The sequence below is a fragment of the Myiozetetes cayanensis genome, unplaced genomic scaffold, assembly GCF_022539395.1.
Source record: "Myiozetetes cayanensis isolate MyiCay16 unplaced genomic scaffold, myiCay2020 scf10, whole genome shotgun sequence".
Lineage (NCBI taxonomy): Eukaryota > Metazoa > Chordata > Aves > Passeriformes > Tyrannidae > Myiozetetes > Myiozetetes cayanensis.
This window is the reverse complement of record NW_026086605.1, coordinates 18,244,210-19,314,703: the sequence shown is the minus strand read 5'-3', so window position 1 is coordinate 19,314,703 and position 1,070,494 is coordinate 18,244,210. Positions and strand designations below refer to the sequence as shown.

The 1,070,494-nt window shown below is 40.2% G+C and overlaps 19 protein-coding genes across 39 annotated transcripts; 6 read left to right on the top strand and 13 right to left on the bottom strand.

The window, feature by feature from the left end:
• Positions 1 to 6,471: 6,471 nt before the first annotated feature.
• MARCHF8 (membrane associated ring-CH-type finger 8) lies at positions 6,472 to 102,233 on the bottom strand. Of its 6 annotated transcripts, none has more exons than XM_050305718.1 (8): positions 102,086 to 102,233; positions 79,728 to 79,906; positions 30,208 to 30,258; positions 20,415 to 20,494; positions 19,264 to 20,109; positions 17,145 to 17,325; positions 13,460 to 13,607; positions 6,472 to 11,240 (listed from the first exon to the last, which is right to left on the bottom strand). In XM_050305718.1, exons 2-8 carry the CDS (start codon positions 79,821 to 79,823, stop codon positions 10,936 to 10,938), a joined length of 1,707 nt encoding a protein of 568 aa, XP_050161675.1. In that variant the 5' UTR covers positions 79,824 to 79,906; positions 102,086 to 102,233; the 3' UTR covers positions 6,472 to 10,935. The 6 variants fall into 6 exon arrangements, with proteins under 6 accessions (XP_050161675.1, XP_050161674.1, XP_050161678.1 ...); XM_050305717.1 differs by lacking the exon at positions 102,086 to 102,233 and adding an exon at positions 101,654 to 101,800; XM_050305721.1 differs by lacking the exon at positions 102,086 to 102,233 and adding an exon at positions 101,654 to 101,799 and having other exon boundaries at positions 19,264 to 19,713.
• Positions 102,234 to 111,447: 9,214 nt separating this feature from the next.
• Positions 111,448 to 136,576, bottom strand: ZFAND4 (zinc finger AN1-type containing 4). 3 transcript variants are annotated; one of them, XM_050338741.1, is made up of 10 exons: positions 136,437 to 136,576; positions 135,455 to 135,757; positions 128,118 to 128,193; positions 127,953 to 128,020; positions 127,238 to 127,424; positions 123,052 to 123,199; positions 121,455 to 122,297; positions 120,452 to 120,506; positions 118,056 to 118,170; positions 111,448 to 115,878 (listed from the first exon to the last, which is right to left on the bottom strand). In XM_050338741.1, exons 2-10 carry the CDS (start codon positions 135,636 to 135,638, stop codon positions 115,743 to 115,745), a joined length of 1,812 nt encoding a protein of 603 aa, XP_050194698.1. In that variant the 5' UTR covers positions 135,639 to 135,757; positions 136,437 to 136,576; the 3' UTR covers positions 111,448 to 115,742. The 3 variants fall into 3 exon arrangements, with proteins under 3 accessions (XP_050194698.1, XP_050194678.1, XP_050194688.1); XM_050338721.1 differs by having other exon boundaries at positions 111,468 to 115,878; positions 121,116 to 122,297; XM_050338731.1 differs by having other exon boundaries at positions 111,470 to 115,878; positions 121,116 to 122,297; positions 123,052 to 123,196.
• A 2,731-nt stretch (positions 136,577 to 139,307) lies between these two features.
• On the bottom strand, positions 139,308 to 174,694 carry LOC126650588 (WASH complex subunit 2A-like). Of its 4 annotated transcripts, XM_050335582.1 has the most exons (31): positions 174,677 to 174,694; positions 174,489 to 174,593; positions 173,893 to 174,057; positions 172,319 to 172,384; positions 171,456 to 171,629; positions 170,687 to 170,780; positions 170,265 to 170,323; positions 169,436 to 169,483; positions 168,101 to 168,205; positions 167,454 to 167,541; positions 166,174 to 166,242; positions 165,691 to 165,803; positions 163,427 to 163,499; positions 162,577 to 162,633; positions 160,404 to 160,571; positions 159,693 to 159,819; positions 157,775 to 157,871; positions 157,147 to 157,251; positions 155,749 to 155,865; positions 154,164 to 154,327; positions 153,595 to 153,706; positions 152,730 to 152,915; positions 151,638 to 151,820; positions 149,721 to 149,846; positions 149,421 to 149,516; positions 148,212 to 148,331; positions 146,565 to 146,627; positions 145,649 to 145,861; positions 143,309 to 143,920; positions 142,487 to 142,661; positions 139,308 to 139,793 (listed from the first exon to the last, which is right to left on the bottom strand). In XM_050335582.1, exons 2-31 carry the CDS (start codon positions 174,591 to 174,593, stop codon positions 139,657 to 139,659), a joined length of 4,017 nt encoding a protein of 1,338 aa, XP_050191539.1. In that variant the 5' UTR covers positions 174,677 to 174,694; the 3' UTR covers positions 139,308 to 139,656. The 4 variants fall into 4 exon arrangements, with proteins under 4 accessions (XP_050191539.1, XP_050191530.1, XP_050191546.1 ...); XM_050335573.1 differs by lacking the exon at positions 174,677 to 174,694 and having other exon boundaries at positions 174,489 to 174,651; XM_050335589.1 differs by lacking the exons at positions 162,577 to 162,633; positions 174,677 to 174,694 and having other exon boundaries at positions 174,489 to 174,651.
• An 8,859-nt stretch (positions 174,695 to 183,553) lies between these two features.
• Positions 183,554 to 188,163, top strand: LOC126634755 (beta-microseminoprotein-like). The gene is made up of 4 exons (XM_050305401.1): positions 183,554 to 183,718; positions 186,330 to 186,429; positions 186,790 to 186,892; positions 187,791 to 188,163. Exons 1-4 carry the CDS (start codon positions 183,716 to 183,718, stop codon positions 187,918 to 187,920), a joined length of 336 nt encoding a protein of 111 aa, XP_050161358.1. The 5' UTR covers positions 183,554 to 183,715; the 3' UTR covers positions 187,921 to 188,163.
• Positions 188,164 to 197,448: 9,285 nt separating this feature from the next.
• On the top strand, positions 197,449 to 200,334 carry LOC126653292 (beta-microseminoprotein-like). The gene is made up of 4 exons (XM_050340847.1): positions 197,449 to 197,472; positions 198,455 to 198,602; positions 199,094 to 199,205; positions 199,922 to 200,334. Exons 1-4 carry the CDS (start codon positions 197,449 to 197,451, stop codon positions 200,049 to 200,051), a joined length of 414 nt encoding a protein of 137 aa, XP_050196804.1. The 3' UTR covers positions 200,052 to 200,334.
• A 16,575-nt stretch (positions 200,335 to 216,909) lies between these two features.
• Positions 216,910 to 228,219, top strand: LOC126634774 (neuropeptide Y receptor type 4-2-like). 2 transcript variants are annotated; one of them, XM_050305435.1, is made up of 2 exons: positions 216,910 to 217,063; positions 222,760 to 228,219. In XM_050305435.1, exon 2 carries the CDS (start codon positions 222,877 to 222,879, stop codon positions 224,008 to 224,010), a length of 1,134 nt encoding a protein of 377 aa, XP_050161392.1. In that variant the 5' UTR covers positions 216,910 to 217,063; positions 222,760 to 222,876; the 3' UTR covers positions 224,011 to 228,219. The 2 variants fall into 2 exon arrangements, with proteins under 2 accessions (XP_050161392.1, XP_050161393.1); XM_050305436.1 differs by lacking the exon at positions 216,910 to 217,063 and adding an exon at positions 222,345 to 222,430.
• A 20,660-nt stretch (positions 228,220 to 248,879) lies between these two features.
• On the bottom strand, positions 248,880 to 263,976 carry ANXA8L1 (annexin A8 like 1). The gene is made up of 14 exons (XM_050338932.1): positions 263,952 to 263,976; positions 262,328 to 262,438; positions 262,163 to 262,212; positions 258,106 to 258,196; positions 257,754 to 257,848; positions 256,527 to 256,640; positions 255,592 to 255,682; positions 254,928 to 255,007; positions 254,253 to 254,312; positions 253,600 to 253,693; positions 251,758 to 251,853; positions 251,452 to 251,510; positions 250,477 to 250,599; positions 248,880 to 249,147 (listed from the first exon to the last, which is right to left on the bottom strand). Exons 3-14 carry the CDS (start codon positions 262,181 to 262,183, stop codon positions 249,091 to 249,093), a joined length of 981 nt encoding a protein of 326 aa, XP_050194889.1. The 5' UTR covers positions 262,184 to 262,212; positions 262,328 to 262,438; positions 263,952 to 263,976; the 3' UTR covers positions 248,880 to 249,090.
• A 9,924-nt stretch (positions 263,977 to 273,900) lies between these two features.
• ANTXRL (ANTXR like) lies at positions 273,901 to 331,101 on the bottom strand. The gene is made up of 18 exons (XM_050305238.1): positions 330,609 to 331,101; positions 318,900 to 318,971; positions 318,672 to 318,743; positions 317,934 to 318,015; positions 317,798 to 317,831; positions 315,753 to 315,832; positions 315,561 to 315,629; positions 315,277 to 315,357; positions 315,115 to 315,175; positions 308,477 to 308,575; positions 306,118 to 306,187; positions 304,905 to 304,983; positions 300,634 to 300,729; positions 300,208 to 300,246; positions 296,977 to 297,075; positions 296,072 to 296,239; positions 294,842 to 294,922; positions 273,901 to 279,044 (listed from the first exon to the last, which is right to left on the bottom strand). The coding sequence occupies exons 1-18, from the start codon at positions 330,767 to 330,769 to the stop codon at positions 278,814 to 278,816; spliced, it is 1,674 nt and encodes a 557-aa protein (XP_050161195.1). The 5' UTR covers positions 330,770 to 331,101; the 3' UTR covers positions 273,901 to 278,813.
• Positions 331,102 to 335,042: 3,941 nt separating this feature from the next.
• Positions 335,043 to 356,991, top strand: ZNF488 (zinc finger protein 488). Of its 2 annotated transcripts, none has more exons than XM_050305443.1 (4): positions 335,043 to 335,096; positions 347,756 to 347,978; positions 351,865 to 352,093; positions 354,052 to 356,991. In XM_050305443.1, the coding sequence occupies exons 2-4, from the start codon at positions 347,763 to 347,765 to the stop codon at positions 355,221 to 355,223; spliced, it is 1,617 nt and encodes a 538-aa protein (XP_050161400.1). In that variant the 5' UTR covers positions 335,043 to 335,096; positions 347,756 to 347,762; the 3' UTR covers positions 355,224 to 356,991. The 2 variants fall into 2 exon arrangements, with proteins under 2 accessions (XP_050161400.1, XP_050161401.1); XM_050305444.1 differs by lacking the exon at positions 335,043 to 335,096 and adding an exon at positions 335,105 to 335,213.
• A 3,517-nt stretch (positions 356,992 to 360,508) lies between these two features.
• On the bottom strand, positions 360,509 to 377,840 carry RBP3 (retinol binding protein 3). Its single transcript, XM_050305452.1, has 4 exons — positions 374,105 to 377,840; positions 366,774 to 366,964; positions 363,898 to 364,040; positions 360,509 to 362,068 (listed from the first exon to the last, which is right to left on the bottom strand). The coding sequence occupies exons 1-4, from the start codon at positions 377,147 to 377,149 to the stop codon at positions 361,740 to 361,742; spliced, it is 3,708 nt and encodes a 1,235-aa protein (XP_050161409.1). The 5' UTR covers positions 377,150 to 377,840; the 3' UTR covers positions 360,509 to 361,739.
• Positions 377,841 to 385,650: 7,810 nt separating this feature from the next.
• On the bottom strand, positions 385,651 to 390,464 carry GDF2 (growth differentiation factor 2). The gene is made up of 2 exons (XM_050305603.1): positions 389,447 to 390,464; positions 385,651 to 387,814 (listed from the first exon to the last, which is right to left on the bottom strand). Exons 1-2 carry the CDS (start codon positions 389,790 to 389,792, stop codon positions 386,874 to 386,876), a joined length of 1,287 nt encoding a protein of 428 aa, XP_050161560.1. The 5' UTR covers positions 389,793 to 390,464; the 3' UTR covers positions 385,651 to 386,873.
• Positions 390,465 to 393,975: 3,511 nt separating this feature from the next.
• On the bottom strand, positions 393,976 to 404,091 carry GDF10 (growth differentiation factor 10). Its single transcript, XM_050305602.1, has 3 exons — positions 403,713 to 404,091; positions 399,833 to 400,740; positions 393,976 to 394,991 (listed from the first exon to the last, which is right to left on the bottom strand). Exons 1-3 carry the CDS (start codon positions 404,008 to 404,010, stop codon positions 394,800 to 394,802), a joined length of 1,398 nt encoding a protein of 465 aa, XP_050161559.1. The 5' UTR covers positions 404,011 to 404,091; the 3' UTR covers positions 393,976 to 394,799.
• Positions 404,092 to 533,645: 129,554 nt separating this feature from the next.
• Positions 533,646 to 595,782, bottom strand: FRMPD2 (FERM and PDZ domain containing 2). Its single transcript, XM_050305611.1, has 45 exons — positions 595,713 to 595,782; positions 594,399 to 594,464; positions 592,949 to 593,134; positions 591,951 to 592,077; positions 590,076 to 590,207; positions 587,088 to 587,172; positions 583,639 to 583,789; positions 582,791 to 582,862; positions 581,948 to 582,122; positions 581,067 to 581,217; positions 580,832 to 580,970; positions 579,780 to 579,932; positions 577,480 to 577,665; positions 576,454 to 576,610; positions 573,415 to 573,625; positions 572,387 to 572,490; positions 571,292 to 571,390; positions 570,113 to 570,220; positions 569,863 to 569,979; positions 569,170 to 569,405; positions 568,496 to 568,600; positions 567,255 to 567,348; positions 566,698 to 566,783; positions 566,360 to 566,507; positions 565,152 to 565,366; positions 564,183 to 564,281; positions 562,672 to 563,024; positions 559,151 to 559,361; positions 558,081 to 558,239; positions 557,314 to 557,488; positions 556,033 to 556,243; positions 554,848 to 554,885; positions 552,282 to 552,368; positions 551,798 to 551,862; positions 550,057 to 550,218; positions 549,032 to 549,200; positions 547,683 to 547,759; positions 545,547 to 545,632; positions 543,755 to 543,870; positions 541,722 to 541,870; positions 539,933 to 540,023; positions 538,474 to 538,808; positions 536,737 to 536,952; positions 536,417 to 536,479; positions 533,646 to 535,624 (listed from the first exon to the last, which is right to left on the bottom strand). Exons 2-45 carry the CDS (start codon positions 594,462 to 594,464, stop codon positions 535,553 to 535,555), a joined length of 6,237 nt encoding a protein of 2,078 aa, XP_050161568.1. The 5' UTR covers positions 595,713 to 595,782; the 3' UTR covers positions 533,646 to 535,552.
• A 21,665-nt stretch (positions 595,783 to 617,447) lies between these two features.
• On the top strand, positions 617,448 to 662,809 carry MAPK8 (mitogen-activated protein kinase 8). 6 transcript variants are annotated; one of them, XM_050305606.1, is made up of 12 exons: positions 617,448 to 617,541; positions 640,140 to 640,306; positions 642,927 to 643,056; positions 644,284 to 644,342; positions 644,461 to 644,599; positions 649,356 to 649,521; positions 653,681 to 653,752; positions 656,021 to 656,203; positions 656,989 to 657,113; positions 658,062 to 658,125; positions 659,766 to 659,843; positions 660,828 to 662,809. In XM_050305606.1, the coding sequence occupies exons 2-12, from the start codon at positions 640,185 to 640,187 to the stop codon at positions 660,971 to 660,973; spliced, it is 1,284 nt and encodes a 427-aa protein (XP_050161563.1). In that variant the 5' UTR covers positions 617,448 to 617,541; positions 640,140 to 640,184; the 3' UTR covers positions 660,974 to 662,809. The 6 variants fall into 6 exon arrangements, with proteins under 6 accessions (XP_050161563.1, XP_050161564.1, XP_050161565.1 ...); XM_050305607.1 differs by having other exon boundaries at positions 617,526 to 617,604; XM_050305608.1 differs by lacking the exon at positions 617,448 to 617,541 and adding an exon at positions 617,555 to 617,573.
• An 884-nt stretch (positions 662,810 to 663,693) lies between these two features.
• Positions 663,694 to 814,493, bottom strand: ARHGAP22 (Rho GTPase activating protein 22). 4 transcript variants are annotated; one of them, XM_050305597.1, is made up of 11 exons: positions 813,935 to 814,493; positions 794,646 to 794,845; positions 785,710 to 785,797; positions 707,582 to 707,758; positions 687,897 to 688,104; positions 684,022 to 684,154; positions 679,335 to 679,408; positions 678,229 to 678,350; positions 674,604 to 675,504; positions 669,289 to 670,439; positions 663,694 to 668,382 (listed from the first exon to the last, which is right to left on the bottom strand). In XM_050305597.1, exons 1-10 carry the CDS (start codon positions 813,993 to 813,995, stop codon positions 670,211 to 670,213), a joined length of 2,193 nt encoding a protein of 730 aa, XP_050161554.1. In that variant the 5' UTR covers positions 813,996 to 814,493; the 3' UTR covers positions 663,694 to 668,382; positions 669,289 to 670,210. The 4 variants fall into 4 exon arrangements, with proteins under 4 accessions (XP_050161554.1, XP_050161555.1, XP_050161556.1 ...); XM_050305598.1 differs by having other exon boundaries at positions 707,630 to 707,758; positions 813,935 to 814,490; XM_050305599.1 differs by lacking the exons at positions 785,710 to 785,797; positions 794,646 to 794,845; positions 813,935 to 814,493 and adding an exon at positions 726,183 to 726,352.
• A 15,353-nt stretch (positions 814,494 to 829,846) lies between these two features.
• Positions 829,847 to 952,440, top strand: WDFY4 (WDFY family member 4). Its single transcript, XM_050305270.1, has 62 exons — positions 829,847 to 829,929; positions 834,816 to 835,077; positions 839,532 to 839,646; positions 840,225 to 840,328; positions 841,688 to 841,834; positions 842,206 to 842,395; positions 843,384 to 843,573; positions 845,531 to 845,691; positions 846,067 to 846,519; positions 847,687 to 847,791; positions 848,602 to 848,792; positions 850,574 to 851,184; positions 852,996 to 853,089; positions 859,043 to 859,257; positions 859,785 to 859,885; positions 860,795 to 861,002; positions 861,259 to 861,335; positions 862,033 to 862,251; positions 863,272 to 863,456; positions 865,834 to 866,065; positions 867,412 to 867,563; positions 868,102 to 868,213; positions 868,327 to 868,517; positions 870,083 to 870,235; positions 870,618 to 870,691; positions 871,515 to 871,676; positions 873,346 to 873,437; positions 874,326 to 874,425; positions 875,214 to 875,419; positions 876,015 to 876,184; positions 876,536 to 876,661; positions 877,088 to 877,249; positions 877,366 to 877,563; positions 878,320 to 878,437; positions 878,981 to 879,138; positions 879,602 to 879,840; positions 881,172 to 881,281; positions 882,558 to 882,749; positions 883,311 to 883,450; positions 896,016 to 896,093; positions 896,997 to 897,200; positions 898,060 to 898,111; positions 899,407 to 899,573; positions 906,692 to 906,840; positions 907,960 to 908,080; positions 910,515 to 910,600; positions 911,910 to 911,972; positions 924,567 to 924,609; positions 925,390 to 925,509; positions 926,002 to 926,119; positions 926,766 to 926,875; positions 932,060 to 932,213; positions 932,875 to 932,966; positions 936,886 to 937,098; positions 937,626 to 937,770; positions 938,543 to 938,700; positions 940,364 to 940,522; positions 944,896 to 945,075; positions 947,955 to 948,131; positions 948,736 to 948,823; positions 951,013 to 951,124; positions 952,034 to 952,440. Exons 2-62 carry the CDS (start codon positions 834,817 to 834,819, stop codon positions 952,098 to 952,100), a joined length of 9,570 nt encoding a protein of 3,189 aa, XP_050161227.1. The 5' UTR covers positions 829,847 to 829,929; position 834,816; the 3' UTR covers positions 952,101 to 952,440.
• LRRC18 (leucine rich repeat containing 18) lies at positions 914,758 to 915,546 on the bottom strand. The gene has a single exon (XM_050305271.1). The coding sequence runs from the start codon at positions 915,544 to 915,546 to the stop codon at positions 914,758 to 914,760; it is 789 nt and encodes a 262-aa protein (XP_050161228.1).
• Positions 952,441 to 960,713: 8,273 nt separating the features above from the next.
• On the bottom strand, positions 960,714 to 996,107 carry VSTM4 (V-set and transmembrane domain containing 4). Its single transcript, XM_050305223.1, has 8 exons — positions 995,975 to 996,107; positions 990,160 to 990,558; positions 983,909 to 983,977; positions 982,671 to 982,778; positions 979,416 to 979,449; positions 974,307 to 974,419; positions 973,392 to 973,453; positions 960,714 to 963,263 (listed from the first exon to the last, which is right to left on the bottom strand). The coding sequence occupies exons 1-8, from the start codon at positions 996,027 to 996,029 to the stop codon at positions 963,138 to 963,140; spliced, it is 966 nt and encodes a 321-aa protein (XP_050161180.1). The 5' UTR covers positions 996,030 to 996,107; the 3' UTR covers positions 960,714 to 963,137.
• A 19,328-nt stretch (positions 996,108 to 1,015,435) lies between these two features.
• Positions 1,015,436 to 1,034,551, bottom strand: TMEM273 (transmembrane protein 273). The gene is made up of 6 exons (XM_050338968.1): positions 1,034,459 to 1,034,551; positions 1,029,736 to 1,029,786; positions 1,028,852 to 1,028,962; positions 1,028,331 to 1,028,355; positions 1,018,398 to 1,018,424; positions 1,015,436 to 1,017,654 (listed from the first exon to the last, which is right to left on the bottom strand). Exons 1-6 carry the CDS (start codon positions 1,034,511 to 1,034,513, stop codon positions 1,017,609 to 1,017,611), a joined length of 315 nt encoding a protein of 104 aa, XP_050194925.1. The 5' UTR covers positions 1,034,514 to 1,034,551; the 3' UTR covers positions 1,015,436 to 1,017,608.
• Positions 1,034,552 to 1,070,494: the final 35,943 nt, after the last annotated feature.

Sequence of the window (1,070,494 nt, the reverse complement as noted above, 5' to 3'; positions counted from 1 at the left end):
TTTATACGGACCTCCACGCTGTACTTTTAACAACCTCCCACAGCTACACAACCCAACACAGCCTTCAGAGCTCTGCTGCACACTGCTCAGCACAGCAGTCCTGCCGGGCACAGCTGTGCAGTCCTGCACAACTCAGTGTGCCTCACCATCTCTACGCTTACCATTTACCACCTCTACACATCTCAAACTGCTCTGCACTCTGTAACCTCACCTCTGAATCACCCCAGTCTGCAGGCATACCTGCTCTTCTGTGTGCTTCTTACACACATACTACACTGACCCAACGCACTACACAGATCTACCCACATGAGCACACTGCATATATCCCACTCTTTTCATCATCCAAAGTTATTCCCTCCATCATAGAATCGTTGAGGTTGGAAATGACCTTTAAAATCACCAAGTCCAATCAAGTTCACCATCAAGCCATGTAAGTGCCATATCTACCGGGTTTTTTGATGGGATGGTGACTTACACCATACTGCACCCTCATTATATACACTAACTCTGCAAATCTCTGTACAACTAACCCTGCCTCAGGGGTACAACCATAAGTAACCATGCTTTATTTTCTGTATTCCTCTAAGCTTCTCAAACACCCTGTTGTCTTTGCACTACTGTGTGAACACCCACTGCCAGCATACCTAGACATCAAAACTGCAACCATACACAGCATAGACTCTCCATTTGCACAAAGCCCTCTAAAACTCCCACAGTATCACAGTCCCCACCCTGAATACACCAAGCACCTGCTATAATTAAGATGTTGTCATTAGGAACAGAAGCGCTGTCTCTGCTTCTTCCAGACTCTGACTTACCCCAGAGAAATAAACCCATAGCAGTGACACTGCACACTTGGGACTTCAACACCAAGACTACTAATACTGGTGTGTTGTATTTTCATCAAGCAAACAAATACCACATGCTATCACCCCCGTCACCTCATTGACAATCTTCCTTCATGCTGCTGCCAGAGACTCCAGCAGTGTTCTCTTCCATGTTGTATCTGATGGCTGCTTGATGCCCAACAAGGAAATCGCTCTTGGAAATGGCAGTTGGATCCCATAGCTGGATCTGAGGCATGTGTCCTAAAGATTAGTCTATGGGATCAGACATAGGCTTGCATTGCAAGGCTTCCCCTACTCTCCCAACATCACCCTGGATCCCTCTTGGCACGGTGGCTGAGATGCAAGGAGATCGTGCTGCACCCTGCACATATCACATCTCTAAGGGATGGAGAAGGGGTGCTTGAACTGCTCGAGCAGTCTGAGTCTGCCTCAGACCCTGATCCCGGGTTTCTGGCCTCCTTTTTGACACCACCAAGCCACTTCAGGCCTGTGACCATCCTCACCACTTCTGGCTGTTCTTCCAGCTACTGCATTTTAAAGCATACTATGGAGCCCTTTGGTGAGGGCACGGAACCCAGGGGTCTCCCTAGCCAAGGTGCCAGCCCACACCCCTGCTCCGGACGCTGAGGACACAAGCGTGGGCAGGGGCCAGGGGCTGGGTCACCACTGCCCCCCTGGGGGCTTCGGGCCAGCGCGGGACTGACCCGGTAGCTGCAGTTCCTTCTTACCCTTGGTCTGCTCAAAACCCCGTCGCGCCGAAGCCCGCACAGGGTCTGTGAGTGCCGTGCCAGGACATCCCGGTCCCGCAGCAAGGGGCTCTCTCTTGGGGGGGAAACATCCAGAAAGGGAGAACGCGGGCGTCGCTGCAGAGCTCTGCCATGGGGACGGGGATGATCTTAGAGGTAGAGTGCAAAGTTACCGCCTTTGCCAGTGCGAGAATAGAATAATTTTTTACTGTTTTAAGCTGGGGCTGCTGTTGTTGGGGGGCGGTAGCACCTGCTCTGCCAGCGTTGAGCAGAGCCGGAGGCGTCACGGCAATCGCTCTGTAATGGCCCTCGGTCCCTGCGGCGGACCGGGCAGTGCCCGTGGGTGCGGCTGCACAGCGGCAGTGCCGGCTCCCAGGACCCGCTCGCACGACCCGACAGCCCCGCCCGTCACCGGGCCGGGACCGGCACCCAACCCCGGCTTATTCTTCTCCAAGTCCCTCTCCTGGGGAGGCAGGAATCTTTCTTACACCACACTCTGCCCTCCAACCCCTGTGCACCTCTCACCCACCTCGCTCTTCTGGTGAAGATGGTTTCACTAGGCGGTGATGGGATCTGTGCATTCACACGTAGGATGCTGGGAAACCGGGCTCTTAAAACATGAGCAGCTGCTATTCCTGATCTGGCCGAGTGTTAGTGGGGGACTAGGACAGCTCCCTGGAAAGGGCAACACCAACTCTGCCATGGATTTTGCTGCTTGTTACTCACAGCTCCCCTTGGCCTGAGCATCCCTCAGATTGAAAACTCACAGCAATAGCCAGCTGCTGTTTTATCTTTGTGCGATGCCAGTGAAAACCAAGGTTGTTTTGTGAAGATGTCACATATCTTACAGCCCTCCTGAGGCTACAGGCATTTTGGGTGGGCAGATGGCCCTCCTGAAATATGCTAATATGGGAGGAGGGAGGAATGATACAACATGGTAATTAACAAAAGACAGAGGGAGCAGCAGAGCCTACAGAAATTTCCAATTTACATAAATAATCTAAGGGGCATGGGGTAATAGCTGAGAACATATGGGTGCTAATTGCATATTGCTCCACCAGAATGGGGAGAAATAAACCTCAATGTTCATAGAATTGCCTCTGTCCCATCTCAGTGTCCAGAAATGAACTTTAGAACTGCAAAGCTCAGCAAAGAGCGTCCTTGCTCTGCCATCCAGGCAGTGGCAATTCTGACACCAGTTGAATCTCCCACAGGGTCTCATAGGGTTATATCAACACTTACTACGCTATCTTTATACCTTTTGTTCAAGGGACCACCCAGATCACAAGGGGCTGAGAGTCTCTCTATCCCCATGAACTTCCTACCCTCTTTTTGAGGTGGTGTTCCTGGGATCCTTCATCCCATTTAACGTGATGTTAGGACATCTTCCTCAGCCCTGAGGACCATGGGATTCGGAACTGCCTGACCTCATCACTTCCCACTAAATGGGCAGATCCTCTCACTGCCTCTGGAGGTGTAGCAGTGCTACTCTGGCACTTAGGGGAGGAGGGAGATAGAAAGCAGCGTGCTTCCAGGCTTCTCCTCCCGAATCATTGCTGGGAGGCCACTAAGCAGGAGGGGAGAGCAGAGGCATGGGACATGTAAGCCATAAATAAGGCAAGCACAAGGAATACAGCTGCATTAGTGGCTACTCTTTTGGTATCATTTGGTTCACTTGACAATTGCAAAACTAAAACAGCAGTGGGAGACTGAAGATTATTGCCAAAGGCCTAAACCCCAGCAGCAAAGGGAGAGTCCTGACAGAGCCTTGTGCAACATCAGGCAGGTCCAAATTCATCCCTGAAATAATACCTCTAACTTCTACCACAGCTTAGTTTGCTCAGTGGAATAGTTTGATTTAATTTACATCTGATTTCTCTGGTGTATATCAACTGCTTACATGAGACCAAGAATGTAACATGGTCCTTAAAATAAACCATCATCTTGCTGGCATGAGAAACACTGGTTTAGCTAATCCCATTATCATAATCATTTCTCTTTTAACACAACACTTCCAAAAGCAAGAAGGTAAACATGAGAGCAAGATAAGTGGCAAGCCAGGCTTTAGAGACCTCAGTTTATCCACAGGAAGGGAACAGTGGTACTTGGTGAGTCATCCTGGGATGCTCAGGGGTAAAGCAGATATGAAGCACTACATACACTCTCCAAGACAGCTGTGCTCTCTCAGCTGGGATCAAGTCATCAGCCTGAGACATTTCCTATTCTCTCCCAACCACAAGGATAACTGTTTCCTGTGACAAAGGAAGCTGCTGTCCCAGCATCAGACCCTACAGCTCTAATAGTGATGAATTCTCCTAAGCCTGCTTGGCCAGCCTTGTTTGCAGGTGGCCTTTGAGACAGTGTCAGAGTAAACCTCACAGCAAGGCACTCCCAGCAAAAGTGAGTGGGAGGTTAATTTTAGTGAAGTCTTGAAATGTTAGAAATTGCAAGCCTGATTTCTTGAAGCTTCAGGATGTAATGAGCACACCCTGAGTGGTGATCTCCACCCCTTCTGCTCTGCGTAGCTTTCTGGTGTTTCATTCATTGTTTCAAACCCTCCTCTGGTGTTAAAGTCTTTGAGACAACTTCATTTATCTCCCTCACTTTCAAGCAAGGTCTACTCTGTATTTTCAGATTTCAGCTCCTCTGACACATTTTCCTAGAACACACTTTGAAAGAGTATTCTTGAAGTTTGCCATTTTTTGACCCTGACTGAGCAATATTACATTTTCAATTATTCCACTCTCTGTAATGTACTGAACTTGCTTCCCATTTCCTTGATCTTATGATTTTTTCTTTTAAAAAAAACCAACCAAAACCAACCCAAAACAAAACAAAAAAAACCCCCCACAAAACCAAAAACACCTCCCCTGCCTCCTCTCTCCATTTAGCCAAGATCTTTTTCTATAATGAGATATTATTGCCTGATTTTCTCACATCATACATCCATCCCAAGACTGTGAAGAAGTATCCTCTTCTGTCTGTATTGCAGTAACACAACACAATGCCAACATGTCAGAGAGCATCCTAAACATAAGAGACTGGAGCCTAGAGGATTTATAGGAAAAATGGGATCACAGGTGGACATTCACCCTTAATTTGGATGGTGTCACTTTTGTGTGTTTCCACGGTCATTCCTATCAACCACACAATTGGTTCATCCTAGCACAACCCTCTTGTCCAGAGGCAAGTTGAGTGACTGAGGAAGGGGGAAGAGGAAAGAAATTTGGGTTGCATGAGTAGACTGAAAGGACAAGCACATGATGATATGGGTAAACAGGCTAGGGATAGTGAAATCTGAAATGAAGGGGTGGGTGACAGGAGAGGTCCATAGGGTGGCTGTGGGAAGTGGAACTGGAGGAGGATGAACAGTCCCTGCAGCAGTGCAGGAGGCTGAGCAGCAGTGCAGGCACAAGCCTGGCTCTTGAGAGAGGGCCTGGTTTTCACAATCAGCAGCTGGACTTGTACCTTTTGACACCTCGGTAGCCTCCACAGGGCATTTGTGGATCTTCCCAACTGCCGCCCTTCTGATTCCCAACTGCCTCCTTTTGTCCTGCTCTGAGAGGCAAGTCATGCTGGTCCTGCCAGCCAGATACCAGCAGCTACTCACCAGACAGCTCGTTCCTGGGCACCAGCTGAAAAGTCCTGTTCCTGGAGTTGCAGCTGTGCCACGTGCTGCTGAGACAATGCTTTGCTCTGCCTCAGATGGACACACTTCACACAGTGATAGCAATGCTCTTTCAGATGAAAATAAGGTTTACAAGGGAAATAAGTTATTTTATAATTAACTTGAGATGCCTGAACCCAAGACAAGGAACACTTTTTAACCAGTAGCCAGATGGTTTTACAGGCTCTGTTCCTTAAACCATTTATCAGCTTTTAATCTCAGAGACTGCCAGTCAAACAGCAAGCCCTGGAATATATCCTGCCATCTCTCCAGAAAGGTATTTTTGTATAGAGGTCTTGCTGGGTTCCAAAGTTTATGTAAGTAGCTTCATTTACTAGAGCCAGACTTGCTTTACCAAGGGAATATAGGACAGAGACTTTTGTTTTGCATGGGAGACACCTCTCTTGGGTTGCAGATTTAAGATCTGTTACCTAAAAGAAAATGAAAAACTAATTATTAGTTAAAAAGAAACAGAAATGAAAAGTGTTTTCTTTGAGCCCCCTTGTGGCTGTTACAGACACAGCACTCCAGATCTTTGCTCTTTGGCATGCATGCCTTTGTTATGAGCTCTCTCACAGCAGTGCAGATAGCAGTTTCCTTGACCTACTGGGGGAAGAAATGTATTCTAGAGAAACTGCTGAGGATTTCCTGCTCCATATACAAAACTATTTTTCTTCTTTTCAGACATGAAGCATTTGTAGCATCACTCAGTGTTGATTCTGAAGGTCCAGATTGTAAGGCCCATGGCAATCTTCTCTCCTCACCTCCTTCATGGCAGAAGCCAGAAAATTCTCCCCATGATTCCTGCATTTGAGGCCAAAGCACCTGCATTGAAGGAGTCGCCCAATTATTCTGATGGTTACTACGCCTTTGTCATTATGAATCATTTAACATCAAGTTGTCACGGGATGTTACTCTGTGTTGCTCTGCTACACTAAAGAGTCATCAAGTTCAATGTTTAGTCCAGTGAAAGAACTCACTTTGATTATCTACTGCTGAAGAGCTCAATTTTTTTCTATATGCTTTTTCAAACAAAATGGATACTATAATGGTTTTGCTTTGTTCTGTTTTTTTATAGAAACACTTTATTGCTGCAGTCAATAACCCTGTGTATCACACACCAATAACCAATTACAGTTTAAGAAACTAAAAATAACTCTGCAAGTGGCAATACTGAGAAAACAAACATACATGAAAGGGTACAAAACTATACATTTAAGTTACTAGAAATTTACTAACTAAAAAATTCTGCAGAAGTGTGAAGTGTCTTGTATAAACTATACAACACATGCCAGTGTAAAGTTGTTCAACATTATACAATTACCTATCTACAAATGTTTTACCTAAATACAAGATTAGCTGCAATTTTTAAACAGTTATCTTCTATACAAAGACAAGTGCTCTCGGTACTTCAATGGACTATACAGACACTGCAATATCTCAAAACTAAAAAATAACCACAAAATAAAAGGTCCTGCTTAGAAGTTTTCTTTGCATATCTAATATAATGCTATGGAAATCCAGCCAGTAATATCCTTGCTTTTTTATTTGCCCAGTTTCACTCATATTTGACAGGGACCCAACCCAGAGTCACCGACCTCCTTTTCATTACTGGCCACAATCTCCACAGCAGACTACACCAGAAAGCTGTATCTTAACACACTTCAGCTTTAGAAGAAATCTGGACCTGGGTCCCACTTTGCAATAGATATTTACCCTGCCACCCACAGGGCAGAAGCAACCAGCTCCTGTGTGTGGCCACATCCATGCATCACTTCAGAGGTTTCTGATGACTGGCTCGCCAAGCAGCCCCCTCCTTACAGCACCCCAAGTGGTACCTTTCTGATCAGTACAGGGGGTTGGCAGAAGTGGGCTTGGACAGAGAATTACTCTTGTTTCTTAGGATTTCCCAGGTACAGCACAGACACCCAGTACTTCTCTAACCCCTTGCAGGCTTGTTCAGCCTTCACTGAATACCTCCTGCTGAAGCAAAGCCAGTCTCAATGACACTGAACCAGAGGAAGTCATGCCCAGGTCTGGCCATTTTTTCAGAACATGGGAACATTTTAAACACCTGCTCCCTAAATACAGGCTTACAGTTGAAGAAAGTCCTGAGAATTCATAGGAATTTAACATCTCATGATCTCTTAAATGGGATCAACCTTCAGCACACACCTATATTTCTAACATAATGCATGTTCACAACCTGGCAGATAGATCAAATGTGACACAGCGGGTAAATTTCCTTGGCCCAGATGGTGCTTTTCTGGATAAGAGTTACATCAATAGAATGGGAGTCTGGTCAGATATCTAGGGCACTGGACATAACACCAAAGGCTCTGGCAATCTAGGGAAGGGACTGTGGTAGATGGCATTAAGCCTATATTCCCTCCTACTTAAACTCTGGGCTCAAAAAAGTCCCACGGTACCCCAAATTAACTTTGGCCAAAGTGCAAGGACCAGATTTCTATTTCAGTCATTTCGAAAGCTACCAGAAGGATGTATTAGAAAGCCTGATCTGACAGGGGTTGGTTGTTCCCCTTACTGACATCTGGGCAGGAAGGACAGTGCTCATCTGAGCTAGCATCGGTGCCTCACAGCTGGAAGCTGAAAAAAGTCAAAAGTATCTTCTTGAGGAGAAAGAAGAAAAAAGCACCATTCAGCCTTCTCAAACATTTGATGGCACCATGCAGAAGCAGAGAACTGCAGCTTCAGAAGCCCACCATTAACACCAAGCAAGAATCAGCATAAGAAATATGAACAGCATAAGTGAACCCCTCTGAGAGATGAATCTCTTCTGCAGCCTTTCCTGGTATGAACATTCCTAAGCAATATAAAGAATTTAAATATTAGGCCTTAATTTTCACTCAGAAAAGACCTGTTGGGAGAGGGAACGGTTAGCAGCAACACTGGCTAAAACACTTTCATTCGCAAATATTTTTCCCCAGATGATTTTGCCGGAGATGATTTTTCATTCCAAGTTAAGATATTCAGGGGCATAGCAAAAATCTTTAGTACCCTGAATACACTGAACATTACCTGGCATGTTCCCCATGGAGCTTCCAAAACAGCAAGTGAGACTTCCCAATGTTTCACCAAAAATCACGTATGACAGTGACAGCAACAGGACCAGCGAGTTACAGTCTGATATCAGCACTTGTCAGAACATCGCTCGCACACCAGTGCCTCTCAGATGTGAGCGGGAGAACAACCAGGTTTCATACCAGAACTTGACCATCTTCATTTCATCTACTGGTCACAGATCAGATGAGAATGCGCTGAGCATCGGTCGGCAGCTGATTCTGTGCATCTTGCAGCTGTAGCGTGAGTGTCGCGCAGACGGGCAAGCCTTGTGCACTTGGCATTTCAGAAGAACTTGATGAAGGTGTGCAAGACCTGATATTTAACCCACCTGAGTTTATTTACTGAATCTTTCAAAGAACAAAATAGAAAACAGAACAAGACTGCATTATCTGGGTTCTCATAACAGAAGAGGATCACCCACAGCAGAGCTCAGGAAAGGGCCCGAGTAATTGCACTTTAAATTATGGCAGGCACAGGCAACAAACTTTACATGTGTATGGTCATGAAGACTGCTGCCCCGATACTAGCAGGGTATGCAGGGTTTCTCTGCCTGTATCACTTAAGCATGGGACATCCTGACACCTAGTACAGTACACAGACCCATGCCAGTGCAGCTTTACTAAGTGTGCCCAGAGGTCTGGATGTTTTAACATGTCTCAAGGTACCATGTTGTTCAAGAAGATCACAGACAGTAAGCTTCAAGCATGAAGTGACAGAGGCACGTGTGCACACACAATACTTTCCCTCTAACAGCTCTTAGAAATCAATGGTATGTGTTCTCTCACCATAGTCCCTCCTGCCTTTCATTAAAATATTGATTCAGAAATGAAGTAATATTAGATTTTAAGCAAAAAAAATCACTGATATCTGTTATTTTTGAGAAGTCTTAAAATAACTACTTTTGCTATGAAAAGAACATCCTCAAAGTTGTACTTGAAAAATACTTAGTGAAACTTGAACAAGCTCAGAATTCAGTTCAGCATCTCAACAAGTAAACGAAAACTTTTACCTGAGAAGTCCAGGCAACTCCTACTAAAAGCAACCAGATTATTATCATTGATTTTACAGAGATTCAAATAGGGCTCAGGCAGGGAAAGTCAGCTTTCAAATGCAGAGGCCTTGAGTGCTGACTTTTTGTGGGGCTTTGTTTCTGCTCCAGTCACACTGAGACTTTGGTTAAATGAGGGCTTGGAGCTGGACAGTGGTGCAGTGAAGCAGACTGGACAAACAAATCAACAGCAGACACCCCAGGCTTTGGGCAACTCTGTCTAAAGCCAGGCAAACAGATTTTAAAGCTGTCCCTCTCTTTGCATGAAAGCTGACTGATTAAAAAGCCAGTCCCAAATTCAGAAGCACAGACAAAACTATTCTCTGACCACGTAGTGCATCACATCAGGACTAAAACCAGGCAGGTACTTTGAAACTCATCCACTTAATATGATATTTACTTCCTAGACTTTAATCTCAGCATCTCCTCTGACAACATCAAATTCTTGGGTAATTCACACGTGACACAACACTAAAGAAGCAAAACCAGTTTCAGCTGTATTGACAAAGTTTCTTTTTTTCCATAACAGCTCACATTTTCATCAATATAGCAACAAACCCTTTGCTAATGATTTGGAATGAAAGTCACATCAGGTATATATGTGCAGGTGTGTTGATGGTCTGACCTGTTGGGGGGAAAAAAAAAAAAAGAGGCAAAACCAAACCCCAAAACAGAGCACTGAAACCATTATGTATTGAAAATGAGCACTATACACATCTACTACTCCCCATACACAAGTCACAAGTGCAATATCCTTTGAAGAAAACTGCTCCTCAAAGGAAACCCAAACAGGCGATGTTTTTTAGTGTTATGTTTAGTAAGATAATGTGGGCATGTGTTGGAAATCACAGGCTGGAATTTTTCGAATTTTTTTTTTATAAGGCAAGAGGTTTATGTTCCAGAAAAATAGATGGGGCAAAGAATGAAGAAATGTTTCAAAAATGACACATTCTTTCAAGTTTCATTCTCATTTGACATACATATTACAAAATAAAGATTTCTAAAAGTGCTATATGCTTTGTAAGTCTCATCACAAAATGTAAAGCAAAATTTTACACCTGCTGCTTACGACAAAACGTTAGTGGCAGTGTTAGTGGTAGATTAGACTCTAGTGCTCTCATTTCCCTCAGTGTCTGGGACAACCTCCTTCATCATGCATAAAGAACAGACAAACCAACCAACCAAACCCACTGTACACATACTCCAGAATCAGAGTCATCTTTAAAGTAACAGACTCCATGAAGTTTATGACAGCTCACTAGTGGCTTGCTTGATACCAAACACAAGGTTCATTCTACCCAATATCCTGTGGCTCTCTGATCAGCCAGTACAAGACACAAAATGTTGAGAGGTATGCAACCATGATGACATTGACAGATATGCCTAAGGGATTTTAAAAAATTCCAACAAAAAAACAAATGTAAAAAAAGTCATCCGCCAGCCCTCAGCTATTAGCTGATTTTAAAAAGGTAGAGCAGTTTGCAGTAAACAATGATATTCAGATCTTCAAGGACATACAGAAACACCCCTCCTACCCAGCAATCAGACATGAAGAATTTCTGCAGCACAGTCTTCTGGCTCCGTGTAATGTGAAGAGTTTGTGTCTGAATGGTGAACCCCAAACATTTCTTTACTTTCAAAGTTTGGCTCCATTAGTGCAGGTTTTTCAAAAATATTCTTTTTGCTAGTTTCTGGGCAGTTTTGTACATATATTACTCGGTTATAAGCTTTAAGTCTCTTCCACAGCTGTACGTACACTTTGCATTGTACATACATGAACAGAAGTCCTCCAGTGAAACCAATGGCCACAACTACCAGTTTAGTCCAAAATGGCCACTCTAGAATCCCTGGAAGAAAGAAAAGAAAAACAAAGAATTAAAACCAGGACCTGGTCAATATTAGCTGGAATACACTGAATGTCTCAAAAATGTCCTGTAAGGAAACTGTCAGAGTTTTGGATCATGCAAACTATTCTCATGTTGCCATTTTTCTTGTTTGGGCTTTTTTTTTTTTTGCCCTTCAAGTCAAACACTTCTACTTCACATATCACATTTATTCTCCCCCACAAGAGAAAAAACAAAATAATTAATTTTCTGTGTCAGCAATTGTGCAGCACAATCACAGAGTCAAGGCAACCACCAGGAATACATTTAGGTCCTTTTACACCTGTTTTTAAACAAAAACTGGATCAAATTATGAAAGGGATTCTATGGCATGGTTTCCTCTTCATAGGAGGAGACCTGACTCAGTGACCCAACGGTTCCACTCTGTGATCACATGGTATATGGAGACATAAGGGAATGATTGTTACCATATAGTTGACATGTTTATCATGCAGACCAGCCAATTTTATTTGCATCAGATCCAGTAACTTGTATGTGAACTACAGCATCTCTTCTGATACAAAACTGGAAGTGTTGGAGATGCTGAAGTATTCCAAGCTTATCCTCTGTTGTAAAAATTACCACCATTATGTTTCCTAAATTTGTTTATCTTTATTTTTTAGACATTTCTTTCAACTGCTTTTAAATGAAAGACTATTTGTTCATTTTATACATATTCTGCTTACATAGGTCCTGTATTCATCCAGTCTCTTTCCTCTTTAAAGATAAGCACCATCACAAGATGGATACGAAACCATGCTGAATCACCCACTATCAGGTTTTTCAGAGAGTAAAATCATGTCCTTCCAAATCTTTAAAGTTTAAACCAAGATACAGGCCAGGGTTGTTTTGGAAATGCATGGCAGTGTGGGAAGAATAAAAATATTTTAGTCCCAAAATACAAAGGGCACTTCAGCCTTATTACTGATGAAATCCCACCCATGATTAATACTTGAGCCTCTGATTTGCAGGTGATCTGATGCCATCTGTAGGGCAGTGACAGTATATGCTTGGCCCTGTGTGGACATAAATCCACATACACTCCCCACAACCCCTAGGTCATTACAGCACTCCCCAGATTTAGAATCTAAATGAAGAGAGGAAAGAAGGCACTATAACATGTACTAAATATTTATACTATTCCTCCTATTCATGTTCATCTAATATATTTACTGGTTAAAATAACCTGGAGACGATAAATCTTTGAAAGCATATTATCCTTGGATTTGCAGGTTTACCTGCAAATCAGCTACCTCCTCAGATGACCCTGTTCAATCACCAGCAAAATATTTTCTACCTGCATGTCTAGCTGGCATGCAGTGCTCTGTAAGCAATGACAGCTTGCCTTCTAGCAGCTCCCAGCCTTGGTAGGTACCCTGTCCCTTCTGTAGCCACATTCAGTCACAGTTCAGTTGCCCTGAGAAACAGTTCTGTGACAGCTTCAAATCTGCACCCCAGCATACCCAGGTAAACACATTGCAGCTTGGTAAGTTTACTGCTGACATGCTAAAGAAAACCTACTATTCAAGAAGTTAAGATATCCATGCAATGGGGTGGCAGCCACTACAGGAACTGCAGTGCACCTCCTCTCAGTTGCATGAGCTGGAGTTCTAAGAATTAACCTGAATTTCTTCTGCTTCAGAAAAAGTTTTTATCACTCATAAAGATTTCTGCAGTCTAACATGGCTTTCATTGGAAACTTGTGCTAACCCACCTCACAGATGACTGAATAGAAAGAAAACCTTGTTGATTTACCTCAAAGATTTGGATTTAGTTTCCTCTTATTTCTTTTCTTTTTTAGAACTGTTCTGGTTTTGCCCAGTTTAAAGGTAACCATAGCGGTAAACAAATGCTTATGTTGTTATCTGCTCAGTAAGTGTTCCAATTCAAATCTAAATTTACTAAGGCAGGGCAACTTTGTATCTGGCTACACTGGATTAACTCTCATATCCCTGCATTTCACAAGTGCGAACTAAATTGACCTGAAATAGATTTTAAAAGCATCCACAGATTGAATTACACTGATTTAATCAAATCACTTTAGAACTGTGTTTTTAAACCAACCTCAGGGTAAAGCTGACAAGTATAAACATTACTGGTACACTTATGTTCTGCATCTTCTCTGCATTCAGGATAAATAATTATTCCAAAAGAATAAGTGGGAAGACAAGGAAGTAACATACCAGTAGTTTGTCCCTGTTTAATCTCTTCAGCAGTCCTGTCTATCAGGACATAGAGAGACCACACAACGCAGGTGATGGCAATGATATGGAATGTTACAGAGCACATGATCTTCCTCCTCTCACTGGCTGTCATCTGCAGCTTCTCCCACTGGCAAGAAACCCGGAACCAGAGCAAGAAATTAGGTGTTTATTGTAGTTACTAGAGAGTATGAAAAGAGAACATCGATAAGAATGAAAACCAGGCAGGAGACCAGTTTCCTCCTAACAAGGATTTTAAAAGTCAGATGGCATTATTGCTCTGGCCCCAGCACTGGTGTGACAGCTGGCAGCTTACCCTGCTGCGATGGGAGCCATCCTGGCATTGGAGAGGGCTTCCAGCACTCAGCTCCCATCTGGAGCCTCAGCACAATGTTATCACTCTGTGCTGACCCACCAGGGGCAGCTCCAGCACACAGGGACCCTCACATGAGGGCCCGCACGGCACAAGCAATGCTGCTCCTTCTTCTGTTCCCCACTCAAGGCTGTTTAGCTCCCACCTCCTGCCTCTGGAGGTTTCATTCAATCTTTACGTATATTTACCACCACTTAACAGCAGTGACGCTCTTGTAGTTTATTTTCAGTGTTTCAAGTGCACTTAAATACATATGCCCTAAGAATATACAGTAGAACTGGGATGACAGCTTTAGAAATGAGAGGACACAGCAATTTAAATCCCCAGACCTGCCTCTATCAATAATGCTTATATAGCCCAAAACAAAACCACGAAATCAGGTCAGTGTCATTTAGGAAAGATGGAAAGGAACTTGATAACTATTACAGATGCTTCTAATGTTCAAGACACAGACCCGAGACGTCCAGAAGCTGTATTTTTAATTTTTTTTTTTTTAATTTCCCCTATGTATATGATGAAAGTTTTTGCATGTGGGATACACATCCCTCTGCATATCTGCTTGGAACAGATTGTTATGATGGGCTTTTCTCACACTTTCACAAAATATATGCTGGGGCACATAAACTTCTCGTGCATAGAGATGTGCATTTGATGTCTCCAAAAATAATCTGCAAAAAAAAGAGGACTTTGAAAAGGCGAAATAACGTGGAAGAGGGTGAGGATGACCTGAATGGTGTGATTAAAATCACCCATTATGCTGAATTATTGCTTCCACTGCTACAAATACAAGAATAGTTGAAACATGACAGAGAGACTTTGTGATCCTCTCTGTGTTGCCAACAAACAATCTCTTTGGCCAGTCCAAGCCACATTTCCAGTTGTGTCGGCATCCAAACCTCATTGTGGCACAAGAATTGAATACTTCCAGCAGTGACATGCTAGACTTATGCCATACTAGAAACCTATATTTTTTCAATCTTCTGGAAAAAGATTGGACAAGACATTCCCTTTTCACGTTGCATTTTAAACAGAAAGTTGCTTTTTCATCTAAACAAAAGTGTTGACTTTTGATAGAAAGAATAAATTAATCAAATTATTTTGCCAAAAAGTAACCGTGTTAAATCTATTTGCAAATGCTTTTACAGAGTCCTGAGGATCTGTGTTTTGAGTAATTCATAGTTCTCTTTTCCGTTCCACAGAGCTCGAGCTTGAGCTCCTCTGCTGGACAATACCTCCTGTGAACTGCTGGCTTTAGAGCCACTAAACCAACTTGCACTGCCTCACCTCTTCAAGAGAGATGACTGCAAAGCAAAAGAGAAAATATTCTGCAGACTGCACACTAGCCCAGTGAGGAAGCTCACTTCTGTAGGTCACTGCTGCATTATTCCAATGACACAGGACGTGGCATTTCCCACTTAAAATAGTCAGCAGTTCTGGATTTTTGAAGTGTTGTTAAAACAAAAGAATCAACAGAAAATTTAGATTTAATGTCTTTGAAATTTTAAAATGGAGCATCTCTCTTTTGTCTCCCCTCATCTTCATTTGAGACATGACACATATTGTTTCTTATCCTCTTCCTTTAGTAAGATGCCAAGGAAGTTTAACTCCATTTCTACTCCACAGACAAGCACAAGCCTTATTATTTGTCCCATCCTGTTCATAATCACCAGTTCCAGACTGTTTGCTCCTGACTGAAAGGACACCATAAAGGCTGAGTTGAAGCTACAGAGGCACCTTATCTTCTTGCTGCAGCTGAACCTCTAAAAGGGCTCTTTATATGTATTTGAGAGGTAAACTCCTGTTTATGGCTCGATCCCTACCTTCTGGCATCTTGTCTGTTTCCCACAGATGACCTGTTCAGATATAACTAATGATGCAGAGCGACTCATTTTTGAAAGTGTCCAATATTTTTTTTCTCACAGGGCACAAATATTCAGTAAATGTTTCCCACCCACTTCAGGCAGAGTGAGCACAGAAAAAACAGCAGTCAACTGAACTGAGAGCTATAGCAACTCGTCTTACTTTGGATTCCCTAGAGTAATTTCTTTACTGTCCTAGGGTTGGGCTGTGCAAAGTACTGTCTGCACAGACAACAGAGCCTATGATAGCCAGTACTGCAGCTCAATAGAACCTCAGCAAGAGGTTCTATACTCTGTGCCAAGGGAGGGCTACCAAGGAAACATTTGTGGTTCTTAGGAGCCAAAGATCCATCACAGTCATAAGCAGAGGACATCCTATTGGCCACACACACTAAGCTTTACAGATTGTACATCACTCTAAAAAAAATTAGAGGTGATTGAAATCTGCTTTATTTTCTGTTAGGAGTCACTTTTAGGAATTGGACAAGTTCTCGTAACAGTTTTAGGATGGCTGCAGTCCAGAATTTTCACCCTATATGATTTAGGCTCATTGTAAATGATTTTAATGTTTCTCATTTATTCTAGTTCCAGACTGAGGTTATTGTTATTAACCTCTTCCACTTTGGTAGATATGGCAAGATTTCTCTGTGCTAAGAATAGCAGTGACTTCCATCTCAGAACCCTGATGGTAAGGACAACTGAAATTGAAAGCTCAGAGGATTTGGGAGAACCAAAAAAAGGATACAAGCACAAAACTAGCTTTATAATAAAAGTAGCATTTAAGTACCTCTACTTTAAGTCACCAAATTTATGAAAGTTACTTTTCTATAAAACAAAAATACAGTTTCTAGCAACCTGAAGTACTAAAACCTGGTCATTCACAGCCTAAGAAAAGGTAAAAATGACAACACATTGACCATGGAACCTTCTTCTACTTATAACTAATATTTTCACTAAATAAGTTCGAAAAAGAAAAAAGAAAGCTACAAATTTTAATTATGTTACACTCAGAAAGTCTGATTTAAAGTAAGTTTAATGTGAAATACTCATCTCTTCAAGAGAACATAAAGCCATGTGGATCTTGGAGCTGCAAACTAAAGCAGGTAACAGTAATAGAGAACTCCATATTAAAAAAATGTGGATAACTGTAGAGTAAATACTTTTGTGCTCTAAAATCTGACTGAAAAGAAAAAAATCAGGCTGCTGCATGCATACATATGTGTATGTGTGTGTACACTTACACCCAGAGAGATGCTGGGCTATAACAGCTATTAGAGCTGGATTCCACTGATGTTAGGTTTGTACCAATACAAAACTGACCAGCCTTACTAAAACTGATTAACATGTGGGGAGTACTGCAGGCTCATGGGCAAGGACAGCCTCCTTCCAGAGTGGATCTGTGTTTAATAAAGCACATCCTTGGTCTCGTGCCTACCTTTCGCAAAGGCTTCAGTTTTGTCTCCATGATGAACTCGTACTTGCACAGTTCACAGCATCGCGTATCTGAGCTCTTGATCCACTGCTGCAGGCAGGCTTGGTGCACAAAATGAAGACTTCCCGTACAGTGACAGGGGGTAATCAAAGGGCTCTCATCATCTCCTTCACAGTGACATATCCTGAATCAGAAGCAAAGCTGCTCATTAGGAGAAGAGAAAGCAGAAAGGATGTGGAAGACGCATGTAATATCTGTGATCACACATGGTTGTTCACTGAGGATCCTGAGACATATATATCAAAGGAATGTGTTCCATAAAGGAGCTAAAACTAAAGAACTCCATTGCTGCGCAAGCACATACACAGGCACAAAATAATTGAGCACAGACATGGCTAACTAGACAGCTGCTTTCTAACAGATGAGGCAGACACACAGAGCCTGACAGAAATGCAGCATCAAAAAAAAACCCAAACCAAAACAATAAGAAATTACAACATTTCATCCAGACCAATAGCACTTAACTGAAAATAGCATTTAAACAGATCAGATAGCACTTCTCAAGACAAAATACGCACAGAGAGATATAGCTACTCATGTATTACAGTCCGAAACAGAAAATAAAGCAAAATACCTAAACCAATAGTGAAACAGCCCACCCTGGTATCATGAACAGTTAATTTAGCCTGGATTTTGCACAAGTGATTAATTCCAGTGTAAATTTGCTAAGACACAGATTAACACTGCTGAACTGTAGCGCTGAATCTGAACCTCAAAACACACCTACTCTAAATGGATTAACGGTTTTGCTTCTCCAATTCTTACTTTGCAAGAGCTGTTAAAGAAGCATCAGCTCTGCAAATTCCCCATTTTCTCACAGCCTAACTGTGGAAACAGCAAGAACATCCAATATAGTGTTACTACCAGCTGCTGACATTTGATTTCCAGATTCAATTTATACACAACCCTTGGGTTGCATCAAGCATTGTAAAGCCCTTCTAACCATGTGGAAGAGGTCATGAATTGAAAGGGGAATGGTGGGGAGCTCAGGGACTCAATACAAGTTACTAAGCATATGTGAAGTATGTCCTGGCATGCTGTCATCCCTGTCTCATTACTGAAATCTCTTACTGATGTGTAGCATCTTGCCTCTTGCAACCTTGCTGATAGCTGGCAAGTAGAAATACAGGAGTAGGCGGATTACAACAGCATCTTGCTGATGACAAGCCAGTACAGAACTAGATTTTGGTGGTAATGAGGGGGGAAATCAAATAATATTGGCAAGTACTAACAAAGCCAGGTTTAGAAAGTGCTGTCAGGGAGGAGAAAGACTAGGATAGTAAAATGCCAGGTAGAGGGATTGGACATTTGCTCCTTTACTTGATGACTCCTGCTCCTCAGCCACGTTTTGGAGGTGACATGGGGCAGACCTGTAGACAAGTCACCATGAAGACAGTCCTGATCTTGTTGTTCCCACCACCTGTGCACATGGTTAATCCTCTGTGGTTGGAACAGGGACATCCATCCTTTTTGGACCTCACATTATGGACATCACATAGGCCTACCACGAACAGCCAGGACTCAGATCCCCCTTTTGACCAAGGCATCCAGAAAGCCCTTTATAAATAAAAAAGTATTGTGGGATACAAACTGAAGGGAAAAATATTTAAGCTAGATTCATCTGATCTCAGAAGCAATTTTCAAGAAGTCTGTTTTCCTTCGACTCACACCCTCTGACCAACCCAGCAGTGCTGTCAGGACAACACATTGCTCATTAAAACCTAAGACATATTCAGCTTGGCCTTTATTATGCATAGCTGAGTCCCTCATAATATTCCCAGCTTGGGCACTAATAAGAGAATACCATCTCAGAACCCTAAACCTGAAACAAATTGTACGACAATTTCTTTGACTCCAAAAGAAATTATTTTGCTTAGTAGCCTTGTTAAGTGCATCAGAGGAGTGCAAGACAGTAGAGAGAAGGCTGCATGCTTCAAATCACACATATTATAGCAAGGTGACAGGGTGAAGAGACAGAAACAGCACAAAGGTAGGGGAAAGCAGAACGGTCACCACCGCACATGGGAGGGTTCAAAGGTAGGTGGTTCTCTGGTAAACCAACCTGCAGGTATCCCCCGATGTGGACACAGGGGAGAGAGGGGGGAACTTTTCTGAGAGGGGGGAAGGGCAGTCAAGGTCACTGTCCTTCTCAACTGAACAGAGTGGTGCCCGCTGCTCTTTTGTTTTCAGTTTCACTGAGGTGCTGTCCTCAAAGACGTCATCATCTCCCATATCGTCTGAGCAGAAGTCCGTGCTTTCCACCAGCATGCTAGAGGATTTCTCTGCTTGGAAGTGACTGGAATAGCTCTCCAGTTCATGAAATTTATGCAGGCTGCTGATGCTGGAGGTGTGGGAGAAGGAAAAAAGGTAACGCAACAGTTTTTTGCTCCTTGAGGTGTCATGGTCCACTTTGTCCTCCAGCAAGGGGATATGTACAGCGCTGTGGTTCTCTGCTCCTCCTGATGCACTCGAGTAGTTCGAAAGGGAAGGGATATAGGAGTGCTTAGAATTGCTAAAAGAAAGAGGCCTGAAATTCAGCGGTTTCCTCTCTTTAAGATGAAATTTGTTAATCCTTAAACACTGCTCTTGAGTTTGGGTCAATTTGCCTTCTGAGCGTGTTCGCTCCACATAGTCAAAGCACTCGCTGGTGCTCTGTGCCTTCTGGTCCACGTCATTGAGGGACTTGGAGAATTTCAGAGTGCGGGTGGGCTTTACATTCTTAGCAGATCTGAGTGCCTGGCCCCGATCCTGCCCTCGGGAGTTTCTCTTTGCTGCATGAAACGTGTCCTGACAGATTACTGTCACAGTGACCCCTTGTGTCAGAGGGCTCTGGCAGTGCGGATTTTTCAAGACAACAGCAGACTGCACTGGACTGTGATGACAACACTCAGAAAACACTGCACTGGAACTGCATGCAGAACAGTGGAATAAAAGCACAGAAAGTAAAAAACAATTACAAAAGAGAACACATATAATTAAAAGTGAAGAAATGAGAATTACGGCTAGTGTGGCAATGGCAAACGTAGCAGGGCCAAACAGTCAGTAGGATTCAACGAAGCAGTGTTAGACAGCAGTCGAGTCAAACGAATGGGATGCTTCGTGTGGGAACCCCACATTGTTTACTTCCCTGTAAACGTGCTTTTTCAGTTTTGTTTTTCCTTAATTTGAACCTTGAATGAGCCTCACTGTAGCCACACAAACGACACACTTTACCTGCAGATGTCCTGGTTGGATGGTGTAACAGAAGTCCGAGAGAAGCTATGAGGGGCAGAGATAGAGGTTGGACTTCCAGCCTGCAGTGAAATTAAAACAAACAAACAAACAGAAAAACCCCAAGTCACGAGTCAGTATGCACAGCAATCACCTTCAGGATGAAGCACAGCATATGGAGTCAGATATCCTCTACATCAGATATTCAGGGGCTAGTTGCAAGAAAGTAGCTTTATTATTGAATGGGAGAAGGAGAAGTCACACAGCTTCATCCTTGAAAAAGTAGGGATCATAACAGAAATGTTTTACCCCAAGGTCAAATGCAGACGTCTCTGGAGTGGAACCTGCCAGCTGTCAAACATTGCACAGGACAATAGCTCAGGAAATGAGCAATGCTATAGTAATTAGAATAATTAGATGAAAGTGTGTGTATAGACTAGCTGGAATTTAGCTACCATGTAATAGCTAATCCTTCCTCTTATAATGATGACAAGAGATTATAGGCTTGGGGTTTTCTTCACAAGACAGAATTGTCAGTAATTCAGTATCTCAAACACTACTTGGGGATTTATATTCTGTACAAGCATATGCACATGAGCAACACCTGCCAACCCAGACCATGCCCTGAAGTACTTTTTGTACTTTAATCCTGCTCTTACTTGAACAGAGTCTTCCATCTACCTGGAGGTGTGACAGCAGTCATGTTCATAAGCCGCAACAAGAGCACAGCGAGAACAGAGTAACTGAAGAATTCAGAATTCAGCTGAACTAACTCAAAAAACTGAAGCTAAGTTCCTGGCATATTAAACAGAATTAAAAAGAATGAGCATTGTTTCAGAGCTGGGACTCCATGGGCTATTACTAAAGAAGTTTTCTGCTGCTGTGTTCTGTGAGTCACTTTGACAAGCTTCTCAACTCTTCTTAGAGGTTTTGGCGAGGAGGAGACGTGGGTTAATACAACTTGGCAATAGAGAATCTTTAAACCTGGTTCTCCCATGTTCCACAGCTGCTGGATAGGCTGTGCTGCTCACCCACCACTGCAAAACATTGCCTGCATTTCAAAATTCAAACAAAGGTTTACAGTTCTTTCGATCTGCAAAGCAAAGCCTGAAACCCAGGAAGGAACAATGCAATCAGCAGAACAACAGAAGTGTCATCACCATGCTGGGCTTCACAGAGACCAGCAGAGACAGCAGAGACCTGGGCCAAGGAAGTGCACTAAGCCAGACCATGGGAGACCTCAGGTGACAAAAGGTGTGTTGCCACAGAAGCACACTGTGCCCAGCTCTGTGCTCCAGCTTCAGACACCAGATTAGCTCAGCCATCACTGCTTCAGTGAGCTCTGGTCATAGTTCAACACACACACTATATCTGTCTCAGAACTCTTCAATTTTATACTTAATTTATTAAAAGCCCTTATTGTATATTTAAGCAAGGCTGCTGCAGGCTTTTACACCCTTGCAGCAAAAGCAAGGTTCCTTGTCACACATTATACTCTTCTTTCTTTGTGAGAGAAGATACAAGGATACACATGCTAGTTTATAGATACAGATACAACCATGATCTTCCATGTCACAGAACTCATCTGTTGAGGTTTTATTTCTCTAGCCAACAGCACTATAGACAGCAATGTACCTGCCCTCACATTGGGAATGCCTCAGGTTGCACTGAGATTGATAAAACAGGTATCCATTTACAGTTTGGTCTATAGGAATTGAAGGCAAGACTCAAACACACACCTCTTGACCCTTAGTATGATGCTGTAACTTATTTTCCATCTTTCCCAGCTAAGTGCATGTATAGAATAAAACCCAAGAGAATAACTTTGGGCCAGAAAGCAAACTGAACTATGTTATGACTGTGACAAAACAAATTAAAGACAAATATCAATTATTGGCTTTATCCTGGAAACTATGATACATTTTACACCACTTACACATACGTGCACTGATTCTGATCATACAGTGAAGTGAATTCAGGTATTACTTGAAATATGGTCTCTATTTGATGCTTAACCTCTTCTAAAAGCAAGTACATCTCTGACTTCAAATCCTATCTTTTAAAAAGTATTTGTGCAGTAATTACTTTTGTTCAACTGAAAGTCTGACAATGTAGTAAAAGATGTGACACTATAATCTGTTTCATTATGCAAATGAAAATTAATAAAAATTAACAGATTAGTTAAAAAGACTTATTTAACAATCTTCTAAAAACAAGCCATTGAACCAGTAAAACAGCATGTTGTATTCTGCCATGGAAACAGAGCCATATATTGTTGGAAATGAAGTGACAAATCAATTATTAAATCTGTCTCAGGTTTTATGTTATGATCAAATCACAGAAGGTAACCTGCTGAGAATGAATCCAGTCTCTCAACTCATTTTCCAAAAAAAGACAGCAGAATATATGATGTAACAGTCTAAAAGCAGACAATTACATTCACACATCCAAAATTTCCCTTCCAAAACAATGTATACTGGTTTCATCATCCAATTGTCTGGTACCAAGACAGTGTCAAAGTCTCACCACTTGGGAAATCAAAGGGACAAACAAGGAATTGTGGAATTTCATTTGCATTTCAAGTTTATTGTTCTGTTTCTAGACTCCAGCACTGTTCAGGATGGCTTGCAAAACCCCCACATCTAAGGCACATTTCTTCTCCCCTCTGCCTTTCTGCTTTAGAACAAATGGTCTTTTTTCTTAATTTTCATACCAAATGAAAATGCAACCAAAATATGAACAGAAATTAACACACTTGGATAGGCACCACAAAGAGGAACAACAAAACATTGGAGGAAGTTATGCCCTACCCTTGGTGTAAGCTAACACAAGCTGTGGCTGCCACCAAAAGCCATGGTTCAACGAGCCTCCAATCAGTCTGTCCTCCTTTCATCCCATGCTTTTTCCTCATAAAACTATTTACACAGCTGCACTACAACTCAGAGTAGAATAGCGAGGTGAGGTAAAACTAACCATTGCTTTAATGCCAGTCACTTCCCTAGCTACAGCTGCCAGAGGAACATCAGTCAGTGAGAGCACCGAGTCTCTAACGGTGAGGCACAACTCCCTGACGGGCATAGTAAAATGCAAGCTGCTGCCAAAAGCCTAAGTAGTAAGTTCTGCCAGTTCTAGAATCCAGGCTACATGCAGCTGATGCTGGCCAGTCCACTCAGCTCACCTGGATTTACTAACTCAGACACAGACGCCACTGAAAGAAGAAACATGGGCAGCTTTGGGCCAGAATAGGGCAAAGAGGAGGTAGTGATGGGTGAATGAAACAGTGAGGTGGATCCAGCTAGCCAGGAGGTCTGATGTTGCTCCCACATAGGGTTCAGCTCTGAAGAGGTAGGGAAAACAAGCAACTAAAGCCCTCTCCACTCTGTATTTTCTGGCACACACACCACCCTTACTGTCCAAGCAGCACCCGCCCAAGTAGGAGCACCTTTGTCTGAACTGGCTACTTGTGATGACGACAGCAGCAGTAGGTTTTAAAGCACTCCTTCAACTAGGAGGTTTCTGCCATGCTCATATGTGACATGCATCTTAAGCCTTGAGAGCCTGAATTTGACCCTTCTAACCCCATAATTGCTTGCTGAATCTCAGTGAACTTCCATGTCCTTCACATGTTGGAAAATCACCTCCAACAACAAGCTATGTACTAGTGAGTTACTCTGCACAGCCCAACTGGTTGCCTAAAATAGCTTAGGACTAAAGGTCAATAGTTAGTTAATTGTGTATATTGACATTCCCATCTAATGCAATTCAGTGAGGTCACAGCATGGCCTTCTGCACTGCTGTTTGAACAATCACAGTAATTCTGAATGTAACAATTCCTGGAAGCCTATAGTTCTGGAGGGTTGCCAGCAGGAACATATATTTTTTTTATATACACATATACCTGTGTGTGCATGCATATATATGATAATACACATGCATATGTGTGCTGCCAAACCTACTTGTGATTACATGCTGCAAAAATCAAAAAAACCACTCTGCCTAAGAAAATAAAGTCATCTTTGAAGTAAGCCATAGTGAACATGCCAACAGCTTGGGAATATTTCAAGGTAATCCGCTTATCTGAGATGGCACTGTTGCTGTTGTCCCACTCTGGGCTGCACTTCAGTACTAGAAATTATATACTATTTTAAAGAACAGGGCCTGTCACATTCTAAAAAAGGTAAAAAGGTAAAAATTAGGAACAACTTAACTGTAATAGAATTCCTCAAGTGACTGAAATTCCAAAGGAAGCAAAGAAAGGTTTTCCCCCACACCTGCAATTTGTCATTTCTAGGTGCCACATGAATAGGAACAATACTGTGACCCTACTATTTGTTCTACAAAAAACATCTAGAAGCCTCAGCTAAGGATCTGGAACTAACAAGAAGAACTATGCACATTTAAAACCAGAGCACACCTCTCCTTTGGACAAAGAGTTAGAAAAAAGAAGCACAATTTAAGTCCTTTACTCAGGAGGAACTGCAGCACAAGGAGCTTCAGACAGATATAAATTTAACAATAGAGTAAGGACCCAAACACTCTGCAACCCAAATTTCAATCTGGCATTTTGATTATGGGCTTGCCTTTATTTTACACTTTCCTGACAAAGAGTTATTTTTCTGTTTATCACGTAGACCCTACCCAATCATGTAGTAAGAAAGCAAAGCTGCTCCTAGACATGGACATGGCAGGCACTTATCTTGCATGCTACCAAGACCATCTATGAAGAGACTCAGGGAATCTGACTCTGTCTATGCTACCCCTGCCCCCATTCACCTCCCCTCCCTTTGGCAAAGGCAGCTCCAACCTTGTCTCATCCACAGTGGAGACAAATGTACTAACCTGACACTTGAGAGGCAGAACAGGCCACTTATTGACAGAGAGGATGTTTTGACAGGCAGACAGCCCTGATGACAGGCTGGTTTTGAAAGCTTTCACTAAATACCAACATGGTAGTTTCAAGCATCAACATCAGCAACTTCTGATCTCCTCCAGTAAGTTCTCCCTACCACATTCATGCCATTTTGACTTCCAATCCATACTAAAATCAAATGTCTTTAAGTTGGATAAGATGAATTATTAGAATGGAGAGTAGTTAAATCGGGGGGAGGGAGTGAGCCTGGGGGAGAGATATTGTGAAGAGGCATCTGGAAATTTCAGGATGATCAACTCTACCATTTTGACAACAATTTGATAGGAACCAGGAGTCAGCTGTTGGAAGAACTTCCATACTTTATATAATATACATGACTGTAATTAAAATTATGTCTAGCAGCTAGGAGAAGAGCTGAATTCAGCTCTCCTTTGTTGTTCCTAAAGAAATCTGAAGGAGGATTCTGGCAGGAACTTTCTCTAGAGATTCCATGACTAAAGAAACTAGAGAAAGAAGGCTATCTATCCCTTCAAAATCTCCACAAGTATAATACAGCCTGCCTATAGCTCAGGATTAATGCTGACTAAAACCAGTAACAACTGCATAGGTTATGCAGGGAGAAAAAGAAATAAAAAATATATATGGCCTTTGACTTTAAACTCTTCCTCAAAATACCTTGAATGGACTGAGGGAACAGAAGAGGAAAGGAAACTCCTGCGGGTTCTTCCTTCATGGGGTGCCTTTATATGTACATGAAGTAAGAATCCAGCCCCAGGAGAGGGGATTTATCACAGCACTGGAAGACTATCATACTCCTTATGAACATGACTGCACCCTGCCCCAGCCTAATATTACTTGCTCTTATGCTTAGGGAAGAGAGTATACCTTCATCTTCACACTACACGATTTTCCCTGTCTTCTCCTTTCCGCAATAGTTCAGTGGAAGGATTTAAAAAAAATTGTCTTAAGCAACTTCTCTTTCCCTACCCCCAGGCTCACATACCTGAACCGAACACCTCTGAGCAGCAGTTCTTTTCAGTAAACCTTGGTCATCTGATAGGCTACAGGATAGTGAAGCTCTGCGACTGAAAAACCTGGACTGCTTTTCTATGGACAAATGCTCACTGAATCCATCAAAGCTTCAGGCAACAGTCGACGTGTGTATTCATATGCTTTTCTAAATCTGTTCCAAGCTGATGAACAGCCTAAATGGATTTTAAATTTCATAGCAAGCTTAGGCTACCACTTTGTGTGTCTGCACTCACTGCTATTCAGCCTAAGAATAATCTAATACTTACAGGCTATCTAATAAAACTATACAGGCCTTCAGAAAAGACAAAGCATTTACATTTTTTAAGGAGTGCACTTTTGATTCCTTTGCTGTGATCCCAGTATTAGCATTTTCAAAGTTTACCCCTTCAAGGGCCATGAAAATAAGCCTACAAAGTGCTTCCCCATTACAGCAAAATCAGCCCTCCAGAGCAATCAGATGACAGGAACAGCACACAGATGATGTGAAGATATTTCATCATCACATTATCAACTCCAGGATATATCAAACATTTTGACACTAAACAATACCACTAATTTGAGGGTAACTGTTTACAGACCAGCTTTTTTAGTGACCTCATTTCATCTGCTTGTAAGCACAATTCCTTTCTCTATAAGCAGAGGGCATGAATTACCACCACCGTGAAAATCCCTTTTTTAGCTGCTCCCAGTGACTAGCTGTGTTTCAGGGTCAATTTCTTCTATATTTAGAGGACAAAGCTTCTATAAAGTTTAATTATTTCTCTGTGTGGCTTGTATGATGAAGGCAATCAGTGGCTTCTTGGCAAAAATGCTGGCTTAGGGAAACAGCTGAGATGTGGATCTGGGCTGTATTCCCCTGTGCCAACTGGGGCCATTTCAATCAGCATCACTGTGCTTGAACAGGGCAAGTGGGGAATCAGGCTGTGTTTAAGTCCCCTGGCTAAAATAAATTCAAGTTTCCTTCAACAATATTTTTTTTATTTCAAAACAAACATAAAAGATCCCAGAAATTCAAACATTTCATGTGGAGCAGATTTAAAAGGAGTATTTGAAATACATGCACCAAAAAAAGCAAAGAAGGGCCTGGAGGAACGCCACATCCCCCAGCGTGCAACATACTGCACAAAACCTAATGGCACCATACGAAGATCCTCCTACTACATCTTATTCCCTGCTCCTTTTTCTGCTGTTTCTGGCCTCCACCCCTAGCCAAGTATCCAGGTGATGGCTTTTTCTTGGCCTGGCCACATGTAATAGCATCTCTTCTGCCTCTCCTAGCATCTGCCTCTTGGAGAACTGCCTTTTTGCCCCTTTCTGCTGGGGGACAGCTCCACCTGGCCCCGACACTGGGGGTCTATATTTGGAGAAGTCCTGCTACCTCTGCCAGCTAATTTCATTTTCAGTGGCACCATCTGTCTGCCTCACTCCTTGATCACTTTTAGCCCTAGGGTATTGCTTTCCTTGGTCACATCGAGTAACACAGCATCCTTTCTTGGCTAAAGGCTGAGTTCTGACTCAATCTTTTCCACTCAAATTGCACTGTGCAAGTGAAAGCAGTGGAAAGATACACAGTAATAATCAGAGCAGCTTCATAATGACATATCAGCACCAGAAAAGCTTTGAGTCAAGTGCCAGTGCCAAGCATTTGTAGCAGATTTGCTAGGTTACTGTGCTGTAAGCTAGATTTGGGTGGAAAAACAACGGCTGAAACAGTCATTTGCAGGAAGCATGAATATTTCTGTACATACACACACACGCACATCAACGTATCTGGAAATGCAGCATGCAATTGATTTAACTCAATTTTGGTTAAAAAGCTCCTCTTAAAATGGTATAGTATCAACAAGTTCTGGGGATTTCAGAAAGGGCTATAGAGGTAGCCAAGCATTTCCATACTTACTCCTTTACATGTATTCAATCTGCCTTATTGGCCACGTTGCTATTCTAAACAATAAAAAAAGGCACTTTCCTATTAAACCTCAGAACTGAAAAAAAATTTTCCATATACTTAACCTTCCATGCAGCATCCCACAACTATACTCTTTCCTGATTTGTAATATAAATTGCTTGCAACAGCCAAACCACCTGTAGACCACAAAATAATTGTTGCAGCTTAGCACTGAACTGCCTGGATGCATAAGGCAGCGCTCAGATGTAGGAGGCAAATCAGGGAGCAGGACTTCTACCCTCTGCCCTTGTTCAAACTTTGTGGAGCAGGTGCACTGAACAGATCAGACACAGAGGTGAAAGAGGAGCAGTAAGAACATCAACACCTCTGGGAAGCTCATTTTGCAATCAAAAAGTCTCCCCCATTAAACTGGCAAAGATGACTTTTGATCCCCTTGAGAACTTCAGCTTTTTCAACACACAGCAATCATGTCGAATGTTTCAGTGCTTCAAGATGAATGTAAATATTGATGTCTCACTTGCCAGCACTCCCAGGGAGAGATTTGCCAGAGTGCAAGGTCCTTTCCACTACACTGCCACACTATCAGTCCTTGATGAATTAGGAATGAACCGTGCAGATTTGTATGGATACCAAACTGCTGGTGCCAAAAGGCTTGTGCTGATTTCAGACACCCTGGGAAAGGTACAATGACACTTAACGGCAAAACTACTATCTCTGCTGAACAAAACCTGACAATCCAATTAAGGATCCCTAAAAAGATAAGAGTCAGGGTAAGAAAAAACAGGCATAGTCCCATTTTAGAAAAGCTCAGATGACAAGTTACAGTCACAGAGTATTTATTGCAAAACCCTTTATGTGAATGTACATTTTCTAATGTCAAATGAAAAACACAATCCCACATCAATCCATAATAACAACACCTTCGGCTTGGTCAATACCTTGTGCACTGGACACTTGTCCCGCTCATTATTTAGGACACCCAGTAGTTCTGTCTTTTTTAACTTTTCTGAAGTTAAAGTTGTCTGTGTCCATATAAACTGTAAATTAATGCAGACACTGTTTCCTCTGCTGGAGATAATCGTGAATAGATCCAGAAGCACCCAGAATAGAAAAAAGGGACTTGACCTTGTCACAGCCATGATGACTCATTCTTTCATTAAAAGTCACTACTATCAGTGACATAAACTGTGGCAATGAAGGGTTGAAACTTATGCACGCTGTGAAAAATACTGGTCAACCAGCACAGCCTTGCCTGCATGAAGGCTTTAAGCAATTGTACTTGTTTAAGCAGTAAGTTGCCAGGCTTACAGCTAATTAAAAGTCTTATTTGCAGTGTAGAAGTAGGAGTAGGGTATGTTTTGCAATAATTATCTTGGACAGAAGGTACTTTTTTCCTAATGGCATAACAAAACAACTGTGGGTTTGGTGTGTCCATTGGCTATACCGGAGTGTGACTAGGAAGGGGGGAGCATCTTCTCTTACACGATCAGAGTCTGTAAAAGCAAACATTTTAAAATACTTACATAGTCATGCCCTGATAACAATATCATGGTGCTAAAAATAATTCAGTGTGGAAGTAACAATAAAATAATGTTTAATCACATGTCCTATTCATATTATGGGATGCACAGCTATACATACCTTACGTAACTTTATCTTATAAAACAACATACTTGAGCGATGTTTCTGGAGCCATTTTCCCGCCAAGATAAGATCTCAGGCATCTGTCATCTATCTTGCTCCTACCAAGCTAAGGAGGCTGATAGTGTGAAAGAGAAAACCTACTGTAGCTTCCATTTCATTTGACCTGTAAAGAGAGTCTGCAAAACACCAGAGTTCTAATGTTTCAGGAGTGACTATCAATGACAGGCATAAAAAGCATTTTCTACTGGTCACATTGTCACATAAATCACCCCAGTTTTGAAATGAAAGAAATCGCAGTATTCTCAAGTTTAGCAAAGACTGAGTTATATTGAGGAACATACCTTTGAGATGTTACTAGAGCGGCTCACGGAATGCCCCAAAGCCTTCTCATTCTGAAAGAAAAACAGGATCATTGCAGCAACAAGTCATTAAAATATTTTAAAGCTGGCATTAGAAACCGAATTCCATGAAGAAAGTCTTACAGGTGGCTTTTAAGGATGTTCCTTCTATTGGCATCAGCCTGATTTATGATAATCACTAAATTGCTTTGTTTGCTAACCTGATATTACTTTGCAGAAAATCACACAGGCAAGACAAATACAAACATGAGAAATACTGAAAGAATTATTTATTTTCTTTGTGAATACTGTAAAGCTCTTTACTCAGATGGCATCTATTTTGTAAAGGATACTTCTCAGTATCATGAAGACCTGCTTCACCTATATTTGAACACAAACATCCAACCACTTAAACTGAAAGCTCTTGCTTAAAGAAAATCAAAACTATCACAGTGTTGACTGGAAACAATTGTGAATAAACACATGCATGTCACTGCAGGAGACAAAGTAGAATTATTGAGGAACTTCCTATCTACTACAAAACTCAGAATTAAACTGGAAATATCATACGAGATGGAAACACAGAAGCTGAAATTCTAAAAACTGAAATCAGTGATAACTGTATCTGTTACTCACTTTTCAGCATGCAGACCCTGACTGCTAAGCATGACAACCTTATCTCCTGTGAGAATAAACTGTAGGTATTTCATACTTCAAGGATCCCCAGTTTCTGAACATCAATTCAGTGTAACTGGACACAATTGCTCCACTGGGAAGAGCCTAGAAATTGCTCTAAAAAAATCTTTTCTGAATAAAATCCAACAAAAAATACTTTTCTCCTAAACAAATACTATAAACAGGGCAAGTCATAACATTTGGTTACAGATCAGTACCTATGTTCTTCTACGTCTGTGAAGCTGGGATGCAACTGGTTTGAGATTTAAACCCTCTGAAAAAAGAGTGAATTTACTACTTTCTCCTATGAGTTCTATGCTAGGTAAGAGTTTGTAGGAATGCATCTTTTTGTCTGGGATTTTAAGAAACAAACTCTTTCACCTTTAGTTCTGAAGATAATTTAACCTAACAGAGACACTTTGAGAGCACTCTCTTCCAGTTCTTCTTGGCACTGACAAATCAGAGATTGAGATCAGAAGTCCTGCTGATATAATACACAGAGGCATGAAATATTCCCCACCAAACAGTCAACTGCTGTTATTCCTAGATCAGCTTGGGTACAGCACACTGTTCTCAGACCTCATGCCTATGGTTTGCTACAATTCAAGTGACCCTTCAATGACTAAAGCCCATACGAAGTCAGCCTGGCTGGCTGGACACTCAGATGCTCAGACCTATACTTTTGCGATCCCTGTGCTCCCAGATACTTCTTCCTAGAGCACATCCACAGAGCAAATTCAAAATTTTGTGGCAAGAAAAGAGAAGGCAAGGCATAAAACACCAGCATGTGCTTACAAAAGTAGGGTGCCCCTTTGTTACAGCACCAGTTGCCTCTCAACACAGCCCTGGGCACTGCATCAGTTGACAGATAAGAGTTGCATTTCCTTCCTTAGAAGCATGAGTAAGCAAGTACAGTATTCTGAAATCCTCTGTATGTCCAAGTAAACAGAAGACAGTAAAACAATGTTTTAAAAGAAGAGGGGGGAAGTGACCAGGGAACATCACATGCCAGGTTTTTGACTGATGGCCAAAACAAAAAGCAGCAAGGATCAGTTTAAGGTCTGGAACAGTTGTGGTCCAAATTTGAATGCCAGATTTGTATACTGCAAGGCTGAGTTTGATTTTCAAGATGATTATGAACTCCTGTTCCATAGATAACAGTATTCCTGGAGCAGAAACAAACACATAAAGACTCCCAAAAACATGGATATAATGCCTATGTGAAGACTAATGTGGGACGGGACTACTGCCAGAACCCGTACAGCTAAGAATTGCCTCCAATCATAAGGGAAAGACCTGGCTGATTTCATCAAAGGCAGTGTAACTATAGAAACAGGAAAAATAAAAAGTTCATTCAAGCTACAGAAGATAAGAGAAAGAAAAAGGGGGCAGGAACATGTTCTCAAGCTATGACGAAAAGAGACACAAGCTGGCAAGCACAAATACTTGTCACTGCATTTGTGCGAGGTGCGGGGGAAGTGGGCTGTGCTTGGCCTTCTAGGGATGTGTGGGAGGTAAACAGAGCAAAGCTACGTGGGACAAGGGAAAACGATAGTGAGGAGCAGGATTCATGGGCAAGAAGTCTCCCTGAAGCAACACATACAGCTCCACACCGGTGACAGTCTCAAATCCAGCCCTAGGTGTCAAAGACTTCTGGGTGAATTTCCTAAGGGCAAAATTGAACAGAGCACAGGTTTCTTCCCATTAACGCAATGGTTCCCAAATACTGCTGTCTAGCTGAAAAAGATGCCTGCAAGGGAGTGAGACTGAACTTACACAGGCACCTCTGTTGAAAAGGATGTACTAAAATTCAATAAGCATGAACAAGAAGGAGGACAAGACCTGTATCTGCACAACATGGTAGATGATGCAGAACCAACAGACTTTTTAGCCATTGCCACAGAAATTAGTCTTTCTACCTCTCCTCCTAGAACTGATTTTATCTGATAGATGCCAGGAGCCTGTAAGAGACATATGTGCATACTATCTTTATTCATCTACTGTTGGAAGCATACCTATCAGAGGTTTCAGTGAGTAGATGACTGCAAACAGCTGCATTTTTTACTGAAAGAGTGACCATTTTAAAACGAAAAAGCAGTGTTGAAAAATATTCCCTTAAGGGCTACAGAGAGCGTGCACACATATATTTAGGTATCTGTGATATCCCTAATGGACTCCTAAGCACCTAAGTGCTTTTTAACATCTGTATTTCTTTACCACACCAAGCTGGTACATCCACATAACACCAACAGGAAATTCATTACAGTCTTAGCCCAGGTTGGTCAAAATCTGTACTCAGTAAGAGCCACTTATCCTGACACAGAGGAAAAGCACCAACTCAGCTGTATATTCGAGGAGTGACAACTGCTCCAACAGCCACTACCAGATCCAACACAGACTTGCAAATAATATGGACATTTTTCAGTCTGACTGACCTGTCAACTACCAAGCAGCCACATCACCCAGATAAAACTGCATCAGCCTTTGGACACTAACTGACCCTGCCTTAGCCTGTCATCTTATCAGGCATAGTTTTTGAAATGTCTCATCGTTTACTTACACACAGACTTCAAAATGTGTTGGGCTGAAAAACTGAGATAAACAACTGAGTTTTGCTGTGCAACAGCAATTTCCAGTTCACTGTGACCACTCAAGTAGCACTCCTGCTGAAGGAACGTACTGTGCTTTCTTGCCAGCTTCTGCAAAGGGTCAAAAACATTTATTTATTTATTTATTTGTTTGTTTATTATCATTAAACAGCAACAGAAACACCTCTAAGTAATACAGTTGATGAAGTATAGCTGTGCTGTTTAATTCCCTTCTGGAAATAAAATAATAAACATCTACCCTTCAGGACAAAGCACAGTGGAAGCCATCACATAGAGCCAGAACTTGCTGGTGTTCCCCACACGGCAATGCATTAAGATATTGTATGTTTTTCAGTCATTAAGACAGAAAAGAGCTGTAAAGCCGTGGAAGGAGCTACTGGAACAGGTAGATTTTAATAGCAGGCACAAACAACTACTAAGTGAGTAATAGAAATGTTAAACAGGTAAAAATTATTTTAAAGGCAAACAAACAAGAGCTCACTTTTCACACTTACACCAATACATTAATCCTGGGATCTTTTACCAATTACTCACAAACTAACACTGACATGGGAGTGGCAAGGCTAAGCATCTATTTATGTTACTATCACTGTCCAACAAATAAAATTCTTCTATTTCTAGTATGCTCCCACTGCACAGTAAGACATATTCTGGTCTGATAATTACAGCTCCAAACAAGCTCTCCTTCCCTCTTGCAAAAACACTAGTCTCTGCACTTGAATGAAAGGTCAAGACAAATGCAACATCTGCCAGCACAGGCCATACAATTATCACCAATTAAAGCAAGTGTCATTCTACTTGGGCAGTTCAGTCTTTCTGTAAGGGATAATGGGAATCCTGCCTTTCAAAATCATCCTACTCAACTAGAACCACCACGCAGGCATTAAAAAACCCAAAACATAAAACAATAAAAAAGCCACTTAGATAGGAAAAAGTTACAAGTGCCATTTGTCACTTCTCCTGAGCCATTCACTGCCAGTTACTGCTCTGAGGTCCCCATCAGAGTCTGGCTCTAGGGAAATGACCGAAAAACAGAAGAATTACTACCCATTCCTACAGCGACATGATACTCTAACCTCTGAATGCACTTGCATGCAATTGCCAGAATCCCCCTCCCAACTTTCCTTTCTTTTTCTATCTTCCCCTTGAATTTGCTCTGGACTGTGAGGGACAGAATTGCCTCCTTCCTTCAGCAGTTGTTTCAGTTCACCTCTGCTTTCCTGCAGGGCTCTTCACGTTGCTTTCTCCATTTTGCTGGTTCATTTTCCCTTCTACCACCATTCCTTCGTTACTCTTGCGTGACACCTCCCCTCTTTCAGTTCAGAGATCTAGAAGCTGATAACTTCCCTTTTGTCCTTCCTTTTACCTCAGTCTTCATATATTCAGAACTTCAAGTTATTTTACCCTTGCTTCCCTACCATAACATACTCACTTTCCACAAATAATATCAGCTACATAACTCACACAGCCAAACCCAGAAGCCTTGTGAGCGCCAGCACACACCAGTTCCTACCACCTGAGCCAGAGCAGCCATAGCTGCTCTTATGCACTCACACCACCAATGTAACATGCTGACCTTTCTCCAAACAGAGCTGTAGACTTAATGCAGCCTCAGCAAGCAGGCATCCTAAAGAAATACAACTTATATGTCCCTGTCAGGATGGAAGGTAAAAAAATGTAACAGTAAAATAATTTGGTTTTATGTTTCCAGCACTTTGGTTTCCAGTCATTAAGGCAGGTAAATAAAGGACGACAGTGGAAGCAGTTTCATAGCTCGTGCAGCCTTGTTCTAGCTACATCTCTGACTACCTAAGTTTAGTCCTAAATACTGTTAATGCTAAACCCATCTTCATCTCTGCTCATAGACCTGCAGAACAAACTGCAAGCCAGAAGCCAATGAGTTAGCAAGATGATTTTTACTCTCTTTCCATCTAGGAAAGGAGGACAGAGGGCACCAGAGGATTGTCCTCCTCTGCAGTCAAGACACCAATGATATGTGTGAACCCAGTGTATGCTTGCTTCCTGAAGTCTTAATTATTTAACACACCAGTGACCTGATAGGGCACTCTATTCTCCATTTTGCAATACAACTTCTATATTACGTTATATAATGTGATAGCATGGGTTAAGAGCCTCATCTAATGATAGGCATTCTTCAATTAAAATCTCAGTAACAAAAAGCAGAGACCTTGTTTCGAGGATGGTGTTACTGCAATGTCCCAGACACAGAACCTTACAAGGAGAGTACTAACGTCTCAGCCCGATAGGAGACACAGTTAAACAAGCCAGGTTTGACTGGCTAGAGCATTGCCAACTTATAGTTTTCTAGGTGGACCCTGAAAGGCATTTTAATCTCATTTTATGCATTACAATTGCATTTCACAATGACAGATTAAGCATGAGATCAGTATGATGATGATGATGATGGATGATGATGATGAGTATCTAGCAAAATCACTCTTATCAGTGAGTATCACGGGCACTACTTCAACAAAGTCTTCTGGATAAACAACTGATTTCCCAAATAAAAAACTTTGCAGGAAAGAATCAATACGTAATAAATGCTTCCATTCACACAGCAACTCTCATTCTTAGATCTGATGAAAATTACAGAATGGGACATAGAATGTCATTGCTTGAAATGTTGAGGTGCTGAAGAACTGAGTAGCTGAACAATCCTTGCATGGCAAAGCAGCAAGTCAGAAGTGAAACTTAGTTCTTCCATCTAGTCCTACGACCTGAGCATGAATGCATTGCTGTTCTACAAACATGCAGTGGTACACACCCAAGTATTATTTCAGGTTTCATCACTGTGTCAAATCTCCTAACAACTTCTTCCCAGAACTTCTGCAAATCTTGCACTGTAACCCTATATCTGAACAGTAGATATTAAAAAGAATGTACACTTTTAGTTTGGGGAGAGGAGTCATTGCTCCTTTGCAAAATATTGGCAAGTGCACTTAATTGTCTAAAGTGGATAGAACGAGAGGAAAGAAATGGGAGAACGTTTTGTAATTTTTTCTTTATGTTTGTCAAAACCAATACACTGTTGAATTACAAAAGCTTTGTCAGCACTAGATCTTGTGATTGACAGAACTTGACATTTAATTACTTGGATAGGAATCAATATTTTGCATCGTATCAACTGAATATGGCCTTTATTTCATTGGCAGTCACCAGGTCACTGTGGAAGAGCAATAAATATCATCATCAAGGTTCATCAATGATTTTTGCATGCAGCTAGAAGAGCAATGAAAGGAAGAATAACACTATCTGATCAAATAACATTAATGGCATTTATGCTTTGCATCTCTGCTCTTGTGCAGTACTTATTCCTGGACACTTGAAACCAAGCAGGGTGATGGAAATCACCCCACCTATCTTCTTTTTTGCCTTTCTGAAGACACAGTATAAATACTGAAATAGGAACCCAAACCATGTCCCTTTCATCTAGTCTAGTATCTTCTATTCTTGGATACTCCCACTTGATTCTCTGGGACCAGCAATCCATGAATAAGTGCAGAAAGTCAATATAAGATTTCAGATCTATCACAGTGGAAAATCTATAGCAAGTTCACTGTGGATTTCTCAGACAGCTCTCTCACTTGTTTACTCACGTTAACATCAAGCCACTTCACATATAGTGGGAGACAAACTCGTAAAAACAACCTGAAGGCAAAAATAAGGCTGACAGAGAATTAACAGGCTTTATTCCAGGTGCTGAATTTACAGTTGTGCCTGAAAACATCAGCAACAGATATAAAATAATGAGATCATATGGCTTTAACAGAAAAGACTGACCAACAAAAGGAAAAGACAAGACCAAATGGCTTCAATGGCAAAGCTCAAGAACTTAGGAATTCAAAGAACAGGCCAGGACCTTGGAGACTTGGTAAGGCAAGTCAAGGAGGCTAACAGATCTCAAACAAGAAATATAACTGAGAGGAAATTCAAAGGAGAAGGCAAACCACACAGCAGAATGCTGAAGTTAAATAAGACTCTCCTGCCAAAGGCTGCACCACAGTGTGGTCAGAATGCGCTCCATCTCATCTGCCTGTGAACAGCTCTCAAAACTCACATGAATGTGTCTGATACTGCATAAACTTGTCAGGCACTATGTGTTCCAGATTTGGTCCTGTATTCACTGTGCATTGCTCTGTGCTCAGCGTTGCCTGTTTAGTCCTAGGACTACACGAGATACAATGCTTGGATCCTTTCTTGAGTCCAGCCATACACTGCATAAGGTAAGGAGTGCATTCTCTTCAAGAAGGCCCTTTTCTCCATGGCTTTGTTATCCACACTTTATTCAACATACCATTTTTCTGGTTTTTTGCACTGCTTTGCTTTACTTCCACAGACTGAACAAAGTGCATCTGATCATGGATAATCTGCATCCCCAGCTGCCATTTCAGAATGGACATCTGATCTCCATCTTTCTTCTTTAACTTATGAGCCTAGAAGATGATATAAAAGCTTTGCTCTTGATGACCTAAGGCTGCCTCACCTGGAAGAGCAAACTTTTATCTATGTACAAGACCATCAGTCTGGTACACTTCACTAAAATTATATTCATTTGCACACTTCCTACATTCACAGGCCATGTGCCCAATTTCTAACAAAGAAAGTAGACTGCAAAGTTTGGCATCCAACATGTTTTATGGATGTTCTTATCTTGCTGTTGCCAGACAACCTGCCTATTATGAATGCACATCTTCATGTGATGCAACACATAAAAATGAATCCTTCCCTCAGGGAACAAATTATATGAACTACAAAAGACATGATCCAAAAATATACACCTTTCTTGATAATGGAAGCAGTATGCATTAAGCTTACAGTGAAAATGCCATTTCAAACAATTTTGTGTATTTAACAGCAGAAATAGAGAGACAAATGCTGAGGAAGACTGCAATTATAAACACATTAAAAGGAATAACATTCTATCTTTTGTGAAGTAATTGCATTTAATGCAACTGCTGGAATTCTCATGGCACACTAAACATATCAATATGCCAAAGCAATTGACTATTTTAAACATTCACAGATTAAAAAGCCTCCAGGCAACTGGCAATATGGAATTTCTCAAGCTGCCAGCAGACACAGGAAAGCCTGCAGCCTAGAGGACCTGTGTGAAGAACTGGCTGTTCTCAGAGTCTGCAGGACTTTGCAGGTGCAGTCACTTGCTGCAGGAGCAGGTCGTATTCCAGCACCTGCTCCTGGGGAAGGGTGGCGCCTGCTGCCTGGTTTGCAATTTGGACATGACACGCTGGATGGACACAACTGGATCACTGCCTCTGCTCATCCAAGATGGCCCACAAAGCCACTCTCATTTTCAATTCATACCATCAAATTATACTGCTAAAAGAGTGAATTACCAACTCATCTCCTAGCTGAGCTACAAAGGCCTCCTGAATCTAAAACCAGACTCAGAACAATAGTAGAAAACTGGGTATTTCCCAAAGCCCCCTTGATGATTCAAGTAGTTTCTATTTTGCTCAAGGATTTGACTTCTTTTCCTCTTACATTTTAAGATATGATTGCTTATTAACCTATTTCTGGCTGCATGGACCATAAGGACAAACAATGTTCCCTATAGAAAATGGAGAACTCACCTCCCAAATGATGCTAGGAAAGTGTTCGGGATATTTCTGTAAACATTTAACATGATATGGCCAAAAGCACATGACAAAAGAACTCTTGAAAGAGCACTTTTAGATATCAGACCTGTTTAGCAATACCTAGTCAGTACAGAGTAGCTTGCTTTTTCCTGAAATTTTATCTTCACATTTTTATCAGTACAGTTTGCAAAATATTCTGCCCTGCAGCATTCCAAACTCCGTGTTAAATAATCACAGTAATTTAGGTAAATGATGAACTGGAGCCTACAGATGCCATTAAAGTTACTGAGTCAAACACTGGCTGGAGTGAGATCCTTGTGAGAATCTAACCTGTAATGTTCTGGAGAGCTTTAAGCACATTACATTTCTAACAGTGTTTGTTGGTAAGGGTCAGGGAACTCACAAAGAACAGTGTCTAAGAAAAACAACACATTCAGCCATCCCTAAAGAAAACACTGCTCTGGGGAAAAAGATGATTCACAGCCAAGAGAAAAGGTACTATTCTTTTATAAGGTAGTGCATTTAAACTGCAGAACGAGAATCTTTTGAAGCTTAAATGTATTAATAAAAAAATTACATTAAATGACTGTTCAGAGTTCCTGACTAATTACCTAGGAAATTCAAGTGTCAACTGACTGTCGCCCAAATCATTTAAAGAACGTGCATGTGTGAATACCAACATTTACATTCTTTAAGTTTTTAAATTAACACCCCCCCCAAAAAAAAAAACACTACAGAAAGCACATACACAACCAACTACCCTGTCTTTTCCCAAAACTCAAACCCTGATACCAGAAACAGAGGCAAAAAACTCTTTAGAGTACTAGTAGGCTACTCTAGCCAGTAACCCATGAACATTTTATGTCATTTTGTCTGAAAAGCACAGCTGGTCTCACATGGGACCTCACCTGATGCTATGGGATGCAGCCAACTAGTGAGAGTCCAGAGAGGGCTACATGGCACCAGGCAGAAGACACTGCTGGGCACAACGTCATTCATGGGCACCCACCAGTGCTATCACTGTTCTGCACTGTTTGGTGATGTGAACATTTAGAGTCATTACACTATTACAGTACCAGTGCACAGCAAGAACTTGGTAAGGTAGTGATTTGAAACCCCTGGCTACATCCCCAGCCTCCTATGCTACTGCTAACTAACCCCTCCTGCAGCTTGGTTCAGCCACGACAGTTTTTGCAATTGTGTTTTTCAGAGCTTCCTGCAAAATTCAGAGCCCAAGATGCCAAAGTATGATGTCTCCTGTTTTCAGACATCTGTCTGTCATATTGTTCTGTTTGCTCACAATTCTGTGTGAACAACAGTGATAAAAGATGGCTAATTCTCCCTGACCAAGAAATTCCATGATTTGCACAGTGCTAGAAGCTGCAAAAGCCTCTTCTCTTAAACACACAGGATATAACACATTCTAAATGTACTTCTTTTTTTAGCCTAAAAACCTGTAGTCATTGACTTCATTTCCACATTTGGGGTGCTGCACTTGAAACATCACCATATTCAGTAATGGTAAATGAACTTAGGGTGCAGGTTCCCAAGAATCACAGATAAACAAGTTTCAGAAACCAGCACACAAAGGGTATGCTGAGAAATACCACGTTTTTCAGTCATAAGCAGATACTCTGGCCCTCTCTCAGATGATGTTTAAAATCTGTTACTCATAGGAGAAAATCCTGTTGGTTCTGGTTACCTTCCAGCAGGAACAGAGAAAGTAAAGCAAAGCACCCTACATCATAGATATCAAGGGAAGAAAAATAAAAATGCAGGGAAAGTGAAGGACAGAAGCAGAATTTCAATGTGGTCCATTAGCCTTTCCTGTATATCACTCATTAAGTGAGTCCCTGATATAGGAGTAGGATAAGAATTCAGCCTCTATCTGCAAGGCAGTTACCACCACCTAAATCTATGCCTGCAGAAATGCAGAGAGTTCAGCAGCAGACAGATGGGGTGATCAACAATAAGACAAGTCATAGAATGGTCTTTATATGAATGTACCTGAAGCAATGAACTATTAAAACAGAAAGCAAATATGATGAAAAAAAGACATGCAGCTAAATATCAAGACTACACAGTTGTCCCCCACACCTTAAGAACACCAGGAAGCAGGCGACTCAAACCAGCTATTGCAGGCTAAGACACATACAATTAGATGAATTATTTCCTGGAGAAAGCAATAAAAAAGCACTCCATGAGAACACAGTGGTCCCACCAAAACCAAGAAAAGCCTGTGGTCTCAGGAACCACAGAAGCAACTAAGTTGGAAAAGACCTCTGAGATCGAGTCCAACCTGTGACTGAACACTACTATGTCAACTAGACCATTGCACTAAATGCCACGTCCAGTCTCTCCTTAAAGACCTCCTGGGATGGCGAATCCACAACCTCCCTGGGCAGTTAATTCCAATATCCAATTGTCCTTTCTGTGAAAAATTTCTTTCGAATGTCCAACCAAACTTCCTTCGGCACAGCTTAAGAATATGTCCTCTTGTCCTATTGCTGGTTGACTGCAAGAAGAGACCGACTCCCACCTGGTTACAACCACCTTTCAGGTAGTTGTAGAGAGTGATAACATCAACCCTGAGGCTGCTCTTCCCCAGGCTAAACACCCCCAGCTCCCTCAGCCACTCTGCACAAGACTCGGGCTCCAGACCTTTCACCAGCTTCACTGCCCTTCTCTGGACACCATCCAGCACCTCAGTGTCCTTTTTAAAGCAAAGGGGCCCAAAACTCAACGCAGAACTCGAGGTGCAGCCTCACCAGTGCTGAATACAGGGGAAGAATCACTTCCCTGGTCCTGCTGGCCACACTATTCCTGATACATGCCAGGATGCCATCGGCCTTCTTGGCCACCTGGGCACACTATTGGCTCAAAGACTCTAACTGAGCCACTATCAACATCCTGATTTGAAAAAAGTATTTCAGTAACAACAACTGGTAGTAGGTACACTTTAGCAGACCTAATAACGTAGTTTTAAAAATACTGAATTACCTTGGAGCAGCATGAGAAGCAGAGATGAAAAAATTGCACCAGGAGTCAGCTAGAAAAACACATTTGCCTTTGCACATGGAAATCTACTTATTCAGCACATCTTCAAGAACTCTGTGCAGTGCTTACACTTAGCAACATCAAAGCCAATGAAGTTGTGTTGCCTAAATTAAGCAGGGATGACCCAGCACAGTAGGGCAGTAAACCTGAAGGCCAACATACAGTAAAAGAAAAAAAATAAAAATAAATGTTTTTTGAGCAGGTAGTGTGAATAGAGAGTATGGTGCTCAAAGCGCCCCTAACTACCAGTCCTGGTCAGGACATCAGTCCCTGAAAAGGGGATTCTCTGTGTGTGCAGCCTCATTTCCCATCACTGAAAACCTAAAAACTTAAAAGACAGTGGAAGATTGTCTGAGGCAATCAGATGGGAGATGTAACAAAACCTACTAGCTGAAGAGAAGAAACCTTCCAGGAGAGCAGTGCTCTTCACCCAGTTGGGAAACTTCGGCATGCACGCTGTCTAATAAGGAGGGTCGAGGTTTTTTTGTGTGTCTGAATGAGCTGAATGCCAGCAGCTGCGTAAGAACTAAATTTACCACCGCAGTCCCAGGAACGCCTGCATTTTCTGCTAAAATAAAATCTCTGGGCCATTAGCCTATTGGAATAGAAGCTTTTCCACTTAACTGACGGCATTTACTCATTCTCTTTCTGCAGCTCTCATGCTCCAGTTCCAGTAAAATCCTGCTTGGTCTCCGAGTTATTTTATGGAAACACGCATCTGCTCAAAAGTACTGATATTATGCAAGTAGTATTAAGCAATTCACTTCTCTGGGTTCCTCTGCCTCATTCTTTTATTCCTATGAAAATGAAGTGCAGCTGTGAAGTGTGCTGGCTGACCTGCTAGGGACAGTGCTGCATTCCTGCACTTGCGCTGACATAGCATTTTGTAAAGTTTATTTCCCAAGGGGAAAGGGTTATAAATAAGTCTCATATTCACAGTAAATCTCCTGCCCTTCATTCCCTAAAGCTTTGAGTGAGGATGTTTTTTTGTCATAGGAAATTGCTTCAAAGTTTTTAGGAAAAGTATATTAGCTTATACAATTTGACTTTTGTCAAATTTGCTTTAAATTGACCCCCACCAAAGATAGATTTTAAAAGCTCAGTTTCAATCTTTTCTATGCTCACTGCTCTACACTCTTGTCATATGCAGAAATCAGACTAGATAACTATGAAACCTGTACCTGTTTTAGAAGATAATAAATATTATTAAAATACATAATTTTGTGGGTTTTAAGTAACTTTCAAAACACCACAAAGAACCACTAAATAATTAAAGGCATTTCTGTATACCTCCTGAAAATATATACAGTCAGACCTCTAGGGAGATTGATTGATTGTTTTCTCTTGGGGTCTACATCTGTAATTGAGTGCAAAACTGAAGAAATAAAAGAGAGATTTCACCATCAGGTTTAGACTCCAGTAGAGAAGATTCACTTAGGGGGTAGGATCCTCAGTTTGCAAGCATTTACACCTGGAGCATCACACTGACTATATGCTTGCTGATCCCTTTACAACATGGTTCTGAATCCAGAACTGAAACTTCCCAGTGCACACACCTCCTCCTCCAAATCTATTTCTGATTCCCCTTAGTTTTGAAAATACAAAAGACAAAATTATCCCTAAACAAACGTAAGTACTATACTTCCAGTTTGAAATGACCATTGAAGTACTTTCCTAGAGATTGAAGAAAAATAACTACTGCTTTGGAAACCCACTTTCCTTAAAAGCTAAAACCCAGGCAAGCAATATTGCTTATCTGAACATCACAAAATGTCAAAATTCTCCCTGAGATTTTAGTTTTAAAGGGGCTCTCCAGAAGGCATCCAGAAAAACAAAACAAAAAACCCCAGGTAATGTGCAAAGCATTCTCTAAAAGATGAAACAGATGATTTGGCATGATAAGCACTCTGGGGAAGGGAGGGAGTACAGGGGGAAGGATTAGATGCTGCTGAGCTGCATCTTGCAGTGCAGGCACTGGGTACTGATCAAACAGTACCATGGGATAAGGATGAACCCTGTATGCACAACTGGACTGTGCTCTGAAACAAAGAGACTTAAAAGCATGAAGACTCAAAGTAGAACATCATGGTCCACATTCAGAGATTCACATTTTTGGGTTTCAATACAGACATTTACCAAAGATGAGAGAGATCGGTGCAAATCTGCCAGGAAAATCTAGGGGTTAGATATAGTTTACATGTCTTTTGCATTTTAACCCTTTGCTTCCCTGTCACCATTCCATACATAAGTGCTTTGCTTTGAGGAAGTCACAAATATCACTGTGTTTCCACAGGCATCCAGAAGGAAATTCATCGATGGGATTAAATAATTTCTTAGGTCACGTAAGACCTGAGGCTGCTGAGCAGGGATTCCTGCAACAAAACAAGCATCATGAACAATGGGAACCAACTCAGAGAAAAGTGCACGAAGGACTGGTGCTTGGAAAAGCTAAGCACTTATAACTCATCATCAAAAGATACAGTTCACTCTGTAGTTATGGTAGCTTCCTATTAATCTTACAGGTCAATTTTTAATAATCCTCAAAATAGGGAGATCGGGAGATTTAAATATCAAGTCTGTATATCCTTGGACATCCTCCCTGTGGCTTCCCTTGAAAACTATTGTTCAATGTGTGGAAGCGAAGAAAACATCAATTTCTACTGAAAAGCAGCTGGAGAAACCTCTTCCAGCCACTTAAAGCTCTAGAATCCCAAAGTAGTGAAATAGGTAGTCTTATCCTGCAGCTAAGAACAAAGCAGCAGAGCAGAGAGGTAAATAACAAAAGCAAGAGTTCAAAGGGACAAGTGGCCAATTCTCTACGCACACACTGAGAAAAACCTAACACTTTTCTTGAGAGGTTCCTTAATACCATCTGCTGCTAGTACCCAAAAGGACAGAATGGATGACATCAAAAGAAGGACATGAAATTGGAAGAAGCTCTCTTAATACAAACATGCATTTAGGTAACAGCCAAATTGTCACTGAAAATTAGGCTATACTACAGGATTGAAACTGTGGTGCACAGTGTATGTGCTTCTCGTATAGCACCTTTCCTCCAAAACAGTATTCCCTTTCCAAAGGGAAATACTGAAGTTGTTCAGTGCTGAACAGCACTAGGAGTAGCTCAAAATAAGAGTTGAACAAGATGATACCTTCAAAGACACAAGATGAGGTCAGTTTGCAAAATACACAACTTGGAGTCTTACATCAGTATTCTGAAGTAGGCAAATGTGGCTGTCACTTGGCAGAGGAGAAACCTGAGGCACATGAAAATTAAGCTGCCCTGACTGAAATTCACCCCTGCTTGTACTACTCTTGTATGCAGTGTTGTTTTGTGTCACAGCCAGCAGCTGTGTCCTGTTACAGACACACAGCTGAACAATGTTTGCACAGGATGAATTTCATGTACAGCAAAGCCATGCCAAAACCAGGAGAACATAACTGAGAGCTCTCACTTCCATTCTTCTTCATTGTAGAAGGTAAATTTACAACCTGGATCTTGTGAGGGCATTGATTTTCACACAGACTTTAAAAGACTTTAATATCTGGTTTACGAGCTGCTTCACAAGTCCACCACCTCCTTAGGAGAACAATCTAATTCAGTCCACATCTGAAACTGTTCAGTTTGTTGCCACTACTTGTAAATGTGATCCCAAATTGTCCTTGCACTTCCTTGGCTGTATAAAGACCTTTAGTTCTCTGAGCATGGTGGTCCATGAGCATGCAGAACATGCCTCATTTTTTGTTTTGTTGGTTTTCTGTTTGTTTTGTTGGTTTTTTGTTTTGGTTTTTGTTTGTTTGTTTGTTATAAGTGAGACACACCACAGCATAAGGAATCCACAGGTTTTTACAAAGAAGTTAGGATTTGGGATTTTGGGAGGTGTTGGGATTTGGGGATACAATATTAAGAAACACTACTTTGGACAACAGTAGTGTGGGGACTCCTTATCTAAGTACTTGGATATTTAAATTTTTCCAACCTTTGGCACACTCAGAAACCCTGCTGCCTGTGCTCCCAAGCACATGGGCATAACTGGAGCATAGCAGTGTAACCGAAGTAAGAGGATTACATGTCAGGAGGGGCATGTTTTGGTGCAAGACTAGAGGCTTATGGGGATTAAAAGATAGGAGCTGCTTCCCAGAGAGACAGGGTGAAAACCAGCAAAGCTCACACGTAAACAGCGCTTCGTATCCTTCAGCAGCAGAGAGATACAGTGAGCACAAAAAACGGACCAGTGACCACATCAATTACATCTTCAGTCACTGCCACTGTCCCCAGCACCATCTTAGCTCACATCACACCTGCATTTTCTGTCTCCTTCTACCTTTTATTGCTCTTGATTCTTCTTAGACGCTGCTCTTCCCACATGAACCAGCCCTTTTCTCCTGCCTTTCTGCTGGTATCTATATTGTCTTCCTCTGTGTCCTTCCCCATCAAGGCAACAATTTGAAAATACTTTTTAATTCAATGCAAAGAATTTGGGATGCTATACAAAGGAGGGTGATTTTCATATCAAGAAGCTAGAATGGATAGAAATATAGCCATCTTCATAAGATCTAATCCTGGGTAGAAAGGGGAACTCCTGTAAGCTTTAGAAAAAAGGACTGCAATCATTTTTCAATCCAGAAGGATTTTATTTCTCTGCTAGCTAACACTCCTCAAAGGTGGAGCATTACTTTTGGCTTCCAGCTCAATATGCCCTTCTAACAAACACTTAAAGAAATGGTGGTTTTATTCCCTGAAAGATATTGAGTTAAACTCACTATACAAGAATTACAAATGCTGGAAGGCCTAGCATGACTGGAACGTCCTGTCTGGATGTAATTTAGAAATCAGAAAACTGTGCCAAATTCAATGGATGCTTTCAAGAAAGAAGAGAATTCAGGAGCAGGACTGTGCACTGCTAAGCATTATGACATGTGGCAAAAGGCTGGAATTGCTTCAGAAATCTTACAATACAAGAAAATTTAAAGATGACTAGAGTAACCTAATGACAGACACTAAGAGGGATGGATACTGGTGTAAAAAAAATGGAATTTTTACTGGAGTAAAAAGTTGCCAGTCATATTTATGTCAAATGCATTAAAATACATACACATGCATATACATATACACATTAAAAAAACCCAAACCTACAAACTACATTTTGTTTTCAGTTAATAGCAAGAATCTGCACCAGACAGGGCCAAATGAAAGGCTACAGTAAACTAAGACAAAGAGACCCTCTCAATAGAGAAATCCTGCAAGTGTCATCTCAATTTTAATGACAAGGTAGTTGATTTCATTAGTATCACAGACAATAGCGAAGAAGAACAAAGGTTAGGCTGACCAATGAGTAAGGGCTGGGGAACTAGGAGGTGCACTTTCTGTAGTCAAAACTTTATGGCCTTAGACACTAAACCTTCACAAAGCTCAGTTGAAAAGAATGGGACAGAAGGTCAGAAATCACCTCTGAAAAGCACTGACAGGTAAAACTGGTTCAGATCTATAAATGGTAAAGAAGAAGACAACTTGCAGAAACGTTCGCATTACAATGAGCATACTCAGATTGTCTTCCCACTGCTGATCAGGAGCTCATGTTTCCTCCTTGTTAAATTTATACTTCTTGTTATTGCAGATGCTCTGTCTTCATTTCAAATATATCTGTGTTCACCCTTCTTTTCCTTTCAGTGAAAAGCATGTTAACATCTTCCCTGGAGTCAGACATGTGACAAGGTTTCTACTTGTGCTTCCACAAATCAAAAGCAGCTGCTACATGGCATAGCACAGCAGAAGTGAAAATTCTTTCAAATAAAAAGCAGAAGAGCAAAAAGGAGAAAGAAGAATAGACCAAGTAGTAAGCAATATAATCTGCAATACAACTGAGGAAGAGAAAAACAAATAATCCTCTTCTACTTTTGGGAAAAAAAATTGTTTAATTTAATTTTTTTAATGGCAGAACGACTCTTACATTTCTTTGTTGAATTGGGGATGAGAAATGTACATCTTCTGATGAGAGACAATTTACAGAAACCATTAATGGCTTGAAGCGTCAAGAAAAAGTAGACTGAAGAGCCTGATCCACACGCTTCTTCATGGGCTAGGGAAAGACTAATGACAAAGGAGAATGCAGGATTCCCTTTCCAACTGTATCTACCCAAGGAATGTCCTTGACTATGATGTACCTTACCCAATATCAAGATAATGGGCTACAGAAATCATACCTTAAACATCCATCCTACAACTGTTGCATCTCAGAAATCCTTTCACAGAAGAACCTCAGCTCCCACTAATAAGTCTCTTCCAGTTGTCATCTGCTACAATATTACAGAGAACTTGTAGAATACATAGTTTCTTGATCAAAAGACTAAAATAAGAGCCAAAAATCTGCTTTTGGGTCAGATTACCACAGCATTTACCTAGCTTTTCAATGGCATTATATGAATTTGGCCTCTGTTCTGTTTGGTTTTTATAAAGGCTACCTTTCTTGAATTATCACATACTTTGCTCTACGTTCCTTTCCCCACTGGACAGCTGGTGACACTGTACCAGCTAGGTAACCTGGAGGTAGTCTCAATCTCATCTCTAAAAGGGCTTTGCTCTAATATAGCTGAGGGAAACAGAGAAGGAAAAGAAAGGTTTATAGAAATGGTTTAATTTGCATGTACTGAGCTACATTTCTTATCCGTAACACCAGTGCTTACAGTTTATTAGGAGAAGTGATGTCCTCTTATTTTTAAACCACACTGTGTGGGTTAAGGAGACCTTACTTAGAAATTGGTCTGGTCCTGGCATCATTCTTCAACTCCCTTTTACATTTAACACAATAGCTCGGATAGGGTTGTAATATGTTTAGATGTCACAGGTATGTAGTGAAAAACCATGGTGCAAAAGCAACTCACACCCACACAAAACTCCCTGCCTTGCACAGCCAGTGATAGTTTACCAATCAAAATAAGCTTTATGGGCAGATAATTTTTATTTTTAGTTTTGCCTGTCTACAGTGTATTTGCCATTTGAGTACAGGTATTGTGGTAAACTGTGAGCCTTCAAAGTACAGCTCAGGGTTTTAGCTCTCCTACCTTTGCAGCCATTAAGAAAAAAAGTGTGAAAATGTCTTTTCATTGTGAAAATGCCTTCAGTTAAATACAAAGACAGCCTGAAACAGCTGGTCAAGTGGGGGCAAGCCATTCAGTTGAAGCGCTGATGTGGTAATGATGAAGTATAGTCACAACAGCTTGTCACCAAAGTTCATTACTTCAAGGTTGATGAAAAACAACAGGGACAGCTATAAACCATCGCCCCTTTGAAACCAGCAGCTCCCAAGCTCTGCCATACACAAATCCATTTCATGCTGACTGCAGCCAGGCTCACCATTTCTTAAATTAAGAGCTTCTGTCTGACTGTAATAACTATAACAGACTACAGCACAGATGATCACTTAAACCAACTCCTACTCTGATCCTTGCTTGTAACCTGGGAAATGGGAAGGCAACAGAAGTCAGAAGACTAACTCGATTTGAAACAAGGGATATTTTTAGGAAGAACAACACACAGTCAGTACTCTCATGAAGACCAGGGGAGTGTAGGCCCACAATTATGGGAAAGTATTAAAAAATAAAAATAGCAGAAGCATAAATAATGTAGATAGAAAACACAGGGATTATCACTCTAACCAAGATAGCCCAGCCTGGATTTGAAAGCAGAGCTGGTGCCTCAAATAGCCTAAGGTATTACATCTGGTTCTTTAAACTACTTTGACCCCTCTGAGACAGAAAATACTTCCTTGGGGAAGAGTGTTGATACATTTCAAAGTCCTAATGTTAACCACTGACTGTCAATCGAGATAAAATAAGCACCCCAACGACTCATAAAACACTAATTCTCCATTAGACAGCAAGAGAGAAACTGATGACAAGTAACAACAACAAAATTAGCTGTTAACAGAAACCAGATGGAATGGTAAAAACTGTTCGACTATTAACTTTAATATCAAGAGAAAGAAATAACAGTGTGTTGTAGCAACCACAAAATGTCTCAATATAGAGATCAATCAACCATCACGGTCAAAATAAGGGAGTATAAATTGATTGGTTTTGAGATTGCTTCCTGTTACACTAGGCTAAGCTGGGAACTTGATGTTTAATTAGAAAAAAGGAAAAAAAGATCCCCAGACAAAAGAAACACAAACAGCCATGCTGTCAGTAACTAAGCTGTCCATTAGAAGGTGCAGAAACCAGTCTCTGGAAGAACTCAGATTCCCTTTCAACAACAACCAAAAAAAAAAACAGGTTCATGCGTCTCCACAGTCTTTGCTAGGACCTTCTATAAGGAAGGCTGGCTGTAGTATTCAGAAACCAAACTGTTCACCATCTTTTAAACAACTCCAATTCAATTTCATCTATCTCTGATACACAAAAAACCCCATGACTCAAGTTTCAAAATCATGAAAATAGCTAAAAATTTGTAAAAGAAGTGCACACATCCCCAGTCACAGAGGCTGAGTACGCCAAAATACACATGATAAAAATAAGTCAGCAACACTGCCTGGTAACTGCAAAAGAGAGGAAGCAAATCTGAAAAATACATGTTTCAAGCATTGCTGTAAAAAAAAAATTGAGTATGATTAAAAAAACAAGGAACTTTTATCTTCATAACCTTTCAGTTATGTGCAGGACAGATTCACAGGTATTTTGCTTCCATGCTCAATCCAGAGATCACAAAATTACCTTTTAACATACTCATCTCATTATTTCAGTAGCACTTGTTTACATTTTGCTTTTGAAAGTGTTTCATCTCAGAAAGAACCAAGAGTATGTTTTTTGGGCTTTTTTTGGCTGGAGAGGGGGGACAATGATTTTGGTGTGAGGGGTTTTTTTTGTTTGCTTGTTTTGTATTTTTTGTTTTGTTCTGTGGGGATTTGTGTGTGTGTGTGTTTGACTGGTTTTTTAGGTTTTTTTCTTTACTGGGACTGAAATTTAAGGTTGCTATTCGAAGAGGCAAGGCTGCCTGAGGTTATCACCTAGTCAATAGTCATTGTGTCCTTTGCCAGAAGGTAAAATAGATAAACAAGGTGTGTGGGGGGAATAATCTACCTAGTCATTCAGCCCTGAACTGCTTAACTTAGGAAATGGGAAAATCACCTTCTTGCAATGCTCTTCTACATTACCTCACCTTCCCCAAGCCAATAAGCTCTTTGGAGCACATCCTATGTCTTTAGACACTTCTGGACACCTTTACAGTACCCTTCTGATGTCTGAAGGTAACTTTAAAATAAGAGAACCTGGAAGAAAGATCAGCGGTGGATATGCTTTGTCCAGCTGTAAGATGAAAGGCTTGAGTTGAGCCCTTCTGATGTCCTCAGTCTCATAAAGAAAGCACTCAAATGAAAAATTCCTGCCGAGCATGAGACAAAGTTCAGGGCAAGGGTATTTTAATTCATTTCAAGAAGGGCAGCTCCGAGTCAGACTTTACAAAGCCTGTGAAGTGATACCGGCAGAGACAACTGTTACTTCCTTCAAGCCCATTGCAGAACAACTCTTGTGAGAAGGTAAATCACTTCAGTGAGTGTAAAAGGTGACATGAACCTCACAGGTTTTGCTCTTAAGAAAGACACAGGAACTTTACAACATATGTCTTCAGGGACCTACTTTTCTTCAGCCAACCTGACTCGTTAAAACCTAGTTTCTGAGATGACTGGCAGAGGCACTGACTGCTTGGCTGTCCTTGATCATCTTGGTTTAAGCCACAGAAGGTTCCCACACACCAAGCAAATACATTTAGCAGCACTAGTTACTTGGTGAGCTTGAAGTCAAGATAATAAAGTAGCGCCAGGAAAGCCCCCAATCACTGCCTTTGTCTCTCATCCACATATGACAGACAGAATCATAGAATCAGCAAGGCTGGAAGATCATTCAGTCCAACCATCCAGCCAGCACTATCACTGTAACTCCTAAACCACTAAATCACACCACCCAGCGCCAGATCCTCATGAACACCTCCAGGGACGGTGACTCCACCTCCTCCCTGGGCAACCTACTCCAGTGCCTGACCACCCTAGCAGTGACAAAATTTTCTAATATCTGATTGGAATCTCCCGTCTCAGCATTAGGCTATTTTCTCTAATCCTTTCACTGCAGGCACGGTAGAAGAGACCAGTTCCCACCTCACTACAACCTCCTTTCGCGTAGTTGTAGAGAGTGATAATGGTCTCTCCTGATCTTCCTCTTCTCAAAACTAAACAAACCCAGCTCCCTCAGCCATTCATCATAAGAGATGTTTTCTAGTCCTTTCACAAGCCCTGTTGCCCTTTGCTGGACATGCTCCAGCAGCTCAGTGTCCTTTTCAAAGTGAGGGGCCCAGAACTGAACGCAGCACTCGAGGTGTGGCCTCACCAGGGCTGAGTACAGGGGGATGATCACTGCCCTAGTCCTGCTGGCTACACTATTCTTGATACAGGCCCATATGCCATCGGCCTTCTTGGCCACATGGGCCCACTGCTGGCTCATATTGAGTCAGCTGTCAGCCAGCACCCCCAAGTTCCTTTCTGCCAAGCAGTTCTCGAGGTGCTCCTCTCCAAGCTTGCCGCATTACATGGCAAAGAGTCATTACTAACAAAAAAACATGGATTCCAAGACACATTACAAAAGAGTATTTTTAGGAAATGCAACCATAAGAAACACATAGCTTTAGCAACAAGTGAAAAGAATCTGTAAGCAAAACAACATACCCAGATGAAGTGATGTTTAACAAAAATTAAACCCCAATGTCAAAAACACATCAAGAAGAGACATGAAAGGGAAGGAGATCAAGTCACAAAAAGACATCAAAAAGCAGAGGAGGTGGGAAAAACAGCATGATCTGAAATTCTCTCTGTTCTTTACAGATTGATGAATGTTAAAAGATGCAGATAGAAAAGATTGCCTTTTTTTTTAATGTATGTCTTGTTTTTCTCAGTAACTAAATGCGATAGTAACTTAGCACAGTTTAGCTCTGCTTTATAGGTTTGACTGAATCATCTATTGAGCGTTGCCTATTTCTACCCTTCTCCAAATGGTCTTCTAACATGGGTGTGCAAGGGTAGGGTTTCCCCATTGAGGCTGACTCATTGCTATTGCAGATAACAGGACTCCTGCTCCTCCAAAACATCTGTAGTCCTTTGACACGGCTCAAGTGAAGGAGTCCATGTGGCATGTAAAGTTTTACTAATAAATACAAAAGGTATCAAACCACTCTCCCTACAAAAGCTATATCTATTTGCACCATCATACCAAAAATTTACCAGACTCATATTAGGGAGATTTTCTATTCCACTTTTTGAAGACAAGTGAACTAATTCTAAAATAATTGTCAGACATATAATTTTAGCCTTAAGTGAATACTGGATTGTTATATCTATCTTCACATGGATGTCTGGTCAAAACGATATTTCTAAAATCAATAGTATCTGGTTTTGAAATCCTAAATTCTATTACATTCTGAAAGTAGTCTCATCACAAAGATAAGGATTGATGGAATATAGTTCAGTTAATCACATGGAGCATCACCTCTTGCTTAGAGCTGCTTTAGTAACAGGAGGTTGGAAGGTGAGTAATGAAACAGCAGTTTCTAGCAAGGGTGCCAGGAAATATTAAGGAAACTACATAGTTGGAATGCCAGCCTCTATAGTGGACAAGTTTAATGAATCATTCATTTAACAGACTAGTGAATAAATCTTTATATTGCTGCTTTTGTAAAGGAAAGTTATTTCACAAATTAAAGAGTTTGGGATTTTTTTTCTCCTCTTCACTTGAAAGCATCAAGAAGAGCACAGGCTCTAAGATATTTTTGGATGGGATTTTGTCAAATTCTTTCTGTAGGGTGACGGGTTCTGTTTTCCAAGCTACCATACATTAAGAGAAGGAAAGGCCATCTAACTCATGATTAGGAGAGGAAGGTTTGGGGTGTTTCATTTTTGTTTTATTTATTTAAATAAAACCAGTTTTGACAGCAGAAGGAAGTCTTTGTGACACCACTGGGGTGTCACAGGGAGAGAGTTAATACAAAACAGCCTGAAAAGCAAGTTTAATAACAAGGTAACAGAATTTACTTGCTGTACAGCTTCCTGTTATTAGCCAAGGCAAGGTGCAGAATTACCTCCCTGTATCAACAGTAAAATAGTACAAAAAAGTAAAATAGCAGATGACATATGCAGGCTGCATAAACATCAAGCAACAGTCTCAATTTTACATATTCAAAGTTGGGGTCCAGGTACTTAAGCATACAGTCTTCAGATTATAATTTTACGGAAACATCAACTCAGTGCTAGCTAGTGGAATATCAAGTGTTTGCAATTATTAAAGAAAGAACAGAAAACAAACCAGCAAACCACTATCTTCTACAAACCCAGAAATGCTATTTTAAATATTATGTGCAGTTCTCATCCCATAGAAATCAAACAAGAGCTATTAAGATTGAAAAAGATACAAGAAAGGGTAATGGTATGACTGAATGAATGACTGGTTTCCATACAAGAACTTACTAAAGAGGCTCAGGCTCTTCAACATGGGAAGAGATCATAAAATCACAATGGTCACAAAAAAAGTAACTAGGAAACAATATCCCACTGCTCCAGCAAAAGAAACACAAAACATTCAATGGAAACAAGCATTTCAGAACAAAAAAGACACTATTTTTTGAACAATCCAGAGTCAGTGGTGGGATTCTCTGCTTCAGGTGGTTTGGGATGCTCAAAATTTTATCTAGATTCAGAGGAAACTACTGGGGAGATTAGTGGAACGGGAATCTATTGAGAACTATTAAATACAAACACAGAAGAGTCCTTGAGTTATAAATCAGTGAAGGCTGGGAAAGCTTTTTAGGGAGGCACCACTATGCAGTTGATGACGTGCCTACTTTGGACAGATTACATAATTACATGCCTGTTTTTTCACTAGTCCCTAAGCATCTCCTGTTGCACACTGCCACAAAGTGCTTCGGTCCATCCTAGTACAACAGATCTTATTCCATCTATGATTTTGACTTCACTGACAACTTCAGCATTCCTGTTAGCATGAGCATGGGGGGCTGTTTGGTTTTTGAATCAGTTCTCTGGAATAATCAGAATTCATGAGCTATGCATTTAGTGCTGAAAGGTTCAAGAAACCATTGTTTCCTACTCCTGCAGAGGAGATGATTTGCTCCAGAAAGTGAATTTAGACCCTAGTAAAAAAAATAAATCAGAAAAACAATACATGACAGGAAGGGAGAATAAAAAAAAATAAAAACGTCATTAGTGCCACAAACACCTCTAGTGTAGGGATGCAATCAGATAAAAGTACCCTAGGATGACACTATTAAGATGACAAAACAAATTCCCCAAATCCCAGCCTGCAAATGTTGCTGTCAGTTCCTTCCGGACCTCCATTTTCTCAGTGCTTTCAAGTTGCCGGCCTTCACTACCTTTACACAAACTCCTCCAGAAGCACAATGGCTAAAGCTCTGTGCAGAGTCCAACATACAGGTGGTCTGACTCAGGAGAGGCCTAACTGGCCTATCCGTATTCATGATTTTGTATCTCAGCCCAAGGTCACAACATCTGTACGCCAACATTTACAAACTGTGTTGAAATGTCCTTCTGTTAGCTTTAGGCTCGGATGTTGTGTATGTCTGCAATCATCTCACTTCAAGATTGTTCTCTAAACATTGCTGAAAGGCAAATACACAAATAGTGAGCTCCAAGGCACACCTGCAATGTCTTATCATTTATTGTACACAAAACCTTGCAAAACATCAAAATGATACTTTACCTCCAATCTGTTCATTTGCTGTTACTTCACCATGAATGCACAAATAAACCAGACCTAACCTGAGCTGTATAGCCAAGGATAGCACATCACTGAGCCCTCTGCCCATGAGTTGCTCAGAGAGAGGCAGTGTGCACATTGGCACATCTCTGCACTAACGTGCTCACACAGCTTTTGCACTGGCCTTGTCTGTATCGGCAGTCAAGTCCTGACTCACTTCAGTCACAGTCAAATCATGGAGATGCACATGGGTGCCTAATATCCCTCTGTCTCCACCAAATCTTACAAAGGGTCGCGTCCCTACTGGAAGCTTTGTATTTCTGCCTGTCATGCAGTCCTTCCTAGGACGGAGGAAACAATGAAAACCACCATTTCAATCATTTCTGCTCAGATATCAGCGCATCCTGTGCCTTTTGGACAATGAGACACTGAGGTCTGCGGAGGTGTGGTTGGGGGAAACAGTCTCTGTCCCTCCTCCTCACTTGTCACCAGAGGTCAAAACATGCTCATGATGCCATAGTCAAATCCATCACAGTGTTGAGGCTGAAGCACAAGGAGATGATGGTACCCCTTTGCCCTCCTCCACCAGACCCAGTGCAGAGATTTCCAGCCTGGAATACTATTCTTCCTCAAGGAGGTGCAGAGGATCCTCTCTCCTGCAGCCCCATTATTGTTTTTCCCCCCAGGCACCTCCATGGGAGGAAGGCAGTCACTGTCCTTCCCCTCTACTGGCAAAGGAGGAAGGCAGAGGGTCACCAGCCCCAGAGGAAAGAGACAGTGGCAAAATCATAAGGAAGCTGGCTGACACTGAAAAAGGCCAGCTGGCCTAAGGTCAGGCTACAAAACTGACATCATGAATGCACAGCAATATATGCTCCAAATTAATTGTACATCACTTGTCATCACAAACAATTTGACTGCAGCCCCACCATGGCACCAGAACACTGCCCACTGTTTTACTTCCTGGGAAGCAGCCCAGTGGCAGAAGAAAACGGAGTAAAAATACGCTCATTCTGCACTACTGAAAAATTCATTTTCAATCAAAATTCATTCCTCAGCTATTTTTTTTAAAAATAAAAAATCCACAAATGCAAATTTACATCTATTCTCATCACAGATCCACCTTTAGAATTCCTTGTTAGCCAAGAAACAAAACCCCCCAAAGTTTCTCCACTGCTTGACAGGTCCTACAAAGACACCACTATGCTTGGTCTTCCCTTTTTTTTAACTACTTTTTCCACAGACATCACAGATGCAACCACTTAAATGTTGTTGCAATATGCTGCCTTTATATCACAGAACTAGCTAATAACTCCTCTTCCAATCACTTCTTTAATACTAATATAAACATACTCTTCAGTTTGTTACATTTCTTATTGCTACTAAATAGGTAATATTTTAATTGTACTTCTGACTCTGCCATTAGAAACCTTTATATTCCATTACAAAGAGACACTGAAATATGAGATAAAACTGGAAAGGAGTCCAAGTCCTGCTCCCTGCCACTATCTGAACACAGAGTATGTTTCCTTTCCTGGTTTGATTCCAGCTCTTCACAGTGATCTACAGAAAAATAACAAAAAATTGGATTTCTGCCCTTTTCTTCCTTATTCATTAGCTGTATTTTTTTAATGTTCAGTACAAGCTCTCACCTTCCTGAATCTGTAAGTAATGCCTGAGGTGCTCTGTTCAGTCCAAATATTTCTCTCACTCTTAGCTGAAGGAGCAAATTTTTGGCAACTTTGGTAGATATTTTGATCCAGAACATTTCCCAGACATGTGAGAGTTCATCATCATCATCATAAAGTCTGAATTTTAAAACATTGTAAAAATCAGAACAAAATTCCTCTCTGCAAGACTGAGATTTTATGATCAAGAGTGTCATAGTCTATCCAGGTCCCTCACACTTCAGCTGCTTGAGGATTTTGAGGAATTTCTGAGGCCTGGGCATAAACCCGAGCACTTTCATATGATACATCAAATATGACATTCTTATCTGGGCCCAAACTGGTTTAAGCTGGGGATGAACATGTTTGAATCCTCTCTATGCAAATAAGGCTGTAACTGTAGTTTTGTGCTACAGTGATGGTACAAAATCATATTTGATTAATTAAAAGTAATAAAATCAGCTGAGTGAGTGGCAGGGGGCTGAGTACAGACAAAATCTGAATGTAGATAGTTGAAAAAGAAAAACATGGAGATGCTTTTAGAAAACTTCATTTTAAACTATCAACAGATCTACTCAGTATCCTAAACATGCAAGTGCAGAAATAACTCTCCCCTGTATCCTGATGACTACTAGATAACACAACTATGGACTCCATGTGTAACTCAGTAGTAGAGCAGTAAAATATATTTTAATGTTTAAAAAAGAAAATCTTAAAGTTTAAATCACATAGTCCCAAATACATCTCGATTCCACTGACTTCAATAAAGTAACTGAATGCACAGGACCTCTCAAGTCTAGTAAAATCAGATGAAGAATCCTGCTAGGGAGCTTCCATGAAACAAGCATCTTATGCATTGAAAGATCACACATTTAGTTCTAAGAGAATATTAGACTGTCAGCTCTCTATCTCAAGGCAAATATTACAGCATCTGCAAAATTCAAACAGAAGATCTATTCTCAATGTACACACAGCATACAAATTTCAAGAATTTTAACATGTAAAATCAAAAGGGGCTTTTAAAGTTTTAAAGTCAACATTTCAAGTTATTTAGGACTGCCAAAAGTACACCCATGTCCTCCCTCCAAAGCCACAGATTGATAATGTGTGGATCAAAATCCTGTCACTCACAATTGTTAACAAAAGGCAAAAAAGAAATGTCACTAAATATAATGTTCTTGTGTACATGCAAATTCTGTTTGGGTGATCAAGTCATCTTGGAAGACAACATATTGGCAGGCATCATACATTTAAGCTCCACCAAAATCACAAGATCATTAATGCCATCCTGAAGGATGTCACACAAAGCTGACAATTTCTGCTTCCACCAGCAATGCTTATTTACTAAACCCTGGACTGGACTTCAAGCTATCGTTTTGAAAAATAAAACAACTTGTCTGCACAGCAAAGCACCGTTTTGTACTGGCTGTCTACCAGGGACTCTTTGTCTTTGCACTTCGGAGTTTGGGGGTTTTAGCAGCCCAAATAAATAAATAAATAAATAACCAACCAAACACCATTAGCCCCAAACCGCAACAAGACCTCGCCGGGGCAGGCAGGACACACACATGCACCGAGGATCAGCAGCCAGAAGCGGCGCGCACACACACACACACACACACACTCTTCAGACACACAAAGCAAATAACATTTGAACATTCCTGCCAAATGAGATTACGTTTTTGTGTACCTCCCTCTTACACACGCACAAACCCACACACTACACAGCAAATAATGCTCACAGAACAGAACAAAGATCCTTTGTTACTGTTCCATAAGATTTTGCAAAATCCCCTTCTTTGTCTAAAACGGAATTAACAGTATTGCTGGAGCCCTGATGATCTAAACACACACAGCTCGTAGAAACAGAATACAGATTTCTTTTAGAGCAACTGATAACATTAGAAAATACAGGCATGCTTTTGAGAACAGAAGCCCCAATCTGCAAGCATCTTTATTCAGCAAATTAAAAAAAAAAAGGAGGAAATATTGCAGCTATTCAAATGCAGACACTCTGAAAAGGCACAATCAGAGCTTACAGCTTATCACACCCAGCTGTGTTTTAACAGAATCTCTTATGGTTACCTTCCCCCAAAATAAAAGTGCTAATACCAATACAATTAAAAAGCCAGCTTGAATAAAAATGAGTCAAAAAATTTCCAAAAACCAGCAAGTTGTCTCCCTGCTTTAGAAGAGTGTCAGCATGAATGAAGGAAACATGCTAAAAGAAAAAAAAAAGGTATCTTCACGACTAGAACTGAGCAAAGTAACACAGTAAAAGGGATCTTCCTCTAATAAGGAGCCTCTATAGCATCCTCTCTTGACAGGTTGCCCTGACAAATATTTATTTTGCAGGGCTCCACAGCATCCCTCTGCTGACAAGACATTCTCCTACCTGAAGCTTCATTTTCCAGCATGAAGGCATGTGTGTATCCTCAGTGTGGCTTTCCCTGGTTGCATGACTCCTGTTATCCCGACTAAAGAGACAGAGCTGTGCGTGAGCAGAGCTGCTGCCTGCCCTACATTTGGCTGCAGATGAAGAGAAAGAGTTGGTGCAGTACTTGCCTGGGCTTGTTTAAGTCCCCTAAATATAAATACTAGTGTAGCTCAAACTAGACTAACTACTTCCTCCAGCTGATTCCAGTGAAAAGAGCTTGTGATGAATAATGCATGAGAGTTCCTATGAACACGCTCCATTCCTTGCGGCAGCTGATGTCCACCTCTCCCCAGTTCCTGAAAGCAATCCCTAGCAATTTTTGTGCTATGAAGCATAAAAATTCCCCAAATGTCCAAAGAACAAGGAGGATGACACTCCTAGATCCATTTTCTTTCCCCATTAGTCAAACCAATAGAGCTAGTGATTTTCTTTTTCTCTCTCTCTTTTTTTTTTTTAAATAAAAATGTATGCAGCTAGAAGTCAAAGAAAGTTTGATAAGCACAGAACCATATTTATGGGACTACACAACACTAGTAAATTCAGTTGCTTAACAATTAATTTTTCTTATTCTTAAGGGCTGTGATACAAGAGAAGCTGTATAAAGATGAGCACTGAAGACACAGAGAGAATGTGACAGACCAGAAAATAAAACAGCATAAAGAAGGTGGAAAAAAATGCTTACTGCAGCTGGCAAGTTCAGTTGACTGTTTACAGAGAAAAATACTGTTCAGGAGAACTTAGTGGGTGGATCATTACGGGGGATAAATTCACATGCTGCTCCTCTTAAGCAATAAATTCCATTATGTCAGTACAACTTCTCAAGCTAACTACAAAAATCTCTTACTTTCAAGTGTTCTTCCAAAGAGTGAATGAACACAGGACTACTCTGCAAGTAATTTATTTTCAAGTGCAATTACTGCAACAGGTAGTCAATACATGTCACTTATGGATTCAGGTCAATTTCTCAGAATTGTTTTGCTTTGATTTCGTTGTTAGATATACACCAAGTTATTTGGCATCTCTGTATCAGTTACCTGCTGCAATCCAACCGACACTACCATCCAAACACAAGTGACAAGGCTCTCGAAAGCCATTAGTTTCCTGTAAAGGAAATGTGGCTTGTGGGTCTCATCTCCCAAGCAACAAGAGTTAGGGCCAGAGGAAATGGCCTCAAAATGCACCAGAGAAGGTTTAGATTAGCTATTAGGAAAAATTTCTTCATCAAAAGGGTTGTCAAGGTTGGAACAGTTGTGGTGCTTACCGCCATGGTTTAGTGGTAGACTTGGCAGGGTTAGGTGAATGACTAGACTCAGTGATACTAAGGTCTTTTCCAACCTAAATGATTCTGTGATTTACATCGAGAGAGTTCATGCAGCTTCCTAAATCCTAAACTGTGGCTCTTCAGTTTGGACATAACTCTCTAGACATCTCTGAGATCACATTTCTCAGGTCACATCAAAACTCAAGAGACAGTTCCTGCTGTCTACCTCTGCTTTCTACCTCTACACAGAAGATGAGAGATAAAAGGTGAAGATAAAAGAGAGACCAAAGAGAAAAAGATATTAAACATACCATATTAGCATATATCTAATGTTCAGTTATGACTGGTTGCTACTTTGGAAGGACTTCTCTTCCACATCTGCTAAAGGGTGATCCCCCTGCAAAGATCAAAGCTAACCTTAGGACTCTCCAGATGAAATTATCCAGACAGTTGCATTTATTGTCATGCTTTCCCTGTGACACCCTCTGACCTTGGGAATGTGATACACACAACACAAAGCAGAGAAGAGGATTTCCTTTCCTGTCAACTGCACCCTTTTTCCGGATCAACTCCATCTTTTCACCCTCATCAGTTCCTTGTCATATTCACTTTTAAACTGAGATTTTCAGATAACTGCACCCCAGTCAAAATTCGGTTTTACCCCAAAGTTACATGATACAAATCCAGTGGCAAGAATCATTCTGTACATACTTTGTTACTCATATTCTCTCACTCAAGGTCAAGGACAACAACCTGAACTACACAGACTTCTGGTATCATCCAACACAGCTCATCCCATATCCTGTGTACTCTGAATAACTCACTGTTCCTCCCTCCCCCACTGAATACTCGTTTTAAAAAAGAAAAACTCCAATGAAAAATCAAATCCACACAAGCATTATCAGAGCCATAAAAAAGCCCACAGAAATACTTCACTTATCAATATCCTGTGAATAAACCTCAAGGAGGTGAAGGTCCTTAACATGTAAAAAATTGGGCCTTAATGTCTTCCTTCAGGCACCTCCGTCCTGATTTTAAAAGTGGGAACCAAGAAGCTTCCAGAAAATTAGCAGGGCTGCCCACAGTGAAAAGACAGGGGCTCTGCATAAATTCAGCCTTGTACACCATGAACTTCAAGGTAACCAATCAGGTTGAACATGACAGATGCAGGAGAACTACTTTACAGGGAGAGCTGCTGTCTCTGCAAAGGAAGCCAAAAGGACTGCACCTTGTCAGAGTAAGCTCATAGGGCATACTCAGATTCTGCAGTAGGAACAAACAGTAGCAGTTTAAACATCTGAAATTAGAGTACAACACATAACAGTTTTGAAACAGGGTATGTTATGTTCATTTCTATAAAACTGACTTAGTTTCAGAAACCACAGGAAATAGTAAATAATAAGCAGCAAGATTAGCTCTCTTATGCCAGGGTTCTAAATTCACACCAGTATTTTCATACCAGATGAGCTCCAGTTAAACAACAGAATACTCCTCCCTCTCAGTGCCACCCATGCCAGCTCTTGCACACCCTGAGAGTGGTGCAGGGTTTTCGTCCATACCAGACTACTGCAAACAAGCACTTCACAAACAAAATTTCTGCTTTAGCTCAGCCTGGGCTGCCATGGACTCCCCAGATGGTTTCCTTTACATCTGCAAGATAGTGCTGAATTCTGAGATTTTTTTTATTTCCAGAGGCTCTATCTCTGAGGCTAAGGGAGATGAATTGCTGGAGGGGAGGGGAAAAATGTGCCACAGACAAACATTTCTAAGGTTTTATATACAGGGAAGTATGTTATCTAAGATCAGTTAAAAATTTCACATAGCCCTTTGGATATTTACCCTCCTCCTCTTAGTACTTTAGGAGGTTGAGTCAAAGGTTATGAAGGTTGGTTTCTGAATTCATTGGGTGTATTACTACCATTACAAAGAATTATGCAAACACTGCAAGCTGGAAGAGGAATCCAGTTTAATTACACTCTGCACCAGTGTTATGCCAATGAACTCTCAGCAGAAGTACATGGGCACGTGGCCCAGGGTACTACCCGCGTGACACCAGGTGTTATGAGTAAGTTTCTGGGAGAAGCAAACCAGAAAACAAACAGATGAGCATGACAATAATGAAACACATGTTATTATTTCAGACCATTTCTCAGACCATTCTCTCCATTGCATATTCAACTTAAAACATAATAAGAGAGAATTAAAGCCTAGGGTGCTAGAAAGGGTGCTTCATAGAGATTTAACTTAAAAAATAGTGTTTTCCTAACTTTTTAAAGAATAATGAGCTCAACTGCTTTTGGAATGCATCCATTCATTTGAAACATGATTTGCAATAAAAAACTGCTTGTCCATTTAAAAATACCTATTCATATATAGATCCTCCAATTTGTGTGTATCATAGCATCAGGAAAAAAAACTACATTAGAAACGTGGACATTGAAAGTCTAAAACCATGAGGCAAACAACTCCAAAGTGACTTGAGTTCACAGATTTTTTTAAAGGGACATGTGACATTTGACTATTTCAGAGTTAACATACTCTTGAGTCTTGCATCCCCAAAATAAAGCAATTTGCTGCTTGGGTGTTTTTCCCTTCAAATACTGAATATTTAAGTATTTAATCAAATACTGCAGTTTAACCAATACCTTAAGTCTTATGTTTGTGAAGCTAAAAGGAGCAGTTTAAAAATTAAAGGCATTCAGCTGAATAGTTTTATATTTCATTTAAAATGAGCAGCATTTTGTAGCATTCTCCTGCATGCCTGAACAATCATGTTGACACTGCGAAAGGAAGAGATGCAGGAGAGGGTTCAACATGGCAAGAATGGTGCTTAGCAAAACCATCTTTCATTCATGTCCACTTACTAGGTGAAAACTGAAACAGTGTGTGTGGAGTCAATTCACAGACACATCATTTCATTATGCGCTTATGCTAGGGGCCAAGCTGAATCATTTTGGTTAAGTATTTAGCTACTGGCTGGCCAGTTAATTTTACAGTCAAATTTTGTACAGTCTGTTTAGTTTCTCCCATTTTTAAATAACTGCAACCTCCTGGGGAAATTCTCTAGTAGACCATCTGCTCGTTTCCTATAAATCCTCCTTTCAGACCTTACGCAAATTTCTGAGCTGCCAATCAGAACTTCTTTGATGTCTGGGTGAACAAAACCCCAACTATTCTGAACTAAAACCTGCAGTACAAAAAGATTAGTTATCCCCTGATCAGTAAAATAACGACAGCAAAGTGGCTCCTTTCTCTGCAGCACATCTCAAGGGCAGATCCACTCTCAGTGGGATGAGCATTTAACGGTCCTTCCCTGGCCACAGGATGGTCACAAGCCAGGGACAATTTACCTCACATTTTTAGCTTGTTATTCTCTCTCAAGTTTCTGCATGTCCAAGCACTCTGTTTGTGACCATCTCAGTTGGCACTGCCTGGGAACAGCCAATAGACATTTCCCAGGTCTAAGTCCAAAGGAAGGCTGAGGGAAGGAAGAATCAATTTGAATAGCAAAAGTGTCATGGGGAAAGATGGCATAAGGAGATGTTAAATACCAAGCAGTGCTTCCTATCTGTGGATTCACACAATCAGGCTTGTGCAAGCGCTGAACTGTTCTTCTCTGGCTTGTGAAACACTGCAGGCTGTGCAGATCCAATGACACAACAGACTTTTCCCAAACAAACAAGGCTGGAGGGAGTTTCAGCAATCAGGAACACACTGAATGAGCTAACAGACTTTGATCCAGCAGATGTTTCTCCGAGTCTACATGAATTTCACACTGGAAAAGAGAAGTGAAGATTTTATATCTATTTTTAATGAAATTAGCACCAGTATCCAAACTCTGTACCAGGTGTTAACAAATACCACATAACCCACGCTTTTAGAGAATAGGCAAAAAGCAGTACCTGTGGGGAGGAACTCACATAGTTGATGCCTGTGTCTAATTCAAATACTTGTCACTGCAACAGTCAGTCCACAATGATGCAAAGCAATAAAAAGGTGTTTACCCAAGACACTAATGCACCTCTAAAACAAGAGTGAGGTATAACAATATGGCCTGAAGAATTTTTCCAAAAACCATTAAAAGAATGATTGCAGAAAAAACCAAAACAAAACCCATCAACAAACCAAATCCACAGAAACCAATTCAGACTGTTGAAAATTGGGTGACTGAACAAGAAACGAAATGGCCATGCAACTAAGGGGCATATGGAGCTTTGTAATGTTTTTATTTCCCCTCACATCTACATTTTTGGCTCTTTGTTTTGCTTTATGGCCTCAGAAAATAGAGCTGAGTTCAGAATAGTGGACTGCATACTAGTTTTCCCCAAAGAAAACTGCACAGGCAGAAACTAGTTAAGACACTTTCATAAACATTTGAGAAATCTAAGAGGAAAAAAAGCAAAAAACAGAACTTTGTTATAAAGAGGAACTGTGAGAGCTTCCTCAGAAATTTATAAAAAAAAACAAAACAAAACCAAAACAACCAACCAAACAAAGAAAAAAAACCAACCCCCAAAAAGCAACACATCAGATTCAAAATTCACAATAGCTAAAACCCACCTAAATACTGTGCAAGAAGAATTCACCAGAAAGGATGCAACAGGTATAGAGTCAGGAGAGTGCATTAAACACCCCCAAAATTCTGGTTATAAACCAGAACCTCAAATTAGTTATTTCTGTCCTAATGGCTGCACTGAAAATCAGCAGGGCTATAAAAACGGATTGATCTCATCTGCCTTCCTTCACTCTGCAATCCAGAGACTTGGGTGTGCCTCAGGTTTACTGCAAGTAGCCAGAGAGAGTCAATGTTAAAGAAGGTCTTTAACAACCTACTTCTTGTGTTCCAGTTGGGTACCCCCACATCGTTCCTGTGAACAGATGGCATGGGAGCACCAGAGCCTGCCACCAAGTTGCCAGTGGTGGATGTGTGATCAGTGAGACCACAGAGGACATTTTCTAGAAGAGGACAAACCATGAAAGTACATGTCAGAAAGGGCCAGAGGAAAGACACCTGGGTTTTACTGAATGAGGTGCTGGGGAACAGCATTTTTAAAGTAGTTCCCTAAATGAGTAGCTGTAGCACCAGCAGTAGAGAGAGGTAAAAAAGAAGCTTTTAAGGAATTGCTGGGCTCTAGTAATTATTATTTATCTGCTAGATGCTTTACAGGTGGGCTTGTGTCACAAAGGTCTGACTGAGACTAACCAAGCTGCTAAAACATTTAGACCCAGATATGAGAAGTCCTGAAAGCAAATATTTGGATCTGGAGATCTAGCACAATCTATACCTGTCCCCAAACTCTCCTGGGGGCAGTGTGGTAGTTTGGAGGCAGAGCAGCAGGGCTGGGCAGAGGCTAAAACTAGGAATGCTTTCAGGAGATAAGTAGCTGCCACCAGTTGTACTCAGCATGAGAATGGGTGAACTGGGGGGAGTTCAAAATGCTCATAAATCTAGGAACAACAGCAGTGCTCTCTGTTTTATCTACAGTCAAAAAGAAACAGAGGTTTATAGATGATAAGGGGGAGAAAAGAACAGAATGAAACAGCATGTAGTGAACACAATACAACTGGAATCGAAGCTCTGACAGGACAACACAGCTCAGCCACACAGGTTGTCTCTCTTTCTCCCCAGCTGCATTTATGGAAAAGGCTGAGTTTCCCATGGAAACTGCAAGCTCCTATACTTCAGTCAGTTCATTCTAGTAACCATTTTTAAAAAGCACCTTTCAGAATGGCATTATTTTTTCAGGCTCCAAAACACACAGAACAAACACTGTAAATGAAAGCCCTCATACCTGGGTGTGTTACCCACTCCTGAAATTCTCCCTACTAACTCTTGCAGAAGAAACATCCCTCACAGCAGCTGCGCTCTGTGATGCGACTGGGAGAAAGTGGTGTCCTGCTGCAATCATGCTTGCCCCATCTGTTGGGTAGGGTTTTTTTGCCAGTCTATTGTCTCCTGTTAACACTTACCTGGTAGTTTGTTTTAGCTCACTAAAATTCTCACCTTTACTATTGTGTCTGATATAGTAGAGTGTTTCCTTTTATTTCTTTTCCCAAATATTTCTATCTAAAAAGGGAACAAACAACACCAATATAAAACATGTTCCATGGTGAAGATCTGACTCCTGACAGATCTAATGTTGGCCTTGTCAACAGCGAATAAAAGAAGTTACTGCTGGTTTCACAAGATCAGTGCTAAGCCAGGTATTAGTCACTATTTTCAATAATAATCTGGACATTAATTTAAAAAGAAACACATAGGAAAGTCTCTGACAGTTATATTTACAGGTGACACAAAGCTTAGCAGGCTGACCAGGCTTACAGACACTTCAGAGATATTGAGCATCAGAAATTGACTTGGGGGAAAAAAAAAAATCGCAGTACTAAACCCATGTTTTATTTTCACCCAAGTGACAGGGTTGTAACTGCAAGTTGCACAGGTTTCAGCTTATAAAGCAGGAGTACAGTAAAGGATTAGATTTAGAACTTTCACTGCAGTGAAGTGACAAGTGGAGGTGAGAACCTGAATGGGGATTGAGGACAGGATCAATGCCATTCACCCCTGCATTACAGTAAACAGAGTTTTCCGTTTTCCCTCTGAACTGCCAAGGTTGTGCTGGAAAACTGAGAAAGGACAACAGTTGGAAATCTACCCAGACCCTGCCTGTAAGAGAAGCAAAGCTTGTCTTGTAATTAAGACATTCGCACCTCCCGTGTCCCAACCTTTCCATTCAAATAGAAGGAGAGAGGCCCGAAAAGGATGTCTTTCCATCCCTCCTTCCACTCTTCTCCATTTTCAAGGCTGAAGGAAACACCCTATTGGGAGAGATTCCAGAATTTTATCTGTAAGTTTTTTAATAAAGTGCATTACCTTGCTTGTTTGTAACACACTGATAGGTCCAAACACACAATTTAAGAGCCTGTTTCAATTAATCAAGGGTCACCAGCAACTAGCAGCTCAAGCCAGAAAAAAAACCCAAACAAACAAACAAACCACAACACAACAACAGTCAACCAAAACCACCCAAAAAACAAAGCTGCATGTGGTTTTCCATGCACTGTGATGGTGGTTGGCATGGAAACAAACTATCAAGTAGAAGCTTTACCCTTCACCTTCAAGTCAAGGCTGGAGGCTGTCTTTTCCAAATACCATGAGTTATGGGTTCAATGCACATACAAGATAACACAGGTCATTACAAGTCAGATGTGACTGTCCCTGCTGGCCTTCAGCATCACAAATTTCAAAGGAGTCACTAAAATTAAACAAGCCATTTCCAACCAGACTGATAGGGAAAGGGTTTTGGGTGTGGGAGGTGCTAGTTTTTAAACTGCTGACTTCAGTTAGGAATCAATACAATTGGCCCCTAATTATCAGTGTCTAGAAGTACTTTAATATATGTAATTTTTTTTAGATAGGTACTTTCTGCTTTGCATATTAAAATCATACAAAATAGCTGATTTTTCTTAAACTTTAATCTGTACTCCAAGATGCCTGTCCCGTTTCTGCATGAACTTCATCATTCTACAGTGATATAGATTTTTTTGCTTGGCAACCTAGAGCAGTTACAAGTCCAGTAGTCAAGGTTTTCTTATTGATCACAGAAAAGAACTAGCTCAGTTCTATTCCCAGCTGTAAGGGGAGAGGGTATCTTATACAATATTAAGCACAAATTAACACTGGCAGTACCCAGTGGCCCTAATTTGCTAATGTTTCCCTTAAGTACCGTAGTGCTTCCTTTTTTACTGCTTAAAATAGTTATGGTTTAAAGTTTACAGGTACACAGTAGCTGTGCTTCCCTTTTCCCAAATATCCCAACCTTGGTGTCTGAAAACAGAAACATCCTATTTAGAGGTCACTTCCACATTTCTGCCTGCAGATTTTTCAGTAACTCCAGTGTCTCTGGGGTACCTGATGCTTGTCAGCAGCCAAAGAGGAAGTCACATTCCAGTATTTCATGCGGAATAAAGCTGCTTAACTGTTGTTACATTAACCAGCTCAGAGAAATTAAGATGTAAAAATTAGCAAATATTTCACTTCATTGCATACAAGCAATAAAAGGCATTATTTTTATCCAAATTATGTGCCTTCATCCATATGAATAGCAGTAAACATATTTAAAGAGGACTGCAGGACAAAAAAAAACTCAAACAACTCCTTCCTATTCCCTGGAATCAATCAGATGTTTTCACTGTTGTTATGCATAAAAACTGAAGCAAAAAAGTACAACACAAGCCACTTGCTGAAGCAAATGCATGTTGTTTCAACCTAAACAATCCAGAAATCACCTCCTCTTACATTTACTGCTTGAGAAGAGTTTATAGAGGCAGGCAGATGACAGATAGCCAGGAAAAACTTTACAACTGACGTGGGGTTCGTGCATCTAGTCAGAGTTGACGAACATTTCCTGTTCTGCAATTTTCCATTCAGGAAAAGCTACTGATATGCATTACGAGGCTGTTCTTTGACCACATTACAGGAAAAATAAGTCAATTGATTAGTTGATATTAGCCAAGAGCAGCCTCTACAACTTTAAACCATCTTTTTTAGGCTTCTCTCTCTTAATCCTAGGAAAAGAATAATCTCATCCTTTTTTTAAGAATCTGATGCCAATCCACAATTCTGATCCACATATTGTAGTGGGATTTAATTACAGTATAGGAAAAGAAAAGATAAGAGGAAAAAAAAAAAGAATTGCATAATTGCATACTTGCACCTTTAATGGGCTGTATGGTAAAGTCTGGCATCATACACCACAGAGGTGACAGGACACAACTGCTCTAGTGTGACATGTATCCCTGGAGGGCTGCAGAGGACTCACACACACGCCTGCTTTTATCTACCCTGGAAAGACAGTATTGAACTACGGAACTACAACTTTCCATTACAAGAAAGAGAGGTTAACATGCCACACACTGCAAAGCACAAATACAGCACGGAAGATGCTTCACAATAACTCAGACTCGATAGCCACCTCTGAGATGAATCCTGGTACTGCCTGAAAAGCTACCCTGAAACAGCACGAAAATAAGAACAGACAGCCTGCCATTCTTCTGACTCATTTATTGTCTTCCTCGTGACAAAGTAAAGAAGAAAACCCTTGTTCAAAGAATAACCTGCCTTCTGCACATATGTGCAATATAACGTCCACTTTTGGCTGCTCCATAGAAACTAATCAGTTAATTAAAGGGCTAATACAAAACTCCACTAGCAGAAGAACAATGATCTACTTTGTTGCAAAAGATTTCCATGACTAACATCAGTTCAAGGAATAAAGTCTATGCCTATCAGTGTAGATGCTTTTACCACACAAATCACTGCTCCTTTCCGCCCTCATTTCTTCACCAGCCTCATGAATCAGGTCTGCTTTAATCACATAGAGAATTACAGCCAACTAATCAACACCCTCAGAAACTGTGACCTCAGGTGTGCTGGGGTGTTGCTTATAATTATTACAGGTTCTCACTTCCCTGTACCCTCAAGCCTCCTACATCTGTTGCTGAAATGGCTGCTAGACTGTCCTTGCTGGCTGAGGTCACCTCTCTCTTGATGCACAGTCACAGATGTGCATCATTCTCAACTGAGCCCTCGACATCTTCCAGTTCACCACTGTAACTGTGAGACTACACATTTAAAAGTGCACCTGAACTAAGATGGTACCTCAAGGACTTTTTCCACCTCATCTGTTCCGCAAGTTTCCTGTCTATCCATGTCACCCAGGGCTCTCTGTATGTTTGTGAATCTCAAGCCTGTTACACTTACTAGTTAATGTGAACAACTGATACAATTGTGTACACAAAGGAATTGAAGCGTGAAGTAGTTAAAGTGGTGAAAAAATCCAACTTTTTAGATAAAAAGAGCCATAAATACTTCTATGTCTGTGAAACCTACAGCAGTGATTTTCCAAGGTGTAAATAATTAAGAGTAGGAAAGGCAATTATCCTTCAAGGCAGTAAGGCACACTGGAAATCTGTGACTCCAAATCCAGCTTTGATATAGACCTCAGTAGGTTACACAAAAAATTTAGATGTACATCCCACTTTATTACTTTAAGATGTCTGAGAAACCTAAGCATAAGACGCAAGCTTATTACTGAAAACGTTATGTTAAAAATAAACCAAAAATTGTTTCCACACTCATAGAATCTGAGTATATGAATACCTGTGCTAAATACACCCTGTTTCAGTTACGCTGACAGATGCATAATGTGTGTGCAAGGCAGTTAGTGACACGGTCCCAGACTCTTGCCTCCAGGAACACCACAGATGCTTCACCCTTAAGGAACACAGTGGAAACACACAGCATTCACTTAGCACAGGGGTGAAGTTAAATGCTACAGACGTGAGGACAATCCTCTCCTTGACACAAACTGCCACCTGTAGTTAAGGTCCACAAGGAATCAGATGCAGTCCACATTCAAGCAAATGAAAAAATTACAAAAGGGTTACTTTTACTCATTTTCATCAGCATCAAAGTAGCACTTACAGGAAGAGAGAATTGGATTGTAAACAAACTTAAACCTCCAAACTTAGGTGATTTTGCTCTTCTCTTTGTCTTAGAAGATGTCAAAATTCAGTTCTTAACTCCTAAAAAATGAAATTCTGAATTTCAGACACTGACCTCATAGAATACATATATGGGCTTGCTCAATAATAAAAAGTATGTTTTGACTTGTAGCTGTCATGAAAAAATCTCCATTCCTTAAAACAGGAGCTATGTCTACTGTCAAAGAGAAACATGTTTAATAGCAGATGAGAGATCATCACTTCTGGGACCAAGAGAAGTTAAATGAATCCCAAAGGTGGATTTTGTTTCTAGCTGTGAGGATTATTGACTCAGAAGGCTGTACTCTTAAGAGCTTACACTTAAGCAAAGCAGAGAGGACCAATTTCAAAAGAATAACTTGCCCCCAGCCCCATCAAAAATTCTTCATAAATGGTATAATTGCCAAGTAGAATTACCTTAGTTCAAGGTGCAAAGCTAAGCCTATATATAACTTCACAAAAGTTTTACCTTTAAACCACTGGGGTGCAGGGTTTAAGGGGTAATCAGCAACTTAAAGCTACATAAAAGTTTTAAACCCACTGAAGTTCAACTACTTTAAGGGTATCACACCACAGCATGCATCCCTGGTAGAACTGTTAGTCATTGTTCTTCCCTCAAAAAAAACAAAAATCAAAACATCCACCTTAAAAAACAACTCAAACCCCAACACCCTTCATATCTGTCTGAAAGAGCAAAGCAGCAAAGTCATTCGTTATGCATCAATGCACGAGGCAAAACATCCTACAGGAGGAAAAAACCCTGTACTTCTAGGGCGTTTTACTTACAGAAATTACATTTAATAAACACAGAACTTTAAAAATCAGTTTGCAGGAACTTGACAGCATCACTTAAAAGAAACCATATAGCCACTGGATAATGAAAGTCACTGCAAAGTACAATCAAGTGTTGACTGACATCTTTGCAGAGCTGTGATGATTTCAGTGGCACTCGGCACCAACACAGATATTTATACCCACGTACAGTTCACTGTGGGATCATGACTCATTAGAAGACAAACAAACAAGCATGCTTTTGCCAGGGAAGAAAAAATATAAACTCTAAAGTCACGAGCTCAGATCCAGGGTTCCCTTTATGAAAAGCTGTTGCACATTAACATACATGAGAAACATTAACAGACCTGCAAAATACCACCGCCAAAATACACTTGGCTATCACATAATTAAACAGCACCAGCATTTCTTTTAGAAAATAATATTTTTCAAAGAATGACTCTCAGTTTGTTCAAGTGAGGTGCTAATGAAAACCAGACAGAGATTGTGTTAGTATCAGAGAGGGGGTTTAAAAATTCAGGTTAATCCAACAGCTACAGATAGTAATGATTAACTTTAAGTTTCTGGTCTTAAGACATCAAAGCAAGGAGTTCCCATGCAATAAGAAAAGTCAAAACAGAGACTGTATATAAATGAGTGATTATAAGGAAACAGCGAAACCTGAAACTTCCAAAGTTTCTTCTTTGAAGAATCACTACCTAAAACTCTGCTGTTAGTTTTTCTAACATTCACTGAATTTTTAAAAGAAAGAGTTTTCTCCTCTTTTCCCTCAAAACCCTTTCAGAAACCACTTCCCACAGTCTGCCTTTTGTAATTCCTCTCCACTCAGAAGCCATCTGCTCCTTTCCTCACACACACATGCTGTACACACTCCAAAACAAACACAATGTAGAATAAAATGGCGTGATCTGACTTTTTTGTTAGGACTGCTCAAGTGGGAGCAGCTCCCTCCCATCCCGTCCCCTCCCTCCCATTTCCTGCCTCCTTTCTTTCCCCTTCACCAGGGTTTGCTGGGAAGCAACATGTGCTAGCTTCCAAGAGCAGGGCTCAAGAGGACCAGCTCCTCATCCTGCACTCAAGCACAGTAAGAGCAGAACAGATTCTGCAAAGTCACAGCATTCTGCACGTTCACCACAACTGAGATTAAGCAAAGCCCACCTTCAGGAGGAAGACCCCTCTGCTCTCCACATATCCCATGCCCACCATGTTCTGCAGCAGAGCTTTGGGCTAGCTCAGCAGAATTGTCTGCAGACCGGGACTCTAGCAAAGCAGACATCTAGTGACAAACACAGTTGATCAGCTTTTATCCAAACACCTGAAGTCCTCTACAAGGCTAATTAGCAGTGCTAACCCTCCTTCACAGATAGGAGGAAGGATAGCAGAGGAATCCAAGGGATTTGCCCAACACCATCTTGCAGGGCAGGAAGAAAAAAACAAATGCCAAATTACAGACTGGTGTTTTATTTAGGCCTGGCTGCACTCCCTGTGCTTCTTGAGTTTTCCAGGTACCACACCGAAAAGGAGGTTAGCGGTGCTCTTGCCAGGAACATGTGGGAGAGAAGAAGAAAGCCCTTAAACTGCCAAAGGGCAGAACAGTGATAACTGCCAATGGGGGGAAGGCAGGCAGGCAAGGGCAGAAGGACCACCTCAGGCACTCACACCAGTGCCAGATGCCAAGATGTTTATAGGAGTAAAGAAATAAGCAATGCCCCAAGAGAGGATATTCGCAGGGACACCTGACAGCAACTGCAAAGGTCTGTGCCCAGGAAGGCTTCAATGCAAGCAACAACTGAATTGTCTTGACAAGCACAAGAACAACTCTCCTGAGAACAAAAAGGAGAGATCACAAGCAGAGTGGTGATCCGGTGTATGCAAACATTCCCGTGGAGAAAGAGAGGCATTTGGTGTGAAGCAGTTTTTTCAAGCAATTTTCTTATTTACTTAGTGCTCCTCACTAGACTGTTTATGTGCTGAAGGTATTCAGAGTGAGAGTGTGCTCAGGCACCTGCTCCAACACAGACATGTACTGAAACATCTGTTTTAGCATAGAATTCAATCATGGAAATACCACACTCCCAGCACAGGAATACCACGTGGAAGGACGCTGTTACAACCGTCTCAGTCATCTGGCATATTCTCAAAGGACTAGGTCTAGGAAACCTTCCTACCTGCTCCCAGACTGCAGAAACAGAAGCACTTTCACTGCAGCTCTTCAGGGGTGCTTCTGTCACACGTCATCCGTTCTGTCGAAAAATTGCCTAATTGCTATGTTTCAGGAAGTGGAAAGTATGACAGCTTTTTCTGAGGAACACTTTATGATCCATTGAAAAACATGCCAAGTAAAAGTCAAGGTTTGAATTGTTAGGAATGGACTTTGCAATTCCCACTGAGCCTAGGCCTATAAGCAATACGGCAGGAGACACATTCTGGTTCTCACAGCAGAGTTAAAGGATACTCAGACAAAAATTCTTCCATAGTTAGCCAGTTTCTATATAAAGCAAATTTAATAAAGGAAAAATGCAAAGCCCAGTGTTAATATATGACATAATTACACATAAACACACAAATTGCAGTATAAAAATAATAAGGAGTAAAATTCTCAGAGGATTTGCAGCCTGGCTGCTTAATGAATTATTTGGTTCAATGGGCAAGCAAAACCAAACACACACACACACAGAGCCTTACAAATGCCTGAGTATTTGGACTGAGTTCAGCTACTCAGATATCTCATTCAAAGCTCAAAGTCCAAAAAGTGAATGGAAAAGATCACAAGGTGCTTCTGTACCTTAAAAAAACCATAATAGCTCTCAAACTGTCACTCCAGATAAACTGATAAACCACATAAAACATATGCCTTTACCTTGAGGTCCTGATCCGTGACTACAAACCTCGCAATGCATCTACTGGGGTTTTTTTTCCTTCAAGTAACTCCTGCTTTTCCAGTAAGACATGGCTTATTTGAATCAATAGGCCACAGTGCCCTTCCTGTTACAGGATGCATGAGATCATTAAGAAGACAGAAGAAGTTTATGAAGATGCATCACCATGTATTTCTCTCAGCATAATTTCATTGAGAAAAATTAGGTAGTCAGTATCTTCAAGATGACAGCTTTGAGAAGTACCTGGAGATGTCAGAGATGATCACAGCATCTCTGCTGAGCACATAACAGCCAGCAATACTACACAGCACTTAGAAGACAAGAGAAGTGAGTAGAAGGGAGTTTCAGTTGATCAAGTGGAATTAGCAAGTTTAAATATGACTAAAACAATCATCTGGTTTTGTGATAAATGCTGTGTGATCTCTGATGACAACTCAGTATTTATACCCAGTTTCAGGCCATTGAGAAGAAAGAGTATTGCGCACAAAAATGACTTTGACCAACATCTATGATCTCTCATTCAAACACTGATCCCATCCATCCCTGATCCACTTAGGAGATCTACAGAGATCAGAGTACAGGAGGCCACAGTTGACACATTTTTAGAAGAGTAGTGAAAAGCTATTGCTCGGGGAGTTTCATTCACTGCAGTAATTAATCAATAATTACTAACAATGTGTGGTAGACATCAGTCCACCTCAGTGAGAAAGGCACAAAGCCCTGAAAAAGACAATGCTATAACAAAACAAACCCCGAACGACACCTCAATCACATGCCAGAAACAACAGTGACTCTCCCTTAAATCAGGTAAGTATGAAGCTATTCCCAGTGAAGGATAAGTAAGAAGCTAATGATGGTTATTAATAGCCCTTAAAGCTATCAGTTCATCTGAGTTAAATGCAGCAGTAATAATCCCTTTACGACATTCCTCATTTTTACTGGGGAAATGGACAAAGTTTTATGAAATACTGCTGTTAACCTCAGATTTCAACTATTCTAAATACTGAAAGTTACACTAACGTGAATCAGAATCTACCAGGTTCTGTTATGTATACATATCATTGAGGACGTACACCAGAAATGCTTCCTCTTAACACTTCTTCAAATTCAATAGCATTTTTGCCAGACTTCCACAGATATTGAATGTACCTGTTAATCTGCCATGAGGCATGCCTAGATACTATAGATCACCCAGTTTGAGAAACTGGATTGTAATGATAAAGGTGGTAAAGATTTCTTCCTATTTCTTCATTGTTAGTCACAAGTCACTAGTTCAGAAAACTTGCTCTTATAGCAAGGAAATGCTTAATAAAACCAAGCCTTAACCTGAAATACACAAGCTACATCTTGACCAGAAACATGGAAGAGAAGAAATAGTAAGAGAGAGAGAGACATGTACTGTTTAGACTGAGAATTTTCCTTTGCACCTTTACTACAAATGTGGATAATTACAATCACAAAAGATAACAGAACAGAATATAAAGCATGTTCTAGGGGATAGGAAAAACACTGATTTTTCAGAGATTGGTGGTAGTTCTCTCTCTAGGCACATTGGTCCTTCCCTTTCTGCTGCTGTGCTTCTTGAGCCTTTCCTCTGAAGGACTTATTACAATGCAGGATGTAGGTAAAGACAAGCCAAAAGTCTTGTATGAAATAGTAAGAATGAAAGCCAGACAAAATTTCATCTGCTAGATGACACTCTACCTTTATTCACCTTGGTTTTTGCCAGAGCTCGTTAATAAACAGGGGGGATACATACATGAGTCTGCTCAACCTACAAAATGCACACCTGGCAATGCACTTGGTCTAAGAAGTTTGGTATTACAAAGCAAACCTACATATTTATCTTTGAAGTAGTACTATTGGTTTTGATTGTGGTTTGTGGTTTGTTTGATTTTGTTCAGATTGGCAAGTGGTTTTTTGTATAACTCAAAAGATTTTAAGACCCCAGTGTACACATTTGTTTGAGTTGCTTATTGTTCCTGCACAGAAAAGATAAGGAATTTACTATCTGGGTCCTGACTGCACCCAAGAGTTGACAGGGACTCTGACTATAAAGTAGCCTTGAACGTCCTAACTGATGCAAAATGAAAATTTAACAGGATTGGTCAAAGTCAGCACATTAATAACCTGACTGCCGTGCAGCTCATTTGTCAGATTCATCATTAAAGGTTAACACCAGAAGCAATGCAGTTTACAAGAGTGGGGAAGAGTGGACAAGAGGCAGGTTGTGGCTCATGTGCACAGGAGCAGCCACAGTGTCAGTACAGCTGTGCATCAAGGACAGTAGCCAGTTCACCCAGAGCTCCAGCTGTTCTAGTTGTGGTTTTGCCAGAACGCAGGACACTTGGGGATGAATGAATATGCTGATGGAGACAGGAAGGATAAGACTTGGGAAACATGAAATGTTTTCAGCTCAGCCTAATCTATTGCTTGTATGGTCCCACTTCCCCTTCAACACTACGCATATTTAAACAAGTATTCTGGTCTGTTTCTAACATCCTAAGGCATGGAAATATAAAAGCAACCAGGAAAGGGGAACAATAATCAGCGTTTGAACTAGTTATCATGAAGGAAACACCGGGGATATTTGTTAACACTGAAGTTGCTCTGTTGGAAATGAAAAACGTGGTTAGGAGAGTTGGAATTCCCACTTCTAGGCTCACTGCATGGTTAGACGTACCAGAAGTTGTTCTGATCTGCCTCCTAATCTCTATTACCCAGGGCAGTGTAGGAAATTTGCAGCACTGACCTGCATTTGGCAAAGGAGCTTTTTCACCCTGTCAGCACATACAGTTTCTATATGTGAGGGCACCAAAGAGAAGAAACACAAGATCCCTCTTATCTAGAGAGCTGCCCAGATGGTGGCTATATGTGACAGGTGGGAATTGAGAGATTCTAGCAGACTCCTGAGACAAGGTGCTTTACGGATTTAGAGCACCTCCTCTGTGAAAATAACTTCCTGCCTAGGCCTGGCAACCAAAAGCAGCAGTGTGTCAGCCTTATAATTTACTGGTTTAGGAATCTGAAGGGCTAGAATCCATTTAAGATGTTACTAAGAGAACACTCAAAAAATGTCCCCCAAGTGGAAAATTTATTTCTACTGACTCACTGGTGATCTTGGTAGGTGCAATCTGGACAGCTGACAGGTGAGACAGGTAGTCAGGGAAAATGATATCAAGACATTAGAAATAACTCTTTTACCCTACTCAAAGGTAGTCTTAGTAAATTCCTTTCTGTAACATGACAGTGTCTTTTTAGCTCCTTACATGTAAGCTGTGCCCTATCTCTAATCAGCATCACTCTAGATCTCCTCAGAATTAACCACTGCTGAGCAGTGCACAAAGCAGGTCCTGAAGTTCTACTGTAATGTGAATGTTCTCTTGATCTAATTTTATGTCAGGGCAAAGCTAAAAATCACAAAGAGCTTTCTGTGGAACTGACAGATAATATAAGATTCAATGTAGTACAGTTGTACACTAAAGCACAATGCACATTGAGGTCTTTGGCCTGATCAGAGGTAAATAAGTTCAGGGATAAATAAGGTTGACACATAAGACTAGACACAGCGTACTATAAAAACTGTTAAGTAGCATATTAAATGGATTCTATTGGACTTATAATCAGCAGATACCTCAGATATTTTTGCATTCCAGTCCTCATTAGCATCACAACAAAACCTCAAATGGATTCCATTCACACACATGCTACCACATTAGGAATACAAATCGTATTTCATAACACAGCACAGTACATACACACATGGATGTATATATCCTTCCTTGTGACACTGCAGTCACTGTGAAACACGACAGAGCTACAACACGCTACGAAGAGCAAAGCAAAACAGGATATATGGCTACATATACGGGTTCACACTCCACACAATTTTTCTTTCAATACACCTGTAACAGGTTCCATGATAATGGTACTAGAGCCATCATCCAAATTCCTATCTGCCTTGAATTCTTATGCAAAGTAGAAGGTTGTAGCTTGCATTTTGCACAAGTTACTCAACAAACACCTCTAGGATTTTGCAGCCAGCTGCTTTAAAATAGCAAATATGAGAATAAAGAGATAATTTGGTAGCATTCATCCTCACTAAAAGCACCAGTCGTGCAATGAGTTGGGCCTTTAGAACAGAATCAGGTCTGATTTGATAACCCCTATCGTTTTATACTTAGGTAACTTCCTATGGAAAATCAAGTATATCTGGCAGTACCTGTTCCTCTTTTTCTTTGGTCTTGCTCCTGGAGACTCTGGAAGAGGTAACATCCTGAGCTGGAATGACAGAGATTTGATGCAGTGGCATGTTCATCACACCGCCTTGTTTGGTCCTATTATTTACAGGAAGGAGGCTTGAAGGCAGTGCTCATTCCGTGCCATTGTCAGGCCTTGCAACTAAAAAATAAAAATATTAGATGATGTTAAAGTAGCTTGAAACACAATTATTTCTAAACCAAAGCTAAGTCATCCACACTGGACCAAGACGCATCTCTTATTTTCTCTCTGGATTCTAAACAGGAGAGAGTTTGGTGCACTGGGTGAGTGTGGAAAGACACAGAAGTTTTCAAGAACTTTAACTAGACTGGTCAGAGTACAATTTATGCAAAATGAATAAATGAATTATCAACCAGTTCTGAAAGTGGTCTGAGAGCAGAGCTAGAGGGCAGGGATCATGCTCAAGTCTGCTTGGATAGGGAGAAGGAGGAAGAGCAGCTCTCCAAGCTGAGCAGTGGCAGCCTGCTACCGGGAGGTGCAGAGAGCAAAGCTCTTGAAGGTAGTTTCCTAAACTGCCAGTCCCATCATACTGGATCAAACTACCTCAAGAATCATCCTGAATCAGACTGAATGCTGTAGTTTTGGCTAAAACCAGGAAATATCCTGCATTTGGCTCTTGTCATTCATGTATCAGCTGGTAACAGAAAGATGTATCACGTGAGCTGTTCCTTTCTTAAAGGCTATTAGAGATTAATATAATCAAAATCCCTCACAAGGGATTGTGAATTCACTGGACTACACACATTTCATCCTTCTCTTACTAATACAACAGGGAAGCATCACACATAGGAAAGACAGTGATAGACATAAATTAGCCAAAATTGGCAATGCTAATCTGAAAGGGAGGCATAATTAACCGTACCTTTTATTAGATTAGTGAAGTTAGATCAAATAAAAAGCTTTTTAAAACATGTAGGATCATGGAGTGTTTATTTGCAACATAACTTGCCGTAAATGAGACACAATTGTGTTTAAGGAAAGAATTAGAGGAGAATTAACACAGCAGGGACTATATTAAACAGGGCAACTGAATGATAATGCACTGTTCTTCTGTTTTCTGTAACATACCAACTTTTTGGTTGGTTAGTTTTAAATCTGTAAAAGCAGAAACCAGAGATGAGATAGATGCCCTATATATTATATTGCTTAACAATCTGGAAGTAGTGTAGCTTAGAGCATACCCTTATGCTGCACACATTTTTATTGAATATTTAACTGGAAGTTTTAAAGACAGGACAAGCTTCCTAGGTTTTTGATTCTGCAAAAGACACTAGTCTGGTTCTATTTCCATTACTCTCCATAGGAGCTGTGTAAAATGAAAACAGGATCAAATATTTTGACTGCTTTTGATTAAACAACAGAAAAAAATTTACATATTCCAAGCACTTTATACAGAAAATGGTAATTCACTATCCTCTTTGCACTATGGGGGAATGAGTTATCACAGGTCATAGAGCAAGTAACGAGCAAAACCAGAAATGCACGCAAGGCCTGCTGCATCCCAATCACACACTGCATTTGCTGGACGATGCTCAGCCATATTCAAAAGCTTTACTGACACACAGTCAGGATGTATATTACTTCTATAGTGGCCATGACAGTACATCATAAAGCACGCATGAAAGCTTTGAAGGTAATGCCTGCATAACTTTCAGGCATCACTTATTTTAAAGATAAAATATATCAGTACGCATAAGCAAGCAACAACAAGGACACTTCCTTACTGGAGGACAAAGGGAAACATGAGACTTTACCAGCATTACTGAATCTCAGCATAAAGAGAAAACACAGAACCTCGTGAGGTCCTCCACACACCTGCTTAGTTACATCCTGTAAAGGAGCCAAACCAGAGGGAATATAAACGTGGGCTGAGATGGGAATACCAAAACCACAATAAACAAGGTAGGAAGAGAAGGTATTTTCCCAAGAAAACATAGGGAAATGAAATCCAGAGAACGTTAAGCTTCAATGAAAATATGCCAGCTAATATGTTCTGTGCTACTGCCAGCAACATCTGAGCTCTGTGTCCCCCCTCAAAAAGGGTTCTGGCCTTGCAGGCAAGGACATGTTGCCATGACTGTAAAGAGAACAAGGAAAATTATTAGAAAACACAGTTAACCCCCTCTGATGATGGCAAACAAGTCAAACCAGTTTTTCTGCAGGTACTTCGAGGACATCCTGTGTTAGAATTCTTTGAAAGAGCTCAAGCAGCAGATATAATCCAACTGGATATTCAAAGACGATGTGAAACAGCCCTCCTCTGGTAAAGAAGCCCGGCAGACACTCTAATAAAGCCTGCCTTTGTTCAAGGGTGGCTTAGAGAAAGCTGTAAACCAAACCCAGATGCCCCACTGTATCATCCCCAATCTGCAAGGTCTCTAATAATGCACGCACTGTATCAACCTAGAGCATGTTAACTCCACAGTGCTAATTAAAGGATAAAGTTACGTGAACGAACAGACCATCTGCAGCACTGAGTACAAGCAGACAAGGATGCCAGAAAAGCAATGCCACTCAACACAAAGCAAGTTGTGACAAGCTCCACGGGACATATTCCACAGCTAAATTAATTCCACGTGCTACCTGATTCAGAGGTGAGGAGTTGGGCACCTGCCAACTGGGATCCAAATTTCAATCACATCAAACTTGGAGCCTGCCAAAAAGGAAGAAATGCTAAGGCAAGGGGACTGCTCCTAAATATTCTCTTCTCTTTAATATTCCAGTTAGATGTTCAGGCCATACCTCACACAAAGCGAGACTTTCTCATTACTACAGCACCTGCATCCAACAGCAGAGTACATTTGCCCCCAGGAAGTGGCAAAGGGCTCAGCTTTCTCCTTCAATGTGTTTTATTTGGTTCATAAACCACACATGCAAGGGAAGTCCCATGACCACTGCTGTAGATGGTGTTCTATTCATGAGGGAAGGACTTTTCAGATCCTTTTTGCCTGGATAGCTGAAGCAATCATGGGGTGCCAGGAAAGGGATAAAGAGGGTACATACACCAACTACGTCCCACAGGCAGAGCAGTCATCTGCCTGCAATAGAGGGATCTTATTCTCCTCCTGCCCCCATGGTTCTTAACATATCATTCACTGGGGTGAAATACTTAAAGAAAATCTCTCTTTGGAATTTGGGAATTCAGCAAAATATAATAAAAGTTAAACCTTTTTTCATAGTTGGGCTCTATAGAGATTTCTTTACTCATGCTGCCAACAGCCAATAAGCCACAATTCAAACTACTGCTCTTGTCCGGAGAGACTTCCTGTAAAACTGGCTGGGGCACATAGGATTGCCAAGACAGAGGACAGTTTGAAGCTCAACTGTTCCCCCTATCTATAGCCACACTGGTTCCTAAAAAACGGATTCCAGCCATACCACCATTGCAGAGAGCCTTCACAAACAAATACAATTTTGAAAGACAAAAAAGGTCAAAATCCTGGCCGCAGAGCCCACAGGAGATCTTAGCCTAGTAAAGCTTAGTTTTCACCCACACAGGTAGTCCAGTTTTGTTTTCTGCAGGGCAGGAAAACAGTAACTAAAAATGCCACCTGGAACCACATCAGCTGGGTCCTCATTGCATTGCCAGAACAATAAAGCTGCAACAAGAACATTTGGATTCAGAGAAAATGAGACAGTCTCTGAAGGCAGTTGAGCAGCACAAAAGGAAGGAAAAGCATGCACATGACTAGGGCCTGGTGGCTGGGGCATTCCCCTGAACAGTATATCTGACAGCAACAGAAGCAGAAAATTAGATTCTTCTGGGTTATCAGCATTAAGTACATGATTTTAAGGAAACTTCCCAATCTGACTATTCACAAGACTCTCTGGCAGTCACACTCCCAACGCCAGAGACTGTCAGTGCTGGCACTGAAGCCCCTTCACAGCATGCGGCTCCAATGACCCAAAGGGAGCCGCACTTGAGTCCCCACTCCCACAGTAAAACCAGGTTTCCTTACTGGTTCAACCTCAGGTTTTCCATGGCAGAATCTCAGATGTCTCGTTCCACAAAGCAATTTACTCATAGTGTAGTAAGAGAGAAACAGCCCCTGATGCTTCCAAGGAGGACCCTCAATAAAGGACACCCTGGGCTTTATACCCTCACAGTCTACCCACATGCAAATGTCACTCTTCCTCCTGAGTTCTCCACCCCTGCTGTGTCTCTCAGTCTCCATTCTTCTGGTTGGTGCCACCCATCTTTGTGCCCTTTGTTATCCAAAAGGTTGGTAGTTTGTGGCCTGTTGTCAGGATCCCACCCACAGCTCAATCTGCATCTCAATCTGCAGCTTGCAAAGGGAGCTACCTGTACCAGATGTATTCCTCAACAATGAGAAGGGACAACCAACAACAAAAGGTAACCTCACTGTAAGAGAAGTAGGTGGGAAACCACTTGAAATCCCACTTCCACCATCCACCCCATCAGTATCTGTTTCCTAAGTGACAAGAAGAACACCAATCAGACATTTGATGAACCAAACAGTCAGTAAATTGCTGGATTGTTACACTGAGAAGTGCCACTGGAAGAACCTAGGTGGAAGTCCTCCCTCACTTGCCACCTACACCAGTTTCTCTGCCCATTACACATCCATAAATAAAGGCTAAACTGCTCTTTGCCAAAGATTCCCAGCTAGACTGGCGCAAGTAAGCACGAACCATGATCTTTTCTCTATGGGTTCATATCTACCAGAATCTAAAAATATACCATATGAACAGCAGATTAGGTCATTTACACTTTAGAAAGTCCACCATATTCCCTTGATACATGGCATATGCTGGAGAACTTCAACAGAAGCTCTGGAGCTGTAGTGGCACTGGTTGCTGACATACACACGCTGTACCAAAAGAAATGCACCCTAAGGATGTATGAAGGTGTGTATACATGCTTTGTATTATTCACAGAAGAATAAAAAATACAGCTGTCAAATAGGTCAGTTGTTTTCCTATTTAAAGAACAATACATATTCTGGATTATAAAAGAATCTGTCTTTATGTGCATGAAAGATGTGCCCTGTAAACCATGGCAGAAGGGAGATGGTAGTCACTAACAGAAGGGAATTGGAAGGAATTCCGCCTATGAGTTGTTCTGCTCTACCCCAAAGGTTTGTACACTTTTCTTCAACTACCCTAGTCCTCAGTAATGACAGTGAGCTGAATCACGTAGGTCACTGGTCTGATAATCTGTTGCAGGGTTGGCAGGTTAAAAATAAAGCAACAGATCGCTGATGTCCAGATAATCCAGACGCTGAAGTACCATCCACATCTGTGACAATCCTGCCATGGACTAGATCAGCCTGAAGACTTCAGGGACCTTACAGATGCAGGCTGAAAAGTGTTGCTCTGAGTGTTTGTGGACCACTGACGTGCAATCTGGTCTTCTGAAACTTCCCTCTACGCAGCACCAAACCGGATCCAAACAGGAATGGAAAACCTCTGAAGAATCTGACTGCTGCTACATGGTGTAACATCTTCATCAACTGGCTTACTTTTTCCCAGTAAGACCTGAAATAATTATTAATGCAGATTTGGAATCTGTTTTTCTGTTGGAGGTCTTGATGTTACATCTCAAAGCCTCATTAAAAAGAAAATCCTTTGCTTTGGGGTTTTTATTGCTGTTGTTCTAAAGGTAACAGAAGCCCTCATTCACTGACTTCCTATGTGCATCTTAACTTTCCCTAGCTACTCTGACATTTCAAATGGATATAGCTTATGTCTACTTTCTGTACACTACATTTTCCATATTTGCAAATATTTCCAATCCTATTAGCTTGTGTTGACTCCAGTTTGAAGCTTTTATTATTTCATTTTGAGCTTGTTCGGACTCTTCCCCTACTAATGTAGCTTACATAATCCTCTTCTAGAGATGACAGATGTGCATTTTCAAAAAGAGGATCCTGCATCTGAGTTTCATTTTGGTTTACTGTAGCTTAATCAGTACTTTGTTAACAGCATTATTTAAGAGATGTTATCGAGCCTCATGCACTTCACATGCATTTGTTTACTTGACAAACAAATGTAATCAAGAGAGCCTAAGGGAGAGGAACTAACACTTCCTTCTCTGCAGTACCTTTCACATTTCACTTCTAATGTTGTAGTAACCCTGAAAAGAAACCTCTTATTCAGACCAGGCAGATATAATTCTGGATTATTGCTATTTACAGCTATGCATCTGCCCATGTATCTTGCACTGTTTACTAGTTCAGCTGTAACTTCTCCCTTTATTATCTCAGTTCCTCTTTTCCTCCACCTGCAAGTGTCCTAAAAATAATCAGCTTCAAGCCTTAAAAACATTTTCTTCTATTTTTTTTTTAAATCATGTTATTGAGTAGTTGAAATCAAAAGAAAGGGGACAAGAGATTCTTCTGCAAGTTACCCATGTTCCATTTGAAAGATTCTCAATATACAGGAATATACAGATGTAGACTGTGTGCACCACATCGAAAACCAGAAGTATCTGCCAGCTCTGGCTGACTCCTCTCAAAATGAGAATATGATTACTTCTACAAACATAATACAACTAAACAAGCAAGTTGTTAAACTACAGTATCAATAAATAATGGTCCCAGAGCTCTTAGCATCCCCTTTCCCTTGATTTAAACGAAAGCTGAGCAGAATCTGCACCTCTAAAAACCAGGTTCCTTAAAAACTGACCCCTTCAAATCTAATGAGCTGATAAATGCTATTATGAACTATCTTAGCATTCAGGAAAACAAATGTCACTTCCCTCTGTTTCAATAACACAATAATAAAAGTCATTACAGTCCCCTGAGAAACAATGAAATTACTTGTGTCTGCTTCTGCTATTAACAGCAACTTACCTGCATCAAAAGCATCAATGATCATTTCTAATGTCCTGTGGAAAGAACAAAGTACCAGGTGTTTCACACACACCTGGACAGTAAGCTCCTGCTACAGAGGCAAAAATTCTTAAACTACATTAGTGGTCTTCTGCATAAAACACCTTTTTAAGTAGCTTCCCTTGTATATTTGTTGATGAAACAGTTCATAATAACATTAGCATTAATCCCTGGGACAGTCTCTAACTATAACAAGCAAAAAGAAAGGGAGATAAAGCAGGAGTTTCATCTTCTGCATTGGGAAGCTGTAACAGTGGAGGTCTGGAAGAGGTCAACAGCCAGAGTTAGTGTTTTCTCAGCCAGCAAGTTGCTCTACCTGCTCCACTGAATTCCCAAATTCATTTGCATAAGGGGGTGCCATTTGTTATTTTGAGTTGATAACCACCATTTCACCTCACCCTTCCACATTAAACACATCTTCCTGTCCCAACGTGCTTCCGAACTGAGCAGGTGTGTGAATCACAATACAGGCTGTGAGTCTTTACAGCTTTGCTGCAAGCAGGGTGTAACATCACAGCATGTCTGGGACTTGCCTTATCACTCTTAGTCATGATCCCATCAGTTCACAGAATGAGTAGAGACTGGCTTCCCAAGAAATTAATGCCCCTCTCCAGAAGAGGCATTCTTCCCTCCAACTTGGCACTAAAGCCATCCCGCAAAGCAAAAATTAGGTTGTCTTAATCGCACAATTCCAAACTTTTCTTAAAGATATGGATGATGACTTGTTTCTTCATAATACTCACTGTCAGAGAACATGTCACAGTACCATGCCTATTGCTACAGTTTCCGAGAAGCGTTGTCTTTCCTCCTTCATTGGCTGTCCAAAAGCAATGCACAGCAGTAACCTACGTGGATTCCATCACAGCGATGCAACGGTGAGCACATCTTTTCCTTACTAACCCAGAGAAATAGAGAGAGTACTGGTAAAGTTTCATACAACTCAAAATTCTTAAACTAACATAAAAAAAACAAGGTCATATTATTGTGAACACAGGTTTGGGAACGGCCCGCTAAGATTGCTGCAGCTGGTCGACTGTAATTGCAGATCACTGTACAATCAACAAAGAAGGGTCCATAATACACTACTGGATACAAAAACCGCTCCCCTCGCCCCTAGTCATGGGCAAAAGTCAAATCCCACAAAACTATGACATGCCAGGGTAAGACAGCAAGTGATGTCAAGGACAAGGTAAAACCCCAGACCTCCAGAATAACAGCAAATCTGTTGGAAAAACGCGCACAAGATCATTAAAATTTGGCAAAGTGCTCCATATGACAATTGATATTTTTTAGAAGAACATGTTAAGTGAAGATTATAATCAAATAAACAAATTTCTAGTTTAGTACACAAGTCCACATGATATAATGTAACACCTATGGATAATTTATGATCACTTCCCATTCTCCGTTATAATCCTTTCGGGGCTCACAAAACTCTAAATCACTTCTGAAATCCACTGAAAAACGGCTCTGTATTTTTATCTTCTAAATTAATAAAGGCTATTAAAAATGCATAAATTTACACTGAAGACAACGAAAGCCTGAGTTTCTCAAACACTGTAAATATTTACAATGCAAGATAGTGATGACACAGAACAATCTCACCATTGTTCAGTGAGAACATTGCTCACATTCTGTATTGTACAGAGATAACAATAATGCATTTTTAGGAAAATTCTGTGCTATATCACTTATTTTCCATTACATCAGAGGCTAACAGTTGTAAAAGCCATTTATGAACAACAGGTGCCTAAGTAACATTCTTCGCTATTGTTGAACTGCTACCAGGCAAAACATTCCTCTTAAGGCAGAGTAAAAAGAATATACTATTGACTAAATGGCTCTGTGTTTTGAAGAAACACTAAATTATTCCTCCTCTGTCTTTGGGTGAATGAGAAATCTCCAAAGCGGAGCACATAAGAATGTATTTCTTTTGCATTATTTACAAGTTAAATGTCAGGTATCTCTCTATTTACAGGTTTAAGCTACAACACATCTTTGCTGTGGAAGTCTTAGTAAAAATCAAGATTTCTTTTCTGGATCTTTATGACAAACCTTTAAACGCTGAGGAAATAGCTATAAACCACGTTCTTTAGGACTTGCATGATGCAACTGGAGAGCTTAAGACTGGTGTCTTCAAAAGTTCAAATGCTGAGTAAAAAGAGCAATGCACCAAGCATCCTGTAGATGATTCTCTCACTAACCTATATTACATCAGTGAGTTTCTTTTCAACTATTATTTCCTACATTTTAAAGCAACCTGAGTTTATGATGTAAAACTCACTACCAAAAGTCATTCACTATCACCCAAATTTAAAACTTTGAAATGCATTTTAAATACAGGGAAGTACCATGACTCATTAAAGTATAACAGACTTTGGTGAGAACTTTTTATTGGGAAGTGTACTCAGGCACAGAATGTCTCCTTTATGGTTTTATTTTTCCATCTTTTTAAGTGCTGATACCTTCTCTATACATTTGCTAACATCCAACAAGAATCCGCTGTCCAGAGGGCAATGTGGGAAGTACCAGTACTGTGAGCTGCATGAATACTTGTTCTCCAGGCAGAATAAAATGCTGGGAGAGTCTGCAGCCCCACTGACGTCACTGCCCATCTTTAACTTTATTTCAAGTATCACCAATACAAAGGTGTGCTCACTGGCTGTGGTTCAGGAAGGTGAATCATTTGAGTTCTTCAGTTTAGTCACTTCTGTGCAATGGAAGGATAACAGTACTTCCACTTCCCACCTCTGGGCTGCTTCACAGACAGCTTCTGTGGGGGTGGTATTCTTCCTTACCATGGCAATGTACAGTACCTGGCACAACCAAGAGCACAGACAAGTGCTACAGTAACACAAGCAATAACAGCAGTACACATCTGAGTCACTCCTTCAGATTCACACCTGTGTCATCACCAAAAATTGCCAGATCTTGATTTGAGACAGTTGCTAGTCAGACAAACATGGTATTTTTCATCAATTTTAACATGAAAATTATGCTATGAAGAGCTTAAGAACCTCTGTGTCACAGTATTATCATTAAGTGGTAAACCTGTATAAAGCCTGCAGACAGAGTCCAGGACTGTGAACAGAACTGATTCTGCTCCAATGCCAGAATAAGACAGCCGCTTCCAGCTGCAACCTTATCGTGGCATATGCTGGATGGTTAAAAAGGCTGCATGTGCCTGTCTTACTGTAAGTGTCCCTGGTGTAGTTTAAAGGCCAGGCAACCCAATTTCAGAAGGTTGAAAAACAGCACTGAATCCCTCACCCCAGCTCCCCACACCAGTGCTGACACTGACACGCACTGGCAGTGGAAAAGCATCAGAATAGTTTGCCTTCATTAAAGTGTTATTTCCTACAAGCGTGCTGGCACGTGAATGTTGGTGCCCATCTTTCCCCCACAACAGTGCTCTGTGCCACCTGAAAATAAGGAACTGGCATTACTGAAACCCACAGACAAGGCATTCCTTACCATGGTCTATAAAGGGTCATTCATCCCCACTGTACCTAAAATAGCCACTGGATGCAATCATGAGATGAATACATGACTGTGGATTCCTTCAAATCACTGCCTTCTCACACGGACAAGGAACCAGTGTCCAGCATTTGCATCCTCACCCTTTGTCCTTGTTCTCAATTCAGCAGTCAAGTACTGAGCCTTTCTGTCCCATCCAGTATTAGTCCCTTCATTTCTAGAAGTTTTAGAAGTTTAAAGACTTTATGAGAAATTTAGAGAAACATCACAAAACTCCACCAATCCATTCCCATACACTTGCAAGACGTGTATAGAATTCTATTTAATCATACCCATGACAGCTTTTTATCACCAGAACTACAGCAGTATTTCTGAAGTCTAGCTGTCACTCATGAACTGCTCAGTACCAGTAAACCACAGCCAGCTACAGAAGGCTACTAAGACAGAAGTATCCAGGTACACAGAAAAACTGTGCTTAGTAATGAGAAATACTGAGAATTGCACAGGTCTGTTTCTTGCTGCTGGAGAAGAGGCTGACTTGCAGTGCCCTGTTGCCCTGCTCTTAAATGACTACCAGCTTTTCTCCAGTAGATGCTTCAAAGTGATGTTCAAGTGTCCAGTAAGGGTAAGGGGAGGCCCCAGGACACCAGACAGCAATATGCTGTGGGACAAAAGCTGTTTTCAAAGGAACCTGGTGATAGCTGGAGCAATACAATGGAATGGATTCTGGGATGCTGTTGCATATCTACAGGGCAAGTAAAAGAATCTGCTATATGAAGTTCTCCAAACCAGGATCATGGCCACATCACTGACACCAATTGATGTCACATTTTTTTACCCAATCACATTTAGAAGTGGCTCTTCTGTCTTTTCCCCAAACAGATGCTCTTCACTTTAAATTAGTTTAGACAGGAGCCAGTGAGATGAGCCAAGTGTGCTAAACAAAGCCCATGCAACTCTGGTGCACACAAGTACTACTGTAAAACCTGAAACATTCATGAAGACAAAACTTCAAAGAAACAGTAGTTTTTATCAGATGTCTGCTGAAATTGAAAGTAGAAGAAAAACTTTATTTATTTACTTATCAAACTAAAGTCTCATCAGTCCTGGAGGAAAATGTTCTGCTGTAGAAAGAGGCAAGCACCAAAACTGTTGAGGCCTGATCAGAATTTTACATCAATTGCATCCTGAGCTGCAGAGAAAGAAACCCCTACAACTCCACCCTACTCTCCTCCATATATTCCAGGACCCATATCTGCTGACTACGTGGTCTCCTTCTCTAAGTAGTTACAATTACAGTAACATTCAGGGACATTTGTTCTTCCAAAGAGTAGAAGAAAAATTATTACAGACAAATAATTTGAATGTCTACTCAATTAGGCTAATGGAGAGATAAAGACATATTTTTTAATTAATAATTTTAAATGGTAAATGCAAGTTATGGTTTTTTTTCCTTAACTAAAAAAAAAAAAAAAAAAAAAAAAACTACCCCCTATTCCAAATGCAACAGATGATAGAAAGTCGAGACAGAAATCTCCTCATTTTTCTGCTCACTTTAAACAGTTGGCTGGTTCAATTCCAGACAGTCCCATCTTTGGCACAGGCATATGGACTATACAGCAGCATCAAGATGGTCATAATATATCTAAAGATGACTTCTGCTGGTTTTGAAGTCACAGGAATTCAAAAGTAACCAAAACACTGCTGGTTTCCTCTTGTAGGACTCAATCGTTCCATTTAGCCAATGGGTGCAGCACTGTGCTTAGGAAAAGGCACAGTCTCCTCTGCGTCACAAGTGACCTTGTGCCTGACACGGTCCTTCTCCATTAGCTGTGCTCTCTCTGAAAGAGGCATAAAGCCGTGGGCTTGGAGAAGCTACATTTCTTGTTTAACAGGGACACATAATATTCAGTGAGTGGTATTACTTGGCAACATTACCGTTATCTTTCAAAGAAATAATCTGGTACAGTCTCACATCAGCTACATTTCCCACGGACTTAACAGAAGTTTCACATCTCGGCAAGGCCAGCTGATCTCTCACTGCCTCATTACAGAGGACAGAAGTCATCTAACTTAAGAAACAAAACCAGCAAAAGGCTAAAAAGTATTCCGATCCCAATCTTCAGAAATATTAAATACCTCAGCTGAAAAGGCTCCCTCTTCCTTGCTCTGCTGCTTCTGCAGCAAAGCCAGGCAGCTGTCCTACAACGCTCAACCAATGTTCACCTAATAGTTTCAAAGAGGAAACAACAATGTAACACATACATATTCGTTTCTATGCTCTTGGATTGAATTTTGGGGGGCGGGGGGTGGTTTTTTTTTAAAGAAAAAAACCCAACACATCCAGGAAGCAGATACCCATCAAGGAGGGCATATTCTCCACCTGAGAAAGAAGATATTGCTGGCAAAACTGCACCCTGCAGCATGTAGCTGGGGCAAACAATCAGCATGAATCCAGTGCAAAGTCAGCCATCACCTGGCTCTCTCCCTGAAATTCTCTACCCAAACACTGATTCTGTCCAGACTTTCCTCACTGGCAAAACAGAGATATCAATTCACTACTAACTGCAGGTTATGAATTAGAATACTTCTCTGATTAGAGATCACCAGTGGTATTAAAAAGTAGGTTAGTTTTAGCAATTGTCTGATTGAGCCAGAGCTACAGTCAATTGTAAATTAGTCACTGCTTCTTCTAGGACTACACTTTAGACACCAATTTCCAATATTTAGTATATCTTCAAAAGCCATCATCTGTCAATCATCTTTGCAGAGAAAAGAGCAAAAAGGAAGCAGCTATCATACACCTAATAAGGGACTTAACATTTTCAAGTTTCCTGTTCAAAGCCCAGAAAGAACGGTAATGGGAGATGAAGACATACAGAAGGGCACAATGCCTTCACACACCAGTGGTGAAGGTATTTACAAGCTCAAGTAACCCATCCTCTGACAGCTGTCATGTTGGAGCGGCATCTTTTATAGAAGGAGTTGTAGAAGATCCAAAGACAGCATAATATGCTGTTTTATTGATCATCAGGTTAAAGCATGACTTAGTCTGCTAGTGGTTTTCTTGGGTTTTTTGGCACATTACAATAAAGGAAGAAAAATAGGCCCACAGAAGAAAGGCTTGGCTCAGAAACTGGCCAGCTCTCCTTGACTCAGAGGGGATGCTGGAGACAGGATAAACAGCATCTCAGAAAACCAGGCCTGTGCTGTAGCATGTCCATGTTACTGGCCTTGGTGGGATACACTGTGTGCAATCAAGCTGCTTTCCACTCCCATCCTCTGCTGACAAGAATTACTTTCAGACTTACCCAACAGTTTCATCATCTTATTAAATTTCCTATTCTTGGCTCAGATGTCTCTCACATGCATTAGTTAGATTACATCAACTACAGAGACCTGTCCATGAGCCACACAGGATACAGCTCAAAGGCGGTCAGTCAGAGGTTGGATCATCAGCTCTCTGAGTTCCCCTCCCTTATTCACACAAGAAGCAATTCAAACTGTGTGACAAGGGATAAGTATATGTTTTGTGGTGTCACGTGGAAAGGGAGATAATACCAGAGCATCAAGATGCAACTGGCAAACATCCCTTCCTTGAGCAGAGCAGCCAACCTGAAGCAGAACCATCCCTGCAGCTTCCTCCCACAACCCCTGCACAAGGCATGGACAGTAAAGACAGGCTAAGCCAAACCCAGAGACTGGAGAGCCTTAATACAGCAGCTAAGGAGGACTTGAAAAGGCAGCTGACAAACAGCCAACCAGTAGGATGCCTGCAGGGCATCACAGCCCTACCAAGTCTGTGCAAAGCACCTGTAGTACTGCACAGTGTGAACAGGCAAACTAAAAAACTTCCCAGGAGGTGATCAAAGATGGATGAGACAGACCGAACGTGTGTCCCAGATGACAAGTAGAGCTCAAGTAAACAGAGAAAGCAAACAACCGTAACAAATGTCTAACAGACACAATGGAAGATCACAGCCAAGAATAAAATGCATGATGTATCTAATTCCCTTTCTATATAAGGAACTGATCCTGAGTCAGAGCTTCTTTGCTCTCAGGCAGCTGGACCACACGACGCTATGCTTGCCAGGATATCACTAACAAAGGAAAGTGAGTGAGAAATCTTATCTTGAATCACACGTGTTCAACAGCAACTGAGCTGGGATCCTTGCCTTGTGGTTGGAGAAGCTGACATCAATACCACTAATGAATAAAAGCCTAGGCAGATACAAGTGCCTCAGGGTCCCTAAAACACCAAATACTGACCACAGGAGATCCTGGAAAGAAAAATACCACCAAAAGACTACAAACCATATGTCAGACCTACCCTGCTGCAGCTGGCATGTCTATGTATTGAGGAGATTCTTCCACACTTCACTACAAGCATCTCAAATGAAGCCTTATGGAGGGGTAAAACACAAGGAGCACTTCGGCAACACTGGCAGGAGGCACAGAGCTCTGGCAGGGCCACCTCCTGCTGCTTTGAAGTTGCACTTTTAATATATCACTTGCATGTTGCCTCACTAGAAACAAAGTCACACGTATCATTTAAGGAAGTGATCAGATGGATCAGGTAGGGTCAATTTTGAACTTCATGCAGCTTGGAAAACACAATAGAGTTGTGGGTTCTCAGTGATTTGCCTGGAAAACACCACAGTGCAGTTTTCTTACACTTCTAGGATGGCACATAAAAAGAATCTCATCTCTAAAAGGCCTTAGGAGCTGCAGAGCTCTGCAGGTGTACTAGAGCAGGACTCTTTTTCACACACCTGCCAAAGCATGTAGCAGCTCGTACAGAACAACATGGGAGACCTTTCAAGCCTTGGAATTTTGTGATGAAAGGAAGTTGGTGAATATTTCTGCAATATCAGAAAGACCTAACTCTAGTAGTCTCAGTCAGAAGTTACCTATCCTCCCCTGTCAGGTCTGACCCTAAGATTAAGGGTACAAAACAGCAGAACACCTCTGTCACAAGAATCACAGAAACAACATACATGCCTCAAACAAAGGAACTGCTAAAAGGCAATATACAGTTTTCATGCCCAAAAGCAACAAATATATTTCAAGGCTACAGTACTAAAACACTGCATAAGAACACCAATGTATTTAGAAGGTTAAAATCTAGTCTCATTTTATTGGTTTCTGCTTTATTATGCCAAGAGCAAAGGTAAAACTCCTTTCAATATTTTAATCAAACCTGCTACTGTTTTTGACTAATTCCCAAGATCAAGCTAGCCTGACAAGAATCCTGTAATTTTACAATGATATCTCTCCTCCCTCCACCCCCTTAAGTTATCAAACATTAATTTTGTGAAGAGTCTGCTGCATCGTGCCAGCTCTAATTTAGTAGCAATACTTAAACTTTTCTCCTAGGCTTTCAGAAGGCCTTGCAGTGGAAGAAGGCTATTCCATAGCAGAAGGATTAGCACAGTCTGGTATTCTACAGTTTGGTATCCTGTGGTTGCAAGTTTCATAAAGGTCACTCACCCACGTGACCTATCTTGTGTCTAAAGAAGTGCTATCTCCATGGGCTTTGGCACAGGGTGAGGCTGCAGCTCTCAGTTTTGACATTGCAATTTATATTCCCTTCTTCCTGCAACATTAAAAGTTCCAGCAAATATGTGACATTTAGCCAACAGATTCAGAAGTTACTGGCAGTGTGATTGCATAAGCCCACTTCCCCTTAGAGAGAAGGTTAAAAATTTTTTTAAAAAAATCCAAGAACCTTACGAAAACCTTGATACAGATGACAACTAGGTTGCAGGAAACTAAGGTATGTATAGGTGAAGTAGCTTAAATCAGAAAATTGAGGCCAGAAGCAGGAAGAAGACTCAGATTTCCTGTCTCCCACAAAAAAGCCTTTAGCTGCAAGTGAACTTCCTCTTCTTTTTAAAGCTAAGCAGACTTTTTTTCTTCTCTTTGACACAAGACAGCATTTAGTTCAGTATGCATTTATACTGTTTGGTACAAAAAAACCCTTTCATCTCGAAATCACTTGCAATGTCAAAGAGTAGCAGCTCCTCTGCAAATCTTCAGTCTACCTGTTTTTTATGTATTATATTCATGCACATACACACACGTTTTATAGAAGCAGCTTCAATGTAAATGAATGGTCACAGATTGTGCTAGAGAAAAAACACTGACAACAACTCTCCTTCCTAGTCCTGGTTCAGATTTGGCAGGCAAGCTCAAAAGTCATAACAACAATCACATTTAAAAGGACAAGATTTTGGATGCAGAACTACAAGGAGAACTCACTTCATTTACCAGAAAGGAAAGGAAAAACCAAAGCCTACTGGTAACTTAGGAAAGAGCCAGACTGCTCCCATGTGTTTTCCTCTCTGTCATCACCTATGGTAAACTATTACCTAATGCTCTTCACATTTCTCTGCTATGTCAGACTTCACCAGGCTTATGATGAACTGAAGAGCCACTGCCAGCTTTCACTTTCTATTGTAGCAGAATTCATCATACTAGTAAGTGCAAGTCCCTTAAGAGTGTTTGCTGAAGGAGGCCATGGGAAACATGCAAGAAGGAGAAAAAACTACACTCAGATAAGGCAAGCAGAGGCATTTGCAAGAATTGCTTGCTATAATATGGTCCGTGTTATGAAACAACGGCAGAGCCCTGTATTGCACCACTTCTTGTACTCCAATCTCATCTTCCCATAAAAAAATATATATACACAGAAGAAAACCAAACATACACAGATATATGCCACATCTTCCCATGAGCCTTCCTTTTCTGACTGATGCCTTCGTAGTTACAAGAGATTATAACAAGGATTGGCCTAGTAGTGAATCACCCTTAATAGTACACTGTGCTTTTACAACTAGAAATAGAGGGATCAGAGAGATTAATCCTCTGTCCTGGATGACACGAGGAGCCAATGGCAGTGAAAGCAAATATAAATAGGCAGAGAAGACTTTTTCTTGCTACAGCCCCCGTTGGTTTTGAAGGAGGATCTTCCATAAAGAAATGCTTTTAGAGACCATTACAAATTACATTACACAAAGGCACCCTTTTTGTAAGGACTGCAGTAATTGGGAGAGGAGGGGCTCCCACTAATAATCCCCATGACACCACCTTCCCTCTCCCAGGAAAGTAAAGACCAGGTTCAGCCCCATTGCCAAGAGCAGCACTTACGGTAGCAAGGTTGGACAGAACACTTCCTCAGTATTTAACTGGTGCTGTAGGGCAGGTTGTACACAGCCACTCTGTTGCTTCCTTTTCAGTTAATTCTACTCAAATGATCCTCTACAGGGAAAATCACCCAAATACCATGTATAGAAGGCAGTGACCTTTGGTGCTAGGAGTCATGGGAACGAGTGGACCCTCACTGCTGTCCCCATGCAAAGTCTTGTGTAACAAGAAAGCAGAACTCAAACCCCAGCTCTGGCAACAAGACTGGAGGCACATCTCCCCTCCTCAAGCTGCACAGTGGCACAGTGTTATTAACAGTAAGTAAGTCTGAGTGACAAATTATTCTGGTCATTGGAATCAGCAGATCAGACCCAGGGGAGGCCTAGCTGTTTATTGAGAAACATTGGGGTTTTTTTCCTACAGATACTCTTCCTTGCAGGCTGAGTACACACACTAAACAGGAACCAAGAGGCTTTTTAAAAATAAAGTACATTTGAGAGGAAGGGAGGCACAAAGGATTTGTATACGTTTTTAAACATTAGCAGCTTAGAGTGTAACCTTAAATTCTATTCTTTTCTTTCTTCTTTTTTGTTTGCCACCCTAGATCCTTCTATCTTTGTTTCCTTCCCCTCTGTATCATCCAGCTGACCCTTTGATTCAAAGAGAAATATTTCTCATCCTCTGTCTAGGACATGACAGAAGTCAAGGTACCTGCTCAGGGAAGAAAAGCTGAGAACATTTTTACTCCTTGTAATGAGACTCTTATACTGGATGGTATGTAAATACATGATCTTACTGAAGCCACGACCAAACTGGTAGACAATCTCAGACTTAATGTTTTCAGTCACCTGCTGAGTTACATTCTTAAATCCAATGCCTGTTTTCCCAAGGAGAAACTCTGGTGCAGTTGTTAATGACCAGCCTCATCTGCAGATTGGACTGGTGACATGTATTCTGTCCTGATGCCTCCCAGAAGACAGACAGAAACTTTAAGGGGCAAATATCAAAGCACACCTAACTGATACATAGGATTTACCTACCCCCAAAATATACAATATTTATATTCTATGTTACCTTTGGCTACATATTTTGCAAGGTTTACAACTGGGATCTTTAACTGAGTCTCCAGGGATAAAGTATTCATCTACTTGTCTTTATTTCATCTAACTATGGAAAATCTCAGACCCAATTTCTAGAACCTTTTAGTATTTTTCACCTATTACACATACAGGTAATATATGTGTATTTCCTCAAATATTTCCAACACTGTTTTCAGTCGACTTCAATCCACCATGACATTCTGCCAGGTCTCTGATTAAAGTCAAGATTTGCTACCAAGCTCCCCTACTTGCCTGCGGGTACCCAATCTGAGCTCCAGAGAGGCACTCACTTTAAAGACAGAGAAGTTTAACATTTATTTACATACACCTTTGATCTAGACCAGCCCAAACCTGATAACCAGCTGGGCACATAATAAAGGCCAGCCTTTCTCCAGGGTCCCTGGGGAAAAGAAACTGCAAGCACTAGAAACTGCTGATGGTTGAGAGATCTCTTGCTGTTTGTCAATTGTCTGGCTGTCCAGTGAGGAGTTAAATTTACGAATAACACACCTATACCTTTAATTGCAAAAAGGCCAGGCTTCCAAGGGCTCTTGTACATTTACCTACCCCAGAATCAATAAACACAATGTAATCAGTTATTTGTTTTTTTAATGCTTCACACAACTGTGGATATCTTGATAAAAGATCCACACAAATATTGTGGGAAACAGTGAAAAATAATTTCAGAAATTAGGACTTCTTTTGGCAAGTGGTGTTTTCAGTAAAAGACAGACAACAGAACTAGTAAAACTGACCCTAACTCAGTGAAGAGCATTTCAACAACCTGGAGCTGTGAAAATTCACAATGAACAAAGCCCATCCAGCAAGTTTAATGCCAGCTCTGCTATGCTGCAGAGCTGCTGCCAGATCTTTGCAGTCAATCCACAAGTCAGCAAAACAGAAGTTCCAGTAAACCCTGCACGAGTTCTGTCTCACTGTGGAAATTAATACAGTGAATGAGATATGTGGTTTACACAGTTCACTCTGTTCCTGCAGCAGCTAACACTAGATGCTCCAAAGAAAGAACTGGAACAGTCAGTAACTGGATAACTTGTTCCCCAAGAAGACTTCCCCTCTAATACCTTATGGCCTAGAAGTGAAGTTTTTCTCCAGACTTGAAGTTTTATATTCCTTATGGTCCTCTACTGCTTTGCTATTCACTATTTGTCTGCCACATGCAGACACAATCCAAGCACAGGCTTGTTCAGGGTTCCTGCAAGCTCCTTCCTTCAAAGCCTGTCCATTTTTTGTAGTCCAGCTACAGGGTCTTACAGAATGCTAACCACTTTTACAGGATCAAGAGTTCCTTCTATTTTTGGAGGAAGGAGGAAGGGTAGAATAAAAAAAAAATCGAAAAAAAAAGAAAAAAGACACTTCATTCCTGTTTTCCTTTTTCCTAGCAGACAGCCATGCACACTGTTATTCACTACTTCTGAGGCTAGCTACTGGTCAGTCACACCAGGACTGGCAGAAGTATAAGGCAGAAAAGACCCACAGCAGCAGACTGCTTTTTCTTAGGCAGCAGGATCAAATTAGGGCTTGTAAGAACCATCTACAACTCCTTCCTTGAGCAGCCTTGCAACTGTAAGCTGTCACACTCCTGCAGTGGCCTGCCTTCCCCACTAATGTCAGTATTTGGAAGAGCAGCAAGGAAATCAGGCTGGCAGAGAAGACACTTTGGGATGTTGCCCAAAGTACCTGCGACAGCCTCAGCAGCTGGGAAGATTGAGTCCTTTCACCCTTGAACACAGGAGAGTCGCTTGTCCAGTGTTAAACCTAAAATAACAGAAGTTTTAAAAAAACACAACTCTAATCCTGAGAATATAGAAAGTTCATCCCATATGCTGAAATAATCTAGCCTTACAACACTTCAGACTGCACAAAACCAGCCAGGGAACAGGTGTATTTTCCGGCACTGGAATCATAATTGCCTCATCTGGACACCTCTACCAATTCTGCCCCCACATTCCCCACACTCAGGCATAAAAAGGGCTGCAGCCTTTCATGCAGTGTGACACCCCAAAACAGAAAACAGCTTTTCAACTAGTTTACCTCTGTAAGCAAAACTGCTGGCTAGGGCTAGCTGAAAGCCAGGTTAAAAAAAAAAAACAACAAAAACAACTCAACACTATAGCAACAAATATTCAGTGAATCGTTAATTTTTTAAGTTCATATTAGACTGTAACCTAAGTCACACAAAGCTCCTAGCAAAAGGGCACTTGTTTAGACTTCAGCTGTCCTACCATTTTCAGCAACCACAGCAGAATCAAATCCTGGCGAATGTCTTGCTTTCTCTAAGCAGCTACAGGGTCACTCAGAGGAGCCTGGCACCAAATGGTTTGGGCTACAGCTGAGAAGCTGACAACACCCCTAGCAGGTATTATTCTGAGTGTTGGGTCACACCCTTGAGACAGGAACATTGATGTTTCCAGCAACCCTGGTCCAGAGACTCTGCATCACTGGAAATTCACCAGCGTTGATAGGTTTCAAACAAAACATCTTAGTTCTAATAAGTGTTTTTCAAAGAAAATTTTTCTCTGAAGATTTTTGACTAGAGCTCAATCTGGATCAATCTCAGCCTCATCTGACACTACTCCAAACTAATTTCAGAAGCACAAATTCATAAAGACTGCTGCTGCTCCAGCTGAAGAGTTACTATCAGACCAGCTCTCTCCTCTTCCACCCCCATCTTCCTTCCAAGATCTCTTTCCATCTCCACTCAAGTTCTACCTAAATTATCCCTTCCGTATTTGTGGTGTTGGGTTATTTCACAAATTTGCTATGTTCAGAAGTATACCAATCATCTTCCAACAGCAGAGTCCGAGCTGCGTGCCCTCTCGCACTGCAGTTTGAAACTAACTGATCTCACACTGGCACACTGTAATTCTCGCCTTGCTTGCACTTTTAGCATACTAAAATGAGGAAAAGTTAAAGTGTTACATTTTGGAACAACCAGAGCACTACTCTGCTTGCCAATTAGTTCCAGGAAGCATGAAGGAATTCTGACTATTTTTCGGTCTGCTGTGAAACTTCACGATTCCTTAGGAACACGTTGTGACCAGCACATCTTGGGTACTGTTTTCTCACAGGTGTATCTCTGTTACACGTTGCAAACCGAATGCGAACCCACGTCCTCCTCCAAACCTGACACCTGGTGCAAGCACGGTCCCTTTCCCACAGCTGATCCGCTCCCGGTTTCCCCCCAGCAACACTAATGCTCCCAGCGCCAGCAGCAGCAGACGGGCTGAGCCTGAGCAGACAAAGACGGCGGAGGTGGGAAAGCCTCTTACCAGGGAATTAGGTGCCGCTTCCTCGGCTCCGACAGGGGAACAGCCCCTGAACTCTCCGAGCGGAGCCTCCGCCCCGGCCAATACCGGGAGGCTCCGCCGCCCCCCTCCCCGGGCTGGCGGTGACCCCGCGGGGGTCCCGCTGCCCCGGCCGACACCCCGCGACACGGCGGCGGGTCCGGGGGCAGCCGAGCCAGGCCGGGCCGGGCCGGGCCGCCTGTTGCTCGCCGCGGGCACTCACCGCCTGCAGGAGCCGCCTCACCTGCCGGGCTCGGCGGGGCCGGGGCGGGCGGAGCCCCCGGGGTAGGGGCCCCGCACCCGCCCGCCCTGCGCCCCTCCGGACCCGGCCTGCCCGCGCCGGAGGGAGGCGGACCCGGCTCGGCCGCCGCGGAGGAAGCGGCAGCTGCCCACGGCCAGGGCGGCGGCCAAGCCTACCTTGGTGCCCCGCACAGGGCCCGAGCCGGCGGCTCCTCCTCCGGCTGCGGCGGCTGCTGCTGCCCATGCCCGGGGCCGGGAGGCGGCGGGCCGTGGCACTGGGAGGCTCCTGCGAGGCCGGTCACTCCCGGCTCTCACCCGGCTCCTGTTTACCGCGGCTCCCCGGGCCGGGCTGCCCGTCAGAGCTCCGCCCCGCCCCGGCCCGCCCCCGCCGCCATGGCCCGGAGCAGCACGGGCAGGCGAGGCGGCTGACACGCACCGGGACCCGGCTGCACCGGCACCCGACCGCCTCCCGCTGGAACCTTTCCCCCGGCCGGGATGGGGACAGCGGGGCTGCATCCCCCGCCCCTGCTCCGGCACCTCCCACCGGGAACACGCTCCTGGATCCTGCGGGAGCCGGGGGTGGCGGGCGGGGGCGGTGACTGACCGGGGAGCGGGAGGCGACACCCAGCAGCGAGGCGAGCGGTGTGCGGCTGTCCTGGGCTGTGCTGTGGCCATCGCCTCCCCCAGTCACGGGCAGCGATGCCATTGTCACCTCCCAGGATAAAACGCCTGGCGCTTTAGTAGGTTAGAAGAAAACATCTAAACTTCACACAGTGCCATTTAACTTTTTTTTTATTATTTTATTTTTAATTTACATATGCTGGAAGCCTGAAGATGGCTTATAGACACCTTCATGAGGTGTTCTGTGTTCGTTGTTCACCCGCATGTATCTATTTATCAACAAAAAATTATGTTAAGAGAAAGGTTCGAGTATTAAAATTTGCCCCGTATCTATACCGGGGTGCCATGCTCTCTGTTGCTATTTTACACTTCCGTTATGCAAGTAGGATACTTTAGTCCTTTCTTCTCAAAGGGGGATCTCCTGAGATATGCTGGAACAGGCAAACTATACTAACAAGGTAAATTTTACAGGGGGGAGAAAAGCAACGTCAGAGTTTCCTGTGTTTGGACATGATGTACAGACATCTTTAGTAGTTACATCAGAAAAATAGAACTGTAATTGGTTGATTTTTCCTCATTTCATTTTTGTAATGAAAAAGTTCTCATATAGTTTCCTTATATTACACTGTAAAATGAGTTTTCCTCTTAAATACAGAATTGCAAAGGTGAAGACCCACCTTTGAGTGGGTGTCTATCCTACTTGGAAATAAATGAAAAAGGACAAGAAAACATGCAGCCTCACTGAACAGTTTCTGTCAGTGCAGCATAGACAAGAAAGAAGATATTGTTTATTGAGAGAAAAAACAGAAAACAAGGAAAGCTCCTGACTTAACATGCAAATTCATTCACTAAACCTAGCTGAAATTTTCATCTTCTGAGTCTGCACTTTTTCACATCAGTAATTTACAGGAGATTATATTTACCCGTAGAGAACAGTGCTAAAGGCATAAAATGAGTAAGGTAACCCCTTCTCATGCAGAGCACAACCACCTCCTACAGAAAAATTACATGTTACAACAGGTTTTCAGAGCACAGAGAAGCTGGGCTGAAATACTGTCATTACATTGCAGAGGTAGGACCCAACACACTTATGCAATGAAGGTGGGAGAAGCACCACCCAGGGAGTACACTCTGTCTTCCCGGGAAGAGGAGAGTGTATTTATAACTTCAATTTAGTCCTATCTAGACTGAAGTTAACAAACTTAGATTGTATCTCCATATGAGATAAGGTATGGAAACATGCATGTGTGATTATAACCATTGTCCTCTTAATAGGCAGTACAGGTTTGTAAAGAGAATCAGTTTCCATCATGAGCTGTACTACTGGCTTACCCTGGGGCCACAGGGATTTCTCAAGGGAGGCTCATTTTTCCCTTCTTCCTCTCAGTTCAATCCATTTTGTTGTGATGGATTTGGCTCTTTTTTTTTTTTTTTTTGGGGGGGGGGTGGTGGTGTGGGGTTTTTTTCTGTTTGTTGGTATTATTATTATTATGAAATTATTTTTCAGGTTAGGATTGTATCCCACTTTGGGAACAGCACAGCTCACCACTCAGTCCTGAGTCTTTTCCAGACTAGGAAAAGGAATGGAATAGAAGTAGAAATTACACAGAAAAACAGTCTCACAGAGGGGAGATTTCCCAGGTGCACTAGAATAACTAAGGATTAGGCTTGAAATGAAAGAAGCCACAATAAACCATTTTGCAGATCTAACCCTTACCTGTGTCTCACAGTTATTATTCCATGGTCTCGGTTTCCCCTGAAAGCTTGTCCGGTATTTTAACACATTGCTGTTCTTGACTTCAAGTCTCAGCAATAACCTCATGAACGCAGGACTGCAGAGCTAGGACTAAAACCTCAACACTGAAGAGCAAACTTTACTGTGGCACATGCTCCCTGCATGTATCACAGCCCTCAGTAAAAAATGTAAAGCTAAGCTTTTGCAAATGTTCCCCCCTCAAATTTGCAGCTAATTTAAAAAATGAGGAAGAAAGAATAAATTTAAGCTAAAGGCCATTAGTCAAATGGAAATCTCAAATTCTTCCAGCTAGTGTTGCTGTTCAAAACCTGAGTAGGAGATAAAAGGTTTTAAAAAATTATGGGAATGGAACAGAACATCTCCATTTTGCTAATTGGGTACCTCTGGCTCAGAGTTAGGGAAAAACCATAGTTTGGGAATACATGCCTAGAAGTGCATATCACACTTACCTAATATACTGATGGTCTGCAGAAAGGGCTGCCCCAATGCCCTGCATACAAGATCGGGACAGTGACTGCACACATACGGCCTTTCTAAATACTTGCCATCAACAATAAGTTCAATTTGATTGAATTTATTTCAAAAAACACAATAAAAGTACCTCTGTGCCCAGGAGACTCCAGTTGTCTCCAGAAGTAGCACAAATCTAGCATATGGTTATTAAGCCTATGCTTTTTAGAAATATTTTTACTCCTTTTAGCACAAGGACCTGGAAAGTGGTGTGGGGCAGAAACCCCAAAGAGCGACAACTGTTGTATAACTGTGCCCTTTTTTCATCTTTAGTTGAGACAATACATACAGTAGTCACGTGGAAAAGCATAATTCATTTTTTCCCAGAAAATGATAAATAATCTTTTTAGTCTACAGTGTTGGTCTGAGCACCTGCATGTGGCACTGAGTGCCATGGATCTAGCAATCGCAGTGGTGTTGGATCAAGGGTTGGACTTGATGATCTCGAAGGTCTCTTCCAACCCAGTTAATTCTATGATTCTATGATGTTTCCATAGCAACTCCACAATACTTTAGGGATTACTTTAGAATTCCATTGTGGTTTGGGTCTCCAAAGTTATTTAGATTTTCTGGGAAAAATGCTTCCAAATATAAATTAAAACTACTGCTACTGTATATTTAATGAGCCATAGCAGAGTACTACGTTATCACCTTAAGAAACTGCAACACTTCCTTGCAGCTTTTTGTACAAAACCATGCAATATGATATCATTTGTATATCTGTGACCAGAATAGCCATTATGGACTCAGGGCTGGAAGTATCCCCAAAGTCTTGCAGGGGATCAGACTTATATGAGGGGCTGATAGGAGACCGTAAATTCCCCAAATCTACATCCTTTGCAAAGAAGAGGTAGGTGTAAGAGCTTCATGTACTGAAGTACTGACATGCTTATTCATTTCTCGTGCACGTATGTGAATCTGTGGCTATTATTTTAAATTGTAGAGGCATATCTGTTAGACTGGAAAACAACTACTAAAAAAAAAAAAAAAAAAGAAGAAGAATAATTTAAGCCTCATGACTAGTAAGCTTTAAATCCAGACACAGGCATATCTATGCTCGCATGCAAACATGACATGCACGCAGACAGGCCAGGATGTGCTCCTAAGGCTTTTTCTTTGCTAGTTTTTCACCAAGTCAGCTCAGTATTCCTTTACTTCCTTCAACCTGCATATCCTGAGCTGTGTAGTTCCCCATCTGTTCACTCTCTTGTATGCACACTACTGGCCAAAATAAAGGGAAATTCCTCCAAAAGTTCCCTGATGACCCTATGTTTTACTGAAGGTGAGCTCAGGATTCACTCCTTCCTGCCCTGTTGCTCTGCTGTTTTCTGCTTGAGAGTAAAACAGATTCTGGTAGGTAAAGAAAAAGAGGAGTATTAGGGAAGGTGAAAGGAACTGATATGAATTCAAGTAGAAAAATGAAAGGAAATACAAATAAAGTTTATGGAAATACAAATAAAGTTTATGTCCTTCCTGAATGCTTTTCATTCATACAAAGGTAATTTCAGGTTCTGAAAGGAAAAGGAAAGAAAACAGCTTAGCCCTAATATCTGGAATTCCTTATAACCTGTTATCAATGTGCTTCACACAGCATTGTTTCAAAGTCTGCTGTACAGGACAGGTGCTCTACAGATGTGAGCACTTTTTGCCATTCTCTCCCTTGGAACATCAAGAAAACTAACTGCATCTGTCTTGCCAATTTTAGGAGAAAAAAAATTATTTGCTGAGTGTGTATTATTAATACAGAAAGTTTAGTGGTTTTCCTGATTCTCTTGAGAACAGGAAGGAGCAACTACCATTCCCTTTCTTTGCAGCCCAGATCATCCATGTTACTACCAGCAATGTTCAGACACACGATGACAAAGATGCTCACTGTCTGAAAACTGTAAAAGTACTCTGCTGGAGTAAATGGCAACAGGTTAGAACTAAGTGGAAGAAGAAATTAGATGATGCATGAAAATTGCAAGGCAAGCACCCAAAAAATGTTGTAACACTGAACAAGCACCAAACAGTGTTGAAGCACTGACACTTTCTGAGTTGAGAAGGAAGTATGTCTAGAAGAGAAGCTACTCATCAAATACGTACATGCAACATATCTAAAGAGCTGTAGTCACTGCAAAATAAACAATTTTTCTTTCTCAGATAATTTATCTTTGTGACTTGATAATTTTTAGTGACTTGCAAGCAGTGACCCATCAGAATGCACTGTTCAAAGTCTGATGAAAGAATCAGCTTTTATCAGAAAAGCACCAGATTTCCGGACCTCCAAGAAGGTGATTTGGAGACATCTTAACAAATGTTTTTCCAAAGTACCTGAAATAATACATTTTACTAAAAGCTGGGCTTAGAAAAATCACTAGGATGAGATAATTTGAAACCCATCTCTAGGACAGAGTAGCATCAGCCATTATAGTCTCACTTGGAAAGCAATAGGAGAAAAGAGCATTCCTGCCTGCAAACCAAACTGTAACCTTTCTCCCAGTACAGTGCTGTAAGACCCTTGTGGGTTCAGCAGACAATGGCTGTAGCCAGCCCTACATGCAGCAGGTTTAATTCGGCATGTTGTGTGACAAACAGGCGTATAACTACACACCCCAGCAGACTTCAGCAACTCTTCAGCAACAGTCATGTGAGGGTGCCCTTTGAAGACTGACAAGATTGGAAACAGCTTTGAATCTGTACCAGAGCAGATAAGCTTTTGCAGTAATAAAGCCTAACCCAGGCCTCAAAACAGTATCCTCTGCAGAAGCATTCACAGGTATTTTCTCTTTTCTGAGCCTCAAAACTAAAGAAAATGTTGGCAAAACCTGACTTTTTAAGGTAATTTCTCTAGATAAAACTAGTTATCTAGGTATGGGTGAACTGTCTCTTGAGAAATCCAATCAACAATTTTAAGGTGTCACACTTGATTAAAGCTTATAGCAGTGCAAGTCATTTAGTATCCAAATGAAAGAAAGTAAAGAGTATTTTAGTCCTTTATTTGTAAGCCAGTGAATTTAATGCTTATTCAAGGTAGACTAGAAAAAAAGTGAAGCTCATGGTCAAGTCATGCTTCTCCAGAAGTCAGGTGGTACTGCAGCTGGGACTACAGCTCACCATTTCCTTCCCTTACTCTGAAGAAAAAAAAATTTCTTCTTCTACTGATCAGAACTTGAAAAAAGGATCTGTCTGGTTTTCTTCACTTCCATATTGTTACTTAGATCATTGAGGTGTGTGTGGAAAGTAACTTGTTCATCCCAAACCCAGGTATGCAGAAGGAATGACATTTTCTGAGCCTACCTTTTAGCAGCCGATATTTCAGCTTTGACTCCACCCACTACACTAAATAGATTGCATGCATCCAACATGCAGATGTGGTTAAGGCATAAAAATAGGCATTCTGGTTCTGGGTAACAAACCCCACACATTGTCTTCCTCGTAAGAACAGCTATTGTGCTGAACTCAGCTACATGTTCCTGTTACAGAGCTTTCCTACATTTTCTCCTCATACTCTAATGCTATTTTCATGCTGTCCAGACTACAGAGAGATTAAAAATACTAAGCATTTCTACAGTACCTCCTTGGAAGAACCCTGGGCATATTTTACCAGGTACTATTTTAATCACCATTTTAGAGGCTTCCATTGTAACAGTACCTTATAATAGCTAAATATACAGTACAGGAAAATGGGAACCAGGAAACTGAAGAAGACTGAAAAGTATAATTCAAAGTTAGAGGAGATTTGGAGGGCAGCAAGCATAATTAAGGATCTGTAAAGACAGTGAATTACTACCATAAAAAAGATGAGTAAGAGGAGATGCGATACAAAGACAGAACATACTGAATATTCAGGAGATACTGTACTTCCTTTCTCATAATACTAGACCAAATGAATTTTAATTTTAAAATGGTAGGAAATTCAAAACGACAGTGAAAGAAAATGCTTTTCACATTACCCGTAAATATAAATGAGCAAAACTATCAATCAAGATTCAAAAATAGTTTTGGATCCTTTTGGACCTCCAAATTTATATCATACTGTACACTGAGATAGCAAGTTCTTCACAATTCAGACTAGTCATTACTATAGGAGGTAAAATCCAGCGTCCTGTTTCTGAATACTTGGTTAGAGAATTCTTGCACCTTCTAAAGTGTCTGTTACCTTCTATTTCCAGAGACAGATGGTGGACTGGATGGATCTCAAGCTAATCCAATCTATTTTGATGAGTCCTATGTATCCCCTAAAACAAACTACCTATGATCACTGCCAAGACAGGTGATGCTAAGAAGAAATCTTGTCATTCAAATCTCAGTCTCAAGACCACATTTAAAAACAAAGGTATTTCATGATATATCTGTGCTGCAACTTTGCACCAGCGAGTGTAGGTTTTTAGCAAATCACTACCATACCCCAAATATGGTCCATTATGGGCAACAGTTCCAGTTAATTTGTACTTAACATTAAGTACAAATTAGATTCAGGCAAAATAAATCCAAGTCTACTGTTATTAGTAAACCCATTTACTATCTGCTCATTGAGTTTAGGGATAGAAGGGAGAGAAAAAAGACTTTTGTTCCCCTTTTTTTTAAAATATGCACTTGCTAAAAACCCTGCACAGAGAAGGAAGAGAGGGTATTTTGAAACTCCAGATTTTTCCTTATAGAAAACTTCAGTGGTTTTATTTCCAGCTCATTAACCCTCTTAATCACAAACCATGTAAGCATACTATTTTTGTGATTAGGTACTGTTTTGAATTTCTGTTGCTGGGCAGAACATATAATTTTAAGCAATAAGTCACCAACCGGATGTGATTAGAATACATAATCCTTATGTAGCTATATATACATATACTATATATATGGTACATAGTAATCAGTCTTTCTGAAGACTGGATTAAAAAGGATTGAAACATCCTTAAAGTGTGGTTTAGAAATAAATTTATGTTGCTGATGGCCTGTAAAGCTGCTTGAGTTGGAAGGCCAGAAAAGACAAGTAGTAAAGAGTGGTCACTTCAGCAGTTACTGGCATATGCTCCTCACCCCCCATTGAATTTACCCTTTCATATCCTCACCCTGTATCCATAAGGAAGAGACAGCAACATTTGTCATTCTAAAGTAATAAATTATGGGGACAAGGTAGTATTTTTACCAGACAAATCTACCACTCAGCATAGCTTGGCAAGCAGACACCTCTGAAATTCATATTTGCAGAGCTAGGGGGAAGGAAGAGAGGAGGGCTGTTTATTCTGCAATATGTTAAGACTACCTAATAAATTACATCATAAAACCCAGCACGGAAACATGCTTTTTGAGGTACTCTTTCATTCAGATTAAAAAAAAAAAACTTTGGAATCAGAAAAACAGAAGGAACATACTCTATTTCTGACCTCCTCAGATCTGTTCAGAGTTGGTCGAATAAGAGTCATGAACAAATAATCACACTTTTCTTTTAGGTTTTCTTTGTAAATTCCGTTCTTGGACAAAACTAAACTTTTTACCATTCATAAATGCCTCCGCTGCCCCCTGGTGTCGCTTCTCTGCAGTTTCACACACAAAGGCAAGCAAGAGAAAGAGAAACGCCAACACAAGTTCTCTGCTACGAGGTCCCTATGTAAAGGAGTTATGCATGAACGAGGGGACTACACTTCTAAATGCAGTTCTTTTGCAGACTGATGCTTATCATAATTTCCGAAAAAGATCTGATTATCAGGCAGGCCCCATTCAAGTAAGATACCGCAGAATAAACAAAATCTCTCTTACACTGAACACTGCCAGCAAAAGCCGCTTCAAATTAGCCAGAGTACCAATAAACTGCACTGAAGACTTAGAGTCAGCTGGAGAATAGCTGTCTGCTATTTAATTAATGCTATTAAATTGCTGGTTATGCACATTTTTTGCTATTGTCTAAAGAACAGTTAATGGGAAAGGCAAAACAATAATCCAGGCTAAAATGCTTTCTAAGAAATATGCACATAATCACCATTAAAGAACATAAAGCAAAAAATTACACGGTTGCATTGACAAGAAACCTGAACACAGTGGCTTATTCATGGACTCACTGATAAAAAAGATGGAGATCAAGGCTGACAAACAAAAGAGCTAAAAATGCAAACCCTCCCAGCCACTGGTTTTTTATGTATGTGTGTCAGGGAGAAGAAATGGTGGAATAAGCAGAACCTAAGCTATAGAGACTCACATATTGGTAAGGCAAGACACACACCGGACTCTCAAGTTTAATTAAACAGGGTGTTCCCTTTGACAGGTCTGATGGCTTTGAAACAGCAGCCTTTGACTCTGCCTAGTAAGATGCATCTAGTGGTCCCAAGAGAAATTGGTTACAGTTGGGTTTTTTACTCACAGAATTAGTTGCAGGAAAGAACTTGGCTCAAGGAGTAAATCCACATGTGGCTGGATGACACAGTTTAATCTTTTGGAGAAAAAATCTTTTGAGAGAGAAATATACAGAAAATTTGGCACACAATTCTTGAAAAATTGGAAAGGCTTTCAAGTACAACTTGTTCTTTAATCACAGAACCATCTTAGTGAAACTCTTACCAGATGGAAGGATTCATCTGGAAAAATCCTACAGGATTTCACAAGGTCCACAGAGCTAAAGTAGAGGCCCTCTTCTTTAACTTATGGCTGTAAATTCCAATAAAAGGGGAGAGGTGAATTTCCCTCAAGTGAAAAAATAATGCAAGCACCCACCCTACTGTAAACAAAGCAATGGGGAAGGCAAAGACCAACTTGCTGAAATACTCATCCCAAAAGGCTACTTGATAAAGAAAGGAATCCATGTTTCATTGATTAGGGAATAAAGACTGGCTAGGAATATAAAATAGGTTAAACCCAGTAATAATAAATAGCCTAAGCATCTTTATAAATACCTAGTTCTGTCACCATTTTGTACATTTGACTGATTTTTCCCAAATCCATGCTCAGACTGGGGTCTCCTCCGACATCCTTTGACCTTTGTGTAATGTGTCATGATTGAAACACAACGCTTGTTATCTTTCCAAGCAATTGCTCTTTTCTGGCAAAATGCACAGAAAAGAACTTCTGCTTAGTTAAAAAGTTTTGCTTGCAAAACCTTTTATTTGTATATTTGCCTTGTGTAGGTAGCAAACTTCTGCTGAGAAAGTGAATAGTTACAGATCTAGATATTAAAAATGATGGGTTACCATTCACAATCTCCCAATATCTCTAAACATACCAGCTTCACATGAAACAGGCTAAGTTAATCTTCCTATTAAACACATATTTTGATTTATTTAGACAATAACCTTAAACAGGACAATAAGTAATAATATTTTTAATAATAATAAGGTAGTACCTTTTCCACTGTTTTCCACACAACACTCCAACCATTACAAAGATTGCAAAACCACCCCAAACTACAATCAAGGTAAAAACTACTGTAATCAGCAGTAGCATAGGCTCACACAACTGTTCCACAGCTTCACATAGAATCATAGAATGTTAAGGGGTTGGAATGGACCTTAAAAGCTCATCTGGTCTCAACTGCCCCTGCCATGTGCAGGGACATCTCCCACCAGACCAGGTTGCTCAAGGCTTTGAACACTGCCAGGGTTGAGGCATCCACAGCCTCCCTGGGCAACCTTGTTCCAATGTGTAAACAACCCTCCCTCATAGTAAGAGATTTCTTCCCAATATCTAACCTAAATTTCCCCTCTTCCACTTTGTACCCATTACTCCTTGTCCTATCACTACAGTTTGTGATGAAGAGTCCCTCTCCTGTTTCCCTGTAGGTGCCCTTCAGACACTGGAAGGTTGCTATCACATCTCCACTCAACCTCCTCTTCTCCAGGCTGAACAGTCCCAACTTTCTCAGCCTGATTTTGTAGGGCAGGTGGCTCCAGTCCTCAGGTTACATATGTCCTCTTGTAAGCAACTGTGGCTCAGTGCTAACATAGATACCAGAAAAACTGCCAAATGCATCTTGAGATGAACCTGATTTACATAAAGATTGGAAAAACATGCCCCAACACAAAAGCTGCAGGTAGAAGCAGCTCCTTACAGGCAGAAGCAACGCCAAATCCACCATTTACACCCACAAGTGTAAAGAAACTTGAAAAGAAACCAAATTGTCTAGTTCATGACATGCAAAAAAGCTAGAAAAACTTCATTCTGTAATATAAAGCATTAACAATACTAGCCTTGTCTACAACTGAAGACTGTTAGAGAAGGCACCAGTGCAATTACACCACAGGGGACTGCAAACTGAACAGACAGAAACTGCAAGAAGAGATTTTTATCACCATGGGCTTCTAAAGATTTTGGAAAAAGGAAATATTTAATTCAAGATCCAAAAGCATTTCTGACACCTCTGTGGTTCTTATAAATTTGACACAGGAATCCTGGAGGTCATTCAACAAGAGACCAGCCTGGTTTTGCCTCATAGGTTCTCAAGCATCAATGAAGCATGCAAAAAATAGGTGGCAGGAAGGTAGAGAAGTACACACCAAAGTAACTGCTAAACTTCCAGTATGTAAATGCTTTATCAGTACAATAAGCCAATTACATGAACAAACACACAAAAGCTAATCATTTGTTTTAAGCAGATGTGTAGCACCATGGAACACTGATTAATGCTCAAAACTAAACCATTTAGGTAAGTTTTACAGTAAACAGTAATTATTCCATAGCGTAATCTAACACAGGATTTGGTAAAAGCCAATAGCATCTAAATTAGCAACTGAAACAGTTCATTACAAATTAAAGTGCTCTTAGGGCTGTACTACTGGCTGAAAATGGAAGCCTGTAACATGGTATTGATACAAGAACAAAACCAGTAGAGTTCTGCAGAAGAAATGTCTGTATTAAGGATAATTAAAATAAGCTGTAATAAAAATTATGAGAAGCTATACACAGGGAAATTAAATTATTCCTGTATTGCATTTTCTGAAAAAACACTTCATTATACATATGCAGAAAGGGAGAGTCAAAAGTGAGATGTGACTCAGACTTCCTGCCACACATCTGTTATGCAGTGTTACTAAAATTTGAGTATGGCCATTCTAACGCACTGCAAAACAGTTTCCTGACGATTTTACTCATGCAAAATCAGACTAAGTGATGACAGATGATATCTTTTAATTCTACTTCTTACCAGATCTCTACTGTACCTTCAAAAACAACAATGCTTCTGTCTTCAGAAAGTTGCTGAGCTGCACGCGAGAAATTGTTGGGAAATCACTAGTACATTTGTCATGCTCCTTATTCTTTTCCTTCAACATCAAGTACTGTCCCATGCTGGAGAGGAAACAAAAACTACAGGCATGTTTATGGTATCTAGCATGGCTCAGTAATGACATTTTCTTCATACCATATGCAACCTTCTCCAGTAATAATAAGCTTGGAGGTCACACACACAGAACTATATTTTTATCTTATCACTGCCCAGAAGGATGATTGCAAACATTTTTTACCAAGTTCATCATTCTGTGAAAACTTCAGGTTTAAGAAGTTTTAGTAGACTACACCAAATGGATTTCCTACAAGGACAAGATTCTTCGAGTTACTTCTCCCTCTTTCACCAAGTCTCTTTTTTGGTCCAACTTTTGACTTTCATTCTCATAAGCTGCTCTTGTTTGAGTGCAGCATAGACCATTTTAATACCACAACCAACTAAGTAGCTGAGGACTTTGATAAGACAGGGATCATGAATGACATTTGATTACCTACATATAGTGTGGGGGGATTTCTTTTGTTTTGGTGGGTTGTTGTAGGTTTTTATTTATCTCTTTATACTGGAACACTTAATAAAACTTCTATAGAAATATTTCAGAAGCATTAATGGAATGAATTAGGGAAGTTTTCTAGTAGGTATATTCTTCCAGCATCACTTTCTGCAGTAGCTGCATGTTCATTAGAGGTGTCTAATGCATTTACTGAACTGCCCTTACACAGTATCAGCTGGAGGGGAGAAAGCTTAACATATACCATTTATTGAACATCCATTTTGCCTTTGCTCGTACATTTGTAAGATTTCAGGAGGTTTATTTAAAAGTACACAGTGTTGGTCACACTATTCCTGATGAAGCTGGTGGGAATTCTTCTTCAGCATGAACTCGTGGAAAAAAAAATTAAATATATATATGCTCCCAACAGAGCCCAACTTTTAATTTAGAAACATGCTGTATGAGACAAGTTATTTTGTGCATTTATAACACATAAACCAGAATAAAATTTAATATTTATTAGAATTTCTTCCAGTAACAGCATTCAACATCTTAACAAACCAAGTTGTGAAGTCTTAAAAAAATCTAGGATTACAAAAAAAGTTAAAGTAAGTTGTTTCTTATATTTAATGGCAACAAACAGGGAACCTTCTATTTAGAAACAAACTTGTCATATAAACAGTATTATTTTAAGAAAATGTGATTAAGATGATATGTAATTTTCAGAATGGACACACAATGTATGAATACCAATCAGAATGAAACAGAGAGGTGGAACACACTATCCCCTTAAAAATCTCAAAACAGGCTGTTTGACGAAAGGGGAAGGAGGAGGACCTTTCTAGTGAAATAACTTAAAAGATACCACACAATGGACAAAAACGCAAGAGTACAGAAGACATTACATGACACCCTCATTACAACACCCCCTCAACTCTAGTTATACATAAAGTTAGTAAAGTGCATCTTTAAAGACTTGTCTAGTGAAATAGCTTTTCCAAATATAAAACACAACACGTGCAGTAACAGTTAATCATAGTGTAAGTTTTTAGAAACTAATTTTTAACCTTTCATTCACTCAAGAAGAAAAGTCTTAACTGCAGTAGTGTTCACATTATTCTTCGATAGGATGCATCCTCATGTGCTTTTGTTACTTGGCAAATCTTCAAATATGGAGCATGGTAAAATTATGCAGTTTAAAGCAAGTGCTTCTCTCAATTCAACACAGTTCTTCAACAGCAGAATGGCCACATGCAGCACAACCATGTCAGATTTTGGGAAGCTTTGGTGCACTAACGATGGGATTGGTTTCCTGCAAATACCTTCGCCCTGCACTCTTATAGTCATAGGTGCAGGTGTGGGTCTCTGCATAGCGGTGTGTTGCACAGAAGTTGTTTCCACATCTGAAGAAATATTAGAAGATACAAGAAGATCTTTAATGCTCTGACATGCTGGGAGCGCTTTTGCTTAATCATGTCTTATTTGACATAGCTGTTTGGATTCTTAACATTCCTGACTGATAACACTAACAGGTGGGGTAAACAAAACAAGATTTTTCTAACTGAATGTTGCAGTTTTGACCCAACAGCCTCTTCAACTGGTAAGCAAAGCAAGATCAGTACTCCTGGAACCAGCTAGCAAGGATCAAACACACTTTTAAATTAAGAATTATGAACTTTGTTTTACTTTCTTTCTTTTTTAAAGACCTCACACAACATCAGTTGGTGGAATTCAGAGGACAAAACCATGGAACTAAAATAATGGCATCAGGTGAAATCCATGTAATGGATTTTAATTCAAAGCCACACATCATTCACACCATCAAAAGAGTTGTTTAGTTTGGCACAACTTCTGTCTGGCGTAAACTCAGATTAGTCATTTAAGGTTAATAAATACAGATTTATTCATCTGTAAAGACATCAGACAGACTAACTACAGGGAACATAACTTCCTATATGACTGGAAAAGGGTGCATCTATCCAATATCAGCTGCAATTTTGATGAATTAAGATTATGATTTTTGCCTTCAAACTTGACAGCTCAGCAGCTAAGACCTCCTAACAGGAGAAAAGATACTTTGGATATTGTATCTGATCTGGACAAGTGCTTTAAGCGGAGACTGATATTAGTATCCTGATAGCCTAATTTTTCAATAAAGATGCTTCTTGACAGTAAAAGAATGACGTCATTCAGAATCAGAATTCTCTTGATTAAGTGCTACCTATCCAATTTACTGTTTCACTATTAGACTGTAATCCCCTATTTATTTATCTGTTTATCTGGGTTCATAATAAACTCTTCAGCTACTGTTTCAGTGGCTTCGTGTGCCTGGTAGTAAAATTGCATTTCTTTGGTTCTTGGTCCCATAATCACCACTTCTCTCACACAAATGTACTCTCTTTGGTTCATGTTCCTTTCCAGTAAAAGGTCATATGGTTGCTCCTTCTCAAAGCAAACCAAATGCTATTTTTGGAGATGTGTAATTTCTCCCCTTCATTTTTTATCTTAAGCAAGCTGCTTAGTTACTTTTAGAAGAGCTTGCAGCTATTCATTCAGCGGGGAGTGTGCAATGTCCAAAACTGTTTCAAAATCAAAAACTGAAGAGTCAGTAGGGAAGCAATTCCTCACCCTGAAACTCTCCTATACAACACTCCAATGGTAGAAGTCTTGTTCATTTGGCCGTTGATTGGCATGGACCAAGATCAGCTCCAAATGCAGCACTCACAGTTGATTAACCCCCAACCTTGATTAGCTCATGGGAAACAATACTAAGAAAAAAATATATTGAGGGAAAAAATTCGTGGAAAACCAAGATGAACAGAGAATGCAGGCCTTTTTTTGGTGATTTGCTTTCTTGGGTTTTATTTGTTTGTTTGGGGTTTTGGTGTTTTCATTTGTTTGTTTTTGGTTTGGGTTTTTGGTTTAGGTTTTGTTTGGTGTTTGTTTGTTTGTTTTTTTCCCCTCATGATCATGATCAAGTGCCAGGTCTCATAGTGTTGTCTGGAAGTCATGATTTGGGGGACCAGCACTTGATGTTCTGCTTTTGAAATGCTCTACATGCTCAAAGGTGACTGAAGTCTTGCAAAAAACAGAACACACATAAAATATTTGTTGAATATAAATTTGCATAAATTCACAATCTGTGAAAATGTGTTGCAATAGAACCACATCTGAGAGAGATTTTCTGAAAAAACAGCTCTAACAAAGCCAGTTTTTCCTCAAGTTGTTAATCATATCATTACTGTCAAGACACTTTGTAGAATATATATCTGTAACAAGTTCTACTCACACCAGTATAAAATGTCATTGTTCTTTTTTTGTTACCGTGTTTTTATTTCCTGACATCTTCCATTCTAATACCTTTCATTTCTTGATCTTCCTGGAAGAACATACACCTCAAAAGCAGAACAGGTACATTCCTGAGTTTTAATTCCTGCAGTTTTGCTGAACTGAGAAATTCAACCCTTTTGAAGGTTGCCTTTTAATCTTCTATCCTTAAGGAATACCATGCAGCAAAGAAAACCTTTTGGTTAACTCAGCTATCAATTTTAAGTAACAGGTGGTTATATGCTCAGCCTACCTGCACTCATAGCTGGTTGCCAATCCAGTTTTCTTGCCACAAAGAAAGCAGTGCTTTGTAATTTTCTTTTTTGCTTGAATTAAACCATTCACAGGTGGAAGATAGGTTGCTTCACCTGTTTTCAGAAGTAGAAAGACAGCAAAGACATTTTATTTTAACATTTAACTAGTCTGTGAATAAAGTCATCTTTTGAAACCCAGATTCATTTTACATTTCTTAGAATACTTCAGGTGGGAACCCCAAAGCCTAAACAGAGAGAGGGAAAAAAAACCCTGAAAGCCACAACAGAAAACACACCTCAAGCCTATCAACACCTTACAAAGAGGCATCACAATGTGGGACTTAGAACTGTTATTTTTAACACCTGTTAAAAGTTCACGTAAGCAAGAAGTTAAGAAGAAATTAAGAAATGCATCTGATAATGGTCTTCCCAAATGCAAAATGAACACATGTAGTGTGATTCAGAAAACCACTGCACACAATGGCTTTATAAAGAATCAATTGGGCATTCCAGTAGCACCCAGTACATTCAGTGTGTTAGTTTGCCAAAGAAGTACTGCAACATTTTAAAATCTTGCTGGTACTCTGTAATTGCAAGGAAAGTATAGTATTACACTACAGGCCTCTGTTTAGCTATGCTTACATTAGGCACTTCGCAGATTATTTGTAAAATTTCTATACTTAAAAATTTACTTTACTCTTTTTGCCCTGTAATTCTTGGCCATTGCTTTATTAACTGGAGAGCATGTAAAGAAAAGGTATCTTCCTTCCCTCTGTAAAAGTAAGGTCTTTGTCCACAACTTGCTTATGCGTATTTCCCACATGCTGGGACAGTGAAAGTAAGCAATGCATCCTCTCAAACATTCTTTCAGTGTTTCTACTGTTTTATTGTCAGGATGTTCCCAAAAAGTGATGAGGTCAGAAGCATTTTTTTGTACAGGACACTTCTAATCCCAACATAAGTCACTTCTTAGCTGTTATACAGCGGGCTACATTCAACAGCAGCATCAGGCAGTCACCACACACTGCAGTCATCACTACTATCCTCTCCCACCTCACTGCTACCTAACATCGAAACTTCCAAGCTATGTTTGCCCATGCTAACAACTTCATAATCTAAAAGCAATTATTTCATTTAGCCCAGTTTCTGGAAGAGACAGAGCCTGAAGACAGATGGCCATGTGGACCATAAAAAACAATACACCTGCCCTTACATTTACGGTCCCTACAGCAACTACACTGAAAACTGACTCTGTCCCTCAGCCAGTTACACAACAGACATGTCTCTCTCAAGAGCCTGCATGATATGATGACACTAACTTGGTCTTTCTCATGTCTAGTATCTTTTGGAAGATACACCACAATAGTGTCTTGTTCATAGTTGTATCCAAAATGATGCTGATGTTAGCAGGCTTTCCCATCATGCAGACATGGCTTTTAGGGTATCACCTTTTTACCAAGGAGTAGCTAAGGACAGACCTGCTTATTAATTGTCTGCCAAGTCAAAGTTGCACCCCAGTTGTGAAACAAAGGCGCAATCCACTACTTTAGCAGCTTGTGCTCCCACACTACAATTACATCATTTTTCCTGTTGCAGTTACTATTTGAACATCTATTTTCTAGCTCATTCTCTATACCTAGATCTTAAAATCCTAAAATACATGCCTGCCTCTTCCTTAGGTCATACAGAAAGAAAACCTGCAAGCTGCAAGTCAGAGAGGTGAAGAAGAAAAATTAAATGTGTTGAAAATCTTTAGCTCACTGTCTTAAGAGTTTTGAAAGCATTAATGTAGACAATTCTTTTCCTCCCAGAAGAATTAATCACATAAGAAACTAATATCTAGGCATAACACATTCATTTTCAGTAGATGTCAAGCATTAAGCACTCCATAGTTGCCTAGATTAGGGTGGAAAGAATGATGATCACAACAAAAGATAGTGAAAAATATCTCCACTATATCAACGTTCTTAGCATCCATGCCCTTATTGTTTCTTCCCTGCTTTTCTTTTGCTCAGGCTGTAGAGCTAAAGACAATGTTACTGATAAATTTGGCTCCAATTTTAGTAGACTCAGAACTATTCACAGAACTGACCGTTTGGAAACTTCACCGCAGAAAAGTCATGTTTATATCTACAGATGACATGTGGGATTCATTAGGTATTAAAAACGTTTAAGTTGACATAACTGCTTTTTTTTAACATAAGATCTGGATGCCATCTCTATTTTAAAGAATTGCTTAAAAATATTAAAAGTTTAGTCATGCTATAGAAGTGCAAAACAACAAGGACTCTAAAAGCCACCTGCCTTACAAAGATAAATTATTTTTGTCCTCTTTATGTGTGATATACCAGGAAAGATTAAAGAGTCATCTTTAATTATTATGTAAGTTACTTACCTACTCTTTTCCCTACAGCTGCCATACTTCCATTCATTCCAAGCCCGTGCGCAGACTAAAAAAAAAAAAATTTCCACATGGAAATTACTAGCAGATGGAAATCAAATGAAAACTTAGGCAGTCTGGTATCAGCTTATTTGATATCAATGTTTCATCAATCAATGTACCTACGAAGAGTCCAAGACAATTTCTGCAGACTAAGTTAACATTCTGCAATATAAAGCTTTACCCTAAATGACTATATAATAAACCTCCCCATACTTCAAAACAACAAAGTACATTAGAGAGCTGAAGCTTGGCACATATGGTGCCAGTCACAGGGCACACTCAGTGTGACAATTAGTGAGCAGCAGAAGCCAGATGACACTTCTAACACAGACACTCATAATTCTATCATTACAATAACTAATAATTTCAGTTGTGAACTGAACAAACACTTTAATCTATGAAAAATTACTTCCAGGACCTGTTTAGATAAGGCAGTCTAAATACCAACAGAAATTCAAAAACCAGTTTAAGACAAATCAGGGATTTAAACACACCTCCCGCTTCTCCCCATCTGTGTTTCCCGACAAGACACATACATACACACAGAGTAGTTTTGTAACATCAGTACCAGAAGAGACAGGAAAACTTCAATTTCTCTGGATGCATTAATACTCACTAGAATATATTCAGCAGCTTCATTTGGAGGAGCAGTTTTCCTAAAGCTTTCTTCCTGAAAATGTTGCAGGTTTGTAGGTAGTGCAATACCAGAAGTCCGAAACCTGCCTGTCCCACAGGAACTCTGTAAACTTTCCCTGTTTGTGCTTCGGGCCAGCGAAGCCAGAAATCCTAAGTTACTTACAGAACTCACAGATTCTTTGGATGCCTTGCTAGCCACATCTGTAACGTCCCTATCCTCTGCTTTAGAAATCACATCAGGTCTTTTGCCAAGTGACTCTACTTTCACACTACAAAATCTAGCAGTCCTAGGAAAAGAGGAGTCTGCTATACTACGTACTTCCAGTGACTGAAGCACGTTCGGGGAGGCTGCAGATCTCAAGTTACTAGCCTCAAAGCATCTGGGTTGTGCTTGTGGTTTCAGAGAACTGTGACACGCTGCTTGTGCTGAATACCGAAGGGGTGATAAAAGCAGATTTTTCTGAGGACTTAATTCACGAGTACGGAGAAGACCAGTCTCCACTGCTGCAGTGCCCAGCACTTTGCCAATAGGTTTTCTATGCTGCTCTACAACCTTAGACTCTTTGTCTCCATCAGGCAGTTCAAGCTCTGGGTTCACTTTTCCCATATCATATATCTCACTGCACTGTTCAGCGGTGCTTCCTTCCGTTAAAAAAGTAAAAGCATTGGATTCAGGTAGGTGTTCTTCTTCTGTTCCATATAGTTCTCCATTTGTTAGATCTGGAAATAAAACAGCATCCTCCTCACTTGCTGAGGTCACATTTTCAGATGCTTTTTCTGAATTCGCAGGCAGGGATGACACAGGAGTCAGAACACCATTTGTAGGTAGTTTTGCATTTTCTAGTTCGACGCGCGATATTTTTGGTGGTAACCTGATGGTACCAACTGGCTGAGACCAAGAGCTGCTCTGCCAAGTGTCATCTTCCTTAAGGAAGTGATTAACTGTGGATGGCATTGTTCTGCCAGCAGTGGCCAAAGTAGCCAATGCTGAAAGTGCGTTTTGGGAAGACTCCGACTGATGCAAATTCCCAGGAGGAGGTAGGCACGACTGTCCGATATGGGGGAGCACTCGTAAAAAGCGGTGACGCGCAGCAGCCACTGAGCCACTAGATGGTCGAGGAGTTATTGGAGGACGAGGTTTCACCTTGACAGTCTTCTTAGGCTATTAAAAACCAAACCAACAAAAATAAAAAAACCCCACAGATACAACAACAATTAGTATTTGAATTCCAATTGCATTCAAAGACCTGACTGAGAACATATTCCGAGGAATTCAGACAGCGTAAGGCCAGAAAGGATCAAATCGTTCCTTCTACTCCATCATATGTTACTAGCCATCAAAACTTCAACCCAACATCTGAATATTAAAATAAAAGATTACAGTCAGAAAATGCTTTTCAGTAAATAGGTTATATGTCAGAGAAATAGAAAAGGGAAGCCAGAATGCCATTAAGGTTATCCAGAAGAACTTCAGGCCTCAAACCCAATAAGGGTAATCTCATTCTTGTATTTCACTTTATAGGCTTTTTAGTTACAGTATTTCTAGTTAAGTTTCATTTGGGAGAAACACTGACTTTTACCAGAGCAGTACTACAAAACAATGCTATTTCATGTATTGGAAGGAAAAAAACCCCAAACAAACAAAACCACAAAAACCCACCCACCCAAAAAGCCCACCCATGCAAATAAATCCAGGACCAGTAGTGAATTCTTTCAATTAGGACAGGTAGATCTAAGGAAAGCCAATACTCCTTACGAGAATGTTTATACAAGAATATTTACATTAACAACTGATGAGAAATCTTTAATAACTTCACTTCCCAAGACAGCAAAGTATCTGACCTGCTTTTCAGAAAAAACAGCACAAGAAAAGCCCTAGTTGTTTTATGACAGAAAAATTGAAATCATGTTTTCACCTTTTTACTCAGATTCATGTTCTCCATCTTTGCCTTGAGCAGTTTCATTTTATTCATAGTAATGGAATTCTCAATAATCTGTTGTCCAGAAGGTGATGCCTCTGTCTCATCTTCATCATCAGCATATATATTATAAACTGAACCACTGCTGAAAATAAAAGAAAGTTTGTATTCACCATCTAATCAAGTAATTTAATTATGTTTTTAATGTAGAGTATTCTCACAACTAGGAAGTCATATCCGTAGTTGATCTGTTGACAAAGCATTATGTAAAACTGTATGCAAAGACATTTCAAATCCACTTATCCACATAAGCATCCCTTGTAAGAGCAAAGTGGTCTTGCCGAAATCCGAACATAGCTACGCTTCTGGGAAGTTGTTATATCATATACAGTTGGTTCACACTCACTATATATTTTTCCCCCAGAAGGGGATATCCAGTTCCACAAATGTCTCCTGAAGATATGCCAAAGCTGTTAAGTGTGTGACTCAGACAACAAGCTGATCAGTTTTCCAATTAACCAGACACTGGCATGGAAGGAAAAGTCCAAATTTCTATCCATCCTGAGGGGTGTTCTCACCATAAATGGAAATGGAGGGGTCACCCATGTGGATGTGATATTCTATTTCTCCTTTTCAAAATATAAAAAAAAAGAAAAAAGAAAAAGAAAAAAAAAGATAAAGATCAGTTTAGGTTTCCAAAGAGTCTCACATTTGGAAAAAAAAATAAATAGATTAGAACTGTTAATCCCAAGACAAAATATTTTAACTCAGTAGTCACTGGAAGTTTATAGAATGACATTTCCTTCTTTCATTCTGCATTCTAAAAGACTGCAAAACCTCAGTGCTTTAAAATCAGCATCTAACTTGACTTTCCTAGGAAGCAATAAAGCATTATCACTAACATTTTAACATTTGACAGTGAAATGAAAGAACCATTAGGAGCGTCCAATTAATTACAAATTGATACATTTTAAACATTGTATGTAGTACATTTTAAGGAGTGCTTTAATTCTTCCATTAGGCTGTCAGCATCCAGAAATCATGACAATCAGGCAATTCCCCTGTGTTTGTACAAATGTCTTAGTAGATTTAACTCAAATTTCTAGTCTCAAAAAAGATCAAGGAAGAACTAAAGGTCACGAGGAAGTCAGTACCAAAAGAAAAAAAAAATCACTAATTAGAGTTGGCATCTTACCTGATTCTTGAAAATACTCTGCTGCCCTTAGTCAAGAGCCAGTATTTTTTGTACTGACTCTGCAAATCCATTTCCCTAAGATGCAGCAAAATTCCAAAGGCAGCACAGTTGGGAGACATCACGAAGAGCAAGATGGCAGCAAATTCAAAGCAAGAGTCAGCAAAATAGACCAGTCAATTCTTACCAAGACCTGAATGGTTCCATATGGGGACAGTCAGCATGTCTGACCAACACTAAAAAAAATAATTTCAAAATTTTAACTCTCAAAGATTTAAGTCACCAACTCAAAATAAATTGTTGAACTTCCCTTCCTTCAAGGTAAGGATAGGAAATAAAGTGGTATGTCTTATGTTTGTCTGTTTGTGGTTATTCTGTTTGTTTGTTTTTTGCTTTTTTAAAATGTAAAAATAATAGTTATCCCTTTTTTTTCAATTTTCTGACTAAGTAGAGGTCAAAAACACTAAAAAAAAAAGGAGTAATAGACAGGATTGTTTGTTTTAATGTATTGTAAAAGTTGGACTGGGAATTTTGATCTAAATGATACCTTCAGCCTATTTTCCAATCAGTAAATTTTAAATTTACTTTTTCCGTAGGTGTCAACATTCCTGAACTCTTGCTTTTAAAATGCATGTCTCAAAAATTACTAGCTTGCTGAAACCCTTTTGGCACCAGTGTCTGCCCATCCTCCACCACAACTTCAACACTCATTGTATGCATTTATACTTTGTCAAGTTTTAACCATTAACTCAACCACAGATAAAATAAAATGATCTGGAGACCTATAAAACAAAACTGAAACCAATGTCTCATTTCTAAATTTCAGTCATTGAATCCTGCTCCACACACACACACACAGAGTGAGAGAAGCTGATAAACAAATGCCTCAAAATGCTCAGTCATCAGTAAACCCACACACAGACACACATTTAACTGTCAGTGTGGAAAACGCTAGTATTCAGCGTGATTCATAGCCTTCCTCTATAAAGATCAAATGAAAAGGTCTGATTTGTTCCCATTCTCTCCTCCCTTTGCTGCTTTTTCCATTTCCCACAGTCTAACCCAGCCTTAATAACAAATTCAAAGACAAGGATTTCCTCCCTCTCCAAATTACTGTCTGCCTTAGTAGAAAAGCTAATAAATGATCTCCCATGGAAAGCGCAGAGAAATAGAAACAACTCACACGGTTTTCATCCTAACTGGTTCATTTGACAAGTGACAGCACATTTCTTAAGCACAATGTATGTGGGTTTTATATGTGCTGCTATGCTTTGAAAGGCTTGCCCTGGTGCCCTGTGAGAGCCAAAAGATTGCAGTTTATTCCTCCAATTTTCAACATTTAGCCAATCTCAAATTAATATTTAATCCATTCACTGGGATCCTAATGGAAAAGTACTAAGACCATAAGACAATTGTCCACACTAGTTTTAAATGGGGAAGGGGGGTGTGTGTGTGAAAATCAACACACATACACACAAAGATTTGAACATGCAGGTGGATACCAGGAAGCCAGTTCTAGTCAAAATTGAAAGTTTGAACTCCTTATGACAATTCCTTGCAATAACTCATTTAGCATCCACAGTCTCAGCTTTTTGGATTGGTTTGGATGTTTGCTGGAGTCAAAACATTAAACAGGAACAATGTGGTAATAGAGTATCAGTGAGAACAAGAATTACACTGGATTGCTCTTTGCAGAAGTGTATCTAGCCCAAAGCAGCAGCAAGGTTGTCAGTTCTCAATCATGCTTGGTTTAACCTATTTCAAACCTACAAACAATACCATATGTGGTTATTTACTGAAAGAGTGCAGGGGCCTAAAGATCACAGATCAAAACTATTTGTATCTTTTCCTTCTCTCCAGTAATTGTATAACAAACACTAGGTCTTTCTACTCTGTATAACACTGTGGGAACTCAACCCTGGTATTTCATTCAGTCAGTAGTTTTTAAGTACAGATCTTTTATAGAAGTTTATAAGATTAGTATCACTGAATACAAACCCAGTACAAAGCTCTTGCTTTCACTTTGCAAACAGAAACAAGAATAGTCACTTAGCACAAGCCTTAGCTTGTTCCAGAATAGGGACTCCTTTCCTCACAGTTGTATAATTATTAAGTCCTTGAGGGGATAAAAAAACCCTACCCAAAAGCTGCAGTATAAAACCAGAATGTAATAATTTTTAATAGATATTACCAATTTTGATAGCTTTAGAAAAAGACTACTAAACCATTCACTACAACGTAGTAGGTTAAGTGACATACTTGCTCTTCTGATGATAACAGCACTTTGATTCTTACAGCTTGGTATGTCAACAGTAGCTAACTTGAGGCCTAATTACATCCAAAGGCTAGCTCTATCAGTAATTACTTTAGTACATTTTAGAAAACCAAAACAAAAAAAAAAATACAACACCCACACACAAAAAAAGCACCACCAAAAAACCCCCAGAACAAAGCCACACCCTTCAAACCAAACAACCCCCCCAAAATGAACAAAAAACCCCCAACAAACAAAACCCACAGGATTTTGCACTGCCAACCTACTGTCTTCCTGATTAATCATTTGGTCAAGTCATATGCATAGGAAAAAAAATTCTGCTGTGAACAGAGAAATGTTTACAAAACTAAACAAACGCCTTAAGATGGAAGAGAAAGTGCTTAACTGAAGGTTTTAATATCTTACATGGTAAAAGTGACTTTCCTGTGAAATGCTGCTTTTCAGAAAGGGTTGGAATGCTGAGAATTGCCTTAAGTATGAGGTCAGCTTTATCTCACTATATTAATGCACACAGTGATAAAGAGAACCATCAGCATGACCACTGACCACAAAGCACTACTGTGCCGTTAGGCCCCCCAGTTAAAGCAATTTAATAGACCTTAGGGAATAATTCTTGCATATTCCAGATATTCTTTTGATAAAGTCAACAAATAAAGCTGAAAATTATACAGCAACCCACTTTTGAAGAATAATTTAAAGATTAAAACCAACTTTACCTCAAAGACTCAGATAACGGTGTTAAAGTGCCATCACCCCGGTCAACCACACGGAAGAAATTCAACCTATCTCCTTCTCGATATACTAAGAAGGTAACTTGTTTGTTGGATGGCACTTTCTCCCAGGTCTTGTCTCGCGTAGGATCCATGTATTCAGCCATTTCCCTGATAGGGTCTTTCACAGGAACTACAAAGACAAAAAACCAAAATAAACCCAAAACATTATTAAACATTATTAGTGTTGTTTTGTCAACTTTGAGAGCTCAGCTCAGTTTATAACAGAAATTCCCAACCTACAAGATATGCTGAGTTTTCTTCCAAGTGAAAGTTATCAAGGGTATTTCTCCATTTTCATTTCTATATAGATGATGTACATAACCAAGTTTATCATCTGACTGAAACTATGCCTGATTCTTACCAACATATTTTAAAATCTATTTGTATAATGACATTACAGTATAATTTTTTCTTCAAGTGAAGAATTGCTAATTTTATGGCTTCATGATTCTATACAGACAAATAAACAAAGAGTAAACAAAGTACTCTTGGTATGCTAAGAAAGAAAAGATGGTGAAAAAAATCCCTCCATTTTTGCTGAGTATTTTTCCAGTTAATTTGAAACTATGTCTGATTGTCTAAAATGCTTAGCTAAGAGAAGCTGTTTACAGTTATAAGACACTGAAAGACCATTATTTTTAACTTAGTTAACACCTACCTCTTCTGGTGTTAACAGGTCCACCTCGCATAGCCAGAACTAACTTCAGAGTGCAGCCTTCTGAAATGCTGCAAATAACAAATAATTTTTATAGCATTTTCTGTTGTTTATGCTAACAATAATTTAGAAATATTAATTAGAAACATAATTTTATTCTATACTTACTTATAATCATTCAAACAATAGTCATCCTTCAGTTCCGTATTATTCCAAATTAAGTGCTGCTGAGAGACAGGAATACCTAAACAAAACAAACAAAACTAAAAATTGGAGTTGGTGGAAGGGCTTCTGGAGAGTTTTAATTTTTTAAAGAGCGTGGGGCTGATGGATTCATCACAGGAGAAGGAAGAGAGGAAGCAGGACAAGGACAGGCATTTGAGTAGCCTTTAGTCATGATACTCAACCTCCAATTAGTTATTAAAAACAAAGTTAAGGTTTTCAGAAGGCTTTAGCTCACACACAAAGTTCTATGTTTTGCCTCAACAAGGGGTCTGCAGAAGTGTTCAGCTGCTTCAGGCTTGTTGAATACTTCCTTTTTCCAGTCATCAGATGAGGGAGGTTTTTTCCTGTTATCTGTACCTCAGAACTTTTATGTCTATTGACAGGAAAAACAGGATAAAACTTCTACCTACAGAACTGCTGAATAACTTAATCACAGACTGATATTTTGTATTATCCACAGTGCAGACACTCACATGACTGGTGGCAGCTCTATTACAGTGGTGACACACCTGCAAATGTGTTTTTATCCTAGCTTGGTTTGGAACCTGAGAATTCACACGTACAATTTAGCACCACAGAGGTTAATTAAACTTCGTCCTACAAATGCTTTTGTTCTGGGTGCTCTTTAGGCTATCAGAACATTTTAGTAATATCCAGTAATACTCATTTTCAACTCAAGCTCTGGGACAATTTGGCCATTTTTGTTAAAAGAAAGTACGCATACGGAATATTTGCTCCTTACCAAAAAATCCACAGCCTACACAAGTAACTTTTGTTGCTTTTTGCCTGCATAGTCAACTCATTAGATACAAATATAATACACATTAAACATAACAAGCATAAGCGGGTACAACCCGAGGTCTTCACACATTTTTACTAGGATGCTACCACCTTCCAAATTTTGGATAGAATACAAATGAGGACAGTTATGAAAGGATGAGACATCTCAGACCATCAAAAAAATACAATTAAGGCTAATGGAAGATGAATAGATGTCTTTTTTTTGTCTTTGAAAAAAAAAATCATCCTTCCAGCATCAAAAAAATTGTTCAATTTGTCTAGTGAAACCCAAGTAATTAAGATCTCACTGTGCATTCCGGATAAATTTTAATTAAAATGAAAATCTACAGAGGCCAAGACCTACTTTTTCAAAAAGGTCTAAACACTTCTCCTCAGACTAAGAAACAAAAGTTATAAATGTATTTTCCTAAAGGCTTAAAATAACCTTATCTTATATTTTTATTCATTGCATGTTCAGATACTTAAACGGAGATGCAAGCAGCAGTGCCACACAGTAAAACCTCCCAAAATACATCTGGCAAGAGGGAAACACAAAGATCAGAGCTCTTCAGCTAGTTTCCAGAAACATCTCAGCTTCTGAAGGCTGGCAAGGATGCTCAGCAAGCTGTGGCAAGAGATTAAGTAGCCCCTTCCTAGGTAAAGGCACAAAGCTACAAACACCCATCACCTGCAAGGAGAAAAAGGAGACCAGATTCTGGTGAAAGTTCAAGAAGATTAAACAGGCAAGTAGGAGACATGCTAAGGAGATGTCCCTGGGAGGAGGAATGCACTTTGGAGGAACTGTCATTGTTATTCTTTAAGCTTTAGAAATTGGAATTTCCTTTTCTCACTACAGCTCATATCCAGATCTTCCCTTTTTTGAATGATCGACACAACTTTACTCCACTTGGATGGCATTTAACAAGAATCTTATATTCTCTGAAGTCCACAAGATATTTATGAAGGGAATATGTTCATATCGTAGACTAACATAATTGCTACTACATTGCCAGCTATTTAATAGCTGGTTATTGGTTATGTTTCAAGTCTGCCTTGTAAGAAAAAAACCAAGCTGGCAAGAGCTAGTGAGTCTACAGTGAAGTTTTCTGTGTTGTTTTGCACTCTTCTGATTACAAACAATCATTACTGTCTTCCCTTGTTATGGTTTCAGCAGCCTCTAAGGAGCAATTTCCAATTACTTTGATAAACTGAGAGAGTATTTGTTAAAAAGGCTGGCTTGCAGCTGGCAATACTGGAATGAAACATGTTTTTGCTCATTCAACAATGACAATGTATTTTTCATGAAATGAACAGATGAAAAGATGATACTCTGCTGTAATTGGAAACAGACACGTCTTTATTACTTATTCCCTTTCATGCTGCTTTCTTAGAATTCTGTATTTATATACAGAGGAAATGGTATGTGCTTTATAGTTTCAAAGGCAGCAAAATATTCATCAGCTGTCTCTTTTCTGGATTACAGTAAGGATTTCTTGAGGAGACATTTATACATGGGATCAGCATGTAAAACTGCCAGCAATAATGAGAACTGTGAGATACCCATCCACTATCCCTCCCCCTAAGCAGCAAATGACAGTATCCCTGGCCTGCTCTAAATCAGTGCTGAGAGGTAAGTACAGCAACAAGCTACATCTCACTGCTCAAATGGAAGTGAGCTAGGCAGGTGAAATGTGTAGTGAGCTACAGGAAGACAGAAGAGTCTGCAGACTATCGATTGAAACAGCTGCAGATGCACTGACAATCTGACCTACTAAAATGGGGGGAGAAGAGAGAAGTGGGTACTCTATGCTGTCTCTGAATCAGCATAGCTTCCTTCCTTTACTCTTCTTTCTGGCATGCTAACTAGGCTCACCACAGATGATGTGGTTGAGTCTGATCCAGAAAAAGAAAATCCCTGTAGATTTCAGAGCAAATTTTATGTTGTGGGTACAAGGTTACTATGTTTAAAAACACTCCAAACATTTCACAGTCAAAATTCAAACAGTGTACTTATCTTTCATTCAACGCTGAAATTGTTGGAGCCTCTGCTTAAGGAGAGGTGGGGCTGACAGTCTTGTTTTCCCTCAGAAACTAGCTACACTAGTAAGAGGTGCAAAGGTTCACAAGTCACAGTAGCAGGACTGCTTTCCTATTGTCAACCCCCCCATCTCTGACCTGCGTGACAGTAACTATGGCAGTGTAAATAGCAGTCAGCACTGACCTGCTCTTCATCCAAGGGACTGACAAAGAAGAGACTAACAAGAGCAAATCAGCAGTAACTGAACACAAGTCCAAAAAATTTCCTGACAAAGGTGACCTTACTTTACACCTTCCAGATTCTGCCCTGGGCAGCCATCTGATCTGGACAGTCTTGCATTCACAGGAGTGTTTTACCAGCTCAGACAAGGCACAAGCTTAAAAAACACTTCATGAACTTCTAGTATCTACCAGCACAGTAAACAGGCAAATGACAAATCAAATAGAAGACACAGAGGAAAAGAAGTAAACAGAAGGAAAGCAAGACTGACTCTGTTACAAACTCATTACACTTGCATGATCCACTTCTCCAGTCCTGGCAGAAGCACAGCTATTTCCTCTAATGCAAATAGTAATAAATATCATTATGACATACTGTGAATTCACAGAATATTGAAAGAAATTACAACATCCACATGAAGTCTGCCTGACATTCTTCCAGTTCCTTTTGTTTAAGATGAAGTTGTTGTACATAGGCAGCAAAATAGTGACAGCAAAAAGACCAAAGAAAAATAACAACTCATATGATGAATTGAGAGTACACACACGTACAACAACAAAATTATTGTTGCATCTGTCACTCCCTGCTGAACACAAGCATTCGAAATTAGGATGTATTCTGAAAGCTGGTTCTGTTTTCCCCTTTACAATAATACAAGAACAAGAGAACACCTAAATTTTCTTCTAAATATGTAGATGTTTCCATGCACACAGACCATAAAATTCAGTTGCAAGTACTCACTGAACAAACCATGACCAAGTTGGTTTTTTCTTATTTTAAAGCTAGCTATGTAAATGAATGCCTTAACACTCTGTACTGAAGAATGCAAATTAATTCCCGCAAGCCAGTAACAATAATACCATCACCAAATCCCAAAGCCCACCTGCTCCCTTGAGACTCAATCCTGTCCTACCAAGCAAACATGTTTACAGTTATTATCTATGGTTCTTTAACAGATGAAATTATTATAGGAATACTCTACCTGAATGCTCTGTCTATAAAACCCAGTGTAATAACTGGTGTTTCTGAATGAAGAACGCTAAACTTTGTCCAGCCCAGCAGCTACAGGGATTTGTGCAATGGAGGAAGCAAAAAGAGATCTTGGTTTTAAAAACCCCATTACTTCCACTTTCAATAAAACCCAGCTTTTTTTAGTACTGTTCATGGGTTAAAGCTCAGTCTTTCATGCCACCTTGAAACTCGGATACCATCCTATCCATGTCCATCAACACATGATCCTGCATTCAAAACCAAATAATCAAGTAAAACCAATGGAGTAGGTAGCACTGCCAGCAGCACAACGTGTGGCTGTGTGTATTCCAGCTTTTATGCCACCAGAAAAGACAAAGGGGGCTATTTCTTCCATAGTGAACCATTTTAAAAGGCTCATTCAGTGAATCTGAGACTAGGAGTGATTTACCCTAGGGGCTTCAAAGTCAATATCTATAACAAATCTTCTGCTTATTTAGTATGGAACATATTTGAGGACAAATGCCTGGATCTGACCCATCAGATGTGCTTTAACTTCAACTTATGAGTAGACTTGCATTGAAATTTCATATGAATTAGAACCCATTAGTAAGTTTTTACATATATACTTCAGTGACTAAAACCCACTGAAAACAGATAGCTGGAAACGTGGAGCTCTTTCTTAGTAAGGTACCAATGTCTACCACAGCTGTCTAAACAAAGCCTTTCCATATCAGATTGCTAATAGGCACCAAGAATGACAAACAGCATCTGAAGTATACAAAATGCCTAACATGCCATCCATATTATGCTTTTTTATTACAGTGCAGACAATCTACAGCCGTTGATATTCCAGTTGTTGAAAAAGATCAATTTGTATTGTTCTAAATTCATTATTAGCTTCCTAGAATTAGAGGTACTGGTAACATTTGAGCAGATTTGTAAACTTCAGATAAAATTCTAGATGTTTTTCTCGGAGCTTGCAGGTTGCAGCTCATTTTTTCAAAACGTGTCTTTTTGTATGCTTATGCACTGTCATCTTCAATGCCTAAATGAGTCCACAGAGACAATACACATACTAGGGACCCTAGATAGTCTTCCAGCAGCATAGGAAACATTCTCCAGGCAGAACTACAGCTTAAATGAGAGAGATTCACACCCCACGAAAGTTGACACAATGCAACAACAAAAAGTGAATACCAGCAGCAGAAATAGGAGCAGATGTAAACTTTCTCCTTCCCATGCTAAATCACAACAAATTTAAAATGTTTGCTCCACCTGAGTAATTTACTGCTCGAATTTGTGCACTATAATAAGAACTTCATCACTAAAAAGTTGTTATTATTTTATATGCAATAGCAACCACAAGTGCAACATGAAATTAATTTGTTATTGTGTATCTGTTCCCTCCACACATAGCTGATCAATCCGTTTTCACTGTCTCCCATAAATTGTATTAATAAGCACATTACTTAGATATTTTAACTCTGTTATGGAGTATCAAGGTATTTCAGCTGACTTTTAGTAGTTAAATGATAATCACCAGTGAACTCATCTTCCATGTTTAATAAAATTTACTTACTAATAATTAATTCTATACAGCAGGCACCTAAGTCATAATTACCTTATCATCCTATAAATTACAGTATGTGAACAAAATTCTGAATAAGCAATATTGTAACTTCATTACTGAGCTGTTCTAATAAAAAAATTATGACACTTTTATAAGCTAAGCACACCCAGCCTACAATAAGTCACAGGTATAATTCAGTATGTGTATTTGCAGGCTTATGTTTTGGACTACAAGAAATACAAATTTCTCTTCTTCACATCTCCCATTGATCTCTTCATGTATCCTTTAAAGCTCACTACTTCAGAGACACTGCCCAGATAACCTGCCTTCTCCTGTACTCTACTGCCTATGCTACATCTTTTAATTCAATTTTATTGAATTCAATTAATTCAGTTTTAATTAGTTAGCATTCTATGCATCTCTCCTACACCTTCATTCAATTATAGAAAAGAGAAACCCTTTCCTTTTCTTGTTTCACCTCTAACCTCCAGGAGCATCTTAACGCATTCTCTGACTTGTGATTAATTATTGCCCCGTCCACAGGAAACAAAAGCATATCCACACAGCTGCATTACTGTACCTAGATGGACGTGAACTCAGTTACCTGCATGGTGGAGCTTCTGCCATGTGGATCTCCCTACTGGATCTCCCTGTTGTTGCAACGTTTCTGTGTTTTAAGACTTGTGCCAGTTACCTTTTTTTCCCCATCCCTTAGAGCAGATTTCCATAAGATGAGAGTATCTTAGATTCAAGTCTAAAGCATCATATTACATCTCCCAGAGGATGGGTTTCACACAGACAGAAGGATGAAAAACCCAGGTATACTAGGCAAAGAGAAGATCCCTTTTCTTAAAATGAGCAACTCTGATACTCTCAGCTTCTGCAGCTATAGTTCTTTAACCCCTCCAAAGTGAAGAAGAGAATGCAGTGCTTGAAAGTAGTTAAAATATGTATATCTAAATATTTCAAATCATATCTTTTTATGCAGGATCATTCTCACCCTAGAGAGAAAGGAGTAAGACAGGACTAACCTACACCTTTTCTTCTTGCATAAACATCAGGACAGGCCCCATAACTTAAAGGAGCTTTTCATTTTGCAAGATGTTTCAACTTCACCACTCTAAGACAAAGCATTGCTCAGCCAGACCTCTAACAGCAAAAGATCACTCACCTAAAGAAAATTCAAATCAGTAACTTAAAGCTGCCTTTGGGATTTGCCTGCACTGCAGTTGCTTTTGTGACTGCAGTATCATAAAAAACCCATAAACTGACTAACCTAATAAGCAACAAGCATAGCAGCAAGTTACATGCTCAAGTATGCTCAGTTACAACAGAGACATATTACGTGGCTCAAGATTATAACCCTGCTGGTTAACAACCAACTTAGGTCAGAGAATCCATAACCTTTTTATTTAAACCTTAATAATTGAGTATAAAAAAACCCAACAACCCACCAGAAGAGCCAACACAGCAATTCCAATGAAGCCTGAGCCATGAACTTAAAGGAAAAAGAAAGAACAGAAAAACAACTCAACTCCAATTAAATCTAAATCAGAAACTGAGCACCTAGTTTACATACATACTACTAAACATGACATTTAAGTTTTCCAGTTTGATTTTAGCAATTGTAATTTTTAAATCAAGACTTCCTCTCTTCCTCTGAAGTGATAAAGTTTACACTGAAATAAGAGAGAATAGTACCTTCCAGTCTTTGAATTTTAGCTTTCACAGAAATGACTGTTTCAAAGGGGGAAACTCGCAGTTCAAAGCATGTTCCTGTGAGCGTTTCAATGAAGAGCTCCATAGTTTCATAGAAAGGAAGCTTGTAGTGAAACGGTCCCATACTATCCTTATTGAAAAAAGGAGGCTCTTTCTTGTTGGCCATTAGAAAGGATTTACAACTTCCTTGTAAGAAGATCTGTCAGGAAACTACATTCCACTTCTAGCCAAGTCAGTTTTGAAGACACGTGTGGTGCATTGCTGTTCATCTTTAGGACTTTTCACCTATAAAGCAAACAAACACAGTTCTGACAACATCTGAACATAACTGTTAGAGAGAATATCAATTTATTATTGATGGACAATAAAATGCTTATTCGGAAACTACCTAGGTAGTGCAAGATAACCACAAAACACATTAGTGACATTGTAATTCTAGGACTCTGCTTTCAGTCAGCATTCCAGGTGCAACCTACTACCCTTGTTTCTGTTTCCACAAACGACATGACAACCTCACGCCCAACACCTCCCTACTGGGCTGAGCCCTCGGCAGTGTCAGAGACGGAGGAAAAACTCCAAAAAGACACAAACCCAGGGACTGGCCCAGGCTGGGGCAAGGTAGAGTTGGAGGCGGCAGCCCGGCCCAGCGCCGCACCGGGGCGGCGGGCGATCCCGGGCAGCCGAGCGGAGCGGCCGCGAACAAAGGCGAGCGAGCAGCCGCCCCCTCCCGCCGCCCCCGCGCCTCGGGGCGGCCTCGCACCTCGGGCAGGGCGCGGGGCCCCGCCGCCCGCACCTCGGCCCCCTGCCCTGCAGGGGCACCGCCGTGCCGGTGGAGCCGGGCCCGAGCGGGTCGAGCACGGATCCTCTGCCCCGCCGCGCTCGGCGCTCCCGCCGCAGGGTCCCCGCGGGAGCCGCGCTCCCCAGGACCCGGAGCCCGCCGAGCGAGGGCGCGGTCTCCCCTCACCTGCCGCCGCCGGGCCCGCTGCGGGGACACGCGGCTCCTGCCCCCGCCCGCCGCAGTGGCCGGACCCGCCGGGCCGGGCGGGACGCGCACCGGGAGCGCAGCGGGAGCCGCCGCTGCCGCCGGGGGGGCAAGACCGGGAGGCGCCGCCGCCCGGCAGCCCCCGCGCTGCCCCGCCCCCGTGACGGCTCCGCCCGCGGGCCAATGGGACGCCCGCTCTCACGCAGCTCGGCCAATCAGCGCGCCCGAGGGGCGGGGCTCCCGGCGCCTCAGGGGCGGGCGCCGCCGGGCCGCTTGTTATGGTCGTTAGGACGCGGGGCGGCCGCGCGTGCGCGGAGCAGAACCCGGATGCACTTCCCGATGGCCGCGGTGTTCCAGAGCCCGCTCCGGGAACCCTTGTCCAGGGAAACCCTGCCCAGAGCGGCCGTGGAGCGGGACCGGCTTTCGGGTCCCTTCCTGCCCAAAGCGTCATGTGAGTCTGTGCAACGCCCACCGCGCGACCGGCGAGCCCTGACAGCGGCGGCGGCCGCAGGGGCTCGTGGGGCAGGGAGTGCCGCGGGGCCGGGCACCGCCGAGGGGCGGTGGGACCCGCGGCTCGCCCGGCCCGAGCGCTGCAGGGGCAGAGCCAGCACGGACACCTCCCGCTCGGCCCGAGAGGCTCCCGGGGAGTGCCAGTGTGTCCCAGCGCAGCGCACGGCCCGGCCCGCACAGGAGGGAGGAGTCTGCGTGCAGCCGCCTCGGTGTCCCCAGCCGGGACAGAAGCGTGCCCGGCCGTGGCAGAGGCCGAGGCCAGAAACAGCTCTCGGGCACCTTCACTGAAGGTCAGCGTCGCCTCTGCTCCCCTAGGCTGGTCTCCAGGAGCAGAGCTTCCCTCGGATGAGCAGAGTCTAGAGAAAACAAGCTTATCCTATTAGGAGGTGCTAATTACATTAACCACTTTACTTTCCATTTAGGTTTTAAGTTATGCAAGACCTACCCTGACTAGCTGTTAAGGTTTTAGGCCCATTTAAGACACTCAGAACACTGGCTTTGCACAAGCATGTAGCTCATACAGGAGCGCTGTGACAGAGCTCCTGGGCACTGTAACACTGGGTCTCCAGCTCTGCTCCTCAGAGAAAAACACAGCCGTGGTTGCCAAATTTGCAAAGAAAAACAAAACATAAAGGAACAAACAAAAAAACCACAACCACCCAAACCAACACCACTCATCTAGCCAAAACTCGGTTAAAAAAGTCACCACTCAGACCAAACCCTCCCAGAAGCAAAGTGCCTAGACCAGGCTTCAGTTATAACTGAAGACCACACATTTTAATATGTGAGGAGACAAAGGGAAAGGCATGGAAACTCTCCCTGTGCCAGTTCAGGAAGACTGGAGGGGAAGAAAGGTTCTGATCATCATCATAGTGCAAGTTTATATCAAGAGCTTTTCTCTGCTGAACTTTCACATTTAAGAAACATTGTAAGGCAGGAGCTTTATTTTCTCCTATTTCAAGAGCTTCTGGCCCTCAGGGTTCTTGGCTTGTGAACAGCCATCCTTGCAATGCTATAGAAGTTATTAATGTGAAGGACCAAGACGAAAGGAGGATGCAGGAAAAAAAAATTCACCCTCTTTTTCCTCCTTCCTCCAGTATGTCTTTGAAGCCCTTCTAAGCACAGAAGAAAGTAGTAAAGAAGCAGTCCAAATCATTTATGAGGCATATGCAGCAGATGTAATGCCTATAAATAAAGTGCAAGCACTTTCACTGCAGACACCCATTTGCAAATAGCTCCCACATTCTTTTCCAAGCTGCTACTCCCAACTTATCCCCCACTTAACGTGAATCATTGTCAGGCCCACGTATGGCGCAAATCAATACATCGTGTTTCTCCTTTATCCCTTCCAGCCGTTCCTTCTGCTTTACCCTCACTAGTGCTAGATGCTTCAGTTGTAGTACTTACTGTGCCTGATAAAATAAATTCAGCTGAGGAATCTGAAGCAGGTGTCTCAGAACCAGGGCTCCAGTGAAAGTAGGAATTGTTCCTAAAGAAGTCCTCTGAGCACATGCTTTAAGCTCACACAGAGCAGAACAGTCTTAAGAGTTGGAGATAAAGTAGTACATCACTATCATAAAAGCAGAGCATCTAGTCAGAATTGCAGGCAGTCACTGGTATAATAAAAGAAACATTTATCCATCTGCATCTATACATTTGCGCTCCTTGTATGCATGCAAGAGAGCAAGTATCAACCACTGGGTATGGTTAATGGCATCTATTCCAGAAGGGGAAGCTAGAAAATACAGGAAGCAAGGTTAAGCCAAATACATCAGACAGTTAAAGGGATTCCACAGAATAGCAGCCTCCTGTAAACAGCCTACAACGTGTTATGGATGAGAAGGGAAAGGAGACAGCAAGCCTTAATGTGCAAAAGAGTCTCTGCATAAAGTACATACACAGGCTTGTTAGCCCTCAAATGACCAAGCTGCTCTGTACAGATGGACTTTGGGGAAAGTGTTATTTGCAAAACTCTGGCAAATCCATGCAGGTGACAAATCTCATTTAGTGGCTCACAACTTGAACAGAAGACAATGTTAGGTTTCTGTTGTTCTCATGGATCACGTGGTGCTCATCTGTAACATGAGCTTCCTGGTAGAGAAGTGTTAACTATTGTTATTTTTATAGACCACACGGGCTGCCAATATGAAATACCTCATCTTTAGCTGCTATCAAGTCCTGCACTGAGATTTGTTAACTGCTTGATTCCATATGAGAAGCTATACCTGATAGCAGGTTGGCAGCTGACCCAGACAATGCATGGTAGTGGTTTTGGTTGTTTTCAAGTCATGATGCAGGCACTCTAAGCAAGGGGTAAAGAGGAAAATAAGACAGGCAGACAGATCAGGTTTAACAGACTCCATTTACTATTTATGCATTATTTTATCTATAAATCTGTTCAATAAAACAAACTATCCTTTATATAATAGATTACTTCATTGCAGGTATTGCACAGGCTATATTCATCTGGGCACCATGAAAACATAATAGCATGAGGTTACTGTATTCTTTATAAAATATATAATTTAGCAGAATTAGACTAGCACAGGAGAATACTAACCATTTAAAATGGTAATCTCATTTAAATATCCACATCCATCTCATTTCAGCTCTACTGAATTAAGAGAATCTAGAGTATTAGTAGTGGACAGGGTGTAAGGAAGGCCACCTCTCTGCAACACATTCCCCTTGGCTACTGGCCTCCAAAGGCATTCAACGGGTCATCAAATGTGCTCAGGATCTTGCTTTCAGATTTTGTTTCTGAGGCTGTTTGTGAAGGTCTAGTTTTGGGAGTGGGTATCTTGACTTGGCTGGTAGAGAAGATATCATCTAAAAGGGGGAAAAAAAGATGGATTTTAATGGAATGTGACTGTTAAACAGAAGTAAATGTTGTACATAAGAGACTCCAGCACACAGCAGTGACTGTGCCAAGGACATTCTGTGATAAACAAATGCTTTCCTGCTACTTGCGATTCTGGATGCATTTGTAAGGACATACGTGGGAGCTGTTAGCTCTAAGTCAAATTAAGGATTTTTTTTCTTCTCAGTAGACAGGGTAAAATATACTACTTATATTTTATAACATGTTCAAGCTCTCATAAGCATCTGAAAAGTACTGATAAATTAAAGCTCCACAATAAATTCCATTGTGCAAGTGCCAGACAACATCCCTCTTATCTAGAACATTAGAGTCTGAGGAACCTTTGAGATCCATGAGCTGTGAGGTTGTTGCCAAAGAAAATCAGAAGAGGAAAATATGGTAGTTGCTAGCAACTAGTGCTGGCATCCACTAACCATGAGCCTTTAATCTACAGAAAGATAAGAACACAACATAAATCCCTTGAGAACAGAGTACTGCTAAGATGACAGCTACAACCATCATTCTGATGAATATTCAAAAAGCCTGTCTACAGTCTTGAATCAAGATCTCCCACCACCTTCCTCAATACAAACACTTATGATGTGAATAACTAGGAACACAGTGGAAAAATATCACACTGCCATTAAGACAGAGTTCTCTCCTGAAGGATAACATGTAGAAACTAAACCCTCTAACATGGATAGCTCGTGTCAGCAGCAGAGCTCACAGTCCTGCAGTTCTTGCTGTGGCTAGTGCTGCTGGTGTTTAGGACTGCTTATAGAAGGAGATGAAGCTGCTGCCATACACATGCTGAGGTGTTGCTGTGAGGTTTCCTGAGCATAAAAAACCAGCGTATCTCCTACTGTAAACTAAGAAATTTAGGATACTCAGATTACGCAGTTGGATTATAAAACAAAAAAATTTCAAGACTGAGAAATGAGGATCACTAGTTATTCGCAAGGCCAGTGTAAGTAGCACACAACTCTATTAAAAACATGGGTGCTATGTAGAGGTTAATAGCCATTTGTTAGTCCAGAGTATAAAAACTAGTATTTCAATCTTCTTTAACCTTGAGCAGAAGGCCAAGCACAAAGTAGTCTATCACAATGTGTTTCCCTGTCTCTTCTTGCTACTTCTTCCACTTCAGCACGTGTCTGCTACTGTGCTGATCATAGGGATTACTCAGGAATAATCCAGGACCACATTTCAGCACAAGAGCAGTTTAGAAAGGTAGTAAAACAAAGTAATCCCCTACTGGCACCATTCCAGAGCAAGAAGCTATCACATGGATTAGCTTTACAGCAGAGGGGAAGAACAGTGAGTGCCATAAGCAGTAGAGGTATCACTCCCATTTTATAATAAGGCTTAAGGAATAGAAAAGTTTTGGCCATGGAAAACAGTATTTGTTAACACACAAGAAAGCTCAGTCACCATTTTGCAGGCTGGCAGGGATGACATTAAGATATTTGTGACATCAGCGATAAGGTCAGTGAGGAGGCTGGGATAAAGAGCTGAGATAGTTATTCTAATATTGCTACGACAAGCTTAACACAAATGTAGTAAATAGGGACTGGAAGCTGTGGTAGGATGAAGGAAAACAGCCTGCAGCCCCCATCCCCAAACTGCACCTACGTACTGTTTCATTTGCATAGGCTACATGAAAAATGTAAATGATTAAACTAAGATTTCCTTAATAATCCAACATATATTTCAATATCTTCCTAGCAAACCTTTAAGTCTCACATTTTACACTAGTTGAGAAGGTTTTGAAATCTCAAGATGTTCATTCTCTGGCAAGTTTTGTAACACATTTACAGATTTAACTAGGTCATTCCATCAGGTTGGAATGCTTAGCATCAGTCCAAGTAAAACAGCAATTAGTCAGATTCAATTCGAATAAGTGAGAAAGAATGAAGACATGACAAGAACCAAAGCTAGAGAAGCGAATGTTTTGTCTTACTAAAGAAATACATGCAATCCCAAAGAACAGCTATAAACATGAAAAGTCTGAGAACAAACACAGCTGAGGATCAAATTACTTTCAGAATCCCCACTGATGGAGATAAAAGGAGTATGCTTGCCATCCTTTCACATTACTACTTGCTGTTTTTTTCAACAAATGATACATAGCAAACTTTTGCTCTCAGATGTAGTATCTGTGAACTGACCTGGGAACATGGATGTAAACAAAAGCTTACAGGCTCTAGGGTAGTCAACACAATAGTGAAGGTGAGATAATTTGTTCATATCTGTTCAGTGTTTGTTCACTGTTCATATCAGTGACTCATCTGACAGTACAATACAAAAAGCTGCACAAACTGAAACACAGAATGTGTCTCAGAGCCGTAGCAACATAAAATTAGTCTCTTACCCCAGACAAGTGTAATTTTCTAATTCCTACATGTAAGAAAATCCCTACAGAAATTAAACTATCCTTTCTCTCAGAACAATTTTGTACACTCTCCTAAACTATTTAAATGTCATGCTAGTTCTACAAATCTAGGAAGTTCTCACCCAAGGTGAAAATCTAAAGGTGACTGGAAATTTCAGAGCAGTTGAAAAGTTAAAAGAAAGCAGAGGGTTCTAATATATCTTAGATAAGTGCAATTCAGGACAATATTACAAGACTAGTGGGAAGACATTTACTTAAACAAACACTTACCCATGTCATCATCAAATATGGATTTTTGTTCCATCTTTTTCTTTGTCTTCCTTTCTTTTGGTTTTACGGTAAGATCCGCAAAAATATCAACGTTATCATCAAACAAGTTGGTCTCTGGCATTTTTTCTTTCACTTTGTTCATCGGTTTAATTGCCTCAGTAGCAAATATATCATCCTTGGAGAAAACACAGAGAGACTTCAACAACCCACAACACACTTCAAAAGAATAGTCAAATTATCTGTACACAGCAGCTGAGATGTTCAGACGACCGACAGCCTTGGGCTTTTTGGGCTTGTCAGTCAAAAGTTGGGCTTGATGATCCTAGAGGTCTTTGACAACCTAACTGATTCTGTGATTCTCAAACATGGTAAGTTTGAGTCCCTTGGGGCACTTGGCAGAAGTGCCTTAGTGGTGGATTGCTCACAGGTGAAGTACTGCACACCAAGACCTGTATCAGCTACCCAGCCCACCAACTTTATTCCTTTTTTAAAGTGTTATTTGAGCTGCTGTGCATTGAATAGACAGATAAGAACGAAATACTTCATTACTCTGAAAAAGGTATGTTGTCATAGAGCATTCAGTAGTAAGTCTGCTCTGTGTTAAGGCTCCACTTTTTAATCCACTGCTGCTAATAAGGAGATGAACAACCAAAGAAAGGGTTTCCATTGCCCAGCAGCAGAGCAGGATTGACAGTTTACTTCACTACCTATCCTGCACACCCCATCCTACTCGGCAGCCTCCATTAAACTTCTGTCTAAGTAGATGGGTCTGCATACGGCCCTGGGGGTCAAAAAAGCCAACGTGGCAGGTTCAATCTTTACCTCAAAGATATCTTGAGCAGCAGGGTCAACTGTTTGGTGTACAGCAGATTTCAACTCTTTTTTTCCAGTTTTCTGATAAGTGAAGAGAGAGTCTTCCTCTTCCTCCAAAAAAGGTATAGGACTGCTTTTTGTTGAAGATTTTTGCTGTACAGGCTGGAAGAGATCATTGCTGTCCTGATCACCCAGAACAGACAGATCAAGCTTTTTCTCCCTGCCCTTGATGGGTTTGTTAGCCACACTGTCTGGCATTCCCTCCTTTAATTTTGATTGTGCAGCTGGTCTGGACGTTGAGCTGCTAGCAAAAAGGTCTTCTGATTCAAACAGATCATCACCATTTTCTGTGGATTCTGGAGGAAGGAGTTTGTTTGTCCCAGCAGACAAAACACTGCCGTGAGCTGGTAGTGACAAGCCAGAGAGAAAGCCATTTTCCTTGGACTCTGCTTCAGTAACAAGAGGCTCCTTTATGTTCACTACTGCTGACATCTGTTTTGGCAGAGAGAATTGTGATTCTTTAGTACTGTCCACCTCCTCACTCCCTTCAGACTCTTGGGCAGCCAGACGGCGGGCCATTCTGCTAGGAGGTCTTCGTTTTCCTGTAACCCTGATCCTGGTCTGCAAGAAAGGAGTAAATGCGGAGCAGGATTAACAAAACAAAAAAGCCCCACAGGACATTCAAGATTGGAATAGTTTGGAGCAAAGTTCAGAAAAATAACCCAGGACTTTGGATTTGCTGCCCATAGTCATTCCACAGCAGGTGGAACTGGTGAACAAAACAGCAACAGCACTCGCAAGTGGAAGGTCACAACACAACAAGCCATTCTAGCTCCTTGGCCTTAGGGGCAGTTCACTGTGACAGCTTGCTAATCCAGGGGCTTTTACAGTGCAGTTAGTCTGCCAAAGCCATGACTAATTATGTTTTCCATGCAATTTCATTTTCTGCATAGCCTATTGCAGTTAAGTGCTGCTTTCAAGGAAGCCGCCTTGCAAGTTTCCATTATAGCCTCAACCATATCCCACATGGACAGGAGTATTTACATGGGTAGAAAATGGATCAGGACAACCTCCTCTTCCTTTTAATTGATTGCTCCATGCAGTGTTCTCTAGGAGGATAGCCAGAATGCTGGGTAGGTTGCTTCATTCCATCCTTTGGAAGAAAGTGCATTTGGCTGCATATATTTGCAGCTTAAACTCAAACTTGAAAGCTTGGAGAAGCAATGATGTGCCAAAAAAAAAAAGTAACCTGAACCACAAGATGCTTTTACTTCTGTAAAAAAACATACATCATCACTACACTAAAATGAACATTCAAGGTTGATCATATGCAGCTACAGGCACTCTATTCTTTTGCAAGCCTATCTATTTAAAAGTATCACAATAGAGAGCTTTGTCTGTTGTGCAGGACATGCTGCTATTGGAAACAACTATGGTAATGCATTAGTCTGATGTACAAGCTTCAAACTCATAGGTAAGGGGTCATGTCAGCTACTGTGGTGACAGCTGCTGCATCTTCCCAAGTCATCTCTGTGCTCATCTAGTAATGAACAATCTCATCACCATTAAGGAAAGAAAGAAAAATCAAAGTTAAGATTCTAAGTTATCTTGCTCAAATTGCTGCTGCTAGGAAGCCCAAGAGACTTATAAAATCACAAGCACCCAGATGAAATCTTAGCTATATGGTTCACACATACTTTTTTACAGAACCACTAAATCTTTAATTAGAATATGTCTTCTGCAGTCCGTAAAGTAAAAAGTATGAGTAAAAAACAAGTGAGTCAGGAGGTAGAGATTTGCCATGTCAACAGCTGTAACAGTTCTTTTTCTTTTGGCTTTGTATGAAAACAAAGGTTTTCTTTGAAAAAAAATTGAGAGTGACAGTTAAGGACAGCATGACATTTTTATCCACAGAGGAGGTAAAGGTCAACATACAGCAGTGATGTTTCTTGATAGCTTGTCAAAGTAGTTGCCTGTAATATATTTTATAGCTAGCCTAGCAAGATGCCTTTTTTATGCTTTTTTAGGCTCATGCCTCCTGGGGTAGGACAAGATGTTATGCTAAGACACCTTCAACCTATAGGGAAATGCACTGTACTTTACATATACGTGTACTTTAAAAGGTGCAGAATCAGGCCTTTGCATAACAAGTCCCTCACAGAGATAAGTATGAGTAGGCTTCACTTTCCTTCACTTTCTCTTCAGTGACCCACAGAAATGAGAGGGGATTAGATTTTCACACTTCCATTTAGGTTCAGATAAACCACACCTTAGCAGAACTTGCATTCCTGCATGAGGAAAGACTGTATTTTTAAGCCGCTCTTCTGTCCTCCTAAGTACCAAGGTTACCTTATTGGCGCTGTGCAAGGTATCCGCTTGCATAGGCTGATCGAAGCTTACACCTGGTTCTTCCTTGTCTCCTGACGCAGACAAGGCTTCACTGTTCTGTGCATCCTTGGGCTCATGTAACGGAGTGTCCAGCACTGGTAAGGGGGACTTTGCATTGGAGACTTTAGGCATTGCACCAGGTAGTAAGGCTGCAGGATTAATAGCTAGGTTAGCCTACAAAACAAAGAAAACAAAAACATACACACAAAAAGACGTCACATTACTACTGCTCCAGAGCAAGCACGGCTCCAGAGAAGCAGAAAGAACTAGAGCATCTGGGCATTCAAGTTCTACTTCCAAAGTGCCTGGCTTTTCTCAGACCTATGAACTAACTGTGTCTCCCACATTCTCTGTCTCACTGAATCTGTAGAGTGGTCAAGACTATTATTCTGTCTAATAGTTTCAGGAACAGCATGGTCACACTATGTCAGACCAAACACCTATGCAGCTCAATATTCTGTCTGAGGACACAATGGTTGTGACTTTGAGTGATAGTGTGATATAGATAGTTATTAGTCATTTCATGTCAGAAGAGGGACATAACCAAAGCTACCCCTAGGGGTCTCTGAAAATATCCTTATGAGTCTCTAAACATACTTGATAGTGCTGAGAAGAACAGCAGGTCAAAGAGGAACCCACCCTCTGCCCCCAAAGAGAGTAAATAGTGCTTCTCAGAGTCAGGACTAAAACAGGAAGGGGAAATAATATTAAACATGCAATACAGAAAAAGTAATCAAATATATGCCATCTGAAAAAAATAATAATATTGCAAGAGTAAGGTAAGGAAGCAATAAGGTTTTGTTTTTAGGGAAAGCCATCAGTGAGGCAAGGAAGATTTTTTTTTGTTGAAAGTTAAAATGCCAGTAAAGTTAATTACTTGTAGCTTTCCAATCCGAGATGAGGGCTCTTTGGTTTTAATGGGAACAGGACCTGTAGATTTCTGCACAAAATTACATTGGATTAAACAAATGGACAAGTTGTTATCAACCAGACCATAGTTTGCATTTTAATACATCTATAGAAAGTAGCTAATTGCTTACCAATTTCTTTTGAAGATACTTTGTTATCATCACATTCTAGCACTAGAGCTACAGTCACTCAGTTTTCGGTTTCCTGCATGCCATGGACCTATCTTCATTATCACATTTCATTCCACCTTCCTTCTACCCAATATTATACTTCGCCATAGTAACCCAACAACTTCCATCTTCTCCAGGTTACAGCCACCACCAGTCAAATCAAACCATGACAGCTACCCTCTCTCCTCGCTTATTCTGTCCCCTAAAAATCCTCTAAAGCCATATTGCCAGATTATGATCTAACTAACCTTTTTCTTTGTGACTGGCTACAATCAGGCCACAGACTTCAATGAAGCCTACATGGAAGCCAAGAGGGCTTCAAAATTGTACCACACAGCTTCAGAGACGTGAGTGTTCCTGCACAGAAAGCAGCCTAGCAGTGCCAGAAGACTTGACTAAAAGAGAAGAGCAGCTGTTTGGTCTGAAGACTTCAGTCAATTTTAAGACTTAGGGAATGAATCAAACCAGATAAGGTGCTCTTCCCAGGATTTGCTCTCCACAGGTTTGTAATCTACGTGGTTCTGTGAGCTAGGCTGTACTGCTGTCAGTGTGACTGGGCAGTCACATCTCCTTCTGCCATGTTGAAGTAACTGAGGGTTTGCAAGGGTTAGGCCACTGGTTTGATGGTCTTGATAGCATGGCAGAGGAATCCTGGTGTCTGAGGAGATTATTCTCCACTTAAATGCATGTGGTGTTCAGCTGAACCTCAGACAGACTGAGGTTCATTCCTATACCAAGCTGTCAGTAGCTACAAAAAACAGGAAGATAAGCCTGGTTCTACGCTCCAAGGAACACTTTATCATAACAGAAGACAGGCTAATTAGTAACCCTACAGACTTGCTCTGTGGTCACCAGCCCAGGGGAGAAAAACCAATACCCACTCCCTACAATCAAAAGCTAAATCTCCTACACGTGAAAATCCAACAAGTAGTTCTGGTGAGGCACAGGACAGAATTCAGATCCAGACTACCTCTCCCAGAGACCCTTGACTCTGCAAGATTAAGGACAGTAGTAGGAGTCTTGTTTGCTCATCATAAAGTCTCCAAGGTAAGATTCTCAACAGCCACAGATTTTGTTGCATGCAAATGCTGATTTCCTTTCTGAGAAAGATGACCTTTAAAAATCACATTCACCCCAATAAACACTGGCACTTCAGAGAAGAAGAAACAACAACCCATTTTCAATCCAACTGGACCTAAGGTGTAGCTCTTCACTGCCTTGTACTTTCATATATGTGTGGGCACTGCATCAATAGCATTTAAACTTCTTGATAGTAACAGTGCACCTGCTGATAAGCAAAGACGAGTTTGGCCATGCCTTGGTGCTTTGCAGCCAGTGAATCCGGGCACTAGTTTTCATCTTCCCAAGACACTTATTTAAAATTGGAGGACACATCTCCTTTTTATTTGCATGCTGTTCAAGGCATGCAAGATTTAAGTACTTGCCTCTGTAGTTGCTGCCTTCCCAGTTTCATCTTGCTTGGCACTTAAAGCATTTTCTAGAAGGTTACTGCTCTCTAAGGAAGGGCCAACATTGGTCTGAAGAGTTTTCTTCTCAGCTATTTTCTGAAAGCATTAAGATCACAAGTCAACATGAATGGGGTAAAAAGCATGGTGTACAGAACCCAAAAAAGCCCCAAACCCCAAAAGAACAACCAAAGCAAAACTTTTTAAAATCTTGCTTTTAACTGAACAGAAAACTAGCCACACCTTTTGATTCTGCAGTGCACAGCAGGTATTGTCTTTTGGCTTTGCAATGCAAGGGCCTTCCACTCCTCCATTCCTTTAGCCTACCTCAATGCTCGGTGTCTATGCTAATGATTAACAATGAGAGCACCAATAAACCTTCAAGTGCATGCATATTTCCTCATACACAAGACTGCAGAGAAAATAAAAGCACAAAGCTAGCTAAGGAACAGTGCTATTTTTATGTTTTCAAGCAAACAGGCTCCATGTATAGCTCCCAAGAGCTAATTACTTAAGACCATCCATCCATTCCACAGTCCTCAAACAAACTGTTTCCAGGAATTACTGCCAGTTCCCTAGCCTAACTTCCAGCTATAGACATGAAAACAGACTAAAGTAAAAGTTGGCTTCAATTTAATTAAGCCAAATACATTTAGAGTAGCAGTTTAGAATGCATGGTAGGAATTTGACCTCAGACCACCTATAGCTCAGTCTAGTTCATTACTGCAGCTGCTCACCCTCTAAAAACAATCCCATAGTCATGAGGATTTTAATACCACATCACTACCTTAGATCAAACCAACCTGCAGAAACTTGAATTTCATAACTCATAAAGCAAGGCTCATCAGTCATGCATGAAGTACAGGGAAGTAATATTAGCAAGTTAAACAAATAAACAATACAAACTCTACTACTCCGATTTCTGCTCAGGTGTGTTCTCTTACACGTAAGCCAGTCCTAGTGGTACACAAAAAGAAATAGAATCCAAATCTCTCATCCCAACTTTGGGGGACCTAATGCATCTGTTTGTTCCCTATGTCTTCAGGGTCAAAATGACCATTTCTATTCTCTCAAAAAGATTTGAGAAGTCACCTAATTTCTTGTGGAAATACATAAGGAGAAAATCCCTTCCATACACTTCTTTCCAATGCCTTTTATATAAGCCATTTACAGTAGAGGAACAGATACCAGAAGGTTTGTTTTAGCAGTACTGAAGAGATCGTCCTCATCATCATCCCCAAAAAGTCCTCCTCCAGATGATGGCTTCAGGACACGGTTTGCAGACTAAAGAAAGAAAGAATAAAGAAAAGATGTGTCATAGATCCAAAGCACATCTCCTTCAGCCCATGATGCCTGAACTGATATTAGCATTTGGCCCTCCTGGAAATCAGTGACTTCTATGCTGTGTCCAAACAGGAAAAACCAGTAGGCTGTGAACTTGAAAGACTGTTTTTAAACAGGAGGTTCAGAGGAGGACTATGAACTCACCACTGACTTCTTGGGGCTGGCAAAGAGATCGACGTCCGGATCATTGTCCTTCTGAAGTTTGTGACTGAAGAGGAGCTCTTCATCTTGAAAGACCCCAGTGCTTTTGGGCCGAGCAGTCTCAGACGCCTGAAAGGAGAGGAGAAAGGTCCACAGTGAGACAGTCCCTCTTTAAGGTGGTTATTTTCCTAGTGACAAGACAGGTTACAACTCACCTGAGGCTATACTATGACCCTGGTAACAAAAATAAAACTACAACTGCCAGTTTTGTTTTATTTTGACCGAATTTGCATAACTTACAATGGAAATATTTGTATTTACAGTTCAATTTAATAATAAGGCATTAGCCACAATGTATCTGTGTCTACTGATTTAAGATCCAGCTTTATTTACCAGTAAAGCTTCCTTCAAAAGAAAAAAAAAAAAAAAGGTTTTCAGTATGTTATCATGACTGTACAATAAGGTTTATATTCCACTAAGACTTCTTTGCCTTTAATATTTCAGCTAAGGGTGCAGAACATAGAACTGAGAGGAAGAGAATCTCTTTAATTATCTTCATAAGCTACCTTTTCAAAGAAGAATAAAAAAACCTGGTTTGGTTTTTTTTGAAAGTTGAAGGCCTATAAAGCTATTATTGTTGCTAGACTCCCTATTCTCCTCTCGTGAAAGCAAACACACCCTCACAATGAAGAACAGAACATACTGTTTGCCTTTGGCAAGAACTTCTACTTTCAAATTTGCTGGTGGGGGGAAGGTTGAAATTATACACTTCACCTTATAAGCCCTCCACTACTTGGAAAAGCAACCAGTATCAGCAACTTGAACACAAAAAAACAACGCCCTCCTATGATCATGGTGCAGTGTATGCACCCAGGTTTGACTTTCAGGCAAAGGCCCCACTCATGTCTCAGTAGGGGCCAATGTCTGTGTTTCACCACTCATCTGTCTCTTCAGGAACAACTCAGATGAAAGGGTGCCTCTTAAGAGCATGACTCAATGTCCAGTAGCGTGACATCAGACACAAAATCCAGGCAGCAGGAGCAGTTGTCAGAAGAATAAAGCCTGATTCTCACAAGCTGCTATAAACAGGGATTTTTCTCCAAGAGCCATCTATTTAATTCGACTTCAAGGACTTCTGAATAAAGTGTGCATAGCCTCCAGGGTTGACAACTTACTTTACATGGTTACACTAAGATGACAAAACCTTGTGGTACATTGTAGTATGCAGTATGTATTTTTTGACACAACTTCAAATTTACAGATAAAATTTTGTTACATGGCATTATGTAGAAACAAGAATATTGCCAGGGATTCAAGGATATTGCTACTAAAAATTCAAAGTCCACCTCTTGATGGTATATACTGTATCAGGAAAGCCAGACAGTAAGAATAGGGCAGCTGGAGGCTTTTTAAAATGTAAATACACATGGTTGAAAAACAGAAGTAAACATAGGATTAAGATAATTCTTACTGAACCTAAGTCTGCAGGCATATATGCAGCAAGCAAACTGCAACAATATAAAGAAAATAAAGGGATAAACCACAAGGCTTAAAACGCTACATCCTTCTACTTCCTAATACCTCTGACCTTGAGGAGCAACTGAGGAGTCAGCTCTGTAAAGCAGACATCAAGTAGCTGCACCAAAACATCTGTACAGAATTTCTTTTCGTACTAGCATGCAGCAGAAGGCTTTTGAATTAGTGGGACAGGAAAATTCACAGAGGGATTCAGGATCATGAAGAAGAGCAGACATAATTTCTCACCCGAGAATTTGGAAGCCTAGAAACTGAGAAACATTAGCTTCCATGGCATGAAGAGAAGCAACAGTTAAAAAAAAACCAAAACAACAAAACACCTTGCCTGAAGTAGTAGAGGTAGAAGTACTATTTCCTAGTGTTCAAGAACTTCCCTAGACTCACCACACCAATTTCTTTCTGTGCATTTTTTATACCATCTTCATCGTCCGGTCTCTCTTCTTCCTCCTCCTCAAACAAGCTTAACACTTTTTTAGCTTGGCTCTTGACATCTTTCTCCAGAGCTGGTGGGGATGTTGCAAACAGATCTGAATTGCCAGCTGGCTCTGAGGATATTGCTGCAAAAGGCTCCACCAAAAAAAAAAAAAAAATTAACACATTAGCCAGTTATTTATTTCAGGTTTGTCCAAAAAACCGACTAAGCATTCTTGATTAAATACCAGCAGTGGTCAGAGTTCTGCAATCCATTACCAAGCAGGCAACTGTATTCAACTCATGCATAAGGTTTGCTCCTCATCTGTATGTCAGGCTGCATGTGCACCACAAGGCTGCAATAAACAGCTTTGCCATTATCTCCAAGTTACCTAGTTCATACCACCTGGGATTCTTTAGAGTGAAGAGCCCTATTTGAACCCTGAATGTGCTTGGCAAAGTGCAAAGCATGATAACTGCTATGGAAATTCATCAGCTGGTGATTCCCCAGCAATCACTCAAGTAAGACCATGCCCAAGATCAGTTCTGCTGAAGCTTCTGCAATAATACCCTCAACAATACAAATCAATACTGTTCTGTAACAGTATTGCCCAGCAGAAATTCCCAGTCCTGAAAGCCACAGCAATCAGGATAACACCACTTCCTAACTCATCAGACATTATGTTGAAACAAAGTTACTGAGCTTGAAGAAAAGCCTACAATTAGGCTTTTCCTCTTTTAAAGAAAGCTCTGTTCATGTGAGTAAAGATTTCCCAACCCACTCTGAAGGAAAAAAGAAACAGATTCTGCCCATCCCCTTCCCCCAAAAAAACCCAAACCTCTCGCAGACATCAGTCAGAAAACAACTGTTAAATGGCATTTAATCAATTTGCTGTTGGAAAAAAAAGTGATTTTGCTAAATGGAGACAGAGAGAGTTACTCTCTCCTTAGCAATAGAAGAGGCAATCCAGAAAAATATTTGTCCCAGAGCAGCACTGTTAGATTATGGGGTTTTTTTAACTGAATCTTTACCAAATTTCAGATTAATGTAAGAAAATCCCTCACTTTTTCCTTTGTTTGCTGCCCTGCAACATCTGTTCCTCTAGATATAGGAGCTGCTCCAGGCTCTTCTAAGCCCCACAGTGTATCTTCTATCTGGTTAGACTTGGTTGCTTTATCTGGCAGATCTTCCTTTTCCTCCTTTTCTTCTTCATCAAAGGTAGACGGTGCTTGTGCTGGCTTTACTTTCTCCTGCAAAATTAAGAGAACATTGGTGACACAAAATTGGTGGGTATATAAAGGGCATATGCTGCAGCAGGATAGCAGTCTCAGTTTGCCTTCTGCACAGGTCTAGGACAGTGGCAACATGCTTGACTTCTGTTTTCATCCCATGGGACATTCTGATTTGTGACTTGGTTTCCAGTATTACAGGTTTTTGAATCTGGTTGAAGCGTGCCAGGAAGCACACATACAGGAATCCCCCCTACAGATACAGCTGTATTAAGCCTTTGCATCTCCTACTCTCAATTCCAAAGCAAAAGCAGACAGGCAATACACCATACACAATACACCTAAGACAGAGGATGACATGAGCCCACACAAGGGAGGGCCAGTAAGAAGCCTGTTTATACATCTGAATCAGAGTCAGCAGTAAGCTGTTTGTTCCTTTTAACGGTATTTTCTGGTTTAGATTTTTCAAAACATCCCCATGAAGGGCTTTTAGTATAAACCAAAAAATTTAGGGTTAGTGGTCAAGAAAATTGGTAATAAGAACTTACATGTCAGAGGAGAGTCTTCCCTCTTTCCATTCCCAAATTGCTAGAGTTACCATTGTCTAAAATAAGTTAGACTTATATCCAGTACCTAACAAAGAAGGTAGCCTATAAAAAGACTAAGTGTTCCATGTTAATTTTAAAAAATGAGGAGTTACCACTGCAGCCTTAGCAGCTGAAGGAAGTAGTGTTGATTGGGAGCTGAAGAATGATTCTCCATTAACAGCATCATCTTCAAATAACAATGATACCTTCTGTGGCTTTCTTTGGCTGCAGTGAGGGAGAGGAGAAAGTGGAAGATTCAGGGCAAAAATTTCAGAGGCTGTGCACTGAATCTGTTTGAGAGCTTCACACAGGACCATCATTTGCAGCAAGTGGTCCCAGATACAGCACTCAGCTTCCTCACTGTCTCAACAATTCTATCACCCTCTCTCTTGTCTCCACAGCTTTCTGCAGAAGTAGAGATAAAAAGAGGTCAAGAGGATTTTTTTATCACAGGCATAGAAATGGAGACCCCAATTCAGCGGTGGCAAAGAGAATGCTCCACCACAGATACAAAAGACTCCAGAGCCCAGCCCTGCCTGTTCCTACTCACACACCTTTACTTCCTCCTCAGCAGCAGTAGCAAGGGACAACACTTGCAATAGGCCTGGGTCCATCTGGTTTTGAGGGCGCTGCTGGGCTGTTCTGAAAAAATGCCTCCCCACTCCCCTCCCAGGACAGTCACCTCTCTTTAGTGATTGCAAATAAATCCTCATCATCATCTTCCTCAAAAAGGCTTGTCTTCTTCACATCTTTAGCTTGACTGACAGTACTAGCTGGTTTTGCAGGGTCTTCTTTTCTGTCACCTTCAGAAGGAAGTTTAGCTGGCTTGGAGACATTCCAGTGTTCCTTAAAAAGAAAGAACACCCAAGTTTTTCTTCCTCTTGGTCAAAGACACTTTCCCATCTTCTCTATAATGAACACTTCATCATTTTGGCAGTCCTTTCATCTTGCTACTAGTTTACTTTCCTGCATTTATGTTAGCCACTGCAATCTGACATTGCTCAGGCTTTGCAGAAGGCCTGGTCACCTTTTGGTCACTTACAGTATTAGTCCAGCAAAACAGGGCACACACACTTTATTACAGCTGCTCTTGACAACTGTGGTCGGTGTCAACTGTAGTCACAAGAGTAAGGTCACTCAGTAGAACCTGATCCGAGCCATTTAAATAATTAGCCTTATTTGATGTATAGGGGAAAAAAACCACAAAAAACAAAACAAAATAAAAAAAAAAAAGAAAAAGAAATAACACAACACATCCCCAAGACACCTCATTACTAGAGTGCTTGATGCTGTACTTATTTTCTTCACAGTACTTCCACTCAACCTCTCTCACAGCTAACATTTAATCAAGCCTACACACTAAACAAGATTTTTGTGTGTTTTATTCCCAGCATTTCAAGTGGTTTTCCTCAGTTCCTCATCTCTGTTTGTCCCCTTTCTGAAAGTGACTACAGGCATGTTAAAGCATGAACTTGGTTTATTCTACATTAAGATAAAAAGGCATCTAAAGATATTACTACTATCCACTAAAAAAGCAATTACAGGACAAGTAATAAAAATTAAAGTCTATGCAGAGTAATTTAGAGAGGTGGGAGGGCTAAGAAGAGTCTGGAGTCTATTCATATGAGCTAATTCAGAGACTTTCCAGACAAGTTTTTAATTTAGTTAGTGTCTCTGGCTTTCATTTAACATGAAGGACAATTCCTAATCCATCCCTAGAAGAGGACTGCTCTCTGGGAAGCCTTGTTATTAATGTTTCATTTTCCCATCCCTAGATTTAAAAAACAAAAAAACCCCAGCCTAACACACAAAAGCCATCAAACCCCAAACAAATAAAATACCCAACAAACAAAATCAGTTACAAAAAAAACCCACCCCAAAAACCTAAAACAAACAAAACCTCAACACATATCTATGAAGAACTGCTAAACTTTCCTTACAGAAATTAAAGCAGTAACAGTAAAGTTATTTTTCCCTTTTAATGTTTTTAAGTCAGATTTGTTGGCAACAGTCTCCATTTGCTATCAAACTTTCTATAAATTACATTGAAAATACTTATTTTCTCTTCTACATGACTTCTATTACCTATATTCTGCAATAACTTGGGTCAAGAATCAAACAGCTTCCTCAGCTGCAAACAAACACAGGACTGGGGTAAGCATGGCATCTGGACACAGAGTGGGATTGTGGTTCCCATCTAAAAAGTTTTATGCTTTGCTCAGCATAAAGCCCAGTAAGCCCTTTCAACAAGTCTTACTCCTCAGTACCTCCTCATCACTGCTGAACAATAAGCTGGAGGCCTTCTTGAGGGGCCCTGACTGTTTTGCTTTCTCTTCTGGAGGCTTTTCCTGGTGCTTCTTCACAGGTCCCACACCAAAGAGATCCTTAAAATAAAATAAAATATTTTAAACAAATTAAAAGCCAAAGCTACAATGAAAAGCTCACTGTAAGTCGTCAGCATGGAAGACTGTTGCCATCCACTTTTCATATAAATAGGATACAGGTGTTTTATGAACTGTTTCTGAAGACAATTTTAAGTATAACACAATATGCTGGAACAAGGAATGTTACACACGCAGCATTTGATAGATCAGAAGCTTGTAAGCACATATCCTGGTTCTGGCCCACAGATTCTCTACCACAGGGCATGACCAGCAGCCAAAAACCACCACTCAGCAATTCTGTTGCACAGCAGCTAACACGATGGGGCACAGTTTCTAACCTATATAACGAAATGGAGAATGAATCCTGTTCTGAGGCGGCAGGCAACAGGCAAGCTGAACAACTACTACTGGGCAAGATCCATGGCTCTCTCTACCTGAAGACACTCATGCAGACTGTCATGTAGGCATTAGAATAGACAAAAGCATATGATGATGCCACCTCCTAACATTCATTTATGCTTTTCTCCACTTGAACTTGAGTTCCAAAACACAACCTTCATGGTAGATACCAGAGACCTTATCACAGTGCAAAATGTCTCATTATCCTGACTTGCTTTTGAACAGCCCTTATTCAGAAAGGTGAACTGGAAGCAGTCCTGGGCAGGAAATTTTAATGCTGAGTTTGTTGAAGTCCCCTGGCTTACAGCTCTGAGTATGCTTCCTATTTGCCTCAGGTTAGTACTATGGGTTAAGTTAAGCTACGAAGGCTGCAGGCCCAGAGTTGAAAGCTCTTTGGAGGGCGTATGGGAGGGAAAGAGACAAGAAAGTAATGCAATTTTTCTAAGTTTCTTGCACAAACTGTTCTGTGATGTCAGTTTCCATAATAGTGGTCACAATTCTTACACACTGAAGTGTGAGAAAAAAGGAATTCAACAGCCATGATGCAAGAGAAGCAAGAAGTCATCCACGTAATATGGACCACAGGCCAGGATAAAACAGCTTCTTGAAGATCTGTTCTACTGTTTACTGTTCTCTAGTCCTATCAATCAGAGGGATAGTATGCATAATATGCACTGACTTCAAAACACTAAAAAGACACCAAGAACTTGCAAGAGTCCCTGCTGCTACTCTCTCTGCAATGTTGCCTGCATGCTTAGAGCTGCTACAAAACACGAGATTGATTTAGTGCTCCATTTGCAAGCCCAGTGTTGTAAACTTCTGAGTATTTCCTGTTGCATTTGTGAGTTCCCACACACAGGCAGAATAAGGAAGTGTACTTACCTCTTCATCATCATCAAACAAGGAAAGTGGAGCTTTTGTCATGGATTTGCTGGTGGGGAGAGATGTTGCTTTGGACTTTATAGTTTTACTTGATGAAAACAAGTCCTGTGCAAACCAAAGAAATGTCAATATGCAAAGCAATGCTAGAAGTTAAAGAACTCAAAAGGGGACATTCATGTTTTTCCTTATAAAAAAGATGTTTAGTGGGCCTATGAAGTAGGGAAAGATTGTCTTACTACAATCACCTGCAGCTGTACAGGGATTTATTTCCCTCAGCTTTGCAGACTGATTGCTAGCTGAAAGCCAAAGACACAAAATGAAACATATCTTTCATAAGAAACAGTCTTTCATGATTCTTGCTCTTGATTTTCTGCTCCTTCCTCTCTCTAAGCTTTCAATTTATGCCTGTGTGTACCAAACAAGTTTAAATCCCTGAAGACAAGGAAAACAATTCCAGAGATTTCAATCTTTGGAGCAAGAAGGAGCTTTCAGAATGGCTGGGTGTAAATGCATGGATGTCAGACTTCCCAATCCTACAAGATGCATAGAGTCCCCAGATACAAGTGGACTGAAGTCAGGGTGACTCAGATCCCAAGAATTTCTGTAGGGATTTCTTAGAGATACTCACTTCAGAATCCTCCTCATCAGAGAAAAGGCCCCTCTGTTTTCTTGGAGGTGTTTCAGATAAAGGCTTGAAGTCCTCAACTGAAGATGGTTGACTCTTTAGGACAAATAAAAACACTGCATCAGCACCCACTTAGATTCAGTAAGGGCAGGCATGTCATATGACCCTGTCCTGGTTGGGCCAGGATAGGGTTAATTTTTTGCAGTAGCCAGGAGGGGGCATGGCTAGGACCTGGAGGTTATTCTGTACCACCTCACCTCATTTTCCAGGAACAGGAAAAGGGCTCTCTGCTACATTGGTGCAGCAGCAGAGGGAGTGGTCAGGTACTGTCTATTGTCAGGGGGTTTCCCTGTGAATCTTGTTTCTTGTACCCTCCTTCATTAGTATCGCTGCTGTTACTGTTTGCTTTCTTATCTCAGTGCTGTTTCCAGTGAATTATTCTTATCTCAATCCATGAGCTTTACCTTTTGTGTCTCCAATTCTCCTCTTCAGTCTACCACAGGGGAGGGGGAGTGAGGGAATGGGTGGCAGCAGGGCTTCAGTGGAAACACTAAACTGGGGAGTACCATTCTTAAACCATGACAATACACTTCTAAGAGGCATGCTGCTGGCAAAATTCCAGCAGTTGAAGGGACAGAACACAAGCTTGTCACCCACTGGTGAAGTCCAAAACTCATGTGCCAAGCAAGTTCCTCACACACAGCCAGAACTATGCACAAGTGACTTGCAGGTTTTACCACAGGCCTCCCTTTTCAGCATCCTTCTCAGCAGAAGAATGTAAGCAGAAACTCATACCAGACCTTGTGAGCTAAACAAAAATATTTCTTTTAACAAGCTGTGTTTTACAAATGAAGAGGGCAGTTTCTGCCAGCCATCATTTCCTGCATTACCACTGCACAGCCCCAGACTGCCACCAGCTATATTGCCATTAAACTTAGAATGATCCCAGACCCAAGCACTACTGTCATAAAGCTTGGAGTATAAAACAGCCCTCACTTCCTGACAGAGCAGGAGAGGGTGCTGCTGAATCAGTTTTCATCCTCTCCTCCAGAAAAGCCAAGTGCTCTGAGATCAGAGCAATATCATTGGATGACCACAACTCCTGCTTCATTGACCATGCACTTTTGCACTGCAGCAGAAATGGAGGCTGGCTTTGCCCTTGTGCTCAGGTGCTTCTCATAAGGCAACATGAAAAACGTACTACAGCAATTTGCACTATATCCCCAGCACTTCTCAGTCCAGAGGGGAGAAGAGTCACAGTAGCTCATTATGTTCCAATATTCACTGAAGAGCAAATAAGTATAAAATAAGTATATGTAAGTTCTGAAAGTGGAGTGGGTATAGGAGGCTCTCATAACTCTGTACGTATGTGCTCAAGACCACATTAAGAGCTTTCTACAACTTAAGAGTTTTCTGCTGAAGAACAGTTTTTTTAAAACTTGAAGGTTTGTATATGCTTAGGCAGAACTGTGACATCCACATTCCTCTCCCATAATACACACAAGCAATGGGTTACCAGTAAAGTAACCAGTGGTTGGTGTGAGTGCAGTCACCGCATCACAGAACTGTGACACCAAAGGTTCTCAACTCATGGTTTCATTTTAGCCAGGAACTTCACAGACACCTTTTATTACCAGAGTCTGCTCATTTTTCTCTCATTTCAATCCTACCTCAATAAGATTCTTTCAATCACTGCCCACACAAATAAAAACCTGAAATAAACTCAAAGGTTAAAAGGTAAAAGGCATTTAAGGACACCTGAAGCACTCAAGTCATGGAAGACCCTATGAACGTAGTCCAGTTTCACAAATATGTCGCTTTCACAGTGTTGTTCTTGGATAGACTACTTCAACTGCAGTAGTTAATGTTTTCCTGAAACCTTGGCCATGCAATCCATTTATACGTCATTACGTCATTACCTTTTTCCATGACTGTCTCCCTATGGCTTTCTGTTTTAGTTGTGCCAGCAACCACAGAAGGAATGGCAGGTTTTTCCTTGAATAAGTCACCTTCTTCATCATCATCAAATAGGTCAGCTGCTGACTTGACTACATTAAGAGACAAAACAAACAGGGAATGATGAATACAGAACAGCCCCTCTTGAGCAAGAGAAGATAGCAGAGTCTCAAAAGATATCATATGTTTTAAAGATGACCAACATCAAGAGTCTTTAAGAGACAAGCTCTCATATACCACTTACCTAAGAGCACTGGTGACAAGAGGATGCTGTTATGCACTTGAGTCAGGTGGCACCTCTAAAGGCAGTGTTTTGTTATTGGCTTGGCACAGGCCTAGAGCCTCTATAGGGAATGTTGGTCACAGGGACTACAGGCTGTTACCAATTCCCTGACTGAAGCCTAGATATGCTGCCCTAGCAGTAGAAAGAGCCTCCTTAGAAAGGAAAGGAAGGGGAGAGCATGTACAAATAAACCAGTCTCATACCACTCCAAGGAAAAGAAATACCAATAATAAAAAAAAAACCAAACACCAAAAAAAAACCAACCAAAAAACACAACCCCTCAAAACCCTAGCAGCAGTGATGCAGGGTTGAATTTTATAACTCATTGGTTCCTATCAGTTTGAATTTTGACGACCTTCAATGTTTAATCTTTCTGCAAACGTTTAGAGGTACCTGGATCTGGACGCTTCTTAGTTGCTTCCACAAAGAAGTCATCATCATCATCGTCGTCATCAAATAGAACAACTTTCCCAGGCTGTTTAGGAGTCTTCTCTGTGCTGTGTGCTGCAGATTTCTTCTCTTTTTCCCCAGCTACACTGGAACTAAACACATCACTTCCTTCTGCAGGTCAGATGGGAGGAGAAAAACCAAAATAACCACACTGAGATCATTGCCAGAGTTACCAAAAAGATGAACTTGTGCCATAGTAAGTGGCATCAGGCAGAGTTTCCATCTCAGCAACTTTTAAGGTGCTCCTGCAACAATGCCGCATCAAAAAAGCATTAGCTGGACACATCCTGATAAAGCCAAGTCACAGACAGATGGCTCTCGCTCTCACTGCAATCGCTTCTTTCTTAAATCTGCTCATCTTCCCCAGGAACAGCAGCCAGGTTCTGTGTTGAAGCTAGAAGGCCCAGCAGTCCCACACTGTTGCCCCTGTGGAATTCCCAAACCAGAATCCTACTCTACTAGCTAGTACACCACACCACTGTGGCCCAATAAAATTAGTAAGGTGCCCAGGGAGAGGTAAGGACAAGTGACTGAGTTCTTCCCAGGAGCAGCACTTGTCATGTGAGTCTATTCACAGTACTGCAGGACAAGGCAGTTTGGTCCCTGCATACTTCAGATATGGCACTAATTAAGTAGACTTAGCCAGAGCAACTGTTTCTTCTAAATGTGGTGTGGAAATGTGTGGCTTCAGTGATATGTGCACGTTGATAGATTATCTGCAAACAATTCTAGTGGTTTTGGCAAAAACTGGCAGCCTGTCTTTTTGCTTCTTGTGCATAGATGCTTGAAAATGAGAGGTGGTGAGGAGATACTTAAACTGAAAGCAGAGAGTAGAATAACTGCTACTTGGTTAAAAGTCAGCAGACTGCATTAATTTTAATCATCAGCAGTTTATTATTAAAAAAAAAAGTGTATTACACAATTAGAAAGTGCTATAGGATTGACAGAGATACAGCCACGAAGTCTGATTAATTATTAGAAATTCTTGAGTTCCTAAACAAACCGTTCACTTGGAAATATGTTCATCATGCAATTTATAATAGGAAAGGAGCCTCAGTCCTGGGTTTTCTCTGGTGACTTAACCTGTCTACAACTTACTGACAGAGCAACTGAAGACTGAATAAATGTTACATATAAGTTAATTCCTGATGAACTAGAACAGAACAGTTATAATGAAGGAAAATTCATTGCTTATGCAACAATACCTCCAAGAAAGAGCAAAGGATAAAAAACCCCCACACCTCAATCTGCTGTTTTAAACTCTACTACCAAGTCTTACAGTTACGTAGAAGTCCCATAGTTGACATATATCTTTGATCCTGGAGTAAAAAGGCTGTATTTGTATACTTTCTACTCTAAAAATTGTGCTGACTGAGGGCTCAGTTAACTGAAGCCATAGTCTTAAAATAAGCCTTTCCTAATGAAGGGCAAAATTTAAAATTAAGGTAACTCAGTCAGGTGAAGACCCTACACACCAACAGATATCAATGTCAGCTGATTCCAAAAGACAGGTGACATAGGTTTCTTTTCATTGATCAGCTTGGATTCTGATATGAAACAGGGATCTTAGTACAAATCTTTTTTATTTTTAGCTCCAAGTTATAGATTTGGTGTATGTAGATCTTCCTAATCAAAATCAGAGAAACAAGACTGGTCTTATTTGCCTGTGCCACAAAAATAAAGGAACTTGATGTTTAAACTGTTCTTCTGCTAACCCAAGGGAATATGATCAAATATGAAAGATAAAAACGCACTTCTTTCCCAGAGTATAGATGGAAGTTGTGACTGCATGCACTGCAGACTTCAGCTATATAATATCCGATGAAGTGACACACATCCTTAGAAGTTCAGAGCACAACACTGAAAGCTGACAGCTGCTAATATCTGCCATCAATGAGACCTACCTTCAGAGCTCCTACAGAATCTTGATTATCCATAGAGCATGCTGCAGTTTAGGCTTAGCATGGCAGAAGCGCCTGTATATGTCATTAAGCATATGATAAAGCGATGCAGTGCTGCTGTAATTGGAGAGTTTTCTGCTTTAAAACCTCCACAGCAGGTTTTAAAGAAAGGAGCATTTTGTGCATGAAGCAATTGGCTATTGAATATATCATACCTGGAAACAGAGATACTGCACCTGCAGGAAGTTTCTTTAAGGACTTTGTAGTGGATGCTGAAATCACAGGAAGTACAATACAAATGGATGCACTTGTTTTATGCTGTCAGAACCTTCAGAACGCTACCACAGAAACAGGAATCCAAGAAGTTTTCTGAGCTGCCTTTTTTTTTCCTCAACAGCTCAGAACTCTTTAAATATTCTCCTTGAACTTCTGGTTTTTTGCAGATACATGTAACAATTTAACTATTTTTCTTCCATTAAAACTCCACAAAACAGCTCTACTACACTCAAGCTAATAAACACAATACATGTTTATGTTCAGCATTACTTACAACAGTTCACATTCACACACTCGAAATCACTTCAATCCCCTTCAATACAACACACTAATAACAAAAAAAAATGGCTTAGTCTTCCTACCCATATCTGAAAATTCATCAAATACAGTGCTTCAGTAAAAGCTGCTGCAATACAGAATGTGTGTGCAGAGAGCACCCAGTGGAAAACTCAGATGTGGATTAATCTGCAAGAAGAAATCTTTGCTCCCCTCAAACCCACAATTGGATTCTGCAAAGTACTCTTCAGCAGCAGGAACGCAGTGCATGAAGAGAGCTCTGCCAACATCAGTGAGGACATCCTTTCCAGAAGAGTAGGTGTGTATAACAGACCATAGTGAACAAAAATTTAAAATTCCAGGAAAACACAGCTGTTCCCTATTAAGACTGGGGAGGAGGAGAGACTTGGCAACAATTGCTACACCAGACTTTCTAGTCTGGGAACAAAACAGTCTAGATGCTAGCAGTGATAAATCACAGTAGGACTACAGGAGGCAACAATTGGTTCTTACCTTCACTTACTGGGACTCGCTCCTCTCTCTCTTTTGATTCTTCTCCTTTTGGTGCTTCAGCAAAAAGATCACTCTGATTATAGATGAAAATGCAAAGGGGAGAGAGTCGTGAATTTGGGTTTTGTAGGGAAAAACAGATGCTGATTTTTTCATATCGAATATCCACTTCTAAGCCAAGACAGAAGAGATAATCACCACTCCCTTCTCAAAAGGATGTCTGCAAATAAAGACTTAAACGTAGGCACTCAAGTGTCTACTTGAGTGCATACATTCAGAAAAGTTGTTGTCTTCTAAACTTTAATTTACACAGATTATCAGTCTGTTTGCTGAAGAGAAGGAATGACCTTGTATTTGCACATCTTCAAGGGCTTACAATAATTAATCTACAACTATTTAGGTCCTGATTACACCCTTCTAAACTTTCCCACTGAAACTTATACAGTCAGCTTTGAAGGAAGAATTCAGGTCAGGACAAGCATAAAAATACTCCTGACTTCATGTGGTTAAGATGAATGATTTATATTGTGGCTAAAGAGATGTTAAGATGCTGTAAGTGTGCAGAGAAATACATTATAGCTAAAAAGCATTGCAGGACACTCCCACAAAAGTTCTTGTGTTCAGGTTTCAGTTGCCCAGCTGAAATCTTCCCCAACAGTTATAGTCTAGATTTCCAAGAAATAACCAAATCTTTCGAGTACTGACCACTTAATTTCTTGAAAGCCTCCCTCTTACAGGAGGTTGGGTATTAGAGGTTGCCTACCTGGAGCTTCAAAATGCAGTCTTTGTATAAACTCTGTAGAAAGAAGGCAGCAATGCTTCCCAAAGAGCAGGGGAGCAGCAAAGATGTCAGTGATCAATTGCACATTTATCAGTTACTGTCTGTCTTCTGGTACAGTACAACGCACAAGGGAAGCAAAGCTAAGATACCCTTCCTGGATATTTAACTTTCAGATAACAGAAAACCAAGAACAGCTGTATGCAGGCAGGTAACAATCACAGACAAATCTGCTTGGCTGGCCTGCGCCTATAGGATGAGGAAAGTAGTCTTAGTAATAAGTAACCAAGAGGTAACCAATGATAGTTTCGTCTGGATTTGCACCAACACAAAGATGGCTTGCACTATCAGATTATTTTTCTTAATATTTTTTAAGCTGTTGGTTGCCACTTAAAAAAAAAAAAAAAAAGCATTATATTTTTTCAATAAAGGCTGTGTTTCAGTGGAAAACATTGCACAGAACTATTCCCTTCCCTATAGACAATGCTCATGTTTGGTGTTTCCTAGCTGTATTCTAGTATATTGGCATAGTAAGCTTAAGGTACAGGAGGCTTCCTTCCAAATTTCAGTCTTACAGCCTCCTTTGCTCCAAGGAACACCTGACTTTTGTTCCAGTTGCAATGAGGAACATAACAATCCCCAAAAGCAACAATTTGGCTACTGTTCTGGACTAACCTTGACTGTTACCAGTATTAACTGCATAACAAAATCAGAGGCAAACATTTGTTTTACAAAGCAGTGCTGTAAGATTCTTAAATCTCAAGTAACCATGACATTGGGTTTCTGTCTCCTTTCACATGCACAAACAGTGGTAAAATAAGGTCAGAAATGCTCTTTGTGACACTTCTTATCAAGTCAGCTCTAGATAGCATACAAGTAAGCTTAAGATCAACTTCTCTTGCCATCACAAGCAACCCAGGAATCATATAATAACTAGAGGAAAGAACACAGCATAACTGCAGTAGGAAACTTTTAACAGCACAGGAACAGAGAAACCCAGCAGCATCACTGTCCACACACGGTTATGTCAAAAATGAAGTGTGAAGGGTATCATGTTCTCTTTCGTTCAAACTTCTCCCACAATCAGACAAAGAGAGAATTACAAAATTCAGTATTCTAACAGGCATTTTAATAGAAATCTGATGATTTAGAACAACTGGATGGCATTTGGTTTACCTCCACAGATACAAATAAGAGGCTGATTAAGGTCTCCTGGAACTTGAACCTGTCTAATAAAGAGCCAGAACCACACTTGCATCTCTCATCAGCACCACTGAAGAAGAGAGGACTCTGTGCCAAGGGCAACATTAGTATCTCACTCACATAGTTCTGTTTCCCCAGTGGAAAGCTATATTATCCCACCAAACTTGAATACTACCAAGCAACAAAATGCAGTTTCCCCTCTATGCCTTCCAGAGGGGGGAATCTGTGGGGATCTTTTGTTTTTAAAAGGGTGACACTCAATTTCTATCATCTCCAGCATTCTCACCTCTTCATCATCAAAGAGACCTGTTCCACCACTGAAGAGGCCACCCCTTGAACCAAACGGTGTGAAGTCTTCATCAGTCAACTTCGGAGGCTTGAAGATGTCATCATCTTCATCTAGAAGGTACAAGAGCCATGAGCTTTGGTAGGACTGACCAAGTTTCAGGCAAGGGAATTCAAGACAACCAAATTAAAAATTGCTTTGGTTCCATCTGCCCTCTCTTTTAAATATGACATATACAGAGAAGCTACTGGAGACAGATTGGGTTGTATGTGGTTGCTCCAGAAGGCCACATTTAAGGATAAATTCCCACTAAGTCTGTCTCTAGCCTTGTTTACATGCACAGGACAACCTAGATTTGTTTACACACTCACCCTGACAGATGCTCACTGATATCCCACCCAGCTTCTAGAGTAGAGGCCGCTACTTAAGTGGTGTCTTACAGTCCAGCTCACAATTCAAAAACAAGACAGGAGGATATCCTACCATCCGATGGAACTCTAACTTCCTTCTTCTCTTTCGGGGTTTTCCTTGTTTTGGTCTCAGATGACAGGGCTTTAAGAATAAAGTTTCAAAGAAAAAACAGTCCACCTTTACTTATAGCCTGTGATCAATTCATGGTAAAAAGAACCTAAAAAAAATAATCTAACCAAGCTGACCTCTATGTTTTGATATGAATCAGCCTAGTGAAGCAATTCAATGAAGTACAGTTTCTAAAACTAGTATCTAAAATTGTAATAGAATCATTCTGTCAGGCACTAACTAGGGGTTCAACACAGATGCCCAAACACACTAGTGTGTGTGAGATGTTGGAAAGCAACACAGCATTCCAGATAGTACAGGTTCTACACCTTGCAGAACCTTTGAGCATTTCAAATGACTCCAGATTCATTATTCCTTGATTCAGCTAACAAAAGCAAAGTCAAAGGTTTATCTCCTCTGACTTTACTTACCATCACAAAGTTATTGTCAATGAATGGAAGACTTCCCTGTAACTGAAGAGGGTAAATTGGTAGGTTTTATAGTCTGATATCCACAGACTTAGTTCAACTGTTTGAACCGTGCAAGAACACACACACACACACAAACACTGTTCTCTTCTGTTTGCGCTCTCAAAATTATAGGTCAACAGCAGGCTCATAAGCACTTGCCAACTCAATTTCAGCCAGCTGTTTTCAATTGCTGCTTTTCTGTGAGACTCAAGAGGTCTGTCCCTTTGAAAGTGACACAAAAGAAAATGCATTATTTAGTCTAAAATATCATGAAAAACAGCAGTAAAGTATCGTCAAAATGCAGTATATTTAAGCCACAAAGAAAACAGCCAACATACATCACAGGAAAACACCACTGTTAAGAGGTTTTCCACTGCAGAGCTCACAAAAAGACTACAGTGACCAGTGGCTTCTACATACTTACTTGAAATAGGGGAAAGTACATGTGATCAAACATGCAGTGAGAAAATCAGATTGGAGAGAAAACCTTTCCAATAATACGTGTGTTTTGTTTTGGAAGTGACCTGTCTGATCTGAAAGCAACAAGCTTTACACTATGAGCTTTACACAGTGAATCCAACCCTGTAAGATATGGCCAAAAAGTTTCTCAGAACACAAAATACTGTCTTGGTCTTATTTGGCTTCTACCTAATACATGTTCAAATAACACACCTATGTAACTTCACATGCTGTTACCCAGAATCTCCAGTCCAACTCTCTCATGAGTCCCCCATTACCACACAAGCACTTACCAAAACGTAAGAGTTAACTTACATGAACGTTCTTCATCCTGTTTGACTGCTACTTCTCCTTTGATTCGAGCTGCCAGCTCATCTGCAAATGATGTTGGCCTCTTCTTTTTCTGAGGAGTAAGGACAAATTAGGAGTAAGGACAAACAGCATATTTCTTATATAAGATCCAGTTACAGACGTGATGCAACTGCAATTATAAATACTGTATTCTATAGCCTCGCTTGTACAATATCTTGTCTAGACTTTGACTGAAGCCCTCAGAAGAAGGGCTGTTTTCTTTCTGTTAAGAAAGCAATTAAGAGATTAGGCATGCATCAAGAGGAGAAAACCCCCAATTTCTAGTTCCTGATAATCACATTATTTTTAACGTCACCTTGCTTTGTAAGCAGGAGAAACAAGAAGCATTTAATTCACAAAATGCAACAAATTAACTCACAAAAATGCAATAATTAATTTCTCAATGTTCTTTAAAGACAGCTTTGATGCCAGCTTAGGGTGCAAGAGGGGGTAAAGCCTGAGTGACATTAAAAGACCATTCACGATTTTTAGAGGCCCTCTCTACAGGATCCCATCCCACATAACTGAGAGTTACCATTATAATCTGTCTAAGGACAGATTTTTCACACAGAAGTCAAATCTCTCAGTCCAGGGAGGCAACAAATACTCACAGGCTTTGTGCTTTCCTCTAAGTCGCCATCTTCATCTTCCTCTTTTTCAGAGTCAAAGAGATCACAGCCATCATAATCATCTTCATCACTCATCTGTACCGTCCTCTAAAAAACAATACCCTGTTGTGTTCTACTGAAGTCGGCATAAAAAACAAGCACAAAACTACATCTGCTTAGATAAAATAGTCAAATCAAACTTATTGAAAGGAGGGAAACATACAGCCAGTTTGGGGTACTTCACAGCTTTTGACAAATAAGGAAGGAGTGCCTCTAGCTCCAAGCAAGTTGCTACATTCTCTAGTACACCCCTGTTCTGTGTCACCAAATGCTGCAACTGAGGACATGAACACTCATCACAAGAAGTGTTCACACACAAACTTAAGACCTAGTACTTAGTCCTAACTCGGGAACGCTGTGATCAGCTAGTAAAAAATTGTATCATCTTGCACTATTACTAAGGTGGATAGCAGAATGACAGACAGTACATGCCCTCATCTTGGTTTTAGTCACATCAATAAGAGGATGAAAACGATGAAGTGAACTGTGAGCTGGGCAAGGGCCCAGAAGTGAACTAAATCACCAACAACTCAAAGATATTTGCTCATCTTAAAATACACCAGGCATATAAAAGTTACCCTATAAAGGTCAGCTTAATGTAATATCTGAGTGCTCTTGCAACACTGTTTTAGTAATATATACATCAAATAAGGGTTGCTTTTTGCAATGTTGCTCTTTTGACATTAATGATTTCAGGTTGAAGATCTCCACATAAAAAGTCTCTTGCAGTAGCACATCTAAACATGTGTATGATTCCTTCTCCTACAATCAGTGACTAAAGTGAGGCTTGAATTTTTCAATCTAAACATTTCTTTTCCCCTTTCATTCATTATCCAAATGGACATACTTGTCAGATATTTAATACTGTTCAGACCTTTGATTTCATGCAATATCCAAACTGTGCTATTCCTTACTTCCTTCATAACAAATTTAGAATTTTAATTATAGACCAAATCATCCCATCTAGTTTTCCTGGGGTAGATTTTCTGAATTCTCATGTTTCCCAAGTAATTCCTGAGGAAAGCACACATGAGGCAACACCATCCCACCTCTGTATCTCATGACAGCTTGAAAGCATGTCTTCAAGCCCAACCCAGGTTCATCTTCACAACATGACGCATGTGGCCAGGACAGCCTCCCCGTAAGAAGTTATACAAATGAGGCTCAACAAAGTTTTTAATAGTTAATTGTCTAAAGATCTCATCTCCTCTTTCTTGCATCCTCACTGTGTCACAAGTGTAAAGTCTTTCAGGTAGGTACCAGAGTGTATAACCATACCGTCTTTTGGTCATCTTCACTAGGGTTTCCAAATTCATCATCGGATTCCTGTAACACAAGAGACACAAAGACAAGAATCACACACTACCTGGTCCAGTGGTTAGGAGAAAGGGCTCAGAAATTCTGAACTTGCTTAAGTTTGGACATTCAGATCTTCAGACTTGACCAAGGAATTATTCCCCCACTGCTGACCATTGTTATGAACAGAGTTCACTAGAAAGTCATTAAATTAGCAAAGACAGTTCCACCAGACAGTGCATTGGAGTAACTCAAGAGGGATTTAATTTTAACTGAGCAAAGGGACCGAAAGTGAACACCTCAGGAAAAAGAGAGTGCTTCCATAGCATAGTTAAAATGCAGAGGCATCCCAGCTAAGGCAGGCAAAACATACCAGAAATTGATATTCCAATGCAACAGAATTATGTGGCAAAGCCTGGAGGTGGACTTAAAGCTTTAAACTTGATCCTGTCAGTCTCCATCCCATTCTTTGTAACTGCAATTTACATCAGATTTGTTCCCTATAAATACAATTCTTGATAAGAATCTGATTTGCTTCACAAAATGAAATTAAACTGGAATAAAAAACTTCAGTTTGAAGTATTCTACTTTAATAACAGCTAGAGCCAAAACCACTTTTTTGCTCCTCTGAAAAGCTGCAAAGGAAACTACTGCATAAGAATAATAACAGAAAGTACATTTATCACAACCAACACAGGGAACAAACACTGAGCAATACTGTCCTGAGACCCAACATCAAAAAGCAAGGTAGTTGATGGCCTTACATGCAAAGAAGGGCTCATGAATGGTGGTGCAAACTTAGCAAACTTACCTCTTCATCCTTCTCTTCACTGTCAATTACACTTCCACGATCGCTGTCTACTGATCCTTCTAATTTAAATGAAAGCAAAAATGTTAAGATCAGAGAGAGAACATATCAACAGCAACTTTGAAGACTTTGCAAAGAAAACTAAACTTCAGGTGGAAAAGAGCGGTTTGAAAGAGCTTCAAAGGCTGATGAAGTTTTAACACTTTGTGTTTCTAATATACAGAACACAACTGAGAAGCTACTGCTTTGTATACTAGATAAGTGGTTGTTACAGCATGATGCACATTTTTTCCCCCACTTACAGTGTGCATCTAAACATGCAAAACACTACATAGGATAATGAAAATTATAATTTAAACCAGAGCAAAGTATCATATTAGGAACTACTTACTTGCACAGAAATAAAAGGTCATGCCAGCACATACCTTCACTGGAGAGGTCTCCAAGGCCAACATCATCCTGTTCCATAAACTGCTGAGAGCCAATCAAGTAAGGTAAAGGCCTGTCAATGTAGAGATCCTAGAAAGAGACAACATCATGTCTTTCTGACATCGCTGAATAGCTTTACATGGCTAACAAAACCAGAAGTCTTACACCCATACCCCTTGTTTTAACTCAAGGAAGTTATAAGTCTGTTTAAAGAGAGTCCCACCAGACATACACTTCAACATACAACGGGGTGGGACAGCTGAGGTTTATTCCATTTAACACTGTCAAAGCAAGGGGCCACTTCTATTTGTGTAGTTCCAACTTGCTTGCCTCAAGCCATCTAAGAAAAGAATATTGTTGCAAAGACTTACAGGCATCAGTCTTCCCACAAATCCTGCACCTAGGGTTCTTAATTACTGTGAGAGTAAAAACCACCCATGAAAATATGATTTGTACCTAAAAAGCATGACATTTATACGTCCCAATCCCACACAGAATTGAGGCTTCCCCTTCCAGTTCATCGTGTTAAACTACCTCCGTTTAGGGTGCCATACCTTAATGTTAACCTAACTGCAAAACAAGCAGGCTACGCAAGGAACAGCTCGGCAAAGAGCACTCCTCCTTCAGGTGCAGTCATCAAACCCTCATTTTAGCTAACGAATATCAATTTTATATTAATGCAGTGACACTGCTGACAAAAGCAAAGATCAAGTCCAACAAAGCAAAACACAAACACATGCTCCCAGCAAGAAGAGGTCTCCATACCTTGGGTTCAAGTATCAGTTCCACCCTTTCATTACTTTCTTCTTCTTCTGAGTCAGAGTTGCCTGCTTTGATGTCTAGCTGTTCAAATGCACTGTCCAAAACTTGCAACCCATAATTCACTGCTTCTTGAATTTTGGGGATCAGATCAGCTTCTTTCTGTTCCCGAGTCTTTTCCTTTAGTAACAGAAAAAACACATTCTCATTGCATTTTACTCAAGACTCAATCTTATTGCAACACACATGCAAAATGCTAATTTCAAATTAGTACGATGAAAGCTTTCTCACTGTATTAGAAAGACCTTCAGAAGTTTCTTTTGCTTGACTCAATTCATCATTATCACTCCTAGAAACAGAGATGTTCTACACATCCACACCAGCACAGTACTGTCATATTTGTGCTCCCAACCCATCAGGGGAACATTTATGGTATAATACACCTAGACTGTAAGATATAAATAAACCTCTCTAAGGTTTCATTCCTGGGAATTATTCCAGTCAGATTCTGCTTCCCCAATTCGCTACCTGTGAATCCAGTAGAGTGGCTCAAGGCCTCAGTCTCTTGCTGAAAAGAACAACTGAAAAATCAAGTGCATAACCACTTGAAAAATCAATGCATAAGTCTTGTCTGCTGAGCACAGTATTGAGCTTGGAGAGCCCCTAACAGATCATTACATGCTGTAATAGTCTCCACTGTTACTGTCCACTTTATGTCTGAGTGACACACACTATCCAACAGAGAGACTTTAAGCAGAAAAGAAAGAGTTTGGTTTGTAAGTTATAAATGTATGCAAAGTTTGAAAATGAGAAGGTAGACAACAGCTGCAAACATATTAACAGGACTCAAGGTAGTTTAAGTTAAGTACCTGCTCTGTTTTGTCTCCAGCATCAGCTTTGGGAATAGGCTCTTCCACTTCTTCATCATATACTCTCTAAAAAGTAAAGGAAAATTAATTCATGTAAGAACAGCATACTGGTGCAGGGGCTAAACCATGGGTACCACCAAGAAACATACTATTAATATGTAATTAACTACACATTAGTTCATTACACATTTAAAAAAAGAAGCTATGGATGATGTCAAGCACCTTCATAGCCTCCTTTATGCATTGAAGACATCAGGCAGCCTCTCTATGCGACTGAAGTAATTCAAGTCTGCAAATGTCACTGCAGTAGTAGAAGACAAGTTGACCATTTAACTTGAATATCTTAACCCTCCCAACATAAAGATATTCTAGATACCCTCAGAATTATTCAGACAACTTACAAGCTTTCCTTTCATTCTTTAGCATTTACCCTTCTCCTGTACTTACAGAGAGGATTCACAACATCCCTCAACCTTCAGTTTGTTCTGATGATCCCTCACATCCATCTCTTTTAGTACTTTTTTAGGACCAGCTACAAGGAGACAAAGGGGAACAAAAGATCTTCCTGGAAGCTGCAAACTTAAATCCAAATCTCAAACACAGGTGCAGTTATCCCCTGGGAAGAGACAGATCTCTCACTAACTAACCAGAAATGAATACCTATTTCTGTGCACTTAATTTGGGAAGAAACAGCTTCAAACACACAAGACTTCAAACATTTGGTACAAACTGTTCTCAGTAGAATCATCATGCTGAGCAGCCAAGTTAGGCCAAAAAAGACACTGCAGCTCTGAAAAAAACCCACTACTACCAAAAAAACCCCACAACAGGAATCCAGATTTCCATCTTTTCCTCTGCCACCATCTTTGCAATAACAACATGGCTTCAGGTGAGACACATATGGCCTGAAAACACTGCTAATCAAAACAAAATACCTGATAAAATCCACAGCACTAAAGAAACTTTCCCAAATCTGAAATACTAATAAAGATCTACATCTTAATGAGACACATGCTTCTAGTGATACAATGCTGTAACAGGCTTTCAAGTCTAGCTTCACCTTTCAAAATAGCAATATTTATAAAGTGGTAAGATTAGCCAGAAAATATGGTAATCGCAGCCAAATGTAAGGGACAACTGCCTGCAGCCCAACACCTTTAATACAAAATGCTTTTAGAGTAAATAACACTACTAGGCAAATTAACAGCATCCCATAACGTTCTCATATTTAGGCAGACAAGTACAGACAAATGCTACATTCAAGCAACTTACGAAGATAAACCAAGACATTACAGAAATCCCAGCTCATTCATAGTACTAAAAATGAAATTGTCATCTCCAAGTCACTATAAACAAGGAAGGAAAGTACCTCAGAACGTGCAAAAGGGAGCCTACCACTATTGGAATGTGCATCACTCACAAAATTAGGACATCCTTTAACAGAAAGCAATTCAAAGTCACCTTATCCCTAAATTAGCATCAGACTTGCTAAAAAGTTAAATCCTTTCTCCACATTAAAGAGACAGCACCACTGTTTGGAGTACAAGTTTGATGCCGTACTAGAACACACTCACATTCTCTATGAACTGCGTGTTGGACAACATAAGAAAGTCATTGAAGACATTATGAAGACGACAGTCTGTAGCTTTTGTTTCACTAATCAATCCATCCACTTGTTTTTTGATTTCATGAGTCCTGGAAATGGTTTGTTGTGAGAATTCTTGTAGAAAATGCAGAAGCTGTTGACAACAGAGGAAAGCAAAAGTCAGCATGCAGCTCTTTTTCCTTTCGGTAGAACTGACCATACACTTCAACTGAGCACCAAAACAAACACAGTTTAGACCGAAGGACCCGCACGTACACCCAGGATCAAGTCTCAGTCACTTCATTCTGCCTCTGCTTTGGGGCCAGTTCCTCCCTTTGGCTTTCCCGCCCGGACCGGAGGGTTAAAGCACCGGGAGAGCCGCCGGGCCCTGACCGGGGCAGCTCCCGCCGCGTTCCGGGGACCCCGAGGGCCGCGGCCTGGGCACCCTTCCCGCGCTGGGCCACCCCCGAGCCCCGCAGCAGAGCCGCCCCGCACACGGCCCCGAGCCCCGCAGCGCCGCCCCGCACACGGCCCGCGCATCCCTCCGGCGCCGGGCTCCGAGCCGGTACCGGCCGCACCGCTCACCCCGGCGTCCGAGGCCAAGGACCAGCTCTGGCTGCCCTTACGGATCTCCTCCAGCGACCAGGGCCGCTCCCACACGGGCGCGGGCTCCGCCGCGTCCCCGTTCATCTGCGCGACAAGGGCGGTGAGCGCGGGGCCGCCCGACATGGCCCGCGCGACCCCGGCCCGGCCCGGCCCGGCCCCGCGCTCACCGCGCCCTCGCGCCGCCGACCGCCGTCAGCTGAGCGCGTCACGTGACCCCGCGACAGGGACGGCCGGCAGGGGGCGCGAGGCGGCGCGGGCGGAGCGATCCCATCCCGTCCCGCCCCGTCCCGTCCCGTCCCGCCCCGTCCCGTCCCGCCCCATCCCATCCCGCCTCGTCCCGCCTCGTCCCGTCCCGTCCCGTCCCGTCCCGTCCCGTCCCACCCCGTCCCGCGCCGCGGGAATCCCGCGGAACGAGGACCGTGGCGGGAGGCGGGTGCTGCGGCTGCTCGCGGGGTCTGAGGCCGTGGCTGAGGCGCCGGACACGATCTGTATGGGGCGCGGGCACGGCGGGCGCTGCGCTGCGCTGGGAACGAAGTCGAGGGTCTGCAGCACATCATTCCCCCTGGAACACTGCGACGGGGTCTGCTACTGCCCAGGCTTACAAGTAGAGAGGGACCCTCTGGCTCCCTCCTCCTGTTTTTCTTAGAAAAGTAGGTCAAGGCTTACCTTAAAGCAGGTTAAAATCTTTGGGTTTAACTGGATGAGCCTTAATAAACCCACGCTAGAATTCCAGGATTTACTAGAAGAAAACACTGTACACAATGTAACATAAATAAAAATACAGTGCAAATTGCCAAACTGGATTTCACAGCCAGTTTTCCCTGGGCCTTTACAGGTAAAAACCCCACACACCCACAGCGGCTTCCCCCTTGCTATGACTTTTTTTTCCAATGGTTTAAAATAAGTTGATATATCACTATATTTCATATAATCTTTATTAGAAGTGAATTAACCAGAAAAGAAATGACAATAAAATAATCAGTTCTTCCAGATGATAACTAAAAAATCCACTGGAAACAGTGCACACTTTAAATTAGCACATGCCATTTATTTAATTATTGTACTGATACCACTGCTAAGGAACCAGGGCACAGATAGATCTTACTTGTGTTCTCGATTTAAATGAGAAAAAAACACCCAAGATCTGCAATATCACATATTGGTTTAATGGCTACATACAGATGCTGGAAATACATTGCTAGATAAGGGACACAGGAAGTTCTAAAAGTAAAGTATTATATTCCTTTCAATTCTATTTTTCTATGATTCTATGATATGGTACCAGTACTGAACTCAGACCTTTAAACATAGTAGAATTTAAAGAACTTTAATATGCTGATAATAAAACAGAAATTTAAGAAAGTACAAGTAGAAAAATATTAACCTTGGCTAGTTTCACAACATCTTGAGCAAGACTGTTAAAAACCACAGATGGGATTAATCTAAAATTATTCTCCAAGGCTTTTACTGTTTTACCATAGTTTCTTCCTCCACAATATTCCAAAAACCAGAAAAATGTTCCTTTAATTACTTTCCATATTCACTGAAATGTGGAATTAAATCCTTTGTTGATAATGGAAATTTCTCCTGGCACAGAACTTCATGCATTACAAAACATGAGATCTACACGCTCTTTGTGTACTGATGCTGCAAAATGTAGGGTCTTACCATCAGGCAGCTTCAGGTCTGGGGGGGATCTTGAGGATTAGTTTCAATAAAAAACCCCAACATGACAGCTACATGGAACCTGAATGCTTCCTTAGGGAAAGTTGTTTATTTGTGATACACACACCAGTCTCTGAGTAGAGAGGGCTATGAAGGGCATATTCAAAATCTGCTTTCTATAAATCCCACCCTAAACATTACAGGAGGGGTTCCAAAAAGCATTCCAGTCCTAAAATTCCTTTTAGAAAGGAATTTAAACAGGTTCCTTTTAAAGGTTAGAGAGAAGATGACAGCAAGAAAAATCACTGGCTCTTCCCCTCAGAACTTTACAAATGATTATGTGATGTAAAGGTATCAAAAATCACGTATGTCACTGGGGACTAATCTGCAGAGGAAGAACCAGAACATATAAGACTGTACAGGGCTGAGCTCTCTGCTATCCATGCTTACAGGCATGCCTTAGCCCAGTGGCATCGCTTGCTGCTTGTAAATGGCCATGAGATGTGTGTTCAACTTCCATAGATGGGCAGAGTGCTGTTGGAATCAGACTGGGGGACAAGTTCCTTCCTGTGTGGCTGTAAGGACAGAAGGTACAGTAGAGTGGTGTACCTTGTAATTCAGCCAGCACCATGCAACTGCTCAGCTTCATGTATTTGCAGCAATGTGAAATGAGCCAGAGGTCTTTTGGCAGGGCTCTGAAAGGCTGCAGTGAAAGTGCGTGGTCAGGCAAGCAGGTTGCTGGCAGATCCCTATGGATTGCAGAGGTGGGCCAGAGTACAGGACCCAAAGGGTTTGAAGAAAATATACACAAGACATCTTTGAGAAGCACAGCACATACTGCAGTTGCTGCTCTTTTCCACCCACCAGTTTCTGAAGAGCTAGCACAGTGTAATGGGATGCTGTAGTTATGAATATATGGTGAAAGACGAGACAGACATCTATGGATTTCTTCCTCATCCCACTTCAGCCTCCTCAACCCACTTCTGCAATGTTGTTCCATGGTGGAAAAAGCCGCTGACTATCCTGAAACTGCTTGTCAGCTACGCCTAAAAATTTACTACCCAAGGCTGCTGCCAGACCATAAATCCTCTGGTTCTGATGAGCCAACACTGACAACTGGGGACTATACTGATGAAAGTTTGTTGCTGTAGTGTGAAAACTTGCTTACATACTGACTTGACATCAGTTATATGGCTGAAATTACATCTGCCTCTGGGATTTCCCTACAGAGTTGGGGATACAGACATAAAAGTGTAACTCTGTGATTCTCCTTAATGTAGTAATGAAATTAGCAGAGTTGGACTGAGCAGTGGAGTCCGATCCTGGCACACTTAGGGATTCTGTGCTATAGCAATCTGGATGATTTTCTTCTGGCATGGATCACTAAGCTTCCTTCCTGTGAAACCAAGGCAAAAGTAGTGGGAGGAGTACTAGAAACACTTGGAATTATCCAGATGACAGAGCACACTAGTACTCCTTAATCCACCAGTTTAAACATGAGTTAGCCTCAAATCTTGTTCATGTCCACAAAGAAACATCTGCGAACATTATACCAAGAAACAATTGCAAAGCAAAGTGAGAGGTCCAGTATTTATGCTCTTGTTCAAGTTGATACCCAGTGGGTACCTACAATATTTTCCATATGTCCATAGGACTGCAAAGAAATTTTAGCAGCAACAGAATGGTTGTAGGAGGCTAAAAGTGAGGTGATGCAACACTAAAATTAATTTGAAGGCCAGTATTGCACACCTGTTATGTATGATCCCAGCTCACTGTCTCTTCAGAACCTCTGCAGAACTGAAAGTAAACATTTTCCTTTGGAGTGGATCCTGACAGCTCTCAAACCAATGAGTAGATTGTTTTGTCCAGAAAATATCCCTATAAACAACATGGCTAGCTTTATGCTAGGCCATATGGAATTCTGTTAAAGACACAGTGATATCTAACACACACACAGAGATTATGACATAACAGGAAGTACTCTGCATTTATACCGGATTATTAGGGGGATCTGATATTTCTCCTTATTTTTTAAACTGATTTTGTGCAGTGGTTACTGAATTCCCACTAGCTTTTGTCCATGAGGAAATTATAGCATACAGTGGACAAAAACTTAGAGTCTTGATGTGACACTGAGTATATATATTTAAATGTGTTTCTCTGTTCTTGATATTCTGAGTCATGATATACCATATAGCTAACCTGGTTAATTTTTTTTTCCATGTGGGTAAAAGCTTTGGCAGACGTACTACTTAAACAGAGACACAGCACTTGGTTAAACTCACAAATATTTACAAGGTAAAAAATTAAAGAATACCACAGCCAGCTTTCCCAATAGCTAACAGAAAGTAAATATGTTTTTATAACTTCAGAACAGGATGCAAACAAAAGAAAAAGTCAAAATACAATTAAAAGTTAAGCTTCTGCATCACACGGGAGAGAACCCTAACACAATTTGTGCATTGTTCTGCATTTTCCCTGCCACTCCCCATTCTCATGCATGGGTTGTGTTGTATGGCTTGGTACAGATACAGAGAGATGTGTTGTTCATGCCCTGCAATTACCAGAACCCCCCAGTCTCCAAGAGATAGTCCCAGCACCTGCATTATCTGCAGGCTGCTAAAGGTCCTGGGGGTGATGAGCAAAGTCAGAGCTTGAAGATGCCTCAGACTGTGGCACGCAGTTCAGAAAGGAGTGTCTATAGCTAGAAATAAGTAGATGTGTGCTGTCACTGGACCAGCTCAAGAGCCTGAAGCCCCCAGACATACTTCCCTTCCTGCTTGGGGTTCATTGCTGGTTAATGCAATGACAGAACACATAAGCAGACTATGGTTACCCATGTCACCTAAAAAGACCTTGCTGCAGTAAGTTGTGCAAGCAGGAAAAAAATAACCAGGCTAATAAATTCCGCTCAGGTAATTAGAAATCCTAGGAAAAACAAAATCCACAACAAGACTGGTAATCCTCTAAAGGAACCTGGACTTGGACACATATGACCTCACTGGTTTCCCTCACATGGATTTGATCCTTCAATCCAAAAAGTTCATCTCTGATGGTAAAATCATGGGCTTGGAGAACTGCCATTACCATGGAGTTCCCTTGGTGAGGTGTAGGAATACCTGTTGTGAGAGGAATGGGATAAGTTGACTTCTGTGTTCTATCTGTAGATTCTGTGTTCTGTAGATTCTGTAGATTCTCTACAGTCAGGTAATAAGCTCTAAAACTTGAAATCTCTGACACACTTATAGGAGTCAGCCAAAGCCATGCATCAAGTCAACATCAGAATGAAAAAATAAAAAAAGTTTCTGAATCACAATCACATGGTTTTCTACTTTAGCAAAACTTTGAAACATGAAACTCACAGGACTAATGAAATAGTGCTACCCTCCCCCTTGTGAACAGTCAAGAAATTAAACTTTTCATATGAATTGATGTATCATAGTTGATAAAGTAACACAGAGCTAGGATGACTGTGAACTTATGTTCCAGGTTAGATCCAGCAAAACCTTTCACCAGGTGATTCTTGAGAACAAGGAATGGCTCCACTGGAGACAATGGGCTTAAGGATATACATAAGTGGTTTACTTGATCCAAGCCTGAAGATCTATTTTGAAGGCTGCAGAAGTTAATAGGAGTTTTACAGCTTTCCTCAGAAGGCTTTAAACCTATTTAAGCTAAAGATTGTATTTCCAACATACAGGAGGTTTAGTTATCTATGTGATTTATGTGCAAATATTTACCTGCATGGTAAATAAATTCTATTGAATCAGGAGTGAACTTAGCAAAAAACTTATTCTCTCATCTAGTATTATTCCACCATGAGGACAGCAGCTCTCTGGCTGTTCAGGATCTGAAAGGGAAAGCTTTTTTGATAGAAAGTAAGAACAATGAATCATAGAATGGTTTGAGTTGAAAGTGACCTTAAAGATCATATAGTTCCACCCCCACCTCTGCCATGGGCAGGGACACCTTCTACTAGACTAGGTTGCTCAAAGCCCCATCCAGCCTGGCCTTGAACACTTCCAGGGGTGGGGCATCCACAACTTCTCTGGGCAACCTATTCCAGTGTCTCACCACCCTTATTTCTTCATAATATCTGTCCTAAATCTGCCCTCTCTCAGTTTAGCACCATTACCCCTCATCCTATCACTGCTCTCCCTATCTTTCCTGTAGTCCCCCATTAAGTACTGGAAGGCTGCTATAAGATTTCTCCAGGGCCTTCTCTTCTTTATTTGCTGCAGGTTGACTACTGCTGGAGATTATACGTCAGTCTTGATACAGAGAAATGGCCTTTCCTGACCACAATAGTGAAAATCTAGTCAGACAGATTATAGTATGATGTTTCTCTCCAAGAACATTATTCTAAACTCTTGCTTATACTCCAGAGTTACTTAACAGTAATGAATTTAAATTAGTTTTAAACCAGTGCAAAAACATTTAGTTGCACTTTAAATGAATCTCTGTAGCAGTTTAGCTGAGAGGGAATTTACTTAAACTCCTGTTACTAAACTGCTCGTTAAACCTAATGCTTGGTGTAAATCAACAAAAAGTTTACATTTAAAATAAAATAAGAACATTCACTAGGTTTTACATCAATTTAACTAGAAGGTTTTTAAATAACCTGGAAGTAAAACCAGATGGATGAGGTTTTCTTTTTTTCTCCAGCTCTAAAAATATACTCGATGAATTGCCTGGTAACAGTAGATTACCTTAAACTGCAAGTTGCTGGCAGGTCATGAAACAAGATTTTGTGGACAACACAAGGGTAAATGGCATCACCTTCCATCACTGCAAAACCACCTGCCCTTTAGAAGGTCCTAGAAATGTGCTTCTAACCAATAAAAAAATAATAGCTGGACAGGATAACCTTTTCAGAGATTTCTTCAGGTGTCAACACTTAAAAAAAAAGTCTTTCTGAGAAGCTTAAAAAGACCAGACATGTTTAGCAGCATTCAGTTGGGAAACTAGGGAAGTTCTTAGTATGAAATTCTTGCAGCTGTTCTACCAACAAAGCCTTAAAAATGTTATCTACTTGTAGTCTTGTGTTCAGAAAAGGCACATCTTCAACATTGTTTTCATAATCCAGATACTAACTTCATAGAAATATTGAAAATTATCAGAAATGGCAGAGCTGATCACAAGGATAGTACACTTTTCATGGGAGAGCTTGTCAGGCAGTTTTGGCCTCTCCTCATACTACATGACAACTGGTGACAAGCAAATTAGTGCAGTGCTATGGAAGCAATCATTCTTGGAAAAAAAGTGTATCCTGAGGCAGGAGGTTCAAAGGCACACAGGAGCGTCAGCTGACCAGCAGACAATCCACAGCACAGCTGGCAGAGCTCCGGCATCTTTGTCAAGAAATCACTGGCAGAAGAATAAGGTGTTCTGCCTAACAAGCACTTTGAAAGCAAAACCAGTCTTGCTTTGAGGTCTCTATCAAAAAACCACAAAAGGATTGGCAGAAAATTTCCTGTCAAGCCCAAGGTGACTTGGTGTTAGCAAAGCCTGTGCACATGGTAGATAAAAGGAAGGGAACTATTTTTAAAGTGGTGCAAGACATAGGTCGGTGCACATCAAGTATAGTTTCTGTACATTTGTATGAAAGCTTTATATCATAAGATTTGGGAGAAAATATACAATCATTGCTGATAAGACTTTCCAAACAATGCTTAATATGTCAAATGAGGACTAAATCTTAATAGTGAAATAAACTGTGCTTACTTAGTTAATTTTAAAAAAATTTTGGAGGAATTTTTAAAAACTCTGTAAAGCATAAAATTTGTATTAACAACAGCATCCCTGAGAAGAATTTAGGGATGGAAAGCAAAAGTTTTCTATCTAAAACAATATGGGGCTTAAGACAGAGGATGAGATGCCTGGATATATATACAGGAAATGTTCTTAGTATCCAAGGTCATTTCCACAACACTTACAAGCTTTTATACTTTGTTCTATATTCAGATTTGAAAAGAGATACTGTCAGGTTGGAGGCTGTTCAGAAATGGGTTGCAAGAATGGAAGTAAATCTGTGTTACAGAACTGAAGACAAAAAGTGCTGTGCTCACCTGAGAAAGGTTGTAAGCTGACTGGACGCTCTGTAAACACAGACAAGAGGAAGACTTTTACGATGAAGTACAATAATCTAGTATGCCAGAAGCAAAGGATGAGAAAGGATATTTATTGAATTCTCTCAATGAAAACATGAATATCATGAAATGTAACTTTTAAAATGTAATGATTATATCAGAAAAAAAAAGCAGGTATATAGTCTGAAAACTGAATACTTAGTAACTTTTCATTAATTATGTATTTCTTACTAAAGGATTATCAAACCTCAATAGACTTCAACTTCAGCATTTTCTTTAGGGAGGTCATGGAATTATGTTGTGATGCACTTAGATTTATTTTGCTGAATTTTTGGGGTTGAATTGTTATTAGGACTCAGCAATACATCGTGCATGGGGAAAAAGGATGACAACTTTTCTTGCCACCATTCCAAAGTATATAACTCTGTATTTAATTTACTCAAAAAAAAAAAAAAAAAAAAAAAAGCCCTAAATGATTTAACTTGTAGTACAGCCAAATTTCTTGGATTTCTATATTCAAAGTTTCTAAATTTTAAAACCATGTGCTAATTATCCTGTAGCAGATGATAAGTGCCCCTTAGGGATGACTTTCAAATTGCTTGGAAGCATCTGCAACAAAGTATTTTTTAAATATAGGTAGGGTCACACTCTGGTATTTCTTTCTGAAAAGATATTGCAGGAACAAGACAAAGCAGAATACTTGATTAGCACTCTGAAATTTATCACTTCCTGTGAAAGTTTTGCACATATAAAAGTGATCATATACTCCATCATGGTTTTTCAAGTTCAAAACCTGAATACTCCCACAGGAGTAATAGCAGGCTTCTGATTTGAGAGGAAATTTTTATTTTGGTTGAGGAGAAAAAGAAATGTTGTAATTTGATCCAACTTTGATTAAGGTCTCAGTGTTAAGAGGTTTTAATACTGGTAATGGCCAAGTACCTTCAGTTGGTTATCTTCCAGTGCACACTGCAGCATTAAACATGAGTTTGCAAACATCTAGCAAAAGCTCCCATTGCTATTAATACCTAGTTCACTACTCTCAGCATATTCCAGGCAGAAACTATTTAGCATACATTCCTGCCACAGCCAAAACTCACCTAGCCATATAATACTGCCTACAGCTTAGCTATCACTACTTGTGTTTCATCAGAAAGGCATTTTTTCTAATCATAATGCTTCCAAGGAATGCAAAGTTCTGGACTCAGCAGTTTACTCAGGTCAGTGCTCTACAGAATCAAACATTTTCTCATTGCCAGCTGGCAAAATTTCAGTGATTTCTTCAGATATTTCAACATAACTGCATTTGAGTTGAGCAGGCCCTTTTTTCCCCATCTAGACTTGAACTGCACAACATAAAGGCACCAAAAATTATTTGCTCTCTGGTTCCACATCAAGCACTTCAGATTTCTTCTGGAGGCCTGGAACTCTTTGGAAGCCAAGGGCTCCACAATGGTAAGTCTAAGGTTTAGATTTTTCCAGGGGATACAGATTGGTATGTGCTTTAAAACTGCAAAAGGAGAATATTTAAGAGAAAAAATTAGTTACATATTTCAACTGTGGACATACTGTATTTTAAAACTGCAGGATGTAAAGGAAGTAAGACACCTTTGGGAAGATTACTGTGAATTTTCTTCTTTGCATTTGAATTCTTTGCAGGAAACTGTACAGATTAGTCATTCACTTGCTGTTAACCTGTCCTCAGAAAAGGTTGTGAAATCATTCAGAATTCTGTAAACCTTTAGGACCATGCTTTTAAAACCCATAAATGTGAAATAAAGTTTAAACTATAGTGGTTTTATAATGAAAGAAATGTATATTTTGTCTGTATATCCTGTCTGCTCTTTTCTTTTCATCTCTCAAGTTGTGTAGTGTTTTCAGCTCTTCAAGCCTCCAAATGTGTTTGCAGAATCTGAATCAACAGTTAGGTTGGGGTAAACAGATGGACAAAGTTTCTGGCCCAGTTTTCCTCTAATTTGTGCTCACGTAATCCCTAAGGTATAGTCATCAATTACTACCTTTGGTGAGAATCTCAGGAATGGCATAAGTTCTACAAAAGAAGAAGTACTTTCTACGAGACATGCTGATTCATGCATTTTCTTTGCTTTCTCTGCTTAAGCTTTGCTGCTAAATTTCTGTTGCTTATCTGACACATCCTTTGGTTGTTGTAGCAGGAAGTCAGTTGAGACACTGACTGAACAGCACAGACTTCCCCCTATATCTCTGCATAGATTCAGTGCAAGTTCCAAAACGCTGATCTTTAGAAAGAGGAGCATGTCTGAGCTCATCTGACTGGCATTTCTAGGAATAGCACGATAAGGACAAATGTTGGAACAAAGGAGAAAACACTAACAGAAGACAGCACAGCAAAAGAAGGGTTTTAGTATTTTCCACAAAGACATGAGGGATGTGTCATGGCACCGTATGTGCTGTTGCAAACTGCTGATCCACTGTGGAAGAAAGCCACCACCAAACTCCAGCTGCATATCTAAGGTACAGCAAACAGCATCCCAAGCATGTTGAGATCCTGTGTGGAAAGCCACTATTCCCTGCCCTCCCACAGCCTGGAGCAGCTGCACAGCAGCACAGAGAGCCCCACAGCTTCATGCCAAATGCACAGGGTGCCTCAATAGAGTCCAGCTGCAAACTGTCATCCTACAGCTTCATGGAACAGGAGCTGCTTAGACACTTTCCTCTGGCCAGGCACACAGAGTAGCACAGTTGAAGAGTTTGAGTTTCTCTTCTTAACTTCTCTCATTCTGGCAGTGGTGCTCAGCATGGCAACTGCCTCTATTGTAGCCTAAAGCCTCAGGAACTCCCAGTCACAGAACCACTGGGGAAATGAAACATAACACCCTTCCCAGACCACTCCATAAACCCTCCTCCTCCCTTTCACTACACCAGAAATGTCATTCACCCCATAAGAAAGCAGCACATCAAGGATTAAAATACCAAGTTTTTTCCACAGCAGCCAGAGGAGTTTTACCTTGGCTCACCATCTGCCTAAGGTTCACGACATTTCAGTGTCTCTTGGCATTTGTGATTCAAGCAACTCAAGGTAGACAGCAGAGCTGCCTAAACCCAAAGCCTCTCCCTGCTATTTTAAGCTCCATTTTCAAGCAACCACAGCCTCTGAAGTTCAGAACAGTAACTTGGAAAGATCTACTTGTTTTAAAATCCATTCCTGTTAGCCTGCAAGTGCTATCAAGGAAATCTAACTTCCTCCATTGCTTCTTGTTCTTTGGCCATTCCTAAACTTTTGCCTTAAGTTATCCTCCAGCTGGAGCAAGCCATCAGAATAACCCTGTGCTCTCTCATGCTCCTCCAGTCCCTCTGCCCCAGAATAACCATCATTACAAAGTTACACAGGCTTTTTCAAAAGAAGGCTGGTTGTTCAGCAGGTCCCAGAGGACATACCTGAAGAACTCTTACAGATGTTTAGCTGTTGCCACCACTACTCAAAAGGAAGTGTGTCCTGTGACAAGTCCAAACCTGTGTCTGTGGTTTAACAAGATGGTTCAGGTGAAGCTGAGCACAATGTACCACACTCAGATATTGTCCTTAGACAATGTATCTCTCTTCTGTACCCAGCCACCAATTTCAAAAAACCTACTGGAATATAATCAGGTCTGAGATTTCCACTCCTCCACTAAAACTGAAGAAACTGCTGTACCCCAAACTGAAGCACTGGGATGCTACACAGACAGTGATTTGCTGGAGAAATAGCTAAAGCTGAGTCAAACGCAATAAATAAATAAAGCACAGATAAAGGTCTGATGGGATTTTCAAGTGTGTAATACTATTGAAGCTTTTTTGTGATTTCTAGAGATTGGACTTAGGCAGTGAGTGATGCTGCTAGCACAACTATGTCATATCATTTTGTATCTTGCCATGTAAAGGAAAAAATTATCAATGAAGTGAAATACCTGGAGTGTCTTTTCCCACTATTTTCATATCCACATAAGGTTATTTGTCATTTTGGTTCAGGTTCAGTGACAGCTTTTGAAAATGGAGATAATCAATGTGGAATGAAAGTCATGCCATGGGCTCTATGTTTCTTTTACAGAAGAGCTTTCTGGCTTTCCTTGTTGCAATGGGCATCATCGTGGCCCTGGGTGATGCATACTGCCTTAATAAACGTCAAAGGCCTGGAGAGGTCTACAGAGGTAAGAACAGAGAAGGTTCTCTCCCTTGATCGCTCTGTGGTAGCTTGGGGGAAGATGTGAGAAAGACATGAATAGGGGGTTCCAGCATGAAGTTCCAAAAACAGGTGTAAAACAAAGTTTCGCCCTGGACTGAGTGTGGCTGCAGCAATATTAGTGCTATTGGTGCTAGGTGGCCATTGCTTCTGCAGCACATGGAGCTGATGCAGGAGTTGAGGAAGTAGAAACCAAGAGAACAAAATTACTTGTAATTTAATATTGCTCAAAGAAATATTTTCAGAAAAGTTGAAATAATTTTTAAAATTTTCAGCCTTTAGGTGGAGACTTAAAGAACGTGTTCTGTTTTGCTGCTGTCTTATGTAGGCTGTAGGATGAATGGAAAACTGTACCCTCTGGGACACATTGAGAGGACAGAAGATTGCCACAGATGCAGCTGCAGTCGAACTCAAATGACCTGCTGCTCAATGTAAGTTTGAACTTCTTGGTACCATCACTGCCCATAGGACAAGCACAGCTTTCCATTTGCTGGGGATAAATGAGTTTCTAAGAGCACAAGGGAGCCTTTTTTTGCCCACATCACAGAGCAAGTGAAAGCCACATGGAGCTCTAGACCATTTGGATCCTTAGCTGTGTATACCTTGGCTCATTTCCTGCTGACTAGGAGTGGACACAGAGCCTTCCAGGCACATCCAGGTGGTGCTTGCCTTGAATTTTCTAGGAGCTTGTGAACCCCTCTGCCACTGCAGTTAAATCTTTCCTTAGCTGAGAAAGAGAGGGTAGGATGGAATTTACAAAAGAATTACTTTCACGAATTACTTCAGCAAAATTCCTCTACAGTGCGTATGCTGATTTTAACCCCTTTCTGAAGGTGCTTGTCTCCAGTGAAAATACTGACCCTAGGATGACAAGGCTCTGCTCTGAAGTATCTCTCCAACATCCTCCTTTCCTCTCATCCTGACTTCTCAAAGGACCAAAATGGCTTGATATTGACCTTAGCCTTTGTTTAGGTGACAATCAGTCTATGAGGAAACAGCTACTGCCATCTAAGCAAATTGGAAAAAATGGAAGCTTAATGGAAAAAAGAGAAAACATGCCAAGCTCATGCTTATGGCAGACTGTAGAGTGCAGTGCTAGAAATCCCCATGCTGGTGCTGAGCATCCTGATACATGCCCACAGCACAGTGCAGCAAGGCATCATTTGAGGCCCTGGGAGCTGCAGCTGTGTTGCACTCAGGGTAACTCAGCTGGTCTTAGCCATAGTTTCAGAGATGTCTCACTCAGCAATAGTTCAAGCTATAATCAATGAAGTATTGAAACTTCTATTGCTGTCAAGCTAACATTTGCCTTCTTCTTGCCAATGACAGATTTTTTATTCCTGTTGCTTACGACAAAGAGAACTGTAAAGTTGTTTTAAACAGAAAAAGCTGTAACTATGATGTGGTGTACAAGAACGACCCCTCAAAGCAGTGTCCTGTAGTTACACGTGTGGGCTAACACCTGCTCCAAATCTCTTCACTGTGGAATTCCTCCCCTTCCTACACCTGCTTTGCCATCACAGAGAAGTACAATGACATGGGAAATCTCATAGGAAACAGGACTTCAGTAGCTCACTTCTAATTTCCTACTTGCTCTAATTCAGCATACAAGATGCCTAATCACATACAATGTCTTCTTTATGTAAGATTTGCTTGGGTGTTGCTAAGTTCTTTTGACTACAATAAATCCAGATGAAACATCCCTCAGTGCTTCATATTGATGTTTCTTTTCCTGCAGTGAGATGGGGCAGTGTCACCTTCTTTGAGAAAGGGATGCCTTTGCCTCACTCCTCTGACCGGTACCTCACTGCTCTGCACCGGTACCCTGGCACAAGCCACTTTCACACTTCTCAGGTTCTGCTCTAGCCAGGTGTCAAAATCCATTCTCATTTGCAAGGGATGCACTGACTGGGACATGCTGTACAGTGGCTCCTACTCAGGGCACACGGGACACACCTGAACTGCTGTAGGAGTTTTGCTAACTCCTTCTGTGCTGCTAACACTTGGCTGCTAACATGGCAGCAGAGCCTGAAGCACTAATAAAAGCAAGTGCCTTTTATTAGTGTAAGAATTCTCTACATTCCCTGGGGAGTGAATTCCAGCTTCAAAATCAAATCTCCCACCTCGCAATAGGTAATATCCTAACTCTGCCCACATATAAGACACCAGACAACAATACCCTGCAAAATGCTGCTTTTATATGGGCTCTTTGCTTTAAAAAATGAGTAGTAAACCCCCACACCAACCTGTTGTTAATTCTTCTATGGTTTGAAAAGAAAACTACCTTGCAAAACAAGTGGACTGTTTAATCAAGCTCTATGATCATAAGTCCGTTGTCTTGTAAAAGCAGGAGATTACACACAGCTGAGCATTCTTAGGGCAGGGATCCTCACTGGTCCTAAATGACTTTTTCCCTTTTCTGACATTTCATGTAAAAATTACAGAGAACACAGCCTCAACTGATTCACTTGAAGGAATGTTCTCACAGAACAAACAGCTGCAGCTTCTCACTAGGGGAAGTAATATTTTGAGCTTGGTGATCCAAAGCCTTCCTACCTAAATAGCTCAACGGAACTGTTTCTAGAGCAAATTTGGTTTTCATATTTATGGTTTTTTTTAATTCTGGTTTTCAAAATAAAATGTTTTATGAAGAACAAAACTTACTTGGAGATTCCTCATGGATTATTTTTAATTTGAACCACTGAGAAGTGCACATGTCAGCTTATTGAAGTCTGGAACTATGCCATGTGATACTGAAATTATTTCAGGATTACAAGTTTTTCCCTACCAAGGTCTTATGAATTAAAGGCTACATTTTTCTTCTAAACCTTACAAAAATAAGTCTATTTTCTCATAAATTCACCATCATACTCTTAATATTAGTGGTTAAAACTTTATGTTTTAAGTGATTTATAGATGCTTAGTTAATTTTTAAATTAGATCTCATTTTATTATACTTGTCTCCTTATTTGGACCTTCATTGATTTATTTTTAATTCAGAGCTTTATCACCTCTAGGGTCCCAAGAGTTTCAGTAGCATCTGGGTGCCCACTTTCTTATAGATGAAGACAACTTTCTTGGTGCAAGGAGATTTCTGATTTGCTGACAGCAAGCAGGTTATGGGACTGGGAAGAACCAACATATTTGACTACTGTGATGAGCACATCCTGCCAGAAGTTATCTGTGGGTGGTGAAACCCATTTCCCCTGCAGGGGCACCACCTCCACCCACATGTACTTGAAGCCAAATCTAAACCAGCTCAGCACAAACAAGAGCTGACACTGGGGAAGGAAGAAAAAAATGAATTCTGGTGGGCTTTCCAGGCCAGGGAAGTGTAGAGACTTGCCCTAAGGCTCCAGAGTTATTTGTGATTCAATGTGCAGTATATTGGTTTTTCTATTGCCAGGAGAGTGGGCATACTGAAACTGCCTTTTTTTTTTTTTTTAATTTTTTTCCCCCCTCTAAATAAAACAGTTTTAGCGCTGAGGGTCAGGAGTCTTGAATCATTCTTGCTATAAACTGGAAAGCCTGTCTACTGAGAGAGGAAATACTCAACAGCATTGCCATAGGTACTTTTCATTATTTTTGGTTTTGGCATTCATGAGAGGATAAACCTGCAGGAAAGCAGGTTGACCTATCACTCACCCTCTCTTTCGAATCCTTTTCATTGTTTGTGCACCAACAAAGATGAATGAAATACATAGGGCAGAAACATAGAGAGTTACCAGTTCTGTTTTTCATCCTTCATTGCAGAGAAAGAACAGACTCCAGGCTGCTCAGGGAATTAGTAAGTAAGGTCCCCTGGGAAAATGTTTTTGCATGTGCTCGTGTCCATCAGTGCCGGTCACATTTCAAACATCACCTCCCAAGAGCATAGAAGCAGCAATTCCCAAATATCAGAAGTCAAGCAGGGGAGGCAGAAGGCCGGCTTGGCTTAACAGGGGTCTTCTCTTGGAAATAAGGCAAAAAAGGTAGGTATATGGCTAATGGAAACAAGGTCAAGTGACATGTGAAGAATACCGAGATGCTGCTTGCTGCTGTAGGGAGAAGATCTGTGTGGCCAAAGCTCAGTTGGAGTTGAAGCTGCCGAAAATGGGGGGTGAAATAAATAGTTTTTTCAAATACACTAATGGCAATATGTAGTATAGAAATATCATCAGCCTGCTACAGGATGAGGAGGGTCACCTCCCAGCCAGGGAGAGAGACAAGGCAGAGGTGTTTAACACTTTCTTTGCCTCTTTTTTCAACAGAGATGACAGATCAAGGCAGTCTCAGTGCCCTAAGCTGGAGGACCATGACTGCAAAAACGTTAACCCTGAAATTGTGTGGGATCTGCTGCTCCAGCTGGATCCCTGCAAATCTATGGGGCCTGATGGGATTCATCCAAGAATCTTCAAAGACCTGGCTGATATCATGGCAAAACCTCTCTTGATGATTTTTGAGCAGTCTTGGGAATCTGGAGAGGTCCCAGCTGACTGGAAGCTGGAAAATGTTGTCCCAGTTTTCAAGAAGGGCAAGAAGGAGGGCCCCAGAAACTACAAGCCTGTCAGTCTCACTGCAGTGCCTGGTAAAGTTATGGAAAAGATTATTTTGGGAGGTACTGAGACATACCTGAAAGACTACAAGTCGTTGGTCACAGCCAGCATGGCTTCATGAGGGGAAAGTCCTGCTTATCAACCTGATTTCCTTTTCTGACAGGTAACCCACCTAGCTGATGGAGGGAAGCCAGCTGATGTAATCTTTCTGGATTTCAGTAAAACTTTGGATACTGTCTCTCACAGCATCCTTCTGGACAAAATGTCCAGCACACAGCTGGATAACACATCATGGGGTGGGTGAGCAATTGGCTCATGGGTCAAACACAAAGGTTAATAGTGAATGGGTAACATCAGAGTGGTGACCTGTCACTAGTGGGGTTCCACAGGGCTCCATCTTGGGCCCTGTGCTCTTCAACATCCTCATAAATGACTTGGACACAGCACTGGAAGGGATACTAAGCAGTTTGCAGGTGATACAAAACCGGGAGGAGCTGTTCACTCCCTGGAAGGCAGGGAGGCCCTGCAGAGAGACGCTGACAGATTAGAGGACTGGGCAATCCCCAACCCTATGAAGTTCAGCAAAGAAAGTGCTGGATTCTGCACCTGGGATGGGGCAACCCTGGATGTTCATACAGACTGGGGAATGAGATGCTGGAAAGCAGTGCCATGGAAAGGGACCTGGGGATCCTGGTTGAGGGCAAGCTGAATATGAGCCAGCAGTGCCCTGGCAGCCAGGAGGGACAGCCGTGTCCTGGGGGACATCAGGCACAGCATCACCAGCTGGTCAAGGGAGGGGATTGTCCTGCTCTGCTCTGCACTGGGGCAGCCTCACTTTGAATGTTGTGTGCGGTGTCGGGCACCACAATATAAAAAAGACATTAAGCTCTTAGAGAGCATCCAAAGGAGGGCAATGAAGATGGTGAAGGGCCTTGAGGGGAAGCCGTGTGAGGAGCAGCTGAGGTCACTTGGTCTGTTCAGCCTGGAGAGGAGGAGACTGAGGGGAGACCTCATTGCAGTCCACAACTTTCTTGTGAGGGGAAGAGGAGGGCAGGCACTGATCTCTTCTCTGTGGTGACCAGTGACAGAACTCGAGGGAATGGCCTGAAGTTGTGTCAGGGTAGGTTTAGGTTGGATGTTAGAAAAAGGTTCTTCACCCAGAGGGCACTGCAACAGGCTCCCCAGGGAAGTGGTCACAGCACCAAGCCCAGTAGAGTTCCAGAAGCGTTTGGATGATACTCTTGGGCACATGGTGTGACTCTTGGGGATGGTCTTGTGTAGGGCTAAGCACTGGACTCTGTGATCCTTGTGGGTTTCTTCAAACTTGCCATATTCTTTGATTCTGTTTTTATGTGAAACTAGACAAAAACTTGTTCAATTTCAGTAATATCCTCAGAAATCCCAATAGAACCTCTCCAAACCAGAAATGCTTTTGTGCTTTATTTGTTTGGAAAGACACCGGAGAATAAGATTTTGCCATTTTTATATCCACCCCTCTGGGAAACAACATAGAGGCCATACAGGAGCTCCTTAGAAACAACACATTATTGTCACAGTATGTCCAAATTTCAGATTCTTAGGATTTTATAGCACTCAGATTCAATCAGTGACATATATAGAATCAGAGCGTCATGGCAATACCACACATGTATTTAAGCTGCAACCTATTTCAAATTGTAAGGAATTACAAAAATAAAATGCTAGCTGTCATTTTGTGAAAAACATTACATGAAATCTGTTACATTTTATACTCTTTCAGGTGGTGATTGGTGCTTGCTTTCCCAAAGAGGGGGAAAGCAATTCTCCTAGCACAGGTTTGTTCTCGGTATCTGATAAATTACTTTCAAGAAGTTGTCCAAGACATTGTGGGGTTTCTACAGCAAGGTTTCCTGGGCTTGTTTCTTAACACCACTACATATTGCACACTGCCATTATGAACTAAACAGGCAAAGTGCCATTCTGGTGAAAACTGTCAGAGATACAAGCCACAACAGCTCTCTTGGTGTTCTGTTCTAGTTGCTGCCCGTCTCGAACACACAGGAAGGGTGTAAGACAAGAAATGGGAGGAAGAAGGATTTTATACATTACAGTGGAAAACAGCAGAGAACAAAAAAAGATCCCAACAGCCAAGATATCTCTTGGATTTGGCTGAAGCATTCTGTGGCTGCCCTCCCTAGTCCAGACTTTCCTGAGTTCATGAAGCAATAATATCCAACGACTGCATTTTATCTTCATGGAATCAGTGACTAACAAGTTTAAAAATGGAAACAAGCTCATGCTCTCTAAATAGAGCTGAAATACACTGTAGGTGGGGTATACAAAAAATTAACTTCCCCAAATAGAAGCCCAGAGGATGCTGAACTAAGTAACTGGCAGTTTATTTTGTGCATTTGTGTGCAGCTTATGTTAAAGACAAAAGACCAGATAAATTTGCTACCACCTGGAGGACCAAAGCCAAGCTTATAATGCCAGTGCAGCCACAGCAGGGTCCACTACTGCACCACCTAAATTCCACAAAGCCAGAGGCACTACTGAAAGGAACTACAGCAATGCACCCACCTACCACCCTTCCTATAGCTAACTCCTTAAGTCACAGCTCCACAAGAGCTCATAGATTCTCATAGATTTATGGTCTTCATTTGCTTAATCAGTTGCCAAGTCAAGATGACAAGCTGTGTTTGGAATCACTCTGTTTTTTCATTTGAGGAATAAACTTTTCTGTCGTTTTCCTGTTCACAAGATTTCTAAGATTTTTATTACTATATGCCTCGATTTGAAAGTTAAAAGTGCAGGTAAGATTGCAGCTCCCCTAAGTTGAGATATCTTTTTGGTTAAGTCTGTCATTCCTATTCATTTTGATTTACTGCCTCTGGACTTCTGTTTTCACTGGTATAGTATCTGTGGCCATTTCCCTCACATCAACTTGCACTTTGGAGATGGAGGTCTCCTCCTTACAAGCACAGCCTGGCATTTGTTGTTGGCTCTTTAGATCTTCTTGTCTGCCTCTGTGTTCCTTGCTTATCACTGATTCTTTATCCTGGGATCATGACCTGACAGGATTTTCCAGGTTAGCCGAGAAATTATCATGCTCTTTAACAACGCATTTGCACCGAGATGAAAAATTTTTTCTTATTCCACTGAAATTGCACTGAATTAAAACTGAAATTTGACTCATGGATAGGGACTTTGCTACATATGGAAGGAGACAGGTCTGTTAAGGTCAGAGGAGAAATGATATTATTGTCTCCAGCTTGAGCCTCCTGTCTTGAATTGGGACTTCAAATAAGTTTTTGCTCTGCCACCTGTTACCTGAGGCAAGTCACTCACACCGCCTTGCTATAAAATGAATATGATCCTTTGCTAATTCCTATTGCTGGAGAGATCTGAGGGCATAATAGGCTTTGAGGTTTGTGGACATATGAACCTCAGAGTTAGCAAAAATGTCCCCACCAAGATAAAGCTTCCTTCTCCACCTTTACAAGATGTTTCTGTGTCAACACTGCACTGTGTATTTTAGTGTTGTTTGCTTTGCATTCCCTTAACACAGTTATCCTTTCTTATACACAAATGTGACAGATTTTATTCAACAACTGTAAAACCAATTTACATTCTAGGTAGCATTGTCAGTTTAAGGTCAAGAAGAAATTTTTACACTTGTGTTTACTTATGATCTGTGAGCTGATATGCCTCACTCTTCCTCCTTTCCAGTAGCAGTAATAGTCAACCTATTGGTTTCAATGACTGTATACACAAACTGCTATAAGGGGTCCTGCACTTATTGTCTCCTGAAGAAAACCGATCCCTCTCAAGAATGTTAGAGTAGTACTGAAATGCTGGGTTAAGAAACAAGGTTTTTGGACTGCTTTCATTTTTAGTGTATCTCTTCTAGCTTTCAGTTGTTCTTAGATAATAGCTGGTTTATTGGGCTGTTTTAATAACATTACTGCTCTGAAATCATGCTGTATTTCTCTCCGTTGACTGCCTAGCACTGAAAGATACAGGAAAAACAGGTTGATCATCTTGCATTACTTTGATTATTTCTGTGGTCATTAGTGAGATGTAACCAGAAACTCCAGCTGAAGAATGACTAAATAAAATAGCAAGGTAAACCTTCAAGTCTCCAGGAGTTTTCCTTGCCTTAGGAAGGAAGAGGACACTCTGCCCATCAGCCTAAGTGGAAAGAGGACACAGAAGTGGGCAGAGCACTGATATTCTTAGAATGTTTTTAGTAAGAAATTATCTGGTTGGGAAGCCAACATAAGATTTCAACAGAGCAACACCTGTTAGAGATACCAGTTCCCCACACAAGCAAGGCACCCATCAGCCTCTACATGAACAACATGAAGACATGCAACATTATATGGGTCACAAATGATCTCAAGAATCAACGGAATAGACTATCTACATGGACTTTGCTGCTGTGAGTGATTTCAGCACAGCATGTTGTTAGGTTTCCTCTGAATTCACATATCGTTCAAAGAGTTTCTTCACTGTCCCTAAAGACTGCCCAGTCTTAGACAGGTAATTCCCTGCCATGTTCCAAAGAACGCTGCTTGCAAGAACTTCTCTCCATACATGGCATAGCGTGCACATAGAAAACATAGGGGGGCCTGCAATGGGAACAGCTGGGCAGTCACTGCTTGTCTGAAAAGCTGAGAAAGAAAACACATACACACAGTGGTTGGATTTTTGGGGTTTTTTTTGGAGTTGAGCAACAAATGCATCCTCTATTACTGCAACACCAAACCAGCAAGTTGACTGCATTTTGACTGTAACAAGTTCCATAAGTTTCACTCCAGTACACCAGAATCGCTATGTGACTGGTGGTTTTTGTTCACAAACTGCAGGGTGCTGCAGGGTTCCTGTCAAGCAAAATACTGCATACAAAGGCCAAAACATGTGAGAAGAAAAAGAAATTAAATAGTTCAGTAGTATTAATAAAATAAAGGCAGTGCAATTTGCCAGTCCTTTTGTTTCAAAATGTCATGGAGCATTTGCTCCAGATTACTTTTGAGAACATGGAGGAACTAACACCTTGAACAGGATTCTGTGGTACTTCCCACAGTATTGTCAGCCAAAGTGAAACAGTTAATTTCAGCACATAAAGGTTAGAAAGAGCTGGCATACAAAGCTAGGGTACATCCTCAGGCATCCCAAGACGTAAATCAATTAGACCAGGCAGCATAGGAGCAGAACATGAGAAGGGAGACTATGAACTCTCTCTGTTTTCACTGCAACCAACCAAGGCAGCTTTGGCCAAGGATCGGGGTGTAATACTTTGCTATCCTGCTGTGACTTTTTTCCCTCCTCTTTAACAGGAAAATGCACATGGTCTGAAACACTGACAGTGAAACAAACCACAATGATGCTGTTAAATTGGCTTCATACATATTTGTCAGAGATCCAAAGTGGATATGTTGGGCTCTGTTGATTTCAGTAAAGAAACTCCTCGTACCTGCACTCATGGGTTGAATGTTCTGTTGGTTTACCAGTGATTAGGAGTCAAGGGCATGAGCCATATGGCTATGCCCATTTCAGGGCAGGGCATACATCAGTACTGCCAAATCCAGTTTACTAATGACAGGCTGATTGTGGTCAGCTTTATCAAAGCTCCAGGGGCTTAATGGCTCTTCTGCATTGCGAAGAATGATCTAGTAACTGAAGAAAAACCAACTTACCCAATCTACTGAGTTAAAAGCCAGCTAATATGTCCCTGTGAATAGTGGTCTCACTGTGACCTACATTGTCACAATGCTGGCTTTCTCTCATGGACTTCCTGAGCTAGTTCTCAACTCTGGAGTTTGGGTAGAAGATGTGGAGTAGACAACCCACCCTGGAGTTAACCTCTACTCCCAAACCCACACAACAAGTCAACACAATTAGGCATATGGATCTTCTTCACGACTGAAAACTGAACAAGGAAGAAAACGGTTATCTAGGATCAATTTTTTAAAACACAGATGGCTCAAACTAAGCGTGCAAATTTTGTTGTGAGTGATGGCTACTATGTCTCTAATGGCTTTCTCAGGGCAAGAGCTAAATATTCCTTCCAAGCTTGAAATTCCCTTCAACGTACTTCCTATAAGTACTTTCCAGATCTGGTGTGGCACAAAAGCCACATCTATTTTGTTAGAACAAACCTTCCTGTATGTAGCTGCCTTATGCTAATAATGTCCACCCCATGAGGTAATTTTGCAGAAACATCATTGGTGTTAGACTTGCATGATCAGTTTGCTCAAGGACTGTTATCAGAAATTCCCTCTCTATATAAGTTCACAGAGAAGATGAGCTTCCTACAGGCTATCTATCTCTTTACTGGAAGCCTCATACTTCTGCAAGAATGGTGAGTCCTTACATCTAACACTGTAAAAGACTATGGTATGTTGGTATAGATTTTAAAGGAGTTTCTGTTGGATTTATCTCAGTACTTGGTGATCTAAGCAACTTGGAGAATGTATAAATTCTGTGTCACGAGAGTAAGCATAAGATAGAGAGGCGCAGGCAGGTAAGAACCTTGCATAAAATATATCAGCATGTAAATGGGCAGGAGATGTCTAACAGGACTCCAGCTAAGGCTTTATTATAACTTCTTTTCACTATTCATGTAATCTTAGAGCTAACCTCTTTCTGGCAGAAAGCAGCTCTGTTGTGTCTCAACCTAGAATTGGCCTTCATTTTTTGTGAAAAGTCTGGATAGCATCTGAATATTTAGTTAAACAGACACATGTACATATGTGTGGGTATGTGATTGTTGATTCCTGGTCTACCTTTCCTCTATAACCAAGATTTTATATTAATCACAACTAATTACATCCTAGAATTCTTGCACTTATTCCTTTATATCCCCAATGGAAACCCTTCAAACATTTCAAACTAATGTTGAAGGATAAGCTACTAGCTGAGGAATTTCAGCTGAATGTTCAGAAAAAAAAAACCACTGAAAAATGTCACAGAATGTAGAATTATTTAGGTTGGAAGAGACACCTGCAAGTCATTTGGTGAAACCTCCTGTCCAAAGTAGGGCCAAGTCCTGAGTATTCAACTTGTTCCTAATCCCTCAATATTAAGGTGAAACATTTGGTAGTTCTTTAGACTCCAGTGAAAATGTTTTTGCAACTGTGAGGTTAGTGAAAGAAACAATCAGTGACCAATCCTATGGAATAAAAACAGACAAGAAAAATTAATGGGGAGTGGAAAGGAATAGAATTTTTTCACAAATAGTGTCTAGGTCTATCAGTCCTGTTATCGGGCAATACTCCATTTTAACAGCTTGAAAAGACAGATTTTTTTTTTCACCCTTCCACATGGTGCTTTGCCTCTGCTTATTCTAAATGGTTCAGTATTCCTGACTGTGTGTTTAAGTGTTTACACTGCAAAAGACAACTGGATTTTGCTTTGAAACCACAATGGATTTGCCTGTTTCTAATGGTAGTATTTATCATCAAGACATCTTAATAGTTACTTAAACATTCATATGAATTGTGTTTTCTTGTTCAGAAAACCCTCTTGGCCTGCCTTCTTGTTCTTACCATTAGTGTGCCACTGTCTGATGCTTCTTGCTTCTTTACGGCATGCAAGCCAGGGATGTCTGGCGGTGTGACTGTAGGTAAGATGTCAACTGCTCTCAACATGAGAGATGTCATCAGAATCATTGCCATCATCATCAAATCAAGAATTTGATTTGTTCCTTCTGTGTAATTTATCAAAATTTAGAAATAAGTGGAAACAGTGGAAAGAAATCAATGGAAATGGGAGGGAAATGGGGTATGGTAAGAACAGAATTTATAATATGTTATAAAAAGAAGAAGTTAGTTAGGGAGAATCACACAAACCAGATTACAAATTAATTTTGTCCAGGGAAGTAGCATGGGCTGCATGAAGTAATGCTGCCAAGAACCACTGGAAGCAGAGGGACACAGGACTCTCTTCTCCCTGCATTACAAAAGCATGCCCTGCTCTGCTGGGGAACCTCCACGTTTGGCAGATGGGGAGGTTCATGTAAAAAGCCAGCAAAGGTCCCACCCCTTTTGTACAAGCAGCACTGTTGATGCTGCAATGGGTCTGACACTGAAGGCGGCTCACACGCTCTGTTTTCAGGCTGCCTTGACTGGGAAGGAAAGCTGCGTGAATTTGGTTCCCAGTGGAGGACAGATGACTGCAATGATTGCTCCTCTTCCAGGGATGGAATTCACTGCTGCTGCTGCTCCAGGTGAGTTCAGAGCAGCAGTGGGGGTTTTCCTCTCTGCCATGATACAGCACAAACCACTTCCCTTCACACAGGGGTTCCTGAGAAATGACCATGACCCTTCTCTCACTCACTTCATATCACAAAGTTATGCATTCGTGTAACACCAGCATCACTGAACATGCAAAAATTTCCTCCGAAAAATATAGCTTGTGTTTAACAAAAGATTCTCGATTTCAAATAAAAAGAGAATTTAATTCTTCTTGGGGCTAAAACTGCAGGCAAGTTGCTGGTTCAAGAGAGAACACATAGTTCCCTAAGAAATTCCTATTGATCCCAGTCCAGATCTTTCCAAAGCCACACATGTCCCCCACTTTCCCCTGAGAAGCAGCTCAAAATACATCGGCCTGTCTGTAATTTTTTCTACAGGGACACCCAACCACTCATAAAATTCTTGTTCCATATTGTGGTTGAAGAGGAGAAGCAGTGATATGGGAATAGCAAAGAAACAGAACAAACATCCTCTGGGTGTAAATCAGATCTGTAAACTACATCTGTCCCCTCATCCTGCTTAAGTAACAGACTAAGTAACATTTGAGTTTGGGAGCTTTGTGCAAGTTCCCTTTTCTGCTCCCAAACATCTCAGTATAGCCTCTTCATATTAAAGGTGTAGATACCATCTGAGGTGGAAGCTGTTTGCTCCTTGTTCTCATCACCTCTTTTTCTTTTCTCAATGACAGCTATTCAACACCAGTTGACTATGATAAAGAGAAGTGTGAAAGCATTTTCAACAAGGAGACCTGCTCTTATAAAGTAGTGGAGAAAGATGATCACTCAAAAGAATGCCCAGTCCATTCCTGGGTGGGGTAACAGAGAAGAATGGTGAATTGGGGGGATATTTCATTTTATTGTTTCAAGGGTTCTCTCTCACAAATTCAAAACCACTTAAAAATGCAGTTGTTGAGCGAAATCTACTTATAAAACCCAACAGAAAATAAAACTGAATATCTACTACCCAAAAACTCACTTGGTTTCTATGCCTTCTGTTTCACCATGAGGAAAGAACTGACCTGTTCCTCCCTTGAGATCAGACATTAAAGCTGACATCTTAATGTATCCTCAGTAGCTGCTAATCTTTATTCTTCTCTGGTCATTCCTCAGAGACAGGGAGTATATTCTGTATGCACAGCTGTATCTTAAAGCTAAAATAAAATCAAATGAAGCATCGGAAAGTGATGTGACTTATTTTCCTCTTTGAGCATGAAAACCAAAAGAATTAACATTCAAAAAACCATGGAAAAAAAAAATGAAAAGCTACTTAAAAATCTTTCTGAACACTCTGTTTTTTATGAAAATGTCTTACATGATTAACTCTTATCCTGTATGGTTCCCTGGAGACCAAACTATTCACTGCAAATCTACCAGCTGCCCAATCTAACCCAGCACCATACTTCCATTACACTGAGAGCACAGCAGAGCCAGTCCTCAGGCTGGGGTCTGGGTAAAAGAAAAGGTCCTTTATTCAGATTAACACTTAGGAAATTAAAGTTTTTAAATTGGCCAGTGGGCAGCATTGTGGTTGGTGGAGTGACTCATCTGGACTGGACTCCGATAGGGAAGAAGCTCAGTAATTCCATAAACAGTAACTGAGAGGGATATGCTTGCCAGTATAAGCTCCCCTTTGAGGTGCTGCTTCATAATCTTTATAGCACATTTATTCAATTGCTTCTTTCCAAAAGTGACCAGAAGCATCCTATGTTCCCACGTTCTATTTCTCTGTAATAACAGAAACAGTGTGTCAATGTTTCCATAGTTCCTCCTTTCAGGTTATGGAATGAACATATACCTGGTCAGTAGTGGCAAGTCCTGCTGTCTGCAGGGGAAAGGCAAACCTCAGCTTGTATCAGCCTTAACTCATGTGCTCCAATGAGCGATATGGGGATTACACTCCAGTGTTTTAATCCACCTCTACTTTCCTTTCTCTTTTCCTAACCCTGTTGGTTATACTTTCTTTTATTTGTCTGCCACATGCCCTCTTGTAAGAGGACCTGCAGTAACATACTTTCTACAATACTGTACTTTTACTTCATTAAAGACCTGCTAATATTATTGTGCAAATAGACTAAAGGTGCCACAAAGCCCGTAGGTCACATGAAGAGCAGTGACAATTACATCTACTGAGAAAAAGATAAGAGGGTTCCTGCATGATTCAAGCTGCATCTGTTCCACTTCCTCCTTTCTTGGCTCACGAAATGCACAATGCTGGCTGAGGTTTTGTGCTCCCTATCAGGTGTCAACAGGCTGTCCAGAGCACGTGCAAGATTGGATTATAACTGAACCAATGTTCTTGTGAGGCCCAGGAAGATGCCAGATGTTCAGAGCATAACAACCAAAATAATCATTTGAGAACAAGAGATATCTCTTCCCTCATTATCTTTAGACAATGGGATTGTGATCAAGTACCAGAGCTAGTTTGACAATCTGACTGTTACAATATCCATTTACTTTGTAGTTTACCTCCAAACTCACGTGTATTAGTTTATATATACCTACAACTGTATTAGTTTTTTCCAACATCTACGCACATCTAGAAGATAATGGGACCTGCTTATGGCGTATTTATGCAGACAATCAGTTACAGCACAATGTGGAAAAAGCTTTGTAACCAAATATTTGGACACATGATTAGTTTCTGTCTTGATCAGCTGTCCCTTAGTGATAAGAAACTATTTTGTAGAACTAGTCAAAAAATAAGATCCAGAGTTCATAATTCTATTCAGGAAGAATACAAACTAGAGAATACAGAGACTAAGAATATAACAGTAACCGAGCAAGGTGTTTTGATGACATTTCTCAAGGTAGTCTTATAAGTTTTCTCAGTATTTGCAGAGACATTAATAATTGTGGTTTCTGTGTACAAGACATCAAGTTTCATACAGTCTTCCAAAAAAGGAGGTGATTTTTCTCCTCTCCTTCGTTTATTCTGTTTGTGCATCATTAAAGTCTGATCGTTTCTTTTTCTCCAGTTATTCTGAGGGCATCAGTCTTTCTCATTCTGCTGCTATCATGATCTGATCTCTGAATCAGAATGAAATCCACTGAAATCCATTTTTATGCTGAGCTTTTTGCTGCAAGTTCAAGTTTGGCAGTTTGAGTACTCTCAGATAGAGTAGAAGCAGATGAGGTATACCATTATGTACTGTCCAGAAATTGTCCAGAGGTTGGAAGCATTACAAACCCTGATGTATTTCAGATAAACTCTACCCAAGCATTAAGGCCATGAGGGAAATTTTAAAAATCAGCCCGTTATTCTATCTTGTATCTTACAGGTGCCATCTGAGTGCAAACAGGATTCATGTTCTCAGACATGAATCTTGCTGTTTACAGCAGTTAAAACATTCAGATTCACAGTCTGTCCTAATATTCAATGAAAGAGGGCAAAAATGATTTGCCTGCCAAGAGAAAACGGCATCTCTGAGGCCACTCTAATTTTCTGTAGTGGAATAGAGTGTGGACAGGTGAATTTGGAGCTTGTGTAATAGTGCTCAGCCTTTTTTATACAGTATAAAGATTTTTCGCTGTATTATCATCCTGGCTAGAGATGCAATTTGAGCCCCACCCACAAAGAGGAGCTCTTCTCCATACTAGGTTTGTTCTTGCAATAGTAAACTGCCTTTACACAGAATCACAGAACGTTCTGAGTTAAAAGGGACCCACAAGAATCATCGAGTCCAACTCTTAAGTGAATGGCCCATATGGGATCAAACCCACAACCTTGGTGTTATTAGCACCCTGCTCTAACCCACTGAGCTAATCTCCTCAGATTCTTGCTCTCTAGTTGGATTAATACAGACTGTTTGTTTCTTGCTTGCCTCTAGCTATCACCTTTCTTATTCTAGCATTAGAATCTTGTTTTCCAGTGTTCTGGTCTAACTCATTGTTCTGGATGAGCAGCCCCAGTGCCTTCAGCACCAGTCAAGGATGATGAAGTTGGGTTAGAATAATTTTGGAACTGTGCTGACATACTTGCACATACAATTGCAATTCTCCTACCTCAAATACTAGCTTGCCTCTTCTGTTTCTGCTGCTCACTCTCACCTGCTTGGAAAACTCCAGACTTACTGTTCACAAAACAATCTACCCCATATAATTATCCAATATAATCTAGCAGCTCAAGGGAGTTGATCCTCCCACTCTACTTGTCCCTAGTGAGGCCACATCTGGAATACTGTGTCTAGTTCTAGGTTCCTCATTACAAGAAAGACAAAGAACTTCTGGAGAGGATCCAGTAGAAAGCATCTCTCTTACATGGAGAGACTGTGGGAGCTGGGCCTGTTTATTCTAGGGAAGAGAAGACTGAGAGGGGATCTTATTAACATACAAATATCTCAAAGGCAGGTGTCAACTCTTTTCAGTGGTGCCCAGTGACAGGACAAGGAGTAATGGACTTAAACTAAACCACAAGAAGTTCCACCTGAACATGAGGAAGAACGTCTTTACACTGAGGGTGGCAGAGCACTGGAACAGGCTGCCCAGAGAGGTTAGGGACTCTCCCTCTCTGAAGACATTCAAAACCCACCTGGAAAAGTTCCTGTGTCACCTGCTGTAGGTGAGCCTGCCTTGCCAGGGAGGTTGGATGAGATGATCTCCAGAGGTCCTTTCCAACCCTAACAATTCTCTGATTCTATCGACATTCAGTGACATTGCTTGGGAGACGCTACCCCAACCACCTGCACTATGAGCCTGTTTACTTCCCTTTGCAGGCCTATGCAAAGAGAACATATTATTGAAGGCATCTTCTAATGACATCATGCCTAGCACAGTCTCCAACACTTCAGGGACTACAGGACTAGAAAATACTTTCTGACAAACTACTGCATTGTACCTGTAGGGTTGCTCTTTCTAGTTTTTACTAAAAAAGGTGACACACAAAGGGTAGCAGCACGGATAGAGATGTTTTACCAGGAACGGCAGTGAGAGAACAAGGGTTAAAAGGTTTTAAAATAAAAGTACATTCAGATTAGATACAAAGGAGAAATTCCTTAAGACGAGGGTGGTGAGACACTGGAACAGGTTGTTCAGAGAAGCTGTGGATGCCCCATCCCTGAAAGTGTTCAAGGACAGGTTGGATGGGGTTTGAGTAACCCAAACTAGAGAAGGGTGTCCCTGCCCATGGCAGAAAGGTTGGACTACATTACGTTTAAAGGTCCCTTCCAACCCATTCTATAGACGTCTGTCTGCTACAGACTTCCAGGTTCAGTTGTAAGGCAAGTCCACAGAGAACACTAACTCACAAGTAAGTTGTGACCAACGATTTACTTTCCTTTTTAAGGCTGACTAGACATCTGCACCCAAATTCCAGAAAAGCCAGACTGAACCAGCACTCCTACTTGATCCAGAGCTCTTTAATCACATTTTAAATCCACCCAAGCACCTTTCTTCCCCATCTGCCAAGTTTCCTTATGATATGTGGCTCTACCCTATGAAGAAGTAGGAAAGGTTCATTTCATGTCTAATCCAAACAGCCTCTGGGGAGCAGTCTGCTCTCCTCTTGTCTGCTCCGAGTTTCAACATAGAAGTAGATGATGTTACCTATTGCATCTAGATTTGGAATACCAGAAGCACAGCACGAACTTGGCTCCCTTATGTAGCAAGGAGTCCAGCTGTGGGAAGATGACCAAACCCCCAAAAATCAAAAAAGCAAAGACAGAGCATACAAAGCTCTGCTTTGATCTTCCCACTTTTGCCAAGTTATGTTTTGTCTTTGTATTTCTGTATTTCAACATACACAGCTACAGTCCCTAACAAAGAATACATCCCTCACCTTCAAAACTACAGATCAGAACACCACTAGCTCCACACAGTGGAAAGAAAATATTCATAGGAAAGTTTCCTCCACTATCCTGTCAGGTTAAGGGTTTAGAAGGCTCTGCAGAACACTGCGAGGCAAATCAGCACAGGTAGAACAGAAGAGGTTGTATGCTCTCTTCCCCTTAATTTCCCCCTTTCTTCCTGGTAGCACATAGCTCACCTGCTAGAAAGAGAGGCAGTTTTTGGTAGTTGGCCCTCCTGTCCCAGTAATTATTTTCAAGGCAAGTTTTTTTGAGTACTGGAAAGGTGTTCTTGTCCTAGAAATGAAATCCAGTGCTTAGACTGCAAAGTCTTTTAAACCAAACACCAGAACACACATATAAATCTGATCCAAATCTTCCTATTAAACAGTCTTTATCACCTGAAACTTGAAGGTTTTGTAGTCATTCATGTTTTGTGTCCAATACGATTTTTGCCCCAATCTTAAAAAAAAAAATCCAACTTAAACAAGGAAAGTGCATATCTCATTTACATTATGCATATCGAAGAAGATAGAGATTTGCAGGTCACATTCTGCTCTGTGCCAATTTTAAAACCTCAGATGAATTCAATTCATGACAATTTTTTTTTGCTCTGTTTGCTCTTAGTTAACTCTTCTACCAGTATGCAGGAAAGTTTGCACTGGCACCTTTACAAAGCCTGAACATTTCTGTTCAAATCTAACATTGTGTGCATGCTGCCTTGGGTCAAGTTGTGGTGTATTTTGGGTTGAAACTGATTGACTTTATACGGGTATTTAAGTGAAATTGCAGAACATGCAAGTCATATGACCAATTTAAAACAATCAGCAAAATTGGGGTAATTTAATATTCCTTCCCAATCTCAAAATTCTCTTTTCACATTTCATTTCTTTCAGCATACCTCAAGCACTGACCCATGCTCTTTACACTTCTCTAGGTCTTCAATGCTTTTGCACAGTCAATGCTTCAAGTAGATGTCCATTAAGGACCACTGATAAACTGCAATCCTTTGCCACCACAAGATGATAACATCCTTCAAAATATCCCAGTATTTGCTCCCCTATAATTCCAGAGGCTTCTCCCCTTGCTGCCCTGGTCTGCTAAAGATGGGACGAATCTACAGAGACAGGGAAAAAGTAGTTTTGTTTAGCAGCTGACTATACTGGCTCAGGGACTGGGAAAAAGTTCATTCCCTAAGGTGTATAATGCCGAAGTCACCCCAGTTTGCTGTATGAAAGACAAGAGAGTTGGACTCTGAAACACCGGCTTGTGACTCTGTAGCAAGCATACTACCCTGAGCCAAGTTGCAATCTCATTGAAGTGCAACTCTAATGACTACATTCATTCAGTGTCTCCCTGAGGTACTTTTCCTCCCCACTTCAGTTCCTGCTCTTGTCCTGCTCCTGAACAAAGGGATGCGTCCTGCAGACCAATGACAGTCAAGAAGAGGTGAGCAGAGGTCTGGCTTGCTGCAGTATTCATTCAAAACTCTTTAGACTCCTGAAGGAACAGACTGGATTATTTAACAAAAGTCTCTTCTTTTCCAGCTCAGTTGTTTGTTCCTATCTGTATTTGGCTGTGCAAGGCAGACTATTGAACAAGTTAATTCAAAGTATAGAGAGTACTGTCCTGTAATATTAACAGGAAATTATACAAATGAGTTCAATAAGAGATCAACTCTAATATTATGATGAATCTTGGCAGACATTTGTGAGCATAACACCCAGCTTGATTGAATGGATTACTGCAACTACAGCCCAGCTAAAATAGTAAAGATTATTTATGTACAGATATGACAGCTCTGGAACTTTCTTTTTCTGTTGTTGCTGATGTTTTGGTTTGGTTTGTTCTTTTTTCTCTTCTATAAATTCACTAGTTACTACATTACAGAATAGTTTTGTCACAGTGCTCCTGTGTTGAAAGGAGTGCATGGAAAAGTTGAAGCTACAGAGAACACAAAACCCTAGATCTGATTCAGCTAGCAGACTTGAGTTCATTTTCATTTTGCTCCTCTGAGGTTTAGAATGTAGGTGGCATTTTAGACCTGTTCTTAGCCTATAGCCAAGGAGGTATCAGGGATGGGACTGAGTAGTCTTAATAGTGTTTTTTGAACTTGAAAATAGAATGGCTTGCCTGAGTTATCCTTACTACAGGAAAAGAAAAACTTAGCAACAACACTACTTCAGAATTTCAGGGAACAGATGCAATAGCACCTCTGACTATTAACAGAGGAAAAACAGGAGTTTCCCCTTGAAGCCCTGCAACTCCAGGCATCTCCTCAGAAAATGCAGGATCCTTTTTTTACATGATTACACCAGTTTATTTTGGCAGCTTCCTTGGTAGATGAAGGAGCAAGACAAACAGGGAAAGGAGGTGCTGAATGTTCCTCTCAATGCTTCATGAAATTCAAGCTGAGGAGACCCATACATTAACTGTTGCTGTTTCCCCCTCAAGCCAGTGAAGGAAGTTGTCTGACCTAAGTCAGGGCTTATTTGACCTGGGCTTCAGGCACTTCCACCACAAAAGAACCCAAAGAAGAAGGTACAGAGGGAAAGCAACAAACTGCCATAGTCTCAAAAGTACTCAGCCATCTTAGCCATCAGCTAGGCAGGAACAAGTTAACCTTTCCTTTAACAGCAGACACCTGCTTACCATTGAGGCCCAGAAGGCAATTTCATTTACATCTGCATAACAGAGAATCCCCAGTCCTCCTTCTTTTACCCTTTTGACATGGAAAACTTTGTTTATCTCAAGAAGAAAGGTTCAAGCAGGTCAGCTGGAAGATGAACAAGGACAAGTTCAGCCTCTGCTCTGCTCCATATTCCATAGACAATTCAGTCAATGTTTCAGGCTTTCATAAGCATTTGGTTTCTCTAGTCTCATCTCTGCAATTCAAAATGCTTTAAGCTGCGGGTTTTTTTCCTTTTTTTTTTTAAAGGAAAAAATGTTCACAGCCTACATTAATATACACTTCAGTTTAAGGAGATAGAGCTAAAAGGGACCTCTGACAGCAATAGCTTGGTTACACTTCAGTATATTTTATACATATTAAATATATTTATATGTATAAATATATATACAGATAATATATATTATATACACATAATATATACAGATACATATAATATATATGTGTGTATATATATATACACATATAAACATATTTGTCTCCCTGAGAAAAAGCATGAATAATGTGGAAGTTATTAATACAGTTATTTCTCTCCAAGGAGGAAAGGATAATTAACTAATTAAAAGAATCATTTTAAGTAAGAGAATAATTTAGAATCCACCAGGCCCCTCAAGTCAGAATTGCTTATTACATGTCCTTGCTACTATACTCTTACTGGGGATATTATCCACTCCAACACTTCTCCTCAAGAGACAGCACAAGATTTGCCAAGTTAAGCAGGGATGGAACAGAAGTGGGTCTGGCCTCTAGCTACACTAGACCCTAATCAAATAGTTTCAATTAAAATGAAACCAATTTCACATCACTTTTTTAAAGGCCTAGTAGTATAAGAGCTATGTTATGTTTTCACCTTTTTGCCTTTGCGAACAAAATAATTTTGAGCAAATCATTCCCTTCAAAGAGAAATTCATTCATTTAAGGATTATCAGAGAAGGAATATTTTCTCAAAGCACTTCATTAAGACACCACAACAGTTTCCTGCAACAAAATTACAAACACAGAGCATAATCTACCAAAATCATAAGGTTAAGGGGAAACTTGACATCTGTACTACAAAGCTCAAAGCAAAGCACAATGGAAGCTCTGATGCCTCTTGCTAAGTACACATAAACAAAAGGAACTTACATCATCCAGATCTTCTGTCATAACAAACAGTGGCCACCTCCTTCACAACTATCCCTTTAATCCAGATCCTTCAGGAGATCACACTCACTCTGCCATTGCCTCTTTTGTCCCCAAACCACTTCCCGTGGAGCTTTGCTTCCTCTGGCTGTTTGTCAATCAGTGGAAGCTAACGAGTTCAGGCATACTAATCAAGGTGTTTAATTAAAGCCAGGTGTACTAAAAGAGCCAAGCTGATAGAATTAATGCAACTCATTAGGCTGGGAATCCTCTGCTAACTTTTAAAAGTTGTTATGTCTATGCTCCAATTTAGTAAAGCACTGAATGCCTGCAGCCCTAATGCCGCCACAGGGATCTGTGCTAGTTTTCTGGGCTGGTTTTGAGCTTTAGCCTCACATACTGTGTGTTTTAAAAGTCTAGTGGCACAAAGACCCGGACACTTATGGTAAGATATGCATTGAAGGAAATGTCCTTATTTTACTGTTGCAGAAACAACACTCCCATTAGTGTCAAATTCCAGCTGTGTTATAGGTAGGGCATGCATACAGTGAAAGAAAGCTGAAGATTTTTCTTTCTTTGCCTTCCTCAGTCCTTAGCATTGTTTCTGGATTGAGACAATGCACAGCTCATCTCAGTTTTGCTGCCAAAAAGGCCCTGTCTGGTTGTGTTGATCTGTCTCTAGTCCCCAGGCCTGGAACTGCTTCAGTGATTGAGAGAGATAGAACTACAGCTGGTTCCTGCAGGTCGCTAAATATGGACAAAGTAATGTGTCCCATATAAAATAATTGAAAATACAATAAATCAGACTGAGAATAGTGGACTTTCCACACCACTGCACTGTATGAATGACCTGTCCTGTAACTGGGGGCAATCTCCTCATAGCAGGTCAGTTGAACAATAGCCCGAGTGCTCCTTGATGGCCTGCCAGTTCTGGAGACATAGCTTTCTGGTGGTCAGGCTCTTCCACTGACACCAGTGCTGATGTGGAGTAACTAGTCTATCTACTGGGGTTTCTTCAAATTTACACCAGCACAATGGAGATCAAGATGCCAATGTATGCCAGTGCTCCAAACAACCTTTGTAAGACTTTTTGAGGTGCCACCTTCTGATCGGTGATCGGAACAGGTTAGAGTGTCTGTTTGCAGCCAGGGTGCTCACATTTACATCACATGCCTTTACACTGACCATTGTTTTCTCACTGTATATAAATACACACTACACCTCACTACTAAATGTGAGCAGCCTATGCAAGTATGGTAAGTTATCAGCTCTGTGTGTGTGTGTGTGTGTACACAGTGGGAGGATTTTTTTAATTTGACTTTATTTGGAATAGTAGGACTCATCCATAACTCCATGCAAGGAGTTTGCTAGAACTTTGGGGAAAAAAACCAACAACTTAATTCTAAAGAAAGATTCTTGTTTCTTTTCTAGAAATTCTTGCTGCTTTTTTCCTTGATCCTTCTCTTCTCAAGGACTCTGTGTGTTACTCGCTGTTACCTTAGACCAGCCAGCAAATACGGTAAGAATGGCAAATATATTAGACATCCCTGAAACACTAATTCAGAGATTCAAAGCCTTTTTTTCTTAGAAATGTTTGAATAGCATAATGGGTTCTTTGCTGAGGAATGGTCCAAACAGCTGCATACTCAGCAATCAACCCACCTAGAAGCATCTCTGCACAGAGAGAGACCATATCCTGTTTGACAGTTACACTCTGGGCTGATGTATAACTGAGGTACTTGCCCATATGGCAAAAAACATGTACTTTTAAGCAGCATTGACTAACATAAAGGGGGTTCCTGACACTAAAATCAAAGCAAAGACAACACAGCTGGTGTTTAAATTCGGTTTAGTAGAGTAAGTCAAAGTCTAATAGGAACTGGGGAGGAAGAAGGAGTGGGAAAATAAAGTCTAGATCTGTAATGTTAAATATGAGAAGGGGAGAAAGATCCTACCATAGCCATAAGCTAAGGTGTTTTTCAGATCCATTGCAATAGTAGAATAATATGCCTCTAATATGTGGTTGCTACCATTTTGTCATATCATGTCACACACTCTTGCACACTGCAGGAGCAAAGACATGCTATCTTCTCTGCAAAGCACTGGGTTAGACTCTTCCCTGGTGTGACTCTGTGGAAATCAGTGCTTTGATTGCTAGTCCACAAACTTAAAAGACCATGGTCTATGTCTACTGATATACTATCATTTTCTGGGGTGTACATGCAGGATGCCTTTCAAACAGAAACCTATATGTTTTTGGTGCGGTGTGGAAGAATGAAGATTGCTTCCAATGCAGATGTAAGATGACTGCAATGATTTGCTGCAGCTTGTAAGTTCACCCAAATTTTTGTTTCTTAATTGGGAACTTGTTAAAATATTTGGACTTTAAAAAATCTCACTGAAAGCATGCACTGAAATTTCATACTCACCTGAGTGAAACTCCTTTTCCTGTTTCCAAGTTAACTCTAATCATGACTGACAGAATAATCTGTCCATCACACAGACTTTTTTGGGAAGAAACAAAATAAGATGCTGTTAGGGTCTTTCTTGCACACAGCTCTCCCTCATCACCTAGTCCTTCTTTTGATTCAGAAACTAACTGGGTGTATAGTTCCCTTTAGCCTTTGTTTTCTTGCTCCTTCAATTCATCAGCTTGTCTCCAGATACCTCAACACCCCTCAACACACATACCTATGGGCTTCTGTAGCTCTGCATCAAACTGCTGGCCTGCCTTCAAACATCTGTTCAGGCCAAGGCTGTTCCACATCCTTCCCATGCTGCCAAGAGCCCACATTTCCTTCTTATCAAAACAGGACATACATGTCCTGCTCTGATCATTTGCTTTCTTACGTGTTCCTGCCTCATAGATGGCAGAGGACTCATTGAGAAGAGCTGTGTCTTCCTGAATATAGTGATGTGAGCTGATTATCTCCCCAGAAGGCTGAAAAAACTCTTCTTAAGGTGAGGGAGAAAGTCCCATAAATGAGGAAGGCTACAACCCAAGGACCCTTGCTTAGGGTTCAGGTTGGTGGAAAAAAACCCTGGCTTTTTTCAGCTGCTGATTTTCTCTTTGCCTTTCTCAATGACAGGGTTGTAATCCCCAAGAATTATGACAGGATGAACTGTGTTGGCCTATTCCACAAGAAAAGCTGTTCCATCCGAGTGGTGAAGAAGACTAATCCTGATATAAGTTGCAAAGTCTACAATGGAGTTGGTTATACATGATGTATTTCTCCTCTTTCACACCTACCCCGAAAGCTGAATATGCTCTGGATCTCTCCTTTAGAGGAAAGCAGCAAGCAGCATGGTTTCAGGAGTAATGAGTTTGTCTCGTGCCTTTCACAGCTCTAATTGTGCCATATCTATCTCATTTCTGACACTGGGTGGTTTGTCTTACACACATTTGTAACCAAGCTTTACCACAGATAACTTTGTGTCTTTTTTCCTGTTGGGATCCAGAGTTAAATAAATTTTAACATACAACAAATCACCGCTTTTCTTTTTAAGTAGTCACTGATTGTTCCTGTTGAAAACAGAAGTATTCATGGTGTGTATAAATGTTTGTAAATCTAATTACTGATTTGGAAATTATCTAGCTTTTAAGCTAACAGGTATTATATAAATCCTGTGGCCAGGCAAATGGATTCATTATGTTATTACAATTATTATCCCCCCAAGGACATGTATACTAGAAGAATGGGACGAAACAAAACAGAAAACAGCCCCTTGAAAGCCTCTCCCCACCTTGGTGCCTTACGTAGGTCAATCCATTAGTGCAGATGCACAAGGCAATCCCATACCTGAGAGTCCAATCTACTGCAAAGAAATGCCATATAAATAGCTCTGTAGCCTTCCATACTGAGGTAGAATTTCCTGCAATAACCTTGTTTGGTTCAAAGTCCACTGACAAACAACCCAGTGAAAGCTGTTTATATAGAAAACCCACACTATAAATCATGTTTAGCCTGTAGACTTAAGGCACTACACTGTGCCTGGTACAAAGTCCATGAAAGTACTTAATATGAGAAATATCCTATAAAACCTACTTAGATAGTATTAAGAGCAATTATAAAAAGAGCACTGTACAGCTTAAAAGGCTCAGATAATTAATTTGGGTGTGTTCAGTTTATTCAACACTGACATCATAGCTCTTTTCTTCATCTGCCTTGCCTCTGCGTTGCTGAAGTGTATGGCAATTAAATATTTCATCTGATGGAAACAACAACTACTTTCAATATCTATTGTGGAAAACCATTTTTAAGTGTGATGCTGAGAGCATACAAGTAGAAAACCTGTACATAATTAGGAAAGCAACTTACCAATTACAAGAGGAAAACCCGTCCATGGCAGTCAATAAGGTGATTCTAGGAAGCAAGTAAAATGAGAAACACAGTTGTAGATTCTTAATTCTTTGGGCTTCAGGGTTAGTTAGAACTGGCTAGTAGCAGCTCTCTTTGATGGTACCTTCTTGGCCGTAACGGAGTGGACATTACTGCATCTGGCCACGGCCCTGGAGGAGCCCTCACTTCTCTAGTTTTGGAGGGTGGATCAGAGGATTTCACCCAGTTATATATGTGTATATACATATGCATGTGTATATATATGGAGGTAGATGTAGATATAGATATATATAGAAGGGATTATCCTATCTGCTACCCAAATGCTAGATGTATTTATGAGGGTCTGTCTAGGGGTCTCTGAGTAACAGACCTACTTTTCCAAAGGCTTGAACATCATTTAAACAGTTCAGAAAAATTCCTGGGAAGGTAAATCACTTTCATAGCTACCCCATGGAATAAAGGTTACAAACAAATTGAGGATGGATGATAATGATTAAAATATTCTGCTTCAGTAAGAGGTAGAGATTTTGACAAAATAAAGCCAAACCAAACTTACACAAAATACTTACAAGGAAGCCATGTAGCCCTGATAAGCTTAGCGTACACGTGGACTGTGTACTATTCCATGGTACATTTTCTCCACATGCTTTTGTCATCAAGTACCTAGTACTATGCTTTGTGGATACTGTTTGCTCACTGTTTAATAGTGCCAGAGAGAGCAGGACTCCAGATGCTGGAATACAATTAGATTTGCTAAATGTACTGTAGGAGAATTGGCCTCTGAAATTTCATGCTCAGGGGAAAGAAAGAGTATCAGGGATACACCAATGAAGGCTGATATGGCTGAAGATCCGACACAAGAGAATTGGAGGAGACCCTCAAAGCATCCAGAGTGCAGCTGTAATCCCACTGTTGTGATAATCCTGTCACTCTCAGGGAAATGCTTAATTGCACCCAATGAACGTTTGTCGGTGGAGGCCTTGCTGTCCCCATACCCACTTGCAGGAAGAAGATATTTGGCCAGAACAGAGAGGACTATTTCCTCATGTACCTCCTTGAAATGCATTGTCTCTCTGGAGTCCAACTGTCTTTTGTAACTAACTGCAGAGAAAGCAGAACAGTTCCCCAGTGCCTCCTCATAACAGGAGCACGTGCTGTGGATAGAGAATGGGAGCAAAGCTCCTTATCACTCTGTGGGAAGGAGGACAGCCGATGCCATGGCAGCTACAGTTTCTTTACTCCATTCCCTATTGACAGCAAACTGGGACTGATCCACTGACAGCACTTGGCTAGCAGTAGCTGGGACTACAGTACTTCCACACTGCTTCCCAGCAGTAAGTGTCCTGCATATAGAGGAATTTTCATTCTTATGCACCCTCATACAAATACTTTTTGTGCATTTTGCAAGTCTTAATGGGTTGGAATCCTCACAGAGACTCTCTACAGTGTTATATGTTCAGTAGTTCTCAGTGGAAAGTGAAACATAGCCAGATTTAAAACAGCCATATTGAGTACCAGCACTATTTTAGCAAGGTGCTGAACCAAGCCTAGAAGACCCACTTGAGAAAATCTGCATCTGTGCCTTTGTCTTGCTGCTGCTGCTCCTACTCCAATCTAGCTCTGGTATTGTCCTCTCTGTGCTGCAGTCTGGACAGCTACGGTATGGCAGCTCCAGCCCCATCTTGGCTCTTGGCTTACACTCAGTGGCTGCTGTAGGCATGTAAGTCCCAGCTACACGAATAAGTGCAGGGTTGGAATGACCCAAGTGCTGCTCCTACACTGGCTTATTAATAGCAAGCATTTTCACCCTGCAGTTTGGATATAATGTGGAAAGAATATGCGTGTAATAGGACTCTAATGCAGCCCCATTCACCTCATCAAAAATGGCCAGGACCTTGCTACAGCAATTCATCCTAAAAACCTGCCACAAAGTCCCAGATGCCATAGCAAGATATTGGTGGCTAGGTCATTTTCTGCCCCCTGGATGGCAGAGCCCTGAACAGTGTTTTAGGACCCAGTGACACAGTTGTTTCTCCGTTGACTTTAAGAGGGCAGATGCTAATTTGCTAGTTTGCAGGCTCTGCCCAAATGTCTGCATTAAGAGAATAAAAGTGGCACAATATATCTTTAAATGTCTGGAAGGTGTGGAGATAAGGCTGGCTAAGGAATGCTACAAGCTGAGGGGCACAGAAGAACAGCTTCACAAATCGAGATATCCCTCAGGAAAAGGACTGTCTGTTTCCTAATGGTTTTCCTCCCCTTTCTTTAATGTTTTGAACAGCAGAACAAATAAACATACGATAAATAAATTAGGGAAGAAACAGAAGTGAACAGGCCAGCCAGATAAATATTTTCTGCTTCTCTGGCTCCAGTAAGATAGAAAAAATCCTCTATTTCCTATGAAGCTGGTCAGAGGCTCAAGATCTGCGTGGGCTGATGCCTTCTCAGCCAGAGCACAAGCTTCATGTCCCTTTCCCTAACCAGACCAGAAAGTTCGTCTCTTTCTGAGGTGTCTGGGTAAAAGGGAAATATTGGGATGTGGGGTGCTGTTTCAAACTAGTTGGTAAATAAAGCCTCTGAAAAGGAGGCTGTGAAAAAATAAATCACTTAAACCAAGAAGCAGCTCAAGCATCCCCTGAAGAAAAATCAGTAACGGAGGGACAACTCTCCAGTTTACACCATTCATTATGCAGATCCCAGTTTTATGCTTGTCAACATTATAAGTCATGAGAAATGCCAAAATACCCTATATTTCTACTTCTGCTTGTTTATTACTCTAATCATGAAAGATGTCTGCTAAGGTCTTGAAGTAGATGATCAGATCTATAGTAGCTGCTATCAGAAAAAATGAAAGATAGAATATGGTACAAATGAAAAATTGTTTGCACAGTTAGTTTAGTTGCTAAGTGCTTGCACTTATTTTAATATTGCAATGTTTTACTTCTGTTGGCATACTACATACCTACAAATGAAAACACCTATTTGCAACAACTACTTATCACAGCTTCAGAAGGGCTCCAGAATGCCAAAACCACTGGACTAATTATGTAGCTGGCCATAGCTTAAAATCCTCTTTAAGTAAAGACCAAAATTAGGTTATTCTGATATAGCCCTTAGAAGTACACTGTTTGTGTATTTTCCCAATGCAAGAGAAAAATTTGAAACTCTGATTTCTGCCTTGGTTTCTCATGAGAGAGACCTGGGGGAGCGGGGGGGAATCAAAGAAAATGGGCACTTTTTCAAATCCCTTTTTCCTCTGTTTCCAACTCTCTCAGAGGTCGTACATTTCTGAGTTCTTTCCCTGAGTTACAGTGTGCCTCTTCCCCTTTCACAATCTAAGGAGTTGTAGCCTGCACCTTTCTAAAAAAAATCTGTGATGGAATGGAAAAACTGAGAAAACTGACACTGTCAATCTTTTCATAAGTACGAGGCAAAATTCTCTGTGAGCCCTACAGAAATCTTGCCTCATCAAGGAGAACAGGATTAAGCTCCGTTACTGTATTTTGTCTCTGCTTTCACTTGAGATCCCACTCAGGTGCAGCACGGGCGCATACTGCGCTTCAGATACTGCATACCTCTTTTCTGAAGTTGCTATTCCTCCCAAGTATCCCTAGAATTTGTATATTTATATAACAGCAGAGGGAGCCAGAACTTCAAAGTCAGACCATAACCATAAAACAGAATTCATTGGCTACATTGAAGGGAGGGAAGGAAAGAGGGCGGGAGAGAGAGGGGGAGAGGGAGAGCAATGCCACCCAAATTACCTACAGAAACAGCAAGGAGAGCTTCTCTGCTGGATTGCTAGGGCACAGAAGATCTTACTTCACTACTTCAACATTCCTTCTCTCTTCCAGAATAGAAATGTGAATCAACTGCAGCGATTCTCTCCATCAGTAACAGGTAAGAATTTTCTAAATTATCTATTTCAGATTGTTAAGAGCTCAGAGCTCTTTATTAAAGCTATCACCTATTATTGTTAAAAAAGCAGGTGACTATGTCTGATAAATGAATACAGTCTGACTTTACAAGGCCCAACCCTTGTATCTACAGAGCAGAGCTTTGCAACCTTTCAGGGTGCAAGAGGGAGATGGCAGCTTCTTGGGAGATCTGTAGGGTTCAGCTGTATTCCCTGCCACCCTGAAGTGTGACAGAAAGCCTTCCTGTTTCCCACTGGTCACTGGAAAACACTTCTTATCTCATAGTCTCTGAGATTTCTTATTCCTCACCCATCAGAAGCCATGCAGCTTCTGACAGTAGACATCACATCACCCTTCAGATATCCTAACTGGCTGTCTGCAAAGGTGCCTGTTGCAATGTTTTATGGACTCACCATCCTCTGGTAAAGATCACCATTGCAAAAATGTAATTTTTTTCTCTTGGATAGAGAACCTGTCACAATGGCCTTTACTCTTAAGAAATCAGGGACTAACTGCTACTCTTGAGTCTGCTGACCCTCTAGTCACATTTTACCTTTGTGAGCTGGCTCCATGTCTTTGGTTAGGTTGTTATAAATTTAACCAGAAAATAAAAAGTTGGAGTTGATGCTTTTGTAAAACTTCCCTACTTTCTACAGGATCAGAGAAGGTTAACTCAGAACTTCATAACCTCTAAAAGGTTTCCTTCTGAAAACATGCAGATATGAAAGGAGGAAAAAGTATTTACTTTCCTGGGTATTTATACCCTCTCCCAATTTTATAGACTTGTAACAGATTAATATACACAAGTTGTTCTATACCCTAATTATGCATGTTTTGGAATTTTTTATCATATATAGCTTTTTCAATGACCTAAGATAGTTGTGCCCAATAATTTTGCAACACAGAGTCAGAAATGATAAAGAGTACACCATTGATTTTAATTGTACCAAATCCCTTATGGATTTAATGTTGCTGTGGGATATCTGTGCATACTCAGTGGCATGTTTCCTCTTCTGGTTGTGTTGCCTTCCTGGGAAGAACATCCAAATGATTTTTAGCCTTTCTTCATACGTAAGGCTAGACAGGGCAAATCTATTTTACTGAGATAATGTGGCTGCCAGCCAAAAGGGGCCACCACTGTCAGTCAGTCAGTCCTCACACCTTAATTCATAGCTGCAATATGAATTCAAGCATTCTGCTAAAGCTTTCCACTGCTCCTCATTTTCTAGTTTATAAAAGGAAGACAATAGCTGCTTTACTCCAGATAATTGCTGTAACTCTTTAAATAAATAGTACAATCACAGGACGTCTTTAGGAATTGCTTCCCTCAGAAACTCTTATGGACTGAAAGCAGCTGTTGTTTGAGCAACTACCTTAATTCTGAGTTAGATAAGCAAGTGCTTCTAAGTACCAGATAATGAAGCTAAACACTGCAAAACCTTTTTTTGCTTTCTTGATTTATGTCTGATGTGACTTCCACTGTCCATCACAACTATGAAGACTACTGTTATTTGATGACAGAGAATAGATGATCCTGATGTACTTTGCAAGAATGACCCACCCTTTCCCAGTGGGCACACAGAACACAGCATCCCCTGCTTTGTCCTGCCTCCAGGAAAACAGTTTTTATAGAGGTTTCATAGTATGTCTTCAAGTCCAAAGGTCTCTCAAAAGGGCAGTCATGCATTAACTGCTTGGAGCCACTTATGGTCTAGCAGTCTCCTTCAAACCCACTGAGGGTTTTATTTTCTTCCCTGACCCATCTCTGCAGAATTCCCTTTACTTTGAGAATTTTTTCTGGGAAGTACAGGATAATGCTGAGGCAAGGTCTTCAGGCTGACTAGTGATAGTTTTGTTTCTGTTTTTGAGACAACCAGAGTGATATTTGTTAGGTCATAAGGTTGTGTTGTTCAGCAAGACAAACCCTTCAAACCTTGCCTGCTCTTCTTCCTTTCTTCCAGTAAAAAGAGCAGAGTGATGAACATCTGTAAAAGATATACTTCGGGAATTAAACTTACACTAAATTGAAAGCTTCTTTGATACTTCCTTCTATATCTTGTTGATTTGCTGTAGACTTTTGTGACACGTGCTTTTCAGAGAGACTATCTTATGCTGCATCAACTACAGAAGAAACCCCTCGCTTATTATAGAATCATAGAATTAACTGGGTTGGAAGAGACCTCTGAGATCATCAAGTCCAACCCTTGATCCAGCCCCACTGTGTTAGCTTATTGTTTCTTGAAGTTCATTAAGGGTTCTGAAAAGGATTCCTCTTTCTTCTTTAAAAACAAACAAGCAAACAACAAAAAATACCTTTTCCCTCAATCTCTCAGCAAATTGATTTAGGAGACATATTTCTTACTTCTACGAGCCAAGTAAGTATTGCTTCACTTTCAGGAGACAAAAGCTGTTTTTTCTTAGCCAATAACATTATTGCTATGTTTTGTGGGGTAATCCGCAAACCTTCAGTACACTGAGGGGACTAACATCCTTCTTCCCACTGCACTGGTGATTCGGTATATTAGCTAACATTTGATTCAAATGTCTAAACAGAATATGTACACATTGCTTATTGCTAGCTCTTGGTTCAGACTAAACTGAAGGGCAATCAAACACCTTGAAAGTCAAACACAGCACTTGGCAGTGACTATCCCTGAGGATCTGCCATCCAAGGATACCATAATAGGATGCATAAGTATAAGGTCACTGCAATTTTTTTTTTCAATTTTTTCTAGAACTGTTTTTCGTATTATGGTTGCTGGAATAAGAGTTAAAGAGACCTACAGAGCTAGGTGATCTAGGCACTGACTTTTCCCAAGACATCCTGTTGGCAGGTGGTTTTAAGTACTGCCTAGTGTACCACAGGTTCCCTTGAAACACTGGACAACTCATGTCTCAACTCCCTCTCTGAGTCCCCTTACCTGTGTTAAGAGGGTATTAATTCCTTATTTACCTCTGGGCAGCACCATAAGAATGAATTCCCAGGAAGTGCCTGACAGTCACTTTGTGGGGACACCATGGAATGCAAGACGTTTAAAGAGCGGGAGGTCCTGACCCAACAACACACATTGCAGAGCCCTCAGAGATTCTCTTTATCCCCACCACGTTTGCCATCTGTATCAAGTGCACAGCCAGTGCATGCTCAGTCTTTGGCTTCCCTCTTGGAAATGTGTCCCTTAAACCTCTGGGATCTGCCTTTTGTTTTTCAGGTGGCTCTATCACTTTCTTTCTTTTTTTTTTTTTTTTTTTTTTTTCCTTCTTCAGCAGTATTAGTTCTCCTCACTGATGCCTCAGCATATTCAAAAGTGTCTAGGACCCTTGAGAGGGCTTACTCTGTGGGACACAGATGTTTGTAATAACTCTGCAAATATTTCTTAAGCAACAAAAGAGAACCATGTGTTTGTTGTCGAGGATACTGTAGCTAAGGACATTAGGTTGGGACCGTAGTAAAAAGCTCATGTGTTTTGTTTACAGCAGAATCTATTTGTCCTGTCTAAATGCCAAGACTTATCTCTTTAGACTGGTACCAAATAATATTGCAGGCTACCAAACCCTTTGCTCTGTTTCATTTGCAGCATCAACACTGACCAGAAATCATTAAAAACTATGGGGTTGGTTGATGGTTTTTCATTCTACATCCCTTTTTACTCTAAAACAGATCACCATGCCCTCCCCACTTGTGAACATGCAATCCAGCCATCATCATTGCCTCTTGTTTTTGTTCCAGAAAATGAATCAATCTGTTCACATGAATTGGGCAAGAACACAAAGTGAGTGGACAGAAGGAGTCATACCTACATCAACAATTTGGAAAACTTCGTTTGCCCTCTTTAATTAAGATTTAAACTACTAAGGAAATGAAAGCTTGTGAGAAAGAAAGGACTACTATATTTTGCTTGTGTGACTGTCTTCCCTGTTTTGGATGGATACAGATAGATGACAGAGATACAGATAGGTACAGTTAGATAAATCAACATAGCAAAACAGCAAAATCAATACTAGCAAAATAACAACAGAATTTACTGTACTCATTTATTTTTGCTCATCAAGCAGAATGATGATCTCAAACCTTCTTTTTATTTACTGCACACTATTGCATTCTTTAGTTCCTGAGAGGCAACATTTCTAGAAACATACAGTAAAATTCATAACAAGAAAGACAAGGTAAAGAAAAAAATTGTTGGGAAGTGGGTGTTTTTTTGTACAGCACCGGTTATCTTTAGGCACACAGTTGCTCAGCAGTAAATGCTACTCAAACTGATAAGCTCATTATACCATTTTATTTACATATTTATACCTTGTTCAGTGTTTTTTTTTCTGAAGCTCAGAAGCTTTTCACAAGCACTGAAACTTGTTTGAATGACATTTTATCACTGAAGAAAGGGTCATGTAGTGGTTAAATACTGTTGTTCCCTGAGTATTTATTTACTTTTCATACTGTAAGCTCTTGCACAGCATGAAACTGCCTCTGGCCTGATGAGAACTCCCAGTGGAGTCAGATTTTTTTCTTTGATTCCTTGACATAGAGGATTTGGACTCCAGGGTCAGGTTTATAAAGCAGCCTTTGCTATGGCTCACAGGAGTTATCTGTGAGAGTCCAGGCAGTCCTATGAATGAGATTTCCAAAAGTGTGCAGCACCAATTAACTCCATGGTTTCAGCTCCCTGACACCCCATTGAAAATCCCAGCTCACGACTTGCAGCAGTGATTAAGAAGCAGACCTATTTGTCTGAGCAGGAACAGTATCTAGGAGACAGCACATACTATTAAAACACTTCAAGTTTTTTGGGTAAAAAAAGCAAAATGATGATGAGGGAGAATCAATAAGTAGCTTCTCAGAAGGAACTAACAGACATTATAAAAATCACTCACTCTTAAGACCAAGATCAGGAGACTGGACTTTATTTCCGATAAACCCTGTCATGGCTGCACTAGGGGAGACATCAAAGCTTTAAGGGCACTGGGGTTCATCTGGAATGGGGAAGGAAGATATCTGGACTGCAGTTCCCATGACCTATCACAACTGCGTAGAAGCTGAAAAATGTTGAAATGATTTTGAATTATTTTAGACGTTTGAAAAATTGTCCCATGATATCCCTCCTGAGAATGAGCCTGAATTTTTGCATGGTGATTGTTTTGCACAAATGCGAGCTCTGGCTACAGCCACAGTCGCATTTCACAAATTAACTCACATAAGATATTTTAGTGTTGGCTTTATGCATCTAATATGACTTACTTTTCATATTGATGTGTAGCTCAGCTGAAGGTAAATGAAGCCCCACAATGCCCAGTGCCCTGTTTTGGATCAGAACCTTGCAAAAACGGAAGTGCACACAATGTTTACCTCCAGGTGGGTTTTGATCCAGTTCTCTTAAATCACCACTCTACTGCATTAGTGATGTTCAAGATACTGCACTGAGTTAAATAATGAAGTTAAGATGTTCTTAAATCCATGGGACAACCTCAAAGAGAATAAACACGGTCATAATTCAGTAGTACTGCACAGACTTTGATACCACAGCTTAGCAAAGGGCTTCATTTTATGATCTAATAAACTATATACGAGGGAGCTGCAGAATATACACAGAATCCCTGGCATTTGCTTCCCTGTCTCCCTCCTTGCCCTTTTGACTAATTTCTTGAAGCATAACAAAACATACTTTTTCCTTTCCTTTGCAGATACACCCAGATCTTCCACAGCCAGACAGAACAGATAAAACCCATTTTAGGCTGGCTCCAGAAGACCTAAACTGTGTTTGACTACCATCCTTTGTGATAAATATTTTGGAATTCAGGATGAATAAGACAAGGGCTGTTAATGATGGTTTTCATTTCCTGAACAGCAAGAACTGGAACTCAAACCGAAGCTTTCCCATGAACATTTCTAATCAGTGCATGAACATCACCGACCTTACTGTCTTTCTGGCCACCTCTTACAGCTTGGAGACTGTCCTAGGGATTGTGGGAAACATCTGTCTGATTGCCGTCATTGCCAGGCAGAAGGAAAAGGCCAATGTCACCAACATCCTAATTTCCAATTTAATAACTTCAGACTTGTTTATGTGTCTTGTCTGCCTGCCTTTCACCGTTGTTTACACCATGATGGACTACTGGATATTTGGAGAAGTGATGTGCAAAATGACCTCTTTTACTCAGTGCACAACTGTGACAGTGTCAATTCTTTCCCTTGTCCTTATTGCTCTGGAAAGACACCAGCTCATCATAAACCCAACTGGCTGGAGGCCAAATACCTCTCAAGCCTATCTAGGAATTGGAGTAATTTGGATTTTAGCATGTCTCATGTCCCTACCCTTTTTGACCACATCCATCTTGTCTAATGACTTGTATGAGCAGCTCTCACACTTCATGAATTTTTCCACTGATAAGGCCATATGCATCAACTCATGGCCTTCTGAGCAACACAAACTTATCTACACCACCACTCTACTGCTCTTGCAATATTGCATCCCGCTATTCTTCATTATACTTTGCTACCTGCGTATCTACTTACGTCTACAGAAGAGAAAGGACATGTTTGAGAAGAGCGAATATAGCAACCGAGCAGTTCAGCTGAGAAGGATAAACATTTTGTTAGCATCCATGGTGGCTGCTTTTGCTCTTTGCTGGCTACCACTGCATGTTTTCAACACCATTGTAGACTGGAATTACAGAATCATTTCACCTTGCCACCACAACTTGATCTTCTCATTATGCCACCTGGTAGCTATGGCTTCCACCTGTGTCAACCCTGTTATCTATGGTTTCCTAAACAGCAACTTCAAAAAAGAAGTGAAGTCACTGATTTTGAGTTGCCAGCATAATTCAGTAACTGCATCAATGGAAGAATATGACCATTTGCCTTTATCCACCATGCAGACTGACATTTCCAAGGGCTCACTGATGTTGAACTGCAGACATAATTCTATCTAACTAGGAGAAAACATTTCAGAAGTGTTCACTGAAACCACACACCAATTATTACCTGTGAGCATAAGTAACAGGTGATGCCATAGCTGGAATGTGAACAGGAACTCGTTACCATCTGATTTTTGGAAGAACAGGCAAAGGAAGGTCGTAAATACTAACAGTTGCTGCTATGGTACATGAGATTTTCATGTCATAGAGGTGATATTGACACTGAGGAGGCTGCGCTGATGTATACACAGCTGCTCTAAGATCAGTAACTAAGCTGTGGCTGCATATAGGCTGACATGGAGATCATCAGCTAAACTCACATCTCTGCCACGGCTGCAGTAGAAAACCAGATGTCCAGTTCCAGCACTGCAGGCTGGCAAAAGTTGTGTTAGAGAAGACTCTCAAAGTTTTTCAGTATTAGTAAGAATTTTATGCACAGCTGACACACCAGTGGAACACAGATATGTAAATATCTAAAATTTTTTGCTTTACCAACTCTCACAGCCCACTAAGTAACAGAAATCTTTCAGCAAATCTAGTTCACATGAAACAACTGGATGTTTCTATCAAACTTCTATCATATAGGCTTGGGAACAGCCATTGCTTCTGCAAGTAGGGACACAGAACAATGCCTCCAGTATGTAAAGAAGACAGTCACTTAGGAGGGATGGCAGCAAAATGTTATTCAATGGATTTAACTCATAAAATGCATTAAAATGATACTGAGGAACTGTTTTTAAGCACACAGAAAACAGTTCTAGATCTACATGGAAATAAGTCTGGTTGAATTTTGCAATTCCGGCTGCTGCCAATCACAAAGCTCTGCAATGCTAAAACTGCATTCCATGATGGTACAAGGTGGCTGGATTACTGGAGTTGTTCCAGGTCTTGGTAGCAACCTGTCATTCTGCTTCAGCATCTCCTTGGTACTTTAATTGCAAAGTATCTCATTCAGAAGGTCAGAAAAGGCACAAAAACTTGTTTGTGGCAACCAAGTCTTTCCAGAGTGGGTACACTCCTAAAGAAATAAGCATATGCATGGAGGATTTCAGTTTTCTGAAAACATAAAACCAGATGTCACATATCAGTCCCATCCGCTGGCATCAGCAACACAGGTGGAGCTGAAATTCCAACCAATCAGTAGAAGGTCAATGAAAATACACAAGGGGAATCCAGGTCAGGCTGAAGCCAAGATAAATGTAAATAAATAGTACTGTTTATTGCTCTACTAAAATGAGAGTAATTTTTTTCCACATCTGTGGTATTTTTAGTCATGAAATCTACAAACTGTAAACTCATTTTAACCTCTGGAGCCAGCGAAATTGCTGAGAAACCAAGGTATGCCCAAGAAGACCATACAATGGAATAGATTAAAAAAAAAAAAAAAAAGAAAAAAAAAGAAAAAAAAAAGAAAAAGGTAGCGAGTGCAAAAAGAAGACCAACCAGTTCAATGCTAAAGAAATACTGAAGCATATGCCATCTTGAATTTTAATCTAACTTTAGCAGAAGACTGGCCTAGGTGGTCACCTGAGGTAATTTCCAACATGAATTATGCCATGATGAACGGTTGTTATTTGTTTTAGTCAAGGGGTTTGCACTGAGTTGAAGATATTCAATGTACAGATTTGCAAAAAGGTAAAAATTTCTTAGTTGGAAGCTGTCTGATTAGACAAAATGGTAAAAAGCTAGGTGAGGAAAAGAATTCTTCCCATACTGTGAACTGACAGGAATATGGATGTTGAACAGAGTATCTGAAGACAAGAGCTAAGCCTTCTGCTATAACATAGCAAGAACTATCAACAAGTACGAGATCATATGTGACAAGACATTTTTGCCTTTCAAATGGATTTCTGCTTTCTTTTTTTCTTTTTGTTTTGCTACTTTTTTGATGAGAAGTTTTTTCTCTTGATTAGTTTGTATGCAATGTGATTTCTAGACCAGATACTGAGTCTACTAGAAACACAGAACAAGAGGACTCTCATTTTATCTTACACACGTCTTGAAATTTGCTACTGTAGCTGAAACCCCCATGTGATGCTGAGTAGCACAAAATACAGTGGCTCCTCCTAATCAGCGTGATTTATGTCAAAACTGTGCAGTATTATTTGAGGGCTTAAATACTGCTTCAACTTTGTGGTTGTTTTGTTATTTAGAACCAATTTACATAATTGTGTAATTCTCTCTGTTTCCAGCATTTAACTAGCTAGGATGTGTGTCAAGCTATTGTAAGAATATTCTGCTAAACATGAACACAGAAGATGACCTGATATATGGTCTTAAGTATACAACTTTTCAGGCACCGGTGTCTTAAACGGAAACACAATTACCTTTAGTATTTGTACGTGAACACATCTTTGTCACTAGTTCCAAGTGACAACTTACGGTATGTCAGAGACCTGCCACTAGAGTTATGCATTGACATTGTGCATCAGATCTGAGTTCTTACTGCAAAGGGTAGAAACATCAGCAAGATCTGATGCTCTGTTTAACTGTAATTCTTACTGACATTTGTTTCCATGATCACAAGTAAATACGTAAAGCAAATAGATCCAACTTTACAGTAACTCAGACAAACACAAACAGATGTATCTTCCTCTCTTGATTAAGGAAGTGTCAAGTTTGGAGTCAACTACTGTTTATTGCTAACTGACTTTGGACTGGATAAACTACAGGATTTAAACACTAAAAGCCATCACACTGCACCCATACTTCAACTGCAAAAATGCAGATCTGCGGAACTCCCAACCAGCTGCAGTCTATCCATCTGCTTGCACACCATCCTCAGATGCATATTTTTCAGCCTCTAAAATTCCCTAGGTAACTAAATAAACTTTAAAGTAAATCCAGAAAAATAAATATACCCAAGCTCCAAAGGACTAAATATCTATGCCACATGAAAGCCCTGTATTTATTTACACAGTAGGCATCCTGCTGGCACAAACAGATGTAACAGGAAAGGTGCCTGTATCACTTCTTCACTCTGTGTGTACACCAAGGCTTATGTAGCTGTGCACAAATGCAGTAGAGGATATTATGCCACCAGTTTTTAAGAACTGCTGCAGCAACTCTTCCCTGTTCCCTTTGCAGGCAAATGGACAAGGCTGGATACAATAATGTCTATATGGTTGAAAGAGCCATTTTTTTGGTCACTTTGAGGCTTTATGCAACCAAGGCAGGCTAGGTTTCTTTGGTCACAGCAAAGAGAGGGTAACAGAACAGAAACAGCTTACATATATCTTACCCATTTATAAATAACAGATACTGATCATACCTAAGAAAGATTGAGCATTTTTGTGTTCATTGTATACGGTGATGTTTTTGGGTATACTCTTTAAAGTTCTGCTACTGAGTCACAAAATTAAAGTCGGAGAAATATTCAGGAGTTGTGTAAGTTGAGCCATACTATTATAATATCTTACACTGCCTTTTTTTTTAAAAGCTTTTCATAATCTTGCCTTTTATGACATGTTTGAAGACAATAAGGTTTTCAGAGCAAGAGAACAACTTTTGCTGTGATATAAGTGGCACACTATAGGGAGTCTAATAACAAATAAAATAATATTGTCGGTGTCAATTCTCTGTGCCTGCTTCCGTAAAATGATAGAATACTCTTCACAGTATAGAATATGATACATAGTATAGAATATAGAATACATTAGATTTAGTTCTCAACTAGTGTTTATCAAGAGAAAACAAGTTATACTCTCTGATAAAAGCCATTGATATATGAAGGATTAATAACTGGATACATTATTCCTAAGGACAGACAATGGTGCAGTGCAACCACCCAAGAAAGACAGGCAAGTATCAAAAATTCAACATAGAACATTGGAATATTCTGATGCCAGGACTCAGGTCATCTTCACAGATTTCTCAGATTGCATAGAAAATTGGTTCCTACTGTCCTGAACCCTGACCAAGACCCCAGCCAGAAAGTAAATGAGACTTCTGGGATGAAAACCGATGTGGGACATTTGATTGAACTTCATAAAATGCTTTGACTGGGTTAAAAAATTGGTAAATTTCTATGACCCGGGTCACCTGCCTCAACAGAAAATAAACCAAGGTACTAGAGATGACTACAGGTTGTGCTGTAATCAGGTTTTGTTTATTATATTCACACACACAAGACAAGAACGCAATAGCAGTACCTGCTACCTGCCTGGAATGGTGTTGTGTGTCATAAATGTGAGTAACCATCAACAGTGTTTGGTAACAGTGTTGTGACAGCAGTCAGGCAGCATCTGCACCGTAGGTTTGCTATTTGCAAACACACTGTACACACATATCTGAAGCATGACAGTCTATGAGATGTTATTGTGAACTAAGACATCACACCCTGAGAACCACTTAAGAGTTTCTTTTACTTTGACCCATTTGACTTCTCACAAGATCACCCGGCATTTCTTTTGACAGGCCTTTCTCTTTGAGTTTCTTGCTAATTAAACACTGGTCTGATTTTCAGAGCAGTATTGATTTCACTGGAAATAGTTGTTACTTAGCACCACTGTGGGATAATCCATGTTTACATTGTATGAACATCAAATTCCACATAGCTTTTATGATCTTCCCTCACTTTCTCAGTTTACTTTATAAAGTCACTTCTTTGAACTGAGGAAGTCATAAGTAGAATAAGCCTAAAATTTATACTTCTGTATCATTCCTTTCCTGCCAGACAATGCTCATTAGGCCTTAGTCAGAATTGTTTTGTTGTCCTTCCAATAAATGCCTACATGAAGCCCAGTAGTGGCACAGAGATTATTTGATGGAAACCTGTGTTGAAACTGAACTCCGTGATGGATATCTTTTTTTTGCTTTTTAGAACTTTAATTGATGAGGCCCCACCACCCCTTTATAAAAAATGCTTAGTTAAATAGTGCAATAGTGCTGTAGTATTCATCACATATGATAGGGAGTACCTTGTTCAATAGAAACTATAATACAGATTACCAGTCATAATAATATAATAATAATACGAATAAGTACTTTTAGTGGAATATCACAGGATGCAACCTCTGACAGTAGATAAATTTGTCAGTCAAAAGATATGATGACAGATTGGGCATATGAAGGCATGGACCCCAAGAGGAATAATGAGATCATTACTGCTACACACAGAAAACATGAAACCTACACTAGGACTAGGTTTTGTTCTTACATTTCCCAATAAAACTTCTTGTCCTTTGAATACAGTAACTTCAGTTCATGAATTACTGTGTCTCTTATCCATTCCACGGGAATATGAAGTCTCCCTGGTGGTATCTAGTAGCGCAAATAATACTTCATCATTCATAAATATTTGATTCTACTGTCTGATGCCATACCTTTAGTAAGGTAATGAACATTGAGTCAACTAGATGATAGGCTGACCTAGTGACTAAAAGTAATTACATATAACATGTATTTATTTAAATTAAAAGATAGATTGTAGAAAATTCCTCATGTCCTAAAGGCCAGTGTAACCACTTTCAGAAACACTCTGCATTCACAGCAGAGATCTGAAAAATACAGGAAAGTTATGGTCTCCTAAGCATGTACTTTGAAGTCCAAGAAATTTACACAATTAAGCAGAGAGTTTTGTTTAAACTAATAGTAAATACACAGACTGTTCCTGGAGCATAAGGTACATGTACCCCCCCCCCAGCCCTTTGTTTTGGGAAGGCTGCAAGAATAGCAGACACTGGCTGGCACTGTGGTAAAGGTTTTCAAAGCTGATGAAATCGATACCACCAGTTCCATTTAAAATTTAGTGTGTATTGAAATCCATCAGAAATAGAACCATACTGTCACAAATTGCACAATGTCCTTTCATAATAACCCATATTTCCACAATCCACCACAGAAGCCACACATGGCATGTGACACCACACATGCAGGCATGCACAACCTCACTCCAGGCAAGCTCATCTTCATGAGCAGACCAGAAAGTCTCCTCTTAAACCTATGAACGGCTAATATAATTCCTCTGCCTCAGCAATAGTCTATGAAACATGGTTCGTAGAAAGATTAATATATTTAATATATTTTCCGTGCATTGCAAGGAAAGCTTCATGGCATTGTAGTTGCATTCAGCATTTGGACAACTTGCTTACAGACACTGCTAAGTAAAGGAGTAGCTCATTATTTGTGTGTAGGAAGAAAGGAGTTACATGGCTGAAAGAAAAGAAAGTGTTCCATCTGTATTCAGAGCAAGAGGCAATACATTTGCAAACAAACCCCTGATCCAGCACATGTTCAATTCTTTGCACTGCAAAATGAATATATTACATTCCAGCTTTGCAAAGGTTAAGCTTTAAGTAAGGGTAACATGGGTTTTATCCTTCATATTTTCCACAAGCCACAATTGGTTAGAACAACAATATGCAAAGCATTCCAGGATTAAAATACATATAGGATTAAACATAAACACACATAATTTTTCAGGGTCTGAGACTATGCAATGCAATGTACACTATGTGTTTTAAAAATAATTCTTTAAGAAAATGGACTTTTTTTTTTACTATTTCCAAGCAACAGCTATCAAGGATGAAATGCAGTCCCCCATTCTGCAAACAGGCTGAATGCAGTAAAAGAAAGAAAAAAAAATTGTTTACTTGAAATGATGTCAGGAGTAGAAGTTGTTTGGCTTTAAATCTCCTACTGTGCAGTATTTCCTAGGTCAACACTAGAAAGAACAAAAAAACCCCAGAAATGATAAACATTGTGAAGCACACATGAATGCACTGTTGTGACTGGTAAACAGTATTATTTGCTGCAGTACAGAACAGCTAATAGCTTCTCTTTAGTTTAGTACGAAGAGATGTGCCTTTATTTCAACCACTTTTTATAAATAGAATTCACCTGAAATTGGTAGTAGTAGGCATCTGTGCATACAGAGAAAGTAGTTGAGCATAAGGAACAGGTTTAAGACATTAACCATAATCCTCTGTATCTAGGAGATTCTGCAAAGTCTTTATTAGTTTTTTTAGACTTGGAAACAAATCAATTGATGCTGTTGCTATGATTCAGCCATCAGCTGGACTGGCTGCATTAATTTTTGTCTCCGTAGTCTGTTATTATAGGTAGGGAATGAAAATAACCACTGTGGTGCTGCTTATTTTAAGCATACTTATCAGCAGCTATCTCCCATCTTATACTAAGAGCAAACACTGTTTAATATATCCTTTTATAACTACATACAAATTAATAAGAGGTATGGGGTCAATAAGTGGTACCAGCTTCCAGGAACATCCGTTCATTATCAAACGTTTTTTGTTTTAAAATACCATTTATAATATCTATTCAGGAAAACACTGTCAACTCTTTTAATAGAGGTTTACAAATCACTGCCCTATTAAGAAAGAATGTCTGTTTTGCATCCTCTGTTAGCATGCTTTAATTGTAAATAACTGCCATCAGCATCTCCTACAATAATCTCCAGGTCTCCCAGAGCCATGAGGGTACACAGAAATTAAGCCTGGGCAACTACAATTAATTTTCAGGAGTAGGAGCACATCAACTTGGACACCACTGAGTGTTTTCCTACATGCCACAAGGACACATATGGATGTGCACACACATTCACAGCTGCAGACACGGCCACAGAGCACCGACTCTGTGCCAAATGAGACAGGACAGATGTGCAGATAACTAATTTTTGGGAACAGAATACACTAACAAATTAAGTAGGCGTACACCTTACCTTTCTCTTTTTAGAACCCTGAAGACACAGGTAGGTAATTTTGTTTATCTATCTGTGCCACAAATACAGTTCTCTGCTACTGCAGAAGCTGTAATGCAAAGAAGGGTCTTGCAGGCATTGCTCATAAATCAGCTACTCGGGAGTCAAACGAGAATGTAAGGGAAGGGCGTGGCCTTGCCCAAGCTGCTGATTAACACCTAATGGAGCAGGTGGGGAAGCATGGGCTGGGCAGCACCTGCTCTGCAGGCAGCATCAGGGACTGGGAAGGTGAACAGCTCGTCAATGGTGACAAAACCAAAAGGATTCCGGACATGGTCATGGCAGGATATCAGATGGACCAGCGAAATGACACAAAGCAGAGGTTTAAGGTTAGAAAGAACTTTGAGGATCCCATTTTAGAATATAGATGTCTAAGCTCCATCTGAATCTAATAGTAAATTCAGCTCCAAGGTGACATGCTGAAGTCATGCAGGGAGCACCTGAACAGGTGTTGAACCGAGTCCTACACCAACACACTAATCAATAACCCACTTCCACCTTAACTGGACCCAAATCTCTGAAAACTGCAGCCCCAGCATCTTCAATCCAGAATAGATTCAGGGATAAGAGCAGTGGAAAGGAGATGGGGCTGTACGAGGTGACCTGAATAATGATGGGCAATCACACAACTAGAACAATTAAAATAATTCCCCTTCTTGGGGAGTCACTTGATTTTATAATTAACTTAGTTTGAATGAGTTTATTTCTTGCAGGCTCTGTAGTACTAATGAGCCATCTAGGCCCTGAGGGACACATACCTGTGCAGAGCTTGATAATAAAGCTTTCATGCAATTTTAATTCTTATTTGATTAACTGCTAGACCTCCTCAACTGCACCTAAAGAAAGCAAATGTTTTGTATGTTCTGTCTCCATAAGAAAGGTACCCAAGATGTACAGTGAGCTGTAGTCAAAGGCCTGATTTTTTTCCATTAGTTAACATCAGATAACATATATTCCTGCTTTCTACAAGAGACATCAAGGCTACTGCCCTGACCCTCTCTTGGTCCCACAGGTTGGTCCAGCTCAATGGGCAGCCCCTGGCCATGCTGGATGATGGGTGCAGGCATCATGCTGATCTCTTCTCAGCTTTCTCCCCTCTCACTTGTTCATCATCCTCTGTGCTCTGTCAGCAGAGCTGGGAACTGCATAGCTCAACTGACATGCATTTAAAAATAACACTTAAAAAAATAAAATATTCTTAAAAAACCAAACTTACTCTTTTTAACCTTGCCTTATCATTGATCCAGTCAATGCTGCAAATTCCTATAAAGAATTTTATCACCACAAGTAAAGAGACAGTGACCTTGCAGCATGGAACAAAAAGCAGAGGGGGAATGTTATGGACAAGGATTTCTAAAATAAGCTTTACCACCAAAGTCAACATTGTGACTAACTAAACCCACAGTGTCTGTATTTGTCCTTTACCCATACTGGGGCAACTGTGATTAGAACGTTCACAGAAACACAGAGCAGCTGAGGTCAGGAGAGACCTCTTGAGGTTGTCTTGTCCAACCCCTGAGCTCAAGGAGGGTCACGCCAAGCAAGTTACTCAGGACCATATTCAGATGAGTTTTTAATATCTCCATGGATGGAAATTCCACCACCTCCCTGGCCAATCTTGTTCCAATGCCGCCACTGTACACTTGTATCTCATTGTCTTCAGCTACAATCTTCACAAGATGAAAACCAGTATGTCTGCAGCACTTGTAATGGAATTTGACTGATTTACATCAGCTGGAAGTCTGTCCACTACTTTTTTTTCTTTCAGCCTAAGTTTTTCACTTGCATTTAATATAGAAAATTCAGCCCTAGTTCAGCTGCCATCTCATATTGCTCATCTGGGATTACATTAGCTCACAGACCACTGTGGAGTCATAAAATTTGAATCACAAAATGTAATGTCTTTGAACTTCTTATTGAATTTTAGACCTAGCTTACATGATTCTATGTTTCCTTGCAATAGTAGATTTTGCTAGGTCAAGGTATCTCATATCTTCATGATTAAAATGTGGTGGCATTTTCCACTTAGACATTTATATTTGGCAGAGACTTTTTTTCCTGTTGGGTACAATATAAAGTTCATGGGTCTCATTTGCCAGGGTATTCTGGTTTATAAGGAGATGACAGCCAAAAGCAGGAGTGAAGGTCATGTCTGATACTTTCACAACAGAAGTATCATGCTTGTCTTGTGTTACTTTGAGATCACTGCTGCAGTTTTCCTTGAGAAATAGACTGGATGCATTAGACCAGCAAAACAGCAGGTGATCTTTTCTTTTGTTGGGGTCCCATTTTTTAATGGTAAATTTTTTCTTAAGCTGCCCTGATTAGATAGTACTAATAACGTTAAGGTAAATTGGTTCCTTGGGAGATGTCCCAATTAAATGGCTATCCTAATTAAGCACATCCTGATTAAGCAGAAGATCCTATAATTATAATAACAGCATGCAATAAAAACTGGCCCATAGTTTTATTCAGACAGAAAGCATTTTGGAAACTTTATTTACAGGAACCACGTTATACAGAATTGAAACACAACTAGCTCTTGGGTGAAATGCAACATCTGCTTAACAATGTGCAACAGAATTAAACAGGGTTTCAGAGCAGGAAAATGAAAAATTCTGCACCATGCTGACAATGCAGAAAGTGTTATGATAAAGCAGAAGGTACTTAGTGTGTAATTTGGATGAAGCATTTTGACTGATCTTAGCAGAATCACTGCAGTATTTACAATTGCTTCAAATTATCACAACTTCAACAAAAAGCTTGTTTTATAGACGCTTCTAACAAATATTTAAGCTCCATAATAAATGGAGGAAAAGTACCCCACACTGAACTTTTGCCATCTAAGTTGTGAAAAAACCCTCATTCCTATACTGACACAATAGAAATTTTATCAGCTTTAAAATACCGAGGAGAGTGCAGCACAAGAAGCCAAACACAGTCTGGTAGAAGTACTAGTGTGAAAAGTCAGTTTTCTCCAATGAGCTGTAAAGCTGAGATCCTGACCCTCTGTAGTTATTGCAAATGTAAGACATGTTTTTTGAGCACTACTGTGCCAGAGGGAATTCCTACTGTGTGTTTTGGATGCAGTTCATGCTCCAGCTTGCCTAATTGTATTTGTCTGGCTTAGTTCCTCTCTTATCACAGTGCAGTGGACAGCCCCATTTTTTTAGTTTGTCCTCTACAACACTGTAGAGAAGGTGTTGAGTAACTCTCAGTAAGTAATAAGAAGTGGATAAACAAATATGTTTAGTTATTAATTTTTTTTTTTTGCCTCAGTGACAAAAGAGCAGAAACAGAAACTAGGAATTAACGTGTAACTCAGAAGTGTCAGCTGGCAATAACTGAGTGAATATGTATGTAAGTAGTCATCAGTGTAAGGGAAGTTACCTCTGAACAGAAAAATTGTTAAAGTCCACCACAAATCACTATTCCAGGGAGTATATATGGCAACTCCCTACATGTTTCCTTCCTGTCCTACCCATGCAATGTCTGAGCACCTGAGGGCTACACGGATATTACAACATCTGTTTGTTCAATATTAGTTCTGTATTGTGTGGATGTAGAGTTTTTAAGCTATACACCATAACCCTGAGGAGCAGAATCTGATCCTTGTATAAACTCAGGAGTATTTATACTGCAGGTGCACAGGGTGTACTGAGGTGCTTCTCTCCACAATAAGGAGATAGATGCCCATCTATGATACTTCCAAGGTACCACTTTAAGATAATATATTGCCCTTCGAAGAAAGCAGTGGTTGCTGGTGCTGCTACAGGATGATGATGTAATGTTGTCTTCTCAGCATTACAGTGAGCTCATAACATAAGGCAGCTGTGAGAAGTGCAAATGCAACCTGAGGAAGTGTAGAGCAACATAATTGCAATACCTTACAAAAGTGACCCCATACAAGGGCCCAATGCTGGACCCAGAGACCCATGTTGAAGTATCTACAGAAACTTGAACAAGCTGCAAAGTAAGATTACTAGGATCAGAGAAACAGCCAATCTGTATACAAAAAATCATTAAAAGAGCTTCACTATTCAGGATGCAATTGCCATTTGTATGTGCATGAGGCAAATTAAATTAGAAAGAAGTTGAGGTAAAAGGGCAGTGTTAGCATGACAACAAGCTAAGGCTGGACTTGAGCTGCAAGGCTTTCATTGAAGTACTTTCTAATTAGGAATAAATTAGTACTTTCTCATGTAGGAATAAAAGCCTGGTTAGCTAGTAAACAAGGTTACCTGGTGTTGTAGCACATGAAACATGTGGACCAGCTCTTAAAGTCTTGTGTTCTGCCACCAGGTAGTTTTGATATCACACTGACTGCTGCAATCTCAATGCCAGTCCTGCTTGAAGTCTCTTTCTTTATCCCAGCCTGCCAAGTCATTAACCTTTCAATGCCTTGATATGTCCTTCTACAACAGAGAAAAAATGAACAATTTTGCAGAAGCTACATGTGGGCAAGCTTCCCCGAGATGTGATTAGCATAGGCTACTCTCCTTTTTAAGGAACTAGCATCAATCTTATGGCAGTTTACAGCAGCACAACAGTCCCTCCCTGTTCCCTTCAGGTAAAGGCAGAACATTTTTCTTTTTGAATAGAAATATACCTTCCAGATCACCAGATGAATAATTCTGTAAGTACCAAATGTCTCAGAATAGGATACCTAAAAAAAAAACCAACCTCAAAGCTCCAAACAAACAAAAAAACCCCAACAAAACAAACCCAAACCAAAAGACTATCACCAACACAATAAAGAACTTCTAGTTAGATCTCCAACAATAACCACCCAATGGGCAAATGCACTAGGCTTCAGTAGTAAAGGCTAGACTACTTCCTATATATAGCAGCTATACCTGCTTCTTTTCAGATTCCCCTTCCCCAGCAACTCACCTGACAGCCCTATGTCCAGTTCCTTAAATAGCAAAAAACCAAGGACAAGCCTTTTGGGACCCTCCCTAGCATCCCTAAATCAGTTATCTTAAATTGGATTACACAAATTTACATGATTTTCTCACCTCTTCATGCCCTGATGTCTCAGGTGGTGATTTTATACCCAGGTGTCCACAATAACCTGCAATCAATGTGCTTAAAAAGCCACTTTCAATAAAACATGTGGCAATTTTTTGCAAGCAGTAATAAAGCTTTGTAGCAATCTTGAAACTGGGGCAAAGGTTATGACAGATGAAGTGGAGCTACCCCAGCAGGGTAGGCTGGAAGAGTGTTTTATTTTAAAAAGCCTATTTCCAGGCAGCAAGGAGTTGCCAAGACTTTGGGAATTAACATCTGGTAAAATTAAAGACAGATTTTTTAGCTGCTGCAAAGCAGTAGAGGGCCACTGGAGTCAGTGAAACAGGGTTCCCTTGTGCAAACTCTGCAAAGTCATTATCATGGACAGAGCTGGGCTAAAGCTCCGTCCCCATCCAGGTCTAGGCAATTTTGAATCATCCCGAAGTACATTTAGTTAGCAGGTTACTTCATTCTTCATTTCACTGAGGCATCCTGAATTGTGAGCTCAGGTATGAACAAACAGGTTGTCTTCTCTACAAATACATCGAGTGTATCTGAGTTGCAAATTACCCTTGTTCTGTCGAAAGAGCGGTCCTTTTCCACTTACTGAAACTTGTGATCTGCTTAGCTTTCAAGTGATTCCATGACTACTGAGAATTAAATCTGGATTTCATTTTCAAAGGAACCTCATATTTTGTAATTAACCTGAATAATGCTATCCAATAATCATGTGAAACTGCTGTATTTCAGTGCTAAGACCACTACAGGTGGCAAAGCTTTGTGCTCGTGGTTCTGCTCTTCTACTTATGCAAACTGAGTGACTGGGTGCTGCTTATTTTAACTGTTTTCAACCCATGTCATCTCTGTGGGTCCTCTCTGTGGATCACATCTGCTGGGAAGAGTGACAGACATATGGAGTTTATGAACTAGTCACAGTATGTATGTCACCTGTATCACCAATCTCACAAATGTGACTCTAAGATACTCTTAATTAATACATCAGTTTAAAAGAAATCATCTGTTGTGCCCACACAACCCTAGTATCTTCTGATCACATAGCTAGGGCAGTGTCAGAGCAAAAGTAGAAGCAGACTTTGTACTGCATAACCATCCAGCCTCTGCCCTAAACAATAACACATGGGATCCACAAAAAAGGGAGGCTCAGCTCTCAGAACATGGTCAAGACTGCAAAGTGGGAAACTACTCCTGGGACAGGTATTCACATGCAAATCCTTTAGGCCTTTAGAAATATAAATCTTGTACTGCATATGTTTATAAGGCAGACAAGTAACACAATCTGTAGGAAAAGCAGGACCCAGGTAGTGATCTGCCAGAGCTTGCAGTGACAGATCCTTCTCGGTCCTTCCACAATGCTGTGACTCAGCATCTACTTCTGTCTATTAACTATGACAAGCACTTCTTATACGTACATTTATTTATTATTAGCCTCCACACCTCTTATTAAAGTCAATGGGAAAAGAAAGTTTTGTGCAGCTCTCTGCTCCAACTGTAGGTCATGATCTCAAGAAGATATTAATGTGACCCCAGCAATCCAAGAGGACTTTGACAAAAATCCATGATCCACAGTCATAGTGTTGAGTCTGCCAAGACTGGAGACAAGACAAGCTGCAAAGTTAATAAATCCTTTTAAACTGAGCTATTTCTGGGGTAAGGTTTCAATTTCCTTCAAACACAACATCAAGGTCTTATTGATAGCCACATGCTAAAATTAACAAGAAACACAAGTGTGTTTTTTTCAATTGGTTTATTCTAGAGGAAAATGGGAAATATTTTAAGAACTGTGTTGCAAGTTCAGTCTTGACCCCTGGGATTATTTAGCCTTAAGCCTGGATGTAATAACTTCACCCTGTCTTCAAGACAGAAATGTTGTGCTTGGTAGCATATCTGTCTCAGCACAAATTTTTGAGACTTTAGCATATAATGAATGTCTCCATTGATCGTAACAAGTGTTATAACATCAGTTATTGGAACAATGTCCTTCATTAAACCGATGTACAAACCAGTACTTTTAAAAATAATTTTGGCTTCTCTTTAAAAGGCTGCTGGCTCTTGCAAAGTGGGACCTGTAGGGGGCTTGAACTCCAAGTTCCTCAGCTGGCAAGTCACAAAACCTCAAGTCTATATGCAGGCATACGACTATTTAACTGGTGAGTGCGAGGGAGGGCTTGCAGGTTGCCACCTCATCAGATAGCTTCACATGTCAGGTCCTTACAGGTCACCTTTGCACAGGAGGAAAATTTATATATTATACACAAGTCCTTGGAAAGTGTTGGTTACAAATACAGGTGACTTAGAGTTGTGTGAACAGTCCAAACATCAAAATTCAGTTCCCAGGGAGCCTCAAGAGCTGATTCCAAGCAGACAGAAAGGCAAATTATCGGTCCAACAGGGTGGCAGGTTCCTTTAGAGCTCCAACTTCATTGCTTGTTTCAAGGGAGAGTCAAAACCAAGCTGTACCACATAGTAAATCCTGCCCTGTATGTTTTATAAAAATTATTTGCTTTTCAGCAGAGCAGACTCAGTGTCTGTCAAAACCTTCTGCTCTAGAAAGGAGGGAATGTCAACTTACCCAGAATACAAACAAGGATAGCTCAAACTTCCACATTCCTGATATTGTTGCTGTTCTTACTCTGGGAATGGGACACAGACACATCTTTTCTTGGTCCCTTTGACACTCATGTCACCTTAGGACTGAGTCTGATCAAAGTTGTTCAGAGACTGTACCTGGATCCACAATAAAAGAAGGAGATGCAGTTGGCAGAGTCCCAGCCTTGGGTCTGGGAAGATGCGATTTTGTTTCTTGCAGCGTCACCAGTTTACTGTGTAACAAAAGGCACAGTCGAGTCCTGCTGTAGGAAGTAGCAATATTCCCCATATTTGCTCAGTTCTGTACTCAAAAACAGAGGTGAAATATAAGGAGAATTATTCAGATACAACAATGAAGTAGGTGTGTAAATACCTCCAAGTAACAGCAAGGGATGTTTGTTCTGCATGACTATCATAATGACATCCCAAACTCGCTGTGCCAGATTTATTTATCAGCAAGACACAGTCATAAATACATGATGTCTTTCAAGCACTGTGACATTCCCTTCCTGCAGATGGCTGGAAATGGTCTTAGATACAATATTTGCAATTAGCTTGCTGATGAAATTAGTGCTCTGAAATGGTTAGTTTTATAGATGCCCCTGCTAGTGCCTCTGTGGCTATTACTGATTTAACCTCTTTGAGACCTTGGCTGAGAGCACTTTCCCAGGATGGCAATATTTAGAGCACAGGTCAGAAAGGAAACATAGCCCAGCACAAGCAGAGAGAGGAGGTGGAGTCCCCAGGTGGGCAATTTGCCTGGGGCTCTGACAAACTGCATCCTAATCCCTGCTCATCCTGAACCATTCACACCTCTGTTTCTGCCTCAGCAAAATGCGGACAGTGCTACTTACTGCCCTGCAGCCCTTCTGCCCCTGGCAGAGGACATGCCATGGGAGAGCTCAGTGGTCAGCATTCCCAGTGGCCAGTTCCGGCACCTCCCTTTTAAGCATGAGTAACCATTCTTGACATGTGCTGCCCTGCCCCTCTCATTTATGCAGCAGGAGGATTTGGGGTATGTGATCAAAACATTTAGGAAAATTCCCTCCAACTACTGCTCCTGAATTTCCTAGGACAACTGTCCTGGTGCACACTGCTGAGGACACCTGGCCCTTGCTGGCTGACTGGAAGAACATCAGTGATGGGGAGGATTCATTAGGGACTTCATAGGTCACATCAGGGATCTGGGGGGATCCCATACATCCAGGGCACTGTTGCTTCAACACATTTGATGCCGTTCACCGCTTTGTGCCACTGGGATGTGCAACAGCAAAATTTCTTCCACAGGAAGCAAGCAAGAAACTCAGAGTTCGATGAAGCTCCTAGTCTCTCTGCACCAAAGGCCATCAATGTCTCAGGCTGGTTTTCACCTTCCACTGACAATAAAGTAATTTGCTCATAACAAACAGCTGCTCATCTGAAAGAGGACTGGCATGAATCATAGCAGAGGCATGAATCAAAGAGGACTGGCATGAAAAGCTCATGCTCATTTTTGAACACTGCATTAAACTCTCATTAATTTGCAGTGGCTTATTGCTCTATCAGTAGGACATGCTCCCTGGAAGAATGACACATTTCCAAGAAATCCTCAGCAGACCCAAGCATGTATTATTGATGAGCTAGGAGAAAATCATCTGGATATTTTTACAAACCCAAGCTTTAAATCAGTTTTGCTGCAAGGTCTGCCAGTCTTTTTGATTATGCTTCCCTCTAAAATAAATTTCCCCTGAGGCAAAGGATTTACTTATGGCACAAGCCTGCAGCTCAGGGGATCTGTACTCCTCCTTGGTTCTGTATCAGACACGATGGATGATCGTGAACAAGACATGCTGAAAAGGTTTCCTAAGCCTGCTGAGCTGGAGTCTCATTTTTAAGAGCACCTATATGGGTGCAATGTCCAGGCCCAAGGAGGACAGCCAGCTGGATGACAAGCACAGCCCTCCCCTCCCCTCCCCTCCCCTCCATCTATACCTTATCTCTGCTCCAGCAGTAGCCACAGCCTGGTGATCTGACCAGGATGGGGGGCCGAGCCAGCAGGAAAGGAAGGAAGCAGGTTTGGTATTACTGCAGGAAGAGTTCCCTGCCCTGAACGGAGCTTCTCCTTTGCCTTGACTATGATCTCAGGCTAAGCTGAATGCAATTTTCTTCCTAGGCAAACAAACACTAAAGCAGTTTTTTGCTGTTAGGGCTGGCATGTGATCAGACAAGGCCTGGGAGCAGTTACAGTGAAGAGTATGTGGTTGGAGCCAGGAAGGGGGAACAGAACGCCTTCAATGAGCTGTTCAGTTGGTTCGGGCAAATCTTTGAAACAAATTGGCAGCCTCAGGCTACAAGTACTGAGATAAGTTCCCCAGAACCAGCTTATCTCCTAGTCTGTTAAGTGCCAGGGTAAAGGAGGTACATGAGGTCTGCAAGGGCAGCAGGTAGCTATGACCACAGCTAATCTATGCCATTAAAGCATAGCCTAAACCGCTTATTTCCCCCTTGGCTACATCTACCACCTGTCCCATACATTGTGTGATTTTCTATTTAAACTCAGCCTTAGAGCAGAAGCTTCCCCTTGACATCCACTTGCGCAATGCCTAGCACCATGGAGATCTGATCTTAATTGTATCCTGAAGATCATAACTACTCGAAGTAGTCTCACAAAAATGAAAAGCCAACTATCCTGGCTGTCCAGCAGTGCTCCTTCATCACTGCAGTATTTGCAGACCTACTTTGGAGAACTTTTCCATCTTCTCCTGTTTCCTGCAGGGGTATTATCTGTGCTTGTGAGGATTCAATTAATGCCATTGATGTGGAATGTTGTTCCATTCATCACTGGCCACAGCATCTAATGAATAGGATAATCTAATTCTGCCCAAATAAATATGACACCAAATTAAAAGAGTTCATAAACAGCCTCCAAAACAAGTGAGTTTGTTTCAATTTATTGGCTTTTAAATTACATCCCTCAAGTACCAACTCAGCTATAAACAAATAAGTGCCTGAGTCTGAAAGTTTATTATCACTGATGTTTGCCTTTATTTATACTAGATTTGAGTGTTAGTATTAGCTGGAAGAACAGAAAAAGGGAGGTCATCCAAATGCCACAGTTTTTAGCCACAATTTTCCTAAACTAGTAAGAGAGCTTTAAGGCACAATGTATTCTAGACAATTATTTTTGCTTTGTTTACTGTCACTGAAACATTTAACATAGTAGTTATGACCTATCATTAGAACCATGTGAAAAGTTCACCAGGAAACCAGAAAAAAAGCGCAATGCCTAGTGGGTATTTGGCTAGTTTAAAAAGAGACTCCTTACCCTATCTTCCACCAAAAACCAAAGCCACAGTTCTAAGTTTTTGTCTGCTATAATTTTATTTGGGAATCAGCTGTTAGAAAAATTATTACATATGTAAAGATAGATTATCTTGTCAAGCTCTTCTTTGAATTTAGCCTGGTTTTCAGTATCCTAGGTTGTCTGACCAGCCTTTACAGAATGCTTGGTAGGAAAAGAGATAATCAGAGTGGTTGTGGATTTCTTACAGGATGATCTAGACGAAAGAGAAAGAGGAAAGAACTACAGATTTAGTGTGGTTCTTAAAACATAGATCATAATGGATTACCAATTTACCTGTGGACAATACCTGGTGCTGCAGGAGAACCCCATCTTGTGCTTACTGATTGAAAATCCTATTTATTTAACAGCTTCTATAATGGATTCTGAACATTTCCATCAAAATCAGTTTAACCTCACTACAGACAGTGCCATGAAGCAAAGATCTACCTCCACCTGGCTTTTCCAGTTAGCACATTACTCTTAGTAACACAGCTCTAGCTTAGAAATCCAGAGCTATCATGTCTGCAGAGCAGAAACTGCCTTGAGCAGGGATTTTCTTTCAGTTCCAGATGCATGACCAGCAGTGAGGAATAAGTGGATTAACTATAGAACGGTTTGGGTTGGAAGGGTCCTTTAAAGGTCATCTAGTTCAACACCTCTACAATGAGCAGGGACACCTTCAGCTAGATCAGGTTGCTCAGAGCCCCATCCAACATTGAATGTTTTCAGGGATGGGGCATCCAACCACCTCTCTGGGCAACCTGTGCCAGTGTTCGAGTTCTGGCAAGGCTAGACATGTCCTGTACTCCTCCTATTGCTTGTTGTCTGGACCTTTTGAGAGCTGTTTAAACTCAGCAATTAGACCCCACAACACTGATCTGTTCTGTTAGAGAAGATTGCTAGTGACATTTAAAGCAATGACTCTCGTGTCCCTTTTGAAAAACATTAGCCTTTATCATGGCTAAAATAACAAGGAACCTTTCAGCTCAGTGACTAAGACAAGGAACTGAAGGGGAAACCATAGTTCTTTTGCTTAAACTAGAATAGTTTAAGAATAATAAACTAGAAATTTAGGAGCTATTTCAGAAAGTGGAAAAAAAAATGTTCTCAGGCAAACTGAAATATTAAACTTTCTGCCCTCCAAAATGTCATGTTTCAGCTTCAGATTAATGAAACCTTTTAATAATTGTTTTTTCAGCTTGTATTAGTTTTTAAAATAAAGTTGCCATTTTAAAATCAATACATGGAAATGTTGACTTTTATCTTTCCCCCTATTTTTCTCCCTGACATCCATTTATAAGCTCAAGTTATATATAAGTTATATAAGTTAAATTTCATTTATGTTCACCAAATGCCTTTTTTTCAGTGAAGATAGTACTGTCAATAACATTTTTTCCACTGCTGACTGTGATTCTGTGTTTTCCTAGAACATTACTACACATGACTCAGTTCCTGTTTGGACTGTAACTCAATTTCAGAGCTCACTGCCATCTATAACTCCAAAGAGCAATTTCAGCTGAGATCCTAAATTGAATTACAGATTTGTATTGCATTGCTCACTATTTATTAATAATATTGTGCCTACAACATATCCTGTTCTTCATTACCATGGAGAGAACAGTACTGGTTCCTTTGTGGGACCCAGAGCTATTTATTTCTTCACATGTTAGATTCTTGCATGTACAGAACCTACAGACATCTGTGTTTCTTTTGTAACAAGTACTTTTATCTAGCCAGAAATACAGAAAAGGTTTCTCAGCACTATAAAACTACTTGGATGTATCATATGTTTTATATATCATAGAAAAACATCACCATAAGTATTTCTTTGCAACTAGAAGAATGAAGAGTATTACGGGATAAAGTCCTAGGGAGCTTTGAACTCCCATACCAGTGACACTCTTAAGTGTTGGGAATACAATTTTCAGTCAGAAATGCCCGTTCTAAGCCTCCAACAGACATAAGAAGTCCAAGGCATGATGCTAATGCACTATGGTTAATTAGGATTTGTAGCAGGAAGGAATATTGGGGAAACAGAAACACAGCTTGAACAAATAATACTTTTCCCAGAGAGGTACAGGAGCCAGGTCCCCAGGGCTGGCTCTTTCTATCATCTTCTTGAAAGAGAGGCAGATACAAACCCTAAAATATGAATTCTCTTCTACAGCCTAACATAACGGTTTTAGTACAAAACAAAAACTACAGATAATTTCTTGGAACCTCAGGGCAGAGTCCTTTGGGTTCAAATGGATGACACCAGAAGACTGAACAACTACTTACAAGGCCAGTAATGTTTGCAGCAATGAGAGCGATGGAGAATTGAAGGTGACCTTGTTTACATGCGATCTGAGAAGAAGAGCTTGCTGCACTTTGTCAAACAAAACATCTCTTGCTGCTGCAGTATCCCAGGCATGGGGATGTTCTTCAGATACTTATCCCAGCCACTAAAGGGTCTTTGGAGTCAGCTCAGGCATTTGGATTCAGTGCAGAAGTTTAAGGAAATCCCGTGAGGTCTTTGGCACAGGCTCATCTTAGCATATTACAGTTTGCTATTATCTTCCCTGCAAGGGAGATTCTATGAAATAGCCCTGAGGAAAGTGTACAATTTATTATTAGATGGCCACCTTGCCAGCAGAATGGACTGCTTCAAGAAAGCCAAGCACTAAGCCACGACACTAGGAGACTCCATTATCCCGTCTGGATGCCTGTGGCAGGCAGTATTTCCTCACTGCAGCATGTTACATTAATAAATCAACACTAATCTACCATTAATTTATTAATGTAAGAATAAAAAACAATCAGCAGTTTCCATCTAGAAAAGCTCCCATCTGCCCAGTAATGAGGATGCCCTCCCCTCGAACCTTTCTCCAGCCCACCCCAGAGCAAATACTGGGGCCATCCACACTGGCACGACCCACCTCCCCTTCCCCCCGGGCCACACACTGTGCTGTCCCGTGTTTTGGCAAACCCACCCTCTGCTCTGCAGAGAAGAAGTGCTTCTGGGCTTCTTCAAAGATGCTCCAGTGTCAGCTCTGGTGCCTCAGGCAAGGCTCTTGACCTGCCCCAGCTCAACAGCCTACAGCAGCCAGAGCTGGCTCTGTTACTGCCAGGGAAACTCTAGGGAAAGAAGAAGACTGAACATCTTTCTCAGATTATTACCTGCCCTTAAAAACACTTTCTTAAGTGTGAGGAGATAGGAAAGAGATCTTCCGCTTTCCCAACTAAGATATTTGCTATTTTCTTCATCTGCTTCCTGACAGGAACAATGTATTTTAACCTCAGTTTGAACACTTAAATATATTTTATCCAAAAATTACTCCAAACTGTTGCAAAATAGAAATGCAAGCGAAGCCAAACCCATCCAATCTTTTCATCTTCCCTTCTCAGAAGCCACAGTGATGACATACCTCTTAAGAAGCAGAGCCTTTGCCTGTGGTTGGCCACTGCCTGGAGATCCTGTGTCTGGCCTTTTGGGATTCAGGCCACATCTGGACTGGGATGCTGGGAGAATTAACACTGTATAAGGTTAGGTTTCTCTGGAATAGAAACCCTCAGAGGTTAAATTATGTATATGCATTAGCATCCTCTCTGGAATAGATTTTTGTTAGTTTTCCAGCTGTCAGGAACAGACCTAGTAGTTGGAGACAGCTATTCCTATGTACACCTGGGTGTGAGTTGAGCAGAGAGCTGAAGTACCTACACCCCACTGCCATCACCCAACCCAGCAGGCTGATGGATAGCACAGGTCCTGCTGTGTGTGTGCTGCATCTGAGGACACAGAGCAGCCACCTGGGGGGGACAGCAAGGTGGCATTAGTACAGTGCCTGAAGACTCCCTGTACACAGCTCTTTCTGCAGCACAGGGAGGGAAAAAGGCTGGCACACAGGCAGCAGAAGGCCTGCACAAGTCGTGGGCATTTTTTACATTGCCCATGTTACCTTTTCCTTGCTGAGCTTTTATCTTGATTTTTCTGCAATAAAATCATGTTAATAAAAGTGTGAATGAATAGAAAGGCCTTAAGTCAATATTTACATTTAGAAAAGACTGGTTAGAACAGCTTAGGAATTGATTCCGATTTATTAAAGCACCTGTTCACCCAGGGAACATTTTAGCAGCAATCAATATGTAATTAAATCTCTATTGATGTTTTACAATTGTTTTGTTTCCCAGCAATTACAGTGGTAGAATCAGCTTCCCGTGGTTGTTTCTCCTTTCCAGCTTTACTACTGATCTTGTGTGAGCATACTGGCAACTCACTTAACATCTCCCAAGCTATTATTAAAAAATTGGGATCACAGCCACAGTGAAACAGCTCTAATCCTGACCCACTGTGCTAAGCACAGGCCAACAAGAAAAGCCAACCTCTGACCTGAATACCCTGATAACAATAATAACAGGGACCTTTGGGATGATATGAGCACAAATGTTTCAGTGAAATCATCAGGTAACTCTGAACTAAAATGTGTTTGAAGGTCTGAATTTCATTAGGCATTTCTAGTCAGATTTTATGTCCCTCAAAGTGGGGATTGCTTTTCATTTGCTCCTTGTCCAACTTCAGGAAACGGAGGTGTCTCAGGTGCAGCCATGTAAATCATTCCCACTCCCTGCTCGGGAAGCCACAAATTCCCATTTGGCCTTTCTAAACAATGCCCCAAACACAGGGGAATGGGTCATATTTTCACTAAAACCTCATCACGCGAGTCTGGTCGGAGGAGTGCGTTCCTGCAGAGCCCCTTAGCCGTGCCAGCGCCGAGGGGCTGCGGGGTGACAGCCCCGAAACTGGAGTCCCGAAGGGGACACCAAACGCATCCTTCCCGCACCCAACCCCTCCCGCTCCGACCCCTTTGCAGCCTTTACGGCAGCTGGGAGGGAGAGCAAAGGGGGAAAGCGGGTAAATCTCGCCACTCTGTGCCTGTTCCTCGCCTCTCCCGCGGGAGCCCTGCCCGGGGAGCTGAGGGGTGCCCGGGGTGCAGCCGCCGGGCTGCGAGCAGGATGTGCCCTGTCCCCAGCAGGTGGAGGTGTAAGCACGGCTTTCCCTGCCTCCCCTCCTCCTCCCGACCATAGCATGCCTCTCGTGGAAAACAGCGCCCGAACCAGCTCAACAACCACCCACCACCACCACCACAAACAAAAAAAAACAAAAACAAAAATCCACCCAAAACCACAAAGCCCAAACAAGAAACAAAGGAAACAAACAAACAAAAACAACCCAAACCCCCAAACCAAACCAACAACAAAAAAACCCACAAACCCCCCAAAGCAACAAAAAAACCCACCCCTCCCCCCCCCAAAAAATACCCCCCACCCCACAACCCCCCTGCAAAATATCCCCCCAAAACCAGGGAAGGCTGATCATCGGTATCAACTAGAACAAGTGACTAAATCAAGCAAGGTGTTATCCCATGGCAAATAAATTCATTCACTTGATCAGAAAAGCTCCTTTCCTAAACACAGTGCCATTTGGTAATTACACATTTAAATGATTTGCTCTAAGTGTGGAGAATCGGTTGTCAAGGCAGACCTGAGATCCTCAAACCATTCCATCCTGTTCTCTCTGTATCTCCGTATCACCGTCCATACATTTGGGGCCTCACTCAGAAAGTGGTAGGTGCAGTCATTAAGGTTGGAGGCAACTTCTGAGGGAGAGCACAGACTTCTGAGCAGTTACTGTGAAACTAGGAGCAGAAATAGGTCTGCTCCCAAAGGCAGGATATACTATATTCACTATAAACAAATCATCTATCCCAGTTCTGATTCCCCCATGGTCTGACATTGATGTCAGGCCCTGAACTTGCTGATCTTCGTCAATGGACAAGCAAGAAGGAAATCAGGCGCACAGCTTTCAACTTTCACATGCTTACAGCCAGCTTGGCTCTGCCATTCACTGCTCCTTGGGGAGACCCTACTGAAGTTATGCAGATAAGGCTGCTAAACCAACCCCCATGGCATTCTGACCCATGCCCTAAAGCCTCACTAATATCTGGGGCTCCTTCCAGACCCACCCTGCTAGCATCAAATGGTCCGCGCTCTACCAGCTTATTCTAGAGAAGTTAGCAAGGCTTCAGGACAGCCCGAGCTTTGTAGGATTGTTCAGACTTGTGAAACACCTCTAGAAGCTTTAAAAGAACCTTTAATTTCTTGTGGAAGTGTCTTCCTTCACAAAGAATTAAAACAGAAGGGAAATTACAATAAACAAAATGGGATCAGAAAATTAACATTCCCCCTTGTGTTTGAAAAACTGTTGGGGAAGTGGATAGCATTTAATGTATAATGAGCACCCACAACCTTCAGAGAGCTTTGGAAATCTTGACTATTAATTTCATCTTCTTTTTCTCCCCACTTGGATCAATGGAAATATTTTCTGCATGTACTTTTTCAGACCCTTGTTTGCTTGTTAATTTTCTCTGTATCCTTTGCAACATCTTCCTAAAGTTTGTCAGTCACTGCCACAGAGATTCAGCAAGGCTGTCTTGTAATCGCCACTGGTGTCATCCTGACAGGAGAAAAAATTAAAAAACAAGTGAGCATGGAAGTTCCTCTATATGCTCCAAGTGCTGACTTTGTCAGTCTGTGGAATATTCCCACACAGGAAAAGCACTTTGGAAAGAGCAAGCCAGACTTTAGCAGAGTTACTGCCAGCTGACACACCATCAAAAGTGAATGGAGAAATGAGGCTTGTAGCTGCCACCTGAAATAACATTTATCAAGTCTAATTCTTTCCTTTGGAATGAAGATGAGCAATTGATCAGGGTTCTGTCCTGCAGAGCAGCACAAAGTCGGCACAAATGAGAGCAATTAAGCCAGTTGTGTTCAGATTTTATATCCCTGCATATTTGTGTACCATCTCTTCCTTACAGGAAGGGAAAGGGTACTAGAGTTAGCCCTGACACATGGGCTTTTTTTAAAAAGCCAAAAATAAGGTCATTTTTATCTGGAATCACCACACAAAATATTCAGTAGATAAAAAAGTTTTCTCCCTTTGAATGTTTTGTGATGACAGGTGTAAAGCAGTTCCACTTCTCAGAAGGAATGAATATGCTGTACAGATCCTTGAAAACTGATCATTAATCAACATGACAGACTCTGACAGTGTCAATTACAAGAAAGGGCCTTCATTACAGAACCATTATTTCCCATGGGGACTGCTTAGGATAGGGCTTCTGTGCCATTTGCACAGGGGGAGAGGAATGTCCCGAGTCCTTAGGACAAATGGTAAAAACCAGCATTTCAACCCTAAGAGGGGAGGCACATTTGCTCAATTCACCGAGACTCAAATGCTACAGTAAGCTTTGACAAGGTTCAGTTTCTAAACCTGTCTCATCACAGAAGAGACCAGGCTTTCACCTGGGGTAAAGACAGCTAAAAAATTCCAAACAACAGCAACAAGAAAAAAAAAAGAAAAGAGACACACACCCCCCTCCAGCACTGTTTTGACTTATGTGGCACTGGCTTCAGGTAGTTAAGGATAGCAGAGAGAGAAGAGAAAATGGCACAGCAGTGTGGGATAGGTGTAACAATTTAGATTCATCTAGAAGATCATGCAGTGCATGGATACAGAGTCTGGTCCATGAAAAACCCGGTGCAGTCTCTTCTTGGATTTGCTTTGCCCAAGTCACTTGTAGAGCATACAGTCTGACAACCTGACTCGCCTTTCAAGCATATATCTCAAGGGGATGGTTGTTAATAGGGCTAATAAAGGAGAGCCATGATCATAGCCAAAATGTCATTGTTACTGCAAACAACCATGGAAGAACCTCACAGTGCTGGACAGGTCAGGAATACATGTAATGGCTGAGAATCATCATATCAAGATTATGCTTACCAAAATCATACTGGAGAGAGTCTTTCCTGCAATACGCTTGAATTCAGGCTTTATAAGATTTAGGTCAACTTCACTTCGAGAAACAATCACCCTTATAAGAGTTCCATCATCTGTGCCAGCCCCCTGGAATAACAAATATATCAGTCTGTGATGTTAGTGGGTGTTCAAGGGATAAGCTGTGCAAACTGGTCCAGGAAAAGAGGAGTCAGCTTTCAGACATCACTTGTCCTGCAGAACATCTGCATCTTTTTCCATAGGGCCAACCCTCATACCCCTCCCAGAGGCCACCATCAACACCACATGCCCACCATGGAAGTGTGATACAAGTTCTGTTTCTGTCAAATGCAAAAGCAAACATGCTACACAGTCAGAAATCGGCACTGAATACACATTGTGTAGCATCATCCATGCAGTGTTTGGCTTCAACCAATATTGCTTAATCACTCACAGGAAAATAAAGATCACATCTATAAAAAACCAAATCAGTTATTTCAGCTTTCCAAAAAGTTGGGAGAGCTGACATCTTTTACATATCAATTAAGCATTACAGGGGCACAATCTGCAAATGCCTTCTGTGTCCCCATTTAGAACTCTCATTTTATACTGCCCTTGAGAGGGTTGCTTCCTAAAAAGAAAATACTGCATTCCAGTCTATTAACATGGAAGGCAAAGCTTCACCATAATCAACCCCCTGGAAAAACTTTTTCCAGAGGTTTTGTCTGTGTTCCAGATAGTTCCAGGAATTGGGCTTCTTGCAGACTCTTAAACCAGAAAAACCAGACTCCCTTGGTATCTCAAGCTTAAAGGGTACTCTCTACCCAAGGTGTTTGAAGGAATTCTGCTACTTCTTGCAAGAATTGCACAAAGCTTACTGAATTTCACCAAAACTTTGGCTCTTCTAGTTTGAGCTGGTGGAAGCCAGGTTACAAGTTAAGTCCAATATGAAAACAAGCGTGTCACAATGAAGAGTCTTACCTTTAAAGCATGGTACAGCCTCTCTGCAAAGTAGCAACGGATGTTCCTGGTGCATTTCACTAGACATACAAAAGGGCTCAGTAAGAATCAATGGTAATTCTAGCCCAGGGCAGAAGGTGACAGAGATTCAACATCCTTTCCATTATTTCAGTGTGCTCCAAGAATCTGAGTTTATCTTACCCAAGAGGCACCCTTTACTGGCTACCAGATACCTTTATAAAGTAGATCCACCTCATAACAGTCAGCTACTGCAGGAGAAAAGGCAGCAGATTCAGATAAAGCAAAGGGAAACATCATCACTCTTACCAATAGCCAGCATGGCATCCTCAAGTGAACCACGAGTTTCACTCTTGATAGAGTCTTCTATGCTCTTACCAGCCAGTTTCTGGTATTCTTCAAACACTGTTTGAAACACAAAGAACTTCAATTTTTTACCAAGTGACCTCTGAGGCATTTTGTGCCCAATATTTGCAGGCACTGCCTGTGTGGTTATGTGAACACACGGATCCTCCTAAAGCAATGGCCACATTTGCACCAGCAGGAGGCTTTAGTCAACATCAGAAATAAGCTACATAAATGGATGGCAATATTCACAAACCCTAAACCATCCCTGATTCTTAATTTCCTGCCTTTATTTCAAAATGCAATTTCAGTCATCTTAAGTTCATATGGAAATCTGCCCCTTCACTGCTGTCTTTAAACATGGAAATGAAGCAGACCACAGAAAGTTAGGCACACCTTTGGTCTTGTGGTTGGTGACATCATTACCTTCAGGAGCCAAAATAAAATCAACTTAAATCTAGGACTATGCTGCTTATGGCCCATGGACTTTAAAATGATGACTACACACTTTGGGAAAACTTACTATTTCAACCACAATTAAAAAAAAACAACTGAGAAAAGATGAGCAAAACACAGGTGCATATTCCAAGATATTTGAGTTCCCACATTAACAAAAGCTCAGCAACAGAGTCGCTTTTCACCTTACACATTTTGTATACTCCAGGGTTCAGAAACATAGGTATCTGGTTTTATTCCTAGCTTTCAGACTAACAGCAAAGGAAAACTCCTATGTAATGCAATGGACATCTTAATAAACTTTGCTCAGCATCCAAGATCATCAACACTCAATACACTTCAAGGAAAGGGAATACGGAATAGACAGATGGATATGACCTTCTCAATTCAGGTCTACTCTTTCAATTAAAAAAAAAAAAAAAAAAGAAAAAGGCTGCAACAATTACACTCAAGTTTTAAAGACAATCAGCTCCAAGCTGCCATAGCACAGAGGAAATTGCTTGATGCCACAGTAGGTTTCAAAGATTGGTTGTATTATGACAACAACTAGATGAAATTCAGTTTTTTAAAGGCAGATACAAAGACTCTAGAGGCCACTTTTTTTGGTGTGTTTATTTTTTAAGTGACCTTGGGAGATTGAATTTGAAACACAAGGGGGAGCTGGCTTCCATAGAAACAGCCTAGGAAGACCTCAGCTTGAAAAAGTTCAGGCATACTTAATTTATCACCAGCTAAATTTATCAGTTTAGGTCCAGCTGATTTACATAGTATTTATTTGATGTGCTTAGGTTAAGCCAACATAACAATATCTGTTAAGCCTCAAAAGTCTTGAGATGACAAGGTCAGGTCTCTGCTGCATGGACAGTGAGAAGCTGAGGTCTCTCTTAGCTAGAGAAGGGTTAGTGTCTTCCCTCCCAGCAGTCCCTGATGCTCTCAGAAGAATCTGGAGCAGAACTGCAGATTGCACCCTGAATAAAAAACTACTTTTTTAGTGATTTTTTCCCCCCAAAGGAAACCACATACAAGGGGTCATTTGTCTGTCCACCACATGCTCCTACTTGGCTAGAAAGGGACTCACTCATTCACTTAGGTTTATAAAAACAACTATACCATCCTGTTATCAGCACTGTATAAAGGACTCCTAGATAAGCCACTTGGTTTTCAGCAGAACTACATCATCTTTCATAAAAGCTGCTGGCAGCTTTTGGCTACTGAGTGACCAAGAATTAGAAAATAGACTTAGGCACTTATTTCTGACCACGCATCTCTCCCACCTATAGCCCTCTCTCTTCCTTTTGGCTAGAGTGATTTCTCATTCCAGGGCTTGGAAGTGTGGGCTTTGCTCCATACCTTTCAGTAAGTGTGTGGCACTCCTTTTGCACAAGATGGTGATGAACTGTATCTCATCAGTGCCCCGTATCTTCTCTCCAGCAGCATAGAGAGTCTATAATTTAACACACAATTATTAGTGAGGTGTTCTGTGTGTGCAACTGGTAAAGGAACAGAGTTTGTCTGAAGGCCTTGCTAGGGTAAAGGGTTTGAAGTAACCTAAAACATTGTGTGAACTAGAGTCTTCTAGAATGGTTGATGATGAAAACCTTTGACTGTCTTCTAGACAAATTGGAGCAGCTGCTATCGCCATCCTTTCCATCTGTCTTGCAGCAGCTGGAGCAGCCACCAATACTCTGGAGGTTCCTTCCCTTTTATTTCCTCTTTCACTCCACCATACCCACGTACTTCACATATCAAAAGCAGTTGAGCACAAGCCCAGGTCTCATCGGTCCTCTTTGGAATGGCAAAACCCAGCAGTGCAGACAAAATTGAAGAACCCCAAGTTGCTTACTTGAAGATCTCTCCACCCCACCCTATTGTGAGTCCAACCCTCTGATAATCAGGACTCTATTGCCCACTGAAGCACTCTGAATTTCAGGGAGGGGTGGGGGGGAAATGCAGACATATCTGAGGCATATCTGGCATATCTGATCATGGGCATTTGAGAGTACCTCTGCATCCTGGAGAGCCAGGGCTGTGTCCACATAGAGAGTGGCATTGTCTCTCTCACCCTGTGAGAAGAAAAAGAAGGGTAACCATTTTGTGTCAAAGATTCTTCCATCAATAATGATCACAGCATCCGTTCTGGGCAAAGATCAATTATCCTTCTCAGCTATCTATTTCTGCAAAGTACTCAAGCAGTAATGCTTCAGATAGCACAAGGGCTAAGTCCTTCACTGAAAGGCACTGAAACCAGTCATATAAAGTGGAGTAAAAAAATTCCTCAATTATTCTGCTGATAAGCAGAAAAATTGAGAAAATGTGATAGAGTAAATGCATCCAAATACACTCAACATCAAGGGCACAGACACTGGAAAAGTGGAGAATCATAGTGGAGGGCCACTATTTCCTAAGACCCTTGTAGAGTGCAGTGGCATTACACACACAGAAAAGTGAGGTGTCTCCCTGCAGCAGAGCTGGCTCTAAGTTTCCAGCTTATTGCTGTTAAAGGAGGGAGAGTTCCCTGTTTCAGTACATGGAGACAGATCCAGTCCAAGTGACATGGTTGTCTCCGCAATTTATCTGGAGGTCATGGCTGTAATGGCTCTTCTATTGCACGTCTTCTCAGAGAAAGAGGAGAAAAATGTGATGATCTTTATACCCTCATTTCTCTTCTCTAGCATTACCTGAAGAAGGCAAACGAGAATCTGTTCCAAGTAGCCACTTGTTTCCGATTTTATATCCTCTTCCAGATCAGAACCGTATTCTACCCAAAGGAAAGAGAAGGACAAGGGAAGGATTTGTTATTTGGGTGATATCGTCAAGATATTACCAGTAACCCAAGGACACTGGTCAAGAAGGTAATTAGGGAACAAAATAGGGATGAGACCACACCCTTAGTGATACCTAGGTTGGCACTTGCATCCAGCTGAGTCCCTACATTCCCTGAGATCCAAGGAATAAACCCAGAGCTAATGTTAGAGGTATAGTTGATGGGACCAAAGAGATCAAATATTTACAAATACATATTTAATAAAATCCCATCTATGTAATGGGGAGAATCAGCCAAGTGCACAGCTATAGTTCTGCTTGTGTTCTGACAATAGCCCTTGAGCCAAATCTGTGGTTTGCTGACCCTCTGCTGTAGCTGGATGAAGACTTAGAAAGGGATTTTCAAATTGTCTCAGCATAGCCATGTTCTATTTGCCAGGCTGAAACCACAGTTAGGTTGCACCTTCTGGCTTTAAAAAAAGCCATTTTCCTGCTGACAGTGCTAGCTGGTAACACCATTAGTGCTGTGCAATCAGGCTCATTGCTCTGACCACAGAAATCTGAGCCCCAGGCACTTACCTTCTTTGTAAGCCTTGATTATCTCTTTGATCTGTGCTTTAGTCCGAGATGCCAAGATCTCTATGATAGCACCTTCATTGGTTCCCACACCCTTTAATAGAAAACACAGTGGAGAAATAAAGGTGGAGAAAAGGATCTAGTCATGGAGTGTGATTTATTGCTAGAAAAATATGGTCAAGGGAGGAGCTGGATAGCAGCAGTGTCAGGCTGTGTGCTGAGCCATAAGAAACTGCCATAATGAAAGCTGGAGACACAAAACACATTTGTTTTGAACACGGTTTCTTTTACTGAGGTGCCTAATTTGTAAAGGATGAGTTTATGTAACCCTACACTTCTGCAATGCATTTCTGGAGTCAGATCTTTGACAACAGACAGCATTAGAGGGATGGGGGGAGACCAGTGCTTGGCTAGACAGTCCATCTTTGTACCACTTGAATAGACCACTCTGCATCTGAAACTTGTAGATACAGTACCAATAGGTAGGATCCCTGCCAACCCCAGCCTGGCCCTTGCACCACCACTTCTTAATTTCTTAAAGGTTTCATGGCTCAGGTGGGGCATCAGCTTTGTGTGTGAATTTAGAATCACAGAATATCCTGAGTTGGAAGGGACCCACAAGGATCTTCAAGTCCAGCTCTTCAGTCAATGGCTCCTCCAGACACTGAACCCATAACCCTGGCATTATTAGCACTGGAGCAAAACTATGAGACACGCACGTACAGGAATTCTTTTATAGCTGTAAGTATTAATGCAGCATTTCCTCCCACAATATGCATTATTAATACAATTAACTATTTCTCAAAGGCTACTGCCAATAACAGACTTAACAACATAACAGCCCACTTATTAACGATTGCATTAATAATAAGCACAATTACAGGAAATCAGCACTGCATTTGCACTACTACTTAAATATCAGCATGCAATTTGCTTACCTTCATGGCATCATAGAGCTCCTTGGCATCGTACTTGAAGGGGGGGTACATGAGAGCTACAATGAGCCTCTCAAAGTTGCCACTCAGTTCAGACTTCAGACTTTCAATTAGATCCTGTTAAATATGCATCACATAGTTACATAAACAGCATCATGGGATCTTTTTACTGCCCGTGCTGTTTCCATCCCCATGGCCTAAGTAATGAAGCTGAATGACAGTATTGTGTTGATTGTTCATTAAAAAAGGTCCTGGGACTGAAAAGGCACCTAACTCCAAAATGGGATTTGTCTAGGTCGTTCCGCATTCCCTGTTTTCTCAATATTTAAGCTTCTCCCAGGTAGTAAATCACCCTGCAGCAAATCTTTCTCCATCCTGTCCTAGTTAGTGAGCAGACCAGGCAGCTGAAGGCCTTGAATTGAACACGTGTGTAGCTTCAGGGAAATCTGATTTCCAAAGCCTGCACATAAATTTGCACCTGGGACATTTGCAGAATCAGGCATGTAGTTTGCTTGAAGATACACTTCAAACTTTCCTTTCTCTACAATGCAGGTTTTTCTAGGGTATGACTCTGCTTTAGCAGGATGCAAGCATTGTATTTATTCATTGTTCCATACTTGCTTCCTTTTCTGAGGCCCTTGCATGGCAGTCCCCTTTCCAGCAAGGGTCATTGGAGGCTCCAGAGTAGGGCTGGTAGCACGGTTTGCTTGTGGAAAAGTTTTCCCAGTAAAAATATAAGATTTTTATTGAAGAAACAAAGAGAGCCACAGGAAAACACGGTTGTCAATAACCACAGATAGTTTTCATTTTCAGAATTTCTAAACAAGTGTAATTAAGTAAGTCTTTAAATTGAACTTTCCGTGACACTTAAAAAAGCCTGAAATCAAACCAGTATTTTACTCAAAAGGTCACTTAAAAAAGTATCAATTTTTGGTACACTTCAAAAACAATAAGAAGCTACACTCTAAGTTAAAATTGATTTTTTAAAAGTGTTCTTGGTCAAAATGCTTTTTACAAAAAAATTTAAATCTTTGGGAGAAAACCAAGTTTTTCTGATCAAAAATTAATTTCCCACATTTATCCCAGGCCTTATAAATAGATATTAATCTACTTATTTGCAGAAGAACTGCATATTGTTTGCAACATGCTTGCAGGATGAACTGTGTACCCATTTACTACATCCTGGCTGCAGTAAAACACTGCTTGAATACGGCTTTGTTTTAGAAGAACCTTTCCAAACTGTGCTTTGAAGGATTTGGCAATCTCTTGACGCTGTATATTGCTCCTCTTGGTTAGGACATCAATTATAGCTTGTTCATCGGTCCCTGTGGAGAGCAACAATAAGTCATAAACAAAGGTCACAGAATAAGCTGAGACTAGTCCAAAATCCCAGTCTGAATACTGAGATAACTTTGCTTAGTTCATTGCCTTCACGTAGAAGTTTAAGTACATACTAAGGAAACTTTAATTTTTCGCATGAAAAAAAGTTATATCTCTGGATGCAAATTTCCTAAGGAATTGCTTTCGACTTAGCAATTATAAGCAAAACTAGAATTTACGTATGTGGTTAGAGTCAACTCACCAAGCCCTTTCATGGCCTTGTACAGAGTCTGGGCATCAGGTGCAGCATCAAAGTGTAAAGCACCTGCCACAGCCCTGCCCTCTTCTTCACTCTGAAAGAAGAAAAGTATAGGATTTTTCACGGCTGTATTTCATCAGCTGAAGAAAAAGGATTTGAAAAGTACAATAATGCTATTTATTGCCTACACATGGGGAAGGCCCAGAAAATAGGAGAGACTGTTTCAAAGTTTCTCAGCAGAGCAAAAAGAGAACACAAGTTTCTCTCCAAAGAGAACACAAGTTTCCTGTCTCCACCTGTCTCTACCAGCCTTTGGCTCCCGGCAGAAACATGAAGTGTAAAGCATGGCTGACACTGCTGCAAGAGTCAGCAGGCAGTGCAGGCAGTCTGACAGAAAAACCTCAGACTGTAATAGATTAGACTTTCCTGTTCACCCCCTAAATACAGTGCTTCACAGCATGTATGCTATGGCATGATATTGCATTTCCCAAAGGGTTGGTGCAGGGTAGTTTTTAGATAGTTTTTTATTTCCTGGAGCGGTCTTGCTCTCACAGACCATTTTTCTAAGTAGCTGCTACTGCACTTCTGCACAGCTGGTTCCAGGAAGGAAGCATCTCCACTGGGAGGATTTGGGCTAAGAGACTATTTTGAAGGAAGAGATCCATCTGGAGAAGTGCAGGTTTGATGTTCTTTGCTGTACCAAGGGCCAACTACACAAGAATCCTCCTGACAGACCCCTGAGGTGCCAATAGTGCCAGAGTCCCAGGGCAGAAAGACACACTGAGACTTATTTCAGTCACCACAAGGTAAGCAGGGCAATCAAACAAAACCCAGGCATAAAAAGGTTTAATTTAACATAGCTTTTAGTCAAGGGACTGGCTTGGATATATTGTCACATCTCTAACAAGCTGGTCCTATCAACAGGGGAGTATGTGGGTAGATAGGCATGAAGAGTCGCCATCACTTTATTTCAATAATAGTCAGTTTTCTCTTTCTTAGCAGCAAAGATATTTAAGTTGGAAACAACTATATTCTCATAAATTTACCTTCAGAGGTAGTGTTAATATTGAATTAATGGTATCAGTATGACCTGCTGGATTTTTCAATGGGGGTGAGTTCACAGTCAGATAAAAATCAGAGCTCACAGACAGACTGAATCACTATGGTTGTCCTACCTGACTTGCATAATATGAACCACCAAGTGCCACCCACCAGCCTCCTGCTATGATGCCAATACCCCCTCCTCTTATTTCCTGTGAGTACCAGTAGGTACAGCTGGCACATGTTTGCATGCTGGCCCCTTTGCCAGCCAAGCTCCGGGAGCAGTGACAAGGGACCAAGAGGCAACTATGAGGATTGAGAGAGGCAGTATGTTCATCAATCAGAAAGACTTGGAGAAGTTTGTTTTACAGCCAGCACAGACTCCTGCACTGCCACACCTTGTCCCAGCAGAAAGAGCAGCTGTGAAGCAGATGGTGTCAACAGGAAACTTCTCAGTAGATGAATTCAAATAATCACTGAACAGCAAGTTTAAGGCTGTGGTGAAGTTGTCACTGCAGAAAAAGCAGTGACAGACTAGACAGTATTGCCATCTCCAACAGTTTGTCATTGGCCTAGAGGTGTTTGGCTGAGCTGGCAGGTGCACCTTTTGTAGCCCTCTGTTAAGACAGCCAGCACCTTCACAGCTTCCCTGGAAAGCAGGTTGCACTCATCCATGTGATTTTGCTCTGAAAAAGATGGTCAGTCCTCTCTAGCTGAATGCAAGGAACATGTGAAAAAACCCCCCCGACATTCTGGACGCATGCCTGGTGACTCAGTCAAAGAGGGAGTGCAAAGCTGAGTTTTCATTTGGAGGCAGTGGAAACAGATTAAACAATGGTCTCTTTTGGTACTAATTCCAATAAACAGTTACGGCCCTTCCTGGGTCAAGTAGCACACTCGTGACTCACTCATACACCTCATTCTCCATGTACGTGATTGGTGCAGCACAGGTGCAATCACATCAGCTTTTCAGAGAAACCCTGTTCAGTTTGGTCTTGTTCCCCAGTTGAATTGATCCTACAACTACCTCACCGAAACTACTCCAGGCATTTGTGTCACTCTTAATGTAAATATGAATAATTGGCACGAAAGCAGTAGAATCAGAGTACCTAATAGCTGATGCTTTGAAAAGTTTTACCTAGAAATGAAAGGAAGAAGGATTAAAAGCTTTACTTTCATATCTTCATATATCTTCAAATATCTTCAAAACTAAACAGTAGTTTATTGAAAAGCTGGAATTTGGGGACAGGCACGGTTACATTTTGGGTTTTTCTCAGTAGCAAGTTTCTCAGAAAGTTTCACACTTTTCAATTCTTTTTTTTTGCCTTTGTACTATATTTTTTATGAAGGGTTTAGAAAACCAAAACAACTTTCTCCCATCCTTCCTTGGGCCTCTCATTTTCTTTTCATGCCTCCACCCCTACAACACCAACTATCAAGAAATCACTGCAGTTTTCAAGGGAAAATTTTTCTCCTTCTTTTCTCATTCTAAGTTTAGAAATTATATCCAACTTGAAGTAGTAGGGAACAGATCAGCAGAAAGGGAAAAATTAAAGTGAGAGCTACTCCAAGCTTTGGAAAAGCATCTATTTGATTATACTAAACTTCCAAAAGGAAAGAGCAAGGCAGAGGGAACTCAGCAGAAAGGAAGATTACAACTTTAATCTTTGTTTGGGGAAAAAACCCATATATTTTGAGATTCAGAAAGTTTGCTATCTGAATCCTACTGAAGGAAAGTAGGAATTAGTTTGGCAATCCCTGTTCCACAAGGTATTTTGGGTTTAGTTTGATCTTTTTCCTCTGGTTCTTGCCCCTTGGTTGCAAAATTGTAACTGAGCACCTGAAAAATCAGTCATGTCCATGCAGAGTAGTTCCTCCCTCCTTGATGGCTGCATTGCATTGGAGGCAATATAATACACTAAGACAGACCTCCTGTGCTTCCCAGGTACCTTTGCTGGCATGTGGCAGGGAGGCCCCTCACCCCCTACTCAGGCACCAGTGTCACTACCCCAGCTGGGAGAGGAGCAGCAGCACTGGAGCCTCGGTGCAGCTTTACCCTTTGCAAAGGCTGCTTAAACATCAAGCTGTCTTCACAACAAGAAGTGAGGGAAGTCTGGGACAAATCTTTCCACAGACAAGCCAAAAGCATTCCAGAGAAAGCCTGTGCACTACTGGCAGAGGTGCTGGGCAGGGGTTGGAACAGCAAAAGAAGACTTCTCTACCAGTACTCCTCCACTGCATGTCTCCAGCAGGTCTCTTCTAGGTTTTGGCTTATAGTTATCTGAAGATGAAATCTGGGGGTAAAACCTGGCCTCCCACAGAGGCTAATGGGAGAGCTGCCTGGATGGCAGCAGAACTGGGCACATCACCAGAGCTACCTGCTGCCTGGCCTGAGCTCGACCCTGGAGGCTGCCTCAGCACACCCCATGAGCATCTCCCCATCCTGCCAATTTCTCAAAAAGCCACAAGAGTTTACAAGAGAACATACACAGCATTTCTGGCTCCTAGCAAACAGACAGGGTATTCAAGGACACACTGTTGCTGCAATACTAAAGACCTACCAAAGAAAGACATTATGGCTTGACCGTATCTTTCTCTGTGACCACAGCCTGCCACCACAACAGAAGACCAAATGGGGACAGACCAGTGCCCTGAACTCACTGCCACAAGAAAAGGGAGCAGACAAGGAGCCTGCAGCTTGCAGACCTCAACTGTGTAACTTTGCTGTTCCACGGTACCATCTCCCCATGCACACAGGCACACAAACACCCCTGTGCACCACTCTCAACTGAAGGGCCAGGAGGAGTCTAATCCTCTTCTTATAGCCAGCAATCATGTTAACACCTTCATTCATCAGTGTTTTTGAAATGCTGAATGCTACTGTGCAGCCAGAACAGTAAACAGGTCTTGCTGATTTTTATAGGAAACTTTTCATTCCCACACAGTGCCTGATGCAATTTATAAGTTACCTTATAATAGTGCCAAAAAACCACAGGGGGTCAATATATCCTCTACTCACCCAGGCCTTCCACCACGCCATTGCAGCCTCAGTAGTGATACCTGGGTCTGCTGATGAAGAAAACCACACATATCATACCTCATGGTTAAAGAATCTGAGATTTGAAGGGGTGAGGGACGCATAGGGAGAAGAGGAAGCAGCAAAAGTTCTTTTCAATAAACTTACCGCAAGAAAAATGGAATAACTGTACTCCTCTGGAGGCTTGTTTCCTCTGGAAGCCACAGAATGTAACTGGCCTCTCTGTGTTAGGCACACGCAGGTATAAAGCATCCTTATCTACAAATTCCACAGGGCAACACCCTCAAACATGGCTCAACCTGTTTTTCACATATGATCTCACAGGGAGAGATCAAGTTGCTTAATAAAGGAGGCTTCCCTTGTGAGGAGCCCTACATTCAACCTTGTTGACTCATTGTAATGTTTCCACCGCTTCTCCCAACACACGCCCTTCCCAGCTAACATTTTGGCCTCTGGCACAGACACAACATGCAAATTACAACTGGCTAATTTCTCAGTTTAAAACTCCTCTGAGACTAGGTGAATTCTGCTACAACAGAATAAGCCATTCATTATTACCAACTCTTGCTGTCTCTACCAACCTGGAACTCTGTAAAACAGAACTCTAGAAACTTAAACTCTCCTCTACCTCCCTTCCTTCAAAAACTTATTAATCCCCCCCCAAACCAATCACAAAAAATCCAAACCAAACAAACAACACACCCAGCCACACTCCACACTATCCAGGTCCTACACCTTAGAGTGAAACTCAATAAAACATCACATTGTACAGAAACTGAACACAAGTCCTATGAGGTGAGGCTGAGGGAGGTGGGGTTGTTTAGCCTGGAGAACAGAAGGCTCAGGGGAGACCTCATCACTCCCTACAGCTACCTGAGAGGAAGTTGTAGCCAGGTGGGGTTGGTCTCTTTTCCCAGGCAGCTATCAGCAAGACAAGAGGGCATGGTCTCAAGCTCTGCCAGGGGAGGTTTAGGTCGGATGTTAGGACTTGACGAACTCAGAGCTCCTTTCCAACCCATCTGATTCTATGATTCTATGAAAGTTCCCCCATCCTACACCTAGACTTTCATGGCATCAGTCACAAAACATCTCTATGGTAGCATAGGACCAGCACATCTAAGGCTAAAACTTTCAGCAGTGCCAACCTCAGCAAAGTGGTCATAGAGCTTGCACCATCTACTGTGACATGTTAAGGCTTAGGAACTGAGTGTGAAAGTTTCCTTTTTTAGCAAAGAAAAAAACCCCAAAACCCCAAACAGCTGAATAGCTCTAAGAACTTTAATTTGGAGAAATGTTTCTGTGAAATCATCTGAAATATCTTATGGTTGTAGCAATATTTTCCTGTCTAGACTTTAGTCAGAATCCACCCATGCCAGCATTTATTTATTTATTTTCAATGGGAAGCTGCCCTGATGGAAACATTCCAACCAACTATATCTTAACCCTTGCTATGTAGGAGCTTTGTACTCTCCCACATTTACAGACACACAGGGGCTGCTGGGTAAACACCAAGCTATGGGCCTCTCTTATTTCCTTTGCACATACTGCTATTTCACTTAACTCAGAAAGGTCTCTGATGGCCTGGGAAGTTGCCCTGGCTATTCTCAAGAGCATGAGCTATGCCAGCTGCTCCTGCCTCCAACACATCCATCATATGGTGAAGGCAAGTTGTGAAGGAGACATTTCCTTTGGTACAACAAGCATGCTGCTGGGTCTGCACTGGCTTGGTTTCTAGCCCTGTTTGAGAGGCAGGTAGATCAACAGTACACACCAAGGAGAGCTCATGCGTGGTCCTTTAGTCCTCCTCCTCCTGGGGGTAAGATGCCTTCACAAGCAGGCTGCTTTTGCTTTTGCTGGATCCCAGTATTTGCTGCCTTTTTTCCTGGGTTGGGATTTAATTGGGTCAGCCTGCCATGGAGGTAAGCTTTCTTGATGACTCCATGGATAAAGAAGCCCTTCTAAACAGAAAGTCACAGAGTTACAGCAAACGGCCATAGGCCACAGAGGAGAGCAAAGACTAAAACAGACAGAAAATAAGAAACAGTTCAAGTGGCCATTCTTGCCATTGTGAACTAAAAAGGATATGAAGGGACACACCAGGAGATTTTAATGCATAGAAACACTGGCCAGGTTTTAAGAAATCAATATGGATGGGCTAGGAAAGGTCTAGAGAGTCTAAACCTGCTGCAAGGCTCAGAGCAGGGCTGCACAGTCTGAATAAAGACCAGAGCAGTCAGCAGTCATAGGCCAGTGGAGCAGGAGGCTGACACTAGAGTTCAATACCCCTTTTGCTTCCACAAATACAGTTCAACTGAGCAGCTGTAAACATGAACAGATTTGTCATCATTGCACTTCTTGTCCCTCCCTTAACACTCATGCTGTGCATGTGAGTGTGGTTCATGGACTTTACTACGGCATACCAGAGAGACACAAACAGCTTTTACAGCACCAGCAAGCTGTAAGGGACAACCTCTCATACAGCCCAGTGATTACTCTCAGGAAAACACAGAACTTTAGAAAAGGGGCAGATGATGATGCATGGGCTCTCCCAAGCCCAACATCTTACACTGCCACTGCCCCCCACCCCAAAGGCCATACTTGCATCTCAGGTATTACTCCATTTTGGAAAGCAAACTCCAAATGCACTAACAAGACTTTCTACAGAAACTTTGCTCAACATAATATTAAGGTGGTTAGAATTTGTCTCAGTGACTGTGTTTGCTTGTACTGTAGTACCTCACAAAATACAGCCACCTACCTGCAAGAGGGTCAGTCACACCACAGGCAGAGACACCACTGGAGTGTCTGAAGAGTGACTCTTTCTCAAGCCTCCTCTAGGCTTTCAGAGTCCCTGCTCCTATTGATATGTCCAGCACAGCAAGAGTGGGCAGCAGCCTCCAGCAGAAGAACATTTTGCACCATAATCGGGTTTGGTTTGTGCATTTTTAAGCCATTTAGTCCAAATCAGTTTTCATCTAGATAAAATGCAGCAGGTACCAGTATACTTAGTTTTTCTTGACTTTGCCCTTGGGACTTCCTAAGCTTGAATCAGTGATATTGGAGTTACCCCTGATATACATTCAGCCAGAGCAAGGGATGTCACAATAGAAACCACAAGGAGGATTTTGCTCAACCTTCTTCAAATCGCAAAAATATTTAAGGCATAACAAAAAGGTGCCAATAGCCTTAGAATGGTACATGACTGACATTACTTCAAGAAGCTTTTGCTACCCATTAAATTCTGGCTGTTCTCTTCTAGGTTGAATGACAGCAGTCTAAAGGATGCTCTAATTTAAACTTCTAGGGTACAGAGGCAGCCCCTTTTCCATCTATGGAATTGTGAAGTCTGGCCCTATACTTGAAAAGTTTCAGGCCATGAGCTGACTGCTTTGAACATGAAAGCTTATGGAAACCAGGTTCTCAACTGCTCAGCAATTTCATTTCATGGCTTTCACTTCTAATAGAACTTCTAATAGAACTAATTAGAATTTCACTTCTAATTTCATCCCAAAGTATGCATTATTTTGTTTTTTTTCAGCCAGGAACTTGGAAATCAAGTGGAATAATTGAGGAAAAAACAGACCAAACACAGAGATACATTGTTGTGCAAAGCAATAATAATCATATAACATAACTACTTAAATTTTAAGAAAGAAGAGCATACTCCTTAGACCAAACAGGTCTTCTGCTACAAGGCTACAAAACTGATAACTTTCTCCAATCCAGTCTGTAAGCAGTACCATGCAGAACTCAAGCTCTGACAACAATCCAGCTCAGCAAACTGTAGAATTACTTTTTTTATGCGTAACAGAAACCACCAAACTCACAGAGCACTATGCTTTCCAGGTCTGACCATTATCCCTTCCTTACAAGTCTTTTAGGTCTACACCCATACTAACAGCACCTGACCCTACCTGCCAGTGTCTTACACCACTCTCTTGCCCCAGAAGCTTTGAGACAAACTTAAAAAACTCTCACTGTGCAAACTACACTGGTTTCATCCTGCTGATTTTAAGCCACGATATAAACAAGCCTAGAGACCAAGCACTACCTTCTGGTGCTCCTTTTTTTTTTTTCTTTTTAAATTTTTCTTCCTGCTTAAATGGATACAAGCAGCTGAATGCCCTCATAATCCTTAAGAGCAAGTGCCTTCCCATCTACTAATCAGTTCACCCTCACCTGAAATCAGATCTCTAAATGGGAGAGCTGTATAAACTTGCCAGCAAGCCAATCCAAACAAAGTTATTGTCTGTTTATGAATGAAGTGTGAGCTGGGTGGGGAAAAGGGTCAGATGGTGAAGGCAGCAGTTTTGAGCAAGGAGAGCATCTGCAATGCAAATATAAAGTTGCTAAAGCCTAAAAAAAATTGTACTCACCTACCTGGCAGCTCACTACTCACCCCGCCTCTTCCTCTTGTGCCTTTGAACCATGTTTCACAGTGAAAATGACCCCAAGAGAGGTTTATTTCCATTTGAAAATCACTAGCACAGCTTAATTTTCCAAGTATGAACTAAGTATTATAAGAGAAAATTCACATCTGTATGTTGTGGGAGATGTTCAATCACAGAAGGAGCAACAGAGTAAAAACTCAGGGCTTGATTCCCCTCCACACCTCGGTAGCTCAGGAGGTCGAGCCCCGGTGACAGCGGGTACAGCCAGTGTTGTGGGGACTCCGCCCAGAGGTTTGCAAAGGTTAGTGAAGGGTGCGTTGACTTCGCTTTCAGGATCACCTTTGCTGCCCGGGGTCTTGTCTGCTGTGGGTGGGAGAGTGAGGGCAAGGCACCAACATGGGCACAGCAGAGCTCATGCCTTTGGCTTGCGCCACCTCTGCACTGCTGCTGACTCTGGCTGAGCATTTTTCCTCTCATTCCTTTCTTGGGTTAGTGCTGGTGCCAAGGAATTCCTCCCAGTTGCCCTAACAACCGTTCCCCGCACAAAGCAGGCAATTGCTGTACTTGTTTAACCCCAAAGGCTAATAAAGAAAGTCAAAACGGCCAAAGGCAGCTCGCTTGGGTCTGATGGGACAGGACAGATGCCAGGAGTTCTCATGCCAGCAGAAGGTGGTAGGCAGGATTTGGGAAGTCTTCGGATGCTTTCCTGTGAAGTATTTTGTGTATGTACCTACCTCCCTCTGTGGGGATTGGGTTTTTGTGTACTCTTTGATGGATTAAGTACAGGTGTATGTAGACAATTAAACACAGTCCTACTGCTTGAAATTACCTGTGATGGAGACACTCACACAGAGCAACCTAAGAACTAAAAAAGAGAAAAATTTTCTCACATCGCTGAATATGTATGAGTTCAGCTGTTTGTAGCAAGGCAGCAACATAAAGTTAAAAAACAAGAGAACATGGTGTCACTTCTGATTTTCTGGTAAAATTAGAGGTAATACTTACTAGTGCTTCAGGGAACATCCAGCTTTGACACTGGTTCCTTGTCTACTTATATATCTCATTTTGATTGCATTTAGTGTTCTTTTTCAGGTCCTTCTCCACAGCTGGTTTGCCTTGAGCTTTGAAGTGGCCATATTCCAGCCTAGAGCTGGAAGACAGTGTCCTCGAGCACACTCCATGAGATGCTACTAGTTCAGCTAGTCTAGGAATGATGGCTTGTAATTGCTCAGTAGCACAGTCTGGGAGCACTGCATAGTAGTACTGTCTCTTGGTGCTAGCACCAAGGGCCTAAAGCACTTCAGATCATGGCCCTGTTGAGTCTGAAGAAGTAGGGAGCCAAAAAGTAATCACTGATTTAAAGAGTGCACAGATTATTAGGGCAAGTGTTGAAAGTTTTCTTAGAGAACTCTTCCAGATACTGGTGGGTGATCTCAGACCAGTCTTTCTGTGATACTGAGGTGATTAGAGTCCACGAAGTCAAACCAGAGAGGATGTGTTCAGGGTCATGGAGAGAGCAAGAAATCAAAACAACCTCTCCCAAGAGTCAGCCTCACCGGACCACAGCGTCTCAGTTGCAGAATGGCACCAAGTATTCACTCATGTCTCAATGGACTACCTTGTGTCCCAAACTGTCGGTTATCTTCAGTGCCAAATTTTGTCAAAAAGGTGATAAATGAGGGCAGAACATTTCAGACAAGGAACCATCATCAGCTCACAGTTAAGTGTAAGAAAAAACAGGATCGCTAGTCAGAGCTTGTTTGCCTGGAAAATTTTATTTGGCATATTTCAGGTTTGATCTGTGTCTCTTTGATAGTGATACAGCAAGGAGGTCACAGCTCAGTGAGTGTGCCTGTATGAACTCCAGTGTGGAAAACAGCACAGGCTCACGCACACTGCTGCATCACCAGCTCGGCTCTGCATGCAGGCTGCAGGAGGCAGGTGTATGGCTAAGCAAGGAGTAGCTCTGAGGAAGGTGAAGGACAGGGCCTGGAAACAGGCACGAATTAAACTGGAGAGGGAGTGGCTGTGTCAGAGGCGTAGGAGTGCTGGAAGGAGGAGAGGTGACAGCTCCAAGGCACATCCCAGGCTTCCTTCATGGATCAGCCTGCAGTGTAAACACAGAGCACAGAGTAGCGGGACTGCCAGGTTACAGTTACCTAGCTGTGGTTCTGTTACTGAATGGCCCAGAAACACTGAACCCTTCCCAATCCAAGAACTGAATCTTAGCTGCAGCCTTTAGCCATCCAACCATTTCTAATTGCTGAGAGGCAGTTTGGTACAAGATGTATAACCATAGATGCTGTTGGTTTAGGAGATAGTCATCTTCTCCAGTGCTGGACGTTAGTGAGAGCACCACATCGCTGCAAAAGCTGTGTGATATCTGGGGGATTGCTCTTGTTAGGTCAGCGTGTCTGATTGTGGTCCTATGAGCTTCTGAGAATCTCAGCAGAGACTTGAGCAATTCCTATACGGGCAGCAGAAGTACCCCTTTGCTTCCAAGTCAATGGTAACTGAGAAACAAATGAAAACTCTTATCCCAGAAGAGTTTTACAATTCCTATTTCCAATTCCCATTTCTATCAACATACGGTTCTTTCTCCTGGTGTGTGCCTGTCTGTCTTGGTGAAGCAGTTCAACCACATAGATATGCATCTGCATAAACTCCCTTCTAAGATTACTGGCAGCACTGTGGACAAAAGCATCCTGATCTACCTAGCTGAGTACGGATTTTCCCCCTGCTTAGTAACTGTGCAAGTTGCAGCCAAGCATATGGACTTTGCAATGGCTCAGAAGGTGAGAAGGTCCAGAGAGGACAGATGAACAGAGGGCACCAGGACAGCACTTACACTTTGTGGGCAGTAGAAGAGGCTGTTGCTGGAAGTGGAACTGCCAGTTTATGTGGGATTTCCACAGCAAAACCAGCTTGAAACAGGTTTTTTTGTTGTTGTTTTAAAGCAATGCCTGTTTCCCAGTCTGTTCTGGGTGATTTCCCATTCTGCTCTGGTGAAGTCCAAGTGGGCTGCTCCACTGTGGGACAGACTGCTGAGTCCTGCCATACAGCTGCTCCCACCACCATGGCTGCTGCCCCCCTCCTTCGCCCTGGACCAGCACTGCCCTTAAAGAGCTCTGAGCGTTGCCAGAATGCCACCCCAAATGGCCCCTCTGGGGTGGGGCCATATGCCATAACATCCTAGCACCTGTCTGCAGTAGCTTCCCTTCCAGAAGTGACAGCCATGCCAAGTAGCATCTTCTGGCCGCACCTTTGTGGGTCCCACAGCATTCATACTACAGAAGGCTCTGTCAGCCCTCATTGGATAAACCCTACAATAACGATCCAACAGGTTTTGGGGATGACATCTGATCTCAGCCTGCTGTCTGAGCACTAACAGACTTTCAGAGACAAGAGATTCCTCACAGCTCATCCCCCGTGTGCAGCTCTCCAGAAGCTGGTCAGGAAAGGGGCTGCTGGGACCAGATGCTGGCAGAGAGACATCATGCACTTTGCTTGGCTGCAAACACATCAACAGGCTATTCTTATGCTTATTTCCTGCTCTTGAGTTTGGGGCTGCTCCTGAGCTACCAAAAATACTGCAATGCCAGACATGAGTCATGTGCCTGGCCAGCGCTAGGAGCCTCTCCAGCCTCTTCTCTCTGCTTCAGGCAGAGCTGCAAAGGTACCCAGAGATGAAAGCTGGCAGCTGCAAAGTGTGGGAGGAGCCACCATAGCTACAGCTGCCGAAACTGCTTGGCCAGGAGTCCAGAGCTGTAGTGCTCAAATAGCCAGAGCTGGGATCTGTCCTTACAGCAAGGGAAACTGAGGCACAAAATGGAGGGCAGAGAAACAGCAATAGCCTGATTTGCCTGCACTAGCCTCACAGGAGGGAAGAAAAAGCTTGGTGCTGGCTATGCCACCCCACAGATACAACCCTGCAGAGCTGTTGAATGCAGAGGTGCTCCATCAGCCCCTCAGAGCCCCTCCTGGCACCAGCAGACTGCAATTCAGGACCCACAGGAAGCAGACAGCTGCCACCAGTGCATGACTCAGGAAAAGGAGAACAACATGATTCATGAGGGATGCAAAAAACATATCCTCCGGATAAACTTCCAGGAGACCATGGCAGAGATGCTGCCTGAGGCCACCTGGGAAGCATCCTGCATGCTCTTTCCGGGACTGTGCTGGGTCCAGCTGGCCTGGGTTAGAGGCAGACCTGCTCCTTTGCTCCTGTGTATGGCTTGGAGGGAAATGAGCTATTTCATATTTTGACTTGTGACTCACTTCAGCAATGCAAACCATCAGTATTGGCAAAAATAGACAGAGGGCTGGGGAACTCCAGAGCCTGCAGAGAGTTACAGTTTCTCTCTGCCCACTTTTTCCCCTAAAGAAGGATAAGAAAGGCATGACTGGCCCCTGGCCACACCCACTAGTTTGGGCAGAGACAAACCCCACCAGGATCTCTATGGCTGTCCTGGTAGATGGGCTGTCACTCATGGTGTCAGACTCAGGCTGTGTGCATTCCTGGAGCAGGAGTCTCCTGGTGAACTATGGGAAACTGAAGTCTACTGTCAGGATGATGATGGCTTGCAAGGGTTATTAACTACCTTCTGAAGGCACCTGTCTGTGGAGGACATTGTAGCACTTCCCAGTCGGAACCAAAATACTCACTGATGTATTGGAATCCCCTTATCACTGAAAATCTCAACATATATTACACAGAAATCCAGAAAAAAATAGCGGGGGAAAAAAAGCCCCAAAGCTGAACTAGGACCAGCCCCTACCGCTAGGCACATTCACTGTTAGCTAAGCTATTCCTGATGCATAAGGAAGGAGAGGCACAAAGCAGGAACAGTTGTGTTTTTGAAGAGAATGAGCTGCCACATATGCTTGCCATATTTTCTCCTTGGCTTTGGTTTGCCAAATATGCCTTTGATGATGAAGGGGAATCTTAGGGCTCTTTTTTTCAGCTCAAAATGTCTTGCTATGTACTGAAAAATGGAGACTACAAAACATTAGAGGGCACTTAGTATTTTACCCTAACAGTGCATGAGGCATGATCAGTAGAGTTGCTGTATGTAGTAACCTGTGGCAAACACGTGGCTGTTTATTACACGTGGCTATGTCTTGACAAGCGATGTTACTGTGTTCTCTGGGAAAACTCATGCTCTAAACCCATAACCCTCTGCCATCAGGGAAAAGTACATATGTCCAATGTGAGGTGTTCTGGGTTATAGGACCCAGGACAGGTTTCTGCAGGGCCCCTATTTCTATCACAAAGAAACAGTCTGTGCCCCAGAATCGGCAAGATGGAGGACACCAGCACGGACAAAGGGCAACTCAGCTACTACATGGCTGGTGTGAGGAGAGTTCACTTCAGTGAGTGGACTCTGTGACTGAGACAGAGATGGGCTTATCTGAGGACCTTCAGTGAAGTATTTACCCATGCAATCCTGCATCTCTGAAAGCTTACAAGAAAACATTTCTCAATCTACGGCACAGGGAAAATCTTCCAGCAGGAAACCTTTCTTTCAGGGAACTCATTAATTTCATTACTAATCTCACAGTTTTCCTGTGCTGCAGTCAGAAATCAGAGTAATACCTGGCTACAAAGCTCCAGTGCAAGCCCTCTTGCAGTGAAAAGGAGGGTCCTCAATGTGCAGGGAGAGGAGGAATTCGTTGCAGAAACAGATGAAACTTGAGATGAGTCCTATCCCAAAAGCTGAAGCACATTCACAGAGTAAAGATCAGACAACTTCCAGCATGGCAACATGCTCTGCCTGTGGTTTCTGAAGGAATGGAAGGACAGGGGGAAAGAGTATTTTTTCAGTTCCTGGCTTAGGTTGCTGAAGCTAATAAAATTCTCATTGCTGAATTCCATACAGCCAGATAGGGTACTTTGGCATATGTGAACATGTACATACCACTCCTGAGACTGTAAAGTATATTTGATGAAAGATTCTAAATCAGCACTAGAAGCTATTTATAGACAAGTCCATAACCAAAGATCTGGATCTGCACATTCCCAGTCTCTGGGGAAGTTCAGGTCAAATCTGAATTTTGTTGTCTCAGACATGCATAAACCTAACCAGCCCCAGCTGCAGCCAGTGTTGGGTTTTTGTTAATGCAGAATAAAAATGCCCAGAGCCTTGGCTCCAGGACTGCTTTTGTTTATCTGATCTCTTCCAAGAGCCTGAGCCTGCTTTTTGAGTAAGAAGCAGAGGGAAGAACAAACAAGAGCAAAGGCCACAAAACCATACTGGATGACTATTGTCTTGCCAGCTTGAGGAGCACAGTGAGAGCAAGCTGGGCTTTTGTCAGAGCCCCTGACTTCATGAGGGAGTAGCACAGCTCCAGGCTGAGGATTTTGGTTCCCATTAACAGCACAGCCAGCTGGAGCTGCCAAGAGGGAAGGGGATGCTTGGCTCAGCCACCACACAGGTCCCACCTGCTTTGCCATGATGAGTTTGTGTGGCTACCAGATCCCCAAAAATCTGTGTTCACTGCTTTGTGCAGATGAAGCTCACATGTGCTGTGTGCATGCAAGGACAAGCTTCCTTTCCCCTTCCACACAGGGCTGTGGTTGGCATGCTTGGCAGATTGAGTGCATAGCACAGCTCAGCAGCTTTGCAGCAGCCTTGATTACCCATAATTGCAGCCTGCTGGGGTTGGAGATTTTTGTGGCCTACCCCGTTGACCTTCTTGCCTGTCTTATGTTTCCATCAGTGTCCCCTCCCCATCCTCCATGGGGCTTGAACAGATACAGAGAAAGGATTAGAAGCAGGGAGAGAAGAAAAAAAAGTCAAAGACAATGAGGGAGAAGGAGTCTTATGATCCAGTCCTGTGTCCTTCAGAGAGGACTCCTGAAAACCAGTAGTTTGATCTGAAGCCCGGTGCCCCCAGTGTTTCCAGAAGTGTAGGTTTTGCCATGGAATTTCTCTTTGTTAAAGTCTTGAGCTCTAGCATCTTATCTTGCATGGCTTTTACTTTGTTTCTATGTGTTGGGTGACCTCAGGATATCAGCAATAAGTTCAGACCCTGATCCATGTCTAAATGAATGCTGAACCCTGACTCCAGCCCAACTTACTCAGCATTTCTACCGTTTCAAAAAACAACAGCTTACCTTTGAGTTAGGCAAAGATTGTAATTCTCAGGCTAGAAACATGAAACTGAGGCACAGAACATACACTTGTTTCTAGTTAAATAATGAATCAGTAACAAGTTGGGGATGGGAATTTTGACTGCCCAACTCCATGTTCTTCTCCTGACCGATGGCTGAGCTGATTAGGAAGCACAGACAAGCTTATCACCTCTTAAAATGACTCTGCAATGAAATTCTCTGTAGTGTTTAACCAGTAAGCACTTTTATTGTTGATTTTGAATCCATTAAGACTACGTTATGTTGGATTATAAGACTTTGGCTACATCTCCCACATTTTCATGCAGGCATTACATTTGCAAGGTTTTCTCAGAAAAATGGAGCACACGCCTAAAATGCATAAAGGTTATATGATTATAACATGGAAGCAGCATGTCCGTTACAGAGATTTGTAGCACGTGTACCAGTAACAAACCCACACCCCCATGTAAAGCTTCTTTGTCCCTCAAAAATCCAACTGCTTCCTCTGTCCCTCATCTCCATGCCCCAGCTGTGTATCAGCCACATCCCCACTGTTTTGAAAACATACATCTTTCTAAACAAAAACAAAACAAAACAAAGAAACAAAATGAGTATAGTACATTTTCCCCCCTTAAAAACTAAAACATTTCTCCTTCTCTACTCCTCTTTCTTCCTCCTAAATGAAAAATCTATCATAAGCTACACTGGTATATGTTAGGAATCTCTATTGCATTATTCAAAAGTATATCAGTAACAAACTTCTAAACAAACTAGGATGACCCAAAAATTCCCCTTACCCCAAAACTACAGAGAACTGAAAATGCTATACTGCATTATCACACTTGCATGCGTGTATCCTGAGCCACCTCTATTTATTCACCTTGAGCCCCTTTTAATAAATAACTGTCCAGCAGTAACATCCCGAAGTGTGCTGTCTCCTCCAAATTAAACTCTATATTTACAGAAGTAGGGCTGTTTTCTCAGTGAAATGTTTCTTTATAAAAACAAATAACAACACAACAAACCAAAGTAATAACAATAAAACCAGCATACAATTAAAGAGAGAAAGCATATTACTGATCATGTTGTCTAAAGACCAACAGGAGTGAAAAGCATGAGGAGCACCAGGTGCACATGCATTTGAACTGGTACAGTCCATGAAATAATGTCGTTCATTGTTATCCTCGCTCTTTCAGAGAAGGAGCTGATTCTTTTCCTTTCTTTCTTTTTTTTTTCCTTTTTTACATTTAGGACCGTCTGCTCTGCAGGCTACTCTCACAGATGGCAACACATGCACTGAGGTTGAAAGATGGCCATAAATATGCTTTGATCAGTGTGGTTCTGTATCAGCTCTAAACACACAGGGTTTCCCTCCCTGCTGCTTTGCACCTTGTGTCATTTCACATCTGTGCTAAGTGTGAGCCAAAGATGCCCTGAATCCACATTTTTCTCTTGGATTTTGGGGAAGCATTAGATATTCACTTTTTGCAAGTGTTAAATGATGGATTTCCAAACTACTGGAAAATACAGGGGAATCATCCACCATGAGGACATTTCTTAGCAATGTAACTACTGTAATCACAACTGACATACAGTAATACTGAAACAAACATTGAAACATCAAGCCAGTTAGAGGGATTTTGCCCCTTAATTTATTTTCAGACAGTTCTCAGCTGATATTCAGTATTCTCAGCAGAATTCTTGCCTTGATTTCAGTTTGCCTATTTTGATTTATACCAGGTAAAGTTCAACAGACAGTAAAATAGCAACCAGTTTCTCCTACTGCATTGTTACAATGCCTGAGATCACTGCAAACAGCTACATTTCTACACAACCAAAAGGCTTTTCTGTAGCCAGTGCAGCACATTCATTGCCCCCACCTTTGCAAAGGCAATTCAGTTTGGGTTCACTTTCTCTTCTTCCACTTTACCAGCAAACTAAATCTGCAGGGCTCCGGTCACAGAAGCTGCAGCCAAAACTTGAGTTACACACTAAATGCTTAATTTTCTACATATTCATGCAGGGAACTCCGTTTATGTGAATCTAATTTTCAAATCCATGGTGCTTCCTGCTATATCATATCTGATCACCTAGAAGCCCAAGCTGTTCCTATTCTTGCTGCACTTGCAAGTTATGCAAAAACTGTTAGTATCTGTTATCTCTGCAAGACTGCGATCCCAGCAAAACAAAGAAGAATATTCCCGTCAACTGCAAACAACAGGCATGTTGGATGTGTGACTGTGAGAAACCCTCCCTTAGCCAACACCTCCACTGTCACTGGTAGTGAGTCAAATTCTACCAACATTAACATCAGTGCAAATCTGCAACAACTCTACTCATCCTTTCCGTGATCTGTAGGGGTGCACAACAATACAAAGTCCAGCTCACAGGCTTTTCATTAGCTAAACTATTGACCCATCAGTTCACTGATTCAATCTCATTGCTGCTTCCTGATAAAGAGACTTGGTGTCTACAGAACAGTGGTCTTCCCCCATCCCACAAGCAGCTAGAGCTCTAAAGCCATGTTTCGTCCTGGCACAGGAATCAGTTTTATTGCCCTCTGCTATTTCAGTTCCTGATTAAATTTGTTGGGTAATTTTTCTTACATGACCATTGTGAGAAGCTGCTAGGTTCAACTGTACATACACATTATTACAAATAGTCTTAGACTCAGCAAGGTTATTTCACACAGGCTTCCATATAACCAACATAATGCCAGTCAGTGATGTCTGCTTGTAAAGCACCTTCCCCCACATCCAGGTTCCTACCCTCTCCCTGCAGTCATCCAGTTCCTTTCACTGGTGTCAAAAGCAGAGCTTCACCAGAACTGCAGTGGAAAATTGGACTTGTTTTAGTTTCACCTTTCAACTGAAAGAAACAGAGATAAGTGATGACTTTGTATTGCACTGGCTGCAAAAAGCCTTTATATTCATAGCAGTGCCACTCTTGAGCAATTTTTTGTGAAGGGAAGAGAAACCCAACAAAAACCTACACAGTTCCCACACAAACACAGACACACACACACACATACACACACTCTTTTTCCTCTTACAAACAGAAATCCATTCTTATGAACCAAATGCAAACCTATTCAAGTGTCTAAAAAGAATGAGGATAGGGTTGAGTGCATCCCAATTCTCCTTTCTGATCACAATGAAGTCACAGGTCAGCAAAGTACTTGAGCATAAGGAAGTTTCTCTTGACCTGCAGGACATTTTAAAACATGCAGAAGTGCTTTGCTGGCTCGGGCCTAAATTAGGAACAGCTTCAGGGGCAGCTGGCACCCACGACTGTGATTCCACTACCTGCACCAATATACATGAGGTAAGAGCATAACTCAAGAGAGCAGAGCAGTGCAAAAGGAGAAAGAGGCTCTGTGGTTCTTCTGAGTTTACATCTGACAGCCTCAGCTGCATACACACGGCATGTCACAGTGATCAGCATAGACTGATGAGAGCTTGGTGTGATGTTCTGCAAGTGGGACTTCCACTGGAAAGAGTAAGCCTGATTTCTGTTTGTACCAGTACAACTTTATATGCCTATAGCACCTGCACGAAAAGGCCATAAATCTGGACCAATTGCATGATACATTTAGTGTTTTATCTTGGACTTATGTGCCAATAACTACTGTGATGTGCTACACACCCACACACAGATGGAGAAATAGGTATATGCTGTGTCATAATGCAACATATCATTAATTCTACAACTATCCTAATAACACAGCCAATGCCAAAGCGAACCAGCACAGGGATTTGCAGTTACCCTCTCCAATATGATAGGTAGTAGTGGAGAAAAAGCAAGCTCAGGTGTTATTTTTAATTCACTAGGGAATGCTCTGGGCACAACCCACTCAGGTATTGCTTAGTGAACACTAATCATGGGCTGACCACCAGTCCCGCGTCATAAATTCCCACCTCTGTGTGGGTGCTCACATCGCTTTCTGATGACACCCAGAACTAAGGTCATGGGTGAACAGCACAATGTTTGGGAAATCCTCTAGCCAAACATATAAAAGAAGGATAAAAGAACAATTCACACTTGACATCATGCCTCTCAACCACAGGCAGACTGCAAGGTTACATATTATTGGGATCTGGGCTATCTAAAGAAAGGGCTGCTTATAGAGGAATTTATGTTTGAATCATGAAAGGATCTAGTTCTGCTTGGCAGTAGTTTATCTAATTAAATAACAATCTAATTAAATAACAATAGAATCAGTCCCTCAGTGCTACTGATATAAATAACACAAACTGTTTGCATATTACAGCATCTGCACTCGAATGTATGTTTGCTCCATTTTGGACTATATTTTCTGTAAATGAAAACTAAACACCCAGCCAAAATGCTTTTCTCAAAATTCCTCTGAACTTTGGACAAATATGAACTTAAGTCTTGCCCAACGTTTGGATTTTTAGATACAGTATCTGGCCTTCAGTGGTTATCCCATGCAACCAAGTCTTAATATACGCAGAGATGGCAGGCTCAAAACTGATTTTTCCAGGTGAAAAAAATATACCTCTCTTATATGCTGTATTACTGAGCTAGATTATTGGCACATAGTCTCATCTTACCTCATTATTTATATAGGCTTCTTGTAACTTTCATAGAAATTCCACCTGCAGAACCAGAGGCAGAAAGTTATCTTTGCAATTATTGATCCATATTAACATCTGGATGCAGTACTGTTAGGGAAAAGAAAGCAAATTCCTCAATGAGCTATGTTTAACCAACCTGCAGGTGGCAGATATCAAAACCACTGATGCACGTATACCGGCTAAAGTTATTAATGAATGATCTGACATACCAAGTCAGACAAATGTCATATCTAAATAGATTTTCAAATGTATACATACAAAAGCTGCTACTGTATCTAGATGATTGTTTTGATTTGTTTCTATACCCCATAGCTCTGAATCTATCTGAATCTGAATGTTTACTCAGCACGTGTGGTATAAATATATTCATAAACTAAAATTGACACTTAGCTATTTTTCTTTTTTTTCTTTCTTCTCTTTTTTTGCTGACCAGCAACAAATTCTGATATCTTTAACTGTAAACCGATACTCAATAAATATGCTGTGTTCAGCAAAGAGACATGTTTAGTCGGTCAGGGTTTTGCTGCTCTCTAAGCCATAGGCTGCGGGGGTGGGCGCGAAGGAGGAGGTCCAGGAGGGGCTCGGGATGGGGGTGGTCCAGGAGGCGGCTGCCTGGAAGGGGGTTGCAGAGACACAGGAGAAGAAGGATTCCTTGGAGCGTTGTTGAGGGGAACATTGTCACGTCGTGGCAGCTTCGGTGGTGGGCTGTAAGGGGCAGAGGTTCCATCCGATTTCACCCGAGTGAAGTTTATGCATCTCCCCTAGAGGTAAAGAAAAATTCATTATTTGTAAAATGAAGATACTTTGACTCATCAGCAGATACTCAAAGGAACTATAAGCAGAGGGGCCAGGCTGCACTTCATCCAGTATTATTCACTGGGTCCTAGACATGACATTCAAACCATGCTGTACTGAAGCTCAGCACTAGAAACCAATGCTTTCCTTGAATTTCAGAGCTCCTGCCTACAGTGAATAGCTCAGGACTGGTTTAAACCAAAAGGGACTACAATGTGACTTTGCTCACATGTGCTCTCTGCTCTGCCACTAGAGCTATGTAGAATGTGCCTAAAGTGACAGCTTCACCAAAGCCATGCTTGCCTTAGTGGGATCCCTGACTGACAAAGCTGTGCTTGGAAAAAAACTCATACAGGATTATACCAGAGGAACAACATTAGCAAAGACAAAATCTGTAGCTTTCATTTTCACAGTGATCCTATCCTGGTTGGTATCCATGCTTTGAACATTACAATGAGATAGTACATCTGTCTTTTGTGCCCCAATGTAGATGTGGCTTCCCTCAGAAACACCAAGGAGTTGTGGGACTTGCACAGAGGGCTCTCTAATGAATGTGTTTTCAGAATGGATGTGGGATGCAGGACCTGCGGATTGAGATTTTAAAACACGAGTAGCTTGGGTTTGGAAAAAAATGCAAGCACTGAGGATGTCAACCATAGGCTAAATGCAAATATTTCAGGGTTTCCTTTAGCCAAAATAAAACTTTGCATAGGTTCCCACTAACCAAGTTCCAGACAGAAAGAGAGACAGACAGACCCCAAAGACCACCTAGCCTTTCCTGTGGAGAGCAGCCAGAGGCTCTGAGTAATTCAAAACCTACATGGCAACCTCAATCAGACACCTCCGGTAGGTTGCATGCTACAGTCCACAAACTAAATTGAGCTCAAGGTTAAGCCAACATCCCCCAGGCAGATTCAGGAGAAGGACTCCAAATATAGAAAACTTATTTCAAAGCTAAGCAGCTGTAGATCATGATTCGCCCTAGCTACCAGTGGCTGTGATAACAGGAATACAAGAACCCACACCAGTGACAAATTGCTCTTGGATCAGTGCTGTCTGGCATGAGAAAACTCTGAAGGTGTTTAGGGAATGGGCTGAGTTTCTGTGGCAAACCCAAAAATCACAATTTCCTCAGGAAACCAGGCAAAAACCATCACAGCAGCACCACAACTATTTGTTCTGTTAAGTGACTTCTAATGCCTGCACCTTTATTCATGAAAACTATTTCTTTAAAAAGAAGAGAATCATTTAAGTCTATGGCTTCTCTGAAGGAAGGCAAGCAGCATTTCAAACGAAGCTTGTGTAAGCTCCAGAGAGCTCAGAAAATGACTCAACAAATGTACTAACACCCAAAGGGTACCACCCTACCACTTAGTTGGACTGGATGGCTCAAGGATTCAAGAGCTCAGCTGCAGACATGAGTTGTTTGAATGGGCATGTTGTTGCCTGCACATGAGACATACTCAGTAGTTCTCTGTCCCAGCTTTCAGCATCACAATTCACCACTACACTTAAACAACAGCATCATGAGTAGGACAAAATTGCCTTTCTAAAAATCTAGGCTTGTTACAGCAGACTTTGGTCACGAACTGGGCAATATTATACTGGGGCCAGAGTCTTTTCATGGAGGCAAATGGCAAAAGCCAAGGTCCTGGTTGGTTCTGCAACAAAGATAAACCACTGGATCAAAAAAACCCAAGTCAATGCTTTGCTCTACTCCATCACAGAACTGGAGTCCTCACCAGCATTGCAGTGAGCAACCATCCTTGTTAGCTATTTTTCTTTTGCTGTGCTCTACTCTATTCAGAGCACAATTGGAAATTCAGCACTGCTTAATAATATGCAATGAATGCTATAGATATATTTAACAGTTGTACATCAGATTCATTTAAGAAAACTCAACCTTGTTATTTATAAAGTTATGAATTTAGAACAGCTAATGAATCAGGACAAAAGTAAAAAAAAAAAATAAGAAAAAAGGTCAGAGGTACTCAGATGAGATGCACCATATGGGAAATGAAAAAATTTAGGACAGAACAATCTCCCTCACAGTAAGTGCAAAGCTGCAAAGCCAACACTAGTGCTTTTGCTCCCAAGCCTTTCCTGCTTCTCTGTTGTGTCTCTCTCCCAAACATCAATTCCAAATATATTCATAGTCTATAATCAAAGGGGATCCCATAAATCTGTTTGCATTACTTTCACTTCAGTTAAAGTGATAGGCGACGTCAAACTGCTGCCAGTTTCTGCCACACTCACTGATTTGTCAGACAGATGGGTAATTTAAAGGCCATGCGCTGCATTGTGTCATGAAAAATACGGTTGGGTTGGGGGAGTCTGACAGATAGAGGCTTGGATGATCGATGTATGTATTGTGACACTTCCTCACAAAAGATTATCAGTGTTAGCCTACAATCTCATATATCAAAGACTTCTGGTGAATACTGGAGCAAATCCTCCTGAGCACTTCAAGCAGCCATTGATAAAATGAGGCCGAACTCTTAGCCAGCGTTAGGATTAACAGCTGAAAGGGAAAGAACAAATGATATTAAATCAAAAGTCACAGTTTGGACTTATCGAGTGTATTTCATCAAAGGATTTCTAGGTTGAAGAAGCCCTCCACACATCACAGTTTCCTAATAATGGAGGGTCACTGCTATTCTACCTAACATGTGCATCCCTCTGTGGTTAGTTTATAAAAAGATTCATGATGTTTCTCAAATAAACATGCTAACCACAGGATTTTTAATATTTTCCGTTTGAAAGAATTAAGGAATTTCCTCTCCAAAGACATGTAAAGGCTTTTAAATCCTGGACAACAAGGACAGAAATTTACGTATCCTGCACACTCATCTCTGCTCTTCCTGCACAGAGTATTAACAGGGATTAAGAGCCATCCCAGTTTAGTAGTGGAAATAGTGTATTTTTTCCAGAAGCATGGTATACACTGAGTGTTTCAGGGAAGGTGTCAGAGTTGCAAGGTGCAGTAATACCAGGATGATCTCAGGCACAACAGCTGTCGGTAGCTGCTTTATTGTTTTCTGGGAGGCAGATGATGTGCGTAAATCCAGTTCTGTCTGGTTTTGGCCCCGCTCGCAATGCAGCATCCCTCAGATGGTGCGACCCACACCGCGTACTGTCATTCAAGCACCAACTGAAGGTCAGCAATGTGCCATATGGAGTTACGCCCTTACTTCAGCTCACATCTGCACAGTCTTCCTAATGCACAATTATTTTGCCTCCCCATATGTCCATCCACTTGTTAGGCTCTTGTTATGCTGCTTGCCAAATTGGCTTTTCAAAAAGTACAAATACTGAAGCAGCAGGATCTGCCCTTGTCCCAACTTCAGCTTTCATCCCAGTGTAACAATCACATGTGCAATTCAGGCACTTTGTACTTCTAGGCAATGTCTCCTCGACCACCTAGGATGTGTTTTTGTGTGTGGTTTAAGGAGGGGGAAGGAAGGGAGGAACCTCTTGAAAGCCACTGCATCATGTTGCTGGGCTACTTTCATCACAGTGCTCAGTACATCATTCCCCAGCACTCATTTCTCCAAAATCTTTAGCTACTACTCAGCAAGTTTTCAGTGGAAAGAATCCAGGCAATTCAAAGAGTGCCATGGGGTAGTCTCTTCACCCATGGTACTAAGAGAAATTCTGCAAAAAGTATTTAAAAATCCAGACCATCTACCAGTGTCTGCCCCTCTTCTCTCTTCATTTTAATACATGCATTGGTTTTTAACAAAAATCAAATCCAGTTTCGTCTCTGTGCATACCAGAGTGTTTGTGTACACGAAAGTATGCCTGTTTCTTATTTTTAGCTACATTAGTTGACTTAATAAAAGATATTCTCCCTGTTACAAATCTTGCTTGAGTTTCCATTCCCTCTTGATTTTGCTTATGAAATCTCAGTGCTGCAATTCTGAATTGCAGAGGTGACTGAAAAAGAATTGGTTTCACTTAGTTTACTGAATTTTCTTGGTCTTTCGTCTTGTAAGAATATGATACTTGCCTTTACAGTTTAGAATGGATTAAAATAAAATAATTCCTTTAAAATTTGAGCATAGCCATCCAATACACTAGACCACCAAATTAAAAAAAAACACCCAAAGTAGCTCCCAGTAAGAAAGTACTAAATTTTTATTATATTTTAATAAAAGTATTATTTAGGATGCTGAAATATAAAGTGAACATAATTTCCTTAGGCTCAAATGAATAATCACCTCTCTCTCCCTAGTTTTGTTTATGGATGTCACTGGGATGACTCTGCCAGCTTGCTGTGGATGTGGTTTGTCAGCTTCACTTCCTAAATATCCCGTGTAAAAATGTAGCTCTAAAACTCAAAAGAATAGATTCAGGCTTTTATGTTACCTACAAAATCACAGGAGTGAGCATCTACAAGTGAAGCATCAGCTAAGTGTAGATTTTGATCCACACACCTAGAAAACCATGGGATATACATACACCTTTAAGATCAGTGATAATGCAAAAATTGGATCTTGGAAAAATTAGGGATTACCCTGTCCTCTAATCAAGAACAGAAGTGTTCTAGCAGAAACACCTAAACAGAATATCCTAAACAAGCCAGAATGGGAAACTCATTTAGTGAGTTTATTTATAGAGGTAGATTATGGATACAATTATTGTACACATAGAGAGCAGAACTGAGGTGGTACAGAGCTTTCACTATTTGAGTTCCCTGGGCAAGTGTCAGGATTAGCAGCTGGCTTCTCAGGAGCCAGGATCTATGTGCATCAGCCTTTGCCAAAAGCTTCCTCACACGGCACTGCTTCACGCTGACTGTGCGCTCAACATGTCACGGCTCATTAAAACCTTCATGGGTTTCCTGGGAATTGCACTGATTACCCTGAAGCATACAGGCTAGAAATTAGTGAGCTGCTGAAACAGTTTGTCACGTAAAACCTAAGGCTGCCTGGTTTTCAGGCATACACAAGTAACTTTTACTAACTCCTACTTTTACATTTGGGACTCCTCAAACATGGTTTTTATATTGAAAAATAAAGTACTGGAAGTCTCAGAGATTCCCATATCACCAATTTGGTGACTGACCATGGTTCCAGGCCAATAAATATGTAATTTATGATTATTTTCTAATTATATTACTTAATGATTAAGTTCTAATTATCAACATCAATTATACTGTGGTTATTGTATTAATCATTAAAATTAATTTATTAAATTATAATTAATTTTTATATGTAGCCATTTTAAGTTATTAGGCCTCAAATAAAAATCTTAAATATCATCAAGTTAAAATATCTGTTTGCATGAAAACCTGACTCTTTACATATCTTCCAATTTAATAAGTCCTGTCTTGTAAATAACAATTTTCTTGGAATCTATCTGGTAGTTCCCCAGTGATGCCTATAATTATGATAACCCAAAACTATGAAAAGATAAGAGAAAATGGGGTTGACTGAAGAGAGGAGTAAAGTAAGGGCAAGTAAACTGGCAGTGTCAAACAATGAAAATGTAATTATTAATTATTTCCTTTCATGCTGCTTTTAAAAAGGAAAATCAATTCAACCCATTCTTGAGCCAGTTATTATCTGGTCTTTTTATAAGTAAACTCATATCCCTTCTGCTCCCTCCTTCCATAACTGAATTATTGGAGGGGAAGGAAATTACTGCACTGTGGATTGTGAATCACTCATATTATAAAGTAAGGACCCTATAATGGCCTTGGGCACATCAGATTAATTCAAATCAAAAATTACAAAATGATGAATGTAAATGAACAAGGATGATCCAAGCAGTAGCAGAAAACTGTTTACAGCACAATATGAGTGAGGTAGGGCTACTAAGAGGTGTAACCTCCTGGGCTCACTGAACATGCTTCACACCACAAAATGAATTAGACTGAGCTTTAAGATGTGGGAGGTAACACAACTCTAAACAGGACACATGTACTGATGCTGGAAGGGGCAGTGATATTTAGAAGCAGATGAGGCACATGTGTATCCTTTACAGAGTCTACAAAAACCCTCTTATAAGCAAATCTATGCTTTTTCTCTTACTTTTCAGCTACCAAACTAAACCACCCACAAATCCTGACTCAGTGGTGCAGCACTATGGAGACATGGCATAGAAAGTTAATCCCTGCTTCAGAAACTCTGACTCCCAAGTCCCAAACAATAAGATAGCTGCACATGGACCAGGAACTGATCCCACTGTGACAGTGAGACACAGCTAAGCAATGCCTTCAGCTACTGACACACTCAGAAAAAAACTATTGTCTTAGCCAGGGTATGGCCAACATTGCTGCCCAGAAAGCCCAGGGAAGATGCCTGAGCCCCTCTCACAGAGGCAAACAGGCACTAGCCTTGATTTGAAAAGGAGCTGGGAGAAGAAATCCTTCAGAAGCGTAGTATGCCCTCAGACACTATGGCTGTGGGAGCCCAATAGCTGAGAAAATAGGATTTATGGGGTGAGGAAGGGAGGAGGGAGCACAGGAGCTCTTCTTTTGACACGAAATGTGTGATAATCCCATCTAGGGAATCCCCTAGGGACCATGGGAGGTATGTTGCCAGGGCAAACTCACAAACAGATCCATGGCATGCACTGTGCATAACAGCAGCAATAAAAGTCATCTTTCGGTTCACTTGCTGGTCAATGGAAAAGTCAACAACAACCAAAAGTCTTCATTTTTCATGTAAAACAAGTATGTAAAAGTAAGTTTAATTCAGGATTGAAACACGTTGTTCATTTCAAAATAACTTTTTGGAGTTTTGGACAGAAAAGGTGTTTCAAAACAGAAATTGAAAACATTGAAACTTGTTCAATGGGTATTTTTTCCACTTCAGCTAATTCTACTAACATGAAAAAACATTTACAGCTTTTAGTCAAAACAAAGACAGTCTTATGGAAAGCAGTGTTCAAATCTACTAGGGAATTAAAATAGGAACTGTTTTGCAGTAAGATTAATAGCTGCAGTATCCCAGGCTACTGTAGCTTCTTTAATCAGAATACCAGAGTTGAATACAATCAAGTACTGATAGTTTCCCAAGACACACGCATCTGCAGACACTATTCCCCAGTTCCCAGTCCCAACTGTGCACAGCACCACTTGAAAGGAAGGGGTCTTCTGGGAGCAGTCTATTCAGTTAGATTTAACACCAGTGCAGAAATAAAACTGAAGAGAAGGGAGCTAGTGCCAATTCACCACTGGATAAAGCAGCCAATAATGAGGTATCTGAGGGAGAAATAACTCAGCCAGGGAAATTGGCCTTTTAAGCTAGGACCAGGACCCTTCAGCAAAATAAACTTTGTGCTGGACACATCCCTACCATCCAGTTCTCATACCTGATTCCACTTTTTCAGCTTAGGCACATCAGGAAAGCTACACAGAGAACCCATTCCAGTCCTGAAGACAGAGCTATTCCAATAAAATGCATCACACTCCATTCAGTAGGGAACTGCATACTGTTTTGAGCCTTGCCTCAGCGAGGAAATGCAGCAATGGGCTACAAACACCTCCTGAAAGAATGGCCAGAGTCACAAGATATCTTGCAGGAATGCACAAAACATCACATGTCTTGGACCTTGCTGAGGCTGTGGCTGAAGTAATGCACAGTGCAGACCCATAACAAAGCCTGTTGATTCTGAGCCTTAAAAAGCTTAAGTGACAAAGGGAACAGAAAAGAAAACCATGGGGCATAATCAATGTTAAGGTCTATCAGGAACACTTTATATTCAGTACCAATCTCAAAGTTCAGTCACACCAGACCAAATCCTACCCAAACCTCAGAGAAATACCTCAACTTAAATGTCACAACATGCGACTTACTGCCTTCCTCTTTTCTGACAGCTTTTATGGAGGAGGATCCCAGAGTGGAGGAAGTGAGGAGAGCTACTGTCAGGTCATGTCATTTAATCAAGGTTATGCAGGGGGAAAAAATGGTATTTACAAGTTCAGGACTCGTGACTCATATCCCTTGTTTTAACCACAGCACCACACATTTCTACACTTGAATGCTGACCAGACTAGAATGTGGTTCAAGAAAAAAACAGCCATGGTTGGTTTGCAAAAGATTTTCCTCCTTCCTTTGGCGTTTTCAGGGAAAAGGACATTGCATTTGTCCATCTCTTAGAATGGGGAGGGCTTTGGAGCATAGCAACAAAAGCAACAAACATTTGCTGGGTGCAACAGGCTCAGCCTTGAGGTATTGGTGGCTTGCTGGCAGCAGCAAATTAGGCCACAAAGGACTGTAACTGGTCTTGCTCAAACTGTAATTAAGTGTCATCATGCTTTCCAGGGTGAATTATTTGACTGTCTCTCAGGAGCAAGCTGGGATTACAGTGTGCACAGGGGAAAGCACAATGCTCTTTACCTGCCTAGGGTACAGGATAATGATAGAGACTCAGAGATTTCTGGTGAAAATGGTTATTATTTTTCCTTGCCTCAGATAAAAATGTAAGGTCCCGGCCCACCACACAGGCTGCCTCTTTGTTTACAGTCTGGAACCAGACACGAGTATTCCCAATGCTTCTCTGGGTAACTGGCCCTTAAATGGCTCTGCTGCTACCCAAAGCACATGGATGGTAAACCCACAGTTCACAGTTTCCTCTGTGCTTATCTCACAAAGATTTTCTTCTCCTGGGATGCGACTCACACAGTTCATTATCAATGCTGGCATATTGATAAAGCAAAGAAAACCTCTCCTCCCCCCAAAAGCTCCTATGTTAAGACAAATGGCAGATTACCTTGGGACACAACTACCTTACTCTGCTGCTAAAACCTCCAGTGTTGCTGAAAAAAGCTTAAAGTGTTTGCAGACCTGTTGTTCCATGAACAGTTCCTATCCAAGACTAAAACTAGCATATAAAACTGGAACATTCAAAGCAAGACTAAGTTAATCTTAAGACCTAACATACATAGATCTAAGCTCTTCAGGTTGTCTAGTATCTTTGTGTTACTTGTACAGTGACAGACTGTGATTTGAGAAGTTTTTTTTTTTGTACCACAACATGAATCACAGCGGTTTATACATAAGAACAGAGACATCTGAAACTACAGCTCCTCTGTAGAAAGTAATAAAGCCTTTTGATTTTTAGTTTATCACTCCGAACAATAACTTTAGTATGAATAATAGTATGAATACATCATCTTACACAGTATTTTTTATTTCTAGAGCTCATGAAGTGCTTAAAGGGCTGTAAGGAACATGGTCTTGCCCTCCTAGGATTTACTCTTCATCTCACTTATTGCTGTGGAACTACAGCAGAACAGAAGCAAAGTAGCTTATGTAAGCTACAGCCAGTGTCTTAACCACAAGGCCAATCCTTCTTCATCCTGTTGTGTGCTATATAACACCAGCCCTGGGACTTGCACCTGTGCTTCACAAGAAGGATGTTACTGAATGTGCCTCTGCTTCCCAAAGACATGGACAGACTACTAGTTTAACCTGGCAGCAGGTAGGCAGCACCTACCTCCAAAACCTATTTGTGAATTCCTCTTCCAGAACAGAAATAACATGATCCTGGCACAAGTGAGAGGTAATGCAGTATGTGGGCTTCTTGCAGGACAGGAAATTCATTAGTCACTGATTACATGTTTCCAGCTGCAGCGCTCAGCACATCCTGGGAACTGTGCATTAGGACATTGGTCCCACACCAGAGAGCGAGAGCCTTCTTCTCCCCCGTGCCATCTCTGCTACAGCAGAAATGAACCTTACAGATACTGGCATCCTTTGCAAAAAGAAAAAAGAAAATAGTATAATGGGAGCTACATTTTCATGGAAAGTGACAAAGTGAGATCACCTTACTGCAGCAGGCGATGTCCACTGTCTCTTTAATTTTTCAGCAGCTTATGAAGATAATTGGCTCCAGAAAGGTTAAGCAAAGGGAAAAGAACCCCAGTGACAGTCTGAAGGAGCTGTGTATTGCTTTTCCAGCACCCTGTGTTGCTCTGACAATTATTACTTGGGCTATTACAACACATCTCCAAGCAAGAGGCAGGGAAGCCTATTAAAAGCCATTACTCGGTCTTGAAGAGAAATAATTAGAATGAGCTCCACATAGCACTGGTACGTGGGCAGCTACTGTGGAGTGACAGGCAGTTGCTGCCATCACTGTGGGCTGCATTCAAACTGCTGACCACCTGTAGGTAGCAGCTAGAAAGTAATTACTAGTCATTAATAATCCATAAGCTTGGTGTCCCATCATTCATCCAAGGAGCCCCAAGTGCCTGGCAGAACACTACACCTCACAGCTGTAAAGAAAGTAAACACATGCGTTCCCATTATTTTGCTGTTGGGAAAACCACAGCACACAGATGTCATGGTCAGCATTACAAGGAATCACTCAAAATTTGAGGGTAATCAGACCTTCTGGGCTTTAACAAATCTATCAGATTAAGAGTGATCACTCTGAAAGGGATGCACAGAATAAGGAACCCAAATACTCATTTCAAAGGCAGCTGTTTAAAATTCTGAATGTTATGCCTTGCTCAAAGTCACACAGTAACTTAATGGTGAGGAAAGGAGCCAGAAGTCCTGGTTTCTAAAATGACCAGCAACTCCTAATTTGTGACATTTTTGGCTGCACAGCAGCCTTTTTATCTTCAGTTTTATGAAACTGAAAAAGGAAAAAAGGCTTTCAGAGTTTTGTACATCAACCTGGTTCTAGTCCCCTTCCCCAGGAACAGCTTTACATGTGCAAACCACAGCATAGTACTGCTAAAGCATTGCTTTTCATTAAGTGAAGTCTCATCAGCATACAAGGGTAATGATGACAGCAAAATCTAGTCTACACTCTCACTCTCTGTTCAAGTAACAAAATTTGCAGTGACAATAACAAGATCACTTTCTAAGTCTTTAAAGTAAAAGAGGAATTCTGTCAGGAGAAAAATGTCAAGTTTTAGTGAAGGTTTTTGGTAAACCGAGCCTCTAAGAATTTCCTGTGTCAGTATGTGTTGAGAGGCAAAATGGAATGGATTTGCTGAAAGCAGCAACTAGACAGACCATTTGAAAGAAGCACTTCACCTCCCTCTCTGCATACACTGGGGTGTTCAATGTTTACTTGCTGGCATTGGTAACAACCCCACTTTTGATCCATGAGGCCAAGGGGAAGAGCCTGAAACTTATGTTTTGCAGACACTACTGACATCCTGCCCTACCAGCTGCCATGGTTTCTATGAAATACTTCAAGATAACCAGACATTAGTATTTCCCAAACTCCAATCTTCATAGCAGCCCCCTGCAAGCTCAGATGGACAGTAACACAATGATGGGAAAGTCCTCAAGAAAGTCAGAGTATCTTGAGCAACACCCAGGCCATATGGCCAGTCTGCCACATTGCTTGTTGATGGATGAGCAGTGTCCGCATTTCAGAGCTTTCTTGGGCCAAAAGAGTGACTGCTGATTCTCTAAAACTTAGATTTCTGGGGGAGGAAGGGACAAATAGCAGCCTAGCTCCAAGGGACCCATCACTGCAGCAGTGGCACGAATGCCTGTGAAGGCTTCACCTTTGTATATTCCTTCAAGGCAGAAAACCCAGCAACCCGCAGAGCCACTAGCCCTTTTCCATCTCTTCACTCCTCTGCTGATGCTGTCTGAGAGCTCAGCAAAAATCCATCCCACAAATAACAGCCTAGCTGCTAATGATGGGGTAGAGCTAAGTATGTTTATCCACTGCTGTCCCATCTTGATGAAACAGAAACTCCTGCTAGAGGTGACCTGAGGAAGTCAAGTGAGGAGGATTCTGTGACCCTTTACTGAGATTCTTGCCAAACTAATAACAAATTTCAGTGGTGGTGCCATAACACAATCTTGAATGAGGACCAAGAGGAGGAGGTGTCTGTAGAGCCAAGCCAAACTCTGTGGGCACAGTCCCAGGAGAAGAGGCAGAGCTTGTGCTTAGCTGGTTTTCTTTAAATAAAAAAAAGCTCCTGTGACTTTCACAGCCAGTCCTATCAATACCATCCTGCCTAATATTGATGAGTCATCCATCCTGAGATCCTCTTCTTGTTGAACCTGTGGGAGGTATGAGCCAAGGTACAGAAGCTCTTGGAGCCTCAGCCAGCTCTGCAGCAAAGCACCAAGAGCATGATGATACCAGCAGCTCAGTTCCTGAACCATGAGAGGAATGGGGTAAGGAGGCTGCTGACAAGCCCATTGCTCCCAGAAAGCAGGACTGCATGGCACCACTTGGTCTCAACCCAGGGGAGGGGCATGGAAACAAAAACAGAGAGAAAACAGGGAGAGGAAGAAACCACAGAAGGAAATGGAAGGGAATGTCTAGGGCAGGAGTCCAAGTAAGGCACAGGTAAGGAAAAGAGCAGGTGGTTTGGGAATGGCAAGAGGACCATGATGAAGGAAGAAGCACAGTTGAATGGACAGCAGACCTGGTCACCCAGAGAAAAGGATAACAGAAATCCCTTGCAGCAGTCAGTCCTGTACTCATACACATGCTTCAGCTTCTATTTCCACTCCAAGGCTCTCACATACACTCTGGAATGGGTTTCACCATATATATATATATGTATAGATATATATATAAACAGTGACATTTTTAACTTCTCTATGGGAGTGGGGAAGAAGTCAAGATTTAAAAACCTGGGGTAGCAATACTGCCTTTGCTGTGTGGTTTGTAGATCCAAAGAGAAGAGGATTGTGTTGTAGGAGAAGATGCTGAACAACTGTGAAAAAGTGTAGCAGAATTTTGCTTCTCTGTGACAAAGCCAGATACATTGGTAAATATACAAAACCCAACAAAACTATTACAGAAAGTTTTTCTACAAATATTTTTCAGATTTTTTGGGGGGAATAACAGCTCCCAAACCACAGTATTCATTTTCAAACAGGAAGAGAAACTACTCTTTTCAAAATATTTTTAAAGATTTTTTTAATGTCAAAACGAAAAACAAATTGTCATTTTCCCCATGTCCCAGAAGCCTTATGAAAAATATTTTTCTCCCTGTACTGTGGATGTTCTCTTCTCCATAATTAGTATTTTCATTATACAGAAAAAAGTGGTTTGCTATAATTTCACCCAGTGTCTGCAAGAAGGGAACATATGCCCAACTGAAGCAGCAAAAATGGAAAATGAAAACTTTTTTTTTCAGTGGAGGTAAACTGTGAAACAAGTTTGGAAAATGCAACTTCATTAAATCTTGTTACAGGGAGAAACAATGTATATCTCTGGTAACCCCTAAAAATGTAAAGGTAATTCTTTGACTGAGTCTGGGAACTTCAGAGATAGGAATTTTCCAAGTTATGAATCCAATGTCACTCCCAAAACAGAGTTAAATTGTGTTTCTTCTGCTTTTCAAGTTTTACTGAACAACCAAGACAGCTATGAAATGACCTTAAAATAAAACAAAAAAGGCACACTTCTTAAAAACACAAAGAACTCTTTCCCCTGCCCCAATCCCTCAAAACCCCACAAATCTAAGCAATCCCTCACTCCAGGATCACCACACAGCCGCTGGATGTCCCAGGCTGGAAGAACACCACGCACTAAGGCATGTCAGGCTCAACTTTCATGTCTGCCCAATACTAAACTAAATCCACTGACTGCTGTCAGCACAGTTGTACAGCAGTGACCTTGTCTCCTCCTAGGGTGAATCAAGCAGAGCTGTGGGCTTGTCCCTGGGGCTTGCAGGCTCCTCCAGCTCTGCACAGCCAGAGTTCCAAGGTCTCCGTGCTGCTGGTCACTTACAGCACTGGCCTGATCTTCCCATTCTTCAGCCATAAAGTGTGTGCACACATGTGCATACTCACAGACACTTAATGTGTGCATACAGGTATATTTATACACATCCCCTCACCAAAAACCTAACTTACAAGGAGTCAATTCCCCACTGAGAGACTGTTACTAGAGGAGTTACCCAAACAGTAAATAATAGCCTTGCTCCTTTCTACACTAATTTTCTCCATGAAATACAGGCCTGTGATTATTATTTTTTTTTAAACAGCAGAAGGATATTTCATCATTTTCTTGTTTCACGTACAATATTCTTCAGCCTTAGTTAATTTCACAGGCCAGGGAACAGAGATGATTCTATGATTCCACTGAATCTGGCTCAATAGGATTCTTTCCACCCTATTTCCCAGATGTACATTTGATTTTTCTAATGTTCTCCCTGTTACAATAATCCTTCAGCTCACTCTGTTTTACATTGCCTCTTTTCAGCCCCTTGCTCTCCTCACAGCAGAGCTGTAAGGCAAGGAACTGAGGATCCCTGTTCAGAGTCAGCCCCCTGCATGTTTCTTGACCATGCAGGCTAACAGAGGCTCTGTTGTGCTCTGCAGTGATAGAAATGTCCCAGCCAAGGGAGTGAAAGGCAGAGGATAGATTCATATTCTACAATGTTAGCTATCAAAATACAGCTGGACCTAAAGAGCCTATTCAGAACCTCTAGATCGTGCTTTAAAAGTAAATAAGGTGTCTCAAACACAGCTGCCTTGAAAATGCAGCTCAGTGAAACAGTTAAGACCATTTTACACAGTAGCATAAGAAGCTGGGTTTGTTCTATTAGTTTCCTTAAAGGCCAATAGAAAAATGCAAGAGATTAAACTTTAAATACTGAAGTGGTATATCTTGTTAGTAACTAGACAAATGCCATAATAGGATTTTGCCAAAAGCCAGAAACATGCAAATTATTTGCCCTAGATGATGCAAATTAGGGTTAGTTTTAAATTTTGTTATTAACTTTTAAAATCTGTTATTAGGTGTGAAAGTCACACAGGCAAACGGGCCCAGCATAAGAGCCTCTGTACCACTCCTACCCCAGAAAAGCACTTTATGGCCCTTATTGCCATAACTCTGTAACTCCCTCCCCTGAGAGCAGAGATGATGAAATGTATGGACTCTGGCCACAGGGAAGAGAAAGACGCTGCCATCTCTGCTTAGTCCTCATGTTTCAAAGTACCATCACAGAAAGCCAAACCTGAAGGTGCAACAGCACTCAATTCTTAGGGAGCTGCCCCCTCAGAATAACAAAATAGAGACAACCATAATGGTGCCAGGCCCTCATGAGGAAACTGTGAGAGCTCTGAACTAAGCTATTGCCAGTGACCAGAGACAGTACACAGACATCTTTGTGGCTCTGAAAGGCACAAACTCCCTGCTTCCTCCCACGAGGAATCTACTCCTGACCTATTTTTGGCCAATAGACTTCATCAAGCAGGAGATACTCTCTGCCTATATATAGGGTATGATTGAGAAATGTGTCTGCACAGAATTCAACAGCAACTTTGCTCTCCATTAACCTATTTGCTTTTTCATTACCTGCACAGTTCATGATTTCTCTCAATAATCACTGAACTCCATTATTAAAGCAAGAAACATTTTTTATGAAGTTGAGTAGAAAACATAATTACTGTTGTAGAACAACCACTGCATATTAAATTTAAAACAAGTAGAACCCACAAGCAAAGAACCTGTCCTTTGACTCCAACATATTTGTCCTGGAGAAAAAAAGGCAAAGAATTTGTATGACTGAAACAGTTCTCATACACTATTGTGACCAGCCAGCTCCTTCCTCAGTCTACGCAAATTATCACAGTGGAGAAATTGCTGTTGACCTTTTGGGACAATACTTTCAAAAAGATGCCACAGCAAACATTTTAGCTTGTTTTGAAATATCTGTTTCTTGTCAGAAATGTTTGGCTTTAGCTTTAGGGTAATGTGAAAAGAAACAAGCTTACCAAAAAAAAAAAAAAAAAAGGCTGTTTGGGAGGGAACAGCATTGCTGATGCTGCTAACAGAGGAGTGACAGGCCAGTGTGTTTGTGATACTTTACCTTATCCCCTGGCTGTGGTCTCATAAGAGAGACTTGATCATAGCCCCGTCGAACCAAAGCCCACAGTGCATCAAGTTTGCCCTGGAATACAAAACCAACAAGATATGAACAAGAAATTTAGTGAAAATAGCATGAGATGAAACTACAGGTGAGTTAATCCAGCTTTCCTGTATTAAACTGCCCGCCCACACACTGGTCCTGTGCCCTTGCCTCTGTACACTGCTTATATCTGGACAACCAGAAGGACCTCTATGGGGTAACACATAACCCAATCTGCAGTGGGCCAAATTCTGTCTGCTCAAAACTCACTGAGGATGACAGTAGTTTAATGTGAGCAAGTCCCTTAGGAGAGACAATCAGATAGGTGTTACATTAAGGTGTTAATGTTACTTGAGGTGTTACAAAAGGCAAAACAAAAGTACTGTACCTATGGGAAGAGAGCTGAAACACTGATAAACAGCCACAAGGCTTTAAAATTCACGGATACTTTCCTGACAATAAATTCAAGCACTGTTGAATTCATCTGTGACTATGATGGGGAGGGGTTTGGGACAGAGCACTGGTTTGGGACATGGCCACACATTTCTGGGATGAGCATGGTATGCTGTCCCCTTGGCCATGCCAGCCCTCCAGTTTTCTTCCGTGTAAGCAGAGATAACAGCTATTCCCTGCCTCAAGGGTTGTGTGAGGATACATACATTAAAAGACATTGAAACACCAGATACTGTAATTACACGGGAAAAATGGGGATGAAAGTGTGGAGAGACTGAGTGACTTGCCCAAAAATCAAACACTTGGTTTTGTGGCTGAACTAGAGGGAAACAGAGCTGGACTCCAACCCAAGGCCTTAGCCACAATGCAGTCAAAGCAAGGATGGTACACTTTATCTGATCCTCTTTTTGACTGCCTTGAGATGGCATCTTGATCCCCAGCAAGAGTTGAGTAATCCACTGTTGCAATCCACACTGTGCCAAAGTACCTGGAAAGACAGTGTGAGCTGAGGAAAGGAATGTATCTGCTTATGCCTTTCACTCTTCCTCAAAAAAACTATGGCAACACAGTGTAAGGTGAGATGCATGTTCCAAGAAACAAGCAAAGTTGAGGATTAACAGCTACTTTTCCAAATAGGCTTTCCCAGCTCTACCGAAAGAAGGGTTGAGCTAAGGAAGTGGGATGTAGTGTCATATATGACGTAAGAGACCTGATAAAAATGAGGGTCAGACACACTACCTTGATTGGAGTGTACCATTTTCGCTGGGAAGGTGGTTTTCTCACGTGAGGCTTCTTTGGCTTGGGTTCCCATGGCTCATACTCCTGTTCTGGCAACTTAATAATAGCATTTTTGGGTTTCTCCAATTTCGCTCCTTCCTCCGTTGACCCCTTGTCTCCCCATCGCACCTGAAGTCAGGAGAGCACACTGTAAGTAGAGATACTTCAGCAGTCCCCACCAGTAAGTGGTTTCCACCGACATTAATCTAGTTTCCCATCAGATGTCCCAGTACCACCAGAAATTAGGTCAAATTTATGAAAGCACTGAACTCCTACCATAATCAGAAATACACAGAGTAAAATAGTTTCATTCAAAAACTTCTCACTTACACTTCAAGACTGACTTGTGCATGAATTGGATTTGACTCATTGGCCAATTTCAACATAAATGTGGTTTTGTGTATTAGGAGTTGATGCTTAACTGGAAAAAAACAAACCCTAAAGAAAAAAAAAAATCACTGGTTTAAATTCCCCAAAAAACCTGCTTTCAGCCTTTGTATCAATGGTACCCTCAAGTATTTAAAACCAGTGTAACCCTGCTTGAAGTCTTTGTGAAAAGAGAACTGGATACAACTGCACCTAAGGGTCTGACTGGGTACATTAAAACCTCTTTTGGTGTTTATCTCATTTCTTATCCTGCAAATTTTCTCTGGTTCATAATGCTAGATTCATTTAATTATCCACGCAAATGATAGCAGCTTGATGTCTGTTACTTGGACAGCAGGTGCAAATCAGGTGGACAAGCCCTAATTAAATATCAGCCCCCATCCATCAACGTACCTTTTCAAAAGTCGCATAAAAACATATTGGTACAATTTTTAACTAAATGTGATGGGTTTTACAGTACTAAAGAATAAACCAAATACCTCCATCCTCTTAATCCCACCAACACCTCGACCTCCATAATAAGATGCATCCACGGTTGGCCACTTTTTCTTTGGCAATCCATCTTCATCATCTGATTCCTGTGGGAAAGACAATGAGATATTACTGCTGTTCTCACATGAACAGCATAAACTACGGAAAACAGCTGAATATCCTATGGTCCAATCCTTGGATATCTGGCTTTGTGTGTTATGTTTATTTTTTGACCAAAAAAAAAAAAGTCTTTCATCTCTGCAGCTGCAATTCTGCAATTTAACTAGGGAAGCCAAAGAAGATTGTCTATTCCTCTCTCCAGGCAGCTTTTATTTAGTCAAATATGCACTGAGTTCTGAAATTCCAACTGACTTGTAAGGGATGGCAAAATGCAGATGAATCTTACGCTATACTGCATTGCCTCTATGCTATGCAGAAAATGCAGCAGTTAGCCCAAAGAAATAATTTATTAATTGCACTTTTAGAAATTAACGTCACCTAACAGAGGAAAACACTGTGAGTTTTCTACATGTGCATCAGACCCTCTTCTCATGGCAACTGTAACAAGTTACTCTACATTGATTCTTTGGGGAGTCTGGCACAAGCTGTACAGTTTGAAACCAGGAGTCAGACAGCAGCATCTCCAAACTGTCAGGGAGCTCGGATCCAGAACACTGGATCCAGAACACTGAGGTTATTTTTCAGGCACGTGCAAGTCAGAATCAGGGATTTACTTCAGGTTCATTTTTTTTGTTCTTGTTTAACTAAAAACTGGCAGATGTTTCTGGTTCGACAACCCTGGGGACACATCTCCAGCTCTATCATCTTGAGTCAATAGAAGTCACTGATATATGAATAGATTTCTCAGACTCCCCATCATTACACTAAGTCAATGCACCTGAAAGTCACACCATGACACTCTCCAAGTACACACACAAATGAGGAAAGGGCCCAACAAGCCTCCTACAATACTATCTTCATTCCTCACACACTGATAAAGACAAATAACTATACCTCATACAGATGTGTGTGCTGCTCTTGGACTGGCTATGCATAGTACTCTCTGCTAATTTCCATCAGTACAAGTATGTTTCTAGAAACACTACCTGGACCTAGCTTTTAATAAAAAAAAAAAAAATTAAAAATTAAAAAAATCAAGTGAAATCCAAATACTGTAGATGGGCATAAATTACTATCACATTACTAGCTGACAGCTTCTCAAAACTACCTTTTATATTTCTATTGGAATGTATCAGGAACTGAGAGCCCAAAAGTCAAGAATAGCTTTAAAAAAATATGATTTAATTTTTATTTGTTTGTATTTAGCTCTTAGGTTATGCCTTGGAGAAAGGTATTTCCATCAGTTATTCACTGACGTGATCTCTCAGCTACAGTTCAACGGGTCAATTCCTCCAACAAATTCTTTAGTATGGCCAGGCAAGGCTAGAGCTGACATTTCCATGTACTAATAAGGGGAGTTTGAGTTTGGGGTTTTTGTTGTTTTGTTTTGGTTTTTTGTTTGTTTTATTATTATTTGTTATTGTTGTGCTTTGTTTTTATGCTAAATCAGGGAAATAAGTATCCAAGAAAGGTATTGTGGTTTGGTGTTAGGTTTTGTTGCTGTTTCAGTTAGTTGGTTGGTTTGTTTTAAAGAGTCTGAAAAATGCACAAATTTTATCCCACTTCATGCCACATCTAAACCACTACCCAGTGAACTACATCAGCATTTTTAATACATTTATATTTGATTTCATTCTGAACCTGAGTACTGTATAAAATACTCCGCCTCTTATATGAGATATAACACAGATTTCAAGCGTTCACGTCTAACAGCTCTTGCTGCTGGCAAGGCTGACACTAGCAAGACGCAGTTAATGGCTGTTATTTTTCTAGCTTATACAGGATTCATATGAAATATCCCCTATACTGAACATACAGCAAAGCAACGTTTACAGCTACCACATGGAAATCTAATGCTTGTGGTTTAGAACAAGTTTTACATAACTATATTCAGTTTAAGAGCAGCAACACCAAACTATATCAGCTAAAGGACGAGTCACCATGCCCAGAGAGGCTAGTGCTAAGTGTAATGCAACAACAATCCATAATGGATAAAGACAAGGCCAAGTAAAGAGATGGATAACATCTGTATTCTGCGTTATTCCCGGAGGCTTACATCAGTTTAGTCTCTTTTTTTGCATTTAAAATTTCTGATGAAGAGAACAATTGCAAAGCATCGGGGAACTCTGCTGCAGGGGTGCAGTGCTCTCTGCAACCTTCAAACACAGTATGGCTGCAATTGCACATTTTGTGATAACACTATTCACACTAAAAACAGCACAAATTTCCGTGTATATTCTGAAGTTAAATTGTTACAGTGCTGCCGCTCAGGACAAGCACCAGGATCACATACACAGTAATGGTGGCCTCTAGCAACCTCAAAACAGCAGCTGTCATTGCCTTCTCATATTCAGGCCAAGTTACAGCAAGTTAGCAGCAAACTGTAAGATTCTCTTGTGTGTTAGGCAAGTATTTTTCTATCATTTAACTGTCTATGCCTATGAAAGAAATAAAGGTAGGTATAAGTTTTCTCTGCAGTAATTTTATTTACTACTTCTGTTTTCATGAAATTAGTACAGTGAAACTAAGCTGAGGTCAGGGTCAGTGAGTTACTGTCCCCAAAAGGGCTAAAGAGAACCCTGCCTCAAACAGCTCACAACCTAAATGGAGAAAGGCTAAATGTGCTTCCAAAGGTCACCCTGCAGAAGAGCCACAGCCAGGGCAGGCTTTTGTCTCCCTCTCCTGTAGCAAAGCCACAAGAATGTGGCCTTTGCTGTCTTTTCTTCCAGCTGCCAGACTGTTCCCTACTGCCAATCTGCGCTAAACTCCCACTGAGAACAATGTCAGCTTTACTAGAGGAGGGACAGCTGTCAGCACAGCCTGAGAAGCAAAGATTTGCTTACACACCTGTTTGAAGCACAGCAGAAGGAACAAAATACCATAGGAAATGTTGGTCTGTGGACTTCTAAGTTATGCAACTATTTTCTCTCTGGATGGAAGTAGTCTTGCTGTATGTATATAAAGAGGCCAGAAGGCAGAAATAACTGTCCTGACCAAGAGGACTTCCTTTCACAGCCTTCAAGGTGTCATTAAGACACCTACAGAGGTGACATTCCTAGGCAGCACAATACACTGCAGTGGTTGCAGAAAATGCAACAGCTCCAAAATAGCATACTCACAGGCTCTGGGGGTGGTGGTGGCGGTGGTTCCTTGATCACCTGGAATATATAAATATTGGGAGAAATCTGAGACAGTGGCAGGGCTCATCCATCTCAATGCTTTGTTCTCTTTGTTTTCTTGGTCATATCACAGATGAGTTGCCCTGCTTCATTCTCACACATTCAATCCCTACAGAAACTTAAGTGACATCACAAGCTTACTTAAACTTCTCATTCAGCGTAAAAATCACATATGCCTTGAAACAATCAAAAACCCAGACTAGAGTTACTTCAACAGGCACTTTAAGCAACTTGATGAATCAGGGCTTTACAAATATGGCAACATTTTTCTTAAGCAAAGTTAATCACCCACTCCAACACTTTAACTGTGTGCTTTTGCCAAGAATAGATGAAACTAAGTGAATAGTATAAAAAAATTGTACTTACCACTGTGCAGCAAAGGGGCCAAAACCACCACAGAAGAGCCAGAGCCAGTAGCAGAAAGAGAATCAGGAGAGCAATGAAAAGGATGGTCCCAGTCAGCTGCAAATAAGATGATTAGGTTATCTGTGTATGTCTCAAAGAAGGCAGGAGCCCTGAAGTTACACATTTAGAATCAACTTTCAATCACTACAAGGTCTCAGGAAGATTATGATCTTAATTTTCATTAAGATCGTAACAGTATTTGATGTGACAAACCTGTATTTGAAGTCACAAAATCAGGGGAGCATCTCCTGTTTTGCAGTGTGTATAACTTATGTATGAATTTATGGTATGTTTGGCCCAATTTATGGTATGTTTATAGCCCAAGAGTGTTTAACTTGTATACAACCCATTTTGTGCTGACAGGTCCCTTAATACTGTCAGAGGGGCATTGCAAACTACATCACCACGGACTCTCAGGTGTGAAGAATAAACTTCCATCACTAGAGATGCAGAATATGCAAATGCTGATATTCAAAGAATGGGAATATTGGACACAAGACCTTATGGGTAACTGTTCACATGTCAGTATCACAGAACAGAGAACAACTTACTTGCCCAGAGCATCAGCTCCTAGCCTGCCTGTATTGCCTTCACTCAAACTGCACACAAAACCTGAGTGATTATGCAAACTAGTCAATAATGCTGTTGGTTCTTGGTATGCTTCTTAGGGTTGGTTTGACAATTTTTAATGAGATGCTGTAATCATTATCTTAGGCATTTCTGATTCCTGTATTCCATTGATCTCTCTGCAGAGAACAGTGAGAATCTGGGGATGGATAGCTTCAAAATCCAACTTAAATTTTCTTTAAAATTACTAGAAAATAAAAGAAAAAGAAAGTTTTAATACTTGAAATTAGCTTTTCAGAGCAGCTAGGCAACCAAAGAGAATCACAGCTCTGATTTTCCGAGTAAATCTTGATGGATCCTTTGAACTTGCAGCATTTTGTATCAGGGCATTCAGAAGAGGTATTAACTGTATATTGCTCTGATGACTACAGGACTCAACTTTTCATATGCTCCTTGGCTCCTGCAGAACACACAGACCACATGGCTTTTGGAAATTAAACGTTTGTCACAGATGGGCAGTGGCATGCTGGGATATGCTCTATCCTTGGACTGCACTGTTTTTGGGAATGATGTTAATATTAGCTTCAGCTATTTTTAATTTTCTTATTTTTGTACTGGGAAAACTAATGGGAAAGAAATCTCTTCAATGGTAGATTTTCAGAACTTGAGAAGAGGTTTAATTCATCAGCAAGAGGGTATCAAAGACCAGGAAAACTTGGCAGCAAACTAGAGGAGAACCTGGGTCTAGGAAGATGTGAAAAGAGCTTGAAGAAAAGTCGGTGAATCAGGCTGAGGAAATAAGAGTTGGCTAGAGAGGAAGCTGTAAGAGATTTTCAAAGAAGGATAGGTGGGACAATAAAGGGGAAGAAAGCAAATTCCAAAAAACACTTAGAGATGACAAAGTCCATGAGATTCACCTTATTAAATCTGAAATTACTTACTGAATTCCCATGACACCAGAAACTGATCCTTAGCCCCTTCTTACAAAAGGGAGTACCTTCACTGTTCTATATGTATTTGTTTGCCCTTCAGACAATGAGAAGCCGAGGGTGGAAAAGGAAGTATCAGCTGATAAGAACTTGCAAAATCTGTGTGAGATCCCAAGTGATTGACTTAGGTGGCAGCTAGTTCTTTCTCAGACCAAATCCTAGAGCTGTCAGGACTGACAGGTTCAATATGAGACCAACGCAAACACAGCTCCTACTCCATGCCTTTAGGTGGGTAACCCAGTACCCCATATCTGTGTCACAGCATCACTGTCCCTTCACTGCTCTGTGGTTTTTTGTTATAAATACAACAAACTGCCCTGTTTGGGATAAGCTATTTAGCTCACCTTCATTTGGTCAGGGAGCAGCTGGAGTGCTGCAACGTGTGTACCAGACTCACTGCTCAAAGAAGTCCCGTTAGAGGACACACTGCCCAGCTGCAGTTCAGCAATACAGCCCCCCTCTCTGGCCCTCCTAAGGCCCCATGTAGCACTAAAGCATCTGGAAAGCAAATACTTGAAGAGGTATTAATTCCCAGTGAACAGTTTGCTGAGAAAAGGGTGAATAAAAATCAAGTATAACTTCAGGAAGTATTGTTGCACTCCTTAAAAACAAATCCAAGCACAGTAGCAATCAGTACCACTGCTACTATTGCTCCAAACACACATTACCTCCTTGTTTTGTCACCTTTGTTCTCACACATTGCTTTTCTCTTGCTAACTGCACATACAAATCGCTGTTTGCCAGCAGAAGCTCTGGAGCTGCTGGCAGCAAGAAGCTAGTCTTCTTTTAATGATTTTAATGACACAAAGCATCACAGTGAAGTTGGACTTTGAAAATAGCAGACTTGATGCAGCTGAACAGAAATAAGCATTGCAATCACACAGAGGCTTTAGGAGTAAAGTGAAGATACTTACTGTACAGAAAGGACAGAAGGACCAGCTGGGGAGGAGAGCTGAGCAGGCCAGCTGACTGCCACCCACAGAAAAGGAAACAGGAGAGGAAAGGAAATAGAGGGAGTCTCTAAAATGAGAAGAGTGAAATGCATGAATTAAGACAAAGTTGGAAACTGAACTGCCAACCTCCCTGCTTATGGGACGTAACTGGAGTGAGACAGTATTTTTGCACCAGCTGTGAATGAGGCTTCCTGCCTCCTTCACATTAAATCTGCAATAGGCTGGTCAAAACCAGTCAGACTGACAGGACTGGAGATTGGATTCCTCCTTTTATTCTAAGGCTACCAAGAAGAAAAGCTTTCTCCATCCATGCTGTGGCCTTTAGGAACCCCAGCTAGGGCTGAGACTTCATCAGAAATAGGTTACATAGAGGCAACTAAATGCACCATTTAACACTTTTGTTACCCTGCAGACTTGAAAGGTTTTATTGTACTTGAGGTAAAAGAGTGGAATAAAATGTGAAAATATCAGTCCTCAGTATTAAAAATCTGGAGAAAAGTTTTGGAAAATAGATATGATCAGGTAAAGCAGCAAACACAGCACTGCTAAACTGAGTCCCTGCACCCCAAAGTCTTCCAGCAATCTGTTGTGAGATTTCCCACCTTCATCACTGAAAACATAAATAATGACATTTCCAAGTTCCAGTCACTGCCTCTATCTGCATTCCTGCCCTTCTCCTCTGCAGCTGTCAAAATGGCCAACAATGATTACAAGCCAATATGACAGCATTTGGCATAGGCTATAAAAGTCCTTTTGACACCAATAACAATAAAGCTCAAGTTTGATACAAATTGTTTGCTATCAGGTATTTCAGCCAACATGGTTTAGACCAGAAGTACAAGGTTACATTTTCAGTTATGGTACTTGCTTGCATCAGCTATGGGCATTGCCTATTTTTACCCCAAAGGTAAGGAAACAATTGCTTATCTAATAGTCAATTTCTTATTTTTGATTGTTTGGTTCTAAAAATCAGACTTTGATAAAGGATTATTTCTAGCTGTTTTCCCTGACACTCCATCTGGTCTTTTTGACCATGAGATTCTTGTATCCTAACCATTGCTGTCCCACAGCAGCACATTCTCCCTTGGTGGGCTGAGCAGCAGCATTTTATTAACACTCATATCAGGATCTGAGGGTCCTATTTCTTTCTGGTCATCCCACATGACACCAAGACAAAAAGCAAACAGACCCTATCACTAAAACTTTTTAAAAAACACCTTTGGAAATCCTGAATTTGTAAAGGCAAACTGAGGTGGTTAAAGAAGAAATGCTGTAAGCTACAACCAAAAAACAACCATGTCAATTTAGAGGACCTTTCATTCTGTGCCCCTTCCCGACCAAAGTTCCAAAAGTTGCCTTTTTACCCCAGATCCCATCAGGTATCCCAAAGCTCAACAGGGATTTGCTTCCTGATGCTCCTTCCATCATTTTCTCAGATCACCTTCCAGTAAGATCCTAGTTTTGAGGATCTCTATCTTGGAATAGGAATGCCTTCTGTTGTAAATTTTTATTCAGGTAGTCTGTCATGATTATGTATCATCAATAACAATTTAATCTTAAATAGTCCTGGTTATTTTTCCAAGAGCTCCTTCGATCTACTCAGTAACTGTGATGCAGAAGCTGTAGAGAGCTCATGCTCACTCAAGAAGGCTTTGCCTAAAGAACCACAGTTTTTTTCCAAGATCTCATAGTTTCTCTGTCAAGCCCCATTGCAATTACTTACACAGTGTGTGCTGGTGATGCTGACAGAGCTGGAGATGAACGTTAGCCCGTTGTTCATGCTGACTTGTAGGAAAACCACCCTAAAGCACAAAACAGATACACTTATTTCTAGTGTCATATTTCTACCCACTGTTGCCTTTACTCTGGCTCTGTTGTAGCCATTGGCTCACGAACACGCATTGATAGCGTGTCCTGCTGAGTCAAAGCATTTTCATGGCTCCAGGCACTTACCTGCATTTGCCACTCTGCTTGCCCAGGAACTACCCTTTTTATGCTGCCTTAACTGAGCTGGGACATATGCCCTTTATAGAAAAAACCCTCCACCTGGGGCAAAGGGCACTAGGACAGTGAGTTAGAACAATGTCTCAGACATTTGCCATACTGACCTTGAGAGCACAAGAAACTGTAAGATTTTTTTAAGCCCCTTGAGCAGCTTAATGCACCAAAATGTTTCTTTTGTAATCCAAGCAAATCCAGAATACTTGAACAGAGATTAAGGGTAAAAACACTGTGAAATTTTAGAAGACTATGTCCTTAGCCATTCTCCAGTATCAGAGAAAGGGTCTAAGGGGGAAAAAAAAAATCAAATCATAGTAATAAAAAAGGACAAAACCCCACCAAACAAATTTGCTTTACCCACAAATACAAAGGGGGATGGAGGTATTTACCCTCAGACCCAATACAGTATTTAAGCACTCACAAGATCACCAAGGGGAAAGTTAGGGCATTGTGCCACGTCTCCCAGAAGTCTACAGGATTAAAACAGCTGAAAAATACCAACACTAGACAGAGCAGGGCAAAATACAGGAAGCAATATCTATAACAGCACCAAAGCAATTCAAATCAAGCATTTCCTTTCAATCAAAACTAAAAGTTTGCCTGTAATTTAATTACCTTTTGGTCTGAAAAAACATAGGATATAGGAAGAAAGGAGGAATAACCATTCTATGATATGGGGTCATGGTCCAGCAAGACCTTTGGTTAAACTGTGCTAAAGACTCAATATTGAATAGGGCTATGCTTACTCACACTAGGAAAGGATTTGGCACAAAGGGGATGGCTGCAATCTGACACACATATACATAAATTTATTAGCTTGACACTTTGGGCAAAATTATGAGGTTTTGGCTCAGTAATCATCCAGACAACATCCAGTAAACATTCTCATCCAGAAGTCCACTCTGTCTTGATACATGCTGGAAAGCAATACTTACTGTCCAACATCTTCTATCACTGGTGCAGGACAAAGTAAGTAAGTATCGTGCACAAGAGTTGGTTTTTCATCTGAAAAGAAATTAATATAACTATCAGGGATGAAAAAAAGAAATTGTTCCAAGCAGGTCACCCCCTGGAGAAGTGCTGACACCAATGACAGCCACAGATGAACTCAGTACATTGGCAAGTACCAATACTCCCCAGTGGTGCTGATTTCCAACTAGAATAACCATTCATGTTGATGCCAACATGATGCTACCAGGCTAGAGGTATCACAGCTAAGAAATGGAAGTTTACCTCTGTTCCTGACAGCAGGGATCAGCCACTCAGAATTCAGCTTTGAGTTGTATCAATCCTACCCCTCTGAAAAGTGCATGCAACCTCTACTCATACTGAATACTCTGATCTCTCAATTACTCAAGGGGCCAAAAGTTAGCGTTCAATTTTTATCTACCCACTTTCAAATACACAGAGAGAAGAATCCAAAGTTGCAGTGTTTGAGCCCAGGAAAAACAGAGGACAGAGATGGGGCAGAGCTGAAACTGACAAATACTGGAGAAAAACCAAAACCAAAACCAAACCAAAAAACCCCATAGCTCGTGATTTACAGGAGCCAAGCAGAGAGGGGCCATGACTGATGTTACCATGAGACCTACCCTGCACTAGCTGCTTCTCCTGTACCCGACCTCCCCTCTGTGGCAGCAAAAACTGCAAACAGCCCATGTTTATAAGGGTTTGGTATGTGCAGAGCCAAAAGCATGGCCATGGGTGTTTTCCCACCTCCTTGCACACCACTGCTCCAGCACCCAGCAGTGTTAATCCTTTTACTTTCAGAAGTCACATCCAGAAAGCCAAGTCCCGTGAATACAGACAAGGGGCCCAGCAGTAATCCTGCAATGGCATTCCACTAGAAGTGTGTAAACTCAGGCCCAAGAGCAGACACAGTACTTAGCTTAGCTCTAAGTGGCTTAGAGCTTAGCTTTAAGTGGCCAGCAAAGCATCTCTGTTGCTAGTCTGGAGAAAGACTGGTCTACAAGAGTTGAACCCAAGTAACAGGCTGATAAAAGCTGCCATCTTATTTATAGATATTTGTTCACTTTTTTTACCTAGGGGGAAAAAAAAAATCAAGCAACAACAAATCTAAGAGTTGTTCCTTCATGCTGTACCCACTGCAAGCACACCTGAAGACAGAACTCATTTTCCTGCCTTGGCAGAAATGACAGCATAGAAATCAGTGATACGTTTTAGGGCCAGCCTGAGGGCAAAAAAGCCAGCCAGCCTAGATCAGCATCTTATCACAACATCTGTTGCAGATCTAACCCAACATCGAGCTGGAATGGAATCAGAGTAGTTTTCCTCCTATTTATTTCCAGGCCTAGGTCAGCACTCACTGTGTGAAGTCCAATCAAGGTGCTAGTAGATTGGGGACAAGGAAGAAAAAGCAAAAAGTCTGTTTAACTGATAAACCACAAGAAACAACTCCTGGTTAAAGGGCATCTGTAAGTGGAATGAGAGCAAGACCACCAGAGTTGATTTAATGCAGCGTCCATTTAGACAACTTGGATGGGAAATGAAGGAGTAATTCATGTGCTCCCTCTCATAAGTGAATTCACTGCTAGAGAAGGCACCAGTCTGGGCACGACAGAATGTGAAAGCCTCTACTGTGCTCACCCAACAAGGGTAGAGTATACAAAAAAGGAGCAGAGCTTCCCTTTCTCACATCATGCTTCACCCTGCCAGACATACACAGCTTCTCAGGAGTGAGAGAATTACTGAGAAACTGGACACTCAATCTTTTTTGGACAAGTCCTTCGCCTGGCTGCTGAGACAGCAAACAAAAGACCCTGTTCAGCACAGCAATGACAGGGAATTTCCATGTTACACAGTCACTGTGGTGGGACCAGTAACTGGTGTCAGAGAGGAACAGAGCAAGCCTGGGAGGGCTTGGTTTTATTATGGCAATTGTCTCCTGAACTGGTGAATAAAAACTGAAAACACCACCATGGGATCGAGATAGCATTATTTCTTTTTACTCAGAATGGGAAGCAATTTTGATTTTCCACCTTAAAACCTGATACCCAGTCTTCTCTGGTATATGTGTCAGCCATGTGCATCATTACAATGATGCTGAAGTTTACTGTGCAGCAGCATGCCCCATTTAAGCACTCAACACAATGCCCACAGGTCAAGGGATTGAACAAGAATGAATTTCAAGCTTCCTTTAAGTGTGGACCTCTGCCCCAGCTCCCCCTCATATCTGCTGCAAGGACTCCCCTTAACATGGGTGAGAGTTGGCCTGTGTTCCATGAGGTGACACAGCCACAGGGGTCACCAGAATACACCAGTCTGCAAACTTACTGATAGTAAGGCTGTCATTGAGCTTGAAGCTGCAGAGTACCTGGTCGATATTTCTTGCATGATAAAAGCCGTTGCCTCTTACCACAACCTGAAAGGATTCTGCAAGTGAAAATACAGAAAGAAGGTCTATGAAAAATAAATACAGCGTTTCTGTTCAGAGTGACCTGAATTACAACATGACAATTACTGTTCTCTGCCTGAAACAAAACATTTACTCTGACACTGTCTCTATTTAGTAGCAATGGCCAAGAGCACTACATGGCATTAGTGCTTCACAGAGTCTTCTCTTTGTCTTAAGTTGGCTCGCACAAGAGTAACACAGATCTGCAATGCCTTGAAGGTGCCACAGTAAAACTAAATCTGATTTAACTGATGTTATCTCATGGTTCCTCTGCGGCTTTTGGAAAAGACACCTTGCATAAGCACCAGTCCTTCCTCCTCTCTTCATGGCAGATGGCACTTGGCTGTAAGCAGCAGCTCTGTTCAGGCAGATCCTGACAGACAGGACTCCCTCTTAAATCCCCTGTGAACCAGAGAGAAAGCTTTGCATCTGGTACACACCCTGGAAAAAACCCTACAATCCTCCTGCCTCTCCAATAATCGAGTCTCTGCACAGCCCCACTCAGCATTTGCTCTGCATGGGAATACCTAAGGTGCTGTCATTTTCTTTGTGCTCTTCCCCCACAACCCTGTCCCAGCAGCTGAAACCACCTGTGGCACAAGAAGAGACCCGCCACAACTTCTGTTGCTTTATTCCTGATAGGGAAGGCATCCATGATTTGTCATTACTATGATAAGCAACTATGATTTGTTCATTCAAGAAGGAAAAGTATCATCAGGGTTTGGGGTTTTTTTGGCTAATGTTCCAACAGCCTTTTTACTGACAAGACAGTTTTGCATTTGAACAAAGCCAGTATAGGAAGGGTACTGTCAAAAGGGAGATCCCAACTGCCCATGCCCTCTACTGTTGGCACCACTGATCACTGACTTGCTCACATCTCTGGAAAATAACTTTGTTGCCAGAGGCACCAGTAACGTGACTTGCCTAGGTGAGCATCAGCTAGAAAAAGCAGCATGCAGGAGAAGGGAAGGGAGAGAGACAGGTAGTGGTAGCATCAAATGAGTTTATGTCTATTATGAAAGCACGTGGTCTCACCATATTTGGTACAGTTAGAGACAGGAAAGATAACTTGAGGAAGAAAATTATCAAGAAACCTGGCTTTGTTTTCTCAAGCTTCTCCACAGCAAGTTTTTAAGGTTATTCCCTAGTAACATGTAGAGTAAACACTTCTCCTCAGAGGACTAGCAACAACAAAACTGTTTGCTATTCTTCCCTCCCCTTTACTGTCATAGTCCCCTTCCTCTTGGGGTGAGCCTGAATTGCCAAACTAGGCGCAAGATGCACCACGAAGTGAAATGGCAAGGGAAACTTCCCTCTAGGACACGAAAATACACTGTGGATGCTACACTGTCCACAGAGATAATATCTTTAATGCAGGCAGGTGGAGAGGCACTTCACAAATTTGTTCTGTCCCCAACGCATTTTTGAAACTCCCTTTGATGCTACACACAGGCAGCCAGCTGACAGGTGAGGTCCCCAGAATGCAGCAAGGGAAAGCGGAGAAGCTGCATTTTCACACATAAATCTCCTGCTTTAGCAGAATCCTTCACAGGGCTCTTACATCAGCCTCTGAGCAGCATTTGAGACCAGCCCAATAGAAGGTGAATACCACCACAACACAGGACCTACTAATCTTCAAGTTTCACATATAAAAACAAGAATAAACTGCGAAGTTCTGCACTAGTAGTGAGTAAAACCATGAACAAGTCCACATGCATTATTTAAACTTTGATGAACATACTAAAAAGGAGAGTAAAACAATGTTTATAAGTGCATAGTTTTTAGTGATTTAGCTTTTAGTTAACATTTCATACAATGCACTGCCATATTATTTGGAGGAAGGAATTGCTATGGGATAACACTACATGAGGTCTAAAGGCAGCTGAAACACATTCAGGTCCATCTGCCTTCTCTTCATTATCATTACTGCAATGCAAGCTAGCATGAAGATGTGGAGTGCTTTAATTTTTCCCTACAAACAGCTTGTTCTTGCCAAAAACACTCTCACTCATGGTTGTTCTCACTGCATTGAGGTCTAATGCAATTCCAGGTGAATTGGGCAAGGGCACTGGCAAATTCTGTTTTTCTTCATAACTTGAATTTAGAGCAGGGCTCTGAACTGACACAGGCTGCAAGGAACGTGGGAATCTGAGAAGATATTTTGGGAGGAGAAAAAGAAAATATCTACTGGAGTGCATATTTAAATGAAACACATACTTTGGCACCTTGCTGAAGGTGATAAAATTTGAGACCTCACTGAGCACACCAAGAGCCAAATGCACAGGTCCAGCATCAGACTTTGGCCTCATTTTTATGGGAAGGGTTATAGCTCCTTGTTCTCACTGGGGGTGGAAGGCACTTCTTTAACAAATGAAAATGGACTATAGGGCAGATTCATCTGCTTCTTACTCCATTAAGAATCTTGAGTTACTCTTAGATTCATGCCTTGAGCCATTCCACATCTAACCAGGTTGATACACCGAGGGTTATTTGTGATGAGCATCCCTTTTTTTTTGTCAGCACAGCTGAGAGTCATGACCAGCCCCGAGGGCACCTGGGCCTCTGCCCACACACCAGAACTACCTGCCTGGGACCACACACTGTCAGACCAGCTTGTGGCCATCCCACTCCATAGTGACTTGCACACCCAGCTAAGATGATAATTTCTTTCTTTTCCCATCTCAATTTTATATTATAAAAGAAGCTTGCTAAAACAAAATTGCACTTGGATTTTTCTTCCTTGTCTCCTGAACTAATGGTCTTAAAAGGCAGCAACCACAAAGGTTTAATTTGTAGCTGTTTCAGTGGCTTTATAAAGATAGGGAAAGTAAGAAACTTTCAACACAAGACATCAAAGGTAAAAGCTACATCTAGAAGTTTAGTCTTGTCAAGACAGTTTACCTCTCCTGCCATTCTTTTCACTGTGACTGCCACTCTGCACAGTCAGTTGTGAGCCAGTGACTGGGTAGTAACCTGTCCACCAACATAAGCTGACAAGACTTGCAGGGAAATGTAAACAGCTGGTACTGGATTTGGTTGTTGCTGTTAAGAAGCCTGCCCCTTCAGTTGCTCTGGAGCATTAATGTGTTCTGGATGATGGTCTGTTGAAATGGCTAATTCCATTTAATTTTGTGCTCTGGCTCTGGCTGCGTCCTTTTCTTCCTTAGTTACTGTCAGATCGTGGATTGCAGCTTTTGACAAGACAGCGAAGGGAAAAAGGTCAGCACTGAAATAACCGGGCAGCGCTGGCAGCGAGATGGTAGGTTGAAGCTGGTGTGCGCTGGCTGCGCTGTCGGCTCCGCTTCTCTGACTCTGATGAGAAGCTGACTGCTTGCATCCACACCTGGTAGTTGATGTGGCCAGTAGGATGCCACATCCAACAAAACCTTTCAATCACATCTGCGTACCGTGAGCATAATCAAAGCAATGATGCTGTCAAACAGGATATGAGGCACCTCCAATTCTGCACTGATAGCCTGTTTACAGGCTGCATGTCTTGGTCATTTTAAATCAGAGGGAACAAGAAGGACCCGACTACATTGCTCCACATTGGGGACAATGAATTTGCAGGGTCAAAAAGCATTAAGCATCAGATAACTGTCACAATATGACGAGATGAATTTGTAAACAGACTTGCCAGATAGCTTCGTCACAGAGAGCCAGAGTCCCAACTGGAATTGTCACCACACGTAAATTGCAGCATTTTACTAAACCTCTAGTAAGTCAGAAAAGAAGCCAAGATCACCATTAATCACCAGCACAACAGTAATTATGAGAATACTTACAAGCAGTGGGTCAGGCCCTGCTTTAAGCCCTGATCATTACTTGCTTCCACTGAGCCACACAAAACCCTCATGATCTCATACTAGATTGCAAAAATTATTAGCAATGTTAAGTAAAAGCTAAACCAGTTATCACCTCCTCCCTCAGATAAGTTTCATACAAAAAGCATGGACAGACACATTTCAAGGTTCTAAACAGACAAATGTCTTTGCTGGAGAATGTGATAATATATTGCACTCTTTCCAAAGGTCTATTATTTTTCAATCATCATTTTGAAATGCAAATTTCTATTATGTATTTTTAAAAAAACCAATCAAAAAAAGAGTCTAACTTAAAAGGAGGAGGAATGTTGCATTTCTAGAAAATGTTATGTTCTAATTTTCAGCCAGTGTGTACATACACCATGCAAGTGTATATATATTTTGATATGTGATTCAGGGATTATGAATCTCTAAGTATACATTACCAGTAAACTGTATCAGTAATTACCTAAATTTAAAATGCATAAAAGTTCTGACACTAATGAAAAAATACTGAAGTCTATGAAGTAAAGTCCAAATGAATTACATTATAAAAATAAATCACATTACACATAAAGTAGAACTATAACTGTCTCGTGAACTGGATTCAAGATCTGGATTCCCACTACCATGAGAAAAGTTGTTTAATCCCAGGAGATAGTACTGCACACAGCTATGCAGATGAACCTCCAGCTATATTGAAGTAAGTGGGATAATAAAGGATAACAAAGCTAAGCACAAATGTAAATATTTCAACTATGGCTTGAAGGACTAGACTCGTAACAAACACAATTACAGGCCTAATTCTTAGTGCCAAAAGCCATTTAGATACAACATTATATAAACAGTGTACACCATTTGGAGCTATAGCTTTGGTGTCCTCCTATTTCAAGTTCTCTGCTACTTCAGACAAACCTTCAAAGCATCTGAGATCCAAATCTTCCCACACTGGTGACTGAGCACCATGCTTTGTCATGTGCCAGCCCTTGTTTTGTCAACAGGGACAGAAAAAACCTCGGAATTTAATTAAAACAAGGACAGTACCTTGCCGAATCAGCAGCAACACACTGAAACTGGTTCGGCCAAATTTCTATTGGTCTTATTTGAAAGCCACAAAGACAACGGAAAACTTCTACAGAGGCAAGTAAGGCGATGATGATATTTTTCTTTTTTAAGGACAAACTATTTTTAAAGTGTACTTGTGTATTGTTAACCACATTTGTGATAAACTATTTACCTAGCAAGCTTAGCAAAAAATGAAGTGACTTGAGCTCATTATCCTTTGGAAAAAACTCAAATTTTACTGTTTTTGCTGAAATATATTCATTTTTGAAAAGAAAGTATTTTCTTTAGAATTTATTTTCTCAAATATTTCAGAAAAATATTTTCAATTTTCCATTCAACAAAATGGCTTCAAGTTCAACTTTCCAATATTTTTAACATTATTCCAAACAATTGCAAGAATACTACTGAAATCCCTTCTATTGGAACACTATATTTTCATGTAGCTAAATGAATTTTTGTTGAACAGTACAGCTTACACTAAGCTGTTGCACAAAAGAATTTCCAGATATACAATAATAGGAAGGAATTTATCACTATGAAACAATAATTAAAAAAAAAAGCTTTAAATGCCAAAGCTTTAAAATTGATTTTTTTTTTTAAACAACTCCACAAGATTTTTAAAGGTACAATCATTCCTTTAAATTTTCCACAGACAAGATTTTACCACAAACTTCTAGTCCACAATTATATACTTAGGAATAATTCAAAAGAAGCAAGGATGTTTCATGTTGAATTGAAATATTCAGGGCAAGATCATATTGTGATCAACATGTGGAAATGAAGAGCGAACAATTTCTCAGTCATATTTATCAAATTTTTCCTGAGTTTCATATTTTTATCTGTTTTCAAGGTCAGCTTTCATACAGCACTGTTATTTTATTTGTATGTTCTCCTTTTCACAGTGTATAAGGAAATGAACACAAGACAGTAACACTAGAGCTAAATAACCATGCTGTAAATTGTACCTTCCAGCAAACTTATGGTGTCACTCTTACTCTGCTACAATAGCCTTTTAAGCAGACAAAAATACAGCAAGAGAATTGCTAACATAAACCAGAACAAACCCAAGTTAAATATGCTAGACATAAAAGGCATGAAATTATCAACAGCTCCTCTGGGTGTCCCTCATGTTTACCATACAGACTAATGGTTCTTTCAAATAAATAAAACATTAGCATTTTAGAAAACACAAGAGGTATCTTGGCCTATGCAGCAAATTATATTTGGTTCAATAAACCTGAAATTTCTATGAATGTTTTGCAAAATCTTGTTCTAACTGTTGACAAGTCCTAGCAGATCCCAGGAACAGTCTTCCCAGAAATTTGTGAGATGTCGCCTTTAGACCGTAAAACACCTCTGTCAGTCTGGCTTTGCATCACTTTTCTGCCTCTTTCAGATTTTTTTAGAAAGTGGTATCCCCAATTCCCAAAGCATCAACTCTCTGAGCTGCTACTCAGCCACAGAGGCTACATGTTTATTGGCACAATGTTTTTCTGAAGCTAAGAAGGTACATGGAGGGCTTTAGCCATGGCCCAGGAGGATGCTCTAACACATCCATGGGCTTCAGCTTCAATACCACGTTAGGTAGTTACTGACATTTCATCACTGTCAGTCACTCACCTTATCACACTGTTGTTGTGGAAACTTACCTCCTGCACAAACACTGGATGGCTCAGCTGCTAGGATCTCAATGCAAGATTTCTTGAGAATCTGGAAGATTTAGAAAATGGAATTTTTGGTAACCGTTTTATCTATGCTTTATTAATGCAGGAAAGGACGCCCTTTTCTGGGTTTCAGAATATCAAACTTACTGAATCAATGGTTCCTCTTAGGGCATAAAAGCCTCCCTTTACTGGAAAAACATGATCGATGCTGTCAGCAATCGTTGACAGCTGCAAAGAAAGACAATCATAAATCATGAGGAAAACAAAATTACAGTGAACAAAACTGGGCCCTTTCATACTTGCTAGAAGACATCATAGTGACATGAAATGATTTATGCCTCAAGTAATTAAATAAATGCCTTCATCTGATGCTGTTACTTGCGCAGTAGTATAACAGAAAAACAAAACAAGAAGAAAGCAAGCAAAGTTACCTGAGTTTCATTGAAATCTTTCACTCCAACACAATAAACAATAGCTCCAAAGCTTCTGGCTCTGTTGGCCTAAAAAAAAAAAAAAAAAAAAAAAATTGCCATTAAGTGCAAAGCCATATAATCAGTGGAGCCAGCAGTAAATGTCTACGAGTTTGACATAAACTAGTTTGGATAAACATGAAGGTGACTTACTTCTTGTTCTGCATAATAAAACTGAGCATCTTGCAATTCTCCATCCGTCAGAGCAATAATCACACTAGCAGTCCGAACTCCTACATGGAGGACAGTTAACAGATTGCATACATATGACACAAGACTCAGCAATGAAAAACAAGTTTGAAGTGAGGCAATCCCTTCTGCTGAAAAATAAATACAAAACCATAAGGCCAGACTCTCAGCCTAATTTGCATGGAGTTGGTGATATACCAGCTGAAGGCCAGATGCAAAGCATGCAGTAAGCCCAAAACCAGTGCACCTTCACATCACAAGCATCACTGAAAGGGCAGTGCTGCTCTAACAAGGTGCACACAGGGACTTTTCTGTTCTGCACAAAATACAGCACCTACTGAGATTACCACCTTTCACATGGAGAACTGACAAAATGAATCTGCAGAGAAGGAAAGGCTTCCTCTCTTCTTTTGACAAACTTTTTTGTAGATGAACCTTGTCCAGAGATTGTGGTGACACATACCTCTGCAAAAGGAGCTTCCCTGCCATCCTACCTTCCTTCCCAACAGACTTTGAAAGAGCAAACCCACCAAACATGGTATGAAATGTGTTTCTATAGGGGTCATGGGGATGGGAAGGATGTCAGTCCTATGCTTCTCAAGCAACAAGAATTTCCAGTGAAATTCACAGGAATTCTGGGTATGTGTGAAAACCTTAAGATTAGTGAAAGAATTCATGTCTTGTGATACGACATTTTGTATCCCATGCAAGCTTAAGTGAAAAGGTTGCATAGGCTGCAGATATCTATATACATAATGCAGTATACAATACAATGCTGCCTAGAAAAATGCAACATGTTCACCAAAATTAAACTGAATTAACATGCAAACTATCCTTCAACTAAACATTCTGAGTTCATAGTTCTTAAGCAAAGTAAATAATATACATACATGTTATTTTCAGGAAGTGTTTTGTTATTTTTTCAAAATAATCTATTACAATTTCAAGTGTCTTCCCCCATATTGTCTGAAATTAAAGACTGATTAGTTCTGACAGGTTTCTTATGCCACGCAGTCCTTCCCATGTCATGTCAGACACAGACATAAATCTTAAAAAAATGACCTGCAACTTAGGAGGAAAAAAATAGCTTGGATTCCCATATTCCTCTTTTTTTTTTCATGCCCAGCATGCTTTAAAAAGCCTGAAAAAATTGAGATCTTATTTTGTTTTCTTCTCTACACTTGTTTCTTCCCTGATAATTTAGCTTATTAATCCAGATCTCATCTACTCATTTTTCCTTCCTAATGAACTTACAGAATACTTGATTAGTTCTTAGCTATATGCTACAATGAGGTAAAATTGTTTTCAGCTGGACACTTCAGGACTCCTGATTTTACTGGCAGAAGTGCCTGCAATGCTGTGCAGAGCTGCTGCTGTAGACTCTTCTCTCACAGCCCATTTTAATAAAAAGGCACTGACCTGTTTATCCATCTTCCAAAGAGACCATCAGCTCACAAATAAGAACAACCTCACACAAGGGTATGAACCAGGCAAGGCTTGTTAACTAATTATGCCTTCTTTTGGAACAGACAAAATCCACAAATACGCTTTCCTCTCAAAATTTAGTGAAAATGTATATTTTAGCAACCCAGAATCTGAATCCAAATCATTCACACTGATGCAAAAACTTCAGCTAATTGTATTCATACCTACAATAATGAGAATGAGGACAGGGAACACAAAGCAGACAGGGTTGAAGGCATCAGGACAGAAGGGCACAGGAAAACCTTGGGTATTTCTGTCTCCTGCGTGCAGGACGGATAGCTGTAATGGTTTGGTCTGCATTCTGCAATGGTCAGATCTGGGATCATACTGGTCTTCTCTGGTCTTAATAAACCATGAATCATGCATTTAAAAGTAGGACTGTAGTCAAAATGGAATGTAGTATTGCATAACACCAATTCCTTCTCCAATACTTCCTTCAGTGGGTTTACTGCAGGTCATAAAAAGAACTATAATCCCTGTCTTTTCAATGCAGATATATAACATGAACAATATACAACACGTACCTCCATAGGTTTCGTGGTAAATTTGTTCATTTGCCTGAAAGGAAGTGTAGAACATTGTTAGCCCTTAAGTACACCAGCGTCAAGTAAGCAAAGTTCATATGTACAAAACAAAGAAAGTAGGTACTGTGATATGTACCCTTTTAAATCCTTCATGCATGAACGTGTCTCCTCCAGGCACTTCATCATGAAGAATGTCGAGCCCTCGTCTTATGGCGTCCCTTTGGATTGAAAAAAAACAAATACAAACAAACAAACCAGGAGACCATTTTATTATTGTTTGTTTAAAAAAGATAATGTGGTTGTGATTGTGGCAACAAGAATTTTGCTCCAGCTTCAGACTCTTCTTACAAAGCCTATTGCTCTGCAAACCACCTCTGGCATGGGCGCTGTCTGCAGGCAGCCCAGGAGAGGGGTGTGACAGCCTGGTAAGGTAGTGCTCCAGCACTGGGTACGACCACCTGCTGGTGTAAAGTTCAAGGCTTTGAGTCTCTTCCAAGGGCACTACGGGATTTTCATGCAATCTTTTGCTCATCAGTTCACGCTCTGAGACCTCTTCCACAAAAACAGCCCTTATCTGGGTAGTTGGGGATAGCAAAGATGTATCTGGATCCTCAATTCGAAATGCAGTTTCTCCCTGAAATACTGCAATGAAGAACAAACAACCTAGTGCTGCCTTTCTGACATAAAACTAAAAAGAACATTGTAATGGGAGATCTAAAGGCTTCCTAAGCCCTCCTCCAGCTGGGAATGGTGAGGAGGATTTCAGTTGGTGCCACACCAAGGATCAAGACAGACCTCCAAATTCTGGGGAGACTCACTGTTTGAGAGGAGGGATGAAGGGTATTTCTGGATGAAAGCTGTGGGGAGTACTTGCCTGTTCTCTGTTAGTTTCATGATTGTAGTGCCTCGTGAAGAAAAAACAATGAAAGACATCCGCAACATTGGACTGAAACAGAAGAACAAGCCAGATCCATGTCACACATAATACTTCAAAAAATTTTCATTTGCTAAAAAGCACTGCACAAAAAAAAAATTATATAAATATATAAATACACGTATATATAAATATATAAATTAAAATATCATCTTAAGAAAACTTTACCTTATGAACTTCTCCGCTAGGCTTTCCACAAAAGAGTAAATCTCAGTCCAGTGATTTCTGACACTTCCAGATCTGCATACAAAGCATAATTAATTACATTAATCTTTCTCCACAATTAAAATTCCTTGCTCCAATTTGAATTTTAAACCTGGCCTACTCCAGAGGTATGTAGGGACACAAATTATATAGAGTTGTGATGGAAGCTGTAACAGGAAACATGAAGACAAAATTGATTGACTCAAAGACAAGTAAAATAGGCCTGAAACGGTTTACCATACAATATTGAAACAAGTTCAGTAACCCTTCCATCTGCTTTTGTTCCCTTTGCATCATAAAATATAAATATTTTCTTCTAGTTTAATTAATTTGACTTCATTAAATCATCTGCTAGCAGGTTATTTACTTTCCTAGAGCATAGCTCTGCCCTTGAAGCCACACAGAGTCTTGACTGATCTTCTATTCTCCCAGAATGCGTGGGAGAATGTTTCCATTAATTACTGTTTGTTTCAAAAGAGAAAGTTTTTGAAATAATTCAGAAGGGAAAGGCAGTACTCTTGGCTAATTTGCTGGACTAATGTTCTGGACAGTCAATCCCTGGCTCCATTATAGATTTCTTGTGAAAACTTGGGTAACTTAGTTACATGCAGAGAACTTACACAATCATGCTGCCGTTCCCATTATATACAACTGTATTACCGGCACTCCCTGGCTTTTTTTTGGGCCAAGTCTTATCAGGGACCCCCCCAGTCTGGTGGGACTCAGACTTCAAACAGTGCCTTGAACACAGCAACTCTACAGCACATTATAGGCAATTTCTACCGTGTTGATCTATGCCATACACTTTCAAGACATTAAAAAGGCAACAAAGCATGAAAAGTCAAAGCTTTTAAAAGCCCTCCCTAGGATTGTGACATTTAGGAAAGAATGACCCATTTGCTTTTCCTTGCTTGCCTAACTCATCTCTCAGGTGTCTTAGGCAGAAAGATAAATGAAACAATGGGACATACAGAAGAATCACAGGGGCTTAGATGCAGAACTAAAAAAGTTCTGAAATTTAACTACCATAAAGCAATAGGATTCCTCTTAACTGCTACTAGGCATTTTTCTGTGTAAACATGAGGAAACAATTTCATATTACAATTCTCAGCTCTACAATGGGCTTTCCAAGTGACCCTCTGCCAGTCACTCCTGCTCTTGGTATGTCAGGACAGAGCAACACACAGAAGCCCATGAGTGCAATGTACTACGGCACTGCCTGCCCTGCAGCAGCGCTAGTGGAGTGGAGAAGAGCAAAGATAAAGGGACAAGAACCAAAAGGAGTCTCCTGAAATCCAAAACCTAGAATAAGCTGTCTTGTGTAACCCTGTGCTTTTATGCTGCTTTTCTGGAAAACTGGTGATTCATTCACAGAACAAACTGGTTATCAAAGAATGAAGAAATTGCCAGGCACTCAGATAGGGCAACAAAACACCAGGGACTGCTCAAACCAAGGGTCTGGATCCTCTAAAGTCCCTCATTTATATGTGCTACAGAAAAACATGTCAGTGTATTTGTGAACAGCAGCAGTGAGAGGTGCTGGCACTATTACCAAATTAACCCTTTCCTCATCATTAAAACAATAATCCATAACTCATGCGAGGCATATAGTTTAAAGACTGCTTTTCCAAAAGAGATCCAAGACAGTTCAACACCTACAGCTCTCCAGGATTTTTTTGAAAGTCCCAGGCTAAATCTCTAAACATCAAGTCAGAGAGGCTTTCCTTGAATCTCTCCAAGATGCATTTACAGCTCCCAATTTTTTTTAGTTCTTTCACGCCTGAAGCTGACACTCTCAATTTCATTCTGAGCTTGCCATCTGACCTAAATTCAATTCCTGAAATTTTCAATGAAGTCAATTCCCTACACAGAATAGCCGTAGTTTCTTACTTGGAAAAGACTGACCTATTTTGGACAAGGTATCAAATTTCTACTGCCAGCTGCAGAGGCACTGATGCAATCCAAAAAAGAAAGCAGCAATGAATTTTCTTTAGAACAGCAACAAACCATTTTCAGTATCTTCTTGGGACTATGAGAATCCTTTTTTTCCCCTCCCTTTTTTTAATCTACTCCTCAGGCAAAGAACATCTTGGTAAAACAGCCTAGACACTGAAAATTCAAGATGATCATAAGCTACTAAAGGTGGAAAAACATGACTTTCAAAGTGAAAATGCACAGATAACCTTAATACTATGCACTTCCATGCACTCTGACTATAACAAAACACCATTTCTTGAAAAGGATACAGCCAGCGAGACTGAGAATTGATTGTAATAAATCAGTAGATGACCACCTCTGAAAAGCTAGAGAGGTCTCTGCATGCGCTGGTTCTCGCATATCGTACTCTCAGAGTGCCCAGCTCTGTATCACTGAGCTACTGCTCTGTTGAGCAGAGTTACTTCAAGGTGGCAGTAGGTGCCCTTCTCCCCTAAGAGGAATGCTGCACCCACATGTTGCTTTATCAGCTGGGAAGTGTCAAAGTGTCCCAATCTCAATGGGGAAACGTCAAAGCCAAACAAGCAAGAAAATGTAAATGCTTTTAAATCCCATAGAGAGAGTACCAGTGAAGTGGTCAACACTTAATCATTTTCCCCACCACACTCCTTCAAGCCCAGGTGTGTCATCTCCCACTGCAAATGGTACCCACATAACACAAATGCCAGTCATGTCTAACCCATTATGAACACCAGTGGGAGTGGCCTGGCTTATGGAAAAACCTGATTTCCCTTCCCTCCCACCAAAGCTCACCTCTAAATATCCCTGTTTGTAATGCACTTTCATTTGCCATTTCATATATATATATATATGTTTTGGAGGCTTCTTGGGTTTGTCCTGATAGTTTCATATGTTGCCCCAGAGACCTGACCCTATACTACCAGCAACAGTAGTTTTAAAGGCAGATTAAAAAAAAAAAACTTTAACAGCAAAATGTTTGCTAAATTATATAGTAAGTTGCCAAATGCTGTCAAATATGAGTCCCAACACTGACAAACAGAACTGCCCAACACTACTGAAAATCCTGACCCATTTCACTGCCTTTGGGATCTTATCTTTCACACTGCAGACTCACTGTTGCTGTCAGCATAAACTAACTTGCTTCTCTTCATGGTTGAATCAGACTCAGAGGCTTCTGCCTTGGTTTCCCATGGCATGTGGGAAGCTCCAAGCATACTCTAAGCTCCTTTCTGACCACAACCAATGCTTGAAAGCTGTACTTATATTTAACTCCACAGTTACCAAGCCCAGAGAAAGAACAGGGTCTTTCAGTGATGCTCTGCAATACAGGTTACTCTTGGACACCCACACAGCATAATTTTTACAGCTGTTTTGGTGCTTTTCTTGTTTCCCTTCAAACTTTACAGTTACCAAGAACAAACTCCTATTAATCAGTGTACCTATGCTAATAGGAGCCTCAGATAGAGTTGGGATGTGATTTCCAACACACCATCAGTAAATAAATAGATTCCTTGTCTGGGCTGTTTGGCGACCAAATTATACACTCCTGTAAGATTTCTGAGGAACTGTGAAGACTTCAGAATAATGATAAAAGAATAAATGAAGCATGGAAAAGATCAGCCTGTGCAGAAAAAACACTGGGGTGGGACACACATTCCCCCACCTCATTAGCAACTGGGAGAAGCCATGGAGAAGTGACACAGAGAATCCTATGTATCCTGTTGTGGAGCTCTGTACCAGTAGGTCCACCAAGACAGCACTGTGGCTGTCTGCAAAGAAAGTCTGTGTTACAGCCATAACTATCTTGCAGGCCTCGTGGGTTTCCTGCTTTCAGCCATCGGCTACCTGGTTCAGCTCCTCACATCAATCAAAGGCTGCCACCACTCAGCTGAACCTTGGCCTTCCTCCCTGTGCTCTCCCAGCTGAGGAAGCCCAGCAAGCCTAATATTCTCTGCAAAGAATCGAGTACCACAAGCCAAAGACCTCTGCAGATGGTGACAAAGAGGTGACAAGCAGGTTGTATGCCTTTCAGAGTCAAGCAGGATAGTGAGGCTTCAGCCCTTGGAGGTTACATAATTCTCATGGTGAAGAAAAGTACAGAGCAATAAAGTGCTGCTGTGGGCAGCCAGAATGCCTCAGAAAGCATCTCAGGGCCTGTTTCTGCTGCCTGTTCCACTGGGGTGAACCCAGAGTGCGACCTGAGAAGCCCTGGTTTGTACCTTTGCAACTGGGACCAGAATTCGGCCCAAGTGAAGTTAAGAAAAAACCCACAGGAGTCCTTTGTCTTGAGCATGCTCCCTTCTCCACAAGCTCTATTCCCATTACACGAGACAAAGAAAAAGTCAGCAAACCACAATACAGGAAAGAATGTCCTCCCAGCCTCATCAGGACTGGGCTCAGAGGAGCAGCTGCTGCTGCAGCTCCTGCTGCTGTTTTCCTTAATTTCGCATTGCTACCACTTGATGGGAGGGGAAAAGAGGAGGTCAGCGAGTATTTCTGGGGGTGGAAGGAAGTGATGTGATTCCAAGGCTTGATTCTGCTCCTGCTGACTTTGGAGTGATTCCTTGTAGCTTAGCGGAGTTCTGCGTCAGTATAAAAACAGTGAGCATGTTCAGAGTTGTGCCTACCCAACCTGAAGTATTTCACTGCTGTTTGTTCAGACAACAAAGAGCAAGATGGACTGGAAACATTCCCTTCTTTCCTAACAGGCTCCCAGAGGCAGAGGAAGCTGGAGCCCAGAGAAATGAAGCAGCACAACCTGGTATATGGAATGCTGCTCTCAGCTCAGTCACTTCAGCAGGAAAAAAACAGGAGGGCCAGTTCTGTCTGTCCTGGAGTATGTGATAACCAGTTATCACTAAATTCACTGTCAGGAGCACAGACCAACCAGGATACAGATCAACTCAACCATGCAGCTTTGCAGTAAAAGTTAAAATCCCAGCCCTACCCAAACAGTATACATATTTTTATTACCCTACACAGAGGAAACAGGACTCAAAGCCTTTCATCCCTGCTGAAAGTGACAAAGTGAAATCCCTTGAAAGCACAGAGCTGCCCCTGATCCTATGCCACATGTACACACCCCCCCCACACACATGCACATTTGCCACTAATCTATTACAGATTAGCTGAAGGCAGCAATTCCGGAGATCCCGAAGGAAGAAAAAGAAACCTTATTACTGATGGGTTTAGTCTGAGTATGGTGTCAGGGGAGTATACCACCTACTGAGTTTGTAGGTCCCTATAAATCTCTATCTCCTTGAGCTAATGGTGGCACTGTACATGGCCCATTGCTCAGAAATGTGACACTTATTTGGAGGGCTCTTTGTGGCCACAACCACATTGTAGACAACAGAATTCTTGCACATGGCTAATAATGGCTCTGCAATAAAAGCAAAGCCTGGGGCATTTAGTTTGTTGTGGTTTCAGACACGCATGCTCAAGTGTTCATCCACCCCTCTGCTCCCTTCTGAGCCAGCAGAGCATTCAAAGTGACAAGAATCCTCCTTTCCCAAGCAATGTTTCTTGCAAGCATGGAAGGGACCTTGACTGGATGATTCATCCAGGCAAGGACGGACTAGTTTCTATTATCTGCTCTAGAGGCAATTAGAAACACTGGCAGAGACAGCCATTCTGAGACAGTCCTTGCTTCAGAGTACTTGTAACATTGATGGACAAAACAAGGGCTGAAGTGGGGAGGGGAAGATGTGGAGAGGTGACTGCAAAATGGATTTTAATCCCAGACCAGCATCTGAGCACATGATCCAAAGTACTTGAATCCAAAAGGTTTCATGACCAAACCCACTAATTTCATAGCTAGCTTTTCTCCTATAAAACTACTGATAAATTATGCAGCAATATTAGAGATTTCTATCAAATCCTGCCTCAAAACAGTGCCCTTTAATCCTACAGTCAGCCATCTAATCCACAAATTCTGTCCACACCTGATGCTATACTATACCTCTTGCTAAGTCCTTAGCCAACAAAAGGGCACAAAGTGAAATTCAGAAGCCATGCTCACACTGCATCCAACCACTTCATATCTCTCTGTGAAGCTCCAGAGATGCTCTAAGCAGCATCAGGCCAGGAAGACCCACTCTCAGCATCCTGGTACTCTTCAGCAAAACACCGGGAGCAAAGCAGGGCACACAATACCAGTCATGCAACAACATTCTTAACAAGGTGCAAATGGTAGCCAGGAGCAGGCATATACAGCTCCTGAGCTCTGAATAACTCACAGAAGTCAATTCTTCTCTGCATTTGAGATCAAAAGGTTCAGTCCTACTACACCTCATACAAACTCACAATTTGTACCAGCATTTGACCTGCAAGCCCAGACAAAAGTAATGAAATTCTCAATCACTGAACACACACAAACAAAAATCCCAGGTCAGTGGGAAGCTTACGGTTTATTTCCTTGGCTCAAGCCCCAAATAAATCAGATTTAGTTACATGCATAAATAGACTGCAAATGACAAGCTGCCATGGCTTTTTCTTCCTGTTAACTGTACATGTTTTATGTCAAATAACCATTACCCATTAGCTTGGCCTTGTGTTTTATAAAGAATTTTTTTCTTGGAGCAGAAGGAAGGATAATCGGTTTTCCTGCACATTTTTTTTCCTGACAAAAGTCAAAGCTGGCAGAACAATATCAGACAAAATACAAACAAATAAAACCTGGCTCGAATAACATAGGTATGTCTGAAGCAGAATAAAAATTTGCTTTGAAACATTCCGAGAAATACACCTGAGTGTAAGCAAATCACAGCACTGGCTGCAATAAAACCACAACAAAGAAAGATGCAAAGGCAAAATATCAAAAGATAATGTTTTGAAAACAATAAAAACATATTGCTTACAGGCAGTTGGAGATTATGAGAGGTATCATGCAGATGATGTGGTCAAATTATAAGGGGTGAAGTCAGGCAGCAAAGGAGGAAGAGAGATAGTCACAACCATTTTTAAATAGAAATCAATGTTATCTAAAAAACAAAGGTGATACTTTTGTTCAGACAGCAACTCCTCTCAGCTGACCTGTATCAGATTCTACGTCTTACAATGAACTGAAGCCTGCCTGCAGTAGGTAGGTATTCTTGCTTAGAGAAAAGGTAGTTCAGCACTGGTTTAAGTCAGTCAATACAAAAATTTCAAATGTAATTAAGTTAGGTGACAGGACATGTATTCAGACTTCTATTTTTGCCAGCAGTCTGACTTCCAACCACAACAGTGTTGTTAGCTACTCCTCCCCTCCCCACACATTTATAATTATAAAAGCTGATATATTGAATTGAATAGCAGCTCCTGAAACACCTTTTGCTCCGGAAGCTTTTTGGTTTGCCTGAAGCAAATTTGGAAGCATCGACCTGTTTCCCTCCTGACACTTCCCACCCCCATAAAACTGCCTTTTCAAGGGCAAGTTGAGGAGGGGGATACAGACCCAAAACCCAAAATCAGGAAGGAGACTGGATAGGGTAGCTAATTCCCATCTAATCAGAGATTGTGTTCTTCCCCATCAGCTCCCTACCAGTGGCCGTTCACCTCCGGAGTGAGGCTTACCAAGTTTAAAGAAAGTCAGCTGCAAAATGGATTACAAGTGAGAGGCTGGGCACATCACACTGATGTCTTTACCAAAGTTGTTCTTGACAGAGATGCTCTCAGACAGAGGAGACAAAGCAAAACAAAGGCAATAATGTTGTGGGCCCAAACTGACAGGAGAGCCTCGAAGAGGTACTACCCAGAAATTCAGGGGGAAGATGAAGAGTGAAGAAAGGGTAGTTAGGCCAGACTACCCAAAAATCAGTTATAATCAAACAAAACCAGGAAAAGCTTTACCAATATATTTCCACTGCCATCATCTGTGCTGTGGAAAAAGGAAAAATTTTTCCAAGGCTGTGTAGCTCATTTTTCCTCAAAATACAAACAACTTTTAGCAAGCATTCCAGCAGAAAAAAAAAAAAAAAAAAGAAAATACTTTTGTCTATTTCACAGTCAAAAACAATCAGGAAATCTCTACATGCCTGGTAAATATAAAACATAGACAGCTCTGCAGCTCAGATCTGTCATGTCAAGCATCGCCAGAAGCAGATATTTATGGCAGTTGTAAGTCCTTACTCTAAAAGGGTTTCTATTTGTTGCACTAATAAACAATCATAATGATGCTACTAGGCAGTGTTACAATTAGGAAACACAAGAGGTCAGTCATCTTTTCTGCTCTGCAAGTGCAATTCAATGATTACAAACAACAGCTGGATGTTAACGGTAAGGTAAGATGAAAGGAGTTATTTACATATTCAAGTACAAGTATGTCACTACAAGACCTGATGGTCAAGCAATCAAATCTCTAACAGGACTTGTCCTCCACAGTTTGAGATGGGACTGAAACAAGTTCCTTGTGCATCTGGGCAACCTAAGTAAATGAAACAACCACAGCCAAGTGAGTACTTCTCAATGATCCCTTATGTTGGGTTTAAGAGCTATGATTGTAAAGATAAAAATGAGATCTTTGCTATCACAGGTGACTTGATCTTACCACAAGATCAAGGAGAGATGGGTATGCCAACTGCAAGGTATATTGCCTTACCTTATGCAGAGAGAGTGACTTAGCTGCAAACAGAAAAATTTTTGCTGCTTCACTATGATAATTTAAAGTCTTCCACTACACTTCCAAATAACTCAAGCCTGTATAACTCATAAAGAATGACACACAAACAGCAAAAGATTGCAGACTCTAGGCAGCTGCCTCTGTAGACAGTGAATGTCCACTTCTCCAAGCTTCAAGAGATTTGCTCCTTGAGGCAATCTTAATGTGGCTCTGGCACGGTCAATCCTAAGAAGGATGATGACTGGTCTCCCTCCCTCCCACACATGCTGCTTTTCCCTTTCATCATGCCAGCTTCTTGGGCATCTAAGGCTTAGTGCCACTGCTCTGATCTTGCCTATCCTATGGAGTTAACATAAAGGACTGCAATCAACTTCAAGCAGAGGAAAAACTGTAAGAAAACTGTGAGTTCTTCTTCTAATTGGCAGCATATATATTATACCAATAACTTCACCAGAAGATGATCTTTTCCATCTGATGGTTGTTGCCTGCAGGATTAAATCCCCACAGACTTTGCCTAGCAGACTAAAGAGCAAAAATCACGCCCTAATAAAGACATTGTAGTAACACACGCTGCATAAGGAGAAAGGCTTGTTGACCTCTTCCAAATTGCCTCCTTCTGATGTGTGATTAAATCTTTCTGTGGGGAAGCAAAGCCAGAAGACTTAAAGTCATTTTGGTTCACTCAGGCTGACTTCAGAGCAGGGCCTGTCATTCAACAAGAGAGCTCACTACAGGGTCACAGGATTAAAGCCTGGAATTTTCACAGAGCCACTACTTCAGTCCCACTGTTAGACAGCTAATTAAGACTGAATGCATCTAACTTCAGACTGGCATGGCACCAAAAAAGGGAGGCAATCCCCAAGCCATATGAGGATACTCTGTGGTATATATGGCTGGGTTTTTGGGGGGTTTCTCCCATTAGAAATTAGAGCCAGAATTCTTTCCGGATATGTATCAGCATGGATTCCATTATAAAATGAGTTGCCCACTGCATTTACAGATTTACCAGCTGCTTCTGACTGGCTTCCTGTCTTATCCCTACCTGGAATACCCTGACCCTTCTCAACACTAAAGAATTATCTAGATCCTTCCTCATGAACTGCCCCAAAATCCAAAGTCTATTCACTTAGTCTCTACCTGCCCCCATAAAGCTCCTTGTGTTGTGCCAGATGTCACAGAATACAGCTGGGACTAAATACACCCTCAGCCAGCATGGGATCTATGGCTGGGATCTAATATCTCCAATATTACCCATATGAATTGTAATGCAATCTCACTGAGACCAAAAACAGCTTTGCCACCACATTGTCACAGACTTGATAGGAGCAGGGATAGAGTCTAAAACCACTCAGGGGCCTAAGTAACTTTTATTACAGATTTTTACCAAAGAGGAACTCTTTGGTAAAACTCTCACAGCTCATAAAGACTCAGTTTGCAGCTGAAGCCAAGGAGAATTTTCCCACTGGAACCCAAGCACGTGACTTTTTACTTCAACCATAATCAGGTCCAGTTTCCAGTGGACCCCTGCAGTGAGAGGATAGCACCTGAAATAAAATAAAAGACCTGTAGCTTGCTAAAAGATAACACATTATTTCAAGTCTATAGTACTGGAGAGGAACTTGCTTACATGATCAACTTCCTATTGCTTGACAGATCAGTAACTCTGAGCAAATTGCTCTCTTCTCTACCTTTATTTCCCCAAAACCAACATGAGTAGTAACAGCCAATAAAATTCTTTCTGATCTGCAGATGAAAAGTAGCATAGGAGCACAGTGTGGTGATTGTTGGGGGTACTCAATGTCCTTGTAAACATGGAAATTGCACTACAGAAGAGAACCCATATCGCAATCACCAACATTCGATGTTACAGAGAATTCAATACAGAAACTGTGCATAACATCAATACTCGTCATTCCTAGAAAGCCTGACAGGAATAAATTTGAGAACTAACACTAGCCCTCCGCAGAGCTCTTTCTAGACACAAACTTACTTCAGGGACAAGTTCTTCGGGAAAGGAAAACAAAACAGTGACCACATGGTGTGTTAGTGAATCTTCTAGAAAGACTGAATGGTTTTAATCTTCAGCTTCTTTTGCTCTAAAATCAGAATCACTACTTACTGATACTTATTTTCTTCTTCTTGAATACATGAATGTACATCCTGAGTGATGGTGGCTTTTTGCCTCCTGCAGGCTGTGCAGAAGGCCTTATGGACTGAATAGCTCTCCTAACTGGGAAACAGCACAGTGAAGACTTCATACCTGGCTTGCAGGCAAGAATCATGAAGAAAAATTTTCCATCTTTCATAATACCATGACATACAGATAATCCAGGTTGTATTAGATAATAAAGCCATCACACTGAGTATATGTGGGAGACTAACAATTTACTCCTTAAGTCCTTGGCTGACAAGCCAGCAGTACACCAGGGGAAAAAGAAATTCATGCCTTCTGAAAAACACTGTGGGTGCACCAGTTTACCACTTGCTTTGCTAGTGCTTGCTGTAACACGCCTGTACCTGTGAGCTTAATCATACCCCCTGGCCATACCTGCTTTCAGCTTACATAGCATTAAAGTATTTGATGAACTATTTTAATAGATGTAACTCAAACACAAGACGATCACAAAGAAGTTGAGCAAAAATAAATTTCATAAAACCTTGCTTTTATAAGCAAATCTGTAAAAAAGCAACCACATACAAGCAGTCTGGTCTTAACTTTAGGTAGCTCTGCACAGTCCTGGCACTGCTAAGTCCCACGGGTAACATCTCAGCACATAGCCCGAGTCTTGACACAAAACCCCAGGCGTTCTTGGGGCACTGACCAACATCCCCTCAAACCCAGTGCTCACAGTCCTCATACCACGCACTGTAACCTTAAAGCGACACGAGTTCCCAGGTTTGCATGTGAAATTAATCCAGGATAAAGCACAATGCTACCCTAAATGCTCCACTTGGAAACGTGCAAGTTTTGGGGAACAAAAATAATCAACCTGCCCCAAACATCATGTTTCGCATCAGGGGAAGCCACGCGGGGAAGACAGGGGAAACAACGTCCCTGCCGCTGCAAGGAGTCACTCAAGGGTGAATAAACGTTTTTAAATGCGACTGTCACTTACTTATCCAGGACGAAGTAGAGATCAAAGGCACCGTGACAGGAGCGCTGCTCTTCTTGCTCTTCCTCCACCTCCGGGCGGGCGCAGGAGATTAGGCTTCCCACTGCCAGCAAGAAGCAGCACAAAAATGCCGCTTTCTCCACGCTGCTCCAGCAACTCGCCATCTTTTCCCTTCCTTAATCCTCCTCCCCCAGTCTCTCTCTCCCCCTCTCTCTCCCTCGCTCTCTTCAAATATTACAGGCACTTCGGAAGCACCGAGGGCAGAGGAAAAAAAATCAAATCAAACAAACAAACAAACAAAAAATCACTAACTTCAGGATCTCAACTCAACCCTGAGAGTTCAAGGCAGCCCTGCCCGCCGGACCCCGGACCGCTGGCTCAGGGCTGGGGGCAGAGCCCAGGCGGATGATTCCCAGAGCCCAGACCCCATAACCCGCCGCCTTGGCGGCTGCCCCGAGCAGCTCAGCCCCGTCCCACAAGGAGAGAAGAGGTTCCTCCCGCAAGGGCCAGAGGCAGGAAGGGGCAGAGGGAGGGGAGCGGGAGGAGGGAGACAGGATCTTATGGGGGCAAGCTGAACTGGGACTTTCCTGTTCCGGGATACTGAGGTGGGAAAGGCTGCTGCGAGCAAGGGACCGAGGTTAGGGACCGCTACCCCGCCGCTTCTCCATCGTCCCCGGGGCACAGCTCGGGCGTTCCTCCCTCCTTCCCTCTCGCACTGCCCTCGGGGCAGGACGGCGGGGAACGGGACGGGAGACTCCGCCGGCGGCGGGAGCGGAGCCCAGGAAGGGACAGGGACAGCCCAGCCACATTCCGGGGCATCGCTGCGCGTCCCGCTAAGCCTCTCTCCTGCAGGCTCGGAAGGGGAGGGAGCCCTGAGGTGGCCAGGGCTGAGGGGCGGCAGTGGCCGAAGCGGAAAGAAGTTGCTGTAGGAGACAGGCGTCATTGCAAAAACCTGTAGCAAACCGGAGGGGGGGACGGGGAGGGGATAGAGGGGGCAGTTGAGAAAAATCGAGTTGCAGATGAGTGCAATTAAAAAGGTTATTGCCTGGAAGCGGGGGTAAAGGGCAGGTTTTCACAGCCTTCTCGTGCCACAGCAAATTGTGTTTTTTTCAGTGGAAAACTTCGTCTACTCTCCCTGGAGTCTGCACACATCCTGCAGGCGATGGGCAATGATGAAATGAAATCTCTTAATGGAGGCTTTGCACAGTAGCATAATCACTCTCCCGCCTGTTACACAAAGGTTACAAAGCACTGCCCTAAAGAGTTGGCCCAGCTCATCTGGATGCTGTCTCCAAAGTTTGAATAATTAGTGGCTTCCAGCCGCTTCCCCCTCCCCCACACCCTTTGCAGCCCCTAATTAATGAAAAGAGCCACGGGGAGGGATGCGAGCAGAGTCACTTTGCATGACAGAGTTGGGACTAGACATTTCTCTTTCTTTCTTGGGGGGGAGGCTTCGGAACGCGAGTCAAGGTGGAAGAAATCCATCCCCTGTGGGGCGCTGGCGCGCGGCCCCATCAGGCAGCAGTCCCCCAAACACCCACTGCATCGCTGGGGCCTCTTCACTCGGGCAGCTGAGCTATAAGGCTACGGCCAGGAGCCGCTTCCACGTGCCAGCAGTAAAAAGTGATACTTCTTCCCCCGGACCATGCCGGTACCGCGGGGGCGCACAGCCCGCCCGGGCGGTCTGAGCCCGCTGCCCTGCGGGGTGGCGCTGGACGGGCGGCAGAGCGGGGGTGTGGGTGTGGGCGTCTGAGTTGCTTTCCGACAGCACAAGGCAGTTCTGCGCTGGACCCTGCCCGCCTCCATAGAGGGATGGTGGGATGCCGCGCAGTCGGCGGGCCCTTTCCCTCTGCCTCCGACTAGAACACGCGTGGACGCGGCGTGCCTGCCCCCTCCGCGCAAAGCCCCTTCCCCGTCGCATCCAGCGCCCCTTCTAGCGGCCCTTGCCGTGTTTTGTGCGGTGTGAGCTGCCGCCTGCAAGTCTGAAATAAAGTTTGATCTTCGGGGAAAGCATCTCTGTTTCAATTCCCTGTTTCTGTGCTGGACCAAGTTCAGACACATCCAACCGCGGCGGCGGTCGGGGACTTATCAAGAAAAGATTAGAAGGTCCACCGGTTTTCAGCCTTTCGCCCGGTTTAACTATGCCCAGCTAAAAGCTGAAGGCACTGCTTGAGCTCACCACTTTAAAGGTTTTTGGCCAGTTGAGACCCAGCGATTACTTAGATCACGGAGAAATACAAGAAACCCACATCCTCTCTGGCGACATTCACAACAAATGAGCAAGCGGCTGCTGGGCAGCAGGAATCCCCCTTCCTCCCGCTCCGCCGGCCTTCGGTCTCGACGGTGCCCACTAGTGTCCGCAGCCTGCGCGGTCCCCGGCAGCCGTAGCCCCGGCATCGCGTCCCGGCCACCCCCGCCACCCCCTGCCCGAGGCAGCCGTCCTCCCCCGCACACACCGCGGCCTTTCGGAACGAAATAAAAATTCTGATGGCTTCAGATTGGTGCCTCGTTCCCTGGGCCTCGTGAATATAGGACTGTTTGGGAAAATTCCGCGACAGACTTCAAGGAAGTCTCCAAAGCCGAGTAAGGCACTAATAAGAAAAAATCAGCTGAAGTTATTTTCCGATAATGTGCACTGCCCTTTTCTGATCTCTAATGTATCCTCTGATTCTGCAAAGAGAGATGGCTGGCTCACCTGCCTTCCCCAAAGGGCCCGGCGAGGGGGACATGTTTTAAGGCTAGATGAGCATACACAAAACAAGGATCCGGCTGTGTCTTGCCACGGTTAGTGCTGGGCAGAAACACCCTGGGAAATGGAGGTCTGTGGCTCTGCTAGCGCCCCTTCCCTGCTCCTCCAGCGTCTGCGAGGAGGGCCGGGCGCGGCGGGAGCTTGTGGGCTGCCTCTGCAGAGCCGCATCCCGCCACAGCCGCCTCTTGCTTTAGATAACGTTGGTTTTCCGATCTGCGTGAGCCCCTCCGCTGGCTGTCACACACGCCGGGCAAGCCTGCCAGGTCCGAAACCGAAGCGAGGTTTGTCTGGGGTCAGCGCTTCTGCCCAAAGGAGGGGAGCGAGGAGGCAGGGCGGTCCGGGGCGGGGGAACAGCCCCGGGACTGCCGGTCACCCGGGCTCGTCTGCTGGGCTCTTGCTCGACGGAAGATCAGACCAAGAGACTGTGGAGATGACCGTAAGGTGCGGATCTTACCCTGCCTGGGGCACAGGTTACCTCAGTGCACTGTTTCACAGTGGTTTAAACTCCATAAGGCAGGTGACAATGTCTAATTGTCTCTTCTTACGCCTTCTGTCGCTATTTGCATAAAGTCTGCAAAAACATAAACTATTGCGATATGAAGTTCAGTGGGAATTGTCCATCCCGGTTTCCTGACACCTGCATCCCAAATCAGCAAGTGTTTCCCACGAATTATTAGGAGATGCCACCTGCATCTCCAGCCTTGTTCTTGGGCAGGCGGTAGGATGCGGAACCTCCCAGGGCGGTGGGGCAGCTACCAAACCCCCGCTGTCCTTAACAGTGTTGTTCGTTCGGCCAGCGTTCAATTTTAAAAAAATTTAAAAGATAACACAAAGTCTTGACTCCATCCTCTGTAATCCCTGTATCACAGGACACGGCGAGAGTAGTTAGCTTTTTTTATTGGTATAAGATTACTCTTTAATTGCAGCGAAAATCCATCCTTTCAAAAGCATTAAAGGGTTGACGTTTCTTTTCCCGATACAATCCCATATTCAGATTACATGGACACTAATCAAATAACCCGGCTTATTTCATTTGTCAACATGTTCATAAAAATTTTCTACCAGGCGTTAAAGGCATTTATATGGAACGACATCTTTCAAAAGCAATGTGGCTAGTCCAGATATAGGGAATATTTGATTATGACAAGACGTTTGATGGTTTTATTTTACATACCAGCTGTGCCACAAATCGTTTCATACCTCAAAGTCCTAATTTTTATCCTGCGAGTACTTTCTATGAAACAGTAATTTTCATTTTAAGCCGTTCTTGTCAATACCTGCAGCTCCCAAGAGAGCCTTATGTTGATAAGTGTTGTAAGATGCTCTAAAGGATAACGGGGAAGGAGGCTTTGAAGCTGGTTTTGTTTTGTTTATTTGGGGAGGGGGTGGGTTTTTCCCCCAACTTTAAGAGAAACTCCTCGTTTTATGGTACCGTTACAAGGGGAAATCCTGTCCACCTTCAGACTCTCCCTCGCTGCGGTTCGTAGTCGCTCCGGGATGGCTTCTGCATCCGCAAGGGCTGCGGGCCCCCCCGGGCGGGGGTGGCAGCGGGTCCCGGGGGAGGGGGACGCCTGGCAGCCGGCGGGGGTCGGGGGCAGGCGCTGCGGTAGGCGTTTCCCGGGGTCTGCTCTGGGCGGGGAGCCGTGGCGGGGGAGGAGGGTGCCGCCGTGCTGGGCGGTGCGGCGGCCGGGGGCTGCCGGCGCAGCTCTTGGGGGGCCGGGAGGCCCCGGCGGTGGGGTGAGGTGAGGGCTCCGCGGGGACTTGGCCGTAGCAGGATCCTGGGAGAGGGGAAGGGGCACGGCGGGGACCCCGGCGCCGCAGAGCCCCTGTCCGCGGGGAGCCTGCAGCGGGACCCCCAGGTGAGCGGGGCCGGGGCAGAGGATCCGGGCGGGGGGCTCGGGGCGGCCCCTGCCGCCGGCAGAGCGCGGGCAGAGCTCGGCGGAGCCCCGGGGCCGGAGTGCTGCGCTCCCGGAGCGGAGGCGGGCGGCAGATCGGGGCCGGAGCGCTCCAGGGGTCCCCCGGCAGCCCGGGCGCTGCCGCACCGCCGGGACCTGCCGTGCCCGGGGCCGGGCTGCCCCGGGGAGGAGGGGGGTTGCCCTGGGGAAGGGGGTTCCGAGGAGCAGGCGAGGGCACGGGGTGTCCCTTGGTGACTTGTGCCTAACCCCGAGCTTGTCACCGCCCGCTTCAGTGCGGCAGCGAGGGGCCCCGCGGAGATTCCCCCAGCGGCGGGTACAGTCCCCGGGCTGCCGGGGGGCGATGCGGAGGCGGGGGGGATAAGGCGGATCCCCTTTGGCAAACCCTCCGGCAGTAATTCTTTTTCTCCCTCCCGGCTCATCTTCCCTCGCCGAGACCTCTTGAGCATCAGTTGCTCTTTTTTATTAGTTACAGCTCTCCTCATCCTTCCAACTTCGACAGGTGATCAGAGCATCGTGACTGTTTTAGGTACTTGGTTAGGATCTAATTGCTTTTAAGAAATTGATGAACATTTTTGGAATAGTTTACATTGTTATTCTCTATTTGTACCTAATATAAGGCTGTCCATGTCTCATGGATAGCCTTATATCATGGATATCCAAGTAATAGAAATTTCTTACTGGTTAAGTAAGTTAGGAGCTGTTATTGCTGTCACTTTAAAATGTCACATTGATTGATCTTTAAATTTGTAAATCCTTACATGAAAAGGTTTCTGAAGGAATTCAGTCTGCTGGAACTGTTTGAAGCATTTTAAAGACTTTATTTTGTGATCTGACAGCTACTAGTTGAAAGAAATGTCAATAGAAACTTGATGGAAGATATGATTTTTAAATAGTTTTGTATTTTCTGTATAGTTGCTTTTAAATAAAAAGCAGTTGCACTTACACATGAAATTTAGAATTTAATAATAAATTATGACTCAGGAGTTATCCTTTATATTTGGCTTTTAAAAATACAAAATATAGCACCTGACAGCTTCGGTTACCATTTATTAAATATTGGTATTAGAATGAGGGATTTCTTTAGGCAATGGAGTGATTAAATTTATGTCTTTTAATGTGTAAAACTCCACCAAAGCATATACTGTTCTTTGAGAAAACAAATTTTGTTGTATTTTAAGCATTTTGCAGTCTTTCAAAGCTAAGTAGAAGTGCCTCATCAAACTCTGTAGAGATATCATTTTATAGAAAAAAATAGCTTTGTAGCCATAGAAATATTAATGTATTGTCAAAATACTAGTTTAGAATCTGTTATCTGAACATAATATAACCAGATGACAAAGTACAAAAATAAATTATGTGTAAGAATTACAGATTGTACCAAAGATTTTGCATGAGAAATTACTTTCCTAAATCCTAGTATGATATAGATGGATATTTCCATGTCTGTAGTGCTATGCTTCATTTAGTATAATATTCCTGCAGCACAGTCTTACATTACATGCAATTGCTAATAATAAACACTAAATCAAAGAACAGAGTATTTTGTTGGAGAACAAATTATTTTAGGTCAGACCTATTTTAGTTTACAAAATCACTTTCAATTAAAAAGTTTCTTGGCTTCATTGTAGTGTAAAATAAGTTATTTGTTTTGTTTCCCACAATTTCAGCTTCCATGGTGTTCTTCAGCTCCATCACTTGCTGTTATTGGAGTTGACATTATGTATTAAGTTTAGCATTAATGTAAATAAGTTAATGTTACTTAGCTCCGTTGAAGAAATTTCCAGTATTAACCATGTGAAAGTAACTGCTCTTTGTTTTAAAACACTTCTCTTTAAATACAAAATCACGAAAAAATAAACAGCTGTAGCTGTATGTGTAGTCGTGAATGCATGTTTGTGTATATATGTGTTCTCATATATATATGTATGTGCTTACACACCATAGGTATGTGCTTTCCGGTCCGAAAGAAACATTTGAACATTCTCCATAAATCTAGAGCTGCCAAAATAGAAACAGGGACATAACCTTAATATGTCTTTTACATCAACCAGATAATGTAATTTCTTTAAATTTGTGAAAAGGAAACATGAATGCGAAATTGTATGAAGAGAGAAGACAAATATTTATGACTGTTTTCACAAGTTACGCATTTTGTTTGTTTGGTTTTGGTTGGTTTTGGTTCAGTCTGTTTGTGTTGAGATCATGTTGGCTGGTTGTTCCTCCATTTTCTGTGGCTACACATAGGGAATGGTGGTTTTGTCTGCATGGATGCCTGGATAAAGGAGCAAATGCACGGATCTGTGTGAGAACAAATGTGTTAGCACCAACTGCTATGGTCAGAGCTGTTATTTATGTGAATCAAACAAGGATTTTGCTGCAAGTGGGTAGGTACACACATCTGTGAGACGAGTAACTTTCTTACTCTATGTGACAGATGAATAATTGCCTTCTTTGTTCCCCCCTCATGGAATAACTTTGTTGCTTTAAAATGTGTGGGGTTTGTAAGCTTTTTTTTGTGTGTGTGAGAAAAATAGGGGCATTTGTACATTTGCTTTCTGTTCTTTCCTGGTTGTTCCCTGTAAAATTCAAACTTCCTGTGATGTTTTGGGGCATTATGTCCATTGCTGAATGGTGAACAATGCCAGAGCAGCAGGAGCAGAAACCAGACCAAGTGTTTCTGAGTTGACCACCAGCACAGTTCAGGCCTGGAATATGAAATGCCTTCTGCTCTGAACTGAAATATATCCATACAGTGTACTGCATTTACAGGTATACAAGGAGCTGAAATTATGTTAATTCATAACATTTACAGTCTGATAATCCTTAATACTGGGTGAAGAATTAAAACATGCTCCCTTTATGCTACAGAAACCCTGTTTCTCAGGTCTTGGACCTTGAAGCCACAGGGGCAAAGTGGTGGATAAAGGTACTGTTCTTCCATTAGACAGCTGTAGTCCAGTGAAGAGTCAGCCCTTCACACAAAAATAAAGGCTTTGAAAGCCAGCAGACTACAGAGCTGTAGTCAATGTCCTTTTTATCCACAGGTGGATTGCCTGATATATGAATGATCTGTACAACCCAGTACCATCCAGCAGGGTTCATTAGATCAGTTACAGTGCCAGACAGAAGCACTAATTCTGCCCCTGGGACCAACCCAACTGGAAAGGAATATTGACATTTTTTGAAACATATACCCAGTCCGAACCACTGGGATTGCAGAAAATAAATATATTTCATTCTTTCTAATTGATGAAACTCGGTATTACTGTTGCTCATTGTCCGGTTTGAAACATCAAAAGCCCTCCCAGTGTCTGCACTGCATTTCTTGTGTTCAAACACTGTGAGAGGTGGAACTGAGACCTCAATGAACCTGTTGTTTGTGTTCCACTAGACTGAAAACCTCCAGCTAAATGAAAGGAAGCTTTACATAGAATTATGCAGATATTGTTGCATCACACATCCCAACAAAGCAGTATTAACCAGGCCTTCCAGCTATGTGTGATATTCCATTCCTTTCCTGCCTACCACATTTCCTGCCATGGAAGACAGTGGTGGTAGAAAGAGGGGTTCAATGTGGAAATTCCTGAAAACATAAGGAAGTTTGGTGCTGAGCTGCCATTTGAAAGTCAGTGGGGCTAGGGTAGGTGACTCTCCTGGGACTTGATCAAATCTCATCTATTTTTTCTTCAGGCTAGATGTGATGCTCAGTCTCAGGGATTTTGTTCCTGAACTTTAGGTAGGGGCTGGAAATTGCATCCTTGTGATAGTCTTGGGCTTAAAGCACATCTACCTTGGAGAGGCAGCTCTGCCTGTCTGTGGGGCAGCTACCATCCATCAGGAGAGAGCCCACTTCAACTTTTGCTATCCTCAGAGAAAATAAGAAGAAACTTGGAGGTTTTTCTTTTAATCTGCACTTCCTAATGGCTTCTGTATCTCATAAGACTTGCTTAAAGCACATACGGAGTTTAAGGTGTTTATTCATTTCCAAGCAGAGAGTTTAGCTCTGTCTTCTTCATTATTCCCACTGAAGTTTGAGAGATTGTTCATAATAAAAAGCTTTGGCACTTTCATGATTCACTAGGCTGGGTATCCAGCCAAGATATAATGATGGTTCATCGAGAACTGTCAGCTTACATTGCATGTACTGGGGATTTCAGATGATAGAAGACATTCTGAAGACCATAGAGCCTTAAAATAGTAAGAATTGGAGAACTTCTCCCTGAAGATATCATGATGATACAACAACAAAATGGTGAGCACCCACAAGAATGGAGGTCTCTGATTCACAATAAAATGTCAGAAAGGGTCCAGTTTCAGGAAGCTCAAAGGACACACCAAGCTTTTCACCCCCACCTGCCTCATGATCTTTTCAGATGACTCCGGACAGTGGGTTTCCCTGTTTCTACTCACTGTTTTTAGAGGCTTGCCAGATTAGAGTTGTGCAGCTGCTGTACAGAAAAGTATGATGAAAGAAAGCTGGGGAAGCCTGGAATGCCAAGGAAAATATAATTTTCATGCATCAGGCTAGTTCAGTCCCAATTTTATTCCTCTGTCTTTAGATTCAGTTCATCTCTGCAGTTAAAAAATTCCTTCTTGATGCTTAGTTGTATTTTCTTCTGCTTCTTCCCAGATGCCTAGCTCAGGAAAGCTAGTCAGGCAAGTATGACTGAATCATATCAGGAGTACAGGGAATATGTTCAAATGAACAGTACATAAGAGCTGTGAGGAACTGAGAAGAGAGGTCATCAAAATATGCCCCAGTTGCAGCCCTGGACAGGAAAAAAATTTCTGGTTTCTACAGGTTTTATTACCATTATCTCATTTACTTAATCAGTGCTAATTGGGCTGTTTGCTGTTCTGAAGGCATAGATGGGACATGGCTGACTGGCAGGCAAGGATCCTCTTTGGATCAGCTGCCCTCTTCTATTGCAGAATCACTGCTGGCATCCAAATTTGTGACCAATGAAAAGGTGAGAATGAAAAAGCATACTCAATACTTAGAAATTCAAAGTGTGTTGTCTTACAGTCTCTTTCTCAAAGAAGGCCAGGTTGCTAAACTTGAGACTCAGAAATGAGTGACATATGATTAGTTTTCTTTCTTAAAATCAAAAGCAATTCTTTCAACATTCTTTCTAATATTTCTAACATAATCCAAGATCTTTACATACTCTGCTTGGAATATAATGTCTGTCTCAGGAGTAGCAAACCCTCAGATGACTTTGTTCATGCCAAACAGGCTGGGAATGGCAGCACGTAACCTGTCCTCTCCATGAATGTTTGTAGAATTTTCTTCATGTGTGCAGGATTTTCAGCAGTAAGGGTACAAAAAAACCCACTTCATGCTTAAAAGGAAACAGCTCCCAGTGCTGCACCCAAGTTGAAGCTCTGTCTTGCCATGGCAGTGAGCTAAAAGAAATTGCTTGTTTGGACTTTTCTTGCTTTTAAAGGACTTTTCAGCTTATAATTCAATTTAGGAAACAGGTTGTAGTTTCAGGATTTATTGTATGGGTTCTGGAACTACTTATTTTACCTTTTAAAACAAGAATTCTCCAGTCTTTGATTTCCCACCAGTTTCCTTCAGTTTTAGTTTTGATTCTTCTCCTTTGCAGTTCACAGTTTAAATAAAAAGTGAAGAAAACCTTCAGAAGAAAAGCAATTGTATAAAAGCCACAGATGGATTTTCTCACTTTTCTGTCTCTGATTCCATTGAAATTTCCTTTATGTGTTAAGAATCCTCAGTTTCTTATAACAACAGAGAATAATAAATGCTGCAGACAGAACCACTCTGTCTGCATCAGCTCAATTCCTTTATTATCTGCAGTTTATTGTGCATGACACTGCATGTCTGATCATGGATTCCTCAGACCGACAGACCTATTGAAATCAAAGGCAGTTTTGGCAGCAACCACAGGAGTGCATTGGCAGAAAGTCACAGGTTATGCACTTGAGGGAAAATACCGTCACACTTTTGAGCAGGAAGGAGTAAGTTAAAAGGTGAAGGAAATGATGGTTCCAGTATTTAATATTTCACCTTTTTTCTTTCAGTTTTGTTGACATGGCAAGTGCTGAGCTATACTGTTTACATTAATCTCTGCTCTGGAAAAAGTCTGAGACTCTGGAATGATGATTTCTGGGATCAAATACTTTATTTTTTTTTTTTTTTAGTAACTTCCATGCCATTTTCTTTTCCAACTACAGTAATTGCTTTGAAAGTGATATAACTATATGGAAATTAATCTGCAGTTAAAATGGAATGTACTGGCAAAATAGAAAAAGCTATTGACATTTTTAAAAATCAAATTTAAGAGAAATAGTATTTATTATCTTCTTCCATGTATGATTGTGAAGAGCTGAACTAGCTTGCTTCTTTCACACTTGCATAGTTGATCATATTATTCAGCAAGTCTACCAGTGTCTTTATGGTTACCAAGGAGCTCCAAATGATGCTACAGTTCAACATTATCACTGTAGCAAAGAGAATCGGGTCAGATCCTCTGAAAATAGGATGTAGGTGAGTCCTTGCTAAAATTGGTCTTTCTACATTTGGGAATTTCCAGACATTTTTCGGAAAAGCTTGCAGTGACCTCTGAAGGCCATACAGTAGAAAGTCAGGGATCTGAAAATTCCTTTTTCTCTCTTCCTCTCTAGAAATCTGTTTTTCTTGTGAGGTGCAGGAGCTACATAAGCATTTTTCAGGAAGGCAGGAGTGGTAATCTTATTTAGTTAATGGGATAATATGCAAGTGCTAGGAAACAGGGAGAGAGGAGGAGAAGGCTATCTGCAGAGCTCCAGCTTGGAAGGACACTTAGGAAACCAAAAGATGACTAACAATTTGTGTGCTACTCTGAAGCAAGCAGGCTGGGAGCACCATCTATTTCATGTGCTTTTTGATGGAGCATCCACAATTGCATAATCCATAGGGAGTTGCCTGCCTATAGGTACTTGTTCTTTGACAGATCTGTCACACTTCTCAGAAATCAAGATGCAAAATCCATCACTCAGGGACATGGTATATGTGTATCAAATACTCTCTGGGGGATGAAGAGTCCATTAAACAGCAAGTCCCTAAACTCATCCATATGAAGGATTCATGTCTGTGACAGATAGAATATGGAGAGTACCCATCGTCTAACAGGTGATCGGAGTCTAATGTGCTAGTAAAGCACTATAAATATTAATTTTATTTCACCCTCTCAGAGACATGTTGGATGAGCCCCGAGGGACAGGAGCTGCTTTTGCAGGACATGAGTGAGAACAGCAGGATTAAGTTGTATGAGTAGGATCATGTCTCTGGAAAGCAATGGCACTCCCAGCATTGGCACTTTGAGGCAAGCATATCATTGCCTGCATGATACAGAGTTGAAGATGATGACCTTCACAATGAAGCTTATAACAAGTCCTGTAAACTTTGCTACATAATAGAGGAATAGTGAATTAGTCATACATAAATGTTAGTTAGTGAATCTGTAAGTTAGTGAATCTGTAAGAAGTGAAAGCACAGCAGAATTACTGCTCCTTAGAGGAGGTAGCCAAAGTACTGAAATCAATAACATAAGAGTAATCAGTTGACTGAAGTCTTGGAGATTCTCTGTTATGGTAATTTCTCTGTGCTTTGTTTCCTGGAAATATGAGCAATTCACCTACTTCAGCCTGTCAAGGAAAGATGCCAGGCATTCTAGTATACCTTCTCCATTTCTCATTATGACTTCGTTTGTAGCTTCTAAATGACTTTCCTTAGACTATGAAGACTGTTGGCAAAGATGTAAGATTTGTATTGAGACCAGATTTATAATGAAACAAGAGCTCAGGTACTGGGTTCATGGTTTGGTGTAGAATGCTCATTGCGATTCAAGTATGAGGTTCCTGAAAACTAAGGAGAGTTGCAAAATAACCTCCTAAGATTCTTGACTGTGGCTGAAGTTTTTGCTTTAGATTAAAACCAAATGAAAAGCATGTACTTCCATCCAAATTGAGAAATATTTGAGATTTATATTCTGGACAAATTACACACAATCTTTCTTTGTTCTCATTTCTGCCATCTATTTTGAGTGCTGCATGCTTTGCTGCTCTTCTAAGATATCTGTTGGTACTTTCAAGGTATGAAGTTCCATTGACTGTTATGCAGCTGCCTTCTGCACTGGCAAGTGCCATAGTGTAGTCACACACCTGCTCACCCTCTCTGAGAATCCAGCAGATGCTCTCTGGCAGCTGTCTCTGGGTTTGCAGTGAATGGTGGCAGGACTGAAAAGAGCAGAGCTGATTAGGGCCCTGGGCAACCTCATGTCCATCTGCTGTTGAGATTTACTTTTGCAAAGTGTCAGTGAGTATTTGACTGGACTTACTGGGGGAAGAGCACTATGTGGATTTGGACTTGGGATACTGACAAAGTTTCCCGAGGTTTGCTGTGAAAAGGCACCTCAGTGCGCATTTTCCAGACTCCACTATCCTTAAACTCATGGGACAAAGGTAAAATCTGTGGTAGTAAACTTTCTTTAAAAGTGTCATACAGCCTGATAAGTTTCCTTACAGGAACAGCCATTAAAAAGTCACCGTGAAATGTAATTTTAAAAAGCCTGCAGGTAGAAATGCATTACCTAGGTTGTCTGTGGGTACCCTCTTTTATGCTGAAGTTGCTGAGTTCCACAGTCCAGCTGCAGTATTGCTGTGATGCCAGTTTTATAGTTTTATACCTCTTACTCCTGTTGTCCGTGGTCCTTTTACCTCCCTTCAGCTCAGCTGTTCTGGTTTCCTTTGCTCCATCAGAGTTCAGAAAGTAAATCAATTAAATTTGTTTCTCTCCTCTGAAGTCATATTTCAAAACTCAGTCTTTACTTTTGAGGAAGTCAGTATTTCAGTTCTTCATGATAAGGGCTGCAGCCGATAACCCCTTACCAATGCTCACCTTTACAGGAGGTAGGATTTGTTCCAGTATTGTCCTGTGGATGAATCTCCACTTTGAAATAGAGACCTCTGAGCCAGGACAGGTCGGAAAGCCCACAGGATGCAGCACAACCCTTTGCAGAGGTAGCAACTCGTTTTTGAAAGTAGTACGGTCATGTTTGCTTGCTCTTGTCCCTCAGCTGATGGACTTGCCTCTGTAGCAGAAGCTGAAATCTAGTTGGTACAGAGGGAAGATCTTTCTTATGCTCTTTGAAGACTGTAGAAAAAAAAGATTCACCGTTTTTCTTAATGATATTTCAGAGTATCCACACTATCTGAGTACGAGCAGCACATCTTCAGCCTCTCTTCTCTTTTTCAAAAAGTCAGCACTGTAAATTTAAATTACTCTCCCTACCTGACATAACCCTGACCAGACCCTATAAAACCCAGTACTCGTGAAGTCACCTAACCTCCTGTTTGACAGAGGGTGGCAGAGAGAATGACCCACTCACGAGAGAAACGAGTTATGCCTGACAGAGTGCTCAGCAGCTGCGGCACTACCACACACCAACAGCACCAGGGACTATGGGATGTGCTATGTCGCTTTGTCTTGGGGCTCTGTGTTATACTGAGATCTGTCACTAGATGGTGCATTCGACAAATGATTGGAAAAGATTGATCTTCCCATACGGAAAGATGTTGGCCTAAGGCTGACCTTGACAGTTTATTTGCTGCGTAATCCTTTTCATAACTTTTCACAAAGTTGACCCTTCTGTGCAAGAGTTGAGTTCCGTGCTTCCACAGATGCCAAGGTGTTTGGCATTTATGCCTATAGATGTGGGGGATTTTTTTTTTTTCTGACCACAGATAAGTTTAACAACTCACTTAGAAAAAAGCAAACTTTGATGTCATACTGAGTTTGAGGGGTGCATAGAGGAGGTATGTTAGAAAGTGTCTGATATTCCGTATTAATGTGCATTTCCCATATCCCATCAGTCGAGGTAATTAAGTGAAACTGAAGACATGCACATATTGGTTTATTTGCTGGAGAATAAATATCAGTTTATTGCTCCATGGCCATTTACCTTTGCCATAGGGCAGTGCTTCTAATCAAGCTTTCCTTCCCCTCCGCTATGAGACGGTGTGTACAGGCAGAGACTCCCGTGTCCAGGGGATTAGTGCATACCCATCCCTTTGGATGTGTGGAAACCCATCTGTATTCAGGATTTGGGGCAGGGCAGTGGGCAGCACAGCAAACAGCACACACACTGTTGGGAACTGTTGGTAACTTCGCCAAGGAACTCAGAAGAGCTGCCAGGGGTGTGGGCTAAGGGTGTACTTTTCGAGCTGATGGTTGGAGACCTATATGGCAGGTAACAGTGCTAGAGCGTGTCCTACCCCTTGGAGAATCTTTCTTTGGGGTGCGGATTTTGTTAGGGATCACTAGGTGGTGCTGGTACACATCAATCTCACAGCTTCCCTTGGCATCCGCACATTTTCAGTCTTTGGAGAAATGGTTCTTGTCACGTTTGGGTTTACGGTAACTCTCCGAAAAGCAGCTGAAATAGAGAAAGGGAGGAGGCAGCAGTAGCTGGCTAGGAAGAAGTGTCGCTTCTTTAAACCCTGGTATATGTGCTTGGGCTGAGATTTCTGGGGGAAAAGACTGACTGCACACAGGTAGCATGCATCCTCTTCCTAGGAAGAGTGTGTGTACTCGAATCCAGTGTCCTTCCTCATTGAGAGCTTCATTTTGAGGGCCCTGGATTTCTGTTTCCCCTGGACTGACAGTAGTGTATCAAGGTACAGCACCATGTTAGTTTACATGAAAAAATTCAGATTAATTTCACAGAAAGGGAAATCTTAGTTAGATGTGTTGCCTTCTAGGGTCATAAGTGGATAGTAAAATACTGTCAGAAGAGATAAGGAGTTTCCTGAATATGAATTCTTTAGAAAATGAACTGGCTCAGGTTACAAATTGTTTCTAAACTTATTTAGAGAGATTTTATAGCATTTAGAGATCACATTAAATTTCAGAGTGGTTTGAAACTTTTATTTTTGTTATTATTTTAAACAAATATGCCTTGACTGTTTCCGTTTATTCATTGATATATTTTAAATGAAAACAACCACATACATATGAATACATTGTAGTGATTTAGGCAGATTCCATATATTCTACAAATGTACACATATATCCCATTGTTCTGTTCTCACACCAGTAGTAACTTTGTGGTGTGAGAAATGATTGAGAAACCAGGAAGTGAAACTTACCATTAAAAAAAGCAGAAACCCAGTCTATCCTTCTCTTAGTGATAAATCCCTGGCAAACTGTTCAGTCTTTTTTTTTTTTTTTTACCTGTTATATCCCACTCTTTGCCTTGGTCATCTGATTTTTTCATCCTTCAGATGTTTACTACATACTGAATATGTGACCGTGCATTTAATATTTTTAGAGTAAGATCTTAAACCTTGCCTATGAGGAAAAAAATTATACTAAATTAACTATACTGAATTAGAAATTGATTTAGTTAAATCAGTGGAACTCTCCTGAGCACTTTATACCACTTCATTTCAGCAGTGAGTCAATGAGTAACAAATCAATTCTGATGTCAGAGAGTGAGAAAGATTAGACTAGATCTTCAGCCCTTCTATCTCAGTATTTATTAGGCTAAGGCGTCTTCAGGGCTTGTTGCTGTTCTCTTTAATTTTCTCTGCCTAATGGACCTGATCCAGCTCTTGATGGCATAAATGAGGGGTTTTCCATGACCTCCAGCTGGGAGCTGGAGATGGCAATATCTTTATTAAAAACCTAAAGAAGCTTAGAATGACAGATAACTCAAACCTGCCTCCTCACTGCATATTGAGTTAACAGATTGTGGCTCGTATTGCAGAACTTGCCTCTACACTGAAAAATATATTATTCTATATTCAGGGCAGGAAAATTCATTCTCTACTAACATTGTGCTAAGAGTACCGCTATGCAAAGAGTCATAATCTGATTTGATTTTCTCAGCAACAGCTGATAACATATATTTTGAGATATTTTTCAGTGATCTCCGCAGATTTTCTGCATTCAGGTTGGATAGACTTGGGAATTATTTCTAGTTTTGTGTCATCTTAACCAGAAACTAGACTGAAACATATAAAAAAGCACAACTTTTAAAAAATGTATTTCAAGAAGTGCTTGCTTTTTTTGTTGCTTTTCTCCTTCTCTACCTTTCTTCATACCTCTACAAACTATTAATAATTAAGAAGGATATCTGAGAATATGCTGAAAAAGAATATGCTGAGTTCTGCTCTCTGAAAATTCTCCTTACTGTTCCCAAAGCATCTCATTTCTGGCTATAGAGAGTAGCAGTTGAACTCTTGGAGTGTCTGCCTATTCCAGGAAGAGTAACTCACTTGTTTACAAACCTAAGATTTTGGTTTAGTGCAAAGTAATCTTTCTAAACGGGATGTTGTAATGCTGTAAACTCGGTAACCAACAATGTCCTGGCATGCTCTTACAATTCACCTATAGTCCTGGAAGTCTCTGTATTGTAAGTAGTGATGCCTCCTTCCACTTCCATCTCTGTTCCAAATGTGATTTCTTGTGTATTTTATAGGTTTATAATGGAACTTACATCTTTGCCTAAATTCCTTTGGACAAGTGACAACAAGCTTCTGCATCACCATTTTCCGGACATATTGGCTACTGTTCATACCACACAAGACATTCCTGAAGAAGTTGTTTTTGGACCATGCATGCTCCAGAACACCTTGCTGGACACTGTAGCTTTTATTGCTCTCAAGTGTTCTGAAAGACGGAACATCCACTATGTATTTAAGGTATGAGAAAACAGTGGTTAATGTCAGTCATATCAAAAAGAGCTACACCATCCCTGAGAAGGTAACTTTGCAGGGGGTAGGTTTGTTTTGTTCAGTGTGAGCAACAGCTCCTTCAAAGGGGAGAAGTAATCAATGCATTTCTGATTTATGAACTGTAGATTAGAGGGACCTCAGTGAAAACTCTTTCCTTTGCAGGAAGAATACAAAGTTCCACTTCTATGCTGACAACTGATGATCTGCTTCAGCACTGATGTGGACTAGAAGGGGAGAGGGACAAATAGTTTAGAAACCTCATGCTCATGTTTCATCCTTACAAAGGACAAAGGGTATTTATCAGGTGTGATGGCCTTGTGAGAAGAGAGAGGGAAGACTGTGGCATTGCACTGATTCATGCAGGTGGTGGATTCACAGCATTTATTGACAGATCCAAGCAAGTGCTAACACAGTTTGCTCAGTTACCCATAAAAGTGAAATCACCATGGCAGTTGAGCAACCAGTCCACACGATCTTCAGGCAGCTGCAACTCATTGCTGTTAGTACATGGACCTCCTAAAGTTACCTTAGAAATGTGTGTCTGTTTTAGAGCTACACTTCTCAGTCACTGTAGAGAAGGCAGAAACTCCAGGATTGTGATGGAGTATTAACTTTCTAACTTTAATTCCCAAAATTTTTTTGTTCTGTAGCCACTGTTTATCGTAACATTTTGATTTGACCAACGCATATTTCATGCTGGCCTGTTACCCTGGCTATCTGAGTCTTGAGTGCCTTTCAGTCACCGTTGGTCTAGATGAAGACAGAGAGGTAGTGTTTTATGGTGTGAGGAAAGCCAATTTCCCACATTCCATGGCATGAGCGGATCTGGGATAGATCCAGGTTCACCTAAGATTTCTGTGCTCTGGAGGAGAGAAATCCCAGGGGGTGTATGTAAAATGGAAGATATGGTTGTTGGGAGATACCTGTTTTACACTTCTGCTTTAAACAAAGTAAGAAAGAGAGCAGAAGGCTTCAGGGTTTATCTGACTGCTTTGAGTCTGGCACAAGTTTGCTTTCTTGGGCAGTGTTATTAGCACTACAGGAGATCGACAAACTCTTTGGAGAGAAACCTGTCCTGAAATGAGGCTTTATTTATGGAATACATCGGTATTTCTCCTGGGAGTTTTGAATTACTGTAGACTCAAGGAAGAGCCTCAAAGGGTTTCTACATTGGAAGAGCCCTCTGGAGGGATGGCTTTAGTGTTTTTCTACACTTGAGCTAAGTAATTGCTATGCAGCAATGAAATTGGATGCCTGAGTTGGCTCAGATCTCTGTCTTTTGGCAGTAAATACGTGGAATTCTGTGCAAGTAGCTGTTTCAGATGCAATCAGTAGTCCCATATCCTGTTAACTACTCATAATTAAAAGTAAACCTTCCAGAAATCAGGAATTACTGTTAAGATCCTAACTCTGTGTGTAATCAATTAATTAACAATTCAATCATGATACTTTGCTGTTGTCATGGCACTGAAATGCTGAACAAGAAACGGGTTTTGCTCTGCTGGCTGTAGTACAAACAGAATACACACAGGAATAATTTGGCAAGAATTTGGGGAATATTATTTCTAACAATGTTTCCTCATCTTGGGCTTTTTTGTTTAGACCAAAAGGGAGCTCCATAGTTTTTCTCTCACCCACTTGGAGACCTTAATTTGAGCTCCTTGGCCCAATTTATACACTTGCCGTGGCAACCCTTGGCACAGGTAGTTCTTTCCAGCTGAGTTCCTCTACCCCTTACAGCTTCTTGTGGGTTTCAAGGAAGAATCATATTCTCTCCCTTCTCCTCCAGCCTCTCCCAGGGAAGCCACGTTGCTTCCATAGTCCAGCTATGATTGAGCCTGCTGGGCTGTGAAACCCTTTCCTTGTATATGAGTGCAAAGGACTCATCTGAGGGATTGCCATCTCCTGAAGAGGGTGGACTTGCCAGGTTTATGGTGACTCTAAACACACAGAAAAACTAAAGCTGGTGTGTGCTTCTATTTGGCAGCAGCTTCTTTAGGCTCACTCAGCTCTTTCCCTGGAGTCCTGGTTCCTGGAGGAGCTGTGCTCCTTTGACTTTGCTTGGAGCGCTGGGTGGCTTCTCAGTATTTCTGAAACTTAGCAACTAAAATATGACAGCCTCTGTCATAGCTATTATTACAACCACTGTGTGTGGGTGGGTGTTCTTGTGTCGCTGTCAGACACTTGTATTTCTCAATCATTGTTAATTACCGTGGCATTTAGAGAGAACCAGTTACAGGCCATTCTAATTTATTTTCTTCCTTATACTAATTAACTCTCATCCTAATGGTCCCTTAATGTTTCATTCTTGTGTCCAAGCTACTAATGTGATTGTACTTTTGATGGTAGGGAACGGTCAGTTAAAACCAGAGAAATAATTAACCAAAATACTGTTTTTGATACCAAACACCAGTGAATGGCTGCCCTGCAATCAGTGGAAAACAAAGAGCTATATATTGCTTGGGGTGAAATTTAGATCATACTTGTCATTAGACATTTTTCATTTTCAAACTTTTTCCTTTCTAAACAATGACTTAATGTTTCAAAAATTAGTTGAGGCTTTTTATGCATGTAAATGATGCCCTTGATCGCCCTGTGTTTCAGCCTTCAAGCTATGAAAATCTTCCCCATCTTTCAAATACTACAGAGGGCATAGATCTGCTGTGGTAAACACCAAGGAAAATCCTATAAAGAAATAAATAATTCCCTATTTGGTGTAATAAAGTAACTAAGATGGGAGTCACACTGAAAGAGGAAGACCAAGGCAAATGTTTTGTAGTTATTTTATGTTCAGAGCATAGTCAACCTGTGACTAAATGACTCAGGAGTCCTGTGGATAAAAATTTATATGTGGCTGAGGACTATACTTTAATATCGACACAGAATGGAATTTTAATTTGAATAGTAGACTTAATATTATTTTTTTAACTTTTTAGTGCCTGACCTTACAACCTGAGCAATGTTTTTTGGCCTAGTTTGTTTGGTATTTTCTTTCACAAACTGAAAGTAAATCAACCCCCAGCAACTCTCAGAAATTATTTATTGAAGAATACTGATCTGATGAGGTTTTATCTGTTTAGATACCTTGAAATGAATTTAATTATTTATTGAAGGTAAGAATAGGAATATATAATTTTACTTCTGAAAAAGGAAAGAGGTCATATAAGTGCTTCTTAGTTGTATTTATTAAAATCTATGTTTTATGTAATCTAGCCAAACAGATATGCAGATGTTGTCTGCTTCGAGTGTTGAATCAAACAACCAAGGTTATTCTTACACCTCCCGATCCATATCCTCTTATGTCAGTGAAAAACTCCACATGCAGCTGCCGAGAATGTGTGTTCATTTCCAGTCTCTCACTGCACTGATCCAGGGGTCTGCACATCCCTCATCCCCCCAGGCCACAGCACCCTGACTCATACCCCATTTTTCCCATGGGGACTGAGACCCCTTCTTACAGAGGATCACACCTTCTGTACCTCTGTGATCCACACCTGGCACTGTCTCATGGGATAACCTGCATAGGACGGAGAACATCATCCTTGCCATGATTGGGCCAGAGTCTGACCAACATACCAGGCCTGGCATTGCCATGTGATGTTCCATGTGGACATTGGTGTCTCCTTCTCCTTCCTATGCAGCTGTATTCCCTGAGTTCTTAGCACTCACACAGGGGAAGCCTTTTCCCTATGATGACTTTGGATTTGGTGACATTGGTGTATGTATTGGGCTCACAGCTTTGTCATATTTACTCAGCATGAGGCAGAAAACAGGCTTTGTTTTTGAATGTGATGGAAATCTTACTCTGGCTCTCAAGACCTATAACTTCCCTTTTATGTGTCCTGTCTTACAGGTAGATGTTACGTCTGTGCACAGTCCCACAGGACTGCCTTGGATGAGACTTGTACAAGCAGCTGCCAATAGCAGCGAGCAGAACTTGGAAGCTTACTTAGAAAACAGCCAGTTATATTATCGCTCCATCAGGAAAATCAATAAAAATGAGGAGTTGCTTGTCTGGTATGATGAGGAGCTTTCCAGCCTCTTGGGTTTCGATGAGATAAAACCTCAGAGTCCCCAGAATGGTAAGTACCAAATAGCTGACTGCAGGGGTCACTGAGGACAGAAAGTGAATCTACTACTTCTGTTTAGTATGTGGTTGCTTTGTGATAAGGGAAATAAACTTGTCTAAATCCTTAGCTGGTCAGCTAAGAGAAGAGACCTTCTGCTCTGGAGATTGAGCTGAAGGCATAGAGTGAGAAGAAATTTGCAGTTCTCAATGCCATTTTCATTGTTACTTTCTAGCAGAGGATGGTGCACTAGGGATTCATGCTGAAATTTTTGAGCTACGTAATGGAAATCTGTGCACCTGACTAACTTGGAATCCTAAAAGTCTAAATTATCACTTGGAAATACACCTTTTTAAGCTCACTGAGGAATCAGGTATAGGTCAGTGTTCAGCTTTAATCTTGTAAATAATCAGGGCTATACAAATACATAACAAACCTAACAGTAATGCATACAGCAGTCTTCCTATTTGGTGTGGGACACAGTGGGAAGGAGGAAAAGGGCTTGAGTTTATTTCTGAGATGTTGGTGAAAATTCGTTGCTCCAAAAGGAATTGACTAGGCAGTTGTTGAAAAAATAAACATCTACGTTACATAGACACCAAGAAAATCAGTCAGGTCCATGCCTAGTCTGACTACAGCAGTCATTTGCTCCAAATTTTATCTAGTTAAACTGGAACAAAACCCTTTCTACATTCCCTTTAGTTGATTTACAGAGATTGGTTAGTAAAGGTGTAGCCTTGTAAAAGATATGAGTTGCCAAATTTATATGGTAGTGTGATTTCCTGTAAATTAATATTAAATTAATGCAGGCACATTCATAGCAGGAACTCACTAAATAATTCTAGCTGATTTCAGTGTATTGTGTTAGTTTCTGCATAGACACACACTGTCAGCTCTTTGGATTCACTAGGGGAAAGTGTTATCTGCACAAGAAACACAGTATCTCAACTCAAGACTTTAAACTAGCAGCTGTAATGTTCCACCCAATTCAGCAGCCTTATTTTCTTATGGAAAGTTCAGTTTCTGTAGTGTGGAAAGTGATCTAAGCTGTGCTGAGCCCAAAGTTAGGAATTTGTAGTACTACCTAACCAATCTATGAACTTTCCTATGTATCCGAGGCCCCAGGTACTGTCTGGCATAATTTGCATTTAAAAATTGCTGTGTGTTGTGAAATAACTTAGCATGGATATAGTTTGCAAAGGTTAAGATGTGCCATATGTGTCTTGGTTGATGAATTATATATCATCTGTTCATGGCAGTCAATCCTCCCAGTGAACCCTAGGTGCAGTAGGTTCTGAAGACCAGAAGGAAACGATGTTCCCCATTCCTCCTGCACATCACTGGGATTGTTTCACTTTGAACATTATTTTCTGTGCCACAGACATCTGTGCCTTAAGGCATATAACAACTTGCCAAATGAGCATGAGTAAGGGCTTCAGGCTAAGGTCAGATGATTTGTGAATGGTATTAAACTTCCAGGGTATCCTAAAAATAGAGGCTCATGTCAAAACCTTTGAATCCAGGTCTAAAACACATTATTGCTTGGATATGTAGAGTTTACCGTTCATCCTGTATTAAAGCCAATGATGTAGTTGAGAAATGTAGACCCAAATCTGGGTTCAGACTTCAAATCATCATAAAGTCTATATGGTTTTATCTAGGTCATTGTGTACTGGCCATTTTATTTAATTTTATGTAATATAATTACATTTTATATTTATAATACAGTCTTGGCTTGAGAGTCTAAAAGAAAGCATTTCTGCAAGTAGCACATGGAGGCAAATAAGAGGGAACCATTTTGTATATAGCAGGAAGGGACCTGATTCTGCACTGGCATTAGCTTTACCATGTGTAATCTTTTATGACACAAGAGGTGTTTCTGATTTTTGTTTGTGTCAGTAATAGGGTCGGTATCTGCATCCATCCATGATTCCACCTTTGCAAAACTCATCATTTGTTGTCTGTTTCTGCAGAGTTGAGATGCCAAGAATGTGACCGAGTCTTTAAATGTGAGCATTCCTACCTGTCCCATGTCCGTTTCCTCTGTGTCCCAGAGAAGAGTGCCCTGCTATGGAGAAACTTCCAGAACCCTAAGACTGAAAAGAGCAACTTAGCTGAGCAGACCACAAATTTCCACAGTCTGGCAAGGGATCTAGAAGTCAAAATGGCAGCTTGTAAAGATGATGCACCTGGTCTTGTTGGAGAAAGGAGAGCAAAATCTGAAGAGGCTGAGAACAACAGGAGCAGGAAAACAGTGTTGTTGGAGAAAACCAATAATTTGACTGAGGACCGTAACTGTGGGGGCAAGGAAGAGGTTGGGGGAGAGCATGCATTGGCTGGTTCTTTCTGGAAGCTTAGTTCAGGGAGGCAGTCAGCTAGGAAGGATGTTTTAGAGCAGAAGCAGAGTGCTTTCACTGAGGTCAGGAGGATGAAGGAGAAGATGAGGAATGAGAGACTGAAGGAGCCAGAGCAGGAGGATGGCACAGTCCCGGTTGGTAAAGAGCAGGTATCAAAGGAAGTGTTGCTGAACTCCTCTGGTAGTGCATTCTCCTTTGTTTGGCCCACCAGAGCTCGAGGAGAACAGAAGAGTGCTTTCAGCAAACCCAGTAAGCGTCTAACAGAAAGAGCCGCAATAAATTCTTCTCATCCCATGAGTGAGTCAGCAAAGAGCCTGGGGGAGCTGTCTGGCTTCATTGCCACCACAGACATCATGTGCTGCAGCACTCTTCTTAATTCCAAGTTTTTTGTCAGTGATTTGTGTAATGCTCAGATGCTGCAGACAAGCATCACTCAGAGCAATGTTTTCCCATATACCTCAGAACCGTGGCCCAAACAAGCAGGAGGACAGTTACAAAACACAACCACCACTACTTCTTCCTCCTCTTCCTCCTCTTCCTTGACTCTTCTTCCCCCCACCTTCACATCCTTTGGAGTGGCTGCCCAGAACTGGTGTGCCAAATGCAACCTGTCCTTTCGCATGACATCTGATTTAGTCTTCCACATGCGGTCACATCACAAAAAAGAATACTCCTCAACTGAATCCCAGTGCAAGAGGAGACGAGAGGAGAAGCTAACATGTCCCATTTGTCATGAGTACTTCCGAGAACGCCATCATTTATCCCGGCACATGACTTCTCATAATTAGAGCTGTGCAGACAGATATCACCAAGAGACTGGGCAGGTTGGATAAAGAAGGGAATGGTAGTTCACTTATATACATTTCTTTTTGAGTTTACATTAATTTCTTACAGGAAATCACTGTTTACAATAATTTATAATAGATGCTTTGCAAAAAAATTATAAAGTGTTTACAAGAATCTGAGTGGCTTGTAAGTTTTGAAAGCTCAACCTAGCCCTTGTCAACCTATTTTTAAGGAAATAAAATAGTGAAATGAATGCACATGCAGTGTTAATTTGCAGAGTAGGGAACAAAATTATAGTTTTGCAAACAGAGTTTTTTTGCTTATATTTGATTTGCTGGTGTCCGTGCAGTACAATGTAAACACAGAAGTAACAACCACCTCATTGAATGAGGAACTTTTGAGCACTAAAAAAATCAGAACTTATATGCTAAGAGAAAAGAAATTGCTATTTCTAGAAGTGTTGGTAGACTCTTACTCCTTTACCAGATTTGTGAGCTAAAAACTTGTATCTCACCATCTCCTTGGCTTTGTAAGGAACCTGAAGTTAAAACTGTCTGAAATCTGTGATGGTCAACAACTGACCAGCAGACTGCCAAAGAGGATGTAACTTGTAAAGCAGCATATCTGAGTTCTGTTCTCGGCTCTACTGCTTTTGAAATATCTTTTACAAAGTCAGATCAGCCTGGATCTGTATCAAAATGTGACCTGTTGTCAACATTAGTGTGTAGACAGGAAGCAAAAATTCTGAGCAGTGTGCTTGCAAGGTCTGTGTGACTTTAGCAGGCATACAGATCTGATGGGCATAGAGTTTAGCCTGTGGTTTTCAGGTTTTAGATATACCAAAGGAAGCAAGTAGGGAATTTGAGTTACAATTAGCTACTGATAGATAGAATCTGCACACTAATTGTGGACGATAGGCTCTGTTTTGCTAACAGGTAGAATATGAATGGCCTTCACAAAATGACACAGACATACGTGAATTTTATTGCATTAGACCAGCTTGTCTATCCTCTGATTTCTACATGGGCCAATTCCAGCTTTTTTAGAAAGAAAGTTCCAAATTTTTCTATTGCCTCTCCATGAGATTTGAGCTTTGCTGAGTCTCAGAAGCAGATGAGATTATACTGCTCTGGGTGGGAAGAAGCATTGTCTATTGTTACTGCAGCCCAGCTAATTAGCCTTTCATTACTTTATCCATTTAGGATATCCATTTAAATCCATTTAGGGGCTTGCTCTTCATAGCTTATGACAATGTGTTCCTGAAGCAATCATTTCTCTCTTGTGTAGCATTTTTTCAGGTTGTCTGGTGTTTTTGTGGCCTGTATCTGAGCCTCATCTGGTTCATCAAGGGCTTATTACTCCCTTCCAGACAGAGAATGATCAGAAATCACTCATTTTTCATCTAAGACTAAAGGACATTGCAATATTCTCTTTATGTTCCACCATACTGATGATATACTCCAGTATTTGTCTACAGCACACTGGACAGATTTTGAGTTCCTGCAACAATGCCTAGTCTGATAGTGCAAGTATCAGCACATAAACACATCTGTGCAATAAAAGAGAGCCTGAGAGTCTTAGGCTTTCAGATGGAACCAACATATTACACTCATTGTCATCTCTTGGGAGCTTTCTAGAAGTCATGAGATTGTATTCTTCCCAATGCCTTGCTGTTGAACATTAATACATGGCTGTTTCCTGTTAATGTAAACATTTGACTTATTGCAGGACAACATTTTTGCAACATAAAGAGATAAAACTGTTGCATTATGCCTTTGAGTTTAGAACACATAAATTGAGACTTGAGTTTTGGTTGGATTGTAACAACAGCTTTCCAAGGTCAGTGGTGGAAGCTCTTTCACTGGAGTCATTAAAAACTGAAATGAACAAAGACTTTGAAACATGGAGCACTGGGAACAACCTTGCATTGAGTAGGGAGGGGATGATGTGGTTTCCTCTCAGTCTTTCCATCTCTACTTTGTGTCCAAGGAAAATATATATGACAAGGTTTAATGGGCCAAATTTCACTCCATCTGGTTTTACCTGAGTGCCAGCCACTTTACTGTGAAGTCAGTGTCCATAAAGTGTAATGAAGGACTCCATGGTGTAACTGCATTCGTCTGTGGTCAGGGTTGTATTTACCATTAGTAATTTAGCAAAATCTGTGATCTCATTTATTCCAGTGTAAATCCAGAACAAGTCCATGTTGCTACTTCTGATTTACATTAATTACTTTAAGATCAGTCTGGCACAGTATAAATAAGACTAAAGATTTTTTGGTACCATTGCTACAAAATGTTCTGTTCTGTACTTACTGAAAGATGCCGTGTTTTCTTAACAGTTTAATGGTTAGAAACCTAGCTTCAGATTTCTTCTGGAAAAAGACGGGACCAGTGGTATAGTGCTCCCCAGTATTATTTTAGCGCATCACTTCAACATTACCCTGCTCCAAGGGCCTATTTTTCCAGTGCATTACACCTGGCGTATTATTTACATCAGAATGAAGCACTACCAAATATAACTGGTTACATAGTTTCACTGATTTTGTGTTGGTACAGCTGATCTGGAAAAAGTGTCAAAAATCAACCACTGATAAACAGCTGCTAAATCTCAAAACCTTCAGATGGTGTGTTAGACCGGCCTCCTCAGAGTGCTCACCACTAATCAAACTTCTTCACTCTGCTTATGGTATGAGGCTTAAGCAAGCAACAAGGTTATGGGGAGAGATAGAGCTTTCCTTTATGACATGGAGTTGTTTTCTCTGGGAAAAACAAAAAGTGTAAGAACTCTTTCCAGTTTCCTTACGGGCATATCTCAGCCACAGCAACTTACATACTGTGATGACAAACAATCTATGAATGCCTTCTGTGCACAGAAAGGCAAGAAAACCAGTTATGAAAACTGGCAGAGCTGATTCAAAAGGCAAAAGTGAAGGGTTTTAATCAGCTTTATTTCTGGTACTTTGCTCACCTCTTCTAGCAACAGTGGCAGTGCAGTTTGGTCCTGGCATGTAAAGATTGAGGATTTTCCTCATGTAACATGGGAATCACAGTGTAGGCAACTGTGTGCAGTATTAGCCTTGTTCCTTTGGAGGTGGCCATTGGCGTAAAAATTGAGTGAATAGATTGCTTCTTATTCTGGGCAGAAGTGTTTTGTGGACTGAGACTTATTTACACACACAACCAACCAATATGACGTCTTGTTGCCTTCTGCATCTGTGCTGATATCAGGGCAAACCCACATAGATGCCATCAGAAGCAGAACTTGGTATGTGTAAAATGAGCTCATGTGTAAAGCTCCTTGTGCAGGCATGGTGAATGTCTTTTATGTGTTTCGACTTTAACTGAGTGTCTCATCTAAGCTGGGTTACATAAACCAGGGGCCTTGTCCAAAATCTCTGCAGATTTTATGTCTTTAAATGAAAATATTCGTATTAAAGCTGAGTGAACCAAGTATTGCACGGGCAGAGGGAAGCCTAACGAGACAAAGAAAAACAAACTTCCTGTAATTGAGTCATGCTGGAAGCTTATTTCCCCTTATGTCTAGAAGTCTGAAAATTTAAATTGGTGCAGATGAAATCCTGCTGGAAGGAAAGGACTCCACTAGAGCAGGGTTTGTGAAGAAATGAAGGGACTTAAGGAATTCATGAAGGACTGCATTCTATCCCAGTGAAATACTGTGAGCAGAGATCTGTCTTTTCTACAAATAAGAATGCTAGGGGGGGAAAAAAAGTATTTTGTTTTTAAAACAGGAGGAGACAAGCTGACTGGTTCTTTTCCTGTCTTTGCTAGCAACTGCCTGTTCATTTTGATCAAACCACTGTTTCTCATGACATCTGTTTCTGGATCAGTGAAAAAGGACACAACACAGTGTTGTCAAGCTTAGCTGTGCAGGGTGTTTTTCTGCAGTGGGTAGTGAATTTACCAGTAGGAAATGCCAGATTAGGATATTTGTTCACTTATCAACCATTGCTCCCTGAACGTTTTCCAGGGAAGATGTGTTTCTCCATCGAAATTGCGTTCAGATACACTTTTGAAAAATACAGATTTACTTGCTTTTTATGGGGTAATTTTTCACTAATCAATGCAGTCTGTGAGCTCCCTTTGGTCTACAGACCACAGTTCGGAAACCACTGGACTAAGGTAACAGAAAAAAAAAAAAAGAAAGAGCTGACTGTCATTCCTTGGTTAAAGTTCCATGAATGCTAAAAGGAGAAAGATGATACTGCTAGGTGGTCTGATACACCAGCTTCTTTCTTCCTGACTTTAAAAGGAACGTGATTAGGATTAAAATTCAGGAAGTTATTCCAGGTGGGATGGTAAGGAAATGGTGCTATAAACTGTTGAATGCCCATGTCAGCTCTGGAACCAGATGAGAGAAAGGTGGCAGGTTCAGCATTTTTCCTGTGCCTGGAAGGGCACTTACCAAATTGCTTGTCCCTACCTTAAAACCTTCTGTCTAACTTTCTCATTTAAGCCACAAACCATGCATTTTCCATAACTAATTTTCACTTGTAGTTTTGTGATATTTGGACCTTCCCAATGCAGTGTAATTTTCTACACAATTACTGCCTGTAGTTTTGTGAGGTCTAAGCTCATCGAGACAGGAATAACTATGACATAGCACTTTGTGAAGACAGGGGAAAATGGTTTTTTTACACGCTGGACTTTGTTAAGCCTGGCAGTTTCAATATTAATTAGCCAGTATATGACCTATGAAATAATAAATAATATTTTGTCAAGTAATGAAATTTCTCAAGGTTGCACATTAATTTTCCAGTGAAATCAATCACTTGATTAAGCTACCAGCACTGTGGATTTAAAATGAACTCACCAGCAAATGCATCTTCATTGTTTGTTTTCCCAACTGGATTCCAATTTCTAGGCATATTTATTATTCACAAGTACTTATCATATTACTATGGGAAGAAATTATTTGCTATTTGTGCCCATATGGTATAGATTTTTGTCCTTGAATGGATGGCTAAAGTCTTTAAGTAGTGGGTTTAACAGTTAATATTGTTTGTACATGACAGCACAAGTGATTGTTTTTAGGAAAACAAAGCAGCATATCTGGATCATTTAGATATTAAAGAGGCTTAAAAGACTTTAGAAGAAATACATTAGTGTTTTTTACTCATTCATTGACTACTCCAGTTTTTTCCATATTAAGAATATTTAATATTCTTCATACATGTATCACTTTACACCAAATTCTGTATGAGTTTTAATTCATTAAAATATTTTCCACAACACTGAGAAGTTCAACAACAAGCTAGTGCGTAAAAATCAGAACATGAAAATGAGTCAAAAGAGTCCAAGTTAGTGATCACATTGAGTGTAGCTGATAAGACAAATAAGTAGTAAAAAAGATGGAAAGTCTTCTCGATTCTTAAAATTATTTTCCTGTAAAAACTGAAAGTCAGATGTTTAACACAATTTATAAAAAAAAGGGGCAGGAACTTACAAATGAGCAAGCGAACACCAATGTGTAACTACTATAGACTCTAAGTGAATTTTGAGGGACCATTTCCCTGACTTAGGTAGAGCTAGCATTCTGTGGAGATGAGAAATTTTAAGATCTAGATTAGACTTACATGTATTTCTAAATAATTACAAAGAAGATGTTCAACTAAGAATTGTAGGAAAGACAAGGAATGTCGTGCATTGCATAAGCTCATGTCACTATCTTAGTTGCCCTGGAATACACCATTATTTAAAATGTACGTTGTTAGCAGGGTGCAAAGGATATTTCTCAGCTTTTTTTTTTTTCGATTTCTTTCCCCCTCTGTCTTTAGGGCAGGACACATAGCAATCTATTTTTAGTCTTAAGTAAAAACATACGATTCTTTTCCTTGAGCCAGTTGATCCAAGCACAGAGTGACAGACTCAATGTACTGCCTTTCTCTTGCTCATTCTCCCCTCCCTTTGACAGATACTAGGAGAGCAGCAGACATCTACCTTTGAAATACCGGGAATCTGGGTAACCCTGACAGACTGGGAATGCTTATTTTTGGTACATCTAAATGACAAAATGGAGAAGAGACTTGATTTACCTCTTGCAGTTTGGAAAACAGTCTTCCAACTACTGTTAATTCTTAAAGACACGTAAATAGGAATGTACACAATTTCCAAAGGAGAAGTGCCTTTTCTGTCTTTGAGGTTGTTCACATGCCTTTAATACTGACAGCTGGGATTTTTCTAAGGGACCAAAGAAAATCTGTGATTTGTAGCTAAATCTTCAAAACCAGACACACTGAACATTTATGTTTGGCTACAAGAGAGGAATACAGAAACCCCAGTGAATTATCCAAGTATCTCAGCCATGCACAGAATGAACTGGCCTCCACAGAATGGGGAAAAATGTCAGCATGTTGAAAAGGAGTCACTTTGAGCTACATACAGGGACCCAATCACTGACCATAGGGATTGAAATGAAGTTCCCACTTCTTTCTAGGGTTTACATTTGGGAAGATAGCTCTCTTTTCCTAAGAACCAGGGGCATGTTCCTCCACTGGACTATCTAGAGCTGTGTAGGTGAGCGTTGAGCATCTCCTTTGCTTTGATGAGTGCTGTTTCAGCTGGTGTTTCTATGTGAGGAGGCACTCCTTTCCCTTCCCAAGAAGTGCCGTCTGGAGAGATGACTGATCTGGAGGTGGGGATGAAGATGTAGAAGTTGGTATTATCTACTTGATACGTCTGTGGAGAATGGCAGTCACCACTGGTTTGTTCCCCAATGATGAGAGCTCTGCCCAGTCTCTTCATTATGTACACAAACTCTTCAGCAGCCCCGGCCGTCACAGCACTAGTGAGGATTATTAGCCCCTTCTGAGAGCCGTACCTCTCCCCTGTCAGACAGGACAAAAACATCAGAAATGCATCCATTTTCAGAGATTTTTTTGTATAACAGAGCAAAGAGAAGCCAAGGTAGAGGCCTCATTCCCTACCTGCTATTAACAACTCAAGAACTTTGGAAATTTACTTTGTAGATATGATACTATTAAAACACTTTAACAGTAGCCCAGCCTCTATACTGTAAAAAAGGCTGTCTCCCTATTTGGTGCTCTTCTGCCATCAGTTTCTGGCTATGAGCTCCAGCAGCTGGGAGGCCAGCTCATAGTTACTACTGAGAGCTCTTCTGTGGCTTTGACTTTTACAAGAGCTCTAGGTCCCAGCAAAATAGTAGAATAGACCAGTGAGGAAAATTATATTTTCCACTCTAATGGCAGGAATAATCAAAGCTCATCCAGAAGCATCTTCAGTTCGACTCTCACCCCTGCTCTAGGAACATGGCTGTCATAGAGCTCGGCCTGCAACTATTTATCCATTATTTTATGAAATGATAATTATAGTGGTTTCCCACAGTTCTTTTATAGTCTGTAAATAGAAGCTGTTGCATGGCCTTTGTCGTAAACCCTTCAACAAATACCTCTTTATTATTAGGGTCTAAGCCAAGTTATCTCATTTTCTTACATAAATGAGCTGACAGGAACAGGAAGGTTTTTGCACCTTATTTTCAATATATCTGAACATGCTAGATACTTTTTGAGAGTTTAGTTTCTTTGAACAAGTGGCCAGTGTGTTGTAACTGGGACCTGATAACTTGAAAACTACTCTAAACTGGGCTAAAAATATTCTGTAAGTTACAGTATGAGATATAATTCTCATACTAAACTCTAAGAGAGAGGCCAATAGCATGGTAATTAATTTTCACACCATCTTTGCTCTTTTCATTTCACTATAGACATAACAACCATTAGAAGACTCTTTTCACAGTAGATACATATAATACAAGACCAGATCCAGCTCCTTTGAAGTTAGTGTAAGTCTGCTCTTGTCTTTGATGGGAATTGGAATGTGTCCATAGAAATCATATCCTTAGCACAGCCCATCTCTGACTGCCTGGGAAAATAGATGGACCTTGCAGAGGGTGACAGTTTAACCATTTCAGCTGCTCCAAGCCAGTAACTGCAGACACCATCATGACGTTTTTGCTACTGTCTTATCTTAAAAGGGGAAAAGAATTAAAACTCATGTTTAAGGCTTCTTAGCACTCTTAAGTGCAGTTTATGGGCCTGCAGAGCTCTGTTTCTACATGTTGCAACATCTTTCAACTTCTATAAACAGTGAGGCAGGGTGTGTGGGGGCTATGTGACACTGCCAAATGCTTCAAACTCACTCACATGTGCAAAATTTAGTATTTTTCTTTCTTGCATCCTCTGGACAAACTGGGATATTATGATGTTTTCATCTACTGAAATAGTGGATTACACAGGTAAGTAGTGAGGAGCTACATACAAAACTTTATGTGAGTATTGGAAGAGACATTACTAGAGGTCTAGGTAACATAGGATTTATTTTTAATTTTTGCAACTTTTAAAAGCAACAAGTCACAACTGCTGTACACAGTATTTGGCTAAACTTCTGTGGACCACTTTACAAACCTCTGTGTCTAACATACACCTTTCCTAAGAGTGATGAACTGTTACTTGCAGATGGCATTGAGGGACGTGGCTGAAATGCACATTTTTTGTTTTTTACATTCTCTGCACAGCTTGAGCTAATTGTGGCAGGTGCTTTCACCAAATGAGTTGTGGTGTCTAATGGCTCACTTTAAAATACACAAGGAGAGACATCTGAAATGAAAAGCTACTCTAAAAAGAAAGCGTCATTTTACCTTTGAGCTGTGGCTGAGTCCATATTTCCTTTACTGAGTCACTGGGTCTGTCATAAACTTTGTCCAAGAGAACTGGGTGTCCTTCATCAAAGAAATATGAGCACAGGATTGCTATGGGTGTAGTGGAGCCTCCAATATTGTACCTTTTCAAAAATTAAGAATATTAAGGAAGCAATTGAAAAATTTTGGCATGCAGTAGAATCTCCCTTCCAGGTATTGCTCCTTAACATCAATACTGAAAGGGTTTATGGCTACATTTTGATACATTTATATTCATTCTCCCCTATCAGCATTTGCACATTTATCAGATAAACAAAATCCTGTCTAAGAGACTTAGACTTCAAAAACAAAGCTTAAAGGTCTTTTTTCCCCCTAAATTTAACCTAGAAAAAAAATCAGAAAGTAAGCAAATCTGCAGAGAAACATCAGATTCTTGTTATTCTACTCTGAATAACCTGTGCTGTTCCTGACATAGGCAGCAAGGAGTAAATATCTAAAATATAATATGTAAAAGAGGATCCCAATTAAAGCAATATATGTTTGTAAAACTGTTGTGTTCTCTTTTTTTTTGCTACACACAGGGAGAAAACATAGTGTTTTAGATGAGGCAATTTTTTTTTTGCCAAAGGTTGTGTTAGCTGCTTCATTTAGCACAATTGTATTTGAAAATTTTGGTTGCAGTTTAATTCTATCCCAGTATCTGAAGATTAAATTCATTGAAGAGTCTGCCCTTGGAGAACCCCTGCTATGAATACACACAATGGACTATCAAATTATTTTTTGCCTGTCATTTTTCACTAATACTAGAGCTCATACAGCACTAGAAATGTTTGAACTTTTCCCACTAATAGGAGGTGGATACAGTGCTTTCCTGTAGGTGATGTTAGGAGTGCCTAGAGCAGACATTCCAGCAAAAACCTGCTAGAAAATGAGTTTATTCAGTCCAGTGCATAGCTAAGATTTTTCACCTCCAGGGAAGGAACAGACAATCCAGAAGGCCTGTGTTCCAAAGAGTGAAGGTACATCTTTATTCTGCCGCATTTGCGAGCTGTGTAGTGCTGTCCTGCCAGGAGGTCCTGCTGCTGCTGCACAGCCCACGAGACAGCTCAGCCCAGCAGAGTCCAGTTTCCCACAGCTGCTGGAGTTACTGGCAGGCAGAGCAATGTTGGAATGCTCTGGGACTCTCTTGCACACAGTGAGTCTGCAGTAGCTTTAGTGAGTAATAATGCCTGAGCAGTTGCTAGAATTTTAGCTTAACTTTTGCAGGCAAGTACTCCTTCTTGCAGACTTGTTGTGTGACAACAGGGAAGCTGTTCAGTTTATCAGTGTCTCTTGTCAATGCTCTGAGGGTTAAAAATAGGAAGTTCATGAGTGGCACAGCTGTTCAGAGGAACTATTAAGGTGAGAGACATTATGCATTATGGTTAATCCCATGATAAATCAAAATTCTCAAAATATGAAGTTCATGATTGGCCCAGCTGTTCCAGGGAGGAAAACTTGTAAAATGAGAAACATTATTCATTCCAGTTAATCCCATGCAACATTTAAATCATCAGCCTTGCCTTAAAATTATAAGATTGGTTTAGGGAGAATTTCAAAAGGTATAATTGTTTGGGGTTCTCTTTTATATGCCTTCAGAGACTGGATCTTTTGTGTGCACTCAAAGGACTGGAAATATATTAAATATTAAAAAAACCCCAAACAAACCAAAGCAACCCAAGAAAAGAGCTATAATGAAACATTTCGGTACTTTAGAAGATTTCATCTTTGCTGTTTTATTGTCCCTGAAATTTTTTGTGTGGGAGAAAACTGAGGAAAGAAAGAGGAAATTCTGAGTCATGTCTCAAGTCTGTTGGAAGATGTTGGTGCTTTTGCTGAATTCAAATTCAGTTGTGGGTGTGTTATATTTGTTGCTGCCTTGCCTCCTTTGTGCTTACATAGTAAGATCTCTCTGCTCTCATTGCTGTACTCATCTTTTCCTACCTATTCTGCAAATCCCACAAGAATATTAAATTAAGAGCCCCATGATGACAATGGACACAAGTGGTTCTGCCATTAAACCCAAGTTCTTACAAAGGCCTTCTTTTCTTTTGTTGATGTTTTTAATATTCTGGGCTCACAGACATAATCTCTGGACCAAAACAAGGGCATTACTTACCTAAATATTGTATGAGAAACACATATTTTTTATAATAATTTTCTTTGATTGCTGGCAACAAATGGATGCCATCTTCTGGCTTGTAAGATTTGGAGCATTATTGATACATTGGAGTGTCCAACAGAATCCTAAGCTGAGAGCAGGCCTATGATGCTGCAGCTTGGTGCAGCAGGGTCTAGGAGTGCTACAGCACCTCTAAGCCACCTTTGTGCTCTGTGTACAAGAGTCATTTTGTACAGAGCTGATTGCCTAGGATTACTTAGCACTGCAGATAAGGCAAACTAGATGCTGTAACACAGCCTTACATGTGGCCTGCCTTTTTAACTGTTGAATCACTTGACCACTGCATGAAGATTTGTTAAAGTCATATATATATGTGTGTATACATATATATATATATACACATAAAATACAAGGTACATACACAGATTAGAAAGAAATTAGAGAAACGTGTCACACACATGTGACATCCAGGATTGCATTCTGCAACCTGTTCCCTGAGTTTGCCTATTTAGTTCTAAACATCTCAAGTGATGGTACAATTTATCTTCATATATACTTCCAGACTATTATTGTTTTCCTTGGCTGTTTTCCTTTTCTCATTTAATCCCAGCAATGTTAGCCTGTGAACAGGACAGTAAACCATGTAAAGCTAATTCACTTTTACAAATAAAATGCTGTTTTGAAAGAGCTTTGGTTATTTGCCATTCAGAGTTACCTCATGTCCATGATTAATGCATCTGTGTGAACAATTTTCTTCCAAACATGCTCTATCAGTAGGTCGGACACCTGGGTTAGAAGTTCAGTGTCTCCAAACATATCGAATCTCACATAGCCGATGTTGTTTTCAAATACATTTGTGTGGAATGAAACTTTAATCAGATCTTCAAATACTTCTGGAGAAGGGATCTGAAAGAGTTTGGAAAGACAAAACAAATCATTTGCTGGCACTGATAGCTTGGCACAAAATATAAAAAGAATTATGGGGTTCAAGTTTAATCCAGGTGGGATATGTGTGAGGAATGTGACCAAGTTTGAAAAATATAACAAATTATACAATATTTTGTCATAATAAACATAGGTTAGCATTGGCTGATGCATTTTTGTGCATCAATAACATGCCTAGAATCTGGATCAGGCACCTAGATGCCAGGCTTAGTGTACTTTTCAAAATTACAGGAATTTTCTTGGACTGGATAGGCTGAGAAGGCTACAAGAACAATCTTGCTAAGATTCAAAAGATTCAAATCAAACAAGCCTGCAGCATAAGCCACTGTCCCAGTGCCACCCAAGCTCACTTGGCTTTATGAGTTCTTTCTAAACTTGGCACCTGGGACTTTTATAATCTTGATTAGCCAAATCTAATAAACAGCTGCTGGCTGCAGGTGAGGTTGGCCCCAGCCCCTCATAATGACCTGGTTCCTGTGACAGTGAGGAACCTGATGTGTTGGGCATGTGCTAAGATACTCGTGAAGTAGATGTGCTAAATCTCTTATATGGTGGCCATGTGCCTGGAGTCTCACGTGTTAGGCTGTGATTGATTTAGCTTGTGCTAAACAAAATGTCTGCTTTAAACAGCAGACATCTTTTTAGTAGCATCATGTAGCCAAATAATAGTTATCCTAGTAAACCCTACACACGTTGAGACATAGCAATTCTTATTGCAAAACTTCTGTTTTGCATGCAGTATCTCAAAATGGAATAGTCTCCCTCAGCTTAAGGAGATAAGACTTTAGGACACTTATGACTTATGCGACCTTCAACCATTTAGCCCTTTCTCCTCAGAGTTGCCATTAAAGTTATTTTATACCTTTTAAATCCATTGCCCTTTCCTATAGCTCAGCCCCAGACAACCCATACTTTACACTCAAAAAAACAAGGAGTCAGAAGTGAGCCATGTGCTAAAAGGTGCTCTTCCAGCCTGTGATATGCCACAGAATGTGGAAGGCATTTGGGTTTTCCACGACTGTAGAGAAGTCATGTAATCTCCTGCCCTCCATAAAGTGCTCTGGCCTAGAGTTGTGCTCCTGCCAAAAGTAGGTCTGCCACAGCACAAGGAGGTTTTTCCAAGGCATGTGAATGTAGCTGTATTTGACACAGTGCAAGACTTAACCTAGGAGAAAATTACCCACCATATTACACTTTGTCACTCAATCCCTTCTGTATGCCAGAATTTCCAAAATATCAATCATTAATTTAAAAGCCCTGTTGGCTAGTAGTTGTTGATCTGATGGTAAGAGCAAATTCTTTTCTGTACTCTTCTTTCTCACTATACCTTGTGAAAAATAGCCATTGTATCTGGACTGTAAACATATTAGTCCAGCACTACTGAGTTTGTCATTTCCAATCCACTTCCCAGTGACAGCAATGCTACGTGATCTGCCCACTGTACTTTGATTAACAAATCACAGTTTTGAAAAATATATCCAGCATGCATTGATTGTTCTGACAGAGCTTCTATCTAGTTCAGAGATACTGGTGCCCCCAGGAGGGAAAAAATCATCACTCATTGGTAACATCTACAAATAAAATTGATGTGTTACTCTCAGCCACTTCCTAATGATATTTTAACTGAACCCACAGTTTTCTTATCTCTGTCTCCAGTAATTGCTAGATGCATACCCATAAACATGTTGATTAAGAATAACCTCTCTGTCTGGTAAAATTTTTCTCTGCTTGTTCTTTTATTTTGATGTGTGGCATCTTTGTTCACTGAGGGCTTCAGCACTGTTAACTCTTGAAAATTCATTACAGATTTCAAAGTGGGTAGCTTACTCTTAAAGCCTCAGGTCTCATGGGGTTACATGAATGTCCAAGGATCTAAATGAAAGGTCTTCATTTTCATGGCTGCAGGAAAATGTATGAAAATAATTCTATTCTAAAGGCTATAAGACTGGAAATCAGATCAAAAGCACTTAGAATGTAATTTTGGAGTGCCAGGGAAAGCATCCTAATGTTTTAGCAAAAGAGGTGAGGAGTCTGGAATTGCCATTAGAGAGTAATTGTAGTGGAAAACTGCAGGTTCATGACACTGGTACATGGCCCATGTGCTCCTGGTACCTAAGGAGGTAAGACTAGCTTACCACAGGAGCAACCACATGCTCTGCTTTGGAAGGCAGGGCTCTGTTTGTCCTTGATTAACAAGGACAAGTTGGGACAGGATGCAGCTGAAAGTAAGATCCTGCTGCTCAGTCAGACAGTGTTTACATACAAATGACTTGATGTTAAATATAAGCCCTCAGGTGCACACTGTAAGCAATGTAGCTAAACTAAAGGACATCCAAGCTAACTCCACTTTAACCCAAGGAAAAATGTTTTTTCATTAACTATATAGGGCGTCCAGTCCTATTCTGCAGACTCCCTTCCACAGGTGAGAGACCTTACTGGAATACATGATGTGACAAAAAACAGGATCCAGAATGCTGCCTTGGACTTGTGCATGGAGTTTCATCCCTAGTTCTGTGACTGAATGACACACATCCCAAGAGTTGGCAAACTACTTTTCCAACTGTGCCTCTCTTTCCCCTTTTCTCTCTTCATCTCTCCCCTAAGTTGTTTTTTTTCTTTTTAAATGGAAACTGTATTTTCATAGCTATTTTTGGGCTGACAATTGTAAGGTATCTCTGATTTCCATTAAGGTTGCTAGTGCTGTCAACTGCTAGATGTTAAAATATTATCAGCGAACACCCTTGTGCCATTGCTAATACTGAGATTAGTTTAAGAACCATGAGATCGTGGGGGCTGAGTGGCAGGTTTGTGCTTTTCTTGGAATAACATTTGGGTTCCTTTCATACCCTCGCAGGCTGGAATGGAACCATCTGTCCTAGTAGTGTCCCCAGCTCATGGACTGAGCAAGATGAGCTATATCCCTGACAGCTGATTCTCAATTGCTCTTAAAAACACCCCTATTACTGGATGATTTCCAGGCAATCCAGTCTAGTACGTCACTACCCTTACTATTACAAAGATGTTTTTATGATCTAGTGTAAACAGTCTAAGTTCACTACTTTGTACAGTTTAAATTCAATTCTCCTTGGCCTATTTACTATGGACAAGGGAACAGATTATTTGCTTCATATTTAAAACAGCCTCTTACATGTCTGAAGACTGTTTTCATGTCTTCTCTCAGTTTTCTTCTCTCTGGAATAAACAACTCAAATATTTAAAACTTTTTCTAAATTGCTTTTATTCAGTCTTCTCTTTATCCTTGTTCCTCTTTTCTAGTCTTTCCCTGCTTGAGCCACATCTTTCCAGAAAACCATTGCCCAAGACTGTGCTTATTATAATCTAGATGAATTTTCTCCAGAGCTAAATGTAGCAGAACGCTTCATGTCTTACTGATTATATCCTTCCTTTCTCATTCCAGTTTGATGATGATTATTATTTACTACAACAACTTGACTCTCTGAACTTGTGCTCAGCTTATGAACTCTGAAGATCCATATACATTTTTACAGGACTCCCTCTAAACAACGTTTTTCCTCCCAGAATTATGCAGTCAATTACTATAACCCTAGAAACTGTGTAATAACCTGTAAGTGTTTGTGTTTAACCTCATTCTGCTTTTCAGAGATCATTTCTCCAATTTTTTCCCAGAACTGTAGCTTTGAATTCTAATCCTGCCCTCCATTGCACCAAGACAGCCAGGATGATTGGGTTACTGCAAGCAAAAACTGACACCCTCTGGAATGGTGCTCTGGAAAAGGATTAAAAGGAATTATTTAAGGCTATCAGTCCCCTCTGAGGGAGTGCAAGGCAGAGTGAGAAGCAGCACTTTCAGCCCACAAAGGGTGGCACTGCACAGCAGTGTGTAAGCCTGTTCTGACAATACACGGCTTGTAGCACACTCATTGCAAGCGAGTGAGTAGTTATTTTCCTGACGATGACCTGAAAGATTACATTTGAAAGCAAAATTTTAAAACACAATTCACAGTTACATTTTGATTTGCATGCAAAATCCACTGAAAATCCTTAGAGTGAATGGCCAGATCTACCGTGACATTAATGGCAATGGAGAAAAGTGAGCACAAACGGATCTCTCTGGTGGGATTGTAACTGCAACCGTAGCTGCTTTGACACTGAGTGTCAGGATCAGAGGATGGAAGGTACCAGGAAACGAGCAAAGTGAATGACAAAGTGTCATATTCTTTTCTGCACCAAATACAGAAAGCAAGCAAGAATTGCAAAAGATGAAGAATGAGAATTAGCACGAGAGGAGGGGGGAGAGAGAGACAAACAGGAGAATAAGAAGTAGGCATTATTGAACTGTATGTCAGCAAGTTTACAGAGCTCTGATTGAAAACCAAAATGTTATTTTCTTAACCACGAACACTATATACAAAATTTGCTTCTAGGAAGCCTGACTTTGGAAATTGGCGTTTATGCAGCTGACAACTCTGGCTAACATTGACCTTGCTGCTGCATAGAGGAGACATATTCACTACTCTGTATTATGCTTCAGCAGCTATTCTAGTGCCGCAGATGCAAAGGTCTACATGCATTTCACTTGGCTGTCTCCTATGTCCCAACCCATCCTTCCTGCATTTATTCATCATCACTTTCAATTAATTGTGTTGGATCTGCTTCACTGTCAAGGTCATTAACAGTAACATCCCACTGTCAAGGGAGAGGGTGGCTTGGAAGATAGGTAGCACAAGAGAGAAACTGACTCTTAGCTTTTTGAGGAATCAGTGTGATACAGATTAGGAAAGCCACTCTGTGGATGCATAGGACTGCCAAATATTTTTTTTTTAATTCAAAAAGTTAATTACTGCCATCATGTAAACTTCACTGTAATCTAAAGACATTTGCTCTCTGGGGTATCCCTGAAATGTTTCACAGAAAGCATCCATCTTAGCTCTACAAAGCAAAACAGGAGATTTAGGTACTCCTGGCTCTACAAGGCCCTTTCTTTTACCTCCATCTCAAGGAAAATCCTTTACTTCAATGACTTCAGTATCTTTGTACACATCCTAACACTGCTCTCTTGTCTCTCTGCCTCTCCATTTCCTCCAGCACTATGAGGGAATACTTATGCCTCTGGAAACTTTAAGAGACATATGATTTTATACATTATTTTGGCTTGAAGAAATCTCACATTTGTCCTGATTTTCATCCATACTCATGTGACTTCCTGAACAAGGGAACAAGAGGGCATGGTCTTAAGCTCTGCCAGAGGAGGTTTAGGTTGGATATTAGAAAGAAGTTCTTCACAGAGAGAGTGATCAGACATTGGAATGGGCTGCCCAGAGAGGTAATGGATTCACCATTCCTAGAGATTTTTAAAATGAGGCTGGATGTGGCACTGAGTGCCATAATCTGGTAATCACAGTGGGGTTGGATCAAGGGCTGGACTTGATGACCTCAGAGGTCTCTTCCAACCCAGTTAATTCTATGATTCTATGATTTCCTTTTTATGGATGTATACCTCTTCCAATAATTTTTCTTGACAAAGAACTATGATAAAGAAAGGCATTAAATAGCATAATGGCATTTCTTCACTAGCTCTATCAGGATGAGAATTTCACATCATGTGATAAATAATATATTTGTCCTCTACATCCTGTTCTCAACGTTCAAGGTCTGAATAAAGTAAGTAAGGTCTGAACAAGTGAAAACAGCCAACAATATTCATTAACAGTCTTCAGTGTGAAAACAGTGACTAACTGGAAAGATGAGTCCATGTTGTAGAATGGGAAGAAATTATGATGTATCACTACTGATGCATTGATAATAACCTAGCAGAAAGCTCTGTCAAAAACTCTGAAATGTCTTTAGAGTGAAGTTTTCTACACCCAACCAAGTTATGAGGGAAAGAGAGAGATGGAATGGAAAAATCCTTTAATTAATTATTTCCATTTAAGCTTAGAGGCAAGAATAGGGCCAGCATCTCTTGGGTAACAAACCTGAAAAGAGTGCCCTCCCCTCTCAATGCTTGGACTTTGTCCTTGACCTTAGTGTTTGTGATAATACCACAAAGGTCATGCCCACTTTAAATCACACATGCCAAAAACTTCAGAGGGTGGACGTCCAGGGATTTTCTCCCCCAGGAAACACTTAATAGTTACCTGACACTTAGTCTACTCTGGTTCATTGCAAAGGCAAATGTATTCTCTTCAAAAAGTAATTTTATGAGTCCCTGGAGAACGTACATATCTGGTAGCAATTCTAGCACAGTAGCCAGAAAGGAGCTAACTCCATCCAAGAAAGGGATCAGGTTATCCTAAGCCTCTATTTAATGTGAAGATGGAATTTTAACAAGTGCTCCTGGGAGCTCCCTTCAGCACAACAACGAACAAGAAAGATTGCCAAGGCAGACCAATGTATAAACACTCAGGCTCAGAACAAAGCATGGACTGTTAACGCAAACCACACAGCAAGGGCAAAAGTAGATTATTAAAAATCAATATTTCCCTGGGGTCACCTAACTTCCACCCAGATACTTCTTCCAAAGTATTTCTAGGTCACTGGAAAACTGTCTGATGCTGAGCACGAGGTAAAATCAGAACAACTTTCCACTGTTACTACCAAAGGAGTTGCTAATTATTCTGGTGTAGCTAGATGTCAATTTTATATAGAAAAATCCATCAGAGAGTATGTGGCTACATGTTTAGTCTGCGTATGCATTTTCTACAATTCTCCTTAAATTGCAACCTGGGTTTGTAACTGGTGGGTTTCTGCATTCATTTATTACAGCTTGACAAGTGGTAGCACTGAAAGAGAGGGGATCACAGAGACAATGAGATATCTTCCCTCTTACCATGAAACCCTGTTTATTTGCTTGCGGCAGATGGCAATTGAGAGAGATTCACAGCCTGAAGGTTTTTCCCAAAAATGCATGCATCCAGAAATATCATCTATTACCACAAGCTACTAGCCTGACTTGCCTTACTGTCAGAGACAGCTCAGCATACAAAAACATTGGCTTCTCCCCGGGGTACAGGTAAATCCTAGTGGGTTTAAGATATGGGATAGAAACAAGACAGCGTATCTGTCTCAGTTCTCCCATTCTAACTGCCATCACTATACCTGGGTACAAGAATACTGTACCTGTTTTGGCATGATTCCGGGGATGCTGTACTTGGCATGTTCAGGGATGTAGAGTAATTTCAGGTGTTCATCATCAGAAAGAGCTTGTAAGATGGCAGTCACCTTCCTGGCCAGCTCTTCTTCTGTATTAATCCTTTTGTAACTGTGTTTGTTGATGTTCTTGGTGAGGTTGGATGCTATAACAGTCCCAATGTCCACAAAGGCATAATTATCTGCCACAAGCTTGCCTACAGTTTGCAGTGTCTGTGGCACCTGGGCACGGAGGTTGGCAATGTGCTGAGCTACAGCCATGGCTTCACTGGCCTGGATGGTGATGTGTGGCTCCACCCCAGAGACACTCCATACTTTACCAGTAACTGGGCTGAGCACCACTTGGCTGGGAATAGAGGCATACAGGGAACTGTTACCAACACGATAAATGCCTACTGAGAGGGATCCACCGACTGTGGGCTCACCAATAACTGTGGCACGGTGCAGGTCCTTCATAGAGCGAGTGAAAGCTTCCGCTGCTGAGCCACTCATATGGCTTGTTAGGATGTAGATGTCCTTGAGGGAGCCATATCTCTTGCCAGTGAGTTGGGGGAGAGTCCACACCTCTGTGCTGCGGGAGGTGCTGCGATCAAAGATAGTGTAGAGGTGTTGCCGAGGCTCAGGCTCAAAGAAGTAGGAACAAAGTATTGGGATAGCAGTGGAGTAGCCACCTGTGTTGTACCTCATGTCAATAATCATGGCATCTGTGTCCACTAACTTGTTCCATACCATCTGCAACAGCTGGGGCCCAATGGCCTTCACTGTTTCTGCCTCAGCCATCATATCAAAGCGAAGGTAACCCAGGTTTCCTGGCAATACCTCAATTTTGAAGAGCGCCTCAATGATGTAGCTCAGCTCTTCAGGGCTGGGAATCACATTGGGAAGCTGTTCTTCTGGTGTTGGTTCCACATGGCTGTGGAAGACGTGAAGCCGATGGTCCCCAGAGGCCTCCTGCAAGTCACTGGTAAGCTGGGAAGCCAAAGTCTCAGGGTCTATCGCTGATCGATAACCTCCTTGGGCTCGTTTGGCGCTGAGCATAGCACTGGCCTTCCCAGCCACTTCTGGGATGGCGTAGTGAGCCTCTAGGAGCTGCCCCGTACCCTCCAAAAGTACTCCCATGTTCTTGTGGAAGGCTAGCACTTCTCCAGCCTTCTCCAGTGCATCCTCAGCCAACACTATGGCATCAGGAACAACTCCTCCACCCATCCAGCTTTCCCCATGGTTGTCAATGAAGGTGATAACAGGAACTGTGATAGTTAGGCCACGGGTTATTCCCAGCTCAGGCTGCAGCAGAGGGAAGGTACGGGTGTGCAAGAGGCTTCCTGCTGTGATCTCACCAATCAGTGTGGCACGACCCAGAGACTGCATGAGGTAAGCAAACTCCTCAGCAGCTGTCGCAGTGTGGTGGCTGGTGAGCAGGTAGATGCCACGCTGAGCTCCATAGGATTGACCCAGCAGTTCTGCCTGGCTGTTGTGCTCCTGTGTGTGGTTGGTGCTCCTGTGATAGGTTGTGAAGAGATGGACAGGACCAGCAGCAGGGTCTTGAAAATAGGAGAGTAGCACAGGCACAGCAGAGGAGGATGGACCTCCAGGGTTGTAACGCAGGTCTATGATCAAGTTCTCTGTATTTTGAAGGGGCTTCCACACTTTTTGGACAATGTAAGGTCCCAGCTTAGCAAGCACAGAGGCATCTGCAAACTCATCAAAGCGCATGTAACCAACATTGCCTGGCAACACCGACACCTTGAAGACAGTATCCACCAAAGCATGCAGCAGTTGTTCATTGTCAGGTAAGTTGGCTGCCATTGCAATTGGCTGCTCAGCTGGGGGAGCGGCAGTTTCACCTGGCATCATGACTCGGACCAACAGGCGGGGGTCTTCAGATGATCTCTGCAACTCAGTGTTGAGTTTGGTGGCCAGGTCCTCTGATGACTGCACAGAAGAGAAGTCAGAGGAGGTGAGGTGCCGCACCAGCGGTGGCACTCGTTCCACTAAACTGTAATAGTCCTTTAATATGTTTGTGAGGTGGCTTAGGGTGCCAGGCACTGCTCTGCGCACTGCCAGGATGTCCAAGGATTTCTGCAAGGCTTGCTCTGCCTGAGTAGCCACACATGGCATCACCCCACTCACCTCCCAGCTCTGTCCACCCCCACTCAAAGGGCTCACAGATCGTGAGACGGGAACCATCATATAGAAATTGGAGGGGCCAATACGCAGCTTCTGGATGTCCAGTGAGCCCCCAGCTGTCTTCTCTCCAACAGTGATAGCCCTGTTCATGTGCTTGAGGATGTAAGCCACATCTTCAGCCACTCCTGTGGTGTGGCGGCTGATCAAAACAATGACATCCTTGTCCTTGCCATACCTCTCTCCCAACACCTTTGGCAGTGTCCATATCTCTGTGGTGGTGTTGGAGGGCCGATTGTATACAGTCTCGACATGCAGTACCTTGTCTTCATGCAAGTATGAGATGATGAAGGGGAGGCCAGAAATCTGTCCCCCAGTGCTGTGACGAAGATCTATCACCAGGGCAGAGGTGTCTATCAGCGTCTTCCACACCTTGTCCACCAGGTAAGGTCCAACTTTCTGCACAACTTCCTCTCCTATGATATAATCAATCCTCAGGTAGCCAACATTGCCCTCCAGCTTGTCATACACGACCACGTGCTCAATAAGATTCAGAAGTTGTTCACGAGTAGGGGAAACCTCAGCTTCTTGTTTGGGAGCTGCATGTGGTAATGGCTCATAGGAAATCACCAGTCTTGGGTCATTCAGAGCACCCTGTACTCCAGCTGTCAAGACACTGGCCAGCAATTTTGGATCTGAGATGTCCAGGATCTCCCCGCTTTTGATTGCTTGTTCAATGGCTTCTTGCATTCCCACTAGGTTTTCAGGATAGCAGTAATTATCAAGAAGGACTTTAGCCATGTCCAGCACTAGAGTTGGCTGAAAGATTTCCTCAGCAGGTGTGCTGTACATGATCAGTGCTGAAAAGAGTAAGAAATAGGTCCCGATCATTTTGCCTTTGTATGGAATAGAAAAAAGTCAGAAGTTCTTATTGATCAAGATGAACATAGCTCTCCAGTGACTCTCTGTGAATCACACTGAAATCCTTGTGTTGAATCCAGGTGCACTGAACAGATCTTTTATCTTCATTAAACCTTTAATCTCATTAAAATGGAGTGCATCATCCAAAGTGCACCAATAGACGAAGTTCAGCTCCTTACTACTTCACAGACCTCTTATGAAACAGTAATAAACTTCAATCATCAAGGAAGATCCTTCTAGCAGTTAATTGTTTCCAAAAGGTAATGCATTGCGTATTATAAAGTGGTCCTGGCTTATCCTGCAAGTGAATTGCTTAAATGCAAAACTGATTTTTACCACAGTTAGAACAGCAATCATTCTGCCTTTTACCTTTATCTATGAAGACCTTATACCAAGAGATTTTTCAGTGACTTAGTTGTATCAATATTTAATATCTTTTTCAAAAGTTGTCGATAATATACTGTCCTTGGTGTTTTGCAGCCTGAGATGCAAAAGACTGTTCTTACATTCTCTAACTAAGGGCTCCAAACAAGGAACTCCAGACATTTAGCACAGCTCATAAAATCCAAGGTAATGACAGCCTGTTAATTTCTGTGCTGAGAATTGCCAACATTTTAAACAGGACTTTGAAACACATTTGCCTCAACATAATACAGCTAAATCTGAGGTGACTTTAATCTTCACAATTTGCACTCAATTAGGATTTACTTGTAATACTGTTGGGTAACATATGGTCATGTCTGATGACAGCTCCCAGCCAATAGACTGTAGGCTCAACATACCAAAATAGAACGTGGGGGGGTTGTTTTCTTCGGCTCACAATGTGTTTGAGACCCTATTGTATTAAGAGTTTGAAAGAGGATCAGAGTATGGGGGATGCGGCTGCAGGCTGTACTCATTCTGAGCTCCAGTATGGCATGCCAAAGACATACAAGAGCAGATTCCTGGCTTTAAGTCTGAAAAGAGTTGCTACCCCAGCCATTCTGTTTGCTGGAGGTAGTGACAATAATAGACTTGGGAATCTGGGAAGAGCACATTTTTTTACTGCTGTCAAAACGTTGCTACATGTGAATACATGTGGAGAGAAGAGTCTAAAGGTGGTCTAACCTTGGCTGGGTGCACTCTGTTGCTGTCACATGTGTCATGAATGAAACCTGCCAGTCACATGAACAAAGTTTAGCATAGTCCTCTTTCTGGGTCATTCAGTTGTAAAAATAAGGGAGTTCTGTGAAGTTTCCTTGTTTAATGTGTCTACATAGTAGTAGTCTTATGTTTATATGCAGGTACTATCTCATCCCAAGGTTGATTTGAATATGTGTGTATGTAAATGTACAAATGTAAATCCATCAAAGAGAGCAATTAAATTGTTCTAAGAGTCCATTAGAGGAAGGATTGCTCTATGGCAAAAGATATAAAAGTTGATGTTGCAATCCCCGTTATCTCTGTCAACCAATCTGTGCTATCATCTGTAAAAATCCCTAGTTTAAAAAATGTTGCCATGTCTTTTGTCAAAGGAGAGGCCTAGGATATAGTTTAAATTGTTGCTGATAATGTATAAATAAGTCATTAAGCTCCAAGTATGTCACAGCAACATTCCCTGTGCCTCACTGGTAAAGAAGCAGTGAGATTCATGTCTGTTGTATCTTTTTAATTTCAGAGGGTGTCTATATTGTACAGTGTGAGACATCCATTACAGACTGAATTCCAGGGCATTATCACCAGTTTGAATTGTTCTTGCTTTCTTCAGGCAAAGAATAATCCAGCACTACAGGGTAGAGGTAGCTGGACAAAAACTCTCCAGCATAACCACATTGTGTCCAGAAACTGCCTTTTGAGCTACAGATTTATTGCCAGGGCTGCATTAACTCCTGTGTGTGGCTTATAAGTGAACAGGACCCCAAGCAAATTGATTTCTACTGCTTTGCTAACCCATGGCTCTTGTGTTTGTCTAGCTTGGAAAGTTTTTGGGGCAAGGGGTCTCTTTTGCTACATTAATGTCTATCACATACCCTACCTTTATTTCTGACCTCTGATAGTGTCTCTAAATGCCATTACCACAGGAATAATGGCACGCACTGTAGTGTAGATTAAGACAATCAATTCAATTAAAAAGATGTTGTATTTCATAAATGCACAACTGAATTCTTAAGTACCAGGTGCTCTGCACACTGATCAAAGCAGGAGAAAGTAAAAACATTTTGAAGTAAATCATTATGAGCTGTGATTGTGTGACTAATGCATATCACCAAGAGGGGGATGGTACATACATAATCTTAATTCTGGCATTTCCCACTTTGGAGTGTTTAACATTTTAATATTACTTGCAATTTTTTGTGTGTTCCAACACACAATTCACTTTCAATTAATTTGAAAGTGAAGATATAGATTAACTAATTTTGTTATGATGGAAACAAAAAATAACAATAAGGAAACCATATGTATTATCTAAACCAGTGAAATAAAAATGTGTATACATGGAGCAGTTAGATATTTTGCCTGCTGGGCTGGGGTCTTGGGTTGTTTGATGGGTCCCCTTTTTTGTTTCTTATTTCTCTCTTCCTTTTACTCCTGCTGGGTGCTGAAGGAGGGCATGCCCAGAAGCCAAGAAACAGGATTACAAATTGGACCCATTGTGACAGGAATTGGGGAAAAAAAGTACAATAATCCATATCCCTAAGAGCATGTCAGGATGGATCTCTATTTATGTCTGTCTGTGCAGTAGCTTTAAGCATGCAGCTTTCTGTCCCAGAAAAAAGAATGACATTGCATGTTCCTGGACTATAGTACTTTCCTTTTTAATCCTTCAGTACACTGCACATAATGGACCCACATTTACATGAAACTATTGAGGAAATACAGAATAATGGTGGAAATAAGGTTCAATTATTTACCATAAAATTTTGAAAAATTAATATTGTCTAGATTTCTTGGAAGCAATTTCATTTTGCTGTTTAAATCACAGCAAATCTGAAAAAATCCTTATTTTTTAAAGTGTTTTCTTTTTCACTGTATTCTCTGCCATTTCTTGCTTTTAGAATAGAATTTAATGTAACTTGAAATAACAAAGCATTACTCAAATTACCTCACTTTTAACTCGCTGTGCAAAAAGGTGAATAGAGTGTGAATAGGGTGCGAATAGGGTGTTTTAGATGTTAAATATAAGGTGTTAACAGTCACCTTATCTTACTCTGAATGTAACAGACATAGATGAATTGCCATGAAAATCATAGTCAGAAAGGAGACAGGAACAGACAGCAACTGAGCATTTTTAATCAGGGTATGTGCCAGATAATTACCTTCCACATTTAAATGGCACCTATATATCCACTGTTAAACTCTTTATATGGCGATTTTTCCCCCAGCATTTAGGGAAGCATTTCTAGAGATTCACAATATTCTTCTCTAGTGAGGTCTTATCTAGAAGTTAAAATCACAAAACAGCACTTTCCTGCCTGTGTTTGTTGTGAAGTCATAAGAAAAAAGAAACTTTTCTCTGTTTTTCTGACATTTATTGGGCACTTTATCACAGTCTAAAGACTTTCATATCAGAAGGGCTGGAAACTATAGCTGACGTTCTTATGAAGCAAAGATTTTGAGAAATATATGCAGGATTGTGATTAGATATGACAGCACAACATAGCTCAGTTTATTCCTCAAGTTCAGATACATAATTTGTCCTCATGTGCTTTATCACTACCACATAGAAAGAAAACAGCCTTACAATGTAAATGTAAAATAAATTATTTTCCCAACGTGCACAACTTACTATGCTAGGACAATGGAAAAAAGTATTTTTCCACACTGGGTCTATTCAGTGATCTATTTCTCGTGGCTTGAATTCAATGACATGTAGCATTCACTGCTATGTTGGTAATTCTTTTTAGATGGTATTAGAAGGTAATAATCCTTTCTTGTGTGGTGTGAATTTTTTAAGCTTTGGAGAATGACTATTTACTTAATTATTTGGAGACACACATAGCTTAAATTTTTATCAAACACACTGTTTAATGCAAGTCTGTTCATTGAATTCTAAGTACCCAGATCCAAAATGTAACTCTACTATCAGTCCTAATTTCTAATATAACCCAAGCCAAATTCTTATTTTGATTTTATTTTTGAGCAGAACTAAATAGCTCAGGCCCAGATTTAGCTTTTATAGCTCATAAAACTTTATGATCCTTTAAAATCTGTCCACAAGTATTTCATTTTCTGACTTCCTGTGAGCATGAACTTCCCACATATTCTGAAAAGAGGTATTTTTTTTTTCTGTCCCAGTCTAGTCTGCAGGCACAGTCTGCGTCACTCAGATCAGATGCTAAAAATACACCATGAAAGCAAGATTAAATGTTTTGCTTTACATATTTTGCTCCAATACTGCCCAGTTCTCATCTGCAGCTGATTTCACCATTCTCTCATCAGACTCAGGTATACATTTGACCACTGACAAACCACAGTAGCAGGAGGGTTATCTGAAGGTGGCAGCATCTTTTTCACTGGCAGAGATGCCAACAGGATAAAGGTAAAATTTTGAAATAAACTACTTTTGGATTTAGTAGAGCCTCCTAATACAGCCATATTTTAAATTATATGTATGAATTAGAATTAATGTAAAGGTGATATCTGGCTCCTAAATACTGAAAGGTAGGGTTTATTAGCTCAAGCATAGGACTATGCTAATGAAATATTTAATGCTTCCAGGACTTTGGAAGTATTTCTAGACAAACCTTCAATGCCTTTTATAGATGTACAAGTCTGGGTCAGTACTACTTCATGGCTGTCTGTGACAGGCGTGATTGGACTGAATAGGTATGGTCTAAGACTGTCTTTTCTGTTCTGTTCTTGTACTCTTTGGTACAAAGAAAGCCTTGTTCTTGAGTAGGCTTTCTAGGCCCTATAGAAATAAAAATAATGAATATCACCCTTAGATTTCTTTATAACTCCCATGCCAAAAGAAGTAATACTAGATTTTTGTCCCAAGGTTTTTCAGTTCTTATGCTGTACAAACCTATATAGATTAAACTTAAAGCTGTTGGAAGTTTTCTTTAACATTTTTTTAATATTGAAATCTTTCCATTTCATGAAAAAGGAAATAGCACTCTGAGTTCTTTAATGATTAAGTTTGTAATAAGAAAAACTTATATTAAAAATTTGATGGGTTTTTGATTTTCTGTTAATATTCCCTTTCCTTAATGGCGGTTATGCCAGGCTCCAGACAAACCATACGCTCCAGCGAGGGAGCTGACTTGGGGCAACCTGTTTGCTGGGGCTATACTGAAGCCATCCTCCTGTGAGGCTTTTAGATGAATTATGACTGATGGTCCAGCAGAAGTTTTAAGGCAGATGACAAAAAAGGAACAGGTGCAGCCCAGAGGGATGACATGTTCCTGAGGCAGCCTGGAAGTAGGAGCCAGCACAGACAAGGCAGTGAGGCAGTTTGAAGACATGGAGAGGGCAAAAGAGGCTGTGGGCAGCCCAGAGCAGGATGTCAGGAGACAGCTTTATGCTGAGAGGTTTTAAGGTATTATGGTAGGGAGAATAGGAAAATGTGTGGAGATGGCTGTGTCGTATGGAACTGAGCTAGTGCCGCAGCCCGACACAGCCTGGAGGTGGCACCGAGGCAGGGCTTGAAGAAAGTACTGAAGGCTGCAGAGAGGCCAAAATATGGCTCTGAGGTGGTTTGTGGGCCCCAGTCAAAGCCGGGATGGCACGGAGGTGGTTTGCACCCCAGGCAGGCAGAACCTCCCACCTGGCAGACAGAGGGCAGAGCTCTGGGCCCTGCACACTCCGGAGACTGAGGAGAGACCCGCTCTGTTTTTGATTCTGCTAAACACACAACAAATGTTACATCAGGGAGTTAAGATGGGCGAAGGGATGTGTTTAGTAGTCACATGTTAGCTGTTCAGAGCAGTCAGAGGGGATGTAGAGCAGTTATCCAGTCTGAGGATAGGGTCTTGACTCTCAGGCATTGTTCATTTACTACTTGTTGACTTTGACAGCTTGTTCTGTGTTCCCACCTGTACCTTGCAATTCTTTGCAGTAAAAAAATGATTCAGTGCTGCCTATAAGGAGCTACAGCAAGGTACTGATATTTCTGGAGCTCACAGTGTGTGACTATGTGGACCTGCATGGTGCATGGTCATGCACCTACGTGCATGCCCTATGTGGTAATGGCCAGGCTTTGAGGAGGCTGAAAAGAAGAATCAGCTGTGGTCTGGGAGCAGTCTTAACTGTGTAAGGGCACAGCTGTACCTGAAATGATGAGTCTCCTTGAGAGGCAGTCTGAAACCTTTTATTCTGAATATCAGGAATTGTTAACTCTAGGTTACTATATCTACACTGTCAGGATCTTTACAGCATAAAGGTGTCTGGGCAGATACTAGCCAAACACCTCCAGATTCCCATAAGGCTATTGCCTCTTCACCTGTAGAAAAAGAATAGTGAAAATGGAGATCTTTTTATTTTCAGTGATTGCTGGTGCTGTGTTGATAAGTTGCATCAGATGTTCTTCTGTGTTGGAACATGGCATGGAGGAGTGGATGAGATCAGAAAACACTGTTTCTGCTGTGTAAACAGACAAGGTGGGAAATTAGTTAAAAATAGCCCCAGCTATATCTCCTGACCTGCTTCCACCAGCTGACCATGTTTATCTATACAGACTGAAATGCTATAGGTTAGTCTTAAAGCTGGCTGTGGAGTCAGCAGGAGATTCTGATGTTACAGGACTGTTACACAGATAGTTAGTGGGCCTGAGAAGCAGGGCATGCATCAGCCTTGTGTTTATGTTAAACAAATAAGTTTTAATTTTAACTGTACATCTGCTGAACAGTGCACAAGCCTCAACTGGCTCCTCAGTAGCAGCAAACTGCTGGTCAACATTCAAAATCCAGTGATGAGAGGGGGTTTTCTCAGTGTCCAATGGGGCACAGCTTGAAGCAGAGGACAGGGTTCTTACCTGCTCTTTGCAACCTGTGTAGTCTCTAGTAGTCTCTAGTACTGTCTTGGCCACCTGGCTGATTTGTTGCATCCCAAAGCAACTGAAACATGAGGGAGCTCAAACAATTATTTAAAATTGGATGTGCAAAACTACATAAATCAAGGTTCTAAATGTAAAACCAAACATCAATTTGACATGCACTTCAGCCATGTTGAAGGTAGTAGCAGCTGTACTCACTACTGGGTTCTCATTTCTTCTTGACCCTGTTCATCACCCTATGGAAAGATTCATATTTCATTTTACTGCCATACAAACCAAAATGTTGAGCCAACAGGACTGTGATTGTTAGAGCTGGCTGGAAGCTCAATGGATTTTTTAAACTGAAATACAAAAACAATTTGTAGTCCTGTTTTGGGATGAGATCTGTAAAGCCTCTCTGGAATTCTGACAGCATAGCTATGATCTGAGGTTTTGAGCCAAAATTGGCTCTGGGTCCTTTTTTTCCCCCCACTCCAAATGAGCTTGGGCAATAAAAATCAATATTTGACTTCAGAATGTGGGAAAAAAAAGATTCTTGAGAATTTCTCTCTATGAGGGTGTGGGAACTGGTCTTTCCCTTTCCCCATTTTTTCCTGTAATTATGGACAAAGTCCTATATTCAGTGAAGTCAGAATATAACTAGGACTTTGTGTTTAGATGACTGAAGGGCACACAGCTACAATTACCTTGACACAGAGGTCGATATGATCTAATGTTTCTAAAGTGATCTAATGTTTCTAATGTGATCACATCAAGTGTTTATTTGGTGGTTTCTGTCACTTGATTAAGAGAAGTTGTCAGGAGCAAAATGTCAGGAGCTTAAGAGACATGAACAAAACAGGGAGAGAATATAGGAGGTCCTGACTGGAGGAGGACATAACTATGACTGTAAGATGACAGAAACCAGTGGGGAGTGGTAAAATGATTACTTCCATGAAAAGTTGAAGAGGTTAATGACCTGCAGCTATGGATGGATGGAATTTGCATGGACCCAGATCTCAGCTGTGATCCAATTGCAGACCAGTTCCAAAGAAAAAACCTATAAATCAGTTAAAGGATTCTGGTGAATCGTGCTTTGTGCTCATGGTTTGTGATGTAGCCAGCAGTTCTTGATGGAATTACAACTGCCCTGCTCACACTCACCTGCTGTTTGCTCTGTATTAAGTTAACAATAGTAAATAAACTGTGTATTAGGTTTCAAGCTGACCTGTTCATGCCAAATGAATTCGTCTTGCCCACATGCTGTCCTAATTTAAAACATATGTATTGATTTATATCCTGTTGCTTCCATACATTAAAGTACTGTTTAGATTTTTGCCTCATCAATATTCTTCACCATTTTGAATGGATGTGTAGCTTGTTGTGGGTTTGGTTCAAAAGTGTTCTGTGATAGAGAGAGAACTCTGTGTGTGTGTGTGTGTGTGTGTGTGTGTGCATGTGAAGGAGTACAAGTGAGCTGGACCATTGGTGGCATTGTACAGCACTTAAACCTGTCACCTGCAACCAACAGTAGACACTTTGTTCTTTTACAGGCAAAACCTTCATTAGCATCAAAGGAAGTTTACATTAATTGCAGGAAAGATGGGGCCCTTGTCTAGTGAAAATGCAACTGGTCAGGAGAAATATTGTATAATAGTATATTTCTCATACAGCAGTGTAAGCCTCATAGAAAACAGATGAAAGTTTTCTGATTTTCCATGTCTTCTAAGGAGTGAAAAAATTTTGTGTATAAAATGGAGTTTCTCCCAAGAAGAAATAAAAAAAAACCCCAGAACCTTATGTCAGACTCCAAACAATGTATTTAGACCTCCAAATAAGTAGCCTGGACTTTTCAAAAGTGCTGAGCTCTGCCAACCCCCACTGCTCTTAGGATACAGCTTCTAAGGATGAACGTCATTTGACTGCATGTTCTTGCAAAGAAATACTAAGAATATGCAGTAGGTCAAAGTGGTTCCTTATCTTTGTGCAGAGATAAGGGCTGCTGTTCCTCCTAGGAAACAGTGTCTTAGAAGCGGAAGGCTGCACTTCTTATCATTCAAGTATGTGCCATAAAGGGTTAAAAATAGGGACATTGAGGATAAGAAAGCTGAAACTAAGGCACCTGCTACCCAGAGAAGGAAACTTGGGAATGAAGTAAGACTGAGAGTCTCTTCTGTTTTGAATACTTGAAATCTTCACTTGCAGGAGCAAATAATTTGCCTGTAAAAGCCTCTGAGATTATTGATATGAGAAAAGGCTTCCTGGATTTAGACTCCTGACTTTATCATGCAGACCACATTCCATTTACAGAGTTTTACAGAAGTTGAAAATGTCAGAGTTGGCTGAGAGAATTAGATTTCAATAGCTGTTAAACATTTGCTGGACATCCTAAATCTCCATTGAAAATCCTTTTTTGTGACCTAAACAGAATTGATTAAACAAAAAGGTTGAAATAAGGTATTCAAATTGTATCACTGTTGGCAAATAATGCATAGTTCATTCAATCTCTCAATGTTTTAATCCAAAATTCACTTTGCCATGATATATAATGCTGGCTATTTACAATGATTGTCATTCTTTAAATGACAGTTTTCCTTTAAAACAAGCAGCAAAACCAACAACCAGCCCCATACCCTGCTTCAAATCTTGTTTGCAAGGGTTTTCATTTGCATCACTATTGTACAGATTTACACAGAGCAGAAAAAGGGGGTATTCTTATTCTTAGAGATTCTGCCTTGTATGCTACCTGCAGCCACATTCTGCCACTTTCATCCCTTCATAGTTATATATCAAAGTAGGCACACCAGCATCATCCTTATAAAGAATGGAGATTGAATCCAGTTTGGTTGGAACACAACAGGCCTTGGAGGCTTTCTTTGGGTTTTGGAGATGCACCAGAGTTTGGACAATAGCATGTTTTGTTGGGGTAACGTTATCTGTCAGAGGGAAGAAGCAACCTCCTTTACACTCAAAAGCCTCATAATCTTTTGGTGCGATGATCCAGGAATCCCAGCCAATCTCTTCAAAGTTCACATGGAGGGAAGTTCTCCGGCAGTGGTTGGCCCCAGTGCTTCTCTTGCTTCTGGAGGAATGCTGGTGGGGCCCAGTGATGGCCTTTTCCTCTCCCTGTTCTTCCTCTTCAGATGAAGTGTTGTTCTTTCCTAGCTTCTTTAGCACACTTTCTTGTTCATGAACAATCATCTCCCGGAGCTCCACTTTGGTCTCTTTTGTCCCATTGCTGCGGTCATTGGAGAACACCATTAACAGGGGCAGATTTTTAGCATCAGGGGCAACACTGATATCCAGCTTCCCACAAGTGAAACCACCCAGAGCTTTGCTCTCTATAACAACCTCTAGCTTGTTTTTGGTCTTCAGTTTGTCTGCTCTGACCCATCTTTTCACAGCGCTGGACACTTCAAACATCTCCCAACCACACTTCTGGATATTGTGGGAGACAAGGAAAGATTTGGTACTTTCTGGGTTTTCCCAGTGTCCATCATCTAGAACATCATAAATGACCATGATGCCTTCCAGCCTAGAGAGAGACTCAGCTTCTCTGTGGCAGGAGATATAAATTCTCAGTTCAGCTCTGGTGATTTCCTCATATTGTGGAATAGAGATGTTGAAGAATAAAATGTGTTTCTGAAATGAATTTTCTTCTCGTGAATCTAAAGAAACAACATCTGCAATAGGAAATTAAAACATGTGGTTACAGTGCTTCTGACTGCCCAAGTAACTTGATTTTAAAAGACTCAGGATGTATTTTGGGGATAAAATAAGAGCATGGCTACACAGCATTAAAAAAAAGAAATACTGTCTTCTGACCAAGTTTCAAGGGCAAAGAGTGAAAGGGGAAATGGAGGTCCCTGGTGTTGGTAGCATTTCACCAAGATTGCATAGCCAGGTGAGTGTATGAAGCATAAAGAGGCTGCCTGAAACAAACTGTGGATGATGTTGCTCAGTATTAAGTATATAAATAAGGCATGTGCACAGTTTTCAGATTTAGCAATTTGCTAAAGATATTTTTACACAAAGAACTCCTCAAAACCCCTACGAATTTCATACTTATCATGCAGTCGGATGAACTGCTCTTATATTCATATTTAAGTGTCTTTAAGAACTACCTGTGCTGAGGCTTTTGTTGTTGTCTATAGATGACTTTGAAAGCAACTTGGATTACTGGGCATTTAAGGTAATAGAAAAGTTTTTGGAGATCCTGAACTGAAGCTTTGGGGTCTATCTGAATTGGGACTTGATGATAAACAGCCTGTCAAGCCCAGGTCCCAGCCTGTTCCACACCGGACTCACTGAACTTGTATGGGTTTGTTCATATGTTTGTCTGCAAATCTATGTGCAGTACCAGCAACTCTGCCTGGGGAGGGGCAGATATTTGTCAGGAAGATCAGATTAGCAGTGTTTAGAAGTCATCACTGATGTCTATTTAATGCATAGTGTAAACTGGCTGTTTAATCATGATTGGATGTTAGAGCAATTTTATTTGGCTATTGCTGCCACTTCTGCAGAGCATTTACCCACTAAAGCAGTCAGAGAGGAGAGTGAGATATGGAAACTATAATCTAGGTCATGCTGTTAAGCTTTCTTTCCATTTCAGGACTAGGGCCACTAATTTGGGAATTAGGAGTTCTCCATAGTGCTGTTACCTGTGTATGTCTATTTTTCATATAAACAGAAACTTCAGTTCTCCCTGTATAATTTTTATCAGAAGGATTGCATTTGTTTGCAACTTTTTTACTGCTTCTTTTGGTGGAGCTTTTACAAGTCTATTTAATGTTACACAGACGGGATCTTGAACATTTTGAGACTAGCATGACTACCCATTTTCATACAAATCCTTCTGTCTAATTCAGAATTTTGGAGGAGCACTGCTGTGCCTTGCTTGGATCCAGAGACATATTTCTCAATAGTTTTTAAATACGCACAGAGCCCACCTGAAAGAAGAGCTCTCTAGCATTGATGTCTCTGCATTCTAATATAAAAACTCAGTTCCAAATATCTAGGGTTGAGAAACACGATTCATGTAAACTGTTATATAGTGCATCATCTCACTTGAAGTGTTTGAGATGAGAATATTGTACAGTGAAAATATAAAAGAAGAAAGCTAAAGGTAATTGCATTTTTTAAAGATTGAAAGAAACTACAGAGCAAGAATACAATCCAAAATTTTAATGTTTCCTTTCTAAGGACTCTGTGGAAGTCAGGCACTCAGTTTCTTCTGAATTTCAAAAGAATCTGAGTATCTACTGTCCACGTACTTCTTTAAAAAGTCTAGTCCACATATTTAGGACTTCTCCTACCTTCAGTACTGAAGCTCCTTACAATATTGGATGCAGGGATGGAGGACTTGTCTGCAGCATATCTGTTGTATAAATCAATCATGAACTGTGGTGGTTCTTCTTTGGTCTTCACTTGCGAGGGGACTCTTGACAAATTCAAACTCCTTTGTAAATCCGTCTTCATATTCTCCAGGAAAGATTTAAAGTCAAAATGGGTCTCATCTTCTACTTCCCCAGGATCATGAAAGTGTGCATCAGACTTTCCCATAGCTGATAACTTTTCCCAGTCTTCCAAAGGCTTGCCTCTTGTCAAACAAGCAATGATGTTAAAAACAGACAGTGCAGCTAATACTCCAAAACAATGCATTTCTTCTATATTTACTTTCTGGTGGAGAGACAAGAGGACCAGGGTATTTTAGCTGATATTAACAGTCTTGTTTCATTACAGAGAGAGGAAAGAAGATGTAAGGCAAGCAACTGGAATGCCCTTTGCAAATCACTTTCTTGTGCTCTTTTCGCAGTCTGCTTCAAACCCCAGCCTCTTGTCAGTTGTCAAGCAGATTGGTCGTACACTTGCCCTTATCAGAGTCATTGATGCCATGCTTCAGCTTCTGTTATCTAGCAAAGCTCTTAGTTAATGAAGATTCTGTAAACATCTGACAAACACATGTGGCTGGTGGGAAGGACATTGTATATTGTAAAGAATCCACATTTCACTTTAGGGTCATCTTTGCTTAATTACATTCTTCTATCATTTCCTTGCCAACATAGAGAGAAGCTTTCTTAGGGACGTAGAAGATTACACTGTTTTTATCAAGACTAGAAAGTAGTGATCTAGAACAAAATCACTCTATTAGATATTAGCAAATAACATCTAACAAATCTTTTTTACAGTCCTTTCACCTGCAGCCAGAAAATCCCTGCTCATTTGATGGAGACCTGTGATTCTGCAAAACATAATCTCATGACAATACAAACACCCTTAAAACTTGTGTCCGTTTATCAGCCAAGAGCTATTGTTTGTACACAGTGAAATATCTGTTTTGTGTCAAATTTGCTTCATGTTGTTTTCAGGCTTGTCCATTTTCAGTTTGATTCCTTTGGTGTATGGGAATTTAGCCTTGTTTTTATAGTGTCTTATGTAATATATTTCATAGATTCATCATCTCAGTCCAGTCCAAGAACAACCAGTCATTTTTTCACTGACCTCAAAATGAAGACAGAACTAGGCATTCTAAGGCCACATGGAAAGTAAAAAGTCTTTTGGAAGATACAAAAGATTATCTGTGAAGATACTGTATCCATGAGAAGAAGGGGTCAAGGCAAATTAATTTCTCAGGATACAGAATTAAAAAAAACAGGTTTATTTATAGACAGAAACATCACTATTTATCTTAATGAATGTATTATGAGTCAATCTAATGATACATAATTGCTTTGTCTGTACTATTAATGCATAATTTTTTCTAAGCACAAGTCAATTCATACTGTACATGTGCCATAAAGTCTGGGTTGTGTTATGAGCTTTTCACATTAAAAAAATCACATTGCAAAGATACAGTCAAGATTTTGCTCTTTCTGGCCATTCTTCTCCAGTTTTCCAGCAGTGCATACACAGCATTTAAATTGATCCCAAACTTCACTTATGTGTTTGTTCAAGTGATAACTGGATCCAAGATCCTGGTTAATTATGTTCCTATGATATACAATTAAAAAAGATTATTTGGCATTGACCTTGGTGTCCTGCATAGCAAGACTGTTATGTTTTACTCAAGGCCTTTGTGTTTCTACTGCATGCATAGTCCAATTACTTGTGGTTGGCTAAATATAAGTTTTTAAGTGTCTCTGGACTTTACCTGAACATGTCAAAGAATCAAAGATTTGTTCAGTTTCATAGCACTTACTCTAAAAGTTTACCACCTACAGTTAAAAAAACCCATGGTGCTTCATTTATTATTTCATTGTGCCTGACTTTACCTTCTAGACAGGAATTTTTGTAACTTTCTAGATAGTTTAAGGAGTCCCATAGCGCTGACATTTTCTCCCTGTTGAAGTGCTTTCAGAGTGTAATCAAGTTACTTCTCAGTTTGCTTTCTGACAAACAGATTGTTCTTTTTAGTCACATAGGACATTTTCTCTAACTGCTTTCATTTCTTTTTTGTGTCTCTTTCAGAATTTTAATGTCTTTTTGAAAAGGTGAACCCCAGGGCTATACATAGTTTTCTGGTGTCAGTCCATCAGTGCCACATGAAGAAATCAAATCTTTCCTTATGTGGTTCACTATTTCAGTGTGTATCTTTTCAAAGCTTTCATTAGCTCTCATTACATAGCACCACCTTGAATGCTCATACTGCACCACAAATCCATGATATCCACAAAATCTTTTTAAGAGTTATGGTTTTCAAGGGTGCAGCCTTTTACTCAGTAGGAACAGCCTCCATTCCTCATGCCGGGGTACCTGAAGTTCTGCATCTGTCTACTTTAAAATGAACTTTAACTACAAAAAGTGCAGCTAGATCAAGCAATCTATATTAATACCTCTCTCCTTCTGAAAATGCTGTGGGTGTTGCTATGTACAGACTTCTAGTTCATACATAAAGATGTGACATAGTGTCAGGCCAAGTGTCAGCTTTGCAGAAACTTTACAATGAATAGTTTAATTCAGAGGCAATTCCTTTTGAAAGCTGTTATTTGAGGTTTGGCAGGGAGAAAGTTGTTAATTCATGTGATACACAAATATATTAACATTGTTCAGTGGTTTCTTTTAATTATGCAGCCTTGTGCAAGTGAATTGAAATACTCCATAAAAACCTAGGTACACTCTAGCTGTTGCTGTTATCTCTAGCAATTAAACTGCTGCCTCAAAGAATGAAATGGGATTTTGGGAAAAAAAGAACTCAATGCTTTGCTGGCTAGCATCAGCTGTTTTCATATTTTATCTGTCTTTAATCATCCCATATTAGTATATCCTCAGTTCTTTTAGGATTAATTAGTGGAATTATCTTGAGCTGTGTTTGTCAATAGTAACTTCCTCTAGAAACTTAAACATTAAGCAGAATGGTTTATAGGATGTTCATAGAAATAAAAGATCTGTTGGAACCAAGAGAGTAAGGGTATCAGTGCCCTCTGGCACCAGCTGACTGCATCTGTGCCATTTTGAATGCAAAGTTTCTCTTTCTAGATGAAAATGGAACCTCCAAATGCCAAAGGTCCAGAAAGGAGTAGCTTAAACCACTAAACAAACAGTGGCTGGAGGCCTTGTTTGCATTAGAGAATTGACCAGTACAGCTAAACTCCAAATGAAATAAGCTTTACTAATAAGAGATGTGTATTGCTTGTGTAGCAATTATGAGAGCAATGACACAGGCATAGTTTTGTTGACTTCTTAGTCAGAGCTGTATAGGAGGAATTGACAAGAACTGCTGGGAGAGTAACTTTAGAAAGACTCCCATGCATGCTGATTTTGCTTTTATATAGGTTAGCAGGTTTACAGGCCTCTGTCATCTGGGAATCTGCATCACCTTAGTATGGAATATTGGCGGCAGAAATTCCATAGCACCTTACCAGGATAGGAGCCTTTCAATTAGTCATTCATCAGAAGGTAGTGCATGTGGTATTCTTCCCCTAAACAACGCAGCTCTTAAAAGGATAAGATTGTGTGTAAGGTTAGACTGTCCCTTGAGGAGGAAACACTCCATATCTTGCACTCTGTGCTACCTCACAGACTTCAGTAGTTTGTTCCCCTCTTGTGCTGCTTATGCTACTGTACAGCTGGTGGATGAAAATGAAGTATGTGGTAAGTGTAACCTACCATGCAGGGACACTGAGAGAGAGGACTGACAGGCACTATGACGGCACATTAGCTCTTAAAGGAGTGCTGCACTTACAAGGGCTACCATAAATGTATCAACAGGGACTGTGCAGGAGTTAGAGGACGCAGAGACTTTATTTCTATAAAGACTTCTAATGGAACCACTGCCAAATGTTTTCCATTTTTATGTTCATTGTTTGAAAAGAAAGTTAATGAAAATCCTGGAAAGAGTTCAGAAGAGAGCTGTGAGAAATTGTTTTGAGGCTTAGAATAAGAAATCAATCTATTTAAATCTCAGCCAAAATGTAATTTGACCCTACTCGCTATCCTAAAAATACACAGTGAAAGTATTTTGTACAAGAGATAAAAAGGATCTAATATAATCAAATTCAGTCTATGATTAAGCCACTACATATGAACAAAGACTACTAACTTTTGGAACAACTACTTGTAGTCCAGTAGAGATATTCTATCACATGAAATCTTTAAAGCCAAATTTATGCATGTTTTTCAAAGATATTCCCAAGCTCAAAACAGAAGTTCCATAATGCCTGGTGCAGAAACTGCTGAGCAGTTTCTTTGATCTCTGCTATGCAGGAGGTCAGTCCAGATGATCATAGTATTTTCTTCTGTCTTTAATCTATTGAAGTGCATTATGACAAGCTTAACATGTATATACATGTTTCCATCTAATTAACAGAATGCAAGAGAGTACATTTATAGAAAGACAATTCAAATATTTTTAGATACTACTGTACCTTTAATTTATTAGCTTTTGTTAAAAGCATGTAACAATCTAGAGGATATAAAGTATAATTTACAAAAATATAAATCTTGGTTATTTCATTTTTTAGTATTTCAACATTTAACTATATTGTGTTACTCAGATAATATGTTTAACAACCTGAAATTATCCAGCAAACCAGAAATGTGGGATATTACATGTCTTTTGTAGAACAAATTATGTATTAGGGAAGGGTAACCAAAAATGGCTATGTTAACATATGGTTTATACAAAAAATTGTGAACTATACTTGCATTCTGAAGAAAATATACATTTTAAGCCCTTTATTACAGCATTTTTCAGTATAAATATGCAGATAGAGTATGAGTGTTTTAGGCAAAAAGTTTTGATTTTTGTACAAAAGTGATATTCTAAAATAAGCCTGCCTTTCCAAGTTCACTGCCCTTCTTCTTGGTTAACTGAAGAGATAAAATAGTCAGAAAATGGCATATAGAAACATATTTTAGTCCTTTAATTATGAAAAACTTTACACTTAAATTTCTCACTAAACACCAGGTATCTTGGCTAGGTGGGTTAGGAAGATAACTGTAAATGTACTGAGTTTCCTGGGAGAAGAATATGACGGACAAATTACGACAGTATGACATATCCTTCCAGGTGAGCACGTGTATTGTTTTAGTCTCTCTGCACGCTTTCTGTAGAGGAATTGTAGACTTGCATTTGTTCATCAACACAAGTGGATTCATTTCTCATTTCTAACTTCCCAGTGCAGGCAGGCAGGATGTGTGCGTCTTGCTAAAGGCTTGTTTGTATGGACTTTATCGGCAGGCACAAGTTTCAACTGACATATTGGGGTATACCTTTAAAACAACATTTTTGTTCTCATCTAAGAACAGGACACTGAGTGAGCTCATTTTGTCAGGAACGCAGCAGGGTTCTGGGATGCCAGGAATGATTCCTACTGCTTTTACGATGCTCTGAATCGTAGCATGATTTGATGGCCGGACAATCTGGAACAGAGAAGGAAATAGTTACAGCTTCATTTATGAGCAGTGGATTTCCCAAGTGGACTTGGAAAATTACAACAATTATGGCTTTTTGTTTCTCAATAAAGCGAATATATGTGATTGATGCAGCACAGTCAGTCCTTCACACTTCCAGCTTTCCTGTGCTGGTTGTATCCAACAGATATTTTGTGTCCCTTATGCTGCCTTCATAAATACCAGAGGAGGGCACTGGTGGCACAGCCAGCAGTCAGCAGCCTGAAGAAAGAATGTCCCTGAATGTACCTGCTAGATGCTGGAGGCAGACATGCAGAAGACTAAGGTGGGGCATACTTCTCAGTTGCAAGATGTTATATTTTTTTTTCCTTAACCTCTCGACTGACTTGGAAAATGGGCTACTGTAAGTATTTCCAAAATAACTATCCCTATGTTCCAATAGAATTTCTCCTCATGTATGCTAACCTGGAATTAGTTACTTTTTCCTGGAGTAATTACTCTCTTTTAAAAGAGCAGAGTACCCCAGAAGTAGCATCCACAGGAAGGAGTTGGTCTAGAATAGTCAAACAACCTGTGAACTTTGCTTCCCTCTACCTTCCTCACCAGGCTTTATTTTTCTTTCTGCCCTCCCTGCCCCAAGCAAGCCTAAAACTGGGAGAAGATTAAAAAAAAATTGCAGCTTTACATCTATACACTGTTCAGGGTACCGAGCCAGAATTTTAGTTCTACTATTGATTCTTGGATGCAGTTAACAACACAAGGGAAAACATTTGAAAAGAGGAGGCAGCCATTAGGCATAACAGCAGTAAGGAAACAAAAAAGTTAAGATATGTAAATAGTATACTCCTTAACTGCTTAGTAGTTTAATGTAACTCTTTTTTTTTTTCCCATGAGCTACACTACATACAGTCAAGCACAAGTTTACTGGTGACAGATCCCTGTCATTGCCTCAGCACAACAAGGAATGAATGGACTTCATAAGGCAGTAGCATGGCAAGCAGTCCACACTGAGGCTGAAGCTTCAGTGACTCCTGTTCAGTTATCATGCTTGAATAGTATCCCAGCAAAAGACTACAATAACAGTAAGAAAACTGTGTTGGTCATATCAGGCTTTTTGCTACAATTTCATGACTTTTCTCATATCTGCATGTATCTGGTGTATGTAGCACATGGAATCTCTCATCGCTACTGGTACACAGTGGTATATCAGGTGGAAAACAACATCTGTGGGACAACAGATAGGAACTTTGCATACCTCCACATGGAATTAGATACTTCAAGTGAGAAGAATTATTGTCTCCTATATTTTCTCTTTTTTTCAAATATATAAGTATATGCAAAACATGATTTTCCATTTCAATATGAAAGGTTATGTAGTCCATGGATAGAACAAAGGAACTATTGTTCAGTATAATTCAGTTTTGATATGTTAAACACTTAGTGTAACATATCAGCAAATCAGATCCAAACCTTAATTGCCATTGAGGCTTTCAGATCTTCCTTAACTAAGCCATTACAAGAAGGAACTTAGAAATCTGTCCTTGAACCTTTGGGGCCCCAAGACAACATCCTTAGAGCCAAGTCCCAACAAGTGACCAATCCTGCAAAGTGCCTTTCTCTAATTAGCATATGTTAGCATAATTAACAACAGCTTGGTCTCTCTGGTCCCCCTTCATCTTTAAGCTTCAAAGCTGTGCACAGACAAGCATCAGTGAGGTAGACTCATAGATCCTGTGTGAAGTAGAAATCACCTTCTACCCACATTGGTCATGCCAGCAAATCTGGACAAGCAAGAGAGAGACGGAAAGAGTTATTTTTTTGTGTGTTTAAGCAACTGCAGAGTTTAGAAACTCAAAGAATTTGGGCTTCTAGAATCAAGTTCTTAATTCAGCCTTTATGAAAAACCTCCTGAATTGTTCCTAGCACCTATGCTATTTCATATTGTTATTTGAAGCATCACAGATCACAATGTGCTACTGAAACAGCATTTACTCACCCCACACAGTGGATAACCACTCACTGCCCTCAGTGCCAGTTATTGACTTAATGATTCCTGGCTATGAACCTGCAGAAGATCCTACTAGGATCTTCTCCAGCTGTGAGTCTCTAATATCTGCAAGGAACAAGCAGATGTGAGCACACTAGTGTGAGCTGCTGTCTCCCAAGATGACAGCACTAATTAAGTTTCTAATGCCTGCAAGTGGATATTCTATACACAAAAATGGTATTCACAGCAGAGCCAGATAGCACACCCATCCCACATCCAGCCAGGATCTGAATTTTTCCAGCCCTTCTGGAAACCTGGCATCAGTGTTCAGTGATCATGGGCTATGCTTCACGTTAGCCTTTGTACCAATGTACTAAAGTAGAAAGTTTGAAATAATGAGTTGAATGCCCACAAGTGATAGCACTGAGAAAATGTTAATGTTTTAAATGCTCGGCTACCATGTTATATACAATAGACCAGGTTCTATCACATGTAGGACTTGAATTTATTTGGTAAGTGTAGCACTGCAGCCAGCTATATAACCTATTCTTCCTTCTCACAGTTCAGGGAATAGGAAATTCAGCAATCAGGTAGGTAAACTTGCTGTGATAAATTTGTACCCAAGCTGTTGTGTACCTAAATCATGAATTGCAGTCATTAATGTGCAGAATGAGGTACTGATACTTAAAAAAAACCAAAACCATACAATGTAATGATTCTCAACATGTTAAGTATATGATTCTGTCTCCACAGCTGGAAATAAGGTTGACCCTTATAGGTTGACTACATACACCAAGTCTTCATGAATAGCTTCAATGTGATCTTTGTCTTAGGAGAGCCAAGATCATATGTACACTTTCCTGACTTGGAGCATATTTGAAAGAACAAAAGGTATTTCTCCCTCCATAATATTTAGCAACTCTTATGCTCTGAACTGAATCTTCAGTCATGATGGAGTCCTAACTATCTCTCTTCTTTTGGAAACATTCATTAAAAAAAGCTACACTCTTGAATCTGCCTCCTTTTTTTCTCTCTTAAAAATACAAAGCTAACAAAGAGTAGACCTCTTCCAAAGCAAACCCAATCAATGCATGTATCAAACCCAAAATTCCCACATCTATGGATCTGTGACTTAGTTACTCTGTTGGTGTTTTTTTGCTTTTGTTTGCTTGTTTGTTTTGTTGCTGTTCTTGTTGTTGGGGTTTTTTTGCTTGTTTTGGCTTTAGGGCACCAAGATACAAGTGCAGCCACATTAATTTATCTAGAAAAGAAGTCTCAAAATGACAACTAAAGTAAGTGGGTTTAATTTACAAGGGAATCTTTATTATATAGCAAGCAAGATTTCTAGATAAGATATTAAATAACTGAGCAATATAAGCTTATTCAACCATTCCAGCTAGAAATGGATCCATTCTTTTATGGTCCTGTCAGCATTTGTGTTATGCTGTTTTGGTCACAAGAAACCAAATGCAGCAAATGAATCTTTTTTTGAAGGGTAGAATTGTTGCTTGGGCTTTTTTTTGTTTTAGGTTTGTGTTGTTGTGTGTGAATGGTGCATTAGGCTGTGGGTCTATGGCCAAGGACCTGTATTCCCAGGCTGTGTTTTGTTTTGGATAAGTTAAATGGTGATTATGTTGCATGACCTCTTTATATTACAACAACAACAACAACAAAAAGAAGTGAAGTTGTATGTGAGTCTGTGCAAGCTTTAATTTTTGCCAGACCATGTATCAGTTTATGTACACATGGTTCAGCATTGGCCAGCTACACAAGAACATGTTCCCAAATTTGTACACCCTACGGTGAAGTCTGGATTTCCACTGTTCCTGGACTCAAAAATAGCCTGCATATCTACTCTTCCTGAAATCATATTACTCCTTTCAACACAAACATACATCAATCTCCCTGTATATAAAGTAGGGCAGATTCCTGTCTCAGAGCCTTGAAATTCTCTGCTGTAAAACACTATCCATTATTTATGTGCTGAATGACCACAAGCAAAAATGTCAGTAGAAAAAATAATCAGGCCATTTGTAGGTAGAATTGCAAAATAATGACAGTGTCTAAATACGCACGTTATGCAATGCTTCCAATCCTTCCCTCTGCCATGACTTTAAAGCCCTGTAAAATATTGGTAATTCTTGTCCTACCAAAATTTCTGCTTCTTTCCCTAGCACGTAGAGTGGGAGTCAGCCAAATGTTTGCCTCTCTATTATCAAATTTCACATTGCTTCTATAGGAGGAATTCAGTATGCTTGGAGTGTTAGAGACAGCTCTGTGGCATTTCCAGCCACGTAATGTAAATCAACTTTTTTGTTCCAGCAGGATTAACTTAAGTATTCAGAATTTTGGTACACAAATATCATTTTAATCAGCATTATTGTTTTCAAAAGTGACTACCACTTTCTTAATGTTAAAAATACCTGTGTCACTACTCTGCATTTTTCTTCTAAAGTGAAATCGAGAAATACTCTGAAACAGCAGCTTGTTTTATTATCAGCATATAATACTTCATACTTCTCCAAGTATAATAGAGTACTTTGATGATTTAGTGTGTGTGACCATATTTTCACAAGCTGCATAAGTCTTTATGTCATGGTTCCAAGATATAAGATGAGAAACTGGAAGATAAACCTGAGATATTTTTCTTATTCTTTAGATTAACTTTAAAGAAAACTTGGAATCTTTTGCACTCTGATGAATAAGTGGATGGAATATTGCTTAAATTATCTAGGTTGAACAATGCAAAAAACACAATGAAAAAGGTAAAAATTTAAAGGAAGATCTAACTAAAGAAGTAGTTGGATAGGAAGAACAGTAGGCCTACTGTTTGCAAACTGACAAGAATAAAAATACATACTACCTTGGGCATTGGAAATTCACACGCCCCTGCACAGTAGTAGGCATCAAACGATTTGGGAGATATGATCCATTCATTCCAGCCAATATCAGCAAAGTCAACTTTCATGTATCTTCTTGAACAAATCCTTGGCTCATTCCATTGTTTTCGCCTTGCTTTCTTCATTGTTTTCTCATCAAAATTTAACACCTGTGACTTTGTAAGTGTTTCTGTATTTTCTTGTCCTTTTCTCCTTCGATCTTTGCGTGAGGCTTTTGGTTTCAAGGATCTGTAGGCATTCTCCCATATGTCATGCTTGTTGTATTTATTGTTGTTATAATGTACTTCTGGCAACTCATTGTTCTGAATTGAGCTGGTGAGGTACGTATCCCTCCTAACTCGAGTATCAGTAGAAGCATCAGGGGATAGATTTGGGTCTCCATCATTGGAAGGAAATGGATCATAACGCTGTAGGGTGCCTGCCACACTGTTAGGTTCAGAGATTGCAAGATCATTGGCATAAACTAGTATGTAAGGTAAATGACTGGTGACCTGTTCAGGGAAGCCCTGATGTTTCTCCCCAGAATCAAGCTCGGCACAGAGAATGAGCTCTCCAGCCCTTTTTGATTCTTTTACGATATGTGAAATGTCCTTTACATGCCAAGCCCCTCGCCTTTGAAGAAGCACAGTGATGTTCCCTTTAACTAGTCCATAGGCAGAATTCTGGTGGATGCTTTGGAAAATGAGGTTGAGCCGTAGGGCTGGAGGCAGGTGAAGGAGGCGGCAGGATGAGTTTTTGGACCGCTTACAAAACACTTCCCGGTGCCGAGGGCGTTTATCAGCATAGAAGTGAAAAGTGGCAGCAAGGATCATCTCTGAATCCTGCATGGATGTCAGATTGAAGCAGTACAAGGGCTTTTGTGCCAAGAATTCTGCAAGAGAGCAAGGAAAATATAAATATATTTCTGAGACCAAAAATGGCAGTCAAACCCTTATTTCCATTTAAGTGACTTAACAAATTTTACTTTTTGCTTAAATCATTTAGTATAGTGTGCTTGTCACTTCAACTTAAAACTATGTTGAATAAGAGGAAAAAACCTCTCAAATATTTAAGAGCAATATTACAACAATATCTGGACTGTTCACCATACTGGGCATCTTTTGTCCATATGAGGGATAAAACTCTTCCCAGAGATTTTTAGTTTCAGAGTGCCTTCCATTCTAGGCAGGCAAGAAAAGCAGTCTTTGCTTCTATTTCATTATAACAAAGTCAACTCAGAGAAGCTGTCAAATTTGCCTGTGGCTCAGAGCAGTACCTTGCTGAGTATAATAGCAGAAACCAGGTTTACAGTTAGTATTCAAGATGGTCTAATCTAAAGCTGACTGTGGATTCCTCAAAGGTCTCTGGGTGCTAACTCTGCGGGGAACAGCATATGAAGTTCATTGTCTCTAAACAGTGCACAAGAGACATTTCACAAGGGAGCTGGATAAATAAGCAGTATGGCACATTTTGGGGGTTGTTACTCTTATGAGCAAGCCTCCTTTCCAGTACACATCATGTAGGGGCTTTGTTTAAAGCACTGTAAAAAAAACTTGGTTTCTAAGGCTTCTGTTTTGATCTGCTTGAAGTTAGTGACAACTACTGTTGAATAGGAGCTGACTCTTAAAATTCAAACTCCATTTTAAACAGCTTCTTTTTAGCTAGTTGAACAATTTATGCTTAGCATACATCTTCACTGTCTGCTCAAGGAAGAGGAGCAATTTTACACTAATAACTGTTTACACCATGTTTATTTAAACATTAGAAACATCTCTTAGAGTGTTAAAATGTAAGTCCAGAATCAAAAGACAATGCCCTCACAACCTATCATTGTGAAAAGTTGCTATTTAAAAAATTTTGAGTAGCTCAACAGTATATGGGCAAGTGGTGGCAGAATTGATTCCTATCCTCCCAAGCTCAGGGCTGCTCAGAATGCATCAAAGAAAAAAAAGAGGTAAGTCCATTGCTTGGGATAATGAAGAGAAAATCATTGTATCTGTAGTCTGTTTTTCTTATCTCAATAGGATGAGAATTATTATCCGTATTTTATAAAGAATGGATATTCCACATCTTGTTAGCAAACATGCCATTTTCTTCTTTCAGAAAAAAACACTAGAATTTCTTAGAGAAGATAAACATGCTACCATATGGTTCTTCTCCACTCCCTCATCTTGCATCATTCTATGGTTAGAGTGTTCATCACTTGCTTGAGGAATTACAAAGAAATACAATTTGTTGTCATAACAAAGGAACATTGCAGAGGAGCTTCTGCTTTCACGACATGTTACTTGAGAGAAATGGGATCCTGTAAAGAAGGTATACAGATGGGACACAGGAGACAGGAGTTTTGGGCATGGGTGTGACTTATTTCCATTGCATGGAAAGACAAGCTACTTCTAGACCTTTCTGCCTTGGTTTCATGATCTGACAAATGAGTGAGATAATATTAATTTGTAACTGGCCAACACGGTCTACCTGTAGGTAGAAAATGCTACTATTTTAGTGTTTTAAATTAGAATTAGAATTACAACTTAGAATACTTACATGCAAGTAACTTGTTCATCAGATTAACTGAAAAATTAAGAAAAAGACTGTAGTGCAATTCTTGCCTTGTTCCCAAATCTGTCTTCTGGCCCAGGGCCTTATCTGGGTAGCAGCCAGTATTAGGTGCTTGGATCACAGAAAAGTAAGTGTTAGCGGGAGGTCATGGAATAACCATCCACAGTGGAAGTTCCTTCCTAAACACTATTATAGCAGCTGGTAGCTAATGATCTAGAACATGACAATTTATTTCTCTCCCAAACGTCTGCAGTTGCTTTACATCCTAACTCCTAGATTTATAGACATTTTCATTAGCCACTCACCCTTCCATGGAGTCTCCTTGAGTATGATTACTTTATAATCTTACAGTTGACATAGAAGTTGGGGTGCATAAGAGAATCTGAATTATTGCACAGTATCATAGTAATGATTCCCTAGAACACTGTATGCTGTATTGTATTCTATACACGAGACTTAAATGTAGGAGAAATAGATTAATTTAAAATTTGCTTTTGTGAGTTTCAATCCATCAGATTTGTCTAAAAAGAATAATGAATATTTCTGACAAGGTAACAACAATTAGATTTAGAAACTGATACAGTTCTTATTTTAAGAGCTAGTTATAGTTAAGTATGGACTGTAAGAGTTAACCAAAGAAGGAAGATGTTTTCCAGAAAAGATAGCTTGAGTGTCCTCGGCTAAGAATAACAAATTTAAGGACTATTAGCTACACACATCTCCTTTTTATTATTTGATGTAAGATTGAGATAATGAAAATGCAGTTTTGTTTTTTTAGTATATATGTTTAGTATATATGTTTCTCCACCCTCATAATCAAGCCACATAAAACTGGGAAGAGGGAGGTCAAATATCTGTCTTCTCAGGATTAGGGAGTGCAAAGTATTTAAGATGCCGAGCAGTTTTAGGCGGTCCCGTAGGCGGCACTCTTCCCAGCAGGAACTTGTGAGCCTGCGAGCAGAGCCGGAGGAGAGGACCAGCAGCTGGAGCACTTTCTACTAGTTTCATGCTCCAAGTATTTCTGAAAGAATCTTTCGACCCGCTGGGAATGGCGCTTCTATTGCCGATGGTTTGCATCCACAGCAACGGCGGCTTTCCCAAAGGAGATACTCTCAGGGGAGGGAAGGGAGCCAGGGGAGGTGGGAAGCCGTACGCAGAGCGGAGGGGAGACACCCTGTCCATGTAGTTAGCAGGGGTCTCCCCACCATTTACCCAGCGTGACAACCTCGCTGCAAACCCATCCCTTTAAAGAAAAAGAGGAGCGAGGGGGCTCCAGCGGTGCCCCCTGCGCCCGGCCCGTCTTACCCGGCCTGGCTTTGAAGCTGCGGACCGTGTTGCCGTCGCCGGGCCGGCTCCCTTCCCGGTTGTACTTCTCGTAGAGCTTAAGCATGTGGACAGCTACCATGTCCTGAGCGATGCTGCCCAGCGCAGGGGGCGGCGAAGCGCCGCCGCGGGGGTCGCGCCCGGGGGCAGACGAGTGGCGGGCGGCCGGCGGCTGGACGGGGCAGGCGGGCGGGCTGCCGGCGCCCTCCCCCGCGGGCGAGCTGCAGCCCCCATGGCCCAGGGCCCACAGCAGGAGGCAGCAGGTCAGGCGGGCGGCCATCGGGGGATGCTGCGGGCGGCCGGGCGCGGAGCGGCGGTGACTCGGTCGCTGCCTGCGCCTGGGTCTCCCGGTTGGCCCTGCCGCACCGGGGCGAGGGGGCGGCGGGGCCAGGGAGGGAGGAGGGAGGGTGGGGGCGGCCCCCCCCGCCGCTGATGCCGCCTCCACCGGGCCAATCCCCGGGCCCGGGGGCGAGGAGCTGCGGGCCGGGGGCGGCGGAGCCGGGGCAGCACCGGGGGTCCGGGTGCGGGGGGACTCGCGGGAGGGGACGCTGCATTCCTCTAACTTTGGGCTTTCCCGCTGCTTAATGCTTAGCGGGAAAAGGATCTACATTAATTAGCGCCCAGCCGCCGCTTGGAGACACATGTCACCGCAGCCGCTGTGGCATCGAGCGCTGCGGCAGGACGGCACCTTGGCTGCCTGCGCCAGCAGGGGCGGGGGAGGGCTTGGAAATAATTTCTAAAAGATAGGAGCAAATAGGTACCAAGCGGGCAGGCAGGAGTAGGAAAGGACGGGAGGGTGGGTGGATGGCGGCGATAGCATGACAAGGAAAGGGTGCGCACATACGTGCCTAAAGTGGAGGAGTCTTTGCTGTTTCGGTCGGCAGAGCTGACAGTGATGTCTTGTAAAGGCAACCCTGTGAACAGTGTTTGTTTCAAGGATCCTGGAGAAAAGGGAAGTCCCCGGTGGGTCCATACTCTAGAAGACCCAGTGTGAACTAGCCAAGAGTGCAACAAGGGTCACTGATAATTCCAAGCAGATACTTAAATAGTAGGGGTTAAGGGGGCTGTGCATGGGTAAACTTTAATCACTGGGCTATTTCTATGTGTGATTTGAAGGAAGAGAATACTAGTGTGAATTTCTGAAAGATTTACATGGCTTAGGTCGGAGGGGGTTGATTTAAAAGTGAATAGTGCATGTTGCACTTATTCATCATGTGACACAGGTAGTTTTGAATCATAGTCACCCAGTGGATATAAATGCTGCTATAATGAATAGCAGTTGTAAAGACAATCTATAAGAAGAGGGATGTATCTGTAGGGAATTTGTTCATTCTAACTCTGTTTTTAAAGCTTGTTCTCTAGCAGCCAAAACAGTTACTTACCTTGGAGAGCATACAATGCAATAACTGAAAAATTGTTGGAAAAGGCTACTGTTGCTGTGTATAACACAACTCTTTTGTGGTGTTTTTTTTTGTTTGTTTGTTTTGGTTTTTTGTTTTGTTTTGTTTTTGTTTTTGTTTTTGGTGAGTTTTTGTTTGTTTTTGTTTTGGTTTTTTTGTTGTTGTTGTTGTTTGGGGTTTTTTTTCCCCTAACCTTGGAGTGTCAGATCTGAGCAGATACTATTGAAAGCCTCTGAACCACAAGTTTGTAATTTTTGAATCATGGCAAAGAAAGGTTTGATTAATTTTTAAAATTAGCACTAGGCCTCAGTGCCCTGTGCCTCTTGAATGTATAAAACAAACAATTTGCAAATACAAATTTGCCCAAATGTATATTGCTAAAATATCAAGCCTCCTATTAATTAATCTTTGCTTATAAGTAAGGCAAACTATCCTTTGATGCTTTTTTTTTTTCTCCATGGTAGCATGCTCATGACCTCCACTGGGGGTGTGAGCGAACCTTTTGTTGTTTGTGGTTTTTGTCTGAACTGTTTCTATACAATCAAGGTCCTGTGAAAAGGAGGAAGAGGCAGCAGGAGGTAGGAACAAGCTGGGCTATTTTGGACCAATGTCCCATTAAAATGTTCTCTCTCTCCTTAACTCACTCCAAACTTCTTTTCAGGCATACACTTTGTATCAGTCTTTAACCTGCACTAAAACCTGTAGGACACTGATACTTTGACATTGTTGGGAAAGAATTAAAGAATCAACCAGGGATGGCTAATATTTCTTGCCTTATTTTATTGCAGAACAGCAGGAATTCAAAGTCTTTAAAGCTCTGGTACTTTGACTCTTTTATGCAGCTGAGATGATGAAATAAAAATGTGTTTGGTAAAGGAATTCAAATTAGCACTGGGTCACATAATTCCCCTGTTCTGAATATGGCCAATCAATGGCATCTCTAAGGCATCTAGAGGCAAGAGCTATGCAATTTCTGCTCATGCAGAATAATATTCCTAGCGTGGAAGTTTCTGCTAATTAAAGCTCTTGCCAAGTAGAGTCTTTTTTTTTTCTTTTTTTCTTTTTTTTTTCCTCCCTTCTTTTTCTTAAATAGCTCAAGTCAAAGCTTTGCAAGCCAGGACTTGGAGAAAGTCTCCTTATAGATAGAGCAATGCATTCAAGATTTTAAACTGCAGATCTAAGTTTCCCACTAAAATCATTGTGATAGAAATAGTGTTACATGCCCTTAATAAGAGCTTATATATGAAAAAGAATCAAAATAATGTTTTCTTATGGAGTTAGTGACATCTATATGAAGGAACTATTGTGATCTGTGCTTGTGTTTTGTTGTAGGAAATATACAGGAAATATATAAAAGGGGATATAGAGCACTGGGAGTAGTATCTAGTTTTTTGTTCTATGGTAAAATAAATTATGAAATCCCTTCAGGATTAGATCTATCTATATTAAAATAATTTTGCCTGACTCTTTATTTTTAATAATAAAGCCAGTAGCAGGGATAATGAAGCTTAAAACTCCAGGGAAGTTAATGAAACATAAATTATTACTAAATTTGGGCTTCAGTCCAAATTTCTGGTTACTATTTAGTGTAGGACAGCTCATTCATTTTTCATTCAGAAAAATACCTTGCTATATATAATGCTACACAATTAGCTAAGACCATACAAGGCCATTCCTTAAGTATATAGCTTAATAATTAGAAATTAACCGAATGAAATGCAGTGGTCTGCAGGTTCTGATAGAAACTGATGGCAGAACTCTAAAAACTCTTTTTGCATTCCGTCTGAAATCACATGGCATGACAAGAATGATATATGGTCAATGATATATGGACAGTAAAAAAGGCTTTTGTTTTGTTCAGTTTTCCTGAACAATAGGGAAATAATTTTAATACTCAAAAAAGAACAAAGAGACATAATGGTGCTTAGGTGTTATAGAAAGCAGAAAGCTCAGAGCTGATCCAGTGCTGTGAAAGGCTCTTAATGTTGAGAGAAGAGTTTAGGCAATCAGGCACTGTCTACTGTTGGCAGGGAAAGCTTTGCCTCTTAAGAAGCAGCATTCCCTGTCTCAGCCCATCCCATCAGCTCAAGAAAAAACCCTCACTATGGATTTCCATTCTGGATCCATGCTCTCTCATATTCCAGTCTGTCACAAGAATAAACTTCCTCCCTGACAGGGTTCCCTGTGACAAAAGTTTATTTCGTCTATCTTGATAAAAAGCAATAATTGCCTCTATTCACATCCTACCACACTGTCAGTGATGCATCATTACAGAAACTAAGGAATTAGGAACCAAGATGCACAGAGTCAGTTCAGTGTAGTGTAATTTGTCCCACCCTTCTGCAGGTGTCCAAAACTGCTCATATGGTCTATGTTCTAGCGGTGCCCGTGACTTTTCCTTGACTATATAGGAAGTCTTTATCAGTTGGCTGAGATGTGCAGAAGGTGAATTTCACTCTGAGAGGGTGATTGTGTGAAGTAGAGAGCACCATTAGTTTCACTGTCATATGGTAGCACTATCGGCCTTGGTAGTAGTGTTTTGCAAGACTGGATTTAACTTCAGTTTCTCTTTAACACTTTCTCTTTAACAATTGGCATGTAGAAGGCATTAGCATATTAATCCCTTATGACCTTCAGTAGTGAAAATATCATGAATATCTATTGCTTTTCCAGTTTTATCTCACTGAGAGTTCAGGTTTTATCCTTCCATACTGGAAGACTTTCAGAACATGCATTTTTGACAGGTCTGTCTATTTGGAGCCGGAGACTTGTGTTTCTACCTTAAGGTCCACCATTTATGTTTGTAAAGAGGATGGCATAGACAATTATCAGACAAATGTCTCCCATTCTGTTGCTATCCAGAAGTTACCAGCCTCTGTGGGAGAATTTTCTCCATGAATAAGTTACTAAGCATAGAGGTGGCAGCTGATTTAGCAGAACAAGTAATTCTGTGATGTGACCACTAGAGTGGTGGTGGGGTTTAAATCAAATTTCCTCTTCAAAAGCAATTTTAAGGAAATATTTCAAGCAGTCCTAGGCACAATCTTTATGTTCCTGCCAGCAGCCTATAGGGCTTTGAATTCCCAGTCCTTTTAGCCATTTTGTTAGCCATTTTGTCTTCAGTAAAGACTTACTGAGGTCTGTGTTCAATACAAGTTCAGAGCTCAGCCTGATGCACTCAGGCAGGATCCATATCTGATGGGCAACTATAAAACTAGAGCTTGTCAAGAGAAGAATTTGGAATGGGCGATGGGATAGATAGACTTAGTGAAACTACAGTGTACCCTTGTACACCCTGCATCAATGCTGGCATGGCCAGCTGTAGTATGCACCTTCAGACTCCTGTTTGCAAGTGGAATTTGAAGGCTGTGGAAAGAGGCGTGGGGGTGGGGGGAGTTGAGGCAGCAGCAGCTGGGAACCATCCATGACCACAGCTGGTTCTTGCAAAGATCTTCTTGCAAATTGAGTTGGGATGTTTCCAGGGCAGTGCTGCAGAGGAGAGCAGGATGCGCTGAGCACGGGCAGGGACCCACACACAGGGTTCGGCAGAGCCGGGACTGTGCCCGGCAGGGGCAGGTGCGCCCGAGGGCAGGGCCAGCCCTGGGTCCGTGTGTGGGACATGGGGCTGTCCTTGGGGACACAGCTGGGATCACATGAGCATGGAGAGTTTTCCCAGGCAGCAGCTCTGCCAGGGAGCCTCTTGTGTTTCCAGCTTGAATATTCACAGATGAACCTTATGATAGCTTTGGTGGAACCACTGCGTAGCACTTGCAGGAGAACCTGGCCCAGGGAGCTGTGCTTGGTGCTCTCATGTCTCCCCTGAGCTGTAACAAATGTATTAAGGATCCATGCCTTCTTAATTGAAAGTGACAGAGAGCTCACAACAAGAGTTGTATTTTTAATTAATATCTAAGGTCTACATGTTATTTTTCTTTCGAATTTGTTGGGTTTTGGTTCCCCTGCATATTTGAATACAGCTCCTTTTTTTTCACTGAACTGCAGTATGGTTTCTTTGCAAGAATAAGGGATTCTCGTGCTCGTACCAGAAGGAGCAATAAATTATGCAGTAATGAATAAAGGCAACTATGAGTGTCCTAAAGCCTGAGTTGGATCAGCAGTGTCTCTTCCACAGATGTAGCTGGATATTGATGTACGTTTAGAGTCTATAAAGTACTCTGGGACAGAAGATGCTGCAGATATTTATGCAGAGCTGATCCTACCCGAGGTAGTGTGAAGAATTAAATGATCTCTTGGAGAGCTTTAGTTCCTAAAAAATCTTTAGTTCTGTTAATGGAAAGGATGATAATTTATACTAATAAAAATAAATTTAATACTAAATATGACCGATACGGCGTGACATTTCCAATCTCTAAAAACTTATCAAGCATCTGTGTTTGATCCAAATACACTAGATTTATATTGCATTTTAAGGTTTTTCTAGTCGGGATGAGATGTAGGAACATTTTCTTGCCTAGGTCTATTTGTCATTTTTCTGGAGCACCATCTCTTTGTTCTCCCATCATAGACATGAGAATGTGTGCTCTTACTATTGTAATTGTCTAGATCCATGTTGACTTTCTTCCCTCAACCCTCCAAATACTGAAAAACATGTAATTTTAGATGCATTCTTTCCTTGAGCAGGTGTTCAGAATGTGAAGATGAAATGTCTCATTTGAAAGTTATTTGGGTTATCATCCCATATTATATTAAATGTGCATAAAAACCCAACACAGAACGTGACCAGAGCTTGAAGTGGAGTTTTATTCTGATTTCCGTCGACAGAATCCCTGATAGTAAACAGAATTCACACATTGTGTATAAACTGAGTCTGCAGATCACTGCTGTGTAGTTTGGGTCCATGTGAGTATTTGTTTGTTGTAAAAGAATACTAAGGGGATGTTTTCTGTTTTTCTGTTATATTAAGTTGTGGGCCAAAATTTAATGTCACTACATTAACTTTGGAGTTGCACCCAAGATGAATTTGGCCCTGTCAGTTGTTAAATTCTTGCTATGATTGATCTCAGCTTGCTCAGAAAGGGATCATGCCAGACTAGCAACCACAGAAATCATCAGTTGAAACTCCACCAAAATTCTCATTCCCTGTAAATTGAAAAATTAAGCTTTGAAATAAGATGCTTTGTTCTTCAATCTCACACTAACTTTTCATTAACATTATATAAGTCTCAAACTATCAGGAAGACGCCAATTAAAACAGAATGGTTTGAAGTATTTGAGTGGAGAAAAAATAGGAACATTATTCTGAATAAGTTCTTGTACTAGTTCTTGGCATCTTGTGGCATCTCATCTCTGATATTCTCAGTTGTTTCATTGCCCTTTACCCCCATTTATCATAGATGTAAATAAAGTAAGGCCTATTCTTGGCATATTTGTTATATAAACTCAAAACCACCCATCATAGAATCGTAGAAAGTTTTGGGTTGGAAAGGACCTCAACGATCTTATCTGTATGAATGACACAATAACACTTTCCCAGCCCTTTCTCCCAAACTCTATGCAGAGGGATTTTTTTCCACAGAAAGAAGAAATACCAGAAATTCCATGAGACTCTCTTGGAATTGCTTTATAGGAAGTTAATGGAAAAAACTTGTAGATAAATATTGGAGCAAAAGAATCATGACACTAACACTGGATTATCTCTTTTTCAATACTTAGAGGTATAACTGCATATGAGTTCAGTAAATTTCTACTCTGAACAGTGGTTCTTCTAATGTAACTTTTTAGATTATCAACACATCATTGGAACAAAAGGAACAAACAAATACTAAAAAATCTACCATCAGTAATTGATGGGAGAGTCAGTCTTGGATTAAAAGGACACTGATCTGATGGCATGACAATCCCTTTATGCATCCATAATGGTATTGTATGTTCATGCTTTTTTACATGCCACATCAAATAGCTACTTCCACTTTGTACACCAGCACTGTTAAGTTTCTGTAAGCTAACATGAATTCCCTGGGCCAGCTGTACTGCATTTTTGATGGGGATGGGTGGGACAGGAAAATTCAGAAATATGGGCAATCAGCTTGTGATTAGGATACAGCAAACTGTAATACTGATTTTCAGATAGGCATAAACTCTACATTCCTAAAAAATATAGGAATAAAACCAGAAAATGTCTTTGTGAGTTTTTCTTATCCCTAAAGTCCAAAACCAAGAAATGCAGAGAGCAAGGTTTTTTTACTTAAAATCACTACTTTTTCGAGGGGAAAGTTGGATTGAAACTACCTGTATGCATTAAAAATGTTTAGCTTTGCTATATTGTGGCTTTTTGGTCCCATATTCCAAGTTTTGTTATGTTCACAAGAATGCCTATGCAATATCAAAAATACAATGTTTGTAAAGTAGCATAGAGTAACTGTGTCAAATCTGCCTGATTACCTATCACTGACAATGTTTACAGAACTTTTTCCTGAAAGACCCTGAAGTGCCAGAAGAGACATGTACTTTTAGGAGCTGGAGCATTTTAAGGACATGAAAGACAAACTTCTGTGATGAAGGGTGAGGTGAAATTTAGCCTGCTGTGGGACAGAATCATGGAATGGATGACCGTCTGGTTTTCTACCCAGACCTATTTCTTGTGTATCATTTGCAAATGGAGAAAAAGGATCTCATCTAGCCTTATATTTTTAAAGTGAAAGGGTGATATGTACCAGTCTGGATAGTGAACTTGACAAAACTGTTTGGAAAGAAGTGAATCTGCAAAGCAAATTCCCATTTCAGCATTTATTACTATAATAAGATGGTAGCAGTAGCAAATATAGACACTTACTGTGTGGTGTGGTTGTGCCCAGCACAACCACATTAAATGCTTTGCAAACTCTAGATTCTGTATAGCCTGCTGCAGATTTTAAGAAAAATCTCAGCAGCTGTGTAAATAAAATAAAATGTTAATTATTATTTCAATTCTTCATCTGGCTTGATCTTTCTCTAGAAGGATTCTGAGGTGCAGGAAAAGTTGCTTGCATGAAAAGAAGGGATCTAAAAACTGCTAAATTTGTTAGCAGTTCCAAGGTAAATTGGAACACTGTTTTAAACACTGGATAAGTAATTTCTGATTGTGAGTGATAGTCTTATGTACACTTTCCCTCATACCTTCCCATCAGATGGGTACCTGATTTGTCTAGTTAGTTCAAAATCAGTTCAATAAAGCTGTTCTTTGGCAGCACATCACCTTCCTGGGATTTTAGGAGGTGGATATTTCTTCAGAGCTGTTTAAAACAGTAGAAAGAACTTTCTGCGTAACTAAGGGCTACTGAAACCCTTCCCAGCTTTTGCTAAATGCATTTTCAAGGCCTAGTGCACTTTTATGTAAATATGTAAATAAAAGATGTATTGGCTTGTTGTTTTTTTGTTTGTTTATATACATAAACATCTAACAAATAAGAAACTTCCATACCCAGAAAAATAATTTAATTTCTTTATTAATATTGTAAAATGTTTTAAAGACAAACAGAAGACATATCTGAACTCTTTTGCTCAGTATACCATTGAATGGCCATCTGATTCTAAAGTGATATAGCACAACCTGCGTAGGTTAGAACAGATATTCTAGATTTTTATTAAAAGCATCTTAATGTCTCCCAGAGCCCCACTAGATAAACAGGCACGAGATGATTAAGTAGTGAGATGGGCAAAGTGCATAATAGACTTCTGGCTTCACCAAAGTCTAACCTCCATGGTTCTGCTCAGTGAGACAGCTGTAAAGCAATGAAGCAGTGTGTTCTGAAATTGGAAAGGGCTGCAGCAGGCAGTAAAAGTTTGTAGTCAAACAAAGCTCTGAGCCTCTACTTTATGTTTTTGGTGGGTTAGCCTCCTTCCATAGGAGCTGAAAGCAGCTATGGTGCCACAATGTCCCAGAGCTGGGAGTCAGAGACCTAGTAAAGTGGCTCAGCAGGGTTGCTCTGGAGCAGAGGCAACTTCCAGAGGCCTTGTCTTTAGTGAGGAGTGTCAAGTTTTTATGAGCATTGTTACATTTTTATAGTTTAATGGGTTTCACTATTAAAGTATAACAAAGCACGTTAAAAATTTGCCACGGTTCATTTCCGCACTCAGTAGCAAGTCCTTACTATCCGCAGCGTGGGCCCCTAGGAAATATTAAATAACAAAGACTATCTTAATACATCTGCCTTATCCACTTTAATCATCTTGGCCTATTTCTGTTTAACAGTCTTGATTGGAGACACGCTTTATTCATCTTAAAAGCTCTCAGCACAGTGGCTGGTATGGAATTCACACCTATGGGCTGACTTCTCCAGGAAAAGAAGATGGTAGTTTGTATAAACACTGCAGATGAGGGATCGTTAGAAAATGTATTATAGAAACTAAGAAGAACTAGATTAAGGGGTAGAGTAAGGAGTTTCAGTAAAGAAGCAGTAAAGAAAAGAATAAAGTGAGTAACTGTGACTAGTTGACAGCACTGAAAGTTTGACAAATGCAGAATGATGCATTAGTTTTAAATAGCAGTGCTGGCATATTCAGTTAGAAGAACATGAAGGTAGATCTAGACTGCAGTCTGAGGGAAGTTTACTGTAGCAGTAGAATTCACTTTAGGTACAGGCCATGAGATCTATAAATCACTAAATCGCTAAATAGTATTAATTTGAGATGGACACTATGCCCAAGGATAGCAGTGTTGCAGAGAACATGGTAGGACGCTGAGGTATTCAAAGCTGTCAGGGACTCCGACACTGAAACGAGACAGGGGAACAACTTCATCAAGGGTGATAGAAAATATGGTGCAGAATATGAAAATCAGTTCCTTAGGGTAGACAAGGGGCAGCACTGACTTTTTCGTCCTTGTGGATGTAAGATAGAGTGCTCTGTGAGGATCTTTCTTTACATCTCCTTCTGCACTTATGGAGAAAGGTTAGAAAGTATGATAATTCAGTTAAAATCTCTTTCTGGAATTTTAAATGTCTTTTATTTCTATTAAACTGAAACCTATATAGCAGCTTAAATGTAGGGGAGCATCTATGTACTTGTGTTGTTTTTAAAAAGGTATTTAGATGTCTTAAGATGCAGATATATCTGTACCCAGTGGCATTTCCACAAGGAAGCTGGTATTTATGTTAGGAATTTTGGAAAATCTTACGAGGCATTAATCAATATTGTTCCATGCCTAAATATGATTATAATTGGATTTCTTGTGAGCCTTAGGATCAAAGTGCTTTGGAAATGTAAATGGTTTTATTATTATTTACTGCCTTCACTTAATTTGCTTGTATGTTTTATAAGTTCTTGAAAGCCACTGCAGGGTTATGGCAACATGATCCAGACCTGGAATAAATCCACTGATGATGATGCATTCAAAAGGGATGAATTTACCACAAGGCATTCCAGTGCTTGTCAGTGGTCCTTCATCCCCGAAGACAGTTTGCTACAACATTCATCTTCCTGCTAACAGTCTGCATTTAATATCTGTTGCACTCATGACTCAGGGAACTCAAGTTCATCATGGGGTTAGAAACTTCACTCATTCTATTCTGCTTAGTCCCAGATAAGAAAGAGGGATTCTAGCAAACTGTTCTGAAGGGAACTGATAAGTTCAGGGATTCTGCTTCATGAACTTTTACAGAAGAAAAGAGTTATAAATGTCACTGAAAACATATTGCAGATCACTGTTAAATAATCCCTGATTTAACTGAGTGAAAAGTGATTCAACAGTACAATTATAAGCGTAGAAGAAAATCCTTCTAGTGACAGGTCATACAGCTGTTTTAAGGTTCTAGAATGGTAGCTGACCTTGCATGGGAAGGCAACTAATCTCAGGTGACAAGGATGCCAGCTGGAAGATTTTAAAAGCTTCCAGGTTAGGAAGGAAGGAGAAGGACCAATTATGCAGCTGGTTTCTCAAAAGAAAGTGTCTCTGCTTAATGAGAAAGAGGTGAAAGTGTCCTTTTATTTCACAGCAAAGAGGAAAGTTGAGATAAGAAGAGATAGGAAGAAGTGACACAGCAAATGCCATTTCCTTTCCTATAACTGGTGTACAATTTTCCATGCAATAGAATTTACATTTATATCAGTTGAATTGGTAGAGTTTGCTTCGTGTACCTAACAACAAAGGACTAATATGAGTAAGCATTAATTCCTCTTACTATTATTGTTACATTATGCATATCAAGGAATTATTTTAGGAAGATTGTTTTCTGCAGAATTGGGATGTGACTGCTGGTGACCCCCACAGATTAAAGCTACAGTTAACTGGAAAAGATGAAGCATTTGGCTTTTAAATAGCCAGCATTAACTGAGATGGATTCACTGTTAGGTGACTGAAACTGGATCCTGCAAATATTCCTAAGGATGGGGAACTGTAACAGAATGTGTTATAACTTAATGTGTTAGTGACCATTCCACCTCTCTATTCACTGGCTAAATGGCAGCACTGAAAGTGAAATTGAAGCTAAACATCATGAAAATCATATGCTAACAATGGGTATAACCATCAGTGTGTCAGGTATTGTAATCTTCCCATGACATGTAAGCGCATAACATGATGGAGGTACATTGCATTCATCATCTGCTCGCGGTCCCCTATCCCTTGCCAGGCAGGTAGCACGTCCATACATCTGATGGCTTAACACACCAACACAGAACTGCTGTGTAAATACAAAATTACACAAACTTACTGACAGGATTTCATTCACTCCTAAAGCAAACCAATGAATTATTTTTGTTGACTATTTCTAAGTTTCATGCAGGAAGTACTGTTTGTGCTATCTGCATATATGCAAAGTGATTTCTCATCATTTCTGTATTAAAAACTCTTTCAGTACAGAAAATACCCTTGTACACATATACAAACATACTTTTGTACCTGTAGCGTACATGTTACATAGCAATGTTTGTTAATACATTGTCTCTTTACATGTTTCTTTTCATATTCACTTTAAAATGAAATGGAAAAAGCTGCCTTTGCAAGGAATTTTTATTGGCAAAGTATATAATTTATTTTGGCTCCATAAATCAATGTGCAGTCATGTTGCAAAATACGAGTAGCCTATTTAGAAATATTCCATCAGAAGATATAGAGGTACAGTATACTATACCTTCTGTTTCAAATAACTAGCATTCTCAATTCCTGTTCATCTGTGTATAATATATTTTATTGCAATATGGTGCTTTCCATCAAGTTAGTTAATTTTCTTTCTGCAATTCAAGATATAATTGATCACTACAGTACTTGCCCTTGGGACAAAGTATATTTTTATCCAGTGTGTTGTTTCAACTTTTCACCATTCTTTTAAAACTATTCCATATGAAATATTGTAACCTGTGCAATAAGTTTTATAGATTTTTTAAAATTATTTTTTCTATCTTCAGCATATGTATGTAGTCTGTAATAAACTACATATGTCCTTCTGTTCTCTACCTAAATTTTGCTGTGCAAGAAGATGCATTTCAACATAATTTGCATTGTTTGTGGAAGATTTCAGTTAGCTTAGATCACAAGGCATATTACTTAATTTTAGTTTAGTGTCCTGTTGTTTTTATAGAGCTACTCAAATAGAGAGCAGTGCAGAGCCAGGTTTTCAGTTTCAAGTTATAATTAATTTTATTTATAAACTATTACTTTGGAATAATTGCAATGGTTTTCTATTTGACTTTTAAAATCTTGTAAGTGGTTTATACATTTGCACATTTATACTGAACGTTCAGCACTTGGCATTTGGGGGTATGCCTGTAAAACAGCAGGTGATATGCTGGGAAGATATAAATGAGGGCAATTTATGTGGTTAGGTGTGTTCTGTGAACTTAAAATTCTGGCTCTATCCATCTAAAATAGATTTTCTAAGAAATTCCATTGAAATTTTAAACATGCATGAAACAAATAGAACAGTTATGAGTTTTGCTACGAGTTCATATTCAGCCAACTGGTTGAAGTAAAATAATTGGGAAAAGTTATACAGGTCTATGTTAAAATTTCCCTGCACACTGCATTTTAATTTGGAGATAATCTGAATTTTTATTACTATACCAAACTGAAGAGAAGGGCTTTCTCTGTATGAAGAAAATTATGCAAAAATATTTAAATATAAAGAACATACATCACTTCAGAAATATAAGTTACCTTACCCTTCTAATGCACATAAGCATCACTATGCTTGCAGTTAACAGATAAGGGTGGAAATTCCAGAAATATTTTTTAGGTATTGAAATTGAAACCTAATTAGGGCATAGTCCATGTATTTTTGTTTTTGTTAGGATTTTTATCAATTGATCTATTGAAAAGAATATTGATAGATCAAGAAGTCAGTTGAAAATAGTTACCTTACAGGCATCCAGCATTTAATTTTAAGGGGATAGCATTTCTGACTGCAGTCAGTCAATTTCTGATTCCCAAAATCTATGTTTTTACACAACTGGGACATAATTAGTGCAGCATGAATTGTAATAACTTCAATAGAAAGTGAAATCTATTGTTAATAGTAATGAAAAAAAAATTATATTGCATTCTGAACAATTCTTTTTCCAGTATACTTTCAAGGCTAAAGAAAAATTGCTATGTAGTAGTAGAAAAACTTGTATGGTTTAAGAGTAGTATATGAGCAGGAAAAGTTTCTAAAAAATGTTCCAGAGTAAACATAAGTAATTTCCCTTTTGAGAAACCCTAGTAGAATAGCCTGAATGTTTCTTTAAATGTTACTGGGTGAAGCTTAGCCAGTAACACTTTCTCCATTGAACCATATACTTAGCACTGTGGAAGTTTCTTTCCAGTTTAACTGTACTGTCTGGCTATAAATTGTCTTGTGTTATAATGCATTGCATACATCCACATTTCTTCTCTGAGACTGACAAGTGGAAGAATCTGGAAAAGACTTGTTATCAGGTGACTACAAGTGTGTACTCAGAGCACTAAGCTCTAGATCTGGCATACTCAAAACTGACATTGATTTTGTAAGGTTCCTATTTCAAATGATACTGAAGTCTCAGACTAGCCCGTGGAAGTGTATTCATTAAAGAAATGTTACAGCACTTACACAATCCTTTAAGATTCTTTAGGACTATTTTAGTTAATTCTCAACAAATACTAGGTTGGACTATGTGCTCACAGTCCCTGACAGCACTTGGAGGTCATCACTCAGCTGTGTGTATGTGATGAGCTGGGAGATGTATTCATGTGTTCTTACTTTGGTATTTGATTTTACTTCTGTAGATGAGATTCATGGGCTGCTTTGCTCTTACCTATACTGGTTTTCTGTCTTTTCACTGTTGGTGAGGTGAAACTCTAGTAGTCTCTGCAGGATGTTTTCCTGACTGTTCTGGCTGTGATTGCAGAACTGAGGATTCCTTTCTTCTTTTCTCCACTTCTCATCAGGTGGTTCATAGTGTGCATCCATAATCATTACTTATTGACTGATGTGACCATTTTACTAGCAGCACATATAGGACATCACTCAAGGAAAATATGTTACCAGCAAGAATAACAGAATTTAAGGCTTGGAAAACAATACTTTATTTTCTAACAAAATGTTTCAGGAATATATCTTCCAGTTATGTATGCTATATCACTTCATAAACATGCATTATTGTTTGGTTATACCATCATATAGTTAGGCTATTGCTTTTCACATACTCCTTCGAGTCATTTTTATTTCTTCTGAGCATCTAAACCCAGAAAGTTTGTTTGTCCTTCAGGTGTTACAGGAATCTTGAACTGCTTATGATCTGAATAGGAGAAATCTACCTTTGTGCTTATGTTCTTGGCAATTGTGTTGCTATAGCTGTCAAACATTGCACATTTTGAAAGTGTTTTGCACATTAACAGTGAAGGTAGATGTGATGTGAATTGAAAATTGTTTAGATATTTTGGGAAAAAGAAAGGAATAGATAATGTGGGCATATAGATATAAACAATGGATGCCAAAGGCAGAAGGAATTTTCGTTTACAACTCTGGCCCTAACACTGTGGCTAATTTGGAAAGAAAAGAGATGGAAAGCTAGTGAAAGCTGAAAATGGCTGGAAAATTAGTTTGAAACGAAAATAAAGAATTTTGTGACTGTGTCTAGGACATAGAGACTGCAAAGGGAAGTCTGGAGGAATACGACATGCTGGCTCAAGGATCCAGAGGACCTTCATTTTGTAATTATCTGCCTCATTCTCTTTTTGCAGTAAATGAGGCATTTATTGCAACAAATTTTGCATAAATTTGCCATACAGCCTTCCTAGAGCATGTCTGCCTTGAGCATCAAACTAATTGGAAATCTATGTGATTTTAGATTATCTAAGCAGATATAAATATACAGGGCCAGAATTCAGGATGAGCAAGCAAACTGAATTATAATATTTTTACATATCTACTGTCTGATATGCAGCTGCAGTAATACTTTTGAAATTATTTTTTTCTGCATATGCTAAGGACACATGTCCATTCATATTGCAAAATATGCATATTCAGGTATACACAGACTGTACAAATGGACACAACACAGGCAAGATATGCACATAACCACCGACCTACTCCAAAAATCAGGAGGGCATAGGACCATGTATACATATGTGCACATGAGAAGCAAATTCACATCCAAGAAATGGAGGCACATGACCATGAACAGCATCACATGAATACACACATAGATACCTGCACACCACGGTTCCCTTCACAGCTGTATAAAATGACAGAAAGGCTGGAGCTGTGAAAACATCATTAAAAGACACCCACACAGCCATGACTGTCTCAGGCTGGAAAAAAAGGAGTACTGAAAAATACTGTCTGGGAGAACAAAACAAGAGAGTCAACCCATCAAATGTCTGGAACTAAAATAATGCCAGAGAGTATAACCCAGCCAAAAGCACTGCCAGCAACTAAGTTAGTCACACAGCAAGAGCAGTCATCCACACATACATATGCTGCAAGAAAAATATCCACCACCTGCCAGCTGGCTACTAGCAACCATGACATGTGTGTGTGTGTGGCCAGTGTGTTGGCACCAGTGTTGGAAGAGGAAGAGGAGTGGAAAGAAAGGAAACAGCAATAGGAAATCAGGAACAACAGAGGTAAAATGGAATCGCTGCTCCCGGTCAAAACATTTGTTTAATAGAAACAGAAGCCCAGAACGTGTACAATTTAGGTTTTACACAGTGAGAGGTCCTGGTCATGTGTGAAACTTCAACCTTCTTGAGTAGCAGGAGGTCCTGTGTGTGTGAAGCACATTGCTTCGCTTAGCACACATCAGATGTCTTGAAAATGCCGAACAATGAAACAGGTGTCTAATTGGCTTCCATCCTTTCAACTACTACAATAAGAAGAAATTTGGTCAAGTGGTGAGAAGAGAATGCTCAGTCAGGTCTCCTGGTTGGTGTTGTGGTCTCTCGCTCTGAAGTGCTGTATGAACTTAGATGACTCATTCATGTCTTTTATGTCTAAGTCTGCTTAAAATAAGAATAATAATGCCTATTTACATCTTAAGGGTGCAGGAAGATCAAAAGAATGGATGTAAAATTCCTTAAGGTTCAACAAAGTAGAAGAAAGCAGAGTAGCAAATAAAATTCCTAAAATTTGTCTGTGAGACAGACACAATGTTGCAAGGCAAATTTGAGTGAAACCAGCATTTCATGGCAGTAAAATTCCATTTTCATGCCGGATCCATATCTCCTGTGCTTTGTTAGGATTTTTGTCAGTACAATAAAATTATTTTTTTCCCCAATGGTATGCTATTACTCTATGGCATTTCCACACCTAACTTTACTTTGAAAAAACCAAAATTGATCTTCCTAATTTCAGTATTTTCATACTTGCTCTGAACAGCTTGTAGCCATTTTTGCTCTACTGTTCTTATCTATTGTATTCTGAACACTTTTCTTTAGAAGCTTAAATCCTGAAGAAAAATAATCCCTAGGGGTTAAACTATAATCAGGGAACTCATTTAATAATATATTCTTATTTAAGATAGTATAAATTTTTTGTGTTAATGCTGTGTTGCCTTCACCCTCAGCTCATAAGGAACTGTTACAAACCACCCTGGTGGGAATCCTTTTAGCCATGCCAGGCTGCATGTCTTGGCTTCTCCTGTGTCATGAGAGCCAACTTTAAGTTGGTCAAGTCACTTATCCATCCAGACATCCACTCAGACAAGTGTGGTTTTGGCCAGAAATTCAATCCAAGAACTAAGAGCACAGATAAATTTCTGTTGAAATGGTAAGCACAATAAATTTTGTTTCCAAGACTTTCATATATTTTTAATAAAAACCCATTTCATCGAAAAGTTACAGACCAATAGTATGCCAGTTTTTTACCATCGGGTTTCACCTCATGGACTAAATGTAGAGCTGCTCAGAGTTTCTCCATGAGGTATTTTGTCATCAATCAGTGCCATTCCAGAAAACTAACATATGCAGGTTGTTGTTGATTTTGAAAATATGTGTTTAATTAAAAAAAAGAGGATGAAGCACGTTAGTGGGATGGAATGTTGTTTGGCATAACTGGATTTTGTAGTGAAATGTGCTTTGTCTTGAATTTTTGCTGTCAAATGATATTTCATCATAGTGTATCACAACTCCTTTGGAAACTACATGGTAATGATTCTTCTGAGGAGATGCTTTACTGGGTGAATGAAGGCAGCTGTGCATCTGTTTTGCCTATTTTTTGAGCCCACCAAATAGAAGTCCAATACAGAAGCCATGTGCTGGTGCTGAAAAGCAAGATGTATTAGCTCAGGCTTGATGCCATATTCATATGGTTACATGGCTTTTGGATAGACCTGGCTGCTGCCTGGCTTGTGTGAAGTATGGTAGAGGAAAAATCCTAACTGTCTACACCTATTCATCTGGATATACCCAACATCTGGTTAGAGAAACAAGTTGTAATTCCCTTCTTCGTAAACTTGCATCATCATTTTTCAAATTCACTTCTGAGTTGTGTATTAGCAGATTACATCCTGCATTTACACATTATCTTCACTGCTATGGTGTTCATCTCATGCCTGTTATTAACATACCTAAAACCCTGTGAAAAGAAATAAAAACTGTACAGCTGCTCAAGATTCCTTCATTAAATTCTTGTATTAAAAACTGACTTTACATCCAGTTGAGAATATTCATGGTAAAAGTGCTGAATTGATTAGAAAAGAATTTAAGTGAAGAGTCATAAACAAAAAATTGTAACAAATCCCCAAATAGTTCCAGAGAAATTTCTCTTTTTTTGAGAAGCCTGGATGTCCAATTAAGTTTTATAGATGTTTATGTATATAAAAGTATACCTATTTTTTCTGATTGGATTTTCAGCAAAGTGAATAAAATGCTCAAAGGAAAAGAAAATCCTCTAGATTGTTGCTGGTCAAAACTGATGACTAAAATAATTATATTAGACAGAAAATGCTTGGAGCAGCTGCAGGTTACTATGAACTTACATTTTTTTCTTTTAATCAGTTTGTAATATTTAGGTCTATTGAGTGAGAATGTGTTAAGCTGGACTGAAGTTAACGTTGTAAATTACTTTAAGTCAAGAGTACCTGCATGGCTTTTAAGGTGTTTGAGCCTGGAAGAAATTATACTCGTTAAGGCTGAGATCCAGGTATGCTTTATCAGTGATTTGCTTTTGGTTTTAGGTTAGAAACTTCTCAGTACATTCATCAGTTTTCCAAACAAGCCAGGTAGGATGATCTGGGAACCATATGATCCTCCTGAACAGAAAGATTTTTACTCTGTTGTACTGAGCCCACGGTCAAAACATTTTGCAGGACGAGATTTCTTACTCCCTTTGAATATAACACTGTATTTCTAAAGTTTAAGAACTTATCATTTGTTCAAGTGAAAGGAAAACAGTCCCAGAAATACAGTATGTAGGAGCAAGGCTGTGCCACTAGTGACTAGGGGAGGCTGTAGTACATTGCCGTACAAAACTGTGCTACTGAGGAGCTGAAGATAAGTCTTGCACCACATTTCCCAAAGGCTCCAGATCCCTGAAGCTGCCCTGCCAGGTGGTAAAGGCAGTTCCAATCAGTCATCAAAGCTGCTTCCTGTAGAAAATGCCAGAAATACTTGTGGAGTGCTGAGTGGAATTGGCAGACAGCAGGAGAGTTGCCAGTTTCACTTTGGAAGTAAATGTCTTGGGCTCCGTTCTGCTTCTGACTTTCCAACATGACTCCTTCCCAGCTGGAGACATCACAACATTTTAAAAGGCTAGTTCAATTCCTCATACCTTCTTTCAGAATAGGCATGGGGAGTTTTTTGACAAGACGAGGTGGAAACAGAAATACAGTACCTAGCCCAGGTGAGTCCCTGGGCCCTGGCACACTGCTTCAGTACCAGTAACAGCTGTCTTAATACCAACACAGTGAATTCAATAGTATATATGGGGGAATTTTAACCAAGTTACTGACAATTCACCTTGAACATCCTTCCCGCTTCTTGGAATGATTGTGCTAAAGGCAGAACACTGATCTGGTTCCACATGGTGATAGAAGGCTGAAAGACTTTCTTCTCTAAAAGAATTCAGATCAGTTCCAGTTCACTCAGTTCCAGATAACACTTTCAGGCTGTTGTAACCATGATGGTTGTGAATTTGAAAGGCAGAAAGGGCTGAGCATCCTGCTTGAAGCTTCACAGTGCTTTGGAAAGTAGTGGGCTTGAATAATAAATTCTAGGATTTTCCAGGATTATGGCTTTTCCTGTTTGTAGACTCAGGTAACTACTTGGTGATGGTTATGGTGGAGAGCCACCAGTTTAGGATGAAATAAAGAGCCTTTCCCTTGTATCAAAAGCTCTTTCATAGGCACTGAACTGAATAATAACTCCAAGAGTGTTCATGTTGAAAAAACATTGAGATTAGTGTATTTCTTACAATTGTTACTTTTTTTTTTTTTTTTTTTTTTTTAGGGGTATCATTGGTTCCTGCAAAAGTATATTTCAACTGAGCACGTTTGTTCCATGCTGTTGTTAAAATGCAGATAACTTGTTCACTTTGCTGTCGATAGCATCTCTAAGACATGAGCAATTGAAGCTTGGATGATAAAGTCTGGAGAGGCAGTACATAAAATGCCAAGCCCAGGAAGAAAGCTTGCCCTGAGGTTCATATTTCAGGCCATTTTACCCACAAATCTAAGCTCTTGGTCCTTTCCTTCAAGTGAATGGGAGATACTGAGCCTTATGATTGCCTCCATCTGTGAAGTTCAGTATTTGTTACATAGTCTGAGGCACTGAATCTGTGCAGGCTGGTGAACAAATTAAAGCTAAAGTGATTTTTTCTATTTCTTGAATGAACTGGAAAATCTAAAAGGTCTGATTTAATTCAGAGCAGATACCTCTTCTTCACACCTCAGAAAAATATGCCAGACAAACAAAATATGAGTGAATGCAGTTTTAGGGGAAGGCCTGGTCAGTCCCTCGCTTATTCATGGTATGCTGCATCCAGCTCCCGATAAGAATGTTAGACAAGACTGTGTTGTTTAAGTTCTACCATGTACTCCATGTGTAACTTTATGGAAGTAATTTAACCTCTTCATCCTTCTGTTCTCCAGACACTGAATCTTTTCTTTGCTCACTGACATTACAAACTCTGGAGAGGAGCAATAGTTTCTATTTACCAAATACAACAAGAGTTTTTTGGGTGTCAGAGTAATAAAATTGTAATCTGCTCTTCTGAACAGCTTGTAGATGGACGATATTGTTTCATTTGATGCTTTAACTTAAGTAATCACTTTCCCTCTGCAGGGAACTTTATTCTTCTATTGGCAATAGAGAACCTGAGAATATGAGTCAATAATTTAGTCTGAAGTTTGGCTTTGTTCATACCTCCTGTAGTTCTTATGAATTCTGAAAAGTCAGTTGTGCTCTGTATTCTACTCAGTGTTGCAAAGACTTGCCTCTCCACCTATGCTCATTTTTGCTCATATGCTCATTTCTCTTATCAGTGACCACCCGCCCCTGCTTGAATTTTCAAGGTGAATGATTGAATTGAATCTTGCTATAAAGTCTTTCCAACACTGGACCACCCACTTACCCTGGGTCCTTTAAAACAAACAGACAAAATATCTAACTTCTTTGTTCACCCTCAACTTCACTGGTATTATTTTACAACTGTAATCTTGTTTAATACCTGATAATTAATGGTAATAGCCTTTTTAACTTCTGCAGCTGTCAAAACCACACATCTCTAGCAAAAGCATAAAGAATATTAGGTATCCAGGCGATAGGCTACATTATCCCTCCAGTTTGTCTCAGCTAAGAAAAATATCTCTATGATGTAACTCGCATAACTTTGGTTCTTGTTACTGATGAAATTCATGTGGGGTGCTGGTCTTTTTTTTTTTTTTTTTAGGGGTATCATTGGTTCCTGCAAAAGTATATTTCAACTGAGCACGTTTGTTCCATGCTGTTGTTAAAATGCAGATAACTTGTTCACTTTGCCGTCGATAGCATCTCTAAGACATGAGCAATTGAAGCTTGGATGATAAAGTCTGGAGAGGCAGTACATAAAATGCCAAGCCCAGGAAGAAAGCTTGCCCTGAGGTTCATATTTCAGGCCATTTTACCCACAAATCTAAGCTCTGGGTCCTTTCCTGCAAGTGAATGGGAGATACTGAGGCTTATGATTGCCTCCATCTGTGAAGTTCAGTATTTGTTACATAGTCTGAGGCACTGAATCTGTGCAGGCTGGTGAACAAATTAAAGCTAAAGTGATTTTTTCTGTTTCTTGAATGAACTGGAAAATCTAAAAGGTCTGATTTAATTCAGAGCAGATACCTCTTCGTCACACCTCAGAAAAATATGCCAGACAAACAAAATATGAGTGAATGCAGTTTTAGGGGAAGGCCTGGTCAGTCCCTCCCTTATTCATGGTATGCTGCATCCAGCTCCCGATAAGAATATTAGACAAGACTGTGTTGTTTAAGTTCTACCATGTACTCCATGTGTAACTTTATGGAAGTTATTTAACCTCTTCATCCTTCTGTTCTCCAGACACTGAATCTTTTCTTTGCTCACTGACATTACAAACTCTGGAGAAGAGCAATAGTTTCTATTTACCAAATACAACAAGAGTTTTTTGGGTGTCAGAGTAAAAAAATTGTAATCTGCTCTTCTGAACAGCTTGTAGATGGACTATATTGTTTCATTTGATGCTTTAACTTAAGTAATCACTTTCCCTCTGTGGGGAACTTTATTCTTCTATTGGCTATAGAGAACCTGAGAATATGAGTCAATAATTTAGTCTGAAGTTTGGCTTTGTTCATACCTCCTGTAGTTCTTATGAATTCTGAAAAGTCAGTTGTGCTCTGTATTCTACTCAGTGTTGCAAAGACTTGCCTCTCCACCTATGCTAATTTTTGCTCATATGCTCATTTCTCTTATCAGTGACCACCCGCCCCTGCTTGAATTTTCAAGGTGAATGATTGAATTGAATCTTGCTATAAAGTCTTTCCAACACTGGACCACCCACTTACCCTGGGTCCTTTAAAACAAACAGACAAAATATCTAACTTCTTTGTTCACCCTCAACTTCACTGGTATTATTTTACAACTGTAATCTTGTTTAATACCTGATAATTAATGGTAATAGCCTTTTTAACTTCTGCAGCTGTCAAAACCACACATCTCTAGCAAAAGCATAAAGAATATTAGGTATCCAGGCGATAGGCTACATTATCCCTCCAGTTTGTCTCAGCTAAGAAAAATATCTCTATGATGTAACTCGCATAACTTTGGTTCTTGTTACTGATGAAATTCATGTGGGGTGCTGGTCTTTTTTTTTTGGTTTTTTTTTTTTTTTTTAATGATCTCAGTCCTTTAAGCATCTAACAAAGGCATCAAGGCAGACAGCTTCATAAAGAAAAAGAACACTTCTCTGCTTTATGCCTTTTCTTTTAAAGAGGATCCAAGAAGGGCAAAGAAACTATACAGCAGTCTCCACCAGAAACATGACACATAGTCTTTAGTTTACTGTACTGTTTGTCACATGCCAATACTCAGAATGTGGGATGTTATAAAGATCTTGGAAACAGGCTGCAAACCCTAAAGCTATTGTACCATTTTAAATCTCTGCCCCCACAGCTGGACCCCAGATCATAATAGAACAAAAACCCTTTCCACATTCACTATGTGTCTGCAACACAACTATGTTCTTGTTAATGAGTTTGGAAGTGGTATTGTCCATGCTTTGTGCACTGGTATGGGGATTCAGGGAGTTGGCATGGATGTTAGTCTCAGTTCTGCAGCTAGTGTGTGGTATAACTTTAGCTATGTCCTTTATCCTCCAGATGCTGGACCTTAGCAGAGGATAGCATAACAAAAAAGTGTGAATAGCATCTCTAATGCTTTAGGGTGTCTGTCAAATATAATTCTGTGATGCTGGTAAATAGAAGAATAATTAAAAACCTATCTTGACAGCAAAGCAGTAATGACCCACCTACCAGAACACAGATTTGTGCAAGCCCAGGAAAACACAGGTTGCATGAAGACAGATCTGTGTTTGTCTATTTAGACAGATAGATCCATTTTAGCCACACCATGTATGGACATGGAACATTCTTAACACAAAGCTAGTAGGACTGGACTTATAAGTGTTAGCTAAGCCAGAAATAAAGGAAAGTTAAAGTAGTTCAACTCTGTATCAAGTGTTTCTAATTGGCATTGCTGACTCCTGTGTATGGATGTGTTTAATTCCTATGATAAAAGTTTATTAAAAATGGATTTTTTGTGAACATTTTAAAAGATACTATAGGGAGACCATATGATGGCAAACCAAGCTGCCACCAAAAAGACTGGGCATCCTTGTATTTTCTTATTCAGTGTTTTGAGGTATATAAAAGAAAAAGATTTTCTGTGACCAAGAGCCACAGAACATGTCTCAGTAGGTCATTCTGTTTTGTTTGCTTCAAGAAGAGCGGAGGTGACAGATGGAATCGAGTTGTGTAGCTCCTTGCTATTGGATCAGGATTGGATGTTACAGGCAAAGGAATATCAAGCTGGGCACTCATTGACACTGTTTAGCTGTGTGGCTCTTAACTTTGACTTAACGTGAGGGTCCTGTTTCTTTTTTGCTTGGACATTTCTTGTACAACTTGCTGTGTCCAGTTCAAAAGACTTCATGGACTGTGAAAGGGGTGGCATTGCAAGGTTTCCCTTAGAGAAGAAAATGTATTTGCTGGTAGTTCAGTTTGTGGATGAAACCTACTGGACCAGACTCCAGACAATTTCCCACCATTTCTAGTGAACACAGTGCAACCACAGCCAAGATTTATGATAATGTCAGTTGTATCCATAGTCTAGATTTGATACTTTCTAGACAACTTTTAATTTCTCAGAACTGGAAAGCCTACATTTTTTGGCATTAACATGAAGTAGTCATAGGAACGCCAAAGGAACTTTTAATTGTTCCTATGTCAAAGCGTTTGCTCTGATTCATTGGTCCAGAATTTAATCTGTCCAAGTAAGACTATTTCATGGGAAGACTCCATTCTGATTCTAAAAGTAACTTAAGAAACAAATAAATTTATGATGTCCTAATTTCCATGCCTACATAACAGTGGCTGCCATTTTCAGACTCAAAGAGTCCCGATACAGAGTAGATATGGAATAAATGCTTTTTGCTGTTGGTAAGTGACATAAACTGTAATTTTTTGGGGGCAAATATTACCAAAAATATGTGAAAGTATTGTTATCTAAGGATCTCAAAGCTTCTCACAAATATTAAGCTTATCCTACTCCAGATTGTAACATCAGGTACGTAAATGAGATGGCACAATTAAACAAAGTAAATAACTAAAGTAAATAAACAATGAAAGTAGAGGAAGTGTTTCTAAATTAATTAATAAGGGCACAGATGATATAAATGCTCTCTCAGCTGTGACAAAATGTAACTTATGAAAGATACAGTAGAAAGGTGCCCTCTTTTCACACACTGCTTTATATTTAGCTACTCAGTGTCTTTAAAAGATACAAGCTAATTGCGCAGAAAACCACTACAGCTGTCCCTGCTCCCCTTAACCTCTGGCACAGCACAGAATGTCATCAAATGGGAGTTCCTAATGACAGAAAATGTGTGAAGGCCACCCACAAGTGAGAGAAAGCCCAACTGAAATCTTCTATGTCAGTTTTATAACTATGACTGAACCTCACAGGTTAATATTGTTAGCTCTTTTAGTGACTACCCATGTTTAAGTGGCTTCAGGATTTGATAAAATATTTCAACTGAATATTAAGCAGATTTGTGTTGAAAAAAAGCTTGCTTCAGATTCATCTCTGTACTCATTTGTGAAGCTGCACTCCTGCTTAAAAAAAAAAAAATTCTTTTTTGTTTCCTTAAAACGGAGTTTCCATTTTTCAGAATACAATTCATTTAAACTTTGAAATATCACTTATTTTTACTTCAAAATGGAGAAAACAATTATCATTTGTCAAATTTGACTACAACAGTTTGGTTTGGATTTAAGATGTTGCTATTTGGATGGAAATGGTGCTGCCTTTCAACTTTACAACTGAAAATGTTGGTTTGTGATTAACCTGAGACTAATCTGTTCTTGATGTTTTAGAAATACCACTACCACCGACATATTAGTGCAACCTTTGTTCTCACCTCCTGTCTTCTCCTGTACTCACTAGCATGTACTTTTTCTCTTGTATTTCAGTTGAAGAGTTCTGTGATGTTCATCAGGTTTCACAATAGCCTTCAATTAGAAATATGTGTTTTCCAGGAGCATAGAGAGAGTATGAAACACAGAACGTGAAAGCTGCTTTGAAATGTCAGTTTTCAAGGTCTGTGATTAAGAATTTGATTTTGAATCATTAATCTTTTGGGAAATTTCTTTTTTGCATGGACCTGGAAGTGCTCACTCCAGCACCATGCTAGAGACTGTGTGTGCCACAGCAAATTGACAGCACGTTAGGAGGATTAAGTGTTTGAAAATTTTCCTCTGATGGAAACTCTTTTAGGAAGTGATGTCCATTGCTGCCAATGTAAACATTCACCACAGCAGCAATAACCTGTCCACACCAGCAATATGTGTTTTTTTCCGTGAAAAAAACAAGACACTGAAACATATGTAAGAAGCGTAGTGTGTGGTGAAAACATAAAGGGCACGCAAGCAAGCTCCAGTTACACAAGAAACTGGAAAAGTTTAGAAAAATTTGTTATCAAGGAATGATGTATAGTCACTTCTATTTATATTGCAGCATATTTTAGAAAAACCATCTTAAATCAGTACCCTGTATGACACAAACTGCTAAATTCATCACAAGAAACAGCCTTAGCTCTCTTGAGTTCACAATACCAACAGGCTAAACAAGCAAACCAGGAGGCTTAGAGGCACTAAAAAAAAAAAAAAAGAATTTACCCACTGTCATAAGGGACATTGCAGAGCTGAAAATCATAATCCGGGGCCGTGTGTGGATCTTGCTGAATTCAATGGAATTTTTCCATCTGATGGATGGAAAAAGTGGTAAGAATTATCTGGATCTTCTGCCTCTCTGTTCAGTGCTATACTAACAAAGTCACATGCTTTTCTGACTAATTCCTAATAATGGTTAATTCCCATGATCAATTCTGAATAAATATCTTCTAGGAGAGCAGAGGCTTATGGTACCAACAATATTTTCCAAACCCTCTCGTTGCTGGGCTGCTCTTCTATACAACTTGTCCTAACTGATGTGCATGATTATAACTGCTGAGAAAATGGTGATATGGTCTGTTGAAAGAAACAATTTTTCACAAATATCTTTCTGAAAAGTTAATTTATTTTTCCACCAAACCATACAGCTGCAAATATTTTGATTAAAAAAGATATTTTATGAAATGTGTCATTAATCTCTTGAATTTTGAATAAAGAAGCATCAGTTTTCTAACATTTTAATATCATCAATATTGATTTCCTACATGGTGAACACTAATAGGCCTTTCTAAAGGTAAGGCAGCTGCCTGCCCTGTTGTCCCCATTTGTGTCTTTGAGTGCATCTCTCAACAGTTAGTTCATGGGTTTATCCCTTTCCAAGCTGAATCTTTTAGGGATTTTTCCTTCTTGCACATAAACTACTTCACACTGAATACCAGCCAGCACACTGTGCAGAGTTTGATCTCCATACTTCAGTACCTGTCAGTCTTTTGTCAGGAGCTGTATTAGTGGAGAAACTGGCAAAGCAGCCTCTGTAAAACAGCTTGTTTAATAATAGGAACAATTCATTAGAGGGAAAGGATTTTAAAACACCAAGCATTTGGCACTCAAATTGCTGAACTTGCCTTTGTGCTGACTCTTTTACTTATGTAGCTGCAAAGGGAACTTAATCAGGGAACTGGATGAAAACTTCCTTTTCCAGAAGGAGCAGGTTGATTTTTCAGTCGACCCAAATTACTGTGCAACCACACAAACATCCCTCTCAGTGGCAGCCCGCATGTAGATCAACTTAATTTGCTCGTTTCACCACAGTTTAAGTGGTTGGTGAACATTAGGAATAGCATTTTTCAAGCTAGCATTTCTTTAGATTTGTGTTTCTGGAAGATGTTATTTCTTGTTCTGTGTTAGGCTTGTGTGTCCATTCACATGTAGCAGTGAACAGTTTCTCATCTTTGCTCAGCCTTCTTCTCTGGAGATTGATCCAGCCTAGGTACCTGTAATGGACTTTATGCACTGAGCAAGTGACCATGGATAAATAAACAGTGAACCTCTGATGGCTGTGTTATCACATCCTGCTGAACTTAAACATCACTGTCATTGCAGCATGTAAGAGAAGAAAAAGACTTTTTGATCAGAGGTGTTTTGAACACATCTCTCCAGAGACCTATCAGGAACATCTTCCCTTAGGCTGAAGTTTCTACGTTTGGATCATACATAAGACTGAACTCCAGGAGGAATGTAGATTCACTCAAAATAACAATCTCAAAATGTCTAGCTATTGGTATTTTAACTTGCATTTAAACCCTTAAACAGCAGAACATGCAGTTTCTATTCAGAGTTGACCAGGGGTCTATTCCCACTTAGGCTGTGTTAGAGAAAACTTCTTACCTAGGCACTTCTTCACTAAAGAGTGTTTTGACTTGTGAGTAAAAACTATTCTATAAGACATCACTCCTCTCCATTGAATGGTAAATGGTTTACATTGCATGAAAAACTGTAAAGGCCCATATTGATAACATTATTAATATTTTTTATACTAGGGCTGGAGAAGAATATTAACTATAGGAATGGTTGCTTCATCAATCCCAATTTAGCTGTACAAGACTTGAGGAGGCTGCATTAGGTAGACCTACTATGCAGATTTGAATGAAATATACCTCTTGCTTTGGTGTTGACATGCATTAAAAACAATTTTCCCCAGGTAATGGTCATACAGCAAGATCCTGCTAATGTCAAGTTGGGTTCTTTCTCCATCATATGCTTCATATATATCAGCCAGATGGTGCCATGTTATTTGGTGTGTTAAAATCAAAATCATGTTTTGGGCAAAAGCGAATGCATCATATATATGGAATTAATAATAAATTGTTAGACAGGTAATGTCTTAACAGTCTATGGATCAGTTACAGCAACATAAACTCTGGGTACAAATTGTTACAGAAAAATAATACAAATACTACTGAGGTTTGCCATAGAAGAAATGATCCTCCAAAACACATAAGATTCTCAACTGAAATGCACCACTTCCCTTGATAAATGTTTCCTGTTTCTCTGTATACATTTGCTTATCTTCCATAACTAAGATTCTTTTCTGTTCATACTCTACATTTTAAAGAGAGGAAAATAACAAGCATAGGCTGCAAAAGGTGGATGCAAAATGCAAGATTTAAATTTAAATCAATATTTTTTTTCAAAATTTTATTCTCTGGAATAAATATGGAGTTCAAGACTTTTCATTGCATCAGAAATTTTGAGGCCAATGAATTTAGTTCAGCTGGTTTGTACTATATCAGCAGGATTCAAGCTTTGGCTACTAGAAAAGTTCAGGCTTTAACAGAAAGCCATGAAGTTTAGACTTGGTTGAGGGATTAGAACTTCCCCAGAGTCTGAGCATGTGTTCAGGTTGTAAGAAGGTCTGGTCTAATCTTGTTTCTACTGAAGCGTAAAAACACGGTCAACTTCTGTACATGTTTTCCTCTATAATTTCCATTTACTTTCTTAATAGAAAATAAAAGCATGACCCCTTTCTGTCCTTAGTTCCAGCTTGTCTCAGTTCTAACAATTGTACAACCAAAAGATGTAAGCATTTGTGAAAACTAAAAGCCACTGGGAAAATATGTCTTTTCGATTGCCCATCATATTTTGTTTAAAAATCTGAATTTTTGGATGAAAACATTTCTGGCTATAGCCATGCAATGACAGGCCACCAATATTTATTCAGAAGTGGCATCAAAAAGACAAGGAGAATCAAATGTCACAATGTATTTGTCACAGATAGCTTGAAACTGAAGTGAAATTTTTTATTTTTCTCTTCCTCTGAAATGAATGCCTGTGAGGGCAAATAATAAAAGTGCTTTTGTGAGCAAATGAATCCAAATGCCACTAGTCAAAGGAACAAAGCCTAACAAATTATTATTAGCTAGAGATTCAGATTTTCTCTTGTGAAATGGGTTCTGTTGAGTTTTTTTCCTTTTATTTCTTTTGTATGCACTTAGATAAATTACTGGGCTGAATAGAGTTTTAGACTCATCCTGATTAAAAATCACTTGATACATGGTGATGCCTAATGGTCAGAGACACGTGGGTTCTCAGAGTATTTCTTTTGCTTAAAATTAGTAGCATGTGAACATGGGGGCATTTAAAAGAATCTGAGCCTTTATTGGACAAGTTTTGTGCAGGAGTGATAAATTAAAGACCTTACTTCACAACTGAAAAGCTGCAATAGTAGAGATGGGGACTGAGGAATTAAGACCAGTGACATATCTGGACAATTTCCAGCCATGCTGTCATTTAGCAGTTTTAGATGTGCTTCAGGCTAGAAAAGTGTTTTGAAAAGTGATTTGGAATTGCTACATCCTTTGCACCTGTTTTAGGTGCAAAGGAGCACATTCCTAGCTTGCCTGCATGCCATACTTATGTAAGGATAATGACAGATATGGTTACCTAAGGCATAGGTGCTTTGAGAGGTTTACCATGTATTAGCATGCCTGCTGTGTTAGTCATGCTTCATGAAACATGCTTGTGGATCTTAGGTCTAATTATAAAATGTATTGGTACAAATCAGTCTGTAGCTGGAATTCAAGATTTATAGCATACTTTATTGGATGTGGTACAGAAATTGCCCTCTTATTTTCTGACTATCCTGATTTAATAGTAAGTCATAAAATCCCATTATAATGTATAACAATATGTGGCATTACCACACATACCTGAGTATGATTCAGGTTCTGGTGTCCTAGTTTAGCTTTAAAACACTTTCCTCATTATGACTTACAGTAGAGCCCTTATGTAAATAAAGAGCAATGTGACAGAATGCCCAGGTTGCCAAAGAAAGGCTCCCAGGAAGGTTTTCTTACCTGTTCTGCTGAAGACACACTAAGTAACCTTTAATAAATTAGTTTTCTTGTCTTGTTTGAGCAGTAAGCTCCTAAGGACTCTGCTGACTCATTCATTTATTTATTTCTGTTGCATCTAATGCACCTGTTGTTAGTCTTTTTTCTGTTTCTTTCAATTACTTAAGCCTTGATGTAGACTGTACGGGGCTCCACGCTCCCTGGACAATACATTGCCAGGAGAAGATCATATGTATTTATATATATGTGTGTGTATATATCTATCTATATATCTTATCTTTGTCCAATCATATATTTAAAAGCATTAAATTTCATTGCAACTTGGCCAGGTGGGTAAACATCTGTCATTTTTATCTTTTCCTCAATCCTTAGGAAAAAAATTAGCCTGCAATTGTGTTTGCCATTTAACATCACATTTTAGAAAGAAACAGTCCCTGTTCTATGATTCTTTTATTTCTTACAATGAGAGGCTAAAATACCCTAAATAATTAGCTAGCAAAGAGCAAATCCACATGTTGTGCTCGTGGACAGTAGGATTTTTATGATTGTAGTGGACTTTGTAAGTTAGCAGACAGTGGAAGCCAAAGCAGGGTACAGAGTGCTAAGGCACACGTTTTTTAAATGTGGAGATAGTTCATAAATATAAATACTTCATTTGAGTTTTGGAAGAGTTTCAGTCTTCTAGGATGAAGAATGTAAGTGACTACTAGATGCCATTCTGAAAGGTACAGTGTAGTTCATCCATAAATGACAGTCATCAAGGAGCAGTCAGTGGTATGAATCTATGGACTGTGTTATGCAGAGGGTCAGATGAGTTAAACAAGTGATCCTGTGTGCTTCTAAGAACCTAGTGTACAATTTTTGTGTGATTGGCTCTGTACAGATGTACAGAATAGGTAGTCTCTTCTGAAAAATGTAATGTTTAATCAAGATATTCAAAAGTAAACAAGTAGGGTGTGACTCTTTCAATGTTTATTTAACATGGTTATCAAATACATTACTTTTCTCTGAGTGTTACAATAACATGATTTATATGATCAGAGAAATGAAACTTTGTTAGTTAGAAAGGAACTTATCAAATTTTCCAGCCTAATTATATTTGCATAAGAAATGTGTTTTAATCCCTATAAAATTACCAGAGCTCTTTCTGAGAGAATGGAAATACCTCTTATGGAACTTGCTTCCAAATAGTTCCCCTCAAAGCATACCCAAAGTCACTAACTCTGAGGAAATTATTTTAGAATATTCCTCTTCATGTTTCTGACATTTTATTTTCTGTGTAGATTTCACAGTGTTGTGGTATAAACTCAGCAGTTTCAGCTAACATGACAAAGAATTGCAATTAGTTCAAATCCTTTGCAAGCATCAGGTTGTTTTGCATAATTTTGTGAATTGTTAAGTCCACCAAATGCTCTGACTCCAAATGCTCCTCACTCTTTGTCAGCATATCTGGGGGTCATGTGAGGTATGCATTCATTTTTTTGGTGAAGAGCTGAATAATGACTGCCCTTCATTAGCACTGCCCTGTAGAATGCTTTTCAGAGGCTGTGTTAGAGCTTCCAGGGTGCACCAAGGTAGCCCCTCAGGGTGTGACAAAGTAGTTGTGGTGGGGAATACTTACTTAGGGACTTGGACTAGAGCAGAAAATAGTCAGCTCTCCAAAATGAGGCAACTGCACCAAAGTATCTGCATTGCCCTACATGTCCAAAACAAATAAATGGTATTTTGGCCTAAATATTTTTATTTGGGATTTTACTTCCCACAAAAGTGCTATTTTAATTTTTTTTTTCCATAAAGCAGCTGCTTTGGGAATTATACTATGCTGAGTAAAAGTCTTAGGCTTCTAAAAAAAAATCAAATAAAAAAAAAGTAGACACAGTAATTAATACTTTTATGTTAGGTAGAAAGTACAGGAGTACTATACCTGCTGAATTCTAAAATCAGCACTATCTGAAAAAAACACTATGATTTTCTCTTCATCAGTTGTTATAGTTAAGAGATCAAAAAAAGAAAAGCTATGCTTCTCGTGATGTGAAACTGGTACGGAATGGAGAATAGAAGAGGTTTTATTATCCATGGTGTAAACAAATGAGGTTGGCTCCCAAACCTGCAGCCAACAGTCAACAATCTAATGGGAAAATGAGGCCTTCATGAACAAATTTTTACTTAGGAAAAGAAAACCATCATAAATGGCTAGCAGGGGTGCTGCTGAAACAAAACAAATTTCCAAAGGGAGCATAGGTGCTGCCAATACTTACTTATTACAGTCAAACAGCTACAAGACAATTGCCTCCAAAAACTTAAAAAACACCCAACTGAGGTGGCCATTAACAGCCCACACGTTTCAGTTAGTAAGCTGTCAGCTGGTAGAGGCTTGGGGCCATACACACCAACAAGGCATTCTTGCTGTTAATGGAAAATATAGGCTGTATCTTAGTATATGGAAGTTATGTATATATGTCCATCTTAACACATCCACCTTAATAAACTAGACAGAAGACAGCATTACTCACAAGTATTCTGTGCATTCAGCCACACCAGGGTACAGTGAAAATAGAAATGATCTGCATGTGGTGTGTACTCAGGACAGAATATAATCTATTTCCCTGCATCTGGCCAACAAACATAACATCTGTATCTAATAACTCTAATTACCCTGTATGCAACTTCAATAAATCTGCATTACCATGTAAATGAATTACCATTAAAATATGACCTGGCCATAAATCTTCCATTGAAGAGGAGGTTTACCATGGTGAATTCTATTAATTTTTAATAATTCAATCCAATTTGTCTCTAAGGTAATAATTAACATCTTCTGTTTTGTTTTTACCTGGTGTTTATTAAATACTTAGCAATCTTTCACTGCTTCCTAAGAGCACTGTTGTTCTAGGTAAGAAGAATATTGTGTTGTGAGCCTTTGTAACCCACTAGCACGAGACTCCATACTTAGGTAAAGTGATAATGGTTTTGTGGCTTTTGCTAAAATGGTGCCTGCCAAAATGTGAGCAAAGCTAAAACAACTGCAAATTACAGGTCTTAGTACAAGAAAGCATCCTGCCCAGGAGTTATAGCTAGTTTAAAATCCATCTGAAGCATCTCTGCATTGCACTGAGTTTTGCAGCCAGACACTGAATATGAAACCAACTATTTACTGAAGCAGATCTTTACGGATGTGCCGAATACCATCAGCCCCACTGAAATCACTGGAAGGTCAGAGCAGTCATTACCACTTTTGAAAATGACATCGTGAACAACTTTAAGATAATATGGGTAACAAGAGTTGAAATGTAGACCTTCAGCAAAAAACCACACACGTACAGTCACTGAGCAGGTAGCAGCAGGAATAAGCCTCACTAGAAAGCCATATAGTTACACTCACATTTATGATATAGGGACCACACTGCTAAAATCTGTCTCCCCTTTTACCTTTTCTAATGATGGGCTCTCAGACTGTTTCACATAAACAAAATGGCAAAGGCCCATTCTCTGGGCCTTGTATCGAAAGGCGTGGCACAGATCATGCCCATACTGCTTTACTGTCTTCCATCCAAAGCAAAGTGTCCTTTAAAGTGTCAGCTGGAAACTGTCCCTAACTTGAAGAATTTTCATATCATGCCCAGGCATTGCCTGAGAGATTGTCAACTGAGATGAGCCAAAATTATGTCAGGGAGCATTCAGCAGTAGAATGGTTGTATGCCAGTGTATGCTTGAGCCTATGCACTAAACTGTGATTAGTTTACTAGCACAGAGATTTTTTTTTTTATATCCATGTGTTAATCAATTACATGTGTTCTAACAATATGGTGAGGGTGTCCAAAACATCCGTCTTTATTTTTACTCCTCTCTAAAACTGTGTGTAGTCTAGCTGGCTATAAACGTGAAGCAAATGGCTTAGATAAGTACATGAAGGTGATAGATTAAAATAATAAATATTTTAAAGCTTTTTCAGGAACACAGCAGAAGGCACTGGGAGAGTGTACTGTTTTGCTAGTGTTCAGATATTAACTTGGATTTGCAAGAAATGGCAAAAGGAATGTTTACGAATGCAATGATTCAAATATATCATTATATTCTAATAGCGGGATAAGCTCCCAGAGGCTTATTTCTTTGCTTAGTTCACAAGGTAACCAAGGACAAGTCACTTCACTTCTCTAGTGACAGAGCTGTTGATATTTTCAAACCACATTAAATTTTACCAGTGAGAAGCCTGTAAAGTGCTAACCAATGTTAGCTGCTGTGAACGTCTGCAGAGACAGAGGCAAACGTCCTTTGCCTCTGTAATCATTGATTTGAGTCGCAAAAGGAAGAGCTGGCTGCTGCATAAAGATACAAACAGTACTGAGAAAGAGTCATTGCGGCTGCAGGCATTTGTAAAACATTAAGGGACACATTTTCCATGGATTGCAGAGGGCTTTTCACCACATAACTTCCTTTGATTACAATGGGAACTGACTACTTTTGAAGGCTCAGTTGTGTTGGCATAGTGCAATGATGAGGTTTTCATCTCACAGTCATTTGCATGGCAATGATTTGTTCCCTCCATCAAGTCCTTTAAATTATGCAAAAACTGAATAATAGGCTGCAATAAAAAATATACCCAGGGATATAATACATACTTTTCAGTAAGCAGGCAATGAAAAAAGGCATGTGCATTAACTTTGCAGACAAAAATCACTTCCCAATAGTCTGACTCTCAAGGATGGGGATCTAATGAAATGTCATGTCTTAGATGATGACTCTGTAAAACTTGCTGGTATCTCATATTTGAGAAGAAAATACTATTACATTGACAATGTCAACTATTAGATTACAGAGAATCTAGAATAATTTGTATTTTCAGATCCACTCTTCTTAGGCACAAAATCAGTCCATTTCTGATGCAAGGGAAGGGTAATAAGAGCTAATCTGAGTAAGATACTGTGGAATAGCTGGCATTTCAAAAGTTCAGTGGGAGTAAAAACCACAGAACCAGACCACCATACATGCACTCTTCAAAATGCTCCACTTTCAGGATGTCTTAGGAATGAGGGTTTGGCTGCAGTACTGTTAATGAAACTTGATGCCACTGTGTGCTCAGTCCCTTTGGATTTATATGCAGCAGGTGCATACAGACAATACTTTATCAAAAAACTTTGGCTTTCTGTGAAAATGTAAATTTTAAACAGCTAAAATTAGGATACTGATGGTCAATATGACCTTACATAGAAAGCCTCCCAGATCTGCATCACTGTTCTTGAAAGACCTGGCTTTGTTGTTTAAGTCTTGCTCTGGAGGGGTGGGGCCTGGCTGCTGATTATATTTATATTCCTGGGGGTTTGGTACAGTTAGTGCACAATTGTAATTGAATGACTTCTGTTCAGTTTGAATTGGAGCATATTTGTCTTTGATCTCTTTTGTCTGCCACGTGTTTAGATAGTAACACCACGGGAGCAGAAACTTCTTGATATCTGCAAAGTGCTCTGGCTAACACAGCTTTCTGATCACACCACATGGAGGTACAGGGACCATAGAAACACAGATAGACTCATGTCTTTAATATAGGTAAAGCTGCACTGCTACAAATCTGGTTTGCATAATGGAGAACCCAAAGAACAGTTTTTTCCTCTAAGAAATTCCAACTTTTGCAGGGTTTCTAGATAATGAGACAGAGTGACCTTGTCATTAGTCGTATATTTGAGGAAAGCACAAATAACTGATTATTGAGCAAAAGTTAACATGGCCCTGTTTACTGCTAACTGTTTATTTTGGACTGTTCTGGTGGGTTTGGTGCATCCTTTCCATAGGTCTGGCTCACTATCACAACAGGTATTAGATATTATATGCATTATTACAACAAAAAAGTAAAGGTTACTCTTCAAAGTGACAAAACAGGAAGCTGGGAGCAAACTCAAATAATAACTATAAAACTTACTTGAACATTCAGTCTCTCCTTTCCACATTTTCAAGTTCAGACCCTACTTTTTTTTTAATATTTTTCTTTTATTATTTCTTAGTTGGTTGAATTTTTTTCTGGAGAATGGACAAATATATTACTTTTATTACATAAGCAATCACAGAATGTTAATGTAGCTTATTGACTGAATGTTCCATGTCATCTATTGCATGGCACTGGCCTTTACAGAGTTCATTACATTAATTTTTTTCCTCATCACTATAATTGATTACTTACAAATTTGTGATTTCTGCCTGAAACTGAAAGCCAGTTTCTTATTTTATTTGTAATTATGTTTCAAAATAATTTATGTTGTGGCTTGGGATAACAGCTGGTAGTCATTTTCCCAGTGGTCAGTTCCATCTTTATTATTTCTGTAGTTTTATCAGAATTCCTTTATAGCATATTTTTAAACTTGGATTCAGTTCTAATATTATAACATTTTTTTTTAAATTATAATTTTTTACCATCTTTACTGTGGTTAGACTTTTGTTGAAAGCAGTATTCTCCAGCATCCTCTTAAATTTTGAAACTCATTTTTGCTGGCATGTTCTCTCCCATGCTATGGAGCTCCTCCACCACTCTTTCAGAATATGTAATGTATCTACTATCACCTAAGAGGATTTGTAGTATGGTCTGACTCCAGTCTGGTGTGACTTTTAATTAGAGGTGGTAGATAGAATACACTGACTTTATCAGTGATCTTGATAATGAACTCAGTGAAATATATTCCTGATCTGTGGACATTCACTGAAGACAGTGTTATACTGATTTTCACCATCTGATCTGATGGATTTTTTTTCTTTCACTGATGTGAAGCTGCTTTGTGATCATAATCAAGCTTGTAGTGTACTTAAAAACAGACCAAGGTCTTCAGGTGTGGAATCTGTAGAATATGTGATACTGTGGGAGTACCCCATGAATTTGGACTGTATACAATGTGTACATGTATACTCATGTTCCTGTCTGTTTTTATTGTCTTTAAATGAATTTTGTAGAGACTTGACAGCTTTGTTTGTCCATAGAAGTTGTACAGCAAGGCAGTGAGTAAATTCTCCCAACATATACAGTTTCTACCTTTTCAGCCCACCTTCACTTCTGCGAGGATATTTCTCTGAGAAAGAATTCTTCTTGGAGGTCTGGTAGCAGGAAGAAAAGATCAGATGCCAGAAACTCTGTGTTTTGCTCCTTCTTCTTAGTCTTGAGTCTTTCATCTCTTCCAATACTAGTCCTTTTCCATGTGGGACTCACTGGTAAGGAAGCTCCTCTATTCCTAATTATCACAAACCAGTAGCCCAAAGTGCAATATAAGTAGGTACGGACTAGGAGCCTCTGACAATTAGAGCTCTATTTTGAGCTATCTAGACATTGGATAATCCATCTGCTGATTCATGTCTATTACTGCTGATCCAAGTCCTCGTTTTTAATCCAAACTAGACTATCAAATGACTGAAACCTGATACCTAAAATATAAAACCCTATTCCCCCTGACAGCAGTAGTATTCATCTTAGCTTTTCAACCTTTCAGATTCATTGACTAGTTCTTAAGCCCTTGTTGTCCTTAACCCTAACTTCCCTTCATCCCTAATCCTGTCTTTCAGAATAGCCCAAAAACTCATAGTCCCTTCAAGAATAAAAATAAATAATTTGCTTCACAGCTGCCCGCATGTCAACATTTTTTTCCTCAGCCATCTGAGCAAAAGAAGTTTGTTTGTTGCCATGGTCTGAAATTGTAAGTCTAGTTCTAACCCAATCTTAGACCAATGGTGATGAGCTCTTTGATGTTTAGTGACAAGTTTATTTTAAAAATGGTTTAGCTCATTGTAAACACTCTTAGCTCATTGTTAAGAGCTTTAATCTCCATTTTTGCTAAATTTAGCATCTGTGCCAATGAATTGCTTGTCTAAAAAGACCATAGGTGGTGGGATACAGAGCTGAGAAAAGCAGGACATCAGAAACAGGACTAGAAACTGTCTCCTGTTATTCCTGCTCTGAAGCACAAACTCAAGAGTCCATCACTGCTCATCAGGACTCATAATTGTAGCTCAGTTTGAACAACATTTTGGCACAGTAATTGCTCTCTGGACCTGAGCAAGACTTGGTAGAAAGGTTCAATATTCATTTGGACAGTAACATTTCAAGATATTAGCTGGTGCAAATCAAAATTGTTTCAAGGAATATCTTATCTCCTTCTCACAGTTGCATGCTGATGCTCAGAGGAAGATGGATTTTAACTCCCCTTCCCTCATTCCCAGTTGTATACAGCCTTGTACAACTGGCGATGACCAAGACTTTCCTGACTTCTTCTGAAGCATTTGGCACAGGCCACAGCTGAATGTGCAGTGTGGGGCCACATGGCCCAGTGACCTCCCTCACTGGAGCCAAATGCTGTTTATAAAGGGAAGTGGCGGTAGTGGCACTGGGCAAGCTGTCAGCCTGCTATGTGGCTGTCCTATTGTGGTGGCACACTTGCCAGCCAGAGGACTGCAGTGTAAATCAGTATTGGAAGAATGCTGAGGTTTTGAAGTAAATGTTTGGAAGGGCTGTTCCAAGACAAAATTTTACTAGATATTGACATCTGGAAGTTTCCAATCCACCATTTAAACAAGAACAAAACACAGCAAAATCAAAAGCCAGCCACTTTAGCTTGGAGGGAAGCATTCAAAGCAGAAATTAAAGTAACCACAAGACAGAGAATTGCCAGTATTCAAAAAGAGAAAAGGGGAGAGAGAAATTAGATACTGCACTAGCAAAAGAAAGTGTCCAAATGTTGTATAGAAGAGAGTATTATTATTATTTTTCAATTCTCATTTTTGGAGTGAGATGGTCAGATCTAGAAGCATGCTTTACTGAAATTGAATTATTTGGATGCTAGTGCTAAGATTAGTTATAGTTAGGAACTTCTGTACTAGTATGTAGGAAACATGCTGAAGGAATTAAGAATATGGATTTGAACAGATAGTACATATTATTTATGGAAAGGTGCTATATTAAATGCTGTGACTGCTGTTCCTTTGAACTACCAAACACCACTAATGGTGCAGATGTGCTGTAGTTTTCTTCTCTGTCATTTTGGATGTGTTTCAGAATAAGCTGGTGTGTCATTCTATCCAACCATTAAGGGCAAAATTATGTTTCCGTTAAAGTCAATGAGGGATACTCTATGAATTCAGTGTATCATGATTGAACAGTGAAGCAGGTGAAAAATTTTCTGGAATAGTTAACTTTCCACTATGAAGGGGGCAATTTCACACATTTCTGTCTGAGCTGTTTTTTATGAATTCTCAGGCAGACACCTTATTTCAGGGTATCTTTTCAGAGTATATATCCAGCTGTGAAAGATAAGGTTATTTTAAAATGAAACCATAGGGAAATACTATGCCACAAGAGAAAATCTGTTATCATGTGGAACATTCTGCCTCAGTCTAGTCTCAGTCTTGTCATTTACCAAAGGTACAGTGTACAGCTACCCCAAAACCCATCTCTATTCATGAAAGGCCAATGCTTTCATAGGCAGATATATCCACAATGCTAAAGCATTCCACAGTTGCAGTCTTAAGTAGAATAAGGAACTCCAGTGTACCACGAGGATCCAGTCTCAGGACTAGCAGGACAGAATAATTCAGCCAAAGGGACTCCCCTAAAAACACAGATGACTGTCTGGGTACAACATATATTCACTGGCTAGGGAAGAGTAATTGAATTCCAGTTAAGGCAGTCTAGGTTCTTAACCCAAAGGCTTTCCTTAGTAAGTTTTTGATCTGGGTGTTACTACCCACAGGCCTGTGTCCTTTATAGTGGTCAGTTCTATAGATTATGCTATCAGTAGCCACAGTATGTTAGTCAATGTAACTGTGATTATTTCATATTTCTTGGAATAACAATAAAAATAGAATTGCCAAATTAAAATGATGGGACACAAAGAAACACAATTTCATTTCATATTTTTCTCATCTGTTTTTGAAAAAAAGCTTTGCAAAGTTGTCCCAAAACTGGAAGGGATTTCACTGCTTCACACTTTACAGTGTTAGTAAGTGCATTAAAAAAGCTATACTTCTTACATTGCAGTAGCTCTTCCAAGTAGAAAACACAATGCAGACAAGCCCCTTCTGGTTTTAGTACAAGGTACTCATAAAAGTCAGAGTTTTCTTTGAAGGAGCTAATGTTCTTGTTTTTTTCATGGTGCTTTTAGAGCAGATAGCTGATGATTATTAATTAACACCAGTTTTTATCATAGAATTCAGTAAAGGGAAGCCAAAACCACCCTCATCCCTACTCAACACTCAACACAGCTGGAAGGAAAAGAGAAAACACAATTCTTTCTACCATAAGGTTGCAAAGGGACCATAATTCAACAATGAAAACTGAAAATTAGAGCTCAAGCAAACCATAGATAGTCAGTTTGGATTTCTGCTCAGCTTTGCGTAACTTGGGTGTAGAACTGAATGTTCTTGTGGCTTAGTTGTCTATTCAAATACTTACGTGACTCCAGATGCCTGCATCTGATTTATGTGTTTTCAATAAAACATGCTATGATTTAGATCTTTCTTAATTTTACAGATGTTGTTGGGAAGCAGAAACAGAGAGAAATAACTTTTTTAAAGTAACTGGGATTTTGACTGCCTTCCTGGGTAGTTCTGATTAGAGATGTTTGTTATGGGACTGATTTCTTAAGGATCAACTCTAGTTACCCTGTGAAAAGTGTATTTTAAATGCTTCAAGATAACTTTCTCACAGAACTGCAGGATTGGTGGAAATGTAGGCCTAAGTGACTCCTCAAGGTCACATGGAATTTGCAGCAGTAGTCAACAAGTGTGCTTCACAGGATCCCAGATCGAACCTACCCTTTTTGATGTTTTGTAATACAGGATAATAATTCCTGCCCCTTTGAAGTCTCAAAACTCTAACAGTATGCCTTTGCACCAGATTAGAAGGTCCTAAAGAACAGCAAAGCATTATTTTTCAAGCCCATGTGCACAGGAGTAAGAACTTTGGCTTTAAATTTGGGTATAAACTTACTATAATGGGTGACCTCAAATTCCAACAGAAAAGAGTTGTCAAAACCATGGTGTTAGTATCAAAAATGGAAAAGACACTTGTGTTACCAGCTCCTGGAATAGGATTATGTAAAATCTAGATTTCTTAGCTGGCCACATGAAGTTTCATGGAATTGGAGAATTTATACTGTGGAAGTTATACAGAGTTGCTGTATAACTTCATGTGCCAGTTGAGCATACTTTTGGGCATTGTAAAAGGTCATCACTGAACCTGAGCTGTACAAGAAAAGATCCTTTATATTTGAGCTTTCTGTTTCTATAATCCAAATATATTATGAAATACAAATTTAAAAAATTCTGGTTTGCTGAGTACAATCTCTCAATAGAGTCCCTAATTAAGTCCCCAGGTAAATGATCTCTGTTTAAAATATACTTCAGTGGTAAAGGCTAATTCCATCAGTCTCAGACAAGAAATTAGTGCCTACCTTTGAAAAATAATTCAAAACTTCTTGCTTGTGAAATAGCCAGTGATAGCTGAAAGAGGTCCTAGTCTGTGATAAAATGTGTGGAGTAACTCTAACCAACAACTGGGTGCTTAATTAATATAAATATTTCCACTGGTTTCAGAGTCCATTTTACTGAACTGATTTGGTTTTGCTTAGCTGTATATCAGAGAATTAAGTGATTAAATATAGGCATGCATGGGTGCTATTTGTGTCATACCATTTACTTTTTGAAGGCCTGTAAAAATCCATTTTCTTTTTCCTGCCTCTGTGACAAGAAGTGCCAGAAGAATAGCAAGTTCTGAAATGCCATCTGGGAAATTTTAATTATAAACAATTGTGCATATTTTCCCCCAAAATGGGAAGAAGTTAATATTGCTGTTTATATTTAATTTAGAATCTGTAGCCTTTTGTTATTGGTGTTTTTTTTAATAAACATTTTGAGGGAGGGTCGTACCACTTTTTTTTTTATTATTATTTCTTCCCAAAAAAACCCTCCTAGAAGGCAAAGAAAAAAAAAAAGAAGTGAGATTTTCTGTTAAGCCAACAAAATATTTTAAAACTTAGAGCATGGTCCTTCTACCTTTGATTTGACTGCAATGGGTGGTCCCTCACAATGCTGTGCCTAGGGATATGAGCTTGACAGGAACATCACATTCTCCCAGAAGCAGTGAGCCTGAAATTATGAAGCTCTGTTGACGGTATATTGTTTAGGGAGCTTTCATTTGTTAAGATGCATTAAGTTAAATTTGTTTTGATGCACTGAAATGGAATGGGTGCCTGGTGAGTCTAGACAGTGACAGTGCAGGTCTTTTACAATAAAAAATCATCATTCCTTTTTTCAGTGTGTGTGAAGGGCTTCGTGTGCTGATGTAGCTAATCCATGCATCAGGTTTTCAAAGGCTGCCAGGAACCATGTGCAACCTAACATGGCACAGGAAGAATCAACAAAGTTCTGTGACTGCAGCTTTTGTGTTGTTATTTGTTTATAAAGGGAAGAGCTTTAGTTGCATCCGGACAAGCCAGGGATGGGTTTGCAAAATTCCTGGATGGAAGGTAAAACCACAGAGAAGTCTCCATTCTGCACATTGTACTGTGTATTGATTGAGTAGTACTGGTGGAGAAGAGTGGAATCGTTCAGGAGTAGAATGACAGGGTAAGAGGAGAAAACATACATACCCTGACTGGGAATCTACCGCTAGACTTAGAACAGCAGGGAATGGATGGTTGCATGAGCATTTAATTGCTCTTCTTCTTGCACGGATTAGCCATATACCAATTTCAGGCCCTTTAGACAGTATAAACTAAAGGAGATTTTCTTATTTTTGAGCTGGAGCAGTCGGGTTTCATCTTCTGTTCTTCCAGCCACAGGGTCTGTGCTTCAGTGGCCAACTGTGTATCTTTCATCACTTTCTATTATTGGTTTGGGTGAAGTAGAGATGAACCCAGACCAAAACCAAAGAGGCATAACCTCTGTAGTGGGCTTGGAATCCAGAGTCCTGTCTCAGCTGCTGCTGCAGGCTCAGCCCTAGCACTGAAACTGTGATGAGACTTAGATTGCTGGCCAATTTGAAATCCAGGGCTTTATGATTTTGCCTCAACTACCCTTTTAAAACAAGAAATTCTTCTGAACTAACTGGTTCTAGTAGCTGCACTATCTGATCAATACAGAATCTCTTGTGTTTTCATCCACAGCAGCCCTGAAGGACAGAACACTACTATTATCTCAATTTTATTACTGGGGAAGCTGAGGCAAAAAGTAAACTTAGGCATGCATGTGAATGCAGGAAAACAAGGCATTTCCCAACATTTGACTGCCCATTGTTGTTTCTAGTGGCATGAATGTTTCATGACTTTTAAATGCATGTGTAATGATACCAGAATGCCTATACCAGGGCGAGAGGGAAAATTTGAAACAGAATGATTTGCTATATGACCACAGTGAATACAAGCTGCATGAACAAGCAACTGTCTGACTCAGGAAGACTCAGAGAGACTGCAGAGATCAACTTACAGCCCATTTTCATTCATTTGAAGTGAACGTATATTTAAACTAAGTTATGATTCCAATCCAATTCAAAGTTAGAATTACCTGAAAGATGGCTTAGTCAGCTGACTGTTTGTCTTTGTTCATTTTTTCTGTCTTGTCTTTTTAAAATATGATTCAGTGCAACTAGGAAAACGAAACAAATTGCAATTTCTTGTGATTATCATGAATCTCACAGGAAGTTTTTTTATTTTTCGGTCCTCAGTTCTTCTAACCTCTTGGGTTAGAAGAGGTTAGCTGGGTTAGCTGGGAAATAGCTCAGAAAGCAGAAACTTGGATTTGTCCAAAATCTTAACAAAACTGACCATTTGGGTGGGATATGGTTTAGTGAGCATGGGAGTTTTTGGTGAAATGTTGGACTTCTTGGAGGGTTTTTCCAACCTTAATAATTCTGTGATTCTGTGCATGGCAGCGAGCACACAACTGGGAGCGCTCAGCCTGTGTGCTAACCACCATCTGTATCAGGAACCCACTGCATGCAGGTAGAAAGTAGAGATGGACCCATAAGGAAATGTAGAGAGGATACTGTACTCTAGTATTCCCTTGCCCTCTTGTGTCAGTCATCAAACAGAGCAGCTCACATTCCTGCAGCTTACCTTGCAGCTGAAATGAGAAAGAAGAGAACAATAATGGGGCAGTAAAAAGGCACATGAGGAAATCTGGCAGAAAACAGTCTAGTCCATACATTTTAATGATCTGTATTATAAGATATTCAGGATCAAAATGTCTTTGGAAACATGTGGCATTGACTACTGTCAGAGAAAGCCTGTTTGACTTGACCCCAAGCTGCTCCAGTGTGTCAGTACCAGTGCTCACTTGAAAAAAACAGAGACAGACATTTGAAGATGAGAGAAAGGCGTAATTTGAGATAGTTCTGGGGAAGGGTACTGGACTGGATGTCAGGAGATAAGGCTCCTATTCCCAGACCTCACCCAAATGTCTTTAGTAGAAGGATTCTTGTTATGTGTCTGTGCAATTCTTAGTATTACTGGGCTCCCGTATAATTTGGCATTACCATAAACTAAAACACATTCTTATTTCAATCTGACATTGGCTCTTCTTGGACCAATACCTTTCTTTTTTGTTGAAGTAACTTGCAGCTAAGAAATTAGACAGTAAATTTAACCAAAGAGTGATGATGTAGCTCCAAGAACAACTTACAAGATTTCATTAAAATGTTTATCCTCTAATCAAAATTCAAGTATTAAAACAACCTTTTTGCTATCGCATATCACCAGAGCTTAAAATAATAATAATAATTCAGTCATTTTAAAAAGTACCAAAAACCTTCTGGGCTCACAGATGCCAGCTCTTTGCCAGAAAGGAAACTACACAATTCTATTAAAAACAACAGCAACAACAAAATGCTCAACCAAACAAAAAAACCCAAACAACAAAAACTCACTACAATGATACCAAAACTTTCTCTCTTTTTTTTCTTTTATCTAGAGCCATGGAAAATTTGTGGAAAATTTACAGGACTATAATCTGCTATGGTCAACAGTTTTTATGTGGTCACATATTATGGGATGTTTCAAATATCTTTTATGGCTAAGTAGTCTGTTATTTTCCATTTGCTGTGTTGTTTACTCGAACTGAACTGGGAGAGCAAGGGCCTATTGAAATGTAAAGCAAGACAAACCAAAACTGCAGCATCCCAATATGCACACAGAAAGAAACAGTAGAGCAGGATGAGGACCTATGTCACAAATATTTCTTCTGTTTTCTAGAATATTTTTCTCCTCTTCCCAATTCCTTGCTTAGGATTAAGTGCTAGCCCTACAGAAGGCACTGATTTATGGCACAGATGTAAGGTGATAATTGTTTCACCATAACACTCCTATGGAGATGAGCAAAAGTATGACATATGGAAAGATTGATATTTTCATTACTATGAAAATACAGGCAAATAATAAAGATATTCCCAGAATGTGCTGAGAAGCTGTGATGAAAGTCGGCATAATATAAAGAGTATTACGACTGGTAAAGCAAAATTAGGCAAAAATTGGCAGCTTGTAATTTGGCACCATCTAAATAATCACAGAATGTTTCAGCTTCATTGTAACAATTACTTTAAACAGAAAACCATCCTTTTGAACAGGTGTGAGATCTAGGTAGCTGCCAGTAGAACACTGAACTAGGGCCATAAATGTCAATTTTAAAAATGAGCAATTGTGAGATAATTGTCTCAGACGTACAAGTATGGACTTGAAAAATGAGAGTTTCTCATATACAGTAGTCATGTCTGACATTAATTTCCAGTAGGCAAGTCACCTAATAGACAAATTATTTATCAGTGCAGTATGCAAACAGTCATCAAATCAAATGATTTTGCCCTGCTTCCCTATAATAAAAGACAGGAAATAGCTACTGACAAGGATTTTCTTGTAAAACTGTCAGAAAATGACCAGCAGCCCAGAGCTCTGATTTAAATACGGTCTTTACCTACTTGAAATGACACAGTGACTGTTCCAATTCATGTTAGCAGAGAAATTGGGATCAAGATCTTTTATGCTAGCGAAGTCTAGGGACATGTGGATTCTATTTGCCCAGTAATTGTGAATAATAAATAAACTAAGTCACAATTTGTTGGTAGAACATTTATGGTCAAAAAAAGAAGACTGAGATTTGCCAAAACTATTATTCTCATAGTTTAAATCCACAGATAGTTTAGTTGCTATTTCCTAGCTTTTCTGTGATGCTTTAGGCCAGCAATTCCTAAACTGTGGTTTATGGACCAGTGGTGGTCCATAAAACATGATAAATGGGTCTGTAGCTGGTTTCTCTAACTGCATCACCTTTGTTGTCTTTCCAATGAAAACTCGGATGAGAAGGGTGGGGCAGAGAGAAATTCTGAGAGTTGACAATGACAAAAATTTTGGCACCTATTACACTGGAAAATATAATGAAATCTTTTACAAGAACGTGATAAATTTGTTTCAAAGGTTACATTTGCAGCAAACAGCATTCAGGATTCAAGTGTGTTCTGAGCTGAGCCCTTTCCCAACCTCCACAGGTTGTGCTGGTGCATTCTCTTGGTCAGTGGTACTCTGGAAAGTCTCAACTGCAGAAACCACACATTCTGAAGAAACTGGGTCCAGTTTTTCTGGCACCAGCTGTTGCCCACCACTGGAGAAAGAACTGGCTGACAATTAGTGTAGAAGGCTAATTGTTCAAAACTTTATGAGGTGGGAGAGGGACAAAGAGAAAAATCCTATTTTGGCAAGTAATCTGTGGCAGATACAGCCCACAGACAGACAGTTTATGCCCTGAGGCTAAGTCTGATCAGTGCAATCATTATCTCTGCCTAACATGGCTAAAGATGCGAATGGCCATAAAATGATCCAAGCCTTTTATTAATACCCAGCACTAGTTATTCTCACTCTGTGACCTTCTGGGGCTGTGAGTTTTGCCAGGTCAGTTTTATGCAGTTCAGAAATCTTTCCATTTCTTGCTTTTAAAATTTCCTGCCTTGTAGTGTCAAGAACTGTCTTTGTGTCTGGTATTAAAAGGGAGGATCAGTCTGCCGGGAAGCAATTGTTTTCAAAATGTAAACCACTAATATTTAGAGGAGTGCAACTGTTGATTCTCAGTGTTGCTGAAGATATAGAACACCTTCCTTGTGTTATTTGATACTAAAGCAATATTTGATAATAAAGCAAGATGCCCCTGGGCTCTAACAAAGCTTTTTCCGTTAAGTTGTACAACTCTTACTACTTTTTTCTTAGGTACTACATATTTAAGTTTATAAGACTGATACTTTGTTCACAGAACCAACACAGTAATCTTTGAAGGTGACATATTGTCTTCTTAGAAACTGATTTTTATCTTACTTTTTCTTTTAATCTAAAGGAAAAAAAATAGTAGCATGAAAATGATTATATGTGTATCTATATGTGTTTGTCATAGACCTTGTGTAAAGAGCAGTAAAATGACAAAAAAGGACACTATCTCTTTCTTAAAATGTATGGTTTAAATTTTGAAATAATAATGAATAAAAATAATTACTGAATAAGATGTAAATTTGAAGTTCACTAGCTACTGCAGAAAAATTTCCATGTTGAATTCCTTTTTCTGAGTACAAATAGATCATTCATATAGATTTGATTCTTACTATGTTATCAGATGGTTGTGAAAAAGTCCCAAATATTTTCCTTCTCTCTGTCTTGCTGCTCACATTAGTAGACCACAAATAGATCACAAAAGTTTTCTCCTTCTCCACTTGTTCAGTGGAATAATTCTTCCAGTCATCTCCTTTTAGATATTTTTTTCAATTGCCTAATGGAATGACAGCTGTTGCAAATGCTCTGGCTTCACTTACAAGACATCTTAGATATTTCCATTTTCTTTGTAGAATAACTTCATAAATAAAAAGTTGCTGAACTCAGGCTGATCTAAGAATTTGATTTAAATTCATTCCATTTAATCCCTAATACTTTCCTAGGACATTTATTTTCAAAGGTATTTAGACATCTGTTGGTACTTTTGGTAATTTCCAGATGTTAGATCCACATAAGATCCATATAAAAAGATAGAAATTACATAGTTTAAAAAAGGTAGAAATTACATAGTTTTATAATTGGATTATAGATTTGGGGTAACCAAATTTTGTTTAATGTATGGATGAAGTTGCTGCCTTGCAAATTTGAATTTAATCTTTTAGAGGTATTTTGTGACTTGTGTGTTACTACTAGTGTTTCTAATTCATCTCTTTTTTTCTCTCTGCTGCATTCCCTCTTTCCCTCACTAAAGAGACCCAGTGTTGTCTCCAAGAATCATTTGAAAGGTCTGTGTCTACAGAAACCTCAAAATATTTTCAAAAGGGTATTTGTAAAAATTATGAAAAGATCCTTGATCCCTGACACAGTCACAAGAGTTAGTATGTATTCCTCACAGTAATTGGTTTAAGGAAAGCTGAAGAAAAGAAGTTAAAAGGCAATTGCCAAAACTTATGAGGACTTGCTGCATTGTACAGAAATGTAGGGGATCATAGGGAATCAATGAGATAATATTGCTCAGTAATTTAGACTATGGTCTTGGTAAACCAACAGGCCAGTAGCTTTTGTAGGGATTCTTACAAGCATCCTCAAATGACCCAACTGCAAACTGCTATCTGGTCATTCATCTAAGGATTCAAGGAAACAGTACTCTCAGCTACATCATTTCTTATGCACCATTGGATATGGAAACATACATATTTTAATCACGTTAGCTGATTAAATTGTCTATGCTTGGAGCAAAGTTATATGGTTTTCTAATCATGTCAGGTATATGAAAATGTTTGAAAATTTAATTGAACATTGTATTAGTAATTTGACTCTTGTCTAAGAAGTGTATCAGTAACTGTTTGACCACAGCTTACAATTTCCTCTGCTGTACAATGTCTTTCAAAATAGAGTGATACTACTATGTAGAATCAGAGGGGGAAAGTCATTGTTTGAATCCCAAGTGCACTTTGAGGTCTCCTTTTCAACTATAAAGAAGCTCAATCCCATATAGCATCTGAAATTAGGTACAGCCTCATTTTCAATGTAAGTTTGGAGAGGTGAGACTTTGATAACAATTGCAAGTCCTAACATAGGATCAACATGTGAATACCTTTTCACTGGTACAGTCTTTTGCAAGCATTTTCCAAGGCTGAACCTGCCAATGATTATAATGGCAGCAGCCATTAACTTGTGCCAGGTTTGTTATTATCTTTGAACTTCAGAGAAAAAGTTACCAGGAACCTACACACACATCTTTTCCTCCAAAGAGGATTCTCAGAAGACTGTAAGACAACTGTACTTTGGTTTGGGCACACTCTACATATCTTTGAGCAAACATGCCAGATGTATGAGGGAGCTTTTTTTCACCAGCTTTTAAAGTCATTGTATTATCACAGAATCAGAGAGTCATGAATGACTTGGGTTGGAAGGGCCCTTAAAGATCATCTAGTTTCAACCCCTGTGCTGTGGACAGGGAGACCTTTGACTAGACCAGGTGTCTCAGAACCTCATCCAAGCTTCCCTTGAACACTTCCAGGGATGGGGCATTCACAACTTCTCTGGACAACCTATTCCAGTGTCTCACCACCCTCACAGCAAAGAATTTTTTTCCTAATATCTAATCTAAACCTGTTGTCTTTCAGTTTGAGGCCATTACCCCACGTTCTGTCACAATGTATCCGTGCAATAGGTCTCTCTCCATCTCTCTTGTAGGTTCCCTTCAGGTACTGGAAAGCCACAATAAGGTCATGGTGGAGCCTTCTCTTCTCCAGGCTGAACAATCCTAATTTTCTCAGCCTTTCATCACAGGAGACCCTTCTCTGGACTTGGTGCAATAGGTTGATGTCCTTTCTGTGCTGGGGGTCCCAGAGCCAGATGCCATGCTCCAGATGGGGGCTCACGAGAGAGTATTATATTAGTGGTCTGTGGCTTGTGCTCAATCTCTCTTTCTTAGAATATTTGTGGGGCTGATACTGATCAGTTATGTCTTTAAATGGGTAAACCTAGGCAGTCTGAAAAGAATTCTTATAAGGGATGAGGGATTATATCTTCTGAAAAACATTTTGCAAAGCACTAAAACAGTAAGAAGACTGGCAGTGCTTTTCCAAGACTCTGAACATTTATTTGTTTATCCACCTCTGAGTTGGGGAGCTGGGAAGGGATGAAGTAATCAAGATAATGCTCTGATTATATGATGAACAGATCTCTAACTACTGTATGTAATGTTGCTATGAATATTTGAATGATTTGTGAATCTGAAACTGTATATTGCAGATTAGACAGTAAAGTGGAATTAGGTGAGTACACAGAATACAAAACTTCAGATGACATCAGGGTTACAGGTCATGTTGGTTCAAATTTCAGTATGAAATGCTCTTAAGCCTGTTGGAAAAGCTGGCCAAATTAAAATAAAATATAAAATAGTGCACTGAATTTGTGACTTTCAAGTTTTTCTCCAGTTTTCCATAGTTTGTGATATTGTAATAAGCACAGCAATAACAGAACAGCCTCAGAATGAGAAGCTTACTCTGTGCTTCTGCCTTTGCCTGCCTGAATATTTCTTGGATTTTCATCTGGATTTTGATAACAATACTTTTGAAAGTTCATATCATTTGTGGGTGAGATGAGAGCCATTCTTTATGCTTTGCTTGATAATTCTTTAAATGAAAAATACTTGAAGGTTTCAGCTTTGAAAAATAGAACACTGGAGAATTTACCTACGGCTCGAGGAAGCAAAATGCAAAGCTTGAAATTGCTCTTCCTGTTTTAATGTTAACCAAAATTAACTCATTGGAGTTGCATGGTGGTGTCTGATTTTCTTGTAGGGGTAAGAGTCAGGAGTGTAATGGAAGGGATAGCTGCTTCTGCTCTTCCTAGTTGTTGCACCAGTGATGTGTAGGGGCAGTAGTTTTGCTTTCATTAATATAAAAAAAGCAGAGCAAGCATGAAATAAACATGACCTTTTTCAATTGTCCCAGTTTCCAATCATCAGGAGTTTCAGGATCTCCTGAGTGAAAGAGTGTACTCAGGCTGACATGTTTATTGCCTGACATATGATCTGTCTTCCAGTAACATGGACATAGTTTTTCAGACTCAGTAGTACTCCTGACCTCCACATATGTGTTTCACTATGGAAATCTTTGCTATGTAATACTTGTATGTACTAGATATGTCCTTAGACAAGTCCTCATAGGGCTCTATTTTTTATGTTATAAAAGAATATTAATACCCTGTTTGACTTCTCCACATTGTTTGTAATTATACAGACTTCTAGAATATCTCTCCTCAGTCACAACTTTTCCAGCCTGAAGAGTCCTAATCTATTTATTCTCTTCTGTGGAAGCGGTGAGAAACCTCTCAACATCTTTGTCAGCTTCTCTGTGCCTGTCATTGGTGTACTCTCCTGTAATCCCTTATTAGCCCATCCAACACTGGTGTATCTCAAAGCTCTTACCTGGATCCTAAATTCCTCAAAAAGAGTCCAGGAAGCGTAGTGAAGGATTTAACATTTTTTTTACTCAACTAGGAAGTGGAGTAGTATCAGAGATCCAGATCCCCAGTAGTATTAAAATAGGGACTCTTATTAGAATATCTTATCGTGACCTTTGTGGGAATGTAGTGTGACTCTCTTGAGGGATCTGGGTTGTTGTACTAAAAAAGACTCCACAGCTAATATTATGTTTTATGTCTTTTAAAGACATAGGATAGAAAACAAATTTAGCTATGTGTGTGTTTGCTGAAAATTTTGTGTTGCTAACCACTTACTTCTGCTTCATATTCATGGATTTTCTTTCTTATCCTAAAAAAATCTCTCTTGTTTAAACACATATGTTATTTGAAATATATTAAACCACTTGGCTTTCATCACTTTCAGAAGATATTATTTTCCTCCTTCTATTTTATTGCCTGAATTCAGTCCTTGTTAATATTAAAACAAATATCTTGGCACCAAATGCAGTCTCCTGGATCCCTGTTTTTTGTTAGCCACTGTTTGAAAAACTTGTTAGCTTAGTGTTGGGCACTCATTAAACTTTCAACTTACACAGGCTTCCTCCCAGCTCTGACGGATTGTCTGTGCTGCAGTGTGTGTATGCATGAGCATATGTTTGTGTGCGTGTGTTTGACTGTGTGACTTACTGACCTGTATGCAAGGCCAATAAAACTGTAAAAGAAATGCATACCCCCCTTCACCCTCCAAATCCAGGGTGTAATTCCTCCCTTCCATCTGTGGTGTACAGAATCCAGCAGTGATCCCATACAGGGCTCCATTCTGCTCTCAAACAATGGACTGCTGTTCAGTCCATATTATCATGTATTACCTTAGCTGTGGAAATTCCTCATTACTAAGTTAATAAAATATTTTTCTTCCTTACCTCAAAATCTTTCACAACATGCATCACAAAAAGATGCATGTCTTTGCATTCAGAATGATCTCTGCTTATGTACGCAGGTGGTCACATGTTCTTTGTTTTATTTTGTTTTGGGTTTTTTGTGGTTTTTTTTAGCAGGGCTATGGGCAGCACTGAAGATGAGGGGGATTCTGTTTTTCCAAAGGTCAAGCTTGGATATGCCAACGATTGCCTGGCTTGCACATGTGGAAAAGCATCGTCAAACAGCACAGTGGCTCTTTATTTTTTAAATGCTACGTGGCATTTTAATGTTTTACTTTAATTACGTATCCCTTCTAACGTTTGTGTGCTGTTCTGAAAAAAAAAAAAAAAAAAGAAAACAATAAAAAGAGAAGTCCTTAGAGAGGAATAAAACAAGTAGAGACACTTCTGTACAATGCATCAGAACCAAAGGGACAGCTTAAAATGCTTTTCTCCACCTCTGTCCTCTATGATCCTGTAACTGAACAGATTGCATTTTAGCAAAAGAAAAGCATCAGAAAACTGAAATATGTACATACAGGTCCTCCATTTCGGTGTAAATCAGCGGTGACGTCAGTGCTGCCATGCTGATTGGCACAGCTGGGAATGCTACCCATCACTTTGATGGGGCTGTACTAGTGTACACCTGCTGAGGAGACAGACTGAGACATCTAGAATATTAGCTCAGGCTTAGAGCACTGTTCTGATCCTGCTATGTCTGTTAAGAATTAGTCCCATGAAATTAAGGGAGCTTGTAACAATATGAGGGAGGGTTAAATCAGACCCCTTCATGTCTACTAACTTGCTTGGCCCCTGAATTTGTTCCCCTTGCTATTCATCTCTCAATAGCTACTTGTACTGCAAAATATCAGTATTTACGTTGGGATAGGCTGCCTTTAAGCCCAATGGTTGATTATTTTTTGTGGTTTGTGCTTGAGTTGAGATTCAAGGTAATGAGGGCTTTTCCTTCCCTCTCACCTACTCACTCCCTCCTCATGGTGAGGGGGTTCGGATGGTTTCAGCTGAAAAAAAAAAACAACAAAACCAAAACCCTAAACAGCTTTTGATTAATCAGTTTAAGAAGATTTTGACAATAGTTTATGAAATGCACAGTACTTGTTCTGTTCTTTCCAGGGTAACTCTGTCTCTAAAATAATCCTAGTTCTGGCCTTGCAGAGAACATTCCACACCGGTGGTAGGAAGGTGTCAGATCAACAATCTCTGCCCAGACTGGCCAGCCAGGCTATGAGGCCTGAGTACTAGCAGGGATGTCCTTTGAGTGAGGGCCACCACCACCGCATACGGCAGGTTAGGCCCAGACCCACAGCGGGAAGTCGAGGTCTCTGGGTCTGAATGGCTGTGAGCCCCAAGCAGCAATCCGTGATCATTTGTAAAGTCTAGCTCAGGGCAGGGAATCGAATACAATTGCCGTCCTGCTGTTTCAAGTCAGGGAATACTTTGACCCCTGTGGTTCCTCCAGCCCTCTTTTCCAGCCCTCTGCAGCTACTCCCAGGGACAGGAGAGCGAGTTCCGGAGGCGCTGAGGGTTTTTCTCGTCTCCCGAGTTCTCGCGATGCTTCGCCTCAGGGACCCCACCTTCCAGCAGGCCCTGAGATGCTGGGACGTCCCTCCCTGGCTCAGCTCAGACAAGGCAGGGGGTGGTGGTGGTCCCCCTCATTCCAAACCTTGTGATGGTATGAAAAAATTCCCTAAAAATCTTTCCCATTTAATTGCAACGACAACATTAGGAGTTCCACGTAGCACCTACATGTTACGACCAGTTCCAGGCAGCTGCTTTTCCCTTTTTCTGGGCCTGCCACCAAGATGTGGCCCTTCCCGACCCCTATAAAGTGTGAGAATCTGTTGGTTCAGACTGATTGAACTTGTTCACGTAGTGGACATGGTTCCCATGCCACTGCCTAGCCTTGTATTTGGTAGGGTTACTCCAGATGTGTGTGCTGGTTTACCAACTTATTGGAACTGTGTACTTAAAATTCTGAGGTCACTTAAATTAATCACTGTGTCAAAGGATGACACGTATCAATAACAAGACCATATTTTAAATGTTATTTCATAATCTTGACTAAGCAGTCATTCCAGGAAAACATTAATGAATCAGGATGAGGCTAAATCTTACATGAATGAAATTCTCTTTCCATGTGCTGGCATAGCTACATATTTAGCTACTGCAATTTTTAAGGGACAGGCATCCAGATGGCTCAAATCTTCTTACATCCCCTAGTGAAAATGGTGGATGTGCACCTATTTAAAGTAAAGGATGCCCTGCTATTTTTCTGAGGCACTGTTTTTGTATTTATATCTTTTTTGTTTAACTAATATAAAACAAAGCTTATGCAGGCTGATTTTGCACAGCTCTCTGGATGCATCTTATTTCTGTGGAATTGAATAGTTTCATTATATTTTTCATGTTTGTCAAGGTGTCTTTCTTTAGCTCCCACAGTCATATGAAATTTCATCTCTAGTTATTTTAAATAACATCCTGTTTCTCTCGGTGGAAAAATGTGTGTAGCACAGCTTGACACAATTGAACTCTGATAGGTCAGAGCTCAAAACCAAATTAATTAAGAATGGTTTTTGCATTTAATCTCAGTTTTTAAGACTCCCAGAATACAGTTTTAGGGCTATAGGTTCCTAACTCATGATTTTAGCATGTTTGATCTGACAACAATAAAACTGGCTCTGAAAATTAATTTTAGTTCTGGTAAATACTTTTGAGTCCTCAGAAACTATTGTCCCAAAATAACAGGAAACTTTCAGAGATTAGGAATAAAACTGTTTATACAGAATATTTTAATTTGACTAAATCACCAAGTTCTGAGGAAAAATGTTTTGTTGGAGTACTTCTGGTCAGTTCTACTCTGCAATACTTCTGTTGACTTGAAACCCATCACTTTCTTGCTGGAACATCTGTCACTTCTGGAAATATCTCTCCTTGTGTCTTCTTCACTAATCTTCCCACAACTGCAAGATGCTGCTTCTCCTTCCTGTGGAGCTTACTATGGAGTGAAGTAAAGAAGATATTGGCCTCACCACTGAGATCCACACTACTGCCACAGAAATTCAAGGAGAGTATTGCCGTGAATGTCAGTGATACCTGGTTGCAAATGAGTAAGTTTGTTGTCCACACTATCTGTTTGCTGCATTCGTTCTACTAGCAGAAATTATTCCATTGCTTGTTGCCAGCAGGAAAGAATTTGTTTTTATAGATCTTTTCAAGTTAGACTGTTTTCCAAACAGGGTAAAGAGAGGAAAATTAAGTAAGGGGGAAAAAAAGGATGGGGCAGGGACTTCCTCTTTCCTGTTTTAGCTATGACATAGAACAAAGCAGAATCCATCATCACTGCACCTCAGGTGCAAATATTTGTCGTCACGGGAGAACAATGAATGTGGGGGTGGCACCTGTGACCTGACCTGACCTAATGGCAGCACTCTGAGTCATGGGAATGGGGCTCACATACCAAATATGCCAGTACTGCTGAAAGTTTGTTAACAGGACAAACAACTCATACAGGTTGCTTCAGAGAAACTAAGATGGGAGCTTTTGGAAGAGGTCTTTGAGGTGATGGTTTGTCTGCAAGCAGATTGGGATTCCTGTGTCTTGTTTTTGGTGGTGTTTAGGAGATTGCAGATTCTTTCTAACCCAAATAGAAAATGTTCTCAGAACTCTTAACATGGATTTTATCACCTTTTGTTCACACTGTGGCAGATTATTGTAGGGTAATAAAAAAATATAGAGAAATACCATAGACATCCCAGTCAAGGAAGTTCACATCTTGGAGATTGTACTAGAAGTTTGTGTAGTTCTGTATTAGTATGGAGGCAAGTTAGATAACTCAGTACATTTTCCTGTCTCCAGTTTCTATTTTTTGTTCCCAAAAATTCTGTAGCAGTGCTTGAAGGTGTCCCTCCTTGAGTCCAAGGCAAATTCTATGTCATGTCCTCGGGTTTCAGAATCACTAAGAAAGAGAAACCGTCTTTGTATTTCTGTTTTTCTTGTGACATACCTATGACTAATTTAAGATGGTAAATTGCTGTCAATACAAAAGTTGCAGTATCATTTTGCAAAAAAAAAGTTTGATTTTCTCTATATATTTCTCTTTAATGCCTCCCAACACTGGTTTACAATCCTCTGTCCTTCCTGTTGGAAACTGAAGAAGTAAAAGCTAAATATAGGCTTTGCCCTGATTGCAGTAATTCTGTGGTTTTGTCTCATGAGATTTAGCTTGAAGTTCTTGGTTGCATCTTTTTCCCCCATTCATGCTGGTTCAATATCCTGTCCATTAAAAAATAAATAAATAGATATTATCTGGCAGCATTCAAGCCAGATTTTTTTTGAGATGAAGGAGAGGATTTTTTGTGGAGTTTTAGGACTAATTTCTATCCTTCACCACAGCGGTTAGTAAGGACAAAAACATAACCAGAACATCAGAGTGCAGAAAGACCAGGCATTTTCAGTCTTGTGATTTCCAGCAGCATTCCCCTGAACACATCCTCACCTTGTTCCTTTTCTTCATATGCTGTTGTATTAGCTGGCCTGGCAGAACCACCTTCTGCAAGAGCACATCCTGTGGTGGTGGCAGTTGGCAAAAGGAGAGTGTAAGATATTGCTTCCTTGAATAGCACAACTTTTTCCCCTCTTGTAGCAGAACATAGGAACAGAGGGGCTTAATCCCCTTCTTTTGAAGGATGAGAATCTCCAGGTGTGCACAGGTAGAATTGCCACCAAGCTCGGTCCATTCCAGGGACTGTCCTTGCCCTAGAATAGGAGATGAAGGAATAGGATATATCCCCTTGCCTCTCTTGTTTACCTCTTGTTCTTGCCTTCTCCATCTTTCAAGCCCTTCTCAGCTGCAGGTATTTTCAGGTGCACCTGCAGCGTAAGTCTTCACCTTTCAAGATATGTCTCAATTGTAACTTCTGTTGCTAGCAGTCAGTTGAAAAAGGCAAGTTTATTTTGTGTGAGAACCTGAAGGTGCAAAAATTGATTCTGTTTTACTTTCAAATAGCTGACATTTTTGTTCTTTAAAAAAACCCCAAACAACTAAGTAAAAATGTGTTAGAGAGAAATGATTTCTCTTTTTCCTAGAAATATGAGAAAATCAGAAAATATTAAATGAAGAATCATGACCACAACTAAAGTTTTATAGAAAACATGCACATTTCATTGAAGTAATGTTCCTTCAGTAAAAACATTGAAGCCAAATGTCTCAGCTAGTCTTTATAACACATTCCCCTTTTGGGCAGTCATTGAACTGAGGGCATTATGATTTCAGGCTGGACATCAGCCCAGTGCCTCTACCTGCAAAACAATTTTTCAAACAGTATTTAATTATTAGAAGCAGCTCTTGTGAGATCATTTTATAAAACCTGATGTCCTGTCTGACCTTCTCAGAGTGTAGCACTTTGGTAGTTGTACTATTGTTTTATTTTATTAAGGAAAATGTTATTTGTAGGTCACAAATATATTATCATCTTGACCTTTTCATCTGCCACTCACACTCCCTCAAGTGGTCTTCACTATGCATTGCATTTATTCACTCAGGCTGATCAGGTTCTCTGAATATAATTTAACTGGTATTTTGAAGCACCTTGATACAAGCTGCTAAACCAGCAGTTTGACTTTGAAATATTGAATGTTGAAGTTGTCTTTAGCTGAAAACTTGCTGAGTAGAAGCAGCAGGAATGAAGGATGTCACCTTGTTTCACAGGTGAATTTCTGTCTTGATTACTCGTAACTTGTGGGTTGGGTTATGTTCTGTACTTAGAAGTTAATCACCAAATTATCAGCATGACAATTGTGAGGATACCCTCTCATCTCCCTTAAAGCTGCAGTGGGAAGTCAACAAGATTTGGAAATGTCTTGACTGACTTTCCTACAGGAGAACATACAGAGGAACTTTCCAGCCATTATTACTTTTCTTTTTCAAAGTGCAAAAAGTACTAAATCTTTCTGGAGTTCTGTTCATAATGTCATAAGTATGATCTTCTGGACATCTCTGACAAGTATCACATTTTGTCTCTTCCTTTTCATGTTCTTTTTAATGCCATTTTAAGAGGCAGTGTGGGGAGAACCTCATTCTTCTCTCCCAGATATTCATGCCGTTTTTGAATAGGGTTTATTATTATTATTGATTTTTGTGGGTATGATCCTATATTCTTCTGAATCAGCTGGATGACTCATTTTCCAGCTTCCACCAAGCTATCCAACTGTAGGAAGAATTTTGAAATTGTCTGAATCTGACCCTAGACCATGTTATTGGCCACAGGTGTCTTGATGAGGGGCACTAGCTGCTTGGTTTTCTCTAAGTTACTGCTGACAGATGACCACTGTTATCATTACCATTTGTGCTGTAGTAGCAATCAAAGTGGTTCATCATGAACCAGTGTGCAGTGCTCTACTAGAACAAAAAGATTTCAGCTCCAAGAGCTTAAAACCTATGAGTATGCCTGTCTGTAGTCAAGGGTGTGATTGCAACTTGCATGTATATAGGTAAGTCAGCTTTCACCTAGATAGTTTATTATCTCTGTGGCTCTTAGTGCAGTAGCTGAAGCATAAGGAAAGGAAGTGACATCTCCAAGATTTTTTAAAGTACTAGAGTATAGGAAAAAACCCCAAACTTCTGGGTTTCTCTGTACCAGGCTATATACATACTGTTTGCTAATTCTACTAGGGTCCAGATACTTCAGTGATAAACACATAAGCCCAACTGCATTTGATTTATACTATAACTTTTGACAGGTGTATTTCCCCTATGTGCCATCTGATGAGCAGAAAAATCCCAATTAGCACTGGGGAAGTTGTTGTTCTGCAATCAACAGGCATCTGGTATAATGATTTCCTAATAATTGGCCCATATCTGGAAGTGGCAAGACATACTAATATTCACCAGAGCCAAAGGGAGTGATGGATGTTGTGGACCTTCTATCAGTCAATAATATCCTCACTGCTTGATGTGTCAAAAGAAGACAAAGGCTTAGCTTTCCCTGGGGTTTCTCACGTGGCAAAGGGAATGCCTGGCAGTTTTACATGGACTTAGTTATTCAGCAGTGGAAGCTGTGATCATGAGCTGGCTTCATCTGGTTTCAATCACTCACTTCTCTGTCTCTGCTGAATGTTCCTATGTTCATGGAATATTTTTCCAACTGTGTTCCTTTGGCATTACCTTTCCAGCCCACAGCAGAAGGATTGCAGGAATAAAAAAAGTGGCTTCATCGAAGTAGCTGTTGGAATCAGTAAGTCATTATCAACATTATAGGTAGCTTTTTCATCTGCCCTGGCCGCAAAGTTGTTCTGCTTTTCTTGCAGGGAAGTGCATCTTAATCTTTCCCAGCTCTCGCGTCAGTGAAATTTCAAACAAGGTGATCAGTTTCTTTGCAATCCTTAGCTAGCTAATATGATTCTATCTTGCCAATATCGAGTTAAAGGATGTTTGAACAAAGAGTGGAATAGTGTTCTTTCAAGATATCACATTATAACTTTGCTTTGGGGAAGGTTTTTTTTAAGCAAGTAACAGTCGTGATGGAAAATAACCTCTCCTTTATCCTCCTTATATTCTGTCACCAAGAATTTAAGCAAATCTGTTCTTCATCCCGTCCAGATAAAGTCACAAGCAGATTTCAGAATCACTGCATGTGTCAATAATCAAACAATATAGAGGCCAGGAGGCTGGTTTAACTTTAGCAGTTTTGTGCTGGGGTTATTAAAATGCGTGGTGATGTGTTTCACGAACGAGAATATCAAAGCTCCCTCTTTTATGTGGAGGAAGCAACGGCACATGTGAGAACACTCTAACCAAAAACTACATTTTAAATAGAAACATTTCCAATATAAAGGCAGTTTAATCTGTATGTGTCTGCTGTGCGGTCCCTTACTGACTCCAGGAAATAAATGTGCTAAGTGGGTCATTTTTAACGTAGAAACAGAAGAGCAAGATGGTGTCAGTGTCTTCTGGCAGATTCAAAATGAAGTCCATGCTTCTTTCAAGAAAAAGAAATGAAGACTTGAGTATCCAAGTATGTGTACATCTGTTCCTTTAGGTGAGGGCTACTTCTATTCCTTTGAAGAAATTACATTCAAGAGCTGTTCCATGTGGACTGATCACTGGAGAGAGCCAAAAATTTGCATCATATTAATGGGGTTCTGCCAACAGGATGCAAGGAACTTTTAGTTGAATCTGGTTGTTTTTCAGAATCGACCACTTTACTGAGGAGGCTGACAGCCCAAGGGAACAACAGCAAAATAAGTCCTGTGTCTATCTCAGTGGTTTTAACAAAAGCTTTCTTGCTTTGGGTGGATTGTTTAGATGAGCTTTACAAATATCTGTCATTACTTATGACAACCATGATGCAGAATATTGTATCTTTAAGGTGCAAGCACCTCAGACTACCTGTTAATTTTTGGTAATACTTAGCTGAAAGGAACTACACACAACTGATAAAAATTTTAGCAAATTTAAGTATTAAAAGCTAGATCAACAAAGACATTAGTCTTTAAAGGAACTGCACACTGAAGAATTAAGAATCCCCAGGTAAGAGCAGACTTAGAGGTGTCTATCTTTTCAAACCTTGTCATCTGGATTGCAAAGGATATATAGCTAGAATAGTTTCCTGTTGAGAGGCAAAATCACAGCTTTTGTTCCAGGACCTTAAGTAGGAATGTTCCTAGTGCTAAGATACAAGATAGCAAAAAATACAGTAGAATACTTTGGGAATAAAATTAATAGTTGGAAAGTTATTATGAGAGTTAAAAGTAGTATCAACTGCAAGTGCTGGCATGCAGCTGCACCCAAGTAAGGTAGGCCTCTTCCTGACATCAAACAACTGTTCTCTCTCTCAAAGAACAGGACCATGTGGAGATAAGTGTCAGGTAGAATAAAGCAGAACAGAAAGGGATTTCTTTAAAACACAGGTGGCAAAAGCATTATTTAGATCTTGCCGTGCACAAGCCAAGAGACTATTTTGTTCTGTGGCACAGATATTTCAGCTTACCAAGGCTATGTTGAAAATACATGTACAGATGTTTGCACCAACTGGAGTATGTCCTTGCTATGTAGTTAGTTTGCATGGTTAGCTGCCCTGCTGTGTCTCTGGCGGTGAGCAACAGCTATTTTGCAAGCCGTACCTACAAAATTGTTTCTTTTTTCCATCCTTACTGTTTTGCTCCCACACTCCTTGGTGTGCTAGCAAATTTCTGGGCAAAGTCTTACAGTATTTGTGTATGGGTAGGCTGAATATGTACATGATTCTTTCTGCTTGAGGCCTTCAGATAGTTTTGTGTGAGTACGCTAAAACTGAGAGTAAACCTGCTGTTTGCTCCCTAGCCTATAACCCAGGGGAGCCACCTATGCCAATTAGAAAACATTGTCAACATAAAAGAGAAGGTTTTGAAGTGGTTTATTGCTAAAGTTTAAGAATCAGGGATTATATTAAAGTGGAGAAATTAGAAATACTGTGGATTTATATGATATATAAGATTTTGGTTGTCTGCTCCATAGAACCGAAGTTGTGTCCACAGTACATTTCAGTCAGCCAACAGTCAGAGCTCAACAGTCTCACCAGTCCACAGCACCTACATGTGGAGTGCCTATAGCTGTGTGGATTTGCCAGTGTTCCAGTGGGAGGCAAGACTGTGTGTAGACATTCATCTTTTGTGAAAGATAGTTTTAAGACCTTGAGGAAGAGTACTGTGACACACTGTCTGCTCACATGGTCTGAACAATAAGGACAGATCTAGAAGGGGCTTACCATGCCTCCTCCCCACTGCACATGGGAGCTTGCATAGCGAGGCAGTATAAACCCCAATTCTCTCAGTCAGGAAACTTTTGTTCTCACTGAGGATGCGAGAAAGGTTTGGGCTTGATTAAAGCCCATGTCCTGCTGTAACAATCTTAACAATGTTCTGGGTGTTATCCTGTATCCACAAAGAGCATGGAGTGAGAATGTCCAGCCTTTCTCTTCCCTGTGCCTTGACTTGTTTTGAAGGGTTCATTTTAGGTCGGAAAGGGTAGTGTGTCTTTATGATCCTTTTCCCCTTTTTGTCTGCCTAGAAAGATTTCATACAAAATGTTCCCTATGTGATGTAGAGAAAGCTAGACTTCTTGAGGGGAAGTATGGTGCTTCCTACTCCAAATACTCATCTCTATGCTACTTAGGCCAATAAAGTCAGCCACTTTGATCCTGTATATGTGCACTTTCCCACTGCAACAGCATTTTAAAGCTACCTATGATTCCTGAGTCTAAACAAAAAAGGTTTAGTTTAGGTGGGAGTTTATCTCACATACTGCTCACTAACCAAATATAAAAAGGTTTTTGGTCATTAGAGTATAACATTGATAGCAGTTAAATGTTATCTTCTCAGAGTATAAATCTGTCAATATCAAAATGTATCATTCCGTATTTTTACTTGAGTTCATGAATAGCAGCTTGAAATCATATTCACTAGGGGCTTCTTAGGTAACAAGAGAATTGAAACCTTGTAAAATGCATCTAAGATTGCAGGGCTAATTTTTAACCTGCTGTAGAATAAAGCGGTATAAAATCAATTTGGCCAAAACCTGCTTAAGTGGGTAATTAAGGTCACAATCAACTAAAATGGTTCCTGAAACCATTGCAGCTATATATCATTACACTTCTCTTCCAGCACAATACAAAAAGACAGGCCCCAGCTAAAGCTTTCATCTGGCTATCAATCATCATTACACTGTAAACTGCCAGGGTGAGAGAGGGCAAAGTCTTGAATTCAGAGCTGATGGAAGTTCTATGACCTGGGGGCTTTCTTAAGTTAAAGGCTAATTAACCATAAAAGAGTCAAAGGTCTGCAAGTCTAACACATTAAACGATGTGCCTGCCTTTTTAGGTTCTATTGTATCAGCAAACATTAATTCCGTTAAGTGTTAACACGTCTAAGGCAATCATTGCTTTCTCCCACCCCTCCTTCTGCCTCCTTAATTTTATATCTTGGGATTTTCTCCATCTGTGTGAAGTGCTGGAGCTTGGGAAATGTGCTTCTGTTGGAGAAAGTTCTGAGCAATGCAGGCTACATCTGGAAAAGGAATTCCTGACATTCTTCTTTACTAATCAGCTTGGCCAAGCTAATCACATTAGCTTCAGAGAGTGTATTCAGTTATGGTAGTCCAGGATAAACAAACTCGTAGTCTAAACAAGTGTGTTTGAGATTTCATAAACTGTGTGAGGCAGATGTAAAACCACACAAATCTACATAATAGATAGAATAGCAGTATAAAATGATAACAGCAATACAAAGATAAAAACTGAAATTTGAAGGAAGCAATAGAATGATATGGAATGATGAAAATAGCAATGGTTAGACAGATCTGCATTCTGGAGAGTTTGAATGTTTTCTAAATAGTGTTTTTTATTTTAACAAAATCTTTAGCCAGAAGAGGATAAAACTGTTATCACGTTGTACCTGCTTTTGGTGCCTCATTCAAAGGGCATTGAACTCAGGGAGAATTTATCCATGAACTCCCAGGAAATGTTTAATCAGTTGAAGTGTGGTATCAAACAATATATCAAAATTCAGGTGTGTATTTGTCATTGTTATAATTATGTTGTCCAGGTACCCGCACTTCCCCACTCTTCACCTACATCAGGACAATTGGTGGAGCCACTCTGTAGACCAGATCTAAAATAGGGTTAAAAGTTTTCATTTTCATCTGACACATTTCTGTGATGCATTTGGCAATGCTGGAGGGAGAGAAAAAGAGTTAGCAGGTGCAGGGGAGAGCGGGAACTTCTTAGGTCAGCTTTGGCACCAGAGAAAGCATTTATCTAAGAATATCCTGAGTCTCTCATTGATTTGTCATTAGCGTTTAGCAAGTTCAAGTTCCTGAGGTTGCAGTTCCATTTTACAAATCCTTTCACAGCTGAGTGTAAGGGGTTTCTGTTCTTGTCCCTGCCAAGGCTGCCTACATCCGTCAGCTGCTTATTTTTGCCACCTGCTAGACATCACAGCCCTTTGGTCATACCACTAAAATTGTGTAACTGTGATCTAAAGAAACTAAGAAACAACTTGTATAAAAAGAGCAAAAAATGGAAAATCTACAATCTTTCTCCACAAAAACGGGATAAAAGAACCTCATATCACTCCAGCTATGTTGGCTTCGCTACATTTTTCCCTAGTGAGAATAAGAGGGGAAAATACTTCATGAATGTTACTTAATACAGGACCATCACAATATACAAGTAGAAGGTCCTTCACTCTCATATGCTTTGCCCACAGGTATTTCACCCTGTAAAACCAATTTTGAGATTCTCACAGTGAATTAAGGAGTATTCTAAACAGCTACCTTTAGATGAGGGTGATTAGGTCAAGCATATAATTTTGCCCACAATGCTGACTTTTTTAAAATTGCAGGTTATAGTAAGTACGTCTATTAATTATCAGTAAAATTCAGTATGCAATTTGAATACTACAGCAGAATTCATACTGCATTATTAATGTGAATATAGTGATGAAGGCACAATAATACAACAGGCATAGTTTGCAGGGAGAAGTAATATCTTTTATTAGTTTCAGAGAGTTGAAAAAATGGACAAGTTCAGCATTCCATTTTCATTATCAAGTCTCTGTATAACAGGCATTATGCTACACTATCACACAACAGTCTCACAAAGTAAGTGTAAAAGCACTTGAGTGAGATCCTGTTAGAAAGATCCTTCATGTGCCAGGAAAAACATTGATGTGTTAGAGGCCAGAGCTTTACAGGCTTTGGGCTGCTACAGGTAACATTTTTGGAGAAGAACTAAAATTACATCCTGACCATTTGTTGTCAATTAAAGATGACATAATGTAATTTTCAGGAATGTTAGTGCTGGGATTTTGCTTTCAGTTTCATGGTGGCTTACCACACTGTAGCTTTGCTCAAAAGAATCATTCCTTTTTCCATCTCCAAAAGTCGATCTATTATCTCTTTCTGATGGGATTGTTGATTTATTTGATATGAGGAGTGTTCTCATACAGCATACTTGGCTTTCTCCAAAGCTTTTGACTTGGTACTGGTAGGCTTTGGCTGTATTCCAAGGCAGGTGTTTTTTTGATGCCCCCTATCACCTGGCCGAATCCAGTCCTAATCCTTTGATAATCAAATCAGAGCACCTAGTGGAGTGCATGGATGTTCCCTCCCTGTTCATTTATCTTTTCTTCCACAAGACACAGATGGAGACCAGGACTGAAGGGTCCTTTTGCACAGATCAGTATTATTTGAATTAAAAGGCTGTATTAGAAGTTGTATCACCAACAAATCTCATTTATTTGTTAAGATATGCTAGGAGGGATCCCCAGACACCGCTTTTTCTCCAATACCATTTAATATTTTCTTTAACAAACTAAATAATAAAACAGAGTTTTGAATGACAGTTTTGTAATAAAGATGAATGAAATAGTATATAATGGAGAAGGCAAGATTCTATCATGGAGTGACTGGAGTCAACTGGGCTTGTTGACTTCCAAAAAATGGAGTTTTAAGACTACTGACTAAAAAGGCAAGGTATTCCCACATGCTGTGAGACCCTGTCTTGGGAATGTGGAGGAGTGAGATGTTGTTATAAATAACCATCCCAGCAAGCACTCTTAGTGCACTGCTGAGGGACGTGGTCTTGTAAGTGAGTAGAAAGTCCGTGAAAAGGAAATATTGAATAGACAAGGACAAGTAATTTTGCTTCTGTATGTGGAATTGATGAGATCAATGCCCCTGTTTCCAAGAGAAATACGTAAGAAAGATATTTGGAGTCAATCTTAGATGTGAGATTTGAGGTTGCGATGCTCAGACATGTAAGGAAAATGCCATTTCCTCTGCCTGTTTGTCAGAGATGCCCTAAGTAATATGAAATGTCAGATTAGATGATGCAATGGCTTCGTAAGGACTGAGGTCCAGTGAAACCTGTGAAACAACTGCTGCTTCCCCTCCTCTTCACCATTTATATATGCAAGATTAGACTAGCTGCATTCTAACTCCAGCAGTTGGCTCTGCAATGCAACTGGCTTCAGAAGAACCACACTGGTGTCAACCTGGAGTAATCCAGTTGCAGTTGCAGTTTGTACTGAATTTTTGGGATACCTCAGGATAAAAGATGCTATACAAATGTAGGTCACTTTTATTAAATGCCTTGCAAATCGTTTATAATGCCTTTAAACATCAGAACAGCCATACCACATCAATAACCCCTGCACATGTGTTTACTTTATTTTAGAGTTTGCCATAGTTCACTATAAATGGCTTAGATATGTTCAGTAATTCAGTTATAATGAAATGTGCAAGCCTTCAAACGGTATGTGTTACAACTGGCCTCTGATGTAAATGCTTTGCCAATTATATGTACATTAGTGATGATTGTAGCAGGCTTATAAATACTCTTTGTAATTCCTTGGCCCCTATTCTGCCATCCCTTACATAAGTTTTATAGGAGTGTGTAATTCTAGATTCACAGATTTAAGGCCAGGAGGGACCGTTAGGTCATCTAGCCTGCCTATTGATGTAACAGACCAGAGAACCTCAGCTGGTTGCTTAAGCAATTACTCCAAGAACCTTTTTGTTTGACTAAAGCGTATCTTCCAGTCTGCATGTCTGCAAGTCTTCAGGTGAAGACTTTGAGACATGAAAAATTAATCAGTGGTCTCAGAGGTTTACTCCAGTTGTTAAAAATCCTCACAGTGTGTCTTGGCTTCTTCCCCTACTGTATCCTACGTTACTTCTCTGAACACAGTTGAAGATCCATTTGAGAGAGGATCACCTTAGTTTTGAGCCTCAGCTGAGATTGTTTCAGAGTCTAACCTACATGAAGTTTTTTGGGGAAAAAAAGTACCTGAATTAATTCTTGCTAACATTTTTTCAACAGACCTCCAGATGTTCTTTCCGTTTTCTTTCCCATAATGGATAAATTCTTTGCAGAGAAGCTGTGTGAGAGCCATATGCCATTTCAAATTCATTTTCAGCCCTTGAGTACATTACTGAAAGAACTCCTCTCAGAATTTTAAGACTTATAAATCCAGAAAAGATGCCAGATTTTCAAGGGTGAGGCAACTCTGTAGGTATATATGTAAAATCAGTAAGATTTCAAGAATCTGGGTGTGCATAAAGGTTGATAAATAGGAGCTGAAGAGCTTGAAAAATCTTCTCACTTTGTGTGGCTTTATCTTTTGGGTAATACAGCTCTGTTCTAATTCATGGCAACTATTTGTACTGACTCACTGGAAAGGAGTAAATGTTCCCCCTTGTCACCCACCACCATAGTTTCTTATGATTTTCATGTGTGTTTCTTTAGACACCTTACCTGAGTGCTGGCAGAAGTCTCTTTACTCTCCTGGGGTCTATTCACCACTGTTAGAAAGCCTACCGTTTTCTATCAGGGTGGTTTTATTATCTGCCAAATTCACAGATGCTCTTATTATATGGGGGTGGAGAAGGAAGAAGATGGGAAATCTGGATCTAAATATGGTTTCACGTTTTGGGGAATCTTATTTTATTCAGATTGATTTTGCAGTCTGGGAGACTAAGTAAAAATACAGCCTCTATGTTATAGGCAGGCAGAGGAACAAGTGACAGGTAGAAGGTGTTCAGCTGTTAGATGGTTCCTTGGAGTTTTGTGCCAGAGCAATGCATAGTAACGGGTAATTGCAGTCTGATAATTTAAGCAGAAACTGGTCGTGACTGAGAAACCATAATAGTTATTATACTAATGAAAGCAAAAAGGCAGGAGAGGTCTGTATTCTACTGACAGATAGAGATGTGTAGATCAGACCAGAATCTACAGGAAAACACTGAAATCTCTTTAGAATAAAAATGTGAAGTTGAGACAATGTATTTTAATTGATGTATTAGCACAAAATAAAAACACACCTAAACTTTAGTGCTTTTATTATTACACTTAGGAATGTTTACTCACTGAAGGTAAAGTGCTTTGAGAAGGAAAACATACTTCCTCACAGGGGCTGCTTCCCATATTTGGAGTATGACTGTTTAAATTGTAGCTCAGCAGAAATATTTTCATTCTGTGGGGCACCAGCAGCTCAGCAACAGTGCTGCCTTTCACATCCAGTTCTTAAGCGTAACAGATCATTTAGACCCTGGGTTGGCTAGGCTCACATAAACCAGGTTTACAAAGAGTTATAAAAGCTTGGCTTTCCTCCTTCCTTCTCCCCCACATTCCAATTTTTCCCCTTATAATTTTACCACAAGGCAATGCAGTCAAGCTTTTCTTGGATCATATGTATCTAGATCAATAAATATCAGTTGCAGAATGGGAATCTACGCACAGGCATGTGCTAGAAGGATGAAATAGTTATATTAGTCTAAAGGAACTTCAAAGTTTGTTTTGTTTTATATTTTCAGGGCACAATGCCTATGTTATATAGGTACCAAGCTGAAGTTGTAGCAGAAGAAGGAAGTTCTTTACGAAAAAGCGGCAATGCTGGAATGTGCTGTGGAGACTCAAATTGTTTTTCAGCTCTAGTGGCATTTATGGTAAGAAAAATGGTGTTATCTCTGGCTGGGTAAGGGTACTACATATTAGTTAATAATCTACTTTTCAGCTGAGATCATATAAGTATTGTCTATATGTAGATGCAAAGCATCTTATGGGAACAAGATGTTTGGTTCAACAAGAGACTGTTAAAAACATTAAGGCAATTTTTTTTCTGCCAGTGCTTAGGCTATGAGTCAGCCTCTACCAGGCAGCTTGTCCTCTCCTCCCCTAATATCCCCCTTGCAAGCGATAAATTACTTTATTAGCTCTAAACTGAGATTCAGAGTGATATTGAACCATTTGCAGAACAATACTAAAAGGTTTATAAGAGATCACATGGGACCCAAATGATACACAAGATTTCTGCTGGCCCTGAGTCATTTTCATCTACCTAAATTATTTCAAACACAGGAACTATATTCAGTGGGTTTTAGATCAAGATCATGCTCCATGTAATGTATAGAGGATCTCAGCTAAAGTCATGATTCTGTCACTAAACTGAGTATCACTGTATTCCAGAACAGTATTCCTAATCAGAATTTCACTTTCTCTAAAATGGATATAGATCTTTGCATGCAATTCCTATGGAAAACCAGCATAGTTAATTGTCCTTTTGCCTGTATAATGATAGAGGAGTTGCCACAATGAGACCAAAGGCAGAGGTTACAGTCAAGACATTGCACCTTTCTAGTTACAGTTAATTCCTATCAAGATAAAATCTTTCTGTTTGTAACTAATGCAAAAGTTTGGACTGGAATAATATAGAAGTATGCTCAATCAGCAGTGATGATGGCAGCCTTTGAGACTTGCTAAACAAATAAAGTCAAGCATGGGACCGTTGTAAAGGCAGTTGTTTCCTATATGAAAAAGTGTTCATTTTACCATGTTTTGCTTTGTAAGAAACAAGGAGCAAGATTTAGCAGACAGGAATCATGACAATGAGATTTCACTTAGCCATCTTCTGCAGGCCTGTTGCATGATTCTAAGCAATCACTTTCCTTCTTTGTGCTGCCATCTCTAATTTAGAAGCTGAGAAATACTAAATCCCAGGGTGGCGTTTTTAATTTTTCTCAAATTCAGAAGCGATCGTTATATTTACCTTGCCCAGCTTCCTGCATAAAGCAACCACAGAATTCCAGCTAGGAATTATCACTCTCTTACGAAGTATTGTGCAATCCCTGGCCAGCTGCAGCTGTATTCATGATGAAGTGAGTGGGCTGCACACTGATACAGCTTCTTTTCATTCATATGGCAAGGAGCAACACACCATGATCTGCTTGGAGAAAAAGGGATGAGTAGGTTTTTTTATTTTCCCTGTTATATCTCTCGCACAAAGTATGACACACAGAAGTAATTGTATAGCTTTCGATACAGAAAAGCAACATATTTTTTTATCAGGAGTAACTTTTTCATGAAGAGAGTCTTTATATTAATTAAAAAGCTTTAGCCATATAAAAATATTAAAAAGTATTTTCCCTTCTTTATTGGCTTCACTGTGAGTAAAAGTACTTTAAACTTAAGGATAATAATATATATGTCATTTAATATTTATATTTTAATGCAGACATTCATAGCTTTCTATGTGCACAATCAAATTCATTTGTATCAGCGTTCCAGATCAAGTCAATCAGAGAGAGTGTCTCTTGGTCTGTCTCACACACACACATTTTCAAAACCTGAAAGTTTTGCACTGCACTGTAAAACGCAGTAAAACATACCTCATCCTAGTGAAGGCCAGATTAGCTCTTTAGAGCCCTGATGATTTGCATGAGGCCTTCCATGTACAGATACCAGTGTGTGTGTGTGTAAATTAATGCTTAGATGTGCAACCAGAAGAGGTGCTTTCAATAAAGCTGCTAATTCTGTCACACTGATAGTAACCCTTAGTACATTAATAAATCGTGTGCTGCAGCAGCACAGCACATCTAGCTTTCAGCTCCATAGGCATATGCCAATATGTTGTTAATAGACAAGTTGATAGCTAGATGATGCTAAAGCTCATATGGGGGTACCTTGCTTTTTTATTAAGTCTAAAAGATGCCTTTGGTTTGAACTGAGCATAACTTACATTTCATTATCTATTAGCAAAGGGTTTTTTGTGTTTTTATTCTTCTGACATCATGTGAAAACACAAGAGCTTGAGTAAAGGAATAAAGGATGGAATAAAGAAGAGCTTAAATTAATTTCAAAACCAGATTAGCATCCATATCATTCTTTCCTCTTTATATTCTGGTTATGCAATACAGCAGGAAAAAAGACCTTATTACCCTTTTCAAATTGTGTGGAGAGTCCTCATCATGCATAGGCCCAGTGCAAACCCTCCTGAAGCTCATTTCTGTGGTCTCCACTGCAGAGGATGTAGCAACAGCGAGGAGACTCAGCCCCAGCATAGGGGAGTCTGAACAACAGAAATGTGCTGGAGACCAGCAAATGCATGTCATAGCAGCTAATAGGCTGGTTTGTCTTGAGTTTGGTCCAAATATAAGTTGGTAGGTTGCAGCTGCACCCAGTTAGAAGCATCAAATTTACTTATAAATCAAGGACCTCAAAGCATTCTCCAAATGTTAGTTAAGTGTTGTAACTCATGCCATACTTCCGTGTAATGTAAGTAAATATTAATAGATATATTTTACAAATGGGCAGACTTGAGTTCCCTGAAACTACTTTGCAAATCTAGAACCAAGCACCATCAGAGCTGAGGAGGGACCTCGTGACAAAGTGCTGCAGGTATTGGCTCTTTTCCATCTTTACCAGAATCCACCAGCAGCAGTATGAGAGGTGTTCTGTCAGACTCTTAGCCAGCCTCTGAGTAACTCCTTTGTTTTTTTCTAACTGCACCTGTGAAAAGCAAGTGCTTGTTCTCTTCATCAAATAAAAATAACAGAATGGGATTAGGGTATTCTATTCCTCAGCTCTGTCAGGCAACATAGTACTTGGTAAAAGACATGGAAAAAATAAAAAAAGACACCACGAACAAGAAAAGCATGTTTAAGTCTGGTAGTGTAAGTCCCAGAATGCAAGGGAATTTGTGCAAAGCACAGTCTGTTCATACAAATTAGCAACCAGAGGAGCCGTGGTAGGGAAATTTGCAAGAAGCAGTTCTGACTCTAGGCAAAACAGATGTAGTTGCTTTGCCTTGTTCACATCTGACTTGAGATTTAGTGGGAGGGATGATCTGTGCGTGATTCTGTTTTGAGATGTACAAAATCTCTCAGGAACTTCTATCAGCTGAGGTCATTGTAAGAAACCAGGTGAAAGATAGGCTGAGAAAGCACAGACAGGTCAAAGGTTGGAAACTCACACTTTTGCCCTGTGTAATCCTGCACTGTTGTTACTGACAGAACCTGTAGTTATTGCAGTTAAAAGCTCAGATAGGAGTGGCACAGACTGGGTGTGCTCCATGTTTCAGAACACAATCTTTAGAAACATCATGATTCTATCAGACTTTCCAGTCATTTTGTGTATTTTTATACCAACATATACAAGCACACACCTCCAATCCCTGAAGAAGAAATTATGCTAGATAAAGTCCTCATTAATTATAAATTGATCATCCCACTGACCAACTTACAGCATGTAAAGCTGTGTTATTTAAATTAAGATCTTTAAATTAAGACATTTAAATTAAATTAAGATAATTTAAATTAAGATACAAATTAAGATTGATCCAAAGAAAAACCTGATTCACTTGATCAAGACAGGCCATTTCAAACAGTTTAGTGAATCAGAGGTTTGGGAATTACTGCGGACATCATTAAGCAGAAGCCTGGCTTGTGATGAGAGTCTCTGAATGTATAGTTGATGGTTTGTATTTAGTAAAATATGACAATTTGGCAAGTACATTCAAGACATGAAACATAATCCAAACAGAAGTTTGGGTATTATCTGCTCAGAATTGTCAATAAATATTCTTTTAGCAGTGTGCATTTTGGAGGTAAATATAAGATCATTAAAATTCAGAAAGAGGAATATAGACACATCTTCCTGCTTTAATTCACTGAGTAGCATTTTCTAAGTCATGTATTTCTGCTGCATGTATTAAAACTGCATGTATTCTGCCATGAATTAAAAGCAACAAAGTTTAAGACTGGTGAGTCTGAAAACTGGATGCAGGTGAGCTGGGATCCAGAAACAGAGAAATTACTTAATTTGAGCTACATGGCTGTTCAATGGCTGGCATCAAAACAGTTCAGTGATCAAACTGCTAGAATACTGTGGCTTTCTGTTTTCATCTTTTAATGTCTGTATTTCCATGCAGATGTCATGCTATATTACAATAGCACAGTAGGAGCCACAGTTAAAATTCAGACCCTAGTGATAAGTATTTTAGAAAAAGAAAATCATAAAAGCAGTCAGTGCTCTGCAGAGCTTACTGTCTGTAACCCCAGTAGCACAGCCTGTGGTTACCTCCAACGCTCCGCTGACATCACTGGGAAAATTAAAAACGTGCTAGCTCTCATTGCAGTCCATCTTACCTAACCTCTTATTTAAGTTAAACAGAAGGGCCATGTCTTTTGCTGAGTAGAGACACCAGGTTGAATTGGGACCCCAGAGATGGTTACATGGATCGCTTGTTCAGGATCGCACCAAGCCCTTTTCCTGCCCCATCATGATCAAGTAACTTTCTTGTGGCAACCGCAGTAATTCCCTGCAGGGGGCAGGGATATTAAGAAAGTATGTTTAGAGTCTCTTAATGTAATTTAGCAGCAGGAAACTAGGAAGGAGTGCCAGAACCATGTGAATAGCCAGTTCTTTGTGCAGCACTTGCAAATGCTCCACCTAGGCCACAGCAGGGCAATTGCTGTTTCGTTTGAATTTATTACTAAGAAGTGTTTGTCTACAAGTATATTCCACACCTGATTTAAAGCTTTTCATCTGCATGTGACTTATGTAATAGTAAATTTACAGTTTAAATGTGGTTAATGAAAATTAGTATTTTATTCACTGGAAACGATTTCATGCCAAAAATGGTACTCTCCCAAGGCCAGGTAAGTCTGCTAGGTGACAGTGCTGTCAACACCTCTTAGCACTCAGTGTAGTACATAGCAGCTTTTGGCACCTGAATACTGTGGAAGTGTCCTTGTTATAGTTCTGTGGTAATCCATGCATGAAAACATTTCATTGTAAAAAACTTAGATTAAGTCAGTAAGGAGAAAAAATAACTACTTAAGCATAGTGAAGAACTTGTGTTAAGGGAATGATCTAGGCTGAGGATATCCAAAGGCACAGAGAGCAAAAGTGAACTGTGTCAGGTCATTCCTCTATTCAGTGGCTGTTTCACTCCATAGTGATAGTAACTCAGCCATTTAACCATGCTGTTTCTACCCTCTATCATACTGGTTACATGAATCTAATAACAATATTTAGTTACAGAAGATTAATGAAGTAGTTTACGTTGCAAGTACCAAATGATGCATGATTAAGAAAAAAAGCAACACCAAAACAACGACAAAACCCCCAATCCTCACTTGTGTCCTTAAAACCCAGTTAAAAATATCAAGATAAATTTATCCATCTGTTGCCCTCAAATAAAAGACATCAGGGTTGAATTTGCCCCCTCCCCTTTCTTCAATTTGTCCTCAATTTGCTAAGCTCGTTAATTTTCTCTTGTTTTACTCTCTGTTAACTGAGAAACAGCAACCTCTTTGCAATAGGTATTAGAAGCAGGAAATCTCAGGGTATGTTTCCAATTGCCAGACTTTCTTTCCCTCTTTCTGCTGTTCCTGTTCTTAAGGAAGCACGAGGGGTGGCATGCATATGAGGTGCCACTAGGGAAACAGAAGAGAACATCAAGGTCAGGGTGAAAACCACACAAGAAGCAGGAAGAGATGCTTGCAGTGAGGTTCATGACCTTTGTGGGTTTTTTTCTGATTGTCCAGGAGAGGTAGGAAGGGGGTTAGAGAATGAGAGATAGGAAGTTAACATTAGAGCAGATGTGTGCATAACCTCTGCTAGGAAACATCAGAGAGTTAGAAAGGTTATATTTGAGCCACTAAAAATTCTAGAGTTCTTACTGATAAACATCTGGGAAAATCAGAGGTGCATCTGATCTTTGTTCCCAACAGGTAAAGGTCAAAGCTCAGGTTTCAAAAGGACAACTGAACAATATAAAATACTTGAAATATCTAGTTATTAAAAAAAATTAGGAAAATTTTAAAAGTAAACAATACACTTTATAATTGGTAAAGTTGAAGTTCTTACTAAATATAATAATTTAAGATATTTGTAATAACTGGCAGGTACTAGCCTTAGTGAGAGTCTTCAAATTCTCATTGAGATAGAATTGTTTAGGTTGAAAAAGACCTTTAAGACAGTTCTCTTTTTGTTCTGACTTGGATGTGGTAGTGTACATGTTCTGCTCCACAAATACACAAATGGAAAACTCTGACCAGGTCAGAGTGCCAGTTAATTTTGTCTGTACTTACTGAGGTCTCAAGCATTTCAGATTAGACACATTCCTCAAGAAGATATAATCTTTCTTTCCAGTGCCTTGGGAAACAGTTTTGGTGCATCACCACAAACTGAGAAGGTAAAAGTCTGAAACAAAATTCAAGCACAATCTTTGCCTGTTTTGTTACATAGGGAACTGCGTAACACTTTTTAATACTCTTAAGACAAGACTATAAAACTCAGTGGCTCTGAGGCAGTGAGTGACAGATTGCTGCATTCAGAAGATGGCCGGTAGAAAGAATACTCTACAAAACCTGTGATGGTTTTCTATCAGGTTGGGAAGAATGAGGAGTCTTTTTGAGCAGTGCACCAGTTAATAGAAGTTCTTGCAGTAGTTGTGCAGATGATCTTCTCCACCTCCATATTAACACTGCCTGTTACGTTGTCACCTGAATTATACTCTGAGCCACACTTCCCTGTTACAATAAAAAATACTAAGAAGCTTCAAAGCAGTCTTCAGCCAAGTATAAAACCAACTCTGGGAACTGCAGCAACTTAATCTTTCCAACCACAATGAGCAGAAAAGGAGTGCGCAAAATGATAAGTGGAACGAATAGTTAAAATATTGGTGTTCTGACTATCAACTATCAGTTTATTCTGCATGCAGTGAAGATACTCCAGAACTTATATGGCTTTCCAGACTCTATGTGTCATACCCCCTGGTGTTTTGCAAAAACAAGAGTTTGAAGGTCTGTTTCCAAGACTTTTTACCCTGTGATATCCAAAATGATTTTTCTGTGTGTCAGGGAGCTCACAATAGTAATCTGTTGATAGAGAGAAGAAACAGAGTTCTTGGGGATTCCAGGTTATGTCTGGATGGGATACTGTCACCACCTCTGGGGAGTGAGACAGTTAGACCAGGCTTCATTTGCTTCTCTTCTATGTGACTTTGAAGGGATATTAGTGAAAATCAATTCAGTTTCTTTTCTACCATAATAAGATCTTATTGTCTCTACTGGATGATTAGAAGACATGAGAATATTGCCAAATGTGCCTGCAATGAATGGTTACCAGGACTAAATGAACTTTGGTGTGATTGGATGCTGAAAATGGGAAAGTTTGTTTTATTGAATCGTGGTAAAAAAAAAAGGGGGGGGCAAAAAAGTTTTCTTTTTCATAAGCATTCATCTCTGTTTGAGATATTGCATGGTGCTGAGCTTTCTGGGGAGAGTTAGTGTCAGGACATCTTTTCTAAACCAAGCAGATGATGTTGAGTGGTTTTGTGTGGACATTTGAGAAGCCAGCAGCCTGGCTGGTGGATTTCTGGGGGCTCCCCATTCAGTCAACAAAGCAGTAATTGCTAAATCTGGACTTGCAGAATAAATTATGAAGCCCTTCCGGATAGGAGTTTGCCTGAATTCTGGGCTTTACCAGAAGATCAAAACATAATCTGCAAGCAGAGGGGCATGGACCATCAATTGCAGTATATCATTGTATTAGACATTCACCTAGAGAAGGGCCAAGATTAAAAATTGCTTATTTTTACTTACTCTGTGAGAACCTTGCCTGATATCTACAGATATTGATGATCCCTTATTGTTTCATTTGCAAATGTATTCCTTGTCCATTTTACAGCTTCTTACCATTTTCTTTTTTTATGCAGCTGCCTTAGTGTTTTTGCTGTACACCTTTGAATATTTAATATTTTTCCAATGCATATATTAATAAATTTGTGAAATATCATAATTCATATAAAAATGGGAATTTTTTTGCCTCATGAAAGGTCTGTTTTTATGCTTCCAGTTCCAAACTGCTGCCTTCAACTTGCATTCAGAAATCCCATCAATGTTCATATAGATTCTGAGAAAATAAGTCTGCTGAAAAATTAATAATTGTGTTTATTAGCTGCGAGAGGCTTAATTAATTTTTATTGATAAAGGATCAATGTCTGTAAACAGAGAGAAGTTTCATAAGAGCACCTCATAAAGCTGACTAATCCTGAACCAAAGACACAAGGATGGGGATAAACACCTGGTTGTTTCTTTTGCCTGTAGCTTGAAAATTATTTTACTCTTGAGAATCAGAGGAGGAAATTATCTCTTATAGAAATCTCTGTTAACAGTAAAGGGAACTTGTTCAAGCACTTGGAAGCCATGTCTACAGTTAGAAAACTTTCATAAATTGCCATTTTTGCCAATGGTGCCTGAGCCCAGCAAACACAGCAATAAAAAGGCTCTCATAAGGCTTCGTCTACTAGTAAAGTAAACATTGCCAGGAAGTGTTCCTCAGCCCTGGAACTCCGTTCCCAGTACTAGCAGATTTTTAGAAAAGTTCTTGGCATAGTTTCACTTCCACTACCTGGAATTCTCGTACACAATTCATGAGCATGGTTCAGGAGTTGGCAGTATGCAGTGAACAGTTAGGATGGGGCCACCCTGTTACAGAGTAAGTGAAACTGGTAGCATGGAAGAGGACTCACTGAGATTAGTACCAAAGAACATGCTCAGGTATGTGTTAGCCCTCTTAGACAGGCCACTCACTGGCTTAATCTCAATAGCAGCAAGTCATAACTTGTTTCCCTAAATACATCTAGGGAAATGAGTTCTAGAGATCAGGCTGGCAAAGCCCCAAAGAGGATCATTGTCTGGGTTGTTGTGAGGTATCAAACAACCTCACTTTCACTGACTTGCTACCTGACCTTGCCTATATCCTTCAGAGCCTGCAAGATAATTTTCTTATGATGAGCACACTGCTGAAATATTTGGATTCACTTTCCTAAAGATGAAAGTTCTTGTTTACCCACAGAGCACTTACAGTTTAGGAAGTTGCCAGCATTTTCTCTACAGAGCCTTGCCAGCATCACTTAGTCTTAAACTGGAGTGATTGCTTCTAGAGTAGTAAAGCCTAATTTAGTTTCCATGACTGATTCAGGCTTCTTGATGAAGAACTATCAGTTATGCTACCTAAAATGATGAAGTTTTTTCATGCAGTTGGAAACTCAACATCTGGTGCATAAATTAATATAAGATAAAGCCAGAACTTGAACTTGGCTTGTGTTCACCCTCAAATTAGGACTGAGCTTTGTTCCACTGCTGGTCTTGTCTGTCACCACATTGCTCATTGTTGGAATTTGACTATAAATGAAAGTCCATGGCATCCTTTATGGCACTGTAACAAACGAGATCAAATGGGAAAAAAAGAGATGACACATATCCATCTCTTTTCCTATATAGAGTAGCACAAAGCAGGTACTTGGGAGGTGGCTCAGTTACACTCTGCTGTCAGAGGCTTTGCACTGCAGAGGTCACAGAAACATCATCAACTGTTGCCACAGCGAGTCAAGAGGCAGTGTGTAGAAGGGAAAGAAATTAGAAGTTCTTTTTTTCAGAATGTACAGTTAGAAATGTGTGGTCATGGAATTCACTGAAGAAGATAGAGAGTGCTGGTCAGATGTTAACTGCTTAAAGCCAAGAAAGTCCTTGCTACTCTGTTGGGATTCCACTGGAAAGGCAACACTGGAAGATAAGCAAAGTGCCAACTGGGAAGGAAAAGAAGGGACAAAAATTCCACTATGAGAGAGTCTGAGAGCAGGAAAGCTTGCCAGAGAGGATAAAACAAGGTAGGTGACAGGGAATGGTGACTGATGGAATAACTAGAAATGGCAACTGCATGAGTGTCCCATATGGTAGAGACCAGTAATGACATGCCTTACATTCTCAGGAGCAGTTGTCAGTAGCACCCGTTAGAAAATGAAGCTAAACAAACTGTTAACTTCAGGGTAGTGACAAGTGCTCAGGCTTCAGACTGCCTGAAACTTCTCTGGCAAAGGGCACTGATTGGCTCCCAGGCTGCTCCTGTCAGTAAGGAGGCCAAGGACTGAACGCTCCTTTCCCTCTTGGGGTGGTCTTGCTGGTCTGAGTGAGCTGCGTGTGTGGCAGAGACCCTCTCCCTGCCACCGCTTGTCTTGTACCTATTCTGCATACAGAAGGCCTCTGTCTGCAGACTTGTTAAACTGGCATCTTCTATCAGCAATAGAGCCACTAAAGAAACATGTAGGAAGGGAGAGTTTATTTTGCTGATACTCTTTATTTTAATCATACAAAGAAAATGACAATTTTTATATAGAGGCCATTAGGGATGCAAGAGGCATCGGTTCCTAGCTCTGGGGTTCTTTCTTTTAAACAGACTGTGGCAATGCAAATACAGCCCATCATGATATTTATATCTTTAATTCTTGCATTCATCACATTACTAACACACTGATGGGCCTCTTGTTCTTCATTTGTCTATTTCCTTAAACTTTCTGCCCCCTTTTTTATTATTATTATTTTTTCTGTCATGTGTGCAGTTCTTGAAGGTCAATCAGACGTCACGGATAGAGCCATTCTGTTCATGGGCTCGCAAGCAGCTTGTTTATGAATGAAGAAGGCTTTGTGAACTTCCAGGGACATGCTGAGCTTTTTTATGAAACTACCAGTGGGACAAGGAGCTTGGGAAAGTAAAGGCCTCTTACGGAAACAGAAAACGGAGGCACCCTGCCAAAAAACCTGGGCTGACATTCCAGTTTGTCAGAGTCTTGTCCAAGAAACAAGTTTCTAGAAAACAGATCAGGTATCTACATATCCAGGATTCGAGCTGACCATATGTGAGCACAGGGAAATACCTAAGTTAGGACATTGCCACAGCAAACGCTTAAGATTTTACCATAAAGGTGTCATGAAATGATCAGGTCAGGAATACCAGAGCTTTGTGGAACAGAAAACAGAAGGATAAACACACCTTAAAGAAAAAACATTAAGGGATTCTGTCTGCAATTAATCCAATAGCAGATGCTATTGATTTTATATTGATCGTCCCAATTTGTTAACCATCCTATCATAAAATCAGTACTTCATGCAACTGAAAAGACATTCTTTAATTAGAGGTATGTGCAAACGCTTGTAACAAAATAAAAATTTAGAAATCACAAAGCAAACACAGATAAAACCAAACAATGTTTCCAATGCAGTATCTAGCTCATGCAAATAATTTTGAGGTCAATATTTTCTTCATCCTGATATCCTGAATGACCTCTGAGTTATTAAACATTTGTTTAGATTTTATAGATACATTTAATACGTTTAATGGAATTCTACACTGAGATTCTGGTAGTTTTGATGAGATTTTTTCAGATGCTATAATCTCTATAGAATTTCATAATTTTGAAAATATTAAAAAGTCGAAAGTTTAATTTGAGAAATGACCAGAGAGTTTTAAGTAGGTGAAGCTTATTGTCAGGCAGGTAAACACTGAGTGAAAGATAAGAATTTAAGGAGTTGTAAAGTTGATTACTTTTTGCATTCTTAATTTTTTACTGTGTCACTTCTGTTGCAAAATTATCAGTGTCCCCATTACCATTGCTGGATGCTGCCAACAGGGAACAGAGAAATCTAAAGGGAGGGGCTCAGCCCATTCATGTTCCTACATCTTTCATTTTGTTTCACTGGGTGCTGAATTTCCTACAGGAGTGAGTTAATACCATATAGGACTTGACCTGCTCTGTAATAACTCTTGGAAGTGTACTACTTTGTAAAGTGTGAAACTGATTCTTAGATATTTTAGTCATCAGTAGAACAATTAGAAACAATCTGTTTGAATATCTTGGGTTCTATTTGAATCTCTTGTATTCTTTGGGCTTCTTTCATGTGTAGCACCCCTAATACATTTAGCTGGGAAAAGAGGAGAGGAACTACCAGAATCTTTTAACTGGCCTTAATTTGCTTTACTTTAATTTAAAATTTAGGTGCCAACCCAGTCCAAAACAGCTGTTGTTTACTGGCATTTTCAAATTAAATCTCCCATGCTCCAGCTGTACTCTGTTAGTACAATAGTGTGTAGTAGTGGGTGTAGTTTTTCCTCTATAGTAGTTTTTTCTGTAATATATAAAATATGAGGTTAATTTCAAGATGAGTCTCTTTCTTAGCTGGGATTTCAGGCCTTGCAAAAGTTGGAGATAAGAAACCCATTGATCAAGAGAGAACAAAGTTTAGAGTGACTCAAGAGTACCTGAGCTGTACTCTTAGAAAGTCAATGGCTGTTTTCTTGAGAGGAGACAACCATAGAATGAGTAACTGAACCAGGAAGGAAGTTGTCTTCTGTATATGTGTTAGGGTGGAAGAAAGAAGACTATTATATGTTTATTGTCATAATTAGACTCCCCAAAATTAGCAAATCTAAGATTTTCTTGGAGAGAAGATTAGCGCTGCAGAGGCCACAGAGTGCAACTTTCAAGAAGGAAGAAAGTCCACTGGAAATCACTCAGAGGCTCAAATCACCATGTGGATTACTCTATGCTTTTTGACTGACAAAAGAAGACTGGAGCCATACAGAGACCTCTGTAAACTTACCTTGGAGGGCCAGGGGACAAAATTCTGATCTATACAGCTACTGTGCCAAGTGAAAACATTTATCTGCTTTCCATAAATGAAGCCTCACTCACACCCATTTAGCAAATCCAGTTCGCCTTAAAGTGAGACTTGAACTGTGGAGTGACAATTTTTTATTCTGTGCCCCATCTGCTACCAAAATTTCTCCTGATGCAAAGGTCCAGCCTGATGACTCCTGCGCTAAGAATTCCTTCTGCACTGAAACTTCCCATATAAGGATTCAATAAATAGAGAGGATTTTTATTTATGCCAAAATCTGTTTTGCTGTTTGGAAGCCATTTGAAAATGTTACGGTCACTAATTGATTCAATATTTTTTGACAAAACATCGGCATGGTTGAGGCCTTGCTGTTTTTCATAGACAAAGTCAACACCACAGTTTGTTTTCATTCTTTACAAAGGCTTTGCAGCACATGTGATAAAACCCCTTTTTCCTCTGCTTATCTCCTATGAGCTTAGAGTACGGATGGCAGAGTTTTCTTAGGCACGTGCATAGATTCAGAAAGGGTAGGCTTTAACAATTCTAATAATCATACAAACCTCTCCTTCTTTCCTCTTCTGTCAGCTCCCACTCAGATCCTGGCTTTGAAACTCCTTGACTGGTGAGCTGCCCAGTGAACTGCAATTGTCTCCATGTCTTGTAAGGGGCAGAAGGATGTTCAGCCCATCTTGCAGTAGCCAGAGCAGGAAGTTCTCCTGCCAGCTATAATGCAACTAAAAGCCTTCAGTACTGTAGCTAGGAGACCTAAGCTTTCCCTAGCTACAGACACCAGGTCCCTGGAAGTTTTAGGACCACCTACCTAGAGCAATTGGTGACAGTAGCAGTAATAAGGCTGGAGCAATTCCTGTTACTGTAGAGTGAACATGGAAGGGACCCAATGAGCTTGTATGGAAGTCTGTATTGTACTAGCCACAGTAAGCCCCCCTGTCTATGATTAAGATATTGGTCACCAACACTCCCTCAATATCTCTTTGCTGTAGGCTGCAGAATAGTGGTGTAGACCTGAGGTCTGTAGGTCAGAGTCAAGGGAGACACTTAAGTGATGCCCTTCTACAGAAAATGGCAGATGTCATGCAGAATGTTATCCTGGTGCTTACAGGAAGAAGTCCCATGCTGGGACTTCACAGAAGGCTTGATAGAGGAAAGAACATGGAAGGTTTCATAAGCCAAATATTTTCCAGTTCCAACTCAGGTATTCTTTAAATCCACAGATAGCTCTGTTTCACACTTGAGAAATGTCAAGATTCTTTCAGAAAGTTCCCATTCAATTTATGTTCTCCAGCTCACAAAACTGTCTCACCTTGGTGCTCCAGTCTTGTTGCTTCCCTTCTTGTTCCTTGCTTTGCTCAAAGTACTTGTCCTCATCACTATTTTTCTTCCTGAAGTTCCTAGTAGTCTGCCTATCTCTCTCTCTCTCTACTTATCTTTAATTATTTGTTCAGAGATTGACCTTCTTTACCATTTCCCAGTCTCTCAGGTGTTCTTTGCACTTTCATACCTTACTAGATTGGTAAGGAGCTTGCAAAAAGTTTTTCAGAAAACATTTCCTACTTTTTCTGATCATGTCTTCTCTACAGTGATTCATGCTTTATTTACAGGTGTTGGTAATTTAAATATATATTTTGGAAATAATTATTCTTAAAAGGCAGGAGTCTTTTCTATATGTGTAGAGGCTGGAGTATGTCTATAATGTCAACCTAGCTTAGACCAAGACCTTGACCAAGTTGTCCACATAAGGTATATTTTAGTTCTTATTCCAGCTCTGGTCTGAAGTGAACCCACTGACTAAATTAACTGAGGCCTTGGACACAGACTGACACATACCTAACTTTTGTTCACATTATTAATTTTTGTTCTGACAGACAATTCATATACAACAATCTGGAAAAGAAATGTCTGCAAACTTAAGCTGAGCTAAGAATAAGTGGGTGTAACTGTAAGATCTCAGACTTGTAAAATTCAAGAGGCAATGGGCAAGGCAAAAGTTTAAGGAAGAAGTTAAAGAAAATATATTGGACACTTCTTTGGAAGCAGGGATCAAGAGGCAATACAGTAAAATTACATAGCAGATGATTGATCTGAAGAACTCGTTGGCACAGATGTCATGGAGACTGAAAGTTTACTAGGTTTTCAGAAACAGATGCATGTGAACATCGAGGGCAAATTATGAGGAATATAAAATTCTTGTGCTTTGTAGAATAAACCAACTGTAATAGAGAGTTCTCTTCAATTTACAATTGCTTTTTGCTGTTAAAGCAAAGCTGGTTACCTTCTGCTCTGATCATTCCTTTCCTGCATTCTTTCTTTTTGGCATACATTAGTTCAAGCACAACCTGAAATACTTTGCAATTTCTATGGAGTCCCAGTTGAGACAACTTAAGATAACTACGACCTCTGGAGTAATGAAGCTATGTCATCTTATCTGGAGAGTCCCATGTCAATGCCATCATTTATATTGTATATAACATTTTTTTCCCAGCATTGGCAAATGTTCCAGTAGTTTTTAATACCAAACCAATTTTTCAGAGGGCTTCACAGTACAAGTACTTGATATTCTTACACAGGGGTAATTGAAAGGACAGTAAATTTTGCTCTTAAAAAAACCCCAAAACAAAACCAAACAAATGAAAACCAAAACTAAATAAAACAAAAAAATGGGCAAATTTCCAGAATATCAATCTTATTTCAATAGGAGGATTGATTGAATGGATTGTGCCATCCTGCAGTTATGTGTCCTCTACTGTGTGAATTTAAAACAAATCTTTCTTTGGAGGTCTAAGCAAACATAAAAACTGTCATGAGGACCATTCTTGAGGAAATTGATGGCCTGTAGGGTACCAGAGTGAAAGCCATGACTTACTTATCAAAGTTTTTACCTGTGTAGGTCTTGATGTCTTCAGACATGGCATGTTTATTCTGCTCCTTGGGTGCAACAATAACATAGATTGCACCTTCCTCCTCTAAACAGATGTAATCAAACAGCTGCTGCTACAGGCATGCTGTGACCTAGCAGTGAAAGAACACACATGTTGAGCTACAAATACTATACTGACCTTCACAGTAGCCATTAGAATTGCAGACAGAATAGTTTCCACACTGAGTCTTCAATGAAAGCACACCTAACCCAGTGTATTTGAATGGAATGTAAAGAACTCTTGCTCTTTTATTGCAAATTTTCATCTCTGGATGAATCAGAGGCCTGATTATCCCAGGTATCCTATGGCTTTTTCATACTAGTCCCACATTACTGAGGCTTAGGTGATCTAGAAGCACAGTTAGTGTTGTTAACTTGGCTACAGAAACATAATTCTTGTAACACTGTCATACTGATGCACATTTATACACGGTATTACAGTTCAAAGGAGACAATACCAATCATGTCTCACTGGAGATCTGAATGAGAACAAAGGATTGGCATGTAGTTTCTGAGAAATTCTCAAAAGCAGAGGTCTTATTTCTATAGCAATAATATTCTTTAAAGTCAGTGGGATTTTAACATGTAGGATAAGGCTTGATGGATGAAACAAACCACCCCAAAGTCTTGGAAGTGAGCATTTTTTACACCTGAAGTAAATATTGAGATCTTTTAGTAGTTCCTATTAAGCACTTCTTAGGCAGTCACAACTGTTACTGAATTGCCATGAAGTTAATGGGAACTTTGCTTAGTTTGAAAAGAGCACAGAGTTTGACCTATGAAAGCTCTGGGCTTGGTCCTACTTTTTGGAATCCCATTAAATAAAATTATTTTGATCTATAACATGTTGGAACTACACAGACTCAGAGCTGTGTTGTTATATTTTGCTTGAGATTTTGTTCTTAAATTTTTAAATCCTTAAATCAAGAATTGCTCCAGTCATTTCGATAGTGTATGATTTAAACTTTCAGGATTCAGAAGGCTATTGACAGAAACAGATGAAGGAAACATCAAGAAATCATTCTTAATTTTCCAACACCCAAAATCAGAGTTGGATGAAAAGTTCCCTTCTTATTGCCCATAAGTGGTTTCTGTAATTGGCAAAATTGCCTGTTATTGTTTGAGTGTGTTTGGATCTCCTGTGGTAGGTTTTATGTGTTTGAGAATTGACTGGAAAGAAAAGCAATGGTTTCCCAAGTCACTGTTCCATTCACACAAGCTGAGCTGTAGGTATGAGATTAACAGGGTCTGACATGAATGGAGCTCCTTCTCTCTCAGGCCTGTTGGAAAACAAAACACATACCAGCATACATTTGAGGAACTGTGAGTTGACTTTGGAGAGCACTGGTATTTTTACACGATAACAGTCTATTGGATTCCCTCATAAGTCTTTCAGTTCTTCATTACATAAGGAGTTTTCCTGAACTGCAGGGCAGAGAGCAGCATGTATGTAATCGCTGTTTCACACTAATGCATCACATGTGCTTTGGATTTCAAACATCAATATTTGTAGGAACATACAGTAGGGCTCTTTCTATAAGCAGGGACTGGATTCTCACACTTACCACCCTTCATGGACTCTTCATAATTCACTGAACATGGGCTTTGCTTTTTCTTTATTTAAATTTTGTACTTTAAAATTGCCCCTTTATATTTAAGTAGCATAGAACCCTTCAGTAATAATCCATAGGACTACAATATGACATTTACAAGAAGAGGCTTTCTTATAGCTGAACATTGCTGTACAACCTTTATTTCCCACCTAAGTTTTCTAATTGATCTTACTGGCCAGATTTTCATCAGATGTGAATCTGCACCGATTTCAATAGTAATATTAATTTACAGCAACCAAAGAATTAGTCTAATCTGAGAGAGAAATGTGAACAATACTTTTAGAAATAGCCCTTTATTAACCGGTTAATTTGTCTGGAATAGTTTTTGTAGATCAATCCTGTAATGTTACAGAGGAAAGTAATAAACAACCACTGTCTCAGAGATTAGAGGAGATCATGGCACAGAAAGAATTCCCTGGTCTTGGTGGAGTCCACAATTTAATGTTAAATGACAAGGTTCCTGGTAGCTGGTGGGCCAATGTAGATGTCTCAGAATGGGAATCAAGGCAACCAGCGCTAGGAGCAGGAAGCCCTGTGGAGTAACCAATTGGAAGTGTTAAGCACAGAGCCCTCTCTGAAACAGAAGTTTGTATTCTAGGCAGCACACAGGTTCTTCCATCCGTCCATGCCATGACTGAGCTCCTGAATATAGGCACCTACAAGTCTTTTTGTAGAGAATTGAGCAGGGCTCATTATTTTCTTTTAAAATACAACTGCAAGCAAAGCAGGACACACCATTTATATAAGAACAGAGTAGCTGACAATTTCCCCTAGAAAGGAGGAGAACTGAGTTTGTTGCCTTCCCACATCCTGCTGAAGTCTGAGGGGGTTCTGCACATCAGTTAATAATGAGGCTATGTACTAGTGTGAGGGAAACTCACTTTTGACCCCTGAAGAAGCTTTCCAATGGTATTCAGACTTCACGAATATTTAAATGTGATCAATTGAGCTGTAAAAGGACTATATTCTTCTTTTAGTAACACCATGGCAAAACTAATCATATTAGTACAATTACACAGCAGATGTTGGCCTTGTATGTCTCAATTATTTCACCTGCTTGGGTTGTAGGCTCCAAAGATCTCAACAGAAGAAGGTGTCCTGTTTTTAAGTATGTTGCTTGCATTTATCCACAATTAATCTGTAAAGAAATAATGAAAATCTAGAAAGTAGCATTCTCAGAGAGAATCACACTCATTTTCTTTCACATGCTCACACGAAAATGCTTCTGAGTGCTCGTAACAGCAGATGGCTTCTGTTCACTGCCTTTCGCCTGCTGAGTTAAACAGAAAGGAAAATGTTAATGGTCAGAGCTTGTCAGCAGTACATTGCCATTCACGTTTAGTCACACTTCACTATTGTTTTGTGTAGTTGTTAGGTTACAGATATTTTTAGGGTCAAAAGGGGAATGGATTCATCCCTTTGGAAACTTTAATAAAGTTTCAACTCTGTCAAGTCCTGCAATACCCACAAATATCCGTTTGCTCACTTCTCAAAAGGTGAATCAGTGGGAAATGTGAGAAATGCCTAAAACTTCTGAATAATCTGCATGTAATGTTTTCTACTCCTTTGGTAAATGCTTGCTTCCACTGTAGCATAAGTTAGAATATGTTTTTACTTTGCCAATTTTTTCATAAAGAGATCTCAATTTGCCATAGAAATGCGAACAAATGTGAAGGAAAGGTGCAAAGACATGGACCTGAAAGCATAGAAAGCTCAGTCACAGGATTCAATATACCTGAGTTTAATTTCATTCCTTCAGTGACAGTGGATAATTCACTTGGTCTTCCTGTGCCTGGATGTAAAATGAAGTGAATACAGCTTACCTCTGTGTGTCTTGTGTATTTGTACTGCAAGATGTTGGAAGCAGAGACAATCTTTTGCTATGTCTTCAGAAGATAACTTGGTGAAACTGCATGGATTTTCTGATTTTTATTTTTATGTGGAGGTGATAGTGATGATTCAGAACTAAGTGAATGCCATTCTGTAAGTCAAACTCACAGTCTTACACTCTTTATGTGAGGGTAAAACTTGCTTTCCTCTATAAATCTAGTTTTTACTGGCATCTCTACTGAAGGACTTTCCTTCTTACTCTGTTGAGTTTCAAATTTGGCATGAGTGGGCTGTAGGTAGTTGATAATTTGACCAAATTTGAAGTTATTTGTACAAGCTGTTTCAAAGTTACAGTACTTGGTGAGCAAGAGAGAAGGGTATTTTATGAAATTGCTTCAGTGTTTACACCACCCAACTCCCCCTTTGTCCTGGCCTACCAATCAAACAGACTGAGCTAGAGACATAAGAGTTCTGTGTAAAATCTGGTAAACTCTACTTCGTGGACTCTGATAGGCTATTGAACCAAATAGAGTCCTCAGGCTGTTGAAAAGCATGTTTGGAAAGTGATTGAGTTATGGAATGGCATACCAGACTCCAGCATATTCCTGGGGGGAGCAACCTATTCTGGTGTTTCCTTGCAGTTCATTAAGCAGCTGGTTCAGCCAAAGAAGTTAAAAGCAGCACAGTCAGGGGTGTAGCAGAGAGTATAGAATGACAGGGATGGTGAGGATGACCTCTCTAAGGCACACAGAGCTTCAATAAGCAAAAGAGATCTTGGATTCATTTTTCCATTCCTTACTAGGAAAATACATACAGTGTTGTCAAATCCCCAAATCAGAAATCAAACCACAAAAAAATCATGAAATTGGCTTTTCATGACAACCAAAAGAACTATAGAGCTTTTGAACTTATTTTCTTTGCATATTAGTCTTCTGAAAGTCATATTTTTTCCTCCTGAAAGAGTCACAAAAAGCCACTCAGATTTCTAAGTCCTGTGATAGATGTGCTTTTGCTGTTCTTGTTTTATGGCCTAATATGAGATGAAGCAAATCAATGACACACACCTGAAATTGCAGTGTGCCTTTAAAGGCACCTCATGTTATTACCACTGCTACTTTGAAGTAAAAAAGGCTTTTAGATGCTAAATTGCTCCTGATATTAGGCAGGTATGGAACAGAGGAAGCCAAGACCCAGATTTCTCTTGCCATAAGTAGGAGAGGTGAGGTGTGCATGGTGTAACAGCCTAGCTCCAGTGTGGGTTCTGTGTCCTTTTATAAGCTAAGAGATGAGGACTGAATTTTAGACTCAAACATTTACATACAGAAATGCAAATCCTAAAAAGATGCTTTGCTCCACAGTGGCTGGTATTAAGGGAACAGTAAAATGTAACTTTTCCTATCCTAGAGTAACCACTTTCTTAAATCACAATTTTCCTGTATATCTGAATCAAAAGCATTTCAATATATGGGAAATAACTTTAGTATCAGCAACAGCTGTTTGTTATTGAATAGTTCTTTCAACTTCACAAAGACATGAAGTTGTAGAGGGTGAGATATTCTAATTAATTCTCTGGGTATGAAATTTACTCATCAAATGTGGAATCAATTAGCTGGTACTTCATTTAGCTGCATTAGTCTAAACTATAAGCCTAACAAAAGCCCATTTGAAAAAGAGTGTGTGAGAACAGAAGCAGGGTGCCTCCATCTCCAGACTACTGTGTACAAAGCCTCTGCACAGCAATTGGTGTAGTGAGCTGCTTGGCACTGCCACAGGTTTACCCTGACCATCACACTCTCTGGCCTCCATTCTGCACCTCCTGCCCATAAGCCATTTCATAAGCCTCATGAAAAGGGCTTAAGTTTTCCTGTCAGCCTAAGGGTGAGTGAGCCATTGTGGGAATGATCAGATTCCTCTCCACTCTTCCTGGGGGAGATGCTATTCCAGTGATTTAGTGCAGAATGACCTAGACAGAAACAGAGCATTTGATTTTTAGAAAGAAACATTTTTCTTGAGAAAAGAAACATTTAGAAAGAAAAATTTTTCTTGAGAAAAGTTTTGATTGGAAAGAGTTATTTTAAACTTTTTGTCTTCAACCTCCACTTGCTGCCAGAATATAGTCCCAGGAATGGCAAGTAGGATAAGGGAAGTTAATTGCTTCTGTACTTCCATATTACTATCTAATGAAACCTTCACCAAAATACCCAGGGCTGATCAGCAAATAGGAATTCCAAGTTTTAAAATTGATATTTCAAATTCTGTTTTTGTGGTACCTTGTTATGCAAATTAAGCATTCCAAAATAGCTTATCAAAAAACTCTTACAATGGATTTGTGAGAGATCACACCATTGATGTGGTTTTCCTAGAGGAGAAATTTCAGTGTCATTTTTCTTCATGCTTGGCCTGTCCCATTAGAGACCATTGCCTGTGCTAAAGGCTGCTTTTGCAGTTTGATAAGAAATTCCATCCTGAACCTGAACTTCCTGCTAGAAGTTTTACCTCAACCACTGCACTGTGTGAAGGTGGATCAGTAACTCTCAACACAATATTTTTAGTTGAAAAAAACCCTGTATTGACTAGCTCAAAGTGTGACTAGTTCTTGTGCTGATTTGTTCAAAGTTATTGTGTCTATTTTTCCATTCCTTTACAGTTTGAAAAGAATGATTGAAAGTCTTGAACACCTGCCTTGGATCAAAAGACTTAAGAAGTTCAAAATATTAATCTTATCTAAGTTTAAAAAAATCACTCACAAGAGGGAGAGATTTCTATTTTAATCTGTGGATAAAAAAGATTTTAACAATTTCTGTAAAAGAGTATAATTCTCTGATGCAGTAACTTGCCAAAAGTGTGCTGGATTCTCTGTCACTGGCAGGTATTTGAAAAGACACCCACCGTAACTTTAAAAAGTACACTGCAGATAAACCATATACTGTACTATTGTTACAGGAATAGCTGTGTCATTTTGTATAGATGATCCTGGTGGTCCCATATGATTTTAAAGCTTTCCTGTCTTTGAACCAAAATATGCTTCACATAATCTAAGATTACATATCCTTCAGGACTCCGTATTTATCCTATATCCTTGAACTTCCCTTAGAATTGCTGTTTGTGAGATTAATTATTTGAGATTATTCTTACCTGGCATTTTTTTCCTGCCTGTTATACATAAACTGGGGGTGTAATGCCAGAGTGCATAATGTAGCTTGTTATAACTCTGGGTGGAGGGGATTGCAAATCTGCTGCTCTTTTATATGTCACTGGCCTTAAACCCCTTATGGAACAGAAAACCTAAAGATGAACTTTCTTCCACTATTAATATAACAGGTCACTTGATAAATATGGAGCCTCAGGCAGAATTTGCATTTAATGGCCCCAAAATTTAGGTGTACTGTGAAGAGGGTTTTGGTGTACATTCCCTTAAGGGTCTTACCTCTCTTCTTCTGTTGTTGTTTTATGTGCTCATTGGAATCTCTGAGGTCTGAGTGAGGTGGGTTGACCGAGCACTTAGAAACTGGTTTATGATTTCTGATGCCTTGTATCCTTGTTAATTGACATTCTGCCACCTTCTGCTTTTCTGGTACCATATAGTTGTGGTAAGAAGCTGTGTTAGCTAAGCGTTACATCCCCTGGCCTGTGCCTCTCCTGGGGCACAGAGCGATGTGTTCAACTCCCAACACTGACAGATGAAGGTAAACATTTTGGGATAAGCAAATGTAATACTCTCTATTTGCACACCTAGGAAAAAAATCAGTCAGCCATTCATCTCTCCTGTTTGATAAACATGAAAACTGACCAGGCTGCACTGCGTGTGGTTCCCCTGGGGATTGTTTTCATAAGACTTCATGTGAGGATTTTTGTTGCTGATTTTGAAAACATTTTGAGGTTGAATTGCAAATGTGATGTCCTCATTTACAGCCTTTCCTGAACCATAAATCAAGGGATATGTAACTAAATGAAACAGATAAATGAAACAGATAGTCAAAATCTTGACTAAGCTGTTTATTGAACCTGAAAGGGAAGGAGATGCTGTGGTTTCACAAAACTCAAATATAAACACCCACTTAAAAATGCAGTTGTCAGGGTTCAGGTGTGGTGGAATTATGGTATGATAGCAGCTAGCATTGTATACTGTCTACTAAAGAAACCTGTTTGCTAAGTCAAAAACTGGACTGGAAGATACTTTGTAGTAAGAAATGGGAGCTGTTCAACTCAAAGAACTTATTTAGGCCTGTGAATTATTTTTTGGTTGTTTTTTTCCCCATGAAACAAACCCAAACATCTGTTTTGCCTGCCTCCTCCTCCAGCATTCTTTCCAATGTTAATTGTAAAAGGGGAGATTTTTTGGAATCAAATCATGTGTTGCACTTTCTAAGCTGCTTTATACTTGGGGTTTATCAAATAAAATTACCTTTCAAGCAATGTTGCTATTTCTAGTTGAAAAAAGTTCGCATGAGAGTAGAAGAAAAATGTCAATCTTCTTGCTAGAAAAATTTTACAAATAGACGTTTGTGAAATGTTTTAACCATGCATTTATACACATATGTAGATGTATGTATACATGTTTGTTATATTTATTATACAAATATTGATGTAAGTAAATAGGACTTCCTGTGTTCGTTCTTAGTTCTACCTTGGAGTACTTTTTAACCTTAACCAATCCAGCTTCATCAAGTCCAAATTTTGTGTTCTTTATCTACTCTGCAGATATATTGTGAGCAAAGTTTCTTAAAATCATGGCAGTGCATCCTAGGATGGGCATCTTTCTCTTTCTTCGTTTCGCTTACATTCTTGGACCACACCCATCTCCTTATTGTTTGCCTTCTGTTTGCTGCTTCTTCCCTGGAAAATGAAAAAGGACCACACATGGCAGCTGATGCATTCTGGATTGCCCCTGCTGCAGAAATTTCCCCATGTCTTGGCCACCTGACAGAACTGTCAGCTGTGAACGTTTAAATAATCAAGGTAACCCTGGTGTCAGGTGGTATACTCTCTTTTACATCTTAGGAAATTCACACTTTCACAGCTGCTGGGGCTACTGAGCTTCTCTTTTCTGTAGCTGCTCAAGTCTCTCCATAGTCATGGACCTTCAGATCTCTTTAAGATTATAGAGAAGTTTTGAAAAACTGCAGCTTTTAGTAAGGTGACCAGTGCAAAGTCCTAAAGGGAGTGGGACCATTTAGGTAGTTAGTTTAGTTGCATGCATTTCCAAATACAGGACTTAATCTGAAATGATACCACCTCTCAGTGTCAAGGAGCTGATCTCTCAAGATCAGCTTTTCCAGAAGTCACTGCAGAGATGTAACTGGTGCTGGGGATAGGAATATGCAAAGTGTGCACGTGCTGATTCCTCTTCCAAAGAGATGACAGCAATGAAGGTAAACTCCTACTCATTATCTCCGGGAGTGCCAGGAATGAACAGCTTCTATGATCAGTGAACTCAAGGTATGTTTGGAGAAGTAATATTTTATCATTGGTTCTCCCCACAAACCGTGATATGTAGTTGGAGGATGATGAATGGAAGTTTTCACGATAAATAATGTATGGGAGGATGTGGGAACTTAGCAATGACAAACTGCTCATGAAATTTTCCACTGATATTTATGCTATTTCAACCTGATTTTTAAATTCTCAATGAATTATAAAACACGTATTTAAGAAGAGAGAATGCCTAAACCATCTTCCTAATAATCAATAGGATCTTATAAACCTTATCTGATTGCTAAGAAAAGTTACCTGTTCTCCTTCTTTTGAACTCCAGCTGACAAGCACGTAAGAATCACGAAGTTGAAATTTCACACATGAAATATGTCTAGTTGATAGCAACCATAATTATGCATGAGTTAAAACTTGAAGCAGAGGTGTTTTTTAAGTGCTGATTAAAGGTGAGATACTGTTATCAATTTTTTTTCTAAAACTGAGTGCAGCAAAAAGTTCCCTCTATGATGGAGATTTTGCAGTGATTCTATCCTACTTATCTGTTGGTCTGTAATTAATAAGGAGCTACTAGGCTACATGCTGCCTGAGAGAATACACTATTCGTCTGTGAATACAAACAAAATTCTAGGCCAGATAACAAATGATGTTTAAAATACAGATAATATTGGGTCTGATTAAAGTGTTTTGTTGTAAGTTTAATTTGTTAGAGATTCAAGTTTAGGTAATAAGATATTTAGATTGACAGAGCCTGTGGGTCTTCATGGGAATTATACTAGCAGATTATTTCTTACAAATTATGGAAGTTAATTTTCATTTCTCCAAGGGTGCAATTTTATACAAGAAAGAAATTTCTTCCTTTTTCACACACAAGTGACAAAGGCTAATATAAAATCTGAGTGTTACATAGAAGACTGGGTTGAGGTGCTTTTTTCCCATTCCAGAAAATTATGTTCAAATACATTTTGAGTTCACCTTTCTAAAGAGTATGATTGCAAATTGGTAGGACTACTTTCTCAAAGAAATCAAGCAAGGCTTTGCTAGGATGAAAAATCATTTCAAGCTGTGCAAATGAAGTTGAGATATCAGTAAGCCTCCAAGCCCTGTACTTCATCAGGTACCTGATATAAGACTATGCACCTCACAGAACTCTGTGCACATGTTTGGCTGGGAGTGAGTTGTTTCACTTCACGCATTTGCAATGTGTATGTAGCACCACAAAGTACCAGAGGCTTCAATGCTTTTGCTGTGATGACTCAGACAGGTAGGCAAAAGGGCAGCATTCACCAAGGCTGTTCCTCTGTGGTTGCTGAAAATCCAGCTTGAACTAGAATGCTTAGAACTAAGCATATGTTGATGTGTTTTGCTGATCAAAAATTGGTTTAAGTAATACCTGTAAAAGTTTTGTGAAACTTGAGTCTCTATTCCAGGCTCCACATGATTGAAATAGCAATGATTTAAAAAAATATACTGAGAAGTTGGCTTTAAATAATTGTGAAGGGAACTGGAACACCTCTGGCTAGTGATTTCTTACCTATGAACAGTATCTTAACAATGTAGGTGACTGCTAAGAAACGGTGTGCAGCCTGCCCAGCTTTTCTGTTTTCTTTTAGTTTACAGGAGAGGAGACATTAGGCTGCCCACAGCTATAAGTACATACCACCTGCATATGTTTAGTGTCTCTGAAACAGGCTCTTGGACTCATTCCAGATTTACACTAAGATAGCAATCAGGCTGTACAGCCCAGTGATTAGTCATTTCAGCTTGGGTCTGTCCTTTTTGTTTCATAATTCTGCCCAAAGCAACTAAGCTAAAAATCTATTAGAAAAATTATTTTTTATTAATTTTGTGTATGTGGGGATTTCTGTAGTTTACAATTTTGAAGATGGCACGAAGCAGGAAGCACATGGATTTCTGGCACCATGTTCACATCAAGGGAGGGAAATGCCATAGATGGAAGGAGCAGGTCGGGAAGGGTGGGGAGAGAAGTTAAACCACTTTCTGAACATCCACTGCCCAGAGGCCATGCAGTGAAGTGGTGCAAATAGTATTTGTTTGAAATGTCTTAATTTGGCTGGAAGTATAGAACCCTTAAGGTAATTTTGAAAAGTAACACTTTCAAAAGTGAAAAATAAGATTTATTTTTTTTTAGTTAAATCCAAAATATTTGAAATGTCTTGATTTTTTTTTTTGTTTCATCTATACCTATTTCAGATTAAACATATTCCTGAATTTAATCTAAGTTGCCAATTTTGGTCTTGTGAACACAAGTCCCTTCAGATATCTATGCATAGTAGTTAATAGGATACCTGACCTCAAATTTTCATGTGATTCCAGTTCATCACAGAACAGAACATAACATTGTTGGACCCTTCCAACCTCTGAAAGAAAACTGCAAGATAAGTTCTAGATTCCTGGTTTAGCTTTATTTTCTCCTGCAGAGCCTAAACATTTTCACTGATAGCTGGCATTCATTAGCTGGCATTCATTAGCTGGCAGTAAGTAGCTTACTTACTGAATCCTTTAAGATCAATGCCAGGGCCTTTAAGGGCTCCATATTGTACCAATATACAGCAAGAAGCCCCAGTGCAATGTGTTTTCATCTCTCTTTCTCTTGCCATGAAAGTGGTAAGTTGCTCTGCGTTGTTGATTCAGCTGGTGCTCCTGGGTGGCCCATGTGCAGTTGGTCACAGGTATTGCAGCAGTGCAGACAAAATCCTGGATTATTGTGGTATGACTTGTTACAGGAAAAAAGATATATCCTACCAGCCAGCTCATGATATATAAGAAGTATTTTTGGCCATTGGTACTGCTTTGATGCCCAGAAATGGGAGGGGCCATGAAGAGGATGCTTAAGTGGATACTTTAGCAAAGAGGAATGTCTTTTTTTTTGAGTCTTTTTCTGTCTTATTTCTATCCTGGCTGATCCCACTGCATTTTACCCCAGAATTGGTTTTATTAATCAATTGATGATATTACAATTTAATAGCATCAAATGTGCCAGATATGAGCATAGTATCAGAATAGAGCTATTCTTGATACACTGCTTCCAGCAAAATCCACTGACCTCTGACTTTATGTATACAATATATATAGATGGTGAATAAAATACCCACCTGTCAAGACACATTATATACTTTGCTCTTCTTGTACCTAATCTACTCTGGTTTACCAAAAAAGCCCCCATCACTATTGGACCTAAGTTTTCATTGCAGTATTATGTAAAAAGTCTTGCTAAATTGAAGTCCTCAGACTCTTTCAAAATGTGTCTGAGCCAGCTGCATCAATAACCTGATGCAGCACTATAAATTGCAAACTTTCTACCAGTTAACATTTCTAAAAGCAATTTCCAGGGTATACTCAACCATTTGTGGGCAAGTATCATCCGGTCCTTCGGTTTGTCAGATTTGTCTCATGGTGTTATTTTTCTTTCAACATATCTAAAATGAACAGCTACCACATCAATAACCACTCAAGTCAAGCATTCCCAAATGTATAGAATGATACATTTATGTGGACCTCTTTGTCCACACAGATATATCAACATATCCTTCAGGATTTAGGTTCTAGCATTTTTCTATGAGGAAAGGAGAGTGAATCTTTATCTCAACAGCATAACATTTTAGGAAGTCCATGATACAGGTGGGCTGTGGAATTTCACTGCAAGCTCACTATCTGATACAGAAGATAAGTTTTAAAACATTCTTTGTAAGGAGTGGCAAGATACTTTTTTTTCCAGTTCCCACAAGAGACATTTCCACTTTTTGTTTCTCCAGCTGAAGAAGTAAGGAATCCAAACAAAACTAGTAAATCAGGAAAACAGAAGAGAAAGAACCCCACACAGAACTTTAATGCTGGAAGCATTTCCTTTCTTTTATATACTGAAGTTCACTCACCTTGTTGCTTTTGTGGATCAAATACAATGGACGAAGGAGGAGCTCCCTGCAAGCCCTTTCTGTGTTACCCTGTTTCTGATTTCCTTCCTTGCTAGGGATAGTAGTACGTCACGGCCATAAGTGTAAAGCAAAGTTCGTTTGGTCACACACGTGGCCTTTAAGTTGAAGAGTGGTGATCTCTGAGCTGCCTCTGTGCAGTAGCTGGTTACACAGCCTCCACTCCTAGATAATCATAAAGCATTTGTGTTGGCAACATATTTATATTTTTTTACACCTTTCCACAAGAGAACAAGTCTTTTTCCTACAGAAATACATCCCATGGTCAGAAAAACATCTGCAGAACAAAGTGCCAGAGGCCCTTTGTCTCATTATGTGGCACAATTTCAACTGTTCCATCCTTTTGAGATGATGAGCACATCTAGGTTGATATTTTACAGCTATTATCTTGAATATCAGGCACCTTGAGGTTATGGGATGCACTTCTAGGGTAGAGCACTGAGACAGAAAAAACTTTCTCCATTATCTCATTGTATGTATTTGTACTGCTGAAAGAGTAATAATGGCCAGTCTTCGCAAGCGAAGATCCGGGGAAGGTCTTTCCACCTTCCAGCCTGCGCATTGGATTTTTTAGGTGAGACACAGTGTGCGCGGAACTGAGCCCACCCTTTAATCCTAAGGTTCATCTGCCGGGGCCAAGCGAGCTTGGACGGTGGCAGCGAGGTCCTTAGGACGTAGGTGGGTTGCCTTAAGGGTTAACGAGCCCCACCTGCCCGGGAGTGGCCCTGACCGGGAATCGAACCCGGGTCTCCGCGGTGATAGCGCGGCGCCTTTACCATTAGACCACCAGGGGTCCGCTGAAAGAGTAAGGAGTTAATATTCAACAGAAATCAGTGCTTAATTGCAGCCTGTAGATACTAATAGTCCAAATAGTCTAGAATAATAGAATGGTGCAGTTGTCACTGGGAGTAATTGATGCACTTCATTCTGAAAATACTCCTTTCTGTATACTAACATAAAAATCCCACCCTGCTCTCTCTGCCTTAGCCGGTAAAACAGCTCCCTCTACTGCAGCCACGTCAGAAGTCCCGTCTGTAACAACCTGTGCCTCAAGTTCTTTGCCAACAGTATATTATTTATGAGCCATTTTCAAAGAGCAAAATAGCTGTTTTCAAGACCAGTTGAGATGTTGAACATTACAGCTGAACAGTTTTTGTCTTTCCACTCGCACTATATCACAGTTTGACAGGGATCCTTCTATGATACAAAACCTTGGTATCTCAATGCTTTGATGCCAATAGTTACCGAAAAGCAGACAAATATTTTCACCTACATACTAAAGGGATACCTAAATCTTGTTTTTAAATGTGGGTAAAATATGTGAGATAAGGAATTTGGAATGTGAATCCTGTTCAAAATAGAAAGGAAATAATTGTGAAAATTATGAATGAAGTCTGGCCTTGCATTCCAGAGAACAGAAATCCAATTTCTGACCGTTGGCTGATTGCTTCACGTCTTTGGGTTGGGTTCAGGATTCCCTTGGCAAAGAGGGATAGTATGAGAATAATTCCTAATGATTGTAGATGGCTCAGAAGCATTACTGAATGTGATTTTGAAAAACAGCAGGCCCAAAACAACTCAATCTGGTGCCTCAGTGGTAAAACGTTGATGACAATTATTGGCTTAGTCCATTAAAAAACTCAAACCCTGCTGTTACTTTAGTATGGTTTAATTTTCAAGAGCATTCATTGAAAAAATATGCATATGAGAGTTTACACTTTACCTAATCAGCATGCCCATTCTCTGCAGTATAATAGATATCGATTTTCAAATGTCTTTAACCTATAATGTGAATCTCCTTGATCAAATTGGTTTTCTCTTCCTAATCTTATCTAAAATATTTTGCTGAAATTACACAGGCAGTGGGATCTGTAACACAGAGATACATATAACCATATGGTGACAGATAAATGCTTTGAAAGGTTTTGAGGCAGTTTCACAAAATTAAACAGTCTTTGCTTTTTGCAGAACAAACTCAAAAGGATGATTTTTGTTTTTCTGGCTCAAAGCTCACCTCTTTTTAAAGATTTTCCAAAATACTGTTATGGAGTAGACCTTGTCTTAAGCTTCCCAGCTGGGTCTCAAAAAATTGGAGAAGCCAGATCATTCTCTTCCTGCTACCCTACCACAACTGCGATCAGTTATAATACCAGACGTACGATAGGCTTGTGCTTGTGCAGACTGGCAGCTGACCCAGGGGAACCTCTGTCTGTGGATGTGCTGGAAGATGTTTAGAGAGCAAAGCCTTTGAAAAGAAGGAATGGAAAGCCTTGGATGAAATTCTGAGACTTCAGTTGTTTGTGGGGTGGGAGGGGTTCATGACAGAGACTGATAAAAGAGAAATAAACAAAAACCATCCGGCTGCCTTGCTACGTCTCTTTCATCAGCAGAGATTCTGTGGGGATTGAGAACTAAGCATGATGCCATCTCCTTTAGTCTGTTCTGGAAGGAACTGGAGACAGGCATGTATCGAGTTGGGACACCTTGTGTTTCTCGGTTTTTAGTCTGTCTAAGTGAAAAGTGTCTCATTCCAGGCCTCATTTACAAGTAGTTCCAAATCAGTTTTGCAGGAGATGGCCCCTCAGATGCAGAGCATAGTGGGAGAAAGAGAGTAAGGAGGGAAGCTGTACAGGTTCCTCTTCCAGCCTGGCAACCAGCTGGAAGAAGAACACTTCCCATACACAAATTCTGAGGAAGAAACTGGATACAGAAGCAGTTCCCCATCACTCAAGCAGGATCATTGGACCCAGATAGAACAGACCCAGAACAGGGGGAAAAATACAGAGATTTCACTAAGGATTCTTGGACAGAGCAAGACTTTTAGTGTTGTGTAAGTCTGTGAGGGGAAAAAGAAAGAATAGGTGGTTGCAACCCCAGCAACTGATGAGGCTTTGGAAAGACAAATATGACTGTTAGCACAGAGCTGGAGTGGGAAGAGAAGAAAAAGGCTGAAGAAGTTTAGGAGAGAAAACGGACAATGTGGAGGAGGAGAAAGTCTTTAAGTGGAGGGAAGGAAACAGAGACAAGAAATGAAAGAATCTGCATGGGAAGAGAAGGAATAAGGAGTCTGAGAGGTTAAAAGAGATTAAAAAGGGGATTCATTGCAGAAAGAACTGTGTAAATATACAATACAGTCTTCTGATTTGATCTCCAGAGCAACTAAGTTTCCATACCAGTTTCAACACTAAATGCAAATTATGTGCAGCTAGCTGATCCCTTCTGGGATCTTTCTTGTCAATCAAGGAGCCTCAGTTAGGCCTATTAGCTTAAGCTGATAGCTCCACAACACTGCTGCACAAACACAAGTCCAGTGTGGAGCAACTGTGAATAAAGGTCTGAATTTTAAGTCTACAGTAAAGATTTACTGTGTGCTTTGCAGACCATTTACTGCAATGTGACAATGCTCTCAACTGGAACTCTGGGCTCCCAATGATGTACAGATAATATTTAAAGGAGGAAAATTGGTGTTAGATTGATATTGGAGGAGGAGGATAAATGAAGTTATGCTTTTGTGGTCCTTGCAGTAAATAAATGGATAATACCTTGCACTTCTTGTGCTACTGGTTTTGACATGGAGAGTGACCGATGAAGCCTTATTTTCTACTTGAATGCAAGGAGCAGATTTGCAGTTGGATTTGCAGAAGGTCATACAGTGATGCAAGTGATTCATAGTAGCAGGACAGTGGTCTCCTGAGAGCATCCATTAAATCTGAAATTGCTAACTGGAAATAATGATATTGTAGTGGAAGGCTCTCATCTGTTGCCAAAGACTCTTAGTGGAATCTTGTTCCAAACCATGTTTACCACAGTTGTCTCTTTTCCTTTCTCTCACCATGATCTTTTTTTGGCACTTAAAGATGAGAAGTATCATGTCATTTGCCGCTTTTCTTGTCCAAACAAAAAAAAATTTGGAAATTCTGACTTTACTCAGAAGAGGCTTTAGGGGAAACAAATCAGCTCTGTTCACCTCAGTAGTGCTTAAATGTCAGTAAAAGTTTTATTTATGTGAAATAGAACTTACTGACAGCTGGACCCATTTTTGAACCTCTCCAACCTCTGCTGAGTACATGAGAGTTGGACTGGAGCTCCTTGCTCCTGCAGAGACTGTGAGGTTGTGGAGGCATTGTTTGTGACAAACCATGGGGACAGAACACAACTGGGGACTTGGAGGGCAGAGTAGGACAGGCTTCTCTTCTCTGCAGCTTTTACAAGATGTTTTACCGTTTTACAAGATTTACTTAAGCAGAATCAAATTCATGGTGCAAAATGCTTTGAAATGTCCCATTTAGTTTGTTTTGATCATGGTTGAAACCTAGCAAGAGGTTGCTGCCTCTGAAGTTCAAAGTGATTCAGAACAGAACTCAAGAAATATTTCAAATATTAAAAACAACCTCCTTTTGTTTCTGTGGTGCTTACTAATGCTTGCCATGGAAACGCCTGCAAGCCTTACTCTGACATTTTTATGACAGTCCAGTTCTTAAAAAGTTCTTACTACTCTTATCTCCTTTAGAAGTTATATGGACTTAAAGAGATTTGTTTCTCTTGTGCTTTGGGTTTTGGGGCTTTGTGGGGGATCTTTTTGGTTGATTTTTTGTGTTTTTTTTTTTTTGTTTTTCCTCCTATTGGGAAATGAGAGAGTAAAAAAGCTGGGTATTCCCTTTTATTTACTGGAATAACAAATTAAAATATAGAAAATTGCTAGTCAGAATAAAAAAAAATAAGAAAAGGTTGAATTTCTTGAAATATTTTTCAGTAGTTTAAAAACATTGCTTTGTTTTGATCTTTTAAATGCCTGCACTTTGTACGTAGAAATTTAATTTCTAAACAAAATTTCACATTGAGAAGAAAAATAAAATTAGAAAAATTTAGTCACACTTGCACATATTTTGAGGTTTTCCCCCTCTGAGCACTGTTGTTTACCGACAAAGTTACTTCATAAAGAAAGTAAGAACAGCCTTTTAAACATCCTACCTGTTTTATCCTCAGGATTGGAACAGGATGCCAAGATGCATCACAGTGTATTCTCCTCCTTCTTTGTGCACTAGTATCCTCTCTACAGCTACAACCCTGGAAAATCAGACTGAAGCCTACCTAAAGAATCCAGCAGAAGGCTGTGGGCTGTAGAGGGTGTGGTGGTCTGCAGGGTTCAGAAAATAATCAGCTCATGTCCTGAAGTATGAAATTCAATTATCCTCCTTTTCTCAGACCACATCACTGCGTTATGTCTGACCATTTAAAACCCCTGTCTCAGTGCTTAGCTCTGTGCCCCCTGCAGCAGTGAATGCTGCCCTCTGACTATGCAGTGCATACAATAATCTCGCTTCAGATTTATGTCATAAGCCATTGAATTTCATTGACAGTCTCAGTTCACATCTTGTGAAATAGGGTGAAAGGATGCTAGAATGGTAGGGTAATTTTCTTCTCCATAACTTTATCTTTTTTTATTGTAACATTCTCCTTTTCTAAAGTAAATAAACAGAACCATATTTTTTCAGTTTTCATCCCTTATAAGGACTGGATTTACCAAACAACATCTTACAGGGAAAAACAAGCAGATGAGTGAGGCATGGGAAAACAGCTGTCAATTTCCTCCAGATTAATATGTATCAGTTCATTGAAGTCCATGGAGCTGTTTATCTTTTACAAACAGAAGACCTACCCAGGACTTTGTAGAAGGCAACATGACGTGATGATAACCATGCTGCCTTGGAAAAAATCCAAGATAACTTCATGTAGGAGTAATTCAGCATCTGAGTGATGTTAGCAAAGATACATCCAGTTTTCAGTTGGAGAAGAACATGTGTCAGCCATAGCTTATAAAGAAATCCCAGATGCAAGTGAAACAGATCAGTGATGGAAAATTAAAGCTCAGAGGAAAGAAAATGAAAAAGGGAGCCAGGGCAAGAGTTTGTTACTTTCTACCACCTGAATGTGTGGGTGCCTGCAATTACATAAACATTTGACAGGAATGGGAAGTACTTTTGAACACCAGTGAAACAATAGCCACAAAGATTTCCAGGCAGATGTTAGTGAAATTTGTGCTGTAAGCAATGAGTGGAAGTATCAGGGGATGTGGAAAAAGAAATAGCAGAGACACTGGGAAATAATTCTCCCTTCTGCTCTACTAGGAGATCTCTTACATGCTGGTAAATCAGTAGTTGTTTTTTCAGTATGGGTGACACTTTTTGAAGGCATTTGTACAGCTTCATTCCCCTGCAGCATAGCCATCTCACAATTTTCATGCTTTTGTTCTTTCACGTTAACTTAGGTGATACTTTAATGCTAAGTAATGTAAATTCCTCTTGTACGGAGAGCTGATAACACTTTGAACTGCATCCAAAGCATTATGCAGCTAAGACTCAATATTACAATGTCTACCTCAGATGCTAAGTCATAAAATCGAATTATAGTCTTGAATTAGGTTAATATTTTTCTACTTCCCTTTTTTTTTTTTTTACTTTACAATTAATTTAAAAATAACTTTCAAACTCTCAAACATTGCCCAGAGAGGTTGTGTAGTCTTCTCCTTCCCTGGAGATATTCAAAACCCTTCTGAACACAATTGTGAGTAAAATGCTCTAGGAGATCCTGCTTGAGAAGGGAGTTTGGACTAGATGACCCCTGGTGATCCCTTCCAACCTTACCCATTCTGTGATTCTGGAAATATACCTACATGTATTTACTTTTTAATTAGAAAAGGCTTCAAAAGCTGGTTTATTACAATGTACAGATATGGATTCAGATTATTTAGGAGACTAATGAAAACATTTTAACTGATACACCAATAGATCCGGTCAGTACTTTATGAGAGACATCTAGTCAGTACCACCTTTCTTTGTGGCTGCATTACAGAATAAAAGATTAGGAGAAAGGTTACATTTGGATTTCTCAAGGGATATACATTTATATTCTTTAGCAGCATTGAAAAAAAATTCATATTTGCTCTTACTGCAATGAAAGTTAAACAGAAATGGGCTGTGTTGCCCTCAGAAAAGACAGACATGTATCACTTCAGCACTATGCAAGAATAAATGCAAAAAAATATTTCTCAAGTAGAACCTAGAAGGCTGCAGAACATGTTTTCGGTCCTCTCAGAAGATCTTAAAACTCTAAATTCCTCCTAATTTATGCCCTACTACTCTGATCCCATAGCTCACTGCTTATTCCCTCTTAATAGTCTTTCTTTTCCTTCTCTTAGCTGGTTTTAAATTTTCATTCTCCAGTAGCATGATATGAAAAATCATGTCTTTGACACTTGGCACCTCATATTTAAAAATAAAATTAAAATATCAAGGTTATCTAGCCATTGTTTAATAGTGTTACCAAGTCAAAGAGAGGGGCAGGGAAGCCCTACTTTTTCTCTCTCTATCCAGTGCTACAATGCTATTAGCATTTCTGTGTTCCTGCCTAAAATATCTTATATTTTTTCTTTATATGTTTCTGAGACGAGTAATAATTCCCTCTCCTGAGGAATCACACAAAATCTCTCCTTCCTTATTTCATTGTGGGATCTGCAATCCTCATAGATTTTACAAGTTGTGCTTTTTAAAAGGTGTGGTCTGTCTGCATAAGAGTCCAGTGACTCTGCTTTGGTTTTTAATACATTGCTCTTGGCTTGATATCCCCTAAAGATGGGTTATGTGTCTTCTTGTGCTGACAAACCAAAATTATTTCTAATATATTGACTGGGACAGCTTGCTCATGGTCTGCTTTTTCTCCCATGCTCAGATTTCTGAAAACAATGCAAAGGAAGTGGAGGAATATTGTTTTGAAATGGATCAGCCCTCCTTTTCTATGGAGACTAGTGAAATCCTTGTGTTTTCAAACCATTTTACATGTCAGTGACAGTGTAATGTTGAGGTTCACATACACAGAGGTACAGGGCAAGTTAGTAAATACTAAAGTGATGAATAGCTCTTTTTAAAATTTATCTAGACAGCCATAGCAGGTTGCTGCTGTTACTGCTCCCCACCACCAATATGTAAAGTGGGTTCTGTATGCTTCTGAAGCAAATGAAAATGATGCTACAACCAAAGGATCCTGAAAGAGAAATCAATTCCAACTGGGAGTTCAAGTTTGCTCTTATCAAATCAGAAGTGAAGCAAAGAGCTTTACGGAGGTGTAAACTGGATTATATTCAGCAGGAATAATGGGGCAGCAATGGCAAACTGTTCCCTTATCCTTTACCCTCCTATAACCTGTCATTATGAGATACTAACTGTATTGTATGTAACAGTATTGCTTGAGAAAAAAAGTTCACAGTCCTGTTTCAGCAACACAAGATTTGGTGCTGCGGGGGGGACAGTAAAAGCGGGCTTTAGCAGTAGCATGTATGTGTCTTATGACAAAGAACAAAATTGAATATGATGTTGTTCATCATGAGCAGCAAACAAGAAATCTGTTGTTAAGAAACTGCTTACCAGAACTTAAGCAGCACTCTGTAAATTTCAAGGAAATCTTTGGCCACACCAGCTTGAGTTTTTCTAGGCTTTATGGGGTTAGGCTGCAAGCATGGAAATTCATGCATTGAGTATGCAATGGGAGAACTTTCTTATTCTTCCTGGAACACAGCAGAAAAACATGCTGAGAACTGGAGGAACAACTTAGCAATAAAAAGGTGAATACGACAAATAGTTCCCAGGGTATGAGCTTTCAGGCAATGCAAATTAATTCCTTACCCCATCTGGTCTGCAAGTAATGGGTGAACCTCAAAATAAGCAGAGTTTGGTTAAGAATTCAATAACTGGAATCTCTCAGCAGTCAGAATCATATGACTCTGCTTTATCTCCAAAATGCCTATCCTCACAAAACCCGAGCAACAGAGCACTCGTTAGTACATTGTATTAGATTAATTCCTGAAACTGGAACTGCAGCAATTACCACAATAAGAAAAGAAAAAAAAATTAACACCATCTGCTGCAGTCTTCAGGTTGTCTTTCAACATTTCCTCTAACATGCTGAACAAGGTCATGATGGTGTTTGATCCTGAGGTTAAGTTAGACTCCACTCCAGCAGGGAAGGCTGGCTTGGAGCAGGCTTCACATGTAGACCTCATCCTGGAATTATATCAGAATGCATCACTGAAATGCAGAAACTGTTTGCTGCAGAAGGCAGAGGGTCTAAACAAAGAGTTTCTGGTATAAATAAGTGAAAAATCAATATTACTAGTAAACCAGAATTACTTTTTGAGTTAGAAGGCTGGAAAAGCCTGACATTTCTCTGGGCATGTCTAATTGGCATGTTTGCTGCAGATAACCCAGGCTGCCATTGACTTGGCCAGAAAATAAAGGACTAATATTTTCCTTGTATAAACTGCTCCTGAGCTTTTCCCCCCAAAGTATTGGACATGCTTTTCATCAATATATGTTGGCATGACTTCTTTTTCCATCTGCTTGGAAAACGGGGGCAGGATGGAGTCAGTATTTTAATTTCTAAAAATAAGCATACCAGTTACACTGCCAAAAAGTTGGAAACCTTCACTCAACAACAGTATTTAGAGTTTCCATTTGCTTTGGCTTCCTCCTCTAGATGCCAGTGTTGTGGAAGAATATTTCCTGTATGAGCAGTACAAGTTTATGTGAACAAAAGCTTAATCGTGCCAATCCAGCCAGTGAGTAGATATGGCACCCCAGTGAGAACAAAATGCATGAGTTTACAGAAAAAAGTGGGGTAGGAGGGGCTGTTCTTCTTAAGACATTGAAAATTCAAGGTGGAAAATCCAAAGAGAAGCAGATCCCCAGTGTAGTCCCTGTAGGTCATCCGAGATGCCTGGTGCTTGTGCTTGCTTTTTTCATGTAAAAGCTGCTGCTCTGGCAAGTGCATGGAATGGGATGATTGGTGGCATAATGACAATTGTAGTTATGGGCATTATCATCTGCCACCTACTGAACAGTAATTAATAAAATCTGCCCTGAACAATTCTGCTGGCTTGTTGAATGCTGACATGTGCAACAAATTCTAAAGGGAAGAGCAGCTCGATCTGAGGTCTCCCCATCTATTCCCCATCCTCCACCTCATCTCACTCTACTTAGAAGCAATTTTTTTTCCTTTTTTTTTTTTTTTTGGTCTGTGCCCCTGTTCTCCCCACCTCCCCCATCCCCCAAAAGATTACACTGCATAAAAAAAAGATGCAAAATATTTGGCTCTTTGGTCTGTGCTTCAAAAAATGTCACGGATGTCATTGATGTGATTCAATTAGAGCTCCATTCTGAATTCCCAACAAATGGGGTTTATTTGTTTATGTCGATGCTTTGCAGCTGGGAGAGTTCTGTATGTTGCTGAAAATCACTGGTTGCTTCAGTCTGTAATTGCAGCTCAGTTTGCTCAGTAATCACCTTCTTTGTGTTTTGTTACATAGTTCTTAGGTTTGATTTTACTACAGTTCTTCAAGAGACACTATTGACCAAAAATAAAGGAAAATATTTATTCTTTTCAGTCTGAGGGAATTATTGTACTGCTGCTGGATCAAAACATTCAGAGAGACATACTATTTTTAAGTAGTGTTCCGTTAAACTGCTGTCACATTTTCAAGCTAACTGCTGTACGACACTGCCAGATCTGCATTCAGTTTAATTAATGTTCATCACACAGGAGAGTAAATCAGGTGGAGCTCCTCAAGTTTGGTGTGGTTACCATTTTCAGAGCCTAAACTCATGTTTCTACAACTGAACATGATGTTCAAATTCTGAATTCTGCTATAGTATGTATATCTAGATTGATTTAATTGCTACTACTATCCAATGTCCCAAGTAGACAAATAATTTTATAGCTTTATAGATGTGAAAGTCAGAATGGCATTAAGTGTGTATTTCACAGAGTATCGTGGTACTGTTCTATACAGATATCAAAAGATAGCCACATCTGAGCAAGCTTCAGGGACTGGAATCAATAAAGCCATGGAAAAGGGGCACTCGGTTAAACTAAAGGCAAAAGTGAGCGTGACTGGAATTAAATTTACATCTGTTCTTAATCATGCTGCAGTCACTGCTTTCCATTAATTTTATCGGACATATCAGGTGTAATTTTATCAGATGAGTCCCATGAAATTGTAGACAATGTACATTATTCCATGGCTCCTTTGTAACATTTGGAAACAGGTGCTATTGACCCACTTTTGTGGAATATAAAACTGAATGAGAAGGAAGAGACTACCCACTTCTCCCCAAAAAAGTTTAGACAGGAGTTAACTGTCCTGAATTTGACTACTTTGAATAAAAGTGAGAAAGTGCAGAGTGTAAGTGAGAAACTGCTGAGTATGTTTTATATACATGCACATTTTCTTTTTTAGCAGTGGTGACTCAAGACAACTGGAAACTTGGCACCTTTCCTTATCCCAGGTCTGGCTTTGTGCCCACTCTGTACATAGAAGGAGTGAAAAGCTTTTCAATTTCTCCAATCCAATTCATTATGCAGTGGTTGCACAAGTTGCCACATGTGTGCTGTTAGGAAGTCTCAGCACAAATGGAAATAGAACTTGTCACAAAATATAGGCATTCATCACTGGTGATGCTGAGCTTTCCCACTTGGAGAATGATTAGCTGTTCATTTACATATTGATCAAAGCCATGAAATGGGGCTGACTTGGCTAATCCTGTTTATTCCCTCATGCCATTTGAAATAAATTGGAGGAAGCCCAGATGATGAATACTGTTGTATATCACAGGTAAGAAAGGTTATCTGCTCTGAGATTTGTAAATCCCCTTTTCACTAGAAAAAATGGCCACTTTTTACAATTGCTCTTTGAATTCACACGGTATATGGATTTAGCATAGCAAAAAAACCCCACAAAACCTGAAGTTAAATAATATGTGATCAGGCCCTACTCAGAGCAGCCACTGACTGCATAAAACATGTGGGAGCTCCTTACAAGTTCGTTATTTCTCATTATATGTCAAATAGTACAAATGGCTGGACTATTTGTTTGTTTGGTTGGTTGGTTGGTTTTTTCTCCTTATGATCCGGACAGTCCTAAGCACTTGCAGCTTTGTTGAGTTCACTGAAGTGCTAATGGAATATAGGCAGGGTTAAAATATCTGGTTTGAACTTCAGAGGTTGGAGATTTATAGTAATTCACTTTTCTTTTGGTTTCGGTCATTCTTAGAATCAAAAAAGTGGAAAATCGTTTTAATATAAACTTAATGAATGTTTGGAGCAGGGGTTTCGGTGTTGGATATATCTCCAGTGCAAACATATGCATAATCAGATATGATGTTTCATATACTTATTTTAGAAGGCAGGTATTGCACAACACCCATTACAATGAAGTCTCAGTTCTGGTAGGAGACAATTTGCACAGTGCAATCAAATAATTTTTGTGATAACAGACAGAATAATACATACAGCAGAGATTCCTTTCATATTAAGAAGATAACCTTTCATATTAGGAAGATATCAGTTCTTTTTCTTATTTGATAATGCCATGAGACAGCAATATTCCACCTGCTTGCATTGCACCCAAATGGATGCAGATTCATCTTTCCAGTTCAGTTCTAATTGAAACAGTGTCTGCTCAAATGGATTCAGTGTCTCATCTTGGCATCTTGGAAAAGTTTGATTCAAGGGGTCCCTTTTTTGTTAACAGTGGTTCTTTTCATGGCTGTCTCTATGGCCCCTAGTTCCAGCTGGAGTCTGAAATGGAAGTTCTGTGTTAATGCACCACAGCACAGGCTGAGGTTTTCCAGCTGAGCCAGATGCTGGAAGTCTTGGAAATCTTGCTAAAGAGCCTGCGTATGTGTGCCAGCTCAGCTGTAGCTTGGTTGTCTACAGCTATGGAGGACTGGCTTTGATGGCCTGAATGCCCCCTACCAGACCTGTGTAGATGGTTTGTTTGGGATTTAAAGAGAAACAGAATTTTTTAGATATTTTGCCAGTTTTTACCTTACCCTCTCCACATCAGGTGAGTACTGGCAGGTTGCAGTGTATCATGAGAATGGTATGGCAAAAAGCTGTAAAGGCCAAGGCTGGAAGCAGATTGTCACTTGAAGGAGAAACAGTGGCTGTGCTCCTTCGCTTTTACACTAAAATCGTATTAAACCTTACCAATTTGTTGTTTTGGTTTTTTTTCTGGTTAGCTTTTTCCTTTGCCAGATCTTTTATGCTGGGCAATGTACTGAGAAGGCAGAACTCATCTCCTTCATGCCTGGCCTTTTCCTCTTGTAAGGAGGGGTCTAATGATAATTCAGCATTGAGAGTATAAGGAACTCTAAGTACTTCACTTATTCCCTCTGTTCTGAACAATTGCAGAGATAGTACACCAGCATATGAAATTAGCTTGGTATACAAGATGCTGGTCTTATTTCTTTATTCTAATTTTTTGCATCTTCTGCCCCATGTCAAGTGTTAGACTGCTGCTGCCTGTTAGGTTAAGAGTGTAACTGTTGATTTGTCAGATAAGACCAGGGATCAGTGAGTGTGGTGGTTCTCCCCCAGCTGGCCTGGGGGATTCGGGAAGAATTAAAGTTAACAGGAACCTTTGTTCAGGGGAGAATTACGCCCGGACCCGGAAGTTGTAACAATATGGTTTTCCGGTAAAATGTGCTGAACACAGCAAAATGTGTTTCGTGACATGCGCAGTAAGCAGAGTTATATAACACCGTTAGTGGCCAATGGAAGAATATTTATGTATGTGGGAACCAGTGGAGAGTTGACATGTGTAGCCTAAAAAGTGTATAAAAGCAGCAGACATCGTGCAATAAGGGGTTCCAGCCTCTGGATCCACACGGGTTTTGTGTCGTGTCCCGCCTCAACCGCGACAAGTGAGTATGCACTAACAGCCACAGATATCAGTAATACTAGATTCTGTTACATGTTAGGTGTACATCTGAGAGGAGAGAGTAAGGAAAGAAAGCAAATGTAAGTAAAGAAACCATAACCCAAGTCTAGGTGGGAACAGGGACAAATTTTTGTGCCAACCATTCTCCTCTCTCCCCACTTTTGTCCCATCATTTTAGTGCCAAATAAACCCCAAACCTTTGGAGTATCTAAGATATTGGAGTAAGATATTCTTTCATGTCTGGTTTCCATCTGGGTCTGGAGGCAGAAATACCAGAATACCACAAGACAAGCCTCTTGCATGCTACTTCTGATCATGGGCAGGAATCTGGCCTGCTCCCCAGAAGCGTTACAGGATTAGCAGGCATCCCCCAGAGCTCTGGGAATTAAAGCAGTGTCAGACCATCAGCTCCTTAGACTGTAATTTCTTGGTTACTGGGCACATGCAGACTTTCCCATGCAAATGTATGAAGCACATGAGGGCTTTCCAGACACAGAATAAAGCCAGTTTGTGGCAACTTTTGTGATCAGATCATGAAAAGTGTTGCCCAAAATGCCCAACAAAGGTGTGTAGATCTCAGCTGTTTTCAATTGTCTTTCAATTTGCAGATCTACCTCTATGTTGTTGTCACAAATATATTAATATATGAAAGAGGACCTTTCCATGAAAATTAAAATGGCATTTCTGAAAACATGTGCAAATAAGTGCAAGTTTCTCAGAGTAAAAAGATAAGAAGTAAGAATGTGTTGTGATGTTGGTTACGTTTGTTAGTTTAAGAGCATTCTTTGGGCTTCTGTGTATAGCAGCAAAATCCCTTCAGTCTGTCTGTCTTCCCTTACCCTGACAAAGTGCTCTCATTAAGAGCTTAAAGATGTTATTGCAATACTATTCATAATGTATACACTTTGCAGCCCCTCACATCTGTTTGCTGCACTATTTATCTAATCATCAAGACCCTTATTCATATTTGCCTTGGAGATAACAGGCCAGGATACCAAAGGATTCCTGGGCTGAGAGGAAATGGCAGAGGGTTGCTGTAATGGAATAATTAAAGACTTCAAGGTCAGACTAGGGAAATCCAGACTGCTGTGGTGTGGAGAGAATCACAGGATACACAGCACTACCCCATTTTTTAATGGCACTGACACGATGAAAACCACCTGAACGTTACATTCCAACAAAAATGCCTCTGCCAGAGCTTCTGATAAGTGACTGATGTTCTCAGTCACACATTGAGATGACAGGTTTTACTTTGCATGTGAGGAATTATGAGGAATCCAGGCTGCTTGTGAAAGCAGAGAGCTTGCTGTCCGTAAGGCACTGACAGGCCACATGTGATTCAGTCAGACTTTGCTCTCTTCTTGCTGACCTCTCAGTTGTTTGACTGTCTTGCATCAAAAAGCTCCGATGGCAGAGCAAAATACAGTATTAATGTGAAGCCTGTGTCCTTTTCAGTATGTAGCTGTAGATAAAATGCCTTCCCATATCACTTCTACTGCCAATATGTGGAGTTGTAGAATATTCATATATGTGATTTGTTATAGAAATGGGCACAGTGGCCTAGATCCCTGGGTGCTACGGAGGTTTCATTTCAAAAATTCCAAAAGAAAGAGAACTATAGAAAATTTCACTGCAGAACAATACTTTATAAGACAACACTTTTAAATTATTTCATGTATCTGTTCACTGAGAGATGTGTATGTGCTATATAAGATGGATGAAATTAATAAAAATTTTCAAGTCCAGACCTAAATAATTTAAAAGTTGGAATTATGAAATAAGGTTTCCTGGATACTTTTCACGTGTTACTTTATAGATATCAGTAGATAGCAATGAAACATCCACTGGAAATACTGCAAGTAGTTCCATATGGCACCTAAATATGGCTTGTGAAGCAAGAGTTAAGGAAAATACCAGGAAATATATATATTGTGAGAGGTAAAGAATAAGGATATGTGTAATAAACAGTAGTTACAGAGTGCAGGCTATTTTGCGTACCAATGTGAATTTTATCATCAAAATTTTATCAACAAAAATAAAAGCTTCTGAGCTGCTAAGCTTAATGTATTAGAGCCATACTCAAGAAGGGATGGCTGTAGCAAACTCAGGCTCTTTGTGACCTGACAGTTGGATACTTAAAACAAGTGTGAGGACATTTCAGCTCTCTAAACATTGCCTAGTGTTTTGTAGAGATCTTTATGGAAGAGAGTTTTAAAGAGACATTTGAAGAATTTTAGGGTCACATGCTCCTTCATCTGGTTAATGTCACTAGCAAATCAATTCTAAACAAATGACTGTTGAAGTGTGTATTTAAGGAATTGAGAAGACTTGCCAAAATAAAAGAGATTCAAAGTTTAGAAATGGATGGAGCTTCAATCTGCAAGAGTAGTTTACCAGTCTCCAGGCAATACTGCAACTTCTCATTTCCTCAGCTATAGAGACAGTCTAAATGAATTGTTTTGGCAACCAAGTCCTTTCCTCTATTACCAACCAAAAGGATATTTTAAAGAAGGGAATATGATGGGTCCCCTTGACTATCATGTCCCGTAGCAGGGTAAGTCCTACTATGAGACTGGGGGTGCATTCTGCATGACCAGAATTCCCACATGCTCTGCAAGGCTACTGTGCTCATTTGGAGGATATCGACCTCTGCTGACTCAGTGGACGTAGCTGCAGTTGCCCAACAGCCTTAGCCTCTGTAACTGGCTGTGAAGGTGTTCTACTTGGAAAATTCCTGTCTGTGCTTTAGGGCACCCTGAGCCAAAATCCATTTTCTTCACTGTATCAAAAGCTCAGTTTGATTATGGATTTAGGGAGAACTAGTAATATGATCATTGACTTCTCTGACTTGGAAATACAGTAGAAGCAACTGGAACTGGCTATACCCTAAAGATTCAATGGAAAATCCCTTTTGAGTTTGCTCTAAAATTCTACCTTCTTTCAATTTCTTCCCACACTGTATCTCCTTTATTTATAGTTGTCTGACTCAAACAGCCCTATATGAACTCTGCTGAACTAACAGAAATTGGTAGTACAGATGAGAGCAGCTCTTCAGACACATTCCTGTTTTCTTACCTGGGTATTAAGAAGTGTTTATCTGCCACTGGTTTCCCCAGAAAGCAAACTGGCATAGAGGCCTGATGAAAATTGGTGTGGCCTCACCTGCAACATTGTGTTCAGTTTTGGTCACCACAGCTTAAGAAAGATGCTAAGAAATAGACATCATCCAAAGGAGAGCAACAAAGAAGATGAAGGGCTTTTGAGGGAAGCCCTATGAGGAGCTGCTGAGGTCACTTGGTCTGTTCAGCCTGGAGAAGAGGAGATTGAGGGGAGACCTCATTGCAGTCTACAGCTTCCTCAGGAGGGGAAGAGGAGGGGGAGGCACTGCTCTCTTCTCTGTGGTGACCAGTGACAGAACCTGAGGGAATGGCCTGAAGTTGTGTCAGGAGAGGTTTAGGTTAGATATTAGAAAAAGATTCTTCACCCAGAGGGTGGTTGGGCACTGGAACAGGCTCCCTAGGGAAGTGGTCACAGCACCAAGCTGGACAGAGTTCCAGCAGCATTTGGATGATACTCTCAGGCATGTGTTGTGGCTCTTGAGGATGATCCTGTGCAGGGCCAGCACTTGGACTCGATGATCCTTGTTGGGTCTCTTCCAACTCTGTCATATTCTGTGATTCTGTGAACATTACCTTAAGGCCAGGGAATGGAATGTACTATTTTCGACCAGAACTGGCTGTTATAGCAAACTATAACCTCTGAATTTCAGGGGAGTGGACAAGGGAGACTAAGGGCTAAACCCAGAGATGGACTAGCAAACAGTCTCACTGCAGTAGGTATCACAGTTATTTAACTACTAAATCTCCTCTCAGTTTCCTGTCATCCATGCACAGGACCTCTGGAGATGGTTTACATTGTGGAAGAATAAGCTGGACATGTTGCACTGATTCTAGTTTGATTTTGACTGTCACAGAAGAAAAGTACACTAAGATTTGTACAGCTTTTAAGGTGCCAAATGGCATGGCTAGTGGTTCAAAGATGCAAATTCTGCATCCGATTTTTTCTTCCTGGCTTCTCAGGTGATTGTGAGAAAGTCATTTTATGAGTTTCCTTCTTTTCCCTTTCCCCACCACTGAAGTTGAATGTCCTTTGTACAACACTTGAAAATCTGTGGATGAGAAGTATAAGATACTGGTCCGCACTGGTGAGATTATGTAGTATTATAGTCATATAATAGCAAAGAAGGTGACTTTAGTGTAGTCTTATGTATCTGGACTGAAGATTAGGACCTAAACAGAGATGTGATTAGTTGGGTTTTCACAACCTGGCTAAAGGCTTTGTCTACCACTCCCTGGCACACCCAAGGCATCATTAAAGGGCAGGAGGTCACTTCCTTATGTGCTCTTACTATTTAGTGATCTGAGAAGAGACAGTGACCGGCAGGAATGGCTGTGATGAGCAGCACACCCCACTGCCTGTCACAGTCACAGGTTAATCAGGGTACAGTAATTTGTGAGAACATTAATAGATACAAATCACTCTCTAGAGGGCTGCAATGCATTATTTTGCCTCTCAACAATAACAGACCTTATTATCTTTCAGAGAGAAGCTCCTGTCAGGGCAATCAAGGATGGCTACTTTTAATGAAGACAAACGATCTCCTTCAAAGGAGCGGTGAGCCTTGATTTGGCTTAATGGCTCACTAGTATGAAGCATGGATTTAATCAGAGCTCCAGCTTCTGTCATGCATGGGTCTTGAAGTCAGGTAATTGGAGGCAGGTGCTTAGTACAATTTAAATGAAATGTCTAGTTAATAAGGACAGTTTGAAACATGCATTTTATACACCTCCCCCAAGCCCTAGTCCTCTCAGGGACATGAAGGCAGCCAGCTGTGCTCAGGAACCAAATGACTCAATATCTCAGCATTGTCTTTCTCACTCCCAATATTTTGCTACTACTTTAGCTTGCCAGATGTCCCAGTTGGAATGATCTTCTTTCAGACAAGATGGGCAACTGAGGGACTGTCAGAGCTCGGTATGCTTTGGATTGTGCTCAATGAGGCAGCTCAGCCAAAGTCTGGACAGAGGTGAGGCCCATAAGGTTCTAGCTCTTAGGCATCTCAAAGTCCAGTGAAGGAAAGAGCAGGAACAGGGTAGTTTCCCTAACATGTGTGTTACCCTTAACTGTGGTTCTGAATGAGGGAATTTGACTTTCCAGGCTGTATTGTGCAGGCCATTTTAGATGGCCATGACTGCTATGTTGAAATTGGAGGATGTGTGATCCCCAGTACCTCTCATAATCAAAACTGAGGAACTTGCTGAAGATGGCCCCTTTTCTCCTGCCTGGTAACCTTTTATGTTTCTTTCCAAGAACTTCATCACAGTTTGTATTTATATCCATATGTTTTTCCTTTTGGTGGTGATGGGGCATGAAGGGGATCAAATCTTCTGAACTTGTGGGTGCCAGCAACAAACTTTCTACCACCTGTGATCTATGGGCATTTTCATTTGGAACCATGTACAAATTATCAGCATCACTAAGTCTTATGCTTTGAAGGGAAGTCTTATGACATGTGTGTTTTTTCCTCCTTGATGACCTAGATCATGGAGGCATTCTGCTTATGAAGTAAAAAATGCTTGTGTCTGGGGAAGAAAATCCGAACATATTATTTCAAGCAACAATACTCCAATGCCTCACTGAAAAATAAATACTTATTTTTTTAATGAATCTTACAGTTCTGAAGAAAGACCTCTCTTATTTTCAGCATTTGATTTTCAGTAAAACTGAACTTTATAGAGTATATAGGGAGTTATAGAGTATATAGGGAGTTCAGTGGATTATCCCCAATACATTGGTCATATTCTAGATTTTTCAGACATGAATCAACAGAAAACCAAACTGGGTTTTAAACTCTTATTATCAGTTACTTAAAAGTAGAGCCTAACAGGCAAAAGCATAAGAGCAGTACGGTAGGTTCTACAGAATCTTCTTTGTCCCTTTTAGGCCTTTCTGCCATCCCTTGGAAATAACAGCTAAGAGGCGGTGAATTTATAACAAAAACAAGATTTTACTTCTGAGGGAGAAAGTAATTAGCCACTGGGTGTGGAAGTATTTTCCATTAGCAATTTTTTAAATTCAGACTGGAATGCAACTATGCCTGTAGGGACTGCTTGACTGGGAGAAACCACAAGTCTTCACTACAGAAAGATTTCTATAATCAGCTGCTGTAAGACTCATTTCTTAGTCAAGGAAATACAGGAAACAAGGACCACTGATGCAATTAAGGAGTCAGATATTTCTATGTGCTTTCTCAGGGTGACATGTGCTGCTCTGCTTTGCACCAGGGCCAGGCAACAGGTAGGGCTGCCTCTGTACAGCAGGACTAAAGTTACTAAACCTGAGCCATGGTAGGCAGGTACACCTATTCCTAAGAGCATGAGATGGCAGTGATATTGGAAGTTGATTTCTCTGCATTAACACTTCATCACAGCAGGACCGTTCAAGATCAGTTTCCCACTAAGGAATCTTTTTTAGAGAAGAATTAAAGAAATCCCTAGCTCAAATTGCTTACTGAACTGCTTGGAAACAAGAATTGTTCCTGGGGGCCTCTGCAGTTTTGTCTAGATTTCAGGAAACCAAAGAGGGTTTGGCTTTACAGATACATTTTGAAATTCATTGTGTTTTTTCTCATTCTTTTACCTTCATCTCTTTGGTTTTTTTAATTGGGAGAAAAATTATGAGCTATAATTAACAGATGAGAAATAGAACAATATTGAGAAGGCAAATGGATCAAGAAGAAAGTCAGAACTAAAATATGGGCCTTTTAGACTGGAAGTTAATGTTCAGCTGATCAGTCCAGCTACACTCCTGCATTATGGCTTGAAATCCTTACAGTAGCCTCAAAGGTGGAAAATTTCCCACTAGTTACAAGACAAATAACAAACAGAATGTTCAGATGGCCTTTCAAGTTCATAGCAAAATTGTGATCCCAGATGTCTTTGCAACTCAGGCAGTGTAAAAGAGCTGCCAGCTATTAGATTACTAAGTCTGGCTAAGTTGGATACCAGAAGCAGCAGACATGCAATAGCGTGGGCTGCACCACAAACTGAACAAGGCTGGTTGATGTGTGAGCAAATGCATCATGTCAGTTGTGATCATGTCTGTCTGAAGTGGAGAGAAGGAATGTTCTGCAAATAGCAGAGGGTTGTGCTTCCAATCCTATAGTCATTTCCTATTCATGTGTGTCTAAGGAGGGTTTGTCATGGGCATGCATGACAATGAATGCTGATGGGAGGGAGAAAAGAAGGGTAATTTGATTCTGTACCAGATGACGAGGTGTTAAAATGTCCACCTTGCCTTTTAAATGTTGTTTGTTTCTGTGGACCTGTTTATGGCAGGAAGAGAATCTATTATTCTGTCAGAAAATGAAACAACGGAAATACAATGATAATGTTTTTAGTCATTGTCCTAGCTGAGGAAAAAGAGAAGTTCCCAGAAGAAGAGAAGGTATTTGTGGTAACTGTAGAGATCACTTTTGTTGATGTAGGAAAAAAACAGTGGAGAAAAAGCCCAGGCTGGAAGTATAGTTCCACTATCCTTAGGAAGAAGAATTGGGATCATGTAATCATGAAGTGATGAGTGGTTTGTGTGTGTTCTGTCTGCTGCCATGAACTTCTCAAAAGATATGTACAACTCTTACAGACAACTCACACCTTAAAGTGAAGGTATTCTGCTTTTAGATGGGAAGCTACTTGGTAAGCCAGGGGGAGAACATAACACTGCAGTGGGCAGGGCACAAGACTAACCAGGGTTACCTGCTGAGTCACAGGAATAATGCATGAGATAATTCCTGAGCTGAATCACCCTATGACTGTTGTCAGGGCACCAACGAGTAAGGCCAAACTGTGTTTATTCTCCTGCATGCCCTTGGCTGCTGTGTACACTGTAGCCACCAATGTTCAGTCTATTCCCAGCTATACAGGCTGGAACAAACAGGCTTTGCTACTTTTATGGACAAAGATCTCTTCAGTACAATGTCACTTGTGAGAGCTGGTGCAATGGAAACCAGCTGCCATGCTTCCCTATGAGCAAGGTTGCAGAATTACGGCACCAGGCCAGAGGGTCATTGATACTGATCAGGATTCACTTTCCCAGATCAGGGATTTGTTCATGGTAAGGCCAAGTCCTTTTGCCTCCATGTGGAACTTCAGTGTCTGTAAAAAAGCCCATAAATAATGGTCTCAGAAGTAAAATGATTTGAAGCCCTCCATGAAAGGTGCTCTACAAGCCCAAACTACCGCAGTCAAGCCAGCCCCAACAATACCTCATGGAATGTGTGCCTTTTGTGTTTGTTCTGAGGCTATGGGGAACAATGCCCTTTCAGGACAATAGATGTCTGATATTCGTGGTGAATTTCCCTCCCTTCTCTCATTAAAGTCCATTCATTTTCAGTTCAGCCTCTTCATTCTCAAAAATACATCTTGGATATTTCTCAATTTCTATTCATCTTACTTAGTCTGTGCATCTAATCTCTTTGAGAATAAACATTCCCTCTGATGGCAGACCCTTAGGAGTGTTACTCTGCCAATTGGGACGCACAAGGAGAGCCTCTTGGCAAGCTGGCTTATTCTCGGGGAACAGAGAGACATTTTTGAGTAGTGAGACCTCAGGCATTTATGCTGTGCAGGACACCACAATGCTCAGCACTCAGTGAAACTCAGAAGAGAACCACTGCCTTGAAAAGCAAAATGCTTACTGGCAAATGTTTTTACAAAATGGGTATTGGAAAGCTGGCTGTCAGTGCCCAGTTTAGTTCACTACTCCCTGTGCAGTTTCAGGCAGGCCACTTCATCTGAGTCTGTAGCCTGGAAAGCAGTAACACAAACTTCCTTCTTCTGTATGTTATTCTATCTGCTTCCTGCTCTGACGTGTTTCAAGTAGAGGAGAGCAGAACTGGGATGGTGTTATTCCGTAGTAGTAAGTGGAGGGAGATTGACTCCTATCAGATTAAACTGATCCAACTGTGAAATCACAGCAGCTTTGGCTCACTAGCAATTTAGCAGTGTTTCATCCACTGACAAGGAAAGACACTGTCCTCAGCTCCTTACATTTGCTGGTTTACCCGGTTCTCTTTAAAAGGGAAAGACTGTACGTGACTGACCTCTCAAGCAGGAGGCTTCTACTACTCTACCTCGAGAGATCCTTGAGAGCTTAGTGACATCTGGTGGAAACTGGAAGGATCACAAGCCCTTTATGATCACCGAAGTAATTTATAAAAACAAATTTTCAAGATGGTCCCCGAAAAACAAACATCAAAAATGTATTGATTTTATTCTCAGAACCACAAGAGTAAAAAATCAAAAGATGTTGTAATGATATATACCAAACACTGTATAGTTTGGAGATAAAAGTGCTTGAAATGCTGATGGGACAAAACAGAGATGAAATATGAGGAATTTGGCACTGGATTTTTGCAGGCATGTAAATTATCAGCCTGGTCAAAATATCAGTATAAAAAACAAATTATGTAGGTCACATTTGCTCATCATGTAGCACCAGGCTCCTGTGATATAACCAGTCTCCATCATGTTTAAACTTTGCTCAAAGCACATATATGCCTTTACCTGGAATGTACCACTGTGGATTTGTTGACAACCCACTTGTGAGCAGTTAGATATGTGTTCCCAGAGTCAGGATGAGGTGTGGGTCTGGCAGTGGACACAACACTTCAGTGAAGGGAAAAGGAGTGAAGTTAATGTTATATTGAGGCTAATTCTGGTAAGGAAGGAGAAAAGGTTTTGCATGAAGTTCATATGAATTATCTTGTTTGATCTACATGCATATGCATGTGAATGGGTTTTTCCAATTTTTTTCCAAATCTTTTAAATGCTGTAAACATAACCACTATTGCTTTTCCTCTAATTTTTGCAAGTGCCCTTTTTGGATCAGGTTGGGTACAGCATTTCTGAAGCTTCACAAGATGGAACAAGTATTAACCAACAAGATTTTCGCCCAGTGTCTTTTAGATATTGAAATAGTACATCCTCTGGAAGACAGGGGATTCCCCGTATTTGCCAAAGGTTTTGTGGGGCCTTTGATATAAGGGGGGAAATCTGAAATATTACTAATCAGTCTCTTTGTCCCCTTCATCCCTTTTTAGAATCAGTAATGGAAAAGAATGAATTTAGAAGAAGGAAATCAATCAAATGAAGGTCAAAGTTCTAAGAAGTGATTGTGAAGGCTACAGCAAAAATCCAGCTGCTGCTGAGAATCCAGAATGTGGATACACATTGAAGAATGCTGAACTGGGATCTTAAAGCCACTGGTAAGTTTAAATAATTGAAGCCTGTTGCTGCAACTTACCTTCTCATTCTCTGATAAGAAAGAATTAGGTTAGAGGACAAAGCAGCGTGGATTTCCAGGCTACCAAGTCCAAAGTGGATACCCTCTTTGCTACTTAGGAGGAGATTTTTCACTCTAAGGATGCACGTTGTCTGCCCTGAGCTCCTCACACCTCTGCCTCCCTTCACATGCAAGCTCATCTCTGCAGTGGTGTCATGATGTATAGTGTCACTGCTGGTAACCTTATTAGCAGAGCCAATTGTCCAAAGACCTTCATATATGAGGCTGCTTGCCACTGTATGAGCTCTGGCCCTATTGTTTATGACAGCACTAGGTGACCTAATTCACTCCAGTGGGTCCATCACACACATCCTCACAGGGTGATTTCCCCCTCTGACAGGCCATTGTTGCCAACCATCCTGTTAGTGCTATACACAGACGGGGCCCTTACCAAAAGCTTGTCCAGTCAGTGGGGATTTACATGGACACAGAACATGAGCCTAAACCTACTTGGGCAGATCTTAGGCCTTTAACATAGCAGACTATATGGAGTCTTTGGAGTCCAGTGTTGAGTAAGCCCATTATTTTAGCGTCCCTGACCAACACTGGAGGAGGATACAGTTCTGCTGATACTGAGGAATTCATGGAACTAATATGAAAGAGTAATAAGCTGTTAAGTCCACACACACAGAGAAAGCCATATTCAACACCACGCTATACACATGGCGTCTTCTGGGGCAGAAGGATTGTCCTACACAGACAGGAAGGAAGGTAAAATCTCCACTTACAAAGTCTCTAGTAGCTGTAAAAGGTTTTGATTCTTTTCTGTAGAGAGCAGTGTTATGTACATGCACTCATACACAAGCACACATTATTGTACCTTACTTTTGCATAGATTAGTCTGTGATTTGGCAGAAGGTGAGAACAAAGAAAAAAGAACATTACTATGAGAAGTTAAAGAAAGGTGGGAATTCTCCCTGCTTGCCCCATTTGCTGCATGATTTGTTGGCAGCCTGCATCCATCATCAGCCTGCTCCTGTGGCTGGTGAATGCATCCACACTAATACAGATGCCCTTCCCAATCTTGCCAGTTTCCTCACAGACCAGTAGAGATCATGTATGTATGTGAGATCAATTGGGAATGAGTATATTCTATCTCTTCCAGAAGCCAAGACAATTGCAATATGCAGGCTTGGCCCTCAGCTGTTGCAGAAGTAGCTGAAAATTAAAAGCAGATCAGTCACATCCCAGTCAGTGTTCAAAGAACAGCCTGACAGGAAGAGAAGTGCTGACGTTTTGGAGGGAAACCACAAAGAGAATTGAACATGTGCAAACCCTGTGGCTGAAAGCTGTGGAGAGGACATGGTGTCCTCCTTTTGGTGGGCAGCAGAAGAGCAGCCAGAACACATCTCACAAGCACATTAGTTACAGATGATTTTGGTGTAAATGATGGAAAAGAAGAGATGAGGGTGTAATTAAAGTTTACCAACTTTGCATTGGTAAGAAGCAGATGAGTGAACAATACTAAATGTGTTTTGATTATGGGCCAGCCTAGTTTATCAGAGCAGTGTGGTAGAGGTCCTAGAAAAGTTAAATGGAAACCTAGCTATGGTAAGAAACTTTATTGTCTGTTCTGAGTCCTATAAATGGATGATTTTTTGAAGACTTCTCAAGGAATTGATTCATGTAATGATTTTGAAGTAAGTTGGACTGAAGCTGTAGAGAGCAGCAGCTCTGATAACATTTTTCTTCCCTGCCCAAGGCTGTAATCTCTTCAGCTGGCTATAGGCCATTGACCAGTGCAGTCCTGAAGGAAGTAGCCTAGCTGCAGTTTGGATTCTACAGGACTTTACAAAAAGCTGGGAGTCAAGGTGCACAATCAGAAGTGAGGTGTGCAAACCTGTTGCCCTATTAACCAAACAGCTGAGAGGGGAGAACTGTTGGCAGAGGGGAAGGAAAAAAGTTTTATTGAATGAATACTTTTAACATATTTACTTTTTGTTTGTGCTCCCAGTTTAATCTGTGTCCTTCTCAGAACTCCAAGGAAGTAATTGAGTTTCATCAGATGCTTTGATAGAGCTCAAAACAGTGTTATGTAATTCCCCAGAAGGACTCCTTGTGTAATTGAACCTGGACTTTTGAGCCACTGACCAAGTCTAGCAGAAGAACATAACCCAGAAGCCACCCAGCTCTTAGCTAGGGATCTAAGCAAATGTTGATGAGAAGGGGACTAGGTGGAGAAGTCTCTATGAGATTGAAAATCTCAGCAGGAACTGGCATGAAGTGCTCTGGAAGGAGATGCTCTTGCCTAGAGCAATGTTGCTCTGAAGGAGCCGGGCATTTGTATTGAGCTGAGTGGTGTGGTCATCCCAGTGCTGCTGGCATTCCAGGCTTTGTCTGGGCTCTGACTATGGGAACAGTTTTCAAACTTTTGATCTAAAATTGCTGTCAAGAAAAAGGAATGATGCTCAGTCTGTGCCAAGTGACTCAAGTTAGGTGATGCTAGCAAAATTTCTAGCTAGCAAATAACTACTTTCTCCCTTCTCAGTTTTTAAATGATACATTAGCAGAATCCTACTCTTCCCTCTAGTGAAATGTTTCCCTTAATGATGCAGCACTAATTTCCTAATAATAGAGATAGATATATGCTATGTGTGTTCTAACTCACACACAGAGGTGAAGGGGAATGTGTGGTAACTGAAAAGTGTAAGACTGAAGAATATTTTATGCTTCCTTTTGTCTTTTCCTTGAGTACTCACTCGACACTTCACAAGCATTGCTTGTGACTCATGCATCTTCTTTAAGACAGCAAAGCAGTAGACAAGGAAAATAAGGTATGATAGTGTCAAGAAACTTGTCTTATAATGAATTATTAATATGATGAAGAGAGGAAACCAGGAGCTCTGGAGGAATATGTGTAGTGCTATTACAAGTTAAATAAACTAACATTTTATTTTTTAGATCTACTGAAAGTCAAAGTCATTCAATTATTTCAAGAGTCATTCAATTACTTCATTTTAAGATTAAAAAAAAAATGGTCAGAAAGCATTGTCTATGTTCCTGTTGAATACTCAACCACAAGTTTTGCCTAGTTTCAGTGGATAAAAAAGGATAGTTTAGTATAGTTTAACAAGAGACTAAGGCTCATTTCTTGCTTCTGGAATGATGTCAATGTCAGCCTCTTGAGCACCATAAGAGTGTTACCAGAATTGTTCCTTAGCTGACATGGTGCTAAAGCTGGAGTAAAATCTGGAGAAGTAAAACAAAGACCTGAGTGAGGTTCGAGATTTTCTTACAAAGATCCAGTTTTGGATCCGTTGTTTCACCCAACATTTCTGGAAGTGTGTGAGCTAAGTTTCCGTCAGCTACAGGTGCACTTTTGTTACCTTTTGTGGCAAGACTGCAGGCCTGGCATGCTTTCTTCTGATGCTGTAGCCCAAGCTCCTGCTTTATCAGCACTTTTACATATACAATGGCAGCAGTTTCCTTGCACTCTTAGTGGGGACTTGCTTTGTGAATACTAGTGTTGCTATAGCTACATTTCCCTAATGTTCATTATTTCTCATAGTGTCCTTGTCACTCATCCAAAGATGCCGGCATTAGGCAAGCTCACAGCAGTCGTTTCTGCCTTGGGAGCTTTTGGTAGGTGTATTGAATGAGCCAAGAGGTACTACAGCTGGGGATTTGCCTGGGATAAATTTACTTCAGCCTTGAAGGAAGTGGTAATGGGAGTAGTTAGGAGCTTTTTTACAGCAGTGTGATGGGAATGGAAAGCCTACAATCACTGGCACGCCTTTCAAAGAGGGTTGAACAGGAAGGAGGAAAAGGAATTGTCATCCCTCAAGAGAACAAATGCAGGGAGGGGAGGGAGCATAGGCAACCTCAGTTAATTGCTCAGTTTTGTAATGAGCTGGGGTGCTGGACAGCTACTGTATAGTCCCTATTGTGTCTGTCGCCTGGTTGGGGGTGTACTGCTCTCAGGCATTTTAGCTACTTTTTGTTTTTTTGGTTTTGAATGGTTCAATGAGCAAGCTAAATAACACTGTAATTCAGAGCAGGATTGCAAAAAGTTCGCTGTCCCTCAGGCGTGCATGTGTAACTGGTGCTGTGCAGAAAAGGCAATGAATTCTGAACAGCCACCTACTTCATATGGAAGGACACTGAAGGAGTTAAGGCTAACTATAAAAGTAGAGATGATCATTGGCAGATCTTGCAGATTGGCATCCAAGACATGCTCAATACTCTGCATCTTCACTTAAACTCTATATTGATCAGTCCTCAAGTGCTATTAAAGCAGCAAAAAACTCTCACATGTAATGGAGGCAGCAAAAAACTGTATCTCCTAATTTCAATAGGCATGCATCTGTTGAATGGAATCTTATCCTCTCCCTATACCTGTACTGGCATATTAAGGCCACTGTGATGATTAAGAAATTGGAACGTCTGTCATATAAGGAGAAGCTGAGACAGTTGTGGTTGTTCAGTGTGGAGAAGAGAATGCTCAGGGGGAACTTATCAGTAGATACAAATTTCTAAAACGGAGAGAGTAAATAAGAAGGTGGAAACAGATTCCTCTTAGCGGTATCCAGAGACAGGACAAGATGCAACGGGCACAAACTGAAATCCAGGACATTTCATTTAAACATCAGAAAAAAATCTTTTTTACTCTGAGGATGGTCAAATATCAGAACAGGTTGCCTAGACAGGTCATGGAGTCTCCACCCTGAGATATCCAAAACCCACCTGAACACAGTCTTGAGCTCTAGGTGACACTGCTGTGAGTTTGAGGGTTTAGACCAGATGCTTCCCAGAGGTTCTTTCCAATCTCAACTATTTTGTGTCATGGTTCTTATTAGTTGTTAGTTGTTCCATCTATTGGGCCTGGAAATGCATGAATGAAGCACGAGGTTCTGTTATTCCTGGTGTGCACAAAGTAAGTAACCAAGAAAAAAACCCTTATATCTGTATGGCACTAGAGAACACTATTCTGGTTTCACAAGCTTATTTCTAAACCTGCAGAGCTACATCAGCGCAAGATTATGTGGAAATCATAAAACTTTACTGTTACACATATCTTTATAAGTGCTGTGCCCTTCCATCACACACATTACTGGACATTAAAAAGATTCATCAGATATTGGACTGTAACCCTCAGTCTGCTTAGACTGCAAGGGAGACCTCTATTTTCAGTGTAAAGATCTCAACTGACATCTGTTTTTTGTAGTATTACAATAATATTTGGTCATCTTTGCAAGCAGTAGGTAGGCAATCTTCATGTTGAGTCAGCTTTGTGATTTAACAGCTCTGAGAAACACCATTGTTCTTTACTGGTAACTGAATGTTTTGCATCTGGAGTTGCTGTTCCAACGTAATTTCAGTAAGTAAGGCACTCAGATTATACAAAGTATCATTTAAAAGAAAAAGAAACTATTTTACAGGGATTATTTTACACTAAATAGACTCCAACTGAATTAGATTTGGATGCTCACAGTGTTTCATAAAACCAATTTTTGTAAAACTCTGGGAGGATTTCCCATTACTCATAATTTTCAGTAAGAAAGAACGTGCTTCATTTCAAAGGCACTCCTGCTTTAAGGTCAAGAGCAAGGTTATTCATAAGTTAGGCTCTCATCAGATTTAGACGGATCCTGCCAGATTTATAAGTATCTTTTCCTGAGGCTGTCTGAGCACTTCATTATCATTATTTTAGGCTCTGTAGGACCAGGAACAGTGTGGGTGTATAGTTGTCAGAAGCATGCAGCACCTGCCTGGCCAGGCAGAAATTTGCCAGGCTGGAGCAAGAGCACTGCATCCTGCCAAACCTGTCTTGGTAACGCTTTTGAGTGAACCTCAGTGAAAGTTCATGGAGTGGTTCTGTGCCAAGGGCAGGAGCGACCAACAGCGACAAATGCTGTTGCAGTCACGATTTGCCCCTAGATGGCAGTGATTGCTGCTCTTTGGCAGTACAAGCCATGTTTGCACGTATTTATTCCATCACAAAAGGGCATGTTGTTCAGTAAAAGGTAAACCTCATCTCTTGCATATTAGGATGTGTGCAAATTACAGGCAGAGCACTTTATGTACTAAATAATATCTAACAAGAAATTGGCCAGAGCAGAATGATCCTATTTTCTGACTAGGGAAAGATAGTTTTATGTGTAGCCAAAGAATCAGAGCTTTCATCAACTGGGTTTAGTTCCTAAGTTTTTCAGAAACTCTGAAGACCTTCACCAAATCACCAATCATTGCTTCACTTCCCTATGATTGAAATAGGACAGTAGATGTTCCTTTCTTTCCAGTTTAGCCTGACTTGTCAAGTTGTTTGAGCTCTTTTAAGAGTGGATTATCTTTTGTTCCAAATGAATGCATATCAGTGAACCTTGATCTCCCCAGGAGCTCTACATAAATGAAGAACACAGGAGTGGAACTCTGATTTCTGCTTTGTATGTGGGAAATGCTTATCAGCTGCTGGATGTAGCCAGATTCCCCTATACTTAAATGCTTAACAGTCTTCTGACTGTTCTCAGTTTATCTACACTTTGAGCTCAGTAGTCCTATCTACAAAGGATGTGAGTGTACCCCAGTAATACAGTGTAAAAGAAGAAAACTGTGAGGTGCAGATAATCCTGCTTAAGTGGTTTGGCCTCTTCAGGAAGTCTGCAGCAAAGCTGTAAGCTGAATTCCTGAATCCTGCCTTTAAAGAGGGAGCTGACAACATATGGTTCCTTACCATCTCCAAGAGAGCATACATAGCAGTCACATCCGCCAAGCACTTTCTGGTGCTGACTCATTGTTTATTTCTCCAAACATGGTGTCTATTGTAGGATGAAGCTGTGTCTATCATTTCAGTCATCCCCCAGATTATCTGCTGTCTAGGCTGACTGTCAGCATGGAGATCAGGAACAGACCTGGACTGAGGTGATCGCCTTTAGCTTCAAATATGTGCAGAACCCTTGCAAGTGTGCAGTTTTCTTAAAATATTTTCAGGCCATAGATTGAGAGACTTGCTCTATAGGATCACCCCAGAACTGTGACAGATGGAGGGCTTGTCACCCAGCATGTGGTAAATTGTGTCGATCTGGCTCTGCCTAAAGTTGGTTTCAGAGCCTAGGAGATTTTCTGTGAGTGATAGTTTCTTTGTTGTGAATCAGATTACAGAATATCTGGAAGGACGATTCTGTTTTATCTTACTCTGCTAGCAGCCTTAGAGGACTAGACCTATATAAAAGTGTATGTCTCATCCAAACCAAAGTCCAGTCTAAGAGAGTGTGTTGTTATGGGGATCATAACTATAGTATCTTTATCTGTATAAATGTATTTATTAATATGTTCCCAAAGAATAAGTTCATGAGATATGGCAGAATGTCAGTAATACCAACTTCAGAGGAATGCACAAAAGGTACCATCATCACAAAATCTGCCTATAGAGGAATATTAAATACAAGCTCCAATTAATAAAATATTTTTCTGTAGAGCTCTTATTAGTGAGTAGTTAAGTATTGCAGCTGCTTTTTCATAAAACAAAATTGAAATTAAACAGATTTTTTCAGAAATCTTTTTAATATCCCTGTAAAACAGGAAAAACTTATGTCAAACAGCAAACACATCTGTCAAACAGCTGCAAAGATGATGCACAAATGGAGTGGAGAAATAATGCTATGAGGATTGTCTTCTAAACTCAGAATGCTTATTCTAAACCACAGAAAAAAAACCACCTTTGCATCAAGTACAGGAATATTTTCACTGAGAAGCTTAATAAAATTGTTGTGGTACAAAAAGTCAATTGTGCATTCACGCGCAGTGTAGTGCATTCATTGTCTAGTACTTGTGCAGTAATTAAAGTCAAAGTGAAAGGCCAAATACTAAATGAAGGTAACAAAGTTCTGAAGAAAATTTGGCTGATGACATTTGAAAAAATTGTGCGAACAGTCCCTTAAATGCAACATAAAGATAGGAAATGCAGAATATATGGAAAGTAATGCTGCAAGAAAGGAAAAAATGCAATGAATTTAAGACAAAATATTGAATTCTGCTTATGTTTATACCACTATAAACCCAGAGTTACTCCTGGATTTATTTAGCTTTACTCTGGAACTTTATTAATATGTTTGAAATTAACATCTGGCTCAAATAATAAACTGCATTTCTATCTTTTGCTGCCTTCCAGCAGACTATTGGAGGCCAGAAAGAAAAAGTGGGCCTTGGCCTTAATTATAATTATATTACAGTGGATTTTTCTAAAAGTCATACTTTTAATTAGTATTTAATCCCCTGTTTTTTCTGAAGCATAAGCCTCTTATTCATAATGAAAATAGACAGGTATTTTATTATCTTGCTTCTACTTCAGTTTTATATCCAATGCCTCTTAATATTTTTTCTTTTCTTGAAATCAAAGAAGTTATAAAAATATGTACAATCCAGTCAGATTGATACAGTTTCCTGTGTTTAAAAGTTACTCTTCCAATGGACATGTAATTACACTTCCATATATGCCACCTTCTAGTTGAAGGACTTAGAAGCAGTACTATAGAAACATGTGCAATCTTACAGCTTTAACATTTGTGCTCAAATCCATTCACATGAACAGAAATACTTTTTACAAGAGAAATAAACTGTACAGAGAATTCTTTACTCTAATTTAAAGATCTGATTCAGCCCCTACTGAAATCAGTGGGACTTCCCATAGATTGGTTCAAATCCTAGGTAAGAATTACAAGATAGTTAATCAGTGGAAAGGATCAGGGGAAGATGAAATGTATGTGTGTGCCACAATGCACACACAGTCATTTCACCTGGCTTAGTATTGCATTCCTTTTTACACAGATGTAGAATGAAAGAATACTGTTCATGTACATCTGTGCATATTGCTGGGCTCTTCCTTTGAAGAGAACCAATGAGGGTTTAAAGGCATCCTATTTTTATTGTCAATTTCTTGATTTAAGATGACTATTGAAGGTGGTATAAACCCCTGGGCTGGGGTGATGACTGGAAATGGTTCTACATTGTTCAAGCAACCAAAGGTAACCAAACTGAGTCCTTCCACATAAAAGCATAACTACTCTAATAAATACTGATTTGCAGTCCAGAAGCCAATGGTGCACAATAATAGATGGACAACTAATCTTCTACAAATGCCAGCAAACCCGTAGATCTTTATAGTTGCTCTCTGAAAAGTAAAGCTAATATTCCTGACACAGTCTCAAAATATCTTCCTAGCAATTAATATATTGTTACAAAGAATACAAAAAATGTCCATGGCAATTTAACACAGCAGTGTTTCAGTGCTGCCTGGCTGCTTCTCCAAACTTTGAGCCAAGATTTGAATGACTTACCCAGAATGTGTTAAGCAAGGTTTTGAAATGCCTTAGAAAGCAGAGTAATCTAAAAACACATGTAATGTAACATTTGTTTGTGCTGGCTTAACATCTCTTTAAAGAAATTGCTGAGTGGTCCCTGGAATCCAAGGGGAATAGCAGCAGGGAAGAGTCATATTGTGGTCAGTAGGAATCCATTGCTCGGAGGATCTGAAGGACTTCCAGTACAACTTCATAACAGAATAAATACTCATCCTGTATGCAGAGACACCAATGTGAAACACCTGGTTACATTCAACATAAATTCTAGACAAAGAATGACAGACTAGTTGAAGGGCTGTTTATAACAACATCATCTTTGTAATATGGATACAAAACCTCACATCTTACAGGGAATCCCTGTTCTTTTTGTTCCATCACTTGTAAAAGTTCAGGAATGCTGTATTTCAAGCATGTGTTCGACTCTCACTTAGGTCAGTGAAGGTTATCTATCTGCTTATTTTTAGTCACATGCTCAATCATTACCCTGAAGAAAAATGTATCAAAGTGTGTGCTAAAATGGAAGGAAGAACTTATGCTAGTCTTCTCTTGCTTTTATTCCCACCACCTGTTTTCTCTAAATTGAGTTAGCTGCATCTTGTCTTCTCCTGTGTGAAAAATCTTTTCGGGAGTGGTTTTAACTCAGCAGTAGAAGAGTTTACTTGGTGATAATAACTCAGTAATAGCAAGAATCAGCTGAAAGCTGCAATTTTCCAGGGTAGAGTTTACAGTATCTCACTGTTTTTGTGATCCTTGTTTTTCTTCTTGCTTTAAAAACAAAAATAGGTGTGTGTTGTATCTGTACTATACTACTGCTTGGCTCTTATTTCAATTATTTGGTAAGGGACAGACTTTCATATTTTAAACTAGACACCACTTGCCTTGTGCTCTCCACAAATGAGAGCACTAAAATTATATTTTAAGCCCCAGATTTATCAAAGCATGTGGATAAGTATCACTAATTGAGGCTTTTAAAAATCATAATCTAGTTGAATATTGAGAACTTACCTTAGTTTGGATCATGCCAAAACGCTGATCTCTCAAATCCTTCACTATCTGTTTGATGTTGAACTATAAGAAGAGAACAATTTTTATTTGGTTGACATGCAAATTATAAAGAAAGATTTAAGAATATTCAGAAGGCGAAGCTGTGACTCATTTCTTTTAGAGATAGTATGTTAACTTATTAACTTTTTTGTTTAAAACGAAAGCTGGGTTTATTCACCTGTTTTGTTAGGGTGAATTCTAAGAGGAATTACTCTGTTCTAAGATGTTATTGACATCCATGCCATTTTGCAATACTTGACAATGATCTGTTTGATACTTACGCATAAATCTTTTTCTATATAGCTGAGCAGAATTTCAACACACAGCAAAACTCCACTTCTTCCAATGCCAGTGCTGCAGTGAGCAACAATAGGTCCTGTACTGTGAGCTTTTCTCATGTAACAAATAAATTTTATGAGTTGCTCGGCCAGTTTGGAAGTATTGTGGTCTGGCCAAGTGGTGAATTGCAAATGACTTATAAAGCGCTTCTCTTCTGTCTGAAAGAGAGAGACCAAAAAGTTTAAAAATTATTAGTCCTATGACCAATTTTCAAGGAATTCCACTAAAAATTTTCCTTTAGGCTAATTCTTAGTCAATTGTTTGTTTACCCTAAAATTCTTCAGCTTTTTATATTTGACTCTATTAAGATTTCTTTAGGTTTCCAGTAAGGCACTCAGATGACACAGGCCTAGGAAATTTACTTCATATGATTTTGATGTGACACTGAAGTTATTCTGTTGCCTCAAGAGGATGTAGTTATCTCATTTGTTGTTTAGAAAGGAAAAAAAAATTGTTAAATTAGCACATTACAGTACTGTTTGCTAAAACTGGTTTTTTTAGCTGAATTAAGCCTCACTAATAGAAGGGTACTAATAATATAACATCCATGATAGTAGGATCATAAATGCTATTCTGGCTATCAGACATAAAAGAATAACTTGTGATTAGATACCCAACAGAAAAACTAACTAAAAAATGCTTACAAGATGAAATAAAATGTAGGTTAAATAAAGACCAATATTAATTGAATAGTCCTGGATCAATACTTCTTGTTGCCAGCTTAAAAAAACACATTGAGATTAATGCTAAAGAACTACCTAGATTTTTACTATCAGAAGAATTTGAATGTAAATATGGATTTCTGCTGAAGTAAACCCAGGGTTTTCTGTAGTAGTTTGATATTGGTCCAGTACAAACATACCAAACTTTAAATTGTCACTTATACAATTATGTATAAGCATGTATCATCTTACCCTACATATACCATCTTCCCATCTAAATAGTCTTTTGGGAAGATTCCCATCAAATGCTTTACTATGCTTCACACTCAGTAGCATATGGTGAATTGTCTTTTCCTCAAATAGAGAAATTATCTTGATAGAAAAGATACCAAGTTAGTCTGGCACAGGTACAAATCTTTTTGCTATTTCACTAAATATATGTCCTGCAGAAAATTTTACAGATCTTTAGTTACTATTGAGGCAAGACTGAGAGACTTATAGTTGCCCTGATTTCCATGTTCTTACACCTCGATTCTGTATTTGCTAAGTTTCTAAAAATTTGTTGCTAGATTGATTCATAGTTTCCCATGCATTCATGTCTTTTCATGCATGAAAAAAGTAATATTTGATCTAAATTCTAGGATGAAAACCAGCTTCTTTCCCTCTTGCCACCCAGCCACCATTACAGGATATGAATCTACCCTGGCACAGATGTGATTTGATGAGAACCATAAGCAGTTCTGCAAAACAGTAAACACACCAGCTCTGTGACTATTACAGGACTCATTTTTGGAAGTTCTTGTCCAAAAGTCTGTAATATCAGATCCATTTCTTGTGGAATGAGCAAAGAAATATTATCTCATTAACCCTAAATTCATGCCTGTTATTCAGATTTTTACATTCCTAAAAAATCCAAGGACATGTTATAGAAGAATCCAGAATATTACTAGTATCTACTCATGTTAAATATATAATCAATTTCATCATATGTGAAAGTATTAAGTCTACTCAACTTACCTGCTTGTTGATCATTTCTATTTTTCTAATTACAAAGTATTCCAGAATCTGGTAATTGTCTAGCCTGAGATGGAAATTAGCCAGGTCTTTAGAGTCATTGGGAGGTTCAGGCCAGTACCGATGACATTTGACTTGTCCTAACTCCACTTCTTTTGTCATCATGGCAATCACATTTGATTCACTCTCCCAGATCATTTGCCAGAAATCGGCCATAGTGGATGGCAGAGGCCCTTGGGTTATAATATAAAAATGTTCCTCTTCTCCAACTTTCATTCTAATGTAACTTGCGTTAATGTAGCCATTCTTTTCTCCCAGAGGAACTCGTGTCTTATCATCTGTACAGAAACAAAAAGATACTTTTTGAGCTGTGGATCTGAAATGGAGTTCTACCATCTCCAGCACTCATGAGATAGGGAACCTCAGTCTCTCCAACTAAGTATGGCTCTGGATTATAGAACAGAATTTGACTAGTAGCACTAATATTAATCACTGCTAATAGGAATTCCCACAGATAAATTGTATGGTTCACTGCAGCTTTATTTCTCTTAAGATACTTGTGTTACATTCTGACAAGATTTCTAATTACCATTGAATTGTTTGGCAGTGATTCAAAATAGTGTATCCAGCACTGCTTTTAATGTATTACATAGGAATATTGACACTGGATTTTGGTGTTAGAAATCAGGAAAACTTCTAAGACTATATATGCTGCATCATTAATACATAGAGGTGCTGCAAATTTTTGCATGTGTTATCCTGCTGCTGCAATTCAGAAAGACATCAAGTGTTCAGAAAGTGGTCCTTTCTGTCATGATACGTCCCAGGGAATCATCGGGCAGTGCATGATTTTTTTGTAAATCCTTGCTAATAGCAGTCATTCAGCACTTGGACCCAAATCTTCTTTCTAAAATGACTTCTCATCAGCGATGAGACTTGTTTCTGACTCTGTTCAGAGCTGAGCAGCTGAAGGTCTGGTTGGATAATATGCTTTAAAATACTTTTGAAAGAACCTTTATCTTTCAAAGAGTTATGCAACTTCATAATTTCCACTGCACTTTACAGAATTCCACTGTGTCACAAGCAGTAAATGTAGCTGTACATTTAAATAAATTTAAAGAAATGGTACAGTTCAATGCCCACAGAAATGTAGATCAGTAACTCGGAGAACAAGGGAAGGAAACACGAAGACTACTAGTCCCCTACCAGGCCAAGTCCTGCCTTGTGGAAGATGATACTTTGGATAATTACATATTGTACAATGCAGACATGCTTATGTGAACTCTATCTCTTTTGGAAAAATCTCATTAATCATAATGAATAATTCTATTATTAGTGAAGCTCTCTGTGACTAAGGATGTGGTGAGATTTGCACCTCCTACATCTCAGTGTTATAACTGTTTTTCCGTTTTCTGGTGTCTTTGTTCACCCAATGTATGTTTTTGTTACTGTGCATACTTACATGGAAGAATATCTTGGTATCTGTTTTTATTCTGGTTTTCTGGTGCTTTTCCAGTTCTGCAGTCATCTATTGGTTTCACATGTTCTAAAGCCTAGATCAAAAAGAGATAGTCAATGATGATGTTCACATCCTCTATAGACAACTTTTACAGTGTCAGTGTGAGCAAACTTTACTGCGATATATGACCCAAGACTGGCAAATAGACTTCTTACAGAAGAGAATCAGTACACCATTCTCTAAACTCCTAGGCAAGGAATTGAATTGCTTTATATTTTCTTCAGCCTGAACAACATTTGTAGGCTTTCCAAGTGAGATTTCCAACCCTCATCCTCAGCCTCTGTCATTACAAATCCCTATTGTATATTGCTGTATGATAGATGTTTGGAATAGCCAAATGTCAGCATTTATAATGGATAACCTACTGACTAAAGCACTAACTATTGCACTATTAGCAGGGCAATAATGACAGTGAGTACTTTTCAGTGATGGAGAAAGTGATTAATATAGGGAACAGCATCAATATTATTAAGTGCAAATCATATGGTTGTTAAGTACTTCATAGTAGATTTAGGGGAACATGATGCAGTGTTGTTGGAAGCAGAAATGTGGAAGTTCCTTTAATTTACAGTTTTGAGTTACCTTGACTTTTTTTTTTTTTTACTCTTGTACCTATTTGATATGCATTGCATAATGTTTAGCCATCACATTATGCCACTGTACGGTCTATATGAACTGAAATACATGTTATAATTCTTGAACACCTTCATCAATTACTAGAGGTTTTACTCAGATAAAATATCCATTGGCTTTGGTAACCAGCTCCCTATTAGGTCTTTATGTTTTCTGTGCAGACGTGTGACTCAGCTCATAGTATGCTATACCTGCATCAGTAATGGAATAGAATGGAATGAATGGAAATTAACACATCCCCTTGAGCCTTCAGGGAAAGTCAGCAAATCCTGTACACTTGAGCCTGTTGGATTTTGTACCCAGAAAGTCAGAAATATAAAGGCAAGTGAAAGAAACTGATAATGTTGCAATTACTATGGAAAAGTGGCAGCTATTCATTTCACTGGTACATCCTTTAAAGGAAAATTCAGTACTGTGCTGAAGAGTTATAAGTCTATTCTTTGGGAATTTGATAATAACTGAATACTCTATTTATGCTCTGAAACAAGAGGTTTCATATGCCTTCCTAAATTTACATTTTTTCATTATTTAAATGCCATCAGATGTAATTATGTGTTTTCATTACCTATGGAGTTACATTACTTTTTATTTTAATATCCCAAAATTCCTGACTTTAGTAGCATCTTGTGGCAATGAGTTTCGTGGATAACTGTTGTATTATGTGAAACATTTTCCTTTCAACTAAATGTTTCTACATTAGCGAATCCCTGGAAGCATGGATTTCTTGCTTAGTGCCGCCCTTGGGATAGTTCTTAGGCAGATGTTCAGCAGAGCTGAGGGGGTAATGGGAAGAAGTCAGTCTAGGAAAAAGTGATTCATACTCCACTTTTGTGTGTTATTTATTTTCATTACACATGGGCAGTACCTTTGAAAAGAGAACAGTGTAAGCCTGGCCTACGTGGAAAGAGAAAGATCCAAATACTGTTGTATCATCCAAACAGCAGAATAGAAACCCCATTCTGGCTGGAATAATTCTCAGAGAAAGTGGGTTGAGTAAAGATATACAAGTTGATCTCCCATACAATATGCAGAAAGCTATTAAAAGTCACTTTCTTATCTGTGCTAAACAGTTAGATCTTAAAAAGGAATCACACTTTACCATAAACTCCTTTAACACCTCTTGATTCTCAATCCGCAACTGAAGGCCTTGAATAAGACCTGTGATGCCAGTCCTTGGATCTACTCCAGACCATGATGGTTTCAAGTTAATTAACTGAGTCAGTTCATCTCCAGAAGCAAAGGTTCTGTCTATATATCAACAACAAAAAACACAAAACCAAAGCAAAGCAACAAAAGAAAACAAAACAAAGGTTTTAATTATTATTGTTCATAGTCCAAGGTCCTGGCCTAAAAAAAAACTAGGGAGCTGAAGTATGTATATACATTTTGATGCTTGTAGGTGAGAAAATGTGAAAAATATTTTTGGCTTACTTATGTTCACAGTAGAAAGAAAAATAAGTCAGCACCATGGATACAACCAGCACTACATTTCGTGCTATTTGGAAGCAGATTTAACTATTGCAACTAATTGCCTCATACAGTTTATAAATGCAGCCTATTCTAAATAAACTATTTTTGCTGAATTGTAAACTTTAATGCTAGTTTATACTGGTATAGGAGACTCTGGCTACATCTTCACAGGGAATCATCTTCATGTTTCCTACACTTCCCTGAAAATTAGTATTGCCACACTCCACTGTTAGGAATAACCACTGCACATTCTTCTCTTCTAAAGTTAGAAAATAATTTTCTCCTCATTTTACATCACACTCCACTTCAAGAAAAACATGTGAACTACCTTTCATGCATCAAAGTCAGGATTCAGTTTTACTAAGTAGCTCATCCTGAAGTACATATTCTGATCCAATACTTGACAGATTAAGAAAATGGATAAACCTTATCTCTCCAGAAACATCACTGCTTTACTGGATAAACTTTTGTTACCATGTTGAGTAAAAACAGTAGCTTGTTTGGTAAAAATTAATAGTTTGAGGCAGGGGAACTATGGAATTTATCTTTTTTATTCATAGGCTACTGTTGGCAAAGAGTAACATGCCAGCTGTCTCAAAGGAAACCTCATTATATGTTTTACAGCTTTGTTATAGGCTGAAGACAAGGAGCAATGGTGTGTTCTCCTCTTGTAAGATACTATCGCTACTTTTAACTGTTCTCTGTTAAAAAAGTATTGTGTTTGCTATGTTTTTGTCTGGGCTACAACTTTCCCCTGCCTTGCCTGAGCTTCTAAGACACTTTCTACTCACTTTGTGTTCTCTAAGTCTCACAGGTGTGAGGGTGTTCCTATTAACTGTTTGAAAGTGCCAGAGAAGACAGATCCCCACTCCAGACAGAGCATGCTATTTCCCATATAGCTCTCTTCCAGATCAAGTGGAATTTAGAACCCCTGAACTCTGAGCAGGTAGTGGATGATAGATCAGCTATAATTTTCTGTTTGCTCGCCAGCATGGCTTGGTAGTGTGAGGGAGATAACTGTGGTTTTCTTCTGATAAGAGTCATCAGCAATTCATTGCTTCCACAAGGCAAAAAGAAGCAGAGAGAGAGAGAACTAAATTTCAGAGAATCTATGGGATACTGCAGCATCCTGAGTGTGATTCCTTTCACAAATTATTCTCATCTTGGGCAGAAGGAGTTTAATTTCCATAAAGGAACAATTAGGTGGATTCTTTCTGTAAGCTCTTCTGGTGTCAGAGAGGCTTTGGCACCTGAGCTGTGAAAGTGCTTCAGTATGTGCTTAAGCACATCAGTTCTAGAGGTTTTAATGAAATTGTTATGTGAAGTGAAATTCAGTGATTCTAGGAACAAAGTCTTGAGATACAACTTGGTCCTTCATTTTGTGTTTTTGTTTAAGTGTTTAATTTACTTTTCTGAGAAGTCATATGAGAGCAGTAAGGGAGACAGAGCTCCTGATGTATGTCTTCTTTATGGAGATGCAAAAGTTTAGATGGCCTTCATATGTGCCAGTGGTAAAAATTGTGTCTTGAGTGCCCTGGTCTTTGAGATTCGAAGAGCAAATCCTTTGCTTGTATACAAGGTACTGGTGTTGTATACATTGTACGTATATGGAGGAGCTGGGCTATAATGTCAAAGAAACAAAAGAAGTTTTTGCGTGGTTACTTCTAGGTAGAACAGGAATCCTGTGGGTCATGACACCATCTTCATTGTTCCAGCTGTCTGACTCAGACTGCTGATTTTCTCTTCTGCAGCCTTCACATTCTGCATATTTCTGTGACCTGTAAAACAGCATTAGTTGAAGTGGCAAAAACTTTGATACTCTGAACTGTATAAAGATTTTGGGTTTAATATGTTTTTGATCTCTTTCAACTTTTTTGAGCAACTACTTTCAAGAATTAGTCTGAACTCTGAAGAACATAAGTTCAAGGAGTAGTACTAGCATTTTATCTGGAGTATTGTTCACAACTCTAGCTAGTGAAAAACACCATTATCTGTATATGGTGGTTGTTGGGTTTTTTTCTCAGAGATAAGAGCATACGTGGAATAAAAAGCTGCTCAAAGATGACTGGAAGCAACAATTCACACAGTTATAGACAATTCTTCATGTATGACATTTTCCAGCTTTTAGGCAATTGTAGCTTAATTGGCTTTGAGTGATACTTTTTCCTAAAATATTTGGAAAATTTTAGGGCATTGGAATATGTTTTAGGTAGAAGATAATTCTGCAATCCAGAATATGGCTTTAACATGTGCAGCATGGGTTAAATATTCCTCTACTGACTAAGTCAGACACACTCATACCTAACATTTAACTATGTTAGTAGGCTTAAGCAGTTAGAAATAGTAAAAGGTACACCTAAGAGGGAGAATAAGACAATCAGCAGCACCTTGCCAGTATCAGTAACTGTTGTAGGCTGTGCATGTTCAAGCTACACAAAACTTTTCCACTTAGAAAATAGAAACACTGGAAAATACTGATAGTAAAAAGATTCAGATTACTAACATGGGCCAGAAAATCATTCTATTTGCAAAACAACCTGGAAAGATACTTGTTGTCCCTATATATGATAAGATAACTTTGTTTTAGCCATTAAAGGCATTTATGCATGTTGCACGCAAAGCAAAATAATTTGGAAATAATCACACCTGATTAGCTGGTATACCATGAGATAATGTTATATCAGCAATGAGATAACAGCGAGGGGCATCTGTGTTCACGTGGATGTTCTCAATTGCAGATGCTCTCAGAGCATCTTTAAAAATTTATCTCTGCAAGCAGATATGTTAGGGAAGATTTTCATCCCTAATTGATTGGCCAAATACTTTTTATACAAAATTTTGTTTTAAATTTGAATATTTGTCTTTTTTTCCATTTATTTAGGTTATGAGTGCTAAAAAAATCATATTTCATATATTCTGCATCACTGTAATAAACAATACTGTCCATGTATTACCACTACTCAATTATTCTTTGATTTCCTATTATCCTAGAGATTTAAAATTTGAAGTAAAATTCTTCTCTTCCTGTACTATGTACTTGCTTTGAATTAACATCCTCTAATTCTCTTGTTTCCCATGTGTCTGGACTTCAACATCTGTATTGTTACAGCCACAGCAGCACAGGGTCCAGCCCAGGCTGCAAGATCTGCTTGGAACTCTTAGTAAAACCCACACCACTGTTCTCTCCCTCCTTAGCTGGAAAGGCCAAAGCTGGTTTAGGCAATTCCTCATGAGATGTTAGACCTGGAAGCTTATATTCCATTTGTCTTAGTAATCGTGTGGAAGCTGTTTAGCAGCTCCTGCTGCAGATGGAGCTGCATTCCAATGGAACTGTATTCCTGTCACTTGGGACACGAGTGCATTTGCATACCACTATTAGTGCAGCTCTGGAAATATAAGCATAAATTTTCCATACTATTTCTTTTAAAAATTTTGCCTCATTTGAAAGACTTACCTGTCCGAAATGTTAGTGATGATATCCTTATAGTCTTGTCCATCCAGCTCACCTTGAAGAGGAGAATTATATGTACATTCTAGATCCTGCAGGTTTCAAATAAGAAAAAGCTGTGAAAAAATCAGTACACAGAAACATCAAGAATATAATTACTTTCATCAGCATTCTTTCTTATTTCTGACACTCAAGAAGGAAAGGGAAAATAGATTAGCTTCCACTTTCAGAAGAAAGTATATATTGCATTATCTACTAGGAGTAAAAAGCCCTATCAGCTGCATTTGTGAGTTTCAGAACAATACAGTCTTCAGACATCTCTACAACTTAGCATGCATGAATGAACTTTGAAAAGGTTCATCTTTGTTATACCCTCTCTGATCTCATAAAGAGAATTCAGTCACAGGAATCATGAGTCACACTCATCACCAGCTCTTGGCAGCAGAAAGCACATGTTCAGTGTCTGAGATGGAACTGTTGGTAATAATTTACTTTTTTTATCTCAGACACAAAGATGCTAGTGGTAGAAGCAGGATGCAGCTGCTCTGCTGGAGAAACACTCAACTAACTCTTGATCACTCTCCATGTGCAGTAGAAGCAATAGTATTGGTGGATGGTTTTCCATCCTAGAGAGTAATAACTAGGTCCTGCATTTAAATAATGATGCAGGACATCTGCTGTGGTATGTGGAAGAAGCTCCTTTTCAACTGTAACAATGATAGAAAGTCATTTAAATATTAGTTTAAAATGGTGTTTCTTCTTCTTTCCTTGCTTAATATTCCAGATGTACTCAGAAACTGCCCTGGCATACTACACAGTAAAAGTAGTGAATACCCTACAGAATCTTAATGGTAGCCACCACTTATATCTATTGTCTTACTTTTGTGCTTGTATTTCCCCACTAGAATGGGGACATTCATAGCTACATATTTAACCATGAATTCATCTACCCAGTTTCTGCACCTTCTGACTGTATAGATTGGAGCCCCTTATATTGATTTTTTATTTTAATTTGCAAAGGAAAGGTATTTTACTGCTTCTTTTATATATATATATATATTTCAGTAGTTTGTAATTTTCAAAGTCTACATCTTTGGAGTAGATGGTAGTTGTTCTCTACAAAGTAAAGCATAAATAGTTTCTATTCATAGGAGACAGCTAAAGGTTAACTGGAAATAGGGAAGATGAGAGAGTTAATGGAACCAATTCAGCAAAAACACTTAGGATGTGATTTAGGTTAGGCATGTGCTGTGCTGATAGATAGATAGACTTAACCAAATTTACTTCAAAACCACTTTAAAACTAAATTTGTGCCTTAATACCGTTCCAACTCAGGGATCTGGTAAGGAACATGTAACCCTACCACTATCTCCTACTTCTGATATTATTTCTTAGGTGTACTTTTTTTGTCAGATCTTAGACATTATCTTGTTTTTATATTAAATTTCACCTGTCTCTAAAAGTTTGGCTCCAACACCCATTCCAACACTGTATTTAAAACCTCCACAAAGAAATTCCTCTTCAAGATTTTCTCATCTTATTCATGTCAAGGATTTCTATCACTTTTCTTTTTCTAGTTTGATTATATTGGTTGAATCAGGGTTTGGTTTTTTTATTTGAGAAGACCTAAATTTCTCACATTTTCTGAGGGGTTTTAGAGTTGTAAACTTAGAAATACTAGATATTGTGAAATTTGATGTGGAATATTTTTCAGGACTTACTAAGATTCAATACATAACCATTTTTGAAGAAGTTTGGATGCCTTGGACTTCTGAATATTAGTGGAAGACAATTGAATAGAAATCTTTTAATGTATATAGTTTAGAAATACTGAAAGGATAATAAAACTATTAAATTATTTATTTCAGTATTATAAAGAATCAGAACAAGACTTGCATATGCAACCTTCCTTTCCCCCTGCCTGTTTGGCATATGTCTTATACTAATAACATGCTCTTATTTCAGTAGAATCCCCTGACTTTCTCCAATGTCAGCAGCTCCAGTCATCGCAGCACATTTCCCTCACATCAATCTTTTTTCATTAAGAAGGTGTGTTTCTTGCCCACATTGCAGCAAACCCATTTTGTAAACAAACATATGAGTACACTGCCCGATAACTTCTGATAACTTCTCCAGTTTTACCTTGCTGCACATCTGGTTGGAGCTTTCTTCCTTGAAACTGGAAACAGGTTGAGCTCGTAGGCTTTCCTCAGCACTAGCTGAATACCAGAAAACAAAATCAAAACAAAATGTGTGAAAATATAGATCCATTTCTTCTCTGACACCTACACCAAAGGACTTTGACCTTGGAAGAGGCACTGAGATACAGAGCAAGAAACTGGCATGGAATATCCCTTTCATGGATACTCTGAGAGGGTTAGCACAGTACAAATGCCATGTATCACCACTGAAGAAGCCAGCATAGTTCAGACTTGAAAGATACACTGAAGTACAGCCCTATATAAGCAGCAGTTAAAAAAAACCCTGAAACGGAATTTAAATCTGCCCTCCCTAACCCAGCCCATTCCTTTGCAGTGCTAAGGGGCAAATACCATAGATTACCTTTGGTGCCAGTGCTTCTGTAATATCATTGGGTTTTGCTGGTCCAGGAAATGAGTTTAAACTTTCCAGAAACTGTGTAATTCATCTGATGTCATTTAAGATGAAAATAGCAATGGCAGTGTCTTCCTGACTGAGAATACTTGAAGCAGAGCCTCTGATTTGTAACCAGCAGGCCAGAAGGAGGAATTCTATATGCTTCCCACTGAAGTTTGTACACATTATAGGAAACATTTCAGTGTTCAAAGAAATAGAAAGTTGAGGACCATAAACTATTGGTAATAATTTATAGTTGCTTCCACTCCCAGCTTTAATTAGTATTTAATTTCTGAGTATTAAGTAGAGCAGAGCATAGAGCACACAGTTTCTTCCATAGAGTTAGTCAGCTCTCAGTACTGCCCTGTGCAAGATGGGTGAGTTCTCAAATTAATAACAATCAATCTGGGAGCAGAGGCTTCTGGATTTGATCACAAACAAGCACAGAAGAGAGAGTTTCTGCCAGACAGAACAGGAGGTGTAGTGGCTCCAGGAGATAAGTAGGAATGGTGGGATGTGAATTATTGGGAAATGTATTTTAGCAGCTGGCTTTAATAATGGGCTGTGATTCTATCAGTGAGTTGTATAACATGAGGTAAAATCAGATCAGGATTCATGACTAAAAAAAACAAACTGAGATAAAGCATCTTTGAGGGTCTTGCAGCTTTGCTTCCACTGTTCCTAGACTTAAAAATCACACTTGGACATTCCCTTCCTGTGGTCCTGTATCTTGAATAGTTTAGACAGTGCTGCAGATCAAGGTGAAGAATGTGTTTGTATCTACCGCTATGAATCAAACTAACTGCAAAATTGAATTGTTTTGCTAATAGGAAATATGAATTTAGGCAACACATAATCCAACTGTTATCATATACTGAGTGGATGTAGCTGCTTACCAGGCTCTGCTTTTGTGTTTGTGGGGGAAGCTCTGTTGCTCTGATTGCCTGAATAAGCCCAGTGCAAAGCCACACTTCGGCAGACTGTGAGTTGAACGATGCCTTGAGCCTTGCGCAGCAAATCTGTAACTGTTTGGCGAGGCAGACCAGAGACAAATGTCTCATTCACCTGAAAAATACGATGATTTGTATTTCCAGATTCCTGTAACAGAAAGCTTTTCTTTTTTAATCACCTATCCTAGCCTTGAGCAATCTTTACATAACTTCTTTGCACTTCATGTGTCCTCATTTTCTCCCGTTTTTGATCCTCTCTTCTCTACGTCTTATACTATAATTGCCAGCAGAACAACAAGGAAGTACAGTCTGAGACAGTAAGAGGACATTGTTTCCCTCATTCTTCAAACAGAAGATGGAGAAGCAATGGAGGTAAATGAAAAACAGAAAAGCAAATAAAAAATATTGAAACTCCTGGAGGGGGAGGAAAGAATAATTTTGGGGTTAAAAAAAAAAAAAGGATGATTTATATTAAAATATGGTAAGGTGGTTAGGATAGTAAGATTTTAAATAAATAATCAAAATCTCTGCTTTTAGCTTTACTTGTCTTCCTAATACCTAACTGGCATCATGAAGGTTCTTCCCAGTGTCCTGGTTATCTGTTACATGCAGGCTTGGTCAGCTAACAGTTGTTTCTCTGATCTTTTCATCTGTAGTCCTTGCTAGGTATAAATACAGGATGGAATAGTTACAGTTTACTGCTTGCTTTGCTATTCTGGGTCTGCCTCTGCTGGAGTGTCCAACTGCTGGCTGTGGAGAGGCCCAGTCCCACAGGAGGCTGAACTCTAGGAAAGAGGTAGGGGCCCCAGAACAGTCCTCTGACCATCAGGAGGTGAGGGACATCACGTTCTACATGTTACTGTGCCAAGTAGCACCAGATTTTCAATATGCACAGTCTTTATACTGAACAGATGCTCATTATAGAGAATGTAGAGAAAATGTAGGCCAAAGCAATGAAGAACAAGTATTACCTTCAGTAGAATGTCACCAACTTGAAGCCTTCCATCTAGATCTGCAATGCTGTCTGGGCTGATGGCTTTTATTAGGATAGCCCTGCCATTTCTTCCACCTACCAGTGCAAATCCTAGGCTTCCATTTTCTGCTTTTTCCAGCTCAATTTTAATAATGAAGTCCTACAACAGAGAAGGATGCAATCTAAAGTGGAGTTTATTCAGGGCTGTATTTTTTTGCATTTTTATTACTAAGAAATCCCATTATGCTTCACTGACTGATGTAGATTATGGGATATACCCTAGTCTTGAATAGATGTATAGAGCTTCCAGGGATCAACATAGCAGGTCTATGTATGTATCAGAATTAAAATAATGCACATTTATTTTCCTAATCTTTTTAATAATTGCTGCTGGGGAAAATAACCTCTTAGGAGCAAAGAAATGTGTACTTCTCTAATCCTTTTATAATATACCAAATAAATCACCTTCATTGACAAGCAAGGCACTCTGATCTCCAGCATGACAGTAACGTAGTACATAGTTCATCCTTTTATTGTTCTATAATGAAAATCTTAATCTTTCAACCCCAGCATTCCATCTCTTTGGCTTTAGCACTTCACTTGGTTTTACAATCAGCTGCCTTTTTAGGGTCAAGTACTATGTCAGAAATAGCAGCAAACTAGAAATGTTTAGGACTTGCAGCATGACTAGTTCCAGTGTCACAAATATCAGCCTTGGAAATTATTTTTGCCAGTTGAACAGATAAACCATCATGGATTAAATGGTGCAGAAGAAGCAGTAATAGGGATGACTTAATCAAAAGTGAGGAAATTGTTCCAATTTTTCTGCCAGATTGGAGGTGTAATTTTAACAAAACACAGCCCTTTTGCAAACCATAGTCAAGAGAAAACTAGTATATCTATTCACATGAAATATCAGTCCATGTGGATAATTTCAATTAACATTGTTTTGCATGTGTTTTCGCAAACAGAAGTTATGTTTGGACTTGTAAGAATTTTGAAGCACCACATGTTGCACTTTTTTTCCTGAATTATTTTTCCTGTGTATTTTAAGAATTCATAATTTCAAAAGTGGCATTCCTCTTGCCAAATTCAAACCATTGTGGTCTATGTTAGTGCTGCATAATAGTCCAAAGGTTGGGGTAATTATACCCTCTTTTCAAATGTCTATCTGAGAATTTCAGAATGAAACATCACAGAATCACAGAATCACAGAAATCACAGAATATGCTGAGTTGGAATGGACCCACAAGGATCATCGAGTCCAACTCCTGGCCCTGCACAGGACCATCCCCAAGAGTCACACCATGTGTCTGAGAGTATCCAAATGCTTCTTGAACTCCATCAGGCTTGGTGCTGTGACCACTTCCCTGGGGAGCCTGTTCCAGTGTCTAACCATCCCCTGGGTTTAATCTCAAATTTTAAAGATTGTTGTGGAAAATGTTTCACAATTACACTCATTTTCCCTAGAATCCCATGCTATGTCATTCTGTGTCTTTTTCCTTTGCTACTTTCTAAGCCTTGAAAATCAGCAACAGAAGAGTCTGTCCCCAGGAAGTGCTCAGTGCATTCTAGTCCTTGAATACTGAAGCTACTCCATACTTCAAAGGGCACTCTCCAAGTGTATTATATTCATTTTTCCAAAGAAACTGGAGAGGAAGAAAATACATTAAATACCACTATTGAAAAAACCTCCCTCTGTATAGCCCACTTCATTTGATTAAAAAATTATCACTTACTTTACATTCTGGAGAATCAGGAGTGTTTTGCTCAGCACCACAGTTTGTTTCCTCCAAATGTTTCTCTGTGAAAAAGCAGCAACATTTTTAACTGGTAAACTGTTCTATGGTATAACACTCAAAATCTTACTCAGAGATTTAATAAAACATGTTATATTTTATATATAAAATACAAAAAATCTGGTGGATTTATGTGGGGTCAAACTCCTGAACTGTGAAATGAGTCTTCTGTGCATTATCCCTGGAGATTTTTTACCTTTCAGCGAGCAGATTCCAAAACAACCTTTAAAAGCTGCATGTTATAGCATCTAAGACACCAGATGGACAACAGGTATAAATGTTCTTTGCAACTCCAAAGGAGGCAGATTTTTTTATTAAGCGTTAATCTTTCCCAGGTGCTGCCAGTACCACCTAGAGACTTATTTTCTTTCAGAGAAGGCACAAAATTTTACAAATTCTGATTGAAAAATGCAAAGTTACTTACCCTGTTGATGCAACAGATGCTGTTCTCTGGAATTCAGGCTTTCATTTGGCAAAGAAATATTGGCTTTCTCTGTCTCAGCCAGTGACCCTAAAAACATACAGGTATGTTTGTTCTGACAGGCCTCCTGCTAACCTTCATATACACATGGGAATGTAAACTCTGTGCTTAGATTATTAAACAAAGCTTCAAAATTCAATATTGATAGTATATAAGGCAATTTGAGACACTACTGCATTATTAAGCTTGCCAATTTGCATAGGGATATAAGCAATTGCAGAGATATTGCATCTCAGCCACTGCTATTTTATAAATTGTAACAACAATCAGAGATCAGGTGGAATCATTCTAGACACTTGGCAATGATCAGGCAAAGACACACACCTCTACCCACCCACACCCACTTTTGAGGTTTTGCCTTATCATATCTTGGTGATCTTAGTTGACTTCCACAAAGTGCTCTTAATATGTGAATTATAGACAATGATGAATGTTCTGTTGTTTAAAAAAAGCTACCTATTGCAGTTGCAATTTTAGTATGCATTTTTGTAATTATGAGAGCCTATAAAAATGAAGATTTGCTTTCTTAATAACAAATTATTACAGATTTCTCTACAAATCTATCAGTGATGATAGCAAATAGAACACCAAATACCACAGTACTGTAGATTTTTTCAAGTGCCTTATAAAAGAGAAGAATCATAGAATTATTTGGGTTAGAAGGGACCTTAAAGACCACCTAGTTCCCACCCTCTGCCGTGGGCAGGGACATCTTTCACTTTGCTCAAAGCCTCAACCAGCCTAGACCTGAAGACCTCCAGGTATGAGGTACACACAGCTTCTCTGGGCAATCTGTTCCAGTGTCTCACCACCCTCACAGTAAAGAATTTCTCCCTAATACCTAATATAAACCTGCCCTCTTTCACTTTGAAGCCATTCCCCCTTATCCTGTCACTATATGCCTTTGTCAAAAGTCCCTCTCCAGCTCTTCTGTAGCCCCTTTAGGTACTGGAAGGTGCTGTAAGGTCTTCATGAAACCTTCTCTTGTCCAGGCTGAACATACTCCAGCTCCCTCAGCCTGTCTTCATAGGAGAGGTGCTCCAGCCCTCTGATCATCTTCATGATCCTCCTCTGGACTTGCTTCTTTTCTTGGGGGTCCCACAGTCAGATGCAGCACTTGAGGTGGGGTCTTACAGAGTAGAGGGGTAGAATCACCTCCCTCGACCTGCTGGTCATTCTTCTTTTGATGCAGCCCAGAAATGCTTGGCTCTCTGGGCTGTGAGCACACATTGCTGGGTCATGTCGAGCTTCTCATCTACCAACACCCTCAAGCCGTTTTCCTCAGGGCTGATCTCAATCTATTCTTCACCCAGCTTGTGTTTGTGCTTGGGATTGCCCTGACCCAGGTGCACGACCTTACACATCTTGTTTTATAAGAGAGGCACGTAACCAATGTAGAGTTCATAACTCTGTATCAGAGGTGGATCAGACCTGGTTACTTATTTTGAAGGTGTCTTGAGAAATCTTCAAATCTGCAGAGCTCATGGAGCAAGGCTGTATAACCAAGGTCCCACCAGGATATACATTTTCCATGCTTTAGTTATACCACATTAACTGAGATTGCACATAGCTTTATTCATGTCTTGTAGTAGACCACTTCAGCTGATAAAAGCAAACACATGGGTGCATGTGGTAGAGTAGGAAATCTGTAACTAGCTTGACTTGGAATAATTTCTTCAGATAACCATATGCCAGTATTCAGACGAGTGTAGGCATGTGAACAGTTCTGGTCCAGGGTTAATTTTTGAGGTCATCTTTGTATGATTGAAAAAAAAATTCAAATATCCAGTCAGGTGAATGAAACTGGGGTTAGGCCTGACTTAATTCTGCAGCCAAATGTACGCTGGAATTCCTACTTCCATAGCTAACACACTTTGCATGCAGTGACCTAGATGTGATACCTATCCTTCCACCTCACGGTGCAGATGCAACCTCTGCTTGCTGAGGGTCCTTCTACTGCTAGAGCAATACCGGTCAAGTCTTTGTAGTGAAGATGTATACTCAAGTTTTGTATCAGTAATAGTATTAAATATCCCCTGAAAAGAACTCTCTTATATTAACTGAGATATATAGATGCTGCCTGTTTCTGATTTTCTATAGTTTATTAATAACAGTTTTGAAAGGTAGGCTAGAGGATGAAGTAGTGGCTCATATTAAATAGTGGCTCAAAAAGTGCTGGAAAACTTGTTAAAGAATAGTTTCAGTCAAAACAGATGTTGAGATATGACCACATAAAATTCCCATTTAATAACAACAAATTAGAAATAGAAACTGACTATGCAAAATGCAATAATTTTTTTTTTTTTTTACTGAAAACTATACATTTTATTTCTGTCTTTAAATAGCTACTGAGTTTTCTTCAGATCCCTAGAATGGCTGTAACAGAAATACGGAATGCTAAGTTACAATCTGTTAATAGTTTTTTAAATGCAGTGAATCAATACTTTGTTTATTTTCAAAATCAGAAGAAAGTTTTGAACTAAACCCCAAAAATATTAGCCTTACTTACTATTTTCCTGCTCTATAGGAACCACTGGATTGCCATTTCTGGGGGCAGAAAAAGTGAAATATGTGAGCCATTTAGAGCTGCATGCTTCGTAAAGCACATATTAAAATTACTTTTAGAAAAGTAGTTGTATAAATTGTAGTTGTGCTTCTATGATTTTGTAAATGGTGCTTTTCTAAAGAGCATTTCTATCAGTATATAAAAATATTTTATTTTATTTAGCAGTAGTGAAACATTTTATTTAAATGGTTTGAGGGAAAATGGGAATGTTAAATCACCTGTGCCAAAACAACTGCTTTCTGGTACAGTTTGAATTCAGCTTCAGTTACCCCTCTATAAGTTCCTTTACCCTGTTTCTCCTATTTGTCTCCTTAGAATGTAAATTCTGATGATCAGAGGGTTCTACCTACTGACTAGGTGTAATGAGGCAGCAGTTTCTTCTGCTAGACAAGTGAAAGTTAATAAAACATTGATAAAGGTTTGAACTATGTTAAAACAGAGGTGACAGCCATACAATCACTCACTCTGGTCATGTAACTTAGTTATTCACATGCTTTTGGGTTGATATTTGACTGTTCCTCAGATCTTTGCAAGCTATTTCTGTATCTCAGCAGGACCTGTGCTGGTGCTACCCCAGACTGTGGAACATAAACTGCAGCCATGAACTAATGAGGGAAATCCTTCACTGCAGGTTATTGTTTAAGCCTGGGATGACTTCTTGTTACATGCTGCAGATTAAATGCTGCAGTTTAGCACCTTACTAAAACTTTTGGCAGTTAGAAGGAACTCAGAATTTCCCATCAGAAGTAGTTTCTTGCTTGTAGTTGTGTATCTGAGATTGTATGGAGAAGATTGTCGCTAGTGGTGTAAATATAAAGATTTTCCCTAGAGAACAAGATACATGAAAATGATGGTCAGCCTCACAGTTAAAGGGTTCATATTTGTATTTGGACGGTGAAATTTGAAGAGTTCTCATTTGTGTTGTGTGAGTCTACTTGTACTCGCTGTGTTGTAATTACAAGGAGTTAAGAAATTTTATGAATGTTATTTATCAAGTTGCAAAATTCAGACCTTTGAGATAAAGCGTTTTTCCTGTAGTTTGTCTTGTGCTGGTTGTTTGACTTGCTGATGCAAAATTTAGAAACCTGCTTCACCATTAGGATTGAGATTGAGTATGTGCAGATTTACCTTGTGGCTTTGATTTGAACATTCTGCGTGGCAGCTTCACACACTCTCACTGCATCCTCCAGGCTAATGCCCTCAGTCCTTAGTCCACAGATGTAAACAATCTGATCTCGTGGCTGCAAACTGCCTTCCACACTGGCAGGAGAGCCGGGCACTATTTCTAGCACATAAATACCTTGTAACTTGCTTCCAGCTCCTCCTGTCAGCTTCAAGCCTAGAATAATGCAGAGAAAGCGTCTTTTGTGGAAGTGTGCTTTGAATTTCACTGTCAGTGACATAAAGTCTAGCGGAATTGATGTGAATCATTGAAACATAGGTTGAATAAATCACTGACTTTTTATAAAAACTTACCCCAGTAAGATGGGGTATACAAGCTGGACTAAGAGAGTGAAATGCCTTTAGATGTTAGAAAAAGTATGGAAAAACTTAAATGATGCTGTCCATCTCTATGCTTCAGTGATTCCGTAGTGCTTTATTTCACCTGACGTTCAACAGAACTTTGAGCTGCATAGCAGTGGCTGCAGTGCATTGCCAGAGCACTTAAGTGCCTTACAGTCTTCAGATAGGGAATGGAGACCTATGACAACTGAGGAGATAACTGTACAGTGGAAGTCTGAATGGTGCACTGACGTTCAAGGAATCTCTGAAGAAGGTAGTTTCTCACCTGAAAACAGGATATAGAGCCTGAGCAAATATAGCCATACTGTTTCCTGAGTCTACAGTTTTATCTCTGTGCAGTACTCACCACATTCTGTAGAAATACTGAGATACTCACATTGTGGGGATTTTCCTTTATTATTTGTATTGCACAATGACTTATGCCTGTGGTGAATCAAGGATTTGAGTGGAGATTTTTTGAGTAGCAAACTGTAGCCCTAACTTGTGGCTCATTGCTCTCAAACTTTACCTTTTTTCATTTCTTTTTTCTTTCCCTCCAGATAGATCTTTATGTATCTCCACAGGTACTAGACATTATTATTTAACCATCCACAACTTATGTATATCAGCAACATAAAAATACGAGACTGAAGGTCTGCCAGAAACTTCAGCTGATAGGGCAATAATGCAAAGATAATTTCTCCAACTCTCTTCATTAGTCTAATAAGAGATATTAGTTTTCCCTCTTAGGCCTTGCTCAAAATAAAGCTCATGGGTGATGGCAGAGACCATAAAGGTGTCAAGGTCACTCTGAATCATATTGATCCAAGGCCACTGTTGCTTATGATTATCTTATGATCGCTGTAATCCCCATCCAAAATAGCAAGCACCGTATTTACTACACACCTAGCTGTCCATTGGCACCTTTTGTGAGAGTAATTTCAGGAATCTCATCTGGCCTAAGAGGGGGATGTGGATCACTGTCAGCACGACCAACCACGAGGTGCAGATCTGGAGGAGAGCTTTGCAGTAAAGTCAGGACTTCATTGCATGGTAAAGATGTGACATCAATTCCATTCACCTAAATGAAAAAACAAGGAAAATCATGTCATAGATCTCACTGACCACATGTACTTCTCCCTCCACTCTGAGTTTTGCATATGAACTTACTTAAGTTAGTTTTCACTTTCATGTAACTGCTTTGCTGTGGTACTCATTTCAGTGAATGCAACAGTTTAAATTACAGTAAGATTTCCTTTTTGTTTTTTAAACTCAAGGTCTTCCAAAAAACAAGGAAGAGAGTCTAGTGCAACAAATTGTACATTAACTAGGCCGGAAAAAAAGATTTATTCATCCACTACAAAGGACATAACTCCTGCATCCTTTGTATGTCACCTATCTTATTACATTAATTGAGCTTGTGTCATTCAGTTGGGAAGGCATTTAATGTCTCAGTTGTCTTGCGTTGGTGCTAGATGATTCATGTAATTTGCCTGGTCATAAAATCTATTCAGTCTGAAATTTATCCAACTGAATCAGCAGAATTAGATATATTATATGATTCATTTGCACTTGCGTATCTTAATGTGTGATAAATTGGAAGAATGCCAAAGCTAAATGAGATTGATCTGCAAACATTTTCTCCTCTGTATAAACTCCAACGGTTACTGTACCATAATGATTCTGTCTCCCCTTCTCAGCCTTCCATCAGAAAGAGCAGGGTCATTCAAGATTTCATCAACATACAGGCAGGTGTCCACTTTGTTAAGAACTACAGAGAATCCATACCCGTTGTTCTCTGACTTGGTCAAAGTCACAAATATCTCCATTTCCTATTAAAAACATGCACAAGATATGTTTGATTTAGGCTTTTCCGTTGCTTCATTAACATCTTTCATTATGTTTTATATGCAGATAGGAATCAGATTCTCAGGTGGTATAAACAAGAGTATACATGAGGGTTTCTCTGACCATATTCCAGAATTAATTTTCCTTCTTTTTCCCTTGTGGAGTTTCATGTTGATTGATTGATAGGGCCTAATAAGGTAGAGAATGCCACCTGGGCCTGGATTTTGGCATTTGAAATTTGTAAAGAAAGGTTTGGAGTCCTCTGAGCTGACAAATATTGCAATAGCAGGGTGCAGAGATTATTGTTGTTATTGCTATTACTGTCCCACTGAAAGAAATGACTGGAGCTAAATTTTGTCCACAGTGCTCCCACATTAATAGGAATGTAAAGCTCATTAGTGTCAGTAGGAATGCAAAATGTTCTGCATTTGGCAGGAGACTGAGTCTTATATTTTGAATAGTAATTAGCACAAAGATCGTACTTTCCTATCAGGACATTACAGTAATATCACTGTAACAAAGTGATTTTCCACACGGGCTTTAAAGATGACAGAAAAAACCCAAGTAGCTGACTCCAATTAATTTTAGAGGCTACTAGAGGGCTTTTAAGCCCTTGCACATTGAGAATAATACTGCAGAATGCTGGAAAGTTGGAAAGGTAGTAAGATGTCAAGAACAAGGAAATGGCCTTAAGGCAAATGGTTAAGAATTCTGGAGAGGTGGGCTTAGTGGAAGGTCTGCTTTACTTGAAGATTGTGGATATTTAGGAAAGAAAAAAAAAAAGGCATGTAGAAATAGCATAGAAAATGAGTTAAAGTTTAAGAATGTAACACTCTTAAAGTTGTTTCTTTTCCCTTGTATTTTATCTGTTAATAATTTGGTGCCTATCACAAACCTGAGCGCAATCTTCATTTTCTTCCTTCTCTTCCTCTGGTTCCTCCAAGTCTTCCCATTCATTGTCACTGTCATGTGTCTCTCTAGCAGGCGGGGATGATGATAAGGGACCACAAACACGTGGGTGTGGGTTCGCAGGGGTTGCGGGGAGAGTCTTGGAGCTTCTTCCTTGTGAAAGTGGGGTCACAGGCTGACAGTGAGCTGACAGTGAGCTGACAGTGAGATACTCTTCATCAATAGGGGTTAGAGAGAGAGTTTCAGGCATACATTTTGTGTTCGATAGGTCAGCATGACTCTTATTAAATATGCGGCTGGAAAATAAAAAGATTGCAGTGCTGGGGTTTTCCTCCATACGCTTTATTAAAAGGCCACTGAAAAGTCTACTGCTTATGCATGACCTTATTTTCACTTTAACTGAAGTACTAGTTATGGTATTGAATTGCTGTCTGAATTCTTCAATGTTAGTATAAAACCAAAAAAAAAAAAAAAAATCAATATTTTACTAAGCTACTTGAAAGATTAAGAAGCTTTCATGATTTGAAAACTGCCTTGACAAAATCTTCCAACTATTTATTTTTAAGGAATTAGTTAGTACTTTTGTTCCTTCTTGAAAAAAAAAATCAGACAATGGCCAAATCACTAATTATTTCATCTTCCATAAATGAATTAATTAACTTTTCTGGTAAGTGGTTTGCATATTACAATACTACTACAATTTTTATATTTGCATTTTTCTTGAAAGAGGAATGATAGCCACATTTCTGGCTTCTACAGGTCTTTCTTTGTATCTGAGCACAGACTAGAAACAAGAAATGATTCCTGTCTTTCCATGAAAAATATAAGTCCTGACTTCTTTCTGTCAGCCTTGACGCATATGAGTTGTCCTATAGAAATCAATGGATTTATTCAATTACTAGAACTAAAATTATTATTGATTTAATTCCACTATATTGCATACAAAGTGTTCAGCACTTTTGATATTCCAGCCCAGACTGTAATCATATAAGTTGTGTTTAATATGTTTTTGTAAAATTGTTTTGGCTGTTATCATTAATGAACCCTATAAACTACTATGGCATTGTCTCCCATTAAATTTACAATTAAAGCTCAAAAAAATGCTTGAAACACCATTTTTTTTCAAAGTATGTTTTCTTAATATCTATCCTTATTGAAATATTGCTAAACCTCATTCATCTTAAAAACAGGTAAAATGGCATAGCTTCTACTAATGCTTCCCGTAGCAAAGATGCCATGTCTTTACATATCTAAGTCACCCAGGATCTTTTGCTCTTTCATAAAAATGAGCTGTCTACCATCTTCCAAGCAAACATGGACAGCTAAAAGGAAAACAATTGAGTTTCTTGTATGAAATCGCAGATGATCCCCGTTGTTAAGCTCTTGTTTCAAAAGTTGTCTATAGTCAGAAGGAAACTATAAAGCAGAGTAGCAAAACACTCACTTTGGTTGGACATAGTAGCCTTCCATGGTATTTTTGAAATACTGATGGAAGTAAGGAAAATGAACAGGCTGGTGCTGTATGCCCTCAGTGAGGGAAGCGATCTAGTCTGGTAGCATGTGTCTGTGCAGGGAGGAAATGAGAAGCTGGACATCTCCAGTAGCACAGCAAAGAGGAGAATGAGGTTGACAGTTTCTACTTTAATAGCTGGACAAGGTACTTAGAATAGTGTGGAAGAAAAGTGGGATAATTAGAAGAAATGTTTAAGGATAGCAGCAAATACAATCTGTGCCTTTCTTTTGGAGAGAGGAAAGAAAAGAGTATGTTCAATGGACATTGGTCCAAGTGGATGTCATAGAAGCTGTCACATGCTAGTGGAGTGGTGACTGACCTTCAGAGGGCATGAAAGGTGTTTGGCAGAGCTACACAAGCTCAAGGCAATGAGCCAGTAGTGAGTGGCATAATCATAGCACAGCTTCTACCACAATTCTACATCACCACAGGAAATAACACGAGTCTTGGTTCTGCAGGCCCACATACGGGCTCTGCTGAGATGCTTGAATTTCTTTCAGAGTCTCATGACCCCTACACAGGACTTCACAGGGGAAGTTATGGGCTGAAGTTTTTCAAAGCAGCTTTTTCTTATTGATGATGACAAAGAGTGAAAGGAATTTTCCATGTGAAACTCCGAGCAGGGAACTTCTAAAAATCATACAAGAAGATTTATACACTTGCATGAAATGTTTTGAGCAATCTGAAGAAATTTCTTCATTAATCAGAAGGAATTCCTTTATTAAAGCCTATCTCCTTCTAGGAGTTTTGTGTGGTTTTGCTGGAAGGATCATTTAGACTGAGATTATGTTTAAAATATTGTTTAAAATGTATGCCATCTTAAAGTGCTCTGGCTGCCTTTTGAAACTAAATAATAATGAAAATGTATCAAACAAAAACATTTACTTCAGAGCTTCCTTCTTGGAAATAATCCAGAAACTTTTCTTGGAATTTATATTTTCCCACAATAAATATAGTTTTGATTAATCTGTATCTTTTGGCAAATATGTTTGCTATAGACATATTTCTGCTGGTTTTGCTCTCAGCAGTAGAGAAGCAGATATGTAAGCAGGAGCTTCATTCATTAATCAAGCAAAGCTTGTCCTCTCAACAAAGAGAAGCTAAAATTATGAAGTGCCATCATGGCCCCACCTGACTTGCACTCACCTAGTGCTATAAATTCCTAGACACTGATTCCAGGTCTGTCTGGGTCTGTGCTTGATGAGTGTCAAAAGAAACAAAAAGATTTCAAGAGACTGTTTGGGAAAATATAAATTAGTTTTCAACAAAATTGTTAAACTGTAAGTTAAGGGCCAGTAGAAGATCTTTAATTTGTCTTTGTACCAATCCTCTTGGTTCTGATAATTTATATTTTTGTGCACTGGGAAGGATGATGAAAATGAAATGGATTTTCTTCTGTTTGCCAGTGTCTGATAGATCCAAAAGAGTGTAAAAGGAGACTGAATTCATTTGCACTGTATTTTATTGTATAATTTCTCTGTCTCAGGGCTGCTATTGGCTTCTGAAGATTAGAAAACAGAAAAAACCCTTTTTTTTCCTCCTTGATCATAGTTTGTCTTCTGAATTTTTTTAATTCCTATGAAAAAATTTGAAATTAAAAGATCACACAATAAGAAAAAAAATTGCCTAAGTCAATTCTGAAAAAGATTGAAATAAAAAGAAGATATAATAAATAAGAAAGTATTTGCTTTCTATATAAGTCAACAGGAGTCTTTCCACTGATTTCAAATGGCAACCAGATTCATCTGAACAACATAAATGATTACATTAGTGCAGCACTCACAACAACTGTCTTGCAATATACTTATGCAAAATTCTAATAAAATGACAGTAAATAAGAAAAGCAGATTAGGAGAGTCAGAATAAGATGGTAAAACAAAATCTTCAGTAATCAGTAGTGATTAGAAGCAGAGATCCCTGTACTTTAACCTATTCACTTTCAAAATTCTAAGAGTCAAAGGAAAGATTGCAGAGCAGATTTTGGTATTTCCTACCTTTTGACCTGTCCAAATTCACATGGTGAGTAGCAGTTCTGCTTCATTTCTTCTTCTAGGGAGTGTAATACTTGAGAACTGGAAGCTTCTTGATGAAACTTCCAAAGATACTTATAGAAACTCTCCCTGGAAGTCGTGAGCTTCTCTATGGTCTTCCCTTGAAACTCAGCTTCCTGCTCTTCATAAGCTGAGCTGTCATCTTCAGGAGGCTCACTGAAATCTTCTGCCACTGGAGAATCAAGGCAGTCTTCCAGGTCTGGAGAGGTGCTACCTCCATCACTGGTAGACTGATCCATACTGCTTCCTCCTGGCATTTCTGCCACAAACTCCTTGACTGGAGATGGTGCTGGAGTCTATCAAAGTAAGAGAAAAGTTAGTGTAACTCCTTTTAATCTCCTATAATTTTTCCTTTAAGAACAAAATATTTTGAAAAGGCAATATCAATAAGCTTCTGAATCAGAAAATATCAAATGGTATCTGGAAGGGAGGGAAAAGCATAGAGGGAAGTACTCTCTCACCAAACAACTCTTATGTCTTTATGCTTATCTTTCACATTCTTTGGAAGTTCCAGTTTGAACTACGACACAAGTTCACAATGAAATATTTTCTAGAGGTTCCTTTTTTTTTTTTTTTTTTTTTAAATTTCTGTTCATCTCATGCCTCAATGTTGTGTCTACACGCTGTTCATTCTGTAGAAGTAGCTTCCAGACTTGACCCCTCTGCCACTGACCACAGAAATCAGCCAAGGGCACATTGCAGGGGAGCAACAGGAGGCAGTTTGTTATCTGGAGATGGTTCTGACAGTCATTTTTGTCTGCCCATGGACCGCTATAAATCCTAGTGGGACAGGAACCATGAGCAGACCATTCTGCATAGAGCATGAATAATGAAAATACATGTTCATTTTAAGAGTACTTGTGTATGTGTCTATGACTTGTGTTCAAGAAGCAGGAAGCTAGCACATCTAATGGCACTGGTTTAGCTCTGCAGTCTCTACTTTTGGGTTTTTCTTGGTTTGTGTTTTGTTCTTCTCCCCGCAGACTCTGCTAACTCTCAGTAGGAAGCTGGATAACCCGTTGAAACCATTATTTCATTTATTTAACTTTGCTAAGAGATAGTCTGGATAAGGAAAACTCTGTAGTTTCCTCTCACTTTAGAGAGCAATATAGCTACTCCAAGCCCAGGAGTTACAATAGCTTCTGGCTGAGGATCTAGTAGAGCACTTTTAGAACCACCACTAGAAGACCTGCTTGGGTATGTGCTGTTTCACTCTAATGACAGTATTGCAACTCAAAAATTTTTGGACTGTTTTCATATCTGTAAGAGTTGTATTATTTTGTTTGCTATGGAAATATCAGTTGAACTCTAGAGGCTGAGTTAAAGCCAGGAAAGGAAAGAAATGGAATAGAGGGCCTTGGAGAAAAGGGAAGGTTGCCTTATTCAAGACTGGATGGTAGTGTCTTTCCAGGTTTACAGAAGTAAGTTTCTGCCAGAAGCTTTCTTTGCCTTACCAGGGCAAACTGCTCGATTTCTGGAAGAACACCTTTTGGTGGTCTGCAAAGTAGCAGTGTAACTTCTCGAGGAGCTCCTCTCAACAAGTGCAGGACATCCTAAGCAGAAAGAAGAAATAATATTTCTCATAGAACGCAGTCTACAGTACACATCATTTTACCAACTGAGATGGAGACGATTTTTATTGTGAATGCTAAATTCCTGGTATTTGTGCCTCTCAGCAGTTTCTGAGGGCCAAAATTTGCTACTGAAGGATTGTCATATATTGTCTGTAGTTTATATGTGAATGTGTATCTAGTTAGTTATCAAGTAAGGTTAGCTTTGTTTACAAAAATCTGTTCCACCAACAGACACATAGGTTTAGATTAATTCATTTTCTTTTCTTGAAGAAAACAGAATTTTTGGACAAATTCATTCAAACCACACATGGTAGCGACACATCTTTGATCAATTACATCAGCACAGCTCCCCAAACTGCCATATTATGATGAAAAAAATAAATCCACATGTAGCTTACTTTTACCATTTAATTTCTTCATGTTAAGTGTGGAATTTTTCATTCCAGCTAAAAAGTTACACTGGATTTGCCTCACCTGGTGGAAATTTGAATCTAGGGCATTTGAATCTGCATGACATTACAAAGCACAAGTGATCCACAGAGGGAAAATGCTCTAATCATGCATAACAACAACAAAGATTCCAACTAATTAACAACTAGTGTGCATCTAACAATAGAATTCATGCATTAGTGGTAGAATGTTATAAATTAAATTGCAGAAGAAATTCTCTCTAAGAATTTTTTAGAAGGAAATTCTCCATAAGAGTTCTAGAGAAGAATCATACATAGAAATCAGATTATATGCAAATTCTCCCTCTCTCCCATGATAATTAAGTTTAAATATAGGTTCACCCATTGTCTTTATTAACCTGTTATCCATCCAGAGCACAGTAATAGTACTGCCTGGTACCTGATACAAAAGCCCTCGAAGAGGTTTCCCATTCACAGCTAAAATGATGTCTCCAACTTCAATTTCTCCATTCTCTTCAGCTGGCTGCCCTGGAAACAGTCTTTTGATCCTGACAATAGCTCCTCCAAAGTGTTGACAAGAATCTCCTTCCATTTGCAGAACACTAAATCCAAGGCCTCCAGAATTCTTTGTTAATTTCACTTCAAATGTATTATCTGTTCAAAGTAGAGATTGGAAAAAACGTGGGAACCATGGCTTATGTACCTCCTAAAGAGCTGATGTGCTATACTCTCAACAGACATTTTCCCTGTGTGCTGCAGAGGTAGATCTACTCATAGTAATGGCAAAAGAAGGGTTTGATGTTCCTTTATCTTACAGAAGTTCTTGAAATCTCACAAGCAGAATAGTAAGAACTGAAATCTATTCCACCTTATGTTTGCAGTCTAGTACAAGCCCATAAGGCAAGAAGCCTTTTGTACCAACATGAAGAGTTCACGTGCTATCCTTTTCTGACATTCTTCTGTAAGTATTGCATAAATTTTACTATTCTGTAGCTGCCCAAGGTTAGTTTATCTCCAGCATAGCCAGCATAAGCTGGAACTCCTGCTCTTTCATTTGAGAATGAGAGATCAGGCCATTCCCAAATCCCATGCTTGTAGCTGAATTCCATTCTCCTAGGAACAACGTAGAGCAGTAACTTCCCCATGGAAACGTATGGTTCAAATGTAGTGTTTATGAGACAACCTTCAGTAAAAGATACAGCATTTACTTTTTGGCTACATTCTGTGAAAGTAATCTCTGAATCTTCTGTTTTAAAGAAATTAAGTGATGACAGTCTCCAGTTCTGGCCCTGGGGCAGCAGTTCACCCCAGCTTCATCACTGTCACAGCATCAGCAGTTGTGCTGGCAGTGCTCTCTCTGGGTAACAGCCTGAACACATTGGCACAGCTGTTTCCTGCCTGAGAGTGCCATAGAATACAGAGAGGGGTGTTCCCTTGCCAGCCCCATCTCACCAAGTCTGAAATACAGTATTTATGCCTAGGATAAGTTCAGCTACATCTAGCAACTGTAACTCTAAGTACATCAGAAATCACTTTATTCAATATACAGTTTTCCTTCCAACCCACAGAAATTTCACAGAGTTATTTTCATTCATTCCTTTCTTGCACATTGTAGGAAGTCATCCTGAGTTCCTTTTTATCACTTACCATCTGTCAGAAAGCAGAAGTCCTTGGTACCATCTGTGAAGGATGTTGCCACAGAAACAGCTGCACACTGGTCCTCCTTTCTGTCATTAGCAGTCACACCTGGCTCTGCCAGTTGGTAGTTTCCTCTTTCTAGAACCAGCTTGGCAATCTAAAACAATGATGAACTGGTTCCAGTTACACAGTACACAGTGAGCCCTAAGTCTTCTTACTTTTCAGGATAATGGGGTTGGAGGGGGGATGGATTGGGGGTGGGAGGTGGGTTTCCTTTGCTACTGTGCTTTATACTAAGTCCAGTTTAGTCTACCATGTATCTTACTGAGCACTGCTGTTGTACAAACCTGGCCAGATTTCTTAAGGTGTTCCACAGCCTGTTTGTGGGTGATGCCACAGAGGCTGATGCCATCTACTTCCAGCAGACGATCACCTGAGGCAAAAGAAAAAATAAAAGGGTCAAGTTGCTTTGATGTTCAGGTTCAGAGAGTGTAAACCTTGAGGCTACCCATGTTACAGTAGGTCTTCATGTTTACATGTGTCAAATTAATATTACTTCATGGGAAAGCAATACTGCTTATTGTACAGCATTCTGTAGCTAGCACATAAAACATACCAGGGTATTCTCTAAGTAAATGCAGTGATAGCATCTGGTTATACCAGTAACACTGAAAGTAGATGTCAGAGTCAGTAGCCCGATGGCACCTATGGAAAGTAACCCTACGGTGTTGGTGTGAGGCTTCTGTTTTGTCAGTGGGATATCTACATGTAGTACAGAGAGGCTGAGGAATAATGGACTGCATATTACATTTCACAGTTGTAAAACCTCTAATCCCAAATGTGTTTCATTGTCCACACTATCACTGAGTTCTGCAGCCCAGAGTATTACTGCCAGTCATGTTACCTATCTTTATTTGTCCATCTTTATCTGCTGGTCCTCTGGGAATAATTGACTTCACATATATCCCACCATGACGCACACTAGTGTTAATTCCACCCTGCAAAACATATGACCACAGATTAGAGTGAAGTCTTTGTATGTTCTTCCTGTGGTAAAAATCAAAGCAACTTATACATGCATGGCAAAGCAACTGTTTCAGCAATTACATTTTTTTTTAAATATAGGAGAAAAGGGAAAGATGATGTTACTCCAAACCCCTGTCTAGTTGTAACACACTTCCATAGACAGTAATCTTGTTTTATTTTGTCAGGAAAATGCAATGCATTTCTGTGTGGCTATATAAAAACATTAACTAAATGTTTATACATTTTTCCCTATGCTCATGTAAAGATGGGGTTGAATCTTTCAGTTAGTCTCCTGCCCAGCTTCTAAGCTATGCAATTTCCATTCTGCAGTTATTAACCTTTTAGACAATACATAAAGATATAAATATATTTATATAAATATATAAATATATAAACAGTGGACCTCTGTGCAGCTCAGAAAAATTCCAGATTACCCTAAGAATTATGTTCTCTCCATCTACATCCTCTGGCCAAATTCAGATGAAAAAACAGCCCTAAATTTCTTCTGTAGGCAATGGAACGGCTGTTGCTTCCTACTCAATTTCAGCAAAGACTGTGAAGACATTTCAGCCTGGAGGGGTAAATTCAACTTTCATAGGCAGGACAAGGAATTATTATTCAAATGTGGCAGACAGTTTTCACTGCTGCCTTCCCTAGTCCTCTAAATATACAGAGAACTGTTTTCCTTATATTACAAAATAAAGTTGTCTAGGGCCGTTCCTTTGGCCTTCAGAGTGAGATGCACAGCTTATCTTGAGTCTACAAAGCAAAACTTTCAGCTCCCCAGCATGGAATGACTTCTGTTGTCCTGCTTGTAGAGGCACAGGCCAGAGCCATGTCAGGGGCTCTCAACAATTAATCAGTGCCTGTGGCTACTGCTTGAGCCCTGCCACGGTCCCCTGTGGTCTGCGTATCCCTCCCTGACCAAAATCCACTTTCAGTGGTAGATCTTGTTCTCAAGTTGAGTAAGGACAAAAAGGGTCTGTACTGCCATGTGCTTTATGCCAGGACACTTGTTCCACAGACTGTGCAGGTAAGAACCGGGGAAGGAGCAGAGCCTTTGTTCTCGGTCATGTAACAATTTGACAGACAAAATGAAAGATTAATGGTAACACTTGCAGTCACACTGATTCCAAAAGTCCCATCTTCTTTAAGAAGCTCCACCGTATAGATTTCCTTTGCGTTGGTTTCTGATGGAGATGGTAAGTGGGCAGAATCTGCTACCTGTCTCAAAAATATAAATACTAATGACATTACAGCATCCCAGTTTAAAAACAAAAAAGGGGGGGAGATAGAAAAAAATGAAGAGAGCATTTGCAGAAGATATAGAGGGTTTGATCCTGCTGTCACTGCAAACCTGGAATGATACCGTTTATATCTCTGATATTATTTGAAGCTTATGCTAATGTTGCTCAAAATACAATCTGTCTAAATGTGCATAAGCTGAGTATATATAGGGAGGATGTCTAATAGTAGGAAACTAGTCATAAAATGTTGTTGTTCTCTGACTGGCTGAGAACTTAAGAGATTTCAAGAAAATAATCAAAACTTTGTGCCTCCACTGGAAAAGAAAGGAAATTTTTTAATAACATTTCTTAAAACAGTTCCCCATTCACATATTTCAGACATGTCTCTAATTTTGACATTTCCAATGTAATTTATTCCAAGGTTTTCATTCTCCTTTTCGACAGGTTTTTACTTTCTCAGTTACTTTCCATTCTTAATAGCTGCTATGTTGTTATATGTTATATTCTGGATGTAACATTACTTAGCAGCATCAAAATCTCAGTTACCTCTGCATCCAGGTTATCAGCTGAAGGAGCTGGAATCTTAGAGCCCAGTTTTGGTGCTAAACTCCAGGAAACAGTCTTCTCAAGTTCCTCTGTGTTTATGTCTTGTTCTTTGGGGAGAGCTGTATGACAATCCTGAATCTTTTTTCTCCCACTGTCTACACAAGAGATCTCAGATCCACTTGTGCTGTTTCCTCTTGATAGAATCTTTTCTTCATTTAATCCTTCTTCATACAAGTCTGTAAAGCCATACCAAAATAAAACATTGCTGAATGTAAGTAAACTTGAAGGCAAATATTGCTATATCCCGGAACAGGAGGACAAAGTAACTTCCTATTTCAACTGATTGTGAAATCTGATCCATAAAATGAGTTCATCACTGTACAATGGAGTGCTGCTATTATAAGTGTGCAGAAATGTGTTTGCCTCGTCACTGCAGAAGACTATGACTCTCCATCAGAGAAAGAAATGCCAAAATTCCCTTATGTTCAGCAGTGCAGGCCATAATAGATTTTTTCACACTGACATAGATCTCAGGATACCTGCTAGAAGTTGACTATTTTCACTGCTGGCATGGTTATTATAACTGGCACTGAGTAGCAAGAACCTACTACTACATCCCAGTGCCTAATAAATATGAGTGTCCTGAGCTAACTATTAGCATTCCATATACAGCAAAGGCATTTGCCTTTATACCTTTGGGTTGAGAGATGATGAGCTCCACTTCATCAGGAGAGTTCTGTATGATTTTAACTGCAGTATTAAATGAAACACCCTCAAGGCTAATATTATTCACAGAGATGAGTCGTCCTCCTTATTAAAAAAAAAAAAAAAAAAAAAGGATGAAACCAAGACAAAGTACATCTAAATAAGGAAATAAATCCAGAGTAGCTAACTTTAAACTATGAAAGTATTTTAATTCTAATTAAAAACTAAGGATAATGACCTGGTTTGATATTTCCAGCTTTGTCTGCAGGTCCCCCAGGGATAATTGAAGCGATAAAGATACCAAGGTCTAATTTTCCTACATTTTCTCCTCCAATAATTACAAAACCTGCAAAAACGAGATAGCATGAGAATGCAGAGACGTTGGCGGCATTAGAAAAGATGAACCTTAGGAACACAAAAGGCTCTTACTCCAATGGTGTAACTTTCATACTTTGTCTGAGGAATGGGGAGCTCTGATTTATGTGGCATCAAGGTCTTGATTTGAGAGAGCTTTAAACTTGCATTATAATTAAACTGTGCTAGTGACTTTGGTCGCTATTTAAACATAATTTCACAATAAAAATGCTTTCCTGGCTTCCTACTTTTAAAGACTTCCAATTACTTTCTTGTAAGAGTCATAAATTAGGTAGACCTGCAGTGTTTAACATCTGCAGGAGAAAAATGGTATAAAAGCTCTTTAGATAACATTTAACATTATTCTACATCATGCAGCCAGGAAACCTGAGGGCCCCATATAAACTTCTAATCTAAGAGATCTAAGAAAATTAAATTTACTGTCAAGTAGTTCAATTTCACTATCCTAGCTCTGCCTATTTCAGAATATATTCTTCTCACTGCTATAATAGTTGGGTTTGGGATTAGGATATTACCTACAGACCTGCACCATCTAGAAATTAGATTTTTAGTTGTATTAATGGTCAGCTGTGAAACCAGATGGTCCTCTGAACTCATCCACAAGAACAGGATACAGTGTTATTATAGTATTAGATAACTAGATGATTATTATCCAAATAACAATCCAAAAGTTGAGAAACATTCATGTTGAGCTTGTGTACATATTTTGCACCCTCACAGGCAAACCTATAAGGTTTAAGATAAATAAAATCAGTACACATGTATTTCAGATACAAAACTAAAACCATGTTCCTTTCATTCTACTCTTAGCACTTGGTCCCCTTGATCTCTGTGGCCTTAGTTAGTTCTCTTAAAACATAGTGGTCTTGAGTTATGTGCTTTTAAGTCTTGGAAATTCTAAATCTTTTACAAAGATTGGTAATCTTACTCTACAATAAGTATAAATGGGGTGAACAAGTTTACCGTCTTGCCCAGCTTGACACAGCAAGTATCAGTGTTAGCACCAGGATCTATTAGTCCCAGGAATATGTTCCTTACTTACCAAATCCATTCTTAGGGTCACGTTTTAGGCTGACACAAATGATTTCTCTTTCTAGACCACTTAGAAAAACTTCCTTTTGGATGGCTGGTGATGACGGTGCTGCAGAAACAAAACAGCTAGAATAAATGTAGATTAATGCAAGGAGACAGTAGGTTCATATATTGTACAAAACTGGAGCTCCAAAAATTAAAATATATTTTGTCCTTGATTTCAACATTACCACTATTTTAGAATTAATATAACTCAGGAAGGAAGCTCAAACAAGTGTTCAGAAGTTTTCATTCTTTAGAAAAGTCTATGTACAGAGTTGTGTAAGCTCTGCCTGTAATATTCCTTTCTGTGAAACTATGCATTTTTCTGCAACGTTTTTGTTTAGGTTAGCATGTTTAAAGAGTCGAGCATGTAGTGCCCATTGAACTTGGCCATGATTTAGACATAAAATCTCCTATGGCTTCCTTTGGAAACTCTAGCCTGTGGGCACCTTTGGCTCTGAAGGTGCAATCCAACCAACACTGATTACAGTGGTGACTTCTGTACTGTTAACACAACTTAAAATTGTGCAATTGCCACAGTGTTTTTGAAGTAAAGTTCTAATTTTAAGATGGACTAGCCAATTAAGCATAGTTTCATATTCCATAGATCTGCTCACTGTGTGCATGCAATATGGCTTCTGTTAGAAAATTAGATATCCAGGCCTTGGTCCAGTCAGTGTCACAAAAATGCAAAAAGAGAGGAGCACCTGTAGCCTATGGTGTCTCATGCATTATTTGTTGAGTTGCAGGTCTCAACTGCAAACCAAACAATGACCTCTGAGCACAGGTACAAGAGTGTCTGGTGTACTGAACTACGTCTCTGTAGAGCAATAGGCACCATTACGGAATAATTTTATCATGAAGTCCCTTATCACTAATGCAGACAGAAAGGAGGAGTTAAAGGGAAGAAAACAGCTTGTCTTGCTAAACTCTGGATTAATTCCCAGGACTAGAAGTTCAAAAGGCTATTCTTTAATCTGTAAGTAAACTATATCTAGGTCTCCTGATATTGAAACAATAAATATTGAAGGGTACTGTCTCTCTTTATGATTATTATACTTACCACTGATTGTGTTCTGAGTTGAATGGATAGAGAGGTAGTCATAACTCCTTTGCTTTTCATTCAAATTAATGTGCATCTCTGACTGGGATAGGCCTGATAAGGACCTGAATGAAGATATGTTACAATAACAAATCAGCAAAGGTATTTATCACCCTTCATTGTCAGTCTGTCAGAGCCAAGATGGGAAGGCAAGTATTTCAGCAAGTATTTTGATTTTCTGGGACACATTTTATTGTAGGGGAGAGGTAATTTATCCTTGCCAGCATTTGCTTTCAAATAACAGCAATCATTAGACCATTCATAGGACTGATTTCACCCTGTGTTTTTCTCTGAGCTGAGTGCAGCCATCAGGAAAACAGAGCATAGCCGCATCATGATTCATTTAGCCCTGCTGTTCATTTAGACAAAACCATATCTGAAAATTTTCCTGGTAATTCATGTTCTTCTTGGCTCTGTTCTAACTTTTAGTATTCTAAAAGGCACTAGAATTCATCAAAGGCTTTGAGACTGTGTGCAGCTATAGTAACCACCTACACAGGTGAATGTACCAACACAAATGAGGAGAGAGAAGTTCTTGTACTGTTCCTTATGATTTGCACAGGAGGAATCAAATTGACAGGAGGAGTCAAATTAGGAATCAAATTGATTCCTCCATTCCTGATCAAAAACAGCTTCCACGGTGCATTTAGTTCACATACTGCCATTTCCAAGGAGATACAGAGACAGATTTTATGTTTATTCTTCCTTATTTTCATACTTCCCCATAACCCAGTAAATGGTTCATTCCTGAGTCTGGTACAAATTTAAATGTCATTCTTTTTCAAGTTCTTATCTGTTAGTCTGTTAGTTTCCTGCCTGTGTTTGCACTACTGCTGGCACTGTGGAGTCCCTGGACTTTTGTTGTGACCACAATTAAAGCTTAAAAAAAAAAAAAACAAGGTTGCCTCATAGTGTACCATAGAGGTTTGCAATTTTATAGTCTACGACTGAGTATTCTTACACACATTTAGAGGAAAAAGCAAACCTACCTGCCAAGATTGCTTCTGTCTCTCGTTCTGTTGTTGGTTTCCACACTGAGGTTATCGCAAGATTTGCTCATCATTCCAGCAGAAAGGTTTTCCAGGTTTGCTCCATAGAGCACATTCTCTGAACGAGACAGTCTCTGGATAAGAGCAAGGTGTTCACGCTGAGCTGCATATGCAGAATTTGATTTGTCGATTTCCACAAATTTACTGTCCTCTGATTAAGAAGGGAGAGAGGGAAGGAAGGAAAGAAAAATCCACTGATATTATCCCATCTTTTTAAGGTCAAAGGAACTTTCCATCTAACCTTTTGAACATGCAAAAAAAAAAAAAAAAAAAAAAAAGATTGACATTACAGATATATTTTTCTTGTATCCTTGAGAATACCTAGGCCTTGGAGTCAGTAGGAATTTTCAATTAATTGCTTTCATAGAAAGCATATGCTGTATTTAGATTTCATTTCTGTGAATTATACTACAAATTCACTTTCCACAAAGACAGATGAAATGTACAACCCTATATAATTTAGAACTGAATGTTGCGGTCGAGGCGGGGAGGCGACATGGGTTTCAGGATACCAGCAGCTTTTTTATTACAACAGTGCAGCTACCTTTATACAGTTCTGGGGTGACACATGTACACACAGCATTGGTTTACCACTTCATAACAACTCATGATTGGACACACAGCCACATGTCCTAACACAATAGGCTGACATTCCTAGCAGGAAAACCACTCTGTGTCACAGTCCTACTGTCCGTGGTTAACCCTCTGCCAGGTGTAAGAAGTTCCATCTTCAGGATTTCAGCTTACTGAGAGCCCAGAACCAGCTGGGCTCCCCCACACCTGAATATCTCTGTAAAGTGTATTTTGTAAATGTTTGGTATATGAGACATATCTGTCTGTCAGAGAGTCTGAATTAGCCATCGTGGTAGTAATTTCTGATCCTTCACAGGTCCTCCCCTCCATTATATGCATATCTGAGAAGGCAGGAGCTCTACTCACATGCTTTCCAACATTCAGAGAGATGCCAAAGAGCTGAGTGATTTGCACAAGTGAAGTTAAGCAGGGGACCATCTTGGTGCCAATGCTTACTACCCAGTTTTTCACTTTTGTGTGAAATCTACTGCTTGCTTAATGACACCTGGACTCTGTTATATACAAATCTGTCCTCTGAAAGGATTTTATTTTTCTGAAACAAGACAGTGCTTAAGGAGGCATTAATTTATTTAGGTTCTCAACTGGTGGTCTGAAGAGGGAATTTGGAGGAGAGAGGGACAGCAGACAATTGGAGACAAAAACAAAAACTCTGCTTGATACAGGCCAGCATCAATATGGGCTTTAATTCTGCTTGTAAATGACAGCTAACCTCCCCTGTGTTTTCCTAATAAATATTAACCTGAATACAACTTTCTGGAATACTACTCTGCAGCATTAAATCTAGGCTCCTCTTTCCTTGGTGGCTTTGATCAAAAGCATTTCTTAAGGCATCAGAAGGCTTAACTGTCCACAGTATTAGCGCAGTCTGGAGTTGCTATGGTGATTCCGAAGTAGGGGGTTGCTCTCAAGTTTTGAAGTGATGGTGACTTATACATCTGAAGAGTGCAGCAGAAGCAGAAGCATGCAGAAAGAGTCTCATAACCTTTTACAGCCTCACTGTGTTGGCAAAAGTAGCATTTTGAACTACTGCCTGTCATTGCCTTCACAAAGCTTTTTTTCTGGGACAGCAAGCACACACTGAACCTCAGAACCTGTGGTCACATGCTTTGTGTAAATCTGGCTTGTTTTAGTGATTTGGTGTACTTGTAATCAGGACTTGGGTTATAATTTTCTTAGTTCTCAATAATTTATTATGTTATATGTGTTATATATGTTAATTATGTAATAATTTTTATTAGGATATATTACTACAAACAAATGTGACACAGGAAACTTTAGGATTCACTATTAACACTCATTTGTATGCTAAAAAGCACAGTCCCACTAAATTATGTTTGAAGCTACAGGCGTCCAGCAACAAAAGGTATTCTGAAATTAAATGCTATCCTAGCATTTTTTTCCATGGGAAAAAATCTGTGCTGGTGGAATTTCACCTTTCATTAAATGATCTTAGTGGGAAGGAGACCATATTTCCCATTCTATCCCATGGTATAATTTGTTTACAGTTTTACTACAGAAAGGAGTATGCCAGCAGATAAGGCATGACACTTCACTCTCCTGCTAGAACTCACTGGGTCAAGCACTCAGGGGTTGTAAATGATTATCGTTCTGTTCAAGGAAGTGAAATGATGAGCTAGTGAAAACTCCTGTTACTTCAAGAGTCATGACAGTGGTCAGCTTAGACTGTTATTTCTTATGTGCCTCAGTTTCCCCATAACAATCCTCACCCATCTTTACAGAACATGCTGAGAATTGTGGGTGAGAAGTGCTATGCAACTGCCCTGGGTTGAGCAGAACCTTGTCTTAGAAACTATGGAAAATCTGAAGTCTTAAGGAGGTATTAGTCATATCTTCCACAGACATGGCAAAATCTAAGATAAGAGCTGCTAGTAGATACGTAGCTGAGAGGGTATTAATCATGTGCCTTTGGTTTAGTGGTTTTGTTGTGGGACTGAACTGTAGGGTTGAATCCCTGTCTTATGCTAAGATAACTAAATTCAGCTCCAGCATATCTGGGCACTACTATAGTTCTAATTTGTGTGGAACATTTTTCAGGTTACATTTGGGGTATAATTCTAAGCAGGTCTCCTGAAGGGAAGTGAAACCATGCCTTTTCTTTTTTTTTTTTTTTTAAAATCTGAGTTTAGCTACATAGTTGTTATCATCAGAGAACCCCTCTTCAGCTGCTACACATACCCATGCACATGCACATGCCAAGTTAGTTACACTCCTCTAACTTCCAGTGTAGTAGGAGACATTATTTTCTAACTTCAGCAGACTGAAACTGATGTGGCAGGTTCTAATTCTCAGCTTTTGTGAATGTACCTTTCCTAAAACCTAATACTGCCCTATGGGCCCAGTAATGAAAATGCATTTATACCTCACCTGATGAAGTTTGCCGAAGTTGCCTAGAATTCATCTGCGCATTGAATTTGTGCTGGGCAGAACAGAGGTCCAGTAGATATTTACATGTCTTCGCTGTATCAGTAACGAAGGTGTGTTTCTTGCCACTGAAGCTGCTTTCAATCATAAATTTTTTTCTCTGAAGGGAAAAACAAAGCCCAGTGTGCTTCATATATCAGTCACTACACTGAGTTACTGAAAGTTCATTTATATAATTTTGTTTTGTCCAGTTGTATTTATGCCTGACTACATGCCTTCTGGGTGCAGTAAATGCCTGTTGTAAATTCAATAGTCATTAGTGAGGTGTCTAAGTATCTTTTATGTGACAAGCCTTTGGACATTGAATGCGTTGAGATCAGGTTACTAGAACTGCAAAATTTGGCCCTAAAGATGTTAAAATTATTAAACAAATTTAATATGAAAATGAACATATCTTCAAGGGGCAGCAGGACCATTTGGGGAGAGCAAACAAGTTGAGAAACGTGTGATGCAGTTTGACACCTAGACCATTTGACAGTAGACGGATATACCTTTAATGTCAAAATCCCACTTAGAAAGGGTCACGATCTTGTCACAAAAATACAAGTTTGTTAATATATTAAGAGATGGGTATAGGAATAATGAAATCTGAAAGCAGGAGACAGGATCCTATTACTGGTGTAGGTAAGAAAACAGAAGAAAAAAGAGAGAGTGGTAAAGACAATAGAGGAATGAATACGAAATATGCCATAGAGAGGTTCAACATAGTCTCTCTGTAATAGTCAACACCAGATTATTCAGTTTTATAGTAATTTAACTCCAGCTTTGGCAAAAAACCTCTAGAACTACACCTCATGAAGAATTGGGTATCTTCATATCCACATCCAGATCCAGCTTTGCTTTGAAACTATTTTCAAAAAGTACTTGCCTGTATGGAATGAGTCTAATTCTGTCTCTTAATACAAAGTGACAGGAAGAAGGGGAGTAAAGTTGTCAAGCGGAGAAGAGATTCAGTTAGTTCCAACTCACATGAGCTGAAATTCTCTCTGTTTCACGCCACTGAAATCGTAAACTGGCAATTCTTGTGTGATTTTTGATCTCATAGACAATGATGCCTTTGGCACAGATTCCCAGGATTATGTCCCCTTCTGCTCCTTTCTTCTCTTGGGACACGCGATAGAATAGCACTCCATATTCGGGAAGTTGCTGAGTCACCTTGTAGAGAAAAAGGACTTTTACCATGCATTACTGGAAAAGATTCATGGGAACAAAAGACAGGTAGATGGGAGAGGAAATGCTTTTGAGTGTCTTTAATGAGTATTCTTTCACTCTGTCAAGGATCCTTTGAAAACACCAAATTTTCATACCTACTGCCTGACAGAGTCATCACCTTCCTTTAGGATGTCATAGAGTCACCACATACATTAATTTTCCATGTGTAAAATTGAAATAACACTTTCCCACATACTTCGTTTGAAGATGTAGGGGTGTTATGTAGCTTCCTGCACAATCATCTAAACATTAAAGTGGCACTGAGGTACTCAGCATTACTGCTACCTGGCACTTGTGTGCATTTCTGAATAGGAATCCACACAGGATTAGTCCAGCTAACTACTGTGAAACCTTGTTTATTTCCATTTTCTTTTCTGTTTCCTTGAGCAAACCCAGAAACCATGAAGTATACCAAATATGATGATCTTAATAAAACTACTAATACTTTGGTGCCAGGGCTACTCTGACATTATTATGGGCTTGTGGGGTTTCCTTTCTACAACAGTGATGATCAACCAGAAATCTTAACTACGGTGACACTAAAGCTCCCAGCTTGCAATTCACTCAGGTATGTGTGCCCATTCCTTCATGGCTATCATCTTTGAAAATAAGACATTATATATTTTCATCACCTCTTAATTTACACGTTTGACTAAATTGTACCTCAGAGTATCTCACCTAAATATAGTGGTGACTTTGGAGGGAATTTCACTGCTCTAAAATTCCCTTCAGTGCCAGACAGATATTCAGTGTCACTTCTTTCTTCCACAGTGCTCATTGCTGGACAAAACATTAAGTAGGATTTTACTTCAAGGGACTGAGGAGCCAGCTTCTGCTCCAGCCCTCAAACTGTGCAGAGAATACTCTGAGTAACTCATACAGAGGTCTCTTGTGTTGATGCTTGTCTTTCTACCTGCTGTACTTGACCACAAAAATGCTAAAATGTGATCTTTTACAGAACTATAGAATATGAGGATGGCTTACTGTCCTCTTTTGTGATCTGCAGATCAACATGAGTTTATGCTAATACTTTTTTTCATTCTGAGAAGCTGTTGTAGAACCCCCAAATGACTTTTCAACCATGAATAGAAATTTTCAGTGACCAAAATAAAACACTTTAAGAAGATATGCTTTTCAGTAAGTATCCATAGCAAAAATGTTCAGGTCCTGAAAACTGGGGCATCTATAATCACTAGCTGAATCTGGGGTTTAATTTTTAATCCCTTTCATATTTGGAATTTACATGTTCTTGCCATGGGGGCTATCTTTCTCACTTTGTGTGATATGTTGGCTCCTTCTACAGACTTATTCATTGAAACAGATACCAACAAAGCTACTTTTCATCATTGGATTTGCCACAAATGATGGGACTGTCATTAAGACCAAGCTTCAATCTATTTCTTCAGTTCCACTGACAGTGTTAGATGGGGAACAAATATAATTAAATAGCAACTGAACTAAAATGATGCTATAAATAGAAGCATGTGGCACTGCAGCAAAATGGGTCTTGATATTTATCCCTTATTTAATCTTGGATATTTTTCATTTGATGGAAAGCAGAGAAGTTTAAGGAGGAGAAATTAGCAGGAAGAAAATTAAATCCCACATCATCATGACACTTTAGAGCCCTAGAGAAACAGTCATCTGAGAAAACACTTCAGAGAACTCCTTCCTCACTGTCAGGGTTCACAGATAAGTTTAAACAAACAATCACAACATGTTTAGAAATTACAGCTGCTATAATTTCATAAGTCCAAAAAAGGGCTTATTCCCATGTTTTATAATCACCTGGAACTCAGACATGTTGGTAACATGCCAAAAATTTGCATCAAGCCTTAGGATGCTGAAAATACACTGAAATATGCTTTAACACTTTATATAAATTCTCAGTGAAAGTATCTACAGCAGAATGAAATTCAGAGGGTTTTTTTACTATTTAAATTTGTTCACCATAACTAAAATGTGCTGTAGCAGGCAAGAAGGAAATAGAAAATGCTAAATAGAGAGGGGTTTTCTACCTCAAAATAAATAAATAATGTTTGGGTATGGCAAATTACCTTTAAAAATTCTAGTTCAGCTTCATCCTCAAATAGGGAACGATTCATGCGATGCAATTTAGCGAGCTCTCGCTGTACATATGCCAGGGTCATTTTCTCTATTCGACTTGCTGGAACATAATCTTCGACACGAAAATAGTTCTTTCCATGCATCTGTGGGGAAACAAAAAACAAAACAAAAAAAACAAAACAAACAAGAGCCTTTTGTTCTTACTTGACTTTTCTTATTCTTTGCATTTCATTTTCAGGGTGGTCCATATGCAGAAATCACCCTGTTGCCATTTTCTAGAGGAAGGTGGAGAACAGCAGTGTAGTGTCCTGACAGCCTCTGTCTTTTGTGTCTGTGCTCAGCCAGGTGCTCCAAGCACATACCAGTTCTTTGTGCAGAGGGGACAAGGGTGTGTCCTACAGTATGTTCTGCACTTGGAGCTGACAGCTACAGCTGCATCAGTACAACCTACAGTGGGGGACTGTGGCCGTGATGGATCCAACCAGATGGATCAGACCACTCAGAGTTCAATTAGTAGAGCTACACTAATTTATATAACTTAGGATATGGAAGAGAACATGAATGGGTATTTTCTATACACTTCAAAACTAGGACAACTAGTTCAGATATACCATCTGTGACCTTCCTGTCTTTGCGGCTTGTGGATCTGAGCCTACACATAAAATAGCTGTGAATTCTGGAGTGTTCATTTGTTTTTCTCTTCCATGTCTACTACTCTCTAAGTCCCTCTGCACATCCACACTGTGCCTATGTTGGAAATTTTCCACAGATTTTCTGGGGTTTCTAGGATACATTATCAATTATGAAGGATAAAAATCTCTCATCATTCTGCCATATTTCCTGCAAAATTCACCTGACTCATTATTGCTCCTTAACTGGGAAAATTTTGTAATTTTTTTAATCAAATCTGGAGGATTTAACTGAAGGACTTAAATGAAATTCTGTGCTATTCACATTTCTTCTTTAAATGCTATGTGACAAACAAAAGCTGCAAAAGTTGTTGAGAGAGACCTCTGAGAAATATTGTATTATTTATCCACACCTCAGAAGCATAATTGCCAAGCTCTGCCTGTAAAGCCAAAGCACCGAGTTTCAGGGCAGTCTCGTCATTGCAATATAATCGTTCTTCCAAAACATCTTTCCGAAGCTGCAGGTAAAATTGATGCCTTGTCAAGCCATGTCTGGAATACAAAAGGGTTTAGGAACACAGGAGGAGCTTTGAATGGTATCCCTAAAAGCTACTGTTTTTCCTGCAGCCTGCAGAACTGTGCACTTACTGGATAACATTAAAGTGGTTAACAAAGAATTTTATCCTTAGAAAGAGTGTAAAATTAATGATGGAGGTTTTCTTCTTGGGTTGGTCATTCCAGCCATCTGGGGCCACTTTGTAGAGTTTAGTCTCCTCATCCAAAAAGAAGAATTCTTTACCTGAAATGAGAATGTTGGGTTCTGTGATAAATCTGGATATACTTCAGCAGCTCGAAGTTCTGCTGTCTTCATATAGTGCATCACCAGTAATAAAATATAAAATGGATTGTGGAGGTCAGTGAGATTTCCTTCTTTGTGTCATGGCTTAACTTACTGCTCTTTGATGGAGAATTCAGGATAACAGTATGCAATTTAGGATTACAATGTTAGATGCAGGATTAGTGTGGTACCTATGGAATCACTTAGAATTGATGGAGCTTGCATTCTGCTCACCATTCAGGTTCTGCACCCCATTGTAATCCTCATTCCCTAGACACAAGGTATGCTTCTTCCTAGTGCCTCAGCCATGCTTGCCACCAGAAATGGACTAGGGAGAGGTGGATCTTGCAGATGACATAGCTGAACCTGTACTCCTATCTAGGAACAAAGACAGTCAGCCTTCCTCAGGACAGTCCTTCCCGGAATTTCTGCTGGAGCTCAGTATTATTCCAGGTCAAGGCTGGGACACAGCCTTTCCTGACTGGGAATATCATCTAATAATATGCACAATTCTGGGATAGATATGCTTTACCTCAGTGCAGTACAGTTTAAACCAATGTACCTTACTTTTGCCTAAGCTTTTTATCTGCTTTCATCTGATCTTAAAAGAATTGTAATGGAATTCATTAATGAAGTGACTACAGAGGCACTGAGGGAGAGACTGTTACTGTACTTAGCTGTGTCTCATTACCTTTCAGGTAAGCCAAGCCAAAGTAGAAATGTTCCACCAAGTTTGCATATGCCACCACAGTGTTGAAAACATCTCTTGCCTTGGTCTTGATGTCACATTGCACCTCAAGGCACTGACCATTGAGTAGAATCACATTGAGATCCCTTTGGGACAAATAGGATTTCCCTTTTTTAGTCTAAGAACATGCAACAAAGAATGAAGAATAAGTGCCAAGTACAAGCAATTCAGGTTCCACAGCATTTTATTACTGAGGCCTCTTAGTCTTCTATCTCTACATATCTCTACCTTGGAAATGGTCACAACACTATGCTATTCCTTACCTTCTCATAAATTAATACCACAAACATTTCTAATTTTAAAAAAACCCAGAGAATCCCAACAAAACAGCTGACCATACCCAGACTCTATAGTCACCAGGGTAATTCTAGATTTGGGGGTAATTCCAAATTTCCTTTGCCCTCATTTTTATTGCTGTATGCTGTTAGCTTTCTACCTTATCTTAAAGAAAGGTAAAGGATGTGGCTGCAAGCTGGAGAAGTCCCATACATTGGCACTAGATGTTACATTGCATATTTGTTTTATGATCTTTGTCTCAGAAGTCTTGGGCTAAAGTGAGCATTCTTAGCTGAGAAGGATAAATTAAGCTGGTTTTAAACCAGCAGAAATAACTAAATAGCAGTGAGAATTAAATCACTTCCTTTCAAGTCTCCATACCTCTGCAGGTACTTTGTTTTGAGAGGAGGACATGGCGAGAATACTGGGTTGGGATTCAGATGCAACTTACAAAGAGCCCCAACTAAAAGGTAGCTAGATTAGTCCTAAATTCTTGATCTGCTTACTTACCACAATTGATCCAGGCAGCTGCAAGGTAACTGGTGGTTCACTAGACAAAATAACAAATTCTGGACCTGAAAACTGCAAGGAGGAAATTTAGAAATTTAGTAAATTGTCTCCATAATGTAATGAACAAGAATCAATGAAACCCATTTCTGTTGATCTATATGGTGGAGCTAATTGACTTCAGTGTCTAATAATGTACAAATGCTGACTGAAGACTTCTCTCCGTGGTCTCTCCTGTGTGGATTCTCTGCAGTCTAAGTAGGGGTAAATTCATGCTGAAGCCTTTTCTTCTATAAAGGCACTTAACCAAGATTAATTTCCTTTGCAAGGCACCTATTTTCATGACACTTACGGAAACTTTATTTATTCTCCCATTTAACAGAGTCCTACAAGAAATTAGCAGCTACAAATAGACACTTAGGCAAACTATTGGTTTGGCACACTCGGTGCTTGCCTATGCTTTGTGTAACAAAGATTTCAAGTCCTTTGAGCACCATTGACCAGCAAATGTTTGGGTTCAGTATATTTGAAAATTTTTATGCTGTTCTGAAGCTCCTGTTAAAGTGGCTGGTGAAAACATTCCATATGGTGTTTGATGCTTGCAGAAATCACACATGTAGTCACAGAGGGTTTAATTATCAGCTTTTGCATAGTCTTTATGAACATGAGCTTTCAGTGCTGTCAGTTCTGAGATACCACAACTGGATCATGCCTAATTTGGAGTCTGTCAATTTAGAATACCCATCTAATGAGATGATTCAGTAACTAATATGCAGGTCACTGTTGAACAACAATTTCTCTTTAGTGATATTTACATTTTGAAATCAGGCTATATGTTTTTCACCATTCACCTTTTCCTTCCTGTGGAACAAACATTTCTGTGATGAAGCAGCTGCTGTGTAGTCTTTTGTAGACACGGAGAAGGTGGAACCTAAGCTTAACAGGTTCTGTCGGCTGTTCTTCTGAGTTCCACCAGGGATTTCTTCTACAGCACTGACCGACCTTCAACGGAAATGTCACAGTGATCAATACATATAGCATGCAATCAAAGCAACACTGACTTGAGGACAAAGAGCTTAAGGTACATTAACTAGGAATATTAGGGGGTATTATGAAGTCTAGGGAAATGTCAGTTAAAAGTTCTTAAACATTTCTTTACAGAAAAAGAAAAATAATTTAACAGGAATAATATTACTGATGCCTTTTGTAAATAAAACTAAACTCTGCTTTAATTTGGTAACAGTATTTTTTTTTTTTCATTTGATGAGCCAGATCTAGCTGGTATATGTTTGGTGAAGCAAACAGGTAAAGAATTTAGCCCTATACCCTTCTTGGAATTCTACAGGATTAAATGAATTTCTCATTTCTTACATTCTCAAGAAAAACGCTTCAGAAAACCTTATAATTTGTTGTTTCATTATTCAGAATTTTCCAGGAATGGTAATTAAATTATCTGAATACTAATCCATTAGAATAAATTAATGTCTTAGGGAACTGAGGGAATTTTCAATTTAATTAATAGAAATACGGGTGGAATCTCAGATCAGAAATCTGTCTTTGTACTACAGTTTCAACACATAAAGTAATGGTGTTTTCCACCTGAGTAGACATATGTATCCTTAGAATAAACTTAAAATATACTATGTACTCTTGTCAATGAGGAAAGAATGATTATGTGCTCAGCAGGAAAGGTTTTGTTGAGGTGGATTTTTGTTAGTTACATTTTTTTACAAATGCCAGAGTCACATGGAAGGTTTTTCATTATTCCAAAGTTTCATCCTTTTCTTTTACATATTGCAAACTTGCTTCAGAGACTTTTCAAGGAGTTTGAAAAAAAATTTAACAAATTTACTTTGAGTAGTTGCTCATCTCTTGTGCCTGACACAGTATCCAGTGTCAGGGAACATGGGAATGGTTCAAAGCTACATTCTGTGGGGTTCAGACATGATATTAAGAGGCATTTCTTTACTTGGAGGGTTGCCAAATGTTGGCACAGGCTTTCTAGAGAAGTGCTCATTGGCCCATTTTAAAGGCATTTGGACTTAATAACTTGCTTAGCTTTTAGTCAGCCCTGAAGTGGTTGGGCAGTTGGACTAGGTGATTATTGCAGGTCTCTTCCAACTGAACTATTCTGTTCTGTTCTGTTCTATTCTGTTCTATCATATCCTAGTTTACATTGCTCTGTCTATAAAGATATCTAGGTATTTTTGTTTCTATCAATGCAACCTCAAAAAGATCAACATTTACCCAAGAAATATGCCTAAAAATTGCCTGAAATGACTTTTGTGAGCATAAAAATACTATTAGCTCAAAAACCAAGATTCTTTATTAAGAAGGCTTTCTTTTCCCGTGGAAAACACTTCCAGTTTTTAGTCCTGTGAGGTGAGAGATGCCAGATTTGACAGGTGTGTCTTCTTTATATATAGCCCAGAGCCCTGCATATACTTTCAAGTTTAACATGTAAATGTCAGTTGGACTGCCTACAGAACTGAGCATGATAATAAGCTGTATAGCTAGTAAACCCATCACTAAGTTTTGTATTGATTGTCTTTCTGCATGGGAAACTGGTGATTTCCAAAATGGTTATTTCATCTCTACTGCTGTTAAGGTACTTGCAGTAGGATGGCGACCTTGGTAGGAATTCAGTTGCAGATGCTTACAACTGAAAGTCGGGTTTACAGTCCTTGAAGTTCACTGGGAAACAACTTGCTGGAAATTTGGAGAAGAGAGTTCATCTTTCAGCAGAGGAGGGGAACTTATCCTTGGCATCATGATTTTAGATCAAGGATATCAAGATCATACCCAAGTTATTAATCAGAGGCATGACAATTGCTCCAAAATACTCAGTAAATAAATCCAGTTACTGATTGCCAGGTATAAGATGCATATATAGATGTCTGTATACACATATATATGTGTGTGTGTAGTCAGATATGTAGACAGAGACTTCTTTTTTCACAAAAGCAGGCACTATCCTGCAATCTGCTCGTAATTCTTTCTTGTTGTAGTTTTAGAGGTGTACTGGGGTATCTCATATTGTCCAGATTATCATGGTTGATTTATGAACCAAGGAATTTCAAACTGTTTACTTGGGATACATTTAGCTGGGAATTGATCTAAATGGAGGATTTCCTGTGGGCCTGAATTACTCATGTCATGGTTAAAAGAAGAAACTCCTGTTTAACTGGGTCAAGAACTCTATTAAATGGGATGTCTGTAGGGATTACATGGTGCTTAACTCTGGTCTTTGCAGTGCCTAGAGGCTAACAGTACTGACATCTCTTCTTCATTTGTAAACAGCCATGATTACAGCTGCACTATGCTAAGACTCAGTCTAGAAAACTTTTGTTTTACAGCAGTGGTGTTTCCCTGGCTTTTGAAAAGGAGTTAGTAGCATCTGAACAATTCTCAGTTTTCTTTGTCAGTGCCTACAGGGCTGCTGTATCTGCCATGGCTGAAATGAGGCTAATCCTCATGACAGAGCAGAGGTCTTTATTGCTTGTGTCCCTGGGTTACCTATAACTCTTCAGTAAAGTAGTACTGCAGGGCTGGATACAGCTGAGACAAGTGAGAAAAATCAATCTAAGTACCTAGATGGAAATGTAAAAAGCCACTGAAAATTATGGATCATATGGTCTGCCATAAGCACTCCAGAACACATAAGGAACACATCTGCTAATGTGACAGCAAGGCAAGACCACATCCAAATTCTGAATACAGACAAATAAGAACTCTGCCAGAATGCCTTGACAGGGAAAGCAATGACTGTTCATACCTTTTCAACAGGTTTCTCCTTTCATAGAACCATATAATCATTAAGGTTAGAAAAGACCTGCGAGATCATCAAGTCCAACCTTCCACAGTCTCTGTGGAGCTGCTTCCCAGTTGTTTCAGTCACAGAGGGCTATTGCTGCTTGCCCAATTCTGATGGATACAGCCAGGGTCAGCTGTTCTAGGGGGCCCTTGGCATCTGGCAGGCCACAGCGGTGAAGAGTAAAGTTGGAGATCTTGAATGTGCCTTTTTTGTATGGATTGTTCAGGGCCCAAGTTTCATTTCACTAGAGCATTTGGACTATTCCACTCAGAATCAAATTAAGTCTAGGTGCACATTATTTATTTATTCTACATAGTAAAATATGATGTATTATTAAGGTATTTATTCTGCATAAATAGTATCTATTATCAAAACAGCCCAGATGGCCATCCCAGCATTATCTGATAATGGCATTGCCACACTAGTTGTCCGCTTCATTCAGTTATAAAACAGCTTTCATCTTGTAGAAATATGACTTGAGATTACCTGTTTATGAAGAGCTTGTAGCTACTTTGTGTCCTTGACTCACTAAGTGGAGGGTCACATGACCTGTGTGTCTCTGGAACTCTCCCTGAAATAAATAAAGGAAGTTTCACAATTGAAGCAGTTGTAGCAGCACTTAGCATCTGATGTTGGGACAATTACACCAGACAAGAAATTTATACTGGCTCCTTCCTCTCTTTTAGACTGGCTACTGTCCTCACTTGGACATAAATGGCTATTTAATAAGTTTAAGTGAATACTACCAGCAGTATTCCCAGTTTCCTAGTTATTGTTACTTCCTCTTCATACCCCTTCATGTGAATATAATTTGGAAAATAGCTGCATAAGTACAATGTCTGTAGTTTCCATCTGTATGGGGGTAATTTGTGAAACAACTTTTTCTCCTCAGAAACTATGCCCAATTTTTGCATAAAATTGGGCAGAAAAAGCCATGACATTTCTCTGGATAAATCAGAATAGAATATAAGATCACTGAAATGAAAATGTTTGTAAATATTCCCCTGGTTATTTGCTACATTAAATATATTTTGAATGGTTTTACATCATAAAAATATGGTGGGAATATAGGATGGTTTGTGAGTCCTTAGCAAATAAGACTTGTATTGTTTTTCACCTTCAGTAATCTCTGCTGCTACAGAAAGGATAGGTGTTGCATTGTCCAAATACGTGAAAGCTGAAATTTAGAGGCAGAACCAGAAAGGGTTATGCAAGTGGTAGCTCTATTAAGGATTTCTGTAGCAACAAAGATGTTTTAAATCACACTCTCATGCAAATGGTGTGTCTACTGGGGATGGTCCTGTGCAGGGCTGAGGGTTGGGCTCAACGATCCATATGGGTCCCTTCCAACTCAGCATATTCTGTGATTCTGTCATTTAGGGAAGGGTGGGAAGGTTAAATTTTTCTTCACTTAGATCATTTAAATGACCTTTTTGAAGAATTACATATCAAACTATTACATAGGCAGAATGATAGTGTGATGAGCTATGTGGAAGCAGTCATTTAGGTCAGCTTTTTCTCCAGATAAAACATCCATGCACTACACCCTGAGACCTCACTTCAAACTCCAAATGAAAACGTGACATTGAATTCTAGCATACCAACCAACCAAGTGCAATTTTACAAACTAGAAAATCTACAGTCACTTTCCTAAAATAAGCATAAACATGTGTTGGATTTTTCCAAGCTGCAGATGGTAGTGACAAAATGTGCGATTGAAGATAAACTAGTTAGCAAAGTTAAGATTCAGTCCTGTGTTCTAAAATGACATGCTTTTTAATGAGAAAAGCTTGCAAAATTCTCTGCTTACACTATAGCTTTCACGTAATTGAAAAAAAAAATACTTTGACAAGGACATAAAATTCCTCTTAGTTTTTCTGTATCGGCTGTCATGGCAGTGGGGCAACATGGGTAGTTTCAGTGGCCAGACTGCCATGCTTTGATCACAAATTTAACACATTCCTGATGTTAAATTAACATGTGGCCCTCAAAGAAGTCAATCCTGTAGATTATTATTTTATTATATCTTTTAAAGTGCAGTCTTGCTAGAGGTACTGATCTCCTTTGATAATGGTGCTCTACTAGATGATAGCATTTCTTTTCAGAGAAGAATGCATTTTTTTAATATATTATCCCATGAAGGAGTGTCTATGGCAAACAAGTTCTCACATTCCATGTTGACTCATTTATTTTTAGACTCTTGTATTACAAAATCCCGAGTATGAACAGCTACCAGTGTTTCAGTGGAGACTGAGACACACACAAAGTCACTGGAATGAGCCTTTGTAAAGTTTATGACCAAATCTTTTTTTTGGAAGGGCTTACAAAACAGTTAGTAAGTTTACCTTCACTGTGTGCAATTAAGTATGTGACTGACATGTATGAGTCACATAGGGAGAGGCTGCAGTCTCAGGTTTTTATTGCTGCTGATACTGACTGCAATTCTGGAGCTTCAGAAAAGTGTCTTTCAGGAGGAGAGCATTACCAGCAGCGGTACAAATAACCTCACTTTCCTCATTCTTGGGGCAATGGCAACTCTTTGGCCTTGGGACGTATGAACATCTTGTCTAGGTGATCCTAGCTCAGATTCCAATTTATACATGAAGATAAAACCTGCACAGCAGTACTCCCCTTCCTGCTAAATTCCCTTCTTTGCTTTAGGGTATCCCCCTACACTATGATTTACATGGCTTAGGAAGGAACTTGAATGATGTCTAACACAGTGTCTTTACTGAATGCATTCTCTCCTAAACAGTTTCTTTCATGCTGTTCCTGCCACAAAAGGATTAAAAGTGAAGATAAAATTCCAACTCTGATATCTCCAGACAAAGTAAATCAGAAGAACAACATGGCATTTAGTACAACAAAAACAGCACGCTGAGCAGGAAATATAAAATGGTTCCAGGACAAAAATGAAAAAAAACAAAGGGGCTTTTGTTTCTTCCCCTCTAGATTTCAGAATCAGTCCCTTTTTTTTTCTGTAGGTTTGAAGAAACATTAATCCCCACCCTTCAAGACTTAGGTAATATTCATAGATTCAACTGATTTCAGTGTTGCCATCTTGACATTTCCCATCATATGCATTTGTGGGGTAGCTCCACCTTTTCTCACCTATATCAAGACCTCATGTGCTAAAAACATATTGTCAGGCTTTGTGATCTGCTGAACAGCTTCACCTTGAAAAGGGGGCATAAAGCAAGAAAGAGGTGATGGTGCTGCATGGTAACCAGGGTATATATAGATATAGCTTTACATTGGGACACAAGTGAAAAAGAATCTGATCTAAGTATCTTTCTTCTCTATGACTTAGCACAAACATACCTCCCAAGTTATATAACCACAGGTTGCATGGGAGTACCTCTCACCTGATATACCTATATGTGGGTAGTCCCACATATTCAAACAAAGGACAAAAAGGATCAATACATAATTCATAAAAATTCTTTCATAAAAGTTCTTCCATAAAAATCTTACCTCTCCTGTTTCCTCGATTAGACAATGTCAAAGATGCACTTTCAGAAATACTATTAGAGTCACTATAGTCTGCAGAGAGTTGTCTGTAATCTTCTGTTGACTGACTGTAATTCATTAATCTGGACCCTTTATCTGGAAACAGAAAAGAAATATGGTGAATCACATACTTCAGTTATAAATTATTATATTTGCATGATAATATAAATAACATTTGGCTTAACTAATTTTAATATAGTCTACATCTGTCTGCCTCTCTGTCTGTTCTTCTAACACTGACTCCAGTTCCTTAAGGACAGAGGAAAGCTTGATAACTTCATTCTATTACTTTCATAATCTTATTCTGACCAAAAATAGTTTTCAAAGTTCTCCTCACCCATTCCAAATAAAACAAATTTAATACATTAATTCTAGTCTACATGTTTAACTGAAAGGTTACAAAGTGCAGATAACCTGAAAAGTTCTCACTCCTTGTATTGTGAGGCCCAAAACCTTCCGCTATAAAGTATTCTTTCTGTATGGAGGATGGACAATGCCTAGACACAATACCCTAGCAGAGCCAGATGCAGAAATTCCATTAAGAGGTCATCCTAAGTCATTAGGAATTACATATTTCTCTTGCACACTGACTTTACTTTGGTTCCATTGCCTCTTATCCTTTTAGAGAATCTCTGAGGGTAGTAATTTTTAATTAAAAAAAAAAGAAAGTAATGGAAGGCTGCCTTGCAAAGTGTGGCTCACACATTTTCAGTGTAATCAACATCCTAATTCATTGAAGTCCTTCAGCAAGTGTAAGCCAAATGACCTAAATTCCTGGAAAACACAGAGATCACACCAGATACATAATCACTAGAACCAGTGTAAGGAAAATGGCAGGAATTTGGGGCTAATAGAGGAGCAGCAGAATTTCCACCAGCTTATGCAAGTGTGAAACTCTAAGTTCAGTTTCCGAGTAAGTGAGCCAATATGTTTTGAGGGGTGGTTTGTCTGTATGTTTTAAAAAGAATCTCCTTTTCTTATAACCAATAATACCCAACAGAAATGTTCCACATGTATTTAAGCATGTGCTTGATTTCTAACTGATTTAATGGAACATATGTGTGATTTGCTGAATAGGAATTGGATCGCTCATATGCCTAATCTTGAGCATATCCAAAAAAAGCCTGCATAGCTTGGGCCAACATTCCTCTTGCTCCAAAGTCAGAGATCTCTGCTGAAATGAACAGTACAATATAGGGGCTAGAAAAAAGATAGAGAATTACTCTGAGACGTAATAAAATCTTGATCTTAGTCAAATGAAATATAAAGTTGGTATATATACTGCTTTATTTTTGTAGTGACCAGGATTTGACCTTGTGCCTTGAAAACACTCCAGCAATTCATGTGTGAATTTATAAAACAACTTCTGAATAGAAAAATTAAATCAAAAAGAAACCACAAATCTTTGCATGAGTAATCAAATAGGAAGGATGCATATATATTCCTTAATGGCAACAGAATAATCTCACAGAATCCTACATTCAAAAATACACTGGAGTATACAAGGCACAAAAGCAGTTTTGAAAGTAGAGGTGTTTTATATGCACAGGTTTTATGCAAAGTGTTTTAAGAGTCGAATCTGTGCAAGCCGATTCGTTATCATTGCTTTGCAGCCCTGAGAGTATTGTCCTTTGTGGAAACAAGGAAAAGAAATCTGGCTGACTTGCCTCAGAGTCCTTCCATTATGAAGTAATTTATATGTAAAGCAATAAATATCCTATCCAACACTACATGTAATCACTACAGCATGAAATTAAACAATTCATCTAGCTTGGGAAAGACTCAGAAAAGGCTGGCTGTATCCTTATTAGACAGTTCAGCTTATAAATCTTTCTTTACCTTGGTGAAAATTCATCTGGGAGGACAGTGGTGAGGTGTCCGATATTTTCTCATGCAGCCTTTTCCTTATCACATGACTCCTGTTCAGCTGGGAGGCTGTGCTGTCTTCGGTGACCACCTGCTCTATCTAGAAGACAGTAACGTTGCAAGTCAATGTCATTCGATATGTGGACTTTAGACTCTCATACTGAAGTGATCCTTGCCCTCTGGCTGTCAGAGGCTGCTGATTTGCTTTGTATAAACAAGTTCATCTTCTCAGATTAACACAAAGCCGGACTGAGTATTGTTGGCTTCATGCTCTCATGCTAGCTGAGTTTAAGAGGGGACACTCTCTGTTACTGTAGTAAATAAAGTAGTAAAGAGTGCAAGGGGAAAAGTCATCTCAGAATGTTAATGACTACTGGTTGAAAACAGAAAAAAAAATTGTGGTGTGTTTTCTTCCATTGTCTTGCACCTTGCCAATAAAAATGTTTTTTGATGTTTCAAATTTTGAAAAAGACTCAGGTGCTCACATATTAAAGACCTCATGTGGTCAGGTTTGACTGCACGGCAAATGTTCAGTTCCTCTCAAGGACAATGAATTAATTTCTCAATATGATGTAAATGTGATCTCTTTGAATTTCACAAAGTCTGAAACCAGAGTGGCAATGGAGAAATTTTTTCTCTTGTGTACAGTCCATTCCTTTGGCCAATAGGAAGTCCCCGTAAAGGTTATGATTGCTTCAGTATTAATCAAAGAAATTAAGACACTGTAAGTGCAAAAGCTGAATTTGTATCACTTCCCAGGAGAGTACACATGATGTCTAAGACAGCTTCATTGCTTCATTTGCTTGTACACATGCCCACTCAATTTCTTGCTTAGAAGTTTTGAAACAAATCTCACTTCCTTAATCTATACAAACATTAATTTCAGCCAATTGTTTAACTGTATCCCATGTTGCTGCTCACCTTTCTCACCAAGGAAATGGAGATGATTATAGTATGAGAGTAGTACCTACCTCACTGACACTTCCCAGGGAAAACTGGACCATTTTCTTTATGTAGACATTTGCTGGTAAGGAAGCAGATTCCTTCTGATGTGCCTCACATGCTTCCAGAATTGATTCAGGAGACAATCTTTTATGTGGCAGATCTTCACAAAGTGTTAGCAGGAGTGTGTGTAGTTGGTCGCTCAGCTGGAGGGACTGAGCCAAAATAGAAGTAGTGTTAAATAACATCTCCCTGGGTATTGAAATCCTGTATAAACTAGGATCAAGGAATTTCTGTAAGCCTTTCACCCCAAGTGAGAAATGGGCACCGAATTCCTTTAGACTTAAGGAACATTCCACACAAGCAGCCAAACAGCACTAAATGGAGCCTCTAATGGAATACAAGATATCCTTGGAGGGAATTGGCATCTCCAAGGAGGGTCACCAGCCCAATTAGGAATTTCTTGGTGACAGACAACAGTTCAGCTTGCTCCAGAGCTTTGCTAATTAGACTGTGAATCAAAGATCCTTGTAAGTAAGATATGTGGTACCATTAGCTTCAAAAAGGTGAGGACTTGTACCCATCAAAACTGTTGCTATAGAGACCAGATACTTAAATTTTAGGACCATTTAGCTTATAAAGCCTTTTCTCTTAGAACATAAAAAAACCTAAAGCCTTAGAACATAAAGCCTTTTCTCTTAGAACCCATGAAAGGGAGGCTAAATCTACTAAAAGCTTGTGCTTTTCAAATCAAGAACAAGCAACCAAAAGCATCAATATAGAAATGAAGCAAAATGTGCGCTACAAGTCTGAGAAAGGATTCCCAGTAAGCAAGAAATTAATAATTTCAGCTAGCAGAGATACTGGTAGAATTTGCTCAGAAATAAAGGCAGTTACTTAGTTTTAATTCTGCATCCCATTCTTGAAAAAGCACATAAATGTGCACAGCACTGCAATCATGCCAGCGTGATATTTTTCTTTTAGCCCTTTCTATCTTAGAATAATAGAATCATAGAACAATTTAGGTTGGAAAAGACCTTTAATATCAAATCAATCATAAACCCAGCACTGGCAAATTGACCACTAAATCATGTCCCCAAATGCCACATCTGTGCATCTTTCAGATACATCCAGGGATGGTGACTCAACAACTTCCCTGGGTAGCTTGTTCCTTATTGTCTTGGAATAAATAATCTTCACTCTTGAAACTGAGGTATGAGGTATGATTCATCTTAATGAGAACAATTCTGGTTTTTGAAGAAAAAGGAAAAAAAAAAAAAGGAAAGTAAAGATGAGGTCCAAATAAATTGGCTGATTTGAGTGAATTGGTATTTTTAGTGCAGCCTGAATCTTGACACAAGCTTTCCAATTCTTTCTAGTGGTCCAAAACACAAAGCCCCTCTTACTGAGACTTCAGATTATGCCTCTCAATCTTTGAACCTATCAGAATAAAAGAAAACAACAGTTTGTGTTACTGACCTGATTTGGAGGAACCTGGTAATCTGCTGACCAATAGAGGGTCATTCCTAAGGAATACACCAACATCTGTCAAAATAGAAAAGGAAACCCTATGTGAAGTCAATATTAAGTATAGAAAAGCCTCCTACTAGAGACACCCTCTTTTTGTGGCTTTGATCACAAAATGGTAGAAGTCAAACAGATAATTTGTTTTTTAAAACTAGACTAAACTTATCTGAAAGTACAATAGTTACTCTTGTAGCATCTTGTAGTAATGTCCAGCTTGAGGGACTGAGCCGGGCTGCCCTCTCTTCAATTATGTCTTAAGTACGGAAAGAAATGTGAACTCCTTTCTTAATTTTGAAGTTCTCCCACTGCCAGTTAAAACTCTCCCCTACCTGTGGAACTGACTAGCAGTCACATCCAGCAAAAGAATTACTGGACTAAGGGCTGCCTACTCCATGGCATCATGTTTTTGCCTGGTCTCTAAATGGTCAGTTATGTGGGAATCTGAAAATACTTTGTTCTGCCTGAGGTAAGTATGCACTGATGTGGTCTGAGTGGTATTTAAGACTTTTGGATACCTGAGTGTTGTATCTTACTGTCTTGCCAGAGAGACTCATTTGTCAGAGAGACCAAAAATAAATTGTCAACAAAGCTGAATGTATTTCTGACTTCCTGGAAGTGCTTCCACTCTCTGATTGTATAGATACTGCAGTCCTGCTGCTTCTGGGATTACAATTACCGTATCTGGTGAAACAGTGTTCATAGAAATATTCTGTCGGGGGTCAAGGCGGGAAAGCGACACAATTTCAGGATACCAGCTCTTTATTACAACAGTGCTGCTATTCTTATACAGTTCTGGGTGACACATGTACACACAGCATTGGTTTACTAACATAATAACTCATGATTGGACACACAGTCATATGTCTTAATACAATAGGTTAACATTCCTAACAGGAAACCCACTCTGTATCACAGTCCTTACTGTCTGTGGTTAACCCTCTGCCAAGTGTAAAAGTTCCATCTTCGGTATTTCAGCTTACAGAGAGCCCAGAACCAGCTGGGCTCCCCCACAATATTCTTCCTTTCTGTGGGCCTTTGCAAATAATACATTTCTGCTGACCTTGAAGAGTGATGTTCAAAATTGATTTTGATGTTGACATGCCTGCTAATGCAATGGCAAGACACATAAATCTTTCTAACTGTAGCCTTATTTGATTAGTCATATTAGAAATGTAGTAGGGCAGTAGGTACCTGATATGCTGCATTAAAACCCACAAGCTTGTCTTCATGAGGTACTATCAAGATTTACTTTGTAATACACCTCACCTTTGTTAGTCCAAAGCGCTGGTGTTTACTTTGTCTGTGGAGTAGTTCTGGTGGACTGAAAGGCAGAGCTTCTGTCTGAGATGCATTATTTTGGAAGGACAAATTTCCTTCAGCAGACAGTAGTACTGACCATGGGCAAATCACACAGATGGCAGGGTCTGAAAAATGTTGAGGTAGATAAGGGAGACCTTAGTGCTGAATTCACTGCACTCAGAAAATCATATTTCTGGCATCTCACCTGTATAGCCAAACTAATCACTGATGTTTCCTGAAGATGTACCCAGAACGCCTTGCCTGACTTCCCAGCCTGACCTCAGACTCACCTTGTCACTGTTGGCCTTGCCTGGTGATCACTGGGCTGTCTGACCCTGGTTGTCAGGCACAACATCTGGTCCTGACTCAGTTTCCCACCTTGACCTCTGACCTGCCTTGTTAATACAAACCTGTGTGGTGGCTGGATTCTCAGTTATTAACCCCAGCCCTACTCTGATCATCTTCAGATTCTGTGGGATAGAGCCCCTCCTGGCACAGCCACTGCTGACACCCCTGTGGGTCCCTGGTCTGGGCTCCTTCCTGAGAAACATCTTGCCCTCTCTCTTCCCTGAAAAATCTGTTTGAAGGTGTCTCAGAAATGGACTGGATTCTACTTGCAAATGTCTAAATACTCTAAAAAAAATATCACTTCAGAGATCCACTGAGGTTGGTCCCAGTGGTGTGAAGCAGGAATGGCAGCACGAGGAAGTGTAGTTTGCTGTAAACACTGAACTTGCATGCATGCAGTAAGTGAATTTGTCCAAAGCCATCCAAGTGATTTCATTAAAATACTCATTAAAAAACAATGAGTAATAACATCTAAGATCAATCTGTTTACTCTAGAAAGAGGAAAAGCTGCATGAACTATGGCAATATTTAGTCACTGGGTTTCAGGAAATATAGGTAATTTAAAAATAAAAGGTTGGCTGTTGAACCACTCTTCAGTCTAGAATGTGAGAAGGGAGACCATTCAGGTCTCTGCTGGTGAAGTGCTCAGAAATGTGCCCTAGATGCTTTGGTGTTTTAGCATTTAAAAAATGTATATTAAAAAAGGTCTACTTAGTTCTTATGCATGGTGACCTTAACATCAGGAAAATGAATACTAAAAATAGGTAAAATGTTAAGCTGGGAACTCATACACACATAAGAGATTTGTATAGCCAGAGGACCCAAACATTCAAGACTTAGGGACGGACTACTAGTATTTGCAACAATTCAGGCATTTACTTCTTTAGAAAATTAAAAGTCTTAAAATCATCAGCTAGCCTTCTCTTTTGCTCCTTCCCCATTTTCTGCAAGTACAAGTAGCACATGCTAGGAAGCTTGTGTGCTTTAGAAACAGGCAGCCAGCTTGTACTTCAGCCTCCATGAAGAACACCTGGCCTTCTGTCATGTTGGCCAGCCCATGACTGAGCATTCCTGCCTAACCCAGCAATGCCCAAGCACACTGGAAATATTGCTGTAGCAAGTGGTGTTTGCCATCACAAGGTCTAGCATCTAGGATTTATTACATCAAGCACAGTGCAGCAAATGTTTGTCTTAAAAACAAACAATCAAACTCAAAAGAAGTAAAATAACACAATAATTAATTTCCTATGATAAGAAACATAAAAAGATACTCTTCACCTCACCTTTGTGAAGATCCTCCAGAAGCTGTATTGTGGACAGGTACAGAAGTGCCCATATTTCTTCTTCCTCCAAAGGGCTTCCTTTTGCCCACAGGACCTCGGCCAATGTCACACAGGAACTGCTCATGCCTGCAGCAATAAATGCCAGGTTTTGGACACACTAAAATAGACTGAATTGCTCAAGACAAGCCATACTGATTATAACTGTACTCTTCTCTCACAGGAAGAGTGAAACACCCTGCTTTTTTTGTTCAGAGAAGGTAGATATTGCTTATCCCTGTCCTAATCTGAGTAAAAGCAAATAAAAGAGACTGAACTAAGTGACTTCCTATAATCTTTTTGAGCCCTTTTATTCATCACTTGAAACCAGTCACAAGATTCTGTGGAGCAAATAGCTTTTACTCAAAAGATCTTTCATGAATATGTGCTGTTCAGACTTTGTGAGTGGTTGTTTGAATGGCAGGGTATTGATTTTGCTGCTTAATTGGATACGCTTTTCTATAAAAACATGACAGAGTTAATCTAAGAAAAAAAGAATGGCAAAGCAAAAGATGCACTATAACAAGAAAGGTTTATAAACAGTCCAACACAGCAATTGGGTTTCATTCATTGCTCAGCAGATTGATCGGTAAAAGCTTGTAGGCTCTTACTGAATTCACTGATGATAGATTTTCTTGCTCAGATATCTGAGACTCAGTACTTGCAGTTCATCCATTCCAATATACATATAAACTTGCTTTATTTCACTAAACCAAATTAAAAGATGATTCTCTCTTTGAGCTGCCGAGTACCAATTTAGTGGCTCTCAGCACACTGTCCTATCTGATGGGCACATAAGACCACGTGTACTGAAAAAGAATGTGGGTCCACACACTCCCCCTGTTTTGTCTCAGTTGCAACACAGCATCAGATCCTTTAGACAAAGGGATTCTGTAGTGAATTATAATTTCACATCTTACCTACTGGAAAAGTAGGTAAGTTTCCTAACCCCAGCCAACTAGAAACTGATTTGTGACTTTTGCTGTTACTCTCCTGTAACAGTGAGCTCCACAGATTCCTTTTATGCTGTGTTAACAGGGACATAATGAGAAAAGTTAGAAGTGATCCATTTACTTGGAGGTTTTGACATTGTCTGTAGACCAGCGAATGAGAACACTATAGCCTGGGATGCTACTGTCTCATACAAGATTATAAACACCACTGTGAATTGAGTTCACTTACAGCCTGAAAACTCATCTTCCCTCCTAACAATTTCTTCACTTTCTGTACACAGTCCACTTACTGCTACTGTTTGCTCTCTGCCTGCAATGGAATTCACTGTGTCTTACAGCTGATTGCTTTGCCAGCTTCCCATTCGTTATGGAGTCTTCAAGGGGTCACTGCAAGAACATTACAGTGTTCTGCAGGACCAACTTGTTGCTGATTAACAGACTACTCAGACTTTGCTTCGTGGGGTCTTGTCCTGGCTCACTAGCTTTCAAACAAGGAATCACAACATATGAAGAATGATCCCTTGTTGCAATCACTACAGGATTATAAACCAACCTAGTGACATTTTAAACGGAACCAGAGTCCTAATTTTAGTCTCTGCAGCTTCAAAGGGCAGTAAATCTTCTTACAAACCTAACCTTAATTAGAAGAGACAGACAAATCTTCTTAATCTAAGCCATCACCATTTCTCTTAATAATAAATTACTGTGATAGCATTTCACTTAACCCTATGGTACTGGAACTAAGCAATTGATTCACCTTCCAGGAGCTAAAATCTTTGGGGGTTCTCCATATAGGTAATCCACCAGATTGTATTTAGTGCTGTGTTATTTGAGATTGTGCTGGGGGAAGGAGCACTACATCCCCCATTTTAGATAGAAGGTGCTTTAACCAGTTTTATTTCAGTGCTGATATTTCTAACTAGCTTAAGCTACTAAAGTGCAGGTGTTACAACTTCCTAGAACTAAAATGAAATCAGCAATCCCATCAGAGATGCTTAACTTTTGTCATGAATGGTTTTTTTTCTAGGAGTAAAAGTAATGTCTCAGATCAATACTAAATTTGAATTAAATGAATTCTGCTATCAATGATGTGCAAACTTCTTGCAAAAAGTGTTAGCCTCTATGGCCACGGAAATCATAATCTCTTTAAAGTGTAATAAATTATTGCTTTAATGTAATGTAGAGTTAAGTAATGTGCTATTTACAAGCAAATTGCCAACTGATTTTTAAACACTCGGAATATCCTGTAGTTTTAGGCTGTATTTTTCACTTCTGATTTTAAAGACCAACATGGTGTGATATGTGACAAAAATGTAACTCTGTGAGTGCTTAGGGAAAAAAATACATCTCATTTCCTTTCATAGCCAGGTTATGCTATGTAAATTATATGACACTAAAAGTGATGGAAAGATACTGTTATCATTGTAGCAGTGCCCATATTCATGGTCCCTCAGTTTAATAAAAGCTGTGATCCAGAACAAAACAATTTCGACCTTTAAACAAGATACAACTGATGAGACAAAGCAGACAAATTAGGAGGCAAGAAGGAAAAAGTTAACAGCAACCTTGCAAAAACGGATTTTTTTTGCAGTAATACTGTATATCAGGAAATTATGCTAGATCTGGTTGAGCCTGCAGGCAAAAATTAGAGCAGCAGAATGTAATCACCCACTCTGGAGTTTACCCAGGATATAGAGGTTAATGTTTTTGTGACTGGAAAAAGTAGCAAAGGGCTTCCAGTGCCAATTTGTGCTTTGAGGTCAAAGGTGGATTCTGCTGATTTCTATAGAAGAAGGTAGTACCATCCAAATTAGCCTAAAATATCCTTCCCATTCTAATCTTTGTAATGCATTTTTTCATTATGAGGACTCTCTCAAGTCAAAAGGTTTCCCCCTACTCTTCTTGCATAGATATGAAAGGTACATTGAGGTGAGGTTAAACCATAATTTTCCCACCATCATCCACCTATTTATCACATTTCTCTCTAAATTATATTATTCAATTTTGGTACATTTCGTTTTATCATTTGTGCACATTTTCATCCACTGAAAGCTAGAGTCAATGAAGGAAATTGAATTTATCATAAAAGTTAATGAACTACAGCTTTGTATCTGAACTTGACACTTAATAATAATTGTGCATTAGTAATTTCATGTGCCAGGGTCACTTTATGTGCAATTTGGCTTTATTAGATTTGGCAGTCATATTTAGTAAAAAGTAAAAGAGCAACTTGGTTTTGGCAATCTTCATCTTTTGCTGTTTTGTTTACTGAATAAAGACAACAAAGGAGCTAAAAACTATTACTTTTGTAGGAAAACTGACCTTCCGTTATCAAACACAGTCATGTGCATTAAATGTCCTAAAGAGAAATGGGTCATCTGGATTTCTAACTAAATGACAGCCCTTTTCATGCCTGCTTCTCAGAGGGAATTTACTGGGGAGTTGATTCAGCTGTAGAATCAGTTTCATGGTATGAAAGTCTTAATCCACGATCTGGATGATGGTGAAAAAAACAGATAAGGGAGATCATAGGACACATCAGTGAACAAGATGACAAGGAAGGAGAAATCAAACTTAGGTTTTGAAAATGTGGAGTCAAGTTTGTTTCTGGTCTACTTCTAAAGGCATAAAGCAAGGACGGATTTGCCCCATTTGGGCTCCCTGAAGAACAACTGAAAATTAAGACTTTGGCAAAAAAGTTTCTGTATGAACACAACAACAACAACAACAACAACAACAAAGGATTAACCTTGGTAGGAACTAAGCATTCTGTGAACTGGAAAGTCTTCTGTCTAATCAGAACTACCTTTCAATTGTTACTGCCTGGAAGGTGTTCTTGCAGAAGTTGTCTTTCATCTGACTGACCTTTCAGTTCTGCTTCATTACTCCATCTGTATATTGCAAAATACCTAGCTGGAAACGTAAGAAACTTTTAATTTGCTGGAAGGTGTAAACAAATGTAGTTTTTGTAAAAAGTTCTGTCTGGGAAGGTGTATTGCCTATTTATGGTTTGGACATAAATGCCCATCACAGCCCCTCTACTAGAGGTGACTAATTGATTTTGACATGAATGAGCCAGAGAGAGGCCACTCAAGTAGGTCCTCTCACAGGTCTGAGAGGTTGCTAACGTCAGCCACTAACCTCACTAAAAGGGTTGGAGTGCAGGCTTGTACTGACAGGCAAGTGAGAAGGGGCTTGGAGTGTAATTTTTTTTCCATTTGCACCACTGTATCCAGAAAAAGTTCTCGTAACAGTCCATGGAAGCTGGTGTAAACCCACTGCACTTGAAGATACAGGAAGTTGGCTAATACTGAATTTGATTAATTTAACTGCAATGCCTGAATATCCATCGGTTACTTTCAAGGACAACTTTAGAGACAAGGAATTGTCTCTTCTAGCGTGGCATTGAAGGACACGCTGACAAAACTACACATAAGTCTATAAAAAGACGGTCTTTAGCCAGCTTTCTCTAGATACAGTATTTTACTTAGCCTCCTATCCCTTTCAGCTGTTGTACTCCAATTTCTTAGCTATGTTAGCAGTCCCTTTTAGGACTTGGGTGCTACCTGATAGTCAAAAAGCGCCTTCTGTAAATAAATGACTAAACCCAAGGGGACTCAATCCTCCCTCAGTATAGCCAAAGGCAAAACTTCTTATATTAGTGGCAGCAAGATGCAATGGGGGGGAAAAAACTTCCTGGAAGAAGGGAATTAACCAGAGGACCTCAGGCACTCTTCTGCAAGATGTCAAGAAATCTGCTTTCAAGATTTCTGATCAAATGCCAGGAAATATGTGAACCTGAAGTGACATTTTTCTAGGGTATTGGAGGGCTAATAGACTGATTTTAAGGGTTGAAAAGGGGTTCAGAAAGACAGATTAGCAAAACAGACTTGCTAATTTTTAAATAACTTTTAGAGTGAACAGGAACTAGGAAAATGCATTTTTAGTCATCATCCTTTTACTTGACCTGAGGTCCTGGACAATGGGTTAATTAACATATCAAGTAATGCAATTTCTGATCATATCCAGGTGAGGACTTTGACTGAGATAAAATCAGTCTGGCTATCCCATCTCTTGATTTTCCTCTGTGGTTCCACCCTTCAAAGATTAATAACTTACAGTAACACATTGCTTTGAAGTGCCTTATGTTTAAAAGTAGCCCAGTGATGAATTTGTATCTTTACATCTTTATGACACAAAAGTTCAGAAACTTCATCAAAAGGGACTGAAAAGTCATGGATAACTAGAAGTAAATTAAAACACAAATATTCTCTCACTGAAAGCAAGATAAATGATTTTTTTAATACCAAGTATTCCAAATACCCTAAGAAAAGCTCTTGCATTACATCTCAGGACTGACTGCATAATAAATCAAATTTGGAATACAAAATTAGGGGGATTAAAAACAGTATCAATATTAACATTTAGATTGAGCTTTAGTTTCAAAATCGTGAGTGATAATTCCAAAGTAAATTTACAAAATTTATCAACAGTCTGTCCTGTGCCTAGCAGTACACTGATGTGACACAACAAAGGAAGAACCATTTCTGTAGTCACAAAGGGAGAAGGAATGATGCAGCTAGCATCAATCTCACTGCCTTTGACTTCTCTGAGTCGTGGTGGTAGGAACAGCATTTGGCATGAACCTGAACCAGAGCCAGAATCACCTTTCTGCATTCAGTAGGGGGTATTTCCAGGAAGATACTTAACTGATCTGTTTTATGCCCTTAAAAATTATATAGTTTTAAAAATGAATGTAGAGACAGTTTTGAAATTTAAAATTATCCTAGTGTGCATAAAGATTAAATATTTGATGTACCTAATCATTTCTGAATTGAAATGGGAAAACATGGCTTGCTTTTTATAGAGGCACAAGATTATTCCACAGTATTTATGTATTAATCTGATTCTGGGTTTCTATAGACAGTTTGCAATCAGTGAAACAATTTGCCCCGCTCCAGAGTGTCTACATTAAAATATTTTTAAATGAACAATTTTCACATGAGGATCACGATCCTCTGTTGTTCAAGGCTGAATTGCTGAATTTTTTACTTCTTAAAAACAAATAAACAAACAATAAACCAACAAACAAACCCTGTAAATTAGAATACTGTATAGAGATTATGAGACACGTTTGTCTCCAAAATATCTACGACTAGGTAGTTAGGAGATACTGAAGAATCAGTGAAAGTTGTGGCCAAACTGTCAGTGACAAGCCCAAATTTCTTCTGGTTTGCATCTGATTCATAACAAACCACAAAACTGTAATGTGCAACCAGCTACAGAGGAAAGAAGATGATCACATCAGTTGTAATTGTGAGCTTTGAATAAGGCCTGACTGTATATATTGTGTTGATGATTGTTCTGATTTAAGACTTCAGGTTGTGTTCTGTTTTTGAAGAACAGTACTCTTTCATAAGAAAAATGAAGGTTATAAAAAGTGCAGCGTAGAAATTATTTACTAAGAAATGTCAACTAAATATATTGGGTTTATAGGCACTATTCATCTATGGCATTTAAAATTGAAAACCCCAGTAAATTCTCAAAATATAGTAAAATGTTCAAATTGAATTGAGGCAATACTGTTGCGATGACCAAACTAATGACTGTTACTGATAATCTATGGAAAAATAGAGAAAAAACTGTATTGAAAATAAATGTAATATAGTATCTTAATCATAAATGTATGCATATGTTAAAGAACTGTAAAGGGAAAGAATTTAGAGAGAGTAGGTGCCCTCACCATGTACTTTAGACTTTCTTAAATGTTACATCTAACTCTGAGCTTCTTCTGTATACAGTGAATGTTGGACCCAATACAGTAACCCTTTGATATATTTAAATGGTTCTTAATACATGCTATAATTCATGATAACATGGGTTTTATCTGGATACATAAGCATAGTAACTGGATAAAAAGCTGGATATGTTACTTTGCTTAAGTACAAACTACTGTATTTCAATGCTGCTTGTCCATAAAATACCCGTAAATTTTAGCTAAATAGAAAGTAGCAAGAGACCAAAAAGAGCACATTTTTTGAAAGTTCAGGTTTAAAATTATTTAAGTCATAACGTGATTTATTCATATATATTCCATATACAAAATGTTATACTCCAATACAGTGCACAATTATAATTGTGGAGAGAATCCACCTTATTCCTCATACCAGAGAGATGAATCTCATTAAGTATGAAATTAAACTCTCTAAATTATGGGTTTATAATTGGAATAAACTCTTAAAATGCTGTTAAAAACTTCTGTTCAAATGAAGTAGACAGGCGGAACCAAATCTGTAAACACCGACAAGTCAATAAGGGAGTTGCCTTGTTGCTAAAGAATGACTTCCCTTAGAAAGATTACGTCCCAGAAATTATAGTTGGAATGATACAGTCTTCACTACACAGTAATTTTTCCCTCCCTAATGTAAATTTCTTTATTTTATTTCCTTTCTAGAAACATATACTTTAATCAATAGGAGAATTAACTAGACTATTGTAAAGCATTCATCACTCAAGGGGGATAAAATTTCATTGCTGCAGAGAGACACGTTTCTTTGCTACAAAATCATAAACTTAACATGGGTTGGGCCAGTCTCTCAAGAAGTCTAATCTTTGAAAGAGAGAATTGAAATCTGGTTCCTAAATAGTGTGGTTACACGCCTCTCTGTAGTGACTTTCATGAGCTGAGTGCTAAAAGATGTGACTTTATTACAACTTCTAGGGACATTGTTCCTCAAAGACACAAAGCATTATTGATTCCAAAGAAAATGTAGAAAACCCCAGCATCCTACAGAATCAGACTAACGGAAAATTACATAGAGAAAATTCTTTTTTCCTCTCTACTTCAAAGGGAACCTACCTGTGAATTTCAGAGGAGAATATTGCACTGTCTGCAGCCAGTTTGCAGATAGATATTCCTTCAGTAGAAATGCATAAAAACATGACACTGGATAACTGCAATCAAAGGTTGTGTTATGCTTTTACTTGCTAAGTTTATATACCCTTTCTCCTCTGCCCTTTGGCTGATGCCAAATACCAAGGACCTCCAAGAGTATGTCTATGATAGAGAGCCACAACTGTTCTTTGGGTTTTTTTTTTCTTTTTTTCATGCACCTTTCATAAAAGCTCATTCTACATGAGAGTAGACCAGACTGGTGACCTAGAACTGAATCTAATACATCTAATACATAATCCACATACTAACACTTCAAAGATTGAAGCTTCAAAGCCATGCTGTCTGCTGCTGCCATGACAGAAATAGCAGAACCCAAGCACCATAGTAGTATTTGTCTTTTATGTTTATTGATTTATGTCATTTTTAAGGCATTATGTACTTCTGTGCAATGAGGCAGCCTCCTCCCAGACAGAGGAACAGGAAATGAAGGGCCAAATGATAGCTGATGCTGAGGTTAATAGGAAGCACCACAACACAGGTAAAAGAACCTGAACAGACTTTTACACTTGCTGCTTCATGTACCAGAGAAAAAGGTAGTCCTAAATGAAAGATGAAGAGCTAAGATTTTAGCTTATACTGTCCAGTCTTCTCCAAGTCTGTCCATAGCTTCTCAAGCAGCTAATCCTACTGTAGTCAATGTTGCTGTGGTTTGCTTATTGCTAACAAGTTAAAGCTAGTTCTTGAATTCTGAAAGTGCCACAGTTATACCTTTGCTTGCAGAATAGAAATATTCAAAGCTTCTGATCCTGATTTTGATGCCAACTGGTTCTATTGCCTGACAAAGACTCAGGATCTTCTTTCACCACTTCACTGAGGATGATGTGGTTTCCAATCATTAGTGATACACATTAGATGTCAATAGTAAATTCTCATTATTGGTATTCCTCTGGAATCTCAACCTAAAAATCTCTAAATCAGTAATGTTTATGAAGCATATGTCAAAACTTCCATAAAATCAGGCTGCTTTTATTTTAGAAACTGCAAACTGTAGTATAGGGACTTGCCTAAAAACACATTAGAGAGCAGTACAGAAGAAATTAGGAAACCAGTTTCTTAACTGAGAGTCTTTAGTCACAGGTTATAACCATTGGTAGTCTTTCTGCTGTTTCGAGTTCAGTGTTGTTTCCTAAGTAATAGTACTTAGTACAAATCCATGAATAAATAATATACTTAAACATGTTTTATAGAATCATGTGAACTGTGCTATGCAAATGAAGACTTATCCCTGTTGTAAGAGCAGTAATGATTTAGCACCTTCTATTCCTTTGCCTTCAATAGAAAATAAAAATATGCTGAGGTACTCTGATTTTTAATCAGTGCAATTCTGTCGTATGAAATGAGCTTTAATGTAAAAAAACACCCAGGGTAAATATTAGATACTACTGTGCAAAGCCAGGAAAATGAGTGATTTAATAGTTATTTAATTGATAATGAGATTAAGAGAAATACATAAGAACCTACCTGTACAAGTTGGACAGATGCCGCATCCAGAATAGTCTGAAATCTTCTATATTTTTGTCCAATAATGATTGTTTAGACCATAATAGTTTTAAATATAACATTAAACATATTCAGGACTTGATTGGACTTGTTTTTCTTTTTCTTTTTTTTTTCCCTCTCTTTCTCTTTCTTTCCTTCTGTCTTCTCTCTTTCTCTCTCTTTTTCTTCCTTTCTCTCTTTCTACTGCTTTGTTTGTATCTCGTAACCAAGCACTGTGTGGTCCGGCAAGTGGCTAAGCAAGTAAACAGTGAGGTTCCTTTTCTTGCTTGCAAGCCAAGCCTAGCAGCTCCTGGTTTGAAGTTGAGGGCAACGTCATGTCTGCTAAGGCTGTTTACACTCCTTCCTTTTTTTTTTTTCTCCTTTCCTTTTTTTTTTTTTTTTTTTTTTTTTTCCCCTCTGGCAATTCACCCGCCAGGTAATGAGAGTCAGCTTTTAGGAAGTGGCTCAGTATAAATCTCTGGGTCCGTCGACTTACAAGAACTCAATTGGATTACCTGACGCACACGGGAGCATTAGATCTAAAACCCCATAGACTGATGTCACTTTCAGCCCCTGCCAATCCAGGGAGCAACTGTACACCAAAGCACAGACTGATGGTCTAAGGGGGTGAGTGTGTCTTTCATGAGCAGCAAAATCCTTCAGACTCAATAAACAATGCGAATAAGATTTTGATGGGTCTATCTGCTGGGGAAACAAACAAACAAACAAACAAAAAACACCCAAAACAACAAACTGAAAGAAAGGAATTTGATGGGTTTTTAATATAGCCTAGTCTGAAAAATTTTAGTTGGTTATGGCAGGGTGCAGCTGTGCTCAGAGCAGGGCAAAGGGAGTTTGTGGGATGCTGCAGGACAACTGTGAGCTGGGTATAAGAAAGTGAAGGTAAAAAAACCCCTAGCAAAACAGAAGAAAGTTCCATTGGAATTATTCAGTAAGCTCTTCATATTAATTGTTTCTCCATTTTTCCAGCTCTATTTCTCTTGTATTCTTTTTTTTGTATTATTTTTATAAGAAGCCCATAAAACTGCATTTGTTTACTCTTTCTTCCTATATTTTGTTCCCAAGCAATGACATTTGCAAATGCATTTTCAGCTACAATCTTTATGGCAATACCTCACAGATGTCTCCAGTGTAGATTTCTCTCTTCATGTCAAAACGAAAATCATAGATTGTCTCTCATTGCCTAACTTCATGCAATGAGTCATTTAAATTCAATGTGGCTAGAAAAAAACCAAACAAACCCAAAGTCCATTATTTCCATATTTTTCACTCCTTTTTCCTTTCTTAGTCACTGTGAGTGCTGCCACTGTTATGCCCAGCCCATACCCTGAGTTTCACATTCGGTTTGGTCAACCCTTCCACTGTATCTGCGTCTTGACATGTGCTTTTGAAGAAAATATACAAGCTATGGTCTTCTTTATTTATCCTTAAAGAAAATGTATTCAGGCTTTCATCATCTCAAGTGCTGTAAATCCCTCTCTTTTGACATTGAGAAATTCAATATTGCCTTATCCAAAATGTCACAGAAAATATCCATTTTGCTGAATTCTCACACTGGGCACATCACCCATCCTTTAGTATCACTTCTCTGGTCCCTTTATAGCAGAAAAATAAAACTATTTCTTTTCTAAATAAGCTCTTGATCCAGAAGTCATAAATCTGATCTGACAGGCAGTCTGACAGAACTGCAGGCAAGATTAAAACTAGATAGAAAAGTCTCACATCTATGATGTCCCAAACAGAACATTTTGGAACTGGAAAACCAACATCTACTGATAAACCTTACCAACTGTGCAATAAAAACTATTTATTGACCCTTTTCCTGTGACCATGGGGACTGATACTGCTCTTCATTTTTTGAATTCATAGATCCAAATACCAACAGATCAGCAAAAAAGCTGTTAATGATAAAAAGAAACTAAGCATTGATGCACCTCAGAAGTATTCTGCCTGATTGTCTGATACAGTCATACTAGCTGGAGAAAAGCAACACAGAAGTTTGTGGCTGCTCCTTCCCCAGGTAATGAGTGGGGAGGAGATAGGAAGTTATTTATAGTGGTGCATTTGTAGCTACCAGATTAGATTTAAGTAGATGTGTGTATAATGCTGTTTGTGGAGTTAACAGGGGTCTGTTGAATCATTTTGCTAGGAATAATGTGTTTTGTGTGAACATGCTTCTGTTAAATCAGGTAGAAATGTTATGCTGATTAACTAATCAAAGTTCCTAAATAATTTATGTTCTATTGCTTTAAGAAAAGTCTTGATCATTCTTCTCATGAATACATGCAAATGCAAACCTGTGGTAGTTGTTTTGGTGTAAGGAACAGTTCTAGATTTGTGAGATCAAATTCTCAGTCATGGTTCCTTCTTTATTCTAAATAGTTACTGAAAACAGCCATTTTAGAAAATTATTCACAACCTACGGGTTTAAACCAGTAGTATTTCAGACTCCTAAACTCAAAATAGACAGTATGAGAGCTTCAGCTGAATTAATTCCATTCACCTATTGAATCTGTAGTGTGTACAGATGACATGTATGGAATTGCAGCAAAGTTTATGTAACTAGATCACTATGAAAGAAGGTTAACAAGATGAAAGACTATTTATCCCAGTGAAGGAACTGCTAGATGGAGGCTTAGGATCCCCCTTATGTTCCTTCCAGCCTTCTGAGAACCGGCAATGGTTAGAATCCAATTATTCTCTGACATTAATGCCTTTTTATCCCACAGAAGCTGAAGTGTGGGAAGCTCTTAAAGTTTACATAAAGGTGAAGATAGCTATTTACTTCTCAGCTGATGGTGGTACAGGCAAGCTGTCAAAACTACAGCCACAGCTCAGGCATGATTTTCTTTTTCAAATGGAGAAGACCTATAATGCTTCTGTTAAGTTTTAACTGGTTTTAGTACAGAGTCTCATGGAGTGGATCATAAACTGCTTGGGCTATCAGAGCCAAATAGAGATCACTTAAGCTTTCAGAAAAATCAGGGACTCTCCTTTTTTGTTTTAAATCTGCTCAAAACATATAACAGGACTTAACCACTTCTTCTGATAGTGAACTTCCACACATCATCCCTATTCCCAGTAGACATACAAATTAAAGTTTTATTTCCATCATGGTTTCTGAGCAGATTGGAATTTGCCCAGTCATCTATATTTAGCTTAGCAAAGTAATACAGGGATGCTCTTGTTCTGATCTTTGGTGCCAAGGGTGTTTCACAGGAGTATCTTCATGGGAATCAAAAAAAAAAAAAAAAAAAAGGAAAGAAAAAAAGAGAAATAATTCCAAAGATAATTAAAAACACCTCTAAACTGAGAGTGGAGGTATTCTGGGGTTTGTTCCTAAGTTTGTGTTTGAAGAGAACAGGAAGGCAGCATAACATTTACTGTCACTTGTGACAGTAACTGCTTTTCCTTAAGAACAATAGCTGGCAAAGTCTGGCTGAAACCTCTGGGAATTTCTATATCTTTAGCAAGTTCTATGAATGGATGAGACCAAATTAAAACACTACTTTTGATACAATCTGTTTAATTTTTTTTTTGCTTCTTACACTGCTTTTGTAATGTGATGTAAGGCAAAAAGCATTACTGGACAAGCAGTTCATGTTTGTGATACCTGATTACAGCTCTGCTGATCCCAGAAGTGGTTCAGTGAGAGGCCAGTATTCCTATGATACATCCTCCAATGCATCTATCTAGGATGCAAGAAGAGAGGGTGTGAAATGATTACTATTTAATGCCAAATGCTCTCAGATTGTAATGCAGCCACTCTCTAAATAAGAACAGTAAGTTCAGGCCATTAATCTGAGGAAAGAAAGTCTGAAGCTTCTTTAAATGTTTCTGGAATGTGCTGATAGAATTCCACATATACACTCAATGTATAGTTTCATGACCAGCAGTTACATGGATACTGATTATAAGGGGCGGGGGGGGGAAATCATCTCCTTTCTCTCTTGGAATAGAAATTTTGTTTGTTATGCTCTTTGGCACAACAATGAAACCTGTGCATATTGATGTGTACTTGTATATATTAGATTAACATTTTGCTTACAGAGTGAAAATAATTTTTCTCTGCAATAGATGAAGTGATCAAAATATATATCTTTATTTCAAAATCCTAGAATAAGTGTACATAAGTGATTAGAGGGTACTATTCCATAAGGCAGAGATGTTTGCAGGCACCAAACTAGCACAAAGAGGTACAGTTTCACCCAAGGGGATCATTTGTTATTGAAGGTATCCTCCTTATTCTGCCTAATGTCATTCACTGAATGCTAAGTACTGTATTGTGCAGTATGATCATAACACACACTATTAATTATTTTCAAAATGCTTTGGTAAAATCATGAACCAGTAAGATGAACCAAAGCAAAAGAGATGAAACTAAGTTGTCTCTATTCCTCTACTTGCCATTTAGCTCACTGCCCCCACATTTAGTTGTTTTTCAAAACTACTTTCAGAAGTTAGCAGGTTTTGTATTGGAATCATTATATGGAATGCTAGATTCAAGTAGCATTCAGACAGGATCTGAGATAACTGGTGTTGGCCAATTTCATTTTCTAGCTCTTTTTGGAGATAATGTGTGACACATTAGCTACTATAGGAGAGGTGTTTGCAGTTGAAACTAAAAAACTTTGACAAGAATTTTTGCGTTCCTGGGAAGCAATTTTTTTAATCAGAAGGACAAGTTTGGGAATGAAGAATACAGAATGCTGGTCTCAGTCAATGTTAAACCCCAAGAACTTTTCTTGAATTTACCTATGAAAAATTTCCACTGAATAATAAAATAAATAAAGAACACCCTATGACGTGCTAGTATTACTGTATAGAATAATGAGGTATGTGACACCACGAACACTGTTTTCTAAGTAGTTAAACTACACTTCCCTCCACAAACAATTTCCAGTTGGCTGAGTATGTCTAATGATTGTAGACTTGGCTGCCTATTTACTCAGTGTACCAATTAATATAAATTGGCTGCATATGGAATTCTGGCAGCTCAGAAAGAACTTGTCAGGAACATCAAAGAAGGGGTTAATAGCATTAATGATATTTGAGAGAACACAGTTCCTCGACTAGACATTCAGCCATGTCTGAGCTTCACTATCCATTAGCCAGGAACAGGGCCCCACCCTCACGTTCATGTCTATAACCTGTCGCATGGTGCCCCACGGTGGCTGCTTGCCTTCTGTAGCATGTGCTCAAGCCAGGAAGTGCTCCATTCATTTTGGTTACTATTAAAAAAAAAATAAATATTTACCCCAGTTCATCATTATTTGCTAATAGACAGAATTCAAATGTGTAACAACACTTTGAAACTACTGACTGTTTCTAGTTCCATTCAAAGAGGGAATACAGGCTCCGCTAGCTGGTTGCTTGGAGTTGATTTCATACTGCTTTTCAAGACATAATTAAATAAAAAAATACAGTTGTTATACTGTTTCTTATATTAGATTATTTTTAATTTTTTATTATTAAAATTAAACATTTTTACATCACCTGTATTTATCAACAATTATTATGTGTGATTTTTCCTTGTACATCTTTTTAGGCTGTAATATATCTATTAGTTTGGGGTTTGGTTGTAATTATTTTCTAGCACATTTCCATTTAATTTTCTTATGTGAAATGCAGCTTCTTTGCCATAACCAATGGTAAACAAAAATGTTTCAGAAAAGATATTATTACCAAATATCTTTCACATAAACATTTGTATTACTTCCATCATTTTGTAAAACATTTCATAGTCTGGAATTTCTTTCCATGTATATCTATCTCCCTTAACAAACAATATTTTGATTTCACCTGTTTTCACAAGGGGACATGAGTGTTGATCCTGGTTGTGACATTTCAAGTCTCAGCTTGGAAAAACTGGCCACCCTGACTACCCACAATTCCTATTGATCTCTTCTTAGTGAAGTAATTAGTGAGATGAGGAGAGGGTTTAATTTCTAGAACTTGGTTTTCAGTGCTGCAGGGTACCCAGGTGATGATGATATGTATAAATGTATAAATGACTATAATATAGAATGATAGAATTACAGAGGCTGCATGTATGCACGGGTGGCTCAGCCTGAGAAGTCACATAAAATTCCGACTTTGGAATGAAAGTTGGTTTCATTGGGGGCTGAACATAAATGCCTTTACATGGGGAATAAACAAGAAGAGTTAGAGACATGCACATGCCTACAGGGCTGTGATCCTATTGGCATCACAGAGATCTGGTGGGACAGAATTCCTTTGTGCTGCTCTTCAGGTGTTCTTTGGCTGGCCTGTAATCTCTCTTCAGGCACTGGCATCAAACTGGTAGGAGTGAGATGGATTGAGATTCCACTCCCTGGCCTAAACTTAGTTTAGGGCCCTCTTCAATCCCTTGTCAAGCCCATGACTGAAGTTGCTCTTCCCCTTCTCTAACAGATGGTTCCCACCAGCCCCCCAGCAGACCAGGTTTCTCAAAGTGAGTCCCTTGGCCAAAGCAGCCAAACCTCTGGCTGTGGCACCAGTTCTGTAACCATCTTGTTTCCAGATTCAACTGGCCCTTTCAAACATCTCTCTTCGACCAGGAGGACTGATGAAAAAAACTGCCTGCACTCCAGAGTTACTAAATGCCACTCTCAGGGCTCTGTAATAGTTCTTGGTACTCCCCAGACTGCTTCTAGCTGTACCACAGCTATATCACAGCTGTATCACAGGTGCCCACATGAGCAAACAGCAGCAGAAAATAGCCAGTGGACTGTACAAGGTCCTGGCAGTCTCTTGGTGCCACCCTTGTGAGCAGCTCACCTCTCTACAGAGCACGTCAAACGAGCGCCTTGCAAAGAGAGTCATCTCCTGCTGTCACCTGTCACCTTTTCTCAGGAGCACAGGTTGTTATTGGGGGAGCAGATGGGGCTACCTTACCTCCAGCATCTCTTCTGATGTGACAGGTCTTTCCTCTTCAGACTGCAGAGCAGTGAAGCGGTTCTGCAAGGGCACATGCCTGGAATATCTTTATTCTATTTTCAGTTTGTCTAAAAATGACTGTAGGGATAATCAGATATTTACTTGAAAAACAACTATTGTGGTTTAAGCATTTACCACCTTGTGTCTGTTCACTACAGTCCCACTCCACTGACTTACTCTGTTGCATTATGCTAATCCATTTTGGTGCAAAAATAAATCAGTATTCTTTACTATGGCTGTTTTGTGGACAAAAATGACTACTCCTTCTATCTTTTGGCCTGTTATTTTATGCTACAGGATCTAATTTTTAACATTTTGATTTTTACACTTCAGAATTTGGGTCAGACGTTCAGACCCATTGCCTTGACTCCAAAGATTTCAGCCTGAATTGTTTGTTTTGCAGTTTATAAACATCAATATACTTAAACTTTGTTTATTGCCAAGAGTGTGGTAATTGATAACAACTTAATGAAAATATTAAAAAATTACAAAACTACATTTTAATGTAATGTCATGACTGCTGAATCCAAACATTTTAATATGATTTCATAAACATACTTGTATATCAGTGCATGGGAGTGAAAAAGCTTGCAGTATTTTGACATAATTCAGATTTTACTGGCATTTTTAAAATCCAAACATTTATTAAGCACTCAACAACTGCTTATTTTAAAGCAGCAGTCCAAATCCAAGACTACTGCTAGATGAACACTGACACTGAGGAGAGAATGATTAACAATTACGTGTAGGCAGAGGAGAATTTTCATGCTTCAGATTGTTCATTACCTTAATTTTGGAGTTTCTATTACTAAATAAACTTGCTCATTACATTCTTCTTATATATAAAATTTCATGTTTATTTTGGAAAAAAGATTCAAGTTCTGAGGTTGGTGATTCCCATTATTTTGCAAAGCAGACACCAGCTTTCAGATTTTCTCACTGGCCACTGTAAGAAAATGCACCTTTATTGTCAAACCTATCACCCAAAATCCTGTCAAGTTTATGCCATTCTGTGGCCTCAGCAGGCCCACATCCAAAAGTCCTTGCTGCAAAGACCTGGGCCCCTGCAGGTAGCCAAAATTCCTTCTATAGTATTTTCTCTTAATATTGTTCTGCAAAACTTTTATTCCACTTCTGCTACTGATCCTCTATGACCAAATATGAATCTTCTGTCTGGCTGCCTGTACATTCTGTCACAATGGATCCATACTCCTGCTCTCTACTGTATCCTTCTAACCTGTTGAGAGGTCCAGAGCAAAATGCTGAGTCTGTTGAAGCCTGTTGCAAAATACCCGTTTACTTTAACAGATATCAGGAATTTAGTTTTGTATTTTCTTGGATATCATTCAGGACAGTCCAGAAAAAGAGTTTTCATCCAGACATATGCAATACAGGAGTGTAACCATAATGCTTGTAAGAAAATACTTCTGCAAAGCAGTTTCAAAAACAATACTATAGTGATGCTCAATGACATTCTCAAAGTTCCCTTTTCTTATATAGGGACTTGTTTTTGAAAAATTATACACCAAATCAAAGAAACCTTTTTCCTTGCTTAAAGAGGTATTATTTCAATGTCTTGTAAATGTTGCATAATGTAGAGGAACTTTACAGCCAATCTATCATATTATCTTTATTTTTAAAACCATTATATTGGTAAGTGACAAATTTAGGGTATGAAATACTTCCTTTCGCATTTTTCCTTCATAAAATCTTTACATATTTTGGATTCTCTATTCAAATAAATAAAGCTCCTCCATCATGCTTTGCAACGATACCAATCTGATCTTTTTGTATAATTCCTGAATCATTATTTCTGTTGCTTATCAGCTCTGTATTCAAAATGGCAATAGATGCTTACGGTATACAAGGCTGTAAGGACTAGTTTTAAAAATCACATATGAGTGTCTCAGCTTGGAAAAACTGGCCGCCCTGAGTACCCACATATATCTCTGTCTAAAAGCATCAGCTTTGTCAACTATAAAATCTAATGAGAGTTTTATTATGCCTAAAAAGAAGAAATGCAACAAATCTGGATCCTAAGCAAGACACTATTTTATACCTTAAAGGAACTGTTGTCCTTTTTCACTTGCAAATCTCAGTGCAGTCTTACTTCAGATGGAACGATCAGGAACAATGACTCTCAAGAACACTAGGAGTACCATCAGTCCTGGAAGGCCATGGGACTTGTTGCAAATAACTGAACTGGCCAAACATGATGTCACTTTGCCTGCTTCTGGCTGTGCAGAGAAGACCAGAGGTTAACACCGGAGGTCTATTTGCCAATGGAAAAAAACATCTGAAGGTGCCATGACCTCCATCAGCCATAACCAGCAGGCTGGTTTAATCTGCTGGCCAAGATGAATGTGACCCATCCAGATTAAATTTTGCTTGCAGTGTATTTTGGGGATTCGTACTGCCCCTTCTGCCAGCTGAACTTTGCCTGTAGCATATGTAATGGCTAATTCTGTTTGGGGTCTGTCCCACAGAAATGATCTTTTTTTTTTTTTTTTAATAGATATAAAGGCGGGATTACATATATGTCCTTAGGATCTGTAATAAAACCACTCTAACATATGGAACGAAAGTGGGCTTGCTTAAATTGAGAATTTTAAGGGCAGTGTGCAAAGATCTCACTAAAATGGGCATATGAATATGTACACGGATAGTTTATGGAGGTGAAGCTTTTAATGCGAAGATAGTAGACAAAACTGGAATATTCTGAAGCACTACTTTACCATGTAAAAGTCCATGCTTATTAAAGAGGGATAAAAGCTATTATCAACAACAATCTTGGTAGAATGTTTGGCATCTTCAAAAATGTGACACAAGCCACATGTTTGATGACAAATTAAATCTGAAATGTCCATTTTCACAGTACCCTCTGCCTAACTGGCAGATTTTATATATCTTTAAAATACTGCTCATAAGCGTTTTTTTGTACTATGTAGTAAAAATACACAAAGGCTTGCTTCAGGGTGCTGAGTGGCCTCCATTTGTGTCTAAGCAGGGACATTGGGGGCGGGGGAAGACTAAAAAAACCCCAACACTTCCGCCCAAATAACAACAAAACCCCAAAGCCCAAACAAACAAAACCCCCAAAAAACAAACAAACAAAACCACAAAACCCCAAACGAATAACCCAAAACAACACCAAAACCGATTATATGCCAAGGAAAATACTGAAAATCCAAGTACTCGTGTCAGGTGTCAGAAACCAAAGGCAATGGTAACGAAAAACTCAAAATCCCACAGAGAGGTACTGAAGATTTAGAGGAAGACCACCGCCAGCGGAGATACAGAACAATAAAAGGCTACACCACTCCAGACGCCCAACAATGAGATAAAGGCTGCCATGCCAGGCCTGCCGCGAGAAGCTCGGAGCTGCCCGGAGCTGCCGAGGCCGCGAAGGACGCCTGGCAGCACCGGTGCCAGAGTACGACGGCTGGGTGCCGGCGCCCCGGCGAAGAGCGCGGGGGCAAAGGCCCGGAGACACGCAAATATTTTACGAGAGCCCCAGCAGGAAGAGAGGCCCGCCCACCGGGCGCCATTCAGGAAAGGGACCGCTCCAGGGGAAGGGTAGCGCGACCCCCGGCCCTGGGGCAGCAGGAGGTCCGCAGTGCCTCGGCGGGGCCCGGGCGGGGCCGGGCTCGGGGCAGCGCCAGGCGGGGCGAGCGCAGGGGGCGGTGCAGCCGCAGCCGCAGCCGCGGCGGGCGGAGCGTGGTGCGTGAGCGCGGCCCGGCCCCGGCTCATTACTCAGCGGCTGAGGCCGGAGGCGGCGGGCGGTGAGCGGAGCCGCGGCCCCGCGGGAGCGGCGGTGGGCGGAGGGGGCGCGGGGCGAGAGCCGGGTGGGTGGAAGGGATGGAGGGAGGGAAGGAGGGAGGGTCGGCGGCGGCGGCGGCAGCAGCAGCAGCAGCAGCAGCAGCAGCAGCAGCAGCAGCAGCCGCCGCCGCCGCCGCCGCCGCTGGGGCCGATCCCGGCCGCGGCGTTTTGTTTATGTTCCGACGGGCAGCGGGCGGGAAGGAGCCGGGGACGGCCCGTGCCCTTGCCCCGGAGCGGGCGGCGGTGCGGGGCTCTCCGGCCCGGTGACCTGCCGTGTGTGCTCGGGGCTGGGGGTCGGGGGATGTGCGGGTGGATAATGGCGGGGGCCTCTTTGTTGGTGTGGCAGGAGGGGCAGGAGGCTCGGCGCGGGGCTCCTCCTCCTCCTCCTGGGAGCGGGGGCACCCGGGCAGGCCGGGATGGTCTCTCGGCTGCGGGGAAGGAGGGTTCTGCAGGAGAGGTGGGGGGAATGCGACCTTCCGTGGTCAACTGCCATGACTTTGCTCCTAAAAATGCCTCTTAAAGCATAAAAATACTCCTCTGGGATAATGTAACTGCTCCGGATCCGGGAGCTGGGGGGTGACCGGCAGCGTCTTTGATTCCTTTGCCTTTGAATTCTTGTGTTTCTTGCAAAAGGAGCCACTGTCTCTTTGCAGAATTTCTTTTGCTCTTTGGTTTCTCTGTGTTGTTACCTCCAGTTTTCCTCCCAAAGTGTGTTTCTTTATGCCTTTCTGCTTGGAGTAGTTCCATCAGTGAAGTTTGACCTGAGCTCCTCTAATAACCTACAAAAATAAATGTCCCTTGATTATTTATTCCACCCCCCAGCTACAGTAATGGTTTTGGACAGATTGTGTCGTTTTAGATCTCAGTGTTGTAGAGAACAGGCTTGCTGAAGGCTTTCAAACAATTGAAAAATTCTACACGCTTTGGCCTATCTGATAATATAAACACAAAGGGTGTTAAGCTTGTTCGGGGATGGAAAGTATTACTTGCCCTAGGGCATGTGCATGTGGAATTGAGCAAGCTTGCTAACTGCAGCTGGGTTTTACTTACAGGTGTGGAGACTTAACCAGTGATGGTCTTGCAGGTCACAGGAGAACTAGTCTCAGTTCTAGAGATGCCAGCAAATACAGTTCTAGGCCCGAATAGTACATGATGTGCGTCTGTTTGTGCCTACAGGTATATCAGTGTATTAGAAATGGTTTAAACTGTAACATGAAATGAAGCTGAGCCAAACCTGTTAAGGGATACTGTCAAAGTGAGTTCACTGACTTACTTGAGAATTCCTTGTATATAATGAAGGAAACTCTTTATTCTTTGAATAGTAATTAATAAAAATGTTGAATTTCAGATAGTCCCCTGCCTTGATCTCGGTCTGTGGGAGCAGCCATCTTGCATTTTTGCCCTGTTTGATTTGAAGATGTGAACATAGGCTAGTTTGACAGTAGGGTGCTGTTCTGGAGCTCTGCAGGATATGTAATGCCAGGGCAGGGACCAGACACATTGCAGGCTGCCTGCCAGATCTTGGTAGTTTTCAGGGGGGCCAGCTGGGCAAAAGTATGATAGGAGAAGAGAGAGAGAAGCATCTGCTGAACCAAGACTAATTCAGAGTCGCAGAGGGTGTACAAAGTCATACTATGAAACAAGGAATTTTAACGATCTCTTCCACTGCAAAAGTTCCCAAGATTTTTGACCATTGGCTTGTATAAGGATTCAAAGTAATCTTGAGGGCTATCATATACTTCATGGAGACTTCTCGGTCAGAAATACTAGTGAGGTGATCTAATACTGTTCCAAGTGCTATAGTTGTGCTTGTTCTGGACAGAAGTAGAGTTGCCTTTTGTGTATGGTTTTTGTGTTTTAAGTTTAACCCTGCTCTTTAGGGACCAGCGTGCTTGCTGGTTTTATCTGTGTACAGGTATAAGCTCCTCTACAAGTGCTTTAGGTAAAATTGTTACATTAGTGAATTGTTATGCTAATATTGGGGAATAAATGTTTGGAGGTGGTAACAACTGAATTTATTTTCTGTCTGTTACTTACCTGAAATGAATTGGTGTGTTTATTTCATGTATTATTTGTTTGTTTTCTTAAACAATAAGCTAATACATTAGTATTTGAGATCATAATCCTACCTGGCTATTTATTTACTGTATATATGTTTTGGTTTGTTTTTTTATCCTTCCTGAACTGCCTAAATTGTTTGGATGCTTATTGTTTAAAAGATGCATGGAATGTACATGTTCACCTCCTCATTTCTGAAGACTGATCCAGTCTGGATCAGTCTTCAGATCTGGACAAATACATGATCTGGACAAATACATGATCTGGACAAATACAAATTATCCTTCCTAATAATTTGCTGAAAAGTACGGTGTGCTATTTGGGTGGGGAAGAAAAGGGCTCTATGTATATAGTTTTACTGTATGTTGTATTTAATATATGTAATAATAAATGTAATGTATCATTTTGGAAATTAGACCAATCTTCTTTTGCTCCAATTTTTTTAATAAAGGCTAAATCTATTTTATTGCTCTAAATGTTCCCTTTAGAAAAAACCCATAGTCCTTAATTCGAAACCTGCAGAAACAGGCGTCTGTTTATGTAATGGAAAGATCTTTTGAAAGCTCTTTAAAAATCCAGTTGAGACTACTTATGTTGCTTGCCTGCTGTGAAATTCACCACAGTTTTGCCATGAATTCTGAAAACAAATTTTACTATGATTTAAGAATCTAGACATCCAGTTTTCAAATCTTTCAAGAATCCCCTTGTTTATATGGAGCTGAAAATTGGCCTTTCAGTTTGATAAAGGTCCTTTCTGGCTGTCCTCATGAAAAGATGAGCTGCATTCAAAGAAGCATTCAGTGCTCCCTTTACAAGGTGTATTTGTATCAAAATACAGCCACAGTCTCTTTTATTTGTGTACATTCTTTTTGACAATGACTGTAGTGTCGGTGAAAGATACTTAGTTGATATAATTACTCTGAAAAGTCAAGGACTTAGTGTATATATTTCTATAACACCACACTGTAGTTTTGTGTTCAGTGGCTGCCTTGCTTAAGCAGTTTCTTTTACCTTCTGTTCCTCCTTGCCGGCTGCTGTGTGGCAAAACAGATCAAGGAGCTAACTGATCCAGCTGAAACAAATCTTCCTCTTGGACTATTTTTCAGCCTGATTAATTCCCTTCTGTGTCTGAACCAAACGGCTGTGCCGTTGCAAGGTTGGAAGACCAGGAGGTTGCTCGGGCGGGGGGGAGGATTGCTGTCAGTCAGGGATATGCACAAAGGTGTTCACAGATCAAGTGGTGACTGCTGGAAGACTGAAGTGGTAGGAGGGAGCAAACCTCTTATGTTGAGAAGTGCTAGTTTAAAGATCTGTTTGCAGAATTCTGGTGCTGTTACTGAAAAGCATTCTGAACAAGATGTTTATTTTGGTTTTTAAATGCACTGTAGAGCCCAAAATTAATTGGGGATAAGTATCCATTTGGTAATGAATGTTGATCTAGAAGTTATGTGCCAGTAACTTGGTGTGGATGGACATCCTCTTCCACACCTAGCTGTATTAATCATTTCAGAAAACATGTATTATCAACAGGGGCCCTTAAATAAAGTGATCTGGAAATTTTTGGACTGAGGCAGGGCAGTGGGCAGAAATTGCATCCTCCCAGTGCTGAAAACTGTTTGTGCTTTCTACTTTAAATACTCTGTGAAGAAAAAAAATATTTACTATTTTAGGACTATATTTTATGTGAAGGAATGCAAGTGCTCAGTTATCTTTTGTGGCACTTCAAAAATATGTAGCATTTATCTTTTGTTTTTTGCTTGGTAGGGGCAGCTCTTAATTCAGTGTTCAAAGCTTTCCTTCTAATAGCTTTTCACAGCTTATTATATCTCAGTAATACATTAAATCTTCAGGAAAAAGCTGAAAATAATCTACTCTTTTTCTGTCCCAAGTCTTATTCAAAATATGGGACTGCAGATGTAGGTCACTGAGTAGTTTCTGAAGTTGCTTGGATTTACCAAATACTTAGTGGAATTTTATTAGTAATAGACATCTGTATGAGCTTGTCCTGTGGCAGAACTGTAGCCTTCTTAGTGAATGGTGATATTTTAAAGAAATGTGCTGCCTTAAAAGAATTTGAACATGATGCTGGGAAATTCATGGTGGCTTTGTGATGGGTAGAACACATTGCCAATACATTGACTTGAAATGTATGAGAAGGAAATAGCTATAGGTGTAGCTGGGCATAATAAAACCTTTAATGGGAACTAATACTTGAATTTGAACAATAATTGTAGAAAACAAAATCAAAACCAACCAGAATTGCTAGATGAAATAAAATGCAACTCAAGAGTTTTTTTTAATGTAAACTTTGTATGAGCTCGGGGAAGGCACTAAGAACAGAGTAATGAACATTCTTCTGCGAGCTGAAAGACCCTTTTCTGTGGAGCATAAGGATCACTCCAGCTTACCATACAGCCAGCAGGGAATAGCAGCTTGCCTCTGCTGTAGGTTCTGTAAAGCCTTTGAGTGAGAACTCCTCCAAGAGACTGGAGCTGACTGCGTGAAACTGTGAGAAAGAGATCCATTACTGATGTTGAATCGGATCAGCATGGATAACTTCCCAACTAGCTGTTCCTATAGGTCTGTTAAGTTGACTGTTACTTATTTTGTAAAATACTTTTGTAAGGTTTTCTTTGATTTATGTGTGAAGAGATAATGATCTTGGTGTGCCAAGCATGTAATTAATAACCACACATTTCATCTTGCTTTTTTTCTTCCAAGTGATTAAAAACTAATTCTTGATTCCTTTTTTGTCCAAATTGATTGACTGTAAGCTTGATACTAAAATAAACCTCATTGTTGCCCATATTGTCATTTTTATTGTTGGATAAATGCTGCTTGTTATGTGAATAGATGGTATGCTTAATAATTTTTCTTAGTTGAATATTGTAGACTAATGCTAAAATGGTGACTGGCAGAATATATACTTTAGGTTAATGGTAATTTGTGTTGCAAACAAAGCAAATACTGTGTCTGCATTCATATGTGTGTACACTTAAAATAAACAGAAAGGGCAAACACTAATTTTACAGTGCTACTGGACAGCCTGTTTGCTGTGATTATTGATTTTTAGTTTTTTTTTTTTTAAAAGACAAACACAACTCTAACAACCTTCCATTACTTTATTTTATTGACATCATACCTAGCATTCTTTGATACTATACATCTTACAAGTGTGCAGAAAAATGTCTTTACTCAATATTTATTCTTTAAGCTACAAACTTATGCTAAAATGTGTGTTCCCATCATTGTAGTCTGTGTCCATTCAAACATTTACCTTGTCCCTCAGTCTGCTGAGCAAAAGTTGAAATGTCTCCAGTCTGGTCTTTTGCTCGTTGTGAAATAAGGAGGGTGAACAGTAGGTATCGTGTTTCTCACTGGGGTCTCAAAGTCAGGGAAATGCCCAAGTTTATAAAATGAAAATGATTCTTCAGCTGTTGGTTGCTGGCAGAAGAGGAGTGGAGGTCCTGCTGGATGAGAGGCTGACCAGGAGTCAGCACATGCCTGTGTACCCCTTGAGGCTAATTACTTGCTGAGCTGCAGTAGAAAGGGCCTGACCGGGGGTTCTGGGGAGGAGCTATTCCCATCTGTGGAGGCTCTGTGAAGCCCCGCTGCAGAGCTGCTCACACAGCCCCTCAGCTGGGAGAGAGACAAACGAGGGAGTTCAGCAGTGAGTGGGGTCTGGAGCACCTGAGGGTGCAGAAGGGACTGGGTTTGTAACGTGAGGAAGAGCAGGCTCAGGGAGAATGTAATTGCTGTATTTAACCAGCTTTAAGCAAGGGCGTTAGAGAAGTGATGGAGCCACTTTCACCTCTAAAGTATACACTGAAAAGATGAGTCAAGATTGCAAATGGAACTTTCAGTAAGACAGGAAGGAAATTAATGTCTTGGTGCAGCAGAGGATCTTCTCATGGATTAAGAGCCTAGAGGGGCCATGACATCTTCATCCATGGAGACTTTAGACTGGGCAAGGTTCAGAGCAGCCTGAGAGAAATACAAATTTGAAGTTCTACTTGTTTTGGGCAGACAGATGATCTCCAGAGGTTACTTTCAAGCCGTATTATAATTCTGTTTAGAGATTTTTAAACTTTTATTTTCCAAGTAGCTTGAGGAAGTTGGCAAAACAAAGGCAGGGTGATGTAGATAAACAAGGCTGCCCAGAACTGTGTCAGAAAGTTGTGAAGGGAAAAGTAATGAGATGTGATAAGCATCTTGGTTCAAGTCTGCTGGTGGCAATACTTATTTTTCTGCCCTGCATTGAACTTTCCAGCTGACTAGGCCAGAATTGCTTGCAGGCTAGCATAAAGGACAAAAAAAATGGTTATGATGCCAGTTACGCCTGTGATCACTGTGATGAACACAAAAACCCATCTGCAAAGAAACAGCTGGCAGTGAGCAGCCTGATAGCCAGCTGAAGTTAGTCCACATCTCGCTTTCTGTAGCAGAGGAGCATGTTGGCAGCTGCTGCTCCAAGGCTTTGATCTACTGGATGGGTGATGGTTCCGTACTCTCAGCTGGAGCATGGTTACCCTGGCAAGGGACTTCACGGAGCAAACCAGCTCTGAGCTCCAACGGATCACAATAGCAGTTCATGACTGCAGAGAGGTGGCAGGACTGATAGCTGCTGGGAGAAAGAAAAAGAGACCACGTCAGAATCATAAATCTCTCTGTGCTGTTGTCTTTAATGCTTGTGTTTCCTTGAGAAGATGTTGTACTGCACCTCATTTGTTTCTGTTAGTTCTTAATGTATTTGTCTATTTAGCAAAGTCAATAAGAAATCTTAGAGAACGGGAGGTGAGCAGAACAGAAAGTTACAACCTAGAGTGAGTGTTTTGTATCTTAACAAAGCAGCTGTCCTGGTGTGAACTTGTAGGTATTTAAATATTTGAATACAGCTACTCATGTGTGACTCTAAGAGAGAATTGTATGGGAAATCCGGTATTGAGGATGGCACATCCTTGAAAACCCTAGATGTGTTCTTTAATAGCTTTAATACTAAGATGATGTTGGAGTAAGTATAAGTCATGGTGCGTACTTGCAGTATCTTGGGTGTAAAAGTACATAGTTTTGAGCATGTAATCCCAATTTTATGTTTTACTATGGAAACAGTAAAAGTAGATGTTCATTGTTCATTGTGATTTGCATGGTGACAAACATCCTGATTGCCTTCAGAGCAGGAAGAGTGGTCCTAAAAAGTTTTATTAGAAGAGTATGAGCTACGTTTACTTGTTTCTCTTAGTGCCAAAAATTGAATACATGGGAGACACACAGTAATAGCAAGGTTCTTTTGTGTGGCAGTGGCTCATCTAAAGAGCAGTGAAAACTTCCAGCAGCAGGTGACTTCCATTTGCACAGTTGCTGCAATGCAAAACTCATCCTTGTTGAACAGTAGACTGTTTTTCTGTTGATGCTTTTTAGAAAAGCATTACAAGGTTCTTGGGCCACTTCATGTCAAGATGAGGGAAGGAGGAAGACAGTGCAGTTTGTAATAAGCTTATATTATAATAAGCTTTATAACCTTTATTATTAAAAGGTTTCATTAATATTAGCATGGCATTGTGGGGAAATGAGAAAAGCTTGATGTGACTAGAACTACTCGATTCTCCCCCTATTTTAGTTTGAAATTCTTTCTTAGTTCTCTTCAGAAAATTTCTCCTCACAGCTGTGTGTATCCATCCACCACAGTGCACAGCAGTGCTTCTGAAGGGTGGTTTTCTTCTAGTGTAAAGTATGGGAATTCTCAAACTCTTCCTATTTTGGAAACTTCTGTCTTTTTTTGCTAAGGCAGAGCATCAGACGCTACTAAAGTCTAAGAGAAACGGGACAACAGAACAGACTGGATTGCCATTCGTAATGATTGGTGGAGTTTCCTACAAACTACCTAGAAAGTAAAGCCTTCCTTCCCAGCCCACTCCCAGGAAATCATTGTGCAAAGTAATGTATCTCTGAAGGAGTTGTTGGTGCTCAAGTTGTCATATGTTTTGGAGATTTTTGTTTCATTCTAAAGCTCTTATTACAGAGGTATTTTATGCCAAATACTTTAGACAGGATTTCATAGCACATTAATCTACTTGCACTTTCCAGATAAATGCATGAATTAGTAAAAGTAGCACATTCATAATTGGATTCTAAGTTTTTGTAACTGGGATTTAAAGTTAAAACTAATGTAGTTTTAAACATTCTGAAAACTTTTTTTCCCAGCTGTTATGCAAATCCTTACTTCCTCTAATGTTCTGTAGCTTTTGTCCTCTTGATCACTCATATTTAATTACTATTTTAGGTCACTTGGTATCTTTTGTTTGCTGTTGTCCTTTAGAAGAATTAGAGAATGTTTGATCTGTTTCTTTTGCTTAAACACTTAATTTTCATATGATTCATCTTCCCCTGCAAGAGGTTAAAGAACAAACAAACATTTTCTCCTACCTCCAGAGTAATCCTGGAATGGGATTTCACTTCTAAACTTGTACAGGTCTCATTGAGTCATATTTACTGGTTTACTTTGCTGATGGTTTGCCTATTTTTTCTGTATTGTTGCTTTTCCGTTGGTCACTGGATGGGCAGAGAGCTGGCATTTGCAGGCACACTTCTGTGGAACAGTTAGAATTAGAACTTCCTGAGATAGTCAGCTGAAACAGCGTTGTGCCAAGATTAGCAATTTATTCTTTTCTTGTGAATTTCAAGTTAGCTTATGTTTAAGATTTTTAAGTATCTGAATAAGTTGAATGGGCCATGACATGCTTCTGGCAAAAGGGAGATAAATACAGCAACATGGAACGGCATTCCCTTGAATTCAGTGGCCCTGGTCATAATCTAGGCAGGATTATGATCTAACTTGTTTTCTGTGTCTGGCAGCATGCATTCAGATTGCATTTCTGACAATTAAATTGTGTGCTTAAAATGGAACAGCTTGTTGAAGTGTTGCTTTACTGAATTTTCTCTGATTTCAGATTTTAAGAGAGTTGTTTAAAAAATGTACAAAATGGAACTGACAAATAATGCCCTGAGATAAACCTGAATATTTTTAAAAAAATTTTATCTTGATTTTTTCTCCTTCTACCATCTTTTTGTATAATCTTTTGTTAGAAAAAGGATTAAGGAAGATCCTTGTCTTAACCTATTATTTCTGAAAAGGAGAGTTTTGCTAAGAATAGTTTTTTAATCTGCTGTCACAATAGCTTCTTTGCCAAACTGTAGAATTACGTAAGTTTTCTTTTGATGGAGCCATTCTGGTTTATGATTTCTAATGCAAAACTGACCTGCAGGACACAAAGTCTTACTTCAGATATTGTCATAATAAGATTCCTCATGGGACCATCTGTAATGGAGCTTCGTGTGACATTACACTGAAGAAGCTGTAGAGGTACTTTCCTACGAAATGTAGCACAGCAGAGTGCTTGCATAGTGATTTCTTTTTTTTTGGTAGGTATAGCACTACTCATTCTGATAATGCTTGTTCTAGAAAAATGCTACCTATTAAATGTCTTTATGATTAATTTAAGTCACAGTTCAGGAATCCATAAAACAATTTGAGAGGAAAGGTAGAGTGGGAATCTTCATTGTTAGAAATACCAGTTTACAAGCTGATTACTATTGCATGCTTCAGCCTATCTGCGTCCTTTACATCCTCCTTGCATGTGAATGGAAAATGTGCTTTTGAAGGGGAAGGAAGATACTTACCTAAAAGGACCTCTGCTGATGTCTAATCACTTGTTAAAAAAAAAAAAAAAAAAAGAATATTTAAGTTTGGAGGAACTCTGCAATGTATTCTGCTACAAAATGCATCATCGTTTCACTGTGCAGCCTCCTGTGTTAATCTTTGTGTCATATATAGCCTTATCACAAAAATAAAAACCCCTGGAAAACATGTAGTACAGAATACCAGATAGCAGCAGAGTGTCATTGAAATAAACTATTTCAGAAGTGATTTATAACTTGTTGATGATACATACTTTAACAAAGTGCTGTTGGCCACAGGTGCGATTTTCCAGAGAGAGTGCACTGGCATTCCAGAGCAGCTGTGTTGTAGGAGCTGACCTGACTGGGAGAAATGCTGGGAAGTTGTATGTCCTGCTGTCTTATTTTCTGTTATTTGGATAACCAGGGCTGATTTGTCAGTCACCAAAATCAACTTGATAAAGTTTGGGTAAATCCTAAACTTCATAACTCTCAATGCAGTTTTCAGGATGTTTTAAATGTTTATGTTGGTGGCTTTCTGTAGAGATTGCTTCATGTTTAGATTATGTACTTTTCAAAAAATTACATTCCAGAAACCTGGGAATCTGGATAGCACCAGGTGTGTGATATGCACAGATGATAAAGAAATGTGAGGTTTCATTTCCCTGTCACAGACTGGTAGACTCTCCTGCTTAGAGAAGAGCGAGGTGGCTGAAGGAATGGTAGATAAGCAAGCACAAATTTTCACATCTTTTCATGGAGCTGATAGCATGCATTCACTTATTCATCTTTCTTTCCTTACCTTCAGGCTGCTGCAAGTCTATGCATTTTGGCTTATCATTCTTTATTTTCTGAATCTTAATTCTATTTTACTTTAACTTCCCTTACTATAAAGTTAGAGCTACCGGTGTCTATGATATATATTTTACCTAATTGGCAGGCAGGCACTGAACCAACAATCTGAATATTTTTCTTCTGTTACCAGCTGCTTTAGTCACAGTTGTAAATGGGAGATAAAAACTAAGTAGCACTGAAAGGGCCTGAGGTGGGGTCAGTTAAAACAGGAATATGCAGCCCATGTGGCTTTTTTCTCATTCTTTATGGGGTGATCTCTTTTGTTGTCTCTGTGCCCTTAACAAACAACATCCTTAAATCTTTGTGCATGACTACTCTGTGCATTTTTTGTAGTGGAGGCCGGTAACCTACAGTCTAATGGCATTATGTGACAATGCTTTAAAGTGTCGAAAAACTGAGGTGCAAGAGGAGGAAGGTGCATTAAGTGTAATCCTCTCAATAAGAGCTTTATAGATAAAAAGCAGAAGAATGTCTGTTTTGAAAAGAAAATCACTGCAAAACTTAAGTCAGTTGTGGGTAATTTACTGTGGGTGCAGTTCTTAATTTTCCTGCTTGTGCAAGGCGTGTGGTGTGTTCATCTGACTACAGAATTCAGTTCTCAGCTGAATTGAATTTGATATTAAACAAAACAAATGTTTTAGTAGTACCAGAAATTATATTCATTGTCTTATTTTGAATGTTTTGCAAGAGATATTTCACAATATGAGAATTCTCTTTAGAAATGTGCATAGCAGTTTAATACTGATTTTTATATAGAGAGTACTCAGAAGTTGTGATTGTGTGTTCGGCACTTGAAGTTGATGCTGCTGACCCCAGTTCAGGAGTCAGGACTAGAGAATACTGGTATTTGCTACTTGGTTTGCATAAATTCATGCTTTGAGCTTTTGAGGGAAATGGGATGTGGATGTGTTGACTTTGCCTGTACTCGTTGGGGAGCAGTGTGTGAAATTGCTGTTGGAGCTTTGGTGGTTCTGTCCTAGCCAGCTGACCCAGCAGTGCTAGGCAGTGGTTTGGTTGGAGCAGTGTTTAACAACATGAATTGTTCTTTGTGTTTGCATGTGATCTTACACTACCTGTTTATAGACAAATGTTGGTATCAGTATTCTGCTTGTTACACTCTTAATTTTATTGCTTCCAGTCATAGGTCTTTCCTTGCTGTTAAACAGCCTCTGAATCATTATTTACTTCTGACATTATATGAGAAGTTACTGTTTGAAGTTACTTGAGACATGGAAGGAGGAAAGCTCAAGTTCTGGTTGCCCAATACAAAAACTTCAGGTTTCCAGTTTCAGGTTCAGCTGTTAATGTTTTTGCTCTGGTCACTGCAATGCGTGACTGATTGCTGGTTCAGCCGTCCTTGTATTTGAACATAATTTGATGCAGGGAATTTCAGCACTGATGCATAAAATGTAATGTTGAAAATGAGCTGTTTGAGCTCATTCCTCGTTTTATTAACCTTTTATTGTGACTTTTGAAACCATTTGGCATGAGGTTTCCACTGTTTAGTGGCTGAGGTGCTCTGGTATGGATCAGGTAAGTCTGACAGGAGCAGTGCTAGAGGACGTTCCAGCTTCAAGTGCTTGCCTGTGTGACTCACCCTCCAAATATAATCACTATGGTGTTGTAGCTTCAGTGACACCACAGACTGTGTCTGCCCTCAGCCTTGCTGAAATTGCTGTCTTCAGGAGAGGATGAGGAACAATACGAAAAGGGAAAACTCAAGGGGCTGCATTTGCCAGCAGCTGCTACTGAAAGCTCTACTTGGGAAATAAGTGTGTTGCTCTTCTCTGGAGAAATCCTTGCCTGGCTACCAGTAATAATTCTTGTCTCCAGCACTCCCTTCAAAGCAAACAAGGAAGCTCCCAGTGCCAGTGGTGATTGTAGATCAGGCTGTTTACCTGCGCTCTGCCCAGGAGCTGCAGCTGCTGTCACGGCCCCTGCGTGGGGGTCAGTCACTGACTGAAGTAACTGGAAGAGGGAGCAGGTCAGCTTAATTAAGATGAAAAATGAAACATGCACCTGTTATCCTGATTTATATTTTTATATACTTTTCTTTTAATGACTTTTAGTCTATCTCTAAGCTGGAAGCTGGCTTTCAGTAGGTGTGAAATTTTATGGATGCATTCTGCCCACTTCCAGTTTATACAATAAGTAAATATTAGGCTGGGAAAGATTTAAAATGCAGGAAGCTAACTAAACCTAATTAAAAAAAAAAAAAGTTGCTGATTGTTTTTCTATGAAGAAGTTTTCTCCTTTCCTGTCCATGAAATTCTACTATAATAGTATTAAAGGTAAAACTTCACCCATTTGCAAGAGGAAAAAAGAGAGAGCTGAGCCTGGATGTCTGTTGAAGACTTTTTGAGAAGCTGACCAGCATTTGTCAGCAGCCCTCGTGTCTCCCTTGAACCTTAGTTCCTCCTCAGTGCACTTGGATTCTGGTCTCCTGTGTCATCCTCACTCTCAGTTCACACATGGAGTAAAAAAAACCATCTTCCTCCACTGATTGAGGCTCTGCTTTGTTTTTCTTTTTGTCTTCATGTTATCCTTCATAAATTTTAAATATTTATTTCTGCTTTGATTCAGGATCTGGAAAATCTTTATGATAGGTACCTCTTGACACTTGAGGGCATTTTATGCTTCCTATATACTTACATTTGGAGAGGATGGTTGCAAGAAAGCTTCCTCTATGTAAGGTAATAGAATTACTTGTCTGTTCCAAACAGAACTGGTATTTGGGGAAGGCCATCAGTTGTGAAGATTAAAATCAGGTTATCAGACTTGTTTTTTGAGTGTCGCTTTCAAGATATGCTGATTGGTCGTTGGAATGCCCTTTTGAGGGCAACATGAAGTCTTGAATTTAGTGGAATTTTAGATTTTTCTGAAGGAACTTTTACTGATAGCTCATGAAGAAATAAGTATAGACTTTTTATTTGCCAGGTTAAGAACTTAGAACAAGAGGCCAACTTTTGGATATTTTACAAGTAGCTTACAAAATCATTTTTATATAAATACTCTTTTCCAAGCAATGTAACCTGCTGATCTTCCTTGTCAAAGGGAGAATGTTTTCCTGCTCTGCCTAAAGTCTCCTGTGATCCCAACCATCCTATATAGGGATTGTTTTGTATTTAATGGTAAAGCTTATGTTCATCTTAATTTTTCGAATTTATTCCATAGATGGCAGAGGCATCACTGAGCAGGCTTGATTGGAATTCAGTATGAAGTGCCAGTGCTCCTGTGTGAACCTGTGCTGTTTAAGTGGTAGGCACCTCCTTGTTACTGATGGGGCTCCAGGTGATTTTTGGAATGCATAATTCAGTTCAGGTCATTGCAACTGCATTCAAATGGGTTATCTTTTATGGAAACTGTAATAAGGTGAATAACTGGCCAAGAAAAGACCACTGGAGTGGGGAAGAGGATGGTTTATTTCCCTGTATGTCCTCCCCTTCTTAGTGGACTCCTCAGCAACTGGAAAAAGTTATGATGTGATCCAACCAAAGCATGTGGTTAGAGTCACTATATGAACCTGTAAACTGGAACACTAAATCACTGTAAATGTTGCATTAGTATTAATGGATTTTGTTCATTGTTTATTAATTTAGGACTCTACTTAGTTGTTTCCTGTAAACTGTACTGAGAACAGAGTTAGTTTAACAGAGAGGGCTGTAAGTCTTTCCAAGAGATTTATCAATCTGGCAATGGTGTTTTTTGAACCAGTGAAGTAATGACTTGATTCAAACAAGATTACATTTTCTTGAGCTTCATTTGCTATTGTGTACTCAAAAAGTTTTTTGTTTTAAAGCCAAATTTATTTTTCAATAGCAAACCTGTGATCTTTTCTGAAATTACCTTTAGTGGAGAAAGCCATCTGTTTATTGTTAAATGTTCAACAGACTCTAGGAAATCAAGTAATTGCTTTAAATATTCCATATAAAAACTACTATTAAAAAAGAAAACATAACAGTCTTAAAAATTTTAAAAAATTAAATGGGTCTTAAATCTCTTGTCTTCAAGCAAACTGAAGTGACTTACCCTTTTCTGTTTGAACTTGAAAGTAGTAGGCAAGTCATAACGCAGAAATCTAAATGTGCCCTTGTTGGCATTTATGCAGGTTTCCCCTGCCTCAGTACTTCTTTTCTGGATGAACACTGAGATCTGGTGTCCACCTTTACTTTACTGAATCTGTAATTAGTGAAGTTTGACTTTTTGGTGGGCAAAAGATATCTTAAAATGTACTGTTATTTTAAGAAATGTACCTGCACTGCCTTCAGACCTGACCTACGTAAGAATCACCCCAGTACTTCTGTGGTTTTGTTTAATAGTTGCAAATGGAAAATAGCTTCTGGGATCAAGCTGTAGACTTGGAATTTTTGCTATGCCAATCCTCCCATGAGTGGTGTGAGCCAGGCAGAGGACTCCTATAATGCAGGCATACATTAGATGAGGTGCAAGGCACTCCCGTGTCCTTTACACATCAGCCAGAGGCCTCATTAAACGTGTCAGCATTAGTAGTTCAGGCAATTGTGTGGAAGTTATTCAGCTTAAAACCATCTGATCTGTGAAAGCGTAATTTGAAAGCCATGCAAATCCTATAGTCAACAGTGAGAATATCCCATTTTAGAAATAAGCTTTAGGTTTTTCAGACATCTTTGGCATTTGTAATGGTTTGGTAATATCTTGCTGCAGTTTTCAGCCAGCTGATGTTAACTCCTTTTTCCAAATCCCTTATCTACATTAGCATTTAGCAGAGCTGGAAGTATTGCAAAATACAACATTTAGTTTCAAGGACAACATGGAAAAAGAAAGTGTTATTAAAAGTGTGGTTACTTTTGTGAATAACAAAGGAGCTACGGAGTTACCTTTAAGAAACAGAATTCTTTCGTTTCCTAAATTTGAGCCTTCAAAGTATTTTTTTAATCGTGTATCTGAAAACTGGGCTGTATTTGCATTATCCATTTAGCAGATGTCCAGAAGCCTTTAAACATGACAGCTGAAAATTGGACAAGCATTCACGAACACATGATGCATACAAATCAGCTATGTGTGAACTGTATTTTCACAAAGAAATTAAATAAAATTCATTAATGCAAGAGCTTTATAAACACTGTGCATTTGTTTGGCATTTAGTAGCAATCTAGCGTGTACTTGAAGTACTGTTGGCCTTTTCTAGGTCAGCCATAGATTTCTGCAGTATATTAATTTTTATAGTGTTAGATACCTTCTAAATGGAGTTATTGAATCATCACTGTGAAGAGACTTGAGCACAAGTCCTATGAGGAGAGGCTGAGGGAGCTGGGGTTGTTTAGTCTGGAGAAGAGGAGGCTCAGGGGTGACCTCATCACTCTCTACAGCTCCCTGAAAGGAGGTTGTAGCCAGGTGGGGATCGGTCTCTTCTCCCAGGCAATCAGCAGTAGGACAAGCTTAAGCTCTGTCAGAGGAGGTTTAGGTTGGATATTAGAAAGAAGTTCTTTCCAAAGAGAGTGATCAGGCATCGGAATGGCCTACCCAGAGAGGTGGTGGATTCACCATCCCTGGAGGTTTTTAAGATGAGGCTGGATGTGGCACTGAATGCCATGATCTGTAATCACAGTGGGGTTGGAAGAGCACTTCCAGTGGGGCTGGAAGGTCTTAGGAAAGCATTGGAAAGCATTAGGAAAGCATTGCTTTAGAAACTGTAAACATGAAAACCAAGTCTGATTTCATGCAAAACTTGTAGTTAATGCTGGTTGTTCCTGCCTGTGGTTTTTGTCATTTCTTATATTTTGTTGCAATTCAAGGTACTGGGGTATGAAAATACCTTTTCTGCTATACCTTTTCACTGCAGTAGGAGTAACCTGAATATGGATAATTTCTTAGATAAAAGGATATATGGAATAAGGTGTTCTACACTATAGCATGGAAGGAATCCTGGATTTTCATATCATATTGTCTAGTGAAGGTATAAACTCACAATTAAGGGCAGTCTTAGAGACTTAGCTGTACAGAGCCAATGTTTCTCCACCCTTTAAGCTGTCAGTATTTGAGCCTATTCTATTTCCATGTCCCTAGTGGAAAATTATCTCTTGGGTTCCATTTCTTTGTCTGAACAGAAAAGACATCTCTCAAATGTATCCTTTATGTCAGTTTTTAATGCAGCCTTTGAAGCTTTCCTGTTCATTGTTACTGTCTCTAGTGAGGGGGACGCACAGAAGAGGTTGTAAGATATTTTGTACTCTTATTTAAACTGAGCGATCCTTTCTTTCACAAAACCTGTTCCATTGCTGTTCGTCGTCTGTGTGCCTGGAATGCATGCATTCAGATCACTGCATAAGCAAAGTAACCTTGTACATAATTGTGTGTGTTTTTGAAGTGATATTTGACTTAAAAAACCTAGCCTTGGTATCTAGTTGATGTGAACGCCAGCAGGTGTGATAGCCAAGCAAGTAGCATTTGATGGTGCTGCACAGAAGGTAAACACTCATAAGTCTAGTGGAAAGCACACGGTTCTCCAATTAAATTCTAATTGTGGATACTTAAACTTTCTGTGGTTAACCCAGGTGCATAACAATGTGGGCTCATGAGCTGAGCAAGTTTTTAATTGCCTGCTGTTTCAGCTAAACTTCTTGGAGTCCTGGTGCAAGTGAACCTGGATTGATTTTAAATGCTAAATGTTAGGTTGCCCAGATCCAGCCATAAATACACCGTGAGGACTGGTGTGATAACCATCTGTACCACGAGCTCTGCACAGAGTAAACCTCAACTGAGCCACATTGGTGCCAGCTCTGGTTCAAACATGTTAAGCTCATGTGCACCTTGCAGTGTGCTGGTTAGAGTTGAAGCTCTGTTACTGTGGAGGCCCCTTTTGAGCATTGACCAGTGGTATCATGGGTGTAAAATGCATTAAATAGAGCAGGGTCTGGAATGAGCAGCAAGCCATCTTTTTCCACCTTCTAAAGAAATCAGTCTATACACTCTGCAAAGACAAGTTTACCAAATATATTCCTATTGTTTATATAATTTTGCATTGTGAGTTTTGTTTTTTTAATCTAAGACTTGGCCTTTTTAAAGGTTTTTAATGCACCTGCAGTAGGGCTTTTAAACTGAAAACTATGTGTGCAAAGAATTAGCTCCTCTCTTTCCCACCCACATTTCTGTCCCCAAACCATCTGTTTCTCCAGTGTATTTAAGCTGTACTGGAAAGTCATTTTAACATATACTCTCCATACATTGTCCTCTATCTTGATTAATAAATTGAATGCTTTCTGTGTTAGAGGCAAAATTTAGTCTTGAAATACAGCACGATGTTATTTTCCAGATACCTTGAAGTCAGCAAGTTTATATAGAACAGCCTTGTTGAGACATACTAAGGTACATGGCAAATGTTTGCATATTTGGATATGAACATTGCTATACATGGGTTCTTTATTGTTTTAAATATGCTTATTTTAAAGCTGGGTGAAGAATTTTGGTCAATCATCATTGTTAGCATTATTCACTTGTGGAGGAGGAGGAGGATGTGTCAGTGAAACATTTTTTTATGGATGTCCATACTTCTCAAGGTTAGCCATGAAACTTTCCTAGATATATGCTGCTTGCATTTTCATGAAACTACATGTTCAGTGTGTCCATGTTTGTCCTTTTACAATTGTATCAGGCTGTAGAGAAGTGATGAGTGGAAATTGTTGACTGTCTGAAGTCTCCTGCAGGACTGTTGAATTCTAGTTGCAATTAGTGAATTTAGAATAAAACTTAGGCACAACCTTGCAGATCTCCTGAGGTATGGGTACAGTGTTACTTGCAATTCCTGCATTTGTATTGTGCTTCCTTGGGTAAATAGTACTTACAGCAGTCTGAAGAATTAGTAAATTAATATGGTAAACACACAGTACCATCTTAGGGTTCAGTTTTGAAATACCCTTATCTTGACTAATTGTGGGCTGGGAGTAAAAGGTTGCCATGTATTGAAATCTGCTTAGGCACAGTATTTTCAAGGAAAGGCACAATGGTTGATGTGGGAGAGGAAATTGAAGTTTTCTGTGGGATTATTCCCCTGCTGACAGTTGACAGCATTCCAGCAATTTGACAGTTAATGAGAAAAATGTATTATTAGTTTCCTCATTAATAATAGAAATCTGGAGTCTGCATGCTGCCTGTCTTTCCATATGTGCTTCTGCAAAATTGCTAGAAAATGGAACAAAATGTCAAATTTCAGGCAGGCAACTTTATCTGGTATAGCTTAATCATGTTTTAATGAAAGACGTTGAAGGCAAACATCATTTAAGAATCTTAAAAGTCTGACAATTTCTGAATTTAGACTTGCTTTAATATTTAAAGACTCAGATTTTTGGTGTTGTGGATCTTTGAAGCTAGTCTTCATGAGACTAGTCATCAGTAAATTAATAGATAGAAAAAAATTAAGTCTTTGGCCTTTTTCTCTGAGCTGCGTTTACAGAGTTGGCAATACCAGGCATTTCTGAGGATGCATTCATGTGACATGAAGATACAGGGAGCGCAAGGACTTCTGAGCTGAGTGGGAGCAAACCACTGAGTGGAAGTACACTTGGTTATAAAATGAGAGACTTACACTCTCATGGTTGATGAACAAAACTGTGTGGAAGTTACAAGACATTGAGGTGAGGGATGCAGAGGAGATGAGTGTCAGGGCTGGGTCGGTCTGAGGAAGCCGTAATGGCCACATGAAATACTGGAGGGTTGGAGGCAAGGGGCTCGTGTACATACTTTTTAAGACCTCTCTTTGTGCTGATCTGAGTGTGTTATGTCCAAGTGATTTATTTACATGCCACAATGGCTCCCCACAGAAAATGTGCAAGAAATGGCTTTTCTGAGAATGTACTCCATTTCTTCTGAAGCTGAGTAAGTCTGTTTTATGGTAGGAGAGCATGCATTTAAAATGAAGAGAGAGACTATACCTCTTGCTGCCACAGTACAGACAGATAATTTTTGATGAACAGCACATGGGGCTGCAGAAAAAAAAAGGAATAATAATTTAGATGCAAGTGGAGATACTCCCTCCTCACTTTGGGGATACCTCTCCTTTCTCATTTATTCACTATTCTCTTGTGGTCATGTTTTAACTGATACCATTTTTCTATCCAATCTATTGGTCTGAGGTGCTTTGAATTCTTTCTCTGCTTTAACCATTATTACAAGCCTACTTTTCAATCTCATGTGAAGCTTATGGGAACAAACTTCATGGATAATGGTGAAGGAATCAACTACTGTGATTCTGGTTGTACATGCTTTAGCATATGTTTAACTTGATAAAGAGTTTTCAGACTTGGAGTGGTGCTCTAGAGCTGCTGCACACAAATGTATATTGAAGTACAAAACCTTTTCAGTTTTATCAAGTATTTATTTTTCTGCTGTTTCTTGATTGCTTTTACTGGTGCATTATACCCTGACTTGAAGTTTCTCAGGAGTTCTTTAAACTTTTTTTTTTTTTTTCAGAGAGCAGTGAAACAGTGCAGAAGTTGTTTGGTTTTGCTGTATGTAATAGAAGGGGTGTTTGTTTTTGCTTGCTTCCTCATCTAAATGTTTCCTGCAAAAGCAGTCTTTGCACTGCAGAAGTCATCTCCCTGGTCTTGCTCTTTGCTCATTTTCTATAACTTTGAAATATTGCCAAATAGGGGTCTGAGAAACCTTAAATCCTCACAGTGTTGCAAGGGTAGTGATGGGTCATGGTAGTGGAGGGGAGCTGGCTGTCTGGGGAAGCGTCCAGGTAGATCAGGTCTCTTACAGAATACCCCCAGCTATTTTAAGAACATGTCTTGTAAGGAAGAGTTACTCAACAAGTTTTGTGACGAAAGGGGGAAGCACTCTGAAACTTTCTAGTAATTTATCTTGTATAGAGTTTAATAGATACATCAGCAACTAAAAAACTGAGTTTTTCAACTGTCAGTAGAAAGATACAGTGCACTGTAGGGTCTTCACTATTCAGCTGCAAGGTATGGCATGTTTTTTAACAACATTTTAAGGAATCCAGTATCAGGGAAAGACTTTTAAACCATAATCTAATAGTGCTTTTGTAGTATGTTATGTTTTTGCCATTTTATTTCTTTGTTCTTTACTATTTATGGTACTATTATGTTTGGTTTTGAGTTTGTTTTTTTGATTTTAAGTTCTAAGAGACCTGACTAAAGTGAAAGATGTAATTTAGATACCAAATCTTGTTACGAGCCTAATTTGTTTTTTAATTTCACCATAGGTACTGTCATAGTCTAGAGTGTGGGCCTTTTTCATATATCTTTGCAGAAGACTGCCTAGATGAGTTAAAGCTTTATTACAGAAAGATTACACAGAGTTTTTTTTATTACAGAAAGATTACAGAGTTTTTTTATTACAGAAAGATTGCACAGAGTTTTTTTTACCTTGATAAAAATAAACAAGGATTTCTTTTATATGCCACTGTGTACTAAAATACTATTATAAATTATGAAATGGTTAATAAATGCGAGTTTCTCTGTCCATATTGGTAAGAACACTTTACAGTTTTGCATGTGTAGCAGAGGACAAAACTTCAAGTCAATAAAATTTACTTGGTTATAATAATGTGTGTGGATGTAGGTAAAATTCATTAATATAAAGATATTACTTTCTAAGAGAGTAGTGTCTCTCAAGATCCTTTTCTTAAACTATACTTGCTTTGTTTCACTCTTTGATCCTATGAAGTTTACCAAATTGAAAGAAAATAAAATTGAACACTTGGCTTTGGCTGTTCAAAATATTGACCTTTAAACAGAGTGGTGTCAACGTTCATCTGGAAACCTTGGAGGGAAAGGAGCAGTCCTTCCTGCATTTGTTTCAGAGGAATTATCCAAAGTGAAGTATGAAACTTTCATTATCTTGATGCTGATACCAAACAGCAGAGCTCTATTTACTGAGCTGTTCCAGCTAATCCACATTGTTCAATGTCACTAGATCTTAATTAATTTTTAAAAGATCAACTCAAGATCCTGTTGTGTTTTTTTTTTCTCACCTGATGATGAACAAATGTAAGATTGCTTGAATTATTGTCTTCATTCTTTGTTTTCTGATTTACAGACATTTGTTTGGGTGATTTCATACTGTCCACAATAAATTTTCTTTTTCCTAATTCAGGATGGGGGTTTTTGTCATTATATGTTCGTTGGGCATTTTTATTCCAAAACTGTGTGCAAAAACATCTGTGATCAGAGTGTTGAGAAAGTGGCAGAATGCAAAGATATAGTGATAAAAAGTATAGGGAAGAAAGAGCTTGGGATGGTGTCATGTATTGCTAAGAAATTAGGCTTTTTGGCTCCCTCCAGTAAGCCTACATTTTTTTAATATGAGTGGACTTTGGTGGAATATACATCCTTTTTTCTTACTCTTGTTCTCTGTTTCTGTAATTATTGCTTTTATTCATAGGAGGTTGTATGTGAGATCTCTGACAAGGCCAGTTTTCCTTCTCTGGCCTGGACTGACTGTATGTGTTTCCACATCAGTGGCAGGTATTCCTGGCAGTTGTGACCAAAAGTATTTTGATGATTGTCATATCTGGAAGACTTGTTCATGATATTTATGGATATGTTAATGATATTTATTTATGGACTCATGCAACAATTCAGAATGGGACCTCTGGAGAGTGTCTGGCTCAAACCCTGCCCCCCTGCTGCACGTGTATATGTGAAGGGGTGGTAGGACTCTTCGAGCTCTCTGGATGATGTGTAGCTTCCTACCTTTTGATCTTCTGTCATTCCCACCTAAGATTTTTGCTACTATGCATTCACTTTAGGCTTTCTATTATTTTTGTCCTTCTAGAATCTTATCTTAGGAACACTTCTAAAAATAAAACATTTTGGACACATGCCATCTCATTTCTGCAGACATGAAAAATAACTTACATTTGCATGTTGGACTTATTTGGGAAGTATCTTTTGTGTCTTATAAGGAATTTTGCCTTTTGTCAGATTACATACAGTTGTAAAATCTTAGTTTTTCAAATTTTATCTCTTCATAGGCCAGAAGCAAAATTTGGATGAAGTGAACTAACTAAGTCGCCGTCATGAGTAGGAGCAAGCGTGACAGCAATTTCTACAGCGTTGAAATTGGAGACTCTACTTTCACTGTGTTGAAACGGTATCAAAATTTGAAACCAATAGGATCAGGAGCACAAGGGATAGTATGGTAAGGTTTCTTTAAAATTTAAGTGTACCTTCAGTTTTCCTTAACAGAATTCTTTGAGTTCTTCAGGTGCTGTGTGGTACTGAGCAGGAATGTGGAGAACTACCTTCTGTAGGCAAAACAGCAACAGTAACTGTTGGTCATTTTTCCTTAGCAAGGGCTATTGCTGTTGATTTTTGACCCAGGTCCTTTCCAACTTCTGAGTCAATGCCCTTTTGTGCAAATTCAACCAGCTGTGCTGAGTCCTGTAAACTAATGAGGGGGAAAAGAACTGGATAAAGACACTAATCCTGATCCATACTGCTTGCAGTGAAACAAAAGGGAGAAATACTCTTTATAATGTTTGCTGCTTGTAGATGCTTGTACTTCTTGAAATCGTTTGTTACAAGTCTGTTTCACTTACTTTTGTAATCTGTTTAGTCCCTAATACCTGGTTAGTGAACATTTGTGATGCTGTCATCATAATACGTAAATGCCTGATGCAGTTTAAGAAAATTATGACTTGACAGGATAATTCTTTGAATAAAAACTCTGATTTGTGGACTGAAAAGTGTTCAGTTGATTTAAGTTGGTGACAACAAGCTGCTTTTAGGCACTGTTTCCTGTGCAGTGGCATTGCCCCAAAGAGAAATGTTGATTTGAGCTTCTTGCAACTTTTTTGAATGTTCAAGAGAAGGATGTAGATAGCACAGGAACTTGCAGATTTTCCAATTTATTGTAACTCTTAAGATGCTAACCAGGTGTATAAAAATACAGAAGAAACATCAAGGAGAAGAAAGGAAGGGAAAAGCATAATCTCAAACATTTTTCCCTATAACCTCTTTACTACCTTGATCTTGACTTGATCAGTGTTATGAGGTTTTACAGTTTGGGTGGGTTTTTAGTTCACGTTTGTGTCTTAGCAGGGTTAAAAATAAAAGTGTGCTTAGTGCAAATGAAATCTTGAAGGCCAGTACTCTAGAAAGATTTGGTTTTGACCTGGTAACTTCTGGCATTAATATTATTTGGTCTCTAAGTAGCAGCATCAGAAAAACTGATCTGAATTTTATCTGAATATACTGCAGATGTAGACAGTCATTTGATGAGTTTGTTTAGTTGCTATAGAAATGCCAGCAAAGGCTTTAGATGTTGTAACTGTCCTTCTGATTGCCAGTCATATGTTACTACCTGTTTTCCAAGTTTATCTTCCTAAAGCTAAGATCCAAAAACTGACCATGTAATTACTGTGCCTTTCTCTATTTGCTGCTAGTGGTAATTGAAACCTTTTTAGTTAAACCTCTCTGCTTACCGTGAGGAGGACTGGAGTGCTCATGTGGTTAAATCTCGTCCATGTCTGGAGGAGATATGGTGCAATTCTTGTGACTTGGGTTGGGGTTTCTTTTTTAGTTGTTGTTGATATGTATTTGTGGTTTTTGGTTTGGTTTTGTTTTTTTTTAAAAAACTAACAGATTTGATTTGATTTGGAAGATACTAAGTAGTTGAACCAATACTGAAACAGGCTCCAAGGCTGCTGTTATGTATTGGGGATGTAAAACCAGGAGTCCCAGGTTGGTGGTCTTTCCTGTCCACCTCTTGAATGTTCTCTCATAAGATAATCCTTACACTGAGGGCAGGTGGAGAAATTCCAGATAAAGTAGAAAATGTAAACCAGAGAAATTTACCAGTACATGTTGTTCCCATTTTCTTTTACTTCTATAGTGACTAGAGGTTTTGATGATAAAAAAATAAGAATCATTGAAGCCTACATACTGTATAGAAAATCTGCTTTTTAAAGTAGTGGGTTTGGGATTTAATAGATGCTACTGTTTGGTGGCAGATGTTCTTCATACAGGTTTGAGTACCTTTCTTGATAAGAGACAAATAAACAATATTTTCCCTGCTGAGACTTTTTTAGTAACTGATAAATATTTCCTGAGTCTGTGTGATAGTCATCAGTTGTATTAGCTCTGACAGGAAAAGCAAACTGAGCCTTCCTGTCATGGAAATATGATATGTGAGGGAGTTGTCCCCAGTAACAGTCTTCATCAGTTAAACAGCTTGTGTCGCTGAATTGTATGACAATCTTGACATCAGTCTGCAATCAAAATGTTATTCTTTCTTTTTACCGAGTTAAAGCCAGTGACATCTAGATGTTAGAGCTTTCTTAAGACTTTTTTGTCTTGACATTGATGCTCTCATTGTCATCGGAATATTAAGCAACTACATGAGTGAAAGCATGGGACCTTTATATAACCTACTTTTCCGCTCTTTTCCTTTCTTTTCAGTGTGAAGATTTTGTGTAAAATGGATGTGCTTTTTATGTTTGAAGTGTTTTGGATCTTGTTTAGGCGGTATGTTCTTGGGTACCAATGAGTGGCAAGAACTCAATATCTTTGGGAAGCAGAAATCCTGCAGTATTTTGTAGAGGTTGTCATGTGTTAATATTCTGAAGCTGGGAAATATTTTTAAATTTTGAATCACTCGGCGTACGAGAGCACTTTGCTGTATTACACTCCCTAAAGCTGAGTAACACTGGAAATTTGGGGTTTCTGCAGACATGATAAAGTATCTGAAAAAGGTTGCAACTGCCACAGCTTAAAGGACCTTGGCACTAGGGATATAATAATGTTATTTTTAATTACAGTGCAGCTTATGATGCCATCCTTGAAAGGAATGTTGCAATCAAGAAGTTAAGCCGACCGTTTCAGAACCAAACCCATGCTAAGAGAGCCTACAGAGAGCTTGTTCTTATGAAGTGCGTTAATCACAAAAATGTGAGTGCAGTGTCCTTGTCCAGACGTTAAAGATTTAACTAGAAGGTTATTCTTTGTAAAAGGAAGTGACTTCAGGGGAGATGTTCATTACATGGTTGTATCTCCATGATAACTACAGAAGGATATATCAGAAGAGCTATTATTTACTAGTTTTAATACCTGCCCACTCTTTAAATACCCCCTTCAAAATCAAGAAGGGAGTCAGTGTTACATTGCTACATTTTACATGCAACTGTCAAATAAGAGGAGGATGATTGGTAAGTGCATCCTTGTCTCTATTGCCACTGCTAGACACATAGGAGGAAGAAGAAAAAGGCTGTAATAGGTTTTGTTTTTTTCCTGGTGCATGAATGAGTTTAGAATCTTGTGTTGTGACAACAGTAACTATGTTATGCTTATGAAGCTGTGCAGTAGACCAGATCACAGAAATGGGAAGAGAATAAGTGATAAATTTATCAGAGTTGAACTACAAAAGGCTGCTATTGGCCATTTTCTTCCCTCAGAGAAAGCTGTGTTCAGTCCTCCTCCCTTTCCTTCTTAATCCACCATCAGGAAGATGGCTGTTAGGGAGATAGGGAGTCATAGAAAACTTACTCTGTCTTTTAGCTTCTTGGGAAAACCTTATAACTTTTCTCAGATAGGGTTGGCTTATATGGATTCTCTGAAGGAAGTTTCACCTAATAGCATAATTTGTATGGTGATAAACTATTACAAGCCTGCCTGACTCTTGATGAGTAGTATCTTGGCTTGTTTCTGCACATCCCATCCATTCTTAGCATTGGGAAGTGTCCTAAATCAGCTCTAGGAATCTGTTTGTCTCTTTGGGTTAAGTTTTTTCTTCACCTCTGTCAGTGGCAAAGTGGTATCTCTTAGAGAGCCTTTGTCAGATTTTAATTTCATTATTCCTCATATGCAATAAAAATCTTACCTGGTCTCTGCAAACTGAAAGTAGGAGGAAGGGGAGACTGACTAACCTCCTTAGGTTTTAAGCTTTGAATGTCATCTTGTTAATGTACACAGAGTGTGATTTGTGGAGGAAAAATACTCCTTCTAAAATCATTAGTATATGCTACAGCACGTTAGGCCTGGTTGAGCCACTGAGCATCTTGAGCTTCAGTGCATACCAGGAGGTTCATATCAGAGTAATAGTTACTAGTTTTGAAATGTTGACTCTGCAGCTTTGCTATTTCTGTGGTGTAATTACACTTCCTCTACCTCTTCTGACAGATAATCGGCCTACTGAATGTGTTCACACCACAAAAATCCCTGGAAGAATTTCAAGATGTGTAAGTCTGATTTAAACTAAATCTGAGAATTTATTTTCAAAATATTCATGCCAAAGGATGAGCAAGAGAAAAAATACAATAAAATAGCCATATTATCTGATTTTTTTTTCTTCATAAGCTACATTGTGATGGAGCTCATGGATGCAAATCTCTGCCAAGTGATTCAGATGGAGCTAGACCATGAACGAATGTCCTATCTTCTTTATCAAATGCTCTGTGGTATCAAACATCTTCATTCAGCTGGAATTATTCATAGGGTAAGTGAACAAAACTGTGTATAATTTGCATTGCACCTGGTTTTGCTTTGAGTATTTAAAAGATTTAAAAAAAATCAGAAATAGGATCACAAAAGGTGATTCATAGCCTGTCCCATAGGCAGAGAGAGAAAGCTGAAAGGAAGTCATCACACTTACCATTTTGCAGGGTGGTTCTGGAATGAACCTTTTGAATGTTGGAATGATTTGATGATAATCTGCACAGAGCAAATAAAAGATTTTTGCAGTGAGTTACATTACCTCCTCTGTATAATGTTCTATTTTAGTAGTCATGGCAGGAAGGAATATCTGAAAGTATCTCTGCCGTTATTGTTTTGGTAACCAAACCTGAAATCTTATCTTTAGAAAGAACTGCCAATTTTATTTCTCTTCTTGAACTAGCAGAGTAATGAATAAGTACCTGAAACCATGATATAAACAGATGATAAAGACCTGTAAGTGGAGCTTGCATTACACCTGTCTGTCACAAAGCATTGACTCAGACTGCCCACAGGCAAAACTGACTACTGCTTTTTAAATAGCATCTATGTTGCAATCCAGTTAAGAAATTTTGAATTTAAAATTGCCTGCTCAAATTAAACATCTCATCTGTAATTCTGTGTAGTGTAAAGATTGCTTGAGATTGTCTGATTACAATTTTTTAAATAGTTTGAAATTGTTAGTTTGGGAAATGGTAAGCTTGTATTTCTACATTTTTATTGTTACTTTTTTAGAGAGCTTGAGAAGTTTTCCTTTCTGAAAGGATGCAGAAGATTTCATTAAACTTAGTTATGTGGGTTAGTTTCAATCACTGCCATATTATCTTCCTCATGGATGATGTACACAGCAAAGCAAATCACGAATGGCAATTTTGTGATTACCACAGGAATTGCTGGTAGAATGCTTGTCCAGGTCAGTGGTTCACCACATTGTGAGTGGGATGTTGAATGGCCTGCAGGCTGGATCTGGCAGGCTGACACTTCTGTTCAGTTTGCTGCTTTTCCCTCAAGGCAACAGGGGCAATTGTTTGAATAGAAAGTACAGTTTGAGTGGCCAAACATTGCTTCCTTTTGCTCAACTACTTCTAGTACTCATCAACTGCTTCATTCCAGTGAGGAGCTCAAGGAACGAAGGTGAAGCTTCTTGCAGGCAGTTTCCCTGAACTGCTGTTTTGGAAGAGATGGGCGAGGAAGAGTAGGGAGAACCATCACCTACAGCCAGACACTGTACCTGGTGCTGCTTGGTCTGCGCATGGGCATTGAGATAAGGCAGTGGGCTTCTTGCATTATTATGGGAATGCTAGGGAAGACTAGGTTGCTTCACTTACCGCTGTTGGCGTATTATGTTGCATATGACTGCATATGAGATTATGCAGCCCTTTGTGTCCTAGTGCATGTGGGTTTGAAATAACTGTTTTGTATGCAGCTTCACATTACCCGGTCTCTTCAATACTTAGGTATGCAAGTTAATTGCTGTGGGTTTTCCTCGGTCTTTTTTAAATTTGGAAAAATGTTTTGCATATTGTATGGACATCCCAGAGTAGGTAATGTACGAATATCTCTCTGTGGATCTTAGTGCAGGCATGAGGGACCTTCTGAAATGGTGCTTGCTTTCAGGGTGGTTTGGACTCCTGTAAAGTGGACATGGATCGTGAAGAAGTCACAGACATTTGTACATTTACAGAAAAGGAATCACTGCTCAGGTGGTTGTTGGGCAGTAGAGACTGCTTTGACGATAGAATTCCTGCCTCTGTAAACACAGGTTAAATCTTTGAAATGCTTTATATTGTACAGGGATAAGTGATGCCAAAGAGACTATGGATACCATTGCTATGTAAATAGTACCATATGTATGCATGAATGCTTTTGAAGGACATGTGCAGATACCTTTCACTTGCATGTCTTCCTGGCAGATTTTCAGCTGACAGCTTCTTCTCAGACTTTGTTAGAAGATTAAGTATGTTCAGGCAGAACATTACCCGCTGTGTGCGTTGTGCCTTTACACTTCAAGGTATAAAGTATCAAAATTCTGTTTCTTTGCGGAACAAGTTAAACGAAACCTCGGAAGTCAAGGAGGGCATGCTTGAAAAGGGCCCTGGACCATGTGGCTGCAGCAGTAACTCTTTATATCCCTCTTCTGGGCTCTCAGCACCACTGTCCTTGAAGTTCAAAGCTAATTACTTGGTTGAAACTCCTTAAACATAGCCTGCACTACTGTGGCTGCCTGTGGGGCATTCTGGCTACAAATCTAGTGTACTACTTTAGTGTTCTCTAAAGCTTTAAGCTTTTTTGGTGTTGGTAGTTTCACATGTTTTTAACTGGGTTCTTACGATTCTAACACAGCTGTGGGAATCTCAGCATCTCAATAGCTTTTTCAAACCTTGCTGCGTGACTGAAATCACGGCAATCTGTATGGGCCTTATAGCACTGGAGAGTACTTGCCATAGAAATAAGTGGGTTTTTCCTGGTGAACTGAAGGTATGGAACGAAGCAGAGATCAAACACAAAGAGAGTTTCAGTCAATGTCACTTGGAAAAGTAGTAGGGGGCATATTTAGTTGCCACATCAATGGGTAAAAATTTGATCTCCGTAAAGATTTGACTGTAGCTTTACACTGACTTTAACAGATTGTACAAATGAACATTACTGTGTTCCAAATATTTTGCAGAGATGCAGTTTCCAGACAGTGTAGAAGTACACGTTCACTTCTGTTTCATAATCTGAAAGGGAAGAATAATCAGCGTTTCAGAGTTGTGCCTCACTGACTTGCTGAGGGACACAGAGTGTCTCATTAGTCTTGCATGGGGGCTCTGAAACATTGAATTCTGCCTGATTTTGAGTACTTGACAAAGGGGCCTAATTATGGAAGCCCTTCACAAATCTTTTGTTAATAAGGAAAAAACCCAAAGAAGCCCTGAATTACCCTCCAGAGATGTCTCTCTCTCCCTGTCTGGGTAATAGGGATACAGATGTGAAAAATCTGTTTTCTAAGCACTGACATTTTACATTTTTAAGGTTCAGTGACACATCTTCTGCAATAGGTTCTGGATATATTTATACGGCCTAATTAACTTGATCACTCTTAAAGGAAGTTTGAGTTTGTGTTTATTTAAAACATAAGAGATACGAGTTCTGCATGAATTTGAATGCAGTGTTAAGTCAAATCTGGCCTTCATCATTTTAATCCTAGGCTTCATGACAGCTACATGGTGTGCAGAAATTAAGGATGGGCAGCATTGTGTAAGCTTTTGCATTTTGTCCTCGTAGTGATTTTTCTCTTGCAAAGGGAAGATCTTTTAACATTTTGAGTGTTAATCTTGCAGCTTTGAAGGGGATGAGTATATTAATACCATAAGCGTGCACCTGGGATTTTGCAATGAACATCCTGAAAATAATAGAATTGTGCAAAAATAAAGCTGATAATAGACTGTAGCAGAATCCAAAACATATATATTAAAATGGTTGGAGTGCCTTATAGAACTTGAGTTAATTTGTGGTTTTTGAGAATGCTTTAAACCAAAGTTGTCTTCAGAGACTTGTGCTTTTGTTTTTGAAGTGCATGTATGAATATGTATGCATGCAAGACTTTTAATTGCTCACTAAAATTCTATTGTTCTGAAACTCTTTTTTGTGATTTCCTCTCTCTTAAATGCAGTTTTCTTAGCTTTATGAGGATATTGCTGAAAGTACAAATGAAGACTACATAAATCTTGCAAATAACCACTTTTAAGTCTCTGTGAAACAGTGACAGATATTGCTACTTATCAAATGCCTGCAGCTCAAATGCTGGAGTCCTCTGCCATATCTCAGGTTTTTCTCTCATTAATCTCAGTAGAGTGTAGGCAGGAAGGATCTAAGTCTTATCTGTGTTGGCCTGTGTGCTGTGAATCATTTTATGATTGCTAAGTTATTCGGAAGTTGCTCTGTTTGTAATATGTGCTCTGTGACATTCAGATGTTTGTAAGATCCTCCTGAGATGATGATGGAGTATGCCAGTGTAGTGTCTGTATAAATAGATGTTGTAAAGCCGCTGTTGTCAATAGGCTTCAAGTGAAAAGAATAGTTGCCGTGTTTTTCACTAGGATGATCTAAAGCTTTATCAGCGCTTCACTCTACATTTTTCACTGAAATACAATGATTGTGTTGATTCTTGGCAGTTTTTCAATGGTGCCTTTTTGGGTTTGGTTGCCAAAATTAGTATAAAACCAAATCCTAAATGGGAAACTAAAACTATGTGTGGGCATGGAGATTTCCTTCCTGTGCAGAGAAACATTGATTCAAAAGAGGTAATGTAACTTCAACTAGCAAATAAACCTTCTACTTTTTACATTCATATTGTAATTCTAGTAATTCTTGTATCAGTATGATTATTGCATCAAATGATTTCAGCAATTGTCATGTTACTTGTGTTCTGCATCATAGTAATAATTATTGTTCCAGTGAGCAGTTTCTAGACCTTTCCTCAGAGCTAACACTTCTTACTAACCTCAATTTATTTCAGACATTGCTAATGTATCTTGTAATGCTGATTGTATTTTCCTTCTTTAATTGCTATATAAATCTACAAGCACAATAAAGGAATTAATTCTGTAGCCTGCTGAATGCACATGAATTAATGCAAGGGGAAAAAGCCTGCAGTTATAGCAATAACCTAGTTGTATGTGTGGGGTATAATGTTAGCAGTATTATCTTTTTAAAATGTGAACCAGAGAGTACTTTGTGCTTGTCTTAGCAGTCATATATGATGTTTCTTTTTAAAGGATTTAAAGCCCAGTAATATAGTAGTAAAGTCAGACTGCACTTTGAAGATTCTTGACTTTGGACTGGCCAGAACTGCAGGAACTAGTTTTATGATGACGCCTTATGTAGTGACTCGTTACTACAGAGCACCAGAGGTCATCCTAGGGATGGGATACAAAGAAAACGGTCAGCAAATATAGTCTTTCTTTGGCATAGCTTTTTTTTTTTTTTTTTTGTTTTTGGCACACCACATTTTACATGTTAATGTTTTTTTCAAGCTGTAGAAATTTTATAAATTAGTCTTTTGATCAAAATGCAGATTCTGGATACACCAATTTGTTTATTCAACTCAACCCATTAGAAAATGTTTGCATTTAATAGGAGAAGAAATTGAGGGCCTTGTTTATTTAAAAATATAAATAACAAGTGACATCCCTAAGAACTGGAAATATATTTCCTTAATATGTGTTGTATCTTGGTAGTCCTCCACCAGACTTTATTCCTGGTGAAGATGTAAGTTGTAATTCATCAGTAGATGTGTATACTAAATTGAATGTTAAATAACCTGTATAGTCTTTCAGGATGTAGGGAGCATAAAGGCTACTGAGGAACAAACAAGCTGAGACTACCTATTGTGGCATTTCCTTTTACTAAAACCAGCCTTCTTTAAACCTGTTGCACTCAGTTCTTAATGTTGCTGAAGTCAATAATATACTTGAGACAAGAATACAGAGAGTACTGTCACAAAGCATCGTAGATTCCTTGAGGTCCGTGACAAATTCCAAGGAAGTTTTACTTTGTCACTCTGCTTGCGTACATTTCAGTTCTCTTTATACTTGCTCTGTGGCCAGTCTGTCTCTCTGTATCTTCTATGAGAAAATAAGGAAAGGCTATCTCGTTTGAGGGAGCCACACAATCAAGTACATTGCGCATTCTCAATGAAACAGCCAGTGCCCGTTAGGAAAACAAACTGACATGTCATTCCTGCATTTCTGTTGTAGCAGCCCCAGTTCTGCTGCCATTTCATTGATATGCTGCCACTGTGGCCAGTCAGCTCTCTGGTTTCCAGCTCAGGCAGGCACAGAGGTCACTGGAGGTATTTTAAACCCTCTGCTGATCAGCCAGCAAGGCGCTGAGATGCCCTGCTGCTTTAGGCTTGGTGAGCTGTCTCCTGGGGATGTGAGCTGTGGCTCCTCACATTACTGACACAACTGGGGCTTTCAGGATTCCTAATATAGTCTGCAAACCTGCCTGGCAACTGCAACTGCATAGTCATAACCAGTGACTTCAGGTTGTGTGTGAATGGTGTTAACAATGAAAGAAGGCAGCTCAAAGGAATGAGAGTAGATCATTTTTGCAGGACTGTGGTTTATTTCTGTCTGGGTGGTTAGCGTGAATGAGAGGATGTATGTTTCTTTGAGTGGCCTCCATGCTTGGCTATTTTTCCTGTGATTTAGAAGTCACAGGTTGAGTACAGCAAGTTATTTTTTTCACTCCTAAAGTTTTGTAGGTTTGCAATTTTGTCCTTTTTTTCCCCCAAGGCTTTACATTGGCCATTTAAGGGACCACTAGATAAAAGTACCTAAAACTGTAGTACTGAATCATGCAACTGCCTTACAGGAGGAATTGATACAATAAAAGTCACAAGTTTTTTAACTCAGCTTGCCCAATTTAGATTTTTCTCTTAAATAGTAAGTAATTTTGAGTTGCAAAAGTGTGAAACGTTCTTTCCACTAGAAGGTTACTTAGGTTATTGTTGGTGTTAAATAGATGTAAATAGTGTTCCAGAGCATCCTGTCATGGTAGTGACAATCCTCTTCCTAAGGACAAATGACTTGTTAGTGCAGCAGAACATAAATAATAGTTTACTTTCATTTGAAGAACTACTACATCTTCCCAAAGCCAAATCCGTTGAAATTAGACAGGCACTTCTGGAGAATGTAAATCTGTGGACTGAGTCTGAAGACAGTCTGCATTTCCACATGTACTGTTCTCATCAAAAGACTATTTACATAGGCTGTAATTCTTCTCAATCACTGCCTGAGGAGTCTGTGGAGCTCCCATGACAAGGAGACAGGTATCAAGGATGCACTTACGTTAAGAACCATGGACTGTCCAGAGGCCTCACCTGTTAGTATGGATGCTATTATAGCCCCTTAAGCCAATAGTTAAATTAACTGTTAACTTATTTAATATAGAATTAAATATTGAAAATTTATGATTAACTAATGGTTGCAGGGTCATCTGGCAGTTTCAGTGCCCTGCTGAACTGATGTGGGAGGATTGCAATTTATATTTTGATGACTGAGATACATACTGCAGAGTACTGTTCTTTTGTTACACACATACAAAATATTTGTTTTAAAACTAGAGAGATCCCAAACTGATTATATCAAGTTAACTTCTACATAGGGTTTATTACTGAAGGAGATTTGGGTGTATCACGTTAAGAAACGAATCCTTGCAAAATCAAGAAATGAAACTCAAGGACTGAAGGACACCAAAACTGTTCATGCACATGTACCTTAACATATTTAGATTTTTGCACAGTTAGGTGCATGATTATCAGAAAGGAAGCACTGAAAAGCAAGGAAAGCCCTAAACCCTCTGAAACAAATACTTTTAAGTTTCCTATTATGTACATTGGGTTTGAACTTCATTTTCACATGGTATTTTTTCTCCTAGAGTTATAGAAAACAGTTCACTTCAAACGGGGTTATTGAGAGTACAGTGGACTCCTTATGACAGCAATAGATTTTTTTAAAATATTTTCAAATCTGTAATGAGATTTTACTCGTTTTACATGGTCTTCTATAGAGGTATTCACAGGAGCAGTCCTCAGTGTACAAATTAGTTTAGCTTCATAAAAAAAGTTAGAGACGTCTTGATTTAATGAAAGCAGCAAATCAAAACACCCCAAAACATCTCAAGTTAGGTTTTGTAGGGTGACCAGAAAGACGAGAACTTTATTGTGTTGGACACAAACTGATTACAACAGATTTGGGTATATTTTGGGTTGGGCTGGCAGAAGGTTGATTTGCAGGTCAAAAAGTCAGCATTCAGAAGTTTAATTAAAAAGTCAAATGCAAAACTTGGCTTCAAATCCTTGGGTCTCTGAGCCAAATAATATGTACTTAAGTATTTGAAAAGGGTTTTTAAAGGAAAAACAGCACTAATCATAAAATGTCATTTTTAAATGAACCAGGCCCTTAATTTTGACCTATTAATATGCACAACTAAGATCTCCTATCATATGATTGAGATGCTATTTTAGAGGAACTTGTAAATGAGGGAGAAGGAATCTTTTCAGTAAGAAGCAACATTGTTTGCTTGACATTGTTGAGCTCCTTAAGAACATTTACGTGTGATTCTTAGTATATGATTGTTCTCATTTAAATCCCCTTCTTACCTGCTTAATTGAAATTCCAGTGTCATGTTTTGTATAAAAGTATTCATAATAATATAGTTATTATGACTTCAAGAAAACTTTTGCATCCAGAGTTAACAGTACCTCTGAAAGCAACTGCAAAAGAAATTGGCATACCTGTACAAAGTAAAACTTGTGGATCTTTAAGTATGTCTTTTGAGTGATTTATTTTAAGGTAATGTAGAAAATGCATATTTCATTTTAAAAAAACTACTTTTGAGTTTTTCTTTTGTACAAGATGTTATTTCAGCATAACTGGAGAAATATCTTTAAACAAATGATTTCAACTGAAAATCTTCTAGGAGCATACTAACATTGTCATTAACTGATCCTCTAAAATTCTCAGTGATCTTTTACTGATTCTGTTTGCTCTTTACTTAAAGTGAGAGAGAGATGCATTGTAACCTGACTTAGAGGAAATACTTGATGTCAAATTTGAATTCTATGTAATGCCTAATTAATTCTCTTAAAAAGCCTGAATTATTTCAATAGGCAATATTTTTACAGGTCAGTTTGCTTTACTACTTTCAGAATTATTCATACAACTACAGTGGAATTACTTTCAAGAAATCAAGCTGTCTTTGGCACTTGAATCTGGTCTCTTGGCAGAGGTAGCTTTGCAAGCCTCAGAGCTTGGAGAAGGGCTTTACTCTGCTTGATTCATCTCTCTCTCTGCGCTCAAGCTCTCACTCCAGCACTATATTAAACAAAAGGATGTTTTTCTGCCTTGTATTTGAGACAGTTAAAAGCTAATCCTTACACATGGTGTATTTTAAAGTGTTTTCATTGATTGATACAAAGATTTGCTCTTCTTCCTGTGCTGTCTCTGCAGTTTATAGGATGCAGTCATGTTATGCTTCTTTTAATTTTAAATGACCGTTTGCTTTGCTTTTCCTTCTTTTTGTGCTACAAACATAGTGGATTTATGGTCTGTGGGGTGCATTATGGGCGAAATGGTTTGCCACAAAATCCTCTTTCCAGGAAGGGACTGTATCCTTGTGCTGCTGCAGCAGGTTGAATTAGTTAGGAAGTGATTAACCTTTTTATTGATGTTGTGTCATGAAGATGCATATTGTACAATTTTTTTTTTTTATTAAATGAACATGGATTTTTCTTGTGATACACTTATTAAAAAAAAAAAGAACTTCATTTATATTCAGGCTGCACCTAGCAGTAGGACATAGTCTCTGCTGGTCCTGTAGTTAGCATACATTCACCTTCACTCATTACATTACACATGCTTTTTATAGTCACTTCATGTGTATGTGTGTGTCTGGATATTTTTATTTCTTTTATTTTAATAACTATCTTTTATGTTAATATCATTGCATTTTGTTTTCAGTTGACATTTGGTCAGTTGGGTGCATCATGGGAGAAATGATCAAAGGTGGTGTTTTATTTCCTGGTACAGATCGTATCCTTACCTTTGGCCTAGGATGTAGTTGTAAAAGGTCAAAAGATACTGCAGCTATATAGTTCCAGATTAAGGTGGTTCTAATTTTTAAAATACTGGTTTTCAACTGCCTTTTCAAAGTGCGAGTTCCTTATATACCACTTTGGCAAACAGACTTATTTTTTCTTTTTCCTTTTTCTTTTTTTTTTCTCTCTGTTCTTTTTCCAGTTTAATATAGTGCCTATCATTGCTTTTGAATGTTGTCATATTTAAGACAAATTTATTTTTATTTTGTTTTAGGTGGTGTTTTACTGGTTCACATGCATTGGTTTTTACTTTGAAGGTCATTTTTATGTAATAACTTACTAATCTTGTTTAGTATCTGAGTGTTTTATCAGTTATTATTCTTTGCATTTTATAGAAAATGTTCACAAAAAATTCCTAATCATCTTCATTAGTTACACTCTGGAATTTTATATTTTTATATGCAGAAAGGATCCTGCAAATAGCTTTCAGAAATACCTGGCATTTCTGTCTTTCTATTCTGTGAATGGCTTGGTGGTATTTATATGAGTTGTCCTGTGACCACTGTTTCAGAGAAAGAGTCCACTCCAAACAAACACAACTGAAACCTCTGTATCATCCCTAAAATTAATGGAAATAATTGGTGTTTGGCATCTCATTTGTTTTAGTAGTGCTTACGGGCCAGGGTTTTTTCAAACCATCAGAAATGTCCTGGTTTTGTTGCAGGTTACTGTTTAAAAATTGGTAAATACCATTTAGGGGTGAAGATGGGGTCAAGATTTTGAGACACAGTGAGGAGATCAAGGGCATCTTTACTTTCACACAGCTCTGTCATTGCATGAGCTGCACCACGCTTTGCTTTATGCATCTGGTTTGCTAGCATGGCTCTTCAATTTACACTCAATGCCATATAGTGTAAATACTTTTTTTGTCAAGGCCTGTATTAAAACTCTGTAGAGCTTGAAAATCCTTATATAAAGATCTGTTGTTAAGTTTTAAGAACAGAAGAGAAGGCCTGCTACAACCCATGGAAGATTCAGGTGGCCTGGTATCCAGTCTTTGATGGCAGCTGAAAAGTTGGGGAGAATATATGAATGAGATAAGGCTACATAAAATTTTATGAGCTTTCTCCCAGTATCTTAACCATCTGAAACTAGGACAAATGTTACTTTTTCTTGTTCAGTAACATGTATTAAATTCTTCTGCCATGAACTGGTCAGTCTCCCTTTGCAGTGTGCAGACTTCAGTTAAGATGTTCCTTATAGATCCTTGAAACTCTTTAAATTCTTCATTCAAGTTGTTGACAATATTGTCGTTGACTTGTGTGGGCCCAGACTTCATCCTCTGTGTGCCCACTGGTGCTCAGTGTTACACATCCTGGGTGAGAGGTTGCCCAGAATTGGTGAGGTATCAAGATGGGAAGAGAGGACAAAGCACCTACATGGGGTAATTCTCACGAGTGCCTTGGTGATGTGTAGCAGCTCCAGTACTGTGCATGTGTGTTCAGACCAGGAAGTGAGAGTTCTTCTCCAGAACCCAAACAAGACCTTATTTAAATTTGTTTAATACATTTTGTGAGTCTTCTAATATTCTATTTCTCAGAAGTATATCCTTTTCTAGTTAATTCTTATTTGAGTAAAATTCACATAGCCTTGACTATGCTATCATAGTCTTGCTTTGTTTCACTGTTTTTTCTAAGAGGGTAGTCCTAATTTGTGATGATAAACTTGATATTTTATTATAATTTTCTGTGTTTTCTCTGTTGGTTATTTCATGTGGTTTTAATATAACTTTGTAGCTGAAAATTAGACTCAGTGTTTTTCTTAGCTGCATAACCTTAGATATTGATCAATGGAATAAAGTTATAGAGCAATTAGGAACACCATGCCCCGAATTTATGAAGAAATTGCAGCCTACAGTCCGAACTTATGTGGAGAACAGACCTAAATATGCTGGATATAGTTTTGAAAAGCTCTTTCCAGATGTCCTTTTCCCAGCTGACTCTGAACACAATAAACTTAAAGGTAAGGTCTATCTTCTGTGTGTTGTATGTTTTAAAAGTTTTAAAACTGAACAGAAATGTCTTGATTTTGTTCACAATAAAATCATCCCACTAAAGATTTAAATATTGTAAGATTTATATCATGAGAGTGGATGAATGTGTTGGCATATGCTTGCCTCCACTATTTTCATGAAACTCCTATTCTTAGACCTGTCTTTATAAAAACAAGTAAATACCTTTATTCTTCTCAATGACAGATGCCATTTAGAGAAATGGCAGATGATTTAGAGAAAAGTGGGGGAATCTTGGAATAGAAGTTGTGTAGGCAGAGTAGATCTTTGCTCTCCAGGGATGAATATAAGGAGTTTATATTCATAATATATAGATACCCTGTAGTTATTTCAGAAACTTACTGGTTTTAAGTCACGTGCCAGTGGAATCAGACTCACTGTATTTTCTGTGACGAGCAGTACATGACAGAGGGGGGTAGTAGGTGCTTGCCTGCTGCTATTCCAGACAAAGCTGCACTGCCAGCTGAGCTCTTCCATGTAAGGATGTCACACCAGGGGACACTGTATGCTGAAAATGTATAGTGAAACATGTCCAACTCCTTTCCCATCTATGTAATTCTTCAATTTTTTTTTCCCATCAAATGGGCCATTCTCGTAAACCTCAAATTATGTGAGGGTTGCATCAATATTTAACTGGAATTTGTTTACTCTGGATCTCTTCTTTATGAGGTTTGAAATACTGTGTTATGTCCTCTATATATGGCACTAGTCTGAGGAGGAAATTTTGTTTTTACAGCAAGTCAAGCAAGGGATTTGTTATCAAAAATGCTGGTTATAGATGCTTCTAAAAGAATCTCTGTGGATGAAGCCCTGCAGCACCCATACATCAATGTTTGGTATGATCCATCAGAAGCAGAAGCTGTAAGTCCTTGTTTTAGGTCTCTACTTAGGAAGGTACTGTTCTAAATCCATCTTGTTGTGATGCTTGATACAGCTGCTTGAAAGAAGATTGTTGCACATTTCACTAGAAGATAACTGAACCATAATTATTTTTACTGACATTTATACATGTGTTTATTAGAAACAGCATTAGTAATAAGCTTAAACTAAAGTACTGGTCTCTGTGTGTTTGTGCAATTGCATATAATCTTCTGAACATGCAGTAATGCATCTAAAATCTTTTATATATGGGGTTCTAATTTATTGAGCTTCACTTGTTTTGGTGTGGTTTGATTGCCCTTCATGGGGTTTTGAGGTGTTTATTCCTGGGCAGGAGAAAAATTTTCATTGGTTGTAGTAATTGATAGTCCTCTTAAACAGGAAATTAATGTTCCAGCAAAATTAGAATACAAAATTTTGTGCTTTAGGGATTAGTTGAAATTTTTTCTTAAAGAATTAGTTTTGGGACAATATCAGCTTATGAGAAAAGTGTCATTTTTTAAAGAAGAAAGGTGGTTGGTGATTGCCACTAAGAATAGAAAAAGATGTCTGATTGTAAATGGAGCACTTAGAATTCTGATGATCTGTAATAGTTACATGGCAAATTTAGTAATTAACAGTAAGTAGCTGAAATTGGCTGCTTGTGCTGGAGACTGCACTTTGGAGCTCTTTTACCAGACCATTTTTCTATTCTATTACCATACTCAGTTTCTATTTTAATTATTACAGTAATGTAAGCAAATTTTTTAATCAGAATAACTTTGAAGCAGTAGCATCTAGAAAATAGGCCAAATCTGAGTGAATGTATGATCATGTAAATATGGTATTTTAAAAACAGATTCATGTTTTGAGTGGTTAATTTCATTTTCCATTTATACTGGTTTTGTATCCTTTTTGATTGCTCTGTGATGAGTTAGTTTTGTTTTTCAGCCTCCACCAAAGATACCAGATAAGCAGTTAGATGAGAGGGAGCACACGATAGAAGAATGGAAAGGTAAGAAGGGCATTTAAAGTAATACAAGGCTATTGGGAGTAGGCTGGGCCCCAGTGATTACACTGAAGTTCTTCTGAGCAACCTAATAGTATTTACTTTACCTGCTTGGAATGGCAAGGAAATAGATCAGTGCTTCACAACTTCTTGATTATTGGGACACTAAAAGTTTTCTTTTGGAGGGCCTGAACTTTGTAGTGAGTTAAAGACCTGTTCATTTCAGTCACCTTTTGCAAACCATAGGACAACATTTTTAGGGAGGGTAACTCTTTTGGACCAACAGCTAAAACTGAAAAAGATGAAGGAGTTTGAGCAATGTAAGTCTGATTTAGAAGGACTAGTCTTCAAATGAAGAGCATAGTAACAGTAACTGCTCTTTTAAAATCAAGCAGAGGACTTGTAAGAAGAAGCCATAAGGAGTGTTAGTAATGGGCAAGATAGTGAGGTTAAAGCTGGTATGGGAGATGATGGTTATCAGCTGTGGGATCCTGAGAAAGTAGCTGGGCTTGAGCTTTGGAATGGATTGTAGTATGACATAAGACTCACACCTCCAAGAGCATGATCTTTAGTGTTCAATATTGGTTTAGTGACTGTATTTCCTGGTCATACATATGAGGTACAGAATGGTAAGTATAAGGGGAACATCTTTGTAACTTGTAAAGCTTGTGCTTCATTTTGAAATTGCTTCTAAAACATGTGGTATTATTGCAGGTTCTAATGCTAAGGAAAAACTCCAGATTGCTGTGCAGGCTATAAAAATTGCATTTAAGCAAGAGTGTAGTGCATTGAACAATCTAATAATTTGTACTGAAAAAGTCCAGGAAGGGATATTAGACCTGTATAACCTTTATATCCCCAGAGGAAAAGGAAGAAGGGAAAAAATTTTATGAATAATTTTTGACAGTTTCATTGTGTTGGCTAGTAATGGGCACAAATCTGTAAAATGTAGTACTATCACTCTTCTAGGTTACTTTCTGTTAAAAAATGAGTTTTAATTGTAAAGGCAGAGATAAAGAGAACTGTGGAAATTCTCCTACCATACTCATTCCAAGCAAAGTTATTTCCCTTTTGAAGCAGATGTGCTGAGGGTATTTTAAGCAATATGGAGTTTACTTTTGAGATTTCCATAGCCCTTGAAATTATAATTCGTATATGCTAATATTACATTCCATTTCATGGTGATCTGGACCTTTGCATGTTGTTGCTGAGGAAATTTAGTGGCAAATGTGCATTGGGGTTATGGCAATGCTGTCTAGGCTTGTTCTTAGCTCTTCCTTTGCAGACAACTGATCGAGTGTATCTGTACCAAAGAAGCCAATGATAAAAACTAAGCGAGCCTTAAGACTCAAGTTTAACCTCAGGTCCCAAAGCAGCCTGGCTGAAAGAGCCTTAGAGAAATGTCAGTGTGTTCTCAAGAGTGCTAGGCCATACACAGGTCATACAGCTGTGTCTAGCTCCAACAGAAAAGACCTGTACATTTTTATATCACTTTCCAATTGCTGTGTAGCCTACAACCTGTCATTCAAAACTGATTCTGAACAGTAATAAACCTGTGAAATTTAAATGTACATCTTAATGGGAGATGTGTTCCAGTCTTGGGGTTGCAAATTCATTTTTTTGTCTTCCCTTGTCTGCATTTTCAGAGTTGATATACAAGGAAGTCATGGACCTGGAGGAGAGAACCAAGAATGGGGTTATACGCGGCCAACCAGCCCCTCTAGGTTGGTTACAATAAAAGCACAGTACAAAGCTCTATGAGTTGTAGGGCAGGAGGGAGTAAAGCTGTTCAAGACATCCAAAAGTAATGTAACTCAAAGATATGGCTCTTAAATCACTGAACCTCTTGAATTCTCCTTGAGATATTGTATATTTGAATGGAATATAGGGGGTTGACATCTCTTTATTAATCTGTTAAATCCCTCTATTACTGTCCCTGTGTAATTGGTGCTTCATTCATTTCAGTCCTTAGGAAACATCCTGGTATGTACTGGTGCTCAATTGCTAAAGTTTAGTTATATGTGTAATGTATAGCTGGTACAGTTTCAAATAAGATGTAACCACTACTTTTAAATAATCTTTTAAATAATGAATCAGGATCTCTAGGTCCAAAAATTGTTGAGTACTTTGCACTTCATTTTGCTGGCTTTTGGAGAATGTGCCAATTAACTGACTCGTGCTAAAGCTCTATGACAGAAGCTGGACTGCCCTTGCTCACTCTGCTTGGGGTTCACTGAAGTTCAGACTTGGAGAAATCCCTGGGTATCTGAGATTGAATAGATGTGATGTGGCTGGGCACCACCTACTCCCCAACCCCAAGGGGAGGGGAAAAAAAAGCCAGGCCCCTTCTTTCTTTATCGAAAGATGTTGATATATTCTGGCTTAGAGTCTCAACATTTTCTAGGGTATCTTAGCTCTGCCTTGCTGTCTGTGTGATTATTTTTTTAAATCTTCAGCCATTAGCACTTACTGTGATTTGGCAGCTGTCTGTGCCATGTGAGTTCTATGGTTCTTGGCGTACCATTCATTAAACCCCACATTAAAGACTTGTGTTTTTTATTTATTTTGACAATGGATTGAGACACATCTCTTTAAACTTGCCAGAACAGGGAAAAGTAATGGCCATTAGGAACAGACAGACTAATGCAAGTACTGAACTGTGCAACTGTATCTGCAACTGATTTGCTGTTTTGTTTCTCATAGCACAGGTGCAGCAATGATCAATGGCTCTCAACATCCATCTTCATCATCATCTGTCAATGATGTGTCTTCAATGTCAACAGATCCAACATTGGCCTCTGATACAGACAGCAGTCTAGAAACCTCAGCTGGACCTCTGGGTTGCTGTAGATGACTACTTGGTCTTTTGGGGGGTGGGAGGGGGGTCCTTTTAGTCATTAATAGGGCACTTTTAAAATTTGGTGGTATTTTTGAGTGTTTTTTCAAAAATAATCATGGAATTCATCATAAAGTGCTGTAATTTCAAACTGTAATTTGTGTTAAAAGCAGCCACTTTTTTGCTGTAATTACCTGTAAAATATTAAACCTGATAATTTTTATTGTGGTTTTAAAATCTGCATATTTGCTTTACTATTATGCTGCTGATCTTTTTTTACTGAATTTGTAAGATTTGTTTTATCAAAGCACATATTAATGTTGTGGTCATTACCATATAATGAATTATTTAAGATTTTATAGGTTTTCAATTTTTTAATTAGAATTTATTCCAGATGTTTTGTTCATGATATCCTTTAGAGTTTTATGCTTGGTCATATATCTGTGTCTAGGTGGAGGGGGAGAGAATTCAGTGCAGCCAGCTGTAGTTTTGGGCATACTACTGGGGTGCTGGCAGTTAAAAATATCCTCTTTTATTTTGGCCACTTGCCTGTAATACTTCAGCAAAAGCAACAATTAGTGAGTTTTTTTAGAGAAAAAAAATCCTTTGCAAAATAACATTGTCTGAATGGGTTTATGAACATAAGAAAGCCAAGCATATCTTCAAAGCTGCAGAAATACCCAGCCTAGCAAAGTAATGTGATGTTTTCTGCAGAGTTGTGGCATGCCAAATCTTGTGATCACCATAAAACACAAGGATACTTCATGAATAATACATTGCAATGCCAATAAACTGTTTACTTTTAGCTTGAGCCTGTTTTTGTACACACAAAACAAAGTGTATCCAGGATGTCTAGACTGACAAAAAGGAAAATGAATATGCTGTAGCTATACTTTCATATAAGACATGATTCTTAGGAGCTGTAGTTCTTACTGGTTTTGTCTACTAGGGCGAGTGTTTTTTGGGTCAAAGAGGGAATGACATGAATGCAATAGGGGCAAAACTTCAGCTACTCTTTCTCCACCAAAAATACTGATTGCTAAAAACCATTAAGTGGTAGGAGAACCTCAGGATTTCTGTAGCTAATGCATTAATGAGCAATATATGCCATCCAAAGGAGGGAGAAATAGTGCTGTATAAATTAATATTTATCTCTTTCACTTACCATGAGATCAGTGTAGCAGAAATCTTAACAATGGTTCATTTTAAGTCATAAATAGTCAGTGGTTTTCATCACCGAAGCTCCAGGCTTCAATACACTTTTTAAACAAAAGATATATTGAGATATATAGAACACTTACTAAATAGTCATGTAAGATGGTGCTGCTCATCACAGAAGTATTTTAACTGTTTACATTTTATATTTACAGAATGATTTATGTGTAACTGACTTAAGTTTGAGTTAAACAATCATTCAGAATTTATTCCTTTGGAAAATGCAGATTTTTAGTGAAACTAGGTTGTATAATTGATTGCCTCGTGTAGATGCATATTTTGTGTAGTGAATTAGAATGTGAAGAGCAATTTAAATTAGTAATGCTCACAAAAATGGGCATAAATACAGAAGTCTTGCCGGGCGCTGAGCATAAGCAAGTAATGTAACTGGCTACAGATGTCGTCTAGGAATGACTGGTCTTCAGTGTGGTTCCTTCTGCTTGTTGGGTTAAATAAGTATCTTTTTGAAGTTCTAACTGAAAGAGGAAAATTTGTCTTTACAGTAAGTTTCAGAACAATAGAAGTGATAGTAATGCTTTTGATATCTAACATGTCTTTTTAAAAAACATGCAGGGTTTACAAGAAATTGTAATGTCTCAAAGATGACTAAATTGATAAACTGCACAATTGTTTTCCTGACCTGGCTAGACTGCTGGTAAGTGCTTTGTGTGTGTAATTTTGCTTTCCTCACTTGTATCTAATATTTCAGTATTGCCTTCCTAAACCACATTCGTTAAGGCAATTATTTTTGCAGGATCCTGCCAAATTGTGTATTACCTCGGAATAGGCAGGACATGTTTGGATTCATCTAGCACTGCAATGTAGAAAATCTGCTCAAGTTGAACAGAGACCAACTGAACAGTCTATTTTGTGATTTTTTTATCGAAGTTTAAGCTGTGAATTAAGCCAAAATTTTTTGTTGTACGACAGTACTCCATTGTTATATAGGGTCAAATGATAGTGTGGTCAACACAGTGTAATGAAGTTCAGACTGACAAAAGCAACTTCTGATGCCTCTAAGTACTGTTAAAAACAGAATTTGGTAAATATAATTCCTATTCAAATTTATTTTAGACCCCTCTGGATTGCAGTGATGATTAATTGAAATATTTTGAAACTTAAGAATACATTTTGGTATCACTTTCCAGTGTCCTAAATAAAATAATCACTGAAATGAGTTCATAAGCTCTCAGGAGAATCGAGCTTTTCTTCTTTCACAGCAGGTTTAATGAACAGGGGACTGTCCACTGCAGCCTGTTGCAGTGTGAGTGAGCAGTGTTTAAAGGGATTGTTTTGGTAAGGTCAGAACTTTGCCTGTGGAGACCTAGAGTTCACTTCTGGCACTATCTTCAGAGTAGTGTTGCTGGTTTTTGTTTTTTTTTTAATTGCTTGTATTTTAGGCAAATTAAAGTAATGGCAAATTTCAAAGATAAGAAGTCAGATTCAGTCACCAAATTATCACAACAACATTCTAGTCTTAACTTTCTTTTTTATTTGTTGAAATATAAAATTATTTAAGCGATAGTTGTACACCCTCACAGATAGCGAACAAATAGGTAACTGGAGTTGAGCTGTCTTTCTGTTGTTAGTTAGATTATATGTTGTCCAGTACACTGTACAATTTTATTCCTAAAGTATTGTTAAGCTTTATTTTAGACTGATTCAAAATCTTATGACAATAGGCTTCACTAGAGTGCATGCAACTTTCTGGGGCTGTTCTAAGCCATCGGAAATTTGGTAGGGATTGAATTACAATGAACTGTCTGATCTCTTATGTCAGGTGAGGTTAAAAGTTGGGCAATAGTGAGATTGATTTCCACCTTCTTTGGTCAGAGCTGTCGCATGCATCAAAGATAAAACAACTCTCTCTTGTAAAAGTAGGTTCTTTGGGAATTTGAAATATGACTGTGTATGGGGGGGGGCTGGAATTAGTACCATGACGGTGTGCTGCACTGCTGTGTTGTAAGACCTTTTGTTGATGCAAGACAATGGGGTCAGAACTGATGTTTCACTGTGTGTAAGTGTGTGTGAGCAGCTGGGCTGGCAAGAGCAGAACCCTCAGCCCATCCTGACTGTCCGGGGCAGTCCTGGTTCATTCTGCTCTGCTGAACAGACACAGCACTTGGCCCTGCGTGAGCTGCACGGCTCGGGCTTTTAGCTTTGAAGAGCCTTGCTGTGCTGGATGCAGTGGTATGTTTTGGATAGGAATTCCAGCTAGATACAGAGTATCATGAATTGTTTGGTAAGGGCGGTGTGTGGGTACCTGTGGGGGGGTATCTGTGTGTAGTCCCCATGTCCCCACCACAGGGTGGGCGCAGAGGAGGCGCCAGGTCACAGCAGTAGCACTCCCCGCTGTCCAAGGGTCCCACGGGGCCGGTCCGTGCAATCCCCTTGGAATGGTTAGTGGAGCCAACGCTGAGCACCTGGGCGGGGGCCCTGCAGAGAGGGAGGGAGGGAGGGAGGGATGTGGCATTCAGCTCAACAGTGCATGAAGGAAAATGGTCATAAAGCTCCTACAGGAGGGTGTTCTACCCAGCCAATAATCCAAAGTGTATGATGATGTTTCTCCATTAAGATTATGGGGGAAAAGGGAGAAGAAGGTTCAGCTTACACTTGGTCTTACTCTTTCAGGTTGCTAAAGGGAGTGAATTGCGGTTTCTAGAAATGGTTTTGTTTGCTGTTGGCAGCAGCTTCTCCATGGTGTTATATTTTATTTTCCTATCAGAGGTTTGGTTCTTACATATTTAGGTTGAGGACTGGAGTTGAAGGAGAGCCTGTCTGCATTTTTCAGTAGGATTAGAAAGAGTTCTAATGAAGAAATGTGATGAGACTGTACTGCCTACCCAAATTTTCAATTAATTTAATTTATTCTTAGTTAAGGGCACTGGATAAAAGTGGTATTTTAAGTGGTCTCTTTCACTCCTTTCTCCTCTTCTTTAGATATGTCTGCATTACAGAAATGTGTTATGAATCAGGTCACATTGTGTTTCTACTTCTGCAGTTGAAAATTTAAGCTAGGTTTGCTTGAACTACCTCACACAAACTTTCTACGTTTCTTAAGTAAGCAAAGCTAACCCTTGCTATTGGAACTACACTGAATGTGAATAGAAAAATACACCTCCTTTAGAAAAACAAACCTATTGGCCAATGTTGAGACAATATCAGTAAGTATGTTTCTTATATATTTCACGTAAGATGTCCATGTGTAATATATAGCTTGTGTACAGTAATGTACATCTAGAATATTGTGTTAGCTGTAAATTGGTGATTTTATTATTGTAGTCTGGTTTTGTAGGGTAAAAGTAGCTTACTAGTAATGTCAGCTCATCCTTTACATTTTACAAAAGGAATAATTCTTGGTAAGCTTTGCATACAGATGAATTACTTTTGTAGGCCCAATATCTAGTCTATTTTTGAGAGTTCTTTAACTTTTATTACTAAAGTTGAGAAAAAAAAATCCCACCCCAATTATTGTGATCATTCCTTCTGCCCCTTTTGAAGTATATTCTTAATTTTATTATGTCCCAAGAAATACGAAGTAGAAGATTCACCATTAAAAATACTGGGGAAAACTGTAATTTTTTTTTTTCTTCCCCACATTTGATACCTTTTCCTGCTTTTTCTTTTCCTTTATTCCCTCCAGATAAGCTGTTGGTGGGGCATTACTGAGAACATTGTGGGTTTTTTTACTCATTCATGCCATAGGTCATTACATGTGCACCACTGGAATGTATACATTGTTATCTAGTATGTCAATTGGTTATAATGATATTTTAAATAAAAAAGAAAAAAAAAGTTTGACCACTATGCATTTAGTGTTTCTTCATTGCTAGGGTGGAACAGTTTCATATGGATTGCATAAGAAGGCTGCACTTGAAATCTTATTATTGTCAGTACTTATTGAGAATTCATCTGGTTTTAATGGTACTTCAAGTCCTGTCTTGTGTGTGAGCTCACTCATGGGCAAAGTGACATGTTTTTTCCATTTCTCCATTCCCACTGACTTTGGATGTGCCATAGACTGTCAATAGCCATGTGTCGTTGTGACCACTGGGAATGCATTCTTGCCTTCTTGCTGTCAGCTCTAACTGCTTTATTTCCTGGAAATGCAGCTGCCAAGACCCTACGCTGCAGAAAGAGGTAAGCCAGGGATTGTCTAGTGTATGGGACAATCTCCCAAAACTGAGTCTCAGAGAGCCTGAAGGCTCTGACTTCTGGAGAGCTGACTTGTGTGCCCAGACCACTCTGCCTGCACTGACCCCTCTGCTGTGAGTAAATCCTAATGTAATGCATTTGATTGCCTTCACTTCCAGCAGGGTGTGGGTGTTTCCTTGAACAAAGGCAGCAGATGCCCTGGAGCTGTGCTTTCAGTGTCCCTGTACAGTTTCACGGGAAAGGGATGTGACCACTGCAGTACTGTGTAGCCAGCTTTGTTTCTCTGGGCCAGCTGTTTGTGAGATGTTCTTCTAGGAATGTGATGGGACTCACAAATGCTCTTGTTTATTTGCATGTCAGCATAAAGTACAGCCGATTTCAAATGATATGCTACTAACAGAGCAAGGCTGGAGAGACAATCATAGCTCTGCCCAGGACTGAAACACTCCTTAGTGCTAATGGCTTCAGTGGAATGCGCTGGTGAATGTAGATGATTCAATGAGCTACCTCTGTTCATTTTCCTTTTTGTGTCAGAAATTACATGGATACTTTCTGAAGGAATTTTCTATTATTCTGAAGAGTTGCTGTTTTGATTTTTTTTTTTTTAAAGCATATGCTTGTGTTGGGTTTTTTCACTGAAAAGTTTTTATGCTTTTTTTGCCTGCAAAATACTGGAAGGGATGTTCCATAATACGGGAAGGGAACATTGGGCAGGTGAAGCTATGGTAAAAATGTATCTACCTGATTCCAGGAACTTTTTGTCATGTTAAATAATACTAAGCAACCTGTATCTTGCTAAGAAAACTGACATTTAAATCAGGGGGCTGTAATGAGTGAAATGTCTGCAAAATAAGGATGCTTGATATGGGAAAATGAAGTGTTGGGAAAAGAGTATGGAAACAGCAGATAAAACTAGGAAAGAGTGTATCATCTTCCTCAGATAAGGGCTTAGTGTTCCATAAGGTTGTGTACAGCAGCACAGGTGGATTCCCATTTCTCGCATAATTGCCCGTGTATGGAAATGAACATTATGGTCCTGTTGCTGCACTTAAGAGTTAACATCTACCATCGTGAATTGTAGCGTGAACGGGGTAGTTTGCAGCTTCTTGCAGGCTTTATTTACTGCAGCATCTCATCTTCAGAAGGAGCTGGAATTTATTCCTCATGAACAAGAGGCATAGATGGTGTTGGAGCACAGCAGTCAACCTGGGACTGTTTAGTCTCACTAATCAGTTTGAGTGTATAAAGTTTTTTGTGACACTGGAAAGAAAAATTAATTTTATCCTGAATGCCAGATTAAGATTAATTTTACTGCTACAGATCTGACAGATTATCCTGTCCTGGAGCCGAAGGTTTGGGATAGGTAGGTTTGTTCTCGAGTTCTGCTGAATGTAGCAGTTCCCTAAGGTTAAATACTTACACAGTTGGCCAGCAGTCCTGTTCACTGCTTGTCTTGCATATTTGGTGTTTAGTCTTCCAGTCAGCATGGCTCAGTTCTCAAGTTTGTCGTGTTCCCAAACTAAAGGGAGAAGTCTGCATGTGATAGATGTAGGAGATAATGCAATATACATAGTCTAAGGAATGTGTGAGCCGTCAGGATGAATACAGTGAAAGGTTTCCACTTTGGGGATAGGAATAAAAAGAGGGCATTAAAATACCCTGGTTGCTACTACTAGTTGCATTGAATGTATCAGCAGAAACTTTCTTTTTATCAGTCCTGATGTTCTGCTTACACCCTGGTTCAAGCCACTCTCCAGTATTTAGGTTTATTTTGTGATAACTGGCCTGATACCTCAGTTCCGTGACACACTGTGCTCTTCCAGCTCAGAGTCATTGTTACAACAACTGCTTCTCTATCACATTATGCATCTTAATGCTGCTGCCATCCTATTCCTTGCAAGATCACTTGTGACCATTGGTAGTAACCTAAGGCTGAGATGGAGAAGAAAGGTGGGGGTGATGCTCCAGCCTGCAGGTGGCAGGCGGGTGCTGCTGAACACACAGGTACCTGCTGCCTCATGCCAGGGGCAGGAAGGAATCCAGTGCTGCTGGAAAGCCTGGGAAGAAGGAAAAAAGCTTTGAAATAACTGAATTACCTATCCACATAGCTTTCTGTACCACCTTACTTGACTTGTCTTATCCAGAAGAGATTAGGTTAAAATGCTGGGTTTTGCTCCCTTTCAATGGTTTACATTTTTATAGGAAGAAGAGTTACAGTGCAGCAGAAACAAGTAAACATCCAGATGTTTAAATACTGAAATGCCTGAATGTCTGTGAGATGATGATGAGAAAGTACACTTGTCAGTAGTGACTATCTGCTGGTATGTAGATAAGCCTATTCTAAGGTTATTTCCAGACAGTGAGTTACAGTCCTCTAGTAAGAAATGAGATTCAGGGCGTTTTTTGAAAATACTTAAAGCTCTTCATTGCTCCTTCTGTACTTTCCCTTTAGCCAGTTCATGTTGTCATGACACTTCTCTGTTAAAAAACTTTCTCCTTAGAGACTCCCAAGCTGCCTTAGCTGTCAACGATAAAGTGCCAAGAAAGCGTGAACAGTGCGGTGAGTACTGGACTGGCAGGTGAGAGTTCAAGCTCAATTGGTGAAACAGTTTTCTGTGTGCAGGCTCCACATGGCTCAGGGTGCTAAAAATGCTATGCAGAGCTTCTCAAAATTCCTTGGACAGGCCCTGGCAGGTTTTTACCAGAAATTACAGCTTCATTCTAATGATTTTTCCTTAGTAGAAGTATTGAACTTGGGCTGACAGGTTGTTTGCAGTATTCCTCCTGTCCCCTCATCTCCTTGTGGGAACAACCAACAGAAAAATGTACTAGGTGTAATTAATGAGAAGTGATATAAGGCAGCCAAGGGTCAATTGTCCAGGGAAGGTTAAAGATAAGTCCACACCTTTCCTCCTTTACCACCCCAACACCCCCCCTCCCTCAACTGCACTAATTTCTCTTACCATAGGTTTTGCTATTAAGAGTTTTATGGATTAAAACCCCTCAGCAGCTGTATCAGTTGGATGTCTTTTGATGATAAGAATCTTCCATATTCTACCTTGATGACTGATATTCCATATTCTACCTTGATGACATACATCAATTCACTCATGATTTTTTTTTTCTTGCAGCTAATACTGGTCTATTTTTGGCTCAAAAATCCCCCAGATACCTAGGGCAAAATATGCATATTTAAAGTTTCATAGAGTTTGTGTAGCCAATCTGATTATTTATCACATACAGTTTAATGAGTTGCATTTTTATGAAAAACTGAAACTGTTTGGTGGGTAAGGGACCATTTTAGTGAATTGTCAAGATTTTGGTATCTTCAGCTTTTTTGTAGATTTTGTTTTCACAGTATCTTCATAAAATAATGCCATTTTAGGAATGTATGGAGTGGGGAGAAACTTTATGGATGGAGTGGGGAGAAAACCACCTCATTAGATCCATCTGGTAAACAACCCCACTGGCTGTGGTGCCAGACTGGAACTGCCCTCTCCCCAAGCACAAGTGCAGGAGGCCCTCATGTCCATCCTGTCCATCAGTTCTAGCCATCCACCCACCCTGCAGGACTTTCCACTGTCCTTGAGCCAGCAAAAGGATGGTGCATTTGAGTCCAAAGATGGCAGGAGAATTCTGGAGAAGAGTATCTTTTGTTCTGTGGATACAAAGGGGGCCTCTTTCCTGGCCATCTGACATCTAAACTTTCAAGCATTATGGTCACTGTTTCCCAGCTGGCCCAAATACTATAGCACATGTAAAGACAACAGAGCAAGTGTCACCAATAGCACAATCACTGTAGAATTACTCATGATACATGAGTATACCAGAACAAAATGTGCATTTTCACTCATTTTGCCAGAAATAGAAATTTCTATGCATGTTCTACTTGGGGACTTTAGCACTTTGACTCCCAACAGTTAAACATCCTAAGGTTGAAAAAAACTCTTCCATTTCCTTCTGCAGGAGGTAATTTCTCTTCTCAGCATCTTCACGAGCACGTTCAGAATTCCTCAGCTTGATCTCCAGCATCGTGTATTTCTTTCGTTCTTGGTCCAGTTCTTCTTCTAACCTGAGCACTTGTTTCTTCAGGTCTGCACTTGTTTCTTCAATTCTTAAAACCAATGGAGAGAGGGGAAAAAAAAAAAAAAAGAAGCTTTATAAATACAGCTAATAACTGTAATAGATTTAAGTTGTCCCACTTAGTTCTTTCCTTTAAAACTTTCTCTTAGTTTCTAACTGCCATTTCATTACTGTTGAATTTAAGGGCAGAGACTCCTTGGAAGCTTGAGCCTCCTCTATTTGTATCTTGAGAAAATATGCTCAAATCTTAGAAAACTACATTTACTTTGGGGCACGAGACTGGATGTCTGAGGAGTTGTCTTAACTCCTCAATTACGCTGAGTACAAATATATAGTTCTGAAATAATCTTTTAACCTCTGTTTTCATCCTGATACTGTTTCCCTATATGGATATCCAGTACAGAGCAACACCCTTGGAGATCAGGTCAGAGTCCTTCCTCGCCATCATTTAATGGTATTTTCTGTAAAGTCTGTTATTGACATTGGTGTGGGGTACAAGATTGGACAAACCCCAACATGTCATGTGAGGAAGAATCTGAAGAACATCTTTAAATCTATCTGGGCACAAAGGTCTGGTGCAAGACTCAGAACCTTTGCTAAGGTCAAAGAACAAGAATCATGGTTTTGTGACTTGAAAGAAACACAGAAGGCACAGCACTTGCTGTCCTCCCTGTCATGTTTCCTAATCACAAGACAGAGTTATGGTGTTAATAAAGAGAAGGGAATATTTTTACATAGGAATTTCTGATCACTAGGATGTGATTTTAAAAATTAGACTTTTCCTTGGAAAAAAGTACCCCCTGTAAAATAGAATAGATTTTTATAAAATAAATTTTTAAAACAAACAAACCCAAAACAAAACAAAAAACCAACACCAAACCACTCCCCCCTCTCACTGTTACCCAGCTGTGAAGCTGGGGTGCTGACATTCTTGTGAAACTGTGAACAGGTTATTTTTAGACAGGGTAAATTATACTCAACAAGGGCATGCTACTGACTCCATACCAAAACAAACAAACAAACAAACAAAATTGGGACTTTGCTAGAAGGGTGTCAATTCCATTTTGTGACTGGCCAAGAGGCAATTATGCAGGCAGTGCAGTTTGTCCCCTTGAGCTGTTCCTTCACATTGTCTTACATATAAATAAAGATGGCAATGGGATCCTTGTCGCAATTTCCACAATGAATCAGGAAGTCATACACAGGTGCACTGACCTGCACCAAGTTCTGCAAAAAAGGGCCTATCTTGGTGAAGGCAGACCTTTATCACCAGCCAGCTATCTCATCTTCCCTAATAGGACACTTCTGAAGCTGGGATGCTTCCCCCACAGACACACTTTAAAACATTTTTGTTACATTCTACAGCTTTGAGATGCCAGTGACATTTTTCTACCACTAAATTTAGGGGTCAGCTACAGCAGCCTACATTAGCTGTCCATGTTCTGAATTACACAGAGTCACAGTACCTACTGCATTTCTACATAGACAACATAGCAGTCCTCTCCAAGATACATCCATTTTCTTAAAAGAGTCCAGGTGGTAGACATGAATTACTGAAACTCAACAGAGAATGTCTGATAATTATATTAACCTTGAGGGAGAAATGCTCTGGAACAGACTAGTTACAGGAAGGCCATAAAACTTGCCTCCCTCTGACTAAGAGAGAGAAAATGGGCAGTTGATGATGAGAAATAACAGCTTTTCCATCAGCAAGTGTTCCTTACATCTGCCACAGGCAGGTAGTGACTCTGCTTTGCCTCCAGTTAAGTATGTGCCAACAAAAAGCTCATATTCTTTCATTAAAACTTGTCCTGCTACACACACAGAGTTCTGCAAACCACACAAGCACATGTACAACTGTAAAGCAACTAATTATTATTTTGGGGGAGTAAATTATCTTCAATAAAATAAAGACAGTGAGGCAGCTTAAATTTTTCCTGCTAAGAAGCCTCCCTTCTCTGCTAGTTAGCTCCTGTCTTTCTACAGAAACAGACTTTCATGCAGTCTCGAACATATTTTTTCACATGTAAATTGCTGCAGATGTAGTGAAAACATTACAAAATTTTTGAGAGCTGAAAAACTTGGCTTGAAATTCTTAGACTTGACAGCACAATCCTTCAGGCTGTAATCCTGAACAGCTGGAGTCATCCTGTTTAATACATAAAGGCTGTGATTGCATCTTGCCTGGTTTTATGAAACTATTAGTTCATTACACGTTTTCCTCTCAGCTACTTTGCCCTGTGAGACCTGGCCAATTTACAGACCTCCCCTCCAGCCACAATGCTCTCTGCCCTGTCCAGCTGAAGGGGAAAATCAGGTGTTAGAGCTGAGCAGCTGGAACTGCTCAACAGCTGGAATGAAGAACGGGTCTTCCTGGATGCCGCTGCTGTTCACAGCTTAAGGCCCTGTTGGAGCAGTTTTACTGATAAGAGGTGGAAAGCCATCTTTTCCCCCAGGCAGCAGGTAAGAATGTGCAGCCTGATGTTTCTGTTCATTACTTTCTATGCCTGCATCAAGGCTTACCAGAGCAGCTCTGCAGAATTAAATGCTAGGCAGATACCCTCATCTCTTCCCATTGTGCATCAGTTGGGCATCTAAAAAATCCAAATAAGCCATGAACTACCACCCTCCTTCAGAGACCTTCTCCTAGCAACCAGTGATGTTCTCATCAACTCCTGTAGCTGGAACACAAGGTGAGGGTAGTCTTTTTTCCCACTCTGTGATGGAACTGAAACTGCTACACAGCCTGTTTTTCTTTCCAGTTTCACACACCAAGGCAGGACAATGCACGAGGCAGAAATGCTGCAGAGGCTGGCAGGTCATGACCATAGGAAATCATAAAATAAAGCAGGAAGGTAGCAAATAGAATTTCTGCCTTAACAGCAGGAAGACATCAAAGTTCAAATACACTTCTGAGAAATTACTTACACAAGAAAAAAAGTGGCAACTAATGCAGCCTAAAGCTGTACTATACTATCCCAACAGTCATATGTGCTTTTGATACCAGGTTTGGGAGAATGACTGTAAAGTGAGGTTGGAAATGCTATCAGGGTTTTAGTAATTGAAGGGGTATAACATCAACACCTGAACACAAAAAAAAACCCCAAACAAACCAACCAACCAAAAAAAAAAAAAACAAACAAAAAAACCCCAAACAAACCTGAGAACTCAACTATTAGTAAGAAATGGGATTATAGCCCTTCTTCAGTGCAAAGTGCTGGTGTGCAGTTTTGCATATGGCTGTATATTAATACATATTAAAACATATATTGTTGCTTAAAGGATTCAGCTTCATGTGAATATTTCGCTGAGTGGTTGCCTGAAAGTCATTCTATTAAGCACATACACTCATAAAACCTAATATACCAACTCCCACAAATGAATAAATAATGACTTCCTAGTTCTTAATACTTTCTACTTACTTCCTGCAACACCCCTGCCCTCACACACAGCTCTCCTGAAAACTGGAGGCATTTTTCTGAGCTTAGATCTTAAGTATAGCACCAGCAGTTGTGCAAGGAAACAGCAGTGGGCAAATAATGACACAGTTTGCTGTCTGCTGCAGCTCACTCCTACTCCAAGCCAGGGGCTGCCACAGGAGCCAAGGACCACTTTTTACACCAAAAACCAAAAGCAAGGTTTCTGGATGTTTAACACAAAAGGGCTGCAGAAAAAGTTGTAGCTGAGGTGCAGTCCCAAGACCATGAGAAATCCACTGCGGAATAGTCAAGAGCAGTTTCCTCAAGAATGTTTCTGTTGGGAAAAGCAACAAGAAGCTCTCAATTTCAGACTGATTTGGTACAAATACCAGCACCTGCACAGACCAACAGCGTTCCTTGTTGAGGCCTCATCACGCTGGGTCCCAGTTCCTCCCTCCAAGATTTGCTGTTTCTCTGAGGACACTCAGAGCAGACTTTGGCATTACCTGTGCAGTTCTCGTTTCCACTGAAAACACAGAATGTGAAATACTGGATTTCCCTGCATGATGGAAATCCTTTTTTTTTTTTTTTTTTTTAATGGCCTCTTAGAGAACGAAAAGCTGGATTCAGAGAGCAGTGAGGAAAGAGCAGGACCAAATCTGTTGTCACCTAAAACCAAACTTCAGGTCTGAAATCCTGATACCCTTCAGAGCTCATGTTCAGACAGGGTTAATGTTGGCAGACAACTTCCTTGTCCCCCCTGCAGATGACATTACCTTTTGATACTAGTCTCATACTCAGTCCTCTGTTTGCTCAGTTCTGTCTTTAGCTCCACCACCAAGCTCTGTAAGGCCCTGGAGCATTGGACAGAGTCTCGGGAAGCTGCAGTTGGGTCACTCTGTTCACTGCTGCTGCTGCATGCATCAAACCTGTCCATGCTGTTTTCCAGGTCCGCAGTCTTGCCCTCACTCTGAGACAGCGAACCCTGAGTTATCCACTCAGTTTTGAGAGAGCTTAAAGCAGAAGAGTCACTGGCCCGGCAGGCTGGGCAGCTGCTGACTGAGTCCATCACGGAGATCTCACATGACGATGTTGACCATGAAGTGCTGGCCATGCTGTGTGTGCTGAGGGACAGGCTGGACGAGGGGACGTTGTCGTAAGTGGAGAGTCGCTGGGAGGAACATGAGTCTTTAACTCGCTCCCCAGACGCTGTCCGGCGGTGGCCTCGGAGCGAGTACAGTCCATTCATCAACCAGTTCCCGCTGGAGGAGAGGTTGGGGATATCTAAGGATGAGCTGCCCAGCTTTGGACTCACAGACCGTGCTCCCTGCTGGCGGAAGGAGTATTTCCATGGAGGCAGCGTCTGCACTCTTTTACTGGGGCTGGTGGCAGGCTGAGTTAATTTGCCACTGTGCTCTGGAGGAGTGTTTTTCACTGCAGGTCCTGGGGTGGCCTCTAGTGCCACAGCATTGCTAGAAGGCAAATCAGCAGGGCTGCGAGCACTGTTCTCTGACCTGCTGTCCTCCCCGTCCTCCTCGGAGATCCACTCCACAGTACTGCGCTGCCGCACGGGCCTGATTTCCAGCTGGCTCCCTGGCACATCTCCCTGAGGAACAGCAAAGATTCGCCCCTGTTCACTTATCAGCACTGTCATCAGGTGTTGAACTAGTGAGGTGCCTGTGGGTGGAAAACAAAGGCAAGCAGTTGAGGAGAGGTGAAAAGTCCTCTGAGAGTCACCCCGGCCTGTGGGATGTCCCGTGAGCTCCTTTGGGGCCTGTGGCTGCCGTGCATTTCAATGCGTCTGCACAAGGAGCTACTCTGGGCCTTCCTATACAGGACTTCAAAGAAACAGGAATAATTGCTTTTGCTGGAAAGGGGACTGTGAAGGATGCAGGTCCCAGTTCAGCCCATGAATGTAGCTGACTAGCAGAGTACAAGTGATCATTAGCAATGATTAATAACTGACCTGCTTAAGGAGGCTGGAAGCTTAACTGACCTTGGAGGATGACAGAGGTGGAGGACACTTGGAAAACAGGGTAAGTCTGTACCACACCAGGCATGGACTTCAGAGCCAGCATCAATCTCAGTGTTTGCATCCAGGCAGGATAGCACAGCCATGTGCAGGGATGCATGCCAGATCCTGAACACGCTAACCTGTATTTGCTGGGATGAAGCACCTCTCTGTCCAGCTTCCAAAAACAGCAGGTTTCCACAACCAGGTTGCACTCAGTTTTATAGACTGAACAGGCCCAGAGCTACTGCTTATTGAAGAACCAAAAATTTCAGCTCAGGCTTTCTGCTCCACTCAGTGTATAGAGAAACTTGCAGAAAGTATGAAATCTGCATGATACTTGCACTTGCAGAAGGTGTACAGCAAATGCAGAAAGTACTTGCAATTATTTAAATCCACAGAAATGAGCTGTCATTGTTTTCCAGTAGTGGAGCTAACTGTTATGAACTAATAGAGAACACCACACTTACCAAACCTAATACAAAGCACTTCCTACAAAAGAGAAAAACCTTTAAAAGAGTGAGTATGCCATTCTATCTTTAAGTATTACCTAAAATAGAGAATAAGACCAACATACTCAGGGGTTCAAGACAAGTGCCTGATTTTAATCATGACATTTTCTCCTGACAGTAAGAGGTACTGAACTTACCTACCACTTCTATTTTATGTCTGTGAATACAGGAAGAGAAATAAATGTCTTGGAGATAAGGGCATTCCTAACAATTTAGCTATCAAACTTCAGGTATTTCTATTTGAAATTCATGGTTTAAATTTGAAGAGTGATACAACTAGAGTGCTTTTGTTAAGATCTGGGTGCAGTATTTTACTTTCTCAGTTTATTTAGCAGATTGAAATTACCCTAAGCTAGAAAAAAAATTATTGAGTCTTTCCACTTTTCTGTTATTTCTATCTAATCAACCTTCTATCCTCGACTAAAAATTAAATAAAACATTGCTATTGCTGTTGTTATTAGTATATATTATTAGTATAATAATTAAGTCAAAAAATCCAGTCTACATATCCCAATTTTTATACAGGTCAGATCAATGGCAATACAGAATTCCAGGTCAGATCACTGTAGTGTTTTTATATGATAATTAGGAGAGGCCAGGAGACCACAGCATGTGTGGCGCCTGTGCACCTACACACAGTGCAAGCACCTCTGCCATCAGATGAACTGCATAATGAAATGCCTGAGGTGAACTGAACCCAGACATGTCACCTGTGCCAGCTGAACAAAGAGCACGCTGTTGGCTCAGGCTGTGAGAGCTGTACCAGCACTGGCCCAGTGGCCACTAGGGGAAGTCACAGCATCACACACGGGCTGATTTCAGCTGTCCCCACCTCTCTAACACTGAATAATCTGCATCTGCTCCCACACTCACTTCTCCTCCCCTTCTGCACTTTTGTACCTTTCACACTTTGAGGAGAAGGTCTCAAATCTACCCTTAATAACATGACCCACATCTCTGTGGTAGGCTTTGAATCCCTGAACAACTAGAATATGTCAGATCATGCTCTGAAATTGTCCTTACAGTAAGTTGCCATTGTGGGCAACATCTGCACATCACCTGTGCAGAGCTAAAGGCACTGCTGCTGCTACAGCATGTCAATACTGGTGTTCTATGAAGGATTTTTGTCACGCAGAACACCTCATCAGCTGTCCCCTACAGCTCAGGAGCAGCACCAGAGCCAAGTTCAAACATCCTGGGCACAGCATCTCCATCTGTGCCTGCTGCTGCACATCTGTGCAGGCTTGCCAAGATCCCACAGAACTCAATGCAAAGACCCTACTAAAGCTTGCACTACAGTAGTTTTGTGTTCCAGTGCCATCTGGGAGAGGAGCTGCTTCTCAGCCCTAGTGTCAGCCTGCTTGACCCATGGAAGCAGATGATTTTAAAGTTTCAGATTTTTACATCAGAAATCAACAGTGATTTTCAACTTATTTCTTGGATTCTGTGAAGTTTTGAACCATATACAGTTGACTTAGAAAACTACACTTCTAAGACACCTAGTTATAGCCACTGTGGCACAACGAAAATTACAGTCCTCTCTTTGTGGCCTGGATGCTCTCTACAGGTTGCTGTATAACCACTGAAATGCATCACTGCTATGATAGCAGTTTGGTACTTAAGCATGGTCTTTGTGAAAAATGTGAGCTTTCATTTTAGCAGTAGGTTCAAAAAGAGTTTCCAGGTGGCAGAGGCATCTCCACATAGTGGAGAGACACTCTCAGACCACGAGTGAATGGGGTGAGAGAGGCCAACCAATACACCCCCTTCACTGATGGACTTGTTCTGATTGTGAAGCTACTGATCAGCTACCAACAAATGTATGACCTACAGCCCCAAAGCACAGCTGTTATGGTTTCTCACAAGAGCAGTACCTACCTTCCATCATGGTCACCGGATCTTCCATTTTAGGACGTAATATGTTTGGTCCAAATACTGTAGCCAGGTTCTGGACACTCATCTTGTTAATGCTAGAGTGAGCCTGAACTTCATCGAGGAACCTTGAAAAGCCCCCAAAATAAATCAAAGGAGAAGGGGAATAATAAGTAAGTCACTTCTCAGACTGTAGGCATTCTGGGGCAGGGACAGTTTCATCTTACTTTCCTACAACCCTGACACCTGAAATGATGCTAGGGACTAATGCAGCCTAAATACTCAGTAATTACCCCAGATACCTTTTAGTGTATGAACTACAGAAGACAGGATGGTTTCTGTCAGTAGCACCCATCTAGCAGGGATCCAGCCTTCTACTAGGTCTGAAAGGACAGCTTTTCACATTTTTATAGGAATTCTCCAATTACACAGATTGACTTCGGTTAGTTTTCACTTACAGATAGAATTAAAAAGACATTTCACTCATCTCCTTGTCCTAGAACTAGCAGCCTGTGAAAAGAGCTTTGTGGCTGGGCTTGAATCTAACGAAATACACATCACAGAATCATAGAACGGTTTGGGTTGGGAGGGACCTTTAAAGATCATCTCATTCCAACTTCCAGATAAAGAGGCAGCCCAAAAACTGGGAGAATCAGCACAGAGATGAGGGGAGACAAGGCTGTGGAGTCCCTGGAAATCAAGAGGAAGCCACTTTAACCCCACTTCCAAATCAGAGCAGATGCCAGACTGGCTATTCTGACTGCATCTGCTACTCAGTTTGTGTCATAAATCTCCCAAGTGTGCAGTACATAGAAATAATGTCTTTCTTTAGTGGTCTGTAAGTGCTTCTGAAATAAACAATATAATATGTTGGTATCATTCATGTCTGCTGCCAAGGCTGCGGGTGACAGCAATTTGCTTGGCTGATGCTCTTGGATAAACCAAGAGCTTCCTTCAGGCAGGCCGTTCGTTCACCTCTGAATGTTTTATAGGAGTAGTAACTTACATGTTAGTGATGTCTGAATATTCATACATTCAGAGTATATTATTTGCATGTAAGACAGCCTCACAAAACTTAGAGACTTTTCCAAGTGTTAATTAATTTCACTTACTTGCATATGTATTTGAGGAGATTGTAGTTGGCTTGGGGCAAATTCTTCACCTGTTTAACCAGTTCCTGGGTACCCTGAGGGACAGGAAAAACAAGAAGGAGAGATATTAATGTAAATGCTGCAAAGCAGACGTGACTTTCCTTCAGTATTGTAAAATCCTCTTTCCATAGCCAAATGCTGCACAACAGATGAAAACACAAGGACGCTTTGTTTTAAAAGAGGTGTCATCTATTGCATTGTGCCTTACCAAAAAAAACAATGTCTGGAACTTGATTCGGTTCTCAGTGGAAATCCTCCAGTCAACTTTAATGGTTGATGTAGGAGCCTTCAATTAGTGAGGCCTGCCAGCCTTCAAAGCCTGCCCACTGGCATCAGTGGCAATGTACCAGCAGATGTGCCTTTGCAGGACGTGGCCTATTTGAAACTTTGAGGCATTGAGTGCAGTATAAATACATCACAATAATGCTCAACTGAGCAGAGGAGAGTTTTTCTTAAAAAAGCTAAATGACACTCCAACTACCCCTTTTTTAATTACATACTTCCATTTGCAGTTATTCTGACCTGGGACATGTTTCCTCAAAAAATTTCTGTCTTCACATTAAAACGTAAGATGAGACATCAGCTGGATGAATGACTTAAAACTCTGAAGCTGCTTAAATCATATAATGAAAACCTTTGACTCAGAAGGCTATTGTCCTGCTACGATCCCAAGTATCATTTGCTTCTTCCTGTCAATGCTGCAGTTGCCCTGGATATTTGCTTAATTTTGGGGACAACTATACCTTTTGTAGAAAAATAGATACTGAAGCACATTTATGAAGAGTGATAGCTGCTAATGAATGATGGAGGGCTGCAAACTAATGATGGAGACATTCCAGAAGCAACTGGTTCTGAGCCAAAGAAGTGCAGTTGGACATTCATTTCAAATTGTCCTCCATTTATTAAGGACTGTTAGGGAGGGAATTCTGTTGACCAGACTCTTGCAAGATCTTCCTGATTTCTCTGGTCCAGATAAGTCAGAAAGATCCAGAGAGCAGTCTCTATTCCTGCCTTTCTCCTTAATGTCCTAAATGTATAGATACTTCCTTATTCAGTACATCCCAGAAAAGAAAAAAAAAGTTCTCTTGTAAAAACCTAAACCACAATTCTTAAAAGCAGCAGGCCTTTTTTAATTCCTGAGCTTAAACACCATGCTGTTTTAACAGGGACAACAATGGAGACATCAATAAAAGGCCAAGCACGTTTGAAAATCACAATCCTCTTTTTTAACTTCTGAAAATTTTTGAATCAGGAACAGCTGCTACTGATGTGAAGGTTCAGGTCAGTTTTTCAGGTCAACCAACTTTTCAAGTGACAAGTTTGAACTAGAAATAGGTGAGCTACCAGACCTAATTCCCTCTTGAATTTTGCTCTGTAACCCAATTTATTTCAAATAAGGAAATCAAGATGGTATTTGGCACTGTATTTCAAGTGCTCTGAATTAAAATACCACAGCTCCACTGGATGCAAGAGGAGGCTTTAGAACAGAAAACTGTAGGCAGCTTTGAGCAGCAGGGAATATGACCTAAAGGTACAATATGCTACCTGAAAGAAGAAAAAGTTCTAAAAATTTATCATCCATGCTCTGTCACAAGGAATCTCAAACGTAGTATTACACAGAAAGTATCTTCATATTCATCAAGGTAGAAACACTTGCAAGGTTAAAAAAAGCTTCCTCTCCTACTGCAGCATTTATAAGCTGTGCCACAGATTTGTACCCACCAACCACTTGAACTGCAGAGGGCAGAAGGCTGAGCCTGGTAACATCACAGCGAAAGCATAAAGGAAAACACAAGCTGGAAACTGCTGAATTAACAAACAGCACTAATTATGGCTGCAGCCCAGCAAGCAACAGAAGCACTGCACTTTTATTCATCCTGGGATTTTGCAGTGATAACTCTTACCTCCTTGAAAATGCTGCTTTCCAATGAATTATCCCAAACCCAGTGGTTTTGCAATGTGTGTAACAGATCAGCACCAATTTGGAGCTTCTAGTTTGGCTGGAAAACTAGCAACACTTAGATGCTCATCCAAATTCAGATCTCTCTTTAAAACCTCAAAGCCATGTGTTCAATCCACTGAACTGCTGTGCATCTCTAGAGTACAGGTAGCAGTGAAGGCTAAATACTACCATGCCAAGTCAGCTCAGACTCAAATGAGTTTTTAAAAATTTGAAGATCTCTCTTTCTCTAAAATTGTTTTTAATTTTTGATCCCTCCTCCAAATCAATCAGGATCAGAATAAAATCTTTTTTAATACTGCAGTCCTGCTGAGATACCTGGAGACCTCAGCACAATCTAAAGTCTCTGTTACGTTTCTGTTTGCATTTGAACACCAGAGACGAGTTGGATGCAGAATGAAGAGATGAAAAGCAATTTGAATGAAAAATGGAAAGCTTAGCGCAGTGCTGGAGTTAGGCCAAGCTAAAATCATAGTAATTTCTATCCACAATCACAATGTAGCAGCATGAGGTGCCAAAAGTTTTATTCGAATGGTTAATTTGCCTTGAGCAATTCTGGCTGTATTGGGTGAGGGGGGGAGAGTGGGTGTGCAAAATTAAAGAAACTGATATTTCAAGTTCCAAGTAAAAAATGAAAACAAAATAGTACTTCAAACTAAACCAATAAGATTACATTTTATTTCAAAATACCTCTACAAAATAAAATGTTTTGATTTCTAAATTCCCTGCTTATCATTATGTGTTACAAATTATGGTTTCAATGAAACCACAGTTTCTAGGCAGGGGGATTTTCCATGTGGGAGGCGGCAAGTCAGGCCCCACAGGCTAGGTATGACTTTGTGCTACATTCTGCCCCACATGCTGTTGTGCACGTACAGCATCTCCACCCTTGGTGTGGGCACTCCACCTTCCTTTCTGAAAAAGTAAACAGCCCTTGTTAAGGTTCCAGATTTTCTTGACAGAAAAAAAATTACTTATGTTTACAACAGCAGCTTAACAAAACAACTCTGTGCTAGGACTGGTGCTGTATTTTGTAAGCTTTCATTTTGGCTATCTAGTGCTCCCCATCACCTTTCTCATCCAAATAGAATTCTGCACTACAAGTCATTTTAGTCTGACCTTGCTCCCACAGAAGCAACACAGATGTTGCTTCCCAATCTGCTGCAGCCTGTGCAGGCAAAATCAGGCAAACAACGTAGTTAATAAGCTGAGCGGTGATATACAATTATGTTTGCCCAATTTGGCAGTGTCTCTACTCTTGTGCAATAGTGCTTAATGGATCCAAAACTTCTCAGTCTGCACATCCTATGACCAAAATGAAACCAGCTCCACTGCCTCAGAAGTACTGCTGTTTCTTGTGAAATAACCGCTGTGCGGTCTGTAATACAGTACCCTGCAGAGATGCCTGAGTTCACTGAGGGTAAGGCAGAAAATCAACAAGTTTTGGAGCTAGTAGACACATACCTTTACCTATTAAAAGACAGCACTAGTGCAGTGACACACTGATGTGGCTGTGTCCGGGATGCAAATGCATATTCATCTGTGGTAATATACGGTGCCATGCACAGAAATTTGCTTTCTTGCAGCAGATTAGAGGTTGCATCATTTGAGTGTATAGAGTAAACTTGCCTTTTAACCATAAAATCTTATATTGTCACATACACTACATTTGAAACATGCAAACAAGCATCTTTGTATGGGCATCAAGAAGGACAATCTCCCCAGAACCTTCTGCCACTTGAACTGAAGGTGAACTCCAGGCTTGCAGTGAAGAACAGAATCCCACCAAAGACAAAGATGAGCACACTCTTGAGACCACACACAGAAAACAGAACTGTGGACTGCAGCTTACAAGCCCTTGGGCCTTTGCCTCTTTAGCAAAGTAAAGACACCAGTAACAGCTCTTACAGCTTCTTTAAATTGTTGTTTTGGAAGGTGGCACAGTTCCACCGCATCAGACCAGATCCAACATGCCTCTGCAGTTAGCAAAGGACTAAGGTATCAACACAAGAAGAACAATATGGATGAAGCAGATCAATCAATCACATTGTAAATTATCCTGTTCCTCAAGCAGTGAATCAAAATTTCCATGACTGCTACAGACCTCAGGATTTTTGTCAGCCCCTTCCCTTGCCTTGAAACCAAAGAGAAGAATATCATAAGAAGGTTCTGACAAAGTATTCATAGCACTATTTCCCCCCATTTTGGGATAATTGCATAGCCTGGTCTTTTGTAGTGTTTTTCCTCTAAGAAATACAAAGGCCATTGCACTGATCACTGTCTTATGCACCAAAAACTCTGGAAAGTAGAATGTGTTGTTCTGATATACAAAATGCAAAACACAGGATAAGGGAGGGACTTCATACAGGCTACTAGAGTCAACAAAAAGGCTGGGAAAGGAACCCAGACCTCCTTTCTACCTTGCATCTCTTGCTGATTATGCTACAGAACAGCTTTGCTTAGAAGGAAGAAGCACCAGGTACAAGACTGACTTCAAAAAACTGCTTCAAGCAGTAGCCTGTGATAATAGTACCCAATTCACAGCCTCGAGAAAATTCAGAGGAAGGTTCTCAGGGACTTCATTGATTTAAATCAAGATCAAGGAACGATGAGAGAAAAACCTGTACTACGCTGAGTCTGGGGAACAACCTCTGATGTAGAAGGAGGCAGATTGGAAGAATCACTGACCTCTCCCTCATCTTTTGAGAGTAGCTGTCCACAAGAAAGAAAGTCTTCATATTTGGCAAAGGGGATGACAGGCTCTGGCAGCTCTCGAAGGTAAAGCTTCAGGAGGGACGCCACAGTGTGAACATCTGTGTTGCTGCAACAGAGAAGAGGGAAGGAAATTTAAAAACCCACACTATTTCAAAGCTTGGTGCCTTTCACTTGGGTGCATCAAGGTCGCTCTTAGGGACAGGGACAAAGTAGGCACATGGAAGGAAGCTCTTCTGCCACACTTTTGTACTAGACAGGAGGGTCTACCTGGAAACAAGGGAAATCTCCCATTTTGGCAAGATATAAATGCACCTGAGGCAACACAGGCAGTGGAAGGGATATGCCCACGATACTGCTTAAGGTAGGGAGGCATTGTGGTTCCTCAGCCAATGTGGATCAGGAATGCGAGCAATACAGTCCAGGCAAGTGTGCAGTGATCACACAGCATTGGTAATAGAGCTCTGCTCCTGATCCCATGAAATGTAACCTCTGAGCCTCCCACTGATCCTTCCTGATACTCCCCAGAGCCAGCACACACATACATGTGATGGGTCAGGCTCCCAGGTGTCCTGGGTCAATCATTTGGAACAAAAATGGAGGAAACTCTACTGCCATTTGGCATGGCTGCCCGGCTTACAGGTCACATCCTCTCCCCCAGACTGGGGTATTTGGCCTTTCCTCGTGCATCTGTTATGACAGGCTATCAGCTTTTATTTTCTTTCCCAATCTCAGAACTTCATTTTCCTCTTTTCTTTCTTTTGATTTAAGCTGAGGTTGAGGTGTTAGATACCAAGATGAAGATGCACCTGTTCTTCCCTTTCCAGCTATCCAGCTTTTGGTGTATGGCAATACCTCTCCCTCATTTCAAGTTTCCTGTTTTGCAACTTTGTTAATCATTGCAGATGACCTCCTTTTCACTGTAGAAGTCTAAACATATTTTGTCACCAGCTCCTCCCTACCCACCATTATTCTGGCAGCCTTTAGAGAAGAGAACACATCATAAACATTGGGCAAGGGAACTTCAAATCTCTCTTCTATCCAGAATCTGAATCTCTTCTACTTGGTATGCTTTTAAGCATTTTAGGAACACACGGCTAAAACAAAACTGGAAAAATTACAACAGGAAGCTGTCAGCAGCTACCACTTGCTACTCATCCTGCTAAAGCTATTCGTATTAAACAACTCCACCATATTTGAGAATACCACAGTTTCACACAGTGGCTTTCTTCAGTTGATTATAAACGTTACACAAATGAGATCAGTACCGTTATTTGTTATTCTTTTTTTTTTTTCTTTAGTGTAGACTTCCAGGCACGGATGGTGGATATGACTATCACTGAGCAGCAGAGCCCAGACTACAGCTTGAGGGCTGCTGGCTGCAGTAACTGTTTCATCCATGATGCCATGTGAAATCCAGCCAAACCTGCAGTGGCATGAAAGTGCAATAGGAGTAGACTGCTGTAGTTGCTTCCAAAACAGCAACACCTGGCCTTTCATAAGAACATGCATGTGCATTAAAAACCTAAATTGGAAAAGCAGGCCTTTTAAAAATAAATATTTTAATTATCAGTCATCACAGAGATCTGAACCACCATGGGGCAGGGAGGCCCTAAGTGTCTGGAAGATCACCTACAAGTGCTAACTGCAATGAGGAAATAAGAAAGGATATTCCCTTCACTACACGTGTTTTGGAACGAAGCGTAAGGATTTCACACTTCTGTTGCCTAAGTTTCTCAGACCATACCTGGATGGTTGTAGTTACACTACACAGCTAGGAGGAGGAACATTTCACTTAGCCAGAATGTAATTGCCTCTCCCTTGCTGCTGTCTCTGATTACACATATACATAAGATAGACTATATATATATAAGACCAGAGAGCTGGGCCTGCAAGTTGCAGTAGACACGGTGGAAAAAGCAAAAGGCAATAACTGGGAGACCCTCAACTATCATACCAGTCAGGTACTCCAGGCTTGCTTCCTTTAATTCTGTACTGAACCTTCAGTTATCACATCACACATCAACTACCTGAAAGGTAGGCATTCCTTTCTGGAGATCTCTAGTTAAAGGGAGACTTAGCACTGATCTATTTAGAGCCACTGCAAATGCCTATGGAAATAAAGGTGCTTTCTGCACCTGAGGGCGGTGAGGCACTAAAATAGGTTGCCCAGAGAAGCTGTGCATGTCTTATCCCTGGAAGTGTTCAAAGCCAAGTTGAATGGGCTCTGAGCACCCTGGTTTAGTGAAAGGTGTCCCTGCTCATGGCAGGGGTTTGAAACAAGATCGTCTTTAGGGTTCTTTCCAACCCAAAGGATTCTATGAGTCTATTCTGCTTTAAAAATGCTGGGTGGAGGCTTGGCTTATCTTTGTAGCAATGAATTTAGTACAGATCACAGTAAAGTAAAACAAGAAATGGAAACTGTCATTCCTAATTAACTCCTTCCATGGATACTCCTATTCCATAGTATAAGCATTCAATTAAGGTAATTCTAATTCTGAACTAGAACACCCAGATATTCAGTTAAAAATACAAAGGGTTTTTTTTTTTAAGAAAAGATTAAGTGAAACAATTTAATGATTTCAAACTTATTTTTTCATGAAAATATTTCTCAATGTTTGACACATTCATTTAGGGAGCAAATACTGTCTGTGGTTAAGAATCAAAGAAAGGAGGATGGGTGGTCTGGGAAGCTGAGGGAAGGGAAGAATTAGAAGAATGTTCCAAATAAACTCCAAAGATATTCTTCCCAAGATGAGACCAAATACTGTTTCTGCCCACGCAGGAGAGTTCTAGCTCTTCCTGGAGCAGCAGGCAGGGAAGTTATTGGCAATGTTGAGACTGGTTGCAGGTCCAAAGGAAGTGATCCCCTAAGGTTAATGTGCTGGTAATATACCAGATGCCACCTGCATCACCTGGAAAAATGGTGCTAGTGAGTTCCAGCAAGAAATCATGCCAGTTCTCCAAGACAAGATCCCAGATCCGATCTCACTTATGGACCTGTGATAGGGATCAGGCCAGATCTGCAAAATGGCCTTGGATCCAAATATCCCTGAAGTTCAAGGTCTCTGTTAGGGTCCAGCCCTATTTCACAGAGCATAATTAAGGTTAGCACAATGCTGACCTCCACTCTGGGCAGCATGTACACGTGACACAGTAGAGGAAATGTTAGTTACAGGGTATGGACAGGATTTGACTGGAAGGGCCCTAAGAGCATTCACCTTTCTGATTATTTGACTGCCTGGGCTCAGGGCCAACATAGAGACAGCAGAGCTGAGAGCTGCCCCTTCCCTCACTGCCCTTGGATGGAGCACTCAGAGACAGGGCTGATGCTCTTACCATGGGAACTGATACTAAGCTGAGCATAACAGCCTCTAGTATAACAGGGATGATGTGTGAGATGGTGGTGACTATTCTGAAACCTGGTGACAAAGGAAGAGTTGAGCTTTTGCCCCAGGCAGATCTGCTGTTTGTGACAAGGGAGAATGCAACATCTGAAAGCAATGAAATATCTAGTTCAACCCTGTCATACCCCCTTCTATGATGGGATCCCACCAACTGCTCAGTATGCTGCACCCAAATCTAGCAATGCTTTTCATTCAACATAAGCTTAAGCTGAAACACTAGAGTAGCTCCATATAGATTAATGAGCCCATTTTTCCCTTTGCTCAAGCACTGAGCTAAGGCCTCCACACTCAACACCATGCAGGAGAAAGCTCCATCAGCACTTTAAATAAAGAGAATGATGGTGTGGAAAGAACATGTAAGCCAGAATAGCCACTGCAAGGACATTCCTGGCAGATTTTACATGTCAGAGACACACTAGCCTGAATTTGGTGATGTCAACTCACCTGTCAAAAAGGGGTTTCTCTCCACAATCAAAAGAATCCTGTAGATCTTTGACAAGGTTGGCTTGTCCAGGCATCCGAAAGAGCCCCTCCTCTGTAAGACCTCGCTCCCGAATAAAATCCACACACTGTTCCACCAGCAGTGGGGCCAAGCGCTGGCCATACTTCCTCTCGTACTGTACGGTGTCCTCCAACCGCTGTCCAAAGATCCCTGACAGCAGAGAGCAAGAAAGACATCTGGGTGTCAGCTTAAACTCCTCTTGAGCTACTGCTCAGGGCATACAAGGGGGAAAACTTCCACATGGAGGGGGGAGGCTCTGTGAAGGCCCAGTTTCTAACAGACTCTGAAGAATAAAATTACTTTTAAAAACAAGAATTATATGATGAATGACTTCTTTTTCTTCTGCTTAAGAGTGCTTCAAACTATCCTCTGCCCTAAACTAGTTCATATCTCATACACAAGGAAGGTGGGTTTAAGATCATGCTTATGGTAATGCACATCTCTGATGAGCTTGAATTAAGTAATTATACTTTCATTGCATCTTCTGTCCCAAGAAGAGCAAAACAAAGGCTACACTGATTTTATGGGACACATTTCCTTCCTGCATGCACCCACCTCTTAGGCTGTCACACAACTGTCCTCCAGTAGTTTGCAGCTAGCCAGCCCAACAGGCAGCAATCCCACTAGGAAGGGATTGCTAACACCGCAGAGTACAGCTGTCAACATTAGAACTGGCTGTTGTGAGAATCCCCCACCATCCTGGGAGACCCTTTCTATTTTTTTCCTTTAATTCAACTTGCTGAATGAAAAAAAAACAAACCCCAAACAAAAACCCCCAGTAAAATGCATGCAAAATCCATTGCCCTTTCTACTAAAAAGCGTGTGCTGTACTTCTTGCACTTTGAAAATATCAAAAGCATCAGATACCCTAAAACCAGACTGGCCTAGGCTAATTTATAAGTCAGATCTACACATATCATCAAGTACAAAGGACTGTCTCTTTCTTTAGGGAACATGAAGTTCCTTGCCAATACCAGCTGCTGAATGCTACCACTGGCACCAGATCTTTCGACAACAAGGGGCTCAGGCAGTAAAAGCCAGAGGTCATGGTTCAATTCCTGCCACTAGGAAACTGCTCCACGAAGAAGGACAGTTACTGAGTTGGGTTCTGAAATTCTAATTGTAACACCCTACAGTGTGTGGTGGAGTCATGGAGGACAGCATCCAAGTTCATCATGTTTTGATAATAAAAATCCAGTAAGTGAGGGAATCCCAGAATTTACTGAATTTCAGATGACACCAGACCATAGTAGATAGGAAATTCTATTTAAAGATTTCTCAAAGCAACAGGAAGTTTTCTATAGATATCCAGGATCTTTAGATCCTTCATTCAGCAGCCAAACCTGCAGCTCTAAAAAAACCGGCAGCATGCAATATTGGAGTTACACTGTTTCACCACCAATAGCCTTAATGGTTGCACTTATGTGCTTATACCAGGCCAGGGAATTTGGTCATTTCTTAAGGCTCTACTTATCTTCCCACTAGTGACCACATGTTCCATTTTTACTTCAGTATTATATTCATGGGAGGCTGATAACTCCTGGCAGGAAGCTTCCTAATGACTGTTCACTGTTCTTCATAGGAGATACCATGTCAAACCATACCTGGTTTCTATTTTCAGTCCAACCCTGCTGAATCCTCAGTGAAACAAACTTTTTGTTATCAGTTTCAATTCCCTGAATGAAAGCTGCGAGAAGGATCCTGTAGTCCAATTTCCTTTCCCTGCCTGTTTGTTATACATTAGAAGACAGAAACCTTCCTTACACCACAGCCTACACAACTGCATTACAGTATCAAAGCTGGAGGGCCATGAAAAGTCTCAAAGGAAATTCCCTCATCCTGGCAGGAGGGCATGCCCTGGAGCATGGGAGTGACTTATCTTTATCCCTGTGTGTACTGGATTTACTGCAGAGTAAAGGTTTTATTAGTTCTCATTTCTTATCTGTTTGAATTTTCACTGACTTGGGTGTCTCTGAAGTCACGTTTTAGGACAGGGAACCTCTTCTTGCTTTTGCACGGGTTGCTTGGTAATCTCATCATGTAATCCTTGTTCTCATGACGGGTTATATCTATTTCCTTAACATGATAGATGTTCAGTCTTCTAAATGCAAGACATACAGGTTCAGGGAGGTCAGGCTGTGGCAAATAGCAGCAGGGCAATAGTAGCCCTATTTTCTTAGATCTCTACTTGTTGAATCACAGCCCTGTTTCCTAATGGGTCTCTTTAGAGAAGAGTCTGGGAAAGAAGTAAATGCTCTGCTTTCCCCAGGCATAAAATATATATAATGTTTTTCTAAAAGCTCATGTTCTTGTGTTCTAGACTTAGATCAAGGACAAAGGCAGTGTCAGACACACACATAAGCAAACACACACAGAACAACTGCACGCATAATCTCCACTGAGGCTTTGTCTACTTTTCCCGAGCCTTGGCTGGTCTGTGGTCAGAAACAAGCTCTAATACATTTCAGGCAACATCAGTCCTTGCCTTCACAGTCAACTTGGACCACAACAGCTGTAGCTTTCTGTAGAAACAATCAACCTGTGAGTGACTTCTGGTTAACAAGTGGACTACAGTCAGAGATCAATGAATGTGATGCTAAAATAGCAAAGATAGAAGGGTGACCTGCTTTGAGAGTCAGATAGAGCAGCAGATGGACCCTTCATAAGCACAGCATCACCATTACTGTCTGCTGCAGAGCCAGATGTTGGGGACACAGTCTTTCCTCCTTCTCACACATGGAGGTCAGTAACACCTTTTTCTCCTGGATGAAAACAAAGATCTTGGAGGAATCAAAGGCACTGAAATATTCTCACACTTCAATACTGCTCCACCTCCCTCCAGACCATTTCAAATAGGTAACAAAAAAAATGAGGCACGAGACCAAAACTGACATGACTGAGGATGCAGCTGACCTACCTATCACATGATGAGTGAAACAAATTGGCCCAAGTGTGGGTTTCTTTTTGTGTGACAGTGTGCGCTGAAGGGCTGTGCAAGTGAGTTCACACAATCCGCACAGGTCATTTTTTGTAGAGAAGACAACCCTGAAGCCATTGCCAGGCTTAAAGACTTCTCCCAGTCCAGCTCTCTTAGGTGCCTCCCACCTTGGTTTGGCAGTCCCACTCCAGCCCAATCCCAACTGCACATCAATGCCTTTCTCTTTACCTTGAGCCTGAATCCTAATTTTTCTGGGGAAGCACAAGAAAAAATATTTCACCCAAGCTAAGTTTATTGCTAACTGCAACTTTCCCTCTGTTATATTTTTCCAGTTACACTGCATCTCTGTTTTTTCTTTATCCTACTTTTTTTTTGCTGAGCCATAGACAAGGGCCACCAGAGATACTGCTCAGAAGAAAGACTGCTCTCAGGCTGAGTCTTTTGGCAGTAAGAGCACTATGGTTGGTGTTCAGAGAGAAAAGGCACAGAGCTGCAGTTAGAGTGGGACTGGAAAGTTGGCTGTGGAGAAATTGTTCATCAGTACAGAGGCTGCAGAACTTGTCCATATCATAGAAAAGGAAAGTGGTGCCAAGGTTCATAAAAAGAGGAAGCTAAGAGCTATCTCTGGAGTGGGGCTGGAAAAGGACTGTCAAAGGCAAGCTGGAGATGCTGACAGTTCCAGGCTTGCAGAAATCTTTCATGTGGGCATCTGCTGGGGGACCTTGATGAAGCCTGCCCTCAGGAGAATTACCACCAGGGCTCTCACAGCCACACTGGTACCAGACATAGCAGATGTGCCTACTTCAGTCTCCCAGGGTTAAACAGGGCAAACTGAGGAAGGGATGTCCTGCTAGCCCTATAGTGTTCATCTCACCTCAGTCAGGTCTCAGAAGACCTTGTCAAACTATGTACTAAAATGTCCCTGAAGCTACCAGGTTATGAGAGCGTCTCTGGGTTGGACAGGGACTGCATTGCCTTGCAAGGAAAAGCTAATGTGGAGCCAGTCACACAGAGCCTCATCCGCCGGTTCCTCGAGGCACAGGCCTGTTTTTAATCACCGGGGCCTGCAGCTCAGACTGAACTTGGCAGCGCTTCACTCCATTTGATGATCCCGCTGGAAGACATTAAAGCCTTTTTCTTCATTCAGAAGAAGGGGAGCCAGTGCCATCCAGTCACACTCCAGACAGAATTAGGCTGGAAATAAAGTCAAAAGCTTGCTAGCAACCTAAGGGTTAACTTTCCTTGTCATACCCTTATCTGTAGCTAGACCTTTTTGTTTGGTTTCAAAGGAGAAAAAAAACTCCAGCGTGCCTGGAACCACATCCTTAATCTCAGAAAGATTCAAGAGATACCAAAAAAATGGGCTAGCAGAGCTACAGAATTTCTGTCCTCCACTCCAACAAGCTGCCTCTGTTCTTTAAAGATTTAGGTGACTCTTTGTGGAAAAAGCGAGCCAGGAATGATGTACTGAGTAAGACACAGGCAGGCTTTCTGTCCTGGCCTGAATAACTCACCCACCAGCTCCAGGCATACAAAGCCTATACATTCAGCTATGTTGTCCAGACATGCAGTGGGCAGGAAAATATATGCTCCCTGCTACATTTTTCCTCTTCAGAGCTCTGATTTCAACCAAAATAAACTGAAGACAGAGATAAAGTCAGTTTTTGAGTAGATTTTTTTTCATGGGGAGGACTGAGGACTCCGTATGTGCTTAAAAGGGTAAAAGTCCAGACACACCTACGTCAGCTGTATGTACAGCTTATTACACACACGTTAAAAGATGTGTGGGAAGATAATCAGGCTTACACCTGGATGCTGCTGTACAACAGAACATACACCCGCGCACGCATGTGGTGCCTCACAGACAGGCGGTTTACGGATATAAATGCTGTGTACGTGCTCACCTGCACAGGTAAGTGCCTGCTTTTACCTTCCCACTTTCATTCTTAGTTTCCCATTTATCTGTCCTTCTCACACATGAAAGCACTGAGAAAAAATCACGGGCAGATATTCAGAAATGCATTTGCTTCTACAGCACAAAACACACACAAACCTATAACTTGTTTTCCCTCCCCTAGCCCACCCAAGCACACACTATGTGAATTACTGCAGCAGCAACAGAGAAAGGAGTTGCATGGTGGGAGCCATATGTACCTACAAGAAAAGATAGTCCTGAACAACTAAGCATTCCAGTCAGCCAGAGAATTCAAGAATGAGGGAAAAGAAAGGAAGCAACAGAGAATTAAGAATCGAGAAAAAATTATGAAACAACTTGCTCGTGGTCACACAAATGGGTCTGTGCTAGAACTGTGTGTCTTCTGACACTCCATACAAAGATTAACTTCCATATACTAGGAGTTAATTGTTCTCAATCACATACATCCATTTAAATACTCTATCTAAAAGCAAAGAGAAACACCGTTCCCCAGAACTATCTTCAAAAGCAAAGAGAAACAGCTCTCCCCAGAACTATCTTCAAATGCTAGCTTGGTCTCCACTGGTATTTTTGGCCATGGGACAACGACTCTGTCTTTCCCACTCTTTCCCCCTCTATAAAGTCAGCTCCTATTTTAGATTCTTAGCTTCTGTCTAAGGTTAAACTCAAATATCTGTTTTTCCTCTAGGAAAAGAAAACCATAACAAATCTAAACTCTGGAAAATCATCTCATACCTCTCGTTCTTGTGCAGCACTCCGCTACATGACAGGCGCTGAGCTTCAAGCAGAAACCAGGCAGTGTCAGACAGCAGGAGCGGCAGAGAAAGAAAGTCCTGACTTCAGGCATCAGACACATTCTGAGTCCCAGCACTGGCAGCTTTCCATTCACCCAGCGCTTCAGAGCGGAGAGCAGCCGATCTGCCCTGGGAGATAATCTCGGCAGCACATCTGGTCTTAGCTCCACAACTCGGCATTAATTATGACTTGTGCAGAAAGCATTTGAAATATCCAATGAGATGCAGAGCTCCCTGACTCGTTCCGCACAGGGAAGGAAAGAGGAGAAAGACAGGCAGGTAGGGTCTTGCCCACCCTCGAAGCGGCCGCCAATGTAAACAGCAGCTAAGTATGGGTCACAAGTTTTAACAAAGGCATCCCCCATCGGCTCTGTAATATATTCATGCTCTAATTGCTTGTCAGATCTATTCTAGATAGCTGGAAAAGCTGAGCAACAGTTGCCGTCTGCATGCCACACTCTGGATCCCTTCCTGATACAGGCAATATTAGCTGTGCTGCTGGCAACCTGGTGCCCTGGTCTGGCCCCTGATCTGCTTGCAAAGCACCAGAAGCAGAAACCTCATTTTGGAGGGGAACATTTCCCCACAGTAGCCTTAGCATGCTCTAAGAGTACCTCCACAGCTGTGGGACATGTGGGAAAGTTTTACAAAGCCTAGGAAAATCTACAGTGCTTCACCTGTGCACGTTTTTTTGGTACTTCTAGCCTCTGTTTTAGCTTTTTGTAGAGAAATTGCCTGACAGTTAATAGCTCAGCTAAATAACTAGTAGGGGAGGGAACTAAAAGCTCCTTATATGTGAACCTATACACAGTAACTTTGCTTGCAGGAAAATATTCACCCCCCTCAGCTCCTGCTCTCAGAGCAAGAAGCCTGTAGTTAAGTAAAATGCTTATCACACAATGCCCCATGCAGTTAGACAGAGGTCAGCTCTCCATCCCATTCACAAAATGCACTCATGTGACTACAAATCTGCAGCAGTCACCACCCAAAACCTTTTTCACGAAGCTTCTGGGTAATTTTATCAAGTTAAGCTAACTTCTTCTCCCTCTGCAGGGAAACAACAACAGCAAAGTTATCCCTGCCCACAGCTGCTCATCTGCTTCAACTATTAAAATATGTCTGTGGTCACTGTAGAGAGTACATTCACCTGAACTTAGTGACCCACCACCTTCTTAGCTACACTGTGGCCCAGCTTGAACACACATGCCAAAGAAGACACTGACCCAGTAGTCAAGCTCTGAGATTCCAATCAGCGAGAGTGTTGTTCCACAACTAACTTCTCTACATTCTCTGTTTTGACCAAAAAGATCCTGAAGAAGAGTACCCCTCACTACAGGTGAAGGCAGTATCAGGATCAAAAGCTCCAGTTCTTGAAAATGGTGTGATTCTTGGGGCTGCCCTATGCAGTGCCAGGAGTTAGACTTTGATGATACTAGTGGATCCCTGCCAACTCAAAATATTCTATGATTGGCAAGGTAGTAAGGTATTCCTTAGCTATTCAAGGTATACCCTCAGCAGCATGGTATTGCACAGCTAGACATCAGAAGCTCAGACAACACACTAGACACTATTTAAAGTACACTACAGAATATCTGGAAAGTGATGGAAATCCTTAAACAAAAGGTACAAATAAGATCCTGGGTATTCCTCACGCTTTAATTATCCTCTCTTCCCTTGTTGTGAACACACCAGGCTGCAAGTTAGGGAGAGCCTGCCCACAGTGCTAACTCTTCTAAACAGCAGAGATTTTTGGCACTATTCCCTGGAATAATATCTCAAAATTTGTCCCATCTGTTAATAACATTATGGAGCCTAAGACTCAGTGTTTGGGATAGGAGCCCAGGAGATAGCAAATGCAGACTTTTATTCTTCCATTCGCTTCTCCATTTCTGTTTTCCGTCTCTCAAAACACAGAAACAAGGAGGTATGCAATGAAATAGAAAGTCATGCTGTTTAACATGGATATTGTTATACCCAAAGTATAATTAACCTGTGAAATTCACAGTGTTTCTGTGGCCAAGGACACAGCATGACTCAAGCACGATTAGACTTCACCAGAGCTTATAACGCTATGAGTTGTAAGAAAGAAGATGAAACTGATGCAAACTCTTTTCCAAAGAGCAAGTCCAGCTCTGATGAGAAAAAAAAGCTGGAGCACACACTTGCTCACATAAGCATCATAACTAAAGCAGAAAATGGTAGCTGCTTCAGTTTATTCCCTGCACAAGGTAACTGTGCAGCTGTAGGTGTCCTGTGACAGCAACCTTGTGCTACAGCCTCCAGTTACCACCTATCTTCTTACATGAAACAACTTTCAATACTTTTAAAAACCTGTTCAAATTCATGACTTAGACTACAGAATATAATGAGACTGGAATAAACACTATATATATATATAAAAAAAATTTTTCTTCTGTGTTTTTAATTTCCAGGTCATACTTGGATCCTGCTTTCTCTGTTAACCCCATTTTCAACAATGAAATCCAAGATTCTCACATAATCACTGGATTGCAGGGGCTGAAGACTCTAAAAGTATACTTGACACTGCAAGAATAGCAAAAAAGTCCAAAGAGTCGTCCACATTGCGTATAAACTACCATCTGGTAGTTTTCACCTGGAGATCTCCACATACACGTGTGCCAAGGACAAAAGGGGTAATGGAGATTGAACTCTCTCTTTCCCCACTTCTATGAAGTCGTTTAGCTGTAGAAAAGTTTACTACTTGGCAGATCTTATTTTCTAAAGAACTTAGGTTTATTAAACAGTAAATCTCACATGAACTTGCTGCTGGGGTGCTGGTGGCATTTTCTTTCCCAGGGTCATTGTAGGGACAGAGTCCTAGCACCACTGCAGTTACTCTCCTGCAGATACTGGAACACAGAGAAAGCATTCTGCCTATATATGTCACTACAAGCCTTGAGACTGGCTGGTAAGTTCACTACAGCTCACACAACCTCTGAAAATCCAAGCATGTTTTAGGCTTGGCATCTAACTCAGGTGAAATTCAGTCTCGAATCTGGTTGCAACAGACAGGTGAACCCACATGGACTCAGAAAATATTCCTCCTCATCTCTGATTGTGAGTAAACTTGTTGGCTTCTACAGCTCTAGCAAGTGCCCATAGGGTGTGGGTATTTTTAGATACTGGCTTAGACGATGAGCTAATATAGTCAAGCGGATCTGAGGGAGTTCAGATCTAGGAAATTGCTCCATCTATTTGTATAGAAAGGGCCTAGTGTCAAAGTTAGAACAAGAGCTGAAGTTCCCTAATTTTCAAGAAGGTTGAGCCTCGTACAGGCTCATTTTTTAATCCAGGTAAGCACGGGCATTTGAACGTCTTATATCTGCTGAAAGCTGGTAGTGAACTGTTTACAGGTCATCAGTCACAAAGCTGAACTAAGCAGGAAAGACTTCAGCAGTATGTCTTCTGTACAGAAAACTTCCCCTCCACTTTCCTCCTGCTCCAGACTCTTTGGTCAGAATCCTCTCCAAAAAAATTATGACCCCCACACCCCTCACCTACTGGGGTCTCAACCTTTACTGGTGAAATTAAATCTTCTGAGAATAAACAGGCTTCTGCTTATTGACTGATAAAACAGTTCACTCTGGGTTAAACATTAGCAAATATCTATACTCACCCTTCCATAACAGCAGATTCTGCCTAGCCTGCGTGAGGTGTCTTCCCAGCTCTCTAAAATATGTCAGAATAGGAACTATGGAGCACTGTAAATTACCCTGTCATGGACTCCGACCAGTTTATGCTCTAAAATTGAGATTTTTAACTGTGTGCTCACAGAGAAAAGATGATAAACCTAAATATCACTTAACCATGGCATTCTGAATCCAGAACCAACCCCCTCTGTTTGTTGCTCTGTTTCTCTCTAAACAAAGGCAAGACCATTTAGAGAACAAAACATCAAGAGCAATAAAAAAGTAGCTTTTAGCAAATAGTTATTTGGTGCTCTGGAAAACTTCTTTCTCCCCACAACCTAAGATCATACTTTACAGAACCTTTTTGTTTACTGACTCTTGAATATGTCTATGTTTAAAAGAGAGCTTCCATACCATTGTCAAAAGCTATGTCTGTAGAAAGCCCCTGACCAGCAGATCATCTCTTTTAAGTGTACTGTATGTTGATGCCCCTAGAGCACAGAAAACTTTACAAAAATTCTGAGTGTAAGTTAGTTAAAAAATAGTTATGACATAGTTTAATTGTTGCTACCAGTGTCTCATCACTAGAGATAGATGAGAATTCCAGATGTAGGTTCAAATGCAAGGATCAGATCACGGAGTCTGACACCTGTTGCTGATCATCATCTCTAGTACAGAATGAAAGGATTCACCTGGATTTCTAGCCATCTAGAAACGTGGGAGGGCCTGTGATCTAGACTCACAACCAAAATTTAGCACACCAGGCACTTTTACCCATTCAGAAAACCAAACAGGTTCATGTCCTGCAGCTTTTCCATATCCCAGGCCTTCCCATATCCCAAGGTTGAAAACCTAAGCACTATCAGTCACTGAGGTGCAGACAGGATCAACACTGAACACCCTGGATGTTTATCCAGATCAAAATTCAGCAGAAATGCCTCTGTCAGTCTCTAACTTGCAATTGGAAAACTCACTAACAGGTAAATTGTATATGGTTTCACTTTTTTGTATCCTCAAACTCAATCAATGGTGAAAATCTGTTAGCTAATTCCATTCAATTATCTTTATCTTTATCCTCCACTGACCAACTTAAATCCTCAATCAATAAAAGCACAACTTATAGCTTCACCACACAAGCAATAACATCATCTCAGTTCCAGCAACAGCTGAACCTGACTGGCTGTGCTTGGGGAAGGGGTAGCATTTAATTCCAATTTGTAAAATGGATAAAACATTTCAGCAAATTTGCTAGCCTATCAAGAACACTTCTAGAAGAGGTAAAGAACTGAATGTTCCCTTCTCTGACCTGCAACTCAGAAGACATAAGAGGAAATTGCAAGTCCAATTACATGATGATGAAAGATTAAAAAAAGGAGCAACTGTGGAAGGTAGAAGGTTAATATTAGAAAGGAAAAAAAAGAGATGGTGGATTGTCATGGTTTTGCCCAGTCGGCCAGCCCCTGGGGCTGAGGATAGTTTTGTCCAGGTGGATTTCTGGACAAAAAGCCAATCAAAAGTTCCAGTAATGCCTTTGTTAATTACATATTTAAGAAAACGGAAAAGAAGGCTTGTTATGCAGTTGAAAATTAGAAGCAGCAGCCATGTAGGAGAGGTGGCAGTGGGCCCCGAGGTGGGCCAAGGCCTCCTCCTCCCCAGCTTGGGCCAGAGGCAGGTGCGGCACTGAAGCCCGCCTCCTCTCTTGTAAGAGAGTGAAGAAAAAAAAACTTCAGAGAACTGACTACTTGGACAGAAACCACAGCAGAAGAATTCCGGCAAAGAGATAAGGGACCTTCAAGGTCAAAGCTAGCAGCCGGAGGAGAGAAAAGAGAAGTAAGAAGGGGGGCTGTTTCTCCCCCCTTTCGCTCTCTCCCTTCAGCAGGGAAAAGACTGAAAAGTAATCCCTACCACCTGTAGAAGATTGTTGAGGTGAGGAGACCCCCCATGCAGCTCACAGAGGAGCTTGTGGATGTACCAGGAACTGAGACTTCATGAGAGGGACTGAAATGAAGCAGAGTCCTGTTGAAAGTTTATGACCCTGAAGGGACGAGGCTTACACTGGAGCAGACAGCTTGGGTAGGCTTGGGATCTCAGTGAGACATCCATGCTGCTACTGCTGAAGGTTTGTAACTCTGAGAGAGATGAGACCTACGCTACAGCAAATAACGGCTTGGGTAGGGATGTTGGGATCCATGTGTGGAATCCATGCTAGACCCATGCCGGAGAGGTCTATCAAGGACTGTTCTCCCTGGAGAGGGACCTCCACAGGGAAACGGGTGGACTCATAAGCCATTATCCCCTGTGACTCTGTGGTGAAAATCCATGGTAAGCAAGTGTCCCCTTGCAAGTCCATAGAAGAAAAAACCTTCAGAATCTGGGTAACCCCCAGCCTCTGGTCTTAGCCCAGGAAGGGAGTAGGCCCAGCCCTGGAAGATGACAGAGAACAAGAGAGAAAGAGAAAGAGTTCCAACTGCGACGAGAGTGCTGCAGAGTTATTGAAGAGACCTGGAGCTCCGAAAATGGAGAAAAAAACTGCTTCTCCTCTTTGAACTGATATAAAAGGGGAGAGAAATGCACAGGCATTGTCACCTCTCCATGGCACTTGGTAGCTGAGGAGAAGAGGAAAGCAATGTATTATTGAAGAAAACACAAGCCCCATCATATTTTATCTAAAGATGAATTGTTTCTCACAACACGAGGCATATGAAGTTAATGACTGCTTCCAGAAATCTTTCTTTGATTGTCCAGGTAGACTTATCTTCTATGAACACAATTTTATTTTTAATCCATATGTTATTTTTTTTTTGAGACAATGAATTTCACATTTCAATTGTGCTCCACAGGAAATCTTTTTTTTTTTTTTTTTGGTTCAAACCTTGTCACTGTGCACTGTTCAAATTCTCCTTAGATGTGTCATTTTATCCATCAGACCTTCCTGCATTTTTTTCTATTCCAAGAACATTTCCAAAGTAATTCTCTTTTGAGAAATGGATTCAGATGGATAGATCTGACATCTTGATTGCATATACAATTTCTGGAATATAAGACCAATTCAGGGCAGAGCTTGTATTAAAAATTCTACCCTGAGCTCAAAAAACCTTTCCTAGCACAAGTTTCATTCAAATAAAAAAATACTCATATGACATTTCACTATCAAATCAGCATTTCCCAACCAAAAGAAGTTCCATCAAGCAAATCCCATGAAAAGCTTTACCCTGTTCACATGCAAGTGTTACAGAAGTAATTTCTGTTGGCAATTTTTCTCTACCTGCTATCTGGTTGAGCAGAGGCACTGAGAAGCTGCCTGTCATTCCCCAGCTCGGGCTACCTGCTCAGATTGTCCACGGTAACAGATAAAGCACTGCAAATTCATTCACCTGATGACAAACTGCATCATCCTTCAGAAGCCACTGGAACTAAGCTGGCTAATGACAACTGGAGATGGTGCTGCAGTGCAGAACTCATGCTGCTGCCTGGGGCTTTTGAAACCAGTAGTGGGGGACTTTCCCCCTGACAAGCCCTGACAACAGTACTCCAAGAACAGCCATTTTTGCTCTGTGCTGACCAGGTTACTGCATGGTCTGCACGCAGAGCCCAGACCAGCTTAGGCTCTAATAATGAATGCCACTGAAAGCTTTGACCCAGCAGCTTTAAAGGTGAAATACATGCAAGGAGCAGGATCTGACTTCTAAAGGTAAGATCTTCAAAAGTCAGTAAGGAACACCTTTTGCCCTTGACATGCTTTAGTACTGCTTTTAGTTTTAGACCCTTTCATCAAATATTTATACACACTGATAAGAACCATTCTGCATCTTCTCTTCTTCAGGCTAAGCAATCCCAGCCTCCTCAGCTTCTCTTACTAGTTTACTTGCCACAATCCTTTAATCATTTTAGTGGTCTTTCACTAGACTCACTCCCATAAGCCCGTGTCCTTCTTGTCCACGGACACCAGAATTGGAGAAAGAACTACAGATGTGGTCTTACTAGTGCTGAGGGGAAGGCTCACCTCCCTGAACCTGCTGGCAATGCTCTTCCTAATGCAGCCCAGGAATTTGTTGGCCACAAGGGTGCATTGCTGGCTCGTGTTCAACTTGTCCAACAGCATCACAGGTGCTTCTCTGTAAAGATGCTTTCCAATCAGTCAGCTCCCAACATGCACTGTTGCCTATTATCAACTTCAGGTGCATTACTCTCTGTTGAACTTCATGGAGTTCCTGTTCACCCATTTCTTCAGCCTGTTGAGACCCCTCTAAATGATGACACAATCATCTGATACACCAATCATTCTTCCCAGTACCATCTGCGAGCTTGCTTGAGAGTGTACTCTGTCCCATTATCCAGGTCATTACTAAAGCTGCTAAACAGTACACTGGCTGCAGTGTTACCCTTCGCACCCCTAACCAGATTCAACTACAGATGTCCTTTAACTTTCCTAAGTCCATTTCTGCATGCTCAGTTTCTCTGTATTCCTCTTCTTAAGTCACTGGTCCCTGCTTCCACTTCTATGCTTTCTTTGTAGGTAGTGAACTTTGTCAGGAGAGCTCCTTGTCCACCCATGACACCTTTGCTTAGTTTCCTGCACAAGCAGGAGTGTTGTTTGAGCTTGAAGTATGTAAATCTTGAAAATCGATGTGATCTCCTGGTCTCCTCTTCTCTCCAGGATCATATCCCATGGGCTTCTTCCAAACGTATTTCTGAGAAGGTCAAGGTCCAGGATTCCAGACAATCTTTCTATCTGCCTTCAGAGTGGCTCTTTTACAGACAGTCATTGTCACCTCAGGCAAGTTAGCTGACTGCTCAATAATTCAGATTCTTCCTTCACAGAAAATGAGGACAATTGCCTTTCCCTACCTCAAGGCTGTAACATGATGGTAAAATATGCTGGTCATAAAGTAGTAATAGAAGCCCCAGATGTATCTGACAGAGATAAATTAGAAAAAAAGAACTTAATCAGATCTTAGATCTTAAAAATTTCTCTGTTGTAAACAGTTTCAGCAGCATCATCTCCTCCCAACTCACTTTAGTTACATGCTATATCTCAGTTTCTATATCCAAAAGTGTACCATCTGCTTGTGATACCTTTGCCTGGGGCAAGGCTAACCAGCACCTCCTTGCAGATGATTCATGCATCCCCTAGTCCTGGGCAAATATCTGAACTCATAACCCCCATCATCTTCCTCTTCCCTTGGCTGGGCCCATCTCCCAGCATTAGACAACAGGGAAGAGCAAACACTGATAAGCTGCATCAGGCGCCAGCTATCTCTGTGTAGAGATAACAGCACATATCAGGCACAACAAACACCCAGCGTCACTCCCCACACACCTGGGGGAGCCTGCACAGGGGAAGCCCACCCTCACACCTAGTGAAGGGGCTCCTCTTGACCCAGTCGGGAATCTTACTTGAGACTGTCAGTCTGGGGGAGCCCACCAGCAAGAAAGGGAGCAGAAACCTCTTCTTAGTCTTCACACTGGGCAAGTAACAGAAGCCACCTCCCTGCTCTTCATTACTGTGGTATCTTAGCATCTTAAATTCACTGATATGGCTCTTTGCTTATGATGCTCTTACTGGAAAATTCCCATCTTACAGGTGAAAAAGTGAAACTCAAGACTCACAAAACTTAATCCTAGCTCCTAAACAGTCTGGCATTCAGGTGGACAGGCATCTAATACCAATACCTGACCCTTCACAACAGGTCATGTTTGCTTTCATGCAGGTGTTATCTGAAAGACATTTACTTATTCAAAGCAGAATTCCTAATTAGGCCTTTGTAGGGCTAGTCTTCCATTTTCTCATAAGGACATTGACTCAGGAATTAAGTTACACCTCAGAGACTTGTCCCACAGTTTGCAGCTCTCTACAAGACAGGATCTGCAACAGGGCCCTGGTTGCCAAAAAAAAAACCCCAAAACATTCTCTGCACTGTTTGCTGGTTTATCTATATGGGAAAGACATCTGGAATTAATGATAGTGGAGTGGCTTCCTTAGTGGACAGTTCCTCAGACCCCGCCAGTTAAACTGTGACTATTCCTCCTGAGTAGAGAAACTTCCTGAAGCTCTTGCAACACAATTACTTTGTCACAGGTTAAAGCTCTCCATGTTTGCCTAAGGGAAACACATCCCTTCCAACTGCTTCACCTCCCCTGCATCACAAGTAACTGATGAAAGCTTGGGATGAGGAGGAGGAGAAATTAGGATAAAGTAATGGAGAAAGAAAGGGGCTGAAACATGTATTTCTGGCAGAGGAGCAAGGAACTGCTCATGGCAAGACAGAATATGTAAACAGAAGAAAACAAACACAAACATAAATCAAGATTAACACAGAATTATTCTGTCCCCATGCAATGTTGGCAGTGTGCTGAGCTGTGAGATAGAGCTATACCACTTTGCCTTCAACTCAGGCACCAAAAAGCCCAGGTTTTGTATCTCATGGCCAAAAATTCAGTCCTAGACACATTCTGCTCTATAGCTGATGGAAGACAAAAATAAGGAAGGCATATCAACTGAGAGGTGAGTTGAAGAAAAGGGCTTTCCTTATAGTGGATGTACCTCTGCAGACTAGAAGTACAGCCCCACCCTACATGTACAGAGTTAGGAATGACCTCCTCTCTCCCCCAGCTACACCAAACACTTTCAATGCATCCAGCCTTGGAGGACACTAGGAAGGTCACTCTCACCCAAGCCTATGGCCACAAACCCTTTGAATTTAGCACTATAGCACTGCTACAAGCACTTCACATTAAAGAGCAGCTGCTGAACAGCATGACTGTAGGACACAGAGGGACTCTCCAGATAAGCTTTTAGTGGTGTAAACTTGAAATAAAATTTGTCACAGAAGTAAGGAGGACCATAGAAAACAGTTTTAATCACGCTCTGTCAGAATGTGCTCCAAAACTTACTTCTATCAAGTCACTGTGACAAACTTTTTTCTTAAAAACAATCAAAACATACAGAGTACTCTCAAATCTCAGTTTACAAAATCTTATGCTCTGAATGAGATGGGCTAAACTCAAGAATTAAGTAGCCTGAAACTCAAGGAAACTTGTTAGAAATTATTTTCCGTATAAACAAGGCAGCTCTTCTTCAAAAGACTCAGGAACTCTAGGATTTTATTTTAAAGCCACATTTGAAGTGTGTTTCAAAGAACGCATTCCATATGGTTTTTAAATCTGAATGTGTCTGCTATTATTAATTTGGGATCCTCAGCAGCTTTGAGGAGTTTTCTGTTTTATTTTAAGAAGCCTTTGCTGTTGACCTTTAAGCACAGTTCATGTGCTTGCATCAACACGTAAGAAGGTACCCTCAACCCTTTTTATTTATGTTTCTTCAGTACATCAGCAAAGATTACAGTGTGGTTAAGCCCCCCCTTTTATCTTTGCATAATTCTTTTTTACACCATATCAACCTTCTCCAGGGCTGGATATTTGCATATTAATAATGAAGGCTGCTTTTTAATTCCTCCCTTTAGCTTAATATATTAAATAGTGTTGATAGATAAGACTTGGCTCTCAAATTAGTGGTGGTAGCAAAGCAGAGTTCAAATTATTCAATTAAAACAGAGACAGCTATGTTTATTGTCCTCCCACATTTGAATTAAGCTGTAATCTCACTCAGAGAAAATGCCCTGCTCTGATTCTGATGGAGAAGATGTAAGTTTGATTATTTCCCCAGACTGACTAAAAACCATTTGGAAACAATGGTTTGAATGTCTTCAATGTTTCACAGGTATTGACATTCCTATAAATTCTTTGCAAAGTGCAGAGAAACTGAGGATGCAGCTCCATGATTCTTTAAGAAAATTTATGTGTGGGTTGCAGTCAGAATGAACAAGCATGCCCTCTTTTACCCCATCATCTCTCCCCCATGTCCCCATTGTGTTGGAACTACTAGTCCTGCAGCTGCACGGTTAGAAGTGCCAAGGAATAAATCTATTTACAAACTAATACTCCACCCTTTTTTTTTTCCTGCCAGGTCATTTCCTACTGCACAGTTGTTTAACTTCTAATGTGAGCAGAATGAAACCTGGTGGCAAGACATGGTTGCAATGGGAGAAAAAAACCACTTCTGACAGTGTTTACTACTTCAGTCAGCTCAGAGAAGTGACCACAGCATAAGAATCTGCCCATGCATCTTGTACTACAAAGCAGGCATAGCCATGCTAGCTTTAGTCTGCTGCATTTCAGTGTTAAGGCAGAGAGCTCAGGTCAGACTGATTGCCCAGGATGTACCCATGTTCTTGTGTAGTTTTAATCCACAGATAGGAGAAATCAACACTTAATTGCACATCTTTCCAACTCTGCAAACAGCAGTGCTTCTCTTCCACAGGGCTTAAGCCAGCTCTCACTGACATCCGAGCAGCCTTTACACTGACACTGATGGAACGAGATCAAATCTGCAGCATGTGAAAAGAGCAACAAACAGAAGCTGCTGTATTCCCCCTTGCACTGCTGTAGTCTCCCTGCCCACTTCCACATCCTCATGATTTCATTTTATGGTTCTATGGTATCTCATAAAATCCCAGTTCCTGGAATCAGTGTAAGAGAAACAGTAACCAAAATGTTATCTGATAGTTTTGCAGAGAAGTTTAGAGGTGCAGAAAAATAACATATTAATTAGGACAATACTACCCCACAAACAGACAAACAAAAAAATAAAAAAGGAAATCCATCCCTACCTTTATGCCATTCTGATGGTTTTATTTTTAAAATATTGGGATTTTAAATTATTTATTATTTTAATACTTAAAGATGTTTGATCTGAAACTATTTCAAGAGACTGGCAAAGCATGAGCAAAAAAAGAAGCCAAATTTGCACTGATACCCGCAGTGCTGACAATACCATGCCCTAAAGATAGTTGTTGCTAGAAACATATAGCATTTGTCTTGACTGTCTCTTTTTTCCTCAGAGTATTTCTTGGGTGCACATTGCAAAGCTGTAAAATACACACTATAAAGTCCACTACAAATGGCCACAGAAATACCAACTCATATTCTGAGACTTGTGATGGAAGACTTGCACTGAGCTTAGAGACTAAAAGACTTTGCACTGTGGACTGGAATTCAGAGTGAAAGCAAAACAAGCACGTATTCATGCCTGAGGAGAAATCACGGTAGACCCGTTTCTACTAAAGAAGAGGGCCTGTTCTGCTCACAGCACAACAGCATCACATGCAACCTCTCAGATCAGATACAAGCTAACTTTTGTACATACACCCTTTCTGCTAAGTGAAAGAAGGATCTAGGAAAAAATTGCATCAGTAGAGATTTTATCTCCTCCAGACAAAGCAAATGCAGCTACACAGAGACTCCAAATTTCAAGAGTCACTTAAAAGAAAAAGGAAAAAAAAACCCAAACCCAAACCAAAAACCAACAAGATAAAAGCGACTAACAAACATCCAGTCTTCTTAGTGACTTTGTGGTATTTGAGCCTCCCTCAATTGCATCAAGGTCACTTTTCTCACCCCTACATCCAGGAAAACTAGTAACTTCATTTCTGCAAAAGTAATTGTATTACCTAACCCTTATCTGGCACTTTTTTATCTGTACCCCTCAAAAGAGGTCGACAGCACTATCTTCATATGATAACACTATTTACATGAACTCCATCAGTAGCATGCAGGTGACTTCAAAGCCCAGTGTCCAGTACCAAGCCAGCAGCTGCTGCCACCAGCATGAACTCAGAAGAAAATATCTGTAAACCCTTGTTCTGTGCTAAACCACATAAACAACTCCTATCTAATCTACTGACTTGAGAATTCAAAGATTGTAGTATAATATCAATACCTAGAGTCTGGATTTTTTGTTCATTTTAACTACGGGAATTGTCAGCAGCTGTGTTACCTTACAGGTGTTCACTCAGTCTGACCCTGTTCTTCCTCAGGCTACACCCCCCACTAAAGCCAGTGGAAGCTTTGCCTTCTGAATGGGCCCTACATCAACTAGATTAGAAGTTTTGCTGCCTCTGGCTGGTATGGATGTTCAAGATGGGCATTTGCCCTTATGGAAGAAAACTGAGATAACTGGATAGACCCCCTCATGTCCATAAGGATACAAAAGGTCCACAGAATAATCTGCTGTGAAGAACTGAGTATTGACAATAGCAATATGTTTGTTATCATCACCCATTTCTGAGTCAGTTATACAGTCTGAATGTGCCTTTGCCTTCCATTCCTGTCCACTCCCTGGCAGGGAGGGGGGGGTGGATCAACCCAATCTCCTTGCTTCAAAACACTCCAGACAATCAAGAGCTTATCTAGACATCTCAGTGATTTTACAGTGTTACACATATCCTAGTATCACAAGAATATGTTTTACCTTGAGGCAAATGTTTTAATTTATGTGCATGTGAGCTATTTGCAATACCTCCACCAAATGGAGCCCATATAACCCGTCGGATGGCTTTTACCCAATCTTCCATTTCATTCTGGGAATTAGCCATGAGCAGGAAAGCCTCATGATTGACAGGCATCTTTTCCCGGTCCCCCGCACCACCTGAAAGACAGAATACAAATCTCTTTTAATATCTATTTCAGAGGAATGATCAAATTATTATTTTATTTGAGCAGTTTTACACACAACTCCTACACAGGTGCTGCAGCACCCACAAAGCACAGGTTGATAGAAGATCAAAGTGGAAGTGCAAAAAGGACATTTCCAGTGTGGGAACCTGGATATGTTGTATCTGCTGTCTCAGCAATAAGAAAGTGAAAGCACAGGCTCTAAGACCCCAGAGGAAAAGTACAAAATTAATTCCAAATAATACCTGAGCTGAGGTATTGAGAGATTATTACCCAGGAAGGGGACCAAAGGAATTGTAAGACATTTTAATGCTTCAGGTGCAGAAATCACAAGGTTATCCACTTACCCCAAGTCCTTGGGAATTTCTAGTCTCAATACAAAGAAAGGGACCCATTCTGCTTTTGAATCCAATTCAGAAGAAAGTTAAGACCTGGGAACATGAATCTGACTCTTCCACTTGACATAAGAACTTCAGAAGCTACTAACACTGGCATGCCACACCTCAGAAAAGTACTGACCAGAATATCAAACCCACTCAGCTGTCACATGTATGTGTCACTTGTGGATACTTCAAGACTTGAAACATTTTCACCCTTCTTTTCTTGTTTCCATTTTTAGGTCATCACTCACTTCAGTTAATTTAAATCTTCCCCTCACCCCTCATTTTATGTTCCAGAGCTGGATACAACCTATGAGTGAGTACCATATAAATGCACAAAAGCTTTGTGAAAGCAGCCTCTGTATGAAAAGGCTACTGATCCCGTCCAACACAGCAGCTGCATCACCAGGGGCCTGGAGCTTCTCCATCACCATGGAAACTGCCTTTGGCTTTGCTAAGGAGATAACATCTGAGCCCTTGTGTCACTGTCATTTCCACACTTACATGGATTTCAGCACCTACTGGAAGCTAAAGTTGCCAGCCCGTGCTGAGCAGCTGAGATTGCCTGTCCATGGAATTCAGAGATAAGAGCAGGATGATGGTATGCTTTGGTTTCTGCAGAGCTGGTTTAGCATACATAGAATGTGTGCTTCTTAAATCCTCTCTAATCTGGGTAAAGGAGCAAGCTGGGAGCTGCCTGCAAGCCAAGGAAGTACTTTTTCTTGCTATAATTGTTTTCTGGCCTCGACACACTCAGAAGCATATGCTGATTTGCAAAGCAAAAGTGGTAAAATGAGATATGCTGGGAAGTATTTTGTGGCTCTCCAAGAAGTTATTCACTGAACTGGGAAATTGAGGCGGTCTTTCAGTAAAGAGGAGAAACAACGGCCACTTGAGACTAGGCATTCAGCTTAAGAAACAAAAGCCATGATGTTTTATCCCCTGTGTATCCAAATTCTGCTTTTTTTTCCTCATAATATCCTCTTGGACAGTCTCCCATTTTGAATTTACTGAATTATTCATATTGTTTAAGATATATAAAGCAGAACAGCTCTCTAGCTCAAGGCTAGGATGCAGGCATCTGAACAGATCAATGTTCCACCTTACTCCGCTGCAAGGATGACATACTTCATCCTCTGCATACAGAACTGTCAGAGCAGGAAATTACAGTCTGCGAAACTCTTGTTACTGCCTAAATCTTTTACCAGCATACTCAGCCTGAAAGCAGAGGTACCTTACCCAGCAGACTGTGCCTTTTTTCACTATCACATATTTTATAGGAGGTATGATAGTAACAAAGAGGTTTTTCACAGCCCTCAACTCACAGAAGAAATGGGGTTCAGGATGTGGCATCTGTCAGATAAATGGTCACTAGCTCTTCAGTGGAACGAAACAGTCGCAAAAAAACAATTACTGTCTGGGTCACACCACCAGCAAACAACTAAGCTTGGTCAAGGTAAAACACACATATTGTCCTTAAGTTTAACAAGAGCAGCTGAGATCTTACCTACTTACACCACAAAGGGCAATAAGAGACCAGAATTAAATAACAAACTGCAAATTTAGTGGGAACAGCTGAACTAACCCATACAAAGACTGCCATAGGAAGTACAATAAGCAGACAAGGAAGACTTTTTACTGTACTTCTGCAGAAGTGGTGTCAGCATCTTCCCAAAGAATCACTGTACCATAAGGACCTGACTACAACTCCCCTTCCCCAAGATGTTATTTGACCAGCCAGCTGCTTTCTAAACCTTCATAGACATTTTTCATGCAAGCATTTAGTTAAAAAAAAAAAAACAAACTTCTATTTTAGTCTCTAAAATCTACAAACTGGATGGGAAAAAAAGATTCCTGTACACACCAGACCTGAGATTCTGCCAAAAACTACATATAGCTCCTCCATGTTTGGCTTTCCTCACTGAAACTTTAAATAGGAGCAAGGTCATGACCCTACAATTTGCCTGTGGGAGAGTCAGTAGTGACTAGACATGTAACTACAAGCAAATGAAGGCAACTCCACACATGGAGGCCAGCTTAGAAATAAGAATGTGCTTCAGAACTACTTCTTCAAGAAAGGATCATGTGTTAGTGTGATGTGAATATACAGTGGCAGAGCATGTAGACCCCATGTAGAAACGTTTTTCTTTTTTAGTGACATTTTACTCATTGAAGCAACAAGCAGAACTAGAGATCCCCAAAAGGCAGAATTTCGACATATACATTGTGGTAATATTCAACACATTTTGAGTCTTAGAAGTCATAAGAATAGGAAATGGTTAAATTCAAACACCTAAATCTTCTTAAAAAAAAAAAAAAAAACCCCAAGAAACAAAACCAAAAACAAACAAAAACAAACAAAACAAACAAAAACAATCCAAGAAAACAATGAACAATGTCACATGCACCTTCTTCAGAAGTCCAGAATTTCACCTGAAATTCATAGATGCTTTCTTTTCTGGGCTCAGGAAAGGATCTTTTTATGGATTTCAAGCTTCCATACAAACAAGACTGGGCCTCAGAGACCAATCCTGCATAGCTCAGGATTGCCATAGGTAGACATTCCAGTCCTTTTGCTGTAAGCTACTTTTGTCTCCAGACCAGAGTTAAAATACAACTGTCTGCAAACACAAACAGCGTGCAAGTACCTCAACAGATGTGGCAGAAACAGGGGACTTAACTTTGGGGATGAACAGTCCATCTGATTCAGCATTAGCCTATGACCACGGCATCCTGCATTCAGTTGCTTGCCTTGCTGCAGACTTGCAGTGCATGTTGTACAAGACGTACTGGATTCCATCCTTAAGCAAGCTGGCAGTGCTTTTTGCCTCCCATCTGGGTGTACAGAAACTGAACAACTTCAAGACTGGGAAAGGTGATGGCAACCATGTAAGCATATGCAGTAAACATAAAAGCCTAGAAAGATTAAGGGACTTGCTTTGTTACTGCTCACCATCAAAAGGGCTGCAGGTCCCAGCTGACTTCAACGCTTTGCCACCCCTGTCTTAAGGTATCTTTGTCAACGTGATTTACATACCCTGGTAGGTATCTTTGCCTGGAGGGAACAGAGCAGCTCTAGGCCCCCAGTTGCACTGCATGAATTCTCTCTTCCAGGTTTGGACTAGCTAAATCTGGCAGAACTGCTCTCCTTTGCACCTGCTTATGTGGTTTCTGCAATTGCATTTCATATGGTCTAGAAGCCACCTCCTGCTAATGTCAGCTATATAGCATTCACCTCAGAGTAATGTGCCATCTCCTAATCCTTAGAAAGTGTCCTCCTTTCAGCTCTCCCTTGTGCCCCACAACAGGGAAGGTTAAGTACTGAGACTGGGACTAAGTGACTTGCTGAAGGTCAGATGCAGGAGCGGGAATCACAATCTACACTTCAAAGCTCTTTTTACTGAAAATTCTTCTTTTTTTGACCATTCTTAGTCTGGTATGCATTCAATGGAAAGTGCAAAGTATAACGCTGCCATTAGGTTATATTTAGGTGTCCTGCCATGTGTTCCTGTTCAAAGAACCTGCAACAAACATTCAGTTGCATCTCTCCCTTTATACAGCTATTCCAATGAGGAAAAGTTTGAATTTTTTGTTTGCCTTGAACCTCATTCGCTCAAGCTTAACCTTCTTAAGATCATTCATGAAGCCAAGCCTTAGATCCCCTTTATCTGAGGGAGAAGTTCAGGAGGAACAGGACTAGACTTCCATGTTGAAGATGTTCCTGCCCCATTGCATATAAAAGGAAGAACTTTTATATTCTCAAGTAAAGATGCTGTTGGGTTCTGCTGAAGTTGGTAGTTTCTTTTTTTTTTTTTTTTTGCTTAGATAATTTCTCTTCCTTTTACCCCCGCCATCTGGTGTGCCTTTCACCCATTTCTTATGTCATTCTGCTTACTGATGTGTTTGTACGTTGTCATTACATCAACCCTACTGAAAAGTTACACAATTACAACAACTTGCGTATGTACATATATTTGCATGTTTGTATTATATATTACAAGCTTGTTTATATGTTTGTGTTGCTTTGGTGTGGATAGTAATTCCACTATTTTCAGTAAGCGTGAAATTTAGTTGGCTTTGTGCTGCTGCAGCGCACAGGGAGGCAAATGGCAGTTGAAGCCTAAATTGTGAAAGGGGTGGTTGGTGGGTAACACAAGGCCCAGCTGACGTGTTTGCCCTCAGTACTAAAGCAGGTAGAGACAGGAAGCCTTTGATTGCAGACAAGCAGCAACAAAGATCTTCACAAATGGACAAAAACCAGCACCCATAGCTGAACAGAACAATTGCAATGATTCATCTTCCCTGACTTGCTCTCTGCAATTGACTATGAGGTGAGTATCAGTATTCAGGGCTCAAAGATCTCCCTGATAATGAAAGAAGGTGAAAAATGAGATGAATTATGTCAAGATTAAGGGCTGCTCTATCAGGGGGAATCTTCCTGAACACATCGGGGGGGGTGGAAATAACACCAAAAAAGTCCCAAAACCCAGTCTTGATATTTGGGTTATGCAAAGAGACAAAAGAAGTATCAGTGAGTAAGCAAAAGTTCATTAAGATTGCTTGGAATAGACACTTGAAGACTAATTCCATTTCTTCAGTCTTTTTGCCTTTGATTCTAGCTAATGCTGAACCTCTATCCTAAGTATTCTCTACCCCAACCAAAGGTTTTCAAGAGCCTGAATGCCAGAGATAGACGCTGTCTATCGCAGCTGAATCTTGGGTAAACCTGCAATCAGCATCAGGTTAAATTTCACTACAGCCAATAACAACTCTACTACTTTTGCTGGTTTTATCTGGATGATAGAATAGAAGGATTCTTAAATAGAAGGAAAAACTTGCTGTGAATACAAAACTCACCATGAAATGCTCCATTAATGCTACCTGAGAACAGAAAAAAATCAGCAAGAAAAATCTGAAGTAGTCAAGGAGCCACAGATAAAAATAAGGAAAACTGGAGTTTTCTCAGTATAGGTAAGATTTGTGAAGAATTAAGCTGTACAGTAAACAATGCTGTGTGCTTGCCATGATGTCTTATATCTGTCTATCTATCCCCACTCACCCATATATCTATATATGGAATATATGAGTTGGAAGTTGATTTGGAGCTGAGAGAGTAAATGCATGATTGTATTTTAAAAAGTATACAAAACTAAGAAAAGACAAGGCATGGGGATTTAGTATCATGTAGAGCACAAATAAAAGAAACAAACTTTGAAACAAAATAAATTCATTGTGTCACAGTTCGAATGGAAAACTTTTCCTAAAGTTGGTGGCAATTTTTCCTAAAGAAAAATACACCTTTGTAGGTGCAAGGTGTTTTATTTCCACAGTATGGAAGGAGTTTGAGAGGATTCTAACATTCAACATTCATTTGGTTGTGTCAATCAGGAAAGAGAAATCTTAAAAACCTTTTATTGTACTGAAGAAGTTCAGCTCATAAATTGACATGGCTCAGATTTTCTAAGGACAGGATTTACAAGCATACACTAAAATCTCATAGACTTTTCAGTCAAATATAAATGACTAATTTCCTTAAACACTTTTCAATTTAACGGGTTTAATGATCATTACAAGTAGGTGATGATCCAATTTTCATCTAAAAACCATTGTAGAGGATTTTCATGTGTCCATGAACGATTTTTAGATCCCAGATGTTAGATCCCTCATCGCAGAGAATAAAGCAAAAGCAGGCAAACACTAAAGGCACTGCCATCTATAAACTAATCCAAAGGCCCTGTGATCTCTTCTCCCCTCCCATGCCTTCTGTGGTTTCAGAAGCCATTAAGCTCCTTTAAAAAAGCACCAACAAAGAGATCAGACCTCAGAACTGTGGTTTCTTATGCAAAAAATCTGACAAGATTTAACATGAGCGAAGTCACTAATAAAGCTTCTCTGTACTGGTACATGGACTACAGAAAACTCTTATAAACCTAAGGCTAGTGATCTGTTTCAGTTGTCAGGATCAAGTGTATGATTACTATAACTATATGCAATAAATGAGGATTTAGTTTAATCTTTGGCTTGTTATTCATAAAACCATACCTGACTAGCTTGACTCTCCTGCCTGGAGATGCCTTTCTTGATAATGCGTGTGGCCTTATTAGTCTAGACTTATCTATTAATTAAACTGAAGAACTGTTTAAGACTACCAGTCACTTCAAATAAACCGATGCCTTGAAAATAAACAAAACAATATTCCAGCTAGGACAAATGCTGGTAAGTGATGTCATACTCCAGGAACCATGGCAAGCAGAAAAAAAAAAAATAAAAAAGATGCAAGGTAAGAGGAAGAGAGAAAAATAATTTCAAGTACTCTTAAATGAAAAGTAAGTAGTACTGCACACAAACTTCACCTTGAACCCTTGCTTGTAAAACCTGCTTACATGAGTTCAGTGCTTTGTAATGTTTGAGTCTATTTGAGCTGAGTTTTTCTTAATGTGCTTTACCTGAACTGAACTGAGAGAAGTTTAGCTGAACTGTGAGAAGTTTCAGTAAAAAAGCTTCAGTTATTTTTAAGTTATACTTCTGGTATTAAAAACATGTTTATTGTAATAGTACACCAATGCTCTGATGTTCCCTTGCTTTCAGTAATTTGTAGTTTCAGAGAAGAGACTGCTATGTTGCCTGGGATGTGCTGCCCACCGTGACCCAAAAGTACAGTTTATCTTGGCTAAAGTGAATTCACAATGAGGGAAAGCCACCTCTACTTCAGTAGCCCAATATTTAGAGTTCAGATGAGCCCAAGCATAACATGTAACTGTTAAGTACGTTTTTTTCCAAGGACATAGCATCTCACTTGTACCAACACAGCTCAGGCACCATTCCCCCCGGTTTCTGCCCACAATTATTTTGCTCTTTAAAAGAAACAGATATTAACAATGATCACACTGCCTCCCTAACTAGAGAGGTTTCAGGAGACTGTGAAACGTGCTCCCAACTCCATGCAGTAATCCTATAAGCAAGCTGTGTTGTTATTGCTTTGTTATCAGCTCCAACTAGCTAGCAACAAGAGATGAAAACTCTCCAACACGGTCACAGATAGTTTAGGAGGCCAGCAAGAAGGATGCCAAAGATGAACTGATTAACTATAATTAACATGAGGAGCAAGCACTACACCAGCAATTTCTAGAAGCTGCATGACAGCATTTCACCTCTGCTGCTGCTTGTTTGTTTCATCCCGAGTGGGAATTCTAGAGTACCAATGTTCTAATTATGTCAAACAACGCCTCAGGGGTCCGTTTGACAGTGGACTGTCAAACAAGTGACAATTAAACCGTTCTGGCTCTTGACTCAAATAATTTTTCCTGATAGGTTTCAGTGGTGACTGAGCATGTTCACTTCCAAACCTGGATCATAACAGAGACAGCAGCTTCTAAGGTGAAGCTCTCATTGTGCAATGGCCCATTCACTGCCTCTTACAGCAGTATCTACTGACAAAGCAGAAGATTTAGGGTATAGTGTTGCCTAACACTGCCTTTGCCTGACAAAGTTCCTACTGGAAAAGAATCTGAAAGCATTGAGAGCTTAAGCATAGGTGCAGTCCAGCTTTTTCTGTTTGCACAAACTTGAACTCCAGAAACTCACAAACTTTTCCCTCAGAATCTGTCTGACACATTGCCAGCTCTTAGGGAGCTGTTCACTTCTGAAGGATCTTAGAATGACAAAAGGACTTCTATCCCTCTCTACAGGTGTGCTAGGGGAAAAAAAACAAACCAAAACAACACCCAAAAACCCACCATTTCTTCCCCTCGGGGAAAAAGACCTGGTAATGGCAAGTAGGGATGACAAGAGGGAGCAAGAAAGGGTTGCACAGCTTTTTCACCAACATGTTCCATAGACAGCCTTGCACCAACTGCTTTCCCTTACCCTCCTTTCTTCCACTCCAGAAAACTAACCCTTGCAGTCTTTCCTCAAAGTATTTGAGATCTAGAAGGTTACAATAAGCCCAGTCCTTAATGGTGATAAAGTGTGGAATTGCCTGTCCTACGTGCCTACAACCATTACAGTGATCTCCGATCTGGATGGAAAGGAAATGAATTTTTCTCAGGTCAGCAGAAGCCACACACTCACAGGGAAGCAATTTAGGCCAGTCAGCTGTCAGAAGCTGTGTGTCTGCCCCTACAAGGCACATTGCAGGAGACATCTGAATTAAGCCAACTGTGAATTTGAGGGTTCCAAAAAAAGTTACAAATATACATATGAAAGACTCAGAAAGTAGTAGCACATCTATGCATAACAGGCCACATTGTTCCATGTAGTTCTCCAAAGCAGCAAGTGCTCAATGCTTCTGAAGAATGTACCAAATTATATATTCCAACTGTGGTTATGTTTACATGTTATTATAAGGGAGGAAATTCCTTCCTGACCAAAGATGATGATACTTCATACTTTGAAAAATCTGAATGAAAATTACTGGATAATTTTTATGCATTACCATGCAACCACAAGCAATTTTCTAATTCTCATAAATTTCTTCAAATCTTTAACACTGAAGATAAAAGTTGAGGAAAATTTTAAATCCTGACAATTAATTGCTTACTATAACATTAGAATGGTGAAGTCTGATCTAATTTTCTTTAACAATTTCACATTCGAGAGATAATATACAACTTCTACATACTTTTGGAACTGTTGAGCTCACATTTGCCAGGTCTGCTCAATGACAGGAATGAAGTGGTTCTCATGCCTTTTAAATAAGTTTCTCTACAACCATCTACTCCTCTTCCTCACCCCTCAAAAACCTGTTTTCTTTCTCCTGCACCTAACCCACCATGAAACCAAAGACATCCTCACTGTATCTTTAAAGGACTGCATGTCTCCCATCTTAGCCAATGCTCTGAACCTTGAACTAAGAAAAATGGAAAGGAAGCCATCAGCTGGTACAGCTTAGTTTGCAGATGCCAGAGCTTTTAGCTGAGCTTGTAAAGACACTGATTCTCTGTAGAATGAATACAGAGTACTGCAGAAATTCAAGCCAACCAATTACAAACATTATTATCTTCTTTAGTAAAGTGACTGAAGCTTTACAAACACAGTTTTGGCAGCAGCAAATTAATGGACTATCATTAAGGGTCCAACAGTTGCAGACTTTGTTTAAAAAAAACAAAGCTATTTGTCACATTAATGCAGAAAAAGGATTGAAATGCAAAGGCGTATATACTGTAGGCCTTTGGCAAATTTGAAAAAACTCCTGCCAATACTAATGATAAGACAATGCAGATGGAAGTACTACTGATCTACATCCAAACTTTAAGAGCTCAGGGATATTCTGATCCAAGCCTGTAGTCTTGTTATAGTTTGCACAGACTAACAGTTTTAAAGCAGTCTCCACCTGTATCTGGCTATGCATAGAGTAGTCAAGGAATCTTCTAAATATGATTGTCTAACACATAGAATTCTTCACTGTCACAACAGTGTTCACTGGAAAAAAAGGGAAGTACACACTTGTCACTTGGGCTCAGCATTGCAGCCACTCAGAACATCCACAAGTGTGGATGGCTAAAGGACTCTAGGCTGTGGTAATCCAAAAAGCAAGGACCTCAATTCTTTGTGCTTTAGGACAACTGTCAGTCAACTGGGAGCAGACACAATCTTTAGAAAAGTCAATTCCAATTCTGTACATTCACTGGCAATGAAGAGACCCCTCCCATTTATAGCATTATCAAAATGTCCATAAAGGTTCCTTTGAAGTAGTTAATCACCAGCTGATGTAACCTCACTTTCCAGAAATGTGCTGTTTTAGATCAGACTTAAAACAAGAGATAAAAAGAGCCTGTTAGGTAAACAGCTCATCCTAAGAGATGTCTTCAGTGGTGAACTTGCTCCCACTGAAATTCAAGGGAGTGTTGCACAGAGCACTTTCCTCTGAGAATCTGGATTTCCCAGCGAAAGTCCTGTCTTGCAGCATTCACTGCCACTATTGCATCCCATCTTGCCGCTTGTATGTCTCCTCCATCATAGGCCAAAGGCCTGCACATAGCTAATGTCTCATCTGACAAGCTGAGATAGTCACCTTTATATTTTAGAAGCGGAGAGTAAAGCTCAGGTGCATAACATTAGAGACCATGGTTCAGGATGACTGCTTGAAGAAGACTATTTATGATCTGGGACTATTCAGTGTTTTCATCAAACACAGCAGAACTACCTCAAGCATTACTGTGCAAGCTTCCACACCCACAGCACAGAAAGCTCATCAGCACCAAACTAATCAGCCACTCAGCTGTTTCTGTCCAGCTCCTCCAAACAACAGCCCAGGTCTGTCTGTACATCTCAGTACTTATGGACTGGGGAAAACTCCATTAAAGTGACATCCTTCCTGCAGAAATCCTTAAACTTCTGCTGTTCCTTGATCTGCAATGTGCTGTAGTCTGTATGTTCTGTCCTGACAGTCTTACTCCAGAATGGTTAGCTGTCAGAAGGGAAATCCTTGTATTTGAAAACCTGGATCAGCAGCCTCTTCTCCACTATAAGAGCATGCAGAGTTCCTTAGCAAAGCACACTGTCACCTAACTGAGGGCTCTGTTACACTGCCAGAAGGTCCTTGAAACCGTCTTATGTTATTTAATAGTTTACAGGTTTGTCCTGCTTCAAGCAAAGGCTGCTGACCAAAGCTAGGTCACAGTCCTAGCAAGATAGAGTCTTTACTAACAAGGGAAATTAAGAATTTCCCCAAAGGAGCACAGAAAGGAGACAAATGCTCAGGAGACTTTACAACTCACATGAACATGCCCCAGAAGTCCTGAAGACTAACATAGGTATGTACAGCAACCGAGTGTGATGGTGCAACTTTCTCCTGGTGTGAGAGCACATTTGCAGCACGGATGTTCGCACTGGCTACTGGCACACTCTGTAACTATACTTCAGTTACCTCTAGAGCAAGAAACGTTATGTTATGAAAAATCTCCACTTTCCCTAAGCTTAGATTCAAGTAATAGGTAAAGGAACAGAAGAGGTTTACCACATGCAGTTTACACATGGTCCTTTGACAGACCCACATACTCTGGGGAAACATAGCCATCAACATATTTTATGATGTTCAAGTAAAAAAGATCAAGTTCTTATTCCAAGAAATATAAAAAGCCTTGCACTGTGAGTCTTGTGATATATTACTTCAACAGAAATGTCAGCATTGCCAGTTGAGCTGCTTTTGCCAGAGTGGTATTAACTATATAAATTAAATCTAAATACACAGATTTAGACCACAGAGAACTAGTACTTGGGTGAGACCAGAAGAATATCACTCTCACTGTTTGGAATGTTCTCTATAGGCAATATATTTGAGTATTTTTATGCTTACAGAAGCCCCATTCTAACAACACTGGCATAAGTGGGGCTGCTGCACAGATATACTGAGCCCAGTTGGTCCACTAAGAAAAATGCAAGCAGGAAATAGGGCACATGTATCTGCCTTGTGATCCTCCTCACTCTGCTCCTTCCTTGAGAATGCAGAACTCTGTGCAGCCATTGCAGGCAGCATGTGTTATAAGGATTTTTGTCTTTGTAGTCAAAGGTGGAGTAACAGCCAGAAACCAGGATCTGCTCAGCCAATGACAGGGTGTATTAAAAAGCCTTCCAGCTTCTGTTTAAAAACAAAGAAATCTTGATAAGCCTGAAGGTAGCAGCTGCTGCCAGCAGCATGTTGCCTTCCTTACCTTGGGGACACCTGCTGAGCTGCTAGCTGTTTAATATTACATGAAAACAGCAGCTTTCCAGATAATGAATTATGTATCTATAGTGAAGCTGTGGTACGCAGAGGGTGGGAGGACATGGTTTGGAAATCGAAGAACCATTTGGGTAATGGTCTGCAAGTCTGGGGAAAAAATAAATAAATAAAAAAATTACTGATGGCTTCATGATTTGTCAGAGCCCCAATCATGTAACAGAGGGAACGAGAGAAGCATGGTGAGTGCCCCTCCTCTTCTTCCCTTTCACATTTTTTTTTTATTGAGAGCAATCAGGTGAGTTTGGAAGTCCCTAAAAGGAGATACAAATCTAAAATGAAGGGAAAAGTAACAGAGTTATAAGATTGTATAGCTTGTGACTGCAGACAGTTTCACTGCTCTAGCATTAAAGACACAGACAGTTACATTTCATCATGGTTTTTTTTATTTAAATTGCCCATAACATGAAAGCAGAAACCCAAGACAGCAGTAAATTATTGTCTTCAAAATCTGGTCCCTGCCAGTTATTTGTCTTTAACAGAGAATTCTATGGTCTCTGAAGCAAATCTGCAAGCACTTGTCAAACAGACACAGCTCCTCCAGCCTTCCAGAAAGAAGTTTTAATTCTCTTGCCTTGTTTAATTTAAGTTAGGTCATCTGTGTACCTAATTATGAAAGCATTAAATGCATGTAATCATCATGAGTGAACATATATGTAAATGCATTTGTTAAACACCTGTAAAACTTAAGTGTTCCTGTTTGCAGATAGTCTAGTCCTGTCCACGTTAGAGTCTAAATATGAGTGAGGCTGATTCTCATAATTTACTGTAGGCTCAGGAGGTTGACAGTAAAAAGAACTCTTTATATCAAACACCTTATCCCAAGATCAGCTTAATGTGATCTTATTAATTCTCTGTCCAATTAAAAACATCTAACACAGCTTGGACTGCCTTTTTCTCATAAGGAATAGTCATCACACCACAGTAACTCCAAGACAATCTTATGACAAGTATATGAAAGCAGAAGTGATTCCATTGTATGCTTTGGCTAGCAACAAATAAATTAAAAGAAATAAAAAGTAAACCCTATTGCTGGAATATGCTTTTCACACAGAATTAAACCTTAGTGTTTTGGGAGAACTGGCACAGAGATGCTGAAATTACTTTCTAAGGTTAAATTGTGAATTAGTGGGAAAATGCCTTCTCTGTATTAAAAAAAAAAAAAAGGAAAAAGAAAAAAAGCCTTTGAATTCCACAGTGAGAAATTCCTACATACCAGTAGAGAACAGAGATATAGAGACACTAACTGATTTCCAGTATGATATTGGCTAGCAACTAGCAGAGTCAGGAATGACAAACACAACTATCACATCCAGGCACCCTGGATTAATTCAAACATCAGTCCTCATAAAGTAAGGAATACTGTGTAGAAGGTTGGTTGTGTGCAACTGCAAAGGTAGTGCCAGCCCTAGAAAGCAGAAAGCGAAGAATGAGAGAAAACAAGCTGAACAGCAAAAAGATTGTTCCCCCAGCACTGGATGGAACGCAGGCCACTTTCTCATAAAAGCAGTGTTCTCAAAATGGGAAATCACAGCAGAAATTAGGAGCGTTCTGTGTTTCTAAAGCCGCTCCTTTACTCAGCAGCTCCAGAGGTTGCCTGGCACCTCCTCTATTTGGAGAGCTTTAACTGGTGAGCTGAAGTCACCGCTCTCTCAGCAGTGTCCACATGGGTCATTGAGAGGCACAGCAGCGTGTTGGCCAACTCTGCCTCTTGAGCGCTACGATTCTTGGCAGCGCTGGCCTCTCTGGCTGCTGAATCCCAGAGCCCTGTGGAGAGAGTGGCCCAGATCCCACAAAAGCCTAGATACTGATTGGATAAAGCCCCAATTCCACTCAGATTTTAACACTGATGAGGGAGAATTGCACCAGAGCCACATGGCTCTGAACATTTACTGAACAACAGACATGTCTCTGTGGTGCCCTGCCAGCTCCTTTCATATCTCCAGGCCCATGGAGTCCTGTACACTGTTTTCTGAAAACTCCAACCTCTTGAAATGGTAAAGTGTACAGCCAGGATCCAGATTGTCTGGGGACTCATCTTCTACCCAAGTGTCTTGCTTTGATCCCAAATATCTCACTGCATGTTTGGACCTTGCTGCATTCTAAACCAATGGAATGAATTTATTTGTAAGGATTTTTAAGACTGATTTCTAGTCAAGAAAATAGTCCTTGTAAACAACACACCAGTTCAAGAGGTAATGGTTATCCAGTCCCTTTTCTGCCTCATCATAAGGCTTTTTTTCTACTTTCTGAACTGGAGCATCCACCAGATAAGTGGATAAGCAGTTTAATAAAACACAAAGGGTTATGTCACGCTGCCTGGGCTTCAGAGTTGAAAGTAAAGCCACACACCACCACACTTTCCAGGTCCACCTAATGATGGAGCTATCTGTCTCCTCTTTCCTCCCCACTAGCCCTACTATATTGAACTGGCAATGTACAGTTGATTGGACAAAATATTCATATAAGAGCAAAATCACAAAGCCTCTTTTCAACATGACTGCCATAATGAAGAGCATCCTCATCTCCAGTCCTGGACCTTACTCCCCTCAAACCACAGTGCTCTATGGATTGAATGCTTTCTTTCACCAAGATAGCCTCTCTCAATTTCCCTAATGTTTATAAAACTACCCACCCTGTGAGTGTATCAGAAGAGCAAAACAACAAAGCACAGGCAGAATAAAGCAGGAGAGGCAATAGAGCTCAGCCCCAAACCCTGCCTTTAGCATGACCACCCCCAGAGGTCCACAGAGACAGAAGCTCTAAGCATACTAAAAGCAAACATTGAAAGTCTTACAGGTTGACATCACGCAAAACCGACCTAATTGTCAGCCACCAAATATCATGAGGTTGCTGGGTGCAGGCTGCTCTTCTCAGGCAGCAGCTAACAGACTGCCTCCCAGGAGTGGCAGCCACATCACTTGTCTGCTGCACATGGCATTTTCCCCAGCAGCTCCCTTTGCTGAACACAAAGAGCGAGCCCACAACATTAAAGAACACTCCCCTCCTTTGAAGTTTAGATTGTTTGGTTTACCTGGATACAAACTAAAACTGCACCTTAATCATCCAGCTTTGAAGTCCTGTAAATCTACAGCTGCAGAACAGTAAGGACCACTTGGCAATAAAACATTCATTATTAATTTCTTTTGAATTAAAGTGGAAAAGGCTTTGCTGAAGCTGAAACTTTCTTTTTTGCCTACTAGAAATGAAGAGATATGTGAAAAACCAATGGCAGTTTGCCAGATCAGAGACAGTTATGATTATATGACATTTTATAACCCAGTTTTGAGCAGTATTAAGCCAGTGCTCAGGGAATGGCCAAAGAAAACAAAAAATTTTATGGAAGAAATCACATGAGAAAACAGTGGGTTTTAACAACAGGCTGCAGAGGTTAATAAATAGTTTAATTATTTTGATGCTTTATTTAAAGAGTGTATGGGGAATAACTGATAGGAGTTTGATAGTAATTAAAACTGGTAATAGGAAAAATAAAGGAACCCTTACATGTATCTTTCCAGAATCTGTCATTGCTGTATGTTTACCAGAGGGTATGAGTAGGCTAAGGATACATCACCAAATGAGACCTGTGGGAAATCTCCATAAGCATAACTGCCTGCAAAGCACAAGATGTACAGCAAGAGAGAACGCTCTAGTTTGGCTTTGCTTTTTCACTTCAGGCATATCTGGAAACTCTCTCAGCCCCCACAAAAACAAAAAGAGAGTTAATCCAAAACACAGTGGGTCTAGCCTGGAATATTAGTGAGGAGATAAAATGGTGCATCATGAGAATAAAGCTCACTTAGATAGAAATGGGCTTCAGCTACAACCTGGTACAAATGAGTTAAGACACAAAAGCATGAACTCCCAGGGATGTCAGGCTATACAACTTTGGAGAATCAGTTTCCAGTTCCCATCCCTGCTGGCCACTTCCTGTAGTAATCTGGGCAAGTTCCCTCTCAAGGCTGAACCAGGACTGTTTACCTGGGAGTTTTGTTTCCCATGTAATCAATATTTCTGTCTGTGAACTTGTCAATAGCCCAGTTCTTGTCCCCAGGTCATTTGAACCTGTGGAAAAGAGATCACAGATCATGCACAAACCTCACTGCTCTTGATGGCTTGCTCCTTGCCTGTTCAGCGACATAGAGAATAGCAAGGTCAGATGTGGAGCCTGTGGTGACCATAATTTTTATGTAACCACACTTTTGATGCCATACCTTGAGCACCCTAATCATTTAATGCCTTGGAATGACCACACCTACTTACTGGGAAGGATACCTTTACTCAGATGACAGTAAACCCTCTACAAATGAAATGCTTTCTGAAAAAGTGTTAAAGGGGATTGCTTTAAGTAACTGGATTGAAAGTGGCTCAAAAGCTGTCAGGAGTCCAGCTTCTTCAAAGCAACATCAGCAATAGACTGATATTAAACAGCACATGGAAAAGCTCATTAGTCTCAGCACTTCCCACTCAGACACAGGTTCTCCCCTTATGCTTTGGCACTTCCCTTCCTAGACTGTCCTGGAAACAAGAGGAGAAAAGTCAATACAGAGCAGAGTGGGAATCAGAAGGAAGCAGGATCCTTACCCTGCCAGAATGCCTGAACCAAGTGGTGTTCTGGACAGCTAGATGGATTTCACAGATCAGGTAGATTTGGGCAGAAACAAGCTCAGACTGACAACACCCTCAGTTCAGTTAGCTGACAATTTTCACATTGGTAGTGACTCAGAGTACAACTGGTTGCTGTTCCCTGGACTTAATTCAGTGGCTTCTTAAAACCCCAACCTTACCTCTCCTGGTTGTACCATTAGCCCCACCCTGCAATGCCTTCTGCATACACAGGTAAGGCAGGCACCTTCCCTCAGCCCCTGTCTAGAGAGACATTCCTACTGTGGCACATGCTATAAGTGAAAGAAGCACTTGTCAGCTGAGTGCCCCCAGCAGATGAGCAAAAAGAGGGAGCAAAAACTGTCCTATGTCCCCGCTGTAAAGTGGCATTCATATGTACACACGTTCAAAACTCTAGAAAAAGAACTTAGATCAAATTCAATTATAATATTTTTCATTCTTTCTAATAAAAACTTTCCTGACATGACTCTATCCTTAAGAGTTTCTGAATTATTGTGTATATTTGGGTACAAGTGCACACATTTCACTCAACAAAACACCAAATAGTTGGTACCAGTGGCTACAGGTCAGCTTAATTCAATTCTCACACCCAAACTGCTAGTTCTGATTGTGCAATCCCCTTGTAAAATAGGAACCCACTAGTAAATATGAAGATAGGTTAAAGAAACAAATTTGTATTTCTTCAAAACATTTTCCTCAACTTTATGCATGTGATGAAATTTATACAATTCCCGCTTCTATGTATGCTTTAGAAACAACTTATATTCAAACCAGGAATTAGGTAAATGTACATATTAAATAAAAACATATATATAAATTCCAGGTTATAAAACTAGCCAGGTAAGCAAGTCAGATTCCTCAGATCCTCTGGAACTACTGCATGTCTCAGCTATAAGAAATCACTGGTATTTACCTTTATGCAAATCCCACATCTGGACTGCTGGCTAAACAACAAACATCATAATAAAGACACATGCAAAAGAATAATCAATGTGTTTTTCTGTTAGGAGTTTAGTAAACTGTCAATTTTTAAAATGCCAGAAGCAGACTGTTCTCATGAAGAGCTTTCTATGTATCTATGAAGAGCTTTTCTATCTGGAGAAAAAAAAAACAATTACATTTCCTGGAAAAACCCACACAGCAATTCACAAAAAGAACCTCACAATAGCAAGCTGAAAATCTATGTGGAATCATGCACTCAGGTAGTCCTACACGGGAAAGAGGCTAAGAGGAAATATGCTTTTCCTTCACTTAGTATTACTTATTTTATTATTTCAGTGTAGATTTTTTAAAAAAAATGTTCCTTTTGGGGAAAAAAAATACTAGAGCATTACTCAGCTGCCTAACTAAACTTATCTGTAAAAACAAATACATATTCTCCTTTGCTGTTTTGTTCTACATTAGGGATTCCATCTCCATGCAAAACACATGCTCCATGTTTAAAGGGTTAAACATCCTCTCGCTTAGTCGGCTTTTCTGAATGTAAAACGCAAGATAATAACATACACTGTATCTTGAACCAAAATGCACACAGCATAGTAAAACCCCCAGTGCTAAACGACCAGCAGTATGAATAGATCCATTTCCACTGCTTGTTAATTCAAAATAAATCCTTTACTGTGATTTAAAGCAAAACAGACAACACTAAACACACCAAAAACATCACGACTTACCCTTTCGGAGACACTTGCTTTTCTTAAGATATTTGGCAGTAAAAAACGGCATGGCTGCAACACTAAGGTTTCAGCCAAAGCTGACCTTTTATTACCAAGTGCTAAGACCAAAATGAACGGACCATAGAGAGAAAGGAAATTATTATACCAGATCTTTAAAATGCTCAGAGATGAGCAAAGGGAATTCAGAGTGGGATAAAGTATGTCAAGTTGCACGGTGGGGATTGCAGATATCTTTCTGCTCATTAGCACTGCTGTTCAAGTTATTTAAAGTGTGCTCGGGGGAAATGAGGACAATTTCCATGACAATATGTACAGTATCATATAAGGAGGAAGCATTTTTTCAAGCAGAACTTCTGCATTACTCAGCTGTTACAGCAACTAGCAATATGGTGAAAAGGAAAGAAAAAAAACCCACAACATGTTTGGATAATGTAAAAAGAAAAAAAAACACAGGGGAAAAAAAAATCACACCACCAAAACTGATTCTATTAACCAGTTCTTGTCTAGAGTGGAAAATACATCACTGTAAATCTCCTGTCATGTCACTGGGCTATCTCCTCATTTCCTTCATAGGCACTACTGGAAAAAAAAGGAGCCTTGCTTCAGGAGGTTTTGATTCCAGACAGTCATCCCACTACCCTATGCCTCAGTTTACCTCTCTTTCAAATTAGGTCATAGTAGGACAGTGCTTATATTTTAAAAAAATCTTTGAGACTCTTGGGCAGAAGTTAAAAAGAGAAGAACCAGAGCTTAATCCCATTTCTTTGCCCTAGATGATTACAGTTGTTTATTTCCTCTTGCTCCACCGCACTGCTTTTAAGTTTCCTAAAAATCTTTTGGTTTTATTCAATCAAGATGACCTGATATTGAAATTCAGTCTTATTCTTGTTGCTTCTGCTGCCTCTCTGAAGAGTTTAAGGCAGTTTGGTACTGACTTCATATCCTTTCTGATTTCATAAGGGTGGGACAGTACATTTAATGGCAATGACATTTATCTGTGTTTGGCTCCTCCTAGTCACCTGCCTCTAAGTCACTCAACTGCAGCCTATTTCTTGGGCAGGCAACACCTCATTCCCTGCCATGTAAAGGATAAAGCCAGAAATTTGACTACACAGTCTTGGGCACATTAGTGTTTCTCTGCCTCAAGTCTTCCTATGTGTAATAATTAGAAGATAGGAAAATTCGTAACAGAAAAGATCTAAACTTCCACAGGTGCTTCTGCTCTTGGCTTTTACTGATTCCAGCCTTTGGGATACTGCCAAGTCATAACTGCACTGAGATACAAGTAAGGAGTTATTTATAAGTAAGAAAAAACACTTATAATCTATAACCATCTGGTTATAGACTGGATTTGAAGTCAGCTTTCTATAGTAGCAAAGCAACTGATCTGAATAAGGGTAGTGTTATTCTTATAAAGTAAAAGAATATACAATGCTATAATGAAGACTGCAAAAATTTGGGGTGTACTCCAAAAGGTAGAAAGCCAGTAGCAATGCCTTTTCTTGAACTATTTGTTGTCAGCACAGAAATAAATACTAGGCTTTTTTTTTAGGAAAGCCAAGTTTCATGCTTGAGAAAAATCCATTCAGTGTGCAATCTGAAAAACTTCACCATAGTTTAGTATTCATAAATCCTGTGATACTCAGTAGGATGCCACTGATCTTGTATCTGTACCATAATACAGAAAAAAACCAAACCAAATAAGCCACCAGTGGTCTGCTCTTTCTAACTGTCATTAAATGGTTTGGAAATCAGCTGACAAGCTTTCAGACACAAACAATTCTGAATCACATTTTGAGCTAGGGTCAGGTTAACATCACTATATAAAAAACTATTTTGTATGTAACTGTGTATAGAGCAGAAAGGAACAGTAGAAAGTAAAGAGGTGAGAAGAGGGTCCCTTTAAATCAGTGACACAAGCAACTGCCACCTGTGGGTTGGACTTGGGGAATTCACATGACCTTGGAGTGGGGGCCCAAGCTTGCTACTGTTCTCCCTTGGAGATGTCCCAATACCATCTGCTTCAGAAGCTGGAAGGCTTGCACACATTAATGTGCATGTACTACATCCATTCCCTCCATGATCTGATTGGCACACATCTCTCCCCCAAGACAAAGGGGCACCGCAATGCGCAAATATGAAAGGAATTGGTCTAGTAGAAACAACCTACACCATATTTAATCTGGAGACAATGCCTAAACCTAATCTTGTGTCAAAGAAACTCAGACTTTCTCCCAGTTTAAACACAATTTGCAGTCTCACAAATCTTTCCACAGGTATCTGGGAATGTTTGGGTGGGTGGGACTTTTCTGTCACTCCTAATTCCTTTCAGAAGACCCTAAACAAAGATTTACACTAGAATCTGATTATTTTGAAGGAGAAATCTGGCAGTCAGGATAAAAATAGAGTTCATCCCTGAACCTTGTGACACTTCCTCCTGCTATCACTGTGTGGTTCATGGAAGAAGATGCCATGCCCAAACAGCCCTCGAAACACCATCTTTCTGTTTGCTAGCAGACATGTCCCAACACACCAGGCTGGAGTTTCTGATGCAGTAAGTCTGCCTCTCTGTACTCAGTAAATTAAAGAAAAAAAAAAAAAAGATTTAAGAAATACCCAGTAAAACCACAGCATGACCACAAGGGAACTCCCTTCTCTACCAGTTTAGCACAGGGTCAAATATAGACTAACGCAGTAATCCCTCACTGATGCCTAAGAATCTGGCCCTTTAATGACCTTGCATAAAACCCTACTGCTTTTAACTCCAGTACGCTATATTCTGCCTCATTTCCAACTCACTCTGCCCTTGGAGTTGAAAGCAGAGGTTGCCTTCCTGTTAGACTTGCAATTTCTAGGGAGAACTTTGAACTTACATAAACAAACATTTGTATCTCTCATTTGTATCCAGGGCAATGAAACCCAGGCTCTTGATCTCTTCTAGTCCTCACCTCCTACTACCACAGCCTATTTTGAGGAACTCTAAGACCTTTTATCTTCATGATGGGAGAACTGTTTATTCTTTATCCTGTGGTACTCTTCTGTTGCTCAGGCACAGCTTTCGTTAATCAGCTCTCCAAAAAGACTAAAATCAGGTAAAAATTTCTATCCCGACAAAAATCTGCAGACACCAATAGACTGAATTGGATCCAAAACCTTAAATGTTATCATTTACCCACCTTTGTCTGCTTCCTTTAGTAATGCTTTTAGAAAGGACCAGATACAACTGGGACTGCAAGAAATCTAAATATTTTTCTGTTATGTATCATCTCACCAAAACCACATTAAATATATATTTAGCAGGTTTCCCTACTTTTATTTGTCCTCCTTCAGCTTCAGATCCCAGTTCCCAGTGACTGTGGAGCACACAGAGCTCAACCTTTACTGTTAGCAGCAGGTTGTGGACAAAAGCACCAGTAAGTATTCATACTGCATTTTCTGTTACAAATTTCAGCACAGTGTTTCAAAACACTTTACTAAGAAAGAAAGCATCATCTTCCCCACCTTACAGATGGGAACTGGGGAAAGGGATTGTGACTTCTGTACAATCACCACAAGATTAAAAAAGGGAATAAGAGGGAGATTTTTCTGATACATAAGTGAGCAGCATACAGATTTTTGGTTCCTCTTCTCTCTCCTGTGGCCAAAGAGGATTTCACCATTTCAGATGAACAATGTAGTGACTGGTAACAAATATGAAAACTCCTGCTTTCTCTTAAAGGTCATTAGTTGTGGACACATGTTGGAATTTTCCACTGAATTACAGCCTTGGGGGTTTTCTGCTGTTATTTCCCATCTGGGCGTAGTTAGCACGAAACTGAGAGAAAGACTCGACCTTATTGTTAAGGCATCTGATCACAGACTATGTGATAAGACTACATCGCTCTCATAGTCCTTGAATGCCAGGCTGTCAGTGACTGGAGGGAAAGGAGGTGGAGCAGAGGTGCCCTCCATCACACATGATGCTCTAGAATGGCAGGCAGTGGAGACGCAGGTGCTCCCTCCCTGACTCCACCACCACGTCTGGCCTGGAAAGGGACCAAGGCTCTGCAGCCCAACACGGTAAATGAGCAGGCAGGTGGCTGTCAGAAGATGGCATGGCCACGTGCCGGGCAAAAGCTGCTGTGCTATGCAAGCCTGGACACAGGAGGAATACCAGATGACTGCAGTAATACTCACCTCAGTGTGCTTCCATACCCCCAACTCCTATTTTATCAGATGAAAAGAGTATGCACTCAGGGTACCAATTTAAAAAGATTTCTCCTCCCTACAGAGTGACCAGCAGAGATTTCAATCTGTTGCTGATTGGGCTGATAAAGTCAGTCTTTTTTTCCTTTTAGCAGTTTAGAACTCAGCCTACCCTAGAACAAGTAGGGTCATTTTAGTCTGTGACCACATACATAAATTGTATCTACAGAACAAAGGAATCTCAGGTCAATTAAAAAGATCCTGTGGCTATAATATTCTTCTGGGAAGATGCCATCTACATATGCTTATTACAGCCACATAAATCCCACCCCCTCACTTGCCTCAAGCAAGTAATTGTCTTTAAAAGCAAGCAAAATAATTATTTTTCCAACATACTTGTCATCATTAATTATGGCCAGAATAGCCAAGTAGGAGCTCATGCCTAGGCTTTTAAATGCTTGTAGCTAGTTAGCATGGCTGCCTGTAACTTTACAGCTTTTTTTGCAGTGTTAACATTAACATACTATGGCTTCATTAAATCAAGGCACCCACTGATGAGCTAAGTATGATTCATCTGAGAACACTGAGACCCTTCATGCTTATCAGTCCCCTAGCAAGACTGGGGTTTAATTTATGCCTATGCTATGAGTATATTCGAGCAGCGCTGGCTCTATTCCAAACATCGCATTCAAGTAAACATGTTCCAATGAAGAAAAGATTTTTTCAAAACACAAAGACTGGAGGCTGCAGGAATTAAATGCCAGAGGTCCACTGAGATAGAGACATTTCATTGGCCACTTCCGCAAAGCTCTGTGGCTTTAGTCTACAAACATCTGATACTAACTTCCTAAAAACCAGAATGCAAACTTTGGCCTGGCTCCTGTACTTCTCTCTGAGCCAAGTCTCCCACTGAAGTTGATGGGACTTTCCCTACATAAAGGCTACAGAGTTTGCCCTACTTTTTCTTTTTCTTTTTTTTCTTTCCCTAGTTTAACAGGGCAGGCGAGGGTAGGGGAAGAGATGCTATTTCCTTACTACATAGAGGATAGATATATTTGATGAGTAGATGTGATGTAGAGGGTGGTGTGATGAAAACCCACTTGATTCAGAAGATTACAATATAGTGGGAAGTCCACTGACAACTTCTAGAAGGTATTTTTTTCTTAATTGATTTTTAAATGACATGTTTCTAAAGTAACAGTGACTTTTGTTGGTCAACCAGCTTGAATACAATCTGACTTCTGAATTGTTGCCACTCCGGGCATTCATAAATTTCAGATCAGCCCACCGAAATCAGTAGACCGGTTTCCAACCAATAGGAATTTTTCATTATTACCTATATTCTGTTTTGAGACTTTACAGATCCTATTTTTTATCTTAATTTAAAATCCACAAACAGTAAGAGAGTTCTTCATTAATGAAAGTTGCAAGTTTTATGATCATAATATTCAGAATTAGGTTTTCAAGGGAAAACACATACATAATGAGACACAGCATATGAATTCAGGCCTATATACAGCCTTGCTACATTTTTCTTAATTCACCTTGAAAATTAAATAAAATTATGCAGGTACCTAAATCAAATGAGGACAAAAATATATCTATAGCACTTACAAAGCAGAACAGGACAAAGTGGTAAGTCTATGGTGCCTTGTTAAGAGATACTGATAACACCAAACAGATTCAGGAACACATTTTTACTGCTGAAATGGAGTCCAAAGTATGGATTTTAATAACACAGCAGGTAAAACTGAACTGAATAAATCACTAAACCAGTAAGTGTTGTGAGAGTGAGGAAGAAGCTTTTGCTTACAGTCTCAACACAGGAAATAGGTGCACTTTTGTTCCTAGTCCTATTAGCAAGAAATTTAGCACAGACACATGTACTCTTCACCCTAGACAGGATAATGAAATAAAGACAAGGACAGAGATGGGAGCTGAAAAGAAAGACTGCATGTGCAACATAAGGTAGCAGCACATCTTCTGTGGGGTGTTCTTATCCTAGAGCTGCAGAGCCACTGGTTACAAGCCCCTGACAACACCCCCAGCACCATGCAGTCCTTCACCAGATCCTCCAGTACAGCTAGGAGAGCCACAACCAAGAGGATTAAAGCCCTCACCCCAGGCACCAGTTAAGGAAAAAGTTTAGTTTTTTCTCCATAAGCTCTGATTTTCATCCTCATTACACAATTGCCACTCCACAGTCCCTCAAGCATATATAATGCAACACAGCAATGCCAGTCTCACCATGCAAACTTCCCCAGGCTTTTACAGGGGCACAGGGAAAGAGGAATAAAATGGTAAAATGCAAATCAGTCACATACTGAATTTCAAAGCTGCCTTTAATTACAATTTCTTCCTGTTTCCCTGGGTGTTTGGAGTACCGCTCTAAGCAAGCCACACTGGTAAACAGAGTCCTGATCATCTCATTAAACTCATTCAAGCATAACATCTGCCTTGGCAAGTCACTGGCTTTGAACAGAATCTGAATTCTAGGCTACAGTCAAGCAGAAGAATCAAGGTACTATACACTTCAGTATTTCTATTTTCACATCCCTCCTTTGGGCAGAGAATGAGACAGAACTTCTCTTTCATGCACAGATGTGAGGAAACAGGGACCGCGCAGGTTCCTGTAAGACTCCTAAACAAGGATGCACCTTCCTTAAGGATTATACCACTGCTGGCCTGGGACCTGCACACCCCTTTAATCCTGCACTCAGGCCACAGTCCCTTATTTTTGGATAACTCCTCCTCAGGAAAGCAACTTGACAGTTAATTTTGTTTTCCCTTTGCCTCTACCAGAGCTGACAGCAGGCAAAACACCTTCTCTTCAGAACTGGTAATTACAACAGTAATTTCCAGAAAACAAGCCTATTCAATCAAGCAAAAACTGCTTGTATTTCAAGGTGCAGCAGGGAAAATAAATACAGCCGTAACACTGGGCCAAATTCTCAATCAGCAGTAATGATGCCTGATTTATCCTCAGCTGAGTATCTGACCCTACTTCTTTCCAGCAAAGCCACAGCTGAGACCTTTAGGTCTGTCCACTGAACTCCAGGGCTAGATTTGTACTCGGAGTTTTTCCAGTGATGCCAGAGGGGTATCAGTACACAGACTGAAGCATCATTCTTAGTACACCTTCAGCTTAGACCGAGAGAGCTGCAGATCTGCTACCATAATGCATCCTATAGTCCACACTAAACAAAACCATCATGTGAAGAGAGGTAATGGATACTTAACTGCATTGGCAATGTCTGCCAATCAGAGAAGAAAAGTATTTTCACCCTTGACCAGTAAAGAGCACAATGTACATTCAGCTTCAGACAGGTACAACTAGAGTAATTTAACTACACTGTTATCCACAGAAGCACCTTAACAACAGAACAGAGGCAGAAGAATGAAAGATGCATTTCAAGGAGATTAGAACAGTTTTTTAATTCAATGCAAATTGCTCTGGCCTAAATTAAAACCTAACACTGCATTTTGCATAAAGTATTTCAATATCTTTACTGATAAATATATTTTTTATATTTAAAAGCTGATCTACAGCAGAAGAAAAAAAAAGGCAAAAGCAATCGGTGCAAAAATAAACTAAAAACATTTGAAAGATAGCAAATTGTTTTGGGACAACCCAAAATGAATTTTGTCGTTACTTTTCAGAAAAGTAACTTTAACATCTCTGTCTGATTTTCCCCAGGATAGACTGATATTTTCCCCATACTTCTTCCCCTGAGATCATTGTTTTCCCAAGGAAAATATTGTAGGCAAGTAATTAAAAAAAAAAAAAAAAAGGAAAGAAAAATAGAACTCTCCCAAACAACAATAACAAAAAAAGCTTTTACTTTTCTCCAGTGGTATCTAGATTATGCCCTAAGAGCTTCTCCTTGTTCAGAAAAGGCCCTGAAGCTGACAGTCTTACAGGGACTCAGACAGCTCTGTTCCCAGTGGAGTACGAGATGGAGAGCAGGAGACATTTGCACATCCTGTACTCGAACCGTTTTGATCCATCAACACTCACCAGCTAAACATTTCACACCACTATACCACACCATGATAAGGACTGTCAGCATCTTCATCACTCTTCTACTGCACACAGGTCCACAGTCCATAGGTGTGACTTCTCAGAACGCATTACTTTGCTTTACTCATTTGTCCCTAGCAAGCGAAACTCTCTCCACCCTTTATATTGAATATGGTGGATGAGAGGTTTGATGTACTATTCAAATTCATCGCCATTTTTCTTTAAATTTTACTCTGGCTCCTCCAACTTTCTTTCCCCCATTGCATGGGCAAAAACAAATCCGGTGCTAATAATGACAAGGTAGTGGATTCAATCCCCATATGGGTCATTCACTTAAGACTCAGACTTGATTGTCTTTGTGGGTCTCTTCCTACTCAGAATATTCTGTGAATATCTAATAGTGATGCAAATATCCTCATACAACAAGTTAATATGATTTGTTGCTAATTACTCACACAAACACCCAAGTAACTTAGCCCCAACTGCACAATGACAATCTCCATTTTAGAGGGGGGACGACTGTTCCCTACAGATGACAAGAAATCATATTTTTCTATAATGGTACTGCTTCAAAGACTGAGAAACAAATATTTAGACAAATATATCATTATTGATTAAATTTAATATCAATGCATCAAATTACTTATGTCAAGTACAGCCTCAGGATGAGGAGGGAGGGGGATGAGATCTCAGGATGGAGGAAGAACCAGAGCAGGAGTATTCAAAAGCTTCACATATTTCAGGCTCAAAAGAGTTGAATCCCATTGGTTTATCTAGCAATCTGGAAAATGAACCAGCCTGGAACACCTCGATTCACAAGTTCAACCCAAGGTATCAGCAATAAATGGATTGTTCAGTTCAGGGTATGTGCTATATATCATGTATTCCTCAATGTTGCAAGACACAGCAAGTTTTAGAACATCACACAAACTCAAGACTTTAGTTAAAACAAACTAAAGTAAGCAGAAGAAAGCTATATTTAGTCGGATCAGAGTTAGATGTATAGGGATGAGGCACAGAAAAAATACAAGGAGAGAACATGATGGGGTTTGTTGTTGTATGTGGTACATATACATTCATATGTTACAGCCCTACCTAACAGCTACAAACAGACTTGTTATCCCGTGAGTGTCTAATCCCATTCTGAAGTCATTTAAGTTTTAGCTCCCATAATGAACTGTGGAAGGGGAGCTGCAATCTCATTGTTAACTACCCAGTAAAAAAAAAATACTTCTATGTTGATTTTTAAAAACATTTAAGTGATCATAGCTGCTGTGTTGTGACCAGTCCTGAATATTTAATTATTCCCTTTTTGTTTTGCCCATCCTGTTCAGAGTTATATACAGTTCTATTGTACCCACCTCTCAATGACATCTTCTCATGACCTAGGCAGTTTCTTCCTGCATGGAAACCATACAGTTGAAACTATTCCTGTTGCTTTTACCTTTGGTATGTACCTTTTAGGAACTGTTATAACAGAGTAGGGGAGATCAGAATATGATCAAAGTCCTTAGTCTATTTTATAGGATGGAATATCTGTGTAGAGTAAAAATGGACAGACAACTCCAGGAAATGGGTTACCAAAGTAATTGCCAGAAGGAAAACACCTCTAATTGCAGAACTGAAGGTATTTTCTCTATTTTTGAAATGGATGCAAAGCTGTCAACAAATCTCTAGCCATGTTCTGTTATAGCACAGAACAGACATCCCCTATGGTTCTTGAAGGAGGCTTGGAGTACAAACCCCACCAGGTCTGATCATAAATCCGTGGATGAAAAAGGCAGCCCCCTACAAGCTCAACTTTCCTGGTAGCCCTGCTCTAATCAAGTCAGCAGTGCTGACTGACTTATGTCTGTTGAGCACTATGGAAAACAAGTGTGCAGGGCAGTATCAGGAATTTAGGTAACTCTCTCTTTTACAGAATGCTCTCTCTCCTAAATACCAGGTTTTGTTTTATGTTTTTATAAACTACTTCTAGATTTTCCATTTTCTCATTTAGGAGAAACATATACACAGAACAGGAAGTGAGTGGAAGTGAAATCAAAACAGTCCCAACGTGCACAATGAACGTAGGAAAAGCTTCTGATATTCGATACCAACATGACAGTGAGGATGACTAACGCACTCTCACCAGAGAAGCTACATTTGTAGTAGCTTATTCTTGCATTTCAGACTCTGGAATTGCCTATCAGAGTTAGATGGTCTTCCCCAGGATACCAGCATCTTGCTGGTGGTGTGGTGGAGAAGGGAAACAAGATGTTTCCTCATAAATTTTTTTTTTTGCTTTGCTGTTTCTTTCCCACTCATGCAATGCATGTGTACAGTGTGGTTTCAGAGTGCAGCACTAGAATGTCTGCATTTTAAGTCGTAGGGCTCATGGTTTTGATCTATGGGTGGCTATATTTAGGACCTCAGGCTGCTGCAACCAAACAGCGTGGGAACACTTTTGGGAGTCATCTTGTCTACTTAGATCTTTTCTGATATGCTAATTAGGGCAACAGCAAGCAGTACCTTAGCTGAGAATGCTTCAAAGTTTTCCTATTTTGATACACATCGAAGAGGATGCCTCACTGTGTAGCAGTTATTAACCAGACCCCACATCACTGTAGAGCAGCTGACAGCACACAGATGTGCTGCACTGCCTATCGCTGTGCACAGACAAGGAGCCTTTTTTAAGCCACTGCTCAGCTGCAGCCACCTTTCCCGAAACTGCATCCACAGCACAAAAGCACAGCCACAAAAAGAGCAGGCAACAATACTGCTCTGGATCAGACCAACTAGCCTAAGCAAACATATCACAATAATCCACTGAGCAAGATAAGTGGGGATAAAACTCACATTGCTCAACTTCCCAGGGTTCAACTCTTGCTTAAATGCAGCACTTTGCACTGTTGCCCAGCATTATGCATTGTAAGGCTCCTTCAGTCACCTGCAACACAAATGTTTTGCACGGGGTTGCCCGTGTCTCACAGGTTGGCCAGTTCACCCTGGGCAATAAGGGCTGCGTTGTCTGGGATGGATTCACCACTCCAACCAGGTGCTGACAGCTGTCCAAGTCTTTCTGTCCTGGTGGAAAGGAGTCAAGTGAATTCTGCTAAGAGTCTGACTGGGTCGCCTAGAGAGGGGAAGTGGGGAAGGAAGAGCATCTCTGCAACAGATCCATCTGAGATGGTAATGTGATCAGGAGACTAAGCCTTCTCACCCGCCACTCCATGTGAATTAGCTTTCAGATCTTTCCTGCTGTCCTCTAAAGCACTACCATTTTCCTCAGCATTTTCCTCTACAGCTCTTCTGCTACACTGATTTCCTGAAGGCCAGTGGGTAATTCCCAGTCTGGGAACTCTGGAAAACTATCTGGTATTTGGCCCACTCCATCCAGGACCTGAAAAACAGAGCTAAAACTGCTGGTTTGACCTGCAGTGTCACACAATATTTCTAACAATTAGGCTTCCTCATTTTGCTCTAACAACCCTGTACACATGACAGTGTGTTTGCTGGGTAGACACCAAACTGTGTTCTATACCTGTCACAAATTCCACCTTAAAGGAACCAGGGGTTCACAGTCCGTTTGAACACCAGGATCAAGTTTACATTACTGTGAAGTGCAAAATTTCCAGCTACCTATAAAGCTTAATGTTATCACGACCTATATTTTACAAGCAGACATAAAGAGTAATAATCCATGTAATTAACAGCCTGAGCCAGACCACTCCTTCAAGCAAGAATATAAGTACTAGGAAGATAACTAATCACTAATCTACAGGAAGATCGTAAATCATGGATTTTACAGACAGTGTTGGTTTATAAAGTGCAAAATATTCCAGACAAAATGGGCTGGCTTGCCACAAGGAAGCTGTAAAACAAGTACAGAAGTACAGGAGGGGCAATGTGTTTGTATTTTGTTACAATACAAAATTCCTGAATTCCTTAGTACCATAACTCAAGTTTTCTGGAATATGAACACTGCCAGAAGTACTCAAAAATCATAAGGGCTTCTCAAAAAGGCATTATCGTAGCACTGAGTAACTGAGTAGATTAAAATTGAGAAAAAGTATGCAATAGTCAGTAGCAGAGCAAGCAGCTCAGGGAGAGGAGGCCAGTTCTATTCTGAATTGGAACATGGTTTTAATCCCTTTGCCACAGCTCCTTGTATGCAAAATGGTGAAGAGGACAACTCATTTCTGTCTTGTGTAACATGGCAGAGGCTCCACAACAATTAATGCTGGCTCTAAGCTACCAAATCACTTAAGGCATGACTGAGCTAGATCAGGCACAGACACAATCACATTTCTGTCAAGTTAGGGAAAGCACACAATAGAGCTTTTACATCAGCTTTATGTCAGCTGCAGAAGAAAAGATACTTAATCCAACAAAAAATTGGAATGATATAAGCAGACCATATCTATATAAGCAGACCATATCTAAGTCAAAATAACGCCTGCTAGTTTACATCCTGAGGGAGGATGTCTATTTTTTTTTTTTATTTGAAACATCAAAAAGAATTTATATCAGAGCAGTACTTTGGTTCACATGGCTACATCTTTGGTACTAACAGCTCCAAAATCTTGTTAAATTTTTGAACAGCCTTAGACTGTCAACTGTTCAGTACATGTTAAACCTCTCATCAAATACACACAGTATGAGGCTCTAGTCCCAGCTGTTATTCAGGTCTTGTATCCAGATTTTTGTTTACATCTCCATTTAGAGGCTTCCAAGATTTCTCTCTCCCTAGAGAACACATCTTTTAATGTTTTATTTAGTGTTCAGATAATATCTTCATAAAGATCTATAAGCAGAAAAGTGTGAGAGCATAGTAGATAGTAGAAGTGTTGCAAACTGCAGTGACAGAAGTAGAACAAAGAATCCTAGATAGGTTACAAAGACAAAAATAACCACAGGAGATGAAAAACAATGTATTATGTGAAAACAATGCATATGTTATGGAAAAATGAATCCTGGCAACCATGGGAGTTGACAGGGAATGGTTAATTACAAAGGAATTTGTATGTGATACAAGCAGCAATGAAAGCATTGTTTGGGCTGCAAAGTAAGAAATCTCACATCAATCCTCTTCCAACATGGCTCTCTGAATTTAGATCTTGTTATACACTTATCTGCTGTGTGCCCAGCTGAACACCTTTCCCAGTCTCACAGCCAGAATTCTTTCCATGCTACTGTTGTCTGAATTAAGTGATTTTACTAAAACTGTAAAAAGCCTAACTTCTGAGAAAATCAGACTTTTGGGGAAGCTTTGGTTTTTAACAAAAGCACTAGGTGACCTACTCACAAAAAAGCAAAGATAAATAAAATGGTTACTGGCTTTTCTGTTACTATACAGTTCATATGCAGCTAACAGGAACAGTTTGGCAAGGCTATCACAACTACTTATGTGATTCAGAACTAATTTTACCTCTTCTCTTTGCACATGTACCATACAGGGTTTTTTAATAAACTACTGCTATTGAGTGTGTCAAGCTGCAACCAGGCAGGCAGTTCTGTAGTTGTCACCAGTAGGTATAAATCTTACTGTCCTGCATTGACACACACTTCGTAATCTGTTTCACATATCTCTGAGATATTCTGTAAAGCTATCCAGTTATATTTTAAGACTGCATGTTCTGAAATGGGATCTGAGAAGTGAACTTCAGCATTAATGTCTACAATACTATCCAGAAATAAGCCAAAGAACATTATGCAAACCTCAAACCATGGAGAATATACACAAGGAATAATTCAAGTTGACCCTTATCTTGAACAGGCAATCATGTCTGCCTGAAGCATTTGCTCTACTGTACTCCATGGTTTCAAAACAAGAAAGTGAGCAGAAAAAAAAAAAAAAAGATGATGCAGAACTTACTAAAAGGGATGTGAAAGCATCACTGGGCTATGCTACTAACAGTAAGACAGAAAAAAATTCTGAAGTGGTTGGAAAGCCAACAACCTGGAGCAACAAATGCCAAAGTGGTAGGGAGAGAGAGCTAGCTGGTCCTTTCACAAGCCTGCTAGGACCTTCAGTTTCTGTAAGATTTCTCCCATCATAAGCAACTGGGGTGGCATTTTGAGCTTACATGGGAGAACAACAGAACAACAACAATTCAATCTGGAATCCATCCTTCCCACAACTCCCCACCTGCTCCTTACCTGCAGGGAACCCTTCCTAGAAGCCACAGCAACACTTGTTCTCTCTATCGCTATCTCGTCCTCTCTCTCTCTCTCTCTATCCCCTCTAGCTGGATTGGTCTTAATAGCAGTGAGGCACACACACTTCTTGACTGACTTATTACAATATATATGCACCACTTGCCCATTTATGACAAAAGTGAACCTCAAAGGCTCAGTTGCTACAATATTAACAAATCAATGTGATGCAACAACCAAAACTGTTTTTCCTAGTAAAATCAAGACTGCCTTTTGAGTCACAGTTAAAGAGACTGACTCACCTTCTGATTGCTGGTTTAAGATTAAATCTACTCTGATCTCATATTCTAGCAGTCTTACTTGATCTATTACACCTCATCGCTTGTGAGTGGATTCTGCTCTCCCAATATCCTTGTATGGTAGGGAACGCAATGTAAATAAAATAATTCACAACTGATGTCTACAGCGTCATTGAATAAGGGTTTTTTAACTGTACCTCCAAATTTTCTTTAATAGTGTTTACCCCCAAACTTATTTGGCTGCTATTATATCTAATTTCAGTCAAACACCCTTACAAGTCAATTCCTTTCATCCTTCTCACTTACATGTTTATATAAAAATATAGAAGTGTATTTTAATTCCATATAGAAATATATTTTGGTTTTAAGAGCTGTGTTGACTGCTGTACTCCTGAGGCAGGAAGGAGTGGTTCTTCTAAGAGATGATAATTAATATGTTTATAGTTAAGTGGTACTACATGCTACCTATTGTCTGGATGGATGGTGGCCCACAGGCCAACACTCGCACAGAACCTAAGAGGCTGTTAACATTTCTGCCCAAATCACACTAAAACCAAATCTATCATCAAGTTACAAATAGCAGGGAGTCTCTGGATCTTCTTAGAAACTATTTAAAGTATAGGTGGAAGAATGCTAGTATTTTTTGGGAAGGAAATACATTCTTTTGCCCTAATATCTCTTTATACTCAGATACTTTTCAGAGGAGCTCACGAAATACCTTGCCCATTTTGTGATTCTGTGAAAAATTAACCATATGATTTCCATCCATTCAAAGAGACATGAAAAATAACATTTTAAAAGAAAGTTTAAACTGTCTCCCCCATTTTTTAATGCAAAAAAATCTCTCAACGTGCAGCAGATACAACTTTATCACTTTATCTAACTCTGATGATAAAGTTCTTCTTGATAACAAGCTAAACCTAGAAAGTATTTGGCTGCACACACTGCTAATCTTAGCAGTGACATTTCTCATGCCTCGGATATCCCCCGTCTCCCAACTCCAACACCCAAAGGGATACCTGCACTGAAAAGAATAGCAGTTACATGGGCTGATACCTAAGGAAGGGCAGCTTGAGTCATCTCATTCACTAACCACAGTTGCTGCAAGAAAATCCCTAAAATCTCTCCAAAGATGTGGGGCAGGATTGGTATTATAACGAGTCAGGTAAACATCCTTTGGAGACAGCAAAACCTCTCTATTCACCCTAGCTTTCTCAATTCCATCTCAGCTGTCTCAAGTTCTTCAGGCACTGAAAGTGTAGTGGGAATAGCTGAAAGAAAGAGAATGAAAAATTAACTAAGTGATCTCTATTAATAACAGCTGAGTGGAATCAATGAGACAGACTGGGAGAGCGAGACTCCCAGGAGAGTAAGACAGGACAGACTGGACCTCAGCATGCCAACAAGGGCTTTATGTTCTGAGAAACTTGAAATTAAGTGCACTTTAAAAATAAACCCAAATCATTTCTGAATCTCTCTCATGGCTACAGTTGCAATGCTGAATCTGTGCTCACAAGGTTTCTGGCTTTCAGCCAAAGATTTGAAAGTCACTGTAATCTTTTTTTCCCTCCTCCCCAGCCGTCCATAATTTTCAAGCATTCCCACAGCTGTGAAAGAAATGATAGCTGGGAAGGGGCAGTGCTTGGGTACCCAGAGGCTGCTCTCTCACATTTGCTCACAGCTGGAATTCTTCATGGTCTTTGGCACAAACTCTTGCTACTGCCTTGGCTGCTGGGCTGCCTTTTGAATGGGTGCAGCTATCTGAACAGCTTCAGAATTACTTCTAATTCGAGAAATACTGGATTTTTCCATAAGCTCACAAAAAAATGGGCAGCCGTTACTACATTAAAAAAGAAAAAAAAAAGTAGTAAGTCTATTTAGAGTAGAGGTTAATAATTCAAACAGATGAATATTACAGACTTCAGTGTATGCAACACAGGCTACATCTCAACCACCTCAAGGACACAACACCATTTTCCTTATTCACATGCCCCTTACCCTGCAAAACTAACTCCACTGAGAAGTTCAGTTTGCAGCCACAGAGCTGCTGAGCATGTGAATGAGCTCCTGGAGAGAGAGCAGCACCCAGGAGTCAAAGGATCTCCGACTGACCCAGATCTTCAGCATAGGAGCTACTTGAGGTTCACAGTTTCCTGCCAATTATGTTTGTCATTACTCAAGTGTAAACAGGAAATACACAGGGTATGGAAGCAGGACCAGGTCACTTGGAATGAATATAGAGACATTATCAGAGTAAGTAGAAATGAGAGGCCCATCTGGAATTAAATCTGGCCAAGGATGTCACAGAAAACAAGGACTTTTTCAAATACATCAACAAAAGGAAAACAAAGGATAATGTTCCTAAATGGAGGAGGGACCCTGGAACAGAGGATGAAGAGAAGTCAGTTACTGAATGCCTTCTTGCATTGGTCTCCACTGACAAGATCAGCCCTTGGGAACCTCTGACCCAACAAACCAGGGTAAAGGAATGCTGGAAAGAAGACTTTCCCTTAGTCAAAGGGGATTGAGTTAGAGAACACCTGGGCAATCTTGACATCCATGAGTCCACGGGCCCTGACCGGATGCATTCGTGAGTGCTCAGGGAGCTGGCAGACACCAGAGCTAGACTGCTCACAATTACCTTTAAAAGGCTGTGGCACTGAGGAGAGATACCTGAAGACTGAAAGAAAGCAAATGTCACTCCTGTCTTCAAAAAAGGCCAGAAGAAAGGCAACGGGAACTACCAGCCAGTCAGCCTCACCTCAATCCCTGGAAAGGTGATGGAGTGTCTGGTTCTGGAGGTCATCTCTACCCACATGGATGACAAGAAAGGAACCAGGAATAGTCAATATGGATTCACTAAAGGGAAATCATGCTTTACCAACCTGATTGTCTTCCCTGATGAAACAACTACCTGAAGGGACAAGGGAAGAGCAGTGGCTATTGCCTGCCTAGACTTCAGCAAGGCTTTCCACACTGTCACAACATGCTCACAGACACACTCAGTAAGCGTGGACTGGATAAGTAAACAGTCAGGTGGATTGAGAACTGGCTGAACAGCAGATCCCAGTGGTACAGGGTCTAGTTGAAGGCCTGTCATTAGTGGTGTCCCCCAAGGTTCAATAATGGAATGTGCACATATAGAGTCAAATGCAGGTGTTCCCAGCAGTTTCCAGCACATCACCAGACGTGTCCCCATGGCATGCATAGGGGTTGTTAGAATTTCATTCACCTGAAAGATTTACTTTGTTCATAAGCTAGGAAAAATCTGTGGGGCCTCTGGGTAGGAGCATAGCAGGGACAGGACTAACAGAATAATCCCTCCAGTCCTCGGCTCGCTTCCTGCCCACATCTGAAGAACCACCAACAAACAGGATGGGAGGGGAATGTTCTGGCCTGTGTGGTGTATGCTTGGCATCCTTGGATTAATCTTTTTGAAACCTCAGGCTGTCCTGACAGTTTTAAAAAGCTGTAAATACAGGATGAAATGTCCTAAATTAATATGCCTGCCTAAACTGTGAAGATTTTACTTTGGCTAAAGAAAGTTGATTTCCCCTGCCCCCTTCAGTTTTCAGGAAATTGAATTTAACATGCTCATTTACATACCACTGCAACTATGCGATTTGTCGCCTCAGTTTATGCCTCAAACTTTGCCTCTCTCAGCTTAGTTTATGAACTTGGTGCCTGAGTGCACTGAAGTATGGCTGATACCACTACTGAAACAGCTGACACAAATGCCACAGTTAAAATCTGGATGATACCAGAACTCCATTGTGTCATAGCACTCTAAAATAAAGAGCTGTGGTAGAAGGAGAGTGACAGTAGGGACCAAAGATGCTCACCAAGTCTGGGCTGCCAAGCGCTAGGTGCTGCCCAAACATGCAGTTGGCAGTCTCTGCTGTCTGCAAGACAGAAGTAACAACTAGTTGAGACAAGCAAGGACTAAAAATAGTCTAAGGAGGGAGCAGTAGCTAATGAGGATGGGCATGTCTTTTTTAGACCACAACAAGAGTTGGTCCATGCCCTGCAGAGTTTATCATCATAACAGACTAGAGAACAGGCAGGCAGAGAATTGCAAGCAGACAAAGAGAGCAATGTGTGTTCACAGCCTCACAACAGGAGTCAGTACAGCCAGGAGAAGGAACTCATTGCTCCGTTCTGTGTCATGCCTAATCCACTATCCACAACCTGAACCTGTCACATACAAATATACACATTCCCAAGACATCTGATTTCTACTTTATATTCCACTCACCTCAGAGGAGCTGAGCAGTGTGTGCAATTAACTTTTGCAGATGCCTTTCACAGGCTCTGCAAGTTAATCACAGTACCATGGGATCAGAAAATCTTTGATAAACTTACTATCAAAGGAGAAAAAAAAAAAAAAAAGAGCGCCATGAGACAAAATAAGTGAGAAGTATATTATTACAGCACATCTCCAGAAAGGAGAAGAAAGCAAAACAAAGGGCAGATTTACGATATCTATTTCTTGACTTGGGAGTGCTGATTCTTGGAGTGTTAATATTCTATCACTCAGGCTAGATTTTATAAACGAAAAGATAGATCTGGAAAATGTTATCACCAAAGACAAAGTGAAAAACTGAAGATGGGGTAACTCCTGACCTGATAAGAGAATGAGCTTACAATTCAAAATCCCATTACAAAACACTTAGAGCTTGTCAATACCCCTTTTTATAGTGATTTAACTAAATTGACACAAAATTCAACGCAGTTAAACAAATGTAGCCCTTCAGCATAACCAAAGTCAGAGTACATTAAAAGTATATCAGCATGACTTGGTTGGATAGTGAATTAACTAAAAATCAATGTCCATTTAGTTAAATGGGTTCGGGAACGGGTTCAGAGTGCCAGCCAAACACAAGCAGTGATGAAATCTAACCTTAAGATGTTATTTCTTCCCTGGATTCCAAGCCCCAGCTCCAGCACTAGGGCTGACTTGTTGAATAAATTAGTCTGATTCATAAAATCTTAGTGATATCCATCTCAAGCTGAGATATAATCACAATAATGCAAGAACCACTGGGCAATTCTTTGCTAGATTTTGACCATCTCTAGCATCTTTGCTTTCCAGTAAGTATGGGAATAATGATGGAGTAGTTCAGTTCTAAAACCTCCCTATCCTTTTGTGGGGCCTAAAACGAAGACACGAACAGAACTGTCACGGTGCAGTTTCCTCTCTCTGGCGTTTCTCATGCTCTCCCTCTTGTGGCAAAAGAGAATCACTTTTTTCCTTCAAAAAAGTAAAAGCTTCAATACATTCACTGAACAACTTTATGCATGAGCCAGCACACAAAGGCTGTTATGAAACCAAACAGACGCTTCTCTCCTACCTCCTCTTTTAATTTCTAATAGTGACACTTACACAAGGCAAAGTGTTGATACCAGAAATCTGAAATCCTATCACACTACCTCCTTTCTTTATAGCTGTGGTTTTAAACAACTCTGATACTCATATTTGCCCCATTGTGACTGTGTTGCAAACAGAACTCACTACTCTGTGAAGATCATTCCCTTGTAAGCTTTTATCTTCAGCAGGAATAATATTTACTTATATGGAATAGCAAGCAGATGAGTAAAGAGTTAGGAAGGTGGGAAACAGAAGGATCAAAGGTCCTTCTCTGTATGAGAACAGATTAGAGGACAACCATCAATCCTACTCAATCTGTTGCCAAGCAATTGAAAATGAGGATCCATGAATTGAATCCAGCTTTAGTATCCATGAAGTCTCAGAGCATGGGTTATTAAGAATCATGGCATATCAACACCTGTCATTCATGAAACACATTTCAAAAGAAAAATTAGTATGTCCTCTCAAAGGTTACATTATACCCACTCTGTTTCCGACCCTATTTTGTATTAGCTACATCCAATGTCAACTCCTCTCAATTAGACACATTCATTATTCAAGCTAATCCAACATGCCCTTGAGATCTGGGATGAAGAAACAACGATATCACTGCAGGGACAGACATATCTTTAAATGATTTTAGCTTGAAACAGTCTACAGATGGTGGAATTGGGCCAAAAGACTGAAAATAAAATTTATCTCCCAAATACAGGGTAATCGTAGGGTATCACATTTTTAGGATCAAGAACAAACTAACAATGCATTACTTCAAATTACAACAATTTTATTCTACTGTCTGCAGTTTACAAGCTTCATTCTATGCGTGAACTTTTTATTCTAAAAAGTTGTAGCATCAATTTCCTTAAAATGTTTTTCAAGTGAGTGTCAAAGTGGAAGTAAGCAAGCCAATGTAAATCACTCGGTGAAGACCATTTGCTGAATACTGAATTTTGATTTTAAGAATTAAATAAAGCAGACAAAAAGTTAAATACCAGAGGCATAACTGCTTCATGCTTTCCTTCCCTTATTTAATGTTTAGGCATTAAATATTAAAATTGTTAATCTAGAAGTCTTCCCATAAGACTGGAACGTCATTACAACCACAGACCTTGTAGTCTAACACAGCGTGTAGGAAAGCCTCAGTGCAAGCAAACAGCTTGAGACCCGTACACAAATTAAATACTTTGATGCTACTCTACTCTAAGGTTAGAAATTGCAAACCCAGGCAGTCATGACAGATACCCCAGAAAGATCTAGATCGTACATAGTGGTAAGAACTGTTCTTAAGGATGTGGAAAACAAGCCCAGTCTAACACTAGGAAGAGCTGTGCTGCTGCAGCTGCTGCCTCCACACAGTAAGCAAGCAACACGTGAATATTTGCATGTGTCCTGTCTAACATGCATATAAACTAAGAGGCAATCAGTCTGTTAGAAATAGCAATTGAAGCCTAGGAAGATTTTAAACCAGTGCAGGAGGGAACCTCAGTGGAAGCAGGAATTTAACACCACAGGAATCATAATCAGGGCAGAGCCCTTCTTCCATTATATAAATTCTTGCTAATTTGCCACTCTGTATTTATTAAGCCTAGCCTCTAGCATAATTTTTTTATTCTTTGATTAGCTTAAGCAGCTTGATCTAGAGCTTCTAGTCAGTTTGGATACTGAAGTGAAAGGTTCGTTGCTATATACATACAATGGACTTATTCTTTCCCATATATCTTTTACTCAACACTTTCTTTTTTTACTCTAACTTAGGCTAAAATCCTTGACTCCTGAGCAGAGCTTATAAACTATTTTAGGGTCTGAAGAAGCATTTGTCCATTTTTCTTCAGCATTTAAAGAGTTTTATTTATTTACACAGTCACGTTTCCTTGGCATCTGTGCTAGCATAGTTTGGCTGTAGGTAATGACTAGGGTCCTTATGTACTGCTACATCTACCTTCTATGAGAGTCCTTCTGATGAAGGTTCACTGCATTTGAAGCAAATCTGGAAATTCATTCTTTTCAAATGGTGCATGGTGTGCTGGTCTAATCCACCCACAAACTCACTATCAACTCCACAGCAGGAGAATGCATATCCATTGACATGTTTGCCTGCTATAGTGGCTCCAGATAGAGCTTCAACTTGTACTTCAACAATTTATACTTTCAATAAATTCCATTCAACCCAACTTGATCATAACACTATGACAGACTTCAATTGCTCGAACTTTTGCTAGACAATAACAAGAACTAGGGTTTCAACACCAAAGTTTCATATCCTCAACACAAATGCTAAACTAAAGAAAACAGAAAAATCACTACCAGAAATCAGTAGCCTCCTCCCTCTGATTATGAAGCACCAGCAGTCCTGTCCAATTAATAATGACAACAGCTATTTGCATGTACACAATTCAACCAGTCCATTAGGATAACATCACTAAAATGACTTAGCTAGCACTCACATGGCACTTTAAATTACCCCGATGCAATAACTGATTAAGAAATTAGAGAAACTATAAAGTGAGAGCAGTCCATAAATTTTAGGTGGTCAGATAGTAGGAACTGAGAATTTGCTGGTTTTGGTTCTTCCCCTCCCGAAATTAACTAGGAAGGCAAAGGCAGTGTGCAGCAGGACGCAACACACCTCTTCCCTAATGGGACAGTGTGAAAACTACCTACTTTAGCACACTGTAAGCAGGTTGACACACAACACCAAGCACCATCTCACAGCACCAGACTGACTTAGCTCTGGAAGTCCTTTACAACACTGTCAGTATTGCCAAGGGCTGAACATGCTTTACATGCAAAATAACTTGTTCTGCCCCTTCAAGTATCCCCATCCTGATGGGACACTTTGGATGACAGTATTTTCATCCCCTCCTTAAACAGTATCTCACTTCAATAAGCAGCAGTTCTAGAGGAGCATCATCATTATTGACCTTGGCTTCCTTGGAAACAAGGCACTAAAAGGATAAGAAAGCCTCAACAAACAGGCTAACCCTAGTCAAAGCAATCCAAACAGACTCCCTACTTGAAAATTACTTTTGAAAAAAACCAGAATAACACAGAGTAGTACTAAGGATAATGAGAACCCATTCAAAAACAGTGTCTAGTTTTTTGAAATACTTTCTGCATGTTTAGATTAGTCTGGAAAAATGTATATAATTATTTTCATCTCTACTGGAGTAATCTCTCTGTTCCCTCATATCACTGAGCAATTATTATAAAACCAGAGCAGAGGTCTTTGCCTCAAAGGAACAGAGAAGATCAGAGGAGCTCTTGCAATGCACACGCAGTGAGTAAGTGAAAATGCTGAATTATAGTCAGATCATCTACTCAGAACACCTTCACGATTTACCAACACACCATTGCATATTCTTCAGCAAATGCATTTTACTTTGCAGTTCCACCAGACAGAGGTACACCCATGAGTTATCCCACCTCTGAGGATGATGGAAGTTTAAGATGCATTAACTTGCTAGCTTAATACTAAGAGCAGAACTACTTGCTAGCTTGATCCTAATACTAAGAGCAGAACAGTAAGTTTACCTGAAAAGAGAATAATAGATTTTGTGATGATTATAACAGAAGAGAACTGAGGAGGCTTTATAGTCAATCAGTTCACTTTCCTCTTATTTTTAAGAGAGCTCATTATATCAAGATAAGGAAGCAGAGGTTCTGAAAGCTTTAACAAAAGAGTTTGAATTAGGCATAAGGAATAAAGAAGCAGAAAGTTGCATCTGATTCACTGGAGAAAGAATGCAAAGGGGAGAATGGAAGTGACCAAACAGCAGAAGACATGACCCCATAGGTCCAAGAGCAAGGACTCATGAGTAAGTTTTGGATTCCATCCTCCCAACAAACACACCATCTTCCTCATTACACTGTCCTGCAGTAAAGACCCTCCTCCACAGGAGAACATCAGAGAATCCACATATTTTTATATATGATGTTAAACACCCTCTCTTAGTGCTCACAGAGGTTACATGAGGAAGGTTTTTCCTTTGTTTTGGACAAAACAGTGACAAAAACAGAGATGCTTTCTAACATTAGGCAGACACATCCCCTTGCAGAAACAGAATGGCTGCTTCCACCCTTATATTGCAATTGGTAGAGAAATGACAGTAGGAGGAGGAAGAAAAGACATTTGCATGGCTTGTTTTAAGATGTGAACTGGTTCTATGCCATTCTTTTGCTGCACAAAATGAACTAGAGTATTAAATATAAACCTGGCACTGATGATGTGGTGTTAATGTCTGTCTGCAACACTCAGTGTAGATTAAATAACTATGTCTCAGGGCAATTTCATAGGTATGGATATATTTGAGGATTGCAATGGGCCAAATTATTATATAAAATTATACCTCCTCCCTGTAACATATTCTAAGCTGAACCTCAAATACTGTGAGTCTCGGGCTTTCCAGTTCATTTGCATGGATTCGAATTCCTGATCAAACCTACATAACCTTTTCTAGACCCACAAGCAGAAGTTGCCTCCCCTGCATTTTCTGAGGCTCATCCTCTTTCAGTGATGCAGAAATCACAGAGGTGCACACAAGATAAAAATTTATTTTAATGCATTATTTAGCTGTTTCTGACAGTTCTCGTGGCTGCTGAATTCTGTATGGCAACCAGGACTAGCTCTGCACACAACTCACAAAACAACAAGTCCACTCATACGGTAGTAATTATCAAACTCCCAGAGGAGCAGACCTTGATGGATGCTATGGATGCTTCAGTTGAAAGCTATTAGCTCATTCATATTGATTCTAATTGGCATTTAGATTTTAGAACACAACAACAAAACTACCACAAGAGAAAACTACTGGGACTGTTATTCTTACAGATCACACTAAACACAACATCCTGGCACTGGATGAGGATGTCAGAGCTGACTGATTCCCCCCAAGAAGAAATCTATACAGAAAAATCATCCCTTTCTTCATCCCCCTGCACAACCACACAGTAAGGGAGGTTCTCCTTTCTATGATTATTTTTTGACCCAGATTATCAATCCCCATACCGCTGACTTTAGTGACCATGACATTTATTCACATGAAGAGTACTCACTGTGGAATCAGTATTAAACACTAAAGGGTGGATCTTTTACGAAATTGCCACTAAAATATCAACGCTGCTTGCTGAGACTGGCATGCCCTCCCAACCCATCATCAAGCCACACTGGGACCCAAGCAGTAATAGCTGGTTACTGCTGCCCTAAAGATGGCTTTAACATAAGACTGACAGAAGACAGATCTCATCTATTGTGCTACGAAATGGCACAGGTTTGGAACAGCAAACTTTACCTCCTGGAATAATGAATATGGCATCCCAGCATTCTATAGCTTACCTGGACTGCTAACAGCAGCAGAGGTTTTGCCAAAAAGCCACACGCACAGATCATTTTGTACCCTCAGAAGTTCTCAGTTCCAGCCCTGGACTGATGCAATTAAATTAAAACAAGCTAAAAGGAAAGAGGTGGAGTAAAAAGCACTGTTACAAGCCCCTGGATCTGTTCTTCAGTTATACTTAAATGTCTTATGGAGCTCACTCAGTGGCACTAATTTCAGGGATTGCCACCTACACTGATGGTATTAAACCACCACTCCTCAGAGCCATGTTACACCTTAACCCAGAAAGGGTTTTCGTGCACAGCACGAGGGAACTTTAAAAACCAAACAAAATGAAATTATTTCAGGAGGTTTTCACTTCAGTGAAAAAATTTCTCAGTGTCCAGGACAAAAGAACACCAGGATTCTTGGAGTACTGCTTCTATTTAAGGAGAATTGCCTCCGTATATTTTATTTAATCAAAAATTTTCCTACACATTCACCCCATGAAAAAATGTGCACCTTGTGATTCTTGAAGACAGCGAAGGGACTTGTTTAGATTAGTCTACATAAGTCTTCATTGATTCCTCTCTCCTCTGGGGATTCTGCATTCCTTCCACAACTGAACAGACAGAAACAAACCTTCATTGTCATTCAGCAAAGCATAAGGTTAAGACATCAATATTGCATTTAAGAACATATTTTTCTGGACAGACTACTGAATGTTAATCTATACTGGAAGACAGGAATCCCAAGTTTTCTCCTGCAGTCTGCCAAAGGCATGACACACAACTTTGAGTGTGTCAATTGGGTCGTGCTTTTCAGAGCTACCATATCCTCCTATCTCCCACTGACTTCAGTGGTTGTTCTGAACTGCATTTCTGAAGGTCAGTCCCTTAACTGCTCAGTGTCTCAGCAATATCATCTGTAAAACAGGAATAGATTAGATCTGTACTCAGTTGAATTGCTCCTGAACTCTGTAGTAATGTGCAGCATCATTTATTTTCTGCCTTCATAGTGCTCTGAATCAATGGAGCACTCAACAACTGCAGATTTACGGCTGCTGCAGGAGGTCTCTTCAAGCAATACAGCTCTGAAAACTCAAGCTGTTGTTCTAGCTGCCTGTGCCAGGGTATTCACAAGCAGCTGTAGTGTAATCACCCCAGTCAAAATTTGCCATTTGCTGGACAGAAGTAAGTCCAGCTGGGACCTGAATTTGAACCACAGTAGGTGATGACTTTTGGGTGACACTCAGTGTTAGTGAGGCTACTCAACTCTTAAAATTGGTGATTCTCAGATCAGACTTCTTACTTAGCTGAACTGAGAGATCAAGGTCTCAAAACCAGACTTTTCTTTCTAGAAGTAGTGCCCATTAGTGGACCTGAGATACCACACTGCCTGGCTCAAATTCCAGACATTAAAAGTACATTCTTGGCCTCTGCTTCAGTTTTCCTTTGTGTAAAATACAGACAATATATCTACAGAAGTGGAGCTATTTTTACTGAACTGAACTTTAGCTAACAAAACACCAGGGCAGGTAAAGTTGATTATGCTTCCACAAGTGACCAGGTGGCATCTAGGCAACAACAGATTAACACTGCTCAGCTGAGCAGTCTCCAAGAGTAGTATATGGTAAACAGCACCTTTTACCATCAGTGCAGCTGAGTTGGTTTCAATAAAGCAGAAGAGTGCTGTTAGTTAACTACTTCTCTGAGAACCTAGGAAGAGCAAGTGGAAGAACTGACAGTTCTGTAAACAGGGGCAGTGCCACCACATAAAAGAAACAGATCTCTTGAGGCACCAAACTAAAAAGAAAAGGAAAAAACAAAACAAAACAAGGAAAATGCCACAAAATTTATTATTCAAAAATATTGTATATTGCTAGTTCTAGCAGGCCTATCCAGAATGATCACTTCACTATAACAACAGACATTTAGAAGAAATACTGAAATGTCTTTTCCAGAGCTTAAGTTATCACTAGCTGTTAAAGACACAAGAAACACTAGTGTAGGGGTAGATTAACTCTCAACTGCTACTCCAGAGCCCAATCACTTTAGAGACATCTGGTGCTAGCCACTGTCAGAGACAGAACATCTGACCTTGGGTTAGGTCCAGTCTAGTAACTGCTGTATTCTCAGAAAAAGAAAACAAAAGACTTGATAATTTGATAATAACAGCACATTAAGGGTTCTGTCCAGGGAAACTGAGCTGTCAGTGAAAACAGACCTTGATCATGTTTTGTTTTAGCCATTAGCAGAGAAAGGTTACTGCTGCAGAGACTTCTTCAAGTATGATGTTACTCCTGTTTTATGTAATTCAGAAAGGAGTGTTGAGAACAGGTGAGAGGTGCATAAAACAGCTTCAAAAATCATGAAATGAGAGTATATTTTATTTCTGTTGAGCAGAAACCACAAAATTCCAAAAGTACTTGCATTATTTGCCTCAAATGTTTGTTGCTCAGTTATACACAACCAACCACTCACCTACAACATCAGAGAAACAAAAGAGGATGAATCTTCAAACCTCCCTGGACTAGCCAAATCTGCCAGTAACACCAGCTTGGGTGTCTAACAGGTTGCAAAACTTAGCATGGATAAATTAGTGGGATGTTGTGAGTAAGGGGAATGATCTGGTTAATTAAGGCCACCATGAATTCACAAAAGAGGTTTAGTAGTGTATAGTCAAGAAGACTGAGCATTGTGGGAGACTGGAGTGGGCGATGCCAACACGCTACTGTCCTGTGAGGCAGTAAAGCAAGTTTTAGGGTAGTTTTCATTACATCAGAAAACACTCCAAGCTGCACAGTACAAAAAGAGGGTGCAAAATCTGTCTACCATGTTCACATGTACTAAAATGTTGAGAAAGGATAAACTTCCTTATGTTGGATCAGACACAGTCTACTTCCACAGGCATAAAGTGCCAGCATGTGCTCTACCTGTGTGTTTATATGGAATCCCATATAAACATGAATTGACCACATGGATCAGAACCATATTTATACTGCCAGGTGATCTAGCAATACCTATCCTGTATTAATAAGCATGGTACCAGTGTGCTGGGAGCCCCTGGTGGTCTAGGGGTAAAGGCGCCGCGCTATCACCGTGGAGACCCGGGTTCGATTCCCGGTCAGGGCCACTCCCGGGCAGGTGGGGCTCGTTAGCCCTTAAAGGCAACCCACCTACGTCCTAAGGACCTCGCTGCCACCGTCCAAGCTCGCTTGGCCCCGGCAGATGAACCTTAGGATTAAAGGGTGGGCTCAGTTCCGCGCACACTGTGTCTCACCTAAAAAATCCAATGCGCAGGCTGGAAGGTGTAAAGACCTTCCCCGGATCTTCGCTCGCGAAGACTGGCCATTATTATTATAACCAGTGTGCTGAAAACCAGTGATTCATAAAGCAGCTCACCATCAGTGTGCTCAGGGACCCTTTCTAGCCTTCTAAACGGCGTCTAAGAAGCCTCTCAACCAGTCTAGTCCCCTTTTCTTCAAAACATTAATTAGGTCCTAAACTCCCTTATGTGTTTCTCTGATACTAAAATCTCTCTCTACCATGTATGTGGCAATATTGGATCTCCAGAATCAACACCAGAAGAAAATTACAACATAAACCAGAAACAAACATTAAGGCTCTAAGTCATTGCCACCATCAGCAGGTAAAAAACTGCCCAAGTCTGTCTCTGGCTCACTGTTAAACCCCTGACAGTAAAGTCTAAGAGCCCCTTCACATTGCTGCTGCTCCCCTCATTTCCTTGGAATCTCTTTCTTCTCCCTATAGTGATGGCTGAACTATATTTTGCCTCCCAAGGGAGAGCTGGATGCCTGTCACTTGAATTGCTTACAGTCAAGCTAGTCAAAGCACATGAGAATATGCTGAGGGGAACAATACTGCATATGGTTTCTCAGCATTCCTGAGAGCTACAGACAGAAAGGGATTGATGGAGTCAAAGCCCTCCCTCCCACCATCCTTCAGTCCGACTCTTTGCTCTGGAGGGGTGTCTGACCCAGTGGGCTAATCAGCAGGGCACACACATTGGCTCACACGGATTTTCCCACACAGAAAGCCAAAACACTGATTTTTCAAAGCATTACTTCAAGAGCTAGACACAAAAGGCCTACATGTTTTGGGCAATGGGAGTGAAGTCCCTGATTCCACCTTTTTAAAGGTGCTTAAGTGGTTTAACTTCAGCAAGATGCTGCCCTCCATATGGAAAGGAAAGCAGTCCTCACAGAGTACGAGGATACAGTGGTTAAGTGCAATGTTCATCCAAGTGTTTTCCTTAAAGGATTTTCTTCTCCTAGCACTTTCCTTTGCACACAGAGCAACTCTAAGTAAAAGCATCTTGGGCAACAGACTGTGGTGAGAAACAAACTGGACAATCCCTGCTCCCTACTTAGTTCCTAACAGTGCCCTGGAGTACCTTGCTGAGTGTCACTGAGGGCAGTCTAAGTTATGTGGGACAGCAGTAGAAGGCTTCATCCCAAAAGCAAGTGCAGCTAGTGCTGACAGCACAGGTGACAAGTATAAGGGCTCAAGATACAAAAAAACAGACTACTTTCCCAAAGTCGGGGACAAACAGAGAGTCCAACGGTTACATTTAAATAATCTCATCCTAAAAATGCAAGGACATAATTTAAAGATAAATAGGTAGACCTGAGTTTAGCAGTATGACATTACTATCAAATCTTATCTACACCTAATCAGAGAAGTGAAAGAAGCTTCTCTAGATTAAGGAATAATTTCCTGCCATTACCAGATATTCAAAAAATCTCACAAGACTATTGGTAATGACGAAAACAAAGCTTTCATTCTTATTTTGCTGTCCAGTGTTTAGTCTGGTTTTTGTTTGGTTTTGTTGTTGTTGGGTTTTGTTTGTTTGTTTGGGAATTTTGTTTGTTTTTTGTTTTTTGGGTTTTTTTCAAAACTTTCAATACTTAGTACAAATTTCCCTTGGAAAAGTCAGGAGTGTAGAAAGCTTTCATCTCCAAAGTGAACTTCACAGAGAATCATAAACGATTGAAGATAGGGAGCAAAATAGTGTGATTATATTTAAAACCACGACACTTTGCAGCAAAGAGAGAGTAAAAAAATACATATTCTAGATTATCCACCACTGCTAAGACGGTCAGTTACTAGTTTGTTACTATATTTCTTCATGTATTACTTGATTGTTGTTCCAGGGCCTGGTTTCATCTGGGATGGAGTTCATTTTCTTCCCAATAGCTGGTACAGTGCTGTGTTTTTTGGATTTAGTGTGAGAATAATGTTGATAACACACTGATGTTTTGGCTCTTCTAAGTAGTGTTTACCCTAAGTCAAGGACTTTTCAGCATATTGTGCTCTGCAAGTGAGGAGTTACACAAAAAGCTTGGAGGGAGCGCTGGTAGGATAGTGACCCAAACTGGCCAAAGGGATATTCCACACTATAGAACATCATGCTCAGTACACACACTGGGCATGTTACCCAGCAGGGGCCAATTGCTGCTCGAGGATGGGGGACACCAGTCAGTGGGTGGAGAGCAATTGTATTGAGCATCACCTGTTTCTCTTGAGTTCAGGTACTCTCTCTCCCTTATTATTACAGTTAATACTAATATTACTAGCATTTTTAGTATTATTATAGTAATATTCTGTTATGATCAGTAATTTGTTCTTAACCCACAGAGTCTACCTTTTCTTTCCAGTTCTCCCATAACACATTTATTCATGCAACATACAACCTCACAGACTTGTGACAATAGAGTAGTTCCCATTATGACAATATCTGAGCATATCACAATCTTCAGTGTTCAATCTTAACCCTAGGCATCATTAAACTTCTTTCACAAATAAGAAGTGAGACCTTACAGGTCTAAGCAACTGGTTTGGGGTCACAGCAATGACTGAGGTAGAGCCAGGTACTACACTCAGGTCTCCTAAACTAGTGCTCTAACCACTGGACTTTCTTAGATTCTCTTACCCCTGTACTAGTCTTTATCCACAGCATCTCAGTGGCAAGAACATAGGTGGAAACACCATGGTGACACATGGTCTCATTCTGATGGCAGTAGCTCACTGCATATCCCAGAAATCTCATAAAAACATGACACTTAGCAGAAAAGACTTTACAGTCTATGAAGATAATGGCTTCCCCCACCAACTGCACTCCTGATTTATATTTTTATAAACAAAAGGTACTGGGAGACAAGGCTATCCCACCAAAGTAGTGCTAGAATACTGCTGTAATTATCAAACTGTCAAAGTGTATCTGCTACCCATACAACAACACTAAACAAGATTTGGGAGAAAAAAAAAATATCTCATACTAGGTTTTTTTCCTTCTCATAGTCATACCAGTAGCAGAGCCCAATTCACTTGGTTGGTAATGGCCAACTCACAATAATCAACTGAGCCATAGTTGGTGCTGCCATGACATGGCCAAGAGAAATCATATCTGAAATTACTGGGAAGCAATGATTTTACCTCATGCCCCCAGCTACAGCAGAGGCCTGAATTACTAGCTCAGTGTCACAGGTTATTAATGAACTGTCACAGATGTTATACTTCTCAGCTGAAATGTAATGGCCTTTTTATAGATCTGTTAGAATTGAGTTAGTTTAAAAGGAGAATTTCAAATAGTTCCCCTCATTTATTTTCCAACTCCCCACCAGCTTCACTTGCTCAGTTCATTAAACCTGGCAACACAGCGTAACAGAATATCCATTTCTAGTCAGAGATGTTACTGCACTTTGAAAGCCTAGAGGTAATGTTTTTGCTGCAAAGTCTGTAGGAAGAGAGAACCTCTCCTGCAACCCCAACTGCTTCTAAAGCAATACTGAAATTCCTTGGTTTTGTTCTTTCAGGAACCAGCCTGCAAATCACTTACAGATATTGTCAAAGACTCTGCCAGAGAGAGCACACTGTGAACTCTGTCTCCTTATTACCAGCTTTTTAAGACAGGAATTCCTGCCAGTGCGAAAGGACCATCTTGTCTGTGAGGTTAAGATGTGGTAAACATTTTCCCATGGAGCATCTACCAACTGCAGAATAGAAAATACAGCCACGGGATCACCCACACAGCACACACCTGCTGTAATGTTTTATATGACATGCCCTCTTCTTGGCTGAAACCCCAGTTTAATTACTTATTCCTTTCAGAAATGCACTGATTACATCAGAGCTGCAAAGCTTACCTTTCAGGCTGCTGTCTCACTGCCTAAACAGAGGAAATGGCTGAAATTAAAGTCTCTAGTAAAATAGCAGAAGAATTAACTACTAAAGTAGTAAAAGGAAGAGCCTATCCGCTACAATAAAGCATCCCAAACAAAGGTCAGAACAGTTTCTGAACTTTTTTCTATGACACTTTAAAAAGGCAAAATAATTATTAGACTTCTACTATAACACTGCCCAATGTTCTTCATTCCCCTCTAGTGTACTCTTTAATGATTTGCTTTATGCTTTAAAATGTAGATTTGTTGAAACACAGACTTCCATCTTATTTCAAAGTGCCAATTCCCATATCACAGGTGATTTGTATTTGCACTTAATTCAAACATCTTTGACAACCTAAATATTAATGATGGAAAAATGATTGACTTAAGTCCTGTTCTGTTCAAACATTGTAAAGGTCTGTCTTATGGAAATTCTTTAGGGAGCAATGAGAGGAAAATCCCACTCTAAAGCAACATGCCTTCTTACATGGAACGAATTGCCAGATTATATCATGAGGCTTTCTGAAAGTCAAAAAAAAGGTGCTCAAAGCCTTAGACAACATCATTCCTTAAAAGTATCACTACCTGCCTTTGTTGTTAGATTCATACTTGCTAGTAATGCTAACGTTATACTTCTTGAGAATAAAAAAAAAAAAAAAAAAAATCAACAAAATAGCATTGTTTGTTATTCCAAAAACATTCAACAGAGGGTTTGTTTGGGGTTTTTTGTTAAATTAGTCACATCCCTAAGCACAGTCAGTAACTCATCTGAAAACCCCCTTCATTTATAGCAGTTGCTCACAGCAATGTGATCACCTAAAACAGAGGCAAGGCACCCAGTGCTGACATCTGAATAAAGCATCAAATATTAATTACAGTAAAACCAGTTGATGCACAGCTGTTTCCAATATATGACATGGAAGCATTAACTCCTTCAAGTCAGCGAGCATGCCCAGGAAGTTTCAACAAGATTGTAATTCGCAGGCTGCATTGTTCAATCCCCTCCTATAACTGATACCTGCAGCAGCCAGTGGACTGCAGCAAGTCTGGAGTCTTGAGAGATGCAGCAGGGGAGATACCAGCAACATTCCTTCAGCAACGTTTTGAGTTGCATAGGTGAGATCGCTGCTGTTTCCAGAAATACTCAGGGGGTTCTTGTTTGACAAAGAGAGATCAGGTTTTTCAGGCTCATCAGAAGGCAGCAGGGGATCCAGTGGTGCTCAGCACATCCCACAACTGCTCCACAAGCATGCTGGGATACTCAGACACAGGCTCCATTACTGTTATTGCAGTCTGAGTACTGTGCCTAGAATACAGATTATGGTTTGTGGTATTGTTCTTAAGGAAAAATAAAGGAAAAAGAAAGCCTGCCATGCCAGTTTCTAACTACCATGCTTCTCCAAATACCACCTCTTTGCTCAGTTCTCACATACTGCAGTAGAGAGTTCTTCTCTATGTAATCCACTGGTTAAAAAACCCAGATGCCTCATTTGCTTCATTTATATGAACTGAACAAGTTCTGTATCATCCCAGTCAGCAATAGCTAATTATTTACCTGTATGTGCTTTCAAGAACATTGCCACTTAGTGACATAGCACCATAAATGCTCCAGATCAAACTAGATGTGTGGCTAGAAGAGAGAATGGATATCAAATATCTAACCTGCTTTTACCTCCAATTACACAGTCATTTTAAGAAAGTGTGCAGGGTAGTGAGCATTTATGCAGCAGGAAAAACAGCAGAACTGTTGTGCTCACCACACCTCCACCCTTTGTTTCCAATGACACTTTAGACCTCAAAAGTATTGTCTGGTACACTTTTTCTCCAATTAAAAAAAAAAAAAAAAAAAAGACCCTTCATGACAAGTACTTTCTTTACTGTTTCAGACTTTTGCAAATTCAGGACAAAATTACAAGTAACAGAACTAAACAAATTCCAGCATTTTTTTAATTAAGCACCTTGTGTTACAGAAGAGTAAGACAGGATACTCAAACACTAGTTTTTCAAATCCAAATGAAATAAATGAGGGGTTTTTAACTAAAAAAAAAGTTTAGACTAGGTAATGTTTTTGAATTTTTCTTTAAAAAGTTAACAGTATCTAACATGAAGTAAAACATTGCCATGTCTATTAGATATTTCATTCCATATCTCCAAATAAAATGTGTATTTTTCAGTCACTGAAAGTTTTACCATGTCATATCAGGCTGATTCAAAACACCTTTTAAAAAAATCAGGAATGCAACAGTAAACAAAAAATTATTCTCAATACTTTCATCAGGAAACAAGAACTCATTTTTTCATTCTCCTGAGTATCTGCCGGGTAGCTTTTCTTGACTCACTTTCCTTCCCTGTACCATACAGTGAAGACAACAGAGAAGAAAAGCAAAGCTTGCCTTGTTTAGCTTTCCAGTGAGGTGAAATACAAACAGGTTCCCCAAGGAAGCAGTGGAGTCACCATACCTGGGAGATGTCTCCCATGAACAATGAATGCAAATTCTACCTGTGGTAGGACAGCAGGCTGAAAACCCTTATGTATAGTTGAACACTGTACTTAGGAAAGCAGATAAGACAGTCTATAAAACAAGTTAGAGAGGAGAGAGTACACAATCCCATTTCATGCAGTTTAGAAAACTTTTCTGTTACGAGTGAGTGATGTGGTAACAGAAAGCAGAAGCAATGTCACTGTAGGGGTTCATGCAGCATTTATGAGCTGTCTAGTTATGAATGCCTGAAATTAGATCAACAAGTAACAAGACTGTTGACAGTAAATACAAGCCAGAGGTTTTATATACAGCAGATGTTACCAGATCTTCAGGTGTTAGTTCAGTTGTGTACAGATTAAACGCAGTAGGCAGTTTAACCTATAAAGTTCATTGAAGGGGCACAGACACTGTTCTCTAAGGGAAGACTTGCTTAAGCATCTCAGCTTATGCAACTGTTACACGTTGAAAACCTCTGTGCACCTACCTTCAGCATAGCTGTATTCCGTATTTCTCCTGTTTTCACATACAGGTAGTGATCCACTGCTTTGCTGAATCTCAGTAGCACCATTTCTGGGTTTGGAACCACATTTCGCATCCTGTAAGGTTGTATCCTGCTCCAATTAATATGCCACGTGCTCAGTTTTGAAGGACATGGTCCAGCACTGCACAAAGTAACACTTACTTCCTTGGACAAAAATGACAACAGAAAATATCTAGCACTTCTGCTAAAGTATTAACTGTATGGGAAGAAATAAACTTCTCTTTTTTTAATTGAAACTGATGTTTCCAAGTTACAGCAATCAGAAACTGCAGAAACACAACTTTTTAACAAAGGTCTTTTTAATGCAATGTCTCAACAAAACAATTGCAACCAATTCTGCTTAGCAGCTGGTCAATATCAAAACACAGATGGTGAATCGGACAAAAACCCAAACATATCATCAAGCCTTTGAAATGCTATCAGTTAATTCCTTTCCTCTTCAGAGCGTAAGTAGTAGAGACCATAAAGGTGAACAGTACTTTTCCATCAACGAACACAGCAACAGCTCTGCTGTGTTAGGCCAAAGGTTACTCTTTGCTTTCATTGACAAAATCAGTCACAGGGAAATTTTCTAGCTAAGTAATGATTGGCCGTTGACCAGATGACTTCAGGATAATGTTTACCTAAAACAGAATTCTCAATCTTTCAAATTTCTAGTTCATTCTTTAATTTCAGTAAAAATAAATAAAGTGTCCTAAATGCCTGAAGACATACCTTTGAAATTCCACCCATAGTAGCTATGGGCACATGGAAAAAGGAGGAGTAAGCACATCTGGGTGCACACCAAGGAACATCAGCTGGAGAACCGTGCAGGTGACCTACTCTGCTGTACTCACTGAGAGAATCCATTCACTTTTTGTTACATTTTGGAAGAGACTGAGTTCTTTCCTTATCTCCTTTGTTTATGCTGGGTTTTCAAAAAGGATACAGAATGCTCAGAAGACTCTGCAGTTCTTTTTGCTACGATGCTTGCAATGCAAACTGACCACCTTATTGAAATGAAGAATGAGTTCACATACTAATTTAATATACATTCCTAGCCAACATAGGCCGTTCTCACAGTGCTTGGGTCACATCACAGAGAACCGTTCTCATAGAAATGAAAGTGTGCAAAATAATAAGCACACAAGTCTATTTATATACGTGCTTTCTCATCTGAGGACTGCATAACTCTAAAACACTGCAGCTGTGCCACTGTGTGCTTCAAATGACTGCACATCCAAACTATCCACAGGAGAGCACAATGTATAGGGTTATGGTCAAAACCTACTCAATAGTTCTGGTGAGAATTCATTCTGGACTTCTGTTAGAAGGTATCTTTAGTTACGGTGGGAGCTCCAGAAGCATCCAGAAAAATAAGAAGATAGAGGAAACAATTTACACTTTTTAAAAGCAAACAAACAGAAAACAAACAAGAAAAAACCCAACAAAACCATCCAAACAAAAACAAACAAAAAACCCTCAAAAAACCAAACCAAACCAAAACACCATCCCCCCCAAAAACAAACCAACCAACCAAACAAACAAAAAAAAAACCCACAAAACACAAGACCAGGAAAATTAGTTCCTTGACTCTGAGATAGTATCATGAACCCTAAGAGCACATTACCAAAGCACTTGAATATGACAGACTGGTAAATACTAAACACATTTTATCTGTATTAAGAATTACAGACTTCTAAAGTATGGTCTTCTCCTAAATCCTGACCATTTTTGCTTCTGCAGTGGAAGGCATTAAGGTCATCCAACAGATAAAACCATCTTTTTCAAGACTTCCTTTACTATTCTTTTTACACAAAGCACAAGCATCATTAAAATCCTTTTGTTATTTTAGGTTAGCTGCATTTTCCCAGTGTTCCCAGTCTTACAAGCCCTAGACACATTGCACCTTCTGAAGCACAAAATTGTAACAGAACACACACCTTGGCAGCTGGCATCAGACAAGACTGAAAGGTCAATTACTGCTTGGTTGACAATGAGAGTTCGTTCTTCATCCTTGCATCAGTTTGAAACTTTTTACCATAATGAACACCATGGGGGTCTCCCTAGGAGAGCTAAATTGAGCAGGCCCAATAGATGAACAGATTAAATAAAGAAAGAACTCACAATCTTGATTACATTGCATCCTTGGAAAGTCACCACAAATCTTTGTAACACTAGAGTGCAAGATTTGTTTGGATCATCTGATTGGGAACAACTGTAATTGTAAAAAACGCCAAGAAATACATACAATCACATGGAAACAAGCAAGCTCAGCAAAGTGTAAATAATCAACCACAGCACATGGAAAACACTCTCCCACCAGCTTCAGGTTCCAGTCTGGTCCAGGCTAGTAGGAGCAAACATTACTAGAGGGTGAGGTAGGAGGACTTTATTTCTAGTTACCTTCGAATTCCTACAAGCAATCATGTCATTCTCCCACACTGTGATTTCAACACATAGCAATTGACTGAACCTAAAGACAGGGTAAAGGGACAATTCAGTATTCCTGCCCAGGAATCTGTTACGTACTAGCCAGTAGGGTAATTCTACTAAAAGGACAGATGGAGATGAGTAGGAAAGGATAAAAACACTCCTTAAACAAATGCAAATATTCCTAAACTCCCACTCCCTTATTAAGTTTGTCTCTCTATCTGCAGATAAACAGCTGCATTCAGGGAGACACTTCAGCCTGCAACTTCTAAGAAATCCAAATCTACTCATCAGTTAGCCCTATCTTTTCCTGATGTGCTAAAAGGCAATCAAGAGAAAAAGGTGATAGGTAAATGCAGTAACACAAAACATATTGTTATCAGTATCACGGTTCCCGGCCACACCCCTCCTCCCACATATGCCGAAAGTATTCTCACGGCAGAGCAGGACTAGTTGAAGCTCATGGTCAAAAGGCCAGTGCAGCAGTAGCCTAAACCATTCCTTAACGCCAAAAAAGCAAAGCAGCATGGGCAATCCAAGTTAGTGGCTTCTCTACATATCTTAGAAACTTAGAGGAATCTGAAAAGCACTTGAAAATAAGCTTAGTGCTTTAAAGGGACCCATGCCAAGCACCAAGGAACAAATGAATTTCAGCAGCATCATACAAAGCCAAATTTGGTCCCAATTAAGAATACAAATAACAGCTAGGCACTTCAGGTCTTCCCTCACAGTGACTGACCAGCAAGACAGGACACAGACTTTTTACCTCACTGATCATTATTAATACCAACAGCAAAGTCATATTAAATTGGAGCCTTATTAAGTTTTATGCAGATAGAGCCACACAACCCTTGTGAAACAAGCTTCAGCCTTCTACACAAGTTAAGAGAGTCAACCAGGAGATAGATTTATTCTGTTACACAGGACTGACTTAAGAATATATTTTCCAAATAAGACCAAAAAACCATGTCAGGACCTTTAATAGGCTACCCTTAAAGAAGACCTCAAAAAGTTAATTAGTTATTACATACTCAGTAGGGCTTCACAGGCAAAGTACAGCTTAACACAAATATCCATCTCAACCATACCAGGTCTCAGAGAATGGTGTGGCTTCACCACCATCTGCAGGTTTACCCAATGTGCAAAGCTGACACAAACATACAGTGTTCTTTCATGCCTGAATGCAATATGCTAGCTGAAATACTCATTGTTTGTAGAAGCTCTCCCCGAAGAAGATAAATACAATTTCACTCAAGTGAATGAGGTGACTGGATTTATGCCAGGAACTAGGACAAATGTGTTTTGATAATACCCAGTCTAAGCCTCCCCTTCCTCAACAGATTAAAAACAGAAGCAAATGAAAAATCCCATATTATTCCCATCCCAAAATTCAGGGGTATTTTGCCTAAAGTTTTTTTCCTTATCCAGTCTTTAGAAGGAAATTCAGATCCATTCACACAGACAGTCTGGGCATAGTCAACCTAATAACAACTTAGGGCAAGAGCGTGTGGGCTTAAGCTCTGCCAGGGGAGGTTTAGGTCGGATATTAGAAAGAAGTTCTTTACAGAGAGAGTGATTAAGCATTGGAATGGGCTGCCCAGAGAGGTGGTGGATTCACCGTCCCTGGAGGCTTTTAAGGTGAGGTTGGATGTGGCACTGAGTGCCATGAGCTAGTAAGCACAGTGAGGTTGGATCAAGGGTTGGACTTGATGATCTCAGAGGTTCCTTCCAACCCAGTTAATTCTATGATTCTATGAAATACTAGATATACCTTTACCTGGCCTTCTCCACTCCTCACAGGGAAAATTTATTTCAGTGTTTATCTTTGTTTCTAATATAACTGTGATTGATATTACTTGGTATCAGCACACTTTCCCTTTAGCTTTATTTTTATACTGCATTCTTTAACTTTGTGAAGCTTACGTGTATTTATAAACTTTACCCTGACACAGCTGTGATGCATCCACATACTCACCAAATTTCTCCTTAAGTATTTATTTTTCCTTTTGTCTCAAAACCAGAGTGCTAAATAGCTACCATTTTTGGAATCATACTTTTAGTGTAGTGACTATAAGGGTGCTTTTTCCAAAGTTTTGTGCTACAAGTAATTTTTTTCCCTATTTTCTCAAGAATACAACTCCAGAGGATTTTGATAACTAAAAGAGAATTATTTTCAGCTGTCAAAAATTTAAAACCAGTAAGAGTTCATTTTACTAACTCCGAGCATGTTTTTGAACACCATTGTTATAAGGAGACTGCTTTCTACTGAGTAGTGACACTTCTCTATAGGCTCACATATTACCTATTCTTAGAGTTCCTGAATCCAAACGACAAACTTTCCCCAAAGCAGACAGGATGCCAGAGGCTGGTCCCAACATGTAAACCCACCCAGGAGCCACCTTGGAAGTAACCAAAAATCCTTAAAGACAGCAGAAATACAGTAGCTTTAAGTGGATTGTAGACACTGCCCCTCTGCTTCCTAAAGCAGCTTCTTCCAGACAGCGGGGAGCTCGACTCTTCAGAAAGTATGCAAGTCCATCAGGACATAAGAATAGATTAGGAAAGACTGTCAGCTAATGCTATTGCCACATTGACAGCCCTTCTGAAAAGGAAAAAAAAAAAAAAAACCAACAAAAAACACAACCACCCCAAACCCCCAACCCCCCCATCCTCCCGATTTCACTTGTTAGTGAAGAAAAAGAAAAAACAAGAAACTGTGTTTAAGGCATAAGATCACACCGAGATAATTTCGTTTAGTTTGTTGACGATTCTTTCTTACTTTTTTTTTTTTAAATGAACCACAAAGTAAGTGAGCGCACCTCCCGAAGGACGAGGAAATGAATGCTGCACAGAGGGGGCACACAGCCCCATTTCCCACTCCCCACTGTCCCGTTCCCGCAGAAGGCAGCGGATCCCGGCACCGCGCCCGGCGGTCCCCGAGCCGCGCTGGCTCCCCCGGGGCTGCGCCACCCCCGCCGGGACACACGGGCAAGGAGAGTTTCCCTGTCACCTCCGAGGGGGCAGTTAGTTACCTCTGGGCTCCTCACGGCAGCCTTTGCAGGAACATAGCCCCATGGCAGGTGACAGCGTCCCTCGCAGCCCCAGCCAGCCCACTCCCTGCCAGGCGGGGCCGCCTCCAGCATCCCTGGCAGCGGGGCGGGCAGCCGGGCCCGGGCTCCTGACAGGCTACGCAGGGGCAGGTTGGTGCCCTGGAGCTCCCCCCGCCTTTGTCGCCCGTATTTCCAGCCGGCCTCGAGGCAGAACTCAGCGCTTCACTGCTCCCTGCCCGTTAAACTGCACCGGCTTATTAATTACAGTCGCCCTTTTGAAGGGGTGAGAGCCACCGGAGTCTGCTTTATGCGAGTGGCAGATGCTTGCTCTCAGATGGCCAGAGGGCAACAGACACCAAACGTAAACCTTCAGCGTGCATAGAAAGATACTAGAAAGCCCATTTCACCTCTTGCAAAATTATGTCAGCACAGGACAGTCATATCACATCCCCCCCTCCACACTCCCTCTCAAGAGTAAACACTTCTCCATGTGAGATACTGAGAGTTACAGGGACCTTGCATTCTTGCAAAGGTCAGCACTACTCTAGCAATATTCATAAGGCTTGTTTAAACACTTACTTTTAATTGCATTAACTTAACTAAATCACCAGCTACTAAGACAAGATAAGAGTTTTGTGTTGGGATAAAGAAAGAACAACATCCCTAGAACAGATGTTCGCTGGTTCTCTAATCATATAGTGCTTGTTTTCTAGACCCCATAGCACTTCACTTAACCCAGCAGGGACTCTGTTTATTGAAGACCCACTGCCCAGGCGCAGCAACGCCCCAAGCACTGCAGTGTAGTTGCACAGCTTGTTTTATCCACCAACTCACAGGCAAACCAGATGCCTTTGCAAAGCTTGGATCAAGTTAGATATCACAAGCGAGAGAGTGAATGATAAAGTCTTCTCCAGGATGAACACTGTTCTTTACAGTGTGCAATGCAAAAAATTACAGTGTGGGTAGGAGGGGAGAAAGCTACACAAATATGACTTTGAGGAGTGAGCAAAGTAACAAGGAGCTACATCTTTCAAATACAATTAAAATACCAGAAACCAGCCTGAACCCAAGACCTGATGACAATCTGCAGCTCCTGCTCCCAATACATATCCCAGTTTCAAGATTAAACCAGTTCTTCAGAAAGGACTTCCAGGAGAGAAACTGAATAACCTACAGGACTGACATCTACCAGGTCTCCCATCATCAAAAAAACAAACAAAAAAAACCCCTATTATAATGTTCTTCAGAGAGGTCCTCCTCCAAAGTATTCTGCTGTTAACTGCACACTTGAGCAATCCCAGATCATGAGCATTAGTTAGCACAAAAAAACTATAACAAAACCCAATCCCACCCAGGATGGAAGATGGAATGGCAGGAAAACTTTCCCATCATCATGAAACATGTTAGAGGAAGCTCAAGATATTCTTGCAGGAGAGTTGAAATACATTATTCTGGCTTTGCTGGTACCAACTTGTTCATCTTGGAAAGATGTGTGAGAACTCAACTCAATTATTTTGTTGAGCCTCTAAACTTGTCAGACAATGCCAATAGCTGACAGCTGCTTGGAAATCCACCTCTTGTGCAAAGCACTACCTTCCCCTTGTAAAGCAGCAGATACTCTTTCTTCTTGGCTAGAGGGTGATCTGATCTCAGAGAAGAGGCATGCAAACCACCTGCTTGAGGGGCTGGACACTCTCCTGGCAACACTCCTGCATCTCATTTTAAAACAAACTCCCTGCAGCCCCCAGCAGGGTTAAGTTTTTCAAGTTCAGAATACCCAAAGTGTTTACTAATGGCACTGCCAGATCAGTGGTAGATAAAATGTATGGAGATAGCACTCTGCTCTCCAGCTGTTCCAGCCTGGCAGCCAAGCCTGCTCCATGGGGGAACTTACTAAATATTCTATCTCAGAGAAATCCCCAGATGACCTAGAAGTTGCTGAAATTTGAGTATTTAAGTAGCTTTAGAACTACTATGTATATCACCTCACATGGACAGACAGGCAGAGGCTGATGGGTGTTAAACACAAATGCATGTTTTAGACAAGCTGACAGCTTCAATAAAGCATATCAAGAATTTTTGCATTCCTATTACTGAAACATTACAATTCTAAACTCGCCTTATTTTCAAAAAGTATTTGAAAAACTGACAAAAAAAAATGTGTCTTCCTTTTTGATGATGTGACATTACCTGAAGGAATTAAAAGGTCTCAGATGAAAACAGTTAAGATTTATTTACTGCAATAACCATCATCATGTATTTAAAAGAACAATCTTCAGGTGCATTCATTGCAAGAGGAAGCAGATCCTCTGATGCTACACTATGTCCACATGATAAGGATATTACCCAAGAGTATCACTGTATAAAATGGGGTTAAAGAACACTTAACTCTTCCCTCACTTTTGCTCTGGATGGCAATACTAATTACAATGAAGTTCAGCAATAAAACAAGGTAATATTGACAGCTTTCAGAAAGCCATCCAAAACTTGCATATAAATGAACTATCCAGGCTTTCAATTTCACAGCAAAATGCAAGTTTCATCCAAAACAAAGCAGTTCTTCAAAAGTGGTTCATTAAAAAAAAATGTAAAAATTATTCATTTAGAAAAAATTTTCACTGCATCGGTGACTTATTGATATATGCTTGTGTCAGTCTCGAGTGTGAAAAGAATACACCCAGAAAACACAAAACCCTGGCCAGGGGTGGAGAAGGGAGGCAGGAGAAATATCAGAGCTTAAGAGTTGTTAATTGAAAATTCAACCAAAGAAGTGGGAGTGAAAATGTGATTAAGTTAGAGGTGTAATCTCTACTTAAGTAAAATACTAACTACTATCTCTCATAAAACTTTTTTACTAATCTCAAAAATCCATATAAATAATATAAACTAGGACATTTGTGCTTTGCTTACCTTCAGTGCACTTTGCAGATCATTTGTCATTTTAGCTTTAGAGGACAAAGTTTCCTAAAACTTAAGTCAATATGTGTCTGTTGTCAAACACGCTGCCAGCCCAAATCCTGCCAGACAGAAGTAGCAGGGGATCAGCTAGCAGAGTATAACCATACAAACCAGACACCTTTTTTTTTTGTTTGTTTTTTTGTGGGGGGTGGAGGGGGAGGTGGAGGAGGGAGAGGGCACAATCAAGATTAAAAAAAGTGGCGTTTTGAGATAACTAGTTTGTGAGATGGAGGAGTCCTGTCATCCCATGGGAAATTGAAGATTCTTCAATTGCTAAAGCACACTTAGTTTCTCTTTCGAATGCTGTCAGGTACAGGCAGGTCATCTCAACAGTCAGCTAATGAAGGTAAGAGTGCAGAACTGACACCAAAATCTTTTGGCCAAATAGAAAAGCAACCCTAGGGACTCTCATCCTCTCGTCCTAGACCCTAACATGTTGATTGTTTGATAGAGGTACAGGTCTGATACATAACCTGAGGGGTTTAAAGACTCAACACAAGATAATATCAGAGATAGCCAAACCTGTCTGGGTCAAACAAAACTGAGATTTATATATAGCTTTTAATATTATATAAAATGTATTTATATTTACATACAAAAAACTTCAAGTAAGTACCAGCCTATTCCTGCAATAAGAAAGGTGGATATGCTTGCACTTTTCCAGCAACAAACCCCACTTACTCTGCAGTAAGATTCTTGAGGCTCATTTCTGTTAATATACATAACTCAGTCTGTATAGCAGGAGGGATTTCAGTAATTCTTAACAATTTGACCTTTAAGATCCATGGTTAACTATGACTGTTTTATCCTTAAACTGCACACACCAACTTTAGACTAGGGTTTACAAAATCAGGAGCCCAGGATTCAATATCTAAATCTGGATTTCAAGTACTAAACCATTAGGCTTATCTTTCAAAAACACTAAGTCCTCAACAAGTCCCTGTAAAATGAACTGGTGCAGACTGTTCTAAGATTTTCTGAATATCTGATATACTTGGCACATTTTTTTTCTCCATCCATGGCTCTCAGATTCACCATCTGAAATTCTTGATTTAAAGTTTGCATCCCCTCCCGTTTCTTAAGAAATAAAATAGTGTATTGGGTGCCACTGAAAAGAAGAGCTGGCTGCTAAACCCTGCTGTGTGAATACTGAACTTCCCTATTTCTGAACCAAGCTAAGGATCTGGAAACCAGAGGTAAAGACTTCAGTTTTAGTTAAGCCAACCACTTATATTCTGAGGGGAAAAAAACCCAACCAACTAAATTTAAAAAAATACAGGATGGCAGAGGAATATATTATTCTAGTTCAACTCCAGATGTGACAGATCACTGGTGGCTGATGGTATTTATTAACATTATCTTATGAGAAGATAAATGTTTTTTGTGAGTCCCAAATGTGTCAGACTTGCATCTCTAGAGCTGGGAAAATCTTCATTTTCAAAGCTTTTTAGGCACAAGGACAGGATTATAAAGTTTAGGGGATTTTTTCTCAACATCCCCTCCTCCCTGAAAGGCACAAACAGGTCTGAAGAACACAAATGTTGAACCACTTTGAATAGTTACAATCAAACAGGTGAACAGGGCTACATAGAGAATGGATCTGAGCCAGCCAATATGAAACAGAGGCACTTGTGAAAAGCTCAAAATTTATGCTAGTACACATGCTCAAAATTCAGCAGAATGTGTTAAAATTTTCAAGTTTGGCTAATAAAAGCTTGTTTGGTCTGATCTTCAAAACTTTTTATACCATGAGTTTCCCCATATCAATCAAAAAATCTACAAATCAAGGCAGACTTCCTGTTCACAAGTTAGAGCCTTCCTGAAATGAAAAATAAAATGAAAAATTTACTTTTTATGAGAAGTTATATTCAACACGGATTATTCCCATGATTTCTAAAATGCATGGTGAAGCTCAAGTAGAAGTGGCTTGCCAGGCTACAGTGGGAACACCTCTATGACTCTCTACAGAATTCCTAACAGGCATTGAACTCAGAAGAAAAAAGATTATTTTGAAACAGGTAGAAGAGTACCTTACAAAACTCCCTTAAAGATCTATTGCATCTCTTACAAGAGCATAAAACTAGAAAGTGAGTTTTCTAGACTACTGTTTATTAATAAAGTGATATGCTACCTCCCCTAAGGCTTCTTTTCCTGTGAAAGCAGAAAACACATAAGCCAACCTCCCCTTTCGAGCCCCAGTCTCCACCATCCCCTGCCTCCAAAATCTCAACCCTCCAAATACACACTTCTAGTACATTTAATATAAACTGCAAAGGAAATGGTTTTGAAAACTCCAGTTCTCTGGGCTGCTAAAACTATTAAAAATAACCTGCTGAGAAAAGAATCAGACCTTCATGATTTAAAGGGAAAATTTATAGTTCATCTGTTCTTCACAGTACACTGGCACAGAAAATGTGAGTTGGATGTAGATACATCATCAGACTGTATGAGAGGTGAGTACAGCATGAAGTACACATTTTGTACTCACACAGTGCCTTTTCCCAAGTGATGTAAGGATGCATTCCTGTTAGCTAGACTAGGCTAGTTCATAATAGGGCACAGTTCTGGTAAGAAAATGCTGAAAAAAGGAGGGGGAATTAAAAAAAAAAAAAAAGGATTAAAAGTCACCTGTCAGGAATAACAAACCAAAATGTGTGACTATGTCCTGGATTAGAAACTCTTTATTAGAAGGAGTAAAAAGATACTGAGTTTATAAAAAGTTCTTCTGAATTGACTAAGTCCATTAGCTTAGTTGGTTAGAGCATGATGCTAATAATAATGCCAAGGCTGTATGGGCCATTCACCAAAAGAGTTGGATTGAACTCCAGATATTCTGTCATTCTGTGATTACCTCCTCTTCTCCCTCCAATCACTGTAATTCCAAGAGAAGTTCAGTCACGACACCTGACACTCCTATGACAATAATTTGCACTGGCATGTTGACATTTTTTCCATAGCTCTGGCCATATTTTAAGAGGCACCTAGGTGTCCACTTTCTTTGTTCCTTCCTTTCAATTAATGACTCTGCAGCCTAAAGCACTTATGAAGAGAAAAAGGAATCCCATGAATTCTGATGGACCATCTGTTGTATGCAAAAAGCTCACAGCACTTTAAACTGCTGCAAAAAGAACCTTTTCCTAACAGATCCCAGTGTACACAAATAGACAGCCCACTATTAACATATGTTAGCTTTTGCACTTACTAACTGCAGAGAACCCTTGCCTCTAGAAGAAAAGGGAGGATCTGCTTTGGCTCACAGAGACACACAGCTCTTGCAGAATTTTAAGCTAATGGTAAGAAAGTCTGACCTTGATAGAAAGTATCTGGACTCATAAAGCCTGGGATGCTTTGCTGGAGGTGGTTAAGGAAATAATTTCTTAAAGGGTAACTTAATCATATTTTTATCAAAGATCCTATGATGATGATGGCATTACAACTGAAGGCAAAGTTTCTTTCCAAGAGGAAACAACAGCAACCTCAAAGCACTACTAAGGGAGCACACTGAATTCCTTCTCACTGGTCCTCCCCAATCCTTATGTATTCCTCTAAGACAGTCACCCTACGCATCCATAGCCATAATTATGACGTTTTCCACAGATCTCCACCAGCTTCAGAACAAAGGCTAAGTTGTTTAAAATTTCTCTTACCAAGCATGATCATAAGTGCAATATTTCCATTTGTATTAACTTTCTCTATTCTCTATAATGGCCAGTCTTCGCGAGCGAAGATCCTGGGAAGGTCTTTCCACCTTCCAGCCTGCGCATTGGATTTTTTAGGTGAGACACAGTGTGCGCGGAACTGAGCCCACCCTTTAATCCTAAGGTTCATCTGCTGGGGCCAAGCGAGCTTGGACGGTGGCAGCGAGGTCCTTAGGACGTAGGTGGGTTGCCTTTAAGGGCTAACGAGCCCCACCTGCCCGGGAGTGGCCCTGACCTGGAATCGAACCCGGGTCTCGGCGGTGATAGCGCCGCGCCCTTACCACTAGACCACCAGGGGCTCCTCTCTATTCTCTGCTGTGATGTGTTTGGGTCACAGAGCTAACAAAAAGTATGATAATTCGTTTCCATGTTCTGCAGTATCAGCAACACATGACACTTATGATACCATGTCCAAGACCTATAAGGACATAGGGACAGAAATAAGTTGCTGAACCATGGCCTATCTACTCAAAATGGACCACAGATAGACCACAGGAAACTTAGTCTGGAAAACATCTTCTGCTGACAAACTCTCCCTGCACCCCCCCCCCAAACTCCAAAGGCATAATTTTGACTCTCTGATTCATATACAGACCACATGCTGTAAAAGCAGAGTCTTAATAACCTCTGTGGAGCAGAAGGATGCTCAGATCATACTGATATTTGTAGACACTTCTATTTGTCTTAGTAAAAGTAATCTTTCTCCTCATTACACTAATATGTCAGTACATGCTTTCTTTTGATGTAATTATACTGGGACAGCATTCCTAATGTAGACAAGGTTCTTAATCTCCCAAGTGAGCAGCTGCCAGTGTACTGATAAATCCTTGTATTAAAATCCATAACCCCAAATCCAGGGAAGCACCACATTTTGTACAGTTATCCTTCAATGCAAATAATATATGGTTGGGTATAACAGTCTTTCCTAATTGCCTTACAGACCCTCCCTTTTAACACTGTATACTTTTGACTTCCCAGCTCTCTTCTTTGTTATCTCAAACTCCTCCTGCCCCTTCCCCCAGGTTTTCATGACTGCCTGACAGTTGGTGATTAAAAGCAAAGCCCAGAACTAATAACAATGCTTCATAAGTACAAGATTACACATACCATCTTTGATACCACATGGAAACATGGATATCAACATCTTTTTAAGTGGACTTCACTCAGATGAGCAATGGTGTCTGGTTGAGATTCAAAGACAAACTTTGAAAGAATGTGCATGCACTGGCCTGAGCACCTACTAGAACAGACACAGAAGACACAAACTTGGAGCAAGTAAACACAGAGTCTGTTAAAAGAAAAAGCTCTATAATTATGAATGACCTGAACTGTGGCCTCCTAATGGAAGGAATCATTCATTTCAATTAGAGTGCTTGAAGAAAATTGGGAAGATTAAACTCATCAGAATGTGTTACACTAAACAAATCATAGTCCTGATCCCAGCTGTCTCACTACCTTTAGACAACAGTACCTTGAGTAGAGCCCCTGTGGTGGGTACTGTAGAGATGCTGTGAAGCTTATAATAAACTTCGGAGAATAAAGATGTTGTAATGCTATTAAATCCAACACAGATTAGCTACACTCCCATAAGTGTACTCAGCATTCATACATTCCCTATAGTGAATTTATACCTGGATAATTAGCATAGGGAGTTAAAATTATTCCCAGTAGAAAACAAACAAAACAAAAAACAACCAAACCAAAAACCCCAAACCTCATCAACAACAGAAAAGTAAAACACAGACATGCTGGTTAGTAACTGGGTCTCTATCAAAACTGTCACAGTACCTCTCTTTAAGCCAAAAAGGTTTAACCACATCAACGGGTTATGGTCAAGTTACTCAAGTTCAGTGGAAGTAACTTCTCTACAAAGCATAAAGCTATCAGGAAGGAGGAATTACTCCCAGTGTTGTGAAATGCATGTAAATCCAGGAAATCCAGTATCCAAGTATCTAAATGATTCTACCTGTCAAAAGAGTTTGTATTACAAAAGAATATCATATCTGGACATGCCAAAGATTCCACCTCCATCCCTTAATTAACAAATTTCTTGGAACAGCAGTAATTGATGGAGAAAGACAGTAATCTTATTATTGATTAATTTTCAAACACAAAATTAATTTCTGTGGAGTAATATTCTGAAGAAAAACTGAAGCAATAAAATTGCATGTGGTTCATTCTTTAATGTGATTAGTGTCAATATTTGTCTTGGCTACACCAGGGAAACTAAACTGTTCTGCTTGTTTCATGTTATACCATTTTTGATGATGCACTAGTTCTTCAGGGCCTGAATTTCTAACAATTAAGGTGTCACATGAATTTGTTTTCCCCATGGTAACTTGTATCTTTTAAATTTTATTCAAAAATTTCAAGACCAAGAAGGATCTGTGAGATGACCTAGTCAAGTTCCTGTGTAACACAGGAGAATTTTATAAGCAACTTCACAGTCAGGCAAATATTTTGCAAGCAACCAAGCAGATAGGACCCTAACCAAGGGTAAGGCTAAGTAGAGGCATGTGCCCAGGATAATCTGAAAATCATTAAAAAGAAGCATATAAATTACTTCAACACCCCACTCTCACACCTAATCAGTACTTCAGATATACTCAAAATAGCGGACTAAAGAAAGCTTTTACAGTGTAGGTTCTTGTTACTTTACAGCATGATGATTTATTTAACAAAGTGTAAGTCTTAAGTTATGTCATAGGCAATACATCTTCGTCATATTCCCTCCTCCTCTCTATGAAGTTCAGAAAGCCCAGTGCAAGCTGGTTCTCACTGATAGCACACTAATTATCCCTAAAGCCATAACAAACACAGAGGGGATTTTGCCTCACAGGTGTTTGACAGTGGGCCAGCTGCCACTTCCAAGTGGCATTAGTGCACTAATTATAGACAGCCCAGATAGTTTCCCAATTATATTTTCTCCTAGGTGCTGGAGCAGCTTTGCAACCACTCTTCCCGCAGCCTCTAGTGCTTCATGGGATTGTTGTGACCCAAGAACAGGACTTGGAACTTGGCCTTGTGGAATCTCATCCTGTTGGCGTCAGCCCATCAGTCCAGTCTGTCCACATCTTCTGCAGAACCTTCCTACCCTCCAGCTGATCAACACTGCCACCCAAATTAGTGCCTGTCATCTGCAAACATACTGAGGGTGCACTTGATCCCCTTCTCCAGATCACTGATAATGATATAAACAGGACTGGCCCCAAAACTGAGCCCTGGGGAACCCAACTAGTGACTGGCCACCAGCTGCACGTAGCATCATTCCCCAGCACTCTCTGGGCCCAGCCATCCAGCCAGTTTTTAACCCACCAAAGAAGGCACTGTCCAAGCCATGGGCTGCCAGCTTTTCCTGGAGAAGAGTGTGGGAGACAGTATCAAAGGCTTTACTGAAGTCCAGGTAGACAATCTCATCCACTAGGCAGGTCACTTGGTCTGTAGGTATTGTAGGGACATGCAAGGTAAAGAATATGAACTTCAAATAAAGGGCCCGATCCCACAAGACTTAGAAGGTCAACTCACCTCAATAAGATTATTAAGCTGGTAAAACATTTGTGGGGCAGGCAGCTAAGCAGTAAACTTACTTTAGCTTGATGTTTTGTTTTCTTTATGCTAAGGTTGACTTCTAATACTTATTTCATATCTACTAGAATTCAGTGTGTGCTGTGAACTAGCACATTGCCTTCTATCATGTGCCTTATTTTTACTTCATCATGCTAGCCTGTGAGACTACTTTATTAGCCTCAGGGACCCCAGATATTGCATAAATCTTGTGAAGAATTCATCCACTGTTAATACAAAGAGGAACACAGCTGCTTCTGATGCTGAAAAAAGCTTAACCTATAACAGCAGCTCCAGAGCACACAAGCTGCAAGATGGCACTGAAAATTTGATTTTTGACAAACTAGTAAGAAATATAGAGATGGCATTACATAACTGATCTGTGTTGACAGTTTTATAAGCATATCTTTATGGAACAAAGTTGTTCTTGCACCAAAATACTTTAAAAAACCCTCTACTAAATACACATGCCTTAGGACTTAACATATTATCCTCAAGGCAGAATATTCAATAGCAGAGCTCACTCTGGAAGGTCTCAGCAGGAAGTATTCAAAATCTTATCTAATTTGCACTAAAAAGACAACCTGAGGGGATCAAATGGTGCCTTGTAGATTCCAGTAGCAACATGCCATCATGCTACAAAGCCACGTTTCTGTACCCAAAGGGCAGCCTACACAAAATGCTATGATGTGTTTGTCTTTCAGGAATACAATGGGTTAAGGAAAACTGCTCAAGAATGGTCAGAGGTTATGTTTTAATGATCTGCACTAGCAGAAAGCCCTATTCATGAAACTTCTTAAGCCTCATGCTCCTTTCCCAGCAGGACTTATGCTATTGAAATAGAGGCTGTAAAAACCATCATTCTTGTTGAAAGTCAGCACAAGCATTGAAGACAGCTAGATGCTACTGAACAGGGATCAGATGCAGAACTTCTCCTGGAACACAAATTCCAGGACAGCAGAACATATGTATGCTGTCACAGCCCATTTCCAGTTCTGCTTTCAACTGCCCAGGGCCTTAGAGCACTGAGGGATGTAGACAGTATAACTTGGAGTAGATCAAACACAATAAAACAAAGGCAGCATCTTGTTTATTTCACAAAGCAGGATCATTGCTTGCCAAATGCAAACATAAGCCTTGGGCATTGCATACATTAAGGAAAAAAAAAACAAAGTAAAAAGCAATTTACAGACTGCAGGTGCCTCCTGATGCCCTTCAAGATGTTTTAAGTTGATAAGGTAAGGTAAGCCAAAACATCCTTAACTATCACAGAGTCTCATAGCCCTCAGGGGAAAAGGGCTGTGAGGGAGCCTAATAACCTTTCTGTACTAAAGTCTGGGTGAAGTCCGAAGACCTTCACCTGCAGTGAGTCATCAACATAAGTAGGCAGAAGTGTATTGGTCAAGCTGCAGGGATACACCATTGGACTGAACACAACACTGCTGAAATCAGTAATGTTATATGAATTGAGAGCAGAGTTCAGTCCTTTTTTTCATGTTCTCTTTTCAGAAGAATTCAGTGACATGGTACAGGGAAAGTACAGAGCAGGAAATCAGTAAGAGATGCCTTGCTTGCAGAAGACTTCAGTTGTTAGTGTCCAGGATCTGCATGAGGGCCTCCACTAACTTATTCAAATAACAGTTGTTCAACAGGAATCCATTTGTAAAGCAAGCCTAGAAATATTGTTGATACTTCTGCTGATGCTAAATGAAGTTATCAAATTCTGGACAAGCCACAAAAGCTGTTTTTTCAGTTGGATAAAATAGTTTCAGTATAATTAGGAAAGGAATAGCCCTGAGGAAAACAATTAGTATCTTTTGGCAAACACCAATTCTTTAAAATGGGAAAAGTCTGAAGATAAACTTATTTTTCAAAATATGTATCGAGTTCAGAATGGGGGAAGGGGAGAACAGTCAGATAGATGCCACTAAATAACCAGTAACCCCCAGGTCAGTATGTTAACCTGAAATAACGGAGATCTAGGTTCAAGAGGCTTTCCCACATAGTCATTACTGAGTTTAGTATTGCCTTTAGAGGCTGGGCAATAAGAATTTCAGGGAACTCTTGCTTACTGGTTTCTTCTGAGGAGACACGAATGAATGAAAAAGAGTAGCTATTTTCCTCTGAGAGGATCAACTCACACTCCAGTGATTCAAGACATGCCATAACCGGCAGCAAGTGTCCAAGCAAGAAGCTGGAAAGAAGCAGCACCATCTAGTGCTCAGGCGAGACAGAACAAGCAGAACATATAGAAAGGAAAGCACCAACAACTTTCAGGCAGAGAAGTGCAGGATACACTTTCAAGGAGACTCAAACTGCATTTGAACATGAAAAGAGACTCTGCAGCTGGCAAAAGACAAGCAAATAGACTCATCACTATCTTAGTGCTAAGACATTATTACCTTAAAGGTCTTTAACCCAAGCTATAATGCAACAATGAACAACTTTTTACAGACTGTGACTGTGAAGAAGGCATGCAATTTTATCATTCTGGACACACCTGCAGAAAGACAGTTTAGAAAAGACATTCAATGGTTCTTCCTCCTTAATAAATTGAAAAATATATCTCCTTTTCAACTGAAAAATTGAAGAAGTTATCTCTTTTGGTGACATATAGATTTTTTTGCATGCCCTCAGCTGCACTCCAGACATCTACAAGTACTAAACACAGACTAGACAAGGCCTTCCACTGCAAAACCAATGCCATCAATGATCTTGTCCAGGTCAATGCAATGCCATGAACACTGTAGCATCCGCAGCTCTCACTTGCTAAGTGGTTCCAGAGTGCACTGCTGCAACTACATTGTCCTCATCTTTCTAGTAGGACCCAGAACTACTTTACTTTGCTGCCACTTCCCTAGTCAATATCCTGAGTGCCAAATTACAGAAATCTAAATATAACTAAATATAACTCTCAAATATCAACATCATCACATATTCAGATATGCACAGTCAGTGTTCAGCTGTAGACTTCAGGAGAAAACTTAATTACCAGCAGCAAAGTCAGTTTCCTGCTGTTAGTTAGAATTACAATTTGCACTGAATAATAGAGAACACGGAATGATTTTTAATGTATGAGTTTCTAATTTCCCCTCCAGGTATTTTAATTACAGACTGTCTCAACAGGAACTGAGATAAAAAGGCAACAAAAATAACTTAATTGGTGTCAATCACCTGAGACAGAAGTGTACCACAGAGCAGACTCCTTTGTAGGCATCATTCAACCTACTGGCACAAGACAAACAAACTGCCACTCCGGCTTCTCTGTAAGACACTGTCAACACTAACAGACCTCCATAGAACAAAGAGACAACAATTACTATCCCTGTAAGAGTTAGGACTCCTGTCTTCTGATTCTGCCTTTCTTGATTTCCTTCTTGTTATTTAGCACAACCTAGGCAGTGAAGTAGCTTCTACATTAACCCTGCAGAAAGTTCCTGGATGAGGCATTTTACTTTGCCCCAGCCTAACTTATGGCATAATGCAACCACTGGTCCATCTTTAAAAGAGTCTGTACTAAATGCAAATCCTTTTTGTAGGGCAAGTTGCCTATATTGAGCTCAGTCTTTATATTGTTATCTTTATAAATGGCATTAACTGAAGAGCATGCCATAGAAATCTGACTTGTGAAGTTTTGAAAGTAACCTTCTACCTGTGAATCAAGTATAGGCAATCATTCTTGCTCTGAGTCTGCAAAAAAGACCAAGATAACAATTATGAAGACGACTGAACTGCCTCCCTAAAAAGAGGGTCTGTGGTATAACTCAACTGGAACACAAAAAGCAACCATTTTTTCCTCAGGCTTAGTTGGATCGATCTGAAGTCCAGCTGATCTAAAAACTTTTTAGAGTCATAAGAGCTGAAGTGAGAGATATGATTTGATATTTGGAAAAATCCAAGAGGAAAGGAAGAAAGCAAGATCAAACCCTCCAGCAGCAGCTTCCAGTGTAAATAAAATTAGACTTATTACAAAACTGCACTCTTATTCTCACAGAAAGTCTCAGCTAAGAGCTGTCATTATTCCCCTTGGCAAAAAGTACTATGGCAAGAAACATGAACTCGCTGTCATCAGTGACAAGAAGACACCAAGATATGTACCATGAGTTTTGGTCAGGAATTTCTCAGGTTGCTTTCAACCATAACATACCAATTTCTTGAGATAGAAAAGGGTACATTTTCTTTGGACAAGAGCATTACTAAAGAATGATTTCACAGTAAAAATGAAACAAAAAAATATTCCCCCCCCCCAAAAAAAAAAAAACCCAACCAAACAACCAACCAAAACAACCCCCACACGAAAACAGTAGTCACCGAGAGCACTTGACCACTACACAGTTCACAAATCCAGTGAAACAAGCTTGGGTTTCCTGCACCAAAGATTAGCATGTTAGCCTAAGAGGTACCAGGTAATCCATACAAAATTTCTTGTTCATGTTTCTATCTTCCTTTTCTTACTGTTGATCAAATCCATTCTGAAGTAAAATAAAAGTCCTCAAAAGTCACCAAGTTTCTACAAAGAAAATCTATTCTCCAACCAGTTGGTAGCAACCCTTGCTATACCTATCAAAAGACAACACTTTTCACCTCCTAACTTCTGAACCTTTTTACCACTTCCTTCCTTGACTCTGAAAACCTTACTAGATCAGGGAATTATCTCTGACTACAGAGAAACTTGAGCACATCATAGTGCTGCAAAGACTAGGGAATAAAACTAGGCAGACCATTTGCCATAGGACATTAATTAAAAACTTCAGTTTCCTAAAAGGTGAGACTGCAGGAGCACTTAAGTCATCAATATTCCTTCAGACATTTTCAGAGATTAATCCCTGTGGCTTCTTACACTTTGCATTACACCATTCTGAATTGCACTGTAACCCCAGGCTAACACTAGATTGTTTTGTTGCCCTAGTAATCTGTCAGCTGCTCTTTCTGTTGCCAGATTTAAGACTCCTCTCCCAGGCAGCATACAGTTGGTCATTTCTATCCATAAATACCAGCTGTTGTGGGACAATTACCTCAAATGGTTAAAACTTTGCACCTGACCTCATACTATCCTGATAATTTTATAAAAACATCTCCCCACTTGCTAATTTGCATTGGGAGTATGAGAGCAACTTGAGGCACAGTTTACTCTGCCATTCCACTTTGAACTTCTAGCTATGTCAGAGGAAAGCATGCGTGGGTTAAAAAGGGTCCAGAAATTGAGATAGTTTCCCCCCAAAAAAGGATAGAGAACGTATTTCAGGAAGTCCTGTCACCAGATCTAACACTGGTTTGACTGTAGAACTGTTCTGCAGTCTCATGTCCCTAGTTAACCCTTCTCCCAGCTGCTCTACACAGCTTAAAAATGAACTTGATGAAACATGAATAATACACAATGCCCATCATTAGTTCTTGTTACTCAGCAGAAAATCAATACATGCTCTGTTACAGCACAGGACATGCTGTTACTCTAGTCCTTGTACTCTGAGGGAACAGCTCCCACAGTCAAGCTTTACACAGCCTGCAGCAGAAGAAAGGTGGGAAGATCCCACCAACACTTCCACAACAAAGATGCTGAGACCCTTAAACATGGATCACAAAATAAATTTTTGGAGGTAACTGGTACCACAGACTTCAGAAATCTTCGGACATTTCTCTCTCCTGTTTGCAAGATAGGCTGGTATCGGCTATAGGAATGTTTCATCAATGCTGCACTCCATTCTTAATTTTGTTAGTTAAAGCTCTGATGCTTACTAACACAGTAAAATCCCATATCTATATTTACAGGTATCAAGTGTACTTGTGTTCACAAAATCCCCAGCTTAGTTAAGACAACTTAAAAATTCTCACCTTCCCTATAGAAACCATAGAGTCATAGCTTACAGTGGGAGAACTGAAGAGCAGTTAGGCAGATCAGGGCCATATGTCCAACACAGGAAGATGGGAAATGATGGAAAATAAAGATTAGGGTCCTGCAAGATCATTTGCACCCCCCTTCCTATCTGGCATCCATTTGAGAGCTGTTCACTACGTGGGTGTTCTGCAGGCTGGCAACCATGCAGAACACGGTCATTTCAGAACACGTGCAAAAAAGAAAGGGCATTTATGCCAAAACCAGCAGAGAATAAATGTACTGTGAACAAACCAGGGAACTCTTCAGGCCACATTTTCCAGTGACGTCTGTGCCAATCACATTCTGTATTGACTGGTTATTTATAGCATTTTTCAGTACTTGCTATCCATGTAGCAACTAGGTTTGCCACAAAAATGAATGGATTTAGCTCCACAAGTTAGGGAAAACATCTTCATTTTGCAGACAAGTCAGTGGTGCACTACGATTGAATTATTTTTCCAGGGAACACATAAAAGGGCAATGTCAAAACCACAAGCTGAACACAAATGTCCTGGGATTCACAACTATGCTGAACAGTGTAACTTTTTTCCACCCTCCTGGATAGCCCCTGTGAAGCAGCCACATGGCACTGCTTTACCAAGTCCACTGAGGCAACAGCTACCTGCAGTTTAGGACAATCCTTTTCCAGCCTACAGTAATACAGCCTGACAGGTCGAGCAAGACATGCAGAATGACTATATTCCCATCTAGAACCAGAGGAAATTCAAACCTGCAGGAAACTCAAGTAAGCCAGTCTGTGGCTCAATTAATTATTTCAGATCACTGCCACAACACATGGGATCATTCACAATCACAGCAACCCAAGTGCTTTCACACTGTAGGTCCACAGTCCTTCTACAGCAGTACAGTGCACAATCTTTGAAAAACAGTGCAGATGTGTCACATTCAGGCAGACAATGAATGCCAATTCCTTGGAGATCCTCCATGCAAGCAACACTGTGAGCCCAATGCCCTGCTGTTTGTGGAGGGCTGCCTATGAGGACATGGTACAGTGTAAGAAAAAAAAAAAGGCATTAACAGAAAGCATGCAGTGATTAGGAGGAAGAAAAAAAGAAAGTCTCTTCTCCCAAATAGCTTCCTGTGTGTCGAATGGAATTCTGTGACTACATCATTGCGTAATGGTGTCTGCTGATGTAATTGAAAGCCTTACGGCACTGCTTGTTCTTCTTGCTCTGCCTGATACTGTATGAAGAGGGGTGTGCAATGCAGGCATTTTAAACCAGCCTAATTGGGCACTAGAAAAGCAACCCCAAGGACATGAGTAAAACACATCTGCCTTCACAGCAGTGGCATTCTAATATAGGGACAAGTGTTCCCTGTGTTGTTCCTTCTATTAAAAAGAGAGACAGTCTAATGTAATTACTTTTATCTACCCTATTGACACCACGCCCACTGTGGGTGACCAGACAACGCCAAGCAGCATGGACAGGTAGTCCATGCAGGAGAAGCTGGCCATGGAGTCATGACTGAGTCAGTGCACACACATAATTTTTAACACAGTCGCACTTGCCTCCCTTCTTGTTTCCAGGAACTCAGTCTTCAGGTATTGGTAGACAGTTGTGGAAGGATGAAGGTAGTTCATCTTTCTCACTTCTCTGCCCTAAAATTGCTAGTGGTGCAACAGGTTGTTTGTTTTCTCTGTAGATTCTGCCACCTGAAACTATCTCCAAAAGTGCATTCAAATCTATGCACAGGGATGGCCCTCTCCCAAATACAATCAGAGTTGAATAAAGTGAAACTCCTATCTTACAGCAGAGAACTTAACTTTAAACATACACTGGATGTACCAACCCTGTTCCAAGGAAGTATTTATATGGGAACTAAAACAATTACAAAAGTTTTACATTAATACTACTCTGAACAGATCATTATACTTTCTATCAAATAAAATTTCAACCTCTCTTCCCTGGCAGGTCACCTATTCTCTTAAAACTTTTCATCCAAAAGAGAAAGGTTTTGAAACTTTTTTCTTCTCCCAACCTCTGAAACTAGTATACATGAGAGCTAGTATACATGAAAGAAATTAAATTCAGATACTGCATGCCCCTTTTCCATAAATTCTGTGGTGTGTTCTGTGTCAGTTTCTCCCTAAACAACCAGAAAAATAAATCAGCTTGGGAGACCACACAGCACTGCAAGCAAGGAGCCCCCTCCAAATAAAGAAAAAAAATCAAGGAGCATTATGCATCTCAACTACCATGAAATGAAAATGAGGTACCACAGCAGCACTTTTATACCAAACAAAGAACACCATGTAATCTGTCAAATCCCATTTCCCAGCCTCACCAGATTATCTGGCGACTGTATCAGAACACTTAGGAGTGAAATGACCAGTACAATTCAATTATCATTAATGAAAATTGATGGGAATAAAGTGATGTTATGTTGAAAGCACTAAGAAATGCTGCCATACCTGGAGTAATTTCAAAGAGATGTTTTCCTGGTTCATCAGGATTAGGTGGCAGCTCATTCACCTGATTGCCTTGCAGTAGTATCAAACCCTGTAAGGGACACAAACATTGGTGAAAAGGGAAAAGCCACCAAAAGAGTAAAGAAAAGATGATATTATACATAGCAAATTTAAGCTCTGCTCATCCACTGAGCCCAACTTTTTTCCACAGTTACGAGCAAGAAAAGATTGAGCTGGTCACGCACTTGTTTCTCTTGTCCTTTCACTCACACCGGACATTTCTGGTCAAATGCTCTTTCCTCTGGGATAACAACAAGCATGTTGAGGTGATTATTCTTGGTTTCCATAACTAATAATCCCTTGCAAAAGTTTCATCTCACATTACATCTACTCTTTCTTCACCCTTTAATTTCAGGTTGCAGCATGAAACTTCAGTCACCAACAAGATGGCTGAGGTTGTATTTCTGTATCTTTATTTCTGCAACTGAATAAAATGAACCATTTCCCAGAGATCCTCAATACAGAGAAGTTCCCAGGGAGATACTGGAGGATAGCAGCTAATTCAGGTTTGTAAAGCAACGGACTACCTTTTATCCCAGAAGACTATAGTTTCCCTAAAAATAGAACTGAGTCCCTTTACTTCCCAAATTCAAATGTTGCCAATATTCAGCTTCATTTCCACTTTGAGCCCAAGCACAGTTAACACAATGTATTCCAGTTTGGGGATCCTGCATAGATGGTGACATAGTATCTTCAAAGTGAACAAAGTCCTCTTCATCTATGTAAAAGCTGAAAAGGAGATCACAGGAAGCTCTTGTCCAGAAACATGAGTGGAACAAGCATTTAATCTTTGACATTTTAAAGGGTTTCCAGCTAACATTCTTCGGCATATTATGCACAGTAAGTCAGACAAAAGGCAGTAAGAACTGGAACTCACAAGAGTTAAGCCATGAATGAGGTAATCAACAGTTCCTACTCCTGCACTGAACTGACCTGGAATAGAAACTGGGTCCAAAGCATCTTTTTTCACTGAACAGAAAATGAAAAAAGTTGTTTTGGTAATTTTCTTTTTCCACACATCTCTCTAGTAAACATGCATAATTACATTCTCACCAACCAATCTGGCAACAACCAAATCCTAGACACATTGGACCATTGCAATATTGGTAATCTAAACAAATCCATATATAACTGACTTATACAATTAGTGTCTCATGAGACAAACAATCCAGAATTTTAACTAATAAAAGACAACTCATCATAGGACCTTTGCAATCTTCTCCATAAAATAAAGATGAGTTACTTTTCATTGCAACCATTATGGTATAACATCTATGACTTTGGCCCTTGGGAATACATTTTCCTCAAGATGCTTTGTTCAGAAAACTACTATAATTGCCCAAGGAGCCAGTTTGTATTAAATGTAAAGGAATTAAGTTTTACTCTTTTCTTTGAACATAGAACATCCAAAAACTACTACAAATAAGTTACCACAACAGTAATGCTTGAGATGGAATGCTTCAGCTAGGAAATAAGCTCCAAGTCATGTATATTTACAAGTTGGCATTCCAGTTCTGACAAGCCATCCTATTAAAAGTGACTTGCTGCTTTGATAGAAGCTATTTGTTGCAAACTGAAAATGTCTCAAAAGTACTCAAATTGGTTCTTTACAAAACAAAACTCACTTCCTATGACACTGTTGACTCAGCAACCTGCTTCCATGTTTAGCCATCCCTCAAGGGTATCAGGCAAATTAAAGCCCTATGTACTGCAACTCATGAGATCCACACAAAGTAGAGATAATGTAATGGAATACTATGTCAACCAGGAAAAAAAAGACCAAACAGTGACCAACTGACTACAGCATGATTTTTGAAGGCAAGACCCTGAATCTTTCTTTTACCCAGTGCTTAGGATATTTTGACTGAGCAGCAGTCTCAAATTGTGGCTTGAGCAGGTTGACTGCTTTTATTAGTCTGGTTTCTCTCAGGTAGTTCTTTGAAACAAAAATGATTTTTTGGGATGTACACTGAGAGGTTCATGCTCCCTCCTCATCTCCTCTTCATACTGAATGCAGAAGTTCTAAAGTAGCTACATGGCATTCTCCTAGAGACACCATACTGAAGGGGTAAAATGAACAAAACTTAAATATAAGCATCTGCTTGCCATGCCACAGAACAAAGTTCCATGAAGAGAGGGGAGCAAAAGAAGTAGTTCCTATGTTAATCTGAGGCTGAAGCACATGAGTAAGGGCATGTGGAGAGGTGGTAGGGTCACAATTCTTTGTTTTGTCTTTTTAAAAGCTTCTTGATGAAGAATAAGGACCTAAGGTTTTAATGCTGAATACAGCATTCCAGACAATTCCTACTTTTAGGAATATATGGAACATGCCTAGGGAAATGGTAGTACAAGCAGAAGAAAAATTTAGAAATCTTAGTTGCACAATTGAAACCACAAAGTATTGCAGAATAGCCTAAGACAAGAATGCTGAGAAAACACAAGAAAGAATCCTGGAGGAAAAAAAAAAATCACAAAACTAGCTGGAGAAAAAAAAAAAGGAAACAAGGAAACAAAAACCCCACCAAATTTCAAGTAATTTTGTTGATTTAACTTAAACTCCATTTTTATGCATTCTCAGTTGTAAGTTTACACTTTCAGGTCACTATTTTATTAATAGAAGCTGAAAATATGGCAATAAAAACTAACATCATGTCAGTTGATTCCAGTTAATCAGATTTTCAGAGCTTCAGTTATCATTTGAAAGCTGGTAATAGTTTTCTGTCATAAGATGTAATTCTCTTAAATGTTAACAGCTGCTTTCTTTGGAGGAAAAATTTACATTTTGTAGAAAGAAAATCTCTTAAAGACCCAGTAACTCAACTCTATCTCTTATTTTAAGGTACAGTCCTCTCTTAAGAAGCCCTCTAAGCAAAACTAACCCATCTCAAAACAAGTGCACACAATGCCTCAAAAAAATAAAAGCTGGGTCTTCTTTATCGAATAGTATAAAGCAAGCATAAATTCCCATTTGAAACAGTTACCTAAACCTCACACTTAGAATCAAGCAGAACTCAGGACTCTGAATCAAACCCTGTGTTACTTCCAAAAAAGGCACACTTTTGTGGAGGGTTCTTTCCCTCAGCCTAAATTAGCAAACCAGGAAAACATGTATTTCTGGGTCACACATAGTTTAGGTAAAACCCAACGATACACTTGCTAGCTTTTTGCTGGTTTATACTACAGAAGGGTGAAGATGCATACCAGTATATAGAGGAGGAGAGTGTATTTACAGTGAAGAGCAGGAGCAGTTCATAGAAGAGTGCTGTCAAACTAAAGAGTTTCAGAAAACCCATCTTCCTGCAGGAAACTGAAGTCAGTGATAAAGTCAAAGGGTTAAACCAAATTCTCACTCTGTAATGCTTTCTGAAGGTTGTACTTTGCTTAACTCAGTCATCATTCTCCTGCAACAAAACTAAGCAAATGGACTTGCACCATATGGTACAACATCACCTTGTGCCCCCTCTTCAGTGAGACACACCTTTGACACATGAGGGTGATGTTTACTTTAGAAGAGATTACAGAGGTATAAATTGCATGAAAAAACACCCTAAACCAAAGCATTTCCCAATCAAAATACACTTTCTTTTTGATCCTTTTCAGAAGATATTTGAATTCTCTAAAAAGTTTTCATTAAAGTGATTTGTCTCTTAGTCTCATTTTAATCACCTTCGATTAAATTTGTATTGTACATCACGAAGCTACTTTGTCCTTACCAGTATGCACCTCATTCAGCTGTGCAACAAAATTGCAGCAAACTGAGCTGGTAGCATAACAAACAGAAAACAGCAGGTCTTATATGTCAAAAACCTAGAAGAAGGATTTTACAGAAATTCAAATTGCTGGATGCTCACTTCATCTATGAAAAACAAGAAAAGCCTGCAAAATAGGCCCATGTCTGGAAAGTATTCTTAGGTCATACGTGTATATATAGCAAAGATTTTCAGATCAGTTTGTTGCACATTTCCCTCTGCACACCAGCAAACTGGGCTGATTTTTTTCTCTCTGTACCCAGTTCTTTCAGGAGGCAAAAATCATGTCCAGAGGGTAACAGAGTGCCTAGCTCACAGCTGTCCAATCTGTCTGGCAAGCTATGGGGAACTCCAAACAAACAGAGATGAAAAGGTAGAAAGAAGTAATTTATCTTAACAGGGAGGGTGTATCAATTCTGACAGTTGCTGTCACTGGTAGAAAGACGTGACTAAATTCAAACAGATTCATGTGTCCTTGTCCAGCAGCCACTCAGACTGCATTAGTAATCTTGTTGGGAAGTAAATTAATGATGGATTAAATCAGTTTAAATTCCCCAAAGTCTAACTTGATATATGCCAAAGCATGCCCCAGAAATAAACATCAACTCATGACTGAGTTATTCCTCCCTCCCTCAGGCTTTGGGAGCCTGAGATGGTTGAACAGCTCAAGGGGCAGGCAATAGGTTGCAGACCTTCCACTAAGCTGGAGGCTCAAAACCCATTTTTGATGATTGCATCATCTTATACCTTTTGGGGGCCTTAGTGCTTTGAGGGAGAATCTTAAATAGGACAAGTGTTCATATATTAATGGTATTACTATAGTTCTCCCTGACAATATTAACTGAGAAATCCTGTCTGTACCAGGCTCTTTAGAGCCAGGATTTGGTAAAGAAAGTTGGTGACACAGGAAACATGACTGAAAAGCTTCTTTTACTTGACTGAGTCCCTCAACAAATACAGTTGATGTCAAAACACTGATCATCCTAATTCTTATACCTTTACCTTTTAAAACAGCACTTCAGTCACTGTTACAAATCCTTAAAAGACTGTAGGGGGGGAATAATGAGACTCAAATCTGCCCTCAGGTACGAGTTTTTGAATCCCAGGCCTGAACTGAATAGAGGAATATCTTTATTTTAACTAAACACAGAACAGAATTTCTGCAACAGCTTTATACCAGTGAATAATCTCCAACCCTTAATTCTAAGGATCGTATAGTCCAAGCTAACCCGGGACCAGACTTAGCCATAGTCTCAGTAAAAGAGATGGAAGCCAAATTGCCTCAGACTTAAAGCAGGCTAAAGGATAGATCCCACATTTCAAGTGATAAGTCAACTATTTTCTCAGATCCTTTTGTCTCAGACCAGGAAATGTGACAAGGGAAGCTTTCCTAGGTGTTTGTGAAGAATGTTCCCAGATGTAGTCAGGTACGAACTTTTAAAAGACCTCTCCTACCTCTCTTGTTCATCACCTGGACACTCAATAATGGTTTTGTCAATAACAGACAAAGAAGGACAACTTGCTGACTCAGGCTGCCAGCAGACATTGCTGCATTAACATCACCAGAACTAGGTGTTGTTTGGGGAAAACATTTTGATAATAACAGCCCTTAAAAACTTCTAGAGTCAGTACTGGGAAACAAACAGAAGACTTTCAAAGCTTAATGCATGTTCAAAACCTCTAAATCAGGGCTATAAGAGGTTTATGTATTTTTTCAGTCAAGCTGTACCTACAAACCATACTGACCTGAGGCTTACAGGAGCACCTACAGGTCTGAGTAAATAACAGCAACAGTCCAGCCTGCTAATAGAGTAAACAGAACAATGAAATCTGGTTATTTCAAATATTTTCCAGGTGTTGGATGTCTGTTTCTGCAAGAGGAAAAAAAAAAACCAAACCCAAAATTTTCTTCATTAGCAGATAATCTCCACAATGAGTTGAATGATGATGAAATTCCAGCCTGTTTCAAACAAGCTTTGCTCCTTCACCTTGCAAAGTACACGCTAGGTTAGAATGAAAAAACAGACAGCTACCAGGTGGATTTTACTGACAAGAAATGCTCAGAAAACTTGTGGGTAGTCTGGGAGGACAGAGATGTGCAAGTTCACGCAGAACCCTTGGAGAAGGAGAAATGTAAAGCTGTCCTGCTATTACTAGGTATAGTCATAGCTACTTAACTCTCATTACCATTCTCAATGTGTATTCTTCCAGGTATTCAGTATAATGAATAAAAATATTCACCAAGTTTGTGCTTTATCACCCCCCAATTCATATTACAGATGCAGCTGCCCTGCAGATCTCACTCCATCTCTTGTGTGTCCCGTATCAAGTGTTATGTGGAGATCACATCGTTGCCATCTCCACTCACTGACTAGAACACAATCAACCCTAGTAGGCTCTCTAGGTAGTGCTGTAGAACAGTGTCAAGGCTCGGTTCCTGTCCCCTACTTAGTGTAAAGGTAAGATTGTGGAAGGACACAATGTAGGAGGGCACTTAGCAAAGTCCATACTGAGAGGTTTATCTAGAGTGGTTGAGAGTTTTAAAATTATGGTAAAATAAGTCAACAAAACAGGATGAACTTTCAGCACCCTTCCCTGCCAATCCTATTGGCCTACAATTTGACTTTGAGGTTCACTGAAATCTGAAGACATGCTGAAGGCACTCCAAGGATAACAGAAGTCATGTCATGTAAAGGCAACATGACAAAAATGCAGGTGTATCTCAAATTATTCCAAATGGAACAAAAAAGTATAATATACAACATTATCTTTAGAGTCCAGTAGCCAGAACACATTCTAGAAAATTCTGCTGTTTTCCAGAGGGCAAAATTCAATCCCACTGCAGATGCACTAAAACCTTTTATCATGCCAAGTCAATACTGAAAGAAAGGTTAATGAATTAGTTGCACAGTGGTTTCTGTTCCCCTGGAAACAGAATGGGAGGAGTGAATGCTGTCTGCTATCCTGGGAATAGAAACGAACCCAAAGCTACTTTAAAAACTGACCAACATATTGACAGTCAGTAGGAGCATCAGAAGCTCTTTGCAGGTTAGTCCTCCCTTCCCCCTTTCCTCATGGGGGTAACATGAGAAAACACTCAAGAAAAGCAATGGCTGCAAGTCTACCCTCTAAACATTGGACTCTAAATGGGCTGTGCAACTGCAACTAAGTCATAAGGCACACAAATGCACACACCTTCAACAGTGCTCGATCCATTAAGACCACAGAGTAATTCCTCTTCACTCCAGAAAGCCTGCGTGATTCTCCTGCCATTACGATTACAGCTCCATCTTTTTAGTACTATTATCAAGGGAATCTGCAATTTCCTCTCAAAATCTGATTTTCGTAAAAATAGACAATTCAACATCCATAAACAAAAAGATGTTATTTCATGTCTCTCTTTTGAAACATTATGTCAGAAATCTCACTTGACTTTATCAGCTAAACAATAAGAATACAACTTTCTTCCAAAGTATGTGTAAATAATCAACTAGGCAGAAGACCAATGGGAATTTGGGTGCAGCTATTGATTTAGTTTTTGCACACAAGTTTGCAGACTACACTTAAACAAAAAGACTTAAATTAAGCATGAGTACCTTTCAGACCAAAAGAAATTAGGGATTAATACCAACTGATGAAAATACATCCATGACCTTTAAAAAAGATCTCCCAGGGTCTCAATTGACTTCCTAAGCTTTGTAGGCATCCGTGTGCCATTGCCTTTTCATTCCAGAAAATCCCAAGCAATAGCTATCAACAAGTTCCAAAAATACATGTCACCTCTGGAATGCATACAGTCCTAGCCGAAGTTGGATGCAAATCCTAGTTTGCAATTCCTAAAAAAAATAGGACACAGTCCTTTATGATCCTATACAAAATAATGTTCTGTGATTCTGTGAAAACTGCTTCCCATGGTGATAAATGTATGGCAAACCTGTGCCCTAAAAGGACCAGGGTTAAAGAAACCCTTTCCAACATGACTACTGAGGCAGTTTCTTCCTCATCATCTTCACTAACACAGTTCAGAAGTGCCCAGTTCTCCATATCCATTGCATATGAGTATAAGACACTTGGCTTAAAAACACAGTATCCAGTTGTTGCTTGCAGCATCCTGAGTAACCAGGTTACATCATCAAGTCCAGGTCTCTGTAGCCTTTACACAGCAGGCTGCCCATAATGATGGACCAAATCCCTGATTAGGAAAGTGCAAGATCTAAGATGCAGCCAACATCCTCATTCATCTACCATACTTATGTCAGACCCACAGGGGAATATTCATTTCCATTCTCACTCTACAATGAAATTTATGTGACAGTCAAGCACACAGCTGCATCAAGCAGTTCAATAATCATCTATAATGAGCATGTGGATGGTGATGATATTACACAGGCTGACTGCCACTCTGTAATGCCTGTACTGGCTCATCAGGAGGCAGCAGTACAGGGACATTGTCTGGCTTATTCAATTATGTTCCCTCTGTTCAATGACTCTGGCTAAAGGCCTGACAGTCAAAACAATAACTACATGAATTATGATACAAAATCTACAACAACAACTAGGGAAGACCTTAGCTCAAAAGATGCAAGAGTGTTTTACAGGCATTTGAAGAAGATGAATAAGTAATTCTTTATCTCTTCTATAAGCTTTATCCCATAGCACAACACCCTCTCCTGCCCCCACAATACTAAAACATATTATATTCTCAAGCCCTGCATGCCAGCATGTAACAAAACCTGCACACACTACACACACAAACCAGCCCTACACAGCTGGTTCACCTCTCAGTGAACAATGGATTAGTTGGGAGATAATGACTCCCAGCTGACTAAGCAAGGTTAATCACTCCTGCCTCAGTAATCTGGAACTCCATAGCTCTTCCTGTCAAACTCCAGTCTCACAGATGACCATACTAAGATTTGGAGGTCAGCATGCCCTAGTGGGTAAGTAAACACCTTCCAACCTTTCCCCAAGCTCTACGACTTGCCTGATAGAAGTCTCCCTACCATGCCTCTTGCCTTTGAACCTTTTCAAGTGTGTATGGTTTTGGCAAGGACAGAAAGCAACTGAAATGAGCTGTCAATCAAAGCAGTAACTCTGATCTACACGGAAATCACAACCAGTAAGTCATACCTGAGGTTTAGTTTCCTCTTCATCCTTATAATAGAAGAGCTGATCCCCACGCAGCACAAACCACCGCTGCTGCCAGTTCTTCATAATGCTCCTTTGTTTCTTTAGCCAGCCACACTTCAGCACACGTTCTTGAGGGTTTGGAGAAGAAGGTCTGGAGGGAGGCCCAATCTGTTCACCCATCACCAAACTCCTTGACCGGGCTGAAAAGGCAATTACAGAGTACATGAAACAAAGAAATAAGGATAAGAACACTCAGAGAGGCTAAATAACTGTTCTACCCTTTCTTCTCAGGCATGGACAGTGCATTACATGTATGCTCCCTCTTTGAGCAGGTACTTGTTTTTCAGGGTGTACATTCAAGTTCACGACAGTCAAACAAAAGACAAACCATCTTTTTGGTACTGCTCAGTCCAGCAACCTTCTAAAGCGACACAGTAACTCCACTAAGGCTCCACTCCTCATACTACCTTTCTTTGTGGTAAAATCATTACTGACTTCCAGCTCTATAATAATGATATTGCTCTCTCCTAAAGGCGTATTTACCCAATGAGGATGTGCAAAAAGTGTGGTGCAGGGGGACAGAAGAGTTAAAAAAAGAAGAGAGTATAAGAAAATATTCTTACTCCACACACTACCACTGTGGGGTGATTAGCCAGTAAACCCAGCTGCCATAAGAAAAATGATTAAAAACTGAGAGAGATTTAAAAAGAGAACTGTCAATCAAAGTGACAAAGACAAAAGACATATAGATAGCATAGCTATCTGGAATGATTAAAGTCATCTCACTCTTCAGGGCTTTCTGACATCAAAGCAGAAAAACAAAATTAAAACAAAAGATGAAATAAAGGAAAAAAAAATTCAACATGTAAATCTGACTAAAGGTTTCAGAAATTGAAAAGAAATATATCACCCTTTCTTTTCTCTTTCCACATACCTGCAGTAAGAGTACTAAAGTTTTGGGCATTTAGAACTAGTCTGGAGCGGTAGATAATTATATACTGCAGGCAGCAAGCCAGTTCTCTAGAATGGATAGGTTAGGTGACCTTATAGGTCTTTTCACCTCTACTTCCTTTGGATTTATGAAGTATCTTATAATAACAGTTATTTAATATTTCATACCATTTTCCTTCATTAGTGCTAACATGATCCTGCTCCTTCCCATTTTCTACATTCAGTTAACTTAAAGCACAATTTATAATGGCCCACTTGGAACAAGGCATTAGTTTAGAAGCCAGTACCAGTAAATCTACATCACTGATGTCTTACATTAACACTGTAAAAAACAAAACCAAAACAAAACCAGGCAGCTAAAAACCAGTCAAGATTCTATTTCGCATATCCCTGATATGCTACAGCTGATCCAGATTGTCACAACAAAGGGTAACACTCTGTCTCTCAGAGCACTGTCTAGCTTTGCCTCTTTTGGGTTCAGACAACTACAACGTGGCCTTGGTGTTGCCACTCAATTCTGTTTTCTGCTCCCGGTGCCTTATCACACAGTGATGAAACTGAAAACATATACTAAAGAAAGGAAATTAATTTGGATGTTGTGATGTTTGGAAAATAAAAAACAATAAGAAAAAATAATTGAAAATAATCACAATTGCAACATCAAACTTGATCCTTTCTCTTCTCTTCCATCAAACAAACTGCAAAATAAAGAGAGTCAGATAACAGAGTTAGGTCAGATCTTTGCAGAGCCTCCTCAGTGTAATCCAGTGAAGGGAAATTCCATTAGTGTCTGTGATAAAATCTACTTTGACCTTCCTCGTGACCTGGCAGTCAGGCCATCATGTTTTGCTTTATAAAGAAATACATACCAGCACGTCTACACACTAAACACTTCTGTCAGCAGAGGGCAGATCTGAGCAGTACCACATCCTCCCATCATAAAAAAGTCTCAGTGACACCATCTCCACTTGCACAGTTTCATATACTTTCTCCTTTCACTCTGGCTTAAGGATCCACTCACCTCTCCTGTAACCATCCCGTAGGCACTCAGTCTGACCCCTGACAATTTTCCAGTTTTATAGGCAGAAGATGACATCACTCTGTTAGTCTTAAATTTCAGACTCTGTGAAAGCCCTGTCTGATAGGCAGAATGGAACTTTTTTTCCACTTCTCTAAACTGCTAAGGTAAATACTGGTACTCTCAACAGAACCGTGAATAACTGGTTTGTATTGTACCTCAATCAAGAGAAATTAGCTTTCAACTTATAACTATCCCATTATAAGAAATCAAGTTTTTATTTTGTTATTAGGGTCACCTAAAAATGTAATTTAAAAGTTGAAATATTCTAAGAAGTGTTGCTGCAGCTTCAGAGCTTTTTTGGAATTATACTTCCCTTATTTTTGGCTAAAATACCTGGCTGTATTTAACCTGAGCTCCTATACAGCATTAGTCCTACATTAGCAAAGTGTACCAGCAACCCCTGGATACTCTTAAGTAACCCAGCAGTTCTCACTTCTAGTTATTTTTACATAGCCAAAAGAATTAGAAAAAAAAATCATAATAAAGAAGTCACTTAAGATCAGGCTTTGATGTATCCAGGTTTATTCTCTAAGCTTGCACACTGTAGTCTGAGCTCTCACAGACAGGCATTATCACTCCAGTGAATATAGCAACAACCCCTGTCCACCATGCAGCCAAGATCGTCAGGGTTTGGTACCAGCCCTTCTGGCAGCACAGCACCTCTCACAGATACAGAGGCACCAAAAAACCCCATCCCCTTCCCCACACTCCCATCACCCCCAGGACCTGGAGGACCCCATTTTATACACACACAATAAGAAAGCTGCCTGGTCATGTTTGAGTCTCTATTGCAGAGGCCTGCAAAAATTTAGTTGAAAACTTCTCTGCCCCATCCCAGGCCACATTTTACAACTATGACCAAACTGTAATCTGGTTTAGACTGTCCACATTCATGTTACAATCTATGTTATTAGAAGAACAAATATCCCAAAAATTTGCTTTTACCAACAGCACTATAATGTTTCTTAGGCAACATCTTGGCTACTAACCAAACCAATTAGTCTAATAATACCGAAATCCATACGTCAATAAGCACCTAAGTCATCTCCACACTGAAGTACCTTAGCACTCTCCAACTTAAGCATGAAAGTCCTATCACTTTCCAGTTTTCCTCACTTGCATATAGTTACATGTACCCTTTTTGCTACTTTACCCATCCGCCTAAAAAGAAATCAGTTTTATTTACCTGGAAAACTACCATTTATATTGACAGACTTGACAAAACACATCAAACATCTTGCTTTGAAATAATCCTAAGTACGTTACTTTGTACTTCCACATACCCTTCAGTGGTATTTGTACAGTTCACCTAGCAACTATTTATTTTAGTCAAGAGTTAAAGCTTTCATGATCATTCATGGGATAATGCGTTGTGGGGTTTTTTTTTTGGTGTAGTTTTTTTTTTTATTTATTTTATGCAGCACCATGTCTCAGTCAATTGCTATGGTTGTTAATTCTTCATGCTGTCTTAGCTTTCCATTTCCTTAGTTTCCAGTTGTGACTGTAATAGTTAATTTCATTAGGGAGATACTTAGCAACTTCATCTGCAAGTCAACAACATGGATCAGATAGAAATTTTTAGAAAGAGGAATTATTTATGGCTATTAACAGTATTGATGCTTATACTGCATGCTTCAGAGAATACAATAATTGCATAGAGGTCAGAAGAAAACTTACATGGATGAGCACAGCCTTCCTCTAAAGCAGCAGGTATCTCATACTACTGGGATCAAAATATCTGCTTTGATAGTCTGATGCAGTACATCAAGCACCTGATTCTTAATGGCAGAAATACATTCTTTATATTCATCTATTGAAGAGAATTATGGAATCAGCAGAACATAAGGAAGAAAACAAATCAATAAATCAGACTCACAACAACTCAGCAAATACCTTACATGCCCTGGAGTTCTGATCCAGTAATGCCTTTTCAATAACACCACACGGTTTGGTTTCACTCTTCACATTGTCATTAGTTGATTATGATTTAGTCACCCACATAAGTTCTAAAAAGAAATCAATGTAGGAAGGATTTAAATTCTCCTTGGAAAAAGATTTAGGATTCATTTGGACAGCGTGGCTGTACTGAAATGCCAACCATATACCCACTCCATACCCACTCAAAGCTGGGAAACAAGGCAATTGCAGCACAGCAGGGTAACAACAAACAAGGCAGACCCATATTCTTGCTGTCCCACAGATGGCACTAACGAGTCAAGTCCTTTTGAAATAGTCATAAAAGGCAAGAATCAGAATTACAGACCTTGAAAATACTCCCCTGACTGGAAGTGACACTGGCACATGGAATTTCTCATGTCCAGATGAATATGGGAGAAAGAATATGAGCAAAGGCAGTGAAGAGATGCTTCAACACTTCAGAATGCAAATAGCTGGGGCTACACTAAATAAACTCCCCTCCAAAACCCCACAATTGGTTGTCATGGCTTTAACAATAAATTCAAAGATTATCCCAAGGAGTGAATGGGTCAAATTGGATGGAGCCACACTGCTAATCCTTACAGAGGCAGCAATCCCTATCCCCACCCCAACTCAGCCCCATCTAAAGCTAATCTTTCTTTATTCTCCTCCTTTCCCTATTATCAGGGCACCTGCCTCCAAGCTGTATACACATTTCTGTTCTATCATCACATCTATTTTCTACCCTGAACATGCACATAGCAGAGACATCATCTTCCCTTTCCATTCCCCCTTTTCCATTTCAGTCCTGCCTGGTAACATTATACAATCTCTTCTGCTCTCCTTCTCCCACTGCCAGCTCTGAACACCACTAGAGATTTGAGCACTGAGTAAGTACCTACTTAAACCAGATGTGGAAATCAATCAACTCAACGCAATTCAATATCAATTAAAGTTGTAATCTTTTGAAATTTCATAGGCAGTTAGCTAAAAATCAATATAGTCATTATAATTGATTTTGGTCAACAACTGTCCTGCAGTAAAGGCACTTTGCTCTAGTGTGTCTTCAGTCTAACAACACAATGACATATTTCTATTTGTAATATAGTCTTTGTTTAAAGTATTAGCCACAAAGGGAAGTGGTTACACATACTATAAAAAATACTCTCAGTCATTTTATTTAATTCAAACTTGGCCTCATAAAAGGATTCACTGGAAACACAAGTAATATGCTTTAGAAAGAGAAACTGAATTTCCTGTCACTGAACTGTAGGAAGTAAAATATGTGGTTTAGATTTTTCGGTGTCCATCACACAACTGTATTTGTGTTTGATAGCTGAGATACCAGAATCAGTAAGCACAAATGAGACCAAGACACTTCCTCAGCACCATCTGAGAATTAAAGCATCTTGAAACACAATAAGTAAAAAAATTAAAGACAGAATGTTTGAAGCAGTTGGAGACAAGATGTGTTTAGACAACTAGAAGGATATCAGTTATAAGGAACTGGCAAGGGCTTTTTGTTCCCTCAAGGTAAACAGAGCATCGATCTGTACAGAAACAAAAGGGTGCTACACAGCCACGCACCTGCTCATGTTTTGTCATCTGGAGGACAATTAGCACACTCAGAAACACTACCAAGGAGCAGGTTGTGCTCCATCACTTCTATTCAATAAAGCTGCACTCATCTACTCAGAACATTTTATAGAGCAAGGTGATGCACTGTGTTCTACTTCCTTCCCTAATTTGTTTGTCTTTCTTTGTTCCTGTCTTTCATGATCTGGAAACCCATAATTTTTTCCAAAAGAAAACATTCATACATTACACTAAAAGCAGTGCAGTTCTGTAATCTTACTGTCCAATCAAAGGAAAATCAGGGAGACAATTAGCTTTACATATGTTATTATGTAGTACTGTAATGCTAGTAACCTTATATTTTCTGCAGTGGTTGGAAAACAAGACTGAAAGTATCAAAAAAAAAAAAAAAAAAGAAAAAAAAGACAAAGTCTAAGGGAAGGATCTGTTTGTATAGCTATTTATTTGATATTAAGTGCCTGAAAGAACAACTGCATTCACAAAGACCAATTCATAAACCTAAAATCCAACATAAACTAGTACAATTCACTATACTATAGTATGATTTCACTCTCAGACTAGGATAACTGCTGTTAGAAACTGGTTATACATACCATCTAAAATACCTCTCAGCCCTTCACTGAAGGGCACAAACTTTTGTTACAGATTATTTACCTATAGGTAAGCACATTCTGTTTAAAAACAAAAATCAAAAACAAGCAACCCTCACACACACCAAACAGAAACTCTTTTGAGCAGAAAGATACCCAAGAGAGGGTTGAAGGAAGATCTGAACAGCAAAGAAATGACCACAAAGCATGTTTCAGCTATGGCCAAAGAATCTGAGCCAGCCTGAAGGACTTTGACAAGAAATAAACTATATACTGTAGCAGATGATGCATGCCCAATAAGGAGCCCAAAATTCTTCATGAAGCAGCACCCTGTTTCCAGAACACAATTTCATCCCCTCTCAGAACTTCTAAGTCCAAAAGCTGAAGGTTCTGCTTTCCAGATTTTATAAATGTTGTTCTCTCATCTCTCTTTTGCACTGCCAGATCAGTCAATGTTTTTTTCATCAGCAAACTGCAGGTGCACCAAGGAGTTCTGAAGAATAACACCAGAATGCATATACTCTTTATATCAGCATGTTTTAAGGGTAAATGTGCTAACAGTACTTGGCAACAACGGAGGCGAGATTTCCTGCCAGCTAGCAGGTTAGCACACCCAGACAACACTGTTAAAATACACATACTGCATCTGGTACTAAAAGCTGTGTAGCCCTACCATGCCATAAGCTGAGGCACAGCAAGACACATTTAAAAGTTGCCTTTACCCTTTCTAGAGTCATGGAACTGGCTCAGGTCTTTACATAAGTTTTCAACAATCTCACAGCACTCCCTTTGTAGAAGACAAAAAATCTATTCCTCTGTTCCACCTACAGTCCAGTGTTTATGGAATAGTCAGAAACAAAAGGCAAAGACACTTTATTTTGATAGAAGTTTCTTCCTGACTGGCATGAAGAAATTAATCTTGGACTTCTTTGTCTTGTTCAACAGCCATGACTTTTCACCAGCTTACAAATGGCATTGTCTGTTCTGTAAAAGGTATGTTCTAAATAAGAAAAATAATTTTATATTCCAGTGACCTGTGTCATGTGACCATAAAAGCCACTTTAATGATCAGAGTTACTTGCAAAAGCATGCAGGTAGCACACCTAAACAAAGCAGCAGGGGGAAGACAAGAATGAACTTTAATGTTCTCTTTTTGAGTGGCACAAAGGTTCAAGGCTTCTCTGAAATATGCTAACTGATGACCTGGTAATGTCTTGTCTTTATTACATCAGAGAACAAACCTACAGTAGCACAAACTGATATACATTAATGCACAGCCTCTCCACAAGTCAAGGAAAACTCAAATCTATTTGGTAATCAGTGTAACCCCCCAACACAATGAAAAAACAAAACCCACCCATATAGTCAGAGAGATAATTTAGTCCTTTACTCCTTAAGAACAATTTAAATTCATCTTCAAACTATTGTTACAAATTGATGGCATCTGGGACTTCAGGAACAGCTAAGGATTTCAGTAATCCTTTGCTGCCATCATATAAGTAAAGGGGCATTGATCTGTTAGTTGACATTGCACTCCACCTCTGGAGACCTTTGACCTATTGTACAAAGAAGTCCCAAACTTAATTTACTATCACTAGCAGCAAGAAGGCCAGCAGGTCTCAACTCTACAGAATAATAAAGAGTTTAACCTTGTATTTTCCAAAAAAAAATTGAATTACTGCCCCAGATTGTGAGAATATGTGGGGGTTTTCACATCCGTCAACAAAAACTTCTGCAGATAACCCACTACCAGCTGTTCCCAAAAGTGCTCTGCAAATACACAAAGCCATGCCAGTCTTCCCAAACCACTGGAATTAGATCATGGATAAACACCAAGATGGAAGGGTGATGATTTGATTCCTTCTGCTGCTGACGTAGTGATTAACTGATCCAGTGAAGTGACTCTACTCCAAGAAAACACAGTGAATTGAGGGAAATCATTGAGAACTATCAACTTTCAGATGAAGTAGCCTACATCTCCTCTGCAGAACTAGGAAATTTGGTTAGGTCTGTATTATAAAGTAGTACAGCACACTGAGTGTTGGGTAGAACAAGTAAGGAAGAACAGCTGATACTGCAGACATTGGAGTACATTTTATGCAAAAGTAATCCAAGACTGGAGATAAACATAGTTGGTTAGAGCACGGTGCTAACAACACTAAGATTGAGGGTTCAATCCCCATATGGGCCACTCACTTAAGAACTGGATTCAATGATCCCTGTGGGTCCCTTCCAAATCAGAATATTCTGTGATTAGGAGACTACGCTAAAACACCAACCAAAGTGTGAAGGGTAGGAGAGGTCAGGAGATCTGCTGCAAAGGCATTGATCCAAACAAAAATGTAGGTCTCCCCTGAGCCTCCTCTTCTCCAGGCTAAACAATCCCAGCTCCCTCAGCCACTCCTCATAGGGACTTGTGCTCCAGACCCTTCAGCCAGCCTTGCTGCACCTTCTTTGTTGCTCCAGCACTTCAACATCCTTCCTAAACTGAGGGGCCCAGAACAGGACATAGTACTCAAGGTGCAAATTCTTCACTGAAGAGTTTAAGTCCTGGTTGGTGAACCCCACCATTCCCATCTCTACTTTTACTGCTCCCAATGTATCTGAAGCAGCAGCATGGCTGCATCTGTACAGTGTGAATAAAAATGCATACAGAACAGTTAAAAGAAACTATTGCAAACACATCTGTGATAGGACAAGGAATAAAGGCATCATTAATTTAGCACCCCAAGTACCAGCTCTTTATTTCTCAGTATAGGATATCACACTGAGTGGTGCAACTCTTATGCCTGCCTTTCAGTATTTCACTACAACAAAAAACCCAAACTCATTCAGCAGCATGAGTCAGCTTCTACATAACAGTGTACAGAATACATCAGAACACAAGCATTTATCACGCTCTCATCTTTTTCTTCTTTAACAGTGGTCTCCTCTCCCTCCTAGCAATAGGAGGATGCTGCAGGTCATATTTTAAGCATTCTATTTAGCATAGTTTTCTCAAAGTCGATGAATATAAACAAAGAAGACAAGGAACAACAACTTAATACTCTGTACCCTTGAGGCAAAGTTAGAGACTAGTCGCTCAAGTAATACTCACATGCTTCAGTTATTTCTTATGTATTGAAAGGGACACACAAAAGCTAGAGGACCACTCACATTACAGATTTATGATAATATACACCAGTAGACAGCAGGTTCAGGCCTACTACTTTTTATTCTTTTTTTGTAGGGCTGGGGGCATAGTTAAGCATATTCTCACTTATTCTTCTTGCTGATCATGAGTAGACTCTGTAAACAGTGTAATCAAATTCAACACCACGTCCTTTGCTGCTGGAAAACCAGAGTTACAGACCATATTGATAGGCTGCCCAAGTACAGAAACTGCTCCCAGCAAAAGACCATATTTTAAGGTCCCTTTATGTGCACCATCCTCTGAGTGCTCTCAACAGGATCCACTGCAGACTATTTAGAGGAAAGACCAGCATTTAGGTCACAGCTATTTGGTGTGTCACTCTGAAGAACATGCACTTGTCACACGTTATGGCCTACAGAACTGTCTAGCAATCCTAAACACCAGCTCTCCACTCCAGCTGAACCCTGGCAGAATCTCTTGAAAGCTGTAAAGCTTCTCCATCTGGTTGGTTAGAACTGCCTTCCTGACAGGCACTGCTGAAGGCATCTCTGTTGCTGGCAAAGCTCTTGTAGTTTCATGGACATCCACAGTGAACTACAGCTCACTGCTGGTAGAGGAGAGAAGTTTTATTCCTTTCTTTCTACATCCACTCTGTTCTTCCCTTCTGCTGATACAGCCTTACATTCCTACATTATATTTACAAGGTGAGACCTTTCTATAAGAAAAGTTAACTTTCTATCATTCCAGTAAATATCTGAGATTTTTTCTTCCTGCAATTTTAATGAGTCAGATCAGGTCACATGAATGAATACTTTGTACTCCTTTTGTAATCAGCAACAGCCCCTTGAAATCTTCCCTTTGAATATGGTTATTAATTTTTAATAACTTTTTCAGCCATAGTGACTTAAGGAGCAAACAAAATATGCTGACCACGATAACATTTAGATTGGAGCTGGGACTGTAACCTGAGCTTGTACAGCATCAAATACTGTGGAGTTCTGATCAAGACTACAGCACTACAGGAGCAGCACAAACTTAGGTTCACTGCAGTGTTAACAGCTAGTCAGAGGCCCCCAGTCACCCATGTTTTTAATAAATACTAATGTCTGTACCATGTCAAGCACGTGGTTCATGTTATTCAGACATGCAGTGCTTACCAGCATCACTGATACCTAACACTGATGTTATGAGCACCTTTGTTCCCCAGGCTCCATGGGATATTACTTCCTAAAATTGTTCTGGACTGAAAAAATAATCTAGAGTATAGAAAACATTCTGAAGGCCTTTAGCCAGGAATGGGCAATAAGATGAAGTGACACAATGACCCAGCCACTTTGAGCAATAAGCTTCCCTAAATGCATCCATAACGTTGTATTTTTCTTCTTTCCCTCATCCGAAGATCAGGGAGGTGTTCATTCCTACCCTACTTTTCAGGACATAGCGTTGAACCAACAGCTCAGTGTGCCTGTTTCAACATCGTTGTACCTATTTTCAATCTGCAACCTAGTTCTGCTTCCTTCTCTGTACAATAGTTGCCACACTGTCAGGGTTGATTTGGGGGAAAAAGGCAGAAGAAAATCAGGAATCCTTAACCCTTACGCTAATTCATACTCTGAATCTAAATACTCAGATTATTTACCCATATGTATTTTTGACAAGATGTCACAGGTTAATAGGTCTGCAAAGGAGTAAGCATTAACCCTATGCCTACAGTTTATCCAAAGAGATAGTAATCAGCCCAATTCTTTCTCCTAAAACAGAATTAGTCCTCACCTTAGAAACAATATATACATCTTCCTTGTCATTTATTCCCAAACCAGAGGGTTTCTTTTTTTTTTGGTAACTTCAATACCAGTTCACAGGACAACAATCTTACCTGAAGCATAACAATTTTTAACACCTGCACTTAAGAGGAAGGATATTACAAGAAACATTTTTCAACCATAGCAAAAACCTAGTATCTCCTCTCTTTAGCTCTTCATAAAGAACAATTTACTGCTTTTTGGGCACAAGGGATGCACAAGAAAAACTCTGTGGAAGGAACACATGTTTAGAAAGACTGTCAGCAGCAGCTTCCCTCCCCCATGTTAGTTTTAAATACCTTCAGCATGTGCAGGCCTGGGCAGAGTCTAGGCATAGATCCTTTCCTCTTCCAGATGAGCAAACAGTTCACACTACAGCCTCATCAAGGAGTTTCCCCTTCCCACCACAGTGTGCCCTTATCGTTACCTCAAACTACTCCTCATCATACTGAAGGGAACTGGAGAAAAAAAATTAAGCTGTTTATGCTGCTGTGCTTGTCTATGAACTACCATGAATATAAAGGCAAAGCTGGCAAGGAGAAGAAATCATTCTGGTAGCAGTCCTGCAATGAACAGTAATACATCTATATAGGTAGTAAAAGTAGCAGGTGACTGTCCTCTCAGGAGAGAGATGCTGGCATTTGTAGTGCTTCCACTATGCTATTCACAATCCTGCCAGTTTTACCCTCTACTCATTCAGTAGTATTCTACAAGTAATTAGAGAGCCTATGGCTTTTTAATTTTTTAATATTTAATTCCCTCCCCACAAGTGCTCCCCTCCCACAGTCCAGCTATCCTTAGAGCTGAATTACTGCTCTTTCTCATGGCCCTTTCCCCTCCCCAGGACGTAAGGCCATGGCTCATTATTTCAAATTTAGATTGCCTGTGCTAAATAAGCTGGTGCCTGCCTGTAAACTTTTCAGGGCTTTTTCTGTGGAGAGTGATTGCCTGCCTGAGCCTTCAGGCAAGGACAGAAAGCTGCTATTGCCAAGAGTAGCACTTACTTTGCAGACAACATGAATCCAGTTTGAGAGGGGCATCTCTACAGCAATGGGAAGATTACACCTTTGAATAAATCACATCCTTCTTCATGGGACATACCAAAAATAAGAGTGAGAATCCGAACCTGTCTCTGGAGGAATCCCCCAAACATCACTTTCTTGACCCCTTCTGTATCAAGACAACAAAGAAATTACACCACAGAGCTCATAATGCAGCTCAATGCCATGCACCCCTGCACCAAAGCAATAGTGCTAGGAGCCTGGCCTGGTACCAAGGAACAGAAATAACTCCCTGCTTCATTCACCTCCCTAGGGCAGCACATAGTGAGAAGAAACATCCAGACCCTCCTTGTTTACTTGCCCCCTACACTTTACCTTTAGTCTGGTCCTATTTCTTCACGCTGCCTCCAGGGCAGCTAATTCACCAGTACACCAGCTCCAGACTCAATGCTTCCCTCCACAGCTCTCGTATTGTTGTCTTAGGATTTTAAACTCAACTCAGCAGCTTCATCTCAAGTTACTCCAAAGCAAAAAGATAAAACTCAGACTCACACTGCCCCAGGGCTACTGCCACCTCCTTCTCCCAAGTGTCTCAGAGACTCCTTCCTCCACCAGATCACAAACTAAGACAGAAACCAAACCATCTTTACCAGCACATCATCCTAGCCTTTTACCCACATACCTTTCCAGAGAAGAGCTCCTCAGTTGCCTCTCCTGCCTTAAAGAATCACTCATTTAAGGATGTGGGGTAGTGAACCTCCCCCTCACAGATGCTCCTCCTTAATGGTGGCTCTGCCATGCCAGCTGCAGCGAGTCACACTGGTTGCTCCCCACCCTGGAGCCTGGTATGCTCCCAGCAATGTTGGTGGGCTTTCAGTACTTAAGGAAGTGTTTGGAAGAGTTCACAGCTTTAGGGCTGTTTACTTTGGTTCCAGGAGTAAGAAACTGGGTGTTATTTGCCTGGTAAGCTGCAGATGCCAAGGTGCTAGCCTCCCACGTGCTCTGGGATAGCTGTGTACATCATCAGCTCCTCAAACCAGAGGTGCAGTGTGGGGCTGTGGAGACTCTGGTGGCCCTCTGCATAGAGCTAAGAGGCTGCAGGTGCAAAGTTGTGATTTGGTGAGGGGGACTAGACACATGAAAGAGTTGCCCTTTTCTGCCTTTCATTCACCAGTGAAAGGAGGGCACTTCCAAATCACAGTGTGATTTGGAAGGGAATACAGCCTGAGGAGCTGCCTGCACTGTACAATCCCTGAGGTCCAGGACTTGCTCCAGCAGCAAGATGCTATCCTCTGCAGGAGTCAAGGGGAAAGGTGCCACCAGTTTCCCCATAATACCAGGAGAATATAGAAACATAACAGCAAACTCCTGTTGGGCATTGGGCAGCAGGATTGCCTCCTCTCTGTGGAGGACTTGGAGAGGAGCCAGAAGCTCAAGGGCTGATGCCTTGGTAAACAGAGAAGACTGAGTGCACTTAGGACTGTTCAGTTAACTCTGGGTTTCTATGAAAAACATTTATTTCACTGTTCCTAATTTCTTCCTTCTGCCATGTCCTTTTTAACAAACAGAGTTACACGCTGTTTCTTTTACTCTCTCGCTGATATCACCTTTAGCCAGTTTTTTGTTTCTTTGCTGAGCCTTATCTCAACTGTGCATGTTGTACTGATTGTCCTGCTACCTGTGTCTGCTACTGTGGTTGTGGGGTTTCTTCTTATGTGAGGCCCAACTCCTGGAACCTGAAGTGCATTGAAGATGATGGAGAATTATTAACTAGCCAGGCCAAATATAAATTTGAACAAGCAGAACCTTCTAATAGAGTGAGAGGTCACCTTCACTGGTCTAAAAATGCCTAATTCACGTTCCCTTAGATGTCATTCATCATCATTTTCAAGGCTTATTCCTGAGCCTGGAAAACTCAGGAGAAATGAGAACTCCCAAAAGCCGTGACTGGTTGATAGCCTTCTACTGTGATTGGGACTGTCTTGAAGAAGTGATTAATAATGTCATTTTCTTTATACAAAAAATCTCTAGAGGGACAAACCAATGTTTCTGGTATAGAAAAAAAAGTTCCTTGAGGCATCCCCCACAATTTCATACCGGTATGTTCATCCTATTATGCTGACACCCTCCATTTACTCAAGAAATAAAGCTGAAGATTGCATTTATATGTCTAGGCAGTTCTTAACCGGTGAGGTTTTATGGAGTTGGATGTGTTGTGAAAACAAAACATGGCTAGTGAAAAGCTGTTTAATAAGATGGAAGGATAACATAGTATTTTTTCACATACACTACACTTTGGGAAACAAGTTTCAAGCCCTGGTTCTGCCTTGGACTTCATGTGTAGCCTAGGGTTTTGTCCTAATCCACAGAAAATAAATGTTAGCCATGAAATGCAACACATACAAAGGTAAATATACTTTGAATTGTTAAGCTCTGAGATACTATGGTAGTAAATTGTTGGCCACCTAAGTAATGGATTAACGTAAAATTATCAGTTCTGAATACAAACATCTTGTTACTCTGACACCTTCAAAGATATCTAAATTAGGAGTGGATCTGTTCATTAATGACAGAGAACCAATGTCCACACGTGCATTACAGGGGACTCTGTTTTGGACTAGTTCTATTCTGATCCTATGGACTGGAATATCCACTACTTGCTGGAGAGCATTAGGTGCACTCCTGAAATTATCTTGCCCCCTAGTTTAATCCAAAAGGAATACTACTTTGTTTATTCTGAGACTGCTTCCTGACACAATCAAAGTGCAGTAAGTGAGTAGAAGTAGATTTGTTTCAAAAGGTCACTTCTAACCCTAAAATGCTCATGTAGATTACAAAGTGTACTATTGTAATTCACATGATTGTCACTTGGATTTGTATTAAATAATATGCTTTCAGTCTGCATAATTAAGGAAGTCTGGATTTTCACTGTTTGTACTCTGCTACCACACTGTACTGGTTTTGGCTGGGATAGAGTTAACTTTCTTCACAGTGGCTACATGGCTGCCTTTTGGATTTGTTCTGAACACAGAGTTTTCCAGCTTTTACTCTTCCAGTTCTCTGTTTCTGCTGGTGGGGGAGCAAGTGAGGGGCTGTGTGGCACTTCGTTGTTTGCTGGGGTTAAACCACGACACACACAAACCCCAGTTCTTCTCCATGGTCCTTCCTCTTGCATAATGGTTGTCTCTTCATCCTCCTCAAATACCCAGTTCTTTCCACATCCCCAGCAACCCAATACACTCCTACATCCCTTAGCTGTTTGTCTGGCTTGAATATACATGTGCTCTTACAGGACAACCAATATGTGTCTTTAGGATGGTCAGTTGGGCGTTATCTTTCAGAACATATATTCCTGTAGAGTACTAAGTGACAGTTTTCCCTAGGTGTACATGTGGTTATATTTCCTCTGTCCTGCCATCAATTTTATTTGAATGTATAGGAGCCAAATCTTGTTTTGAGACTCCTTTACTTCTTTTAAATAAGATTCAGTTTAGCCAAGCAACATAAAAATTCTTAGGACAGAGATTGATAGAGAAATCATGCAATCATGTTCCTTTCTGCCATAAGAAAGCAGCCTAAATATAGGGTGTTCATGCTCCTGTAATCAGAGACACAGAACTTCCATTAAAAATACAATTACACCATTGCAAAGGCATTGAATATTAAACCCTAGCTGTGCTCACTGCAAGCATGTGAAGCTTACATTGTAAATGTGCACACTCCCAGAGGGCTATACCAGTACTTTACCCCCTGAAGTCCCTCCTGGCAGCATTACTATACACCATCCTTAGAAATGTATTAAGTATGCTAAAGCCCACTTTTCATTAAAATTGAATTATGAAAATTTTCAGAGAAGGAAAAAAAAGAGAGGGAAATAACTCTGTTCTATTACAGGCATATGAAGAGTACCAGTTCATTTGCAGGAGGATAACTAGCCAAAATGTCTCCTATCACTTTTTCCAGCCTCTAAGTTTTAATTAAAACAGGCAAACAAAAGTTTCATTGTTATGACTGTGAAGAAAATTTTGAACATACTGTAACATATGTATGAGCATGCCACAAACAGAAGCAATAGGTCACTGGTATCCAGTAACATGATGTCCCAGTAAGGAGAGAGGGTTTATCCTTAGTACCTCTAGAGCTGAGACAGACTATTGCAAAGAATCTATCATGCCAGCAGAGTTGCTTTCTATAGAGGGCAATTCCATCACATCACTCATTAAAATACAAATGTATAAGCTTCTACTCAGTCCAGCTTCCACTTCCTAGCATATTTAAATACAACTGGGAAGTTGTTTGAGGCTTTTCAAACCAAGGGAAAATTTTTTTGTTTCATTTTTTTAATCTCTTAAAAACAATGAAAAAAATGCATTCCTTGAGACTGAAGGATGTAGTCTGAAAACTGCTTTCCCTCCTCTCCATACTGAAAGTTCTCTTGCTTCCACTCTGCAAGGCAGTATTTCTATGCCCCATCACCTAGTAAGAACGTGAAAAGAGATGTTTTCCATTGCAGTCACTTATTTCAGGCTCCTGTACTCCTCTGATTGCTGTACATAAACCACTAGATGAAAAAATAATGCAAAATCCATTCGGGCCTAGCCAGGATGAATGATTTTCCAGAGGCCAATTTATACACATTAAGATTTTCAGTCTGTGAGATTTTACACCTTCCTTATGAAGGTATAAAAGGTCTTATGAAAACACAATGTACCTCTATATGCCTATTTCTGAGTTACAGATGTGAGGTTGCTGATGGAACAGCAAGCACTGTGTTATACTTGACATTTACTTCTAGTAATACAAATTATCTTTGTTCTCTACCACACCTTTCACAGATATTAAGAACTACACACTCGATGTCAAGCTCAAGTCCAGACTCAGCATTTTCGAAAAGCTGAATGTCTTTAAACCCAGGAGCTTTCTTAAGGACAATCCACAAGTCAAACAGAAATGACAGCGTCAGATGGCAAAATTGAAGGTTTAAAGGTACATTTGTAGCAGAGAACTGGAAATAAAAGAGAAGTCAATGAAGCATTCCTATTTGCACAAATGCAGGGAGCCTGAAGCAGAGTTATCTAGCCACATACAGAGGGGTTTGAACCCCAAGAACTCTACAAATACATCCCTAGATTCATCTTAACTTCTACTTCCTGTCACACTCAAGTAAACCCACAGGCTTGTACCCAGAGTATCCTTTCTTTTCCCTTCTCTTTATTCTGTCTGCTCAGAGAAATCACACTGTCTTCCTTAAACAACTAAGTCCTCAATGGCACAGCTGACAGTCACTACTCTGAGAAGTCAGCCAAGCTCATGCAGCAGCTTGAAGCAGATCTCCTGCCCTCACTGTACACAGTACATTCTTGCAGCCTTCTGAACCTTCATTAGCAATCCCAACTGAGACATCACAGAGCATGAATTACCATTTCACGTTCACCTTAATCTTGCACGGTGCGACTCTTACCTTCAAGAAGCGTTCAGCATCTTCAGCACCACCTGATTACAGTTCCTGTGAACAAGGGCTACAGAAGGACCTTGCAGCATTAGGTCCTACTCGGTAACCTTTGCAAGAAGTTACCAGTGCTTTCCCAACAGCATTGCAAAAGTAATTTCAAAAGTTCCAAAATCCATCACATCAGCTCTTTTCAAGAGTTCTAAATTCATTCAGAAATAGAACTACCACTGCACAGTTAATGGACCCAACAGAACAAACCCAGAGAGAATGACAAATATCCCTACAAACTGAGTCACAAAGTTACACTACAGTTTGTCCCCCAAGCATCAGTAGCCCATAGGGATCTAGAATCCCATAACTAGATTTCAGTATTTGTTAATGCTCAACTTATTCTCTTCCAGGTGATTTGAAGAGAGTGGAAGAATGGCAAGCATGCTGTTCTGAAAGCCTGTGTTCTTTGTTCTGACACAGAATTCCTGTATCACTCTACTAGCAACATCTAGCTTGTCTCATCAGAGCTGTAACAGCCAACAGGAATGCTGGATAACATATACATTAAAAGGAGATTAGACACCCCTAGAAGTGGGATGGTAAAGAGTCAGCATCTACAAAAGACTTGCTGAACTTCTACAAAATGGTGTAACTAAGAAATAAGTACTTATGACTTTACTGAGAGTGTGGTAGTACATATCTGATCCTAATACTTGCAGGTGGCAGGACGCTTCTTCATTCCAAGATGCTAACAGCTATTTAATAGGCTGTTGGTATTTTAAGGACTGTTCATCGTGTAATACTGCTTTCCTATATTTGAAGTCAAGTGACATTTGGCTGAAAGTACCTCTCTCAGAATCACAGTAGCTAGAAGTAGTGACACTTTTCCTATTTTATAATGTTGGCATGGCTGAAGAACACCCTCATCTTTGCATACTCTTCTGACTGTGTTTGCTTTAGCTCCTAAATGACATTAATCTAATCTACTTCCAGTGCGCAGGAAAACGTATCCCTCTGAGACTCTCATTAGTTTGTGAGTGGTGGCCGTGATCAACAAACACCATGTCCAACGAGCAACTGGTGAAGATCACACAATACATCCCCTGCCAGAGCATCTCTTCCAGGTGACCTGACTTGGAGACAATGGCTGTGTCCAGCCCCAGCTAATTGCTTTACAAACACCGCACACAACACTCAGAGGTCTGCTCAAAGCAGCTATTGCAAACCCAGGGCATGTTTTCCTTCCTTCCTTTTGTCTTGCCCATAGCTCACACAGAACGAGTATCTCCACCTCCTGCTTTCAGCCCTGGAGGGATAATGTGCTACGGCAAACTGCTTCTCCAAGATGCTGCAGGTAAACTTGTCACAGCTGTCTCCAAATGTTATAATGAATTCAACGTTAGAAACATAGCATTAGCAACCAGCACAGGGTGGTGGTGAGGGGGAAGGCTCCGTCGAGTCCCAGGACAGACTACAATTTTTTTAAATTGTCCCTGCTGCTCAGCCCTGAAATTGCAGGCGACGCTGGTGAACACAGGCACAGGGTGTCCTCCTGCGCTTCATTTGTCCCCGAACATTCATTCTCGCTGCATTCCCCAGGGCTGACTTCGGCCAGCGGGGTATCAGCCTTGGTCTGCCGGGGCAGCCTCTGCAGCCCAGGTGGGGGACACTCCGCGGGCAGCGCTAGGGGCTCTCCGCCACCGCCGCCAAGTTTCCCGGTGCCGGCCGATGGTCTCCCTCCCCACAACGCGAGGCGCAGGGGTAGGCACACTCACCTCTCCTGGCCTGCCTGATCTTGGGGCTCAGCATGCTCCCGGCTGGCGCTGCTCGCAGCATCAGCACCCGGCCCCGGCCGCCGCCCCGCGCATCGCCGCCACCGCCGCTCCGGTGCCGCTTCTCGCCGCTCCCAGCTCTGGCTCGGGGGAGACGCTTCACATGGGGCTGAATAAACCCTAATGCATTATTTATCCGGCCTCCAATTAATTCCCATCCAAACTAGGCATTAAGTGTGTCGGTAATTATTGGCGATAGATCACCAGAGCGCAGACACGAGGGCTGGACCTGGCTCCTGCCGCTAATTGGCCACGCGGCCAATGATCAATGTGCCGCTTCCAGGGACCGGCGCGGATCCCCGCTCCTGGTCTGCATCTTCCTCCGGTCGCGCTCAACAGATGCTTTGACTCGACAAGGATCAGACCAGGCGCTGAACCTGACTCATCGTGATTTCTTCTGCGTTATAAGAAATACCAAGTGCGCTGGTCCTGAGGGTAGCGGCGTGCTGGGCCGCCTGCTGCGCACTGCATCCCTCACCGGGAGGCATTCCGGTGAGCTGAGGGAGAAACGACGCACTGCTCTCTGCGAGAGGGAAAAATATCTCTTGCCTGCACTGACAGCCTGGCAGGATAGGACTACATTTTAGCACCCATCATTTTTATTTGTACTGCTTGCTAGGCTCACCCTTGCCCCTCCCTGGGGGGTGAAGCAAAGCCAGAAGTAATGGGTGGGAGGAAAGGACAAACATTTGTTGAAATAGGTAGATACTATTCAAAAGTATCTATAAAATATAGATAGATAATTGCACGATAATTGCATCTGAGTAATGGGCACATCCTGACCCTGGACTGGTCTTTGTTCAACCTCCTTCCTCACCATCCCCATCTGCTGAGCAGGTCCTTCTGCAAGTGTCAGAAAGGGGCTAAATATTCCCCTACCAATGTACATGCCCTGCAGTATCATCCTACAGGTTTGTATTGCTGAGGTATACTGACAAAAGGCATTTGAGATTGGCAGCTTTCTCCTCTACCATGGTTTGTTATATCTTGGATACTGAATAGTGGCCATGAAGTTGTATTTTCAATACTGGAAGAGGTTCTCTGGCTCTTGTTAGAGGCTGTACTACTCAATGTGCAGACTGCAGCAATGGCTAAGATATTTTGGACCTTTAGCTGCCAGCGCTTACCAGCTGCTTGTAAGTGTAAATTTTTGAGTTCATGGCGTCATGAACCGCTGTCTCTGTTATGAATACACAGACTTGAGCAGTTATTTTCCCACTAATCATGTGTATTAGCTGGGTTGCAGCACAGTAAAGAAGAGCTAACTAATAATCACTTGGCCAACAGACTTAGAAAGCATCCTGATGCTGGGGATAACCAACAACAGCATCAGCAGAAGGAAGTTACACTTCTGCCTTTCTACCCAACCTCAGACCCCGGACGAAGAAGTCATTCCTACCAACCATTTAATAGAACTCTTTCTCTCTCCATATTTTTAGCATTTCTTATGTGCTCTGATGCTGTTTATACAGATCATTTTGCAATTTGAGCAGGAAGTCAAAAGGTGTGTACAGTAAATATGACAAGGGATAAAATTAACTGAACTTTTAACCTCACGAGAAGCATGGAACACTTCAACCTGCAAAGTCACTTCCCATGAAAACTTGATTTACCTTCACGGAAAAGACATTATATAACATGACCTATATAAATAATTGGGTAAAATGAAAACATTCAAACAAATAACAGCCCAGTTCAACACTAAATTCTAAATTTTAAGGTTTGTGGGTTTCTTAATAAAAAATTCTCAATATAAACAGAAACATTTAGTTTGATCCTGTTAAAAATGTTTGACTTAAACATTTTAGTCTTCTTAAAGCAATTTTCAAAAGATAAACATAATATTTTTAAAGATTTTTTAAGACTTGTAAATTTCCTAACTTTTCCCCCAGTTTGAGCATTGGTCTGCAGTTCATGTCTGAATTTCTCCAATACACTATTTGGCAAAAGCAAATTGTTTGTCAGAGAAAAAACCCAAGCCAAACAAGCCAGCTGAGAGAGAAAAAAAGCAAGGGGTTCCATAGTGGCTGCAATGCTTTGGTCTGACAGTTTAAATAAATACTTCCTGAAAGAAACACTGAGAGTAGATCCAGGAGAAAGGTAGCCTAACAAATGTCTAAAGGAGCCAGACTCTACAGGAATGTTTAATTCCTGAAGCTTGTGTACTGAACTGCTTAAACTGAGCTGGATAATTGAGGCAAAGTATCTCAACAGTTTGTATTTACCTTGATTCTCCTGTGAGTTTCACAGCCCCTTTCCATCCCACAGGTAGTTTCTCAGGGGGTGAGTTCCTCAGCTGTATCAGCACCACAGAATCACATCCCACAGGGGCCATGCCCATGGAACAGGGCTGGGAATGCAATTTATTTGTAGTCCAATTCTTTACATGCATCCATTCCACACCACTGCCATCTCCCCTTTGAACACACATAAAATCATAGAATCATTGTTAAGGTTGCATACAACCTCCAAGATCACAAAGTCAAACCGTCAACCCACAAAGAGGTGTTCTGAACATATACTCTTTTATCTAAAAAGCCCCTATGTAAAAGGTAACAGAGCTCTGAGCAGTCTGTGGTGACTACAGGAGTGGTAGAACTGAAAAAAACCCTGACTTACAGTTCTATGACACCACTTCTCTGCTCTCACCTAGCAAAGGTATCCTTGAGGATCGTTTGAAAGACCCTGATTAGAGAATTCAGTCAGGAATACCAGAAGAGGTATCTGGGCACGTTCCCCAGCTTGAGAGTTCATGAAGTTGTATACTGAGCCTCACACTGAGTCCTTACACCAGCAATTCTGAATAATGCTTACCTACTGCTGCAGACCACAACTCATTTGTGTCCTTGCAGTTGAAGCCTAGAGCCATGATACCAGGAAAATTATTGAGTAGAGGTGCAGAAGGAGTTACAGTACAACAACCAACAGAGATGTTCTTGCACCTAGGCACACTCTACAAAGACCACAGAAATTTGTGTTGTGGCCCTGAAGTACATTAATAGCCTTAACAGCCCTGACACACCTCACATGGCCCCCACCCACACCCTCTGCCCATAGGTGCAGGATCTCTATTTAAGCCCAGGCCAGGACTTCACATCTAATCTCAGCTGTCTTGTAGGAGTGTTGTTTTTCAGTATAACTGCAGTGATGCATGAGTGTGGGTTGTAATCTAATAGATCAAATTCTTAGCTTGACTTTAAATTTGCCTTGTTTCTGTGGATCTAGCTAGTAATTGAAGGATTGGGTCTGATACAAGTAATCTTTATCCTACCTAATTCTAACTCGCAGCTGTGTATTGTTTTCCTGGCTTGACCATAGACCTGCTTCTTCATCATCATGAATGTGTTTTATGATTGATTCCTGATTGAATCTGGCTATTTCTAAGTCTTTTGTCCTTACTTCATTCAAGTACTGTGAGGATTGTGCCCCGCTGTGCTGTGCTGTCCCTCCCTTTCCCTTTGATAGGGCATGGGTGTTGCTGGTCATCTTATTCCAGAGCTAGGCTAAAGATGGCCCAATTTAGCAGGCTTCTGGGTAGTAGGCAATAAGGCTTTTATGACTGGCTGATCTGAATCAAGAGGGGCATCCCTGATGGCTTGAGATACCCAACGTCAAGGTCTGTACCAGATGATGGAAACCATTGCTCCCATGATTATATCTCTCTGCTTGGTCAAGTCCAGAATGGTAGTCTATTATAGAGTACTAAGCTAGAAAACAGAAATCACTTGGCTAACCAAGTACTACAGAAGTGCTACTATCTGACTCCAACATAAATATAATAATAAATGTGCCTGTTAATTATCAGCTGCCTTTTTGGAATGTGGAAAAACTCTACTGTCTATCACAAGTGCTTACCGTTGATTGTTAAGCACATGTAATGAAGGAAGGTGATGTGAGCTAGGGATTAAAAAATTTAAAGAGAGTGAGGATGTGTGGTATCAATCTCAATGCCAGTCGATTTCCCATGGCTATAAGCAAGATATTTAATCCCATCCACATTAATGCAGTGTTTTGAGATCTGGGATTGGCAAGTGCTATCTAACTGCAGAGGATGTAATAAGTTACTGCAGCAGGGACAGATATGATTCATCTGTTGGCACCAAGGCAGATGACTGGAGGCTATGAAACATGTCGGGTGCTTGAGACGGAAGAGTGCGTGGGCCAGTGAAGTTACTGACTCTGTTGTGAGGCGGATTGAATGGATCTCTGTTTCCCCAGGCTCCACACACAACATGCTGTCACCTACCAATTATCCAATGGTATATCCTTTTTTTCCTCCTCCTCATCTTCTGCTTCCATATGCAGGCCAAGGACTTGTTGTAACTAGCTGATTGATATATTTTCTTTATTTATCAGCAAGATGCATCTGGATCAAAGCCCAAGATCTAATCACCCTAGACCTTGGCACCACTGAAGTATCTAATGACCAGAAAGGATTTCAGTTTGATATGACCCTTGCTTACATGATGAGTGAGCACCAGTTGAAACCTCTTGATATTTTTTCAGCTGGTTTTCCAGGTCAAAAAGGCCACTGGCCTTTCAGCTGCCAGTAACCTGTGATTTTACTGCAGTCTTAGAAGATACAGTAAGAAATATTCAAACAATGAAGGTATGCTCTCCTTTTGAGATGGCCTCTCTCGTATCATGTAAGCTGGTGGAGAAGGATGGAAAAAGCTGTGCAGATGTTCTAGAGTGGTTATGGAAACAACTGGAAGTTCAAAGATATCTCTGAGGAAAAAATAATTTAGGAAAAACTTTAGTTCAGGGATTATCTAATGCTGATAGATAAGGAATGGAGCAATTTCTTTAGGTTTGGCTGAAAAGTAAGAAAATGCATAAGTATTGCTCTCATTTACTTTTCACAGGGAGCTAAATGAAATATAAAATGGATACTGGTTGTATGGATAACGAGTGCCTATCTTAATTTTGAGCCTAGATGATAACTTTATTAATGAGGCAGAGAGAAATCTTTTAGCCTTTACAATACCTACTGGAGACACCTCAGGGCAGATCAGAGACTTTGAATTATTTGTTTCTGCTCCATACAAGATCTAGTGGATATTTTCCAATCTGAAATAGAATGGCAATGACACTGCAGCTTGTCTTACAGCCAGATAAAATACTTAGTTAACACAATTAAGGTAAATATAAATAAATTGTTCCCAAATTGTACTTGGTGTGAAATCTGTTTCACATCTGGATAAGGGCTCCTCAGACTGTTCAGGACTAGGGCATAACTCCTACCAGGAAGGGTTAAGGGACACAGACTTGTTTAATCTGGCAAAGGGCCTAATGGGGAAATTTAATAGCAACCTACAGTTACTTAAAGGACTTTTTCAGAGCATAAAACCAAACACTTAGTAGAGATACTAAAACAAAAAAGCAATGCCCCCAGGTTTGGAGCTTAGAAACTGAGATTGGAGCCCAGAAAAACTTTTCACCGGAAGGATGATGCAGCAGTGAGACAGATAGATGCACAGCAGGGGTGATCTGGGTCTTCAGAGGTTTTCAAGATGACTAGGTGAGTCTGTTTTTTGTGCTACCTCTGGTCCAAGCAGAAGGCTGGCCTAAGTAACCTCCAGAGGTCCCTTCTGTCAACATTTTTGTGAGTCTATCTGAAAGTCTGTTTCCTGCTGCTATTTCTTGGTCTAAAAAAATTCTACTTTTCTCTCTAACCCTTGCCTTACTATCACCTTCAGATCATCACCAATCTAACAGAGCTGCTATTGCTGTCATATCAGGGAGGTCACAGCTGAAGGTCTTCCCTTCATCATTGCCCTTTTCAATTGGATGATTCTTCTCAGAGAAATTCTCTGTGAAATGAATTCTGATTTTCCCTGAACTTAATTTCCTGATTCCAACATAGAAAAGCATTTAAAAGCTTAGTTTAAACCATGAGAGACTACACACAATCTTCACAACAGAATACATGCTTCACTGACCTGTTGGATCAGAATTTGCTGAAGTAGTTCACATTCTTTGGCTTTTGCATTATGTAAGTAAAGCACCTCAAACTTCAAAGTGGAGTTTTTTACATGAACAAGGCCCAGATAACTGTGCTGTTGTGATCAGGCCTCTGATTCTAATTGTATTGCCTACACAGTTATGCCTCTAGTTGTATCTAACATCAGTTTGCTCTGATAACCCAACTACATTTGTCTCTTTGATTTTCTGTGTTATTCCTGGGACAATAGGATATGAAAGCCTGGAGAGATTACTGATTTTTCCCTTGTTCATCTGTTTCTCTATACCCACAGAACTTCCCTGCACCTTTGAGAACAAGGACAGCAATATATGCTTTACTCGGGAGCTGCAGGACCTCATGAATCAGCTGCATAAAATGCAGTAACCTGGGCAATCACTTATCCCATCTGTCACCTATGGCCCTGGAAGAAATGAGTTCCTTGGTTCAGAGAGGATATACAGAAATGAATTATTTAAAACTTGAATGCTACCTCTGCAGTATAAATGTTACTTTTTTTTTTTTTTTCCCTTTAGTGGAAGGAATCAAAGAGCAGTACATGCATATTTTAGACACTGGGGACTGAAACTGGCATCCTCAGGAATGTATCTCCTCCTGCTCTCTCAGGAAAAATATAGTCATTTAGGCAGATCTGATTCAAAATGAAACTGGGGTGAAAAGTGGAGGCTAGGTGAAAACTGGAGGGAGCTAAAAATTTCAAAAGTGCTGTTATTTTAACACTGGCCCATTTTCCTCCTGTTTCAAATCATTTTAAGCAGAGAGGAAGAAAATAATGAGATTAAAATAGAGTTGTTCATGACTTCCAGACTTGAGTTTTTGAGGTCCAGGTAATATTTGTGGCTCTGCCACAGTCTGAAAACGTGGGCAAAAGTATGTCAGTATGTCAATTCTTAATGTCACTGTTTCCAGCCTGTGAAATGGAGACTGTAACATCTACCTCTCTGATATGGTTTTCAAGATGTATAGAAAAAAAATTCCCAATAAAATGGGTTTAATATAAGTAATATTACTTATGAAGTAAAAGACTGATCTGAAAATCTCTTCCTGGGAATATTTTTGGATCAAAATGTTGCAGAAAAATGTGAAAAGCTTTTTTTTTTATTAATATCAGATTTTCAATGGGAAAAATAATTTAGGGACTGTAGTCTTTTAAAGCAGCTTTCATTTTAGAGCAGATATAAACCTAATAAAGAGGGTCTTTATTTTGGTAATCATCATCTTGTTTACAATGACACTAGTTTCCTGGAAGATGAAAAATATTTCTTCCCTTTCCCTGCCCCAATATTAATGCATGGAACAGATATTACTTGGACTACTCAGTTGTTTATTTATACAAATGCTTCTCAGATATGACCTACTGTGGAGGTTGTCCACCCATAGCAGCTGCAATGTGATGAGTCTGCATAGAGATACTTAATTTAAAAAGTCAGAAACTTGTAGCACCAAAAAATCCCATGGTTCTAAATTCTTAGTAAGATTCTTAAGCCTGTGTTCTTGCAGGGAATTTCAGCTTGGGAAAATTCCTTGTACTGAAAAGCTCTATATTACTAGATTTACAGAAAAAAATGAACTACTCATTAAAGTTGTATGAATAGGGTTTTTTTTTTGTTTGTTTAAAAACAACCAAATAATCCTCTAAGAATCATTACCTCCCCACAAGTGACATTTGTCTCTGGATATTTTTGTTTATGTTCTCTTTTTTTAGCCTTACTAATATCATTGTTCATGGTTTAAATGAAAAAATCCCTCTCCAAAACAAAAAATCCACTAGTTTAGTATTGAAAGTATGGAAATATCCCTTATGGTTTTTTCCTTTACCAGTGCTGTCACAATTTACAAGTAATTTTCTTCCCCCGAGAGGTTCATTCTTCATTCACAAACTTTTATCTGTTACATGCTGACATTTTTATAATCTGTGTCCCTAGAGTGAGAAGGTCAAAGTAGACCACTGTTTTCTAAGTGGCTTCTCTGCTGGCTACCCAACCGAAACCTGTCCATTCCAGAGGCTGGTGGGAGCATGAAAATGTAATCCTATAAATTGCTGGACGCAAATAAACAGGAAAGTAAGTGGTTCTATTTTGTGCTGTGACACTCTCCTGGTCTGAGGAAAAGAAATGGAAGCTGCAAATAGACGGTGGAAATGAACTGGGTACCTACAGCTAAGTAAGATTTCAGGTGCCTGATGTCAGAGCAGTCCTTACAAGCTCTTCTGTCGTACTGCCACCTCGTGACGCTCGGGGAGGAAGCTGCCAACACAAAAGATGCTCAGAATTAGGACTGCCCATGTTACTGTTGAGAACCACAAACCAAGTAGTGTACTCTGGAGCTCGGGCAGAGGCTAAAAGGCTCTAAGGTACAGTTTCACATTTAAGATCTGTATGGACAAAAAAGGTCTGTGGGAAAGGGAGGGAGAGCTCTGAATATCTCTGGCAGAAATGTCTGTATTGGGCAGAGGGAGGGTGTTCGAATTTTTTATCTTTATTCTCATGTGAGAAAAAGTATGAAATAAAAATAGAAAATAAAAGTTTAGTGGAAATGAAAAAGGATAAGATGTTAAATAGAAATAAAAATATCACTAGAGCCTGGGATGTCAACACAAAGTGTTTAGTCATACACTTGTCATCTGTGCATTTAAGATGTCTTGTAAGATGGATCCCATCTCTGAGCTACTCTTCCACCTGTACACAATAAAACACAAGCCATGCACCTGCTTTTGACCTTCCCCCCACCCCTCACTAGAAACTCTGTGAATGGTCTGAGCACAGGTTCCTGGTATTAGTTTGTTGCTACATAGTTGGATGAAGGGGGAAAACCTTGCAGATTACATTCTGAATGTATGAAGGATCCCAGACTTTTACAAGGTAGGTTTCTGCTTCCTTGAAGTAAGCAGATCTGTATTGTGTGGTGACTGATGCACTGAGATACAAAACAACTATTAAAGTTTCACCTCAGGACTGGTGTCTGTTTTTAGACAGCTTAGCAACTTCTATTTCTGAAAAAGCCTTCCTAGACCTCCATGTGAATCGTTCACATTTCTCTGCTTACAGAGGCAATTTGTGAAGGCAGTGACAGCCCTAGAGATCCTGCGTCTGAACTGGCATCTTAACATTCAGCCTTGCAGCAGGAATTGCTGGTTTGTCAGCTCTGAGCCACTGCTCTCCAGCCCTGGAATGGTACTGCAGCAGTGTATTGGGTCTGACTGAGCTGGAGTTCATTTCCCCATAGCAGTTCTCACAGTGCTGTGCTTTGCACTGGTAGCTAGAAAAGTGTTAATAACAGACCGGTGTTTTGGCTATTGCTGTGCTCAGCATCAGCACTTTAGCGTATTTCCCCAATCTAGGGCAAGATCCTGGGAGGGGACACCAAGGCCAGCTGACCCAAACTAACCAAAGGGATATTTTGTACCATATGATGTCAGCTCAGATATAAAAGGTAAGGAAAGGAGTGGGGGTGGGGTGGGGCTGGGGAGCATTCACTGTTTACAATGGTTGCCTGCTAAGAAACCATTACATGTGCAGAATCCCTGCTTCCTGGGAAGTGGACAGACATCCCTTACTAATGGGAAGTAGAGAATAAGCCTTGTTATTTTCCACTTTACTAAAGCAGAAGCGAAAGTTTGCCCATGCACAAGCAAACTGCCTTATCTCAACCTACGAGTGTTTTCCATCTTACTCCCTCTCCCCTGTCCAGCTGGGAAAGGGAGTGATAGAGGCTTAGTGGGCACTTGGTGTGCAGACAAGGTCAACCCACTACATGCAAAAAGAACTCCAATCTGACCAAAAGCTGCTGCTGTTGCACTTCCCTCTTGTGGTGAGTCTCTCTGCAAGGTTAGGACTGCATTCTTGTATCAGTTCCTCCTTTACTCCATATGGTAGCAGCCTCTGCTGTGAATGTGAAAGCTGTGCTTTCAAGTTCTGCTGAATACACTCAGCTTGCAAATCGTGACACAGCCAATGACTTTGCTGCCCTAATTTGCGTCTTTAACAAATTATTTCTACATGTGTAGTGCCATAGTTTAATTTCAAGATTGCAATTACCTCTCTGCTGAGCAGCAGCAGCATTTTTGTGTATCCTTCTAGGTTCAGTTCCTGGCACAAAAGAAAACACTAATGTAGAATCTGGTTATAAATTAAGTCGAGAAAAAGGAGATTTTTTTCTTATTATTTACCAGCCAAGAACAGAGTCATTTGAACACCCTAAATGCAGTTGTTTCCTAGGAAAAATACTCAAAAACCATGGTCCCTAGGGAAGCTACTCAGCTTCAAAAATTGGTTTTTAAACCAGACCATAACAGGTAGCAAAACTACTGCTTTTCTCCCTATTCCTTCTGTCCATATTTTTGTATGACATGGCAAAGCCTAGCAACCAAATGCAATTGGAATATTAGTTCTGTAAATAAGGAATTAAAAAGAAGGGAAGATACATGAGTCTAGTTCAGAGAGCTAGAAGAATATTTATAGAAAAGCCAGGCTTATGCACGAATAGGGTGTGGCATCTCATTAAGCCTGTGTTATTAGGTATTTGAAGGTACCTGGGCAATTACCACTGTGGGAAAGCAGCCTTACTTGGATATATGCAGTGTCTCTGGGAGCACAGCTTGTTGGAGAGCAAGGTCCCAGGAGACGAAGTTTATAGATAGAATTGGGAGCTGCAAAAGAAAAAATAATAGTAGTTAGCAGGGGACACATCAAAGGTGGAAAAATGTCTGCTCTCACACTTGTGTTGCAAGGATTTTGTTTAATTTGTTTAGCCTGAACTTCAGGCTCCCTATTTCCTCCAAGATGACGATGGCAAGTGCTGTAGGCTATGCAAGCTACACAATGTCCTTGCAGAAAGCAAAGAGGGTGTTAAACAGGAACTAGGACCAATTTCTGAAACTTAAGAAAATGGTGGTGTCTGCAGAGATTTTGGTAATTCTTCCTTGGAGAAAATGAGAAGAGCAAATTCTCCCAAGAAAATAGGTCTTGGTCGATATGTGTTTGTTTAATTATATCCTGTGCTTTCATCTAGGCCTGTCTGTGAGTCCTATTTTCTGATAATCACTATGTGTTAAAGTCTAACTTGCTGTTTTGTAAATATTTGTATTGTGACCCTTTAATTCAACAACTTTTGAGTTGATAATGAAAACAGTGAATTCCTGTGTATCCTGTAGTGGAGAGCTAATCTGGGGTACAGGAGGGGGCATGCTATTGGTATGCCAGTTATATTTTGCATTAACCTTTCAGCTTCCTCAATCTCATTAGACTAATATGCCTTCCAGTGTGGAGATCATGTGTTCAGTCAAGCTGCCTCAAAGTTTTCTTGCACAACATTTTTCTAGTTAGTAGGTGACATTTAATCAAAATAGCTTCCTAGAGGAACTGTTATATTTGATACTATTTTTTCTTCTGGGGAAAAAGTATTCTGTTCATTTGGTCAAGATGTTTGACTCTGACAGTCTCAAGCAAAAATGTTCTCATTTTTGTTACAAACCCATTTTTAAATGAGTCTTTTTTCTTGTGTTTTTAAAAGTTGATATTCTTTTAATAACTCTGGAATAATTTCGGTGGCATTTAGTTATGCACAAAATTTTTTAAAAATTGAGTTTAAAAATATTTAGGGTATTTCTGTGATCATATCATCCAGTGATTCCCACTGACTACTTTTAACATAGCCAAAAAAGTTGAGCAAAGGAGGAAACCGTCAAGCAGCAGACTTACATGTGCTGTGTAGGAAACTATTTCAGAATTGCACAGATTTCAAAAGGCTGAAAAGCACTGCTGCAGCTTGACCTGTAAGATACAGGCTATTGAAAACACTTCGGTTTGTTCCTGTTTAAACAACAAAAGCATTAGGAAAAATTCCATTTTGATGTACAGATTTGTGTTGATTGGAAGGAATTTGTTCCAATCTCCAATCAAACATTTTGAAATAGCAGAAGTTTATGTCACAAATTATGCTTACTAAATAACCTGGCTACTGCTAATGAAACCTTACCAGTGCCCGGATGTAGGTTGGGTGCCGGCAGGCACAGAAGAAGGGCTGCAGAATGCCTGGCATTGCTTAGGAGGAAATGCTGGGTAAGGTAATGGAATCCTTTCCTGAGACAAGTTAGGAGCTTGACTCCAGGACCAAGGCTGCAAACTGCTCTGTCCTTTTACACCCCTCAGTCATGATGCCAGAGTAGTCTGGGGTGCAACTGGGCCTCCCGATCCAGAGGGCACTCAGGTGCCTGGGGTAGCTGGCAGGCAGCGGGGCAGGAAACCTCGTGGATACGCTGCTTGTCTGTACTAGCTGCCAGTCCCATGGCTTCATCAGCATGAGCTCCATTTAATTTGAAGCTGAAGTTTAGTTGTGCAGGTGCCCAAGTGTGCCCACCTGTGCAGTGTGGCTGTGCATGGGCACATGCCACCTTCTTTTCCTCAAAGGTGGTGATGCTGCCTGAGGACAGCAGCCTTGGGCAGGAAGGGCCCTGGCTCAGTTCAGGGCTGCCTGGTAGCACTGGTAGAAGCTGGCTTTTCCTTCCCATCTCCCGAGGGCTTTGTCCTCCAGGGAAAACCTGGTCAAAGAGATGGGGTGGCCTCTACACCCCTGCTGCCCCAGCCTACCCTGTGTATGTGCCAGAGGGAGAGGAGCAGAGCTGCTCAAGCTCACAGTCCTGCTGCTTCTTCATAGCCTGCTGCTTTTGCTTCTTTGGGAAGATGTGCCAAAGAAGCTGAATGCATCTTTTATTGCAGATTTCAAGGTTTGCTGAGAAAAAAGATGAGTGAAAATGATGGTTAAGCAGATAGTTTAAATTTTTGCATTGACTTTCTCTGCGGTCTCACTGTCAGCTTCTGTTCTGCCATTTAAAAGAAGGGAGGAAAATGAAACACAGCCGCTTCCCTAAAGAAATGAAAAATGACTCTATAAACATGTTTTAATCAACTTTCTTTTTACCAAGAAAAAAGATGGATTTCAGCAAGAAAGGCGAACAGTGGAAAAAAACCTGCAGCTAATTCAACTTTTAGACACTGAAATGTTGAAAGGAACATGTGTTTAACTAACTTCCCACACACACACACATTGAAGGTTATGAATGTGCAGCAGAAAAATGTATTGTCTCAGCAAATTCAGCTGAATTTTATTTTTTATGCCTACAGGGAGAGAAATTTACCAAAGAGAGAAATGCAGGCTTCTCAGCAAAGCTCCATTGCAGTTGGCTTTGCAGTTGGGCTGGACTATGAGCCCCTTGGGCAATGACAACTGCACAGCAGTAGCCAAAGGACATGTCTGCTCTTCTTGTAACCAGGAAGCCACTTGGTGAAACTAATGCTACTGAAACATACTGCAACTTGTGTTTTTGGAGACACCTGCAGTCACTGACCTGCAGCCTCAAGTCCTGTGATTCTAGTCGTTCTCAACCACTAAGATAATTAAGATACTTTGGTGTAGGTGGTATCATTAATGTAAAGGCATGAATTAGGGTTTTTCCACTTGTGTGGAAGCTGGATTGGCAAAGAAGAGAGAACTTTGGCAGGATTCAACATAAGGGAAATTATTTGATGCTGTGAGACAGGTGGGCCTTGTAGTTATCTCCAAATCCTTGCCTCAGGAAGACCATTGTATGTCTGGCTCAGGCAGGACCCCACCTCCACTGGGACATACATGATCTGCATCAGACTGCTGCATTACCAAATACAATTTCCATCCAGTATTGGAAGAGCTAGCTCCTGGACCAGGAGGTTTAGTGCCCTTTCTAGGTACCTTAAACCAAGATGAGGTTTCCTTTGAACTAGGTGCCCTGCACATAGATGAAAATGCAAGTATGTATTTTTTAATTTCATTTTTCCTGTGAGACTATGGGGAAAAGGACAAAGAAAGGAAGGATTTTTTTATCTCCATTTTTATAGGTAGAGGTACAGTGCAAGGGGTTTTTCATATAAACAACCCAAACTGACAAAGGGCGTTGTGACACTGTCTGCTACTACATTATCTATATGCTTGTCTTTACCCCTTGAGTTATTTTTACTGTAGATGATTTGGTTACATCTGTTTTGCTCCAATGAAGCAGAGATTAAGTGGGCGTGTGTGTTGAAACTGGACTCTCAGGCCCAGCAGCAGTTAGTGCAGAATGAAAAAGAGAAATGGTGCTTCCTCTGCTGTGTGGATTAGAAATCACACAATCTAACGACTGTGTGCCTGCTTGACTCCTGACAGCTTTTAGTGAGGAGGTACCACTGGATAGGGAAGGCTCTCTGGGAAATAAAACTCTCTGATCAAACAGCATGGAGGGGCTGCTGTACATGACCTCTGTTTTGTGATTTTAAACTGACAGTAAAAGGGTGGAAATGGAACACTTTTAGGCTTGGTTCTGACTTAGGAAGTCGAAGACAATGATGTTCTCTCTGGGTGGGTGGGTGGGTTGGTATTCCCTTCTAGTCTCTGTGCTTCTGCCATTCATCTCTCCACTGTGGCTAGATTGCTACTGGGAACGTATCAGCTATTATGTGAGCGACCTAAGGCAGAAAAACAGTGGATATGTTGGCACAGCCTTTCACAGGCTGCATGAGCTTGCTTTGCCCATGCTCAGAGCAGCCCACAGGTCTCGTAGCCATGTCAGTGCAGCACTGAGCTCAATGGTGCTCACTCAAGTGGCCAGATGCAACATTCATTGGAGCTGCCCTGGGTGTGAGTAGTTCAGCGAGACCTTGCATCTTCTTGGAAAACACCCTGTAGATTATACTTATTTTAGCTTATGCTTTCCAAAACCCAGTAACAAAGCTGCAGAGCTGCTTAATTCCTGGTATAATCTGTAAAGGGATGAACTAAACCCATGATTTTGCAGCTGCCTCTATTGTTTATCTTTCTTTCAATACAATGCATTTCTACTGGAAGGGATGAGAACAGTCCTTTGGGATTGCTCTGTGCTAGGAACACCAGTGCATCAAGAGAGGTGCCTGTGGTGTATAGGAAATTGCCATCCTGTTTATTACTTATCAGGAGTCTTCAGCCTGGATTAGCTGCATGTTATCCAGCTAAATTGCAGCCTAGGTGGAAGAGAAAGTTAGTTTTCCTCCTGAACACTTTTTCAAGCATTCGAGTGAAGTAGATGTTAACAGAAGGCAGATGGCTTTAACCCCCTAGGGTAAAATCCCCTCAGGTTTCAGTCACTGTAAGGCCATGATCTCACTGATTCTCAAGGTCACCATAAAATTGTTGGGGAGAAGCAGTTGGAAACATTTGAATTTCCTGTGTAAAAATGTTTGAACTCCACCGCCCCTTACAAAACAGTTGTAAAGCCTTTCATATGTATGAAGCAAAAAAAGCAACTAGATAACTGAGAAATAATCTTCCCCCAAGCCCATAGCTATCTAGGTTCATTTATGTTGTCAATGAGCTAATAGTGAGTTTTTGCCTCTGGATCTGAGTAGCTGCCTTGACCATTTTAGTAGAGAGGTGAGAGACAAGCATTCACCTCACCATTCAAATGTATTTATTTTAAGAGTGCTGCATTTGAGGAAGGACTCCAACAATTGCCTGACCTTTGGGCACAGAACGTTTCACAGAACGCATGAGCTTTGTGGTGCTGTATTCCTCTGGCAATTTTGCAAACCTTAAATTTAAAAACAAAATGGAAGAAATCCCACTTCCCCTCACCCCCCTCCTTTGTGAATATGGTACAGATGAAATACCTGGTTACTCTTGGCTCAGGGAGAAGCATGCTATGTGTGCCAGGTTTGTGTGTTAGCTGAGCTGTTCTAAGTTGCTTTGTGAACTTGGTGAGTCCTGAGCTGCGGTTCATTTGTTTTTCACTTCTGCTTTCCTCAGGAAGTAAGTGCAGCAGCTAATCAGGTGATTCATAGTGGAAAGTTTAAAGAGCAAAGTGGGAGCTGCTGCACGGAAGCAAGATGCCTAGTAGGACAGAGGCAGTAACACTCATTTCTCTGGATGTGGTTATTGACTGCAACAGGAGCTGCCAAATCTAGGAGCTCAGGTATGTCAAGAGATTTGCTGTGAAAGCAAAAGGAACAGACTGTTAAATGCTGAAGGAAACTGCAGTATTATCTGCAACTGGTTTGTTATGGTAGGACCATTTTCAAATAGCAAAGGTTTCAGTCCAAGTTCACCCCAAACTGCAGTACAAAGAGGAAAAGGGATCAATAGTTTGCTTGTATCATTTAATCTAGAGATGATAATAGGACTGCAGATTTAAGAATTGCAGATCTGTTGCTGCTGCTAGTGAAGACTTGTTAGACATGATTTAACTGAATGTCCTTATCTAATGAGCTATTTTTCTGAGATGATCAGGATTACCCTGGTCTTAGTCCCTTGAGTTTGTTACTACTGTATTGTCCATGACTGAGCAGAAGCATTCTGTTTGCTCTTGAGATGGGGACAGCACTTCCAGGAAGACCACATCTCAAAAGCAAGTATACCCAATATCTCTGCTTCTCTAAGTTGAAAAGTGTTTTAAAACCCTTCTGTTACTTGAATTTTGTCAGTGATTTGTATCTCAAGGCACCAGCCAGGTTAGGCTCCTATTGTACAAAAGCACTGTGCCAGACCACAGGAAGAAAGAATACCTTCCCCTGTAGATTTTATGATTAGATGGAACTGGCAAAGTTGGGTAGGATATTTAATTTTGCAACTCGATTTAAGTTGTTGAAATCTTCATTTGGAGAAGGCAAATAGAGTGACATTTAAGTGTAAATCTTTTTGGTGTTTTTTCAGTTTGTCTCATGAAATATGAGAAAGAGAACTGATAGATGTAGATCATTTAAGGAAGGCAGAAGGAGTTCAGGGAGGTAGAAGCAGTGTGAATAGGAGGGACAAAGGTAAGAGGGTAGTAGATGGACAACATCTGGCACACTGTTCATTCTGAGGTGCTGTGATTTCCTGTGAGCACAAAGTGATGTGAGCCACAAGGAAGGAGTTTGTGATTGAATGGGAAGAGAATAAGAATTTGTGATATATGGTGTTTCATGGAAGAAACACGTGATGCCTGCTATTGCTTGGATCTGTTATGGCATCAGACAGCTTTCTTTGGGAGGCAATGGCATCCCTGTTTTTAACATTTAAAATTATTAACTGTCATAATTGTGTTCATTAAACAGTCATCTTGGCTGCCAGGGAAAGGAAGGAGTTAGAGTATCACAGAGTGGATTTTTAGCATGCTCTGAGCTGTGTGTTTCTGATAGACACCAGAATCCTGGGATTTAATAGTTAAGGAAAGGCTATTGGGAGAAGGAATATTTAAAGCAGGTAGTCATAGAAGTCTCATATTTAATATAATATTTTTCTTGTCATTAGAATAGTTGGAGTAAATAAGGATGCAATTTGTAGTCTTTATTTTGCTTTCTTGTACTTCTGGAGATTAAAGATTTCCTTGTGCATTTAAATTTCTAACATTTTTTTCAGATACTTACCATAAAAAAGGAGACCAATCTGAAATATGGTATGAGACTTGATTGTCTTTTGGTCAACCATCTGACTGTGATAACAATTGATTTTAAATGTATAAGCAAACTTCTTGATCTTGGTACAAATTGGGATTTTGTAGCTGAATGGGATCCTTCTTTGAACTGCTGGGGGAGGTAATCACAGATAAATAAAATGTAATTTAAAAAATCATGTTTTTTCAACTAGTAAGCTGTTAGTAACAGTGTTCTGCCAGTCCTTCTGCCAGCTTTGGTCAGGTCTTTCTTCTTTTTTGTCTTTTCAGCTGAAAAGGCATGGCCACGTTGCTGTGTGATTTCATGTGAACTTAATTTAGAAAAAAAAGGGAAAATACATGATTAAGTTACATTTCCTCTCTGTAACCTGCCACTACTTTCTGAATGATAGCATCAGATTTATTTTAAACATTTTCACTTCCATGTCTTCTAAACCTTTGTTATATAGACTTGACTTTTTGTATCATTGTGATACTTATCAAAAAGCATCTTATCAAATTTATTCAAGAATCAAACAAAGAAACTTATCAAAACTGAAATAAACTATTAACTTACACTGAGGATCAAAACAAATGGTGAAATGTAGAAGAGAGATAACATATGAGATCCTTTCAAAATATCTAAGCTATCCTTAATACCAAAGATATTTGAATGCTGGAACCTGTGATTTTGTGATTAGTCTAGAAGAATAATTATCCTCCAAAAAGAAGAGAAAACGTAAAGGACTTAGAAGTCTTAATCAAACTGTAGACACAAGAAAAGACCATTAGAAGTAATATTTAAAGCAGACAGTGCAAGTGGAGTCAACAGACTAATACCAGAGGACTGATATTTAGTCTGATATGTCTTTTGTAGTCCAGATACTTAGAACAAATAATGAGGAAAACAATAATCCTCATTTTGCTTTCATGTATTTATAGAGATTAAAGATCTCCATGTACACTTAGATGTCTTACATAACCTACCACAATTAGATCTTCATTAGTGAAGTTGTGTGTGCATATCTGGTTATAGGAGTTTCTGTGGAGAGGGGAAGAACCCTTTCATTGCATGGATTCATGTGGTAAATATTTTTGGAATGACCATCCCTACTTCCTTTAGTCTGTGACACTGACAAGAGAGGCCTGCTCAGTAAAGTGTGAATAGAAAGAGAGAAAATTGGTAAACACATTTGCAGGGCCATACACATGCAGTGCAGTTTAGGAAGATGATTGGTCAGTCACTGACCTTCTGAGGCCAGTGTAGGCACTTCATTTCACCTCTCTGTGACTCAGTTTCACCATCTGTAGAATGCCTCTGCAAAGAACTTTGGATTTCTCATGACAAAGTTTGAGTCTAGGCACTGGGAGAGAATTACTTGTTGCTTTGCATTGATTTAGGCTCAGCAGAGTAGCTTCCAAGTTGAGACATTTCCTTTAGGGAGAGAGTGGTGGTGCTGTTTGGGATGTGGGAGCAGCTTAAGTGCTCCCTGAAGCCCCTAGAACAGTACCCAGGCTTTTTCAATCAACACACTGTACAGCTTCACAATGACTCAAGTGGGCCAAAATCCCCCACCAGAGTTAAGTATAACATATGACAAATGTAACTCCCACACAGTCATGAGGAACAGAGTCTTCCTGTTTACTCTATGCAGACAGTCATTACAATTTTTCTGCTCACAGAGCTGTGTTGTCTTAACACAGATAATTAGGGACAACAACAGCAGTGAAACACAAAATGTTGTTGAGGTAGGAAGTTCTAGATTGACTGTTCCTTGGATGCTGATCATAATTTCATAACCCTCCATCTCCCACAAAGGACAGAGTATGAGCTGTGACAGAGTGAATTAGCCTCTGCCATACTGTGAAGGATCGGCATTTACATCTAGGCATAGGTGTCTGCTGGGACTGTCAGCTTGCTGCAGGTGGTGTGGTGCACACTGACAAGATAATGTCATGCTCTTCCTCCCTGCAGTATGGAGCTGCTGCGTGAGTGTGGAAGGGAAACTGATTCATCTGTCATGGAGTAGGCAGAATGCAAGCAGTAAGCTAAGTGTGTAACTTTTGAAAGGTGAAGGAAGAGAATCCCAAATGTAGTGTTGGCTCATAATTCTAAGCCAAGCTTGTAATACTCTCTTTTAAAATTTGATTTAATGGGTGTATGTATTGGTAATGCAGATCTGACTCAGTTTTTTGGTTATATATGCTTTTTGGCAGTTTTATTGACAAGCTAGAATGGCAATTAAAATGACACTGTAGAGAAATAACCTATTTCATAGAAATGAAGGTACATTGATGTTTTTCTTTGAGGGGGGTGTAATGATGTGTTAAAGATTCTTCTAGGCTCCTAAAAGACAGTATACTTGGTAAGTAAAGTGAGCTACATTAATTTTGATGACTCCCATCTGCCTACCCACACTGTGATAATTTGTCCTGTCATATTTTGAATAGTCAGACAATGACCTAGACACCAATAAGCACATGGATGACTTTGATGGAGACTAGAGAAGCCTGATTTCCATTGGTGTAAGTGCTGTCATTATGTAGGCTCAGCATAGCAGAGTGAGCTCACAGAAGGCTATGGCAAAGGACTGGAGATGCTATGGATTCAAGGCTGTGTCAATGGCCTCCCAGAAGACCGTGGATGAAAACAGGGCTGTAAAGCAGATGAGAGGACTTGGGGTTGAGATGAGTGTACCAGAAGAATTCTCCTACCTTTAGTGCAAGATGGACTAATTTTAATTTAAATTTGATGGAAATGAGACTGCTAGAAGCACCATGCTCCTACACTGAGGAATATCCAGTTCAGTCTGCAGGATCAGCAAAACAAGTAATGTCGCAGTGAAAACACATACCTATTGTACAGAGCTGTATGTCAGCCATGTAGAAGAGCTGATTCTGGCTGCATCTTTGGGCCAGCACACCCATATGGAGAACCTTAGGCTTTTCCACACAGCTCCTGTTCCAGACAGGGCTTTAGCCTAGGTAGGGAATGTATCAGTGATGCACAGCTTAATTTAGTGTCCATACTGAATGAAATGTGTAACCTGGCTCTTGGCTAGTGCTCTTCTGTTGCAGATCTCATGATGGTAATAATTGTAAATTGTTTTACAGTTGGGTTGACCAAAGTATAAGGGAGAGGATCCAGCTCAGTGGCAAAGCTGGGGCTGGAATCCAGATTTGCTGCGTGGTTTGCCTGTTTGTGCTGTCAAAGCCCAGATGAGCTGTGTAGCATATGCACATGTCTTGTGGCAGACAGCCATGTGCAGGAGCAGGGTGTTTTACCATTAGAACTGTAAAATAGTCGATGACTGAGAGTGTTTCCATATTTCTAAACTCTCTACCTCCAACAGTTAAAACTGTCAGTGTCTAGTTCCACGGGAGGGTTGAACAGTAAGAGATGATCTAACTGTAAATAACACAGTTATCTTTATCTGGTCTAATCTCAGCATGGACAAAGCAGCTGAACTCACGGGGCAGCTGGAGGATGCACCTTACAAAGCAGAACAGCAAGAGCGAAGCCCTGATGATGGAGACACAGCAGAAGAGCTGGAGAAGCCTGCACAGAGCAAGGACAAGCCACTGCAGAGCCATAGCCTCCAGTGGGAGACTCTAGGCAAACAATTTGTAGAGTACGAGCAGGTGGCTCCATTTCTCATCCCAGAGGATCAACAGAGAAGGCTGCTGGACTTTCTTCCCCTCTTCTTAAAGGTTTGTTCAAGGATGTAAATTTGAGTTTCTGTTGCCCGATCCATTCTATGGTCATCCAAACTGCCAGTGTAGTTAATTGAAGCAAGATCCCTTGTTCTAGGTGATGCTTTTACTCCATTGTGAGTAAAAGAAACAGTTTCTTGTCCTCCTTCCATCTACCTAACCTGCTAGGTTAGTATGAGAAAAGTATATGAGGGAACACTGTTTTACTTTCCTGAATGGCTAAATTATTCTATTCTTGAAGGCAAGGAATATTTTTACGAGACAGGTATCTTTCAAAGTGAAGAGATCGCTTCATGTCTGCCTCATGTATTTTATTACTTAATAAGTAAGTTGATATAAATAAGCTGAGCACACTTTCAGTCTGGGAAAATGTGGTTGTGGTATGCAGCCAGCTAGGGAAATGCAGGGGTACAGTCTTAAGATGGAATTTTGGGGTTAATAACTATGCTGATGTCTAATGTAGTGCATGAGAGAGGAGTTGTGTTAGAGACATGGAATGAAGAGAAGAAGGTCATACCATGGGTGAGGGACACAGCTGAGAACCAGAAAGTTTTGGTTAGCAGGGTGCCCTACCCCATTCCCTAGACCTTTCATCACCCAACAGTTTCTGAGATGGCCATGTTAAAAGAAGAACTAGAAGAGCTCTGTAGTGAATGGGAGCCTAATGGGTTGGGTTTCTTTGATAGAGTCTGTGAAATACACAGGACACTGAGTGGACCATACAGTGACAGAATGGCAGAGCATATACTGGGCAAAGCAGAAAGTTTGGCCTATATATTTAAATGTACTGTGTAGTACAGAAGAATTGTTTTTCTCTTGAATTACCTTGGGTATTTATGAGTATTAAATTTGTCTTTTTACACTCTCTCACTACGTCTTTCAGAGAAAAAATAAAAGCATCTTTTTGGTGAAACCATATTTTAGTTCAACTGTCTGTACCTGCAATTTTTCAGTGTTCTTGAGTGACCAAACACAGATAAATCTGTTCCCTAGTTGAGTTGGTTTTTGAAAAAGTAGCCAGTGTGTAGGTGGAAAAAAAAAAAGTGAATGCATGGTCACTCTTTATATGGAAGTACTGTGAGACATAAAAGGTGATACTCTGTATTGACATTTTGAACTGCGTGTAGGAAAATCACTGTGCTCAGTTGTGAAATCTTCGGTGTCCATGACAGTAAAGCAGGAGTAACTTCCAGATAGTCATAAATGTTTCACTCATCTGGATGGAGCACGGTGCACAGTGAAATCCCTGGAGATGATGGTGTCAGTGAACAGCACTGAAACAGGTCACTCATTGGTGTCAGTTTGATTAAAACAATTGAGTTGTGGGTAGGAAATGAGTGGAGGGGTCTCAAAAGGTAGTAAGTGTATAGCCTGGAGTCTCAGAAATGGCCTTCTTAGTAAATCTAAATGGTCCTACAGATACTTTATTGAACAAATTTCACTTTTCACTAATTCCTCTAAACTTCCGGATTTGTTTGCATAGAAGAGTGCCCCTTCTGAACCAAAGGCTATATTTGAATAGAAGAGCTGTTGCTCTGCATATGAGCTTGTCACTTGAAATTAATCTCTCTCTCTGCATATAACACCAAATGTGCTGGGGCAGGCTTTGCTGTCTTGGGAGCTCACTACCACTTTATCAGGTCACAAAATTTCTGTCTTTGCAAAGGGGCAGGATTTTTTTCTCAGCTTTCCAAGAATGATCTTCAAAGTCAGGATCAGGACTGATAATCTGACAGTTTTCTGTAGAGGAGCACCTTCCTTTTCCATAGGTCTGCTTTTAAAATGGCATGCTGAAAATGTCACTGTTTTTTTTTGAGACAGCACACTAACAACCTTTCTGCTTGGAGCAGCAGACCTCTTGTCTTCCTTCTTCTTGAAGGTCCATGGAAAACATGCATCCTTAATCTTTTAAGGGTACTAATTCATCCTAATGAAGACAGACTTTGCTGTGGAAGATAGTCTTTCCAAACTGCTCCCACCCTGTCTTGTAAACAAAAGGATCTTTGTGAAATTCTTCTGCTGAGCTTTTCCTGCCTCATAATTACAATGAAATTGAAATTCTCACTGAGATCTCCAAGTTTTCTGAGTTGAATACCACATAATGAACATGAAGTAAGCAAGTCTTGGTGAGATGATGTACAACATATTTAGATTTGCTGATCATTAACTGGGTATGAATAACAAGGATCCCTTTCACGCAGCGGTAATTTTCAAAGGACGGAGGGAGTTGTTTCTGAACAAAGGTGATAAAAGTTATAAAATCTAGAAGTCTTAGGAATTAGAAGCTGGACAGCAAAGAAGGAAATTGCTTATTTATCCTGACACATGAGAAATAAACTTTAGTACCAGTGTGTCAAAGGACAATTGTTCTCAGGAGGCAAGGTGAGTATTGCTGAGGGGCTGGCAATGTTGTTCATGTTCATACCCACTGCTTGTTTCCTTTCTGGAAGGCTGAACTTCCAACACTTTATGGTTGTACAAACTGATTTCCTGAATTGCAATAAGGCTCATAAAAGGGATTTTAAAATTCTTAAAGGAAATTTCGGCTACAGAATATAATCAGAATGGAGACATGAATTTTTCATTAGCTTAACACTTGATTTTATGCCCCAAGAGAGAAATTCTTCTTCCCCACACACACTTTTCTTAGATGTGCTCGTGGAGGTTTGCAGGGCTTTGCAGGCATTTAAGTTTAGAAGTGTGACTAGAGCATTTTGGCATTGCATCATTGATTTATGAGAGCTTTAGTTCTTACTTAGTTGGCTGGAGAGAGGGGGCACTAACCAGGAGACACCTGGGGTATGGGGGCTCATTACTCATTGAAACTCATTGACGCAGAAGGAAAAGGTGTAGGAGGAAAATGTTAGCCATCTGCTTGTGATTCAGGCCTAGGGAGTCATTTTAATGTGCCTTCTGTATCTTCCCTCTTGGTGCCTCAGAAAGTATCAGAACGTTCTATTGCATGGCTGGCTTTTGAACTGACATCTCTCCAGGAACCATGGAGTAGGAAGGACAGATGGTAAAAGCAGACACGAGGAACTTGTGGCAGAATCTTAACCATGTAGAAACAGACCTAAGAAGAAGAAAGAAAATCAGATTACATTGATACCATATTATTTCAGTTTCACCTGAAGGCAGACATCCTGGAATGAAGTCAGGTTAATATGCTTCCAGGCACAGATCTTCTATAGGCTCAAACATGAATATGGAAATAATTAGGCCTGTTCTTAAAGGGCAGTATATTCTAAAGGTTGGTGTCTGACCTCTGGAAAGATCACCAATAAAATTAAATCAGAACATTAGTGGCCTGGTTTGTAGGGAGAAGGACTAGTAGCATTGCTATGAACATTTGATTACTGCTCTCTGCTGTGTATGGTCTCAAATCCTAAAATTTATCCTGCTCTTTCTGTTAGCAGAACAGTGGGTATACCAAGGCCTTTCTGAAGGGTTGTGGATATTTCTCTTTGAGGAAGAGAGACAGGGATCTATCACTGCTTTTCTGAGAAAGGATATAGCTTAGTGACAAACACTGGATATCCTTAAGAGGCTCTTCTTTTACAGAGTTGTACTTATTTCTTGGCAGACAATATTATATTTGCTCCAAAATGTTTTAGGAACACATACATCATTATTTTTTCTTAGCTTCCTTTTATCATCTGGCCTTACAGTGTGATTTTTCAGAGCTTCTAGAAGAAGGAGACTTTTGTAAAGAAATTTTCAAGGTTGCTGGGGACAGAGGTGTCTCAGACTGGTTTTTAGAGGTGAATGCTGAGCTATTGCTAATACACTAATGTGTATAGCATTAGATGCTCTATATAAAAGTAATGATATCTGCTTATTGGAGGTCACTTAGATGTGATAATATTAGTCTACTGGAATATTTTTTTATTGCTCTTGGTTTTTTTTTTCCCCAAAGGCAGGGCTAAGAAACATTTAAGAGGAGATCTGTTTGTCAAAGTCAGGGATTTAGTGAGTCTTGTTGTTGTTTATCTAGTAAGCTTTTCATTTAATTGCTTGTCCATTCTTGAACAAGTAAGTTATAAACGTATTTATAAAATGTTTATAAACTTGGCTATAAATTTGTTTTTCTTAAGGGTGTTTATGTTGTATCTTGAAAGGGACTAGCATAATTTTTGTTACAAAGGATTAGTGACACAGGATATGACAAATATTTACATTATTTTGATTGTAATCAATGTAGAAAATACTGTAAAAGCTCTCTAGTAGGAGTGTTATGTGATTCAAAGGGTAGCTGCATGTTGGCTTCTGTATCTGTAGTGTCATATTCCTTCCTGTCTGGGAAATGCTGCTTGAGGGACTATACTGGATGGGAAGGGAATTTTGCAGGGGATTGTTAGCTTTATCTTTCTTTATTTATATTTATTAGTATTTGTCATTCTACCAAAGACATGATGGGTCTGAAAGACTTAACAGTGATGCTTGGATTTCAGGCCTGGGAACAGTCTGCTGGAGTAGTCATATTCCCCAACATTCAGCTGTTAGCCAGTGAGGTTTCCAAGCTTCTGACTAAAGAAATTAAGAAGAACCTCAATGGCAAACCTGCAGGTAAGGATCCCATACCATGTCCACTGGATCCACTTATTCTGGAAATGTGCTGTCTTTCAGCTGTCCTCTGTACTGGAAATGAAGAGGGAATAGGAAAATGCTGTGTAGCAAGCCAGATATTTCAGTAGGTGTGAGCTGGCACTGATTTTATGTGATTACATTGAAGACCTGGCCTTGTATGCCATGCTGATCTTGGGCTGGGAAATTTTGTAGCTGAAAATGTATAATGTATAATGCATATAAGAGTTAAAGAGTAGGTTACACACTATTCTGAGGAGCTTTCTTTAATGAGAAAAATACTGCCAGCCACACATAGCTTTCCTGGTGTCGTTGTACATTCTTTGCACTGTCAGCTGACAGGCTTCATGAACAGAGCTGGTATCCCCAGTGAAATTTCTCAATTTGAGACGTAGTTTACATGAAGTGACCTGAGCCTGATGCTGGATCAAAATCATTTTATGTCTTTCTATTCATTCAGTGGACTCCTGCTACTGTAATTTTGTTGAACTTGTCAAATCTGTTAAGAATCTGCATCAGTGCAGCATTTTGATCTTTGCTTTATGTTTTTGTGGTAACAGAAGAAGCTCGTCTGGCTTTGGAGCAATTCCTGCAACAGAAAGTGGAAGCAGAAGATGGCCATTTGCTCCTGAAATCGGTGTATCTGCTCTCACAGACTGACTTGGTAAGATAAATTACTGCTAAGGGCTTTTTCCTTTTTATTTCAGAGAAAATGTGTAGCCACCCCAACACTGGAATACCTAAGTCTCAGTGTTTGCATTATCCCCAATACTGGAGCTTCAGCATGCCCAGGGTACACTGGCTAGAGGACACACCACCAGGTTTATAGGCCAGGCTTTTCTGAAAGAGAGAAGTAAGCACTGTGTGTTTTCAGATACGCTTTTTGTTTTGATCATCAGACAGCTATTTTTTCTAGTGTTCCTCTGATTTATGTTTTTCTCTCCCTCCCCCACCCCATTGTGTATTACTGCTCTTCAACCTTTCTTTATCACTCCAGTTTACATATCAAAAAGGTGAGTAGTAAGGATCTGTATGTCTGGTAATGCAGTGGTTGAATTTTCCATCCTGATAGCCTCTTGCTTTGAAGCATTTCACAAATTCTTTTACAGCCCTCTTGAATGCAGACTGGCATCAGCAGTACAGCCTGCTGATGGGCATTAGTGATGTGTTTATCTGTGACATTTAGTTGAGTCTTATTCAAACACACAAAAATAAAATCTTACTGTCAGATTCTAGGGAACATGTTCTGTGTCATAAGGACCTCCATAAAATTATATATAGTTAGTCACAGCATGAAGTTTCTGATGAGATTTTTTCACAGATTTAGGACGCTGCTATTTTTTGTAGCACACACACAAAACTCCATATCACAAACCTCATTCTTCTGTTTAATTTGCTGATGATTTTTGCTCTGATTACTGTGTGCCAAGCACACACATTGGGACTTCTCTGGAAGTTGTACGCAGCCATGGTGAAAATGGTAATAAACTAAGTGTTGAGAAACGCTGTGAAGAAACTGTCTCTTACATTTATAAAACCTGTAACTAGAAGTGTATGTGCAGTTAAAAAAAGCAAAGGCATTATAGCTAAATTGCTGTTATGCTGAGTCAAGGAGAGAATGAAGAATTTATGCTTTTAACATACCAGGCCTCTATAGCTGCAGGGTGTCCTGGAAACTAATGATAAAGGGGGCACTGTCTGCCCCTGGCCTTGCTGCTGGTTCAGCTGCTAGTTAGTTTGCAGACTGTGTACTTTGTTGACTGCAGGACATGGTATCTCTGTCAAGGCTGTAGTGGGAAGTCCTGGGAACATCTATGGCAACACATGGTTAATGGATTTACTTCTGCCAAGTGGATTTTTACAGCCATGCTATATGATAGCCAGTCTTATGTGCCCTAGAGCCCTTATAAGGATAAAATGCTCAAGTAGCTCTGTCATCTGCCATGATCACTCTCAGTGTGTAGAAACACAAGAAAACTGTGGTCAGCTTCTGGAAGGACTGATTTTTATTTTGCTTACTTAGAGAACTATGTGGAACATCATTGCATCTGGACTTCCAGCTGCTCTGATGCAGTGCCTGTACCTTTTCTTCACTTTTCCTCTGAAGAAAACCAGTGATGATGGAAAGACAAGTGAGGATGACACCCAAACTCAGAAAATGCTTGTTGAGGTAAGATGCGCCTCTGGGAGTTTGTTTGTCCTGGGCACTCAGATACACTCAGGCTCTTAGCTGGTGATTGCTTCAAACTGCCACAAAAAGAAGTAATTTTGTACTGAAAACCGTTGAACAAGGAGCAGTATAAAACAATCTGAGATGATGCCACTATACCTCTTACTTTTTTATTAAACAAAACAAGATTACTTTAAGTAGGAAAAAAATCCATTAAGAATATTCTAGTGGTAGTTTTAGTTGTTCCTTTCACTACATACTTTCTCCTGGCATTATTATCGAACTTATAATCCCCTCCGCCAATGGGTTTTTCTTCACCTCCTGGATATTTGTAGAGGTTTTATTGTAGTTGATGTTTGTTTGTTTTTCAGATAATGCTTAACATGTACAAAGAGGAACAAGCTGTAGAGGAACTTCTGGCAGCTGATAAGCTTCAATCATTAATTATAGCAACTGCTTCTCTCTGGGACCAGTGCAGCCAGTCGTGGAAAGTACCTACAGGCCGTGTTCTGAGAATGATTTCAAAGGCTCAGACCAAAAACAGCATCATGTACCTACAAGGTTTGGTTTAGTAATTTGGCTACTCTTTTCCTCATAGTTCCACTGAGAACGAATTCTCAAAAGGATTCTCCCCAGGGTGGATTTTTATCTCTACTTCATCTGGTAGTCAGTCAACTGCAAAGAATGGGCTAGTGAATTTGTAGACAGGAGCTTTATTAGCACTGATAGCCATCTGGAAACTGAAAAAATAAGAGACAATCCTACTTGATCACACTGATGTAGACAAGGGCAAGATGTAATATGTTTTTCCTTAAGTTATGGGACTTGGTCTGTGAGCCTAAGACCCATGAACACTAAATACAAGGCTGGAGGCACTGCTAGAGAAATAGTGTATTTTGGGAAAACATCACAATTGAATGAGTTGCATCCTCACTTCTTCCTAGGCTTTATTAGTCTAATGAATTTATTTATTTATTTTGTTATTAAGAAGTGCAAAGGCCACAAGTCTCAATTTCTTAGAAGGGAAAAATTAGTTTTAATAATGCAAAGCTTACTGTCAGTTTTCCTTGTCATGGAATAACTGTATACAGACATCACTGTTCAGATCAAAATGTGTGTACCCCATTACATATGCCTCATTGAGTAAAGAATTAATCTGTGAACTCTGTACAGAATGCGTGATTGACTCAGTAAAAGAGAATTACATTTGTTAGTCTCTGCTTACCTTGTACTCAAACAGCTGGAATTACTGTACATGAATTTTGGTGAATGGGTGGGCTGGAAGTTTTGTACTCCTGAGACTAAATCAGCTTCTGTGGGTTAAGCAAAGAAATGCATGCATACTGTAAAGCCAGCAATGTTCTTTATGTAGCTTCTGAAATGCACATGATATTAATATATCCTCTTATCTCTTCTGTCTAGAAAAAGACTTAGCTGACTACTATTTTACTGAGAAATAACTTTTCAAATTTGTTTTATTTTTGTTAGTAACTTTGAACTTGTTTGACTGACAGTTCTTAAATACCTACTGTATTTCTTTTTTCAACAGCTGTGGATTGCATTAAAATAGCTGTTCAGAATCTCTTTAAACTGGCTGATACTCTACCTGCTTCTGATGTGTGTGAAGCTGCTAGTATTGTCTTGTGCTTTGTGAAAGATTCTTATCCTGTATCATCAGCTTTATTAACAGAATTTGAAAGTAATGATGGCTACCAACTCCTGCTAAAAATTTTACTCAGGTAAGTAGGGAGGTTTTCAGTAGGCTTCTAGAGGATGGTAAAACTTTCAGAATGCATGGTGGTCTCTTTGAAAATATGAATCATAAAAGTAATCCCTCGTGGATGCAAAGCCAGTAATAGAGACCTTGATACTGAGTCTTTCATTGCTGTTTTAGGAAGGGAAGTAGTACATAACTTTTTCTACTGAAATCATAACAGAAGGAGAACAGTATAGGAGAAGTTAGTCTGCAGTTGGATAGGGACTTTCTGAACACAAGACAAAGATTCTTCAACCAATAATATTACAGAGGATACAGGTCAGAGATATTTGTCTCAATCAAGATGAACTCTTGGTCCAGAAGTGCAGTCAGCTAGTGAGGGAAACACCATCTCATCTCCTTGCTGTGCAGAAAACAAGGAAGCAAACCCCACCCAAACTTAAATCTGAAAAGTTTACATTCTTCAGTACCAAGATGAGAATGAACATATCAGGAAAAACCCTTGCTAGTTATCCTGATCAAAAGTATAAAGCAGAATCTGTTGCTCTCCTTGTCAGCTTGTGTTGTCTAAGCAAGCTCTGAGTTTGCTATGTCAAAACAGTACATACCACTTCCCCAGAGACCCTGAGGGGCTTTGTTCTGCTTTTCTTTAAAATCATTTGAAGAGAGCATTTCCAGATCTTTTTGTTTCCATTCTGGCTTTGCCTACTCTTGTACTTCTTCTGTGCTTGTGAGAATTCTGGTCCCTGAACAAAGACTGGGGTGGGGAGGGTGGTTTTGAATTTGGATCTGGAGGATTATAATTTGAATCATGAACTCAAAGGTATCTGTGAGTGAGTACGATTTCTCATGATTTTTGAATGGCACAAAATTATTAACTTCTTTACAGACAACCAGAGATTTTCTATCTTTCTCTTATAGATAAACTGTGTTGAAATGCATATTTCTGATTAAATTCTAACTACATAAGCAGAGAAACACAGGATCTTTTTCAGTAAGGGCTATGAATGGCCCCATCCTTTTTAACTGATGTAACTAGGCTGGGGAGATAGAAATAGCATTCAGGTGCTCAGGGCTTCAGATTAGTCTCCGTTCCCAGCATATACTGCCATAAAGGGATAGGCAGAGAGCTTCTTTCCAGAGTGTTTTGTGTGACCAGGTTTCCTCTTCTGGAATTTAGATGTTTAGAATTTTTTTTAAGGTAAAAAGAATCTTACTAGTAGCATTTTTTCAAAAAGAACATTTGTTCTCTTTTTCTTTTTTCTTGTTTAGATGAAATCAGAACATTTTGTTTTGTTTTCTTCTAAGATTTTTCTAGCTCCTAGTATCAGTCTATTGCTCTGCCACTAGCCCATGCCCAAATGCTGCAGTTTTCCTTAAGAACTGACCCATCTAAGCAGTACAGAAGAGGATGACACAATAAGCAGCTCTCTATCCTTTGACACTCTTACTTCAGTCTATGAACTATGGTAAATCTGAGGTTACAGTTCAAACTATTTCCTCACATAGGAGAGACATGCCATCTTTATGTTTGATTCACAAAGCTCAGGCAAAACAACATCTTTCTTTTCCTCAGGCCTGAGATTTTTCTGTTATTTATCTTAGTTAGCAAGTTCTTTATCTTGCCAACCGTATACCCGCCTCTTAATATGAAGTGTCACTTTTAGTTTTTTGAACCCTCAGAAAATTTAGGTATTTACTTTCGAAGCCATTAATTTTTTTTTTTTTTTGTAGAGAATTACTTTTTTTAGAGGACACATAACTGGGTTAAATCCCAACACTTATCTTCCTTTTCTTCAGAAGACTCTTACCATGTTACTTTAGTTTCCTTCAGGCTGTAAGTTTTGTTCTGCTTTAGAACTCTACCATGGTGTGGAGTTATAGTATGTAGCTCCTATGTGCTCAGTACTCAATGATATATCCAAAATGTTTGTATTACAAAGGTGTCACCATATGACTGTCTCAAATTTTGTTCCTAGATGTGAGGGGTTGCAGCAAAATGAAGGAGACCCCTACTTGGATGAGATCCTGGACATGCTGACTTGCCTTACAACTTGTGGCAAAACTGAACTGAAGGTTTCTGGCAATATCATACACCCACAATTACCACATTTTGATTTTGAATGGACACGGTCTTCTGGTACAGTGTATATATTTCTCTCTCTCTATATGTATATGTATACACACATATATGTATACACCCTATATAGAGGGGTCATAGAAAGATAAAGATCCATTCATTTTGTGTCTGGATATGGAGGAAGGAGTATGAGATGGCACCTTCTGGTCTATATGTTTAATGCTGCAGGAGTGTGAATGCTACCTGACATCAAACTGAAATGACCATGTCATCTGTAGGGTCTGATCCAAGGTCAAGAATATGCTTCCCAATCACATCCCTCGTGTCTTTTATTCTTATTTCCATTTTCAGGCATGAGTTAATATTACAGTTATGGTGCTTGCAGACTTAACTAGCATTGATGTAAAAATGATCTCGCCTGGTTTTATCCCACAGGAATGACAGTGAAAAACCTCCAGGCTTTTCAGGTGTTGCAGTCCATCTTCCAGAAAAGTAATGATCAGCACCTGTGTGGAAGAATCTTGGCAGCAATTGGTACCATATGGGCTTGGGACAGAGCAAACTTCTTTCTTCTGGAATGGACACTGCAACCTATCAACCAATTTACTGACATAATCCATTTCAAACCACACCCAGTCCAAGTCCAGTTCTTCAGACTGGTGGAGTCCATAGTCCTAGACCTGTCCTATGTTCCCCATGAAATTTTGAAGAAGGTTCAGTATTTGATAAAGGAAAACATAGTGCCATTCTGCACCTTAACAGCTCTCCAGTGTCTTCTCAGCATGACCCAGAAGGACCTGTTATTCAGTGATATATTCCGTGACTCTGGGCTCTTAGGCCTACTGCTGGCACTTTTGAGGAAGCAGGCCAAGATCCTAAGGAAGTCAGGTACAACACAATGCCACTCACAATGTCTTGTATTACTAAGGCAAACCAATAGGAATGAATAATCTCTTTCTACAGTAAATTTATGTATTTTATACACTGAGTAGTTAGATGATGTCTGCAAGCCAACTGGCCTAAATTTGTGTGCATTAAGCTGGGTCCTCTCCAAAATCTTTGCTGTTTATCATTCTGTTCACTAGTCTAAACAGTTCTGGGTTATTCTTCACTAGTGTATGATGAATTATTCTGGACAGTACCCTTCAGCCACATTTTTAAACTTAATCTGGGATTCTCAAGGATGCCATCTTGAGATTGGAGCAAGAAAGAGTGTTCCACAAAGCTTAGTTCTTCTGAAAATAACATTTTAATCCTGAGTACTAATGATGGAAATAAGTTTATTGAATTTTGGTCAGATGTTACCCACAATTACTACCACCCCTTGTGACTGAGTTATATCCTAGCATTAAAACAGGAAGGTAATAGTCCTAGTGTGGTAACTGTGGGGTACAGCTGACTTAGGAGACAGACTCATGTATTTAAAAGTTTATAACTGCTATTTTAAAGAAAGAAAAATGCATTGTAGTATTTTCTGTACTATATTCATTGGGAAATGCCTTTAAATTTCAATGCAATAGTAATTTAGTAAAGGAGGAGAGACCCAAAGTACTAGGCATAACTTCTGATGCAGCAAGAATAATTGAATTATTTATACACTCCAAACAACAGGAGGAATATGAATATCAACAGAAGTTTTGGAGTGCAGATATCCATCACCTGCAAGGACACTTAGATTTGCATTCTTAATATCAGAAAACTAGGTACAAGAATTCCGAAGTTCTTGAAAACTTACCTTCTGGTTATGAGCTGGTGTATAGGGGCCTTCTTCTGTCTTGCATTAAATTTCACCACTTTAGATAATTTGGTGATGAAAATGTTACAGAATGAATGATGGAATGGCTGTGTAATTTGTAAATATAAACACACAGGGAAGAGGGACAGGTGAGAAGATATTATCACTACTCCCCTCTCTTTGTTTGCAGAAATTTAGCCTGCAAACTTAACTTTTAGATCTTAAAATAACCTGCCTAGAATTTGCTGGAGAACTGGGTTAAGGCGTTCTAGCTACAATTATCCATGTGTTATATATTATGACTTTTAATATACTGGCAGCTGGAACTCATCTGCCTGGTCTGGAAGAAGGCACTGAGAAGGAATTAAATGCTGTGATGCTGAAGATGGTGGCTGCCCTTACAGTGAGGTCTGTGAGGAACACAGGTAAGAAAACACAGATGACTGCATTACCATTATGATTTTTAGTGGTAAGTGACCATGCTCTGAAGGAGTACCAACAAATTTTCTTACTTTTGTGCTTCAGTCAAAAGTGGAGGGCAAAAGCTAAAAGTGTAGGGATTACAGGAAGAAATGTGACAAAGATATCCTTCTCGTCCTGGATAATGAACCTTATCCCAGTAGTCAGCTTTTTTCCTTCATCCATGTGGATCCTCCTGAAGTGTTTAAATAGAATACACAAACTTAGCTTGTGGAAAACAAGAGTGTGTGCATGACTCTTGTGTATTGTTTGTTCATCCAGATTTTCTTCTGTGGTATCTATTATTTGAAATCTTGATGGAATCAGATGCATGTTGAGTAACATTCCTACATTAGTGTTGGCATACCTAAGAGGTCTGTGTGTAGGGAATCTTGTGGAACAGGAATCCACTCAATTTGCTCTGGAATCCCAGAATCATCAGGTTTGAAACATCTTATGCAGGGTAAATATATTGTCAGAAACCATCACAAAGTTCCCTTCCTAAATTAAAGAGATGTTTAAGCTGAAAATTAATAAGATGTCTTTTTTCTTTTCACTCATTACTGTATTGGGAAACTGTCATCTCTGATGTTTGGAAACCATGGTCATCCAGTCATTTTATCCCTAGTTGTGTCATCTTCAGCTTAACCAGCTGCTCCTCTTACCTGTCCTACTGTATTTGTAGAAATGTGGCACTTCACACCAATACTGAAAATCTGCCTGTAAAAACTACAAGCAAAGGATAAAGTGAAAAATGATACCATATTTTTCCCTAGTTGTTCTGAAGGACTATGGAATGGTGCCGTATATCAAGATATTTTTGGATGATGAGTGCTACAGGAGTGCTACTCTCAGTATCTTGGAGCAGCTATCAGTCATTAATTATGAAGAATATATGAGCATTATTATTGGGGCCCTCTGTTCTTCTACTCAAGGGGAACTGTCTCTGAAACTAGATCTGCTGAAGGTAATTAATGGGGCTCTCACTTGGGCACTGTTTTCTTGAAAACTTCTTGGCTTTGTGGCAAATTGTTCTTCATCCCACCACAGTATTGTCTTTTTATCAAGGCTGTAAATGCAGAATAAAAAAGAGATCTGGGCCAACTCTTGGCTATGGTAAATTGGGCACTTTGATTTTTAGGAGTGCATGTATGGTCAACACCTTCACTCAGTATCGGATTATGAAGTATTTTGAAGACTTAAATAGTAATGTAGAAGGGAGAAATGGAAATGCCAAAGGGGCAATTGCACGAGCAAGTCTATGTAATGTGACAGAGAAAGGAGAAACAAATGTGAATGAAAGTGGAGATGTGAAGAGAAGATGTGAGAAGCTGTAATAGAGAAAAATTGGAATGGACAGAGTAGGCATGACATGAACAGCCTGATTCTGCTAAGTTTCCAACACTGAAACTTTGCTGTCCTTAATTTTGTCATCTCTCACATACACCAATGTTGTGGAAAAAGAGATGAGGTGATGGAAAGGAGGAGTCATGAATGTTTGGAGGAAGCAATTAGAAGTATTTGTAGCTTTTATTATGTTTACAAAGGGTCTGATCCATAAGCAATGTAACAGGGAAAGAATCACTATGCTATATTTCGGTTTAGGTCACAGGTATCAAATTGAAAAGCAGCAGTGTTATAAGCACTAATTTTAAATTGTCATTCTACCTTCTCTACCAAGTGTGAATGGAATTCACCTTTCAGCACAATATAACAACTACTTCTGTGATAAAAGAACCATGTTACTTAAAAAAAAAAAAAGAAAAAAAGAAAAAGGTTATAGCTTTGATTTGGAACAGTAAACTAACAATATCTGTGGAAAAGCTGAGTATGGTGCCCAAACTAATATGAAAATAAATGCAGCTTCAGTGTCTAATTCTGACAAATGATAACTGTATTAAAGCATAATGTAAGCAAATGAATTTATTATCTTTATCCATTGAGACTGTGATTGTGTTACACACAAATTCAGATTGATTTGCTAATGTATATTTAGCTGTTAAAGCCTGAGCCCAAATGCAATTAGCACTGCTATATTCCAGCGTGGCACGTGGACAATTACGAAGAATAACAAATAATGGAATGTGTGAAATAAATTCTGTTAAGAGTAACTGAGTTAGGGGGTTTCCAGCAGACATCAGTTTTATAGATTCAGGACAGAGGAATACTAACTCATAGGCGATTAAATTCTAACTGAGTTAGAGCTGGAGGAAATGTGTTTACTGTTGACCTTCTCTGAGATGTGTTAAAGCCATCCTGATAACTTCAACTCTAAGTTATTAAATTTAATCCCTGTTCAGAAGTCTCTGCCTGGTTTGATACATTATCATAGAAAATTGAATGACAGCAATAGAGTTCCCCCTCCCCCTTCAGTTCTGGCAACCTTTTCCCACAGTCCTAGATCCTGTTACAGGCAAATATATTTCTGTAAGAAACTGTTCCTCTTCAGAAGGATGTGAAGTGAAGCTCTTTCATCGGGTATCTCTTGGGAAACTATATATGTAAAGTTAACCCTTTCCAATGTGAAAAACTATGGATTCAAATTCGAAAAGACCCTGGTGCCTGTAGGAACATCATATTTACAAAATGGATTGTGCAACATTCCAAAAACTTGGGATGGATTACATTCAAATATGCAATTTTTTTCCTTGCAAGCTCTTTTTTTCTCACTAAATTTACTTCCACAGTTCTTAATAACTTCTCTACATTTGTTTGATTTAAGTGCTCTTTTCTTCTCAATGTTTGCAGTCACTTTTGAGGATACTGGAGAGTCCCAAGAGCCATTCAGCTTTCAGAACCTGCAGTGGATTCAATGCGCTCCTGTCCCTCCTCTCAGACATGGAAGGTGCACTGCAGGACCCTCCCTCTGGGCTGTGGACAGCATTTGGACAGAATTGCATATTGGAGCTTGTTTTCTACACACTTCAGGTGATAACAGCTGCCCTGCACCTAGACCCTGTCAACAGCAACTTCTTCCAGAGGAGTGGTCTCTTCGAAAAGATGGCAGAGGATCTTGGATCACTTGGATGCTTCTGGACACAAGGGCAATGGCAAATTCCTCTGAGCCTTGAGAAGAAAAGGACATTTACAGAATTTTTGGATGCAGCTTTCTGTTCTTCAGAACCTTTCCCAGTGTGGCTAAAGAACTGCATATGGATACTGAATTTTCTTGATCACATGGTCAAAGGAGCCCTCCATCAGGAGAGCTACTTCAAGGAGAGAAAGCCAGAGATTGGAGAAACATCAAGAGGTGATCAGGAGGGATCCCAAGCTCAAGAAGAGCATCCTGTTGCTTTCAAAAGATCAGGCAGCAAATTATCTGCCTCTGCCTATAGGCTATGGGGAAACCCTGAGGAGAAGTAAGTTTTTATTTACTGCAGGAAATAAAGTAGTAAGACTGGTATGTGCATTTTATGTGGTAGTAAACTGAGGTAAGGTGTGATACAACCTAAGAACAAACAAATCAGCATTGCAATTCCAACTCCCAGATCTCCAGGCAGCAGAAAGATACTTTTGGAAAGGTAACTGAAGGTAAAAATTAGGTCATAAGGATTTAGTGGAGCAGTGGGACACACAAACCCAATAGTTGCAGAGTTTGTGCTGAAGGGTCTGACACCTGCAGGAATGGACTCTAAGGACAGAATTGCTGGGACTTGCATCTTGTGCTTAGTCTCTGCTTGAGTCTACCCCAGTCAGTTTTGACTTTTTCAATTATGTGGAAAGCTGCTTCTAGTCACCTGTTACTATAAGTTAAGTTATTTTAAATGCTCCTCTATGCATATGTGTCTAAGCACATGTGTGCAGACACACTCTTATTCATTTATTCATGCTGAATTAGAGAAGATTGGAAAAAGAATAGTAATGCTACCTCCCTCACTGAATGAAGGTTCATATCAAAATATATATCCTTTGTAGGAAGCAAAGACTATGCCAGAAATCAGCATAGTTGTCAGCTGTGAATCAGTTCTGAATAACGTGGATTTCGTAACTTGTGAGTTCTGTCCCACGCTGGAGCCACTGCTGCAGCAACACGTTATACCAGATCTGATTTTGATTAATTGCACAGAAAATATTCCAATTGAGCAATTTATTTGAAAGTATCTTTCTTGAGGGTGCAGTAAGAATTATTCGTCACTGTGTGGCAGTGTGCTACACATTACTCGTTTCTCTGATGTATCAGATAAGCCTATTTTGAAAGTGGCTAATAAACATGTTTAATTGCAGCCTTTTTACATTGGTTTAGATCCCTTGTAAAAACTTTATTTTTTTTTTCTTTTAATGCTCACTCTTTTACTTGTACCTTTTGTTTTCTACAGTCCATAAAGCATATTGTTCATTATTTTGTCAGTCTAAATACAGCAGTTAGATGTTGCCTTTGCTTTTCTTGTGAGTTCTGCTTGGGAAGGGTGTTTCTGACAGTGCACATCACAACTCCAGTTCATAGGTGCACCCAGAAATGCTGATGATACTCTGAACAGGTGAGCTTGCAGTGCCTGCACTGGAGCTACTCCTATGTTGTGAGTTCATCTTTGAGATATATCTAACGTCTAGCCTGCATCATGGCATAAGGAGATCTTCTCTGTGGTGTCTTTGATGCCTCAGTTTCTTCCTGTGCTGGAACATACAAAGGTGATAAATGGCAAAAAGGAAAACTTGTGGGGAAGCACTGATATTCAACTTTGTTTTACTAGTTTAGGCAGATTTTGGTGTTGAAACGGAAGGGTGGCATACTGATTTCACCAAGACTGCCTCATCTTTGCTTATTTCTGCTGTGTTTTGAAGTACTGAAGTTACTGTATAACCAAAGTTACAAACTGCTAGAAAATAGAAAGGATAACACTTGTTCTGGACTGATACATCTGTGATTCCAATGGTTGTCTCTTTTTTGTACTGCAAGTACCTTCAAAGGCAAAGTTCCTTTAAAGAGGGAGCTGCACATGTGCAGGAATGTGCAGGTCCCTGAGATGTGAACGCATGAGCAGATAATGTCCTGTCTTTTTTACTCTAAGGAGGCTTCCAGCTTGTCCAGGTCATCTGTATTGTTTGCTTAGTTTCAAATGCTGAACCTGGTTACTGCTAGGAGGGTTTAACACTGTGCTCTGCTGGAACATTGTTGGACCCTCTTTGTTATTTTTAATGATAATTATGATGATGTGTGTTTTTACTGCAGCTTGGAAACGAGAGACTGCACCATTGTACATCCAGGTGCTGTCTGTGTCATGGTGAGGTTGCTGCCAAAGCTGTACAAAGAAGGACATGCTCAGGTGAGTCTGAACATATCTAAGTGCCATCTAAACAGTGTCTTCTATTTTTCTGTAGCATTGTTTCCAGGAATTGCTTACTGTTTGCAAATGTGGCAGTACTAAAATTTACCTAGAACACTGTCAGGAGGAACAGCACAAATTTCACTGAGTCAACAGATTAAGAATGACAAAGGCTAACTGTTTTGACTGATGGATTTTGGTCTCAGAATACTTATTTTAAAGGCACACTGTAGAAATTCCTTGAAAATTGTTTAAAGTATTGCTAGTGGACCTAGCAACCAGAACAGTCTAGCTCTTCAGACTTACTGATCCATAAGCTTTCAATGCAGCTTAGAACCCGTTTTGTTTTGTCAAACCTTCCATACACACACCTACTCTGAGTAAGGTTACTTTCTATATTGTATCTGCTATTTGGTCTAAAATACTTGGATACAGTTAAAGTACATATGGAGGGATTGAAATAAAACCAGATTGTTCACCCAGAGCTATGGAAGGTGGGAGGGCAAGTTACTGCTGGCACATTCCAACTCTGTTTAGTGGAACCAAGCCATCAGCTAGTGAAATTTTGTTCATTACAGTAATTAATTTCCGAAAATCAAGTAGAACAGTTAATTGGATGAGGGAGTGTCATCAAGAAATCAGAGTTGGCTCTAGGACTTGAGATCCATAGGAGAGAAAGCTTCTCAGACCCTCAGTAGATGGCAGTGTTCTTAAAAATATGAAGGACTAGAGCACAAATTCCAGCAACTTCAGTTATGTATTCAAGTATGTTAATCTTTTGTTTCTTTCTTGCTCCTTTTTTCGTAGTGAATAAGAAATTATTGCTGGTAGTGTTTGTTTAGTATTGCTGTTGTGAATAGGATTGCCTTATGTAAAATGGGACCACTGTTAAGCAAGGTCCTGACTCAGACTCCAGCGAGGAGTTCACAAATATCCTGAAGAGTTTTTCATCAAATAACCAACAAGGAGGATAGAGGAAAAATAGAAATTTTCTTGGTTATTTTTATTGAAAAGTAGGTGAGAGAATGAATAGAATATTTCAGAGCTTGGGAAACTCACTAATGCTGCCAGGTACAGACATAAAAGGCTGCACTTCAGTACCTTTAGTCATAACATGCGTGAACCCTTGTGCAATGAGATGCTACTTGGAACACAGGAGTCAGGTAAGATCTGGTTCAAAAGGTGGAATTCCACGGCTAGTGAAGGGGAGCTACTTGGTAGAAGGAAAATAACTGAAGGAATTACTCTTTGGATGGATATATTCTGTCCCAAGCAGGATACTATTCTTTTTTTTTTTAGCACAACAGTGTTTGACAGCTATGTGAGAGATGAAATAATGTCTTTGTGAATGGAGCTTTTTACTGCAGACTTTCATGAAGAAATCTGAAGGGGCTTCTTGCTCTGAATTTAAGACTGAGTCAAATAGTACATTTTTTAGGAGCAATTTTCAAAAAGAGACAGTACCTCATCCCTTTTGTGCTGTGATGGATATTTTAGGCCCAGGTACCGAAGAGTAATCTAGAAAAATCTTCAGAATTAGTTCAGGTCATGTGCAATTCCTTTGCTTTCACTGAATTGGCAATGAGAAAGCACTGCTTTTACAGAAACATTAATGGAACTCAATAAAATTAATGTACTTTGATTCTGACTCTGAGAGATAATATCCATTTCCTTCCAATTTTGCAGCTTCTCAGTGACCTTTGTCAGACCCAAACAGCGATGGGCTAAAGCACTGTTGAGGCTGTCAGTATAGAAAAAAAAGTAGGAGACATTAAAACAGGTGATTTTGCACTTCATGCATTTCTTAATACTCTCTAGAATGAAACTTAAAAGCTGAGGAGAATAGATTTGTGGATGTATATTACTGTCATTCCTAGGTATGACCAAAAAAAAAAAAAAATCATTTGAATGTCGTATGGGTATGAAAATTTGCTTAAAACTTTAAAACTGCCCAAGAGATAGTCTTCATGCCTATGCCTCGTACTAAACTATTTTCCATCAGACTGCATAATGTTTGACCAAATACAAGGTAGGTTTTCCTTTTATTAATATGCTGCCTGTTCAGTAATGAAAGACACCATTACACATTTTAAAAACTAAGTAGAGACATGTTAGTACTTTAGAGATGTGGCCCAGGATATTCACTGTGGTCTTTTTTAACCTTTTTTTAACCTTAAAAAGAAAGATGTTTCCTCTCAGACACATCTCATCCTTGCCTGAAATTTTGGAACTGTGTCTTTTAAGATTCCAGAGTGTCATGCCAGATCTTTCTCCTTTGCAATGTCAGATAAGCAGATCTCCTAGATGTGACAATCCTGAGTAAGGGAAAAGAAAAAACTTTTGCAAAGAGAATCAAAGCACGATTGAGTTCTGTGGTATATCTGAGTAGATTTCTTTTGAGTACAGGCAAAAAAAAAAAAATCCTCACATGATTCGTTATGGAAATTATCTGTGCTATTGTTAAATAACATTATTGCTTCCACAGCTGAATTTGTCCTTTCTGTTTTCATCCATGTCTCTCCTATGATGAATTGTTGTCATATTCACTGTAAAGTAAAATATTGTCCCTCACAAAGGATTTTGCATCTTTTAAAAAGACCTTTATCCCTGTTTTAAATTTAGCCTAAACTACTTGTTCTCACTGCAGATGTTAACAGAGTAACATTTTTTTAATATTTGTATCTCATAAAAATGAAAATTATTCCTAAATGAAAAAGGTCTCTGACATAGAAGACTGTGTGACTTTTGAGATTTGTCTGCCTTTAGACTTATATTACTGATGTTACTGCTAATGTAAAGTTAAGGTCAAAATTAATTTCTTAATTACTGCACTGCATTATCTGTGCAAGGAAAATCTTTAGGTGTTTGGCCAGAGCTTCATTCTCCTTTGGATTGTGCAGCTAACGCTTTGGGATAAAGGAGTGGAGAATGGACCAAAACTCTAGTAGGAGGCTTTTAGCAGAAGTTTGCTTGTTCATTGATCAAACAACTTCTGAAGCTTTCACTGTTTATACAAAACAAGCAATTTTTTTCCTGTACATCCAACCCCACAGCCTGCCCTTTTATTTGTCCTGTTTTGCTTCCTGTTCACTCTCTCCTTAAAAAGCAGCAAGTGTCTCTAAAGTTGCACTAAATTCTTGTTGGTAATGTACCCTGGATTGAAGAGACAGGACCTCTGCCAAGAATCCCTGGCTTAACTATACTGAAGATACTTTTCCACTTCATCTTCTACTTCATGCAATCTATAATTTATAAGGTGGGACACAAAGACAGCTTTGTCTTCCCTTCAGGTGTCTGATGAACATCATATTATAGCACTGCAGAGTAGCTTGGAAAAATAAGAAGGAAACACTGCATTCAGCTAATATCGTGGGGAAAAAATACTACAACTAAAAGTAAGTGGGTGAGCAAGAGATGTGTCAGACCACCAGAATTAACAAAAGGATTCTTAACATGAAGAAGAGATCTTATTGCCTGGCTTCAAATGGTCAAGGCTTGCTAGTGTGTTTCTCCAGAAGGCAATAGTAACCCTGGTATTTACATAAGCAAAGATCTGTAGCTTCTCTTACTTACTGTACAGAGAGGAAATGTGAAAAGCCTGATGAAGACGTTATGTTTTATTTGGGGCATTTAACTGTCTCCTTTTTTCCTTCCCTATTTGCAAGGAGCACATCAACATGAGTTATTCTGTAACTTTGTGAAAACCAGTTATACATACTGTCAGCAAAGTAAGTTTTGCTTGTTAGACGGTTTGAGTTAATCAGCAAAATATTATGAAAGAATGGGAACGTGCTTGCAGCTGAGAACAGTGCATCAGGAATTTAAGCTCTGATAAATTTATGAATATTTTTATGACATTTTAAGAGGAAAAAAATGCACATAGAACTTTCAGCAGTGACTCAAATTCTCTACAGACAATGGGTTTTAAGCTGATGGATGTCTACCTTTTCTTTTGAAAGTACAATTTAAAGTCCTGGGTTACTTGGAACTTTTTGGAAGCTCCTCTTTTGATGCCTTGATCACTTCATTAGTAAAAGTAAATCTGAGATTTGTTAGGAAGTTAATTGTACTTTTCTGTGAGGGGTTGCTAGCTTTTCAAGTGGGAGGTACTCTGAGACTTAGAAGCAACTTTGCTTTTCGCAACTGCACACAGAATTATTGCTGTATATCACTCTTAAATCTCAGGAAATTGCATCCCGATGAAGTGAATGCAAACTGCCAAAGGTTCATCATTTTTGCTCATCTTGAACATAGCATAATAATCTTGAAGATGAATAATGGTTAATTAAATTCAGTTACCAAGTTTTGAAACTATGGACTCTTAAGAGAAAGAATCTGGGAACTACTTAAGCAGATTGGACAAACTGCTATGTGACATTTTGCTCTTAAGACTCCAATTTGAGGCAGACCTCAACTACACTCTCACTGCACCTTCAATATCCTGATTCACAGTGCAAGTAATATGTGCTAGGAAAATCAATCCATGCATATAGAAACACACAGCATGGTTTCCTGGACACCTTTAATATTTCTACTAAAATCTCATTTTACTGGAACAAAGATCCATGAAAACAACACATTTTATTCAAAAAAGACAATATTGGTATTGACAAAGCTGCTAAGCTAATGAACACAGTCAATTTTTTTTGTATGCTATTATGCTTTTATTGGATTTATTCTGGAGTAAAAGAGTTGTTTGACTTAGTCAAGACATGTGTTGTTCTCTGTTTAGTTGTAGTTTTCCACATCTGGATACTTCCTGTGGATAGTCAGAAATGGAGTAAGCTATTAATTAAAAGAACCAAAAAGTTATAAGTCAGACTTTGAATCACTGTAGAAGTAAGTGCCTGTCTTAAAAATAGTGTAGTTCAGTCTGGTGCATAATTTCTACATGTAATGAGATGCACAGTGAAAATTGTGACCCTGGGAATAAACAGTCCTTCAGAGAGAAGAAAATGTTATCTAAAGAACTCATCCTTCAGATATGAAAAATAGTAGTTGAGTTTGCAAAAACAGTATCTATGTTGTAATAGATGTGCCAGTATTATTATCCAAGTGTTGCAGCTGGAGACACTTTGAAAACAAATTATTTGTTAGCTTTGAAATTGTCCTGTACTGATTTTGTTGGGTTGGATGCAAAAGAGCTGAATTCGTCTTTACACTTAATAAGCCAGCTTATCCTGAATCCAGTTGATTCTCATTCATGTTATAAAATCAAATCCCAGTGCCCCCATTTGCATGTCTGCCACCATTGTTGTCCTCTTCTTTACAAGTTTGCATATCTGTTTCCTGGAAAAGCGTATGAGAAAGCGGGAGAGATCTTGGGAGTAGGGAACAATTCATCTTTGTAAGTGTTTAAATATATGATCCAGTTACTTTTGTGTGAAATCTAGTTAGGTCAATGGGATACAATCCATTCCTAACTGGGAACAAAATGTTCTAAAAATAATTTATGAGAATTGAGAGGTTTTAAGATCATTAAGAAGCAATAATGAAGTAAAGCTTCAAGTCAGCAAAACATATAGAGAAGTATTTAAAATTAAGTGTTTCATGACATTGCTAGATACAGTTTTGTTTAAAAACAGATGAAGAGTAGATTGTGCCAGTATGACTCTCCACAGACTCAATGTTAAAAATATTCTGAGTTCCTAGGTTGGTCTTGGAGCTTACGACTAATAACCTGCACCTTGGTTTTGACAGCCGAGAGCTCTGATCCCTCACTACCATCGTTGAAAGCTGAACTGTGGATGGCTGAGCTGCTGGACACTGTGAGACTGCAGAGCTTTACAGAACAACCACACAGTTGCACTTGAGCCTCTGGCCTCAGGGGCTTCTTTTCAGGGCCAGATTTTTACATCCAGAGATTTGACAAATGAAAAAAAAAAAAAATAAATCAGGCACCATGTGCAATTTTAGTTCCAGCCCTCTGACTTCAGTTCTGTGTCCATTTCAGCTTTCACAGGAAATCCAATATGCTGTGGTTGATCATATCCAGTCCCTTGTGAAGTCAGAAAAGAGTCGTCAGGTGATGTGTGAATCTGGGTTGCTGAGCACCATCATAAGTTCCTGTCAGGATGCCTTCCGCAATGAGAGTCATCCGCTGCATCTGCCCCTCACTAGAGTGTTTGAGAAGCTTGCATCACAGGCCATTGAGCCAGATGTGTTAAGGTATCAGATTGTATCTAATGGAACAATTTGCTTTAGTGCAATTTTTTGTGAAGTTTATGTAATAATTAGATGCTTCATGTAGTGCTCTAATTCAGCAAGACTCAGCCTTTTGTTTCAAGTCTCCGTTATTGCTACTTTCTCACTGATTGCAGGATATACACTTAAATGACTTACTGAAGATGGTGTCTGTAGTGTTCTGCTGCATCATCTCTGCAGGGGTTGTAAAGCCATTTATGAATGAACTAATTAAGTAATTGCAAAACAACTAGGGTTATTATTTCCTGGTATTCATATGGAGAAGCTGTTTTCTGAAGAGTTAAAGTGACTTTCTCTTATCTCAGATCCACGTCAGTAACAGATGCAGAGTAGTCTTGTTTCTCAGTCTTTAAAATTTGGTGTTCAATGAGAAAGTTGTTCCCCAGAGGGCTGAGATCCATTTGTCTGGTTTCTGTGACTCCAAAGTGTCTGACTTCATTGTTTTCCTTTTTTTAGTTGCTTTCTTCATTATTTTCTTCTTTTCATTTTAGGCAATTTCTTCGGTTGGGAGGTTCTCCAATACTACCTTCCAGGCCCAGCACAAACAAGACCAAGGTCCTTTCATGTCAGGGGAGTGATTCAGCTAATGCAGGTAAGCACATAATGAATAGCCTGTTGCTGTTACAGTGGCTGGGTTATAGATGTCTCCAAAATGACAGCAAACTGCTGCTGAGTAGGTTGCTCCAAGACAGGCACAGTTAAGGTGGAGTATGCCTGAAGTTCTATACTGGGTATTGCCCAGGTTGGCTGGTACTTGACCAGCACTGAGAGCTGATCTAGTGATCATCAGAGATCAAGCTAGATGCTGATTATAGATTCAGACTTTGCTAGATCATACATGGAAGTGATCTGTAAAAATACTAATCATATTCTACAGACCAAGGAGGCTGTATCCTGGTTTTGCAGCATGTTTTTTCTGTGATTTATATCTAGAAAGAGAATAAATATGTGAACAAAAAGCACTGTTTTTGTAGTCCCTAGGATATCCTAGTAGACTGCTTTGCTTATAGAGGCTATTTTCCAGCAAAGTTCTCTGCTCTAATGTATTTTGCAGGTGAAAGGCTACAGTAATAGTAGACACCTGATACAGCATGCTATAGATTTCCATCTTATGTTCTCTGCAGTCATTCTTCAAATCCTCTCCCACATGTTGCTTGCAACTATTCTGTTACAGCAAAATTGAATAGTCTGTGTATATGAAAAATAGAGCCAATGGGTTGGGGACCTTTTTTACCAGCAGTGAAGTCTGGATCTATCTGCAGATGTGTGGAGAGAAAATATGGCTATCATTTCTGTAGAGCTCATCTCTCCTGACAGCCTCCCATTTTGAAATTCCTTCAGTGCGATATTTTTTTTTTTATTTCTGCACGCTGCTGAAGATGTGTTATTTCAAGAGCATGTAGGGCTGTTCTTAGCAGTGATTAATAGAATATGGGCAACACCTGTGACTGGAAAAAGTGTTGCAGATATTGATCTGGTTAGGTACTCTATTATCTTGTAGGTTCAGAAGAGGACATGGTGGACAATAAAACTGATCCTCATACAGTTGTGCCTGTCAGCAACTCCCCTTGGGTGTCTAAGGGATCTGCACTTGCACTCCAGACTGCAATGAGTCTCATCTCCATGACATCACCTCGAAACTTCCAGCTACGCAGCACTGCTTTGGCTCCATCATTTGTGGAGTTTGACATGTCCATGGAAGGCTATGGGTATTGTTGCTGTTGCTTATTTCTTCAGCTGCTCTGCCATCTCCAAGCCCTTACTCTGGACACTATTCACTTCTCTCTTCATCTTAATCTATTTACAAGCCCTATTGCTGCCTTCCTTGCAGCAATGTTGCCAACCTGTTTTGTTATTGCTGGTAGCCTTCTCTCTGCCTTGCTACCATGACTCTGCAGTATTAAGTGACTGGTGACTTTCAGGGATGATTTTACATTTTTGATGAACGGGTGCTTGCTCCTGTAGGTGTTTATACCTCCCTACCTTGGCCACTGTTATGGGACCCAATGCAGACCAAGCTGTCTCGGGAGGAATTGGCACGGGTAAGCACTGTGACTCACCAACAGCTTCCTGGAAACGCTGACTTTTCAGCTCCACTGAAAGCATTCAACAGTTGTAAGAAATGGCAGCAAATAAGCTGTGTATTTCAAAACATTTCTCTGTGTCCCAGACCAGCTCTGAACTGTATAACTCAAACTGCTCAGCAAAATGCAATATCAGATGCAGCTTAATAGTGTGATAAATTAAGATTAACATTAGCAGTGAAAATTTAAGGCAGGCTGCTAAGAAAACAGTCTTAACAAACCAGAGCCACCAGATTTTAGGGTAATCTCCCATGGCAGCAATAGGAGCTGTCACTTAATGGGATTCTCCTAAACATCCAAATCCTCTGTTGGGTGAACTGTGAAATGGCTGTACCTTTTGCTTCCTGAATTTTTGTGACATTTAAGAACTTGTTCCTGGCTCAGTGGTTCCTAATTGATGAGCTCCATAGCATGGAGTTCTAGTAGTCATTTCTCATCAGTCAATTTTAGGTCCTTTATACATATGCACAGACTCATATGTGCAGTCTCTACAATATTGAATACAGACAGTGAAATCTAATAGAATAGAAATTAAACCTCATAATCTCATGTCAGTTCTTGCCTGGTTTGGACTACAAATGAAACAGAAAGCAGTTTGCTAATGGCTGCACAAGGAAAACAACTTCCTTGCTGCCTTTTTGTTTCCTGTGTACAGGTACCAGAATGTTCCCTCCCTCAAGTGGCCTGACACTGTCCTGCTGGTTTCTGATTAGCAAGTTTGGGTTGGTGCACAACAATCACCCAGTCCGTTTCCTTACGGTCGTGAGGCACATGTCAAGAACAGAGCAAGAGTTTGTTTGCCTTTCTGTAAGCTTCTTCCCACAGGACCTCTCTTTGGTCATTTCCACAGAAGAAGTGGAATTCCAGCCACTTGGTAAGGCTCTTTTCAGTCAAGCTGCAGTGCTGTGTCCTCTGATTATCTGAAATTTTTCATGAACAAATTTCCCCTTCTTTGAAGTACTCGGGATATTAATGAGATTTACCTCTTCAGTGTTCCTCCTGCAGCCTGTTGTGATTGTAATTCTTGGCCATGTTTCAGTTTTAAGTTTGCTGTAGGTATTGTGAATTATTTTGTGGTCTGCAGTATTCTGTGGAAAACTTTTGAATGTCAGTTATATTGTTGTCTGCAGTTGTGGAGGCTGGGCTTGAACCAGCTGGTTCAAGCAGCCTGTTCTGTGTAACACTAGGCAGGTTTGGAGAGTAGGACTGAGGATTTGGGGAGTGATCTAGCTTCCTAATGAAACAACTAATTTCCTCTCCTCACTTTCAGAATGTTTTCTATCATTCCAGCCTGTTAGTATTTTTCCCTGTTGATATTTATTCCCTTTTCCTTATTGAGTTAGAGTAGGTACTTTAAATGTAAATGTGATTGAATATTCCAGAGGAGGATGGAAATGGAATGGGAATAGTAGCTGGGATTTTTTCATGCACAGACTGACTTTGCATGCTCTCATTGCCTTAGACATTGAAAATTCCAGCTCGCTTCTTTTCATAAAAACTACAAATTAATATACAGATTTTTATCCTCTCATGAATTTGCTAGGATTTTTCTTTCTGTGTCAGGCAACTCAGTGAGTATCCTGAGGGGTTCTCCTCTTAGAGAATATGTTGGATTTTCCTAATTCAGTCTAGTTTTGCAGCATTGAGGCAGCTAGCAGGTGTTATCTGGGAGGATGGCACATTGTATGCTGGAGAGATCTTAGGTGTTGTGCAAGTTTTGGGTCCTGATAATAGACTGTCAGGGAACATTTTAAAGACATTGAACATAATAGCACCAAATCATACTCAACTCACAGAGAATCATGTTCTTTCTGTCACATTTGATAGTTGTGTTCCAGAGGCAGGGGAAGGTGAGAGACTTCCTGTTCACTTATCCCTATTTTTGCTGTTACAGATATTATGGAACCTGAGGGTGAGGTCCTAAATCCGTCCCCATTTCCAGGGCAAGTCCAGTTTGGCTGTGGTAAACTGCTTGTCACTGGTCAGTGGCATCATCTCACAGTGATACTTGCTAAGGAAGGAAAGAAGACCTGCATTGTGTCAGCTTATATAAATGGTCAGATGCTTGGCTCTGCAAAGGTAAAGGTTCTCTGCATAGATCTCATGCCTGACATTTGCCTTGCATTGCTTTTCATTCTCTTCTCTCAATGAATATGTAACTTTTCAGTATTAATCTGAGAAACTCAAAGCATGGTGATTTGCATATATAGCATGTACCACTCTGCTGAGCATCAGTGGAGTCAGAAATTCATACAAAACAGGGTATATTTGTGCTGCTTTTCAGAAGTATGTTTTCAGCTTATACTGCTGCTTTGAACTAGTTCCCTCTCCCCCTCTCAGCATGTAGATAACCAGGGTAATTTTGAGTGGTGATGCTCCTCTGAGAGCTGGTGTTACCTTGGTTGCAGGTAGCTCCGGGTTATGCTGCTGAAATTCAGTTGTACCCTTAGGCCAAAATTTTCTGAGTTCACTAGTGATTTTGAGGATCTATCAGTTTCAACTCAAGATTTGCAGAGGTTGCCAGCAATAAAATATACATCACATTAAAGTGTGATCAAAGAACCCTAAACTGAAGGTGCCTTGGATTTAGGCTAAAACCTACCAAGATGACAAGTTATGTAGGGAATCACTTTTTTTCTTTTGAAGAAAGGCCTGGAAAAGTGGAAAGGTCACAGACAAATAAGTTTCTGTGACTGGCCAGCTCTTTGCAAGAATCCAGAACTGGGAGGAATTTCCTCAAACATTTTACATGCTCGTGTTTCAAGCTGCTTCTTCCTGTTACGCCCACTGAACAATCAACTGATGAGTCAGTGGCCTTTTCCTCGCTACCACACTAAACATTCAGGAACAGACAGATGTTCCTCTGAGTTAGTTATTCAGTGTGTGAGAATATATGAGTTAATCGCAAATGTTGGTGTACTGGTATTTTCCCTAAGGTGCCATTTCTTGTGATCTTGTTTCATAGCAGTCAGTTCTCAGGTTGCATGAAATGAGAAAGCAATCCAAATGCACCTGAAGGGTTCATAATCTGCAGGATAAATGAGAATAGCCCCTGGTTTATGTTATCAATATCATCATGCTCCTGGTTTTGAAGCTAATCTCAAATTATTTTGGAAATCTAATTTTTAGATTTTGAATGCTGCATGCTGGTAGTGTTGAAAATGCAGCCTGTTTCTATTGCAGCTGTGGTGGGTCTGGTGGTTTTTTGGCGTTGTTTTTAATAGAATCCTTTTATTAATTGAAACTTGTAACCTTTGTCTCTTCCTTCCTGTTCCCATATTTCAATTGACTCTCAACACATGCAAAACTCACTTGTGTGTATTACATTTCCCTTGTATATGCAACCTGTTTAATTCCAAATATTCTCTTTCTCATATTTGAGAAAAATGATCTGTCTTCTAAGTGCCTTTTGGGACGTATATCCATTTCAAGAATGAAAATTTTATTTAATTTGCCTTCCTTCAAATGAGACTGAAAGTCATCAATAAAACTAGGCCTAAACATTGCAATTGATTAAAGAATTCATAGAAAATGTGTTTAACATACAGTGAAACAGCTCATATAAATAAAAGAAGCTTTTGGTAAATAAAAAATTGTCCCAGTGCTGGGGTCTCCGATATGATGCAAGTCTTCAGCTTTATAAGTACAGTGAAGAAACGATTGCCTAAGAAATTAGAAATACACGAAGATTGTTAACAGTAACAAAGGCTATTTTTGGTTGGTAGAGCTGGGGGTGGGTGTCACTGTGTTGCATCCAGTCTAATATTTGCTCAAGTGTTCACTTAACTCCTCACTCTTAATATTGACCAGCCCTGTCCTCTACATCTCATTAGTCAGAAATCAGTAAATTCTAGGAGTCACTCATGCTAACAGAAAATTAAAGGCAGGGCTAAGCCCTGAAGTACAATATAGTTTCTCTCTACCAAGAAATTCCAACTACTTACTGTTAGAGCTATCTCCATGTAAATAAAGTAATACATGCAATTTAGGAGTCTGAATCATTATTTTGATACCGAAAATAAATGGCCCTGTTTCCTAAACAATGTTAGCTTCTTTGAGGCTAACTGGTGCACTTGGACACTCTACACTCTTCAAAAACTGTTTATTCTCTAGGTGCCAGCACAAGGTGCTACCTGTAACTTGTCTTTCTGTGTTGAAAGTCACAATCTGAGTTATGAAGTTCAGAACAGGAAAAATAAGTTTGGGGTCAAGATAGGGATTTTCTTTGCCAATACTTTAAACTATTTTGACTGTGTTTTTTGAACAAAAATTAAGCTTAAACATTCAAAAATGCTTGTGTTTATAGTACTTCTCAAAGTCCAGTTTCTAAGCAGTAGGTGATAATTGTGCTGCACAGCTGACTGAGACTTCAATGAGCAAAGAGGCGACAGGCAGTACCTTACAGGGACAGGACCCTAAGGCACCCTGAGTGTATTGGGGTCCTTCTGTGTTGCAGATGCAGTATCTCCAGCCCTTACCAGGTAGTTGCGTTTCCATGGAACCCTCTTCCTTTATTGATGTCTACGGGTACATTTCTACTCCTCGAATTTGGAAACAGAAGTCCTCCTTGACCTGGCGCCTTGGCCCTACATACTTGTTTGAAGAAGCCATTTCTGTGGAAACCGTGGAGGTGATTATTAAGCTGGGACCGCAGTATTGTAGCAATTTCCAAGCAGTACAGCTTCAAGGTATGTGATCATTCTCATATCCACCACTGTTTGTTTTTCAGAGGAATGCTCTTTTTATTCTCACAATCTGCTATTAGTGTTCCAACTGTGTCTAGAGTTCACTCTTAAAGCCTGGAAAACGGCATTACTGAGTGTTGTACAAGATTGTAGCAAGATACATGAGGATCTTGCAACATACTGTGAATTGGGCAGAAAAAGAAGGGCAGGAATCAAGCAGCAGAAAGAGATGAAGAGTAAAGAGAGATGTCCTGAGTTGCAAGATTGTGACTTTTGTTGGATAAAAGTTAAAGCAGCAGCTTTAACTGAGACATTCTCCATTAATAGTGCTACAGAAAAGAACAGAAAAAAGAAAAAGAAAAAAAACCACAGCATAAAAAGAAGTATCAAGTTTAATTGCAAATGCCTGCAGACTAGGAGAGAGCATAGGGGAGAGAAGGGTAGGGGAATAAGTTACATTCCACTTAATGAAGAGGCTTTTTAACTATATTGTTAGCTTCAATTATTAAACAGGCAGACAAAACATATCAGTTATTGATTACTATTTGTTCAACAAGTAGTGCATTCACCTCTGTACTAGAGCTTGGGGTGACATGGGATGGTCATTTCTCACGTGAAAAGAAAAAAATAATCTTACCTGGTGATGCTCCAGCCTAAAATGAAGGGAAGGCTGTCCAAAAGTACTCCTTCAAAATGCTGTCTATTTACACACAAAAAAATCTGCAAGTCAAGCATGGGGAGGGGGTTGTTGAAAGAGAAGTCGTATCAAAGTACAACTCTAAAATGAAAACATTACCAATAGAAGTCAGAAGGATGTGATTTTTGAAGCATTGAGACTTTATGAAGTCTGGGGTGCTTGTTCTCTGCACAGTTATGAACAGATGAACTTTAGTACTAATCATGGATTGTAGCAATCTGATTCCAGAGATGCCCTGATGCAGGAGAACATACAAGATATTATATCATAACTGTAAAATGACCTCACTCTCTCTTCCCCCAGTCTCCCTATTCCACCAAAAGACCTCAAGGAGCTTATCAAATGGATATTTTGACTTAATAAAAGCTTCAGCACAATACCCCAAAACACTATGTTTTATTACTTAAAATCGATTTATGACCTTGTTGCAAACATCAGTGTGAATTGTTTCAGTAGTGCTGTGTCCTTTCTCACCACTTCATGGCTTCTCACTAATCAGCAGCAGTTGTGAAGAGGATTAGCTGTAAGACCATGTCCTGCTGGAAGGGAAATAGGTGACACAGTCTTGGGGCATTTGCTTGTAGTTAATCTTCATGTGGAACATGAACTAATGCAAAGTTTCTTCAGATGTTCATAGTCTGTCTTGTTTTAGGCGAGGATCAGTACAGTGATCATAATACTGCACTTCTGGTGGCAGAAGAGAAGATTTCTTTTGGAATCAATGCCATGTGCTCAACTCTCACTACAGTTCAAGATATAAAGAGCTCCTACAATGAAGTGGATGGCCGGCTGATTGCCAAAGAGGTCACAAATTTCCCTTGTCTTACACACGTTTTCTCTTGTTTCTGAGCAGTTGCCTAGAGCAAAATTTGTGACTTTGTCTTAGTTGTGTACCTTCAGTGATTTTTTTTTCAAGCTTCTTTTCCCATTCCTTAACTTCATTAACCCATTACTCATGGGTTAATTTTCATCTGTGGAGTGGAATAGATTGGACAGTCTGAACACAGTGTTAAAAGCATTTCTTGAAACAGGAATGGAAGCCATAGTTTTTAGGTCTTGTGATAATTTGTTTCAGTGTGTGTTTTCCTAATGCCTTCACAAGAACTTTTCATATGCTATTGTATTATTCTTGCCAGGTCTACTGACAAGTGAAAGGAATGGGGTTGTGGGATATTGTAGGTGGGTGAATGTTTGTCCTAACAATCAACTTGTAACAAAAAAAATATGGTTTTCATAGGTTAAAAGTAATAAAATAATCTAAAGTATTAGAGCATGCATTTGTTGCTTTTTGTCTCTCCAGTACTACCAAGGTTTCTCTTAGAATATCTTTTATCTGTTTTAGATTGGGATTAATTCTCGGGACAGTTCAACTCCAGTATTCCTAGCTAAGAACATTGCTGGACACCTCTCGGGTTCCTTGCGAACTATTGGGTCAGTTGCTGTGGGCCAATATGGTAAATGCACTATGACTTAATGTTTAACGTTTTTTAAGAGTGGAGCTTTTCTCTGTCGAATAACAGATTTAGTCCATGTAATTTCCTGGTAGAGTAATACTGCAATTTCCTAGGGGTAAGAGTGTTCCAGTCCTCTCCAGCAGCTACCAGCCTGAACTTTATTGGAGGCCCTGCCATTCTCCTGGGTCTCATTGCTATGGCTCGTGATGACCACACCATGTATGCAGTTGTCAAAGTCCTGAACTCCATTCTGAACAGTAGCCCACTGAGTGAAAAACTGATGAGGCACATGCACGGATACCAGGTAACCAGTCTTTTTCATTCACTCTTGTTATAGTCCTTCCTATGGAGAACTTTATGCCAAAACCTGTCAATGGCAGTGAACTGAGCATACCCTGGCTATAGGCACTTGTGATTGGAACTTTGTAAGTTATAAGAGTTTTGAGAGGGGGATATAGAAAAGTGCTCTGTACCCCATGCTTACAATCTGTGGGATCCTCTATAGCATATATCTGCTGATGGGAAAGTGAGGACAGATGCCTCTTGGCCAGACATGATCTAATAAACTAAATAAGCCAGTGCAGCAGGTTTGTGACTGACCCACCCTTCACCTTTTACCTACACACTTGATCCGTCTCACAAAAGACCATTTTTCAGACAGGTTTTCTTCTTCCCCTTGGCTCATACAGCCTAAGATTCCTCTTTACAGACTGCCCAGTGTAGGGATAACAATTAATTTCTTTGACTCTTCCACTGCGTATTAGGAATTGGGCTGAATAAATAAATGCTGTCTGAATTTCATTGATTAGGTCTGTCCCAAATTAGTCTTTTGAACCTGAAATCTGTGGAAATTGAAGATTTTGGTTGTATGTAAACCATCTATGTATATGAAATTCAATGGATTGAGGCTCAAGTATGAAGTTTCAGTTTAGTATCATTTACTTCATGCTGTGCAGGCTAAGCAGAGAACTCTTAGAGAGCAGGGAAGACTCTTTAACACAGAAGGTTTCAAACAAGATTCTTAACATTAGAACTTCAGGAATGATTTACTACAAACTTTTCATTTTCCCAATTTGCAAATTGTTCATAAATTGATCATGATTCATATGAATATATTTATCCTACTTAGATATTACTTGCCCAATCCTTTCTTGTAGGCGAATGCAGCCTTTACATTGGTGTATAAGCTGTTTGTTTTGACTTTGTGCTTCTCTCCATGTGACAGATCATCATATTGCAATGGAGTGCTTTTACTTTTGTTTAGAGGTCTGAAGCTTTTCTTTGAAGTTTTTTTTTTAACAGCAAACTAATAAACATGTCTTGATATGTATTTTTAAATTAATGTCTATTGCTCCCAATCTGTTCAAAATGTAGTGACTTTCTGAACTTTCTTCTCACAGTATTAGGAAATCATTAGATAATCAAAGGCAGGCTCACTTGAGAAACTGGTAATGCTCCACAAATGTCTTTCATTTGAAGAGGTGAACATTAATATTTTTTAAGTTAACAACATTTGCAAGCAACTAAGAACACATCCATGAAGAATAGCATCAGAAACCTACATTGGTTATTTAGTTATGTTTGTATGTTCCTTTTTGTAAATTCCATTCAGCATAACATGGCGTGTATTTTGCTCCTGTTCAGTGTCACAGAGCTCCTTCAAAAACTTACCCTTTCACTTACTGCACGAAATTTCATGTGCAGACTGAAATCTTCAATTTCTTCATAATGCTTATGTAAAATGTGTGCATGTATGACTACTACAGCTGAGCAAGCTCTGTGTTTGCCTTGAATTAAAAAATAGTGTTACATTAGTTTATAAATACAGATTTATACTCTGTGGATACTTATTCAGTTTTCCTTTTTCAGTTGCTGACCTATCTATTGAAAAGGAAGACAAAGCTGTTAAACAACAGGATTTTACAGCTAATGTTCTCCCTAGTGGGCACAGCTGAGCTTGGCTTCGAGTCTTCGGTCATCAAGAATTATAGTGCATTCCAGTATGTTCTCTGCAACTTTGAGGTAAAACTGTTGATGCTTTGTGGGTTTGGTTATTTTAAAGATGGCTTTATAGTATGAGGTTTGGTTTGTTCATAGCACCTTCTGCATCCAATATTTGGGATGGGGTTCTGTGTTGAGCTTTTCCACACTGTGGTTCACCTGGGGAGATGGAAGCTTCCCAGGTCTGCAGGAACACTCCCAGAGGACCTGCTCCTCAGGGCTAACTCTGGAGCAACAACTCCCCACACTAGCAGGATTTCCCAGTGCCTACAGGCTGTGTTGCAGAAACACTGAGAATTATGATGTTATCCTCCCTGGACTACTTTTAACTGTTTCCCTGCCACAGGTACTGTTCTCACAGCTCAGCAGAGCAGTAAAACCTCTGCTTTCTTTTGTCTTTCAGCTTTGGATGAAGGCACCAGAAAATCTAGACCTTGCTCTTCTTTCCCATCTTGTGGAGATCTTGCAGTCCTCCAGGTATACAAACCAGTGTTTGAATCAGAAACCTGTGGGACAAACTCAGTCTGTAACCTGAAGCTGGAACTGGGAGACGCCTATGAAGAGTCCAATTCTAGTTGGAATCAGTGGACTCTGGGAGTGAATCATTTCTATATTTCTCTTTCAAACCTGGAGTTAGGGATTTGACCAGCCCTGATATGACTTTGGGGTCAGACTGGGCAAAGATACGTAGTGACCTGGTTCATGTGGAACCACTGCTGTACAATGAAAGTATAAATGTCTGCTGGGGAGGGGAAAATTAATGTTTGAATTGAGTGTGAAATAATTTTTAAAAATAGGTAACTGAAGTTGTGTTTAAAACCAAAACATAACCCAGGAAGACTTTTTATAACAGTATATTTTCTTAATCATTTGGACTAGAGTTAAATGTATCTAAAGAGATGTAGCATGGCAAAGGGGCTGAGTAAAGCTAGATTCCTACTTTTTGACAGCAGAAAGCTCTATGCAGAGCTGTCTGGTGTCCCTTGCTAGTTTTACAGGAATAGCATTTATTGCCACCAACTCACTGCTTGCAAGTTCAGTAACACTTCTTTGAACTCGTTGAAATGCAGCAGTTACTGGGGGAGAGGGCATAGGAGAAGGCAGAACACACAAAGTAGTCTTCTGATCTCCATCACTGACACATGTTCAGTTTGTCTGCGAGTGTTTGAAATGTTGTCAAGACAACGTTAGAAGCCAAAGGTGCAACGTATCAATGCAACCTGAGAATCCTTTTAGCTGAAACTCAGCAAATGTGGTTCTTTCTAGTAAAAACTTTAATAGTCCCTGTGCTTTTTTACAGAGATGGATTTCAGAATGCTGCAGTTGCCTACCAGGTGCAGATGGTGCCCAAGCTTGTTTTTCTTTTCAATGATCCTGAAATAAGTAACTCCAAGATTTCTGTGGCCTGCACTATTCTCTCCCATTTGTTGCAAGGATACTTTAATACACGGGATGTTCTCAGGTAACCTTCAAGTCTATAGCTTTTCCTCAGATTGCAGATTAGCTATACTCCTTCTAGTACTGGAGAGAGCTTGATAGTAGAGCTTCCATCACCTCATGTTTGGTAGAAATCCAGATCTTTGGCAACTGCAGGATCACCATCGATGAAAACCTTTTTCATGCCTTCATTCAGTCCAACCTTATATTTGCGTGAAGATGGGTTGGGTGATGACCCTTGCAATGGTGGCACAAACAATTCTGCAGGTTTGACTGGGACTGCTCAAAGTCTGTACTTATTATTTTGTTTCATTAAAGCCTTGCCCCTAAACTATCACTGTAGTATTACACCTTGGCCCCAGTGAACTACCTACTTACCTGCCTGTTGGTTTGGTTTATATCCTAGTAACAATCCTTTTTGTTCTTGAATTTCTATCAGTTTTGTTGATCAAGATTTCACAAAGCAAAGAATTTAAATCCTAATTTGTTCTCCACAGAATGTAAGTTCTTCACTGCTTCATTTTACATTCCCAGTCTAATTGCATCAGCCTGTAGCTGATGAATTGAGGAAGGTCCACATCATGCTGTCTACAGCCACCTAACTCCAGGGAAATGCACTGCACAGATGGGAGCTCTGTTACTAAAATTCTGTTTTTAAGAAAATGTAGAAACAGAGTTTCATTTCAAACCTGTTGTCTCTGCAACAAGCCTTTAGTTCTGTTGAAGTGTATAAGCTTCTTGGATAGTTAACTGTGGAGTAAGCTAGTATGTGAACTTACTGCTTGCCAGCTCTTTTGTAGATGTGTGTTCCTGGATGTATGCTACCTGTATGTATGTTCCTGCCCTGGGCTTGTATGAGTTAGCATATTCTTTTTTCATACAGGTGAAAGCCATGAACTTAGTATACCAAATTTGCCATGTTGTAAGGACTGTGAATGAGCATTTTTCTTTAAATACCATAATTTGTTATTCCACAGTAATTTGGTTGTCAGGCCCATGAGTGCTGAGTGAGTGGACAGAGACAATCCCTACCCTTCTAGCTCCAGGACAGCAGAGACTATAACAGGTTCTCAGCAGCACTGAGCATTTAGAAGGATGCTGGAATTTCTACTGGTCCCAGACTTTTGACAGATCTAATGGGAATTGCTGTGTGGACCATTCCTGTAGAAGAACTGGTGTTCTGACCCCTTAAGAAATGCCCTTCCTGTGGGCAGGAGGAGGTCATGCACTTTCACTAAGTGTGTATATCACATTAATCTTTTTATCCTTAGAACCAGGTAATGTGTTAAAGCAAACTACAGGTGAAAAGAGGTTGCCAGTCCTCCTCCCTGAGTACCTGCAAAGGTTTCTTTGCTCTCCTCTATTTGCTTGGAAACTAAGTGATGATAACAGTGACACCTGAACTGCCACAGAATCTTTTGTATGAACAGAGTGCTTAACTCAGTATTGCTTTCCTCATGTTGAAAGACCTTTAAAATAGATATAGAAAATGTTTCTGTTTTTGTTTTCATGTTGGATTTGTAAGTTAATTTGCTTCCTAGTTTATGAACTTCTCATTCCTATTTCTGCAGCAATTAGAATTTCCAATGGTTGTTAACAGTCATCATTAATGAGTATTGAGATTTGCATGCAATCTTCAAATAATTAAATTAATATCTTTTTGCTGACCAAAACTGCTTTCCTCTCTCTGCAAGGATTGGGTTGTTCCTTGTTTACACCTTGAAACCTTCTTCTGTGGATGAAAATCAGCTATTCCTGGACGGTGTGGCTGAGATGCCCAGTGAAGGTAGGGAGCTACCTTACTCGGCTTGTGTTGTCACAGGTGGCTACAGAACTTCCCTGCTTCCCCAGGGCCTAATGAACCATAAATGTAATGTAGTGCTTCTGCCTCCTGTGGCAGGAAGAGCCACAATTCAAATGACTTCATATGGAAAGGGACAGGCTGCAGTGAGGAGACCCTTTTGCCCTCATCTCTGCTAACAGGCCAGCAGTACTTTGGCTGTATTGTCCAGAGCCTACACAATGCTGGATTTCAGATATACACAGAGAGGAAGGACATTAAATTGAAATTGCCCCCAAACAAACCTACTGGGCTGTTACAAGGAATAAAGTTTCACTGGGCATCCTGGATTTTCTATGAACACTTCGCTACACTTACAGTTGTAGGAAATAATGTGTAGCTCTGCACCTTTTAAAGTATCTGTGTGTTTATGTCAGGTTCATGTGGGGGAACATCCAATCAGTTGGCTTTTTCATTGTGATGTTTCAATTGAGGCTGTATTGGTTATTGCACTTCTAAATCAGAGATTGTATTAAGGAGATGCTGATAACTACAGTTTTTATATCTAGACATCACAGCAGGCAATACAAGTCAGATTGCCTGTTTACATCTCCCGCTCCAGTTAACCTGAGATTGTTTCCTGTTGAACATATAGTCTGAATGAGTTTTAAATAACTCTAAAGAGAGGACTTTGACAATGTAAACACTGATTGTTTCTGATGTTAGCATGAACTTTTCTGTCTAAGATTTGATGTCTGCATCTTTTTACTCTGCAAGAAACCTTCTATAAGTATTTCCACTGGGTTAATTTGGTTCAAAGAAAGTTGTTCATCACAGCAATGGAACATGTGCTTTGTCTCTTCATTACTCTTCATTACTTTATGATATTTGTAGCCTTAAGTCAAACATCTGGAAAGACAATCTGGCTTCGAAACCAGTTACTGAAGATGCTGTTAGATGTAATGCACTCAGACAAACTTCATCTGTCCTCTGAGTAAGTAGAACAGGAAGGTATAGGCAAGTGTCTCTGTTTTCTGGATTTTTCTTCTTGCTGGTGCTTGACCAGGACTAAACATACTGATAATATTTGAATCTCAAAAATATAGCAGACTGGATTCAGAGCTACTTTTTTGTTAGTGATTTACCTGGCATTCACTTGTGTGATCTGATCACACATCTGATATCCATTTTGGAAAAAATTTTACATTTTCAGAAAATATTGTGAAGGAGGAACTTGGATATTGGTGTTTCTTCTTCATTGCAAGGGTTGAAGAAATCGCAGCTGTCTTTGAAAATTGATGTAATGTGGGATTACTTGCACCTCTCTCTCATAACCATGAGCAAACAGTTTAACTACAGTTCTACCTTCTGTAACTGAAAGAAAGATTTTATAGTGCTAGGTGCTTTAACTGTGTATTTTCATTAGAAAACACATCTTGGACTTCAAAAATTAAATAATAATTTTGAATTTCATAATTTAAAATATCTAGTCTGTGATGTAGTTTGCCTCAGTTATTGATACACATTTGCAGAAGGAGATTCATATTGGTGAACTTTTTTTGTCTGACAGTAATATAAGGTTGGATGAAGCAGGAATTAATTGTCTTCAGCTCTGTGGATGGGTGTTGTTAAACCTTCATGATTGTGTTGTGGTACGCCTTTAATCAGACTTTTTCCAGAGAAACTTGAGCTTCTAAATCACTTAGAGATAATTTTAAATATCTCCTCTCTGTCTTTTACCATGTCTCTGTCCATGTATTTTCATTTATCTGTTTGTCCTAGGGAAAAAGAAAAGACATTTTTGGCGCTGGGGCCAGACTGGTTTCTGCTGTTCACACAGAGCTACCTGCACTCTAGCACAGTTGTGCTAGGAATCAAGCTGCTTCTGTGCTTCCTCCACAATCGTTTGCTGCTCAACAAATTCAAGGAGGGGATAGTGGCTGGGCGCTGGCTGGAAAACAGCTCTGAAGGGTTGAATATTCTAATGGGTATGTATTGGTTTAATGTTCCCAAAACACTGTCTTGATCCAGCTTAGTGATAGATCACTGAAGTACATGACAGGAGAATTCCCACTGATCTCAGCAGACCAAAAATTGAAATTACTTTCTAGGGCAATCTTGTCTTGTACTTTAGCATTTCTGTGCTGAAGACTGGAAAGCATTGCTTCTCCCTTGCACAATAATTAGCAATTCTGATTAGCCCTTTCAGGGAGATGGGCCTTTTTGTGTTGCACAAAATCAGACTAGTTGATAAGCCTATGAGGTGTTGCAGTGTCAGCTTTGCTCTGAAACCTTCTGTTTCTTTAAGATTTCTTCAGCTTGTTTTTTGATAATTAGACTTCTGGTTCTGGGAAAGGGAGGAGAAAGGAAGAATAATTAAGGGAGAATCTCCTGTAACAAAAGTGATAATGGGAAAAATCGTTATTTGTTCATCTGAAGGAGTTTTTTAAACTGTTGATATTGCAGCCTAACAGACTACTAAGTGGTCTGAGACAGAGATAAACGAGGATAAAGTTCTGTCAGTAATCCTTCCTCTGGTATGACATTTAATTTTAGACACTTTCCTTTTCTTTTCCTTTAAAGATAATTTAAAAACTCATCCTCCAGTGCCTGACAAAGGCTACTTCTTGATTTTTGGGTTTTCTGTGTTGCAAAGATGTCTGACTGATCATGTCCACATCCCTGAGATCTACCTGCTTGTGGCAGAGCTCTTTCTGGCAACTCCACAATCTGAACCACCTGAAGCAGTCAAGGTATGAAAAAAATAGCAGACAAGACCTGAGGCTGATATTGCTCTACTACTTTGGCATTTTATGCCCTTTTTCATGAGAGAATTCTCAGGCAAGTTAATCGTACTTGGGTTTTGTGATAATAAAAATTAGTACTTCATATTTTAAAAATTAAGTTAACTTTGATTTAAGAAAATTTGTGTTTGGAACAAAATTGTTAATAAAGGTGTTAAATGTTACACATTTAATAGAAGAGGGAGGAGCTGGAGGAGAAGTTGTCTTGGGTTTTTTTCTGATGTGGAGAAAGCAGGCTTTGTTCTTGATGTATTGTATATAATTCCCATCTCTTAATCAAATATCTCTCTTTCTGTGTAGAAAGATCTTGAGTCTATGTTGCAGTGGATCTTGCAGCACCACCTTACAGAGAATGTCCTCAAAATGGGGTTGTGTGCAGAGGCAGCTGTTTTACTGCTGGAAATGGTTAGAGTCACTGTGGACAAGGTAAATGCTTTGTTGCAAGGGCAGTGCACTGTTAATGGCAGAATAAACTGCCCAAGTATGACAGATGTCAGTGGCAGCCTTTACCTGTAATCCCTGGTCCTCCTCTGCCCTCACAGGGCAGTGCTGAACATAACAGTGAGCACAGACTTCAAAGGGTCAGAACTGTTATTGCCCTGGTTATGTAGCAGAGTATGTGATGGGCTCATGTTTATGAACTTTTGAATACAGAGACTGATCTTACCCATAGCAGCACTAAATTTTTTTCATTCTTGATGATGAGGACATGTCATCTTCTGGTTGGGTGTATCTTCAGTCTGCAAGGTGGGAATTGGCTGCCTATGCCTTGCCTCATTTCTCCACGGCCGTGTCATGTTTGCTTCAGAGAAGAATGCTGCCTTGACCAAATGCACATTTGTTTGTATTCAGCCTATTGCAGATGCAGAAGTCTCCTGGGAGATTGCCTATCCAGGGAATGTTATCCAGTTTCTGTGCTTGATCTACCACAGTTATACTCAGGACCCTGTGTGGCACTGTCCTGACTTCCTGAAAACTTTGGCTATGGTTGCTTTCCATTCAGGACCACCCAAGGTATGTGTATATGACCCAGCACAAGCCCTTCAGACTGGAGATAGGTCATTAGGAGGAAAAAAAAAATCAATTTAAAGAAGACTCTGATTTAGATGTATTGCTGTTTACTTTCACAGGGAGGATCTGAAGGCCTTTTGACTCCTGATGGTCCAGCCATTGTCGAAGGAAAAGGCTGTGCTGATCCCTCCTCTCTCCCAGTCCTACCACACCCTGCCAAGAAACAAGTGTGGGATTTTGTGCGAGTCCTCCTGATGGATACTCTTCTCAACATCCCAGCAAACAAACAAGGGCATCCACTGGAGCGTCTTCTTGAGGTTTCTCTTATCATCAGGCTTTGCTGCTCTACCTTGCACTGGGGGTGAAAGGACAGGATGTATCTTGCTAGTGACCTAGTTAAAAAAGTGCTAACAGTGACAAAAGGAAAAAAACCCTGTCTGCACTTTAGGTACAGATCAATCCAAGCCTCAGTAGATGAGTCCAGATATGGATTTCAGTGAGTCAAAGCACTCAAAAGAGTCAGAGTAGACTGAAGAAAGAGAAAATGAAAAATTTAGGCTTCAGCTCCAAATTGTCAATAGTTTAGTTATCCCAGATGTGAGTTCTGATGCTGACTTAGCTTAGTAATACAAATAGCAATGAACATAAGCTTGACTGCAATTGTCATGAGTTAAATCATCTTGTGGAGCAACAGTTCCCAAAAGGTTTATACAGTAATTTCCCCAAGGTTTGGCACAGTTTAAACTGAGTATGGCTTTCCAACTGTCTAATCCTGAGCCTGTTAATGAAACTGAAGGCCCCTGAGGACAAGACCTCTTGGGAACCAGCTGAGAATCTACATTATGGTCCTTTACAAAACCTTGTTTCTGTTCAGTGTGCAGAGGGCAACTGAGTAGGCTATCAGCTAGATGGTGTAGTCCTAAGTGAGATTTCCTGTTTTTCCAGCTAGGCTATGAAGTTCTACCATCTCATCTGTTGCTCAGTAGCTGTCCACACATGCACTCTTTCTGAATTTGAGTCTGATTTTCTATCTGTTTTCCTACTGTACTAATATGTACACTGTAACTACATAGGCTTCTCCAGAAGATGCCACCAGTGAGCAGAAGAGACATTTTCAGACAAAAGTTTTGCTGTCTGCTATGGATATCTTCCATGTTGCCAGCCAAGGTGAGGGGAAAACAAGACCAAGAGGTGAGTGGTGAGAATCAGGTCATTAACTACCTTATATTTAGCATGTAGGTGTTATTGCTAGAAAGGTTTGTAAACAATAGCTACAAGGACAGTCCACCTCAGCAGGCTGGACATTCTGTTCTCTCTTGCTGTAGGCCAGTTTGCATAAATTATTGTGGGTTCATAATTTTTTTTCTCTCTTTTTGAGAACAGATTCTGAATATTAAAAAGAGAGTACTTAGAAAGAAACCTAGGTTTATCCTTGAGTGCTTCTGGAAACAACCCGAACAACTCAGTTGTTGCTGCTCTCCTTTCTGAGTCATTAGTTGGACCTGTCCATTACAGTATTTTATTAAGATTGATTCTATCCTTAAGATGGAGCTGTCATATCCAGTCTGAGTAAGGTGTTTCTTTTCTGTTAGACCTAGTCTTTTTTTAGACATGTCCCAGCTCTGAGACATTATGGCATAAGACTGTTCCTTCTCAGCTCTGGTAACCTCACATCTCACATTTTTTTCATTTCAGCTCATTATGAAATAATCAACCCTCTTGTATCCCCTCCAGGGAGCAGTGACCCTCATGCTACTTCAGAATCAGCTGCACCTGTATCCATGATGAATATTGCTTATTTTGTTCAGAAGTTGGTTGAGAAGCTGAACAGCAGAATGTTTGCTGCTGACCCCAAGCAAATCCTGATCTTCACAGTCAAACAGATTATGTGGGTGAGTCACATGGTATTTTTTTTTTTTTTTTTCAGTTCTTATCAACACGTTGTAACATGATGTTTCACACTGAGGCTATGATACTGCAATTCTCAAGAAGAAGGCTGGAATCCATTTGGTGATTGTTATTATTCCTGGTTTCTTGCATGAGCACATAACAGCTCTAAATGATAATGATAATGGAGATAGATGGTGCCGCATAAAGAAGGGATAATATTGTGCCACTCTTTTGTGCCACTGTCTATTGGCTATGTACATGTTGCTGAACAGAAATAAATTAATCTCTTCCACACTTCTGGGGACTTCAGCAGAAATACAGAAAGACTGAATTTGTATCTAACATAGTTCAGGGGAGTTCTGCTGAAATAAGTTTGCAACAGCTTAAATTAAGTGGGAGATGTGGATCTTTGGGGAAAGAGTTCTTTGAGCAAGCCAAGTACTCTGCTGTTTTGTGTTTTCACAGGTCTTAGAAAGCTCAGTTTCTCAAAAGGAAGTTTTACTCAGTGCCCTGTACAGCTGTTTAAACAGAGCCATCCTATGCTGCCTATCCAGACCTCAACAATCACTGCCTGAACAGTTAAACGTCCTGAACACTCTCAATGTCCTGCAGGAGCACTGGGACATTATTTTTGCAACTTACAACTCAAATAATAATTTTATCATCTGCCTAATGTACTGCCTTTGCCAACTGAACTCGGGCAGGTACAAACATTCATTTCGTTATAATGTTTGCTTATGTCTCTGTGCTGTATCTATGGAAGTGAGTACAGATGGAGAGATTTCACAGAACTTAGGTAATATCAATTTTGAGGAATCACTAGAAACTGAGATTGAGCTTGATACAGCATTTCCAGCAGCCTATTTCAGAGTAGTAACTGGGGTTAACAAGCTTGAGCTGATTTCAGTGGAGCTGGCTCACAGGCCTATCAGTAAAATGAGAATTTGGAAATCTTCCTGGGATGTGGGCTAGAATCTCTCCACAAGCATGTAGGTGGCCATTTTCTGAGACATCTGCATGGGCTAATGTAATGAGATGTTTTTTCTGATTCAGCAGCTATTTGTGTGCGGGTACCTTTAAAACATATATAAAAGTGTGCATAGATCTTGTGAATCTTTCTGTTATTGCTACTTGGACCTCAGCTGTAAAGTCTGGGTTGTACTGAAGTTGGAAGTTTTGCCATTGACTTGGGTAGGGCTAGAACATGCTTTGTTTGCTGTTCTTGCAGGTGATATACCAGATGTACTATTGCTAATGTAGGCTGGGGAGTTGTTTTGGAAACTTAGTTTTGTGAAAGGCCAGTAGTTTATTCACTATAATGATGTTTCTTGTTTCACTGAAAGCCTTCTGTACCACTTAGGTGGTTTGAATTGAATCCATTAATACAGTACCACATGAGCAATGAGCAGCAGTTCCTGATGTCTTCTCTTGATTGTTCTTATTCCAGTCAGATAATAATTTCCAGGCCCAAACTGTACACATGGAGTAAGGATTGCTTGTATGTAGTAAAAACAGAAACTTTTTTTAAAAAAATTAATTACAGAAGTGTTTGTGTTATCCAAAAGCCAAACATAGCAAACACAGGGAATCAGAACTGTGATAATTAAAAGAAAATCAGACATAAAAATGGCAGCGTTGCCATACAAGACATATAAGATGCCCAGTGAAGGTGCAAGAAAACTGGGTGCAGGCTGGCTACAGTAGTACAACCCTGTGTTTTATCTAATTGAGATGAATGGTAGATACAAGTGCAGAAGGAAGTGCAGGGATAAGGTATGTACAGCAGAGTGACCTATAGGATCTTGGTGACTGCTCCTTGACTTTGAAAAGCAGACCAGCAGTGGTTAGTTCCCACTTCCTGTAAATTCTGTGGTATTATGTGATTGGTGTAAGCCCTCAAGCATGGAAATATTGATCTACTAAATGAATCAAGTATGAATTAATGTATAGAAACATCTGTAGCTTTATTACTGTCCTCTGTTTTAAATCTGGTTTCCTCACCTGCCCTCCTTTTTTTTTTTAATCTTTGTCACAGCTGTTCAGAAGGTTTTGGGGTGGATGCAAAACCAAAGCTGGCTTCTCATCACCAAATTTTCCTTGCACCCAGTGAAGAGGAAAAGGGCAGCCTGCCTGCTCCAGATGATGGTAATTTATGCCACAAGTTGCCTTTGGCTTACAGAGCAGGAGAGTGCCTGGCCTAAGCAGTTATCAGAACAGCTTGTGCAAGTGTTACTTGTCTCCTTTTCAGTGTATAGACATTGCAGGCACATCACAGACAAAGGAAAGCTGTGCTAAACAATTACTTGTGTTACATGCCTTTTTTTTTTTATATGGGAGCCCCTGGTGGTCTAGTGGTAAGGGTGCGGTGCTGTCAATGCTGAGGCCCGGGTTCGATTCCCAGTCAGGGACACTCCCCAGGCAGATGGAGCTCATTAGCCCTTAGAGGCAATCCATCTACGACCTGAGGACCTCGCTGCCACCGTCCAAGCTCGCTTGGCCCCGGCAGATGAACCTTAGGATTAAAGGGTGGGCTCAGTTCCGCGCACACTGTGTCTCACCTAAAAAAATCCAATGCGCAGGCTGGAAGGTGTAGAGACCTTCCCCGGATCTTTGCTCACGAAGACTGGCCATTATTATTATGCCTTTTTATTCAAAAGTCATGCCCAACATCCTCAGGAGTAATGGATATCAGTTTGGAGATCTCTCCTCCATGTTATGGCCAGTCAGTGGCCAGATACATACTATTTGTAGCTCTATTTCTTTTTTTCAAGACCCATAGAGAGCTCGTGTCTGTCTGTTACACGCAGGAAGAAGCATTTTGCTTTTTTAAGAGAAACATAGGGAAATTTTGGGTTGAATTCAGTGTGAGGGCTGTCAGCTGAATCCTGTGGCAGAGCAGTTCTCTTTTTTTCTTATTTTTAATATATATTGTCTTGGTTATGATGCAACCAAGTAAGTCTGTTTTGCAGGGAAATACAGCCAAACATCTCAGCACTTCCTTGTACAGTATCCTCCTGCTGTGTCAAATTGTTTCATGACTTGGTTACTTCTGCCCCACCATCTCTAATGATGTTTGGCAACATAAAGTAATGTCCTTTATGTGCTTTTGCATTCTCTGTATGATAATAAGATCATCAAAATTCTGATGAGATTGTTTTCCAAGGTAGAAACCAGTTAGACTGATCTGTCACTCCTGCTTGTTTCTTTCAGGGAGTTGAAATATTGTAAAAGAAATGTCCTGATGTTTTCTGTCTGTCTAACTAGTCTGGCTTAGAACTTGGGGAGGCAGTAGACAAAAATGAACTGACTCCAGCAGTTACTCTGGATCAGTGCTGTTCCAGAAAACATGGTTTTGCTTAATCTGTTGCTTGATTCTTCACACAAAAAATGATTCTCCATTAATAGTTTCTTTTGTTTCTAGTCCATCAGGAGATTCTGAGAACAGTAGAAATCATCTGGAAACAGCTCATTTCTCAGAGGCGGCAGGCTCTGGAGGACACTTACAAGATGGATCTTTCTGTAAAAGGAAATGACAAAGAAAGGGACATGAAGATATCAGAGATCACTCCTTTATGGGAAGAAATTATGGCAAAAGCTTGGCAGCACTTGATAGGTCTCTGTTTTTTATAGAATATTCATTGTAGTAAGCAAAGACATTGCAGTAAACAGAGTGCCTGATGGAAAGCCACCGGTTCCTTGGTTATACCTTTCCCCTGCACATCACCTGCTAGTTAAAGCAGATTGTCAGTTTCTCTCATTCAGGACTGAGATTGTGTTCTGTGTCATAACCAGTCCTTCTCTTATCACCTGGTGGTGTTGTAGGGCTCATGCTGTGCTGCAAAAGAGAGAAATCTCCTTAAATCATATCACACAGGAAAATTTAAAAGAGAGGATATTTGGGTGGAGAAGGTCATTGAAATGTGTGTAGTGCTAAAGTGATTCAAAGTTCATGTCTGTGTAATTAAACTGATCTATGGCAGACCTCTGTGAGGCTTTTAAATAAAAAGCTGAGAACTATGTATTAATTCAATTCTCATACAAATAGAAGAACAGTCCATCTGGAGTGAGGCACTGCCATGTTGTTTTGTCTTCTGTAAAGAGGATATAACCCCTCTATCTTCTCACAGGCTCAGCTTTAAGTCTTACAAGCTTTTTTGTCTGTTCTGGCCCACAGCATCTGAAAAGAAGCTTCTCCAAAACAAATTAGGGCCAGGCCTGTCACAGAGCAAGCACAATTCCTGGAGTGAAAGCCTCTCTTCAGCTATTAGGTCCATGCCTGGCCGAAACACAAAGGAAATAACGTGCAAATCAGAGGTAAATTTTACACTTTGTCTTTTCTGGCTTGCTCACTGGTCTGCCTTTTACATCACTCTGGAGAGTTTGTCTGGATTTGGGAGGCTTCTGAGTGTGTCTGTTAATTCACATGTTCCATTGTAAACTAAACACCTCTATTGCAGTTGAGGTTCCTTTTCTAGGCTGCTATAAATAATCACAAAGAAATAGTGAGTTGAAGAAGTTCTCTTAACATATAATGTAATAATGCGTATTTTTTGCATAAGGTCCAATTATTGCATTTGAAAGGAAAAACCTAATCAGCCCATGCATGTTTGTACTTACAGGGCTCTGTTTGGGGCAGAGCAAGGTGAGGAGATGCCAGCTTTGCTGCTGCTTCTTGCTTGCATCACTTATGTAAACCTTGTCCTTCAGACATTGAATTAGTACAAAGCATCAGGTATTATCATAGCACTGTCCTTCCATTTTCTACTCTATATGAAGTATTAAAGGTCCTAATTTTGGTTTAGCTCCTAAAGATAAAGAAACAAGTACTATATAATCCAGGGTGGATTTGGAGGGTATGAGTAATACTGTCAGCAATGCAGCTGAACTATCTTTTCTATTTGTGAGCTCCTCCTTTGCTGAGAGAAAGGGCAATTTCCATATTTTTGCTGAGCATTTTTCAAAAATAGGAACAAAAAGCACCAAATAGACGTTACTTGTAAGTGTGTTAGAACTAGAGTAACCAGCTATAGGGTAGGCCAACAGAGCATCAATAGAATATTTGGAGCTTTAAACCAAGCTTTTGTTGTTGCAGTGCTCAACATATTAAGTCTCCTGCTGAGGAGATAGTTGTATTATAGCATCACCTTAGGGATACTTAACCCTGTAGCTCAAGATATAGCAGATTGCAGCTTTATGCCCAGTGATGCCTGGTTCACTTCCAGGTGTGCTGACCAGGAAGACTATGATACCCACCTAATGTGTCTGGTAGTACCTTACTGAGCTGCAAGTGTTTTCTTAGCATGCCACAGCATTCTTCTCATTCCTTAAAATCACTTTGCCGCTTACAGAGGGAGCAAGTTCTTCCCAGGTACATATGTATACCATGATGTCATACTACAAGAGCGTCGACTATTTGCCCTAGGGTCTGTTTAATTATTTTTTAAAATTAATTTTGATTATTACAGCTGATTACACCTCAGTGAGCAATGTAATTGATATTTGTAAATGTATCCCAAGGAACATTTTGTACAACATGCTTTTTGCTGTTGAAGGTTAAAGACTCCGTTATTGGTTTTTCCCTAAATATGCCCACATCATTAGTTCCTCCAGTGAAAAGGTTGCCATCTGGAAAAGGCGGCACGGAGACATTATTCAGGCACAAGTGCATGAAATTGGTGTTTCTACATCTTCTGTCTCTCTTCTGCAAGGAAGCGGCTTGTAATTAAAGGAGCTGGGTTTGGAGGAAACATTACTCACTTGGTGTTATTCCTTATCATGTCAAGTACTGACAGCTCCGTAGCTCTGACAAATTGTTCTTCTCCATGAGATAGGAAGCTACAGCTCCAAATGTTCTTCTCCATTCTCCCCCTCCCACTTTCTCCCTTGAGTCTCTCTTCAGAGTTTGATGCACTTTTTAGAGAGGTGAAATCTAAGAGGACGAAAATTTATTTGCTTCTGAACAGCCCTCTTCCTTCATACATTTACAGAAAAAAAGTTACATAAAAGGTTACATTAAAAATAAATGGTATTTGTGCTTCTAACTCATATATTTGATCACTTTGCTAGTCACTTTAAAAAGTGCCATAATGCAATTTTGCATCATTTTCTGTGTCTCAGGTGGCTTCTGTATTCACTTAGGAAAGTGATCTGTAGATACTGGCCTCTGTTTTCACTACTGCTAGTTAAGAACTTATGTCCTACAGCAATAGGCACCTTGTTGAAACAGGAAGAAAAGTAACAGTTTGAACTATGTGGTGAGAGTCAAAGACTTTAAATCTCATAGTGAAATAAAAATATTTGCATTTACTGAGAGCTAAGCATGGTCTTTCCTAAGTAAGCAAATATTACAGAGAAAAGTGCAGAAATTAAGCCAAGATTTCAGACCTTTGCTCAATAGGAAAAAAAAAAAAGCCACGGTTGGTTACTGGGTTTTGCTGTCAAAATCTAGGATATGAATTTAATTTTTAGGTTAGCAATGACTGATTGTTTTTGATATCTTCAACAAGCTGCAAGAGCAACAAAAGACCACTGTAATACCTGTCTTTCAGTCAACTATAAATCAGTCAACAGCTTCTACCATGCAGTGTCCTGAGGTTCTTTAGGAGTGCCTGAGCAAGGCTGCAAGCTGCCTACTTCTAGCTCCTGTAAGATACAATGCCTCAAAGCTGTAGATATAGCTGCTATTCTTTACAAGAAATGTGGAGCCTCCTCAGTTTTACAGGAGGCTTGATCATGTCTGTCCTCTTTTCTTTTGATTCATTATGGTACATTCCTCTATGCCAGAGGCCCATAAAACTTGAAAGAATGAAATAGAAAAGTCTCGTTAATCCCAGTCTTCAGAATGAAAAGTTTAAGAGACCTCTTAACTTGTAATTGCAAAGCCAGAAACTTTACATTAGGATTTTAGTCAGCAAACATACGCTTGTGATGACAGCTATAGATATATTTGACCTCCTTTGTGCTGGTTTTGTCAGTCTTCAAGAGACTTCCTCCCAATTAAGTGATGGGAGAATGAAGGTTTTGAACTCTTAAGGATTTTTTTACTACTTTGATGGGCAGCTTGTTTTTGGTTTGGGTATTGTTTTTTTTTTGTCATCGTTTTTTATTTGTTTGGGGTTTTGTTTGGTTTGGTTTTGTTTGTGGGGGTTTTGTTTGCTTGGTGTTGTGTTTTGTTTGTTTGATTGATTGTTTCAGTTTTCTTATGTGTTTATTCACCAGGCTTCTCTTAGGCCAGCAACTAAATGTGTTGTTACAGAAAAGTATTGGTTTGTTATACCAAGAACAACAATCCTTTCAAATTTCACAGCCAGCAAAAAATTTTTTTAAATCCTTTCATATATAACACTCATCCTTGTGATAAATATGGCTAGTATACCTAGTATAACTAGTGATTCACCTGGGGCAGTACTGCACCGTATTTTGAGAAGTATTTAAATATAACATTTCCCCTGACCAAACTCCCAAGTGGGAATTTGAACCATAGGCTTAAATTCCTTGTGTGCTGGAAATGTAAATTTCTACATCAACACTTACAGGAGTTTTTTAATGTCTGTTGTACAGTGCTAGGCTTACTTACCTAAAACAAATAATAGCTGCCTCACAGATATGGATGCAGCCCTATCTGAGGCAGGGCTCTCACTCCACATGATTCCATCAGGGAAGAACACTGGGGCTCCATTTGCTCCTGACTGTCGGTTTTGCTTCGCACTGTCACAGTCATGTTTACAGGTTTTGGGGAAGAGGTAGATGTCTGTGCACAGATGTCTTTGCAAAAATCTGTATTTCAGAGCATAGTTTTAAAGAAGGCTTTTCAAGCAAAAGTGTTTGATGTTGAAGTGGAAGGGTGGTGATTTATTCCACGGTTGTTGTCAGGGCACTGAAGACTTGTCCCCAGGACATAAAATCACTGTTAGCTCATTTTGACTTCTGTAAGAAAGAAGCTTTATCTCAAGTTGACAGACATGATTTTACAGAGCCTTTGCCGTTATAACCCAAGACCTATATAACCAGCAGCTGAACTCAGAGCTAAGTATTGGACCAGTGCCTTCAAGCAGTAGCTATTTCTTTCCTCCATTTTTATAGTATCTTTCAATAACAGACTGTAAAATCAAGGATGATGCTGATGAGCCTTGGTTTTCAAACAACTGCATCAGAGAATGGTTGTTTAAGGGGGGGCGGGAAGTATTCAGTGTAGTGAAAAGAAGAACAGGGTTGAAAAAAACCTTAGCTTGATAAACAAAATATCTTGCTAATTTTGCAGGAAGGAGGGGCAAGACCAACCTAGCTGTTCATAGTAGATGAAATGGAGAAGATAGAAATATTTGAAACATGATCACAATTATTACTTAAATCTTTTTCTTACCGATCACTCAGCTGGTCTTTCATCAGTTTTTCAAGTTAACTGCGTTAAAACAAGCAAACATTTAATGATTTTTCTTTGAAAAGTGCATCATTTGTGTAACATGTTTATCTTTATAATAGAAGGATAATTAACATCACTAATTATCTAATTAAGTTCATTAACTATCCACCAACAGTGCACTGTGAAGTTGACATTATGTTCTTCTGTCAACAAATGCTTTGATTTCTTAGGAAGTAATTAAAATGTAAATTAGCATGTCATTAAATGCACAAGGGAACTTTGGAATCAAATATTCATTTCAAAACTGCTCATAGCACACATTTTTTTTACTTCAATGAAAGCAGGCACTTTACTATTAATGATGTATATTAAACAATTTCCATTATAATATTATTGTCTTGTTTAATAACTGGCTCAAAGCTAAATTACAGCATGCTGCAGCAAGCTGGAAAAAAGTTTCTTTAACTTTGAACAAAGAAATTTTTATGTCCTCTTACATGGATATCTGAAATACTGCTCATTTATAATTTTCAGATCGTTTACAATATCTTAAAGAAAGAATTCAACAGGTCTATGTAAGATGAGATTTGCATGAAAACAGAATACAGAGGTATTTCATATTATGTGATACAAATAATTGACCTTTCTGAAATGAATGGGAATAATTTCCACATTTACTGAAGATAACTCTTTAACAGAGAATTGGAATAGAAGTGTATGAAGATGAATACAATCTTTTAGACTGACTCAGATTCACAAGTCCCTCACCCCACAGTCTGTTCCCTAAAAATTCATTACAGGTTTTTACAGAGATAGTGTACGACAGCACAATGTACAGTAGAAAAATCAGTTGTTTCTTTCTTGATTTATTTTTCATCATAAAACCTGCAATATAAGTGATATTATCCCCTACAGATTTTTTGTGGGTAATTCTTCAAAGGGAGTTTTTCTGTGTTTTTAAACTCAGTGGTGTTCTGTGGCAGCGAAGTCCCTTCATTGAATTCTACGTTGTATGAGATGATGTCTGTTATTTCTCTTGCATATTTTTTTTTTAAATATACTTCTGCCTTTCAAGCTAGAGATTGTGTCTGGGTCAGGTTTAAGCTTGGATATAGGATTTCAGAGAGTGGAATTTAATGTTTAAAGCTGTTGGTATCAAAGTCTCATCTTTCAAGAGCTGCTGGTTGCAGAGTTTTATTTTCGCATAACAGAGATGATGCCAAATGAGTAAACAGTGTTAATATGGATGAAAGAGGAGTTTTATTCAGTTTCAGAGAAACCATAAAACAAGTGCTAGCCACTGAAACTACTTTTTTCTTTGCTGAATACACAGAAAGACAAATAATTTTTCATATTTCTTATTTCAAATATGTCTATTTCTTTCCAAGATTTTGGTGCAACATTTTCTTTATAATAATTTCAGAACAAAATTGTTTGAATTAAGTTGCTTTATATGGATTGTTTGATTCAAAAGCCTGAAGTGGCAATTTAAATTGAAAATTAAAGAACAGAAAATTAGGGTAGGTTCTAGAAATCTCTGCCAGATTGATGTAAATATTTCTTCTAAGTGAGGGTATAGGATATTAACTGTGCTGAAATCTATGACTATTCATTTCTTGTTGTTCTTACCTTTGCTAGCCAAATTACAGTTTGGTTGTGCCTATCTGTGTTCTATTCATGCTTTCTACTGCAGAGAAGCTTGTACTATAGGCACTAAAAAAACTCCAGAAGTAATCTTGTCACCTTTAAATTTAAGTAATTTTAGAAAACAGATTGTTTTGGGGATCAGGAGAGAGATGTTTCTTTGTACTCTGTATTCTGAGCTCTAAGAATAAGCTAATGCCTACAGAATTCTTTCATCAGCTAAAGAAGAGCACATTTTTCATAAATAAAATCCATGATTCAAATGTGCATGAGGTTTTTGGACAAATGGATTGAGATAGTAATAAAGCCCTAAGATACATACACCTGTAGGATGACAGCATTTTAAATAGTAATAGGAAAATAGTAAGAACAAGTGAAGGCAAGAAGAGACTCCACTGCTATTCCCCATAGTTCCAAAGTCTGACCTTCACCTTTACCTAGATGTAGAAGCTAATGCCTCCACTGTAACAGGATGGAAACTGAGCCCTCAAGAGGTTGAGTGACTTATCCCAAAGTCACAGAAGTCACTCTCAGAGATAGATTTAAAGAACAAACATGCCTTGAGTTTCATTGTGTGTTTTTGCTATTAGGAGACAAGTTATCTGTTCTCTCAGGAATTAATCTCTTCAGTAGTATCATCTGTTGAAGGACTGTGTGTGTGTGCACACGTGCATACATATATATAGTTGCTGTAGAAGTAGACCTGCTTCTGTACTTCCTGAGCTTAGCTGATAAATACGGTGTGGAAGTCTCATCACATGTACACCATACTTTAGGGTTACCCTTTGAAACCTGCCCCTGTGTGTGGGCACATTTATGATGCACTGAAATATGGAGGATTTTCTCATTAAGTCTGCTATTCCCCAACCAACTGGCAATGCCAGGAATCCATCCATGATCCTTAGGAGCAGTTGGCACTGTGCATTAGCCTCCTAGTGGGTTGAGGCACAAAGCTTCCATGCAACACTTAACTGCTGGAACTCAGTCTGTTGAAAAGCTAAATGAATTTTGGCAAAGCAACAATAAAATCCACACGGCAATAACAATTCTGTGATTCAAAAGAGCCTGCGAACAACCATCAATGGGGAGAGTGTATATGAAGGACTAGGATAAACCTCTTTAATCTGCAAAGGAAAACATTATCTTCCTCAGCTTAGTGATTTTTACTTTGTACCGAATGGAACAACTTTTCCTCTTATGAAACAAACCTACTTGTTTCCTAGTGTGTACTTGATTGCCTGAAAAGTAGTCTGGTCACAAGATGGGTGGTTTATTGTTTGCACAGGGTAGTAGTGTACCCAGTCTCTGATTCACTGTGTTAGATTTAGTAGCAGTAGTAGACTTGGAGATGTTAGGGACTTTGTTCCTATCCACATAGAACAGGGCTGGTGAATTGGAGACTTCACCCAGCTTTACTGATTTACTATAACACTCGGCTGCTTCTTTGTAAAGCTGCCATGGTAGCTGTAATCCTATCCTCTGCTTGTGAGCCAGATGAGGAAGGGGTTGATTGATTTATTCTCTGTGATTTAGCAAAAAAGGACCAGAAGTATTGAGCTTTAATTGCACATGTCAGGAGGGGAAATTCTGATTAGATGTGTGGAAAAAGGAGGAGCATGAGAATTGCCATGAATATAAGAAGATAGGTTTCACAGGTCAAAAGAGTTTAGACTCAAAACTTTACTGACAATCTCACCCTGTGGCTGTATGAGTCATAGTGGTTCAGGAATTTCTATAAAAAGATTATTGGCTCTAGATGAGGACTGCAAAAATCATTTGCTTTTGTGAGAAAGTATCTGCTTCCTGACTAAGTCACATCCTCAGAGACAGGAGATCCACACTGGTTAGAGCATGCAGTCCTGAGGTCAGAGATGGGATACAGGGCTGCTGAGAGGAGCAATGCTGCACCACAGGTGGTTGCAACCTAATATTGAGCTGCTGGGTAATATATACATAAGAAAAACTGAACAATTTGTTCTTTATAAAATGGCATTTCCTTTACGTTCTATTTAGTCAGCTTTTCTGCTCTATTTAATCAGCTTTTTTTGTTTGATTCAAGATGTGAAATATATCGCATTAGTATAATGTAATTTTTCTCATTCTAATGATGCTAATTTCTGGTTTCCTTCTTGTGGAATCACCCTCCACAGAGGTTTTAAGTATTATTAATTGTCACTTGTGAGGTTCAAGTGCTGCACATATATTTTCTGTGTTTGTATCTTAAATGCTTGGATTAAAGGCAAATCTGCTCCGCTTCACTAGCAGACAACCTATACATAAAAGTTGAGAAATACATGCACATTCCTAAACACATGATTTCTTGAATCGGGGTCATCAGATGTGTTTCTGCCGTGCACAAACTCTTTGCCGCTGTCATATAGGCTGTTTAATGCAATTTGTGGTATGTTCCTAACATACCTGTTATGTCCCTAACAACCCTGTTATGTTTTCCTACACCCATGGAATACTTTCCAAAATTCTTGTGATTTCTTGAATAGCTGTAATTAGATTAAAAAGCCTTACTTGTAGAATTGTGAAAGCCCAGGTTGGAGAATAAGGTACATGGACTCTTCCAGGAATATGAGATCTAATACCTGGTAAATCAGCTGTATTAGAGTGCTTACTCTCTGCCACTGGGAACATAAGAATAGAAAGGATTTCCAAACTGGTTCATCAAATTGTTCCCCTCTCCCACTGCTGCATGCTGTCACCATATGCATCCTCTTTGTAGGCTTACCAGGCTGTTTCAAATTGATTCAGGTTGGGTTTACCACATCACCATCCCCTCTTCCCCTGCAACCAGGTCATAATGACAGGAGGCTGTGGACTCTCTCCATCCCTGGAGGTGTTCAAGACCAGGCTGGATGCAGCTCTGAGTAATCTGGTCTAGTGGAAGGTGTCCCTGCCCATGGCAGCGAGCTTGGAACTAGATGATCTTTAAGATCCTGTCCAACTCAGACCATTCTATGCTTCTGTGATGTTCCAGAAACTTACTTGTCTTAGTTTCCACAACTATAAGCTAAAGACTTTAACCTCTTTCATAAAGACCTCTGAGATGTACTGGTGAAAAGTACTATACAAGAGTACAGTACTTTTTTTTTGTTATAGCTGTGATTCTACAGAAATGCCCTTGCTATGTATGCTTATATGTTTATGATATTTATTTTGCTCAGAAGAGCTAAAATAGGATACCATTATCATTAGTTCTAGCTCTTACCAAGAGGTGATTTAAAACACATGCTTCAAAACAGGTATGTGGGTATTGTCACTATCATCTGTGGGATTATTCACTTGACATAGTGAGGGATCTGAATATCTGGGCTTTCCTTTTGTCTTTTACAAGTCCAAAATTGTTTTGTCTTGAAGTTTATTTTCATTTGTTAAGAGTTTTGGCACATAGTTTTGTGTTCATGTGTGTTCTGTAATATAACACATAGCTTTTAATTCTCCAAAGAAAGCTTCAAAGTGCAGAGCCTCAAGGACATAATGTTTCTTAAGGAAAGAACTGTGGTATATGTGGTGTCTGTATCATGCAACATGAGTTTATTATGGCAAGCCTGAATATTTATGGGGTGTGGGAATGGTAAGTGATCTATATGCTTTTTTTTAAAAAATCAGACATAAAGCATTCCAGAGCTCAGTAGAGGTTTGTAAACTTAGAAGTCACACCTCAAACTTTTTTTTTTACTATTTTTTGTGTGTGGTTTTTTTTTTAACTGTTTCTCATTACAAGCAGTCTTTCAATTGCTTTAGTTGAAAGAAATTATAGAAAATTCACTCTCTAGATTTTCTCAGTGCTAATCATTTTCTCTCCTCTTTGCATGAGGACTCCACACAGCAAGAGGAGAAAAGGTTTTTGAATCTATGGGGCTTTTTTGTTTTTTATTAAGGAAAATAACTTGTAAATTCCATCACCTTTTCAAACTAAATACTGGTTGGCAGCAAAATGATCTGATTCTACTTAAAATGTGATTGTCTAAGGCTGCAAAGTAGAGAAATCTGTATAAAAAAGACTTAAAGCATGGTTTCATACTCAGGTTTTTAGAAAAAGCTTGATCAATATGGCCTTTTAGCATGCCCTTTCCTAAAACGCACATTATATTTCTTATATTTACACTTGCTCTTCTGCGTATGAAACTCAAACCTTGTATTATGTTACACTACATTAACAATTATCAAAGCTGACATGTTGTTCTGGTTTAAAATACTACACTGTGACACTGTTGTATTTAATAAAGGATAAACACCTATGTTTTTAATGGAATTTCTTTATTTGTTAGAAACTTGTTTGCACTAGTTGTTCATTAGAGATTAATGTGTAAATGTTTTGACTGAACACTTAATAAATAACAGCCTGGTCTATATTCTCCATGTTTATTGAATATCTCTTTCAGGTTTTGTTTCTGATTGTTGGTTTGGCTTAGGTGTTGGGGTTTTTTCCAATCAGTCATCTCCAGTTTTGTTAACTGTTCATTTCATTTTACAACCAAATGGTTTTCCTGTGGGGATGTTCAATAGGGACATGTTCATCTGGTAGAAGATGGCTAGCTGTAGGTCATTTGGAAACCAAAGTGGATAGTCTTCAGTTGACCAGATGTAGCTAGCAGAATTTTTCCTTCTTTGGACCCTTCATATGTTTCAAAGGCTAGGAGTTGGGTCAGTGAGAACCTTTGCAATGAGGGCTTTGACCTTAGGGGTCTGAACGGTGACCATGAGTGAAACACAGACCATGAGCACCATCAAAACAGCTGCCAGTATAGCACTGATGTGGCTTGAATAGCTTGTGAGTATCTAAAATGGTTATTAATACTTGGAGGTATTGGTTGTCTACTCTGAATGGCTTTTGCCCTATGTCCACATGCAGCTGATCTCAGCTCTTTTCCTGTTCTGAGCCTGTCTTAACAGCAGAGATGCTGTTGCTTTCTAGGTCAGCCTTTATGGGAGTTTTATATGAATTATGGAATAGTTTTGTGAGGCCACAACTGTGATTACAGGTTTAATGATGCTTTAAACAAACAAAAATATAATGACTTTCATCAGTGTAAAACAGGAGCTTCCTGCAGGGAAACACCAATAAATGTGACTTCACAGCAGGGGTACAGACCTGGCTGGCAGCCAGCAGTGATCAGCACACCACACAGACCTTGTATGTTAACTTAATTATAGCACAGTGCAAGCAGCAGATAGACAGTTTGCTGTGAGGAATCACCGTCAGTGGGGCACAGAGTCCATGCATTTAAAAATTACCCACCTGATCCGTGGCTTTAGGTAGTGAGAGGCTGGGACTTCCACAGCCAGTTGAGCCTTGTGCTGTGACTCACAGAAATCTCACCTTTGCCAGGGAAGCTCAGGTGGTCATGAGAATCTTCAAATGGCACTGGAGGCACTCTCATCTCTCCTATGTAATCTCTGGACAGCTTCTGCCTTCTCTGCCACCTTTAATCCTTAGGTATTTAACAAAGAACAGATACTTTTGCTACTCTCTGTAATGCAGTTAATGGTCAACCACTCTGAATCCTGTTTTTTAATTTCATGGCTTTGGTGTACCTTTTGAAAGTTTCTGGGGAGGCCAAACAATCTTACATGGACTTCAGAATCATGTTCAAGTAACCCTGCATCCTTAAAAAATATTTGGCTGGCATATGGGAGAGATATTTCTGTTTTATTTGGATACTGTGTGAATTCTGGGGATTCTGCTTCTTTCAGTAATGATTAGGAACTTTATCCTGAGTCAGGTCCCACCCAATATGTTGTACCATTGACTTAAGAGGAGAAAGAAGTTGCTCTTTCGGAGAGCTTTTCTTTGAAAAATTTTAAAGCAAGTTTGCCCATATCAGATACAGCACCATGTATTTGTAATAGGATAGCTAGATTCTTTTTCCAGAAAATACACTGCCAAACAGGAGAATTTGTACCTGTTATTGTTATTAAGAAGGTTGTGATGCTGAACTGTTCCCAGGTGGCCACTTGTCAGCAGTTACACCAAGAGATAATGAGCAAGGAGAGCAACAGTTGAAGCATCTATTCTTGTGCTTGCTTAGAAAAGTTAGAGTTACAAGATTCAAACAGTCCCATGAGTATTGGACAGCCTGTTAAAACAGAGTTCTACATTGGTTCTTCAGTTGTCTTCATGCAATAAAATGAAACAAGCCAGTAGCTTACTTGGCAGTTGTTTAATGCTTCAGCTATACACTCAGCCTTTCCATATGCTTTGCCTTTCTGATCAGGAAATAAAAATGTCTGTAATAACATAAAGGAACAGAGGCAGTTATTATGGGTGTCATCTTGCACCAGCACAACTCTCAGTTTCCAGTTCTAGAGCTAGCTCAGATGTATTCACATCACAATCCCATTAAACAGTGGATTTATACACCAAGTCACGTGTTGCCAGAGGACTTAGGCTCCTAAAGCTCAAAAATGTGCTTGGAAACAGTTCATTTCCTGTTTTAGAAAAGGGAACACAGACCATACCTTTGTTAGTACTTTCTGTTTGTGCAGAAAGGATCAGGTGGATCACTATGGATCCTGACTTCAGTCAGGGTCTCTAAAACAGATAAATGTATTTTATGCTACTTGCAGTGCTAAGTCAGCTCCAAAAGAAGAAGCCTTAAATGTTATTTGCTGTTTTCTTTTCCCTTCTGAGTAGTTCTACTAATGACCCTTGTTAAGATCATGACCATGGTGTAAGTGTGCAAATTGCTCTCAGCTGATTGCCTCATCATTATACTATCTGGAGAGCCATCAAACTTGCAGACACAGGTCATATTCCCTACTTGTTCTTGTAAAAGACAAAGCAACTAATGCCCGCTTCTGTCCCTCACAGAATTTATACCTGCAGCAACTTGGTGTAATGTGTTCTGATGTTTCTTGTAGGGATTTGTGTCATGTATGGAAAAGTACCGAAGAATTGGGCAGGATCTGTATGCCTCTTTGTACAAGAATCACATACAGGTAAAGAACAGGAATATTGTGCAACAGCTTTCTGTTGTTGAAAGGTTGCTCTTGGAGTACTCTGTGAAATCAGGCATTTTAGAAGTGAGAGGAGTATTATGTATAAAGAATTGCTGAGAGTTGATGAGACAATACTCCATCCCTGACATTACCACTGAAGAGTGACACAGCATCACTCAGCAATTGGATTTCCCACTTTATTTTCAGAAGCCTTTTTTTCTTTTGTTTAAATGAATTGTTTCACTCTCAGAGTGGCAGAAATGAAAGTGAGGACTATGAGCTTTTTTTTTCCTTAGCAGCCAGTAAAACTTTTCAAAGAGATCTCAAGCTTACAGACTGTAAAATGTCACAGGTGTGTTTCTGTTTCAGGATTGGTCATCAGAGACCAACAAGCTTTTCCTTCTTTGAAAATCTCACCTCTTCTCTCCTTTAAATTGATATTTTAGTGCACACACCTACTAAGTAGAAATAATTAATCTTATGCATGGCTGGGAGGGAGCACAGTGTACTTCTGGCCGAGACATTCAGACTGTGTTTTCAGCAAGCATGGTTGTTGCCATTTGACAGACACATTTGCCAGAAAAAAATGAAGGGAATAAAACCTCTGCAATGCAGTTCTTCTGACTCACTGCTCTTGAGTTGGAAATCCAATGAAAGCAGCCATTTGCAAGTTTGTGACATGTTTATCACCGTATCTTCTAGTCAAACTATCACTGGTTTGATTAGCAAGATATTCTGCAGCACACTTACAGCAGTCAGTTGGGCTTGTGTTTGCCACACCTGCAGTGTTCCCTCTGCAGTTATCCCACCGGGTAGATCCCTCTAAATCACTGGGGTGGTGCCACTGCTGGTTGAGGGAAAGGAAGTGTCCAAAACATGGCACAAAGTGTTTCTGTCCCACAGATGCAGCAGTGTGGTTACAGCAAAGCAGCCAAGGACTGGATGATACTTGAGGAGCAACTTTTCTGCAGAAGGGGCCCATGGAGCGATGCATCACAATCCTTGGAGCCACGATGGATTCTTGATTGTTATGAGGGGCCTTCACGAATGAGGAGGAGGATTCAACATGTGAACACCCTAGCAGCAATGATGAGAATGAAGAGTGAGGTAGAAAGCTTTTGCAGGAGTTGCACAATTTCTGCACTGGTGACTTTATAGAATCACAAAATCATTAAGGTTGGAAAAGACCCCCAAGATCATGGAGTCCAACCTTTGACAAATATGGGCATCTCTTTCCTCTGATTCTTATCACCTGACTCATCAATATGCTGTACCATGCATAGAGAACCCACTGAAGGGGTCTGGTTTTAAGAGGGTAAGAGAGGCTGCAATGTGTTCAACAGCAACAGAATGATTTTCCCTCTTTTCTTGTATACAGCCTCCCCAGACGGATGACAGTATAACCTGTCCATACTTTTCCACTTGTAGTATCTCAAGGATGTAGCGCTTTCCAATATATGCAACAGAGTCCAGTTAGAAGACTGCACTGTCCTGTTAGTCTTGTGCTTATTAGTGCTGCTAGAACTGGTGAAAGATCAAAAGGGGAATTAGAATAGTTTAAACTAAACACTGAGCTGTATATGTGGGGTAGGTACTGTTGTCTGTCCTTCTAATTTCCAAGTGCCAATACTATCAACCAGAAGCTGAAGCATTTCAATATGAGGTTCCCATATCTAGGACATTTGCAGCTTTTCTGTAAAGCTTATATTCTGGCAGTTTTCTGTAGACTTGGTGGTATGATTTTTATCCTAGAACTGGCCTCATGCAGGGTCTTCTTTGAAAACACAATAGTCCTGTTGCTTAATTGTTGACATTTGTTGCTTTGGGTTCCTTTCTGAGTTTATTTGAATTTTGAAGAAATTTATTTGCAGCGTAGTTCTAATCTGTGTTTTTCTCTGCAAAAAGGTTCTGAGTTATGTTCACCTGTCTGCATATTCTACTCTAGTCACACCTAGTCTCTTTCCAGGTTCTCCTATCAAACAGAAATGAAACAACCTCCCCTGTTGAAGTGAATCCAGGTAATCTCTTATGGTTAAATTACATCATGAGAGGGTGAACCCAAACAGCCAAAGATAAATGAAATTTGTGTATGGAGTTCTAGATCAGAATTTAATCCAGCGAAAAAAAAGTCGTGTCAGTGCTCTGGGGTAAAAAGTCACTGTAACTTCTGGGAAAAAGCTGATGTGATTGTTATAGGTGATATATAAACTGTCTTCAGAACTTACTGCTCTCATTTTGCCATCTGAAAGATCTAAAGCAAAAAAGCTATCTTGAAATGAAAGCTTTTAGCACTTTTGGGCACCTGGAAAGCTCCCAATTGCTTAAAATCAGAAGGAGAAGTGCAGCATTTCCCCCTGCTTTTAGTAGACACTACAATTCTACCTCTGAAATGGTATTTTAAACCAGGTTATAGATGGCACAGAGAAGTAGTACTAGGAATTGTAACTTTCCAAAAGTGTGGATAAAAATGAAGAGTGGAAGGAAATCACCAAGTATGTTAACAAGCCAAACTGTTCAAAATAGAACCAGATTTTTCAAAATCTTATAATTTTCTCAACATTTTTCATTTTCCAAGGGCAGATTTTCTGTAACATAGACATAAAAAGCAGAGGGGCAGTGGGGGGAGTGAAATATGGTACAGAAGTCAAAAGTTTATCAGAAAGGGCGAAAAAAAGGTAATTGAGAAAGAACTGTAGTTCGGAAACGTCAGTCTATGGCTGTGGATTTCAACCACCTTTACACCTGCTCCAAGTCAAGTTTCTAATGTTCACTGTTGGAAACACGCAGTATTATTGTACACTTTTTAGTGTGATAGGACCTAGAAAACAAGTGAGAGTGGAGGTTATTGTTCCAGATTCCAACCAAGTAGTTTCTGCATGAAAGGGATTACAGTCTGCCTCAATTAGAAGGCTCATCATGCCTTTCATAACTGTATGAACTGCATGAATATGCAAAATTTGGGACAGGGCTTGGGCAAGATGTAAGTGGATTGTCTCTCCTTGGGTTTTCTCAAGAGCTTGCTCAGTGTGTGTCCTGAGAAGACCACAATTTTAATTTTTTCCTAATTCCCTAATCTTCTGTGATTATAGGAATTTAGTCTGAATTATGACTGACTGCATGTATCTGTCTTTAGTTCCCTAAACTAAATATCCTTCTTCAGCAGTCACAGATTTAACTTCTCTCTTGCCTGTTTTTTGCAGATAAATAATGGTATTTCCTGAAGTAGAATAGATTGGGTGAAAGTCTAAACTGCAAATGCTTCTGCCGTCATCCAGCTGCCACTAAAACTGCATCCTCTTTTATGCTGATGTAGGAGAGTTGATGTCAAATGGAGAAGAAACGGAGATGGATAAGAAGGGATTGGATTGCAACCAGCTAACATTCTTCCCTGCTCTACATGAAAGTTTCCATTCAGAAGACTTCTTGGAACTGTGCGTGGAGAGACAAATTATATTGCAGGAGTTTGCAGAGAGTGAGAAGGTATGAAAGATGAACTAGAAAATTTTTTCTGGGGAGATGGAATTTTAGAGGCTGAATTGCATGTGGTGGCCTATCTGTTCCTTTCATTTTGGGTTTCAGGTGGATTCAGGCTACAGTAGATAGCATCACTACCTGTTTCCTTACAGCAATTACAATTTTCCAGCCTCTGTATGAACTCCTATAGACTTTTCTTGAAGAGCAATAAACATTAACTCTTTGAAGTAACAGAAAAAACTTTGGGCATAGGAGCTAATTCTCTTATGGGATGGTATTGTCTGAATTTGCCTGAAATGGCAAATTATGAGACTCTGAAAATTCCTGTCCTGCTCCCCCACCTTTACTCATGCTCAGAGTAGTGCCTTGAACAAATCTATTTACTACCTCTGGAAGAGTGTGCCAATTTTGTATAGGTTGATAGTTCTGTTCACGTCTCTTCCTGATGAATACCAGAAATGTTTTCTTCCTCCATTTCCATATTCTACTTTTTTTTCTGTCTCCCCATGAGTACTGGACAGATTCTTGTTTCTAAAGCCATAAAGATTTTCCCTGCTTCCTCTTTGGTACTTCCATCATGTGTCATCTTGTCAAAACGTTGCTGTTCCCTCTTTGTTCCTGCACTGGACTGGATGTTCTTCTCTTAGGCTTCTTCCCAACATAAGGAAGATGCAGGTTCAGGAACGCTGGGGGAAGACATGAGCTGTGGAGTAAATAGGGGTGACTCTTAGGAAGATGGTAACTTTGATGTCAGTTTAACCTCTTTGCTCCAAAGCTAGCATCCTACCCTTTGTGACTCCAGATCAAATCTTTGATGTTGGATATGCACTGCACAGAGCCATTTTCCACAGGACTGGGGAGGTTTTGTTGTGAGGAGTAGACATGACCTCATTCCCTCATCTTTTGCAGTGTACCTGCTTTTTTCAGTGACATCGTTCCCCCGCTGGCCCAAGAGTTAGCATCCTGTGGTGGAAGCCAAGGGTCAGACCTTCAGTATTTAAACTCAGTCATCACAGTGCTGTGATAGTTGTACACAGATATAGAAATAGCTATTTTATTTCTCAATACCATCACCAAATTTTCTTGATGCTTTGCCAGTGGACAGGGGTCGCATTCATGCTGTCTAACATGATGACTTCCTCATGCTATCAGAGTTGTTGGTGCAGCCTGTTTATGTAACATAAAAGGAGGAGGGGAAGGTAAATGAATTGTCCCTTCCCCCCCCATGCCTCTTCCCAGCAGAAGGAGACAGGCATGAAAATGCAAGGCATGTTTTCCATGCACTGATCTCATTTTGAGCCTTCAGGCTGTCTGTCTCTTCTCCATGTAACTCTGCAGGAAGCCATCAGAAATGCCAGGCATGTTTTTTTCCAGCAGCAGTTGCGGCGTTGCTGAGCTGACAGAAGTATTAACAAAAGCAGCGGGGGGTGACATTAGCTGTCCTGTGCTCACTTAGTGCACCGCTGTCCTGCCTTGTCAGTGGCTGCCTCCTGAGCTGTTTGCACTTAAAGCAGGCAACTGGAGCCATCTTACCTCCTGCACTGCACAGAAATGATGCTTTGACAGATATGGGATGGATTTCTTGAACAGAGGGATAGCTCATGTCTGGAAAGTGGTCATTGTTTTATAATGTCACCCAGTGCTATTTTTTTGCATTGCCATTAAACAGATACTTTTGTACATATTCAGATACGTGAGATTTCCTTTTGCAGAAGCAGCAGATCAAATGATATTGACGTTGTCTTTTGGTTCAGATGCTGTTCCTCAGCAAGTTAAATCAGGAGAATATGGGTGCAGGTGGGGTATTGCTATGCTAATACCATCTTGTCTTTTATCTCACTTGAAAAATAGAATAGAAAACATTTATAGGCATTCCTGCGAAAATAATCTTAAGTATTTAAAAAAGATAAGTTTGCCACTTGGAATGCAAGAGAGAGGGACTATAAAGCAGGAAGTAAATGGATATAGTTTAAGTATAGGCTAAAGGCAGTTGCTGAGGGCTTGGTCCCTGAGAGTGGAGATATGAGGGAGCAGTCATGTTCTGTATGTTTGAACAGCACACAGACCATGCAAAGTTCAGCCTTTAGATGTGTCTCTTTTTTGGAGGCTTGGTGTGCTTGGGAAAAATGTGACGTTGAACTCAAAGCTGGGAATTGAGTCACTTCATTGATGAACTGGTGCTATAGTTACAGCAGGGTAAAGTATATCTATGTTTATATACCCAAAGCACAAGTGGGAGGTTTTTTCCTGCTCTCAAGTTAATGTGGGTAATTCACTAGGTGACTATATCAGACTGTAGGTACAGATTTACAGGTGTTGCTGTCTGGGTTGTTCTCTCAGAAGTTACTGAACTGTCACACTCTGGCTGCTTGGTTTTACATTTTGCAGGGGCTCCTTGACATTTCCCTTTTCTGTGCCTCAGCTTCTCCTCTTCCTTTGCTGCTGCAGGTCCAGAGACAGTAACAGCTATCCCACTGCAGGAAGGGGTGCTAAGCAGTAATAAGCATTTTCAGTGTGAAGCTCTGTGTTCAGATGGGAGTGTCTGAAGAAGGACTAAGTGTTGCCAATCATTACGTGTCTGACTTGCTCTACCTGGGTTTCTGCAGCAGTGGAGAGGTCGCTGGGAGCTCCTTCCCCAGCCCATGCTCCTCCAGCCCTACCTTAGCTCATTGAACAACTTTATAGCTACATGCAAAAGACAGAGTCTCACTCATGCTGTGAATGCCACAAAAAAACCCAGCAGAATATCTTTAACCAGATCTCTGATCTTCTGGATGTGCTCCTTCACCATACTATTTGGTGTTCCATGGATACCTTCTAGTATTCTATCTTACCTCCTAGTATTCTACCTTTATATCTGCTTCTGGTCTAGGTTTTTTTAATGTTCCCCTTGATGAAAAACATCTTTCAGTTGTAAGGCTGTAGCTGCTCTCTGGATCTCTGCAGAGCACCTGACAAGCCCCAGGCCTCTCCAGCAGGCACAGCTGATTCCCTAACAGGTTTTTTCCATAGAATGATGCAGCAGGTAAAGGAGCAGGCAGAATTTGCTGTGATTATTCTTGAGGCAGTCATGGGAGCAGAGGAAAAGGCATGAACTTGAATGAACTGACCTATGGGGAAATTAAAGGGCTCATATTAGTTTTTGGCAGCATTGTCTGTTTTAGAGGAGCCTGGAGTGAGACGGAGATGTCTGGGTGTAAAAGAGGTATGAGAACAATCCTATCAGAACTGTCTTCCAGATGCTATCATCAGCTAAGAGATGCCAGCCTTTTAGGCTGGTGATGGGTTGGGACAGATGGCAGCTTTCATCACAGAAAGCAAGGACAAAGAGCAGTCCCAGTGCCCACAACTGTGTACAGGAACAGAACTTCCTTCTGCCACCCTCCCTTTTCCACAGATGTCTGGTATTCTTTCCTTGAAGCATTTGGGGATTTGTTAAAACCTGAGATGTGCATACAGAAGAAGTGGTTTTTGCTCCAGTGGAGAGAGGGAGGGAGGGTGAGTGGTGATAACATGGAAAAAAAGAATGTGCCCTGGGTCTTTCAAAGCAAAGGTGTGACCACAAGGTTTGCTTTCTAGTGATAGCAGTGGTTTCACTCAAGTCTGAACAAAAGAAATTGGATCCACTGTTTGTAGCATTTCTGATGTGACCAAACACAAACCCACAGCCCTTACCACTACAGACTAGGCCAAGTGGATTTAGTTTCCTTTGGAAATTGCTCCACTGAGCAGCTGGAGGGAATGAAGCAATCTGTCATGTATTCTTAAGTTGTGATTAATGAGGCGCGTGTGTGACGGTTTCAAAGTAAGATGAGACTTCAACAACAAGCAAACCAACAATCATTGCAGGAAAGGTCTTGTCAGTGGCACAGGGAGGTGGACCTGTATTGCCCTCTCTTACCATGGCAACACATACCTGTTTCCCTAGCAAAAATTGTGAAAGCAAAGTATTTGATTTCATGTACTCCTAGTAATTTTAAACTCTGTGGCCCTAGATAACATTTACCCTACTTTACTGATGGGACCTTTGTAGCTGATGCACCCTGTGATTCCTCCTTATAAAAAACAGAGAAGGCAGAAAGAGTACATAAGCACAGGTTTCGTCTCTGTGATTCCTGATACAGTGCTACCTGAATGCATTCTTTTTATGTGTATCATGCAAAGTTTTTGTAGCTTTTGCTGAGCAAGTGATTAGAGCAAGCTATGAGTGTTTATAGGGAAACATGAGATACGGCAATGAGCAGGAGGAAGGGGCTTCAGGAAGTCCCGAAGCCACTGATTGCTTAGAAGGCATATGAAGATCAAGAATCAGTCCATACCAAGCACATTTCTTATAGTCTTTCCATAACCTTCTGTTAGAAGATACAGGAGAGTTTAGATGGACTTCTGAAACTCACTTGGAGTAGCCATTCTTTTGTACTTACTCTGTAAAAATGCTGTTGTCAAGAGATTGTGTGGCATGAGTGTGTTCCAGAGATGTGGTTTTGTGACTTTAATTTCCTTGCACTGTATTTTTCCTTGGAAGGACCATGCTAACACTAGGAGAGCCTGCAGGAATAGATGATTAATCCCTATTGTGTTTTTGGAAACTGTATAAAAACCGTTTGCATCTTCAGTCATGTAATTCTTTTAGAAATCTGGCTCTTGAACTCCAGAGCAGAATATGTTTTTATGGCTGTTGTCTTGAATGCAGCTGGAACACTTAGAAACAGGTCTTCTGAGAAACAAGAAAAAAATTATGCCTTTAGCTTTAATTCTCTTATACATCTGAATGAACAGAGCAATCAAGAGATGCAGGGCTTTGGGCAATACCTTAGAAGGCAATTATTCAATTATTTTATGTCATGTTTGCTTCATTGATTAATGATTCTAGTAGCTTGTGAACTGGATTGTGATCCATTTTGACAGAAAATTGAAGGTTTTATCTAATTTATGATAATTTCAAGGTTGCTTGGTGTTTCAATGTAAGACTGAAGGTCCAAGACATGTAGATACAGGACTGTCCTGATGGAGATTCTCTAGTACAATTCTTTATCAGATCTTTCTTACTCACCTGCAAAAAAATGAGTCATGTTCTCCAAAATGAAAAAAATTTACTCAGCCCAAGGGCCCTAGTATTTCTAATAGTGCAGATCTATTTAATAATATATAAATTTGAAGAAATAATGACAAATTGAAGAAATGAAATTGACACAAATGACTGTTACTGGTTGGATAGTACAGAATGTACTGGGATTTAGAGTTTAAGGTTTCAGAAAGAGAGGTTCATGCTCTCGCCCCTCTCAAGGTCTGTTAATATACCCTGGTCCTTCCTTTGGTGGAATAATAAAGTGATTACTTGTACCAGACCATATCAGTGATCATGAGCAGGCCTCCTCCACAATCCATGTACCTCCTAAAACCACACATGTGATCTCTGGGTCTGATGAAGGGGTTTCTTAGAAGCCTGGATTTCAGCTTTGTGTCCATGTAGCTATTTTATGTAACTGCCTGATGTTTCAATATTCAGTTACCTTCCTTTAGGGAAGAAGAGATCTTTCTGCTATTTAATTACTTCAGAAAACCCTGTGGTTTGCTAATGTGAGCAGAATTCCCCAGTATTCTCAGAGCAAGCATACATGTCTCTAAACACATAATGGCAGGCACTCCAGTTCAGAGAGTTCTGTGGTTGGCATATCCCCACAGAGACAGGCATTCCTGTGGGATCTGCATGAGAGGTGATGGAAAAAAGCTACCTTCCTCTTAGAAATTATTTAGAGGGGAAAAAAATGAAGGGATTTTCATCAAAAATTACCCACAGAAATCTTCCAGGGCTGTTTTTGTTAAACTCAGAGTGAAGAAAACAATCTTCTGTGCCCACTAAGTGATTTCAAAATCAACCACTCAATTTTGTTGGTAAAATAATTGCTTTGCAGTAAAAATATTTAAATGTAGAAACAAGATTTTATTTCTTTTATTTATGTACTTACTATTTATGTTATGCTAGCATCAAAGACCGAAAGTTTATGTAGCAGTGCAGGTCTGTTTCAGCTGACCCAAGCCAGCCTATGCGTATTTTGGGATGGAGGCAAGGAAGGTTGTAGGTTTGTTTGTAGAAATAGTGAGGTTAGGAACAAAGGCAGAGAGCATCATGTAGACTTGACATGATCTAGTAAAAACAATGCCATTTCTGGGTCAATTGTACCTGCACAAAAAATAATACAGCACACCTTGTTCTCAAAAAGTTTGATAGAGATAAGATCATTGAGATCTTAAGAGAAAAACTGACTTCATCATATTTCTCATCCTTGTCAATCTGTTGTCTTAAGAACATTGCACTAGATTTCTGAACCAGGAAACTTCTTCTGTTATGTAAATACCTCTCTAATCCCTCTGTATGCAGCCCTCTGGTCCTTGCATTTTCAGATGGACTCAGCTTGCAAAATTTTATACTCATTTCTGGATTGTCTGCAGTTCAGGATTGAGTTAATTTACAGGGGGAGCTCAGCAGTGAGTAGTTTTCATAGTATGCAAGGTAGTATTAGTGTTTTAAGGCTTTGGGAGCATTAGTGTTTTGTTGCAGTATGAATGTTTGATGGGTTTTTTGCAAATAGAAGGTGCTTCAGACTGGACTAATAGACTGATGATTAGCTCCTGCTTCCTGCCCTGGGAATGTAGGAGACACTGGTTGAAAGTTCTGGTTGAAACTGGGCACAATAGTGAGTTGACCTTGATCCTCCCAGTTGACTGTGCTAACCAGTGGACTGGGCTTTTGGAGCTGAGTATATGTAGACTACTGTATCAACAGACAAGAAAAATAAGGAACTTCATGCCTCTAAATGTAAAGGAAATCCTTTGGAATGAATAACTGCTTGATATAAAATCACAACTTTTAAATTTCCTACAGCCCACACAATTTTACGGATGGTTGGGCTTTTCTGGTCCCTGTATTGTTTATTTCTGGCACCATCTCTCAACCCTAGAAACTGCTCCAGAAAAAAAGGCTTTCTTCTCTTTATCAAAATTGGTCAATTCCATGAACTGGCATATATGACAGTTTTTCTGCATCATTGTGTCTAGCTCCCTGCTGTCTCTGTCTCCTGTGTTACCAACTCCTGGCTTCATTATGCTTGCATCCATACTAGGTCACATTCAAGTGCTCTGTGGCAGTTGTGCAGGGCCACACAGCATTGGAAGGAGTGCTGCTCTTTGGCAAAGAGCACTTCTATATCTGCGAGTGCTTTGTGTTGTCCCCTCTAGAAGAAGTCTACTGTACTCGTCACTGCTTGTCCAGGTGAGTCATCCTTTCCTTCCAGAGATATATTTGGTTAACTTCAGTATTGGCACATGGATACCTTGAATTTGCACAGACTTTGAGGTGATTTCAATGGCCATAATAGCATAGCAAGAAGTTTGCCACCTTTTTCATTTGTTCAAATAACTGTTTAACATAACTAATGTAGGTGCTTGTTCACGGGCTTTGGAGGTGCAATGAGAACTCCTATCTTCAACAGATGGAGATGGTGGACAGTCTCACACATACATTGCTGGTTTCCAGTTATTTTAAGTGTTGTTAATGTTTCTTTCTGAGTGGTTCACATCTTTTATTCATATGGAACAGTCGGTACAAGGGCCTTTAGCTTCACTGTCTCGTAAGATTTTTGTTTGTTTCTCCAAGAGAGAATCGTAATTAATATTTGGCACACTCTTTGACTCATGATTTATTGAAAGCGATCAATATTGAAAATGAGTTTGTTAGACTAAGCTCTTTGTGCATACTGTGTGCTCATGTGCAAAGCCCAGTGGGACAGAGAGTAACTCAGTGTTTTTACTCCTTGACTGTCTGCTCTGCATCCAAATCTTAGTAAGTCCAATATCAGTCAATCTGATCAGGTGACTTAAGGATCGATTGGACTGGGTCTGATAAAAGCTTAGGAAGCTTTTCTATGGGATTTTCTGTGGGCTAACCTGTAGATAGCAATTCCAATACATATACAATTAAAATAATAATGAAGTAATTGATTGATTATTAGTTGCAAGTAATTGCTGTTTAGAGTAGCTGTATGTCCATATGACACTTGCCCTCAGCCCAGGCTTTCAAGTTCTCCCACCCAGCTCCTTCCCTCCCTGATTCTCATACTTCAGTGTGTGCAAAACATTGCCTATTTGCATGCACTAAAGTAACTCCAAATCTGCCCTTAGCCTCCATAGGCTCTTTATTTTGGGAGCTAGTACAAAATCTACCTTTAGTATTTAGCTTTGTTTTCAGTTCATGTCTGCTGCAGTTGATCTTGCTATCTCTTTGTATTTGTATTCTCCTTGAGGGAAGACTTGGATGTTCATGAGGGCTCTTCAGGTGTGTTTGGTTTCAAAATAAATTTTCCAATATTTTATATATATTTTTCTCTTCCAGCATCAGTGATCCATTTATTTTCAACTTATGTCATAAAGATCATGCTGTGGGAGACCAGATGTGTTCCCGTTATTCGTATCATGATATAAAAGAGATTCATCTGATGCGGTTTCTTCTGCAGGTAGGAACTAACATGCTTGGTCATTTGAGGGAAAGCTGCAACAGCAGTGATGACACATGACTGAAAACTACATGCTCAATCTTCACTAAGACTGCTGAGATTTCTTTGCTTGAGTCCCAAAATCCTTTTGCTCCCATCATTGCTTCCATTAGCGTTTGGTAATACAAACTCCTTTTTATATTCACCAGAGTGTTTAAGCACCCTCACTGGAGTGGTTGGCTTATTAGTTGTTGGACTAACAGTTTTGTTCATACTTTATTTCAATGTTTTTGAAAACTAGACTTGAAGTCAATTTCCTGTGTTTTGATGGAAGCTCCCAGTAAGCAGATGACTTTCAGTAATACTCATCTCCCACACACTTCAGTAGTTATGACATCAGTGGATTATGGTTGTGTGTAACACACTCACCCTGGGCCTCTTGAAATAACTTTCAAGTTGTGCATGTGGTTCAATAAAAAAATCATAAACCAGAACAGAGAATTCGAATCCTCTGTGCCATTAATGCACTACCCAGGAGCTACTCATCACCAGTGGCCTGGTACCCTTTTAGTTTTGTCCAGTTTAGGTGAGCCTGGGATGAGAATCACACAAGAAATGTAGCTAGAGCTTCTTGCAGCACCAGAGCCTGCTGTACTTGTTTAGAGGATTTGGTACAATCTAAAGAGTAATTCACAGATTTGTCAAAAACATGGAGGTTTGAAGCAGCCGTAACTAGTTACTTGTTATTTTTAATTCATTTTTGGAAGACTGAGATTCAGCAGAGAATTAAGAAATCATTTGGAAAATTCAGAAGCTAGAGAAAATGGAGCTGATAATTGTCTTATTCATGTAGTACGGCACTCATCCATGAGTCAGTCCAGTTTTATTTTTATTTAATTATGTATGTAAAATGGACAATTTTTGTAGATGAGACTTGCTTTAGGACATAGCATACTTCAGTGGTTAGGTCACTTGCCAAGGATGTATAGGAATTTGAAATCGTGTTCTGAGTAACTGTATGAGGCTTATTTTCTTACATCACTGGTGATCAGCGTGGGCAACAGAACTGTCACCTCTTCTGTTTTGTGGATAGGATAAAGTTGCCAGTGGAAGATTGCTAACTACTCACATATTCACATGTGTGTATGCATGAATTTATTAAAACATGTGAAATAGAAATGTTTGATATGTCCCAAAATGAAAAATGGAGATGAGTAGAAACAGTCTTTGAATGGGCCTGTGGCAAAGGCTGGGCTTGTTGGTTTTGTTGGTTTGAGGGGTTTGTGGTGTTTTTGGTTTTATTTGGTTTTGTTTGGTTGGTTTGTTTGTTTTTTATTTGTTTCAATTACTAAACTGAAAACTCCGGTATCTATATCAGGCTTGTACTAGGACTCTGTGTCGCAAACTTCTTTGAAAAAATATTGTGGAAAAAGAGGAAACCTGACTCCTTATGCTTTCCCTGCAGGACAGGTGGATCAGCTGTTTAGGCAGCTCCTGTCCCTCAGAGCTGATCTCCTCCTTTCATACACATAGCCCAGCCCAGAGCAAAGCACTGTGAATCCACATGGCCTAATTCTGTAATGGCAACACTTGAGCAGACTTGGTTTGGAAAGCTGAGCTTCAGAGCAAATGCTGCAAGCTGTTAATTGTCATAGCTGCTCTCATATTACCTTTCTACTTCATACTTTATTTGTGAATCATGTATGGGGCAGTTGCCATTGTGGTGTTTCTCCAGGTTTGTATTGCACCTGCCACATTTGGATTGAAACTCATGTCTGGGTTCGCAGACACTACATGTTATTTATAGTTTTACTTGAATGATTTAGGGGGGAAAGGACCACTCACTGAGTAAATAATAGGATTATATTCAAATGTCCAACATAGCAATGTGTGAAGACATTGCAGGGGAAAAAGAGAGTGAAGTTTTCTTTCAACTTTAATTCTTCAAAGCTTCAGTGAGAAATGCCATAAACTCCCCTTCCTTCTTTGCTGCTTCTAGTCAGGAGAAATTTGGGCAGTTCTCTTGAGCTCTCTATTAATTTAGAAAGCAGTATGGTTGCTTTCTATAAGAAACTCTTACTTAGAATCCTCTCTTTGTGTTATCTTTATCACCTAATTGGAAGTTAATGCTACTGTTGTCTTAATCACATTGAGATTTCAATATAAAAATACTTCAGAAGCAGCAGGAAAAGGTGAGTGATGGCACCAATATCTGGAGTTTGGTTTTGTTTCAGAGAAACATTTGAACTCCTAGTCACCCAGTAGGACCATTGTTATAGTTAGAGAAATTTAGAATATTTAGAATATTAGACATATTTTGTTTTATTTCTTCACACTTGGTACAAAGTCAAGGTCCCTTTTTTTAAAAGCTCTGAAGAATTGGACAGGCCATAATGGACCTTTACAGTACTAGGCTTTGCTCTGCAGCACTTCACACTGTAAATCTCCTTTCCAGGAGATTGCCTTGGAAATATTCTTCAAAAATGGTTACTCCAGATTTCTTGTCTTCCACGACAGCGACCGAAATAAGATATTTAAAAGGTAATGACTATCTCATAATAATATGGGAATACCCAAGTGATGCTCCTGGTCTACCACCCCTATTTATCCTGGCCTAAGGTGTCTGTGTTGTGTTCCCACAGCAGCTTTATTTTCAATTGCATCTCCTTGGGCTTTAATGAAAATTTTCCTTTTGCTGACCTGTGAATTCTTTGGAGCATTAAATAGCCATTGATTTATCAAGGGATCTAATGCATGTGTGGGACTTTTCTAGCACCCAGTGGTGTGGTGTGTGTCCCTGCATCCCAGGAAATGGCAATTGTAGCTGTGCTCCTTCCCTGCTCTGAGATGAGAGCAACCTCCATCTCACCTCACAGTACTGGGTGAAAGAAGATTTCTTCCTGCTTTTTCCAACATACAAAGTGTCATTAGATTCTTCATGAATAAAATATTTTTGCCTTTCTGACACTGACTTTATCTTTGGTGTGGAGTTAACTTTTAGCAATGGCATTTTTATTTGAAAAAGATTTCTCCCTATATGCTTGTCTTATTTAATGGAACTTGAATGTAAGACTATGAAGTGATTAATTTGCACTTTATTTTCTTGTGGGTTTTTTTGGTTTTTTTACTGTAGTTCTAACCATTATATCACAATTGCATTCACTGGACTTTACACAGGACAAACACTTCAATACCAGTATTTCTCCTGTAGTAAATGTTGCAGCCTGAACTGAGGATTGGTACTGTTAATTTCTAAACAATCACAGCAATTCCTTTTGCTCCTGAAATCTCTGAACAGTTCCTGTAGGAGTTTTGCATACAAAAGTCAGTGCAAATTTATTTAATTTTCCTTTCCAAATTGGCTACATAGTGTGACTACTTAGAATCACAGGGTCAGCTGCTTTGTCTAGTCCTTATCTTTGCTGTCTTTGAGCTCTGACAAGTATCTTGGGGAAATCTTTCAAAGGCAGTTCAACTTGAGGTTTTGATCTTCAGCTGAAGGTCACCAAACCTATGTATTCCAAGGAAATGTCTGAGTGGGTTCTTATTCACTGGCTTTAATAGCTCCTTTAACCACCTGATCATAAGTCCATAGCCCCATATATAAATTCGAAGTCCTGTTTGAGAAAGAAACTGCTTTTATCCAGCCCACAGGCAATTCCTTAACACTAGATGTATGCTGTTGCTGTGTTGTCTTGCAGCTTTATTCTAGGTTAGAGTCTCAGTGAAATGCTGTGGCATCCTTCGGGAAGAAAGTTGTTGCTGAGGACATGATATTAGTTATATACATATGTAATGTATCCTAATAACCATTTACATAAATATGTCACCTTTCATATATCTCCTATAGATTTTGCTCTTTCCAGCCTGCTTTGAAGTCGAAGGGGATAACAGAAGAGTCCCTGAATATAAGGTAAACCATAGGAAACATTGGATAACTGTAGATAAGTGCAATTGTGTGAATAAGTTGCACCTTAAAGCAAAACATACAGAAACTTACCTATTTGTGTCCCCTGTTTTAAAGATCCAAAGATGTTGGTAGAGCTCCAAAAACCATTCTAGCATATATCATCCACACTATGAAGACATGAAGATAGCGTTGAGTAGGTGATCATGCACAGTTGATTAATAATTATTATCTCCTTAATATTACTTTATTGGTAAAGTCTACACAGATTCTTACTGTGGGAAGAGACAGTGAGATGAGGTTAGAGCTAATCTGTAATGCTTCTGCATAATGACCTCTTCATTGCGTGGTGAGGGCAGACAGTGATAGTTGTACACATGGATCTTTTGGTATGTTATATTAGCTGTATAGTGGAGATTCAGACTTGTCCCTCAGATTTACCACTGCAGGAAAAAAAAAGGTTTCTCCTAGTGCCAGGTGACTGAGAGCATGTTTCATGCTGACCATGAGTTACTTGCATACCTGTAATTTTTCTCAATTTGGGTTTCTGAGGAACACAACCCTAAGTGCCTCTGAAATGATCACCTGAGGCTGAAATACTGTTGAGACCTAAGGGGCAGATTGCACCGGTGAGTTGTTGTGACCTGTGTCAGCTGTATTCTTTAATTTTCTGTCTACCCATTGTAGATCATTACCTATCTTATAAGTGAGCATTTTTATCCAGTCATCAACTGGCAAAAAGTATCAGTGCAGTCTGCAGCCATCTCTGGCCAGAACCTAACCTATACCAGAGGGGATGTCTGACACTGTGGAACATGATGTCTGTTCTGTGAGGAGAACATAGTAACTCACCCTAGGGCTTCCTTTCCCTGTGCTTCCTGGGTGCTCAACAGGTGTGAATGTCATGAGATAAGATGCACTACAGCATTAGGAACTTTGGGCATTAACTGGGCTTGTGGTTGTTGTGAGAAACACTTGAGTCATATTTAATCTCAGAGATTGAGGCAGGCTGCATGTCTAGGTCTAAAACAACATATCCTGAATCCCATAAGGCTCTGTCTTCAGTTTTACTTTATTGGCTGAGAGAAGACCCTGTTCATCTTACTCATTCTGAGAATGTAAGGGGCCTTTGGCACAGCTTTGGCTGGACCATGTTAGAGAATGAATTGAAATAAAATAAACATAAGATAGTACCACTGCCTAAGTAACTATCCTAGAAAAGTTGTGCTTAAGTGGAAAGTTAGTGAAAATTACCTTAGTAGGTGTGCTTCCCTTTACCAAGCTCCAGTCAGAACTCAAGGACTGAGGACATGATGAGTTTACTTTTCCCTTGTTTGAATTTTGAACCTGCTTCTGAGTTAGAAAATTTAAAAGCGGCATATGGAGTTTCTTCCCCATCTAGGAGTACAATGGCCATCTTCCACAGAATCCCCACTTTTCTTGCCCTACGTGAGACAGGGAGGCAGGCCAGATTAAGCCCTTTGTCCAGATACACTATTAATAATTGCACATGAAAGCTGAAGCGTGGAAAGAAGAAATTACTAGTTTGATGAATCACATGACATTGAGGTAATAGCATTTCTGGGAAACCCCATGTAGTTTTTTCCACCTAGTCCACAGGAAATACATAAGAGTTCCAACTCCCATGCTCTACTGTAGTAATTTAAAAAATAAAGTGCTCCTGGCACTTTATTGTTCATTTCAATATTCTTAAATGTTTGCTGTCACCATAGGTTATTACGGTCACTGCCAGCACTTCTTCTCATGTCATGCTTGACTGCTTTTATAATCTGCTCATTGCTTGTACCTGTATATTGCTGTTTGCAGGCTCTCAGCACTCCCTGCCCTAGGGATGTGATGTGAGCAAGTGAATGTGTGTACTCAGGTGCACACAAGCATATGAACATGTGAACAGAAAGCTAAAAGTACTGTGGGGACACTAGACCTGACTCATGGATCACAGAAGACAACGACTCTTCTTATTAACTTTAGTCACTGCTTAAGTGATAAGCCTGGGACCCTTAGAAAAAAACCTTTTCCCCACCCCTTCTCCCTTCTGCAGCTTCCTTGGAGGATTACTCAGAGGCAGACAAAACACAATGAGTATGGGCAGTACTGCTGATTGTACTGTGCAACTGGGAGATTGCTGCACCTAGATATAGCACCCAAAATCCCAAAGAACTTGCTTGCGCAGAGTCTGGCCCCTTGATGGCAAAACAGGATCATGGGTTGTCTATCTCTAAGCATTGTGTTTCCACTGCTTAGTTATTGCTGAGCATAACATTTGTAGCTGCTGCCTCTGAATTAGAACAGGCTCACAGTTCCTACGCTGACAGTGCCTATCTGGGACTGTGAGAGCTTGGTGGCAGCCACCAGCAGCAGAAGGTTCCCAGGTCTGTGCCTTTTCCTCCAAAATGTATTTACTAAGACTAGTTTAACTGTTTCTCACCCAATGAAAATGAACACAGCTAATGTATGACGCTTAGTGGTGGGAACAGATTTACTAGAAAAACCTGTCTTTTAAAAGATCTCTTCACTGGACACATTCACACACAGAAGACCCCCAAAACACCCAAACATGGAGAACATGTTGTAGGAACAGGCCCAGATGGAAATAGCCCTTCCCAAATACATATCTGTTTTAGAGACCACAGAGATCAGCTTCTAAAACAGAGCAGAACTTTAAAGAAGAAGAGCAGAAAAACAGAAGAAGAGGGAGGTCAGCTGTATTTGTTTCTTTTTTTTGGACTAAACTTCAAAGAACATGATGTGTGGAGTGCCTTGATATATTTCAAGGATCTGTGCCTCTTACTCTCCATTCTTCTTGATTCTCCTTTGCAGAGGAATTGGGTGTAAGGAGTGAAGGGAAACTGAGCTCTTTGGAGGAAGTAGGTGTCATGTCCTCCAACTTGTGCAGCTCATCCCTCTCACCCTTACACATCTTCAGGCAGGAAGAGCACAGGTCTTTCTCTTCTACTAAGTAAAGCGTTTCTATGCGTTTAATGGTGTCAACCTCCTCCTTTGGCTTTTCTAACTCTCGTAAAGGATTTCTTTTTACATTCATTCTCTCAATCTTGGGAAGATTTTTCACACTTTTTGGTATGGTGGTCAAGGCGTTGTCAAAGAGACCTAGATCAACGAGTTCCTTCAGGGCCCCAAGAGTGGTGGGAACAGTCTCAAGACAGTTCAAGCCAAGGTTAAGAGTCTTGAGGTTCTTGAGAAGGTTCAACTCTTCTGGCAGACTTTCGGTGGTCAACTTGTTGTTGCATATGTTCAGGAAAGTAAGGTTCTGAAGTGTGCCTATTTCCTTGGGCAGCTCATCAAGCTGATTACTATGCAGGTCCAACCAGAGCAGATTCTGGAACTTCTCAATGGTGTTTGGAATCTTTCTCAACATGTTTCTGCTCAAATCAAGTTCCTCCACATCAGCCAGTTCCAGAATGCATTTGGGGAAGGTGGTGATGCCCATTTTGCTCAAGTCAAGACGGCGCCTTCCACTAAAACTTACCCGGATTGAATTTTTGGCCATTTTCAAAGTGATCCTTTTCCCTTGTGGACCTTTTCCTTTCCCCTTGGCCATGTTGTCGCTGAGAGATAGACACACACACCAGACTCTGTGGATAAAATGTGGGAATTCCAATAAAGCCTTTGAAAGCCATAGCTGTTAATCACACAGTTATAAACTAATGTTACCATTAAACTCTTCAGAAGTCCTTTTTTTTTTTTTTTTTTTTTTTGAGATCAGGACTTTTCAACCCCAAAGCTGCAACTCTGAAAGTTCTTCCTGAAAGTATTTTGAGTAGGTGAAATTCTGATAATTTACAATATGATTTTATTGCAATGTAACACCTATATTGCATTACAGGGTGAAATTACAAGTGGGAGACATTTGCTGTCTTTCATCCCTAAATAATAATTTAAGCCCAGGATGTTGTGAAACAAACCAAAATGTGTTATTATCCATCAGCCATTTGAGGACTGAAGCAAATGTAACCTGGGTCTCAATCCAGTCCTTAGGGACTGCATTAAAAGAGGCTATCCAAAAAATTGTCTCATTCTACCAGATCAACAGGCCTTCTTTACAGGCCTGGCATCTGCTAACAGGTTGGTTAAATGTCGTGTTTAAAGGACCTAAGATTTGGGCTCTGGATGCTATTGAAAGATTTAGAGTTTAAAGGAAATTATTATGAGTCTTATTTTAACCTAGTGTGCTCCCAGACTTGCCAGCATTGTTGGCAATTGATGCATCACCTGCAGGGCAGACTGCAGCAGGGATTGGTGTCAGTGCTGCTTAATGACATGTTAAACCAGGCCTTGCTAAGTGTCTCCTGTGGGTAACCTTGTCTTTTCATCCGTGCTGTGGGATAGATGGTCACCCACTGCAAAGGTGCCCTGCCCTCAGAAAAATGCATGTAGGTGTTCTGCTCAGACTTTTGACTCATACTGATGCTCAGCATGTGTTACGTGCTTTATTGAATTGAGGCCTGTAAGAACAGTCCACTTAGTCTCAGGTTTGGTGAACTCTCTCTAATTGAAGATCATCAAATACAGCTACTAATTATGGTTAGTGACATAGGAAATAGGCTGATTCCCTGGAAATGGATGACAATGTCCCTCTCAGCCAGAGTTCAGAGAGGAGCATGAGTTACAGCTGGCTAACCTCAGGATGGTCTGGGTGCTCTGGCATTTAATTGTGGAGAGTCAAATTGAAGCTTTGATGAATGATTGTTTGGGACAAAATATGGATTTGTCTACAATACATTTCCCTATTAGAAAGGCTTCATTACAAACCCTTCAGGCTTTTTGGCTACTCATTAATCATGTGCGAATACATGAAGGGGAAGCTCAGGCTACAACCAAGGCATTTCAGCTCCTTTTCAATTACATGCCACAGCCCAAAATAATGCAAAAGCAGGGGGAGTCTCTCCCAGCTACTACCCCCCCTCCAAAGAGCTTGGTTATGAGGCAGATGCTTCAGAAAATACTGGAAGCAGCACAGTGGATTCAGTCTTGCCCTGAGGGTATGCTCCAAAATAGAACCTTTGTTATTTTATATGAAAACATTTAAACATAGTTAAATCTTTCTGTGTGTCACTCCTGTGTTTCTGTCTCTCACCAGTACTTACAGGGCTATATTACCATGATATCTGATGGCCTCTTACTCTTTGCTGCATTTAACCTTGCAGTGCCCAAAGGGCAATATCAATGCTATTCTTTTTCAGTGTAGATTGGTAACTGAAGCAAAGTACTCTACAGTATAAGCAGAGAAGTACATTTTCACCTTTGTTGATGTTAGCGTAAATAATTTGCCCAGGAGTGCGTAAGAAGTTCTGGAGGTCAAAATAGCAGGGTTTTCTAATCACAGCTCACTCATTTTAAGGATTTTATGCAATATTGTTTTTGTCAATTCTGTGAAGATAAAATTCAGCTGTGTAGGAAATGCCAGAGCCCTGGTGCTGGTACAGGACACCTTGGGTCCTTTCTGGTGCACAGAGGATGACTACCATGCTTCAGAGAAAGATCTGTAGGGCAGCTTCCTTATGTGTTGGCTCAATGGAAGGAGACTTTCTGCTTCCTGCAATTGATGTGAACCAGGTGACTTTTAGGTCCAACTTTTTCTTTTTTAGAATTTTGTGTTGGATGAGTTGATCAGAACATTCAGTGCATTTGTATGCCTTTAAGAAAATGAATGGAAGTTTCAAAGAAAGATACGTATTTTTTTCTAATTTCGAAATTATAATTTCTTTTAAAATGCTTCTTAAAACATCTTTAAAACTCTTGGAAATAAAACATTTCCGTTAGTTCCTACTAATTTTTTTCTGTTAGTTTTCATTTAAAATCCAAGAGGGGAACATTGAGCCAAACCAGTTTCCTTTCTTATTTTAAAAAATACCAGCGAGGGGAAAAAAAAAAATCAGCCAGTTCTGCCGCTGTTCTGGTAATACTGGTTCCCAGTGCTGGTGTCCCCCTGCGCTGTGCGTGCCTGGCAGCACTAGAGGGAGCCTGGCGTACAAGGTTGAGTGCTGGAGGCTTGGCAGCAGTAACCCTACAGTTTAACCTGTTGGGTTTGGGTATTTCTCTGTCAATTACCTTTTCCAACCTGTTAAAAAGTTTGATGCTGCAAAGTTTGAACCTGGACCTTTCAGATTTTTAGAAAGTTTCTCTTCACCCTGCCTTCTTTAGTCGGATTTTTTAAAAACCTACTGTGAACCTCTAAGATCCACTGATCAGGAAGACATAAGTCCTTAGGGACTGTCTCACTAAAGAGGACCTTGACAAGAAACTTTCCCCTTCTATCCGGACTTGGCAAAATCTTTGTTCTGAATTGGGGTTTTGAAAGCTGAGAGCTAACCCCAGAGTTTTAAGAGTGTTGCATAGGCCCAGAGCTGTGAGGCTGACCTAATACAGAAATGAGTAGAAAATGTATATCAAGGGCAGCATGCTATCTGTGGTACTCAGTGTCACTGGGAGCTGCAGGGATGGAACAGAGCTTGAGCATCAGAACCAAGACTGTCAGTGTCTCTCTGAGGCAAGGAAGGATTGAGGATTACTCCTTATCTGCACTTAAGCACTTGCACAAGGGTCAGTCATGACCCACTGTATCTTAAGTCTGTCCTAAGAAGGAGGTCTGATCCTAGAAGAATGCATATTTCCCTGACTTTCCTCTCGAAAGTCTGCACAGAGCAGAGCAGGCCTGCCAAGCCCAGCAAAACTAGACATGCCCTGCACCTCTCTGGCAATGTGGGAACGTGTTGATTCACCCATGGAATACCTCTATTGAAATACTTTTATATAAAGCTTAAAGCCACCATTTGTACAGCAAATGATTTCGCATGAAGCCAAGCAGTTACACATTGGGTGGGTTTTTATTTCACCACTTAGAAACCTGCTATCATTTCTTGTTGTTGGATACGATCCGTTGTGGAAGAGAGATTAATTCACTGACTATCTTAAATGCAGTCTTTTGCTAACAGGTAGGTTTAGACTAAATCCCGCCATGAGCAAATAGTTCAAGAGAGGTTTTCTTCCTTAGTTTTCCTACTTTTCTAGATCACTTCAGAGCCACCATACTATCATGCTGCAAGCTCACTTGTAAAACCAAAGCCCACCAAGAATAAATAAAGACATTGTTTCATCTTAATAATTTTTCCAGACTGCCCCCCTGCATAAGGTCTTACCAGTTAGTAGCTTGAAAGGCCTAGAAGGTGAGGTACAGATGTCACAAGCTGCTTGGTTTTTCTCAGTAGTGTAGGCTGAGCCTTCATAGTCTGTTACTGTGCAGTTGTCCTCTGTCTTCTCTTCTTTGAGTTATGAATTAGTCTTTCATTCTGTAAATAAAACCGTGAGCAGGAAACACAGGATAGTTTCCTTTCCACAGTCCTGCAAGTTCTGAATTGCACTTTCTTGATGGAAAATGGTAGCCCTTCAAGAAACTTGTGTGTGTGGAGGGAGGAGGAGTAGCAAAAGGGCTTCCCTCGGTGCAGGGTCTTGCTATTCAGTGCTTCTTCCGCAGCCCGTGAAACTTTTGTTACTAAGCAACAGGAGTGTTACGCCCTTGGAGATCATCAGCATAATGGTTGGTTCCAGAATGGAAGTTTGAGCTGGAGGGGGAAGAACTGAATGGCATGCAGTGCCTGGAAATGTTAGATTTCAAATTATGCAGAAAGAAAAAGGCATCTGGAGCTCGTTAGAAGCTGTTAGTCAGCTTCCAGCGTTACTTAACTGTCAGTTTTAGTCTTTTGGCTGTTTCATTTTACTTGGCTGTAACATGGTGATAGATACTTGTATGTGTGTGTTAAAACTCACAACAGTTGTGATACCATCCTTAGCACATGCTAAATTAGATAGCTGTGGACACAGGAGGGAATGCTCACTCAGTGGTACAGCAGAGAGGATGTGAGCTGCAATTTATATTCATCTATCTGTGACCCTTAAAAGGTGCAGTTGCTACAATTTCCCTCTGAAGCATGCGAATTTACTGAAATTTGTCTCTATGACCGAGATTACCAAGATGAAGTTTTTATCAGCTAATTGCAGTAATTTCAAAATAATATCTAGGGAAAAAAGAAGTAAATGAGTGGTTTATTTACGTATTATTGGCAGAACATGCAACACTGAGGCCTCTTGTCTTGCTGATAATGGGTCCAGGATATTACTGGTATAAAGAAGCTGATAATGTTGATATGCTTGTCTGATTCCAGGCTTGGAGATCGCATTCTGCTTACCTCAACAAATAACCAGAATTTACTGGATGCGTTTCTTCCCAACCCAAAGTGTGCCTGAGCACTGCATTTCCACAGTGGAAACGTTATCCCTTTGGTTTAGGCACTGTGAATGCATGTGGTGCAGAGTTCTGTAAATGAGGGAGGTTCCTTTCTCCCTCCCTAAACCCTTCAAGCAGCCCTGTTTGAAAATGACACTTATTTATAAATGTTGTATTATATCTCAGTTCTTTGAGCACAGGTTAAGAATACCCAGATGGTGGACTGCTACAGTCAAAGAAGGAGGACACTGTACCTTTATTCTAAAGTAATCTAACCTAACACTTTTCTGAGTTTGAGAGAGACTTAATTGTTTCACAGGGAAGACTGATACTCCTTTTGAAGTCTTTTCTTTTTTTAATAGTAGGACTAGGACCTTAGTGGCTTAACAGGAGGGGAATTTTCCTTACAATGTTTTTGGTAATTGCAAAGATTCCTTAAGAAAAGTGGTTTTAGGAGAGCCTTGGCACTGTTTTCAAGACTTTAAGAAGTCTGGGGAATGGAAGACAAAAAGAAAATGGAAGCAGCTTTGTGAAGTCTAAGAATCTATCAAGCTTATTGGAATTTTAGTAATAATTTCAGTGGGGGCAAAATCTTATCCTTTGAGATTATCTCATCTGCAATGAATCTCCAAATGGGTTGAGGTCCACCTGTCTCTAGCAAATGGAGAGCACTGGCTATCACAAGAGTGAGATCATAGTCTGATGTTAATGGAAGAGGGATTAATAAATCACTCATGTATAGTGTAGCCAAAGGTAGATCATCATTAGTACACATCATACTTAGATTCTGCCATGTCTGGTGCCCTACAAATGCCTTATAAATTAAGATATAGATAGATATCTAGGTACTTCTCTTGACTTCAGATAATTTCATTCCCTCTGGAAGTTTCGTTATTTAAACTTATAAAGCACTTCTCTTGTTTCTTTTAAAAACCAACCTGTGAATATTTGTTTGTTTGTTTGTTTTTTTGATTGATTGTTTGTTTTAAATGCACTTAATGAGATTGGGTAGCGGATGTTGATCTACACGGAGCTGTTGCTGTGCTGTCTAGAGAGGTGTTGGCTGGAGAAATGCTAATTGATTATCAAGGAGAAGTCAGAAATAGGCTTGAGCTGCTTGTAATGCAGCTCATGTTCTGAGCTCCTAAGTCAACTAAGGAGAATGCAGAATTCCAGGTCTCTGGGGACTTGGAGGAAGCATCCTGCCAGGTCCTCTGGGACTCAGAAGCTCGGCTTTTACAGGGGAGTGACTACATTTAGCCTTACTTATTTTCATGATGTGATGAACTTGTCAACCTCTTTGAGTTATGTAGTGGCTTCCAAAGTCATCATAGAGGATTATTTTGACCCTTGTAGAGGCCTTATTAGCTCTCTAGGGCTTGTGACAAGCAGAGCAAGTGTTTCACTAAAGGGTCATGGCACCCATAAGTCAACATATGTATTTTGCATAACATACACACAGATTGGCCCAGTTTAGTCCTGTGTATAGCATTTCGTAATGTTCTCCCCTGCTTTCTAACTCAGCCAGAAATCCAAAATAAACCCGGGAAGTTTTTGTGAGTGAGTCTACCCCTGTGGAAAGGGAAGAACCTAACTTGATCCATCTGTGACAAACACCCTAATCCAACCACATTCCAAATAATCCCAGGAATCCTGATCCTGTTTCATCCCTTTGAGATACTCTCTCTGAGTTCCAAATGTCTCTTGGAGGCCTTACAAAGGCCACTGGGGCAAAGCTCTGTGAAATCTACATACAGTGTGAGAGGGCTGAATTTTAAAGAACAAATGCTCAATAACTCTTTTGTGCTTTGGAATTCCCCCATTCTTGAGCCATGTGTTGCTCAAACTAGGAGTGCAAAACCACCATAACTCTACCCTAGTCAATGAAATTGCTTCTGGTTTACATTGTGTAAATTAGACCATTATATAATTTTTTTTTTTTTTTTTTGACAAAGAGTGAAGATCTTATTTTTCTGTATTGGACATGAACTCTACACCTTTTTGTGTTGACTGTTTTCCATAAAACTATAGCCTGTCGTTGTTAGTTTTATATGCTTAGGAGAACTAAACAAATCTTAGGAATTGTGAACCATGTGCTAGAATTTGTCCTGTGTTTCATGTTTATTCATTCAAAATCCTTCTCTCAGATGCACACTTTTCTCTGAAGAGAGCACCTAAGCAAGGAATAAAATAATGTTTTGAGAAAATCGTAGTGTTTTTTCTTTATGTACACTATTAACTGGTCCAGGATTGAATAGGCAGTAAAATCATGATTCATAAGCATGAGGGGTGGTTTACAAGAATTTACTTCTGCAAATTCAATAAAACTATAATGATCATAGACCTTTCCAGTGTTTTATTTAGATCTTTGAAGCTACTTTAAGCCTTCCTTTGTGAATTTCTAGTGCGTCCAATACAGAGCACAAGAGTGTGAAATAGCAGCTAGTTATTCCTGTAGCAGTTTTAAAATCTATGGCTGAATTTATTTCCTTACAATTCAGGAAGTTAATACTCCTGACTCTGAGCTGGCACCTTAGAATTTGTTTAAAGTGTTACACTCAAAGGAAAAAGCCTCTCTTGCCACCAGTATCATATCATGTCAGTAATCCTGTTTACTTTGGAAGATCAGAATCGTCTTTAATCCATGGATTGGTTTTGGCTGGAGTGGAGGTGATTTTCTTCATAGTAGAATTTGAATTTGTGCTGGAAACAGTGCTGATAATTCAGGAATGTTTTAGTTATTGCTGAGCAGCACTTACACAAAGTCAAAGCCTGTTCTATTCCTTGTACTATCCCACCAGTGAGGAGGTTTGGGACACACAAGACGTTGGGAGGGAACACAGCCAGGACAGCTGATCCCAAATGGCCAAAAGGCTGTTCCATACCATGCTATGTCATACTCGGCACACAAAGCTGAGGGAAGAAGCAGAGGCAGAGACATTCCAAGTGATTTGGAGTGATGGTGTTTGTCTTTGTAAGTCACTGTTATATGTGATAGAGCCCTGCTTTCCCTGGGGATGGTTCAACCCCTGCCTGCTGACAGCAAGTACTGAATGAATTCCTTCTTTTGCTTTGCTTGCATGCACAGGTTTTGCTTTATTTCTTAAACTATCTTAACCCACAAGTTTTCTCACTTTTATGATTTCCCCCATTCCTGTGTGGGGAGAGTGAGTAAGTGCCTGTGTGGGACTTATTTGCCAGCTGGGGTTAAACCATGATAATCGAGAAGCTGTCACTTGTCTCAGTTTGGTCTCTAGGAACTGACGAGAGGAAATCCATGGCCTTCAGATACTGACACACCTTCTGGTTCAGTGCAGTTGGAATGTGACTTTTGTTTCCTCAGAACCTTTGACCCTTTCTTATTTCCAAGTGAATTCCCTGTTTAGAATCTGCCTTCAGTTGATCTGGGGGTTTTTATTTGAAGTTTTCATTAAAAGTTGCATTTTGAGAACAAAAAAAATGGAAAATACATATTTAGTCCATTATTGTAAAAAATATTAAAACGACAATCCGCTTTTTAAGGACTACATTAGTTTCAAAGTTTCAAAACCAAGAATATCTTTGATATGGAGACCGAGGGATTTCTGTTTTCAAGACTGTATTTTCTGAACACTTCAGAAAAGCATGAACTTCTGAAACTAACGCTTCAGAATAGAAACAGACAGCCTTAATGGTACCTGTCATTAGCACTTTAGCTCTACAATGGCATGAGACTGGGAGGACAGACTGATTAGCCCTGTGGCTTAACTCAGAACAGCTGAGGAGGTTGCTGTTCCCAGCTGTCCATCTACCTCTGCTGCAGGAGCATCTTCTCTGCCTTGAGTCAACGTCTGAGTTCTTGCAGCTTACCATGTGGCATCACCGCTGGGCCTTGTAGTGGTATCATAAGGCAAACAGAATCCATCCTTAGTCCTACAACCTTAATTTTTTCTTTTTTTTTTTTTTTTTTTTTTTTTTTTGTAATTATCATACTGTAAGTGGGACTTCATTCAGAAGCCAACTGGCAAGTAGTTTAGGTACAGTCAGCATGTCAAAGGTAGAGTGACTAACAGTGATAAGTTCATCAGCCACCTAAAGCTAGGCCAACCCTGCTCATAATGGAGAGCCTTCCTTCCAAATGAAAGCAAATTAAATTTGTATTGTGCTAATCTAATCAATGACACTCTGATTTTGGAATAATTTGGTCAATGATGAAACCTCAACATTCTTCTAGTGTTGGTGTTCTCCCAGTTTTGTAGGATGAGAGCAGGGGACACAGGGAGCACAGATGTTAATGTGTTGACTTTCTCTTACTGTTCTGGAGCAGGCTGTTTCAGTCAAATGTTTGTTCCATACAGGAAACACTCAGGAGGGGAAAAGACAATGCTCCAGAAGTGGCAGGTAAGCTAAATCTTGGCTGCACATGATTAAACAAGGAATTTCAGCACCTCTCTGTGTGTCTGCACACAAATATGTCTGTGTGTGTGTGTATGTGTGTATGTATGTACCTCAGGGTCTAAGCTGTTCACTCACTGGTGGAGGTGAGGTTGCTGGCAAGAGGAGCACAGTATTTACATCTGGTTATTGCAGAGATCTTTATCCTCCTGCTGTGAAACATACGGTACTACTGTCTGGCAGATTAAGTGTGATTTTATGCACATTTTTAAACTGAGACCAAAGAGAGCCACCTAGTTGAATGTCTGTTCACAGACCATCTGTACATCTCAATCAATGCACCTCTCATTTTCCCGGATGTTTGCTGAGCTGGGAGATGTGTTTACTTTGCCGTAGCCCAGATCTTGGTGACCCAAAACACGTGAAGAAATCCATACCTTCTTGTTTATATGTAACACTTTGTGCAGCCTTTTCTGTACAGGCAGTTGTCCAGGGTTTTCCAATATCCAGACTGCATGCGTTTGGCTCACTTTTAAATTGGGGAAAAAGTGCTCTTTTATGCAAATGGCCAGTCTGAAGAAGGGACAGAATGAGACAGGTTCTCTTGAATGGATTGCTGTGTAAGAGGTATTGTGCTGGTCTGAATGGCAAAGCATGATTGATTACACTATTTATGACTCTTGTCGTGGTGGACTTGGGAACCACAGGGCTCTGAGGGTGACTTTGATGCATGGTTTTCACAGGTAGAGTCTGAATACTTTAATGCTTGTTTCCTTTTCCTGGCAGAAAAGGGAGATTAGCAACTTTGATTACCTCATGTACCTGAACACATTGGCTGGCCGCAGCTACAATGACTACATGCAGTATCCTGTGTTTCCATGGGTCCTCGCTGACTATCACTCTGAGGTCAGTGCTTGCCACAGCATTCTGTACTTTCTATGATAGCAACTGCACAAAGGTTTGTTTAAAGATGCCATTGAAGTAGAGGGGTTTAGACCAAGGGTTTAAAATTTGAGACAGTTAATTTGATCTCTACTGATTTTATATAGATTAGCCTTATCTTCAGTCAACATGCTGAGTTTGACATTCTCACAAATGTGGATGAACACTTGTTAAATACATACCTAGTGGAGGGCAGGCTGCATCAGCTCAGCAGATAGGCATGGGCATGTTTCTGTGACCTCTGAGAAGGAGGTCCAGACATAAAAGCCTTGAGAGTAGTTTGGAACCTGCCAGATCCTTTTTTTCTGAAGTTCTGGAGGTGGATAAACCTGTGACCTTCTTGTATGGCTGAAATTTCCAACACAATGTGGCGGATATACAGTGTCATTGAGACAGTCATGATTTCTAAAACTCAGGGATCTAAAAATCTACATATCTTCTGGTTTTGCTTTTCAGACTCTAAACCTTACTAATCCTCATACATTTCGGGACCTATCAAAGCCCATGGGAGCTCAGACTGTGGAGAGGAAACGCAAATTCATCCAGCGCTTCAATGAAGTGGAAAAGAGTGAGGGTGAGTGTTTTAGGAGACTAAGAGACAGCAGAGGCTTGAGTTCCCCTCAGGATACCCAAAAACTTTGCAGAACTGTGGCTCAGGGAGAGCCAAGGAGAGCCTCTCACGCTGCTATGTACAAACTGGTTGAGAATACAAAGAGAAATGCCTCCTGCAAATACTGCCTTATGTGCCTTGTACTGCTGCATTCTCTTCTCTTCCCTTGGGCAGGAAGAGATGGTACAGCAAAGAGCCATGTTCCCTGGAAAAGACTGTGCTGTTCGCTAAGCTGCACACATTAGTCTTGTTTGTTAGCTAAGGTGCACATGCTTAACTAAGAGCTACTTTAAGAAAAGGAAACAGAATGGTGAGGCTATTGACCTCTGGAGAGCAAGACATTTTTTTGGTACTATTGGGAAAAGAAATGGTGTGGAGAGTTAAAGGCCTTATTTTCCAGAAAATGAAATCTGGAAGGCAAAAAATGAACATACTTCAGTAGTAACTGTGCACATTCATTGCAAATGCAAGGTGTGCTTTTGCTCACAGACCTTTGAACACATCTGCTTGAAAGACCTCTTCCCTATTTAGTTGTGCTGTGGGAACTGGATGCTATGGGCTTGAAATGGTGGTATTTTGCACTGGAATCTGATTTTTGTGCAATTTCCAGGAGACCTGTCAGCCCAGTGCCATTACTGTACTCACTATTCATCAGCAATTATAGTGGCATCTTACCTGGTCCGAATGGAGCCATTCACCCAGACCTTCTGTTCTCTGCAGGTAAGGGGGCAAGATAGCTTCCCTCCCACACCTTGTTACAAACCATGTAACACATTACAGTGGCTGTGTAATGAAGTGGGATTAATTCTTTCAGCATTTTCTGCACTCTCTATGTGGACTCTGAGCTTACTGAAGGCTCTATGCCATGTGTGTTGAATTCAGTGAAAACATCTCAATGGGAGCATGACTTATGTGAGGGAGAAAGATTATTTAGTCTTATGAGACCTGAGGCTTGTAAACACCTAGAAAATATTTTATTACCTGTCTGAATATAAGCTTCTGACTTCAGGGCAGATCGGACTTTGATGGTAGGTAGTCTAAGCCCAAGTGCCCATACAGTAATGCAGCTACAGGCAAGTACTTGGAGCACTGTGGTGGCATGAAAGGCATTTCTGGGCCAGATGAGGACACACAGGTTCTGGTAAGTGGGAAATTATAGGGATCAAGGGATCAACTTACTGAAGAAGAAGTGGGGTTAGACTACATCCAGTGCTCCAGAACGAATATTTTGTTTAATCTTGTTCTGAACTTGGCACTGATTTGAAGGGCCAAGCTGATTCTCACCATGGAATTGAATTGCATGGAAATTGAACATTGTGCTTACCTTTCCTATCTGCTCAGCATACGGTGCACCAAATTTCCTGATTCCCTTTCAGCAGGCAGTTGGTGATACACAAGCAAATTCACCTGGGCTGTAGCAGGGAGTTGTTACCCTTGTTTCTATGGTATGTGTTGTGTTATAGCAGGGTCTACCAGGAGGACAGATCCTCAAAAGTTTATTTTTTAAGGAGTGCATTACTACAATCTACCTATCCTTATGGAGCAACATGAGAGAGATAGCTAAGCCTTAACATTCCACACTCAGAGACTGCTGTATGGATAGTGAGGGATGGCTATGTCTCCTGCAGGTTTCCAAGTGCTTTGCTATTATGCTGGTCTTTTTTTTTAACTTGTCTTTTTTATCTTGTCTTTTTTCTTTTTCTTTTTTTTTTTTTAATGAACTAATACAAATAAAGTGCTGTGCTAATTAAGTAATAAGCCCTGTGATATCGGCTGTTACCAGCAGTAGCTAATGGGTTAGTGAACCACCTGAGGCAATGGTTACCATCACACTCTGTGAGCCATATGTTAGCTGCAGTCATGAATGACTGTGGAGCAGTTATTTCTTGTTGTAAACAACAAAGGCTGTATCTCACTGGCACACTTTTCATGCGTAACGAGTTCGAAGTCTGAGCAAATGCTTTGTGGCTGTGTTTATGTGTGATTAGCAGGTAACCAGCAATTTTGTGAGAATAGTTATCTTCAAAGGCTGCTGAGATCTGAAGCACTCAAAATTTTATCTGGATGTGGATCCACTGAAACTGTTGAACTTTTTCAATTCTTATTCTTTTGCTTTTATGTTGCCACATGTTCAGCTGAACTCATTGCCGTTGTTTCCCCCAGGTGACTGGTCCTATAGTGGCTTAGGAATTGCTACCTGTGAGATGCAGTAAAGCAAACAGCAGACCTGGGAACTGTATGAGCAAGTCAGTTGCAACAAGAGTACTCCCAAACTTAAGACCTCTGAAGGGTGCTGTATTTGGGAGCTGTGAAAGCTTCTCAGCATCTTAAAAAAATGTGAAATCTGTGTTTTTAACTGCAAATGGACAGTCTGAATACATGACAAGGAAATGCAACAATTTGGGTGCACCCCTTGTGAAAAATCAGTGTTGGCATAACATCTGTTTTGGTCAAACAATTGATTTGCACTTGGCCACAGAAGAAGGCAGTAAGGAAGCATTACCTTTAGTGAGGGGATTGTACAGGAGAAACCATATTATTTCACTTTTAAAGTGTATTGAGATCTGATTCTGGAGAAAAGTTTATAGGTGTTTTACATACTGTATTGGAATGGATGAAAAACTGCTCATCAAACAGGTATTGGGTGGTACCTTCTACTTCACCTTGGTCAAGTACCTCCTGGAATTCCTTTCAGGAATTGGTCTCAGCTCCATAGAGGAGCAGTAAAGGTTTCTGTTTTAGTGTCTTTGTTAGAAAAGCATTCTAGGACCCCATGTCCTCAATAGTGAGACTTGCTTTTGATCAACTCAGCTTTTTATCCCTGCTTATTCTTATCCTACTGTTGCATTTCAGGTATCAAATTGACCTTTCCTGAGGTTTTACCTCCCAAAGGTGCTTAGAGGAAATAGGGTTCTTACTCTTCTTGTGTCACTGACTCTTGAATAGTCATTTGAGCACTGTCTACAGGTAATAACTTCCCAGCATCTCTGGGCATGTAGAAAAGTCTTTGCATCTTCCTAAGTGCTTCTTAGAAACATTTGAGGTCTTAGGGTTTAAAGCACCATCAAGGTGATGCTTAGTTTTATAAATGTGTGAAGTTCTAACATCTCTCTAGAGATAATTGTGCTTAGTTGCTTTGTATATACCATGCTGGACTGTAGTTTTAAATAGCATATTTTTCCAGTACTTCTGATGACAGTAAGGCCTCTACTGAAAGGAAAGAAAACAGAGACTTACTGTGTCTGTAGAAAAGTCATAAGAGTTTGTTGTCTTGAGATCTAAAAGCATAAAGCAATTCTTGATTCTCTTTTTCCCTTTCAGTGCAGTTTTTGCATTCATAGAGAGAGAAAACTCATTAATTCTGATATAAATATATGCAAATAAATTTATTAATATAGGAAATGGGAAAATCAGTTATTGCTTCCTTTATAAATAATACAGGCTTAAGTTTTAAAGATATTACTTTTCCCTAAAATGAATTAGACAGCCAGGGAAAAAATCACATTTTTTCGTGGTGGTAATATCTTTAACCAGATTTGTCGCGCTAACAGCATTTCCTATGTATATATTATTTTTATTTAATACAGGTAATCTTTTTATTACAAATCATATTGTTTCTCAGGAGATTACGACCAGCTCTCATAAAAGCTGCAAAAAAAGATGAAAAAGCATCAATCACCACCAGACACAGCACACTGTGTGCAGATTAAATATACAAAGCCCTTTAATATGCTTCAATGAGATACTTGTTAGCTGTTGATTTATTTATAGTCCTCTTTCTACTCTGTTTTAATTTCAATTTGAATTTGACTTCAAGGGTCCCTGCCTAATAATGATCAAGAACAAGATGACCTTGTGCATCAGATTAACTCCAGATAGGCTTGCTCTTGTGATTAGTCACTTCTTCACTCTGCCCCTTGAGTGGATGTGGGAAGGCTTCACAATTGTCCGTGGTATAAGGAAGAAGGACAAGAAGCTAAAACAGAGCTATGCTGTCATTTAGAGATGAGGCTGGACCAGAAGGCTGGTTAGAATTCACCTTAGGGAAACAGGGACAGGGTCTTTCCCTCTGGACTGTGTGCTGGCTTTTGGTGTGAGCCTGTCTCAAAAGACAAGCAAGGAATGTGGCTTCAGTGCTTAGGGTTTATTGACTTCTGTCTTTTGATAGCTTACCATGAGGGTATTTTCTCCCTAACAAAAAATATGGCAAAAGTTACGTCTTGACTTGCAGTTCCCAGACTAAGCAGAGTTTGTAGATCCAAAGGAGTTGCAACCCAAGTGTGCGGGTGCTCAGGGGAACCAGAAGGGCAGTGGTTCTTACCATCAGAACTGCTGCTCAGGGTTCATCTAGTCCGTGGGAGTGGGATCCCATCCTCACAGCATGAGGGTGCTTAAATGTTGTTTTCTTATTTAATAGATTGCAAGTCAAAACTTCAGCTGACTGTTGTTGTGCAGAAGTACAACATCCTTCCCAGCTGGCACATGCAACAGTCTACGGGCAAAGAGAAAGCTAAACAGAAGTTTTCCCAAGAGGTCAGCCATAGACAGAACCTATCTGCATCTCATGTTCATTAACAGATTGACTCTTGCACCATGTCTATGTTTTAGTGTCTTCATTATGCAATCCTAGTGGTTTATTCTTTTTGCCTGGTGAGGTAGCTTTGAGGATTGAATGGCTGAGGATAAGCAATTATTCAAACATTTTCACTGTGGTGCAGAACTATTTAAAGCTACTTGTTCTATCTCTGAAAATCTGTCTTGAGCCCTGGCAGTGGGATGTAGTGTTATATCCCACGACATATAATCCAGATTAGTTGACCCCAGTGAGAAGTATCTACACTGTCCTGGGAGCACTGCTGCCAGCACCTGAGCTAGATATTGAGACAAAATTTTGTTCTGTTACTTTAATACAGTTAAAAGTCAGCTTTTCTTGTAAAGCAGTTTGGTGTTTCTGACAAACTCAGATGATTCCAAAAACTGATTTCTTCTTTTTTTTTTTTCATTACTATAGAAATTTTATGTTAAAATAAATTCTTTCATGCTGAATGTAGAGACCCATATGTAAAGGTGAACCTGGATTTTCACAAATGTATACAGTATCTGAAATCCTATTAGGAAATCCTGTAGGAAATATGGTTCCATTGTAAAGCATGTTCCCTTCCTTCAGTAAGTGACTTTTATTTTTTAATCCTTTCCTCTTGAGGCCTTAGTTCAGAATGATGTCCTGGGCTACTAAGGCTGCTTTTGTCTAGTGTTTGACTCTCATTAGTCTAAACATGCTCAAATGCTCTCAAGATGTCAGGTAGCTTGTTTCTCCTTCCTTTCATACCAATTCAGCTTGGTTCCCAGGCATTCTCCTTTTCTTCCCCTCTTTATGCTGTCCATCCTTCTAATAACGTATGACCAGTCCCTGCAGGTTCCTGCTCACTGGGCCTTTTCTGTTTGGCTGGACCTAATGAATGTTACTTCAGTGGTAACCTCCCCTTCTCCAAGGTTTTTTCGTAGGAGAATTGCACATAAGACTGTTCATAACAGTTTGGGTCACAACTGAAGTGAAAACACTGAAGTTGTGTCCACTGCTTGCAAATCACTTTGGGATGGAAGGAATTAAGTGTTTTCAGAAGCATTAATAATGGGTATGATATGTTCTCAAGCTGCCCATGATTGTTACTGCTTGCCTCTGTGTTATTGCAGGCTATGCTAAGACTCCAAGCTTTATGGTCTTCTCAACATACATACCTACAAATCAGGACTAAAACAGTCCCTAATTAAGATCATAGAATACATGGCTGTGACAGATCTTATCAAACATGTGATAAAGTGGTCATTGCAGAATTGGCTAAGATGCTTTTTATTTAACAGACTATTCTCATGGAAGTCTTTTTGTCTGTCTACATTTCACAGGGTGGGAGTTTTGATGTTGCAGACAGGATGTTTCACAGTGTCAAGAGCACATGGGAATCAGCATCAAGGGACAACATGAGTGATGTCAGGGAACTCATCCCTGAATTCTTTTACTTGCCAGAGTTCCTAACCAATGCAAATCACTTTGAATTTGGTAAGTTCTAGAAAGGACTTAAGTGTTCCTCCCAGCATACTGCCAAAACAAAAGATCCAAATCATGTGTTGAGAGTTGATCTATGGACTATGCAGACTGATGAGACTTTCTAGTGATAAGAGATCAATTTTTCTTAAAACAAGGCTGCAAGAATACAAGCTGCTGGTATCTGAATGAAGAACCAAGTTTCCAGGTCAGAAAGGAACTAGCCATTCCTATTAGTTACTGTGCAAGGGAATTACACACTTTCTGAAAGGAATCAGGTTGCAAAGGACTTGAGAACAAAATCCATCTCAGTAGCTTATTTAGTAGGAATATTTGGCAGTTAGACCCACAGGATTATGTATTAAAAGAAAGTTGTGAAAACAGGTTTGTCTTGTCTGCGTTTGCATTCTGTGCTGAAATGGTTTGTGCTGAGGACATGAGTATTTTTACTGTATTAGTGACAATTATTAGAACATCTTCTCAGTGCTTTATTACTGGATGAGAATTCCCAGAACACTGGGTCATCGGTACTCTATGGCACTAAATTTGATGAGCCTGAAACTGCATGTGGGAAAATCACCTCAATTTCCTTTTACTTCAGTGCATTAGAAAAGCAGTTCGTATTTGCAATGTGTTTTATTCTTTTTTTTTGCTTCTCCTGTTGTAATTCCTGTAGGCTGCATGCAGGATGGAACAGTGCTTGGAGATGTGCAGCTTCCTCCTTGGGCAGATGGGGACCCCCATAAATTCATTCATCTGCATAGACAGGTGAGTGAATATAAAGATTTTTGACAAAACGCTGGGTCCCACTGAAAATGAAACTCTGAACTTTTATCCAAATGTTGGATCTAAATACATCCTGCTTTTGTGGAGTTTGTGTCACTTCTGCACTTTGCATGTCTACTTGTCTCCCTTAAAAGTTCACCTTGAATCAAGGCCAATTTTCCACACCAGATGAGGGTTATATGTAGGTTTGTGGTATGAACACCTCTCAGCCCATAAGTGTAAGAGATCATAATATAATGTGCAGGCATTTATGTGCATATAGTTCCGTGTTGTTGCTAACAAACTGTGTGTTTATTTAAACTTTTATCTCTATCTCTGAGTCATGCCAGAACTAAAATTATAATTTTGGGGGGGGAGGTGGGGGTTGGTAGGGTGGGAGAAACCTAATGTAATTTTCTGCCTTTAATGGAGTCAGCCTTGGCCATTTGAAAGCAAATAGCTTTAAGGTCCTGAGACTTACTGCAATTAGTTCTATCTGTTAATAGCTAGAAAGTCTTAACTTCTGTGTGATGTCATCTGCTACACAGAAGTGAATGCAAATGCAAATATGTATGAAGATTGTTGTATTGAACTCAGACTGCAGCATAATATCTTGGTACAGGTCTCTATAGTGCCTCTGTATTATCCCATCAGATTTTCTCTGGCAATCTGCCTGTATGAGTGTGTACAGATTGTTGCTGTGTACAACAAATATGATGATGCTATATGTTAGCATTGGTGGAACTAAACAAACAGCCCATGATTTTCAAGGCATTGCATTATCCTGGTTTGTCATATGTAGGTTCAGTTTTTGCCTTAGTGGGTTCTTCTCATCTGTGCTATGCAGGTCCTGCCCTTGGGATTTCGAATTTCTCAATAATCACTTTGTAGGTGACTGTATCCAAACCTCTAGATACAAATGTCTTCTCTATTTTGGTGTCTCAAAATAAGCCTTTGCTCAGCTGACCTCTCAAGTGCTAGTTTAAATCCTGGTTTAAATTTGACATCCTTACTACCTTAACTTTTTGTTCCTCTTTTGAACAAAATCAGGGTCATACTCTTATTTTACAGTATTCTTCTCTCCACTGTTCCCTTAACCATTATCAGCATAGATTTCTATGAAAGCATAGAATCATAAAATGGTTTGGGTTGGAAGGGACATTAAAGACCATGTAGTCTGGGCATGGACAGGGACACCTTTCACTCTCTGGTTGCTTTCGCTGCTCTATCTCATTCTGTCTCTGTGACATTCCAAGGTGCTCAGTCTCTGTTCTCCAAACCTACCGGACGTGCTGCAGACAAAAATCCATGAAAACCTGAAAGATGCTGCAATTTTACACTAATGTTTTTTAAAACATAGGGAAAAGTACTGTTTCTTCATTTGTGACTTGTTTGGAGACTAAAATACTGAGCTGGGCTCCTTACTGCTTGTGTAATGGTGAGCACTCCAAAGGCACTTTGATACGATGGAGAAATCTGCTTTTGTCTTGTACTTTGGAATAATGGTGCAGTCTGGAAATGAATCTCTAGACATCCCTCCATAGCATGTCAATGTACAGTGGTCTCAGATTGTGTGAACTAGATTTGTTTTGGATGAAACGAAACAAAAGCTGCACTCCAGTTGTGCACTCCAGATGCTGATGGCATTCAGCCTGCAGGAGCAGAGTAGGTTTAGTTGGAAGTAAAGCTCCCACAGTGCATGTAATGTGGGTACTGGGCCCTCTCTACCATTTATCTGTAGAACTGCTTCCACTGAGCTGCACTGTTTAATAACATTGGCACAGCTGATAAACAGATTAATTCAAATCTCAAATAGAAGCAGCTTAGCAAAAGAATGATCATGTTTGTGTTCTTAATAATTTGCCAGACATGATCGAACTTCACACACAGTCAGTGCAATATCCTCTCTTCGAGCATAGCTGGTATTAGGTATTACACAGGGGAATGCAAAAAATCTTCCTGTGAGAAATTGGTTAGCCTGCCTGGGAAAGTTTGTCTAACCCTGAAGTGAAGAGTTAGAGATCTTGAATTCTGAAACATGAGGGTTTCTGTCTCCTCTGAAATCATCCATAGGGCTGAAGGTACTACTTACTGGCACCATGCAATTTTTAGGAGGCTTCACAACAAGTTTGGTGCATTAAATGGATCCAGGTTGACACTGTTCTAAGGTTTGGCTATTGCTTTAAAGAATATGAGAGCAAAGAATTGTTCTTGACAGAAAACGCTGAGTAGCTTCCTGTTTCATGTTTAATAAGTTAGGAATCTAGTCTACTAAATAAATATATTTACTTCCTCCCTAGACCACAAGTTCTCCCTCCCTGGCTGGGCTTGTCATAGTGCTCAGTGAAATACTGAGAGGCTGCATAGTTGCAGCTCTGTTGGTTGCTTTGTTTTGCTTTGGCAGTGATGCCAGAAAAAAATTTACAGTTTGTAATTCATGGACTAACTGCTTTTATTAATAAGGATAAGTTCCGAGTCTGCTCATAAGTGGTTTTATGTTGTTTGCAGGGGACAGATTGTACACTGTGCTTGTTCTCTGAGCTGCCCTGTGATCATTATAGCTGTGGGCAGGGTCATTTACACCAGCTGCACTGAGCTAACTGTCTGCTCTGTGAAATGAGCCATTGTTCTGGATCCCATTAGCTTGTTTATTTCTGCTGTGCTTTGGGTGGGATGGTCTGCTTGGGAGACCTTTCACTGAGCATCAAGGAGTATTATACAGTCAAATGATTTGGAGTTAGAAAAGTACTTTTAATAATGCTTAACACTGCTGCTTGAATCATTGGCCAAGACTATTTGGGAATGCACAAAAATTTGGTGGGGCAGGTGATGCAGGAGCAGTAGCATTTAGTGAAGCCTCATGAGTAAGACCTGCTAACCTGGTAGTGGGCAAAGGTTCAGCTTGAACTTATGTCTACTGCTTATGAACTTGCTGTCTGGGTCCTCCAAGCACAGGTTTTCCTCCATGATTCCATTGAGTTTTCTAGGCAGCCCACATTTGGGTGGTCCCATTAATCCACATGTCAGTCACTGTGGGTGGCAAACCTAATCCAAGTCAAACATTTTTTTTTGGAGGGGGGGAAATGTTTAGACCCTGAATTTTTCCAGGATGAGGAAGTATGGTGCTGTGATTCTCCGCTTAAGCCCTGGTAGGGTAGCAAAATGTTTGTTGGTCAAACTGAGGCAGTCTTGAAGCTTCTGTCATACAGGGGCCTTGATGTACCCCAGCTCTGCTATTACAGCTATTGCATAACCCCTTCCCTGTCTTGACTTACATCACCCTTTGGTATTTCACTACAAGCTCTACATTCTCTTTGCTGGTTCATGGCATGCAGCCTTTCCTGTTGTATCCTTCGGACTCAAAGCCCCTCTCTTCCAGTCATCTCCCTTTCTAATCTATTTTTATATGTATTTTCTCAAATAAAAATCTCTCCTATTCAGTGTGACTCACAGCTGAGGCATATTTCTACAAATAGAAATTCACGTGTGGTTTGTCTGTAGAGCAAAGTAATGGTACCAAAAGCTAACAAATGCTTTGCTTATTTAAACCATCTCATGTCAGTAACACTATTAGTGAAGACATGACAGCACAGGCTTCAATGTGTGCTGAAAGCTGGAGGATGTGCACAGATCTGTGGAATGCTTTCACAGAGCAGAGTGGAGCCTACCTGTGTTGTTTTTGAGGATATTGCTCCTGGTGCCTGTTAAATCAAACATGCTGCACTCTGTCCCTTCATTTCCTGAAGGGACCCACTTTGGTCTCTTTTGGTCTTTTGTGAGGATGTGCTGAGAATGGTGGTACCAGGGGAACTGAAAGTGTGAAGATTCAGTTGCAGAGAGGTCTCCAACAAGGACTGGAAAACAGTAATGCATTTGTAATGGATACAGTCTAGTGAATTAAATAATTTTCTTTTTGTTTCAGGCACTGGAAAGTGACTATGTCAGTGCACACCTTCATCACTGGATAGATCTTATTTTTGGCCACAAACAGCATGGTTCCGCTGCAGTGGAGGCAGTTAACACCTATCATCCTTACTTCTATGGAGACAAGACAGACCTCAACAACATTAAAGATCCTTTGATTAAAAGCACTATCCTGGGATTTATCAGCAACTTTGGACAGATACCAAAGCAGGTACCACTTTATCATGAGACTAGAGAGCATAATTTATTTTGATCTTACAGTATTTGACAAGAAAGCAATGATAGTAACTTAAATCAGAAACATCTTCTGATTTAAATCTGCTGGAAGATGGGCTATAGACTTTTCCAGGTTGTGTACTATACCAATATGCACCCACACTTTCTAATCATGCTGTTCCCATTGTATGCCACAGAGATGCAGCATCAGCTCTGGGTTCTGCTCCTTCATTACAGTCACACGAATGACCACAAGTCTGGGAATGGGTATAGTCAAATAAAACCCAGCTCAAAGTCTCACCTATACTTTTATTTCTCATCCGGCATTGTGGGATTAGCTTTCTGTCTCTGTGAGGAAGGGATGTAGTTTGATTAAAATGTAATAAGGATGAGATTTTATTTTAATTAAGAGATTTATGTGTGATAGTCCTGGAGTCCATGATTAAGGATTTAAATTACTGTTTCTCCTGCGTGATCTTGCAAATAGAGATTTTTTTTTTCAATGCCATTCCTTTGTTCTAGCTCTTCACAAAACCACATCCATCCAGGAATGCCCAAGGGAAAAGCTCATCAGGAAGAGAGACTATACTCCTTCACTCAGGTGGAATTCTTCCTCCTTTTATGAGCAGCCTGCAAAATCTGAAGCTCTCTCCAGTTACTATAAAAGGTGCTGCAGGGGCTGTGTTCCATTTTCTGACCTAATAAGTACATAATTCTTGGATAGGATGAGTCTGGATTTTCAAGAGCACAAAAGTAGTCACACAGCTTTGTATGAGTTGGTTCAATCAAAACCCCTTCTGCCAATTGCTTTTTGTGTATGTGTGTATTATACAGTAGGCATTGAAAACACTCAAAACAACTCTGTTGTAGAGTTCAGCATATATTTATTTCTTTTTATAATACACCAGAATAATTTCTGTCTTCTACAATCTGAATATTTTAAATTGAAACCTAAAGCTCATTGTCTTCCATGTGCATTCCCTCATTTCATATTCAACAGCAAAGTAAGTACTGTCTGTCTTTCCCCAACTTCTCAACCTTCAAATCTTTTCTTTTTCTTAGTCTGCTACAGCAGTGTTTTTTGTATCACACATCTTTGTGTGGACATTAGGCTCCCGTAGCTGTATTACAGAGGCTGTTAGTGACAATGCTTGTCATCCTCTGCAGTGCATAAGGCAGTCTGCCAGTGAAAAAGAGCTTAATGACACTGCTGTTAAAGCAGTGAAACACGTCACTCCCTCTGCATGGATTTATGTGGTCCGTTGGAGAGGAGTGTTTCCACTATTCTGTCTGGAATCTCAGTTTTAGAGTGGATTTCTGTCTGTGGGACTGACGCAGATGTGGGACTTGCCAGCCTTACCACACAAGCTGTGCAAGGAGGCCAGTTAGCATAAGTACCTTAAAACCAACACAATTAAATGCTTTCTCTGTCTTGTCAGACTATCCCAAGGGAGCTATTGGGCATATTGTTCATACAGACAAAGGCATTCTGGCCGTTGAAAAAAATAAAATTTTGATTCCTCCTATTTGGAGCAAAACATTCTGCTGGGGATTTGAGGACTTCACCTGCTGCTTTGGCACCTATGGATCTGAGAAGGTAAATAAGAAAAAGTAAGAATTCAAAAAACAACTGATATGTTGTGGGTTTTGACTGATTTGGGCACCCATTTCAGAGGCTGCTGGGAAGCTGATTTCAGAGGATGTTTACAGGACTTTCTCACAGTTGAGTTTCTTGAGGAATCCCAAGTTGGATATCCCAAGATAAAAAGAAGTCCTTCTACACTGCTCAAAATGTGGCCTTTTCCTCTAAATTATCTCAAGTTTTCCATCCAGTGATTGTGTTATCCATCAAAATGAAGGAGAAATCCCATTTCATAGGTTGTAAGGACAACAGAAGGTCTCCTGGTCTCTGATTAGAAAAATTGTGCAAAAATTTCTTCTGGAATTAAGACAACCACCTGTCAATTCCTGTCTGGCTCCCAAGCATAGTCCAGTGCATTAATTCAAAATAGTAATGTCTTTTGTTGTAGAAAGTTGATACTCTTACTTCTTTACTGGTAAAAACAAATGGTCTTTATCATCACACTGCTTGTTAGCACACTTGACAGATCCAATTTCTTTCTCTACCACAAACACACTGAGTTTTTTATGTGTTTGGGACAATATTATGATATGCAAAGACTTCTGAGTTAGCTTGGGTACCAGAATAGCATCATATGTAATTCAGCAAGATACTGACTTGGGTATTATTTGTGCAAGTGACAACGTTATGTTTTTACAGACCTACTCACAGTCAACGGAAATGAAAAAGCCATGAGATGTATTTTACTTTCTGCTCCCTATATTCAATTCTTGAGAGTTCTCACCATTGATTTCAATTAAAATCAGTGCTTATCAATTCATAGGGTTGCTGCAGGCATAAATTATTTGGTTTGTCTCTTCAAAAGTCAGGGTGACACTGAGCAGAGTGTCATTACACAGTCATTGTGAGTAGTGGTTGGGAGTCCAGCTTGAGTTTTCTCTGAGTCAACAGTGCCTCTGGACATGAGTCTATAAGAAATATTTGTCCTTGTTGTAAGTAGGTAAATGTCTGTTCTGTCTGTGGTAGGGGTTTTGTAGCTGTGCCATCCAGCTCCACCAGAATCACTAGCCACTGTAGTGTTGTCCCAGTTGTGTGGAAGAGAGCTAATGCAGAATGCAAGCAGGAGGATGTTTGTGTGTTTGTGATGTAATTGTAGCAATATGTAATACATCTGACATTGCTTTATTCTGGTTTGGGTGCTGCTGATGCAGCTGTTGGCACAGAATGAAATTTAGTGCTTTGTCTTTTGACTTTTCAATCCGAGTCAGAGGAGGGTTGCAGAGCCTGGCACTAGCTCTTAGCAGTGGCTGTCATAGCCTGACCTTACTTTTAAATTTACATTGAATGTTTGCATTCTGTACTACATGGTGGCAGAATGAGCTTTCCTGAAGTTATGTAGGAAGTGTGGCCCAAGAAGCCACATAAGACATAAGATACTGACCTTTGTTCAGCCTTCCTGTTTGGCCCCTGGAGGATTGCACAGCCACGTGCAGCCACAGCCTGTGCATGTCCATATGTTCACAACTGTGCTTACACTGAGGCTGGTTAAGATAATCTTTTTTTTCCTAGATTTGAAGAAATGGAGACTCAGTTTTGAAAACTGAATCTGCCATTTACTATTAATAAATGTATGGTATCGCCAGATAAGCATTTGACTTAAAGATGCTTTCTTGTACAGAATGTGACTACATTTGAGTGCATGGCAGACTGGGGAAAGTGCCTCTGTGCTGTGTGTCCTTCAGCAACCACCATAATCACATCTGGAACAAGCTCGGTTGTGTGTGTCTGGGAACTTTCCTTGGTCAAGGACAAAGTGAAGTGTCTAAACCTGAGACAGGTACGTACTGTGGCTCTTCTGCTATGGAAACTTAATGAAACCCAGAAGATTAGGTTTTATCTCTCAGATGACTGGCAGAAGAAACACCTTTGGGTGAATCAAGATGGCAGAGAAAACTCAACAATCAGCAGTATCATGTGACAGCCTGTTATCAGGTCAAGAACTGATAATACACCTTATACCAACAGCTTATAGTTATGAATGGCACTTGGCAGCATTATTCCCCTTTGGTAGCATTTCCAAAGTTTATCATGATAAAAGAAACAGTGAAGATAAGACACACGTTCTCCTCTCTTGAAGTGCAGCCAGCCCTTGGCTTATTTTCAAAAACAAGTATCACCTGGAGGTGCTTAGAATTTGTTTTGGGCTGCTACAGCAATGGACAGAATCTCCACAACATCCTGCAGACTTAGCTGATGGAGATGAAGGCTCAACCAGGGAAAGTTCTTGATTATTTTTTTCTCAACCCAAATTCAGAACACAAAAGATTTATCTATCACTCCATGAAGTAGGGGTGAAACCTATAAGATTGATGTGGTTTGTGTCCTCATTATCCAAAGCCCTTTAGTTGTTGGTTGAAGATCATCTATAGTCATCAACCAGCTGTATACATGCTATTTCATTTTTAAAAAGTGGATTCTTATGCAAACTTTGTGTAGTTCACCTATGGTGAGTTCTCAGCTTTATACGTGGTGATGGTTTGGACCTGGCTCCTGCCAAATGCCCAAACTCACAGTAACGACCCCTTCCCCTCCCTTCTTTTCTTAGGGCAAAGGAGAAAAAAACTATAAAACTGAAGATCCTGAAATCAATCTAATTATATAAAAATATATTTTTTTACATATATTACAGTTATATACAATTAAGATGCTATGTACACAGCAAAGGGAATCCAAACACTGCCAAGGGGAAAGGGAAAGGACAAAAAGGGACATAGAACAGGTATACACAATCAAACCCAAGAACTAGCAAAATAAAGAACTAGCAAAACAAATCTCACCACGTCCCTCAGAAAAGCAAGATCGCCAGACACGGCCAGCACTCTCCAAACTCCCCGTGTGGCAGACCAGTGATCGCTGCAGGCCTCAGGCTCTAGATAAGTGAGACCAACGCAAGGACCCACTGCTCCTGAACCTCGCTGGAAGGGAAGAGAGCAAAGGCCTCTCCTCCCTTCTTATTTATACCCTGGTTTATGTAAAAATCGTATGGAATACTGGGAACATTGTCACTTCCTTGGTTACAAACTGGCCACCAAGGAAGGCCTAGATTAAAACTAACACAGAAGTAAAGCTAGAGTACACAATTATCATATCTGAAAGGCAGCATGGGGTCCTTTTTCCCTAAAGAAATCAAGAAACATAAAAGAACTCTGCTATTTAGGCAAACTTTCAAAGGGTTCATTCATTAGCAAGGTCTCCAAGTGCTAGAAGTTTCTCTATTCATTTGTTCTGGAGGGATATTCAGATGATATTTCAGTGCTTTCCATACCCTAAGCCAAAACATATTTTGTTTGCAATTAAATGATGTGAAAACTTCACTGTCTGATGGGATGACAGAGAAGTATTTAGATTTTCATTTGTCTGAAATTCTTGTGTGTTGAAACACAAAAGAAACTCTGTGGGGAGCAGGGAAACTGTGTTTAGAGCAGTTTCCTGCTGTAGAAAACAGAAATATGAGATAAGATCTTCATTGATGACCATTTAATGCAGCTAGTTATCACTCCAAATCAGGACATGGACATAGAAATGGAAGAAATAATAGTAGAGAAAAACATAAGCAGTAATTTTCATCAATATCCAAACGATACTAGTCAGGAGGTCAGTTTAAGTTTCAGGTAACTGAAGACACTGTTTTTTATCTGCAATATAATGCCTTTCTCTTTAGCAATGTAAAACCAGCTTTGCTGATGTGTTCTACTGTGATTAATTTGGTATTACCCAAAATCCACAAAGTGGTATGAGATCATGCAGTGACAAATTCTGTATTTTTTCTTTCATTTTGCTAGCAGAGGCTTTTTTTTTTTTTTTTAATGACTGTCTGGCATGGATGTAAACTTGAACTATGGTTCTAAATGTCTTCCAGTGAATTACTTGCTGCTTTCATGTAGTTCACCGTTTCATGGCTGCTTTTTCTGCTGAACAAAAAAATTTCCTGAGAGAGTGAGCTTTGCTTAAGAAAAGCTGATGTGGATGATATTCACTTACCAGCTGTCTCATGGGACTGACACATTCTGGTTTGAAATGTAGTAAAGTACAGAAACTGTATTTCAGCAGAAAAAGTAGCTTTTTCCTTCCCTATTGGGATCTGTTTCCACAGTTTTGTGGAACACTAAAGATTGAGTATAATAACCTCAGTATTGATCCATGCAATTTACTAGTTCCCTCAGTGTTCATGGGCAGAGTGGATCCAGTCCCCAGAATTTCTGGGCCAAGTGAAACACTAGACTGGGATAAGCATCTGGGCAAGATGTGCTGTCTGCCTCACAGACCTCTCAGGAAGGTGTCAAGCACAGCTGTGAATTTTGTGTTCCTGTTGGCCACTTAATTTGAATGGTCAAACTTGGTTTATGTTTTCATGGACTAAACATTCCTGCAGTGAAGCTGGTCTTCTTTTTTGTGTTTTGATATTTGTTAAAATACTTTGGAGATAGGCCTTACAGTTCCTTCTGCAAATATGCTGCAGAATATTTCCCATAAGGGAAAACCTGTCAGTCTTTGCAGAGTGATAATGAGAAGATCATAGAGAGCCAAAAGCATGTGACTTTTTTCCTGAATATGCATTGATACACTGGTGGATTGACATTGATATTATAATTGGGTTCAGGTCTATTCCTCCCTTTCACAGTCAGCTTGTATTTCAAGTGCTTCACTGCCAGGTAGGATCTTTATGGGTTAAAAAAAGAGAAAAAGGGTTTTATTAAAAAAACCTTGTGCAGGAACTTAGCTTGGCTTGACTTGGCAATTTAGATGCTTTCACAGTGGGTATGTTTTCTTTCATGCTTTGGAAGAAGGAAAGAAAGTTTTGAACCTTTCTTGCCACAGCCTTTTTTGCAGCAGTCTTGCACAGTTCCCGAGTACAGGCACTTGGTTATACCCAGCCCTTTGTAAAGAAACTGTTCTACAACCAGTCCAAAGTTACTCCATGCTTAGGTGAGAGTGTTTTGGACCTCTGAAAACCACTGTTAGATACCTAATTTTGTGCCAGTATTTTTAGCTGACAGTTCTTGGGAATGGAATAAATCACAAGCTGAAATTCATCCCTCACAGTTGCAGGTCACTTTCAGGAGTACATAGCCTGCTGCAGCTCAGCTTCACATTGGATTATTGTTTCAATAATGTTGTCCTGATGACCTTGGCAAAACGCAGCACATGTTAGCCAGCAAAAGTTCAGCCTCACGCTGGAGAAGAGGATAAGATGTGTCTACAAAAATCACCTGGGAAATGTAGCTCCCCTGCTTCACTCTGAACTGATAGACCCTAATGTCATGGAAAGAAAGCCAGCAGGGAATACGCATTTACTGCTAAAACTAACATTAAAACTGGTGGGTCTGGTTTTTTCAAGTAAGGCAGCTAAAAAATGAGCCCTTAAAGGCTTTTCAGGAAAGCTGTGAAGGACTTTTTCTGTGTCGCCCTGCCAGCTTTACTGTTATTGGTGGTTATGCAGCAGGTGGTTATGCACTGCTGTCACTTGAGAATGCTGCCTTAAACAATTGTCAGCAGCATACTTCAATCCATGCCTTCTCTCTGTGCTATTAAATTGCCTAAAGTGTATAGTCTTTTTTTAAGAAACTGTTTAAATAAGGCAAAGTTAAACCAGGCACTCCTTAAATCTCTGGAACTGTAAAACAACAACAACAAAAAAAAGATGTTGTGTAATGATGAAAGCAAAAGAAATTCCTATATGACTTTAAAGCCAAAATTCTCCACGAATGCTGTTTCTCTTCTTAACCAATATTAGAATCGGTCACTGAAATACATCCTAAGTTTTATTTCAAGAAGTTTTTTAAATATTGAGAAATTCCTAAGCATAAATTTTAGTTAAAACTGCATGGACTGAATGAAAAATTATTTTTTGTTGCTGAGCACAAAGCACTGTTTTAGAGTCTGAAATGTAGGCCAAGGGCTCTGAATCACTGTGCAACTTGGGCAAGTCATAAAATCTCTTGAACCCTCAACTTTATTCAGCTATGAGTTGAGGACAAGGATGCTTCTCTGTAAGATCCTTTGGTATTTGCTCTTCATACCTACCCTCTTCAGTTCTCCAAAGAATGACTGGGTTGCTTGTTCTTACTAAGCAAATGACAGTAAGACTGAGGTTCCCTAGTAAATCAGCCTCCCTCTGCTGTGGTTTATTCGTTGGTTTTTCCCCACCAGGCTTTGTATGGACACACGCAGGCAGTGACCTGCCTTGCTGCATCTGTAACCTACAGTATCTTTGTGAGTGGATCTGATGACAGAACCTGCATCATTTGGGACCTGAACCAGCTGACATACATAAACCAACTTCCTGCCCACGAGGCAAGCCTCTGTTCTGTTGCCATCAACAACTCAACAGTAAGATCTTCATTTATCATCTTTCTTCTGATGTATCCATGAACATTTCATGATAATTTAATGGGTGCTTTTCCCAACATAAAAACATCCTGAGAGTCTGATACATTGATTTTTTTTCCTTCTACAGAGATTGCTAATAGTGTTCTTTATGATGAGAGGCGAGCACTAAAAGCAACATCTTAGACTGAGTAGCTAAGTAGAAGCATCTTTGGATGGATAGATAGCAGGATTAAACAACTTTTAGTTTATGGAGAATGAAGTATTACCCTAGTACCTCCTGGACTTGGCTCACCCATAACCTTATTGCCCCTTTTATTTCATTAATTTCTCCTGACATTCATGCAGCAGAACCACATCACCTGAGACATGTTAGACTGCAGTCTGTCACTTCAGCTGACAACTACCTTGCGCCTTTGTGGGGACGATGTTGGTATTTTGCTTTCCCTTCTACTCTCAGGTGCAGAGGAAGCTCTTAATAGCAGTGGTTATAAATCTGTTGAGGCCTGTGCCTGGCCAGAACTGCATGTGCATTGATAGGAAAATATTATGTATTGGATTTTACTGTAAACATTCTAGATGAAATTTTTTTCCAATCTTCTACCTCCCAAAAATGTTGCTTTAATATTTGTATTTTCTGTCTCTGTTAATACACTAGAGCAGAGTTCCAGCTGCTCAGACAATTCAATGTTGGATCCAGTACTGGAGGTTGTAGAAAGGCGAAATTGAGTTCATAGCAGGAAGAAACCAGGCAGATACTCTCTACTCAGTCTCTGCCAAAACAGTCATCTCATATCAGAGTTTTATTAACCATGCAGTCTGATGGCTAGCAATTTGAGAATGGGAATTAACTGCTCTGTTCAGTGCCAGCTCAGCTCCCAGCCCTAGGGGTCCTGGTTGGTGCAAAATGACCAGTGGCTTCAGCAGGCCAGCTCAGAATGTCCTGGCTGTCCCTTATCAAGTCAGCTGAAGCAGTGCCAAGCTTTCAGAAATGAGTGGGTGAGCTGGCACAGAGCATGGGCTTGAGATCCCAAGGGGATGGAGTCCTCTCCTTTCAATGTACCAGCCAGTTCATTAGCCTTTTCAGTTGGTATCTACTCTTCTGGAACTGTCCAAAAATTAGATGGTCTCTGCCATGAACAGTCTGGTGACTGATCCAAGTGCAGTTCTTGGAGAGCAAATGGTTAAACTCTTTGGATAATAGTCTACAGAAACGCTCATTTACAAAAGGAAAAACCTTAGGAAAGTGTGATTGAAGCTTCAAGGAAAAAAAGATGAAGGGGTCTGTCTCTTGTGGATGGAAAAATTCCTTTTGATGTTGGCAGAACATAACACTTCTGAAATGTATTTGTGTTTAATTCTTCTCTCTATATTTATGTACTGTAATGTGAAGGTAGAAAAAAAAATGTTTCCATTTTGCTAAATTATTCTGACTGACACAAAATTACATGTTTGGTAACAACAGTTTTTCCTGAAAAATTCAGAATTATTCAAAGCAAAGTTTTGAAGGAAATAAATTTCTGAATCACATTCTTTTCTGTGAAAAAGAACCCTGTACAGCTCTTCCTTATGTGGTTGTTGCATTTTGTATTTGCTTGAGCATCTAAAAGCTCCATCTATAGATCCAAACCTCATAGTGTTTGTGTCACGTAGACACAAAATAAGAAGGCTGTCCCAAGAAGTTTATAAGCTAAGGAGGATTGTAAAAGCTTGAACTAACTAATGATTTCAGTTAGTTTTAAATCCCTTGTCTAGACCTGAAAAGCACGGTAGATCATTACCAAATGCTTGGACATTATGTACTCATGTACTCTCATGCAGATGAGGTAGCTGAAATTTGATCTCTTGAGTTATTGGCAACTCTGTTTCGAACATGCAGAATTTTTATCTGTAGAATTCTGCCCTGCAGTGTGAAGAGCCCTGGCCACAAATGAGGCGGTGGTGAAGTAAGGTGTTAGTTGACTCAAACCAGATGCATGTTGCTAATTTAAGGGCACACTGTCCTTTACCAGCATCAGATGACTGCTGATGGGGTTCTATTTGGCTGATTCTTAGTATGGATCAAGAGTGGAAAGGTTAGGTAGAATTTCAATTAATAACTCGATCAAAATACACTTTTGATAAGAACATTTACAATTGTAGCTTTGGCTCTTGGTTCTGTGTGTTTCTTGCCCCTAAAAAATTACCTGTGAATTTGCTCCTTACATGCAGTCTCTTGATAAGACTGCACCTGCATGGAATGGAGAGGAGAGATTCAGTTGCAGAGGATGTTTTCTGCATCAGAAGTGCAGGTCACTGAATGCAGAGCTGGTCATTGGTCAAACACAAAACACAGTAAAAATGCGATGACAGTGAGCTCCCTGCGAGGGGCAGAGGAGGATTGTGAAATCACCGAAGGTTTCGCAGCTAAGCAGGTGAACACCATGTCCTTGTTTAAGAGAAAACTTATTTGTAAAATTTATAAGAGCACTAGTCCTAGCCCAGAACCTCTGCTAGGCATTGCCTGTGCACAGTCCCTACCTCTGACAGTACCTAGGTCAGTCTGTCAGTCTGCTTTTTTACTAAGAGCCTGGATTTAACAGAAAATAGAAAGGGAACATTTAATTAAATGTTTTCGTCTTAAAATGTGAAAACCCTTTATTTCTGCATTATCTTGCTACACCTGAGACCATTGTTTCGGGTTTCTGTTACGTAAAAATGTCAGAATTTTTCATGAGGAAAAAAAGCATTTTTTACTTTCTCTGGTTTGTATCATCTGCCCAGAAGAGAAACAGTGGTGAGAATTTAAGTCAGAGTAACTCTACAGTTTCTAATCATCACTTAAGAGTTGTGAAGAGGATGAGTGTATGATTTTGAGACATTTCCTCTTTGCTTTGTTACAGGGTGATATTATCTCTTGTGCTGGATCTTACCTGTATCTGTGGACAGTCAATGGCCATCTTCTTGCAAGCATCAACACTGCCTGCAGCCCCACCTGCCGTATTGTTTGCTGCTGCTTTGCTGAAGTGATGGACTGGGACAGCATCATCATCACAGGAAGCACAGATGGAGTGGTGAGGGTAGGTGGATGGGAGCAAGGAAGAGAGAATTCTAATTCACTGCAGACCAGAGACAGAGTTTTGAACTCTAAATGGAGGGACAGAGCTACTAAAAAACCCATGTCACTTTTTTAACAGGGCAGGACAGGGCAGAAAAATGAAAAGTAGGGTTAAATACTTGCTTCCTAACAACTTTTATTCCTCTGAATGGAGGAGTCTTTACCATTCAGGGAGACTTTTAAAAACGCACTTTCCATTCTGGTGTGGTTCTGAAAGGAAAAATTCTATCACCCATTGGGAATATGTTTAAGTCCGGTTTCTGAGAGTTGGTTTACAGCTCAGTTTACTAAGTCATACTTTCTCATGAGTAGGAATTCACTGCTGGTAGGAGAGCTTCCTGGGTTACCAGGATCCTCAGCAGCACTTCAGCCTTGCAACCCCACCAGCTCGCTGCATACATTTCTCCAGTGTGACACTCTGCAGTGGCAGAGAGACACAACTGCAAAATTTTGTTCTGGTGTTAGAAACCAAATTTCCACCCCTTGCTGGGAAGCAGGAGCTGCATCTCTCTCTCATTATTATTATAACCCATGCTTGTTCCACTTTTACCTCCTCACTGGCACAGCTGTGGAAGGCCGAATACACCAATACCCCAGACCAAGCTGCTGGAGTCAGACCGCAGAGAGGTGTGATGGAAGAGCCAGGCAGCACAGGTATGAGCACAGGGTGGGCTGTGAACTGCAGTGTGACTGTGTCTGCAAACCTTGTTTGGTTGTGAGGAAGAAGAGGATCTGTGAGCCCAGGGGTGTGAAGGAGAGATGGTGTGGGTGCAGTGTTACAGTAGCAGGGGGGAGTAGCAATTGCCCTACCTTAGAGAGCATTCCTGAGGCAACCATCTCATGGAGACATCCTGCCTGGATGAAGCTGAAAGCTTCTTCATAGGCTCTGTCGTGGGTTCTGTCAACCTTGGTAGACCACTTCTCTGCATAAACCTATGAAGCCCATTCCCTTGGCACCTCTGCTGATGGCCTGGAATGAAGCACCCTGGCATAAAGTCAGAGTGGGCACCACCAGATCTTGCTCTGGGCTGGAACAGGGAAGTTTGTTGTCTTTGCCACCTTAAAAGTGGTCAGAGGTCCTTCAAATTGGTGGGAGGCCAGAAGCAGGCATTAGTGTTAGAGCTGCTTATTCAAGGCTATGTGAAGCTGAAGTTGAAACCCTGGAGTTCTCACAGAGCTGAGATTAAAAAGACCGTGGGTCTACGGTGCCAACTGGTACTAAAAACAGCTCAAGCTCGCTTCTCTGTTCTGACAAATACAAGAGCTGAAACCTGCCAGGAAGCTTTAAAGGCACATCCTAAATAGCACAGCTTTCTTCTTTTCCCAGTGCTTTTTATAAGAGAAAGGAATTGTGGTGTTAGTATGTATAATTTACACCACTTATTTGCTGTGCTCCTCATTACAAACATTCTCTATTACTTCAATTTTAGGCATGTAATTTGCATAAATATAGAGCTATAGATGTAACATCTGCAAAAAAAAAAAAAAAGATATTATACAGTAATTGGGCATTACTACTGAGATCTTCAGAAGTGCTGTTCGTGGAACTTGGCATCAACATTACTTAGATTGCTATGTGAAAATATTTTCAATATGCCTCTGTATGTTTAACTGCCAAACCAGATGCCTATCAACCTTCTGTCACATCTCAGTGTAGCTAGAGCCAGGTGCTTCTAGGAAAGGTGCAAGAACACCCCAGATGCCAGATGTGAGATAGTCTGGCTATGGTATCTTCATATTTGGTTTCATTGTCATCTCTAATCAAAGACTGCTGTAAGTCGAAGCAAAAGACTTAACATTCTTTCCAAAATGGCTGTAGTATTGTGTAGTCATTTTGTGCATTCTTTTTACATGTAGGAAAGTCTAATTTGTTTTAAGAATTTCCTGAGATCTTGTCCGTAACTTTGCATGGTCTTTCTAGGTCCTGTTTACTCAGGTACAATTGCATACGCATATCTTTGAATAGACTGAGATTTTAGCTATTTGTAAGATGTATATCTTAAATAGTTTTCTAAATGAGGACATAAAAGCTGTCCATGGCAGCATAGCAGAACACTCTTGTTTGTGCCTTTTTCAAGGAGGATCATAAAAGATATCATAGACCCCAGTCACCTGTTGGTATGTAGACACACCTGTTTGCACATGAACATAGGGGCGCATGTTTTCAGGTGCATACAGGAACAACATTCTTTAATAAAGTTGTTGAGAAGTGTAATCAAAGCAGTGTCATACTCCCTTAACCTACTCAGATGACTTCGGAGTTATTTTAAATGACCAAATATTCCCACATCTCCTTCTGCGCACTAAAGAAAATAAAATTAATTCAAAACATAGTCATTAAAAAGACCAAAGTAACTGTGATTGAGTTATGTTGTTAGCTGTGTGTGTATGTATGTGTGTGTATGTGAAATGTTCACAGCATTTAATTATTGGTTCTGTTATGAGCAGATTTAGATAAGTTGATAATACCGGGGCTTTATGTAATTTCTTTTTACTAGGCAATTATGGGCTGTATTATATCCTGGCAGCAAGGTATTGTGGGGCATCTTATTAAGCATAGAGCCAGTGAAAACTGATGAACAATTTTGCTGAACTAGGCATGCAATTTAGAAAGCAATAATACACAAATCCAATTTAGCACACAATTGATACAGCCGCACGTCAGCACATGTAACTATCATAGCCACAAATTAAATTGGGATGGGCCTATTTTGCAACAGCACAGGCCAAGATTAAATATATTTGTTCTCAACTTAACAACTTGCTGACCCTAAATAATAACAATCCCATCCCCGCTGCCCCCCAGACACTTTCTAAATATTTATTTTTAAACCGCACAACAGGTAACAAGTGTGGAAAACATCTTGTTCTCTGTCGGGAACTGAATCCCGGCCTTGCCCTGACCGGCAGAGCGGGTCGGACGAGCCCAGCAGTGACAGCACTCGCCATGTCCAGGTACGGGCCGGGCGCTGCGGGCAGGGAGCACTGGGGGCTCCGGGCTGGGCTGGGCTGGGCTCGGCCGGGGGATTGGGGTCCTGCTCTTGCTTCGGTTTGGGACAACCCAGGAGAAATAGCAGGTTTTGGCCAGAATAACTGTAGAGCTCAGCAGCTGCTACACAGTCTCTGAAACGCAGAAATAACTCCTGTCCTAGGAGTTACTGGAGATACTGTCTCCTTAAAATGTAAGCAGGAAGTTTTTGGCCAAAGGACAACTTTGTTGTTCAACTCCGCTCAGTTTGCACAGCCAGCAGTATTTTAGTATACTCGATCACCCTCCTGCACTTTCATCTGGCTGCAATATTTGTTATCTCCTACTCCAGGATGCCACAGTGTAAAACAGTTCCTGCCTTCCTGTACTGTAAAACAGTTCCTGCCTTTTCTCCAAAAGTCTTGGCATTTTGATAGTGGCTAAAGTGTTCCTATATTCTGCATGCTTACCTTCAGAGCACATGATGTGATGTTTATATGCATTGAAAGTGGAAAGTTTGGGGAGAGGGTTGGTTTCATTAGTTTTAGTGACAGAGATTTCAGTGGCTGAAGCCATGACATAATATGCTAATGAGATTCAGAATTCTGAATCTGGGCAGCAGATTATTTAACATCCATAGTGTAAGAGCTTCTGATCTGGATAGAGTATCCACAACTAACTTACTGAACTCCAGAAAAGTTTGGACCCAATTCTAAGTTCAGTCTTTGAAGTACCAATCTTTGTCTATTCTATGTCATTGTTCTTCAAATTTAATATTAAAGATTAAGTACTCCCTTGAATATTACATCATCCTAATTGCTGCACATGCAGGAAACAGCCTTGATCCTATTTGTGTCTTGTTCTTAAACATGGGTTTTTTCTCTTTCTTTCTCAAGAAATTCCTCCAAGCTCCTAGTTGGTGATGACTGGGGAAGAATCTGCTGCTGGTCTGTGGATGGGTAGGAAGAAATAGCCAAGAACTCTTGTTTTTTCAGCCTTTTGGATGGAGAGAAAAATTACCCTTCAGAGCATGAAAGAATCAGAGAAACTGGAAGCCTGTGCTTGGGGACTGAATCTCAAAGGAGTTGTGGGAGTGAACCTGCAGTCAAGTCTGATTTAAATTAGGCAATGGACTCCAAAGTTGTGAGGGATACTGACAGACATGCACATAGACAATTAGATTTTGTAGTATTTTTCTGGGGAAAACTTTTGTATTTTGTAAAATGTTATTTTAGATATCAAAGTTGACATAATACACTGGATTTCACAAATATTATCTAGCAAATAAAACTGCCTTGATTATGCCAAAGAGCAGTGTAGTTTAATAAAATGAAAATGTTCTATTTTTAATATCAGGGGATAAAAAAATATTGAGGTTTCAAAGAGATGTTAAGTGAGTTTGGTGCAGTATTTTTGTTGTCACTAGCATGGAAGGATGTTAGTATCTCCATTCCTACACTTCCTTTTTCCCTGAATGTGTAAAAAAATGTATGCATACCTTCTGAAAAGATATTTTCTTTTCAAAGTGAATTCTCAGGTTGATGCTGGTGCCTTCAACCAGCCCAATTGTAAACAAGTGTTATGGTGGAATGTTTCCTAATTTCTGACTTTTTTTTTTTATAGTGAGTAAGGCAGGCAAAATGTATGGAATGGGTGAAGATGAAGATCTGACACGACTGGTCATATTCTTTCAATTTCCTCCTTCCCTGCCCTCTTTCCCACCCTTGTCAAATCTTGGTGCTAGGGATTTGTCAGCATCATTAGGAAGAATCTGGAGTAGAAGACAGGTTTTTACCAGTCTTCCTTTAACTATACAATCAACTTTCTTCTTCCTGTAGGACACTGCTTTGCTAATAACTCTTTTGAATTATGTTGCTGAACGAGCAAATCTTCCTATGGCAAACAGCCTCCTTCCCTACAGAGTGCTGAGGCATGTCCCCAACCCACCCCACAGCTCAGTCTAACCTTTGTAGTGAGTGAGGTAGCAGTAGTGTAGTAATTGCTTGTGGAAGACAAGCAATAGTAATTAGAGGCCAGCTCATGATGCATTATGTCTACACAGATGACCTGCCTGGTTATACTTTCTGACCTCAAGTGCATGACTTGATGAGTCAAATATTAATCTTTCTGTGCTCAGGGAAACATACACTGAAAACAGGCCAAAACACACCAATGTTTAGTAATCAAATAACCCTGTGGAGCAAACAGGCACATCTTTTCCTGAGGAATGGAGAATGGTCAATTGTCAACAGAAGTATACTACTTCTTTCCTTTTCCCTCTGCACGTTCCTTAAAAATCAGCTGTGATTTGGATATATGGACAGCAAGACTTGGACTCCTGTCAACTCTGAATACAACTATAGTGAACCATGATAAAGGTGATTAAGAGCTGTGAAAGTAGGTCACTACCTGTGTTTTCATTTACCTAGTAGTTATCTTCAATACCTTTCTAATTATCTCCTCCTTTAGCCTCTTCATGCATCCTGTCTTTGCCAATAGCAGATGCTCCCATTTCTAGAGCTGGCACTGGCACCCAGCAGCCTGGGCAGCTGCACTAATGCCTCCAATACTCTAGACATCAACATGGCTTTGGTATAAGAAGAGGCCAGCTATAGGCTGACAGGCTCAGCAACTTGTGCCTAACATCACTTTTCTTAAACCTTCAAGAGTTGCATCAACAACTTCAGTTTTGAATCACAGAGAACAGATGCAGAGTGTGCATGTCTGAGTGGAAGTCAGTAGGTTAAGAGTAAATGTGTTCCTGAGTCAAGCTTGTTCTCATCTTCAGGGAGTTGTAATTTGGGAAAATATAAAAGGCAAATGAATAGAAGTGGTTTGCAGTTTCATCCTGGTAAAAAAATTGATTAGGAATGATTTGTGGGACAAGAGTGTTTGGTTGAGTGTTTTGGTTTCTTCTCTAGTTCTAGAGGATTTTTTTCCCTGACGTCACAAGTCATGGAAAGAAATGCATCCCAAAATTACCAAAAGCACTCCTCCTTGTTTACAGAGTTAAGGCACAAACGTTAGCATGCTGCAGTCCTCAGATTTCCTAGGCCTGATACACCCAGTGTGTGTGACAGTGTGAGTGCTACCTGGTTGTTTTTTATGCTGGTAAGTCTCCAGGACATGAAGTTTTTGCTCAAAATTTGTAATATGTGTTTGAATGATCAGCTGAAATTAACCCTCTTACAAATACCTACTTTTATATTTGTTTTGAACTGCTGCATATTTGGTAAATAATGAATGTCATGAAAATGCCCAGGAAATTCCATCAGCTCTGGATGTGGAGGTAGCTTTCACTGACACATAGGCAAGGTTTGGTGCTAGGTCAGGGGCAGTAGTGGTGCCTACATAGTGAGTATCCTGATGTGATGATACACACATAGGATGTAGGGATAGCAGATCTAGAATATGCTTGAAAAATTAAAAAAGTAAAGCAGTTCCACAGCAAATACTTTTACCATAACTCCATTGTAACTATAAGCAGAACAGTGTGAACATCAACAGAGTGTTGTTATTATCTCAGAACCAACTTTTGCAAGGGGTAAGTAGCTCAGGGTGAGAATTACCCTTAAAAGAAATCCAATCCTATTAGGATAAGAAAGGCAGAAACAAGGCACAGTTTTAACTTTGCCCTGTAGGGAAACCAAGAAGAGAAACATGGAACAGCACAACCTTTATGTGACTTTTAAAATCGGTTTAATCTAGTACCATAAGCCCTAGAATGCCTTAATTACACTTATTTGGTTATTGCACAGACTATCTTGCTTCCTTGTTCAGTAACAGAAGTCTTATAAATATTACAGTGAGCATTAAGTAGTGTCTGATCTGTGGCATTCTGCTGGCTAGTAAACACTAGTGAAGCTATATTTGCAGCGTTGCCTGTGCACTGCAGGGCCTTTGCATCCTCATAAAAAAGAATTTACTCAAACCTTTTTTTGAGAAATCTGTGCAAAGCAATCTGTAATTCCCACTGGAAAATTTTCCCTATGATTTTCACCATGTGCTGCTGTTACCAAGTCCTTCTTATACAGTGGTCTTAAAATTGGTTACAAGAGGATATTGGTAAGAAGGTCATGTCATTTGTGATTGTCTATGCCTGTCACAAGGGAAGTTACTGTAAGCCATATAAGCTAAAATAATTTGCAGGAATATGCTCCCTTCTGCATGAAATTGCAACCTGTCATGCTTTTCTCTCATCTTTCAGGAGGGACATCCCTAAAAAGTTGAAAAAGAAGCCCAGGAAAGCTCTGGACCTGATCTCACCTCTCTTGTCTCCTCCTGCTTGGTACTAAGCACCTCCAAGCCAGGTAGCTGGCATGATTTATTTCCTTATGGTCACACATATCACTCAGGGATCAGTTGTTGCATTACTGGTATCACTGCTCAGACATGTGCATGGCAATTACTGTCATTGAAGTCATCCAGGCTGATGGGGGAGTGTGAGAGGGTACAGGGCTGGTGGAGGAATGCCAACCCTCCCTGTACTTTTGCCTTATAGACATGTTGTCATCAGGGCTCTTCCCCAGTGTCAGGATGCTCATGCAAACTCACCACTTGAAGTTTTTGAAGGGGCTTACCCTCATTCCATGCACTGGAGTTAAGTGTCTTATGGTTAAATGTCTTAAATATCTGGTAACCAGAACGAGGCAGCCTTCAGCAGTACATCAGAATATTAGTGACCATGAATAATGTTTGGTGTAATGAGTACTGAGTAAATGTAGTCCTCCTGATGGGGACAACAGTGCCTCTGTTCAGTGATCATCTCAATGTCTTTCATATTCAAGTGTTGCAACCCCATGCGTGTGGAGGCTGTTGGTGCAGGGCAGTCACTGGGGCAGCAGTGGTGAGTGTGCTGGCTGGGTGGTTGGAGCTGAGGATGTCAGGTGAGTCCAGTGTTGTAAAGAACATCACGAGCTCTTACTGATGGGAGAGAAGCTGTCCTTGGGGATGACTGCAACAGCAGCATAGGAACTTCCCCTGTTTCAGGGGAGAAATTCAGGGGTCAGAAATTGTCTCCTTGTTCAGTTTGGATAGGAGGCTCTCAGGAGTTTGCTTCTCCCTTGTACATCTGTTCCCTGGCCAGGAGGCACAAGAAAAACTCATGCTCGCATATCTAATCCAGTTTTGGTAGGTTGCTCACTCTTCTGGTGAGCGTACGTGGATTAAACCACAGGAATGAACACTGAGAGTGCTCTTTGGCCACTCCTGTGTTCAGTCCATTCCCTACCATCTCCTGGCTGTGGCAGTCTCCAGTGGAGAAGTGGTAGGAAGTTACATCTCCTCTGCCAATGTCTATGTCTTTATAGTCCTTATTTTACTGTCTCTGCTGGACTAACCAAAATAAAATGCAGTTAAGGTGCAGTCATTTAAGTTCCCACTTTTGACTGTCACAGTTGCAGAGAACAGATCCAGTAAGAAATCAAAAAGGCATATCTTTGTGTGGCAGTGGGGCCATGGATGTTGTAAATAAGGGATTCCAGTAGTGTTATTTGAATAAGTAGAGTTGCTGACAGACTATGAGATTATTTTTTGGGGAAGGTGAAATCCTGATTTGCTTCAAAGCCTTTGTCTGCCTGGCAGGCTGGCTTCTGCCTACAGCTTGGCATTTGTTGATTTTAGTTGTGTAAGGACTCAGTTGCTACGGTGCTACTCAGTTGCTGGGTGTAGCAGCCTGTGGTGTTCACGTTGCAAGCTCTGGGCAGCTCTTGGCTCTTCAGAGCCTGATTATGAGCTGAATATATACACGATACCTGGGCTGTATATTTACAGGCCCTTCCTTCCTTGTGGCAGTGCTGGGACTGTGATAAGTGGGAGGAGGCCCACTGGAAATCTACTGAAGCAGGTCTAATTGTACCAAATACAGCAGCTCAGTAGAGTAGAAAATAGTCCTTATACATCTACCCGAAGAAGATAATGACCTTTTAAATAACAGAAGCAATTTTATTTCAATACCCCAATTACTCTGAACTCTCAAATGTCAAAGTGCCAAGCACTCTCAAAATAACTTAATTTAGACATTTATAGCACTCAGACACTGCTAGTTTCTTATCTAACCTAATTATGGGTTGTACAGGAAATTGCAAAGCATCCCAATTAATGTTATTTTTTATAGTGATACATAGGAGTGGCCTTTGCCATTTGCCATCATCATGTGCACAGTGATTTACTAATTTTGGCTTTTGAGTTAGTTCCCTAGCAGGATAGAGCTCTTCTATCCTCTGGTTGCTCTTTGAGAGCAAGCAAGGAGGAAGTAAAGGTAGAAGTGAGAATAGCTATGTTTGCCTGAGGGAGTTGAAGGGCATGTTTTCCTATGAGAGCAGAGTTCAGTTGCAAAGCAGGACCTTTTAAGATGAAGTGCCATGTAGAATAATAAAGGCTGGCTGGGAAAATTGTTGATTTTCCTCTGATCTGGGTACCTAGGCCAGGATTCTTGTTCTGTCTCCCATGGGACTAGTTCAGGGGAAAGAGATGTGTAAAGCTGCTTAACTGGCTGCCTGAAAAATCTCTTCACAGACAGTGCTGAGCAGTTTCCCTTCTTATTCCTATGCACAGCAATCAGAATCAGAGGTGGAGGAAATGTTGCACCACTGAGCAGTATCCAGTGACTTCTTGTTTGCTTTCCTGGTAAAGGGAGAACATGCATCCAGTTACTATGTTTGAAAGTGATAGCTGTTGCCCGTCCCCATGTGGTTTTTGCTCTGTATATTTTATGTGAAGTCTTTGTTCTGTGCTGTCCTCTCCCACCCTCCTCAGTGTCAGGAGAGACAATCTCAGCAGTCAGAGAAGTTCCTGCAGTCAGAGAAGTTCCTGCAGTCCTCTTCTTTTCTGAGGACAACGTGGGGTTGTGAGTAGCAATGTACTGAAGCTGCTGTCAACTGTGCCCAAGACAATGCTGGCCTGGAACAGGAAGGCAAAAGTCCCCAGAGGTGATCTTGTCTTGTGCTGCTCTATGTACAGAGCCCTAATGCACTGTTGTGTTCTCATTCACTTCTTTATGGTAAAATATTGCTGCAGACAAATAGATAGGATTTTAACATGGTTTAACTCAAATTAAATCCATGAGGGAAAGTTTGTGTTCAACTCAACAGCTTACAGTTGGAGAGGGGCACAAGGAACAGGCATACAGGGAGGTAAGAAGTCCCTTTCCCCAGTGTTTTTCCCTAGCCAGGACCACAACCCGAGTGAGATTGCATAGGGACAGTGCATGTAACCTCCTGCTTCCCTGGTGTGAGATGCAGGAGAGTGTCAGATCCTCACAATAAGAAGAAGTGCAATTGCAGTGACTAACTGTGTTATGTGCTAAAATGAAAACCTGAGCCCCTCCTCAGCTGGGGGCTCAAAAAGGGTAGGCAGAACATTTCTGACCAGAGTGTTTGAAGACTGAAAAGCCTCTTGCAGGGTTTGCAAACAGCCCAGCAATTCTGGTAAGGAGCAAGAGAGACAAAATATAGTGCCCAAGACAAGCAAGATTCCTGTCCTACCTAGTGCTATGCAGTCAGTGGAGTAATTTGCTTCACCATGTAGCCTCTGAGAGGAAATGTTGGAATACGAAACTGCTAAAAAGTTTGCTGTAAGAGCTGGGGCAGCCAGGGAGAGGAGGTTGTTTGAGATCCACATGTTGGAACAATGGTGTGTTTTGTGCAGGTGTTTCAGCAGGCATTTTCCTCTGTGGGCTGTGCTCAAAATGGTATCTGGGATGCCAGCTCAGAACCCAACCTAACCATTCCCTAAATTTTCAGGGCTACTTTCTCTGGAATAACTTGTTAATCTTTTCCAGAGAAGAATCTTGGGAATAATTTGTTCTTTACAGAACTGAGGTAGTTAATTCTTTTTTCTATCTTCCCTTCAATACTCTTGAAATATGGATAAGGCTGTTAAGACAAAAGGGAGATGTTCTCTATGTCAACTGGGTAAAAGACAAAAAGATAAAGCCTATGTGCTAGGAAACGTTTTGAAAGATTAGGGCTGTAGAAAGGGATGGTGAGGAGAGTAGGGAACCTTATCACTGTCAGTTTCTAAGAAAAGGTTAGAGCAACTTCTACCATGGTAAGCTGGGCTGAGTTGGTCCAAGATCAAGTAATAGATTAGCTGACATCTCAAAATCTGTCCTATCTCCACTTTCTATTTTTGTTCTGAGAGGAATAACACAAACTCAAGAATCTTCTACTGACACCTAGTCTTTCAATCTAACCTGCCTCCTAACCAAGGTAGTAAAGTGGAATCAAACCAGATGATGGAACAAAGCACATGAAATAAGTATATCATAGATTAGTGCAGAAAACCCAGCAGAGAAAATCGTTATGCATTAGAATTCAGGAATCTTATGTTTTACCCTGGCAGGTTAGTAACCTTTGGGCTTTAGTAGCCCAAAAGGATCTTTGCACCTTGATGTCACTCACCAGAGGTGTTTTGGAGAAGTCTCAAAAAAGCAGAATTTAGCCTACAAATTAAACAGCAAATGCAACCTTATCTGGGCTGAGTCCTGCTATGCCAGCAGAACGTGGCCAAACCCTGGGTAAGGACATAAGTTTATTGAATTCTTAATGAAGAGAACCCCCCAGTTATGTTACAGTTATACTAAAACAAATAATTTGCTTGTAATTACAGAGATAATGACATGCTGACCACACCTACCAATTAGAAAGTTGTAATAAAGAGTAATAAAATACCTTTTCCTTGGGCTGCAGAATCAACCCCCACACAGCCCATGACACTGATATGATTTACTCCTATTTGCTGATGGAGGATTCTCGTAATAAAATTTAATGTGGAGGAACAAGGTGCATTTAACCAAAGCTGTAAACATACCTAATTCTATTTAAAGCTATAGGGTGCAGTAGATTAGCATTTAACAATCTAATCCTAAATTGGTGTGAAGCTAATAGAGCTGTATTTGTTAAAATTACAGCACTAGACCACGTTTTACCAATGGTAACAGAAGGAGTAACCAAAATAGTATGACTCAGCAGACTCTGGCTGCTGCTTAATAAGGTATTAAGAGTCTTCATGGGAGGTCCTGTCATAAAAGAACAGTGGACTGCCTTCAGCTCCACTGCTGTTCTCCTGAAGCCAGAGAGAATTAGGACAGGGACTAATTTGCCCTTGCAGTTCCCTCTTAGAAGGAGCTAAATCCATTTATTCTGCAATTCTCACACTAAAGCATATTATACTCAGTGAAATTTTCTTCTGTGTAGTCTTTCAAGTGAATTACTTTGATACCTAAAGATGTGCAATTAATTGCAAGGTTTCTTTCCCTAGTGATATGATCTGACATTATTACATCTAGGTGAGCATCGTGTAACAAAAGGCATAGGAAGTGTCTGCTCAGGAAGATGGGTGTTCTCCCAAGTAATATTTCTGACCTTGTTTCACTCAGCTGGTCTTTTGCCTTTCAGGATCTTGCTGTCATCAAGTTGTTTACAAATGGAAAACATTTAAAAAGCCTGGAGTTTTCTGTATAATGAAGAATTCAATTCCAAATACTGGGATTTTCTAAATGCCAAGTAAGAGATAAAGACATACCCTTGAATCATTCTTTAGGAAGCAATAAATCCTACACAGACTTGAAGAACATATCTTACAAAAAAAGGTAATTTATTCAGCTCAATTAACTATTATTTTGGGCAATTAGATATCAAACATAAACAAGAATATACAGGATATTAATACATAAAGAATGGTATTAATTAACATGCTGGGCATCAATATACAGTAGAGAATTCTTCTGAACAATGGGCACAATGGCCAGTTGTATGTAAAAGGAATATTTATAACCAAACTTGAAAGTTTTCACAACTAAGTGGTTAAATCACTTATGTGTTAGCACTTTATTTGTAATTCCAAAGGAACAACTAATAAATTCTATACCTTTTAAAGGCCTTTTGAACAGCTATCTGCATAAGAGATGTCCTCTCTGAATAGTCAGTCAAACTCTGGCTGTTCCAAAACTGATCCCTGATTGTTGGATCACTCTTTAGCACCAGTTTGGTTTTGTTCAGTGAGTTGATTGCTGTTGTCACTGAAAGTCCAGCAGCCAATCAGAGAACAAGGAAAGATACCATGCCCTTTTGGTGGGTGATTAACTTCTGGGATAACGAAAAGGTGAAACAAACACTTTCCTGACAGCTCACAAATGCAAACATTAAAAATGCAAGTAAGTATTAACAAACCTATTGATAAAAGCTGGCCTTAGTTTGGAAAGAACTGTTTTGATGAAGGACTAGAACTGGAATTAGTACTGTACATAGTGGTCAGGTTGAAAGCTTTTCTTAAATTCTCTTTCATAGAAGAGATTTTTATCTAATGTGGAGTCAGGTGACTGAGTTTTATATTTACAGATCCTGGCTAAACAGTAACAGATTACGTGTGCTGCCTAATTTCTACCTCTGTTCAAAACAGTTAAAAAGCAGTTTATACAAACTCACTTATTTTAGTGACACCCTCCAAAAGGCAGTGATGTGCTCTCTCCCTTGGTTGCATGTCCTCATCCTTGCACTGTTGGCCCTGCCCTCCTCTCCTGCCCTCCCAATGCAGTAACAGGAACACGGGAACCAGCAGTGCTCTGAGCCCCAGTGAGGAGTTGTTCTATCACTAAAAATGCATGACTTGTAAGGGAGGAAGCAGCTTGGACCACCCTAGTTAGGATTCCAAAACCCAAGGCCTAAAAGTGTTACTCCAAAATATTGCTGAATGAGTGGCCTGTCACAGGGCTCCACTCCAGACCTGGGGAAGACCTGGCACATGCCAAGTATCAGATCTTCATGACCTCATGGTGAGCCAAAGAGCCCACACTTTTACCCCTCCATGAACTCTGCAGTTACTCAAGGACCTAAGTTTCCCAAGGGCTGAAAGGTGTTGGGTATCAAACTTTCCCTGAGCTCTGGTGAGATTTGGACGTTGGAGATACATGAGCTTGAAAACATCAGTCCAGCTATGCTTTGTGACTGAAATGCCCAGGATGCTCATCATTCCATGACTGTATATCAAAGGAAAATGAAGAATGCCTTCTCAGTTATCAAGAGGTAAAGAAAGAGAAAGGTTATTTTGTGTCCTCTCATGAGCTCTGGTCTTTCCAAAGCTCTTTGGTCTTTCCAAAGAAATAGGTCCAAAGTAAGTCAGCAGGGTGTTATAGAGTCTGCTCCATACTAAAGGAAAAACTGTGTGATTTTTCCTCTAAATTAGCAGCTCAGTAATGCAGGCCACAGGATAAACCCTTTGCAGGTTTGGGAGCACCAAACTAAACCAAGGCCAAAATCAATGTCCTGATTCTGCCAGTCTTTTACTCACTATCACATTTTTCCTATTCCCAATCAGAATTAAAGATCAAATCCTGGAAAATGTTCCCAACCTATAAATATTCCTCCTTAAATCACTGGGGTTTATGTATAAGTGATTCCTTTGGATTATTTTGGAGTATTTTATTTCAAGCACCTTACTATAAGTAACATAAATTTTTTAAGACAATGTCATTTAGGAATGAAATTTGAAAACATAGAAGACAAACCTTTTTAACTGGTTTTTTGGGTGGAGGGAGGGGAGGGGAGGAAAGCTGAAAAAGTAATTTAAGCTTTTGGGACAAAATGCATTTAGCGGCCATTTTCCTAGCCAGTGGTCTTTGCCTTCAGAAGCAGGCTGATGGGCATGGACCCTGCCACTAGTCCTCCTGAGGCTTGTTAAGATGTTGATGTTTGCAGCTGGACTCCTCCCATTAACGTTAAAGAAGGAATAATGTTTAGTGTTAGAATTTCCCCAGGTGGAACTTCAGTCCCTTGACAACAGGGGGATAGAACTCTACAAAGGGTATCTCTGGGATATCACTTGTAGACCAGCTGCTTTTTCTATGATTACTTTCAACTGCATGGTGTTTAAAAGTCTCATAGAAAAATAGAAGTGCATGAATGGAAATAAAAAAATAAGGACATCTGACTTTTATAAATAAACAGTACAGCAAGAATTAAATAGAACATAGACATAGGACATTTATACAGGCATGAACTATTACAGCTTGTTCTCCTCAAAGAGTATCTGTGCGTAGACTGTCGTGTTGGGAATGCCTTTGGCTTCCTGAATCGGCTTCATAAGTTCAAGTTCAGCATATGTTAAATTCTCCTCTGCGATTTTTGGCTAGAAAACAGAACCAACAAATTAGTTGTAATGTCATTACCACTCAATCTAGATATTCTCTAGAATGGGCTATATTTCTTCTTTCACGCATGCTAATTCTACCATGCTGCTAAGTTCTGTCTATGTTGTTAATCAGTTTATTCTGCATTACAGTTAGTTCATAGAAGATGAAATAAAAATAACTAACATTAAAAATAAGAAACAGGAATAAGTAGGCTTTTCAGGTTCGTTTCTAATTTCTCCTTGTTTCAAAAACACTGAACATTTTGACAATTCAAATATTGCAGATTTGAAATATGTATGTTAGCCAAATGTTCAGCCTCCTTAATACTAAATTTTCTGATTTTATTTTTGTCGCATTTCACAATTTGAAAGATATATGCCAGATTTGCTTCCCAGCTGTAAACCTTGGACCAGTTACATCTCTAATCACAGTCATTCTCAGTGCCTCTCAGTATGTTTCTTCACAGAACAAAAAACATTAAAAATATACAGAAGGCAGAAAAAAATTCACAGAATTACTGCCATTCCAATGGAATTTCACCCTTTTTGCCAAGCTATAGATGAGTTCAGAGTTTAGAACAAAGGCCATACCACCAAAGCTGTCTGCTGTATTACAGTGGTTGAGTTTTAGACTGAAAACCATAAAATTTAGCTAAGAGAGGTGTCTATAAAAATGTACCAAGCAAATTTCACATGCATGGCAGAAGCTGCTGCTATTGGGGACTTCATCCAGACTCAGGTGGCTTAGAGGAGGAAAATCTTGTCTTGCACTCCTGTGCTTGACAGCTGCTCACACTCAGCGTTTCAGGTTGTTTCCCAGAGGGTAGAAAAGTTTATGCTTTTCCAGCATTAATTTGACTTTCTCTGCAGGTCAGATCCTCAAATACTTTATCCATTTGCAGGGCTGACCCCCTGCAGGACTGGCATCTCTGCATTTCATTATTCACATGGTCTTCCCTCCGTCCCCTGCGTGCATAGGTAGTCCTATTTGAACTCAGCTTTTGGTCCTCATTCACGATTAAATGCTCCACTGTTGATAACACAGAAAATTTCCTGCTTTCATTGAATTCTCTGATGTAATAACATAAAAGGAATTTCTGTGGATCCCAGACAGATCTTGACTGTAATAGAAATAAAATCACACATATCTTTTCGTTGTTAGTGTATTAGAGCTGAACTGAACCACAGTGTTTAGAAAGACATCTGCCCTATCCTGGCCTTGGCTTAAAGAGTTAGAAAAAACTCTTGTTCAGCTGCTGTGATCCTTAATTCATTTTTAAATTCCCTCTTCTTTCTATCCTGAAAGTATTAGCCTGAGTTTCCAGGTATTTTAGTAGTTTTTTGCTTTTTTGTACGTTAAAGATTCCTTTTGAGATTTCAAAACTATATATGCCCATCTATTCAGTAGGTAGTACAGAGGCCAAATGCAGGAGTTGATTTTATTCTCAGTGTATGATCTAGTTTCATCACACACCTAGTTTCTGTGTGAAGGTACTGGGAGTTTTGCTGCCAACTTCAGTGGGTGTCACATCAGACCCTCAATATATAATGATACACTGCATATGAAAAGCCACTTAAAAATGAAGGTGATAAAACTTTACAGACAAATTCTTGGTCACTGCCAGAGTAAAACTACATTTCTAAGACTGACAAAGAGAATCTGTTGAGTTAGAAATGTTTTCATTGTTCTATAGGAATCAGTTTCTCAGGGCAAGCCAAACCTGTATATGCTTTCCTCTTTGCTGTTTAATCATATTTCTTACACTTCCATTTAGAAAATGCTGCAGGTCCTAAAATAGCCACCCCAACGCCCAGCTCATGTAAATTTTAGAAGTAAGATTTATGAAATCATATTGTCCAGGTGTTTTATTATATTATCTCAAAATTGCATTGTTTTCCAGTGTAGATTATCTCTTTATTCTTACTTTATTCTATTATGTTTGGATATGAAAAATAACACTAGATTCCCCAAAACAAGTCATTGGGCAGTAGTGGCTGATGTGTTGCTTTCATACATTTTTATGATGTTCCTATAGTAAACATAATTTAATAAAGCCAAAACACACTAAATAAATAATTGCATCTAGAAAAGCAATAAAACCAAATAAAATTAGTACTTTCATAAGTGGAAAAGGTACTTCAATTACTGCTACAAGCAACAGCACACCATAAAATGTGTAGAATAATTTCCCTTATGCATATTTCTAGTATGTAATAATTTGATTGAAAATATGAGGAAACACACAGGAGGTTCAAAATTGTGAAAGGTATATAGTTTTCAGCAAAGGATGTGTAATAACAGTGCATGGAAGTCAACACTACTCTAAGTACCTATGGTAGCCAGGGTTTTATTCCATACGCTCTTCTGCACTTCATTTATCAACCACATGTTTAATTTAATTTTGCTGGTTTGTTTGTCCAAAACCAATTTCTTTTTGAGCAGACAGGGAAAGAAAACTAATTCTACCATTTCATCTCTCATTTAGACTGGATCATGTTTTGGCAGTGTAAACCTGGAGCCATGCCACCACCTCCTTTTTGGAACAATCGTGTGACTTTAATAACTGATCTTATAGGTGGGACGGATGGTAGGGCAGAAGAGGAAGAGACAGTGAATGACTGGCCATTTGCCTCTCTCTTTCTGTCCTGGCCCTTCACCTAAGAGGTCATTGGGATTTCTATGGCTACAACATCCTTTTCTAAAAAATTACATAGTTTTTCTAAAATAACACTGAAACAATTTCTTCAAATAGAATTCTATTCCAATGTGGCACTTCTAGATAACAGTATTTATCTTGTATGTGTTTTCTCATCTTGGGATCACACACTTTGCCACAATTAGGAAGAGTCATGATATTCCAGTGTATCTTTGGGCAAAATGATTCCTCTTCCAGATTTCTTCCATTTTAATTTTAGTTTATTCCAGTCACAGGGCTTCTCATGGGCAACTATTCAAAAGAGTTCACTTACAGGAACATTTTTCTTATTGAACTATCTGCAAGGTTTATCATGTGAATATTTAAAAGAAACTAAAGTATGTATATATATATAGTTTTGTTTTTATTGAGTTTGTCTATTTTGTGTTAGAAGTTAATTAGAAGGCTTGGGTTTTTAATCAAAATTATTCTGATTTTTATGTCAGAAAGGAATGTCAATTTTGCTCTTCCTAGGCTTAGCTAGTTTGTTTCTTGGCAGCCTCAAGGATATTTATTGTTTTAACTAAGAGTATTTTATCCAGATTTGTAATTAGTTATGAAGAAAAAAAGCAAATAATAACCTCATAAATTTAATTTGTCAGGAAAAACAACTGATGCCAACTTGTTCCAGATTGCTGCAACCTCACTGTTCCATGACTACACCAGTTATCATGAAGATGACAAAAAAAAAAAAAGTGAATTTCTAATTATAAAAGAAAATATCCTTGTTTCTACTTTACTATCAAGAACAAGCAGAAAAGGCCTGACTTCCCAGTTCCTTTCAATCTTAAATATTTTAGAGACTACTGCTGCAGACATTTGCCTTCAATTTCAGTGTCTATATAATTAATTACATCCAATGCAGTTTTTGTTTGGGATATGATACAGAATGACTTTTACGCAGGACCAGGGAAAAAAAAAAAAACTATTGATGAAATGGAATTTTCAGCTCTGAGTTTTCTGTATTTAACAAGTATCTGTCCCAAATTGTGTCCCTGCCCATGGCAAGGCACTTGGAACTAAAGATGATCTTTGAGGTCCCTTCCAACCCAAGCCATTCTGTGATTCTATGAAATTCCAGTTAGAGCCTCACAGTATTTTTAGTAACTCCAATTTCCTGCAGCAGCACCTGAAAATGAAACTCCACCCTCACTGGCATGCCCTGCACTCATGGGTGAACAAGTTAGGTTACCAAGGATAAACCCTGACAATTCTGCATATGTTTGTTGGTGTGATTGCCAGTACGTGGCAAATTGTCACCTATGGCCTGGCCATAGTGTTGAGTGCAAACTGCGGTGCCAGGGGATGCTGTAGGAAGCACAAATGGAGAAGCTACAGAGTCAAGAGGTGGTGCTAAGACTTGTTTGATAAATTTCTCTAGAAATTACACTTCTCTCCTGGCTAATCCACAGCACAAACAAAGCAGCCTCGCCCCAGTGCCATTAAGTAGCTCTTTCTTAGCAAGCACATCCTTGAACTATGATTTTTCTCTCTCCCTTTCTATTGCGTAAGCCAAACTTGAATCTTTGGCCTTCTTCCTTTCATGTTTGAGAAACATCCTGTTTTGTAGTCAGTCGGTAAAGAGCTCCACAGAAAAAATGCAGATACTGTCCAGATGGCACAGCTCAGGAGCATCCTGTGTCACAGCCTGAGCACTCTTCATCAGAAAGTGTCTAGACAGGACTCTCCGGGCTAACTCTGCATGGGCTCTGACCACAGGGACAGAGTGCTGGTTCTCTCTGCCTGAATGCCCACAAGGGAGGAAACTGCACGCTGTATGCAGCCTAAGGAAAAGGAGGTAGCCCACCTTCTCCTCTGTATATCTCCTTTTCAAAAGCATCTGTTTTTTGAAGCTGTGGGATGGCATATGGCTGCCAGCTTGGCCATCACTGGAGGGTTCAGTCATGGAGGTGAAGGTGAGGGTGGATTGAAATAAAGATCCAGCATGTTCGGTGGACAGGCTGAACCACTAGGACCAGGGGAGAGAGCATGTGCTAGCAGTGGGGTTAGGCACTGTAGCTTCAGAGACAAAAGCATTAACCTTTGACAGTCCTATGTTCAAATATACACCGGAAAACCACTCTATAATCTGTAGTCTTTCTTGTGCTGAAACCAGTAGTGTTCCTGAGGGCCATAGATAGACTTTATGCTCAGATCCTATGAACTTCAGTGGGATGACCCCCTCATTAAGGTAACATCTTAACTCAGGAGTCAGAAAGAGATTTTCTTTTTTTTTTAAGAGCTTCAACTGTTTACCAATGTCAGTGACTTGGCTGCAGTCAGAAAGCCAGAGATTCTCCTAGAAACAGAGAAGCTTCAAAAATTACTTCTGCAGAAGTTCTGAATCTAGATCTGCAAAATGAGTTATCCTCTAGAAATGCAACTACTGGCCAGTAATAGTGCTGAAATATCGAAAGAGAGGCATTCAGTGCCAAAGCTAAGAAATACAACACTGGAAAATATGGAGATCAGGAAGTATGACTTCTAGTGGCACTATCAAGTTAAAAAGGACAGAATTTTTCCATTGAGATGCCTACTTTTTACTCCCTAAAGTATAAAATACTTCCCATACTCCCTCAAAATGATATCTACAACAGTTTGTGAAGCCTCTTTCAGCACTGCATCTAAATTTTGCTATTGAATCCCACAGAAGTTATGATAACAAAGTCAGGACAAAGAGGATTTAATAAGACCTATTGAATGAGTTTTGGGGGAAGAGCATCCTCACCTTTGCTAAAGCTCTGTTCCTTTTACAGTTGCAGTTATTCCTAGATTCTAAGCCAACACTGCTGGAAATCAGGCTGATTTCTTTCTATCCTTAAAAAAAAAAAAAAGCCAAGGAAGTAATTAAAAGTTTTCACTTCACTGGTGACACTTTTATCACACAAAAAATATCTGAAGTGGGATTTTGTAAATACTCAAGTCTCTCTGCCCAATGCCAACAAGAAATTTTATGTATTTATACAAATTATTCCTACTTGGGTGTAAAGATAGCAACCTCTGAGTAGAATGGGAAAGCAGGCATAACTCAGTTGTTTTGAATATGTGGTGTTCTGAGTGTCAACCTGAATGTGCAAATGATATTCATGTTCTATGGACACCTCACATCCTAAGGAGAGACTATTAAAAAAAAAGATTATTCATCTTGCAGAGAGAGTAATTATGAGGACTGAATGGAAATTTTAAAGGATCACAGAGAGTCAAGGGAAAAACTGTTTACCACTCCTTTGTATATCATATGTATGGTGTCTTTGGAGACCAATAATGCCTTAGGAAACTGGGAGCTTAAATCACCACCCATTGTTACATCTTGTGGAAGAAAGAGGGTGGTGCAGCTTTTAATTTAAAATCATCCAGAAGAAAGGAGGATCTGATTGATCCGAGATCCAGAATCACAAATTACTGAGCAGATGTATTTCACTTCCTTTTCCTTTCTCAAAGAAAGGGCCAGGTAAGTTAAGACAACTGAGGAATCATACTAGTTGTGCTATATATATATATATATATGTATATATATATATATACATACATAACCTTTCCTAGCTAGCTTGATGCATATAGTATGACTGGCTAGAATGATGTAGTGCTTAAATGTAAGCAAAGAAAAAGAAGACGGGATAAATCAACTCCTTCATCAAGTACAATCTTGCAATGTGTAAATTTGCTCCCAGATTGCTGTGAGGCTGAAGCTGAAAGACAGCAAGCTGGAGCACTGCTTAGAAGGCACAAATTTCCCAGTAATGAGAAACCTAAATCAGTTCTTTACATTTCACAGCTCTGATGTGGTAATCAGACTTGCACATCTAAACCCCTTTTGCAAAAGAACTCCAGGTTCACTGGCTTTAATATACAGTGGATCTGGTTGGTTTATTGTTCAATGGGAAGTGCACTTCTGAAATGTAATACTCAAAGGTTTTTTTTCAGGTGAAGGAAACTTAACCTTCTGGGCAGCTTTAGGAGCACCTGTCTGCATTGCTTGATCCAGGAGTATACACTGATATAGAGCTTGATTTTGCTGAGTACAAACAGATGAGACCAAGTCACAGCCTTCTCAGTTTCACAGGTATCAAACTTGTGTCAAGTTCCTGCTCAAAACAACAACCTTCTGCTTTATGGGCATGGCAGGAGCAGGACATGGCATGTCCTTTGAACGAATACTTGTAAATTCCAGACTTTCAAACATATTGCTCACTACAGACCGTAATTTTGCATAAGTAAAAATTTCAGGGTTTGATCTAACCTGAAGTCACATCCTTACCATTGGTTGTAGTGAACTGCACAGGAGCTCCTCAGCTTGGTGGTTCAAACCTTCATGTAAAGTCACTAAAGCCTTTTCATTTAGATGATATTCTGTAAGTGACACTCTTGGGTTATGACAGCTAATCTCTAGGAGGCAATAAAGGCTTACCAGAAAATTTGGTTGAGGAAGTATAAGATTTATCTCTACCAACTCAAAGGGCTAAGTACTTAAGGCTATAGCAGAACAGCCCTTAGAGAGGAGTTTGTGGGCCCCTAGAATTTTCTTCTTCCTAATGACTCTCTGTGCTTCTTGCATGCTATAAAAAACATCCCTTTTTGCATTGCAGCATCTCTATTTCCTTTGATCTGTACACATTTCTCATTGATGCTAATAGACAATGACACTGATGGGGAATATTTTTGCAACAGAGGGAGCATAGAATTGTTATTCTGGCTAAAGCAAAAGCAATATGACTTAAGCAGAGTATTTAAAAGACTTTACTCAAGGCTGTGCAATTGAACATGATATTAGGCTTTCTCTTTTTTTTTTAATTTTCATTGAGATTATGTCCATATTTTATCTAGATTATTGTATTCTTGTAAAATTGTACTGCAACCCACTCTAGCACGTTAACAACAAAAGAAATTCTCTAGCTTATTATAAACATCTTTCAAGAAACCAGAAGCACATGTCCTCTGGAAATAATTTTGCTGGTATTTAGGTTATTACAAAAAATTTCCCAAAACACTGGAATTATTTTGTAATGTTCCTTTATACTCTAGCTTGTTATCTTAGGTTTTCTAGAATATTCTCCTGCTGCCCCAATACGGTACCTTCCTTGGGTTGCACGGAAGTAGCAGGGAAGCTGCAGAAGTAGCCCAGAAACTCAGAAATTTGTCTCTACAGTGACGATTACCTAGTAACTATGTGCCATCAGTGAAAAAAGACCTAGTGTAGACATCAGCTGTACAATAATCACAGTTGGAAAAAAAGTTATTTTATCCCGCTGAGATTTGGCAGGATGATGATACTACTTTTTTGCCCCAAAGCAGACTGTAAATTTAAAATATGAGAGATTTTTGACAATTAAAAAAATGGACTGACAAGTTTGCTGAAAATAAATAGAAATTTTAATTTAGATAAATTTGATATGTCTTTTTCTCTGTATTTAATAACATTCTTTATCTTTCTTGAAATTTGTTTTACTTCAATTAGCTTAATTTTCTCACTGAAAAAATACTTTAAAAGCAAAAAAAAATCGATTTTTTTTCTTTTTTCTTTTTTTTTTCCTGAGAATACTAAAAAATAGACAACTGCGTAGTAAAGGGAAGCAAGAGGAACAGAAATGGTAAACTGCTCTGATGAGTGTCTTGCTCAACTTCTGAATGTGCCTTATAGACTGACTTGTGTTTAGTTTACTTTGCCCTTTATTGCACTTTATTGCTAGGTTATTTTTTTACTTAAAACTAACTCATATCCATAGATCGTGAGGGCTGCTGTGTCTCTCCAGCTGCACTCGGAGGTGAAATATGAAAGGGAAAAGACCAACATTTGGAAATAACTGCCAGAGTCAAGTCGAAAAGCAAGGCATTACAACAGAGTATGCTTTGTGCATGAGGCGTGTGGATCCTCAGTCATGCCAGGGAAGACAAGGCTGATCTCATTGTTTGGAAAGGCCTTATTCCTGCTCACCTTCAAAGTGTTCGATCCTTGACTGGGATTGCATAGCAGGATGGGAAGAGCCAACAGCTATTTGAGGCCTATCCTTGGAATTATTCCAGAAAGAAAAAGCATCTGGAAACAGATTTACTTCAAGTTCAGCATGTGTTGATGTGCTTTATTGACCTGCAGAAAGGGTCTGAGTGCTTTAACTGGTGAGAGCTTTTCCTAAGAGGGCTGAAGACTAATTGATGTGCTTGGGCACAGAGATTAATGCAGCATGCACAGCAAAGGGTGGCTGTCACCCCTGGTGCCAATCGCCTTCATCTGTGTCTTTGTCCTCTTAGCAAAGTTTTGGCCTGCCACTATTACCTACCTTGACATAAGGCTTTTGTCACGGACTTTTAAAACTCTGTCTTTTCCTGTACTGAAACCTGACCTGTATGAGCAGAGCCTGGCCAAGGGGCAATCCCTGCAGGACCAGCAGAGGAGAGATGAGCTCCATACCCAAGCAGAACTGCTTAGGATATTAACTGAGCTGTTCTGAAGTCACCTGGCATTATGGCCAGGTATCCAGGGCTGTACCCTGACCATGCTTTAAAGGGTAGAGGTTATTTAATTGGTGGGAAGGTTCCCAATTCTAACCCTCATCAGAAAATGAAACCATCCCATGGCATTTGGGTTATTCCAGTGGCCTAATTTTAGGCACCCACCTTCACCTAAGTTAGAGAGTTAGTTTTTCTGGGCTCTCTCTCTATTATCAGAGAAGGGAGAAAAGATTCCCCAAAGGCAATTCAGAGCAGTAGCCTGAATAACTGGGAGCATCAGGCTCCTACTTTAACTTGTCTCTCTTTCTATTGGCTATGTAGGGAGCTGAAGTTAGCTGGTGTAAAACTGTGTCTCTATTACTGCTGCATGTCTTGTCCAGGTACTGATTTGTTACAAAAGCAGAGAAACATCTCACCGTCTATCTGGTTTGTCTGGCATGTATCTGCAGGGGTATTTTTCAAACAGAAACTCATATTCAAGAGAAACTGTCACATGAGGTTTTTTTTCCTTAGTATGAACTATACAAACACATAATATTCCTGCAATTCAAGTTATTCCTGACTTACACCAGTGTAGTGCAGAATCAGGCTCATCATTTCTGACTTGAAAAGTCTCAAAAGCAGTTTGTATAATCATAACCAGTACAGTTATGATTCTGTCAGTAACTAGTACTTTTTCCAAAGCACCAGCTGCCAGAAGCATGTAAGAATCAATAGCAGGTTTCATTTAAGAACAGGCTAAATTTGTAGACACGACAACTGTTAGAAAGCTGGAAAACATAATCCAGTATAACGTAATGCTCAAAATTAAGAGAGCCAAGATAATTCCTCACTTGAAAAAATATTGCTTAAAAAAAAAATTAGGACCAGGATGATTTTTAAGCCAATTTATAGTTTATGCATCTAGAGTTCTGGCAACATTACAGCATTTGTTTTGAGAGAGAAGAATATGCAGAAAATGATGTCATAGAAAAGTACTTACCAGGATCAATTTTCTTTGAGGTTTCAAGAGCTTGGGCTTAGGGAAATTATTGGCAATTGGAGCTATAAAATAAATTTTAAGGGATCATTTCATATTATTATCATTTCCTGTAATTTTTAGTATATGTATTAGCAATCTATAAATTAGAGATTAATAGCAAATTAGGAACAAATACATGTATTTATAGCAGAGATTAACTGTATTTCACATAACATATTTTACAATGAAGCATAATGCTCATGTATTAGAAAAATCCAAAATATTAAAGAATCTGATATGCAAGACATGCTGTTTGCATGCAAATGATACAGCAAATATACCCATTGAGAACTGATCACTAGTGATCTAACCCACAGTAAACCTTGAGGTCCTTTCCCTCCTGTCTCCCACTGGCTTAGGATTGGCAGTGATGCTCTGAAAGTACACCCAAGAGTTTGTGAGACCAGCCCCAGTGTCACAAATCCTCTTTGAAAGTGAGGTCCCCAAGGGACTGGTCTTTATCTGCTCAGCTTGCTTGACTTCCCAAGTGCACCTGCAATTTTATGAGTGCAATGTGCTGCCTTCCCTCAAAATACCTCCAACATGTAATTTCAACTTGCCTAACTTTAATCTTCTCTTTGAGCAGGATGAATATTGCCACAGAGGCTTCTCTCTCCCCTCTGGTTAGTGGGAGCTTGAGACCTCTTGCTTGGACTGAGAGAGTAGCTTCTCACAATGGCTAAAGCTACAGGGAGTTGAGAGCCTGGTTCCAGCAGCAGGCACAGGACATTTCTTTCCCCAGTAATGGGAGCAAGCACAGGTCACCTTACAGGCAAAGTCAGTGGCAGAGTGCAGGAGTCCTGACATCCCATGCTCTCCTGTTCCTCCATGGTTGTGCCCAGGACTTGAAATACCGCTGCATCTCTGTTTTCATACCTTTTGCTGGGATGGCTGGTGGCTGCTCCAGTTTCTCTTTCTCTTTCTTTTTCTTTACCTTCTTAGGCTGTAGAGGAGACAGGCTTGTCACACTGGTGACTGTTTCCCCGGAACTGCAAAGCACAGGCCCGTAAGTGGGGGGGGAAATGAAGGCAATGGAGGCAAAGACAGTTTGTCCTAGTGAGTTCATGCAAACACACCACCTTCCACTTGTGAGGATCCCTGCCCAATAATCTGGATTGTGATCTGGGGATATAATGAAAAACCTCTTATGGGGGTTTGAAATGCCCTGGGTCTGACATTTTTTCAGCCATACAGTGTGGCAGAGAAACTCATAGAGTTTGATTCATCCTGGCACAGCAAATGCAAACTGTCAGGTTTAAGCAAGACTCCTTTCATAGCACCTATTCCTTAAAAAGACATATGATCCCACTGCTGCACCCAGGATGAACTTTTACCCACCTGCCCTTGAGGGCCAGAGGCACAGACAGGTTAAGTGACTTGCATAAGCTCTCATGGAGAGTGTTCAGAAAAGCGAAATCTTCAGTGCAGATTCTGGGCTAAGACTGGCTGACGGGCCAGCAGGCCAGGAGAGCATGCAGCATGTATTCAGGCAGCTCACAAACCCACATTTGCAAAACCTAGCTTCTTCAAGGGGGCCAGCATGCTCAGGGAATATAAAATGGGGAAACTATGCCCCAGTCTCTAATTTGGGCATTCTCCAATACACCTATGCTGAAAAAGTGCTGGTTGCTATGAGGGAAGAGTACAAGTTATATTTCAACAGATTCCTATCCAAGAGAGCTTCTGTGTTTGGACTATTACAGTCTAACACCCTCTAAGTCTGGATTTTTTTACCCTTATCATCTCACAAAGCCTGAGGTCATAAATCCTGCTTTGAATATCTAGGGCTTGGATATGCAGTCAGGTTGCAGCGCTCGTGTCACCGCATGTCAGCTGAGTAACTGACTGTGCAGGGGCTCCCAGCTTGCTGCTAAAGGGAGATAAAACTGTGTTGGCTTAATTGGTAATGAAAGAAACTCTAACTTACAGCTGGGGTGGGAAGAGAATGTAAACCAGTTAGTTAGGATGACTGCAGTGATGGAGGTGACTTGGTAAGCAGTTGTTGCTCAGCTGCATCTGACCTGGGGCTCACCCTGGCAAAGATTAACGCAGTAGGGTTGTGGGGACCTTTCTGTTCTGTGCTGGTGAGTTCCACCACACAATGGGATCCAGCCAAAGTCTCCATAGTCATAACACTGATAACACTGGTTTCACTGAATTTTAAATAATTCATCCCAAGTTGCTATTCCTCTCCAGGTTCTTTTGCATAATGAAACATTCTCTTTATATTAATAGAATAAAATATTCGAATTGGGCCAAAGACTTAATGAAAATTTAGATGTCTCAGCTATTGCCCACACAAGAACAACAAAATAACAGATATTACCATTTTACACAGTTGTAAATCCAAATTAATGTCACTTCCATTGGTAAAATCACTCTAGATTTACACTTGTGTAGATTGCAGTAAGACTCTGTTTTGCTGATTTTCCTGAGTTCTGTTTCATATACTCAGTGAAAAACATAGGTTTGCTGCCAAACTTTCTAAAAAGGTTTGAAAAAGTAAAATACGTTCACAATTTATAAATAAATCACACCAGTTATGTAAACTAAGGACTGCATTGAACCAATTTCAAAGTCTTCTTCCACTGTTATGAACTTACCCCATAATAACTATTTGTTTGTATATTAAAATCAAGACATAAAATGGTTTAAAAACAGCAGGAAATGAAACTGTCCTGCCTGGCTCCTTTGTCCAAACTGCAAACTGCAAAGAAGGAATACCAAAAAGGGGTAAGAATGATTTTTTAAAATGTTTTGGGGTTTAATAATCCAAGGTAATTAAGGCAAATGCATAGATTAAAGATACTATTGTTCTGATCCAGCTACTTTAAGCACAATAGATGAAAAGGCATAGTGTCAATTCATTGCATTAGTTATTATTCCTGCATTGCCAATGAAAAAGAGAAGCTACAGAGACATTTATTTGTGACTTACGTGTTTCTTTTAAATGCCAGGGCCATACAGGGTTAAGTAATTCTGGGAGATGCAATAACTATACTTGCTATCTTAGAACTGGGCTCCTCAAACCAAACAAGGAGGCTCAGAAAAGACTCCTTGGCTCTGAAACACTGCCTCTTTGTGAGCTTGTCTTGTTCTATGTCTAAAAGGAAAGTTTTTTTATCTCCAGCTCCTCCTCCAGCCTCCTGGTTTCTATTTCAACAGTGTCACGTTGTGCATTTCTTGAAGGATCTAGTGAGTATTTAGAGAGCAAGAAAAATACAAGAGTTTGTGGGAATAACCTGTGAAAGGTATCTAATAATCATGGAACCCAGACAGCAGCTTCCCTGGAGGTCATGGCTGTTCCAAGAGCTGGGAAACTCCTAGAATTTTTGCTATACTATCCCCATTAGAGTCTAGGATTTGGAACTTTTCCCATTGTCATCAAAATCAGCTATTTTCCCATGTCAAAGGTCTGCAGGCGGATGACAAAAAACTCACTCGAATGAACTAGAAGCTGCTTATATATTTTCCAGATAGGGGAGATGCATGGAAAGGTGCCAGGGATGGATTGGGTACTTGGTTCTGGTTTGTTCTAGCAAATTTGTTCCCATGATGTCAGACTGGCACTGTGGAACCGAGGCCTCAAGGTGGACAGCTTTCTGAGGCGAGCACTTTATTAATCTCAAATTATAAATTATTTGTCTCCAGAAGAGCAGTCACTGAAGGACTAGAAAGTTTAGGCCAAAACAAATATAAAGGAAAGAAAAAAATCCTGCTTTCAAAGCTACACCTCCTGGTGGTTTCTGGATTTGAAAACTGACAAAACGATCCAATAACAAGAAAAATAATAATAAGGAGGATATTTAAAGAAAAGAAAACATCAAAAATGGAATTAGGTGGTTTGGAAAACCAAAAATAACAGTACTTTCTTATGTAGATAGTTATTTTTAAAATGTGGTAGAGAAATGGGTTTTGGTGAACTTATTTTTTTCCCTTAATTTGTTATTGGTCAAGTAGCAAACCGAAACCTAACATTTGTTTTGTTCTACTCAGGAAATCTGGATTTAATTTTCTTTTCTACCACTGCCATTTTGTGAGACCTAGGACAAATCACTTAGCCTGTTGTGCTTCAGATTCCAATTAAAAGTAAAAATACCATTCTGATGTCAAGACATAAAATATTTTAAGATGCTTAGGTATTACTACAGTGGGATTACAGACATTTCTTAGACACCAGACTATTAATGTAATTTTGAAGCTGGATTCTGCTCTGTGGTTTGAAATATCACTAAGGGAGTTTGAGCTCAGCCTCTCTAATCAAGGCTAAATTTTGCACAGCATAGTAATTTTAAAATGCAAGTATCTCACGCAAATTATTTAATCAGTTTGGCCTAATGGGTATTTAGACACTGAGTTTTGGGTCTAAATGTGTTGGAATAAGTTCCAAGATAAGGAATGTGCAGGTGAAGAGCAATGAGTTCAAAGGAATTAACGGTTTGTGTTTTGAACAGAGTGGACAATAAATGGTACCATGTGCAAAACATAATTAAAATTATGATACTGGTATAATTTTCATAGCTATTTAATTTTAAAGCCCTGATTTCAATACATTTTATCCATGCATTTGTGTGATCAAGGATTTCATTAGCATATCTTGTCACACTGAAATACACAAAACTGTATTTTTGTCTATATAAAGTCATGCATTTCTTTTACTTCTGGAGATTCTGTTTTACAACGAAGAAATCACAGTGGCTTCTTTTCTCCCTACTGTTCAGTCTCCTAACTGTAGTGTTCGCAGTAGTATCACTGCTACATCATCTATTCCCAGAGACGTAGGTTTTGTAGTACAAGTCTTTTTATCCAACTGCCATGCTCCATTTTTTCCACCAGGTCTTATTTTTCTTCTCTTTTTGTGTTCTCTACCAATCTACTTTGATTTCCTCCCCCTCGCCATTCTTTCTTTGTTTGCTTGCTTTTGTAACTCCAACTTTGTCCCAGCAGCTAATAAAGAAGGGGGAAAGAGAAAACATCCAGGGCAAAATTAAAACTGCTGAGCTGTCTATGTGAATTTTTGGTGTGGTGCAATAGCTGGTCAGGGTCACAGAACAAAGATCTTTCCATGAATAACATGAAAGTTGCAGTTTGTACTGGCCTCTCCTGAACTCTGTGCAGCTTTGTTGTGACTTCACTTCCATCTGAGTGTTGGTTAGATTGAATTCAGTGATAATCCCATGAGAATGCACTAAAAATCACACTCTTGGAGGTTCTGCTGTGTGCTATACTTGGCATCGAATCCTGTAGTATCTAGAGATACTATGAGAAACAGTATGTGATACAAAGATGTACTGGATTTAAACTACAAGGCTAGAAACACATGGTTTATGTCACTGAAAACTGGGAAACAGCTGTGCTTCTGTGTTGTTATGAGGCACCCCTCTTTCATCTTTTTTGTTTGTAAAATACTTGTCATATTTTTTTACTGCAGTTCCAGCACAATGCATATCTCAGGAAAATCGTGCAATAGAAATCAGTTTTATAGCACCACACCACCAAAAACTTTTGGCAGCTGGTGGTATTTAAAGGGACAGTGATTAATGACTGCAGCAGAAGTAGAATTTTTCCCATCACTTGGAGTCTTCAGCTGGGAATAGACTGTGGACCTTGAAAATCAGCTTTAGCCCCACTCCCTGTTCCTGGGTGTGGGAATAACAAGGTGACATTGAGATTTGTTCTATTTATGTGGATGGCGTAAGTCATCCAGTGAGGTGCTGGGAAACCCTGGAAAGTCACACAAGATAAAAGTTGGCTTCAATAAGCAAAGCAGAGCATCAAGAAGAGGCTTGTCACTAAAGCACCTTCAGGACCTACAGCTAGCCCAGCAGATGTTCCTTTTCATACACAGCAGGCACATTCATGAGTCATGGACCTGGGACTCTATCTTTCTGTAAACATTTTGGAAAACACTTGTTCAGCATACTTAGCAAAACAAAACCAGAACTGGTGCCTTTGGTTATAGTAAAGAGATGTATAATCTCCTACCTGTTCTGGGGGCATTTCACCAGGTAATGCTTCACTGTTAAAAAAAAAAGAAAAACAGGAAGATGTGGCTTCATATCAACACAGTTTATGAGTTACAAATGGGCACTGCAGATAGACCTGTGTTGCTGAGACTGTGGAACTGCCAGATGGTTACACTGGGAGAGCTACTGATTGTCACTATACTGGGCATTAAATTGTAATCTGACTCAATGACAATAGCTAGGCTTGGGAGAGGAGAATGTATCAAACAACAACAAAATCTGCTGTGAAAGTCCTGGGCAACATACATTCCAGTGGTCAGCCCAGCCAAAAGACAGCTTGCTAAGGAAAAGCACAGCAGGCCAGTAATTTTACTTTGAAGACTTTTATTTCCCTTGTGGTGCCTGTATTTATTTCCAGAAGCCTGAAATAAACCATTCACCCACAGGAGCCACTGCTGTTCCTAATGTAAGTTAGATTATGGCCACAGGCATAAAGGGATTGCCTCCTGGGATCAGATCAGAGGTCCAGTCCAGCCACTATCCTGTCTCTGACAGCCCTGTATGGGAGCTGTGCAAATCCTTCTACTTCATATTCCTTTGAGTCAGTAGTCCTGAGCAAGGGCAGCTGCCCCCACTGCAGCCTTTTAGGAGCCAGGGTTATTAAGATGCTCTTTTGTGGCTTTGTGGCTCCTATGCTGCTCTCAGAGGACAGACTCCGGCTCTTCTGTTCGACCTTCTGCCAACTTATTTCTCAGAAGGATGAGAGGGTGCACCCCTAGGCCATGATGAGAAGTTGAATACAACATAGACAGCCCCCTCCCTTCTTATTCTCTGTCCTTCAAAGGACCACAAAAACCAGACAATAGTGCACTCATGACTACCCCCGTCTCTACGGGACAGTTTTCATATTTGGTCTTACCTAAATACTCCCATTCCAAAAGAGCTACACAGCTCCTAGGAGGTGCATTTTGGTCCTAAGGAAAGGGGAGCTGAGAACACTAGGAGCTGGGGCTAACACAGGAGCCATGCCTAAGCCAGGCAAGGCAGTGCTTCCATCTACTTGTCAGGCCTTTATTAAATGTACAGGAGAACAATAGGCCTGATTCTTTGGGAGAAACAGAAGCTCATGTACAGTGTTGACATACTTTTGAGCATCTCTAGGTATATGTTTTTTGGGGTTTTTTTTTTGCCCTGCAGTAAATCCTCCAGTCCTCTGAACCAGGAATTAGGAAGAGCAATCACTCCTGTAACAAATGGGCAAAGGCTTCTACTGGAGCCACAGAGGGACTGCCAGCTGCAACCATTGCTGCTTCCCACAGCTTCCCACAGCTCCCTGTGCTACGGGCCAGCCCCAGATGCAGTACCAGCCTAGTCAAACTGAGAGCTCCCTCGGTGAGGAACTGGCTTCAGTGTCACCTTTCTCACGCCAGAACCCTGAGGTGAGCCAGGATCTTCTCAGGTTTCACAGAGAGAGATTCCAGAGGGATCACAGAATCATTTAGGTTTAAATTATATGATGTTAGAGGTAAAAGATCTCTAAGATCATTGAATTCAGCCATTAACCCTGACAATGCCAAGTCCATCACTAAACCATGTCCCAAAGAGTTACATCTACATGTCTTTTCAGTGCCTCCAGAGATGGTGACTCAACTACTCTCCAGCTTCATCTACAGCAAATTCCAGCTGTTAGTTCAGGTATGAGTTCCACTATGTTCCAGATCAGGCCAGGTTGTTCTTGTAGAGGGTTGGGCAGCTTTCCCTCTTCTCCCTGTGCTTAGGTATCTGCCTCCACTCCATCTATGTGGGGCTGGGGTGGGGCAGAGCACATCATCCTCCTTGTGCTCTTTGGGCTGAGGAACTGGGGAGGGGAAGCTGGAGTGGTGGGAGAAGGAAGGGAAGCTGTTGTTGTCTCTGTGGCAGGAGTGGGGGAACTATAGAGGTTATTCTATATTGTGTATTATTTCTATATTTAACTGGTGTTGGTTCAATGTAAAGAGGCATTTCCTCCAAGCTGCTTGTATGCTTACACCAGCGTAAACTGACAAAAACAGAAGCAAGAATTCTAACCCAAGAACTGGGTCTGCTAAAGAAAAACTGTGATGCATCAGTCTATTGCTTGTGGCTTCAAAGTGACTCACCATGACCAACATACTTAAGTGTGGGTACTCCCTTGGCACAAAACCTTTGTCATCACTTAGCAGGGTAGGAAGAATAACATCGATCTTGCTCCTTCCTCTTGGCAAGCAGAGTTGTTGGGGTCTGTTAGAATCAGAGTTACTCTACTAAGCGCATTACCAGGAAGATGGAACCACAGGCTGAAATGTGTTTGTGGTCAGGCAAAGGCTTCTCTATACATCTATTTTTGGTTTACATGTCTCCTCACTTGTATATCTGAGTCACTCATTCCTCTGTGGTATGTGTGCAGTGCTGCAGAGGCACCAAAGTCATGATTCTCTCCTGTGATTAACAAGACAAATCACTAACCAAGCTCCTTCTGAAACCTTCTGTTCAGAAGTGGTCCTTATGCTCTCCTCTAACATGGTGGCTGCTAAGCATGCTGGTATCTCATCCTTGAAGCTTGTGTGAGGTCTCCAAATAAACCACTTTTAAACTGAAATGAAAGTAGAGCTTGCACTGGTTACTGCACAGATCTGAAACAGCACTTTTGTTTACAACAGGACTTCTTGGATGTAGGTGCAGCCTTTTTGAGAAACTCTCTTGGAGGAAGAGAAGAATGAAACAATAATCCTTGGTCTTGAAAGATTATTATGAAAAGACAGATTTGAATGTTGAAATGATGCTTAAGTTTCAAAAAAGGCTAGAAATGAGGGAGTACTAATAAAAACCCTCATATTGCCAAGAATATTGACATCTACTCAGGAAGAGAGATTAAAACAGAACAGTGCAAGACTGCTTTGAAACCCTTCTACACATGTGCAGAAACATGACTCATGCAAAATGTTAGATTCTGGTCAGAATGCAACTTAATGATACAGCACTTGGTCTCCTTTGAAAGAAGTTCCAACAGCCTTTAACTTGTGTTTGTGCAAAGGTGACAGATTTTTGAAAACATGTAAAGTGAAATAGCTATTCAAAGGGAGGAAAATGACTTTGTTCTAGTTTGGTTGAAAGAAGTTTTCTTCCTAGCAATTTTTTTTTTTTTAATTACAATCAAGGCAAGGAAATATTTATTTCTCCTGCATTCTCTTCTCCCCCACCTCTGCCCCCTTTTTGATAAGGGCTTTGCAGTCATCAAGAATTACATCTCACTCACCTGTGGATCTCCTCTTGTTCAGAAGTGACTGACAGAGAATGACAAGTGTAAAAAGGAGGACGCTGATGATTCCTATGGAACACACAAACACTGCATACACATATAGGTCTGAAAACCAAGCACAGATGACAATCAGTGTTAGAGCTGTATTCTTCATGATGACAGGATAGAAAAAATTTACATCTACAAGATCTAAATAGACTCTGGCCCTAAAGATGTAGGATTAGAGTTCAGAAATAGTTTAACACTCTTGAAACTTTCCTGCTTAGTTTAAAATTTGGTTGAAATCTCCATAAATGCAAATAGGTGTAACTACACCCATGAGATCTGACTTTCTGGAGAGAGTGAAGGACTGGTTTGGGTTGTTCCTTTTCTTTTTTTGAGTGGCAACCCAAAAACCAAAAGGACTTCAGTTGGATTATTTCCCAGTTCAAACAGCTGTACTTTTTTTTTTTTTTTTTTTTTTAACAAAAGAGAAAAAAAGAAACACCCAAACAATACAACAAGAAAAGTAGAAGTGGGGGGAGTGCTGAGTGGCTGGGAAAGAGGCAAGAAAATCTGCAAATGCTTTTTCTGCTGGCAGTACTGGTTTGAAATTTTTGTATGCTTTTTTTTTCTTTTTCAAACTACAGACTCAGTCTCCCTTTATGGCTTTCATTCAGGTGCTGTATCACATTCCCAGTGGAGCTGACAGGAGTTGTTCTGTGGCAGATCAAGATGAAGTATTTTGTTCAGAAGGAAAAGAAATCTTTAATTACTCATTTCTGCTTTTACTAGAACTCTTTTTAGAGTACTTTAAGGATGCTCTACCCATTAATGTCTTGAAACGTCCTTAGGGGGGAATATTGGCTTCTTTCCTGCTTCACAGAGAGGAAACTAAGCCTCAGAGGTCAAGTGTTCTTGCAGAAAATAGCATTGCTGGAACGGGACCCCTGACCCGCAGTTCAGTGTTTTGTTCCCCTTATGCAGTGCAACAATATAGTTTATAAATTATGGTTTAAAAAGCAAGGCTCTCCACAGTATCAGGGCCATCCTGTAAGCCAGCATTCCTGCCTGGCAGGAAGCACTGCAGTTATAAGTGGTGTGCTTGTACTTTGGGGGATGGATTCTCAGGCAAGGCCTAGGTTTGCACAGGAACTAGCAAAATTGGTCGTGATTTGGGGCACTTTAGTTGTCCTGTAGTATTTGAAAAAACTAACAATGTGTATAGAAGCAGTAGCAGTTACATGCATCTTTACCTTCAAAAAATTTCCAAGCTTCATGATTTTTCTTGAAAGTGGGATGATCAGAAGATTTTGATGAAATCACTGGAAAAAAAAAAGTGACAAGAATTGAAAAATTGTGTGGCATAAAAAGTTTGGACTTCTTGAAGTAAATGTATTCTGCTTTAGTGCACTCTTGCTTTATGTCACAGGATAATTACCTTTCAATGAAACTATTTACACAACAGCATTGTAGACATGTCTTCCAGCAAATCTTATATGGCTTGACACACTCCACAAGAGCCATATGGTTTGAGACTGCCTCCTTGTTGTCCTCTTATTCTGGGCAAGATGCAATGTGTGGCTTTTCAATCAAAAGTTAAATGCAGTGAAGAATAGGAAGAGAATTGAAACAATGCATTAGAAGAGCCTAGGCCTTGGAATAGCGTGGTGATGTGCTTGTAAGGTCTGTAATGGCTTTGTGGAGATGGTCTGAGTACAGCAGGGGAAAAGCTGCCATTAATGTTGTATGTAGCTGGTTTTATTCTGACTCCGTGTTTCTGCTACTCCGAACTTGTACCTCTAGGGTTACAGTTTGTGTTTCTGGACCAAACCATACTACTTCTGAGAGAGGAGATAAACAACTTACACTCAAGAGAATGAGAATTTATTTTCCCTTACAGTTACAAGTAAGAAGTTTTAACACTATAGTGTACTTCTATGTCTTAGAAGTGAAGTTAAAAAAAATAATGGGAAGAATGGCAACTTTGGTGAAGGACACAGATCTGAAGACTTCCTGAGAACTGACTGGGAGCCAGCCACATCAGGCACAGCACTTTTAGAAAAACAGGGAAGTCGTTCTAGCAATGTTTGGCGCCGAAGTAAACTCTGCCAACACACTGACGACACAGAGCTGAGAGGAGTGGCTGCTATCCCAGAGTGCTGCACAGCCCTTCAGAAGGACCTTGACAGGTCCTTAACCATCTTAAATTCAACAAAGGCAAATTCAGGGTCCTGCACCTGGGGAAGAATAACCCCATGCATCAGTGCAGTGCTCTGTCCAGTTCTGGGATCCTCAGTACATGAGAGACATGGAGCTCATGGATTGGGTTTGTTGCCTCAGTGGAGGGCAACAAAGATGCTTGAAGGACTGGAGCATCTCTCTCGCAAGGAAAGGCTGAGGGAGCTGCCTTGTTCAGCCTCAAGAAGAGATGACTGACAGAGGACCTCATCAATGTAAGTCTCTGAAGGGAGAGTGTCAAAAGGATAGAGCCAGGCTCTAATCAGTGGTGCCAAGCAATAGGACAAGAGGCAACAGGCAGAAACCGATGCACAGGATGTTCCACCTCAATGTGAGGAAGAACTTTTACTGTGCAGGTGACCGAGCACTGGAACAGATTGCAGAGAGAGGTTGTGGAGTCTCCCTCAGAGGAGATATTAAAGAACCAGGTGGACACTATCCTGTGCAATGTGTTCTAGGATGACAGTGCTTGAGCAGTAAGCTTGGACTACATGGCCCATTGTGATACCTTCCAACCAAACCCATTTTATGATTCTGTGATTCTGTGATAGCATTTCCCCAGCTTCAGGACTGACTCTGTAGGCCTCGATCTTGCTCAACTTGCCTTCCTTCCAAAGCCCTTGTAAATGTCCATTAGCAGGTCAAACTGCTCTGTAATTCCTACAACAGCACCCAAATAACAGAGTGAGAGACCCAAAGTAAGAGCACTGCTCAAAAGTTCTTTTTCTTTTTACTTTCTTCAAAAGTCGGCTTCCATGCTGTGCCTTTTAAATATACACGGGCATGATACCTACCTATCTGAAAAAACCCACCCATGCATGCATGGACTTTTTGAAACTGTTCAAATGCTTCAGAAATTGCATACCTGAGCTGTAAAGCAGAACATATCTACTTATCCTCAGTGTCACTGACTCAAATGTAGGAACAGAGTAGGCTGAACATCTTAACTAATATAAACTGCTCTGTCACTGCTGTATCACAATGGCCATTCACTGCTGAGTTCAGAACAGCTCAAGTTCTCAGCCAGCATAATTCCCCAGCCTGTATGTGGCAGTTTTTTCCTGAGAATAAAGACTGCATGCCCACAAGTTGTACCAGCTCACCTCAATAGCCTAGAAAAAGGGCTGACCGAATGACTATGTTCTAGCTCAATTAAGAAGGAAAATAGCTGTCAAGTTTGCATAGAGTTGTCCTCTCTCTTTCAGGAGGATGGATGACTATCAACATCATAACAGTTGTACAACATAACGCTAGAATAAAAATACTCTGAATGCTGGATCAGTTTCAAAACTCTCTCTGCTCTCCTCAGCCAGATTGTTTATGCATGCTGATATTTTTAATTACATCAGATTAGATGATGTCAATTATGTTAATCCATGATTTTTTTTCTGCTAGCAATCTCTGTACAATCTCTGTAATAGAATAGGAGTCCAGTGATGTCCTCCATATTACCAATGAGGTCTGAACTTCTCAAGAGGGTTTCATATGGCAAGTCATTAAAGAACAAGTATCTTACTGGAAAGGGAATTCATTAAGGAGTGCCCTGAAGGGATGTGAGGTCTAGGGCTAACTCAGTGGATACAGAACTTTTAGGATTAATGAAATTGTTCAGTTGTGATGGGAAGCTCATCCTGAATATTTTAACAAATCTATTAATTTGTTTCATGAAAGTATCACCTGTGTAGATTTTTGCCAAGCATTTCAGAATAACTTCCCAGGAAAAAAAAGGGTGTTTGTTCATTCTGAGGGAAAAAAAGTCTGGCATTCCTGTATTTTACTATGTTTTTACTGTTATACAATGTCACATGTAACTAATTTTTAACAGAACTCAGGCTTTCTTCTGTGGCAAATTCTGACACATAAGCTTCCCAACAAGACAGGTTGTTCTGATCTACTTGATTTTGTTGTCCATGCTAATAAGATTATAGCTGGACTGTCTAATTTTCCATGTTTTCCCCCCAACAGGGGTAGTCTCTTCTCTTGGATTGTAAACCATTTGGAATATGTATTGCTCTTCCTAAGAGATGTGCAGTACCCTGAGGAATTACCTGACTGTAAATCATGGTTTGGAGGTGCTGTATATTGTTCCAAGAAGACTATTCATTATTTTGAGTTTTCTGATAGGAAGAGAGTGGGAGAACATTTTTCTGATGTCTCCTTTTTTATTATTTTTTTTTCTCAAATAAACTGTTTTCTGATGTATTCTGTACTATAATGAAGACCACTAATTTGGTTTTAGGCTAACACTGACCACACAAGCCCAGGGAAGGAGAAGGTGCCTTTGGTAAAATGACGAAAGGTTTGCCTTAGCTTAGAGAGGGGATGTTGCTGAGGCTGAAGGGGCTGAAGTAGGAAACAGTTCTTGGCAACATCAGCACATGGATTTCTCCTGGGTTTACTGACAAGATTTAACAATAGCCTTGTTATAAATCCTATTTGATGTCTTGTATTCACCACATCTAAAGGGGCAAATTGCAACAGTTCAAATTTTAGCTGGACCTACTGAAAGCACTGCAAAGTACTGTAGTTGACTCCATCTCCATCAATGAGGCTTATTTTCTGAAGAAATGTATTCTGTCCTTAAAGTAGAAGCCAGATATGTAGCTAAACTTTTAACTGCCATCATTAGACATTAAGGAACTGTAGCCTATAACTCAATTATTTTTCCACAACTCCAGTATGTGTATTTGTAAAAATTAATGTGTTTCAACAAAATATATTTGCAACTTCTTGTTTTGCCTACACAAATTTACACCTGCAAACTTGCTAGCAAATAACAAAATCTCAATATAAATTAATAGCAGTAGATACAACAGATCCAGCCATCAGCTTGCTTCCAGAGCAAGTTACATCTTGAAGAAGCAGAAAGACCCTTTCGTTTTCTGTCTGGAAACTTCTGTCTTGCACAGTGACCTCCTCATCTTGTGTGAACTAAAAAAAAAGGGACTACGCTATTTCTACATCCACTTGATGTGCAAAGTTTCGAGAAATTCGCCTGGTGCTTTAGCAGAAAGATACTATTTTGAATTTGAGGTTAAGTTCAGACACATTAACTGGAACAAAATGTTAGGCAACAGCAACTGTGATGTGCTGGAACACTGTTACCTTATTTGATAAAAGCACAAGCAGTACAATTTAAGTATCCAGATGCTTCAGGCAATTTGTACTGCTCCTTTTGTTGTATCCTGGATCTAACTGTAATGTAAGTAAATCCCTTTGCAATAAAAAGTATAACTGATCATAATATAAAATACAAAATGTGTTTGGAATAAAATTTCCTTGAAAAGCCCAACTGTTACTATTAGGAAAACTGGAAACTTTATCACTACCTGGAAAAGAGTTGCCTTCCCTTCCAAGTGGAGTAAGTTCTGTACACTCACAGTGCATTAGCAGAATGCTAGTAAAGTCCTTTGTTTCCAGTAAAGTGGCTTTAGCAGTAAAACAGTTGCTACGGCATTTAAAGATATGTCATTTTTCCAATATTGTTTGGTATCTTTAATCTGGATTTAGAATTAGAATAAATGCCTTTTCGGGAGGCCAGGGTGGTTGTGGTGTTTTCCTCAGATCCCCACAGGGCATACTGTTGGTGTAGTCTACAGGTTGGCCAGCCTTCTCCCTTGTCTCAGCCTTCCTGCTCTGCTTTGGGTCACATTTGAAGCAGAGAGAAGTAATGCAGCTGAGCAGACAATGTGAAAATTATGAAGTCATGAGTCTCAAATCCTTACCCTGATTATGTATTCATAACTCATACTAGAAATCAGGGCCAAATAATATTTAAGGACTGGACCGAAAAGTTACAGATTTCCTTCTTTGCAATGGCTAAACTGATCCAAACCCCACACTTTACCTATGAAGAGCAATGAGATATTTCTACATTATAATTAGCAGTGGCCTGAAAAGCTATGAAAGATGCAGAGTAGCTTTTTGCGAGGAGAGGTATGACAGGGGGTGTAACAACATTTTATATTGGTTTTTCTTCTGCTGCCACTTACTTGGAACATGCCATTCCCTTTCCAAGCACTCCTGACAAATCCATATGTTTCACTATAGGCGTTTAAGAACTTACATCATTCAGTGAATGAGACAACACTCTTAACTGCTTCCTGGCATTATCTCTAGAGTTGACCCTTTGGGAAATCTACTTTTCTGTTTATAAAGCCACAAGTGAGGGGTAGTTTGCCAGCTAACACTAATGGCCTGGAGTCTGTTCTCTAAATCCAGTTTCACCCATCTCTAAAAGCGTGGGTGTGGTGGCATAAGATTTGAGATGACCCATCCCAAAGAGATGGATCATTTTCAACTTGGTTCACATACATCACTCATTGCTGGTCATTTTATCTGCAGTTCAATATCAGCAGGCTGGTCAATGCTTTTCTAGCGCTGCTTTCTGGCTACAAGTGGTATAAACAATAGTACAGAAGTGATACTAGAAGTGCTACTTACCAACTGCTGCTAGACTAGAACTAAGAGCAAGGGAAGTAACAAGAGAGAGAGGCAAAACAGACCTAAAACATAATAAAATACATAAAATATAATAAAATAAATAAAATATAATGCTTCTATTTCTGACAGACCCACTGCAAATTCTTCAGAAAATAAGTTAATTTCTCTCCTGTTTCTGTCTCTCTGTATTTAAATAGCAATGGCCAGGACAGCTGACCCAAACTGATCAAAGGGATATTCCCTACCATATGATGTCTGCTCAGCAATAAAAGCTAAGAAGGGGTGGGAAGGCTTCGCGTGCTGGAGCCCTGCTTCCCGGGAAGTCGCTGGACATCACCTGCTGATGGGAAATTCTTTTGTTTTTCCCATGCTTCTGTGCAGGGCCTTTGCTTTTGCTTTATTAAACTGCTTTTCTCTTGACCTGTGAGTGGTTTTTTTCCATCTTATTTTCTCCCCTTCCTGTCATGCTGAGGAGGGGAGTGATATAGTGGTTTGGTGGGCACCTGGTGTCCAGCCAAGGTCAACCCACCAGAGACCTGTTGCTGAATGAAAAGGAGTTTTACTTACTGCTATTCTGATAAAAGGCAATGGAAATAGACTATCTTCTACCAACCTTCTCACTTCTTCACATTTTATTATGAGCCAAATAATGTTTAAATTGTAATAAGTAAGTAAAGAAGTTGAGTGTTAGGTTTTCTTCTCATACCCACAGATTACACATAAATATAATGTAAGTTCAAATGTCTTATGGATGAAATTGCAAGAAAAAAAAGGGATCACAGGACAAGAAAAAATGATAGACTTGAAATCAGTAGCCTCTCACCTCTTATTTCAGTAGCTGCTGTGCCATTTGACCATGCTGTCCACTTATTCCTGTGTTTGCCGATTTCCTGGACTTTGCATATGTAACGTCCTTGATCTGTTTGCTGGAGACTTAAAATAAGAAATCTGTACATAGTTCCATATTTTTCTTTAAGAAGATGAAGTCTTTGCTTATGGAAATGATGAGTATAATTTCCATAATACTGGACAGATCCAAACTTTGTCATTTTGATCATCAGATGCTCCTGTGTAGGTGATGCAGCAAAGACCCACCGCACAGCCAGCAAATTGTCTGTCTTTCTCTTTTGAGAAATGTGGCAATACAGGGTAGCATTATCTCCTTCAAAGTATCGCACTGTTGGTCCAGGAGAGACTGTCACATTTAAAGCCTCACAAACATCTGTAAGGAAAAGAAAAGATGATGAGAATCCTCCATACTGGCACAACAGTATCCCAGTCGTTCCCCGCATGCAAGCCCGCAGCAGATAAACTGATGGCATCTGTTTAGTGTGCAGCAATTTAATGAGCTTGTATAACTTGAAATCATCTGCTTCTCTGTGAATATTAAAGATGGTATGAGCCCTCCTTCAGTGAGTCTGCTCTAGTATTCTTGCTGTCACTAATCAGTAACACAGGGCTAATGTGGAGACTTTGCTATTGTCATAGGATCCAACTTCATGCAATCCTTCATCAGTCTGAACACAAATATTGATCTAAAACTCTCTTGGAGCAAGAGCCAAGAATGGGTTTTGGAAAGTTGTTCCATGACCAGCTCTTCTGACAACTTGCATCCTTCTTAGGACTTCCAGGCTAAATCACAGAATCACAGAATATGCTAAGTTGGAAGGGACTCACAAGAATGCTTTCAATAGTCAGTTTGTGCCCATTTGTTCCTCTGCCAACTTTAAGTTGAAATAGTGTTTTCTTCTCTCAGCTTGCTTCCTGACTCTATATAGCAAGTAATTATCTGGTGTCTCAGGCTTCCTTCGCTTTGCTGAGCTAAAGAAGCCAAGCTCTGTTAGTCTCTTCCAGTACATAGTGTCTTCCTTTCCCTATTCACCTTAGCTGCCCTTCTCTGCATTGGTTACAGTTTAAATTTTGAGATTGTTTGTAATAATTTTAAACTTTTTAATGTAATTGACTGCAACTGTAGTTAGTGTCTGGAAAGAAGTTTTCCCATATCCTATGGAATACTCACACTACTTCTCAGATTTGACTGGGATATACCTTGCTTGCTATATCCCAGAATTATGTTGTCCTTTTTCATGACACTTCCACATGTGATTATACAACAGTTTATAAATAAATAGCTTACTTGGGTGTTTTCCCTTCTTTGCCATTTGTGGTTCAGTTCCTAGTATATCAAAGAAATTCTTACTAATCCTCAAGTACGTGACTTTGCTTTACTGACTTCTGCTCTACTCCTGCTATCCCATCCTCAGTTTTTCCTACGTGCTATCCTCGTCTTTTGCTGATTTGATAAGGTCACAGTTTCAACATGCATGCTTCCATCTACTTCTTTTAGACATCATTTGTGCAAACCTTCCATCGTAATGTTCCATAAATGATCACTGAAAGAGCACTGAACTCCCTACATGCTACAGTTCCCCATGTCCTCTGTTTTATGTAATATTCTCCTTGTCATAATTAAATGCTCATTTGAAACCTGGGCTAAATCTGTCAGATTAGTCCTTCTGACTATAATGCAAGCTAATCTGACCTTATTTGCATGATAAAATATGACATGAGATCATATCAGGACAAATTGTTATTTCATTGTTCCATTAATTTCTGATTCTTGTCTTTAATGTTCTCCATCACAAACCTCACTTAGACCAATTGTTTGCATCTCGCTTTACTTCCAACAACAGGTGAAGGTTGAAAGAAGTGTCCATAGCTGTTCATTAGAGGAAGATTTTCCTTTCCTGACCTAACTGATTTACACTGGACTGACTTTCTGAGCCAGGGGAATCAACACTCATTTTATTTCCTTCCTAATGTACATTAAGAATGTCCTTATTAGTCATATCAGAGACTGATCTATTTTTGACCACTGGTGTATTGTGGTAATGTGTTCCCTACATGATTTGTAATGTGTAATCTACTGGTCTGAGGGCATCCACCAGAGAGAGAACTGTATTTCAGCAGTGAGCAAGCACTCCCTGCAATGCACTCTGTAAAGCATGAAATGTCCTCCAAAGTGTGAACATGAAGATTCCTGTTATGTGAATACTGTACTGTACTCAAATACTGATGAGAATTTCAGCTCTGAGAGAATGATTTTTTTCATTTCTGGACACTTTTCTAGCACATCAGCAAGCAACATTTTAACAAAGGGGATGTGCATTTTGGCAGAGACTCTTGTCTGACATCAGCTCCTGAAACACAAACACATATTTATCTTCAAAATAAGCAAGTAAAGTATTTCCATTCTATTTCTTAAGGACTGTTGTAGGCAGAGATACTGGTTTTATGGCCCCAGTGAAGCTGTGAAATGAAGTAGTGAATTGTATCACCTTACTTAAAGTAAATCCACTAAAGTAAAGAAGTTACATTGCAACTGTTCGAGAAGAACTCCGAAAATGAATAGTATAATAATTATTTTTGTGTCATTTCAATAGAAAGCTCTACTGCATAATGTGTATTTTCCAAGTAGATAATATTTTATTTGTGAAGGAGAAAATAAGTTGTATAAAGAACAGTTTGGGTTTTTTAAAAAAATCTCTGTAGGAAACTACAGCTAAGCATGGCTAAGATTATTGACAAAATTATCTATCCTTGATGTTTGTGTCGTTAATCCATGCAAATGCCAAAGGAAGAGGTCATTTTGGATTGCAGAAAGCACACAAGTAAAACACAATGCTAAAATTTAAAATTAAGGTTGAATCCCACCAAAAGCTTTCTAGGCATGAAAATTCTGTTATTACTCGCTGGAGTTACCTGACCTTAGTTCTTCACTGGCAGATGTGAAGCCCATAAATGGCTGTCTTTGCCATCAAAATAAGATTAAATTTTGAAGATTGTGCTGCTTACTAAATAAGGAGTAAGTTCAGAATTTCAACACTTTTTGGAGTCCTTAGGCAATAAATATTTAATAAATCATTTATAAAATTATGGTTTGGGTAAATGAAAAACACAGACCTTTTTCTACTGAAATTATGAACATGTCATGAAAACTGTAAAGAAAAACAATTATGTCATTTTCCTGACATGTGAACTTCTGGTTTGAAAAAGCTGGCTAGGAGTAATTGTGAAATAGAGTTCCAAAATAAAAGGCAAAAGAATCATTGCTTAATTTGAAACTGGGTGGAACATAGTGCCAAAATGTACCCAAGAGAAAATACAGAGGAAGTCAGATATGGTGATGATGGAAGCCTCTGCAAGGAGATAAAGAAGCATTGTATGTGGAGTCTCTGATCCCTTTCTAGCTGTTTACACTCATACAAACATCAGTATTTTATATCTAAGGCTTCTACTTTTCCTCTGAGGACATGCCTTTTTATAAGGACATATCAAATTTTACATCCTTCATGTTGTCTGATCAGTGGGACCCCATCTCCTTATCTTCTTTCTGTGGCTGCTATTGGTGCAGCCGCACAAGAGCAGCAATGGGGACAGTTTTGGAAATCTCCTGATGCTTTTACCATGATATCACCTCATGTTGAACAGGGTCAGGCGATGCTTTATATAAAACAGAAAACCAGTATCCATTTGACTTTATCTTCCCACTACCACTGAAGTAGGAAAAGTGGTTTCTACTTTTAGGAGAGAATATATATATACCTCTTATGTGGAAAGGAAAACCCTCTCCAGGACTCTCAGACAGTCGTGGATATATTCCTCCTGTCCTTAGCAGGCACTGGATCAGTCTCAGCATGAGGTTTACCCTTATAATGGGTTCCTTGCCAAGAATAGGAGACTTCTCCACAACTTGAGAGCAGGCTTGTGTGACAACAGAGCACTGAATTTCTAGGCTTCAGATTGCTGTTTCAAGTGAGAAATCGCTGTTTTCCTTCTCCTGCCTTCCCAATATAGCATGATGTAGCTGCTCAGGTGGAGCTCACCACAAGAGTTTTAGTTTTGTTTCTGCTTGGAAAGGGAAACTATTTATAGAAAGGGGGAGGAGAGTGAGTCAAAGATTTGAGGATTCCTTTGCAGTGTGCTTAGTCATCAAACATGTCTCTCCTTTTTGCAAGCAGCTTAGCTTCCCCCATCCCAACCTTTTAGCTGTTTGCTTCTTTGGTACCCTCCACCTGTGTGTCTCACTAGCCTGAGGGGAGCCAGGAAAGGTGACTGCTGATTAAGTTCTGTCTTAAAAAATCCTACTATTTTGCAAATTGTCCACTTCTGCTTAGACCAGTTCAATTCCAAGAATTAGCTAGGTCCAGACTTTGCTGTCTGCCATATGACATAGCAAAACACTTTCCCAGCACTGCCAGCAGTACTAAACTATACTTCTAGCAGCCAGAAACTTGTTTATTCCAGGACTATCCCCTCCATCTGTGCTAGAACAGTGGCAAAAGCCTTAAAGTCACTGCTTGGTTCTTACATCTGGTGAGCAGTTTCAGTGTGGTTGTATTTCCGTGGGACAACTTCAAGTGGAGATACGGATGGAGTTGCTCCTGTGAACAATTGCTCATAATCCTGGTTTACTGTTGTTTATAGGCCACTCTTCCTTCCTCCATGGAGACCAACAGGCAGAATCTACAACCAGCCCTTCAGGATTGGGAGGACTGCTAGTCCTGGGATGCCACTGGGATGGTTACCTTCTGATCTCAAATTTGTACAACCACAAGCATATGGGATGGGTTTTATCTGTGTTGTAGTTTGTTCTAGGAAGCTATGCTACTGTCAAAGCCTGCTTTATTTTGATTTCTCTACAATTAAAAAGAGCAGATGAGCCAGGAAGAGCTCTTTGTTTAACTGAAAATAATTAGGAGCTGGGTAGCAAGAGCACCAAAAAACAACCAGCTGTTCTCAGTTAACAGATCTGTCTTCAAGTTTCACAACTCAGAGACTCCCCCTCAGAGAAAGCTTCTGCATTGACTAAAGATGGACTTGAACCAAACATCTGCCTCCAGCATCTCCTGCCCTTTTGTGGTGAAGATTCATATTCAACTCTTTCATTAACCTTGAAGGAGTAGGGCTTCCCCACCCCTCTAACCTCACTGCATCTGGGAGTTCAGCTACAGGCTCTGTGTCCGTTTTGCAGCTTCAGGACACACATACTGTCCAATACACCTTTGGTTTTGGAGGCATAAAGGTCTTAAATGGAGGAGGGTTTTTACAAGTGACCTACGGGTTGCGTTTCCACCTGATGCCTACGGGATCAGGGCACCTGTGTAAAAAAACCAATCTCAAACCCCCCTTTGTCTCGGCTTTGCCTAAAACAGAAGACGGACGAGGACCCATCTCCATGAACTTCTGCATGGAAAGGGTTTTCTTTTCTAAAAAGGATCGGGTCGCTGTGCCGAAGCGCTGCTGCGGGGAGTCCGGGAAAGCAGCGGCAGAGCGAGGTCGGGACCGGCGGGGCGGGGGTCGGCGGAGGGGCGCCCCTCCCGGCCGTGCTCCCCAAGGACCGCTAAGCCCCTGTCCTGCCGCCCGAGCCCCAGCGCTGCCCCAGCCCCTCCCCGTTGCGGGCGGCGGGGGCACTCGGACCGGGACCCGGACGCGGAGGGCGCTCCGCGGCGCGCAGGGGCGGCGGCGCTCCGAGGGGAGCCGGGGGGCCCGCTGGGGGACTAGGGGAGGCTGCCCAGTGTCAGGCGGGGGTTGCCGGGGCTGGGCGCTCGCCGATAAGCACCCGCGGTGCCGCTTACCTGGGGCTGGAGCCGTGGCCAGCAGGGCGGCCAGCGCCGTGGCCAGGAGGCGCATGGCCCGCGGGGCGCTGGGTACCGTCCCCGTCCCTCTCTGACGAGCTGCCTCCCTCCTCTCCTCCCGGGCCTCTCGCCTCTTCCCCGCCCGGTCCTCCCTTCTCCCCCTTGCTTTTCATCTCCTCCCCTTTCTCCTCCTTTTTTTTTTTTTTTTTTTCCTCTCTCTTCCTTCCCTCCGCACTCCTTGACGCTTCCCACTGTCCTGCCTCTCATTCAACTCCCCTCTTTTTCTCGCCTCCTTTCCCTGTCATTTCTCTCCACCTGTGCCTGTGGGGTGGCACTAGGGTTAGACAGGGATGCTCCATCTCTAGCCTCCGTGATCCCCCACCCCGTCCACAAACACACTCTGCCCAAAAGACACGGATCTGTGTCCATGGGAAATGGGAAACTCCCTCCCTCCTGGAGCACAGAAAACTTCTCTACCAGCAGGTGAGGCCACCCAGTAGCTGGAGGCTGTGGAGTTGAGTGCTGGGACTGGAAGGCTGTACTAAGCATCGTCTCAGCTTTCCTCGAGGTGTTGGAAATTTTGCAGGCCCTCATACTTATTCCACTCATCCCACTCCTTAACTAGAACAGGACAATCATTCTCTCACTGTTTTTAATTAAAGCTGTCTCCCTGTCCGTGGGCTCTGTTGGTGGCAGTGTGGGGACAGGGAACTCAGGCAGGCAGGAGTGTCCCGCCAGCAGGCATGAGGATGAATGCTGTAGAGCGTTTAAGACACCTGTGCCAGGACACTCTGCACAGGGCTCTGGTGTTTGCCCTGTGCTGTGACACCACATCTACTGACCACTGGTATTCTCTCCCTCTCTAAAGAAGTCCAAATAATCTTATACTGCACCTTAAGGTGCATCACCCCAAGGTTATTGTCCTTGTCTTGCCAAATGGTCCTACAGTGCTAGGCCAGAAAGGACAAGGGAAGCTGTCACCTTGCAGTCTATTTTGGCCTTTACCCTGTGCTGCTTTTGAAGTGTTTATCACTTGAAAGCCTACATCCCCAGAGACATGGATTTAATACCTTCACCAGCATGTATGATGGGTTAAGACTGATTATATATTCGGGTTGCATCAAGTGTGGATGATACAAACACTTTGGCATTCCTGCTTCCCTGTATAGGGCAATTAGTACAGATTTAGCTACTCCACCCCTCTCCTAGTAATCACTTAGGCAGGATAATACATGTCTGCTTTTAAGCATCACAGATAATTTAGCATGTGCTAAATCTGACTCTTATGAGACTGAACACTGCCTTTAAAATGTTGCAATTCCTTTCCTCCAGGGACAGACTTTTGTGACCATACAGCAAAGACTCCTCACAAGAGAATGACAGGTCTGGATTATGCACAGAGCAATCAGCAGATTTGAGGAAGCAGAAGGAGTTGTTAAAAGTTATACTGCCTGGGGAGCTAATTAAAATTTATAGATTTGAATCTACTCCTTTTAACACAGCAAAGGGAAATCCTATCAAAGAGATAAGCTAATTCAAAAACAAACGGACATATTCACCAAAAAACTCTACCAGCAATTATTTGCTTTGATGGTCCTGATAGAAACACCATTTCAGGAAGTTCTTGGACTGCTGATTGAGAGGAAACCAGTGATGACTGATTTTGCATACTCTTTTCCAAAGCATCTGCTCCTTGCCATTGTTTGTCTGTATGGACATTTTATACCTTCTCGTGTAATTCTGCTAGGCTCAGTCACGCCTCACTCCATGTCTTTCATAAATTCCTTCAGTCTGCTAATCTCTTAATGGGGTGTACAAAATTCTGGTGTAAAGGTATCAATAAGGGCTGCCTAAGCTGTCATGTAAGTGACTAGACCCTACAGAGCTGAAAGATGCACCACAAGAATCAGTATCAATGTTTGCTGTTGTTCGTCAATTACTGTTTGCACTAACAGTTCCTTTAATTGCGTCAAGAACCCTAATGAGCTTCGGGACAGAGATCAATTAAATGGTTAAAAGGTTTCATATAATTTATTTGACTATGATAGAAGACAGAAGAAGAGTCAGAGGTATACCTGGACTTCTGAAATCTCTTGTGCCTGACAGTTTACTGAAAACATATTCTTTCTGTTTTGCAGCTTGTGATCTCTGTACTTCTGACAGTTCCCTGTGTGTTCAGGTTTTTTGTGTAGAACTATTTTGTTTGTTTCTCCCACTCTGAAAGTTCTTTAATAACATAAGAATAAAAATAGTTATTCTTAAAGGGATATTTATTCTAAAGTTTCAAATGTACCTTTAAAAGTGGCTTGGGCTGAAAATCTTTTTGACTTTTCATAAATAAGCTCAGGTGAAGCTGCCCTTTTAGGTTTTTCACCAAGGGAGACCTTTTCTTTGCACAACTTGGAACAGGACCGTAAGCTTCTGTGCATAGGTCTCTGCCTTGTCACTAAAATGTTCCTCCAGCAGCACTCATTAGGAAACCCAGCACCTAATGTACCTAAATAAATCTACATTTTGCCAGTCTCTTGGGATATACTTATGAGCCAGACAGCAGTAGTCAGATGAGTGAGCTGTGGAGAAACATAGACTTATGACTTGTCGGATGATTTTATGCATATAGGTTGTAACCTCTGTGCTGCAGATGGGTGACCTCTAACTTTCCTTTGTGCCTGGATTGGAAGGATTTGCTAATGGAAGTGGGGCAGCCAGCATCAAGGATTGCAACTACAAGATTTGCATTACTTCATTGATAAAATCTTCCATCCAATCCACCCACTTTTTTTAGCTGAGATATTTCTGCTTTTGTAAAACATTTACTCAATATTTTTTGTGCCTCTTACCTGACACCCTGACAGTTTTACCTATGTACCAAAAATCCCAAAGGCCAAATGAACATGCAGTACAACTTTTTTCTCCCACAGGCTGGGCACACAGCTCTCTCTGCAACCCAGTGCGCCTCCCTTAGCTGCTCTGGAAGTGCACTGACGCACGCGAGTGGAGCCTCTGACCCGCAGGATATGGCTTTCTCAGCTCTGGCAGCACGTATGTGGCCTCATTTCCTGCTGAATGGGTCTGCTCTGACGAGAAAAGTGCCTAATCAGCACTCTGGTGCAGCTGACACAGCTCAGACTGACTGTTTGCCAGAGCCTGGAGCCCCTCGCTCCCTGGGGCTGTGTTATTGAAATCATCAGCCTCAGTCGCTCTGGGTGAGACCTGCTGTGCAAATACCCTTTGCCTCTCTGCAAAGTCACATCTGTCAGGAGAGGTAACCACAGCCTCTTGGCTTTTGCTTCCTGTCCTACCTCCCTGGCTGCTATTCTTATCCTGCTTTCTTTCTTTGAAAGGTCTTACTTGCGCCTGCAAATCTGTCTCCAGAATCTCCTGCAGGATTCCTGAGAGTGGAATTGTGTCTTTCCCTTACAGCAGTATTGGAGTGTGGCAGAGAGACACAGTGGCATCCACTGCAACTCACATGGGGCTGCTTTGGCTGAGTTCTAGCACTGGGGAAAAGGTCTTTGCAAGGCTGCAACTTTTGCCATGTGTTGATGGGCTGGGGTGGGCCTGCTTTCATACCTGGGATGCTGTTCTGAGTGATGTATGGGAGTTTGCTACCCACCTGCAGCAGTAACCTGTGACTCTAAACTTTGCATCTTTACTTGGACTGATCAGGGCAACTACAGCTTATCACCTTCCCACACTTCATTCCGACAGCATTCAGAGATGCTGCCCTGCCTGCCTGAAACTTGTACTTGGAGACGTGAGTTACGGCTGAGTCTTCTTCAGAATCCAGCAGCTGGTAGCTCCCATGGCCCAAGGAATCCTAACTAAAAATGAAAGTTTGTGATTAGAGATGAATAAGATCCAAACTGGTTCATGTTGCCAAGATCCAAACTCATTCATGTTGCCAAACATGGAGGTGTTCGGATCTGTATCTAAACTTTCCCATTCCTTTAATGTGCCAAGTTACCTTTGAACTGTAACAGTCCAGAGCTTCTGAACAATATGGTTTAGGAATAAAAGCTCTGTCCCTGTATTTTTCCATGGCTATTTTGTGGACTGACATGTCAGAAATGTTGTTTTGTGGATCCAGCTCCATGTCAACAGGAAAAACACATTAGATCTTCCAAAATGTAAGCATCGTGCTTTTTAGGTCTCTGAATGTCATGCAATGTTTACACTGTGTTTGGGGTTTTGATGCTATTGCCATTTATTTCTGTCTCATTGGCAAATTGCTGGATAGGGTGATGTTGTTGGCTGCAGGTTTCCTTTTTCCCAGTATAAGGTGTCCTTCTTCCATTGTCTTTTTCTTTGAGGGTTATGAATGAATGATACTGTTATATCTGGGTAGGATCTGAGGTTTTGTGGCTGGGGTGCAACCATAGTTCCATGAATAAGTGAAATCCTTACTGTTGATGCTATATTGTATTTTTTGTTTTCTCTTTCTTCAAATGAGAACACTTTTTTTTGTTCAGAAAACTTGCTTTTGTTACTACTTTTATGATTATGTTTAGGACTGCACAAAAGCACAGGGGATTGAGTATGTTTTCCTTAGCTTTTGCTTCAACTTTGGTCGTTCCAATTTTCAGGACACTGCTAATCCTGAAAAAATTGAGATTTGTAGATGTTTTGCAAGAGTATTTGGACACTCTGTCTGTGTTATTCCTGCATAATTAGGTGTGTGCAAGAGTTGAAACCTTATTAGGTCTTGCTGCAAATTATCACGTACAAAGACATAATTTCAACTTCATCTAGTGGTATATAGTAGTGTCATTTGAGGAGCACTAAAAAGTCCATTGCTGCTCCAGTTCTGTTCTCCAAAAATATTAAAATGTCACTCTCAGCTGGCCTTATTTCTGGCAGTAGGTGAGCAAATGTCATGCTAAGATGGATTTCTAAGGCCTTTCAGTGCATTAATATGTTCTGGCTATGCATTCTCATTAGGCACCTGTCCCAGTTAAAACATTACTGACAGTACTTTTCTCTGAGCTACCCACTGTGAGCCTGCTGATCCCACTGTGCCCGGCTCAGAGAGGGCATGGACTGCAGAACCACACGGTCAGTGAGAGTTGCCCTGACAATGCACCATGCCATCACCTGTTTTGGCTTGCCTCCCTCTCCAAATAAGTATTGCTGCCAGGTTTGGGGAAGAACAAGCCTCTCCTGAAGACCACAGGGTTGTGGTTTATCTATCAAGTCTCCTGTTTCATGGAATTTGGTCTGTGATTTCCACACAGTCTGTGCTGGCATCATATTTAAATCTTTGTGTCCGTAATTTGCCTCTGGATCTTCAGTCTAAGAGACTGCTGGATATAAGAATTACTCTGCTGAGACAAGGCAATGATCCATCTAACTCAGTGCCCTCTTTCTGACCGTGGCAGTTAGCAAGTACTTAAGGGCAGGGCAAACACACAGTTCTGTGTTCCCAGGAGACTTTTCCAGCTTCATATGGTTTGCAGTGTGCGCTGTCTCAGCAAGATGTATTTCAGAGCCTCACTGATCAGACCCACGTTATGTGCTCCTTTGTCACCTTGTTCTGGGCTAAAGAGACAGATGTTTACCTGTGCATTCCTACTTTGTGGACATGGGGCTGCGTGGCTCCCATTGTACTAGATGTGGCCTTGATAGGAATAAAGCTTGGTGGCTACAGAGGGAGAACTTTTTAAGGTGAAGCTGATCATGAAACAATCACTGCACCCACACAGGGACACTCCAACAGCCGCTGCTGTCAGCTGGTGCTACATGGAAAGTCACATTACAAAAAGCAGTGAACTAAAACCAGAAGGTATAGTGTACTTGTATCACATTTGTTGGGTTATGTTTGGATTTATTGCCTTAAGTTTTCGAAGTCTCTTCAACAAATTTTCCAAATTAACAAATTTAGTGTTGGTGCATCTTAAGAATAAAGGCTTCCACATAAATTCTTTTGACATATCTGCTTTTGTTCAGACCAGAAATATTACAAGAAATGCACCCCTTGCCTGCACCTTGTATTCCTGACCTGCTCTTACCCAATCACCTGGATTGAAAAAGATGAAGATAGTTTCCAAGCAGAGAAATTAGTGGTTGTAGAATTCAGTGTTTCCATGAAGGTGAATTAAGGGGAAGATGTGGATAAGATATGAATCAAAACTGCTCAAGTATTGCTCCTAACTGATATTACATGCTTTATTCCCATGCATTAGTTATTCCTACATGTACAACTTGCCTTCTCCAGGAAGTCTGTTTTAAAAATTGACTGTGAAGCTTGTACTAACTCTGTTACTTAACAAGCAGAACCAAATTACCCTCTGCACTTTAAAAACTAAATTGCTAACTCACCTTTGGAAAGAGCTGAAGTACACATCTGGAACACAACTACAAACTTGTAAAAACATTTGCACCAACTGTGAGGATACACTGAAAAACTGGGCTTACTCAGTAAGGCCTGGGAAGTATAATAAATCTCCAGGTATTGTAAGGAAAGGGAATAAACCATCTATATCCACTGACATTGGAATGGGAAACTGCAGACCTATATTGTAGAAAGCAAGATTAGTTATTAAAGAATGCTTTCTAATCATGAGGTTAGTTAAGGGCTGGAATAGGGAGGTGAGGGGCCCTCCTTGTAAGAAGTTTTAAAATATAGATTGCACAAATATTTGTCAGAAAGGGTCTAAGTGTACCAGGTCAGATTTTCAGTAGGCTAAATGAGATCTGAAGAGTTCATCTAGCCCTGTTTTCTTTGAGATTGTTTTATGCTCTCTGTATATTGTCTCCCTTAGTAGAAATACTAAATCCTTGAACATGCCACAGAAAAGCCATTTAAGCTCTTCACATCCCAAGGAACAACAACATTTTGTCTCTGACCTACTTTGTCCCTCTCAGACACAGATAGCATCTTGCCCTCTTATCTCCATTTTCTACCATGCCTCCCAGGACTTTCTTCTCTTTCTGCTTTTCTTAAGCTTGGTTAATAAATCCTGTGACTCTGTACTTTGCATTTTTTAAAACATTCCATGCTGAAAACAAAGTACCCACACACATACAGCACAGAGTTTGTTGTCAGAAAAGCAGGGAATCCTTCCCTAACCTCAGGAATGTCCCTGGAAGATGTGCTTGCTTTTGCTCTGCTGTCAGGAATGGTGTTGCTATACTTTGGCTGCTGCTAAATTTTAAATGGATTCTTTAAACTTAAAAATAGAAGTAAAAGCCTACTGTTTCTTAAGGAATTCTTTCAGTAAAGATCTTTACCAGAGAGAGTTTAATGAGGAAACTTTGGTTAAATTTTGTATGCTATATACAGTGGTCAAACTTTGACCTCTGAGCTTCAGGAGGAGTTACGGATGAGACAAGTGTTTCTGTTTCCTGCAGAGTGGTGAAATAATGAACAAATATCTATCCAAATATTCAACAGGCCTGTGAACTGCTTAAAAAGTTACCTCACTTGTGTTTCTAAGATGATCTTTCTGAAGAATTTTTGTCCCAGCTTTGAATAACAAAATATATGACTTTCATGTCCTTCAAATATTGAATATTTTAGAATAGAGTATCTTTCATGCTGTAGATGAGGACATATATGCCTCAATAATGCATTTAAGTGAAAAATAGGCAGATACTGTAGCAAGTTAAAGGCATCTCTTTCATATAGCTGTCAGGAACTGGATATTGTGTTCTTCATCTTCTTTCCTTTAAAGGTAAAAATAAGGAGGCAAAGAAGTGCTTTATCTATTCTTTTTAGAAGTACAGAAGTTCAGGTGCCATTTATTATTTGCAAAGAATATGAAAGAAGCTGCATCTCACATGCTGTACATACCATATGCTTGGGTGGATCCCTTAACCAAACACAGACATTTTTCTTAGCAGTGTTATGGCCACGTGGATAAGATGTAGGGTTGCCATATCACCAAATCAGCTTGTATTTCTTCTGTCTGAAAATTTGCCTTGTATAAACTCTCGTATATAACACTACGTGTTAAAAAGAAAAAAAAAAAAAGAAAGGATCTGATCTTTTTTTCCCTGCATTCCTCTCCTTAAATTAGAAGGCAATAGACAAAGTTCCTTGTTTATCTTCTAAAGCAGGGAGAAGACAACTGCTTCAACAGCAGGCATTAGAAAGGCACCAAATTATTTGAATTGTTTGATGGAAGAAGAGAGGTCCTAACCCATTAAAAATTAGTGATTTTGATGTGGTGAAGTAGCAGCCAGATCCATTTTGACTGTGTCCTGTCTGATTTGCTGGCTCCATGGCTACGTGGAACAATAGTCTGTGCAGGGCAGCACAGACGTGGGCAGAATTACAAGTGAGCATCTGTCAAATTCCTCTGTGCAACACTAAAAGTGTTTTTCCTCTGCACTTTCTAAATTACAGAAAACCTATGTAAATTATTCTCTATGGCTTGGGCTAGACAGCTTTGAACTTAGGATTCTACCCTGGAAACATAAAAAATTATTTTTCTCACCCATGAAGGTATTAAAAGTTTATTGTGTTGATATTAAGTCAGATGTTGGCAAAGCTACGTGGGGTGGTTCGTTTGTTTGTTTGTTTTAAACTCTCCTTGAAGAGCCCATGTATAGAATATTTCTACTCTGATGCTTAAAGTCTCCCAGAAGTTACTAACAGTAGGATTGGGGGTTTCTGATGGGGAGTGCTGATGAAGGCTGCCAATAAGCAGTGGTTGAGTGCAGTAGCAGAGGTGCTACAGCAACGTGAACATTAAAATGGGATATTTTAAAAATGCCAGATATTAAAAAAGTGAGGAAATTGCCAGCAAAGTTTACAGTAGCAATGCTGGGAGCAGCATCAGAGGTGACACAAGTCAGCTTATACCGACAGGCCAAGTATCCATGACTTCATGTCTCTGCTGAATCTCAGTAGCTGCAGCAGGTTGAGGGCTTTTCCTGTGGCTTAGGGATGTGTTGGAAGCAGATAGGAAAGATGGGTGTCATATATTTATTTTCCACCGTGGTGATATACTAGATCCTTGAGAAGGTGGTCCATGACCGCTTCATCCACTTTTTATTTTTGGGATCTTGAAGGAGAAAATGGAAAGGGGGATGGGGTTGTCAGAAGCTGAAACCTACAAGACTACAATCAATGCATCATTTTTAGGTGAAGCACTTCATGTTCTCAAAAAAAATCCTTCCTTTATCAAGGCTAGGATCACTCCAGAGGCATAGTCAATAACTTTGTGTTGCATTTCATGGCTCTGTGGGATTATATATAGAAAAACAATGCAGTTTTATCAAATGTGTGTTGTCCAGAGCAGACACTGACAAAGACCTTCCAGCTGGGAATTACTGTTGAAGGGTGTCCCATGCTTGAGGTTGACTTCACCAGGCTAATGATGGGCTCAAAGGTCTGTGGGTGCTTGAGTGGCTGTGGAGAGACAGAAATAGAAAGGAGGAGGATTCAGCTCCTTCGCTGGGACTCACAAGAGACACCACACTGATCTCTTAGGGAAATCTGTATTTGAACCTAGGTAATCTCCAAAGTTTAATAAGAGGGGTGAGTGAAGCATCAAAATTCTGGCTGAATTGCTTATAAGGTGTATTAGTATCCTGTTAGATGTCTGCTGCTGATTCTGTTCTCGAAGTCTGATTTGTTTTTGTTATACAGACTTCTCAATGAAAAGGCAGTCAACGATTTGACTTAAAAAAAAAGCTAGCCATAAAGTAAATTACCACAGTGTTAAATAACCATAATATGAGCCACGGCATATGCAAGTAATTTTAAAAAAAGGAGTATTTGAACATTGTTCCGAAGAAAAAAGATTGTAAGGAAAAAAAGGAAGCAGGATACTATCTTTTAAAAATAATAGCACACAATGCAGGATCCAAAACGTTCCATAATTGTTTGTGGTATAGCCTCAGGGTAAAGAAATATTATCATTAAAAAGAAGTAACTTGAGTGAAGCTGAAGTTCATAACATTTCATTTACCCACTGCAAATTCATACCATCAAAACACAGGTTTCCGATAAAACTCAGAGACTGTCTCTGCTTCTTTTGATCTGTTAGCATGTAACAAATATACTTTCCTTCTCTGACACTGAACTTAAGAAAGTAAATAAAATCAAAACAATACTTAAAGCACTGACTCACAGAAAACACTACGCTTATATAAATGCCAAAGGCATATGTTATATTAGTCATTATAATTAAAATAATACACACATCTGGTTTACAATGAAATGTGAGTAATGTGTCACTAATTACTACCATCTGTAGTTCTTTCTAGCTATATATTTCCATTTTTAAATGCTGCACATTCTGTGGATTAATAAAATGTGCAAAAGCAGATTTATAGTTTAAAATTTAAGAATTATAATACTTGGAGCCATACCTTGAATTCACTTATATCAGTATTTGTCATCAGGGACTTCCTGGCTTTCCATGAATTGTCTTTTTTGTCCCCTACATCAACCAGAGCAGATGTTAAACAGCTAGATTGATATTTCTTCCCTGCCTTCCCAGAGAAATGGGTCTAAGCTTGCCCCCTCTTTACAAGGGTAGCTTTCCTGAGGACCTGTGTTTTGGAGTAATCATGTCCTTTCGAGCTTCCTAATTTCCCAAAAGTGTCCCTAAAGCCTTCTTTAGTTATTTGGTCACTCCTTCTCTGATGAGTGTACTGTCTTGATCAGACTTATAATGTTAAGATCAGCTATAAGATTTTCCTTCTTCACTAAGTCTTAGAAAATTGTCTTGTTTCCAGTTCAACTGTCCATACATTTAATTCTTATAGTTCTTTAATGAGCTTTGCCTTTGACCTGTTTTATCCACAGTGTTGTTCCAATATGGCTGTTCCTGGCGTTACATTGACCCGTGCATCAGAAGGAAGATTATTAAGCAACCCACAGTAGCCAAGTCATGTTTTGTAGCCATGCTGTCCCGACATCTCCAGAAGCAGCAGTATTGGTATTACCATCACTGAACTTGCCAGGCCTTCCTTGCCATCTTGCCAAGAATTATGGCCTCGACATAGTTTTAAACTCTGGACATGATTTTGGCTTGTGTGCCGACTCATGTTGTCTTAGACTCTGAACGCCATGGGCAGGTCCTGTCTTTATTTCTTTACTTATGGTGTTTTTTGCATGCTGTCATGGCCATGGTATCAGAGCAGCCTGCACACTCTAAGCTTCAGTTAAGTCTGGGTGACTTCCTTTGCTTGTCAGATTCCAGATGTTTTGCCAAAATTTATTTCTGGGTTTTTCATGAGCCTGTCTGTGACTTCTCTGTGCATGTGTGTCTTCATGCCAGTGAAGAACCATTCTTATCAGGGATAGTCAACCACCATCCTCCCCAACTCTCTTTCTCTCCAGAAAAAAATGTTCATCTTTCAAGTCCCAGATCTGTTACAAACTCTTTTAAGACTTTCCATACCCCCTGCATTAAAAAATATTGTTCCATTTTTGAACAGAATGCAGTCCTCCTTAAGGTTCTGCAATCCATTTTCATAGTGAGCCCCTTGGCTGTCTTAATTTAAAACTAATAAAAACTTCAAGCAATTGTGAACTTTTATCAGAAATAAATTGACTTTCTGCCCAGTATCCTTCTAATAGCATTCATTGCTTGTAACTGTAGAAACTGTGCAGGTCTTCTCTAAAAGTCTTTTTCACTAGTAGGGAGTTTACTCTGTTTTTCAGGGTAAACTGAAAAAGAGAATTTACTCTGTTATTCATTCCTGCAGAATAGTTTGATTCTCCCTGATACTGTACTTTGTCCTGAAATAACGCCAAGTCTGTGAGCCTGACAGACTGTAAATGTGATATCTGAATGTGTCACTGTTGTTCTGCATGGAACTCCATCAAACTGAACATTTCCTTCTACGTGTCTTATACCAACAGTTTTTAAAGGCACAGCTCCACACATGCTGGGTACACTCTTTTTTCCCCAGGACACTTACCTTTCCACTCCTCATTTTTATGTCCTGCAAATGGCATTGTGGAGGAGGAAAATTAAAAGACCCTAATGTACCCTGCAGCCCAGGACTGTGAATTCATCCCAGTTGCTTGCAGAGCATTAATGGACACTGTGCAGACCAAAAAGGGACAGGAGCAATCTGTCCCAATAGTTTTTAAAGCTTCACCACTGTTGCTAATATCACCTCTGAGAGACAATGAAATAGTTTTCAGACGTGGTTCTGGTCTCTGCTAATGCTCATGCTTGTGAGTTTACTAGTAGTATTGCATACTCCAACGGGAAGTTTACTTGGGCAAAATTCCCACTGAGGTCAGTTGGGTTTTTGGGCTTTGTCCAGAGCAATCCTTGCCTAATAAATCCCTTAATGGTAGTAATCACTGAGTTTGGGGATGTAGTTAAACATGGGAATATTTTAAATTAAAAAATACATGGGCTGAACTCTTCTCCTGTCTGCACTGCTCTTTCTTGCAGTAATTCTGTCAAGTTACTCCCAGTGTTTGTTGGTGCACAGCTGAGTGCAGAATCAAGCCTTCTGTTACCACTTGAAATAACTCATGAAAAAGCCTCAGTTATATACAATTTCTTTCAAATTTGAATTTATGGCTTTAAACTGGTGAATGGCATGGCAACTAATGAGACCTGGAGTGCCTGTACCATAAAATAAAATTAAGGAAAGTTCTTATTTTCCCCTAAATGAAGGTATAATGGCAGAGTGGTTACAACATCTGGCTTTTTGACAGAGATATAAGCTCCCTTGTCATGCTAGCGTTTTCAAGACAAGTAGAGAATCAGATTGTGCTGGTTTGAGGCTTTTCTTGTTCAGCTCACCTGTAAGTGGGCACCAGTCATTCCAGCTGACAGTTAAAAGGGCTGTGATAAAAAGGCCAGTGACAACAACCTTACTATTTTTAAATATAGTTTACCACCGAGTTGGCATGTATTGGCTGTGCCAGTCTGATGGGCTGAGCAGCCTTGTAAGTTGTGGCCATTTTCCTACTACTACTGCTGAGAGATGTGTATTTCAAGTGTAAGCAGATATGCCTTGTGAGAAGCAGAATTAATGAAGTCAGCTTCCCAACAGATTTGGTTATATGCTTGTTTGACATTAGCTATTATTAGATGTCAGGTAATCTCTAAAGAGAGATCTAGAAAAGTCCTCAGTCTTGGGAAAAGCTTCCAATGGGGTATGGTGTCCTCTTAGGCACTAGGATCCACACTTTAGAGAGGACTAATAAGGTCTTTTTCTAGCTGCTTGCCTTCATGAAGCAAACTGGAATGTAAATGTCTTGAAGACTTCTGCCCTTCTGTCATGTTCTGGTAGAAACTGGCAAATCTATTGAAATGGTGGGAGGAGGCTGCCTTGGCCTGAGCTCCAAAATTCTCTGAAAGAAAAGATTTTCCAAATCATAGCACTTTTTGGTGGATCCATGCTATTAGACATGAACTCTGAAAGGATTTGCCATGAGCAGGTTACTACTTAGTATACGAGGAAATACCCTGAGTTCAGTTGTTCCAGCAACCAGTTATGGTGCTCTGAATCCACGCTAGAGCCAGGCTGCAGCCAGCAGTGTGGAGGGATTAGTCTGCTTTAACTGACTCTTCACTTTCAGCTTAGGCAAAATCTGTATGACCCTGGTATGGTAAAGCAATTAACTTTGCTTTAAAATTGGATCTGCTTCTCTGCTTATGCCTTTTAACATCTGTACAACTCAATTGCTTTGATTTTCTCTTGATCTTTCCCCAGCACAAAAGAGGTTATTTTTACTCTTGATATGAAGTTGCATTGACTTCTTAAATGCCATTACAATAGTATCATTTGGCAATGTCCACAAGGACTAAAAGGCCTGCTTCCAGAATGAAACAGAGAAGAAATTCTCATCAGAGAGGTCACAGTCAGGTACTACTGTTAAATACTGTGATTTTTGCAGAAAATTGCAGTATAGAAAATAGGAACTTTGAGAACTGTGAGGAGAGTTAAATCCATACATTTCTGTAGTGTGTAGAAATTCTGCAAATAAATATGTAAATATTTATCTTTCTCACTGAATTCTTTGAGTTCTTACCCAAGTTAGAGAAAGCCTTCTATTCTTCAGAGTCCTTAAGCATGTGCTTAACTCACAGAAGAAGGGATTTTAAGGGAATTTCTGTGGAGCTCTGTGTACTTCCTATCAGCTGCTTCCATGTGGGAATCAACCATTTATGTATACAGTTCCTGACTCTGGGGCAATTAAAATCTCAGCCATAATGTTACATTAACACAGAATTTGGTGTACCTAATGACATATTAAATCTTCCTAAATTATAGCTAAATTACAAAAAGGACTAATTTACCAAAACCAGTTAATAAATGTTTAGAAAGGAAGATAATTGAATTATCCCTTGTTTGTCAGAGACAGATAATCTCCTTGTGAGAAATCTCATTTTTTCTGGAGCATGATTAATTGGCCTGACGAGTCAGAGATTATGACAAATTATGCAGGAGAAGATAATAGATAAGTCAGTAGGAGGACTTGGGAGCAGAGCACTAGCAGCTGTTGTTTGGTTTTTGGTTTTGTTATTTGTTGTTTGGTACCACCTCTGGATTCCACCTGACCCTTGTGTGGTTTTGCTGCTGCTGCTGCTGCTGGAGATGAGCCATGCTGCTGTCACAGCCACCCTTTGCTTCTTTCACCGACATGCTCAAATCCTCAGCCCGATTCAGGTCAATAATATCACCTCCCCAAGGAGGATGCCTGAGAAACCACGTGCTTCTAGGTCAATGACTGGTTTCTATTGAATAATCAAGGGCATGAGATGAATTTTTTATTTTTCCTTAGTCACGGTAGAAAGGCATTTATGACTCACACAGAAGGTCCAGTCACAGCTTCATCTTATTACCATTAAACTCAATGGAGAAACTAAACTCTGTTGTGTCTGTGCTTGACCCTGAGTGCAGTTTGTGTAAGCCCCTCAACGTGGTGTACATAAGGAGCTACATTGCACAGTCTGCGCTCCTGTAGGAGAAGGCTTCAGTGTCTGCAGTGAGACTGCTCAACTTTAGTGCATGTTGCTGGGCCATAGTGCTTCTGGTGCTCCAGTTTCAAGCTCCAACATAAGCAGAGACGAGCCAAGGGTGGGATGCCTGGTGGTGCACACAGTGCAGACTACATCAGGACAGACTGGGGATGAGGCTGGTACTGAGGTGCCAAATAAGGTCTTTTTCTCTTTGAAAAACTTGAACCTAATGATTGAATTATTTGTACAATGTTGACTGCTTTCATCATCTATTTTGAAAAGCCTGCCAGGTGTTAGAACTGAACCAAAAGTTTATTGGTCCTTTTAATGTTTATTGGTCATGTTAATGTTACATCATGTGGGTTTGAGAATAAATTTCCATTTGCACCCCCTTGTATGTGTATATCATGCTGTAAGAGGGACTAGATTTGACTTCTTGTCTCAAGAACACTATTTGGAAAATCTTATGAATTAGATCTGCATTATTTATTAATGTGCTGCATTGGTATCTGGGTGATACTACTCAGGGATTGTAGGATTGATTGTAGGAATCATTTCTATGCAGGGTATACAGGACTGAGGCAGCAATCATACTGGGTCAGTTTAAGAGAAGTCTCAATATAGTGGGGGAAAGGGAACACAGATGGGTAAACTCGTTGCTATTGACACTGCCTAGTAGTTGGATATACACAATCTTTACATTTATATGCCAATGCATACTTTTCATTCACTCTACACCTCTAACTCACCTCTGCCCATCTCTAGTGGAAATCATCTGCACATGAGTTCCCAGCAATATTTAGGGGGCTTTTCCTGCACTACATTTTGGAGTATTTTTGAGAGGAAATGCAGGGCTAGGCTTTTGTCCTTTGTAAGCCAGGAGCTTCTTGGACTTGGTGTGTGTCACAGGGAAGGAACTGCCACTCCAGTAACAAGCAGGTATGGGCCTGTTGTTTTACTGAGCTTGTATTAGTAACTCTGAGAATTCAAAAACCCATAAGCATAATATAAACTCTTGACAGTTTATAATAGAGTTTTGGGGTTTTTTTATTACTACTGTTGATCTCCCAGTTTCTGAGCCTTTATAGTGTTGCAGAGATAAGAGCTTCTAACTGTTCCCTACAGCCTCTAAAGCAAGGTATATTTTAAATTCAAGTGGAAGTTTCCACAGCTGCATGACTTGAAGACTTCGGGTCTCAAGAAGAGTATCATAGTGCAAAACTCCAAGTTGCATGACTGTTGGCAACATTCTGCTTTTTCTGTTGTTCCTGACTGCTAAAATATTGTTTTGAGGCAAGTGTAAGTTCACATATCCTGTCTTTTCCTCTGCAATCGCTTTTTACCCCTTTCCAGCATCAGTTAGTTCTCTCTTATATTTAGTTCTCTATATCACCAGTTCACTTATCAGAAAAAAATAATTTCCTAGGCATTCCCAGCCAAGTCATTGTGAACCTACCACTGTGCCTAATACCATACCAAACACATCCAGTCAGCTCCTCACACCAGGACCCTCTGAGGTACCTGAGAGCTGTTCTAGCTCTACTTTGGGCACTGCATCCCTTGGGCAGGAAGTAGCAGAAGCCTTCAGTGGGGAGAGCCATAAGGGAAACAGCCAGGTATCTATAGCCTGTGAGACATGAGGTCAGGGGCCTTCCCTAAGGACAAAAAGATGTTGGAAGCCCCTAAAAGAGGAACCTGGGTTGGAATAGCAAGGTCCAGACCTGTCAGAGATACCCAGTATGTGAGGGGCAGATTCACCTACCAGCCTGCCCAGACTTCATAGTAGCTTTGCCTGTTGTTGTTAGAACATCCAGTTAACACACAGCAGCCTTTTCTTCTAAGTACCTGTTTTGTGTTTTGCATGCATTTCAAGGTGGCAGCTCCTATGAAGGGGTCTCTGCAGGAGCCCTTGGGCACTCAGCACAGGTTTCTGTTGCTTCCCTAGTGCCACTCTAATGAGTTTAAATATCAAGTAGCTTAAAACATACAGAGGTTGTTCCCAAAAGGGGTGAATAGTCAGTGTTTTATATTCACTGGAGCATTTCAGTCAGTTTTAATCACAACAGAATATGTTTGCATCTGGTCCCAGCCCTCCAAGTCCTCCCTCAGTACTGTGAAGTAATTGAAGAATATGATTAAAGTTAATTATTTTAATTGCCCATTGACTCAGGAAGATTTCTGATAGCATTGGGTAGGATCTGATCTGCAAAGGAAAGGCCTTGTGGATTATCTGCATTAGCACAGATCACTGCCAGCAGTGGTGTGAGGGGTGAAATGAAACACCATTAGCGTCCTGCAAGCACTGTGTGGGTTACAGCAGAGGGGAGGGTGAAGCAAGGTGGGAAACATGAGACATATTTTTATCTGAATGCAGAAGAAAGAATGTGTATATTGTGCCAATTTGCCTGTGAAGCATTTGGCCTTGTTATTAGTCCACATGGTGTTCAACCACAGTGTAATGTCACTGACTTTGTTGAGGCTCCCATTTGATGCAGCTGTGAGTGAAAGCACAGGGTTCTTCTAGGGCTTGAAGTCTGAAATATGAGAATTGAAACCATATATATTCAATAAGCTGAAATACTTAACACCTAACCATTCCAAAAGCAGCATTTTTGCTGGAGGTAGCAGTAAAGAAGAATGATGGTCTACTAGTTAGTTCACCCACACTGAGCTTGGAACACTTTGTCTGTATTCTCTGCCCTGCTGATCCTGCATTGGCCTTTGGGCTGCTCCATGTCTCATTTCCCCTCTCTGTAAAAAGTAAACATGCCTTCCTAGGACTATGTGAATTGCTGTCATGATGTGTGAGCATGAAAATTCATATAAATCCACTGATGTAGTGACAGAAAGTGCAAATACTTTTGTGATTTTTTTTTTTTTTTTAATGGATAACAGTATAGTATCTATGGAATCAACCACTTCTGACAATGGAAGAAAAATAAACCAGGATTGAACAGGACCACTTTTAGCTTAGGGACACTAAGCAGAAGTTTGCTATAGGGTGGTAGGGTCTTCTAGGAGAGCATTAGCACACGCTTGCAATGCTCTTAGGCTTTATCTAGATGTTTGTTACTAGCCATTGAGCCAGAGAAGCTATTGGAGAAGATAGACTTCTGTCAGACCTAGGTTGGCTATATTGTAATATTCCCTGTGTGTAATGAGAGCAATTTTTGGATGTTTGAAGCCTCTATGGGTCCTATTTATACAGTATAAACATTGTTTTTCTATTAGGTCTGATAGATAAGCACTTTCTTGTGTTTTCCCATATTTGGTCAATGAGTGAAAGTGTTTTTAATAGTCTTTTTTATTTGATTAAGTGCAGATATAAGAAACAGAAAAAATACTCCTGACTAAAATGATCTGATTTGTCCTTTATCAGTATGAGAGAAACCAAGAAAGATTCAGGTTGAACTATTTTGACTATTGACATTTGCCATCCTTGCTGTTTTAGAGGGGCTGAATCTGACTTCTCTTCCTCTCCCTGCTCAGGGCAGATTTATATCAGTGGGGTCTGATTTACAGTACTCCTCCCACAGGCACTTCTTTTCTACCCATGCAGCTGTACTGAGTCCAGTGGATTTTTGCCTGATTTATTACCATGTGAACAAGGGCTGCACCAAGCTGTGTGACTCCTGCAGTTAGTTTCAATTTGCACTGATGCAGCTGACAGCAGGATTTGACTTGAATGATCTCACTGTTGCTGTGGCACTTGCATTGTAATTAAAGCCAATGCTGCATCGTTATCTCTTTAGAAATGCATGCTGTGCGTGCACCTCTTAGCTCACTTCTTGTGTCTACAACTGTCTCCTCTGCTGAATAACTCTATTCACAAGCATCATTATGTTGCTGGGCATCTGCTGTGAGGAGACTGAGGTCCAGGCATGGCATGCTGGGGCATGTGTCCAAACCCTGACTCTGAAGTCCTTCCCACTGTTCTCCATTCAGAAGAATGGCAGTGAGCTCAGGGAGAGTGTCGGGTGCTTAGCATGGGCAGGCATAACCTGTGCCAGACATGTAAACAGGCGAGTGCAGATGCCTGTTGTGGGGGTTGTGGGCTGCCTGGCCCAAATTCAGGAGCTGCTGATGCTGCAAGTGGTGTTGGTAAAGCTGGTTGTAGGAATGGACAGAACCAGCAACTCCCTGAGGGGGCAAAAGATTACCAGGGCAGCCTTGTGTAACAGCGACTAAGTGTGCCCAAACCTCTCAGTGACAGCAGCTCAGGAGGTCCCTTGTTCCCAGCTGTCTGTCTCAGTACTGCCTATCCTTTCCATACCCAGGGAGCCAAGACAGACATCTAAAGGTTTTGAGAAATCATCTGACCACCAGCCCATCACATTTGCCTGATCAAGATTACTAAGCTTAATTCTCTAGGCTTTTCTCCTCTACTGCTTGTAACCTAATTTTTTGTTTATATTCATCTTTACTTTCCATACTGTACCAAAATGATGTGTACTGAAACATTTGTTCACATAAATAAGGGAAGGTAATCACTTTCCTCCCTGACCACATGCTCTCTTCTGTTCCAACTCTTAATTAAAATGATACTAAAGGAAGCAAATCAATTAACAGATACCTTACAAGATGCTTTATTCACTTACACATGTACACACAATTACTTACAAGTATCACATTACTGCTTTAGTTTATCTCTTAGCAAATGGTGCTAATGAACTGCAGTGTTACTGAAATGGGTAACAGACACGTAGGAATCTAGAGAAAGTGTACCAATATACAATTTTTCTCTCAAAATAAACCTTACATTTTGTTATTCAAAATATGTGGAAAAATTACTGTCCAGTTTCCTTTGCATATTTGAAAAATTACCTGCTCTGTGAAGGTTAGAAAAAAAACACATATTCAAATCCCTTCAGTTACAGTTACAAGTAGTAAAGTAGCTTATTCTTTGTAAAAACAAAATTCTGATATATCTGCTCTTATGCTCTAACATCATATTGACTTTTAAGTCCCTGACTCAGCGCATCAGCTCCCCCTTTAATGTGTAGGGTTAATTGCATCTCTTCATGATATGAAAGTTGATTTCTGGATAGGAAGCTCTGGTTTCCATGATTTTTTTTGAGTGATATTTCTTAATAATACACAGAACTTCTAGGTTAGACTTCATTCTTACAATTATTTTGTTTGTTTTTTTTTTAAGTTGGATTATATCTATTGTATTAGTGAAGAACTGGAAAGAACATTATTGTTAGGATCTGTCACATGGCATAACTGAGAGCAGATAGAGGTACCAAATCTTACTTTAAGAATGTATGTTAGATGAGAGATTAAAAAAATCCATGTCTATAGACATTGGCCTGAGCTAAAATTTTATGAAGATCCAATTTATTTACAGTTTGTGGTCTTTGGATCTGGATAATGTTCATTTGTAAGTTGCAATAAAATAGTGTAAAATCCTGTTTGGAGTCATCCTGTAATGCTACAACATAATGCTGTAATGCTCTGCCTGTGAAATATTGGAACATTATTTAATGTTGTGCATGTCATCTACCTGAGGCTCCCAAGCCTTTAAGTCCTGCTGGGTTTCCTGAGAGGAGCTGTAGGAATAGCAGGGGATGCCCAGTGTGACATTGCTGCTGGCTGAGTGCTCCCTGAGCTCCCACAGCTGGGATTTGCTGCCCTGTCTTCACAAGCTGAAAGGAACACCTGGCTTGAAATACAAAAACCTTCCTGCTTTTCCCACACCTTGTAATGACAATATGTTACATACAGCATTTTGGAAAAAAAACAGGATTAAATAGAATAGAATCTGTAGCATTGTTTTCTGAAATGTGGACAAAGCCATAGGCTAACAGATATGGTAAAAGTTGGGAAATTTTAGCAAAGGAACTTGGGTTTACACTATTTTAAATTGTTTAAACTATTCTAAATGTTATGAGACAAAGCTATAATTTTTCTTTTTGTCACTCCCACTGTAAGAAGCTTGTAACTGGCAAGCAATTTTGATGCAATCAAGTACAAGGCTAGAACAAGAATTAAGGTTCTGTGTGAGTGAAATTATTTCTAATTGTACTTAGTGCATTTTCTTATACTAAAAAATAGGGATGGGTTAATTCTGGAAGTGTCAGATTAGCTTTTTGTACAGTGTTGACATGAAATGTCAACAAAACATGAAAAACATTATTTCAAAAGGAATTTTTAATTTTAAATGACCATAACTCATTTAAAATTGCTGAAATCAGCACTACCACCTACAGACAAAAGACATCAGTCCTAAATCTAAAAAAGATAAAACTAAAATGGCTGAAATGTTTTTCTATTAACACAAAATATGTATTCCCTGAAAAATTTGAGAAGCCTTGTGTTGCTTCAACCTCTAATGAATGATTTTCCAACTTGGTGCAGTCATTATTAACCTATCTTGAAATATGGGCGTGATCATGAATTCTGCTCCTTAATTATATGGCTACCTTTTTTATTACCCTGTATTTAACTGATTTTAGAAATTAATCATATACTTATCACAGACTAAACAGGATCTATTAATGAACAGAGCTAATCAATTTTATTTTCTTCATACATTCTCCTCATGTACATGCTGTTGGGCATTGCAGGCTTTTTGGGTGCAAGTGATTGAAGTTAGCATGCACTATAAGCTCTTCCTGTAATCAGTCAATCAGCCTTTCAACTAAAGAACAAAGAAAGGAATTGGTATTGGTAAGATTCCTGCCTGTGCACAAGAGACTTCTATCGATCCTCTGACCAGGTAACTGTTGACTGCAAAAGGGTTATTGATCTTTTGTACTTAGGTTTTCCAGTACATGGATGTCATCTCTGAAAAGAAAGAAAAATCACAGGTTAAGAGTAACTCTCTGGCTTTGGTTTTGAGCTGGGAGATGTTCAGATAAAAATCATAGGGATTCTAGAAAATTAATAATGGAGCCACTGGAATTACATTCATGAAGCTCCTTTCACTTAGCTTTTCTTTAGCTAGGTGTTTCTTTGTACCTTTGGAGGTATCTGTTTTTTCTTGAGTGACTTAGAACAAATGCACGACTGTGGCTGTTGTGGTGACTTCCAGGTGCCCTCGTCACTGCCAGGTAGGAATCCACTAGCAGCAAGCAATGCATTTTAGGGTAGCATCCTACTGTAAGAACTGCTCCCTGTACTGCAGGCACCGGATTGTTGTCATTTGGGGTGCTTCCCAGTACTGCCTTGCCACAGGAGTGGGGAGCAGCTGAGCAGCTCCTGGATCCCTGTCGTGGCTGCATCTTTCTGGGAACTTAATACTTTGAGTACCAGCTGTGGGGGCAGCTGCATTGCAGCTGAGTAGGGCAGGCAGCCTTGCAACCTGCCTGGGCTTTATTAGGGTATTCCAGGTATGCAGCTGGGAAGCTGGAGGACAGGGCAGTTAAATTACCTGCCTAAAGCCACACAGAGTGTCTGGCAGATCCAGGCTGTCAGCAGGAGCTCAGGGTAACCCCACAGCCTTTACTGCTGTGCAACCTTTACCTATGTGAATGTGACTCTACACCACCTCCCTGTGCCACCAGCAATCCCCTTCCCCCAGAACATACCTGTTTTGGCTTGATCCCATGTTTGACCTGCAAAATATAGAGAGTGAGATATTAATTGTGACCCTCAGAGCAGTAATCAAAGCTGAGAATTCAAATGAGCAACTCATTAGGAGTTTGGGAAATGCAGGAACTTTTTTCTCTTTTCTTCACTGCTCTTAATCTTTTATTCAGTTTTACTCCATCTAGTGTCAGCACTTGGGAATAAGATCTTGTCTTGCAGCCTTTGACTTGTTTATATGAGCTCTCACTACTCCACAGGTAAACGGAATTCATCATAGTTCCATTCCTTCAATACTACTTAAGCATCTCTGGTGTCTTTGCTAAAGAAAGGCATCACAGGAGATTTGGTGGGCAAGGACATGCTTCACATAATTTGCCTCCATCTGTTTTCCTTCTTTGAGACAAACTGTCACACATGTATTTTAGAAATCTGTGGCAAAATTTTCTGTTTGTGTGAAACTCACTATACTAACTGTCAGTGTTTGAAAGATTCTGATTCTTATCTTTCTATTCCCAGTTTGAACTGGGCACTCAGTCCATGGGAGACCCTATGGTGAGATACGGATAGGTTGGAATCCCAGGGATTTTTTTCTGTTCTGCTCCATTTCCTCCCTTATTTCCTTCTCCAGTTTGGGGCTGGGATGAGTCAGCACAGCTCTGTAAGGTGTCAGTGTATGCACTGTCCTGCAGCACTTTCGCAGCTAAGTTCCCATCCTGCTAGGCTTGCCCAGTCTGGTCTTCCAGGATATCCAGGGAAGGTATCTGCTGAAGTGCAAGGACAAAGGCTCACCCTTTGTACCTGCCTGCTTGCCTGCAGCCTGGTGACCACATTGGATCTACCTAGGGTGTTGTCTCACCTTTGCCTGCACCCATCTGGCACTTCACAGACACAAGGAATTTCTTTTAGTGAGGCAACCCTGACCTTACCCAGGAGGTAACAATTACGCAGCAATATATTTCAGCTTGTTCTAGTTTGTGGTAGCTCTTTCATAGAAAGGAGAGACATTTCAAAACATAATCAGAGGACCTGATATAGGCTGTATTTATGAACTTATCAGAAATTTCTTCACACAAAATAACAGATTCAAGCCTGTGAACTGCTACACAAATTTTTACCTGTCTGGTAGCCATTAAAAAACCCCACAACCTTTTCCCCTCTTCTAATAACAAATTAATACAGAACAGGCTAGTGCAAAGTGAATTAAGCTAGCTGAGGTGAATCAGTAGTGGATTAGGTTCAGGGATGCTCGCTTGATCCCTTCTCTTGCCTGTGTCAAAGGACAAGAAGCTGGCAGGGAACTGCTAGGAAGGGTACTGTCTTTCAGTGCCATTCCTAAGTGATTGCCTAAGTGGCCTAACCCTAAGTAACTCAATTCTCTGCATATAAGAAGAGCAAAGAAGAGACTGGCTAGGAGATCCATGCTCTTCTCCATGTAGCCCAATCACTAAGTCACCTAAAGATAATGGATTTCTTGTTGATGCTTTCAGGCAATCTTCCCACTGTTAACAATGCCAGCTGCTGCAGGAAATGCCAGACCAGCCTTCCCTAGCACCTCAGCTGTAACACTTTACCACTTCCCTTGTGCCAAAAGTCCTTGAACAGCCTAATATGTCTGAAAATCATTTTTATGTTGTATCACATTGGTTTTTGGCAGGGCCAGTTCCCTGAGGCAGTGGAGATGTGTGACTGCCTGACCAGAACATACAGATGTGCTGGGAAGGAAGGGGAAGCAAAGCAGGCCTTTCTCTAGAGATGTGACACTCTGTTGATCCTGTGCTTCACTCTCCTCCAGGGAGTCATAGAAGCTCATTCAAAGGAACCAGTTCACAAGCACTTTAAAAAGCGAGTTTCTGCCTAAAGGAGTAGTTATTCTTCAGCACTTGTCTCCAGCACCCAGCCCCAGCCTCCACCTCTCCTGTGCCAGCACAGGTGTTTCCATGTCTGTGTAGTAGATCAGATTTGGGAGTGGTCCAGGTGTTGTTTTAATGCACACAAACAAAAAAATAACCTACTCACTTTTCAGGCAGTGGTTTTCTGGCTTTTTCCTTTACAAGACCTTACAAATTTTCCATCGAAGCTGTAGGCCTCTGCAAAGTGTCTTTAAACCCCATTTAAACCCATATGGAAAGTCTTTAGGCCCATAAACTTCTGAGAACTGCTGAGAAATACACCATGGATCCCCAAGCACTTGCAGTCTACAAGGCAGAAGTCAGCATCACTTTGTGATACTCTCTCATTTCTTTCAGCTTGCTATTTGTTCTCTGATGCAAGGTTGTAAAATGCACATGGAATATGCAGAGTGGATGATTATAAGCAACCATCAGAAGAAAAACAAACATCTGTGATCATACTTAGTACAGATTGCTCAAGGCAGAACTCTTGGAAAGTTGAATACCAGGGAACTGAAATAAAATGATCTTACAGACTATACACATGATCTTTAAAAAGGATCTATAAATAATCTTATTTTATGAGATATCACTGAAAAAGGCTCCTAGGAGTCCATCTGAATTCAGTGATTCCTTTTTCACAAGTTTATAGTGAACTTGAGTGCAGAAATTGAATGTGATACAGGAAAATCTGTGAGCTGGAATACGCAGGAGCTTTGACTTGATCCTGTTCTTTTTGAAGACCCGTGGCACTCCGAGTCTCTTGCATCAAGAGGCCTTGGTTTGGTTTGTTTTTAAGCTGTTGTTTAGCTATCATAGCAGCTCTCATTCCTATCTAATCCCATGTTGTCACCTCTTTGACAAGCCCTAGTCAATACTCAGTCTGGTTGGCAGACAGGTGCTGCCAGGGAGCAGGAGGCTCTCTGCTTGGTGGCATCTAGTATTTGAGTTACCCTGGGTGTCTGTTGACAGGAGTGAAGAAGGTACTCTTCCAGAAATATTTCTGAAATTTTTTTTATCCAGACTTGCAGAAGCTCCAGGGAAAGGTAGAATTACTCGTTTATTGCTGGAATCAGTTGCACCAGCAAGTTTGCCAGCAGAGGCCACGATGGCTGTGGAAGGAATTGCCTCTGACAGGTGTCCGAATATTACCAGGAAAGCATTCTCCTGACTCAGCAGGTTTGGCACCAGCTCTTACAATCAAATTATTTAGAGCTATTCAAGACTAGCCTCAAACAGTTGTGCAGAGGAGTAGGAAGGAGTAAGGATTCCTCCCTGTTTGGCAGCTGTGAAAAGGTCAACCACAAAGGCAGCCCCTAGATCCCAAGGGAGCACAGGCATCCTGGGCCAGATGCCCTCCCAGGGAATGTGGAGGATGGCCAGGGAGTAGCAAAAAATAGCCAGAAGTGTGGCTCTGCCCATCAGGCTGGTAGCTGGCATCAGTGAAGTATGCTGTATCCTGGAAACGGGCTTAATGAAATAATCTCACCCTAACAGTTTGAGCCATACTTATGTATATATATATATATAACCATCTCTCAGTGTGTGTCTGTATACAAAGTATTCCCTGAATTCAGGAATGGTGCTAGGAGGATCTGAGAACCTGGAAGTGCCTACAGAGTGTCTTAGTGCTGGTTTTTAAAGCCTGCTGTCCCCAGCATAGTGCAAAGCTCAGTGTTCTTGATTTTGGAGTATGTCATATAAAGATTAATTTCATTTCAAGGAAAGGGTAACCTGAGCCAGTGACTTGTCCAAGGTTGTTCAGAAGAACAAGTTTTGCAAAACAGGACAGTGACAGAACTAAGTACTTTGATTGTGTAAACATCACCATTTCTAGTCCTCCATGTGGGAAGAAGCAGACACGTTCAGGCTAGAAGATGAGGGGTGAAGAAAACCCAGGGGGCACTGTGGAAAAGAGTCAGGATGGAGACGGGACAAGAGGTGGACTAGGATGCAACAGAGCTGTACCATTTCTATTTGCTGCAGTGATCAGTAGGCAGACAAAATCTGGATAGAGTCTGAAGCTCTTTGGTATGGTATCTGGTGCTTTTCCTTCTCTGCTTTCCCATATCCCTCTGCTGAACCTTGCTCTTTCTAGACCCGACAGTGTTTTCTTTCTATGGCAGAAATGCCATGTCTGCACACAGCAAGGGGAAAACTAAGCTGAGTGGGGAAAGGGAGGTAACTGGTGGGCTGGGGAAGATCCACTGGAGTCTGGTTTTGTGGGACTATAAAAAGTAGTTCTTGTATCAGGGAGGTCCATCTGCACTGCAGTGTGAACTGTCTTATGCCAGGTGTTTTTCTGGCAGGTCTGGTCCCTGACAGCTGAAGCTCTTGTTTATGTTTGCTGTTGGAAAGCATCTTGGAGGATTTGATCTGTTCCAGAGACTGTTCTGCTAATGCAGAAATATGAGACACCTCAGGAAGAAAAAAAGTGTGCTGTTCATCTTCAGTTGATAATGTTTGTTAGTGCTTTGTAGTGATAGCCAATTCAGTGGTCACACATTTTGTGTAATGAGTTATTGATTTCATCTCCCTCTGCAAAGGTATCCAAACAAATCCTATTTTAACTTTTTAGTGGGGGTCTTAGCAGGAAGACTACAGCTTGGATGAAGTTTAGAGAATGAACTGGTATCATTCCAGGCATCTCCAGGCTAAAATGTGAGATACTTTATTGCCAGGAAAAATGTCCTCCTAAAGTCAGGTAAGTGCAAAGAAAACATCGGTCTCCATGTCTGACATATTTCCACTTCACTGAAAAGTAATCAAAAGTCACAAAAGTTGCTATAATATGGTTTAAAAAGAACAAATACTACTCCCTGTTTTCCACTTTCTTTGTATAAAATCTTCTTTGGAAAAGGTATCTTAGTTCCTTGAATTAGGAACTAGATAAAGATAATTCCTTTGCAAATTTATTTTTGGCATTGTGCTATTTCAAGTAGTTTTGCCATTGAACTTGTCTATAGTAGAGCAATAGTATGTGCTTCTATCTTAAGCAGATATGATTTCAGTGGATAGTAGAGCAGCTGAGACAGCATCACTGCCTGGCTGCAGGATGAATGTATAGTGTTACATGTGAATAGCTGACACAGTATGTGAGTCCTTGCAATGCATTTCAATACCCAGCATCCTGTGCAACCTGTGGTCTCCATCTTGGCCCTTTTTCCTTGTCACTCTTCCAGTGACACCTTCAGACAAGGACAAGGTCTTTTTTTTTAATTTTTCAATTTGTATTTACTTACGGATTTTGATTTGTAAATTTTGAGTCCATTTTCCAAAGGACTCCCACTTTCTCAAGTACCCACCTCAGCATCAAAAGTAGATCTCCAGTAAAGTTTATTTGTGAGGTCAGATTCTGGTGACTAGACAGATTATGTCTCTCATTTGCAGGTGATAGTATCAGTGATATGACTCATGCCTATGTTTTTGGCTTCCTGTTTCTTAAATGATGCATTCTGCAAATCACAGTATCCCAGACCAAGCTGGACTATTTGGATCAGAAAGAACTACTCTCATCTCTAAAACAAGAAAATTGTCTTTCTATCTGACTTCAAACGAGTTTGAAATACATGAAATTTTTAGATCAGATCTTGTTCACTATTTCTGCCTGTCAGGCTACTGACCTGAACATGACTCTTAGTTCAGATGTTTAGGCTATAGCAGTTCTGCTAGTTGGAAGAAACTGCTGCTCAATATTCATGTCTGCTTGTGATTGCCCAAACCTACTCTTTGCCATGCCATCCATCTCTGATGTTTATATTTTCAAAGCAGAGAATTTTGCCTCCTATGCAATTCATTGCACTGTTTTAGAATTTTTTTAGAGCAGACTGGAGGCTTTCAAGGTGCAAGACCTTCTCTATTCACCTAAAGAACACTACAGTTCTCAAAAGTATCTTGTGTTTCTCAAGCACAGTCTAGCAAAGGCCAGAGAAGTCAGTCCCTTAGAAGTCAAGACAGAAGATACATGAGAACATCTAGATGAAGCTTTGGGTAGGAAAAGAAAATGACCAATACACTTTGCTAGCAGCTCCCAAGTTCCTCCTCTCTTCCATCAAATATCTGAATAATTTGTGTCTTGCATTTAAAACCTGGTCTCCTGCTGGGTCCTGTAGAACCCAGTGAGTAGCATGGGAAATTTTGGTATGTGCTGTTGCCCGGGACGTGTTGACAACAGATTCATTTGCAGCAGATTTAAAATATGTACCTTTTCCCTTTTAGTAAACATTCTCTGTCTCACCACCCTTCTTGTCTCTGTATGTCTCTTTGTCTCCTGTCAAAATAAATCTGGCTGCCATGCACTGTAGTTAACTCAAAATATTGCTAACATTAAATGTGCCCAGACATTTTTATGAATACATTAAACTTGCATGGAATTTTGAGGCATTATAATTTACTAAGCTTACACTAAGATGGCATTTGATACTGACATGAGCTATTAATTAAAAAAGAGGACGTTAAATAATTGTCAGTTGACATCTAAATTACTGTTCCGTTGGCTGACAGAAGCTTGCCTCAAGCCTTTCTCTTCTCAAGTGTTAGTAAATATCCCATTGAGTTTAAGGGCATCCCATTGTGAATTGATTGTTTAAATCTTAATGTTATATACCTGACTAAATAAAGCAGTAAATGCTGTTAATTGTTTCACAAGGAGCTGTCAGTGTCATGTGGGTGTAGAAACACTTGTGTTTGAAGTATTTGGGAAACTATCAAGGGAGACACATACAAATGCTTCCTGACTTCTCTGGAAATCTGTTCTTGCAATGTGTTGGTTAGGTTCAGTACCAGCTAACCGGGGTTCTAATACAGACAATGATTATCTGCATCAAGGCCTTCAACTGGTAGGAGGCTGAGCAACTCCATCGCCTATGAAAGTACTGTGCTGGGTAATACCCACTCAGAGTATTTCCCAGCTAGGGAAATTATTGAGTGGCTTAGGGCACTCGTGGGAATAATGATGTGAAATTTTAAAAAAATTTGGCTGAAGGTGAATTTGGTGAGTGTTCTAACAGTTGGATTAAGGATTTTTTTTCCTGAACAAACATTAATAATCACAACTAGTCAGTCAGAAAATGAAGTTGTCTGCAGAAGATATGCCAGTTCTCCTCTCCTGTCCTAAAAGGGTGGTGTCTTGATTAACACTGAGGGTTTCAGGTTGTCTGTATCCCTGAGGGATTCAGGATGGCCATATGGTTGGTTTGAGTAAATCTAGAACCAGGTGATTTCAGATAATGGACTTCACTTTATCAAAAGGTTTTCTAGGACGAGTCACTGATCTAAAAATGCCACGAATTAGAATTCTGTAGGAAACTGAAGGAGGTAGCTAAAATCAACTTAGACCTAATTACCATATGTGTCTCTGGGGACCTGAAAAAATGGGAAAGTATGACATATGGGGAAAAATAACCATGAATAGAAATGAACAGCTTGGATTTTCTTGAGGAATCTCCTACTGTAGCACTTACATTGCAGGTACTCAGCATAAGTAATATTTCAATGCTCTTTTCAGGAAATAAACTGGGGGGAATTGTGGTGGCTTTGTGTTTGTGATGGTTTGGGGATAATTTTTTTTCCATTGCCACTGTTAAGAATGGCTACCCCATATACATCTCCTTTCAAAGATATACAACCTCAGCCAGTTAGATGAAGAATGTTAGAATCCAAACCATGGCTTATAACCCCTTTCCTTTGGTCTAATGTGGTCTTACAATGAAGACATGCCAACATGTGTGAGAGCCCTATGGAAGGCTACCAGATACTTCAGGTATTTTTTGCTATAAAGGTCCAGTTCCCCCCCCTTCAGATATTTCCATTAGACATAGGCCAGTTTAACATGTCAGCACAAACTCTAACATCTGGGAAGGCCCTACCCTGAAGAAGGTTAGGAGGAAAGATAAAAAAAGTACATTGAATTGTGTATGCTGTATTTCTTTTTGATTTTCTGTGTATAGATTGCTTGGGTTGCAGAATGATGGTGCAAAGCCAACCAAGTTCCACAACAGCTATCTGAGATGTGGAAAAGTATAGCTTTGTTTATAAAACAAAACACCATAGGTAATCCCTTGCTAAGTATTGATGCTGGCTTGAAGATATCTGCATTTCAGTAATCCTACTAAGAAGTAGTTTGCAGGGGCATTTTAATGTTTTCTATGGCTCTCATAGTATTTTTACTTTCAGAGGTTTCCTCAAAACCAGTAGAAACCTATACTGTTTCCACAGATAATTACCTGTATTATAGAACCTCTTAATGACCCATCAGGGAGTAATACATAGATGACATGAAGTGAATAAGAACAAAGATTTTGAGTAAATTACTCACTACCACAGCAGAATTGAAAAGTACAATTGATTAAGAAGTGATGGTAGATTTCTAATTGTTTTCTACTTAACCATAAAAATGTAATCTTTAACATAAATATTTTTTCCCCAAAACATTGTGGAATTAGAGCTTCTCTCACTGGTCAGTGTCAGTGGCTGTAAGGTAAAATGTTTGTGTGTTGTATGACACTTCCAGCCTTAAGACCAGAATTGTGTCATGAAACTGGAAACTTCACTCTACCTCTTGGCAAACACCTGTAGACTGGGACAAGGAATCATCAAAGGGGTCAAAGTAATGTCATCATTAAAGAGGTTAAATTTTGCTGCCATGATAGAGTTAGTCACTTCCCCTAGAAAAATCAGAGGATGGTATAATAAATGTTCAGACTAATAATTTCAGAAGGAAAATATGGTACATAATAAACAGCAAGGGAAGGTAGAAAGTCCAGTCTGCATTTCATCCAGGCAGTAAATCTGCCTTCTGTGTCTATTCTTGTCTTTGTCCCTATCATCCCCTTATTCCCTTTTCTCTTGACTCTGGTCTCTGGCTTTTTGGTTCTAGCTTAGCTCTTTCTCATGACTTCCCCATTCATTGCTCTGTCTATACTGTCCTTAATATGCCACGAATTTTACCAGGTATTCTGTTTGTTCTTCTGAACCTATCACAGTCCTAATCTATTTTAGGTTAATACACAGAAATTGTTCGAGTCTTGTCAGAGAATAGTGTATTATTAGAAAGAAAACATTTTATGAGAGTTGTCTTTGTTAGGTTGGGAAGCGTCTCCCTGGAAAAATAACAGATGTTTCACAACTGGGACCCTTCTCTGTTGGACAGGCAAGATATTGAGGTAGTTGCTGCAAGGGTTGCCCTTACTTGAATCTTCAGTTCAGTGTTTATATATGCTGTGCTCTGAGGAATGGCTGTGATGGGGACACCCTTCTATCCAGCTGTCTGAGAGAGGCCAAAAGCCTTTTCTGAGGTCATTGAGTATACCTACTATCTTCAGTTCATGAGAATGCTGATTAAATAATGTTTGGGATTTTTTAGTCACTTATAAAACGTCTCAAAGGGACACAAAGAAGTGTCCACATCTGCAGGTTACCATGAACCAACAGACAACTGCAGTCCAGAGTCTCTATTCCTGTACATCTCCTCCCCATTGCCTGCCCCTGGAGGAGAGGTAGAGTGGCCATTGTCCAAGCAGTCTGGCACTGCCTCTTCTACTGGTGAACAGCAGGTGCTCAAAACCTAAAATGGTCATACTGTTTCTGGGTAAGGGGGAGGAAGGTGAAGGGCAAAGATGCATCCCTTCCAGCAGGAATGATCACTGCATGACCTTGACCTATAAGAGCCTGGAGTGAAGGGAATCTTCCAAAATAAGATCCAGAAACAGTAAGCTTTGATGAAGCCATTTACCCACAGTTTGCTATTATTATATCTAGTATAAACTAAAAAAAAAAAGAAGAAGCTTAATCACAAGTGTTTGAAGGATTTTCTTTCTAAAAAGGATTTCAGTCTCATGGGATTTCTTGTGTATTTCTGAAATTACAAGGAATTTCCTTTTTCCACACAGATCCACCAGATATCCCAATCCTCTGAGGTTTACATGTGTGTTATGTGCAATCATTCAAGTGGCAGTCACAGGAAAGCATCATGCATAGAGAGAGAGAGGAGTTAAACTTATGGTTTGTGTATCACACCATCTCAGAAAATACAATGACTCTTACCTTCTATCCATTTTGCCATCTGACTCTAAAGAGAGAACACGACAATGTGGTTAGTTAAGAAACCAGGAACTGGGTGATGATAGGCCTGTGCAGAAGTTTTAAGGAGGGAGCCAGGAGAATATAGTTATTGCTGGTAAAGATACAGCCATCCTCTCTGAGGCAAAACTCTTGATATTTGTGTGATGCAACTTTCCTAAAGCCCTTCTTAATTCTTCCAGCTGAAATATCTCATGTTCATTTCCTCAGAGCAGTATCTTTGCTAATATTTTGGCAGTTTTGGGTTTGGCTGTAGCACATACCCAAAATATCATGAGAAACAACTTTGAGGCTAAAGAGTTGATTATACTGAATCTACAATTCTAGGCAGTCCATCACTTCAGACATGTTTAAAAGAGTTCTTCATAGGAAAACCAGAGCTGTTGTATATACACAATTGCTAACACTGAAGCTCAGATCTGCTGTATCAGAAGATAAGGAGAACTAGATCTCTGGATAAGGGATCAGGAGTTTTTTTTTCTTACCTCCAGAGACATGCTCAAACATTTGGGTTTTGATCATGCAGATTATTACTGCTACAAAACCAATTGATAGAAGTGCTCCCAGAGTAACTCCTATAATAACATATGTGTAATCTGCAAATATTGAAAACAAGTCAGTGAGTATACACCATTAAGTGATAAATGCAGTCTTTGTGTTTCACATGTGACACAGTTTCCAAAGTTTAAATGCATCCTTAAAAAATGATAACGTTGAGCCAGACTAGGAAGCTGAGAAGAGTCTGAGTCTACTCTTTCAAACCCCTGCATATCATGAATCCATGTGAACTCATTGCTAAGGGGCTCAAGGGTGTTTTATGATAATGAACCACTCCAGCCTTTGGTACATGCAGGTCTCAGCTGAGTTTTAGAGCTAGGGCTATACTTTTCCCCCTGAAGCAAAATACCCCATCCCCACTCCTTTGCCACTCTGTATCCTGCCAAACTCTTATTGCAAATAAGAGCCCACCTCCTAGTCTCTAGCTGCCTGCCCTGACTGAGTATTCTGCCTCTGTAAGTTTTTGCCTGGGGGAAGCAGGGGAATTTTTAAGTGTAAACTATGCACCATGTTGTGATTTTGCATCAGTGTGTGTACATGAGGGTCTGCCTCCATATGTGAGGCAGGAAGGTGCATGTGTTCAGAATCTGTGTTCTAGGCTTTTACTCCCCATGCTCATGATGCTTACCTAAAAGTAATTTAAAGCATCAGTCACCTGACAGGACTCTGCTGTACTAGGCAAATAAAAACACCCAATCAGATACTTATCTTCTACACATAAAAAGTACATAAAGTCTTCTAAAGGCATTCAGTTTTGTTACTTTGTCTCTAACTTCCTGTGTGAAAGAAAAAAATCTCACCATGAACTCACCAATTTCCTCTTCTGGATTTCCAGAAGCATGTATCTTTGCTCTCCAAAAATCTGGAATGGAAACATTTTAGCCTGTTAGGACACTGAGCAGAATGCCATATCTGGCTATTTCCAGGGGGATAGTTGATTCTAATTAAGCTTAAGATAGGATCTGAGCGTTCCTGAAGTAGTGAAGTGTTATCAATCAGGTTCATGGGGGCATCCTAGAAGTGTGGCCATCATGTGCCACTTTTTGAACAGAATAGAAAACACAGTTTCAAAATTTGATATTGTTTTAGCACTGTGTCCATTCGACAGTTTCCTCACTGCAAGCCTGAGAGCATAGCTTCTCTATGCAAGAGAAGCTGCTATAAATCAAGAAAAAGATTACAGATGCACTGAAGCTAACAAGACATGCTAACAAGTAAGGATATGGTACACCCCAGCACCCTTTCCAGAAAATATGAATCCTAATCCTTCTTGTAGTTCCAGTCTTCTGAATGTGTTTTATTGCTGTCAGAGAGAAGAGTCTTTTCCGCTTGCAAGAAAACTTCATGGGCTGGGAGCAAACGGTTTCAGAGACTCCTATGCCAAGTTCCCTGCTCATGAGAAGGACACCTCTTGGCCCTTGCCTTCTCCATAAAGCCACTGAGCCGTGTTGCCTGATGGTCAGTGTGTGCAAGACCTCAGAATGGAGTGGCTCTGAAGAAAATAATTCATTCTCACATACTTCATGATGGAAACAGATTCAACATTTAAAAAAAAAAAAGGAGAGGTCATATTTAGTTTTAACATTACTTGGTTATTATAGGAAATGGATACAAATGTGCATTTAATTTTTTTTTTTTTTTCACTGATTGGCATGCAACGGTATTTCCACCAAAGTCTTTTCAAGTAGCTCCAAATGATGCAACTGACATGCCTCACGTGCCTGGACCCTGAGAAGGGTTTAAAGACAGATATCACTCCTGCATTTCAAAACAGCATGCTGCTAAATTTCTGCACATGCCTCAGGCAGAACATGAAGTCCTCTCCTACAGCTATTGCTCTTTGGCAAGTGACAGTACATATATGCCAGCTGCTGGGGACATAGCTGCTTTGCACACAGCACCATCTTTTCACTGGCATTCCGTCATAGTGGGGAATTGTGAGGGAGTATCATTTCACTGAAACTCAAGTAGAATTTTAATGTCTTAATGCATCCAGCTTTCCTACCGCTAAGGTGTCCAACATTGTAAGTCCCAGCTCCTCTCCTCCACTTCTTGTGGAGAATATTTATTGTGGAGAAGTACTTCTTATTTTATAGAAGCAGAAATGTTTTCCCTCTAAAAGCCCCATGACACTCAGAGAGGGAGTTAGAAGGGGTTATACTGGCTGTACTAAATGACCAAAAACAAAGTTATAAAAATAAGGCAATTTAAAGAGAAAAGAAAAGTCTAAGACTACACAATGGGTGTAAAAAGCATAGCTTCTGTTTTGCCAGATTAAAAACCAGTCTCTTTGCTCTCGCCTGTGATTTTATTTCATTATAAATTTTAAAAACCCCACCTTTCTTCCATCCCCTTAATTATTCTTTGTGCTCATATGAAGAATGTTTTAAATTCAAACATAATAAAAGTGATATTGTATTACTTTTATTATCCTAATGATCATAATACATGGACCTTAATGTATGCTTTCTAATGGAATTAAACCAGTGACAGATTATGTGTTTTATGGCAGAAATAATATTTTACATGGAATATTTTACGTAGGTCAGTTTAATATATTGAGATTAAATTACTGGTTTCTTTTTTTAAAGGGAGGGAAATCTCTGAAAACCCACAAGACTAAAAAGAATATTTTCAATTCATACTTTCAGTATGGTTTTAATTAAGGTTTAATATCATTTACTGGTTACTGCTTAAGTACCATTTGCTTTTGAAGACTGTGTTAGGTGTCTTCTGTTTGTTTCCTTTTCTTTTTTTGGGTGGAAAGAGGTGGATTAACTAATTCAAATAAACTGTTCTTCTGTTTGACATCGATCTCATCTTTAGTTTAGATTTTTTGGGGACACACTCAGCCCTCCTGGTTCAGAGCAGTTAGAAATGATGCCTTACACTCTGCAGTGTTCTTGTCCTAATGCTAGCTTTTTGACTCCTTAACTCAGTGTGTGGGGTGTAGACTAATTCCCACGTCTTGAACAGACCCTCTGGACTTGGAAAATATATGCTTCTGGGTGGAAGAGCCTTGCAGATGAATTTGATATCTGTTCTTGAGTGACTTGTGGATCATTTTCAAAGACTCTCGAAGCAACTGATTGTTGATGCTTTTTCCCCTCTCCTGTGTGCCTGGCTCAGACACAGCGCGAAACTGGCAGTGTAACAGAGATGTGCCCCGCGGGGCTCCGGCAGCACCAGGACGCTGGTGAGAGGTGCGGGTTGGACGTCCAGCTGAGGGGGGTTCATCTTTATGAGCATGTTATTAGTAGAGAGTCTGGAGATGAGACTGCAGACTGGGTGGGTCCTGCGTTGGAGGTGGGGGAACGGAGAAAGAGTAACTGTGAATCTGCTGTGGGAGCGTGCGGGAGGAGCCAGGATTGGTGAGGTGTGCTGAGCCAGGCGTGCTGCTGGGGAAGCTCTTACTGCTGTCTGCAAACGCAGTCCTCTGCCAGAGAGGTTACCCCCTCCAAGGCGGAGCTGTTGACCTGCAAATAAATACACTGGGGTGGGAGCCCTCGTCTGTGGTGTAACCCTGGGCAGACTTTGCCCTCCTCGGATGTGCTACACACAGAGCTAAGCTAAGCAGAAAACTGCTTCTGAGCTCACTGAGGGACATCCTGTTCTCCCCGTTCTCCCTGCGACATAGGTCTGCTCACGCCGTGCCTTGCCCAGAGGGCGGGGCGGTGAAGAAAACGATGCAGAATGCAATTTGGGCATAAGATCAGGGAGCAAGAATAGCTCCATTTCCCCACCGGATTAGATATTGTAAGCAACTCCCAGCCATAACCTGCTGGTAAACAGCAATGTGTGCCTCTTCTTTCTCAATACACAGCAGTTGCCTCAGTCCCTTTGCTTGTTGCCTCCTGCTTCCATGTGACTTTCTTCTCCCTTCCTCCCCCGACTCAGATTTCTTACTGCAACAGATAATGGCTGGTTCTGTGGCACTGCAGCAGCCAGGGGCTTAGTGCCATTTATCTTTGGGACAGCAAATGGGAAAGGAAGCAAATATCTGGGGAAACTCAGAGTAGAAAAAAGGAATGGCTCCCAGGGAGTGTCTAAGCAACTCCAGTCAAGTAAGAAATGACCATGACAACAAAGGGATTACAGGCAATAATCCTGCTGGAAAACATCCCTGAAAATCAATATATAAAAAATGAAAGTATTTTGGCTGGTATTTAGTTTAGCAAAATTTTCAGCTTTATGTAAATCTAGTAATATAGGCACCGTTAGCATCCAAGCAAAGGAGTTCTTTCATTGGAACTCAGAGGCAAAATCCTTCACTGAGTCACTCTTACATGGAGACAGAAATTTGTTGCGTTATAGTCTGTGCCAGGCACCCCTCCATCCAAAGCATATAGCCTGCCTGTACCTTTCCATGTGAATACTTGGAGACATTTTCCCCTATATCTATTACCTTTTGTTGTTGAACATGCCTTGCTGCTCCTGAGTCTGCATCTCTTTGCTCTAAGTAAATGCTACTGTATTAATGGGACTTGTGCCATTTGATTGCTGAGCCAGAACTATCAGTCGCTAGGGAGCAGGCATGGCTGATTTCACACCTCTAAGAACAATTGGTTAGCCATATCCTGTGTGGTGGACAGTCTTCTTTCCTCTGGAGTCTTGGAAGTGTCAGTGGAAGGTTGCAGAGGGCTTGAAGGGCCAACAAAAACAGAGAAACAAATTCTTATGTATATCCTGAGGTTGGATAGAGCACTGTTGTAGATCTATGGATAGCTTTGCTTGCAGAAGGTGAGGCAGGAGCAGATATCCAGTGGACGAAAGCTGGAATAGCTGGTCTGTACGTCTCGGGGGCGCAGACTGCCCTTGTGGGATTCCCCAAGTGTAGGTGGTGATTTTCTGTGAGTGCCTGCATGAAGCACGGTAGTGTGGGAGGTGCGCTTTAGGTAAAAGATGAGGCTTTTGCCACCAGAGGGTGCCTGCCCTCTTACCAAACGTCGGCAATAGCCCATGTAACTGCTGCCAGCTCCCTCCTCCCCATTAGTTCACGTTGTCCCAGTGTTAATAGCACCCCTGCTGACGCTTTCTATCCATGAGCCCCGCTTCTTCCCCGCAAAAAGTGGAGATGAGTAACCATGAAGTCAGAGACAGGTCGTGAGAAAACCCTGCTTTGGGCAGGCAGGGAGCATTAGAAGGAGCATGAGTCAGGAGCATCAAAGTCCTGCAGGGAAGAGTTGCAGAGTCCAGAAGTCGCTTGCGGTTAATGTGCACACGGATCAACTTTTCCCTCATACTCTATTAAAGTAATGTTTTCTGTACATTGCCAAACAGCAGCTCTGTCATCTCCTCTGCAAAACTGCAGGTATTTAACTTCATGGTGTCTTCTGCCGCCTTAGCACTCAGAATAGGAAATGTTAGCTAGAAAATTCAGCAAAATACTCGTCTGTCTCTACGAATGTTCTGTCTCCAAAGAACAAAGTTTTAAGCAACATATATACAATTAGGCTGGGGAATAAATGAGCCCGCCAAGCTCAGGAAAAAAAGCTCTCAGAAGGAGTAGAAAAGAAATACATTCAATCACTTACGTAAGAGAAGAAGAAATGCTGTTAGGACTGATATCCAGCTTGTTAGTAAGGTCATTATGAAGTTTGGACAACAGAGTGGTTTCACCAAGTTCTCTGAATTATGCTCTTCAGCAGTGTCTTAGAAAAAAAAAAAAACCAACAAAAAAACCCCTAAAGCAGATCACATGACCATTGAGAAACTATGGTCACATCCTGAGTAGTTACATTTCCAAACAGAAGTTTCCTTTTTTGGTTTTAAGTTCAACATATAAACAAGCTCGCCACTTGAAAATGTTTTATGGAGAAGGTGGACAGCCAACAGTCACAGTCTGGTTCAGCTGTTTCACTCTCTGAGGAGTCTTTAAACACTGATAGTTATTTTTGCAGAATTGAAAAAGTCCTACCACAGAGAATTTGTCCATGCTGAAGTCTTCTAATCCATGGACCAGTGAGTGGATTTTCTGTCTTGGAAGAATCTTCTAAGGCATTCTCTCTCAGTTTTGCTAGCTTTTTTCTTTAATTCAACATGAATGCTATATCACAATGTTTTGAGAAGAGGACTTGTTTGAATATTTCCCTTTCATAATCAGCTTTTTCAGGAACAGAGGAGAAGCAGCTCACCATGGCTGCTAAACCATTGCAAGCAAGTTCCTGGAAAATAACTTCCACCTAAGAAAAATGTCTCAGTGTAGTAGGAACTAAATAGCAGGAGCTTACTATCAGACAGTGTTTCTGATAGGAGTCAAGTTTATTCTTTGAACCAGAGTAAAAACCACACATTTTTCTGCTCTTCATGAAAATTTATCTCCTTAAATGAATTAATCTGTTCCACAACTGAATGACAGCAAAACAAACAAATAAAAATGCTTTTTGCTAAGTGAACACATTCCTTCAAACTCATTTCAGGCCTGTCCTTCAGAGGGGAAAAGCACAAGAACATGGGCCTCATTTTTTTGTAGCACATGTCTCTGGAGGGTCTCCATATTGCTTTTACCTCTTGCTTATTGTTGTACCTTTCTACTTTAGAATTGTCCTTTGCTGTCTGATATCTTCAGCTCATGTGGATGCTTATATGCTCCAATCAAAATAGTCTGAAACACATCTTGTGTGAGAAGTTTTGAGAGAGAAAACTCTTGAATATTTCTTTTTCCTACTGTTGGTGAAGGAATATCTGAGCAATCTGATCTGAGCAGAATCTCGTGTCTTAAGGCTGGACGAAATATCCGTCTTGCTGAGTAAATTGCAGTTGTGAAGCCTTGCTTCCAGACATGTTCTTAATGGGACCATTGTAGTCCATAAGGAAAATGCTGACTGGCAAGTGTGTATGGCCAATGACTGCAAATGAGCACGATGCTGACAAATGTTAAGTTACTCTGACAGTCTGAGTGAAAAATCATATTCATGACTTCCAAGCTGTTTGAGAAGGGATAAGCAAAATACAGTGTTAGCCACCAAACAAGACTCTCGAGACACTAAAAATATAAAATATAAAGATGATCCATGTACTCTCTGAGGTGGCCTTAGTTCCTGGCCTGTTTTGCTGTGTGAAGTGTAAGTACAACCGACTGAGTGCGATAGATGTCATGGAAAGTATTTGTTAATGCTTTGACCAGTAGTGAGTGTTGGTGTGTACATATGCATGGATGTCTAGTTCATTTTTGCTCTTTCACTGCTCCTGGTTCTCTATGGGATCAGAGTTGAAAACACCAAAACCAAGCAGACAAAAATCTCTGCACCAGCTGAGTGGAAAAAAATCAGGATCCTTGTAAAAAACCTCCAGTGGTTTTGTACCTCATATGTTTCATCTGCAAATGATCCCATGCTCCAAGGTTCCTGAAAACCTCTTATGGAGGGACTAACATGAATGTCAGCTCTCTTGTTTTGTTTTGGGATTTTTTTTTGTTTGTTTCTCCAGGCCCAAGTTAGTGGTCTCAAGTGGTTTTTGTATTTTAGAGAAGGAACAAAACATCAGAGTATTTGTCTGAACTCTGTCAAACTGTTTGGTTTATTCCATTGCTTCTTTCCACAAATGCTTCAGAGAGCTTACTAGCTGACTGCACACTGCTGACTGTGTACACTTCACTGTTCTCATTCACAGCATACTTCCAATGAGGAAAAGCACTGATCAGAATAAGCTAGGTTTAATATAATCCTGCTTTGTGGTAGGTTTATTCTGATTCTTGACCAAATTGGGAAATGTGGTTTCAAGCACTGTCATCATTATCAGCCCTCCCTCTATTCTTCACCATCCAGCCACGGGGCAGGATATATATGTTTAATTAATTCTGCTTTTACCTTCGACCTGTAAATAGTGGGAGTAATGTCAGATTTATACGTTATATGAATAACAAGGATTTCTCAGGAGACCCTATCCTGGTGAAAGAGGCTAACTGTAATTTTCAGCTGTGAGTAATTGTATATAATATAATCCTAAATGATTTTTCTTCTGTAATTTCATTAGAGTTTAGAAATTTAATTAGATTTTGAATCACTCTGAAATAAAGTAGCAAAACACCCAGAGACTAAGTGCAGTGGTTATTTTGTCCTCCGAGGCCAGAATTCTTGGTCTCAAATTGGCATGTGTTCATTAGGAGGAAGTTTGCAGAAGTTCTTGATATATTATTGTCTTTCAGAATGGACTCTGAATAGGTCTTTGGAGAGCATTAGAGGAGCACGCGATTATTATACAGACTCTTTTTGAGGTTTAAGATCATCTGCCTTTCATATACTTAATAAAAATATGCCTCTAAAGTTGTTTAAGAAACTGTGGAGATAGGAAAGATGCTCCTCCAGTGCCTCAGTGCTCTTCCTGGTTTATTAGCAACTCCAGTACCTGTGTATGATGATACAGAGAGGAGTTGTTTGCTTTACTTTAATGATTAGGTAGGTTTATGGTTATTTTTATTGCTACACATATGAACTGTCATGGTGGCTGTAATTAGAGACACACTAAAATGCTGTTCCTTCTCTTCTATCTGAGGTTCAAAAGAAATCTGTCCTGGCCAACTTTGATTCTCTGTGGAATTCATCCTATGAGCAAAAAATAAACTCAGATGGCATGGAACAGCACAAAGCAAAGATTAATGCAGTAGCTTATGATAGCACAGGGTGCCAGGATAGTTGTGGGTTCATAAAGGAGATCCTCTTAAAAGATTCTGAGGGATATAGGTATACAAGTACTTGATCCCTTTTTGTTTTGACTTGTGTAACACAGTTTGTTTTTGTGGAGATGTCCAGATTTATGCTTTTTAACTAAAAAGAAGGGATCTGGACATTTAAGAGCAAATTCTCCAAAGCCTTTAGCCACAGTAGGGCCTCTTTTGTCATTGGAGTTAGTTGATGGATCAGGGCTACCTGCATGATTTTGTGAGAGTAGGTCCTTAAAAGGCAAAGGAGGCAGCATATTGGGGGATGAAGTAGTGAGAAGGAAATTCAGATTACTTTCAGCATGGCCAAAATATAAGGAACCATAAGAGAGCTATAGACAGTATAAATTAAAGAATCTAACAAAAATGAGCATGGAGAGAGACAGCAAATGTTGTAAAATGAAGAATTGTAGCAGGACAAATGAGACAGACAAACATCAAGAAGATCTTTAAATAATAGCAGTCCAAGCTATTTGAAAAGAAAGAGGTAATCCAGTGCAATGGGATGCATGTCAGTCCCAAAGCAAGGAGTCAAAAAGAAATGTCTCAGATGAGCAGAATGTTCAGTTATGGACTGACCCATGCAAATGTTGCATCCTCTGTGTTGGCCACTGCAGGCAGACATGGAGTGAAATAGCTCCTTGGTCTGATCAAAGGCATCATCTCCTTTGTTCCATTAATAGCTCTTGATGAGAGCTCATCATCACACATATTCAGTCCTTGGGCTCAAGTATATACCTTCAGAGTGTGGCCAAGAACATCTGGATTCCAATTGAAAAAGATTCTTGGAAAAAGATTGGAAGTTTTTGTGCACTTTGCTTGGTAGATATAAATGGAAATTAGACAGCCTCAGGCAGTCTGGTGTGTGTGGTTGTGCTGCCTTCCATTAACATGTCATGTCACATTATAGAACAAATTGAAGAAAACATGTTCAGGCTGGTTACTGCTAAAAAATCAAGGTGCTTTTGCTATGGGCATCCGGAACAAATTGCAACTATGCCTGAAAACTCACAGCTGCTCTTCCTTTGCTATTTTCTCCATCTCCTCCTCTGTCAGGACTCTGAGCTGCTGGGACAACTGGAAGGGATTCCACATCTCAGCAAGCAGTAGGATCACAGATGTCGGGTGTGTTAACAAAGGGAAACATGCTTGCACCAATTATTTTAATACTTCCCTCCCTTGACATTAAAGAATCTGTGGGAAAACATTCAGCATTTCAGTCTTTCTCCTTTTTTGTTCCACTCTATCTCTGTTTCTGTTTCAGTGGGAAGGAATGTGTTATGTTGCAGAGGTGTTGCCTCATTTTAAAAACACATTGTCTGGAGTTTACTTGGGGGACAGTATAACTTGGTCCTGGTTAATAACTCAGATGCAGGGAGGCAAAGTTAAAAGCCTTGGGACACTGTTTACTCAAGTGTCTTGTGTACATTGGGAAAGAAACTGCTGAAGTAGTCCATGTCTCAGCTATTCATTTGCAGATGTCCTGCTCCAGATCTTGCTCTGTTCTTTGGTTTATAAAACTGTGTGATGTCCCTCGTGGAAGTTACAACTTTTACTGAGCTTAGTTTCTTCCATACCAGATATATCTAGATTATTCATTCACGTGTTCTGCATCTGTTTGTCATTACTGCTTGCTTCCCGGTGAAGCACATTGGTTTTTGTACTTCTGTTGACTCTGTGTTATGCTGCAGCAGAAAAAAAAGGGTATTACAGCAGAAGGCGATGTCTTCCATGGTGAAGGATGCCCAAAAGTCTGGGAAGCTGTATATCTTTTGACTTAACACATGGCAATGGGCATATTATGTGCTGAGATGAAACATGGGTAGGCAGACATAAATTGGAGTTGAAAAGTAAACCTTTTTTTAGGAAACATGGCTAATACTGTGTTTGGAAAGTGCATATCTAATATTTGCATGAAAACTGTCAAATTCATTCCAGGCTGAGCATCAGGCTTCTGCCACTCTGCCACAGGCATGGTCTGGGATCTTGTGGAACCTACTGATGCTGCTTCGAGATGGCAAAATCTGTAGCTCAGACTGGAGTACAGAGAACAGGAGTATTCATGGTTCCTCGTCCCCAGTGTGCTTTCCCATAGTGACACTCTTCAGATGGAGAGCTTTGGCACTTACATACAGTGTAGCAGGGCTTTCAGGGAGGTGATCTTGTGGTCAGGGTGATATGCTTTTTCACCATGCTGTGTGTTTGGTGAGGGAACAGAGATCTATTTAGAGCTAGCCAGGTTGCAAGCTGTTTCCTGTCTGGGTCTTGGGCTGCATGGCCATTGCAGCAAATGTGTCTCTAGCATTTTCCTTCAGTCTCCTGATTTCCCACAGGCTAGGATTCCAAATAGCATACAGAGAGCATCAGGAATGCAGCATTTTTTCCCCATCTCACTCTGCTTTAGATATGTGGATTTAAATTCCTTTCTGGTTTCAGCTAAAAAGTTTCAAGGAGAGGTATCAATTTCCAGCTAGTTCATGTAGGACTGTATGTTCTTTGTTGACTCTTAAACATTGTCAACAGCTTCATATGTATTTGTGAACCACAGCTCACAGGAATGGTTTCACAGGAGCTTTCATGTTACAGTATGGAAAATTCAGTAGCCTAGCTCTGCTGCTGATGCCTGAACTGATGCTCTTACAAAGTCAGAGAACCAAATCTGCTTTTTTCTTTTTTTGTTGAAAATCAAAACACATACGTAAGTAACACTACCAAATTAAAAAAAAAAAAAAAAAAAAAAAACACAAACCAACCACACAAACACAAACACAATAGAACAACTGTATTGCACTAAGGCAATTGTTTTGGAAATGCTACTTTGTTCTACCATATAAACTTTCAGGTATAAGATACATTAATTCAACATGTTGCATATTTCCATGATAGTCTGGCCTTGAATAGCATGGTCCCATGGTAAGCAGTCCTGCCTGTCCCATCTCCACCTAACTTCAAGGACAGATCCTCACCTCATCTGAAATGGATAACGAATGAGGCAGAGTAAAGAAGACAGTTATTCAAGATATCTCTTTATGTCCATTATTCACTGGGACTAACAGGTCTTATTTATTACCTACCACCTGTTCAAACACAGAACAAACTTGTATTAATCCCAGCAAAGCTGCTCCCATGCATCAGCAGGTGCCTTTCACCACTTGGTCTGACTCTGTCAGAAAGTCAGGTTTGGCTGGGGAGGAAGGTGTCTGCTGTTTTCCTTGGCTGGCTTTGGCTGACAGCTTCTCTTTGTACAAGTCAGCTCCAGGCTGGAGTTAAGAGTGTGCTCAAGGAGAGAAGTGACAGAGTGTGTGGGTTTTAGTACATTTAGCATCCTGTGGGAAAACCTCTCTACATTTTGTTTGTCTCATTGCTCAAATCTATCTGAGTGAGCTACTGGAGGAGGAGATTCTTCCACATATTGCATATTCTCTGAAGCACTGTAAGTCACAGTGGAGAGACTGTAGCACTTGTAAAAGTGCCATAGGAGCTGGGATGCTATGGGAGGAAGAAACAATCCCACAAAACTGATCAAAGAAGTCCTTGGGGGAGACCTTGGCTCTCTGAGCAGTGAGTTTAGGACTGCGTGACCCTAAATTATGGCTCCAGTACTCACTAGATGATATTGTCTGCTCCTTTGGTTATCAAGCATCTCAGTCACTGGAGGACTTTGTGTTGATAAAATTCCTTTACTGAGGCAGCACTGCTGGAATTTTTCCTATGTCGGTTTTCAGACGGCATGAACAAAACAATGCCAGGCAGCCCAGCTTTGTCATTGTTGCACATTCTGATACACTCAGCTGTGTCTTAAAATACCTTTGACGTGTGTGATGATAACTTAGAAAGCAGCCTCTGAAAGTGGCTGGGTGTTTACTCTTTGAAGGTGGCATGTGTGGTGGCAGAGCAAAATGCAGTGGCCAGGAAATTTCAGAGCAAGAAAAAGAAATAGTAAAGTATGTCCACTTTCTGTCCAATCTTTTTATATCTCCTGTCAATCTGTATTCTGTATAAGCATGTTGGACTTACTTTGTTAAAGTGAAACCACTGTAATTTATATCACTAAAATGTGGTAAACACTTCCAAGGGCATTGTGGTCACTGAAAAAAAAACCAAAAAAAAAACCAAAAAAACCCAACAAACAAACTAAACAGCAGATACTGAAAATCTCTAGTTACAGTTATACTTTAGAGATATTTAAGCCATCAGAAATTTTGAAGTAACTGCAAAGGCACAATATTTTGTTCAGCCCTATTCACAACAGTATGTCATTCTGAAAAAACTTGGGTTTGCCTTTTGCAGATGTCGATGACAGTTCCATAGTTCAGTGTTCAGGACTGAGAGGCAGATCCTTGCCGCTCTCAGGTTGTATCCTGTTCACTTTAAATTCCTCCTGCTGCTGCTGCATGCATTGTCTTCTGCTCTGCATCTGTGAAAATGAGTCTGTTTCTCTTAATGCTAACTCAGGAGATGGAGCACAATCTTTTGCCAGTGTTTGTAAGAATACGAACACAAAAAGCTGTGTTAGCAGTAAACCTAAGGTTGTCCAGGAAGTCAAATGATATGAAAGTAATGGCACCATAGCCAAAACATAGTGTTTCTATTGTCATTTTCCTAAAACACTTCAGGTTTTGTGTATTAGCACTTACCTAATTGAAAGACATGAATTGAGCAAGACAGAACACCTAGTGTAATCACAGTTCCTGGTTTTTAGCTTTGACTTTTCTTGATGTGTTTGCCTTGTAATTGTACAGTGTCTTAAGTTATTTGGGATATTAAAATAGTACTCCCAAAAACTACCAAGTTTTTGGGAATACTAAGTAACCTTTTGTTTAAAGGGTGACCAGTAAGAGCATGGCAAAAATAAATTGATCACATATAATAATACTTATTTTTAATGTATCAATTAGGCTTTGAAGGGAAGAATCAAGGAAGGGGGATGGGAGAAGAAGACAACAGAATTGGCCTTTTTTTTTTCCATTGCTTTCACTTGCTGTGGAGGTGATCTGGTGTTGTGCTCTTGTCTACGTGTGTGTGTTGTTTTAATTACACTTGTGTCAGGAAAGTGAAATAGGTCCTTTGAGTCCTGTATAACACAGGATGCAGTTTTGAAAGTAGTAGGAGAACCAGGAAACTAACCATTTCTGCTAATACAGTCACAGAGACCATTTCTCTCCATGCAACAACTTCAGTGTAGGGAGGTGCTTGAATGAACAGCCTCACTGTTTCACAGAGGAAGGGCAGAACACCAGGATTACCTCTCTGGCTTCTCCCTTCATTGGTCTGGTAGAATCTACACTTGCTGGCCTCTGCGAGTAGTAAAAGGGTCACTTACTGTGCTGAGTGCTGAATGTGCAGGAAGCAGCTTTTCACTGTGTGGTGGTTTAAGTGGTTTATTAGAATTTCAAGAATAATGGTGTCAAAGGCATGGCATTTGACTCTGAGGATAGAGGATTTAAGGAGAGAATTTATCTTTCTATGATTCTGTTGCTGATTTCTCTTGTAAAAGTTTTTCTGAATGCAGTTCCCCTTAGTCCCCAGGTCCCTCCAAAGAGCGCTGCTGTCCTTATGTCTTTCTAATTTAGTACAAAGAAATTTGTCCATTGTTTGTCTGACTATCTCATCTCAAATCCCCAACTTTATAAAGGTGAGAATAAATTTAAGTGGTCATGACCACTTGACAGATTAAAACCAGTGATGTAGCAAATTCTGGGCCATATCTAAAGATAAAGGTAACATATGCATTCAGTAATATCATATTTTCAGGAAATAACGGGTATCATAACACACTGCTGGTAGCAGCTGCTCCAGGTACAGAGCACTGTAAGTATGTGATGCTCTTCTGAAGTCACTTTGCGGCTTTAGCAGCTAGGCAATTTATGGAAGGCTTAGAGTCCATTGCTGCTTTCACCCTGGGCAGGAAAACTTGTTTTCCTCATGGCAGAAAAAAAGAAAGTTGTTTGCAAGTTGTTTCCTCCAAATGATCTACTAAAGAACATGGGTGTTGGAGTGGAAGAAACTTTTTTGTCTCTTCTGTTCCCAGGTGTAAAATAGGATTTTAAGCACAATACATCTTTGAAGAAACTCTGCCATAAACATGGTAAGGTTAGGCTTCTCTACCAGGAATGAAACCCTGAAAAACATCAGTTGTTTCTTTTTGAGAATATAGATGCAGTGCCCTATAAGAGTGGTAATTCAGGTAGTTCATGTCCCTGTTATCCTGTCTACTGAATTACATTCTTATGATGTGCTATAAACAGAGGACAGAATGATCCATTGCAGTGGCACAGCAAAAATTTGATGCATTCAAGGATGTTTTTTTTTTTACTAGTCAATTCAACCATCAAAAGAGGGAATATGAAATGCCTGATATGTAACTTCCACAAAAAAGCCAGGCAAGTTTCTGGATAGAAATATTCAGCTTGTATGTTCAGGGATGTGTTTGTTTGTTTTAATGAAAAGGAAGGATTTGATGTCAGACTGCTGGTCAAGGACAGCTATGAGTAGAGAATAGTGGGCAAACAGGCTCCTACAGCATATTTGTATTATTCCTCACATGTACAAGCATGTTGTACTTTACTCTTGAAATCTTGTTGTTAGAAGCAAATTTTGAATGCACATAAAGCAGAGCTGCTTGAACAAACTATGCAGTTCCGATTCAAAGTAATTGCCACTTACTTTCTTTACAATATGAGCAATGCTGGTGACATGACATTAGACCTAACTGCATTCCATTTTGGTGCTGACTAATATTTGCCCTGACACAAGGCATGAAAGAAGCTGAGACTTCTCTTGAGATAAAGCATATGTTGCATCTTTGGTGGAATATAATAGGCATAAACAAGCGAATCCCCTGTTTTGGGGTAGAATGGTGTGGGTTTTCTCCTTTTACGTCTAACAAACCCCAAAAAGCACTACAAGTCATTGGACAATCTTCATTAACAACAAGTTAAAATAAAACAACCATTCAGCATTAATTTCCATGCAGATTCCCCCCAAATACATTATCTACCTGTGAGGACAGCCCTTTTGCTCTTGTGCATGGTGCTGTGGAAAGCTGAAAACTTTTGGCTTCTTACAGAGGCTTTTCAAAAATCTCAGTCTCTGCATGGTGGGGCTGTGCCTGCCTTGCTCTGGCATGCCAGACAGAGAGAGTGGAGAGATATTTATGGACAAACAAGGAAGAACGGCACCAAAATTCAAATTTAGATGCCTGAAACTATAACTATTTAACTATAGAGTTAAATATGTTTCTAGTTACCTCCCTGCTTTCTTTAAACTGTACAGATTTAGGGAGGTAAACATCTGTTATAACTCCTTCAACAGGAATTTAAGCACTGACCTTATGGTTTAAGATACTTATATTAGGTTATAGAATCTAACCTATGTTGTCTTTCTGACGGATGAGTCCTGAAGTCTTTCCTATAGAAGCAGCGTTAATGATAGGCAATTAGAAGAAACATCATCTCAGTGCATAGGCACTTTGCTAGTAAAATCATCACTATTTGGGATCAAATGACAGCCAAGGCATTCAACTTTTACTACGTTACTAATGTCTGCCTACCTCACAGCCCAAATTAATCATATGAGAGGGATCTGAAACAAGACTGCCATTTCCACTAAATCCTTGAAGTTCAGGTAGATGCCTCATGAGTTCTGCTGCATTGTCCATCTCTACTGAGCTTGCAGTCTCCTGCACTCCTGATTCCCCTCTCACAGAGCATTTTGTGAATTAGATTCATTTGAAGATGTGCTTAAAACCTCATGTGGTGGACAGTAAATGTGAGGTGGCCACTGATGGCAGCTTATGTGAAGGTAATGTCATCTTTGATCTTCACTGCTCTGTAGAAATCAAGCACTTGGCCATAGCGTGTTTCTTGATTTCCTTCCCCTTTGTCACTCTCCTTGTTTGTCAATCAAAAACATATCAGATGGAAGGGTTGCTTAAAGGTGTTGATACTATGGGGGAAAGGAGCAGAACAAGCATGTGAAGTATTCAAGGGCTGTCTTTGAACTATGTGAATTTGTGATATGCAAGCTGCACCAGGAAAGGGAATGTGAGGTTACTGCAGTCATTCAAGCCTAAGCAGATATTTGTCATTCCAAAACTATGCTGTTGAGGACTTTGGTTGAGGGGGAACATCAGGGAGGGGAAAATAGAAAGTGGAATGTAGGTTCTCAGGATTGCTATTAAGAGGCACAAGTGCCATCATGACAAACTCATCTATTTCTCCCTCAGGGAAAAGGTGGAAACAGTAGACATAACATTACCTCAGGTCTCTTGGTGTGAATATTGCAGGGTTTGTATAAATCTCCTCAGTGTACATACATGCATCTAAACTTAGGGTGGGACTTCTGTGTTCCAGGGCAATCTGAAGTACACTTTTGCCTCACTTCAGCTCTTACTCTCTCTGTGGGCTTGCTGTAACCTGAGCCTGCTCCTGTACACCAAGTAAGGTTTGCAGGATGAGGAGTGGGGAAGAGATCACATGTACATATCCGTGTTTTGGCTGCAGAAAATCAAAATCATCCCCTTTTAGTGATGAGTGTCCTTAAATGCCACCATCTACTACTGGGATGCCAAGGGGAGTGGTCTTTGCAGAGGTGCCACTCCTCCAGCCTGTGAGGCTGTTTCTTACTATAGCACACAGCTCTAGGTTCTGCCTGGCAGCCTTTCTGTAAAGCATTTCAGGTGGTTTTGTTACACAGTGCGGAACAGACAGGAGCCATCTGTCATCTCTTCAGTGCCTGCACAGAAGTCTCTCTGCCCCGTGGCTGCTGGGTTTGACTCTGCAGGGTGTTCAGTGTTTTTCATGGTCCGACAGCCTCTCTGTGCTCTGTGCCTCCCACCATGAAACACCAGAGCAGAGGTATTTCTGATGGTCTTCACTGGCATAGATTGAGTAGACTGATAACTAGATGTCATATTCAAGAATAATTTTTCATCTCCAGTAACTTACTTTCACTTTTACAGCATTTTTCCATGCTTTCCTTCTCCTTGATTATCTATGGAAGTCCATGCCTTGGTAACAGCTGCCTGGAAATGCAGGCTGGGCTGGAACTGCTGTGTTGTTGGCTTGCTTGGATCCATTCTCATCTCTTGGGATCTTCAGTATTAATTGTCCATTTTCTCCTTTTCTGAGCTTTTGTCTTCTCCTTTCAACTCCTTTGGCTGTACTATCACCTAGCAGTGAGTGCAGCAGAGGGTTTTGTTCAAAGTTAATTTCCCTGATGCCCAAACTCTGAATCAGTACCTCCTAGTGGTGGGAAATTTCTGACTTGAAAATGGGAGATTTTTCAGTGATCCACATGTTCAGGTGCTCTGACCCTGTAATTAGGGGAAGCAAGGGTTCATTTCACAGAATCATAGAATCATAGAATGGTTAGGGCTGAAAAAAACCTTAAAGATCATTCTAGTCTGAGTTACATGTGTACAGTGTAGTGTGTCACTGGTTTAGTATCTTATTCTATTTTCTCTATGACTAAAGGATTTTTACATTTCCCAGGTCATCAGTAGGATCCCAATCCAGCAACATTTAGGCAACATTAGTAAAATTGCAAGATATCTTTTGGCTGTAAGGACTCTTCCCCACAAAATCCTTTATGATCAGCATTAAGAGGTCATTCCTTCACCCTGTCAGCCTTTCTTCAGATGAAATGCAAGCACTGTTACCATCACTTCTCATGTATAATTAACAGCTTAGCTGGGGCTGTGGTATTTACTTGAGGTTGCAAGGATGCAATACTTAGGGAAGCCCAATCTGATCATTATTGATTTGAGTCTGTGGAAGAGGTTAGTATAGTCCCTGGCTTCTCTGTGAAACTGTGAGCAGGGTTTGGTGGGATGTAGGGAGGCCAAGTATCAGAAATGAGAAGAGTTAAATAGCTGTTAGAAAGATGCTAATGGTCATGGAACAGGGGCAGGAACACCTTCTTTGGCTACAGCAAAAGTGGCATGGCATGGTAAAGAAAAAAAAATTGCAAAACTGAGAGTCCCACTTAAACTACAGACTATGAAGTGCCGTGACTGGGGTGGGCATAGAGGGACTATACAAGTAGATACATATATTTTGTAAAGCATATTTGGGGCCCCTTAGGCTAAGGAAATTTTAGGTAAAGTTTCAAATGTCAGGTCAGACAAGGGGAAGATTTGTAACATAGCAGTGGTGTTAGTCCAAGCAGAGACCCAGTAAAAGGGCTTGGTTCATTCTACAGAGCTACACAGCTCGTGTTTTCCAAAGAAGCCCTGTATCAGTCAGGTACCTCTTGTGGTTGCATCCCCTGGACTGGGCATCCATATCCACTTGTCTCTTCAGACTATCCTCTGTTTGTTCAGTGAACTCTTGCTATCCCACTTGGTGTGATAAAAGAAACTGCTAAAACTGGAGGCTGCTGAGTGTTATGCTGCCTCTATTCAAATCTCTAATGAGCTCCTCCTTGTAGCTCTAGGTTTAATTAGTTTTCATTGCAATATTAATGATCCAAACAAACCATTTTAACTTTCCTGTTGCACAGCTGGAATCTTCTTATTTAGTATTGTACTCTATAAGGGAATCGCACCAACTTCCTTTCCCCTCCCCCATTTCTCCCATTAATATGCATTAAAATCACAGTCTCATTGGTGTAGAGTTTCAGACCTGCTATAAAACTCTAATAATCTCTAAAAATGGCAAGGCTGAAATAATGACAGAATCTTATCCTAATAATACAAAGATGTATTTCTCCCAGAGTTTGATGGCAGTGATGATTAATACTTCATTTATTTATTTACAGTCTATCAGCATTTACAAAGATTTGCTCATTCCTTTGAGTGTACATAAAACCTCTCTTGAATTCCATTGTATTCCAGCAGAAATGTCTAATCTCTTAGTCTTCAGCAAAAATGCCTTCTTTCTCTCTAGCTTTTTTCCTCAGAAAAAGGGCATGACCTGCCCTTCCCAATGTAGATACGAAGACTGCACATCTCAAAGTCTTCTCCTATCACAATGGATTAGGTGCATCTCATATCTCCCTCTGAAATCCCTGATAGAGATGATTTAGGGGAGAGTCTTTTTGTCACATTCTGGTATGTTTCAGCGCCTGAGTGGAGACTGAAATAAATTGAGTTGTAGATAATCTGGGTATCTTCCTGTTGAAGGATGCTAAAGACTAAACCCTCCCATGCTGAAGGACTGACATGGAATCTTACCAGCACCTACTCCTTCCTTAAGCGATAGAAATCATGGACGCATTGGTAGCAAGAAACCTCCAGAATTTCTTGCCCAAAGTCCTCCTCAGAGCTGGTCTATTGCTGACACTAGATCTGGTCAATTTGGGCTTTGTCTTGTTTAGAAATAGGCATTTTCTGGTAGCCTGAAGAGCTGTGCTCTGCAGATAGGCTATCAGCAGCTGGATAAAAGGATTTGCCAGCCATACTGCACAAGAGAGGTCAAGATACAACTGTGAAAGTGCAAAAGAGATTTAGTGCCACTTGCAAAAAGGAATTTTCATTGGGAATTTCATTACTCTCATAAGGGCTCACATTGTTTTTGAAAAAAGGAGTTTGGAATATGACCATAAAGATAAAGGCATGATGTGCGATTGCTTGCTTTGTCATGTCCTGGAGAGTCTAAGTTCAAGAGAACAATGAGTGACTTGATTGCAGAGCATCAGCCCCATGGCCCAGGCAGTGGAGAGCTGGAAATGCCTTACCTGGAGCCCCTGCTCTGGGGACCTGATATAGGCAATAGTTCCTCATGCACAACCCACAACTCACCTCTTCGCCAAGAGGCAGGTCCTCACAGAGTGTTTTTCTTTATGAAGTCATCAAGCCAGATGGGAGCTAAACTCATATTGCTATACCTAAATCAAGCAGTTACGATTCTGTAGACCTACTTGAAAATCAAAGCAATTCAGTAAATGTGGGAAGGTCGTTGCATCATCAAAGTCTCCTCTAGCTGCATCTGGTGTTGGGAGAATCATCCAGGAGACAGATACTGAGTACTGAGGGTCAGGACTTCACTCAGTGATCCCAGGACTCTCTCCAGCTGTGTAATATTGTAAAAATAAAACTCTCCACCTCCACTGTGTTTAAATATCTCTTTTTTTTTTCCCTGCCTACCTAGCTGCCCAAATAGAGATCTTTAGTGGATGGGTGTCTTGACTGATGGGATTCATGACCTATTTTCTTAACTTTTGTGATCTCACAGAGGAAAGAACTTCAGTGTGTAGAATTTGTTGCCAGAACATTTCCCTGCAGCAGAAGTTTCTTGAAGATTTATATCAGTGAGCTGATTTCAGTAATGCTCTTGTGCTAGCTTCCTTCATGATTGTCATTTGTTTGTTGGATGGGAGTGTAATTGTGAATGGTGACCTCCAAAACACATGGTCAACAGCTGAAATGTATTTGTCCAAAGTGCTCCTGCTAGGAAGTTGTAGATAACTAACTTGTTTTCTCCCAAGTGGGAAAAAAACAAGAAGATTTTTATTCCTTCAGAAATCATGCGAGTAGATAGAGTGGAGGAGAAGATAGGGAAGTGAGGGATGCTATCTCCTTGCTCATCTGCAAAAAGTGGAGATAAGCCTCATATGAACTGAAAGCAATATCAGAATCATATCCTGACAGTGTGACAGGGTTATACAGCCTCTACCCACAGGTATGATGGAGGACCCTTTCTTTGGTCTGGAAGCCCAGCTCTGGGCTGGGCTGTGCCCCTGTTGGGAAGGGCACCATCAAGAAAGAAACATAACAGCAACAGGGACATAACTACCTTGAGGCTTCATGGCACCAAAGTTCCCTGCAACGTCTTGCTGCAGTTGACAATACCACAGCATGAAGTTGAGCAGCTTAGATGCATTTCTTATTCCAAATGCATCTGTTATTTAAGATTAAAATTAGTAAGCTCTCTTATCACTTTCAGCTAGCCACAGCTTCCCACATAAATATCTCTCTCTTACTTGGTTTCCTTTCTCTATGATTACGTATCTTTCTTCACCTCTGGGAACATTCTGGTGTCTCCCAAAAGCTCAAATTAAATGGTTTGCCTAAACCAACACGTGTGGTGGATATATCTGTTAGATGAAATTAAATGTAGAGCATTCTGGGTTCTACTGGTATTTACAGTTAAGCATACCATCAAGGTTTCAAATAGTAAAAATATGTCCATACAGGTCAGCATGGCTTAACTTTAGTGGGTCTAACATCACTTGTTTCACTGGAATTTAAGCCAACACATTTTACATGGTATTTGCTGTAAGCTGCAGCAGTGAATCTGTGGCTAGTTAGCATGGTTCAGTTGATATGGGGTGGTGATGATAAATTTGTAACCTGGTTCACTACAGGAACACATCTGACTGCAGGTTTAGTGTGTTACACAAACGTTTGTCATTAACTCTTGAACCAAGTCAAACAAGATGCCAAGTTTTGTATGAGCATTATAACTTAGGGCTCAGACTGAGGTCTGAGTTCCTATAGCATATGGGTTACCCCATATCACGACTTACCATGGGTCTTATTCTCTTTCCTTGGCTGCCAACATAATTATGTGTGATTTCTTCCTAGCCCAGTTCCACCAGAAAGATGAAGTTTATTTTAAGTTCTTATTGGGAGGACTTTCAGTCTGTGCTGTTTCTGCAGAGTCAGACCTGGGGGATCCAAAGAGGGAAGCAAGATCTGGAGAGAAAAGATGGCCCGGTAAGGCTGAGCCAGAGAACTGCTGGGCACTAATGCCCTCACTGGCCTGGCAGCAGTTGGCACAGCACGTGTAATTGCAGCTTCAGTGACCTGCTTTGCTCTTTCTTCAGTCAGTATTCTGTTAGTCAAAATACTGCTGTAAAGCTAAAATCAAAGAGATTATACCAAGGGACGGATCTGTTTTAACAGAATCGTTTTCTAAATTGAATTAAATTGCTGTTCAAAGTGTGCTTTCTTCAGTGACAGAAATATGATTTTACCTCTCTCTATTCCTGGTAGCTCTGCAGAATTGAACCACCTGAGAGGACACAAGCTTCATGTATCTCCATAGCTCGGCATTTCCACTAAAACTGAGCCAACTTTTGATAACAAAACTGTAATTGTCAGTGATGTTTAAATTAAGAGCCTTGGTTGACTTTCTGCTCCCAGACTAAATCACATAGCTCTTGGAGAAACATCATTTCATCTCATACCATTTGCACATCTTTCATTGCTGGTAGGGCTGACAGCATCTCTTAAAGACAAGACTTCAGGAGAGCAGATGCTTCATATTATTTCTGCTTGCTTGGCACTTTGAACCTTTGTAACACTAACGAGCTTCAGGTTTTTCTTCTGCAGCTGTGAGTGTGAACTTGTGGTTTGGGGGGACTGAGGTCTGACAGCCTTATGTAGAAACCATTTAGTGACACTTTCCTCCCTTTAAATGAAAGAATTATTTCTTGTGCTAAAAGAAATGTAAAAATTTATATATTTGGGGGTTAAGTTGGTGTCTCTGAATTAAATGTTGAATCATTTGTCTTTCAATAGAAGCATTAGGGGCAACAACCTTGTTTTAGGTACAGGTGCACTGAAAGAGAAAAACCCAGACACTTACCTGCAATTTCAGCAAGGCATTCTGGAAGACAAATGGTACCACATGAACTAGGTGCATTTATGGTTATTTATGAATAAATAATAATTGCATTGAAGGTGTAAGGTTGACTGGGGAGGCTTCCTATTCTGGAATTGAAATCTAGTCTTGAAATCTTTAGCCATTTGACTTGTGATTGAAAGCTGTCTGACTTTTCCATATTTCAGAGATTTCACAGAATTTTCTGACTCGGATCATCAAGGATCATCAAGTCCAACTCTTAAGTGAATGGTCCATACAGGGATCCAACCCACAACCTTGGTGTTATTAGCACCATGCTCTAACCAGCTGAGATTGGAGCTTGTTGCAGGGAAAAACTTGAGGCTGTCAGTTGTTCTGAGAGCTAATGGAGACATTAAAAATATATCAGCCTACTGGGGAGAAAACAGGGTGTGTGGGGGACACGTGTTACTAGCATATGCTGCAACTGGACTGTAAGTGGTCTCCAGATATTCATGAATGATGGCTGACCTCCACCCTGCTAGGGCACATGTGTGCATGTCCATCATGACAACACACTCTGAACTTACTCCATCAGAGGCTCTTGGGAACATAACCCCGGTATCTGTCTCCAAATATAACTCTGCTGGTCTGCAATATAAGGCAGTGGGGAGAGCTGCTGCATCAAGGAGCCATTTGGAAACTGCTGCAGTGATATCCACCGAGATTTCTGTGCCTGGTTGATGACCTTCTTCGCTAAGAGGCAAATGTCTGCAGCTTGTAAAAGAAAAAGATGCCTCTGAATACCTTTCCCCTTTTAAAAGCTCCTCAGTGCCGGCTCAGCAGAGCAAGTGAAACCCACAAGTGTCAGTGCTTACTGTACTTATACTGTATGGATTCATGCAGCCATACATCTGGACAAGGAGACATGTACCAAGCAGGAGTCTGGGAATAATTCCTGGAGCTGTCTCTGACTTATAGCTAGAGCTTTGACCGGAGCCAAACCACTAACTAGGAACTGTTTCAAAGTCAATTCCTGTGGAAATAACCCCTCTCTGCCTCAGTGTCCTCATTTTTAATCTGTTTGTGAAACAAGACTGCAGAACAGTTCACAAGGGATTAGGGAAGACTCATTCATTTGTATTTAAAGTACATCAGGATCCTTGGAGAAAAGTTCCTTATTAGAGCAATAATGAATACAAAAAATAATAACAATTCTATTATCACTGGGAAATTGCAGGGATTTGGTCAGCATCACTCGCCTACAACTTTGTCTTGGAGATTACAAAAAAAACAAATCACCCTCTCTAAGTGTTTTTGAATATGGAGGATGAAAATGATATATTGTGATCTTTTAAAAGAAAATTAAAACTTTAACTCTGAGGTGTGTGTAATAAAATGGCACTTTAATTCTCTAGTGTGCCATGCCGGCTTCTTCTGTTAATTTATTCTCTTCTTTTCTTTTTGTGCTTCATGTAATATTCTGAAGTTATTAATGTGGCAATATATTTGACCACAAAAACCTGCCTTCTAGTGTTGTTAAGATGGTGAATTAACTCCACAATGGAAGGCATTTCTGACTTCAAGGCAAAGAGCTCATGCTTGGGATAAAGTGATTAGCAACATGACATATGCAAGAACTTCAAGAAGAAGGTTTTCCAGGTGTCTTGCCACGATATTTGTGTATGCTTAGGTGTCATGACCCCGTGGGATTCCAGCTGTCAGTATTGTGTCTCTGTGGTGCAGAGTGTGGTGCAGACACCTGTGCACATCACCACCTGAGCTGCTGCAACCCCTGGGACACACATGATTCCCCCTGAACAGCTCTGCAAGCACTGGTGTGCTGGAATACCTTCCAATGCCTGAGGCAGGGTGATAAGTGCCAGGCTGAGGACCCTCCATCACCCCTCCCAGTGCAGCACACACTGGCAAAATTCACTTGGTGAGGTGGCACTTCATCTGTCTTAGCTGTGTAACTCAAAACCCATAGCAGCCAACAGAAAGGCATCTGGTGGGATTGAATTCAGTTCAGTGCAATCTAAACCAAATGCTTATAACTCTACAAACACTTCCAGAACTAAGATGTGGAGCTAGAAATGCCCAATCAATTTCATTTGGACCTCTGAGCTGCGTCATCAAAGACTGACAGAATGCACCTTGTACTGATTATAGCACAAAGCCCTGAAATTACCAGTGCCAGCCGGGGTTATAGGTGCTCACAAGTGTCTTTTCTCATCTGACTCATTCCTTTATCCCTGTGCTTAGACACTTGTAGGACTCATCTGCATCAGTGGTACAATTTACACAGACTGCACAGTGTAAGTAGTAGTCACAAGTTCAGTGCTCCTTATCTGTGAGATTTTAGCAATGAATGGCAAAAACTGGGGAAGAAACAGGTTTTTGTTAGGGGTAGATGCTAGGATTAATATAAGCCATGAGGAATGGGAGTAGTTTAGGAGAAGCTAAACTGAATGGTGTACTCTACACGCAGCATCAGGAGTTAGTGAGGCCTCAGCTCTGCTGGGGATGTAGCAAGCACTCATGGGGCAGCCTGGAGAGGCTGTCTTGGCAGGGAGCTAAAAGGAGCAGGGTTTTCCCAAATGCTTTTCTCAAGCATATTGCTATGTTGGCTTTGGTATATGTATATCTGTGCTGGTAGGCTACACTCATGCCTCCAAAATTTTTGCTTCATGCTCAGTGGTTAGAAAGGCAAACAGAAAACTGGGAAAGGGATCGCGAATAGTATTGTGTCCCCACATAAATCCATTCTGAATACTGTCTATGGTAATTATTGTCACCTCAAAACACTCATAGGAGTGGATTAAAGAAGATACAGAGAAGTGTGGAGAAACACAGAATATTTTCTTCCATGAGAAGAGATTAAATAAGAAGGATTTTTCAGCCTATGAGACAGATAACTGATAGGGTTTGGTTTGTTTTTTTTTTTTACCTTTTCCACAGTCTAGGAATTGCAGGCTACAAAGTGAAAACCAGCAGAAAGATAATCCCGGCCACAGTCACTGAATTTTTTTTTTTTTTTTTATGCTCTTGCCAGACACTGAAAAATAGGGTTTGCGTGGGAGAGAGGGTCAGGGTTTACACTGATTACCTGGCACAAAGACAGGTGAAATTGGTGCACAAAAGACCTCTTTAAATCTTTTTCTTTGGCTGACCTGCTGAGGTACATCCTAACAAATGCCAGACAGCATTTGGGGAAGGCTGGGCTGAATCATGGTACCTGCATCAGCCTGGATTTGGTGGTCTGTCCCATTTTGTGGACAGTGCAGTCCCTACAGAGGGCTCCAGAAAATTTGACTATGTGATAGAGGCTGCAAAAAAAGTTTCTATCCTGGCATTTTTACTAGGCAACAGATGTCTGGCTCTGGCTGGGCAGGGACTCATGTCTTTGGTAGCATTAATCAAAGATCATCTAACTAGCAGCATTTCTTGGAAGACAAATGGCTGATGTCCACTTCTCATGGCTACTGCTTTTCCATCCTCTTTTTGGGCCTTGCTGGTCAGACCACCAGCTCCAGTGCTGCTGTGTGAGCTTTCACTTCATACCTGAGCTCCCTGACTCAAACAAGAGAGAGTTTGGTTGGTGTTGTCTTTGGCCGGGCAGAGGCAGGTTAGCCCATTGTTGGACTTCTGGAGAATAAAGTAAAGTTAGAGGTGAATTTGTCGCTTGATGAAGGAGAGCTGAACTGTAACTACTCACTCCCCTTGCTGCTTCCAGGCAGAGAGCTGCTGCAGTGGGGCCAAGCCATGGCCACCCTCTCCTCCGTCCTCCAGTCCTTGTGCTCAGCACACTCAGAGCTGAGGACATGCACTTTTTCAAGGGCTGTCAAATGACCAGTGAAAGGAAACAGACTTGAAGGCTCATTTAATTGGAAAACAGCACCTGTCTTTTTAGGTGAAGGCAGTGTTTGCTTGTCACTTCTGTCAGCAGCAAGGGCTCTGCCTGAAAGGCCCTTTAGGCACCTGATGGTGTTAGGGGGAGCTGTGAGGTCGTGCTGCAGCACCCGCAGAGCTGGCAGGCCCTGGGGCAAGCGGAGTGGGTTCGGTGTCAGTCCTGGGGTATCGCTGCCAGCACCACTCAGCACCCCCTGCTCCCTCCAGACGCCCTGGCCCGGCCGTCTCACACTCTCCTGCCTACGGCGGGGGAAGGAGGGACATCGGTGTGGGCAGATTTTCTCTATGCAGACAACTGGGTATGTATCTCTTTAGTTCAACTTTCTGGGTGAAACGCTGTTTCCTGACTGAGTTTGAAATTAAATACAACACCTTTTGCTTATATGAGCTTGTTGCTGGTGAGGGATGGCACCCTGTCTTGCTGGAATTTGCCAGAAGTTTAAATGTCCACTGTCTCTCTCCCTCTTTCCAGCCTAGCTATGAAATTCTGCTGTGTTGCAGCAGGCAGGAATGACACTGAGGTCTGAAATCTTAGGTCAAAGGCATGTCAGGTTGTAGTGCATACCCAGTACCAGACAAGGCTCTGCATAGGGCTTCTCCAGCTGGGTGACAGCTCAGCATGGCTTGCTTTGGAAGGTTGGAATGAAGTGACTTAGGGGAGAATGCTTGATATGTTTAACTGCTTTTGATCTGATCCTATAAAATCTTAATCTGCTCATATTTCCTGCTGGAAAATTAACCAGGAGAATACAGGAACAGGACCAGACTTGCAAATTTTAGAAGAAAAATAATTAATTTGATTATTGTGCTGCTCCTAGTTTTCCCTTTATTCTTTTCTTTTTAGTACTTTCTCAGTATCCCCATTCCCTTTAAATTTCTTATTGTGTGCATTTTATTTGTATTTCCTTGCTCTGGGGATCTCTGCCACTGCTGGGTTTCTGTCCCCTTTCTGGGGCCAGGGTCCTGCCACCTCTCTTCAGCTGTCTTAGCTCTCAGTGCCTAGGCTAAGCTGCTCAGGAAGGCTTCCTCTCGTCTGCCACAAGGACTGTGTCCTGAGACTGTGATTCTTCCTTGCAGGAAGAAAGGCATTTCAGACCTCCCAGAGCTATCTGCTAACCTCCATGGTTGAGAAAAGGAGCTGTGATGGCCAGTTGAAACTTGTAAAAGGCTAGCACTGGGCATGATGGATTTTGTCCACTGGATCTCACCTTGTTGCTCACACAGGCTATTTTGTGCTAGAGCATTTCTCTCCCTCACATCACTGATTATGAACTATTCATGTATCCAATACTGAAGCAAGCATTCTTGAGTGTCTCTATCCCTTGAGGGTGAATTGTTGCATTCCTGTGCCCTCCAAATAGTAATAAATAATATCTTCTATTTATAGAGCGTCAAAGTTTCCCAAAGAGCCACCTTTGGGATGGAACATACCAACAGTTAGTGCATAGCAGCCCTAGACAACAACTTAAGACATATGAATGTCTCCAACTGAAGCTGAAGATGAGATTTCATTCGGCAGGAGATAATTGCAAAAGTTATTAATTATTATTGTTGTTGTTTATGCAGCTCTGGACTAAAGAGCAATAGGCACTTTTAAAATACTACCAGCAGTTAGACAAAAGCACAAAGGCATTATGATCATACCATAGTAATTTGCAAAAGGCAGAATGTGCTAGTAAAAATCCTCCCTTGGAGGTTTTCCCTTCTAGGACTCAGCATAAGCTGATGAATAGTCCAGAATGCCAGAAGAGGAGAAAGCTGGCTTTTCTATAGGTTCCCAGTGTAACTTGAGCATATAGTTTAGTTCCTCTAAAGCTAAAAACATGTCTACAAAGCATGTTGTAGGTGTTTAAAGGTGAGATCTGGAAAGAATTCCAATAGAAGTATTTGATATGAATCTCTATGTGTTTTGCAGGGTGATTTTATTCAAATTGGCAGTGGTTGGAGTTTTTTGTCTTAAGCAACAGGACAATGTGTACATAGGCCTGAATTTACAGATCATCATCTCTAAGTGCAAGAGTAGGTATTTGCTCACTTTGGTGCTGGACACAGTGGAAACCCCTAATATACTGAATGACTATTAGTAACATCTCATGGACTTCACAAACTAATGTAGCTCAAATAATAAATACAAGGACTGTGTGATTATATTTGAAGTATCTTGTGGAAGCTATGAGTCTGCATTTGATTTTTGAATGAACTATGAAATTTGGTGACTATAATTTTTTACATTAATGCCAAAATAAATGGTAAATCTGTGAAAGGTACAAAGGAAAATGTGAATAGGACACTGGAATCAACCATTCATCAACACATCTAATGTTGAACAGTGTAAAAATATTCTTGTTTAAATGTTTTAATTTTATGCATTTTTATTTACACCACCTGTTCCAAGGTCTCATTAGCAGTGAAGAAATCACAAACTCTGTCTTTGAAGCACCAAGCAGAGAATGTTCCAGCTCCCAGTCATGTCTGTGGAAGGGTTTCTGTTGATTGGAGCTGGCTCAGCTGCATCAGCCAGGCTGCTTCTACAGTAAACATCGATTTCCAAAACATCCAGCTTTCATGTCCCTCTTTGAAATATCTGAGAGACTACTGTCCTTCAGTAGGGTTGGAATACTTAAATCAGTGGGACTTGTGATCCCAAATGACATGGATGCTGTTGAAAGTGTTGCCAGTGTAGACATCAAACCTTGCCTCTTCGTTCAGGCCTGCCTGCATACACAGTCATTTTCTTAATGGATTTCAGATACACCTTGGATGTGGGAATTACTGCTGTGTTTAGAAACAGCAATACTTTCTGACACTAACTAAAAGATTGCAGCGAAAATGCACTTTGATTGTACAGTGCTTAAATGCTTCACCTTGTGCTCTATATTGTGTGTAAACACTTCTGAAAACGAGGATATCTGTATGAGTGCCATTATGGATCTGTTTAAAGTCTTAATTTTGCAAACTTGTTCAATTTTATTCCTAAGAGAAGAGTCCCTAATCTCTGCCGGAAGAGATTAATTAATTAAATAATTAATTAATCATGTACATGTTTGGTACATCACAATTTTCTTCAGTAATAATTTTATTATTGTTTTATTTTCATTTTTTTCCTAAAATGCCTTTGTAAAGTTTAAAGGAAGCCAGTTGTGTCTTTTTTGAAAAGACAATAGTTATCTCTTTATTCCCATTATATTTTCTTCAAATATTTGACAGCATGAATTTTATAATGAGTTTAGCAGACTACAAACCTTCAAAAAGTGCCTGAAGGCAGTGGTTTAAATGATCATCATTCAAACTGCATGCCTTTTCCTTAATGGAATGAGATTAAAGAATTCCTTTGTTTGCATTTGTCAGTTTATTGATACCAGCCACTTTAGTACATTTGGTACAGTGACCTCCAGTCCCAAGAATCACTTTACTGCTAAGAGTAATCTCTGATTACTTGGGAGTCATCTGGTCCCTCATTAAAGGGATGTGACATAATTTTTAGGCCTACGGGATTCCTAGGGGGTTCTCTGATGCTGTCTTCCTATCTACCTCACATATCTCACTGACCCTACTTTCTGAGTTCAACTACAGGGAAAGTACGAAAATCCATCCCTAGTTGCCAAGTCCACCAATTCCCTAGCCAGATTTTGCCAAGGACATTTTGGCCAGGTCCTGGTGCATGTCAGCTAGCCTGGGTGTACCGCATGTGGGGGAGCTGGGACTGATTCCTGCAGCGAAGCAGCACGACTGAGTTCTGTTTCTGATCGCCCTATTTCTGTTTCCTCACTTTTCTGCAGCAGTTGCTTTCTGTTCCTCATTTGGCTCCTTTTTTCTCAGTCATTATTTAGTGCTGTTCTGCAGAGAAGCACATTTGCTATCTATCAGACCAGGTTTTTAACTGTTCTTGGCCTTCCTGTGTTTGTGTGAATTCCTCCCGCTAACACTGATAATCTCACTGCTTGTTAATCTTCCATTCCTGACATTCAGCAAAACCTTGAACAATTACACACTGGCTTTTTCTGAAAGGCTGGGCATAAACTCTAGTTCTCTCTCTAGTGCTTTCTGGTTTACTGAATGCCAGTTTTAGATTGCTTACTTTTCTTAAATGTGACTTAAAGCCATATCTCTTTAGAAAGAAGGTATTATATTTACTCGGATTATTGGAATGTGAAAAAGGCAAATAGCTACATTGCTTCTTGCAGTTAATGGGTGTGCTCTGATCTGCTGGTGGACTGGAAGCAGGTTAAGCAATTGTGTTTGCTGTGGCTTGCATACTCATGGCACCTGTTTTGCTACCAAGACATGGAAAACTGAAATATTTTTCAAAACCTTCATGGTTTCCAGTAGTCCTTTCTTGAGAAGGGTTTTGAGCTAGAAATAAGGTTGGTTTGAGAAGGAGGAAGTGCAGATATAAATTCCTTCCCTGTCTGATTCTCATCTGGGCTGAAATCTTTCTCCTAAACCTCCCTTCACTGCCCACTGGTACTCCAATACAAAACCATGCAGGAATACATTTTGCACCCCAGTATCTTCTGAACACATTTTGCAGGACTCTGAGTTTTTGAGATAATGCAGGTATATTTTGAAACTTCACTGACTGTTGAGGAATAAAATTATCATATTTTCTTCTGCTGTGCTTCACTCCTTCCTCTTCTTGGCCGACAGCAAGTGTATTCTACAAACTGCAAAATGAAAACCCATGTAATTCTGGCAAACTCACTGGCTTATAACAAGTTTTAATGTTTTATCTTTTCTCTCTTCACCTCCCTTCACCCAGAGATAAGCACACGTTTAACCGCAGCTATCTCTGCAGTACCAGCTGTGCTGCTGCATAACACAACTTCCTCTTGTAGTGCAGTTTACCACAGCTTCCTCTGGTAAAACACTGGCATTTTCCAGCATCTGGGGGGAGTCAGTCCTGCACAGACTGCTCAAACCCCATCTCTCAGTTGTGAAGGAACCTGGCACATGATAGGGACAGTGGTTCTGTGGTTTCCATGGAAAACTGTCCGGTGTGTTTTGTGAAATGTAAAATACTGCATGAAATCTGGGTGGGGATGTGGGAGGCAGGAACAAAAATCGCACTGTCTGGTTCACCTTGTGTGTAGTGGGGTGATAGAGGGCAAAGGACTCTGAGAACACCCATGTGACACCTCTGGATTGACTAGACTTCTGGCTGCCTGGGCTCTCATACGATCCCCCTAAAAATAGCACCTTATGCTTCCCATCGTGGTTGTCCAGCTATTTTAATTAGCCTGTGGTCTCCAGTTTTTGCTTAGTGATTCGTAAATGGGAAATATTTACACTAGGCCAGTAACTCTACATTCTTCCAACCTCTCCTTAAATTAGATGGATTACAGCTATGTTTATAAATTACCTAATGCATTTGTCCTAATCTCTCTAAATGCTGCTGGCTTCAACATAATAATGGGAACTAATTTTTAGATCACTCAGACTATTTACAGGTATTTTTGCCCCATCTGATATGTCACAAGTGGGCTCATTTCTCAACCTTTAGTTGAAGGAGCGGTTCGTTGAGTGTCTTGGGACAGGCTGAATCTTTTCTGCAAATGGCAAAGTGCTGTCAGTGTCTGCTGACAATTCCTGATGAGAAGGGAAAGATTTCCAAGGTAAATCAGCTCCCACATGGCAGAGGTACCTAACATGTTTTTGGCTATCTTAGATAGTGCAATCCCTTTGCAAAATGGGCCCAGGTAGAACATTGCTTTGCAGGATTAATCCCTTACTTGTAGAATAATTTAGTCCTCTTCTGGTGTTTAGCATTCCCCATATTAATTTTATTTTCTGCCACATCTGTCTTCTACTCTCTGCAGAGTGTTTAATAGTGAAGCAATTATACAAAAGCATATTTTTGGGGTTCTACAGATGTGATCACAGTATGTGAGATAGCTGTGTTACTGGCAAAAGCATGACTGGTCCTGACTGAAGAGTCAGTTGATTACGGGGGGAAAAAGTAGGCTGAGTTTATGACATCCTTGCCAAAACTGTCACTGAGGCTGTGTTTTTAGAGTCCTTCCAGTCTGTATTCTGTTCTGGTGCAATGGCCAGGCACCTCCCAGAGTTTTAGGATGAGTGTTCAGAGTTGGAATCCAGACAAGTAATTTCTGAGTCAGCTGAGTCTGGGTGCTATTGATGGCACAGCAGCAGGGAGAGGAGATCAGGAGATTAGAAATTCTTTTAAAATTGATTTTAAGGTCTTATTCACGAATGGACAAAAGGTTGGTGGAACCAAAGTCTACCAATGATCATAAATGCAATCAAAGCTGAAATGGAGAAAAGTTGGTTGGTTTCATAAGAAATCTGATTTCAGAGAAGAAACATAGCAATTCTTTTTAGGAAATAATATCTTTTACTCTTTCTGAGGGCAGGATGAAAATAATTTTGATATTGTATTATATGAAACACCATATTATAAAATTATTATGAAAGATGAAATTAAGGAAATATTTCTTTTTCTTGAACCATTCTGAAATTTATTCCAGAGCTTCCTTTTACAGAGACTTTTTACTTTGCTAGGCTTCATTCAAAGCTTCAGTAAGGACAAATAGAAAAAACTCTAAGGGCTTAAAAAATTTCTCTCCTTGTCAGAGCTCTAGGAGTCCCAGGAGCTGGGACTGACAAACTCCAGCTACTGACAAAGTTTGAACTCTAAGGAGAAGCCCTGGAGAGAGGCTGTGGATGAGTCCTGCCCTGGTTTCATTGCACAAATTCTGCACAAGGGGTGGATAAGCAGCCCTTCCAGTAGGGTGGAGAAATGGTCCCAATGGAAGAGGCTGTAGGAGTGCTAATGGTTCTCAGGTACTGGAGACCTTTCTGTCTTCACCTACATCTTCTCAACTGGGTTTGTCAGGACAGAAGTTGGTTCAAACCAGGATGTGCAAGGGGCTGGTCCCAGAAGAGGACACAGAGAGAGAGGAGGAATATGTCAGAGACCTACCTGTCATTTCCTCTGATACCAGGTGCAAAACAATCCTGTTGGTGAACAGGAGGTGCTGAGCAGAAAATGCAGCCTTGATCTTGTTCCCCTTTGTAAGAAAAAATACCTATAAGCAATACTTCCTTGCTTCACTACCTTCGTTTGGCTGATATGACCCCAAGGCTGCTCTGTCAAGCCAATGTTCCACACTCATCTGTCTAGTGCCCAGAGATCAAGTTATTCCACTCACTGTGATAATAATCAACAAATCATTCAATCTGTAGCTACCAGGTAAGAATTGAACCTGAATTGCTTGGCTGGACAAAAGGTGCTGTACGCAAACAACTGGAAAGTCCTATTGTTCTCATGGGTTTCTAAATAGACCCCTGGCTTGTTAGTGCCATGAGAATTATAAACCATTTACTTTCTACAACCAAAACAGTTTGATGTTTGCATTTTCCTAGTCCAGGGTGACGTTTTCATTTCTGTTTATAATCAGTTCCACTTTTTGCTTTCCATAATACCAGCGACTTTTCGCATGAGATTCGTGCATTGACCCCTCGGGGTCTGCATACTGCTATGCTGGGATTTGCAGCAAAGATAACAAAGGAAAAAACTGTCTCTTTCAGTAGGGCAGAACTCCATTTATTTCCCTGGAGAAAGTGTTCAGGGATGGGATACAAGTCAGAAAAAGCTGAAAGCTACTGCTCTTGCATACGGCTCTCATGTCTGTATTCTCAGCATTGCCAAGCATACAAAGTTTCAGGTGTGTGTGTATGTGTGAAAGATAGAGTTCATTATACACACATACATACATTTTCCATTGACTTATGTGGAAATTGCATACTCTTTTCATATAGATTTAAAATTTCAGTCTAAATTACTGTCTACAGAAGTTCAGAGTGATCTGTTATTGCTCTACACTCACTGAACGGAAGCAGCAGGAATTTTTGCTCTGTAAATTTCCTGGGAGCAGGATAAGAACATCTAAGTTCCACTGGGTCGTGTTTGCTGTGTGTTATTCAGAAATTTTCCCCAGAAGTGGTTTTATTTTAATGACAGGCCATTTGATCCCAGAGTCTCATCTGAGCACTGAATTTGCAAGTATATATCTTTATTACCACCATATTTGAGTAAGCCTGTCCCGAGATTTGAGTCCTTACAAAGCTGGAGTCTGTGAAGCACATTCATCATGATGAATGGTGTTAACCCCAGCTGCTTTCGTGTGAGAGGCCTGTTTCGGATTTTCCAAACCATCAACCACCCTTCCTGCACTAGCAGTTGCAATTTCCATAGGGGTCTTTCTAGTTGTGATTCAACCTCTAAGCAGTTCACAAGTTCACAGGCTTATAGAAAGCAGGGCTATACCTGCCTCACTTCATAGACAGCAGAGACGAGTTTATTTTTAGCACAACTATTCCAGAAATACATTCCACTCCTCTTTAGAAATGTGTGGGAGAGACAGGCACATATACAGACGGTTTTGCCTACACTAGTGGCAGTGCGTGCCTGAAAACTACTTTTCCACTGTCTGTTTTAATCCCAAACTTGTTTTTTTTCAGTGTGCACCTGTTCTCTCCAACGTCTGAGTTCATAGGTGCCATGACTCATGATACACCAGACCTTTGTGCATAAGTGCTCTTACAGGTGGAGGACATGGGAAGCTGTTGGAACTGTGTAGTTCCAGGCCAGTACTTAGCAATGTTTGGCAAGTTGCTAAGCATCTTGCTAAGTTGGTATCTTGCCTGATGTTTGGCAAGACCAGCATTCAGCTTGGACTGTGTTAGAAGAAACACTTGAGCACCAAAAGCCCAGACCAGGAGTTCGGGAGAATGGTCTTTGTAAAATTTTCCTGCTGGTAGCTCAGGTGAACAATACACTTCTCTCAGGTGGGAAACTCAAAGCTGAAGATTGCTTTGGAGAAGGCAGGTCACTGTCCCTCCAAGGAGAGGTAAGCCTGGGCTGCTCTTGGATCTCAGGGACAATTATAATCATCACAAGAGTCCTGGTGCTTTGAGATTCTCAGGCAGCAGATACTGTGTGGTTGTTGCCTTGTTCATGCTGTAGCAATGTAATTAGCAGCTCTTTTTAAAATGCAAATGACACTGGGCTCATGTGGAGCCCTGATCTGTCATGGAAGCAGGAGTTGGGTTGTAATCACAGGAGATCCTGCTTCTTATTTTGCTGCAGGTTGTGGTTCAAGTCCAATGTTATACTGAGCCTCAACAGAGTCCCATGGCTTCAGTAAGGAGCTTTATGCAGGGTGCAATCCATTGTTTAGATCTGCAGTACAAAAACTTAGCTTGTTGACTTCATGGCATATTTCCCCTATTATTCAACATCCTATTGCAGTGTGCCAAATGAAACTCAATGCCAGCATATGCCTCCTGGGAGGATGGCTGATCTTGTTTGCTTTGGAAGGACTGTGATATGGGGTCCTTACTCCAAGAACACTGGCTACATTTATCCAGCCTTGATGATGAAATGAGCTATTTATGAGAAAGCATCCATAGGACAGTAATGTGTTCCTCGGGTGCGTACTTACACAGTATTTTTAGTGGTGACCTTAATAAACACTTTGACTCCCACCTGTAGACACAAAAATGCAGTGCTCTGAGGTTTGATTCATTGGCAGTAGTGAGCCAATTGCACAGCACTGCTTTCTGTATTAGTTATCTCTGAAGCATTACCAGTGGCGAATCTGAATGTAAAAATAGCTGATGACTGTTTGTTTCATCTGTCTGTTACTTGACACCGCATGATTATTCCAATACGTATGTTTGCCTCTTCCCCACCATGATCTCCGTTTGGTTTCCCCTTGCCTGATAACTATTTAAATACATTTTACTAACTTCGGATTCCTTGTTCGTTTCACTTCACCTGGCTGGGCAGGTCTGCAAGGGCTCAAGGGTTAGCTCCTCCGCTTTTGTTGTTTTATTTATTTTTCAGCCATCATTTTTATTAAGATAACCATGTTCAGAAGAAGAGCCCGACACACATAAATAATGGGAAGTGCTAATAGTAAGCAGGCTGCTGTAAAACTTGCTGGGGCTTTGAGTTAAGGGAAGAAAGTGCAGCCCTGCACTGTCCCTATCAGGAAGCTGGAGCATAGAAGGTAAGAGGGAAGCATATGGATGTTTTTAAAACAAGGAAATTGTGAGGGATGGTGGTTTCTGAGCATGTGAATGTGTGTGCACTCAAGAATCTGTTGTGTGATTGATCAGGTAAGAGAAATCAAACAGCATTTAAATATTTTCTTTGATGATTAGATTTGTAAAGTCCTTTCATTTTGTCTAGCTTTTTTCTGCTCTAAGAAATGCAGAATTGTCTCTGAAAGTTTGTGTGTGGAAAGTGACATACACAGAGATTTGTATGCAGTGATTACTGTTTATGACATATAATTATTTTATAAAGGGGCATGATCTTCTTAAAAGACCACTACATTGCTATGAAGCTCCATTTAATTGTCTGGTGCATTGTGCTGTAAGCAACTTTAAGCAAATACATTGATTGTATTCTCCAGATGATTAGTGCCTACAGATAAGCTACTTCTAAAAACTTTTGTGATTTGTATAGGGGTTTGAAGGCATTTTTGCTCCCTTTTTTGGAACAACTAGGAATAAAATAATTGAAATATTTTATAGGAAGCAGTTAGTATATTACAGAATCTGAAAAAGTAAAATAGTTCAAATACTTAGTGCTAAGAGGCCACTATAAATGACTGTGACTATGACTTGTATCCAATTTTAATCACTGGAAAATTTCTTAAATGGCATAAGCTTTTCTGCCTCCAGTTGTTACAGAACTTAATCTGCTATCCCAAGGAACTCCATTTTATTAGCCTAGCTGCAGAACTGAGAAGCAAAATAAGAACAGAAATAATTAAAATTGAGCTTGAGAAGCCAAACTGGTTATGCTTTTTAAAATGGCCTGCGAACAGGCAATGTGATTAAATCTGAATAAGGAAAAGTTCTGCAGCAAAAGGCCAAAGTGATTGGTTCACAGTGACTTCGTACAGTACCAACTCTAGAGCTCCTCACTAGTCCTCTGACATTGCTGGGAGAGAGGCTGGGGAGAAGGAAAAGTGAGAAGAGATAAGGACAAATAAGCTTTCTGGGTAGGATCAAAGGCTGTGGCTCTCTACCTTCACTTCTTCAAGGAACTATCTGTGTTTTATACAGCAAAGCAAATGCCCTGAGCTAAATTATTGAAGGATGAGGTCCTTCAATATGACATATACTAGCAAGTAAAAGATTCCCAGTACATTGGAGCCCCAAACCAACTACATTTCTCCATCCTTCCATGCTTGTCACTAGAAAGTTATTTATATACATATTATCAATTTAGTTACCAAAACAGTGGTAACAAGGCCTCTCTGGTGAACTCAAAGCCACAGCTGGGTGGACGTATGCATATGTAATTGCACCCCAGCACCTCAAACCAAAAGCACACCGAAATTTTTCTCTGTAGCCCCTTATTCCTACCTACTTCTCTGAAATGCTTGTCTTGCTTGTCTAGTACTTCCAGTACTAGAGCTGTGCAAAATGTCCACAAAAATGTATATTCCTCCAAGACCAGGGAAAAAGCCAACTAACCCTGTGAATCATGTTGGGAGAAAATACCACTCATCTGTATCAGTCTTTCCTTTCTTTAGTCTAGCTGAGTTTACAGACAGGGAAAGTTGCTGGAAGAGGTAAAATCTGCAAATGGTTTTTAGCTGCAGACTTCACTGTGCTGACTTGCCTGCAGCTGGGGTGCGAGGTCACACAGAGCTTTGTCTACTATAAGCAAGTGGGTGAGTTCATTGCTTTCAGAGGTGCATTGCTTGAGGTAGTGTCACATTTTGGGATCATATGTCTGCGAGCCAGCTGACAGGTGTGTAGGGAAACGGACCAAAGTGGGAGCTGCATGGGTGCACTGATAGGGAAACTTTACCCTTGAGAAAAAGTTGATACTCTTCAATCAAGCCTGCATAAGTTTTTGGATGGGTCAGTGATTACTTACACATATATATTTAAATTTGTGTGTGTGTATATATATATGTTTATATGCATGTATGTATGTATGTATATTTGTATGTACATGTCAAGCTTGCTCTTCTGTGACTGTCTTGGTGCTTGCCATGTTTTCATGGCTCTCAGGTGTGTGTGGTGGGAGAGACTGCCACCAAGACCCCTGTCCTTTACCAGCCTCAGAGAAACTAAGGAGCACTGAAGCTGTAAGAGGACAACCCTTACCCAGAAGTAAAGCTTCCTCTCCCTTAGGTTTTCCTGCCAAATGATCCCTTTTGGACAGGAATAGAAAGCAGATAATTAATTATAGTCCTAGGTTTCTTTATCATCCATCTCCTGCTTGAAAATAATGATATACAAGAAGGCAGTAGCTAGTAATGATTAATCTAAATCATCTGGTAACAGTCAGACCAATCTTTTTATGAGCCAAGCAGGTCAAATAGGGATGCATCTTTATTTTCAGCCTCTCACATAGCTACATCCCATTAATTTCAAGGATGCTTTCCCTGTTACTTATACACTGTGTCAAAGGCTGTGTTGGAGACTGTCATAGAGCTGTAACAGTCAGGTACACAAAGGCCACCTAATTCATACTTTCCACTTGGAAAAGACAGATATGAAAATCTCTTCAATTTTTTGAAGAATCTCTAAAAGACATATATGTGATAAACATTTGGCTACATCTTAACATGCAAAGTCAGCAAACAATAGTGTCCAGCAGTTTGCAGCTTCTGCAGATCCATAGTCTCAGATGTGCCTATATAATTTTTACTTGGATTGGACATAAGCACTCATACCTTAAGGCCAGCTTGGCCTGCCTGTCAGCTTCATTATAGACCCATGTACAATTTTGCATGCTTCTGATAGCTTTTGTTCTGTTGATACTTAGTTCACATGTGTCCCTCTCCCCATCCTTTGCATGTTTCACAGCACAGGGGTCCATTATGCAGAAATTGGATGTTGGTGCAAAAGAAAAAGCATACTCAGATGGAACTCACCCCTTCAAGCTGCATCCGGGGTTTGTGCTGAGGCAGTGGGGCAGCATTACTTATTGTGATGTTATTGGTCATTGAGACTCTTTGTTTTGACTGATCTGCTTTGAAGTAGTGACATTAGGACTTGGTCTGTTTCTCCAAAACTTGAGAAGTTATTCTTTGCCCATGCTTGTGAATTGAATGAAGCCACAGACAAGTAGCTAGAATTGCTACTTTGGTTATGTGTGAGAATTGAGGACAAGTGCTGGGAAAGAAGTAGCTGGTGATAGCACTGGCCTGATGGTGATGCTATTGTCTGCCTGCAGACTTCTTCATAGGATCTGGGTGGTCTGGAAAAGCACTGTGATGACAGCATCATTGAAGTTGCTGAGGGAATGAATCAGCCAAAGTCATCAGTGTATCTCTTTGGGAACAAGTGTGGATTCTGATTAAAACTCTTGATGTTTTCCTCTCAGTCTTTTGCATATATCCGTTACAGAATCATTGCAAGAAACACCATAGCTTGTGCATTAACTGAGAAAGAATGAGGAATTGCCTTGGGGACATACCATTTAATCATAACAATTAATCGATCTCTGAATAGGAAGAGGGAGTCTGCATTACCCAGGGCAAAACCAAAACAACTCCTGTGCACAGTGAAGAGAGAACTGGAAGGAGCTTCCATCTTGCTCAGGGTGAGATTTTTCTCTTGGCTTTGCTCCACAAAAAGAGGAAAGTAGTATGGTCTCCAGAGATACCTGGGGGCAAGGGTGAGTGGGCTCTCCCCTGCTGTCCCTCTCCAAGTCCTCACACAGGTGTTTAGCTGTCCCATGGCCATCTTCGATATCACAGACATAGTTTTTGTCCTTCAACTGGAATGTCTCTGCTATAATCACAAATGGGAAGCACTTTGTCATCAGAGGAGAAATGTTATGTGAAAGGATGGTTATGTGCTTGAGTCATATGCTCTGGCATGTATGTGTGTATTACCCTCCCTGCCACACTCCCAAGAACAGAGTTCTTTTGACTGCATTTGAAAGCTATAGCAAGATGTAAGCAAGAAACAGCTCTGCTACTGCAGCCTGAGCCAGAAAATTTTGAAAACTAAAACTTCCACCTTCTCCCTTACTTCTGGTACACATATCTGTTTGTCTTTGGTAACACAAGACAGGTATTTCAGGATATTGCCTGTCCCTAAATCCTGTGGAATTCACTGGGTGAGAAGACTACTTAGAACTTGGAACAATTTTGAACCTAGCACATAAAAGTGGCTTGAATTTCTTTTTCTTTATAAAAAACAGATCTACAAAATCTTTGTCCAAACCTTGAAAGTACCCAGAAGGTACAAAGGAAAGCAACAAGACTACCAGTAAAAGAATAATACTTGTTTTCTGCAAGCCTGTTATTTCCTGAGACTGTATCCTGTGTGAGTGGGTGTGGGTCAGACTCTCCTTGTCAAGAAGCTTAAATGTAAGCTTAAGTGTAAACTTGACAGTGCAGATGGTATCGGTGTGTTGGGGCTGACGAGGAGAGAGCAGTGTAAGTGGGGGATGGTTTCAGATTCCCAAGCCTGGAAAGAAAAGT

What these genes read in the sequence shown, in the direction of transcription:
- MARCHF8 (XM_050305718.1), bottom strand. Translation starts at nt 79,823, where the DNA reads ATGAACATGCCACTGCATCAAATCTCTGTCATTCCAGCTCAGGATGTT. An exon ending in CCAAAGAAAAAGAGGAACAG is followed by an intron (nt 30,259 to 79,727) that starts GTACTGCCAGAT and finishes TTTTTCTTTCAG; the next exon opens with AATGAGAAGGCTTTGGGGCA. An exon ending in GCTCTAGTAACATCTCAAAG is followed by an intron (nt 20,495 to 30,207) that starts GTATGTTCCTCA and finishes ATTTCACTGCAG; the next exon opens with GCTGGAAGTCCAACCTCTAT.
- ZFAND4 (XM_050338721.1), bottom strand. Translation starts at nt 135,638, where the DNA reads ATGGCCAACAAGAAAGAGCCTCCTTTTTTCAATAAGGATAGTATGGGA. An exon ending in TAAAATTCAAAGACTGGAAG is followed by an intron (nt 128,194 to 135,454) that starts GTACTATTCTCT and finishes TGTTTTGTTTAG; the next exon opens with GTATTCCTGTCTCTCAGCAG. An exon ending in AAGCTGCTGAATATATTCTA is followed by an intron (nt 120,507 to 121,115) that starts GTGAGTATTAAT and finishes TTTTTTTTTTAG; the next exon opens with TCTGCGCACGGGCTTGGAAT.
- LOC126650588 (XM_050335573.1), bottom strand. Translation starts at nt 174,632, where the DNA reads ATGTCGGGCGGCCCCGCGCTCACCGCCCTTGTCGCGCAGATGAACGGG. An exon ending in GTCTCTTTGATGATGAAGAG is followed by an intron (nt 163,500 to 165,690) that starts GTGAGAATGCTG and finishes ATCTATAATCAG; the next exon opens with AGTGATCTTTTTGCTGAAGC. An exon ending in GGAAGGCAGCAACTACAGAG is followed by an intron (nt 146,628 to 148,211) that starts GCAAGTACTTAA and finishes AATTTTGTGCAG; the next exon opens with AAATCTACAGGTCCTGTTCC.
- LOC126634755 (XM_050305401.1), top strand. An exon ending in GCCTGGAGAGGTCTACAGAG is followed by an intron (nt 186,430 to 186,789) that starts GTAAGAACAGAG and finishes TGTCTTATGTAG; the next exon opens with GCTGTAGGATGAATGGAAAA. An exon ending in CAAATGACCTGCTGCTCAAT is followed by an intron (nt 186,893 to 187,790) that starts GTAAGTTTGAAC and finishes TGCCAATGACAG; the next exon opens with ATTTTTTATTCCTGTTGCTT.
- LOC126653292 (XM_050340847.1), top strand. Translation starts at nt 197,449, where the DNA reads ATGTATAAATTCTGTGTCACGAGA. An exon ending in GTCTGGCGGTGTGACTGTAG is followed by an intron (nt 198,603 to 199,093) that starts GTAAGATGTCAA and finishes CTCTGTTTTCAG; the next exon opens with GCTGCCTTGACTGGGAAGGA. An exon ending in CACTGCTGCTGCTGCTCCAG is followed by an intron (nt 199,206 to 199,921) that starts GTGAGTTCAGAG and finishes TCTCAATGACAG; the next exon opens with CTATTCAACACCAGTTGACT.
- LOC126634774 (XM_050305435.1), top strand. Translation starts at nt 222,877, where the DNA reads ATGAATAAGACAAGGGCTGTTAATGATGGTTTTCATTTCCTGAACAGC.
- ANXA8L1 (XM_050338932.1), bottom strand. Translation starts at nt 262,183, where the DNA reads ATGGCGTGGTGGAAGGCCTGG. An exon ending in AGCTCTATGATGCCATGAAG is followed by an intron (nt 255,683 to 256,526) that starts GTAAGCAAATTG and finishes TTTCTATTAAAG; the next exon opens with GGTGTGGGAACCAATGAAGG. An exon ending in AATCAAGGCTTACAAAGAAG is followed by an intron (nt 255,008 to 255,591) that starts GTAAGTGCCTGG and finishes TCCTTTGGGTAG; the next exon opens with AATACGGTTCTGATCTGGAA.
- ANTXRL (XM_050305238.1), bottom strand. Translation starts at nt 330,769, where the DNA reads ATGGCGAGTTGCTGGAGCAGCGTGGAGAAAGCGGCATTTTTGTGCTGC. An exon ending in ATCCAGTGTTTGTGCAGGAG is followed by an intron (nt 308,576 to 315,114) that starts GTAAGTTTCCAC and finishes TTTCACTTGCAG; the next exon opens with AATCCTTTCAGGTTGTGGTA. An exon ending in GTGATAGAAGATGTTGGACA is followed by an intron (nt 304,984 to 306,117) that starts GTAAGTATTGCT and finishes TTTGTGCTTTAG; the next exon opens with GGTGGTTTTCCTACAAGTCA.
- ZNF488 (XM_050305443.1), top strand. Translation starts at nt 347,763, where the DNA reads ATGGAACTTACATCTTTGCCTAAATTCCTTTGGACAAGTGACAACAAG. An exon ending in ACATCCACTATGTATTTAAG is followed by an intron (nt 347,979 to 351,864) that starts GTATGAGAAAAC and finishes CCTGTCTTACAG; the next exon opens with GTAGATGTTACGTCTGTGCA. An exon ending in ACCTCAGAGTCCCCAGAATG is followed by an intron (nt 352,094 to 354,051) that starts GTAAGTACCAAA and finishes CTGTTTCTGCAG; the next exon opens with AGTTGAGATGCCAAGAATGT.
- RBP3 (XM_050305452.1), bottom strand. Translation starts at nt 377,149, where the DNA reads ATGATCGGGACCTATTTCTTACTCTTTTCAGCACTGATCATGTACAGC. An exon ending in CCGGAATCATGCCAAAACAG is followed by an intron (nt 366,965 to 374,104) that starts GTACAGTATTCT and finishes AAACTCTTTCAG; the next exon opens with ATCCCTTCTCCAGAAGTATT. An exon ending in GCATTAATCATGGACATGAG is followed by an intron (nt 364,041 to 366,773) that starts GTAACTCTGAAT and finishes ATTTTTGAAAAG; the next exon opens with GTACAATATTGGAGGCTCCA.
- GDF2 (XM_050305603.1), bottom strand. Translation starts at nt 389,792, where the DNA reads ATGCATTGTTTTGGAGTATTAGCTGCACTGTCTGTTTTTAACATCATT. An exon ending in AAGGAGCTTCAGTACTGAAG is followed by an intron (nt 387,815 to 389,446) that starts GTAGGAGAAGTC and finishes TTCCTATTGCAG; the next exon opens with ATGTTGTTTCTTTAGATTCA.
- GDF10 (XM_050305602.1), bottom strand. Translation starts at nt 404,010, where the DNA reads ATGGCCGCCCGCCTGACCTGCTGCCTCCTGCTGTGGGCCCTGGGCCAT. An exon ending in CAGCTTCAAAGCCAGGCCGG is followed by an intron (nt 400,741 to 403,712) that starts GTAAGACGGGCC and finishes GCTCTCTTGCAG; the next exon opens with AATTCTTGGCACAAAAGCCC. An exon ending in GTGAATTTCCAATGCCCAAG is followed by an intron (nt 394,992 to 399,832) that starts GTAGTATGTATT and finishes TCTCTGTTCCAG; the next exon opens with ATTGTCCGGCCATCAAATCA.
- FRMPD2 (XM_050305611.1), bottom strand. Translation starts at nt 594,464, where the DNA reads ATGTTGGTGTATTCCTTAGGAATGACCCTCTATTGGTCAGCAGATTAC. An exon ending in CCAGATGAATTTTCACCAAG is followed by an intron (nt 590,208 to 591,950) that starts GTAAAGAAAGAT and finishes TTCTGTTTCCAG; the next exon opens with ATAAAGGGTCCAGATTAATG. An exon ending in TGGCTTGGCTTACCTGAAAG is followed by an intron (nt 581,218 to 581,947) that starts GTAATGAGACAC and finishes TTCTCATTTCAG; the next exon opens with GTAAAGAATTCTTCTTTTTG.
- MAPK8 (XM_050305606.1), top strand. Translation starts at nt 640,185, where the DNA reads ATGAGTAGGAGCAAGCGTGACAGCAATTTCTACAGCGTTGAAATTGGA. An exon ending in GATGGGATACAAAGAAAACG is followed by an intron (nt 649,522 to 653,680) that starts GTCAGCAAATAT and finishes CTACAAACATAG; the next exon opens with TGGATTTATGGTCTGTGGGG. An exon ending in CACGATAGAAGAATGGAAAG is followed by an intron (nt 658,126 to 659,765) that starts GTAAGAAGGGCA and finishes CTGCATTTTCAG; the next exon opens with AGTTGATATACAAGGAAGTC.
- ARHGAP22 (XM_050305597.1), bottom strand. Translation starts at nt 813,995, where the DNA reads ATGCTGCGAGCAGCGCCAGCCGGGAGCATGCTGAGCCCCAAGATCAGG. An exon ending in TCTCTTTGAAATTACTCCAG is followed by an intron (nt 707,759 to 785,709) that starts GTATGGCAGCAT and finishes TCTGTCTTTCAG; the next exon opens with GTGGTGCGGGGGACCGGGAA. An exon ending in TATGAGACTAGTATCAAAAG is followed by an intron (nt 670,440 to 674,603) that starts GTAATGTCATCT and finishes ATTGGTTTTAAG; the next exon opens with AATTGAAGAAACAAGTGCAG.
- WDFY4 (XM_050305270.1), top strand. Translation starts at nt 834,817, where the DNA reads ATGGACAAAGCAGCTGAACTCACGGGGCAGCTGGAGGATGCACCTTAC. An exon ending in CCAAGCAGTACAGCTTCAAG is followed by an intron (nt 866,066 to 867,411) that starts GTATGTGATCAT and finishes GTCTTGTTTTAG; the next exon opens with GCGAGGATCAGTACAGTGAT. An exon ending in ACAGCACTCGCCATGTCCAG is followed by an intron (nt 951,125 to 952,033) that starts GTACGGGCCGGG and finishes TTCTTTCTCAAG; the next exon opens with AAATTCCTCCAAGCTCCTAG.
- LRRC18 (XM_050305271.1), bottom strand. Translation starts at nt 915,546, where the DNA reads ATGGCCAAGGGGAAAGGAAAAGGTCCACAAGGGAAAAGGATCACTTTG.
- VSTM4 (XM_050305223.1), bottom strand. Translation starts at nt 996,029, where the DNA reads ATGCGCCTCCTGGCCACGGCGCTGGCCGCCCTGCTGGCCACGGCTCCA. An exon ending in AGCTTGGAAATTTTTTGAAG is followed by an intron (nt 982,779 to 983,908) that starts GTAAAGATGCAT and finishes CTTGGTTTTCAG; the next exon opens with ACCTATATGTGTATGCAGTG. An exon ending in GTGAAATGCCCCCAGAACAG is followed by an intron (nt 974,420 to 979,415) that starts GTAGGAGATTAT and finishes TGTGCTTTGCAG; the next exon opens with TTCCGGGGAAACAGTCACCA.
- TMEM273 (XM_050338968.1), bottom strand. Translation starts at nt 1,034,513, where the DNA reads ATGACCTTACTAACAAGCTGGATATCAGTCCTAACAGCATTTCTTCTT. An exon ending in AAATCCAGAAGAGGAAATTG is followed by an intron (nt 1,028,963 to 1,029,735) that starts GTGAGTTCATGG and finishes CAATATTTGCAG; the next exon opens with ATTACACATATGTTATTATA. An exon ending in ATGGGATCAAGCCAAAACAG is followed by an intron (nt 1,017,655 to 1,018,397) that starts GTATGTTCTGGG and finishes CTTTCTTTTCAG; the next exon opens with AGATGACATCCATGTACTGG.